Below are 1,100,029 nucleotides of genomic sequence, written 5' to 3'. Positions count from 1 at the left end.
AGAGATATTTTAAGGGTTCAGGGCTAGGTTTGGGTTTTGAGGTACAGGGGTATTTTTAGGGTTCAGGGCTAGGTTTGGGTTTTGGGGTACAGGGGTATTTTAGGGTTCAGGGGTAGGTTTGGGTTTTGGGGTACAGGGTTATTTTTAAGGTTCAGGGCTAGGTTTGGGTTTTGGGGTACATGGGGTATTTTTAGGGTTCAGGGGTAGGTTTGGGTTTTGGGGTACAGGGTATTTTAAGGGTTCAGGGCTAGGTTTGGGTTTTGGGGTACAGGGGTATTTTAGGGTTCAGGGGTAGGTTTGGGTTTTGGGGATCAGTGGGATTTTTAGGGTTCAGGGCTAGGTTTGGGTTTTGGGGTAAATGGAGCCACTAATCAATATCAATGAATACAATAAAAGAACAGTAAAAGAGGAACAAATAATAAATATACTATTTATTTGATAAATGAATATCAACAGAAATCCAGAATGTTTTATAAGCAATAGAGTTATGACAAACCCCAGATAAAGATAACTTAGCACCTCTTCTTGTAAAAACAACCCAGGACCACCAAGCATTAACTGATAACTTTGAAACATCTTTCCAACAAAATGTGATGGATTTTAGCGCAGCTGAAATTAAGAAATTAAAAAGTTTACCTTCATGATCACTTAAATATGAGATAAAATAACAGATTTGCACATTAACATTTTATATGATATGTCTTCATGAATATTTAGAATCTTTTTAATGATATCCCAAACTTCTGTTCAGAATTTGGTAATTAAAGGACAAGTAAAAAGCATATGTTGTAGCGAGCCAGCGTGTAAATTAAAATGCCAACAAGTGTCAGATTAAAGAAGTTTAGCCTGAAATAAACGTAATGGAGTCCATAAGCAATTAAGTAAAATATAAGAATTATTTTGGAAAATCAGAGCAGGCAACCAGATATATTACTAAGCCATATATTACCCCATGTGTCATCAGACGAGGAAAGTGATAGTTCATTATTCCAGAATGTAGCAATCATAGTTATATTACTTCCTAGCTTATTGTACAATTTTTTATATAGAATAGAAACACCATAACGATTCATTGATATAGTTTGGATGTAAATGGATAAATCAGCTTGAGTGTTAGATAGAAAAAGTTGTGCAAAATTATCTAAAATCGAATTACTTAAATATTCATATTTTATAAGTTCAGAATTAGCTAAACCAAACTTAGGGCCCTATTATGATGGCAGACGGCTTGCCTGCAACGGGCCCCCGAAGTGAATGTCCGTATGCTTTTCTACGGCGGAAAAGCCGCTGCGGAAAAGCATGTGATTCCCTCCATCCTAATATGGCTTGCGGTGTCTGATAGACACCGCCAGCCATGTTAGTTCTTTTCCGCCACGGTCGGAAGGCGACCGGGGCGGAAAAGCTGCGGACGGAATTCAAGACCCACCAGCCATCCTAATTTGGATGTGGGTCTTTGGAGGATCCGCGGCGGTTTTCCGGCATCCTCCGGGCCGGCGGTGGCTTCCGCCGGCCGGGAGGATGCGGGAAAACCACGATCATAATCGGCCCCTTAGTTTGTAAATTCTCAAATGGTATACAAGTGTTGTTAGAATAAACATCTTTACGATAAAAAATTCCAGCCTTCATCCATGAAAACCAAAAACTGATATTTCTATTTAATTTAATAACATTGCTATACCATAAAGATAATTCATCCGTTTTGCACATGGGATATTGAAAAATTGAATCTAAATCATTAAAAATCGTTTGAGTGGATTTAAGGATAATAGATTTATGAAAAATGTGTTAGACATTGTTAACAGGGTGGGTAGTGGAAACGGTTTTACAATGGATTTTTCAATGTGGAGCCATACAGGTGGATTATGTAAAAAAGAATGATTAAACAATATGGCACTTTGTTTTGAAATAAACGGTTTATGATAAAGCAGAAAATCCGGGATACCAAATCCAGCATTACCTTTAGACATTTTTAATTTTTTATAACTAATATGGTGAGCTTTGTTATTCCAAAGAAATTTGGAAAGAAGTTTATCAATATCTTAAAAAAATTTCTGTGGAAATTGAGTGGGATCATGCCTCGGATGTAAAAAATTTTAGGGGCAATATTCTTTTTAATAGATTCCAATCTACCCCACCATGAGAGATGCAATGAAACCATTTAGATGTTTTATCTTAAATAAATTCTAAAATAAAGTTACTATTTAAAGTTAATGTTCATTTTATAGAAGAGATTAAAATACCCAGATATTTTAATTTATTCTTTTGCCAAATAATTTCATTCATTGAAATCATATCAGGAGTACAGTAAACATTTAAAAGAAAAAATTCTGTCTTGTTAGTGTTTAATTTATATCCAGACACCATAGAATATTTAGTTATTATTTCTATTAATGAAGGAAATGTGGACAGTTGATCACTGATAAATAAAAGTACATCATCAGCATATGCTAGAGTTTAATAATCATTCAAACAACAGTGGTCCCATGCATATTTCAGTATATGACCAATAAATATAGACGAAATCAAATCTATATTTGGAGTGACATGTCCAGCCGGACAGAGGTCCTTCAAGTTTACTTGATAAACAATATTTCAGAATAAAGCGAAAATACCTTCCACAGTACCCCTGTGTGGTGCACAAGCCTGTGCCCAACACTTGCGGGGTGTTTACAGTTGGTGGAAAAATAGAAGGGTTTTTAAGGCAAACAAGCGTTCTTCTGTTCACATGTCAATTATACAGAAAATGTCAAGCAGAACCATTACAACAATTTAGCAATCAAATATTCGTATAAGGTGCTTAGACAAGTCGACAGCGTTTCGGTCCCCCTAAAGGGTCATGTGGACCATCATCAGGACAAAACAATAATTGCCTTTATTGCTAAAAACCTCAAAAATGCCTGAAAGGAAAAGGAATAAAGAGAAAAGAAAAATACATTCTTTAAGAACAGAGCACTAGTTAATTTGGAACAAGTGACTCTTTGTGCAGAGTGCATTCAACCGTTAACAAGGTGAAGGTGTTACAGGGTTTCCGAGAGATCTAATTACAGGCGAGTGAAGAAGCGGTTGCACCGCGGTGGAGTTTAAGGATTAGAACCGCGAGCTATAGGTCGAAGTGGAACAGGCTAGTCGGCGTTGTGATTATGTGCTAAGAACGATTGTTGGTGCCTAATGCGGTGGTGTCTAATTGAACTCGGCAGTAGGGCGTAGCATAGGTTGTGAGGATACGGAATACGTGCCTATATTGCGACGGGCGTTGAGATAATGAATTCAATTTGCTTACCAAGGCAGCGTATAATTAATGTGTAGCCGTGTGGATAAGCAATATGGCCCGGACCAGCAGCCCTATATAGGGAAAGTAATCTATAGATTAATAGTGATTGATACCAAAGTTACGGTACGGAGCTCGTGCCATGCAATGATTCTTACCCAATTAGGTCGTGGGTTGGCGCGTTACTCAATCGTAAACGGGCGACGCCAGGGTAAGCCTGTTGAGACAGAGGGGGAATTAGGAACCTTAAGTGCAACTCCCGAACCAAGGAGCGGTGCCCTAAGCTGCTGGCTACTCACCGTTGTAGACGGTCTTGGAAATGTTCCCTGGCGTGCTCGTAGTGCTCCCCAGGGTCCATAGAGTGGATTTCTGCACATTAAGATGGAGCCCCGAGACTCTCCAAATCCCCGCATAATTTCAAGGACTCTCGGTCCCGACCTATTAAGGTCTGTTAGAAAGAAAAGCACATCATCTGCATAGAGCACAATCCTGTCAGATGGCCCTACCTCCCATTCGAAGCCCTTCATCTGCGCATCTATGCGTACCCACGCCGCTAACGGTTCCATGGCAAGGGCGAACAAGTACGGTGAGAGGGAGCACCCCTGTCGGGTGCCCCGTCCAATAGAAAAGGTGTCCAAGACCGCGCCGGCTACTCTCACGGACGCCGTCAAGTCCGTATATATCAGCCGTATATAGGAGAGGAAGTGGGGTCCCAGATTCAGGCGGGGCAGAAGAGCATGTAGAAAGACCCAGCTTAGTGAGTCAAAGGCTCCATCAATATCCGCCAACAAAAGCGCCGCCTCGCATCATTTCAATGCCACTTGGGCCCGTCTAATATTGTGCCTTGTAGCCCTGTGCGGCATAAAACCGGCTTGGTCCGAGTGGATCAAGATAGTGATTAGCGGGAGAAGGCAGTTGGCAAGGGCCTTGGCCAGTATCTTCACTTCAATATTTAAGAGTGAGATAGGGCGATACGATTCATGACGTTCGGGGGGTCTCCCTGGTTTGCAGAAGACCACTATCTCGGCGTGCCTCCAGTCCCTCGGGAGGTGATCCGACTCCCTTGCAGCGTCCAACGCCTTCTTATAACGCGCCTCTAACTGGAGATGGTATTTCCGAAAAAACTCGCACGGAAACCCGTTAGGCCCTGGGGCCTTCCCTACGTTCAATTCACCGAGGGCCTTCCCTAATTCTTCGGCAGACAGCGGAAGCTCGAGGCGGTTGCGCTCCTCATCAGAGACCCCCCATGGTGGAAGATCTGCGAGAAATTTATCTATGGCGTCCGCTGGGAGGGACTCTGTAGGGGCATATTGTCCCACATAATAGCGCGCGAAGCTGTCAGCGATGACCCTTGGATCCAGCAAAGAGTCCCCGGCCTCATCTCTGAGTGCCGGCAGCGTCTAAGCCTGAAATGTGCCCTGGCAGAGTCTGTACAACGTCGTGCTGGACTTATCCCCCCATTGGTAGATCCTGCTTTGCGTAGCAAGCCACACCTGACGTGATTCGTCAAGGTGGAGGGATACAGAGCCCGCTGCGCCTGCAGCAGCCGTCGAACATCTTCCTCCTCCCCTGTCTCCGTGCATTGTTCCTCCAGAGCATGGACCCGATCCGCCGCTCTCTCCAGGCCCTCACTACGCATCTTACGGGCCTTCGCGCACCACACTATATCCACTCCTCGGAGTGTGGGCTTCAGAGCCTCCCAAAGGGTCACGTCATCCAACCCCGACCTCTCGTTCTCATTCCAGTAGTGAGCTAGGGCCTCCCGCATATGGGACTGGTAGTCGTCATGTTGCAGGTGCCAAGTAGAGAGGCGCCATCGAAACGGCTGCCGCCTCCTATCCAGAAGAAGTTTAAGAACAATGGGGGAGTGGTCAGAGAGCCCACGCGGTAGTATGGCCGTCGATTCCAACTCCCTATTCTGGTGCAGGGAACGAAAAAGTAATCTAATCTGGAGAAGGATTTATGGACTGCGGAGACATAAGTGTATTCCCTACTATGTGTGTGTTGATACCGCCATGCATCCATCCAGCCCATGCCTCTCACCATAGCATTCAACTTTGTAGGGGTAGTAACCGTCTGTCCACCACCCGGTCGGTAGCGATCCACATTACCTTCCATAACATCGTTCTAGTCCCCCCCGATCACAGCCAGCACATCAGGAATCTCGGCCCAGACGGTGAACAGTTTCCCCACAAGTGACCCTTGCAGCGGGGGAGGAGCATACACACTTCCAAAGACCACAGGCTCGCTACCAATCATTCCCCGAACAAATACGTATCTACCCTGGGTATCAACCCATTGAGTGGAGTGGACATAGGACACCTTGGGGTGAATCAGTACCGCCACTCCTCGGGATCCCCTGACAAAACCAGCGTGAAACACCTGCTGATAGCCATAGCGCTGCAAACTAAGGGTCTTGGTGCCTAGGAGGTGGGTCTCTTGCAACAGAAGGACATCTGCCTTCTCTCTTTTCCCCTGTCGCAGTACTGCGCCCCTTTTAATTTTGTCTAACATGCCCCTGACATTCCAGCTCACAATTCGCAACGCCGCTCTGGGGAGTTCCAAAGCAGGACCTCTAGCCGCCATCAACCGGGTAGAATTCTAGTCGCTTGGGTGTAGGGAACTGCATCAGTATATGTACCCTTAATAGAACCTGATGGACCATCGTCCTGGAAAGAGCTACCCCTGCATTCCCAAACTTTCGTGCCCACCCAACTCCCAAAGTTCTGACCTCCCCCCTTCCCTATACCTCAGCAACGTTGAAGTATCTGTCACGGTGCAGGGGCACTCCAACCCCCAACGGGGGGTCGGATGCCACCCACTCCAATGGATCCCCATAAACCACTCCATCAACCCCCAACTAAACCCCTAGGGGGCAAGCAACACCTGCAGAAAACCGAGCCACTGTTACCCTGAGGCAGAGGTCTGCATTGTAGTCCGCCCCCCCCCACCCTTCCCCATCCCGCATCACATAAGCAATGGTTTAAGTCCGTACCACACTATTGTGGTGTTCCTACAAAACTGTCGCTTTTGCCGGCAGGGCCGTCGGCATCCGCCCGCGGTGCTAAACTGCAGCATAGTTCAATAGAGGTTGCTAACTGCCCATTGTCACTCATGGATCCGCTGTCTGAGTGTCTGGAGGGTCAACCTCCTCCGCATTTCTCTTCTTGGCGGGGGACCTCCTGGTGGAGCGGGACCTCCAGTTGCTCCTACTGCGAGAGCGTCAGTGGGTCTGCTGCGGCACCTTTGAGGAGGACGAATCAGAGTCACGAGCCGGCAGGGTGTGTGGCCGAGTTCTCACTGTCTCATCAGCCCATGTAAAAACTTCCTCCGGAGAATTAAAGAACAGAGTGCGTGACTGATACACCACCCGCAGACGGGCCGGATAAAGTAAGGCATACTGGATTTTGAGGCTCCTCAGGCGAGCCTTGGCCGCTGTGAAGGACTGACGCTGACGCTGCACCAGTCTTGTATAATCCGGAAATATCAGGATCCGCTGATTGTCGCACATGAGGGGCTCCTTCAGACGGGCTTGTCGCAGGATTGTGTCCCGATCATTATAGTTAAGCAGTTTGGCTATCACAGGTCGTGGGCGCTCTCCCACCGGTGGCTTTGGAGCCAGTGCTCTGTGTGCCCGCTCAATAACAAAGCAGCGAGAGAGGGACTCCGGTGGCAGCCAGCCCTCCAGCCACTGAGTAAGGAAGGCCTCCATGTTCCCCTTCTCGCAGTCCTCCGGAAATCCAACGAATCGTAGGTTGTTGCGCCGAGCCCGCCCTTCGTCGTCTTCTGCCCGGAGCGCCAGGCCTTTCTGAATCCCCTCCATGCTAGCCACTTTCTTTTTTAGTGTCGCAACATCATCTTCCACCCCGGTGATCCTCGCCTCGGCCTCAGTTATGCGGGCTACCGCGTTTCGCATGTCTTGGCGCAGCAGAGTGACATCTGCCCCAACGGCCCCTATCTTGGCGTCCAAGGTGTCTCTGGATTGGGTATCGCTGCCAGGAGCGCTGCATTGACTGGTCCCTCGGGCGGAGGGCCCCCGAGGCCCCCGTCCCCCCCCCCACGAGCCGGTGAATTTGTCGAGGATGCCCTGTTCCAAGGCACCGCCGCCATTCCCGCCTCTGGTCATCATCCGAGCTTGGTGGGATCAGTCTTGTGGGGAAGTCCCGCTGGTGGTCCTCGGGGCTCCACAACCTTGATCCCGGGAGGCCCGCGGGCTCACCAACTACTCCCCTTACAGGTCACTGGGCCCAAACCGCCAGGCGGTCTACAACACGGGCCGCGTCTCGTGGCGTGTCAGGCTGGTCAGCTGGCCTCAGCAACAGTTCCGTGGACCCAGACGACTCCCAATGTGCACCAGATCTGTATGCAGCTCCACCAACCTCTTGTCAAAATACAGCCACACCGTCTCTGGGCCCCTAGGTCACTTCAAGTACCCGGTGCAGTTTGTGTATGGCCACTGACGCGGTTGATAGGGGTCCCCCGTCCTGCACCCAGCACCTAGCGGCGTTCCCAAAGCCTGAAGGATCTCTGCGCCCCAGCCAGGGGGCCCCCCTGGAGCCCACCGCGGCCCGATCCGACCGCCGGGTCCCAGGCGCCTCCAAGCCAAGATGGACGCTGACCGGTGCCCTTCACCTCGCTAGCAGCCCATTCGCACCCAGTCAAGCTTGTCCGCTGCGGTCCGAGCCGACCGCCGGGTTATCGGCGCCGGCCCCTCAGCGCCACCGCCTCACAGGGTCACCACCTCGCACACTCACCGCCGGAGTCTCATTGCCGGGATCAGGTGCACTTCAGGATCCCCAGCCGGTCAGTGCTCCACCGGTCTCGGCCCACCAGCAGCCCCACTCCTCGTGAGTGAACCCAGGGTGCCCCCCGTTCCCGCCAAGTGCTGCCACTGCCTGCAGCTGTGCTCCTGGTTCCCGCCGAGTGCCGCCGCTGCCCGCAGCTGTGATCCTGGTCCTCCGCTGTTGCTGCTCTTGCCCCGCTTGCGCTGAGATTGTATTTTCGTTTCGTTTCGTTGTATTTTCCCTTTGTAAATTGCTCCTTGCTTAGTTTCTGTATTTGTCCCTCTGCCCCGTGTTGCTTTATTTTTGTTATTGTTGTACTCTCCCTCCCCCATGTTTTCCCCTTGTCCCGCCCAGCCCCTGCCGCGCCTCCCCGCTCCCCGCCGCTGCCCCCTGCGGCCCCGCCCCCTTCCCTCAGTTGCCCTTCCCATTCGCCGCCCCGCTCCTGCCTCCCAGCTGCTCCTCCCTCGCTTCCCCCCCCACTCTCCACATATGGCAGAGTGGCAAACGCGCAGAGTTGACGCGCAGCGGGCGCGTCGAAGGCACCAACCACCTGAAGTGCATCCTGCTCAACACCCGCTCCGTCCACAGACACGCCGTGGAGCTCTGGAACCTGCTCGACACAACATCACCAGACGTCGCCTTCCACACGGAAACCTGGATAAACGCCTCCTCAGCACCCGACATCGCCTTCCCGGACGGATACAAGATCACCCGGAGGGACCGCGGCAACCAGACCGGAGGAGGCATCGCCATCGTACACAAGAACACCATCCGCATCACGACCAACACCGACGACACCTTCACAACCGCCGAACACTGCACTTCCAGATCCACACCGACCCCCAAGACCACCCTCAGAGGCAACCTCATCTACAGACCCCCGGGACCCCGCACACAATTCAGCGAAGACTTCGCCGACTTCATCAGCCCGCACGCCCTCCCCTCCGCTGACTACATCCTCCTCGGGGACCTCAACTTCCACCTGGAGAACAACAACGACCGCAACACCACCACCCTGCTGGACAACCTCACCAACCTCGGCCTCAAGCAGCTGGTGACCACCCCCACCCACCACGCCGGACACACTCTCGACCCCATCTTCTCCTCTAGCAAGGACATCACCTTCAGCCACACCACCGGACTCCACTGGACGGATCACAGCTGCGTCCACTTCAGCTTCAGGAAGAACACGATACACCACCACCAGCAACAGGTTGCACACAGAAGCTGGAACAAGATTACTACCGACCAGCTCGCCGCATCCCTGAGCCAGGACTCCCCCGCCAGCTCAGCGAACCCCACCCAGGCCGCCAACAACCTCACGAAGTGGATCAGCAACTGCGCAGACGACCTCGCCCCACTGAGGACCCCGCCCAGCAGACCTGGCAGCAAGAAAGCACCCTGGTTCACCGACGAACTCAAGAGCTCCAAGAAGAACTGCCGAGCCCTCGAGAGAGCCTGGCGCAGAGACCCAACACCAGACAACATGACCACCCTCAAGCTCGCCACTCGAAAACACCACAAACTTATCCACGCCACCAAGAAAACCGCATTCAAGGAACGACTGGACAACAACGCCCACAAAGGCAAGGAACTCTTCAACATCGTCAAAGAGCTCTCCAACCCCAGTGCCGGAAACAACGACATCACCCTATCACAAGACCTCTGCAACTCCCTCGCCTCCCACTTCCACAACAAGATCGCTGCCATACACAACAGCTTCAGCACACAGCCGACGCACCCCACGACCGCACCTGCACCCCCCACAACCACCCTCCGCGCCTGGACCCCGATCAACACCGAAGAAACCCTACACACGATGAACTCCATCCACTCCGGACCCCTGCCCTCACCACATCTTCAAAAAGGCCGACGCTGTCATCGCGCCCCACCTGCGGGACATCATCAACACCTCCTTCGACACCGCTACCTTCCCGGAGAGCTGGAAGCACGCCGAACTCAGCGCTCTACTGAAGAAACCATCAGCGGACCCCACCGAACTCAAAAACTACCGCCCCATCTCGCTCCTCCTGTTCCAGGCCAAAGTCATCGAGAAGACCGTCAACAAGCAGCTGGCCGCCTTCCTCGAGATGAACGGATCCCTCGACCTCTCGCAGTCTGGCTTCCGGGCCAACCACAGCACCGAGACCGCCCTCATTGCAGCCACTGACGACATCCGAGCCCTGCTCGACAACGGGGAAACAGCGGCCCTCATCCTCCTGGACCTCTCCACGGCATTCAACACTGTCTGCCACCGCACCTAGTGCAGCGCCTCAGCAACGTCGGAATCCAAGAGAAGGCACTAGAATGGATCATCTCCTTACTCGCCGGAAGGACACAGAGAGTCCGCCTCCCCCCGTTCAAATCAGAAGCCACCGAAGTCATCTGCAGCGTTCCTCAGGACTCCTCGCTCAGCCCCACCCTCTTCAATGTCTACATAAGCCCCCTTGCGGCCATCGCACGCCAACACAACCTCAACATCATCTCTTATGCCGACGACACCCAGCTGATCTTCTCCCTCACCAACGACCCCGCCACCGCCAGAGCCAACCTGCACAAAGGGATGAAAGACGTAGCCGAGTGGATGATGAACAGCCGCCTGAAACTGAACTCAGACAAGACGGAAGTCCTCATCCTGGGATCTTCGCCCTCCGCCTGGGACGACTCCTGGTGGCCCCCTGCCCTGGGCAGCGCACCCAAACCAACAGACCACGCACGCAACCTGGGCTTCATCTTGGACTCCTCCCTCTCCATGACCAGACAAGTCAACGCCGTCTCCTCGTCATGCTTCAACATCCTGTGCATGCTACGTAAGTTCTTCCGGTGGATCCCCACCGAGACCAGGAAGATGGTCACCCAGGCCCTCGTCACCAGCCGACTGGACTACCGCAACTCCCTCTACGCCGGAACCACTGCCAAACTCCAGAAGAGACTCCAGCGGATCCAGAACGCCTCAGCAAGACTCATCCTGGACATCCCCCGACACAGCCACATCTCCGGACACCTGAGAGACCTGCACTGGCTCCCGGTCAACAAGAGAATCACGTTCCGACTCCTCACCCACGCACACAAAGCCCTACACAACCAAGGACCAAGATACCTCAACAACCGCCTCAACTTCTACACTCCCACACGCCAGCTTTGATCGACCAACCACGCCCTCGCCGCCATCCCCCGCATCCGAAGAGCCACCACAGGAGGAAGGTCCTTCTCCTACCTGGCCGCCAAGACATGGAACTCCCTCCCGACCCACCTCCACCTGACCCAAGACCACCTCGCCTTCAGGAAGCAGCTCAAGACCTGGCTGTTCGAGCAGTAGCGGACCCCCCTCCCCAAGCGCCTTGAGACCCTCCGGGTGAGTAGCGCGCTATATAAATGCTGTGATTGATTGATTGATTGATTGAAGAATTGCATGAGACTGACAGGAGGTATCCTACGCTGCATAGGTACTTCTTCAGTTTTTAATGGAGTGGACCAACAGTATGTATCTGCTTAGAGATTTGTAGGGATTATGCACAGAATATTTAATGTGTACTTGTGTTGGTGCCTAGGTCATTTTATAAGAATACCACTAGTAACTGGAATGATAATAGTGCTGCAAACAACGTGAACACTTAATTGATAAGTGCCTACGTATTGGTGGAGTGATAGGATAAGTAGATAGTGGTAGATAAGTGATTAAAGAAGTACATGAGACAGACTGGACGATTCCTACACTGCATGAGTACTAACTGGGTATTTAGAAGAGTGTATCAATAGTATGTAGCTAGTTAGAGGTCTGCTTGGATAGTGCACAAAATATTATAGCTGCACTTGTGTTAGTAGTTAGGCCATTCCATTAGTTCATGACTAGTAACTAGAATAATTACAGTATTACAAATAGAGTGTATAGTGAATTTATAAGTGCTTAAGTATTGGTGGAATGATAGGATACTAAGATAGTGCTGGATGGGTGAATGAAGAAGTGCATGGGACAGACAGGAGGATTCCTAGACTGCATAGGTACTAACTGGGTTTTTAGAAGAGGTTATCAAAAGTATGTAGCTGGTTAGAGGTCTGAATGCATAGTGCACTGAATATTGTAGCTGTACTAGTATTGGTGTGTCTATGGATTCAAAAATGGTAGTCTGTATTATAGGGTGTGAGGAGGTGCACCAGATGATCATGTGGATGATGTCATCAGTGATGTCATTTGAGATGTCATCAGTGATGTCACTGACCATGTCATGAGTGATGTAATATGTGACGTCATCAGCAGTGCATTGCAGGGCGTGAGTTATTGTTAGCACAACTAGCTATAACGGCTGAATTTCTCTTGTTTTGTACAAGGGAAATGTCCAACTAACTATGACGTCCACGGAAAACCTGTGTCTTTTTCAGTCAATTTCTGAGGTTTTTTAAATGCAAATTTCTAACTATATTGTCCCTGAAACTTGTGGTTTTTTCAGTGAATTTTATATATGTATTTAATTTCCTCTCACTCTTACAAGGAAGGAATCAGCACTCAGGTTGTAGTTTGGAAGTATTTAATTTGCAAAGGACGTGATCCACCCATTTCGGCTCGTCCGAACCTTGATAGCGATACAAGATTGTAGCATTCTTATTTAAATGTACAAATGCCTAAAGTTGCCAACATTAACAAAGGACTACATATTACTTTAATCCAAAAAGCTGGTGGCCATATTAGCCTGGTCACGATGTGAAAATTCAGGAATTGATACAATAAAGAAAAGAAATAATATGCACACAATCTCATTTCAGCACATCTTGCCCCGTGACCGCCATACCTGTATGTTTGTCAATGTAACTTATTCATAATAAACATACTTAGGATTGCAAACATCAACATAAACAATGGACTGCACATTACTTTAAAGTGAAAGGCTAATGGCCATATTATTCTGAGCATGTTGCATATTATAATGGTTCTTACACGAAAGAAAAGAAAAATAAGGGGTGTTAATATACACACACTGTCCCTAAATAAAGTTCTAGCGGCTATAGTTCCATTCCATTCACAGCTCATTTGAGATGTCATGAGTGATGTCATGAGTGATCTAACTGACCATGTCATGAATGATGTAATGTCTGAGGTCATTAGCAGTACCTTGCAGGGGCGTAAATTATAGTTAACTCAGGTAACTATAACTGCTGAATTTCACTGGTTGTGTATGAGTGAAATCTGAGTCCAACTATACCGTCCCTGTAATCTTTGGGTTTTTTCAGCAAATTTCTAATTAAGTAAGATGCATATCAAAATGGATGGTGGGGGGTTGGAAGCAGGGCCTGACATTGTGCTGCCCCCCATCCAAGCTTGCTGCTCCTGCCTTGCCTTCTCCTAGCCATCCGTTGTCTGATGTGCTGCCACTGCCCTCCATTTAGCATGATGTACCAGTCCACTCCTTGTGCCCTCCGTTGCCCAATTCTATGCCCCATCATTGACCTCCTGCTTAGCCTCTGCACTTAGCTTGCTGCCCCTATTCTCCTTCCCCCTGCCCTCTGATGTCTGTGTATGCCCCTGCTCCATCCCTTTTGCCCACCATGTTCCATGAACCTGCCACTCCTATCTACTCTGAGTGATCTGTTGAGCTGCCACTCCCCTCCCACCTGCCTAGCATTGTCAGATGACTGTAACATGTCCCTGCCACCTCCACCCTGCCTGTGCACATTCCATGCCCCTATCCCCTTCCTCCTGTACCCCATGGTCCATTATACTGCCACACCCTTCTGCCCTCCCTGCTCTGTTGTGCTGCAACTACTTCTCCAGCCTGTCCCGAATGGTCTGTTGTGAGGCCTCTTCCCCTGAACTCTCTTCTCTGTGCCCAGGTCCTGACCCTCCCTTCTATCCTCCATGGTCCTTTGTGCATCCCCTGCACCCTCCTTCTTGCCCATCATAGCTATTTTGATGCCACTAACCCTCCCGCTTGCCAGGCAGGGTCTTCTGTGCTGGCATGGCCTCTCCCACCTTCCCTGTGCTAGTTGCCCCTGACCCCCTCCCACCTTGCCTCCATGGTCTGTGTGTATGCCATGATAGTCTCACTGTTGCTCTCTTTGGTGTGTCTTGCTTCTAGTGCCCATCCTGCCTGGCCTCAATGGTCATCTTGCTGCTCCAGCCCTGCCCCCTTGCCTACATCCCTCTGTTTACATGTGAATACCACTATTCCCTCCCTCTTGGCTTGTCTGTTCCATTGTTATGTCCCTGATCTGTCCCTCCTTCCCTTTATGGTCCGTTATGCTGCAGCTTTCTCTCCTGTCTGTCCATTATGATCAGCTAGCTACCATTGCCTCTTTCCCCTCTGTTCTCTGTTGTCCATGTGCATGGTCCTGTCCCCTCCCTATTGCTTTCTATGGATTGTTGTGCTGCACTCCTGTCCCGCATGCCCTGTGTGGTGTATTGTGCTGCTGCAAACCCTGATGCCTGCCCTGTAGGGTCAGTTTGGTCACCTCTCCATGTCCCTCCTGTCCTCTGTTATCTGAGTCCATGTCCCTACCACAATTCCTCCTTCCTTCCATGATCCATGGTACCATACTTGCTAACATTTTGAACTTGGTAAGAGAGAGATTAAAAAAAAAAAAAAACTGGGGTATTGATTTTCCCCTTTGACTTACATTGAAAAAGAGGAAATTGTAGACAGGAGACAGATCAAATAAAGCCCATTTGGGCTTAAAAAAATTAGATGCTTCCTGGATGAATCGGGTCTGTTGGCATGTATGGTTGTACTATCACTGCCTCTTCCTTCTGCCCACACTTGTCTATTATATTGCCACAGCCTCTCTTGCCAGTCATTCCTAGTGTGGTCAAATTGTTGCCTTTGCACCCTCCTACCTGCCTTCAATTTTTAAGAGTCCATGCCCCTGGCCTCTGTCTCTCAGCAGTATTGTAATGCTAGATTGCTAACATTCTATATTTATTACAAAAGTGTGGAACGCCTGACGTCATCTTGATGTAATCAAAACTGTAATACCTAGAGCATTTCCTTTAGAAATTACATATATGAGAGGGTCTTATTTGCATCAAAATTATGGTTAGTGCTCTAAAAAACTAAAATGAGGACATATTTTCTGAGTTTTCAAATAGCGACAAAGCACTTTTAAATTATTTGTTATCTTTATGTTTTTTATCTAGTTGACCACTTGATTAAATGTTGCACTTAGAGGAGAGGATGTGGTGTTACTTCCAGAGCTGCAGACTTTGCAACTGGGGAACCAGGTTGGAGTTTCTGCTTCAGCTCGACATTCTATGAATCTGGTCAAATCACTTAATCTTCCCATGTCTAAAACCAAAATGAATTTGTTCTTGTGTGATGTAACCAATACTCATGTAAAGCACTCCAATACCTGACAAGTCTGCACTATATAAAACTGCAAAAACACAAAACATAAAAAGTGTTTTGCACACTACATGTGAGCTACATCTGGGTGATATGTGTGCTACATTTGGGATCTTTTTTCTCTGGTGGCCATCTTGGGAGTAATATTTGTCATGAAGTTTCCTAATTTCCTCATTTACTGCAATCTTCTCAGTAGGAAATGCTTTCTGTTTTGTACTTTGATTCCATCAAGAAGGTATTCAGATATGTCACACATTTCCCATAAATTCTGAATGTTAGCACTCTAGTTGCTCATTAGATCATTCTGGTAAAGCTACTGCTCACCACAGAAGTCTGCTGCTGGTATTAAAAGTGCATGTTTCAGTCTGCATGTCAGAATGTTTTAATAAATTGAGAAGAGGATTTGAGAAGCCACTCAAAATGTGCCCTAATTTTTTTTTCTTCAGCACTAATCATACTTTCTATGGCAAAATGAACCCCCTCATTGTGTTCCTTTTTAAAATAAATGTTTCAAGTGTTACCAGTTTGTTCCAATTAAGATGGCTTCGGGGCTACCATACTATTGTCATAAGTAAGACTGTTAGCGCTCGTGTTGTTCTTTGGAACACTCTGGGACATTATCTCATTGGGCTATGCTTGGGCTATATCTGGGTAATATTTGTGCTACATTTGGGCTCTTTTGTTTCTGGCGGCCAACTTGGGAGACTTATTTGCTACGAAGTTTCCTAATTTCCTCATTTACTGCAGTCTCCTCAGTGGGAAATACTTTCAGTTTTTTACTTTGGTTCCATCAAGACGGCTTTCAGATGTGTCACACATTTGCCATAAATTCTGAGTGCTCGCACTCTAGTTGCTCATTAGATCACTGTAGTAAAGCTACTGCTCACCTGGGAAGTCTGCTGCTGGTATTCAAAGTGCATGTTTCAGTCTGCATTTCAGAATTTTGTAATGAAATAGAAGAGGATTTGAGAAGTCAAAATGTGCCCTCATTTTTCTTTCTGTAGCACTAATCATAATTTCTATGGCAAACCACCTCATTTTGTTCCTTTGCAAATTAAATGTTTTAAGTGTTACCACTTTATTCCAATCAAGATGGCTTCAGGTGTGCCATACTTTTGTCATAAGTTAGACTGTTAGCACTCTAGTTGTTCTTTACTACATTTGGGCTCTTTTGTCTCTGGCGGCCAACTTGGGAGACTTATTTGATATGAAGTTTCCTAATTTCCTCATTTACTGCAGTCTCCTCAGTAGGAAATACTTTCAGTTTTTTACTTTGGTTCCATCAAGAAGGCATTCAGATGTGTCACACTTTTTTTTGTCCTCATTTTGCAATAGTGTTAATAAGGAGTTTTCAGGGGCCCATTTCTTCTTAGTCCTATTCCGTCTCTGCCTTAGATCTGAGTTTAGGCAGTTTCCCTGTGATTTTAAAGAAGGAGGGCAGCCCTTATTTCAAATACTATTCTGAAGGTATTACCGATGGAGGTTGAGCTATCCACCCTGGCTACTCTAACAGGCCTTCACCTGATTTCATATTGCTATCGCATAATCATTGGACTGAAAGAGAGTTGAGCCGACCATTATCATTTCAAATTACCAAACCCTTAGTTAATATAAAGTAATTTGATAATTTTCCCATATCTCCCAGAATTTTTACTTTCTACTGGACAGTTTCCTTTTATCCAATTTGTAATTTTTTTAATATTGAGGCCAGCCATTCTCCATGAAGAGGAGGGACTGGACTTACCCACTTCACGCAGATTTCTCTTCTGGCCTATAATATTAATAAGAATAGTAATTTTTCTTGCAAATTGGATAACCTTTCTGAAATATTGGAATCCATTACCCCCAAAAGTGACCAAATCGATACTTACATTCAGACGTATTCCTATTACTTCATTTAGTGTCTTACCCACATCATTCCAGAAACCATCAAGGAGGGGGCACTGCCGAAACATATGTAGGTCATCAGCTTTATGGAGTCCACACTTTGGGCAACTCTTCACTGTGGCCTCGTTAATTTTGGATAGTCTTTTCGGGGTCCAGTAGGCTCTGTGAACAGTGAATAGATGGTCCTCTTTAAGGCAGCAGATGTTAAAATTGACCAACATTTGTTCATAGATATTTGCCATGAGTTATTTACATCCAGCGTCGGCAGTTCGTTCCCCTAGATCTTCTTTGGAATCTGGAAATTCTCCTCCCCTGCTGAAATGAGGGCCCAATACCAATGGGCAATTTCCTTATAAAAGGGTTCCTTTTTTTGCATCTCAGTCTCTAAAGTTAGGTTTCCTCTTCTGGTTTCTTTTAATGATTTTACCCAACTTGAGAGTTGGTAATATTTAAATTTTGCTAATGATGCATTAGTTATTAAGGATAGTATTTTCCAATCAATTCTTTTGTTTTGCGACATCAGTTGTCCCCACTCTTCTATTTCAACTGCTTTGAGGAGGAGTGCAAGTTTGTCTTCAAGGCACTCTGGTGTGCCCGGTGAGTCCCATATCGAAGCCAAGTCACTGTGATATGGTAAATCCAGAATGCACCTTATGTGATACCATAATTGTGAGGCAGATTTTAACGTCTTGAACTTCACTTTTTTGAAGTATTTCAGGTTACTGAATTTATATAAAAAATGACTGATTTTTTTGGTCATTGCTTGAAGATATGGTGGGTAATTGTCACATGTGTTTAGTAATGTTCTATTAGCTTTAAATTGGAAGGCTCTACAATACTCCAAAAGGTCGGGGCTGGCAATTCCCCCCTGCTCTTTTTTCCTTCTTATTTTGCTCCATGCAATTCGAGATCCTTTTGATGACCAAATGAAACTTATAAGTTCTCCCTGAATTTTTTTTATTGTATCCTCTTAACCGCATGCGCGCTAGCGCAATTCCGCTCCTGTGCTGAGTTTTTTAAAACCGCACTTTACGTGACGAGCTGGGCTCGTCATCAGCGTGCGAGGAGGCTACGCCATGACGAGCCCAGCTCGTCATGAGCCTGGAAAGGGTTAAATTCCAACGGAATTGCGCTAAAAGCAAACGTGAATTTCGGGATGATGGACATTTTTACTATGTTGGACTTGCCAAATAGCGTCAAAGGTAAACCTCCCCATACTTTTAGCAACTTTCTTACCTCCCCTTCAGTTCTATGGAAATTAATTTGTGCTACTTTATCCAGGTCTTTAACAAGATCTATGCCTAGATATTTTATTATATCCTTGTTGTAAGGGCTAGTTGTGAGTTCATTCCAACTCATCGTCTTGGTTTTAGCTTGATTAATTTGGTAACCTGAGATTTTCCCAAAGTTGTGAAGAGTGTCTTCTATTGCACTAAGGGACTCACTCAGGTCCCTGGTGAAGATCATAAGATCGTCTGCATAGAGGGCAACCTTCTTATCCCTGCCTTGGTAAGAAAAGGAGGATATTAACGGGTGGTTTCTGAGACTTTCTGCCACAGGTTCAATGTATGAATCGAAAAGAAGGGGGGAAAGGGGACACTCCTGTCTTGTTCCTTTCTTTATTTGGATTTTTTCTGTAAGGTTACCATTTATTAAAATGTTTGCCCTAGGAGAACTATAAATGTTACTCACCATACCCTGGAAATTGTCCCCCAGATTTAATTTTTACAATACTTCATTTAAATATGCCCAGTTAACCCTATCAAACGCTTTAGCCGCGTCGATGGTAATTATGGATAGGGGAAGATTTTCATTAATTGCTAGGTCAATTGCCCCGATTAGTTTGTGTGTTAGGTCTTGTAGGTGTCTTCCTGCCACAAAGCCCTTTTGATTAATATTAATCAGTGAACCTGCTACTTTCCCCAATCTTGTGCCATAATTTGCGTATAGATTTTAATAGTCGCAATTCAGGATGGAGATTGGGCGATATGATTCGCACTTTCTGGGACTTTTGCCTGGTTTAAGGAGGATGGAGATTGTAGTATCATTCCATGAATCTGGGAGATCACTTTTTTCCAAGAAATTGTTATAAAGTAGAGCTGTTAAAGGAGGAACTAGTGATTCTGTCAGTTTAAAAAAAAACTCATTTGGGAGGGCATCTGGACCAGCAGCTTTGCCTCTCTTAAGATTTTTTATGGCTTCCTCTACTTCATCATTTGTTATTTCCGCGTTTAGGTCTTCTCTCCCCTCACTGGTTTTGGCTGGAAGGTTCTGGGCATACAAAAATAGCTTTATTTCATCATTTTTAGGATTACAATCTTCCGTATAGAGATCTGCGAAGAAGGATGTAAACTCCTGTCTTATTACGGCTTCTTCTGAGCTGGGACTACTGGCATTACGAGGGTCAATGCTAGCTATTTTGTTTCTAGATTGATCAGTCTTGATTTTTCCATGCTAGCATTTTTCCGCATCCTTCCCCATATTCATAATGGGCCAGTTTGCGAGCCTCCCATTTTTCTCTTACTCTATCTTCCAGCATTTCTGTTAGATATCTTTTTTGTCTTAGTCTATCCTCCTCCAAGCGCTCTCTATTGGAAGGTATCGTTTCGGGTAAAATCTGTGAATCAAGGGTTTTGATGATACTTTCTAGATTATAGATCTTCTGTTTAACCCCCTTAGATTTATACGCTGCCAAGCTAAGGATTTTTTTCCTAATCACTGCTTTATACGCATCCCATTCGATCTGTACTGAGATGCCCTCCTTATTATTTTCCAAATATAAGTCTGTTTCTTGCTTAAGCTGTTTGATAATCTATGGATCTGAGAGGATGGTATGATCCATTGTCTACCTTGTGCCTAGGGTACTATCCCTCAGTTGTATTATGATCTGAACAGCTGAGTGATCCGAGAGGTGTGCTGGAATGTGCACTACCTTCAGTGCTCTTTCAACTAGACCTTGATCTACAAGAAAATAGTCAATCCTTGATTGTATACCCAGTTTTTTATTCTTGAATGTAAAACTGTGTTGATTGTCACCCTTCTCCTTCCATATATCAGCTAGACTTAGATCCTTCATGCATAGCCCTAGCCAGTCCCTCATATTTGGCAAGCTAGTTTGTCTTCCTCGAGGGAGCCGGTCCACCTTGGGTCAAGGATAATATTAAAGTCTCCTCCTACAATTATTGGGGTGGATGCTGAAAGTAATTGTGTATATAACGATTGTAGGGGAGCTGGATCGTCCATATTCAGACCGTAATATCCTGCTACCGTAAAGCGTCGCTAAGTATCCTTACTTTGGCTATTGCCCATCTACCTTTTGGGTCCGTTTCCGCTGACTCCACCCTTGCTTTCAGTGATTTTTTAAATAGTATGGCAACCCCCTTAATAATACAATCTTGATCTGTGCATATATATGTGTCAACCCAGTGTAATTTTTTAATACTTTCTTCATATTCTTTTTTTAACAGATGAGTCTCTTGGAGAATTATAATTTCGCTGTCGATTGTCTTCAAATGTTCTAATATTCTCCTCCTCCTACTTTTAGTTTGTAAACCGTTCACATTCCATAATATTATTTTCACATATTTCAGATCTTTTTTCATTTCTTTTTACCTTTTGTCTGACCTTCCCAACTCCGTCTACCGGCCCCGATTCTCCTCTCTTTCTTATATCGTATTGAGGACATATTTTTTGTTTTTTTTCCCTAACTTGCTCCCATCTCCTGTGCATATTTTTATTTCGTCTTTCTTGTTCTTTTTTTGTTCTGTGCAAGTATTTTTAAAAATACAAATTTCCCTCCCTGGAGAAGCTTCCCTTTTTCCTTCTTTGGGCTTTGCTGATAGCCCACTTTGAGCTCCGTGTTTGCAATAAATTTAAAACAATCTACTTATGTATTCTTATTCCTGCATTTGATCTCGCGTTTGATCACGCATTTGTTCCAGAAACACTTCAACCTCTTTTGGGTCACGATTGTTATACATCTTATTCCTCACATGATCCTGAGGGAGGCCGGGACTTTCCTTTGCCATAAATTTGGAATGTTAGCACTCTAGTTGCTTATTAGATCACTGTTGTATAGCTACTGCTCACCAGGGAAGTCTGCTGCTGGTATTGAAAGTGCATGTTTCAGCCTGCATGTCAGACTTTTTTTTAATGAAATAGAAGAGGATTTTAGATGTCACTCAAAATGTGCCCTAATTTTTCTTTCTGCAGCACTAATCATACTTTCTACGGCAAAATGAACCCCCTCATTTTGTTTCTTTTTAAGTTAAATGTTTTAATTGTTATCCATTTATTCCAATCAAGATGGCTTCAGGTGTGCCATACTTTTGACATAGGTTAGACTGTAGTGCTCTAGTTGTTTTTTAGAACACTCTAGAAAGCTGCAGTAGTACACAAAGGAATTAACTTACAGTCTTTGCCACTGCACTGGCTCCCGGTGGCGCAGCGGATTCAGTTTAAGGTCCTCTGCGTCGCCCATAAGATCCTGAAGGGGTCCCCGGCAATGATCCTCACGACCCTCATGGCCAACTATATTCCAGCACGACCCTTAAGATCGTCAGATCTCGATTTGGCAGTGGTACCGCGCTTTAAGCGAAGCAGGGCCGGTGGTCGCTCATTTCGAGTGCGGGCCGCTGCTCTGTGGAACTCCTTACCCCCGGCAATTCGCGCCATGAGCGATTTGCTTTCTTTTCGTCGCGCCTTAAAAACATTTTTATTCCCTTAGTTAGTGTGTCCTGTGCTGTTTTATTTAGTTGTGTTGTGTAGCTGCCTTGTCGGGCGCCAAGACGCTCCTTAGCTGGAGCATTTGTGCGCCTAATAAAAACCACATAACATAACATAACATAACAATTGTTGGATGTACATGTTTTACTGGGAATGTCAGACTTCATTCTCACATGACTGAGAAAGATAATGTGAATTTACAGAAAATATGCTCTCAGTATAGATTATAGATCACCTTCCAAACCTCTGTGGTAAAAGCATGAGAAAATAGTTTTCTCTCAAACATGATTCACGATATCCCAGCAGAAGGCTTTTTCACATGGTAAAATCACCTTAGAACACACCACAATTCCTAAAATGAGTATGGTATCATCAACAAATGATTTATAATGTAACTAAAGTCTTAAAACCTTCTATTAACTCCAATGCTTTTTAATGAGGTGCTATCATGTATATTGGTCACAAGATGTCTGCCAACACTTCTTGGATGAAATGCTGACAATCAGATCTCAAGATGAGATGTGTGGTTAGGCTCTGCCCAGATATTGAAACTTTTTCTTTTTCTAACTTCTAATGAACTACTGAACAGATTTACACCACATGGCTCTTTCTCAACCAAGGGCTACCTTTTTGCCAAATTTGTAATTAAGTTCAGCAGTTCGGGCTGTAGCAGCGTCTAAAGTTTCCTATGAAAAATTGCATGGAGAAAACACTTTTTGGGACCCCCCTTTTTTTTCAGCTACCGCTTGCCAAATCAGCCCGAAACTTTCAAGATAGGAGTCGACAGAAGCGGGCCATAAGGTTTGAAAATTTCGGGAAGATTCGTCATTGGCACCAAAGTTATTGGGAATAGAATGTTGCGATTTTCCTATGGCAACTAGGTCCTAACTATAACTACCTACTGGCGACTGTAGCGTCATGCTGCTGCCCATTTTGGAATAAAGCACTTCTTCACCCTTCGTTGAGGTCTGTACCTGCTTTTGTGCTTGTGTTCGCTGGAATCCCTGTGCTGCAGGATTGTGGATTTATATATATATATATATATATATATATATATATATATATATATATATATATATATATATATATATATATATATATATATATATATATATATATATATATGAACAAATCCTCAGTAAAACCACACTCAGTGGACACGAAGACACGGACCCAATGGTTGCAGGCAAGGAGATTTTATTTCAGACCTCTCCGGTTACGCGTTTCGAGCAACTTGTGCTCTTGGTCACACACCGCGCACCTGGTCAGCTACCAATTTATACAGTTTTTTTCTCTTTGTCAGTGATGCTCCACCCATACACGTGAGTTGTAATGGTGTAGACATATATATATATATATATATATATATATATATATATATATATATATATATATATATATATATATATATATATATATATATATATACACATATATATATATACACATATATATATATATATATATATATATATATATATATATATATATATATATATATATATATATATATATATATATTCTCATCAAAACGATCACTCCTTACAAGTAACCAGAGGACACAGCGGGATGCGTTTGGGAGTTCCATTAATGACCATTGCTCGGCATAATGCATTTCGGCTTTTGTCTGCCTTCCTCAGATGCCGCTTGCAAACAAAGGGTCCACTTCGCCTTTTCCCTTGAAATGCTATAGCCCTCCCATTTTTAGGAGATCTTCTGGCTCCACTTGATCGGATGCAGCTGCAGTCGGGTGTTGGAGACTGCAACTACCATAATTCCATGTTCCGGTAAGTACCGCTCGTGGAGTCTGGAGTCCGCTCATATGAGCCTGTTGTGCCTGGCAAGGGAAGGGGGCTTGAAGTGAAAATGGAACCCCTAAATTAATGTCCAGAACTCCTTTGGGTCCCCAACGTTCTGCCCCATTCACAAAAAGCAATCCGGGCCGTGAAACAGCAATGTCTTCTTCCTGCCTATATATATATATATGTATGGCGGAATTGCAGGCTGTAACTTTGGCACGAAATAAATTGCACTGAGAAACTGCACTTATCTTGTGGTCTCGCTCTTTTCGTTGTTCTGCGTGGAAGGCAGAGTGAACTACGACGACCTTTTGGACATATATATATGTATATATATGTATATGTATACATATATATATATTTATTTCAATGAACGTTTTGATATATATATATATATATATATGGTTATTTCAGTGAATGTAATGAGATAGATATATACATATATATATATATATATATTGGGAGTTCTTGATAGGATATGGTCATTTCCAATTTTTGATAGACTGTAATACAAATGAATGCATGGCTAATTTAAAACGTGGTTAATGTGAATATTTGGCGAAATGTTGGTTGGCGTTTCTATTCTGAGGCATCCAGCCTTTGATATTTCTCATGTTAATATGTATATATATTTGAGAATTTGCAAATTGGACATCACCTATTTTTACCGCTTGTACATTTGAATAGTGGTTATGCATATTTATTTAACTGTAAAGAATTTTATAAATATTTTTATAAATATATTTATAATTTTATACACATATAAACCTTTTATATCTATGTACCACGTTTACGCCAGATATTATGCATTCTAAGCAATTATTTATTGGTTCTTTTATAACTATTTATACATGAATTTAAATATGATATTATTGAGCATTTAAGCCGATATTACACATGTATAGTCTGTTTTCCATTACAATCATGGCACAGCACAGCTGAATGTAATTTGAGTTGCACTAGCACTTTAAAAGGTCTTTTCACCGCACGTAACGCGTCACATGATCAAGGTCCAGGTGGGACCGAAACGCTTCATGGCGGCATTGATGCAGGGTGTTTTGAAATAAACGTCACGAAGAACTTTGGGTCCATATGTTCATCCTTTTTCTAACTGCATGAGAAAAGTACATATATATATATATATATATATATATATATATATATATATATATATATATATATATATATATATATATATATATATATAGGAGAAAGACTCGTCCCAAAACCTCCAACACTGCCAGATATCGCGCAGTCCTGAAAAGACGAAGAGAGGAACCCAGAAATGGTGCCAAACAAAGTGCGTGTTTATTCAAGCTCAATCTTGCTCAGCTCAGCTATATATATATATATATATAGATATATATATAGATATATATATAGATATATATATACGAAGAGGAAGGGTCCTTCCGAGATCCTTACTCCCTAAGTCAGGTGGCGCAGAAATTGGGCGGATCTTACAGCCGAAAATTTTAATGAATCAAGTTGCTCGTAAGCAGGACGCTCAGGAATTTGCAGCAAACTTTCCTTTATTCCAAATTCACGCTACGCGTTTCGACACAAACTGTGCCTTGATCACAAGTTTACCATACTACCAAAGTCGACATGTTAAATACAAAAATAATAAACATCAATGAGGTCAAGGGAAAGGTCATGTGACATTCGACAGTAAAATATCCCGCCATCTTGGACTAGTACATTTATAATGAAACAAAGGTATTTATCATTCACTGTGAATAAATCATAAACTTAGCGTGCGGTAAATGCCTACAGAAATAATCATTTTCTCATAGTAAATAAGTCAACATGCATTTTGTTAATAAAACCGCAAATGAGAAACAGTTGCGAGTACGACCCGATTAACTGCAGAAACCATCGTTCTGATATGAGTGCTTACATTCAATTTTTCTCGGTCTAGTTCCCCAGATATAAACACTCAAAACACAAAAGTATATATATATTTGGTCTAATGCCGACACAGTCTGCAGGCCAATTAATGCATACCCCAGGAAACTCCAAATATTCTATAAATCATCAGAGATTTTTATCAGGAAGAGTCTCCCTTGAGCACCCAGCCAACGAATATGGTCACAAACAAGTCCATTGTTAAGAATATTTTCTAAAAAAGTGAATGCTTTTAAATAACTGGAGATAATGACTGCCTGTACCTTTAATAAAGTCTGTTTGAAGATAACAGCTCACCTGTGTTCGGTTGCAGTTCGCTAGTTGGACCTCCCCATGAGCGGTATTTGTTGGCGGCTGTCCTGCCGCCGAACTTGCACCAACCCAGAAAGGAAAGGGGGCCACTTCGTGAAGCCCAGGTGTTGGATAAAGGCAGCCTGTTCTCTGGGGCCCATGATGGGCTTTATATGGCATTTCAATTCAGCGTGCATCCATCCTGGAGATAATGTGAAACTTCATCTCCCAGAAAGCAGCAGATTCGCCAATTCGTGGCATAAAATTGTAGCTTAATTTGGAGATGAAGTGGAAATATGCGCGTTATGACTGCAGTGCACCAGGAAGAAGAGGCAAACTCGAAACGCGCTGGGTCTGTGGCCATTAAGGGTGGGCATAAAATCCGTTTCACGGGCGAATTTGCGGATTTTCCGCGATTTCGTGATCCGCGAATCTCGCGAAATCGCGGTAAAATCCGCGAATCAGCGGGAACGAATTTTCAGCCAAGCAAGGGTTACAGCAGCAGGTGCAAAAGTTGAACCTAATTTCTTTGTAACCTTTTACAAAAGGGTTACAAACAAATTAACTTCAACTTGGACACCTGCTGCTAATTGCTTCCTGGTGCCTCGTTGCCTACTTGCAACTATTCTCTGACCCTGCTCTGACCCTTGAAGCAAGTAGGCAACGAGGCACCTGTCCAAGGAATTAAACCTCATCAGGAAGCACTTACAAATACAAAAAAACCGGAAGAAAGGAGAGGATGGCAAATACACCCATTTTGAGTTGTCAGGAGGGGTTAAACTAAAAGAGACCTTTACAGCACAATTTTCATATGCATTTTGCTAAAAATAAAAAGCTGTATGTTCTGTAGGGGCAACTCAGGGATCTGGCCCTTCAGAGACCCGACCTCTCTTTCTTTCTCTCGTTCTCTCTCTCCTATGCAAGCGGCTCGCGAAGACGCAAAAAGCCCCGCAAACACGCAAAAAACCCCGCAAACACGCAAAAAAGCAAAAATCGGCAAATTCGCACAAATTCGCGGACCGCGAATTCACAAATCCGCAAATTCGCATATCACGAATTCGCAAAATTCGCCCATGCTTAGTGGCCATATGCTTTTAAATAACTGGAAATAATGACTGCCTGTACCTTTAATAAAGTCTGTTTGAGGATAACAGCTCACCTGTGTTCGGTTGCAGTTCGCTAGTTGGACCTCCCGATGAGCGGTATATATATATATATATATATATATATATATATATATATATATATATATATATATATATTCACTGAAATAGCCATAAGTTTTAAGGGTGTTATAGTTAGCTGAACATTTCACTGCTGATGTTCATGACATGGTCAGTGACATCACTGATGACAGCACGGATAACATCTCAAATGACATCACTGATGACATCCCTGATGACATCATCCACCTGACAATCTGATACACCTCATCATGCACTAGTTTAACCTTTCATCACTCACTATAAAATATAGAGTACCATGGTCAAACCATTGACACACGGATGTATGACGTTACTCCGCATACTTTTACTCCGCATACCGTTACAACGCGACTTTTACAACGCATCCCATTACAACGCATAGCGCTTTGAGGTGCTGGATAGTGGTAAGTATAATTTACTATTCTAACTCCAGTCCCCGTGGACCCTAGGGAAGGTGTTGGATAGTAAATTATACTTATTCCCTATCCTAGAGCGCCCCCCAGCGCAATGCGTTGTAATGGTATGCGGAGTAAAAGTCGCGTTGTAATGGTAGTGCGGAGTAAAAGATGCGTTGTAACGGGTGTATACCTTGACACACCAATAAAAGTTTTTAAAAACCCACTCAGTGGTTCCTAGGTTAGCGCACACATCTAAACACTTACCTATAAATTCACTCATACAGTTTGAGAAAGATCAATAGAAAAGTATTAAATATACTTATACACCTATATCAACATTACCCACAAGCACACATCCTATTCATTAATGCAGTCATTCTACTCACTTATACAAACAATTGATCATGCTTACATTTACTTAGCTACACACCTATAGAAACACCACTTTATTTATTCATATAGATAGTAACTCATACTTAGCGACTTATAAAATCACTATTAAAAGTAAACATTTATCTATACAGTCACTCATACAATCACTGAGTCTTATGTATACTTATTTATATACAACAACTGTCACAAACACTGCTTTGTATATTTCTAATTTGTTGGACAAATATCACTCAGAAATATATTTATTCATCAATACACCCATCCCATAAAGAGATTCACTCGCCCAATCAACTGTTTTCCTAGGTTTCAGTGAATTTCAAAGGTTCTTTTCAATTTAAACTTTTAAATGTATTAATTGTTATATTTATTTTTTATACTGATTTACTAAATGTTTTTAAACTATTTATTTGTAGATATTTTTTTTAATTACATTATTATATATTTTTACCATAAATTGAAAAAAACATGTTTATAAAAATATTGAAATGCTATATTTTTTATTTTATTTTATATGTTTGAAAATATATTTATAATATTTTCATTATTTTTTTATAATTTCTTTTTTTGCAGTCGCGCACCCAAAGCACACCTGCTTCGACTACTGCGTGGAACCTAGCTGCCATTTTAAGATTGTTGTGTAGGATCCGCATAGGGTGTGCGATGGGTGCGTATTTTCCTGTGCGATTGCTATGACCGGTATGTAAATCCTGCCGCATACGCGAAATATACCTATTTCACTACGCGACGCTCGCACGTTTCCACGTAACTTCATATACGTATTCAACGCGGTGGGTGCGCGACTCCCGCAAATTTTTTTAGTGTTTAAAAAGATATATATACGTATTTAATATAAATATTAAGGCAAGACATTATCTGATCTAATCATAAAAATAATATTATTTTAGTTTTAATAAACGCATATTTATTTTTAAATGCAATTTCGCGAAGTCGCGCTGGGTGCGAGCTGCGTGTGCGCACCCTACTTGGATTCCATGTGACCAGAAAAAAAGAGATTTGATTGGTTCAGAACACTTCCTATTCTAACTATTGAAGGACCCCACCCATTTCAATCACTCTTCTTAGACCTTCCTTGGGAGAACAACTCTGCAAAGAAGACCATCATTTTTCTTGATTGGACACCTGGATTCCCAATGCCACGACAGACACTCTGGCGTAACACAAAGGCACAGACTCCGAAAGCTAGTGTGAATCAGGATGGTAGTTTATTCACACATCAAAAAGGTCCAACATGACGCGTTTCGGCTGCCAGACATGCAGCCTTGATCACATAGTACTCTGTGAGGATATGTGCAAATTATATTCAGGTGAATGTGATTGGATGCAGTAGTCTGATTACTATGTCCATAACAGTGAGTAGGCATTTTACTACATCTTGCGCCAAAAGTGCAAGCAGGAAAAGCAAGCTACTAGTGACTTGACAGGGCATTGAGACAACAGCAAAAACAGACTATATAGAAAAAATAGAACAGAATTTTGCAAGAATTGAAAGATGAAGGAAGAAGCCTTCTATCAGATGCTGGCGTGCATAAGTGCCCATGACTATGATTGGATTCACTAAAGTCCAAGTCTAGGGGGCCCTAGGATAACTCCACCAGTTAATCAGAAAAATGAAGGATCGTGACCAGAGCCGTGAACTGCAAATTGGGACTAAAATAGTGCGTTCACCAGGGATACATAGAGGAGTGCTATCTGCTGCGCCTGCCCCTCTATAATGTGCTGCAATACATCGTACTGGAAACAAAGTGCTAAGCAGCAAGCTCCACACTAGACAAAGGTGAGCGGCTACTGCAAAGTGATATCGTGTGTGGGACACACATGGTGAGAGGGGTTGAGGGGGTGTGCTTAGGGGAGAAAGGAGGAGACGTGCGTGGAAAAATACACAGTGAATTTAGTGATGGTATTGAAACCTGAATAAAAATCTCCTTCAATCCTTGTGACTTGTTGTTAAAAAATATGCCAGGTTTAAATACAGGTAACATGTACATACGAGTCAAACTAACTCAACATTGGAGCTACAAAGACATGGGTTTTACAGATAAGTGTTTTCTGGCAAGTTTTGAACGACAGATATCAAATTTGCTGCTACAATGCGAAACTTGAACCATTACTATCCTCAGAGTAATCTAAGTAGAGACAAAATCATGCTCAATCAATTTTGTGATACAGACAGAGCGACATGTGAGAGTCACCACTAATGCAAGGCCCCTGGAAATCAGAGCAAATGGTAAGTACAAATACAGAAAGGTTTACAAAAAATGGTAAATATTCTCACTTGTGTTGACGCCCGCAGGCGTCTTAGTGTTGAACTGCAGAATGTATTTGCTTTCCATCTGTCATAACAGTTTCTCCCTGTTACCCCCTCCCCCCTTCTGAGTGTGGGTATACAGTCAATGACTGAGTACCTCAGGTGTTCCAGATTGTTGTGATGTGTCTCCTTAAAGGGTCTGCAACCGTGTATGTGGGGTCACTATTTACGAGAGCTCTGAGGTGTTGTAGGATGCGCATGTGTACTGCTAACTTGGTACTACCGATGTAACGAAGACCACAGTCACATTCCAGAATGTAAATGGCATACTCTGTTCTGCATGTATACAGAAATATCTATATATATATATATATATATATATATATATATATATATATATATATATAGATATAGATATAGATATATATATATATATATATATATATATAGATACAGATATAGATATAGATATATATAGATAGATATAGATATATAGATATGTATGTATATATAAACATATATATATATGTATGTATGTATGTATGTATTGTGGGACCAACACTAAGGAATTGTGGACATTGTCGGTCTGCCAGGGCTCATTTGAGGGCTCCGTCAGCAGATAAGGGCACGTTTATACAAAACCGGCACTACATTATCCAGAAGGCTTTGTGGAGTGCATGTGTGGCAGCTGGCGAAAGGGCGGACCACAGTGTGCATTTAAGCATCGGAAGTGTCGCTAGTGCTATTTCACACCTCCTACCCTGAGGAAGAGGAATGCCTCGAAACGCGTTGGTGAATGCGGCATGGACTGCGAGAGAAGCAGATTAACTTTGTCCTTATCCGTGAATAAATACGTGTGAAGCTTGGTACACTCTGGTGCTGGTCGAGTGCTTTTCAAGTTGAAAGACTCCAAGCAGCAGCAGAACATATATATATATGTATTGACGCTCAGTTTTTCTCTTACAGCAGTAAAAGAAAGGGTCGCACTCCAAGGCTCAGATTTCTTACGATTTTATTCTTGTGTTTACACAAAAAACAGGACACGTTTCGGCATCGGCCCTTTTTCTACTGTCATTTGTGTAATGTGTTTCAACATTCTTAAATAAAGTTACACTCGTAATTCAAAATGATGTCACATCCTCTCTGTAATTAACATTGAAGAAGGACTCCAGTTCATTACATAATTGCAGCGGCCATCTTAGAGTGTGTTTTGATTAAATACATTTCTACCACATTTTTGTGATGATCATTGCATTTTAACAACAGAAAGTTATTAAGTTATTAAGCCCTGGATGGGCATTTTTTATGTACCAATTTCTGGCCATACATGATTTCAAAATAAATAAATTATCAGTTAACAATTATAAATTTCATTGTACTGTTTATGATTTGAATCGATTCACATTAGTTTTAGCTATTGGAAAATACTGCAGAGCAATTTATCTATACTCCATTTTTTTGAGAATGAGGCCCAATTAAATACCTTCATATTGTCTGATCATGATCCTAGATGTATGGCTAATTCCTCTTCAGTGTTAAGCCCTGGCGGGTTCTTAGTTTGGAGATCTATAATAAATCTAGATTCCAATCTCCGCAATTGTATCTCTCTATTATCACCCCTATCTTTCATGGGAACTTGATCTAGACAAAAGACTTTAAATGGTTGTGGTCACTCTGGTGTTTTTGAGCAAAGTGTCTTGCAACGGGGTAGTTAGGGTCATTGTGTTGGATAGCTCTGGTATGCTCGAGTATTCGTTTCTTTACTGGATGAATTGAGCTTCCAATATACTGAAGTTTGCATGGACACTCTAAGCAATAAACACAGAATGGGCTTGTACAGGTCAAAAATGTGTTGCTACGTCTGACTCTGGATATTCCTGGTATTTGATAGGAAATGACTTTAGGACTAGCTTTACATGCTTTACAGTGTTGACATGGGAAAAACCCTGTAAGTTTCCCAAGTCGTGGTGTCCAAGGCACAGAGTCAAAATGACTATGTATAGGATCTTTCAGTGATCTATTTCTTCTGTAGGTGATTTTAGGGTGGCAAGATAGATCCTTTCCAATTACACCATCACTTTTTAAGAAATTCCAATTACGAACAATAGTTCGATGGATGAGTGGTGAATCTTTCCAAAAAGTTGTAATAAAACGAGGAGTGTGATCCTCTGTATTACTAGCTCTACTCTGTTCTTTAAATAGGCTTCATCTTGGAATTTTAAGGACTCTATCGTAGGCTTGTTTTATCGTATTATCTGAGTACTCTCTTGATCTAAATCTTTTCATGGACTCCTGAGCTACACTTTCAAAATCTGTTTCAAGTGTGCAGTTCCTCTTTACCCGCAGTAACTCCCCATATGGGATACTGCTAATATATATATATATATAATGCATGCTTGTTAACTGTGTGATGTGGTCCAGTGTTGCCATTGAGAGAGTTTGGTGGCATCATAAATGTTTCAGAACCTCAAGATGGCAATAGAACACACATTATATATGTTACCCATTATGTAGTTTATATACTACATGTTTAATTTTCGGTAGTAAGGTTCAAAGAGCTGTTGTTCTTAAAGTGCAACTTATGATTTGTTTCCCAATCTCAACTACATTGATAAGAAAATAATGCCACTGGTGATGCTCAATAGATGTAGGGAATTTTGTAGCTACAGCATTTACCATATAATTATGGATTTACTGCATCTGCCACATAATTTGCTCCATAATTTGTAAAGTTTGCAGATTTCACCAAAAAAGTTGTTTTCTATCTCAAATGGAAGCAAAGTTTTTAAATAATTGTGACAGAGAATGTGCTGCTTAAGGTGCATTTTTTGCCACAAAGTTTAGGTAGCCTTGCTGCATAATGTGGCATTCCATGCCGCATAATTCTAGAAGCCTTGACAAAGTTAATGCTCTTCAAATAGGTGTGTAGGCTGACACTATGATGATGAAAGTCATATTTAGCTGGCATTTGCAGAGTGGTGGGGAAAGGGGTGGGCCTCTGACCTGTCCTCTGGAATCATGCTGGTTAGGACTTGCAGAATGCACAATGAGGGCTTCTTGGTCCCCAAGGTCCCTCAGCATCCTTGGGGACTTCATTCCCTAACCAGCAGTGCACCAGGAGACACGTTTGCAGAGAGGGGAAAAAAAGGGGCATGGCCTTCGAAGGCCTCTTAGCTATCCCGCTGTGTGGGACTTACTGGAGGTAACATGAGTGTTTTTTCACCCCCAAGGACCCTTAGCAGCTGGGGTACTTCATCCCCAAACTAGTAGTGCACCAGAGGGAGCTGCTAACATGTAGCTCCCTCTGTCCAAAAGTAATTTTACATGTTCTCACTTGCATGAAGCAGAGCAGAGTTTGCAAAGGCTTGCCAAGCCATACCAACCAGTAAGGTATCGGGGTGCGCACCCTGGCACATTGCAGGAGCTGGCCCTGTGGGGTTGGCAGTCACCAGGTCCCTTATTGGCTCCAGAAGGGGGTCCGTGCAGCCCCCTCCTTCTTTTTCATTTGCCCGGGGAGGTGGTGGTCCCCATGGTTGTGGGGGTGGGGAGACATACGGCCCTACCACATAACTTTTGACTTTTGCCCTGGGGAGGTGGTGGTCCCGGGGCTGGACCCCGCATTATTTAAATTTAAAGTGCCGAGGAGGTGGCGGCCCCAGGGACTTTGGGGGGCTGTGCACCCCCCCACTTTGTTTATAGATGAAGCCCGGGAGGTGGCTGTCCCCGGGCTTGGGGGGAATCCAAGAGGCCCCCCCATTCATAAAAATATAAGTTCTGTGGAGGTGGTGGTCCATGGGGCAAGTATTGAAATAATGATCTGTATTTGCAAAACAGTAGTGATTACAGTTTGCTGGTCACTACAAGATGGCGGTCAAATGTAAAAACGTTTCTTTTTGTCCTTCCACTATGATGTTATATGTTTTGTTAAAAGGATTAATGAGAGGTATGGTCGGCGTTGTGACCAAGGTGCGTGTTACCATCGAAAAACGTTGGCGTGACTGTCCTTGTTGAAAAGCAAGCAAAATAAATTCAACTTTTCTAACTTGCCAAGGAGTGCCGTGGAGTCCTTAATCAGAAGGAAACCGTAATTACTTATGTGCAATCAGCACGCGGCGTAGCGCTGAAAATCGAGCACCACCAGAGGTCAGGCTGCCCGAGGGAAACACCCTGAAAATTGAGAAATATATATATCTATACTACTATAATAAAGGAGAAACTTTCAGGCTTTGAGGCGGGTAAACTCGGGAACCACTGCGCCAATCTACACACCCGATACACCGTTAAAATCGGCAGGGTGTGTAGATGGTTATAGGCTAGATAAACGTAAAAATTAACCGGTTTTATCAATATTTATATATTTTTTTAAAGTAGTCCCCCCCAAAGTAGCGCCGGCCGCGACCTGCGTGCTCACGTCAGCACGGGGAGGAGAGGCGTCCGAGGAGTGGCGGACATGGCGCGGGGGAGGAGTGGTGACGTGAGGGCAGCGATGGTGGGAGCAGCGGAGAGGCGGACATGGTGCGGGGGAGGAACGGCGGCGGACAGGCGGTGAGGAGCAGAGCGGCGGCTCAGGTAAGGCTCGCGGACAGGCGGTGAGGAGCAGAGCGGCGGCTGAGGTAAGGAAAGCCAATGTCTGGGCAGGCGGCAACATTCTAGGCGAGGGTCGGGCCAGGCGGGGAACAGAGCGGGCGATGTTGGGGCAGGTGGGAACATTCCAGGCGGGGGTCGGGCCAGGCGGGAAAAAAGAAAGCAAGAGGAAAGGCAATGTCGGGCCAGGCGGGGGTCGGGGCAGGCGGGGAACGGAGCGGGTGGGGGCACGGGCTGCTGGGCAATGTCGGGGCAGGCGGGGGTTGGAGGTAGGAGAAGCCTGAATGCTCCCGGACAAGGTCGGGACGGGCTGCTAGTATATATATATATCTGCTCCAGAAGCCCCCCTCACACAGCAGGGAAGGAAGCGGCCGCACTCGCATGGAGAGTTGTAAGTAATTAGTTTATTGCACAAACAGGACGTGTTTCGGCGAACGTGCCTTTTTCCCATGTGTCAACCCGGTTTACAAGAGTTGCGGCCATTTAAAGCATTCAAAAAGATAATCACACATTTTTTTCTGTGAGTTCATAAACATAAAAAGCGGACACAAACATCATTGTTTCTTTGGCGGCCATTTTGAAGTGGTTTTCTATATCATAAAAAATAAAACCATTTCACTATTAATTAATTAAATAATAAACTATTATGCCGCAATACATGTTTTAAAGTCTTTCATATATAGTTTATGAAGAAATTATACAAACAATTGAACCCTGTATGGGTAATACCACTATATTCATGGTTTGTCAACAAAATTGCGCCCTGTATGGGCAATACCATTAAGCTGATGATGTACATAATTCATGCAAATTAACAAAAGGGTTTCTTCTCATTGCTATATAAGCATTAAATGTTCACATATTAATATCCACTTAGAATATGGAAATTTTTTACATTGGTACTGGCAGATAAGGTATATATGCATATCACCTAATACACCTGTGTGTATATATATATATATATATATATATATATATATATATATATATATATATATATATATATATATATATATATATATATTCAACACACCTCCTCGATTAAGGAAATGAGTACGCACTCACAAAGTTCTTCGTTTCCCAAAGTTTTATTCGCAGTTATTTCCAGCATACAAGCAAATACATTTATTTTTGGTTCAGCAGCCTGCATATTTTAAACTGATGATTATTGAATAGTTTTCATTATAATTTTCTGCACGAGCACTTTATATTTTTGTTTCTACTTAGCAACCCGCTGGGAGGTACATAGCAATACACTCTTCTTTTGATAATTGACTGATAATATATGCATTCCTTACCCACTTGGGTATGATTTCCTATACTATGCTAGTAACTGAGATATTTGGTTTACTACAACTTTTATCAGTCAGTAGCTTTCAGACATTGATAAAATGTCTATATAAATATACAGAGATCGTATGAGGCAACGCTCAAAATGAGTGTTTACAAGTCGAATTGGTGTAAATATCTATGCGAATTTTGCACATGTTGTATATATATGAAATTAGAAATATTATATTTTTTCTATATTTATACACGTAGACTTATATTTTTGATAAACTCAACTAGTTTTAGCAATTCTTGCTTGTAAATAATGAAATAGTTGCCTCAAGGTATAGAAATGTAATTTTTATCATGCTAACTGACTGGTTGTTAATATAATATTGATGTATATTCTATATACTGGCATAGTTGGTTGTTGGGATATTAACAAGGGCACTGCGCCCAGCATTACTTTGTGAGGTATACCCCTTTAACGATGACAGGATGTACTATCAGTCATGTGACCAAAATGCTATTTAAAAGTACCTTCTTCCTCCTTCTCATGACATGTGATCAAGCCTCGGCTGAGGCGAAACGCGTCATGGCGACTGGTGGGCTGTTTATTCTCCACGAATAAATGCACTAACAACTGAAGCACGGAGTCTGTGGCTTTACTCGATCTTTCTGTGTGGCGTGGCGTGGCTGCGCTTTCTGCTCCGTTTGCATTGGACTTCACGAAATATATATATATATATATTTATATATATATATATATATATATATATATATATATATATATATATATATATATATATATATATATATATATTCAACACACCTCCTCGATTAAGGAAATGAGTACGCACTCACAAAGTTCTTCGTTTCCCAAAGTTTTATTCGCAGTTATTTCCAGCATACAAGCAAATACATTTATTTGCTTGTATGCTGGAAATAACTGCGAATAAAACTTTGGGAAACGAAGAACTTTCTGAGTGCGTACTCATTTCCTTAATCGAGGAGGTGTGTGGAATAAATTAAAGCGTGGCTCTGCTGAGGAGTACGGCACCGGAGACGGGAGCGCCAGGGATCTGCAATTGAGAGCCGAATCGGTGGATATATATATATATATATATATATATATATATATTCAACACACCTCCTCGATTAAGGAAATGAGTACGCACTCACAAAGTTCTTAGTTTCCCAAAGTTTTATTTGCAGTTATTTCCAGCATACCAGCAAATACATTTATTTGCTTGTATGCTGGAAATAACTGCGAATAAAACTTTGGGAAACGAAGAACTTTGTGAGTGCGTACTCATTTCCTTAATCGAGGAGGTGTGTGGAATAAATTAAAGCGTGGCTCTGCTGAGGAGTACGGCACCGGAGACGGGAGCGCCAGGGATCTGCAATTGAGAGCCAAATAGGTGGATATATATATATATATATATATATATATATATATATATATATATATATATATATATATATATATATATATATATATATTCCGCTCCACGGGGTGTCCATATTTCAAGCAGCACTCAGACGCGGTTCAGCTCTTTCCCCTTTAAGCTTTATTGGTATGCAGGCAGCTTTCCTCGGTATTTAACAGCACTCGACCAGAGCCTGACGCGTTTCGTTTTCAACTTCCTCAGAGGCACGGTCGAAGGAAGCATTGCGGGGCCACACCCCCCTCCCTCCTTTTCAGCATGTCGTGCGCTGATATGCAGCAGGTGAGCAGACATGTAGGTTTTGTGGGAGGTGTAGTCCATTTCAATCCACAGATGGATGCCTCGTGTGATGGTGCCAGCCAAGCTCCCCAGGAGCCCCAAGGAAAGGAGCACCGCTTATCCAGGAACCGCCCTCCACACAATGAGTCCCAGGTAGGACCCGTGGCCCCCTCAGGTTCGGGGGTGGTGCCCGCTTCGCGGCTGGACCGCCGCGTCTTACATTCCGCTCCACGGGGTGTCCATATTTCAAGCAGCACTCAGACGCGGTTCAGCTCTTTCCCCTTTAAGCTTTATTGGTATGCAGGCAGCTTTCCTCGGTATTTAACAGCACTCGACCAGAGCCTGACGCGTTTCGTTTTCAACTTCCTCAGAGGCACGGTCGAAGGAAGCATTGCGGGGCCACACCCCCCTCCCTCCTTTTCAGCATGTCGTGCGCTGATATGCAGCAGGTGAGCAGACATGTAGGTTTTGTGGGAGGTGTAGTCCATTTCAATCCACAGATGGATGCCTCGTGTGATGGTGCCAGCCAAGCTCCCCAGGAGCCCCAAGGAAAGGAGCACCGCTTATCCAGGAACCGCCCTCCACACAATGAGTCCCAGGTAGGACCCGTGGCCCCCTCAGGTTCGGGGGTGGTGCCCGCTTCGCGGCTGGACCGCCGCGTCTTACATTCCGCTCCACGGGGTGTCCATATTTCAAGCAGCACTCAGACGCGGTTCAGCTCTTTCCCCTTTAAGCTTTATTGGTATGCAGGCAGCTTTCCTCGGTATTTAACAGCACTCGACCAGAGCCTGACGCGTTTCGTTTTCAACTTCCTCAGAGGCACGGTCGAAGGAAGCATTGCGGGGCCACACCCCCCTCCCTCCTTTTCAGCATGTCGTGCGCTGATATGCAGCAGGTGAGCAGACATGTAGGTTTTGTGGGAGGTGTAGTCCATTTCAATCCACAGATCGATGCCTCGTGTGATGGTGCCAGCCAAGCTCCCCAGGAGCCCCAAGGAAAGGAGCACCGCTTATCCAGGAACCGCCCTCCACACAATGAGTCCCAGGTAGGACCCGTGGCCCCCTCAGGTTCGGGGGTGGTGCCCGCTTCGCGGCTGGACCGCCGCGTCTTACATTCCGCTCCACGGGGTGTCCATATTTCAAGCAGCACTCAGACGCGGTTCAGCTCTTTCCCCTTTAAGCTTTATTGGTATGCAGGCAGCTTTCCTCGGTATTTAACAGCACTCGACCAGAGCCTGACGCGTTTCGTTTTCAACTTCCTCAGAGGCACGGTCGAAGGAAGCATATCAGCGCACGACATGCTGAAAAGGAGGGAGGGGGGTGTGGCCCCGCAATGCTTCCTTCGACCGTGCCTCTGAGGAAGTTGAAAACGAAACGCGTCAGGCTCTGGTCGAGTGCTGTTAAATACCGAGGAAAGCTGCCTGCATACCAATAAAGCTTAAAGGGGAAAGAGCTGAACCGCGTCTGAGTGCTGCTTGAAATATGGACACCCCGTGGAGCGGAATGTAAGACGCGGCGGTCCAGCCGCGAAGCGGGCACCACCCCCGAACCTGAGGGGGCCACGGGTCCTACCTGGGACTCATTGTGTGGAGGGCGGTTCCTGGATAAGCGGTGCTCCTTTCCTTGGGGCTCCTGGGGAGCTTGGCTGGCACCATCACACGAGGCATCCATCTGTGGATTGAAATGGACTACACCTCCCACAAAACCTACATGTCTGCTCACCTGCTGCATATCAGCGCACGACATGCTGAAAAGGAGGGAGGGGGGTGTGGCCCCGCAATGCTTCCTTCGACCGTGCCTCTGAGGAAGTTGAAAACGAAACGCGCCAGGCTCTGGTCGAGTGCTGTTAAATACCGAGGAAAGCTGCCTGCATACCAATAAAGCTTAAAGGGGAAAGAGCTGAACCGCGTCTGAGTGCTGCTTGAAATATGGACACCCCGTGGAGCGGAATGTAAGACGCGGCGGTCCAGCCGCGAAGCGGGCACCACCCCCGAACCTGAGGGGGCCACGGGTCCTACCTGGGACTCATTGTGTGGAGGGCGGTTCCTGGATAAGCGGTGCTCCTTTCCTTGGGGCTCCTGGGGAGCTTGGCTGGCACCATCACACGAGGCATCCATCTGTGGATTGAAATGGACTACACCTCCCACAAAACCTACATGTCTGCTCACCTGCTGCATATCAGCGCACGACATGCTGAAAAGGAGGGAGGGGGGTGTGGCCCCGCAATGCTTCCTTCGACCGTGCCTCTGAGGAAGTTGAAAACGAAACGCGTCAGGCTCTGGTCGAGTGCTGTTAAATACCGAGGAAAGCTGCCTGCATACCAATAAAGCTTAAAGGGGAAAGAGCTGAACCGCGTCTGAGTGCTGCTTGAAATATGGACACCCCGTGGAGCGGAATGTAAGACGCGGCGGTCCAGCCGCGAAGCGGGCACCACCCCCGAACCTGAGGGGGCCACGGGTCCTACCTGGGACTCATTGTGTGGAGGGCGGTTCCTGGATAAGCGGTGCTCCTTTCCTTGGGGCTCCTGGGGAGCTTGGCTGGCACCATCACACGAGGCATCCATCTGTGGATTGAAATGGACTACACCTCCCACAAAACCTACATGTCTGCTCACCTGCTGCATATCAGCGCACGACATGCTGAAAAGGAGGGAGGGGGGTGTGGCCCCGCAATGCTTCCTTCGACCGTGCCTCTGAGGAAGTTGAAAACGAAACGCGTCAGGCTCTGGTCGAGTGCTGTTAAATACCGAGGAAAGCTGCCTGCATACCAATAAAGCTTAAAGGGGAAAGAGCTGAACCGCGTCTGAGTGCTGCTTGAAATATGGACACCCCGTGGAGCGGAATGTAAGACGCGGCGGTCCAGCCGCGAAGCGGGCACCACCCCCGAACCTGAGGGGGCCACGGGTCCTACCTGGGACTCATTGTGTGGAGGGCGGTTCCTGGATAAGCGGTGCTCCTTTCCTTGGGGCTCCTGGGGAGCTTGGCTGGCACCATCACACGAGGCATCCATCTGTGGATTGAAATGGACTACACCTCCCACAAAACCTACATGTCTGCTCACCTGCTGCATATCAGCGCACGACATGCTGAGAAGGAGGGAGGGGGGTGTGGCCCCGCAATGCTTCCTTCGACCGTGCCTCTGAGGAAGTTGAAAACGAAACGCGCCAGGCTCTGGTCGAGTGCTGTTAAATACCGAGGAAAGCTGCCTGCATACCAATAAAGCTTAAAGGGGAAAGAGCTGAACCGCGTCTGAGTGCTGCTTGAAATATGGACACCCCGTGGAGCGGAATGTAAGACGCGGCGGTCCAGCCGCGAAGCGGGCACCACCCCCGAACCTGAGGGGGCCACGGGTCCTACCTGGGACTCATTGTGTGGAGGGCGGTTCCTGGATAAGCGGTGCTCCTTTCCTTGGGGCTCCTGGGGAGCTTGGCTGGCACCATCACACGAGGCATCCATCTGTGGATTGAAATGGACTACACCTCCCACAAAACCTACATGTCTGCTCACCTGCTGCATATCAGCGCACGACATGCTGAAAAGGAGGGAGGGGGGTGTGGCCCCGCAATGCTTCCTTCGACCGTGCCTCTGAGGAAGTTGAAAACGAAACGCGTCAGGCTCTGGTCGAGTGCTGTTAAATACCGAGGAAAGCTGCCTGCATACCAATAAAGCTTAAAGGGGAAAGAGCTGAACCGCGTCTGAGTGCTGCTTGAAATATGGACACCCCGTGGAGCGGAATGTAAGACGCGGCGGTCCAGCCGCGAAGCGGGCACCACCCCCGAACCTGAGGGGGCCACGGGTCCTACCTGGGACTCATTGTGTGGAGGGCGGTTCCTGGATAAGCGGTGCTCCTTTCCTTGGGGCTCCTGGGGAGCTTGGCTGGCACCATCACACGAGGCATCCATCTGTGGATTGAAATGGACTACACCTCCCACAAAACCTACATGTCTGCTCACCTGCTGCATATCAGCGCACGACATGCTGAAAAGGAGGGAGGGGGGTGTGGCCCCGCAATGCTTCCTTCGACCGTGCCTCTGAGGAAGTTGAAAACGAAACGCGTCAGGCTCTGGTCGAGTGCTGTTAAATACCGAGGAAAGCTGCCTGCATACCAATAAAGCTTAAAGGGGAAAGAGCTGAACCGCGTCTGAGTGCTGCTTGAAATATGGACACCCCGTGGAGCGGAATGTAAGACGCGGCGGTCCAGCCGCGAAGCGGGCACCACCCCCGAACCTGAGGGGGCCACGGGTCCTACCTGGGACTCATTGTGTGGAGGGCGGTTCCTGGATAAGCGGTGCTCCTTTCCTTGGGGCTCCTGGGGAGCTTGGCTGGCACCATCACACGAGGCATCCATCTGTGGATTGAAATGGACTACACCTCCCACAAAACCTACATGTCTGCTCACCTGCTGCATATCAGCGCACGACATGCTGAAAAGGAGGGAGGGGGGTGTTGCCCCGCAATGCTTCCTTCGACCGTGCCTCTGAGGAAGTTGAAAACGAAACGCGTCAGGCTCTGGTCGAGTGCTGTTAAATACCGAGGAAAGCTGCCTGCATACCAATAAAGCTTAAAGGGGAAAGAGCTGAACCGCGTCTGAGTGCTGCTTGAAATATGGACACCCCGTGGAGCGGAATGTAAGACGCGGCGGTCCAGCCGCGAAGCGGGCACCACCCCCGAACCTGAGGGGGCCACGGGTCCTACCTGGGACTCATTGTGTGGAGGGCGGTTCCTGGATAAGCGGTGCTCCTTTCCTTGGGGCTCCTGGGGAGCTTGGCTGGCACCATCACACGAGGCATCCATCTGTGGATTGAAATGGACTACACCTCCCACAAAACCTACATGTCTGCTCACCTGCTGCATATCAGCGCACGACATGCTGAAAAGGAGGGAGGGGGGTGTGGCCCCGCAATGCTTCCTTCGACCGTGCCTCTGAGGAAGTTGAAAACGTAACGCGTCAGGCTCTGGTCGAGTGCTGTTAAATACCGAGGAAAGCTGCCTGCATACCAATAAAGCTTAAAGGGGAAAGAGCTGAACCGCGTCTGAGTGCTGCTTGAAATATGGACACCCCGTGGAGCGGAATGTAAGACGCGGCGGTCCAGCCGCGAAGCGGGCACCACCCCCGAACCTGAGGGGGCCACGGGTCCTACCTGGGACTCATTGTGTGGAGGGCGGTTCCTGGATAAGCGGTGCTCCTTTCCTTGGGGCTCCTGGGGAGCTTGGCTGGCACCATCACACGAGGCATCCATCTGTGGATTGAAATGGACTACACCTCCCACAAAACCTACATGTCTGCTCACCTGCTGCATATCAGCGCACGACATGCTGAAAAGGAGGGAGGGGGGTGTGGCCCCGCAATGCTTCCTTCGACCGTGCCTCTGAGGAAGTTGAAAACGAAACGCGTCAGGCTCTGGTCGAGTGCTGTTAAATACCGAGGAAAGCTGCCTGCATACCAATAAAGCTTAAAGGGGAAAGAGCTGAACCGCGTCTGAGTGCTGCTTGAAATATGGACACCCCGTGGAGCGGAATGTAAGACGCGGCGGTCCAGCCGCGAAGCGGGCACCACCCCCGAACCTGAGGGGGCCACGGGTCCTACCTGGGACTCATTGTGTGGAGGGCGGTTCCTGGATAAGCGGTGCTCCTTTCCTTGGGGCTCCTGGGGAGCTTGGCTGGCACCATCACACGAGGCATCCATCTGTGGATTGAAATGGACTACACCTCCCACAAAACCTACATGTCTGCTCACCTGCTGCATATCAGCGCACGACATGCTGAAAAGGAGGGAGGGGGGTGTGGCCCCGCAATGCTTCCTTCGACCGTGCCTCTGAGGAAGTTGAAAACGAAACGCGTCAGGCTCTGGTCGAGTGCTGTTAAATACCGAGGAAAGCTGCCTGCATACCAATAAAGCTTAAAGGGGAAAGAGCTGAACCGCGTCTGAGTGCTGCTTGAAATATGGACACCCCGTGGAGCGGAATGTAAGACGCGGCGGTCCAGCCGCGAAGCGGGCACCACCCCCGAACCTGAGGGGGCCACGGGTCCTACCTGGGACTCATTGTGTGGAGGGCGGTTCCTGGATAAGCGGTGCTCCTTTCCTTGGGGCTCCTGGGGAGCTTGGCTGGCACCATCACACGAGGCATCCATCTGTGGATTGAAATGGACTACACCTCCCACAAAACCTACATGTCTGCTCACCTGCTGCATATCAGCGCACGACATGCTGAAAAGGAGGGAGGGGGGTGTGGCCCCGCAATGCTTCCTTCCACCGTGCCTCTGAGGAAGTTGAAAACGAAACGCGTCAGGCTCTGGTCGAGTGCTGTTAAATACCGAGGAAAGCTGCCTGCATACCAATAAAGCTTAAAGGGGAAAGAGCTGAACCGCGTCTGAGTGCTGCTTGAAATATGGACACCCCGTGGAGCGGAATGTAAGACGCGGCGGTCCAGCCGCGAAGCGGGCACCACCCCCGAACCTGAGGGGGCCACGGGTCCTACCTGGGACTCATTGTGTGGAGGGCGGTTCCTGGATAAGCGGTGCTCCTTTCCTTGGGGCTCCTGGGGAGCTTGGCTGGCACCATCACACGAGGCATCCATCTGTGGATTGAAATGGACTACACCTCCCACAAAACCTACATGTCTGCTCACCTGCTGCATATCAGCGCACGACATGCTGAAAAGGAGGGAGGGGGGTGTGGCCCCGCAATGCTTCCTTCGACCGTGCCTCTGAGGAAGTTGAAAACGAAACGCGTCAGGCTCTGGTCGAGTGCTGTTAAATACCGAGGAAAGCTGCCTGCATACCAATAAAGCTTAAAGGGGAAAGAGCTGAACCGCGTCTGAGTGCTGCTTGAAATATGGACACCCCGTGGAGCGGAATGTAAGACGCGGCGGTCCAGCCGCGAAGCGGGCACCACCCCCGAACCTGAGGGGGCCACGGGTCCTACCTGGGACTCATTGTGTGGAGGGCGGTTCCTGGATAAGCGGTGCTCCTTTCCTTGGGGCTCCTGGGGAGCTTGGCTGGCACCATCACACGAGGCATCCATCTGTGGATTGAAATGGACTACACCTCCCACAAAACCTACATGTCTGCTCACCTGCTGCATATCAGCGCACGACATGCTGAAAAGGAGGGAGGGGGGTGTGGCCCCGCTATGCTTCCTTCGACCGTGCCTCTGAGGAAGTTGAAAACGAAACGCGTCAGGCTCTGGTCGAGTGCTGTTAAATACCGAGGAAAGCTGCCTGCATACCAATAAAGCTTAAAGGGGAAAGAGCTGAACCGCGTCTGAGTGCTGCTTGAAATATGGACACCCCGTGAGCGGAATGTAAGACGCGGCGGTCCAGCCGCGAAGCGGGCACCACCCCCGAACCTGAGGGGGCCACGGGTCCTACCTGGGACTCATTGTGTGGAGGGCGGTTCCTGGATAAGCGGTGCTCCTTTCCTTGGGGCTCCTGGGGAGCTTGGCTGGCACCATCACACGAGGCATCCATCTGTGGATTGAAATGGACTACACCTCCCACAAAACCTACATGTCTGCTCACCTGCTGCATATCAGCGCACGACATGCTGAAAAGGAGGGAGGGGGGTGTGGCCCCGCAATGCTTCCTTCGACCGTGCCTCTGAGGAAGTTGAAAACGAAACGCGTCAGGCTCTGGTCGAGTGCTGTTAAATACCGAGGAAAGCTGCCTGCATACCAATAAAGCTTAAAGGGGAAAGAGCTGAACCGCGTCTGAGTGCTGCTTGAAATATGGACACCCCGTGGAGCGGAATGTAAGACGCGGCGGTCCAGCCGCGAAGCGGGCACCACCCCCGAACCTGAGGGGGCCACGGGTCCTACCTGGGACTCATTGTGTGGAGGGCGGTTCCTGGATAAGCGGTGCTCCTTTCCTTGGGGCTCCTGGGGAGCTTGGCTGGCACCATCACACGAGGCATCCATCTGTGGATTGAAATGGACTACACCTCCCACAAAACCTACATGTCTGCTCACCTGCTGCATATCAGCGCACGACATGCTGAAAAGGAGGGAGGGGGGTGTGGCCCCGCAATGCTTCCTTCGACCGTGCCTCTGAGGAAGTTGAAAACGAAACGCGTCAGGCTCTGGTCGAGTGCTGTTAAATACCGAGGAAAGCTGCCTGCATACCAATAAAGCTTAAAGGGGAAAGAGCTGAACCGCGTCTGAGTGCTGCTTGAAATATGGACACCCCGTGGAGCGGAATGTAAGACGCGGCGGTCCAGCCGCGAAGCGGGCACCACCCCCGAACCTGAGGGGGCCACGGGTCCTACCTGGGACTCATTGTGTGGAGGGCGGTTCCTGGATAAGCGGTGCTCCTTTCCTTGGGGCTCCTGGGGAGCTTGGCTGGCACCATCACACGAGGCATCCATCTGTGGATTGAAATGGACTACACCTCCCACAAAACCTACATGTCTGCTCACCTGCTGCATATCAGCGCACGACATGCTGAAAAGGAGGGAGGGGGGTGTTGCCCCGCAATGCTTCCTTCGACCGTGCCTCTGAGGAAGTTGAAAACGAAACGCGTCAGGCTCTGGTCGAGTGCTGTTAAATACCGAGGAAAGCTGCCTGCATACCAATAAAGCTTAAAGGGGAAAGAGCTGAACCGCGTCTGAGTGCTGCTTGAAATATGGACACCCCGTGGAGCGGAATGTAAGACGCGGCGGTCCAGCCGCGAAGCGGGCACCACCCCCGAACCTGAGGGGGCCACGGGTCCTACCTGGGACTCATTGTGTGGAGGGCGGTTCCTGGATAAGCGGTGCTCCTTTCCTTGGGGCTCCTGGGGAGCTTGGCTGGCACCATCACACGAGGCATCCATCTGTGGATTGAAATGGACTACACCTCCCACAAAACCTACATGTCTGCTCACCTGCTGCATATCAGCGCACGACATGCTGAAAAGGAGGGAGGGGGGTGTGGCCCCGCAATGCTTCCTTCGACCGTGCCTCTGAGGAAGTTGAAAACGAAACGCGTCAGGCTCTGGTCGAGTGCTGTTAAATACCGAGGAAAGCTGCCTGCATACCAATAAAGCTTAAAGGGGAAAGAGCTGAACCGCGTCTGAGTGCTGCTTGAAATATGGACACCCCGTGGAGCGGAATGTAAGACGCGGCGGTCCAGCCGCGAAGCGGGCACCACCCCCGAACCTGAGGGGGCCACGGGTCCTACCTGGGACTCATTGTGTGGAGGGCGGTTCCTGGATAAGCGGTGCTCCTTTCCTTGGGGCTCCTGGGGAGCTTGGCTGGCACCATCACACGAGGCATCCATCTGTGGATTGAAATGGACTACACCTCCCACAAAACCTACATGTCTGCTCACCTGCTGCATATCAGCGCACGACATGCTGAAAAGGAGGGAGGGGGGTGTGGCCCCGCAATGCTTCCTTCGACCGTGCCTCTGAGGAAGTTGAAAACGAAACGCGTCAGGCTCTGGTCGAGTGCTGTTAAATACCGAGGAAAGCTGCCTGCATACCAATAAAGCTTAAAGGGGAAAGAGCTGAACCGCGCCTGAGTGCTGCTTGAAATATGGACACCCCGTGGAGCGGAATGTAAGACGCGGAGGTCCAGCCGCGAAGCGGGCACCACCCCCGAACCTGAGGGGGCCACGGGTCCTACCTGGGACTCATTGTGTGGAGGGCGGTTCCTGGATAAGCGGTGCTCCTTTCCTTGGGGCTCCTGGGGAGCTTGGCTGGCACCATCACACGAGGCATCCATCTGTGGATTGAAATGGACTACACCTCCCACAAAACCTACATGTCTGCTCACCTGCTGCATATCAGCGCACGACATGCTGAAAAGGAGGGAGGGGGGTGTGGCCCCGCAATGCTTCCTTCGACCGTGCCTCTGAGGAAGTTGAAAACGAAACGCGTCAGGCTCTGGTCGAGTGCTGTTAAATACCGAGGAAAGCTGCCTGCATACCAATAAAGCTTAAAGGGGAAAGAGCTGAACCGCGTCTGAGTGCTGCTTGAAATATGGACACCCCGTGGAGCGGAATGTAAGACGCGGCGGTCCAGCCGCGAAGCGGGCACCACCCCCGAACCTGAGGGGGCCACGGGTCCTACCTGGGACTCATTGTGTGGAGGGCGGTTCCTGGATAAGCGGTGCTCCTTTCCTTGGGGCTCCTGGGGAGCTTGGCTGGCACCATCACACGAGGCATCCATCTGTGGATTGAAATGGACTACACCTCCCACAAAACCTACATGTCTGCTCACCTGCTGCATATCAGCGCACGACATGCTGAAAAGGAGGGAGGGGGGTGTGGCCCCGCAATGCTTCCTTCGACCGTGCCTCTGAGGAAGTTGAAAACGAAACGCGTCAGGCTCTGGTCGAGTGCTGTTAAATACCGAGGAAAGCTGCCTGCATACCAATAAAGCTTAAAGGGGAAAGAGCTGAACCGCGTCTGAGTGCTGCTTGAAATATGGACACCCCGTGGAGCGGAATGTAAGACGCGGCGGTCCAGCCGCGAAGCGGGCACCACCCCCGAACCTGAGGGGGCCACGGGTCCTACCTGGGACTCATTGTGTGGAGGGCGGTTCCTGGATAAGCGGTGCTCCTTTCCTTGGGGCTCCTGGGGAGCTTGGCTGGCACCATCACACGAGGCATCCATCTGTGGATTGAAATGGACTACACCTCCCACAAAACCTACATGTCTGCTCACCTGCTGCATATCAGCGCACGACATGCTGAAAAGGAGGGAGGGGGGTGTGGCCCCGCAATGCTTCCTTCGACCGTGCCTCTGAGGAAGTTGAAAACGAAACGCGTCAGGCTCTGGTCGAGTGCTGTTAAATACCGAGGAAAGCTGCCTGCATACCAATAAAGCTTAAAGGGGAAAGAGCTGAACCGCGCCTGAGTGCTGCTTGAAATATGGACACCCCGTGGAGCGGAATGTAAGACGCGGAGGTCCAGCCGCGAAGCGGGCACCACCCCCGAACCTGAGGGGGCCACGGGTCCTACCTGGGACTCATTGTGTGGAGGGCGGTTCCTGGATAAGCGGTGCTCCTTTCCTTGGGGCTCCTGGGGAGCTTGGCTGGCACCATCACACGAGGCATCCATCTGTGGATTGAAATGGACTACACCTCCCACAAAACCTACATGTCTGCTCACCTGCTGCATATCAGCGCACGACATGCTGAAAAGGAGGGAGGGGGGTGTGGCCCCGCAATGCTTCCTTCGACCGTGCCTCTGAGGAAGTTGAAAACGAAACGCGTCAGGCTCTGGTCGAGTGCTGTTAAATACCGAGGAAAGCTGCCTGCATACCAATAAAGCTTAAAGGGGAAAGAGCTGAACCGCGTCTGAGTGCTGCTTGAAATATGGACACCCCGTGGAGCGGAATATATATATATATATATATATATATATATATATATATATATATATATATATATATATATATATATATATATATATATATATATATATATATATATATATATATATATATATATATATATATATATATATATATATATATATATATATATATATATATATATATATAGATATATCTAACACCAGGAAAGCACAATGAGGGAGGCCACAGGAAGCTTCTTTTGGTTCTTTAATAGAACACGAGCATTTGCCAGCAGTCACTAACAAAGTCACAGGCTTCCAGTTTAAAAGACACTGCCAGACGCGTTTCAGGATAAACAATCCTTTCTTCAGTGGCTGCTTTCAGGAATGAATCATCACGCTACACAGTTTTAATTATAAACACCTGCCCCAGTGGGCGTGGCGCTCCTGCTGCCTCTTGGTGTTTGTAGTTTGTAACCCATGTGGGTGCGCAATTCACTCCTTGTAGTTTACAAAATGAAATTAAATCCCAAGTGGTCACACATTTTTTTCTGTGAGTTCATAAACATAAAAAACGGACAAAAACATCATTGTTTCTTTGGCGGCCATTTTGAATTGGTTTTCTATATCATTAAAAATAAAACCATTTCACTATTAATTAATCAAATAATAAACTATTATGCCGCAATACATGATTTAAAGTCCTTCATATATAGTTTATGCGAAATTATACAAACAATTGAACCCTGTATGTGTAATACCACTATATTCATGGTTTGTCAACAAAATTGCGCCGTGTATGGGCAATACCATTAAGCTGATGATGTACATAATTCATGCAAATTAACAAAAGGGTTTCTTCTCATTGCTATATAAGCATTAAATGTTTACATATTAATATCTACTTAGAATATGGAAATTCTTTACATTGGTACTGGCAGATAAGGTATATATGCATATCACCTAATACACCTGTGTGAGTATATATATATTCACTGAAAAAACCATAGGTTTTAGGCCATATATAGTTAGGGATTAGCATTTACAAAACCTTAATTTACTCGCACAAAACCATTGAAATTCGCATATATAGTTAGATGCATGTAATGGCTGGATTTTCTGTTTAGATGGGATCAGCCCCCAGGGGCCCCTCCAACCCAGCCAGAACGTACTCACCTTCCGTCCTCAGGACTCCTCTATCCAGGCACCTGGTACCTACCTGAGGATAGGGAACTCGCAATATACAAGCTCATATTATCAAAAACACCACTAAATCTATAGGGATACTAAGAATACTCACTGATTACTAGGGATATCCATACCCTACACCACACTTATTTACATCAGTTGGCCTCGCGGTCACCCCGACCCAGACCGTTCTACCCTAGGGCAGATCTGACACACAATCTGGTGCGTCTACACACGGGCCTGCAGAACCCAATGCTCCCTTTTCCAAACCGTTCGCGATCCTGCGAAACCTACACACTAGTTCAACCACCTAGTGCTCTCATTTACTCAAGCCACAATCCTGTGGGTATCAACACTGGTTCGACCCCCCAGTGCTCTCATTAACGCCGCATATCAACGACGACCACATTCCTATGAACACCTATACATATATATACCTATATATATTGGGATATTATCTCAGCTGTCTACTCGGGATGAAACTACAATAATAACTTTGAATGTGGTTCCAGATTATTGTGTATTACCTGCTCTTGGCATCAAAGGTCCACTCACTCCCTATTTATGTGATCACCACTTACCTGATTGGGATTACTCATCCATTCACGTGCCTGGCAAGCACCTAGAAGCGACATTTACCTTCAGTGAACAAGAATAGGGGCTACACACCAGTTTGTTATAAACTGGGGATCTTTTATTATAGTAATATAAACATTTATGCAAATCTAACAAAGGCTATAGGTAGAACACACCACTTGAAAGAGAAGGATTAAACATAACAGGAACACTCCGCTGAAAGGGAAAAGATTAGCAATGCAAAAGCCCAGGGAATAAAGATAAGATTAAGATGCAAGTGTAAAGTAAATTAATATAACAGGAACGCCTTCACCTTATTAGTGTGTAGTCTTGTTCTAGCTGTCATCTGGGTTCCTCTCTCGTCTGTGCCTTGGGTCATCTCAGACTCTCTCTCTCTCCTGCACTCTTGGGTACACCTCTGCGCTGATCACTCTGTCTCTGGACTCCTCTCCCCCACACGAACTGTCTCTCCACCTTCCGTCTTCAATCTTACTGGTTCCTGCCGCTCTGATCACCGTTCATTCCACTATCTTATTCACTCTGTCTCTGCGCCAATGTCCAATTCCATCTGCTCCCATAGGTTAATCCACGAGCTCTCCTCTATCTCTTCTAAAAGGCATTACTTCAGACTCCAGCTATTCACACCTCCTCCTGATAAGCAACTGCTTCTGACTGCTTCCTTCAGTTCCAGCTCACTATTCAACTCAGCTCTTCTCCAGATTGAACCCTCTCTCTCTCTCTGCCAACTCCACTCCACTGCTGGACTCTCTGCTGGACTCTCTCCTCGACTCCCTCTCTCCTCGACTGCTTCCTGCTTGACTGACTGACTCCGCCTCTGCACTTCACAAATATAGAATGCTGTTTCCTCATGGAAAGTTCCATCCATCAGCCCGCCGCTTACCAGGTCTCTGCATCACCTCGCATCAAGGACACACACCCAGCCGGCCGGCCTTTTGTTGTGTCTTCTACACAGAGAATAATACAGCCTACCGATAAGGGCTGGCCCAGACCGGTTCTCTCCAAGTGGAAAACAGCCTTAACTATAAACTTCGCCTTTGCCCTAAAAAGCCTCCCTGCTTCCATCAAGATGGAGTCTCTCTAGCTTTAGACCTGTAGACCTGAAAGGGGTGAAATGCTCCTTAGCTCTGTCAGAATACCTACATAAACCATACCAATATGTCTAATATGTCAAAGCCAATAGGCAATAGACAGGTTAAAGTCAAGAATAAAGGCATATTAAGCAGCTATCCTCTTCTAGGTCTGGAAAAAGGGCTTAAAAGGGCCAACACAGGCTAAGAATACCTATACTAGATGCGAGCAAGAATAATGATCTATATCACTGCTAAATAAAGCCAAAAACTCTGCCATTACAATGCAATAACTATATATCGCGCACCCGCAATCCACTGCTGATGATGTCACATATTACATCATTCATGACATGGTCAGTGACATCACTGATGACATCACTGATGACATCATCCAGTGACTGTATGTTTCTGTAAAGTTAAAATATGTCTTACATATTGAAGAATGAGTGGATGTATAAGTGTCTGGATGAAGGATTTAGTAGGTGCATGACTGACTGTATGAGAGAGTGATTAAATGTGTCTCACTGAGTGCATGGGTTAGTGACTAAACTGTCTTAATTTGTGCATCATTATATCTGTTGTTCTATGAACTTCTGCATGTGTTGATCAGTAGCTATATGAGTAACTATATGGGTTATTGATTGGTTGCCCAGGTATTTGTATGGGAGAGTGAGTGTGTGTGTGGGGGTGGCTGGGAGGTGTGTGACTCTGTGCATACATGTGTGAACAGTTGATTCACTAGATCTATGGGTTCCAAACTGCATGTGGAAACAGCTGTATGGGTGGTTGACTGTGTACGAGTGTATTGGTGATTGAATGGATATCTCAGTGCTACATGTCAAAGTAAGTACATATGTAAAACACAGTACATGTGAGAGTTCACATATATAAATTACTGTGTATAAGAGCCAGTGAATGTGTGAGTGGCTGAATGGATCATTGAAAACTTGTATCAGGAATTGTATAAGAGAGTAAATATGTGTTAGTATATGTTTGAATAAGTAAGGTGTGTATAACTGTATAGTTGATGAAATGGAGGTATGATTGATTCAGTGCATGACTGACTAGGTGTGTGAGTAACTCCATGGATGAGTGACAGTCTGTGAGTGTCTGTTTACTCTGAGTGTATCTAAGGTTATATTAGAGTCTGAAGAGGTTGATCGTATTATCACATGATTGATGTCATCAGTGATGATGTCAATGATGTCATTTGAGTTGTCATCAGTGATGTCATTTGAGTTGTCATCAGTGATGTCATCAGTGATGTCACTGACCATGTCATGAATGATGTAATATGTGACATCATCAGCAGTGGATTGCGGGTGCGCGATATATAGTTATTGCATCTAACTATATATGCGAATTTCAATGGTTTTGTGCGAGTAAACTAAGGTTTTGTAAATGCTAATCCCTAACTATATATGGCCTAAAACCTATGGTTTTTTCAGTGAAGTTCAATGGTTTTTTAATAGCAAATATCTATAGCTGTAACATATATTCTTATTCTAATTCACAAATATATTTTATATTTTTTTTTTTAAGCAAAGGACCCAGATGCATTTACAGTTTATCACTAACAATGTTCCAGGCTAATGTATTTTCACAGGAAATTAACAACTGTCCTGCAAGTAAAATATTCCTATTTCGTGAAAAAGGGCGTTTCTTCGTCCCATGAGGGAGCCGTTGAGCAAAAGAGACTCGGCCTGCTGTCTTAGTCGCTGATAGGCCTGATTATCGGATTTTTATCGATCACTTTATGTTGCAACAGTGGAAAACAAAACAGCCCTTGCCCATTTATTTTTACAGCATTCCTGCGTATTATACCCTACCCCCAAACAGTATTTTGCCTGTTACCATAGTAGTAGTTTATGGAACACTTACGTCAGCACATAGGTTAAAATTTCACCACAATATGTTGCTAATGAGTGAGCTTCAGCATTATACTTCAAATTATAAATATCATTTCTATTGATGACTGCTACCCCCACAAAAAAACAGACGTATGTACTTTTTTAATTAACTTTTATTAAAACAATAACCAGAACTATAACTAAAAGATAACACTACAATAAATAACTAGAACTATAAGTAACAAAATAATATAATAAACAACGTATAATATGGAGTCCAAAATAAGTATTGTAGTTAATCTGCAAAACAAAAAGAAAATTAGTGTTTAAAATTAGATTGAAGTGACTAAATGAGATCAAACATCACAAGTCAAAGTAAAACTTGACAATATTTATATTTTTTAAAATCTTCGCAGTGTGCCTGAAATGCTTCCACTGGCATTCATCATGCAGACTTTGGTCCACCCTCTTTATCAATTTTTGCAGTTTGAGATATAACGTCCTACATGTGTTATTCATCTCCTACTTTCTCCTTTCAAATTCTCTTGTAAAGACCTTAACAACAAATAAAGGGAACATTTTCTGCATATTTTTAATAAAGCATTTGACACAATGCATAGTAACACCGTATTTATTGAATGTTTTGAAATTAATTTTCACAAGTCTTAAAAAAGGTGAATGCAAGAAAAGTTACTTGCCGCATATGCAAGACTGCTTTCAAGAGGAGACCCCAATAAAAAGGACTTGTGTGGAACTGCAAGTATGCTGAAGCAGTTGCAGACTAAGAATCCGGTCAACTTTGCAAGGGAAGAGTTAAGGAGATTGAGAGCGGCTCCTTCTGCTTCATGAGAAGGCCCGAGTACCAGTGGAGCAACACCATCAACCTCTAGAGCACAGCCTAATATTTGTCCCCAATTTGAAACCCTTTAAGAGAAAAAGTAAGAAGGTTGGGAGCTTTGTATGCCATCCTAATATCTAATTATCCATAGTTATACAGAGATCCGCCCTGTATCAGACTCATATGTACAAGTGTATATTGTAGATTATCTGCCACCGAAAACCTCTCAAGTACCTATATCCGTTACTTTTTAACTTCGTTGAGTAGTCATATTGTGAGTATTTACCTTAAAGTTGTTAATTTTTTATTGATTATTGCTCTTTGAGATATTCCCTGTCTACAAACAGAGAAGAATAGGAATATTCTGTCTCCCTTTGCAGATAGTGAAGGATAGGTAATGTGGACTTTTGTCCCCGTTGTAATCCGTCATGCCTGTTTTTCTCCCCACTGATTGATTGATTGGCTGGACATTTATTGTTCAAGGAATAGTTCTAACGAGGTATTCTCTGTTTGCAAATAACGTGGAATAGAAATATTCTGTCTAGTCTTTGCAAGTAGTGAAGGGTGGGTAATGCGGACCTTTGTCCCCCTTTGTAATCTGTCATGCCCATCTACTCCCCACTGATTGAGAAACTAGTTCCACCCGGACCATTTATTAGAGGTACATCATCTGGCTCAACCGGAGAGTACCCCTAATAAAGAAGACATATGTAAAATACGAAGTAAACACTGTATCCTGTTAAACAGAAACTTTACAATGAAACACACTTGAAAAAGAAGGGAAAGAAATCGAACATAATCAGTAGGCCACTGATGAGTTTTTGACTTCGCTAGAAATAAGAAACATGGAAGTGGTGGGAGAAGCCAAGATTGACGTTACGGCAGCCACGAGTTAGCTAACCTCCGCCACCCCCCCACTGCTCCAAGCATGTCTGTCCTACCGCCCGCCACGCCCAATAACGGTAACATGAAATAGATACAAATCAGCAGATACCTACCCCCATTCCGGAAATTCCCGAAGTGCAACAGGTCCACGGTTACGCCCATCCGGAAGATGAGGCATCGACACGTGCAGGGCGGGGCCCGACTAGCCGCCATCAGCCGGAGAAGTCGTGGGTCGGCCCGGAATGTGCTGGTCCTCCCTTTCTCTTCTGGCGCCCTGCAGGCCACGGGGGGATGTCTTGCCTCTGCCTCCGACCCCCCCCTCTATCCGCCTGGTCCGGACATCACGGATATCAACGCCAGGTGTCGGCGTGGGGTGCGCTGGGAGGGAGAGGCGGCGCGAACGAGCCTCTCCCACCCCCCCAGGTGGGGGCCCCTCAGCTGCACCCCCAACGCTCCACTCACCCAATAAAAGGGTCGTCACGTAAGGTGCACCAGGAGAGGAGCCGAGGCCGACGGGATCTTCTTATTTCTTCAATTATGGCTGTAACAACACTGGGGGGGATTTCTTGCACTCGGTGGTCTATGCCCATGGGCCGGAGGCGCTGACTACCTCCACTGCTTTGGTGGCCCGCCTCCCTGCATCGTTGGTGCCGTTGGTGGTCCCGGGCTGGCTCTCCCTGAACCCTGCTGGTGGCTGGATCGATACCGGAGAGTGCTGTGGCCCCGCCGGGCTGACAAAATGGCGGCCTGCACCCTGTATCCTGGACTTGTTGTTGACGGGGACACTGGCCTACCGCACGGCGTGTTTGCTGAATACTGTAAAGGTGTTAATACACTTGGCGACGTGCTCGCTGCCTTGAATTCCTGGCGTGAGTCCATGAAGTTTCAGTCCGCCAGGCCGTAGGGTGTTCTTCTAGACGGGCTCGCTGAACCGCTTCCCACGTGTGCTTGATATGAGCTCCCCGTTCGGGCCTGAAGCGGTGCCCTGCAGGCCACGGGGGGGATGTCTTGCCTCTGCCTCCGACCCCCCCTCTTATCATCTGGTCCGGACATCACGGATATCAACGCCAGGTGTCGGCGTGGGGTGCGCTGGGAGGGAGAGGCGGCTCGAACAAGCCTCTCCCACCCCCACAGGTGGGGGCCCCCTCAGCACCCCCAACGCTCCACTAACCCAACAAAAGGTCTCGTCCACTATTGCGAGGCAATGATGCTCCGCTCACCCAGCGGGGGCCTCGTCCACTGTTGCGGTGCAACGGCGCTTCTGAGTTCAACTAGAAAATGAGTCCTACGTCCAGAAACGTTCTCCTCAACTTTGAAGATTCTATAAGAGCCACGGGGGCCCCCGACCCCCGATGGGGAATGACTGCCATGATCACCCACGGAACGACCACGACGTAGCCGCGGGACGTCGGCGCGCTCATGCCGGCGCCAGCCTCAGTCTTGAAATGACCAAAATCCTGCAAGACTACCAACTTGATCAGTTCCGGTGGGACACCAGTATGACCCGGTAGGAGAGATTGTTGCCTCCCACCCCACTTTGACTGATGGTTCATGTCGGCAGTCCCCTCTGCTACCCTTCAACGAAAACTTTTGGACTGCCGAAAGAGGTCCCGGTCCAACCACGAGTTGGTAGAGACATTTTGACTATACTTGGACCTTCCTGACCTCACCCAAAATGGCACCGGTACAAATGAAACTCTCAACTCCTTGTTGTGCCCGATTGCTCAGCCTTGATATCATGAGATATGTATGCAGTTTTTAGCACATGAATTGATATGGGATAAGACTGATTATATGTTCGGACAATGAATTGATCTGGGATGGGTATTGATTATACGTTCGAACAATGAATTGACATGGGACGGGTACTGATTACAAGTTCTAATGCATCATTGATTACTGTATTTATTATTGAAGGTTCGAATTGTCGACACTTTTGGTACTTGCTCACAATGAATTATCGATATGATTTTGTTGCACTTGTCGCACTTTTTACTATGAAATCAACGACGACTGACTCTCTGTTATGTTTCCCACAAATAAATACTTCCCCCCCCCCCATTTACAGTTCCAGCCTGCTCCGTGCCCGTCTCACTGGGTTGTAGGCCCGTATTTGGGCACCAACATTTTTATTAAAGGTTTTTGAAAAAGCAAACCTAGTTGTAACACGTAGATTGGTAAGTTTCGAATAAAAGGCCACTGTTTCCGATTTTTTTTTTTTTTTTTTAAAGTAGGTGAAATGAAGCAGCTCAATTAGTTAAGGGTTAAAAAGTATAGTACGCAGAAACATTGAAAATATGAATGGTCCAGGTTTGTTGTGTGTTTTTCATTTTTGTACAGCATAAAGCAATCGATAAAGATCCTGGTATTTAGCCTCTACTTTATATGCTACCTGTATCAGGGAAGTTGTTTTAAATGCCCCTAAGCCACCCCGAAGGAATGTCACCTGGCCCCCCTAGTACGAACGAAAACGACCCCGTACCACTGTAGGTTATCTCTCTTCCTCAAAAATGACAAAAATTACTTTCTAGGACGTTTTGGACATTGATGATTTTCATATGATCTATTTATTAAAGTAATACTCATCTCTCCGCATGAAATTAATTTTCCACATGCTACACAAGTCAATATCATCTGCCCAAAGTTCTTTTGCAGATTTGGGACCGTTTCCCTTGCCTCTGACTCACTTATTGCTAAGTCATTGATGGATGTTTTTGCCGGTCGGAGGTTATCCACCAAATCTCGAAGTTGTGCTTTAGAATATTTAGGAGGGTGCCACCTCGCCATGTGCCGATGCATGGTATGATTACCATAGCTATATTTTCTTTCGGTCCCTCTCGAGAGTTTTTGGGGGGAAAATGAGGCAGGTAACGAACCTGGCATTAACTTTCTTTTCATGAGAAGGAAAAGAAAAAAATTGCCAGATAAAATTCACTTTCACATGGGACGTTCTTGGCATTTCTTTCAGAAACTTTTACATCACTGTGTCATTTCTTTGTCTATCCTGGTTAAAGCAATGTCATATAAATAGTTGTTTAAAAAGTTTGTTTTTAACGTGTTTACTTTGTTGGAGCGTTGTATATATTTATAAGTTATTAAAGTGTTATAATCCTACTACTTTGTTGGAGTGCTATATATTTTTAATGTGACACATAATTGTGAAGACTTTGATGTACAAAAAGACATCCCTGGAATCTTCCGCTTCAGGCTCGGTCCCACACACCCTTACAGTGAGAATCCCCTCCCCAATCACAATACAGGATCGTTATCAGATAGTAGGAACGCGTGTGGTGTGACGGATCTCATGAGGTGGCGACCTTGATCTACTGTAACTCCTTTGAACAGGGGTGATTCTTTACAGTTGGGGCCATAAACTACATCCGCAGGGCTAGGTGATAGCCTGGGACCGGCCTGGACAATCAGACACAGAGGAAGAGGAGTGTCAGAGGGTGCGGTAGTGAATAGGGTGAAAGGGAGGTGTCGGGCGGGCACAGGGTGTGATACTCAGGGAAGAGCAGCGCAGATGGGGGAAGTTTATGGCCCATGCATGAGAGAGAGAGCAGGGGTGACCAGTGCGTGGGGGAGATGCTTGCGAGGGTGGGGAGCCATGCTGAGGATCGGCGGCGTGCAGAGAGTGGGTCTGGTCAAGGCATCTGAAATGGCTGCCGTGCACGACAAAAGTGTGGCATTGGAAAAAAAGCAAGATGGCGCAGACAATGTTTATCAATACAGATTAATTTATAACAATTATTTTTAACAATATATTTACTCACAGTGTCAAAATGGCGATCAACACTTCCTAATTTCCTTCGAAACGAACGTTAACAGAAGTCAAGCGGCAAAAAAAAAAAAAAAAAAAACGCTCACGCGCAACCACTGGAAGACGAGTATCAACATATATGAGCCTCCTCAACCACCCTCAGAAAAACTTAGGGGGTCAGGATAAGTCTCCCATACCCCCTTATATCCCAATACTCACATTGCTTTTCCTCCATCTAGTAATTTAATTAAATCGAAACACAAAATGGCGAATTCACGTTTCGCTACCAGTTTGCGACCCGGTTCGCGAACCGAGAAGTGCTTCTACCGCGAAAAATCAAATTTTTTTTATTTGCCCCACGGGACCCTTTAATAACCCCAACATCATTCCTAGGGGGTCAAGAGGGGTCTACCTTGCCCCCTTTCATTAAATTCCACCTTAGTTTTTCTCCTCCTCTTGTCTCTCGATCCTACCGAGAGACAAGATGGCGGCCGCACCGGACTGTTTAGAATGTTGACAGACACCGGAGAGCCAATCAGCTTCGCTTTGCAAAGCTCCGTTACGCGAAAAGTACGCGATCTGGAGCGCTACCCGGGACGCTGTCACAGATATATATGTTTTTTTAAACGTTAATTTCTCGAAATCCACTGGAGCACATATATTGAGACCCAGCAAAGGCACATCGGGCTAACAGTCCCTACAATTTTGCCAAGTTTCGTGCAAATCCATTCAGCCGTTCGAGCTAAAAGTGAGGCCAAAGGCCCTATGGAAAAATGAAAGGGAAAAACGCGTTTTGGGACCCCCCTTTTTTCACGGCCCCCCCTTGACGGAACCCCCCCCCAAATTTTCAGGGGCTGCTCAGAAACAAAATGTGCCATTTTCCTGAAAATTTCAGCTGATTCTGTCCACAAACGCCAAAGTTATTAGACATAAAATTTTCAAAAGTTCCATAGAGAAAAAATCCTAACTATATATACCTACTGTCTATCGCCAGTAGGTAATATATATATATATATATATATATATATATATATATATATATATATATATATATATATATATATATATATATATATATATATATATATATATATATATATATATTCCACACACCTCCTCGATTAAGGAAATGAGTACGCACTCACAAAGTTCTTCGTTTCCCAAAGTTTTATTCGCAGTTATTTCCAGCCTACAAGCAAATACATTTATTTGCTTGTATGCTGGAAATAACTGGGAATAAACTTTGGGAAACGAATAACTTTGTGAATGCGTATTCATTTCCTTAATCGAGGAGGTGTGTGGAATAAATTAAAGCGTGGCTCTGCTGAGGAGTACGGCACCGGAGATGGGAGCGCCAGGGATCTGCAATTGAGAGCCGAATCGGTGGATATGGCCGAGTTGCAGACAGAAACGGCCTCTAAAGAAGCAGCAGTGCGAAACGCGTCAGGCCGTGACCTGTGAGCTGCCAAGCCTCGTGGCATAGTCATTCCAGGAGTGCCCCCGAAAACGTTGGGTAACCTGAGCTTCAATATTTGCCGCGGCAAGCCCTGCCACGTGGGAGGCACAACTGCTTTTCCGAGCAGGTAAAGGAGCGATGCCGGAATCAGACTCGCCAGCACATGGGGCCCATATAGGGCAAGCATGAGTGACTGTTCCAACTTGGCACCCATCCAGGGTCAATTTGTGCTGAACTACGGATACCATAAAGCATTGGGAACCTGCGGCCTATCAGAAGGCAGCATCTTCAAATCCCGGTGAAGCACGCATGGCCGAGTTGCAGACAGAAACGGCCTCTGAAGAAGCAGCAGTGCGAAACGCGTCAGGCCGCGACCTGTGAGCTGCCGAGCCTCGTGGCATAGTCATTCCCGGAGTGCCCCCGAAAACGTTGGGTAACCTGAGCTTCAATATTTGCCGCGGCAAGCCCTGCCGCGTGGGAGGCACCACTGCTTTTCCGAGCAGGTAAAGGAGCGACACCGGAATCAGACTCGCCAGCACATGGGGCCCATATAGGGCAAGCATGAGTGACTGTTCCAACTTGGCACCCATCCAGGGTCAATTTGTGCTGAACTACGGATACCATAAAGCATTGGGAACCTGCGGCCTATCAGAAGGCAGCATCTTCAAATCCCGGTGAAGCACGCATGGCCGAGTTGCAGACAGAAACGGCCTCTGAAGAAGCAGCAGTGCGAAACGCGTCAGGCCGCGACCTGTGAGCTGCCGAGCCTCGTGGCATAGTCATTCCCGGAGTGCCCCCGAAAACATTGGGTAACCTGAGCTTCAATATTTGCCACGGCAAGCCCTGCCGCGTGGGAGGCACCACTGCTTTTCCGAGCAGGTAAAGGAGCGACGCCGGAATCAGACTCGCCAGCACATGGGGCCCATATAGGGCAAGCATGAGAGACTGTTCCAACTTGGCACCCATCCAGGGTCAATTTGTGCTGAACTACGGATACCATAAAGCATTGGGAACCTGCGGCCTATCAGAAGGCAGCATCTTCAAATCCCGGTGAAGCACACATGGCCGAGTTGCAGACAGAAACGGCCTCTGAAGAAGCAGCAGTGCGAAACGCTTCAGGCCGCGACCTGTGAGCTGCCGAGCCTCATGGCATAGTCATTCCCGGAGTGCCCCCGAAAACGTTGGGTAACCTGAGCTTCAATATTTGCCGCGGCAAGCCCTCCCGCGTGGGAGGCACCACTGCTTTTCCGAGCAGGTAAAGGAGCGACGCCGGAATCAGACTCGCCAGCACATGGGGCCCATATAGGGCAAGCATGAGTGACTGTTCCAACTTGGCACCCATCCAGGGTCAATTTGTGCTGAACTACGGATACCATAAAGCATTGGGAACCTGTGGCCTATCAGAAGGCAGCATCTTCAAATCCCGGTGAAGCATGCATGGCCGAGTTGCAGACAGAAACGGCCTCTGAAGAAGCAGCAGTGCGAAACGCGTCTGGCCGCGACCTGTGAGATGCCGTGGCATAGTCATTCCCGCATAGTCATTCCCGGAGTGCCCCCGAAAACGTTGGGTAACCTGAGCTTCAATATATATATATATATATATAACTCCTTCCTTTGGACATATGTCCTCAGAATATGTATTTTTTGTGTGTATAATAATTTTAAAGGATTCTAAATATTGTTTTTAGATCTTTGTTACACATTGCGCATTTATGCAGGAATTGTAAATATTCACAGTGACAGTTCAACATACTTGCAGATATATATGTTTTTGAGATAGTCTGTTTTCCATTGTGATGCGAGTCACGTGACTCACTGGGAAACAGAATGGTGGGCGGAGCACTTTAAGCACTTTATAAGCACTATCATTGCACTTTTGCCTTGCATGTGAACAAGGGCTGTTTAGCTCGAAACGCGTCATGTCTGGTTACTTACAGAATAATCTGGAACAATAAATCTTTCTCCTGAATGCTGTGGTCTGTCTCCTGCTTCGCCGTTCCTGCTGGTTCGGAGGTGGTTTTTCTGGAGTGACTGTCGATAATTACAGAAGTTTGGTTTTGCTTCTGATCACAGACCCCCTCTCCGAGTGAGGCATCCAACGTTCAAAACCAGCGGTACGTTTTTCCGGGATCGGAATTTGGTACGGATGCTCCCTATCTGCAGTACGGTGTAAGGAAGTCGGTGCTCCAGTGTGATACAGTCCCGGGCTGGGTCGGCTGACTCTGCCTTCCGGATTGGTGCACGAAAACTGACTCTAACCACACGGCATTCGATAGGTGGAGAGGTGCTTCGGTAAACTCTGCTGCACTGTTCAAACGCGAACCAACAGCCGCGTCTGCAGTAATCTCGGCAAGCGGCGTGTTTTAGTGCGGACCGGAGGATTATACTATTCTGTATTAAGTAACCAGGATGTCAGCGGAGGCTTTCCGTGCCAGAGAAGCAGAAGCGGCACAATTATTTGAAAACATATCCATCACGAGTGTTACCACTAGCAAGGTCCCGGCTGGGGCGGAAAATAGTGGCAAAGGTAACATTAAGACGCTGTATAGAAATTTGGAAAAAGAACGACGCTTGGAGATCACTAAGTGGTGGGAACATTACTCATTGACCAAATATGCGGATGCTGGTCGTGTTCCGAGGGGGCTCCGCATCATGCTGGCTCCGAGTTTCGATCGCCCTAACCCCATGATGCTCAAGGAGTGGGGGCAGAGTAATTTGGCGGCCTCAATGAACTTAGTGCATATTCTAATTAAATATGCTGCCATCGACAGGGACCAAATACTGTTGAACATAAACAAAATTACTGAGGAGATCAGCAAATGTAAGGAGTCCGAGGAAATTGTAAAAAGCCTGGAAACTTCCATGACTGACCGACTCAAAAAACATGAGGACAAGATCAAGGCTAGAAAGGTCAGCAAGTTTGCCCGCGATCAAGCAGACTATGCTAATGGTCAGATTTTTACTTTTGCCCGGAAATATAGCGCCGCTAAACGCCAGCAGTATAGTGGCAATGGCAAACAGCAACCGGTTCCCACTGCTGCCTGCAACTATCCTGAACATGAGGAGGGGCTGTCGAATGATGAAATCGGCAGTAATATCTCATCAAGCGTCTCCAGCGAAGATCTTAGTAGGGATCAACGACAAGCGCCTATTTTGGATGTGGGTGAAGAACTTGATTTTTTAGTGGCAGAGAGACTGAGAACATTGCGCCCTCGCTTGGACAGTCAAGGGCAAGTCATAAAACAAAGAACCAAAAAAGACGAGAACGAAGGAAACACGCAAGAAAACAAAGGACCGCAACAAAAAAAGAAAGCCAAGGGGCCATGGCTACGAAAGAAGTGAGTAGCAGTAACGCAGTCATCAATCTCTCTAATGTAGTTCTTGAGAAAGCAGAAGAACAACTTCTATCTTTAGGACTCAACTTCTGCCCGGCCCAGCCTTTTGACTATGCAGCGACGCGAATAGATGTGTATCGCTTTATACGCAAAATGAAATTGCGCAAATATTTTGCCACACAAACTTTGAAGTCTAATACCGTGATCCCGGTCCCAACTGATGTCAACACCCCGGACGGGAGGTTGGAGGTAAGAGCCGCTGATGTATCCACCTACTTAGATCTTCATGACCTTTGTCAAGCCACTGATTCTCAACCGTTTATCTCTGAGTCAGAAAGTAACACTCAAACTAGACTGGCAACTATCAACATCCACCAGAAGGGTGCAGGCATCACGCCCTTTAAAACCAAATCTAAGTTTGTACCTTTAATGGCCAAAGATGGTATCGACACGTTCCATGAATGTATAACCAACGATATCAAGTCATTATACATAAAGTCTTGCAAAAGGAACAAAAGTAGATATTACCAACAACAGGCCAAGTACATAGCACTTATGAAAAAATTATCCAGTAACCCAAATATCGTTGTGAACACAGCGGATAAAGGAGGCAATTTGGTAATCTGGGATAAAAAGGACTATGTAACTGAAGCGTTGCGGCAATTGAATACTATCACTTGCTATTGCAAAGCAACTAAGAAAGATTATTTCAACGCCAAAACTATGTTGGAAAAAATGCTCAACAGATTTCGGCGAGAGGGATTGATTTCAGGCGAGGAGTACAAATTTATGCACAAAGAGTTCCCCGTCCTCCCTGTTTTCTATCTAATCCCGAAAATACATAAAAATGTCTCGCCGACCCCTGGAAGACCTATCATCTCAGCGATTAACAGTGCAGGGGAAAATGTTAGCCGTTATGTTGATCACTTTTTACAGGACCTAGTCAAGAAATTACCCAGCTATGTGCGTGACACTGGCGACTTCTTGATGAAAATCAAAGACTTGGAATGGCAAGAGGACATGCTGCTTATCACTTTGGATGTGGAATCCCTCTACACGAGCATTGGCCATGTAGAGGGACTTAGAGCTGCTAAACACTTCTTAGACACTCGTTCTGCGGACTTCTATGAACATAATAAAGTCATCATGGAACTTATGCACTGGTGTCTCAATAACAACTTTTTCAGCTTTGGGAAAGATATATGGAGGCAACTGCGAGGCGTGGCCATGGGTTCCTGTTTCTCCCCCAGCTACGCGTGCTTGCACGTGGGCTGGTGGGAGGAACAGGTCCTGGGCACTACACATGCAATTTGGGTGAGAGAGAAGATCATCAAATATTTGAGATACATAGATGATATCTTCATTCTTTGGCAAGGAAGTGAACAGGAAGCTTTGTTGTTTATTACTGAGATCAATGACAATGTGTTAAACCTCCACTTTACTTCACACATTAGTGCTTGCCAAATAGAATTCCTTGATGTTCAGGTCTATGTGGAACAAAACAAACTCCTCTCCACACTGCATCGTAAACCAACATCAGGTAACACCTTGCTACACGCCTCTAGTCTCCATCCGAACCACACTATTTACAGTATCCCTCTTGGCGAAATCTTGAGAGTTAAAAGAATCTGCAGCTCCACACTAGAATTTGATAAGTGCATCACTGATCTCAGAGGTAGATTTTTGGAACGTGGTTATTCCAATCACATTTTCAACCAAGCTTTAGCTAAAGCAAGGCTGAGAAGTAGAGAGAGTCTATTCTCAACATCTAATTCTGATAATGCTAATATTTCCGTGATGTCTGACTCCACTACCCACACTTGTCCCAGGTTTATCACTGCGTACAGTAGTGATCAACAGGCCATTAAAAAAATAATCCAAAAAAACTGGCCTGTTATCCTGACTGATCATATTCTAAGCCCTACTTTACCTGTTAGACCTGTGGTGACTTTTCGTAGAGCAAGGAACATGGGTAGTTGTCTTGACCTCTCCAGTCCTGAATTAAAACAGAAGGAAATATGGTTGAAGGCCACACCAGGATTTCGGAAATGTTCACACTGTAGAGCATGTAAATTTGGGGAGAACAAAACTCATTATCGTATTCCATTTTGCTCTAATGACATCCCTATCAAAGGCAGGTATGACTGCAAAACAGATTTTGCAGTCTATGTTCTGACGTGCACCTGTGGATTACATTACATCGGTAGTACTACTGCCCAGGTGCACGTCAGGATTCTCCAGCATTTAAGGGCCATACTACATACAATTACAGCATATCCTGTAGCACGCCATTTCGCGGCTAAGCACAACAAAGATCTCAATTGCTTGAGATACTTTGTAATAGGATCTGTATTGCCCTTACGCAGGGGAGGGAAAAGAGAGCTGTTATTACGACAGCTCGAAACTCGCTTTATACTCGAGTTCGATAGTAAGTGGCCTAATGGCCTTAATAACACTGAGGATTTTCACAACTTTCTCTAGAAATATTACGAACTCCAGCTACTTGTTTTGTTTCCCGTGCCCATCCCTGTGATACATGTTGATTGGAAATGAGCTGTTCGGTTCTCTCCAGTACGGATTAATTGTCCTGTGTCCACGAGTAGTCAGGTTCCCTGTTGCTCAGTATAACTTAATATATAACACAGGACGGATGTATTGAGTATGAGTCTCTCTTCGATCCTGGTTAGTGGTGAAAGACAGTCAGGTTCCCTGTTGTCTTTCATGGTTTATATGACACCCATCTGTTCATAGCACTTTATATGTATAATAGGATTATTTATTTGCATATTTATGTGTTGTGTATTTAGAATTTTCTTATATTGTGCCATCCCCAATTTTATATCTGGGGTTGATATATCTTCTCTTAACGTTTTTTACACTTTTATCACTATTTAATGTTTATATTATAATCTGTTATGTTCTTTTTGGATGTGGTTTTTATGAATTTCATGGTTTTAAGATTGCACTTTTTAGACAGAAAAACATAATATAGTTCCTGATTTTATCATGAGTAATAATAATGTTTTTTCATATTTTAGTGCTTTATGTACATAATACCATGAACTTGATATGCTTAATCTAGTTGAACAGACAGTATGCACTTTATTCTTAGCCTCCTTTGCACACTAGGCATGGTTTGGCCTAGCATGTTTGTGGTTGTTAGTTATATGGCTCTGCCACGCCAATACTTCTTTGTCAAAGGTTGATTCCTTTGTAATGATTAGGTATATATTGGCCACCCTATGATTATTTACTATCTCTTTACGATCAATTTGACTGCTCTATTTTTTAGCTGTGAAGACTTGCTATCTGGATTCATCCAGTTATAACTCCTTCCTTTGGACATATGTCCTCAGAATATGTATTTTTTGTGTGTATAATAATTTTAAAGGATTCTAAATATTGTTTTTAGATCTTTGTTACACATTGCGCATTTATGCAGGAATTGTAAATATTCACAGTGACAGTACAACATACTTGCAGATATATATGTTTTTGAGATAGTCTGTTTTCCATTGTGATGCGAGTCACGTGACTCACTGGGAAACAGAATGGTGGGCGGAGCACTTTAAGCACTTTATAAGCACTATCATTGCACTTTTGCCTTGCATGTGAACAAGGGCTGTTTAGCTCGAAACGCGTCATGTCTGGTTACTTACAGAATAATCTGGAACAATAAATCTTTCTCCTGAATGCTGTGGTCTGTCTCCTGCTTCGCCGTTCCTGCTGGTTCGGAGGTGGTTTTTGTGGAGTGACTGTCGATATATATATATATATATATATTTCTTGGATTCTCCTTGCTTCGACCCTCCCAGCAGAAGTCACGGCACAGCAAGCAGGTAGGATTTTTCAAACGTTTCTTTATTTATACACCATGTGCAAAATAACGGGCATTAAATCGGACGGCCTACGCGTTTTGGCTACTGCTAGCCTTCAACTGGACCATAGAGTCCCTGATGTCTAGATCATTTTTAAAGTGCTCAGTGCAGTTTAACCCTTTTCCATTTCCATTATCCATCTAGACTGTCAACCTTGCTTACAGGTTATGGATCATTAGTGATCGTCATTTTCTAGGTGTATGTGATTCATAATGTATGTATATTCACATATATATATATGGCAGTAAACTCCTCCGAAAAAGAGTAGTGACCCATGAGGGGAATTCAGAGAAGCACTTTATTGAAGAATTGTTCATAGCGAATGCATTTCGGTGTGTCTGCTTTCTTCTGCGCTCCTCTCCAACTGCTTCATGTACTGTGGCGTAGGCAAACCTGCCTTGATGAAGATAAGAACACCTTGCTCTGCCCCCTGATGTGATTGGGTTCTCCTGTGTAGTCCTGTAGGCACGGACTGCGTGTCCCATAATGCCGCAATGTGGTGCATCATAGGGTAGGAGATACTGTACGGGGTGACACTAATGGAGTGGACATCAAGAGCAGGCACAGAGGCTTAGCATGTTGGGAGGTGAGGCAATTCGACAGTCCAATGCCCCCTCAAATCCCCTGCATTTACCCGCTGCAACCCTTCCGCCTAGAGCCTTTCACGGGGGTCGGCACAGGAGACCCAGTCACCCAAAAAGGAAGTATGAGTACCTCGTAAACCGCTGTGTCATCCGAGCGTCGTGGTGGGTTCTGGACGGGATTGTAATCACAATCCAAATGTAGAAATGTTCGACCGAGCCTGCCAGACCATCCTGACCTCTTGTGCTGCGTGGGTTCACTGGAATGCGTGCTGGCTGTCGCATGTATTTATGGCAGTAAACTCCTCCCAAAAAGAGTAGTGACCCATGAGGGGAAATCAAAGAAGCACTTTGTTAATAGCGAATGCATTTCGGCATGCCTGCCTTCATCTGCGCTCCTCTCCAAATGCTTTGTGTACTGTGGCGTAGGTTAAACCTGCCTCGATGAAGATAAGAACACCTTGCAATATATATATTGTGTGCAAAAAACAAATAAAACAAGCTCTCAGAGACACCAGTTTAAAGAAAAAATTATTTATTCCTTCATAAATCACAACGCTTTTTGGCAGTCAGCCGGCCTTGGTCACATTAGTGAAAGCATGTACTGGAATGCAATTTATACACAAGAAGTAAACATAGAGATAGGACTACATTGTAGGATGCATTCAAGTTACAGAGAGAATATCGGCCATATTGTACCTGAAAAAACCCTTTGGTTTAGATGGTAACCAGGTGTTGGTGCCCATTTTGATAGTGCTATGTCCCGTGGGACCCAAGAGATTACGTAGAGTCTGACCCCTTCTATATGTAATTTGGGGAACCTTTTTGATAAAAGGATCAAGGTCTCGGTCCAATTGTAAAAGATGCCAGTGCTTGCGCAGTATACAATAAAGATCATTACTGTGACAATGATACTGTTTTGCTGTTTTATAACGCGCTCCACTACTCCAGAGTAATTAACTGTGTGATTAATGATACTCGTCTGTTGTCTTTCTGATTCACCTGGACATTTTTTAATATATGGGTACATCCAATGCAATATGCCTTATGTAATTATGAAGTCCTTAATTTTATTCCTCAACTCATACTCTTTATAACGTTATGATATTTTACCTTTTGATACAAGGTCTTTTGAACCCAATGTCACATCTCACTTTATAGAAAAGAATTGGACGCATCCTGATTATTTTCCGTTCATATAGGTCAGTTTGCTAGTTGATGGCAATTTTTACTGGGTCACTGTATACACATCTATTTATTTCTTTAGGTACGCTTTATAGTGTATCTGTTTATTCTGATCATCTTCAGTTTCTTTGCACAGATCGTTCTCTTTTGCACTTCTTGGATTATATATCCAGGTGATATTCTGCTCCCTGGTGTTTTTTTTTACATAACCCTACACTTGGGTGTTTTAATCTTTATTTATTGACTTGATCTCTTCTCTCTTTACTCTTTTCCTTTTTGATTTCATTAGCTACTTAATCCTCTTGCTTCAATTAACTTTCCTTTCACCTTTTTTCTTTTTTAGGCCTGTAATGCTGTTTTAACTACATTTGATATTTAAATATTTATGTTAAAAATATTCTTGTTTCTGTTTCACAGCCTTGAGAAAGTCATGGTACTGATTGATGGTACTGACGAAACACGTGTCGGCTGTTTTTTGTTAACTCTACTTTTATGATGGATCTTCAAATAAAGGAAATGAAAATATGAACTTTTTGCTCTTCTATCCTGTCTGAACATGAACATCACATGATACTCACAAATGTGACTGTCGTTCGTGTATACTGTGACTAATTAGTCATTTAAATTTATTTGTTCTTAAGGATTGTGCTCTCCTTGACCCCTTTCTTTGTACCTTGAATATATGTATTTTGTTGCAATGCCATCCTGTGTGCCATGTGAACCCCCATTTTCTGCTCACTTGTACTGGTGGTAACTGACTCTGACTGTGTCTGGGCTCTGTCTAACCAGGATTACGGCCAGCGCTATGTTGAAAGCACAAGTGAAAACACCCACATGCATTAGGGTACACTATATTTTAGGGTACACTAACAATTAGGATGACCTTCCCTACAAGTCCCTGGTAGATAATAGGGAAGGGGGATTAAAACTACCTATAAGTCCTACGTATATATTAGGGCAAGGCAGTTTAGAGGGCAGTAGCCCTTTCCGCACTTGCATGTATGTACTGCTGATTGCCTGAGGTCATTTTAAAAGCACCCCCTGTGTTGCACCACTGCTTTTTAAAAAGTACATTCACTGCAAACTCGACTTTGGTGGTAAGGGCACTTAAAAAGTGATAATCTACAAAGCTTTAGCATATTAGGTACCCCTAAGATCTCCCCTAGGTGTTACAGGTGTGGGAATCATGTAATTATAAGGAGGGCCCTTATAAAAGATGTTTTATATGACCTGGGGATAGAGAAATTACACATTTCACTTTCCCCGTTGTAGAAAAAGTACCTCCCAAAATCGACTTTGGTGCTAGTTAGCACTGTGGACTGTGGATCTACATTACTTTGACGTATTCCAACTAAGCATGGGCGAATTTTGCGAATCTGGCGTTTGCGAATTTTGCGAATTTGCGAACTCGCAATCCGCAAAATCCGCGAATTCTTGCGAATTTGCAGATTTTTTTTTTTTGTGTTCGCAAGGGTTTCTGCCAGTTCGCGAGGGTTTGGTACTAGTTCGCAATTGCGAACTTACTTGTCGGCTCGCAACGGTCGCGACTATGTTGTTTCTACGTCTGGTTCATCATCACAGCCTCCCAGCACCCTCTGTTTCACCACTGCCACCCTCTGTTTCACCCATGCCACCCTCTGTTACATCTATGCCACCCTCTGGTTTATCATCCCTGTAGATTATGGGTGGGAAAAGCAAGCACACCTGCCCTGCTTCAACTGACATGAATTAATTTGGGGTTAGTTTATAAATGTGTCACTGTTTTAAAATTCCAGGTCTGGCACCTGCTTCCTTATCAGTAATTTGCTTTCTGTTGCAGTGCAATTATTTTTTCCAGGACCTTTGTGGCCTACTTCTAGCTATTCTATGAGCCTGCTGTGAGGGTCAGAGCAGGGTCATACAATTGTTGCAACTAGCAACTGAACTCTGGAGGGGCCCCAGTCAGGAAGCACTACAGGGAATGGTTACTAATGATGAGTTTGAACTCTTGCACCTGCCGAGTGCTTTCAGTTTTGCAAAACTCGTTTTTCTGCAATTTCGCGGGATTCGCGGGGCGCGAACACGCTTGCGAATATGCGATTTCTTTTTTTGCGGCGTGTTAGTTCACAAGGTTTTGTGCGTTTTTGCGAGCCGCTTGTAGCGCAAGGCGCAAAGTTACCCTCGTGGTCGTTCAAGGGCGCGGCCATCTTGTTTGCATGACGTATTTCCGTTTCCGGGCGCGAAGTGCAATCTCGCAAAGTGTGCGGCTCGCCAGTACAATTTCACGAGTATTTGCGAGGAACATCTCGTGCGAACTTACCCGCGCGGTCGTGAATGGGCGCGGCCATCTTGTTTCTCATTCATTGCTATGGTTCTGGGCATGCTTTTTGTATCTTCTCTAAATCTCTGCCATCCTTTGCTTGTTTGAAGTTTTTTTTTATCTATTTTACCTATTATCTATCCCTCTATTTTTCTAGCCCTATATTTTTGTGTTTACTGCTACTTTTGGTTAATTTTAAACTACTTTTTTAAACTCTTTTCTTTTCTTCTCTTCCCTATTCTATTTTCTTTATTCCTTTCCGCCCAGACCATGGTGAAGGGAGCTGGGAAGCATCCCGAGAAGGGGAAGGGTCCCGCACCCCGTGCCCGGCTCCCGCGCGGGCGTTTGAGGGGGGAGCTAGTGATGCCACGGTAGATCTTTAGCGCGGAGGAGGTGGCCGCATTAGTGTTCTATGTACAGCGCCACCTCCCCAGGACCATAATGGCAGGCGGCAAGATCGGAGGTGGGTACGGGATGCGGGAGCCCCGGAAGGGGTGGGAGAAGGTGTGCCGGGCCATGTACCACCACTCTCGGGTCCGGCGCACCTACAACCAGGCCACCCACCGCTGGACGGATGTCATGACCCGTGAACGATATCTGCTCGACCTGCTTGGCCTCGAGATCCCCGGGCTTGGTGAGTAGTAGTAGCTATTTCTTTACTACTCTGTTTTCTCCTGCTGTGTTATTATATTGCAAATTTTTGTTTTTTACCAAGAGCAATAATGCTGCTCATTGCATTGTAGGTAAATTATATTTCAAAATCTACTGTGCATTTCAGGTGCACTGCTCTCCTTCTCAGTAGTGTTGCTACTATGCTTATTTGTTTTCGATTTTGTGTTCATTTCATTGGCCTGTGAAATTATGTATGAGTGTAGTTTAAAGAACTGCGTAATGCTACACACTAAGGTTCAGATTTTTAATTACCGGCGCATCCCTGCAAAGTAGCAGGGATGTGCCGTGGGCCCAAAACGTCACCAAAGCGTTACGCATCTGTGCCGTAAGGGCGGCGCATTGCTGGAGTTGCGTCGCAACGATGGCGCAGCTTCATCAATGCTCTGGGGTGCCCTATCTCCCCAATGCTGCGTCAAGCCGTACGTCTGCTTCAAGCAGGCGCAGGGTTTGAGTCACGCATCATTGTCGTTAAAGTGAGTGATTGAAATCTTGTAGATTTCCCTCAGCCACTTTTAGGATGCGTTCCTGCGCAGTAACGCCCTTCCTTGCGCAGGAACGCCCCTTGATGGCGCAGGGCTTTACAACGTGATGCATCTCCCATATGCGTCACGTTGTTAATATACGCCCCACCATTGCGCCTCTTTTGTGCTGCCGCTGCGTCACAAAAGTCACGCAACAATGGAGCAAAAGAGCCGGAAGGGGCTTCTAAATCAGCCCAAACAGACTCAAGTCCAGTCCTTCCTTTGTACACATGGCGATAAGAAGAAATAGTGGTGGTGGATTGATAGTTAGAGTATTTTAATGACTGGTTAATGTAGTAGGAAACTTTAGTGTTGTCGCTGATCTGCAATCACAATGGACTTTGGCTGTCACTTCGCGTGCTGCGGACTGCTACCTGCCAATCCTAGGCAAACCTTTTTAGTACTTTGTTTAGTGAGTTACATAAGAAGTTTCCAATTCGACGGTCCGCAAATCAAGCAATACTAATAACGTAGTAGACCACATGTGATTGGTCAATAATATATCCCGTGGAATAGTTGTCTATTTGCTATTTCGCTAAAATATTTTGTTAGTTCTTTTGAAATGTTTGATTTGGTTGACAAATATCATCCATGTTTTCTATTTTTCTTTCTTTCATGTTGTACATCAGCTTCCCCCAGGGGCAAGAGAAGGACACAGGAGGGAGAGGAGGAGGAGGGTGCTGTTCAGGATGCAGGCCAGGATCGGGCAGGCGAGGGCTCCTTTGCTGGCCCCAGTAAGTTTTAATTTTAATATAGAGTACTTATTTTTTCCCAGCGTTCCTCATTCACTTCTTTCTAAATCGTCTTTGATCTTCTTGTAGACTGGATCTAAATTCTTATCCTGCCGCGACTATGACTCCATGTGGTATTACTAGATTATTCTTATTAGTCTGTCTGTGTAGCTAACTAAGATTGCACATTTGGCAATTCCATTGGACTCCCATTCTAGTCAGCAATAGCTCTATGCACTGAGTGCAGTCCTCTGGGATTGTCCATAATGTCTTTTCAAGTCTTCTAAATGTTTATGCTTTGACAATTGCCAACAATAAAAAGGTGAATGACCACCAAGAAAGAATAAGATACTACTTTACTTTTGGTTTGGATAGGAGGACAATCCATTCTACTACTGTTGCAGGGACAAATCTGCACAAACAGAACTATGGACACTAAATAATGCATTGCTTAGCTTATCAATTATAATAGGTGCTGTTAGACTTTCCACATACCTCAGTGATAACAGACTTTGTAGTTGAACCCCCAATCTCCTTACTGACTAGATAGTGTGGCAGAGTCATTTAGCTCCCAAAGTCACCGATGATTATTCCCCAATGATGTCAGAGGCACGGACTCATGCTTACAAAAATTTCAAAACCTTTAGCTCATCCACTCTAGTCTGGAGGACCAAAAACCACAGAGTCTATTTAAGTTTAAAAGCTTTATTAAAAGTAAACACATTTATTAAAATCAAGTTTGTCATAAAAGTAAACGTTTAACTGAAAATGGAAAAGTGCTTAGTGCTGACGATTAATTGGACACATTTCTTGTGGTCGAGCCGAGCTCTCACCTGGTTTGAACTTCATCCTGCTCGTGTTCTTAGAAGTCAAGCTTCTGTCTGTTAGGAGAAAAAGTGGTGCGTGTTAAAAATAAAAAGCAAGCATTCAACAGTTGTGCCAAAAAGTGCAGCAAGATAACAGCCTTCCCTGGAAAAAGGGACATTTTTACTTTAGAGTAGACAGTCACAAATTATTAAATTGTATACTGTTTTTTTCACATTTCTTTCTTCCTCCTAGACCAAATATTATATAGTAGTGAGTAGTGTATTCTAACATTATTAAATGTACTTTGTAGGTGGAACATCTGGAGGCGGGGCCAGCACGGAGGTGGTGGTGGCATTGGACGAGGACAACTCTGAGGAGGAGGCGGTGGAAGTGCCGGACAATTCTGTGGGGGATGACACGGTGGTGGCGGGCAGAGGTAAGCTATATATTCCTTACTTATTGAGATTGAAGACTGCAGAGTGTGCTTTCTGCACTGGTGTATTATAAATAAACCAGGTAGTAGCCTCCTCTAAATGTACTTCGACTTAGCTGTGAAGTTTTTGGGGAGAGGAATCCCAATCAGATCTGAGATGAACTTGATGGATGGGATGAACGAAAAGTGAAAGAAGGGTGTAAGTAAGTGTGGAAGGACGAGAAATGTAATGATGACTGGCAAAGAAGAATGATATGTGTTTGCTTGGTCCCCGAGGTGGCTGGAAAGGAAAGAATATGGTATGGTGCATGGCTGGGTGAATGATGAAGCAAGGATGGGTGGAAGGAGAACAGCCTGGGTGGGTGAAACAGAAACTGTATGTGTGCATATACTTTGAATGGATGGATGCCTGGATCATTCATGGTACTATCTGACTCTTAGATAGCATATGTGTATCTAGAGAGAGTAGACGGTCACTGGATGAACTAAGTGTTACTTTGAAGAGCATGTAACACCGCACCCGCACGTCTGTTCCAGTGTAGGAAAGGCAAGGAAAAGAAGTTGTAATTTTGTCCAAATACTACCATGAATAGTAGCAGTAGTTTGTATTGCAACTGCAAGCACAGCATATATCCCCTTATTACGGTGGACACTCCCTACCTCTCTTAATAACTTTAGTTTAGTAGTAGTACGTCATTTATGTGTGGGTGTATCACTGTTCACTCAATAATAAGCAAAGCACCTAAAGTCATCAATATGTCATCCTATGTCATCCTACGTCAATATGGCACCTATATGTCATCAAATACATCCCATGTGAAGTGATAGATAATCAGATTATTTAGCTTCTTCATTTTCCTTTTCTAATACTCATTTGCACGGTAGGGTGAAAGCTAAATTAATTAAGCAGTAGCCCTTTTAACAGAGTATTCTCAGTGCCACCCGTAATAGAAAAGTAAGAGCTTCACCACCTGCATGTACTGGACCGGTACAGTAACACAAGTCTGTCTCACTCACCATGGTGTGCGTCTGTTTTTCTCGGGTGCAAGTTCACTGCGCTGGCAATATGCCGGCTTGCATAAGATAACGTACCAATTTTCCTAACCAAAAAAGAAGAAGAAGAATAAGACTGGTGTACTGTCATCATAGTCGACTGTAATGGAATATATAGTGCTCGTAGAATTTGTTCCTTAAATTCCCACTAATGTTAGAGCAAGGATGAAGAAGTCGGAGGTTACATAGATACTGTCCACAATAGTTATGTACTGTGCTTTCAATTTGCTACTTGTGCTGTGACAACTTTCTGCTCAATCATTTTGTGTTAATCTTAAGGAGCATTGGTTACAGACTATGCCTTTCTTTCTTCATATAGTTGCTCCTTCCAAATCCAAGAGACCATCAAGGAGGAGGGAGCTGGCTCGAATGGCCCGGCAACAGAGGCTGGATGCCACTGTCGCTGAATATCGGCGGCTGGTGGCCCTGGAGGAGGAGGAGACGCAGTCTGGTACTACAACAACGTCCACTGGGACAGCTGCATCCTCCTCCGTGTGGGCTGCCAGCCAGCGCAGTGCTCCAGCGGTACGGAGCCGGGCTACCAAAGCCAAACGCCACCGCCGAGCAGGAAAGACAGCAGCTGCCCCCCACAGGATTTGCAAGGCACGCCGGCGCCGCTTATCCCTCAGACTGTCCTACCTGGAGCAAGAGGTCCTGAACTATAAGAACTTGGTGGAGGGCCTCCACTTCGAACATGCCACCCTCCGCAAGGAGCATGATGCCCTGGCTGCTAAAGTCAACAGCACCCTGCCGTAGTATCCCTTGCCCCTTTTTTAGAGACTTTTGGGGGGTGGGAATTGGGAGTTGGGTTTTTTGGGGACTTTTGAAGGACAATCGTTGGGGTTAGGGAGGGTCTTGCAAGAGATTATTTTGTTAGGGCTATAAATATCTACTTTTTGAAACTTTATCTGACCATAGATGGGGTTCAAAGCCTTTCTATCATGCACTCCTTTCCCCCACTACTTTTGGAGGGGTTTAATAAACTTGCCTCGCAGATTAAATCGGGCTCTCCGTCAGATCCAGTTAGACCCGCTCTTTTTAGAGAACAGTCTTTTCTGGGGCGCTCTGCAGTATGTACCCTAGTTAATCTTTCACTGGACTCAGGTGTGGTTCCAACTAGATGGAAGCAGGCGGTGGTTTCCCCAATCATTAAGAAGCCTACACTGGACCCCTCGAAACCTGAAAGCTATTGCCCCATATCACTCCTACCCTGGCCGGCAATGATTGTGGAGGCTCATGTCAATCTGGCCTTGTCAGAACATCTGGCCCGGACCAATGCCTTAGATCCTACGCAGAACGGCTTTCGTGCTGGGCACAGCACGGAAACGGCCCTTCTTGCCATGGTAGAGCACCTACGAGCGGTGCTGGATGCTGGTCAGACGGCGGTGCTGATACTATTAGATCTCAGCGCCGCCTTCGACACTGTCTCCCATAGCATCCTGTTACACCGGCTAGAGGAGATTGGTGTTGGGGGACAGGCCTTATGGTGGTTCCGCTCCTTCCTTGACAATCGTTCATTCTGTGTGGCTATCCCTCCCTTCAAGTCCAAATTCCAGCCTCTGGCCATGGGCGTTCCGCAGGGATCCTCGCTGAGCCCCACGTTATTCAACCTGTACGTGAGACCGCTGGCTGAGGTCCCCAGGCAGTGGGGCCTGACTCTGGTCTCATATGCCGATGATACTCAGTAGGCGGTTACTCTCAGCGGGGATGCAGAGCAAGACGCCCCCAGGTTTCAGAAGGGACTGAAGGCGGAGGCCAACTGGCTGACGGCGAATTGTCTCCAGCTTAATGCCACCAAGACAGAGATCATGATTGTCGGGAAGAGAGTAGAGCTTTGGGGTGACAGGTGGTGGCCCTCAGAACTGGGTCCAGTCCCGACTCCGGTTTCGGAATTAAGAAACCTGGGAGTCTGGCTGGATGCCGGCCTTACCTTTGTCGGCCATACCAAGAAAACAGCAGCCTGTTGTTTCGGCGTTCTTCGAGGTTTAAGACCCGTGCTTAAATTTTTTGATGCCCCAACTAGGCAGCTGGTAATTCAGGCTACGGTTATCTCTCGCCTGGATTACGCTAGCTCTCTCCTGGTGGGGGCCAATCAGGCAGAAATTACCCGCTTACAGCGGGTACAAAATGCCGCAGCCAGAGCGATAGTCAGTCTGCCCAGATTCTGTCCTGTCTCCAATGTCCTTCGCTCCTTGCATTGGCTACCTGTGAGGAAGAGAATTGATTTTAAGGTCCTTTGTTAGACTTTTAAAATTCTGAAGGGCATAGGGCCCCAGATCTTGTCTAACTTTCTGTCCCTCTACATTCCGACACGCGCTCTGCGTTCTTCTGGCCAGGCTCTTGCCGTAGTCCCACGTTTCAGGCTCTGTCGTGCTGGTGGACGCTCCTTTTGTGTCAAAGCCGCAACTATTTGGAACTCCCTCCCGGTGGAAATCCGTCTGCTGGAGGATCTCATGCTTTTTCGGAAAGCTATTAAAACATTTTTGTTTTAGTCTCTTCTTTTAGCTGTCCTATTCTGTCTCCGGCTGCATGTTGTGTTGTGTTTTACCTTGTTGGTGGCGCCAGGACGCTCCTTTGCTGGAGCAGCTGTGCGCACAATAAATACCTATAACATAACATAACATAACATACCTGTTTTTTACTGCTTTTGAGTCTGGTGGGTGGGGCTTAACAGTAAGTGTGTTTTCCTGAATAGTCCTAGGACTTTAGTAGTACTACCGTCAATCTCTCGTCTCTCCTAATACTCCATTATACTACCTCCAACCAAACGCTTATCTTACCTGTAATTTCTGTTTGAAAGTAGGGCTAGGCCTAGGGCTGGCTCCACGGGAAATGGCAATTAAGGTTGCAATCCAGGGCGGCTGAAATTTCCTCCTCATTGCGGTGGTACTAGTGGTGTGACACAGTGGCAGTTGCATGGCTATGGAAAAAAAGAAAATGAAACCTGGTTTGTCCTTACTGTAGCATTACAATGGTACGATAGAGAATATAGCAGGTGACAGTACACTAGACTACAACAGTGCCACAATGTAGCCTAACAAATGGTAAAGTATTGATAGTATAACTTGTACTTGTGTAGGATTTCTTTGACATTGGCTACTACTACAAGAAATAGTACTGAAGCTGAGTAAGTCTAGAATATATCCTCGGATTCCTTCACCAGCCTGTTGCTATGACCTTATCCTCCCCAGCAAGTGTGTGGAATTATTGATGTCATTTAGTCGCACATCAAGCAAAACCACACAACCCAGGGGAAGAGGGTTAGGGTTTGTAAAATGGATGGGAATGGGGGTTTCTTTTTGGGTAGGTTTTGTTGAGAGAAAAAAAAAAGCACAGCATGGACAAACAATAATTGAACATAAAGAAATTTTTGGGTACAAAGCTAACCATAAATCTTTTACGTGACATAAAGGAAGTGCATGCACTACTGAATGCATTGTTACAGAAAAGTAAGTAGTACTTTCGACAACCGTGAATGACAGAATGCGACAGTACAGGGCTACATTAAATTAGGTTTAAAAAATAGCCGAAGTAAAACCTATAGAATGGCTGTAGGGATCAATTTAGAAGCAGAGAGAGATCCAAGAAATGCAGTCACACACACTCATTGAATAAAAGAATCTGTATTGTTGTAGTTGTCCTGTTGAATTTGGTAAGTAAGTTGCATGCAGCAAACAATTCCTCTTATTAGTGGCACTCCTCCATTCCAGCTGACGCTTCGTCCATCAATGTTGGTGACCAGAAGACACCCTGTCCACTGCCTGCCTGGCGGATGCTGAATTGCGGCTCGCTAATGTGAAGCCTGACTCCATCCTTTTTTGCCCATTGCACAGACTGAAACCCGGCCTGTAATTATTGAACGAAAAACAGCACTGATAAATAAATATAAGGTATGTACGCTGTGTAGTGCAAAAAGTCACACTTTGATTTTCCTAATAGACAGTACAACATTTTTGAAAGTGCGTACTCTGTCTGAGTCACCTTTTCAAGGATAAATAAGTATGGGCAAATTAATTTAGCGGATCTTTCCCCTCAAGCTAGGTGTACTGTAAACTGTGTTTTAGAACAAAATTAGACCTTCCCAGCAGTGCTTCCACCCAGACCCTTACTAAAGCCAGTTGCAAAAATGTAGAAGACCCCCAATCAGATCTCAAAAAACGAGGCCTAGCAGAAAACTGGTGACAACGTACTTCGAAAGTAAAAGTAGGCCCAAATACCCCCTTACCCACCGTGGATTGTATTCAAACCACTTGCAAGCAAGCAAAAGTATCCATAGCCAGCATCGCTCCAAGACTCGAAAACCCCCCCACCCAAACACATGCAATAGAAATACTGCTAACCCTAACGAGCCCCAAGTTAAGAATAGTGGCAGAGGCTTTCTTTAACTATGCCAAATCCCCCCCTTTCCCACCATGGATTTTCTTCAAATGACTTGCAACCAAAATTACAAATTCTCACAAGTGCTCTAAGACCCCAGAACTCAGTTGCAAAAATCTAGAACACCCCAAAACACATGCAATCCTGCTGTTAGGGCTAACCCTATTGAACCCTAAGTTACAAAAAGTGCCAAAAGGCTTTTCCTTATGGATTTTGCCCTAACCACTTCTATCCGGTATTAGACCTTCCCAGGAATGCCCCAAGACCCGCCAACCCACCCGCCAAAAAGCCCATCACCCCCAAACAGCCCAAAAGCAAAATCTCATACTTACAATATTTCTCAGCCTTCGGTCCAAACGCGCTGTGCAGCTAGGCCATTACTCCAGTTTTCCACCACGGATTTCCTGAAAAGCAAATGCAATCAAGATTAGACTGTCCCAGCAGTGCTTCCAGACCCCAAAACTCACCTACAAACACCCGGAATCCCCCCAAAGAGCACCTCAAAGGCAAGCAAGTCAGCAAAAACACAAAAAAAATTCTGCCTCCGATTTGGTCCAAGCCACTTTTATCCGGTATTAGAGCTTCCCAGCAATGGCCCCAGAGCCGTCAACCCAGGAGAAAACGAGTAGAAGACCCCCAAACAGCCAAAGAGCAAAAGTACAAAAATGGGGACTTAGTCATTTTTTTGCCAATTTCCCAAATCACTCCGCGCGTGCTCTGCAGCTAGGCCCTAACTCCCCTCTGCCACCATGGATTTGCTTCAAACCTCTTGCAAACTAAAGTATCCATAGCCAGCAGTGCTCCTAGACCCCAAAACCCACCCACAAACACCAGGAAGCCCCCCAAACAGGCCCCCGAAAATGCTACATTGAGCAAAATGTCAGAAATAGCAACAACAAAAAATCAGCGTGGATTTTGTCCCAACCACTTCTATCCGGTATTAGACCTTCCCAGGAATGCCCCAGGACCCGCCAACCCACCCGCCAAAAAGCACAACACCCCCAAACAGCCCAAAAGCAAAATCTCATACTTGCAATATTTCTCAGCCTTCGGTCCAAACGCGCTGTGCAGCTAGGCCATAACTCCAGTTTTCCACCACGGATTTCCTGAAAAGCAAATGCAATCAAGATTAGACTGTCCCAGCAGTGCTCCCAGGCCCCAAAACTCACCCACAAACACCCGGAGCCCCCCCAAAGAGCACCTCAAAGGCAAGCAAGTCAGCAAAAACACACAAAAAATTTCCGCCTCCGATTTGGTCCAAACCACTTTTATCCGGTATTGGAACTTCCCAGCAATGGCCCCAGAGCCGTCAACTCACCCGCAAAGAAGTAGAACACCCCCACAAGTGCTGAGTCTTTCTTCTTTGGGCGTAATCCAGCCCTCTGCTTTGATGGAAATAGGAGTCTGGAGGAGGAGGATAGAGGAGCATGTTCTTCTGAACTTGTGAACCTGAGGAATGCAGACTGCGGCACCTTCAAATCAATAAGCAAACAAGTGAAGACAGTTCTGATGATGGGCTTGTTTTTGTGATTAGGTGAATAAAGTTTGAATTATATTAACTGTGCACAACAAAGAAAGACAGACACACAGGAATAAAATTGAATAAGGACGAAAAAGAAAGTTATGGATTCATTGTCTCATTTTCAGGGCTCGGTGTCAGGGAATAAGAATAAGAGTTCGTCATCATACTCTGCGAATTCAGGCAGGGTGAGGTCAGTGTCACCGAACAGAGAACAAATTCCCTCATCTACGTTGCTATCCTCCTCGTCTTCATGCGGCATGCTTTCTCGTACTTTGTAATCTGGTGGTATGAGGTGCTGATTCATCTTGATCATTGTTAACCTCTCCACATTTTTGGGCGAGAGGCGGCTCCGTTTGGGAGTTACAATGCCACCAGCAGCACTGAAAACACGTTCAGAAGACACGCTTGCGAGTGGGCAAGACAAGTAGTTTAAAGCCAGGTTGGAGAACAGTGGCCACAATTCTTTTTTCCCATGCTAATACGCCAATGGTTCAGCATTAACATAGACCTCTGTTGAGTCATTCAGATAGTCCTGCACCATCGACTCAAGGTCCTCCAAGGTTCCTCCACTTTGCTTAGCTTTTGCTGTGACCTTTTGAGAACCAAACCCAAGCCGATTTAGCCAATCCTCTTCAGCATCCAATGTTACTGTTGTGTCTGGTGCAGATGATCCGGTTGCCGGTGTCTTTAACGGCTGAGAGGTCACTTGTGCCACAGCCACAGGTGCAGAAGTGGATTGTTTTGCCTGGGGGTGGCCTGCTGATGCTGATGCTGATGTACTGCCTTTTCCATCAATTTTCTGCCGTTCTCTTTCAAACCTCTTGGCTGACATGGCTAGCCAACGTTTGTACTTTGTAACATCTTCATCAGCAAAAGGAAAGAATGCTCGGCCTGCCAGCGCCTTTTTGTAGCATGGCTCCAGAATAGTAGCACAAATGTAATGCTGGTGTGAGTGGATCATTTGAAGACGTTCATCACCTTGTAGGCGCTCTAATAATTTCTCCGCCAAAACAAAAGGGTCTTTGTTTTTTTCATCTTTTTGAAACACAGAAGACACCTCCTTCAGTTGGTGCTCCAGCATGTACAACAATGGGATAGCTTTTCCCAAATTACAGTCCTACTTGCTGACTGCACGCGTGAAGACCTCAAAAGGACGAAGCATGCGTGTCAGGCTTTTAACTATGTCCCATTGCGCCGCACCCATCCTCAGGTCCTTCTGAGCTGTACCCTGTTTTAAGAAATAGTGATTGAGTACCGTATACTGCTCATACAGACGCTCAAGCATGTAGAAGGTTGAGTTCCAACGTGTTGCCACCTCCTGGATGAGTGCTTTCACTGACATTAGACGTTCATGTAGCAGGCTCCTCAGATGCTTCCAGGCCTTAAAAGAATTGCTGAAATGGTTGCACATTTTTCAGCAGGTGTCCACTACCTCGTACGCTGGACTGTCTTTCTCACTCAAGAATTTTTTGACAACCAAGTTTATACAGTGCGCCAAACACGGCACTCTGAAATACTGACCCAGCTCCATGGCCTTTACTACATTGGAGCCATTATCCGTGGAAACATAACCAATCTGGCGTTTTTTTGGGGACAGCCAGTCAAGGATCTTTGTGTTAAACTCATCCAAAATGTTTTGTGCTGTGTGACATTTCTCCAAACCAAACATGGCTAGTGTTGCATGTTTCCGAGCAGCTTTAAAAACTTGGTCCGGGTCAGCACCTGCGTTTAGCTTTGCTTTAATCCCTGAAAAAGAGACCCAGTGTGCAGTGATTCACATGTAATCAGCGCCTGCGCCACTGGTCCACATGTCTGTTCTCAGATGCATAGTGTGAACAGCACTCTTCTGCAAAGCTGCCCCAATCACCTCCAGCACATCTTCATGTAGTGCTGGAACCGCAACTCTGGCAAAATAGAACCGGCTAGGAACCTTCCATTTAGGGCAGAGCGCTGCCACTAATTCTAGAAAACCAACACCTTCTACAAAAGAAAAAGGGAGAAGGTCCAGAGCTAGCATTTTAGCCAGCTTAGTGTTATACAGACGCGTCAGTGGGTGGTTGCATTCATATTGCGCTTCTGTAAACAGCATCTTTTTAATGTTGCCCTGGACCAAGCATTTATGGGATGATGATGATGATGATATCTTCGACCCAGTTACGCTCGCTGATGAACTTTTTCGCATTGGTGTCTCACTCTCTCCCACACTCTTAGTGTGGCTCACATGGGGTGTGCTGCTGACAGGGGTACTGGGTGTAAGTGAAGTGTTTGACACGTCTTCTTCCTCCTCGTCATCATCAGATGAAACAGCATTACGTGCAATTCGGGCTTCCTTGATCGCCTGTAGGTGCGCAAACCATTTGACAGCGTGCTTTCTTTCAAGATGACCTCTCTGGCCTCCGGTACCATAGTTGGAACCAAACTTACCACGACTAACTGCCAACTTACAAATGCTACAAATGGCAAAGTTTTCCTTTTTTGGGCAAACACTAAAGAAGTCCCAAACTGCGGACTTGAAATGTCTTTGGGGGCCGGAGGAGGCGGCGATACTGGTGGTGGTGGTCCTGCTGCTAATGCCAGTTGAAGTGGAGGATGTGGATTGCCGAACTTCAGTACGTTTCGCACTTTCACCACCACTAATTGAGGTCGAGGTGGATGGAGGTCCCTTCTGGCGACTAAGAAATATGGAAGCGGTAGGTGTTGGTGTACTAGTTAACTCCAATGATTGTGGTGTTTCTTCCATTGCCTCCTCGTCGACAACATCATCACGCTCAGCAGCTTCTCGGGCTAGGGTCAAAATGTCTTTTTGCTGCATGCCCCCTGGGGCTGCAGTGACCTTTATAATGACTGCGTCGTCGTTGTGAGAGTCTTCATCAGCAGGAGTATCCGCCACTTCTTGTTGAGCCTCATCACACTCCATAACTATGAGTTTTTCGACGACCTTCCTTTTACGCTTAAGTACCTTTGTCAGATCATGGTGTGCCTCACTCTCAGACGGCAGTGGTGCTGGTTCCCAATTGGGATCCGTATCATCAGAAGGAGGTGGGCTTGAAGAAGATGTAGACACCAACCTTGATCTTTTCCTTGCTAGGGATGTGGAAGACAATGAATGATCATCAGGACGAGTGGCTTCCTCAAATGATACCTCGGCTTGATTGTCGATTTCCTGATGTGCCCCTACTTCAGGAGGAACAACTATTGTGGGCACTTGTGACCCTCCATGCACCTCTGCTTGCGCATCTCCTTGCGCTGCCTCTCCTTCCACATGTACTTGGGCTTGTACTACTACTTGCACATGTGGTTGTTGTTGCAGCTGTGGTTGTTCAACACTTGTCAGATGAGTTACAACAACCTGTGTTGATTCAGGGACATTGCTGCTACTTTCTTGCGATGAGCCAACATCACTGGTCGGTGGTGATTGAAGAAGTACACTGACTGCCTCTGCAGCACTCAAGGGCTTGGACTTAAGTTGGCGTGGTGGTGATGGTGGTGGCACTGAGCCCAATGGAGCGGGGGTGCTGCTCCCAGCTTGGTCCCCAGCAGATCCCGCTGCTGCTGCAGGCGTACTTTTTTTTTTACTCCCAAAACACGCGGCGGCCGGCACACCAGCCTCCTTGGTAACTTGCTTCTTCTGCTCCTTACTGGCAACTTTCTTGCTAGAGGAGCTACGGAGAACTTTTTTTGGGGCCATCTTCTTCAGAGCAGGTCAGAACAGCAGGCCGCAGTTGCACGAGTTGCAGAGTTGTCTGTGGCCAGACGTGACGTCGCGTGACGTTATGCTGCACACACACACCACTGCAGGACTTCTTCCTGGCACTGGTGGTTCTCTTGAGTCTTGTGCACCTAAAAGCAATGGAAGACAGAGGAACATCAGTTCAGTTATACACCCCAAAAAAATAAAAAAAAACAGAAAAATCAGCACAATCCCATGCCCTCCATGATGTTTAAATTCAAGACACCCCACAGAAAGACTAGGCCCATGCAACACTCACTAGTCACTACCCCTGGTGAAAAGGCCACAACAACAGGCCAAAAAAACGAAAATCACAGAAAAATCAGCACAATCCCAAACCATCCAGCCCCTCCATGATGTTTAAATTCAAGACAACCCACAGAAAGACTAGGCCCATGCAACACTCACTACCCCTGGTGAAAAGGCCACAACAACAGGCCCAAAAAACGAAAATCACAGAAAAATCAGCACAATCTCAAGCCATCCAGCCCCTCCATGATGTATACATTCAAGACACCCCACAGAAAGACTAGGCCCATGCAACACTCACTACCCCTGGGCATAAAGGTTGAAAACTAGGCAAAATGGTTGCAGGCCTAACAACACTGCCTGCATTCAAAATGGCCCCTCCCTCCCAGCACATGGCCAGGGCCTGTAGCAGCACTCAAAATGGCCCCCACCCACATGGCCTGTCCCCATGAACACCCCAAAAAATGAAAATCACAGAAAAATCAGCACAATCCCAAGCCATCCAGCCCCTCTGTGATGTCTTGCTACCCTTCCCCTTTAAGCCTTCATGTTCTTTACCTGTGTTCCATGTTCTTAGAACAGACTCTGTCTTAGATTCTGTCTGAGTCAGTTGCTGTAGGCTGTACTTGGAATGAGGTTTTAATAAACCCACCCTACTTAAACGTTTTTACTGATTCACTCTTTTATTCAATTCTTAGCTATTTTACACTGGCGACGATCGGAAGTCACCTCAATCAAGACAACACAGCAAAGAGACCTACCTTGTTTCTCCTCCAGCGGCTGTTCCTCGACATAAGAAGCGAAGCCTTGTCTTCCCAGCGGTAGATTCGACGTCTACTTCACTGGTGAGGAGAGCGGGAGGTTTATTAAAAAAAAAAATAACTTTGGGACTTTAATATTAATTGAAAGAGACTTGTAAGAGATTTTAGGCATTGCGCAAGGATAACATGTTTTTTTCTTCCTCGCGCTGTGTTCTAAATCGAGCTGCGCGCGCATTTTACTAACGCTGCTCATGCTGACGCTGCTCACACGTGAGCCTTGCGTCCAGCCTCTCATCTACGCTGCGTATCAACAGTGCGTTCCAGCATAATTGAACGCTGCGCATCAAAGGAATCAACATTGGAACGTTGCGTGTCAGCTCTTCCAATAAACGCTGCACATTCTACGAGTGAAGAACACTCTCAAAGTTAGAACAACCTGTTTGTTCAATCGTTCTACATTCTTATCCCATTATTGTACTAAAGAAGCATTGTCAGTACAATAGTGGAAAGACACCATTGTCAAACTCATCTACATTCTTTGTCAAAAGGAAAATTAACTAAATTGGAATTATCACAACAAAGAAAAGTTCTCAGTACAATTGTGGAAAGACACCATTGATAAATTCATTCTTCTAATAAAACAAGGATAGTTGTGTACATTCTTTAAAGGACTTTAAAGGATAAATAAGCATATGTCAGTGCATAAAAGAAAATGACAACTTGATCTTAAACAAAACTTAAGTTGCCTTTTCAAGAGTCTCATTTTTTTTCTCTTCATCAAGAGACTCATTTTTTTTTCTTTTCATCTAACACAGTAAATAAATATAACATGCAAAACGTAACTCAGCCAGCTTTCTTTCTAACGAGCCCAGGTGAACCAAACGTGAAATGGAAAAAATGGAAAAAGATTTTTGCTAATTACGCAAGGGTATGTGGAACAAATTTGAGTGCGGAAAGAAAGCATTCACTTCTTTTGCATTGTTTAGGAGGCGAAGGTCAAGATGTTCTTGAGCACTTACCAGACCTTTCAGCTGCAGAACAAAGAAATCTGAATGAATACGAAATAGCAATACTACAACTGGATAGACACTACTTACCTAGGCTCAGCACAATCATGGAAAGATATCATTTTGGGGGGCGCTAGAGGGCGCACGAGCTAATGGCCGCACTTCTGTGAGGCTCTGGCTGCCTGGCCAGTAACATCCTGCATTCATCCTTTTACACTGGAGGTTGACGCCTGAAAATCACACCGAGGGTGGATATATGTGTGCTGCTGATCCTGGCCGAGTCTGGTGACGATCCGAGGTCCGACGCCTGAGTATCGGCGCGGAGTGCACCCACCGGGAGAAGGTACTGCAGACGGCTGCTGCGGCGCCCCGGACGCCGACCAACGCGAGGCCGCGGCTTCCCACGAGGCGGCTGGGCCGTGGAGTTGTGGACTGAGGCCTGGGAGTCGGGCGGCCGACGGGCGGGTCACCGGATCCCGCCGGAGGTGAGTCTGGCCCCCTTCTGCCGGCACAGCAGCGAGTGGCAAGTCCAGAGACTGGCGCTGGGATCTGCGAGCTCTCCCGAGACGGACGCGGCGGGGGGGCAACTTGCAACCGGCCCCGCGGCGCGCCTGCCTGCCGACCTCCCCCGGCTGATGCTGCTGAGTGAACCGAGCGCCGGGGACGGACAGGGGCGTATCTCGCCACCTCAGACGGCGTGGGGCCAAGACACGGACCGGGGATCTGTACCTGGGGACGGCTGCCGCTCCCGGGGCACACAGCTTGGACTAACGGCGGAGGACGCCATCACGCCCGGCCGTGCTGCACGCCACCCTGCAGGCCTCTATTGCACAACTGCAGGACACTGCTGCCATCAGGACCTGCGGTAGCGGTGGCGGTGGCCCTTTAGCGGGGGCAGTTGCAGTGGTGCTGTGGGAGCGGGTTTGACAACACATCGCTGTACTGCCCTTCACCTTTTGTGCGCTCTTGGCGCCAGAGACTGCTTGGTACTGCGCGCATTGCCTGTGACCCGGCCGCCGACACGTGGGCCCTTACTGCGCTTTGACCACCGTGACTGAGGTGCAGAGGGGATCAAGAGGCCACTGGTAATCACTGACCTGCTCGTCTGCTTATACTGCCTGGGGAGGCCTGCCACGTGGGTGACAGCCGGCAGGGCGCCACAGTCTGGAGGTGAGGAACCCTACTACTGCTAGCCATTTACCTGCCCCGAATAGCGTCAACGAACTGGGCGCTATGGGTAAAAACGACGCAAAACAACCCAAACTATCCTTTGAACCTGCAGTCGCCAAAAAACCAACGCGAGGCACCACAGGATCTAGTGGTGCTCCAGGACCATCGAATGCAGAGTCATCCCCTGCACCTGTGACTCCAGAATTGCGACTGCTTATCGACGAGATGCGGCAGGGCTTCGCGACAATCGTAGATAAGGTTGACCGCCTCTCTTCCAGGATGGACGGGGTAGCGCAGAAGATAGAAGTCCACGAGGAGCGACTGACGGAGACGGAACGACGCATATCCACTGCTGAAGACACAACCAACACTCACGAAACGCGCCTCAACCGTATGGATAACGTACTCAGAGTGATTGCGGCTAAAAATGAGGAGTTGGAGGCGAGGAGCAGACGCAATAACATCCGCGTCACGGGAGTTCCGGAATCCACCAACACCGGACGAATGGAGGACTATGTGGAACGCATTCTGCTCGCCGCGGTGGGTAAAGAGGCCTTCTCCAATCAGTTCATTGTTGAGCGAGCACACCGCTCTCTTGGCCCGGTCCCCAAACCGGGGGCGCAACCACGCCCTATTATTGCCAGGTTACTCAACTACCGTGATAGGGATGTGGCGCTGAGGGCGGCTCGTACAAACCGGAACCTGGCCTGTGATGGTGTTCAGTTCTCCCTGTATCCAGATTTCACACCCATGGTCCAGGACCAGCGGAGGAAATTTCTGGATGTGAAAAAGAAATTAAGGGATATGCAGGTGGATTATGCTCTTCTTTACCCAGCACGCCTTAGGGTGACTCATCAGGGTAAACAACACTTCTTCACGACTCCGCAGCAAGCCGAGGACTACGTAAAGAGGCTCCGTGCTGCTAGAAGGGACAGGCGTAACGATGAGGAGGTGGATGCAGACGGCAATCCGGCCGAGCAGGATGAGTCTTAATAATGTCCTGATGATTATTTGCTCGATAGCTCCTTGTTGCATTGTTGATGTTTACTTTGGACACTGTTGCTTTGGGATACTGGTACCTACCTTCACAGCCTACGGTGCCTATGATAATTGTTGACTTGCGACCTAGTCCAGCTGCTGGGCGATGGTGGGCGCTAGTGTGTTCTGATCCGCAGCTGGGTTGTGGCTGTTCATGCACAGTTGTACTGAAGTGCCGACTACGAATGTGCAGTGATGGAAACTATGGCGCCGAGCTATCATAGCACATCACTTTACCTGGGGTGAGGCTCAATTGGAGACGCAGCCATCTTGATGGTTTGGCTATTGGGTTCTGTTGGATTGCTTGTGTCTGTTTTGAAGGCTCGTCCTTACACCCGACAGGATGATCCTCCCCGCTCGCGGGGACACGAACAGCTGCTCCACGGCCATAGAGACACTTTACGGAGTGAAGGCTAGATTGCCCAATGTACACTGTTGGAATGGCTTGGGGCTTGCGCGGGTTGGTGGAGCTACAAGAGGTGAGAGTGGGAGGGGGCGGACCCAGGGCTGCTTCCCTTGTCCACACTGTTGACTTGGCCTGGTGATAAACGTGAAGGAACTTGGAAGGTGTGTTTTGACGGCTGACGCTTGCAGGATTTGTGTATGCCAGGCACCACCCCTTCTTCTCTGACTTCCCCGTATGCCACTTGCGGGGTGGGAAGGGAATGCGGGGGTGTATAGGTGTGTATCTCTAGTGCCTTCAGGAGGGGATACCCCACATGGTTTGACTACAGTTGCTGTTGTTGGGGGTCGGGGTGGTGGGTGGGAATCGGGTACTGGCAAGTTTGGGTTGCTTCAGTGGGTTGGGGGTGGGGTAATGCTGAGGGAGTGGAGAAGGAGTGTATGTAGGGGGGGGGGACACATGTTGGGGTGGATGTTGTTGAGAATGGCAGAGGTATTGAGGGTAATGTACATGGTATGCATTCTGGTGCGGGAGTTTTGGAGAATGTAGGCGTGTATGCACTTGCACAGAGATGGATTGTGGGGGCGGAGGTACTGTTACTGGGCGTGATCTTTCGTAGAGCTGGAGGGCTGGAGGTACGCATGCTTCTTTATAGTGATGACGAGAGCGGGTGATAGTGCTTTATCCACTGTGTCCATATTGTCCTGGAATGTCCGAGGTCTTAATAACCCCCGAAAATGTAGGAATGTGATTGCATATTTGAACAGGAACAATGTGCAGATAGCAATGCTCCAGGAAACCCACCTGAGCCCATGCTGTGTTCCCAGGTTCGCAAGTGGATGGGCAAATGTGAGAGAATTTTCTTCCTATTCCACATATTCCAGGGGGGTGGCCATTCTGGTGGATAAACGACTGATGTTTCAGAAGATGGGGGTTGGTGCAGATAAGGAGGGGAGATATGTGTTCTTGTGGGGGCGGCTGGGTACTGATGTGATATTGTTTGTAAATTGCTACGCACCTAATGTTGACACACCAGGATTTTTCTTGTCGTTGTGGGGTCATGTGCTTGAGATCGAGGCTACACACATTGTGTGGGGAGGTGACTTTAACCTCTCAATACATCCAGGGATGGACAGATCAGACGGTAGCGGACAGTATAACACAAAAGCTAGAGATGCGCTGCAGGGTATACTTACTGAGGCAGGATTACTGGATAGCTGGAGACACTTACACCCGGGAACTAGGGAGGGCACCCACTTTACCACATACGCACGCTCATGGGCAAGAATCGATTATTGTTTCGTCTCTCGGGGCCTAGCTGGTGGTATCGTCCGGGTGAAGCATTTACCTCGCACGTATTCGGACCATTGCCCTGTAATGATGGTTATAGAGATACCTGGCTACGCAAGAGTACGGCCCCCGTGGAGACTTTTCCCGTCAGCCCTGCTTGATCCTGTCTTTAAGCAGGAACTAGGAGAGGAAATTGAAGCCTTTTTCCCTAGGAACAAGGGATCTGTCGCCAAGGTCGAAACGATATGGGAAGCCTTTAAGGTTACCGTGAGGGGCGTCACAATATCCAAGAGCTGTGGAATACTACGAGAAATTGTACGTACATTGTCGGCTCTTGAAGAGGAACTCAAGTCGCTAGAGGCGGAAATGGTCAGGAATCCCTGTCCTACCCTAGAGAGGGCTTTTAGGACCAAACTGTCAGCCTATGAGGAGGAAGCGGCCAGAGAGGCGAAATTCCGAAGCAAATATTGGACCGCCAGACGATATTGCGAAGGGGATAGGCCGGGAAAAGTTTTGGCAGCGCTGACGCGGCATCAACGTTTTTCCACACATATCTTGGAGATCACTGATGGAGAGGGCAGGACCTACCGGGATACTAAAGGGATACAGGACACCTTCCTGCAGCATTACCAACATTTATATTCAACACAACAGTCAGGTGAGGTGGAGTTTGGCAATTTCCTAGAGGATATCGCACTCTGCTGGTTAAGTGATAGCGATAGGGCTTTCTTGGGATGCCCCTTCGAGCTGGACGAAATTCGGGAGGCAATCATGTCGCTCAGTAATGGCAAGGCTGCGGGGCTTGACGGCCTTCCGGCTGAGTTTTATAAGTGTTATATCGACATCATGGCACCGGTGCTGAGGGAGGTGTTCGAAGAATCGCTAGAGGAGGGAATATTGCCAGGTTCCATGAGGGAGGTGGCGATCACATCGCTTCTGAAACCGGGAAAAAACCCAGCGGACACTGATGCATATAGGCCCCTGTCCTTGCTGAACTGTGATGCAAAGATTTTAGCAAAAGTACTTGCGACTAGGTTATCCCTCCTTATGAGTACCCTGGTCCTGCCGGATCAATCTGGATTCATCCCGGGGAGAGCTACATCCCACAACCTCCGCACATTATTCTCTCTCATACCCACCATATCACCTGAGCTACCGGTCGCTGCTGTTTTTTTAGACGCCACCAAGGCGTTTGACTCGGTGGAATGGGGATATCTCTTGTCCATATTGGGCAGAATGGGGTTCCCCCGTATATTCATCGCCTGGGTTACACTGCTGTACACTTCCCCAGTTGCCAGGGTCATCGTTAATGGTGCGTTGTCGGCACAGATGCCACTCACGAGGGGAACTAGGCAGGGATGCCCTTTATCACCCCTGCTCTTCGCCCTGTCCATCGAACCACTGGCCTGCAGGATCCGACAACTACATAAGGCCAGCGCCTTTAAGTTCAACCAAAGGCAGTTAGGCATATCCCTCTACGCGGATGACGTCACTTTATATGTGCGGCACCCACAGGACAACCTCAATCCACTGCTGAGGGAATTTGTTTTATTTGGAGGCATTTCTGGTGTGCACATCAATTGGAACAAGTCACAATTCTTTCCCCTCACGGCGTCAGTGACCCGCTTTGCGCTGGAGTACCCCTTGGAGTGGTGCGACTCTGACTTAAAATACCTGGGAATCGAGGTGTCGCTCAGCAGGGAGGACACGATTAGACTGAACTATGGGGTGGCAATCTCACAGTTGACTGACAATGTGACTCGCTGGATGGCCCTGCCGCTGTCGATGGCAGGCAGAGCCTCCCTGATAAAAATGGTCATTCTCCCACGGTTCTTATATCTATTCCAGAATGTACCTTATTACCCGGGGGCCTATTTCTTTAAAAGACTTCGCACTGAACTGCTACGCTTGTTCTGGGGAGGCAAGCAAGCGCGCCTAAGTTGGAATGTCCTCACACAGCCGTATGACAGAGGAGGTTTTGACGTTCCTGACCTGGAGGTGTACTACCTCAGCGCTCAAGCTCAGCATGCTTACCATTGGGTTCATCCTACTCCCTTTATGCCCCAGGTGGCTGCTGAGGACTGGATCGTTCATCCACTGCCGCTCAGGGGCATGCTGATGGGGCTGGTGGGAGATGTTGAGACGCCAGCTACCACTGTCACCTGCACCATAGACTCGTGGCGTAGGGTGACGAAACTACTGGGTGCTTCGATGCTCTACTCACCGGCAATGCCCCTTGCATATCACCCGAAACTGTCACTTCTGACGGAAGGTGGATTCCGATCCATGTGCACCCGATTACGCCTTCTTACCTGGGGTGATCTGTTTCAGGATGGACGGTTCCGCACCAAGGAGCAGATATTCCAGACCGCCCAACCGACGCCAATGGAGCTGTTTTATTATATACGACTACGACAGGGCATGAGGGATATACTCCCCAGCTTTCCAGAAGAACCGAGCACGATCCTACCTATGCACATTTTGCTGGTGTCAGATGGCAGACATTTGGTGTCGAAATTGTATACCGCCATTCGTGAACAGCGTCCCCCTGTATTGGCCAAGGCGCGGGCCGCGTGGGACTCCGAGCTCCCGTCTGCACTCACCGATGAACAATGGAAATATTGCTGCTCAGTCACGGCCAAAATCTCCTCCAGCTGTAGACTAAAAATTATTCACTACAAATTCGTACAAAGATATTACTATACCCCTGTGCGTAAGCTACGATTTCACCTTTCGGAGGACGATAGATGTGCGAGATGTCGCGCGGAGGGCGCGGATTTCCTTCACTTGGCCTGGGAGTGTGGAGCGATTCAGGCATACTGGGAACAGGTTCACGCTGCGCTCCAAGTTATGATAGCTGGCCCTCTGCCCATGGACCCGGTGGTGATGCTGCTGGGTTACACCAGACATATTCCCAAGGCCGACCGTCGGTATGTTGATGTGGCATTGCTACTCGCGAAGAGAAGAATCGCGTGTAGGTGGGGGAGGGGGAGGGCGCCAAAATTTAAGGAATGGCTGGACGATCTCAAGTACTGCCAGGAACAGCATGGCGTTTATGCAGAACTAATGCCGGCCTGTTGTAAACCCAGCGATTTTTGGTCCCCACTGCAGGTGTACTGGCTGGCTCAGGCGAATCACGGCGACTCCTCTGGGGATGACGAGTCGATGCCGGACCCTTGAGCGTGCACGATTTCCTCACACCACGCCCACCACACTATAGATCACACAATGGGGAGGGCCAATTCCGTCCTGACTGGGGTGAGATAACACGGCTACTGACGAGGTCCCGCTAGGTAGCCTGTAATGAGCATGATCCACTCATCATGGGGTACACGACTGGTTGCTATCCACTTTCAGAAACCTGGGAAATATTGGGCCTCTGGGAGCGACCCAACGTGCTGGATCCTACAGCCGCCAGTATTTTCAGTTAGCCTCGGTGCTACGGTGCGCTGAGCCCTGCACGTTGGGGCGCCCTGTTCAAAATTAACCTCCCGTGGTCTACCACCAGAACACCCGACGGAATTGCGCTTGCTTGCTACACATGCGACACAATACTTTATGGTGGGACGGGAAAAGTTGACTGGTAGATGCCGCTTCGACCGGGGAGGTGTGGTGACTAGTGGCGATTCCTGCCTGACCTACTAGACTGCCTGTGTATGACAGGTTGGGTCTAAAGTCCCTGCGACCTACGCCCCTGCTCGAATGGGGGGGCAAGATTCAGAAGGTTCTGTTCTTTTTAATTTTTTTTGTATTCCAGGAACCACTGTGTAATGCATGCATTGTACCAGCCCTCGTAAAGATGACCTCTGCCCTGTGTATGTACCATGTCCAGTAATGTATTGTCTTGATACTGCATTGTCCTACATGCCTCTAAGTTGTATGCCACTATTGAAAATAAAAGGTTTAAAAAAAAAAAAAAAAAAAAAAAAAAAAAGATATCATTTTGGTCTGAGAGAACAAAAGAAAGATGAATCAGTAGAAGATTAAGTTTCTTCTTTAAGGAAACTTGCATCCTCATGTAATTTTGGACAAACCCTTGATGAGAGAATTCGAGATCAATTTGTTTTAAGATGCGGACATGATGAAATAAGGAAGGAACTTTGGTTAAAAGACGAACCACCTCTCGAACAAGTTTTGACAATTGCGAAACAAGTTGAACACATGACAAAATGTGTTGGTGAACTTAAAAAAGAAAAAGATAAACCCTCTACTTCTGAGTCAAAGGAGGAAATAAAAGTCGATGAGACTGTTTGTTTGATAAAAAAAACTGATGGTGTAAATTCGGAAGAGAAAGTGAATAGACATATGTATTCTTCAAATGTTAGATTTTCATGTTTCAGATGTGGTCAGAGTAATCATTTAGCCAATTCTCCTATTTGTCCTGCCCTTAAGACAACATGTAACGTATGCAACAAAAAAGGTCACTATGCTCAATTTTGCAGGTCGAAAGCTCAAAACAGTGATAATTCAAGGAGAAGATGGCCTCAACCTCAAGTAAGATCTATCTGTTTTGAGGTGAATGATGATAACTCTGATCATCCTTCTTTCATGGTCAAGATAGAAAATTCCTTAGTAAACTTTAAATTTGATTCTTGCTCTAAGATAACCATCATTGATGAGAAAATGTTTAATGAATTGTTTGCAAAAAACGTGAAAATGCATAGATGTGATATTTTACCCTTAGGTTATAGTGACAAACCTATTTCAATGTTGGGATAATTCATGGCTGTAATTGAACTTGGTTCTCGCATAATTGTGGGAAAAGTTTATGTATCCAAGAAAGGTGATGCTTTGTTGGGTTGGTTTCATCAACGACAGTTAGGGGTTACCCTTGATCCCAATGCTTCTCCTCAGGTTCAAATTCATGAAATATCTGATACACCCAATACTATGAGTGATGAGAACTTATCCTTGTCTTTAGCAAAGAAATGTCCTAATGTTTTAAAAGATGAATTGGGGTGTTTACATGGCTACAAACATCTCATAAAATTGAAAGTTAATGCGCTCCCAGTTGTAGCTAAAGTAAGGAGAATTCCACTTGTTGAACAAGCTAAGGTACAGGAGGAGTTAGATAAGCTTATCAAGAACAACATAATTGTTCCAGTTGAAGCAACAGAATGGCTTGCTCCTGTTGTGATAGCGAAGAAACCCACTGGCGAAATTCGCCTTTGCATTGATTTGAGGTCCTTAAATAAGGAGGTCATAGTTGATAGGTTTCCCCTTCCTAATATAGATGAAATGGTTTGCACTCTAGAAGGGGCAAAATATTTTACCACTCTTGATTTGGCTTCTGCCTATCATCAGGTTGAGCTAGATGATTCGTCACAGGACTTTACTGCTTTTATAACACCTATGGGTACATTTAAGTTCAGAAGAATGCCCTTTGGTCTCGTTTCTGCGGCCTCTGTTTTTCAGAGAATCATGTCAAGAATTTTGAAGGGATTAATTGGTGTAAAGTGCTATCAAGATGATTTGTTAATTTATGGTAGCAATGTTGATGAGCATGATAGTCGAGTTTCTTTGGTTCTGAGACGTCTAGAAGGAGCAGGCATGACTCTGAAGAGAGCAAAATGTAAATTTAAAGTACAAGAGGTTAATTACTTGGGTCATCGCATCACTTGTAATGGAGTTTTTCCCAAGAAGGAGTTAGTTGAAGCTATAGATAAAGTAAAAGAACCTACCTGCAAAGATGAGCTCCTCTCATTTTTGGGTATGGTAGAACTTTATAGTAAATTCATTGTTAATTTTGCAAATAAGACACATAACTTAAGAAAACTTACGGTTAAAAATGCAACTTTCAATTGGTCCTCTATTTGTAAATCTGAATTCTTAAGCATCAAGAAAGATCTGACCAAAGCACCTTCTCTTCATGCTTTTGTCCCTGGTCTTCCCACTGTCATGTTTACAGATGCAAGCGATAAGGGTTTAGGTGCTGTTCTCGTTCAAAAAAAGGATGGTAAAGATTCTTTGATCTGTTGTTCCTCTCATTGTGTCAGAGGTTCAGAGTTAAATTACTCTGTAATAGAAAAGGAATCTTTAGCAGTTTTTTGGGGTTTAAGAAAGTTTAAAAATTTGATTTGGGGGACAAAAGTCTGTGTTTTGTCGGATCATAAACCTCTGAAAGAAGTATTTTCAAAGAAAGGTTTGGATGCCATCTCATCAAGGATAAGAAAATGGATTGTTTCTTTACAAGAATTTGAGTTCGAGGTTGAGTATATTCCTGGCATAGCCAACAGGTCTGCGGATTGCTTATCAAGGCTAGTTGATACGGAGTACTCTGAAGAAGATAATTTGCCTGATCCTGAAGAGTTTGTGAATGTGTGTGAAGTGACTGATGGTGCAATTGCTGAGTCTGAATGGAGATCTGAGCTGGAGAAGGATGAAGATATTTTGAAGGTTATTCTTTCCTTAAAGAATAATTCTCGCTTGGACAAGCCTTGGTCGTTGGTTTCTGATGAACTGTCTGTGTGTGATGGACTTTTAACTTGTGGTACTAAACTTGTTCCCCCTGCCTCTTTAAGGTGTAAGTTGTTGTCCCTTGCTCATTGTGGACATTTGGGCATTGTCAAGACAAAAGAGTTTCTTCGCATGCAGTTTTGGTGGCCTGGCATGGACCTAGAAATTGAGAGAATGGTACGTGAATGCCCTGAATGCTGTTCCAGTGACAACATTTTAAAAACAAGACAAATGCCTATGGTGAAGAGGATTTTACCTGGTCATCCGTGGGATGAGGTCGCTATTGACATTATTGGTCCTCTCTCTGGTGTTTCTGATACCCCTTATCTCATTGTGTTGATCGATTTATACTCTAGGTGGATTGAGGTTTCTGCTGTCAGGGAAATTACGTCTGATTCAGTTATTAAGTTTTTGGAGCCTGTATTTAATAAGGAAAGCTTTCCAAATAGTCTTCTGTCTGACAATGATCCTCAGTTGTGTTCTTCAATGTTTACTGACTTCCTAAGGAAATGTGGCATAGTTCATAAAAGGTGTTCACTTTACCATCCTGAAACTAATGGTGCTGTAGAAAGAGTCAATAAGACTCTGAAAGAACCTATACAACTGGCTCGTTCTTCTGGTTTAGATTGGAAGTCCACTCTCCAGGACAGTATTAACATTTATCGTTTTGCCCCGCATTCTACTACTGGAAGGTCCCCGTTTGAGCTTTTCAAAGGGAGGGCGCCTAACACTTTGATGTGTCCGGGGTGGATGTGTCTGAACAAAGGTCTTGTCAATAATGATATTGGTGATTGGAGAACCAGGGAGTTACTCAAACAGGATGCTCGCAAGACATATTTTGATCTTAAGAAAAGTGTTTCTTCTCATGAGGTCAAAATAGGTGATCTTGTTAAAATTAAGGCTCCTGTGGGACGTAAACCGTGGTCGAAATACACCGACATTAGGACTGTTATTAAGATCTTTAAAAATGCTGTCAAGACTGATGATGGGAGAATTTGGAATAAGAGTCGTGTGGTTGTTGTTAATCCTGATTTGCCTTTTTCTAATGTTTCTGATAATTCATGCAATAATTTCCACTTTGATTCTTACTCTTCTGTAAATAGGTCTTTGCATCCACCTAAGAGAAGTCAAAGAACTCGTAGAGCTCCCTCTTATTTGAAAGACTATGTTTAAAGCTTTGTTCTTTTCTTTCTGTATAGAAGGGAGATGTGTGATGTCTTGCTACCCTTCCCCTTTAAGCCTTCATGTTCTTTACCTGTGTTCCATGTTCTTAGAACAGACTCTGTCTTAGATTCTGACTGAGTCAGTTGCTGTAGGCTGTACTTGGGATGAGGTTTTAATAAACCCACTTTACTTAAACGTTTTTACTGATTCACTCTTTTATTCAATTCTTAGCTATTTTACACCCTCCATGATGTTGAATTCAAGACAACTCACAGAAAGACTAGGCCCATGCAACACTCACTACCCCTGGGCATAAAGGTTGAAAACTAGGCAAAATGGTTGCATGCCTAACAACACTGCCTGTATTCAAAATGACCCCCTCCCTCCCAGCACATGGCCAGGGCCTGTAGCAGCACTTAAAATGGCCCCCACCCACATGGCCTGTCCCCATGAACACCCCAAAAAAACGAAAATCACAGAAAAATCAGCACAATCCCAAGCCATCCAGACCCTCCATCATGTTTAAATTCAAGACAACCCACAGAAAGACTAGCCCATGCAACACTCACTACCCCTGGTGAAAGGCCACAACAACAGGCCCAAAAAACGAAAATCACAGAAAAATCTGCCCAATCCCAAACCATCCAGGCCCTCCATGATGTTTAAATTCAAGACACCCCACAGAAAGACTAGGCCCATGCAACACTCACTACCCCTAAAGAATAAAGGTTGAAAACTAGGCAAAATGGTTGCAGGCCTAACAACACTGCCTGCATTCAAAATGGCCCCCTCCCTCCCAGCACATGGCCAGGGCCTGTAGCAGCACTCAAAATGGCCCCCACCCACATGGCCTGTCCCCATGAACACCCCAAAAAATCGGAAAACACAGAAAAATCAGCACAATCCCAAGCCATTCAGCCCCTCCATGATGTTTAAATTCAAGACAACCCACAGAAAGACTAGGCCCATGCAACACTCACTACCCCTGGTGAAAAGGCCACAACAGGCCAAAAAAACGAAAATCACAGAAAAATCAGCACAATCCCAAGCCATCCAGCCCCTCCATGATGTTTAAATTCAAAACACCCCACAGAAAGACTCAGTGCACCCACCATTGAGTACCCCTGGGAAAAAGGCCCCAAAACAGCCCAAAAATCGAAAATTCCAAAATTGTAGTTGCAGCAACTGTAATGCCCCAAACAAACTTACTTGTGAAATTTCTAATCCAAAAGTGATCCAAAGAAAGTCAAAAAGGCCTCAAATCCAAATATCCAGCAGCATCCACAAAAAGTAATCCTTCCAGCTCCAGATCCAAATGAAAAGTGACCAGGAGATGGACAAAGCACTGGGAGGAGCCTGTTGGACAGGAACAGGAAGTTGAAGACTGTAGGGCACTTCCTTCCTCCCACCCCCCCCTCCCCAAAATCCCAAAATGGACTCCTCGCAAAAAAAGTGCTGGCAAATGTCAACCTGAGGAGTTATTCAGATAAAAATCATCATTTCCAGAAGGTTTATGCTGCTTGTTGGTGGATTTCTTGTGCAGAATTGCAAATTTTGTATTTTCGCGAGTGCGAGATTGTTGCTGCTTGCCGCATCTACAAGCTCGCAATTGCGAAGTCCCGCGATACGTGATCACGGCGTACTCGCGTTGACAAACTCTCGCTGTGCAAGTTGGCAAGCCGCGATGACGAAATCGCGCTCGCCAAATTCCCGCGGGATTCCGCAGCAAGATCCAAAATGGCGCAGCACTCGCAAAGTATCGAGAAAAACAACTCGGCAAATGCTGAATGACGGTAAGTAAATGCCGCGCGCCGCAAAATTGTATCACCAAGAAAAAAAAATCCGCTGCGTGCGAATTTGCGGATTTTCGGTAAATTCGCGAGCGTTCGCGGATTGCGGATTTACCGAAAATCCGCAAAATCCGCGAGCGTAACGGATTTTGCGCTCACACTTAATTCCAACCCTCCAAGATCTCCCCTTGGTATCTCAGGGGTGGAGGGTCATATAAATAAAAGTAATGCCCTTATAAAAGATGTTTTATGTGCCACAGTGTTGGAGACATTGCATATTTCATTTTCCCCATTGTAGATCCCTAGACACATTAGATAACATTGCAATAGTTTATGAATACATGTTGCTAGGAATTAAAACACATATCATTCAAGGACTTAGAAGAATGGTACTGATAAATCCAACAATATGATATTGTTGAATTTATCCTAAAATATACAGGGAAGAAGTTATAAGACTTTCTTGTCCGTAAGCCAGAATTTGCGTTTCCTGATTGGTCAGAGTTAACAAGATTAGCCAGGCTGCTTGATGAAGTGATAAGTGGCTCACCCATGCAGAGGTTATCTGTTGGAGAGATCTCTGATACACAGGAATGCCAGAGCAGGGGGTGGGGAACATAAAGCATGACATTTCAAAGGAGGAATGGAACAGGCAGGGAATGCCAGGTCCATCTATCCCCATCCCCTCTGACCCAGCCAGATAGCAGGCTCAAGGAAGGAATCTGCAGATGTTAGGGGAAGGACAACTATGTAAATTAGCCATACTGGAGGTTGGTTTAACTAGTTCTTACTCCTCTGTTAAAATTTCAGCCATCTAGAATTTGGCAGGAATAGGGTTTTCTGGGAGAAGATTATGCCACACTTTGGAAGCAGTGGTCATACTCTTGGATGTTGCCTTAAACCTCATTGGACAAGAAAACATCAAAATAAATATGTGAGATGTGCAGAGCCTTTCAGATCTGCTGCTTCAAACTAAGAGAAAAAGAAAGATTGCAATGCATGAACCTTGTTTTTCACTACCAGCCTCTGCATTCTGACTGATAGTGCCTGCTGCATTATCTGGAACTACAGCCTTGTGGATGTACCTTGCTACTGAAGCATTAAAGCATTAACTCTGTGCAAGCTACAGGTTAAACGAGCTCACCTGGAACGTCAACACAAAGATTCCCCTGCCTGGAGGGCGTCCAGTGGATTTGTAAGGGTTTTGTCCAGATGCATTGAGGGAATTGTTGTCCCAAACTATCAAGGAACATCTTGGAGCTTCCAGACCCTTGAATGTGTTTTGGACACTTTGGACCCTCAAGAGGAACTTCAGGAAGAAGTTCCAGAAGTTTGGAGAAGTTTGGAGCAACTTTGGAAAAAAGCTTTATAAAGTGACCGACTCAACTACAAGAGACAAGCTGGCCACTTTCAACTTTGACACAGACCAGATTCTAGGTTAGTCCCACTGAAGAGCTCCAGAGGCCCAATTTCGAAGTTTTACTGGGAGCTCCCTTATAATCAAGCCGGTGGACCCTCACTAAATCCAGATTGGTGAGCAGCATAGAGGGACCCCAGCGGAAAAAGCTCCATAAAGGTTTGTAAGTCCCAAGGTAAAATTTTGACCAGGGTCTCCTGCTCAATGTATCCGCAAAGCGCTCCCTTGCGGTCAGCCTGAAAGTTTGACTTTATCCCGGCCAAGTGTGCCAGGTTTCCCAGAGTACAAAATAAAACTACTGGGTATGGGCTCCCAAGCAGCAAGGCCAAGCCACAGCCTTAAGTATCAAAAAACAAAGAACGCCAATGCTGCCTTTGAATGATTCTCACTATCTTCCCATCTCACAATCGATTTAAACAAAAAGTGAGGAGATCATTGTCTCTTGAATGAATCTTCAATTTTATTGTTTATATTTCTTCATTTAGAACTTTTTAGTTTTTTTCAGAATTTCTTTTTTTCAATTTGAAAAGACATATGACATACAAAATATGGAACACATTATAAACATTTAAAACATTCCCCAACCAACACTCTCGCATACACTCAATTGTGAATCACAAACAATCACAGTCAACCACTCTCACACACTCTCAACAATACAAAAATATTAACAGTTCACTACAGTTCAATATAAATCACATTCAATAGTGCCATAGACAGTTTTTTCAGCCTATTTGTAAACTTTTTCTAAGCAATTCAACAATTCTTTTGAATTCTTATGGCATCATACAATACAGGGTCTACGCGTTTCAAACTCCTCCTATTTGTCGAGTTCTCATCAGGACCATACTTTATAACAGTGTATATTAATCACTGAATCGTGTTCGTCTTGATACCCGGCGTATGACCACCGGTGTATTTGGTTTGGTGTATCTCCTATCTCTATTTGTTCAGGTGTTGGCGGTGTTCGAACACAGGAGAACGTACGGACCCCCTGGACCTGGAGCACGGATAAACCAAGCCTTGACCACCGGACACCGCCAAATAACTTGCTCCGGTCCCCTGGAATGACTCCTTATACGTAAGGAGGCACAACAATTCATTCTATCCTCCGCCAACACCAGAACAAATAGAGATAGGAGATACACCAAACCAAATACGCCGGTGGTCATACGCCAGGTATCAAGACGAACACGATTCAGTGATTAATATACACTGTTATAAAGTATGGTCCTGATGAGAACTCGACAAATAGGAGGAGTTCAAAACGCGTAGACCCTGTATTGTATGATGCCATAAGAATTCAAAAGAATTGTTGAATTGCTTAGAAAAAGTTTACAAATAGGCTGAAAATACTGTCTATGGCACTATTGAATGTGATTTATATTGAACTGTAGTGAACTGTTAATATTTTTGTATTGTTGAGAGTGTGTGAGAGTGGTTGACTGTGATTGTTTGTGATTCACAATTGAGTGTATGCGAGAGTGTTGGTTGGGGAATGTTTTAAATGTATATAATGTGTTCCATATTTTGTATGTCATATGTCTTTTCAAATTGAAAAAAAGAAATTCTGAAAAAAACTAAAAAGTTCTAAATGAAGAAATATAAACAATAAAATTGAAGATTCATTCAAGAGACAATGATCACTTTTTGTTTAAATCGATTGTGAGATGGGAAGATAGTGAGAATCATTCAAAGGCAGCATTGAGGTTTCCCAGAGTGGCGCTATAGGTTTCCATGTGCTAGAAAGTGTTTATTTTTAAAAAATTCATATCTCCAGTTCCCTACATTTGATTGTTGACATGTTGGTGTCATTTCAAAGATACAATAATTTACGATTTTAATAAATTGGTGTGGGATTTTTATTGTGTGTTGTGTCTTAATCATTTACTTAATTGGTGTTTTAAAAAGCTTAACATACCTGTCTCCTACGTAAAGCATGACTGTTTGCAGTCAAGCTAGCTAAGGGTGAGCATGGGAATAATTTACTGAGACCTATTCTGAGCCCCAGACCATGTTAGTGGCCTTATTGCCATTTGTAGATACATATTTACCACTACTGATAACTCACTTTCCAACATATGTACATAATAATATTGGTAAAATGCACACTTAGATCACAGCAGAGTGCTTGTCATGGGTCGTAGGCCTTGAGGCATGATAATGATTCATAATAATAATAATAATAATAATAATAAAACGTTTATAAAGCGCCTGGCTGCACAGAACTGTGTGTCCCCGCGCTAACTGCTAAAACAAACCAAATCCAGAGGAGTAGTGTCATGGAGTTCATCAGACGACTTACTTACTAGGGAACAAATGAGTTTTTAATTTTGCCCTAAATCTCATTTCGGAAGGTTCCATCCGCAGGTGGAGTGGAAGGGCATTCCAATATTTTGTGGCCAGGTAACGGAAGGATTTACCTCCCATTTTAGCTCTTGTGATTCGGGGAAGTTTAAGTAACATCATGCCTGATGATCTTAAGTCTCTGGTTGGACGGTGGATGGTGAGAAGACTTTTCAGGTAGTTTCATGTATGTATCCTTTTGTGGGAAGAGATATTCTTCCTTAAAGAGGCGTGTTTTCAGTTCCTTTCTGGATTGCAGGAGGTGAGAAGCACTTCTGATGTGGTTACCAAAGCTCAAGCCTTGGTTGGCTGGGCACCCCTTCTCTTCCTGTGTACGTAGTATAACACTTTTGTTAAACTCCTTAAGCTGACAGCAACCCGCCTGTTTTTTTTTTATGTTTTAGGGGCATAATAGACACTCCAGCAGCCCTCCGCAGTGCCAGGAGCTCCAAGTCATCTCCAGATGAAGGGGGCCCCCTAAGCATTTTTGTGCAACGTTTGTGGCACTTGCTGCATCTTGTCTTTTAAGCACGTTTACCCTGTTGGTTGATCTTGAAGTGCTATGTCAGGATGTTTTTGCTTTAACCACGGTTGTGCATAATTTTTATCCCGCTAGCATAAACTCATGTAAATCCTAATTATTGTGTCATCTGGTCTCCACTGGTGGAGACCCTGGCCCAATTGGACTGCCAAGTCTTCAATTATGCAGACGACAACCAGCTACTTGTACGGATCAACAACTCCAGTGTCACTCAGGAACACGTACAAGAGGTGTTGCGCTTTACAGCGAGCTGGATGACTGACAACTCACTTAAAATAAATCCAGACAAGGCGGAAATTCTGGCTGTTCCACACATCAACAGCCCCTGGTGTGACCGGTTCTGGCCGCGAGAATTGGGAGCTATCCCTACCCCAGTCCCATTGGTTAGAAGCTTGGGCATCAAAATCGACGCCGAACTTTCAATGAACAACCAAGAGTCGGCAGTGGTTGGTACCTGTACAGGGCTATTGAGATGTTTGCAGAAACTCGTCCCCCTCCTCACTACAACTTCTCTACAGGCTATTGTTTCTGCCACAATATTGTCCAGGTTGGACTATTAGAATGCCCTTTACATCGGCCCGCCTTGGAAACTAACAAGAAGATTACAGGTTGTGCAGAACGATGCGGCATGCCTCATTTTTGATCTACCAAGGCAGACTCATGACATGATTTTTACATGAGCAAATGGTGCAAATGAGGATCATATGACACAAAGAATATTTGTGATGCTCCAGATTTTCACACAGAATCATTTCTTGCATAAAAGTTTTCATAAAATCCATAATTGTAGCTGAAATTGACAATGTTGAGCAAAGAAAAACTAAGCTAATTTATCCATCTCTATCTCAGTCCTTCATTGTGAGCTTCTAGAGGTTGCTGAGAGACTCCCAGTATAATTGCGGCTCAGGGTGCAGAGCCAATGCCCATGGGGAAGTCATGCTATTGTATCAGCTTGACACCAGCATCTTTGATACTGTTAGACCTGACTTTTCCAGCAGGAATATCCCCAGTCTTTTTGCTTTTTGGCCTCCTGTTTTGGACTCTGATTTTGTTGGTTTTATGACTCTGGGCACTACACAACTGCAGAACAGTCCTAAAGTGTATATGCTCTATATGTATTGTTGTTTTATGGATTGGTGATTCCTTGATTGGCATATCTGATTTACTGGTAAGTCCCTACTATAGTGCACTGTGTGGGTTTACAGCCTATAAATTAACTGTTGCTAGTCGGCCTGCAGCACTGATTGTGCCACCCACATGAGCAGCCTGTAAATGTAACTCAGACCTGCCACCGCGGTGTCTGTGCGCAGTTTTTGTACTGCCAGGTGACCTGGCCAGTGCACCCACTTGACAGGTCCTAATCTTCCCTTTTCTTACATGTTAGTCACCCCTAAGGTAGGCCAAATGTATCCCTGTGGGCAGGGTGCAGTGTATGGGAAAGGTAGGACATGCCCTAGTGTGTGTGGCATGTCCTGATAGTGAAATACTGCCAATCTCATGTTTCACTATTGAAAGGCTATCTGTAATATAGGATAGAAAGGGAGTTTTTATAACATTTTATAAGTATAACTTTGCATTGGGAAAAGAGAGAAAGATTGAGTTTAGTATGCCTGAACACAGAATATAAAAATGCATCTGATAGTAAAGATGATTTTTATATTGTGTGTTTGAAAATACCACTTTTAGAAAGCTGGTATTTTCTTGTTTAGCCATCCTGTGTGTCTCTGTGGTTTGTGTATTGACTATCTGGCTTTGAATGACAGTGGCTGGGGATGTGCATTCTCTCAGACAGTCTCTAGTGGGCGGTGGTTCATGTGTTTCCTGACTTTCCTGAATGTGTCAGGGCTGGGCTGAATAGTCCCAGTCTGCATTAGAGTGGTGGGAAGAGATTTCCCTTGCACCTGAATAGGCCTTGTCTGCCTTATACAATGCTATATCCCCCTCCTGCGAGGAAGCTGCACCTAAGAGGACAGAACTGGTTTTGGCTGGGCAAAGAGCTTCTCTGCCACCAGAGAACAAAGGCATTTATGCTATAAAAAGAGGGGCCCAGACCCCTGAACTTTAGATTACTGCTGAATTAAGGAACCTGCCAGGAACAAAAACAGGAAAAGCTGGAGGAAGAGTACTGCCCCTGTGCTACGTGCTGTTGGTATTAGCCTACAGTGGTTGATCTGTCTTGGGCAGGTAAAGGACTGGACTGTGCTTTCATCATCCTGCTGTTAGAGTTTTCTCCAAGGGCTTGAAGTAGAGTTTTCCACCTGTCGGAAGTCTCAGAGAAAGAAAAGACTTCAGAGACCATTTCTGGAATTTAAGAAGAACCTTTCCTTAGGAGAAGAGCTGGAGAAACTGAGGAGAACTACTGCCCCTTTGCTGTGTGCTGCCTGGGGTTGGCTTTCATTGGCTGTTTCTGCTAAGGAAAGGACAAGGACTTTGCTGTGGGCTGGGTCCCCTGCTTGAGGAAGATCTCCATGGGCTTGAAGTAGAGCTTGCCTCCTGTTCTGAAGTCTCAGGGACACAACAACTTCACCCCCAACTCCCCTGAACTCCCTTGCTGAGAGATTTGACCTGCCAGGAGGCACCTGTTGCTCTTCTGGGCCTCTGGAGGATGTTCCTGCTCTTGGGAGCTGGAAAAGTAATGCAACAAAGAGAAGCGCGACGCATCCGTACCTGTTTCCGGCACACCACCAAAGAAACCAATGCAGCGCCTGCCCGCGGCTCGAGGAATCACCACTTGCCGCATCGAGTGCATGATCCACGAAGGCCGAGATCGCCACACCGATTCCGACTCAGGCTCTGATGTGCGGCTGCAAGAACCAAGGCATCATGTGACTGTAGCTGAAATAATCAATGCAGCGTTATTGCCGCTGCTGCATCGAGAACCGATGCATCCCCAATCCTCACACATCGCACCAGGATGCCAAGTCTACAAGGACGCTGTGGCCGCAGTAAGGAACTAACTCCTCACCTCTCCGCATAGTAAGAAACCAATGCCTCACTTCCCCTTCAGAAAGGAACTGACGCATCGCCTCCCCTGCTTAGCAGTAAGGAATTGACGCATCACCTCCCCCAGAGTAAGGAACCAAGACCTCACCTTTCCTGCACGTAAGGAACCGACGCATCACCTTCCCTGAGGCTGTTCTTGCTTTTGATATTGATGTATCCAAGGTACTTTGTGTTGAAAGTGTCGCATATGCAATTTGCTTTGAACAGAACTGTTTCTACCTTTTAAAAGTCATATTTTTATTACTGTTTTGTGGATTTTTGTAATTTTGGTATTATTAGGTTTAGATAAAGATTACTTATTTTTCTAAACTTGTGTGGGTTCCATTTGTAGTGGTTTCCCTGTATTAATGTATGTGTGCACAAATACCTGACACACTGTCTCTGAGAAAAGCCTGTCTGCTCGTGCCAAGCTATCAAGTGGGTGAGCAGAGGTTATTTTAAAGGTGTATCCTCCTTACTCTGACTAGGAAGAAGAGTCCGTACCTGGACAATGGTGCAAACCATTGCCAACTAGAGATCCCCATTTCTAACAGAGACCAAATAGCAAACATCGTCAGTGGTCCTTTTGGGTCAGTGAAGATTTAATCTGTCTGTATGCATGTATATGTTAGGGGACCGGGCTCAGAATAAAAGACATTTGTATTTTTTTCAGATATAGAGAGGACCTATATTCACAAGACTTGAGGTCAACTAGTTAGAAATGGAGCAAGTGACGGGAGGAGCTTTCACATCACTTCTGGGTGTTGAGAAACAATCTACAATCTATGAATCTAAGTACAGAGTAAAACATATTTTTACAGAAACACATCTCATTGCTTGTGTGGGTCTTCTTAGAAGCACTAATCCGAGTCTGAGGAGTGCTGGATGTAAGGGGCTCTATAAGAAATGGATGCACAGTACTACTGAGCTGGTACGACTGAGCTGGTGAAGTATCTTAAAGCACTGTGAGCACCTTTTGCCAAGATCCACATGGAAGCTGTAGATCATGTAAGTGGAAATGTGTGTGATTCTCTCTGACCCAGAAGGCTTCTTTCTTTCCCCAGTTACTAAACTCACCAACCCCTGCCCACAGCTGACTTCACTTAAGAATGGGCTAGGTAATTTTAGGTCGAGCCTTTTAGAAAGCATGTGCATTGATTTGTTGTGAGACATATTGTGGGCTTGCCAAGAACATACAGGGGCGTGGAGCTCAACAATCACTACCATTGATTGGCTTTTCTCTCACATTTGCCTGCTTCAATCAATCAATCAATCAATCAGGGCTTTTTAAAGTGTGCTACTCACCCGTGAGGGTCTCAAAGCGCTGGAGGGGGTTGCAGCTCCAGATCAGTGCAAGAGCCAGGTCTTGAGGCTCTTCCTGAAGGTGTGCAGAGTGGGGGAGCGTCTGATGTTGAATGGGAGCTCATTCCAGGCCTTTGTTGCGACATAGGGGAAAGCTCTTCCACCATCTGTGGTTCTGCAGATGCATGGGGTCTCTGTCAGGGCGAGTTCGCTGGAGCAGAGGTTCCTTTTGGGTATGTAGAAGGAGACTCTTTCATTGAGGTATTTGGATCTGATGTTGTGGAGGGATTTGTAGGTGTGGGTGAGTAGCTTGAAGGATACTCTCTTCTCGATGGGGACCCAGGGGAGGTTTTGTAGGTGCTGGGTCATGTGCTCATATCAAGGGGTTCCGAGGACGAGTCTGGCTGCGATGTTCTGGATGGTTTGGAACTTGTGTGGCAGGGATTTGTTGATTCCGGGGTAGAGGGTGTGACCGGAGTCCAGTCTGCTGGTTATGAGTGCTTTGGTGATGGTCTATCTGCATTCTGGTGGAATCCACTTGAAGGTCTTGCGGAGGTTGCAGATGGAGTTGAAACAGGTAGAGGAGACAGCGTTGATCTGGGGGGTCATGGTGAGGGAGGAGTCTAAAATGGTGCCGAGGTTGCAGGAGTGGTCTGTTGGAGTGGGTGAGTTTCAGAGGGTGGAGGGCCACCAGGTGTTGTCCCATACTGTGGGGGAGGGTCCAAGGATGAGGACCTTTGTCTTCTCCGAGTTGAGCTTTAGGCAGCTGATGCTCATCCAGGCTGCAGCATCTTTCATTCCTTCCTGGAAGCAGAGTCTGGTGCCTTTAGGGTTCTTCGTGAGGGAGAGGATGAGCGGGCTGTTGTCTGCGTAAGATACTATGCTGAGCCCATGCTGTCTGACGATGGCGCTGATGGTAGCCATGTAGATGTTGAAGAGAGTGGGGCTGAGTGAGGATCCTTGGGGTACCCCCCAGTTGATCTCTGTGGGTTCGGAGAGGAAGGGTGAGAGTCTAATCCTTTGGGTTCTGCCGCCGAGAAATTAGTGGGCTCAGTTGAGGGCGGTTCCCCGTATATGCCTGCGTTGTGGAGTCTGACAGCCGAGTATGCTGTGGGAGATGGTATCGAAGGCTGCGGAGAGGTCTAGAAAGATGAGGGCCATGGTGTGCCCTGGTCGAGTAGCATGCGAATGTCATTGGTGGGGGCGAGGAGGGAGGTCTCGGTGCTGTGGTTGCTGCGGAATCTGGACTGGGAGGAGTCGATGGTGGCGTTCTCTCGATGAAGGTGGTTAGCTGGGTGTTGACGAATCTCTCTGTGACTTTGGCTGCGAAGGACAGAAGAGAGATGGGCCGGTAGTTTTTCAGGTCCGTCGGGTCAGCCGAGGGTTTCTTGAGGAGGGGCTTGACTTTTGCCTGCTTCCAGTCATCAGGGAAGATGCCGGATTCGAAGGAGGCATTAATGGCCCAACATAGTTGGGGTGCTATTTCGGCGGCTCTGTATTAAATGTGCAGCGGGCAGGGGTCCATGGGGGCTCCTGAGTGTTTGTTCTTCATTGTTGTGGCAATATCTTCGGTGGTAGGCGGTTTCCAAGTGGTGAGGGTGGGCTAGTTGTCCATGGCGGAAAGGAGGGTGGTGTCTGGAGTCTGTTCACTGAAGTTGTCGTAGAGGGCCTTGATTTTCAGGTGGAAGTAGGAGCTGAGCTTGTTGCAGAGGTCCTGGGATGGTGTGATGTCCGTGGCTTCGCTGGGGGGGGTTTGATGAACTGCTGTATGGCGTTAAAGAGTTCCTTTGAGTTACTGGTGTTGGTGTGGATTTTGTTCCATATGGAGGTCCTCTTGGTGGTTATTATACGCTGGTGGTTTTCAGTCATGGGTTCTTGTAGGAGTCCAGATCTTTGGTGGTTTTCCTGTTTCTCCAGAGTTTCTCGAGACATCTGCAGGAGCGCCTGGCTTCTTGGAGGTCAGTGGTGAACCAGGCGGCCTTCAGGGGGCGTTGTTTGTCGGAGTGGCGTAGAGGTGTGAGCTTCTCTGCACAGCTGGAAATCCAGTGGTGTAGTTCTTTGGCGGCACAGTTGGCATCAATTGTGGTGGAGGAGGGGTCAGGGAGAGGGTGGTGTTGTGGTGATCCTCTGTGACCATGCTCCAGTTCCTTCGTGGTGGGCGCGGGCCGAGCTTGGGTGGTGCTTCTTATTTGTACCCCAACTTGTCAGTCTGTTCTTATCCCTTCCATGAAGCATTGCCACTTTACCATCACTTTTGATTGGATGGCTTCTGTGTTCCCACTGCTTGCTTTTCAAGCACTACTTTTTTGTTTTGGTCCAGCACTCTGTGAAAGTTCATGCTTTTTTCACAGTTCTCGCCCTTGTGTACTTCTCTCCCCCTGCACTCCATGTTGCTCCCTGTCGTCCAAGTGCCTCTCCATGACCACTTCATGTTGCACTCACCTTCGTTTGCTTCCCACCCATTGCTTTTTTGCCTGTGCACTTCTCCCCTGCCTCCTCCACATTGCTCCCTCACCCACTGCTTCTCCTCCGCACGCACGCTTTCCTTGTTGTTTCCCCACTCACACCTTCCTGCCTCGCCTGTTGCATCTCCTCCCCAACCCTGTACTCATTCTGTTGCCTGCTCACTAATGTGACCCCCCCCCACACCACTTCACATTGCTCTCTCATCCTTTGCTCCTCCTTCCCCACCCATGCCCTCTGTGTTGCATCCACAAACCCATGCCAGTGTTGTTTGAGCTATTCATGGTACTTTGTCACCCTCTTTGCTTTCAACGCCTGTTTTTTTTTATTTTAAAAAATATCAAGCTTGCACAATCCGGATTGGTAACTAAACAGACAAAATGGAACGTGATTTTGTGGATAGGCACATATGAGGTGCTCGCACCTAAAAAATTACATGGGCAGCCACGCCAAAAGCTTCCTTTTTATTCTTCAGTCATGCTGCACAGCATCTGGGATGCTGCACAGTGTCAGGGCTAAAAATCGTTGGAAGACCTAATCAGTGCCAAATACAAGACCTATCGGTTTTGCCAATGGTTGTTTTGTTTAACTTTCACTTTCTCTGTCATTTGGTGATGCTTTAAATAACACTATCTGTCCAGTCTCTCTCTTTCCCTCTCTCTCTCTCTCTCTCCCTCTCTCTCTCTCGCTCTCTTTCTCCCTCACACACAGACACTATCCCCTGTTTCTCTGTCTCAGTTTCTTTCATTCTTTCTCATGCTCTCACTCCTTCTATTTTGCTTCACTCTGTTTTGCTCTCTCTTACACTATCTTTTGTCTCTTTGCGTCTTGCTCTTGTGCGGTCTCTCATTCCATCTCCTCTTTCACACAACCACTCAGCCTCTACTTCTCCCACCTCTCTATGGCTACCTGTTTCTCTCTCTATGACACTCACTCTCACTTTTTCCTCTCTCTCACACGCACACACTCTATCCTCCTCTGTCTCTTTCCCTCACACTATACATCTCTCATTCTCTTATAGTCGCTCCCATTCTCTCAATCTCCCCCTCTTAATATCTTGTTCCTTGCTCTGTCTCTGTCACCCTCTCTCTCGCTGAGTCACTCTCTATCTGCTTTTCTCTCCATCTCTCTAGTGTCTTCCCCTTCTCTTAATCTTCCTCTATCTCTATCTCTACCTCCTCACTTTGACCCTCTCTCCTTCGCTCTGTGTGTGTGTGTTGTCTCTCTCTCTCTCTCCACCTTGCTAGTCTCTTCCTCTTTCTCTCAATCTCACTCTACCTCTCTCCCCTTGCTATGTCTCTCTCTCCCTCTCTTTCTCTCTCTGTTTTCATCCTCTGATTCTGTCTGGTGTCTTCCCTCTGGTGCCTCGAGCTCTCTGCTGCTGGTCCCCATAGCAGCCCTTGCCGGTGACCTCCAATTAACTGGATAGAAAAGCCACTTCCCTTCATAAAAGGAAAGGTATGGGGGTGAAGTCTTCTGTCTACTCCAGTTCCCCCGGAATCAGCCAGGGCTACTGCCAGGGACAGACTGTAGCCTTCAGTCTTACTTTCTCAGAAGTGTCCCAGGGGTCTTAATGACATATGCAGCCTTCAGTGGAAGTGAGCTGCCTGGACAAGGAGAGCTCAGGAGGTTCAAATGCATCTTCTGCCCACACATGACTCCGGGCTTGCACATGCTCAAAGAAATGAATCACTGGATGAGCCTGGCACTAGGTGCATAACGGACATCCCCCACAACGAACCATGGTGTGGGGGGCGGGGCATCCAGTCTTCTCTACATGAAGGAGCCCCTGTCAGAATGTCTGTGCAGCATGTCATTCTAAAGCTGCTCCATTGTGCAGCATACTCTGTTATATTATGTTATAGAGTATTTGCAGAGCTCAGCTTTCACTCCAGGGAGCATCATCAATCAATCAATCAATCAATCAATCGCAGCATTTGTAAAGCGCGCTACTCACCCGGGAGGGTCTCAAGGCGCTGCGGGAGAGGGGTATGTTACTGCTCGAACAGCCAGGTCTTGAGCTGCTTCCTGAATGAGAGATGGTCTTGCGTTCGCCGAAGGTGGGTGGGGAGGGAGTTTCAAGTCTTGGTTGCCAGGTAGGAGAAGGATCTTCCTCCGGCGGTGGCTCTGTGGATGCGTGGAACGGTGGCGAGTGCGTGGCTGGTCGATCGTAGCTGGCGGGTGGGCGTGTAGAACGTCATGCGGTCGTTGAGGTACTTGGGGCCCAGGTCGTGGAGAGCCTTGTGTGCGTGGGTGAGGATTCTGAACGTGATTCTCTTGCTGACGGGGAGCCAGTGCAGGTCTCTCAGGTGTCCGGTGATGTGGTTGTTTCGGGGGATGTCCAGGATGAGTTGTGCGGAGGCGTTCTGGATGCGTTGGAGTCTTTTTTGAAGTTTGGCTGTGGTTCCGGCGTAGAGGGTGTTCCCGTAGTCCAGTCGGCTGGTGACGAGTGCTTGGGTGACGGTCTTCCTGGTTTCAGTTGGGGATCCATCTGAAGATCATGCGGACCATGCGCAGGGTGTTGAAGCACAAAGATGAGACTGCGTTGACTTGTCTGGTCATCGACAGGAAGGAGTCCAGGATGATGCCCAGGTTGCGTGCGTGGTCCATTGGTTTGGGAGCGGTGCCCAGGGCCGGGGGCCACCAGGAGTCGTCCTAGGCGGAGGGTGATGATCCCAGGATGAGGACTTCTGTCTTTTCTGAGTTCAGTTTAAGGCGGCTGTTCCTCATCCAGTCGGCGACGTCTTTCAACCCTTCGTGTAGGTTGGCTCTGGCGGTGGTGGGGTCGTTGGTGAGGGAGAGGATCAGCTGGGTGTCGTCGGCATAGGAGATGATGTTTAGGTTGTGTTGGCGTGCGATGCCTGCGAGGGGGCTCATGTAGACGTTGAAGAGGGTTGGAATGAGTGAAGATCCTTGTGGTATGTCGCAGATGACTTCGGTGGCCTCGAATCTGAATGGGGGGAGGCGGACTCTCTGGGTTCTTCCGGCGAGGAACGAGATGATCCACTCCAGTGCTTTCTCTCGGATTCCGATGTTGCTGAGGCGCTTCACTAGGGTGCGGTGGCAGACAGTGTTGAGCGCCGCAGAGAGGTCCAGGAGGATGAGGGCCGCTCTTTCCCCGTTGTCATTCAGGGTTCTGATGTCGTCGGTGGCTGCGATTAGGGCGGTCTCGGTGCTGTGGTTGGCCCAAAACCCGGACTGCGAGGGGTCGAGGGATCCGTTTGTCTCGAGGAAGGCGGCAAGCTGTCTGTTACCGGTCTTCTCGATGACTTTGGCCGGAAAAGGAAGGAGCGAGATGGGACGGTAGTTCTTGAGGTCGGTGGGGTCCGCCGTTGGTTTCTTCAGGAGGGCGGTCAGCTCGGCGTGCTTCCAGCTCTCCGGGAAGGTGGCGGTGTGGAAGGAGGAGTTGATGATGTCCCGGAGATGGGGTGCGATGATGGCATCGGCTTTGTTGAAGACGTGGTGTGGGCAGGGGTCGGTTGGAGATCCGGAGTGAATGGAGTTCATCGTGTGGGTGGTGTCTTCAGTGCTGATTGGGGTCCAGTTGCAGAGGGTGGTGGTGGCGGGCATTGGTTCGGTGGTAGGGTGTGTTGTCTGTGCGTCGAAGCTGTTGTGTATGTCGGCGACCTTGCGGTGGAAGAACGAGGCGTGTGAGTTGCAGAGGTCTTGCGAGGGAGTGATGTTGTTGTTTCCGGCGCAGGGGTTTGAGAACTCTTTGACGATGCTGAAGAGTTCCTTGCTGTCGTGGGCGTTGTTGTCCAGTCGTTCTTTGAGTGCTGACTTCTTGGTGGCCCGGATCAGCTGATGGTGTTTGCGGGTGGCGTGCTTGAGGGAGGTCCTGTTGTCTGTGGTCTGGTCGAGCCGCCAGGCTTTCTCGAGGGTGCGTCAGTTCTTCTTGGATTCCTTGAGTTCGTCGGTGAACCAGGGGGTTTTCTTGCTGCCGGGTCTGCTGGGAGGGTTCTTTAGTGGCACTATGTGAAGCCCAATAGACACACACACCCTAACTGAGGGAATCAGAAAAGTGATCTACATAGAGCTGACACTACGCAGACCCCGGAATGATAAGAAACAAAATACATTATGTGTTTCTCTTCTGTCCCAGCCTGCCAGGGACCTTACTTGAGTGGCGGAGGCCCCTGAAGGAAAGCATCCTCAACAGAGCACTGCTCTTCTTTAGAAGTCCTCTGGACTTTTCAAGGATTACTATAGCGCTGTATCGGATTTGCTTTGTTTGTTGTCAGTGTGCTGGACTCCCCGCTGTGATCTCAGTAATTGAGACAATAGGCCTGAAATGGTTCTGAGTGTCATTTGTGCATATCAAACAGTGCATCCCTCGTGAGGCATGGAACAGTATTTGATAATATTATTATTATTATTATTATTATTATTAGTGATATTTCTAAAGCGCGAACAAAGGCCCATGGGCGTGTCGGCGCTAAGATATCTGTAGTAGAGTGAAGGACTAATTTTAATCGAGTGGGGCAGCGTATTCCATAACTTTGGGGCTGACACCAGGAATCTTTTGTCTCCCCATGAAACAGTTTTGGTACGAGGAACCACAGGGTTGTTTAGGCTGGAGGAACGTAGTGTTCTGGGGGGACAGTAAGGGGTCAGATTTTGAACGAGAAAAGCTGGTCCCAGGTTATGCAAGGCCTTGTACACAATACAGAGAGTTTTAAAATGTATTCTGTTTCTGATGGGTAACCAGTGTAAATCTCTGATGGTGTCCGAAGCGGATTGATATTTGGGGATTTTTCCCAGGAGCCTAGCAGCTGAGTTTTGTATAATTTGCATTTTGTTTAGGACTCCTTCTTGGGCATTTAGGAACAATGCATTACAGTAATCCAGGGTGGACAATACAAGGGAAGTAACCAGGGTTCTACCAGCTGTGTCAGGAAGGAAGGGGAGGATTTTTTTGATGAGTCTCAGTTTGTGGAAGGCAGAGGAGGTAATCTGGTTAGCATGTGGATGAAAAGTGAGGAGGTCATCGAAGATGACTCCCATATTCCTCACCTTGCTGACAGGCTCAGGGGAAGGGCCTAATGACGAGGGCCACCAACGGGAGGACCATTCCGGGGTCAGCGGTCCAATGATGACTACTTCCGTCTTGTCAGAATTTAATTTTAGGCAATTGGATGCCATCCAGCTCCCAATTGCCACCATACCTGATTTGAGATCATCAGCCATTTTATGGCCATTGTTCTTAATGGCTTGGACCAACTGAGTGTCGTCTGCATAGGAGGTAAGGCTCATCCCATGTGCACGAATGATATTGGCTAGGTCCGACACATAGATGTTAAAAAGTGTTGGACTTAAGAATGAGCCTTGAGGTACTCCACATGGCAGAGACAGGGTGGAAGAACGAAAGGATCCCATTGTGACCACCTGAGTTCTGTTGGCCAGAAAGAAGGCCAGAAGTTTCTTGGCATTATTTTGGACACCCATGTTTTCGACACGGTCGATCAAAATAGCATGATCGACCGTGTCGATGGCTGCCGATAAGTCAAGCAGTATTAAAACTGCAGTGCCCCCGGCGTCGTCGATGGATCTAATATCCTCCGCGACTTTAATCAAAGCCGTCTCTGTCCCATGGAATTGGCGGAAGCCAAACTGGGATTCGTCAAGTAGCTGATGTTGCTCTATGAAGGCCGAGAGCTGTAGATTCAGAGCTTTTTCAGCTATTTTTGCCAGAACTGGTAGGCTAGCGATAGGCCGGTAGCTCTTTAGTTCTTCCATGTCGAGATGTGGCTTCTTTAGGAGTGGTTTAATGAGAGTCTTTTTTAAAATGGCTGGATAGATGCCTGTACTAAACATGGCATTGCAAATAGAAGTGATGGCAGGAAGAACCACTTCGATAACAGGTAATAATACTTTAAGGGGACAGGGGTCGAGTGCAGAGCCTGATCTAATGGTGGATATAATGTCCGCAATCTGGGAACTAGAGATATCTGCAAACTGAGAGAGAATGGGTCCAGTATGAGCGGCGGTCGACAAGTTAGAAGGGATTTTGGTATTTTTGGCAAAGGCAGAATAAATATCGTTGACCTTACTAAAGAAGAAGCTAGATAGCGCGTCACAGAGAGATTGGGAGGGAGGTGGAGTCAGGTTAGGAGAGTAACCTGCTAGCTGCTTGGTGGTTTCGTACAATGCCTTGTTGGAATTTTTGGCCATTTCGATTCTATCACTAAAAAACTTTTTCTTGGCCTCACCAATCATAGTTTTGTATTTAGCCACCGTTTCTTTATACTTAATTTTGGCCTCTACAGAGTAGTCTTTTCGCCAGTGCCTCTCTTTGTTCCTGCACTGTTGTTTCTGTATTCTTAGGACCTCCGAATACCAGGGGGCCGACGGGGTAGATCTGTTACGAGACCGTTGTTTAACCGGGACCAGAGAGGTGGACGCTGAGCCCACCCACTCATAAAATTGAGTAGTGGCAGTGTTAGGGTCGGTTGATAGAGAGGGGATGGAATTGGTGAGGAGTGTTTCCAGGCTGGAACAATCAATGTCGTTCCACGCCAGTAAGGACTGGCGAGGATTAGAGGGTAATGTAGAGGCACCAGTATCATGGGTGGTCAGTGAAGCCAGGATAACATGGTGGTCTGACCAGGTGAGGGGAAGGATTTGAGAAACGTGTAAATCCACAGAATTAGTAAAAATGCCATCCAGTATATGGCCCCCGCCATGTGTGGGTGACTTGACCAGCAGTGGGAGACCAAAGGTTGTCATATCCGCCAAAAAAGCAGCACTGTCTTTATCCTCCGTTTTGTCAAAATGAAAGTTAAAGTCACCGAGGACAGTTAAAGAGCTATCAAGGGCTGACGATTCCAGGATGGACCTAAGATCGGAAATAAATCCGGTCCTTGATCCCGGTGGACGATACAAAAGGATCCCTTTGAAATTATAGGAGGGAGTCAACTTGATGGAGAATTGTAGAGCTTCACAGGAAGGTAGCGAGATCATGTTGGTTCTGACAGTAAATGCGTCGCGTACGATGACGGCACTCCCACCGCCTTTCTTACGCTGTCTATCCAGTCTATGGATAGAAAAGCATTTAGGAACTGCAATCACTATGTCTGGATCGGACGAACTGTCCATCCAAGTTTCTGTCATAAATAGCATATGTAATCTATTGTCCTCCATCAAGTCAGCTATGTCCTGTCGGTGTTTCCCGAGCGAACGGACATTAATAAGGGCGAGTAAGTAGGATTTAGGTGATTTAGACTTGGTAGTGGGGGAGGAATCAGGTTGAGGGGTATCCGCGATTTACAACAGGGACAGTGTTGGGCAGAGACCCCATGAAGGAGCAGCGGGCCAAGTAAGAGACATGACTGACGTTGAGGGGGTCGCAAAAGCAGTAGCATATTGGAAGTGTATGATCCTCGTGGGGCCAGGGGATCTGGCCCAGGGGAAGTGGCCCTTGGCCGGGTCCAGGCGCGGACGGGCGCAGACGGGCTTGCCTTTGGCGCGCATTTGGTGCGCCGCCGGCGCGCCCGCTGTGCCCGCCCGCTGCGCGGACGGGCGAATCTGTTGTTTTTATCCATGGTTGGGAGGGTGGGAGGAGGGTGGGAGGAGCGATCAGCTAGAGCGCCAGCCTTCCCCTGCCCAAGATGGTGGCTGAAGTGGCTGGACTGAGTAATCAGCGACTAATAACGGCGGCGCAATGTCAGGCAGGCAGGTCGGGAAGCAGCCTTGGGCGACGCAAATCTCGCACCAAGGTGGGGACTAATATATTAAAACGGCAGGCTAAAATATTTACAGATGTTAAAAGAACGTGTGGTGGTGGTCTTTTTGCTTCATTGTAGATTAAGCCAAATAGGTGTGTATCAACTTAGCCAGGGCGGTGATTTCCATTCTGTTCGCAAAGTTATGTGCACTCCACGCCCGGTGGGGCACGCAGAGTTCTGAACAACTAGCTGAGTTGAGTTTTTTCCTCGCTCGCCAACATCAAATTTATGAGCGCGAAGGAGGAAAATCCATCTTCCAGCTAGATTTCTCAACACGGGCAGTCAGATTTCTCAACACGGGAAGTCTTGTTGGTCACGGCCCCTCTTATTGAGAAACCTTCCGTTTGCACTGAGAAAGATGCTGCTTGGGTAGAAAATCTACTCAAGCAGAAAGAAAAGAAGCAGGGACAAACACCTGGCACTGAACATCAAACTGAACGGCATGGCCAAACGCATACTGCTGCTTGCAAAACTCCAAATAGTGCAGCAGAGTTTTTTGGTCACTTCCAGGCCTAGCATCAACTGAGAACCTCCTTCCTGCTTCCTCCTGCTAGATACACCTGTGAACTGCAATTACTTTATTTCAAACATCGCTAATTTGTCTAACAATTAAGTCTGGGCAGTAAACTCCACTCTGCTCGCAGAGTTTGCAGAGTTTTCCGCACTGAGTGTTATATGGAGCTGGCAAAGTTTTTTTCCTTGCTCGCGTTCGTCAACATCAAGTTGGTGAGCATGAGCGTAGCAAATCAACCACCCGGCAAGATTTCTCAACGCTGGCAGTCAGATCTCTCATTGCGAGTGGTCGCGTATGCTCATGACCGCTCATGTTGAGAAACTGTTTGTTCATGTTGAGAAAGCTGCAGCTCGAGTAAAAATCTACTCGAACGGCAGAAAGGAAGTAGCGCCTGCTTGCCCTGTGCATGGTGCCATTCACAATTATTGCGCAGTGCGGACAAGCACCCGGCACTGAAAATCACGGCGAACAGCATTTATCTAAAGCACTCCTCTGCTTGTGGAGCTCCGAGTAGCGCGGCAGAGGTTTTTTTGCACTTTGCGAACTTCGGGAACTCTGTCCAGGCATACTAACAATACAGCACGCATTTGTTCTACTGTCCTTTCATAAATTGCTTTCACCAAAGTACTTATTATTCAGTTGGGCTTCCTACAATACAGAGCAATATTAGGTACATGGCTTTGTGTTACCAATGACGTGTCTTTTACTATCTGCAGTTTAAAACCACATCCATGTTCTGCTTCAGTACTCCCAGTTAAAAAAAGAAGTAAGTACGTGAAAGACCTGATGAATAATAATTATATTGATGGTGCAAATACTTTTTTTATATTTTATTTGTATTGTTTTGAAACAAAATCAATATATTATGATTTATCTGGTACAGTTGGCGTGACTGCATTAATTTATACAGGTCTGTTTTTGTATATTGGTATATGAACTCGTTTTGTAATTACTGTTTTACAGTTTGTATTAAAAAATAATCAAAAGGTGTTTGAAATTCGTAAAGTGTTGTAACCATTAAATATCCGCTTTGAGCAGGTCTGTGGCTCTAGTCTTGACATCAAACTCACATTTGTTATGTCCATTGTAAGGAACTGACAATCTTATTTTTGTTTACCCTAAATGTTTGAGAGTAAACAGATACATACATCTTCGTGATCTGCACAGCCCCTGCAGTCAAAGGGGGTGTGTTTATTCTGCAGCCCCACAGACTGACTGTTCTCTCTCTGTGGCACTTTACTTGCCTTGTGGTGCAAAAAGAGGCCAAGCCGTTGGCTAGAGTCCCAAACTATTCTGAATTTTCCCAGCCACCTTTCTTAAGTGTCCAGTGTCAGCCAAGAGGAATGGGTTAACACGAGCTCAGGAATGATGGGGATGGGAATTGTGATTGTTTGGACATCTGACCTCCACTTAATCCATTTCTAATTGCTTTCAATGACTCGTCCACTACCCACGGGTGCTAATTGTTTGCTAAAATAGTTTCTGATAAATGATTGAGAGCTTTCCGATTCGCCAGAGGTGACCTGCAGGAAAAGGGATTGATTCCAATCTGGACGTATTGGGGAGCAGTTTCGGAGTTTAGCACTGTTTGAGCCCATATTTTGAAGATTTCCTACTTTATACATGAAGCACAGACATCGCCAACTAGGGGCCTCATGGTGATGTTTTATTTAACCTGTGTCCATCATATTACAGAGCTAATTTATGTTGTACCAATCAGAGAAGTAAAATGTCTGTGGATGGACCATTCTAAGTCCTCTAGACAGTGTTGCAGCTGTCACTTTGTTCCCAGTGGTAATTCCCTATTCTTAGTCCTCCAGGCAGAGCCTCTTCTCTGGTCCCAGTGGAAAATCCTCATTCTAAGTCCTCTAGGTAGTGCTGCAGCTGCATCTTTGACCCTGTCAGAAATTCTTCATTCTAAGTCCTCTCGACAGTGCTGCAGCTGCTTCTCTGGTCCCAGTGGTAATTCCTCATTGAAAGTCATCTAGACATTGCTGAAGCTGTGTCTTTGTTCATACATCCACTACACGCATACCCAATACACAGGTAAAAGACATGGGGCCAGACAGGCCCAGACTGGCTGTAGCGGGCACCAGGCAATCCCCCGGTGCGCCACACGGGTGGGGGGGCGGTTTGGGGCCTCTGGGGGCAATTTTTGTTATTGGGCACTTTTTGTAGCATAGCTGCAAAATCGGCCCTGTAACAAATCGGCCAAAAACTGGCCCTGGCAAAGAGCTCGGCGGCACCCCCAACTCCGAGGGGGGTTGCCGAGCACTTTGCCAGTGCCGGTTTTGGTTTCCAGTCCGGCCCTGGGGCCAGATGTACGACTCACCAATTTGCTGCTCACAAATTGCTTTGAATTTGCGACTCTCAAATTGAGATGTACAGCAGTGTCTCAGACACTGTTTGCGATTCCTAATGGGGTTACAAATTGCATGCCTTATTAATATTAATGAGGCAGGCGCAATGTGCGACCCCATTAGGAATGGCTAGCGCTCACAAGGATGGTGGCCTGCTGGGGTCAGCTGATCACCTTGTCTGCGACTGCTTTTAAATTAAGCAGGTTTTTTTTTATGCAGCCCTTTTTCCTTAAAGGAAAATGGGATGCATTTAAAAAAAGACAAATGAACCGTTTCAGTTTCATTTTTCAAGGGCAGGCAGTGATCTCTGTGACCTCTGCTTGCACTTAAAAAATATTTTTGGACCCATTCACAAAAGGGAAAGGAGCCATTCCCGTGTGGGAATGGTTTACCACCTACTTGAAGTAGGTAATAAATTGCGAGTGTTTTGCGACCACAATAGCGGTCTCAAAACATTCATGCATACAAATGCGAGTTGCACCCCTTCCTAATAGCGAGTCACAAACCTCATTTTCCGAATCGGCAAAATGTACAGATTTTAAAAATGAGGTTTGTACAAGGCCATGTCCTAAATTGCGATCGCAAACGGAGCGATTGCCCGTTTGCGATCGCAATTTAGGGTCGTACATCTGGTCCATGGTCATTTTCAACGCCATTTACTGTCACTCTAAAAAAGCGAGACCTATTGCATTATAAATGAGCGCTTAAACATTCCCTCTTTGCTCGCTTCTTGAAAACAGACCGTGACCTATGCTGATTCAGGGTCATTGCTCAGCTCACACGTCTGTGCATGAGTCGACCTGGTACTGATTTCTCTGTAGGATAATCCAACTCACCCTGGCTTTGCGTCGCAGCCCGGCACCTCAGACTACCGTCACTGGGTGGCGCCCTCACCTTACATTGTTGCTCTGGCGTCGGCATTTTCCCTTGGTGGCCGCCACCTCTGCCTCAGCTGCGAACAATGCAGTCCGTTCTCACCATAAACAGGCGGGAGCAGACGGCACCTGGCGGAGGCATGCTGGCACGGGCACCCCCGGGGCCAGGGGGAGCGCCCTGTCTTTGACCTCCGGCGCGAGAGGCTTCAGAGGCAAGACGTGAGAGAGCAAAAGGTGCACATATTAGAAGATGCACCAAAGCACCAGGACAGACCGGGTTACCAGAAGACCACGAGGATGATGGGAGAGACGGGGAACCTCCATAGTAGACAAGCTCACTCGAAGTCTCCCTGACCCGGACAGACCCCAGCTCAGGTGTCCATCACCGGCCCTGTCAGTTCCCAGGGCGCTGCCGAAGCCCTCCCTTGGCTTGGACGTGTGGCACCTGTCACTAGTAAAGACTTCTGTGCGGGCTGCTAGAGATCATAGAGCGCGCCCCTCCGTGCACCCGGGGGGCCACAGAGACCGGAGCTTACCGGTTCTGAACACCGGTCCCACTCGAATGGCAAACGGAAGGATGCGTGAGGTGCACTGGAAACAAAGGATAACGCATCTCTGCGGGACACAGGTGCAGTGAAACCGTGGCACTCCTGAGTGGGATCGGGACAGCGCCAAACCTGTAGGATAGAGGTGCTTTGAGGCTCTGAGAACCAGCACTTCTCCTCAAGTGCGAGGATCCCTCGTGGCACTTCTGTCAGAATACTGGTGCTTTGAGAGTTAAGTGCCAGTACTTCTCTGTGGGAAACTGAGACTTCGTATTAACATTTCTCTGCAGGATACACGTGCTTTGAGTGTGTGCAGCTGCACGTCTACGGAGGACAATAGCGCGATGACGCTGTGACTAACACTGCTCTGCAGAATACATGGGTGCTGCAAGACTAAGGACCCGCACTTCTGTGTAGGATACAGGTGGTTCGATGCAGAGTCTCAGCACTTCTTGGATGGATAATCGAGGCACTTCTCCTCGTGGAACATAGATCGTGTGGCCTTTGGTGCTATAAGATACAGCACAAGTACTTTTCCGGAAGATACGCGTGCTGTGAGACCACGCAACAGCACTACTTTACAGTGTACACGTGCATTGGGGCTAAACACTAGTACTTCTCTGCAGACCAGTGAGGGTTAAAGACTGCAACCAGCAACCCAAGCGCCTTGAGACCCTCACGGGTGATTTGCCGCGCTTCATAAATGATTGATTGACTGACTTCCAACACTTCTCTACGAGATGCAGGTGCTTTGGGGGACACCAACACTTTCCTGTGATACGGATGCGTCGTCACGGAGCACCTGCCTCTATCTGCGGGATGCACGAGCTATGAGACCGAGTACTGGCACGTCTCTGTAGGATGCAGGTGCTGTGCGTCTGACCACCGACGCTTCTCGACTGGACCCAGGTGACGTGAGTCCGATCACCAGCTCTTCCCCAGGACAGCGCTGCGGAGAGGATGTGTCTCCGGACTCTTGTGCGTGGTGCAGCGTGTCTTCGCCGGTCCCCTCGGGATGCCAGTGTGACGCTCATCACCTCCTGCAAGCACGTACCTGCGCTTCGAGGCTCCACTGCAGGTGCTGTGTGGCTGTGAGTAGTGGCACTCGACGCCTCCTCCTCACACACCTGCTGACTCGTGACTCTGCTGACACCCTGCCACCCCGCGTCCCAGTCCCGCCTCCCCTGCTTGAGGAAGAGGCGATAAAACGCGACAGGCGGAGAGGTGGAACCGAAAGAGGAGCCTGCGCGCCCGCAGACACCTGTCTCGGAAGAAGGAAGGAGCCTTCACCGAACACCGCTGGATCCGAGGTGCGGCCCCGCTCCAGGAGCGGCTTCCTCCACTTACACTTACCTCAGCCGAGCACCTGCTCCGTGGACGCGCGGATTCTGGATAGAGCGCCGGTCTGCTTGCCCTACTCTGAGGGATACCTGCATCCGCGGAACACTTCTCCGGGTGCACTTTTTTTTCTTTTTTGTGTGCAATTCTTGACAGGTTCTGCGCAATACACGTCTCCGTGGGATATCCTGTGACCTTGTGGGACTCCTGACTGTGAAGCGCCACCGGCTCCGTGGTACCCCTGCATCCGTGGACAGCTGCCTCCGCGACACGCCAGCCTCCGCGGCCTGCTGCTGCCTCCGTGGTACCCCTGCATCCGTGGACAGCTGCCTCCGTGACACGCCAGCCTCCGCGGCCTGCTGCTGCCTCCGTGGTACCCCTGCATCCGTGGACAGCAGCCTCCGTGACACGCCAGCCTCCGCGGCCGGCTGCTGCCTCCGTGGTACCCCTGCATCCGTGGACAGCAGCCTCAGTGACACGCCAGCCTCTGCGGCCTGCTGCTGCCTCCGTGGTACCCCTGCATCCGTGGACAGCAGTCTCAGTGACACGCCAGCCTCCGCGGCCTGCTACTGCCTCCGTGGTACCCCTGCATCCGTGGACAGCAGCCTCAGTGACACGCCAGCCTCTGCGGCCTGCTGCTGCCTCCGTGGTACCCCTGCATCCGTGGACAGCAGTCTCAGTGACACGCCAGCCTCCGCGGCCTGCTGCTGCCCCCGTGGGAGGCACGGACTCAGTTGCTCTACCTCCTGCTTTCTACTTTGGGGTTGCTGTTGTTCGATCTCGGGTCACCGTCAGTGCGGAGGTCGGGACCGGAGTGGTGCCCGGGTCATGCGTCCTGGGGTCAGCGCCAGGGCTACCCCCCTCCCCTGCGCAGTCCAGTCGGATGACTTCTGAGCCATGGTCTCGGTGACCTCGGATGGGACAATTATGGTCAGACGATGCTTCATCACCCTGCGGCCCTTTCGGTGAGTAGTATTCCACTTTATTCTCCCTCTCCACCTGTGATGCCTCACCTGCTGCCCACGTTCTCTTCCCTGGCACCTTTTAATGACCGTAACTTCCCCTTCTGCCCGACTGCCCATATAATCTTCTCTGCCGCCTTTCAATCGCCGTAGCCTCATCCACTGCCCAGTTTCTCTTGTCTGTAGTCCAGTTCCCATCACTGTAGCCTCTCCCACTGGCCATTTGTTTCCTCTTCTCTGTCCCCTTTCCTCACTGTCTCGTTTCAGCTCTCCGCCCATCCGTGTTACCTCTCGCGCTGCCCACTTCCGCTTCTGTGCCCTCTTTTCATCACGGTACCCTCATCAGCTCCTCGCTCCCTCTAAGCCTTTGTCCATTACTTCCACCTCACCTGTCGCCTCAGTGCACCCAAGGGAAATGACCCCAAGTCCCCGGGTACGTAGTGAAATGCAGAAACACATGGGGGACAGAGGGGCGCTCACCAGCCTGGCGCCGTGCCCGGTGCACTCCACCTGCTGCACTAGTGATAGCTTCCACCCCGCTGCAAACCATGGAGAGTCAGACCACCCTAGAGATGGCAGACCTGGTTCTGGGGTTATTTGGGAATGGTGTGAGTTGGGGGGAGAGGGCGGCTTGGAGGGGGTAGAACGGTGGAGAAATGACTTCACGTGTTCACAAAACAAGGACGGCGCGAGGTTATGAGACACGACTTCCTTCACTCTAACAAGAGCCAGACCCTGCCTGGCCGCGGTGTAGCAAGCTTCTCCTCACCTCGGTCATCGGTCATCAGCAGTGCAAGCTTCCCACTCATACACTCAGGCACAGGACCGGTGACAGCAGCATCCCACCCTCGTAAACACAACCTGGACAGTGCAATCTACCCACACACAAACCACAGGTGCAGCGTAAGCTGTAGTAGTGTACCTTTCCCTCATGCACAGAATCTGTACTGTGCAGACAGCCACAGTGCACCATGCCCATACACACATCACCGGGTCAGGCTGGACAGAAGCAGCCAAGCTTTATTCATACACAACATGTATGTATATCTTTTTTTTCTATAGCACCTGCACCCGCAAGCAGAGTGTCCCTCACACACGAGGCATGTTTGCACCTAGGGACGCAGCAGTGCAAGCTCCCTGATACAGAGACCTAGCACAGCAGGGACAGAATGCACCTAGCATCCCAGATGTGCAGTGGGCGTGTGCGCCACACTCGGCACCTTGGGGCATTTTAGATTTGCAGAAGCGGCCACAGATACTTGAGTTTCCCCTTCTGTAATACATATTGCTCCAGAGCATGTATAGCACCTGTACAATCTCAGGGGGCATGGCCCCGTGCAAATGATGAAAAACTTTCCACTGCAGCCACGCTGTATTATAGGCTCTGGCTCAGAGGGCAATGTCTTGTAAGGGGGCATCAGGTGTCCTAAGAATTCCTCAGACACCCTCCCCTATCTATGTGGGGACAGCCAATCACTGCAAGCGCCTGCAGGGCAGACTCTGTCCTCCTTTCTAAAGGAGGCCACGGTATTGACTGCACAGTGAGGGGCGAGCTACCTGCTTCAAACAGCTGACCTGCAATTCAGTAGGGGAGGCGCGAGTTCACAGCTGCATCGGGGAGGGCACATTTGCTGCAATAGGTCACACGGAACCCCTCTGCACACCGTGCACATCATGCCAGTGTGCACTGTGTGTGCCCTCAGTCCAAGCTCCCCTCACACTCATAGAACAGTGACTGCTCAGGCAGCAGCAGTGCAAGCTTCACTCACACAAATAGAACAGTTACAGCTCAGGCAGCAGCAGTGCAAGCTTCCCTCCCATATATAGACCAGGCATTGCTTGGGCAGCAGCAGTGCAAGCTTCACTCACACAAATAGAACAGTTACAGCTCAGGCAGCAGCAGTGCAAGCTTCACTCACACAAATAGAACAGTTACAGCTCAGGCAGCAGCAGTGCAAGCTTCCCTCCCATGTATAGACCAGGCATTGCTTGGGAAGCAACAGTTCTATCTTTTTCATCAGATAGAAAACTATTACAGAAACTAGAGCAGTGCAAGCATCACACACACACCACAGGTACTGCATGAGAAACAATAGCGTCATTTATCGCTATATAAGCAACAGTGTCAGCACATGCAACCGCTGTGCGTTACACCCTCACATGCAACCGGTGTTTCTCGCACAGCAATAGTAAAAATATCCTTCATACAAACAACCGTGGCGACTCGCATAGGGTGCGCTGTGGGGCAGTGGAGCGGGGAGAGGCAGGGTGGGGGAGGGGGGGGTAGTAAACTCGGACATACGACAGAACGGAGGAACGTAATTATTACGTTCCTCCGTTCCGTCGTATGTCTCAGTTTACTACCCCACCCTGCCTTTCCCCCGCCCGCAGCACGCCCTATGCAAGCCGCCGCTGTAACAGTTATACCTCATTCAGCAGCAGTGCAAGTTTCATTCGCTCCCATAAAACAGGCATTGTGCAAGCAGCAGTGCAACATTCTCTCACAGTGCAGTTTCAGCAGGTGGAAGAGCAGTGCAAGCTCTATTTCCTCACACAGAACGGGTATTTCGCGTGCAGCAGTGTGGCCACTTTCCATCATACGAACAGTTACAGCTCACGGAGCAGCTGCGCAAGCTTCACTGCTTCGCATATGCAGGTATTGAGCAAGCACCAGCAGAGCAAAGTTCCCTCATACGGAGAACAGTTACAGCACACCCAACAGCAGCGCAGCATCTCTGTACAACAGGACATGTGCAGCACAGGCAACAGTGCACATTTCACAGTTACACACATACTCATCCACACAATAGCTGCAGCTCGGACAGCACAGGTACATGTTTTCCTCCCATACAGAATTGAGACACACACGAGTGAGGCACACATTTCAGAAACAGGAGGAACTGAACGAGAAGCAACAGGGCGTGTGTTCTTGTCTCAACAGTTACAGTGCAGGTAGCTACTGTGTAACTTTCCTCACACACAGACAAGTTAGTCAGAGCTCTAAGTGGGCCTCACACCCAGAAGTAATTAAAGATTGACTTTGAAACGGGTACCGACTGGGCCATATATCCATGTCTTTAACTTTACAGACAAAATACATCGATTTCTCAATAGTGCCTTTAAAACCCGTCGGGTAATCCGTGTCAGTGCTACAGTTGTCCACATTCCACGTTTAACTTCATCTTGTATTCCCTAAGAGTATTTGCATTTTCCAGATGCTGCGTTATTGTAGTTTTTTTTTTGCTCAGGCAACATTTTACTCAGTAGAGCACACATGGTGAACTGTCACCTGTAAGTTACTGGTTAATGTCCTGGTGTGAGTGGGATGTTTTGCTCATAATGGGGCATGATGGAGAGCTCTTGGGTTGTGGCTGAAGGTGGTGCACGTTTCTACCACTGCCTCTCAAGAGGTTTTAAATATGTTCAGACTACATACTCATGTACTCATTGGCGTCTCTGTAAAGCACACACAGCAATTATCACACATGGGCCAACTGTTATTACCTTTTTATGGGAAAGTGTAAATAAGATGCATACACGGTAACACAGTTGTTCAAAAAGTAACAGTACTAAAGGCAGAGAAAGTGCCACGTTTGCAGGTGTGAGGTTGCCTCTGAAAGTGTGTGTGTCTGCGTGTGTGTGAGAGAGGGCAGGGTGAAAGGGAGGTGACACAAGGAATTGCATGTAGAAGGGCAGAGTGACAAGATAATGGAGAGGAAGGAGGTGGCGTTTGATATATGCAGCTGTAAACTTTCAGAAAGGTATGGGGGGAAAGGGAGTGCATGTCAACGTGAGAGATTGCAGAGGGGAGTGGAGAGAAGGGGTGGCTGAGACACTCCGAAGACCACTAGCCCCTTCACTGGCCTTAGTGATGTTTAGTTCGCAGTATCACATTTCCAGAATGTGAATAATTTCAAATCTAATATTCACAACATTTTCCTTCTCTTACTCATTTATCTGATACTGCTAAAAGGTCTGGTTTTAAGTGTATATTCGCTCCAGACCTGGACAGCCCGTTTCCCCCCAGCAATTTCTTGGTGTGCTGAAGTCTTTGGGGGTCCGTTTTTAGAGCAGGGGGCTGCTGCTGGCAACTCTGTTGCTTCTGAAGCTTCTCCAAGTTCATTGCAGTAGGCACTCGGGCAGCTTCAAGAGAGAGCGAAAGGGGCAATAAGGGAAGGGGGAGCGGTCAGACCGAGGAGGAAGGCAGCAGGACTGGTTTGAACATGTTTGCAAGGTTTGCTTTTGGTTTCCATTCCTGTTTTGGTTCGTTCTTGTGAGATAAACCTGGACGCAGTAACACAAAACACAAAGAGATGCACTTAAAAATAGGTCATATCACACTGTCCATGAAGGATTGGAATCTAGTTATTGTGCTTTAAGCCAAACCCTTAATTACATAGACCTCTCATCTTGGGAAAAAATCCCCAACCATTTCTAGAGCCATGTCCCTTTTAGAGACCTCTGGTTTCAGCAAAGAATCAGTGCACCTTTCCTCACACACAGAATAGTTACAGTGCAGACACCTGATGTGTACACACACACAGGTGCGCGCGCGCACACACACACGCCAGGGGCCTAGCAACCATTGGTGCAGTGGCACCTGGGCCCTGAGGGGCTCATTGACCCCAATTAGTGCTGTATTTTTCTACACAAACAGTAGTCAAAGGGGCAATTTTCCTCATTTGCACCAGGGCCCATGTCAGACTTGCACCAATACTGCCTCCCCTCCAACACAGAACAGTTACAGCTCAGGTTTCTGCAATACAAGTACCCGGCACACTTTCGAGAGATCTAGGTCATAAACAGCATGTTTCTCACAATCAGAAAATGGTACAGCAGGGTCAGGGGCACTGAACATTTCTCTACTTCAGAATACCTATAGTGCAAGCAATAACAGAACATGTTTTGCACACAGCGAGCATTTCAAGACAGGGCAGCAGTGCAAACAGAGCCCCTGTGGAAGCGGTGGAAGACACAGCTCTTAAGTGACCTGTGTGACATGTGGCACCTTTAGCCAGCATTGGATATTTTACCAACATCACGTTGTATCCCGTAACCTTTTATTTTGCTTTTACAATTGCAATATCGACTTTATAGCAGCCGGCTGTGTGCTGGTGCTGAAAAAGCAAGACTGCCTGGAGGGGTCACCCGTAACATGAACACACCTGAGAGCGGCGTTTTAACGCTCAAGTGTGCAGAATGTCCAGGGTGTCTGGCTGCGGGTGTACCCTGTATCCTGGTGGTTTATGGTAAAGGTGAGCACGAGACAATATTGATTCTGCCAGACCGGCAGGTTGGGAGCTCTGTTCTCAGCTTCCCTTGCTGGTTATTCACAGTTTGTAAAGATAGATTCTCATATGTCCTCCCCCACCCACATGATGGTTGTGGTCCCGTTAACAAAAATACACCAGAGCACATCACATATGAGTAACTGTTATCCTGTGTGCAATCAGCACTCTTCTCCAATCAATATTCTTGCAGGATAACTTTTTTTCAATCCAAGAAATTCACGTGGCGTAGACCATTCAGATTTTATTTCTTTTAAAACGCAATGTTCCACAGCCGAGGCGCATTTACGCCCTATGCGGGCTTCCTCAAGGCTGCAAATCATACATACAAAAATATCTTGTAACCTTTATGTCCAGGTCATGTACATTGTGAATAAGGTGAGCAGGTTGAGTAGCGTCTTTCATGGTCTTCTTCACATGCGTGCAGGTGTGGATACTTTTGAAGGGTTCTCATTCTATTATTATACGTCGGGCTTCTGAGCCAACTTTTTGATAACTCTTAGGTCTTGACCTTGGCACGTGGTGGCTGTCCTATTTTCTTTTGTGTGCATCACCATTAGCACTGGGAGAAAGGTTGTTGTTTGTGAATTTTTGTATTAAGCATGGCACATGCACATGATGATACGGTGGTCAGATTTCTTTTGTAGCACACTTTTGGACTAAGCAATGTGTATACATATATGTAAAGATACTAATTGGTCTAATAGGCCATGACCTGGACATATAGGTTACAAGATATTTTTTATGCATGATTTGCAGCCTTGAGGAAGCCCGCATAGGGAGAAATGCGCGTCGGCTGTGGAACATTGTGTTTTAAAAGAAATGAAATCTGAGTGGTCTACGCCACGTGAATTTCTTGGATTGAAAAAAGTTACCCTGCAAGAATATTGATTGGAGAAGAGTGCTGATTGCACAAAGGATAAAAGTTACCCATATGTGATGTGCTGTGGGGTATTTTTGTTAATGTGATATCTGTTGCACTCTTAGGGGACACAGAGATTTGACGCCTTAGGTGGATGAGAGTCAAACACCAAAGTTGCACTCATTACTTGATTTTTGTTTTCAGTTTATGACATTTTTATAATAAGAGGACACTATTTGATGTGCAGGTCACCAATAGCAAATCCGCCTTCTTTTGTATGTTGTATGGTTGTGGTCCCACAAGGGTCTATCTCATCCAGTGTTGTTTCTCAGCGCTATCAGGTTGCTGCCTGATGTAAGACATTTGGCCACCCAATAGCGAGCTGACTGTAAGTCTTTTTCTCCAGGTACCACTCAGGTGGGGACACCATGCAGAACAACCGCTGTTTTGTGTTGTTGTTCTGCTTGCTTGCAATGGCTCACCAGTCCTCCTTTAGTTCAACCGCCTCTGGAGTGGTAGCTGTGTTGAAGCACTCAAGGCTTACTCTACAAAGCAGTTTGGGGCCAGCGCCTAGAAACCAAATTTGATGAAAATGTATCTCAATCAGAGGTGTTTCTTTCAGAAAGGTACTATTATTTATCACAACAGAGTAAAAGAGGAGTTGAAGCAGAGCACAATGATAAACCCAAAGTGCTTAGCACTTCTGGTAGTAGAACTAAGACCCCAAACCTATCTCCTTGCATCTCTGTGAGGCCAAAACACGTGTTTTTATAAAAAGGAAGAATCTTGAATAAATAAGTTATATTACGACCTGCTCTTTCTGTTTTTGAGAATGTGTTTCTCTATATATTATTCTTATTACTAAATGAAGTGCCGGATCACTGTTTGCTAAACTATTGTTTTGTGGAGTGTTCCATAGGAGATGGAAGGGTATTGTGTCTCAGGTCCTGGTCACCCGAACCAATCACTACACCCAATTCAGGGGATAGGTGCAGTCGCTTTTTGCCCCATACCCTGTGTGCATTTGCTTATTACTATGAAACCTTCTTTAACCTCAGGCTTCCTGCTGACAAGGGGGCTTTAACTGGACACGGATTTAAGGATTCAAGTTTAAGGTAACTGAGTGCTGATAAAAAGCCCAAGAACCTTAAATTCAAAGTCCAGGAGGGGAAAAAAGGCTTTGGACCTTCTTCCCTAAGGAGGTCGTCAGGGAATTCAGGTCTCCAGACCACCTGACAGTAAGTCAGCAAACCAGAGGGAGAAGCTCACACTCAAATGTGAACGGCCTCTCGGTCTGTGGGCTAAGGAAGATTGGCTTATCCGGTGAAAAATAAAGTTCTTTTTAGGGGAGGTCTGATATCATAATTTTTTTTGCAAAGTTGCATGCACTTAACGCACTTTGCAAACTTATAACTTCAGCTGTGGTTGAAATAAATACAAGCAAGATGTGCGGATAAAATATTCCAGCAAGAGCGTATTTTTTCCCGAAAAAATATTTTAATTTTTTTTCACGCAATTGCGTTTTTTTTTTAGATTTTCCCCCCTAAATGATTGTTCCGAAACTTTGCAACGTATTCTTTATTTATTCAGGAGGAGTAAGGCAGGAGGCAGGGTCAGTTCTGCGGAGCTGTGCTCCTTTAGTTTCACCACACATCATTGACCATCGCTGGATAGGCTTGTTCCATCATCACGTCTAGCTCACTGAGGCAGCATCCACAGCTCCAGGAGGGCAGGCAGATGGCCCTCTCTCCTCCCTGACTCTTCCCGCTGGGAGATTGTCAGTGCTTCCAAGCAACTCTTCAGCAATAGTGTAGGCAGAGACTTTACTAGGCAACAAGTTGTGAAGGGAGAGGGGTCACATGCATCTCTGTGCCGTGAAGAGCTCTTGCATAGGCCCTGCAGGGCAAGTTCAAGGCAAATGCTTCTTAAAGAACTGGCTTAAAGGCCCAGCGCATGTCTATATTTGGGGCCCAGCGTGTTCGGACCCAGCTCAAAGTGATGACTGCTTTAGTCAAAGATTGTCAGCAACTCTGTTTTTCTTGAGCTGTCATAACATAAATAGCTTCACCCAGAGGTGCACGCGGAATCGAAGTTCAGGGCAAACGTGTTGCACAGCAGCCGCTACCGGAGGCCGCATGTGGGCAAGATCACAAGTCTCAGGATGCTCAAGTCAAGAGCCAATCCTAGGTTGTAAGGAGGGCAACATAAAACAGTGACGCTGCAACTCACAAGAATCACGCACACTGATACACAATACACACACACAGTGGAGGAAATATGGCGTCAGACACCCACCCCTGAAAATCGGGATCCCACGGGATCCCACGTCATGCAGGTAAGTGTATTTCACCAGCCGCTTCGCAGGCGCACAAGGTACTGGGGACAACTGAACAAGGTGTGAGCACCATGGACTCGCACGAGCGGCGTGCATCGCGAGGGTAGGTGGGCAGCATCTTCAAACAGGCGACAGGCTGCTGCTCTTTCAGCATGGGGGGCTACATAGTTCGCTTAGCAGTCTTACTGCTTTTGGGAAGCTGAGGATTGAAGCCATTTGGGGCGAAACCTGGCTGCTTTTTTCGTGAGAGCATTTTGAAGACAAAATCTAGTCATTATCTCTTAGCAGTACCCCATTAACAAATTCAACCAGTCACCAACCAGGCAGCTACCCCTCACCAGTGAGATAGCATCCTTGTTGATGAAAGGAGGAGATCTTGGACAGCCCCCTGCCGGGCAGAGTCGTATCACTGTTGCCACTTGGTAATTTCGATTTTAGAGGCCACCAGTTAAAAACATTACAGATGGCACCTTGTTAGCTGTCAGGGGAAAAGCAACAAGTTACAGAATTGGGTCAGGTGCATTGGGGAGCGCGGCCGGCGTGGGCGTATGTAAACTCTGGCATGTAAGCGGGAACCGGTAAGGTAGGAGGCTGCCTCGTGGATGGCTGAGCTGCCACGATCCTGCCTGAAAGTGCTTAGCTGATCTATTTGTAAAACTGTGCTTTGATTTGCAACCTTTGGGCCATTCTTTAAATAATACAAATTTAATTATTTTAGGAAGAACACGCATTGTACGCACAAAGACAGGTTTATTGGTCACTCTTCCTTGTAAGAAACAATGCGGTGGCTGCTTTGTACATTTCTTACCCTGGCTGATTCAGGAGTTCTGGACTTAAGGTCAATATACTGACAACGCTATAATGAATGATGGTCTTCTAAGCGTACATACACAGGCAGAGTGGGGCTCTACCCTGCTTTGTAGAACGGTGGCTTGAAGCAATCCCTTTCAGCGCTACATTTCTTCTGTCTCAATTTGTCTTTCGTGTAATCTTTCTTAGCTTAGTTCAGAATATAACCCCCTTGTCCTTCTGGTGGTTGCCGACATAGTACATGAGTCCAAAGAGCTTTAGAGCTTTGACTTTCACTTTGTTGGACCTTTGACTCCACCTCCTTCACACAGCTGGATAGGGTCTAATCTTTTCCCATTATTTATGGTGGGACTGTTGCTTATTTGTCTCCTTCTGTTATCCCTGCGTGTAGGCAGTGGCAAATAAGTGGTCCCACTGAAAAATGTCCAGGGCTGCAGAGGGGGCATTATTACCTATGCTAGTCGTATGGTACGCATACAAAGGCGAGTGGGGGAACCATGGGAAGTGAGGATATGGTTTCCCCTGCCCTGTTAGTCCTTCAGGGACAATGTAACAACACCCCCTCTAACAGCAGGAATCCTGTTGGCTAGTTGTCTATCAGAGCCAGAAGGTTGTCCGGAGCAGTTGCACACTGCCATATGGTTAATACTTTCTCAGTAAAAATGTGTGTTTGTTGGACAACATAAATGTCAGAACTATGTAAGACTGACTCTACATACACACCATCAGAATATGTTGGTCTTTGTCTGATAGCTCACAGTGCAACATCTGTACCCCAAAACTGACAAGGTAACAAATGGAATGGGCAAACCTCAGAACATGACAACCCTGACTTCCCAGGGAAATCGTGGAAATAAATCTAGAAATAGTTTTGTTTGATTATTCATGCATACTAAAAAAGATACACAAGAAATACACAACATGCCGTTTTAATATTCATTAAAGCAGTGGGATCCTTGAGTAAAATATGCGTGCTGCAATAATCATTAAAAGGAAACAGAATAATGTGATTAGCATTATGAGAATTGTGAAGAATATAAACAATTCAACCATTTTACGGTTACAGAGAATATATGCTAGCATATAAGTACTGTAATATATTGTACTTCTCCCTAGTGTTACCGGTCGTAGTGTACCTAGGGTGGGCAAATCTGCCAGAATCCCTGTAGGGTGAGCCAACTCTCCCGTTACCTGGTGGTAAGTGTCATCAGGATGCCCATCTTGGTGCAGAGCTGGGTAGCATCCCTTGGAAAATGAAAAATTGGAATCAACTGGGCTGGAATTCCGGCATGAGGCAACCTTAGAGCCAGCAAAATGTTCCTCCCCCTAAACAAGGGAGTGATGTTGTTTATATAATAAACATCACCCAAGTTGCCATGCTAAAGTCCCAGTTAACCTGCTATTGTTGATTCTATTGTGATAGCTCTGTCGCCGAACGGACAATCACAAACAGCATTTTGCTCAGTGAAATAAGCCTGTGTACAGAATGTTCAAGGTATTTGATGGAACGCCTACAAAGTGGAAATGTAAGCAAAGCCAATTCAGAGAATATTATCCTGCACAGGCACGCAAGAAAATGAGCTTCAAATGTCTTTGTGTTTAAAAAAGAAGGCAACTTAAAAACGTGAGTATGTAAAATGGTGTTGTTTGTACCCAGGCCTAGAATGTGACAACTTGACGACACCTCTTCTCATGTGGTTTACCTCAAGGAGGTGGATGAGCCTATAACAGCTTTTGGGGCTCATTGGGCAGGTGTGTGCTTCAGTAGAAGCCGTAGGGCTGGGAAGAGTTTAGTCACGTCTCCTGGTATATGACAGGTGACTGGCTGCTCTCTGTCAGTCTTTTGGAAACACATGCCCTGTCTCGCTGTAGGCCATGCAACCTCTTTGCCTGTAGTTAGCTCCATGTTTATTGCATATTTTCCAAAACTACCACAGTGACTTAAAATCCACCACAACCTATCCCAGTGTGCATATGGAGATAGCTTATCCAACAAGATTAGAGAGCAATTTCCAAGGCTTTACTTCAGGCATAGATTTACACCCTAATAAATCAATGCGTACAATGCAATGCTGCCTAAGAGTCACAAACCTCTACCTTCATATAATCTGGATACTCAAGTGTGTTGTATGTTCATAATGTGTGTGTCACTCTCAAATATTATGCATATGTAATTTCTGTATGGGGCAATAAAAAGTTCTAGCCACGAGTCAGAGTTGTAACCAAGAACATACAGTGTAAATCAGACCTTCATCAGCAGTGCAGTAATCCCAAATCAATGCATTTTCCCCCAAAATATGTTGGCACCCGGGTTACCACTGTGATTTGAACTAAATTAGTTAATAATAAAAATCACTGGAAAACTTCGGGAAGAAAAAACGTTGCTTGGTGGCAGGGAGTTTTTGCTGTTCATCCTTACAGCAAACATAAAATAGCATGAAGGTCCTCTGCCCATGACAATCTTGCAGACAATATGACTGACTCATTCTCAACTGTACCATCTTCTCAGTGGTACATGTTGGGCAGGTACTAAGGGTGTGCAACATTTGTGGGATTTACTTTATCGTAATTACTCAAAATGAAAATCTGTCATTTAGGGTTATATTTTAATCACAAAGTGCTTCCTTGTGTCAGCGTTTTAAGCAAGGACACATTTTACGCTAAAAAAAATGTAAAACATAGTTGGTACTAACAAAAAGCTGCTCTTGTTCTGGTTGTTTGCATTGTTCCCTTGTGCCCATGGCATACTTTTGCAACAAATAGAGGTGTATTTATGCACCACAGCATGTTTTTTTAGGGATATCATGTAACAAGCATAATGCAAAATTCCTGAAATTATGGCAGTATAATTAAAATTTCTTCCGGGCCTAGCACTGACTTCCTGAACTTAAGAAACTTTTTGGAGGAGCTTTCCTTTCAAAAGTACCAGTCTGATTTTGACTCATTAAGCCCCAGCCAAAATGTGTTCAAAATTGCCAACTTGGGAAACATTTTCACCATCTGAGGGGGCAGTGAGGCCTTAAAGGTGGTGTAAACTGGGGATCCAGCTTTCAGACCATCGCAGGGTGATGCTTGAGGGACATTGGTGATGGGCGTGGGCTAGAGATGGGATGGGGCTTAACGCCATTGCAGCTTCAGTGGCTATGAAGAACTAAAGGAGGAAGTAGGGCTTGTAGAAAGGGTGGCCACTCCTACTTTGGCCAAAACCACAAAATGCCCTGAACTGAAGCTGCAACCTCTATACGAGTGCTGAAGGGGTTGTGAAATCTGTAAAGACTCCACACACTTTATGGAAAAGCACTCTAAGTAAAGGTTTCCAGCCCATCGGGTGGTAACTGTGTGCTGTTGGCTCTTCATCAGATGAGCCAGATAAAGTTAGTCATGTGATACACGGTAGCACCGTGCGAGTTGATATGTCTTTATGCTTCCAGAGGCACCAATCCACTGTATGACTGACCACGCTCAGCCCTACGGGCAAAGAACCTAGGGGTTTGGCTGGACACTAAGCTTTCCTTCAAGGCGGGTAGCAGGTGCCTGTTTCGGAGTCCTGAGGGGCCTTCGGAAAACCCTGGATATGCTGCCTACTGCAGCCAGAAAGACCATGGTGCATTCCCTGGTAACATCGCGCCTTGACTATAGTAATATACTGTACCTGGGTGCCACGGGTAAATGCATGCAAAGACTCCAAGTCATACAGAACGCAGCAGCTCGGCTGGTTCTTATGCTCCCAAGGGGGGCCTCCTCAATGATGGCGTTGGCTTCCCTGCACTGGCTACCGATAAGGGAGGGAGTCCTGTTCAAGGCACTGTGCGTCTGCCATCGTATCATTCAGGGGACGTGTCCATCCTATTTGTCTGATTTACTTACTCTCTACTCCCCAACACGCCAACTTAGATCATTGGGGACGGGACAGGTGTGTGTCCCTGCCATTAAGAGAGCAAGGATGGGCAGCCGCTCCTTTTTCTTTTTGGCTGCTCAGGAATGGAATATGCTCCCCGTGAGCCTCCGGCTGGAGGGCTCGGAGGGCACCTTCCGGGAAAATCTGAAAACGTATCTCTTTCCCTCGGGATAGTCACGCCGGGTTAGGTTAGGGTGTAGTGTTCGAGGCATTTTGCACAGCAGCACGGGGACACACTGTCTGAGTGTAACCAGGCGCTCTATAAATGTGTATTATTATTATAGCAAATATTTATCATTTACACATCAGCAAATAAAGTGTCTTGATTTGTTTTGAAATACTAAAACGTTTATTTCCATCATACTTCAGAATTACAAAAAATGTGCCTTATTTGTGCATTCCCAACTGCTGACATATTTTGAAATGTTTATTTACATGTATTTAAATGTTGTGTGTTAGAAAACAAGTGACATCATAGAGCCTTTAATTTCACACTCCCTGTACCCCATCGAGATTGTCAGATAGTTTATTTGACATAATCCTCTCACTTTGCAGTCAAGAAGGAAAGGCAAACACGAATCACTATGTTAAAATAATCAGCAATTTATCAGAAAACATACCCTGATATTTGACCCCTGTCGTTGAGCGCACAGCAATATTGATAAGATAAAAAACACATTTAAAGGCATTTTTATAACTCACTCACTTCAGAACTCCGGCATGGTTATTTTGGGGTTCTGCAGCACACCCCACACCTTACCATCGTGCGCCTACTGGTTTTTGCTGCTTGATTTTTACTAAGTAGAACCGAGACATAAATCATGATTGAAACCTGCACAAACTTCACCTGTGCACACCTTGGCAAAGGACAAAACACCATTGTCAGTGCTCCCTGCTGGGACACACTGGGAAGGTTTACTATGGCCCCACAGCCGTCCACTGGCAGTATCTGCCTACAGGATGCAGGGACGGTCTTTGGACCCGCCTCAGCATATCACCCGGGCAACCACGAGGTTTGCATGATTCTGATACAAATGACTTCCTGAAAGGTTTTCCTCAGAAGGGTCTTTCTTCGGGTTCAGTTGAAGGCCCAGCACACTCGTTGCTGCACTTTGTGGCACATTGGTGTTTCACCCCACGTTCATGATGCTGAAAGGAGACTTTCGAAGAGTGATGTGAATGGGGCCACCCTAACTTTTTTGTTTGTTTTGGTTGGCAGCGAGGTAGATGGTAAAATAAAAAGGTTAGAGTTTGGGTGCCACAAGGCTGGGGCTTATATGTCTTGGTACGCTCTGTGCCTTCGGGCTGCTTTTTACTTGCCTCTTGCTCGTGCAATGGAAGAGGTCCAAAAGGGTTTCTTTTGCAATCTCTTTAAGGTAATGTTAAGATACATTTATACCGACGTGAATGTAGATAGGCTTTGGCTTGACTCCAAGCACAATATTATATTATGCTGTAAAAATGTCCTTGCAAAGCCAAGACTCCCCTGCAATTAAATAAAACTGTTCAGAAACTTTCAAAACTGGCTTAGACCACTCACTTCTCAATCGGGAGGGGATGGGAATGAACAGATAAGTCACAGGATATTGAATGCACCTATGTTGCGCCTGGAGACCGTGGCTTAACAATAGTGATATGGGTTCCAAAGGAAGCAAGAAATATACACATAGATTCATCAATCTCAAATTCTGCGATTCCTATATTGCGAGAAAATGCGTATCGCAATGTAGAAATCGCAGAATGGGATTCAAGAAAAATTGCGATAAAAAAAGCGATTCGCAATCGGCCGCAATCGCCAATTGCAAGTTTCCGAAAATTGCCTAAAATTTGCAGAATCGGCCGATACCCTTGTTGAAATTGCGATCTCGCAATTACCGGAATCGCAAATTGCGATTTCGCTAATTGCGTTCTGCATTGTGGGCCTGAAGTGGAAGCAGCATTGCTCAGAGATCCACTCCGATTTTCCGATTTTTCGGTAATTGCGAGTTTTCATGAATTGCGTTTGCGATTATTTAGAGAAATCGCTCAATAAATCGCAGAATCCATGGATTCTCGCTATTTCCGAATCGCTATAGGGGTTCCTCCTAGATTCTGCAATTTATTTTGCGATTTCGCTATTTTAATTTTGCGAATTTGCATTTCTGTGTTTTTCACATCATGAATAGCTTTTCTGTTAATTGCGATCGCAATAGCTAATTTGCAGCTATTGTGATCGCAATTTTACTTGATGAATCTATGTGTTAGGTCCTTTCTTCATTGGTTTGGTATTGGACAACCACCATAACTGGGGTGCAGAAGGCCCCTTACCTCTTTGGGCCCCTGTGTCACTGCACCTGCTGCACTAATGATAGTTGATAGAAGACAGATTAAATATCCTTCGAATTGTACTCCATCACTGTTCACATATGGGCAGGATAATACCTGTGTGTGTGCATGCGGGGTGTGAAGGGGTTTGGGGAGGAGCTGAAGGTTAGGAGGTGCCCGACCAGCCTGTGTTATTACAGCGGAAACAACTTTTAACTGACCTGCGTCCAGCTTGGGAGCACACCAAGTATAAATCTTGGAATGAATATATGTGTGTAGTGCAGTACGTGTCCGAGGAATGGGGGTGCTTCCAGCCAGGGTGTCCTTGACACCTTTCATGTTTTGGTCTATGTACAGCCATTTCTGGATGCTTGCCATTCTGCTTTGTGTTTCTGGTAATAGGAGAAGCAGATGTTTACAACTTCAACAAAGTTTCAGCTCATACCACCCTTGTGACCAGGCAGGTAAATCAAAGAGCAGGGAGATAGATTTAGTCATTTGGCAAGGCAGTTTTTGTGCACAGATGATTAAATGCCTGATTATGAAGTAACCATACATGTTTTCTGCACTAATAACACCACCACCCTTAATTACCAGGAGACGAGTCTGTAAAGCCTGACTGCATCCTCGCATTTCCTGATAATTCTCATAGATGTCTCCAGCAACGTTTGGTTCCAGATAAATCAGGCGGAATTCCTGGGGGAAATAACGTTTAAACAAATTATTCTCCAAATAACTGGGCTAAGAAGTGAATGCAGTGAAGAGGATGGCAGGCGATGGAGTGAGCATTCAGCCCTTTCCAACAGGTTTTCTGGCCTAGTTCATAGGTGTGATCAGTGCCAACAGTTTTTGCAAATATAGTTGTGTGTTAAAAGGCAAACAGGAACTGGAACCGTTGAGCTGTTTATTTATGCCTCAAATCTCAAGGAAAGCCCAGAAAGGCTGAGAGAGGCTCAATTTCTATAGGATGAGATGACCTTTTGTGTCAAAGAGATGCTTTTGCGTCATTTGATGGTTATTAGTTGGATAACATCCGGTCTTATACCATCACTAAACAGGAGAGCAGGGCTGACAAGCTTCAAGGATCACAAGAGGCCTTCATGGTCGCCTCTTGTATGTCTTTAGAATCGGACTGCCAAAATAATTGGTGATCTCTTGTGGTTAATCCCAAAAACTCCTGCTCCCAGTTACCTGCATAAGCCATGATTGAAAGATGAGAGCAAGGGAAAAATTTTGGGGCGAGTTTGCAGACGACTTGCTAAAATCTTCACTAGTATCTTGGCTACCATATATGTCAAAGTACTAGGGAGAGAAATGCTCGAATCAAGAATGAATGCTGACGTTTTTCGGTGGGGACAAAATAATCCTCCATTAGGATCAGACGCTGCAGACCATACGATGTAGCTTTGGTTTTTACCTTTGGAAGCCAAAGTGAGCAAGAGTCAAGTAGATACCAATGCGTTGACTTATTTTAGGAGAAAGACTGTGTCACCAGAAGATGAAGAAACAAGTAATAACAGTGGGTTGAGGAGTTCCAGCTAAGTAGCGACTGGAAACAAAGCGAAGTAGCGACTGGAAACAAAAATGGTTTATATCAGATGGTGTGTTTCCACGAAATTTAAATTCAGGGATGTACTAAATGGTTGCAAAAATATAAATTCTACTGATTTCGATATTACCTCCAAACTTTAACCGAGGGGTTAGAGTCTCAAAAAGGCATATCACAGTGATCCTGGCTTACTAGACCCTAGATCATCAGAGTGGTTTACATGACAAAGCAACAAAATAACAAGTGTGCACAGGCAGCGACGGTAATGCAATTCAAAACATTATAAACACACACTGTCTCAGACCGGGAGTCCCATGAACGGTGTGCAACTCACAATATCATGAAATAGAATGCATCCAATCAAGCCCACTATTTACAAGTATATCATGGCTACCCCCCGTTCCATGATCCTAGCTCGCCGTCTTAGTAGAGGTCAATCCCAGGCATGGCTCCAGTCCGACATAAGGGGAAGATATATTGCTAGTATCCATCCGCACACCTAGTGTTGTGCTTCTGCTGGGGTGTGGTCAGGTAGGAACTTATTGAGGAGGAAGATTTTGAGTTGTGTTTCAAGAGTGGATAGAATCAGAATTTCCGGGGGAATTGAGCGCCATGTTTTAGAAGCGCTCCCAGAAAAGGACTGGTTCAAGTTTCGTTTTTTCTTGAAGATTAGGATTTCGTGCACTACTGAGTTTGTGTTTCTCAGCTGTCATGGTCTTCCAAAGTGTTTCCTTTTCTTGGCTAGGTAATACTGTTGATTAGAGTGAATGGCTTTGGGTACTAGGCAGGCAAATTTAATCAGGCTTATCTTTGTTTTTCCTAATGCTTTGCATTTTTTCTAATGCTTTCCATTTGTACCGTACTGTCTCCAATGTATGCTCTACTTCCCTAAAGGAGTGTGGATGAAGGGTTTCATTCTCCAATAGCATGCATGATTACATGCAGTATGCATCAGAGCCCTTCTACCTTTGAACACTCTCTGTTAGGTCTGACAGCACACACCTCCGTGGCCTTTGCATCATCTGCTCTACCTGACACTATTCTTGTGTCAGTGCAGTGTGGCGTTCAAGGAGTGCAGGGAAAGGGGTGAAGGCAAGCACCATGATTCTGGACAGCATTTCATTGGTCATCCTCAGCATATACACGATTAAAGTTGTGCTAATGTAGCTTCACTGTGCACTATGTCCCCCCACTTACCTACCGTTGTATCATTTACTCCTACATGCTTCCAGGTGCTCGCCTTGTTTCCAAACCATATTGCCAGAAACCTCAGTTGGGGAGATACCTGGCCATGTTTCTTTTGGAATCCTCACTCGCTTCAGTGTTAGTTTGTTAGGTATCAGTTTGCTTTAACTGCACCAACTTACCTGCTGTTGTTTCATTCACATTATAACTACGTCCTCCTCTGGTCTTGTTTCCATGCATTGTTCAACTCAAGGCTTTCTATTGCATTGTAATTGCATTCACACAGAGCTTCATGTCCCGGATGGGCGGAGGCAGCACAGTTTGGGCTAGTAGCACCCTACTCTGTGGGAGCACTCTGGTTGGACGTATGGCATGTCTGCCATGTGACTGAAGACTGTAGCTGTGCTTTTATTGTGATTTGTCGCTGCACTTAGGTGGGAGGGATAGAACGCTCAAACAACAAAGCTGGCGAGTGGGTGGGGAAAGAGTGTGGGAGTGATTTGTGGCCTAAATGGGGAAGTATTTCCATGTCATGCAAGTAAGGTCAAAAAAGTGCAGGCCATGCTGTTGCAAGCATGATGGGCTGCATATGCACGTGTGTGAGAAGCTGGCCTGGTATATGATGTCCACTAATGTAAGTGGGCACCTTGCACCATTCCAGACAACCCTTATGGTGATTTAAGAGGTCTCAGACTACCTTAGAAAGCTATACAATTGGTAGCTGTGGAGAGCAGCCTTCAGGCTTAGTCTTGAAGGAGTGTAAAGCAGCTTGTTTCACCAGAATGCAATCTTATAGTATAGATTAAATGAAAAGGAACTGCACAAAGTATGTATACAAATATGTATTTATTATATAACACTCTCTAGTACTTTACAGTATCTCATACACGGAGATAGTCACAAAGCACACAATATTATAGCAAAGAAATCACAGTAAATAGCACTAAGAAATAGTGGGCCCCGGGGGGACCAAACGATATACGAAAAAAGTGGTATAAAAACTTGGACACAAGTCTGGACACTGTCGAGAGGGCGTAAAAGTGCTGGGACCCCAAAGAACCACCCAAGGTGAGGAAATAGGGACCCCACAGAGAACGTGTGCCATGTGAAAACAGGACTGTGTGCTCCGTACAAGTCTATGTGCAAGTTGCAGTTTGGAGTTTTAAAGATCAAGGATCCATACCAGTGGACCATGAAGAAACCGCGTGGAAGACAGAAGGTTGGAGAGCCACCCCACTGTGGATACCACGGTACCCAAGTTACCTTTCCTAGGGAAGCCGGGTACATAGGTTTGAAGTGGCGTCGGAAACCTCAGTCGAACCCAATGAAGGATTTCACGAAAGTGCCGCTGCTGGAACAGGAGAAAGTGTCCGGAGGAATCCAAATGTGAATTCTTGAAGAGGAGTACCTGAAAGCAGAGGGGACAGAGTCTATGTCACTCGGGAGTGACCAGGAGACTTGTAAGACAAATGACCTCTGATGTCTGGCGCTTCAGGAAGGATGACAGTGACTTTGACTCTGCAACTGTGAGGACCAGGTGATGCTGAGGATGACTGGATTCAGATGCAAACTGTCCCACAAAGGATGTTGAGTGCTGAGGGGTTGGTGTCCGACAGGAGCACCAACAAGCCTTGACAAATGCAACCCATGCAGGAAATCAGGAAGGTGCCCATTGGTATCAGCAAGGTCCAGGAGACTCACCACAAGCAGGGGAGTCAGGGCAGGCCCAGAGCCATCAAAGGAGCCCAAGGGAAACAAAGATGATCCTCAATTGGATCCACAGGCCGGAGACACAGGAGTCCCAAGAGGACCTCGAGCAGCTCACCATAAAGAGCAGGCCACGGTGCACACAAGGCGGCGTGTCTGAAGATCTTGGTGCAAGAAGTTTCTGAGATTGGGGCTACTTGGAGCCAAATGCACTTGTCAAAGATCTTCTAACAAGCTTATGCACTTGCAAAAGTTCACAGGGGTTTGATTAATGCAGCCTCCATGAGGGATTCTGACCTCAGACTTGGTGAGAGGGCAACTTGGGCCTCGGTAATTGCAGATAATCACCACCTGTGTTGTTGAACCCTTCGGAGTCTGCAAGAGTTTGGGATCAGCAGACCGGTTAGCAGTGTTGAGATACCTGCGAATGCAGGGAAGTGACTCCTTCACTTCAATGGAGATTATCTTCAAGTGTCGTGGATGCTCCACAGGTCCTAAATGAATCCTGTATGGTGCATAGGCACAGACGAGGCAGCAGACTGAAAGGGAGATGAAGTCAGGCCCAAACAAAGTCCAGCGAAGAGTGCCAGACAGTAGAAGTGCAGTGGTTTCAGTTCTGAATCTTGTTCAAAATGAATCTAGGGACCTACACCCAGGTAAGCCCTTAATTACCCTAAGAATAAGTTTGGGAAGATTCAGGGGATACTCCCAGGGAAGGGTCTGGACAGGGGGAGGTTACTCCCATGTCCTTTGTCCAGTTTCATGCCACAGTGGAAGCCAACAGCTCCCAAGACTGGTTTGAACTAGTCTATGCACAGGGACAACAAATGTGCCAATCAGGCAGACTTTCAGGTCCTGGCAATCGCACCCACCCAGCCCTAATACACTAAATTCTGTCTGGAAGGTGGTCACACTCCCTGTGACAGGATACCTATTGTTCTGCCTTTCCCTGCTCGAGCTTGGCTCCGCAGCAGGAGGGCAGATTATGTGTCTTTGGTCGGCAGCAATCATTTTGTGCTGTCCCGGACTAAAGGCTGGTACCAGGAACACTGAGAGCCTAACATAGGGCTCTCCTGTGTGGGTGGAATCATACCTCCCACATTGGTAATGGTGTGGGGGTATGATTCCAACAGTTTTGACACCAATAGCATTCTTTGCAGCCGTTTTGAAGATGGCCATCATGCGGTCACGTAATGCCCCTCTATACTAGTATATATCTGTTTCACTGACAACCTTGAAGAATGGACTCATTAGGCTGCAGGGGTGTCCTGCTCATGCAGGGGCACCATTTCACTTAGAACCAAACACCCTGCCCTCAGGATTGTAAAGGCCTTCTGTAGGGGTGACTTATACAATCTAAATTTAGTGTGAGCGGTCCAATGTTGGGCATGTTACAATTTATAACTGTATGCTTCAACATTCCTACAGGAGTGGCAGAGAAGCAACCCCTGTGAATACACTTAGTACAACCAGGGCCTGCTATAGGGTGTGCGATCGGTGCCACCACACTGGGCGCTGACTTGGGGGGGAGGTGAGGGGGGGCGGTAATTTTCACAAGTATATTATCATTTAAGCACATGCTGCTGCTTTCCTGGCTTCCAGCAATTTTCAGGCATCAATAAAAATATCAAGATAACTCAGCTGATTAATCTTCTTTCTGGAAAGAGACCAGAGGTTTTTCTAGTGGAAATTTTAAATCATCCTAAAATAGCACTGAGGGTTAAAATGCCTGCTGCTAGGAACATGTACCATGCAGATAACACACTGCATATAATGTAAATATGTCAGTGGGTTACTGCTTCTGTAAAAGAGCTCCTTTTATTAATTTTGGTTTATAAGTCAAAATCCTAATATAAAACATTGAGCTATTAACTGTCATTAAAGAGCTGCATGAAAACTGCAAGGCAGATGTTAGAGCTTTATGTTTTGCTTGCCCAGATTTTCAATATCCTAACAGTGCCAAAAGGGTTCATTTGGATGGAAAACAATTCTTATTATTAAAGCAAACCCCTAATGATGTTATGTTTTAAATTCTCAATTTGAGCTATTCCAGAACAAGGACTCTTAATCTATATTGCCTACTAGTATCGATGACATGTCACTCCTACACTGCACCTTGTAGTCCCGTCTGATGTAACATTCCCTATACACTGATTTACACACATATGATTGTCTGTGTGCAGTGTGTTTGATGTAAAGTGTTCTGACACCTTACACAGGTGTGAGTGGCGCTGTAAAACTAAATGAATCTGCAAGACAGTGTTTATGGAGACACGAGGGGCACTGTTAAATGGTGGTATTGGGGGAATCAGTGACAGAGGTGGTCATTGGGAGGCGCCAACAAACATTTTCGCACAAGGCGCCACCAGTGTTAAAGCCGGCCCTCAGTACAGCTGGCTGTAGTCATTTCTCCTGGGGGTGAGGTTTGATCAAGAAGTGTCAGAAGCCTACAGACGTGAATGGAGAGTGTGCCACCATCTATAACATTTCATGTAGTGTAGGCCCAAAGGTGACGGAGGAGGTGGTCATATGAATTATCCATATACCGGCAGTCAAACCTGGCGTGAAAGAGGAGGAACACAGTATATTCTCTAATGTGTCTACTTGACTATGACGGTTCCTATATGTAATACAGATTGACTCATTCAAGCAGTTGGCATTTCTCCATTCCAAAAATACCACATTGAAGATCACACTGGAAAGCCATGTGCAGGAGGTGTTTGCTTCCCTGCAGAGAGTTGTGAGCAGGCCCTGCGGCCAATCTCTGCTGCGCACGACTGAAGACCAGGCACAGCTGGGCTTGACCACCCCTAAGGTGTGTGATGGCAGCCAATCAAGCATATAAGTTGGTTCGCAAAATATCATTGGCTTTCCAACAAGTCAGTGCCTCTTTTGTCACTTCTTTTTCCACATCTAACATTAGTGCTTCTAGATTTAGGACCATAGTAACTAACATGTTTTGACAGCTAGGGACTAAAATGACAGACACCATCTTTTTTTTACTTTTAAACGAATAAAGGTGGTTCTAAAAAAGAATTCCCTTCTAGACTATTTTACAACTATTTGTAATTGTTTTGGTAGTTTTTCTTTTTGGGTTTTTAAACTTAAATAACTGAAAAGACAGGTGTCCGAACTTGGGAAGCAACATTTAAAAAAAGCTCCCTGAAAGTGACCTGATGAGCTAATACCTGGTTCTTCTAAGTTGTGACACTCTGCTAGTCTACAGATATTACTTTGCTGCAGTCAACACAATAAAGTCAAACTCAGAAACAATACTTACATAAACGAGGAGTGGAGGGTCTAAGGGAGTTTAAAGACCAGCCCAGGCTATCATCCTCTAATGGACATACTGAAAATACAAAGAAACCTTGGGGTCTAAGCAAAGAAGAACAAAGAGTCAGTCATATACTCTAAACTTATAAGACTAAAAAGTCACCAAAGTACAGCATAAATAGCCAATAAGTCTTATACAGAATTAATAACCCAACGCATCTAACCACCAGCAAAAGTAAGTGAGACCCAAGATCCAGAGATGGATTCCCATCAAAATCTTGTTAGCGATCTAATTTTCTCTTCTGGTCATCCAAAGGTTGGGCTGAGGTGTCTCTAGATCATTGAGACTGCTTTCAGACCCACCAAGTAGGACTGGGGTCAAGCCCACAATTACTTGCAGACCATGCGTGGGATCACTAAATGGAACCAAGTGCAGTGCAAAACGTAAGTGTATGAAAAAAGTGAAGATTAAAAGTAGAATAGAGAGCAAACAGTAAGACAACTTTAATAACTGTAAGCCTCGTTCTGATTAAAAACCAGAACAGCGCAAAAAAGCAGTGTAAACAAATAACTGCTTGTGGGCCGACATGTTTCTGCCATACAGGGGGACTACCTCCCAAGGCTTTCTTCAGGGCCTTTGTTCTTAAAAAATTCTTTTGCAACTGCTAGTGCGAACTACAATGAAAAAAACACGTAAACTGTGAATAAAGTAACAGCATAAAGGATATATGTTCCTATTCCTCCATGTCAACTGGTGTATCTTTCACTTACAAAAAGATGCAAAATGGTGTCAATACATTGGGTATAACTTCTATATATAAATCAATATTGTGTAAAGGACAACTGGGATTCCTTACTCACCCATATTGACAGGGGATATTACCTCACCTCGCTTGGACCAAGCTCAGGGTAAGGGAGGCCACGCTCTAAAAAGGTAAGAAAAGATGGGATGCTCACATTAGGGGGAAAAAGAAAAGAACTACTCCTTTCTATCACAAGTGAGTCCCTTATAATTGTCTTAGCTATAGAGCTCATTCTCACAAACAGTTCCCACCTAGGCTCACCCACAGGCTCTCTGCCTAAGCAATCTAGAAAGGGGAACAAGGCTCTCTCCCTTCAGTCTCTCAACATCAAGGAAGCCTCAAGGAAGCCTCTTTCTGATTAAAAACCAGAACAGCGCAAAAAAGTAGTGTAAACTAGTTTAATTCACATTCGTTTTGTACTAACGAATGTGAATTAAACTAATAGACCCAAGGGCCGACAATGCGTATAACAAGCGCATTGATTGGCCATCGTCTTGTACGCAAAGCTAACCTACGTGCCAGATAGGTGGCAGATGATGGAAGTAATATCCAATATAAGACCGCGTTTGCTTCCCGTCCGTTGCCTCCCCCAACCTCAGGAATTGTCCGAGGTAACGACAGAGAGGTAAGCGATAGATCAATCTGCAGGTCATTTTATTTAACTCTTGCTGGTGAAATACTCTTTTAATCCTTGATGTTGATCCATGTAGTAATTTTGCACAAGTTGGCAAGGCAGTTGGGTTATAGGTTTACAGCTTTGTTTGTTTATGCTTACAGCTGACATAGCTTGTTTTCCAGCAGCTACGTCATTGGTATAGTCTTAAAAAAGCACCATGGAAGTGTCACATGTGCTGGATATTCCAGACAAAGAAGAGCTGTCTTCAAAATCAAAATCATCAAGAAAAGCAATTGCAAATCCTTTCCTGGTAAAATGACTTAAAAGTGGTATGCTGTTCACAAGATTTTACAGCATGAGCTGCTAACAAGTTTCTGCCTGTACTATGTCATTATAACTTGTTGATCCAACAATCCTATTCTTTGAAGTGATTAGCTCTCCAGTTTTCACATCATAGATTTTGCGTGCCATCATCATTTGTAGTGGAGATTTCTTCTTGTCGTGATGTAATTCATAACATGATTTGGAAAAGACAGTACATTTGCACAGCTTAAACTTGTCAGTTCACTGGATCGTCTTCCACTTCTTGGCATATATCTTCAACTCCATCATCAATGTTGTTAGTTTCTGTTCCAAACTCAAGAACTTTAGTTTGTAATAGTTTTCTTGCTGAAACAAGGATTTAAAACATGTTAATACAACAGCAGGCATTCGTGTTGACTCCATTGACTTGCGGAGTTCTGGGGCATCATAAAAATTGTCATTAAGTCCGGAATCTAACTCTTGCAGGACTTGTCCTAAAATGGTTCCTGCTGTTTTTACTGCAACCTATGATCTTATATTGGCAGGAAGAGCCTCAGGAGTCAAATAAGCTAAGAACACCATAAGTGGCTTGTTCATTTTGTTAGACAGACAAAAATTAATTCTGTCATTGTACATTCTCCCCAGAAAAATCCTAATTTAATTATTATGTATCAATACAGTTTCATCAATGTTGGCCATTATTTTGCTGAACTTACGGAGTGTGAACCCACAGCGAGAACTCATATGGCCGAGATACCCGCCACCCCCTCTCAACACAATCCCCAAAAGGAGTGAAACCGGAAACAGTTCTTGAAGTTTTTGGAAGTGGGATGGAGTGACCATCCCGGCCGTATTTATTAAAACAAAATTAAAACATTAAACGTTTCATGTTATGTACAATTTCATTACCATATTGCGATGTTTGGCTAACCTTAACAGATTCTCTAATACAGAGGTTCTCCTAGCCGAACTAGCAACCTACAAAACATTTCTTGACATATTGAAATTGTACAACCTAACGTTTAAGGGCCAACGGCAAGGTCATAACCGGTGTCAAGATCCCTAACCAGACTTACCCCTCCCACTTGGGATGGGCGACAGCACGGAGGCGTACCTCAAGTGCAACTACTACCAATTTCCCTTGACTTGACGGGGGCACCTAAAACTCGACGCCAGTTAAAGGTCGTTCGAATACTCGTGTGAGGTATCTAGAAGGTATCGTGGCCCTTATCCCAACCCCACACAACTTACCGCATCTGCCGTCGCAGATGTCACTGGCCCCGGGAAATTCCCCAGGAGGGGGCTGTAACCCCTCCTACAAAGGAAGGGGCCTTGACCGCCTTTCCTTTACTTCCGGCGACCCATCCTTAGAAGGGACCGCCTCCCCATTGAGGGGCCAATGGCCACCTCTCCCGAGCGCTCCCATCCGTGTTGGGTGACGCCCACTCATAGGGATCTACTAATTAGTGCTCACCGATCATGACCTTACCGCCTACCAAAATAAATACGACAGTGCAAATTAACCTAAGAATACCTTGGCCACTATGACCGAAAGAGCATACATCAAAATTCAACACTAAACTGAATATCTTTAATGGCAAACGTACTCAACAACGACCATTCTTTATTAACTCAAAATCAACATGGCACTACAACCTGTAAACGCAAACAAACACAATTAATCAACTTTATTATACACGACTGGCTGTCTTCAGGGGCTGGTGGGTGGGTCAAAATTGGCTCTTCGTTCTGTCCCGAGCTCACGTGCAGCGAGGAGGTGCAGCTTCAGAGCACAAGAACAAGAGGATGTCTTCTGGTCTTGCGTCCCTTTTTATCCGTCTTCAGGGCGGGCGTATACCCGCCCCTGCCTGCCCCTGAGGGCGTGGCTGGCTGCGTCGGTGTCTAGGCCAGCCCACTCTAGGGCGGGAACGAGCGCGCCCCAGCTACGCCGCTTCGGGCATACCAGCTGAGACGCGCCTCCCGCCCAAAATGGCTTCCCGGGGGGATCGAGGCACTCGGCCATACGTTCGGGGGGACCGATTCGGTCGCCCCTTTCCATATGGCTGAGATACCCGCCACCCCCTCTCAACACAATCCCCAAAAGGAGTGAAACCGGAAACAGTTCTTGAAGTTTTTGGAAGTGGGATGGAGTGACCATCCCGGCCGTATTTATTAAAACAAAATTAAAACATTAAACGTTTCATGTTATGTACAATTTCATTACCATATTGCGATGTTTGGCTAACCTTAACAGATTCTCTAATACAGAGGTTCTCCTAGCCGAACTAGCAACCTACAAAACATTTCTTGACATATTGAAATTGTACAACCTAACGTTTAAGGGCCAACGGCAAGGTCATAACCGGTGTCAAGATCCCTAACCAGACTTACCCCTCCCACTTGGGATGGGCGACAGCACGGAGGCGTACCTCAAGTGCAACTACTACCAATTTCCCTTGACTTGACGGGGGCACCTAAAACTCGACGCCAGTTAAAGGTCGTTCGAATACTCGTGTGAGGTATCTAGAAGGTATCGTGGCCCTTATCCCAACCCCACACAACTTACCGCATCTGCCGTCGCAGATGTCACTGGCCCCGGGAAATTCCCCAGGAGGGGGCTGTAACCCCTCCTACAAAGGAAGGGGCCTTGACCGCCTTTCCTTTACTTCCGGCGACCCATCCTTAGAAGGGACCGCCTCCCCATTGAGGGGCCAATGGCCACCTCTCCCGAGCGCTCCCATCCGTGTTGGGTGACGCCCACTCATAGGGATCTACTAATTAGTGCTCACCGATCATGACCTTACCGCCACAGGCCCGGATAGTTGACCGGCTATCCGGGCCCCCCACAAAACTCCTAGCTAAAGGTCATGTTCCAACGTTTTTAACCATGCTAAGAAATCTCCTATGAGTAACTCATTTCCCACCCGAGACAAATGCACACCATCCCCTAGATACATACTGTCATCATTAATACAACCGTGCGAGATAGAATGCAATGTCCTGGAACGGAACAACCTACCCATTTTGTTATTAAGTTTCCTAACAGAATGGTTCAAAGCAGGGATCGAAATAGCCCCCCGCCACACTTTTCGTGGGATCATATGAGACCACGCAATTATGCACCCCGGAACTTTCCTTGCCAACCAACTTACAGTGGAAAGCATTGCCTCCAGGAGAAGTCGTCTACCGGTGGTGACCAAATCATTGCCCCCTAAATGTACTATGACTATAGACGGCGGTGACCTCATCCGCCCTAACAAACCCTCAAAGTAAGCCTGAAACTGGTCAATACAGAGACCGCCCCTTCCGTAGAAGGACATCCTGTACCCGTATTCCCCAGCTACGTGAATCATGTCACCTGCTTCGAATACGTCTGCGGCACGCCTCACGTATGAGTGGCCCACGACCCACACCTCCTTTCTCACAGCCGGTGATGTCTGACCGCTGGCCCGGTGTTGGGTCGACTGCATAGTCCGCCCCGCCTCGAAGGCTTGCGTAACTGAAAACCAAACAAAAGACAAGAAGCGTGAGTACATTATTACAGCTTCACAACATGTGCAACCGCACATACCTCTTATAACAATTGGAGGACCAACGCCCCACTCGTTTTACTTGTTCCACATTAAGACCCCTGGCTGCAGCTTCAGTGGCAGCCCCTATCCGAAAGGAATGGGTCCCAAACTCACCCGGGTCCAAGCCCGCTGCGGTAATCGACATCGCGAGCACCCGCTGAAACTGAAACTTTGTCAGTGGGGTGGCGTCCGCGTGTCTCAACATTGTCCCCCCCCCATGATGCCACCCTTCGTGCTAGGTAATCCTCTAAACACCTCACCGGACACATGGAAGACCCTGGAATCCTGCGAATGACTATGCAGTCTCCCACCCCACTTTGATCGGTTTTTGACTTGACAAAGGATACCGTCATAGTCTCACCCCTGATCTGAACGTGTTCCCGGCACAAACCCCCCGCCACATCCCGCTTGCTCCTTGCCACCAGCTCACTTATCCTCATAGCCCCGTGAAACGCAAGCGTAAAAGCGGCTCGGAACAAACAGGCCTCGAACTGAGACGAGCATATGTCGGGGAGTGTGGCCAGCAACTGGGACAACCTATCCAGACCTATCGGGCGCCTCTCATCTACTCTGCGACCCTCAAGGCGTTGCCACCCACGCAGCGCTTTCTGTACAGCAAAAGACGCTGTCGGGTCCTGGATATTATGAGCCCTGGCAACAAAGGAGATGGCAGCACGATGCCTCTGGGCTGTAGCCACCGACTTCCCAGCCTTACGCAAGGACATCAGAAAATGTACTACCCAATCCTCATGCCCCCAAAGTCCCCCTCTCTCAGTCCCCAAAAAGGCCAAATAAGCCCGAAACGCCCCTTCGTATGCCTTCCTCGTCCTTGGTGCTAGACTCTCTCCCACGAGGTAACGAAGTTCGGGGCACCGAGAGACCAGAGAGCTTCGGGAAAGGGTGCTGGCTCGGGGTCCGCTGAGGGAAGGAAACCCGAGAAAGCCTGCATTTGAAAACGAGACAGTGCATCAGCAGCCTGATTCATCACCCCCGGGACATGTTTTGCTCTGAATACCACGTTCAGTTGCATACACAGTAAGACAATTTCTTTAAGCAGCCTCAAAATCATTTTACAACGTGCTGCCTGACTATTGATGCATTCTACAACGGTCATATTGTCAGACCAAAATATGACAGAATGATTTTTGAATCCATCGGGCCAGGATCTGAGGGCCACCAAAATAGGAAATAGCTCAAGGAAAGCAATATTACTCGTCAGCCCCTCATCGTGCCACCATGTTGGCCACTTTTGTGCCGACCATTTTGTGCCGAAGATGGCGCCGAAACCCATGCTTCCCGCTGAATCCGTCCATAGACCAAGCTCTTTCAGAGGACAAGGCCGGTTTGTTCCAGACGACTCGACCATTGAAATCCGCCAAAAATGCTAACCAAATACGCATGTCTTGGCGGACCTCGGCCGATAACCCCGTGCGATGGTGACCCTCCTTTAGGCCGACCATCGCCTGTGCAATCGAACGGGAGAAGGGGCGGGCCATCGGGATCACCCTTAAGGCAAAATTCAACTTCCCCACCCATTGCTGCAATTGATGCAGCGTAACTTTAGATGCAGTGATACACATTTGCAGGGCTGTCTTGAATTTCGATACTTTGGAAGCTGGTAAACGAAAACAACCCTCACTAGAGTCCAACTCGATCCCGAGGAACTCGAGGCAAGTCGTGGGACCCACAGTTTTACCTGGTGCCAACGGCACGCCAAATTGATTCATTAAAACACAAAATTCAGTCAAGGCCCGGGCACATTCATCATCCCCAGCGGCCCCAAGGAACAGAAAGTCATCGAGGTAATGCATCACATTCCGAAAACCTGTTTTCTTCGTGTAAACCCATTGCAGAAAACTACTGAATTTCTCGAAATACGCACAAGATATCGAGCACCCCATCGGCATACACCTGTCCATGTAATACAAACCTTGAAACATGAATCCCAACAAACGTTGGTCTTCCGGGTATACCGGGAGCAAACGGAACGCTGACTCGATATCTGATTTCGCCATCAGCGTCCCGGGCCCCAGGCGATTCAAAATGGCTACGGACTCATCGAATGATGCGTACCGCACCGAACACATTTCTGGATTAATTGCATCGTTTACAGAAAGGCCATGAGGGGCTGATAAATTGTGAATCAATCGAAACTCACCCGGGTCCTTCTTGGGGACCACCCCTAAAGGAGAACAAACAAAGTTCGGCACCGGGGGGACAGGAAACGGGCCAGCAACCCGACCTCGGGTAACCTCTTTCCGGATCTTATCCTGTACTACAGTAGTATGCTGCAAGACGGAAAGTTGATTTTTGCACGTCCCGACACCCTGAAAGTTACCCACCGGGATGCGGAAACCATATGAAAAACCGTTTCGTAGCACCCCAGCAGAAGTACGATCTGGGTATTCGCTGAGCCAGGGAATCATCGCCAGGGTATCAATCGGGGTTGGTAAAGGCGCCCCTCGGACTATATTAGACCTGTTTAGCGCCCCCTCTACCCCCATTTTCACCCGATTTGGCTCTGCACGAGGACTCAGGATGGGGTGCCCCACAACCACTACATTCGTGTTTGAACTTACAAGATCCCGGGGGCCTAGTACATTTGCTTCTGTTGAAATTGAAACAGAACCCCCTCTTCCCTGTATTGCCGGCGGGTCTCGGGTAATCGTCTGTACCCGTACCCGACCGAAAGGGCGTCCCCCCATTTTGGCGGGAGGACTCACTAACAGCACTCCCCACCAACGGCACTTTCAACATCCCCGACTCTTTCATCTTATTCCATGTTAAAGAATCGTAACAGTCCCAGGTTAAACTTTTGTTATGCTCCATCGCTTTCCTGAAAAGGTTGTCATAACAAAACCATTGGTTACCTTGGTGTGATGTCGAGTACCCCATAATTCGTGACTGATATACTGGAAATTCAGGGAGCAAATCAGGCCTACGTTCCCCCAAAATTGCCGTAAAAATTCCCCAAGCATTACCCCAGTTACCAATATTTTCATTCACTTTAAAGGCGGCCATTTTTGCGCGCCAAACACTCGGATGCATCAGATCCTTTTGACCCTTAACAGTTTCGACCTCATAGTGATCAACGAGCAGGGAGAAAATGTTAACGTATTCCCCCGCCCAAATCTTTTCCTTTATTGGCAAAGGAACATGTTGCCCCAATTTTTCTCTACGAGAGGGTGTTGACTCATCCCTTGCAATCGGCAATGGCCGCTTACCTGCACCGGACGCTGCTTCCGTCCCTCGTGGCTTGTCTATCGCCGCATCCGGCGCGGGCACCTTGGCTGTATCACGTTTCTCGCGCAACTGCTTTATGAGTGCTTGCGCTTCGGTAGCCATGGCGCCCCCATTACCGTCCCCCAACCATGCTGCTAACTGTGCCGCCAACTCGGGAGGCATATCTTCGGCAGACGTCGGGGTGACTACCACGGGAATCGGATTCCCCTCATCCGGTACCGGGGCCGGTACCGGGGCTGGCGCCTCGAGCGGGGAACAGGGAACCGGGACGTCTCCCCCGACCGGCCCCCTTCTCGGCCTCTTTGGCTTCCCTCCGGCCGGTGGACGCCCCGATCCCTCCTCGCCGTCTCGCTCCGCCAACCGCTTCTTAATTTCGGACATGTCCTTCATGAGGGCCCGAACCAACTGGTCAGTCGACATTCTCTTCGCGCCTTTCTTGGGCATCTTTCAGACGAAGTATCTAGAAGACAAAAAGAAAGATTAAAACGCTCAAAATTGGCTCTTCGTTCTGTCCCGAGCTCACGTGCAGCGAGGAGGTGCAGCTTCAGAGCACAAGAACAAGAGGATGTCTTCTGGTCTTGCGTCCCTTTTTATCCGTCTTCAGGGCGGGCGTATACCCGCCCCTGCCTGCCCCTGAGGGCGTGGCTGGCTGCGTCGGTGTCTAGGCCAGCCCACTCTAGGGCGGGAACGAGCGCGCCCCAGCTACGCCTCTTCGGGCATACCAGCTGAGACGCGCCTCCCGCCCAAAATGGCTTCCCGGGGGGATCGAGGCACTCGGCCATACGTTCGGGGGGACCGATTCGGTCGCCCCTTTCCAAGAGTGGCTTTAAAACTCAATTTGCTTTTTCAAAGAGTGCAAACTTAACCGGAGGCTGGCGGTTATGTTTCTTCCGGGAGCTCATTGTCCATTCATATTTACAAATGTATGCATACATGCAGCTTGGTCGGCATACAAGTCCGCTGCAAATACTTTCACCTCACTGTTCAAATCAGCTACTCAACTGAAAACTTCATCTTGGAAGAAACTAGCTGGAGATAAAAACATGATTGCCCTTTGAGACTCACATATACTGTACTTTGTTCTTTCATCAATCCCTTTGGCCCTTATTCTGGCTAAACTACAGATAACGCACTGAAGATCCTCTGCTTTCTGATTAGTTGTTGGAGGTGGACGAGGTGTAGCTACTGATCTTCTAGGTGGATGGGTATTAGGTTTGTTTGCCTGAGCTTTCTCAGAAGACTCAAATTGTTGTTGTGATTCACTGGTTTCTGCTATTTTTTGACGATTTGTTTCCAGGTTTTTTTCCATTGTATATGACTTGTTGTTACAAGGATAAAATATTTGATCCTCTTCACCCATCAGTTTCAATTGTTTGTGAACTTCGCCTTATCGTATTGCTGAAGCATCTCAAACTCTCTTTTGTCCAGCGGCACTTGATGTTAGCTTTTCTTTTGGATTAGTTTGGCATAGGACACATTTTTCTTCATTGAAGGATTCCTCAGATTTTGTAAATAGCAACACCCTGTCAGCTCATGTTTACAAATTTGAGTCAATGGAAACCTGAAACAAAAACAATATTAAAACATATTGCCAAATGTGATGGGTAAAACACATCATTATAGAGCAGCCATTTTGGAGTTATTTTCTGTCTCTATAAGACAGCTTGACACCCAAAACCTATGTTTTGACACCCAAATGAAGAATATAGGTCCCATGGTTCTGGAAATATTACATCATCACTACAAACATGAGCCATTTTTAAAACTGTCTTCGAGATAAATTCTGCCCTGATTAGCAATGTATACCCAAGCTAATTTACTTCTCTATTCATCCAAAAACACAAATCAAAAATTAAAATCTCTGGAAAACAATTTTTTACGGAGGTATATCAAGGGGTATGGACTAATAGTAGGGAAAAAAATTGCTGCACTGATAACACACATTGAAAGCTTTAGCACTGAATTGGGGCTCCTCGTTCTCATAAAGGCACTCTGGCACTTTATAGTTCTTTCTGGACTTCAGAGCTGGTTTGAATGTTTCACGATGCTTCCTTTAAACCTTTGAAACAAATTGAAAAAAAACTGTAAAAAAACAAGCAAATACACTATATATTTTTATAAACCAAACCTACTCCCTCTGTTTTCATAAAGCACCTACTTTTTCTGGTGGAATACCGTGTATTTTAGACAAGCGACGAATGTTAAATGATGTTACTTTAAGCCTCCCTAAAATTGCCCTAGGGGATGTTTAATTGCTTATGAAGCTACCATGGCATTGGGTTTTTACAAAAGAACCTTGCACTTTTTACCCTCTCTAAAATTGCTTCATCAGATGTTTTAATTGCTTACAATGACTCCATGGCATTCATTTTACAAAGAAACATTGTACTTAACAGAGTCGAATGCCATATGATGCTTTATTTTAAACCTCTGTAGTATTATCTCAAGAGATGCATCATTGCTCTGCCAAGTCTCTAATAGTAATTTTCTGCATTCTGTCGTGTTTAAGCTCAATTTTATAACATGTATACCTGATATGTAAAGGTTTTTATTAACCATACAATTAAATGACCTACTTATTAACATAAAAACAGTAGTTCAGTCACACCAATCAATCAAATATGGTGTAACTGGGAGTCATTGATTCTGCAGTACCATTTATTTAGTGCAGCGGTACTATAACACCTAAAAATGCTGACATTTAAATTAAAAACCTACAAACTCTCCTACTTACTTGGGCCTGTTAGGAAGCCCTGAGTCTCAAACTTTAAAAAAGTGCCCCTTTCATAGTTAAAACATCCGGGTCCTGTTGTTTTGTTTTTTGGTACCACAGGACCCAGTAAAGAAAGTGAAAGCCTACCCAGATTAACTCAGCACTCATTGACTCTGTGGGTGCGGCAGATGTGGCCCAGTACCAGTAGAACATGAAAAAAAGTTCCAAAAATAAAACCAGCAATATGATTGACCACTTAGGATATGCTACTAAAAAAATAAGCCCACGTGCTTCAGAAAAAAACAGAAAAAAGAACAAAGCAATTTCCTGAATGCCATTTACACATTGCTATTTAAAAGAGGGAGATTGCTGTCCAGAGAATTCAACTCCATTCTGGATTCAGGGAAAAGTACATAGCAGTAGTCACTTACCACTTCATCTGCCGGCCCTGCCCATTGAGGAATTTCTCAAGATGGTAGCATGATAGGGAATCGGGAGTCTAGAAATGTTTCACTTTTCCAGTGGGCCAAAGTAAAAAATAGATAGGCCTGGGCGGTGAACTCCGTTCGTGGAGTTTGCAGAGTTTTCTGCACTCTGCGCTTCACAGAGCTTGCAGACTGCAGAAAACTCTGCTCTGCGTACTGCAGCAGAGTTTTTCCCCGCTCACGCTCACCAACAGTAAGTTGGCGAGCGTAAGTTGCTGCTCAGGTAGAATTTCTACTCAAGCGGCAGAAAGATCAGCACAAATGGCAGATCGTCCTGCTCTCCGCCACTTGCGAAACTCCAAGGAGGTTTTTTTTGTCATTTCGAGAAGTTCCACATAGCGGAACTCTGCAAACTCCGTTCAGGCCTAAAAAAAATTGAATTTGTAAATGTAACTTGCAATCTGGTGCTGTAGAGAGAAGGACCAATCAAGGGGTAAACAGCCATTACAACGAGGCTGTTACTACACAAGTCTTACATCGCATGTGTTACAACGCATGCGATGTAACAACGCGTAGCCATTACTAAGCATACCATTACCTCTCATGCGCTTTTACAACACATGCGATGTAATGGCTATCCACATCGTTGTGAGGAAACTGAGGCTGTTCTGTTTCCTCACAACGACATGCACTGCCCCTCAGTCAACGCTGTAACCAGGAGAGAGGAACCACGAAGAGAGAGAAGTAAGGGGGAATGGGCCTGGAGTGGGGATTCCTTTTTTAGGGTTTAGGTTACTGTTGAAGAAGTGTAATGTTTGTGTAGTGTAGGGTTGTTTTTAGGATTTAGGGTAGTGTTTGGGGGGTCATGCAGGGTAGTGTTAGAGTGTAGGGACCGGACTGAGGTAGGGGGAGGGTTGTGCTGGGGGAAGTATTTTAGGGTGTAGGGTACTGTTTTGGTGTTTCTGTAGTGTAGGGTATTGTATTTGAGTTTAGGGTAGTGCCAAGGTGGTCGTGCAGGGTAGTTTTAGAGTGTAGGGGCCGGACTGGGGGGTCATGCGAGGGGTAGTGTTTTTTATGGTTTAGGGTAGTGTTGTGGTGTTTGTGTAGTGTAGGGTAGTGTTTTAAGGTTTAGGGTAGTGTCAGGGGGTCGTGCAGGGATGTGTTAGAGTATAGGGACCGGACTGGGGGAAGGGGGAGGGTGGTGCTGGGGATAGTGTTTTAGGTTTTAGGGTAGTGTTGTGGTGTTTATGTAGTGTAGGGTAGGGTAGTGTATTAGGATTTAGTGTAGTGTAGGGGGCCTTGCAGGGTTGTGTTTGAGTGTAGGGAACGGACGGGGTAGGGGAGGGTCCTGCTGGGGCTATGTTTTAGGGGTTAGGGTAGTGTTGTGGTGTTTGTGTAGTGTTTTAGGATTTAGGGTAGTGTTGGAGGTCGTGCAGGGTAGTGTTTTATTGTAGGGACCATACTGGGGGTAGGGGGTGGTCATGCTGGGGATAGTGTTTTAGGGTTTAGGGTAGTGCTGTGGTGTTTGTGTAGTGTAGGGTAGTGTTTTAGGATTTAGGGTAGTGTTGGGGTCATGGAGGGTAGTGTTTGAGTGTAGGGATCAGACTGGGGGTAGAGCGAGGGTTGTGCGGGGGTAGTGTTAGAGGGTTTAGGGTAGTGTTGTGGAGTTTGTGTTGTGTAGGGTAATGTATTTGGATGTAGGCTTTAGCGATGTGTTGGGGGTTTAATTAAAAAAATGTGTTGTAAAATTATGCGGGGTATTTGGATCCATTGCAATGTCATTTTAAATGCATTTCAATACACTTGTGAACTAATGGTATGCATACTAATACATTGGGTTGTAATGGTACTCGCGAATTAAAAACATCATTGTAAAAGCATGCGTTGTTTTGCTTTGCGTTGTATTGACATATATTCAATCAGGGCAGTACAATATAAACCGTGTGTGGAAGCACCAGCAGGATAGACACTCCAACCAGATAGCTCGGGCAGAGATGGAGAGAGGACATCAAGGAGGACAGGGAGTTTTTGCACATACTGCAAACAATATGCATAAATCGTAGCTTCCAGGTGGACAAATAATTGTTTTTTTACAAAAGCAGTGTAGAATAATCCCAAACACCTACACAAACACTTATACAAACAAAATAAGAATATATATTAAAAAAAATACAAAAAATAAAAAAATACTAAAAATAAAATGGTTAAAACAAATATAAAAAACCTTTAAAAACAACACACAAAATAAGATGTCAAACTGGCCATATGCAAAGCTCTGCATCCAATCTCCTCTGCACACAACTGCAGGCTGTGTGCAGGGGGGTTCAGGTTGAATGCTTTCAGAGGGTGGAGTGCAGGGCTGGCCGGAGACCAGGCCACATGCCTATCCTGCAACTACGTACACTTTTCGGCATATGCTGTGACATAGACAGGTAATTACTATTTTTATCGCAGAATATACCCAGGATTTTATTGCTGAGATTGTAATTTGTGGGTCATACCCAAGTAAAGATGGCACCTGTCATATGGTCATACATATTAGTAATTTGATTTATAGTGTATATTACTGATTAGATTGTTTTAATGTATATATGTTAACTGGGCGCATGTTGGTACATTAATTGACTTCGATTTTTTTCTGGATTTTTCTGGTCTATGTGTACTATGTAGATTTATAACAGGTTAAGAAGGTGACCAGCGAGGCCATCACCTTTGGTAGTCACAATGATACTTTGTTGATGATTGTGTTTCAATACGATTAATGTGCTGTTATTTGTTCTTATGGTACCAATGAGCAAGCCCATTTATCAAAATGCAATGGGTGTTTGTGTCACTACTATCATTATCAATTGGAAATAATACATTTTTCTCTGCACTCCAGTTAAGAGTGCACATGGCTTCCTTTTGATGGATTTGGCTCGAAGGCTGTTTGTTTTATCCCTAGGAAAAACACACATTTCTCAAAACATTGACAGACATATCTGCAGTCTCAGGCAAACAATGAATACTAAACGGATGCAGCTGAAACACTCCAAATCTTTCTAAAGAGCACTAAAGTCAATGAATAAATCATGTAATATAAAAAGTACATAACAAGTGATGTGTAATACAGTCCTATATAGCCAACTTGCGCTTCAGCTGTAAATCACTTAGGTTTCAGCTTTGTGGATTATGATGTCACGAGAACACCTCAATTGCAATATAGACCCATATTACACATCTGCCATATGTATTCTGTTTTGGGTCTTTTTAGTGCAGAAAATGGAGTGGCCTAAACCCCTTACTTCACAGGGAGACCTGGAAAATAAAATTAAAAAGCCATAGAGCATGGTAGCAATACACTGATCCCCTAGCCCTGTTGGGGCATTCCAAAGAAACACTACTATGGGCCAGAATTAAAATACATATATATATATATCTTTTTCGCTCATTGATGTGCTATGGGACTCCCAACGTTTATATGGGGTTTCAATTGATTAAATCCTGCAGGAATATTACTAGATCTGATTACACATCTACTTTAAATACAATTTTAATTCTAGTGGTCTACAAACAGGCTAATGCAAATGTGTACATCAGATACAGTTTCAGTTCATATAGGCTTCAAACTGGTTAGATAATCTAGCAATCTACCAGTACATACCAAGATTTAAATTGGATAAATGATGTAGTGATAGTAGTACAGCTGATTGCATTTGATGATGATAGCACTGTTTATACAAACTTGTCCATCAAATACTATTTCACTCCAAGTGTGCAGTAGATGGTTTTATACAAATGTGTACGTGCATATTATTTTAAGTTCATTGCAGACAAGCATATCTTTGCATTATGACAAGATATCATTCACTGAGAATACATTAGAAGTCAGCAAAGTAGCATCAAGTCATATCAGCACATCCCTTAATTTACCAAGGGCCCGATGTAGGTGGCCAATACCGGTCGGAAACGGCCGAATTCGGCCGTTTCCGACCGGTATTTGGCCTTTTGAGATGTAGGGGACCTTTTTTTCACCGATTCGGTATTTTACTGATTCGGTAAAATTACCGAATCGGAAAAATACCGAATCGGTAAGTTTACCGAGTTTAAAAAATCGGGATGTAGGTGGGACTACTTTCAGTCCCACAGGCCCTTCAGATTCGGTATTTTAACACCCAATCCAATTGGGTGTTAAAATACCGAATCCAGGTGTGCATGCACATGTGTGCATGCACACCTATGCCATGTGACAGACAGACATGCCCTTAGGGCATGTCTGTGTGCCACATGGCACACAAGCCAGTATTGGGGGTGCTAGAGGGTGTCAAAGTGACACCCCCTGCACCCTTGCAGAAATCGGTAATTACCGAATCTGTAAATACCGATTCGGTAATGCACATTGATTCCTATGGGCTTCAAGGCCCATAGGAATCAATGGGGGATACCGATTCGGTATTTACAGAATCGGTAAATACCGAATCTTACAGATTCGGTATTTACCGATTCTGAAATACCCACATCTCCCCCCCTCCAATTTACCACTTCTTAAATACCGAATCGGTATGATTCGGTATTTAAGAAGTGGTAAATTGGAGTTTACCTACATCGGGCCCCAAATCACATGAATTACTCAACTAATACATATTATCTCTGTATCCTTTGAAAATACAGACTTGCATACTACAACAGCCTCATTACATGTTTGTATCTAGTCACCATTGTATAGCAGATTGTGCTATGCACAACAGTGATTACAGCAATATATCCAAGGTAATGCCCACAGCAACAGTGATCCCATCCTACATCACGAGTCATCAGAGACGTCGCAATCTACAGCGGCATATTGATGCAGCAGATACGTTTTAAGAGTACTTCAAATATCTCTATATTTGGAAGTGAGGTGTAAGACATTGGGTTTTTGATTGAGGCATGGTGAAACCCGTTCTCAAGCAGCAACCACAACAGGCACTAAATTAACCTGTGTTTATCCCTCAGGTAGCTAAGCAAAAAGTAGTTAGGCTTAACCGAGCACTGTATTAATTATTTATGCAGCACATAAACAATAATAAAGTGAAAACACAGCAAAAGAGATATCACACACCAATTTAGAAAAGTGGAGTAGAGTTTAATAAATAAAATGAGAGCAAAACATAAAAAATACATTCTGGAGAATCTGGGAAATGCAGAAAGTTCTGACCGTAGGAATCTGGTTGGGCTAGACAGAGACAAAGTCACAAGTTCAGGCCTACCACCAGGGAGTTCGGGCTGAATAGTGCGATCAAGTTAGTCCTGTTGAAAAAGTTACCTTCTCAAAGTCTAGTGAGCTTATGCCAGCCAAGGGTTCAGGACCGCAGAAGGCACCTCTTAGGGTTCAGGAATTTAGTCCATCAGAGGCCGACAGGGCACAGGCAGGTCCATTGCTAGACCAGTTGCAGGGGGTCAGTTGGGCAGTTGCAGGGAGGCCTCTGGAGCTTGTTGTGTCTGTGTAGCTCAGAACAGGAGGTCAGCTGACAGGAGTCACTAAGGGTAACCTGGGATGAAGGGGACAGGCTCAGTCATCCTTCTCAGAGAGCTGGGCAGGCCTCAAACAGCAGGACAGTCCTCTGGTAGCAGCAGAACAGCCCTCAGAAGAACAAGGCAGACCTCAAGCATCAGGGCAGTCCTCTGGGGAACAAGGCATGCCTCAAGCAGGAGGGCAGTCCTCTGGGGAACAAGGCATGTTTCAAGCAGCAGGATATTACTCTGGGGAACAAGGCAGTCATTCTTCTGTAATGTTCACAGGTCCAGGAGTGATGAGTGACTCAGGAAGAGGCCCAATTTCTATACCACACTTTGAAATTACTAAAATGTCTAGTCCACCCCCACATCTGGTTCTTAAAAGTTCAATCCTTCTCCTGCCCAGGCTCCAAGAGGTCTAGGATAACAAAAGACAGATGTCATGTTCCTTTTTGAGTATGCTGGAGGCATCCCTGTAAGTGGGGAGGGGAACTGCTCCGCCCCTCCCATCCTAGCTGAATCGCCATCACCCAGGTACACCCATGTCTTGTTCTTCACTGTCAGGGCCCAATACACATTCCTAATAGGGGAGCAAATAACAGGCAGCTGGAAACTCTTAGAAGATCTCTAAAGGTCTAGGTCAGTAAACTACCAACTTTCTAAAAGTGGTATTTTTTACATTGTAATCTAAAGTTGCATTTTACCATTAATATGGATTTTAAATTACAATTCATTATTCAAACATGGTATTTTTACCTGCTCCCAATGAAAAGTTCAGAAAAGGGGGTGGTGGTGATGAACAGAGTGTCTGAATTAAGCAGACCACTCTTACCCAGTCCAAAGATCAGGGCTTGATCCATCACCGTTATTTATCTCACTGCACCATCCCAGTTCAGAACCTGGCTATATGCAAATCAGTCTGTCCCTGGCCCAGTGCATCATGGGAACAGGGCAGACTAAACTACCAAGCCAATTCTTCACCAGAAAGGAGACAAGCTACCGGGGACCGGTTTCTGGCATTTCAGCCGTCGTCGGCCCGGCTTGCTTGAATCCTGATGGTGCAGTGAGAAAGGGACTCATGTCTGAGTATACCCTGCCACACCTATAGTGTTCTGAGCTGGGATGGTGCAGTGAGCTAAAAAACGGTGTTGGATCTAGCCCTGATCTCTTGACTGGGTGAGAGTATTCTGCTTAATTCAGAAACTCTGTCCATCATCACCCCTTGTTGTTTAATTATTTTGTCCACCATAAGCGTGGAAGGGTATACTCAGATGTGAGTCCCTTGCTCATTGCACCATCGGGATTCAAGCAAGCCGGGCCGAAGACGGCTGTAATGCCAGAAACCGGTCCCCGGAAGCTTGTTTCCTTCCCAGTGAAAGAATTGGCTTTGTAGTTTGGTTTGCCCTGTTCCCATCATGCACTGGGACAGGAACAGACTAATTTGCATATAGCCAGGTTCTGAGCTGGGATGGTGCAGTGAGCTAAAAAACGGTGTTGGATCTAGCCCTGATCTCTTGACTGGGTGAGAGTATTCTGCTTAATTCAGAAACTCTGTCCATCACCACCCCTTGTTGTTTAATTATTTTGTTCACCATAAGCGTGGAAGGGTATACTCAGATGTGAGTCCCTTGCTCATTGCACCATCAGGATTCAAGCAAGCCGGGCCGAAGACGGCTGTAATGCCAGTAACCGGTCCCCGGAAGCTTGTTTCCTTCCCAGTGAAAGAATTGGCTTTGTAGTTTGGTTTGCCCTGTTCCCATCATGCACTGGGACAGGAACAGACTAATTTGCATATAGCCAGGTTCTGAGCTGGGATGGTGCAGTGAGCTAAAAAACGGTGTTGGATCTAGCCCTGATCTCTTGACTGGGTGAGAGTATTCTGCTTAATTCAGAAACTCTGTCCATCACCACCCCTTGTTGTTTAATTATTTTGTCCACCATAAGCGTGGAAGGGTATACTCAGATGTGAGTCCCTTGCTCATTGCACCATCAGGATTCAAGCAAGCCGGGCCGAAGACGGCTGTAATGCCAGAAACCGGTCCCCGGAAACTTGTTTCCTTCCCAGTGAAAGAATTGGCTTTGTAGTTTGGTTTGCCCTGTTCCCATCATGCACTGGGACAGGAACAGACTAATTTGCATATAGCCAGGTTCTGAGCTGGGATGGAGCAGTGAGCTAAAAAACGGTGTTGGATCTAGCCCTGATCTCTTGACTGGGTGAGAGTATTCTGCTTAATTCAGAAACTCTGTCCATCACCACCCCTTGTTGTTTAATTATTTTGTCCACCATAAGCATGGAAGGGTAGTCTCAGATGTGAGTCCCTTGCTCATTGCGCCATCAGGATTCAAGCAAGCCGGGCCGAAGACGGCTGTAATGCCAGAAACCGGTCCCCGTAAGCTTGTTTCCTTCCCAGTGAAAGAATTGGCTTTGTAATTTGGTTTGCCCTGTTCCCATCATGCACTGGGACAGGAACAGACTAATTTGCATATAGCCAGGTTCTGAGCTGGGATGGTGCAGTGAGCTAAAAAACGGTGTTGGATCTAGCACTGATCTCTTGACTGGGTGAGAGTATTCTGCTTAATTCAGAAACTCTGTCCATCACCACCCCTTGTTGTCCAATGAAAAGTTAGCACATATTAAATGTAATAAGGTAACCCAATGATATTATATAGTACATGTGGACCTTACAATAGTGAAAAACATATTTTAAATTTTACTTGTCTTGGTAGCGAAAAACTCCTAAAGTACATGTGCTACCTTTTAAATACAATGCACCCTGCCATATGGGCTGGTTAGGGCCTGCTACATGGGTGACTAAAATGTATTAAACAGGGAGGTTCAGTTATGGCAAAAGCTTTATTTTGGCAAGTCGAATTAGGAATTGTAAACTGCTCAAAGTCTACAATAGCAAGCTTGAGACATGTTTTTAAAGGGCTTCTTAAGTGGGTGGCACAATACGTTCTGCAGTCCCACCCATAATATTTAATGTACAGGCTCTGGGTACATGTACTAACACTTTGCTGGGAACTTATAAGCAAATTATATGTGCCAATTGGGTGAAAGCCATCATGTTTAAAAGAGAGAGCACAAACACTTTAGCACTGGTTAGCAGTAGTAAAGTGCACAGAGTCCTCTTACCCACAAAAACAAATTGCAGAAAACAGGAGGGGCAAAGGCAAATTATTTGAGGGAAGACCACACCAAGTCAGTCAGGTCTAACATCAGGGTAAGAGTTCTATGTGCAGTTTCAACTTTACAGGGTAAGAGGTTTGTGTACAGTTTTAACTGTTCATTACAATATACTAAATCATGCCATTGGTTACACTTGGGGGCTCTTCGTCTACCTTATCACCAGGCTATTTGGCTAAAAGGGGGCTAGTCCAATGAATTTCTTATGCTGTGAAGCGAGGTCTCCCACCCATCCCAGAAATGCAACTGTAAGGTCCATTTGTCACTTGCGGTACACGATAATGGATAAAGCCAATAATGTCTCACTCCAAAATATCTGTGTAGTATTACAAAGCCACCCCAGATGCACAAAACCTGATTTGAGAGAACCACATCTGGCACAATTAGAGTCCTCTCTAAAGCCAAATCTGCAGAGAGCTATGGGAGTGCAGTAAGCGAACTGAAGGACTTTATAATGAATAATTCTACTGCTCCAGGACAACATGCTCCTTTGGGTGCAGCTACATTTCCACATTTCTTCTGATATCTCCTGCCCCAGCTCATCCTCACATCCGGACCATGCAGATGGGCCAGCGTGGCGTTTTGAATGTGTTTTCTCACCAATAAGCCACACCGATTCACTGCACTCCCCCCATGGAGGCAAATATACCATTACACCTTTGAATAATATACACTTTTAAGCATGTCTTACCACCCCTGGCACAGCAAGACTTCTACAGAAAACTAACAGCAGCTTTTGTAAAAGTGTTTTATTTAACAAAATGCAAAGAATCTATCACTTTAAGAATTAGGCTTGGGGTTTATTACATAATACTCTCTAAACAAAGGCTGTCTCAGATACCAAATGGATTAGATTCAAATATATGTAGCAAACTTATACTCTAAAGGCATGAATCAATAATTATACTGATTAATAAACAAGCAATAACTGATATAAGGTAATATACACTGGACGTCCTGCAAGAGATCAGAAAGATATATATACAGAGTAGAGGATCACTCTGGATGTGCACCTCCCACACCACAAAGAAAACACCTCAAACGATCACAGCCACTGGCTCACATCACAATGGCAATAACTACAAAACTCAATACATCACCTGATGCATACACTGCCCACTTCTGGCCGTGAGAAGTCTTCACACAGCCGGGGATCAGACCTCAGCAATCAGGGTTCAATCCGAGATAGACACGTCTGCCCTCACTCGGAATCCAAACTCCCAAACTTCCACCAGGCCAGTGGAGGCTCCCCCTTTTAATGCAAATCCAAACATAACAAAGCTTCTAGCAAGCCTCACCCTCTTGTTCTCATGAGAGCCAGTGCCAGTCTGCTCCAAGGCCATGGCATCGGTTGATCAGGCCTTTGATATGGCTTTGAGACGGACCATGTACATTCCTCTGATAAGAACCGGTTTCCTCCAGTCAGAAAAGTGTGAAAAACAGGAGGAATGCCCTCTTCAGCTCTGCAGATTCGTGCAGGACAGAAAGGCCCAAAGCAAGATGGAATTGAAAAGCAAGATGACATGAGAGAATGTCAAAGGCAATAGTCAGCACTGCCATTAGACAAGGTAAAGTCAGAAAACAGAATGGTCAAAGCCAATAGTAAGAACTCATAATTCTCACCAATGCACAATACAATACACATTCCTGCACAACCACACACCTTCAAATACACATCCCACACGCTCTGCTCTTGGCAAGACTGTTCCACTCCGTAACAGCTCCCACTGAAAGACAGCAAGATTACAGAACAGAAGAGAAGCAGGCAAATGCAGGACCATCCTACATTAAGGCTAGGGTAAAATAACACACTAAAATCAATTAAAATGGTGGTAGTTGGAGGTCATCATAAGGGGCCAGACTACAAAAGTGGCTCTTTCACTACACGTGGTCATCTCCTCCTATGCAGAGTAGTAATACTTTGTTATTAGGGGGCATATTTACCAATATGTCAGGCAGCACAGCAAGTCACCTTGTGCACTGTGCTGTGTGGCAGGGAAAGGGAAAGAGCAAGAATGTACTCTATTTAACATAATAACATGCATTCCTGCCTTTTCCCAGCACTGGCATTGCCTAGCACTAATGCATGCACTCTTGCACCATCGTGTCATGGTGTCTGCATTCTAAGCAGGATTGTTTTTCTTGCAGGAAGGTGCACCTTCTTGCACAAAAACATTCACATCAGACATTTTCCTCTTCCTATGTGTGCTGCATTCATAGAAAGAGGAAACAACGAGGAAAATTAAAAATATTTCTCCTTGTTATGCCACACCTGGGAAGACATAGTAGTTTTGGTGCATTCCCAAGTCTACTACTTATGGTAAATCTGGGAATGCAACAAAATCCATGGATTTTTCATGGGAACACCCACACACCACCTATGGACCACCTACCTGGGGTGGAGTAATGCAATGCAGCGATTTGTGCTGTGTTGAGTTACTCTAGATTCATCAAGTCACTCAGGGCCACGCAAGGTGGCCTTGCATGGCTTGATAAATCGCATTTAAGGGCTGCATTACCCATGGACCCCACTGTGTGGTACAAAGGCAACACAACCCTTTAAAAATTATAGCCCTAAGTGTTTAATTGTGGTAGTGTCTAGTAGTTTATCCAGAGTTATAAAGGTGTAGTTTATGCAGGGTTAGAAAGGTGGTCTGTTCCACAGGGAACTTTTGAAAGGCATCCCGATACCAGCTTCATAATTGATTGTACAAAAGGACACCTAAAGAGGTGCAGATGGTGTTTCCTTTATATTCTGCACACGTGAGAAGGAAATGTTTCTGTAGAGGCTCCACATGTCATCAATCATCCTGCATTCAATTGGGAGATTGCTTTAGACTCATGAGGGACAAGTGGTAATGGATGATGGTTCAAGGGGAGTCAGGGGAGTAAATGGGCCCACCTTCCTACTCAGTCTAGCCCAAGCTCTAACCCTGCACCCTATAATAGCCATGTGACATGTGTGCTTAGGGGTTGGCATGCCAATAAATGATGGGATGAGATAGGGGCCATACAATCTATCTCGACCACCAGGTGTGGGACACAGTATGACAGCTGTTACCAGTATATGGTAAAGTGGGACTGTGCGCACAGAAAATATAGCTCCCAATTGGGAGCCTCAAACCTGCCATGGTAAAAAGCACGCATGAGCGTCTCTTTTTTGACTCTGGGTTGTTTACCGACCCATGCCAGTTTGATAATCTGAGTCTTAACTGTACTAAAGAGAGAACTGCTAAACAGAATGAGTATATTCAGGAATAAATAAAGCAACTTCAGGAGGATTATCATCTTCATGTGGCCCCATGAAGATAGAATGCTATCTTCCCTGTAATATTATTGATTGTGCTTGGAGTGCCCTCAGTAATTCATTATGTTAAGTTATACATCTGTCTCCATTTGTGACCTTAAAGGCTTCCCAGACAGTGCCTATAAAGGCCAATGAGCCCACATTAAGCTAAACCAAATCTGATATTGCAATCCTTAGCTCATCCATAAAGACCCTATCCAGAAGTGCCTCAGGATTCAAACTCCAATTGTATCATGTCAGGGACATTCCAGGTACTACAAAGAAAATGAGCACAGGCACATGATCAGAGAGTGTGTGTGCCGGATGTTTACCCTATAGGACCCATGTGCCAACATCCCTTGATGTACATTAGAGGAATAAATGCAATCTGTAGCCCGTGAGTTCCTATGCCTCCAGATATCTATCAGGTCATGATCATACATTTTTCTCTTTAAATGATTTGATATTACCATTCTGCTACTGGCTGTAATATAAAATCTGCTCAGCTGGTAATGCAAAGTGCAATTAATTTCCCCTTCCCAGAATGATGATTGCAGTTATGTTAAGAGCACCTTCCTCAATTAAGGTCATAGAGCTCGGGGTTGTCTATATTTGGTCCAAAGCATTTAATTATGGTGAGCCCAGCTTGGCCAGGTATACTCTACATAAAAGCACAGCGAACTTGCTCATCGAAAAGTGAACCTGTCATTTTAAGCTGTCTGCCCTTTTTTTTCTTAGAATGGTTACCACTCTGGCATACCAGGAGCATGAAGATGTTGAGCATCAGGAGGCCCATCTTATTTTAAAATGATGATCTTTGTGGGGTGTGAAATGAGTCTCCTGCTGTAATGCGATACAAAAATGGTGCCTGTCAAAATATGCGAACACTTGTCTGGTTGTTAGGGGGGTTACTAAGTCCACATTTGTTCCATGTCAAACATGAAATTGAGTTGTTTGTCATGGTACTATCCCCAGGTGCCAAATGCAAAAATTGAATGATGGGGCACGTTAAGCATGACATCTGCCTATGTAACTTCAAATGCTTGGGGCGTCTTAACACTAACTGCATAAGTATTATTTCTATTGAACAGACCTCTCCCTCCCACCCACACTTGTGGACCAATCCCAGCAGGACTGTAATCTCTCCCTCCTCCGCCCTCAGATACCAAAGTCTAACTGGAACCGTTTTAGGGGCCTCATTAGGATGGCGGACGGACCTGCGTCCGTCTGCCACCCCCAAGGTGGAGGCACCGTCCGCAGGGGCAGCGGCGGTCCCTCCGGTGCAATTAGGATGTGACCGCCACCCTGGTGGTCACATTCTGTATCTTTAACCTTGCGGCGGGTGCTGCTTGAAGCAGCACCCACCGCAAAGTTAAAAATGCATGTTTTACATTTACATGCGCAAAGCGGCAGGCACCGCGCGGTGCCTGCCGCTTTGTGCATGTAAATGCTGGGGGGTATCATAGGTACCCCCCATGTGCACCCCCAAGCCCCCTAACACCCTGGGGGCCCGCAATGGGCCCCCAAACAACAAAGACCACATGCTTTTCCACGGCAGAAAAGCCGCCATGGAAAAGCATGTAGCAATGCACATCTTAATTTGGCTGACAGTGTCTTGCAGACACCGCCACCAAATAGCCCTCCATACCCCGCGGATCAGCGGCGGACGGACCTGCCGTCTGCCCCTGGTCCCACCGCAATCCCACCGCCATCCTAATCTGGCGGTGGGTGTTTTCTGTGGCCGCGGAGGTGAATCTGCATCCTCGGGGCCGGCGGTGGCTTCAGCCGGCCCGGAGGATGCGGATTCCCCGCCATCCTAATGAGGCCCTAAATTAGGTAAATTACCCTTCGAAAAGCTCCTCAATGTGCTCAACCGCTGGGGATCACTAAGGGAGCCTGTGTTTCCTCCTCAAACTAATGTTGGAGGAACTATTGTTGGAGGAACAATAGGTTATACAATTTAACTGAGCTATGTTGTGCCACCTCGAGGCAGACCTGTGGCTCACCAATCACACAGTATATTAAGGGAACATAACAACTAGGTGGAGTGGGCTCAGTTTTAGTGCTGATCTCACCTCTCATCATGCGATAGGCTCCATGTGCCAAGACTTGGCACAAGCCGATGGTTCAGCATCAATGGAGTTTTAGTAGGTCTAATTGCCTTTCATGGGTCATCCTGTGGTGAACAAATGCGCACACATTAAAATAATGTCCTGCAGGGCTTAGACAGTGCCAGCTCCAGAGTTTATCTATATTTTTAGAGTAAGGCATCCACTTGTTACTTCTTTGTTATAAGGAAGGTTAGTCAGTTGGGGTGCAAGGCAGTAGTGATGGCGTACAGCTATTTACTTCTGCCACACAATTGATAGTAAAAAACATGAATTTGCAGTCCAAAGAAAGCTTCTATATTGTTTTTTAGATAGAGGGGAGCACTCGTCATTCAGAAATGGAGTTGACAAATGGGGTCTTGGTCCAGTCAGAGTTACGCAACCAAACTGAAGTGACAACCTAAAGGACTTCTTTAATGAGTTGTGGCCTTAGTCCCCAGAAGAGAAGAGAACTTCATGTTATACATCTTCCCCAACCCTAGGTCTATTTCATTGTCATATTGAACAATGCTCTCTATGTGGTGTGCTATGAATGGGAGGGCTCCAGCTCATAAAGCCTAAGGGTGGATGGTTTGAGAAATTTTAAGATCAAAATTGGGTCTGACATAAATGTTCTGAAGCACCTACAATTGATTCATAAGAGTGGTGGGGCAAAATATATTCATAATGACAGAAAACTATACCTCAGAGGATGTGTATCCAAAGCCCGCTCTTATACAAGCTACCACAGAAATATTGTTGTCAAGAATATCATTTTTTCATGTAATTAATATTCTTAAGACTCTAGTTTTTGTAAATATAATTTTCAATAATATAGTTGTGAAGAACATAGTTTTTTGATTAAATGAATGTTTTAGTTTAAATATTAATTGTATTTATTAGTATTGTTTGTATAATTGTTATGAATTTATTTTAACATAGCGTGTCATTTTAAGTGATTTAGAAGTTTCAATGTATAGTAAATTATTGTTTAATAGAGGTTGTTGGATTTGTTGGGGGATAGGTTGGGAAGTTAATTTAGTAAAAACGAATTATTTCTTAATTAATCATTGTTAAGTAAGTGTGTGTTATTTATTAAGCATATTATGTAATATTGATTTATTATACTTATATTTTAAATGCAGGGTGCTACGTTTGCAGGGGTATAGGGTGGGAAGTAAATTAGGTAATAATTGATCATTTCTAATTTCTAATTCGTTATTTGAGTATTAGTTATGTAAATTGTGTAAAAATCATATTTCAGTTCTTTTTTAGGTGCGGGCTGATGGGGTTTGTAGGGTTGTATGGTAAGTTAATTAAGTAATAATTAACAATTAATGTATTATTAATTATGTAATAGATTATACATTTGGTACATTTTAGAATAGTGATTTATTTTAGTTATACTTTTGTTGTGGGTTGCTGGGTTTAGAGGAGTATAGGGTGGGAAGTTACTTAAATGATTAAAACTTTATTATTCTTAATGTATTCATTGGATTAATAATTATGTAAATTGTGCAATAGTTATATTTTAGGTGTGGGAACCTAATTAAGTAATAATTAACAATTAATTGGTAATTAATTATGTAATTGATCATCAATTATGTAAATTGTGTTATACTTATTATCATTATATTTTAGGTATGGGTCGCTAGGTTTGTAGGGGTATAAGGTGGAAAGTTAATTTAATAATAATTAAATAATCATTATAAGTGGAAAGGTATTATTACATTTTTTATACATTTTGTAAATTTGATTGTTTAATTTTTGTTTTGCATTTTTATATGTATATATTATGTTGAGTGATAATGCTTATATTTAGTTTTATAATGTTTGAAAATTAAGATGGATATTTAAATATCTAATGTGTTTTAAGTAAAGTAGTTTACCTATAGTTGCATAAACTGGAGTGGGAATAGTAAATTTAACCCATACAAAGTCCAATGCTATCCCTACTGTTACACAGACTGGAGTGGCAATAGTAAATCGTACCCTTCCGAAGTCCAACGCTTTCCCTACTGTTGCATGGACTGGATTAGGAATAGTAAATTCAAACCATCTGAAAGCCAACAATTTGTCTACTGTTGCATAAACTGGAGTGGGAATAGTATATCTATTATTCTCAGACTCCAATACATATCCTACTATTGGTTAAATATAATTATTATTATTTGTTTACAATTTCCATTTTATGGTATTTGTTCATATAATTATTTGTTTTTAAATGTTTATATTGTTAGTAACTGTTTGATTTTTAAAATTTTAATTTTATTAGTTTGATCATTTTTTTAATTTTTGGGAAGTTAATTGTTAATATTTTTTTTGTTTCATAAACAATTTATATATGTGTATACATATATGGTGAATGCAGGCATGCTTCACAAATGTCAGGGGTGCCATCACCACAGCAAATTTGCCATCGCACAAGTTATCTCCAACGTCCGAAGTACTGTTTCTGTGTGAAGAACACCCCACTCTCTGCAGCTTTGGTAATTTTAATTTATTCATTACGGTTGCACAGCAACCTTGGTCACCAGGGCCGGACTGTGAACTGACACTGGCCCTAGTAAACTGCTAGTCTGGCCCCCAGAGGGGGATGTGGAAGTCGGCAAAGTGGCTTGCTAGGGCCGGTTTCGGTCGATTTTGGTACAGGGGTCCGATATTGCCCAAAACGGGCCCCAACCCAGGCGGCACATTGGAGGAATGCCTGGTATCCGCTATGGCCGGTCCGGCCCTGTTGGCCTCGATCAAGCACCATATTGGATTGTAACATTTTATACTTTAAACTGAGTGTTCGGTGCACACAAAATCAACAACAGACACTCAGTTTCTATTTTTATATTACTCGTGGTATTGTGAACGGGGCCATATTTAAATAGGCAAATCCACATTAACTATATATTTCAACAATACTGATCATTCTCTTGCTCACTAAATATCACATTTGCATGTCCTTTATCTCATAAATATTGACATTTAATCTCTCTGTACACAATAAGTGTTTTGGGGAACCACTCGACTTTGAATTCATATAATTTAACTGTCTATCCAATCACTTTTCTTAGTGCAGAGTGGATCCTTCCTATTGTAATTTATTTGTTGTATGCAGTTACTCACATTTCAGTATACGAAACATGATCTATTTCCTCCAATTAATAGTGAGCATCATATCATGAAAAGTGATTGGATAGACAGTTCAGTCACATGGTATGTTATTATATGTGCATTTGTAGAGAGCTCTAGCAGCATTTGAAATATACTGCATCGCTTTTAGAGTCCGACCACCTTTGCATTTCTGCGATTCCTAGTACTCACAATCTAAGCGCTTTATTGTGTTTGGATGTGTTCTGCTCAGGGGACGGTCATAGTGTACTGTGGTCGGCTAGGATGAAATGGACTAATGTATTGTTTATTTTGGGTAAGGGAGATTTGTGGCATTTTCAGCTGAAGGTTAGCTTCTGGACCCTTTTGTGTTGAACATTGTTTACTCCTTATAGTAGAATTAATTGTGGTTTCCACTTTGAAGTCTGCTGGAGTCTACAAGCACTGCATGTATTGTTTAGTGATGTATTACATTGGATAGTGGAGGGTTAGATTCGGATATTGCTCTGTTTATAATTTTCTGCTTGGGAGTGATTTGGAGAATCTGCAACACCAGTGAGGATGACTTTAAACTCGGTCTTATTTATGTAGAGCACAGTGGACCATCATTGCTGTGGAGGAAACCAATTTCTCCAGAGCTCTTTGACAAATATGATGTCTTAATGGATTCTTAAATTTGGTGCCTTGATCTGCTGCAAAATCTACAAACCTGGAATATAAAGAAAATCTCTCATATAGATTTATAACTGAGTAAAAAAAAGAAGGGGCAGTTTAAAAGGACTAGACGGTTACATATGTCTCTTTTTGTACATGATAGTAGCTTCATAATGAAATGGCCTCAGCAGAAGCTAAAAAGATCATATTAAATAAAAGAGAGAATACCAGAAAGCTAATCGGAAACTTCTTAGTGGCCTATACGTGGAGCAGGATCCAGCCCAAGAAATTCCCATCATAGATTGGAGGAAATAGGCTACCTGTAAATTTCGGTTACTGGTTGAGGTGGTATAACACTTCTCAAGCAGCAACCACAATCCTTCTCAGGGTGAATCCACAAGCAAACCCTAAATTAACCTATGCTCAGTCGTCAGGTAGCTTGGCACAGACCAGTCTGGCTTAACTCAGAGGCAATGCGTAAAGAATTTGTGTAACATGTCAAACAGTATCGTAGTGAAAATACCACAAAAGGAGCCCACAACAGGTTAGTAAAATAGATTAATTTGTGATAAATAAAACAAGACTAAAACAACAAAAATCCAATCAGTAGAAAAAAAGATTTTCAATTTTAATGGTTTTCACAAAAATAGTGGCAATAGGCTTAAGCTGCCAACTGTGGCTATCTGGTCGCGCCGGACTATAACAAAAGTCACAATTTCAGGCTGACTATGATGGAATGCAGGCCGGCTATAGGGACCCTGTTGGGCCCGTTAAACAAAGTACCTTTAAACCTGGTTTGTAGAGCGTTGCAAGGATCTGCGTCCAAGATGTGTCAGGAAGTCAAAGTGATGTGTGTGTCCTGAGATGCTGCAAAACTGTGGTGCAAGGTCCTGTTGGGTCGTCATTAAAGATCGCGCAGATGGAGGCCTTCTAATAGAAGTCCAGAGTCGGGTATGCGTCCCACAGTCGGGGCGAAGCATCGGTTCCGAGTAGCTGCAATGCTGAGTCCGTCATTGAGGCTGACGTCGAGGAGGGATGTGAGAACCTACTAACTTCTAAATGCATGTTAATATTATAGACTGCGGTTATAGCATCTACATTTGTTAAATATTTGTATGTTTTGCTCTTGCTTTATCTGATTTTGCCCATTTTCTTATTGATTTTTATGTAAATCAAAAACCTTCCATTAAATAAACAAATTCATACCATCTGAGGAATGCATCTGTTATAGAATCGCTGGTAACTACTTGCCTTTGCCTGGCTTCCAGTTTTCGGATACAGGAGTGGAATATTGTTTTTCTTACCTAATTCTGGAGTCCTAGCACTAACCACAATGACATGGCGATTCCACCTCTGGAGACCAGCAAGGATCCTTTCTTTACCCAGTGATCATCGGCTTCTACCCGGAAACCCTCCTCCTAGGGCATGTTGAGGAGGTATTATCACCCTCTAGTTTGTGCTCTCTGCTACTCCACAGAGCAGGAACGTGTCTAGCATATTAATAGCTGGCACAAATATCCAGCCCCTTTTAATAAAGATATCACAAAATACAAAGGAAATGCAAAGCCAATACAACACAATTATCAATTAGGACAAGGCATTGAAAACACCTTTTATTTACTTAAGTCGCAGATGAGGTCATAGTATGACTCAGCCATCTTCTCGGTCCTAAGTTGTTCTCTGAAATATTTGAATGGAGGGCACCAGGACTCACAAGAAGAGCACCAAACAACGCACTTGAAAGTGTGGGAACAGCAAAGAGCACTAACACCACTCAAGGTGACTAGTAGTCATTAGAGACAGTGTCACATTTCTGTTTGCTTGCCATACAAGCGTCAATTGGCTGCCAATGGACATAGTTGTGGTCTTGGGACAACATACACATTAATCCTCTCAATGCAGTAAGCTAGGTCACTGACCTCATTGATATCCTGCTTCCGCCGCCGTCATTGCTAGTTGTCACTACACATGTCGCATGTGGATTTCTCTCTTTCATTAACACCTATTTTACCAAACGTTTCACTGCATTTACGGGAGTCTAGATGTTGATGTAAATACCTTGGCATTAGTACCTCTGCAGAGCGTGGAACCCATGTGTAGGCATCCAGTTGCTTTCTTTAAATGAAGCCTTGTGTTATGGAATTTTAGGTGATCTGATGGATGCATTTTTAATAATCTTAAAATGCTCATCTTCCCCAGCCTCCTTATCTCTATTTTTTCATCACTGGTTACAACTTTCTCATATTTGTCCATGATGTCTGGCATCTTAATTTGTTCTTCTGTTTTTAATAAGGCTCCACATGTTTCCTTGGTAGCTATAACATTGAATTAGTCTTCCAGTACTGTCAGTGCTTAATTTGTAAAAGAATAAGTGCTAGGAGCCAAGGATGTTTTTCATCAGCCCATGACCAGCTACTGCTTTGCTCATTCACCACAATACACTTCCTGCAACCTTTTTTCATTCTTATAGGTTTTTCAACCCTGCTATCACTCTGTGTCACTATTTTACCATCTTTCTCTTCCTCCTTCTTTCCCCCTTTTCATGCTTTTCTCTCACTAGTTTTATATCAAAATCTAATGATGAAAATTAATACCTGGTGCTCATAACGGAGTATGGCGGAATCCCACCTGCAACCACCAGCTCAAATTAAGCACTGATGCAGTGCACAAAGCGTGTATTCTGAATATTCTCACTCTGTTATTAAACTCTTGAAAGAGATTTGCTCGATTTATTTTCATATATTTTAATTCTATGGGCCCCATAAATAATTTCATGACTCCTCAGTGAGGCTCTAAAGACGTGCCAGACAGCTCATATTGGGATCTGGATGAAAAGGTTATGTTCCATTTACCCCTTATGCAAGCTTTTGAGGGCGGAGTTGTAGTTAAAGTCACAGTCACTACGGAGCCGGTCATCGACTCTCCAGCTGGGAGCTGTAGTGAGCTTACTTCCAGCTAAATAGTTTGTACTATTGATGCTTGCTTAGACCAGCTGCGGCGGCTGCAGGTAAGAGCGGTGTGGGGGTTGGGCCAGGCAAGGGAGGATTTCGAGAGACGACCACGAGTTAAAATGTATTATTTATGTAACTGCCGCACCGCTCTTACCTGCATCGGCCACGGCTGGCTCTGACATCACAAGGAAGCAAGTTTTGCGATCTTTAGAGCTTAAGTGAGTGTTTATTAGGACAAGAGCAATCCATGCAGGAATGTGACGAAGAGGAACAAAGAATCTCAGAGGGCACATAAAGCCGAAGCCAAGAGCGGAGATGTTCAGGACAATTGGCAGCTAGTGCCTTGTGGACCATGAAAAGTGAATTAAGAAGTTCTATTTTTTCACTGCTAGCCTGTGGAGGAAGTCTAACAGGGATTTACCAGAAGTGCAGAGATGTACACTAAGTAGCAGACTTGGCAGCTGCATTTTGCACAATCTGAAGGCGACAGATAAGATATTTGAGTAAGCCACACAAGACTATATTTCTATAAACCAAATAGGATGAGATAGCTGCTTGGATCGCCAAACCTATCCCTTCAAATCAGTGCCAAGGAAGAATTTCCTTTGAGCTGTTCAAGTAACATTTACCAGTGATCTTTTTGCCATGCAGGCACAAGGTCACATCACATCAATGTTTATAATAACACCAATATTTTTTGTCATAGTAGCAGGGTCTGGGAGCGGGTAGGGAGCCAGTAACTACCAAGTGGAGCCCAAGATCTAAGAATGAATCCCTGAAACCTAAATCGTTGTTTTATAAACATTGAACTTCAAAAGGTTATTGGTCATCAAACATGTGATTGAAGCAAAACATTTCTGAGGTTTGTCAGAGCTACTACAACTTCGTTGTACAGCATCAGCAGCATAGTTTAAAATATTAAAGACAAAATAACAAATTAAAGCAGTTAAAGGGGTTAAATAAAACATAAAGAATTACACAAATTGCACAATTATACTTACTTAATCAATGCCAGTGTTTTTACTTTTAAAGAGAAACATGCTTTATTTCACAAAGAACTAAAAGCAAAACATAAGATTACAAATGTATAAAATGAAATCAAGACATATTGAGCACACCTGAACTAGGATCTGTGTCAGAACGTTTCTTAATGTTATACAATATCCCCTCTCTACAGTGTTTGTCAAGGGAGCTTATTCCTATTATAGTTGTCACAGATTTCTTAATATAAAATCTTTTCCTCTTGTACTTCTCAGAGACTTCAGAGAGTAAAGCCGCTTTGTGGTGCATTTGTCAAAGAGTACACATTCTAAAACTTGATTCTCAGGGTAATGAATCAGAGCACTCCAAGGCTGACTCAAGGGTGTCGTTTACCAGAAAATCTGAACTGAGTAAAAGATTAAATTAACACACAATAAATAAACAACCAACTAATGTTTTCTTCAAAAAGTACTTTAGTGCAGACACAATTAAGTAATATACTGAAAATGACAGGACAAGATTTCAGGTGGATTTTCAAATTGGGACCCATCCTGAGGGCCTCACAGAATAAAAAGTGTTCAAATCGTCACACATTTTAAAGAAATATCACAGAAGACAACTAAACCTGTACATGTATTCTCTTTCGTTATCTCGGAGGTACCATGTGTCAATGTGTACAGCAGTATGATTTATTCCTAAAAACCAGCAATGTTCCTATGTGGGTTGATTAGTAAACATGAGGCTTTTCACAATCAAAAAGGTGATGCTTACAGGCGTTGTCATGTCTTTTAAAATGTAAAACTAGTAGGCTACAGTGCGACTCACCAAATTCAATAATTGAGAATCAAGTCTGTTTGCTTTAAAGTTAAAACGAATAAACAGGACCAGATGGTGTCTGCCTAGAGAGACCAATCAAACATTTTAGGAAAACCCAAAGTATACATTGACATGAAACTTAGATCTCCCTTTGGACAAAGGAAGCATTTTCCAGTACTAGACCAAAAATGGGACATATGTAATAAAGCCCTTCTTGTTGCATTTTCCAAATGGTTGCCAATGTAAATCCCCTTCTTATTGTATTTGTCGGAAAATTAAAAAGGTTAAGTCCCTTCTTATGGTTTATGTCCTAGAGTCCACAATGTAAACCCTTTCCTAATGTATTTGCTAGAAAGTTCACCGTGTAAAACCACTCTTAGTTGCATCTGTCAGAGTTCCTAATGTAATGCTGGTTCCAAATATATTTGTCAAAAAGTTCACCATATAAAGCCCCTTCCTATGGTATTTTGTCATAGAATTTACAATGTAATTTCCCCTCCTATTGAAATACTTAACATATTTACATGTAAAACTCCTTTCTGTTGTATTTATCAGAGTTAACAACCCCCTCCGTATCACGGTTGTCATAGTATTCAATGTAAAACCGCTTCCTATTGTATGTGTCAAAGAGTTCACAATATACAACTCCTTCCTGTGGCGTTTGGCAATGAGTTAACAATATAAATTCCCTTCCTATTGTATATGAGAACTCTAGTGCAGGATGTCCCAGGACAATCAGTAGATATTGGGCTCCAAATATGTCACTGGTTTTCTACATCCTCTGGTGTCCTGGATTCTCTGTATCCTGCTTCCTCGACTGGGGACCAAGTAACCATTTTACCACTTGAATCTTAAAGTAATGAGACAGCAATCCAAGGCTGACCTGAGGTGATGTGAGCTAGAAAATCAAAACTCAGCAAGACACAAGTATAACAATAGATCAATGTGACGCTAATCCTTCTCTATAAAGGAAAAGTACTGTAGTGAACATACAACTAAATACTATGCAAGAATGACAACTATTTACCAGTTTTCAAGTGGAATTGCAAATTGGAGTCCCTCTCAAACAGACATCACAACATCACTGAACTGTAGGGTGCTAATTATGTATCCAAAGGAAATATTACGTGGTGCAAGGTACCTAGTTCATCTAGTCTCGTCCCATTAACCTGTGTGGTACCAGGTGACAATTTGCACACTAACATGCTCCAGCCCTAAAAACTTGCAATGCCACTAGATGAACAGCCTTCAACTCGTGAAATTGTTCCCACTCAACAAAGTTAGGTCTACTGATTTTGTCAAATCATTAGCAAAGTAAAATGAGAGCCTTTGATACCGCATTTATAAATCAACAAAGTAATCCTATTGACTTTAATATAAGCAAAAACATGTCCATTTGGTCTCTCCCTAGAGAGACCATCAAATATTTTTAAAAAGACCCAAAGTATATATTGACAAGAACAGTAATTCTCTCGAGATACTAAACATTTAATGCTGCCTGGCCTAATAAGGAACCTCTGTACTAAACCCCTCATTCCGCATTTGTGAAAGAGTTACAATTGACACTCCTTCCCTATTGTATTTGTCACATAGTTCCAACTCAAAAACACTTCATGGTGCATTTGTCAGAGGTTTCTCAATGCAAAGCCTGTTACTATAATGTTTGGAAAGGAGTTCACACTGCAGAACACCTTCCTATTGTATTTGTCAAATAGTTAACAATGTAAAACCTATTCCTGTTGTAATTTAGAATTCCAGTTCAGGAGGTCCCAGGGAGGCCAGTAGTTATTTTCTCCAATTGTGCCATTGGAGGACTTTCACCTCTGGTGTCCTGGGGCATCTGTACCTCAAACCCATACACTGGTTCCAGGTGTCCCTTTTAACACCATTCTCTAAGGGTAACTATGCAGAGCAGTCCAGGGCTGATCTAGGAAGTGCTGTGGGTTAGAAACTCAGACAACAGCAATCCACAACATAAACACTCAACAAATCAATGTTCACCAAGTACTTTTGCTTTGAAAAGGGAAAGTATTTAGTGCATACTCAACAAAATACTATACAGTATTCAGGTAAAGAATTGGTACTCTTCCTACAGGGTCTTGCAGATTATCTGGAGTCCAGATCACATACCCTAAAGAAATAGCACAAGAGGAATGTAACCCTCTAAATCTAGCCAACTTCCATTCTCTCTGAGGTTCCACATGGCGTTCTGTGCACTAGCAGGCTTTAATTGTAAGAAATAAAGCAATGGTCCTTCATAGACCCATTAGCAAACAAGAGCATTTTCACATCAAAACATATACGTCTGAAGGCGTTGTCATCTTGTTCATTACGTAAAATGATAACCTTACTGTCTTTGACACATTTATTAATCAGTAAAGCAAATCTGTTGGAATTTACTTGAGCATAAATGTTACCATTTTATTTGTCACATAGTTCAAAATATAAAGCATCCACCTATGGTGTTTGACATCTCATCTACAATGTAAATTCCTGTACTATTGGTTCTGATGGAGGTTTCACAATTTAAAACCTCTTCCTATTGTTTTTGTAGGAGCGTTCACAATGTAAAACCACGTGGTATGGCTTTTGGCAAGCGGTTTGTTGTAAAACCCCTTCCTATAATATTCATTAACAAGTTCACAATGTGAAACTCCTTCCTACTCCTTCCTACTGGTCACAGGGTCGCACCATAAAAAGCCCCATCCTTTTATTGAACCTAGAGATGAGCTTAGAAAATACTTGCATACAGGCCTTAATACAGTGTAAGTATCAATCAATCCACTAGTACAGGCCTACTGGCTTTGACATATTATTTTCATAATAAATAATTCTGAACTACCACCTTTGTCATAACTTTTCATAAAAAACAGCCATTGTTGCATTTGACATAACTTTTTCCAATGATCCAATCAAGCCAACACCCTTGATCCTGTTACAAAACCAACTCAGGCCAACCATATTGAATACAATCAATACAAGCCCTCTTTGTAGAGGAAACACACAGCATCTGTCAGATCAAACCCACCAAGGAAGAAGATCAGCATGCAGGAAGAGTCAAAGACCCTTTCTCTGTAGTCATTACTAAAGCTCTTTTTCTGTTGATCAAGTAAGTTGCAGAGACAGCTGCGCTGTCAAGTCAGACCACGAAATATATGGAAGTAAAACCGTGTGTACCGCTATTAGACATTTAATTCAACATGTTCTACTTTCCTAAAGGGCAGAATTTATGGAAGAAGAAGGTATACTAGGTAACAAACAGAAACCGCCCATGAGCAAACATCCCAGCTATAGTTGTCTTTTTTTAATGAGAACATAGATTGTCATTCAAGAGGACCAAAAACAAGTCACAAAATAAGAGTAAAATAATTACAATACGGTAAGTGGTTGAAATCACAGGAAATATGATCAGAGGCACTAACCCAACTATGGAATATTTTCAAAATGCACTGAATATTTTTCTGAGGGTAGACTACCAGCAGACAGATTTTGAAGCACACACAGAAGCAATCAGTTTTAATAAACTAAAGAATAGTTTGGTAAGCATTAATAATGGGCCCATTAACGTCTGCACTCAGTGCACTGTAGTACAGAATGAGACATAAATGTGTGCAGCCACGGTGAAGGGTCTCAGTACCACAGTGCCTGTTTTCTTCAATGTATTTTTTAAATAAAGAATGTGCTTGTTACCAGTAAACTGTCCCCCATTGCCTACAGTATTGCACCCGGTTCATGACTTAGCAAGTTGTTTCTGACCTCTTGCAATATGTTCATGTTTTAGTGTGCCAAGCCAAAACAGACATTGTAGAATAGTGTGCTTTCTTCACGCATCTTCAATCTTTGACTTAAAAGGTTCCATAGTGTCTTTAATCCACCGCCATCTTGAAATGAATTCTGACTTGGAATTCTCCAGTAAAACACATTGTTTGGGTTTTCTTCAATCCTCCATTCGGAGAGCATCATCAACTGTGCATCAAGTGTTATAATTCAATTTTAGTGACAGTGAATGCACTCATACGCTAAGACAATGTCTTTTGCTTATTAGATTGTGAGAAAATGTGCCCTTAAGATCAGTTCAAATTCTCATCTGCAGTATGTTTGGGCGCTCTGTCTGGCAAGAGATGTATTTCTGCCAATCAAAAAACTGTGCATTGCCACTGGCAGCAAATCGGACTGTGAAGTTGTTTTATGAAAAGTAAATGATAGTACCATATGGGTTCCGAGTTATTTACTGAAAAGGTTGAAACATTTCAAATAGATTTTTTATTCAAAATATATCAGCTATTCCTTATTGAAAGAGGTATAAAGATATCTTTTCCCCTTCTAATGCAAGAAAAATAGAAATCTATATCTGACACAAGTCGTGATAATGACTCGGTATGTTCATCACAAGAAATCATGTGAAACAAAAAAAGTATATTCTAGGGGCTAGCCATGTAAATTTGAGTCACATACAGTATAGGCACAGGGTTCTGACATACACTCTTCAAGAGGCAAAACATAAACTTAAGGTAAACCGTTAATTTAGCCAGCAACATCACCAACCACCTAAGATCACATATTCTTCACAACCACGTTGCAATATTTACAGATCACTTAGGGCCCGTCATGCTGCTGCACCTGCAAACGCGTGGTTGGGCCGCCCACCAGATTACAAGTGTTTCTTATGTCTGGCGGGCTTTTTTTGATGTTCCCACAGCAGTGCCTTTAGAAAATGGGCACCGCAATGGGAACGCCCAAAAAGGTTCCTGCATGGCATGGACTATAAAGTCTGTGCCGTGCAGGAACTGCTGTGCATGCACACAGTGGCGGGGCACATGTTGCGCTCCCCTGCATGCACCCCTTGGCCCGGAGACAACAGGGTCCCCTTTAGTTTCCTCTCCGCCACGGTTTTCATGGAGGAGCCATGAAAATCGTGCTGGAGAGGAAACTTTTAATATGCTTGGCTGGACTGCAGCATTTGCACTACCGCACATCCGCCAGGGAATGGCGGTGCCCTGGCGGCCCTAATTATAATAGGGCAGTCGGAAGACTGCCATTGCCGCGCCCCGAGAGTCTGCTGGGCTGTGGACTGCCAGACTTGTAATTGAGCCCATACAAATTTTCTCCACGTGTCTTACTCCCAAACGTGGAAACACCCTTGTAGTGAACAGCAACAAAGACACACCCAGAGTCTGTTCTGCTCTTCAGATTCACCTACAGTGCACTCTTTATCCTTAATGCAGCACCCTATATTAAAATGATAGCATGTTTTATCTCATCACTCCACAATGAGCTACCTAATCTGGATTTCAATGTTCAAATAATACAACATCGTTGATAATCCCTTCTCAAGATGTGCCTAATCTGCGCTGAGACCCAAATAAAAAACAAACTTTGGAACAAGCTAAGGTGGACTCCTACCTCGCTTCATAGACATAAATGCAAAAAGTGTCTTACATTTTATTTAATCACTCTTGCTGTTTGTATTTTATTTTCTGTCGATTCTGTGCTTGCCTTGTGTAGGTAGTAGGCACTTGATCCGAAGCAAGAGAAAGAAGAAGAAAAATAGTGACAACGGAAGAAAAACTGTGACAACTAAGACTAGGCACCCTTAATATTAAGCAACCCTGGCAATTGGCAGCACCCAACTCCTGAAAAATCTTGGAGTCCTGTACTTATTTACTTGTGTTTACCAGTGGTGCTGAAACACCTTTCACAGTGAGGGTGCTGCCCTCAGTGTTGCATAACTGAAGCAATAGGGATTGTGAAAAATCCAAACATCACTCAAAAAACCAGGGTAGCAAATATATATATTTAGCAGGAGTGTAGTAAAGGGTGGGTTGCTTGTGGTTCGTTTTGGAGCACACTGTCAGAAATAATATATTAAGAAAGCACAGCTTGGTAGGGCACTGTCATTTACAGACAGCACATTTTCTGTTAAAATGGCCACTAAATTTGCAAATAATAATAAAAACAAGATTCCTTTCTGTGTTGTTTTCGGTGCGTTGAGATCTTTTTGGCACCTTCCTCAGGACAGACTTATAGGTATGAAGTATTGTGCTTCTTTCTAAAATAAATAAAAACACTTAATATCTAATTACAATACTATAAGTCTGTCCTGAGGAAGGTGCCAAAAAGATCTCAATGCACCGAAACGCGTCGACAAAAGGACTACCTGATGTAACATACACTCTATGAATTTTAAACAATATATGCCAAAAAGATTGGTTTTTTATCTTGTGTTTGTGTTTTGAGCAACAATAAGAATAGGATTTATTTTGTATTAGACTAGGGAATGCTCAAATATATATGTTGGATATGAAATATCCTGTGATGAATTTTACATGAATGTTTTTAACAAATGAAAATAAAATGTTGAGAGAAAGAAAGTTATTCTAGTGTGGTGTAATAATAAGTACCTATACAACTTGTCTGTCTAGCTAGTAGTACAAAAACTAAAAGTAGACCAGTGGGTCACAAAGCTTAAAACAACACAGAAAGGAACCTTGTTTTTATTATTATCTCCATACCCAGTCCTTTCTGGTTTCCTGGGAAACTCTCTTCTTTGAAGACACTAAATTTGCAAAAGCATACAGTTTTAGTGATGAAATGGTACAGCACCCAAACGATAATGTGTGAAAATCGAGTTTCTATAAATATTTAATTTGCACATCATCAAGTGTATTGGTTTGTTTTGGACCTGTTAAAATCTTTGGGCCTCATTTATGAAAAGTGAAGCATCGCTGCGTAAAAACAGCGATGCGTCACTTTTCATTGCGCCCTCCTTGAGACATGCTGGATGCATCATATTTACAGTATGATGCATCATGTCGCAAGGAGATACAGATACGTCAGCATTTCTGACGTATCTTTAGGAGCAAAAATGACGCATTACTGGAGTGTGTCCCAAAAGTGACGCAACCCCAGCAATGTGTCCTTTCACATGGGGCAAACCCCATGTGAAAGAGCCTGCATCAGTTTTACGCCTGCTGTGAGCCAGGCGCAAGATATTGACGCAATGGGGTCCTAGAAGTGACGCAGTGAAATCTCATAAATTTCACTGCGTCACTTCTACGAGGCTTATTTGCATAAGAACGCTCCCCCTGCATACATTATACCTAACGCAGGTATAATGTAGCGCAGGGGTTTACAAAGTGACACATCTGCTTAGATGCGTCACTTTGTAAATAGTACGCAACAGGGAGCATGTTTTACGCTACCGTTGCATCACAAAAAGTGACGCAACAGTAGCGCAAAACTGACGCATGGCCTCATAAATAAGGCCCTTTGTTTCTATCAGACTGCAGAATTTTTAAAATATGCTTCATTTGATCTTTCCTAACTACTGATGTGTTCTGAAATATTTGCACAGTTGATTTATAGGTATTAAAACTATTTTGTGCGCTGTAAAACAAATTACTTCCTACTGCCTTTCTTCCCTGTACCCAGCTAGATCGTGCAAAGTACACCTTACACAATCCTCTCATTTTGCATTTGGATAAAGAAAAGTATACACCAACCTTCATTTAAAAGTATAAGCAGTAATTTGTCACAAAACTTAGCCTAACATTTGACTTCTGTCTATGAGTGCACAACAAATCCGACAACATAAAAACACAATCTAAACGCATTATTACTCTCATTCACCTTCTGAACTCCAGCATTGCTATTTTGGGAGTGCTGTAGTATGACTGGTGCACGCCGCCCAGCACTCCTACTACTAGGTCCTATGATGTTTACAAATTAGGCACTGAATCAATGTGGTTGTGACGTAGCAGATGGTTCGGGACAATTTTTAGGTCAAGCCTGGGTAGGGCATTCGCTGCTCTGCGAGGCATGCTGTGCTCAGGTACTTTAAGCTCTGCCCACTCTCCGCCCATATGTTTCATTGGATTTTGTCATTGTCCTTTGGAAACTGTGGCTTTTCATTTTGTAACCTCCCATGATGACATCCCCTGTTATATGTGTTGTTGCTCGGTAGGCTTTAATTACAGCCTCCCAGCACTATTTGCTTAAATGGTTTTCTCCTGCATGCTGTTGCAGGCAGGGCATGCTCTCCCCCATTGCTTTTTTTTTCATAGCACTTCATGCTCATAGTGGTGACTGTGCCTTTGGTTTATTTGCGGCCCCAAATAGGGCCACATGTTTTATTTTGTTATTTTTTGTTTTTATTAACTTTTTTTTTAACTGCCCCATATCGCACTTTCACTTTAATGATGGCTGTGCCACTTTCCTTAGACAAGCCGCATCTAAGGAAAGGGGAGGGGCCGCCATTAAAGTGAAACTGCAGCGTGGGGCACTTTCACAAAAAAAGCATTCGCTTCTCAAGTTGACAAACAAATGCTTCTATTTGTAAAAAGAGCCCCATACCGTGCTTTCTCTTTAATGGCGGCCGCGCCCCTTTCTTTAGACATGCTCATCTAAGGAAAAGGGAGTGACCATCATTAAAGTGAAAGCACTGCATGGGTGCTTTTGCAACCAAGCATTTGCAATGCAATAGGTGTAGTATTTACAAGAGTTTCGTAAATGCGAGACCTATTGCATTGCAAATGAATGTTTCATTTTGGTAGGTGGATACCGGTGTGAATTTTTGACCCATCCAATAGTGAAGCGCATGTTCAGTTGCAGCGATACATGCCTTGAGTTACCAGTTCATGTGCAGTTGGACAACTTTTAAACATTTTGTTGGAATTCTGATGCTGAACTGCACTGCTCAGGCACTGCTGGGGTCTTGCAATGTAAGGCAGGCCATAGATTGTGTACATTTGAATATGTAAATGCACATGCTTGAACACTGTCTGATTTCGTTTTACTTACATAACAGTGTTTTAAGTTAATGTATTATTGTACTTTCGCCGAAGGCGCACCTAAGGCAAGCCCGTCTGCGCCCGTCCGCGACCGGACCGCGCCCGGCGCCGGCCACGCTGCCAGTGACCAGTCCCACACAAGAAGTATAGTCTGGTCTAGAAGCGAACTTCTAGCACTTAACCCTGGCAATCATTGTCAGGCTCCCAGGCTCGACCTTTCCACCCCGGACCTCCCCCCCTCCTGCTCACGGTGCAACAAGCCTCTGTGTGACGTTTCAGTCTCAGCTAACTCCTACCCAAAAACATTGAACTATCGCTCAGCCAACACTCCCACCTCCCCCTTTAAAGCTGGGCTTCTGAACTGCAGATCCCTTCCTAAACATGCAGATGATATCTATCTGCTGCTAGCTGACTCCGAGTGTGACGCCCTATTTCTCACTGAAACGTGGCTCAACGAAGAAAACCTTGCCTCCATTGCTCTAGCCGTTCCGCTCGGTTTCACTTTAAGTCTCTCCAATAGAGAGAAGAACAGAAGAGGTGGCGGAGTGGCTATTATCTTTAAAGATAAATACACCTTATCCTCTTCCACTCCTACCACCCTCGCCGGCATAGAGGGGCTACACTTCTGCCTCCAAATCAACCCCCAAACGTCCCTAGCTGGCCTGATAATATATAGACCCCCGGACTGTTCTCCGTCCCATACCCATGAACTTATGGACTTCATAGTCCAAAACACTCTCTCTCACCAACACTATATAGTAGTCGGTGACTTTAACGTTCATGCAGACAGATCTGACTGTCTTTTGGCTTCCCAACTTATTAACACACTTCAATCAGCAAATCTAGCCCTTATCACCCCCGGTACCATGCACCAGGCAGGCCATATGTTGGACCTCATTTTCTCTAACATTCCGGATACCACAACTAAACCCCCGCTGCCACTTCTATGGACAGTTGCAAAAACAACAAGTGATGGACTGAATGTGGATCAATGTCACACATTCCCCCAGTCAAAAGATCTGGGCCAAAATCCATCGTTTTTTTGCACTCCACACCACCCTGGGTTAGACAATGGCGATATGCAAATCAGCTCTGACCCTGTTGCCCCATGGGAACAGTCCAGTCCGAACTACAAAAGCCATGTCCTTCCCAGAACGGAATCAAGCATCCGAGGACCGGACCGGTTTCGAGGTAACACCTCTCATCAGCCCGGCTAGCTTGACTCCAAGTGGTGTGGAGTGCCTGGGACCCACGTCTGGGCATCCCCAGCGCACTTAGGGCGTCAATTGCAAAAACAACAACTTCTATGGACAGATCATTTCCTCGTCCCCTTCCTAATCTCATTCCCTGCTTGCTCTCGAACTACAGGAAAACGCACGTATGTACGAAGAAACTGGGATAACTTATCCACCGAGACCCTCTGTCCCGCGCTCGCAGCTGCCCCCCTTTACTATCAGCAGATGTGAACTCTGATGCAATACTACTGAATCACTGGATTAGCAGCACAGTAGACTCTATTGCTCCACCCAAAATAGCCACTTCACGAAGAGAATCCCCGTCTGCCCCCTGGTTCTCTGCAGAACTGGTAGCTGAAAAAAGCAAATGCAAAAGACTAGAATGTCAGTGGCGGGCTAGCTACTCCGAACCTGCAAAAAACTGCTATAAAAAAGCCCTGCACAGCCTTCATCACTCCATAAAAAAAACAAAAAAACTGTTCTTTGTATCCTCTATTCAACAAGCGGAACAACCAAGCAAAGAAATTTTTAAAATAGTTCAGTCCTTCTTCAAACCCAAGGCCATCGAAACAGAAATTATTCCCTCTAGCAAACTTTGTGAGGACATCTCAGATTTCTTTGACAAAAAAATCCTGAAGGTCTATGACTCCTTCACCCCCTCCGAGCCAACAATTATGGCAGACCACGATATCATTTAGATGCCTACCCCTCCCTTAACTCGGTTCCTCCCAATCACCCACGAGGATGCATTGAAAGAACTACACAAATGCAAATCAGGTGCTCCTGATGACCCCTGCCCCCCCAAACTGTGGAAAATGATGTCGGATGCCACGGTAGGGCCACTCCAACACATCTGGAACATGTCCATCGAGACTGGCACGTTCCCCGACCGCTGGAAACATGCCACTCTTCTCCCATTGAAAAAAAAAACCAATGGCGCCCCCGATGATCTGAGCAATCTCCGCCCCATCTCCCTACTAGCAGCCCCGGGAAAAATGCTGGAAAAACTTATCCAACGCCAACTCAATCGTTTTATCGATAAAAGTGGCATACTACACGAAACACAGTCTGGTTTCAGGGCCGGCTTCAGCACTGAAACTGCCCTCATTGAGGTGGCTGAGTCAATCAGGTGGTCGCTGGATTCAGGAGCATCGGCCATGCTGGTGCTCCTGGATCTATCTGCCGCCTTCGATACTGTGGATCACGGTAGAATGCTGCTCAGATTGAAGGATATTGGCTTAGAGGACAAGGCACTGAGCTGGTTGCACGCCTATCTTACGAACCGCTCTCAGAAAGTAGCCCTGGGCGCTTTTTCCTCTGAACCCAAACGGCTGTGGTGTGGTGTCCCGCAAGGGTCTGCCCTCAGCCCGCTACTTTTCAATGTTTATCTGGCCCCACTTTTTACCTTAACCGCCAAATGGGGGGTCAAGGCGATTTTGTATGCGGATGATACGCAACTAGTCTTCCCATACGTTGAGGTGTCAGAAGCAGCGTTTAGCAAAATAAAAGGCTGTCTTAGTGACGTAGCCAGATGGATGAACACTAACAAGCTAAAATTGAATGCTAGCAAAACCGAGGTACTATTCTTTGGGAAAAGTACTCCACCCTCCCCTGACCTCTGGTGGCCCACCAAAATGGGTCCTGCTCCCACCCCTGGCACCAAGGCAAAAAATGTGGGTGTATGGTGGGATGAGACGCTTTCCTTCTCCTCTCACATACAACAAGTCACCTCTAGCTGCCACTATAAACTCCGAAACCTCCAAAAATTTCTCTCTCTTCTACCAACTGACTGTCGTAAATCGGTGGTCCATGCGACAGTCACATCCAGACTGGATTATTCTAACGGCCTCTATCTTGGCCTCCCGAAATATCTGACACAACGCCTGCAGAGCGTGCAGAATGCGGCTGCGAGATTGATAAAACACGTGCCTTTTAAACATCATATCTCTCCGCATCTTCACGAGCTGCACTGGCTTCCAGTGGTGAGCAGAGTAAAATTCAAAGCGCTCACCCTAGCTTACAGAGCACAAAAAGGGACTTGTCCCAATTATCTTAAACTCTGACTCCCCCGCTACCACCAAGAGAGACACCTGAGATCGAACTCGCAGATCCTACTGGCTGTACCTCGAGCGAGAAGGGCGAGACTCGGAGGTAGATCTTTCTCGGTAGGCACCGCAAAGCTTTGGAACTCCCTCCCCCCTGCCATCCAATCTGCCCCGTCAGAAGCCATCTTTAGGAAACTCCTAAAGACTTGGCTCTTTGCACAGAAAGCCTAGTACCTCTCCCTGCATTCCTCTCTGCTGCTGCGGTTTCTTTTCAGCGCCGGGACACCTCCTCGCGAGGTAGCTGTTCGGGCTATACAAGAATCAGTATTATTATTATTATTATTACTTTCACAGTGGCTTAGCTAGAGCTTTTGCCACTCGGGGAGGTCCCTGCGTTTGCTGCCCAGTGGCCGGTGCTGGCAAGGGGGGGTCGACAGACGACGAGGAAAAATACAATTTAAATAAATAAAAACCACTTACCTTTTGCTTGCCAAAATTGCTCAACTCACATGAAGTGCTGCCGCTCGCAAAAAAGTGCTGCCCGAAGTATGGCAGTGCAAAACACCTATCTCAACAAGGTCTGCAAATTGCACAAAATATGAGGTAACATTAATCCACTTTGAGGCACAACACTGCATGTGTAGTGAAAATGCAAGGAATTAGTGTCATACCAGAGTGACGTCACACTGTAGTATATCTACCACAACCAGGGTCTCAGACTCCATCTGGACCTCTGTTGACCCTCAGCATGCTTCTTCTACCACCCCCATGTCCACGCAACACTGCTCTGCACCTTCTTCCCCTGTACTATGTCCACCAAAAAATTCTAGGTATGCTGACAAATACAATTATTTGTTGAGCTACGTAAAGCGCATCACTGCCTCAATGGGGCTGGTTTGGAGGAGGAAAATGTACTTCATGCAGGCAAACAAAAATATATGGCGGATGTCTCTTAGGTCCAAGCTCCCCTGTACACCTTCCTTCCTTCTCATGGGCTTGGTATGATCTTGCTTCTGCTGCAAAGTACTGGTGCTTCATCACTAAATGTTTATGATGATGCCTTACACACAGCAGATCAAGCGTACTATTCTGCTTGAACGGCGTGCTTGCTTTTGTATTGTTGACCTGTTCCCAACAATAAACACTAGAGTATTTCATTAGTGACCACAATATTCTCAACAGCTCATCAGCCACAGGCGAGAGGGACCGTCAGCAAAGCCTAGACCCTGCATGGATTAAATCTAACACTGTGAGGTCAAAGCTGAAGCATCATTTGGGGGTGTGACTCCACTAGCATGTACACAGACTGCCCATCAGCTGACATGCTCTAGCCATTGAATTTACACTGATAAAACACCTGCTCGGTGAACCTCTCATCGAGACCCTTGTAGTAGTTTCTGCCTGCCACTACCACCTTAATTTCCTTTCCAACCTTAGTGCAATTACTCCTGTCAATGACTACCTTGTCTTCCCTAACTCATTTGACACATCTGCCTGGAATATGCAAGCTGAACCTCTAGGCAGCTCCTTAATGTTGGGTATCAGTGCCTCCAAAGCCGCAGGTTGACATATCAGTGGTCAGCCAAGAGTGTGAGACCTCCACTCCTGCTATCTCGCTCACAGCGCTATACCCTCTGATAGAGAACCATAGATTTCTAAATTGATCTCTTTGTGAAATAATGTGCTTGCTGTGCTTATCTTTGTTCAACCTGTAGATCAGATGATGGATGGCTGTGGGCTACTTCTGCCTTATCAAGGTCTATAACATGTGTGCCAATGGCCTAGGCCTAACACCAAGACCATGGCACAAGCATCCTACAAGTTATTGTTCTCAAGATGGGTATTATTACTAGGTCAATTCTATATAGTGACAGCCTCCCCCCCCCCCACATGGAAAGCTTCACAAAATATTCTGACCCACAGTCTCTGGATCTCTTCTCATAACTTCTTTAATGGAATCAAGCCTAACTCTCCTTGTGTAGATCAGTAACATATTGGGCCTGTTGTATTTGTTTATAGAATAGCTGTTTTGCTTTCAGAGTAAGGACTATACTCTTTCCATCAAAACTACATTTAATATCTCCTCACAACCCAGCTCCACCAGCATTCATTGAGACATATGTGTAGGGGTGGTGTCCCATGCTTAGAAATGACCTATTAGATGTAGCCAAGTAGTGTCTTTGAATTATATTTATTAAGTCCATAAGATATGTGGTAACAGCCCCTCCATGAGCAGCCTGATAGATGCTCAGCCCATTTTCCAACTGTCAACACTCACACCAGCCACCCACGCATTCCACACATGTCCACCACAGTAACATTCCATACAGAACACTCGCCCTGGCTGAGCAGGTAGGAACTAGGTAAAAGGGAACATTATAAAAATGACATGAAGACACTACAGTATGACATTGCAGTATTGCCCCAGAGCTCTGAACCTTTCATACAAAGCAATTCTAATGTTGATACCCACATATCAGAAGAATACTGCTAAGTGCATGGCCTAACTAATTCACAGACAATGCTACAGGGCTTGTCAATAAATAAGAGGAGGAAGGACCTAATAAGGAGGTTGACAGGTTCATGGCATCTGCCAATAAGTAGAGATGTCCCATCGGCATGAGGAGAGAATTTAAGGATTTTTGCAGATGGAGTCTTAGCAGACTCTGCCTGTGGAATCCCTTCTATGTCATAGTGAATGTTTAATGCCCTATTTGGAGGATGACTGCCACTGCTATTTGCTTCCCAGGGGTACCACGTAAGGCATAGCAGCCACAGGCAGTAAAATCAAAGATTGACCCTGACAGGCAGTGAGGAGATTTGCTGCAAATCAGGGCCATTGTTTTTGTCCTTTACCTGCTTTAGTATTTGTTTGTAGACAGCATCCTACTCCTGCTCACCATACTGCTTTACCCACAATGACCGAGTGATACACGGAGCAGTGCCATCTGTGAGGCACGTGGGTCTAAATGGGACCCACCGTCTAATTTCTGCTATTTGCTGTGGAATAATTACGCCTGCTTTCTGGCCCAGCATTGCTCGCTTTATCCCCTTGTGTGATCTTCAGCCAAATTTTGTTTTATCTGCTCATATCTCAATTAACTAATATGCCAACATTGAGAATGCACAGTAATTAGCTAAATGTCAGTTCAAAGTGCTATATACAAAATTAAGGACAATTAAATAAAGGTTAATTACGGCATTCTGGTCAGACAATATAAAACTATATTTTTCACTAAACTGACTCGCTTACAGTGACAGTGATGCATTATTTCCATGATAGATCACCTTTAAGACATGCAGACTTTCCTTCCTAATCTATGCTCCCAAATGCATCTTAAAACGCAACATTCTTTCTGCTCGCATCACTGCGCTTCGGGTTTTAATGGGTGCAGGGGAAAACCACCGAAGAAGGTAAATTCTGCTACTGAGCTGTCGTCTCTCCTTTAAATTAATCTCCTGAATTACCCATGCCTTATTCCAAAGGTTTTCTAGGACAGACAGTACTTTTCTTCATGTTCCTGGGCACTTTACAGCAGTTTGAAGATCAAATAAAATCATGTTATCTATTTGTCTGAAATGCACAGCTTATTCCGGACATCCCTGTAGAAAAATAATTCTTCAGTATCTCTCCAAAAATACCTCATCATGGGCGCCTCATCCCACATAAACTCCCATCATTTCCTCTCACTACCGTCACTATTTTACCGATTTTAATCATCACCCTTCATCAGTGGTCCACCATAATATCGTGGTCGAGATAAGGAGCTGCAAATATATCCTTAAATATTTCGCAATATCATTACTGAAAAGTTAATAGTGCTAAATCTGCACTTACCTGTGATGATCCTATTTTATGGCCACAATATTTCTGCAAACCGATATTTTAACTATGATACTTTGATTTACAACCTAAAACCCCTTTTAAGGAATATATTGAAGGTGTACAACATTTCTGCGTTGTGCTGGGCTGTCATGTTAATAGAAAATCTTTTTTATGCCTACCGAAGAGGATTTTCACAATCCTCTGGTGCTTTCTACAAAGAGTTATACTGATGTGCACGTTTCAAAGCAAAAATATTTTCATACCGTAATGAGAATGTGGAAAAATCACAAATTTGCCACCGGAAGAGCTGGAAGGAACCCAGCACTCATTTTCCTCGTTGCAGAATAAATAAATGTAAATGTGTTTGTATTTATATAGCGCAATCTACCCAGAGGTCTCGTAGCGCTGTATTAATACCACTGTGGAACCCTTTCTGGCTTTCCTGTGAAGTGTCCACTCCTGGGCACCCCAAGGTGAAGCCAGGCATCCAAGCGCTGCTGGGGCCGTTGTGGAGATTAAGCAAGCTATTGCCCAGAGTCACAGAGTGGGACCCATGATAAGATTAGGCACCGAGGCGAGAATTATCAGGTCCGGGGAGATTGAGTCCTAGAGCCACCAAGGCTGGAATTGAACCCTGGTCCCGGGCCAGACCTCTGCATCAGGGTCTGCCGCTCTAACCATTGAGCCACACTTTTCCAATCCACAATACAATAAGCAGCATTTGATTACTTGTGCTCGACCAGATGTGGATAAGCATTAACCTGGAAAATATGTGGGTAGAAAAGAAGGCTGGCTGTACTCACGCTTTTCTGGTGGTGGTGGTGGTTTCCGAGGCTCTGGTGGTACAGGATGTAGATACCACGAAGGTTTAATCTCAGAGATAGACAGTTAAACTCAAGATTTGTTGGTGTTGTAAGGGTTCTGGTGCCTTTCTAGTTTAAAACTAGCATGGCAGCTTCAGATGGTGATATCTCAGGAACCCGTGGTCATGGTTGACAAAGTCTTTGGGGTGGATCTCCTAGAACCAAGGATCCTTGAATTCGTCTAGACCATGATGGCATGCCAAGCAGACCTCAATGGGGGCCTCAACTGGCTCCATACACGCTCACAACATACCAATAAATGGACTGCAGCTCAACAGCAGCAAATTAGAGGGTCTGTTTTGTGGGATGGGGCATTTGGGGAGGGTCGTACAAGAAGCATCATAGACCTTATCAGCACTCTGGGCTGCTCGCCTGTTTTTTTTCATCTTTTTTGTGTGACCTGCTTAATCTGATACTCCATCCCACCCTCTCGGGTCCTAACACGGACTGGCATTGAGGTCTTGGAGTCAAAAGCTAGCTTTGGGCGGTACACTGAAGTGCTGAATTAACTCAAGTCCTCCTCATGCTGTGGGCGTTACCAGTCCATACATATGCGTTTAGCTGGCAAGCCACATAATTATCCAAAGGACGTTGGCCCATGAAGGGAAGGTAAAGGTCACACAGGTCTGTCAAAATGCAGACATTTTAATTCGTTTTCAGAGAAGAGCTCTGTTGGGAACCAGATTCAGTGTTTAGAGCAAATCAGTTTAAGGTTTTGCAGGCAGCTAAGAAGGGAAAAGGGATATGTGCAGGCTTCTCCAAACCACATTGAGGGAAATTTGATTAGGTTGGAGCTGGAGGTGTAATCCAGCTCCCAAGCAAAACACTTCTCATTTGGAGATTGGGCATTTGGCAGGGCAAAGGGGATGGCTGGTGGGTCATGTACACATATTGGTATTTCAGTCAGAAAGAAACACCTTCCAGTCCTCGATTAGAAGTTGCAGCAATAAGGCAACCAGGCTCACTACATACACTGGGAAAAAAGAAAGTGTCCTGTTATCAGGGACTACATTCATTTTTATGGGGTTTGTTAGGCATTACAGTAGATCTTCATCCTTATTATATTAAGGATCACCTACTCAGAAGCAAATCCAGGACAATATCAGAATTGTTATTCCCCCTAGATGAAATGAGGAACACATTTGGTACTCCACTGTGAGAGTCTAAAAGTTTGTCTTGTGGCACTTAGGTGGAACCTGAAAACAGACAGGGGTAAACTCAAGGATGGAAACAGAAAAATTGCAAGGACGGGACAAATGAAAACACAGCTCAAGGTTTCACTCAGTGAGTACTCATGATGAAGAGGTATACAAGAGGACTTTCAGCTTCAGACTCCTGACAGTGTTGTAGGTGTCACAGCAGGAAACAACACACATGCGGATTGATTGCCCATTATAACAAACTGGATTAAAAGGACACCTGGTAGAGGGCTACTTCTGTTAGGTGGTGGGGCTCAGATCCACTTGAAAGTACTTCGCCCTGTGGGTACACAAAGAGCACTGTTACTCTCTTAGCCCAAAACACTATGCATATAGCACAAATCGGATCACTGACAGAATTTCGACCTCAGAAATATCGACCTACAAGAATATCGAGTCAACAATATCGAGGGCAAAAATATCGACATCCTATCTACAACATGGTAAGTACAAAAATATCGAAAAAATAATATAGATGTAAAAAATATCGATGTTAAAAATATCGATTTTTTTTCTTTTAATATATAAATGTAAAATTAAGTATATAACACTAATAAATAAAATATACATATTTAAAAGTATGTAATAATGTTTACAATTAATAAATAATTCATATGTAATAATAAAACATTAATTAAATATATACAGTAAATATATAATATATATGTACTGAACAATAAGTATTAATAATTATTTTACTAATTTATAAATTAATGAAATATATTCTAATTTATTAATACATTTACAAACATAAAACAATAACATAAATAAAATGTAAGTAATATAAAAAATAAAATAAACATTTGATATTTTAACAATTAATTATATAAAACGTTGGATAGCGTAAGGGTAAAAATTACTATTCCTACTCCAGAGAGTGGAACAGTAGGGAAAACTGACCCTGAACCCAAAAAATACCCCTTTACCCAAAAACTGAAAACTGACCCTGAACCCTAAAAATACCACTTTACCCATGAACTGAAAACTGACCCTGAACCCTAAAAAACCCTTTACCCATGAACTGAAAACTGACCCTGAACCCTAAAAATACCACTTTACCCATGAACTGAAAACTGACCCTGAACCCAAAAAAAAACCCTTTACCCATGAACTGAAAACTGACCCTGAACCCTAAAAATACCCCTTTACCCAAAAACTGAAAACTGACCCTGAACCCTAAAAATACCCCTTTACCCAAAAACTGAAAACTGACCCTGAACCCTAAAAAAACCCTTTACCCATGAACTGAAAACTGACCCTGAACCCTAAAAATACCCCTTTACCCAAAATCTGAAAACTGACCCTGAACCCTAAAAAAAACCCTTTACCCATGAACTGAAAACTGACCCTGAACCCTAAAAATACCCCTTTACCCAAAAACTGAAAACTGACCCTGAACCCTAAAAATACCCCTTTACCCAAAAACTGAAAACTGACCCTGAACCCTAAAAAAACCCTTTACCCAAAAACCTAAAACTGACCCTGAACACTAAAAATACCCCTTTACCCAAAAACCCAAAACTGACCCTGAACCCTAAAAATACTCCTTTACCCAAACTTAATTAATATTATTTAATTAGCAATTAATTATTAATTAACAATAACAATAAAGTAAATATATTAGCACATTAGCTGTAATTAATATAATGTAATAATTAATATCATTTTTCCCCAATTAATTAATTAACAGTAACTAAAAATTATATATATAAATAAATTACTCTAATTAATGTAATTAACTAATTAATATTATTTAATTACCAATTAATTACTAATTTAAAATATGTACAAATTTATATTAATTAATTAACGAATTAATATTAATTATTTGCCAATTAATTAATTATAAATATTTAAAAACATATATTAATTAATTAATTATTATTACATTACTCCCCACCCTATTCCCCTATAAACCCACATCCCGCTACAGAAAATATATATCAATTCATCAATTAATTTTTTTCCCAATTAATGATTATTAATTAGCAAATAATTATAATTAATTAATTAATCCTACTAATTATTAATAAACTTACCATAATTAAATTACTTCCCACCCTATTCCCCTATAAACCCACAACCCGCTCCGGTACTAAAACATGAAATTTACTTATAAATTTATATATTATTATATAAAATTTATACACATATAATAGTAATTATTTTAAATACTTACATTAAACATATAACACATACATAATAAAATACTATAAAATAATACAAATATCGATATTAGTGTCATCGAAATTAGTAACATCGATATATATGCTATCGATATTACTAACTTCGATATTACTTACATCGATATTAAGTATTTCGATATTACTTACCTTGGGTCGATATTCTGTCCTACGATATTTTTGCCTTCGATATTATGCTCCTTCGATATTTCAGACTCGATATTATGGTAGGTCAATATTTCCTACTCGATATTTTGACTGTGTACCAGCACAAATCATATCAGTCAATAGAGCACTGACTGTGTTCTGATGAAATGTTACGAACCGAAATGTTTTTCCAGGGCCTTTCAAAATGTCACTTTTGCCTGACACCAACTGGTGGCTGAAGTCTCTGAGCTTTACTCTGATTGCTGAAAGATTGCCCTGTCCTTCTATAAATCAATTGAGAATGAGTTTCAACCATGTTTCATCTTCCACATCCTCCTCACCTCATACCATTTTGTATGTTCTCTAAGAGTGTTTATATCCTTTTTGGTTTAAGTAAATAGAAATATAGTATAGTTTTAATGTGAATGACTGACAATCAAAGTGAATGAAGCACTACAGATTGCTCTAATTTAGGTACAATACATTCTCCGGAAAACAGTGCTCCTGTCTCTCAAGAATGCCTTTTAGAGGCAAGGTAGTATGTGTTTAGAGTTAGTGTTTCATTCTCCCTGGTTCATTGGGCAAAAAGCTCTCAAGAGCATATACACTGCAAAGTAATATTTCTTCTTCCATTCATAACTTCTTAAAGAAACTTGTGTCGCCTAGCAGACAGCACTTTCACAAGTTTTAACAGTTTAGATATTTTGTAAACAATTCTTTGTTTCCAGGGAGACTGCTTACCCAAAGCTCATTAGGGTATCTGAAATACATCTCGTTCCATAGGCAATGAGTATCTTGCTATGAGAGGCACATATAGACGATAATCTCTCTTCTTCTTCCTTTAAGTAATTATGGCTTAGTCTGTGTATCCTTCTTTCTGGTCTGTAATTCCAGCAACTCAGCGTCAAGCTAAAAGAAAAGAGCTAAGACATGAGGTAGAGTGTTGATAGCAATAGAATTCACTCTACGGAAGATTTGAATTACAATAGAGGAATGGCAAGGAGTGCAGTGGTCACTTGAAAGCAGAGCCAATGCAAGGCACTCAATATTAGTCTACACCTGACAATGCAGGCCATATCAGTCCCGCCAGCAGTGATCCAGGATCTAGGAAAATTTAAGCCGAGCAGAATCGACACGAGATATCAGCAATGAAAGAGTGCCACAATTTATACAATGATCTGAAGGGCAAGGTCTTGGAGACCCAAACATGATACATGTACTGGCAGACGTTTACGACTTATCCATTCTTGTTGTCCCATTGAATGTTTTGTTCTTCTAATTTCTGTTGCAATCTCATGATTTTCTCAGATCAGTGAGTAGCGACATCTGCTGGATAAGAATATTCCCTGTTGTCTGATTCACATCACAGGACTTCCCGTTAAGTTAGAGAATTATCTTAAGGAGTGTGCTTTACTTATGCCTGATTTAATCTTCTTCACTTCACTATCAATCATTTCCTTCAAGATATTTTATTTTTTACATTACATGAGTTATGACTGAATATTTGTAATTCCTTAAATTTGTGAAAGTAGTACGGTCTGTCTCTTTGTGGGCAGAAAATTCCCTGGTTTTAAAAACTTTTTCCTAGGAGAATAAGCCAAGTCACATCTTTCCAGTTGGAAGACTTATCTATCGTGGGTTTTCAAGATGTGTTACAAAAGATCTCACTAGCAGACTTGACAGCGTGGGCATTCCTCACCTTTTAGGATGAATCCGCCGCATTTTAATATTAAACGTGTCGTACCAATTGTTGGAGTCCTCTTTATCTGTTTCCATTCCATCAGTTCGGTTGAGGTACTCCCATAATATATCTGTCAGCACCTCTTTTTTATGCTGATCTGCAAGTATTCAATTTCTTTATAGATATTTTACTGACTTCTTTTGACATCGGGAAAAATTATCCAGATTTCTTTAATAATTTCAGGATAGAATAATGTGTGCTTAGAGTAGAATTACTGCATTCTGTTGGACCAACACACATTTTAAAGAATTTTGACAGTGTTCACTGCTACCCAAATTCTTTTCAGACAAAGGTCTTCATCTCTCTTGTGGAGTGGCATTGTTATTGTGGCAACTCCTGTTCTCAGACCCTCATTTTCAAGCCTTCCTTTTCTAAATCACAAGCTTTATTGGCCTACCTTGCAGTGCTGGCTATAACAAATATCTAAGAATGCTAGCAACGTGTGAATATAAACCATGTAAATCAGACAAACTCTTACATGACAGTCTCACACATATACTGCAATTGATAACTGCATAAGACAGGGAAAGGGCAGTCACATACATGGTCAAATCAAGCAAATCAGTTTCTGTTTACAGAACTTACTGCAAACAGAGTCACTTCCTGATGGCGTGAGAATGAAACGTGTCATTCACACTCTACAGTGGTGACTTCTCATACTCACAATACAAAATTTGTAACACTACCTACCAATACAAGGCGTTCACATGGCCTAACAGTGCCTCTAATTGCAGTGCCTGCAGCTCATGCAGGTTGTTGGCATGGGAAAGCTTCTGTGCAATGCTCTTGAGAGCATATGCCCTGCAGCGTAGCAAGCTGCAGCTGATTAGCCTGTCTGTCCCCTGCAACCAGGCCCTTCATCAGGCCCTACATGGGACATGGATGGTACATGTGTATACTGTTAGGTGTTTGTAAAGAATGTGTGTATGTGCGACACAGGTGGTCTTAGCCACAGTGGACTCCATTTGTATTTCTCCATTCTAGTGGTACCTAAGCTGGGCGATTGAAGAAAGAGCCAAGACAGAAGACATGAATTTCAGTCCTGCCCTCTCCCTCAGAGCATGCCAGGGAACCTGTGAAGTGGGTCCGGCTGATGATTGTTAAAGAGAGGAGACATGGGGGCCCTTTGAAACTAGTGAGTTTGCCTCTGCCTTTTCCTGATCCATTGTTCTGTGGAAGGTACCTGTAGGTAGCCTCGCTTGCTTTCGTGCCCTTCTTTTGAGTTTCTTCTATCTGGAGATTCCCAGCTCCACCCCACTTTCCTGCTCACACTCTTTGACTAAGACCATGCTGGACGAGTCTAAGTGGTATAAGTAAAAGGGCACATCTGCTTGTTCTCGGAGCTGACTTATTAAAATACACAGCTGCTGTTTGAAACTTCAGTATGAAGGAGGGCAAAATCTTCCAGACAGGGTGCCAAGATTTCACTATTAGAATGCAGTCACACACCAGTGGTGACTGAGGAATTCTTCTGTGTTCCCGGTTTGGGGATAACCACTACCAAACCCCCCTGTGTCAGGTTCAGTACCAGACCCTGGGGAAGTCCAACTACCTGAAAGAAGAAGCTGCTGTGAAATCAACCAACTTCTGAAGAGGGCCATTGACGAGGCCTTAGCAGCAGACAGTAAAGAGGGCTGTGAAGGTGATGAACTGTGATGGCAACTGCACCCCAGGGAGGACTTGCCCTATTTACAGTGACTAGTGAGGTCAGGGTGACCTGAGTGCCCCAGTTAGGTGTGCTGCCCCTTGAAAGCACCTTCTGTTGAGGGGTTTTCCTGAAGAAGAAAAACGTGCATAGTAGGTGACCCCAATGGTTGAAACTGACACGTAGAAGTCAGACGCATAAATCAACTAGGGCGACAATCAGCAGTTATACCATATTGAGGTGCATCCTGGAGGAAGTAGCAATTGAGGAAAGTGGACATCGCCCGACATATTTTGCACCCGGGTGGGCCTCTAGCTTGTATGATGGAAATTGCTTTATTGGTCTGAGGAACAATCCAATGAGCCAAATTCTTCTGACTGTGAGCAATAACAAGAGCAATATACCATATGAGCATGTACTAGAAAGTGTGATAACACCCATGAGACATCCATGGTGAAATAATTTCTCAGAATAGCCTTAAATTCCAAAATGGGCAGTAGAAGCTATGGGCCACTCACATGGACTGGCACTCACTGTGCCATTTTTGGGACTTTAATTGTTTGATTGGCTGAAATTGTCCTTTGGCTGCACATAATTTCTGCATATTCCTTCAAATAGGGACCTATGTTACTTGCTCTACCAATTGCCCTAAGTCCCTGGCGGTTACTGAGTTTCCCTTGTGTCAAAAAACGTCAATAGTTGTAGAGCTGGACCAACAGTCTGCTGCTACCGTGGACAGTGTTAAATAGTTCTTTCTCACTGAAACTTTGGAGAAATGTGCTGTGTGGTAATGTGCAACCTATGTCCTTCTGTGGTGCTTCCATTATTTATCTCATTTAGTTGTACTATTTTGCCCTTTGTTTGTTTCCACTGTCATTTCTGCTGCAGCATAGAATTCTACGTGGAATGTATACAGTTGAATTGGTGTGGTGAGAGATAGTTGGCTGAGTTGTGGTATCTGGTTCTTAGTGCTAGGCATCTTTCCTGATCCTCTGCTTTGCTGCTCAGCCAGAGTGGATGTGCTGTGGAATGCTGGTGCATGGTGAGGTAATGGAATGTTGGGGATGCCTGGTGGATGAGTGTCAGTTGTGAGTATGGGTTGAGCAGTAAGGGAGCTGCTCCTGGTGGTGCTTCATTATATCTCCATTTAGAACTTCATCAATAAACCTTCATCATCTATCTTCACCTCAGCTACTGGAATTATTTACCATTATTACAGAAGTGTTTCTCAAGAGATGACTGGATGAATAAATCTAATTTTACGGACTACCTTTGTCTCCGGGATTATGTGTGACTTTGTATCTTCAAATACTGCTTAGTACTGGAAATATAGCAGCATCTGTTGACATCTCTAGGGCCACTACAGAGCACAACACAACAAATGAAAATAACAGAAATCAAAATAGCAACGCAACATATAAGGTGCAACACAATAAACAGTCAAAACTGAAGGCAACACAACACCCAAGTTCAACATAAAAACACGGCACCCAAATAACTCATTTTCAACACCAAAAAGAATGCACCCCAACAAATTTGCACAAATATTCTTGTCACACATCGTCAACCTCACAAATATGCTTTCATAATAAGCTGGTAGAAGGTGTTTGTACAAAGCCTTGCCTTTAATACCACGGCCATGAACTTGCTCCAGTCAGAAATGTGTTGTGATGATCCAGCCCTTGGTGTCTTACGCATACCATAGTCATCCTTATGTCCATGCACTCTGAAGGTATGTAACTGTTACCACGCATCTTTTAGCACGAAATACTGTTATAACGAAACTATTGCAACGCAGGACCCTTTACAACGAATACCTTTACAACGCATTACACTACAACGCAGATACTATTACAACGCATACCATTACAACGTAAGTATAGGTAAGTTTATCTTTTTTTTAAAACATTTATTATGGGTATTGTGTTTGGGTTTTGGGGTACAGGGGTATTTTTAGGTTTCAGGGTTGAGTTTGGGTTTTGGGGTACAGGGGTATTTTAAGGTTTAAGGGTTGGGTTTGGGTTTTGGGGTACAGGGGTATTTTTAGGTTTCAGGGTTGGGTTTGGGATTTGGGGTACAGGGGTATTTTTAGGTTTCAGGGTTGGGTTTGGGTTTTGGGGTACAGGGTTATTTTTAGGTTTCAGGGTTGAGTTTGGGTTTTGGGGTACAGGGGTATTTTTAGGTTTCAGGGTTGGGTTTGGGATTTGGGATACAGGGGTATTTTTAGGTTTCAGGGTTGGGTTTGGGTTTTGGGGTACAGGGGTATTTTTAGGTTTCAGGGTGGGTTTGGGTTTTGGGGTACAGGGGTATTTTTAGGGTTCAGTGCTAGGTTTGGATTATGTGGTACAGAGGTATTTTTAACATATATATTTACAAATTCTTAAATAAAAATTAATATAATTAATTAAATAATTTAAATAATTATTAGTTACATTATTTTACATTATTTTAAAATATTATATACTTACCTATACTTACGTTGTAATGGTATGCGTTGTAATAGTATGTGCGTTGTAGTGTAATGCGTTGTAAAGCCATTCGTTGTAATGGGTCCTGCATTGTAAAAAATGCGTGGTAATGGTATGCGTGCTAAATGTATGCGTGCTAACATCATATATCCCTCTGAAGGTATGTAACTGTTACCACGCATCTTTTAGCATGAAATACTGTTACAACGAAACTATTACAACGCAGGACCCTTTACAACGAATACCTTTACAACGCATTACACTACAAAGCAGATACTATTACAAAGCATACCATTACAACGTAAGTACAGGTAAGTTTATCTTTTTTTAAAAACATTTATTAGGGGTATTGGGTTTGGGTTTTGGGGTACAGGGGTATTTTTAGGTTTCAGGGCTGGGTTTGGGTTTTGGGGTACAGGGGTATTTTTAGGTTTCAGGGTTGGGTTTGGGTTTTGGGGTACAGGGGTATTTTTAGGTTTCAGGGTTGGGTTTGGGTGTTGGGGTACAGGGGTATTTTTAGGTTTCAGGGTTGGGTTTGGGTTTTGGGGTACAGGGGTATTTTTAGGTTTCAGGGTTGGGTTTGGGTGTTGGGGTACAGGGGTATTTTTAGGTTTCAGGGTTGGGTTTGGGTGTTGGGGTACAGGGGTATTTTTAGGTTTCAGGGTTGGGTTTTGGTTTTGGGGTACAGGGGTATTTTTAGGTTTCAGGGCTGGGTTTGGGTTTTGGGGTACAGGGGTATTTTTAGGTTTCAGGGCTGGGTTTGGGTTTTGGGGTACAGGGGTATTTTTAGGTCTCAGGGTTGGGTTTGGGTTTTGGGGTACAGTGATATTTTTAGGTTTCAGGGTTGGGTTTGGGTTTTGGGGTACAGGGGTATTTTTAGGTTTCAGGGATGAGTTTGGGTTTTGGGGTACAGGGGTATTTTAAGGTTTCAGGGTTGGGTTTGGGTTTTGGGGTACAGGGGTACTTTTAGGTTTCAGGGTTGGGTTTGGGGTACCGGGGTATTTTTAGGTTTCAGGGTTGGGTTTGGGTTTTGGGGTACAGGGGTATTTTAAGGTTTCAGGGTTGGGTTTGGGTTTTGGGGTACAGGGGTATTTTTAGGTTTCAGGGTTGGGTTTGGGATTTGGGGTACAGGGGTATTTTTAGGTTTCAGGGTTGGGTTTGGGATTTGGGGTACAGGGGTATTTTTAGGTTTCAGGGTTGGTTTTGGGTTTCGGGGTACAGGGTTATTTTTAGGTTTCAGGGTTGGGTTTGGGTTTTGGGGTACAGGGGTATTTTTAGGTTTCAGGGTTGGGTTTGGGATCTGGGGTACAGGGGTATTTTTAGGTTTCAGGGTTGGGTTTGGGTTTTGGGGTACAGGGGAATTTTTAGATTTCAGGGTTGGGTTTGGGTTTTGGGGTACAGGGGTATTTTTAGGGTTCAGGGCTAGGTTTGGGTTATGGGGTACAGGGGTATTTTTAACATATATATTTACAAATTCTTAAATAAAAATTTATATAATAATTAACTAATTTAAATAATTATTAGTTACATTATTTTACATTGTTTTAAAATATTATATACTTACCTATACTTACGTTGTAATGGTATGCGTTGTAATAGTATGCGCGTTGTAGTGTAATGCGTTGTAAAGCCATTCGTTGTAATGGGTCCTGCGTTGTAAAAAATGCGTGGTAATGGTATGCGTGCTAAATGTATGCGTGCTAACATCATATATCGACTCTGAAGGCTGCCAAATGTGCCATTTATATTGTTTTAGCCCGTTAAGCAAGGCCCACGTTCACAAAGTAGAAAACATGAAGAAAAAGAAAATATGTGCATCACTACTCGAACTTAAAGTGGCCTATCAGCAATGCCTCTTGGCCTTCGAATCCCACTGTACTGGACCCACGACCTGCCTTTTGGCTTCCAGGCGCCTGCACGCACACCAAACGGTCCATGGCCATTCCTCGTCCCCTGGCAGGCCCCATCATGAACATGGCAGTTTCAGGGTGTGTCAAGGACCGGTGATCTCAGTCGCGCGGACAGAACAAGCGGCCCTGTGTACCCGCCGTCTTGAGGCCATGAATATAATTTCCCTGCCCCCCGCGGGCGACAGACCCGCCCTAAACGTAAACATCAGTTAAGTCACCAGAGCTACAAAGTCTGCCAGGGGCTGCACGGATATATCATTGACCTTGGCAGCGAGGACAAAGCATCATTGTCGTTGTATCATTCTTTTCCGCCAGAACTAAAGTTAGTGCTAACAGAGACCCGGAAGTTTAAGTGGAGCAGTGCGCAGTTTATAGATAAGAGTGCTTTATTGTAACTACAATGCCTGCAATCCTGCCAGCCGTGATCTTGTGCCAGTCTGAAGAGTGCCTCATTTCACAAGAACTCTCAAAAGTACCCTTAACCTGATGTTAAAACAATCGTGAAATATTGTTACTATAATTAGGAGAATAGCTTTTAGACCGGTTGCTAATTGGCCAGCGATCTCTGCAGGACCCTTTTAACACCGAATGTAGATGACCGTCTCCTGCTTAAGACTTTTTTGTGGTTGGCCAGCGCTGTCAAATCAACTCATGTGACAGCCAAGCGCATCAGCCCCGTGGTCAGCGGGAGCGTATACAGGTGCAGTGACGTGGGTCGGTTTCGCTTTGTATGACTGATCACCATTTTTGGTGCGTTTGTAATGTTACTGATGGCTGTGCTCTAGAACACTGAATAAGAGCGGCTCTGTTTGACTCAAGGCGCACTACATTAACCAGACACATTTCTGGTGTACTTTCATGTATCTTTCCGAAACGAACAGCCTGATTCATCAATCATATTTGCGCACGTAAAGGGCCAGATTCTGAGAATCTGGCCCTTTGCGAGTGCAATTTTTGCATTTGGGATTCATCATCCCAAATGCAAAAATCGCTATTTAGAAACTCGCAAATTTGCGAGGAATAGCATTTAAGGAATCTTTATTAGAGATTCCTTAAATGCTATTCTTGAAACATTTTAAAATTGCGAATTCGCAAATTTCGGCCGCTATTTACCGCAAGGTCAAACCTCGTGGTAAATAGCGAAAACTTAGAAAAATGCTTTTAAAAGCATTTTTCTAAGTTGCATGTTACACACACACATGTCCTTAGGACATGTGTGTGCGCAACACCTGTTGAAATGTGCATTTAAGGGGTGCTACATGGTGTCCTTTGGACACCCCTGGCACCCTTCAAATCGCTATCTTATTTGCGATTAGCAATTTGCTAATCGCAAATAAGGAATCTGTAGGAATCGCATTTAATTTTGCGATTCCTACATGAATCCCGTTTTGCGAGTCTGTAATAGCGATTCCTTATGAATCGCTTTTTCAGACTCGCAAAACGGGTCTTTCATGAATCTGGCCGTAAATGCGTTAGTTCGACAAATACAAGCTCAAATAACAATCTTATTGTTTGTTCAGAGGAAATGTAATGCTTTTTGTGTGATCTTGAAGAGGTTCTACACAGTCACCCCCTTTCATACACACAGATCAAATACACATAAAACGCACCACTCAAAGTAAGATAAACACACACACACACACATACACAAAACAACACAAACACCAAAACACACACTTGGAAACGCAGACTTAGTCCCACACTCCCAGACTCAAACATGCACACTTACTGGTATACCTCAGCACCCACATAAAAATAACAAACACAATATATCCATATCTTCATCTGTGTGTAAGTGTTTTTGTGTGTCATCATTCTCCTGCCGCTGCGGTCTATCATCCTGTCTCTCTCCCTCTCTGCTCCTCTCCTCTCTCTTTCTGTCCCTTTCTCTCTCGATCTCTTTCTCTTCTCTGTAAGTGCTGCGAGTCTCTAACTCTGGAGAGCCGGCTCTCCCAGAAGTCACCGCGGCCACTGCACACTCCCCGAGGTGGTTTGCAGATTGCAGTAACTGCGAGGATGTATGCGTCAAAAACACAAAGATAATTTAGAATTCTTGTAAATGCGAATTCGGCGAAACTCAACTGACCAACCTCAAGCGATAATGGGCGAGCAGTAGCTATTTCATTATTTAATGTGCAGCGATGGGATAATTATTTGATCCGTGTTCTGTTCCTCTAAGGAACAGCTGCCACTTCATGAAACCTGCAGCAATGGAGCAGTACATTAGCTTTACAGATCACAGTCTGACGTTTGTACATCCATCAAAGGAATCTTCGGTAATTAATACAAAAAATACAAAAAAAAACCTCAAGCCTAATGTACCGAAACTCTGAAACAGCCTCACGGAAGAAAACTGCCCCTGGGATAAAACTTCATCTTTGGACTGCAATGGGACATCGGCTGGCCAGGGTGTCTATGACAGGTTAAATAATTCGCAGAGAAAAAGGTGTGAAGCCAAAAAAAAGAAAGGTTTCCCATTACATATACAGTGATTTAAGCGGAGGTGCTTCACTTCCCACCATCTCAAGCTCGAGAAAAGTGCGATGCTGTGGGTGCTGTTCACAAGGAGAGGCGCGAGGGATGGTGAAGTAAGACATGGCCTACATTTGTCAACTGAGGTAAGCAAGGGCTATATTTGTGCTGCTTTCACCATTTTGTGCCTCATTTCTCATTTCTGGCGGGGAAACAAGACACCTTGCTGCCACTCGTGAAAGCTTGAACCTACAAGAGAGACAGGAGATTGTTGTCCCACTGCTCCGGGTGCACTTTATGCCACTGGTTTCTGCATGTCCCCTGGGAGATCGTGTTAGTCCACCCTTGACTGAGGGTGGTGTTCTCCTTGTCCTCTGAAAAGTGTGCTCAATGACCCACTTTATACAGACGGTGACACAAGTCTTAAACAAGTTGACCATAAAATTCCTTATTTTGGTCTCCCTTGGAGGTTTGAGATCCTGAATAAGGTGGGAAGGACTTCACTAAAGGATCTTGGGGAAAATCCCCTTCTCCTAGACTCCTGATAATCAGGCCTCCTGCATCCCCATTGGATGGGATCTGATATCTTCACAGCACGGATAGTCTGCATATCACTGTAGCATCAGATGTTGTGAACCTGCTCATCCTCCTTGGCTGTCAGCATCTTTCTGCATGATGGACCACGTTATCCTCTTGAAATGGCGTTGAAGTTGATTCTTTGAGAAGGCGCTAGCCTTCTTATTAATCTGATAAGGACTGGGAGTGAGGGCGGGCAAGCACAGGACATGTTTGTCACCTGCTGCAGTTCTGTTATGTGCTGCTCCCAGGGAACTCCCTTATGCCTTCTGTTCACTATTTGTCTGGTTACTCTCCCTTGTGTGTCTCCTGGTTATCCAGACAATCATTTTCAGCTGCATTATCAATGAGCATACATTTACCTCCATGCCTTGGGTCTCAGGGATGCCCAGATCAACATATTGTAGAGGATTGGCAGCTCTGGAAATGTGGATGGGAGGTCTGCCTGTGGATAACTAGTAGTAAGGTAGAGCCTGCGTGCAGTTGGCAGGCAATGAGGCTGGGAACGCTGCTCGTGTGTACCAAGAACCTGTTTCAGAAACAGATTCATGGCATTCCATCGCCAGAACTTTGTGATGAAACTGTACCTGTGAAGGCTAAAGTTAAGAACATTGGGTATATCTGCTGCCAATCCATGAGCTCTCAGATTGGGCAAGTGGCCTTTTTTACATCTGAAAATGCTTGAGAGCTTCTTCTTTTGAGTCCAAAACCCATCCATACAGTCATTATGGAGTCTGAAATGAATTTGAGAACAAACCACGTGAATGTGCCCCATGCTGGTCGATCAGCTGACAAGATGACAAGATTAGGCTGGAACAAATGAGGCAGGGCATGATACTTCAGGCGTCAAGAGGCCCAGATTGTGGTAGATTTTCTGTGTCAAATGTCGATACGGGTAATCATTTATTTTAAAACACTTTTGCCATATCTTTAGATGCCTTTGTACTCTGGAGCCTCTATAGAAGGTTTTCTTAGCCGGCTCGTTCTCTGTGCTTGCCCCGAAAGCTCCCATTGGAGCCATAATGGTGATTTATGAGGTCCACTCTAGCTTTGTGGTGGCCTTGGCTGCAGGAATTCTTTTATAAATGTGATTTGTCTTTATTTAGCATTGTTCTGCTTTTTTAGTGCCTGTTTGATATTGGTGGGTATATGTCGGCTTAATTTAGTGTTGCGCTGTTTAAGTTTTCCAAATGTAAACATTTGCGTTCACATATTTTGGTTGTAAAAGACCCAGGGGGCTTCCATCTTTCAATTGCTCATTAATGTTTGTTCGCCTGCATCCCCCTCCCCCAGTGCTCGCAAAGAAAATCTATTTTCGGCCATAAACTGCAAAACTCATGACTCAGCAAATAAGGATTTGTGGATTTCTACAACCATGATGTGCCCCCATAGTGGTGGAATATCTGCTGGTATTTTAGGGTTATAATTGGAATAGGTGGCATTATACGGTGGACAGCCCTGCAGAACAAATTGAACGTCTACAACTTGCACTTTTGTTTGGGAATTCCCATATCTGTTGCAGGTTACTCCCACCCTCAAGATGCACACAGATGCACTTCCTGGAAACAAATGGTCTAGAGAGTTTACAGTGAGAGAAAGGGAGGAGAGAGCACATATTTGAAGGGCGGGAGGGGCGAAATGTGTAGACAGATTGAATTATTGACTGCTGAACTGTCTAGATTAGGTGGCCTATTGGGTACTCTTACCTGCAGTAATGAGAGCAATAGGGTAACAGAGAGGCATGTACCATCTAGCAGCATTGTACAGAAGCAGTCTGAGGGAAGGTCTGATATCTGCGATTCAGGTGCATCGCACTCACGGGGTGGACAGCAAGTTAAAGATAAACCAGTCCCTGCAGCTAGGGTAGTGGGAGAGCTAGCTTTACCCCCACCCCCAGACTCAGCCCATGGTCGAGCCCCACCCTTTAAAAGAACACGTTCCACTAATCTCCCACCCGACTGTGTACCCTATGTTGTTGCCCTCTCTAATGTCCCGCCTCTGGAATCTAATTCCATTTATTCCCCCCAGGAGTCACATGACTCCCTTAAAAACAAATCGGTCTCTTGGTTAAACAGGCATTGTGGGTTCCCTTCTGGAATGCCAGAAACTGGTCCTCGGAAGCTTGTTTCCGGTCCAGGGAAGACATGGCTTGGCAGTTCGGGCTGGACTGTTCCCATGAGGCACAGGGTCAGACTGATTTGCATATAGCCATGTCTGAACTGGGGTGGCAGAGTGGGCTAAAGAACGGTGATAGATTAAACCCAGATCTTTTGACTGGGTGTGAGTGTTTGATTGATTCATATGCTCCGTCCAACACCACCCCCTTTTGTACCGCTAGTGGTTCTGCAGCACATATTGTGCCACCCACGTAAGTAGCTCTTTTAAACATGCAAACTGTGTGTGTAGTTTTAAACTGCCTTTTTAACTTGGCAAAATAAACCTTTTGCCAGAACAAAAAACCTTCCTTTTTTAGACATCAAAGTCAACTCTTGGGAAGACCTAATCAGCCCAGAGGGCAGGGTGCAGTGTATTTAAAAATGTGGACATGTACTTTTAGGTTTTACATATCCTGGAACTGAAAAACTCCTAAATACTTATTTCACTGCTGCAAGGTCCCCATCTCACATAGGATAGCATTGGGTCACCTTATTACATTTAATAAGCAATACCTTTCAATTTGGAGCAGGTAGGCAGGTCTTGTTTTGTGTATGAAGAATTGTGATTAAAAGCCCTCTTCAATAGTAAAGTCGAATTTTTAGTCTGAATTCTGAAAATGCCACTTTTAAAAAGTTGTTATTTTCTGATGAGGACTAGCCAGCAGTTGGTCTTTGTATATTGCTCCCAGACAGAGAGACAAAGGGATGCTAGGTGTTGGCAGGATAGACTGCTCTGAGGTAACAAGGGGGACCAGCTGTCACCTACCACACTTGCACAACACAAAGACCCTGCCTGAGCAGTCTCACTAAGGGGTTTAATACTAGTCTATTGTGACCACAGACATGCTGGGACCAGAGCAGGGAGGCAGAAAATTCCAAGCACCTCTTGAAGGGTGGAAATCTCTAGAAGCTTCGCCAACTTTAAAATGGGCACAACGTAAAAATTTTGAACCTCAGGGTACACATTTTCACAACACTTTTGGACCTGTGGAAGACTCTGTCAGGAAGAAGGACTGCTGTGCTGCTGAAAAGACTGCCACTCTGCTGGAAAGCTGCTGTGACAGACCCATACCCAGGACCACCAGAGTGACCCCAAGGGCTAGTATCTTGTAACCATAACCTGGACTCTGCAACTGTGAGTCCTACCCTGATAAGTTGGGCCATCCCCAGCCCTGGACCCTTGGAAGTGGGTCTGAAGGTGGTCTGCCAGCCCATCCTTGGACCCAGCAGAACCAACAAATCTCCTCTGCTGTGTGGCGCAGCCCCACCCCTCATTGCCTATAGAGGCCCGCTGGAACAAAGCAGCATGACACATTTCCATGCAAGCACTCAAATTGCTCAACGCAGCTCCTCGGAACCACTGCTGCTCAAAATATCTACTCATCGGACCTCACATTCCCTCTGTAGCTCAACACATCCTCTAATCAAGACTCTGCATCTCTTCGCAACACAACTAGGACTGTGGTACTTTGTTCAGCAGACCTAAGTGGGTCCCTGCAGACGAACCACACTCCATCGCAGTTGGCCTAAACTTGTGACTTTGTCTAGTGCTACCAGATATCCACAGTTGGTGCTTTGTGCTTTTTGGGGCTATATTCACTGAAATCTTTAGATTTGCATATCACAGCTTCTACTGCTTCTATTTTTTGCCATTTTGGTCTTATATATTGTATTTAAATGTACTCTGTTTTTCTAATTTGGTGTGATGTTTCTTGTGTTGTGTTATCACTTTATTGAAGTGCTGCATAAACGCTTTACACGCCTCCTCTAAATTAAGCCTGACTGCTCTGTACCGAGCTACCAGAGGGTTTAGTACAGGTTAATTTGGGATTTACTAGTGACTTCATACTTATAAGAATTTTAGTTACTGCTTGAGTAGAGTTTCACTCCCCTCAGTCTGTAATCCAATGTTCTACAGTATGGTTATCTGAAAAGCAGGAGAGGCCTCTGGAAGCTTTATGTGTCCTTATTTCTCAAACAGCAGGTTAGACAACTGAGCCCTGATGTAACCTGGGTTCAATGCAAGTAGGTTCAATCCTCCTTCTTCAGATTCTTCCCAGGTCCAGGAGTGTGTTAATTTCAGGTTCTGAGGGTGCCACTTTTAAACTAAGGGCCATCCTGTGGGTAGGATCACCCTGTTGCCTAACCCCAAAACGAGTTTTGGTCAATTCTTCTTGCTTCCCCAAGTTTGGCTCCAGGCTGTCTAGTGAAACAAAAGGAAGGGAAGTCCAGGTGTAAGCTGCATTTGCCAGTGGCATGGTAGGCTTCTTCTAAAGTCAAGACGGTCCTGGTACAGACCTCAGGCTAACCTTTGGAGCTCAGGAAGGGGATGTGTACAATTCCCTGGGCCTTCATATTCAGAAGAGGAACACCCTTTTGCACACCCAGGTGCTTTTTCCACTGTCTGAAAGGAATACACATCACACCACAAGGGACCTATTAACAGTCAGAGCAGAAATGCACATTGGGTGTTGGCCGGAAAAGGCCAGTTTTCTAAAAGTGCCATTTTCAAAATAGAAATTTAAAATCTGTTTTTACCATTAAAGAGGATTTCAAATTAAAAATAAAATGAGTGGAAGAAGTATTTTTTCAGCTGCTTCCATACTGAATCTATTACTTTTTAAATGTAATGAAGTAAACCAGTATTAGTGTGTGGGAACGTAGCCTTGCCACAGTGAAAAACGATTTTCGGAGTTTTCCGAGCCGGAACATATAAAACTTAAGTGCACTTGTCCTACTTCTTAGCTACCATGCACTCTGCCCTATGAACCATTAAGACCTATTGTAGGGGTGACTTATAACTACTCAAAAGGAAGGTTAAGGTCTGACAAAATTGTAATTTTGCCAGGTGGAAATAGCAGTTAAAACTGCACTACTGGCTGCAATGGCAGGGCTGAGACATGTACTGTGCTTCCTTAGTGGGTGGGACAATGAGTGTTGGAGCCTGCTAGTAGCATTTAATTTACAGGCCCTGGGTACATGTAATAGCATATTCTAAGGACTTATACATAAATTCAATGCACCAATGAGGTGTGTACCAATTTTACTATGTTTGTAAGGGAGAGCATGAGCATTTTACCATTGGTTAGCATGAGTAAAGTGTGCAGAGTCCTAAAGGCATAAACACAGGCTCAGCAAAAATAGTACGGTGAAGGCAAAAACCCGGGGAATGAATGAATGAATGGGGGGTTTTGTATAGCGTGACGTTCACTCCAAGGAGCATCTTGGCACTTTCGGAACCTCAGCAGAAGTATTTGCAGGGTGGAGAAGGGAGGAGAAAAAGAGAGGGGGGCGGGCAGCAAGAGTATGGTAAGGGGGTCATATTAGTGACAGTATTTGATTGTCCGGAGTGCCAAAGATCCAGGTTTTTAGGAGTTTCCTGAGAGTGGGTTCGTTAAGGGTGTGCCTAAGTTGTGAAGGCAATACCATGCAAACGATGTCAATTTCCAATAGTAAAATAATCAGATCTTTCTTACATTACTCACTTAGGGCCAGGGCTGAAGTTGGGGGTAGACATGGGGACATGGGTGGACAGACTTATTTTACAGATGGGGCACTACCCCCCTCAGCTTGAGTCAGAATGGGGCTCTAATGTGCCCCTGTTATTGGATCACAAACAACAAAGTACCTGTTCACACAGTGAATATATTACTTAGAACCCTTCCAATCCATTACAGTTTACAAACTTAATGTTTTGGACCAGCGGTTAACCTTATACCGTCGGTACAGGAGGGGCCTGGATCACCATTCTGTTATAAAAATGCATAATAAAATATCTGTTGCGTTACTTCGTTTAAGTCTCCCACGGTCAAACCCACCCCATGGTGTGATGTGACCGAGCTCATGTGAACAAGAGTGATAGGAAAGGTGAGAAAAGGTTGGTGGTGCCTCACGGAAGTAACACTATGGGAGTAAGCAGGTAGACACTTGCCTTCATCCTCGGGTTCTCATCGTCAGCAGCATAGGCAACACTCAATACCACACCTAGCACCTTGTCTTTTGTCTTTTCTCTAATGTCTTACTTTATCACAGTTTGTGTTACGGGTTGGTGGCTGCTAATGATGAGAACGCAACAGATTTTTTATTATGCATTTTTATAACAGAATGGTGATCCAGGTCCCTCCTGTACCGACGGTATAAGGTTAACCGCTGGTCCAAAACATTACGTTTATAAACTGTAATGGATTGGAAGGGTTTTGAGTAATATATTCACTGTCCTACGTTGTTTGTGATTACATGAGTGGGGGATGACTTGTTCTCTACCCCTTCAGCTCCTTGTTGTATTTGGTCTCTGTTATTGGAAACTGCACTGCGTGGCATCCCCTTCCTAGTGCCCGCCCCTGAGACTATTCCTGAGGGTGAATGTGGCCCTACCTGGCCATTTTAACCCAAGGCAAGAGCTCATTAGCCACGAGACTGGCACTAAAGACTCATATGAGCAGGGAAGTGCCCTCCATTGACAGTTTCATTCCTAAAGGATCTTGAAAGCAGGTCCCTTTGTGCTATCATGCGTCTTAAACATAAGCAGGGTAAAAAATGCCCCACCTTCTTATGTGTCTGAGGCCTTAAAGAGATGAAGTTACTTTTGGATGAATCCAATCTCCCACACAGAAAGGTCGTATGGAGAAGGCACTAAGACAGGTGTAGATTCCCCGGGAACTGCGGCTGCCACTGTGAGCTGCCGATGGCAGATACTGCACTGCACTGGCTCCCGGAGCAGCATTGCTGCAGATTTAAAACCCTTGCACAAAAGAGGAGGTCATAGGCCCATTGTTAGCAGACCAATGACACATTTTGAGGCGAAAGTTACCCATTGACATTAACTGTGTGCAAAACCATGTCCTTAGGACATACTGCAATCCTGAATATCTGGCATGGGACCATCCTCTGGGCTTGACAGCTTACCAAGCCAACCCTGGACCCAACCATCGGAGGCGAAGGGCACTCGCCACTGGTCACTAAGAGAAGGCGCATGTTGGAGCCCATGTCAAATGCAGTGGCATCTAGGAGCACATAGCGCCCCTTGTGGATAGCTCTACAAAGGGAATTTGGCAGATGCGCTTTTACAGCACAATAATGTGGCTCAGAAGGGGGCGACCGCAACAATACCTAGGGCCTCATTTATGAGGCTGTGCGTCAATTTACGCCGCCGGTGCGTCACTTTTTGTGACACACAAGTGGCGTAAAAAATGCACCTTGTTGAGCCCTATTTACAAAGTGACGCATCTAGATAGATGCGTCCCTTTGTAAACCCCTGCGCCACATTATACCTGCGCCAGGTATAATGTATGCAAGGGGGCGTATTGACGCAAGAAAGGTCATAGAAGTGACGCAGTGAAATCTGAGATTTCACTGCGTCACTTCTAGGACGCTGTTGCGTCAAAATCTTGCGCCTGCCTCACAGCAGGCGTAAGACTGACGCAGGCCCTTTCACATGGAGCTTGCCCCATGTGAAAGGATGCATTGCCTAAGTTGCGTCACTTTTGTGACACACTCCAGCAATGCGTCACTTTGCGCTTACAGATACGTCAGAAATACTGACGTATCTGTAAGTCCTTGCGCAATGATGCGTCATATTGTAAATATGATGCATCATTGGGGTCACAAGGAGGGCGAAATGAAAAGTGACGCATCACTGTTTTCTCGCAGTGATGCGTCACTTTTCATAAATGAGGCCCCTGTGTGTTTTTCACCCTAATAGAGTGTGCAGAGATGGGCTATGTGGTGTTCGCCTGCAGATTTTCCTGGTGCAAATAATGCAGAGACAAGCCTACAAATGGTGTATTATGACAAACGTCCTAATACCGATTCAGGAGTAAACTCTTTTCGTCGAAATTGTGTTTTGAAGTGGTGTAGGGATGGTGCAATGCGCATTAATGCCAGCATGGAACGCGCCTCGACGCCAGCCTCGCGTTTGGTAGTAAAAGTCATAGATGGTGAGCAGTTGGTCTCCATAATCTTTGGTCCTGGTGCCCCTGCACCGTCTGCACGCACCAGTGATAGCTTTCAAAAGCCCCACCTGCAGACCTTGTCTGGAGCTGTGCTGCTGCCGTCCTGTTTGGACGCCTGGCGCGGTGCTCTTTCGCTGCTAGTCACAGTGCTGCCTGCCTTAACCACCATCCCCAGTGCTGCAGTGTCCCTGGAACATGTTCACTTCCCCCTTTGATGTTTGTGTTTTTGTATTGAACAGCAATGACGTCACCATCCAGGACAATGCGCGTGTGTACGGAGCACGAGCCGCCCGCAGGAGCCCTCGGGGGAGTGATAAAAGCAGGGCTTGAGGCCAGGCAAATGATGATCGCTTTTTATTTCCAAAAATAAGCGCCCGCAGGTAGCAAACAGGATCAGATGGGAGTTAAAAGGGGCAGGGGATGCGGGATGACACGGAATGACACATGAAAGACGAGAAGGCCCGGAGTTGTACGTTTTGAAGGTTTTCGGCGCGAGCGCTGCCGGTAATCAGCGCCTGCTCGCTGCACAGGCCTCTGATGTCCGGGGCCTGCAGGCCTCTCTGCGCTGAAACCGGATCGAGCGCTCTTTCACTAAGGCTTCCCCGGGATCTTTTCTGCCAGTCCGCATCCTTATTTGTTCTGATCTACGTATATTTTATATTCAGTGCCTGCTGCGCAGGCCAAGGAGGACTGCATGTGTAGCTCGGCTTGATGCAAGCACTAGAAGTGAAATTTCAATTGTTCGACGAGCATGCAGGTTTGTGTCTGTCACGGCAATGCATGCACCTCTACCCTGCAGAGCAGCAGTATGTGTACATTGTGCGATTCGCCCACATGCCACCACACAACCCGCCACCCCCATCATGTATCAGTGAGAGACAGGACCGGCTTTGTGGTAGTCCACAGCGTTGCCTTTTATCCACAACTTCACATTCAACTTTCATCATTAAACATAAGCGTCATCGAGAATTTATAAATTCTTAAAGTCAGGTGACAGATATTCGGATGCTTTCAGCAAGAAGGTTACGCTTGCAGCAATCATCAAGAACATGTACATTGTCGTGATATCTCCTATGCTGGTTGTGCCAGCCTGAGTTCCTTCCACCCAGGGCATCCATGCATAATTGATGGAAAACATTGACAAGCAAGCATTGGTAGCAACTTTTCCCCAGCCCACAATCCCGGAGGAAACTACCAATCCAATGCACTGAATAACGCATCGGCCTGCCAGAGTACCTGAACACAGGCACAGCCCCCAAAGTCCTCAAACCCGGCACCTCAGGTAGGGCAGGAGAGTTAAGGACCACAAGCAGATCTGTTCACCCTCCCACCTGCCCAGTGCCCAAAGGAATGCCCCTTGCCCAGGGGTCAGTCAGTCCAGACAAATAATCCACTTCTTGATATCCCCTTACTATTTTGCTGCCAGGGACCCCTCCACAGGGTGCGGAACATACTGGCACTCTTGCCCTCCCCCCACCAATACTGGCTGTGCTCGCACCTTGCAATGGCACCCAAATATGGCCTGGGGGACAAGTGTACTCCATCCCTGTGGTAAAACTCGACCCAGACACCATCTCCCACGCCAACGACACCCAGCTGATCCTCTCCCTTACCAACGACCCCGCCACCGCCAGAGCCAACCTTCACAAAGGGATGAAAGAGGTAGCCGAATGGATGAAGAACAGCCGCCTGAAACTGAACTCGGACAAGACGGAAGTCCTCATCCTGAGATCCTCACCCTCCGCCTGGGACGACTCCTGGTGGCCCCCCGCCCTAGGCAGCGCACCCAAACCAACAGACCACGCACGAAACCTGGGCTTCATCCTGGACTCCTCCCTCTCCATGACCAGACAAGTCAACGCCGTCTCCTCGTCGTGCTTCAACATCCTGCGCATGCTACGCAAGATCTTCCGGTGGATCCCCACCGAGACCAGGAAGACGGTCACCCAGGCCCTCGTCACCAGCCGTCTGGACTACGGCAACACCCTCTACGCCGGAACCACCGCCAAACTCCAGAAGAGACTCCAGCGGATCCAGAACGCCTCAGCATGACTCATCCTGGACATCCCCCGTCGCAGCCACATCTCCGGACACCTGAGAGATCTGCACTGGCTCCCGGTCAACAAGAGAATCACCTTCCGTCTCCTCACCCACGCACACTAAGCCCTACACAGCCAAGGCCCAGGATACCTCAACAGCCGCCTCAACTTCTACGCTCCCAAACGCCAGCTTCGCTCGACCAGCCACGCCCTCGCCGCCGTCCCCCGCATCCGTAGAACCACCACAGGGGGACGGTCCTTCTCCTACCTCGCCGCCAAGACTTGGAACTCCCTCCCTCCCCACCCACCTTCGCCTGACCAAGGACCACCTCGCCTTCAGGAAGCAACTCAAGACCTGGCTGTTCGAGCAGTAACAGACCCCCCCCCCCCCTCCCCCCAGCGCCTTGAGACCCTCTGGGTAAGTAGTGCGCTATATAAATTCGATGATTGATTGATTGATTGAGACACCTGGATTAAATTGTGAAGATCTGTACCATTGATGAGCCTGCTAAAATCTTCTGCACCGAATGGTTAAGTTTCTTGTCCAAATCACTCATGGCCCAAATGGGTTCCTCCCCAGGCCAGAACAGATGTGGGATTACTCCAGACCACAAGATGGCTGTTGCTGGCAAAAGACTCCTAACCCTGAAGAGTGCGGAGAATAAAGCCACTCTAACTCCCCGCCTACCTGGTGGACCATGTTGTTTCCCCATGCATGAATAACTAGGATGTCTGCAGTGGGCAATCCCCCAGTTTCTAGAGCCCGTCTCAAGTGATCGTGCAAATCCCCCAACTGCAGCCCCCCCATCCTAACACAGTGATACCTGAAACCTGTCTCCAGTTGTCCGCTTTCTACCCGGATCCATGAAAGCGTTGCATCACTCTGAGAAAAAAGAGTGGCCACACCAGCACACATGCAACTTCCCACGCCTGTTAACTGTGGGAAGAAAAAGGTGTTACCGGGGGGGGTTACCGGGGGATGGGGCCTGTTGATTCCACCACCCCCGTTTAGGCCAAATGAGGCTGCACATAGCGCTCGAAGCATGATGACTTCCACCTGCCCACCCTTTTTGTTTCCGCTGGCTACCCTATTGTGGACGCAGTGGTGGCTACCCCAATGCAGAAAGAGTGTGACGTGAACTGCGATGAGTCCTCGCCCAGCAGGGCCAAGGAGCACTGGTATATCCGGGTAAACACGAACTAAGGAACAGAAAGTCATCTACGTAGTGCACCACATCTTGGGTTCCCACTGGGTCCTTCATCGCATACTCAAAAAACCTACTGAATGTCTCAAACATAGCAATAGAACATCCCATCGGCATGCGGAGGTTGACAAATAATTTTCCCTCAAAAGAAAACCCCAGCAGACGAGTATCATCTGGGTGCACTGGCAAGAGGAGGAAGGCGGCTCCTATGTTATATTTGGCCGTCAAGGTGCCCCTCTCCATTTTCTACATCTTGAGGATTGCCTCATCAAATGTGGTCTACTGCACAGTGCAGAGCTCTGGGTCCAGGCTGCCATTCACCTCGGACCTCGGCGGAAAGGATAGGCTGTAAATTAGGCAGAATTTACCAGGCTTTTTCTTAGGAGTGAGACCCAAGGGGGAACATACCAAATCGTTGCATGGGACAGAAATGAAGGGACCTGCCAACCTCCCCGCCCGTACCTCTTTGAGGATTTTTCCTGTAACCAAACCTGAGAAACGTAGCACTGACAGCTGGGTAGTGGGTGGTACTGAGGTTGAAGGGCTGCTGGACGTAATGTGGATCCTATACTTTGAGTCATGAGATAACAGATGAGCTTCTTGCTTAAATCCATACTTGCCAAGAAGGTGAATGGAGATATGCAAAAAAATAGGTGTGGGCATGTTCCTTGGCTGAGGCTAACAGCTTTTTTGGGGGTGCTGCTCTTTTGGTCTTGCCACCTTTTTGAAGCACTTACTCTCTGAGTGACCTTGGGTCCCACAAAATGAGCACAGGTGATTGGACTTGCAAGTGGCCTCTTTGTTGCACTCTTTTTTGTTATATTGCCAACACGCCAGCTTCTTGTCCCCTGCAATTTTGTCAGACTGAATGGGTGTGGTGTTTTTGTGAGTGCATATGCCCAAACCAAGACCAGTAAAAAATGCCTCGTTGGTGGCTGCACCCAGCACTGTTGCAGTTGATGTTCCAAAGGGGGAATGGGAAGTTTTTGGGGATTCTGGTTCGCTGAACAAATTAAACTCTCTCGGGGTGCATCCACGTTCATGTGTGGGCCTAAACTTGCATGCTTTCACACAACGCAACTGCCAGTATTTGACAAAGACTGCAGTAAAACCCCAACCACCTCCCCCCACTGTGGAATTCAGAAGGCCCACAACAGCGTCGCGGCCACCGGGCGACTCCCCAGTCAACTCGTTACCTTTATGTCCCACTGGACATCTGCAGAAACACTTACTTCCCCTAGCCCCAAAAGACTACCCTCACCGCTTAGGCGGGTCCGCGACTCAAACTAGCAAAACACCAAAGCACAGTTCCCTCCGGAGATGCCGCCGCAATGGGGCTCACCCTTCCTGTGGTGACACTTAGAACCACACTACCACCACCTTCGATCGTTCTGGAGACTCACCCACTCTGGGCGGCCAGTGCAGGGGAACAAAAGACATACTTAAGGCATGCTGCTTGCCGAGGATACTCACCACCTCAGTCTAGCTAATGGGACACCAAAACAAACAATCAGACATGCATAACATTCCAAATGTCAAAATGGCTGCACTGTACTCTACGCATTTTGCTGATTGGGGGTACTTGCCATGAAAAACAACAACATGCACTAATAATCACTAGGCAGTGAGGCTCCCTCTGTGTGCCCAAACAGCCACCACAAACCTGCTTCTCCTGTTGCTTGAACTCTGATGATCCAGTGGACTTGAGCCAGGAGAAACAATCATCTCCAGTTCTGTCCTGGGAACACTGGAGGAGACAAAGAGTATGCCCTAGAGATCTTGCCAGCCTTAAATGACCCCTGTGTGTCTTTGCGTGCTCCCTGATGACATAATCGCCTGCCCCCCCCCTCACATTCTGATATAACACAAACATAGAGCCTAATTCCGAAGTGCTCGCTGTGGTGATCCGACCACTGCCCTCACTGTGGGTCCGCCCCAGAATTTTGAGTGTGGCAGTTGGACCATCCCAGGACCTCCACTTCCGTCGGGATCCAGGATCCCATGGCGGTGCGGACAGGAGAAGAAATATGCTGGCAGTGCTAATGCCGGCACCGCCGAGCATATATCGACTGGTCTCGCCAATGCCCTAATCATGGCATGGCGTAGAGCCCGCCATGATGTAGGGCCCCTCACAGGGCCCCTGGCCGCATCTGGGCATGGGGGTGTGTGGGGGAGGGCATATGTTGTGTCCCCTTACAATTGCACCTTCATTCCTGCATGGTGTGGCATGCACGACATGGTGTACATCACCTGGGGCAGGAATGTGGAGGTCTGCATGTTAAGCTCTCCTATGAGTCTAAAATATCACCGCAATGAGACCGCCACCACATCGCCCACCCTGGATTCGACTGGGAATCCAGCTGGCGGACGCACTACGGCCTTGATGTTCCTCCTGTGGGTGCTGCGGTAATACAGGAGGTCCGCCAAAGTTGTAATAAGGCCCATAGTCTCTTGCCTATCTGTAAGGTTGTTCAGGAATGGACGATAATGTCGCTCCACATATGACAACAATATTGGGCATCTATGGAGCAAATCCTATTAGGGTTTGTCCCCCGTTGCACGCTGTGCAACGGGGGACAAACCCTAATAGGATTTGCTCTATAGATGATTTTGAAACGCTTGATTGAACAGAAAGCGAAGCCCCACTGCACGCGACAAAGGGACAATTCAAGATTACTACGCGGTGCGTGTCTTACCCATTTGTTGAACAATATTGGGCAGTCATACACTGCAAAAGACAAACTGACATCTTTTGGTTCATTTAGGTAGTGTTGTTAGGGTTTTGGAGGCTTGGAAAAGGTAAGATACCAATGCAGTGATACAATCAATGTTACTTAAGATGAAAAACAGGTTAACAAGAAATAACCTCTTTTTAATCTGAAATAGTCTCTTAATATTTTCTAGAATGTCTGATGTATCATTTACAGCCAAGAGTGGTAGGACCCAAGACGGAGGCCAGGATGATAGCAGGTTTGGCAAACTGCTTATGGACAGGCTGCACCTGCCCGCTCCCTTCCACCTCCCCTCACCCTCCACAATTCCCCAACATGCCACTGTCTGCAGCACTGACCCTCTTCGCTGTTCAGGGGCATGAAACAGTCCCTTCCACTAGGTTAGGGGTGTACCTATCAGTGGTGCAGCAGGTGCAGTGGCAGCAGGGCCTAGTGTTCTGAAACCTTACTGCGTTCACTGTATGGCGGTTTTTTACAATGTAACAGGCAGGCGGGCACATGTGACTTACCTGCATTAGAGCACACACTACTCTTCCAACTGCACCATGGCACCTCAACTCTAACCTATGCTCCCTTCCCCCACGTACTGTGGAACAGACAACCAACACTGCCCAAAGCAGGTTTGACACACGCCTCAGTCAGGCCTGACCTACGGTTAGCTGTTCATTCCTTAGAATAACACAAACAATCTAGAAATGCTGTACAATGGAAACAAAGGCTCCTGGGGTGGAGATGAGGCAAGGTAGAGGGCAGAGCCGCAGGTGTTCCCCTGTGGCTGGTGAAAGGAGTGCTTGAAGCCTGCCCTCGGGGAGCCTGGGGACAGTCTGTGCCGTCTGCCCTCTGGGAGCTCATTCCTAGGCAATGTTTACCAACCAGTGATATTTATACATCTTAATAGGCTCTGTATATGTCCCTCTATGACGTGCTGCGCAAGAACTCCAAGTAACTTCTTACTGTGAGGAGGGGGCAGACCATGATTTGCATCAAGTCAATTGTAGCAGCCAGATGCATAGTGGGATGCCCTTGAATGGGCTAAACACGTTTTTCTAAAATGCCTGGGTAGCACCAGCAGTAATAAAAAAAAATGCATTGGCAAAGCCAATATGTCTTGCACTGGCAGGTAACGTTTTGGCTTGATCAGTGCTTGTTTTGTTTTTTCATGACTGACACAACGGAATAATGGATGAAGAGGGTAGGATAACACTTCTATAAGTACGTTTTTTATACACATAATTTAACTGCAGTCAGAAGGTTTTGGCTAACACAAGTCCCAAACAAGCATTTGCAATGCAATAGGTCTCGCATTTGCGAGACTGAGGTATTGGCATTGTAAATTACAATACCTTTAATTTATGTATTTTGAAAACCTGCAAGCAGTGTGCACCTCTTGCAGGTTTTCAAAACACATAAATGAAAGGCATTGTCGATTAATAATGCCAATACCTCAAACTCTCACAAATGTGAGACCTTTCTGGCACTTTCGCTTTATCTGTAAACAACGTAAGCTAAACCGCACGTGCCACGATTGCTTAGAAAGTAAAGAAATATAATTATTTTTCTATTTCTTTACTTTTTAGGCAATCACGGCATAGGCTGTGATGTTTAAAGCTAAAGTGCAAGCAGGGCCGGACTGAGACCAGCAACCAGCCCTGGCAGGTTGCTTCTCCACCGGCCCTGGTAACAGGAGGGGAGGGGGTTGTTACCCGCAAAGCACTGCTACAGCTTTTCTTACAGAGGGCCGATTTTGCAGCGCTGCTACAAAATCGGCACTCTGTAAGAAAAGCGGCCCCCTGCTGCCACAAAACCGGGCCCCACCTCCAGCCCACCGGGGAAATGCCCGGTGCCCGAAAATGCCAGTCCGGCCCTGAGTGCAAGTACTACGATTGTAACATAAGTGAGCAAATAGAAAAAAAATGGTGGTGTACGCTAATTTTTCTATTTGTTTACTTTTGTTACAACGGTGAAACCTGCTCTTAGGCTTTGAAAATCTTAAGCTAAAGCCTGGTTGATTGCTTCAAAAGTCAAAGTAAAAAAATAAAAATGCGCATATTGTTTTCCTATTTCTTTGCTTTTAAAGTAATTTCGACACCCGTGTTTTAGCATAAGCTGTTTAAAGCTAAAACGTGGATGATGGCACAGTAAAAGAAAGTAAATAAATAAAAAAAAGAAATGCGGCCGCGCGGCCACCATAATTAGTGCTGGCTTCACTAAATTAAAAAAAAACATTGCAGGAGAGCATGTCCTGCCTGCAAAAGCAGGAGAAAGACCATCAACAGAAGAGTGCTCGGTGGCTGTAATTGAAAGTTACTGAGTAAAAATACATACCACGGGGCCTACTGATGGGAGGTAAAAACAGAACACAGGGAGGTAATAATGAGGGACTAATAAGCCTATTAACAAATCAAAGGCCAACCTTTACAAAGGAAAGTGACAGGAACCAATTCAAAAGATGGATAGAGAGTGGGCGGAGCTTACAGTCCATACCTGAATCCAGCATCTCGAAGAGATAGCGCAAGCGCTTCCTAGGCGAGACCTAAAAATGAATGTGAAATGTGTCCTTACTGCGCTGTAATTTCTTCTTCACCTTAGCTTTAGATGCATCCATTACAATGCGTTGCTCATGATGCACAGGAATGTCTATGCCCTCCACATGCTATCTGTCAAATCTGTTGAAGGTGGGAAACATCCTGAATACATTTATTAAGGGGTGTATGAGTGAACTTGTATGAAAATAGGGTGGAGGGAATTAGAAATTGGGGTTTAAGGGGAATAGTGTATTATTTAAGAGTGGGGGAATTAGTTTTTAGAGGGTGGGTGGTTTGGGTTTAGGAAACAGGGGTTCGGGGGGGTTTGGGGTTAGTTTTAAGGGGTTGGGGTTAGTTTTAAGGGGTGAAGGTGATCGAGATTGGTTTAAGTGTGTAGGTAATCATGTATATTTTAAGGGTGGGAGAATAAGTTAAGTGTGTGTGGGTTATCGTGTTTATTTTAAGGGTGGGGTTAATTAGTTTTTAAGGGGAGGAGGGATCGGGGAACTAGAGGGAAAGCATTTTTTTAACACACATTCTTTTACCATAAAATATCGTGGTAAAGGGATGCTTGATAAAAAAAAAATCGTTGTTTAGTCGAGGTCGTCATTGCGACCTCGTTGTAAAGGAAGTTGTGCTCGGCAAGTGCGTGGTTAGAACATAAAACCGTGGAAGGTTTCTGTCCTGGTGGAACATTCTGCATGAAGACGTGGGCATTTACATTTCGATGGGAAAATAGCTGCATATGTCAGCCCTCTGGAAGTAGAACGTGCTCAACTTTAAGTAGAAAAGGTAGAAAAAATGTTCAGTAATAAATATTAAACATGGAAACAGGCATTGCCCAAACGGCACCAACTTACAAATATCTTTGAGGCATATGCGTTGCAGACAAGCCTTCCAATGAGAATGCCTATACAAACCTATGGAAATATCTGTTTTAAAGTTTCACCCCCCGGAATTTATTTCATAATTTTAGAAATGAAACATTTTCAATTCAATTTATTTGCAACAATAAGATTAACTGTTATCTGATATATAAAAATACCTGTGCTAACAAGTATTGGCAAAACCAACATATCTGGCTTGTTTTTGTCATTTGTTCTTTGTTGTAATAGCTGTGATGTATTGTGTGATATGTTTATATGCACTACTAGATAATTTACAAAAAGGCACTAATGCTGGACAGGTGGTGCCTGTGTCAAGCACAGGATTTTCGGTCACATAATTTAGGCCAGCCTTTAAAAAACATAGGCCACAAATACTGGTCCGGTGGCTCGCTGTGTCAATTTTAGTATTCTAGTTCACATATTCTATACCAGACTTTACATATGTGATGTGGGAGTGAAATTGCAATCATTACCGCACTCTTGTAGGTGAAGCATGTGTTATAAGGAATAAAATACCTCCAAACATGCATATTGGGGGTGTTGCACCTTGGAAATCCTTGTCCTAATGAAGCCACTTGGCCTGTGGTCGCTTGGCTTTATAGATAGTGGTAGGCTAAATAGTTTTTTGTACGTGGTATGCGGATGTGGATCGCAGCGTAAATGTGTAATTTTTTAATTAAACACACACATCAACAGTGGGCTAAAAATGGAAGAAAATGTTATACAATAATTTCACAATTGTCAACAAATCAAACTTTCCCCCACTTTGCATTTTGCCTCTCTCTCTCTAATCCAGTTCCACTTTTCCCTTCTCTCCTGCAGAATCTTCGTGGTGGGAATTGGCTTTTTTACCCTCTGTCTGTTGATGACGTCGTTTGGGGGGCAGTTCTCTGCGGCTCGCCTGGCTGACTCCCCCTTCACAATGAGAGCAGAAGGTAAGCCATCCGATCTGAGAATGCATTGTTTATTGACTGTCCGATATCCACTGTAGGTTAGCCAATAAGGAATCAAAGCAAATTCGCAATAGGCCTTTTGAAAGCACCAAGACCAACCCAATGTGGTTTACCTTTCAGCCCAAGCAACCATCGATGAGGTGTGCCCGATAGGTGCCTGACTTTTCGCCAGCCCTACTTGCCTTTCATTGGCAGTGTCCAGATATGAAACGCACGCCTGTGGTATATATGTGTTTTACTCTCTTCCAGCCCTGTCAAACTTTCACTTTTGTGGGTGACAAGTAATTGAACCTGTCCCAGTCCTACTGACCTTTGCAAATCCCTGCTTGTCATGTGATAGGCCCTGCTCAATATAAGAGCATTAGCCTTTCGCACAGAACATACATATGAATATCACTCGGTACTTATACAGTACGCATGCCATTACAGCGCAGTTGCTAGTACGACCGCGTTGTTTGTTCGCATACCTTTACTACGCAATTCGGAACAACGAATTGCATTAGGTTGCGATGGATGTTGGAATAGTATAATTTACAATTCTAACTCCAGTCTGTGCGGACACTAGGGGAGGTGTTAGATTTTAAATCCAACACCTTCTCCCCCCTAATGCAAGTCGTTGTTCCGACTTGCATAGTGAAGGTATGCGAACTAATAACGAGGTCGTTATAACAACCGCGTTGTAATGGCATGTGAAGTATCGCGAAGTAAACGTTCACCCATACATGCAGTGTCTGGTTTTTGGATCAACCATGTAGAGTGTGTGTGCACAAAGAGGGTACACACACACACACATGTGCACACACGCACACATGCACACATGCACACACACACACACACACGCACACACTCACAGACACACCATTGGTAAAAATACTTCTCAAGAAAGAAAATACGTTTGAAGACACGTTTCCATTATACCCTCTGCCCAGACAGAGATCCTGTGCTTCCTGCTGCCAAAAAGTAAACTAGCGCCTGATGGTTATGGCATTTTTGTGTCGTAAATGCTTTGATTCGGAGTTTGCAAAGGTAAAAATGTTTTTTTCAATGTAATAAACCCATTTTAGGAATCAGTAACTTTTTTCTCATTCTTAAAATTGGTTTAGAAATGGATAAGTAATCACTATTTGGAAGGACTGTATTGAAAGCAATTCCTATGTATATGTATTGATCAGGGCCGGACTTGGAACCACAACCGGCCCCGGCAAAGTGCTCGGCCGTCCCCCCTCCCCACTCGGGGGGGGTTGGAGGTGCTGCCAAGCTCTTTGCCGGGGCTGGTTTTCGGCTGATTTTAGTACAGGGCTGATTTTGCAGCTAGGGAGGGTTCTGGAAGCCATACTGGTTGTGACTCTCCCATCCCTTTCTAGAAGGAGGAGCATTAGACCGTGGGGGCAATGGTGGAATCCATTCCATGCTTGTAAAGGAAGGGTAAGAGCCAGGGACAACATGGGTAGAAATGGCCCCGATAAATTAAAGTTGAAGGTGTAGGGAAAATGTGTGAGGGGTGGAGTAATCCATTTCACCTTTTAATCAGAGGAGACTTGTTGTGACCCTGCAAGGAAAGTTGTGAAGAGTTGCCATAAAGGGCCGGGCTCAGGACAGCAACCAGCTCTGGCTGATTGCTGCTCGACCGTCCCTGGGAGCAGGGGTGGGCTGCTAGTAAAAAGCACTGCCACCGCTTTAGTTACACTGGGCCAATATTGCAGAACAGCTGCACTCCCACCTACCCCAGTGACAAAACTGGCCCCCCACAGCCAGAAAACTGGCCCACCTCTCCAGCCCACCGGGTAAACTCCTGGGGCCCGCCATGGCCAGTCCGGCCCTGTTGTTATATCTTTAAAAATAATATTAATAATACGGGAGCTTGTATAGCGCAAACAGCTACCTCAAAGCAGTGGTGTCCCGGCACTCTAGCAGCAGGCAGCAGGCAGCACGCACAGGGAGGTTTCAGCACTGGACCCGAACCATATCAAGTCCAAAGAGCCATGTCTTCAGCGCTTTTCTGAAACAGGACTTTGTATTAGCTTGGTGGAGGTTCTCAGGCAGAGCATTCCACAATTTGGCTGTACTCACTATGAACGTTCTACCACCCAAACGGGCTTTAGCAAAGCGGGGAGTACACATCAAATTCTGGGAATTGGGCTGTAGAGAGCAAGTTTGCCTACAGCAGCAATGTCTTTGTTTAAGATAACTGGGACAATTTCCCTTAAGGGCCCGGTAGACCAAGGTAATGGCCTTAAAATAGATCCGTTTGGCTACTGGGAGCCAGTGAAGCTCCCGAAGGTTCGGAGGGACATGATGACGGAAGGGAATGCGTCTAATCAGTCTCGCAGCCGCATTCTGTACCATCTAGAGACGCCTAATCAAATATTTAGGAAGGCCAAGGTATAAACCATTTGCGTAGTCCAGCCTAGATGTCACTGTGGCATGGATTACGGATTTGCAGCAGTCTTCAGGCAGGAGATGTTAACATTTCCGGAGCTTTCTCAATTTGCTGAAGCAAGTCATGGAGACCTTTTGAATTTGAGTCAAAAAGGAGAGATCTGCCTCCTATCTCACACCTAGATTTTTGATATTAGTGGTGGGGGAAGGCGGTAGACCCATTTTTGATGGCCACCACAGATCGGGATCAGGCACTGGGCCCTTACAAAAAAACAGCACTTCTGTTTTTCCTGCGTTGAGTTTTAGTTTATATTTATTCATCCATAGTGCTATGTCCCTCAAGCATCCTTTAAAATTCTTAAAAGCCTTTACCGTCCGCTCTTGAAACGGGAAAACCAACTGGGTATCATCAGAGTAGGAAATTGCCTTCACTCTCCTGTTGGCAATCAGAGGGAACAGCTGAGCTAGGTACAGATTGAAAACTAAAGGGCTCAGCGCTGAGCCTTGAGGGACGCCACACCACAGATGTTTAGGTTTGGATTCAAATGGTTGTAAGGCGACTCTCTGGGTGCGACCCCTCAGATATGATTTCAACCAGGCCAGCACCTTCCCCCTGAAGCCCATATCTTGAAGTCTCAGAGCCAGCAAGGCATGATCGACAGTGTCGAATGCTGCAAATAGATCCAGGAGCACCAGCAAAGCTGATGCCCCTGAATCTAACGACCATCACACTGACTTGGCCACCTCTAGGAGAGCGGTCTCCGTGCTGAAACCCACTCGGAAACCAGACTGTGTATCATGCAGAGAAACATTACTCTTGATAAAGTTAGTCAGTTTGCGCTGGACCAGCTTCTCTAACCTTTTTCCCGGGGCAGGCAGCAGAGAGATTGGCCTGAGATTGTTAAAATCTTCATGGTCGCCATTTGTTTTTTTTCTCAGAGGGAGAAAGGTAGTGTGTTTCCACTTATCTAGGAACACACCAGTTTCAAGGGAGGAGTTCCAGATATGAGATAGCGCACCAGTAAGTGAAGGGGCCATCATTTTCCAAAGTTTAGGGGGACATGGATCATCTAGGGCACCAGATCTACATTTTTGCATTTCTGCTAATGCATCAGGATGCGAAATTGGTGTGAGCAATGGGTTCATTGTTCGGTTAAGGTTGAAGCCAATGGCACGAGTGGCTAATCACTTTGTCTACAGTCTGGAGGTACTGCAGGGAGATCAATGTCCACAGTATCAAAAGCAGTGGTGCAGTTTAGCAGTCTGAGCATGCTGAGTGAGCCATGGTCTGCTGTCTCCAACAGGTCATCCCAAAATGGGGTTAGTGCAGTTTCTGTATGATGGTGTGGATACCACTCAGATCAGTACTGCTTAAGGTGCTCTGGGACTCAATGTGATACTATTGCGGGGTTATTGACTAGACCTACAGTGGGCGCTAGTTGTTAAATTTGTCTTGTTCCATGGTGGCCGTCTTTAGCAGGGGGTGGGTAGTCACTAACATAACACATACACAGCTCCTCTTACCTATTCATTCAAATCACTGTTTAGTTATTTTGACTGTCGTAAGGCACTGGTGTTTATTTTTATTTGTGGTAGCTTCAGCGTGCTGGGATGTACAGCAGGGGAAAGGGAAAACAAACAAGAAACAGAATATTGGCTGTTAGAGTCCAGCAGGATGAGGTGACAATTTGTCATTCTTCTATCACAGGTCTTCTGTGTAGTAAATTCTCAGGTACTTATACTTGCTTGTTGATTCTGAGGGAGGTCGTTTTTGATTCTGCTCACATTTGGAAATCCAGAGCATTCTGGAGTTTAGGGTCCCGAGCTCTCAGGGACCAGCCGCGGTGCTTCAGTTGCTAGAATGAGCATCGAAGGAGCAGATTCACCGAAGCTGTTTGATGCTTCTTGGCAGGGGTGTGATGGGGAGGCCAGGTTTGGCAGATCTGACAATCCTGTAGGCCTTACGCAGAGAGTAGCATTCCACCCTGGAGTCTGCTGGGAAGCAGTCGAGTGCTTTCGGTGCTGGTTTGGCTTTTTCATATCTCTGAAGCATTAGCCACTTCCTGGTGAACTTTTTCAAAAGTTATGCCTATATAATTTTTAAAGCCCTCACTTCTACACCTACAATATTTTTTATTACCTGGCATTAAAACAAAGCTAACAGGCATTGGGCAGGACGTTGCGGTTTTTCCAGGCCATTAACTTAGCTGTAATGAACTTGACTGCTGTACACACTTTTTTTAGTAGCACAATCATGCGTCTATAACACATGGCGCAATATCATTCCATTGAATGACCCAAAATACTTCACAATTCAAAGTGACTCCTTAAATTATGGCCTTTAAAAGCACTGCTTCTGTTTGTGCAATAATCATAGCCAGACCTAATTCCTTTCTAGAGGCAGAATTGCCTTTGAGAACATTCTGGGCACATTTCGAAGCACCGTGCCCTCTGACGTGGGTTCTGAGCTGGCAGAACTGGTGCCCGACGCTGCAGTTCTCCTCTGAGGCGAAGATTGAGTGGCCCCCACTGCACTTCTCATCATCAACTCTGCTGACCCTTCCCTCAAGGGCATAAGCGCCTTCGCAAATACCTTTCAGAGTGAAGAATTGAAGGCTGGAGGACCAATGCATCATTTCACGACCTCTGACTCACAGGCAACGCTCTGACTCTGCTAGAAAATTGAACTTTGAAATCAATCCCCCAGTGCCTGGAGGGGAGAGCCCTGCCAATACAGATGATGCCCAGGAGGCATGGGAAGCAGGCACTTCCCGGTTCATGTCTAGGACAGCGCCTGATAGATTTGCTTCCGCAATTAGGTGTTTTCGCTATTAAAACTGTGTTTGCCGCCCATGGCCTGGATCTGACACTACTAGTATAGACAGTCAGTAAGATGATAAACAGATAGAAAGCCGGATCTGCATAGATAGGCATTGTTGCATAGTTCACCATTTATTGGCGCTAGATGGGAGATGACAGGCTGAGAATAAAGTTATAGATGATGGTATGAGTAGCGATCCGTAAGCGTTAGTTGTATGGAGTAGCAGGTTAAAAGGTGCACTTCGCATGTTCTGTGTGCTGGACATGGATTCGACATTAGAGACCTTATTTAGAGCACCCCTGCCAATCAATCACTCTATTTAGATTTCGGGGGAAGCATTGGGTTTGCTCTGGGAGAGCCTCACTGGCTTCTGACCCGGTGTCCTGTCCGTCAGTGGGCAGGGTCCGAGTGACGTGTCCTTCACTACCGAGCGCAGGGTGAGCGTCACTGATTGAAAGGCAGGCTGGGAGAAAAGTGTGTATGTGTCGGGGACATTTGTTTTTATTTAAGGGAAAACAAACTCTTCCTCTGGGAGATTGTTGTATCTAAGCATAAATGTTTGCCAACATGGGTCCAGCTATGCAAGCAGTCCCAGGCCGAGCCTGATTCAGTGGTGTGGAGGCAGCTGATGCAGGGACCGGTCCAGTCACAGCACAGAGGTCCCTTCCAGACAGCCAGGCTTCCGTCAGGCGGAGCAGGCCATGCCCTCCCCTACCCTGGTTCACCAGTGGACAGACCGACAAGGTCTAAACAACAACCCGCTAGGACTGAGACGGGGAATCCACACAGGCAAAAACGCTGCTGTGTCCTTTGGAGCCCAGAAGAAAGTCCTCGTTGTTTGCTGCTTTGCCCTCCCGCCTCCCGCCTCGCGTTGCCCGACTCCACTGCCATCTGGGAGTTAGCGGTGACCGAGAGGAGCGCGGTCGAGGGAACTCCATTTCCCAGGAGGCCTAGCGGCGCACGCCGCGTCACCAGCGTCATCAGCGCGCCAGGAGGCGCTCAAATAGCGCATCACCCCGGTCGAGGGGGGGAATCCACACAGGCAAAAATGCTGCTGTGTCCTTTGGAGCCCAGAAGAAAGTCCTCGTTGTTTGCTGCTTTGCCCTCCCGCCTCCCGCCTCGCGTTGCCCGACTCCACTGCCATCTGGGAGTTAGCGGTGACCGAGAGGAGCGCGGTCGAGGGAACTCCATTTCCCAGGAGGCCTAGCGGCGCACGCCGCGTCACCAGCGTCATCAGCGCGCCAGGAGGCGCTCAAATAGCGCATCACCCCCGTCTCGCGGGACGCGAGCGGGACGCCCGGGGCGAAGCCCGGGCAAAGGGCGGGCCCTCTACGGCCCTCATCGGCTAGAAGAGGCTGGGCTGGGCCAGAGACCCTGGTAACCGGTGTATGTAAGTACTTGTCTTTGTTGTGCGCTCACCTTGCGATCACTCCCCACTACTGTATGGCTGCTGCGGCAATAAGCCCTGTACCAGTGGGGTCGGACAAAAACACCACCAGCCGGACATTAGATGATTATTTTCTTAAACCATCAATTGACGGCAATAAGGAGCTTTCGTTAGCCGAGAGGAGGGCAGACCGCCGCCGTTCCATCGAGCGTATAAAAAACAGAACATTTTCAGAACCCATAATGTCTGTTTCTCTACTTGATGATCTAAGTAGCGCCCCAGCAGATAACACCTCACTGACCTGCAGCATACCCTTGCTCCTTCAAGAATGTCTAGCTCCGGCTCTGTCACCCACTCACTCTCAAGAAATTGCCCCCACAGTGACCACTGAACAGAATAATACCTCCAAGATCCTAATATCTCCCACAATAAGGCCTGGCAAAGTTGTACGAGGTAAAAATTCAAGGCCAGTGACAGATAAAACGCATGGGCCACCTCCACCCAAAAGAAGAAGGAAAACCATAACAGCTAACAAGCCCAAAACAAGTCACACTGACTTTGGCAAAAAGAAGAACATTGTTACATTACCTTCTATGGGATCCTCTGTCACAAGTCAAACCATAACAGTTAGCCCTACTCTACTGCCACCCTTACCTCAAGTAACTACAGACTTTGATTCCACTACTGTCCAGATGGAGGAGGATTTGCAACCCGCCACCCCTAAGTCGCTTCTGGACAATATTGAACTGATTATACGTAGTTACATGCTTGCTTTGTCAGACAGATTTAAGGGGATGGAGGTCCGTTTAGGAAAAATTGAGGGGGACTTGTCTGTGTTAGGGAACCTTGTACGTTCGCAAGGCCAGTCTAAAGCACAGCACCAACAAGGTATTAAAACAACCCAACCCCCCTTAAAAAATACTGTGTGTCCCACGCTGCCCAAACCTAGCACAAGTAACAGCCAGGCTGTTGCAGTAACTCCAGCCACCCCTAACTCCTTAAACGCGGCATCAAAAGTACTCGTTGGTAACACCGGTAAAAACCCTTTAACAACAATTCCATCTGATGTACAGGGCAAACCAACCACCACATTACCAACTATTCCCGCAAATACTCCACCCAGAGAACCTAGACCTGAAGGAAAGGAGAATAATTGGGGAAGAGGGGGTCTGTCTAGAATTCCACCAACAGAACTCCCCCCAGAAGCATTACCTTATGTGGTTATACTCACCGGGGTACCAGAACTGCCCAATGGTAAAAGAGAGGGATATTCTCAGTTAAAAAATAAAATAACGCATTGGCTCTCCCTATACAGACCCAAACCCATTGCGATTAACGGTGAGATAGTTCACGTTCGGCGTCTGTCCTGGCTGGGGGGCAGAGCAAAGGACATTGGTGGTGATGTCGTGGTAATAAACTTTAGAGACAGGAGAGCCGTACAACACATCCTGAATTGGCCCTATGGAAATGAAAAGAACTGCATTGTACCACGCCCCCTAACATATTTTTATCCCAGAGCCACTGTCTTTCCTCCACAATACTATAATAGTAATGCCTTCTCTTCTTCTCAGTTTCCCAACATTGAGTCGGCTCTAAACCCCGTATATATGCACCCTCTGGCTCCACCATCAGCCATACCTGGGTGGAACACCATACCCTTTAACCACAAAACTGGCTCTAATGGGAACATGTTAAGCTTGTTACCATATACGCCTCTAGAGCTCACCAACAGGTTCTCGGTTTTTAATAGCCTAGAGGACTGTGATTGATGGTTAAGGAACGCAGAAGCTACGGGGGGCGGGGTAAGTGCCTCATGCAACTCAAGGTCATCTGAGAAATTAGGGGGTCGGTGTCACGTTATAAATCCATATACTGCCCAAATCACCGCTGATAAAAACAGTAGTTCCCCTATAATACCACTCACAGAGCTAGTAGGGGAAAACGTGGTGCACCCCACACCACCCTCAGATATAAAGGTAGTTACTAGTGTTATATCTGGACCCGGGGAGCCGGATGCAGTGCGTATTGTGGGCCCGATGGTGGCAACTGTACTGTCGCCTTCTTTAATACCCTCACAACCAATTACAGAGTCTGTTGTTTGTCCTGCACTGGATGACAGTGTAAAATTAATTTCCTGGAATATTGCAGGTTTGGCAAATAAGTTACGAGATGTAGTATGGCTATCGTTTATCAGAAAATTTAGCATTGTGTGCCTCCAAGAGACCTGGTTAGAAGAAAATAATGTCCATATGGAGGGTTTCTTAAGTTTTATCACCCCAGCAGCTGCCTCGATCAGGGGTAGAGCCAAGGGTGGTCTGGCCATCTTCATTAGCCAAGAACTGCAATGTAATGTAAGCAACTTCCATAGTGTAAATTTGAACCTACAGAAGATTGATTTAAAAAATGGGAAGTCTGTGATGACATTGGTTAATTTTTATAATGCCAACAGCAACAATGAATCATGCCATATTGCTTCCATGAATGACATTTTGAGCAACACTGTTTATAATGTATCACGGCATTTGTTGATAGCAGGTGACTTTAATGTGCAACCATGTGGTAACCCAGCTAGTACGCCAATGGGGTCCCTAGGGTGTCACAACGAGGAAGGTTTTCATTTTTCTCATAGTAGGGGTGGCGAGCACCTAAATGATTTAATGAACGAGCACAATCTGATTGTAGCTATGTCGCTTGTCCCCGATACAAAAATCTTTGACACCCCAACCTTTAAAGGGCATGGGCAGGGTACCTTTATTGATCACATACTATTATCTCCAGATGCTGCTCAATGGGTCTTGTACTTTTCTATTCTTACTAGTACATACAGTGATCATAATCCCCTTGTTATAAACTTAAGTGGTCCACTTTTTGCTAAACGCCAGTCACGCCCCGATCATGGTATGTTAAGGTGCGTAAATGGCAGGCGTCGCATTAAATGGTCAATGGTAAACCAAGACACCTTGTATTCTAACATAACCAGCGCATGTGAGGAGGAGCTGTCTGTGTGTTTATCATCTGAGTCAATCCCCTCGACCATTTTGTTTAGGTTTGAGGGGTTGGTTGCTAAAATTGGCTCCATGCTCACAGCGCCAATAAAGGGTGATAGGGAGAATAACTCAAAATGGTTTAATCATAATTGCTCAAAGGCAAGCAGGGACTTGAAATTGGCATTAAAAACCAAACCAAGAGATCACGAACTGATAAAAAATCTTTGCATGGTATACAGGAAAACAATAGCCACTAGAAAGAAGGAAATTAAGGCAAATGTAATTGAATCCCTTCTGGACCCATCTGTGTTGGGGAATAGCAGCAAGTTCTGGCAAATAATTAACAAACCCATGTTTGAAAACCCAAATGACACAGCTATTGGAACAAACATTCCCGAGGGGGAGTGGGTGTCCCATTTTAGTGCAATATTTAGGAGCAATGAGCAACGGGAAGTTACTGATTTTATAACTCCAACTGCGTCCCCTTTGTGCTTCACAGTACAAGAGACTGTCAGGGGTATACAGGGCCTAACTACCAACAAGGCCCCGGGCCCGGATGGTTTACCACCGGACTTGTTTAAGTCCAGTATCCCGTTTTGGGCCCCGGTTCTTACGGCTGTAATAAATGCAGCGGTGACAACTGGTTGCCCAAGAACTTGGGGTCTCTCGACCATAGTACCCATTTTTAAGAAGGGTGATCGCAGCAGTCCGTTATGTTACAGGCCAATTTCTTTATTGAACTCAGTAGTCAAAGTGGTGGGGGGAGTAATTCTTAATAGGTTATCTTCTTGGGCCAAGGAAAATAAAATCCTTTCACCCATACAATATGGGTTTAGACCGGATCACTCAACCATCACGCAGTGTCTGAACCTATACCTTATCCTAAGCAAGTACACATTGGCAAGACAAGGTACTGTCTACATGGCCTTCATGGACCTGTCGTCCGCGTTCGACTGTGTAGACAGAAGCCTATTATGGGCCACCTTGCTGAGAATGGGTGTAGAGAGGGATCTTGTTAATTTCCTCGCTGATCTGCATACAGACACTAGGGCGAATGTCCGCTACTCTCAAGACCTTAAGGTAACGGACGAATTTAAAATAAATCGGGGTGTCCGACAAGGATGCATTTTGGCCCCATTCCTATTTAATTTATATATTAATGAACTGGAGGAATCACTTTTACTGGTAGAAGCAGATTACCCCTTAGTTGAGCGCAGAGGGGTACCTGTCCTACTTTACGCCGACGATGCTGTTCTTATTTCTAGAACAGCAAACGGCCTCCAGAAACTTTTAAACTCCTTCCACAAATTTATGGAGTCACGTGGTTTAAGTATAAACAACTCCAAGTCTTTCGTTATAAAGCAGGTAAGGGCATCCTGAAACCTGGTCACTTCAGTTTAAATGGGGAAAAAATCCCTTCAACCAACTCCTTCTCTTACCTCGGAGTTTTGATAGATCAAAAGTTATCATGGGGGCCAGCAGTCTCCAAAAAGAAGGGTGAAACTACTCGGGTCAATGCGGCCATCCTTGGCTTTGCAAAAAAGATCGGCAATTGCCCGTTGGCTGCCCTGCTTAAATTATACCAGGCAAAAAGCGTTGCTATTGCCTGTTATGGCAGCGAGCTCTGGGGCTATCGCAAGGTTAACGACCTAGAGGTCGCAGAAAATAACTTTTTAAAAAAGATCTTAAGACTGCCCAGGGGTATTGGGAATTACTCAGTACACGAGGAGCTGGGGGTCCCTTTTCTAGGTGACAGAATAGCAATAAGCCCAGTTTTATGCTGGCTGAAATGTTGGCTAAACAATGAAATACCACTAACTCATGCCCTACTAAAAGAAGCTTTACAGTTAGACGGGAGATTCAAGGTACCGTGGGTAAAGTATATAAAGGACAGCTTAACGGCAATAGGCCGGTGTGACTTGTTTTATGCCCCAAATACAATCAGAAAACATGATGTGAACCTGGTCAAGAATGCCATAATCCTGTTAAGATGTACTGATAGGGAAGATGTTGAGACACAGAAGGTCAGTGTCAGGAAACATCTATTGCTAAAAACATGCTTGCAAATAGAACCTTATCTGACATGGCCCATGACCAGTTATGAACGGTTCCTTTTAATAAGGTTCCGTTTTGACCTTTACCATCTTCTATTGGCATTCCCAAGTGGTGCTCAGCGGGGCGAAGTGTTGCCAGCTTGTGGCTGCGACGGGAAGTCTCCTCAAGACCTGGCACACTTCCTTTTTATCTGCCCTTACTACGGTACCCCACGGAATCTATACCTTAAACCATGTCTTAAAAAATTGAGCTTCACACAAATTAAACCCGAACTTTATTATCTACAACTACTGAATATTGACTGTACCATGTTTATTTGTAATTTTTTAAAAAAAGCCAACTGCTTTAGGAAAAGCATGGACGGCTAATCATGATGTAAAAATGTGTGTTGGTAATTTTTAAGCTTACAGTTATTTATATTCTTAACTACATACTTCCCTTGCTTCATTGTCTGTTATATTGTACTGTTTATTGTGTTTTTAATTGCCTTTGATAATGAATTGTAACCGTTTTAATTATGTGATTTAAAAAAATGAACTTTTATGATTGTAAAATCTACAATCGAATAAAGATATTGAATTGAATTGAGACGTTTAGACAAAGCTCCACGACCGTCTTCACTTTTCCCACTGCTCGTGGCCAAGCATCATCTTCACGAGCTCGAACCCCCTGAGATTGTTGAGGATTTGAATTCATTAAGATGTGTGTCATTCTGGTTTAGCTCTAAGGATTCCATGAGAACGCAGACTTGAAGTTTGAAGGCTTCTGCTTATGACTGAGCAAACGTTTGGCTATTCCTGCATAATTTGTGAATTTCGGGACACCCACATTTTATATACGAAACTGTGGAATGATGTGAGTGAAACATTTCATACACATTTTAGAACAGGGTCTAGCTCAAGTACAACCTGTCTTGAGAAAAACTTGTATGAGCTCATTTTCAACCCAAGTCCGTGTTCTTGCCATGCCTCGAGTGACGATTTATCTCTCGCTTCCAGTTTTCACTGAAGATGCACAAAGTGGGTTTCGTGAAAATTACATATAATTTTGAATAATGTTCCTGAACTTTTGAATGTTTTTCATAAAAACAATTATGAAATTTTGCACCCGTGCATATCTTTTATCTCCTTTTTATAACTTTACCTGAAAGGGCAGGCCACGTAAAGACAATGTGCTCCCTTGTCTTTTTATTGTAGGACTTATGCTGTGAGGACAGGAGGCCCCCTTTGGGAACCTTGCACATTATATTTGGTTGTATTATTAACTGGGAGTGGGAACCTCCACAGCAGTGTCCATCTTTTAGTTCGGATACCCTTTGGGGAAGGGTAAAACTATGTAGGGTAGTACTTACTCTAAAGAAATAAAGCATTTACAAATGCAGTACATTTTTCCTTGCCCAGTCCGCCATCCAAATCGGGGGCATTGACAACGACCTATCTGTCCTGGGATTTGGATGGAGGGTTGGCTTACTGTGCATATCACTTCACTTTCTCCATATTCTCACTTGCACTGCTTACTCTCATCTTTTAAGCCTGCTTGAGCTGGCATGCATTCCGCCTCAATGCACCATGTATGTCAACATTATGCAGGGATTACCCCCATTAAGCCCGGGGCGGGAGTATGCCTAAGTGTGCACAATCATGGCATTTATGCCCCCACTTGATCATGAATTGAAACCTCTACGTGCTAGGATGCCCATGACGTGTCAAGATTGATTCTCATTGTGCAATGGAATCACCACAATAATGGCAGGACCACTATTCTGCCAGGGATGCCGATAATACGTCTGGAATTACCACCACAGTGATGAGCGCTAATGAGTAACGAATGGCCACAATACAACATGGACAATCACCATAATGTTGGGATTTCCATTATACAATATGTGAGCACCGCTGTACCCTTGATGGTCCCATTGTGCCATGGATCACCACAATATGACAATATTACACGAAATGCGACTACCATGCCAGGGCTAAATTATAGTTCACACTGTCAAAAATGGAATACCAACACTATGCCAAGTGTTACCACCATTCTATCAAGACCAGAATTGATACTCACAAGTTAGTAATAAATACCACAAGTATGTGAGGAGCACCGTTTTAGCAAAGGTTGGCATCGTACAATGGATGCCCCACGTTGGCAAAATTATCATATTGTGCCAGGAATATCATTTTACCATGGTGGGCAGCATGTCATGCAAAGGCCTTCATTACACATAGGCCATGATTTTAGCACGTATTTATCAGTGGTGAACAATGGCTAACGTTCCATGTGCAGGGGATAGAATTTTATGTGGGGTTTGCACAATGCTATGGATGATCAGGTTTGCAGGTGTTATCACTATTGTGCCAGGACCAGCTTTTTGCCTAGGTGGGCATCATGCTATGTGTACTCTCAAGTTACCAAAACATACCACCATTGTACGAGAACTAGCATTATACCAGAGTTAGGCAATGGGCGCCATATTGTAAATATCCACAATGTGCCAAGAATGACCAAAGCTGTGCTAGGGCCAGGTCTTACCGGGACTGAGCATCTATCCACAGAGGCCCACGTTGTATCGAAATGCTATCGCCGTGTGAAGACCAGCATTTGGCAAGGAGTGGCAATGAGCATCATGCCTTGGATAACCACAAGTTACAAGAATAGCCACCATATTAAGGATGGCGAGGGGGGGGGTAGCATTCTAGTAGGAGTAGCAAACCACATCATGCCATGGATAATTTCAAGTGGCCATGAATTACTACTGTGATGCACCCACCAGCCACATAAACTGACAAATGCATGAACACACAACGCACACTCAAGCATGAAGTGATGTCCACAAAAATACTCAGACACAGATGCTTCCCTTTCACTTCTGTCCTGACGCCCACTGCTGTCCAAGATCCTTCTCTGAGTTACCTTTCCTTTCCCTCAAATGCAGGCTAGTGCAGGAGCTGTGGGTGTGCTTTCCTTCAATATTTGCAGAAACACAGTGGGGCTAGTGAGGGGGCTGATGAGACTGCCTCTGGTGGCATGGATGAGGTGATGCAGAGAAGTGTCTCTGAGGGAGGAGGTGGAGAGGAATGCCAGAAAGGGTTACTTGAGACTTCTTTGGGGGAAGCATACAGGAGCGCCACAGGGAGCTGATGGAGGTGGTGCATGGGAGTGTCTTGGGAGGAGTTAGGAAGGTGGCGCACAGGACTTCCTCAGGTAGTGTGGGCGAAGAGGCAGGCAGGCATGCTTTGGACAGCCGGGGAGAGGAGGCAGATGGAAGAGCCGAGGGCAGGTGGGGAGGAGGCAGTAAAGGACTCACTGACTGTGCCTTAGGTGCTCAGTGGCAGGGGGTGGAGGGGTGCCAAGTGGTGTTTATCAGAGGCAGAGCATAAACTGATGTGCCTTGGATGCCAGGGGTGGGAGGCAGACACATTTGGCATCACTCTAAAGGAATTCCTTTATCCTGCTTTTCCTCCCACACTACAAAACAGAGGGAAAGGGCTTTTTAATTCTTACCGGGATAGCGCATGTGCTGTTTCTTCGCGGCCTTTTATTTTACAACGGCGGGCTTAGAGGCGACCCTTGGCTTCACTGTCAGTTGCCGCAGGCTCCGTCCTCGTCATGTGTTTGTCCCTCCCCTGGAGGATGGATCCTTCCACTGCTCATTTTTAAGGCACCACCTTTTCCTTCGTGTTTAAGCACTCGTTTTCAGCTGACTCCCTCATGTGCTTCTCAGCTTGTCCATGCTCCTCCCTCACTCCCTCAACTGTGTCACTTGTCCCCAAGTACCTGACCTCCCTCATCCGTGTTGCTGGCAACCACCCGCCCACACTTGTCTATGTTGTTTGCCCCCACCCACCCTGTCTCCATTGTTGTCCATGTTGTTGCTTGCCTATGTGGGAGCAAAAGCGTACCCCAAAATGTAGCCACCCCAAAATTGACCATAAACGAACGTCCCACATTTATTGGATTGGAGATGGTATTAGACACCAAATTTCTTAGGCAATGCGTCTCAGCATTAAGGCACCTCCCAAAGCATCACAATCAAATAAAATACAATAATTTAAACTTGATTGAATTGAATGAGCCCAATCAATATTTGAATTCCATATCAATGAAAAGTTAGAAGGTTTTATAACAAAATTAAAAAATAGGCGGTACAGAATCCAAGCAATGAAGGCTCCCAGTTACAGAGATATACAATGGGCAGCAAAATCAGAAAAGAATCAGGCCACACGCCACACCCCTAGGAGAACATGAAATCTTCTCTCACCCTCAAAATCAAGGGTTTTTCACACACAATTCTTGCATAGAAAATAAAAACTTTTGCAGGATCATCGTAGTGTGAGCAAATCTATGATTTCTTCAGCAGATCAAATACATGACAAATAATCGTCATTACCCCAGCACCAAAGCACTATGCTAATAGAATCTGGAGATGTCCAAACAAACAAATTACATTTACAGTGTCATACTGTTTAAATGACTAGATTTCAATGAAGCAGTGGAATGCATAATATGTTGCCATTTACATCTGAGTTAGAGAAGTTCACCATGAGCAGATCCATACAAGGGAAACATATTCTAGTACATTGCAGAACTTGTGAGGAGATGATACACGCAGGGGGCGGGAAGCACTGAATTAGTGCCAGGGACGACTTCCATCTTAGTTAAAATGGCAATTGCATAGAAATGTGGCCTAACTAAAATACATTAATAAATACATTTTAACACATCATAGAAAACCGATTTAAAAAACATTTGTATCATTTATGTCTGTAGATGATGAAATTGTGCGTGAAAATGCATTTTCCATTTTGTTGATGCTGAACAAAACTATAAATCCATAAAATAGTCTTACACCTACACCCGTCCTCCTTCCACTGTTGTCCATGTTGTGGCTTGCCCCCATCTGCCCTCTCTTCTTTTGTTGTCGTTGTTGTGTCTTGTCCTCACCTGCCCTCCTTTCTTCTGCTTTGTCCATGTAGTTGCTTGCCCTCAGCCCCTCCATTGTCTGTCAGCGTGCCCCACCTTTGTCCCCCATTGTTTGTATACTTGCTCCGAGTTCATCCATCTCACCCTCGTTCTCTGCGTTGCCCTCGACACGCCCTTCCTCCTTGTTGCCTTCCACACCCCCTCTGTGTTGCCTTCAACCCCACAACAAACAAAAAAACCACTTTGGCGTTGCCTGAGCTGACTGCGCAATTGCACTTATCCCCCCCACACCCTCCATTGTTTTTGTTACCCCTCCGACCTCCCCTCTTTCTTCTTGTGTTGTCTCCTGTCCCGCCAGCAATAAAAATAAATATATATGACATGGTCTATGCCGGCCACGTCATAGTGCTAATTTTCTTTCAGCCATGCTGCACAGGACCGCAGTGCTGTACAACATGGCTCAAAGACATTGACAAAACCAATAGCTTTTTAGTAGCAGAGACCTATTGGCTTTGCCACTGCTTGCTTACCCTTGTGATGCAGTTGAAGGTTGACAGTGGTACCTTGTGCGATCTCTTAAACAACAATCCGGTGATTCTGTGCAGTTTGAACTTCATTCAGAACTATAGTGCCCACACCGCCATCGCTCGCTCCACTTGTACCCAATACATTCACAACCAAGAAGACTCATGAGACATAATTGTGGGAAAACGGTGATGCAGGTTTATTTGCATACAGATAGCAGATAGGTGGGTCATCTTACAGGCGATCCAAGACGGCAGCCCCTCGCTGACCCGCCTGCCTAATTAGCCAATTTGCACGGTAAGTCGATGCTCTTGACGGTGCAATACTTTTAATAGTTATCTCGTTTACTCCCGCCCCCCCTGTCGGGGCGGAGCGATGAGGCACACCCCCGGTCGGTTTAGGCCCCCCGACCGCCCGAAGGACTAACGGGGCGCCGACGTTGTTTCCTGGGACCCCCTCGGCTCCAGGTTCTTGGCTCGGGCACCCCTACTGTGCCAGGCAGAGGTATTGCTGTCTCCTTCTGCCGCAGAGGTACCCTTCCTGTCCATCTGCTTCCAGATCGCCCTGTGACTCCGCCTGCAACACAAAACAGACCATTAATTGTTCACACCAACCTGCTGCTCTGCCGCTGGGTCTGGGCCAGGGCGGGAACAGCGCAGAGTAGTCCAGATGAAACGCGGCGGCAAAGAGGAAGTACTGCACCAGGCTGGCCTAGATAAAGGCCCTAGGACCGCCCACCGCCTTACATGCTCGCCCTGCATTGGCCACCCCCTAAAGGGGGCGGCACCCTGACTGTCGCGCTGATGACGTTATGTTCGCGAGGCATGTGTCACTAAGACGCTGTCTCGCGTTATCTCCCCTTCGGGTCGCGCGGCCAGCGGCATAGTGCCCACACCGCCATCGCTCGCTCCACTTGTACCCAATACATTCACAACCAAGAAGACTCATGAGACATAATTGTGGGAAAATGGTGATGCAGGTTTATTTGCATACAGATAGCAGATAGGTGGGTCATCTTACAGGCGATCCAAGACGGCAGCCCCTCGCTGACCCGCCTGCCTAATTAGCCAATTTGCACGGTAAGTCGATGCTCTTGACGGTGCAATACTTTTAATAGTTATCTCGTTTACTCCCGCCCCCCCTGTCGGGGCGGAGCGATGAGGCACACCCCCGGTCGGTTTAGGCCCCCCGACCGCCCGAAGGACTAACGGGGCGCCGACGTTGTTTCCTGGGACCCCCTCGGCTCCAGGTTCTTGGCTCGGGCACCCCTACTGTGCCAGGCAGAGGTATTGCTGTCTCCTTCTGCCGCAGAGGTACCCTTACTGTCCATCTGCTTCCAGATCGCCCTGTACACCGCCACAGCTCTGGAGGAGGCCCCCGTCGATGACAGAGCCCCCCCACCCACTTAGCTACTTCATTTCGCTCTCTGTCGCTCCACTTATACTTCCGAGGGGGACATGTTCACCCCAACCCCGACAAGTGTACCCAACCTAAGGGCCGTTGTAACCCTTAATTACCCCTTATGCAGCTGCTAGAGCCTGACAGTGACCATTGCATTTGGGTGATTGAATTAGTCTCTCCTCCCTACTAAGCCTTTTTGGGTACACCTCTATCATAGTTCCCATTTCCACACTGCTATGGAGATCTTGTACGGTTCTAGGACACGCCCCTAGTTGTAACGCCGCACCTCTGACGGGGATTGCTAAAGTACGGTTCTCAGGCCACACCCTTAGCTACAAAACCACACCTCTTAATGAGATTCCTCGGCGGTCAGTTGTTTCGTCTGATATTTGTCCCAACAAAGTAGGGCTTGTGAACGATCTGTCCCGTGCTGCAATAATCATGACCGGGCATGTCCTGGCAACTCACTGCAAGGTTTTACCTCATGTGACTTAACGTCTGCTTTTGCCAAAAGTTGACCTCGAGCAATGAAAGACTGCCTCACTCAGGATGACGTGCTTGTTAAACCGCCATTGCATAATGAATTTTTATCGTGGGCCAGGACAGGGGGCTGTGCCGCCTGCTCAAGCACTTGGTGTTCAGAATCTTTACTATCCTTTGAATATATGTGCATAAAACCAATGCCTTCTCCGTAAGGGGCTGGTAGCCAGAAGGTGGCGGTAGTGAGCCATTGCAGTTGTTCATTAGCCTTGTCGGAAATGTATTGCTTCTTTGATGAAACATGCTCATGGGCGGTTTCGACTGGCGTCCTAATGACAGTTCTAATTTGCCATAATTACAGCTCTGCCTGAGCCTGACCTGCCACATAACGCACCAATCACTGTGCCTCGATGTCACCTACTGCACACTCTGCCATGTATGTCCCACCAGCTTGCTCCTAATGGATGCATTCTCAATGTATACATAAACCCGTGCTTACAGTGGCATTGGACCCGGACTAAAATCAGGGCAAAATATACTTTAAGGAGGAGTGCTATCTCGGACTGCTGCCCGTTTGGTTGAATGACATTGCATTAACATGTCAAAACGTCCGGTGTGTACACCTGAAGTGTTGTGGGTTACTGCCTAGTCCTGCCGTGCCTTTTAGGATACATGTGCTAGTTTAGACACATTTGGATTTGTGCTTGCATTTAAACTCTCAAACTGTGGCGCTTTGCAAACTGCCTGAAGATTCCTAGAAGACGGCAAGGCAACAAATGACCATAACATGATTCTCTCGAGTGCCTTTGTATAGGACTGAAGGAACGCCGAAAATGTCTCCAATGGGTAAGTTAACTTTACACATTACCTTTAAGCTTGCTAAGCTACCACTGGGTGAGCACAGGTTAATTGAGGGTTCGCGTCTGGAAGGACCCAACGAAGATGGTCACACTGGGCACCACCAATTCTAAAGCTGGTCCTGATGTGTTTCCTCACACATTATCTACGGCAATCTCTGATACCACCAAGACAGTACAATTCTCGAGCTGTGGTGGTTAGTTAAGGTAATAATTAAATTGAACCACCCCTTCATGGATAATCATGTCTGGTCCCCCAAGCTGTGCGGTCCAATGGTTTCCTAAATTAGAGGCTGCAATTGCCGGTGAATTTCCTCTCTGGACACACATTTTGTGCATACTTACGCAGGAGCGGCTACACATTCAAGCATTATACTTGAGAATAGAGCTACACTTTAATTTGACAGGGAAGGGGTTGTTAGAAAAATTAAATCTGGTAAGAAGGTTACCATAGCCCATAACTTACAATGTTTACCCCACCTGATCTGAAGTGCCTTCCATTGAAAGAGGTGTCCTGTCATGTGCTTGGAGTGTACGCACCGTGACATGGCATGTACATATTGGGTAAAATATTCATTCACCAAACAGATCGCAACCTTTGCTATCACTATGCCATAGCAGTGACCTCAATGTAATGAATAATTACTTACCTCTGAAAGTGTCCTGCAGAGTATTCGTGCAATAACGCGTGCACCCGGTATAAGTTAGCGGCACCGCTGTGCCGGTAAGCATCTCGTACTGAGCAACCGTGGGTCACCTAGGAATTGTTATCAGAGCATACACCTTGTATAGTGCCCGTTCACTTCACCTAATCCTAGCCCCCTGATCTCAGTTCGCCCTTTCACCTCCTGTTCACGCCCGTCGCAGTCACGTGATTCCCTGCGTTCTCTAAAGGCACTCACGTATTTATTTATAGCTTGGCATCTGAGTCCGTTCTACTGTCCGTGAAATCAGTGACCTCGTACATCTGGCGATCGCATTGTGCACAAGCTTTATATGGGGTGAGCGACGTTGTACATAGCATTATAATTGAGGAAAGTGACAGGGGGTGACCAATGAGCAGCGTTGCAACAAACTGAAATTTACCATGCATTACTGAATCGCCATGTACATTGCGTATGGCAACTTGGCACTACGATGCTAGGCTGTGTGCGTTGTTGGGGAATGCCTAAAAGCCAGAGAACCACACTTTGCCTGCTCCCTGCTCTACATACGAGGTGAAGCAGCTGCTAGTTACTTGAAACAGGCACATTGTGTGTTTATAGGACGGTGGATCTGTCAGTCCGACAGCGCACCTACTAAGGGCCTTGTGCACAACATACCCTACGTTGCAAAAGAAAGAAAATGCTTAGGACCAGTATCGATATGTTTGTTTGGAGCCGGTGGGTGTCTTTCATGGAATTCACAAAGAAGCACCGGCTGGAAATCTAGGACAGGCATATTCTTCCAGGAGCATTCCAATTCACATTTACTCATGTAGAGTTTCAATTAGGTGGCTAGAACTGGAAATGGCTATACGTCTACACCACTGTCGCTAAAAAGAATAACATAACTAAATATATCTGTAGTATTCTTCGACAGAGTGCTGAACATAAGCGTAAAGGGCATCTGGGTTGCACCAGAAAAGCCCATCATGAAACCTCCCAGTGCATCTAAAAAAGTTTCTATTGGTCCTGAGTGGCAGGATAATATGAATTTACTGAAAGCGGCATAATGTTTATATTGTGTTACGAAATCATCTTCCTTTGTCCATATTCTTCATGAAAGTAGTGGCTGAAAGCGGATCTAGTACAAGAAATCACGTTTGGATCTACATACGTGTTGGAACGTAAAATTGCAAAAAGAAAAAGCAAGAATCAGAAGTATATACAATCAAACGGCTTAGTAGATACAGGATCCAGAGATATATATATATGCAGAAAAAATAGTCAAGCTGAGAGCCTTCAGGTCAATTTTTTAAGGTATCAATTCAGCAACAGCAGTTATACTTCTTTTTAAGGAGGTAGTCAAGTGGATCGATCTGGTTTCCAGAGGTATTGGGTTCAAGGAGCAGTTTATAAGTTTCTTTTTGTTGATCGTCCGTGACTTCAACAATAGAGAGTTTGTACTTCTTAGGGAACGACTCCCAACAGATAGTTAGAGTTTTGTTTGCAAGGCAGATGGGAGTGTTATGATGAAGAGCCTTATGCATGCAAGCTATCTTCAACTGAGTCTTTACTTCAAACGGGAGCCGTTTTAGCTGTTTTTAATCTGTTGTAATGTGCTCACGTTTACTAGGAACCCATGATGAGCCTCACAACTGGGTTCCGAGTGGCCCTTAATGGAACCAGCCTAGCTTTGGGTAAATCTGCCAAAGTGGCACTCCCATAATCGAATTGGTAGTTGACTAGGGTCTAAACTATTACCAAAAGTAATCAAGGGGCAAGAAGGGTTTGATTTTCCTTTCAGTGGTAGCATGACACCCTCGACGGCGCTCTTCATTCGACCGCACTATCCAACCAAGCTGAGCAAAAGGGGGTAGCATAATACATTATTACTCAAGGCGCTTGCAAACTTAGGAGGGTCACTCATCGCTACACATTAAGCACCCTGAGCCCTCGTGTGGTGTGTTCTTCTCGGATGCCTGCGGCCGGCCAGCTTCTGATTCCTTATCATAATAATTTGAAAATTGGCCACGGGTATCAATCATAAGAGCGCCGAAGCTAACGTGGCAGTCCCTGCTTCATATCACAACCCCGTCCCTCTGCACAAAAACCTCCTTTTATTGAGGCTAGTACTGAGGAGAACCTTACATGGAATCTGTACCCGGTTGTCGTCACATCATCGTGCCCTGTAAAGATAACTACTGTAAAAATGGGGCTGCATGACAATGGACACTCATCAGAATCGAGTGTTATACATGCAAACGGGCTGTATCCAGAAAGCACTGCTATGTGACACCCGCAATACAATGGAGGGATCTAGAAGCTTGCAAATGCATTGTAAAATCCCTGGCGAGCTAGCGAAGATCATCATTCATTCTGAAAGTTTTGTCTAAAATTAAGCAATCAGCCCGCCGTGCCCCCTTCCTCGAGAACCCGTCAAAACCATACAGCGACCTCGACACTGACCGAAGGAGTTTGCCTGCTATTAGGACTCCCTTCTCACATTCTACCCCGGCACTAAGTTGGCACCCTTCATAAAAACGGCCTATCTAGCTCAGCTACGCCGCGGCCTGACTGGAATACGACCTACAGTTTGAACTGATTGGGCGCGACACACACAAATGCACACACGCACACCAGTAAGATCATGCACTCATCCTTTGCACATGGTCCCGCACAAGCGAGTGAATGCACACATGCAAAACAAATAAAGTCGTGGACAGACACAAACACAAGTACACGCACACCAGTAAGATCATGCACTCATTAACACCCAGATGCGCGCACACATGCATGGGCATAAAGAAACGCACGCTGAATAATGCCCCCACACAGGTGTACGCACACTCGCTAACGCACGTGCAGACACCAGCACACACAGGCGCACACGCACAGGCAGCGGTGGCAAGGGGGTTTATTCTGCTGCTGCTAGTGACTCATTGGCTCTGTACCAGAGAGAGGCGCAGACATGCCGCAAAAAGGAACGGGCGGAACCACAGTTCCGCAGGAGCCGCACAAAACCCCACCTAAGATCTGCACGCTCCTGGCCCGTGCCGCTCCCTCGTACTGACAACAACTCCTTTCCGGCCCCGCGACCCCGCAATAGCCGCATGACAAGCTGGACAAAGAGGAATGGCGCCTCCAGGGGCACAATTGTTCTGACCTCCACCCTCGCTGTCCAACACCGGATAATAGTGCCTACCGAGTCCCCCGGACTCGGTGCTAGATATCAGGGGTTTCGATGCGACTCGGCTAGCCGCTTGCCAACACCATTGACGCTCGTACCCAGCGTGGAAACATCGACCTACAAGAACGGCCAAATTACTCCCAAAACATAAACCCCCCAGTCACTGCTATGCTCGGGGTAGCAGGCACCCCGCATATTTAAAGGCTAAACGCAGATGCACGCGCACTACAGTAGGCCTATACAGCGCTGTGTTGACCCGTTAATCAACCCTCAAAGCCAGGCTAACATGATGGAAACCGCGCTCAAAGCGCCTAGAATGTATTCACGCTTATGGGACGCTGAGGGCAACAGGACCGTGGAGGGAGACACCAACGCAGACACCGAGGGACAAGGAGAGTAACTGGCGAAGAAGAAGGTAACCCGCCGGAGCCAGCACCAATAACCCCACATACACCCGGACAAAGAAACTTGCCAACACGCTTCTCATCCCCACTCACCGTAAGCAGAGCCAACCGCAGGACGTCGGACACATCATATCGACACCTTGCTGCCATATTGGTATCAGTACACAGAACGCTGCTTGCCCGGATGTAGAACCTGACCACCGCGAGACTATACCTCCTGTATTTGGGTGCATTTAAATTGTGTGGACGCTGGAAAACTCTGACCTGACGAGTGTATGATATCGACTCTTGCAGGATCTCGTGGCAGTGCGTCACTGCGTCATTGTGGTGAGCATAGATTTAACGCTGTTGAAAGAAGCTGCTGCGTCACACGTGTCAAGAAAACTATCACAATCCTCCTTGTCACCAATTAAGATACTTTAAAAGCGCTCTGGGCTCCCACTGCCTTGTTGGGGCAAGCGCCCAAGAGTCACCAGCTTCCCCTCTCACTTCATCTGAAATCATCACTTATTACCCTCTCCATGAAAGGCTCCATTGCATAACCTTCTGAAATACAAATGCCAACGAATACCAATAAAAAATATAGCTTACAGGCCATCTGATGGAAAATTAACAGGGCAAAGGCACAAGAAACGGGTAGCAAGAGTAGGCCTTAATAAAAATGGAGAGGTATCTCACAAGATTTCTGTCGTGAAGTAAATCTTGTTTAATATTTTTTGGCGCGATTTATTTACAATTGTGGTGACTGTCTACTTCATAGTCCTTGTTAACAATGTGGGTGTTAAAGATGTATAGGGCACGCAAATTGCATCAGAGCTGAGCAATTGTGCTTTGGTGCAGAGCAATTTTGCACCAATGCGGTCCTTTTTTTTCTTCTCATAGTCAAACATCTCTTCCCTTGATGTCTGTTTAATCAAAACATATAACATTATTAGGCGAGGGAAGGCCCTACTTGCCGTCTTGTAATGGAAACTTGACACCAGCGAACAGCAGGGAGACATCCATTAATCCCCGCCTTGCAACCATTCAAAGCACGTCACCTACGTGTGCCCCTTGCTCGACCCTCGCATGATGAAACACAGACGCCTCCAATGCCGACGCCGGGGAAATCCCGATTCCATTGCTAAACCCGGCTACGCCATGATTAAGATCGTGAGTTTTGTGCTACTTACGTCGTCGGAATGCTTTTCAAACACGATTTTTGCCCGGAATAACTTACTGAAAACCCACAGAGAAAAGCACAGCTTTGCTTGCTCGTGCATCTCGGAACAGCCAAAACCGGTATTCCGAGGTTAGTCATCATTCTGCGGTGCAGGTAGGGGAACATCTAAATTATACCGCACAAAGTAAATACTGGCGGCGTATGTCTGCAAAAAAACTCACGCTGAACTTGTGACAATAGATTAATTGTAATTTAAATTTATGCCGCCACGCGCGGCCGCGCCAAAAACCGGCCGGCAACACAACCGCTCAACCCCGTCCGACTCGGACGGAAAGAACCATCAGGGCGCTCCCTGCCAATGCAGACCAGGCGAGGACAAGAGCGGCAAAAGGTCCCGCGAATCCTGGCGGTGCCAGAGCGTGTGCTCGGTTGTTTCTGGGGGAGGATAGCTGCAAATGGGCTTGGGTCATTCGCGACTACATCAACCAGCCAAGAGCGCTTTTCGTGCTTGGCATCTTATACTGTATACCATGCTATGCCCCCAAAACGGGAATCGAACCCAGGACCCCTCGCTTCACCGGCTAATCAACCTAATCGAAGTAGCAACCTAGACTTCAGTGCACGGCTCGCTATACGCCGGCACAAGGTGCTTACAAGCAAGATACGGAGGTGGTGACCGTTAACTCCGATCTCAGAGGGGCCGACTCCGCACCCGTTCGCTACCCAGCCCCGCGCTCACCCACCGTAACCCGCTCTCCCCACCAGTTCTCACCCATCGGCCGGGCCCCGTCCTACACGCGGCTGAACCAAGCGTTCTCGCCATCGCCCGACCAAACACTCCACGAACCTCCGATGCTCAAACCGCCGCCATATCCCCGCGCTCCTTTAAAAATACCCTAACCCGGCCGTCAAGGTGCTACGCAACCCCCCCGTGGACAAGCCACTGGGCCCTATCAACCTGGTCATGCCCAGGGACGGGGCCGGGGGGAGGCCGGTAGCACGCATACCTCAGAGAAGAAAACCCTCGACGACAACAGCGCAGAGTAACAGCGCAGAGTAGTCCAGATGAAACGCGGCGGCAAAGAGGAAGTACTGCACCAGGCTGGCCTAGATAAAGGCCCTAGGACCGCCCACCGTCTTACATGCTCGCCCTGCATTGGCCACCCCCTAAAGGGGGCGGCACCCTGACTGTCGCGCTGATGACGTTATGTTCGCGAGGCATGTGTCACTAAGACGCTGTCTCGCGTTATCTCCCCTTCGGGTCGCGCGGCCAGCGGCAAAACCAAGGCTTCTGACCCGCCTTTGTCCATTGAAACCTGATGCCTGTCAGAATTAGATTGTAGCCCTGGCTGGGAGAGGACGAGGGGTGGGGTCTGCTTTCTGGCCCACCTATATGAGTTTAGAATCCTCCTTTATTGATACAATTAAGAGTCCGGGCTTTCACCTGGACAAAGAATTGAAGTTGGACTCTGGTGTTAGGTCAGTGACTTCAGTCTGCTTCTTTCAAATGCGATTAATAAAGAGAATTCCTCCTTTCCTGCCTGTCACTCCAGAGTAGAAGCAACTACATGGTCTTTTGCTAATGTCTGCTGCCTTAGGCTTCCATGAGGCATCATCAGAAAAGTCTGACTGTTAGGCTCATGGTAGGATTGAGTCAATCCAACCATGACTCAAAGGTGCATTACAACCGCGGCTGGCTCCCTGTCTCAGAATGTATTTGGTTGAAGGCTTTGTGCTTGGTCCATTGGACCTTTTATGACAGGTGACCGTACACAGCCCTTCACACCGAGCTCCTCGGTGTCATTGCTCTCAGATACTGCTATAGACTCCCATCTGCTCCTGGAGGTCTCCCACTTAATGTGGTCCTACAAAGGTGTATTGATTATTTCCATTCTAGTGCAAAGCAATCGATCCATTTGCTAATTGCCGTCCAGCAGATAGGAGACCATGATGCCTTTTGAAGTACTTCAGACCACATGTTTTGTCTTTGGCACTTGTTTTCTCTTTTGCTTTTGTGATTGTCTTTCGTTTCTTGCAATATGATGCAATGCCACGACCAGACAACTGTGCACTTTATCCATACTAATATAATAAAAAGAGAGCCCAAACCTTTGAGGCGGGTAATCTCAGGAACCACAGCAACAATCACAACACCCAATACAGCGTTGGAAAGGGCAGTTGCACCAGAAGGACATATACTATGCAGACGCCCACCATATACATTTAAAAGGTAAAAGAACCGTGCCAGCAAAGTAGTCCCTTGTGGGCGTGTCTGCATTGTGCTGTCGGCGTGTGCTGGGGGGCGTGAAAAACGCTGGGGGCGTGTGGTAAGTTCCGCCCTTCATGCCATGTCTCATATTGTGTGCTAATCCCACCTGCTCCCTTTAAATACCCCTGCACCCCATAATCATAACCCCCCTTACTCTTTAAAATACCCCAACACCCTTAAACACTAACCCATCTTAACCCTATAAATATACCCTTTACCCCAAAACCCAAACCTATCCATAAACCCTAAAAATACCCCTGTACCCCAAAACCCAAACCTAGCCCTGAACCCTTTAAATACCCCTGTACCTCAAAACCCAAACCTACCCCTGAACCCTAAAAATACCCCTGTATCCCAAAACCCAAACCTAGCCCTGAACCCTAAAAATACCACTGTACCCCAAAACCCAAACCTACCCCTGAACCCTAAAATACCCCTGTACCCCAAAACCCAACCCTAGCCCTGAACCCTTAAAATACCGCTGTAGCCCAAAACCCAAATCTACCCCTGAACCCTAAAAATACCCCTGTACCCCAAAACCCAAACCTAGCCCTAAACCCTAAAAATACTCCTGTACCCCAAAACCCAAACCTAGCCCTGAACCCTAAAAATACCCCTATACCCCAAAACCCAAACCTAGCCCTAAACCCTAAAAATACCCCTGTACCCCAAAACCCATACCTATCCCTAAACCCTTAAACTACCCCTGTACCCCATAACCCAAAACTATATCTGAACGCTTAAAATACCCAAACACCTCAAAACATATACCTCAGTACCCCAAAACATATACCCCTATATCCATACTTACCTTATCCAAACATTAAAAAAAAACATGCTTTTACCATTCATGCATTTACAACGAATTTCGTTGTAAATGCATGCGTGGTAAAAGCATATAAAATGTAATGCCATGCGTTATAATGACATTGCGGAGTCATGGTACTTTCGTAATGAAAGTATGCGGAGTGATGGTATGCGGAAAGAAAGTTGCGGAATAATGGGTGTTTACCCTCCCCCGGTAAGTACATTGGTGGCACGGCGGCCCACATCTCCAGCAACATACTCATATTTTTTCACCACCCATTTGAAAAATGCACAGGTCTCTCTCATTGATGGCCAGCACCGACATACACTTTTAGACACCCTCCAGTTCTAGAATTGCGAACTTTGGAGCTGGGGAGCTACGTTCGAATCTCGGCATCAGCTCAACATCCTTTGATTCCAGGCAAATCGCTTTGTCTCCCCATGCCTACCACAAACAAATGTGTTCTTCTGTAATGTAAATTGTGCTCTTGCCATGTTGTCGAGTTCGCGCTATATAATATTGCAAGGAAAAATAAAGTAGGAAAACTCGAGTTCACACACTACTGAACGAGCACTCTTAAGTTCATCAGCAGTGCACTGTGAATCAGAGCGTTTCACAGGCCTGTCACAGATAAGAAATGCTATCAAATCAAAATACTACAAAACAATATACTACTGGCCGGCAGCAATTCATACCCGGACAACATCGGGATGGGCTGCTAGTAAGTATATAATTCACTCACTCAGTCCATGGTTAATAGTAAACAAATTATTCGGACAGGGAGTGAGGAGGAAGAGTGTACATGTCGACCCAGAGTCATCAGTAACTTGTTATATAAACATCTTGGAGGGTGCATCTATGCATTGATACTTGATGGATTTAAATGTTTCTCAGTCACAGAGGCTAGTCCAAGACAATGGGAATATAATCAAAGTTCCCAAAATGTTTCAGAGGTTCCCAAAGTCAGAGATCCTGGAAAACCAAGTAATCCAAAAGTTCCTCTGTCCCATGGGAGATGAGTGCTGCTGTCAATGGCGAACTCAATCAACTGATTTTGCTTGCGGGGATCTGCATTTATGGACGCTGACTCCACACCTTATGGCAGAAGCATTTGACAACTCTCATCTGGGTCATGGACTTTTGGTAATGGCTGGAAAACAGGCAAGCAGTGTTTACTTTTTGCAGGTGGGGCCCAAACAGCACTCATTTTAGGGGACCAGCATTTATTTTTCCTCGACAAATTTTGTCCCAGAGTAAAATAGAGAAAACAAAAAAGGGGGAGTGAAGATGGAGAAAGAAGGAAAAACAGTGGCAGAGGAAGAAAGCAGGGTGAAGAAGAACCTGCAAGATTGAGGTAAAGAGGCAGCAAGTGTCTGGTGGTGTATTTAAGAGGCCTGAGGTGGAATCAAGACTTGGCAGCCTTGGTATTCAGCACACGACCATCAACACCGTCAGCCCAGAGCGATTAAACAAAACTTTAGGCTCCAGCACTTATTCTCTTACAAATTGAGCACTAGAAGTAGGAATAGGGGACATGAGGATCTGGGAGAATAGACAGGAAAGAAAGTTAACTGGTGGAGTGGTAACTGGGATTTCTGCTACACCTAAAAATATAATTTATATAAGTTGTTTCTTGCAAGGCAGGTGGACTGTATCTTTCAAAGACGAGCTTAGGTAAGATAATAAAAAAAACGAGTCCTTACTAAATATAAACAAATACATGCATATTACTGATTATCCAAGTCATACAATTTAAGAGCAGACATGTCTGTCACACAATCCTCAAACCATGGAGTGAAGATACATCAGCCTCAATTGCTTTGCACTGCCAGAACCTACTGTTGCTTGCAAATGAATCTGTCGGTGCATTTTACTTTAAAAGGGCCAATTGATGGATAGTGGGTATACTTAAATTCCAAAAGACGAGCCCCGGACACACATTACAATAAAACCTAGAGAAAACCACATGGGAAAAGCCATACAAGAAAATCCACAGTGGAAAATCCACACAATTAATCAATCTATCAATCAATCAATCAATCAGGTATTTGTAGAGCACACTACTCACCCGTGAGGAACACAAGATGTGGTTCAACTGACAACCATGAAGGTGTAATTAACCCCTCCCATGCCCATGATGAGCTCAGCTCATCATGAGCCACGGTTCCCGTGTGCTCATGACCAGCTGAGCTCGTCATGATCGTTAGGACGCTCACACGCGGGGCTAATTCCCCTGCTGTGCGAGCGTTCTACACAAACGGGTGTGGCCATGACGAGCACACGAGCACCGTGGCTCATGACGAGCTGAGCTCATCATGAGCACCGGGGCGCTGTGCCCCCCCCCCCTCTCCTCAGCACAGCAGGGGAATCAACCCTGCATTGAAGGGGTTAAAATATATGAATTATTACAGAAGACAAAAAGATAATGGTTAGTCAAACAATTACAAATACTCATACAAATGCAAACACAAGCAAATAAACATAGGCACAGGCAGTGGTAACTGAGCCCTGATCTAGTCAATAGCCAGAACTGCTTCCGGTACAGAACAAAGAAAATAATGGTTCAATGAACAATTGTCATAAGGACCGCTCACTTTAAGCTGGAGAGAGGAAATCTGAAAAATATTCTTAGTGTTTTATTAATAGGAGGTTTGACAGAAAGTATGCCTCTATTGAAAGTATGTGAAAATCCTGTCTCATCTCTCAAATGGAGAGTTTTTATAAACTGTCTGACAGAGAAATCGCATATTCCCTTTGGTGAGAAAGAAATGCACTTTATAAATGTATGATTCTTGGGCTATTCAATATTACAATTGGGCTAACCAAGATAAAAATAGAGAACACATTACATGGTACAATGACTTTTGTCTACATTTGTTGAATAATGCTGTATTATACACTACAACAGAAAACAAAAACACATTGAAAAATATGAACACCTCCCCTGGGACAACCTCTTTGCCTTGACACTTGTATTGGCCTTGAATGTAGCCAGAAAGTTTCAATCTTACAATGGAGTCTTTGCCACGATTTACAGGCCTGGTCGATTTTTTGTGATTATTGAATAAGTGTAGTGTTTTGTCAACCACACATATTTATTTAGGCATAGTCCTAGTCAACTCCTATCTAAAGGGAGTGAATGTGCCATTCTACATATAACAGAAAATCCACAACAGTTGATAAAGGTGATTGTACAGTCACAGTATTGGCATTAACAATATATATTTCATTAGATAAGTAGGTGAGTGAGCGCAGAGCACGTCAAGAAAGCATAACATTTGATAGCAATCAAAAAGGATGTAGCCTTAACTGTTCATAGGATATGACTTTAAAAGAATTGACATCAAGGGCGTGCTTCCAGTCCCATGAAATCGAACAGCACCAATAGTATCCGATGGAATCAAATTAGTCAATTGTTGCTATTAGCCATGAACTCTATTAAAGTCCTAGTCACAAATGAAAGGAGCAATTTTATCCAAATTTCTAATGTCATTCTATGGACCAATGCTTTTTGATGGCGTTGTTTCAGCAGTAAAGTAACCCGTGGGCTTTCCATGGTGCTGAAGCTCTTCACAATGGAAATTAATAGCACACATTTGCTGTGATTAAACTGTATTTCTTATGGATCTATGAGGGGTTCTTTCTGCCTAGCCTCGTTGTTGAAAAAAATACAAGGAAAAAGGTGTAAGTAAAAATTATACCTCTAGTATTTTTCATGCCCACATTTTCCTTGAAACTTGGATTCAATTAGATAATGGCCTCCCGGAAAGCAAAATGGCCTCATAAGTCAGTTCCTTGTGTCACAATTAGGATGTTCCTGTTTTTGCTGTTGTCTGGTGGGTATGTTGCTTTGCAGATAATAGTTAAGGGGCACTGTAAGAAATAATAGTCATTGTGCCTTCTGATTAGCTATGATTTTCTGGTACCGTTAGATTCTCTGGGTCCTGGTCCTTTGCAGTTAGTGGAAGAAACTGAAGGGCTACTAAGGCGTACTGCAGATGGTAACTACAACTGCAAAGAGTATGTATCGGAGATTGTGTCACCATGACTAATATGGTATTGGGATTCCAGTTCAACAAAGCCTATGTTTTAAAATACTAGTGTCATAGAACGCCATCACTGGAGCTCGATGCCACAGTGGATGACAGGGAATGCACTAATGCAACCTCTGGGAGGTGGCGACTGTCGCAGGCAGTCTCGTGTTGTGGGGCCAGGAGAGACACCCTTGACACAAGGGGTCTGCAGTGACTTAAATGCCAAGCAATGATTCCCATAGACAAAGTGATGCTTTCACCAAGGTTAATCCCCCCATGTTGGGTTGGCATCGCTGAGTCTTTCCTTGTTTTAGGAATTCTCTTCTATTCTGACTGTGGAATGCTGTGCTTTCGTACCAGGGGCCACCCTTCTCTGTCCCTGATGCGATCTCTTTTATTCTCTCTCTCTAGGCTCCTTCTCTTTTCTATACATGGGAAGCTCCTATTTTCTGTTCCTGTACGTTTATCCTCCTGTGTCTCAGCTCTGCTTTTCTTATCTGCCCCTGTAACGCTCTTCCTTACTACATGAGGCCCACTCGCCTTACTTTATAGACTAATCTGTATCTGTGCCAGTGGGTTGTTTCCCTCATCTATAATGTTCTTCTGCATTTATTGGAGACCTCTTCTGCTCTGTGCCAGTACAGATGTTCCCTCTTACTGGATCACCCTCCCCTGTCTGTTTTCCATTCACTTCCATATCTTTGAGCTGCTCCCTTTCTCTGAGCCAGCCCTTTTCCCTGCCACAAAGCCCTATAATTCTGTGTAGCTTGGTTGCCCTCATTCTCCGGGCTGCAGTTTTTCACTGCCTCGCCTTTCTGTTGGCTGCTCTCCTTCTGTTTCTCCAGACTATTCTTGCCTATCCGAGGGCAGCTCTCTACACTTGGCTATTCAGTTTGTTCTGGGCAGCTCTCCTCTATCTCAACTAATCTCCTCTTTGCTGTGTGAGGCAACCCATATTCTTGCTTTCTGGACTGCTCCTCTTTTCTGTCTCAAGGCTACACACCCCACTTCTCTATCTCTGGTCTGCTTTTTACTTCTGCTTCACTTTTTTTTAGCTCAAAGCTGTCTAGTTGCTAAAGACTGCTGGTGGACATTCTGAAGCTTCCCTGAGGATGCCATCTGCCCATTACTTACCATTGGCTTTGTGGTTTGTAACTCACATTATTTGGATTTCTATTTGCTGGTTTTATTTGCTTTAGGCAGTCTAGCATGTCCTTGTCCCTCCCGTGAAGCAACGTTTTTCACAATCGCTTGGTGTATTCTTCCACGAGTCTTCACTTTCTGTTCTTTACATTTTATTCTTATCTTGTCACATTTGCTGTGTATTCAAAGACAGAGGTCAAATGTCAGGCTTCGTTTTCTAGGGAGCTTGGTGTTTACCTTTCTTTCTCTGACTTCAAAGTGAGAGGATTTATGTGAGAATATTGCCGGGTACTGGGGAAGAAAGGTAGTTTTTTTCCTAGTACATAACAAATTAAAATGTCTGTAAATGAAATCTGCAAATATTTTAGAACATATCAAAATTAGGAAAGCACAAATGAAGCACTCATTTGTAATTCAGATGTGTTTTTTAATTTATTCAAAATAAATCAGTACTCTTGGTGATTATTGATGCCATTTCCACATATTATAGTTTGTGTACTGTATAGTTTTATCAGTAAAACTGTATGTGCAAATATAAAGGTAATTTCAATTGAAAATTTGTTGTGTGTAATGGCAGTGCTCTATTACACAATGTATTCACCACACTACGCCACTCCACACTACACCACTACAGTCTATGCACCCCCACTCAAAGCCATTACATGTTGCTCTGTGAGGCTCTACTCTACAACACAACACTCCACCACACTCCATTCCACTCTATGCAACTTCACTCCAGGCAGCTATATGCCACTCCATGGCTCTCTCAGCCACTCCATAACACAATGCCACTTCACTCTACGACACTGCATGCCACTCTACTCCACTGTATGCCACTCCATGCTATGCCACTCCATGACAATTTACTCCAGTCTACCCAATGCCATTCCACTCTATGCCACTCTATGCCCCTCTACTCCCCTCCATTCTGACACTCTAAACCACTCCACTCAACGACAGTCCACTCCAAAACTCTACTTCCCTCCACTCAACTGCAGTACACGCTACTCCTCTGTATGCCACTTTAAACCACTCAATGCCTCTTCAGTCTAGGCCACACCACTACACTGTAGGCCACTACTCCCCACTATACATCACTAGACCCTATGCCACTGTACTCCACTCTTAGTCTACTGCAGTCTTTGACACACCACTCCATTCTATGACACTCCACTCCATTATATGCCACTCCACTCTATGACACACCACTCTAGTCTATGACATGCCATGCCATACCACTCTACACCACTTTACTCCTCTCTACGGTATGCCACTCCACTCTAAAACACTTTACTACTCTCTACACCACTCCACTTAACTCCACTCCATGGTGCTGCACTCTATGTCACTCTACTCCACTCTATGCAGTCTGCAACACTCTCTCACTGATCTACTGTTTCTGTTTCTGGGCTTCTCCCTTTTACTGCCTCTCCTCTCTCTCTTGGCTGTTCTCTTGTCTCTCGTATCCCCTTTATCAGTTTCTGACCTGCTCCCTTTCTCTGTCTCTGGACCACGCACTCCTTCTGCCCGTCTGCATCAGATTGGCAGAGCAAAACATCGGCCTTTCCCCGAGGGGTCTGAATCCAAGGCCTGCTGGTGGGCCGTTTTCGTGAGATGTAGATAAAATCACATTTGCCTGGGTCAGCTCTACCGCTGGTGCTTGACACTGAAGGCTTCTGTAGCCTCAGAGGAAAGATCGGCGCTCATTGGAACTCAGTGCAGATAATGGCTGACTCATTGTCTTGTGCAATGTTACAATGAGCCAAACGGAGCAGGCACAGCACGCGGCGAGTCTCCCACCCTCCCTAGTCTCTCAGCTTGACAGTGTGGCCACTGGGAGAGGATGTGCTCGTTTTGAACATCACAGTTAGCTGTAATGTTACCAGGGAGTGGGGTGAAAGGTTTATAGTGGTGGCCATCTAAGAGGCTCTACTTTTGTCTCCAGTAGAAGACAGATGAGCCTCAGGTGCCCGCTCCCACATTGTCATCTTAAAAACTGAGAGGGCTTCTCCTGTTCACCATTTAACGAAAATAACAAAACAACACAAACAACCAAAATGAGCAAAATGAAAAATGTTTTTGCCAATACGAAACAATAAAAAAAAATTACTGCGAAAAAAAATCATTCTGGGACAAAATGACAATGAGAAGGAAGAATAGACATGGCAGGAGAGTAAAGAAATGAATTGAGTGAGGAGAGCAATGTGGATGAAGACAAATGGAAACGTGAGGCAGCAGAGTAGGGAAGAATTGTAAAATATTGGAAGAGGAAAAGGAAATCAAGAGAGGAAGAGAGGAAGAAAGGAAAGGTAGAGGAGAGAGGGCAAGAATGCTGGAGGGTGAACAGAAGCCTCCAGACATGAAGGAGGCGCATGATTCTCTGACTCATGGGCTGACATAGTGCAGGATATTAAAGGATCTTTTAGGGAAGCATAGACTAAGGGACACATAGGTGACTAACACATTCTGGCAACTGGATTAGAGAAATATATAGGTCTGATGATTAGGAAAGGTGACCTGTGGGCGAGCTGCAGTGGAATAATAGTGTGTCTAGTGATGTGCCTAGTCTTGGCCAAGGCTACTGACCCCATAAGTTTAGAACGCTTAATTTATCAGAACTTTCTCTTAAAATTACTCGTAATACTAAGTAATGTTTTATTCAGGGCCAGGGTTTAATTTTGTTCCTAATCTGACCCTGCAGCCTGTCCTTTTGTCTAAGGAGAGAGGGCGTGGTGTTAAGGTCAGAGCTGCTGAATTTGGAACAGGGGAACCAGCTTCGAGTCTCGACATCGGCTCAAAATCCTGTGATCCTTGGCAAATCACTTAATTTCACGTTTCCTGTCACCAGGCTGCTCTTTCTTGCTGCCTCTCCTATTTTTGTAAGCTGATCCACTTCTCTGACACTTTTTTACTACCCTTCTGTGTCTCTTGGCTTCTCTCCTTCTCTGTCTCGGAGCTGCTTACCTTTTCTGTCTCTGCACTTCTTTCCCGCTATTTATAAATCATGATCTTCTCTGTCCCACCTGGATTCTCTGTGTGCCACTCACTGTGTCTCTCTATTTCTATGATGCTGTCATTTGCTGTCTCTGGGCTAGTTGCGTCAATGGGGTGGATGGCGGGAAAGGCAGGTGCTCACCACCGGGGACAGTCGCAGCCCATCAGTTTTATCTACGGCCTCCTGTGTGCCCCCACCTAAAATTCCCTTCTAAGGACTCTGCTGCTCTGGCCTGCTCTCTTTCCTTGTCCCTGGTCTACTCTCCTGCTCAGCCCAGTCTGATCCCCTTCGCTGCCTCTCTTCTGTCTCTGACATCCTCCCTCTGTCTCAAGCATGATGTGTCTCTCTGTTCTCCTTGACCTCCTTCTGTTTGCTGCACCGTTGCATCACGCACAGCATCTGTCCTCCTCACAGAGTGACCCTTTAAATCACTCCCAGGGCAGGGCTGCTTAGTCAGCCCTGAGCAGAGAGGGCTAATGCAGCTCTGTCAGGAGTAGATAGATGGACATCAGGTGCTGCTATACTTAGCACAGGAGGTCACAGCTGCACCAGGCTGTGCAGACCCGCCTCGTAGGTCACACAATGATTGTGTTTTACTGCTTTGAACAGAGCACCTGTGTAGCTTGTCATGGGAAGTGCATCTTTTCTGCTACACAACACGCATGATGATGCTGCTCAATTTATTGGAGGGACTTTTAACAAACAACCCATGGAGAACGGTGTGATACACACATGACAGAGGAGGACTTTGACGTACTAACAATGTCTGAAGAAGTGCACACAGTGTCCCATGCCCGGAGCTCTACAGGAGCCCACCGCTGACTCCTGCAGACCACCAAATGCAGAACAGTTGCTGGGGGGGTAGTCAGACACTCGCAGCAGTCATCGGGCAGTGGTAATCACCAGACCAAAGTCTGCGGTCAGAATGCGCGTGAGGACTGCTTTTAGACATGACCCTTCTTAAGGGGGATTTCCCAAAACGTTTTGTTGTATGTTCTCATGGTTTTTTGCTGACTCTCTTTTCATGACTCTGGGTACTCTACCCCCTGTACTGCAGCAGGAAAGGGCACTTTCCCTTCCTACTCATGCCAGGAAGGGGTGCTTACTTGATTGGTTTAGGTGTTGTACCTGTGAGTGCCCTGTAAAAAGGTACACCTTAAACCCGGGGCGGGTACTGCACTGGCTAGAAGTGGGATGCAGCACTTATTGTGCCATCCACCGGAATAGCTTGTCAAACGTATCATGCCCAGGTTGGCCTTTCTCACTCATTAGCCAACCCTGAGGGGGTTGTCCTAAGGGGTGAAGATTGGGGATCTGTGAGTTACCGGGTAGGTACACCAGATAATTTCCTGCCCAGGCAGGGAAGAACCCATATGTGAGTTTGCTCTACCTAGGGGGTCAGGCCCAGCTTCCCTGGGACCCTAAGTGTGACTTCAGCCCCATATGGTCCAGTATCGGAGGGCTGGTCATCGTCCATCTGTGGGCATAGGCCCATCGTGGTTAGCTGGAGGATGGAGGGAGGCTTGGGCCACGGGGTCTGCAGTGTGCCTGCTGGGTATCAGTTGCACTGCATTATAGTGCTGAGTGCATATGTGTGCAAGCGCATTCTGTACTGACCTGCCTGATATCCGTTGCACCTCGTATCAGCGTGGAGTGAGTGTGGGACTGGTGGTCTATGGAGTGCCTTTGATTCATGACACTGGCCAGCGGTGTTGCCTCACATGTTGATTTCTTGCCAGGAGAACACTCCGGCTGACATGGTTTTACCCGCATGGCCCCAGCCTGCAATTTGTTTTTATAATTCCTAGTATGAACACATCGTGACCCGGGGTGCACTCTATAAATGTGTGGTATTCAATTATTAGAATTGCTGGTGTTAGCCTAGGGTTGACAACGTGTTGTACCACATCAGGGCGCTTGGGGGTGAGGTGTAGAATAAGATCTGTTGCAAGTGTGCATATCACTGATGTCATTCAACACGTGGGCTAGTAATATTTCCAAGTACGATTTATGCCCCAAAATACATGATGTTCTTATTGTGTTGATGATTGTGTGTGTTGAATACAAACATTATTTACATACATCACGTCAAGTCTCTTTTGTGATGCTCAGTGTATTTATCGTAAGTGAGTGCTGTGCCAATGCTTTGAACATTGCCTCTGTGATAAGCTACCCAAGGGTGAGTGCAGGTTACACACTGTGTGTAATCACCCACCCCTGACAGAGTGTTACGTTCTGCTTGACTTGGGAATCGCCTCAGCCAACCAGAAAGTGCCAGTTCCAACAACCGCCATCTGCTGATCGCCACCTCACCCCTGACGCCTAATGCTGCTCAATGCTGTTGGTCATGTATGGGGATCTGTAGGCGACGCGGAGCAGATCAGGGCATTAAACTTTAAAACCGGCAGTAGGAAATAGCCTGTGGCGAAGTGTAGGGGCGAAGAGGTGGTGAGGCAGGACAAGGATACAGAAAAGGATTTACTGATTGGCTGGCTGTGAGTTACTGCAGCGAGATCTTACCAGTGGGTTAGCCACTGGTGGGGGCTGTTGGGAAGAGCCCCACTAATCAGAAAAAGCAGCAGGGCTAGGACCTGGTTGCGGCTTGTGGATCAGCTGCGACCCCCCATACTGCTGTCCCACTGGGTTGCAAACTGGACTGTTTAATGCTTACTGTTGCTGCTTACTGGCTGTCGGCTACCTGCAAACCACCACCCATCTAACTAGCCCCTTCAGCAGTGTGCCTGCAAAAAGCCAACAAAGGGATCGGTCTTCTGATCTAGCTCAAACCTCCCCACTTTCCTCTTGCTAAGCTCCATATTGCTGGTTCTTTACGCAGTTCCGCACTGTGTCCCTACTGCAGCAGGTTCTGCAGGATCCCATCAGGCTCTCCAGTGCTCCAGGTGGGCCTAAGTGGACGATCCAGCTAAGGTGCATCAGTGGAGTGGTGTGGCAGCAGCACTATTGCTGCGGCCAGAGTGTTGAGTCGGAGGGGGGCAGAGTTGACCAGACTACTTTCTGGTGTGCTTTGCCTCTTTCTGTGAATTCCCCCGCCTCCACCACCTCTCACACTTGTGTTCATAGTCCATTTTTGGTACACACCTGGTACACAGCAGCAACACCAGAGGAGGAGAAGGTAGGAGATGGAGGAGGAGATGGTAGGAGGCAGAGAGAGAAGGACAGACGGAGGAAGTCTCACTTTCGGCCTCAATTCCTTAGGGTCGGGTGAAATGCGGACATGGAGATTGCTTCTCGGTATGGCCCATGACAGGGTGTAAACCCTAATGAAAAAAGAAGGGTGCAGGTATAAACAGGGAAAATTCATGAAGGGGAGCAATGTACATCACATACATAAGCCCATAGATAGGGCAAATGAGCCAGGAGAGAGCAGAAGCATCAAGGACGTCAAACAGCAAAGCCTGTAAGGGGACAGAGGGTGGGAAGACAATACAAGACTATTTTATACTATTAGAGAAAAAAATGCCCATCAGAAAGTGGGAGCCGTAGGAGAACAACCAAACTGGAGATCTTAGTGTCAGCAAAATCACCCTGGGCTTAGCATGAGATAAACTGCCCCCCCCCCTGAATCCAGCCCAAGAGTCAATGCCAGATCTAAGGCTAAAAGCTGTGCCCTCACCTAAAAAGCACAAACAAGCCAAATGCAGCGGAATACCAGCTCAACAAAAGGGAGCCAAAATAGAGACCACCTATTTTCACTGACTGGTGTCATGAAGGGCCGCAAATAAAACTTTACAGAAACAGCCAGGCACTGGATACCATGCTGGGCAATAGACAAAGGACTTCACAAGAATGAGAAATCAAGAATGCTAATGTTAGTCTCAAAAGAACAGGAGAAGATCAGCTGGGAAGTCTCACTTTCTCAAGAGGCATTTTGAGGAGGTGTTTAACCAGGACGAGGTTCTTGCTTTTGAACAATGTGAATGGAAAATTCGACTGTCCCGAGGACAGGTCTAAACACACCCCTTCAACCCACAACAAGACTCAGGAAAAACACCAAGGATGGATTCCACAGTCATAGCTAAAACATCTATGAGAGGATGGGAAGCACTGAATAATACTCTCGTCCACACTGCATGCATCAAGTAACGAACAGAAATAGTGCCCCCCAACTACCTGCAACAATAGACAAGATCTCATAAAGCCTCATCGTCTGCTCGAGATACACCTCGCATGGCCCTTGGGACTTCCTCAACAGGGGTAACGGAGTAAGGATTTGAAACTCAATCCAGGGCTTCGAACACAATGCGCAAGTACCTGGAATACGTGGCCTCTAAACCACATACAAATGGCGAATCCAATAAGAGCACTGAGGTGCATTTCTTCAATCAAGAAATTGTGCAGTCAATAGTGACCAAGGCAAAAGTGTTTGAAGACTGTGTAGTACTCGGTGTATGCAGCCTTGTGCTGGGCATGGAATAGGAATGCGTGTGTGGATTCCATGCTCAGGACGCTGGCGACAGTTCAAGAGCAGTCTGGCTGCCCGGACGGCTTGCTGACACACGGATCAAATAAACTACATCTACGACTTACTTGATGATCTGTGTCGTTCTTCCTCATGGCATACTTTGGCGACGATGGAGCGAGCTGTTGACATGGAACCATTGTGGACACATTCACGTCGCGCACTGCTGCGTAGATGAGCAGATGAATCTTCTCATATCTGTTCGGATTGCAGTCAAGTGGTTGAAAGTGAGACCCAACACAAACTGGACAAAAATTAAATGGTTGTGTCCATTGTGGCAGCGAAGTGGATCATATGAACAGGTAGTGAAAAAGAAATAAGAATGATCACACTTGCGCAGAACGACGAGGGCAGGCAGGAAATGGAACACACAAGGCATGGTGAAACGCAACACGTTTGACGTACTTTAGGAACGTTGGGGCCATCTTAGAAACTAAGGGGCTTATTTACAAGCCCCTTGCGCCACTTTTGCGTCACTTTTCCCATAATAAAAGTGACGCAAAAGTGGCGCAAGGGGCTTGTAATTCTGCCCCTAAGTTTCTGATTTGAAACGCACCATTCAAAGCTGTGATGAGTTTGCTTAAAGAGTGAATTAAAGTGAAATCCATGACTGGAGTTGAATCACTGACACGCACAGCTGAAGGTATTTGCGTGTCATGTGCTCAGCTGGAAGAAACATAATTCCATATTTCATCATCATCATCAAAGCTTTATTTCAATATAAATATATCATAAAAGCATTTTACAAATTATGTAAAAAAAAATACAAGATATAAAACTTTGGGCAGGGGTACCATATTAGAGAAGACTTGAAAACACAGCTAGGGGATACAAGTTTCTCCGTTAAAAGAGAAAAGAGAATTCCATATTTTGATAAGAGCTCCAACAGGCTAACACGCACAGCATCTTCAGTACATTAGTACATATATTGGCACACGTATGGCAAAGACGTGCACTGCAGGTATATTACATTCAAGGACAAGCCAATAGTAGAAGAATTGTGTGTTACCTATTCTCACAATGCACTGCCATGCACAGTATTTTTAGGTACATTTGTGTATTACTAGTTTTTTTTTTTGGGACACAAGTTTATGGTGTTGTTTTTGTGTCTGACCTTTTTTTTTTTATTTTGCATAACTATTTTAGCGGACATCTGAGGTATCCACAACACAAGAGGCACAATGCAGGCTGTACCTCCACCAACAACTTTTTTACAGACACAGGGAGATCCACCAATAGTGTAGAAAGAATGGTTTGAGGGTTTTTAAACTTACCTGGGTGCCATTGGTGTAATTCGCTATCGTCCAGAAAGGAAGAAATACCTGCTTCTACATTCTTTAGGATCTTTAGGCGGATGAAGAATTAGTTGACAATCAAGTAACTGTAAGGAAGTTACAAGAGCGTTTTGATGTTTAATCCAGTCTGATAGTGGTGAGACATACATTTAAAAAAAGGCTGCAGCAAGCAAGTGAAGATGTGGACACATACATAACTGCAATCAGGAGATTAGCCTAGGAGTGTCAGTTTGAGAATTTTTGTGAATAGTTGGTCAGGGATCATCAGTTCATTGGTCACTGCTTTGACAGGATCAGTAAGAAAAAAATACTTTAAATGGGAAACCCATTGTTAGAGGCAACAATAAAAGTGGCAAAAAGTATAGAAACATCCCAAATTTCAGCAAAAGAGCTGAATTCAAAGAAAGAAGAATTAGTGGGTGCTGGTAATTTAAAATATAATAAGATAAAGAAGGAATAGACAGCAGGAAAGGCATAAACTTTTTTTTCACAACAAGAGATATGTTTCATGTGTGGAAATCGTAGTTACGTTCATGGTGGCAGGCTGTGTTCTGTGTAAAGTGTTGTGTGTAGAGTGTGCAATAAACATGGACAAAGGTGTGCTAAAGTCAAAAGAGCAAGCAGGAAACAGTAATCAAATGTGTCACTGATGATTGAGAAAGTGAAGATGAGGACACCATTGAAAGAGATTTAAGAGACATGGTCATGGTTGTTAAAACTGATGACATAAGAAGTGGAGACCCCAACTCTTGGATTGATCCTCTTGTGGACATTGTGGTGGGGGGAGAAATTCTGAGGTTATTAGTAGACTCTGGTGCTTGTATAACAATGATAACACATGAATTATTTGGCAGAGTTTGGCCTAAAAGAGTTTTGTCTCCTTCTGACCGCAAAGCTGTAACATATGAGGGGCATAGTATTGATCTATGTGGGTACATAGATGATATACTAGAGTTCAAGTGTCAAATAATTGATGGTAGAATATATGTTGCAAACGAGGGTCTAAAAATTCTGGTGTGGTTCCATATGCTCCAGTTGTGACAAATCAATTAAGACAAGAACTCCTCCTCTTAGTCCCATTGAATTGCCCTCAGGTCCTTGGGACAAGGTAGGGATTGATATTGTCAGACCGTTTAATGCTCTAAACAGTACATCTAGGTTTGCTGTTGTTATGATGGACTATTATAGTAAGTGGCCAGAAGTAAAGTTCGTCAATGAGGTAACTTCCAAAGTAGTAGTTGAATTCATGAAATAAGTTTTTCTCAAGGAAGGATTTCCTGCAACGTTAGTTTCAGATAATGATTCTCAATTTATCTCTGATGAGTTTAGAACATTTCTTGAGACCAGTGCATTAAATATCTTAGCTCTCTTCATCATCCACAAACTAACATATTGGTGGAGAGAATTAATAAAGTATTAGGAGAATGTATTTAATGGGCTCTTAGTAAACAAATGTATAATTGCCAATGACGTCAAGAGCATGCTGTGGTTTTATCGCACCACTCCCCACCCAGCAGCTGGTATTTCTCCTTTTAAATTGTTGCGTGATAGAAGAGCAGCCATAACTTTTTGTCCTGCTTGAATGAACAAATGGATACATCCTAAGAAGAGACTGGTTCCTGATGAGGTTGTCAGGAAAAGAGTTTCTTCTTTTCAGGAGAAACAATAACTGAATTTTGATGTGAAAAAACAGAGACAAGGGTGTTGAGGTGAAAGTGGGTGACTTAGTTCGCATTTGTAAGCCTGTTCATGTGAACAAGGGCAAAACTAAGCTTGGACCCATTAAGGTATATGGGAATAGTGTGCAAGTTGAGAGTGGGCAATGGTGGAATGGTTAGAGAGTGGTTAGGGTTGAACCTGACCAAACTAATGTGCAGAAGGAAGAGGGTGGCAACAAACATTTTCATGACATTGTCGTGGGTAGCAAGGATGATGTTGTTTCAGATGATGTATCTTCCACTGCTGGTGTTTCTGCTAGGGAGGTGAAAGTGAGACACAGCACAAGGAGAGTTATTTTTCCTAGGAAGTACCATGATTTTGTGTGATGCTCACTGTTGATGTTTTATTCCTGGACTGTTAGTCTTACTCTGGGTAATGTAATTTGAGACCATGTTATTATCTCATTCTTTACCTTGCTTTTAGTGGGTGTGTTTATTATGTACCCTTCTTGATAAGTGCTATATGCTTTATTTTCTCAATTACGATTTTGTTATGTTTGGTTATCTTTCACAGTTATCTCCTTTTTATTTGTTAAAATTGTTGAGATATTGTAAATGTTGTTTTCTGATAGGGAAATGTCATGTAGTATTCTGTGTATGCTTCCTCGTGTTGGGCAAGGAATCGGAATGCGTGTGTAAATTCCGTGCTCAGGACGCTGGTGACCGTTGAAGAGCGGTCTGGCTGCCCGGATGGCTCGCTGACACACGGATCAAATAAAAGCCTTCTACGACTTACTTGAGGATCTGTGGCTGGGGGATTGAGCTGCTGAAAATCGAGATCGAAAAATATACACCATTTCTAAATCTACTAGGGAGAAAGGAAAATGTTAGAATGTGCTCGCCCTCAGACATTTGCCCTGAAAACAAGGGCTCAGTGCTACTCCATGCCAAGAGCACAACTCTGGACCTTTTCAGGCCACATGTGAGTTGACAATCACCATTGCCCCAGGCCACCCAAGTACACAGCATTGTAGGATCCCCAATCCACAATATGAGGAACTGAATCGGCCAGTAAACCACCAACAGTCCTGACACAGTTGGAAGAAAAGGGGCTGAACTTCAGCGTCAATTGCTGGACAAATTCAGAAAACTCAGCCAAGACAAAGCAACATTGTGTCAATGTCTTCAACCTCTAAGTGAATTTCATGGAATATAGCAGGAACTAATAAACTGACTCAGAACCTGAGCTTGGATACGTTTTTGCTCAATTTTGACATTATATGTCTCCAAGAAACCTGGCGCAAAGCTGAGAATCCACTGTCAAGCCATGTGGAATTTTTCAATCTAGCAGAGAAGGTAAAGACCAAAAGGTACCCGAAAGGTGGCCTTTCAATTTATACAACAACCAGCAACATTTTCAGTGTAAGCCAATTAGATCTAAAGATCAACCTCATGCTGGCACCAATTATTACAAACTGGAACTCAGGACCATAGGTAACCTCACTCATAATCATCAATATTGACATCAATCCCAACACTTCAAAGAAACAAAATCTAATTACAGCCACAGAGAACAAACTAATAGAACTACGAGCAATCCACAGAAAAATACCATGGATTATTATCAGAAAATGTTATCTAACCATGGCAAACTACTACAAGAGAAGCACTAGAGAAAGGGTCCAAGACATGTGTTCGGGGATTCCAGTGCAGGTTCAGCAATTTACGAACACAAAGAATGTGGTCACGTCCTCTTATGTGTCATCGAGTGTATGGGACTTAGGGGCAGAACCCCCCAGACTTGCCAATGGCAGCAACACACAGGTCACAGAATTCTGAGTCGACCTTGGACCACACTTTCATTTCTTCCTCCATATTCCATTTCATTCAGAGCTTTAATATTGAGGTTAGATGCAAAAGTGATCAAAATCCTCATATCACGAAAATATTAAAAACAAACCCACCCCCTACCATATAAAAAATCTTCGTGAGCAAGATCTAGATAGTCATTGGCAGCAAATAAGATGAACCAATTTGTCCATATCAAATTATGCGTATAGGAAAGCAAGCCTATCAACTGAGCAAGGAGGAGAATCAGACTTGATCTTTAAATGGGAGATTATGCAAGTATTACTGAAATAAAGAAGCTGGGTCCACAATAACAGAGGATCTACAAGTAGGGGATACATAAAAAGAAATGGTATTTTCAGGCCTAAAGGAAACAGAGGCTGTAAATTAACAAAGCAGCTAGAAATGTGAGGCCTGAATATACATCCGGCGTCTCCACCAGAAATTTTAGTTCGTGGAGGCTTGTAAGCCATTATGGTCCATTTTCAGCCAACTTGAGCGAGGGGCTGCAGAAGCATTAGGAAATACATTGACCGAAGAAAAGTGGGTAGAGCGCATCTCCAAACTAAGGGCCAGATATATCAACATTGTATTTTGTGATCCCTAAATAACGAATTTTACAGATTCGCTATTATGAACTCGCAAAATGCAATGTATGTGGGTTTTGCAAATAAATGTGCGATTCCTACGCATTCTTTATTTGCGACAATCAAATTGCAAGTGGCAAATAAGGAATGGCTTCCCAATCATTTCTTTGAGCCAAGAGGTCCATAGGAATGCATAGGAATTGAATGCGCAATTAGCGAGTACCCAATAGGTACTCGCAAATTGCGCATGCAATTACTAGGGTGCAAGTGAGCCAAAAGGACACCCTGTTGCACCCCTGAAATATGCATGTGTGCACCACATGTGGCGCACATAGATGCCCTGAGGATATGTATGTATGCCACATGGCACCTAGAAAAATGGAAAAAAGAGCATTTTTCTAGTAATTTGCAAATTACCACCACCTTGAAGTTGGTGGTAATTTGCAATTCCTTAAAGCCATGTCACAATATTTTTTTGCTTCCAGCATTGCATTTAAGGAATCACAAATTGCGATTCCCTAAATGCATTCGCAAAATAGGTAATCGCAAAAATTGGGATTCCCTATTTGGCGAATGCCTTTTGAGATGATACATCCCAAAAGGCTTTTTACTGTTCGCAAAAGGGCCGATTCTGTGAATTGGCCCATTTGAGAACGATAAAGTGCTTGATACATCTGGCCCTATATCGGAACCCAAACAGAAATGAAGTATCGCTGACCAGCTTACCACACAAGTAATTCAAGCTATTGTTGAACAAACAAATCAAGCAACTCACCTGGAAAGAAGACAAAGCCAAATTCCCATTGTGCAATCACGCATGGATGACCATCAACACCTACAATACTGTGATTTCGCTAACTTAAATTCTACTTTAGGAAACTATAGAAAAATAAAAGGGCGCCAAGCCAGATTTGGGTTTCTACTATCAATCGACGTGCTTCCAAAATGGCACTAGCGAAGAGTGTAGGCGCTTCCGATATCCTTGGGAAGACTTTCTACATATACTGTGCATTTTTCCAGTTCTATTGCCTTGGTGTAAAATTATCTTCGAAACATCTTTAGTTCAAATGGCATTAGATCCTGCCGCCGAGCAATCCTGTTTTTCATGAAAGGCTTGATACCATAAACCATGGCTTGTTTTGAAACATTTCTTTTATATGCAGAGTTACTTATCAAGCAAACCACATTTAAAACTTAAGGAAACACGATGGAGCCAGCATATAAGCTGCCCCCATGAATGGCCAACCATTTTCGGGCCGAAAGGACTGCACAGACAAAATCGATAGATCTCACGTACATCATACAGATTAGTACAACCTTTTAAAATGCTTAATGCTTAATCTGAGCCTCTTGATGGCCACTACGTCCTTGAATGTGTACATTGTACTGCCGTGTTTCAGAACTGTTCAGCTAGAAATATGTAATTTTGATTACCTTAGCTGTTCACGATTAAACCAGCATTCAGTGGCTACTTTCAACCAACGCTTCACATTGTCCCCATAATTTGCTGGGCCTGAACTTCGATAATGCCAAATGAATTGCACTTTAGCAGCTTGTCGTGCACTAATGAACCATGATGAAATGCACTTCAGCCTCTGTGCTACAATGAAGGTAAGAATTCCGACTGCATGCATTCTTCTATCAGTGTCCGGCTTGGCGTCGGCGAGGTGCTGCATATCTATCTATCTATCTATCTATCTATCTATCTATCTATCTATCTATCTATCTATCTATCTATCTATCTATCTATCTATCTATCTATCTATCTATCTATCTATCTATCTATCTATCTATCTATCTATCTATCTATCTATCTATCTATCTATCTATCAATTTATATATCTATATACATATATATGTGTGTATATATATATATATATATATATATATATTACCTACTGGCTATCGCCAGTAGGTATATATAGTTAGGATTTTTTCCCTATGGGATTTTTGAAAATTCTATGTCTAATAACTTTGGCGTTTGTGGACGGAATCGGCTGAAATTTTCAGGAAAATGGCACATTTTGTTTCTGAGCAGCTCCAGGAAATTTGGGGGGGTTTTGTCGAGGGGGGGCCGAGAAAAAAGGGGGGTCCCAAAACACATTTTTCCCATGTTAATTTCCATAGGGCGGTTGGACTCACTTTTAGCTCGAACGGCTGAATGGATTTGCACGAAACTTGGCAAAATTGTAGGGACTGTTAGCCCGATGTGCCTTTGCTAGGTCTCAATATATGTGCTCCAGTAGTTTTTGAGAAATTAACGTTTAAAACAAGATATATATCTGTAACAGCGCTCCAGGCTGCGCTCCGGTTCGCTTACTTTTCGCGAAACGGAACTTTGAGCGCAGAAAGCTGATTGGCTCTCCGGTGTCTGTCAACATTCTAAACAGTCCGGAGCGGCCGCCATCTTATCTCTCGGTAGGATCGAGAGAGAAGAAGAGGTGAAAAATGAAGGGGGAATTTAATGAAAGGGGGCAAGGTATACCCCTCATGACCCCCTAGGAATGTTGTTGGGGTTATTAAAGGGTCCCGTGGGGAAAATAAAAAAAAAATGATTTTTCACGGTAGAAGCGCTTCACGGGCCGCGAACTGGGCCGCAAACTGGTAGCGAAACGGGAATTCGCCATTTTGTGCTTCGTTAATTAAATTACTAGGTATAAGGGGGTGCGGGAGACGTATCCTAATCCCCTATGTTTCCTGAGGGTGGCTGAGGAGGCTCATATATGTTGATACATCTCTTCCAGCGGCTGTGCGTGAGCTTTTTTTTTTTTGCTGCGTGACAGTCCGGAGCGGCCGCCATCTTATCTCTCGGTAGGATCGAGAGAGAAGAAGAGGTGAAAAACGAAGGGGGAATTTAATGAAAGGGGGCAAGGTATACCCCTCTTGACCTCCTAGGAATGTTGTTGGGGTTATTAAACACTGGGCGGTTCCCTTATTTACAGGCCTCCAGGTCCTTCTGGCCCCTTTCTTAAAGCTCTCTCTGAGACTCTTGTTCCCCGTGCATTAAGGTTCTCTCGCTTTTTAATGCTGGGCGATTTTAATATCCACGTTGATGTCCAGGACTGCAGAGAAAGAAAGTTGCTATATGACTACTTTGATCTGGCCTCCCTTACCCAATGGGTTTCCTCCCCTACCCACTCTGGTGGCCATATCTTAGACATTGTATGCACTAACTTCCCACTGATGGTCGAGGCCCCACAAGCAGTTACTTGGTCCGACCATCAGCTGATTAGATTCTCTTGGTCCGCCTTGAGAGATCCTCCTAAGTCTGCTAAAACAATGGGCCCCCCAAAAATCAACGTGGGTAATTTGATGACCTACCTTGATTTGAACAGACCCATCTTAGGGGCAGATATGGATTCTGCGCTACAGGTTTACGACAGATGGTTGAATGCAGCGGTGACCTCTTCTTCGAAGAAGGCTGATTCAGGCAGAAATAGGATGACTCCTTCTCAACCATGGTATTCGCCCCACCTCCGTACTCTGAAACTTGCTTGCAAGAAACTGGAGCGAGCATGGAGATTAGCTTACTGTCCACAGGCTAAAGCAGTGTTTCGCTCAGCTCAGCGAGATTACTACACTAGCATTAAACATGCAAAAACGGAGTTTTTTTCTAAAAGAATTGAGAGAGCTAATAACAACAGTCTGGAAATTTTCTCGATAGTGAAGAGCTTTCTCTCTCCCTGTGCTGAGCAGGTATCTATGAGTCCTTCTACCGAATGGTGTGAAAAGCTCTCCTCCTTCTTCCTAACGAAAATTGCTAACATTCAACACAGTTTGAGAACAGTTGGAGGAGGCTATGAGATGACAGATAACATCGAAACTAAGGTTCCTCCCACCATCATCATGGAGAGACTTATCCCTCCTTCGGTCGAGGATACCCTGGCAGCAATTAAATCATTAAAATCCGGTGCTCCCGGGGATGTCTGCCCGGCCCGGGTGCTGGCCGAAGCAGCCGAAGTAGTGGCTTCTGAAGTCTCCCAAATAATAGGACTATCATTTTCTACTGCAACTGTCCCGAAAATATGGAAACAGGCTAAGCTTTTGCCATTGCTAAAGAAAACAGGCGCGGATCCAGCTGTGCCGAACAACTATAGACCTATCTCTCTTCTACCAGCTATGGCTAAAATTGGTGAGAAGCTTGCTTTTTCCCAGCTTAATGCCTTTGTGGAAACTTCAGGGGCGTTACATCCTGCCCAATCTGGCTTTCGTGCAGCCTATAGCACAGAGACAGCGCTGGTAGAGGTTACAGAGGCGATTAGAGGGTGCTTGGACAGTGGCGGCAGAGCGGTCCTAATTTTATTGGACCTCTCTGCTGCGTTTGACACTGTTCCACACACACTTCTCTTGGCACGGCTGGCCGATATCGGCATAGTGAGTTCCGCTCTGGAATGGGTGAAATCCTTTCTTACAGATAGATCTCAGCAGGTCTGGATTCCTCCTTACTCATCCTCGATTAAATCCCTCACTACAGGAGTACCCCAGGGCTCTACTTTGAGCCCCCTCCTTTTTAATGTATATCTCACTCCTCTTATTTTTTTAGCTGAACAAATGGGAGCAAAAATAATAGCATATGCGGATGACACGCAACTCCTGTTTACGTGGCCAGATGCGAACACTGACACTGAGGTTGTGCGTTCATGCCTCTCCGCTGTGTTCAACTGGTTAGCAGCAGCACAGCTGAAGTGCAATGAAGATAAAACAGAAATCTTGCTATATGGCCAGTTTCCGCCCAATTTCAGAGAAACTTTGTGGCCTTCCGATTTTCCCCAGCCAGGCTCCGTCAATATCCCTGCTAAAAACTTGGGAGTCTGGTTTGGGGAGGATTTGCGATTCGAGGCACACATAAAAAAAACTCACTGGGGTGTGCTTCGGGTCCCTAAAAGCCATGAGGAAGATTTTTCCTTATCTGCCTTCTTCAGCAAGAGAGTCGGTCGCAAGAGCCCTTATTTTATCACAACTCGATTATGCCAACTCTCTGCTGTGTGGTTCTCCGGCTTTTTTGGTCTCAAAGCTTCAGATCATCCAAAATGCGACTGTTCGCCTACTGTGCAATGTGCCATATAGAGAAAGTACTCTGACTCACATGAAGGAACTACACTGGCTGCCAGTAGCGCAGAGGATAACCTTTAAAATTCTTACTACAGCCTTTAAAGCAGTTCATGACCTTGGCCCCTCTTATTTGAGGGACAGATTTTCCCGCTATGTCCCTACTCGGGCTCTGCGTTCAGCTGATTGTAATTTTTTAAGAGTACCCCGATTTCAGCGAGTTCGCTTGGGAGGCCAATCACTTGCTGTCACCGCGGCCAGGACTTGGAATACCCTCCCCCTTTCCCTGAGATTATCTGAAAATTTTGTGACATTCAAGAAGGCACTTAAAACTTATCTTTTCAGAATGGCTTATTAAATCCCTCATAGTAAAAGAAAATTCTGATCTCTTCTTTCTCTCCGGCCACATGCCTGTTTCTTTTTTACGCGCCAGGACACTCTGGTAGTATACGAGCGCGATATAAAACAGCTAAAAAAAATAAATAAAAATAAAATAAAAATAAAATTAAAGGGTCCCGTGGGGAAAAAAAAAAAAAAATGATTTTTCACGGTAGAAGCGCTTCACGGGCCGCGAACTGGGCCGCAAACTGGTAGCGAAACGGGAATTCGCCATTTTGTGCTTCGTTTTAATTAAATTACTAGGTATAAGAGGGTGCGGGAGACGTATCCTAATCCCCTATGTTTCCTGAGGGTGGCTGAGGAGGCTCATATATGTTGATACATCTCTTCCAGCGGCTGTGCGTGAGCTTTTTTTTTTTTGCTGCGTGACGTCTGTTAACGTTCGATTCGATGGAAATCAGGAAGTGTTGACCGCCAATTTGTCACTGCGATAAAATATTTTGTTATAAATGAATCCTTATTGATAAACATTGTCCGCGCCATCTTGCCTTTTTTCCAATGCCACAATTTTGTCGTGCATGGCAGCCATTTTAGATGCCAGGCTGGTCCCAGGCTATCACCTACCCCTGCGGATGTAGTTTATGGACCCAGCTGTAGAGAATCCAGACATGCCAACCCTCCCGATTCAGGCGTGAGACTACTGATTTCAGTGCTAGTCTCCCGCCTCCCGATTTCTGCAAGCAAAAACCCGGGGGCATATTACGAACAACTAGCGATAATTTTTGTCTCTAACTTGTTTAGAGACAAAAATTATCGCCGCACATCGGCGATTTTTATCGCAGATAAACCTTGCTATTATCGCAGAAAAGTCAGCGATATTCATGTATTATCGAGCAAATGCTCTTAGCCATGTTATCCACCTCCCATTGGATAACATGGCTAAGAACTGCTCAGGGCAGGTGTTAGCTTTTGGAGATATTCGCGCTTAGCGCGAATATCTCCAAAAGTTGGTAATAGGAGATAGCGATGTTAGGGACTGTTTCCAGTCGCTAACATCTTGGCACGCCCACTTTGCATGTCATTAGTGATAAGTATCACTGACATGCAAAGCGGGGCCCAAGATGGTCGCTATCTCCTTTTAGCTGTCACTAACTGGTGTTAGCGACAGCTTGGTAATAGGGAGATAATTTTATCTCCGCTTTCATGGCTTTTAAAGCCAAAAAAGCGGAGATAAACCCCCTTGATAATATGCCCCACGATTCCTCGGGGGTTTCAGCTGACAGGGCTTGGTATTGTGTTACGTGGTAATTTTTCCAGGAAACGTCAGAGGGTCGATGCAGGGGTTCTAGAAGAGGTGATAAACCATTTAAGCCTCATGAACAAGCGCATGGTCTTTTAAAGATTTGTGAAGTACTCGGGGCGGCGGTGTGTGTGTGCCCTCTTTCAGGAGCGGGCGGGGGGGCACTGCCAGCAACTTGCCAGGTCAGGTAGTGTTCAACACGTGCATCACCCTTTCTCTGCCTGCTATTGCGCTCCATGCTTCGGAAAGGTAAGAAAAAGAACGTGCATTTGAGTTTGAAATGTCCGATCCTGCAGCAGCACACTTCCAAAGCCCACACATGACAATAACCCGATTCAAGGCCCCATTCACCCGTTTTAAAAAAAATATATAACACTCCAACAAAGTAAGATTATAAAACTTTATTAACTTTTAAATATAATGAACGGAACAAAAACTGTAAAAACATTTAAACATTTTTCACCCAAAAAAGCAACAATGGTCAGAAGCTGTCTTTTGTGCGAATAGTCCCAAGGCAGCACAACGTGCAGAGTTCTGGACGGCACCCAGGTGATGTCGCCTGGGTGCCGCACTGGTTTTGGGATCCTACAAAGCTGCTCCGAAAATTGGCGTGGGGCGTCCCGGGTGGTGCGGGGGGAGGCCTCGTCAGTAGCGGTCTGTTGTGCGAATAGTCCCAAGGCAGCAGAACGCGCTGAGATGTTGATGGCACCCAGGTGATGTCCAGTAAACTGCCGCACTGGTTTTGGTATCCTTCAATGCTGCTCCGAAAATTGGCGTGGGGCGGCCCGGGGGGGGGGGGCGTGGGGGAGGCGGCGTGAACGGGCCTCCCCAGGTGGCGGCCATCCAGCTGAGTTGCGCCCGCTCTTGCGGCTACAGCGTCTCGCTCACCATGTTGTTGAGTTGCTCCCACTCTTGCAGTGCAGCGATAGGCGGCTGCCACATGACTCTTAAAATGGCGGACGGCTCTTCGGTTTTGGGCCTGGTCCACTGAAATGGCCCTGGGACACCTTGGAACTCGGACGCTTGCCTGCTAGGGCTTGGGCTCCATTCTCGAAAAGCGTCCCCTCAGCCGTGAAGATTCTACAAAAGTCTTGGGGGCCCCCGACTCCCGCAGGCTTCTGGTGGGGAGCAGCTGCCATGATTGCTCACGGAATGACCACGACGGAGCCACGAGATGGTGGTGCTCTCATGCTGACGCCAGCTTCAGTCTGAATGATCCAGAAACAAGGTGGGGCTTTCATCGTTTGGGAAAAAAAAATGTTCTAAACCAATGAAAAGTGTTATTTTTAGGTCATATGACCAAGCCTTCCATCTTTAGGAAACCAAAAGTAAAATGAACCAATGAAAAGTTTTATAAACAAGTCACATGACCTGTTATGCGGGATAGGGCTACAAAAAGCGTAGAAAATCCGTTGGCACGTGAGGCGGCGTCAGTAGCGGACCGATGTGCGAATAGGCCGAAGGCAGCACAACGCGTCGAGATCCGGATGGCACCGAGGTGGTGTCCAGCAAATTGCCGCACTGGTGTGGCCATCCTACAATGCTGCGCCGAAAGACGGCGTGTCCAGCTGAGTTGCGGTCACTCTTGCGGTACAGTGACTCGAACGCGCCGAGATCCGGATGGCACCGAGGTGGTGTCCAGCAAGTTGCCGCACTGGTGTGGCCATCCTACAATGCTGCGCCGAAAGACGGCGTGTCCAGCTGAGTTCCGGTCAGTTTTGCGGTACAGTGACTCGAACGCGCCGAGATCCGGATGGCACCAAGGTGGTGTCCAGCAAGTTGCCGCACTGGTGTGGCCATCCTACAATGCTGCGCCGAAAGTCGGCGTGGGGTGCCCCGTTGGCTTATGAGGTGATGTCAGTAGTGGACCGATGTGTGAATAGGTCGGAACCAGCACAAGGCGCCAAGATCCGAATGGCAAGTCCTGGATGTTGAGTGCCATAGTTGAGAGTTCTGAGCAGTGCTTGTAAGACTGTCTGAAGCTTATTTGCACCTGCTGCAGCTTCACTATTGCCCTGGTGTGGCCAAAGGTCGCACATGACATAGGCGGCCGGCTCCCGAGGTCCGGCGGAACTTTTTTCCTTTTCCTTTCTGCTTCTTTTCCTACAATCCGTTTCATCTGAAGACACGACCAGGTCCCTGAATGTGTGCAGGGGGACGCTATTGATTGAATGAAAATGGCGGCTTGACACAATGCTGACTCAAGCGTTGCTGTTGATGCTATACAGACAAAAATTGGTTTTCAGTTTGTACATTCTTCAGGATTTTTTTTCCATCCAAGGCTGATTGAGAGTTTGTAGAAAAATGGCTTCAGATTTTCCACATACTACTCTTCAACATTCTTCCTAAATGTAACAATGTGAGACTCACTACGAGAACGGCTGTTTATGTTTCCTTTCAAAATGCTGCCAACAATATTTTCTGAATGGAAGACACCATCTTGTAGCATACAGGGCCGAAAGGGGTTCTGGTCTGGCCGATGGTTGGTGGAGACATTTTGACTATATCTTGGACCTGCCCGGCCTCGCCCAAAATGGAGCCGGAATAAATGGGACTCGTAACTCCTTGCCCGCAAATGTATATCTAGAAAATTTTATTGTAAGTGGCCCTGTCTTATTTTAATTACAAAATGTACGTCCACCGATTCCGCAACTGTTAGACACCTTAGTTCTTCCAACCTAATGGCCCGCTCGTTACCTTCCTCTACAGTGTAAATGTCTCCTCATCATATACGATTTCAGTTTGCTCCGTGGCCGGCCCACGTGGTTATAGGCCCGTATTTGTATACTGACATTTTCACAATAAAGGTTTTTAAAACAAAACACGGTAGTAGTATTTACATTGGTAAAGTTTTTACTTTTAGTCACTGTTTTCGAATCAGTAAAAGGCAAGTGAAATAAAGCAGTCCAATTACATGACGGATAAAAGGTATAATATGTAGGAACGCAGTAAAGATAAATGGTCAAGGGCAGTTGTGTTTTTCATTTCTGCAACATAAAGTGATCGATAAGAATCTGATAATCAGGCGTATCGGCGACTAAGACAGCAGGCCGAGTCTCTTTTACTCAACGGCTCCGTCATGGAACGAAGAAACGCCCTTTTTCTCGAAAAAGGAATATATTTTACTTGCAGGACAGTTGTAAATTTTCCGGGAAAGTACATTAGCCTGGAATATTATAACATATGTTTAAAAAAAAATAATGTTCGAAAACAATAAAAAGCGTAATTTTTAGGTCATATGACCAAGCTTTTCATCATTAAAATAACAAAAGTAAAATGAACCAATGAAAAGTTTTATTAACAAGTCACATGACCTGTTATGCTTACGTTACGCGCTGCGCGCCGCGCCTCGGATCACTTCCGGGTGCGCTAACGCGGTGTGTCATATAACGCAGTACGCGACAACGTAGGTCAAGAATATAGTCAAAATGTCTCCACCAACCAGCGTTCGGAACACAACCCCTTTCAGCAGTCCAAAAAGTTCTGTTAAATGACAACAGAGGGGACAGGCAACAAGAACCATCAGTCAAAGAGGGGAGGGAAAGTTCTTCTCTTCCGGGTCATGTTGGGGCGCTACCGGAACTGATCGAATTGGTAGTCTACAGTGTTTCTGGATGTTTCAGACTAAAGCTGGCATCAGCATGAGAGCACTACCATCTCGTAGCTCCGTCGTGGCCATTCCACGAGCAGACATGGAAGCCGCTCCCCACCAGAAGCTTGTGGGAGTCGGGGGCCCCCAAGACTTTTGTAGAATCTTCACGGCTGAGGGGACGCTTTCGAGAATGGGACCCAAGCCCTATCAGGGAAGCGTCCGAGTTCAAAGGTGTCCCAGGGCCATTTTAGTGGACCAGGCCCAAAACCGAAGAGCCGGCCGCCATTTTGAGAGTCCTGTGGCAGCCGCCTATCGCTGCACCGCAAGAGCGGGAGCAACTCAACTACATGGTGAGCGAGACGCTGTAGTCGCAAGAGCGGGCGGTAAACAGCTGAATGGCGGAAGAGGCACAGTGTAGCAAAAGCGGGCGGAATGGCAACTGAAACGGTAAAGGGGCGCCCCACTACAGCGTGTCTTCAGGTCAAACGGATTGTGGGACAAGGTCCAGAATAGAAGAGTCATCAAAAGGCAAAAAGTTCCGCCGGACCCCGAGAGCCGGCCGCCTATGTCGGGGGCGATCTCAGGCTACACCGGTGCTATAAGACTTGGGGAGGGGGTCGGAGCCAAGTGTCTTCTCCGAGTCCATGGCCATCACACCGCCCCTCGGGGGCCTCCGTCAAGCTGTTTAGGAAGGTTTCATATCACATTGTTTTCAAATGCAGTCAGGTCCACAAACGACACTCACTTACTTTGAGAATAGTGAAGCTGCAGTAGGTGGAAATAAGCTTCAGACAGTGTTACAAGCGCTGCTCAGAACTCTGAACTATGGCACCCAACATCCAGAACTTATGCCATTTGAGAATGGCAGTGACATTGAAGCAACTCAGGGACCAAAACCATTAACGTACTTTCACGTATGAAAATCTTACTTGGGGAGGGGGCAGGAGCGAAGCGCCCCCTCCCAGTCCCCGCCACCACACCGTATGTTGAAAATCTGAAGCCATCGTTCTACAAAGTCAACCAACCTTGGATTGAAAAATCTAGAAAAATGTACAAACTGAAAACCAGTTTTGGTCTGCATAGCATCAGTAGCAACGCTTGCTATCAGAGTGCATGAGTTTCATGCTCGATCGATTGAGCTAGCCGGATCGGGCAATAAAAAGTATAAAATAGTTATGTAAATAGTTATTTAATAAAATGTTTTACCCTGTTTCTTTGCTGGTGTGTTGTCTATATTTTTAATATTTGCATAGGGTTTGTCGTTATTTTGGGCGGGGTGGGTGACGGAGTCGAGCTGTCTTGCAGCCCTCATGGTGTGGAGCTAAGTTCATCTCACTATTTTCGTATTTCTCATGAAGGGTTGTTCCTAATATTTCTATTTTAGCGAGGTCAAAAAGAGATCCAATTAGTGGCCTACTGATTTTGCTCGATTACTTTTATTTTTTTACACGATTTTTCACTATCTGCAAAGACTAAACAGAATATTGCGACTTTGTGCTTGTTTGTAAATAGAGAATGAACCAAAGAGAATCAATTGTAAAACAGTAAATGCTTGGATAACAATCAATCAAATGGAGAGACAAGCAGGTACGACGGATTACAACGGGGGTAAAGGTCTGCGTTAACTACCGTTCACTATCTGCAAAGAGAGAGTACTACTAAGAGAAAAGAGGGGAGGGGGGGTGCAGCGTTCAAAGCACATCAGCGTGCATAAATACGAAAATGTTTTTATCTATCACGTACTTGACATTTTAAAGCTTTTCATATTTGCTATTAAAAAACCATTGAAATTCACTGAAAAAACCATAGGTTATAGTCGATATATAGTTAGGAATTTGCATTTACAAAACCTTGAAAATTCAATGAAAAAAACATTGGTTTTAGGCCATATATAGTTAGGGATTTGCATTTACAAAACCTTATTTTACTCGCATAAAACCATTGAAATTCCATATATAGTTAGATGCGCTAACTATATATCGCGCACCCGCAATCCACTGCTGATGATGTCACATATTACATCATTCATGACATGGTCAGTGACATCACAATGATGTAATATGTGACATCATCAGCAGTGGATTGCGGGTGCGCGATATATAGTTAGCGAATCTAACTATATATGGAATTTCAATGGTTTTATGCGAGTAAAATAAGGTTTTGTAAATGCAAATCCCTAACTATATATGGCCTAAAACCAATGGTTTTTTCATTGAATATATATATATATATATATATATATATATATATATATATATATATATATATATATATATATATATATATATATATATATATATATATATATATCGTGAACTCCGTATCACTCCAGCACGCGCTGCTTCTTCAGCCGGCAAACAGGACACCGGACACGGACCTCGAGGTGTTTCAAACTTTTATTCAGCAGAAAGTGTCACAGACGTTTCGGCTCAACGGAGCCTTGTTCACATGACAGCGATAAAACTTCAAGGTACACCTTTTAAAGTGCTAGTACGTGATAAAATTAAAGCCACCTCTGCAAGAACACGTATAGACATAGAAGAAATACTTGGCGTAGCACCAAAAACACAATCACAATGTTTTTCAACAATAGATGTAAAATACATTTTTAAAGCAAATAAATTACGCTAAAATGATATGTTCTTAACGAATTAAAGTCCATTGGTTGTTCATTTAAAAATCATTGTAAAATACATATTTTCAAAATTCATGATTTAAGAGAGGAGTCCTAGTGCATGACTGGTCAGAATATATAAATAATGGGACCGCTGTTTGAATAATAAATACAATTTCTAAAACAGTTACAAATATTAAACAAGCATTTGCAATGCAATGGTCTCGGCATCATTAAAGGTAGAGCTATTGGCATTGCTCATGACATTTTTTTTCTTTAAATCAAAAATAAAACTCTGCCCTCACCACTCTGCACTCACCACCACTCTGCACTCACCACCACTCTGCACTCACCACCACTCTGCACTCACCACCACTCTGCACTCACCACCACTCTGCACTCACCACCACCCACCACTCACCACTCTGCACTCACCACTCTGCACTCACCACTCTGCACTCACCACTCTGCACCACTCACCACTCTGCACCACTCACCACTCTGCACCACTCACCACTCTGCACCACTCACCACTCTGCACCACTCACCACTCTGCACTCACCACTCTGCACCACTCACCACTCTGCACTCACCACCACTCTGCACTCACCACCACTCTGCACTCACCACCACTCTGCACTCACCACCACTCTGCACTCACCACCACGGCTTTAAGTGCCTAGCTAGCCAGAACCTTGGCTAGGCTCTGCTCGCGTCTCCCTATATATTCGTCTGCTTGCCCAACTCCTGCAAAAACTACTAAGGTTTAGTACTGGGACACATACAAAAATAGTAAATGTCCGTTATTTTGAGTAGAGGTGGGTGAGCCACTGGAAGCTTGAGTCTGAAGTTTTTTTAAACACTATAATTATGATTTCCATGTAAAATATACAATACAAACTTTACATAATGTACCGAGGCCGCCCCGGAAGTCAGGCACGGTCGCCTGTGACGGGGGCGGGGCCACGTTCACACCGGAAGAGGAGGCAGGCGGAGTCGTAGCGTCTCGCGGCCCGGGGCTCCTGTGAGCGGTGTAGAGCCCCGGGGCCGCGCCAGCAGGAGGTTGGGCGCCGCGTGCTGAGGTAAGGTAAGTTCCAAAAGGCTGGAGCGCGATTGGTGCACTTGTGTGTGTGTATGCTCGTGTGTGTGTGTGTATGTATGTATGCGACGGTGACGGCGGGGTAGGGGGAGGGGGGGCCTCGGTGCACTTGTGTGTGTGCGCGCGTGTGTGTATGAGTCAGGGGTGGTGTGCATGTGTGCGACGGTGACGGCGGGGGAGGGGGAGGGGGGGCCTCGGTGCACTTGTGTGTGTGCGCGCGTGTGTGTATGAGTCAGGGGTGGTGTCTCTGTATGTATGTATGTGCGTGCGTGCATGGGCGCGTGTGTGTGTGTGTATGCGCATGCATGTGTGGTGCTTGCGCTTCCCAGGAGACAGCGCCTGGCCACAGCGCGCGTTCCAGTTACAAATCGCCTGGAAGGATGCGCGTGGCCAGGACTGTCTCCTGGGAATGATAGTCGCTGACAAAAGATCTCGGCGGAGACGCGCTTCCGCGCGTTGACGCCGAGACCTAAAAAAGTTCTGTAAAAACCTCATTAATAGATTCCTGGCCTCCGTACCAACTATCTCAGCATGCTCCCGGGTTGAGACCAAGGGACAATGAATAAGTAAATATAAAGTGCTAAGTGCTTGCACTATAAAGTGCATATCGTACTAAAAGTGCATCATCAAAATATGTGCAAATCTAGCATTTCTGTGCAATTGTGCAAACTTATCAGTCCCTGGGTCCACAATCAGATTTCACAAACAATGATATATACAACTTGGCAGAATTAGGATAGATGGTCCAGAGAGGTCTCAACAGTAGTGTATCAATATTCGACCTCAAATACTGTTCTCTCCCCATAATGGGACGGACTCCCTGTTCATATTAAAACATAATCAATTCATGTATATATTATAGCGATTCAAACATTTGGGTGCCATAATTGCCATTCCTCGGTATCTAGTGCAGACAATAAATAAATGTGAGGTTGGTCTTGATGACCCATAACCCTACCCTAAATAATAAACAAAACAAAAGATGTTAGGAACTCTGTCATATGTATCTTTATGTATATTCCTAACAAGTAAAAACCAGTGCACAGTGAAAATTATAAATAGAAATTAAAGATCCAATCTATGCAGCATTACGTTTGCAATCAATAAACAATAATTGGTGTGTGCTCGCAGCCCCCTCGAGGTCCAACCAAGTTATCGCCCAGCCGTGCGATTGACGAGGACATCACTCTCGGGGGGGGAGACCACACAACCCAATCTTACATGATTAGAGCAAGCAAGTATGGAGGTCCTCTGTCACGTTAAGTCCATTAGGCACCTTGGTATTAAGCAGAAGAATATACTTTGTTTCAAGTTTCCTGAGCCTGGCATCCCTGTCTCCACCCCTTCTGTTGTTAATAACCGCATCAATAAACCAATATCTGAGACTGCTGTTATTGCTTTGATGAAAGTCTCTAAAGTGGCGCGCCACTGGGTAGGTGCTGTCCACATTGGTTATTGCGCGCAGGTGCTGTAAAATACGTTTGTGGACAGCATTCCTCGTGCTGCCCACATACTGTAATCCACAGGGGCAACGCAAAACATAAATAGCATATTCTGTTTTGCATGTTAAAACTTGGGTTATCGCATGGTTGTTCCCGGTAAAACCATCCTTAAATGACTTAGTGTTTTCACCATGTGTGCATGCTTTGCAAACCTTGCAGTTATAAAAGCCTTTGTTCTTCTGCCACCATTCTGTTTTAGTGAAGGGATCCGGATAGGTTTTAACAATATGATCCCTTAGAGAGGGGTCCCTGCTAAAGGTTAACGAGACTTGCTTAGGCAGGCCACTGCCTGCCTATCACGTTGTCTTTTAACACTATGGGCCAGTGTTTGTTCACTATTGTTCTTATTTGTTGATGTTGCTTGGTGAACCCCGTTAATATTCTAAAACACTCTGGCTCCGTCTTCCCAGGTTTAGAGGAATCTTGTATAGTATTGAGCTCCCTGTCAGCTTTCCTGATAAGGAGTTCCTCTCTAGTTAGACTCATGGACTTCTGTTTTGCTCGGTCAACCAGTTTCATTGAATAGCCTCTCTCAAGGAATCTATTTCTGCTTTCATTTTGTGCCTGCTCCAGATCTGTGGGGTGGCTACAAATACGTCTTAGGCGTAGCATCTCCCCATACGGGATGCTGGAAATAAGGTGTGCTGGGTGGGCACTAGCAGCATGAAGAATGCTGTTACCAGCAGTCTTTTTTCTAAATACCTTGGACTCCAAACGACCCCCCTTGATGTAGAGTTCGGCATCAAGAAATGTGACACTTTTTTGACTGAAAGTCGCCGTGAATCTGAGATTGAGGGGATTGTCATTGATATCCTTAACAAATTTGAGTGCTTCTTCATAGCTTCCTCTCCATACGACGAACAAGTCGTCTATGAAACGGAACCATGCCACTAGATTATTTCTGATAATATGTTGGTATCCGTAGCCGAGGACCAGCTCCTCCCAAGCTCCCATGTGCAAACATGCGCAGCTTGGGGAGAAGCTGGCCCCCATTGCTACCCCCTGCTTTTGGCGGTACAGTTGCTGGTTAAATAAAAAAACATTATTGGTTAGACAGAAACTTAACATATCTAGCAGCATCTTGGTATGTTTCTCATTACCTGGTTCCCTTCTGGAGATGTAGTACCGCACTGCCTCCAAACCATCACTATGTGAGATACTGGTATACAATGCTGTCACGTCCAATGCTATTAACCAATCCCCCTCCTAAATTTGTACTTCTTTGATTTTAACCAGAAAGTCCCCTGTGTCACGTATAAATGACCCCAATTGTCGAACATAACCTTGCAAAAAATAATCAATGTAAATCGAGGTATGTTCCAAGAGGCCTCCCCGTGCCGAAATAATTGGCCTTCCAGGTGGATGTTCGGGGTCCTTGTGTATTTTCGGGATGAAATACAGGATGGGAGTAACAGGATGTTCAGTCTTTAAATACTTGTATTCAGTTTCAGTGATGAGTTTTGCTGATTGCCACTTACAGAGTTTGCGGTGATATTCATCTTTAATGGTCAGCAGTTCCCGATTGTTGATCTTCTCGTAGCACAAATGGTCATTCAGTTGACTGTATGCCTCCTTGTCATAATTTGTTTTTGTCATGAGGACAACGTTTCCCCCTTTGTCACTATTTCTTATTATCAGATTTTTCTCCTTGTTTAACTTATCAGTCAGTGCCTTGTATTGTTGTAGCTGAGCAGAGTACCTACGCTTCGTGCCACCTGTTTGAATTTGCAGTTTTTTTAGATCAGCTACAACATTCTCGTGGAAAATATCGACATTGTCTCTCAACATGATGGGATAAAAAGTGGAGGGTGCTCTGAATTGGGTGGCCGTTGAAACTCTGTTGCCACTCTCATCAATCCCCTCATCAGTTTTGATGACATTCGAGATCTCCCCATAGCCTGCTCCTTCAGTATCCCATGCCAAATGAATTGCACTTTAGCAGCTTGTCGTGCACTAATGAACCATGATGAAATGCACTTCAGCCTCTGTGCTACAATGAAGGTAAGAATTCCGACTGCATGCATTCTTCTATCAGTGTCCGGCTTGGCGTCGGCAAGGTGCTGCATATCTATCTATCTATCTATCTATCTATCTATCTATCTATCTATCTATCTATCTATCTATCTATCTATCTATCTATCTATCTATCTATCTATCTATCTATCTATCTATCTATCTATCTATCTATCTATCTATCTATCTATCTAAATTTATATATCTATATACATATATATGTGTGTATATATATATATATATATATATATATATATATATATATATATATATATATATATATATATATATATATATATGGCGGACAGGCTGGGCGTTCTATTTAAATGGAGGACAGGCTGGGCGTTCTATTTGCACAATAAAGCACTGAAATCCGGCACTAGAATTGGGTTTTGCTCATCGTCATTTCTCTACAAAAAATGTATTGAGGGGCTCTGGCGTGTGGCGAGATTTCATTTATATATATATAGATATATATATATATAGATATAGATATAGATATATATATCATCAGTGATGTCATTTGAGACGTCATCAGTGATGTCATCAGTGATGTTACTGACCATGTCATGAATGATGTAATATGTGACATCATCAGCAGTGGTTTGCGGGTGCGCGATATATAGTTAGTGCAACTAACTATATATGGAATTTCATTGGTTTTATGTCAATAAAATGTCCAGCTCACTATATATGGTCTCTAACCTATGGTTTTTTCAGTGAATTTTCAAGGTTTTGTAATTGCAAATTCCTAACTATGTATGGTCTATAACCTATGTTTTTTTCAGTGAATTTCATTGGTTTTTTAAAAGCTAATATCTATAGCTGTAAGATATATTGTTTATTACGTGACGTATCACGTAGCCACGTGAGACGCTTCATGACGTGTCGCATAACCGTGACGTATCGGCTCTGCAGCGCAAACAAAACCCGTACGTAAGTGCGCCGGAGCACGCTTACAGATATATATATTTTTTTAACCTTAATTAGACAAAATCCACACGTGCAGATATCTTGAGGCCTTGCAAAGGCACATCAAACAAACAATCCCTACAATTTTGCCAAGTTTGCTGGAAATCTATTCCTTTAATTTTTTTTTACTGTTTCTCTTGGTTTTCCGCTTGTTACGCTTACCGGGACGCTACCCGGTACGCGAACCGGACGCTCCAAAAACACAAGATGGCGGACTCCCGTTACGCTGCCGGTTAGCTGCCCGGGTCGCGTACCGGGAAGCGCCTCTACCGCGAAAAATCTCAATTTTTTTTTTGTTTTTTGCCCCGCGGGTGACTTTCATATCCCCCTCATCAATCCTAGGGGGTCAGGAGGGGTTTACCTTGCCCCCTTTCTTTCATTTCCCCCTTCATTTTTCACCACATCTAGTCTCTCGAACCTACCGAGAGACAAGATGGCGGCCGCTCCGGACTGTTTACAATGTTGACAGCCAATCAGCTTCTCCTCAGACACCCGTTACGTTGCCGGTTAGCTGCCCGGTTAGCTGCCCGGTGAGCTGCCCGGTTCGCGTACCGGGACGCGCCTCTACGGCGAAAAATAGCAAAAAAAAATAAATTTGTTTTTTTTTGCCCCGCGGGGCACTTTAATATCCCCCTCATCAATCCTAGGGGGTCAGGAGGGGTCTACCTTGCCCCCTTTCCTTCATTTCCCCCTTCGCTTTTCACCACATCTTGTCTCTCGATCCTACCGAGAGACAAGATGACACCCGCTCCGGACTGTTTAGAATGTTGACAGACATCGGAGAGCCAATCAGCTTCGCTTCGCGAAGTTCCGTTACGCGTCAGGTACGCGAACCGGGGCGCTAACCGGAGCGCTGTTACAGATACATCTGTTTTTTAAAACGTTAATTTCTCAAAATCCACTGGACCACATATATTGAAACATAGCAAAGGCACGTCGGGCAAACTATATCTACAATTTTGCCAAGTTTCATGTAAATCCATTCAGCTGTTCAAGCTAAAAGTGATTCTAACCGCCCTATGGAAAAATGAATGGGAAAAACGCGTTTTGGGACCCCCTTTTTTCTCAGCCTCCCCTTGACGAAACCCCCCCAAATTTTCAGGGGCTGCTCAGAACCAAAATGTGCAATTTCCCTGAAAATTTCAGCCAATTCCGTCCACAAACGCCAAAGTTATTCGACATAGAATTTTCAGAAATCCCATAGGAAAAAAATCCTAACTATATATACCTACTGGCGACCGCCAGTAGGTAATATATATATATATATATATATATATATATATATATATATATATATATATATATATATATATATATATATATATATATATATATATATATATATATATACATCAGAAAGTGCAGGGCCTGTGTAATTAAGGGTGTGGCTTAAATATATAAATTATTTTCTGGGAACTCCATTGTCAGCAATATGACCAGTATTTTGGTGTCCCTGCATTTTCGGAGCATCTAGATAACCAGGCTCATTGAAATTAAGCAGTAGATAAACACCAAATGATGCACTAGTATTTACTACATTTTGCGGCAAGAAAAGGCAAATTATGTGCCGTAATGTGGCACATTTTGTGATAGTATTTCCTCATTATTTTGTCATTTTTACACACTGTAACACTGTCTCTGAAAAGATGTCTCCTTATTGTACTTTAACACCTACATAGAGCATTAGGAAACTGAAAAATGACCAATCAACCTTTGCGATGGGATTTCCATTGCACAGGCACACGTGTCGACATGTGTATAGTAACTTTAGATATATTTGAGGTAGAAACACATTTTTATTTGTCTGAATCTGCAGATTATTTAGCAGACAATGGATTACGTGGCAAATGGGTCAAATCCAACACTATGTGAAAAAACACAGCAGCTGTAGAATTGCATAAGTGCACAGGTCCTGCAGATAACATAGCAACTGACATAAACCAGAAATCAGCCAGAACTATTGGCTTTGTCACCGGTTGTTTACTGTTTAACCCCTTTACTGCTGCCGTCGGCCAACGGTCATCGCAAGCACTACCTTGCCAGTGCTGCGCATGTCCGCTGGCCAACGCGGCCGCACCCTTTTCTTCGAACGTTCAGCACTGGCGCAGAACGTTCGAAGCAACAAACGGGTTAAGATAAATGAGTACCAATGATTTTGCTTTGAATAATTAGTATTGAAAATGTTTTCATTCTGAAAATATGAGACTGAATTAAACATTACTGTGGCCTGTGGATGGGGTAGTGGTCTTCAGAGTTTCTCAGTCACTCTAGTTATGTTCACTGTATGTTACACGTTTGAAATTAGAGTAGTAGTTGAGAGGTGCAAACTAGGCCTGGGTGAAATATTAATCACACCAGAGTAATGAAAGTAATCTTGGTAATTTTGTGCTACTCTTGTGACACACAATTGCCAAAAATTATGTGCAAATTGTGAGCAAAGGAACAGAGCACCAATGGCTGCTGACTGCTGCTCTTCCTTTTCTGTAGCACTTAGAACTCTTTTCTTAGTGCCAAATGCATCCTCAAAACCAAAATAAACCACAGGATTGATTTTATGGTTCGAAAATAGTGGTAAATGCTGGTTAACACTCCTCGTGTAATTCTGCATAATGTTTTGTAATTTCACACAATTAAGCTACAGCAAATTTCCTGAGTTGCACCCACACCTAGTAAGAGCCCACCTCATATTAAATGTAAGGGTGAACCACTAAAGTCACTAAATAAACATGTGCTTGACCATCTGCTAGCTTGGTGCAAAGCAGTCAGCCTTAATTTAGAGGCTAGCTTCAGCCCCCTCTCCTTACACAGCTTTTTTAGCTCTGCCACAGTGAAGTTTTCAATATAGCTGCGATCCCTCTGCGATCTCGCAAAAAATCACACATGCAAAATATAAGAATAGGAGTGAAATTTAGGAAAAGAAAATATAATTGAAACTATAGGAGAATTTAAAGATCAAAAATAAATATTGATGTCATATTATAACAAGGAACTTTTGTTTTACACCAATCACTTGTGGCATTACAAAATATAAGTACTGATTCCACCACTGAGCACCAATGTAAGAAGTGGAGAATTAGTTGAAGTGGGTGGGAACTCACCTCAAATAATAATCACAATCCATGTCATGGTAAACCAATAAAGTCACTCAATAAACCTGCACTTATCCCTCTGGTAGCTTAGCACAGCACAGTTAGGCTTAACTTAGAGGCAGTGCTCAATTTATTTATGAAGTTTTCTGACAGTAATAAAGTGAAAACACAAACTAAGAAAATCGCAATCCTATTTTGAAAGGTAGAGAATGTTTTAATAAATAAAATGACATCACAACAACAACAATCAACCAAGTAGAACCTGAGATATGAATTTTTAAAGATTCAATTGAAAATAGCACCAGAAAGCATAAAGCTTCAACCACAATTATTTGGTAGCATTAGATCAGGTCAAAGTTAAATGTTTAGGTTGATTATGATGGAGTGTGTGTCAAATATAGGGATCAGGGTTGTCCATGTGACACATTTTTATGGAGAAAAAGAGGTAGAAGAAGAGTCATTGTTGGGCCAAGCTTGGAAACAGCGCTCAATGATGGTGGGTTGCTGAAGAGCCTGGTCATGTTGCTGTCGTCGACTAAGGTGGGAAAGCACTGATCGGGCAGTGAAAGTCTGTGCCTCGTAAGACCACGATGTTGATGGGCAGCTGCTTGGTGTCAGTCCAGATAAGACCCTTTACATTTGGATTTAGAAACCTTTCTAGAGGTCATATATCCTTTTGTGGGTCAAACCAGTAAGATGAAGGTGACCAGCAACTCGAGAAATGTGGCTTTGATGCAACCCTGGTGTCTGATGTTTCTCCTGGCAGAAAGTTGGCAAAAAGCTTTTACGGCCAGGCTTTTGCTGTGTGGACAGGAGATACACTCTAATATCAGCCAAGGGGAACCACTTTGGGGTTAGGTCTCACTCCAAGACCTGCAGCAGGGTCTATGGTAGCTACTGATATTGTTCAGCTGGGCCGTTGAAGGGATAGGGCATCTGAAAGCTTGCTGTGTCCATGTAGTTCAAACAGGTGGTCAGCCTATTGACCCTTTGAGTCACATCTGGGGTCCTGGGTTCAAAGTAATCAGGTCCAGTCTTCCTTCAGGTATCAGACAACAGGTCAGTTCTCATGATCTTCACAAGTGCAGGGGTATTCTGAGGAATGGGTTGTGAGGACCAATGTTATGCCCAGTACCATCCTGTGGGTAGAGAGCAAACATCTGTCCATCCCCTAAGCCAGTTCTGGTCAGTTCCCCTATTCCTACTGGGTTTGGTGTCAGCCTGACAAGAGAAAAGGTAAAGCAGGCCCAAGTGTGCCCCTCCTCTGCTAGTGACAAGGATCTCAGGAAGGGGCTAAGCACAGCCCCAAGGCTGTCCTGTCAAGAGAGGAGTCACTCTCTCCACTCCCAGGGTCCTTTGTACACTGTCTGGGAGCAAAACGTATGTCACCACAGGGAAACCTTCAGGGGTCAGTTGACAACTGGAAAATGAAAGGAAAGCCTTTTGGGTTTATTCAGGAAAGTGACAACTTTCTGAAAGTGTAATTTCCAAAATAGTAACATAAAATCCAAATGGACCATTAAGTTAGATTCTAAATCACTATTAAGAATCAATGGGCCCGATTCGCAAAAGTAATATGAGACAAAATCCTAACTTTATGACTTTCCGTATTCACAGCCGGCATTTAGGAGTAGTGAAGTTAGGATTTTGTCTCAGATTACTTTTGTGAATTGGGCCCAAGATGAGCAAATCAACCATTTTCATAATTACTTCCAAACTGAATTTGTCACTTACCAAATGTAAACCACTGTTAGCCTATGGTAGAGCCAGCTTTGTGGCAGGAAAACACAGCTTTGGAGGTTTTTCAACTGCCAGGACATGTAAAACATTAAACACGCGTATTCTACTGTTTAAATACCAAGCACCCTGCCCAAAGGGCATTTAAGGCCTACTTTATGGGTGACTAGCAAATATTTAAAGCAAAGATTTTGGCCTGGCAAAAAGTTTATTTAGCCAGATCAATGCAGACTCAGGCCGCAGTGGCTGGCCTGGATACATGCTGCAACGTGCTGCTTTATTGGGTGGCACAGTGAGTGCTGCAGCCCACAATTAGCATGTAATTTACACGCCCTGGGTATAATTTTATGGGAATTATCCCAAATGAAATGGGCCAATGAAGTGCGTGCTGATTTTACTAAGTTTGAAAGTGAGAGAAAAGGGGAGCACACATGGTTTACCATTGGTTACTAAGGGTCAAGTGTGCAGAATTATGGAGTGACTCTGCAGAAAGGGCAATTTCCCAGCATTAAACATATATGCATGTTCTCTCTCGATATTGCCTCCATCTGCGTATCTTAAATCTCATCTCTTTTCTCTTCAGCATCCTCTTAATTACTATCTCATAAATGTACTTGCTCACATCTCCTTCACTTCACCATCTCCAAACACACAATTCACCCCTTCACTTGTAAGCAATGTAATTCTTTTACTTTCATCTTGTCAATATTTTGACAACGGTATACCCCTTTCACACACATTTGCACAGATTCACAATTCCAACTGGAATACGTGACCATTGCTCCTTGCACTCTGCAAAAAAGCCAAAGGTTTGAATTTGTGTATTCTGAACACCTTTCTGAGCAAATGACAGGCACTGTGAGAAAGTCCATTGCCTTTAGCCTCAATTTCAGAGCTTCAAATTGTGGCCCATTATAAACACATAGAGGCGACTGTTTAAAGGATGCACTATATAACAGTAATATGCTACACACAAAAAACTGAAACACAGCGTCCTGGAAGCAGCAGACGCTCTTAGTGAAATGCAAAACCACACCAAGTGAAATATAAGCAGGAATTCAATCGCTTAAACCTGTGGTTCCCAAACTGTGCGCCGCGGCGCCCCGGTGCGCCGTAATGAGGTGCCAGGGGCGCCGCGCACACTAGGGTGACCAACCGTCCGTAAATTCTGTCATTCTGGCCATCACAGGGAGCAGCGCTGCTCCCCTGTGAGAGGCCTTACCCCTGCTGCTGGAGGCGCCTCGCACTCCTCCAGGAGCACAAGAGCATCCCCTCCCGCCCATTGTCATTCAGTATGTCCTGATTGCCACATACTGAATGACAATGGGGCAGTCTGGGGGTGTGACACCATGTGGCCTCAGGGTACAGAAGGGCATTCTGTACGATAAAAAGTAAAACGCCCACGCTGCAACGTTGGAAATCACTTCATTCAAAGAAGCCTGTAAAATAAGTTTAAAAGAACATGTTATCGTTCTCTCACTGTCCTGTCATTTTAGAACTGAAGTATTTTCAATATTGTATTAGAACTGAAGTATTTTCAATATTGTATTCAACAAAGCCATGGTTGCTCCTTTTTTTTTTTTAAGGAACTAGCAACCATTGACAAAGCCAATAGTCCTGGCTTGTTGAGGTGTAATGATACTTGCTGTATTATATATCTGGATGCAATGACAGAGACAACATAATACCAGTGAGGCGGAACACTATGCTAAGCGCAGATTTTTGGCCTAGGTGTTTTAAGCTGCGCTCTTAATTACAAACACTGAAGAGACCCCCCAGTTTTTTACACCGCTTAAAGCCCTGGAAACAACACCATGTTACAGTAACCTTACATCCTGGCACTGTGCATCATGCATGACTTCTACGTTTTCAGTCTGCCTATGTGCAGGGGCATAGTGAACTCTCCACCACCGCACCCCACCCCTTGCTGTAGTTCATTCTTGATGGGACTCTTCTGCCTGCAACTCTGCAAACAAAGGCTCAGCTCATAATGTGAAAAGGTGGATGAGTAAATAAGTGAAGGATTGTCTGAATGGCTGGATGGAATACTGAAATGATGAATGCATGAATGAAAGGGGGAATAGATAGATAATGAAAGAAAGGATGGATGGATGAGTGAATGAATGGAAGTATGGATGAGAGAAAAGGTAAATAGATGGATGTATGGGTGGAAGGGTAGATGTATGGGTGGAAGGGTAGATGGATTGGTAAAAGTGTGGATGGGTGTGTGAAAGGATGGATGGATGGATGGATGAGTGAAAGGACAGCTGATGGGCGAGTGAATTGGTGGATGGGTGTGTGAAAGGATGGATGGGTGGATGAATGAAAGGGTAGATGATGGGCAAGTGAATGGGTGGATGGATGAATTGATAAGTGAAATGGTGAATGGATGGATGAGTGAAAGGGTGGATGTAAGGATTGATGAGTTAGTGAAAGGGGGTAGATGGACAAAAGGATGGATAGATGAGTGAAGTGAAAGGGTGGATGGATGAGAGAACTGATGGCTGGATGAGTGAAACAATGGATGAGTAATAGGATCAATGGATGGAGGGAAACATCACTTACAACGCAACTTTTACCACGCGATGCTTTTACATCGCAACTTTTACAACGCAAACCATTACAACGCATTGCGCTGGGCGGGTGCTCTAGGATAGGGAATAGTTTTAATTTACTATCCAACACCTTCCCTACTATCCACGGGGACTGGAGTTGGAATAGTAGATTACACTATTCACTATCCAGCACCCCAAAGCGCTATGCGTTGTAACGGCATGCGTTGTAAAAGCATGCGTGGTAAAAGCATGCGTTTTAATGTCATACATCCATGGATGGATTCATGAATGGATGAGTAAATGGGTGGGTAGATGGATGGATAAGTGAAAGGGGGATGGAGAGAGAAAGGGAGGATGAATGACTGAAAGGGTGAATGGGTGGAAGGATAAATGACTGGGTGAATGGATGAGTAAGTGAATGGGTGGATGGATGAGTAAGTGAATGGATGGCTGGGTGGTGGAAGAGTGGATGCATGGATGATTGTACAGATGGATGGGGTGAAAGGGTGGGTAGATGAATAATGGATGGATGAGTGAAAGGGTGGATGGAAGGATATATGGTGGATAGGTGTGCAAATGGTTGAATATGTTTGGATATAGATGGGCACACAGATGGAAGGACAGACCTTTTTAGTGTAAAAATAAGGCTGGGGATACTGATTACGACAGACCAAACTCAATGTTCCATTTTCTCAGAGCGGGTCTCAGTACCAAAAGGTACTGAAAGCAGCAGCTGGCATAAATAAGGGTTTGGGACCAGGCACTCTGTTGGGGAAAAAAATGATAGATTGGGATGCAGCCAAAGTGATTGCCAGTGGATGAGATTAATAATTCAAGCATTCCAACCAATATAATACCTTCATTGCGTCCCAAATACTTTAAGGAAGATAACAGGAGGTACACACCACCCACCCCCCCACCGGTAAAAAAAATGGTGGTGTGCCACGGCCAACTGCCGATTAGGTCAGGGGAGCCACAGGTCAAAAAAGCTTGGGAACCACTGGCTTAAACTGATTACCTTAACTTTTTTTACATTCATTGTTCAGAAACTGATTTTTTGTTTTGCCTGTTAAACTGGAGGACATGAATATAGGGCCCACAAGGGACTTGTTTCAATGTCCGTTTTCTACTGCTACCAGGTCTGCCTGAGGGACTCAGCTCTCTTAAAGCTCCTTCATAACCAACATCTCAATTTGGCACCAAATTAGATAGGCCTACACAGGGAAGTAAGGGCTTAATGTTGGGGGAGACTTGCCCTACTCATCTGATGTCAGTCACAGAAAAATAAAATGATAATAAAACAATATCATTTTATTTTTCTGTGACTGGCTTGGGCTTTGGCATGCATGTAGGGCATGGAGGGCAGGACGGGGCTGGGCCATGACAGGGATGAGTGGTGGGCACTTAGACATATGCACGTCAGTTTGGCCGTCCGTCTCAGGCCGGCCAAACAGACATGCAATCTTCTTTTTCTCCAACCCAGCTGTGTTGCAGAGACATATTGGAGAAAAGCTGTAGGCGCCCAATTACTGTCCGAGCAGCAGACTGCTCAGACCAATCGTAGTGCTACTCTGATAGCATGAGAGCAGTGTCTGGATTGCAGCCACGGCTCCCACGCTAATGCGGAGAAGCATTGCCCCGGTGCTTAAAGCAGTAAAAAAAAAAAAGGAGCGTTATTATCATTTTATTTTTTGTACTGAAGTTGCTGCAGCGCCAAGTTAGGTCGGGCTGTGCACCCGGTGTCACAAGGAAGACGAGTGGCTGCTTCTGCTGCGCCTGAAGTGCACATGACTGTTTGGCCGGCCCTAGTGGGCCGGCCAAACAGTCATGCGCACTTTGCATGTTCTCAACCCAGGCTGCATTACAGCCTGGGTGGATCACATGCACAGGCTTCCACTCTCTCTCTTAGCGCTGAACCACGGAATGGTGAGTAGGCAATTTGTTTTTATTTAAGTTTAAAGATTTAGTGAGAAAATTCATTACAAATATAGAAAGAAATAGCATATAAGAAACAATTCAATGGAGATATACATTACATAGTAAAGTATAATCCATAACTAGCGAGAGGGTAAGAGGGGGGAGAGAGAAGAAGAAAGAAAAATAAAGAAACAAGGGGTAGGCATCACATATACCTTATAAATAAATGCATTACCTGAATCTTACTTTGAAATCACCAATGAAAAACAATGTTACAAATATTATAAAATATACACATTGAAATATAATAATTGAAACGGGGAAAGAGGAGTAATATCATACAAGAAAACACTTGAATTATAGGGAGAGGAGACAACAGCAAACTTATGGAGGTTTCCTAACTTCATCCGGAGTATCAACTGTGGCAGCAGAGATCAAGGCCAAATCTGGTAAGTAGGAAGATAGACGAAGCCATAAAAGGTCTCTTTTAATACATAAAGATAAAGTAGTGACATTGTGAGTATCCAATCTATGATGAAAACAAACAGCATTCCACCAGGCTCTGAAAGTAACCTTATCAGCCTGTTTCCAAATAGAAGTTATTAAGTGTAAGGCTATCGCTAGTAACAAGTCAATTAATGAGGGAGTGGGGGTAGGATGTGGCCAGGAGGGTGATAAGGAGCCTAGAAAAATATTGGACACTGAAAAGGGAATCTGGGTGTTAAAAATGTTATTTATTTGAGACCAAACTAAAAGCCAAAAACGAGAGAGGGAAGTACAATCAAAAAGCATATGTTTTAAATCAGCTGAGGTGTTATTACACGACCAACAGGTTGGGGATAGGTCTGTGGAGAAAGAAGCCAATTTCATTGGAGTAAAAAGAAGGTGTTTATAAATTAAATATAGAGTCTGGGAAGTACTAACTGCTCTTGACGTTTTATGGATTTTTAACCATAATTTGTCCTAAAAAGGAATAGACCAACATTCTGCAAGATCTTTTTCCCAGGCCAATTCAGACTTTTCCTTGGATCTATCAAGGGAGAAAACAGATGGGAGAGGAAAGAGAATTGAAGATTTGGAAGGAATATTGGGACTATGAGGTAAAGAAAGACGATATTGATGAAGGGAAGGAAGAAGTGAATTATATTGAGATTCACAAGAAGAGAGTAAGGAAAAATTAGATTGAAGATCTGAGAAAGAGAGGGAAAGGTAATTGGATACTAGCTGTGAGATCCAGAATAGGCCTTTGAGTCTTCACTTTTTCCAGTAGATGGTACGACCTTTGATACGTAGTAAATGATTATGTCAGATAGATTGATGGTCTAACGATGTAAAAGCAGGATATGAGGACGGGAGAAGAGGTTTTAATATTTTACGTGTAGGAGAAATTACTTGAGGACGAAAAGAAGAAATAACAATAGCAAAGGCCAGTGATTCACAAAAATGAAAGGGAGCTATAAAATGCTTCTCAATGTTCAGCCAAAGAGGAGGATTAATACAATGATCTTGATCCAGCCAGCGAGAAGATTGTCGCAAAGAAAAAGCATGATGATATGATTTGAAATCAGGGAATTTAAGGCCACCAGAGACTTTACCAGCTTTGAGAGCTTTAAGAGATATACGAGGAGATTTATTTTTCCAGAGGAATTTATTCAGTAAAGAATCAATTTTCTTAAAATAAAAACTAGGAATGGGGATTGGAATCATAGATAAAAGATATAGAACAAGCGGAGAGAGCATCATTTTAATTGAGTCTAAGCGACCCCACCAGGAGAGAAAAAGTGGATGCCATCGGTCAATAGACGCAGACAGGGATTTGGAAAGAGTATCAATATTTTCTAGAGTAGGCAATTTGTGACGCCTGGCAACGGCACCAGCAGGTACATTTTATTTATTCTTTATTCCCCCACCGTCTCCTGCCCCCATTTCCCACCAGTCACCACTGCTGGATTGAGTAGGGAGCCTGTGCTTTCCCAGAGACTACTGGGAGAGCACTGACGTGGCTGTTGACATCAGAGGCAGCGGCAGTGAAAGTAAGTTTAAAAAAATTATTTTCTCTAAATTCTCTATCCCTTCCCCCGCTCGTCCCGCCTCAACAGCCTCCCCCCCCACCCCCCCACACACACTTTCAATTTATGGCAAGCGCCAATGCAGGGAAGGTCTTCTAATTCACCCCAAATGACCACCTATTGTGTTTGTTCAAATACATTTTACAATGCAAGGGAGGGAAGGTGCTAAATATTAGCTCATGCAACTTATGTAGCAACCTCGATTTGCAACTGCTTCAAGACCCGGTAACCAGTGGCATAGCGTGGTGAGACCCAGAAGGGTTGTTTCCCTGGGCACAGAAGGGGCATTCTTAAAAGAAAGCTGGAAGGATGCTTGTCTGCCCAGGCTCTGGCAACCCACGCTACATCGCTACCTGCCATAGCGCCAGTGTGCTTTACCTCGTGATTAACAGGACTGTGGTTGGCATTGTTCTGCTATAGTGTCCATACCACCATAGACATAATAGAAGGAAAGGCAGATAATGTTTACCTGTATGGTGGCCCGTCCTCCTCTAGGGGGTAAAAATATCTTACGCTTGTATCTCCCCCCGCCCACCCCTTCCCCGTACAGGGAGGTCTGGCGGACACAGGGTAGCCATTCAACCCCTAAATTACCTGAATATTTGTGTAGCTCTGTATTGAGACGAATGTGTTTGCCTAGACCCCTGCAGTATACAAATGAGGCCAGATGGCGCTAGCCCGATGTCAAAATCTCCCCATTTAGGTAAACCCCTTCCCAGCATTGAGTTTCAGACAGCGTCACAGTAATTTGTGTTTTCTAAATGCCTTTGCGATGTTGCCGTCTTTGTCTAATGAGTGGTGTGCCGTTGTCATTAGATGATGTTTGATTCTAAGGGTTTGGTGCGAGTCTTTAACATTAAACACGTGTGCATCCAATGAGCAGCTGACCGCCCACAGGTTTTTCCTGTGCTTTAGTTCTAGCATGAAATCCCTCGTTTCAGGCACTCTAGTCTCGAATCTAAGCTGTAATAAACTCTTTTTTCATTTTTAAATCTGTTCAAACCTCCTCTGTGTGGGATAAGGTCGCGGGGGCTGCTGGGGCTATTGTTATGTAGCCACTGATCATTGTGTGTTCATCTTAGCACAAGTAGGCCACAACACTAAGCCCTAGATGTATCAAGATTCCATTTTGCGAATCTTAAATAGCGATTTTTTGCGAATCGCTATTTAGAATTCAAAAAATGGAATGTATGTAAAAAATTGCATTTTTTTTGCGATTCTTTATTTATCTTTATTTGCGAATTCGCATTTTGCGAATTCGCAAATAAGGAATAATTCTCCATGCATTCCTGTGGGCCAGGAGGCCCATAGGAATGATTATGCAGTAATTCTCAAATTGTGAATTCGCAATTTGCTAATCGCAATTTGAGAATTATTTCAAGGGTGCAGGGGTGTCTCATGGACACCCTGCTGCACCCCTGAAACTTACATGTGTGTGTATATGGCACACATACATGCCCTATGGGCATGTATGTGTCACATGCCACCTTCAAAATAGTCATATTATGTTTTTTAAAAGGATTTCGCAAATTAACACGAACCTCAAATTGGTGTTAATTTGCGATTCCTTAACCCGAATTCGCAATTTTAGAAAGTTTCATACATGCCATTTAAGGAATCGCAAAATTGCGATTCCTTAAATGCATAAGCAAAATAAGGAATCGCAATTTTTTGCGAATCTTTATTTTGCTAATTTCTGATACATCCCAAAAGATGCTAAATGTCCGTTTGCGATTCCTTAAGGCTGAAATTCTGCGAATTTCGGCCTTAACGAATTGCAAAAGGCTTGATACATCTAGGCCTAATTTACTGAGCCTTCATGGTTTCGGATTTTGAATATTGTCTTTTGCAGATTTTCTTTATTTGCCAGACCCTCGTCCTTTGAGTCTCAAACGGTGCATCCAATCAGCGCGTTGCTAATTTATTAATGCAAAGTGCTGGTAATAGCTTCAAGCCAGTGGCAGATATCTTTATCAAACGTACAAGGAGTATATATAATTTACAATATTCATTTATTCTCAGTTCTGCTTCTAAATCGTTTTTGCTTTTTTAAGAGGGTACAAAACGCTGCTTACAAATCCATCACATCCAGTGAAAATATAAATGACTGCCTGGACTGTCTTGGCCTTTCCCAAGTGCACTAATTAGATGTGTGTGGGTTAAGCCAAGGCAGTGCACACCTTTAAGAACATTTCACACTTCTTTGAACCCGAAATGGTTCAAATGAGCATTACTGGCTGCAAAACATCTGCTTAGCCTCGCCAGCCAGGATAACTTCCTTCCATTCCCAAGTTACATAACTCGTATTACTTACACCCAATAGTGCGCCTTACAATGCGTTTGTAAAGAAGGATTGGTTAACTTTTTATTTTATGCTGTCAATGAAAATCTAATGCAAAAGAATAGACAAAGTCAATGGTGTGTTTTCTTAAAGTGTATATGCACATGTTAAAACATTACAGCACACAAACTGGCACATATTACAACCATTAAGAGACACAAGACAATGTTCTTGCATCGTGAAAAAGTTTTCTCAAGTTTAAGTTAGACATAAGAATTTACCATTTAGACAGTATTAGTCAACGCCACAATTAGAACAGCTAAAGCATGAGCAACAGCCAGCAATGTCAGATAAACACAGAATCGCCAAATCAAAGGAGAGAGAGAGGACTAGGTAAGCTAGTCCAGATCCCCAGGATTATATGTAGATATCAATAAGGACTAGCTAAGTAGTGAGAGGAAGACTCAATTAGGTACGTGTGCTAGTAAACCATTTGGTTTGTTCATGAAGCCCTCACCCACCAACCTAGTTGGTGGCATGCTTCATCATCGGGCCGACCACAGTGACACCGAATGTGTCCCGGGTGTGCTTCAACACCAGAAATACTGCAGAGCTGGTATGATTGCTGAGTGTGCGGTGTAATGAGTGAGTAAGTGAAGGTTTAAAAGCTATACAGTGGGTCCCAGTACCCGAGGGTAAAAAGATAAAATGTAATCACTGGGCCCATGTTAGCATCTAAAAGGCAGCCGGACGTGTTGGAATGCGGATTATGACCTCCTGCGTCCTGTGTGGTCTGTGTGGTCTACATGTTTCAGCCAGGTCTTTTGAAACTGGCTTTCCTCAGGACCATTGAGTATGTGAAAAAAGTACAAGTAAATAAAAAAAAATACTAAATTATAGTGATTGTGTTGTTTTTTATAAATGTGTCGCACTCCATAAGGTGCGTTATATGTTAGAGGGGGATTCCCTCTTGCTTTACTACACATAAAACATATAGGACATAGACAGACGTACAGGGTAGAGTCATATTAGCATAGTATGCTGATTGCACAACATTTGCCGGCTGGTAAAGTGTGTGCTCGACCTATATGAGGCTAAAGTGTGGTCATGTCAATGACATAACTGGCGTGGGTTTATATCATTTGAAATGATTGTGGTGGTGGTGGGCCAAACAGCAGATTTTAGCAGGGTGAGGTACAGGTAAGTAAAGTACATCATCCTCACACAGGCTAGTGGTCTGTAAAAGCCTCCTTGGGTCACTTGGCAGAGAAAAAGACCCTGAAAAAAGTTTAGGAAAACGTGCGGTTAAATCCGACATGTAGGGAGAAAGATTTAAGCAGCTTACCCCGTTCGTAGCGGTAGTTTGGTGGATTTACTCACGGAATTGCCGGTCTGGATCCTCCTTGGACCTGTCGTCCTTCTGCTGTGCACGAGTGAAATGAAGGGGCTGCCGGCCGGGTTTAAATAACCTGTCTGATTGTCTGCACCTGGGTATTGGTAAAAATAGAAGAAGGTGCGGGCTCGTGCGTGGGTGTCTAGTCATCCTGCTGCGTTGCGCATGGGAGCGGGAGCAGTGAGTCTCGCGCTTGCGCGCCGCGGGTGAGAGAACGCTCAAAGAGACCTTCTGTGTATGCGCATGCGTTTTAATGCACTTGAAGCTACTGCTGGCAATGTCGAAGGTCAAAGTTACTTTGATTAAAAGTCCATTGTTTGAGAGATCAGCGTTAATGTGCTTTGGGCAATATTGGGTTTACAAAATTATTTGGAATCACATATCATTAATAAAATGTCAGTGTAATTGCATGGTGCTTACAAGCATATTATAGCGCTGGCCAAATGGCTGAATAGGTGGCTAAGCTGGGGTGCACTGGCCACTGAGAAGGTTAGGAAGTTGGAAGGACCATGTGGCATGGTGTATTGGTTTTATAATTTATGGGGCTTCAGCTGGGAACTGTGAGAGTGTTATGCTGTTACTCAGTGTATGAGTACTCATGGAGTGAGAGAGTTCCACGGGATGGAGCCATTCAAGCCCTCTGTGTGGATAGAGAGGCAGTGTATCCAGCGTTGTTCCTTCATGAGAAGGTTCTTTTCATTTGTTTCCGTTAGTTCAAACTGCTCAATGACAGTCCATGTGAAGTCATTGGGGGTGTGGTTGTGAGACAGGAAATGGTCTGTCAGTTTGCTTATGTTTTTACCGCACCGAATGGTGCTCCTATGCTCAGTCATTCTAGTTTTGACTTTGCGGGTGGTCATCCCAATGTACCTGAGGCCGCATATGCAGGTTATTAGGTACACCAGGTTGGATGAGTTGCAGTTAGTGAATTGGTGTTGTGTCCATGTTTTGCCAGGTTCCAAACCGAGGGTTTTTGACGGGGATGTCAGGTGGGATACATTGCAGTTATTGCAGGGTTGGTGGCCTGTGAGTTTGGGTAGGCCCCAGGCGTTCAGGATTGTGTTGTCTGCGGGGTGGTTGTTTCGCCTGGGCCTCGTGGATACGAGTTGATCTTTTAAGTTCTTTGACCTTTTATACGCAAAACGCGGTTTTTCCCAGTTTCTAGTACCTGAGTTGATGATCTTCCAGTTTTTTTGGATGATGTTAGGTACCTGTTTGATGCGGTATTGTATGTAGTTACACAGGTGAGTACGGGTTCCACAGGTGGTTTGACGGTGGTTTCCAGAAGTGCGTCCCTGTTTTGATTGCGTGCCCTTTTGCAAGTTTTTTGAACGATCCTAGTGGGGTACCCTCAGTCCTCGAGTTTGTGGACTAGGGCGGTGGATTGTTGTTTGTAATCATGAATGTTGCTGCAGTTGCGCCTGATGCGCAGAAACTGTCCATAGGGGAGGTTTTCCCTCAGAGGTCTAATATGGAAGCAATCAAACCTAAGGAGGGAGTTCCTTGCTGTGGGTTTGTAAAATGTGGTAGTAGTCAGGTCTGCTCTGATGTTGAGGTCCAAAAAGACCAGTTCAGTATGGCTGCTAGTGCACGTGAAGCGTAGGTAGGCATCACGGCTGTTTATCCAAAGTAGTAAGTTGTCAAGTGTCTCCTGGTTGCCTTGCCAGATGATGAAAATATCGTCGATATACCAACGCCATGTCTTTATATTGGTCGAGTACGGATTGGTAGGTGCTTGGATATGGGTCTGTTCGAAATGGTGGACGTAAAGTCCCGCCACGCTAGGGGCAAAAACACTCCCCATAGAGGTTCTGTTGGTTTGTAGGTAGAACTTTCCCTCATATTCAAAATAATTTTCTTTCAGCGCAAGGGTGGCGCAATCCATGATGAAGTTTCGGGGGGTTTGGTATTCCCAGTTGTTTTCCATCAGGACATCATGTAATACCTAAAGTGTGGCGTCTTGTGGCAGGCTGGTGTATAAGCTCTCTATATCTAGTCCGACCAGGAGTTGTGTTACCGGATCAAAGCTGGTGTCTTTGATGATATTGAGGAGATGTTTGGTGTCTTTGATGTATGATGGTGTCTTTTGTACCCGGGGGTTGATAAAGAAATCACAGAATCGTGACAGCGGTTACAGAAGGGATTGGATGCCTGACACAAATGGCCTGCATGGTGGTGGGGTGATCCCTTTGTGCACTTTGGGTACTGTGTAGAAGTACGGGGTTCTGGCATTTTTGGTACATAGATAGTCTGCTTCCTGTTTAGAAATTTGCTCTGCATCACTTGCATTTTTGACTAGCAGATTGATGGTGTTGCGTAACTCCTCGGTTGGGTCTTTTTTGAGACATTTATAGTTCCGGGTGTCGCTTAGGTGTCTGCGGCACTCCTTGTCATAATCCGTTTTGTCCATCAGGACAATTCCTCCACCTTTGTCAGCTGGCTTGATGATTAGGGTTGGGTCATTCTGTAAACGTTTGATGACCTCGCGGTCCCGATTGGAGAGGTTGTTGAAAGTGTTCCTGGGTAGTAGTTTTTCTACATCTGCGAATACTGCCTGTTCAAATGTAGATATTTCTACTGGTATGCTGGCTGGGGATGGAAGGAAATTGGACTTCAACTTCAGGCCGATTTCATTAGAGGTCTCATTGTTATTGCCTGTATTTTCTTTCCTTTCAAAGAAAGCTTTGAGCTTGAGTTTCCTAAAAAACTCCGCAAGTTCTACATGCAGCTTGAATGTGTTGAGTCTGGTGGTGGGGACAAAGGAGAGGCCTTTGTTCAGGACTTCCGTTTCCTCATTTGTGAGTTGTGTACTCGAAATGTTGAAGACTAAGGGGCTGGTGGTATGAAAGCTTACCGTTTGCTCGGTCCTGCTTGTTCCCTGGATTTGTTCCGTTTGTTGGAGCTCACGGGATCTTCTTCCGGTGCCCATTGGAATGGTGTGGGGTTCCTTCTCTTGCTGCGTGGTCGGCGGCCCTGGGATAAAGAAGGATACCTCTGATTCTGATTGCCTTGGTAGAAGGGCCTGTGCCCTGGTGCATATAGTGGTGGATAGCCGAAGTACGGTGGTTGCATCTGTCCCAATTGGGGGGCCCAAAGTTGTGATTTTGTGGAGGTCCTTGCCATGGTTGTTGCCAGTGTTGGCCTCGGCTTCCTCTATCCCTTGGTTTGTTCGATCCTGTGCTGGTGTTGCTCGAGATGGAGCTGTTGTCGCCTGAGCTGTCAGAATCTCTCTTGGGTGCAGTGTAGTCACCATCTGCATAGGGGTAGGTTTTAGAGTAACTAAATCTTTTCAGATCCTTCTCGAATTTCTTTGCTTTAGTCTGGGTTAGGTATTCCTTGTACTCCGCCATTTCACGGTACAGGTCATCTAATTTTTTCTTGAAACCTGTGAGTGTGGTTTTGAAATGGGTTTTAGTCACTTGGATCTCAATCATTATGGCATCCGAGAGACTTTTTGCTGTTTTTATGATCAAGATCAGCCAGTCCCTGGTGCAGTGCCAGGCGAATCCCCCTCTAACATGTAACGCACCTTAGGGAGTACGACACATTTATAAAAAACAACATAATCACTATAATTTAGTATTTTATTATTTACTTGCACTTTTTTCACATACTCAATGGTCCTGAGGAAAGCCAGTTTCAAAAGGCCTGGCTGAAACATGTAGACCACACAGGACGCAGGAGGTCATAATCCGCACTCCAACACGTCCGACTGCCTTTTAGTTGCTAACAGGGGCCCAGTGATTACATTTTATCTATTTACCCTCGGGTACTGGGACCCACTGTATAGCTTTTAAACCTTCACTTACTCACTCATTACACCGCACACTCAGCAATCATACCAGCTCCGCAGTATTTCTGGCGTTGAAGCACACCCGGGACACATTCGGTGTCACTGTGGTGGGCCCGATGATGAAGCATGCCACCAACTAGGTTGGTGGGTGAGGGCTTCATGAAGAAACCAAATGGTTTACTAACACACGTACCTAATTGAGTCTTCCTCTCACTACTTAGCTAGTCCTTATTGATATCTACAGATAAACACAGAACACATCCAAAACAAAAGAGACAATATGCAAACTGCAGCACATACTCTCCGTCCGCAAACCAGCCATATCTAGCTCATTAAGGAGACAATTCCCAGTCATAAATGTTTTCTCTACAAATCATTGATTTCAGGTGTGTTAGTCAAATTATTTCCATGAAAGCAAAAGAAAATCACAATACCCACCATACATTAGGCTGGCACAGAAAAGGCTAGAAGCCTAGAACCCGGTACAGTGTTGGTATGACTCGCAGGGAGGTGGCCATCCTAGCTCTATCGATATCTCTTTCTGTATCTCTGCCACCACCATCACCCACACACCATATACAGGGTATGCAGAGTGTTAGGCACTGACAAGACTGGGAGAGAGACTGGACAGGCAGGTAAATATACCCTCACAGGCCAGACACAGTCAAAATCTTCAAATGTCTACTATTCCCAACTCCCTAGTTTTCATGCGGGTGGTGATGATGGGGTTCTGCTAATGCTGGCTATATGCGCTGGGACAGCAGGGTGCAATGATGAGTATTGAGAGAAAGGGGTGCTCCAAGGTGTGTGCTGAGGATGAGGGTGGACTGTCATCTGGTCTTTAAAATCTCTGGTGGTCTTGGGATCAAGATGTAGGCCCAGTGCTTCTTACTCAGGCAGCAGAGCAACAGACTAGCAGCCCTACTAACTATTTCACATTTCACAGGTCCACTGGTGTACTGAAGAGTGGGATCTGAGGGTCCAATATTTATACCTGATGCACACTTTGATGTAGGAAATGGTTCTGGGGGTTTTCACCACAAAGGTGCCTCACATTTCCTGCCCCTCAGCCCTGGTCCCAGCTTGTCTGGAGTCTAACTGGAATAGTGTTAAAATCTTTGTGAGTGAACTCAGGCAGAGGCTTTGTGATGTGCAAGTATGGTAGGTGACAGCTCCTCTCCCTTTTAAAGTCAGGTATAACCCATCCTGCCAACACATATGCCCCTTTGTCTCGCTGTCTGGAAGCAATGTACAAAGGTCAACTGCCAACTACATGTAGTCATGCGCCCCAGGACACAGGCAGCAGATACGAAATGGTTAGGATAAGAAAATGCTAACTTTTTAAAAGAGCCATTTTCAGAATTGGGAGTTAAAATCTGACTTTACCATTAAAGTGCGTTTTAAATTACAATTCTTTAGATACCAAACTCGATATTCTTACCTGCTTCCAATTGAAAGTTATCACAAATGAAATGTAATAAGTTAACCCAATGTTATCCTATGGGATAGCTAGGCCTCACAGTAGTGAAAAGTAAATGTAGGAGTTTTTCACTGCGAAGACATGTAAAACTTAAAAGTACAAGTCCAACTTTTTAACCCCTTCGATGTTCATGACGAGCTCAGCTTGTCATGAGGTACACCTCTTGTGTGCTCATGACGAGCTGAGCTCGTCATGACCACACCCATTTACATTGAGTCCCAGCACAGCAGAGGAATATGTGCACCATCCATGTGGTTAAATGCACTACATCCCGCCCTGTGGGCTGTTAAGGACCTACTATAGGGGTGGTATGTGTAATAAAGGGGAGGTTTGGGCCTGGCAAGAGGTTTATCTTGCCGATTCGAAATGGCAATCTAAAAGTGAATGCACAGGCTGCAGGGGCAGGCCTTAAACATGTTTATAGGGCTACTTAAGGGGGTTGCACAATGAGTGCTGCAGTTCCACTAGTAGCATTGAATTTATAGGCCCTGGGTACATGTAGTAACACTTTACTAGGGACATAGAAATAAACTGAATATGCCAATTGGGTGTAAGCCAATGTTCCCATATTTAAGAAGAGAGCACAAACATGTTAGCATTAGGTAGCAGTGGTAAAGTGTGCAGAGTCCTAAAGCCAGCAAAAACAAAAGTCAGCAGTAACGGAAAACTGGAAGGCAAAACGTTAGGGAAGAATCATGCCAAGGATGTCAGGTCCAACACTCACACATGACCAAACTCAGACTACTGAGAAGGACCACCAGCAGCTGGCAAAGTACACACATTTCCTCCACCTTGAGGCTGCTTACGCCATAATATACCCACAGACACTAGCACCATAGGTCAGAAAAGGAATACATTTTCTGTTATACATTTCCTACAATGGCACAGTTGGTTTACTGCCTATGTTTGCTAAATTAAAAAGAAAACCCACAGACTGTGCTACCTAATGTTTCCTACTCTATCATTTGCCCCATGTGTCAGGCCTATAGAAGGTCATACATCAATAAGGAAACTGAGAGTCCTGTTGATGCAGTGATCTTTAATAAAAAACACATGTCGTGATATTTTTGCGCCCACACGTCATATAATATGAATTTGCTAAGTTACTTTCAAGAAATTCACGGTCCAGGCTATTAAAACTGCATCATTGGCATACAGCAGCACTTATACTGGATTATTATTCACAATTAGCATATCATGGCCATTTTCCTTTTCAACAAGCTTTGAGGCCACTGATGTATAAGAGAAGCCAAATGCGTGCCAAAATTCATCCTTGGGGGAGCGGCCCGGGCTAATTTAAAAGAACTGGTATATTCACCATTCTTCCCATATCCAGTACTGGCTGATAATTTACAATGTAAAACCTGTAAGAAATCCTTCAAATCTTTATCAAAGACTTTTTGAAAGCAACATTGACCATACTTTAGATCTATTCACGCAGTCAAATGAACTTGAGAAGTCTATAAAGAAGAAGTATAGACGGCATGACTTAGCAACTGTATAAGTATTAATTAAAATATGTAAATTTTTACATTGGTCAAGTGACCCAACATCTGGCCGAAACCCATATTGTCCCTAAGAAAGTATGTTACAGTCAGGGGTCTTTAATAATATTCTATTCAGGATGACTCTCCCAATAACCTTCACCTTTGATACTAGCAGCAAAATTGGCCGGTAGCAGCGGGTGTGATTATGTGTACCCTTTTTTAACAATAGGGACGATGATAGCGCATATCCAAGATGGCTGGAAACCAATTTTACAAGCACATTTGGCTTAACAATTTATCTGAATCCTTATGCAGGCCCATTGGATTCCCTTTTCCGGGCCCTGGCCTTTATTGGAAGAACTTCTAGGGATGACTGATTGGATTTCAGCTTAATTAAATACTAATGATGAGGTATAAGTTGCAAACTTTTCTACATGGTCTCCCTAATCCTCCCTCAGTAGGCTATGTGTCTTAGCAAAGTGATACACCAAACTCTCTGCGAGGACCATCAGAGTGAAACCTGACAGCTTGCTTTGTAAATACCTAAGGGTATTAACAGGCTTCCAAAAGGCACTAGTATCACTTGACTTTAAGGAAACCACCAAATCTTCCCAGGCCTCAGTTTGAAGTTCTTTTCTTCTTGTTTTAGGACATTGTTTTTAAAACTGTCGGCACGCAATTATAAAATCTGTTTCTTGGTTCTCTTCTAAGAACCCGGCGTAGCCTTTTATTAGCAAGTGTATATGCATTATCACACCATCAATTTGGGTCAAACAGACACATTTAATCGACTTTAGTTACAGTTCCTTGATCTTGCCTCCCAAACATACACAAGCCTCCATTTCCTTCCCTCGACTTTTATCTACAGACAAACAGTAATTAATACATTTTAGACTGGTTGCAACCACCTTGTTCAACAGGAATCCCATGACAGCAAATTTCTAGGGTAGTCGTATTCCATCCTCTTTCACTCTTAATCAGGGACAAAACCTGATTATTACTGCAAAATTTTCCTTTGGAGTAGATAACGTAATGGATAACAAGTTGTGCTCACTTTAGATGCTAGGGGTATCATCTGCCTTTAGGATATGATTGCACAGATTTTACTATGTAAAAATGATGAATGACGTATAGCACTTCTAAGAAAGAGCTCCACCTCCTCCACCACTATCTAGGAAGCACAGACCTCTAAGCACGGTAGTCCTGTGCTCCAGAGATGTCCCACACAGAGGGTGATATGTGCTCTGTCTATAGCAATTCTAAGCAAGTTCCCTGCCTCGTCTCCACCACCTAGGAAATACATACCTCTGAACACAATAGTCATTTGCTTCAGAGATGTTCGCATGTGTTGGCTGTTTGGCATATTAAAGCCCTACTTGTTGGGTTTTCCAGTACTGGAAAAAACCCCAAAACATTATAAAATGCATATTGGAGATACATACTATAATGTGACAATTGAGAGTACTTTCCAAGTGTAAAATAGTCCTTCGTGCATTCTAATGGCGTGTTTCGTTGAAGGTGGAATGGCACACCAGACTCTTAATAGTATATGGTGATTAAGTAATACTCCTTGGGACAGTGTCAAAGTCCACACTATGTACATTTTAAAATGTTGGAAACAGTAGGTCTTAGAGACAACTGTGATGCCGAGCTAGACCTAATATAGAAAATAGACTGCAAAGGAGTCTTGATCATAATACTGCAGTTATACTTGCTTAAAGAATATGGAGACAAGGCATTGTGTGGTACGTTCAGCTGGATGACTTGGAAGTGTTGCAAACTGCGCATGATGCATGTGTGTTGTTTCACCTCTATATGTGTGAGGTTCCACCAGGAGAAACCACACACATAATAGCACTTTCTATAACACCGATTTGTTCAGACGCCTTCTTCATGTGCATGTTATTTTTCTCTACAACACTCCAGCTGAGGCTGGTTACTCCGAGTTTTGCTTTTCTCTAGCTCGTTCTTTTTACGGGAATATGAGTGCTCTCTGATGGGGCCAAGTGTGGCATTGTGTACCACGTTTAGATCAGACAAACAAAGGTAAAATGCCATGAGTTTCCTTGAGATCCAGAGGATCATGAAGTACAACACCAGGGATAACAGTGAAATGATACTACATTGGGCAGGCCCAACTTTTAGTAACAACCAACCAGCCATGTGATGTGTGTGTCCCTTGTATTTTAATTTTGTGTTCCTCGCATCTGTTTTACTTCTCCTTCCACATCAATTCCAATTATCCCAGGGTATTGTTGAAAGCAAAACATCCTTATACTTCTCCCTAGCTTTAGGTAGGAGCTGATCCTTGAGAAGCCTCAGGTTTTCCAAAATTTCACATTCCGTTGGGAGCACCTCGTCCAGCAGAGCATTTTGTCTATCCTCAAATTCTAAAGTTTTATCTTGCTCCTCCTAGAAAAACAATTAAGCACTCCATATCACTGCCTTGAATATGTCCCACATGATCACAGTGTGATCACTTTCAATGTTGATGATACTTATGATTATCAATGTGACCCTCTAACTGAAAGATGAAATAATGGTCCTGGAGAAGGGACTTATCAAAGGTGCATCACTGTGCAGCATGTTTGTTCTGAGCAACAGAGCTATTGAGTATAACCGAAGGATCGAAGGTGAGAACGGTTGAGTCCATATCGTAGATGGAATCATAGAATAAGGACTGTAACATAAAATAATAGTAGATTTGTGTGTGCCTGATGAAGATGCATGAAAAGTCAATGACTGGTCAGACTATATTAAGTAATGTATTTTGCATATTTACTTTGTACAGCACTGTATGACTAGTCATGCTAATAAGGGGCATTGTACTGTACATTGTATAAACTTAACATACCTTTACAAAATAAAGAACTTCAGTATATTTTCACTACATGCAAAAACATTTGCTACACTCATATTGTATTATATTCTATTTTAAAAATAAGAAAGGAATAACACTAGTTAATAAATACTCCCGAATCGGTTTGCAGTTAACCAGTTGTCATGTCAAAGGAATTCACAAGTATTACAATTTTTACCCATTTTGTGTCACGTGACTCAGCAGGTGTATCCATGTGACCGAGATGCTCCGGGAGTCGGCTGTAATGTTGCAAAATCAGCTTTTCTGCTTCGATAAATAATTGATGTTAGCAGATATTTGATGTAATAAGCGATATCACACACTGAATTAATATAACGTAATGCCTGGGATTTTATCTCTCATCTCATTGCCATGAGTTTGTAACCTCTTACCAGCTTGGAATGAGTTTACGACCATTGAAAATCACCAGTGCAAAAACTTCCGTTTGTGTTTTGGGCACAGTTTTATCCTGCTGGGTTAAACTTTATTTATCTTCTCGTGAGTAAAGAAAATTAAATGTGAAAAATCAATCTTGCACCACTGTGCTGCCTACATTCTATGCTATGTCCTCTGCCCATATTCTCTTGTTCTAGATATTGGGACCATTTAATACGCACAAAATACCTGACTTAATCTACATATAGACTGTTTTGCTAAATCCAAGGCATGCATTGGACAGCTCCTTCCCATTACAACGTATTTTATCTTGTGTATCCTGTTGCGTGTAGTAGACCTGGTTCTCACTTCCAAATGTAAATTCCTAATCATCTGAATCATTCTAATCAATTGAGACCTAAGTATTTAACGTGACATGCGCAACCAGTTTATGTTAAATGCAGCCTCAAGCTTCTAACATGCAAGCCATTTGTTTTTACACGACAATAAGAGTTTTACTGTAATACCCAACCAAGCATAGCCATGTTTTAGAATACATTTGTAATACAGTTATTTCAGTTTTTCAAGTTAACTGCTACCAATTACAAAATAATTGTTTTTTTTCAAATTTTCAAGCCGTTTTCTTCACCTTTCTGCATTGATCCAGTAAAATTGTGCGAGTAGCAGGCTCCCCTTGACAAAGGGAAACATATTGTTGTTGACATAACTATATAGGGCTATTTATCATTACACAGAAAGTCAAAAATTACCACTTTATGTTGTTAACACCAGCACAATGGTTAAGCACAGAAGATGTTAATGTATATAATGACTTCTGCTATAAATCTACTTTAATCACATTCATGTTTGCCATTAATGAAAGTCTTCATTTAAGGCAAATCCTGTTCCAAACCATACTTTACTTCAAAATGTTCTTACTAGTTCTAGTTTTTTAATGTGATATTTGTTTGTTATACACACATTGACTGTGTAGCACTTGTTCCAAGGTTATAATAATATTTTTTTCATTGCTGCTTTGCAGATCCAAAACCTTAGTACATTGCTTCAGGTTGTCTTATACGTTTAATGATCTTGGATCACGTATTGTGTGCAAAAAAGATAATAGTCTGCTTATAAAGAAATTCAGTGTTAATGAATGTTTAATATAATCAGTTTAAAGATCCCAACATTCTTAACATGAAGATTCAAAAACTTGTTGAATGATACTAAAATCAGCTGTGGCAAAGGGCAATCCTGACGGGGTCTACTATTTTAATGCTGATACTGTTTACTGTTAGTATAGACTGCAATTGTAAGGGCTTTGGATCATAGTTTTAATATAATACATCGGATTCGGCACCCCCACCCACCTCGCCGGACACACACTCAACGCAGTCTTCTCTTCCAGCAAGGACATCGACTTCAGCCACGCCACAGAGCTTCAATGGACGGACCACAGCTGCGTCCACTTCACCTTCAAGAGAACGACGACCCACCACCACCAGCAACAGGCCGCCCGCAGAAGCTGGAACAAGATCACAGCAGACCAGCTCGCCACCTCCCTGAGCCAGCACCCTCCTGCCAGCTCAGCAAACCCCAGCCAGGCCGCCGACAACCTCACGAAGTGGATCAGCATCTGCGCGGACGAGCTCGCCCCGCTGAGGACCCCGCCCAGCAGACCCGGCAGCAAGAAAGCCCCGTGGTTCACCGACGAACTCAAGAGCTCCAAGAAGAACTGCCGAGCCCTCGAGAAAGTCTGGAGAAGGGAACCTACACCGGACAACAGGACCACCTTCAAGCTGGCCACCCGGAAGCACCACCAGCTGATCCGAGCCGCCAAGAAAACTGCATTCAAGGACCGGCTGGACAACAACGCACACAACTGCAAGGAACTCTTCAACATCGTGAAAGAGCTATCCAACCCCAGCGCAGGAAACAACGACATCACCCCATCGCAAGACCTCTGCAACTCCCTCGCTTCATACTTCCACAACAAGATCGCGGACATACACAACAGCTTCAACAACCAACCAACGCACACCAAGACCGAACAACCACCCCCCACCACCACCCTCCACGCCTGGACCCCGATCAGCACCGAAGACACCATCCGCACGATGAACTCCATCCACTCCGGATCACCGACCGACCCCTGCCCTCACCACGTCTTCAACAAGGCCGACGCTGTCATCGCACCCCACCTGCGAGACATCATCAACACATCCTTCGACACCGCCACCTTCCCTGAGAGCTGGAAGCACGCCGAACTCAGCGCTCTACTCAAGAAACCCACAGCGGACCCTACCGAACTCAAGAATTACCGCCCCATCTCGCTCCTCCCGTTTCCAGCCAAAGTCATCGAGAAGACCGTCAACAAGCAGATGGCCGCCTTCCTCGAGACAAATGGATCCCTCGACCCCTCACAGTCCGGCTTCCGAGCCAATCACAGCACCGAGACCACCCTCATCGCCGCCACCGATGACATCCGAGCCCTGATGGACAACGGAGAAACAGCGGCCCTCATCCTCCTAGACCTCTCCGCGGCATTCGACACTGTCTGCCACCGCACCCTAGTACAGCGCCTCAGCAACGTCGGAATCCTGGACAAGGCGCTGGAATGGATCATCTCCTTCCTCGACGGAAGAACACAGAGAGTCCGCCTACCACCATACAAGTCAGAGGCCACCAAAGTCATCTGCGGCGTCCCTCAAGGATCCTCACTGAGCCCCACCCTCTTCAACGTCTACATGAGCCCCCTCGCGGCCATCGCACGCCAACACAACCTCAGCATTATCTCCTACGCCGACGACACCCAGCTGATCCTCTCCCTGACCAACGACCCCGCCGCCGCCAGAGCCAACTTGCACAAAGGGATGAAAGAGGTAGCCGAGTGGATGACGACCAGCCGCCTGAAACTGAACTCGGACAAGACGGAGGTCCTCATCCTGGGCTCTTCACCCTCCGCCTGGGACGACTCCTGGTGGCCTCCCGCCCTGGGCACCGCACCCAAACCGACAGACCATGCACGCAACCTGGGCTTCATCCTGGACTCCTCCCTCTCCATGACCAGGCAAGTCAACAACGTCTCCTCGGCGTGCTTCAACATCCTACGCATGCTACGGAAGATCTTCTGGTGGATCCCCACCGAGACCAGGAAGACCGTCACCCAGGCCCTCGTCACTAGCCGACTGGACTACGGCAACGCCCTCTACGCCGGTACCACCGCCAAGCTCCAGAAGAGACTCCAGCGGATCCAGAACGCCTCAGCCAGACTCATCCTCGACATCCCACGAACCAGCCACATCTCCGGTCATCTGAGAGACCTTCACTGGCTCCCCGTCAACAAAAGAATCACCTTCCGCCTCCTCACCCACGCACACAAAGCCCTACACGACCAAGGCCCGAGCTACCTCAACAGCCGAATCAACTTCTACGCTCCCAAACGCCACCTCCGATCAGCCAACCACGCCCTCGCCGCCGTCCCCCGCATCCGAAGAGCGACTACAGGAGGAAGGTCCTTCTCCTACCTGGCCGCCAAGACCTGGAACTCCCTCCCTACCGACCTGCGCCTGACCCAAGACCACCTCTCCTTCAGGAAGAAGCTGAAGACCTGGCTGTTCGAGCAGTAGCGGCAACCCCCCCGCCCCCAGCGCCTTGACACCCTACGGGTATGTAGTGCGCTCTATAAATGTCATTGATTGATTGATTGATTCCTTGTATAAGCTCCCGTCTCTAATTTCTTTATAACCGGCGACCTGTGATGCACCCAGTTGTCGATAATAACAAAAAGACATCAGAATTCAACTGTAAATAGTTATAGAATTCAACTGTAAATAGTTATTACAGTCGAGTTCTGATGTCACAATATCTGATGCCAGTGATTAAAGTAACAGAGCATTGCTTTCATTTCTTCTGCTGTATTTCAGTGACAATCAGAAAGAATATGTTTATTTTTTGTACTTCTTAGATAATTATAAGAAAGTTAAAATTAGAATCTTTCTGCAAGTTCCTACAAATTCAAGCTATTACAGTTATTTATTTTTAAAAACTGACTTGTATTGAACTGTTTCTACTATCGTTTTGCAAAAAATATCTAACAGGTGATTGATGTTTTAATTTTGCACTAACAGTTTTATTTTTATTCTTCTTGTTTGCAAACATTCTTTCTTTCATTTGAAAGAGTAACACACCAAGGTTTTAAGTGGTTTGTAGGAAAGGTAATGGTGTGACAATGTATTATATAGGGGAAAGTACCCCTGGCATATGTGACAAGGATATTGCAAGTCACTGAGAAGTTTCATAACCTTATTAAGGAACTCCTCAGTGACTTGAAATCTCCTTATAATGTGCAACAGAGGGCTCTTTATCCCTTATATTTCGGTACACTATTCACCAAACCCATACTCCCACAATGTGGCCCAGTAGAATTACTAATATGACCCCTACCCACTCTGAGTTTCTTTTTGTTAAGCTTGACTGTGGGTACGTTATGATTCTAGTTGTGCCCATATGACTCGCTATTTTCAGAAGTTCTTAGTTGTTAGTTATTCCAACCATAATGTTCAATATGTACTTTCTCAGAAACTGTCACATTCATCCAAGGAGGCTAAAGTTATTATCTAAAACAAAAAGTGTATTTCCACAGTAAAGTGGCACTTGATGTTGGCTCTTTCTATAGTAGGAATATATAATAAATTAAGTCATAAATACATGCCCCGAAAGACCCTTCAATTGATGGGAAAAGGATCGAAACCCAAAGAATTCAGAAATTTGAAAGATATTAGCTATGCATCCATAATATCCCCAATTGTGCTGATCGTGACTTCATAAATAATGAAACAGATTGAATCAGAAATTACACCGTCAATGACATCATTGGTAGGGATGTATGACATCACAACGCATGCTTTTGCATCGCATGCTTTTACATTGCAAGTTTTACAACGTATACCTTTACAACGCATAGTGTTGAGGGGTGCTGGATAGTGAATTGTTTAATTTACTATTCCAACTCCAGTCCCCGTGGATAGTAGGGAAGGTGTTGGATAGTAAATTAAATCTATTCCCTATCCTAGAGCGCCCCCCAGCGCAATGCGTTGTAATGGTTTGCGTTGTAAAAGTTGCGATATAAAACCACTGTGTGGCAAAAGTTGCGTTGTAAAGGATGTTTCCCCATTGGTAGTGATACAAATAACATTGCCAATGACAACCCTGATGTTTCCTAGAGTTCAGATAGGGTGGTTTGTGGCCTTGCTATATTTGTACCCACTACACAAAAGTATATGTGTAACACTTACATTAACAATGCAAGTGGCCGACTGTAATGCTCTGTGCCTGCAGGCGCATCTTTACACAGAGCATATAGTTTGGCCGGGATATTTTACCTTTCACCTCTCTGGATGTTAAGCATTTTTCTCTACAAATGTACATACGTAGGATATTTTCTCCATGAAGTCGAAGTTTTCAAAACATTAACATGTTGAAATAGGTCAAATCAAGACATTGTGTAACACAAAAACATACAGGACTGCAGTATTATAGTAGGGGTGAGCAACAGATATTCTGATCCGCCAGTGTAAATGGTGGAACTTTGCCACTGGAGAAGTGTGGCTCAATGGTTAGAGCGAAGCTAGTGAACCACTAGTTTCATCCCTTTTAGGCACACAAGTTCGTTGTCTTTCTGGTAGAAAAAGACTTCCACTCTGTTTTTGGGTTAATTCATAGATGTATTTTTAATTCATTCTTTTTTTAAACATCGAGTCGTTGTCATATAGGTTTTAACCTCTTTTACTTCAGGCAATGTCATATCAAAGCGTCCAATGCATTTCGGGCATTGTTAATTGCCCTTCGTCAGGGAACAGACCAAGCCTTTCCTTAGGGGTGTAGAAGCGAATCTGTGGTATCTTGTATATCGTGCTTCGGTCAGTTGGTATCCTTCTAAACGGACTCGATGTTTAAAAAAAGAATGAATTAAAAATACATCTATGAATTAACCCAAAAACAGAGTGGGAGTCTTTTTCTACCAGAAAGACAACGAAATTGTGTGCCTAAAAGGGATGAAACTAGTGGTTCACTAGCTTCACTATTATCAATGATTCACGACGCCGTCGGACCCTCGACGTCACCTTTAGGAGCACCAAAAACAGCAGCCAAACATTTTCTCAGCACAAATAAAAGCAATAGCTGTGCATCTACCCCATAAACTATCAATGGTTAGAGCGGCAGACCCTGTTGCAGAGGTCTGGCCCGGGTCCAGGGTTCAATTCCCGCCTTGGCGGCTCTTGGACTCAATCTCCCCGGACCTGATGATTCTCGCCTCGGTGCCTAGTCTAATCATGGGTTCCACTCTGTGACTCTGGGCATTAGCTTGCTTAATCTCCACAACTGCCCCAGCAGCGCTTGGATGCCTGGCTTCACCTTGGGGGTGCCCAGGAGTGGACATCTCACAGGAAAGCCAGGAAGGGTCCCACAGCGGTATGAATACAGCGCTACGAGACCTCTGGGTAGAAGGCGCTATATAAATACAAACACATTTACATTTACTGATAACGCAGAGTGGTGGCCACATTCCACCAACCGCTGTGTGGCACAGTTGTTTTCCTCGAGCACGGCTCAAACATGTTAAAATGGCGAGTACAGGCAAGATTAGCAGTCCCCTAGTGACATTTTCGGTTGCTAGTAAGGCATCTGGTGGGATTTCTCCAATATAGGTGGTTTCTGTCAGTCCCTACCATTCGGGGTCCGAAAGTTGCCGCTCGAGTTGAAAATCTACTTGAACAGTAACAAAATCAATTCGAAAAGCTGTGCCCTCTGGCATGCTGTATGGTGCCAATGGAGCAGATTTTTTAGTGTGGCATGAGCTCTGTCACTTAACCAAGTCACGGCTGGAACGGCTCGCTGGTTGCGCTGGGAGGTGGGGTTGCGTAGGTTAATTTAATCATAATTTTTAAAAAAATGTAAACGTATCTTTCCTCCGTCCGGGTCCTGTGTCTTTTCTGTTCCTACTCTTCTGCTCTCCTACCTCCAGCAGGAACAGGAAGCAGGCGCCAGGCTGCCTCCCCTAAGCCAATCACAACGCTGCAAGCAGCGTTGTGATTGGTCCCGAAGCTGCCCAGCCAGGGGCTTATGGGGAGGCCATGATCTCCAAGCAGGGCAGAGTGCACATGACTTGTTTTGGTGGCCCTAGAGGGCTAACCAAACAGTCTTTGCGCACTCAGGAGTGGGCACACCACTCCTCCCCTGCCTTGCTCGCAGAGCAGTGCGCCGACTCACCCGCAACCAAACATAAAATGGTAATAACTTAAAGTTATTACCATTTTATGTTTCTGCTTCTCATACTGCGAACACTCCTCAGCCCTAGAGGAGGAACCACCCGATGAAATCGCAGCACTACGTGCCTATTTCCACCCGTTTTTTTGTAACTCAGCTGAATTCCATTGAGTGAAACTCCACGAGTTCGCCCATGCCTAGTTTATAGATTTTTTTATTTGTATGCCACCACATAATGTACTTGGCTGCTTCAGGGTGCTCTTTGAAGAGAAACCGGGGTGCAATTTTCTAATCAGTTGGTAAGCACACTTCTTCGTGGGAAAAGGGTTGGTATTGTGTGACACACCTTTGCAGTGTGTGAGTTAGCAGCAGTGCATTTCAGCAGAATCCACCTGGGGAGAAAATATTGGGTACAAAGTTACCGAGATAACTGATTGTTTAGTACCTGCTGCAGTGATTTGTGTGTAATGTACAGGTAATTTATTTGAAATCCACCATAGCTGACTGAAACATTATTGGTGTCATAGTTTGGTTTGAGTTTTGTCCTATAAAAAAGTGCACGTAGTGTATAAAGTCTTGAACCGTATTCAATGACTGAGGATTGCCTTATTTGTGTAACTAATGCTTATAGTGGCGACATTAAACATTAAAACCTTCCCGACACTGAAGCGCAGGAGAGGCTGCTCTGCTAAGGCGGAGGAGCATTGCTCCACTGCCTAAAAGCACAGCAAAAAAGGAAAACTAAAATATTAATAACGAGATGTTGTTATCATTTTATTTTTCTGTGCTGGGCAGTTTTGTGGGGTGGGGCTAGGCTGTGCAGGGGGAAGGAGTGGTGGCACCCTCTGAAGTGTGCATTCATATTTGGCAGGCTCTCTTGGGCTGACCGAACATTCATGTGCACTTTGCATGTTCTCCACCCAGGCTGAATTACAGCCTTGGTGGAGAACACGATCAGGCTTCCTTTCCCCAACTGAGAGTCGAACCACAGCGCTCAGACCGATCACAAAGCTGCATTGCAGTATTGTGATTGGCTCAGGAGAGCTTGGGTGCTTACCAATCACAACCTGCATTGCAATGTTGTTATTGGCTTTGGGGAGCCTGTTCTGCATCTTGCTCCAATAGAAGTCAGGAAGAGGGCGGAAGAGAGGTGGTGGCAGGCCGACCCGCAGGTAAGTGTTTTTGTTTTGTATTATCTCCCCCCCTTCCCTCCTGATCCCCCACCCCACTACCTATTTGCGGGAGCTGCCGCGACTGCTGAAGGGCATACCTAAGGACCACATGACAGGAGAGTTGCATCATGCCATCAAACACCTAAACTAAAACTCTAAATTCCTCTGGTGTCAACTGGACTTAAAACCTGTAAGGGAAACATAGTTGTGTAAGTAGACTGTTGGGGCACAAAGTAGAAACTGTGAACCTGACGTACTAACAACTGGCCTCAAACCACTAAGTAAATTGCACACTGAATGGGTTGCTACCAGTCCAGGATTTTGCAATGCGACTGCTCTACTATTCAAACGTATCACAAAATGCACACTCACAGGAGGTCACAAATCCTCCAACCTTATGAATAATAATGCACAGAAGCTGCTTTTGAAATGAAATGCTCTCTATTTGTGAAGACATCCAAAGGAGCATGCAGTGATCCCCAGCACCACTCTCAGCTCCCCCGAGGCCATCAACATGAATTCACAGAGTGGAAGCTGCCTCAAGGGGACAGTTTCCCCTTTACAAATTAGATACCTCCTCAACATGAATATTGATATCTAATTAGTAGTGGCCGGTATCACGATAGAGTGGCGGAGAAGATGAGACAAATGAAAAGAAACAAAAAAATATATATACCTGCCGCATCACTCTCCTCTCCACTGCAGGCACAGGCTCCCAGAGTCCTCTTAGGCCAATCCTGACTCTGCTTTCATGTTGCTGGCAGCATAAGATCAGCGTCAGAATTGGCCTGAGCGCTCTCAATTTGGTCTCCCAGTTGTACTGGGAGCCAGAGACTGATTTCTCTAACCCGGAAATGGAGCTCAGGTTGGAGAGAGCTTCAGTACGTGCACATGACGGTTTGGCTGTCCTGAGACGCTGGGCCAAACCATCATGCACACTGATAACAGTACAAAACACTTGCAGTTATCCCCCTGGCCCCTACCCCCAAGCTCTGGGAGCAAAAAAAAAACTATAATAAAACAGGGTTTATTATCATTTTATTTTTAATTTTTTGGGCTGCTGGCATGGGTGGGGAGGGTAGGGAACGACGCTCCTCCGCAATAGCGGAGAAGCCGCTGCTGTATCTAATCAATGGTTTGCAACCACCATTGCAGGCACAAATCATTGACCCATTTCACTGTGAGTTGCAGTTAGAAAGGGCCATCCTCTGTATGCTCACTCCTAATTGCAATTTGCAATAAATTTCAATAAATTGCAAATCACATTGTGCGAGCTGAAAGGAAAAAAATGGGTTTATTACATCACAAAACCTTATTTTGAGGTTGCAGACTCTGTAGTTTTGGATTAGGGACCACAGAGACGTTTTGCATATTGGGCTGCAGGTTTCTCTTTTTCTGCTAGTACCCTCAATTAATGTAACCAGCAATAATTTGTAAGGACGTTTTCCAATATTTTTCTTGTCCTGGGGTGGACCTATGAAGTGGGGTAGGCAGCAAAGAAATCTTCCATTATAGCTAGCACTTTTCAGGCAAAGTTAAATGATTAGACACATTTTGGACAACATGTTTTACTGCTGAAAATGGGCATGGTTGGCAGAATCACGCTTGCAGGATTTAAATCGGTCAACTCGTACACAGGCTTATTTTCTTAACTCTCTTTCCCCTAGGTTTTTTCAGTTCTCTCTCTTTAGCCCGCTTATGCTTTGTCTCTCCTTTGCCTTTCCTGTCCCCTCATTACCCACACACTCTTTTCACTCTGTTCTTCCAGACGCCACAAGAAAGACCATCTTTTTGATCTGGTCTCTGCATTTTATTTCACTCTGGACTTTTGTTTTTTACCTCTGCTGTACCTAAGGCCTGCTTATCAGACCACAGCCATATGAGCTTTGATTTAAAGGAATATCTGTTTTTATTTTATTTTTGCCTTTTGCCTGCTGTGAAATCTATTGTTTTCAATATAAACTTGAAAGAGGCTTACATCCCACCACTTTTCTTCTATTTCTATCGGCTGTAGCATATTTTCCTGCATTTACCAATGTGTGTTTCTTATCTGCATCTCTCATCAGTTTCCAGTAGCCAGAATACTTTAAACATCCACTTTGGTGGAATAATTGTTTCATAAAGTTTAGCCTCTCTGCTTTTCATCTTGCAGCACATTTTTAGAACACAACTTATTACTCAGAAAAGTTAAGTAATTTGCCCCGAATCAAAGGATGTTGGTCCACTGAGATTCGAACCAGGAACCCCAACTCTGGAGTCAACAGCTCTGGCCGCTGAGCTACATCCTCTCCACTCCTGTGACCCTTGTCATGGAGCTTGATTAAAACAACTTATTATTAATCACAGGCGAAACCAAATCATTACCAATGCTTGTTTCTAAACATTCCATTCCTTCCAGTATGATCAATCAACTGCCTGCACAAAGGTTCTTCCTAGTGTAGCAGATGCAGACACGAAGCATGGGAGTAAAAGAGATACGTTTTTGACTTGCGATTTAAAAGTTTACCTGCATTTAGAAAGGGCACGTTCTCTGCAGCTAGCTGCATATTATTCACAAATTCGCATATGGGGGATCCAATATGAAGAGATCATTCAGTTGGTCAGATTTCTATTACTTTTTTGCCTAATCGATTTTGAGAATATTAAATCTCCAAATGTAATAGGGGTGTTTAGTAAAGGCCTTCACATTTACGACTTAGCTTCTGCTAAGTAGTGAAGTGTGGCTCAATGGTTAGAGCAGCAGACCCTGATGCAGTAGTCTGGCGGGGACCAGGGTTCAATTCCTGCCTCGGCGGGTCTTGGGCTCAATTTCCTCGCACCTGATAATTCTCGCCTCAGTGCCTATTCTAATCATGAGTCCCACTCTGCACCTCTGGGCAATAGCTTGCTAAATCTCTACAGTGGCCCCAACAACGCTGAGGATGCCTGACTTCACCTTGGGGGTGCCCAGGAGTGGACCCCTCACAGGGAAAGGCCAGGAAGGGTTCCTCGGTGGTATTCGTACAAGCGCTGAGATGCCTACAGGTAGTCGTTCGCTATACAAGTGCGTAATCATTTCATCATTTCATTTCATTTCTGCAACTCACAACTTCTACTTGTCTTTGACTGACAGAAACGTGAGTTGGCAGAAACAATGAAATCTACACAATACAATAGGCAGGATGGAGGTGGGGGTGAAATGTATTTCACTTTACATTAAGCTGGGAAAACAGTGAATAATATTAGTCAGGATCAAGGTGGGAGATGCAAGAGCTGAGATTTCCTGCTACTGAGTTGTACCATTAAGTGTTGAAAGGCGGCTGTAAGACCTGCTGAGGGAATGCGATAAGCAGGTCAGCTGAGGTCCTAAAATTATAGGGCTGGGAGGTCCGGGCAGGGAAGAGAGCGAGTGCTGAAGCCAAATAGGGTGGATTAAATTATTTTTAAGCGCTAGGTGGTGAAGTAGCATTATGATGCATTAATTCACTGTCCTGTCTGGGCATGTTTCTATTGTAAGGAAATGGGTCAGATGACGCAGATCATTTATTCCCAGTTTTTACCCCATTAAATGTAACCTTTTATCAAAGAGACTGTGTCATGCTCCGGGTAGCGCAGTGAGCATCACCATCACTCCCAGACTCCACAACCCTTGCACGCACAATCTCCAGAATCTCTTTTATTGCCCAGCCCCTACATGCAGTCCATTTCTGTGCATTTTCCTAAAAAGACACCATTAGTAAAGAATTGTTTGTACCTGACATCGCTGATTGAAGCATCAATGTTCAGCTCACCATTTTGAATACATCCTGGTGCGAAGGGCAGTATCAGCAAGTGTCCCAGATGGGTAGAGTGTGGAATTGATAGTATGGCAGAATGTTTTAAATATGAATTGACGGGCAGCATGAAAAGAAGGTACTGATGGGTAATCTCAAAAGCAGGCACTGCGTAATGTGAGGAGCATGCCCTGCTGAGCAATCTGAAACGCTGTCACTGGTGGGTAATGTGGAAATATGCCTTAGTGGGCAGTGTGAACTGCACGCACCGTAGGCACTATGTGAAGCACACAGTGGAAGGCACTAAGAGAAACAGATACAGTTAGGCAGTGTAGGAGGCATACACTGGAAGACACTGGGAGCAGCAGGCATTGGTGGGCTGTGTGTGAATCACGCAGTGGAAATCACTGGAAGAAGTACCTATAGATTCTTATTACTATGGATTTGTAAAGCGCATGGCTGCCCTTAGGCTTCCCAGCACTGAGCAGTCAGGTACTGAGTTTGGGCAAGTTATACCTTACAGATATTGTGTGAACAGCCATGTTTTGATTTTTTGCGGATTTGCGGCTCCCCATCTATCCGCCTGAGTTCCAGTGGTAGGGAGCTCCATAATGGCGGAGCCAAGTGGGAAATGGGCTGCGTGGGAAGGATGCAGTGGAGCACACTGGAAGAATCAGATCATAATTGGGAATAGCAGACTGTGGTGGACGATTTGCGAATCATGCAACGTTAAATACTGGGGAAGTGGAAACTGGTGGACAGAGTGGAAAGCTAACCCCTAAAAAAAGACTGAATAGGTCTGCCCCATATCAATTGTATCCAAGGAATGCTGGGGCCGTATTATGAATACGGCACACTTTCCTTGTTTGTGCCATGGCGCATCTATTGATGTGCAAACAAGTAAAGTGCGGCGTATTATAAACAATGAGCTGCCCCAGGGTAGCTGTGTACTCAGTGCATCCAAGTGAAATACGGAGCAACTGTTCAAAAGCTGCTCCGTGTTTCACAGTGCAGGCAGCAGTCCATCTACACTTTCAGGGGGGGTTAGACATCTCCTTGCAGATGGATGCAGTGACTGACTGCACCCACTTGCACTTTCAAGGAGATGTCTGGGGGTACTTTGGATCCCCTTCCAAACCCTGCGGCTCAGTGGCATTATGAGGTGCACTGAAAGTGCGCCAGCTTTTTGTGGCGCACTTACGCCTCCTAAAATGACGTTTGATTCTGCACCCACATTGGTAATATGGTGCGGACGCAAAGACAAAGTGATTCCCTCATTTGCATGGGTCTACAACCCGATGCAAATGATGGAACGCCATACATAAGCGCTGGCACCACATGTGCGCCATCACTATCATTATTACAGAAGGGAACACACAAGCACCTGCGGCCCCTTCTGAAATACTATTGTGCCCTGGTGGGGGTGGGGGGAACACAGTAGGCACACACGCCTGCTGTGCTTCCAAAGCACAGTGTATATTACGGCCCCTGGTGATCTTAATTACTCATCTGTATCTCTTCATCATCCTCTCTCTCCTTCCAAACTGCTAGGTGGTATTCTCTATTCTATTATTTATCCTTTGTTTTCGCCTCTTCCTGATTCCCTCTCAGATGACGTACCCCCATTGTTTTATTTCAGCCATATCCATTCCTCTTTGCTGCTCAGTTTATTTCTGATGCCGGGTCCTCACAAATTCTTTCTGACTTTCCTGTGGCATGTCCCGATCCATTCTTTCCAGCCATGAATAACTCTATTTTTATATTTCTCCTATCCATTCCTGTTAACCTAATTTTCTTCATTTCCCATTCTGCTTCTTTCCTTTTTTCCTTTTTGAAACCTCTGCCTTTCCTTACTAGTCCCTTCTTTTTTCTGGTTTCATTCTTGTTTCTTTTCTCAACACTTCCTTTTCCTTTCCTATCTCTTCAGGCCTCCTACCTAATAGCCCTGTTCCTTCCTGTTCCCTTGCGATCGCACCCTTTCCATTTTTCCTTCTTGACCACTGTACGTGCCTTAATTTTAATTATATGCATGACGTTTAAATACATGTTATGTACTAATGTAATCAGAATCTGTGGAATTGTGCTTAAATTCTTAGATCGTTTGTCTACAGCTTGATATGCTAGAAATGAAGGGATATTGCATATTTTCTTTCCAGATTTTGTGGGTTGTGCAAAAATCTTTTTTTAGAACTATTAGATATTGCATTTTATTACAACTGATGGATGTCTCGGGCAGGGAACAGATTTTGCAGAAATTCAGCATAGCACAGAAAAGCAGCATTGCACAAGTCTAAAGCACTGTTAGTGAATTCAAAGACAGCACGAGGCACTGGTTTAAGCGCTTTAAGATAGGACTCTAAAAGCTATGAAAAACGACTTTGAATGGAGTATTTTTTCAATGATTGAAAGTCATGAGCTGTTCTGTTTCTTAGAGGCCCTGGAGTAGGTCACAAAAAAAAAATCGTAGGACAAATTAATGTATTGTTTTAGCCCTCCCCTCCATTTTCAGCGCTCAGAGTCCACATACACACGTTTTCCTTCCTCTTTTAGCTATCTCTGCCCAGTTCAGTGTTCACTAAATTGAAATATATTTAAGATCCGACTGTGACAAGCTTATCGCCACGTGAACACATGTTTACTTCATGATATTTCCATATAAATAGGAAAATCCAGACCGCTGAGGACACAATTGGCCCCTGCCTCCAGTACAGGCACAAATCCAGGTTTTCATTACTGACAGCAAATGGTATTTTTTGTATTGTTATAGATTTCATTTTTAGGAGTTTCTGTTGCTTTTGAAGCCCTAGAGATTGGAAATGGAATGAACCCCTGGGGTCTCCATGGATAACTGGGCCTATCACATTATTCCAGTGACGGATCTGTCACTCGCGGACTGCTGAGTAGGAAAGGAGAGTTCTTCAGTCTGCTTAGCATGCCTCGCGTGTACCGAGCAGGTTGACAAGAGAGGGATGGAAGAGGAATGAAGAGAAATAAGAACTCATATTGGATGGAATGTGGCGCAAATACATATTTCTTATAATTAAGCTATCAGCAAAATGGTCAAACGCCGCTCCATGACGTAGACTGATGGCCAGTACTGCATTTCTGCCAACCTGAAAGTATTCTGCACCTGAGTGGACTCTGCTGCTGCTGCTGGTTAGACCAGCTGCAAAGATTAGCCAGAAACATGGTAGTGCATTTGAAGCCAGTTGGAGTGACTTACTTGCGATCAATTAGGTTGTCTCCTGCATTCAGACCTTTCTTACAGACCTTTCTTACTGTTTGCATACAAACTATTAAAATTAACTGAAAAGCACCAGCGCTATCCTGGACCAACTTTGCAATCTGTGTTGGTTGTTTGAATGCGCATTGTGGGGCATTCTTGGATCTATGCAATGGAGGTATGTGAATTGTTGCATCCAGCTTCAAAGACCAGAATCCATTTGGTTCCATTCCTGGGTGGGATGAGCAAACACCTGACAATTCTGCTATTTGCTCTAAGTGAATATATTGTATCCACCCCTACAAGTGGTGGTATCCACCAACCAATTTCACGTTCAGTGCTCTGAAAATACATTCAGCAAAATACACTGTTGGATTCCATTGTGGGACATTCCCAATTCATGTAACTGAATTTCCTCTAATAGATGCAGCAAGAAATTAGCATGCCCAAGAGAAGTGGGTGGCGTTGATTCTTAAACACCACTGATCATTGTGTGCTCTTGAAGCCCTCCGCAGACAAGGTTGTCTCGCTTTGCATTTGCTCTTTCCACTGTAAAAGTAAATGTCATTAATTGTATGTAGATCTCCTGGGAGCTCTAAGTATCATTGACTCGAATATCAACTTCATAGCGGTGACACTCCACTCAGTGCATGTCTTAAAAAAAGAGAGTACTGTAGGACACTAGAAATGTCCCGGAGCGTTGATATAACAAGTTACCTTAAAATGTTACCTTGAATGCGATGGATCTATAATAATCTTTTGACCATTAGAGCATTTGCTTAAATTCTAGGTTTATGGTTTGCCTTCTAATGATCCCATCCAGACATTGACACCTTCTTGTCTTCAATTACTAGTACAACATAAGGGAAGTTTGCAGTGACTGTTGATGTTGATTGAATGTTGGAATGTTAGAAAGATGAATTAAACTGTAATTGAAATTAACATTTTCCAAGAGAAACTCCCAAATAATCTCACATCATACGTAAACACTAGCATTTGTTACCCGCCAATCCATGCACTCATAATGGTGAGATGTGTTTATTGTCACTCCGCCTACACTTGTCTCACATTGGACTTGATTGCTATACTCTATGTTCTTCAAAGCAAGCAGCAAACATTCCCTTTCTATTTTGCAACCCTGGGTGAGTTCCTTAACCACTTAACCGCGGCGGCAATTTCGCCGCGGTGCGGCAGTTTAGTGGAGTGGGCGGGGCAGCGTCGGCCAACGGACGTGCGCAGCACTACAGAGGTAGTGCTTGCGACAGCCGTTGGCCGACGAACACATGGAAGGGGTTAAATAGAATTGCAGATATTAACAATAGTCCACTTAGTCTTCAGGAATGATTCACCTTCCTGGACCCCAAAAAGTACAACAAAACAAAATATGTTCCCAGACAATGGCTTCTGCCTGTTGGACGCAAAACACTTTATTAGTTGTAGTTTGCCAGTCCACTAGATTTACGCAGGAAAGATATACTTACTAACAAAGCAGCAACAAAGGTTTAATTCTCACCTCACCTAGTGAGTAGCCAATGTCACGCAGTGAGCACATAATGAGGTGAAAGCCCTGCATACATTAGGTTTCCTGCTCGCCTGTTGGAGGCTCTGCAGTGTTAAAACCCATTAAGCCTTTTAATAGCTGCCCGAGGCAGCCTCAGAATCCTTTGTTGCTTGTATTTTGATGATGTGTTGAAAGACCATTGAGGCCATTACTAGCCCCGCCAGCTCTCCATTACCCCCTCCCTTTAAGTGCTCACCTGCTCAGCGCCACGATGGCCTCGCGGGTGGTAGTGTGCTTTGCAAATTCACATCACATAACATAACATTCTTGGAAGTTGATGGAAGCCATGACTGGAGTGGAAGACGTATTCAGGATTTCTTCATTAAGAATCGGAAACATTTTGCACTTGTTCGTTTTTTTCCATGCAGTTGTCTATTAGGACCATGACATCTATTTGCATTTGTTTTGTTTACCTAAGGAGGCGTTCATTCGGATTAGGAACTCTGTTTTGCACTTGCATCAGTTTTCCAGGAAGAGTTATAAGAACCTCATCTTGTGCAGCACAAAATCACATAAAATGGTTCAGCCCTCAGTAATAGGATGCTTGATTTTGGTAACTAGATCTTTGAACAAAGTCTCTATATACGAATTCAAGAACATCCACTGTAGCATTTTTTCTTTCTTCATGGGTCCTTTATTAGGCATTTATTCACATAGAAACATATCAATCAGATAACATCCAAAGTATCTTTTGGCACTATTTTATATCCCAAGGTCAATCAGTTTATGTGGCATGTACATCTGGCAGGGTAGATTTATCATAATGTGTCTGTCATGGCGTCTACTTTCAAACTTTGAAGCAGACGCCACAACGGACACAAAAGATGGAAGGAGGCAGACGAGATGGAAAAGGAAGATCGAGACAGGGTGAGAACAAGAGAAGGCAGGTAAGAAAAAGACCCTGAAAGATTGGGATTTTAGAGGTGGGGTGGGTAGGGTGGTGGATGAAGGAAGAAGGGGGTAGCATCAAGTCTAGAATATTAGAAAGTCTCGATATATCAACAACCCCCGACATTCAGCAGCTCTGATGGTGGGCGTCCCAGAAAACTCGGACCCTGGAAGTTATTCTTTCACAAGTTGAACTCTGTGCAACCCTGGTACTACCTGTTTCCTCTTTACTGTGACGATTTCTGGTTGCTGTTGGTATTCATTTGTGTGAGCGTGTTTGACGGTTATTCCGTTGTTTTCGTGCGAGGCAGAGCCTCCACTTTATAGTTATGTTATGTTATGTTATGTTAATAACATTTATTAGGCGCAACAGCTGCCCCAGCGAAGGGGCGTCCTGGCGCCTGATCATATGCAACAACACAACAGATCAGAGCTGACGGAGGGGGATATTAGCCTACAGAGATGAACAAGTGGGTTTTGATGGCCCTTCTGAAAAGGGTCAAGCTGTTGAGGGCACGAATATGAACAGGAAGGGAATTCCATAGATCCGCCGCCAGCACGCGGAAGGAACGTCCTCCCGTCCTGCTAAGCCTGAACCTAGGCTTGTTCGCCAGATACTGGGCTTCGGATCTGAGGGATCGCGTGGGGACATAAGAAGAAATAAGGCCTGTCATAGTTCTTTCACAAGTGACTTTTATGTTTGTTGTGATCACACTGCAGGCTGAGTCTGCTCCGGTGCATTATGGGGGTGCGTGTTTGAGCAGTTGAAAGGTTTACTTCGAGAGCCTCGAGGCCTAATAGGTGCTTCAGACTTCGACCATTCGGTGCTAGGCTCTTCTGCTGACTCTGTTTGGGACTGTGGGTGTATGCGGCACTCATACGCGGAGGGAGACACGACATAGAAATAATAGACAAAGAAGAGGGAAATGTATTGCTTTATGGTATCTTTTCATGAACAGAAGGGTGAGGCTTGTAAATGTCTTTGCCAGATGAATGAACAACTTTGATTGCTGGGAGGTAACATGGAAACAGAGGCAGTCAGTGAAGGATAAAGTAGTGAGGTCAGGGCTGGTCCTAGAACTTCTGGGTCCTCGGGCGAAGGTCAAGATGTGAGCCCCCTCTAATTTGCATGTAACATCACAAGAAGTGACATCACAGAAAGTAACATCGCAGGACTATTGATCTTATTGGGCACCACTGAAGAGACCTAATGTGGATATCAGTAACATCGACAAAAAGCAATATGCAAGTCAAAGTATACCATATATTTTTAAAACTGCATTAAATGGATTACATTTGTCACATTAGATGAAAAAGATAGGTGCAGGTCTCACAAAGATGCATATTTTTTACTCCAGATTAACTGATCGTCTCCAGATGAGTGCATGATAAACATTCCAGTTCTGTCTCGTAAAGGGGAGAGATCCTGTTGAGTTAATAAGGGGCGGGATCATTCAAAATATAAAATGAAACAAGAGAGAACCCCTCACCCCATGGATATAATCACAAATTTCAAAAGGCTCTGTTATCTTTGCGTGCCATTATTGTGCCACCTTAGCATGACATCATTACTTAGTAATTTGTTTTAACGTAAATCCTCTCTCGAGTATTCCACACTACTTGTAGGACAATCTTTTTTGTGTGTTAGCTCTTTAATTGCCAGAATTATGTTAAGTGAAAGAATACAACACATTTGACACAAAAATACAAGCCACCATTGCAAACAAATACAGATTGCACATAAATAAAAAAAAGACAACGGAGACCACTACTAAACCATAGGTATGCTGCAGATTCAAGGGTTGTTTAAATTAACGTTTTTGATTTGGTGTTAGAACTGTAGGAAGTAGTAGTGACCAGCTTTAGTGCTGGTGGAGTCCTGTGTGACATTGGTTGCTGGTGCCCCCAATGGCCACCTCTGCCACAGATTCCTTCACTAGCACTCTTTAACAGTGCCCCTCCTCAAGTCTCCATAACTACACTCTCTCTCAGATGCATTTAATTTGATTTACAGCGCCGCTCATACCAGTGTAGGTTATCAGAGCACTTTATATCACACACATTACAAAGAAACAAGCAATCATACCTGTGTAAATCACTGTATATGAAATTTTACATATGAAAAAGGACTACAATTTATAGGAGTCACATGACATTAGCAGGCAGTGTAGTTTAATAGTGATTGGTCTGGAGATACACAAACTCTGAATTTAGAACGTAATACCATGGTTGGGGATTCTCTTTAATAACCAGAATTGATTTCTATCTAAAATAACCCTTTTTGCAACATTGGGTTAATCAAAGACTGGGGAAAAAGACATAATTCTCTAATTTATACCTTGCAGTTTGCCTGCAGCTCTAAGATGACATTTAATAGTTCACTATTCTATGCTAGGATTTTGACTTATAAACTGCAAGTAACAAAAGGATCTCACAGAAAAAATCAATAACCACTGACCTATTTACATTATGTGCACTTTGTGATCTGCATGGTACATGTCCTTTGCAGCAAGCACATTAACCCTCTGCGCTACCTTTTCACAAGTCAAAACTTCCACCTGACAAACTCCATCTCTTTCAAGGAAGAACATCAATTACCCGAGTTAACATGACATTTTTATTGTCGGCGAAAATTGCTGGAGGCCAGGAAGGAGGCAACAAATGCTTTAAAAAACATAATATACTTGCAATCATGACGCCCCCACCCAAAGTCAGCGCTCTGTGCAATCTCACCGCTCATACCACCCTAGAGCCTCCCTGTTCAGGGATCTTGTGTCCTCAGTGACAGAGTCACAGTTGCTCTAGAGCATGGGTACTCACAAACCTTCTCTCAGGGGCCAAATTTACAGTGTGGTTTGTGTCCGAGGGCCGCACTGGTGGGGGCGGGATCAGTGGGGGGGCGGGGCTAGAGCAACAAAAAAACTGTGACCATGAGGTTGAACACAGGTCCCTGCAGCAGACGCCTTCGTCCACTGAGCTACCAGACCCGGCATACACACCTCTCTCTCTCTCTCTCTCTCTCTCTCTCTCTATCTCCCTCTCTCTCTATCTCCCTCTCTCTGACTCCCTCCCTCTATCTATCTATCTCTCTTTGCCTCCCTCCCTCCATCCCTCTTTCTCCCTCTCTCCCTCTGTCTCGCTCCCTCTCACTCCCTCTTTTTCCCTATCTCACCCTCATTCTGACTGTCTCACTCCCTCCCTCTCTCTCTCTCCTTCCCTCTCCCTTAATCTCCTTCCCTCTCCCTCCCCTTCATTCTCCCTCCTTCTCCTCCCTCTTCCCCCCTATCCCTTCCCTCTCCATTCCTCTCCTTCCCTCCCTCACACCCCCTCCCTTCCCCTCACTCCCCTTCCCCCTATTCCCCCTATTCCCCCTCTCCCTCCCTCACTCCCCTTCCCTCAACCTCACTACCTCCCCTTCCCTCGCTCCCCTTCCCTCACTCCCCTTCCCTCACTCGCCTTCCCTCACTCGCCTTCCCTCACTCCCGTTCCCTCACTCCCTCCCCTTCCCTCACTCCCTTCCCTCAGTCCCCTTCCTGCACTCCCTTTGCTCATTCCCTTCCCTCACTCCCTTCCCTCACTCCCTTCCCTCACTCCCCTTCCCTCACTCCCCTTCCTTCACTCCCCTTTCCTCACTCCCCTTCCCTCACTCCCTCCCTCCCTCATTCCCCCCTTCCCTCACTCCCTCACTCCCTTCCCTCACTCTCTTCCCTCACTCCCCTTCCCTCACTCCCTCCCTCCCTCATTCCCCCCCTTCCATCACTCCCTCACTCCCTTCCCTCACTCTCTTCCCTCACTCCCCTTCCCTCACTCCCCTTACTCCCTCACTTCCCTTCCCTCGCTCCCTCACTCTCCTTCCCTCCCTCCCTCCCCTTCCCTCACTCCCTCACTCCCGTCCCTCACTCCCTCACTCCCGTCCCTCACTCCCTCCCTCACTCCTCTCTCTCCCTCACTCCTCTCTCTCCCTCACTCCCCTTCCCTCACTCCCCTTCCCTCACTCCCTCCCTCATTCCCCTTCCCTCACTCTCCTTCCCTCATTCCCCTTCCCTCACTCCCTCCCTCATTCCCCTTCCCTCACTCCCCTTCCCTCACTCCCTCACTCCCATTCCCTCACTCCCTCCCTCATTCCCCTTCCCTCACTCCCCTTCTCTCACTCCCTCCCTCATTCCCCTTCCCTCACTCCCCTTCCTTCACTGTGCCTCCCGCACTCCGTCGCCCTCATCCCTCTATCACCCTCATCCCTCTATCAACCTCATCCCTCTATCGCCCTCCTCCCTCTGTCTGTCTACCTTTTTCAGTCTCCATTTCTCTGTCTCCATTTCCCTCCCTCTGTCTCTCTCCCTCTACCTCCCTCTGTCACCCCACCCTGCGACACCCGGGCTGTGACAGCTTCCCCAGCCTGTTTTCCCAGCGTGCACAGACACACAGCCCCACCCGAGTATTTCACAGGTCTTCAAAAAGACCATTTGATTGTGAATGGGGCATTGCTGTCTTTCACACCCTCTCGGCGCCCCTGCAGCTCCGCCGGAATAAATTGCCTGGCCCCCACAGAGCAGCAGAGTGTTTTCAGACAGTCTTAGTAAACACGGGTACTCTGGCTCATGGTCCGCGGGCCGCCACGGAAGGCTTGCCGGGCCGCTGCTGGCCCGCGGGCCGTACTATGAGTACCCGTGCTCTAGAGTGTGCTGCTTCATAGTCCAACCCGCAAGACTGGAGGTGAACTTCAGTATGCATTGTGGTGGACAGGCCTTCAAGGTTAATCCAAACTTGCCACCACTAGGATCCACCTGCTGGTGCTAAGACACCAGGGCTTCTAAAGTCTTGCGGGACTTCTAAGGTCTAGCATGGGAATGTGGTCCCTCAGAAGAGTAGTCAGGTGGGCTGATCCTGGTTCCCCAGTCCCAAATTTGCCAGCTCTGACGATGTTGCCACATCCTACTGAGAGAAACTTGCACTGCCTTCAAATACAACTCAATTGTGCCCCGCTATAAACACCTGGAAGAGAATCAGTTCAAGTTATGCACTAGACAAGAGTAATAAGCTGCCTGAATAACAAGCATTGGCATAACCAATAGGTCTCGCCTTTGGGACCTTATAAGTGTTTAGCCATGCAGCAGTTGATGTAAGGATATTGTGCTGCATAACTAAATACTTGTAAGGTCCCAAAAGCGAGACCTATTGGCTATGCCAATGCTTGCTTAAACACTGTAAACAACAAGTATTGTTGGCAAATGTAACCGCTTTTCAGAGAGTGCATAAACTTAAGAGGGAAGGAAAGGGTTGAGGGACAGAAAGGGAGAGTGGGTAGAGTAGGGCGGTGGGGGTGGAAAGAGTAGGATGAGGCGGAGAGGGAGGGAGAAATACCAAGGGGGGGAGGGAGTAGACACAAGACTGAGGGAAGAGAGGGAAGAGGAAGCAGGGCAGAGAGAAAGAGAGGTGACAGACAAGGGCACTGCATGCCCAAGCACAACAGCAGCATTGGAAGAGGGGGAGATAAGTGAAAGAGACACTCGCTAGAAGATTAAGAGACGGTGACTCGGGTATAGGGTACGAACTGAAGAGACAAGCTGAAATAAGAAGAAGAAGAGGAGGCGACAGACTGGGCAGAGGAAGAGTTTGACGTGGATTCACAGGGTGTGATAGAAAGTAGACAGCAGGGCTGGTAGGGGCAGGGCAGGCTCCAGAGGGACTCGTCTCCTGGGGGGTGCACTGTACTGAAAGACAAGCTGTGAGGCCAGCAGGCACACTGCAGCAGTTCCCACAGACAGGAGACAAAGGTGAGAGACAGGCGCTAGGCCATTTTGAGACAGTCACTGTGAAATAGGGTCCAGTGGAAGAGATGGGTAGGAAGAGGACACAAGAGACAGGGCAGTGGGGGAACTGAGCAGGAGGCCCGGGAAGAGTTAGAGAGAATGCTGTCTGAGAGATAATGCTCTGCTAATAGAGTTTGAAATACTGTGCACAACTCTAAGCACAAGCAGGAGGGAGGCAGGTATATGTGCGGGGGGTTGTGGGGAGCACAACTGAATGCCTGAATCAAGGAAAGAGGTGCATATAGTTAAGAAGGCACAGAAACAGGCACACCAACTGGTGAAAGCGGAGATGGAGACGGGCGAAAAAGCTGACAAAAGGCAAGAGTGAACAAATGGGAGGAGTGCATGTGCGTGCTAAGTAGCAGCTGTTTGGTCTATTTCAAAGCACATACTCGTGCTTGTGGCAGACCGCTGCACTCTCCCGCAAGGCGTACAACTATGTGCTTGGAAATACAGCAGCACGGTGGTTAAAGGTCTCCTATGCAGTGCGTGCACACGGCGTAGGGGAGACCTAAAAAGTAACAACATCCTGGAAAAAGCAAACACTCAAGGGAATGCAAGATTAAGTAATGCATGTTAAATGTTAGAAGGAACAACATGGTTACTTTAACGCTTTTGCACTTATTATTCAGAAATCAGTGAGTGCTTTTGGCTGAAAAGTTGAGGATATGACTACAGGGCCCAGAAGGGACCTGTTTCAATGTCCATTACTTATATCCTTACAAAACGTAAGCAGTATGGTTTAAAAAGACTGCATTCGTGAACACAGAGACACGGTACGCCTTTTATTTTCCAATCCACCCATCAACCAGGTATTGCAGTACATCTAGAAATGGTTCCCTTCACTACCCTGGTGAATAATAATGTTGTTCAAAGAAAGACGAGATAACAAAAGTAATGCTTCGCTGGCAACCTCTGGAAAGTGGTGCTAATGTGTTTTGAGTGTGAATAAAATCAACCTGACCACTTTGAGACCCACTCTGTCTTGCTTTATTTAGTTATTTTTTTTCTCTACATCATGAGGCTGCACTTCCAGCAGAAGTGTTTTTCTTTTTTGGATCAATTGAGGAACAAATAAACAAAAGGAGAGGACAGAGGGTGTACTGGCTACAAGGCCCAGGGAAGGTGGACCCCCACACCTGGACCTTGCAGCTTGCTCCAGTGCTTCGAGGCCCAGGGAGGCCTTGGGCCCTCCCTAGGCCTTGTAGCACTAACGAGGCCTTTAGCAAAACACTGCCCTACGATCGGCAGTTCTACATACATTTGAAATGCAGGTTCCCATGGGTGATGCAAAGGTTAACAAAAGCCAGGTGATCTAGCTGCTCCCTCCACTCCTACCCACCTCTCCTTACCTGTGTCTGGCTGGTCCTGGAAACAAAGGGGCCTTCTGTCACCTAGCAACAAAACGCCTTGAATGACCGGTACTTAACAGAGGCCCCAATCTGGTTTGTTCCTTCCTCCCACTGCTGCACTCCCAGGAATGCCACCACGCCCTGACCAGCAAGGTCAAGACATCTCACATTTGAAATGCGATCGTGGGCTTTGCGGGTTTGCGGCTTTAAAAGGGGTTACAATGGAAATAAAAGTCGGGTCTGTGCCTCATCAGGAGCATTTTCGCAACTTCATATGGTGAAGAATACTTTATTTTTTCAAGTTTTGTCCCAACAGAGCTAAACAACAGTATATTGAGCAGTGTGTGTTATGTCAAAGTATTTTGAAGCCTAGTCTCATGACAGCTTTCGCTCATTTTTTTGTAAAAAATAAATTAAACAAAACATAAAAATGCATATATATGTATACATTTGCACAGGGGCTTTCAGTCAGAACTCTCCATCCATTTGTATGTTGAGGTTTTATACACGTTTTTAATCTCATTACTAAAATATACAGCATGTGGGTCAGCCACCTCAGCCATTGGTTCTTTTCACTGTAACCCACAGCATTTTTCGTGTGAACGTGCTCCCATCTACCCAAACAGTAGTACACTTCTTGCCAGACCTGGCAGGCTAGTATCTGCTTTATTTCTGATTTTATGTTTTTGCATAATGAATCATGATACTCCTTGTCAGCAGGATATTTAAGTTTAATTCATTTTACATTTGTAATGCTATTGCATAGATAAAAAAAATACTGAGTTTTCAGTGCAAGGAATATTGTTTTGCCAATGTTTGTTCATTTGGGAGGAGGTGAAACAGCAAAAGCAGTTTGTAGGCCAGCTAATAAAAATATTATACTTCAAACTGACTTCTTTATAAGTATTCCACCCATCTATCTACACACCTAGAACATCCTTGTCACATCTTGTAAAACACTTAACAGGAAGGAGAACAACTCCCAACCCTATTCAACACCTGTTTCATCTTTCTCCTGTGTCCTAATTTGGGCACTCCCAGCAACCATGAAAAATAGCATGTATTACACATACATGGGCATCCACGTTGGAGAGGAGAGTCAGACAATTTCAACAGGGGAAACTAGTAGGCAACTGTCCTTGTGCAAGTGACAGGTGAAACAAGTGTTGGTAAATGCATTATGTTTGCCTATATGATTAAATATAAACTGTTTTTTGTTGTAAGTTGTAGCTTGCTGAGTTGCTGCACAATATAAGTTACAGAAAGTCTCTTAAAGACTTATGACGTGTTTATGTACAAAAGAAAATATTTTGTGCTGTTACTAGTAGTGTATTGTGTGTAAGTAGTAGCAAAATGTTAAAAAATGAAATAAAGAGGGAAATAATAGAATTATTTGATGTAATAGCAATATTAAGCGTGTAGAGGAGTTCTGGTAACTTTTGCACCCATGCCACTGCACCTGCTGCACCATTCATATCATGCTGCTAGTGCCTGCAAGATAATTGCATTTGTGACTGCCTATTTAGTAGTAAAATATAGCAATATTTGGTGTTTAGAAGAGTTATAACAACTATTCGCTCTGGTGCCACTTCACCCGCTGCACCATTCAAATAATGACCCTGTTGCCTGCAAGGTAACTGCATTTGTGAGTGCCTGTTTAGTAGTAGAATATGGCAACCTTTGGTGCTTATTGGAGTTCTGACAACTTTTGGGCCTGGTGCTACTTCTCCTGCTGCACCATTCAAATCAAGTCCCTTTTATATGCAAGGTAACTGCAATTGTGACTGCCTGTTTAGTAGTTAAATATTGTAATATTATGCGTTTAGAGGAGTTCTGAAAACTTTTGGGCCTGGTGCTACTTCTCCTGCTGCACAATTCAAATGAAGACCTGTTGTCTGCAATGTAACTGCACTTGTGGCTGCCTGTTTAGTAGTGAAGTATAGCATAGCTCTTGTATTTTAACTTGATATTTAATCTGTAATATTTATTACAACATTTAGAATTCGATCATATCGACCAAATAGATTAAGTTGAAACAATCAATCTGATAATGTATACAAAGTGAAAAGAAAGGTACTGATGCATGAATAGGAAATGTTACAAACATTCTAGGGCTAAATCATCTGCTTTACACAACTAAGTAAACAAAAATCAAGCATTCCAGCATACTGCTAGAAGCTGTCTGCCTTCTCTGTTGGAAGAGGTCTTCCTTGACCGTGAATGGGGCTTAAACAGTGTGAACAGCTTTAGTAGCAATATACCTGCAGCCAGGAGAAGTAAAAAAAAAGTTCGAACACTAAAGCGAACTAAGACAGTAATTCGAAAGTCGGAACTGATAAAAGCACCTGTTTATGACATATTTACAAGAGATTTCACAAGCACAGCCCAAGCGCTGTGCAGGCAAAACCTAAAAAGGCTAGCTCTTCATGTATAAACAGTTGTTGCCACCACTATAAGGCCTCCACAAACCAGTGAGCTGTTGGAAGTCATGCTCTGTCAAGGAAGGTTGGGCATGCTCTGGGTGCCAATCCATTTCCACTCAGGTCCTCAGTGTTCACACAATTGGCTTGTGTGTTGTGATTAACATCAATTCAATACGCATTCAGAGACTCATTAGGGGATACGCGGTGCAGGGTACGAAGCTCTCTGGAGCAATGCAGGGGACTTTTTCCCATCTTAGAACAGACAGATGTTCGTAGGCAGTGCCTTAATGCACCACCATTATGCTTCATTCACTCTGCTTGTTGACAGCCACAGGCTGCATAGTCCCAGGGCTGTACAGATACTCAGTCATTCCTAAAAGAGTAGTGCCCAACTGCTTCCTTTCCACCAACAACCCATCAAAAAAGAGGGATGGCGGTCTCCTCCACGGCCCCGGGGAATGAGGGCTGTCCTTTTGAATGTCACCCCCTTATTTTGAAACAGTGACTTAAAGCACTACTTACTTTCTGGCTGAAAACATCAATAGTCTTTAACCCACCCATCTTCTACCCTTGTAGTCGTAAGCTGTTCTCCTTAGAATTGTCTTGGTTCACCCCGGAGCAATGGCCTCATTTATTTCAATAGAGTCTCTCTCATAAATATTAGAATTCGTTCATTATAAATTCATCTCTGGGTCCAGATCCCCCCAGGGCTGTCAGACCTTCGCGGCTCTGCATTAATACTGGAGTTCAGTCATTATAATTTCATCACTCGGTTGTTAAGCCACTCGGCTATGCCTGCACTGCCCTTTTGCTGCTGCGCGAGAAGCAGAATTACCGAAGTGGGTCACAAATTGCATTTCAAAGGGACCCTAGACAGGAGCATCGAGAAGATGGGAAACGGCACATCCATGACCCATGGGCTCCCGTTTGATGAACATATTACAGCATAGGGCAGGTTAGAGCCTATTAAAAGGCTTTAATATTCATGATCCTGGTCCCCATCACCATTACCAACACCACCATCTATTGTTGTGATCTGGACTTACTTTGTGTACGAAAATAATGCAAATGCTGTTGGAGGGGCTGCAGGGGGATGGGGCGTTAGGATTCACAATAGTGTTGTTGAACCCATTGATCTGCAACAATATTGAATCCACAATATCGCGTACTAGCTATTATGCCCCACATCCGCGCAAACTCATTAGAGAAAGAATGTGTTACAGTTTGGGTGCTATAATGTGCAATTGCACAATTTGATGCAAATGCAGTGTTGATTATTTGAACTCTCAATAAGGTTGCTGAACACTGGCGATAAGAAGGTTGCTTGTGAAAATATGATTACAAAACAATTAAATTCATGACCACTGCTTGACATAATTTTTTTGTTTACCATCTCCCCTTATGTTTGTTTTGTTCCTCGCCGTCTACTTTTTGTAATGAGAGACGACCACAGTAACCATCCATTTCCCTGCTCACTCTTCGTCTAATAAAGAAATTAGCGCTTCACTAGCAAACTTTTTAAATTGGCGCTAATATGTGTGGGTGTGAATAACACCAATGTGGCCTATGTAGTCCCACTCTGCCTTGCTTTAGTTCGTTTTTTTATTTTTCGTATTTTGAACATTTCTTTTCTCTCTTTCTGAGGCTGCACTTGGAAATAGAAATATGTCAGAAACAGACGACATTTGCAGCAAAAGTGGTTCTTTCTTTTTTGGATTCATTTCACAGGGTCACAAATAAAGAAAAGGAGAGGAAAGAGAGGGTAAGAGTTGTTAAAGTCACATTTTTCAGCATTTGAGGAGCAAGACACAGACCGAAAGAGAGGGAATTAGAGGAAGAAAAGAGGGGGGTGGAGCAGCTGTCAGCAGCAGAGCAGGTTAAGTGAACAGTGTAGGGAGGTGGATGGTGTGAGAGTGAGATAAATGTGGTGTGGGAGAGAGGGGTGGGGTTCATTACATTCAGAAGGGGGGCCCTACTCCATGGTGAGGTAGATAAATCGATGTGATTGGTTGGATGTATTGTGAGTGGACCAAAAACGTGCATTGATACTAAACATACAGCTGCCCACCACCCTTGTAGCCCCTGCGTCCTACCTGCAGCAACGGATTCATCCAGTCTATGTCCTGAGGAGAACCCACAATTTGTCAGTGGTTCGAAACACGTTGACCCCAAGCCTATGATAAGGAAGAAGGGTGCAACTAGGGACTAAATAAGACCACTCTTATTACCCCTAGCTGTTCAATCCTCAAAACACCCAATCACAGGTATATCTAGACAGGCAGGCAGTATCCTCGAATCACCTTGTCCGCCTGTCTTCTGGTATATAATTTGAAGGACTGGTGCTTGTGTTAAATGTCTCTTATGTATCAATATTGTTGTTTTTGGTGTCCCTGAATTTTGAGTATTGACTGTGTACAGATCCAACACTTGTATATATTACGCACATTATTTTCCGAATGTTCACTTGATTGTTTTGACAAATGTGCCTTTGAGGACATGCAAAGAAGTTAATGAAAAATTTGAATAAAATAAAATAAAAACTTTTACAAACAAATTTGTGGAACACTCAGTACATATAGGCTGGGTGCCTTCTAAATCATAAAAAAGTAAACCTGACAGGCTAGTTGTTCTGTTTTGATAGTTGAGGTCCAAGCCGGTCAGAGAAAGGACCTAAACCTTTCTTGTTGCCCTGCTGTAGTTGATGGCAGCACCATGCACAAGGTAGAGTGGGAGGGGCTAGAATGTATGTTTCAGGGTTTGAAACGTGTTTCTTTTAAATATTATGCATGATGGCGAAAACAACATTTCAAATGAATAAACCTTGCTGCCCTTGTTCATAATATGATTTTAAAAATGGTCTGAAATACTCGACGGGCAGGAGGTGGTGGTGGGCGGATGGATGGGAGCCATAGTTAAACCACACCAAACAGTGAGCACAAAATAAATAATACCAAACAGGAGGCAGGTGGAGAAGGCAGCTGCAGCCCTGTGAGAGGGCGTGTTGGGGAAAAGTGGTTAATAAAGAATTATAGCCAATGATAAAGGTTAAAATAAAGTTTTTTGAAAAACATGAGATTGACTGGACTACCTTACCTGGCACACCTCCTTTTTCTTTATTGTCTAAGGATCTGGATCACATGGGCACCGCGCAACGGCAGGTTCCTAAGTTAATTGTGCGCAGGACTCTTGGATAAACAAAACTAGTGTGAGGTGCAGATTGGAAGGTCCGCCATTGTGTTCTTTTCATTTGACAATAGAAAATAAAGTATTATTTTAACAAATGGGCCACAATATGGTGACTATTCCTTGCTTACTACTAAAATTAGCAAGGGAGTAGGCCCGGCTTTTTTGAACACATTTTCACTTCACTTACCCAATAAAGCAATTAGTGAAATTCACAGCAGAAAAACCGGCACAAACTGCCCTAACGTTGGAAATGCTTAACCACTGCTCGATATCTACTCTTAGAAATTATATCATGCCAAAAGCATATCTGAAACACCCACCCAGCCACCCACCAAAAAGACAACCATTTGCAATGAGATTCAGAACACAGAAATATGGGTCAAAATGTAAATTCAAGTGAGAGCAAAACCATAAAACTGAAAGCAAAAATGAACACTGCAAGCAAAGAAGAGGTCAAATTAAAGGGGTGCTTGACTACTGAATGAAGACACCTGTGGAACTACAATCATTGCAAATATACTACTGGATTCTGTGGACCTGTAAATACCATGAAGGAGCAAGCACATAAAATGCCCAAAGCTGCACATTGGGTAATAAAAGACAAACCAAACATAATCTCAGATATCCATACCACACTACAAGAAAAGAAGGGGAGGACATACGTAAAAACACGGCCAGACTAAAGGAACTTCTATTCCTTTTAACCCCTTCACCGCAGGGATATTTGTGCAACTCTGTGCCTTAGCTTTTTTCTTTTTGTTTAAATCGGCATTAGGTTGTACAGGTACATGCACCTCTTTGGTCTTTCTGTGCACCCTTACAAGTATACCGTCCAGGGTCATATATTGGTACAAACTCTGAACCAATATATATTATTGCACTCTGGAAAAGCAATAACAAATGTAGAGATCTTCAATTGTTTTTAAAAACCTTGCTAAATATTTTGTTCATTTTGTCAAATGCACAAATATAAATCCCAGAATGCTAATCAAAAAATGGCGCCCTGATGTCTAGAGCCTGGCAATATCAAATGGTATGTTGATTTTCTTAAGGAACGCACTCAATTATGGACTATATGCACAGATCAAGCAATTGTGGCAGAATCTGTTTGTTGGGGCACTGGTCACAATTTGGCAAATTCAGAACAAACTATGGAGTCTGTGGGTGCAAGTCAGGGCTCTCATGCCCTGGAACACTCTGAACAAGACGTTTGTCAGATTTGTAGCATTTTTCCCGAAATATGGTAATTCCCTCAAGGCTCTCTCATGCAGGAACATAGCTCTGCTTAGTCTATACCTTCTTGGTGCTTCTTGATTGTCTGAGCGTGGGGGCACTAGACATGTTTGAGGTTTCGATGAAATCAGGGGTCCCAGAGGCAATAAACTGGATATAGTGCAATTTGGAAAGCAGCTGCACGCGTGACCTGGTTAAGAGCCTTTTAGTTGCAAGCATCATTCCTAGGCTGTCTGGAAACATATCAGGACTATATATGTTTACATCTGCACAGCATACGGTTTTTATTGCTGGCTGTCACACCTCCCTCGTCCTATTTAGCTCACTGGTAGAACATATTGAACAGGACATTTGCCATAGTTTCAATATTTCTTTCCTAAACATGGTAGTTTCTTTCAGACTCCCGTACACAGCAACATATCCCTCTCAAGGCTTGACTCTCATCTGTGTTCCCTTAGGTCTTCTGAGTTTGGTTTTATAAGAAAGGGGTAAGGTTTTTATGGACTTGTGTAGGGTTCCACACTTTAGACACCAACATTTTTTTTGATGGGAGAGAGTCCCCTAGAGATGTCTGCAGTATTTGGTACAGAGTAGGTCAGCAAACAAGAGTATCCAGGTCCTCATTGGGCCGCAGATGTATGTATGACTGTGCCCAGGAAAGAAGACGGGACACCACTTGGATTTTTTTATAAAAATAATTCAAACCTTGCCTGGTATATTGATTGTTCACACACACGCATAGCACCCAGGTTTTTACTCTGCCTATGTGAGATATTTCCTTATTCTCTGTGTGCTTATGTGTGACATTTATGCTTTTTGAGTGACATTTTATTGCAAATTGTACAAAGTAGTTATGTGCATAAAATAAAATAGGTATCATAAAATACTAAGTCTGTGCAATGTAATGCTTTTAGAAATGTTCATAAAACAAAAGAACGCAAAGTAATCTTGACTAAAAAGCCAGGACAGAATGAAGTTGTTAGTCACGTAAATTAGGACTGTAGGCCAGCTATGTTATTGGGTTGCCACTCTCCCCCTCCACCCATACTTATGGGCAGTTGCAGTAGCACACGCACAACACACACATACAGAATTTCAAATAGTGCCAATCGTTCCAAAATGAATACATCTATAAAACAACCAGTGTTCCCTGTAGGCTGCGGGCAAGTGCGTGCACGCAATGTAACAACCATGAGTGTGCAAACTCCATTGCGAAGTGCGCACAGTTCACACATCACAAATACACCTTTTGGAGGTCTTGATTTTAAAAAGCTAGCAGTGTGGAAAAGAAAGATTACTTGCTTGAAGGAGCACAGGAGTCAGAGGCTGTGATCTTTGACCCCCTTGGAAGAGGGGAGCACAGGCAGCATGCCTCTTGCATGGCAGGGTAGCGGGTTTACTAGGGTTACAAGTTGTGCAGCATGTGGCTTCCTCACATGCCGTTAGCTGCACTAGTTTCGGAAACAGCCTGATGGCGGTGGCTCTCAGGACATGACATGTGCCTTGCAGATTATTATATTTTTAAAGGTAATGCTCTAATTAGCATTGTTTGCCATTAGCATATTGATGTTTTGTTTTAAATCTCAGCTAAAGGTGTGTTCAAAAACATTCATTCAGTGCGTGTTTTTATACATGTGTTTTATTTATTTGGAGAAGTCATTTCTGACCCTGCTCCAAGCATGCTAAGTCATACATGGCCCCGTGTGGCAGCATCATTTTGATTAGTAATTTTCCTTGCCTAGACCTGGGCTCTGCAATTGCAGCACTGCTCACCTGTGAAACATGACTGAAAGCAGCCATACAAGAATGTAAGGAGACCATTATCGGTAAACCAATCACATCATTGTGTTATTTCTTTACAAATGTGCAATGTGTTTATCGCTTCTAGTCGATTTTATTGTGTCAAGCGATTATATGATTAATTTGCCACCTCTCTCACACTAACAACACTCAAGGGCACAGCCTAAGCACTCACACATCGTCTTATAAAACACACATTGAACTACTACTTACATGTCACAACAACTTTCTTACGTCTCTGCGCGGGCTTTCAGTAGAGCTCCCTATCAGCAGATGCCGAAGTCCCAACAATCATCTCCCACCATACAAAGCACATGGCCCCCTTGCAGATCTGCCACGCCCAGAGGATCTTGCCTCTTGGAAAAGACTAGCCTCCGTCTTCAGCTCAGGTGATACTTGCTACACTTATAGTAGGTGAATACCATCGGAGCTGCAGAATGAGACAACTGCCACTATTCCCATCCCATCATTCCTTTTATCACATATGTTTAAGAGTTAGTAGTTGAGCTGCGGTTATTGCAGATGGAAGTAGACATCTTTTCCTAAATAAATCCTGCTGCATCATGCACTGCAAGGGATTAGGTCACCATTCTGTGCATTTAAGAACCCCCTCCTCGAGGGGACACATTTTTGCCACACTGGAACAACTATAGTGCTCAGGCTTCAGTAGTGAAGAGTGGTGCTACAACCAACCAGAAAGTAGCTAACCCACTGAGCAGCCATGTGTCTATGAGAACTGCCAGGTACAGCTTGATTTACCTCTTGGATGGAGTAAGTACTATTTCCAAACTTATTTTTCCTTTAATTCCAGTTCTTTTTTGCTTTCCTCATTAAAAAGTAAGAGTCAAAGAATGCAAGATAAAATAAGACTTAAGGTCAGATGTACTAATGTTAGGAATACATATTTCCTAATTTCCATCTCTCCAAATGACAATGTGGATGGAAATTGGTATTCCTAATGTACGAAACTCTTTTGAGTTTCATTAGCGAATGCAAGTGGGTTGCAAATTGACCTGCCGCATGAATAATAATGAGGTAGGTCGCAATTTTGCGACCTATTAGGAATCACAGCCATCACAGGCATGGAGGCCTGCTGAGGTTTTCAGCCACATATTTTTGGGAAGAATTCTTAGTTCTACTCTTTTTGCTATTCGCCTTTTAGAGATCCCTCACCAGTTCAGTCCTTTTAAAGTCCTGGCACTGCAGAGAACGGTTCCTGCATGTTGTTTGTTGCCTCACACAAGGGCCAAGATCAAAGTGGGTACACGTCATTTCAGCTCCTCCACACATATAAATACATTCAAACACTTTCTACATACTGATGGGATTAAAATAGAATGAACAGTACTTCAATTGAGAATGATCAGTAAAATCTTATAATGGTACAACCTTCGGTGCCTTGCCTTTTTTTAATCCTGGAGTGTAGGTGCCTGTGTGAACAATTCATGTCATTGCGTATCTATCTGTACAACAAAGCTGTCTCAAGACCATGTTATGAATAGCTGTATGAGTGGAAATGCACCTTTTTCACTCTTTTCATAAACAAATGTTTAGAATGGTTTTTGCCACTGATTTTTAGGTTTCGCCTGCACAGCGGTGAAATCTCTTGCATTTATTATATCTTAAAAGGGGGCTCCTATCAGTTCCTATCGTTGAATTACTATGTTCTTTTGCTTTTGTGTGGAACATTTTTTTGTTAACTTCCACTGCTGCACGCATTTCTGATACTTGTACTAAAGCTTTTCAAACTGTTTAAGCCCCATTCACTGTCAAGTAAAGATCTCCTCCGACGGAAAAGGCAAACAGATTCTAACAGTATGCTGGAATACTTGCTTTGTATTATTTAGTTGTATATAGCAGATGCCTTAGCCTTAGAACATTTCCCTTTCTTTGCACTTGGTATGAATTATCAGATTATTTTTTTCTAACTTAATCTATTTTGTCATTATGATCAAATTCTAAATGTTGTAATAAATATTGTGTGCTAAAAAAAGTTCATTTAAAAGAGCTATGCTATATTTGACTACTAAACAGGCAGCCACATCTGCAGTTACCTTGCAGACAACAGGGCCATGATTTGAATGGTGCAGCAGATACAGTGGCACTGGGCCCAAAAGTTGTCAGGCAGTCACAATTGCAGATACCTCACAGTTAAAAGAGACTTGATTTGAATGGCACAGCAGGTGCAGTGAAACCACGGCCAAAAGCTCTAGGCACCTCAATAAACCCAGATTGCTGCTAAATGTAATCACTAAACAAGACAGTCACAAGTGCATTTATCTAGCAGGCAATAGGGTCAGGATTTCAATGATGCTGCAGGTGTGGTAGTGCTGGGGGTAAAAAGTTTCAGAACTCCTCTACAGACCAAATATTGCTAGATTTAATATTGCTATTACATCAATTAATTCTATTATGTCCCTCTTTCATTTCATTTTTCAAAGTGTTGCTATTACTTGCCCTCTCAAAATCACTAGTAACAGCACATTTTACATTGCATTTTATTACATAAACAAGTCATAACGCTTTAACTTATATTGTACAACTACTCAGCAAGCTAAAACTTGCAACAAAAAACTGCCTTTTATTAATCATATAGGTGAAAACAAATACATTTATGAATGCTTATTATAGCTGTGCTCCCATGCATGTACAGTTTCTTGGCGCTGATAGACTTGGCTGCAGTGCACAGAGACCTCACACTGCCGCACGCAGAGGGAACAAATTAGAGGGAACATTGAATACAACTATTATTTAGTTCTAGCTAAGTGTCAGAGTTGCAAATGTATTATTTTATAAGCCATTGTAAAGTTGATGGCACAAGTTAAGTGAACCAAAATTGCAATTTACAGACTGCATTATGTTGTTAAATGGCTGTTCCAGACCATGCCACACAATTTTTAATGTGAAACCATCAGGTAACTCATGAACAGTATCAATCATTCTCTGGAGCTGAAAAGGATGAAGCAATAGCTAGTTCCTGCTGCGATTCTAGATTATGGCCTTCTGATGATGGACCGCTCTTGGTGTTATGAGTTTAAACTATTGAGCTCCGTTTACATAAATGGATATCATGGCATTCAGTCTCGAACAGAAAACCATCACTCTAAATGTACAGCAAGTAGCAGGAATAACAGCAATTAGCCCTGAAACAGACACTCAGAAATTGAGAAGAAGGAATTGAGAGGGGTGAATGTGTTGTGTGAGCTACATTGCAATACTGATTTCCACGAAACCGGCAGTAAAACTTGATCTGTAAACAATTTAGTGAAAAATCAATTGACATTGTTTGGTTTGGTCTCACAGCGCATCTTCCACTTGACCCATAGTATTTGTGAAACACATGAAAATACTGCCTTTACTTGCCAACAGCACTCTGCAGTCTGGAACATGTTGTTTTGTTTTCCTATTAAACATATGAGCTGCCAAGCGTTGGGATGTACAATGATGATGGTTAACAAGACAGATTTGTTAGCGAGCATGCTTATAATCTTAATATTTGATGATTAAACAATTAGGCTGAGATTTCACTAAGGAATGGTCTATGCATGCCCTACTCTGGACAAAAATGTAGATATTTCCACCAACATGTATATGGAGCAATGAAACTGTGTGGAGTATTGAAGGTCATTGCTGAACATGGACATTGTGCTCTATTGAGAATGGAAAATGTTAGAAATGGGGTTTCTGTTAGGCTAGGGTATGCACCCAAGCCAGGTAGAACCCACCACGCTAGTCAGAGCAAGGGAGTTACACACTGAAGATAACTCCTGCTCACCCTCTTGGTATCTTGGCACAAGCACTCAGGCCTATCCCAGAGGCAATGTGTAAAGTGGTTGCTCAACACCCTAACACAGCAGTGACACACTAGGCACACCTCAAAAGTAAGTCTACACAAGATTATATAAAAATAGCCTTTCTATTATCCATAAAACACATTAGAAAACCATCACCTATATACACTGTGCCACCAGGCACTTGTAATGACTTCACAGGGATTACATAAATCACTTAGGCCAATCAGGCTGCTGTCATAGACATTACAGTTAGGGACCAGTAGCTACTGGTAAGATCACCTTTCAGCATAACACATTATGCATAGACAACATCGGCAGTAGTACACCATAGTAAACACTGGCCACAGTACACATATCATGAGCACCTCTTGCCCACCTTAGATTATGCCGATCACACAAGTAAACACTTGTGACGTGCGCAGGTTATAGAAAGGTTCTCCAAAACATAATCACATCAGGGCACACCACTTCAGGGAATACACTATTACAGGATAACATAATTGTTAGGGCGCCACCCACTGCTCCTATATCGGTACCGGATGTCCCTCCTGTGGGCTTCTGGGCCATGTGCCACTCCTTCGCTGGAGACACATCAATCCAGCGCGGCTCTGGGTACCCAGCGGCTTCCAGTGGTGTGGCTGAGTGATGCTAAGGGTTCCAAGCTGCTGTGCTGGTAGCTCAGCAATGCCTGGGGATCTCTGTCATGCCAGCTTCCTCTTTGAGCGTGGCTCCGCCCACAACCAGGCTGGGCCTTTGCCTGGATTCTGGCACCACGGAGTGAAGTCTCCTTCAGTGCAGGGCCTCAGGAAGGTGGAGTGCCCTCTATGCTCGTGGAAAGATGCACTGATATGCGCACTGGATGCTTCCCTTTTTCTCTTCTTATGGGCACACGGTGCGGTCACAACATCTCAGAGACCGCAGAGAAGAAAGATAAGCAGCACTCCACATGCTTTCTGTTTGCACTTCTCCAGCACCCCTAGCAGGAAACGGTTCACCTGCCCAGAGCCTCCTCAAGGCAGGGACACACTAGCAAGTTGCTAGCTGGTAGGCCAGCACAAGGGTCCCCTAGGGCATGGGTGCAGTCTGCTTGCCAGCCCAATGGACAGCAAGTCAGCAGTCCAGAGGGGTAAAGTCCCAAGGCGGTTCCTCCAGGCTTACAGCAGACTGCCGGTTAGAAGTCCCGAGCAGTATCTTCAGTCCCAAGAAAAACTCAGTTCAACATACATGGGGTCACAAAGTCTTTTTTCTGCCCTGGTAGATGGCCCTGGACCCAGTTTAAACCAGTTCTGGGGGCACCTAAAAAGTATCCTTTACAGTGCACAACATTACCCATTGTAACTGTAAGCCCTGGCCCCAAACACACCACAGGGGGTCAGAGACATCATTGTGGAAGGCAGGCACATCTCTATTCAGGTGCAGGTGCTACTCCTCCCACCACTCTAAATGCGGACTAGGCCTATTCAGCCTAGCGCTGACTCAAACAGACTCTCTAGAGCCACTGCACCGCCCCAGTCCCTGTCACTCCAAAGCCAGACAGTCAATACACAACAGGCAGGCACAAAGACACATAGCACACAGAAATGCCTACTTCTAAAAGTGGATTGCTAAAATAGTTATGATAAACCCGCTAACACCAATACACAGCAGTTATCACCACTATTCCAGACATACCAAAATGTGATCATGCTACCCCTCTCAGATCAGGAATTACCACTGAAGCACATATCAGGGAATCTCCAATGCATTCCCATGACAGGCTAGCCTCACAGCAGTGAGAAACCAAAAAGGCTATTCGTCACTACAAGTACATGCCACACAGTTAAGGCACATGTCCTATCTTTTACCTACACCGCACTCTGCCCATAGGGCTAGCTGGGGCCTAACGTAGTGGTGTCTGATATGCAGTAAAATGGGAGTCACAGACGTGGCAACCAATTTATGTGCCAAGTCACAGCAACAGTAAGCTGCGCATACAGGCCCTGAATGGCAGAGGCCTGAGACAGGTTTGAAAGGCTACTTTGGTGGGTGGCGCAAGCAGCGCTACAAGCCCACCAGTAGCATTTAATTTACTGGCCCTGGGTATATGGGATACCACTTTACAAGGGACTGATAAGTACATTAAATATGCCAAACAGGTGTAAACCAATCTTACCAAGTTTACCATAGAGAGGACATGCAGTTTAGCACTGAACAGCAATGATAAAATGCCCAGAGTCCTAAAACCACCAACAGCAGGTCAGAGAAAATACTGGAGGAAGGCTAAAAGTTCGAGGATGACCCTGCAAAAAGGGTCAAGGAGGTACACATCCTAAGAAAAAGCTGGGATCCGGCCCTGTCTTGGTAGGGTACAACTTCCTTAGGTTACAATACTGTCTTGTGCAGCAGGACAGATATCCCACAAGAAAACCACTGCACAGTCCACTTACAAAACTTCTACCTAAGTGGACCATGGAAAGACTGTTAGAACTGGTACATAAATATGAGGATAATTTAGATTGTATATTTTTTCATGAAAGTTGTAACCTTTTGTTTTACTGAACCAGTTGAACAGCACACCCTTTCAAAAATAGAGTGGAGCATTGGGGACGGAGTTCATAGGAAATACAGCTACTCCTTTGTGTGACAGTAATGAGGGTAGGTGGCGACATCACATATGACGTGTTAGCCTAACACAAGATGCGTGGCACTTGGCAGGTCTGACACACACACACACACACACACACACAGGAAATTAACATACACTCAAGGCTGTCCCTTAAGTAACACCTGTGGAAAGTGAGCACCCGTTAATCATTCTGTTTAAATCTATGTAAGGCTCCAGCCTACTTTGAATGGCGTGGGTGTGATACTTATAATATTTGACAAAGTGAACTCTGGTCATGCCCTTGTAAGCAGCTGAACGTACCATTATACAGCAAGGAGAACATTCAAATGCGGAAAGAGTGGGCCATACAATTACTTTAAGGGGGTGGCAGGCTGCCAAACTGGAGCAGTCATCAGCCTGTAGCTGACGTAGACGTGATCTTTACAGCACACCTCCCCAGGAGTGGGATCTCGCAGGACCCGTTTTCTTGTTTAGTCTATCCCTTCCCATATTTTTGGTTTTTCGTATCCAATCACTGCCTCTGCACAGTGTGTGGTTCCTATTCCATGCAGCAGTTCTTCTCTCCTACCCTCTCAGGTGTGCTTTTCCAGTCCCTGCAGTAAGAGAGCCCCCTTAGATTGCAGAAGGTGGTGCTTACCCCCGCCCCCCAACTTGGAGCTCCTGGGATGTCTTTAGTAGCACCTGTGTGTTGCACCTGCAGTTCAGTTACTAAACTCATACCATGATCCTCTGCACATGCTGCACTATGAAGACCCTGTTAAGCCATTGCAGCTCAGTTATCACTGACAATACGCAAGCACTTTCGACGCGCACAATCCGGGGTCCACCTTTTGGGCACAGAGTTGATCCCCAGGTAGAACTTCTTGACAGCATAATGTTCCGAAGAATTGTGGAGGTAGTGTGTGTGATGTAATAACCCAACATTTAGAGAAGCCGTGGACCGTGCAGGTAAGAGCGGTGAGGCCAGTTAAGGGGGGATTCGACAGTCAACGATGAGGGAATATTATTAATTTAATTTTCCCTCGTGGTAGTCTGTCAAATCCCCCCAACCCCAACTCAGTCTTGCTGATTTAGAGATAAAAAAACAATCGCCCAACAAAACATGACTAAATACTCCTTCATAAAATATCTGTATCTTTAAATGACTGAATATACTTAATGATCCCAATCAAAAATATTCTCTCCCTATAAGGAAACAAAGAGTCCTTAGAAAAAGCTAGCAACTTTAACAGCTTTGGGTAGGATTATAATTCTTTGAAACATTTGGTTAAAAAGAATGGTTATAAATGAAATAAAATAAAAACAGTAAAAACAGCATTTACAAAGCAGGTTAATAGGAATGGATTACAAACTAGGAACATATATTTAAACCAATGCCTCCACTGGAGAGGCATGGTGTGCCGTGGTGTCACAGGGGAAAGTAGACCTGGGGGTGAATTACGGAACTGCCCCGGGGGCGTAACAGATGTTAGCGCCCACTTTGGACACCCCCGGGCACTTTGGCATTACAGAAGGGGCCACAGACTCCTGTTCGGCCCCTTCTGTAATACAAATAGTGCTGATGCACATATAGTGCCAGCTCTATCACCAGGGAGTAATCTCTCATTTGCTTGTGGGCCTGGCCCCATTCAACTGAGGGAATCCCTTTGCCTCTGTGCCCGCACTCTATTATAGTCATGGGGGCAGAGGCAAAGAAGCTGTCAGGAGGTGCACTGTCAGTGCACCCCTTGATGGCAACCCTCTGGAGGGGGTAAGGCGTCCTATGGACTCCCCCAGACATTCCCTTGCAAGCAGGTGCAGTCGCTCACTGCACATGCCTGCAAGGGGATCTCCCTCCCCTCTTAATTTAAAAGTGCAGGTGGGTTGCCGCCTGCACAGTAAAACACAACACTGCTTTACAGCTGCCCCGTTTTTCACTTGTAAGCGTTGCCTACAGAGCCAGACTGGGAACTGAAAGCAGCCCTGGCAAATGTTGCCAGACCAGCCCCCTTCAGGTGCGTAGCGAGCGAGCCCGACTGCTACAAGGTGGTTTGGCGAGGTTTTCCCCCCAAGAATATGTTGGAAAAAGACAGACCAAAGTGGTACATTGTACAGTACATTTTTCATTACATATTCAATTGTATCAACTTTCAAAGCACAGTAAATAGTAAATTATGATCTTAACACCATTGCTGCTGCAGCAATTCTCTTCCTATGTTGACTATTATGTTTTCCCATTGTTCATGACGAGCTCAGCTCGTCATCAGCACAGCTCAACCGTGTCTCATGACGAGCTGAGCTCGTCATGAGCATCAAAGGGGTTAAAGAGCAACAGGTTGCCCACACAGTCATATCTACCTATAGACATTCTTTCAGAGAGCACCAAAAATAGACACAAGTAGTGAATCAGAGAGAACAAGGTAAAAGTGAGACCAGCCCCCACCTGGTGTGTAGCAAGCAAGCGAAGTGAGCAACCACAACTAGGGGGAGTTTGGGGGGTTGTCCCCCCAAGAAAATTTTGGAAACAGAAAGGCCAAAACAAAGCATTTTTCAACACAGTTTTGATTACATATTAGATTGTATTAACTTTTAAAGAATAGTAAATGATTACCTTATGGAGCTCCAGGATACTCAGTCATAAATTACAGACAATCCTACGGAGAACAATAAAAAATGAAATGTCGAGCACGAAACATGAATTTAAATATAACCAATTTATTCTTCATATAAAATAGCATAAAGACATTTAAAAACGCACTTAACTTCAAACAATTGTGCAAAGGTTCAGAGTACAAAATGTGCATGACGTTTTAGGCTTTTTTTTAAGACTGTTTCAACGTCATAACTTTACAGCATAAAATCTACTTTCTGATATTCTTTTTTATATTTTCAATACATTGGCACACAATAAGCACTGACATGTGATGTCACACATGAGCACATAGGCTACTGAGGCCAGAAACTGTGGAAATATCTCACAAAAGCACCTAGGCACTGACCCATGCCTGGTCACACCAGGCCAGAAAGCACAGAAACGTCACACATGAGCCTCCAGGTCACTGAGGCCAGAAGCTATGGAAATAGCACACATAAGCATTCAGACCAGAAAGCATGAAAAAGTCACACATATGCACCCAGGCTGCCAGTAGGCATGGCAATGTCTAACATGGCACCCTAGTGAGAAAGCATGAATAATTTACACAAAGGCACCCAGGCCAGTGGCCCTGAAGATTCGCAGTCTGTTTCCCTGCGATGAAACACGTGTTGGCCAGAACAAGAGGAACAATAAATTTATATTCCATAACAAGGATTCCACCTCTTTGAACTTTCTTGCTTTTGATTCTGATACACATTTGATGTGCACGGTTTACTACTGTATCACTACCATGACTTACAATGCCTTTATGATATGTTCCTAGAGCAGGGGCAATTGTTGTTTTTGTACTTTTCAGAGTGTGGTTGCTGCCATCTATAATGCCTGTACATCACTGAAGTCTTGGGATTGTGAAAAATTCAAGAATCACACAAGGAACAAGGGTAGCAATACAGCCTTGCCAATTCCAGGACAAATAAAATGTAAAAGTATACCCAAACAATTTAAATACACTGCACTCTGCATACTATACACTGCCTTATGGAAAGGGCTTGCACTAGTGGTGACATCCTGGGGACATATGTAGTAAAAGGTTCCTTTTGCCAGGTCAAAATGGCAGTTTTACAACTGCAGAGGCAGACTGCAATGACAGGCCCTGGCCTTGACACATGTTTAAATAGGCTATTTACATGGGTGGCACAATAAGTGTTTTCAGCCCACTAGCAGTATATAGTTTAGAGTCCCTGGGTACATGTAGAACCACATTTCTAGGGACTTACAAGTAAATTAAATTTGCCAATTCGGTGTAAGCCAATTTTACCATGTTTTAAGGAAAGAGCCCAACCACTTTAGAACTGGTGTAAAGTGGTAAGGTGCACTGAGCCCTAACAGCCAGCAAAAAGTGCCTTTTTTGATGTAATAAAGCAGATCAAACCTGAATTTAAATTGGAGGATTCTGAGTCCGACATGGACTTATCCAACCATGTCTCAGAAGTGAGTATAAACAATATGTATCTAAAAAACACTTCATACAGGAGGCCTGTGGAAGACAAGTGCTCCAGCTCACCATCCCTGAAGAGCATCTACCCCTGAAGTCCCAGTATCATTTTGAATGTTTAACACAGGAGAGAGTTTAAGGATGCTATTCTTTAAAGTTATTATTATGAGTGTTATGTGAAACAGATTAGCAGATGTGTATGTCCATTTACTTTGAGGAGTTAATAATTGGCATATCCCACTGCCATTGTATCAGCAGAAAATAGTTAAAGACCTTACCACCAACCATTTAGCCTAACCGTGAACATTAAGCAAAGGTTGTCGTCAAGGGCACTTATGTGACAATTCACTTGTGTGACAACTTGTAGGGCACTTTATGACAGGCATGTGCTTTACATGTGCATTGCAAGTGCGCAGCCTTTTGAATCTCAAAAGAACCTGGAGGGGACTACGGGAGAGTAATCCCATTTAAATGGATGGATATATGAATGGATGGGTGGCTGGATATATGGATGAATGAATGGATAGATGAATGGATGGATGAGCTGTGATGAGAGGACAAAGATGTCTGCGAAGGACATTGTAAGAGTTAGGCCCGACAGCTTTATCACAGTATATCTAGGATAAGCCCTCGCAGGTTCAAAATAGAAACAGTACACCATCATATAATATAATCGCACGGCCTAGGCACTCATTGTGTTAATGCATTTAATTAAAAAATATGGGTTTACAATCTGGCATATCTGTTCCATCTCCCACCCGTACAAAGCCGAATAAAAACATAGTAGCCATCTCCACTTCTTGTTAGAGCAGACACAATGCCTGTGCGCACCAAATCAACATTTTTAATTATGATATTCTGACATTGCCAAGGTATTTAAAATGATCATTTGCCCTTAGAAGGGTAGACACACTTCCTCTACATCTATGTGGTCACCTGCTATCAGCATATACATTGATTTCTCTATTTAACTAAGAATTCAGAAGTGTCCCCACATATATCCCATATATGCATATCTGGGCAAAGATCGGTCAGGGTCTTCTATGCTTATCAAAATATTATCCACATTTAGCAAAATCCTGACTTCCTTGAATGACCCTTCACCGAAACAAATGATCTACACAATTGTAACAACACAAGCCTTATTAAATGTACCAAGCAGTAAATGTGTACAGAGACGTCATTTGCCAAGTATCACTAACATAAAGCAATCCTTTCTTTTCGATTAAGCAATAATAAAGTGCCCAGAAAGCCTTTACAGCAGTGATACTCAAAGTACGGCCTGAGAGCCGCATGTGGCCCTCCTGACCTTTACATGCATGATGCGGCCCCCTGGATTGGTGTATACTCGACTCAGCACTAATATTAAAAAATATTGAAATATAAAGCAAGCCCTTTTTAAAGCAGGGCTCAATAAATCCACTCGCCTGCTCACATTTGCGTGGTAAAATTAAGGAGGACGAGCTATTTTTAGGTCCAACTCGCCCTTTCTGGTGAGTAGGAAAACAAACTAACTCTTTGAAAATGGAGCAAATGTGACAAGATCACAAGATTTAAAGTCATTTTTATTGCTCACAAAGCGAATGAGCAGTAAAGATACCTTTAAATCTTGATATCTTGTCACATTTGCTCCACTTTCAGAGACGGAGGTCAAGTAGATTGCAGTTAGGTCGAGGAGATTTTTCAAGGTACTAGACCTGCAGGACTAGTACCATTTTCCGGATTTTTCGAGCCCTGTAAAAAGGTTAATTGCAGTTAGAGAAAGGAGGTAACTAGGGCCTAAACTATAGGAATGCCTTCATTTTTAAAGACAGGAAATGTGTAAAAATGCGATAGTCTTTTGAAAATTCAAAAAGTGTATTTCATTGACCTGTAGCACTATTTTACCCTAGTAAATCAAATTAAAGTAGTGCATTCAAAATCATTTTTCTTAAAGTGATGTTTTTCAAACATTAATTTAGAACCGTTCATGCTTCTCCCCGCCAACCCCCTCAAGCCTGACAACAATTCCATTAGTGATAACATCCAAGCACAGGAGATGGTTTTGAACAGAACTGATCCTGAAGTCACGTATTTTGAGTTTCTCTTGTATGTGATAGTGAACAGAAAGGAGGGAAATTGAAATAAAACAATTGCCCATGGTCACACAATTCGGTCAAGTAGAGAAGCTGAGATTCATCCCAGGTTTTCTGGTCTCACATTGCGCAATTGAGTCCAGCTGCTAAATATGCTTTGCTTCCCCTATCCCGACTCCCCCCCCCACTGGCATCAGTGCGGCCCTCGGTCACGGTCACACCAAAGACCACATTTTGTGGCCCCTGGGAAAATGTTTGTGAGTACCCATGCTTTACAGTATTGGTCAAGGGACTTTCCCAAGAACTTGTCTCACTCTCACTCTCTCTCTCTCTCTCTCTCTCTCTCTCTCTGCGACATATTTAAATTCCCAAAGATAATTTTAGCAGTAGGGCCCTGTATTAAGAGATAAAAGATCCCTCAAAAGAAATGTGACAGGTGACGAGGAAGAGGTCAAGGGGGAATCAGATCCTCACATGAATGATCTCCTTTGAAGTTGCGCACATTTTCTAGTTTTGTTCACAGCCCTTGATTTCCAGCCGGACTCGCTTTTCCTGGAATGTGCCTCAGGCACTGGGCCCTGGGAGACTGAGGTGCAAGGAGTGTGAGGGCAGGGGTCAGGGGTTTATGAGACACAGGCTAAGGTACCTCTGGAGAAGAGGTGCTGAAGGGGCCCGCCAGCCAGCTCTAACCTTCAGCCATCTGCTCTGCATACAAGTTACAATCGAGAAACCACGCAGAGCCACAGCTTGGTGGACTGAACACATGCTGCACAGACCATTGAGCAACATGCATTTCACAGCTTTGGGTCGACTCAGACATTTCTCCTTCCTAGGACGATTGAAATAGAAATCAACTGCGAAATATTAACACCTGTGGTATTAGTACGTTAAATACAGATCATTTTATTTAACTTTGGTACTTTTTCAAATGGGGAAGGGTCGCGTTTGAAGATACAAAAGCATTTTAGCGATTGAACTAAGTTTAATAAGGTTTAGGGTGAAAATATTTGTGAATTCCTAGCTTTGCGCCAGATCAGTTTACTTTTCAATGTTGACTGTATTTCGCTGACCTGCAAGATTTTTTTCATAACCACTAAGGTGCTCTTGATCCTTTTGGCAGTAACAAGGCTGACCCTCCATCTCAGCTGCTCGAGTTTGATTCTCCTTTCCTCCTAGACACTGATTTCCTCCTTGCTTTCCTCCAGACCACTCACAGTTCTGATTATTACTGCATCTGTTACGGGGGGGTTGGAGTCTGGCAAGGTTTGTCAAGTCTATAGTCGAGCTCTGCTAGCATGCTTATGCATGCTGAAAGTGCTGAATAGTACATAATGCGCAAATTTGGCTACATTGCAAATGAAGAGGAACTGTGAAATGCTTCCAGATGCTCAGCAAATCGAGTTGTGCCTCTGAAAATGGTGAAATTCGTTTTTAGGGCTCGGCGACGTCACCACTTCTTTAGAAGTGGGGTGGAGATGCGAGCTCCTATTCTTACGGGGTTCCGACTTCTGCTGGAAAAATTCCTCAGTGCGCGAACTTGTTTAGTACATTATTTTACTATCTGCATGTTGATTGGTCCTTGCGGTGCCTTTTTTCTAGTAGCCTTATCTCAATAGGCCATATGTAATTTTCGTCCGCCATTTTTGGCATTTTCTGTGCGGTTTCGCGCACGGCAGTCCATTAATTTTAATTAGGAGCTGTCAGGGTGCCCGTGTAATGCAATCCAGATGGTCTGAGCGCGTTCACAATTCAGCAGTGCGTTTGTCGCCCTGGCGATTACAGCCAACCACTTCATCTCACTGCATGCATGACCCGGTCCTGTTCCACGCATCTTAGTAAAAATACATGTTTTCTTTTTTTCCAGTAAAGTTTAGGTTTCATAACAAACAACTCCCGCATCTTACTACTGTAACCTCTATCTGCCCTGCATCTCGTGACACTGTGGGTGGGATATGCCATCCTCACGGTGAGCCTGTTCCCTGCTCGTAGAGTGCTCTGTCTTTTTCTGCAGGGAAGGCTGGGTGGGGGCCGTCCCATCTGTAGTTAGTTATAGAATCTGGCTCACTGTGTGATGCCTCTAAGACTAAGTGAACCGTTCCTGTCAGCCCGGTGAGGAGCGCCACACCGACGTGTTTATCGGGCAAACGCTTTTGAAATGATATGACAGCCGTGAAAACGACTCTTCATTGCGCCTGATTGTGTTTTGAAGTTGTCCTATGTGATTAAGCTCATGTGACTGTTTCCAGAGCAGATTCTTATACATGGAGTATTACTTTACGATATATATTTATATATGCCCCATATGTGCATTTTATGTAGGTGTGGATTTCAGAGATTGCTGAAATATGATCTGTTGCATTTGAGATTATAACAAAACGTTGTCACCCCCTCTCATTGGCACAACACTTTGTAAGTCGATAGCCTGTGGATTTTTCTGCAATGTGGAATGTTAAAATGAAATTTGACTGAAGTGCCAGAAGGTATATATTCATGCTAATTTCTGAGGAAATAAAGATTTTGAATATGGAATTAATTATTCTCGGGTATGACTGCCCATATGCTTCCTGCTTTGCATACATTATGAGCTCCATCTATGGACTGGTTCTAACAGTAACATGTTAGCAGTGCGAAGACTTCACTATGCGAGTTGCTTACATTGACATTACCAGAACAATTATTTACATGTGCGATCCACATATCTTTCTATAAGCCCCTATATCATTAATTGTGATAGGGCTTGTTTTACAGTAGCATTGGGATCTGTTAGGTATACACGGCCATTAGAAAGCCATATGGAAAGTGTGTGCTATCTGTTTGGCCCCATATTGCTTAACTTAAAATAAATCAACTTTTTAGAATGTTTCCAATAGCTACACCCGTTGTTTGAATAGCAGTTGTTATTCATGTTTAGATACTTTTAGTGTGGTAAAATATTCCTTCGACTCGCTTTGCTTGGCTATGCAGGAAGGGTTAACTTGTAAGGTGCTTCACACAGTTGTGGTCGCATCAACAATTTAGTGTGCTTCAGAGTGACAGTGAGTGCAGCTTCTGAGTGCAGAATCTGAGTGCAGAATCTGAGTGCACATTCTGAGTGCAGATTCAGAGTGCAGAGTGCAGATTCAGAGTGCAGAGTGCAGATTCAGAGTGCAGAGTGCAGATTCAGAGTGCAGTTTGAGAATGCAGAGTGCAGAATCTGAGTGCAGAATCTGAGTGCAAATTCTGAGTGCAAATTCTGAGTGCAGAATCTGAGTGCAGATTCTGAGTGCAGATTCTGAGTGCAGATTCTGAGTGCAGATTCTGAGTGCAGATTGAGAATGCAGATTCAGAGTGCAGATTCAGAGTGCAGAGTGCAGATTCAGAGTGCAGTTTGAGAATGCAGAGTGCAGATTCAGAGTGCAGATTGAGAATGCAGAGTGCAGATTCAGAGTGCAGATTGAGAATGCAGAGTGCAGATTCATAGTGCAGATTGAGAATGCAGAGTGCAGATTCAGAGTGCAGATTGAGAATGCAGAGTGCAGATTGAGAATGCAGAGTGCAGATTCAGAGTGCAGATTCAGAGTGCAGAATGCAGATTGGGAGTACAGAGTGCAGACTGAGAATGCAGAGTGCAGATTCAGAGTGCAGTTTGAGAATGCAGAGTGCTGATTGAGAGTGCAGATTGAGAGTGCAGATTGAGAGTGCAGTTTGAAAATGCAGAGTGCAGATTCAGAGTGCAGATTCAGAGTGCAGAATGAGAGTGCAGATTGAGAGTGCAGATTGAGAGTGCAGATTGAGAGTGCAGTTTGAGAATGCAGATTGAGAGTGCAGTTTGAGCGTGCAGATTGAGCATGCAGATTGAGAGTGCAGTTTGAGCGTGCAGATTGAGAGTTCAGATTGAGAGTGCAGATTGAGAGTGCAGTTTGAGAGTGCAGTTTGAGAGTGCAGATTGAGAGTGCAGATTCAGAGTGCAGTTTGAGAATGCAGAGTGCAGATTCAAAGTGCAGTTTGAGAATGCAGAGTGCAGATTGAGAGTGCAGTTTGAGAGTGCAGATTGAGAGTGCAGTTTGAGAGTGCAGTTTGAGAATGCAGAGTGCAGATTGAGAGTGCAGATTGAGAGTGCAGATTGAGAGTGCAGAGTGCAGATTGAGAGTGCAGATTGAGAGTGCAGATTGAGAGTGAAGATAGAGAGTGCAGGTGGAGAGTGCAGATGGAGAGTGCAGTTTGAGAGTGCAGATTCAGAGTGCAGTTTGAGAATGCAGAGTGCAGATTGAGAGTGCAGATTGAGAATGCAGAGTGCAGATTCAGAGTGCAGATTGAGAATGCAGAAAGCAGATTCATAGAGCAGATTGAGAATGCAGAGTGCAGATTCAGAGTGCAGTTTGAGAATGCAGAGTGCAGATTGAGAGTGCAGATTGAGAGTGCAGATTGAGAGTGCAGATTGAGAGTGCAGATTGAGAGTGCAGATTGAGAGTGCAGATAGAGAGTGCAGGTGGAGAGTGCAGATGGAGAGTGCAGTTTGAGAGTGCAGATTCAGAGTGCAGTTTGAGAATGCAGAGTGCAGATTCAGAGTGCAGATTGAGAATGCAGAGTGCAGATTCAGAGTGCAGATTGAGAATGCAGAAAGCAGATTCATAGAGCAGATTGAGAATGCAGAGTGCAGATTCAGAGTGCAGATTCAGAATGCAGAGTGCAGATTGAGAATGCAGAGTACAGATTGAGAATGCAGAGTGCAGATTCAGAGTGCAGATTCAGAGTGCAGAATGCAGATTGGGAGTACAGAGTGCAGACTGAGAATGCAGAGTGCAGATTCAGAGTGCAGTTTGAGAATGCAGAGTGCAGATTGAGAGTGCAGATTGAGAGTGCAGTTTGAGAATGCAGAGTGCAGATTCAGAGTGCAGAATGAGAGTGCAGATTGAGAGTGCAGATTGAGAGTGCAGTTTGAGAATGCAGATTGAGAGTGCAGTTTGAGCGTGCAGATTGAGAGTGCAGATTGAGAGTGCAGTTTGAGCGTGCAGATTGAGAGTGCAGATTGAGAGTGCAGATTGAGAGTGCAGTTTGAGAGTGCAGTTTGAGAGTGCAGATTCAGAGTGCAGATTCAGAGTGCAGTTTGAGAATGCAGAGTGCAGATTCAAAGTGCAGTTTGAGAATGCAGAGTGCAGATTGAGAGTGCAGATTGAGAGTGCAGATTGAGAGTGCAGATTGAGAGTGCAGTTTGAGAGTGCAGTTTGAGAGTGCAGTTTGAGAATTCAGAGTGCAGATTGAGAGTGCAGATTGAGAGTGCAGAGTGCATATTGAGAGTGCAGATTGAGAGTGCAGATTGAGAGTGCAGATTGAGAGTGCAGTTTGAGAGTGCAGATTCAGAGTGCAGTTTGAGAATGCAGAGTGCAGATTCAGAGTGCAGTTTGAGAATGCAGAGTGCAGATTGAGAGTGCAGATTGAGAGTGCAGATTGAGAGTGCTGTTTGAGAGTGCAGATTGAGAGTGCAGTTTGAGAGTGCAGATTCAGAGTGCAGTTTGAGAATGCAGAGTGCAGATTCAGAGTGCAGTTTGAGAATGCAGAGTGCAGATTGAGAGTGCAGATTGAGAGTGCAGATTGAGAGTGCAGTTTGAGAGTGCAGTTTGAGAGTGCAGATTGAGAGTGCAGATTGAGAGTGCAGATTGAGAGTGCAGATTGAGAGTGCAGTTTGAGAGTGCAGTTTGAGAATGCAGATTGAGAGTGCAGTTTGAGCGTGCAGATTGAGCGTGCAGATTGAGAGTGCAGTTTGAGCGTGCAGATTGAGAGTTCAGATTGAGAGTGCAGATTCAGAGTGCAGATTGAGAGTGCAGTTTGAGAATGCAGAGTGCAGATTCAGAGTGCAGATTGAGAGTGTAGATTGAGAATGCAGATTGAGAGTGCCGATTCAGAGTGCCGATTCAGATTGCCGATTCAGAGTGCAGATTCAGAGTGCAGTTTGAGAATGCAGAGTCCAGATTCAGAGTGCAGTTTGAGAATGCAGAGTGCAGATTCAGAGTGCAGTTTGAGAATGCAGAGTGCAGATTCAGAGTGCAGATTGGGAGTGCAGATTGAGAGTGCAGTTTGAGAGTGCAGTTTGAGAGTGCAGATTGAGAGTGCAGATTGAGAGTGCAGATTGAGAGTGCAGATTGAGAGTGCAGTTTGAGAGTGCAGATTCAGAGTGCAGATTGAGAGTGCAGTTTGAGAATGCAGAGTGCAGATTCAGAGTGCAGATTGAGAGTGTAGATTGAGAATGCAGATTGAGAGTGCCGATTCAGAGTGCCGATTCAGAGTGCCGATTCAGAGTGCAGATTCAGAGTGCAGTTTGAGAATGCAGAGTGCAGATTCAGAGTGCAGTTTGAGAATGCAGAGTGCAGATTGAGAGTGTAGATTGAGAGTGCAGTTTGAGAGTGCAGTTTGAGAGTGCAGTTTGAGAGTGCAGTTTGAGAGTGCAGTTTGAGAGTGCAGATTGAGAGTGCAGATTGAGAGTGCAGATTGAGAGTGCAGTTTGAGAGTGCAGATTCAGAGTGCAGTTTGAGAATGCAGAGTGCAGATTGAGAGTGCAGTTTGAGAATGCAGAGTGCAGATTGAGAGTGCAGATTGAGAGTGCAGAGTGTAGATTCAGAGTGCAGGGTGCAGAATCAGAGTGCAGATTCAGAGTGAATGAGTGCAGAGTGCGTGTAGAGTGACAGCGAGTGCAGAGTGACTGCAGAGACAGTGTGTAAGGGTGCAGGGTGCACATTGTGTGAGTGTGCAGAATAAACAGTGTGTGACTGTGTGCGGGTGAGCAGTGTGTGAATGTGTATGGGCAGTGTGTGAGTGTGTAGAAAACACCACACACACATACACCACACACACATACCACACACACACACCATACACACACCACACACACATATACCACACACACATAACACACACACAAACCACACACCTCACTCTCTCAACACCACACACTCGTCACCACTCACCACAACACACTCACCACCACACACTCACCCCCCCAGGCTCACCCCAACAGACTCACCACCACACACTCACCACTACACAGAAAACAACACACACAACAACACACCCCCAGCCGTCAATGAATGCTTTCACCAGGCAAAAAACACCAACAACCATCAATGTACGCTTTCACCAAAAACAAACACGACCATGCATCAGTGCCGCTAAACACCCAAGCACACATCAAACAATGTCAGTGCAACTTTCACTAAACACACACACACACCAACAGCTGACAGTGCACCAGCCACTCTTTCAATTGGCACAGTCATCAACAGCTGTCAGTGCACTGCAAAAAACATGGCTAAAACACATTACCATTTACAATGCCATTATACGAAACTCAAACAAACCCGAGCCCTAATGCATTCCTAATGCTTGTTTCCTTTGAAGATGCTGAATAGGAATGTAAACTGCTACATGTAAGCGAGACTAAAACGAGAAGGGCCTGGCCCATAACACCTTCATTGCAGCCCGACCGATGCTCTCCGGCTGCCTGGACACGAAGGGCTTGTGTCCTCGGGACTCACCGGGGCCTAAGTTTAACCAATAACTAAGCTTTTGATTTAAATTCCGGCCCAGTCACAACGCACCCAGAAAGGACCTGGCCATGAATTCAATACAAACGACTGCTCAGGAGACTCACACAGGGGATAGTCACTCACCTGCGGGCGCCAGGCGGAAGACACGGGGGCAGGCTAGAGAAATAATTACATTATGGGGTGCCTCTAGGCTCCGCTCCAGCCTCTCTTTCAGTCGTCTCTGGCCTCTCTGCCTCGCATTCACGCGCATGATCACGAGGTCCACTGACTCCAGTCCCCACCCTAAGGGTTAAAGACTGTACCAAGGCGCGCAGTCGCGGCGGCAAAGAATGAGAGTAGACGTCACTGTGTGCGGCGCATCACGAAGCAGCCAACCAGGTCACATATGGATTTTTAAGTGACATCACGGACACAGACGGTGTGTGCAACACCACCACCACCAGCTGCATTTTATGCAGATAGTTGTGCTTGTTGTTTGCTTCGTCACACCTCAGGTCCAAATTGGCCGCTAGCAACAAAACCGGCCCCCACCCCATCCAGCCTATCAGGGGATTGCCCGGTGCCCGGAATTACCAGTCCGGCCCTGGCTGCCTACAGGGCAGGAGGACTTCACAGCTGCCCTGTGGACAGCGCATTCTATGTAATAGGGCACACTTGCCCTGTTTGCTACCAGTGCAACAGGTTTAAGGTGTGCCCGGCACAAACAGGGAAAGTGCGCCCTACGCGTAATACAAACCCAGGAATAAAGACTCCAAAGCTCCTAAGATGGCAGCTGGGTCCCACAGAAAGCACAAAAAATAGGCCAAGATCCTTTGTTGGTTCTGTGAGAGGAATAAAACCCAGTTGCAGGAGCACAGGTTTCTTCCCTCCCCCTTTATATTCCCCAAAGTATAAGTGATAAGTTTCCCCAAGTATGTGTGAGTATTCAGGGCAATTTGAAGCTTTTGTATTCTAACACCTCCTCTTGAGTTGCAATTGTGTACGTCACCACCATCTCGAAGGACAGAGGACAAGTTTTTCCCTGGAAACTCAGTTCCTCTCGTGGAAGGGCACCTTCAACCAATCGTATCTTGGCGCTGAATAACAGTTGTTTATTATTACCCAACTCAATGGCACCCATTTTATCGACCTCAGAAGGATAAAAGGCTGAGTTGACCCACCAGGATTTGGACATGTGACCATGAGGTCGAAAACAGGCCCCTACAGTGGACACATTAGTCCACTAAGCCATCAGATCCTAGATCTGGCCTCTATTAGTGAACCAAATCCAGGCAGGCCTAGGTCAAAATATACTGAATTTGTTGCAGTGTAATTTGCCCACACAGGGACACATTCTGGAGCGTCTGCACATTGCCTGCCTTCTGATCTGAGCAGTAACCTGCAGGCGGTTAGGGGACTTTGTTGTTTTCCAGCTGGGCCCAAAACCAAGTTCTGTTTAAAGGGGCAATACAATTGATGGAAACAAAGGGACACCGCGTGTTAGTACTTGAAGTACTTAAGAGAAACTATGTTATGAGTTTCTTTAATCCAGGTTGCATCTGTAGGAGTAATAATCCAAACAGTGTTTGAATAGCACTTACAAAACTCTTTTATTTCATTTTTCTATAGTGCTACTTATCCAAACCTAGGGTGTCTGTGCGCTTTCCATAACACTCACTTATTATAAAGAGACAATAAATCATACAAGTGTGTGAATGGATTTACAGGTAATGTTACATAAGGCAATGAGGGTTGCAAGGTCAGGAATCATATGTTGTCCATACTGGTAGGCATTGTATATTACTCGTGCAGGAAAGGGAGAAACACAAAGTAAGGATTTAAAACTTAACAGAGTGTTTGGAGTTGTTTGTACTAATAGGATTTTATTACTACCCAATTGAACACTTTTAGAGACCTTAGAATAATAGATAAACCACAACAGATTTACTGTCACATTTCACCTTGTTCCCAACTTCATTAGGTAGATTTTTTTAAATATTGATACTTTCACTGTCACACTCTGCTTTTCATGACTAGGTCCCACATGACTGCACCTCTTTCCGCTACCACACCTTGACCCCTAGTTTATAGATTTCCACAGAAAATGTCTTCCATTTCCAGCACTGGGTGGGTGCATTCTCGTGAAATGCTTCCAAAGGGCGAATGATCTTGTGACATTTGCCCGTCACACCACCCTGTTTCCTCAAAGATGAGAAGCGAGCACAGGGTGTCACATTCTCTGATAACCAATCCTCTCTTTGGAAATCAACCTTTGCATCTCAGTCATATGAGGAAATTGAATTCCATGATAGCAGTAAGACGTTTACTCATGGCCCTTTACAAAGTGCATAGACTCCTGCCACCTACATGTGCAGCGCCCTCGGATCCCAACTCAAGGCGGGCTCTTCGGCTGTTGTGATGTCTTTCTATTATATTGAAAGTGTGTGTTCACTGATGGTGCGTCTGGATGAGCGAGAGGGTCGATGTAGGGATGATTCAGTGGTTGATGACAGTGAACGGATGGATTAGTGATGGATGAACGGTGACACATGGATGGATGATTTAATGGGTGAATGGATGGATGGGTGAACGGATGGATGTTAGGGCAAGTGGTGTGTATGGGGGCAAAGACTGTTTGAGGGTCAAAGTTTGTGTGGAGTAACTAATGTGCAAGATGGATCAAGGGTAATTTGTCGGGGAAAGGGTGTGAGGCTGAAGAACAATGTGTGGTGGGACTAGATCAGTTTTGGGGACCGTGCCCTGTGCCGGGAAAGGCGTAATATAGAGGCTAGTGGCAGTGGGTGTCAGGTGCAGTTTGTGGATGAGAAGGTGCGCAAGGTATGGCCCGTGAATGTAATTCTACCTCTGAGTTATGTACACACTAAGAACTCACAGGATCTTTGTTAACACGTACAGACATGGCCAAAGGGTCTGTGTTTTTTTTATAGGTGAAAGTGTTTCTTCATTGAGCGAGTTTGGGTGAGTAGGTGAATGCTAGAATGAATCAATGGTTAGAAGACTGAGTGAGAGCAGGGATGAATGACTAAGTGGTTGATTGATGGATGAATGAGTGAATAAATGGATGAATAAAGAGGCACAGGCAGTGTCTGATGGATAATGGCAACTCGTGGGATAAAGGGTAGCATGTATACAGTGGCATAGCTAGTGCTTCTGGCGCCGGGGCTATCCATCAGATTGCCACCCATGGCAGGTAGCTGGGGTTGGGGGATGTGCTGGGGATAAAGGTCGCGAGCACTTGAAAGAGGTTTGAGAGACACGTGGCCTCAATCATGCAAGTTACAGGCACATACATGGCACGGTGCAAGGCTACACAGTTGACTACACCAGCAGTAAACAGGAGAACACATAGATTGTATGTGCTGCAAGAAAGTTCATAGCTTTAAGGCATTTCAACAAAACCTGCTTTGCTGATTTTTTCCAAAGCTTCCCCACTTGAAGCATCTGTCCCTGGGCCGGTGACAATGGCGACTGTTTACATTAGGCGTCAGAGTCAGAGTCTAAAGAGGCTAGCCATCTTGTACCAGGAACGTCAGGCCTGACTGGCAGACATTCAATTACCAAACAAGCACACAAGATGCCACAACCCTGCTACTGAAAAGCAACATATCAAGAAGATGTCGGGAGATTAATAAATAGGTCTTTCACCGTGATACACACACTACATAAATCTGCGGGTCCAGAACAGCTCTGCCTAGTATTGTGCGCATTCTTACTCGCACAAGAAACGCATCATCCTATAATATGATAGGAGAGACAACTGGAGATGAGAAGAGAACAAAGAGAACGCAATTAGAGGAGTGAAGGGGTAATAAGAGGAAGAGAAGGTGTCTAGAAACCAACGAATGTGAGAAAATAAAAAGGTGGAAGCAAGAGGAAAATAGGAATGTGATAGAATGCAAGTTCTAGTTGCACCTGAGATGATTATAAAAGTTCTTATAACATAAAATAACACAACTCATACACAGAGAACAAGGAGTGCAGGAGACTGTGCTGAGACTAAAGGCCATGCTTGGGTAGAAATGCAGTAGTCCATTCTGCTGTTGCAGGGATTCTGCTCCTACACAGAACTGTGCACAGAGACCCAGGACCTCAGTGAATTGTGGTGGACCAAAAAACTCACCTCAGTACCTAGAAACCCTAACCAGCTAGCATCAGTGTCACATTAGCTCTTCGTCCTATAGCAAAGGTACCAATGATTAGACAACCCAGAACATGCGACTTAAGTTATACTCAGGAATGGTGGGAAATAAGAACACTCTTTCGTTATACTCTCATACCAGTACACAACAGGGGTAAAAAGAGACACAGGAAAGGATAAAATATTTATTTTAACGACGTGCTCTAAGATGCAGTATCTTTGCTAACATAAGCAGACATACGATCAGAAATAATATGATCAGCATTGTTACAATTCCATAAAACACAAAAGGAAAAATCATATTACAATGATGGTGAAAACAGGTTCTATAGTGCCTAGTATATCACCCTCCTTACCGAGGAACTATGTTTTATAAAATATAGAAGGTTTCTTAGGATTGTTTGGGGGATCCCATACCTCCAAGTTAAGCAGGTGTGAATCACATCAGGTTCTGCAAAAGCTCTCTGTCTCTCTGGAAAAACAGGCTTCTTCCATGTGTCTGAAATCATGCTTACAGTGCATTATTAAAGGCACCAGAATCACGTTGGCTTGCAGCTCCATATATGTTATAGTTAAAACGTGAGCCGATCAGCTCGAACAACAGCTACCTTGTTATGATGACCTTGGAGGCTTTAGCACTCAGTGTGCAGACTAGAGTGATGATGTAAGTCTAGGAATGCTGAAAACAAGCCATTCTCATGTGAAGCATTTCACGCAGCCTAACTTACTTCAACAGTTATATGCAGTGTAGTGTGCAAAAGCAGCAGAAAGGTAAAATGGCGTTTAAACTTCTAATAAGCCTATGCTAACATAGCAATGTGAGTAACAAGGCCCAGCCCTCACTACACTGCTGAATTCTTGTACTTTTCACATCAAGTCAGAACTTTTACAGTAAGTTCTGGGGAGTATACGATCTGAATCACCTGCGTGCTAAAAGTATCCACAATGTGGACCTGTAGACTTGTAGGGTGTTTTATCACGCTTCTAGGCGCATCCTTTCCCAGAGCCTGCTGTGATGTTTGAACATATACTCCCAGACAGGTTCGGCAGATGCATAGGCCAGACCCAGCAAATGGAATAGGGATACAGAGGGTTGCATTAAATGAAAAAGGACTGATAGAGGCTTAGAATGCATGGCACTTGCAGAGACAGGGTTCATAGCATTGAGACAGTCTGAGGCATAGTAATGGGACAGACGGGGGAAGCTTTGTACTGAAACAGTCGGAGAGACATGGCCCAGAGACACAGTAGGGACACTATCAGGGAGACATATTTAAACAAAAGATTCATAGTACTGAGAACAACAAGGAGACATTATACTGAAATTGGTCAGTCATGCTACTGAGAAAAACAGAGAGACAATATTAAAACAGCGGAGTCATAGTACCAAGAACAATAAAGAGCCAAAATACTGAAACTTGGGAGTTATAGTACTGAGAACAAAAGCGAGTCCGAGTACAGAGACACAGATGAGTGGGAAAAATAACACTAAAGGCCAACAGAGAGACATAGTAGAGAGAGACTGGGAAGCGGAGAGACAGAGCACTAAAACCAACAGGAAGGTGTAATACAGAGACCAACAGGGAGACAGAACACAGAAACAGGTGAGTCATGGTACGGAGAGCAACATGTTGTAAATAGGGAAGATAGGCAAGTGAGAGGTCAGAGACTTTGCACTGATACCAACAGACTGGAGCCCAATGGAGTCAACAGTGTAGCTTGGCTCTATCGCGCCTAAAAACAGAGTCCAGCTGATAACTGATATATAGAAGATCATTTCATACAAGGCCTAGTGACTTAGAGACATCCCACACTGCTTTTGTGCTAGGAAATTCTTGCCATGCTTATTTCACACAATAGGTCACTTGTGCTGCGTACAGTTTAGAAACACTTGTCGTGGGTACTGTCTCAGTTTCACTTGTGCTGCACAAACTTTGGAATCAATGCTTTCTGCACTGATTCTACTCTAGAGATCCCATGTGTGTGCGATTCTGGAATCATTGACTTCAGTATTGTCTTTGTTCTGAGGTCACTGAAGCTGTGTGCAGTTAGGAATCATTGTCTTCTGTGCGGTCTCTGTTCTGGGATCACTGGTGCTGTGTGCAGTTTGTCTTCAGTACTGTCTCCTATTTTGTTTACAGTTTGGAATCATTGATCGTCAGTCTTGGAGGCCATACTTGTTCCTATGTGCAGTATCATATCCCTTTGAGGTAGGGATTTTGTTGTACACCTCTCCCCACTCTCACCTGTTTACTCCAGACTGACCACCGCTTACGCCCAATTGGATCATTCAGGTGCAGAAATTACCATCACTATGTCCAGAATCCTGGTCAGATTGTACTTTTCTAGATAGAGCTCATGTGCGTTGCATCACATGCGCCTATTTCAGATATATTAAATAAGGCGTGCCACGTCACATGAGTACAGATTTACATCCGGTGACCCCCAGAGGGCTGTGATATCTATTCTTCTTTCAAAAGACAACGCCCTGGAGAGCAAGAGGTAAAAGGTTCCTTTCTTGCTTCTTTTCATCTCTCAGTTAGACAAACATCTGTGCCATCATGCAATCTACATAATAATTAGATTTTAATCTGAAGAAAAAACAAGCGGGGGAAGAAGAGCATCACCCCATACCTCTCCTGTAGGCTCCACAGTGGTGGCAGGGCCGAGGGCCCCTACCAAAGGGGTTCTGCAAATTGCCCAGGCCGAGTTATTATTCAAAAACATATTTTCCTTTAACACACACGCTCTCTCTGTCATGTAATTATATTCTCACAGTGTTCGGAGGAAGCTATTTTCTTTGCAGAGTCCAAAGGACAGTTGGACCGGCTCCAGAGCATGCACAGTTCATGCCAGGAGGCTGCCCCAACCGCAGGTCCTATGCTAATCTGAGCCATGGGGCACGTCAATTGGTCATATAGTTGCTTGCTCCCCAGCAGTGGAAAAATCTCTCTTTTACACATCTAAATACAAAAAAATACAGTATACTTAGAATAGCTCCCATTCATGCTTATTCATAACCTGTATTTTTTATCACACTACTTTCATTTGTTCTGCAAAATATTTTTCTTACTTCCTCATTTTCCTCCTGCTGACATATTTGTCATCTTTTTTACCAATTGTCTTTTCTTCTAGTGCCTTTACCAATACTCGTGTCTGAAATGGGTACGATATTTTTAGATTATAGAGTTGTTCTGTCTTCCCCATCCCCGCAGTATCTGAGCATTTTCTGTACAAATAAATTGTGTTGTTGGCACAACCGCAAGGGTTACTGAGGTGTGATGAAGTAGGCGCTGGTGGACACTACAGTATTCATCAACAGTGCTAAAAGAATGTAATGCACAGACTGTGACGTGGCTTACTTACAAGAGTATCATGACCCAGGAGAAGCGGATAGGTTACTGTTTACTACAGACCGGATGGGTTACTGTTTACTACAGACGGTGAGAAAAATAAAAGTGGCTAGTCACATAGCACACAAATGTACTGTTATATATTTATGCCCTCCAAGTGTTCGCAAATGAATATTGATATTAGGAGATACTTTATGTTTAGCATCAGCAGCTGAAGGCACCTCAACACAATGTTATTGCATTCACACTTTTAAGACTCATATCTACCTTAATTAAGTCCTTCAGGGACTGCAAGCTCATATTTCCCACAAGAAACTGAATAGCCTGACCCATGTTAAGAGAGATGCAGCCTGCGAGATCCGACCCCATTTGGCATTGTTTGCAAGATAATGCTGTGTAATGTAGCAGAACCAAGACTTAACATTGTCAAAGAGTTGTCTTTAATGTCACAGTGTTGTTAAGTGCAAATACCTGCCAGACTTGGTGCTCTCGCGGCTGAACGAATATGCACCTAACCAGCACTCCCCAGCCGAGACTGTCTCTCCACTGAATCAATCGCTTGGTGGTGGCGTGCTAAAAATGATGGCCAGGGTAGCGCTTTTGCGCGCTACAAGATTGACAGCCCTGGGACCCACTTACACGGTACGCCTCTCACCGGACCACCACCGCTATGCTAGGTGGGGCGTGCATCGGTGCGTGGCATGCACTGCCGAATTTGTAAACAGGTGCATTTTCACTACAGTGTTGCCAGATTGGGCTATTTCCGGCACAATTCGGTGACATTTTTTTCAACTGCGCGGGAAAAACCCATGCCTGGCGGGGGGCTAATTTTTGGGCTGGTATTAACGTGTGTGCACTTTTTTCTGGCTTGGGCGGGCCCCGACCACGATGAGGCCATGGCGTGCACCTATCACAATGGCCAGAAGGTCGAGTGACAAATGAGCGCGCAGAGGGCGCTGAAATTAGAGCAGCACAATGCTAATCATTGGCGGAGGACCCAAGACCACACCTACACTCGCGTGAATTGTGAAGTGCTGTGCAGCCAAGACACATCTTGTCCAGTATCAATGTGAGTCCACAGGGCTGTCAATCTTGTAGGGCGCGAAAGCGCCCCCAATGATTGACAGCCCTGCGCGCTGCGCTGCCTGTTCCTGAAAATGCTGGCTGGGGGTGACACACGCACTCTCTCTTTCGGCGGATGTTCAGGTGGAGCGTGTACCAGAGGAGCGAGGCTTCAGTCTGGAAGAGCGCAGGTAAGAGCTCACCATCAGAATGCCGGTTGGTGCTCTGCACAGTACTTCCTTGCTGCACATCTAGTTGTCACAGAACGACTTCCCAACTTGTTCTCAGGACTCCAACACAGACTTCTCGGGTGCTGCCTCACTGTTTTGAAACTTGCTAAAAGCAGACCTGAGAGCAAAACCCACTCCAGCATCCATCCAAAAACACAAAAAAAACATCTATGTTTGTCTAAGGGTATCAGCCGTTCACTGCCAAATTCTAATACTTGGGGCTCTATTCTTCTCCTCCAATGAATGCCTGTTGATTATTACTTTCAGATTCAGAAGTTGTCCTTTTCATTGAGCTTAATGATAAAAACTGGTCACCCTGTTAATCTATCCTAGGATGATATGGTTCAGTGTATACTTAATTATTCCATATATAACTTTTGGTGCTTTGCTTTATAAAAATTGACAAATACATTACTAATTATTTTAAGCATTAGAGTATCTATGCAAGATGATGGAAAAACAGACAGTTAAAAGTTGAGTTATGGTTTGGCTCCAATGCGTTAAACCCATCAGGGGTAACAAGTGCTATATGAATGTAAACCTTTCTTCCCTTTTTTCCCTCTGCTATCCTTCTCACTCCAAATAACTGACTAATATCCACCACTGAAATTACTTTCACATTTCACCATATGAATTCACCACTAATCCCTCATAGGCTTATGGAGTAGTGTGCTTCAACGCCCCATAAGGGGTAACAAGCGCTATATAAATACAAATCTTTTTTCTTCCTCTATCCTTCTGCTATCCTTCCGAATCCAAATAACTGACTAACCTATCCACCACTTAAAATGTACTTGCATGTTTAACTATACTAATTCAATACTAATCCTCTATGGGTCCAGGAGTAGCGTGCTACTCGCCGAAAAAGCGCTACGACGCCTCGTCAGGGGTAGTAAGCGCTATATAAATGCAATTACAATTACAATCCCTTACCATAGATACCTTGTTGGATGCCTCTCACATCCCTGCCAAAGAGACCCTTACTTAAGCGTCTCTCTTCTTCGCACTTGCGAGATTCCCTTCTCCAAGAGTCATCCTCCTCTTCCAACGACCCCTCCTGTTTGTTAGTTCTAGTGTTGATCCATGCTTGAAATGGTCCACAAAGTGATGAATGAAATGCTTGAATAAATCCAGTCTCTCGTTTTATGGTTCACCTCAGTTTTGACCCAGCCATATGCAAATCCATGTTTCACACTGATCCTCATGGGAACAGTCCAGCCCAAACTGTCTGGCCAGTTCCTTCCTGAACCGGAACCCAAGCAACCTAGGAGCAGTCTCAGCCTAGTTAGGGCTCTTCAGCCAGGTTTGCGTGGTTCAAGTGAGCCTTGGATGAGCATCACACCTTTTAGTTAGCAAATATTGGAAGTCTTGTGATGTACTGTTAATTTATTGTTCCATACAGATAAGTGGCAGGTTTATGTATGCCTGTCTGGCCCTGCTGTGCTTACAGTATGCCAAGGTGTGGTATTTTCATTGTTCTTGGTTTTTTTTTCTGTCCACTTGCAAGGGGCAATATGATGGTGGACAAACGATTTGTTGTTTGCTCTTAGGCATACAGTTTTTGTAATGTAATTACGAGATCAAAATGGCAACTTAAAAATACAGTACTAATAGAATCTGCTGTCTGAATCACTCACACCAGCAGTTGGACAAACTGAACACATTAAGCTCTTTGATATTGTTCAATGTCAGTTATTCCCCAGATTTTGGTAGAGATGCATATTTTTCTGGAACAGTGTCAAAATATGTTTAAAACGATTATTAGTTTCTTCTTACATATCCAGAGTATGTATATTTATATGTTTTGGTAAACATACACTACTGTCTAGGGGTAAAGACACTTCATAAATAATATTGTAAAGTGTAAGAAATTGGAATATTAGTTGAGAACAGTGAAAGCCCCACTCAAAACTTAAAAACACAATTCTTGTCAGGGTGAGGCACAAAAGGCAATAAATACATTTGTCATTATCCCACTGGTAGATTGGCATAAAAGCCATCAGGCTTAACTTGAAAGCAATGTGTAAAATAATTATGCAGCACTCCAGCAGTAATAAATTAATTTACAAAATGGAGCGAATTTGAATTAATAAAATGACAAATTCCAATTAGTAGAACCTAAGATGGTTCTAAGGTTCACATGACATAGTCACAGTGAGGACTGGTCTTAAAAATGTCCAGTTAACTCTCTCCCACTTTCTGAATTTTGAATAGAATGTATATTTGTCCTTAAAATTATTTCTGATGACAGTTTGTGTATAATTTGAGACTTGGCAATTTGGGCTGTTTTTTGGGCTGAAACTGGTCGGATTGGGCTTATATTTGAGCGGCTTTGGGCTTGGGACGGGTCTAATAATCTGGCAGCACTGCTTTCACAACGCATTTACATAATGGCACCTAACATGTGCACTGTGCCGCCGCCCCCAATTTAGTGCCGCCTGGGGTGGATTGCCCCCATGGCCCCCCTCCCCCAGCTACGCCACTGCATGTATAAAGTAATAGAAGTGTAGGGGCATTGTGGGCAATGTTTGAGCCAAAGGCAGTGGGTGGGGGTTAAAATTTGGGGGCTGAGGCAATGTTGATGTAGTATGTTGGAGCGGGCAGTTTTTTTGGCAGGACAGTGGGGAATCGTGCAACTGGCAAAGTGCAGGGCAGTGTGTTAAAGACATGTTGCTTTAGACCTGGGTGGTATAAACAGGCCTATGTCTTTTGAGGAAGTGTAGCCTGGCTGCAGTCTTACGCCCACCACAGGCATTTGTCCTGAAAGTGGAGCTGGTCTATCTATGGAAATGTCACATTTCCAGGTGTTTTAAATGTCATATTTCTTCACATTTAAAAAACCTATAAAATCTGACATTTCACTATATGACATTTTGTCATGTGCATTTTCAGTCAAAAGAAACCTGACATTTTTCATATTTATTACTCCTGTAACCTGCTTACTTGTTCGCTCGACAAATATTTGCAGAGAATTTTTGTAAGAATTTCTACACAGTTTTATTTCCTTGTGTCAATTTGTATCTACTTTTATTGAGTATGGTCAGTTACAAATGTACTATCATGGTACACTATCCTAATAACATATTACTACAGCATAAATACACATAATTTAACTTACATCTTAAAATAGTTTCGACGTAGAAGAATAGTGAATTAACTACTGATTCGAAACAAATTAAACTTACGAAATGAGGTGCATAAGAAGCAAAGTTACCCATAAGAAAGATACTGCCGGCACCGGATTCCCCAGTGAACATGGGAGAGAGTATGGCCTAAGGGCCAGAGCTGCTGACTTTTGGGTGGGGGATGCAGATTCGAGTCTCGGCGTCGGCTCTGCATTCTGTGATTCTGGGCAAATCACTCAATCTCATCCTGCCTACCAAAAATGAATGTGTCCTTGTGTAAAGCGCTCCAATACCTTTGTTCAAGAACATTTTTATTACGTTTTAAGAAGAATAATACATAGTTAAATATTATATAAAGTGATACAATCAATTAAAACAATACATAGGTACATGACTACGTATATATCGAATTAGAAACAATCCCCGCAGGTAATACATAGAGGAAATATGTAAAACCCATAAGGGAAATATTAATGCACCCGAGTTTCCTTAAGATGGTATCACTACTATGAATGGAAGGAATAGAGAGAGAGAAAAATAGAAAGGAATAGAGCAAGAAGAAGGTAAAAAAGAGAAGGGTAAGAAAAAGAACAAGGGGGGAAAGGAAATAAGGGAACGAGAGGGAAGGGAAGAAAAAGGATCCACTACAGCGCTACAAAAACACACCACACGAAAAACAAACCACAATCAATTAGATGACACAAAAGGATACTGGTCAACCAAACCCTTCGAGGCCAAATCCATATATGTGTCCAAAGCTTTCCAAACATTACCCAAAATAGTAGGGGTAAGATGGGCCACCTCAACTGAAATGTGTGCACTGCGTAAAAAAGAAACCCATGCCAAGCATGTATGATATGAGATGGAAGCAAAAGACTTCTATTCCATAAGAATTACCTTAACAGCAACTGTCAATAAAAGATCCAGCAATTGCAAACCTAAGGTATCTAATGGCAAAGGTACTCGGGAAGCTAATGGACCCAACCAGACCATGGGAAAGGAAAGCTGAAAATTAATATTAAAAATTCATGTAAGATGTTTATGTATGAGATCCCAGAAGGGATGTAGAAGAGAACAGTTGAAAAACATATGCGGATAATGGAGAAGTGTGGCTCACTGGTTAGAGGAGGCATACCCTGAAGCAGAGGTCAGACCCGGGACCAGGGTTCAATTCCCGACGCAGCAGGGTCTTGAGCCCAATTGTCCACGGACTCGATAATTCTCGCTTCGGTGCCCACTCTAATCACGGGTTCACACTCTGCAACTCTGGGCATTAAGCTTGCTTAATCTCCACACCGGCCACCCCCCCGTGGCGGGATGCCTGGCTTTCACCTTGGGGATGCCCAGTACGGGTTATCTCACAGGGATAAGCCACGACGGGTTCCCAATGCAAGCGCCGAGATGCCCTAGGGTAAGTCGAGCGCTATATAAGAACACACATACATACATACATACATAATCACCAGTAGCCACACCACAGCTCCAACAGAGATGCGCTCCAATACCTTTGAGTCAAATTTGCGCTATACACAACTGCAACAACAAAAAATACAACACACAACTGAAGTATAGTGTGTTACAAGATTGTAAAGTCACTAAGATTGATGAGTTAAAATATTATTTATGGAGTTTCTTAATAAGATTCTTATTGTCTTTACGATTAAAGGAAATCCACTGAATCATAGCAAGATTTGCCAATGACTTGACTTTAAATTTGCAGTAACCGGTCGATTATCACAAGATTAGAGGCACATTTCCATTTTCTAAAAACAAACCTAGGCACTGTCATAATTGCTCTTAAAAAATAAATGTATTTGTGAGTTTCAATTGCATGTCACGATGAGTCTTCAATAAACAAAACTGACGGTTCGGCTACACTTATTCCTACACATTACTGAAAGTCATTTGCTCCTTGTTTCCAGCAGACTCTTTTTACACTCCATAATTACACGAATCAAAATCAGATGAATTCAAAACAAGCGCGTGGTCTCTGGCAATGCCAACAATTCCCAGATTCAGACAACTGAGATTTTTTTATTTTCCCTAAAACTAAAAGTGTCCTTTGGTAAGTGAAGGACAATACTATGGCCGTGAATTCAGGGGACGAGGCACTTCTAGGAGAAATGCACAGTTTCAAGACTTTGCTCAAGGCATAGCCTCCCCTTATTCCATTTAATGCAGTTGGATTACCCACAAGTTGTATGGGATATCAGAGTGCTGGGAGTTGTTTTCCCGCAGTCTCTCTGGCCTGCTTTAGGTCCAAGTGTGAACATGGAAATATACAAGTTTCGGCGTAGTGGGCATTTCATCTCTTTCTTGGACTTACAATGGTGTGGAAATGACATATAAAGTGCTCGTCTCCTGGAGCAGTAAAGCAGTGAAGTGCTCTCAGCCCTCCTCTGCAGTGGGCATTTCCATCAGCAGCAAAAGGCCTCTTTTCTTCAATTTCTGAAAACGTCGCTTGCATCATGGTTCGAGGAGCTTAAAAGAAAAGACTGCAAAGTGTTAAGGTCTAAAACGTTACAACTACTACTCAGACTACTAACATACACAGTTTGCAAGTCGGCCTGCCTCTCCTACCATCCTACCACAGACTGGATATCTAGTTATAAATCATTGTGCATGAAAACCAATCTCACAGTTGGTCATGATTTGCCTATTAGCTCCTAATTATCTTTTATTATCATCTCGTATACATTGATAGTTCGGAAACTACTGTTGGGGCCTTTGCTCTTCCGTTTACCCTGCTTGGGGAGTTTGTTTCTGAAAAACAAAAACTTTGAAAAGGTTTGAATGGTTGTCCAGCCCAACGACGGCCGTTGACCGAGCTTTTTATATATTGAAACAGACCATTGTGGAGGTGGCTACTCTAAATATACAGAGATGACCACTGGTCCAATGGTCATCTCTAAATTTGGCAGATGGTGGTTTCGGTTATTTTCAATTTCGAGCCCACGGGAGAAAATCCTGAACTGTGCACTGTCCAGTACTGCTGTGCTTTTATTAAGAGTGACTTTGAAAAGTATGAATGCAATAGAAATCACATTAGGAGAATATGGCTTAAATTCTGTCAATTACAGAGCTTTCTTCCTGAATGCGAAAGTCTCCACCTCACTCTCAGTGGCAGTGGCAGCCGGTATCTGGGCAAAGTGGGGGTATGGTGGAGAGAGGAACTGGGAACGGACAACAAGATTAAAAATAAATAAATACATAACTTACCTGCATCCACGCTCTGATCTGGCTTCAACGCTCTGATCTGGCCCTGTGCACTGTAGGCACAGACTCCCCGAATCGCATGTGGCCAATCCTGACGGTGCATGAAAGCAGCGTTAGGATTGGCTCGAGTGCTGTGGGTTTGCACTTCGAGGTAGGCCAAACCATCATGCCACTGATTACAGTGCAAAACACTCCTCTGCCAGTCTGTCTTCTCTGGCCCCGCCTCCAAGCCTCGGCTCCGACAGCCAAAATAAAACGATAATAAAAAAGCGTTTATTATTATTTGTGTTTTCATTTTTTGGGCTGCTGGCGGTGGTATATGGGACGACCAAGCCACCGCTGCTCATCAGCATATTTCATTTCTCCAAGGCTATTGAAGAGTTACAATTAGGAAGCCAGGAATGTTTATTCAATGCAATATACACATGCGTTAACTCAAAAGAGGTGTTATGCAAACTATAAAACACATATGGAAATATGTGTAATACAATAATCTATAAAAATAATTCGGTGTGGCCTAAACACTAAGATTAACCTTGAAATCATTCTGGAGATCTATTGTATGTTACGAACAAACTTATATTAATGATAAAAGCATCTATGAGAATCAATATGCCAAAACATTTTAGCATTTCCTAATCTTACTTCTTAAATACTTTCGAGATGATAATCACGGCTGAGTTTACCCTGCCCACACCTACACCAAAGAAGGCTGTGTATGACCACCTGAAGCGGTCCAGAATTTGGTATCTGACAGACCACATGCAGATCCCAGCTCTGCTCAGTGATGCCGAGACAGTGACGCCCAGTGAGCTCCAGGCACCCGGGCTGTAGTGCGAGTATTTCACACTTTTCAGGAGGAGGCCCTCTTTACATCTGAGATCTTGTGCGAGTGACTCATCTCACTGTTGCAGCAATCAAACTGCTGCTGATCAGTAAAATTGCAGCATTTACTACATCATAAAAGACAGCAAAGGATGATGAATGTGTGAAGAAAAATATGTAATTTAGACCTGCAAGAACCGATGTGGGGAGCGTCAGACCTTTTGCCTTTCTATATCTAGTTCGGCAAGAATGTAATCAGAACTGAAATTACCTGGCCAAAACGCAAACAATTTTTATCATCCATGCAGCAGCTCCAAATCGCGACAATAGTGTTTCCAGATGGCCTTTCACCACTAAATATTTAGTGTAGACCTAATATCCACTTGGATGCCTAACGGAGAGAGGCGCTACAGCAAAGTAGTTTTTTTTTCTCCTTAGGTTTGGCAACCATGTTGTCCTTCTTGGTACTTACTGCTTACTGCTGCTGAATGTTATGTTATGTTATTGGGGGTATTTTTATAGCGCGCAGCTACTCCGAAGAGTGTCCCAGCGCTTTAAGATCCTCAGTGGTACCGAAAAAAGCGAGCAGAAGCAACTTTACTGAGAGAAGAGCAGAGTCTTAAGATCCCTCCTGAAGAGCCTCCTGAATGGTCCTCTGAGATGGGAGAGACAATTGTCACGTGCTCTATTAGAGTCTGGAACATCCTAGGTCAGTATTTGAGGCTTTAATGCCTCCAACCAACAGTGCATTTGAACACTTGGATTACTGGCCAGGAGTCCATGAGCCCCACTCCTTGAAGCATGTCCGTCCCCCGTTATTTAGGTGTATCAAGTATTCTCGCCCAATTTCAGCAACATGACTTACCCATGTTTCACTCACCCTGTCCAGGCAGCGGGCATGTCCCGCAGTCTCTGCAGGATGAATGATGCTGTCAGTCTGCAGCTAGTCCACTCACTGCAACCAATGTGCTTCCTCGTTCGTTTCACGGATATTGATTCCGAAAAACAGATGGTTGAAGGGACTTCACACACCTGTCAATCAAAGCCACGCGAGGACTGACTCCCTAACCCTTCCTTAGGTTCCTTAGGCTCCCAACATTCCTTTATTTACTGCTCAGGGGTGAAGAGAAGGCAAATAAGTGAATGTTGCAAAAGGTAAACAGGGCTCTTGCAGACCCTTTGCTTTCTGTTTCTGCCATTGACTTCATGACCTCTGAGGGCAAGGGTATCACGAGCATAAAAAGGGGTACCAAAGGGCATTCAGGGGTAGCAGGTATTATCCAATAGGTATCTCTAATTGATATTCATGCAGAGATGCAGAACTTCTTGCACCAATATGTGATTCGGTTATTGAGTCCAAGTTCTAGCCTTTGCATTCTGATACTTGCAGTTCTACTTTCCCTTTATAAATAAGTCCCCAGGGTGGAGCAATGACGGGGGTGGTACCAACTACAGGATAGTTACAGAATATATGGGGACAGGCAGCCATGGCAGAGACCACACAGTGTTCCTCCCATTGAACGGCCACCATCTCCACTCCCCCAGGAGGGTGGATAGTACGGGGACTGTCACAACCAAAAGAACTAACACAGTGGCGACGTTTTGGACCACCAACGGGACTGGGGCTCCTAGAATGTGGGGCCAGAAACAACACTAAGGACATTAAGAGGGAGCCAACGATGACAGTCAAAGAACTCGGACTAGCTAGCATAGTTCACCAGTCAGTGAAAAAGAGGACAAGGAGAAAAGATCCCACAAGCAGGCAAAGATCTAATCCAGGATAAGAAGGAAGAGGAGAAGAGGAAGAAGAAAAGAGAAGGCAAAATAGAACTGGTTTGACGCATTCAATGCTAGCTTGTATATTCGGGAAGAAGTTCCCACATGGCACACAAGCACTTTGGCTGTCTGAAGCCAAAATGGAAGCGGCTCAGAGGATGTTTGTGGGGGAGCCCGAGCTGAATTGTGTTGTGGGCTTGAGACAAAAGATGCAGTAGTTGCATTGTGGAACCAGGAGGACGTCATTGTGTGTACTCACAAGATGATGGCAGCAAGAGAATGGTGGTGAAGTCTGACCAACCCCTTTGCTGCAGGTAGGGAAGCAAGTGAGCAGCAGCAGTACAAATTCAGACCAGGTGGTAGGACTAAAGCCTAAACACACCCGAAAGAACAGAAGGGAACATGCGCCGTCTGCACATTTCACAAAGGGAAATACACACATGGACTGGCATGGGAGTTCAGTGCGAATGGGGACAGGCATGAGAGTTCAACAATGTGTGTAGTAGTATCAGAGGGAGAAACAGCAGGGGTATGCAGACGCACAATGAGCATCAGGTTTGACAGAGTCCCCCCCCCCCCCCCCGTGAAGAAGCAGTTAGCAAGGGAGTGCTCCCCCCACCACAAGCACCACAGGGATGTCGTAAAAAGGGAAACTGCCTGACAAAGGGTAGCGGAAAAGGCAGAACAAGCAGAAACCTCAATTCGACCACGAGGAGGCATCTGAAAGCCTAGCACAGTAGGGAAGAGGCCGAAAAACTGACAGAGGGATTTCAGATCAGCTTCATCATCCCATACATGGCAATTTGCAGTTCATTGACGTGTGAAAACTTGAAATCAGCATGGAACAATTGTTAGATAGTCCAATGAAGAATTGAAAAGGATCAAAACTGGGTAGAATAGCATGGCCGGTTAAGGAGATGTCATTCGTGAAGTTCATGATATCCTTCTTGGGCTTATTTCCAAAAGAGGAAGAAGGAGGGCAGTTTAGGCTTATCCTATGCGGATTGAGGGTCAAGGAATGATGGCATTGACCCCAATTAGTGCTCAGTCCAGTGCGCAAGCGTAGACAAGGCCATTGACCCAGTGAGGGCAACAGAGGAAGGGGCCGAGATGGCAACACAGATGATGGATTGGCATTTCGTCTCCTGATAGTCCACCCTGACAGTGTCAAATTCCTGGGTTTTAAATTTGAAGGGCAATAACACTATGGCCATTGCCTCCTGATGGGCCATTCAGTGACTTGTTCGTACTTTGAAATCTTTAGCATGTTCCTTGAGCGCCAGTACACAGGTCATACCCATTACTGAGGGCTCTGGAAACAGTGTGCCACCGATGGGAGGACGTTATACTGTTTGCGCAACATTTACAGTAACATTCTTTGTGGCATACAGGGTCAGCGAGGTAACTACCACATCGAAGACCTGAACAGGCGAATCCTTCATTATAACAGACGATGTGTGGGTGGAAGAACGATTCATGATACAGGGATTTAGGACATCAAAACACACCAGCTAAGGAAAATCCGGATTAGCTGCTTAGATTGCATAACAGAACCACAGGTATGCCTGGTTTGGCTGCAGTTAGTTTACTTTGAGATCCAACCAGTGGGCGAGGGATCACTGTTTAAGCATACCAGTTCAGACAAAAAACGATGGCCATGGAAGCAACGTGCATGCCATCATTTTGGGTCAGGGCTGCCACCGCGGCAAAGGGATGCAGTTTCGATGAAGTAATCAGATGGAAATCAGGAGCAGTCTGGCCATACATTAGTGAGAGGAATTAAAAAACAAAACAATGCACACTCTTCATGACACACAAAATACAAATAACTGTAAAGACAGTGGCATGGATTGTGGGCCACTCCTAGTTATTGCAAGCCCGGCAGTGGGTCAGGGGAAGGAAACAAATTGGCGGCATATGGATGGGTGACACACGGATAACGTGGTATTGGTATGCAGTAATGAGAAGTGAGGTCATCTCATTCCAGTAATCAAAAAGTAACCTGGAAACACCCACCTCCCTGACACACTAGAAATCCATCTGAGGGGAAACAACCTGCTGGGAAAACGAAGAAAGAACCTACTGAATGCCATGACAACCGATCCCATCACGCTAGTAAGGATGATTGGTAGAGCCACAATAACACGGTCAGAGGTTGTGCCCAGTTTTTTGTATGTATATTTTTATTGAGAAGTACATGTCAATACATAAAAAAGGGTTAATCAATAACTCAAATTATGGCTACACAGTAAAATACAATGAAATATTAACTCCTCAGATTTCTAAACACAAAAAACATAATACAGGTATCCATAGATACAATATCTGAGATATTCATAACAAAGCCAGTTGACAGTTATATCTTATAAGGAAGACGTGCAAGGAAAACCTGGAAAGAAATAAATCTGCATGGTGGACAAGTGAGCAGATGATGTAGATAGTATACAATACGTATTAAACATAGATAGGAGATCGAAGAGATAATATCATACAAACCCACAATTATAACATTTCACATGGAGAAATTCCTGCTAAGTTAACAATGTCCAATAGCTGAATTGTGCCCGGGTTTGAATGGTGGTGAGCAGAGAAGCATGGCGCTGTAGAAAGATCAAGGAAGAAGCCGACAGTGTCAATGGACGAAATATTCAAGAGCATGGGCTGCAAGGCAATGCAGCTGGAATATTGTGCAAAGGATGGGAACACCTCTAGGGCGTAGGCATTGATATGTTCATTTTAAAGATTATAGGGATACTGGAGGTGGTGGGCTGCAAATAGGACAGGAAAGGGGCAAGTGCAAAGTTAAAGGAGAGCTTCAGCCAATGTGAGCACTTCAGCGGCCGAGAGAGAGAGAGAGAGAGAGAGAGAGAGAGACTGTCCACAAGCAAATCCCTGGGTATGCACCTGCAGCCCCAGTACAGCTGAGGCCCCGAACCAAGATGGCAGCAACTGAAACCCAGAATCCCGACAGCGGTCGACACTGACGAAAGGTGGAAAGGTGAATCAAAACAAATGATTACCAGTGATTACCATGATCCTATGAAGGGTAATGATGAAGAGAAATTAAAGCTGCGCGATTGAAGTCAACCTGCGCGTCGACAGGACTGTTAATAAAAGTCGAGCAGTTTAAGTGTAGCTCCACCTGCGAGTGGAAAGAAGCTACTCAATAAACTACGGCCAGTTAATCCCGACAACGTCTCAGGGTGCTCTGGGTGAAAGCAGAGAGCTTGAGCGACCCAAGCGCGTGGGTAACAGGCTTGCTCTGTAAAAAACACTGCTATGTCAGTGTGAAACGTGATTTCAAGGTGTCGTAGCTTGGAAGAGTCTCGGTTCTGAAGATAATAAGATACATTTGCTAACTCAATTCAATTGCTTGTTACTTTTCTCGAGTGTAAATGTAAGCTCCTCACCAAGCATCGCACCGCCATCCATTCTCATTGCAGTCTGGCATCAGCGGGTCTCACGCAGCATCCATTGCTGCCTTCTGGCGCCTGCTTTTATGCTCAGTGTTTCAGAGAGTGTGTGAAAGTAAAGAGATTGTGTTATTTTCCTTCAGACAGAATGCCAGCTGCAGAACCTGCCTTGTTCTGAACAGAAACCCACTTCTCCTTCATATCCATTTTTTCGCACCATGCTCCCCCCGTTTCTGCCGCGGGCGTGCTCTCGGGTTGCCTCTGCTTGGCAGTGTATTCCCTCGAGTCTGTATCCTCTGCAGAAGGTGTGTTCTCCAGTCTCTGCAGCAGGTGTGCCCACCCAGCCATTAAAGGAGACACGCCTGACCTCTCCGCCCTCTGCAGCTGCCCGCCTGTAGCCCTGGCCAGTAATTCTCAGTAGCTGAGTTGGTGCCTCCGTTCCGCCGCAGCAGCCATGCCCCTCGATAGTCCAGATGTGCCCTCATTGGCCGGTCCACAGCCCTGTCAGATGATTTGATGTGACCTGGGTCACTAATGTCACGTGGGCCCCTCTTGTTGCTCTTTAAAAAACAATGTTCTGGGTTATATTTGAAGCAGTTCGAGTATACAACGCTGTCTGCAGGTGACTGCCGTGACCTGCATTATAACGAATATATAAAAAGCGTGTTTGTGTAATATATAAGAATGTTTATCGGCGGCTCTGTGGGGTCCCGAAAGCCCCGGCTGCTGTTCTCCTCAGTCTCTGCAGCTGGTGTCCCTCTGCATCCTAGATGGACAGCAGGTGTGCCCCTTCTGGTGATTGCTACAGGTGTACCCTTACCAATTACGACCCACCGTGTTCAGTCTCGGCCCACGCAGCTGCAGACCAACCCTACCCCCTCCCCCTTTTCTCTCCCCCCCCCCCCCTTCCCCACCGCCCCCGTCGCCAGTGCAGCAAGTGAGCCCCTTCCGGTCCGTACACGCAGCTGAGCTCTTGACATGCGTGAGCTGCTTCAGCACATTTTCCCCCAGACTGTGCTGTTTACTTTCCGTGATGCAGCTAACGAGGGCCCGGAGATCTCGAGAAGAGCTCCAGTTATCTTCAGAGACAGGAAATGAAAGGAGGGTGTGTGTTGAGGTGACAGAAGTAGGGTAGAGTGTGGGAGAGAAGAACTGAGACTGAAGAATGCAGGAGAAGAAAAGAACTGCTGGGTGGAGTTGGGCAGGCGGCCCGTATTGGTACAGACGCATTTGGGATGATGCGGAAAGAGAGTTGGCTGTGGGATGGAGAAATTAATGGTGGGAGCATGTAGAAAGGCCCAATGGATAGTAAGAGCAGGGGAGAGGATGCCGGTCAAAGGAGAGACGGGGAGAGAAAGAAAGGAGGGGACAGAAATGTTGCACTAGGGATTCGGTGAGAAGGCAGGTGAGGAGGGGGTGGGAAACAGGAAAACATATATGGAGAAATAGAAGTGATAACAGAGGGATAAATAAGGAAGAGTGGGATGGACAGAGATCACACTTGTAATCAGGAATGAACAAGCATTTGCAATGCAATAGGTCTCGCATTATTTAAGTTTGAGCTATTATTATTGTAAATGGCAATGTTTTTTGCTTTATGCTATAGTTTTCTTATGTACATAAAAAGCTACATATAAAGTATTTGTTGTTAAAATTATTTATGCAGTATTTAAATTTGTTTGCATAAAAGATTACAAGAATATCTTAGCAAAAAAGTTAAACTTTTTAATAGTAATTGACTAAATGTCCATTTGTACATTTTAATTTCAAATAGGTAAGTGTAAACATCACAAATATATTGTGCAAACAGTGCAAAATATTTTAGCCATAAATATTTTTGTTTTATGAGGTAGTTTGTAAGAAAATGATTGTAAAAGGCAAACACTGTAATTAAAATGTAACATATAACAGTACAGTTATGGCTAGTAAACATACATTAGTAGTATAGTATAATTGTAAACAAGATGTAAATAAGACTACAGAAATTAGCATGAATTATCACTTTAATATCAACTTTACAAACATTTTGAAAACACGATCACAGCTGGTAATCATGCATTGGCTTGTTATTACAAGCATTTCATTTTAATAAATATTTCTGATTCCCAAAAACAAATATGACAGTCTCTCAAAATAATGGCTTTTCAGTTTTAGTTGTATCTTTGATCTCCATGTCATCAAGTACTCATGAATATTACTGCCCCATGGACAGAGTCTGGCTTTACATGTCTACATATCAACATCCAATTCCATGAACACCCATCGCATGCCAGGGATGACCATCACCGCTGGTGAAGAGAAGCACAATTGTGTCAAGAATGCCCACAATACGTTGTGGTCCCATTATACCAGGGATGGGCTCAATAATGCCAAAGATGCCAACATCATGCCAAGCATTGCTAGACTAAAAGTGGGAATAATTCTAACAGGGACACCACCAATAAATTAAGAAGGAACACCATTACGCTAAGGCAAGCATTACCGCCTTCGGGTAAAGTCCGCGCTATATAAAAATGCATAAATACATGAATAAAGAAATACCGCCTTCGGGTAAAGTCCGCGCTATATAAAAATGCATAAATACATAAATAAATAAATACCGCCTTCGGGTAAAGTCTGCGCTATATAAAAATGCATAATTAAATAAATAAATACATACCGCAAAACATCCTCGTTACTCTGCCGGCCTGCGACCAGGAAGTCAGGCAGGCCGGCGCGACACCCGGAAACAGGAAGTAGGAGGGCGGGAGCCTACCCCGCCTCCCACGGAAGAGCCGCGATTGGAGCCGTGTTGGGAGCAGGGAGCACCGGAGCAGGCAGGAGCCTACCCTGCGCCCCGGTGCCGAAGGAGGGAAGAAGAGTCCTGCTGCCGGGCCTTGCAGCTGAGGAGAGGAAGCCGGTGAGTGCGTTGCTGAGCGGCGGGCGGGCGGAGGGAGAGGAGCATGTAGGCGGGGGCGGGGGGGGGGGGGGGGCGGCCTGTGTATGTATGTGTGTGCGTGCGTGCGTGTATGTATGTGTCTTGGAGTGCGTGTGTGTGACTGTGGGGGAGGGGGTGTGTGTGTGAGCGAGTGTCTGTCTGCGACGTGTGTGTGTGTGTGTCTGTGTCTGTGTGCATGCATGCATGCGCGGTAGGCTGGGAGGGCGGCGCATGCGCAGTAGGCTGGGAGGGCGGCGCAGGACGGAACGTGCGCGTTCGCGCAGCCAAATCCGAATGCTAAAAATCGTGCCAGTTTCTTGTCCCTCATTCCCTGCCATCAGGCAGCTATAGAGTCTCTGTCCCTGTTCCAGGGCGAGACCTAAAAAGGGGGACCCTTGAGTGAGATATAGGAACAGAATGAAGGTGGTGAAGAATAGGGGTTGTGGGGATGGGATGACAAGAATGGAGGGTGGGAAAAGAAGGGAAACTGAAAGAAGTAGGAAGGAGTGTGAAGCATAAAAGAGTGATGTGAAGAGAACTGGGGTTTGATGGAGTAGAGTGAGGTGAATGGATAGGTAGAGGCCAATGGCGTAACAAAGGCACCACGGACCCTAATACCAGCAAGGAAATTAAAACCCTGTTAGAAATGGGGGTCTCTAATTGGCAATGGTTTGCAACTTTGTCCAAGTAGGGACCCTTGCTTCTAGTCAGGATAAGGGAGTTACACCCTTAGGTAAGCCTTGCATACCTCCTTGGTAGCTTGGCACGAGCAGGCAGGCTTATCTAAGAGGCAGTGTGTACAGCATTTGTGCACACATACAGTAATACAGTGAAAACACTACAAATGGACACCACACCAGTTTAGAAAAATAAGTAATCTTTATCTAACCAAACAAAACAAAAACAACAAAAATCCAACAAGCAGGTATCAAGATATGACTTTTTAAAGGTAAAAACAGGTCTGTCCATAGCAAACTATAGATGCAACACTACCTTGGATGCATCAAAATCATAAGCGAAAACAGCTGCAGGGAAGGTGATGCATCAGTTCCTTACGCACAGGGAAGGTGATGCAATGGTTCCTTGCTCCATGGGAGGTGATGCGTCAGTTACTTACGGAAGAGGAGGCGATGAATTAGTTTCTTATTGTGTTGGGGGGGTGATGTGTCAGATTGTTACTGCAGCCCCAGCATTGTTGTAGACTTGGCACCTCGGTGCGATGTGTGGGGATTCGGGGAGGCGTTGGCGCTCGATGCGGTGGCGGCAACAGTGCTGCATCTATCTCTCCAGCCGCCGTCCACAATGCATCAGTTCTTGCAGCCACACAGTAGGGCCTGCATCAGAGTCAGTGGGGTGATCTTGGACTTTGGAGATCGGTGCACAAGACTAAACATGCAGTGGTTTTTCCAGCCATGTGCGGCGGTTTCTTCAGCGGCACGTCAGCGATGCATGGAAATTCTTTGCTAACAACAAAATTGCATCGGAAATAGGTGCGGATGCGTCACACTGCTTTAGTTGCTTCAAATTTTCTCAGCTCCCAGCAGCAGGAACAACCTCCAGAGGCCCGCCGCCCAACACGAAAACAGGCGCCTCTTGGCAGGTCAGAACTCCAAGCAATGGAGTTCAGGGGAGCTGGTGGTGAAGTATTTGTGTCCCTGAGACCTCAGAACAGGCGGCAAGCTTCACTTTTAGCCCTTAGAGAACTTCTGCAAGCCGGATACACAGCACACAGCAAAGTCTTTTTCCTCTACTTGGCAGAAACAGCCATTGTAGGCCTATCCAAGACAGCACACAGTAAAGGGGCAGTCCTTCTCCTTCAGCTTTCCCTGCTCTTCTCCTTGGCAGAGGTTCCTCTTGAGTCCAGAAGTATTCTAAAGTTCTGGGTCCGGGCCCAAATTTTTATACTGCATTTCTCTTTGTTCTCTGGTGTCAGAGAGGCTCTATGCTCAGTCCAAACCAGTTCTGTCCTCTCTGTTCCAGCTTCCTGGCAGGGGGTGGAGACAGCATTTTGTAAGGCAGACCAGTCCTATTCAGCTGCAAGGAAATCTTCTCCCCCTACTCTAAATGCAGCTCAGGTCTATTCAACAAACCCCTGACTTATCCAGGAAAGGCAGCACACACCTCAAACACCCCCACCCTCAGTATCTGTCTAGAATGAATGCACATCCCCAGTCCCTCTCACTCTAAAACTAGACAGTCAACCTAGACAGTCAATCCACAAACCAGAAGAGGCACACAGGATGGCTAAGCAAGATTATACCCACTTTCTAAAAGTGGTATTTTCAAACACACAATATAAAAATCATCTTCACTAAAGGGTGTCTTTTTATATTCTGAGTTCAGGCATACTAAACGTCATCTTCCTACTTTGTCCCAATGGGAAGTTATACTTATAAGATGTTATAAATAAACTCCCATTCTATCCTATGGGACACATAGCCTTTCCCTAGGGAAATACTAATTACCCTGTAGATCACTATCAGGACATATCACAGACACCAGGACTTGGCCTACCTTTCACATACACTGCACCCTGCCCACAGGGGTACCTTGGACCTACCTTAGGGGGGACGCACATGTAATAACAGGGAAGGTTAGGGCCTGGCAAGTTGGTGAACTTGCCAAGTCCACATGGCAATATCAAACTGTACACAGACACTGCACTGGTAGGTCTGAGATACATTTACAGGCTATTCATGTGGATGGCACAATCAGTGGTGCTGGCCTATTAGTAGCATTTGATTTACAGGTCCTGGGCGCACATAGTGCATGGTACTGGAGACATAGTAGTACATCAAATAAGCCAATCATGGAAACACCAAGCCATAATCATTATTTACACAGGTTACACACTTTAGCACTGATTAGCAGTAAAGTGCCCAGAGTCCTCAAACCAACAATAACAGGGTAAAAAACAGGAGGATAGGCAGCAATAAGTCTGAGGGTTAACCTGCTGAAAATGCCAGGCCTAACAGCCCCCATCCACTGAGCTGATGCATACATTTATTGGGCCGAAATGGGCCCCTCACATACGCGACTCCCAGTGCCACTGCACCTGCTGCACTATTTATAGCTAAGTGCCTGGTAGAGGAAGAAGGTTGGTAGAAAGGGTGGTGGAATGAAGTGGGGAGAATGGAGGGGGAAGGAAGGCAGGAGGATAGAGAGGGCACAGGGATAGAGTATGCGTATTGGAATAATGGGAAAGAATAGGAAAATGGAGATGAAAGGGGAAGTAAAGAGGAGAATGAAAGCAAGACTAATAGAGGTGTGGAAAGTTGGAGTGAGGACAATAGCAATGGAGTAACAGGTGAAAATAGAGGGATAGGAAAAGAGGAGGAGGAGAATCCAGAGCTGCATGGAGTGACCGGGCAGGAGAAATGGGATGAGAAGAAGGGAGGAGCTGAAGAAGCAGGGAGAAAAAGAGGAGTGATGAAAACTGAAGAATAATGGATAGTTGGAGGGGCAGAGTAAGGAGAATAGAAGAGGTGCAAAAGTAAGGAAAATAGTTAATGAAGGAAGCGACAGATAAGATAATAGAGACATTCAAGATGAACTGAAAGAGTATAATGGCGGAGCAGAGAGAAGACACGAGACCTGCGAGTAATGGAATTAACGGGAAAATGAAGGAGCAGCAAAGAGGATGTATGGAAATAAAAGAGGAAAGAGATGAAGAGTGATCTACAAGAGGGAGCAGCCAAATGAAGGATGGAAGTCAGAACTGAAAGGGAGAGGTGTGGAGATGAATGGATATGTGCAGCAATTGAAAGAGGAACATGTCTTAGTTATTAAAGGCAGGGGTGGCTGGTACCCTTTGTAAGTGGTGAGGCGGGTGAAGTGTCCCACCACTTCCCAAAAAAACTAAATAAAACACCCCCTCCTTTCAAAACCCCAAAGTAAACCACCCCTCACTCCAAAACCCCAAACTAAAATACCCCTCCCTCCAAAAGCCCAAATAAAAACATAACACTAACAGGGCTGGACTGGCCGTAGCAGGCACCAGGCATTTCCCCAGTGGGCTGCCATGGTTTGTGCTGGTTCTTCTCCTTCTCTGATGCATGAAAAGCTTCCCTAACCCATCCGGATGCTGCTCATATGCTGTTAACCAGCATGAGAAAAGTGCCTGGATTGGCTGGAGTGCTCTGGCTAGACGCTCCTTCAGGCCCTGGAGGCCTGTGACTTTCCTCCAAACAACTGTCTCAAAACAGCTGGGTGGAGAGCTTCAAAGTGGGCTAGTCCTTTTGGCTGGTGCAAAACAGCCAGGAAAAGTGACATGTGCACTTTGGAGCACCCAGTCAGCCCTGCTTCAGTCCTCTTCTGATGCCATTCATCAGCAGAGAACACACGCAGGATGTCTCTGGGCTCAGACCTGGTGCTGCTGCAATGCGTGTTGCGCTGGTCAAAATAACATGTGCAAAAACAACAGTTGATGGACAGAATGCAGAACAAAGTCATACATTCACCCTAGTACAGAGATCTGGGCCTAAATCCATCGTTTTTTTGCTCACCATGCCATTCCAGTTTGAACCCAGCCATATGCAAATCAGTCTTGACCCTGTGCCCCATGGGAACAGTCCAGCCAGAACTGCCAAGCCAGGTCCTCCCTGGACTGGAAACAAGCATCCTAGGACCGGTTTTGGGCTTTCAGCCCTCATCAGCCAGGATAGCTTGATTCCAGTGGCATAGAGAGCACGGGACTCACGTCTGAGCAAACCCGTCCCACTCGGGGTGACAAATGCAAAAACAACAGTTGATGGATAGAATGCAGAACAATGTCATACTTTCACCCCAATACAGATATCTGGGCCTAAATCCATAGTTTTTTTGCTCACCATGCCATTCCAGTTTGAACCCAGCCATATGCAACTCAGTCTTGACCCTGTGCCCCATGGGAACAGTCCAGTCTGAACTGCCAAGCCAGGTCCTCCCTGGACTGGAAACAAGCATCCAAGGACTGGTTTTGGGTTTTCAGCCCTCATCAGCCAGGATAGCTTGATTCCAGTGGCATGGAGAGCACAAGACTCACGTCTGAGCATACCCGTCCCACTCGGGGTGACAAATGCAAAAACAACAGTTGATGGACAGAATGCAGAACAATGTCATACATTCACCCCAGTACAGAGATCTGGGCCTAAATCCATCGTTTTTTTGCTCACCATGCCATTCCAGTTTGAACCCAGCCATATGCAAATCAGTCTTGACCTTTGCCCTATGGGAACAGTCCAGACGGAACTACCAAGCCAGGTCCTCCCTGGACTGGAAACAAGCATCCTAGGACCGGTTCCGGGCTTTCAGCCCTCATCAGGCAGGATAGCTTGTTTCCAGTGGCATGGAGAGCACGGGACTCACGTCTGAGCATACCCGTCCTACTCGGGTGACAAATGCACAAACAACAATTGATGAACAGAATGCAGAACAATCATACATTCATCCCAGTACAGAGATCTGGGCCTAACTCCATTGTTTTTTTGATCACCATAAGATTCCAGTTTGAACCCAGCCATATGCAAATCAGTCTTGACCCTGTGCCCCATGGGAACAGTCCAGCCCGAACTGCCAAGCCAGGTCCTCCGTGGACTGGAAACAAGCATCCTTGGACCGGTTTTCCACTTTCAGCCCTCATCACCCTGGATAGCTTGATTCCAGTGGCATGGAGAGGACGGGACTCCCGTCTGAGCATGACCGCCCCACTTGGGGTGACAAATGCAAAAACAAAAGTTGATGGACAGAATGCAGAACAATGTCATACATTCACCCCAGTACAGAGATCTGGGCCTAAATCCATAGTTTTTTTGCTCACCATGCCATTCCAATTTGAACCCAGCCATATGCAAATCAGTCTTGACCCTGTGCCCCATGGGAACAGTCCAGCCCGAACTGCCAAGCCAGGTCCTCCCTGGACTGGAAACAAGGATCCTAGGAACGGTTTCAGGCTTTCAGCCCTCATCAGCCAGGATAGCTTGATTCAAGTGGCATGAAGAGGACGGGACTCACGTCTGAGCATACCCGCCCCACTCGGGGTGACAAATGCAAAAACAACAGTTGATGGACAGAATGCAGAACAATGTCATACATTCACCCCAGTACAGAGATCTGGGCCTAAATCCATCATTTTTTTGCTCACCATGCCATTCCAGTTTGAACCCAGCCATATGCAAATCAGTCTTGACCCTGTGCCCCATGGGAACAGTCCAGCCCGAACTGCCAAGCCAGGTCCTCCCTGGACTGGAAACAAGCATCCTAGGACCGGTTTCGGGCTTTCAGCCCTCATCAGCCAGGATAGCTTGATTCCAGTGGCATGGAGAGCACAGGACTCACGTCTGAGCATACTCATCCCACTCGGGGTGACAAATTGAAAAACAACAGTTGATGGACAGAATGCAGAATAATGTCATACATTCACCCCAGTACAGAGATCTGGGCCTAAATTCATCGTACTGAAATCCTCCTTTGTCATGAACTTTTTTTTTTGTGGCTTGCAGCGGGCGGGGGTGATGCTACCCTACCCTTGAGAGGAAACCGCGTCTGTTTAACGGGAAGTCCCCTCTCCTCCAAGTCTTACTTTTCGTTGTTACTGTGTTTGGGTATATGGTGATGAGTCCATGTTGGAAATGGGGAGATTGACTGGGAACCTCACCTGTCCTAACAGCTGAAACTATTCTTAGACCATTTTCCCTGGACCAGGCTATACTTAAGCTGTGTAGTCTACTTCCGAACCTAGATCACTAGTCAAGGTGGCGGGGGAAAGAAGAGACACAATGCGTGTAACGTCCCTGCAGGAAACCAGCTTTATGAGGTTTGTGAGAGACAAGCCCCATCTTTATATGAGCTCTGGCTCTGTTCCACGAAGCCAAAGCACTCTAATGCCTAATAATTAGCTGGTTTCTGTAAGAAATACATGGCTTACTCGTGGCAGCTTGTCAGAAGCAAGAAAAAGCAAGTGATATACATGCTTCAAAGGCAAAACATTAAAGATAAGAAATAAATGACTTACAATTCCAAATCAATTTACTACCAATGAGAAAATGTTAATAAAAAGGTGAAAGAAAATTGAAGAGAATCCACTGGAGGTATTGGAATTTATTGTAAAAACAAAAACCAATTAGAACTTAGGTCAAAGCTCCTTAGCGTGTCAAAGCTGGAAGATGTAATCCAACATGACACAGCAAGTTTGGATAATTCTTTTTTACATGGGCCTGAAATAGTCTCATAATTTGACAATCAAGATCTCTAAATAGGTAGGCACTTACATTTCACCATTTTCTGGGAGTTTTGTCATATTGTCCTGTTCCTCTGGTGATAAAAAATAAAACAACTATTACTTTTTCTGTTGACCTAGAAGGATCCACCATTTTGAGAAAGGTTATTTTGGATCCAGTCATATGTTCACGTTGAAGGAAAGTTCCCTACATTTCCATTTTAAGTCCACAACAAAGTGTAAAGTTAAACTAGTCCCCCCCAGCTAGACAAATTCCCTGAATCCATAGGGCCTTCCCGCCCAAACACAAAGGAGGAATTTCTAAAGCACAGGCTGACAAAATGTTCTGTACAATTGGTGTATTGGTTTTCCGCAAGGCAGCCTCAACTCCCTCTATCTGCAGCATCCCGTGCACTCTCCATCTTCAAGAGAGACATTCCACAAAGCAAACCGATTCCAATGGCACGACCTGGATGAGTAATTCCTTGAGTGTCAGAAAGAGTTTAGCACCACTAGCTATGTAGTGAAACACTGGGTTTAGAGATTCAAACCAGACATCTCACTCAACCCACAAGTAGGGAGCTATCGGGAAGTTGTTTTATCTTGATCTGGTCTAGACAGTGAAAGAGTGAAACCAGTATGAAAATCATGATGACCCATTAGTATATCACATTTTTTCACCCATTATTTTTACCAAATTTACCCAGTTCCTGTTTTTGGGATATTGTTTATGACACAATTTACTACAGAATCCTTTGTGGCATCTCACGAGAAGACCTTGCAAATAAGACTTTCCAGAAATTTTTTGTAAAGAGTATGCTGAGTTTGTATTGAGATCTAAATAATTCTTGAGGTATCGTAACAAGGTCTTCTTTTCTGAAGGTTGTTTATACTTAAGGGTCTCCATTTTCCAAGTTTAATCTGCTGGGGTCTAAAGGCTTAGGTTATTCTGTAAATTGATCAGGGCATGAGTTGATACACAACCAAAACCAATAGTACAGTTGGAGATTCAAGGGAGGATTGTAGCTTGAGTCAGACTGTCCTGTATTCCGTTCTGTACGTGTAAGATAAAAAAAAAGTGTACTCCTGTTTGGTAGAGTGAAAAAGTCTCCAAGAGTGATCTAATATTAAGTAAGGGAGCCCTCCCCTATCAGTAGTATTTTGAAAGCCTGTTCATCCCAACCAGTCTAGCATCAGATCTGCTGTTAAGTTCCACTCTCCTCCAATAATGACTTCTCTATGTCCAATTTCTGTGAGGATCCTGTCCGGGCGAGGAAAACATTTGCCGGTATTGGGCAAATAGACGGAACCAATTCCCAGGGTGTGTTTATGGAGAACAAATTTAACGAAGGCATAAAAGCCCTCCAGGTCTGCCCAAGTTTCAGTATTCTCGCTGGTAAGTTTTTGTAGATTAGGATAGCTACCACTTCCTTCCTGAAAAATCGAGTAACCAAAACATTTGGAGCATTTAAGGTGTTAACATCGGATGCTGCTATCATTTTGCCAACTCAGTTGCAACGAAGGTTGTCTGCTTCTGCCAATGATACATGGGTTGCTTGTGGTAGAGCTGTGGTTGGTTTCATAAACCCTGAGATGGAAAATACATTTTTATCTCTTGACAGAATTGGTGAAGCCATTCACTTTGAGAGACCAGAGTGAGAGGGCCTTAGTTCTGGATATTCCTAATACGGTGAGCCATATACTACAGCTCTAGGCTCGCGGTCTAGTACGGATGGAGGAGTTAGCAGTAGGTTTGTATATCTGAAACATGTATCTAAAGAAAGACCACAGGGTGGCCAGGCCGTAGTTGTGAAATCTAAAAGATTTGGGCACTACAGAACACTAACCTTTCCCTGCTTTATAAGAGTGGAAACCCTCCAGAAAGTCCATGGGTTGTACTCTGAAACTAAAATTATGAGATGAACAATTCAGTTACATATTGATCAATATTAAAATCCATAAACATTGCTCAGGGTAACAGTTCTATAGAAGATTTGTCTGCATTATGTGAGGATGTTACAGAACATTAGCTACCAGGCCCTGAGCTGAGATTTGGCTTTCTCTATGTCTTGAGAGTGAGCATCTCCATGAGGAGGATTCTTTAGTATAATATCTGTGTCGAGTTGTAGAGAGCCAGGTGATGACTTGGAGAGGTCCAGCGTGACTTGTAGCGGATCTGTTGAGGAATCACTTCCTCCATGCAAGGACGGCGACACTTCTATTGGATGGTGACAGTTTGCCATTTCCAAGAATGATGTTAGTTCCTGGGGATCTGTAAATTATTGTATTCTTTCGTCGTCCCCATCATACCTGCCGGACCTATGAGGCCACAATTAAATTCACACTGTTTTAGCACTGGATGAAGAGCAAGACGTTTTCTGTAGGTCACACTGATCCCATAAGAGTATTCTGCATCAAATGATAGGTTGGAGGCCCTGTAGGTACTACAAAGACCATGTTGGTATGCTGTTTGCAAGTTAAATCTCGTATGCTGGTGGCGGAGGAGGAACATTATGATCGGTCTTTGGGAATCACTGGTCAAGCTTTTCCTCGGTTGTAGTCTGTTTGCCTGTTGGAATTCGAGGGGCTGATGGAAATCAACCTCAGGCAATTTGGGAATAAAGTTGGAAAAAACCCTACATATTATCTCCTTCTTTTGTTTCAGGGAGGCCATATTACTGCACCTTGTCCCTTCTACTGCAGTATTCTATGTCTGTCTGTTTTCTTTAGGCTGCCAAACATCCATATTCTACTCAAGAATTTCATCAACCTTTTTTCTAGGACAGTGAGGCGAATTTCAGAGATGCCAAGTTGGGTTGTGAAGAATAACGGTTCTGTATATTTCGATTACAACTCCCTTATAGTCTCTAGTATTGAGGATTCCACAATAGTAATGGAGGCATTAATGTCTTTAAGCTCATGCATCCAGTTTAGAATACCACCACAATTAGTGTTCTTGTTGATTGTTTCTGTCATTTATTGTCTTGGCAGGGTACAGTATCTAAACGTCCTCACTAGGTGGTAGTAGGGTGATGCATGAGTTTCCTTATGGAGCAAAGAAGAAAGTCACCTGGTGGTGGTGATCAGGTGCTGTAAATATAGACCCCAGCAAGACCCAAATTGCAGGTTCAGGGTTTTGCTGTTATTGTCATTTCTTGCTGGCAGTGTAGGTATGTAATGCTCCGTTAGCCTTCTGTGCATTTGCGCTAACGCACACGGTTAGTTTCAGGGTGATGAGGGCTGTGTTTCATGGTAGAGCATAAGAGAGGCGGCTTGCAAATCCAGCTCACGATGACAGTTCCGGCACCTCTCAGAATGGCCTGGTTGTGCCGCCTTTCCCTGTGTGGGTGGCTGAAGGAAAGTGGTGCTTCAGAATTCTAAGGAGTTCAGCAGCTGTGAGTGGTGATTGCTGAGTGTTTTCTCTCTGGAGCCGGTAGATATAGGGCACGTGGTCCAATATCAACCTTGCCGCACCATAGTAGCTCTTTAAATTTCAATGGCCAACAATTTAATCTGTGAGGACCATGTCACGTTTGCCCGGTAATGGTCAAGGTTGCTCCATAAATTAGGGATGCGGTGCAGCTCATTGCAGAGCTTCCTAGAAGGTGGGCATATTGGTACATGGCCAAGATCTTCCCATAAAGTTTTTTTTTTATACTGTTTGTTGTTGATTTATTTTTAGCTATTTTGGTACTGCTAAATGCTCTGCAGATTTTCACTAAGTTACACCTATCTGCTATTAGGCATAGCTACTGGGAGTTGATCTTTTGTTTAATTTATTGTTACATTTGCCTGGACCTAAGTTGTTAATGGCTTTCATTTTTGTGGTGGCCCACCATCCAACCCACTTATTAATTCACTAGCTTACATTATGAGGCTCTCCAAGGAACCAAGAGACTGGCGCTGTTAGCCTGTCAGAGGAAAAATCTGCTCATTGCTTTCAGGTTGCTAATAGTCGTCTTAAATGTGTCCTCTAGGACGAAAGGAATTGTGGTACAACCCTAGACAATTATGTCAAGGTGCAGCCCCCCTTTGATCGTCTGAAACAGCTGCTGTGCTGAAAGCAGTTCATGGACAACAGCTTGCTCACAGCTCACAACTGATGGTCCATGAAGACTTGCAAAACATCATGTCCTGCAACGACACAATATATTACGCCATGTGTGCTAATGTGGCACATTCCAATTTGCTCGAAGTGAATCTGATACTTTGCCAATGGAAAGCATTCCACACATGGATAGAAAGTGATGCTGTCATCACCCCTAAGAACTGGTTGTCTTGATGCCCAAAGAATGTCAATCTCTCCTTTCAGTGGCTGAAATAATGATTAAGTCTATTCATGCTAATCAATTCCGAGTGTCATGGGGAAAGTTAATTACCCACTTTACAATGTACACGACAAATTGGCAGGTGATTATGGCTACTCGTCCTCTACCAGAGCGTACTTTATATTGAAAAAACTATCAGGCAGCAACAGAAGTGAGTGAATAAATTACTGTGAAGGCTATCGGCCTTCAGATGAATTTTACACACATTATGATCATTGTATATGTCGCCCCTAAATTCTTCTGCTGAAGTGATGGATGGTATGGCTCTATTTAACATAAAAAATGGATTGAAAATCATTCACATGGAACGACTATGCATATCATCAGTCACAGAATATTTGTCGATCTTTTAAACTGGCACTGTATTTGCCTGATTTATTTCCAAATTTTTCTAAAAGTGGAATCTCAGTAATCAGAATTAAAAACTTTTCGGTATTGATATTAGAAGGATAAAGTGAAATTCGCCTTTGTCAACGTTATAACGTTGTTTTAACGTTAGCCTTCTCTTGCAATGTATTTTATACAGTACGTTTTCCTAGGAAAAGCATCACACCTACTTTTGGGGGCAAAATTATCTCGCAAAACATTATGGTGAGTGATAAATGTTTATTGTGGGACTTTTTACCCAAAACCAAAGCTCTATGAAAGTGACACATTTCACAACTTTGTGTAAGTGCAAAGCTCGCCACTTTACAACACTTATAACTCAATATTATTTTTTGTCCATCTGAAGTTTTTACCTGGAGAATTAGAAAGGTTTAAAATGCAGGTGGTAGTAGTAATCTAAGATTTTTTTTAAAATAAAAAGGTGACTGGATAAAACTACTAGAATTATGACTGCAGGTGATTGCCAAAATGGAAATGAAGATTTCATTTTCGCTGTTTGGCCTTTGTTTTTCTTATTTTTATCGCTCTTCACTAATGAATGTGTTGGTCACAAATAGTACATTTAAAATATATTTATAGCATCAAAAGCTATTGTTTTCTCGCTTTTCATTTATGTTAAATGCGAACTAAGTCTTTTAAGATTGTAACATCAAGAACATTATTTATATGCAGTAATAATGAGATTTGATTTACTTTGATGAATTCAATTAGTATTAGAGAGCATTTAATCGAGAAAAGGAAAGAGCAGTTGAATGGATTAATTTATGATGGGTAGCTGTGCCTGGGAGAAATAAAGAGCGTCTTTTTATAGCTTTAAAATGACACTCCTGTTTGAAATGATGCACTCGCTTTTTATTTCTTTTTATATTGTAATATTTGATTTTGGCTTGTTTGACTCTCCGTATTTAGTTTTGCATGCTGAGCTTGCCTTAATAAGGTTTAACTTCTTTAAAGACAGCTTTGATGACTGCATAGGCAGTCTTTGATCTTTGGCACATAAACCGTGGAGTGTAGGGAAGTGAGAGGGATGGGAAAGGCATAATGATACAAGGGTGGAATGTTTGAAGCAATGGAAGTCAAAGAGGTACGGTCTGTGGCGGCATGGGCTGCCCTGCCTTAGCAGGGAGTGGACTCAATTGCTTTGGTGAGTCGCATTCTTGCAAGATCCAGAGTTCTTACTGTAAAGATTGAAGTACCCCGGAAGTTCTGGTTGTGTGAATCCTTGTGGGATTCACAGGCTGATTCCGGTCAGAATGACTGTGGACCACTGTCAGGAATGTTTGTTGCAGTGCCAAAATACACCCTCTAAGCCTCTTGTCTTTCTCTATTTGCAGTGACAGGCAGCCCAGAGTCGCGGGGAGTGCTACGGAAAATGAGCTACATGCTGGAGGTCATTATGAAGAGGATGGACATGCTGGCCCGGCTCGAGAACAGCAGTGAGTTGCGCAAAGTGGACGAGCTGGCACACTACTCCCTTGACAGGTCAGTGCAGTGCTGAAGCTGGCCCTTACTCCTGGTCAGTCATTCTGTTCAGGTATTGCGCTACTCACAAAACAAGTCACAACTTTTTAGGAGAGAGTCCACTAGTTCTTGGACAGTTCTGTATTTAAATGGATCTAGTTAATGGGAAAGAAATCACCAGCCTCTTCCACTGACAGTGTTTGGGTAGATCCACTGACAGATCACAGTCTCTGCGCAAACACACCAAGGACACTATTTGAAAGAGTCTACTGGGCTGGACGTCATTCCGTGCACTCCTTAATCAATCATCCATGATAGGTTACATGCACATGCTTTAATGTTAATGATATAAAAGAAAAACTGTCTCATGCAATCTACTCTTCTATGTTGCATACATACATAGGAGAGTGCCTAAGTTTCCTGGTTAGAGGGTATATAGGTGACCTGGGTCATCCATTGCCAAGATGGGAACAATTTCAATAGAATAATCTCTCAAATGGACATTTACATGTCTTGTTTTGGGGCATATCCCTCGCTAGGTGACTTGCTGCTAGATACAAAGAGTGGGGTTGAAATACAGTCAATGGTAGATGCAGGTTTGATTGTCTTCGTGGTGTTCTACTGATCCCTGGGTAGACCGGTGCTGTGTTGAATACAATTAACAAGAAGCTCCTTGAAAAAAGTGTTCAGATGTGTCCAAACAAGGACTTCCTACTATTCAGGCACTCATGTGTGGTTTAAGGCTCACGATTTGAACAGATGATACCAAAATGCCAGTTGCTAATAGTTTTTTATTGGATTTGCATAGAGCACATACTATGTAGGGGCCGTGGTGCGATCAGAAGTCACCGAAGCCCGTAGTCTGGCCTTCATCAGAAATCTTTGAGCAGATGTCATTGGAGTCCGTAGAGGAAAGAACAAAAGGAGTGCCATTGGGCTATGCAGGGATCCTTCACATTACTACCAATTTCAATGTATGGCGGGACAACAGATTCAAGGATGCTCGAAAGGTAGTAACTCATAGGAAAGACAGGCTGGTAGTAGGAAAGTATTGTTTTGCAGGCAGGGCGTGGAAGGTGGGTGGGTGGGGGTGTGGGGAGTAGAGGTCCTGGCAGTGCATAATTTGACCCAGTGGTTTCTGGTTCTCGGCACCGGCACTTCATTGTAAACACTGGTTCCTATAACAGCCTGCCAGATGGCAGCGTTGTTTATCTGATTGTGTGAGGTGCATAACAACAGTTGTCTTATAATTAAATATACATTACAATCACTATAACCTGCCACCCAAAGCTATAGGAATTGCTTAGGCGACATGTGCATTGTCACACTTGTATGAGTGTGATGGTTGTTTGTGATGTTGCTGTCATTGGCAGCGCTGGTGCAAGCTGCAGTGGCCTTCTGACTGGGACACTGACATTTATTTGTTTACAAATTCATTTTTGGATCCAAGTGTCAACTTTCCCTTGGAATGGTAGCCAGTGTTCGGCTTCGGGGATTGTGTTACATATTTTGCATTGGAGTTCCACATAGATGCTGTTGTAGTAGCCAAGGCAGGACATTATCAAGGCATAGCTAAAGATCACGTGGGAGGTGAATTGAGAGAACACCAAAATCGACCATTGAGTAATGGATGACTCACTTTGCAATTGATCTGTGGTTCAAATATTAGGTTGGTGATAAAGACGATTCTCATGTCAATAACTTTGGGAGTTTTCACCTAGTAAGTGCGTGAGGGGAAAAAATTGTTGATAGTTAATCAACGCAATGGTACTCACTGTATCCACCTAAGGAGAATGAAAGGCTGAGTAGACTTGCCAAGGTGGTGAACTTGGTCAACCACTGATAGTGGATGCATTATTCCACTCAGCCATCAGACCTAGTATTGCGTACACGTTTTGCAGGCAATGCGGAAGAATGGCCCTTCAATGCCGTCAAAAGTCCTACATGGATTGAGTGGTATTAGAGAATGCGTGGAGCGCGTCCTGACTACTCATAATGGTAGTTTCAGTGTCATAGCATGGGCCAAAATATGGCAATATACCCTGAGCAGGCTTTCAAATACCGCCAGGACGACTTGCTGAGACAAACCCTCATCTCTGAAGCCCTTGGTGAAGACGGGCAGCCCAGGTGTGGGTGTCCTGTTGGCAGGCATTTAATATGCATGCTGGTGTAAGTGGCCATGACCAGATGTGAGCTTCTGGCAACTATTAAACCATGAGTCTTGTGATTAATTGTACAAGGAGAGATAAGCCCAGTTCAGTTGCACTGGTGCTGCATACTTCTTTGTTTGATAAGGAGAGTTGGTAAACGTTAGTATCTTGATTACTTTAGCCTCAGATAAGAGTGTGAACATGTGAAGAGAGCTGCTGTCCTACTCCCTTTCATTTGATTCAGAGCTACATTTATGAGGGATTGCATGAGAGTGGAGTTCCAACAGAAGCCTACTGTTTTTGAAGGGACCACCTCACTGATGTCGGATTGGAGTTGTAAACTGGAGAGTTTCAATAGAACAAAAGATGCTGTATTTCAAAGTCTGCCAGACAGTACATGTTTACACAGTTGCACACATTGTTTGGGCAACTTCAGTTCCGACCAGAATCCTACATCCTATTACAAGAAAGTACTGTCTCCACCAGAGAGGCAAACCTTCTGAGTGACAGGCTGGGCTGGAGAAGGAGCAGCAGTGAAATATGTCATTGTGATTATAAACTGCTGTACAGTCATTCACTGTGGGAGGACTGATCTGCCTTTGAAGAGGGGCAGCCATCCTTTCCATTCAATTTGTCTGTGACTGCACCTCCTGGAGAGAGCTTCTTGGTCCGGGGCTATCTGTTTTCCCTCACAAGGGTTATCTTTTTTGGGCGCTAACAGCACCGCGAATGAACATCTTCCGTCCCTTCTGTAATGGGGAAGAACATAAATGCAAGCGCAAATGTCTGCTGTTCCGCCCTAGGCACTACTGTACTCTGTCCCCAGCTTGTCACACATTTTCTTGAATGGACAGGATCACGGCATAGGCAAAGTGTCCGTTCTCTAAATCTCTTTGGGAGAATTTTATGATCCTTGCTTGGAAATAACATTTAGTTAAACTGAGAATGAAATATCTGTAGGGATGGAGTTTGGGTCTTTGGTGAGTTTTTCAGAACACAAGCAGCCCAGGACCATTTTCACCCTAGTTATGGGCTCCTCAGCAGGGTACAGCTCGGTGCCAGTGACACAGTGTACATAGGACCCAAGTCTGGGCATGCATGTCCTTCTTCGTCAGTGGCTATGATTAATTCAAACATTCCATCCATCACCTTGTTGTTTTTGCATTTGCCACCCTGAGTGCAATGGGTATGACCAGATGTGAGTCCTGGGCTCTCTGTGCCACTGGAACTAGGCTATACCGAGCTAAAGAACCCTAAGTAGTGCGAAACCAGTCAGAGATTGCATTGTTCCAGTTCAGGAATGACCTGGCCTGGCTGTTTGGGATAGGCTTTTCACTTGAGGAACAGGGTCCAGACTGGTTTGCATATAGCTGGGTCCAAAATAAGGTGGCATGGGGGAGGGATAGATTGTGATACAACCCTGAGTGAATGCCAGTAGTAAGAGTAATTCAAGCATTGCTTCCATCAACTTGTTGTTTTTGCATGTAAGACTTAGGATGTCAAGGTTGTGGTTGTTTCAGGCCTCAGTTCTTGAGTAAGTTTCAAAAGCAATTTTTATATCTATATCTGGGATCACTTGATGGGTTTGCAAGTTTCACAAGTCATTCCCTCAATTTCAGGTTTACAATAAGCATTGCGTGCCTCAAAAATAAGAGAATAGCTTCGGTCAGTTCAAGGGTGTTGGCGGGGAAAAGAAAAGCAACTTGTGGCATTGTAGGCAAGTGCAAACTCAAGAAGGACACAGAGTTAGTTACAAAAGTAATGAGTATCTAATTGAAAGATTTGGAGGTTGGCTCTTGGAACGACTTGATGGCAATTGTACTGGTTAAGTATTAGTCAATTTGCACCTTCGACCAGTGTCACTGTTCTATTGAAGTATATTGTAGGTGGAAGTAATTCGATCAGAGAGAACTCGGGTTGATTATTCTGTGAACTGGGTCTCAATCAGGGCTAAAAGCGATGCATGTCAATGATTAAGTCAGGATGTTGTTGACGTTCGTTATAGCCAACCTGGTTTTGAGCAGATTGCAAAAGAGGCATAGTCGCTTTTGGTAGCCAATAATGGTGGGAAGGAGATATGGAAATCACTTTGATCTGCAGCATTGGACATGGTTTCTTTTCATCTCTGGAAAGGGGGATGGGTCATCAGTTGGTTCTTGGCTGGAATCTAGATACAGGGGATGCAAGAGTTTAAGAGGTCTGATAAGGATGACCGGGGGTTGGTCTTCTTAGTATTAGCCTGAGGACCTAACAATAAATGGAGTGTGAAGTGTTGGATAAGTGCCTGGGTGCTGTGTAGCGGGGAACATTGACAGACCCTGTAGTAGAGAAGGATAGTTGGTCTGGTATGGTGAAGGTGAAAGACGTGTCCCCAGAGGATGAGTGATGTAGCCTTGGGATGCATATTAATGATTATCAGAAGAAGGAACCTGAGGACGGTGAAGTTGACCAATGAGGTTTATATTGCTAACCTAGCTCTCTGTTGTGGCAGATGGGTGACAACAGCGGATGGGCAGAAAAACAGTGGTGGGCAGATGCTACTGAGAGCAGACCCATTGTATCTGCTATAGTGTTAGATGTAGGAGTTAATGTAGGATCTCTGGAAACCCCCTGTTCATGGGCAGTGCTAGGCATATGGAAGAAGAGGTCTAGTTATAGAGATCAGCAATGATAGTGTGCAATTATGGGTTAAGGTTTAGGATTTTTCTTGTTAAATTTTGAGTAAAACGATCTTGGATAGATTTTGCCCAGACTCTTCCTCTATCTTTCAATCCCATTTTGTTTAAAGTTTGATGATTTCCTATGCCAGCCTCCAGGAATGCATGCATTATTCAGAAAGACCTGCCTTATTGATTCTTCGCCTGGCTCCATCATTTACAGAGACATTGAACACGTACACCCTGTTTAGACATCTTGAGGAGGCATCTGACAAGCATCTTGTCAGAGTAACATCAGAGTTTGCCCAGCACACAGTGTATGCGTCGCCTCCTTACACCACCTGCCATTGTCTGAGAAAGTCGAAGAGAAAAGTAAACTGTGAGCGATGCTGATCTATTTCACCTCATTTATTGTAACCTAGGTATTTCAGTCCATTTTCACGCCGACCAGACTCTGCACTTACATGCCCCAGAATGAAGTCTTCCCAGATTCTTGTTGCCAGGTGCCCTTTCAACGGATTCCAAATTGAGTCCTTGTGATAAGAGGACATGCTATCTGATTACATGCTCTACCTTCTCTGGAGGCTGCCCAGAGAAGCTGCCTGTCACACTGTTCAAGCTCGCACAATTACCTCTCCTCAAGATGTCAGCTCATCGAAGCTGAGACATGCTGTCTCACCCCAGCTCGCCACAGAATCTCTGTCTAAAAGATCCAAGTTTTTTTTGTTGTCACAGTCCATAAATGTTTATTCTCTTTTTCGAGAAGCAAAGAAGCGCTGCATATCTACAAAGCATATGACCTGCCAACGCCCTTGTGTGAAAATAAAACATCCCAATCAAGCAGCAGAGTTCATTACGAAAACTAGATTTCATTCTGCGCACACACAAAAGACACTCTAAAGCATGGGTACTCCCGGGGGCCAAATTTACAGTGTGGTTTGTGGCCGAGGGCCGCACCAGTGGGGGCGGGGTCAATGGGGGAGGGGCACGGCTAGAACAAAAAAAAACTGGGACTATGAGATTGTACACAACGCCCCCTGCAGTGGATGCATTTGTCCACTGAGCCACCAAACCCGGCATACATACATCTCTATCTATCCCTCTCTCTCTCCCTCTCTCTCCATCTGTCTCCCTCCCTCTGTCTCCCTCCCTCTCTGTCTCCCTCCCTCTTTCTCTCCCTCTCTGTCTCCCTCCCTCTCTCCCTCACTATCTGCCATCCTCCCTCTCTCCCTCCCTCTATGTCTCCCTCTCACTCTGTCTTCCTCTGTCTCACTCCGTCTATCTGTCTCCCTCTCTCTCTCTGTCTCCCTCCCTCTCTCTCTCTGTCTCTCTCTGTCTCCCTCCATCTCTCTCTCCCTCTGTCTCCCTTCCCTCTGTCTCCCTCCCTCTCTCTATCTCCCTCTCTCCTTCTCTCCCTCTGTCTGTCTCCCTCTGGCTGACTCCCTCTGCCTGTTTCCCTCTGTCTGTCTCCCTCCTCACTCTGTCTCCCCGTATCTGTCTCCCTCTGTCTCCCTGTGTCCGTCTCCCTCTCATATATGACGTATGTCATTTGGTCATCTTCTGTGTTTACTGCTGGCCATGGAAACTGCAAGGCAAGGTCGCGGGCCACCAGTGAAGGCCTGTCGGGCCACAGGCGGCCCACGGGCCATACTATGAGTACCAGTGCTCTAGAGGAACTCAAAATAAAATATGCTTAAAAAAGAGTAGCAAGTTCTAAAAAGAGACTCTGGATGAAAAATTCACCAGTTTATCGGATTAGTTTAAATGTCTTGGTTTCAATGATATGTTAGTCAACAATGGGCCATATAGTCAAAGGGGATTAACTGTTAGGGTACTTTGCCTGATTTCAAACCAGATCGGTTACTAAGATCTCCCCTGTGTCAGTCTCCCTCTGTCTCCCTGCGTCCGTCTCCCTCTGTCTCCCTCTGTCTGTCCCCCTCCCCCCTCCCTGTCTCCCTCCCTCTGCCTCCCTCCTCCCTCTGCCTCCCTCCTCTCTCTGTGTACCTCCTCCTTCTGTCTTCCTCCTCCCTCTGTCTTTTTCCCTCTGTCTGTCTCCCTCCCTCTCCCTCCCTCTCTTTCCGTCTCCCTCTCTCTCTGTCTGTTTCTCTGTCTGTCTCTCTGTCTGTCTCTCCATCTTTCTCTTCGTCTGTCTCTGCCTCTACCAGTCTCTGTCCCTGTCTGCCTCAGTCTGTCTCTGTCTCTATCTCTGTCTGTCTCTGCCTCTATCTGTCTCTGCCTCTACCTGTCTCTGCGTCTATCTGTCCCTGCCTCTATCTCAGTCTCTATCTCTGTCTGTCTTATTCTGGCTCTGCCTCTACCTGCCTCTGTCTCTGCCTTTATCTGTATCTGCCTCTATCTGTCTCTCTGTCCTTGTCTCTGTCTGTCCCTGCCTATCTGTCCCTGTCTCCATCTCTGTCTCTGTCTGTCTCTGCCTCTGTCTGTCTCTGCCTCTATCTGTCTCAGCCTCTATCTCTGTCTGTCTCAGTCTGTCTCAATCTGCCTGTGTCTCTGCCTCTATCTGTTGCTGCCTGTGTCTCTGCCTCTATCTGTCTCTGCCTGTCTCTCTGTCCCTGTCTCTGCCTGTCTGTCCCTGTCTATCTGTTTCTGTCTGCCTCTGCCTCTATCTGTCTCTCCTTGCCTCCACCTGTCTCTATCTCTCTCTCTCTGTCTCTATCTCTGTCTTTGTCTCTGTCTTTATCTCTGTCTCTGCCTCTATCTGTTTCTATCTGCCTCTGCCTCTATCTGTCTCTGCCTCTATCTGTCTGTCCCTTTCTCTATCTGGCTCTGTCTCTAGCTGTCCCTTTCTCTGTCTGCCCCTCTATGTCCCGGTCTCTATCTCTATCTGTCCCTTTCTCTATCTTTGTCTGTTTCTGTTTCTATCTGTCTTTCTATCTGTCTACGTCCAAACAGGAAGCTTCCCAAAACTCCCATAAAAGTCCGCTGGGAAAGCGCTTACAGCTGACTTTTAAAAGGGCCTTTTAGGAAGCTTTCTGAAGGTACTGAGGCCTGGCAATAAACACAGAAGATAGCCGCAGGAGCATATGTAGTGAATATCTATTTAATACGTATTGACTACGTATGTCCTTTGGTCATCTTCTGTGTTTACTGCTGGCTGTGGAAACTGCAAGGCAAGGTCGCGGGCCGCCAGTAAAGGCCTGTCGGGCCACTGGCGGCCCACGGGCCGTACTATGAGTGCCAGTACCAGTGCTCTAGAGGAACTCAAAATAAAATATGCTTAAAAAAGAGTAGCACGTTCTAAAAAGAGACTCTGGATGAAAAATTCACCAGTTTATCCGATTAGTGTAAATGTCTTGGTTTCAATGATATGTTAGTTAACAATGGGCCATATAGTCAAAGGGGATTAACTGTTAGGGTACTTTGCCTGATTTTGAACCAGATCGGTTTTTAAGATCAACACACTCTGCCACCACACAGCCTCAGTGCACAGGTAGAGTGAGAGTGACTTCCTGAAGCAAGAGATGCCAATGCCTTCTCTTCTTTTGCCTCATCAGGGTCTACCTTGACCTCTCACACCTGCTCTTTGAGTCCAGGGATTCTTAGTGCCTTCATAATAAACTAAGGGGCAGTTTTAAAAGAAAGTGACACATCTGTATAGATGCGTCACTTTCCCTGCCCCACCCTGAGAAACCCTTGCGCCACTATGGATGCGCTGTCTTTACAATACGGCGCACCATGGCACAAGGATTGGCAGTGCGTCAGAAATTCTTACAAATTTGTTGGGGCAAAAGTCACGCATTGCTGGAGTTATGTCGCAAGCATGATGCAACTCCAGCAATGCATTTTGAGGCCTATTCCCACTACACTGTGTCACTCATTACGCCTTCTTCAAAGAGGCGTATGGTTTTGACGCAGTGGCGTCCGAGAAGTGACGCAGTGAAATCTTGTAGATTTCACTGCGTCACTTTTATAAGGTTTTCCTGAGTCGGAATGCCCACACTGCATCCATTAGACCTGATGCAGGTATAATGTGAAACAGAGCTTTACAACGTGATGCATCTCACTAGATGCGTCATGTTTTAAACTTGCCATGTTTTTTTACGCCACCTCTACCTCACAAAAGTGATGCAACGGCAACACAAAAGTGTTGCAAGGGGCTTTTAAATCTGCCCCTTAATTAATATATTCACCATTAGTTTCCAGAAAAAACTAGGCTGGCACTCCAGGATTACGGATCAGTGGCAATGGGGTAGCTAGCCCCGTGTCGGTCCCTGTGTTTGCCTCCCCATGGCTGGCGCACTTCAATAGGGGGCACTGGCAAGATTCCTCCATTTGACCCACAGCAGCAGGGTCCTGGCGATTGCTGCCTCCTGATGGCAGGTAAGAGCAGGAGACGCTGCCGCCCACTAGGCCACATGATCATATCCATTTCACTCACACCAAAATAGTGATACAAACGGTGAACATCAACATAGGACTACCAATTCATGCTATATTGGAATTTCAAAGGTTAGGTCATTAGCAATGATACACTAACTTCACTTTTGGAACTCAAGCATTCAAAATTAAATGAAAGAATAAAAATATAAAAGTAGAAAAGACATGAATTGTTCAATAATGATCCCACAATAAGAAATTAACGCAATTGGTACAATCACTAAATTACTACACAGTCAATACCTTACAGTTAATTCAGCCAATACAAAATCCACAGTTATCAAAATATAGAATGTAGTAATTTATACATAAAGTGGCAACCATACAATGGAACTGTAATCCAGCAGTGACAGCTTTGTTTTCCTGGAGACAAATGATGATTTAATAGCTGTACAGGCACTGTACCCGTAGTGCTGGTACTGGTGCGCAAGAGTGGATATGTTGGGCAATTGCAGCATTTGAAATGGTGTAATTAAAAAAAACATATATATATATACTCACACTCATATATATACATATAGAAGGTATATATATTCCTGGATTGTTGTGTTGTCAGCCAATCAGATCTTAGCACGAAATCAGAAGGGGTGGGCGATCATCCGTGTACAGATATATATTACGGAGACTTCACCTCCCATAATGCAATGTACAGCCGCATTTAAGCTGCCCAATCATGGGTGTACGATATCACATTCATAAGGAGATGCAGACCATCATGCACTTTTCTGACGACGACAGCCTCTGAAGAAGAGATTTTCAAAACGCGCCAGGCGGCTATGTCTGCTGTTGTATTTATCGAAAGGCGTCTGATTCCATACCAATAAATGCTGTTTATCAGTAACCTGGTGCCTGCATGTTGCTTACCAGAGGGGCACATCTAGAGCTGGATATACAGGTGGCCGTCCTGTCACCAAGCAAGCACCACCCCGTGGGCGGGGGCCACGAAGCACGGCAACCTCTGTGCTTCTAAAGTGGGGCATCAGACGGATTGAGGAAGGAAACACTGGTCGAGGTCCTCCGAGGACCTAGTATTTACAGACATTAATAACGCATCCATTCAGGACTTAATTACGGAGCCTTAACCTCCCCCAATGCAATGTACAGCCTCATTTGAGCTGCCCATTCATGGCGGTACGATATTGCATTCATAAGGAGATGCAGACCATCATGCACTTTTCTGACGACGCCAGCCTCTGAAGAAGAGATTTTCGAAGCGCGTCAGGCGGCTATGTCAGCTGTTGTATTTATCGAAAGGCGTTTGATTCCATACCAATAAATGCTGTTTATCAGTAACCTGGTGCCTGCGTGCTGCTTACTAGAGGGGCAAACCTAGAGATGGATATATATATATATATATATATATATATATATATATATATATATATATATATATATTCAAGCTCCAATTGTACCAAACAATCCCAGGGCACTCGTGGGCGGGTGCTTCAACACGCCGGTACCGCGTGTCACAATCCAGGCTCGAAAACTCTGTTTAAATCTCCAAATAAAGTAGAAGCACTCCGTGGTAGGTGGTCAAACGTTTTTTAATTCGGTGACAAAAACAGACGCGTTTCGGACGTCTAGTCCTTCGTCAGTGTTTAGCTATACACTGACGAAGGACTAGACGTCCGAAACGCGTCTGTTTTTGTTGCCGGATTAAAAAACGTTTGACCACCCACCACGGTGTGCTTCTACTTTGTTTAGAGATTTAAACAGAGTTTTCGAGCCTGGATATATATATTTTTATATATATGTATATATATATATATATATATATATATATATATATATATATATATATATATTCACTACACGAGTTGCCCACAACAGATAAAGCCACAACGCAGCGTGTTGATTCATTTAATCCAAGGAGTACATCAGCCTGGTTTCAGCACACAAATATTGCCAAACGCGTTTCGGGCGTCACAGCGCCCTTGATCACTGGCATAGGAGACCCCACAACTTGAGCAGGCCACCTGAGCACAATAGAATGTCCCGCCCATGTGGGCGTGTTCTGTGAAGGTTTCTGGTAGATGTGGTCTGTTCTTCAATACAACCCCAGTGGGCGATGTGGGTCCCCTGGAAAATAAATAAAAACAGTCTTACCCCAGTGGGTATGTGTTGCAGCAAGGCATGATATTATTTACATCCTCCTCAGAATGAACACACTGTTCCATGTAGTGCCTCTTAGTATCCTGCACTACGGACCTGCATGTTACACAGTGGGGCTTCACCACGGCCGGGCTAGCCGTTATAAATTCACTACACGAGTTGCCCACAACAGATAAAGCCACAACGCAGCATGTTGATTCATTTAATCCAAGGAGTACATCAGCCTGGTTTCAGCACACAAATATTGCCAAACGCGTTTCGGGCGTCACAGCGCCCTTGATCACTGGCATAGGAGACCCCACAACTTGAGCAGGCCACCTGAGCACAATAGAATGTCCCGCCCATGTGGGCGTGTGCTGTGAAGGTTTCTGGTAGATGTGGTCTGTTCTTCAATACAACCCCAGTGGGCGATGTGGGTCCCCTGGAAAATAAATAAAAACAGTCTTACCCCAGTGAGTATGTGTTGCAGCAAGGCATGATATTATTTACATCCTCCTCAGAACGAACACACTGTTCCATGTAGTGCCTCTTGGTATCCTGCACTATGGACCTGCATGTTACACAGTGGGGCTTCACCACGGCCGGGCTAGCCGTTATAAATTCACTACACGAGTTGCCCACAACAGATAAAGCCACAACGCAGCATGTTGATTCATTTAATCCAAGGAGTACATCAGCCTGGTTTCAGCACACAAATATTGCCAAACGCGTTTCGGGCGTCACAGCGCCCTTGATCACTGGCATAGGAGACCCCACAACTTGAGCAGGCCACCTGAGCACAATAGAATGTCCCACCCATGTGGGCGTGTGCTGTGAAGGTTTCTGGTAGATGTGGTCTGTTCTTCAATACAGAACAGACCACATCTACCAGAAACCTTCACAGCACACGCCCACATGGGCGGGACATTCTATTGTGCTCAGGTGGCCTGCTCAGGTGGCCTGCTCAAGCTGTGGGGTCTCCTATGCCAGTGATCAAGGGCGTTGTGACGCCCGAAACGCGTTTGGCAATATTTGTGTGCTGAAACCAGGCTGATGTACTCCTTGGATTAAATGAATCAACACGCTGCGTTGTGGCTTTATCTGTTGTGGGCAACTCGTGTAGTGAATATATATATATATATATATATATATATATATATATATATATATATATATATATATATATATATATATATATATATATATATATATATATATATATATATATATATATATATATATATATATACACATATGTATATATATATATATATATATATATATATATATATATATATATATATATATATATATATATATATATATATATATATATATATATATATATATATATATCCACCCAGTTTAGCTCAAACGTCACTCGGACTCCCGGCGCTTCTCGTTCTGGCGCGAAATTCCTGGCAGAGCCACGCCTTGATTCTATGTAAAAGAGTTCCTTTCGGAAATTTTGAAAAACGCACTTGCGGGCATCATTGATTCCTCAAGCTTTTTTAATATTCCAATCACATCAGGGTTGAGGAGACAGCTGACGCGTTTCGCTATTCACGATAGCTTGATCACGGTTCAAAAAGTGAACTATGATCAAGCTATCGTAAATAGCGAAACGCGTCGCTGTCTCCTCAACCCTGATGTGATTGGAATATTACGTAAACAAAAACAGAGAGGTCAGGTCAGTCTCAGAACTGCCACAAAGACGGAGCAAGGTAAGGAATAGTCACACACTCACTCTGGGTGAGTTGGAAGGCCCTCACACACCGACCTAGTCAGTGTCATGCTTCATCACTGGGCCCCACCAAAGAGGCCGAGTGCCTCTTTGGTGTGCTGCGACGCCAGAAAGACTGCGGAGCTGGTTGTGTGAAAAGGGCGTGACGTGAGGGTAACTACAATTAAAATTGCTTTCCTGAGTAGAATGTCTTGGAACCTTCAATAACATGAATAATTTATGTAGTATGATCTTAACAACTTCGTATGCATCCTTTCTCTGTGCCCGTCTGTAATAATATCCCATTCCAGCAGTTAATTTACTGCTATTTTCTGTTTTACTGTTTGTAAATAACCACGAATGCCACTGCTGTTCTTGTAATTCCTGGACATCCAGAACCCTTATTCAGGCATACAGCGCATTCAGCGCATTTGCATCCATACGATGTACCAATTTGCCATATAATATCTATTCCACTTTTTTGCAAATGCCCCTTATGTCTGTATAATATTGCCAATTCTTCATATAACTAAGTATGGCAAGCGCATGATATTTCGAAGAGCCATTCACCGACATAGATGCCGGTTAGGCTCCCCATTGGTCCCTGTCTCCAAACCTCGTTTTGGAAACTGGCCGCGCCTTTGTAGTCTGGGCGGGTGCGTTCCTAGCCTCGGTTTGGCTGGACACGCCCACCCGGAAGAACCCGATCGGCAGCATGAACACATTTATACTCAGTTACCGGCCCCGCTCCCCATCGTCGGGGTCCAGTTTTGAGGTGATACAAAGGTTCAGAGTGGGCTGCGAGCGTTGAGGGCGTGAGTGCACTCCAGACACAGGACTACTGGCATTCTGCAAAAAACGAGCTAAGTACAACCCGTTTACGAGCATTTACATAAAACCCTCTTTTTTCACAGGATGTGCCAGGCACGCTCCAACCCCCCTCCCGAGACCCATGGTGCAAGTAGCGCCCTGTTTTAAAGTGAGATATGATTCTAAGTTACCATCTTAGGGGGTCACTGACCTTTGGTCCATTGATCCCTCCATAAGGAGTATTTACATCGTGTTTTTAACCTCCATATCTACAGTTGTAGTTTTTAAAAAAAACACCTTTATCACTTCACTTCCCAGAGTTAACGCTATCATCCCCACAGGGCTACTTGGATGGTGCTAAATTTAGCGTCTACTTTGGGAACACCATTGTTTGCCACAAACTATGGAGCACTATGATCAATCGCAATGGCGCATATTAATTGTATGTATGTCTCTTTGTGTTTGTATGTGTATTTTCACTCTACAGGTGCTGAGATACTCCAGATTTTGGAGCAATTTTTGGAATGAGCGACTTGCTCTTCCAATTTTTTCAAGCACTTTTTTCACTATTTTTATTTTCACTTTCACGTCCCCAGGTTAGGGTGGACGATTAGAGAGTCCATACCGCCGGGGTATAGTCCTGACGAATGCCTTGGTAAATTGAAACCACCCGTATGGCAGAAACATGTTGACTGACTTATTGTATTTCTCTGAATTTAACCAATCCTAAAACCTTGGCATCTAAATTCAGACACATAAATACTCTTCACCTGTGTCTTAGGGATCACTCATTAAAATAATTTTTTACTGATACCCTCTTAGGCACTTTTAATTTTAATTGTAGTTACCCTCACGTCACGCCCTTTTCACACAACCAGCTCCGCAGTCTTTCTGGCGTCGCAGCACACCAAAGAGGCACTCGGCCTCTTTGGTGGGGCCCAGTGATGAAGCATGACACTGACTAGGTCGGTGTGTGAGGGCCTTCCAACTCACCCAGAGTGAGTGTGTGACTATTCCTTACCTTGCTCCGTCTTTGTGGCAGTTCTGAGACTGACCTGACCTCTCTGTTTTTGTTTACGTAGATTTAACCGGGGACTGAGAGAGTGTCCTTGAATCTCCCTACCTCTCCCATTGTTGTTTTGTGTGATTGGAATATTAAAAACACTTGGGGAATTTTTGAAGCCTATGAGTGCGTTTTATATGGCCTCAGCTGAGAGCTTGATTTATCGGAGGAAGGTATGCAAGGTTACAGTTCAGGGCTGGAGCCTGCATCAAGTTCGATCAACGGCTAAAAAGCAGGGCAGCTACAACGCCATGAGTTATGCACCTACCCACATGAGGTTTTAACTTTTGTCAACATGGGGAAGTGTAAAGTGCACCCACTGTGGTAGCACCTGAATTGGATTACAAATACCATGAGGATGTGGTTACAGCCACCCCCATTGGAGCGGGTGTTTGGAACATGTAAATGTGTGCGAGTAGCGCGGCCTTTCACTTCTTCTGCTGAGCCACTGAAGAAAGGAATAAATCTTGAAACGCACCTGGGTATGATGATTGATGCCTAATCCTGGTGGGGTACTGCTTGCAAGTTGCTGATCATTAAAGAAGAAATTAACTTTATTTTGCTTCCTGCGGCCTCTCTCTTCTTGGAGCTATCTGATGTTGGAATATATATATATATATATATATGTATATATATATATATATATATATATATATATATATATATATATATATATATATATATATATATATTCAATGAAAAAACCATTGGTTTTAGGCCATATATAGTTAGGAATTAGCATTTACAAAACCTTATTTTACTCGCATAAAACCATTGAAATTTCATATATAGTTAGAAGCGCTAACTATATATCGCGCACCCGCAATCCACTGCTGATGATGTCGCATATTACATCATTCATGACATGGTCAGTGACATCACTGATGACATCACTGATGACATCTCAAATGACATCACTGATGACATCACTGATGACAACACCCAGTGACTGTATGTTTCTGTAAAGTTAAAATATGTCTTACATATTGAAGAATGAGTGGATGTATAAGTGTCTGGATGAAGAATTTAGTAGGTGCATGACTGACTGTATGAGTGAGTGATTAAATGTGTCTCACTGAGTGCATGGGTTAGTGACTAAACTGTCTTAATTTGTGCATCAGTATGTTTGTTGTTGTGTAAGCTGCTGCATGTGTTGATCAGTAGCTATAAGAGTGGCCATATGGGTTATTGATTGGTTGCCCAAGTATTTGAATGGGAGGCTGAGTGTGTGTGTGGGTGGCTGGGAGGTGCGTGACTCTGTGCATAGATGTGTAAGCAGTTGATTCACTAGATGTATGGTTTCAAAAGTGCATGTGGAAACAGCTGTATGGGCGGTTGACTGTGTGCATGAGTGCATTGGAGAGTGAATGGATATCTCAGTGCTACATGTCAAAGTAAGTACATATGTAAAACACAGTACATGTGAGAGTTGACATATATAAATAACTGTGCATAAGAGCCAGTGAATGTGTGAGTGGCTGTATGGATCATTGTGAACTTGTATCAGGGATTGTATAATAGAGTAAATATGTGTTAGTATATGTTTGAATAAGTAAAGTTTGTATAACTGTATAGTTGAGGAAATGGAGGTGTGATTGATTCTTTGCATGACTGACTAGGTGTGTGAGTAACTCCATGGATGAGTGACAGTCTGTGAGTGTCTGTTTACACTGATTGTATCTAAGGTTATATTAGAGTCTGAAGAGGTTCATCGTATTATCACATGAATGATATCATCAGTGATGTTATCAGTCATGTCAAATGAGATGTTTTCAGTGATGTCATCAGTGATGTCATTTGAGATGTCATCAGTGATGTCATCAGTGATGTCACTGACCATGTCATGAATGATGTAATATGTGACATCATCAGCAGTGGATTGCGGGTGCGCGATATATAGTTAGCGCTTCTAACTATATATGAAATTTCAATGGTTTTATGCGAGTAAAATAAGGTTTTGTAAATGCTAATTCCTAACTATATATGGCCTAAAACCAATGGTTTTTTCATTGAATTTTCAAGATTTTCTAAATGCAAATTTCTAACTATATATCCACTATAACCTATGGTTTTTTCTGTGAATTTCATTGGTTTTTTAATAGCAAATATGAAAAGCTTTAAAATGTCAAGTACGTGATAGATAAAAACATTTTCGTATTTATGCACGCTGATGTGCTTTGAACGCTGCACCCCCCCCCCTCCCCTCTTTTGTCTTAGTAGTACTCTCTCTTTGCAGATAGTGAAGGGTAGTTAACGCAGGCCTTTACCCCCGTTGTAATCCGTCGTGCCTCCTTGTCTCTCCATTTGATTGATTGTTGTCCAAGCATTTACTGTTTTAGAATTGGTTCTCTTTGGATCATTCTCTATTTACAAACAAGCACAAAGTCGCAATACTCTGTTTAGTCTTTGCAGATAGTGAAAAATCGTGTAAAATAATAAAAGTAATCGAGCAAAATCAGTAGGCCACTAATTAGATCTCTTTTTGACCTCGCTAAAATAGAAATATTAGGAACAACCCTTCATGAGAAATACGAAAATAGTGAGATGAACTGAGCTCCACACCATGAGGACTGCAAGACAGCTCGGCTCCATCACCCATACCGCACAAAATAACGACAAACCCTATGCAAATATTAAAAATATAGACAACACACCAGCAAAGAAACAGGGTAAAACATTTTATTAAAAAACTATTTACATAACGTTGTTTTATAAGATGATGTCAGTAGTGGACCGATGTGTGAATAGATCGAAAACAGCACAAGGCTCCAAGATCCAGATGGCAAGCTCCTGGATGTTGGGTGCCATAGTTTAGAGTTCTGAATTTCAGCCTTTTTCAATGCCTGTGCTTTGTTGAATCAAAATGGCGGCTTGACACAAAGCTGACTCAAGCGTTGCTACTGATGCTATGCAGACCAAAACTGGTTTTCAGTTTGTACATTTTTCTAGATTTTTCAATCCAAGTTTGGTTGACTTTGTAGAACGATGGCTTCAGATTTTCAACATACGGCGTGGTGGCGCTGACTGGGAGGGGGCGCTTCGCTCCTGCCCCCTCCCCAAGTAAGATTTTCATACGTGAAAGTACGTTAATGGTTTTGGTCCCTGAGATGCTTCGATGTCACTACCATTCTCAAATAGCATAAGTTCTGGATGTTGGGTGCCATAGTTAAGAGTTCTGAGCACTGCTTGTAACACTGTCTGAAGCTTATTTCCACCTACTGCAGCTTCACTATTCTCAAAGTAAGTGAGTGTCGTTTGTGGACCTGACTGCATTAGAAAACAATGTGATATGTTACCTTCCTAAACAGCTTGACGGAGGCCCCTGAGGGGCGGTGTGATGGCCATGGACTCGGAGAAGACGCTTGGCTCCGACACCCTCCCCAAGTCTTATAGCACTGGTGTAGCCTGAGATCGCCCCCGACATAGGCGGCCGGCTCCCGGGGTCCGGCGGAACTTTTTGCCTTTTGATGACTCTTCAATTCTGGACCTTGTCCCACAATCCGTTTGACCTGAAGACAAGCTGTAGTGGGGCGCCCCTTTATCGTTTTAGTTGCCATTCCGCCCGCTTTTGCTACACTGTGCCTCTTCCGCCATTCAGCTGTTTACCGCCCGCTCTTGCGACTACAGCGTCTCGCTCACCATGTAGTTGAGATGCGCCCGCTCTTGCGGTGCAGCGATAGGCGGCTGCCACAGGACTCTCAAAATGGCGGCCGGCTCTTCGGTTTTGGGCCTGGTCCACTAAAATGGCCCTGGGACACCTTGGAACTCGGACGCTTGTCTGCTAGGGCTTGGGTCCCATTCTCGAAAAGCGTCCCCTCAGCCGTGAAGATTCTACAAAAGTCTTGGGGGCCTCCGACTCCCGCAGGCTTCTGGTGGGGAGCGGCTGCCATGATTGCTCGTGGAATGGCCACGACGGAGCTACGAGATGGTAGTGGTCTCATGCTGACGCCAGCTTTAGTCTGAAACATCCAGAAACACTGTAGACTACCAAATCGATCAGTTCCGGTAGCGCCCCAACATGACCCGGAAGAGAAGAACTTGCCCTCCCCTCTTTGACTGATGGTTCTTGTTGCCTGTCCCCTCTGTTGTCATTTAACAGAACTTTTTGGACTGCTGAAAGGGGTTGTGTTCTGAACGCTGGTTGGTGGAGACATTTTGACTATATTCTTGACCTACGTTGTCGCGTAATGCGTTTTATGACACGCCGCGTTAGCGCACCCGAAAGTGATCCGAGGCGCGGCGCGCAGCGCGTAACGTAAGCATAACAGGTCATGTGACTTGTTAATAAAACTTTTCATTGGTTCATTTTACTTTTGTTAATTTAATGATGAAAAGCTTGGTCATATGACCTAAAAATTACGCTTTTTATTATTTTCGAACAATATTTTTTTTTCAAACATATGTTATAATATTCCAGGCTAATGTACTTTCCCGGAAAATTTACAACTGTCTTGCAAGTAAAATATATTCCTTTTTCGAGAAAAAGGGCGTTTCTTCCTTCCATGACGGAGCCGTTGAGTAAAAGAGATTCGGCCTGCTGTCTTAGTCGCCGATACGCCTGATTATCAGATTCTTATCGATCACTTTATGTTGCAGGAGTGGAAAACACAACTGCCCTTGACCATTTATCTTTACTGCGTTCCTACATATTATACCTTTTTTCCGTCATGTAATTGGACTGCTTTATTTCACTTGCCTTTTACTGATTCGAAAACAGTCACTAAAAGTAAAAACTTTACAAATGAAAATACTACTACCGTGTTTTGTTTTAAAAACCTTTATTGTAAAAATGTCAGTATACAAATACGGGCCTACAACCACGTGGGCCGGCCACGGAGCAAACTGAAATCGTATATGATGAGGAGACATTTACACTGTAGAAGAACGTAACGAGCGGGCCATTAGGTTGCAATAACTAAGGTGTCTAACAGTTGCGGAATCGGTGGACGTACATTTTGTAATTAAAATACGACAGGGCCACTTACAATAACATTTTCTAGATATACATTTGCGGGCAAGGAGTTACGAGTCCCATTTATACCGGCGCCATTTTGGGCGAGGCCGGGCAGGTCCAAGATATAGTCAAAATGTCTCCACCAACCATCGGCCAGACCAGAACCCCTTTCGGCCCTTTATGCTACAAGATGGTGTCTTCCATTCAGAAAATATTGGTGGCAGCATTTTGAAAGGAAACAGAAACAGCCGTTCTCCTAGTGAGTTTCACATTCTTACATTTAGGAAGAATGTTGAAGAGTAGTATGTGGTAAATCTGAAGCCATTTTTCTACAAACTCTCAATCAGACTTGAATGGAAAAAAAAAACCTGAAGAATGTACAAACTGAAAACCAATTTTTGTCTGTATAGCACCAACAGTAACGCTTGAGTCAGCTTTGTGTCAAGCCGCCATTTTCATTCAATCAATAGCGTCCCCCTGCACACATTCAGGGACCTGGTCGTGTCTTCAGATGAAACGCATTGTAGGAAAAGAAGCAGAAAAGAAAAGGCAAAAAGTTCCGCCGGACCTAGTGAAGCTGCAGCAGGTGCAAATAAGCTTCAGACAGTCTTCAACTTACTCTGATTCTTATAATAAACTTCAGATAGTCTTACAAGCACTACTCAGAACTCTCAACTGAGGCACTCAACATCCAGGACTTGCCATTCGGATCTTAGCGCCTTGTATTTTTGTTTTGTTCTTGATGGAGGGGAAACAACAAAAAACAGGCATTGAAAACGGCTCAACTGGAGCAAAAAAAAAATTACTTCTTGGGTGCATTAGGGCATTTATGATTTTCGAATGCCGTATTCATCAGGTTGATGCTCATGTTGCCATAGGACAGCATAGCATTCACCTTCTTTGATCCAGGAGGGATGGAGAAAAACTGCCAGATGAAACTTGAAACTTGGCCATCCAGATCTCGGCGCGTTCGACTCACTGTACCGCAACAGTGACCGCAACTCAGCTGGACACGCCGTCTTTCGGCGCAGCATTGTAGGATGGCCACACCAGTGCGGCAATTTGCTAGACACCACCTCGGTGCCATCCGGATCTCGGCGCGTTCGAGTCACTGTACCGCAACAGTGACCGCAATTCAGCTGGACACGCCGTCTTTCGGCGCAGCATTGTAGGATGGCCACACCAGTGCGGCAATTTGCTGGACACCACCTCGGTGCCATCCGGATCTCGGCGCGTTCGAGTCACTGTACCGCAACAGTGACCGCAACTCAGCTGGACACGCCGTCTTTCGGCGCAGCATTGTAGGATGGCCACACCAGTGCGGCAATTTGCTGGACACCACCTCGGTGCCATCCGGATCTCGGCGCGTTCGAGTCACTGTACCGCAACAGTGACCGCAACTCAGCTGGACACGCCGTCTTTCGGCGCAGCATTGTAGGATGGCCACACCAGTGCGGCAATTTGCTGGACACCACCTCGGTGCCATCCGGATCTCGACGCGTTGTGCTGCCTTCGGCCTATTCGCACATCGGTCCGCTACTGACAGTGACCGCAACTCAGCTGGACACGCCGTCTTTCGGCGCAGCATTGTAGGATGGCCACACCAGTGCGGCAATTTGCTGGACACCACCTCGGTGCCATCCGGATCTCGACGCGTTGTGCTGCCTTCGGCCTATTCGCACATCGGTCCGCTACTGACGCCGCCTCACGTGCCAACGGATTTTCTACGCTTTTTGTAGCCCTATGCCGCAGAACAGGTCATGTGACTTGTTTATAAAACTTTTCATTGGTTCATTTTACTTTTGGTTTCCTAAAGATGGCAGGCTTGGTCATATGACCTAAAAATAACACTTTTCATTGGTTTAGAACATTTTTTTTCCCAAACGATGAAAGCCCCACCTTGTTTCTGGATCATTCAGACTGAAGCTGGCGTCAGCATGAGAGCACCACCATCTCGTGGCTCCGTCGTGGTCATTCCGCGAGCAATCATGGCAGCCGCTCCCCACCGGAAGACTGCGGGAGTCGGGGGCCCCCAAGACTTTTATACAATCTTCACGGCTGAGGGGACGCTTTTCGAGAATGGAGCCCAAGCCCTAGCAGGCAAGCGTCCGAGTTCCAAGGTGTCCCAGGGCCATTTCAGTGGACCAGGCCCAAAACCGAGGAGCCGTCCGCCATTTTGACAGCCATGTGGCAGCCGCCTATCGCTGCACTGCAAGAGTGGGAGCAACTCCACAACATGGTGAGCGAGACGCTGTGGCCGCAAGAGCGAGCGCAACTCAGCTAGATGGCCGCCACCTGGGGAGGCCCGTTCACGCCGCCTCCCCCCCCCCCCCCGGGCCGCCGCACGCCAATTTTCGGAGCAGCATTGTAGGATACCAAAACCAGTGCGGCAGTTTACTGGACATCACCTGGGTGCCTGTCGTACATGTTGTGTCAGCCATGTGACACTGGACACAGACCGCTACTGACGAGGCCTCCCCCCGCACCACCCGGGACGCCCCACGCTGTTTTTCTGTGCTGCATTGTAGGATCCCTAAACCAGTGCGGCACCCAGGCGACATCACCTGGGTGCCGTCCAGAACTCTGCACGTTGTGCTGCCTTGGGACTATTCGCACAACAGACCGCTACTGACGAGGCCTCCCCCCGCCCCACCCGGGACGCCCCACGCCAATTTTCGGAGCAGCATTGTAGGATCCCTAAACCAGTGCGGCACCCAGGCGACATCACCTGGGTGCCGTCCAGAACTCTGCACGTTGTGCTGCCTTGGGACTATTCGCACAAAAGACAGCTTCTAACCATTGTTGCTTTTTGTGTTAAGAAATGTTTAAATGTTTTTAGTTTTTGTTCTGTTCATTATCGTTAAAAGTTAATAAAGTTTTATAACCTTAATTTGTTGGAGTGTTATCTATTTTTTGAAAAACGGGTGAATGGGGCCTTGAATCGGGTTATTGTCATGTGTGGGCTTTGGAAGTGTGCTGCTGCAGGATCGGACATTTCAAACTCAAATGCACGTTCTTTTTCTTACCTTTCCGAAGCATAGAGCGCAATAGCAGGCAGAGAAAGGGTGATGCACGTGTTGAACACTACCTGACCTGGCAAGTTGCTGGCAGTGCCCCCCCGCCCGCTCCTGAAAGAGGGCACACACACACCGCCGCCCCGAGTACTTCACAAATCTTTAAAAGACCATGCGCTTGTTCATGAGGCTTAAATGGTTTATCACCTCTTCTAGAACCCCTGCATCGACCCTCTGACGTTTCATGGAAAAATTACCATGTAACACAATAGCAAGCCCTGTCGGCTGAAACCCCCAAGGAATCGTGGGGCATATTATCAAGGGGGTTTATCTCCGCTTTTTTGGCTTTAAAAGCCATGAAAGCGGAGATAAAATTATCTCCCTATTACCAAGCTGTCTCTAACACCAGTTAGTGACAGCTAAAAGGAGATAGCGACCATCTTGGGCCCCGCTTTGCATGTCAGTGATATTTATCACTAATGACATGCAAAGTGGCGTGCCAAGATGTTAGCGACTGGAAACAGTCCCTAACATCGCTACCTTCTATTACCAACTTTTGGAGATATTCGCGCTAAGCGCGAATATCTCCAAAATCTAACACCTGCCCTGAGCAGTTCTTAGCCATGTTATCCAATGGGAGGTGGATAACATGGCTAAGAGCATTAGGTCAATAATACATGAATATCGCTGACTTTTCTGCGATAATAGCAAGGTTTATCTGCGATAAAAATCGCCGATGTGCGGCGATAATTTTTGTCTCTAAACAAGTTAGAGACAAAAATTATCGCTAGTTGTTCGTAATATGCCCCCGGGTTTTTGCTTGCAGAAATCGGGAGGCGGGAGACTAGCACTGAAATCAGTAGTCACACGCCTAAATCAGGAGGATTGGCATGTCTGAATTCTCTACAGCTGGGGCCATAAACTACATCCGCAGGGTTAGGTGATAGCCTGGGACCAGCCTGGCATCTAAAATGGCTGCCGTGCACGACAAAATTGTGGCATTCGAAAAAAAGCAAGATGGCGCAGCCGCTGGAAGAGATGTATCAACATATATCAGCCTCCTCAGCCACCCTCAGGAAACATAGGGGATTAGGATACGTCTCCCGCACCCCCTTATACCTAGTAATTTAATTAACGAAGCACAAAATGGCGAATTCCCGTTTCGCTACCAGTTTGCGGCCCAGTTCGCGGCCCGTGAAGCGCTTCTACCGTGAAAAATCATTTTTTTTTTTATTTTCCCCACGGGACCCTTTAATAACCCCAACAACATTCCTAGGGGGTGAAGAGGGGGATACCTTGCCCCCTTTCATTAAATTCCCCCTTAGTTTTTCACCTTTTCTTCTCTCTCGATCCTACCGAGAGACAAGATGGCGGCCGCTCCGGACTGTCACGCAGCAAAAAAAAAAAAAAAGCTCACGCACAGCCGCTGGAAGAGATGTATCAACATATATCAGCCTCCTCAGCCACCCTCAGGAAACATAGGGGATTAGGATACGTCTCCCGCACCCACTTATAACTAGTAAGGGGATTAGGATACGTCTCCCGCACCCCCTTATACCTAGTAATTTAATTAACGAAGCACAAAATGGCGAATTCCCGTTTCGCTACCAGTTTGCGGCCCAGTTCGCGGCCCGTGAAGCGCTTCTACCGTGAAAAATCATTTTTTTTTTTATTTTCCCCACGGGACCCTTTAATAACCCCAACAACATTCCTAGGGGGTCAAGAGGGGGATACCTTGCCCCCTTTCATTAAATTCCCCTTTCGTTTTCCACCTCTTCTTCTCTCTCGATCCTACCGAGAGACAAGATGGCGTCCGCTCCGGACTGTTTAGAATGTTGACAGACACCGGAGAGCCAATCAGCTTTCTGCGCGCAAAGTTCCGATAAGCGAAAAGTAAGCGGACCGGATCGCTGCCCAGAGCGCTGTTACAGATATATATCTTGGTTTGAACGTTAATTTCTCAAAAACTACTGGAGCACATATATTGAGACCTAGCAAAGGCACATCGGGCTAACAGTCCCTACAATTTTGCCAAGTTTCGTGCAAATCCATTCAGCCGTTCGAGCTAAAAGTGAGTCCAACCGCCCTATGGAAAACTCAATGCAAAAAACGCGTTTTGGGACCCCCCTTTTTTCTCGGCCCCCCCTTGACGAAACCCCCCCAAATTTTCAGGGGCTGCTCAGAATCAAAATGTGCCATTTTCCTGAAAATTTCAGCCGATTCCGTTCACAAACGCCAAAGTTATTAGACATAGAATTTTCAAAAGTCCCATAGAGAAAAAATTCTAACTATATATACCTACTGGCGATAGCCAGTAGGTAATATATATATATATATATATATATATAACAGCCCTAGGCAGGTAGATTGTCGGTGGAGCGCGCCGGCATTCACTCTTATTCCACAAGTATATTTAGCCGATCACAAAGAGGTTATTTCCACCACCAGATCTTTAATTCTCACTGAGAATTAAAGATCTGGTGGTGGAAATAACCTCTTTGTGATCGTCTAATTATACTTGTGGAAGAAAATATATATATATATATATACATATATTCTTCTGCTCTTCGAGGAAGAAAGGATTCGCACTCATGCGTACTTTCCCAATTGTTTGGCTTTTATTTCTTTATTTCAGAGAAACATTGCATCACCAACACGTTTCGGTGGTGGCTGCCACCTTGATCACGGTCGGAGGTTATCTCTTCTCTTTCTACATATATACGAGTTTAAAATCAATAATCACATAACTTCCTGTTTCCTCACAGGTAGGATTATGGTTAATGTAGTTAAAGGGACTTATTGTATTTCTGCCCGATTTTCATTACATTTAGATCATTGTTTGCACAAACCAAATCGTTTACATTTCACATCATTTAACCCATTTTTTCTCTCGTTTCCAACACCTATTGTTAAGGCCATTCAAATTAAATTAAGCATAATTTTTAATTGATGATCAACCCTAGTAATGGTTCACAATAGAAAAGTTTTTACATGATCTTTCTGATTGAGCCCTCCAGTGGGTCTCCAACCTTATAAAGTTAGAGGTGGTGGTTCAAGTTTCAGTAAATAGCAAATTAAGTAATGGTCTTTTCCAGATTGTCATTATTTCAGAAAATTCCCTTTCTTTTTTGGGATTTTAACAAAGGTAATGAGTTTATACAAGAAGTTTGTCGTTTTAGATTTTTGATTTCCTCGGAAATCAAAACAGATGATTACAGGAAATTAATAAAATTGAATTGTGATCGCGAAGTTATTTACATGTGCTGATTATAGGAGATGTACGTACATATCCTCATCCTGGTTCAAGCCATATGGTGTAAATGTTCTCAATGATAAAATCCATCGTGATTCGCATTGTCGCAGTCTTGTTTCACGATTACCACCTCTTGCATGCTTGTTGATACTTTCAATTCCGTTGAATTTCAGGGCCTTCCAGTCACTGTTGTGTCTTTCTTCCATGTGCTTTACTACTGCATTACTCCTGTCCTTATTTGTAGTAGCTCTCACATGTTCAAGAATTCGAAGTTTTGTTTCTTTTATAGTGCTGCCCACATACTTCAGGGGGCAGGGGCATTCGATGATATATACCACATATGTTGTCTTACAGTTTATTATCTGTTGGATGTTCCATTTCCTTTGATTGTAGGCTGTGAAAGATTTGGTATTTTTTGTGATTTGACATGCCCTGCAGCTTGAGCACTTAACAAAGTCGGATGTCTTAAGCCAGTGTTTCTTCTTGCTTTGATTTTTCCAATAATGGCTTTGTACCAGTTTGTCGTTTAAGTTACCTGCTCGCCTGTTAGTTATTTCGGGATGTGTTCCTATAATTTCTGCCACAGTGGGGTCCATTTTTAAAAGTTTCCAGTTTTTTCTCAGAATTTTAGTTATATCTCCTGATTTTTGTGAATAAGTTGTTATGAATCTTATTTTTCTTTCTATATATATGTATTGCCTACTGGCCAGTAGGTAGTTATAGTTAGGACCTAGTTTTTTTTTGAACTGGGTATATCTTTGGTGTTGTTTGACGAATATTCAAGATTTTTCTTTTAATAAAAGTGCCTCAGTGATTCTTGTGGCGTATGGAAAGTTTCTGAGCTTTACCGCTCCTGCCAAGCCACAGCAAATACTCTGCTTCCAGCAGGCGAGAGCATTAAAGTTCTGCTCCACTTACAGCAATTTTGCTGTAAGTGGAGCAGAATTGCTTTCACACATGAGGAGGTGGCTTTCCAGCAGCTCCCTGTGTGTGAGAGCGATACCAGTTCCTTCAGGAGGCAGGGAGCTTGCAGGGACCGCAGGCGGCTTGAGGCACCTCTCGCAGTCCCCAACAGATGTGAGTGGGTGCCCTGGTTGGGACCAGGGCACCCACAATAGAGGCCGGGCAAGTGGCCCCCCTCCCGTACTCTTAAAAATTAAAAAGGGTAGGTCCTGGGGCTGAAATCAGCCAGCGAAAGGGACCCATGCAACCCCAATCCCTAATAAAAAAATAAAAAAAAGCTGGCCTGGCAAGTTGCTGGACGCCACGCCTTTTCACCACCACTTTGCAAATGTACCTCCTGGTGCACTACTAGTTGGGGAATTAAGTCCTCATGGCTCATGAGGTCCATGGGGGCCAACTGCCCCTCCTGCTACCTCCAGTAAGTGCCACACAGTGGGATTGCTGAAAGGTCAACAGAGGCCCACCCCCTTTCTCCATCACTCTGCAGAAATGCCTCCTGGCTCACTACTGGTGGGGGGGGGACAAGTCCCCTTGGATACTGCAGGTCCATTGGGCCAGGAATCCCTCCTGTACCCTCCAGTAAATCCCACACAGCAGATTTCTGCGAGGGAATTGGAGGCCCGCCTCCTTTCTCCACCACTCTGAAGACGCACCTCCTGGTGCACTACTGGTTGGGAGATGAAGTCCACTTGGCTGCTGAGGCTCTTTGCGGGCACACAACCCCTTCTGTTACCTCCAGTAAATCCCACACCGTGAGATTGATGAGAGGTCTATGGAGACCATGCCCCCTTGCTTCACCACTCTGCAAACGTGCCTCCTCGTACACTACTGGTTGGGAGATAAAGTCCACTTGGCTGCTGAGGGTCATTGGGGGCCAACAACCCCTCCTGTTACCGACAGTAAGTCCAACACAGCTGGATTGCTGAGAGGTCATTGAAGACCACACACCCTTTCTCCACAACTCTGCAAATGCAATTACTAGTTTAAAAAAACATAGAAATTCACTTAAAATCCAAAGGTTACAGGGACATTATAGTTAGGAAATAGAATTTGAAAACCTTATAAATTCACTGAAAAAAAACAAATGTTAAAGGGATGGTATAGTTAGGCTCATATTTCACTTGTTCAAAACCATAGTAATTCAGCAGTTATAATTACGTGAGCTAACTATAACTTATGACCTGCAATGCACAGCTCATGACATGATCAGTGACATCACAGATGACATTTCAAATAACATCACTGATGATATCACTGATGACATCATTCACAGACCCAATCACATACCCACTCACACACCCCATATAACCTCTCATACATCCACTCACACACCCTTACTACAACTAACGTACCCATACACAAACCCATTCAAATAAATACTCATGAACCCACCCACTAATGTATAGTGGCACTCACACACACACTCACTCACTCGTACAGACACACACAACCACTCGCTAACCCAAAAACCTACTTATACAACGAGTCACTCACCCATACATCCACTCACACAGCCCCATACTCAACCATACAGCTGCTCACACACCTACTTATTCAACCATACAGCCAATCACACACCCCCTCACACATGTATACAGAATCTCAACACAGCCTCTCACTTACCCATACAAGCACTCACACACCCACACAGCCACTTGCATACCCATTCACACATCCAAACAAGCACTCCAATATCTGCTCACTCACCCACAGTCATTCACACAAACACCTACTTTCCAAAACAACCACTCACACACCAACTCACTTAATCAGACACTCACTCAAACACCCACTCACTCACCCATACAGACACTTACACATCCATTAACTGACCCATGCGGCTATTGATACACCCACTCACCAACATAGTTACTCACACACCCACTCACACAACTACTTAGATATATTATACACTCATAAAGCCACTCACAAACATAGTCACTCACCCAATACATCCACTCACAAAACCACAAAATCACTCACAGGCTCACTGACACACCCATAGAAGCACTCAGATATCCCCTGATACAACCGCTTACACACCTACAGACCTATTCAAAAAACCACTCACTCACCTATCTAGTCACTCAAACACCCAGTCACACACTGATACAGTCATCCACCCACCTAGATAACACATGTCAGAGATAGTGTCACTCATTAGTAGTACAACTAGTATACTAAAATAACTTGTGTAGTAGGTTACTATATATATTTAACACCCATAAACTCTTAACAGCACTTTCACTTAATTGATGATGTCATCAATGATTTCATTTGAGATGTTATTGGTGATTTCATCAGTGATGTCACTGACCATGTCATGAGTGATGTAATATGTGTGGTAATAAGCAGTTCATTACAGGGGAATAAATTATAGTTAGCTCAGGTAACTTTAACTGCTGAATTTATCTGGCTTTGTACTAGTGAAATTTGAGCCTAACTATAACGTCCTTGTAACCATTGTTTTTTTGTGTGGAAATATACAAATATATATATTTCAGGGAATATCTCTGTCTCTCTGTCTCTCTCGCTCTCTGTCTCTCTCTCTCTCTCTGTCTCTCTCTCTCTCTCTCTCTATATATATATATATATATATATATTCACAGAAAAAACCATAGGTTTTAGGCCATATATAGTTAGGGATTAGCATTTACAAAACCTTAATTTACTCGCACAAAACCATAGAAATTCGCATATATAGTTAGATGCAATAACTATATATCGTGCACCCGCAATCCACTGCTGATGATGTCACATATTACATCATTCATGACATGGTCAGTGACATCACTGATGACATCACTGATGACATCATCCAGTGACTGTATGCTTCTGTAAAGTTAAAATATGTCTTACATATTGAAGAATGAGTGGATGTATAAGTGTCTGGATGAAGGATTTAGTAGGTGCATGACTGACTGTATGAGAGAGTGATTAAATGTGTCTCACTGAGTGCATGGGTAAGTGACTAAACTGTCTTAATTTGTGCATCATTATATCTGTTGTTCTATGAACTGCTGCATGTGTTGATCAGTAGCTATATGAGTAACTATATGGGTTATTGATTGGTTGCCCAAGTATTTGTATGGGAGAGTGAGTGTGTGTGTGGGGGTGGCTGGGAGGTGTGTGACTCTGTGCATACATGTGTGAACAGTTGATTCACTAGATCTATGGGTTCAAAACTGCATGTGGAAACAGCTGTATGGGTGGTTGACTGTGTACGAGTGTGTGAATGGATATCTCAGTGCTACATGTCAAAGTAAGTACATATGTAAAACACAGTACATGTGAGAGCTGACATATATAAATAACTGTGCATAAGAGCCAGTGAATGTGTGAGTGGCTGTATGGATCATTGTGAACATGTATCAGGGATTGTATAAGAGAGCAAATATGTGTTAGTATATGTTTGAATAAGTAAGATGTGTATAACTGTATAGTTGAGAAAATGGAGGTGTGATTGATTCTTTGCATGACTGACGAGGTGTGTGAGTAACTCCATGGATAAGTGACAGTCTGTGAGTGTCTGTTTACACTGATTGTATCTAAGGTTATATTAGAGTCGGAAGATGTTCATTGTATTACCACATAAATGATATCACCAGTGATGTGATCAGTAATGTCAAATGAGATGTCATCAGTGATGTCATCAGTGATATCATTTAAGATGTCATCAGTGATGTCATCAGTGAGGTCATTACAGATGTCATCAGTGATGTCATCAGTGATGTCACTGACCATGTCATGAATGATGTAATATGTGACATCATCAGCAGTGGATTGCGGGTGCGCGATATATAGTTATTGCATCTAACTATATATGCGAATTTCTATGGTTTTGTGCGAGTAAATTAAGGTTTTGTAAATGCTAATCCCTAACTATATATGGCCTAAAACCTATGGTTTTTTCTGTGAATTTCAATGGTTTTTTAATAGCAAATATCAAAAGCTGTCAAATGTCAAGTACGTGATAGGTCAAAACTTTTTCGTGTTTATGCACGCTGATGTGCTTTGAACGCTGCCCCCCCCCCCTCTTTTCTCTTAGTAGTACTCTGTCTTTGCAGATAGTGAACGGTAGTTAACGCAGGCCTTTGCCCCCGTTCTAATCCGTCCTGTCTGCTTCTCTCTCCATTTGATTGATTGTTATCCAAGCATTTACTGTTTGAGAATTGGTTCTCTTTGGTTCATTCTCTATTTACAAACAAGCACAGAGTCGCAATACTCTGTTTAGTCTTTGCAGATAGTGAAAAATCGTGTAAAAAAACAAAAGGAATCGAGCAAAATCAGTAGGCCACTAATGGGATCTCTTTTTGACCTAGCTAAAATAGAAACATTAAGAACAACCCTTCATGCGAAATACGAAACTAGTGAGATGAACTGAGCTCCACACGATGATGCCTGCAAGACAGCTCGGCTCCGCCACCCACCCCACCCAAAACAACGACAAACCCTATGCAAATATTATAAATATATACAACACACCAGCAAAGTAACAGGCTAAAACATTTTATTAAATAACTATTTACATAACTATTTTATACTTTTTGTTGCCCGATCCGGCTAGCTCAATCGATCGAGCATGAGACTCATGCACTCTGATCTCCTTGGCCTCAGTCAAGCATCAATACTAAAATTTTAATACATGAGTGTTCGTTCATGGTTTTGGTCCCTGAGTTGCTTCGATGTCACTGCCTTGCACAAATGGCATAAGTCCTGGATGTTGGGTGCCATACTTCAGAGTTCTGAGCAGCGCTTGTAACACTGTCTAAACCTTATTTGCACCTGCTGCAGCTTCACTATTCTCAAAGTAAGTGGGGGCCGTTTGTGGACCTGACTGCATTTGAAAACAATGTGATATGGTACCTCCCTAAACCGCTTGACGGAGGCCCCCGAGGGGCGGTGTGATGGCACGGACTCGGAGAAGACGCTTGGCTCCGACCCCCTCCCCAAGTCTTATAGCACTGGTTTAGCCTGAGATCGCACCCGACATAAGCGGCCAGCTCCCGGGGTCAAGCTGTCTTTGACGTTTTGTAGCCTTTCGAATTTTATCCTTAGACGGCATTGTCTAATTCCCAAATAATCTGCAGTTGAATCTGTGGTGAAATATAATAAAAAATGTTATTAACCACTATTACCAAACAGTAAATCAATAACAGTAAGAACTAGATTTGACAATGCTATATAAAAAAAAAAAAGTATGCACAAGGATGCAGGGGGTATCACTTTGACACCCTCTGACACCCTCAAAACAGGCACAGGTGCCATGTAGCAAGCAAAGCAGTCCTAAGGGCAGGTCTGCCTTTCACATGACATAGGTGTGCGAGCACACATGTGCATGCACACCGGAATCGGTATTTTACCATGAAGTTTGATTTCATGCTAAAATACCGATTCGTTAAGGCCTTTGAGACTCAGAAGACTCCCCCCTACATAACAAATTAACAGAATCGGTAAAATTACCGATTCGGTATTTTACCGAACAAATAATTTTTCAGATTCTGTAAATGTAGATTTACCTACACGTGGCCTTGGATTTAAGCCCCTACATACCGATTTGCCATTTAACGATCGGAAACGGCCGAAAACGGCCATAACCGGTCGGTAAATGGCCTGAAACGACCACCTACATCTGGCCCTAAGTGTGCATGCATTTCATTTCAAACAAAGTTTTAAAACATTTTATGTAAAACAATAATACACCTAGGGCCAGATGTAGGTAAATCACATTTACCGATTTGAAATACCGAATATTACCGAATTTTACCGATTCGGTATTTCAAAATCGGTAAATGGGATGTAAGTACCAACATCTGATTTATTACCAATTCCTTAAAAATTCGGTATTTACCGATTTGGTAAATACTGAATCGGTATTACCTATTGAATCCTATGGGCCATGAAGCCCATAGAATTCAATTCAAATACCGATTCAGTATTTACCGAATCGGTAAATACCGAATTTGTCAAGGGTGCAGGGGGTATCACTTTGACACCATCTAGCACCCCCAAAACGGGCATGTGTGCAATGTGGCACACAGACATGCCCTAAGGACACGTCTATCTGTCACATGGCATATGTGTACATGCACAGATGTGCATGTACACAGGAATCGGTATTTTACCATGGATTTGTATTCCATGGTAAAATACCGATTCTGAAAGCCATGTGCCAATGGAAAATTGGCTACCCACATTTCAATCTTGCATTTTCGGTAAAATTACCGATTCGGTAAAATTACCGAAAACGCAACATTTAAGGGCAAATTAATTAATTTTACACATGGGGGCGTATTTACAAGGGCCTTACACTACAAGGAAAATGACTTCAAATGACCAGATACACATGGGGACGTATTTACAAGGCACATGAACCCGGGGGAAGTGACTTGAAATTGCTAAGCACACATAGAAGAGTATCTACAATGCCCGTGCAACACTTATGCATCATTTTTTACATGTACACCGTAACATTAACAACACAATTACATCATATATCTGTTCCGCAAAAGCGACACATTGCAGGAGTCACATTATTTTACCATCAAAAACAATTTCACCAATACCTTAAGAAACATGGAAGTGGTGAAAAAAGCCAAGCTTGACGTTACGGCAGCCACGAGGTAGCTATGCTCCGCCACCCCCCCACTGCTCCAAGCATGTCTGTCCCACCGCCCGCCACGCCCATTAACGGTAACATGAAATAGATACAAATCAGCAGATACCTACCCCCATTCCGGAAACTCCCGAAGTGCAACAGGACCACGGTTACACCCATCCGGAAGATGAGGCCTCTCAGCTGCACCCCCAACGCTCCACTCACCCAACAAAAGGGTTCCTCCACTCTTGCGATGCAGTGGCGCTGCACTCACCCGACAAAAGGTCTCGTCCACTATTGCGAGGCAATGATGCTCCGCTCACCCAGCGGGGGTCTCTTTCACTGTAGCGGTGCAACGACGCTTCTAGTTTCCTGCGTCCAGAAACCTTCTCCTCAACTTTGAAGATTCTATAAGAGCCACGGGGGCCCCCGACCCCCGATGGGGAATGACTGCCATGATCACCCACGGAACGACCACGACGTAGCCGCGGGACGTCGGCGCGCTCATGCCGGCGCCGGCCTCAGTCTTGAAATCACCAAAATCCTGCAAGACTACTAACTTGATCAGTTCCGGTGGGACACCAGTATGACCCGGTAGGAGAAATTGATTCCTCCCACCCCACTTTCACTGATGGTTCATTTCACCAGTCCCCTCTGCTACCCTTCAACGAAAACTTTTGGACTGCCGAAAGAGGTCCCGGTCCAACCACGAGTTGGTGGAGACATTTTGACTATTCTTGGACCTGCCTGACCTCACCCAAAATGGTGCCGGTACAAATGAAACTCCCAACTCCTTGTTGTGCTCCGATTGCTCAGCCTTGATATCATGAGATATGTATGCAGTTTTTAGCACATTAATTGATATGGGATAAGACTGATTACATGTTCGAACAATGAATTGATATTAAGTTCTAATGCATCATTGATTACTGTATTTATTATTGAAGGTTTGAATTGTCGACACTTTTGGTACTTGCTCACAATGAATTATCGATATGATTTTGTTGCACTTGTCGCACTTTTTACTATGAAATCAACGACCACTGACTCTCTCTTATGTTTTCCACAAATAAATACCCCCCCCCCCCATTTTCAGTTCCAGCCTGCTCCGTGGCCGGCCCACGGGGTTGTAAGCCCGTATTTGGGCACCAACATTTTTATTAAAGGTTTTTGAAAAAGCAAACGTAGTTGTAACGCGTAGATTGGTAAGTTTCGAAGAAATGGCCACTGTTTCCGATTTTTTTATTTTTTTTTAAAAAGCAGGTGAAATGAAGCAGCTCAATTAGTTAAGGGTTAAAAAGTATAGTACGCAGAAACATTGAAAATATGATTGGTCCAGGTTTGTTGTGTGTTTTTCTTTTTTCTACAGCATAAAGCAATCAATAAAGATCCTGGTATTTAGCCTCTACTTTATATGCTACCTGTATCAGGGAAGTTGTTTTAAATGCCCCTAAGCCACCCCGAACGAATGTCACCTGGCCCCCCTAGTACGAACGAAAATGACCCCGTACCACTGTAGGTTATCTCTCTTCCTCAAAAATGACAAAAATTACTTTCTAGGACGTTTTGGACATTGATGATTTTCATATGATCTATTTATTAAAGTAATACTCATCTCTCCGCATGAAGTTAATTTTCCACATGCTACACAAGTCAATCTCATCTGCCTAAAGTTCTTTTACAGATTTGGGACCGTTTCCCTTGCCTCTGACTCACTTATTGCTAAGTCATTGGTGGATGTTTTTGCCGGTCGGGGATTATCCACCAAATCTCGAAGTTGTGCTTTAGAATAATTAAGAGGGTGCCACCTCTCCATGTGCCAATGCATGGTATGATTACCATAGCTATATTTTTTTTCGGTCCCTCTCGAGAGTTTTTTCTTGGCAGATGAGGCAGATAACTAACCTGGCATTAACTTTCTTTTCATGAGAAGGAAAAGAAAAAAATTGCCAGATAAAATTCACTTTCACATGGGACGTTCTTGGCATTTCTTTCAGAAACTTTTACATCACTGTGTCATTTCTTTGTCTATCCTGCTTAAAGCAATGTCATGTAAATAGTTGTTTAAAAAGTTTTTTTTAACGTGTTTACTTTGTTGGAGCGTTGTATATATTTATAAGTTATTAAAGTGTTATAATCCTACAACTTTGTTGGAGTGCTATATATTTTTAATGTGACACATAATTGTGAAGACTTTGATGTACAAAAAGGCATCCCTGGAATCTTCCGCTTCAGGCTCGGACCCACACACCCTCACAGTGAGAATCCCCTCCCCAAGCACAATACAGGATGGTTATCAGATAGTAGGAACGCGTGTGGTGTGACGGATCTCATCGGGTGGGGGCCTTGATCTACTGTAACTCCTTTGAACAGGGGGGATTCTCTACAGCTGGAGCCATAAACTACATCTGCAGGGCTAAGTGATAGCCTGGGACGGGCCTGCACAATTAGACACAGAGGAAGAGGAGTGTCAGAGGGTGCTGTGGTGAATAGGGTGAAAGGGAGGTGTCGGGCGGGCACAGGGTGTGATTCTCAGGGAAGAGCAGCGCAGATGGGGGGAGGTTTATGGTCCATGCATGAGAGAGAGAGCGGGGGTGACCAGTGCGTGGGGGAGATGCTTGCGAGGGTGGGGAGCCATGCTGAGGATCGGCGGCGTGCAGAAAGTGGGTCTGGTCAAGGCATCTAAAATGGCTGCCGTGCTCAACAAAAGTGTGGCATTGCAAAAAAGGCAAGATGACGCAGACAATGTTTATCAATAAGGATTAATTTATAACAATTATTTTTAACAAAATATTTACTCCCAGTGACAAAATGGCGATCAACAGTTCCTGATTTCCTTCAAATCGAACTTTAACAGACATCACGCAGCATAAAAAAAAAAAACGCTCACACACAGCCGCTGGAAGACATGTATCAACATATATGAGCCTCCTCAGCCACCCTCAGAAAACATAAGGGGTCAGGATACGTCTCCCGTACCCCCTTATACCTAGTAATTTAATTAAATCGAAACACAAAATGGCGAATTCACGTTTCGCTACCAGTTTGCGACCCGGTTCGCGAACCGAGAAGCGCTTCTACCGCGAAAAATCACATTTTTATTATTTGCCCCACGGGACCCTTTAATAACCCCAACATCATTCCTAGGGGGTCAAGAAAGATCTACCTTGCCCCCTTTCATTAAATTCCCCCTTCGTTTTTCTCCTCCTCTTGTCTCTCGATCCTACCGAGAGACAAGATGGCGGCCGCACCGGACTGTTTAGAATGTTGACAGACACCGGAAAGACAATCAGCTTCGCTACGCAAAGCTCCGTTACGCGAAAAGTACGCGATCTGGTGCGCTATCTAGGACGCTGTCACAGATATATCTGTTTTTTGAAACATTAATTTCTCAAATTCCACTGGAGCACATATATTGAGACCCAGCAAAGGCACATCGGGCTAACAGTCCCTACAATTTTGCCAAGTTTCGTGTAAATCCATTCAGCCGTTCGAGCTAAAAGTGAGGCCAAAGGCCCTATGGAAAAATGAATGGGAAAAACGCGTTTTGGGACCCCCCTTTTTTCTCGGCCCCCCCTTGACGAAACCCCCCCAAATTTTCAGGGGCTGATCAGTAACAAAATTTGCCATTTTCCTGAAAATTTCAGCCGATTCCGTCTACAAACGCCAAAGTTATTAGACATAGAATTTTCAAAAGTTCCATAGAGAAAAAATCCTAACTATATATACCTACTGGCGACCGCCAGTAGGTAATATATATATATATATATATATATATATATATATATATATATATATATATATATATATATATATATATATCCTGGACACTCGAACCACTTCCAACTCCCGCCAACAGCAGTTTGGCGAGGAAAGAGACACAGACCTCACAGTTTTCTGGGCAAAAGTTCTTCTTTTATTTAACGACCCAAACACACAACGCATTTCAAGCCCTGAAGCCCTTGTACTACTTTTATTCATACATTCATTTAATCTCTAACAAAAAGCCACAATTGGTCTTCTGCAATGTCCATTTGTTTGATGATGTCAGCTGGTGTTTTGAGTTCTATTGTGATATTGATCACCAGACACCCCTTTAAATGTGGCTACCCAGAAGATGTTTTGGGGATGAAATCTGCGTGCCTGGTCTTAAATGTAAATCAGCACACTTTCTTATAGCTTGTAATAACACAGACTGGTGTGCGACTATATTACTTCATAATGTTTATGCAATTTAGAAAAAAGACAATAAACTTTTTTGGGGTGGGGTCTCTAAAAGAGAGAAGTCCAAGCCTGCAAAATCGCAGAGAAAGTTGGGCCGAGACAAGCCAGGGAACGTACTCAGCCGTAAGAGCCAAAGCACGAGTGAAGACATTGAAAGCTTTTCCATGCAAGTTATGCAATAAATGCCACGTTGAAATATTACGAACACTCTTTATTATCTTATATATCTTTTAACTGTATTTTCTTCGACATTTGTAAGCATTTCAATTTAATTCATTAGATGTTAACAGTGCATTAGCTGAAATGTGTTACACATAAACTTATAAACATTCAAGAATTGCTATGCACCATGATGACTTTGCCATAAGTTAGCCAATAAAAATATAATTTTTTAAGTGCACTATTTAGATGACAAATTTGCTACCTGTTCATGCCAACATTCTTGCGTATTTTATCATATGGAAGTGACATCTTTTGTATGTGTACATCCACAGTTGGTCGCGGAAGAAAATTAGGCATTAGAAAAGAAAAACATTTGCCAAGGATTGCACAATGTATTATAGTGAAGATGATGGGATTTCATACCAGGTTTCCTAGTTACACACTGTGCACTTCTGGATTGATATCGCTTTCATTCTCTCACGCCAAAGTGTACAGTTCTTTAATGAGCTAAATTAGTACACTAAATTCAACAAATAAAAATATAATGTTAAATCAACCTGACTATATGTATGCATACATTATGTATATGGCAATATATATGTAAAGTCTTTCTAGATTTTTTTTATGTTAGGTGGAAGAGAAGGCAATACTATTTATTTTTACATTAAATATCAGTGAGTTCTCCTGACAATAAAACAGATTGATTTTTGTGTCTCAGCACCTCAATGACAGCAATGAAGTATATTTACAAAACCGTAGAATTACATCACAGTTCAACGCAGCATAACATAACATAGTGTAGCAAATTGAATATGGATCCCCAGATTGGTCCACCTGGCCAATTTATAACTAGTCCCAAAAGGCCTAGGAATTGTTTGAGCTCACTGGAAACAGTGAGCCTGTTCCTGCTTCTGGCATTGTGTGATGTATAACGAACGGTGGTGCTGTTTTTTTATGCAAAATGGGCTGGCAACAGACACAGCGTTACCTTCTGCACAAACACCACCCTCATGCTTAGGAAGGGTAACAAGAAATATATTCTACATGGAGAATTTTACCCAGCTTGTTTTCTATTCCTCGCTCTGCTGGTTTGGAGCATAGCTGGCCACCTGCTCTTGCCATTCGTTACTCTGTTTGTTCAGACTGGGGCAGCCTTCGTTGTCGCAAGCAAAGCATGCAGCCAAATTGTGCAGATGAGAATGGCTTTGACATGTGCCATTGGGCATGCCAGATGGACGCAACAGACCAGGAGCATGCCCCCTTGCAGAAAGCTGGGGGTTATGAAAAGCAGGATGGCGGAAAACTCTAGCAAGCGCAAATGGCAGGAGAGCCTTTTATATTACTGGCTACAAGCTTACACTTGAGAGAATTTACTTGTCTGCATTTCATTTAGTGTTTTCATAGCTTTCACACTAAGTATGGGTTTGAAGTGACCGCAGCGGCGGTTGGCTCAGGTAAGCACGGTGAGGCCGGGCAGGGCGTGGCAGAGGGGAAGCCAACAGACTACTAAAGAGGTATAATAAAAAAAAAAATAATACCTATTCCATCAGCTACCCCTCTGCCGTGCCCTGCCTCGCCCCACTGCCCAACCGTGCTTACCTGAGCCAGCCGCCACTGAGTGACCACCTTGGGTGCTAGTGTTGTAGTTTGTTATTCTGTTACTGGTTTATGTTGTGTAATCTGCACCCAGATGACAATTAAATCATGGTGGAAACTAAATCTGTTTCGGGCCATGGAGAAATGAGCAATGATAACTCAAACCAGGGTGAATGAAGAGGTATAATTAAATAAATAAATAACACCTATTCCGTTGGCTTCCCCTGCTGCGCCCCGCCGTGCCGCGCCGCGCAAACCTGAGCCAGCCGCCGCTGAATGCAACTCAGCTACTAGGCAGATAATGAGGGCTGCTGGGGTAAGCCGTAATACACGGTTAGCGTAGTGATTTTCCTCCACCCTCCCTCTCTGCATCTAGGAAAGTGAGTCCTGGAACATGCGATTCTTGCTCCATAGACATAATAGGCAGAGCACTGTGCCTTTCGCGTATCCCGCTATAGATTTGATCGTCTGTATATTATGTTTATGAAAAGGACGCACATTATGTAAATTGCCCAATGAACCTAGAAAAGGTTTGTAGAGCCTCCCTAATCACACTAGTTCAGTTTAACAATTCTGCCCAGGCCTACGAACAAAGGACTCCAAAAATAAAAAATCTGAGTGTCTACTTTTCTCCAAATTCTAAGATAGCAATCTTTGCAACATTTATGTTTGATCCAAGCAGTCTCATCCTTAGTTCAACACATCAGAGATTTACCTTAGGAGCAAGAATTCTGCATCCAGAATTCGTTGGTATATTAAGTCAACACGATATTCTCAAGACAGGCCAGATCCTCCCACTCATAAAGAAGACAACACTAGACTCTGATGACCCTGCCAACTACCGGCCCATCACTCACCTACCATTCATTGGCAATAGCATTCCTGTTATTTGCCAACAAAAACAAACAAGTGCCACTAAAAAACATAGCTCAATGACATGAGCCTTGACAGCTTTAAACCCTAACTTTCACTGATTGCCAGGTCGCTAGAATTCAACCTTCTCTCCAACCACACCCTCAAGGAACAAGAAGAGACTGCTTGGTACCAGCTCGCACTTCTTAACCCCTTCACTGCGGCGGCTATTCTGCCGCAGTGCTAAGGGGGCGGGGCGGCCGCGCGGCGGCCGCATGCTGGTGACGGAACCGCTCCGTCACCAGCCTCGGTTGAGCTGTGCTCATGACGGAGCGGTTCCGTCATGGCCCGCCCCGCTCAATAGAACGTCCAGCACAGGCACGAAATTCGCGCCGCGCAGGCGCGCAGAGCGGGCCATGACGGAACCACTCCGTCATCAGCACAGAGCACCCGCAGCTGATGACGGAGCGGTTCCGTCAATAGCGTCCAAGGGGTTAAGAAAGGGCAATTTCAGATCTTGAAGATACATCTCTTTAAAGAACACTACATAACAATTCAGTAACAATAAAAAATAAACACTACCTTTCCTATCATTGGCTGATTTTATGCTTGGCTTTGCCCCTGTACAGCACTCTGCTGCATTTTGGTTAGGTTTGCACATACATACATGGCTGTCATTCATAAAGATGTAGAACTTAAGTCAAAGAAGCAATGAGGGTGGTACCTTTTGGAGACCATTTGGTAAAGAGAGGTGTAACTAGTTCAAACATGTAATCCACAAAAGATGATGGGAGGCACACTTGCAGGAAGTCTAACCAGTGGCAATCATTAGGTTGAGCATTCCAAACCATCCTACTTTTGCCCACCATGCCACCCATATGCAAATCAGTCTTGGCCCTGCTCCAATAGAAAGACACAAGTGGCAAGCAACTGCTTGGAAATGATTTGACCAAAAGGAGCTGAGAACCCGAGCCTAGTTGTTTTTGGGAATGTGAAGCAGTACATAGATTCAGAAATTAAATTACACAATTGACACCTTCCACAACATGCAGGTCCTCCATCCAAAGAAAGTAGAACAGACATTGCCCATCTTGCTAGCTGAAAAGCGTAGGAATAAATAGCTGATTTCTGTACACAAATACTTCGATTTCTTCTGTAGTAGCACTTCTATGTAATGTGAAATTCATGACTAACTGGACAGATAAAGGTTAGTTAGTGTGAATCAACGTGGTTTGTGAGGTGACAGGTATTGCAAAACGACGTCACTGATTTAATCTTGGTGGCTATTGAAGTAATCCAGAAGTGATTTTCATGTGACTGTAGTGCCTGTTTTACACGAGAGACAAAAGGAATTAAACATTTCTAGGTGGAGCAATATATTACTGATCTTCGAATATTGTCGTGTGCCTGGAGGGAATGAAGTGCTAATTTTGTTTTAGGTGAAGGGCCATTCAGACAAATGCAAATGTATAACAAAATATTTGTTTCTAGAGAGGAATGGGTTTGTGCAATAGTCACTAACCTCTGAAGACTTGGTGACGGCTGGGCAGGGATGATTCAGGTATTTTCAGTGCTCCAGGCAGAATAGCATTTTGCCTACAGGATCACTCTCCATACACTCATAAAAGAACATTTTGTGGTATTTTGCAGTAATGTGGTGCCACCCCATGTGGCACTCTACGGAACAATTTACTTTACCTATTAGCATTTAAAATTAACATTGTCTGAGAAGGTAATTGATGGCCAAAATGGATAATGGGGGCTGAGGGTGAAACTCTTGAGCATCCGTATTGAACTTGTCAAGAAATTGCTGAAGGGGTCTGCAGCTCTGGCCTGCCAACAGGTGGCATCTACCCGGTATTCTGAATGATTTAGTGCCAGAAATTCGACAAATATCTGTGCTTTATTTACTTTCTTGTTCTAAAAGTTTTATTTGTTTAAACAGCACTAGACAAACCACTGCATAAATTAAACAGCGGTATCTGGTTGTGTCAAATAATGAGAAATCACACGCAGAGTGAGTAGGGAGTTAATGAATATATTGAACAGCATTAATGTAGGCATAACGGCGTGTGGCCCTCGTTCCCTGCATCTCAGTTTCACAAGGAGTGGTACAGACGTGTCTTATTCCAAACATGTTTATTCTATGTTCCCCTTTGGGCTTCATTCTCTCTGCCACGAGCTTATGTGAAAGGGAACTTGCCTGGCCATGCCTGCTGGGGCCCATCAAACACCACCTGCAGACAATTTGAGTGAAGATATTTTTATCTGTGAAAAACGAGCACCAATTGTTTCCATTAAAATGAAAGTAGACAATAGGTGCCAGGTGAGCGACCATGCCCCTGGTGAGCGCCAGTGTTTGGGGAACTAGTTCTAGATTTTCAGACATGCTGCAGGTGCTGAGGGAGTGGACTTGCCTTGTAGATTGGGTACACTCTTTGCTACAAATCCGGCATTTTTCTTAAGGCTCTGGTTAGAGGTCGAGGTAGATGACTTTAAGCCTAATGTCCATAAATCCAATCCAATCAGAAATTTGTATAGCGCGCTACTCACCCAGAGGGTATCAAGGCGCTTAAGGGAGAGGGGTTGTTACTGATCGAACAGCCAGGTCTTGAGTTGCTTTCTGAAGGAAAGGAAAGGTGGTCCTGGGTAAGACGGAGGTGGGTGGGGAGGGAGTTCCAGGATTTGGCCGCCAGGAAGGAGAAGGATCTTCCTCCCATGGTGGCTCTTCAGATGCGTGGAATCGCGGCGAGGGCTTGTTTGGACGATCGTAGTTGGCGGGTGGGGGTGTAAAAAGTCAGGCGATTGTTGAGGTATCTGGGTCCTAGGTCGTGGAGGGCCTTGTGTGCGTGGGTGAGGAGACGGAACGTGATTCTCTTGTTGACGGGGAGCCATTGCAAGTCTCTCAGGTGTTCGGATATGTGGTTGTGTCGAGGTATGTCTCGGATGAGTCGAACGGAGGCGTTCTGAATGCGTTGAAGTCTTTTCTGTAATTTGGCTGAGGTTCCGGCACAGAGGGTGTTTCTGTAGTCCAGTCGGCTGGTGACAGGAGCTTGGGAGACCGTCTTCCTTGTTTCGGTGGGGATCCATCGGAAGATCTTTCGGTGCATGCGTAGGATGTTAAAACATGATGAAGAGACGGCGTTGACTTGTCCGATCATCGAGAGGGAGGAGTCTAGGATGAATCCCAAGTTGCAGGCATGGTCCGTTGGTTTGGGTGCGCTGCCTAGTGCCGGGAGCCACCATGAGTCGTCCCAAGCAGAGGGGGATGATCCTAGGATGAGGACTTCTGTCTTGTCTGAGTTCAGTTTTAAGCGGCTGTTCTTCATCCACTCTGCTATGTCTTTCATCCCTTCGTGTAAGTTGGTTTTGGCGGTGGTTTTGGCGGTGGTTGGGTCTTTGGAGAGGGAGAGGATCAGCTGAGTGTCGTCAGCGTAGGAGATGATGTTTAGGTTGTGTTGGCGTGCGATGGATGCGAGGGGGCTCATGTATTTTTTTTTTTTAAATATATTTTTATTGCAGAGTTATAAACAACAGGAAAAAGGTAATCAGCCAGTGCACTTGCGGGCCCCCCCCACCAGTAACAGTTCACAGGTATACACAGCCATTCAGCCCGCATCCCGGAGGCCGGGCGGCAAATCAGGTCGCTCCGTAGGAGCACAACACAGTGCACGTCCCAATGGGACCCTGGCGAAAGATCGTTTCATGTATCTGCTTTTACCCCTCCACCCGCAACAACATTCCCGTCAGCCATCTCCGAGGTATCAACGTAATCGCCCCCATCGGGGCCTGCTCTAGGCTATTCGGGCCTTCGTGCCAGGCCGTTCCAACCAATCAAACCGCCCACCACTCAATACCCCCAGACCCAGTAGGTCCGAGGCCTCCACCAGCAACCCTCCCAATGGCTTCCGGCCCTCCCCAACTCCCCCTACAACTAACCCCCCCAACGCCCCCCCCCCCTGGCAACTGCTAAGGTGTGTGCTTCGCTCTACTGAACTGGATGGGTCCACTACAGTGCGTGATGTCATACTTCTGTGTTCGCCCCGCGGTGTCCAGCGGCTTACTCCTCGCCGTCCTCATCCTCAACCAAAGCATCACGCAGAGCCTGTACCACTAACTCCCATGCACGCGCTGCATCCAGAGCCTTCTCATTCCCCAACTTCACTGCTTGCTTCATCCGGAGCACGCTCTCGCAGTCAGACCATCGCAGCAACTCATTCTTCCACCTACGCAGTGAGGGACCCCCCCTGGCCTTCCAGTGCCACGATATTTCCCTTTGAGCCAATATCAGACCCAGATCTATAAATTTACTGGTCACCTTGGTGTGCTTAGTATGCGGGAACCAGAGCAATAGGCACGTCGCCATGTCGAAGTCTACCTCCCTGTCAGTCACTTCATTCAGGAGGTCCCCCACCTCAGCCCAATAGGCTCCCAGTTGCGGACATCCCCAAAACAAGTGGTCCATGTCCGCCCCTAGGTGCGAGCACCGGGGGCAACAGGCATCCGGCACCCTAAAGTGCCGCTGCAGTTTTTCTGGGGTTAGGTAGGCCCTATGGAGCACATAAAAATGGACCTGCTGAAAGCGCGCGTTCCTAGTGCCCTTCCACGTGCGACGCAGGATATGGCCCCATGCCGTATCCGGTATGGGCCGGCCAACGCTCTCCTCCCACTTCGCCTTGAGCCCATGGAGTGGTTCCAGCCCATCGTTCAGCATCCTGTTATGGAGGCACGTCACAGCCTTAAATGTGCCAGCTGCCATCACCACATATTGGCATGCCATAGTCGTCGCGGGTTCCAGGAGCCCCTCTTTCCAGTGCTTTTGCACGGCAGCCACTATAGCCGCGTGCAGTAGGAAGCCCCCGTCAGGCAGTCCGAACTGGTCCCGGAGCACGTCGAACGGTGCCAACGCCCCATCTATATACAAGTCACCCACCACCTGCAACCCCGCGTCCTCCCAATCCATCAGCGGGGACCAGTCCCCTCCGTGGGGCAAAGCTGTCAACATCCCGATCGGGATCTCCGGGGCGTAAGGCCGCGATGCTCTCGCTCTCCGAAGGCTCCTCTGCCAACACAGCCGGAGCGTCCGCTCCTCCATGGTGAGGGCCCGTAATTCGAGTCTTTGCTGCATAATGATGTACGACAGCACGTGGCGCTGTATCCCCCGACCCCGGTCTTCCTCCGGCCCCCGGAACACCCTGGCTACATTCTGCGTTAGGACCTGCAGCTGCGCCGCTAAATAATATAGCTCAAGGTCGGGCACAGCCATGCCCCCCTCCAACTTGGGGCGAAGGAGCGTGCTCAAGGCTACCCTGCGACGACCATGCCCCCACAGAAAGCCAATAATCATTGACCGCAGGTCCCTAAACACTCCCTGGGGAATCCAAACCGGTAGCGTTCGGAAATAGTAAAGGAAGCGGGGGAGTGCCACCATCTTCAACAATGCTATCCTGCCCAGGACCGTCAGCGGTAGGGTCGACCAGAAAGACAAGCTACCCCGCAGTGACCGGACACAACGGCCAATGTTGCCCTCCAGGAGGTCGGCGGCCGAGTGGTAAATGCGGACACCCAAGTAGACGATGCAAGAGGGTTCCCACGTCACACCCAGGTCGCTGCTAGGGGCTGGCGATCCCGCCCTCAGCGGAAACACGCAGGTTTTTGCCCAGTTGACCCTAAGGCCCGACAGTCGGCCGAACTCGGACAACAGCTCCATCGCTCCGACCAGTGCCCCTGAGGTGTCTGCTAGGTACATGAGCAGGTCATCCGCATAAAGCGATATATAATGCCATTGCCCATCCCCCACCACTCCCGCGTAACGGTCGCCGGACCTCGCATGGACCGCCAAGGGTTCCATCGCTAGGGCAAACAATAAAGGGGAGAGAGAGCATCCCTGACGTGTTCCCCTGCCCACCGGATACGCGGCAGATACCAGGCCGCCCAATCGTACTCTCGCCGTTGCCGAGTTATACAAGACCCTCGTCCACTTCCGAAACCCATCGCCCATGCCAAACCGCTCCAGCACTCCATCCAGGAAAGGCCATTCCAAACTATCGAAGGCCTTCTCAATATCCACGGACAGTACCGCTGGCGACCCCTCCCCTTCCAAGATGGCGTCCATTATTCCCACTAGGCGGCGGACATTCATCGCCGTGCTCCTCGTGGGTATAAACCCGGCCTGGTCCCTGTGCACCAGGCCCGTCATGTGCGGGGCCAGTCTAGTGGCTAGGATGCGACTCAGGATCTTGTAATCCACCGTCAGCATGGACAGTGGGCGATAAGACCTCACGTCCGCGGCATCCCGGCCAGGCTTGAGGAGTGGTACTATCAAGGCCTCCCGCATGGAGGCAGGCAACACCCCCTTCTCGAAGGCCTCCGCGTACACCGCCAGCAGCCTGGGCGCCAGAGCGTCAACATAGTGCTGATAGAACTCGATTGGGAGTCCGTCCACCCCGGGTGTCTTGTTACGGGCCATATGTTTGATAGCCACTCGAATTTCCGTAAGCGTGATCGGGCTACCCAGGTCCGTCGCGTCACCCTCATCCAAGACCGGAAGCGGCCTCTCCCCCAGGTACTCCACGATGTCCTGCACCCCCACTCCCAGCTGACTCCGGTACAATTCCTCATAGTAACCCCGAAAGCGGTCCACTACAGCTGCCTGAGAATACACCATCTCTCCCCGTGCATCAATAATGCTGAGGATCGGGCAACCCCTAAGTTCCGGGCTAGCTAATCTGGCCAAGAGGGTACCCACCTTGTCCCTCTCTGCGTGCGCCCTAATCATGTACTGCCTGTAATCATAGCCTCTCAAACGTTCCGTCTCCGCGGCTACCACTTCCTTCGCGTCCAATAACTGGGCCTGTAAATCTGGCCTAGTCGGCCTGCGGCGTTCCAGGTCCCTCAAAGTCTCCTCCGCTTTCTTTAGGTCATTCAGCACAGTCGTTCGAGCATTCGAGAACCTACCCAGGCACACCCCTCTCACCACCACTTTCATCGCATCCCATTCAACAGACCTGCTCGTCGCCGTCCCATCGTTCACACCGAAATAACTTTCAATGCCCTGCCGGACCGCGTCGTCGAACACAGAATCTTCTAGCGTCTCCGGCCGAAGCCGCCATGTTGGTATTACTGAGCGCTCCCTCTGCCATTGAATATGCACCAACAGGGGGTTATGATCAGATATCGTCCTAGCAAGGTACTCAGCATGGGTGATCAATGGAGCTAGGGAGCCCCCGCAAAGCACCGAGTCAATCCTAACATGTAAATCGTGTAAGGCGGAATAAAAGGAGTAGTCCCTGGTTCCCCTGTGCCTCTCCCTCCAAACATCCAGCAACCCCCATCGTTCTTGCCAGTCCTTCCTGTGCGCGGCCAGCCTGCGCACAGGAGAGTCCACCAGGGGGGGATGGGACCTATCCAGAGCCACATCCGTAATTGAATTGAAGTCCCCCCCTAGAACTATCGGACCCGCCAGGAAGGAGGCCAAGGACCCCGAGAGGCTATCAAAGTATCGGCCTTGGTCAGTGTTTGGTGCATAAACACAACAGAACACCACATCCCGTCCATACAATCTCCCCTCCACCGCTACAAATCTGCCATCCGGATCTATTACTTGATTCAGCACCTGAAAGGGGATCCCCGCCCTCACCCAGATCAAGACCCCCCTGGCATACGCTGAATAAGTGGTGCCAAAGACCTGGCCCCGCCATCTTTTCTGCAAGGCAGCGCACTCTTTTTTAGTGAGGTGAGTCTCCTGGAGCATAGCTATCTGAACCCCCCTGCGTACCAGGTATGCATGTACTTTGTGACGTTTCACCATAGTCCGCAGCCCCCGGACATTCCACGTTAGGCATTTCAAATTAGGTAATGTCCCCATTCCAAGTCCGTACAGTCCAATTCAAACTCCAACGATCCATGCCCCCCCCAATGCAGTTGCCCCCCCCCCAACAAGCCCAAAACTGAAACATTCCCCAACCCCCATTCCCCAGGACAGAGCACACGAACCCAATGGCCGCCCCCATCCAAACCTCGAACCAACTTCTCGCACACTTACCCTGTGGTCTCCACCACAGTCGGCCTTAAGGGCCTCGGGGGGGTGAGTCGCCGCCGACCCCAGCCAGCGGAGCCCGCGTCCGCCCTTCATCCCCTCTGATACACTCCCCCACCCGGCAACCCGCCCTCCAACAACAGGATATCACCCTACCATGAAGTCCCGATTAAGACCAAAGTCTATCTTAGCCGCAGATAATATCATCCGAAGTCTGTGGGGTCACTGTCGGCCCTTTCTGGCTCTCTGCCTCCGATAATTCCTCTCCAGTTCTGCTGCCCTCTCCACCCGAGTCCGTTTCGGCTCGTTCACTATTCTGTTGCGACCCTGTAATGGCCGCCGTCGCCGCGAGTGCGTCCCTCTTCTCCGCCGCCATTTGGGCCTCCCGCTTCTCCCGCTGGCGCCTGTTGCGGGACCTTATACGTTGTGACTGCCGCACCCGGGGCTGCTTGGGCTGGTCTCGCCTACTTTGGTGTGTCCTGTCCGTCCCCGCTCTGTACAACTCAAGCCAGTGCCAAACTTCATCCGGAGTTTGGAAAAAGTGCGTGGTGCCATCCATGATAATCCGCAGCTTGGCCGGGTAGAGCAAGGAGTACTGAATGCCTTCCTCCCTGAGCTCCTTCTTCACAGCAAGGAACGATGCCCTGTTCTTCTGGACCGCCTGCGTGTAGTCCGGAAATATCGTCACCTTGCTGTTCTCCACCCCGTAAGGGCCCGACATCCTGGCCCGCTGGATGAGAAGGTCTCGGTCTTTGTAATGGAGGAGCCGCACCACCATTGGACGGGGGGGGCGGCCAAGCCCCGGCGGACGAGCGGGCACCCGGTGGGCTCGCTCCAGAGTGAAAAATGGAGTAAGCCCCTCCGGCGCCACCACAGTGCGGAACCAGTTCTCCATGTAGGCCACCGCATCCTCCCCCTCAATCCGTTCCGGCAGGCCTACGACCCGCACGTTGTTCCGCCTATTGCGGCCTTCGGCATCCTCCGCCCTCCGCTCTAGAGTGTCCAGCCGGGCCAAAATGTCTGTAATTCTGTGCTCCGCGGTCACCACCGAGGGCTTCAGGTCCAGCAACAGTTGGTCATGATCCTTGACCCGATCCGCCAGCTTCGCGTGATCCGCCCGTAGTAGCCCCAGGCCCGTGGCCACTTGGGCAATGTCGTTATGTAAGGCCTCCTTGGTGGAGGTGATCGCCTCAAGGATGGCATCCAAGCGCCGGTTCAGCCGCTGTTCTTGGTCAAGCTCCGGGGAGGGACTCTCACTCAACCGGGTCGATGTCGCCGAGTCCCCGTCGCGGCTCCCGGGTGTCGGCCCTCCGATCGCCGCCATGTCAGGGTGCTGCGTCACAAGTCCGGCCACCCGGTCTACGGGTGCTCTCGTGGGCCCGTGCCGAGCACCGGGCACCAGGCAGTACAATGTCACCGCCAATGGACTCAGGAGCAATGACCAGGCGGATGAGCTCCGTTCCGTCACCCCCACTAGTCCGGCGGGGGGAGGATGAGTCACGGGACGGCAGCCGACGGGGCCCTCGGGTCCCTTGGGTGAATCGGGCAGCGTCCCCCGGTCTCAAGGCTTCACGCCGCCAATCCCAGTGCGTCGGGCAGTCGGGTGCAGGGTCCCTCTCTGCTTGGTGGCAGCCGGGCTCAGGGCCGAGATTCGGGACCATCCGACCTCCTCGCCGCCATTTTCTTCACACCCCTGTCTACACCTCGGCCGCCTCTTCCTCGATCTCCTCGGGGCCAGCAGTCCCCCAGCGATTCTCCGATTACGCCCAGCCGTCCCCTTACTCTTCAGAGGGCAGGAGAGTCGTTTTCGGGTCGCCTAGGGTCCCAAAAACAGGAGAATTAGCGGGATTCCGCGCGGAGCTGCGAGCTCACGCCGCCATCCCGATCGGCGTCCAAGCCACGCCCCCCGCGAGGGGGCTCATGTAGACGTTGAAGAGGGTGGGGCTGAGAGATGATCCTTGTGGTACGCCGCAGATGACTTCGGTGGCCTCTGATCTGAAAGGGGGGAGGCGGACTCTCTGGGTTCTTCCGGTGAGGAACGAGATGATCCAATCCAATGTTTTATCTTGTATCCCGACTTTCCTGAGGCGATGTACAAGGGTGCGGTGGCAGACCGTGTCGAACGCTGCGGAGAGGTCCAGGAGGATGAGGGCCGCTGTTTCCCCGTTGTCGAGCAGTGTTCGGATGTCGTCTGTGGCTGCGAGGGCGGTTTTGGTGCTGTGGTTGGCTCGGAAGCCGGACTGTTAGGGGTCGAGGGAACCGTTAGACTCAAGGAAGGCGGCGAGTTGACTGTTGACGGCCTTCTCTATGACTTTGGCGGGGAATGGGAGGAGCGAGATGGGGCGATAGTTCTTGAGTTCGGTGGGGTCTGCTGTAGGTTTCTTCAAGAGGGCGCTGAGTTCGGCAAGCTTCCAGCTTTCCGGGAAGGTAGCGGTGTTGAAGGAGCAGTTGATGATATCCCGGAGTTGGGGTGCGATGACGGAGTCGGCCTTGTTGAAGATGTGATGGGGCAAGGGTCTGTTGGCGATCCGGAGTGGATGGAGTTCATCATGCGGATGGTGTCTTCGGTGCTGATCTGGTCCAGGCGCGAAGGGTGGTGGTGGGGGGCTTCGGTTCATGGTGGGAGGAGTGGATTGGTCGCCAGGGCTGTTATGTATGTCTGCGATTTTGTTGTGGAAGAATGAGGCTAGAGAGTCACAGAGGTCTTGAGAGGGGGTGATGTCGTTGTTGCCGGCGTTGGGATTGGTGAGCTCTTTGACGATGTTGAAGAGTTCCTTTCTGTTGTGGGCGTTGTTGTATAATCGATCCTAAAATGCTGATTTCTTGGTGGTGCGGATCAGCTGGTGGTGTTTGCGGGTGGCGTTCTTGAGGGCGGTCATGTTGTCTGTGGTTGGGTTTCTTTGCCAGGTTTTCTCGAGGGTGCGGCAGTTCTTTTTGGAGTTTTTGAGGTTGTCATTGAACCCAGAGGCTTTTTTGCTTCTTGGCTTGTTGGGATGGTTTTTCAAAGGTGCTAGTTTGTCAGTGCAGTGGGTGATCCACTGTGCGAGATTGATGGCTGCTTAATTTGGGTCCGTTGATCTGGTGGGAGGGTTTTGGTTCAGTGATGTGGTTAGGTGGTCGGTGGTAATTTTGTTCCAGTTTCTGCAGGGAACCTGATGCGGGTGGTGGTGAGTCGTGGTCTTACTGAAGCTGAAGTGGACGCAGATGTGGTCCGTCCAGTGGAGTCCCGTGGTGTGATTGAAGGAGATGTTCTTGCTGGAGGAGAAGATTGCGTCGAGCACGTGTCCGGCGTAGTGGGTGGGGGTGTTCACTAGTTGTTTGAGTCCGAGATTGGCGAGGTTGTCCAGCAGGGTGGTGGTGTTGTTATCATTGCTATTCTCCAGGTGGAGAAGGTCCTCTAAGAGAATGTAGTCATCGGAGGGGAGGGCGTGTGGGCTAACAAAGTCAGCGATGTTTTCGCTGAATTGTGTGCGAGGTCCTGGGGGTCTGTAAATGAGGGTGCCTCTGAGTGTGGTCTTGGGGTCGGTGTGTATCTGGAAGTGAAGGTGTTCGGCGGCTGTAAGGGTGTCGTCGGAGCTGGTCGAGATGCGGATGGTGTTCTTGTGGACGATCGCGATGCCACCTCCTGTTTGGTTGATACGGTCCCTACGGATGATCTTGTAGCCATCCGGAATGGCTATGGCGATGTCGGGTGCTGATGAGGCGTTCATCCAGTTTTCCGTGAGAAAGGCGACATCCGGAGTTGTGGTATCGAGTAGGTTCCATAGTTCAATGGCGTGTCTGTGGACCGAGCGGGTGTTGAGCAGGATGCACTTCAGGTGGTTGTTGTTGGAGCTCTGTTTGGCATTTGTGGTTGTAGTGTAGGTACTGGTGCAGCAGAACTTGCAGGCTTGGCAGGTGAAGGGTCCATGGGTGCGTCCTGGGGCGGCTCAGTGCCAGTCGGGGAGTCGGCCGGTGTTTAGTGCAGTGAGGGTGGCGGCGTCGTATGTTCGGCGGGTGAGATGGCCTCTGTGGGGGCCAGGGGGTCTGGCGCCTGGCGCGGTCCAGGCGCGGAAGGGCGTAGACGGGCTTACCTTTGGGGCGCCCGCTGTGCGTGAATGCTGCGCGTTTGCCACTCTGCCATAAGTGGAGAGTGGAGGGGGGCGGAGCAAGGGAGGAGAAGCTGGGAGGCGGGAGCGGGGTGGCGAGTGGGGAGGGGATCGGGCTAGAAGGCACAACAAAATGGCACCACGGCCAAAACAAAACAATGCAGGACGAGATTGCGGGCACAATCTGGCACAGATATTAATTCAAGCAATGGCACAGAGATCGGGAGATATTAATTCAAGTAATGGCACAGAGATCGGGCGCAGATAATAATGCAAGCAATGACAATACGATACCAGAAAGCCAGATTCTATAGTTTTAACAAAATACATTGAATTAGGCACTATGACAGGCATGCCTTGTGTGTCAGTGAGAGCATGGTCTTTGGGAACGTGTGAACATATGTGTGTATGAATGGGATATATGTGAAGGGGTGACTGAGAGCCTGTGCCATATGTACTTGTGGCACAGAACATACCTTTTGCCATAAGTGGCAATGTTACATGTATAACAAAAACACACATCCATTTATAAATGGAATAAATTTAAAGTGCAGAAAAAATGTTCTGCAAAAATGCTCATAATATGGATCACGTTTCTGCACTTTAAATTTCTCCCACTCAAAATAATGGCTGTATTTTTCATTTATAAATATGGCACTTTTGCCTACTAGCCACTAGGAGGAGGATTCCTGCTCTGTGTAAAGGGGACGCTTTGAAATGGAACATAATTTACCTGAAGAGTTAACTTTATGTTAATATGGATTCTATAAAACTCGTCATTTAATTTTTCTCTCATTTTCAAGCATCACATTTAGAAACACCAGGCATCTTGATCCCAGTGGCTTGCAGACATTGTGCCATATTTTTTACATAAAAACACAGCTTTTTGTTTAAATCGGAGGAAAGACTTTAAGACGTGATTTTTCCCATTTAAAAAAATGACCATATTTTTCAATTATAAATATAGCACAGTGTTTACTGCACACTGGGAGCAAAAAGCCTGCTGCTTGTAATGCAACACTAGGGAATTGGAGGAAATTAAAATGAGGAGTTAATCATTAAGGTAACTTTTCATTTTAATTTTCTCTAATTAATGTTCTCACTCTCCACTATTGAGTTGACAAGGACTTTTATCTAAGAGTTAAACCTCAGTTCTTCACCTCTGTGCCCAGCCTGGGTAATACATCTGAGCACTGCTTCTTATCAGGCCCTACTATCTGCAGCCTGATGTTAATAATGTAAAGTAAACATGCCCATCCCTTCACTTTAAAATTGAAATGTGGTACTCTAAAGGTGTCTTGCAACTACTGTCTGGAGTGCAGGGTTGGCTCCCCCACAGCTGAGGAGCCTCGCCCCACAGGAACTAAATTCTGTCATCATTTTATTTTTCACCTGATGGCTGAGCCAGCGTGCATAGGGACGGACAGGGCCTAGGCCATGGGTGAGGGGAGGAGGACTGGTTTATGCATTTTATTTATTTATTTATTTTAAAGGTTTTATTTAGTGCTGGCTGAACCCTGGGGTATCAGAGTACTTTACAAACTCAAGAGTAAGGTAATCATCAAAGGTACAAGAATTGCATAACATATAAAATAATGAAATCATTTTACAGAGGAGCACGCAATAAAGTAGAAATCGAAACAAATGTAAAGGCATTGAGGATGAGACTAACTGAAATGTGGTCCCCTAACAAAACAAATGGGGCAAAGGGGGGGGAGGGACATCATATGCACAAAAGGGTGAACACAGAGAATGAACATATCCAACAAAGCAACAGAGGTATGAACTGAACACTTGAACCTATTTGAGCCTGATTCAATGTGATTCACTTCTAAGTGTGCATGCATGTTTGGCCGGACGTCTCAGGCCAGTCAAACACACATGGGCAATTAGGTTTCTCCAACCCGGCTGTATTGAACAGCTGGGTTGGAGAAACAGCACAGACTCCCTGTCCTGAGTGGAGCGTGCTGTTCTGAGCGGAGCATCAATGCAGCCACAGTGGCCTAGCTAGGGGGAGGCGGGGCGGTCCGCCCCAGGCGGCACAGTTTTGGGGGCGGCCGCGCAACACTGGCGTTGCGCATGCGAGAACGTGCGTGCAACACCAGGACGCACTTCTTTTTACTCCCGCGGCCGCCATCCAATAGATCAATACAGATACTACTACGGTAGGGGCACCAGTGTACCAGATTCAGAGTGCTTCCAGGACAAGGAGCTGTGGGAGGACTTCCAGCAGGCAGCAGCGCACCAACGAGAGGATCGTCACCAAGACGGGCAGGTGAGAGCTCGCGTGAGCGGAGACCCCGTCCTGAGCAGGGTTGGATTCTGGATTGGGATTGAAAATAGGCCCTGGCACGCCAAAAAAAATCAGCCCACATTTGAATAATGCCTTTCCTCAAATGACTGCTTCGGCGTAATCTTATAAAAAAAGCGGGGGTAAAAAAAATGTACACATAGGTTTACACTGCTGAAATACACCTGGAAACAAGTGAGGCCACTGCTACTCAGGCCCCCTGCCCCCGCTCAGTCTGTGCACATGGTAATGGGCTGAGTGGGGAAGTTTCTGATCAGTACTACAGGACTGACATTGTTATGGTGGCAAGCCAATGATCAGGGATTTTGGTTTCATTATTATGAAAAGTTACTGTAAAGACAGTAGGCATGAGATACTTATTGTGAACTGCATATGTAAAAGTCAGGAATTTAATGGTGGATTGTTTGTACTCTTTATTCAAGCCTGCAGCGCAGCGTTTGATATGTGGAATCACACAGATTACTGTAGTACGCAAGGGTATTGGTGGTAAATACCCCTTCTGACAAATCGTAGGTATAAAAGATTTGCACAGTAATAATTCTTGTTAGGTCCTCTTAAGAGAGACAATAGTTTGCTTTCCTAAGTGTAATTCTGTACACATGTGTGATGGTTGCCTTGTGGAACAGTGTATGCTTAATAGAGAATGCCTGAGTTAGTAATGGCTAAAGGCCGGATTGGTTTAGCGAAAGAGTTCTGTCGGATGCTGATCTGTTTATTATGAAAAGCTATAATAGGTATTTGTTGTGAAAAGCAGTTGTTAGAGCTAATAGACCTTTAATGGCAGATTTTTGTCACACTGTTACAAGCTGTACACAGGTATTTTACATAAAATCTCACAGATTACTGGGCGAGGCCAGAGCTTTGGTGTTCGTCAGTCAATCTGACAAACCCTGGGAATAGAGGATGTTCACTCTGTAACGCTTGTCAGGTTCTTTAAAAAAGATCTAAAGAGATTGTATATTGTTTTTCCAGCTGTACACTTTTATCCATGTTTGTAATTTTATAGCTGGATGCATAATGTTTGGCAGTTAATGTGCACTTCAGAAGGTCTGGGTTGTGTATGGTGTCAAGCCATCGGTGGGTGACAAACTAATTGATAACGTTTATAGGTCTTATTGGTTCATGGAAAAATTGTTTAGCCAGATTCCATAGGTTTGATCTGTTTGTTACAAACCGTTATTGCATAGCAATAATGCCTAATATACATATTGTGCAAAGCATGTGTTAATTGTATAAGTACTTTAAGGACGGTTTGTTACTGTACCATGTTAAAGTCTGCAAACTTGTATCTTGTTACTTGTAGTCTCATCAATTATCTTTTCCATTAAGGCATTTTCGAGATTTACCATGATATGGATCGGTAATCCCACAAACATCTTTTTATTTATAAGACATGTCACTGTCATGAGTGTAAAATCTGAAAATTTTGGGGAAGCAACATTGTGTAGATTTTAGTAGCAACACATTTATTGTGGCATTGATAATGCATTGTTGGGGAAAGCTAATACTACCTGGAAGCCGAAAGCACTTATAAGGCATTAGTGGAGGAAGATCATGCGTACCTCAACACTGATAAGGCCCTTCTGTGGTACAGCCTTACTGCTGAGGTCCTGTAGCAATGAGGCGGTGCTGGTAAGGCAGGTTGGTGGGCCTGGGATTCTCAAGGAATTAGAACACATCAGTTAAGAGGCTGGCACTGTTGATAGGGCTAGATGCCTTGGTGGATGGTGATGCTGTAACCCTGAAGGGACGTACTTTTTTGTTGCTATAGTGGCTTGCTGCTATAGTGGGCCACCAGTGTGACTCTCAAATAATGCAGGCTGGCGCTAGGTTGGTGACAAGATAGTCAGATCTTAGAAATCTCCCTTGACTTGAATTGAACTTAGCTGTTGCACACACTCCGACTTAGATCGGCACCAAGCAGTAGGCACTAGGAGTTTGGCAGAAACTCTCTGACTGCAATGGTGTGGGTCTGATTGTTGAGACTGGTGTGACTAAAGCCAGGCTATATGTGTACCACCCTGCCCCCACCTCCCCTCAGTAGTGCATGCTGTTCTGAGTTCGTCCTTGCATTATTGTACCTCAAGTCAGAGCACATCATGTTTGTGCACGTCCCCACTGCTTTAATAGGGGGGGACCATGATGTTTGGTCATTTAATGTGAGCTATAGATGATGGATCCCCGAATGGTGTCATGTATGTGCATGTTTGCATTGTGCTAAGGGGATTACCAGGTAATCATTCACGCAGCTCTCTGATGGATGTCACATGCGGTTTTTCAGAGTCCCCAAATAGATCATGCAGGCTGTGTGTTCTCCTTTGCATGACTGATCGAGGTAACTATTAGCGGCGATACTACGTGTCTCTCGGAACTCTTTCAAATGCTCGCCGTCCTTTTTCCCCTGCACCACCATGCCCCCCCCCACCACCCCTACCGGGGGAGGCAACCTGAGGGATAGCCCCGGGTGACACATGCTCTAGCTATGCCTCTGTGCAGCCAATCACTGCTCTGCTCTGAGAGGACTGTGGGGATTTCACATGGAGTCTGTGATGCAACCAAAAAGAAGGCCACCAAGGCGCGATACGGGAGGTGGCCGACAGCTTCAGATAAGTCTTTCTTTTTAAATATTATTATTAAACTACACCCCCACTTTCCCATGTTCTCTCTACCACACTCTTAGCCTGGTGCCCCCTACACCTGGCCCACCACATTTTGTTTGTGGCAGCTGCAACTGCTGGAGATACCTGAACTACTATGTTGTCTTTTTCCTGTCTAGGGCAACCTGACTTTCAAAATAGCCCAACCTGCAATTCAGCAAGCTGTCTTGGGGTCAGAATATCTGTTCTGCTACCAATACTATTTTTACTTGCAGCACTATTGTTAAATCTAAGTCCATGGGGTTGTCTTTCCACAAACATTTTGACTTCACTCCTTCTGTTTGGCTGAATTTGGTTATTTTGGAGGTAGCAATGCTAACCACTACTAAAGTGGGTGTGCTCTCTCCTTCAAACATTCTAAAGATGGCCTACACCTATTTGGCACATTTAATTTACATGTAAGTCCTTAGTAAATTGGAACTATAGGTACCCAGAGACTGTAAATTAAATGTTACTAGTAGACCTGCAGTACTCAATGTGCCATCCACTGTAATAGCTTTTAAAACATGTCTCAGGACTGACACTGCAGTCTGTAGTGCAGTTTTAAACAGCCATTTCGATGTGGCAAAATAAACCTTTTGCCAGGCTTTAACCTTCCTTTTTAGGTCTTGTGCCTAGTGGCGTAGTGCACAGCATTGCAGAGACTTTTTGTAGGGGTTTTGAAAAAGAACCTAGGCTTTCCTTTTGGGCCACGCTATTGGCCTTTGCGTGCGTCTTTTTAACAAAGACTACAAGCAATTGGCCAAAGGCGGGCACATTGCTTCGCCCAAGGCCTATTGGTGTCTATTACATGCACCGCTGCCTTGTGGTTTCAATTATCGTGCCCAGACACGGGCACGATAATTGAAACCACATGTCTTGCTGTGGCGAGCGTGCACCACTCGCAGGCTTCTTCTTCTTTGGCTCCATTTCGCAGGGAAGCAACTAAATGAAAGAAGGAAAGAGAGGTGGGCTGCTCGTTTAGTTTCTAAACGATAATGTTGTTCTATCTCTAATAAGAATCTGGGCTGCATAAAGGGTGCTCAAGGCAACTGGCTCGCTTCTTAAGGTCACTAATGGCAAATGCTTCTAAGTTCATGTTTAACAAATATCACTAGTAAAGAATGCCTGTCAATGCAGTTATACAATCTTTGGTACAAAGTTGAAACGCTTCCGTGTGTTAAAGTTACACACTTACTTGAGTGACTATATCATATTTTTAATTGATGTTGCACGATACACCTGCCAAATATTTTCATGGCAGTGGACGTGTTTGGGGAACCAAGCCAGACCCTTGCCTCGGCGCTTCCTGCTAATTTTATGGCTCATTCACTGCAACTGGAAGCTGTGACTCACTGGTTATTTCCAGAAGTCTGTTGCTGTCTCACTGAGCTATCAACTGGAATTCAAACCTAGGAGTTGCAAGGTGTACCCATTTCTGTGCAAGCGGGTGTTTAACCCGCTGAGCTACATTTACAATGATAAGGAGTTAGAGTCTGTGAACAGTTCCTTCTGTCACCTGTTGTTTCTGCATCGCTTCCTGCTCTGCAGCGCCCAAACACCCATGATGAGTATCAGCGCTATTTAAAAAAAACAGATGCAGTGGTCTGCTTGCATTCAGCATGAACTGTTCCCACTCGTGGATCCACAGGTCTGAAAAATGTTTTAGTCACAAATCTGAGTCTTCGGTGTCCGACGAAAGGTGCCAGCAGCATCGGCTGCCCGCAGTGGCGGGGATTGTTGACAGGCGCGGTCCTGGCTTATCACTAGAGTGTGGCGCTGCTGGAAGTCCGAGGCGCGGTCCTCGCTGAGCTCCTGCGCACCTGAATGCCGGAGCCTCCAGTGTCTGTCATTATAAAGACACTGACCATGATGTCACCGCGGAGCTCCCAGAGCTGAGGGGAGCGGGAGCGCTCCTCAACGCGGCTCTACGAATCGGGTGCACTAGTCTGCTCCGAACCGCTCTCCTCGCGCCTTGGTTCAGTCACTGATCATCTCAGACCGTTACACCTCGGTGTATCCTCTGTTCTGCTCAGAATATAGTTCCTCGCATTTTTCTAGGTGCTCCTGAACTTCTCTATTCGGAATGTCTCTCCTCACATGTTCATTTAGCTATTGCCAACCCAGACTATAGCTCCTCGCATCTTTATTCAATCACCAATCTGCTTCAAAAATCTCTCCTCACATATTACCCCACTACATTAGGTGCAGTAACTGCACGGTTGCCTTTTCAATGTGTGACAAAGGAAGAGTTTATCCAGCTAGTGACAAGCTGCTGCTGCTGCTGCTAAGGTTCTCCCACAGACACCCTTACCGTTCACATTCACAACAAGTTTAAACTATTGGCATTGTAAATGGCAATGCCTTTTATTTATGTTTTAAAAAGCAAAACAAAAAAAAGGCATTGTTGTTTACAATGCCAATAGCTCAAACTTGCGTAATTGCGAGACCTATTGCATTGCAAATGCTTGTTAATACATACAGGTCACCCATAGGGCAGGGTGTATTGTTTTTAAAAAGTAGGACTTGTTTACTTAAGTTTTACGTGCCCTAACAGGGAAAGAATCCAAAATGAATTTTTCTTTGTTGTAAGGCCTATCTCTCCCATTGACTAACATTGGATTACCTTATTACATTTACTAAGTATTACTTTTTAAGTGGGAGCAAATAGAAGTGTGGAGTTTACACTCAAATGAATTGTATTTTAAAGTCCATTTTAATAGTAAAGTCGGATTTTAAATCACAATTCTGAAAATGCCACTTTTAGAAATGCCTAACTGACAGTGAAGTTGAGGTGCATATTGGATATAGAATATGGATGTGCTCAGACTTAAAAACAGGATGCAATGATTACAGAAATAGACGCCTGACTCTGAGCAACTCGGGAACGTTTGAAAGAAATTCCCCCTGGCATAAACTACGAAGCGCACTGTAGTTTTTTCCGTTGAGAGATTCTGGTTACCACGCAAATAGGAGTCAGAGCAAAACAATTGCCAATGCTGAGACTGCCTAAACAACTATTTGAGGTCGTTTCATGAGAGAAAACATGAAATTCTGCTTTACAGATTGCAACTTAGTCCAACGCACCTTATTCAATATTCATTTAATTTTTCAATTATTTTTGCAAAGGACAACATATTTAAGTTGTGCATTTCAATACATAAAATACAAAAACATTTATGAAAAAACTGATGAGGACACACTAAGACAATTTCATCACCATACACTTGGCCAATTCCACATTCATATCACATTCATACAAACAACCATCCTAAAAACAAAAGATGAAAAGGGTCCCTTTGTCACATTTACATGTATGATTAAGCATCCAATGTGTCATGTGTCACAAATTTAAATTAATCCAGTCTTTTGCAAGGGAACTATTTCCTTATATACACAAGAAACTTCTATGTGTTCAGGGACCAGGTTGGTCGACGCATTTCGAACCCCAGCTGTTTAGTGGGTTCTCCTCAGGACCAATAACTATCTACAAAAAAACAAAAACATAACATAGATTTAGACTAACTAAACTCAACATGACCTATGGCCTTAGGTCAAAATTACAACCCCCTGGTCGCTTCCCTACCTACAGTTCACCAGCTCATGATTATAATCCAGTTGTGCCAAAATCCAAGTTTCACACAATAACAACACTGAAAGAAGGAGAATGGAAAGTACTTAGGTAACAACATGTAAAAAGTGGTAACTGACTTCATGAAGCTTAACGCTCCATTAAGGTGGCTTACCATGAACTGCACTGTTGTACGTGTAAAATAAAAAGTGCAAAAACAGGATAGGAAAGGATAGGAAAGACAGATAGTATATGTGGTTTATGACTTCCTCCAAAACTCCTCCTGAGAAGGTAAATAGAAACACGTGAGTGAAGAGCATAAAACAATAAAAGATGACTCATACAAAATGAAGGTATGGTACATTTAAGGGTGTAGTTAGGCATGAGCTAAGCTCTCTGCTCCTATTTTCTATATTGTATACTCTCTGTAATTGCTTAATTTGTAAAACAATTAGTACTTTTGCCAAAGTGCTGCTCAGACGCCCGCAGCTGGCGCTATTAAATGCCAGAGTGCCGAACACCAAGGATGCATAGTCCTGAGTCCACATAAGGCCTCTTAAATCCATTGTCCGTCACTGCCTGCCTTTTTACTCACTCTTGTAATTTTCTACTCCCTCCAGTGATGACAGGTTTTCTGTCTTTCTCTTCTTCCCCATTTGTGTTTTTCCGCCCTCGCTCTCTGGAAATGTCTGGTAAGGAAAAATAAGTGCTGGTCCAAAAAATGAGTGCCTGTGGCCCCCACAGGCAACCACCGACTCAAATTAAGCACTGATACATGGAATAATTATTTTTGCATATTTAAGCAAATGTCAGGCATGTTTACATGGGCGGATTTCGGAGAATGGTACATGTGGATGTGAGCTGCCTGACACCCATGGAAAGTATGATGCCTTGGTAAGCCACTTTCACAGTGGCCACTATATAAACAATATCATTTGTATAGAAGTAATTCTTAATACGGATGGAAGAAAAGATAATGCTCCTTCCCATGCGTACATGTCTGAGTAGGCAGCTAGGTACTGGACAATGTATGCCAGATCTGGGTGCTTCCCTGAAACCGGTGATGGATCTTATGGAGCAGTATATCCGTGATGGTAAATGTGTATTCTTTTTTTTTTTAGCATAGTTAATTTCTCATATTTTAGGCTGACAGGCTGGTCCAGCTGCCACAATGAATAGCACAGCAGTACGTATACCTTGCTCAGAGAATATACTAACAGTCCCTATTAACATATTGTTTCCTGTATTTAAAATGCAATATATCTGTGCTGGACTGCCTGTTTTGAAGTTCGATGAGGGCCAGGCAGCCAGGCACTTGCAGGCCAATTCTGCACACATGCGCACGCACAGTGTTGACACCATTACGCAGGGCCTACCTTTTACCAGCCCTTGATTCTTAGAAAAAGAGGTGGTGCTGTAGTGGAGCATGGTGCTTAGTTTATGAAGCCTGTCCAGGGACTGCAGTTTACTAGAACATTGGCTTCCAATTAGTACATTTGCTGTCCTGCAGGCAATAGGTGATTGACAGCTCTTTTCCTGAAAATCAGCCACACCATCAGTGGAAACAAATCGTCCTCAGGATGCGACTTTATTAGTAATTATTTTTTCAGCTCCTCCGGAGGCCTATTGATTGTCTGCACACACAACGCCATGCCAGGTGCTGCTTTCTGAATTTTGTCAAAGTCCAAGGATCACAAAAGCAGCATAACTTCTGATGCATCCCAATCCATGAGTCAATGTTACTAACACAGTTACTGCTGACATTCGTTGTGATCTGAGGGGCATTAGCTGGAATCCCTTGAAGGACAAAGCATCCTTTCATTCCAGCGAAATTTAGTTTGATATCCATAAGATGTTCTTTATAGCTCTAAGTAATGGCAAAACCTTGTTTGCAGTCCTATACAAAGCATCCTACATGCCTTGTCCGAAGATGGTAAAAAAAATTCTTTGTACCTGTTTTTTTTTTACTATATTGCTGGTATGTTCCATTTTTTGCATTGCATCAGGAAGTAGGATTTACTTTTGCAAATACATAGGAGCAGATTTACAAGCCCCTTGCGCCTCTTTTATGCATCCGTTGCGTTACTTTTGTGACACAGCGGCGGCGCAAAATATGCGCCATGGTGCGGGGTATTTACAACGTGACGCATCTCCCAGATGTGTCACGATGTAAAGCCTTGCGCCAGAAGGAGGCGTTCCATCACAGGGGTGGGGGGGTGTTCCGGCACAGGAACGCCTCCCAAAAGTGGCGGCGTGAAATCTACAAGATTTCCCTCAGTCACTTTTGGGCCCATGCTGCGTCAAAACCCTGCGCCTGTTTGAAGCAGGCGTAAGGATTGACGCAGCATTGTGGAGATAGCGCCCCCCAGAGCATTGCTGGAGCTGCGTCGTGCTTGCGACGCAACTCCAGCAATGCGCTGCTTTTACGGCACAGATGCGTGATGCATCTGTGCCGTTTTTGCCCCATGGTGCGCCGCATTGTAAATGCGGCGCATCCAGGGTGGCGGAGCTGCAGCGCACAATAACTGGCGCATCCCTGCTGATATGCAGGAATGCGCCAGTTATTCTAAATCTGCCCCATAATGCTTTATAGGTCAAATTCAGAAGTATTGAAATATTTCAGATAGACGAGTGCCCCTTCAGAATTTCTTTTTAAAACGATTTGTTTTTATGTTGTGTCTTTGGGGAAATGAGTTTTCTAATGCACCTCAAGGCTTCTAGTCAAAGATACTTTATTCAACTCTATTGAGCCATAAACGTTTGTACAGAATCCAAAACATTTCCATACAGAGTCATAAATACATCTTTTAAAAAGTGGCTAATAGTAAATTTTTAAAATACACATCCTTAAAAAAAAGAGCAGAGTGAACATCTAAAATGTACTGCGAATCCTAAGTATGGTTAAAATATAATTTAGTACAGCATGTATGGTAGCTATATTACCTAAATATGATAAATAAGCCAAGGCCGACTCGTGAGACTTAGTTTCCAGTGCTAATAATAATGGAAGAAAAATTTGCAGTCTCTGTGAGTTTAAGAGACTGCAAATTAGAATTAACTGCTTGGTGCTTTGATATGTAAAGCCATCACAAGGACAGGAGGGAGTGAGAAGAACCAAGGCGCATATTAGCAAGGGCAGAATCGCTGCTTCAGCAGCACTTTTTGCCGCTAAAGCGGCAATATTTCTATCTCCCTATCAGCTAGCTGTCGCTAACAGCAATTAGCGACAGCTTTTAGGCGTTAGTGACTGGTTTGAGTCCCGCTTTGCATGTCAGAGATATTTATTGCTAATGACATGCAAAGTGGGCGTACCCAAACTGTTAGCGACTAAAAGCAGCCACAAACACAGCTATCGCTTATTAGCAACGCAGGCGAAGCAATAACAAAAGTCGCGCTAAGCGTGATTATCGCTAGTAATTAACACCTGCTTGAAACCTTACTTACCTGTATTCCCCAATGGGAGGTTGGATCATCAGGCTAAGTCCACCATGGTGTTAAAGCGCGAATATCGCTGGATTTCCAGCGATATTCCGGAATTTCGCCGCTATCGCTGGATATTTTAGCACAATGGAGATAAACGTTGCTAATAGCATGTTTTCTTCGCTAAAATATCCAGCGATAGGCAGCGATAATAATAAACGTGCTAAGCACTTTTTGCAATAAATATCGCAACTTCTTGCTAATATGCCCCAAGTGCCTTGGTTTGAGAATGCTGCCAGAAAGTGTACTGTTTTTAGACGAAACCTGGTCAGTAAATATTTTTGCCTCTCATTCAGGCTTAGCTGCTGATATAGTGCATTATGAGCTAGGGGTTGACGGTGTAACTCCACCATCCTGGAGAAATTTGCTGCCAGACCGGACATCTGTAAATAATGGTGAAAAAGTGCTTTAAATCTAGTCGGTGAAATATTTGTGAGAGTGTCTGGATTAGAGAAATACTCTGGGGCATCCTTGCAAAGCTTGATTGATAAATCCGTGCCAGGGTACATCAAGGCAATATCCCAAATTCATGCAATCTCTCAATACAGCCCTGCAATAGTGGGCTTCTGGTTGATCCAAATTATTACCCAGAGCAGCAGGGGCTGTCATTTTATATATTCATCTAATAAACCTAATCCGACTTTCTCATGACATAAGGATACAGAAGTAGTTTGGGGCACTACCAACATTCTCCTTATGAACTTATTGTCTATTACTTGAAGCGTATTACAATTAATATATCCCCAAACACCAGCACAGACATTTTCTTTTAAAAACATAGAGCAGTTCTTTGATTGGCTTGTGTCTTCATTTTGTAGAAAATCTAAAAAGAGCATCAATCAAACTCTGAAATTGCTTTGCTCTAACATTCAATAAAAACATCCACATCAAAAGGCACACCCAGGTACAAGAAGTGTTTTTTCCTCTAATTTCTTCTCCTCCCACCAAAAATTTCTCTGTTTTAGATTTTTTCGGGTCCTAATTCGTTACAAACAATTTAATGCGATTAGTTTGGAGTCTTAAGTCATTCATGAAAAGATTGAAAGCATAAAGCAGGATTTGAAGGCCATTAGCTGTTCTGGCTATGAGAAATGTATCGTCAATGTATAACAACACATGAATTTGACGTGAGTTGACCTTCAGGATGTCCTTCTCAATATTACACCAGTGTTTCCCCAGCCCATTAATGTAGAGTAGGAAAAGGAATGGTGCCAATACGCATCCTTGTCTGACCCCAACAATAGAGGAAAATTCTTCTGTTTGGTCACCATTCCAACTATAACGGACTGTTGCTGAAGTATACTCATTACACCTATGGAACAGTGTGATAATTTCTCCTTCAAACTCTAAGTGTGCCATAAGTGCTCATAATTTTGGACAGTCCACCGAATCGAAGGCTCATGTTAAGTACATAAATACTAGGTGGACTCAAACTTTTTGTACCTTTGTGTATTTTTGGACTATTAGAGAAAGACTAAGGAACTGTACTAATGTTCTCAAGTCAGCGCAAAACTTGAATTGGAAGTGCGGGAGCACTTGGGTCACTGATGCCCAAAGTTCTAGTTTGTCCGGGTTAACCTTGCCCAGGATCTTTGCCATGCTATCCAGCAGGAAAATAGAGTGTTAGCAATGGGGTTGGCTCTTGTCCCTCTTTTTAAAGATCGGGACAATAGTCGCTTCCTGCCAGGTCTTAACTAGGGCTCCCACTATTCCACATCTTATAACATTAGTTTTTTGTGGGTCCAGAACTGCAGAAGGAGTTTATAAATATCTATTGGAATTCTGTCAAGCCTCAGTGCTTTATCTGAGGTGCTGCACTCTATGGCTACCAAGGCATCTGCTCCCTCAATTGAGTTACTAAGGGCCAGTGCTGCATTCATGTCAAACGGGGCTTCCAAGACCAAATTAATGGTCCGGGCTAGAACCAAATATTTTTGAAAAATAGTTCACCCAGTCCCTAACTGATACAATAGTCTCTAGATTAGGAATATCACCCACCAGCAAGGTTGTAGAGTTCACAACCCACCAAAAGGCTTGGGGATCTTTCACTGTGCATGCAGTTTTTAGATCTTCCTAGGCCTTCTCCCTCATATCAAATTTCATTGTTTTACTTGCTTGTTTATAGGCTTTCCTTGCCTTGGCTATTTCCTCCTTGTCCCGCGGTTGTTTACTTGGAGCATGCTTTAATGATCTGTGGGCCGCAGAGCAAGCACTGTTGAACAATTTGAGTTGTCAGATGTTCTCCTAACCCTTTTTTGTTAGTTTAGCTGCAATGTGTCTGTTTAGGGATGTAAAAGCTTGTATGACCTCAGCCGGGTTAGCATCATCTTGTAGCACTTCCTCGATTTGTGCCCGATTATTTTCTATGAGGTCTCTTAAAAAACCCTCCTTATCAATTTTCTTCCACTTGATGTTTATACCCCCTGTTCTTGTTATTCTGTACCCTGTGTTGTAATTCTTTGCAGAAGTTTGTTCCCACAGTTAAATTTAGGGTTGGTAATAAGGGGTTATGATCACATAAGGGGTTATAATCACTTATGCAACTAATCAGCACTTTACACCCTATTAAAAACTGTAACAATTCTTTTGCAATTAATATGTAGTCAATAATCAAATTTGAGCCTACCTCTACATACATTGGAATGTGAATGACACTGGTCATATCATACTCTTGAGCAAATATTCGATTTTTGGCGATGACAACTCAGTTCAATGAGTCCCCATAAGGACCATGCTTAAAATGTGTGAGGGGCTGATCCACCTCTTCACATATTCCACATGAGACCAACGCGTTGGGCTCACATACTTGTATATTAAAATCTCCTGCTCAAATAATTAGCAGTCCCTTTACATGATCATGTTGGGCCTTACATACAGTGTCTTACAGCCCAACTATGAGAGTAGTCACAGTAGAATCAAATATTTTGTAATAAAAATCCATTAACAGCAGATCAAAGGACTTCTGGTTGTTTAAGACGCCGGAGGCAAACACTCTTGATGATACCTCCCAATCTACTTTAGGAGTGCTTGCATCGTCCATTTAATGCAATACCTCTTAGCTATTACTGTCTCACCATTTGAAAATGTCACCAGCTGTCACTGAACCACAGATCATGACTAGAGTGACAAACTAACACTAGATCATTACCAACAGTGTTTCTAGTCCTGTACTCTTCACCTACAATTAAATGATTTCAGGCGTGTTAGTCTAATTAGTTCAGTGGAAACCATGCAAGACTAAAGCACCCAGAATGTACAAAGCTATCACATGATCATCCGGGACTGGAAACTGTGTTTGTAATGACATTGAGGAAGGTGGTCACCATAACTCATGCCAGATAATTTGTGGCTAACCTGCTTCTTTTTCTTCTCTGTTCTGGTTTACAATGTCAATATTGAAATGACTTTTAACCTCACTGCACCGTCTTGACCCATTTGCTGCTGTACAGACTCCTTTACACATCCACTCAGCTTCAGGTTAGGCATTTGTCCAGTTAAGAATGAAGCTGCCATGAGTCCACAATAAAAGACTTATGGTTTAACTTTTTTGAAGAAATGGACTAGTGTTCTTTGAAAACAAAGACCTTTAACGTGTGCTCTGCTTGCTCACGATGAATGGATGTACTGATGATTTTAGGTTTGCTAACGTTGTCGTGGTGGTAATGTTGGTGGTGGCATTTCTGTTGTTTCTCAGTGTGGATGAGAAAGAAGGGGGAATTTCTTTAGTTTCTGTTAGTTGGGCTTCAAACCAACCATCTCATGCATGACAACACCATTGAAGATCCACCTGCTGTATTTTACAATTTCATCCTCTGACTTAGGGAGAAAATGTTGATTGCATGGGTCTTCAGTGTTCCACCAGAACAATGGCACTGGGATTCTCTTCAGAGGTCAGTGTCTCAGGTTCACTTAGGTACTTGAATTTGACTCTTAGTGATGCAGCTGCAGTACATCAACTAAAATGATTTTTATGTTGAAGCCTACTACACAACACAGCTGTCTGGTTTGCTAAAGACATCTTAGTGATATTTAGAAAAGCTTCCCTGGGAATGCATCTCACCCATTGCTTACCATTGGCTTTGTGATTTGTATTTCACCTTTTCTGGGTTTTTATTTCTTAGCCATATTTGTTTTTGGCTGTCCACTCCCTCCCAAGGTGCAAAGCCTTTTCACACTGCCTCTCCTTGTATACTTCCACTAGTGATCCTTTCTGTAAACAGGCTTGTAAATCTTGTTCTTATCTTGTCACATTTACTGTTGCACTCAAAGACAGAGGTCAAATGTCAAGATCTGTCTTCCAAGGGAGCTTGGCATTTACTTTTTTTTCTCTGACTTCAAAGTGAGAAGATCTATGTGACAATATTGCTCGATACTGGGTGTAGGAAAGGATTTTTTTCTGGTACACAACAACATTTAATTCAACTGTTCATGTATTTCAGAATGTATCAGAATTAGGAAAGCACAAATGAAGCACACACTTTGTTAATTCTGAAGTATTTTGGAAACAAATACTTTAATATGATCAAAACAAATCAGTACACTAGTTGATGGCATTTCCACACATTTGTATGCTTTATAGTTTTATCAGTAAAACTGTATGTCTGTGCAAATGTAATGGTCATTTTTATGGACAATGTGTTGTCTGTAATGGCAGTGCACGCCATACCATGCATACTCCACTGTACACAACTCCACTCTACTCTGCACCACTCAACACCACTGCACGTTACTCTACGTCACTCCACTCTAGGCCACTCCATTATATGGCTCTCTACTCTGCACCACTCTACTCTTTGCCAATGTACTCTACGCCATTCTACTCGGCCCACTGCACTCTTCACCACTCCAGGCCACTGCAATCTATTCTGCACCACTTCACTTTACACCACTCTGTGCCACTGCAGTATGCGGCACTGCACTCTGCGGCACTGCACTCTACTCCACTGCACTCTACTCCAGTATTCACCACTCCACTCTACACCACTTCACTATACATCTCTATACACTGTAGCACTCTACTGTATGCCATTGCACTCTTAGCTACTGCACTCTATACCACGTGACTCTATACCTCTCAAATCTACTCTGCACCACTCAACTCTATGCCAATGCTCATTACACCACTCCACTCTATACCAATGCACTCTACACCACTCCACTGTACTCTTCGCAACTGCACTCTTTTCCACTCCACTCTTCACCACTGCAGTCTAGGCCACTCCGCTCCATTCTGCACAACTCCCCTCTACACCACTCCACTCCACTCTACATGACTCTGCAACACTACACTCTACACCAATCCCCTGTATGCTACTCCTATCTACTTTGAACCTCTGCACTCTACTCCATGGCACTCTATGCCACTGCACTCTATGCCTCTCTACACAACTGCACTCTGCACCACTCTACCCTGCAGCATTACATTCTTTGTCAAAGCACTCTGTCACTCTACTCTGCATCACTGTACTCAGCATTACTCCACTCTGCACCACTCTCAGCCACTGCACTTTCTTCCACTCTACGCCACTCTACTCTGCCACTGCACTCTACACCACTGTACGCTACTATGCACCACGCTTATCTAGGCCACTGCATTCTATGATGTTGCATTTTATGCAGCTGAATACCCTGTTGCTGTACCCTTCGCCACTTTATGACACTATATTCTGCACTAGTGCAGTCTATGCCAATGCACTCTATGCCACTGCACTCTACTATGCATCACTCCACTATATGCCATTGCAACCTATGCGCTATGCCGCTGTACTCTATGGCACTATATTGGACTCTGCAGCACTTTATTCTGCAGCACTCTCTCCCTCACCACTCTGTGCCACTGCACTCTATGCCACTGTACTCTACACCACTCCTCTCTATGCCACTGTACTATACACCACTCTACTTTACACCATTCCATACCACTGCAGTCTACTGTGCAACATTGTAATCTATGCCGCTGCGTTTTACCACGCCGTATTGTACGCAGTTGAATTCTATCTCTCTGCACTCTACACCACTGCATTCTACACTACTATGCTCTGCAACACTCTATGCCAATGCACTCTACACCAGTCCTCTCTACTCCATGCCACTCTACTTTATGACACTCTACGTGACTCCACTCTTTCACTCTAATACATAACACTCTATGCCACAACACTCTATGCCAATATATTCTACGACACTCTAATCCACTTTTCACCATTCCATTCCACTCTACAACACTGCACCCCACTCTTGTCTATGCCACTAATTTTTATCCATGCTGAACAGCAGCCACGCTGGTGCACAACATTGCTAAAACACGCTGGCAAAGCTAATAGCTCTTGCGTAGGCAAGATCTACTGGCGTTGCCAATGCATGTTCATTTTGTCAGCATCGGGGCAAGCAGAGCCAAACACAGATGATCCTGTCTCACCACCGTCCTGCATCACAGAGTAATTTGTGTCGTTGTGCTGTTCCAACAGCTGATGAATTACATACACTCTCCGATTCTTGTATTAAGATGTTCAGAGCTCCTTCCTAGTCAGATTCAATGAGTACTTGGTATTGTCCCATCTAATCGCAGTGGCCCCAACACTACCGAACACAATAAAACCAACAGTCAGAACTCGTCATGGAAGCACTTTAGAATGTTGACAGTGGTGTGTTCCATTTTTAACTATAATAGTTACAATTTGAAAAATATTTTGCATGGAAGTTGAGTTTCTGTTCACGATAATGCCAAAACTTTTAAAGCTGGATATTAAAACATTTTTGTTTGGCGTTATTTACTGCCCTTGTTGGTAAATTAATTCAGTGCTTGTTAGAAACAACATTTATCACCGTATTATCAAAACAAGTTTCAGGAGTTGCTAATATGTGATAAGATTGTTTGTGCATATTTGGTGTGTGGCATTTTGTTCACCTCCAGCAACTACGTCTCTTTCAGCCACACCACAGCTCTTCACTGGACGGACCACAGCTGCGTTCACTTTTTCTTCAATAAGCCCACAATTCACCACCACCCTCAACCCACCCTATGTAGAAATTGGAACAAAATCACCATCGACCAGATCTCTGCATCGCTCCTCCAAACCCCTCCTGTCCACTCCTCAAACCCCGACCAAGCAGCCATTAACCTCACCCAATGGCTATCCAAAAGCGCCGACATCCTAGCACCGTTGAAAAAACATCAAAACAAACTAAACAGCAAGAAGGCCTCCTGGTTCAACGATGATCTTAAGAAAACCAAGAAACTCTGCCGCTCCCTCGAGAAAGCATGGAAAAAAGACCCAAACTCCAACACCAGAGACGCCTTCAAAAACGCCACCCGCATACACCACCAACTAATCCGGTCCGCCAAGAAAGCCGCCTTCAAAGACCGTCTAGATAACAACGCCCACAATAGCAAGGAGTTATTCAACATCGTCAAAGAATTTACCAACCCATCAGCAAACTCCAACGACATCACCCCCTCTCAAGCCCTCTGCGACTCCCTAGCCTCATTCTTCCACAACAAAATTGCAGTCATCCACAACAGCTTCGACAACCGACCCGAAGACCTACCCACCCATTCTTCTGCAGGACCTTCTCTCCCCTTGAACATCCTTAACATCTGGAACCCAATCTCCACTGAGGACACCATCCGTCTGATGAACTCCATCCACTCAGGATCCCCAACTGACCCATGCCCTCACCACATCTTCAACAAAGCAGACTCCCTCAACTCCGCCACCTTCCCGGAAAGCTGGAAACACGCAGAACTCAGCGCCCTTCTGAAAAAACCCACAGCTGACCCCACCGAACTCAAAAACTACCGACCCATCTCGCTCCTTCCTTTCCCGGCCAAAGTCATCGAGAAAGCTGTCAACAACCAGCTCGCCGCCTCCCTCGAAGCCAACAAATCCCTCGACTCCTCACAGTCCGGCTTCCGAGCCAAACACAGCACTGAGACCGCACTCATTGCAGCCACAGACGACATTCGAACTCTACTGGACAATGGAGACACAGTCGCCCTCATCCTCCTCGACCTCTCCGCAGCCTTCGACACAGTCTGTCATAGCACCCTATTACAGCGCCTCAGTAACATCGGAATCCAAGGAAAAGCACTGGATTGGATCACCTCCTTCTGTAGTGTAGTTCCTAGTTTCCCACTAGGCCCTGCGCATTGGAATAACATAAACAGTAGTATCGACGTGGAACTGCGGATATTCCAGGCCTCCACTGACTATGCTAAACTTAATTGGGTTGTGTTACCAACTAGCTCAGAGGTCACTGGAAACTTTCTTCTCTGCATAGGAAGTGATCAGCTTCCTTGGCACAGACAAGAAGGGATTCAGCTTTCCAACAACCGTGCAACATGACAACTTTGCTCCTCAGATCAAGAGTCGATCTCTAGGGTCGTGTGAAACAATAGACATGTATTTCACTCAGTCAGTCTAGTGCAGTTTACTTTCACGAGATGTAGAGAATAGAGAGACGGGCATTTGTCAATAAAGGGTTAACATTTATTGAACAGTCTTTCTTCTCGTACAAGAGAAATGTATTGCCACAATTGCAAAACTTGTTATGATAAAAAGTACGTACAGTAAGATAAGTATTGCGAAATAATACTGTAAAATCATTGATATGGTTTCATAGCCATACAATGGTTAAAAGTAATAAAACATATATACAGTCATATATACAATAGGCTAAAATACTCAACTGGTGCTTCTAACTAAGCCTACCCCAGTGTGCCTGACCTAAGCCTAACACGTGAAAGGGGAGTAAGTAAGTAGCTTTAAGTTAAGTTGGTTTTGCCAAGGTTTGTTTCAAGAATTCTCATTTAAGGGTTTAGTCAGCACCATACCTCTGAATAGAATGATGGAGGTTTGGTATCTCCTTCAGGGGAAGCTCGATATCCCTGTCACCCGCGAGGGTAAACCGGAAACGCCGGAGCTGGATTTCTCTGCACGAGAAAGGCAGCGGCTCTTCTTCAGCGCGTCGAGAGGAGGAGGCGGGGGACAGCGTCCGCGGGCAGCTGGATCTGCTAGGCTCTTCGCAGAGGGACGTCTGTTCGGCTCCTAAGCGTACTGCACCATCGTTCGCGCTTTAGCAGTGATAATGGTATCAGTAGCTTCACCACCACAGGGACAGCAGGCTGCAGCGACAGAGTGCTACAGTGCTCGGCAACAGCAATGGTATGCACAACAGGGTGCACAACAGCTCTCGACCACAATTGCTTAAGGCAACGTTGGTAGTATTTATACCTGACAGGTGCCGGGTTTGACGCAAGTTTGCTGGACATAAGACGTCAATTAAAGATATCACTAGGAAGTGATAGCTATCAGTTGCTCATTAGAGTTCTATTACTAATCAAAACATAGCAAGGGGGATTTCCCAGTTTGCTGAGTTTTTGTCTTGTTGAAGAACTCGGAGTGTTAATCTAGGAATATCAGATAGTGACTTCTGCTCTGTCATTGCACTAATTGGTCGCAAAGGAAGTGGCAGAGAGAGATATCCTTGAACGTGGCTCTGTTCGTGTGAGGTCAGAGATGACTTTCTGAATATCGCACTTGAACGGTTATGCCAATATAGGGAATAAAATGGATTTATAGCCGAATAGGGGCATAAGGTCACAGTATCGATCAGGACCCTAGATAAACACGCAACACCCACTCCACGTTTACAAGTCCATCAAATTACTAAAACTAAAGCAATAGGATGCATGTGTAACATTGCCCACCCCAAAATACATAAATGCATTCGAAATAGGCGTACTTGTAATACATGGATTTTAGGTACTGTACGTTTTTGAAGCATAGAAATCATTAAAAAATTATGGCATGTGAAATCAATGAACGATTATGCATTAAAATTACACATGAAGTATCTCTGACAGAAGAAGGGCGAGATAAATCATCACATATAAATGCATTTGCAAAATGTGTGCTAGAGGCTAATGTAAGTTGTTATGTCTCTAGGTGTGTGTAAAAAATAGAAGTATGAACTTCTGTTCTTTAAGAATAGATTTTACCTCAAGCAAAGATTTGTTCGTGCCAAAAAAAGGTCAATATTTGAAAAATATCCAATCCAAAGAGAATTAATGTTTGAACGGGGAAACAGAGTTCCAGCGCTGCTAGCAGTCTTTGTTGACTAGAAGTGAAGGCCGAATTCAGAGTTTCATGGGAACGCTGTGTGTCGGAAAGCTTCTCAAAGTTATTGTTTCTGTATAGGTGGGAACATCATATCAGACAGGCTCGCAAAGAATTGGTCTACAAATTCAGGTGACAGTTCAACCAAATTTGATAGCGCTGTAACTTGGCAAGTGTGAGAATGATTGCTGTCATCGAAGGCAGGATCAGTAATGCTCACTGAACGTTGTACCTGGATGATGTTGCTTTTGTCACTCGCTCCACTGTTACCACTTGGTTGTAGCACAGGAGTCTCCACAAATGCCGTCATCAGGATTGGTAGCCGCTGGGGACAACACAATGCGTGAGCCGTTATTGGACTGAGCAAAGTATCGACGTCCATTGGTACTGCTGATGGAAGTGAAAGACAGATGTCCAACACGCATTCATCTCCGCAAAGCATACATCGTAGCACAGGTAAAATGCAATTTTGCCATACAGGTCTGAATGAAAGGAACCAGGTCATGTTTAGATCTCTCAGCCTGGCCAATCCGAGGACATTAGTTATCCTGTCCCGGTAGCGCATTGCTAGGATTGTCTCTTCCATTCCCATGGGAGCTATGTCTGAGCTGAGGCTTGCCATAACGAAGTAGGAGGGTCAAAAATAAAATCCCTGCTACAAGTCCCAAAAATAATGGTATGCCGCCAAAAACAGAGTGCACAAAATTAGGAACGATTCCCAAAATTGCTTGTAAAGGCGTTAGCAGTCCCGTAAAGACTGTCTTGAATATGCCTGGGACGCTTGTGGCACTAGACATGTTAAGGAGTTGGCTTAGCATTTGTACGAAATGCACGGGGCAATTTGTTGATAAAAGGTCATGAACTTCAGTAGCTGTCCTTGCAACTAGAAGATCATACGTCTCTTTTGATGATGTTATAGGCACTGTTGTCTGTAAAAGTACAGATTTAACTTTGCTTAAAGCATCAATTCGTATAGAATAGAGATTCAGACGAGGCCAGATGGGAGTCACTGAGTCTGCAGCCCCACTCGGAAACAATGCTTGCATACAGCATTTGACCATGGATGTTACTTCTACTAGATAACTTTTCCCTGGCACGAGGCCACAACATCTGTGATCCGTTCTAAGAATGTAACTCCCGTTTGCGAGTTGCATAAAGAAGGGCTCTATCTGAGTTGCAGGTGTGACTAGCTGGTGACATGAAAGGTTGTTAGAATTTCCATCACATGCTCCGTGTAAATTAATACCCTGACACAAAAGTATACCGCTTAGTGAATGTTTACAGTTATTACCACTAAGAAATACATTTTTGTTGCTGTCACTATAGCAAGAATGAGTGTATGGTAATTTCCATTCAGATTTTACATATCCTTTACCCAATTGTTCATACTGGCCAGCAGGTATGTACTCAAGGCACTTTTTAAATCGGAAAGTTGTTATCGGAATTGTGATAATTCCGTGTATTATCCATTCAATGACAGGACTCTCTGACATTGTCAATGGTAATCTCTCGAGTTTTTCGATGCTCAGGATTGTATAGTCTGCTCCTTTCTGTGCCAAACTGATCTGTTTATCAGTAAGGTTAAAACTGGAAAATAATGACGTTGTGTTGATTAAACGCCAAGGCACATAGCCTGATCGAAGATTTTGCAGCGTCCAGCCTTATTCTATAATAGAGCGTAATTGAGACTGGCCATGTTGTAACATAAGCAAATCTCTGTCTATCACATCAAAGGCAGAGGATACAATATTGTCCAACGAATATATTCTGGAAGACAGAGTCATTAACCCATTGTCTACCACAAAAAGTGATTTCTCCAAATTAATACGATCAATTTCTCGTATTTTTTCAGCAGTTTCAATTTGTTTGACTTTCCAAGCCTCGTTGTAAGCAGCATAGATACTGGTCGCTATGAAACGCTTTTGACGCTGTTTGCGTGGTCCAAGAATGAAATCGCGCAAATCAGCACCTTCTTTTAGTAAAGATAAGTGTTGCTTAATTTCAGCCAGTGTGGATGTTGTTAGCCATTCGAGGCAGAGTTTCCCTACACTGTATGTTGTTATAATCCCTGGATGTTGTCTCTGGGAATATCTCGAGTCTAATCTGGTCATTTTTAACCCCTGTGTTTTATTCAGGAATCTATCTTGACAGCTGTTTGTGTCAGTAGGCCAGATTAACCACTTTTTCCAATCAGGATGTGTTCTGTTCAAATTTAAAATTTGTGTTACGTCTAACTCAATATCTGCAGTTGCATTTTCAGGTATTGGCTTTGGTATAGACGGTGTTTTAAGGTCTTTGATCTTAGCTAGGCCAAGACAAGATGTTTGGTGTATTGTGTCATTTAAAAACAACATTTGTTCTGGTATCATGCAGGTTCTAAATAGTGCTTCAATGCCTTGCACCTGCCAATCTTTTGTACCCCAGATTGTTTTCGTTTCAATATTATTTTTCCAATAATCAAAACCAAATGTCATCATTTTGTCATAAAATGCTTCTGAATATATCAATTTAGAATTTGTCAGCATTGTTTTCATTCCTGTTTTATCTAAAAGTTTGTAATAAAACGTTTCTGCATTACTGGTGTTAAACCCTGAGAAGTATTTGAATTTCTCAAAAAATGCTTTAGAACTGCTTTTAGGTGGTGTAGAACAATGTTCCCAATGATTATACATAAAAACATTTCTAGGCTGTGCAGATTTATGCAAGTAATGATCCCCTTAGTGGGTGTAACAGAATAACTGCTCATAACTAGATGAACCTTGTAAATAATCATGATCTGTGAATCTAGCTGACATTACTAAATCAGACATCATGTCATTAATACTGTTAAAGTCCCAATCATCAGAGAATGTACTCGGTTTTACAAAGTCACTTAAAGAAACCTTTAGTTGATGAGGATACTTCAGGATTTCGACCGGACCATAGATCTCATAGTCTGTTTTCTCCCATACAACCCCACCAGGTATTGGAATTGCTGTGACATTTACTGTTGACAGTTCTCTTTTCTTCACGTGTGATGATCTGTGTGGTTTCAGGACTAGGTTGATATTCTGACTTGCTGTGTCCATAGTAATATATTTTCCTTCAATGAATTTTCCCAAACACAGTACCATGATGAGCCAAAGCAGGAGGAAAAATACACCTAGACCGAACCAGAATTCTAGCCAAGGGGAAACAAGGTAGATTTCTTTTAGTTGATGAAAGAGTTCTGTTGCTTTTTCTTTAAAAGTCTTTTTTGTTTCTGGCATCACTTCGGGGTCGTTTTGATCTTCAGAGAAGTTGTCGAAGTTGATGAAATAACCAGAGGCAGTTCTGTCAATTGATAGGATTGTTCTTTCAATCTGTCTCTCGGTAGCACTTTCTGATGCCACATTAGTGTAGAATGGTGTTGTATCTTGACGAACTGTTTCAATCTGTGTTTCAAGAGGCACGAGTTCCATGGCATTATTGCATAGTCCTTCATTGTGCACTGTAGGCTGATCGAATGTGATTAGTCTTTCAGTTTGAACCTCTTGGATTGTTGCAAGTTTGGGTATTCTGTTATTTCTTGGGAGTCCACTGGGCCTACTGTTGATTATAGGCCACATGCTTGTGGTTTTACCAGATCGATTGACACGACTGTGTTCTCCTTTTTACTAGCAAGGGGCGGTAGCACAACTGATCTTGTTCCGGTGACTGCCAAGACAGGTGCTGCTTTTCTGTAAGAAGGCCCAAATTCCTTCTTAACCGCGATCTTTTCTCTGACTAGATCCCCAATCTTTGGAATCCAGACAGGCCTTGCTGGGGCTGTTGCTGGTGGTGCCTCGTCAGTGGTAGGTGGCTGTTGCTTTAACTTTGTGTTGCTTAAGGATTTTCTTGTTTCGTTCAGTTCCTGTAAAACAGCCAAACGATCCTTTACATCAAAGTGCGTTGTTTCTTCTTGTACCACTGACATCTGACTATCGAGGTCCTGAACTCGCATTCTAATTCCGAACAATAGTTCGTATGGGCTGAAACCTTTTAGAGAATTTCTTGGCATGTTGTTAAGACTAGTCTGGACACTTATTAAATGTTTGACCCACCCAGCGCATGAACCTAATACCTTCGCTGTTATAGATTGCTTTATGTCACGGTTTTTTCTTTCTACCACACTATTCCCTTCCGGGTGCGACGGACAAGAATACCGCAACCCAATTCCCATGCTGGCCATGGCCTCCTTATAGGCTCGAGAGCTGAAAGCAGGACCCTGGTCAGAATGGAACGTGGTAATTGCGTATGTGCCGATAAAGACTCGCAAATCTTTTATAACCGTTCTAGCGTCAGCCGAGCGCTTGGGGCCTCATTTTTTAAGTGTGTTTAGCCTTAACGGATTAATAGGACGCAGGTTGGGGTGCAGGCAGCGTTACGCTGTTTCTGATCGGTAGCCGGTAGCATGGTTCACTACTGCGATCCCTATTGCAGTTTTCACAGTTGTTTGCATATATTTGGTGTTCTACACTCATTCCCGGCCACCAGTATACTGATTGTAATTCAGTCAGAGAGTCCCTGATTGTTTGGTGTCTCAGACCCAATCTCATGTGTGCGTCTGCTATTAAAAATATTCTCCTGTTCGTGTTTGGAATTACTCTGTCCCCCCCACTCCAGGGATTCGAGCGAAAGGAACGGAGTTTGCATCGATTACATATGCATAATTGAGTGGATAGTTCACGGGTAGTGCTGCACAGTCGCCTTTTACGGTCGTTTTTACTGCCAGCATGGTTTCCCCGTCAATATATTTATCTGTACGCTTTTTTGTGGCTACGGAAGCCGGTTTAGTTGCTTCCGCTTTGGCTGTATTAGCCAATGAATTCCCTGCAACGTGAACGCCATCACGTCGAAGACTCTGTGCGTGAATCACGTGAGTCTTTTGTAGTTCTTTACTTAAAAGAGCTACCTCGTTCCAGAGCAATTTATGCTTTATTGTGGCACCTGTGTCATCTTTGTAGTCGTTTTCAATCCAACTCTGCAGTTTGTTATTGTAAGAGTTGACGCAAAAATGAGAATCGGACACTATAAGTGTCGGGAATTCGCGTTCTGCATTTTCAAGCGCCATCTTTAAACATCTAATTTCAGTTCTCTGAACCGAACAGTACTTTACTGATTCGGTTTTTGTTACATTCGGTCTGATTTTACCGCACAGCCAACGACATTTAATGATCGCACATGCTGCATAGTAGGATTTTCTCTCTACGTTGAAATGCTGTACAGAGCTATCTGTATAGATTATACAGGCATATTGTGGGAGAGGTAGAATTTCGATTGGCAGAGGATATTCTTCTTCATACTCTAAATCATTCAGTTCTTCGTATTGCGGGCGAAATAGTATTTTACGTCTTCCGCTCCTAGAGAATCTATACACTGTATCCATTTCGGATCCAGTGACACTGTAGGCAGGTTTACTGGGCTGAATAGCGCTTTGAAGGCGGATTCCGCTGTGAGGATGTTAATCCTTTTGCCGTGCGCTAGTTCTCGTTCATTTGCTAATGCGATTTGCACTGCGTTCACAGTTCTTTCTGTGTGACTGAATGTTTTTTCTGCTTGTGTGTACAAGTGAGATTTAATTGAAATTGGTACCTTTTCTCCCTCATTAGAGGTTAGGTATGTGAATCCGCATCTTCCTGGGATGACTCGGATTACAAGATCACGTGTGTTGTCACGTGTATCTAATTTTGTTTTTGCTAACATGTCTGTTTGCAGTGATCTCAAAATATCTGTGTGTTTTTGAGTCCAATTGATTTGTTTAAAATCAGGTTTAATTAGTTCGTAGAGAGGTTTAACCCTCTCTGCGTAATTTAGAATGTAAGTTCTTCCGAAATTCAGAAAACCTAGAATGGATTGTAAATTCTTCAGCGTTTTTGGAGCTTGGAGTACAGCGCACTTCTCTAAGAAGTTGTCCGCTAGGCTTTTCCCTTCACTTGATAATTCGTACCCTAAGAATAGTACTGTCAGATGGGCAATTCGAGACTTTTTAAAGTTGAATTTGTAACCCTCTGTTGCGAACCCAAGTATAATGGTGTTCACTCTTTTCAAGTGAGTATCCAAGTCGTCGTCTGTGAGATAGATATCATCTACGTAAGATAATGCCTCATCATCATAGATTTGTAGTAACTCTGTTACCCTAGCTGAGAATAGTCCTGGGCTGTTCTTGAACCCCTGTGGGAGTCGACAGAATTTTTTCTGCGACCCAAATGCGGAGAAAGCGGTCAAATATCTGCTTTCTGGTGCAATGTTTTGACAAAAGAAACCATTAGATATGTCTAATGTCGTTTTATATTTTTTCCTAACTATATTATTCATTAGGGCTGCACTATGCGAGTTTTGTACTGCAAAAGTTTTACAACATGTATTAAGATGTCTATAGTCCAAAACTAGACGATATGAATTGTCTGGCTTGGAGACAGGAAACAAAGGATTGTTCATTTGAGAGGTGCATGTTTCAATCACCCCCTGGTACTCAAGTTGATCTAAGATCTCCCTGACCTGTTTTTTAGCTTCTTGCTTTATGGGATACTGCCTTTGGGCAGTTGGTTCACTTTTTAGTTGGATTTTGTGAGGAGGAGAGTCCTCATCCCATCCTACATGATTTTTATATAATGCAGGTGCCTGGGCTACTGCCCATTTCCTTGCATATGTATATTTTTTGTGAATTGGAATGTGATTCGAGAAGGCAGGCATAATCACTTCTTCGCCACGAGGGCACTCCCTGACAAACTCTGGGGGCCAATCTTTTTCAGCCAACAGAATATCATAGCCTTTTGAGAGCTTATCCCAAAATAGACCCTTAATTTTCCTAGTCTTATCACCCTCTATACGCAATGTTATTTCGTATATTTTATGGGGCTCGCTAAGTCTGGCGTCGGCAGTTTCAACTTGAATGTATTCAGTCGTGTCCACTGTCTCCAGATGACTCATCAAGATCTTGCGCGCTATACTGATCTCTGCTGCACTGTCCAACATTGTCAATGCCCACTCCCCGTTTTTCAACTGTGTCCTCAGTATTCTCGGCATGGTTGATTACTCTAATACTGGCTACCTTCTTTTTCTGAAATTGAGATTTCTTATTTTGAGCAGGTTCCTTGTCTTTGGACTTGGTGTGCTCTCCTGGGTCTGACCGTCCTCTTCTTTCCGAATTCAGTGGAGAAGATCGAGAGGGACGTGTATCAATACTTTGATATCTATCAGGTTTTTTCAGATTATCCCTATTTCTAAGGTTATATCTTTTCTCAGAGTGCTCCCTCTGGGGAGACTGGCGTTCTCGAGTCGGAGTTCTTTCCCTCCGTCGAGGAGACCTTCCTCTGGACTGGAAAACTTTTTCCTTGGGAGTGGATTGTTTATTTCCATCCCAGCTCTTTTTAGGAGTGTTTCAATTATTTTTAATAAATAATTTTTCAGGACTTTCGAGCAGTTGGGGTTTTACTGGTTTCCCACCCAAGCTGTCTCTACCTAATTCTTCATAGCATTTTTCTATGATTTTTGCAAGCTCAACAGGATCTTTTATATCTGTTTCTCTCACCTTCTGGCGAATCGCCACAGATGCTGCTTCTCCTTTTATGTTGGCTAATAATATAGCCGAGACCTGCTTGAAGTCTTTCAGTAATTTCATACCTAGATTTAAAGCGGGCTCTGGACCGAATTCATTTTGAATCTGTTTTAGCACTTCTGGTATTACCGCCATAGACGGAACACCGTGTGTTTTTGTGTAAATGGAAGCAAAGACCGTACCCCAAGTATCACAGTCCTCCACGTGTGGTGCGATTCCCATAGGAAGGCAGATGGTCAAGATTCTGTGTTTCTCAATAGGGGTAGTATCAGGAAATACTGCCTCTATTTGAGTGATTTTCTGTGCTAACCAGAAAGGAATTTGTTCCCGTTTTACGGGTGTTTTACCAAGACATGATTGTATGTTCTGTGGTGTAATTTTATTTGTGTTCCCCTGGTGAGGGGTCAGCTGGTGTGAATTAACAGCTGGCTGGACTGTTGCAGTCCGCATTACATATTGGACTAATTGCCTATGTATTTTTACTAGTGTTTTGAGCTGTGCTAACAGCTCTTCCTTAGACATTCTTGCAATGTCAGGATGTGGTGTGTAGCTGGCTAGAACCGGCCACGTGGCTCCTGGTCTACCTAGAGGACCGAGCCTAGTTATGTGATCATTGTGTTTTAGGGCGCCATTAAACCAGAGCAAGTGCTCTTGAAATTTAAGTGGAATTTCAATCTCCTCGAAAGGAGCGTACTCTTCCGGAGGTTTCTCTATTTTGTAATAGTGAAACTCTTTTGTTCTAGCGTTTACCGCTGGAAAGTTTATCCATGAATAGAATACCTCTGTCTGCCGATACTCGTGAGCCTCTATCACGAAAATTACTGTACCACCTTGAGGTGTCAGTCCGTTTTCTATAAGTTTTAAAGTTATAGATCTTCTTAAGTGGACCGGGATGTCGATAGCATCCGGGTCAGCCTGTTCGGGACCTTGCTGAGTCGCATCTACTGCGGCCCCAGTGGTTCCGTTATTTTCTACCGACATTTGTTAAAATGCGAAGTTTGCAGAGTAGGTCTCCAAGGAGACAAAGATTAGGTGCACAATATTTTGGAACATTGTATCCTTCAACGTTGAATAAACCAGAGCTTTACATAGGAATCTCTTCCTACTAAGGTCGGGCGGATTTTAACCTTTCACCCACTCCAGACGTCTATTGGAGTATTTACGGGAGAAAGGGGTCTGTGTGAAATATGCACGACTGAGTTACTCTAACGTGTTGCGTTAGTTTATCGCCTTACCAAACGTTGGGCGCCATGTAGTGTAGTTCCTAGTTTCCCACTAGGCCCTGCGCATTGGAATAACATAAACAGTAGTATCGACGTGGAACTGCGGATATTCCAGGCCTCCACTGACTATGCTAAACTTAATTGGGTTGTGTTACCAACTAGCTCAGAGGTCACTGGAAACTTTCTTCTCTGCATAGGAAGTGATCAGCTTCCTTGGCACAGACAAGAAGGGATTCAGCTTTCCAACAACCGTGCAACATGACAACTTTGCTCCTCAGATCAAGAGTCGATCTCTAGGGTCGTGTGAAACAATAGACATGTATTTCACTCAGTCAGTCTAGTGCAGTTTACTTTCACGAGATGTAGAGAATAGAGAGACGGGCGTTTGTCAATAAAGGGTTAACATTTATTGAACAGTCTTTCTTCTCGTACAAGAGAAATGTATTGCCACAATTGCAAAACTTGTTATGATAAAAAGTACGTACAGTAAGATAAGTATTGCGAAATAATACTGTAAAATCATTGATATGGTTTCATAGCCATACAATGGTTAAAAGTAATAAAACATATATACAGTCATATATACAATAGGCTAAAATAATAATAATAATAATAATAAAGGATTTTATAAAGCGCCTGGTGACGCCATCTCGGCGTGTCCCCGCGCTGTGGAGAGAGTAGCAGGAGAAAGTGAGAGACCTATAGGGTAATGAGGTGGGTTTTTAAAAGTCTCCTAAATAAGGTCTCTGTCTCTGCCAGTCTGATGTACAGAGGAAGAGAGTTCCAATTTTTGGCCGCCAGCGCACGAAAGGAGCGCCCTCCCATTCTGGCTTTGTTTATCCGGGGGGCACTCAGAAGCCCGGTACCCTTGGAGCGCAATTCTCTGTTGGGCACATAGGGGATCGCAAGATCCTTCAGGTATTCAGGGGCTACCTGAGAGGTTATCCTGTAACATATTAGGAGCGCTTTGAACAGGATCCTCTTTTTTATAGGGAGCCAGTGAAGGGCATCCAGGGCGGGCTTGGAGGCAGCTCTTTTGGGTAGCCTGAGGACCAACCGGGCAGCCGTGTTCTGGAGAACCTGCAGCTTTCTGATGTTCTTCTCGGTAGTCCCTAAGAGTAGAACATTACCGTAATCGATACGGGAGGTGACTAGAGCTTGGGTCATCGTGCGTCTAGCCTCTAAAGGAAGAAGGTCCAGGGTACGGTTTAAGGTCTTCAGTACACCAAAGCATTTCCCTGCTAGCTTCTGGACGTGGCTATTAAAGGAGAGTCTGGGATCAACCCATACACCCAAGTTCTTTGCTTCCTTGCAAGGAGAAGGTATAGGGCCTAGACAAGGAGGCCACCAGTCCAGGGTCCAACTAGCCGTGTTACCCCCTATCACAAGAACCTCTGTTTTAGAGCCATTGAGCTTCAGGCAGTGTTGGTTCATTCAGCCTGCAAGCTCCTGCATGCAAGTTTTAAAATTAGCAGCAGCCATGGTGGGTGCCTGGGATAGGGAGATGAGGAGTTGGGTATCGTCGGCATAAGATACTAATTTTATGCCGTACGATTGAACCACCTCCGCCAGCGGGGCCATATAAAGGTTAAACAGGGTGGGGCTCAGGGCAGAGCCCTGAGGCACCCCCTGTTCTAGGGCAATGCTGTCTGAGAGGGAATTACCTCTCTGAACCTGGAAACTCCGATCTATGAGGAAAGATTTAAGCCATCCCAATGCCGCCTTGGTGACCCCAGCCTGGTTAAGACACTGTAGCAAGATGGAGTGAGCTACAGTGTCAAACGCAGCACTGAGGTCCAGCATTATGAGCGCCATCGTATGACCCTCGTCAGCTCCTGCCCGTAGAGTTTCAGTTGCTCTCAGGAGGGCTGTCTCGGTGGAGTAATTAGTCCGGAAACCAGACTGGGAGCTATGCAGGGATTTATTAACTTCAAAGTGAGCCATGAGTTGTTTATTGGCAATTTTTTCGGTCACTTTTGCGAGGTATGGCAGGAGAGAGATTGGTCTCAGGTTTTCCAAGATATCCTGACTTACATTAGGTTTCTTTTTGATTGGCAATACAATTGCCTTCTTCCAATCTAGCGATTTAGCAAAGGGGGTGGTGATGAACAGAGTGTCTGAGTTAAACAGACCACTCTTACCCAGTCCAAAGATCAGGGCTTGATCCATCACCGTTATTTATCTCACTGCCCCATCCCAGCTCAGAACCTGGCTATATGCAAATCAGTCTGTCCCTGGCCCAGTGCATCATGGGAACAGGGCAGACTAAACTACCAAGCCAATTCTTCACCAGAAAGGAGACAAGCTACCGGGGACCGGTTTCTGGCATTTCAGCCTTCTTCGGCCCGGCTTGCTTGAATCCTGATGGAGCAGTGAGAAAGGGACTCATGTCTGAGTATACCCTGCCACACCTATAGTGGCCAAAAACGATTTAGCAAAGGGGGTGGTGATGAACAGAGTGTCTGAGTTAAACAGACCACTCTTACCCAGTCCAAAGATCAGGGCTTGATCCATCACCGTTATTTATCTCACTGCCCCATCCCAGCTCAGAACCTGGCTATATGCAAATCAGTCTGTCCCTGGCCCAGTGCATCATGGGAACAGGGCAGACTAAACTACCAAGCCAATTCTTCACCAGAAAGGAGACAAGCTACCGGGGACCGGTTTCTGGCATTTCAGCCTTCTTCGGCCCGGCTTGCTTGAATCCTGATGGAGCAGTGAGAAAGGGACTCATGTCTGAGTATACCCTGCCACACCTATAGTGGCCAAAAACGATTTAGCAAAGGGGGTGGTGATGAACAGAGTGTCTGAGTTAAACAGACCACTCTTACCCAGTCCAAAGATCAGGGCTTGATCCATCACCGTTATTTATCTCACTGCCCCATCCCAGCTCAGAACCTGGCTATATGCAAATCAGTCTGTCCCTGGCCCAGTGCATCATGGGAACAGGGCAGACTAAACTACCAAGCCAATTCTTCACCAGAAAGGAGACAAGCTACCGGGGACCGGTTTCTGGCATTTCAGCCTTCTTCGGCCCGGCTTGCTTGAATCCTGATGGAGCAGTGAGAAAGGGACTCATGTCTGAGTATACCCTGCCACACCTATAGTGGCCAAAAACGATTTAGCAAAGGGGGTGGTGATGAACAGAGTGTCTGAGTTAAACAGACCACTCTTACCCAGTCCAAAGATCAGGGCTTGATCCATCACCGTTATTTATCTCACTGCCCCATCCCAGCTCAGAACCTGGCTATATGCAAATCAGTCTGTCCCTGGCCCAGTGCATCATGGGAACAGGGCAGACTAAACTACCAAGCCAATTCTTCACCAGAAAGGAGACAAGCTACCGGGGACCGGTTTCTGGCATTTCAGCCTTCTTCGGCCCGGCTTGCTTGAATCCTGATGGAGCAGTGAGAAAGGGACTCATGTCTGAGTATACCCTGCCACACCTATAGTGGCCAAAAACGATTTAGCAAAGGGGGTGGTGATGAACAGAGTGTCTGAGTTAAACAGACCACTCTTACCCAGTCCAAAGATCAGGGCTTGATCCATCACCGTTATTTATCTCACTGCCCCATCCCAGCTCAGAACCTGGCTATATGCAAATCAGTCTGTCCCTGGCCCAGTGCATCATGGGAACAGGGCAGACTAAACTACCAAGCCAATTCTTCACCAGAAAGGAGACAAGCTACCGGGGACCGGTTTCTGGCATTTCAGCCTTCTTCGGCCCGGCTTGCTTGAATCCTGATGGAGCAGTGAGAAAGGGACTCATGTCTGAGTATACCCTGCCACACCTATAGTGGCCAAAAACGATTTAGCAAAGGGGGTGGTGATGAACAGAGTGTCTGAGTTAAACAGACCACTCTTACCCAGTCCAAAGATCAGGGCTTGATCCATCACCGTTATTTATCTCACTGCCCTATCCCAGCTCAGAACCTGGTTATATGCAAATCAGTCTGTCCCTGGCCCAGTGCATCATGGGAACAGGGCAGACTAAACTACCAAGCCAATTCTTCACCAGAAAGGAGACAAGCTACCGGGGACCGGTTTCTGGCATTTCAGCCTTCTTCGGCCCGGCTTGCTTGAATCCTGATGGAGCAGTGAGAAAGGGACTCATGTCTGAGTATACCCTGCCACACCTATAGTGGCCAAAAACGATTTAGCAAAGGGGGTGGTGATGAACAGAGTGTCTGAGTTAAACAGACCACTCTTACCCAGTCCAAAGATCAGGGCTTGATCCATCACCGTTATTTATCTCACTGCCCCATCCCAGCTCAGAACCTGGCTATATGCAAATCAGTCTGTCCCTGGCCCAGTGCATCATGGGAACAGGGCAGACTAAACTACCAAGCCAATTCTTCACCAGAAAGGAGACAAGCTACCGGGGACCGGTTTCTGGCATTTCAGCCTTCTTCGGCCCGGCTTGCTTGAATCCTGATGGAGCAGTGAGAAAGGGACTCATGTCTGAGTATACCCTGCCACACCTATAGTGGCCAAAAACGATTTAGCAAAGGGGGTGGTGATGAACAGAGTGTCTGAGTTAAACAGACCACTCTTACCCAGTCCAAAGATCAGGGCTTGATCCATCACCGTTATTTATCTCACTGCCCCATCCCAGCTCAGAACCTGGCTATATGCAAATCAGTCTGTCCCTGGCCCAGTGCATCATGGGAACAGGGCAGACTAAACTACCAAGCCAATTCTTCACCAGAAAGGAGACAAGCTACCGGGGACCGGTTTCTGGCATTTCAGCCTTCTTCGGCCCGGCTTGCTTGAATCCTGATGGAGCAGTGAGAAAGGGACTCATGTCTGAGTATACCCTGCCACACCTATAGTGGCCAAAAACGATTTAGCAAAGGGGGTGGTGATGAACAGAGTGTCTGAGTTAAACAGACCACTCTTACCCAGTCCAAAGATCAGGGCTTGATCCATCACCGTTATTTATCTCACTGCCCCATCCCAGCTCAGAACCTGGCTATATGCAAATCAGTCTGTCCCTGGCCCAGTGCATCATGGGAACAGGGCAGACTAAACTACCAAGCCAATTCTTCACCAGAAAGGAGACAAGCTACCGGGGACCGGTTTCTGGCATTTCAGCCTTCTTCGGCCCGGCTTGCTTGAATCCTGATGGAGCAGTGAGAAAGGGACTCATGTCTGAGTATACCCTGCCACACCTATAGTGGCCAAAAACGATTTAGCAAAGGGGGTGGTGATGAACAGAGTGTCTGAGTTAAACAGACCACTCTTACCCAGTCCAAAGATCAGGGCTTGATCCATCACCGTTATTTATCTCACTGCCCTATCCCAGCTCAGAACCTGGTTATATGCAAATCAGTCTGTCCCTGGCCCAGTGCATCATGGGAACAGGGCAGACTAAACTACCAAGCCAATTCTTCACCAGAAAGGAGACAAGCTACCGGGGACCGGTTTCTGGCATTTCAGCCTTCTTCGGCCCGGCTTGCTTGAATCCTGATGGAGCAGTGAGAAAGGGACTCATGTCTGAGTATACCCTGCCACACCTATAGTGGCCAAAAACGATTTAGCAAAGGGGGTGGTGATGAACAGAGTGTCTGAGTTAAACAGACCACTCTTACCCAGTCCAAAGATCAGGGCTTGATCCATCACCGTTATTTATCTCACTGCCCCATCCCAGCTCAGAACCTGGCTATATGCAAATCAGTCTGTCCCTGGCCCAGTGCATCATGGGAACAGGGCAGACTAAACTACCAAGCCAATTCTTCACCAGAAAGGACTCTGTCCCTCACCACCCCTTGTTGTAAATATTTTTGTCCACCCTAAGCGTGGAAGGGTATTCTCAGATGTGAGACCCTTGCTCATTGCACCATCAGGATTCAAGCAAACCGGGCCGAAGACGGCTGTAATGCCAGAAACCGGTCCCCGGGAGCTTGTTTCCTTCCCAGTGTAAGAATTGGCTTTTGTAGTTTGGTTTGCCCTGTTCCCATCATGCACTGGGACAGGAACAGACTAATTTGCATACAGCCAGGTTCTGAAACTGGGATGGTGCAGTGAGCTAAAAAACGGTGTTGGATCTAGCCCTGATCTCTTGACTGGGTGAGAGCTTTCTGCTTAATTCAGAGACTCTGTCCCTCACCACCCCTTGTTGTAAATATTTTTGTCCACCCTAAGCGTGGAAGGGTATTCTCAGATGTGAGACCCTTGCTCATTGCACCATCAGGATTCAAGCAAACCGGGCCGAAGACGGCTGTAATGCCAGAAATCGGTCCCCGGGAGCTTGTTTCCTTCCCAGTGTAAGAATTGGCTTTTGTAGTTTGGTTTGCCCTGTTCCCATCATGCACTGGGACAGGAACAGACTAATTTGCATACAGCCAGGTTCTGAAACTGGGATGGTGCAGTGAGCTAAAAAACGGTGTTGGATCTAGCCCTGATCTCTTGACTGGGTGAGAGCTTTTTGCTTAATTCAGAGACTCTGCCCCTCACCACCCCTTGTTGTAAATATTTTTGTCCACCCTAAGCGTGGAAGGGTATTCTCAGATGTGAGACCCTTGCTCATTGCACCATCAGGATTCAAGCAAACCGGGCCGAAGACGGCTGTAATGCCAGAAACCGGTCCCCGGGAGCTTGTTTCCTTCCCAGTGTAAGAATTGGCTTTTGTAGTTTGGTTTGCCCTGTTCCCATCATGCACTGGGACAGGAACAGACTAATTTGCATACAGCCAGGTTCTGAAACTGGGATGGTGCAGTGAGCTAAAAAACGGTGTTGGATCTAGCCCTGATCTCTTGACTGGGTGAGAGATTTCTGCTTAATTCAGAGACTCTGTCCCTCACCACCCCTTGTTGTAAATATTTTTGTCCACCCTAAGCGTGGAAGGGTATTCTCAGATGTGAGACCCTTGCTCATTGCACCATCAGGATTCAAGCAAACCGGGCCGAAGACGGCTGTAATGCCAGAAACCGGTCCCCGGGAGCTTGTTTCCTTCCCAGTGTAAGAATTGGCTTTTGTAGTTTGGTTTGCCCTGTTCCCATCATGCACTGGGAAAGGAACAGACTAATTTGCATACAGCCAGGTTCTGAAACTGGGATGGTGCAGTGAGCTAAAAAACGGTGTTGGATCTAGCCCTGATCTCTTGACTGGGTGAGAGCTTTCTGCTTAATTCAGAGACTCTGTCCCTCACCACCCCTTGTTGTAAATATTTTTGTCCACCCTAAGCGTGGAAGGGTATTCTCAGATGTGAGACCCTTGCTCATTGCACCATCAGGATTCAAGCAAACCGGGCCGAAGACGGCTGTAATGCCAGAAACCGGTCCCCGGGAGCTTGTTTCCTTCCCAGTGTAAGAATTGGCTTTTGTAGTTTGGTTTGCCCTGTTCCCATCATGCACTGGGACAGGAACAGACTAATTTGCATACAGCCAGGTTCTGAAACTGGGATGGTGCAGTGAGCTAAAAAACGGTGTTGGATCTAGCCCTGATCTCTTGACTGGGTGAGAGCTTTCTGCTTAATTCACAGACTCTGTCCCTCACCACCCCTTGTTGTAAATATTCTTCCAATCTAGCGGTAGGTACGCTGAAGAGAAAGATAGTTGGATTATGTGCCTAAAGTAAGGTTCTAGTACCAGTAAGCTCTCTCTGAGTACTTTCGGGGGGGCAGGGTCACGAGGGGAACCCGATTTGACGCTCTTACAGATGTTTATAAGTGTGTCAGGGGGGGGAACCGAAAAGTATTGAAGGCAGGACTCAGTAGAATTAACAACTGCACTTTCCATAAAATCACGGCCGGATGGCAGGTTGTCAGAGAAGCTGGCATAGATGTTGGTGATTTTTTCTGAAAAGTAAAGTGCAATCTTATTGCAAGTTTCCACTGAGTTGTTGCAAGGCACATTATCATTAGTGAGCACTGAAATTTCTTTAAAAATTTTAAAAAGCTCTTTAGAGGAGTTCTCTGCCTCCCCAATGCGCGTCTTATAGTGCATGGCTTTGCACTCAACTGGTGCTTCTAACTAAGCCTACCCCAGTGTGCCTGACCTAAGCCTAACACGTGAAAGGGGAGTAAGTAAGTAGCTTTAAGTTAAGTTGGTTTTGCCAAGGTTTGTTTGAAGAATTCTCATTTAAGGGTTTAGTCAGCACCATACCTCTGAATAGAATGATGGAGGTTTGGTATCTCCTTCAGGGGAAGCTCGATATCCCTGTCACCCGCGAGGGTAAACCGGAAACGCCGGAGCTGGATTTCTCTGCACGAGAAAGGCAGCAGCTCTTCTTCAGCGCGTCGAGAGGAGGAGGCGGGGGACAGCGTCCGCGGGCAGCTGGATCTGCTAGGCTCTTCGCAGAGGGACGTCTGTTCGGCTCCTAAGCGTACTGCACCATCGTTCGCTCTTTAGCAGCGATAATGGTATCAGTAGCTTCACCACCACAGGGACAGCAGGCTGCAGCGACAGAGTGCTACAGTGCTCGGCAACAGCAATGGTATGCACAACAGGGTGCACAACAGCTCTCGACCACAATTGCTTAAGGCAACGTTGGTAGTATTTATACCTGACAGGTGCCGGGTTTGACGCAAGTTTGCTGGACATAAGACGTCAATTAAAGATATCACTAGGAAGTGATAGCTATCAGTTGCTCATTAGAGTTCTATTACTAATCAAAACATAGCAAGGGGGATTTCCCAGTTTGCTGAGTTTTTGTCTTGTTGAAGAACTCGGAGTGTTAATCCAGGAATATCAGATAGTGACTTCTGCTCTGTCATTGCACTAATTGGTCGCAAAGGAAGTGGCAGAGAGAGATATCCTTGAACGTGGCTCTGTTCGTGTGAGGTCAGAGATGACTTTCTGAATATCGCACTTGAACGGTTATGCCAATATAGGGAATAAAATGGATTTATAGCCGAATAGGGGCATAAGGTCACAGTATCGATCAGGACCCTAGATAAACACGCAACACTTCCTCACCGGTAGAACTTAGAGAGTCAGGCTCCCTCCTTTCAATTCAGAGGCCTCTGAAGTCATCTGCGGCGTGCCGCAAGGATCATCACTCAGCCCCACCCTCTTCAACGTATACATGAGCCCCGTGCAGCCATCGTTCGCCAACACAATCTCAACATCATCTCCTACGCTGATGACACCCAACTGATCCTCTCACTCACCAAAGACCCTAACACCGCCAAAAACAACTTACACGAAGGAATGAAAGAAGTAGCCGAGTGGATGAAGCACAGCCGTCTGAAACTGAATTCAGACAAAACAGAAGTCCTTATCTTAGGAACCTCCCCCTCCGCCTGGGATGACTCTTGGTGGCCAGAGGCCCTTGGAAAAGCACCCATCCCGACGGACCACGCACGGAACTTGGGCGTCATCCTGGACTCCTCACTCTCAATGACCAGACAAGTCAACGCTGTCTCTTCATCCTGCTTCAACATTCTTCGCATGCTTAAAAAAACTTTTCGCTGGATCCCCACCGAAACTAGAAAAACGGTCACTCACGCACTTGTTACGAGTCGCCTGGACTACGGAAACACTCTATACGCCGGTTCCACCGCAAAACTCCAGAAAAAACTCCAACGCATCCAGAACGCCTCAGCCAGGCTCATACTTGATATCCCACGTAAAGAACACATCTCTGGTCACCTGAAAAACCTCCTCTGGCTTCCTGTGAATAAGAGAATTACCTTCCGCCTACTAACCCACGCACACAAAGCACTTTACGATCTCGGACCCGATTGCCTCAACACACGAATGTCTTTCTACTCCCCCTTCCGTCAACTACATTCCTCCAACCAAGCCCTGGCCACTGTTCCCCGCATCAACAAAGCCACCATGGGAGGTAGATCCTTCTCCTACCTGGCAGCCAAAACCTGGAACTCTCTCCCCACTCACCTTCGGCTTACTCAGAACCACCTAGCATTCAGAAAGCAACTTAAAACTTGGATATTCGACAAGTAATTTTCCCCTTCCTCAAGCGCCTTGAGACCCTATGGGTATGTAGTGCCCTATATAAATTTCTGACTTGACTTGACTTGACTTTGTTGTGTTCTGTTGTTTTTGTTCTGCTGTGTTTTTTTTAGCTTTTATTACAATATTATGAATTTTGGTAGCTGTCTTGCGTTCGGTTTTGACCTTTGAGTGAGTTTTCCCCTGTTATGTTTTGTGTTGTCTTATTCTTATTTGTAGGTTACGGGGTTATGTTCTTTTATTTCCTTTAATATATATATATATATACAAAAGCTACTACATTTCTGAGAAAAAATGCCTTTAAAGCTCCTTTTGATAGAAACATTCCCTGCTTTCTAATGTGGTGAAATAGTTCAGCTCCAGCTCTTCACCTGCTTAAGACACTAATGAGGCCAAACAGAGGTACGGGGCCATGTGTTAAATCATCTCCTGCCCTGCTCACTTTATGTGATGATGCCTTTGATGTTAGCCATATGGACAGTGGCGGACATACAGAAGAAAATATACAAACACATTTAAAAAAATGAATAAATGTAGTCTTAGGTCTACTCTTATTATTTACCTTTATATAATTCATGAAAATCCCAAAGCACGTGCAGCTAAATCCACCAATAACGTGCACGCATGTGCAGAATTTCTCTTGTGGAACATTCACCTAATTGAATATTCTCCATAAGGTGTGATGCACCTTTGCTTCTACTTCTTTTTTTTCCACCATAAGCAATCTATTTTTGACTGCGTTCCCTATAACTACGTAAATTGTGACATCTAAATCTCTATGCATACATTTAATGTACACGTTCCCTTCATTTATCTTAAAACTATTTAATTCAGGTGATCATAGCAGTGGCCCGCTGGTGCTTTGATCCATTGAAGGATCAAACAAATGAAAACGACGTTTTGGATAGTTCATTCCTCACTAGCTTTGATCAGGTTCCTCTTATCCAGGCACGTCGTTGGATGTTCAACTGATGTTGAAGAAAAGTCAAAGCAGGTAGCATATAAAAGAAGTAAAAATTTTCCAAAGGGCAACAAATGGCGACAGCACATTTTACAGGGCTAAAAATCACTGCATTGGACCGACAGCTGTACCATTCTGCCTGGTCATCATCTGTGAGCCCAATGCTAATGATCCATGTATTTTCTGTACAGCTCAAGGGAAAGTAGTGCAACACACCGGTAACCTCAACAATAGTCTCCAGCATCACCTTCTATGTGTTGAATGTGCTTAGTCCTCTGTAAACATAATTTGTCCCTTCCATGTGAGTGCTTGGTCTTTGTTTGGGTGGACATGTGTTGCATCTGTAGATGATGTACCGTATGAATGGTGTCCTCGGCATGGACATATTATCAAGCACAAGATGGCCATTGTTAGAAATGGGGTCTCTAGTTGGCAGTAGTTTGCACCTTCTCCTAGTAGGGACCCTCAATCTAGTCCGGTTAAGGGAGTCACACAGCTAACATAACGCCTGCTCACCCCCTTGGTAGCTTGGCAAAAGCAGTCAGGCTTATCTCAGAGGCAATGAGTAAAGCAGTTGTACAAACACACACAGTAACATAGTAAAAACAGTACAAAATGAGTCCACACCAGTTTAGTAAAATAACCAATATTCATCTGGATAATACAAGACCAAAACAACCAAAATCCGACATGCACAAGCAAAGATAGCACTTTTAAAAGGTTAAGTAAGTTCAGACCAAAGAAAAATATGGATGCGGTTGTTTTAGCACAAAGTACCTCAGATGTGTAAAAATCAAAGACGAATACAAGTGTTGGGGAGGTGAGGCGCTGGAAAACAAAAGCAGTGCGTTGATTCCTTACTCCCAGGGATGGTGAGGCATCAGTTCCTTACTGCTAGGCAGGGGAAGTGTTACGTTGATTCCGTACTGCAAGTGGAGGTGGAGCATTGATTTACCAACATGCAGCCTCAGTTCCATACTACGACCCAGTGTCGATGAGAAGACAACCAAAGAGACAACACTGGTGAGTCAGTCATTTTCCCTGTGATACACCCCATGAAGAAGAGGCGCTGGCCTCGAAACGCGTTGGGAACAGAAAAGGGAATCCTTAAGGGAACAGAAAAGGAAATCCTTAAAATGAAATGGATGCAAAAAACTGCAAGCAGCCTCAGTTCATAGACCGATGGTAGGAGCTGCATCGTGTGACCTCTGTAAAGCTCAGGGCATTCGAGAGGAAATGTTAAACACACGGCAGCCTTGGCCATGGCAGAGGAGCACCATTTCCAGTAACTGAAAGGAAAGGCTTGGAAAGGAACTTTTTCTCTCCCTGTAAGCATGCAGCCCCATGGCAAAACGAAGCCTGCAGTCTGGCAACCAAACCTACTCAAGGACTAAAATATGTTAATAATTTCAGAGAGACAATGAATCTTTGACTCACCACAGAGACTACGTGAACCAGCATGCTTCTGTGCAACTCTTGTGTGTAACGCCCAAAGTGGGTGGTGTCCTTAATAAAACAACCAAAGAGACAACACTGGTGAGTCAGTCATTTTCCCTGTGATACACCCCATGAAGAAGAGGCGCTGGCCTCGAAACGCGTTGGGAACAGAAAAGGGAATCCTTAAGGGAACAGAAAAGGAAATCCTTAAAATGAAATGGATGCAAAAAACTGCAAGCAGCCTCAGTTCATAGACCGGATGGTAGGAGCTGCATCGTGTGACCTCTGTAAAGCTCAGGGCATTCGAGAGGAAATGTTAAACACACGGCAGCCTTGGCCGTGGCAGAGGAGCACCATTTCCAGTAACTGAAAGGAAAGGCTTGGAAAGGAACTTTTTCTCTCCGTGTAAGCATGCAGCCCCATGACAAAACGAAGCCTGCAGTCTGGCAACCAAACCTACTCAAGGACTAAAATATTTTAATAATTTCACAGAGACAATGAATCTTTGTCTCACCACAGAGACTACGTGAACCAGCATGCTTCTGTGCAACTCTTGTGTATAACGCCCAAAGTGGGTGGTGTCCTTAATAAAACAACCAAAGAGACAACACTGGTGAGTCAGTCATTTTCCCTGTGATACACCCCATGAAGAAGAGGCGCTGGCCTTGAAACGCGTTGGGAACAGAAAAGGGAATCCTTAAGGGAACAGAAAAGGAAATCCTTAAAATGAAATGGATGCAAAAAACTGCAAGCAGCCTCAGTTCATAGACCGGATGGTAGGAGCTGCATCGTGTGACCTCTGTAAAGCTCAGGGCATTCGAGAGGAAATGTTAAACACACGGCAGCCTTGGCCGTGGCAGAGGAGCACCATTTCCAGTAACTGAAAGGAAAGGCTTGGAAAGGAACTTTTTCTCTCCGTGTAAGCATGCAGCCCCATGACAAAACGAAGCCTGCAGTCTGGCAACCAAACCTACTCAAGGACTAAAATATTTTAATAATTTCACAGAGACAATGAATCTTTGTCTCACCACAGAGACTACGTGAACCAGCATGCTTCTGTGCAACTCTTGTGTATAACGCCCAAAGTGGGTGGTGTCCTTAATAAAACAACCAAAGAGACAACACTGGTGAGTCAGTCATTTTCCCTGTGATACACCCCATGAAGAAGAGGCGCTGGCCTTGAAACGCGTTGGGAACAGAAAAGGGAATCCTTAAGGGAACAGAAAAGGAAATCCTTAAAATGAAATGGATGCAAAAAACTGCAAGCAGCCTCAGTTCATAGACCGGATGGTAGGAGCTGCATCGTGTGACCTCTGTAAAGCTCAGGGCATTCGAGAGGAAATATGTATATATATATATATATATTTCAAATTTACCGCTCCTGCTAGCAACCCTTCGCCTTCCGTAGGGGTGGCTCGAACCGGCGGAGCAGCCGGACTTATTAATATTCTTGAGACAACGGCGTTCCTCACGAGCACTCAGGCTCGGGACGTACAAAACACAATCCACTCGGTAATCCAAAAAAGGTTGATTTATTCCTTCATAAATCTACGTGACGCGTTTCGCACTCCACGGAGTGCTTGATCACACAAATTGCACCAGAAACTACACATCTTTTATGTTTACATTTCTCGCATTACTGCAGACATGAATGATGGACTTTGAAATCAAATAGCTGTTATTTTTATTCTAACATGTCGCCATTTTATGATGGTGTAACCTCTATGTTGTTACCATAATATATGTGCATACCAAACATTCTGGTCAATTTAAACAAACATAAATACAAGGCCGTTCATATAAACAGTAATCAAGCGATTATTTAAATAAGATCGTGTCACATTATTTTGGAGTCCAATTATTACATCGAGTAAATTCATTGAATGGTGTACATAGAAAGTTATTCTGGTTCAGATTCAGGTAACCCGATATATGTTTTACAAAGGGGTTACTATGATTGAATATATTAATGTTCGAGCCAGTAGTGGGGAGGAGGGGACAGACCTTCTTCGTGTTTCAGTACTCCGCCCCAGAGAGCGTCATGTTACGTCCCTGGTAGTCAAGGTAATCCGTGTCTGGTATAATTCATCCAGGACCCCAAGGAGAATTAATCTATCCTAATTAGTGGAGGATTGAAAAAGACTTGTACAGGGTAGGGTAACCAGTGCGGAGTCGTGAGCATTGCTTCTCCTGATAGTGCGAATCAGCTAGGGTACATGTTATAGTTGGGATAATAGCCTGTGTCACCTCAACATATTAGCCAATCGGGCTCATGACATATCACGTATCCGTTCCTGGTTAGTGGACTAGGGCTCTTAATGCAGACAATGATAAAAAGGCATGATAACCATCCATGTACAGATATACCATATTACATTTGATAGGTATAGCAATCAGGTGCAATTTTTATGTAAATATGACATAAAGTGCACAAATTATAAATTTAAAAAAAAATTGGTACTTTCGTTTCAGACGGATGAGAGAAGAGGTTGAGATTGAGAAAGGCCTCTGTGAAGGCCGAAACGTTTTTCTGTACCTGGGATTGAGGGCGACATGATGTAATAAATTGATGCCGAATCCTGAAACCACTTTGTGCTGTGCCTTCTTCCACGGAGTTTTGCTTCACGGGAGCTGGATTTTCTGTTCATATATATATATATATATACACTCTCTTTTCCCTCCTCCTCTCGTCACAGAAGGAGCACCCGCATGCAGGTGAATTGGAGCAGTAATATATATATATATATATATATAGTGGATATATTTAAAAAATATTACAAAAAGTATTGACGTTTAGGGATATTAGCTATACCATTCCCATTCCAGTATAAGCAACAGTAGGGTAAGCATTGGAGTTTAATATTTACCATTCTCACTCTAGTCTGAGCAACAGTAGGGAAAGTATTGGACTTTTGAGAAATGAAATGTGCTATTCCCATTCCAGTCTGTGCAACAATATGGAAATCTTTGGACTTCAGAAGGGTAAGATTTACTATTCCCACTCTAGTCTGTGTAACAGTAGGGAAAGCATTGGACTTTGTAGTGGCTAAATGTACTATTTCAACTTTAATCTTTCAACAGTAGGGAAAGCGTTGGTCTTCGTAGGGGTAAGATTTGCTGTTCCCACTCCAGTCTGTGCAGCAATAGGGAAAGTGTTGCACATCAGTGGGGTTAAATTGACTATTTCCACTCCAGTCTGTGCAGCAGTAGGGAAAGCATTGGACTTCAAAGGGCTTAAATTTACTATTCCCACTCCTGTCTAAGCAACATTAGGGAAAGCACTTCACTTCATGCATATTAAATAATTGATTAACTCTATTAATTTAGGACAAATATAATACTCTTATTATGAACATTATTAATTAACCAAAAGAACATTGTAAATAAAAAACAATTAAACAATTTACATGATTATTAAACAATTTAATCATTATCAATTTAAAAAGTTCTTTAATACTTAACTTACCACATTGTACACCAACAAATCTAGCAGCCCACACTTAAACTATAACTAAAATAAATATTTATAACACAGTCAATTAACTAATTAGCAATTAATACTTTGTTAATTATTACTTAATCAACATTCCACCCTATACCCTTACAAACCTAGCAACCCACAACTAAAATATAACTAAAGTAATCAATATTACAAAATTACCAATTAAATAATTAATAAATAATTGATAATTATGCATTACTTAATTAACTTTCCACCCTACAGTCCTACAAACCTAACAGCTCACCTTAAAACATAACTAATATATAGCGGTATTGCACAATTTACATAATTAATAATCAATTAAATAATTAGGTTAAAAAACTTCCATATCCAGCAGACCACAGCTCTAATATAGCTAAAACATATAATTATAATACAATTTACATCATTAATATCAAATACATTATTCGTAATAATTAATAATTTATTGTTGATTATTACTTAATATACTTTGCATCCAATAGACCTACATCACAGCTTTCCAAACGTTTCATGTTGGTGACACACTTTTTGGAGATGCATCATTTTGGGACACAGTAAGGCAGTGTAGTGAGCGATCATAGCGAGTGAGCCCGAACCACCTAAGGGGATTCGGGGGGGGGGGTTCTCACTCACTTTGTTTGTCTCTCTTTCTAACTGTCTCCCACTCTCTGTCTCCCTCCCTCTCTCTCCCTCTGTCACCCTCCCTCTCTCTCCCTCTGTCTCCCTCCCTCTATCTGTCTCCATCTGTCTCCCTCTCTCTGTCTACATCCCTCTGTCTCTCTCTGTCTGTCTACCTCCCTGTCTTGCTCCCTGTTGCCCTCCTGCCTCTGTCTGTCTCCCTCTGTCTGTCTCCCTCTGTCTGTCTCCCTCTGTTTCTGTCCCTCTGTCTCCCTCCCTCTGTCTCCATTCTTCTGTCTCCCTCCCTCTGTCACCCTCCCTCTCCCTCTGTCTCCCTCTCTTTCTGACTCCCTCTGCCTGTCTCCCTCTGTCTCTCTCCCTCTGTCTCCCTCTCTCTCTGTCTCTCTCTGTCTCCCTTTGTCTGTCTCCCTCTCCATCCCTCTGTCTCCCCCTGCCTCCCTCCCTCTGTCTCCCTCTCTCTCTGTCTCCCTCTGTCTCCCTCCCTCTGTCTCCCTCTGTGTGTCCCCATCTGTCTCCCTCCATCTGTCTCCCTCCATCTGTCTCCATCCATCTTTCTCCCTCCATCTGTCTCCATCCATCTGTCTCCCTCTATCTGCCTCCCTCTATCTGTCTCCATCCCTCTGTCGCCCTCCTCCCTCTGTCACCCTCCTCCATCTGTCTGTCTGTCTGTCTCCCTCTGTCTGTTGCCCCCTGTCTGTCACCCTCTGCCTGTCACCCTCTGTCTCCGTCCCTCTCTCTCCCTCTCTCTCTCCCTCTGTCTCCCTCCCTCTCTCCCTCTCTGTCTCCCTCCCTCGGTCCCTCTCTCCCTGCCCCCCTCGTTCTCCCTCTATCTCTATCTCCCTCTCTCTCTGTCTCCCTCTCTCTCTGCTTTCCTCTCTCTGTGTCCCTCCCTCTGTCTCACTCCCTCTGTCTCCCATCTCCATCTGTCTGTCTCTGCCTCTATCTGTCTGTCCCTGTCTGTCTGTCCCTGTCTCTGTATCTATCTCTGTCTGTCTCTGTCTCCCTCCCTCTCTCTGTCTCCCTTCCTCTCTCTCTCTCTGTCTCCCTCCCTCCCTCTATCTCTCTGCCTCTCTCTCTCTCTGTCTCCCACTGTCTCAATCACTCTGTCTATCTCCCTCTATCTCTCTTTGTCTCCCTCTCTCTATCGCCCTCTCGCTCCCTATGTCTACCCCGGACCCCCTTGTAGCAGGAATTCCGTTCTCCTACAGAACTGTGCATAGAGACCTGGAACCTCAGTGAATTAGGATGGCCCAAAACTCACCTCAGTACCCAAAATCCCCTTACCGAGCTAGCTACAGTGTCTTATTGGTCATAACAAACTCCCAATGTTTAGACAAACCAGAACATGAACTTAGATTACCTCAGGTATCGTGGAGCACATGAACACTCTTTCGCTTTATCATCATTTCAAACCAGAACGTGGAGTAAATGAGGACACGTGCATATTTGAAATATTTATTTACTAATGCAGGGTTCTCAAACGCAGTAACTTATATAATACAAGCAAACATATTATAAGCAACAAAGTTATCAGCATAGTTACTAGTCCATAAAAGGCGAATGGTGACAGCATACTAAGATGCTGTAATGAATAGGAATTAACAATACCTAATTCTCACCCTCCCTATTTAGCATAGTATATTTATATCTATGAAGGTCTCATTTGGGTTTTAGCAGGGCGGGCGCATACCTCAAAATCTCAGTGGCAGAGGATCACATCTTCTTCCACCAGCTCTCGGCATGCGAAGCACCATCAAGTGTGTTACGTGTGTTTTCAGCAAAGCAATATTAAACCTGCTTAGAGCCAGATTTTGGCAGCAGCATGTGTGTTATGTCTAAGGAGGTACAAAGATCAGACCTCACAACAACACTGTGTCGAGTAATCCTTGGAGCCTTCAGCACTCACTCTGCAGACAGTGTACCGAGCAAAGCTGATATCAGAGCAATAACATATTATTTCTCAAGTAAATCATGAAGCTCCTCTGGGTTGAAAGCTAAAATAACAATTATGTGTCCTGTGCAAAATGAAGCAAAAGGAAAAATGGTGGTTAAACATTTAATAAGCTCATGCTAACTTAACACAGTATATAGAAACAAAATAGCTATATGACACCCCCCCCCCCCAATGATCCAAGCACGGTCAAAAATTAAGGTAAGATAAGACCAGAACAGGGGCACAACATGAAAGCAGAGTTCAATAATAACAAGCTAAGCTAATTTTCAAAAGCAGATATGATGGCCTTATAGCGGCCATATAAAAAGGTCTAAACTTTTCAACACAAGGCCAACTTTCGTACAAGTCAATAGGCCTGGGATGTAGAAAAGAATTGTTTGTAAGCAGTAAGCACACCCCCAAAAAAATGCAATCAGGAACGTGCTAATAGCAAAGTCTCGAAGGCTTCTCAGGATTGGACTGAATATGCAAAATATGCAGCTACAGCCTCCAACATGAAATCACTGTCATCATCCGAAAACAGTTCCGCCATCCAATTTAGTAGTGGGAAAGAACATATGTGCTCCTCCAGCACTGGATCCTCTAGCATCATCAGAGGACAACTCGGTGGGTTCTCAAGAAAGCTCTGTGCCAAGAACTCATGCGCTGCTGCGAGTATGTCCCAATGACCCATTAGTCCATGCATCGCTGCCAAGGCCATAATCCTTTCGCCAGAACAAACCAACTCGTGAGCAACTACGGGGCTCATCAGATGATTAAAGTCGACGTCAGGAGACACCGTCATGCAGAGACACAAATCAAGGGCCCAGTCGAAATCGCAGCTCAGGCAATGAAACACAGGCTGGACACATGTGAAATAGGAAAACCGAAACGATAATCCAAATGCTGTGCTTATAGTCGCAAGCGGCAGGGTGCCATAGTTATCAAGCATCCGGTTGCGAAACAGTGGCAGGAGGGGCTCTGCGGCTTCTAACGCAGGACGGGCATCCATGTTTAATAAAACCAAATATCACCAAAACGCCCGCAGCCAATGCTAGCAAAACAGGGAAGCCACCAAACAGACTTGAAAATATAGAATGAAAGAAGGCAGGGATGACTCCAAATATTTTCTCGAATGAAGTCACGAGACCACTGCTAACTATTTTAAAAAAGTGAGCAAGGCCAGAAGTGGAGGAGGCATTAAAGATTTGATGAACCAGCTCACTGAAATGTAACGGCAAATCAGTATTTAAAAGCGCCTGCACCTCTGTGTGCATGTTAGCTATGTGAAGGACGAATGTTTCTCGAGCCGAACTCAGGGCCACCTCTTTTTGAGACAAAAGGGCTCTTATTCTACTCATACCATTGAACTCTACCTTCAAGGTTGGGATGCGCGGCCAGATGGAAATATCTGAATTCCCATGCGTAGGGGGATACAGAACGTTTTTGCAACAGACAACACGTTCTGATACAGTTACCATATAAGCGATAACTTTAATTAACCCACAACAATCTTCTTTATTCAACAGTAAATAACTACCGTTCGCCAGTAATGTGAAAGTGGGAATGATTGCAGGAACCGGAGTGCCTTTCAAAACACAGGCTAAATTAGGTCGGTCCTGATTTCAAGAATCATGTAACTGGATGTGCCTGAATATCAATGAATGGTCATGGGACTCTGTGCATTCTTCCCCATTAAGATATACTTCTTTCTCATCTTTCAGGCACCTGTAAGTGAATGGAAGTGACCATGCCTCATGGAGGAATGAGCTACCTAATGGTTCATATCTCCCTATCGCAATATATCGCATACAATTAGTAAATTTGTACAAGGTAAATAGTAATGTGAATAATCCGTGGATAAGCCAAGTTGTAGCAGTGGCCTCAGCTACAGAGAACGGTAAAGATTCCAACCTCTCAATGTGTAACATGAAAAAGGATGCGTCACGCATTGAAAGCATGCGCTGTTTGTCAGTCAAATTAAATGGGGCAAAGAGGGAGGACACATTCATGTAATTCCAGGGCACTCTACCAGCCTTAAGCGTCTGCAGGGTCCACGCAAATTGCATTATAGAATGCAATTGATTTTGACCATGGTATAACACAGACACTTCATCATTTAGAATATCAACAACAAAGGATACAACGTGTAGATGCGGGAAGAAAGCCTGTTAATACTGTTATCAACAACTGCAAGCACCTTTTCCAAATTAGCTTGATCAATAGCTCTAAGGCGCTTAGCAGCCTCAATTTATGAAAGTTTCCAGATTTCATTGTAAACTGCATAAATCCACCGTTTAGATCTACCACTAGCCGGGCCCTTTATGAAATCATTTAAATCCACATTATCAGTTAACTGGGATAGATGTAATTTAACTGCAGCTAATGTAGAATGTTGTAGCCAATTCTGACATAATTTGCCAACTGAGTAAGTGGTGACAGTATGATCAGTATCAAAATGGGGATCAGGCTTGAATTGTGTAAAACCGTCAGTTAAACCCAGAAAGCGACGTTGGCAAGAATCAGAGCTTCTGTGCCACATCAGCCAACCCTTCGGATTCAAACTGGATACATTAAAGGATGAATTGTGCAATAATGTTTGCAATTCACAAATGGAAAACTGTGTGAAATTATTCCAACCGGAATATTCTTCCAAATCAGGAATATTAGGGGTATTTAATTTTTTTGAAGTAGCCAATCCAAAGCATGTTGTCTGGAAAATGGTAGAATTTAAAAACAACATATGATTTGGGATGAGACATGGCCGGTGCAAAGCCTCAGTTCCTTGTACCTGCCAACTTTTAGAACCCCAAACCGATTTAAGGTCAATGGTTTCCTTCCATAGCTCGTAGCCCTCTACAGCTAATTTGTCTAGAAAGGACTTCGAATACAACAATTTAGTATCGGTAAGTCTAACTTTAGACATGGACTTCTGTGTCATTTTAAAATAAAAGAACTCAGGACTAGATTGATTAAAGTCGGTAAAATAAGTGTACTTTTTCAAAAATGTACTGGAGCTACCTTGTAATGGCGCTGGGCAATGTTCCCACTGTGTGTAATTTACAGTACCTCTTCTGGAACTCGTTTTATGCAGAAAATGGTTACCAAAATGTTGAAAGCTAAATAATTCACCATAATTAGCAGATTCTAAATATAAATCTTCAGCATCAAAGGCAGCATAATATTTCAAATCAGAGAATAATGATTCTACGGCCTGAACATCCCAATCATCAGAACGTATGTTTTGTTTCACCACATCCCCCATGTTCACTCTGAGTACATTAGGGACATTAACCACTTCAGTAGGGCCATGGATTTGAAATTTAACTGCATCCCACATAATCCCATCATGAACAGGCCAAGCAGTGATGTTTACAAAATTCAAGTCTCTCTTCAGTCTGTGTGCTGAATGTGACGAGGAAAGGAGGGCCAAAGTTCCATTAAGATGCCGAATGCATGTTCTCTCCTCGACATAGTGTCCATCGATGAGACGGAAAAAATAAAACACAAAATCAATTGACATAAAAAGGTAAACTGAAAAAAGCACCAGCCAAATATATGTCCAAGGAGGGATCAAAAACATGTTTTTTAAATAATGTATCATAAACTGCAAAACTTGAGGTTTTTTTCGAATCAACTGAAACAGAGTCAAATGAGAATCTGGATTCAGTGGCCAAACGTGTTTGTAAATCAGGCATCGACAAATCAGCAGGATAGGCGTAATCTTGGTCATCAATGTTATTAACGAGAAAAGTATTCAATAAAGGATTGGAAACAGCAGGCATCTCGAGGGCCACTTCTGGCTCAGCATTAGAAGTAGTGGCCAAAATAGAATTTCTCACAGTCGAAGGACAGGAGACCGCCAGTGTCATAGAAGAATCGGCCACCCTGTGTATCTTGACATTGTCAATAGAGATAAACCTGTTTTCCTTACGACTTGGAAGTGGTGGTAAAAGGACTGTCCTTGTGCCCTTCGCTCCAAGAACGGTAACCGGTGCTCGATAGGAAGGACCAAATTCTTTCTTGTTATCGATCTTCTCTCGAACCAGTTCTCCAACTTTGGGTAGCCAGCCAACTACCGGGATCTGCAACGCATCATCCGACGTGGAGGGCAAATGTTCCTTTGCAAGACTGTCTCTGGTCTTTTGTAGATCCTGTAAAACATTGCAATGTTCATCTACGTCAACGGCCGTGGCTTGGGCCACGCAGTCTAGACCGTCGAGGTCAGGGGCGTACATCTTGATACCAAAGAGTATTTCGTATGGGGTCCGCCCACCCAGAGACCTTCTAGGGAGATTATTTAGAGCACGCTGCATGCCATTGAGATGGGCTAACCAGTTTCTGCCAGTGCCTATAACTCGTGCTGTCAAAGATTGCTTTAAGTCACGGTCCATTCGCTCCACTACACTATTACCCTCAGGTCTGTACGGAGACGAAAACTTGACTTGGACCCCCAACGAAATCATCGCATCCTTATACGTCTTAGAGGCAAAAGCCGGACCCTGATCCGAATAGAAGGTACCACAGGCAAAAATCCCTACAAAGACACACAAATCTCTTATGACAGTCCGTGAATCAGCGCTGCGATGGGGCCATACCCGCACAAAGCGTGTGCATGAATCAACTGCTACTAAGATGTACTTATACGCAGTATCAGAAGAAAAAGGACCGCAGTGATCTAAATAAACGCAACCCAGTGGTTTATTAGATATGTACAACTGTGTCTGAGGCGGACTCGCCGCAGTTGCAGGCTTAATCTGCTGGCAAATGTCCCATTGAAGGACATAATCGCGCGTCTGTTTGTACAGTCCCCGCCACCAGAACCTTTGTTGTAGCAGAGTTATAGTTGCTAAGACGCCACACCTTCATGCGCCGCTGTAATCAACGTAGCCCTGCGATCCAAGTTGGGAATCAACCGTTCCCCAACATAAGGAATTTTCACATAAGGAACCTTATCCGGACTTAAGTGGTATGTGTACTTCGAAGGGAACCCCATAGGATATTTACTTCCCTTCTCAGTGGCAGCTACAGCCGCCAAGATGTCATCATCTATTTTACTTTTGGACCGTGTAACTGCTGCAACTAAATATTTGATACTGCAGACTTCGCCGCTTCATCAGCAAGTGAGTTACCGACATCGTGAACTCCAACACGCTGATGGCCGAGAGTATGAATCACAAACACAAGTGGCAACTGCTCTTTAAGCTCAGCCACTCGGACCCAGATCATCGTATGTTTTATTGTGCTACCCTTGGAATCACGAAAGTCATTCTGAATCCAAAAGAACAAGTTCTCATTGTAAGACTGTACACAGTAGTAAGAATCACTTACGATAAGGGTTGTCACACTAGGATCAGCGTACTCCAATGCTAGCATCAGAGCACGAAGTTCTGCTAATTGTGCGGTGCAGTCCCCTAGTGTCTGCGTGTGCACAACACTGGACTTGAACTCATCGTTCACCATGGCACCGACCACAATGGCGCATGCGGGAACGTAGGCATATTTAGAGCCATGCGCAACCTGCGTCGAACCATCAGTGTAAATGATGCAATGGAAATCCTCCAAGGGTCGCATTGCTAAAGGAGCCGGATGAACGAATTCATACTGTAAGTACTCCTGCGACCGTAATGAGGCGTCAAAAATAAACGTGACATCCTGGGATGTCAAGGATGCAGCCCATTGAATCCACCGAGGGTGCAAAGCTTTGGAATTTGGTACACTGGCTTTCGTGACTGCCTCCAAGGCAGGACACGGGGTTACAACCAACATGCGCTTTCCCTGTGACAGGGCACGTTCCTTAAGAATTGCCATCTGCACAGCCGTCAAAACTTTCTCCACAGTGGAAAAGCGCAATTCAGCCGAAGTGTACAAGTGTGACTTGTAAGCAATAGGTACTGTGCCTCCTTCATTAAAAGTCAGGGACGTGAAACCCACCATCCCAGGGATAATTCTTATCAGGTTGGTCTGGTTATCACGAGTCAGTAAGAATTTAGAAGCAAGCAGATCAGCCTGCAAAGACTGCAGAATAGCTGAACGCTCAGGCAGCCAGCATGACTTGGAAAAGATGGTTGTATCAAAGCATACAAAGGCTTGATACGCTGGGCATATTCTGGAATGTATGTTCTCCCAAAATTCAAGAAGCCCAGTAAAGATTGTAATTTTTTCAGTGTTGTCGGAGCGCGCAGTTGTGCGCATTTCTCCAGGAAGTGAGGAGCCAATCCTTTTCCCTCATTGTTGAGCTCGTAGCCCAGAAACAACACTGTGTACTCTGCAATGTCCGATTTTGCAAAGTTGAATTTGTAACCCAAGTTTGCAAAGGTACAAATAATTCCGTTGACTCGACACAGATGCTCCCAAAGTTCGTCGTCTGTGTGATATATGTCATCCACATACGAACAAGCATCCGGGTCGATTCTCTCCAAAAGAGAGACAATGCGGGCAGTAAAAATCCCAGGACTATTCTGATAGCCCATAGGCAAAAGCCGAAATTTTTTCAAACACCGCCGCAAGTAAAGGAAGTCCACTGGGAACTTAGACCATCCAATCTATGGGCATAAAAAACATTGGAAATGTCAAGCGTGGTTTTAAACCGCTTACGCACAAGACTATTCACTAGGGCACAGCCGTGAGTATTCTGTACTGCACAGTTACGGCAATGCGAGTTTAAAGCCGGTAATCCAATACCAAATGATACGAACCGTCTGGCTTGTTCACAGTAAAAAGAGGGTTATTCATCGGTGACACACATGTTTCAATTACACCTTGATATTCCAATTGTTCAAGGATAGCCTCGACGGAAGCCTTTGCTTCACGCCGTATGGGATATTGAGGTTGAGGTTGTGGCTGAGACCGTAAATGAATCTCGTGGCATGGGGCCAATTTATCCCAACCGCATTGATTGCGGTACACAGCTGGCACTAGAGCCAGAGCCCACTCTTCCGCAAAATGCAGCGCATCCTCTTTCGAGACTGCGTTCGCGAAACTGGGGAGGATTACCTCCTCCCCTCGCGGAGCTGCGAAAACAAAAGGTGGGGGCCAGTCAGCCTCCGAAAGCAAAATGTCATATATAGACGAAAGATTTTCTCAAAATACCCCTTTAATGGTTCGCTGTATGTCACCCTCGATTAACAGGACAATTTCAAAAAGTCTATCAGGGGGAGCAACTCTTGTGTCAGCTGTTTCGATCACAACATAAGTATCAGTCGCTGTCACCTTCAGTAGTGGACGCAGGGCCTCTCTCACTATGGTAATCTCCGCCGCGCTGTCCAGCAAGGTCAGAGCCCACGTCAGATTTCGAAGCCGCGTTCTCACTATCTGTGGCATATCGATGCGCTGTTAAGGCTGCGACTTTCTTCTTTGCAAACTGCGGTCTCTTCGGTGTCGAGCCTTCCTGCCTGTCTGCACCGTTTTTCGGGCGGGGCTGGTCACGTCCTTGTTGGCCACCCCGACCCCTGCCGCCCCCTCCACCACCGGTAGTCGGGCCGATGAGTCCTGAAAGGAACGAGGAGAGCATTGATCAGAAACCTGAAATCGATCAGGAGATTTAATCATCGCGCGGTCGGGCAAGTCATAAACACATTCCGATTGTGCGGCAACGGAGACGCAGGGCGAGAAACCTGTGTTTGTTGTTGTTGCTGTTGCTTTCCCTGTTTCTGTTTTTTAGGCCAATTCTGTTTCTTGAACTTGGGCTGAACATCCGTTTCTGAAGCTTGTCCCTGGCGCTGCTTTTTCTCCTTAACAGAAAAAGGCTTAAGACCCTTACTATTGCGACCCATGGTTTTATAAGCCGCCACAATCATTTTTGCTAACTTTCGGGGTTTCTCGGCATCGGAAAGCGCCGCCAAAGCGTTTGCAACCTGAAAGTTCACTGCATCCACCTTGACATAAGCAAGGATGAGATCGCAAACCACATCAAAGGTGCCACACAGGCGCATACCCAACTCAACCGCAGACTCCGGTCCGTGATCATCCTGAACACGTTTAAGGACCGTAGGCAGCACTGCCATAGACGGGGTGCCGTAGCACCTTGCATAGACCGCTGCAAAAGTCTTACCCCAGGTCTCACAGTCAACGAGCTCAGGGGCCAAATCTTTCTAACTAAGCGTTAGAATCCGGTGTTTTTCACCAGGAGTCGTATTAGGAAATACAGCTTCCAGCTGGTCAAATTTCTGGGCAAGCCAGAAAGGAAAATCATCCTTATCCTGGGGTTTCTTGCCCATTACGGCATTGACCATGATGGGACTGAGTTTCAAACCACCCTGCCCGAAGCACCTCACCCCGCGGGGCTCCACCCGGAAGATTACGGACCATGTAATGCACTAAGGCTCTAATCACGGCAATTGCGACTACATGTAGTCTTCGAAGTTCAATTGCCGTGTAGAGGATGAGTAGTAAATCCAGCCAAAACAGGCCAACTAGCGCCTGGAATGGACAAAGGACCTAACCTCGGAGCGGTCAAAGTATCGGGTAGGGCGCCACCAAACCAAACTCGATGCTGCCAAACGTCAATAGGAACCCTTTGTGCCCTGTACGGAGTATACTCATTAGGTACAGCCGTGGGAGTGTACGTGTGGAACACACCAGAATTCGTATCCACCTCCGGAAATGTTACCCACGAATAAAACAGTTTGTAAGGGTAAGCAGCATCCGCACTCACCACCATGATCACAGCCAAGCCTTCCAAAGGCACATTGTACATCCGCAAATGATCTCTCACCGCAATGCGACTATGCTGCGGAATGTCCACGGCAGCCATGACAGCACAGGAAATACGAAAAACAAAGTAAACTTTGTAGCACAACTGGGTAGTAATTCAAGGAAACCGTTTAGTTAAGATTCAAGCTTGAAAAGACCTATTTCAAAAATAGGTAGGTTTGTTCCGACACCACCGTTTTCCGGAAATGACAGTGAAGGGGTTAAGGATTGAATGATATACTACTCGAGTGTCATGATATAAGGCCAACAACGTATGGGCGCCATGTAGCCGGAATTCCGTTCTCCTACAAAACTGTGCATAGAGACATGGAACCTCAGTGAATTTGGATGGCCCAAAACTCACCTCAGTACCCAAAATCCCCTTACCGAGCTAGCTACAGTGTCTTATTGGTCATAACAAACTCCCAATGTGTAGACAAACCAGAACATGAACTTAGATTACCTAAGGTATAGTGGAAACACTTGAACACTCTTTCGCTTTATAATCATTTCAAACCAGAACGTGGAGTAAATGAGGACAAGTGCATATTTGAAATATTTATTTACTAATGCAGGGTTCTCAAACGCAGTATCTTATATAATACAAGCAAACATATTATAAGCAACAAAGTTATCAGCATAGTTACTAGTCTATAAAAGGCGAATGGTGACAGCATACTAAGATGCTGTAATGAATAGGAATTAACAATACCTAATTCTCACCCTCCCTGTTTAGCATAGTATATTTATATCTATGAAGGTCTCATTTGGGTTTTAGCAGGGCGGGCCCATACCTCAAAATCTCAGTGGCAGAGGATCACATCATCTTCCACCAGCTCTCTGCATGCGAAGCACCATCAAGTGTGTTACGTGTGTTTTCAGCAAAGCAATATAAATCCCGCTTAGAGCCAGATTTTGGCAGCAGCATGTGTGTTATGTCTAAGGAGGTGCAAAGATCAGACCTCACAACAACACTGTGTCGAGTTATCCTTGGAGCCTTCAGCACTCACTGTGCATGCAGTGTAGCGAGCAAAGCTGATATCAGAGCAATAACGTATTATTTCTCAAGTAAATCACGAAGCTCTTCTGGGTTGAAAGCTAAAATAACAATTATGTGTTGTGTGCAAAATGAAGCAAAAGGAAAAATGGCGGTTAAACATTTAATAAGCTCATGCTAACTTAACACAGTATATAGAAACCAAATAGCTATATGACACCCTCCGTCTGTCTACCCAGACTCCCTCCCTCTGTCTCCCTCTCTCTCTGTCTCCCACGGCTTCCCTCTCTCTCTGTCTCTCTCTCTCTCTGTCTCCCTCCCTCTGCCTGTGTCCCTCTGTCTGTCTCCCTCCCTCTGTCTCCCTCTATCTGTTTCACTCCCTCCATCTGTCTCCCTCCCTCTGTCTCCCTCCTCCCTCTGTCTGTCTCCCTTTGTCTGTTGCCTTCTGTCTCCCTCTCTGTCTCCCTCTCTCTCCCTCTGTCTCCCTCCCTCTGTCTCCCTCTCTCTCTCTCTATCTCTCTCTCTCTATCCCTCTGTCTCCCTCCCTCTCTCCCTCCCTCTCTCCCCCTCTCTCTGTCTCCCTCTCTCTCTGTCTCCCTCCCTATGTCTCTCTCTCTCTGCCTGTTGCCCTCTGTCTCTCTGTCTCCCTCTGTCTCCCTCCCTCTATATCCCCCCCACTGTCTGTCACCATCTGTCAACTTGTTGGTGTGTCGATCTCTAAATTGGACGGGCAGCACCTCCAAGTGTCAGAATGTCACAAGCGCCGGTGTTGACAGTATGTGCCTGTGTGATGCACCGGAAACCACTGACTCAAATTAAGTACTACCCACTAGCTGTACACAACTCTTTCACTGTTTCCATCAACATAGCCCTTGCCCTGGAACACTCTCCCCATGGAGCTCAGGATAGTTTCCACCCCACCCGCCTTCAGATCACCTTACAGACCACCTCATGAATCAGTAATCTCACCAGCATAAACATAGTGCGCAGTATGTGAAGTATAAATATGTATATACTTCTGACTTCCTGCATGTCTTTGCCATTTATCCCCTAAAAGAGTGGCGTTTGGTTAATTTCTACAAGAATATGCCAGTGATGTCCATAGTGAGTCCAGAAGTACTGCATCCAGTGGTTAATTTGAGCCAGTGATTTCCGGTGCTCGGCACCAGCGCATAATTGTCAGCACCGGTGCTTGTGACAGTCTGTCACAAGGTGGCACTATCTGGCTAATTTAGAGATGACCCCAACAACAGTTAACTATTAATTCATTATACATTAAGGATTTCTATTACCAGCCACTCAAGCTATTCTTATAGCTTTGGAGGCCTGGAATAGTTCCAATTGTCACTCTTGTAGTGTGTGATGGTTAGTAGTTGTATTGTTACTGTCATTGGCTGCATCATAGGGGCAAAGTGTGGTGCAAGCTTCAGTAGCTTCCTGAAGAGAGCCCAGGCACTTATGTTGTTTTACAAATTCAGCACTGACTGCATCTATGCTAAGTTGTCAAGACATCCACACAATATAAATGAGCAAACCATTAACCTATTTAGGAATCATTGAGATAGTGGAAATCGTGGACATTGGAAGTGGATTGTGCTCTATATTTTATGTATGTAGGATACCCCTCAGTCAGTGTGCTACCCTGACATAAACCAGAAATTGACCTGGTTGTGCCCCACACTGTTCCGTTGTCTCAGTAAATGTCACCACAGTCCTCGTTCAACTCAAACTAACCTGGAATAGACAAAAAAATAGACCCAGCTCTATGTTCCCAGACCTCAGTGAATGTCAGCAAAGTGTCACCACCACATAGCGCTCTTACGATTTTTACAATTAAACACTAGCCTCAAAATGCAATGTGGTGTTGGCTAAAATACCAAAGACTGGTTGAAGATGTGCAACACATGGAGCCATTTGGTGGCTTTGAACATGTTTAATATTATGAACATTGCTGGTGTGTAGAGTTCTCCTTTTTAAAAGATCCCATAATTGCCAAAATGCTACTGGCAGACATTCCATTTATCAGAAATGGTTTGGTGTGACCTAAAGGTTAATTTTGAGGCCCTCCTTTGCCACCAACTCCAGCTAGTACATGCATGATAACAAATGTTGCTGATTGTCTATTACAGAGTGGGTCACAATTTCTCTTTCTTTATATCTCAGTGCTGTTTCTCATCATGATGTGTGTCTGTATTCTTCAGGGGCAGGATAAGGGCTCCTCTTTCCCAGAGCATGCCCCCACTCTTGACATCCAATCACACCATCTAGGGTGCCACCCCACAGTATGAAGGCCATTGGTGGATTTGGACTGCTAGTGTGGGACCTCGATAAGTACATCCGTGAGTGTCTTTGTGTGTGTGGGTTTGGGTGTATGTCTGGATATGCCTCTGGAATGTTAGGCATCCATAATGAGGATTACTGTTAATCTTGTAATTGTATGACGTTTATTCAAATCCTATCTATTAGAAATGGGGTTTCTGGTTGGCTAGGGCATGCGCCTAAGCCAGGCAGGAACCACCACTCTAGTCAGGGCAAGGGAGTTACACACCGAAGATAACCCCTGCTCACCCCCTTGGTAGCTTGGCACGAGCAGTCAGGCATATCCCAGAGGCAATGTGTAAAGTGTTTGCACAGCACACACACAGCAGCGACACACTAGGCACACCACAAAAGAAATGCCATGCAAGGTTATATAACAAGTAGCCATTGTATTACTCATAAAACACATTAGAACACATCACATATGTACACTGTGCTACCTGGAACTAGGTATTACTTTACAGGGTATTATATACATGACAGGGCCAATCAGGCCCCTGCCAGAACTATTAGAACAGGTAGTAAAAGCTAAAACAACGAGTAACTACTGGTAAAATACTGTACTCAGCATAATCACATTATGCATCATCACATTAGGCATAAACACTTTATGCAGCCATAATCACATTAAGCATAAACAATGAATTAGCCCCAGTGCACCACAGTAACACTGATAAGGTGCACACAGCTTATTAGCCCTTCCTGGGTGTAAATATCACTTCTCACAGGCACAACATGCCACCATGTCCCCAAGAGCCCACTGGCCCCCAAATGGCAGTCGCAGCGCCTCTGCGCTCTCTACCTGGACCGTCGGGTAGTTCTGTGGAGACTCTTTGCTCGGGGGGCCTCAGTGGAGGTTCCACCCCTAGTCAGTAAGCCTAATCAATGTGGGGCCCCGTGGGGCATCTCCAGGTATGCAGAGAAAGACAAGAAGGCCCCCATATCACTGTGGGGCTGAGGGCTACACCAGCAGCTGCCCACTACCATCCGAGGCAACTGCTACCCTGCCCTTACGCGGTGACACCAACTCAGCTCCTCACCTTGCTTCTCTTCTCTCCTATGGGTAAGGGAGATCACTTCTTCCCCTATGTGGAGCAACCAAAAAGTTCCTGCTCAAAACGTTGCGGTGCATCCGGGATCCTTCAGGGCCTCCCAGACCGCTGTTTCTAGAATCCCGCAGGAGAGACACAAGTGCCTCTTCAGCCGCGCGGTCCAAACACCAAACTCCAGGTAGAGAAGATACATGGGGATCTCCTCAATACCATGGGAACCTTGGCCACAACCAGCCATCCTCTGCCTGGCTTCCTGCTTCAGCTCTGTTTCCTCTGGCTGGCCCAACCCAATGTCAGGCTCTCCTCGTCTGACTTCCAGTTTCTGCGGCGACTATCGCGGCTCCCTCGTTGCTACGGCAACTCGCTGGGGGGTGGCCCACTCAGCCTAGAGATGTGTGCAAACCTCTTTGCCAGGGCAGGCTTGCTCCTAATGATCGGGAATTGCTCCCCAAGCATTCTTTGGGCAGAACGAAATGCAGGGTGCAGCGCTCTTAAGTGCACCATGAAAAAGCGCTCTACACGTCTTTGGGGCACTATGAGCCCACACTGGGGGTCAGAATTACCGGGCCTGGAATCCTACAGCACTTCCAGCCCAGGGCAATCAAGGTGGAGCGCTCGGCCCCAAAAATTACACAGGGCAGAGCTGGGACCAGGCAGGCCAGCTCACAGGGCAGATCTGGGCCCAGGCAGGCAAGCTCACATGGCCATCTGCAGAGGGGCAATGTGGCGGTCCCTCCTGGTGCCCAGCAGTCCTTCAGCTCCAAGCAGGTACCACTCCCATAGGATCATAGCCCCAATACTAGTACTGTATGTCCCCCTTGTTCTGCCCTGGCACAGGGCTTGGGACCCAGTTCCAACCTGTTCTGAGGGGCACTTAACAAGTGCACAACATCCCCCATTGATAGTGAAGGTCCTGGCCCCAGTCACACCACAGGGGAGCGAAGCCAGCATTGTACAAGGAAGGCACAGACCTATTCAGGGTCAGGGGCTAGTCCTCCCGATACTCCAAATGCAGATCTCCCTATTCAGCCTAGCGCTGACTCACCCAGCCCTGTCACCCCAGAGCCAGACATGCAATACACATCAGACAAGCACACAAACATATAGCCCACAGAAATGCCCACCTCTAAAAGTAGCATTTCTAAAATACTGATCATAAATCTGCGAACACCATTACGTAGCATTTATTATTACTATTCCAAACATACCAAACTTGACCACGCTGCTTCTCACATATCAGGAATTACCACTGAAACACTTATCAGGGAATCCCCAATGCATTCCTAGGAGAGGGCAGCCTCACAGCAGTGAGAAACCAAAATGGCTGTTTGTCACTACCAGGACATGTCACACAGCTAATGTACATGTCCTACCTTTTACCTACAATGCACCCTGCCCATAGGGTTAGCTAGGGCCTACCTTAGGGGTGACTGATATGTAGTAAAAGGGGAGTCACAGACATGGCACCATCTTTATGTGCCACCTCACAGCGGCAGTAAACTGCGCGTGCAGGCCCTGCAATGGCAGAGGCCTGAGACAGGTGGGTGGCGCAAGCAACTCTGCAAGCCTGCCAGTAGCATTTAATTTACTGTCCCTGGATATCTGAGATACCACTTTACAAGGGACTGACATGTAAATTAAATACCCCAAACAGGTGTAGGCCAATCTTACCATGTTTACCACAAGGAGCACATGCACTTTACACTGGACAGCAGTGCTAATGTGCCCAGAGTCCTAAAACCACCAACACCAGGTCAGAAAAAAGACTAGGAGGAAGGCAAAAAGTGTGGGATGACCTTGCAAAAAGGGCGAAGCCTAACACTACCCCATTAGCTCTTTATTTTTCATCCAGTCTGGAATGTTCTCTATTCAAGCCTTGCCCAATTTTGTCATTTCAAATCTTGCATAATATAATTATTTTAGCATTTTTCTATTTTGCCATTGGTAGCATCCAACTTCACAGAGGTCCTGCCAATGGATTAAAAGTTTGACAGACAGCTCTATCAACATGAAGGAACCAAACAGCAAACAATCAATATTGTTTTATTTTCAAAATACCAAAGGGGGATTTTGTTTTAGAACATTGAAAGAAAGCCATGATCCCCTCACCAGGAGATTTCTTCCATGGTTTTTGAGTCATTAATGAGTTTTTACAGTCCCTTACTGGGTGATGGGCTGCAAAAACTATCTATTTGACAGCACTCTCTAATTGGGGTGAACGGTCAAATGGCCTGACCTCCGATGGCCTTTAGTTTGTTCGGCCAACAGACATGTATGCCAGTGACGGAGACGGAGTAAAATCCATCACTGACATGCTTAAGTTCCACCTGACTCGAAATGGCTGCACAGAACTTCACTTTGGTGGGTAGGGTACTTTTGTGATAGAGTACCCTCTCCACCAAACTCCAAATCAGGGCCTTAGTCTTTAATCACTTGTAGAATAGCCCATCATGGTTTTATATTATTCCATTACTGCACACCAATATCCTCATCTATCTGTCAAATGGGCCTATGACTGAGACAGAATATTTCATTACTGTACCAAAATATTCAATACCGTACCTCATCTCACTGTCAAAATATAGCAGGGTGCACTGGCTTCTAATCTGAATGTCACATACGCCTTAGGCAGCTGGACATAGGTTTCTGAAATAATCAATAATCTCCTAAAGTGAAATCCTCCTGCAATTTATAAGGGGAAATTTAACATTTCATGTACAGACCATTTCCTCCAACAAAGAGGCATCATCTTCAAAGGAGATACATGAGTAACTTTTAGAGCCACTACCCTAGACATATCGAGGACCTCCATAATTGGCCATTGAGGGGGAAAATGGGCAGTATATTTTGTTCATGTTTTCTTTTGGTAGGACGGCTCAGGGATGTACTGATCAGTGAAGTAGTAACACCCATCCTCAATGCCTTCATTGACTCAGCCACATTCGGGGACACAAAAACATGCCACCATCATGCCCCTGCTCAAGAAGCCATCCGCGGACCCAGCCATGCTTTCTAACTATAGACCCATCTCCCTCCTACCATACTTCGCAAAGGTCCTAGAGAAACTACTCAACCCATGACGCACTGACCACCTCAGCAAACAGAAGCTCCTCGACACCACGCAGTCCCTATTCACGTCCAACTACAATACGGAAACAGCACTCATTGATGACACAGACATCCTTGACAGAGGAGACATGGTCTTATCTGCAGCATTTGACATGGTCTCACACCCCATCCTCATCAGCTGAATACCTCAAGGTTCATCGCTCAGCCTAACCCTCTATAATGCATACATCATCCCTCTGGACAACGTAAGCTATGCACACAATATTAACATCCTCTTCTACACCAATGACATACTCTACCTCTTGGACAAGACCCCAAACTCAAGAAACAAGTTTAGCACCCGCATGACAGAAGTTGCTAACTGAATGAAAGCCAGTTGTCTCAAGCTCAACACCAAGAAGACAGAACTAGTGATCTTTGGCAATAACAGCTCACCATTGTACTCCAACTGGTGGCTGGCCGAACTCAGACACACAGCCACAGTCTGGACTCATTCTAGGAACCTCAATATCATCAACTACAGCATACTGGACATGACAGATCACTGCATCCTGCTTCCACATCATGAAGATGCTGAGGAAGATCTTCAAATGGCTCCCAAGCAACAGCTAGAAATACTGTAATTTACAGCCTAGTCACAAGCAAGTTGAACTATGGGAACACCCTCTATGTAGGGATCACCCGGCAACTCATCATAAGACTACAAACCTTCTAGATCTCTGAAGCCTTACTCATTGTCAATCTACCACATAGAGCTCATGTTGCACCATACCTCAGGGAGCACCTCTGGCTCCCAATACACAAACGCACTAATTTCCAACTCGTCACACACATATTAAAGGCACAATGTAACTTAGGCCACCACCTACCTGAACAGTTGCATCTCCTTCCACCAACCACCCAGACACCCCCACTATGCAGTACTCCTGCTCACACTAATCACACACATACACAGAATTATATTATAAGGACGGGTGTTCTCTTGCATTGCTTCTAAATCATGGAACTACCTCCCTCTCCACTTCAGAGCCCCCTTCTTCTTCTTGAAACCTACAAGAGGCTGAAGACCTGGCTTTTCAATTAACCAACATACTATAGGCATGGCTATGCACACACTTGTTCAGTGCCAGGATACCCTAGCGGGTGATACTGTGCTTTACAAATGCACATAACATGCAATACCGTGCCAGAGCATTATCCCCCTTAAATAAACACAGGCTTCTCCTCCATAATTCCCCCAAGGACATGAACTTTGTGAATATTTGATAGTTTTAAAATCCTCTATCTCTATTTTCTAAAGGGTGGTGTCTGATTTAAAAGAAAAATCAAAATCATGCAAAATATTTAACCTAAACTGTTTAATTGAAATTCAAGCTGAATTGTATTTTGTACAGTTGCCTTTTATATTTTCTAAGAACTAAATGCCATTAAGCATTAAAATCAATCAATCAATCAAGCATTTGTAAAGCGCTCTACATACCCGTGAGGGTCTCAAGGCGCTGGGGGAGGCGGGGGGTTGCTACTGATCGAAGAGCCAGGTCTTGAGAAGTCTTCTGAAGGCCAGCAGGTCCTGGGTCTGTTGTAGGCTGGTAGGGAGATTGTTCCAGGTCTTGGCGGTGAGGTAGGAGAAGGATCTGCCGGGGGGGGGGGGGTTGTTTTTCGGATACGCGGGACTGTGGCGAGGGCAAGGGTGGCGGAGCGGAGGTTGCGGGTGGGGGTGTGGAAGCTGAGTCGGTTGTTGAGGTATGATGGTCCGGTGTTGTGTGGCACCCTGTGTGCGTGGATGAGGAGCTTTAAGGTGATCCTCTTGTTGACTGGGAGCCAGTGCAGGCCTCTCAGGTGGGGTTTGATGTGGCTGCGTCTGGGGACATCAAGGATCAGTTGTGCCGAGGCGTTCTGTATTAGTTGTAGCCGTCTTGGATGTTGTTCCTGAGTAGTGGGCGTTTCTGTAGTCGAGCCTGTTGGTGATGAGGGCCTGGGTGACTGTGTTCCTTGTGTCGGGAGGGATCCACTTGAAGATCCTGCGGAGCATTCAGAGGGTGTTAAAGCAGGACGCAGAGACCGTGTTGACTTGCTTGGTCATGGAGAGGGAGGAGTCGAGGATGAAACCCAGGTTGCGTGCGTGGTTGGTGGGTTCCGGGGGAGTCCCTAGCGACGTGGGCCACCAGGAGTCGTCCCAGGCTGAAGGGGTGTGTCCGAGGATGAGGACCTCCATTTTGTCTGAATTCAGCTTCAGTCTGCTGTCCTTCATCCAGTCGGCGAAGGCCTTCATTCCTCTGTGGAGGTTGGCTTTGGCGGTGTGGCGGTCTTCGGTGAGGGATATGATCAGCTGGGTGTTGTCGGCGTAGGAGATGATGTTGAGGTTATGTTGTTGTGCGACGTGGGCGAGTGGAGCCATGTAGATATTGAACAGCGTCGGACTGAGGGAGGATCCCTGTGGGATGCCGCAGATGATCTCGGTGGTTCTTGAGTGGAAGGGTGGGAGGTGGACGCTCTGGGTTCTGCCGGAGAGGAAGGATGTGGTCCAGGCCAGGGCCTTCTCTTGAATTCCGGCGTCACAGAGGCGTGCTGATAGGGTCCGGTGGCAGACCGTGTCGAAGGCAGCTGATAGGTCCAGGAGGATGAGGGCGGCTGTTTCTCCTTTGTCCGTCAATATCCTGATGTCGTCGGTGGCGGCGATGAGGGCGGTCTCGGTGCTGTGGTTGCTGCGGAAGCCGGATTGGGATGGGTCCAGGACGTTGTTGCCTTCGAGGTAGCGGGTTAGCTGTTTGTTGACAATCTTCTCTGTCACTTTTGCCGGGAATGGGAGCAGGGAGATGGGCCGGAAGTTCTTGGGGCCCTCGGGGTCTACCTTGGGCTTCTTCAGGAGGGCGTTGATCTCGGCGTGCTTCCAGCTTTCCGGGAAGGTTACTGTCTCAAAGGAACTGTTGATAGTTTTCCGGAGGTGGGGTGCGATGGTTGTGCTGGCTTTGTTGAAGACGTGGTGAGGGCAGGGGTCGGATGGGGATCCGGAGTGGATGGAGTTCATGGTGTTGATGTTGTCTTCGTCATTGACGTGAGACCAGGCGGTCAGGCGGCATGTGCAGGTGGTGGACGCAGGGGTGGTGGAGTCGTTGGTGGGTGACGGGGTGTCGGAGATGAAGCTGTTGTGGATGTCGATGATATTGCGGTGGAAGAAGGTGGCCAGGGAGTCACACAGGTCTTGTGATGGAGGAATGTCTTTGGTGCTGGAGCTGGGGTTGGAGAGTTCTTTCACAATGCTTAAGAGTTCTTTGGTGCTGTGTGCATTGTTGTCTAGTCGGTCCTTGAAGGCGGTCCTCTTGGCGGTCCTGATGAGTTGGTGGTGTTTGCGGGTGGCCTTTCTGTGGGCTGTGTGGCTGTCTGGGGTTCGGTCGCGGAGCCATTTCTTGTCTAGCTTCCGACAGGTGCGCTTGGAGGTCCGGAGGTCTTCGGTGAACCAGGCGGCTTTCATGTTGGTGTGGTTAGTTGTGGGGGTCTTGAAAGGGGGGAGGGTGTTGGCGCAGTTGTTGATCCATTGTTTGAGGTTGGTTGCAGCAGTGTCCGGGTCGGTGGGGTCAACGGGTGGTCTCAGGGCGAGGTGGTAGTCAGTTGGTCCTTGGTGACCTTGCCCCAGCAGCGATATCGTAGCTGTTGGGTGCAGTGGTGTGTGATGGGTTTGCTGAAGGTGAAGTAGACGCATCTGTGGTCGGTCCAGTGGGGTTCGGAGGTGTGGTTGAAGGAGACCGGGGGGCTTGTGGAGAAGATGGGATCCAGTGTGTGTCCAGCGGCGTGGGTGGGTGAATAAAATGGGTTATTTTGTTTTTTTTTCTACAAGGTTTGCATGTTTAAGTTTCTGTATGAGGAGGGAGTTTGCACCAAACTGCCATTGCCTCTTTCAACTGCTTTTTTTCTCCAACATTCTTTGCCTCTCTGCATTCCCTTTTTTTTCTTTTCCATCTGCTCTCCTCCTTCATCCATCTTTAAATGTTAATTTATACTCCCCCCTCTCACATCCTTCTCTTCTTTTCCACTTTTTTATGGGACCCAATTTCATTCCTTCTATCCTTTTCCCTACCCTGCTTCCCTCTACCCTTGTCTCCTACTATTTATTTCATCTTTAATATCAAAACTATGTTCACTATCCAGGATTCACATTTTTGTTCTTTTAAAAACAGTGTTATTATTAAATATTAGAATATTGGAATGTTGGGAGCTCCATTGTAGACAATGGAGTGATCAATGCTTCTACGGGCCGGTAAAGGCCCGCAGAGCAACATTCCAATGTTTTAGAAAGGCCTCTCGGAGCCCGAGGGGATTTAAATCCCCTCGAACTTCGAGAGGTCTTTGTTTTATTTGTTAAAACATTCTGTCCTATAGTGCCAGAATGTTCTAATAGCCTTATAGCCCTTTGTAGCAGGGCTATACTGGCTGTTAAAGTCCTGTTCCCTTGTTAAAGGCCCTCGCCTTCGGCTCGGGCCTTTACGCGGAAGCGGGCCTTTAATAGCTGGTATAGGCCACTACGGTGGGCTTTAAGGCTATATTATTTTTATTGCTCTTTTTGTATTTCTATCATTTCGATCACACAGTATTTCTAATAGTTTGTGTTTCTCTGGCGGTAGACATGGCTGTTGGTTTATGATGTTCTCAGAAATGGATTTCTAATCATTTGATTTTTCTTTGAATTGAATTTCTACAACTCTAACAGCCTGATTCATCAAGCCGAAATCGGCTCGCAAAGGGCCAGATTCTGAGAATCTGGCCCTTTGCGAGCACTATTTTTGCATTTGGGATTCATCATCCCAAATGCAAAAATCGGTAATAGCGATTTCGCTATTTTGCGAGGAATTACATTTAAGGAATCTCTATTTGAGATTCCTTAAATGCAATTCATCATCCATTTAAAAATTGCGAAATCGCAATTTCGGCCCGCTATTTACCGCGAGGTCAAACCTCGTGGTAAATAGCGAAAACTTAGAAAAATGCTTTTAAAAGTATTTTTCTAAGTTGCATGTTGCACACACACATGTCCTTTGGACATGTGTGTGCGCAACACCTGTTTCAATTTGCATTTAAGGGGTGCTACAGGGTGTCCTTTGGACACACCTGGCACCCTTAAAATCGCTATCTTATTTGCGATTAGCTAATTGCTAATCGCAAATAAGGAATACTCCCCATTCATTCCTACGGGCCTTTTGGCCCATAGGAATGAATGGGGAGTTATTCCTTATTTGCGATTAGCAATTTGCTAATCGCAAATAAGGAATGTGTAGGAATCGCAATTCTTTTTGTGATTTCTACATGAATCCGGGAGTTAGTGAAGTCTTTTCCATGCTATATACACTTTCACAGTACATCCGACTTTAACACATATACAAAGCCTCAGGTACTTTTACAGGTGTGCTTGGATGTCAATGTGCTTTCAATGCATGCTGCTTTCAAAGTTAATCTTTCTATATCTTTGAGCCCTACTCCAGGACTTTCTTTCAACTCTTGTCTGTTATTCTTATTTTATAAGACAGCTTTTGTTACACCAGAAGAAACCTCGATTGATCCGCTCCACAACACAACACTTGCCTTTCCCTCCCATCCTCATCACTCTTCCATGTTGAAATCTGAAACTTTCTCTTTTGCTCGGTCAATTGCTGCAGCCTCCTTTTAGTTCAGTACCCTTCCCTAACTGTCTGGCATGAGCAAGAATAGCGCTTCTGTGGTGCCCAGTGGGAAGCTCTCCGCGTCCAGTCATAAACACTGTGCCTGTAGACACGGAGTACTCTTCCCCAGTCGTCTCATCCTTCTCCCCTTCCCATGTCACCTCACATCAGTGTTATGTATCTGCCCATACCTTCCAGGTCAATCAAAATCCGTGTCTAACCTCACAGATGGTACTTTTTCTATCTTACTGGTACATCCTTTGAAGGTCAACCAGGCTTCTTTTTCTAACTGTACTTTCAGAATATGTGTAGAAAAGGCTTTCCCTGGCACCTTGGGGCTTCTTCAGTCTCTCGCTGCTCGCTAAAGCCAATCATTTTCTTTGTTAAGTTCTAGGCACCATCGTTGGGCTCAACTGGAATAAATGATGGAACTCTGGGCTTTGGTTAGCTTGACAAGCATCTTTGATCAGTATCTAATCGAATGAGCTAAAAGGCCTAGACGTAATGGATAGTGTTCTTCTGCCAGGTATGAGTACGAGGAAAGAGGAGGCAGGAAAAAGAGGACTTTCTCAAAACGTTTGAGGAACTATGGTTCAACAGAGTTTTGGAATATCATCAGATTTGTAGAGGCATTTTCTCAGAACAAGTTCATGGTTGGGGAAATAGCTTACAGATAGGGTTAAAGTCTTTTACGTGATGAAACTAGTTGTGTTTGTGGAGGAAGGTGTTTATCTACTTTTTTCATGCACTCTTTTCACCTGGAACTTAGGTTTTGATTAATCGATTTCATACTTTGTAGAGCCCACCAGTCACCATTTTACATCTAGGTATTAAGAATTACTGAATGCCTTAGCCAACACTGGCATATTGACGTTTTATCTCAGTAGTGGCCCACTGTGCCACAAAGGCACTTACAGGCAGCGACTGCAACAAGTCAGAACAGAGGGGGGAGGACACCAGCTGATGACTAATAGCCTGAACCTAGATACATTGCATTTTTTCTCAGTTTCTCCTCACCCTTGTGTGTTTACGTCGCTCTATCTCTGCACGAGTAGATATGCACGGAATTCTTATCGAGCAAATGTTGAGCACAGGTCACATGTTCTGTGACAGAAAATGAGGAATTATGTATATGTTTCAAAGAAGAAATCCACTGCTCAGCCAGTACATTTCCACTCTGGATTTGCTCAGAATTTTTCCCTCATGTTCCATTTGCTCCATTTCTTTCTTCAAGCGTGCTTGAGCACGTGTTCTGTAAAGTGACCTATTCATCTTGGGGTTCAAAGATATTTTAAGATTTTTTTAAGGATAAAAACAGCCCAAGTTCTCCAAGGCAGAGGGACATGATGGTGGCTTTGTAAATTCAAGTTACAGGGGGAGCTTGCGCCCCGTGTTCTACTCTTACCGTGTGAAATTCAGCATTTGTTGAAATTCGTGAATGGCAGGGAGTGCTTTTCTTGTGCTGTGACTGGAGGTGAAGAAACAACACCGGTGGACAGAATGGCTGGTTATGTTTTACGACAAAATACATTCATGTAGCGCTTCTGCCGAAACTCTTCGAATAAAATATGGTTGTTAGTGTTTACCAGGAAAGAGGTGTACCCCTGCGATGCAAACATTTAAAAACGCTACTTTACATTCAAACATGTTCAGAAAAACAGTAAAATAGAACACCTTACATTAGTTTTGCCTCATACAATGTCTTCCCTGTGTTGCTTTATATAACATTTATATGATATTTTTAGGTACAGATTAGCATTGTGCACTTAAAGGCTCTGTAGTGTTACGTAATGTGCGTAAAAATAAAAATAAGAAAAGATCACTAGAGATAAGTAAAAAAAAAAAAAGAAGTTTAAATAAGCACTGACGAGATAACCACATCAGTTTGGGAGCTTGATAAATTGCTTCAGTATGATTTACATACTTACAATTTCCCTAACACCACGAACAAACTACTTCAGAACAAGTGATAGAAAACAAACTCAAACTTTAACAAGGAGCAGCTGAGCTCTGTGGAAAAACAGACGAAAGAGTTGAATGAAAGACCTCTTTTCCCCTGGTTCATTTTGTATGATTAATTTAAGTGTTACAACATTTCATAAACATGTTGAAGAGATTTATGTCTATTGCATCCAACAATTGTGAATTAAATTTAAAAAAATACACATTTTTGATTACAAGTCAACTATCCAATATTGACAATACACAGTTCCAAAATCATAACCACCCCCCACCCCCTCCACAGACACACACACACACACACGCACATACCCACACCCAGACACACACTCACGCGCAAATAAGGGCCTGGGGTCACAGCAAACATTCTATTATACACCTATCATATGGAAGAACATAGGAATACAGCTATTCCACATCCGTTGACAGTACCATGGCCATCGGGGAAGCATGCATGAGACCTTGACCTCCGACCCCAAATTGTGTCGGCTCCGAGAATGCCCAGGCGGGTCCAGCTGTAGAATAAGCAGCCACACCTTTCGCCTATGACTGCAAATAGATTGCTATAAACATATTGCTAAATAAAAGCTCCCTTGTTCAACTCCTCCCAACATGTTTATTTAACCTGACTGTCCTATGAGCAACAAATTCCTGTCGCCCTCAACTAGATCCCTGCACACAAGCTACCGGAGCCATCCACCCCCTGTGAAAAGAAAAAAAGCCTGTTCTCGTGCCTAATCTTCTACCAAAAATCACCAGTGGGGTTGCGACATGACCGTCTTTTATGGTATTTTTAGGTTTCGATCACTTAAAGTTGCTGTTATTTCCTCTTATTAGTACATTACTTGAACAGTAAATATAATAGCAAACGCTTCAAATGGACTCCCAGAGCTGCTTAATCATCCCAGACTGATAATTAAAGCAAACAGAGACAGAAAGGCCATGTAAAACATTGAAACGAAAGGTCTATTTCTGTATTATTGCCGGTGTTTTTCCCTGTGGCAAGTGGCAACCGTAGCCCTAACGTGTTGTGAAACTTTCTGCGGCAGTTTTCTATAGACGGCCCCTTTAAGCTAGAGATCCCGTCACACTGCTCACGCTGTGCGCGCTCTTCGGGGCAGTGAGGCCTTCCCTGCCGCACGTGGCTCGGTTTCTGCATGAGTACCTTGGAGGAACAATAAACAGGAGGGAGGGAGCGACCTGCCCTGCTTGGCAAGGCGATTCTTCAGGGCACACTCCGGAAGCAGCGTCGAGATTGTGGCATACCAGATAATAAATACTGTGTTTAACAGGTCTGGGTGCGGTTGGTCTGAAACGGCAAGGCTGCTGCTAGTTCGCCCCGCCCTGGCTGGCACTCTTTTAAATCCTTTCCTGCCAAGGTGCGGAGTTGAGTTCACACCCAGTAAATTCATACCTCCGTCGTTAGGCCTCGTTGGTGGCATTCTATAAGTCTGCCAATGACCAACCCTATACAATGACGAAATCTTGTTTAACCTCTATGTTCCACCTGTGAAATCCCGGGGGCTCTCGCTGGTGCCCTATGCGGATGACACCCGGCTCGTGCTCTCCTTTACAAACAACAACGCGTCAGATATGGATAATTTCCAACGGGGTATGTTGGCCATTGCAGGCTGCTTGCAATTGAATACTAGCAAAACTAATATTCTCCTTCTAGGTGACAGACACCCACTCGTGGGGCGCCCACGGGTGGCCTCCCTCTCTCAGTCTCCTTCCTTATTCTAAGTCTGTGTTCAAAAACCTAGGTGTCTGGGTGGACTCTGCATTAACTTTTGAAGCGCAGATGATATTAGTGGTAGGCACTGCTTTGAACCTATGCATGCTCTGGCTCATTCTTGGATTCTTTGACCCTCCCACCCATCAAGTAATTCTTCAGGCAGCTATCCTATCCCAGCTTGATTAGTGCAACATCATCTACCTGGGAACCAACAAGGCCATGATTCGCATACTCTGGCTGGCTCAAAACGCTGCGGCCAGGCTGCTGTTCTCCCTTCCATAGTGTTATCCTGTCTCTGATCTTATTCGCAAATTGCATTGGCTCCCTGTTTAGACACGAATGCATTTGTAAACCTTGTCCACCACCCATAAGATCCTCTTTTCCCAGGGGCCTTGCATCCTGTCCAATCTAGTACAGCTGTACACAAAGAAATGTACCTGAGCCACCAATGCTCACCCCTCAGCCGTTCTCACAGGTCTGATTGGCCTCGAGCCATCCAAGCGTGCACCAAGAACACAAGAAGGCAGTGTGAGCAACTGCACTGCATGGTGGTGGGCAGCTGCCAGAGTACCCCACATCGTCAGGGCCATTGCTTTTGGAAAGAGGCATTGGTGTGCTTTGGGAAGCCCAGGGTGAGACCTCCACGGAGGCCCCCGGCTAGGGTTACCACATTCCCGGGATTAGGCAGGCATGTGGCCCAGAAGCCTACGAGAAGACCCCTGGTACCCTCATAAAAGCACAGGTGCCTCGCTGACTGTTGTTCTTGATGGGTGGTGGACATCGAGCATTGCATAGTGTTTTACATCGTGTATTATGTTACCATAATATGTGTACACTGCAAGTGTTTACTCTGGTGCACTGCTGATGTAAATATGTTTTGGGTAGTACATTGCCAGTACGGATTACTAATGTGGGCACTCCACAAGTGTGTATGGTAGTGCACTACTGATGATGGTCAGCATAATGTTTTATGCTGAATGTAACCCTACCAGTAGTTACTGGTTTCCCCAACTGTGATGTGTATGACCGTGGCTCGATTGGCCAAGTGATTTATGGAATCCCTGTGAAGGTGGCAGAGTGTTAAACATGTGATTGTGATCTAATTTGTTTTTATGGATAATACAAAGGATATTTTTATATAAGCTTGTGTGGAGTTTTTTTTGTGGTGTGTCTAGTGTGTCACTGCTCTGTGAGTGTGTTGCACAAACGCTTTACACATTGCCTCTGGGATAAGCCTATGGAATAAGCCTGACTGCTCACCCAAAGGAGTGAGCAGAGGTTATCTTCGGTGTGTATCTCCCTTGCCCTGACTAGAGTGGTGGGTTATGCCTAGCTTAGCTGCAAACCCTAGCTAACCAGAAACCCCATTTCCAACATCTTCCATTTGCTTTTTTGCCTCCTCCCCACTCTACCTGTGTTCTTTCGTTTCCTCTTCTCCTTTTTTGTCTCACTCTAGTAGTCTCCCTCTTATCCTTAGCACCTCTACTTTCCCCATTTAGTCTTCGTTTTATATCTTCCTCTCTGGCCTTTACAGACTGATTTCCACCTCTCAGTCCTTATCTCTCTGTTTTCTCTCCTCAGCTCTTCTAACTCTTTCTCTGACCCTATTTGCTTCGCGAGAGACTGAGGCGGAGCCTGTTTTGCACGCAAATCCTTATTGTGCCTTTTTGCTCTCCACCTCAGCTTCCTATCCTGTCTCTCAAATATCACCATACAATGAAGTACAGAATGAAATGACTGACCAGGGATAGCTAACACCCAGACATTTAAAACCTGCACTTTTGTTTCCGCCTCCAGGGCTCGGACGGAGAATACCATTGCTCTGCTGCTATAGGTTAATAGATGGATCCACGTCATCAAGGATCCAATGCTCTGTTCCTCGGCCTTAGTACAGCATTCTGGGAGTTGCAATAACTTCAATTAATCCAACAGCACTAACGGCATGAAAACAAATATCTGTAAAGAAAAAGCCCAAAACTGGAACTCCATTGTGATTGACACAGAGTCTTTTAGTAGCCTAATGCGACAGGGCTACAGGGCTTGGAGCTGCAGCTATAAGTTTTTTTTCTTGCAAAACAAAAACAGAAGAGAAATTTACACTTGTTGAGTGTGCACTTGTAGGCCAAAGTCCAGACAGGCTACCTGGTGACAACAGACAATTTAGTAAGATTCATTTTTAAAGGAGAAGAACTCGATTGATTTGAGAGTTTGCATTTTTTCGTGAATCTACCATCCAGTGTAACAGACTTGAGGACAAGCCTTTTTTCCTTATGCTCTCCTCTCAGCATGCCTCACCATGCTGCCTTCAGTTTGGTCGGCCAGCCTTCTCGAGGCCGGAAAGGTGTTATGGCCTGTGCTGGTCTCCAGAGGTAAATAGTTTCTGAGCTCCCTTGATTCCCAGTCCCATGCGTGAGCAGCTTATCCAAACCAGGTTTTCTCTTTTCATTATGGGATTTGCAATCCTGTAGCTAAAATTATTAAATTAGGACTACAGTTCCCAACATGCAAAGAATAGACACAAGGGCCCAGGGAAACTAGGGAACCCTAGTACGATCAACTCTAAAACAACTACATCTGCCCCAAAGACCTTATTATGCTGCCTTGAAAGAGAAGCTGCTTGACATATTCCACAAAGCTTTTGCCGCACTTTTTGCTGTGTCTCTTGGGACACAACAATCAGCTGGCCTACAGTGTGGTCTAAGGGCTGCACTTGCATTTTAGTTGTTTGGGAGCAGTGCAAACATGCACCACATCTGGTCTTGGTCAATTAGCCACTTGGCAATGCTTAACTGATTGAGTGTGGACGCAGTGAGATTGTTATGATGCATGCAAGGCTTGTGTGTGTGTGTGACGCCCGGAAGTTGTTTACATTGTGAGGGAGGATGGATCCTACAATGACCTATCAGGCTGTGGGTGTAACCTAAGGACCGAACATGAAATAAAGAACGTTCCTCCTACGTAAGAAGTCCTGTGATCTCATCCTCCAAATACCACATCAGCAGTGCCAGTCAAAACCTGACTGCACCCCACGAAAAATGTACACTACCCTGCTTACACCTGTTTATTGTGCCCAAGAGTATGAGTACCATTGAGTTGGGTAACAATATACATCTGTTATTTCAGCGCCAAGATGCCCCGTTGCTGCGGTGAACGGGCGCTTTACAAATGCACCTGTTATGTTTTGTTTAGTACAAACTGGTCTTGAAATGACAGCTTAGTTTCTAGTCCACCCTCTATTTACAGTAATGTATTCCATTCCCTTCACCAGGACCGCTACTTGAGTTTCTATGAGCAGACGTTGAAATGTGTGTTGTTTAAGATTTTCTACCTTGACCTTGAATGCATGGGTGCATAGCTCCTAGAGTCTGATCTGTTACAGCGCTGTACAAGAGTTCCTCTTCATATTTTTGTGGTCGACTGTCTTTTAAAGATTCTTCCTAAGTGATAATGTGCATGTAGGAGTGGGTGGGTGCTTGTGAAACGCTGAAGGGGACCTGGGTGGGCTTGTGTGAGGCTCTTCATGACACCTGCTCTGCTCCAGAGGAAGGGTGCTGTAATGTGCAAGCTGAGCCAGTTAATGGGACTTAAGAAAGGCATGGCACCAACTTGTCATCCTAGAAATAGCACAAGCCGGGTTGCGTGAAGCAGCTGAGATGTGTGTTGATGCCTACTGCATGCTGTAACTTTACCTCTAGTCTGCAGCAAACCCGTCATCAGCAAAAAAAATTATGAAAATGGAAAAGTAATTGTGTTCTATTATTTTTTTCAGAGAAAAAGATAAAGCCACAAAATGAGAAATTAGGAAATGCTATGTTATGTGTGGGTATAGTTGGTATTAGGGTTGGGAGGACCAGAGAATAAAATAGGCTGATCTTAAAGTGTTTCATAGACTTTGTACTGCTTTTATAACTCACCCAAGGCAAACTGCTTTTACAATTCACTCACAAGAGCAGGCCTGGCTGAGAGGTGTGTGGCATTTGCAAAGAGTGCCACTTACCTCAACAGCCTTTAAATCCAATAAGAAAAAGATACACAGATGATGGACGGAAAGCAGAGCAAATCAAAAATTCACCCCCAGTCAAAAGATCTTGGTTAAATCCATTGTTCTTTTGCTCAAACTGCCACCCCAGTTTAGAGCCAGCTATATGCAAATCAGTCTTGACCCTGCGCCTCATGGGAACAGTCCAGCCCGAACTGCAAATCCAGGTCCTAGTGCCTTTAGAAGTAATGTCTAGCTTGAAACTTGAATCAGCGTCTCGCTCTAAGTTCATCCAGACCATTGCACACCTCAGGGAGTGGCCTCGAAAGTGCACCTGACAGTGCAGCTGCCAGGTTTAGGGGGTAGCTACAAGCGCTCCTTCCTCCAGATAGGGCAGCTGCTGGCTTTAGAGAGAAACAACAAGCGCTCCTTCCTCCTGACAGTGCAGCTGCCAGGTTTAGGGAGAAGCTACAAGCGCTCCCTCCTCCAGATAGGACAGCTGCCAGGCTTAGGGAGAAGCTACAAGCGCTCCTTCCTCCTGAGAGTGCAGCTGCCAGGTTTAGGGAGAAGCTACAAGCGCTCCTTCCTCCTGACAGTGCAGCTGCCAGGTTTAGGGAGAAGCTACAAGTGCTCCATCCTCCTGACAGAGCAGCTGCCAGGTTTAGGGAGAAGCTACAAGTGCTCCCTCCTCCAGATAGGACAGCTGCCAGGTTTAGGGAGAAGCTACAAGCGCTCCTTCCTCCTGAGAGGGCAGCTGCCAGGTTTAGGAAGAAGCTACAAGCGCTCCTTCCTCCTGAGAGTGCAGCTGCCAGGTTTAGGGAGAAGCTACAAGCGCTCCTTCCTCCTGATAGTGCAGCTGCCAGGTTTAGGGAGAAGTTACAAGCGCTCCCTCCTCCAGATAGGACAGCTGCCAGTTTTAGGGAGAAGCTACAAGCGCTCCTTTCTCCAAATAGGGCAGCTGCAGGTTTAGAGGGAAGCTACAAGCACTTCTTCCTCCAAATAGGGCAGCTGCCAGGTTTAGGGGGAAGCTACAAGCGCTCCTTCCTCCAAATAGGGCAGCTGCCAGGTTTAGGGGGAAGCTACAGGCGCTCCTTTCTCCAGATAGGACAGCTGCCAGGTTTAGGGAGAAGCTACAAGGGCTCGTTCCTACAGGTAGGGCAGCTGCCAGGTTTAGGGGGGAGCTACAAGGGCTCCTTCCTCCAGATAGGGCAGCTGCCAGGTTTAAAAGATTGTCCGCTGGACCTTGGACTCAAATGTGGGCTTCAGCTCTCTGTGCACCCTGCGGCTTCTGTCTGCCAAAGTGCTGAAGATCAGACATAGTGACTGTACCAGACCCTGGAATTTAAGCTTCTTGTTCACTTTTGGTGACTGTGGGTTCCGCTGTTAATCTAAAACTAATAAAAATCAGTAAAAGGTTTCTTCGACTACGACCAAGGATTTCCAAGATCATTACCTCTGAGGTTTTACTGATAGGCTCCTAATACCTGTAGACTTTAAAATAGATGTATTTAAATGGCACCCCCCACCCCATTTCAAGGCATAGGCCAGAAACACCTGTGGGGGTCATCTACTACAGGCCAGGTGCTTACGCTTGTCATCTTTTTTCTCCCAGCTGGTCCCAACCGCTAACTGAGAGCCAAGAGAGACTCTGGTGCACCACAAGATGCGACTGAACAACTGACTGTGAAACACTGCTCAAAGAGCTGCAGTTTCCTCACTAATGGAAAGATTACATCCGGGCCTCTGGCGCAGAATCAAGCTGTGCTCCTACTAATTACAGGTTGTGCAGAATGTGGTAATTAGCAGTTGTTTAATCTGCACAGAGTTCCCAGTTACTCATCCCTGAGTGTGGGATAGCAAGCAAACTATGCAAGTCCTGCCACCCACAACGTTACAAGCGGCCCACACTGGCATTTGGCACTACACACCCTCACAGTTTTTTCTTGGCCTCATAAGTTAATAATGGGCTGTATATGGGATTATGTTTTAGCAACCATTGGTGGCAGGGGCACTGCTGTTTTTTATTACTGAATTTTAGGTTAACTATTTGAATCTGTTAATTCTCAACATCATACCCCTGGCTAAACATTTTCAACTCATATGAGAGACATCTTGGGTTGTAGTCAGATTTCAGATCGAATCTCAGAGTAAGCCGGGGGCTCTACCACAGTTACCACTGGAGAGTCAAGGACCAACAGGACTGGGATCGAGGGTAGATATGGGTAGACGTCGTCTACCCACTAAATTTAGAGGGTAGATGCCATCTACTATGCTGCAAAGCTGGCCTCTTTCAGCAGAGAGCACGTTCCTTTCATACTTCTCCCGGAATTCATAGAAATATGCCAACTCGTCCCGGTGTAATTTTCCGGCACCTGGACACTTTCAGCAGTGCCTGTACATTGTCGGCTTTTGTTCTGAGCAGGAACACGCGGGGGGGATGGGGGATATAAGATTCCAGCTTTGCCCATAACAAAAGCCAGAAATAAGGGGCCATAAGGTCTCTTTTTGTTGGAGTATCCCAGCTGGGGGCTATCTGGAGCCTCACACCTAGATGCAATTGAGGGGCAACAAAGGCTCGCAACTTATCACTTGACAGGAACTTAAGATAGAAATGCCTTTGACTTTCCTCAGTCCATGTATATAAGAGATATGCATACACTGTAAGTATGTCAGACGTGGTGGTCGCACTACTCATCCGATTGCAGGGTGTCAGAGCACTTTACATCACACGTACAGATTATACATTGACAATAAGAATTGTGTGTACATCAATGTAAAGGATTTGTTACATAAGACAGTAAGGGTTACAAGGTGTAGGAGCCACATGTGCTTTATACATCACTGCTCTATATTAGGATTACAATTTATGAACTGCAAGTAACAATAGGATCTCTGTCTTAAAAGCCGTAACTCACCCATTTATATAAAATTAAAATCTTTCATCTTTATGTTACATAATGTGCTTTGCATAAGACGTTTTAACATTTTATGCTACTTTGATTCAAAACTAGGACTAGGCAAAACTCAAATCTTTCCAGCAAATGCGTTATTCTCTAGAGTTCTCTTTCCATTATTATTATTATTCCCTGAGATTTAGCTTGCACGCAAAGATATCTACAGCAGGCCCCTTAACCTTATAGGATATTTTAACATACAGACATTGCTACCAATTAAGGAGAATGGATTTACTACCATGTTTCTCCTTGGTGCCAATTTCTTTGTGGCAGGGTTTAAAAAAATAAATAAATGTTTGAGTTGAGGCCCACATTTTGAATATGAGTTGTGTCAATATTTTGGCACAACCCCAATGCAAATTCTAATTTGTTAAATAATGCAATGCGCTCAACTGTACTCGTGATAGACCTGCTAAACATGTGTGAGTTCTTAAGATCTGATGTCACTCCTGTGAGGTCATGGGTTGTGATGTGACTTCCTGCAATGTCACGTGCCATGGTGTCATTTCATGTCATGTCACATGCTGTGATGTCACTTCCTCTGATGTCATGCACAGTGATGTCATGTGCAGTGCTGTCACACCCATTCTGCTTAACTTGGTGATTCAGTGGCATTGCTATGGGTGGATAATGCCAGGGTACATGCCAGACAAAGGGACAAGACCCAGTCCTATAGAAGGCACGTCTGCCCAAATGGCTACACCCAAGAACCACTGGAGACATAAAAGTGCATAAAGTTAGAGAGAGATCTCTGTGCCTTAATAACTATATAATGCAATCCAGGATAGTAATTCCAGAGACCCAATGGACTTCTTTAAAGCATTGGGTGCTGTATTTATTAAGATAATTTTAAAGCTGTAGCCAACACGTGTTTCGTCCATAGGCCAGCAGGCCAAGGCTTTTTCAAGGCAAAATCGTGTATGAGATCATAAAATAAATGTGGTCTGGTAAATGAAAACGTCTCTGCGGTCCCAGTGGACTCCCCCACTTCTTTTTTTAGGACCCGAGCCCTGAGAACCAACGAGAGGTTTAGCTAACCCTTCAACGTAAAACCTCCCAGAACCCTGGACTGTGAGAATAATTTGTAACTGAGTCAGCAGAAGATACACGCTGCAAAGAAAAAAAGCCCTGACATCTGAGCTGCCCTGGTGTTGCACTCGGAAAACTGCCCGGGAAAGTACGTGTACCCATAGTTGCGGTTTTACCCAAGACAGTTTTACCACGCTATTACCAGTTCTTCCCCTGTCGTGATGACGGATATCGTTTTTTGGGTGTAACAAGTGGTACAATTGCTTGTTTCACTTCTTATCAATCGGCTCTCCCCTTGCATACTCCGCCTGCTTATACCTGAAGCAATTTGTATGGGGAAAATCTCGGGATAGAGTATGATTTGCATTGAACTTAGAAAGTGCAACTCTACTGTGCATAGAAAAGCTATGCACAAGGTAAACTTGCAAAGAATATTCTGGGTGCATTTCCAAGGGCATCTATGTTTAATTAGATGGAAATTATGCCACTATAAAATGATTAAGTCATGTTAGCATTAAGATAAACCAGAAAACTTTGCAAGGGGTGTAATTCAGTAACTTCTCACAATTTTACTGACAACAAAATACTGTGCACACCCAAACACGTGGCTAGATCCTCTCCTTATGAAATTAGGAGTATCAACGTGTGCCCGTGCCAAGCCCAGATCACTACTCACAACTGACCTCTTTATCAACACCCTTGAGCGACCATACAGCAAGCAGACCGGCCAAGAGGCGGAATGGAGCCTTATCATGGATAGGAAGTGCAGTCCTTTCCACTGCAGCACACTGTGAAAAAGAAGGTGTTTCTACGCCCTTCCTCTCACACAGAGCACTGGCAGGTGATGCTTTGATCATGGCTGAGGATGGCGAGCTGGCCAAGCAGGAAAGGGAAATTTTCAATTTTCCTACTGTCACTTCACTTCTCTTCAGTTGTGATCTGCTTGCCTTTAGCTTCTGAGACTGACAAGGAGGTGCCTGAATAACCCTATTGCCGGCCCACCCCCAAGACACGGTAGTTGCCAAAATTACATGTAGATGCACTTTGATTTAACCTCTATCCCTAACAGAGTCTAGAACTTTGCAGGGAAACAACATCGTAGAGTTCATTTTTGGTGATTTGTGACATAAAAATTCTAACCAGGAAAATATACCCAGCCTGGCAGAAATTCCTTTGTCTCTGCCTTTCTTGCATTTGTTATTAGCTTGTCATAGTTTCCTTTCTCTCATTTTTTTAAATTTGTGTGTTACTTTCAATGGCCCTTTGTCTGTCTGGCCTTTTCTGTCTATTTGTCCAGCCCTTCATGTCACTTTCTGTACATGTTGGTTTCTTTATTTCTTCTTCTACCTTTTATTCTATCTCTTTCTCTCGCCGTACCTTTCTCTGGTCTGTCTTGGTGGTAACGCCCTATACACCTCAGTTTAAGCCTTCTACTTCATTGTGCTCTGGTGGTGAACTGTTACTTCTGCTATGGAGTGATGGTGCAGAACCAGGTGACCCCCAGAAATTCTCTGACTTGGCCTACCATTCACTTCAGCTTAAATCTCTAGTATGGTCACTCAGTCCTCTGAGCTGTTTGCCTATTGAAAGCACAGGATCTACGCAATGGAGGCTCTTGGCGTTGCCATATCTAAACAACATTGAGTGGAGGGCAGTGTAACAGAGTCCATAATTTGGAAGCAGAGGCAAAGAAGAGTAAAATATAACACCCGACCATCAAGCAAAGGGTGACACTATCTAGCAAAAACTGTTACCATGAACCCACCTACTCTTATAGGAGAGGGTAAAAACAGACTGTGCAGCAGAAGAAACACAAAGTCTTTCAGCTCTCTTGCTAGCATCTTTTTACTTCTCCTGGCCTTTAATTACAAGTCTGCCATCTTCACTACTGTACCTCCATGCAGTGATTTTCTTGACAACATGTGTTGTTGTTCCCAGGGGGCATGCGTTGGCCTGAAAGTTTCAATATAAAATATAGTACCCCTGAGGCAAATATAGATTAAAGTTGAAAAAGCTCACTGTCCTAAGCTTTAGATTGTGTGTGAAGGGAAGGGTTGTGGTGGCGAGGAACAGATAGGCTTTTGCAGTGGGAAACCAGGTCACTTGATTCAAAGTAACAAGGCCCAATACATTGTTAGGCCCGGAAATTGTTGCAGCAATACATCATTCTACCAATTCTTCTCTCACTGAGTCTAGCTTTCAATCCCAGCTCTCCCTACTCTACACCTCTTTGCTCCTTGTGTCTTCAAGTTAGAAAAGTAAGTTTCTATTTTGAAACCTCAGCCTGTTGAGTGCTCCTTCTTCAATCAAACTTCCTAAGTACGGTTACTCCTACATTTGAGAATACTTAGGTAAGTAGTCATTTTGGAACCCTGGGTGTTAAGTAGTACTCTGTGCTGGGCTTATCTGTCTGTTGTTCTCTATGCCGCAACACCAGGAATTCTGCATACATGTCTCACTAGCGCACCACATCTAGCGTTTCTCTGACTCTCTACTTCTTTATCTCTGGCTCTTCATCTACCCTTTTCCTGGACTCCTCTATCCCCCTGTTCTGAAGGTGACACTTTCCTTCTACTCTTGCAGCTTCCAGCCAGCTGGGTTGATGGAAAAGATCCAGGCAATTGCCCAGAATGTCTCTGAGATATCCGTCAAGGTGGATCGCATCCTGCGGAACAGCCATTTCAACGAGAAAGGTGAGCTCTCCAACATCTATAGCTGGGTCAAGAGTAAAGTGAAAATAATTTAATTGAACGTGTATTTTCTAAGCACCTGATTATCCAGGAGTAGGGTGTCCTTGTGCTATTCTGCGGAACAGAAAGAGCTCATAGTATTGGCTTTAAAACAGAAGGATGTGGAGCTGTTTTCTAAACGTATTGATGCACTGCTCATGGTAACACAGAGAGAAGGAGGCAATTTGTCTCAGGTTTTGGTGGTGAGCATCCCTCCACGGTTAGACTTGAATCTGAGCACCTGCATTAGGGTGGGCCATGCTAGAATGCAGGGTCCTCGAAGGGATGTAGCTAGAGAAATGCAAGACTGTTTATGTTGGAAATTGTGCATTTTCTGTTGATAGGAAGACAGTGAATGTCCTGAGATGATGTGAAATTCTAGATCTATGATTGAGGCCAAGGATTAGGTGTACAGATTCATTTCCGATATGTTAGAGGTTCTCAAGGGAATAAACTAGAGGACTAAGAAAAAGCAGGTTGCAGTAATCTAGTAGGGGGAATATGAATGATTAAATACTAGCCTTGCAACAATAGGGTGGAAGAAGCATCAACAGCTTGCACATGCTTTTAATGAGGAAGAAGCAGATGCTACTGTTTGTTGATGGGTAAAGAGAAGGACACTTGGGGGGAAGGTGACTCCAAGATTACATACTAAATTGGCGTGAAGAGGGGAAGGATCAAATCCCTTTTCACGCCTTTCATGTGAACAAATGGAAGTGTCCTCGAAGGCTAGCACTGTGTTGTGTCGGAGTTCAGGCAAAGTGCATTGAGATCCATCCAGTAAGCCAGTGCTTTCATACAATCTTTGAACTGTTGAGATGTTGAGGTCCGTCAAGATTAAAGATAAGTTCAGCAAGTTCAATAGTTCCAACAAAGCACTAGGTAGTTACAGTTAGGTCTGCTTTTCCATAGACAGAGTGTTTTTGTTTGCCAATAACGTTGGCCCTGTTTGATGAATCTCCTTGAAACTTTCACAAAACATAGTTCATCTACCTCAGTTCCTTCCTGGGATGCTTCTGGGTCCTCCATCGAGTGGGGCGGAAAAAAAGGGGGGTCCCAAAACACAAAATCCCAATGCATTTTAATTGGACTTCTTTAGGACAGGTTACAGCAAATACTTCTGAACAGAACTATACAAAATTTGGCAGGAATCTAAATTTTGGTCTGCAGGTTGTGCTTTTTGTGATTTGGTGTAAATCCGTTCAGCAGTTTTTGAGATAGTAATTCGAAATAACTGTATATTTTGGCGGTTTGGACTTGCGAGACTCTCTGGGACTCTCGCAGGAGCACCATTTAAAAAATAGAGCATTCTGATTGGCCCACACAGCTTTATTTTTCCGTGGGCCATCTCGCTCCCACAGGAGTTAGACTCCAACGAAAGCGAGCGATCTGATTGGCTGCCAGCACCATGAGAACATTTTTGCTGCCATCTATTACAGGACTCAGAGTCTTAGTCCCCTGTCCTGAAGTTCTTTAACACCTTGGCTGCTAGGCGTTTTCCCCCCCTGTGCTGTTACTGCAGATTCTCCATTGTTCATGACGAGCTCAGCTCGTCATCAGCACAGCTCAACTGTGCATCATGACGAGCTGAGCTCGTCATGAGCATTGAAAGGGTTAAAAAAGAGATATATTGGGGTAGGGTAGGATAACCTGACCCGCTAGGCCCCATAGGGCTTGGGTACCACTTGGGTCTAAAAAAAAAGAACAGGCAGAAAAATCTGCAATCCTCGGAGACTCTCACAGAATCAAAAAATATTGGAGTTGTCATTAGTGATGTCATAGAACATGTCCTGAGTGATGTCATATGTGAGGTCAAGACCAGAGCATGGCGGGGCTCAAGTTACAGTCAGCGCTGCTAACTGTAACTGGTGAGTTTTTGTGTTTCTTTTAGTTGAAAATGTTAATATTGTCCATGACAAATTCACCTAACTACAACGTTAACTTGAACTTTGCTTTTTTCAGTGAATTTCAACTTTTTTTTAAAGTAAACTAATTTTTTTTTAGTGCATGTATGGTAGAATAAGTGATGAATATACCCTGTGTGAGATCATTCTTTTGAAAAGGAATGGCTCTCTATTGTAACATGACAGGCTTTATCAGTAGGGTGTACGGATGAAATGGATTCTCCTTTAAGACCTCTCTCCAAGATGAGAGGTGTGCATGGTATGGTGTGGGGATGGACTGGCCTCTCTTTTAGATATCTCTCTTGCAGATGATTGGCATGCGTAGTAGTGTGTGTGGATGGGATGGCTTCTCCTTTCATACCTGTCTCTTAGATTACATTTTTGCATTGTAGGGTATGTGGATGAACTGACCTCTCCTTTGAGACCTCTCTCTCATATCACAGGTGTGCATAGTAGGGTCTATGGGGTGCAACTGACCTCTTCCTGGAGACTTGTCTTTCAGATGATGAGTGTGTGTAGGTTGCTTCTCCTTTAAGTCCTCTCTCTCAGATGACAGGTGTGCATAGTACGGTGTGTGGAGGGACTGACCTCTCTGCTAAGACCCCTCTCTGCAATTAAGTTGTTGGTAGAAGGGTGTGGGGAGGGCCTGGCTTCTCCTTTCAGACCTCTTTCTCAGATGACAGGTGTTTGAAATGGGGGTCTCTAGTTGGCAATCATTTGCACCTTTGTCCAAGTAGGAACACGTCTTCCTAGTCAGGGTAAAGGGGTCACATTCTAAAATAACCCCTGCTCACCCCCTTGGAAGCTTGGAATGAGCAGACAGGCTTATCTCAGAGGCAGTGTGTAAAGCATTTGTGCAAACATACAGAAACATAGTGAAAAAACTACAAATAGACACCACATCAGTTTAGACAAATGCGTAATCTTTATCTAAACCAAACAAGACCAAAACGACAAAAATCCACAGTACAGTAATCAAAATATGACTTATAAAAGGTAGAAACAGTTTGTTCAAAACAAACTATATATACAACACTTTCAACACAAAGTACCTTGGGTGCTTCACAGTCACAAACAAAAAAAGCCGGAAGGTGATGTGTCGGTTCCTTGTGCCCAGGAAAGGTGATGCATCGGTTCCTTACTCCAGGGGAGGTGATGCATCGGTTCCTTACTGCCACACAATGGAGTAGATGCGTTGGTTCCTTTCTGAAGGGGCAGTGATGTGTCAGTTTCTCACTGTGCAGGGAGGTGATTCGTCAGTTTCTTACTGTAGCCCCGGTGTTGTTGTAGACGATGCATGAGGATCGGCGATGCTTTGATTCTTGATGCGGCAACGGCGCTGCATTGGTCCCTCCAACCGGGGTACCACAATGCTTTGGTTCTTGCAGCTGCACAGCAGGACCTGCATCAGAATTGGTGTGGTGAACTCGTATTTCGGTGATTGGTGCACAGGATTCGGTGTGCGGCAATTTCTCCAGCCGTGGGCAGGCACTGCATCGTTCTTCAGCAATGTGTCGGAAACAGGTGCTGATGTGGCGTGCTTCTTGAAGTTGCATTTCTTTTCCAGCTCCCAACTGCAGGAATACCTCACCAGAGGCCTAACTCAGCAACAAGCACCTCTTGGCAGGTCAGAACTCCCAGCGAGGAAGTTCAGGGGGGCTGGTGGTGAAGTCTTTGTGTCTCCTGAGATTTCAGAACAGGATTCAAGCTCTACTTAAAGCCCTTGGAGATCTTCCCCAAGCAGGAGATACACCATGCAGCAAAGTCTTTATCCTCTCCCTGGCAGAAACAGCCACTGGAGGCCAACCCCAGACAACACACAGACATGGGACAGTTATTCTCCTTCAGTCTTCCCAGCTCTTCTCCTTGGCAGAGGTTCCTCTTGAATTCCAGAAGTAATCTAAAGTTCTGGGTTCTGGGTCCCAATATTTATATTCCATTTCTCTTCATTCTCTGTGCTCTGTGCTCAGTCGAAACCATTTCTGTCCTCTCTGGTGCAGCTACCCGGCAGGAGGTGGAGACAGCATTGTGTAAGGCAGACCAGCCCAAATCAGATGAAAGGAAATCTCCTCACCTTACTCTAAATGCAGCCCAGGTCTATTCAACTCAGCCCTGACTCCTCCAGGAAAGGCAGGACACATATCAAGTGGCTCTCTACAGTGAATGCTCATCACCAGCCCATGTCACTCAAAAGCCAGACAATCAATCAACAAACCAGCAGAGCCCACAGGATGGCCAAACAAGAAAATACCTACTTTCTAAAAGTAGTATTTTCACACAGAGAATGTAAAAATCATCCTTCCTAAAAGATGCATAATAAGATTCTGAGTCCAGGCATACTAAACTTCACCTTCATATCTTGCACCAATGGGAATTTATATTTATAAGATGTTATAAATAAATTCCCATTCTATCCTATGGGACAGATAGCCTTTCAATAGAGAAAAACGAAATTCACTGTAGTTCACTATCAGGGCATGTTACACACATCAGGACATGTCCTGCAATTCACATACACTGCACCCTTCCCACAGGGGTACTTTGGACCTACGTTAGGGTTGACTCACATGGAAGAAAAGGGAAGGGTAGGGCCTGACAAGTGGGTTCACTTGCCATGTTGACTCCGCAGTCTCAAACTGCGCACAGACACTGCTGTGGCAGGTCTGAGAACCTTTTGCAAGGCTGATTGTGTGGGTGGCCCAATCAGTGCTGCAGGTTCACTAGCAGCATTTAACTTACAGACCCTGGGCACACACTGTACTAGGGATGCTGTGGTAAGTCAAGCAAGCCAATCATGGAAACACCAATCCATAGTCATAATTCACTGCACTGTGGCACTGACCATCAGTGGAAAATTGCCCAAAGCATCTAGAACAGCAAAAATGGAGTCCAGCACACAGCAAAATCACAGGAGGCAGAGGCAAAAATACAGGGGAAACCCACGCCAAGGATGCCAGGTCTAACAACGTTTGTGCATAGTAGTGTGTAGAGAGGGACAGGCCTCTACTAATAGACCTCTCTCTCAAGTGTTATTATTAGAGTGGGTGGATGGACTGAACTCTCCTTTTAGACCTCTCTCTCAGTTGACAGGTGCGCATAGTAGGGTGTGTGTGGGAAGAGATTATACTACTCCCAACCCTTTCCAAGGTGATATTGTAAATAGTAGACTCTGATAAACACCATGTCCACCAAGACTCCTTCCTACAGTAACAAGCATGCATACCAGAGTGTTTTCGAAGATCACCTAAGCCTTCCTATTATTCATGCTCTTAAGAGAATTAGGGATGGGTGGAAGTCGCGTAAGGGACTTTTGCGGAGAGGCACGGAGATTGAACCAATCTCCATGCCTCTCCGCATATTTCCGTTACGCGACACCCACCCGCCGGCCGCCTCCCGCCCGCAATATTAAACAACATTAAAGCCTAAAATAAGATTTTAAAAACGTACCTTATTGCGGGGTCATCTTTCTTGTCCATCTAGCGTTCTTCTTGGAACTGTGCATGCGCGGGAGCCTGCGCATTCCTCACCAGGAATGCGCATGCGCAGGCACATATACAAAGGCCAAAGTTGTTAGTATGTGTGTAGATATATATATATATGTATATATATATATCTATATACATATATATATGTATATATATACATTCCAAAAGCTTGGCGAAGTTCGTGCCTGCGCCTCTCAGTTCGTGGCGGGCCTCGACGGGGTTTCGCCTCACCCCAATAATTCCAGAAAATTACCGTCTACGATCGTTGACAGAGAGTCGAAGCCCAGGTCAGCTTTGTTCAAGTGCTTTTATTTGGCAACATCAACACCCAACGCGTTTCGCAGCCTTCGCCGCTTTCTCACGAGTGAATGGTGAGAAAGCGTCGAAGGCTGCGAAACGCGTTGGGTGTTGATGTTGCCAAATAAAAGCACTTGAACAAAGCTGACCTGGGCTTCGACTCTCTGTCAACGATCGTAGACGGTAATTTTCTGGGTATATATATACATATCTATGTGCATCTATATATGTGTATATCAATATATATGTATTTATATGTATATGTGTATATGTATAGATGTATGTGTGTATATATATATATATATATATATAGAGAGAGAGAGAGAGAGAGAGGGAGAGAGATCAACTTATTCAAACACAACACAGAACTTAAAATATGAAAAACAAATATCATCATCTAAAATGTAGAAATGTTTTTGTGATTGACAACAAAAATCTCACAAAACGAACAAAGTGGAGCACTGGTGACTAAACAGAGTTGCCAACGTGAACGTTCAAAGTAAAAACATGACTGGCTCCTAAATATGGACAGAAAGGAGATTGAAAACCAGAATAAGGCCCTGACTATGAGTTTGGCGGTCTTAGAGCGGGTCGCCATGCCAGAACCCCCAACTCCAAGACCATCAAACGCGGCCACCAGCTAACCGCCAGATTAGGAGTTTTCTCCTAGTCTGGCAGGAAGTCCTTTGGCAGTCTCACAGCGGTGCCTATTAGAAAAGCACCACAATGGGAGAACCATAACCGGTTCCTGCATGACATGGATTGTGAAGTCTGTGCCGTGCAGGCACAGGGGATGCATGCACACGGGGGGAACACTATGTGCTCCCTTGCATGCATCCCCAGACCTTGAGGCAACAGGGGACTCTATGGGGCACCCCTTTGTTTTCTCACCACCACCCTTTTCATGGCAGGCTCACCGCCATGAAAAATGTGGATGTGAGCAAACTCATAATATGCTTGGCAGTGCCGCAGTGGCCCCCCCTAGCATATTAAAGCCTCACACCATCACTAAACTGCTGAGGGATCACGAATCCCCATCGGTTGCAGTGGTTCTTTGGCAATTCGACTGTCAAACTCATAATAGGACCATTGGTGCGGCAATGACCACACCTCCACCGTGGCTACGGCAGTTTGTCGGGCCACTGTAGTCATAATCAGGCCCTAAGTCTACAAGTAGAAGTGGGAATGGAAAGATGATTTAAGGAACCAGGAAAAGAGAGTACATGAGCAGTGAGAATTCACAATATTGCAAACAAGACTGCAGAACACTAAACAAATAATCAAAAGGGACCGGAGTGAAAGGGGAGAAGAAACACAGTAAAAGGTAACAAGATGAAAAGCGAGGAGGATACAAATACGTACATTTCAAAAGGCAGCAGTGACGTAGGGAAGATAGGAGCCACTGCCGGAAAGGAAAAAAAAATGATAACATTATTTTAGAGGTTAATACAGTGGTCGAGAGTTAAACATATGCAAACGTTTTGCTTAAATCCCACTATAAAGGTGCTGTTCCTAAGCTGGGAACCAGAGGGGTGCATACATTAGAGAAAAGTAGAATGCAACAAAGGGCAGCTAAATCTCTTACCCAAGGTGATTAAAATCCCTTAAAGAAATTAGCTCCTTTGATAGACAAGCATTTTCCAGTCCTAGTACTCCTATAAATTGCAGTACTGGTGTCACGCTGTGTTTTATGTGGAATGGTAAAGAAGTTGCTTTGGAACAAAATTGGAAAAAAAATAATCGTAATGGTAATATGAATGCTGATTCAAAGAATGGTGGTCAATGTATAGGCGTCCTCATAGCAGAAGGCTATGTTAAAAGTAACTAATAGCACCTTATAGTCGCCTTAGAACTTTAAATTAAAGTTGTCCACTAGTTCAGAACAACACACTTGGTTATGCTGTGCCGGGACGCCTGGTCAACCAAGGGAAGTAGTTGTCAGTTTCGCTGTCCAAGTTGCAGAGGATTTTGGATTTATTGTCTTCCATAGTAGCCAATCGTATAAATTACGGAAATTGTATTGATGTTTTTTTTACACTTCTTTTATGTTTATATTATCTGTGTATTAGGTTACTTTATTACTATGTATTTGCAAAGATTTTAATTAATCGTGCATAATAAATATTACCTTACCTCATAGCAGAAGGGGAGTGCGTGCCCAAAAATATGAATATGGGAACTTCCGAATTCAAGTGACAAGCAATTTTGCAACTTTTTTCACATTTTGCAAGATTCACGAAGTGTGATGCTTGCAAATCAAAAACAAATGAGGTAGAATCAGAAGCACTTTGCAGCTTCAGAAAACTGTTTAAAAAAGCAGGTGCTCAGTTGTTGTTCGTTAGTCACCCCCATATGTATTTCCACCCCCCAGTACATTCCCTGCCCCATTATTCAGCCCTCGACCTGTCGCTGCAAATGTAAACACCCTCTCCTTCCAGCAAGCATCTCTTCTACACGAGCCCCCTCCTTCACGTACTGCCCTTGTGACCTCAAACACCTATCCCAACCCACAGTCTCCATCTCCCTCAATACCTCGTCATCCATTTGCTGTTTTTCACCAAGAGCAGTCCATTTGGGCCGGCAGCTTGGCTCCTGGTGAAGTCAGATGAAGCTGAAAAACATCATCTGACATCACATGGGTAAATAGTCTAAATTCACAGGCGAATTTTTATACCTTCTTGCTGCTCCTAGTTATAAGGCTGAAACTGCTTTGGTAAACCTGAGGGAAACATCCTTTACAACGCAACTTTTACCACACATTGCCTTTACATCGCAACTTTTACAACGCAAACCATTACAACGCATTGCGCTGGGGGGCGCTCTAGGATAGGGAATAGATTTAATTTACTATCCAACACCTTCCCTACTATCCACGGGGACTGGAGTTAGAATAGTAAATTAAACTATTCACTATCCAGCACCCCTCAACACTATGCGTTGTAAATGCATGCGTTGTAAAACTTGCGATGTAAAAGCATGTGTGGTAAAAGCATGCGTTGTTATGTCATATATCCAAACCTGAACACCAAGCAGGGACTCTGAGATGGGCAGACAGAATGGAACTGCCTGTCCATGCCGGGCAGAAACCCAGAAATCTATCTCTTATTGTGTTGTCAAGGAAAGAACAACTCCCAGCTGTCTCAGCATCTGGCACTATTTTATAGATCTATATTCTAATTAATTGCCTGGTTTTTACTCTGTCAGTTATGTTTGTTTTGAGCTGGGTCGATATTCTCTTCCCCCCATTCTTTCTTTGATTCCTCTAAGTACAATTAGGCTCATTGAGGGCCTTTCTTCAGCAGGTCTCCAGCCTGACATTTGCTTTGATTGGTAGGTTGCACTCTGGCAGCACACACCGTAGTAAGCAAACGCGGAGCCTTTTGATTGGTTGTTTCCTTCCATCAGCCACCCTGATTGCTCTTGTCTGGGTCATTCGTCTTTTTCCAGGAAAGCGCATGCAAAAGTTCACAGTTTGAAATGTCTGCACTTTTAAGGTGCAGCATTTGCCAAATTCTGTGGCAAATGAAAATTCATTTATTTAGCTGAATGTGTGTTCTCGTGGTATTTCTATTAACTCCTCCTGCCCAACTTCAAGCAATCTATTAAGAAGTGTGGCTCAGGGGTTAGAGGCGGCAGACCCAGAAGCTGAGATTGTCCCTGGACCAGGGTTCAATTCCCCGCCTCGGTGGGTCTTGGGCTAAAAAATTCCACGGACTCGATAATTCTCGCTATGGTGCCTTCACGGCCCCTCGCGGTGGGATGCCTGGCTTTCACCTTGTGGATACCCTGCTGGGGTTATCTCACAGGGGAATACCAGGACGGGTTCCCTAAGCAAGCGCTTAGATACTGACCTCGGTCAGTGATTTGCGCTATATAAATACATTTACATGTACATGTACAAGAGTCTGAGGTTACATCTTTAGGAGTATTCTAATTTAGAGGTCCAGAGAATTGTGTTAAGTGTGTGGGTGCCGCACTCAACGTGGTCTCCTTATGTAGCCTAGGAGAGGGCACTGGGTCAGAATCACCCTGCCCTTTAGTGGTAAACTTACATTTACGGCCAAAGATGGCTACAATTACCCATGCCAGGAATATACTGAAGGGATCCTAGCGTACATAAATGGTTTTACTACTGTAGGTTTCTGCGTCATGCTTGCAGAAGAATACAAATTAGTAATCCCTCTCCAGGGGCGGGAAGCAGCTGGAATAATGCTTGATCATCCTTGAAAGTTTGTGAACTCCCAACAACCTGCGCCTGTAGGCCTTCATAAACTGAAATTCAACCCTTTCCATCCTGGACATGGCCAGGAAGGGAAGGGGAACTGATCACCCACAGATTTGGTGCTAGTGTACGGGAGGGACAACTAGAATAATTGCTTTCACTGTGGTGAAAAAATGTGGTTTTGCACATTCGGCTGCGCTTCTCACTGTGTGTAAACATGCGCTATGTACAATTTTGCAGCGGGGTAAACATCTGCCTTAAAGTAACATGACCGGTGACAGTACACCTCGAAGGAAGCTTGCACCTGGTGTGACTCTTCATCCAGCTTACGAAGAAACCTATTTTGTGACTAGCGGAAATACGTGCCCGAAAAGCAGCTGCGGTTTGACAGCGTTGCGAAAACCTTTAAAGCAAATATTTCTGTTATTAGTACATTTGAATTTGAGTCAAATAAGTTAACTCTTATGGTTGCAATTCTGATTCTTCTTAAAAATGTTCAAGTTTGCAAGTTTTCAAGTGAGGAGACGCTATCGTCTGGTCTACTTTTCATATTGTTGCATGTGTTTTCCCAAGAAGACACACAAGATCACTAAGAGTCGATCAAAGGCCAGACAAGCATCGTATCCCTCCCTGCAGAACCGATGCCTGTTGCTGTTTTAAGGACATAGGATATGTTGAGCAGGAGTGCCGTATTTGCCTGGAAAGTCCTGATTTTTTTTGGTGTCCTGAAATATTTTGTTAAAAATAAATACTTTCCCCGGTTTTTGAGAGAGGGTCGGATGAGCTGGCACATTAATCACAATGCTGTACAGTCTCAGGTTTACACCAGGCCGCACCTCAAACTATGCACAGAAGTCCCCTTGCCTAGAGTCGCCTGCTGGGCTGCCTCTTTTCCTTCATACTTCTCAGCAATGTTTAATAATGAGTGAATCGCCACCTGGGAAATGGATCTCCCATGAAGTAGATTGTGTTTTTTTTAATCCAAAACCAGAAAAAAGTTACATTTATATTCACTGAAAAAAAAAACAAAGGTTAAAGAGACGTTATAGTTAGTTGAAAATGCCAGTTAAAACAACTCAGCCCCACCAGGGGCGACCAACCCCAATGGGATCCACCCTACTTTTTAATGGCTTTTCTGATGCCACAGGAGTTACTGTCTAATCACTGCTCATTCTTGTTAAAAAGAGAAGTACACTTTTTACACGTGCGGGGAATGAGATTTTAATATCTTTTATGATCAATTTGATAACTTATCTCATTCGACAATTTTGGATCGATCTTTATCTGTCATTGAGTAAAAGACAACCCCACATAAGTTTAGATAAACCCCATTAACTGACGCCACTCTGAAGAACCACTTACAACTGATAAAGTTTAAAAGGTTTAATATAAAATTAAGAAAAGTTGCATATACAATCCTCTCAGGATCAAATTCAACAAATATACAGGAACTAATAGGAACATATATTCCCTAAAGAACCTCAGTCTACAAACGAATACAATTAAAGTCAGTTCCAGAATCAGCAAATTAAAAAGCATCGATATGAAGTGGTTCTTCTGCGTCATCTACAGAAAGAGAAAAAACAATCAAGTTAAATCTGTCCCTACTCTATACTAAGTGACATCCCTACTTCGCAAGTTTCTAGAACCCTAGAAAGGTGTCAGCAGTTTGACTCCCAAAGAAGTTCAAACTCTCTTAGCCTCTAAAGGTAACTTAAGTTTAAGAAGCAGTACCCTCTCTCTGCCTACCCATCCGCTCTCTAAGGGTCCTCGGCCTACTGCTCCCTTGCGCTCTGATCTTTCTCAGCGCATCTGCTCAAGTCATCTGCTCTCTTGCTTGCCCTGAGCTCTTCGCTGTTCCCGCTAATCGCTATCTTCTCCCCGGGGTGCTGTCCCTAAAATACACAATCACAGTGTGGGTGGAACGCCCCTTCGACGCCCACCACGGACTTTCCCCGTGAGGTCATCTTCTAGCTTTTTCCATGGCTTCGTCCCTTCGCTGTCCGTTAAGGTTGACCTTTCTCATTAGACGCCATCTTCGTCTTCTTGCTGGTGACTTCATTCAACTTTACCTTTGACACTTTCGGAGCAAAATCTATCACCTTATCAGAACTTTTATTCTTTACGGCTGTACTTTTAACCTCATTTGGTCCTGTGAATGGTCATTTCAAAACAAGACTCAAATTCCAATCGTCTCCTCTCATGTTTAGGCAATAAACTTCGTCCGACATTGTCACCTTAAATCTAACAAGAACTAGACTCTTCGGCTTGCACCTTCAAGTGAAGGCTATTCACGACTCCTGTGAGCCCACTAAATTACCAACAGCGGACTACACTCCTGCGAACCCTTGGTCAGTCAGGTTATAATCACAAATGACCTAAAACCCTTCTCACATTCCTACAAACTTCTTCTACACAGTATAACCTTTAACATACATTTATATATGAACGCATTTAGCAAATCCTTTGCTTATATGTGAATACATTTACATAGAATACAAATTACATAGAATATAATTTTATATTCTCATTTGTTACATCGTTATGTGTATGCTCTCTGCACATTTCTCCATGTTACATTTCTCGCCATTTCTGCATTTAAAGTTACACACATATATGAATTCTACTTTGCACGTTCTTCTGTTCGTGAGCATTTCTACATTAGCCCACTACGTATACGGGCCTTCTAAATCTAATACATTCTAAAGTGAATACAGTTATGTTCCCTATATTACTTTGGTCACATCTGTTAACTTTATGCTATAAGCGTCAACTTCACGTTCGATATACATTTCATTCCTACGTTTATACGATATACCTCTAAATATGACTCGGATATACATTTTATTCAAATTGCGCTCTCTCAGTTCCCCCCTTTGATGACTTTTAGGAGTCATCACTAAATGCAATTTGAATAGTACCTTTAAACCGAACTAGTTACATCATTTCCTCTTTTCATCATTTCAAGTGTTCTCAAGCTTTTATACTGTTGATCTTGTAAAGCAGCTAATCTCCTTTCTTGTTCTCTCCTAGACCTTTGTAACCGGTTCGTCCTATACCATTTATATAGTTTCACAAATCCTAACAATGTGATTATACAAATTAATACTATTAATACAGGTTTTAATATATACCATACTATACTTTTACCAAGGTTGGCAAACCAACTTCCAACCTTTCCTACTCCATGACCTACTTTTTCCCAAACATTTATTTTTGTCATATCTTCGATCTCTTGATGAATCTGTGTAATGTTTCTTATGACCTTCTCAAGTGGTTTTGAATTATCAGGAATATAAGTACAACATTCCTGAACCTTCAAAGCCTTGCAAACTCCGCCTTCTTTTGCTAATAGCACATCAAGAGCAAGTCGATTCTGAAGAACCATTGCTCTAATCGATTGCATCTCACCTTCTATTAGCATTAATGACCTTGCAGTACTTGCAGATAATCTATCTACGACTGTAGCTAGTCTCCTGATCTTAACATCGTTAAGTATTAAACCTAACATAGGAAACATCGCTCCAAATATGTCTCCTACTACTTCTGCATCTCCTACTTCTCTTTTCGTTCTTGTCGAAGCCTTTCCTTCTATGATCGCTAAATCCTTTGCATGGTATATTTTGGGGAAGACAATTGCCAAGTAACACGAACCATACCAATTGTCAGGCAGTTTTACATAGGCATTTCTCCCGCATACAAAATATACATTAGGAATCACTTGCATCTCCTTCATGAAATCCTTCGTGTAGTACTCTAATCGAAAAGCATGTTCGCAATTTACTTCACCTACAAATACACTCTCATAATATGTCTTGCTTTGAGTTAAACATAACTTTCCTTTCTGCGTTCTATCCAATGCTATTGGACCATTGCTACCTTTCTTTTTATGTGCCTTCTCTTCTTCGGTCCAATCAGTTTTCCACTGTCCTGACATTTTTAGAATCTTCTGCCTTCTGTATCGGTCATCTACTTGTCCTATGAACTTTTTCTCAATCTCTGACACTTTGCAAGTCAGATTGTTTCTACGTGCGTATGATGTATCTAATGTATCCCAAGGAAGGAAGAATTTGGCTAGTCTATCCTCCTTTTTGTAATAGTCCCACTTATTCATTTGCTTATAATTCGGAACTTCAGGCAGTACCGAATCATAATTTGAAAAGTAGTACTCAAATCCTTCTCTACCATAAAATATACTAAGCAGTAAACTACATGTTATCCCATAAGTTAATGGGAGATGATGATATCTGATGCCCTCATCTACAGAAGCCGGCAATTGCATACATACATAGCAATCTTTGGCCTCCATGGCATCGATATACTCGTACAACAGTTTGGCATATGCGTTTGACCTAAAGTTTCCCTGTGACTCGTCTACATGTAATCTACGAGCTTCATCTGCCAATAACGCTTTTTCACGAATAACATTGCTCTCCTCCTTCTTCCCATCAAGAGCAGGTTTCAAAGTCGTTACAGGCTTTACATCTGCTATTCTTTGTCTGTTTCATGTCCTATTATGTATGATATGGTCACTACTGCAATTATGAGAAATATTACTACAGCTATAAGTGTACCTATTATACATCTGGCTTTTCTGTTTGGGTTGCCGTTCTCCATGTTGTCAAAAACAGCGTAACTCTTTCTTTTGCGAAAAGTTCTCCTTTCCAGTCTTTAGTTTGCTTTGTTTTCTTCTCAGTTTGTAAAGTGCTCTTTATCAACAAAGTCTCTTTTTTCGCAACAATGTCTCTTTATTTTTAACAACAGACAACCCTAACCCTTCTCCGTCCTCTAAATGTAATCCCTAATTTTATTCTTCTTTCCACTCGGCGCTAGGTTATCTTCTTCTTTATAACTTATATACAACAATCTTTATACATCAACAATTATTCTTGTACCTGCAGCTCTTGCAACAAGTTCCAATAATTCAAAACGAATGACTTTTTCTTCTTCTTCCGGAATTTGATGACCAAATGTTGGAAATTGTAATCTGTTTAACACTAAATCTTTAATCTGACTCAAGTATGGGGGTATGGGAAGTGTGAAAGTCAGTAATCCCTCAGTCTCGAGTCCAGGAGTCAACATCCATATCTCCACTGCCACAAATGGATCTAGATCGATTACCTTCACGTTCTTCACTCTCCCAGATTTCTGTCCCCAAGACATCTGCTAGATAAGTCCACTCTGGGGTGGCGTACCTTCTGCAGGGCACACGTACCCTTCTCGATCTTCTTGGACTCTCCGTTCCTGAGTCTGTAGTTTCTTCTTCTTGATCTGAATCTTCAGCGATCGGGACAAGAGTTTTCTCCTGCTGTGCCTTTAAGCTTGGCCTCTTTCTTCTCTCTGGCCAACTTGCGTCGTCACTCCTTGTCCTCCTGCTCCTTGTTCTTGGACCCGTCTCTTGGTCACTCTCAGCTTGTTCAGTATCTGATTCAATCTCCCAGTTACCTTCTTCTCCTGAGGCGACTTCGGTCTCACTAGTGTCTTGACCTTCGTCGACCTGTTCTGTCACAATCTCAGCCTCTTCGATCACCTCTACAGCTTGGCTTTCCCCCTCTATGGCTTCTCCGCTTTCCGCTGGATTCTCATCCGAGAGAGGAGCTGTTTCTTCTAGAGGTGTTGGCACTCTTCGAGTGTGTGAAGCATGTATCCAATTTGGCAGGCCTCCACACTTCACTGCAGTGTTCGTAACAAGTATGACTTGAAATGGTCCTCGCCAACGCACGTCTAGGCAGTTCTTCCTGACATGCTTTTTCACCAAGACCCAGTCCCCCGGACTCAGGTCATGGCACAAGTCTTGTGCTGATGGAACCTCTGCAGCCTGGACCTGGAGGGACACAGAATTAATGGCATCAGATAGTCCCTTGCAGTAGTCCAAGATCAAGTCGTCTGTGATGTTCAATAACGCTGCAGTCGGAACCGATGGCAATCTCATAGCTCTCCCCATTAACACTTCATGTGGAGAGAGACCTGTTTTTCTATCTGGTGTACTACGTATGCTCATAAGAACCACTGGAAGTGCGTCTGGCCAACTCAGGGATGTTGATGAACAAACTTTGGCAAGTCTGGACTTAATTGTGCTGTTGATTTGCTCTACAATCCCTGAAGCTTCTGGTCGATAACTGCAATGGAGCTTCTGATCGATACTCAAAGCTGAGCACAACATCTTCACTATTTCGCTGTTGAAATGAGTTCCTCTGTCCGATTCCAAAGAGGATGGCACCCCAAACCTCGGTATTAACTCTCTAAGTAACAGTTTTGCTACTGTAAGTGTATCGCATCTACGTGTAGGGTAAGCTTCAACCCATCTAGAAAATATACAGACAATCACTAAAACATATCTGAGTCTGTTGCATTTAGGCATTTCTATAAAATCAAGCTGCATTCTATTGAAAGGCCCCCCAGACCTCCCAATATGACTCAATGTAACTGGTGTTCTCTTTCCCACATTTAGTTGCTGACAGATCGCACATCGCTGACATACTGCTTCTGCTGCTACTCTAAATTTAGGGTTAAACCACGTTTGTCTGAATACTCTCACCATGGCATCTCTACCTATGTGTGCTGATCCATGCAATTTCCTTGCCATTGGACTAACAAGTTCATTTGGTAAAACTGCTCTCCCATCGGCAGAGATCCAAAAGTTCATCTCGCTTTTTATACACCCAGCTGTTTCCCAACCCTTTTTCTCATCATCTGGTGCATTCTCCTGAACACTCCTTAGCTCATCCCACGTATCTACAGTGTCTAACAACATTGTCAATTCAGTTCTTTCTTGGATTCCCCCCACTTTCACATCAGTATGAGAATATCCTTGCTCTGCGCAGTAACGCGCTACTTCATCCGCATAGCGGTTACCTTGTGACACAAAATCTATATTTTTTGTATGCGCAGCACATTTGACTACTGCAATAGCTGTCGGGCCTTGCAATGCCTCTAACAATAATCTCACGAATTCTCCATTCCTAATGGGAGAACCCGAGGAGGTCATGTAACCTCTTTGAGACCATAACTGCCCGTAATCGTGAACTACCCCGAAACCATACTGGCTATCGGTGTATATGGTGACTCGAATTTTGTTGCCGGCTAAACAGGCACGCGTCAAAGCAATAATTTCAGCTACCTGAGCGGAGTGTACTCCTTCCAGGCAAGCGGCTTCTACGACTCTGGTGATTGTACAAACTGCATAAGCTGCTCTCAGCTGACCAATATCGTCTCTTACGCATGAACCATCAACAAAGAAAATTTCATCGGGGTCGGTCAATGGTTCGTCTACGATATCTGGTTTGGTGCATAGTTCAGTCACATCAAGGCAATCATGATCTGTACAAATTTCATCATCCACATCATTTGGAAGTGGCATCAAAGTTGCAGGATTCAAGACGGAGCATCTTTTTAGGGTCACATTCTCGGCAGCCAGTATGACTTGCTCATAGCGTGTGAGCCTGCTATTCGTCAGATGCTGAGTCTTAGTCCTGGTCATTAACAATTCCACAGAATGCGGTACGTACACCACTAACTGATGTCCCATTACCACACTTTCAGATCTTTCAATGCTGACACCCGTTGCAGCAACGGATTTGAGACATCCGGGCAACGCTGCGGCTACTGGATCTAATGTAGCCGAGAAATACGCTACTGGCCTACGCGCATCTCCATGAATCTGGGCCAAAACTGCTAAAGCGCATCCCTCTCTTTCGCAGCAATAAAGCAAAAATGGTTTTGTGTAATCAGGCATTCCCAAAGCCGGGGCGCGACATAAGTCCTCCCTCAGCTGCAAAAACGCCATCAAACAATCTTTGTCCCATGGTACCGGATCACTCTCTCCTTTGTGCGTCAGTTGTAATAAAGGTTTTGCCTTCAGTGAAAAGTTAGCTATCCACTGCCGACAATAACCAACCATGCCTAGAAACATCCTGACCTCTCTTTGTGTTGTAGGCGCGTTCATTTTCATAATCGCCTCTATTCTGTCTGGAGACACCTTCCGTTTCCCCTTTTCAATCCTGTGGCCCAAGTATTGCACTTCAGTAAGACAATATTGCAATTTACTTGGAGACACCTTATGCCCGTTCTCGGCCAAATGATTTAACAAGGTGATGGTGTCTACTCTGCAAGCTTCCTCAGTTTCTGACGCAACTAGGAGGTCGTCTATGTACTGGACTAGAACTGAGTTCTTGGGCAGTACTAGACTCTCAAGATTTCTCTTTAATAGCTGGTTAAAAATCGATGGGCTTTCTGTATACCCCTGAGGGATACGACACCATGTTAAAACGCGATCTTCCAGCTTAAAAGCGAAAAGATACTGGCTCTCTTCATCTAAAGGAATCGAAAAGAAAGCCTGGCACAAATCTATCACGGTGAACCATTCAGCTTGGAACGGTATCTGAAATAATATCACTGATGGATTCGGTACCACTGGACAACATGAGACAACAATATTATTAATCTTTCGAAGATCCTGCACTATTCTGTATTTTCCACTAGGCTTCTGCAAACCCATAATCGGTGAGTTACATGGACTACCCACGATCTCCTTTAGTATTCCCTGTTTGATCATGGATTCGATCACAGGCTTTATTCCTGCAATCGTCTCCGGTGTCAACTTATATTGTGGTGTTCTTGGATACTCGGCATTGGGTCTTACCATGATCTTTACTGGTTCTACCCCTTTGATCAGTCCTATTTCTTCTCCAGTAAAATCCCACACCTCAGCTGACACTTTCTCCCTCAAATCCTGTGGAAGCTCCTCCACTGTTAAGGTAGGATATAGTTCCACGCATTCCCGCGAATTTACAACTTTAAAATCGGCATCTTCATCATTGGTCTGCACTTCTACTCCTTCAGGTGTGCAATGTATTGTGCAATTCAGTTTACACAACAGATCTCTTCCTAGCAAACACACCGGGCTAGAATCACAGATCACAAACTGATGTTCGTCACTGTAATTCCCTATCTTCACTGACACTGGTTCTGTCAGAGGATTCGTCATCCTCTTGTTTGCAACTCCTACCACCTGAATCATCTCTCCTGATATCGGCAGACCTGGGACTACCGCTGATCTTAACGTGGATCTAGTGGCTCCCGTATCCACCAAAAAGGTCGTAGGACATCCAGCTACTTCAGCCTCTACGTATGGTCCTCTCTGATCTACTTCCAGGGCTGCTCCTAAAGTACAGTCTTCGTCCCTATTCACTCGTTGCCCTGTAAGAGGATCAACGTAGTAGCATTCTTCTCCTCCTACGAACAATGGCATTTGTCTATAGGTTTTCCCTCCATTTGTAATGCGAGGCGGTTGAGGAAACGGGGCTCGAGGAGTCTGAGTCCCCCCTTTGATAAATTTTCCCTTCGGGACTGTTGCTCCCTTAACCGCGTTATTCTGTACCTCTTCCTCCTCCTGTTCTAATTCCCCCGTCTCAATATTATAAGGACACTCGCGTCTCCAATGTCCCACCTCGTTACACTGATGACACCTGGTTGTCCTTTTCAGTGTTGCAATGTCCATTCTCGGTCTCGGTCTTTCTTCCTCATCTCTGCTCTGATTATTCTGTTTCTTTGCTGGCGTTCCTGTTCCCTGTTGCCGCTGTCCACCCTTTCCAGCTGCTTGCATCTGTACCAACATCAGCTTTTCCTTAAGCTTCTTTGCCTTCGAATCTATCTCATCGCTACAATATCTTGCATACCTCAGAATCTCATCCAAAGGTTTGTTCTGCCAGCAAATTAAATGTTGTTGAATCATCAGGCTTATGTCTGGTCTCAATCCGAGAACAAACTTCGACACAAACTGTCCTATGTCTTTAGGATCCATTACGTCCAATCCACTGTACTGTTTAAATGCTTTCAGTAACCTCTCATAGAACTCGTGAACGGTCTCTTTAGGCTCCTGAGTTGTTCGATCTATCTTAACCCAGTCTATGTCTTGCACCGGCACTTTCTCTTTTAGCCATGTTATTACTCTCTCGTATTTTTCCATGACTCTGTCTGATGGACCGTTTGTCTGGGTATCTCTCGGAGGCTCACAAGTGGGCCATTCAATACTAAGTTTGCATGCCGTCCACAAATCTCCGGGTACCACGATATCGAACAAAGTGTTCAAATCGATCCACAGTACCTTAGAGATTTTCACGAATCTCTCTACCTGCTTGTACCACTCCACGGGGTTCTCTCTAAGCTTCGGGAAAGAATTAGTGAATGCCGCTAAATCCCCCCTACTCCATGGTACATGCACGTAGTTTCCGTTCGCGATTTCTCGCAAAGGGAAAGCTTCCATTCGCATTAGTTCTGTATCCTGAGACTTCACAAGTGTACTCCGTCTGACAGATCCCTTCTTGGACCATCTTTCCTCCCATCTATCCAGATCTCTCCATATTCTAATACACATAACCAATTCCCTTATGTGTACCCTTAGCCCAATCGTTCTGCGCTCATCTAAATCTTGATCCGTGCAATTCAGCCTATGGTTGGCCTGTAAAGCCTTAGTTCGTGATATGTCTATCATGTACTTTTCTGCCAATTCAGATAACTTCTCATGAGCTGCTCTCGCTTTCCGAGTAACGTCTTTAGATAAAAACAGTATCTCATCTGGTGCGTACAGCTCTAACCTCTCAATTGCCACTGTGCCGTCAATTATTTCGTCCAAGTCTGATTTTAAACTCATTACATCTATGCGTCTTGCTTTTATTTCAGCTCTCAGTACGTCAGTCCTAGGTTGTTCTCTTACATCCCTCTCACCTCCACTATGCGCCCTACGCCTAAGCACAGGTGAGTTATGAGGAATTTTTCTTCCATCTCTTTGTTCCCACCTCTCTAGATCCCAAGCCTTTCCATCTTCCCTTGGGGTGTGGTGGAACAATGCTCCATTCCCCATCACTACATTCCGTCTTTTCGGCTCGGTTTCTCCAGATACGAGATAAGATCCTCCGTGCTGTTCTAAACCACTGTAACTTGCTTGCTGTCTGGTATCACTCAACAAACGATAAGTTCCTTCATGGCTCTCCATGCTCCCGCGATCTCGTTCGTGATCACCGGATGTATGGCGAGACGTTTCGCGACTCCCTATATTCTCAAGACTTCTTTCTTGTTCACCGGACGCATGGCGAGACCCTTCGCGGCTCTCCATGTTCCCGTGATTCCGTCCGTAATCACCGGAGGCATGTCGAGACGTTTCACGACTCTCCATGTTCCCGTGATTCCAGTGTTGCACAGTTTCATCCGGAGTATGGTGTGTGCATCTGAAAGTGTTTCGGTATTCCTGCGTCCTTCGTTCTCCCTCACTAAAGGTGACGCGAGGCACTTCCCCACACCCTGCACTCCTGTCGTTACACATTTGCCGATTGCCACTAGTAATAGGGCAAGTATCTCCCCTGCTTCCTTGACTCCCTCTCTCCCACTCCGGGCTGCTTTCGCCAGCTCCACAATGAGAGAGGATCTTGTTATCCTGGTCTCTCCACTCTGCTCCTGTTTCTAAACTTTTATTCCGAGCCTCTTCGGCAGTATCCCATTCTTTCAGATATTCCCTTAATTCCTTATAGGATTTCGGTTTCGGTCCCCTCAGATCCATTGATCCTCTTTGACCCCCTTGTTCTATCCAGGGACCCGTTGCGGAATCTAATGGGGTACTCCGACTCACTGGTGCTAATCTCTGCCTCTGAGGATTCATCGTGTTATTCCTATTCTCCATCTCTGCCCTTTCCCTGTCCCATCTTGCCTGTTCCTCCTGCTGGACCCCTTCTGGGTTGTAGATTGACACAATAGGGCCTATGGTAACAGGTACTTGTAGAGCATCTGGCATTTGGTACGACCTTACACATTGCGTCTCTGGCACCTTCTGGACCACGAATCTTCCCACTACTCTCTGTTCAGAACTAGCTTGGGGTATTTCCTCACTCTTATTGGAGTCCCACTCTGTTACTGGGATCGATTTATATTCACCCCATCTAACTCCGTCCCCTTGCTGTAGTATGGGACTTGCGGTTTCGCTGTTATACGGAGGTGGTCTATCTGTTAATAGCCTCTCTATCAGATCCTCCTCCGTCTCGCTTTCCTCATCTTCCTCCTCTAGAGGTTTCTTTTCTCCCGTGGCTTCTATCATGGTGAACAGTTTGTCTGCTTCTATCTTTTGCACTCTCCACTTCTTAGCTTCCTCATCCCATTTCGCATCCTGCACTGCCTTTACTGATCGTCTCACTCTTTCTTGGCGCCTCTTTACGCTCTTTTCGTGTGCCGCTCTAAACCATGCACTAAGTGCTTCGAACTGTGTTGGCCTCGGTAGGGGTCTCGTTGCAAGCATTACTGCTTTCAGTTGGTTCAACACTTCTAACTTAAATGTTCCGAATCTTGGAAACGTCAGTTCCTTTTCCCCTTCTGTTAGCCTATTCCACTCGGAGATCCACATTATCGAGTGTAAGCCTACATTTACTGCCATATGATAAGCTGGTGTGCCTTCTGGTGGAGCTTCTTCTCCAGCATATAAGTTTCTTCTATTTCTCTTAAAGATTTTTCTTAAACCCTTAAAGCACTTCATTTTTGATAATCTACGATTTTCTTTTATTAATTCTTTTCCTTGTTTATGTCCCGATGACAACCACCAATCCCTGTGTGACCCTCGCTAATCAGCCTATCCCAATGCGGTTCTACGCTAACCGACCAATCTCAGCGCGACTCTACGCTGACGTCACTCGTCCCCTCTGCAGCAGTTTCCTTCGTTTCTCAACTCGTCTCGCGGTCTTACATGCGTTTCATTCATACGCCGAAAAATGACTACTTCCGTCCAAGCGATCACTTTTCTCTGACTGTACGGCCACAGTCTAACTGTAATTGTCACCTCAACTGGCGAAACGTCTTCCTCTTACGGTCAGACGCTCACCTTAACTGATAGGTTACTTACACACAGTAAACGTACGACCAGCATGCGTTTACTCATACACTCACTCAAACGCTCCCCCTATCATCGGTCTGCGGGCGATCAATGGTACCTCATGACCCCCTTTAAATGGTAGACAAATTACTCTGGGTGTTCGATACACCCGAACCACTTAAGCCCTCTCTGGACATAAGATTTTATCCGGTTGCGCGCGCTCACAACCTTCCCTCAATCACACTACAGGCATTCAACTCCGCTTGACATTACAACACAGGAACAACATAAAACACTGCAATCTTACAACGCATGACCCTTATACTCACTCTCGACCGACTCTGCTGCTTTTCTCTCGACGCACCGTCAGCACCGTCTTCGGCAGGGATTCTTCTTCTGGTCGTCGATGACTAGGGACCTTGGGGTAAACTAAACCTGACCTAGGTTGTCTTCCTCAAGAAGAAAACCATCTTTCTCTGCTACCAACTGCGGGGAATGAGATTTTAATATCTTTTATGATCAATTTGATAACTTATCTCATTCGACAATTTTGGATCGATCTTTATCTGTCATTGAGTAAAAGACAACCCCACATAAGTTTAGATAAACCCCATTAACTGACGCCACTCTGAAGAACCACTTACAACTGATAACGTTTAAAAGGTTTAATATAAAATTAAGAAAAGTTGCATATACAATCCTCTCAGGATCAAATTCAACAAATATACAGGAACTAATAGGAACATATATTCCCTAAAGAACCTCAGTCTACAAACGAATACAATTAAAGTCAGTTCCAGAATCAGCAAATTAAAAAGCATCGATATGAAGTGGTTCTTCTGCGTCATCTACAGAAAGAGAAAAAACAATCAAGTTAAATCTGTCCCTACTCTATACTAAGTGACATCCCTACTTCGCAAGTTTCTAGAACCCTAGAAAGGTGTCAGCAGTTTGACTCCCAAAGAAGTTCAAACTCTCTTAGCCTCTAAAGGTAACTTAAGTTTAAGAAGCAGTACCCTCTCTCTGCCTACCCATCCGCTCTCTAAGGGTCCTCGGCCTACTGCTCCCTTGCGCTCTGATCTTTCTCAGCGCATCTGCTCAAGTCATCTGCTCTCTTGCTTGCCCTGAGCTCTTCGCTGTTCCCGCTAATCGCTATCTTCTCCCCGGGGTGCTGTCCCTAAAATACACAATCACAGTGTGGGTGGAACGCCCCTTCGACGCCCACCACTGACTTTCCCCGTGAGGTCATCTTCTAGCTTTTTCCATGGCTTCGTCTCTTCGCTGTCCGTTAAGTTGACCTTTCTCATTAGACGCCATCTTCGTCTTCTTGCTGGTGACTTCATTCAACTTTACCTTTGACACTTTCGGAGCAAAATCTATCACCTTATCAGAACTTTTATTCTTTACGGCTGTACTTTTAACCTCATTTGGTCCTGTGAATGGTCATTTCAAAACAAGACTCAAATTCCAATCGTCTCCTCTCATGTTTAGGCAATAAACTTCGTCCGACATTGTCACCTTAAATCTAACAAGAACTAGACTCTTCGGCTTGCACCTTCAAGTGAAGGCTATTCACGACTCCTGTGAGCCCACTAAATTACCAACAGCGGACTACACTCCTGCGAACCCTTGGTCAGTCAGGTTATAATCACAAATGACCTAAAACCCTTCTCACATTCCTACAAACTTCTTCTACACAGTATAACCTTTAACATACATTTATATATGAACGCATTTAGCAAATCCTTTGCTTATATGTGAATACATTTACATAGAATACAAATTACATAGAATATAATTTTATATTCTCATTTGTTACATCGTTATGTGTATGCTCTCTGCACATTTCTCCATGTTACATTTCTCGCCATTTCTGCATTTAAAGTTACACACGTATATGAATTCTACTTTGCACGTTCTTCTGTTCGTGAGCATTTCTACATTAGCCCACTACGTATACGGGCCTTCTAAATCTAATACATTCTAAAGTGAATACAGTTATGTTCCCTATATTACTTTGGTCACATCTGTTAACTTTATGCTATAAGCGTCAACTTCACGTTCGATATACATTTCATTCCTACGTTTATACGATATACCTCTAAATATGACTCGGATATACATTTTATTCAAATTGCGCTCTCTCACACGCATTACGAGTTACTAGATATTAAATAACAAATATGTACGTCTGATGGATGAAAATACCTTTGGTGACAAACACAAATCACATTTGACCCCTAGTGGACTCTGAACCACATAATCATAATACACCCACCTATATCTGATGCAGCATCACAATATAAATGGGTGTTATTTTATGTAAGCCAGGCCTACTGACTTTGTCAAGGGGACCCCACATCAATATGTGAGGCAGGCCTATTGGCTTCATCAAAGGGTTCACTAATTAATTCCAACAATATCCACATTTTAGGATCCAAGATACCAACTAATGAATTCAGTAGCTCTATTAAAATGCATTCTTTATAAACATAAACATTTACATGTTTGTCAAATAAATTGTCAATAACGCATTTATATTCAAAATAACCAAAATCGTTATAGTCTTTCTTGACACTACCTAGGCCCCATAATTCAGCCATAAAGCCAACCACGAAAGGTCTCCTATTTCACAGCCCAAGGACATATATTTCAGCTTTGAGAGTAATTGAATATATTGCAAAACCTCTCCAGGTGTCATAAATAGGGGTGGGGGGGGAGGGGCTTGAATAAAAATAAACTTACCTTGAGGCCTGGTCCGGCGTCTCTGCTCCTGCTCTCCTGCCTCCTACTCTAGGAACAGGAAGCAGACAGCCAGGCTCCCTCCCCTAAGCCAATCACAAAACATCAATGAGGCATTATGATTGATCTGAGTGCCTTGGTACGGCCTCAGCCAGGAGCTAGATTTGTGGGCATGTTCTCCATGCAGGCTGTAATGCAGCCTGCATGGAGAAAAGGGAAAGTGCGTATGACTGGTTTTGGCGACCCAGATTTGCAAGCCTGTGAACTCACTCCCTAGGGGAATATAGTTACTCAACAGCCATTCTAGAATTAAAATAAGCAATAACCACCTGGCTCTTCCCAAAATCAAAACTCAAATGACTTTCATACTTCTTCATACTGGTATGTATGTGCAGTCTGCACACATCCTTCACACTCCCATTGTGTTCCACTCTGCAATAAGATGTTGCTATGCGCTCTGCATCAAGTTTAATTTTGATTTGGTTTTAAAATTTATATAGCACACTAATGCCCGAGGGCATCTAGGTGCTGTGCGGAAAGGTTTGCTGGTAATAACAGAAACGAGTGACTTTAGTTGGAAAACAGCCAGGTTTTTAATGATTTTCTAAAGGAGAGTAACGTAGGGCTGTTTTTGATGTCTATTGGGAGTGACTTCCATAGTTTCACGTGCCTAGTACAAAGCTTCTACCTCCCCAACGAGCTTTATTGAATTTGGGGATTTGGAGGAGTTTGATCTGCGATGATCTTAAGTTTCTAGCAGGATGGCATCAGGTGAAGTGTTGTTTCAGGAACAAGGGACCAGTCCCGTGCATAGCTTTGTAAACTAGGTATAGGCATTTGAAATCTATCCTCTGTTTCACTGGGAGCCAGTGAAGTTTTCTGAAGCCTTCGGAAATAGACTGGAATGTGGGGATGTCCAACAGCAATCTGGCGGCTGTGTTCTGCGCCTGCTGGAGTTTGAGCATATGCTGTTTTTTAAGGCCAGCATATAAGGCATTTCCGTAATCGAGTCTAGCCAAGGCTAGAACGGTCACAAGTGTTTTTACTGCTTTTGGGGAGATAGAAGTGTGAACTTTCCTGATTGTCTTTAGAGTCAGGAAGACCAAAGATGAGACCTTATTAATCTGATGATGAAAATTTAGTTTATCATCGAAGATGATACCCAAATTCCTCACCTTACTAACTGGGACTGGAAGAACTCCCATACCGGGAGCCATAAGCTTGGAGCCATTTTTGGGGTACATGCACCACACCAGGTCTTATTACTAATAGATGAAACCTATACCAACACACTTTTTCACACAGGCACCACACATCGAGTAGTTACCTTATCAACTAGATAGTGCTTTGGGCCCTCATCATTCAATATTAAAGCATTGAAAAAGAGCTACAATATGGTGTCTGTAGGGCTGCTGTCTGCTGTGGCCTGAATTGAGGATTGACTCTACTCTTCACACTACACCATGCCTCTATATTAATTTGAGAAAAATATTCCTGGATGTTTTGTCAGCGGAGGTGGGTCTATAGGAAATAGAGAGTGCATGCGTTGAGTTGTACAAGGTCAACTCAGCCTTTCATCCTTTCCAGCTTGTTAAAATATGCCCATTGTTCTGGCAATTATTAATGCCACTACTCTGTGGCAAGTCTCAGTTCGATTAATGGTGTGTATACAATAATGGGTCACTACAGAGCAAAGTAAGTCCCTCTCAGGCATTTGATAGAGCCATGCCTTTTCAACCTATTGACAGGATTGGAGTTCAGTTTTTATGGTGGGTGATACCATTGAAGTAAATAGAGTTGAAATATTTCTGGAAGGTTGAGGAAGAATTGCAGGGCGGGTGCCCCATTGCCATGTTAGGTGCGTGACAATGGTTGCAGGTGGGAGACACCCTCCAAATTAGGACGATTTGAGAAGTCAAGGGACGCAGGAGGCGGACTTCCGTACTTGGTGTGCTTATTTAAGCCACCGTGTGTATTATCAGGTCAGAACTTTTGCCTACGCGCTTATCGCTGCTGCAACCCTTTTAATTGCGCTCATTGCTTTTAAACTACCTGCGCTGCTGGTCATCGCGCTTAGAGCTTCTAGAGCTCGCTTTTATTGCGCTGTCTTCCTGGTGTCGGCTCCGTAGGCCGGTGTCAGGTCCCAAAGTCCTCAGGATGGTACGATGCCAATATGGGTTCCACCTCTCGATAACCTCTGGGTCTGAATAAAACAGACTCACAGTGGGGATCAAGCGAGGGATAACTGGAACTGCTGGGCAGGAACTGGAGGGCGGGGAAGCTGAAATGAGAACAAGAAATAATAAATCACACCCTATCTAAATCCTATATAGCCTGACGTCTAGGGCTTCTCAATTCAGAACCGCCCTACGACTGATTCCTAGTTACCTGGAGGGTAGGATAGAGTGGCTTTGCCTGGCCTTCAGATGGTAGAAAGGAACAGCACAATCCTAGGAACACAAGACACTGAGTGTTAACAATAGCACTAGTACACATAAATATCTCCCCCTGGGAACTTGTACCTACCAGTACTGTTAATAATAAGGGCTTCAACAGAGGGCAGAATGTTATACAGCCAGCCAGGCGAAGCTCATTGTACCCCTGTTGTGAAAAGATAAATAAACAGCAAAATAATAGGCAATTGCTTCCGTAGCACCACTCAAAGGAAGACTTCTGGGTTACGTCACCCCAAGTCTCAATGTCTATACTCTCGACTGGTTTGGTCCTGAACCAGCAAACATACTTTATAAGCATACGTTTCCAGAGACAAGTAATCCTCCAACAAACGAAGTTTCTTTAAAGCACCCCCCAACAGATATGCATCTCTGCAAACGAAGGTCTCCAAAACAAGAACACTAGCAAGGGCTCTGACAATGTTAACCACGAGAAGTCAAAGCGAAGAGCACAAGTCTGTAGCTTCGTGTAAACAAAAATAAACTCCAACCGGAGCTTAACCAAGTACTGCAGCAACCGAGGAAAAGCAATACTGGTCCCAGAACACGAAGCCGCTGGAAAGGCTCCGCAAATACCAAGAGGAACTTCCCCTGGGCGTAACAAGCTACCACAGTACCCTGCAATAAACACAGGAAATAACGCAAAGGATTTCAGAAAGGATACACAGCCACAATCCTGGGCGTGGGTTCCTACCGTACAGCAGTCCGGGCTCAGAATATACGGCGAGGCGATGCAGGATTCACTCCGTCTTGAACTTCCTGATTGCTACGTCATAGCCAGCCGCGTCGCTCTCTCCCGGGGACCATGGGAAATGTAGTCTGTTCCCGAAACATGGCGCTGGACAGTGTTCACCGTGTCCCACCTCCGTGGGTCATGACAGTACATCCCTCCCCCGAAGAACACTGACAGAGACATGGCTTGTGGGGGAAACGTTTGTGGAACATCCGAACATACTTGGGAGCATGAACGCCAGATGCAGGCTCCCACGAATTCTCATCGTTTCCGTACCCCTTCCATGCCACCAAATACCACAGTCTAGTGCGATATATTTTGGAATCCACAATACCTCTCACTTCATGCTCCTCCTCACCATTAATCTCAACTGAAGAAGGCCTGGTCGTTCTACCCACCCCTGCTGGTTTGACTAAGGATACATGAAATGCTGGATGTATACGTAAGGAGGAAGGCAGAGCCAATTTCACCACCACAGGATTCACCAGTTTCAGAACCTTGTAAGGACCTATGTATTTAGGATTAAACACACTGTACCTCTTGAATCTTATGTTCTTAGTGGATAACCATACAAAGTCACCCTTTTTGTAAGCTGGCCCAATCTGCCTGTGTTTGTCTACGTATGTTTTGTATCTGGCCTTGGCTATATCTAATTGCCCCTTAACTTTCAACCAGATCCCCTGGAGATCCCGCACCCTTTCCTGAACCTCGGGGACAGGGGACGCGGAAGCAGGGTGATGGAACGGAGTGAAATTGGGATGAAAACCGTATGTGCAGTAGAAAGGGGCATGTTTGGTGGATCCATGAACAGCACTGTTGTAAGCTATTTCGGCTAACCATAACCGTCCCACCCAGTCTTCATTAGTGACGTCCACATAGCATCTCAAATACTGCTTCAAGGTTTGATTCGCCCTTTCTGTCTGCCCATCTGTTTGAGGATGAAAACTGGTGGATGTACTGGATGTTATACCTAAAGCTTTACACCAAGTCTTCCAGAATTTGGCTGTAAACTGACTACCCCTGTCGGATACAATCACTTTAGGCAACCCATGCAACCTCACTATGTTTTGAAGGATAAGAAGTGCTAACACACTAGCAGTGGGTACCTTCTTGCACGCAATGAAATGCGCCATTTTGGTCAGATAATCCACTACCACTAGGATGGTGGTACAACCCTGATCTACCGGCATGCCTACCACAAAGTCCATAGAGATGCATTCCCATGGGATATCAGGCGTGGGGAGCGGCTGTAGTAAACCTGACTGTTTTGTATGCAGCGTTTTCATCTGATTGCAAATCGGACACTCTGCCACCCAATTGGTCACATCTCTTTTGATGTTTGGCCACCAGAACTGTCTTTGTAGTCTCTCAAGTGTCTTACTGATGCCGTTATGTCCTGCACAAGGCGCTGTGTGACACCAATGAAACGCTTGCTTCCGAAGGGCCTGGATAGGTAACAACAACTGTTTCTTTCGCATGGGGAGACCCTGCACCATTATCCACTCTTTATGTGATTGTAACCATTTCTTCCATTCCTCCTTCTGTACATTGTTCATTACACTACGTAGAAACATCTGGGTACAGGTGACCCCTATAACCTTCTCCGGGTTGATGATGGCTTCCTCCCTTCGCTCTGCAGAGTCTGTTTTGTTATGTTGTCTCGATAATGCATCAGCCTTTCTATTATCCTTTCCCGGCCTATAGGTCACGATGAAATCGTATTTGGCAAAATGCATCATCCATCGCATCTGTCTAGGTGTCAAATGTCAAGCTGCAGCCATGTACTGTAAGTTGCGGTGATCCGTATAAACTGTTACCGCATGTCTTGCCCCCATGAGATGATGCCTCCATTCCAGGAAGGCTGTTCTTATCGCCAATAGTTCCTTCTCTGCGATCACGTAGTTTCTTTCAGCTGGATTTAACGTACGCGATAAATATGCCACTGGATGCAGCTGGCCCGTGTCAGAATGGCGTTGCGATAATACTGCTCCTACCGCTACATCCGAAGCATCTGCTTCCACTATAAAAGGTTTGCTAGGGTCTGCATGCATCAGTACCGGTGCAGATACAAAGGCTTTCTTCAGCTCCTCGAAACTTCTTTGTGCTTCCTCTGTCCAAACAAACGCCACTTTCTTCTTTAGCAATCTTGTCATAGGACATGCCATATCAGAGAAGTTTTCGATGAACCTGCGATAGAAATTCGCAAATCCAATGAAGCACTGGATGTCTCGGACGGATTTGGGTGTGGGCCACTCTTTGATCGCCATAATCTTCCTTTCGGACATCTCCTGACCCTGAGGTGTGAGCATGACCCCTAGGAACTCCACCGTGGTAACGTTGAACTCGCACTTACTGAGCTTACAGTATAAACGATTATCCAGTAAAGTGCGTAATACCGCCTTCACATGACCCGTATGTTGACTGGTGGTGGAGGAGTAAATTAAGATGTCATCTATATAGACGATGACGAAACGATCCAAATACTCCTTTAAAACGTCATCCAAAAAGAATTGAAATGCTGCCGGGGCGTTACACAACCCGAAGGGCATCACTAAATATTCATATAATCCAAAGCGGGTCTTTATAGCTGTCTTCCACTCATCCCCGGGCCTCATTCGGACTAAGTGGTACGCTCCCTTTAGATCTAGCCTTGTAAATACCACTGCATCCTTCACTTGCTTCAACAATACCGTGATTAGTGGGAGAGGATATTTATTCTTCACAGTTATGGCATTCAATGCCCTGTAGTCAGCACAGGCTCGGAGATCCCCGTTGGCCTTCGGGATAAAAAATAGCGGAGATGCGGCTGGAGACCTAGATTCCCTGATGAATCCCAGTTCCAACAGTTTATCCAGATATGACCTGAGATGTAGCGTCTCAGGTTCCGTCAACGCATACACCCGTCCTGCTGGTATTTTAGCCCCAGGAATCAGATCTATTTGGCAATCATAGGGTCGGTGGGGTGGGAGCGTTTCTGCCTTTGATTCGCTAAAGACCTCTGCCAAATCATGATATACAGCCGGGAGCTCCACATTCCGTTCTGCAGCGGTGGCTATATGATGGATGCTAGCCAACCTGATAGCGGGACTTAGATTCATAGGATAGCAATTCTTCTGACAGAATTCCGACGTAAAACGTAGCCTCTGATTCTCCCAATCTATTTCTGGGTTGTGTCTTCTAAGCCATGGTAGTCCTAGAATCACCCCATACTGCGGGGCGTGAATGATATTGAAGAACAAACGTTCCTGATGGTCTACACCCATGGTCACACAGAGTTCCTTAGTTTGTAACCTGATGGGTCCGAAAGTCAATTTCCGACCATCAACAGCAAACACTGCTTCAGGGGTTTCTTTTTCTTGCAGTTCCAACCCTAGACTACTCGCGGTAGCCTGGTCCATAAAACATCCAGTCGCCCCTGAATCTAGCATTGCTTTGATCCAAGTCTTTTTCTCCTGTAGGTCCACTCCTATGTCCACATAGAAATGGATAGCTTCCTTTGTGCTTTGTCTATCCAAAGAAGGGATATACAACCTACTTGAAGGGCACCCTTCACTCCTCTTCAAGCCTTCTCGTTTCCCGCCTCCGGTTCAGAAGACAAAACTGACACCTTCCGATTGTCATATCTACCCTTTGTCTTTGTTGGGCATTCTCGTATGAAGTGCCCCTTCCTACCACAATATAAACACAATCCCCTCTTTCTTCGATATTCTCTCTCCTCCGCCGATAGAGGGGATCTGACGGCTCCTATTTCCATGGGCTCAGGTTTTGCAGCAGGCGGTGCCTCTGTGGTTCTGGAGTACTCATAACTAGACCTGGTCCTGTCCTTTCGCCTAGTGTCTCCTCGTCTATCACTGAGACGATGGTCCAGCCGCAGCACCAGGCTAATCATATCCTCGCAAGTACTGGGTTGGGGGTCAATTGGGGCCAAGGCGTCTTTCATCTCTCCAGTCAATCCATTGTAAAAGATGGCCAGGCGCTTGCTTTCAGGCCAGTCTGTTTCAGTGATTAGCCTTCGAAAATCATTGAGGTATGTTATCAAATCCCTATTTCCTTGTCTTAACCCCAGTAGATCCCTATCTGCCGACAAGGTGGCTGACCTGCGATTGAATGTTTTCTCGAACTCAGTCTTAAAGGCCTCCCAATCCCTTAACAAAGGATCGTCTTTCTTGACTAGTGGTACCGCCCACTGAGCAGCATCCCCACCCAGATAAGATATAAGAAAGGCTACCCTTGCATGGTTAGTGTTGAAGACCTTAGGTTTGCATGAAAAGTGTAAAAGAACTTGGGTGAGAAAGACCTGCACCTTATCACTATCCCCATGGAACCTTTCTGGGGCGGCCAACGGAATCGGTGTGGGTACTTCTACTACCACCGAAGAAGCTGACTGAGTGCCTGCATTGAAAGGGTTTCTATTCAACCTATCAACCTGTGCTTGCAACGTTGCAGTTTCCGCCCTGGAAGCCTGCAACTCAGTTTGTACTATGGCCAAGGCGGACATTAGGTCTTCTAGCGTGGTCATGGTATCGTAACACCGGGAGGACTAAATTCTTGGGCCGTATATTCTGTCAGGTCCCAAAGTCCTCAGGATGGTACGATGCCAATATGGGTTCCACCTCTCGATAACCTCTGGGTCTGAATAAAACAGACTCACAGTGGGGATCAAGCGAGGGATAACTGGAACTGCTGGGCAGGAACTGGAGGGCGGGGAAGCTGAAATGAGAACAAGAAATAATAAATCACACCCTATCTAAATCCTATATAGCCTGACGTCTAGGGCTTCTCAATTCAGAACCGCCCTACGACTGATTCCTAGTTACCTGGAGGGTAGGATAGAGTGGCTTTGCCTGGCCTTCAGATGGTAGAAAGGAACAGCACAATCCTAGGAACACAAGACACTGAGTGTTAACAATAGCACTAGTACACATAAATATCTCCCCCTGGGAACTTGTACCTACCAGTACTGTTAATAATAAGGGCTTCAACAGAGGGCAGAATGTTATACAGCCAGCCAGGCGAAGCTCATTGTACCCCTGTTGTGAAAAGATAAATAAACAGCAAAATAATAGGCAATTGCTTCCGTAGCACCACTCAAAGGAAGACTTCTGGGTTACGTCACCCCAAGTCTCAATGTCTATACTCTCGACTGGTTTGGTCCTGAACCAGCAAACATACTTTATAAGCATACGTTTCCAGAGACAAGTAATCCTCCAACAAACGAAGTTTCTTTAAAGCACCCCCCAACAGATATGCATCTCTGCAAACGAAGGTCTCCAAAACAAGAACACTAGCAAGGGCTCTGACAATGTTAACCACGAGAAGTCAAAGCGAAGAGCACAAGTCTGTAGCTTCGTGTAAACAAAAATAAACTCCAACCGGAGCTTAACCAAGTACTGCAGCAACCGAGGAAAAGCAATACTGGTCCCAGAACACGAAGCCGCTGGAAAGGCTCCGCAAATACCAAGAGGAACTTCCCCTGGGCATAACAAGCTACCACAGTACCCTGCAATAAACACAGGAAATAACGCAAAGGATTTCAGAAAGGATACACAGCCACAATCCTGGGCGTGGGTTCCTACCGTACAGCAGTCCGGGCTCAGAATATACGGCGAGGCGATGCAGGATTCACTCCGTCTTGAACTTCCTGATTGCTACGTCATAGCCAGCCGCGTCGCTCTCTCCCGGGGACCATGGGAAATGTAGTCTGTTCCCGAAACATGGCGCTGGACAGTGTTCACCGTGTCCCACCTCCGTGGGTCATGACAGCCGGGGAATTTTGACAGGTTTACCTGCACTCAAAAACTGCTTTTCACCCGTACTTGGCGGGATAGAGTGAGTTTACCGGGACCGTCCGCCATCTTGGGTGGGGGTGAAGTTTGTGAGCACTCCGGGCACCATCTTGAGTAGGTCAAGGGACGCAGGAGGCGGACTTCCGCTCGGTCCAATACCATAAAGGAATGGTGGACCAAGCGCGCAGCGGGCGGGCTACGACGCGCCGGAGGTGCGTCAGAGGTAAGCCCGTTTGCGCCCGTTCGCGCAACGGGCGCGCATAGGGCCGCTTCCTCTGGACTCTTGCATTCTCCTCGCCTAGTCTATTCCCGGGCTGCCCTTCTGGAACGTAGACCGACTTTGGCGTCTCAGTCTCAGAACACTACGGTTTCTCTCCCATCTCAATCTCTGTCCTTGGTTTGCTTAACGTGCGGTCGCTCTGCAAGCACCATACAGAGATTGCCTTCCTGATTGAATCCTAAGGTCTGGACGTGTTGTTTCTAACCGAAACTTGGACTCGGGAGGACTGCCTAGTTGAATTGGGACTTGCTTGCCCCCAAGGCTTTAAAATCATCCACACCCCTCGGCTGAAGAACAGAGGTGGTGGAATTGGTATCATCTACAGAGAAAAGTTGGGCCTTTTTCAGCTTAAAATTGGTGAGGTTTCGGGTTTTGAACTGATGGGGTTCTCCATTAGAGTGCTGGAGAGAACGCTGCTCTCAGGTGTGCTCTGCTATCGTCCACCGGGCTCGGCACCCTCCCTATCAGATTTTCTTGACCTAATATATGACTTATCCAACACTCACTCTAAGCTGCTGGTCCTGGGTGACTTCAACTTATGGCAGGGGGGTCCATTGGATGGGGCGTTTACGACACTTTGTCAGGCCTTTGGTGACATTCAGCTGCAGCAATTGGTTTGCTCAGCGACTCATAAGGGAGGTCATGTCTTGGACTTGATTTTTGCTGACGCTCAATTAGCAGTGGTCACCGATATCTTACGCCAATGCTGGACGGACCACGCACTTGTGGCCTTCTCCCTTTGTATAGGTGATTACTCCTCTGAGACAGCCGGGGTAGGAGTGGCGAAACTGGGTAGACCTTGGTCTCGACTACTCAGCCTATCTACTCTGCCTTCTTTACTACCAGACAATTATTGTCTGAGTAACTCAGTGGAGGAAAGCTACTTGACTTTGTGCCGGTCGATTACTAACACGCTGGACAAGGTTGCTCCCTTTCGTAAGTCTCGTGGGAGAGTGAACCGGGCTACTCCCTGGTATACGGAAGAGCTTCGACAGCTGAAGTTGAGCTGTAAACGTGCTGAGAGGGCTTGGAGGAAGCAATATTTACCATCAGCAAAGGCCTCGTTCAGGCTCGCATTGCAGGGCTATAAAGCGCAGATTAAGCTTGCTCAGGCGGCTTTTTTGGAATCCACCTTGAATCAGGCGCCTAATAAATCGCAAGCACTGTTTAAAATCGTCAGGGACATGTCCCACCCTATATGTGTGGCTAATACGGTCCCCGCATCGCAGGCCCTGTGCGATTCCCTGGCGGGTGCTTTTGAAGAGAAGACTGCTAAGATCTTAGAGGGCTTAAAACACCCCCTGCCCGCTGCTCTCGGTCTGGGAGCTCCGGTTAGCCCGCTCAGTCGACCCCGACCAGTTGGCTCTAGTCCTGGCTTGGGAGCTCCGAACGGGTTATCCAGTCGACCCCAGCCGACCGAATCGCGTCTTCCAATAGTAGCTCCTGATCTGGGAGCTCCGGTTAACCTATCCAGTCGACCCCAGACAGGTGCCTTCGGCCCTGGTCTGGGAGCTCCAGACGGCTCATCCAGTCGACCCCAGTTGAGTATCCCAGCTTTTAGCTTGGGAGCTCCGGACCTTCTCTCCAGTCGACCGCAACTAAAAAATTTTCTTCGTCCCTCTTTTGAGGAATTCTGCAGTTTGGCAAACACGGTGTCCTCTGGCTCTCCGCGTGATCCACTGCCTCCCAAATTTTGGAAGGCTTTTCAGGCGGAACTTTTTCAACCGTTGTATTCCATCTGCCTCCAGTCTCTGGAGTTGGCATCTGTCCCCGAGTGTTGGAAGCTAGCAGTAGTGTCACCTCTGCTCAAGAAACCAACACTGGACCCGACCTGTCTTTCCAACTATCGGCCAATTTCCTTGCTCCCTTTTCCTATTAAGATCATGGAAAAATGGGTGACCCGCTCGCTCTCAGGTTTCCTGGAAAACATCGGTTGGTTCGATGAGGCACAGTTTGGCTTCCGCCCCGGGCACGGGACGGAGTCCGCGCTTGTAACCGTATTGGACAACCTTCGCTCGCGTGTCGACAGTGGTCGGGCAGCCTTTTTAGTGCTGCTCGACATGTCGGCCGCGTTCGATATGGTCTGCCACCGGACCATTATCAGGAGACTCGAAGAGTGTAGGGTTACAGAGGATGCAAGAGACTGGCTCATATCCTATCTTGGCAGTCGGCAACAGCTGGTCTCGCTCCCTCCATTTTGTTCTGAGCCAAGGAAAGTAGGGTAGGGGGTTCCACAGGGCTCGGCCATCAGCCCAATACTTTTTAATCTGTACCTCCACCCCTTGGTCCAGCTTATAAAATCTTTTGGTGTCTCGGCTTTTAACTACACCGACGACACCCAGCTGGTCTTTTCCTTGGAGGACAACAATGCGGTCTCGCTGGAGACATTCCATCGCTGCATGGCAGCCACAGCGGACTGGTTACGGGCAAACTCCTTACAATTTAACAGCGCTAAGACGGAGGTCCTCTACTGTTCCACAGATCGGATCTCGCGGGCACTTCCTGAGAACTTTTGGCCTGCCTCCTTCCCCGAGCCAGTTTCGGCTGCGGTATCTGCTCGCAACTTGGGGGTGATCTTCGGCCCAAACTTGCAGCTTGACATGCACGTCAATAAAACCACGTCTACTTGCATGATGCTGTTACGCATGTTGCGTAAAGTTCTGCCCCTTCTCCCCGCCCAATCCAGGCCGGAAGTAGTTCGCGGTACCATACTAAGTCGCTTAGACTATTGTAATGCGCTACTTCTGGAGGCCCCAAAAATCTGGTGGGGAAGCTACAACGAGTGCAGAACATGGCCGCCAAGTTGGCTCTCTCACGCCCTAGGTCCAGTTCTTCTACCCTAGCTTTGAGAGAGCTACACTGGCTCCCGGTACATCTGAGAGTGCTGTACAAAGCCGCTTGTTTGGTGTTTAAAGCAGTACATCATCTGGGCCCGATACCTCTGCAGAATATGTTCACCTGGTACTCTGCCCCGCGATTTCTCCGTTCCTCTTCGGCGCATTTGTTGGTAGTCCCGAGGTTTCAGAGAGTCAGGATGGGTGGCCGCTCATTCAGTGTTGCAGCGGTCAAACTTTGGAACTCCCTGCCACTCTCCTTGAGAAGCCACAGTGACTACCTTCCGTTCAGGAAAGCGTTAAAAACGCATTTGTTTCCTAAAACTGCTGTGTAAGTGAATAGTGCCACCGCTCAAGTTCAAGCGCCAGGATGCCCTTTGGGTGACAGGACTGCGCTTTATAAATACACTAAATAAATAAATAAATAAATAAATAAAGTATGAAAAGCCCCAGGATGTCACCACGTGATCTGCGTAGTGTGAGCTACCCGTAGATGTCATCATATAAATTAAGAAGTATGAACCATTCCAGAATGTCATCACACGATTTGAGAAGTGTGAACAGACCTTGGATGTTAACACATGACATGAGAAGTGTGAACTGCCCCTGTATTTCATCACATGATTTAAGAAGTATGATGCACTCCAAGATGCCATGACATGATTTGAAAAGTGGGAACTGCCCCATGATGTCATCACATTCTTTTACCTATACCCTTTCTTGTCCTCACCCTTCGTTTCCCGTTTCACGCATGCATGCATTCATCCCTTACTCTCTACCCTTTGTAATCGCTTTCCCTAGTACTTTTCTTTGACTGTGGTGCCTTGAAGTGGCCCCTTGGTGTTTTTAAGCGCTGCACAAAAACCCAACAAGGCACATGTAAATATTGTATTTCTGATGGTCCTTCACATCGTTGTTTAACTGTAGCTTCTTTTTACTGTTTTGTGCTTCATTTGATAATCAGTTGCGTATTTTTTGACATGCAGGCAACATTGATGTGACGGATACAGTTAAGTATCATGTGGATGAAGAGGGCAGTGCCAAATGGGACATTTTTGTGTATTCTTCTTATGAAAGTACCATCTTTCAAGAAGTTCCCACTAAAACAATCTTTCTCTGGAAATTCATATAAAATCTGGAAATCACCCAGATTAAAATTGCCCTTTCTTCTTTCTCCATCTTGAAGAAGGGCTTTAAGCCCCTAACGCAGTAATTATATAAGACTTAACATAAAGCCTAATGACCTTTTGCTGCCTTTCCTGTTTCCCCGGTGGTTTCCATTCCTTTGATTGTGTATCCCGGTGTTTACAGGGCTTCTTGGTCTTGCATCGCTGGCGTCTAACGCCCTTTTGTTATGCTACTTATATTACCTGCTCTATTTCACAAGCATTTTTAAGAGCTCACTGCGCTCTTTAAAGGTCTTCTTAGTAAGTGGGCGCCTCCTCCAGGAAGTGACCAATGTTTTGTTTCTCCAGTTCTTTCTGTGTAATACCGCAGCACACAGACCCGTTGTGTTGTATGACTAATACATCTTTGTGGTTAGTCTGCACTATGCAAGAATTCAAAAACAAAATAAATACAAATTCTTTATACGAAGTTAAAAAAACTACTAATCAACTGAACTGTAAGCCCTTCGCCAAAGCAAATTATTGTCCTCCTGAATCCTGGTGAATAGGGAAAGGTTTACGTACTTGCTCAAGAAAGCATTATAGATAAGAGCAGTCACAAACTCTTTTCTGGTTTCCCTGAGTGTATCAGAGACCTCTCACTCCTCAACTGGGTGAGCACCAGTCCACATGCTGCAAGAACCACCCGCTGTTACAGCAACTGGCCCGATGAGCCGGCCTTCGAAGAGGCTGGAGGCAGAAGAAGGCAATAACCCAACAGTCGATTCCAGTTGAGTGGGTAGGCACTGAAGGTGATAAAAGTAATTTAGTTGTGAACAATCAATCAATCAGTCAATCAGGGTTGGTAAATCGCAGCTACTCACCCACAAGGGTCTCAAGGCACTGGGATCCGAATGCATTTATGGTTTCAGATGTTCATTGAAGGACGAGAATAATAAAAGTAATCTATTTGAGATCCAGGACTGTGATGAAGAAAACGTCCAGGGTCTGGGCCAAGCCCTTGGGCCACGGACATCGCTTTGGAAAAAGCATGATCTCCGACTCATAGGATTCAGGTGCTTAAGTTCTCTGGTGAGTGACCAGCATTCTTCAGGAATCTCCGCGACCTCTGCGGTCACAGTGCCACCTGCTACCACTGTCTCACTCTTCGGTGAAGCTGTCGCTGAAGGACTACTTGACCTGAGTATTGAGGAGGGTTCTTGTTCAGAGTTACTCTATGCCTCGGTATTACGTTTGTCGTTTTCAGGGGGATGTTATGTTTGGAAAATATATAAATAGATACAGTCACCTAAAGTAGAACAGGACCAGACATGCCCCCTGCTACACTGGGTATGGCGAGCGAACCAATAAAACATATTTTTGAGCCCGGATGAGCACTCTGTATCAGGTCTGGAAGGACCTTAAGCATAGCTGCCACTTCGTCAGAAAAAAGAGTACAACATGAATTTATAGGAAAAAACAGCAAGGTTTTGCCTTTGGAGTTTTACCAGAAAGTTAGGAGAGCAATGGGCAAACTGCGTGGGGATTATCCCACATAGTATTCCATAATGGCATAGCTGCCATCTGACCCCATGCTATGAAGGCTACATTCAGCCACTCATACTTTGTGGAAAATACTACTGTGGGTTCTGGGACTTGTAGTTTCGCTTTTTCCATTACTGTAAAATCTCAGCAGGAGAAATGAGGCTGGCTAGCAAAAGGACTGATTAGCTATTTCCAAAAATGGCATTTGATCTAATGGTAGTTACACACTAAAGACTTACGTTGTTGATCATTAAAGATGTTTACATGGCTAGCAAAGATTGTGTAGTAGAACTAAGGATAGCTATTAGAGAATGAAGTCAACGTTTTAAGTTTATGGATTTAGGGAAAAAATGAATGCATGTATTTTTTATATATGAGTATATATTTATATACAGTATTTAGAAAGTAGAAATTGTTTCTTTTGATGTCAGTATACCTTCTGCATAATGATATGTCTGAAAATCTTCATTTTGAATTGTCGACAAACAGTAGTCATAAACGAGGTTGCATTTAGTCAAACCAGTCCTTAAGAGGTTTATACTAAATTACAAAGCGACCGTTTAAACTGTGTGTTTGCCTCATTAAGGTGGGGCAACTAGGCTGATGTGAAACTGATGTTCGGGAATAAAAAAAAACTGTAATTTCATGAGAAGACCGCTTGTAGTGACTGGCAGTTGGTGTTTGAGGAGAGGGTTGGGGTGATGACGTATGAGCACCTAACCCTGACACTTTTTTCAGATTCTTTCTCTACGTTCCCAGGAGGGAGACGGGACATGTGCGAGGTTCCCAAAGACCCCAGGTTCCCAGACTGTGCAGGAAAAATGGAGGTGAGTCGACTCTTGCCACGCATGGAATTCCTTCAGAGAGTAGATAATTTACAATAACAGGCCCAGTGCTTGTAGGTCGGGATGAATGGGGGGTCTAGAGGCTGGGCGGGGACCGGCTGTGGCGAGGTTCTTACACTGGCGTAACGAAACTTGAGGGGGCCTCCCTGCAATGCACATGGGGGCCACCCTCCCGGCTCAAACCACACATGCCTTAAGAACATGGTCTGAATTTTGACCACATATTTACCACTCATGCCTTTGTCATGCATTGCTTTACAACGAATTTTATTTTAAGGGCAGGTTTCCTAAAGGGATGTGCATGGTAAATTGCATATCCTAGCCCCCCTGCCCTGCACCCTAACACCTGATACCCCAGCCCTGTAATGCACCCCGCCACAGACCTTAAAACTACATTGACCCATCACCCTAAGCCCTAATACTCGGCCCCTGCCCCCAAAAAAACGCCCTGACCCCCAGCCCTAAGCCCTAAAAGCGATCCTATCCTTCCCTTAAAACTACCCCTTACCCTCCCCCCACTCTGAGGCCTAACACTTTGCCCCCTGCCAAAAACGCCACCAACCCCAGCCCCCCCATCCTGAGTCCTAAACCATGCCCCCGCCATGTACTTAACCCCTTCGCTGCGGCAGCAATTCCGCCGCAGCGCTAGGGGGGGGGGGGGCGAGCGGTGCTCGCATGCTTGTGACGGAGCCGCTCCGTCACGAGCTGCGGTTGCGCTGTGCTCATGACGCAGCGGTTCCGTCATGGCCCCGCCCGCTCAATAGAACGTGCCGTGCAGGCGCGAAATCAGCGCCGCGCAGGCGCGGCGACAGGGCCATGACGGAACTGCTCCTTCATGAGCACAGCGCAACCGCGGCTCATGATGGAGCGGCTCCGTCATGAGCATGGAACCGGTTAAAACTACCTCTTTCCTTCCCCCCTGCCCTGAGGCCTAAAACCCTGCCCCAGCCCTTAAAACTACCCTGACTCCAACATCCTGAGCCCTAAAACCCTGCCCCTTACAAAAAAAAACTACCCGAACCACCTCCCTCCTGCCCTGTTTCCGAAAACCGACCCACCCCTAAACACGACCCCCAAAACCTGGCCTTAGCCCTACTTCCCTGGTTGCATCTGGAGCGTCCTATCCCAATGCTTCCTGCTCTTCTCCCAGTCCATCCCGACATCTTAGACTGATGTCTGCCTTAACTACCGCCCTGCCAGCTTTTCCGAGGCACCCATCCGTGGGACACCTGCATAGTTCTGGCAGACTGTTGTTCTCTGGTTCTGTGACGTGACTAATGCGTATTCTGTCTACACTGGCATTGAAGACCGCCACTGCCAACCACCGCAAGCTGGCCATTGCATGTCCTTTCAACTGCATCTCAGAGCCTTCTCTTCGTCCTGAAGGGAGGGAACACTCTATAGTGCACATTTGGGGTCAGATTTCCTAATATTAGATGCAATATAGAGCAGCAGGTAAAGTTGCTGCTCTGCATTGAGTGAGAGTGGTTCAGTGGTGCCATGGCCACTAAGATATGGCTCTGCAGCTCTCGTCCCATGCCCTGGTGCACAAATACGCAGCTTTGTGCCAGGCACACACCTTTGCACCATAATGCAAAGGTGTGTGTGTGGTACGCAGCGTAGGTTTTGTAGTGCAAGGGTATCCTAGTGTAAAATGCTGTGTTCAGGCTTACTTCGAAATTTTTCTCTCTTTGTTTGTGTGCTGTAATCAAAGATTGAAAAGTTTAGTGAGATAAAAAATGTTCTCCTACTTTGCACCAGCATAAAGGAGGGGATTTTTTTTGGTGCAAAACTCTGTCTACACATGTTAGTAGCTGGTGTTTTCTGTTAAAACCATGGGTGGGAGTGAGGGAATCCCTGTCTGACACCCACCAGATGCCCCCTGGATACAGAATAACGAAAAGCATGGATGTGAGTTCCTTGTGACAGCTTCCCAGTGCAAATGAAGATTTGCACGGAAAGTAAATAATAAATCAACACTGCGCTGCTTTGAGTAACTTTTGGGAGCATGGTCCACCGCAAAGTGATGCTAAATCGTGCCCTTGTTTTTGCCCTCACTGGTTGAATGGTCTGTGTCATGCGTTGAGGCCCTCTCTTCCCTGTTCTTTGTGAATCTGTTCCCGGAAGACTGGCAGACGCGGGGTCTCCAGGGGTCGGCAGTAAGACTCACCTCTCCTATCACAGTGTGAGTTTCAAACTGACTTATCTGTTTTTGCAGTGGATGAGATCCAAGTGGACCTCCGACCCCTGCTACGCGTTCTACGGGGTCGACGGCACAGAATGTTCCTTCCTCATCTACCTCAGCGAAGTGGAGTGGTTTTGCCCTGAGCTGCCTTGGAGGAACCAGACGCAAGCACCACCCGTCCTAAAGCCACATCCCAAGAAAGAGGTACTGTAATCCTGGGCACACGGGGCTCTGGGTTTGTCCTTCCTGCTTTATGTTTGTGTTGCAATAATGCCCAGTGGCTACAACGCCTTGTCTCAACAATACTATTCAATTACATGCATCACACACATCTCAAGCAGGGTGGAGGTAGAACACGCCTCTCGCCCATTCAGCGTTCCGTATGTATGACAGTGAAGGTTTTCATAATACACTCAGTATTGCTTCGATATTGCCTCAGAGTACTCTGGGTAGACTGGGTGAATCACAATCAAAGCAGGCAGGCCAGTCAGGAAGGAAGGGGTGGCCATGGGTTCAATAGGTCTGTTGGACAGGTCATTGACACAACTCTTAGAGTGTGTTTAGAGGGAAGCCTCCACCTCACACAGCATCCAGTGATGCAAAACTAACAGCAGCAGAGGTGGGTGGGGAGAGAGGGAGTCCCCCACCTCATACACCACACAGTGGCTCAAGCCTTACAAGCACACAGATGGGTGGGGCCAACCAGAGCCTCATAAACACCCAGCAAAACAAGTCAGACAGTTGTGGGAAGACAGAGAGCCCGTGCCTCACACAGCCAGGGCCGTTTCTAGGTGTTTTTCCGCCCTAGGTGAGAAATGAAACATGCCGCCCCCTCCCTTTTACTACCATCATTCCGCATCTCTCTCTTCTGAAGTTCATGGACTCCTCTCTCGTGTGTAGAACGCTCCCTTTAGAGCTCCCTATTCTGCACCTCTACCCCTCCGCTGGTTTATTAACTCTCCCTGAGTCTATCACCTATTGTTCCAGTGTTCCTTGTTCCCTTGCGTTTCTCCTCTGCCTCTCCCCCTACTCTCCCTGCAGTTCTCAATTGTCCCTCTCCCTCCAGCACTCCTTGTTGTTCTAACCACACCCCCCTGCCCTGGCCTTACTCAAAAGGTCCTATCCTTTCTGTTTCACCAGCTTGAATCTGTACCCATGCCCTGCACTCCTGATACTTCCTATCATACCACCTTCTTCTTCAATGATTCCTGCATCACCTCTTTCATCTCTGCTCTTGGTGTCTTTCATCTCTACTGATCTTATAGTACTCAATATGCCCCCTTTTTAACTCATACCTCCCGTCACCTTTCATCACTTCCTGATATCAGTTGTCCTCACCTTTCGCCTTAATTCAACACCTACCTCTCCCCCCGCTTCTCTAATATACTCCTGTCTGCAGAGCTCACTGCTTCTCTCAGCTGTGCCCCCGGTGGCATGGGGAAACCCCACTCCAGCAGCGTAACCAGAGGCAGCACTGACCCTATGGAATGGCGATCTGGTCCCCACTTAAAAGTGAATACGTTGTTTGTGGGCCTCTTCTGCCTGCAAGTCAAAATATCAGCGTTAGGGAATATCAGGCAGGAAAAAGGTCGGATGTGTGAAAAAACCGATGCTCACATGCAATGACAGATGGATGGATGGGAACAGTATGGCTGAATGGGGCAAGAGGTTACTGTATGGAAAGGTGAAGGAGGTGGATGGATGAGTAGAAGGGAGGGGGAATGGATTGTCCCTCTGAAGGAAGATGAAAAGTTGAAAGGAACTCTTTTAAGCATGGTTGGATTTGCACGCTTTGCGAGCTCGGTGTGATTAGAGGCAAATTAAAAGTGAGGGGTCTTTTAATTTTCTGGCTACTCACTTGTGTCCCTTCCTTTAGCACCCCTGCCCTCCATTTACCAGGTCCTGCGCACCCTTTCTTTCTTGCCTGCCACCCCCCACTAGCTTCTCTTCTCTCTGCTTCTGTGCTTGCCTTCCCTCCCTTCGGTGGTTCCTGCTCACACCCTGCTTCTTTCGTTTTGCATTGCCCTTCCTTGCTTCCCTAATAATACACCAGATGTGTCCCTGGTTCTTGCGTGGTCTGATCTCTTCCACTCACCCCTCTTTAGCAGTTCCTGATTCCTCGTCTTTCTCCTCAGCTCTCTCACCCCCTTTCTTGTCTGCCACTGCCCGGAGCCCCGCTGCCTCTCCTACATGCACCTGCAAACCATTCTCCACTTGCTGCAGCCCTAGTCCGCTCATTTAGACCCCCCCCCCACACACACACCCTCCTGCCTACTAGTGCCTTAGCAAGGGTGCCAAGGGCCCTACTGTGAGCAAGGAAAACAGCCGCCGTGTAGTAAAAAAGGAGCTATATTTCGACCCGTCCTTGTCTCGGTGCCACTGCACCCACTGCAGAATTAACAGCTAGGCCTCTGCTGCCCATTTCAGCCCCCCTTCCCGCTCCCTCTATCACTGCAACGCTGTGCTTTCTCTGCCTTCTCGGCCTCCGAGAGGAAAGGAGCTCCGTGGCTAGAAGGGCTGGGGGGGGGGGGTATGCCTGTCACCTCGTGGACTGACGGGGCAGAGTAAGGCGGGGCAGAGTAAGGCAGGGCAGGTCCGGCGGGTCACAGGGACGGCAGGCCCTGGCGGAGCCGTGTTCCCTGGGGCCGCAGCGGAAGAGCGGATACAGGCGCTTCTGGTGGAGGTGGACGGGGGGCAAGGGCTGCGAGTGTGTGAAAGTGTTGGGAGCAGTGAGAAAAGAGTGAACATTGGGAGGAAGTTCCGACTAGCAGAGAGAGGAGTGAGAAGTTGTGTCTACACTGGTACCGCTGGCCCGCTCCACACACCACTATGCGCAGCATGAACAAGCAGGTGCGCTGGCACTCACTGCCTTCAAATAAATAAATCAAATTCCCCCCCTTTTGCCGCCCTAGTCCTTTAACCGCCCTAGGCGGCCGCCTAGTTCTGCCTAATGGTAGAAACGGCCCTGCACACAGCATTCAGTGACACAGGTCGTGCATGGAGGGAAAAGGGTCTCCTTTCTAATACTATAGCGAGTGACACGAGTCTTACAGTTACAGCACCGACTGGAGGACGAGAGCTCCCTCTGCCCCTAAACAGCACTCAGGGACCCGAGTCTTAACGATACAGCACTGCCTAAAGAAAGAGAGAACCCTCTGCCCCTAAACAGCACTCAGTGAAATAAGTCCTTCAGATACAGCACGACTGGAGAAAGAGAGGACCCTCTGCCCCTAAACAGCACGCAGTGAAATAAGTCCTTCAGATACAGCACGACTGGAGAAAGAGAGGACCCTTTGCCCCTAAACAGCACTCAGTAACACAAGTATAACAGATGCAGCACCGACTGCAGAAAGCAAGAACCCTCTGACCCTAAACAGGCCTCAGGGACACAAATCTTACAGATAAAGCCCTGACTGGAGAAAGAGAGACTCCTCTGCAACTAAACAGCACTCAGGGACAAGAGTCTTACAGATCCAGGACAGACTGCAGAGAGAGAGAACCATCTGCCCCTAAATAGCACTCAGTGACCAAAGTTTCACTGGCACTCAGCTGGGTGGAGTGAGAGGGACCCTCATGCTGCTCTCAGTGCCATGACACAAGTGGTAGCAGGACAAGGGTGGAGGGAGCAGAGTCTCCTGCCTCATACAGCATTGAGTGACACAAGCCTTCTGGTCAAGGGCTCTCCTGGGCGACAGCACAAGCCCCCTGCTTCTTATAGCATCAGCGATACAGCTCAGACAGGCTGGGTCTGGAGAGTGAACCCCCTGCACTATACAGCACTCTTTGACGCAACACAAATCTCACAAGCACACAGCTGGGTGCAAAGGGAATGAACCTACCACATCCACTGACACAGAGATTACCTATCCAAGGAGGAGGTGGTAGAGAGAGAACTCCCCGACTCTTACAGGATTGAGTGACTCAAGCCCTACAGATGGAGGGTTCTCTATTAAGAGAGAGCCCTCCCTCTTACAACACCAGTGGTACAGCTCGTACAGGTAAAGGACGGAGTCATAGGAGAGATCCCCCACACAATCAGGCCTTGGTGTTACACGTCTCACAAGTAGGCGGTTGGGTGGAGAGAGAGAGAGAGAGAGGTTCACACTACATGCTGTGGCACAAGCAGTACTGGTACAAGGCTCCATGGGCAGAGGGAGGAGATCCCCCGGCTCACACAGCATTGAATGACACATGTCTTGCAGATCTAGTGGATGACATATAGATCCTACACCAACCAGAAGTGACTTGTAAATGATGAGCAGGTGCAGCCGCCCCAGAGCTATGTGCACTGACCATCATCACAATGTTGGCATCGGCTTTGGATGTGTGCTAATTAGATGCTTGTTCTTATTGTTGCCTTGCTTGGTCCATTCAGGCAGCGTTCCGGCTGGATCTGGCACCCCTGTTGGATCTACTTGGCAGTGGCAAGGAGTCGCTGATCTTCATGAAGAAGCGGATCCGCCGCCTGGCGTCCCACTGGTTGCTGGCAGCCCGCCACCTGGAGGAGCGGATGAAGGATACCAAGAAGGAGCAGAAGCAGGTACGTAGGAGAGAGCATCTGCTGCTCGGACACCTGGGCCTACCAACCAAAGATCAGGGGAGCCAGCACAAAAGTGATATATGGACAGTCAAAGAAGCTGGTCTCTCTTGTGTACCACTGTGAGTTCATCTGCCTGCGTTATGTGCAACCCAAGGCAAACACAAGGAGGTCTGTTCTCTGACTCCTTAAGAGTCTGCCAGGGAGGCTATTGTGGCTGCAAAGAAAACCAAGGAGTACAGTTCCCATCCTTTTATATTGGCTTTGTTTTTCCATTTACAAATTATTATCAGATGTGTTGGTCGTTAGTTCAGTAGAAGCAAATCAGGACTACAACTCCCAAAATGCACTGGGTTGTCTGATAAAACACAGGACCGATGAGTCCATCAGCGATTATGCAATGAGCTCTTTTAAGAACTGGAGGCCCTTCTTTATCCAGGAGTCATTACAAGTTGGAAAATGGCTGCCCATCACTGAGCAAATGGTAGCGTTAGGGGCCTGCTGTAAAAACAGTTTTGCTACCCAAACCCCGTGATGCACAAAATCACATGGTTACTTTGCAACTAGCAAAAGGGATTATCCAACTCATTCCGAATCACAGTTAGGATGGTAAATGAAAGGGGCATTCTTTCCTAATTATGATTTGCAATTAATGTAACAATAACATATGAACAGGAGTATGGCGGCAAACCATTGATCAGATCCCACGTTGGGGAGGAGGGGTATCTGAGTGGAAAAGGGGGAGCTGTCCCTGCGAACAACTTCTCCAAAAAGAATCAGGTTGGGTATCCTCGGACCACTCCCTGCTCCCTGCCAATGACCTTCGAAAAGCAGATGAATAAAAAGTTTCCTGGTTGGGAGTGAGAATGTAGGCAAGGAGGCCTGATGTCATCGCAGGAGACCCTACCTTTGCTCATAGAAAATGGTAAGGGTTTGCGAGCAGGGTGTGTTATCTCTGGCCCTTTGAGAGTACCTTGGATGCATTCTTCTGCAGTGACGTAGGAAAAGGGGTGTCATCACTGAGGGGGTCACAACATGGCAAAAATATGTGTTTTTTAAACACATATTTTTGCCATTTTGTCAAGCCAGGGGTGAAAATAAATGTTCTGCACCCAGTACCACGTGACCTTGCTACACCACTGTTCTTCTGCCGGACCCATCGAAGCCGAACAGCGAGCCGTCTATCAGTTTCAGTGAAAATGTCCCCCCTGCCCTTCTCTGAAAGCTTCTTCTTTTCCCCTGCATGCTTATTCTCTTACCCCCTTTTCTCTTTCGATGTCCTGAAATGTCTTATTTGCAGGGTTCTCCACACGCCCTCCTCTTACCTGCACCTCCTCCATATCGCTCTTAACTTAACTCTTTGTTCTTCCTGGCAGATTTTGGTGCACATCGGCTTCCTGACGGAGGAATCTGGGGATGTTTTCAGTCCTCGAGTCTTGAAGGGGGGCCCCCTGGGTGAGATGGTCCAGTGGGCTGACATCCTTGCCACCCTCTTCATGCTGGGCCACAGCCTGAAGATCACCGTGTCTGTGAAGGATCTCCAGAGGTGAGTGCTGGTCACCACCACCTAGATTCAGCTCACCTCCTTCATCCACCACTGACAATATGGGGCCCTGCCTAGAAATAGGCTATAGTTCTACAAGAGGGTGGAATGATGAAAACAGCTAAACTTCCTCGTTGTGTTTAGTGATAGTTCAGTGGATTGAGATTTTTTTGTGTCAAAATCTGTTTCTTTGGTTTTAATAGGACCATAGACGAGCATCATGCACACTACATACAAACAGAGCAAATATGGGGGGAGAGCTAGGAGTTACAGAGGGCTAGTAGGAGTGTCATCTTCGTCCCAAGTTCTATGGCTCGAAAAGGTCGACATTCCAAGAATATACAACAAGTATTGTTATGTGCAGGCCTGTAACAGCATACCAGTCGTCCCCCCTATGGGGGGAGTTACAGGGAATTTTGACAGATATAACAAAACAGTAGAACAGCAAAAACAAGGGTGCCGTGGTGCCAGAAACAAAATATGTGTATGGGGGGGTTAGGTGTCTTTGTTGTCCTTGTTGATTTTGGGCGACGCGCACAAGCAGCTGAGAAGCTAGGCCCCTAGATGAGGAACAAATTGAGGGCTCTAAGCCTTGGCGAGCAGGCCGTAAGTGGAAGGCCTTCAGAACGGTAGCCCACCAGCGGGCACCATGTATATTTAAATTCCTTCCTGGTGTCATCTATAATGTCTCCCATACACTTGAGGGCCAATGCCCTCCACAATCTTGCGTGCCACTGAGTCTCAGTGAGGGTGCCTCATGCAGCTGCTAGGGCCATTTTAGCGGCCCCCAATAAATTAATAAATTAAACGTCGTAGAGTGAAACTCATCCTAAATTGCGGCCCACAAGTATAAAACATTGATAGCAATGATTTAAGGCACTAATTAATTTCATTTAATTGAGTTATTTTTGCATAGATCTCTTTAAAACTTTCAGATCAGTAGTTACAATCTCATCTTATCCATATTATCCTCTCATCCTTCCAATGCTGATAAAATGAGCATCTTCGAGTGGAGTTAAGGGAACCCATCCCATCTATTTTTGTCATTCATGGTAGACATCATATCCATGCACCCCATCCATGGTACCCATCACATCCATGGCAAAGATCCCAGAGAAGCATCAGTTCGGTAAGCGAGCAGTACAAGAGGCCACCACCTGTCTTAAGCATGAATCGAGATGTTCTTACATGAGTGGGCTTCAGCAGGAGAGAGAGTGTACCCCTATGTGGGAATGAGCAATGCACACCTGAGGGATAAGGAAAGTTGTCACCAGACTATACTTTGTTTTGTTTTTATCTTGTATCTATGTGACAATGCAACAACGGCGACTGTGTGGAAAAAATACCTTTCAACAGGGGTTTCCCCCCTTATTTCACTAATGTCGACTCTAAAGAATAAGGATTGGTTAGAGAGTTAGGGGGTTAACCTAGGGGTCATCTAGGTCCTGAAGAAAGATCCAACCCCCAGAGGTGACAGGCAAGGGCTGAAACATGTCAATTGACACACACTTAAGATATAGATAGGCTTCTAATAACCACACTCTTTGGTCTGTGTTTAATCGTGTGGCCATGGGACATACAATAACGAAGGCACCTGAGGGGGGTGAGGGGTTTGTTTCCCTTTCTTTTTTAAAGCCCACAAAAACACGAGGTAAAGGAGACAAAGAAGAAACAACCCATCTGCATGCCTGTGTATTCTCTGAGTGATTAGTGTTCTGTGTCTCAGCTCCAGCACTGCATTACTTCCGAGGATGCCCATCACACCTTGCCAGCCTTTCCAGTGTCCACCCTTCCATCCAAGCATCTGCGCCCATGCATGTTCCCCATACATTCATCGATCCGTTGTGTGCATGCCATTGAAATGGTTGCGATCACGAATACAGAAACGGGTGTCACACGGATACATCGCTCGCCAGTTCGGCTGCATTCTCAACGTGACAGGCGAGTTAGAATCCTAGCTGATCTATAGCACATGCATCTCACCCAGCGCCTCGAAGCATCGCTATCCATGTTTTATACTCGTGGGACGCAATGTAGGATGAGTTGCACTCTACGACGTTTAATGATGGTCTGTAAAAGGGTTGAGTTTCTTTGGTGTCCACGCAAGGACCCATGCCTGTGATACATAGTGAATGATGAAGGGGTTTATTTTACATATTTTAAAAAAAATACAAAAACAAAGGTGACGGAACCACCCTGTGCACCCCATATTTTTACACTGAGTTCGTTGCTTTGAAATTTCCCAGACAGACTTGTTACAAAGAAAGCTCTTCAAGAAAAAGAGTGTAAATCCTACGCTCGCCGTAATAAATAACGTATAGGCGTGCCATCAGTTTCTGTAATATGTTCATTTCATCCTTTTATAATCTCGAGCAGCATGCAGGGAAAATCTTTTTTGGCGACCCGCGTATTCCACTGGACATTGAGATTTGGGATTATGTGCTGGAGTTGGCACAGCAGGATCTGCATCCCAGGAGCAAAGGACGATGTGCACCTCAGACGGACAAAGTGCTGTGTGCTACGGGCATAGGGTGATGTGCACCCAGTGCTTAATTTGAGCCGGTGACTTCCGGTGCGCGGCACCAGCGCTTAATTCTCAACACCGAAGCTTGTGACAGTCTGCCACAAGGTTTTAAAGAAATATACAATGAAAATGACTATTACTTTCCGCCTAAATCTGTTTTATAGCTTTGGGGCCCTGAAATGGTCGGAATTGTCACACTTTTAGAAGTGTGATGTTTGGTTGTTGTGCTATTACTATCATTGGTAGAAATGGCAGGGGCAATGTGTGGTGCAGGCTGCACTGGCCTCCAGTTGATAGCCCTGGAAGTTATTGTTTTATAAATTAAGGACTGTACAGTGCACCAGGGAGTACCTGGGGATGTGCACCTGGGGGTACCTGGTGATGTGCACCAGCGAGTACCTGGTGATGTGCACCCAGGAGTACCTGTTGACCTGTACCTGGGAGGACCTGTTGATGTGTACCTGGGGGTACCTGGTAATGTGCACCAGCGAGTACCTGGTGATGTGCACCTTGGAATACCTGTTGATGTGTACCTCGGAGTACCTGTTGATGTGTGCCAGCAAGTATGTGGTGATGTGCACCTGGGAGTACCTGTTGATGTGCACCTGGGAATACCCGGTGATGGCTACATGGGAGTACCTGGTGATGTGCGCCAGCGAGTACCTGGTGATGTGCACCTCAGACGGACAAGGTGCTGTCTCCTACAGGGCTATGGTGATGTGCGCCAGCGAGTACCTGGTGATGTGCACCTGGGAGTACCTGTTGATGTGTACCTGGGAGTACCTGTTGATGTGCACCAGCTAGTACCTGGTGATGTGCACCTGGGAGTACCTGTTGATGTGCACCTGGGAGTACCTGTTGATGTACACCTGTGAATACCCGGTGATGTGTACTTGGGAGTACCTGGTGATGTGCGCCACCGAGTACCTGGTGGAGTGCACCTCGGACGGACAAGATGCTGTGTCCTACAGGGCTATGACGATGTGCACCAGCGAGTACCTGGTGATGTGCACCTGGGAGTACCTGGTGATGTGCACTTTTTGATGTGTAACTGGGAGTACTTGGTGATGTGTGCCAGCGAGTACCTGGTTATGTGCACCTTTTGATGTGTAACTGGGAGTACCTGGTGATGTGCGCCAGCGAGTACCTGGTGATGTGCACCTTTTGATGTGTAACTGGGAGTACCTTGTGATGTGCGCCAGCGAGTACCTGTTGATGTGTACCTGGGAATACCTTGTGTTGTGCGCCAGCGAGTACGCAATGATGTGCACCTGGGAGTACCTGTTCATGTGCACCTGGGAATACCCGGTGATTTGTACCTGGGAGTACCTGGTGATGTGCGCCACCGAGTACCTGGTGGAGTGCACCTCGGACGGACAAGGTGCTGTGTCCTACGGGGCTAACGTGATGTGCACCAGGGAGTACCTGGTGATGTGCACCAAGGCAGCACAGGTAAAATTCACAAAAGACACTCTGGTGATGTGTGTCTGGGCAGCACTGGGTGGTGAGCCATGTGGAACCGCAGGGTGATGTGCCCCAGGAAAGCACCAGAGTGAGTGATGTGCACGAGGAACTCACTGGGCGTTGTGCATCAGGAGAGCATTGAGTGATGTGCAGCGTATGTGGACAGGGCTATGTGCATACATGGGCTCAGAGAGATGTGTAGGGGTAGCACAGTGTAATGTGCACCAGGGGAGCTCTCTTCATCCGAAGAGCAGTCTGGAGAACACTGAGTGATGTGTCTCATGAAAGCAGTGGGCGATATTGCATTAAAGGGTTACTGGGTGTTGTGTGTGTGGGGCGAGCTCTGACTGTTGTGCGTCTGGAAGAGTAATGTATACAGCTCAAGGGGACAGGTCTGCTCTGTTTGTGTTATGTGGGCACAGGTCATGTTCAGAAGGGGAACAGGATGATGGACAATAGAGCACATGGGGATTTACAATCCTGGGGAACACATCAGTGTGGGTCATGTCATATATAATATCTTCAACCATTCGTGTGTGTTTATGGCTGGCAGTATTTTGCATGCTGTGTTTTTTTTAGCTTTTAAAATTATGGAATGATAAAATCAAGCTAGAAGCCACAGCCTGCGAACTTTGTTTGGCTTAAAATCCAGACCTTGCTTCAAATGCTCCATATGACATGTGTCACTTGGCAGGTGTGCACATGAACAGATAGATGAATCAAAATCCGTTGATGATGTTGAAAATTCGACAAGATTATTTTACTGCTTTTTAATGTTCTCTGCATTCTTGGGAACCACATTCTTGACAAAAGATTTGTACCCTACGTAATGATTTTGCTTCTTTTATTTTACATGGCTCTTTTCAATTCAGACATGATGTTTGAAAGATTAGTGACTTTCTGTTGGGATGGAAAAGTTCTCTGCATGGTAAAAGACATGCATCCCTGACCTGAGTGCCCACCTGCACTGTTGTCTGGATCCCTAATGCGGATGTTTTTTGTCATAGGCAAATACTGATTGTACATATGTGCCATTACAAAGGGCTGTCACAGGGATTGAGGTCTTGTAGAAACGGGAGGGACACCCAAAGTGCTGCCCTCATACTGCGGGAAGGATACCGCCCTCACCAAGTGTTAATCAGCACGATCACGGTGGTGGCAGCATACTGTGTAGTGATCAGTAGTAGTGAATTGGTAGTTTTTACCCTGTATCACCTGAGTGTGGCCTACAGGCTCATTCACAGTTTTTAAGTTCCACAACAGCATACTTAACGCAGAAGCCTGTGCAGCACAAGAGTAGTGACTCTGTGCTGCATTTGTGTGTACCTGAGAAGGGTACAATACAAGGGTAGAGCAATTGTGTGCAGTACTTGAAGGGGTAGTGCATGTGCAGAGTGTATGCATGCCTGCACGTAATACAATACTTGAGAAATGCAGGGCTGTGAGTGCGCATTGAAAGCATGTGCTGGGTGCATTTGTGTTTGCGAGAAGTACAATACAAGAAGGGTGTAGGTTTTGTGCAGCATGCACATGGTGAGTGTGTGTGCTGATGGTGTGTATGTTTGCCAAAAGCAAAATTAGTTTTTCAATAAGTCATATAGTCTTGTTTGTATTGTCTTAGTAAATCCTTTATTTTCATAAGCATCTTTCGAACAGAGTCGACGGCTGCTTCTAGCGTTTCAGAATGAGCGCTAACTGGCCCTTATCAAGGAGGCCCACAGTCACATTAATTTGTGCACAAGCAACTTTTCTTTGCCACGACTACACATTCTGGACCGAGCTCGCACTTGGCTAAAAAAAAACTCAAGGGGGAACTTAGGACCTTCTCCCCCAAGAATGTACATCACTCAATGCCCTGAAGAAGTTCATTGTATGTGAACGAAACGCGTTGGCTGGTAACTTTAACTGTTGGATGCTTAAGAAAATAAAGGATTTACTAAGACAATACAAACAAGACTATATGACTTATTGAAAAACTAATTTTGCTTCAGAGTAGTGCATCACTCCAACTTTTGGTTTGTTCTTCCTCTATCTAGCATCTGGAACCCAGAGACGGCAGGTGCTGGAGTCGCTTGTGCACACTCGTCTGGTCACAGTGGTGACACAATCACAAAGGGAACACAGCAGGGGAGTGTGGTCACCGTGTCCGCCGTTGTCCGTAACTGTTTTTAGCATGTTTGCCAAAAGCACAGCCTGGTACACTACAGAAAGTCCTCATTACTGAATAGTGCACACAGACTCAATGTGTGAGCTGAATGCATGTGTGTCTGTGATGGCACAATGAATGAAGGAAACAGTGCTGGACAGTATGTGTGCTGTGAATGCACACTGAGTGTAAGTGTGCCTGCAATGGTACGTTACATGGAGGACCCTGGGTTCCATTTTGGGAAACTCAGGCCTACCAGGCGAAGACATGAGGAGCAGAGGAATGCCCCCAGTTTTGCGTATTGCTGCATTTCTGGGAGCTAGGTGGGACACAATGGAGGAAGATACTTCCCCTTTATACTTCAAGAGGGTACTCTTTGATTCAGTGATAGATTACAAGGAAGGGGCCTGGACACATCTCAGGAAGGAGTTGGGGCTGATAATGAAATCATAAAAACTAGGGCTGATAGCCTAGGATTAACATTTTGATACAGATGTGGATGACATCCAGGTGTAAACTCTCTCCACTCCCATGAACTGTGTTGTGGGACAGTCAGTATTGGCGTCTTTCCTGCTGCAACTGACAGACATTCAGGAGAGAAGTGAAGTAAAAATGTACACTTCAAAAGAAGCAGAACCCCAGCATAAAACTTTAAAGACTCAGACTCCAAATCATATTTGGTGTCTGGAAAATGAAAAGAAGAAGGGGAGGTTGAGACTTCTGAGTGTGTCATCTACCAAGCAACCAAATGGGCTTTGTGAGAAGGGGAAGCTTTGCATGATGTCTACCGGTGACCAGGACTGGGGGCCAAGGCCTGCCAGTCTCCATGCTGGGTGAGGGAATATCACCCAGGGACACTAGGATCACCTTCCCTGGAGTCTGGAGCTCCAGTGCCCGCCAGCTTGCCAAGACTAGTGTGCTGTGCCCTGTGAGGAAGAAGAGAGCATTTAAGGGAGTGAGGACCATGGGGGAACCTTGCTCAGAGAACTCCCTACGCGAGGTGTGAGGGAATGGCTGTGCACCAATTGGGTTGTTGCCTATGTTTACAGTGTTGGTTTGGCAACCCCTGTATGCCAGGAGAGGCCACTGTGGACTGAGCCATATACTAAGTGCCTTGCATGACTTGGCAAGACCGTACCGCCGCATTGCAGTGACCCAGTATGCTGCAGGGGGCCACCAGGCAGGTTAGTGATGCAAGAGCACTGAGACTCGTAACCCCTGTGGTGAAGGCAAGTGCAATGGAGGAGTCAGCAACCCTGTATGCCAGGAAGTTTGGGCTGTCACCCGAAGGAAGACTGAAGCTGCATTTGGTGAATTGAGCCTGCACAGTGAAAAAACTGTCCCTGACTGACGCCTGAAGACTGCAAAAGACACCGCAGATGGTGTTGAACCCTCGCTGAGCTCCATTTGGGATGTGAAATACAGGATTTCCCCCTTGTGTGGGAAAGATCTACTTACCATGCCTTCACAGGCTTGGAGCATCTCCAATCACTGGGAAGCTGGCAGCACCACTCTGGAAGAAACCCTGCACCTGCTGAGTGCTGTTGTGTGTAGTGTAAGCAGCCAGACTTCTCCGAGCAAGACCACAAATCTGAACACTTCTGGCCTGCAGGAGGGGGTAATACTTAAACTGGTCCTGTAGGGCCTCGGGGGACTCGCTGCTGATAGTGCTGTGGCACCATAGACACTTTTAAAAATACTATGTGCACTTTGAGTTATGAGTCATTTTCACTAATATTTATCTACACTCTTCCCCCTCCCACCCCCGAGGGGGACATGTACTTGGCCTAGCTGATCAGTGTTTATAATAGGTTGAGACCCAGGACATCAGTAGTAAAATACCTCAACCACCATGGTTAAGCCCAATTACCCCTGTGTGCCCCGTGGCCCTCTAAAAGGGGTTCTGACACTTACTAATACCGTTAGCATCAGCCGATACACTACCGGATTCCAATAATTCTGTGAAGATGGCATATTTTGGTAACAGTCCACCAATGAAAACATCACATACACAGCAAAAAAGCTAACTTCCATCTTTGAAACGTAGCACCTGCATGACTGCCTTGCTCAATCAATTGCAAAGCCAGCAGTTCTACATAGAAATGCAGTCATTTTTCTTTTAATCTCAAAAGGATGAGGTATATGAATGATGTAAGTGGCATCATAAAGACAAATCTAATACCCGACACAGGCGGCATTTCATTTACTTCTACCATTGTTTAACAACTAACGGTTTATAAAACTGTATACCAATCAATCGCTATTGAATACAAATTGATTTAATTCTCCCCTTCACGCAGCTGACTGTCCATTCTTTTCTAAAAAATGCTTGCATGGCTGGTAGAAACTGTTCAGCATGTGGACCCTGGTCTTTGCAGCAGTGTTTGTCCTGCCAAAGGACCTTGTATGAAACAACTTGTATCACTAATTTCCTGCTAATTCAAACCAACATGTACCCAAACAATACTAGATTATGTTAACCCCTTGCGTGCTGCCGTCGGCCGTTGGCCGAAGGGAGCACTACCAATGGCCGACACAGCCCCACCCACCTAATAGAACGCCCGCATCGTGGTGGAAAAACCGCAGCGGTTAAGGTGTTAATATCTAACAGGGTGGGCTCTGGGCAATTGCCTACTTTACCCACGGCATAAAATGTCTCTGGCCCCTATCAGCACAACATTGAACTCTAAAGGCTACCGCTTACAGCACCAAAACAACTGGACTGTAGTTCTCCATGACCTCTGCAGTCTGTTAGTCTTCAGCCCAGCTCACCTGAGACAGAAAAATGACTTAGTCGGTGCCATGAATCGATCATATGTGCCCGACCATAATCTCAAACTACAGTGCCTAATGTTTCTGAATTCTCAAAAAACTATTAGACCAAACACCAGCCTGGATACCTACCACTGGCAAAGAGAATTATCCTCAAAAGTTACCTTAAGCTGTGTTAGCTCCAGTGGGGACTGCATCCTATAGACGTGTGAAATGATGTTGCTACAGCAACTACCTTCACACTAAATTGGCACAGCCAGATATAACCTTCCAATTCTAAAAAGGTGGTAACCAAAGTTGTCAATGCTGTCTTTCCTCACAGCAAAAAAGTAGACCGGGATAAGGTGATATTCCAGCTGGATATGTTTGTGATATATTTCTTAAAAAAACTGTGCATGTTGATTTTAAAAAAAGTTTAGAAAAAGTATAACTGAAGGAGTCCTTATTTGACCTATTTGAATGTCTAGTTTTTAACATAGCTGAATCAGACCTATTGATAGTCTTGGCAGATTCCTAAATGTTTCCAGCCCACAGTTAGCATTCTAAAGCAGATAGTACTGCTCCCTTGGGTATGGGAGAATAGCATGCTAATAATCGCAGGAAAGATAGCAGTCTGGAATATCGAGGAGGAATATAGCAATCACACAATATCATGACCAGAATATCAAGAAGGACAAAACTATACAGAAGTGCACAGAGTGAGGTATAGAGTTACTATTCTCAACTCACATCTACGTACCTTGAAGATATATATATATATATATATATATATATATATATATATATATATATATATATATATATATATATATATATATATATATATATATATATACATATATATATGGGAAACATCCTTTACAACGCAACTTTTACAACGACATACCATTACAACAGGACTTTTACAACGCAAAAACTTTTACAACGCATGTATTTACAACGCATGTTTTTACAACGCAGGTACCTTTACAACGCATACCATTACAACGTAAGTATTGGTAAGTATATAATTATATTTTAAATGTTATATGTTTGGGGTAAAGGGGTATTTTTAGGGTTCAGGGTCAGTTTTGGGTTTTTGGGTAAAGGGGTATTTTTGGGGTTCAGGGTCAGTTTTTAGTTTTTGGGTAAAGGGGTATTTTTGGGGTTCAGGGTCAGTTTTTAGTTTTTGGGTAAAGGGGTATTTTTGGGGTTCAGGGTCAGTTTTTTTGTTTTTGGGTAATGGGGTATTTTTGGGGTTCAGGGTCAGTTTTTAGTTTTTGGGTAAAGGGGTACTTTTAGGGTTCAGGGTCAGTTTTTAGTTTTTGGGTAAAGGGGTATTTTTGGGGTTCAGGGTCAGGTTTTAGTTTTTGGGTAAAGGGGTATTTTTGGGGTTCAGGGTCAGTTTTTAGTTTTTGGGTAAAGGGGTATTTTTGGGGTTCAGGGTTAGTTTTTAGTTTTTGGGTAAAGGGGTATTTTTGGGGTTCAGGGTCAGTTTTTAGTTTTTGGGTAAAGGGGTATTTTTGGGGTTCAGGGTCAGTTTTGGGTTTTTGGGTAAAGGGGTATTTTTGGGGTTGAGGGTCAGTTTTGGGTTTTTGGGGTACAGGGGTACAGGGTAAAAATAAATTAAAATTAAATTTAAATTAAATTAATTAAATGAAATTAAATTAAAATAAATTACATTAAATTATATTTTTTTCAATTAATTTACGATTATAAAATTAATATATATTTACCAATACTTACGTTGTAATGGTATGCGTTGTAAAGGTACCTGCGTTGTAAAAACATGCGTTGTAAATACATGCGTTGTAAAAGTTTTTGCGTTGTAAAAAATGCGATGTAAAAGCATGCGTTGTAATAACATGCGTTGTATCATCATATATCCATATATATATATATATGTACTGAAAGACCAAAGATTAAAGTAACATTATAGTTAGATGAATATGTTAGTGATAACAGTAAGCTTTTGAACAAAAAAACCACAGAAATTCACTAGTTATAGTTGGCAGCACTACCTATAACTTGTGCCCCACCATGCACTGCTTATGACCTCATATATCACATCACTTATGACATGTTCTATGACATATTCTAGGAAATAATTTATGACATCACTGAGGAGGTGAGATCCCCGGGGCATTTCCAAACTTTGGGAAAGGGGGCTGCGCAGATCCTCTCCCCATAAAAGTAATGTCGACCCCAGGGGTGAGCTCTCTGTGGCCCCTTAGGCTCAGGGAGGAGGCAGCGCATCTAAACAGTTTTTGTCCCCAGGGGTGGGCTCCCCAGGGTCTTTGGAGAATCAAGAAGGAGGGCAATGGAGCTCCCCTCCTTTATATCAATCAGCCCCGGGGTTTGGCTTCCTGGGGCATTAGGTATTTAAGTACAGCCCCATATATTTTTAATTTGCTTACAACTTCAGAACAGAGAACTAAGTCATCAAGTCCTGTAATGGCTGTTACAACATTTTTTCTTATGTTTCTAGCAGCCGATCAGTGCACTTGCTCGAGATGACCCAAAGCTTCCTCTGAAATCAGAACACTCTATTTTTAAATTGGCATTCCTGAAAGAGTCTCTAAGACTCTCACAAGCCCAACTGTCCAAATAAGTATATTGTTTACCCCTAATATCTCAAAAAATGACCAATTGGATTTACACCAAGTCCCATAACGCAGAATCTGCGGTCCAAGATTTTGCTTCCGGACAAATTTTGTGTAATTTCATTCAGTTTTTGCTGTAGCATTGCCTAAGGAAGTCTATGGCAGATGAACGGGGATTTAGCATTTTGGGAATACCCTTTTTCCTCACCCATTGCTTGATGGATCACCCCAAAACCACCGAGTAAGGAGCTGTTGTGGATGAGCTTTTTTTGGGAAGGCTTTGTGAAGATTGGTCAAATGGGCTAAGGTTATAAGCAATCCAAAAAAAGGCCTAGTTTATGGAAAAACAGACCTATATATAACTACCTAGTGGCAACTGCCTGTAGGTTATATATGTATAGCGTACAGGCAGTTGCCACTAGGTAGTTGTATATAGGTCTGCTTTACATAAATGGATGTTTTTGTGGTGTATTATATGTACATGCATATATTGGTATATATATGAGCATGAGCCACAAAATCGAGTTATCAGTTGAATACGTTTTTTAATCACTCAAAGTAACCTGTTTTAACGATTTACTTAGTGAGCAAAATGCATGGAGAGTGGTTTTATATCGCATTCACTATGAATTTTTCAATGTTTTTTTATATATATATACATTGGTTTTTATTTTATTATATGAAATTAAAAATAGAAAGTGTTTTGTGCCATATATCATGACAGGAATGTATTATTATTATTTGTATTGAGTACAAACTTGTGCCGAAAAAAAAAAAACAGACTGACTTGTATGCAGCACTAAGTGCTAGTGTGTTTTCTATGTCTGTATTCCACGTGGGTTGAATGCACAGCATATATAAAATATGATGGCGAACTGCTTACTGTGAAATGTGATCAAGGACAAGTGGTGTCCGAAACGCGTCATTCTGAGGAGCAATAAGAAATAAGTGCCAATCTTTCCAGTGGTTCGTGGTTCACTGTTCACCCATTGTGAATGCGGAAGTGTGGAGAATTCGTTTTGTCTTTGGAATATATATATGGGGGTGGGATTATGCGATTTTAAACGTGAGGGAGATAATTTGCCCCGCTGTTTCTCCACCGCAAAGCCAGGCCAGTGAGAAAGGGAGAGTACCTGAAACGTGTATGGTGTATTTGGCGCACACCACGCTGGGAGGTCAAGACTGAGCTCGCTGCTCCCTGCCAAATAAAAGGTGAATAAATACGATTGTGTGAGGCATCTTCACTCTGGGAGCAGTTTCAATTAGATATATATATTGAACAGGAAGTCCATGGTGAGATTTCCAGTGCATTAAGTCTACAATAATACGTTTGGGGTGATTTCATTGCATAGAATATTGGAGATGGGCACACAAATACATATGATCACATTTATGCTTAAACATCCCACAGAAGTCCAGACTGACCATATAGTCCCCAAGATGCCACTTCAAAGTTATCCCAGCTCAGAACAGCCTTTCATATATGCAAAAGAGCTGCACCCATTGTTGACTGTATTGTAGTGTTTTGGAAGCCCCCCCGCACCCCCCAGCCTCCAGAGATGGAGTCCCTCAATACAACAACTTCCAAATGGCATTAAGATAAATGTTGAGGCATTTTATACACTGGCTAGAGAGGGTGCAGAGTGCTCCACTCCCAATGAAACTACAGCAGTGTGTGGACAAGGGCTATGGACCCTCGATGACTAGAGTTGATTGCTTTTTTGAGTCCATTTTCGGAATAGTTGGTTAGTATGCAGTGAGGCTGTCTAGGCTTCACTATGTATTAATCTCATGTTACATATTAGGTTCTTTGGATTCATACTAATCAATCCCTTGCTCAGTCCTGGTAGTGTGGCATAAAGAAGTCAGTCTTTACTAGAGGAACATGTGTTAGGCATTCCAGAGTACCAACATGGATAATAAGTGACACGACTCAAAATAAATCCAACACTAATCTGTCAAAATAAAGCAAATTTGTATATAAATTTAGACAACAAAATGAAAAAAAGCAGGTGCATATAACCAGAGTTATGGATTTTTAAAGAAAAAATATGTCAGTGTATTTCCCTCCTGTGAATTGTCAACATTGTGATTAATGAGGAAATAGTGACAATCTGTTACTTGCAGGTCGAGTTCAGCAGAATCCAATGAGGGTGAAGGTGAGGCCGGTCTCAGGACCAGGCTCGGACATACAGTTGATTTTTACCTGGCTCATAGGGCTGGGTACAGAGTCGTCTTGGCTGTCCCTGGTGCTGAAGTGGGAGCTTTTCGTTTGCTGGTTGTGTTCCTTATACGGTGCCGGTGAGGAAGGGGGTGCAAAACTCAAGAATGGGACCACATATGCGTTGGGTTGAAGATGCTGCAGGGTTCCCTTGAGGTACAGAGTCGACCAAAGGTAGTGGTAGTTCAACTGGCCACCAACAAGCCTTGGCAACAGCAACCTCAGCCTTCAATCACCTAGATGTCCTGGAATCCGGAGGAAAAAGGTCGCTGACGGAACCTTGCTGGAGGTCAGGACTACTTTTCCCACAATGCACTAACGCACTTTTGGGTAATCCCTTCTGCGGGCCCTATGGCCAGTGATTCCTTGAATCTGGTTGCAGTTCTTGCCTGAAGGGGACTGGTACCTCTAGTCCAAGGGAGTTCTGCTGTTGCCTTTGGCTTGCAGAAGGGTTCCTTCTTCCTTTGGAACCGGTTTGTGTTACAGGATAAGCCATAGTTGTGCAGTTGCAGGCTGATTGCCACAGTTGCATTATTTGTCTCCTTTTGTTTGTGCAGGTCCTGAAGTCGCAGACACAGGTCTCTTCTTTGTCATGTGGTTTCAACCTGATCAGATCTGAGGTTCTGGTGCCATAGGAGCCCCTTAAATCTTTTAAAGATTTAGGGGCATGGGTGCTAGCAGCCAGTGGCTAATCTACTCCTGAGGTGACCATTTTCTGAAGAGTCAGACACCTTTTCTACCAGAAGCCTCTATTTTGCACTTTTAAAAATGGCAGAACCCTTTTTCATCGATACAGACCAGGTAGCCACCCAGCCACACTGTAGGGATGTGGCTAGCCTTCTGAGGGTGTATGCCTCCTGACTATCAAATGTTCGCACCTGCCTGTTTTTTAAATGTGCCTAGGGTGGGGGGGTTTACTTTTTTATCCCTCTGAGGAGAGCCTGATTGCATATTAGAGGTGGCCCATTTGAACATTAGCTCCTCTTCAGACAATGCAGCCTAGTAGGGTTCATCTTAGAATGAGAGAACAACTGTTGAATAAGACTGAGTACCAAGAAAGAACTAAGAGCAAGGTATATTTTTGGTCAAGGGCCCAAACGTCATGTAAGGCAACTCAAGCCCATTTGCAGGATTGCCTGCTATGGGGTCCTCCTCATGAAAAGCAATGTGAGAGGAAGTGTCTGAGTGCCAGTACTCCAAAAAGAAGTCAGGTGCTGTTTGGATTTTTTCTGAGCCCATGAAGAAATCTAAACAACCTCTGACTGCTTTCTTGGGCATGGACATTCAGTTGTTTGCCCCCTTAAGAATCCATACACAGTTTTTTTTTCATAACCAAAGCATGTAATTCCTTGTCAAGGCATAGACACACACAGCTTTCTTCTCACAATGCTCCTCCCTCCATGGAGGATGAGTGAAAATTTTGTAGTATCTGTGCTGCAAAATGTCAGATCGTGTATGCTTTTTTTCTTACTCTAGGAAGAAATCCAAAGAGCATTTGGGTCATTCCTGGGGCACAGGTATACATGACAGTTGTGGTTGCGAACCACTGTAAAGTTTCTGACTCCCAAGTTAGAGTAGTAATAGATTTGAAAGGGGAACCTTCCCCCTTGAGAATTATGTCCAGCAAAAACGGGGCCCATATTATCAAGAAAGGGCGATATATTATCTCCGCATTTATCAGCAGGAAATTGCCGCGAAAGCGGCGATAATGGGCTTGTTAATATGCCCTTGTGAATTCCCATAGAAGCCCAGGTTATGGGAATTCACAAGGGCATATTATCAAACCCATTATCGCTGCTTTAGCGGCAGTTTCCTGCCAATAAAAGTGGCGATAATGTATCGCCCTTTCTTGATAATATTGCCCCTAGAGAGGTATTAGTTCCGTGGACCACCACCTCATCTATTTCCAAATGTGATTTTATTGTTAAAGCAGTGCATGTCCCTTTAATGGGCATGGGTTGTTTTAAGAAAAAAATGGTTTCCATTTGGGAATGTATATGCAGGAAGGGTAGACTGCTGTTCTTTGGAGGCCACTATCACTGCATTTGAAGCCAATCATGTGGGTGCGGCTGCCGTAATGAGAAACCTGCCGAATAAATATCATAGTGCAGGTCATTATGCAACCATCTGCGAATGGACATGTTGTGATGTGAACTAGTCATATATAGGTTGCATTACATAGTCACAGGCAAGTTGCTAAATGTTTGTTCACAATTTGACCCACTATTTGAGAACTGCCTGTACATCCATCATCCCCTAAAGGACTGCATAATCGTGCTTCAGTTGGCTGGTGTTATTGGATGAGGTCTTATTTTTTGTCTTGTACATAAACATATCCTGTACTTCCAGGGCAAGGGTGGATGGTGGCTTGATAGAGCAAAGAATGTAGGCACCCTTGAGAATAAATATGCTCTGCTGTGACTGGACGTTCCCCAGCTCCTCATCCTGCCGCGACGATAAGCAGAACAGCTCGCGAGCAGTGAGCTGCTAAATTGTACTTGCTCTGTAAAAATCTGCTTATTTTGATGGCTTCCATGTCATATTGGAAGGGGTCTCCGGATTCACAATGGCCATATCTCCAAAAGCCAGGCCATGCTGGCCGAAAAGCAGTTTCTGTGAACGAGCAAGCGGTCTTGCGTGAGATTGCTGCTTCTCGCCAAGTGCCTGCAGCGAGCCAGTAAAACATGGCAATTTTGGGTGAGAGGTGGCGATTAGCATGTCATTTTGTCTTGCATGTATATTTTATCACCTTCTCCACCAAATACCCCCCAAAAACCCCACAGAACTCTCTCTACATATTTCCATTCCTCACAAGAGGGCAATTTCAAGTAGAGCAACAGGGATGCCATTTCCAGCTCTGTTTTTGAGTTGCCCTTTTTTATTCACCTTATTGATATTTGTCCATATTCATGTTTTGGTCAGTGAAAAAATGAAGTTGCAACTAGTATATTTTCACATTTACATAACAGATAAACGTATGACTGAATGATTGATATTTATAAAGTTCTTTGTTGCCAAGAAAGGTGTCCTGGTGCGGAAGAAAAAGCTGAACGAGGGCTGAAAGGCCAGGTCAAGTAGATAGAAACTGACATTTGCCCAATGGGAAGAGAAGCTTTTTCAAAGAATTAAACAACTGGTGTTGAGTCTGAGAGTAAATGGGTTAAAGTTCCAGTGTTTTGCTCCAAGGAAGGTAAATTAAATGCACACTCATGGTTTGATCTATGTAGGGCATAGGTGAACTGAGCAGCCATATTAAAAAAACTGCACTAGGATCACTTCAGAATACATTTTATTCGGCTACGAATACCTATAAAAACGCAAAGTTAACAATAAATACATACATTTGCAAGTTTAACGACAATAAATCATCTAACAAAGAGTAAAAAACATCACATAAAAAACATCCTACTCGAGGTGCTTCGTGTTCTGGAGCACACTGCAGCACGTAAGAATGAGCCGACATACAAACAAGTTTCTTCATCAAGAATAATCGTAATTTAAAAAAATTAAAAGCTTGAGAGCAATGCATCAAATTTCTAGATTTAATAAGAGGTATTGAAACGGGTTTGTACATTTTTGGTAAAACCACAAAAAAAGTAAAGTGTAGCAGGGTCTATCTTGAGGTGTTATTACAGGGAAACACGTGGTTTCTAGATTGCTCTGAGAGCCTAGCAAGAAGCATAATAAATATTTTATTGTGTCAGACCAAAACGAAACATTAAGGGACATTCCTAACGTCCTCATCAACTACATAAATAATAGCTAAGAGATTTTCTCAGAATTTAAAAAGAAGTACGTGGTATAGTCGCATTTCATGTTTCTGCCTTTAAACGTTTTTCTTGGGCATAGGATGCAAATAAAGGCTGAACTTAATTCCTATCCATGGTGGCTCATTTTGCAAAAGTAGTAAATGCCTGAGGTAAACCAACGACATCAAAAGATTTTTTTTACAAATGCCAACCATGGGATGCCAAGGTGTTTGTCACATGCTAAGCAATCTTCAATTATGTTTCTTGTTAGTAATACCTCTTCATCTTCCCACATTAACAAGCATAACAGAGGAAGATAGGTTTGAATTTGATCCCCTAAATAACTTAACCTCAGCTTGTTAACGTGAATAAAATGTAAGGTAGAAAACTGAACAGATAAAAGTTTTCGACAAAAACTATTTTCCTCCACCTGGATAACTGATGTGTCCCTGATGCCCTAAAAGTCCGGCCTCATACTCAGCACACATTGCAAGGAATTCATTTGTAACATAGGCACCACAGCCCATCTGCCAGGTGTAGACGGCAGACTGAAGAGGGAACCAACAGCCCGAGATAACTTAGCCCTGTGCTCAACTATATTTGGTGTCTGTTGGAAAGTGGATTATTATTATTATTATTATTATTATTATTATTATTATTATTATTATTATTATTAGTGGGATTTATAAAGCGCCTGGTGTACGCCTACAGGCGTGTCCCCGCGCTATAGAAGTGGAGTAAGCAGTCAACAGCCAGCGCAACCGTCTACCGTCTGAATAAATGGGTCTTAAGTTTTGCTCTAAACAAGAGTTCTGAAGACTCCAAGCGTATATCTGATGGAAGGTCATTCCATTGCTTCGGTACTAAATATCTGAACGACCTTCCCCCCATACGTGCTTTCCTAATTTTAGGAATTTTCAGAAGACCTGTGCAGGAGGAGCGCAGAGTCCTTGTGGGCTCATACCTGGTCACAAGGCTCTGTAGCGGGGCAGGGGCTTTGCCACCCAGAATGCGGTGACACGTGGCAAGGGCTTTAAATTCCACCCTGCTTCTAACAGGCAACCAGTGCAGAGCCTGGAGTGCTGCCTTAGAGGAAGATCTTCTAGGAAGCCTCAAAATAAGGCGAGCAGCCGCATTCTGCAGCACCTGTAGGCGATTGAGAGCCTTTCCCGTGGCCCCCAGATACAGCAAATTGCGTAATCTAGGCGTGAGGTGACTAAAGCATGCACCAACGTCCGACGAGCAGAAGTGGGCAGGAAATCCAAGACCTTTCTCAGAGTTCTTAGGACTCCTAAGCAAGTCCCCACCACACGGCCAATCTGGGGGCCAAAGGCAAGGTTGGTGTCCAGCCACACCCCAAGATTCCTGGCTTCCTGGCAGGGGACAGGCATCTCTCCTAGGCAGGACGGCCACCACGCCGACGTCCACACAGATGGACATCCCCCCACCACCAGCACCTCGGTTTTGCTGCCATTAAGTTTCAGGCAGTTGGCGGACATCCAGGTTGCCAGTTCTTGCATGCAAACTCTGAAGTTGTCCGCCATCAGACTGGGTGTGCGCGATAGGGAGATGACCAGCTGCGTGTGGTCCGCGTAGGACACCAGACGAAGTCCATAGCTTTCCACTATGTCCGCCAGCGGGGAGACATACAGATTAAACAAGGTCGGGCTCAGGGACGAGCCTTGCGGCACGCCCTGTCCCAACTCAATCTCCCTAGAGTAACACTCTCCCTGGCGGACCTGGAAGCATCTGCCTGTCAGGAACGATCGGATCCACCCAAGCGCAGCCCCTGAAACTCCTCCATCATTCAGACACTGTAGCAAGATGGAATGAGCTACAGTGTCGAATGCTGCGCTTAGGTCCAAGAGGATCAGAGCCATAGTCTGGCCCTCATCCACTCCCTGTCGTAAGGATTCTACAGCCATTAGTAATGCTGATTCAGTCGAATGCCGCGGACGGAATCCAAACTGCGAATCATGGAGCAGGGAGGCTTCCTCTACAAAGCCCATTAGTTGGAGGTTCGCAATTTTTTCGGTCACCTTTGCCATTTATGGCAAAAGAGAAATGGGGCGAAGATTGTCCAGCCTCTCATAACTAATATTAGGCTTCTTTTGAAGCGGGAGGACTACCGCTTGCTTCCAGGCCTCCGGGACAGAATACGTCCCAAAAGAAATGTTCAAAAGGTGGCGGATGTAAGGCTCCAAAATGGACAAACTGCCCACCAGTCGCCTAGGAGTGGTAGGATCTTTTGGGGAGCCTGATTTTATCGATCCACAGATCTGAATGAGATTTTCAGTAGGCGGTGTAACAAATGCGGTTAGCATCTGGTGCCCCCCCCTTACCCCACAATCATCTACAGTCTCAGAGGCTGCGGTGGCTTGACTAGGGAAAGCCGAGTAGATAGTAGCGACTTTGTTAGCAAAGAACTCTGCTATTCGGTTGCAGCTCTCCACCGTACAGAATTCCTCAGGGACTGCTGCGGGCTTTCCAACTGAGAGAGATTTATAAATTAAAAACAGTTCCTTCGAGGAATTTTCTGCCTCCTTGATCCTAGTAAAGAAGTACAGCTTTTTTGCCTTTCTGATCAGTCTGTGATAATTGCGCCTGCTTACAAGATAATTCATCCTGGTTAGAACAGCATAGTCTAATCTCCATTGTCTTTCTGCGCGTTTACATGCGCTCTTGGCCATTCGCACCTCGTCTGTATACCAGGATGCCGATTTCAGGGCACGTCCCGCTGATCTAACCGGGGCGAGCGGGGCAACCTGGTCTAGAGCAGCCATGATGCGCTTGTTCAAGTTCTTATTGGCTGTCTCCACATCCTCACCCCCCGGGTCACCCCCCCTCATAAGTGCCTCATTGAATCTATCTTGGGAGAAGTTAGCCCATCTCCGCCTCAGGTGGTGTAGTGCCACCTGTTCCGGTATTCTAGTTCCCGTAATGTAGATCGAAAAGGGCACCAAGTAGTGGTCCGACCAGAGAACGGGTATGGGGGTAGTAACCTCCACTTGTTCCCAATTTGCAAAAATTGGGTCCAGCAAATGGCCCCGTGAGTGGGCAAATTAGTGGGCAAATTAGTAGAGGGAAAATGTATATCTGCCATTGGCGATAAAGCCACTAACACAGTATAGGGCTCTGAATAGGTCTTAGAAAATGATTCCTATTCACAACCCTTGGTAGCTTGGCTGCGAGCAAGCAGGCTTAACTTCAAAGACAGGTATGTAAAGCATTTAAAAACGCAATTTCAGTAAATAATTAAGACAGAACACTAAATAAAAATCGATTTATAAAAATAGGAAATATTTGTATCTTTAAAATGACACCAAAACAACAAAATCCAATATATGGAACAGGAGATATGAATTTTCAAAGATTTAGCACTTTCTAGCACATAGAAACCTATAGAACCTTATCGGGACATCTTGTCGCAATAGACTGGGTCAAAGTCAAAGTTTCAGGCTGACCGCGATGGAGCCTATGTGGGGACCCCTTGCGGTAGGTCTGGGTCAAAGTTTTTACCTTTGGACTTAGAAACTTTTCTGGAGATTTTCTTCCCTGCGTCTCTCGAAGCTTTCAGTCAGTCCGGATTCGGTGAGAGTTCGCCAGATTGCTTTGCGACGTGCTCCTGGTCAAACTTATGGAAATCTGACCTCCAGAATATTTTCCAGCAGAGCAAACCAAGGATCCAGGCCGACATGGGGTTGAAGGCAGGCGGCTTGGCTTTCGCGGTTGCACCAGGCCACTTTTTCATCATTTGGACTTAGAAACTTTTATGGAGCTTTTTCTCGCAGGGTCCCTCAATCCTCTTCACCAGCTCGGATTCAGTGAGGGTTCGCCGACCTCAGATTTTGACTACTCCCGGTCAAACTCTGGAAGTTGGACCTATGGAGCTTTTCAACGGGGTAAACCTGGGCAGCAGGCTGACTTGCGGTTGAAGGCAGGCGGGTTGGTAGGTCAGGTTGAGTCGGTTTCCTTATGGAGATTTTTTTAAGCATATTGCGAATTCGCGCGAATTCGTTATTGCGATTCACAAAAATGTGCCAAACTCCGCGAGCCAGCAATATTTTTTTTGTGAGTTCGCGAGATTTTTTTACCAGTTTGGGAACGAGAGCTTGCGGATGCGGTCGCAACGGTTGCGAACATGTTGTTTCCACTTAACCGGCCTGCTCGCGATGCCTTTTTCCTGTTTCAGGTCCCAATGACGTGTTCGTGTTTGCAATTTCCTGTTTCGGTTTGCAATGACGTGTTCGCGTTTGCAATTTCCTGTTTTGGGTCGCAATGACGTGTTCGCGATCGCAGCGTCGCTCGGCCAGCTATCAAAATCTCGCAGCGCACACGAACAGGGAGGAAAACTCATCAGCGAACGCAGAATCATGGTAAGTCAATGCCGCGCGCGCGAGATTGTATTTTTGAAGTGCGAACAAGAAAAAAAATTCGCCAACTCGAAAATTGCGGATTTGTGGGCAATTTTGCATGATTCGTGGGTCGCGAAATTGCCAAAAATTCGCAAATTTCACGAGCAGAACAAATTTCCGCCCATACTTAGATTTTTTCCAAAGTTCTTCAAACTTCTGGAACTTCTTCCTGAAGTTCCACAAAGGGTCCCAAAGTGTCTCAAACTCTCTCCAAGGGTCTGGAAGCTCCGAGATCATCCTTGAAAATTGAGGACTTCTGTTCCCACAATCCATTTGGACTAAACCCTTACAAATCCACTGGTAGTTCTCCAGGTTGAGGATTCTTGGTGGTGATGTTCCAGGTGAGCTCTGTTAACCTGTAGCTTGCAGGGAGTACACTCTTTAGTCCTTTTTACAGCAAGGTAATCCACAGGCTGTAGTTTCAGATGGTGCAGAAGATACAGTCTTCAGAGTGAGGCCTTAGGAAATGCACATCAAACTTCCAGCATGGCCAGTCTTGCTTTCTTACATTTTAAGCAGCAGATCTGAGGGGCTCTGCCCTTCTTATATACTTATTCCTATTTCTCTAGGTCAAGCAGGAGGCCACTCCTGTCCAATGGGCTGCAGGGTACCACCCAAAGGTCCGACCACTTCCTGCAGAGTGTGGCACTACATTGTTCCAGTGTGCACCGATTTTTCCAAATTCATAATGGCTGATTTTCCTGAAGGGAGAGAAGAGCTGGCTAAACACACCCCTAGGATGGCTAATTTCTATAGTCTCTCCCACTTGCATCTGCTCATTCCTTCCTTAATCCTAGCATCTGGCTGGGGGTCAGAAGAGTGTAGTTGTAAATGATAGTGATGTCTTCCCCTTCCCTTGAAGTCCATTGTTTACGACGCTTCCCCCAGTTCTGGCATTCCAGTGCAACAGGTCACTGCCCTCCCAGCAGAGCTTGTCAACCCCAGGGGCTCTTTATCACCTCTTCAAAGAAGCCTGGCTAATCCACTTTACCCTGCCCAATCAGGACAGACCACTGGAAGGCTGAATCTAGGCTTACAAACAATAAAGTCTTATAACTTCTTGTATGTTCATTTTAGGAGAAATTCAACAATATAATATTGTTGGATTCATTGATACTGTTCTAGGAAGTATTTAAATGGCATGTTTAGCCTTTTCCTATCAAGAGGTATTATTTAATAACTTCTTGCCATGTTAACCTATGTGGCATGTGATTTGCTATGGGAAAAATGAATTGGGCCATTTTTCTAGCACCAGGGCATATAAAAACCTATTTTTGTTAAAGATATTTTTATTGAGAGTACAGGAAGGAAGAAATAACAGAAGAGAGAAAGGATGGAAACATATGAAATGCAAAAAGAGCCCTCGCAGGAGCTAACTCCATATAGCCAAGAAGCAGTAACATTGATGAAGATTCGTATAGCATGACAGCCCTAGGCAGGATAAGTCTCAAAGTCCGCCAGCCAACAGCGTCGTGCCCAACGAGGAACCCTGGAGGGGCATCAACCAACATTGGCACCAGGCAAAAGCTGTCCGAGTCAGAGGCGTATTCGACCAGTTCAAGTTGCGCCTCCATGTGTCTTGGCCATGAGAAAGACGTTGCAGTGAGGTATAACGGAAAAACCTACCCCCCCTTGAACAAACAAACCAAATCCCCCCCCCCAAAGGCTCCAGCCACCTACCAATCCCCCTCCCCCCAGTGGTGGCAGTCCAGCAGCAGGCATTCACTCAAACAGTCTTCACACCTGAAACAAATGTAGTGCATGTAAGGTGGGTGGACAGACCGCCGATGGCAAACCTCGAGAAAGAAAGCGGACTAGCGGGCCCCACCTGAAAGTGAAATTCTTAAAGTCACCTCTGAAACATCAGCCATACGTTCCACACTCAACAGCTTCCACAACTTAGCAAACCAGAGGGAAAGTGCAGGGGCCTCCTTCTTCTTCCAAGCCGCAGCCAAGATCAACTTGGCCGCACCTATGCAGAGCCAAAGGATTTGTTTATCTGCCTTGGTCTGATGCTCTAAAAGCGGGTCCCGAAGACCCAGGAGCACGAAGCCTATGGAGTCCGGAATCGGGTAACCCAACACATCTTTAATATGAGACAATATCTCCCCCCAATAGGGGCGTATGATAGGGCAGTCCCACCAGATATGGCGAAAATCCCCAAGGAAACCACAGCCTCGCCAACACCTATCCGATGCAGAGGGAAAAATCTTTTTCAATCGGGTCGGGTAAAGATACCAATCCAGCATTGTTTTCATATGGGCCTCCCTGAGATCAATAGAATGATTGAATTTGTGTAAATCGCGCCAGAGGTGAGTCCACTCCTCGTCGGAGATATCTCTCCCTAGGTGCTCTTCCCACAGACCCATGTATCTAGGGCGAGGCGAGATAGCAGTAGTCAATAGAAGATCATAGAGGAATGAGATCACCCCCTTCATAGACGATGCGCTGGTGATATAGGATTCGTAATCTGTGGGAGGCCTCGTCGCTGCATCCCGCACCTCCGGTGACAACGCCCAGTGAAGCAGTTGGGCATGCTGGTAACGCTCGGAAGGTAGCACTGCGTAATCACGCATGCAATTATGGAAGGTGAGTGGCTCATACCCATGGAACAAGTGTGTGAGTGCGTGGCAACCCCCCGCCCTCCACCCGTCAAAGGGGCCTTCAACGAGAGCCGGCGGAAAGGCCGGGTTAAAGTGGATAGGTGTGAAGGGGGATGGGAAGGAGGTCCACCTCTCGTCACTAGAGACCGAGTCCCAGACCTTCAGAGTGGTACTCGTAGGAGTGCTAATGTAGGCGTTGCGAGGCCGATCCCCCTTCGCCTTCCAAACCAGGTCCCATATCAATCTTCCTCCGACTCCATTTGGGTCCACTCGGCCAGCACCCGGAGTTGCGCCGCCTTATAATAGAGATGCATGTCCGGGAGGCCGACCCCACCCTTCTTCAGAGGCCGACGCAGCGTAAGAAAAGAAAGTCTAGCACGGCCTCCCTGCCAGATATAGCGCAGAATCATGGATTTAAGACGCCTAAAAAAATCCCCCTCCAAAGTGATAGGGAGTGCTTGGAACAGGTACAAGAGCTTGGGGAGCATCGTCATCTTAATGGCATGTACGCGATCCATCCAAGAGATGAACATGGGCTTCCAACGATTAAGCTCGGTCTGTATCTGGGTCAGCAGGGGAGGGAAGTTGGCCGCATACAAGGTAGCAACAGATGAGTCAGCCTGACCCCAAGATACTGTATGGAGGAGCTAGACCATGACAGGGGCGTGAGTGGTCGGATGCGGTCCACCTCAGCGGGCGGCAGCGTGAGATTGAGGATGTAGGATTTGCCGGGATTGACCCGAAAACCCGCCACCGCTTCGAACTGAGAAAGCACTTCCTGCACCCGTGGGAGGGAGTTCCCCGGGTTCCCTAGTGACAATAGAACGTCATCAGCAAAGAGGGATATTTTATGCTGCTCCCCCGAAAAGGGGAGACCAACAATATCCGGGTCCTCCCGCACCCTAAGGGCAAGAGGCTCAATGCTGAGCGCAAAGAGTAGGGGAGATAGGGGGCAGCCCTGCCTCGTACCCCGGGAGTGTGCAAAGAAGGGTGAAACATGGCCATTCACCATAACCCTCGAGCGTGGACCATGGTAGCTGGCCCGAAGCATATCGATAAATTTGGGTGAAAAACCAAAGTCCTTCAAGGTACTAAAAATGAAGTTCCAATCCACCCGATCGAACGCCTTTTCAGCGTCGAAGCCCACCAAGACTGCCGGGATCTTAAAGCGATTAGCCTTCTCGATCAGGTGAATCAGCCTTCTGGTGTTGTCGTGGGTCTGGCGACCTTTTATGAAGCCCGATTGGTCGGGGTGAATAAGAGCAGGCATGAGGTCCTGGAGCCGGGCAGCCAAGATAGAGGAGTGCAATTTAGCATCCACGTTTAACAGGGCTATGGGCCGGTGTGACTCACATTTAGAGGGATCCTTCCCGGCTTTGGGAATAATCGAAATCATTGCTTCCGCCATGGTGCCCGTAGTTTGGCCCGCCTCCCTCATGCCATTGAAAAGAGTCACCAAAAAATCCCCCAGCTCAGAAGCAAATGTTTAATAGAAGGGAGCCGTAAAGCCGTCTGGGCCAGGCGCCTTAAGCGGTTTAAGGGACCTAATGGCGGTCAACACCTCCTCCCTAGTGAAGGGGGCCTCCAGAAGGTCATTCCATTCCTTGGAAACCTGCGGAAGTTGATAAGCCCCTAAGTATTCCTGCTGCTCTGCAGGCGCCAGGTGGTCTGCCGAGTATAGGGCGGCATAAAAGTCGCCGAAAAGGTCCGCCTTGACCGCGTCCCTATGTTCCATGGCGCCGGAGGGCGCCCGGATGCCACCCACATATTCCTTCTCACGCTTATTACGGAGCTGCCGAGCCAGATGTTTCCCCACTTTGTTGCCTTGAGCATAAGAGAGGCGCCGTAGGCGCAAGAGGGTATACTCCGCCCGATTATTATAGTGGGTCCTGAGTTTACCCCGCACCGCAGCAAGAGGGCAAAGTTTCAAGTGTCGCCAGCTCCGCCTCCAGCGCCTCCCTTTCCTCGCGCCTAAGCTTGTTCAGGGCGGAGTTCATCGCAATGCACGTGCCCCGTGTTGTCGCCTTAAAGGCGTCCCATTGGGTGAAGACCGAGGTGTCCCCAGCTTTGTTGAACTCAAAAAATTTGCCAATGGCTGCCCTATGTTTTTTGCAGGATTCCTCATCACGTGTAAGGGAGATAGGGAAGTACCATTTGCGGTGTGGGGACGTCTCTGGGGCCCAAGTCAAGCACGTTGCCAAAAGACTGTGATCTGATACAGAGAGCGGAAATATTCTACTGTCACGCAAGTCCCCCTGCAAAGACTGATTTAGAAAAATGTGATCGAGACGTGAATACGTGTGGTGAACATGGGAATAGAACGTGTAATCCCTAGTGTGGGGGTGGAGGGCGCGCCAGCTATCAATAAGGCCTAGACTGTCTAAGGCGTCGCGCAACTCAGGGGAGAAGAGACCCGCCTCCGTCCTTTGTTGGTGTGAGCAATCAAGACTTTTGTCCCAAGCCAAATTGAAAGCCCCCATTACTATCAATGCTCCCTCCCCAAAGTCCCCCACCTCCCTCATGAAGGCCTCAAGGAACCCATTCTGGCCCGTATTCGGTGCATAGATAACCACCCACGTGCAAAGCTTACCAAGGAGCATCCCCTTCACCATCAGCCATCTTCCCTCCTTGTCACCTCGCACCCCCATGGGTTGAAACTGAAGTGTAGAGCGGAACAGAAGTGCCACCCCCCCCGGTGCTTAGTAGTGGCAGAGGATTTGTAAATCAGTGGGTATTGCCTATGCTTAAGCCTAGATTCGTCTTTATGGGCCAAATGAGTTTCCTGCAGTCCCACCACATCCAAATGATGATCAAGAATATATTTCCACACTTTCTGACGCTTTTGAGGAGAATTAAGGCCTTTAACATTCCAGGAGCCTATCGTAACAGGCATCATTTAGTCAGTGCCCTCCCCCCCGCTCCATTCAGTGCCCCCCATAATGCCAGAATCAAACCAAACACACTCGCATTCATACCAAATCCCCTGCCGCCACCACTGAGCCCGTTCCAAAACAACCCTTCCCCAATCCAAAGGAGCCTCAAAACAATATACAAAAAGAGAGATTCAGAACCAGAAAAAGAACACAGAAAGTCGGACATGACCATAAGGGTCGGGGTAGGAGACCCGGGTAATGCCCCCCTCGAGTTCAGGGTCGGGGTAACCCTCCAATGGAGCACAGTCCTTCAAAGTACCTGAGATGGTAGAGCCCCCCCCGGCCCCACGGGCCGCTGTTGGGGGAGCCTAGGCTGCTGAAGAGCTGTCCACCCGGCTCGACTCAGTCACCAGGGCCACCGAAGCCAAAACCTCTCCCCTCTCACTTTGGCTCGCCGATGGAGTCGGACCCTCCGCTACACCATGTCGGCCCACTCTCTGCCACGCTGGGGAGCGGGAACAGCGACGTCTTCTCTGGGAGGCGCTGGCGCCAGCCGACGCGGCTGCTTCCTCCATGCCCAGAAGTTCCTTGGGGGCTGCCAGAAATCTCACTTGCACTAGTCTGTTCTGCCATCTGAAAATGAGCAGAAAGGGGTGACCCCAGGAGTAGGACACCCCGCGCTCCCGCAGGAAAGCCGTGATCGGGCGGAAGTCCCGCCGCTTTTGCAGTGTGGAAGCCGCCAGGTCTTGAAAAAGCTGAGGGTTGTGCCCTCGAAAGTGCAAGTTGTTGGTGTCCCTTGCTTTCCGTAGGATTTTCTCCTTCAATTGAAAATCATGGACACAAACCAGAATGTCAGGCGGCGGTGAGCGCGTGCCACGCGGCAGCCCAACCCGATGTACTCTGTACATGCAAACCTCAGTGAGGTCGTCCTCCGCCAGAATTTGCAGAAACAAGGCCTCCACATACTCCTGCAAGTTCTCACCCTCTCCTTCCCAGGGTACCGCTCGGATCCGAATGTTATTACGGCGGGACCGGTTTTCCAAATCTTCGCAGTGGGCCTGAAGATCTAAGTTCTGCTCACGTAGCATGTCCTGCTGTAGCTGATGGACGTCACCAGTGAGGCCCAGATCATGGTCCTCCAGTGTCGCAACCCGTTCTCCGATGCCTTCCACATATCGACGGACCTCACGTAGATCGGAGGCCAGCTGTGATATCGTCCTTGATAGACGCAAAAAGTTCAATCAAAAAGGCCTTCGTGACTGGGCCCTCTCCGTCGTCCTTGGCCGGGGACTTCCTAGAGCCGGGGGGCGATCCGGACGGACCTTTCCCAGGACCGTCCTTCCCTGGCCTATTCATGCGATTCCTCATCGTCATGATGCGGCGCCTCAGCCAGCCTCTGGGCTCCTCGCGACCTCCTGGAGCGTCCCGAGATATCAGGCCGCGCTCCCTCACACCTTCCGCGGTCTCCGCATCGTAGGCACCGGGAGGCCGAAGCGATCAGAAGGCAGCACTCGCCGTGTCTCTCAACGCCCGTTGAATCGCCCCCAAGGCATAGGGGGTTAGGGGCGAGACGGCACCTCTTCTTCTCACAGTCTTCTGCGCTGTCCAGCAGCCGCTAGACAGGTCGGCGCCTCCTCGTCACCTCCGCTCAGGCGCCGATAGCCAGATGGATCACAGGGGCTCGCGACGATCCCATTCGGGGGGTCCCGCAGTGCAAGCGCTACACTAGACAACTTGCTGAGGTCCAGAGTCCCCTCGTGCTAAGAGCCGATGCAAACCAGGCGAGGCTCTATAGGCCGCACCAGCGCTCGTGCGTCACCACTTCGACACCTCGGCTAAGTCCACCGTTCCAGGTCGTAGCTCGACGGGAGAAGGCTCAAACGCATTCAGAGCACCTTAGTGACCCCAGGAAAGTCAATTCCGGAGCTGAAATCGCCCCAATTCAGCTACACAAAGCTATGAATGGCTCGGGGTGCCGGAGGAGCTCGCAGGCACGTCTTACTCCGTCGCCATCTTGGCCACGCCCCTAAAAACCTATTTTATAAGTACTCTACATATATCTACAGGACCCCCACCGCAGGAACACCTGGGGGAAACTTTAGGGGTTCTGCATATGTAACAATATTGCAAATCCTCCCTCCACAGTGCTCCTAGCACCAAAGCCGATTTTGGGCAGCACTTTATCATAACGTCGGAAGTGCAATGTGCCATTTCACTTAAGCCAGGGCATATAAAACTCATTTTTATAAAGGTCATCCTTATAAATAACGGATACCCCTTCCCCTTGGACACCTAAGGGAGACACTGGGGGTACCTAATATGCCCAAAAATTGAAGGTTAACCATTTTTAAGTGCCCCAAACCGCAAAGTCAAGTTTAGGCACAATTTAATTTTTAAAAGTAGTCCTGCAACACAGGGCTACTTTTAAACTGACCTCTGGGTTCAGCAGTGCACACATGCAAGTGCAGAAATGGTTGCTGGCCTCTAAACTGCAATAGCTTTGACCGATTTACACAGTGGAAAGCCATGGAAAGATCCATGAAAACTTAATATAATGTGGTACGTTTCACCCCAGTTTCAGCCAAGTATCTGATTGGGGTTCAGATCCTGCTCTAACATCCCTATATTCTTAAAAAAAATATATTGATATGTGTTTAAAATCGTGTTCTCCTCCACCCACTCAATAATCCTATTATATAAAACCCTGATATAAATTATGGGGGCATTAATAAAATCATTAATAAAAAAGTTGATAAAATACAATGTGAGGTCCCCCTTGTAGAGTACAGCCTGGTATTAACTTCCTGGGGTATTTATGTGCATGGTATGACCTCCAAGGCAGAGGCTTACCCAATGATCAAACACCCTGAGGCACGACCCAAGCAAGATGACGCCACCTGGGACGATTAGCATTGTATTAATAGCAAACACATACGAATATCTGGAGCTATTTAACTTCAATACGCATAGGTGATGGCAAGGCATTCATGGCTGTCTGCAGCCCGAACCAGCCGGTGAAAAGATGATCTAATTTTATAGTTTTCCAGTTATAAAAAAAATATTTAAAGGCAAGGAAATCGATGTTTTCCTTCTGTGTTCATGTGTAAAAATCAGTAAAAATGGAAGGCGTCACTATTACGACCCCAGAATAATCTCCCCAGAATCACGTACTTTGGAAATGTTATTGAATGCCATTCATACCCCTGCTGATTTCATACACATTTTGCCGCTGACTGCTCGTTGTATGTTTTAAAAGAGCTCTGTTCCCATTGGCTGAATCACAGGGGCTGCAAGCAGAAACAGATTAGTAATTATTACCCTTAAATAACTTCCGTGTTAGGGAACCTGTTTGCAACACCTGATAGGAAGTCTTCTGTATAGCTAGAATTTTTAACCTGCCAGACCTTGTAGGCACATGGCATATGTGGCATGCTATTAGCAAACTTTTGCTGACATGTTAAAGTAATTTCTACTGGTAGAAAATCAAAGACAAGATTGTCTGTCCTTCTTTGACAGAAAGTAGTTTTTGAAATCTTTCTTCACAGCCAGTTATGTTGCTAATGTGCAAAATGCAGTGCTAGAAGTGAAAGGCCTAATTTATTGTTTGATGCGCATTCTGCTGTAGGGGTGGCAGCAGTCATTATTATATTTTTTATTGGAGATTTGCTTAGCCAACTATCGCTCCAGTCGAGTTTCTTGGTATTACCTCTGCCACCCTAGCTAGACTACTGCCCATCATATTCACTGCTCTCTGCTGGCCCTGCGGAGATCTCTACCCTGCAGAGGAACCGCTACCAAGGCAGCTCCTCTGAAGGGACTGAATGTTTGCTGAGCAACCACCATCCTTCATGCTGCCACTGCACAAACTTTTTTGTTTTTCAAAAACAAATTCCCAAAGAGAGAGCTTGTTTTTGAAAAACAAAAAACGAATGACTTCGAAACCCTGAGAGTTTCTCCCAGTGCTTTGGGTTCATTGATCTTTTTTTCTATTTTTTGTGTTGGAAACCGGAAGTCTTTTATTGGTGGTCTCCAAAACAAGAAAAACTGTAGCAAAATTTCTGGTCTAAACAGAGCAGAAGGTCTGAAGTGTTTACACTGCTGGTCCTAACTCCATCGAGACGTCAGTTTAGGATACTTGCCAGCGTGGGCACCACCGTTGGAAACATATGAGTGCACTTGGCTCTAATTAGAGTGGGCGGACCGCCAGTTTGGCGGACTGGGAACTCTGCCACATTTATGGCACTCTGTTCGCTAAACTCTAAATCAGTCCCTAAGTATATTTCACCACCAATACTTTCATCCTGTTTTTTTTGGATAAAATTATATCACATCTTCAAATATTTTATGTTGGTATTCCGCCCACTGTAGGAAGATCCCTGTCATAGATGTTGGTACCAGCTGGCCCACACTGTGTTTATTTCTTTTCCCCTGCAAAGTATTCTTATTTGACATGCCCGACCCCAGTGCTCCTCAGCCAAGCCACAGGCTGCTGGTGGGATAAGGAGGACCCAAGAGCTTCTGTTCTATTGGTCCTTTGTGCTTCTTAGGGGAAGGCTATTGGTTGATGACACTGGTTCATATATTTTTGTGGCGGTACTCCTTCGACTCTATCCCAGTGTCAGAACTATTATAAACCTACCATTTCAAAATCATGTGAGAACCCCATAAATGGAGTCTGTTCTTCCTTTTACCATGAGTAAATGGTATGTATGTGTGTGTTTGCAAGGAAGTGTTTTCTGGCAACGTGCCATGTGCAGTACAAAGGTTATTGGGCGTCTTCTGGTAACATAGCATGACTTTACCCTATCCCTGCAACTACTGCATTCTCCAATTTATGTATTGGGAGAACAAACGTAATTTGTAACTCAGACCATATGTAAAAAGTTGGTTGTGGAGATGCCCTGACTCTGGAACATAGTTACTTCATGCAAGTGCTTGTTTTTCTTCTCTGAGGCCCAAGCTCGAAAATATATAACCAGCACCAGTTTCAATCAGTTATGGTGACTTTAAATTGGAAGAAAGACTGCAAAGTAGCTCTCTCTCCCCATGGGCTAGCACCAAGGGCCAGATGTACGACTATTGAGTTGTGTGACTCTCAAATTGCGACACATTGTGAGTCAAAATTTGCCACTCGCAAAATTCAATGTACAACATAGTCTCAGACACTGTTTACGATTCCCAATGGGGTCGCAAATTGCATTCCTCATGAATATTAATGAGGCTGTAGCAACCTGCGACTCCATTGGGAATGGCTAGCACTCCCAGGGATGGGGGCCTGCTAGGGTCAGCAGACCACCATGCCTGGGACTGCTTTGGCAAAAAAGCAGTTTAAAAAAAAAATGCAGCCCATTTTCCTTAGAGGAAAACAGGATGCATTTTAAAAAGAAAAATGAAACATTTCAGTTTCATTTTTTAAGGGCAGGCAGTGGTCCCTGGGACAACTGTCTGCTCTTGAAAAATATTTGCGCACCCATTCACAAAGGGGAAGGGGTCCTCTGGGGACCCCTTTCTGTTTGCAAATGGTTTATCACCTACTTGAAGTAGGTGGTAAACTGTGAGTTTTTTGCGACCGCAAATGCGGTTGCAAAACACTCATACATGGCATTTGCACACGCAAATGCAACATGGCATGGCACGCTACTTCCTAATAGCGAGTCGCTAACCCTATTTTGCATGTTGCTAATATATTAGCGACTCGCAAAATAGGGTTAGTACATTGTGCATCCGTTTTTTGCGGTCGCAAACAGGCCAAATTCCTCTTTGTGACCTGAAAAAACGGCCGTCGTCTGGCCCCAAAAGCAGTGAACCGTGAGTTTGATATCAAAACCAGATATACACTAAGGTAATGTATAGTTTTTATCACAAAGACGTCTTGTGTTGACCCCAGTGTTTGTCCTAACCAAAGCCTGCCGAGCTTCCGGCTTCTTCTGCGTTTATGCCCTTGCTTGGTTTTCCCCAGTAAACCCACAATATTTCTCATCAGTGATAGTTGGCCCTGAAAATGGATATTGCATTTTCGTGCGCGCTAAATTAAAAACCGTTTACGTTGCAACTTTGAAACTCGATGAATATTTGGAATCTTTTTTATATTACTTTTTTTCCGAATGTCTTGAATTGAAGGCTAAAAGCGAATCACAGATGGAAATCATAGTATTCGCTATAATTGCAGAACGCGTTCAAGAAAAAAACCTTTCTACACTTGCACCAAATATGCACATTTGGCACTTCTGCACCTAAGAACCACCCTGATCTGGCCTTTGTAGACATGTATGTCTTCCTGGACATGAACCGCATGCTGTCTCTCCACGTGTGAATAAACCCACCCATAACCCTATTACTGTGCCTTCCTTCGTGCCTGCCTGGAGTACTGTATACATGAAGCCCCAATATACCAAAAGGACATATAGGGAAACCATCCAGGTTTGTCTAAGATCTTCCTATAACTATCTCACCAAAATGGAAGAGACTGCCAAACAATAAATAAAAAGGTGCAGAGGAGCTGACCTCGGGCTTGATGTTTCTGCCTGTCGTGGATGCTCCCATGCACCAAAACAAACCATGGCCTAAGGGTGGGCCTGCCTCACTTTTTCTCCAAATTCGCCACTCCCAGTATATATAGCCTCTGCTTGACGTGGCATTGAGAACAATCTAGCCATTTCCCAGAATCATGTTCACCAGCCACATTTGTGGTCCTACACGACTGTGCAAAAGTCCATCTAATGTCTGATCGCTGTGCCTCTAGATCCTGAGGTCTTTTACCCAGACCCCAAAGTCCAATTTGTTATTCTTTGGACTATCTGAATCGGATTTAAAAATCCGTATTTAGGTTAGGGAGAATAGTAATGTCTTCCATCTGAAAGATGATCTCCTAACGTCCAGGGCCACTGGGCCCATGCGTATATCACCCACAATTGTTAGGCTAAGATTATTCTTAGGCTTAGGGAGCCCCCTAAGTCTGACAGAGGAACAAACATGACCTTTCTGTAACCCATATTCAGTGTCATTTTTCAACTAAGACACGCATGTCAAATAATATAACTTTTACATGTTGATGTCACCGATCCCTAATGAGAGGGTAGCTCCTAAGAGCAGTGCTCAGCAGACACTGCAACTCTTTGACCATGACTGGGAGATCCATGATCCCAGCTGTGCAAAGCAAATGGACCTAAGTGCCCTGAGCCCAAGGTGACTGAAATACTTGTGGCACAGCTGATAGGGACGTAGGTAATTAGATTGTTATGCATGGCTTCCATACGAAGCCACCATTGTTTACATCAGATTGAAAATCTCATAATTCACTGTCATCACATACCAACAGCTGGGAACAGACCTTGATACCCACTGTTGCTAATTCATAAAGGCCTTCCAGGCCAGTTTGGCAAAGCTCTTTGAGAGCCTATCAGTGCAGAGCTGCTTGTTTGCTTTGATTCAAAGCAGAAAGCACCACTGCAGGAGAGGGAAGGAAGGCATGGATTGTGGTAGGGGTGGTTAAGGGTGGCAGGTAAGATATTTTTCAAAAATTTGGGTCAGAGAAGAGAGGTCAAGCTATGTATGGTTCTTCCACTTCTACTTTGCCTCTGCGTAGTAGTTGAAAGCAGGGGCAGATGATTTTGATGGCCATACATAACATAAACTTATATATTGGGTAAATAGTCAGTTATAGGGATCTTTTTCACCTCTGGGTTCTGAGTGAGATCATAGACACCTAGAGATTCACTCTTGTTCTTTATTTGCACTCTTGTTCTTTGTTTGATGTCACTTTGACCCTCTCAGTGGAAATAATCCACTGTTACCCATCTTTAATTGTATATGTTACTCAATCTGGATATTTCTTTAATGGACTTTGGCTCATTTTACAAGGTAACAGAAAAGAAGCCTTAAGTACTGAGGCAGCGCCTGTGTCAGGAGGGATTATTGGCTGGTGCTTTGGACTGCACTGGTGCACTGGCCCCTCCATAGAAGGGAATCCAGACAGCTTTAAATAGCTCTGCATCTGTTCACCGTGCTCAACTCTAAGAAAATACAATTTTCCTCTAAAGATCTATGAGAAGGCTTCTGCCCATGTGAGATGCATTACAGATTTCAAACACATCTGTAGGGCTTCACTTCCTCCAACCTCCCATGAACTAGTCTTTGGCTGCCCAACCAAACTGCAAGGGTGAATTAAAGGGGGTTGGATATTCTGTTTTCCATCTTAGACCAAGTACTCTATATCCAGATCAGTAGGGAGCACGTGTGTCTCACCTTGGATATTTGTAGGTTGTCACTACAAGTTCAGAATCTGGAACAGCCCAGCACTATATCTCTCACTGTCACAAAACATCTGTGCACACTTCCTACATGTTTCAGTATGTACAAGAGTACTGCAAAACCTCTTCACCTACCTGACAAACACATGACATGCAGCAGCCATGCACGCTTCCCTTAGACTCGCAGAATATACACATGGGTGTAAGGGGGAGTGTAGAATCGTCTCACACACAGAGGAGGATGTGGTGCTTTCTTGTGAGTGTTCATTGCAATGTTGAAACTGGCTTGATGTTGACCATCTTTTTTCTTGACACGCACGGTAAGAAGCAGTTTGATCTTAGTGCACTCACTAGAACACACACTCTGCACATGTGCACTATTAGCATAAGGAGTGCAATCTGCCCAAGTGTGCATGAATGGTGCAGTTTCAGTGGATTCTGAGCAAAATTAACTTAGCTGCCGCACAAGTGCAGACTTTGATCACACAACCAACAAAGATGCAGCTCAGTCAGGAGCAGCACTAGCTTCTTGAGCTGTGCCATGCAAAATTAAAATTGTCCTGCATAGATGTTTGAGAAGAAATGCTCTCTAGGGCGTAAAATGCAGCATAGTACCTGAAGAACTTGGATCTAATTGCGACTGTGAGCCCGCTGTCTGATCAAATGCGCCAATCGCACCACCAAAAAATGCAGCAGCACCTTTGCTCATGGGAGGTCAAGATTTCATCATAATCGGACCCAGCATTCATTTCCGGTTGAGCAGACGGGCTCTGTGCCTTATTAACAGATTCTTGTAAGGTAACCAGACTAATGTTCTGAAGGAAAACTTCTAGGCCGCCGCCCCAGCAGAACATCCCAGCCTTGTGAGAATAGCCACTTTTTTCTTAACAAAATGTCTTCCAGTATAGTTGTTCCCAAGTATGAGTTCTAATGCTTAGCTTCATGCAGCCTCATAATGCACACATGCTCTAAAATATGTATGCAACGAAAGGAGCGTCTACATCATGTATCACATTTTTCAATCAATTATTGTAAATCGTAGCAGCTGATCCAATCCACAGGCCTTTTAATGTTGCAAAGTTTTTTATTCTTAAAAGTTCATTTTAACATTTCCATATTCTTCATAAATTTGTAGATTTAGTCCATTAATTCTTTATATTCATAAATTCACAGACACAGCCTTCGCGTTTCATCCTAACACAGGACTTCATCAGGGCTTTCCTAGTTTTGATTGTTGGATGTTACAAATCCTATATTCATGACCTGTTATTATTTATTGGTCCACTTTCCTATATTCTCGTCCTTAATCTGGTATTCTTAGATTCATATTCAGATGTGGTTTAAATTTCAAATTAATTTGATGGCAGGGATTTTTCTTATATCACTGCATCTTATGCCAGAATCTATTTTCTCTGTTCATGGTCCATGTTCATTCTGTCCTTGTTCCTATGAATATTGTCCTCACTCCATTGGCTCCTATTTATTCAATTCTCCAAAAATTATTTCCTTCAATATGATCCTTCTTGTATTCACACTGCCTTTAAACTTGATACAGGTGACTCACCCAATTTCCTTTCACATAGTCGACGCGTCCGTCACCATTCCCTGCCAGACCCGTGAATCCCACCTAAAATAAATTATGAAATGTAATACAATAGATGCAAACACCGGCTCATGTTAACAATGATTTTTGGCAAAGTTATTAGGTCTGGAGTTACCCAAGACCTTTTGTTATTGATAAAAATATATCTTGATACATACTTACAGGGGATATTAGTCAGCCCTCTTCACCCACTGATCAACTGTGGTGCCTTACGCATTTTGCTTCTGTCTACGGCAGAATGGAGGAACACAGAGTCAGTGTACTGCAACCATCAGCTTATCTGAATGTCTGGCTTTTAGACAAGGCTTAATTCATACAGTGTGTGACTTCCAGCAAAAACCATTCACAAACAGCATAAGCATTGGCAAAGCCAAGAAGTATGCAGCCAACAAATTGGCTTTGCCAATACTTGTTTCTTAAGCCCCACGCCCTTCAGTTTATAGCTATATAAAATAGAAGTTATGTTTGGGGTAAATGCAGCTGTTTATTCATGCGAACTTCAAATAAGAGGATCACGGCTTTGGGGTAGACTCAACCACCTTGCTCTGAAAGGATGGTATGACAGGGGCCTGGTCAGTCATAAGAAGTCAATGCTTCTAAAAGGCCAGTTGGGTAAGGGAGGGTGGCTCATGTGGGTCCAGCCTGCCATGTGATTGGCCCTGCCCTGTCGGCCTACAGTGGCAGCAGCCTTCTTCCCAATATCCCGACGTCCTAGAAGTCTAGTCTGCATCTGACGGTCTCTCCCTTGGCGGCTGCAGTGCTCGGAGTAAAAAAAAACACAGGATGAGGTCTTGCTCCAGATTTTTTCTGGGCACCCACAGATGTTGTCGACAGATGTTGCTTTGTTCCCTCTCGGCGTTTGATGAAAGAAGTCGTGAGCTCTCGCTCTCCAAAATTGGCACGTTCTGGAGTGTTTAATTAGCGGCAAAGCATGCGAGATGCCTCCAGTGTCATCCTGAATTTCAATTATCAATCAGGGGCTTCTTCCGCGCTCGCGACGAGGATGGGGCCTCTGAAGCGACGTCCATTTATTTAAGTGGATTCTATTGGTCTGTGAGGAAAAACGTAATGGGAGCGGCGAGAAAGAAGCATAAAGAGGAGAAGAGGCGAAAATAAAGAAGGAGAGTAAAAGGAATTTTGGCAGGGATAATACATGAGGTTTGAGAGGTAAGGAAAGAGAAGAATAGATAACAGTGGGCCAGGGGGCGGAGGGAAGGAAGGATGGAAAGTATTGCAACAAGGAATAATAATAAATATGACAAGTAAAGTTTAAGAGTTGATAAATAGAGATAGGAAGAGAGGGGGTAAAATGAAATAAGTAAAATATAATCATTTATGAGGCTGCGCGTCACTTTTACTCCGCCGGTGCGTCACTTTTTGTGACGCACCAGTGGCGTAAAAAATGCGCCTTGTTGCGCCATATTTACAAAGTGACGCATCTAGGTAGATGCGTCACTTTGTAAACCCCTGCGCCACATTATACCTGCACCAGGTATAATGTATGCAAGGGGGGGCGTATTGACGCAAGGAAGGGTCGTAGAAGTGACGCAGTGAAATCTATGAGATTTCACTGCGTCACTTTTAGGACCCCGTTGCGTCAAAATCTTGCGCCTGGCTCACAGCAGGCGTAAGACTGACGCAGGCTCTTTCACATCGGGTTTGCCCCATGTGAAAGGACACATTGCTGGAGTTGCGTTACTTTTGTGACACACTCCAGCAATGCGTAATTTTTGCGCCATACAGATACGTCAGAAATACTGACTTATCTGTAACTCCTTGCCACATGATGCGTCATACATTAAATATGACGCATCAGGAATGTCGCAAGGAGTGCGCACTGAGAAGTGACTCATCACTGCTTTCACGCAGCGATGCGTCATTTCTCATAAATGAGGCCCTAGGAACGGATGAATAACAGTTAATTGAGAGAGGGGCAGAAGGAAGAAATAAAAGGAATAACGGTTATCGTAGGAAATTAAAGAGTGGTGCATTCATGGAGGGAGCAAGGAAGCAAGGATAGAGAGAAAATGATCCTGGGAGAGTGGCGGTGGGCGAGGGCTCAACGTCTAGACAAGGCCAGGGCATGATCACTGAGAGATGAGGGTAGGAGAAGAATAGAATAGTGCGCGGAGAGTAGGCATCCGCCGCAGAAAGCCCGCCCCCTCTGCAGAGCCCGGAGGAACCTGTAACGTTCTACTAATAAAGACACTTGGCACACGTCAGTTTTATTTGCATAATTTCAGGCACCATTAATAGTACGTGTCAGGTGGAAAAATTACCCAGACTTTCCGTCCACCAGAGAGTGAAATTGGGTTTCGTGCAAAATTAGTTGACTTAAGTGACAAATGATAGGAGCTTAGAGGCAGAACGTGGAAAGCTCTGGAAACCAGACCTGGTAAAAGAGTTTTCTAGTAGAAAAAACTCAGCCCCTTTTCATCGCCCCTCCTCTCGCAGCACATTCTGTATCAGGGGATTTCAACCCCGAACCGTGGCACAAGCACAAGGCAAGAGCATCATTGTAATGTGATCAGAGCTTCGTTTTTAACGTGATCCGGTCAACCGAAGACAGACTTTCTTCAAAGATGCTCAAGGCTCAAAGGCCGGGGTAGCCGTGTTTTCGCACCGTTCTCAAGCTGCTGACAGGCTGATCTATAGAGGCGGTTCCGGAGGAGATGTTATTATCCAAGAATATTAAAGTTATAGAGAGTGAATGATATCAAGAGAAAAATCTACTGTATTGTGCATTAAAAACATCTCACGTAGATCCAGATCATCATGGAAACCTGGCTAAGCTCCACATCTACAGCCAACGTCGCCACGGCAATACCGACAGGCTACAAGATCGCATCACTGGATCGCAACCACAAGCCTGGAGGAGGACTCACCGTCATCTCCAAAAATCCATCATGTGCTTGACCATGTAACACCAACACTTCAAACTACAAATCTCTGATAACTTCACCCTGTATGCAACCCTTGCCCACTGACCACTCGGACCACAAACCACCTTTACGAACCTCGTCACTTACTGCTCAGCATCCAGAACTTTTACCTGAAAGACAGGCCCAGCCACTGCTCCACAGCAAATTCCGAAATATTGGGCCGCATTGGCCTCACCCAGCTTGTTTCAGCTTCCAACACACCGCAGGACAGGCACTGGATCCCATCTTCACCACTAGCTGCAGCATCAAATTCATAGCCACCACACCCCTAAAATAGACCGACCACTCCTTCATACACTCTTCAAGATTGACACAGTGGAGAAGTGGGGCTCACCGATTAGAGCGGCAGACCCTAAGGCAGAGGTCTGGTCCGGACCAGGGTTCATTCCCAGTCGCGGCAGGGTCTTGGGCTCAATGTCCTCGGACTCGGTAATTCTCGCCTCGGTGCCTACTCTAATCATGGGTTCCACTCTGCAACTCTAGGCAATAGCTTGCTTAATCTCCACACTGGCCCTAACAATGCTAGGATGCCTGGCTTCACCTTCGGGGTACCCAGGAGTGGACACCTCACAGGAACAGGCCAGGAAGGGTTCCACAGCGGTGTTCATACAGCGCTTAGAGACCCCTGGGTGATAGGCGCTATACAAATCCAAATTACATTTACATTTACATTTACTTGGCAAGTCAGCGCACTCACCTGCACCAGCCTTCCAAGCCGCAACTGGGTAGAAAATTTCAGAAACAGACTAGCCCAGCGCCCCAACAGAGATCAACCCAAACCCATGAATGCCCTGACAAGGATTTCACAAACATCCATAACTGGATCAGAAAATACACTGACTCCCTCGCACCCATCAAACCCAACAAAAAAGATCCTAAATGCAAGCCAGCAGGCACACAGAGGCCCTCCAAGTATCAAAGTGACACTGACAAACAGCTATATAGGAAATGGAGAACCAACCATGAATCTGCCAACAGATCCAACTACAAGTCTGCTCTCAGATACTACCACCAGCAGCTACAAGATCCCAAAAAGTGCACTAGCTGAATGCATTGAAGGAATCTCCAGCAGCAGCAAGGTCTTCTCGATCATAAAGGACCTCGCCACACCTTCTGCAACTGTTAACAACATCCCTCATCACGAGCACTCTGCAAAGACCTATTGAACTTCTTTGACAGCAAAATAACCAATATCTACTGCAGCTCTCCACACCAAATTGATCCTACTAACCTCATTGCCCAGCTACCAACCACCAGCCAAGACAACCGGCTGATCAAATGGATACCCCTCACCAGAGATGATAAATCATGCAGACCATAAACTCAGGTGCTCCCAAGGACCCATGACCCAATCACATCTATAACATAGAAACTTCCCCAATCAGCACCGCCCTCTCCCACATCATCTGCATCTCCATTGCATCCGCGACAGTCCTGGCCTACTGGAAACATACAGAAGTCAATGCTCTCCTCAAAAAACCATCAACTGACCCAAACCAACTATGCAACTTTCGCCCTTTATCCATTTACAAATATCCAGCCAATGTGATAGAGAAGGACATCAACAAACAACCTTAACCCACCTCGAAACTCACTACCTCCTGGACAACACCCAGTGTGACTAATGAAAGAACCACAGCACCGAAACAGCACTCATTGCAGAAACTAACAACATTAGGACCATTGTGGACCTCTGAGAAACAGTAGCCCTCATCCTGCTCAACCTATCCCCATCCTTCAGCACGGTCTCCCCCTACACTCAGAGGACTCCACAACATGGAAATCCAAGGACATGCACACCAATGGATCTGCTCCTTCATCACAGGAAGAACCCAAAGAGTTAGTAAGCCACTATTCACATGAAAAGCCATGAAACTGATCAGCGGAGACCCCCAGGGATCTTCCCTCTGACCCACCCTGTTCATCATGTACACAACCCCGTTTGCCAACATCATCAGATCTCAAGGCATCTCCGCCATCTCATATCCTGATGACACCCAACTCATGCTTCTTGACAGATAAGACCACACCTCCAGATCCAGCTTCACTAACTGCATGACCAAGGTAGCAGAGTGGATGAGAGCAAACTGCCTGAAGCTCAATTCTGATCAGACGATAGTCCTGAGCTTCAGTAACAAGACCTCCCCCAGGGACTCAACCTGGTGGCAGTCAGACCTAGAATCAACACCTACCAAACATGCTAGAAACCCCAGAATCATCCTAGATGACAAACTTTACATGATAAAATATAGGAATGAAAGAAATGTGACAATACACTCCTTGGTTACTCTGGAAGGTAATCAGTAATTTGTAAGTTTCATTGTGTGCGAAAAGGTATAACCTCCTATCATAGGTGTGAATCAGTAAAAATGTAGCCCTCCCACATCTCTGGAATTTCTAACTCCAGTTTTGTTCAATAAATCATAAGAGTTGCATCACTGAAGCTCGTGAATTGTATTGTGAATTATCAACCGCTTTATTGTTTGCAAAATATTCATTTCATTCCATGGATGAATTAATTGTATTTATACATCCCAATTCATTGCAGGCAATGCCCTTCATCAGGGGCTATAAATTCAAAGCACTTGGTCATGCCACATAGTGTGACTCCATTGTTGTTTATGAACGCCGATGGAGTCACACCACGACATGACTGAGTGGTTTGGAATGTATAAATACGGGAAACATCTTTTACAACGCAACTTTTACCACACAGTGCCTTTACGATGCAACTTTTACAACGCAAACCATTACAACGCATTGCGCTGGGGGGCGCTCTAGGATAGGGAATAAGGTTATTTACTATCCAACACCTTCCCTAGTGTCCACGGGGACTGGAGTTGGAATAGTAAATTAAACTATTCACTATCCAGCACCCCAACGAGCTATGCGTTGTAAAGGTTTTCATTGTAAAAACCGCGTTGTAAAGGCATGCATGGTAAAAGCATGCGTTGTAATGTAATACATCCTATAAATACAATTCATTTATCCATGGAATGAGATGAATAATTTTGCAAAAAATAAAGAAGTTGATAATTCATGATACAATCAACAAGCTTCAGTGAAGCAAATCTCATGATTTATTGGACTAAACTGGAATTATAAATTTGATTTACAAACCAAACCAACTTTGAGCTGATCTGAATACTAATCCCATATGAGACTACCAGTGGTACATTTAGGGGACTTTGTTCCCGAGATGGGGGTGCGCTAACATTTAAACTTTACACGACAGCACAAGTCAATGCAGGGAGCACCTCCTGCTTCCACATCCTACACAAGCTACATAAGATCTTCAAGTCGCTAGCATAGACAACTCGACGGACCGTCACCCAAGCACTCAGCACAAGCAGGTTGACTATGGCAGTGCACTCTGTCGTTAATCTCCCAGCAACTTTTACAGAATCTCCAGACCGTCTAGAGCACCACTGCAAGACTCATTCCAGACCACTCACACTGCACCCACATCACACCACAACTCAAGGAACTCTGCTGGCTCCTATTCACAAATGCAGTCAATTCAAACTACTCACTCACACTCACAAAGCTCTGCACAACTCATTGGGCCAACATACCGTAACAACTTCATACACTTTCACCAGCCAACCAGACTTCGACACTCTACCTCATGATCGCTCACATACACCCCCTGCATTTACAAAAAGAAATCTGAAGAGTAATAGTAACCAAAAAGATGTATGCTTCATGGTAATCTGTAACCACATACCACAACTATCTCCAACACTCTCTCCTTGCAATTCTTTAAACGCTGCAGGCACCTTCGTGTTGTGTATATTATCTCATAGAAATTCACTTCCTTACTTTGCTAGAGGCGAGATTCTGAGTTTTGTTAATTGTGCTACTCATACATGTATCACTAGGAACATTAAGACAGACCAGCAAGCAAAGAAAAATGAAGAAACAAAAAACGGGCGTAAGCAAACACAGATTTAGCATAAAAAGAAAAAGAAAACCGGCCAACATGCAAACAAGTCTGGTAAATGAAAATGCACACGAGCAAATAGACAATCTACAACTTCCATCAAATCCAAACACGGCCAAACAAGGAAATAAAAACACGCACAGATGTAAGCTATGAAATAAAACTGAATAAGCACATAATCAGATTGCTAGTAAAAAGCAAACAAAAGCAGAAAAATAAAGCAAGAAGCATTACATCATTTTTTTATTTTATTTGTGTTGCTCATACCATGTGAATAAAATTATTTTGTGGTGTTGTAGTCAGTGCTTTAAATGGGCCAGTACTCACAGGTACGGAGTACCGTCACTTTTTATTTTACTCCCTTTGAGTACCGGAACTTTTCCTTCGCCAAGTACAGTACTGGTACTCTTAGGGGAAAGTCAGGCAGTGCAGACTGGATGGTATTGGGGGCCCTGCTGCTGCGCAAAAAGTGCTCTACTGAGCTGCTGACGAAAAAGAGAAGGCAGAATGGAGGGAGGAGCATTCTATACCTCTGAATGGAGCCGCTGCTGAGCAATCCCGCAGCGGCTCATTTGCATCACTTAAGGGCTGCTTAGGGTTGTGGATGCCCTGGGGCCCTCTGTAAATAAAAGTAAAGGGTCCAATCAGACCCTGCCCAGTCAATCACACTGTAGGTGTGGGACTCGAAGCCTATCCCTTACCCCACAAATCTAATTATTGTGTTACACCCGAGATGAATGCAACTCTCAGCACAAGTCTGCAGGGGGGGGAGGGGTCGGGGTCGGGGTTCGGGTGTATTACACGCTACCCAGCATCAGATTGGGGAAGGCGAACATTGGGCGTTGGGATGGTGCCTAAGGGTCTCTCTGCTTTATTTCCCTGTTCCCTGTCCGGGCTAGCGCCCTGAAGCTATAGTTTGCTGGGAAAGGGGTAGAGTTAGTGAATTGTTCTTGTTGTGTGCCTGTTGTTAGCACATTTGCTCCAGTGTCTTTCAGGCCTTGGTGGGGGGTTTATGTTTGCATAGGCTGTTAGGGTCAGAGCTGCCTAATTAGTAACTACGGGTTTGAGTTCTAGTTTCAGCTCAACATCCTGTGATTCTGGGCAAATGACTTTTATGTTTCATATGTGCCTAGGCTCAGAGATAATCTGCATTGGTATGACAGTTCCACAATAATAAAAGTAACCTTTTACACATGGGAGGAAAAACCAAATACTCTACAGATAGCAGAAATATTTCTGTATTATCAAGCACAATTGGCACTAAGCAAATGTGGCTCCCATTAAATGCCTGCCTCCAAGCTCTGCCTCTAGCCCCGCCCACAATTGCCCCTCCTCCATTCACTGCTTAAATTGATGAGTACCTGCACTTATTTTTTCCCATTTAAAGCGCTATTTGTAGTAGTAAGGAAGCTCTGGACTGGAGAGAAGAGCGCGGCTGGTCGCTGTCCGCCGCGGGTGGTGCTGAAGCCACAGCTCCGTCTCTGTCGTGCTGAGGAGTCTGCACAGCGGCCTTTCATTCTAGCAAGACTCGACCTGCCTGCACGTGACTCTATTCCCAGTCCAAGCGTTTCTGGCTCACTCCCAAAGAAGAAAGACTGCTTCTGCAATGAGTTGAGACTCCTGCTATCCATCACCGCGTCCCGGACCAGCGGGAGCTGTAACGATGTTCTTAAATGTTTTTTCGAAACCGCGTGCAGCCAGGGGGTTAGAGGAGAGCTTGTTTTCTTATTGTTATCAGTGGTTTTACAAGTAATAATGAGTGCATTATTAGCATCATGCTTGTGTTCTTATTAATTTTTATAGAAGCAAAAAATAATACATTCTGTGTGCTCCTGAGCATCTGCTTTGTGACCCTAACATAAGTTTTTTCTGTAATCGATTTATTGTCCGTTCTCTTCGCCATCCTGCTATGCGCTCTCCTGCCTGCATGCTTCTGTCCCTTTACTGGAGTTATTCAATGCTGTTTGAAGCATGCAGCATGTCTGTGTCCGCGTGCTGTCTGGGCCCGCGTGCTGCCTGCGTCCGTGCACGCTGTCCATTACCCATGCCGCCTCTTCTGCCTTTAACACTGCAGTCCATACGTCATATTCAATTCTTTACTATATCAGAGTTTGATGCCCATATCCCACGCTCCTGCTGTCCGCGTTTAATGTTGCTGCCCATTTGTACCAGAATAATGTCGAGTTAGTTTCATTCTGCAGAAATATTCGACTACCAAAACATTGTACGATAAGATTATATAGGGAACTATAGGTCTACTTAACTTCACGTTTGGTTGGGGATGTCCAGTGGTCATTAACCCCTGCCCTGGGAGCCAAACTAATGGGCTGATTAGGATGTAGGGCGGATCGCCACTGCCCGCATGGCGGTGGCGATCTGCCCTACATTTCCCCCTGCCATAATAGTTCTGCGGGGGGACCCCGATGGGCCGAAAGACCGTCCGTCGGTTTTTCGCTAGTGGACCGGGCGGAAAAGGGGCTGGATATGGTGACGGTGTCTGCTAGACACCGCCATCCATATTAGCATGGGCAGCGGTGCAGGGCTTTCCATGGCGGAGACCCCGCCATGGAAAGCCAGTCGGACTTTGCTATCGGGGGCCAATTGCGGGCCCCCAGGGTATTGGGGGGTGAGGGGTGCACATGGGGGTACCATCGTCATGGACAAGGTGACAGGCACTGCGCGGTACCTGTCACCTGTTGCATGACAATGTACAAAGTGCATTCCCAGCCTTGTGGCGGGATGTGCTGTGAGTACCACCCGCCACAATGCTGGGAATTGAGGATGCCACCGCCACCGGCAGACCAAAGTCCGCCTGCCATCCTAATTGGCCCCTGAGTGTACCAGGAATTCATTTTTTTTAAAATTTTGGCCCTAGCCTCACATTTACCTAGTGTGTCCGCAGAGGCCTGTGTCTGACCTTAGCATGAGTGAGGCCCTGGGCATGCTCTGCCCCTGGAGGACTACACCCAGCATGCCCTCATTGAACTGACGGTGCACTACTATCCCAATCATGGATTTAGTACATAGAGCAGTGGTGGCAGCGTACCGTCTTTTCTGAACCCATAGTTGTCATCTGGCTTTTTATCTGTGTCACTCGAGTGGAGGTCTTCTCACCGACTCATTCAAAATTTCACTTTTATGTGCTCACTCAGATACTCCCGCTAACATCTCAAGTGTATGTGTGCTTGATTTGTGTCTGTGACCTGTTCACTACACTAATGGTGTGCGAGCCAGAAAAATGGAGGCCTGCGAGATCGAATTTGGATACCCCAAACCTGATGTACTTCACAAGTGAGTTTTCATCCGAGACAGTTGAAGTGTATTGCTGATGTTCCTGGAGGGGAGAGATGTAGACATTGAATTGAGGGAAATGGAGACATTTTGCAAGGTAAAGGGGCTCCTTAGGTGAGGGCCTGCCTTTTGTCTTTTCCTGACCTCACTCTTTAGTTTGATGGATGATGGGTGAAACAACCTCACACTTCTTTGTGCCTCTATTGTGAGTGCTTCAGAGTGAAGACAGCCCTGCTGTGCACAGCATCACTCTGCACAAAGGCTGTGTCTGCATAGCAGTTTGGGAATGACAATTGAAAGGAGAACCACCTCAAACTGCTTCTGAAAATGGAGACCATGAATACATATCTCCTGTCTCCTTTTACTGTACAAAAGTGGGACCCATTGACCCACTGGATGCTCATTTTCCAAGTTCTCTATAAGCAGGGAAGGGATTTCTTCACCTAATACCCAGGGGACTGCCGGGCTACAATAGCTGGCACCTGCCTGGCAGCCAGCTTCCTAGATGTGAAGGAATATCATCAAAATCTACGCCTGGCTGTCAGAGCACCTTGTTCTAAGGCCAGCTCACCTGTCCTGAAGGCCTTAAAATGCCTCGTTCCTGCAGAGATGGGGAAGGAGCTGCCAACTCTGCCAGAGGAGTAATTGTCCAGAGAAAAGAGGAGCAAGCTGCAGCCTGATGCCTGAATGGTGGGCCTACCAGAAGAGGAAGACAGCCTAGCGCGATCTGCATGGTACAGTGTCAGCAGGCAGAGGTGTGCCGCCGCGGCCAGGCTGACTGACGCTGGAATCTGGGGAACACGGTTCTATCCCCTGCTCCGGCAGCAGGTTAGCCCAGCACCATGTGACTCTGGGCAATAGCTTGCTTAATCTTCCTGATGGCCCCCAGCACCCTGACGGGTGATTGTTCGCGCTTTACAAATGTGGATTATTATTATTATTTCCACCTGCAGTTCCTGGCAGGACTCTGCAACATGACCGAAGGTTGCAGAAGATTACAAGGCCCCAGTCAGGACTATGGTCCCCGATGGCGCGACCTGAGGTGCTATGTCAGAGTAACCTGAACAGCTGTCCTCAAAGATTAAATCTTTATGACACCTGAGCCACATTCATCCGAGGGTGAGGCCTGTGTGCAGCATTGCTGTCTGACTGAAACCAACCTGTGTGTGGCCGCACCATCCATAGATCAGCCTGTTTGGCCCAAGCAGAGCTGCACCGATCTGAAAACACCCGCTTACCCTCTTGAAACAGCCGTCCCAGCCTGCGAGGAGCCTCCCCGATCAATGGAGGACGCAGAGTAGCTGCTTCATGAGAGATGAAACTACCTGAAAAGTCCTTAACAAGACCCTCACAAGAAGGGCCGTCTCTCTCTCTCTCAAAAGCAGGAGGATGGGCGAGTGCAGGATGGCCCAGTCACTCACCCGAGTGTGCTGAGCTCAACGCGGGCTGAGAAACTTCACTTAGTGAGGTCAAGTGAACAGGGATAACGGCTGCGCATAAGAGAGCACGGGGATACTCTGCCTCTGGGGCCAATCACGCTTGATGTTGACCCTGGAAGTGACCTGCTCCACCACAAGGGGAGATTTGCCTTGATTATACATAGATATTCAAGGTATGTAGATGTATTAAGTTATGAATAGTAAGTCCATACTCACTTACGCATATTTGCCTTGAGAATATTTTAGTAGAAGATATTTTGACTACTACATTTTTGTAGGACAATGCAGATGTCCACAATATTCTCGCAACCATTGTCTACTGTCCATATGCTGTATTCATCTCAACCTGGCTCAATGCTGCCCGGTTATTCATTTTAGTAGTGGTGTTTGCATAGCTTGGACCTGTTCAGAGAGGTTCAAGAAGCCCTTTGCACAATAACAGGGATATTCGACTCACCTGTTAGATTACAGGGGGCACATTGGGCGTTCACTTGGCTCAGTGGAAATTTACCTTAAGTAGAAATGTATCAAAGGAGAATGATAAGGAGAATTAGTCCACAGGAAGCCAGCCGTACGATGGTGAAGAGACTGTTTCTAGGGTCCTTCCTGAGGGGTGGGGTTACACAAAAGACGACAGTCTTGGGTGCAGTGGTGGTTTCTTTAATAATCCTGGGGTGTATATAGGCTTGCACCTCATTTGAATCTTTTCAACTTCATGCCTGGCCAGTAGGCAATGATAATGTTGTAGCCAGCATCCAGATGTGGCGTTTGCTTATTAAGGACTTAATATATATTGGTGGGTGGCTTTAACCATCAAACATCATATCTTGAATGGGATAAATGCTGGAATGGTAAAATGTTTATGGCGTTAATCAGGGTGTAGTTGGCAAGGATGCTCAGCATTTCATCACTACAGTCTACATGAAAAAGAACGGGAACTTGAAATGTGGCATTTAAGCTAATAGAGGAAATAAAGGGCTTGCTCCATGGAGGAGCTAATGTTAAACTAAATAGTTTCATCTTTTTTCTCAACATTGTCATTCAAGGAACCATTGAGTTCCATGTAAAAGCCAATGGACTTGCAGAGGAGTAGCGGTATGAAGGGAAGCCTGTGAGATTAATGATGTCAAGCCTAAATGAACCTGTAGGTGGAGAGGGTCCTTGTTGATCAGGAATTGCACAGTTTAAACTTGGTTGAGTCTAGAGTGGACAGCTGACATTAAGGTTGAATGGTAGCAGGGGAAGATCTGAGACACTTGATGCCATTGGCTGTAGACGCTGAGTAGCATTAGAGGCAGGTATTGCACTCCTGGGCATACCCCACTTGACTGAGGGTCATACCGATCTATATTAGTACATTCGAAACAAATTGTGCCTGAGATAAAGTTCGTGATCCTTTTAATAACAGGATTGTAATGCCCATATGTGACCAGTGGGTGTCAAGAAGGGTTTCTGGTCAGTGGTGTTGAAAGCCACCAACGGGTCAGGAAGTCCTAGGAAGCAAGGGCCCCTGTTGTCAGCAGGTTTGCACCAGCTGGACAGGGGAATTCTCATCACTATGCAGTGGTCCAAGCCTGGACTGATATATTTGGAGTAGAATGATGTCAATTTGAGATTTCTTGGAGTTGGATGTCAACATCTATCTTGAGGTTTTTTCAGGAAGGATTGGCTAATTATTGGAGAGTCATCAAACTGGAGGTCCACATTTCAATGCACAGGAATCTCTCTGAATATCGTATATCTCGTGCGTTTATCTGTCTGCATATGCTATCCGTATTCCATGCACTTATCCATCTTCTATGTACTGTCTATATTCCATGTTTCTCTATACATGTTCCCCACATTTATGTTCCTAGCTTTTGTCTTTCGGTTTCTGTACTGTTAATAACATTTGCTCATGTTCGTCTGAATACTGTCTATGTCAGGGCCCAAGACAGGGATATCGTTTAAAAATGTCTAAATAATGGAGTCATGGTATCACAAGATGTGCCCCATTGTGTAACATAAATTGCCTTTTCTTGCTACATAATTATTCAACCCTGACTCAAAATGTGTTCCCCCCCTATGTCATAATTCCAGTGCCCTTGCTTATAAACCAATCTCCATTACGCCTACGGCGTTACCCATCATCAGAGATATGTTTTCTTCCTTTTGTGATGAACGTTGTATGCATTTCTGGTACCACTGAGTAATCTATGAATGGGTGAATGAGATTTTTTTGTATAATAAGTCATTGCGAGTTGCGGGAGGGGTTTACAAAAGTGACCACCCCTTTCCCCAAGCCCTGAATGGTTTATTCCACGTGTCTAAATAGAGCCCTGCTTCTGATCTTTCCACAACATGTCATCTTCCAAGTCGCCGTCCATAAAATTGTCCGGACACATGAAATTAAATTACAAAGACTCTTTTCTGAGTCTCCAACTGGAGTAAAAAGCCCAGAATTATTACTACTCTGATTGGCTCTTTAATATCTGGGAGAGTCTCGAGCGGTAGATATCACACCGAGAACTTTTGCTGTATCCGTCCGTTTCTATAGCTCCTTTGATGAGTGATGGTGGGCTTCTGAGGCACCGTTATCCTAGAATGCATAGCGTACTGTCTGCCTCTGAACACCGAGTGATTCTTTAGGAACCTCGCAGGTACTAATATAAAGCTGAGATCTTTTTATGGTAACACATTCTAAACTTCAGAAACACGCTTTAAAAAGCAATGAAGGCATCGCCATGCATTTGTGTTCCCTTGATGATCTCCCCTGTTCTTTCATTATCACACCTTCTAAAAGTAAAATATGACAGCAACAATTATAGTTTATGAACTAAAGCAGTTGTAATTTTCAATTCATATATGGTGAACGCCAGACGTCTCTATATGGCTTTGTATGTATTGATAAATATTAAAGCATATGTTGGCTTTATAATATATGTTTTTAATTCAAACTTTAGTATTAACCCCATTCCAAGCCATGGTGGAATGTTATATTAATTTGCGTTTTTTAGTTTCATATTAGACAGGGACATGGGTATATCAGCAACGCCAGGTTTCGTGGTACCGTGCCACAGGGAGCTGTTGGGGAATCACAAGAAGAGGCAAAGATTATGAATGGGCACGTTATTGGAATTCATTGACGCAGCTCAAAACCTTTTTTAAATGCTTTTTTTCCTGAAAGTCACAAAGGAGCACATTATCAAGAACGGCAATAAAATTATCGCGCTTTAGCGGCAGGAAACTGCCGCTAAAGCGGCGATAATGGTCTTGATAATATGCTCTTGTGAATTCCCATAGCAGCCCAGGTTCTGGTGCTAACCTGGGCTGCTATGGGAATTCACAAGGGCAAATTATCAAGCCCATTACCGCCTCTTTAGCGGCAGTTTCCTGCCGCTAAAGCAGCGATAATTTTATTGCCGTTCTTGATAATATTTTTATTTTATCTTTATTTTTACAGTAAATATCGCCAGCAGGCAAAGTTGTATAAGTTTGCAAAGTTAGCAGCGTCTCGAAATCGAGACGTTGTGAACTTCTCACAAGTTTTCCAGTAGAAACACAATTCTACTTAACACTAGTCAAGACAGGCTTTACGCTAAATTCTGGGATGCCTGGCTTCACCTTGGGGGTGCCCACTAGAGGGCATCTCACAGGGAAAGCCAGGAAGGATTCCATAGCGGTATACAGCGCCAGGATGCCTGAAAGGTGATATTGCGCTTTACAAGTATACATACATTTACATTTACATTCTGAGAACTAACATCAAATTAAATTTATCTCACTATGGGGCATATTATCAAGACAGGCGATAACATTATCGCCTCTTTAGTGGCAGAAAACTGCCGCTAAAACGGCGATAATGGGCTTGATAATATGCTCTATGGAATTCCAATTGAAGCCCATGTTGGATGTGAAGGACATCTAACATGGGCTTCCATTGGAATTCCATGGAGCAAATTATCAAGCCCATTATCGCCGTTTTAGCTGCAGTTTTTGCCGCTAAAGCGGCAATAATCTTATTGCCTGTCTTGATAATATGCCTCTATATTTTTAAGAAACAGCTAGAGCCTCACCAAGGCAAATTGTTTGCGCTTCTGGTTCACAAATAAGCGCAGAAGCACGTCATGATATTTAGATTGTGCCTGCCACGTGAATATTGTTTATTGATCTAGATTCTAGAACAATACGATGTACTGAAAACATTCTTACTCCTTGCCAGTGCTCTAGGTGTTCCCCCAGGAAGAGGAAGCTGCCCGCTGACTGACCCTTTGCACTATGACCTCATCTACACAGACTACCATGGGATGCAGCAAATGAAGCATCATATGGGCATTTCGTTCAAGAAATACAGGTGAGGACAGTTACCTTCAAAGAAATACAAGGGAGAGGGATGGGCCTTATCATTAAGATGCGCTGAGGGGTGTGGCCTGTTATAAAATGATGCTGAAAGGCGAGATATGGTCATGACTGCAGGTAAAAAGCTGGACCATAACTTCAAATGCAGTTGAGCTGGAATTATGCAATCCAGGGAACACAGCCTGACCAGGAAGTGCTCTATCTACGAACTCTAGGCGAGGCAGCTGTGCTTTTACATAAAATGAAGGTGGGATGTTGGCTTCACCCTGTAGAAAGACTCGAGTAGCTACTTAAATGAGCATTGGTAAATTCATTAGGTTTCGCCTATGTGATTAATAATAAGCTGTTTTTTCAGGTCGAGCCTAGCGGCAGAACACATACGCTGCTCACTCTTCAAGACTCCTGTAGTAGGGTATGGGAGAAAAGCAGCGCCCACTCTCCTCCCATATTTTTCATTGGCTTGCGTAATTGTCTTTTGTAAATGCTGCCTTCAGATTCGTTAATAGGCTTGTTAATCCCTCCTTAGTAAGACTTTTTCTTCATTTGTAACTTCCCATGGTTACTGGCCCCTTTACTTCTTTTGTTACACAGAACCTGTTATTTATTCTGTAAGCATTATTTACTTTACTGAGTTTCCTACTGGAGGAAGCACATACGCTGCTTCAGCTGCAACCGCTTGTTATGTTATGTTATGTTAAAAAAGATTTGTAGAGTGCACAGCTACTCAGAAGAGTGTCCTGGCGCTAAGACAGAAAAAAAACACATGGAAGTGGAGAAAACGAGGGATAAAAGGAAACCCAAAGAAGAAGAGATGGATTATAGTGTTTGTTGGAACAGCCAGGTTTTCAGTTGTTTCCTGAAAGCGAGCAGATTAGTGACTTGCATGAGTGGAGGGGGCAGCTTATTCAACAGTCCAGCCACTTGCACTTGGAAAGACCAACCGCCTTTGCAGGCTCTAAGGTGCTTAGGAGTGACTGTAAGGTATTGATGCACAGATCTGAGAGATCTGCCAGGTACGTAAAAAGAGATTCTTCTACAGATGTACTCTGCTCCCATACCATGTAGAGCCTTGAAAGCCAGGACCAGAGCCTTGAAACAAATTCTACTGTGGACCATTAGCCAATGCAGATTCTTAAGATGGTAAGAGGTCCGCTCTCCGGGTCCAAGACACAACACATCCCTGTCTGCCACGTTCTGCACTACCTGAAGTCTATTGAGTAGATACTCCGGGAGACCCAGATAGAGGTCGTTAGCATAGCCCAGTTTGGAGATGATAAGGGCCTGAATGATGGTTTTCCTGTGCATGGTCTGTAGTAAAAATAAAAACCTCCGAAGCATCTTCAGGAGACCAAAACAGGTCCCGGCTACCGACTGAACCTGAACTACCATAGAGAGGGTGTAGTGCAGCCAGAGGAGAGGACATGTCTTGGGGCCGCCATTATTTCCAGGCGTCCAACGGGGGGGGGTTGGGGCGAGGGGGGGGGGTCGAGGGGGAGCCGAAGAAAATAATTTTGGATGTGTCTGTTTTACATTTCAGGGGATTACGTTGGAACCAGGCAACGGTTTCTTTCAGGCACTTGTTGATCTTCTCTCCATTGAACTCCTCTCCTTTCCCACAGGTGAACAGCAGTTGTGTGTCATCGGCGTACAATATTATTGTTGCCTTGTTCTCTTCAGCCACAGTAGCCAGGGGGGGCATATACAGATTGAAAAGTACAGGGCTCAAGATAGAGCCCTGTGGTACACCCACCTTCAAAGGTGGCATACTGGCCGAGAAAGGGGGTGACCAGACCTCCTGATTTCTATCCTGTAAAAAGGAGGCAAACCACTTCCACACCGTGCCCTCAAATCCACACTCCCTGAACCGCTGGAGGAGGTGGACATGGGGCATGGTGTCAAAAGCCGCAGAGAGATCAAAGAGAACCAGGACAGCTTTTCCGCCTGCATCCAATTTCTCCTTGATGGATTCAGATACCGCTCCAGCAATGCCGTCTCTGTGCTAAGATTCTGCCTAAAACCAGACTGACTAGGATGGAATAGGTTGTTAGCCTCTACAAAATTACTGATCACTGTATGAACGTATTTCTCAGCTGTTTTTGCAAAGAAAGGCAAAAGAGAAATAAGACTATAGTTAGTTAAGACCATAGGATGAGCTGTTGTTTTTTTTAAGAGAGGGATTATTTTCGCACTCTTCCAGCATACTGGAACCTGGCCATTAAGGAGGGATGTGTTTAAAACACAATTAACAAAGGGATTCAAAATCTCTGCCTTGGATGCCAAGAATTTGGCCTGGATCTACAGGTGAGGCAAATTTCAAACCCTTCATTATTGACATTGATGTCTCTAAGGGCATGGGGGAAGCTGGAGAGGGACGCCCTATCTTCCTGACACTGGGGGCAGTCCATAGGGTAGCCGGCACATCTTCCACACCTGATCCATCAAACGAGGATTGTATGGTTACGATCTTCATATAGAAAGAATTGGCTAAATTGAGAATCCACTCGTCTGAGAGGGGTTAGAGTCTGGTCACAGCCCTAGGTGAGGAGAAGCTTTTGACAATGTCACAAATGTCTCTGCCTTTGTTTCCTGCAGATTCGATTTTGGAAGCGAAGAAACTCTTCTTAGCTACCTGTATCTTTTTATGGTAGTCTCTTGACATTTGCAGTCCTTTCTGCACTGACGTAGGGTATCAATAAACCAAGGAGCTGAATGTCTAATTATTCTTGTGGGGCACGAGGTAAGAGGAGCAAGGGTCAGAGTACCCTGTGCAATCAACTTTACAAGAGCCTCTGCATCCAGCTCTCTATCACCAGTGAGAGTAGGAGGATGTAGGTCTAATTCATATTTAGGAGCAGCCGGAGTAATCTTATGGAAAGGTCTGAAGGAGGGAGATGGTTGCTTTACCTGAGTCACCAGGTACTTTGTCAGTTTGGGTAGCCTAAAGCTGACCAAACAGTGGTCAGACCAGAGTAGGGCTAGAGGAGACTTTGTCCAAATTAAGCAATTCGCAAATACCTGATCAAGGGTATGACCTTTCTCGTGCGTAGGGGCAGATACACAAGCAGCAATATTAAGCGCACCCAGGGAGTCTTACAGAGAGATCGTCTCTGAGGTGTTCTGTTGATCCATGTATATATTAAAATCTCTTAATACGAAGAAGTGCTTAAATCTAGAGGCCACAGGAGCAATAGCATCACCAATGGACTTCAAAAACGCCTCTACCTGCCCAGGGGGTCTATACAAGAGGACTCCAGCAAGGCACTGATGGGGTGACAAGGTAGCCTAAATGCATAGACATTCCGCCCCATCAATTTCCTCCATGTGAATGCAAGTTACGGCTATGTCCGCTTTGCTAATAATAGTAATTACACCTCCCTTGCTTCCAATATCTGATCTTTCCTCACAATGGAGTAGCCGGGGAGGATGGCTGAGGCTATGGTTGGATTGGATGAGTCCAACATCCCTGTTTCAGTCAGAAATAGAAAGTCAGGTTTAGACTCTGATAACAAGTCATAAATATGTAAAGCATGTTTATTCAACGATCGACAGTTTAGTTTAAAAGAAGAGCCTCGATATATAGTTGTTTCTTCAATGTAACACCCGGCTCTTAATATGTTGTGCGTGGGCATTGCGTTTGGGAGGTCATTTGTGACACCCCAACTGCAATGGTGACACCCTGTTGAGAGAACTCTAGTCTCTATATTAATAGTTTCCTTGCACTGAAAAATGAAGCCCAACTCAATGATAGTCTCCCTGTCATATTTCAATACCTTATATGAGGGTAATTTCAGACCGGCAGAAATCCCAGCCCTGGGATGCTGACGGGCTTGCCTTTGGCACGCTGTCGGCACGTCCACTGCACGGCCGGGCGTCCATCTTGATTAAGTGCCTCGCCTTCAGCGGAAATGACGGAGGAAGGGGGAGAAGCTGAGTTCCTCCATAACAGTCGATCACTAGGAGACCGTGGTGTACTCGGGACTAGCTCCATAGGGCCACAAGCAGCGGAAAATGAGAACAAGAGAGAAAGTTCCCCCGAGCAGTTTACCAATTAAAAAGTGAGTAGTTAAAAGTATAAAATGCTACACAGAAAGTCCTAAAAGCACACGCTACAGCCGCCTTGCGATAAGCTTACTGCTTATTTAAGCAGTACGGCCGCCCCGTAACACGGGCGCCTGCTTTCAATCACTTTAACCTGGCATTATCTACTGTCTGTTTTAACCCCCCCAAGTAAAATGGATTTAGAAATGATTTGCAAATTAAGTCATGTGAATGCCAGGTAGTACATAATTGTGTGCTAATGGGCTGAAGCTGACAACAGCACATCTGTGTTACATGTCATCTGCACAAAACCACCTGATGGGTTGTTTTCAAAAGCCTGTTTTATTAACAAAAACAACACCACTGTCACCAATCTATATTAATAGTTTCCTTGCACTGAAAAATGGAGCCCAACTCAATGAGAGTCTCCCTGTCATATTTCAATACCCTATATGAGGGTAGTTTCAGACTGGAATACCACTACCAATACCACGACCACTACCAATACTACCACCAATACCACCACCACCAATATCAGCTCCACCACCAATACCAACACCATCAACACCCCACCGCCACCACCAACAATACCACCAATACCACTACCACCAATACCAGTACCCCCTCCAATGCCACCACAAATACCAAGACCACCACCAATACCAATATCACCATCAATACCACAACCACCACCAATACCACCACCACAACCAATACCACCACCACCAATACCACCAATGCCACCACCAACACCAATACCACCACCAGTACCAATACCACCAACAACAATACCACTAATACTACCACCAGCACCAATACCAGTTCCACCACCAATACCAACACCGTCAACACCGCACCACCACCAACAACAATACCACCAATACCACCACCAATACTACTACCACCAATACCAGTACCACCACCAATGCCACCACAAATACCAAGACCACCACCAATACCAATACCACCATCAATACCATCACCACCACCAATACCATCACCACAACCATTACCTCCACCACCAATACCACCAATGCCACCACCACCAATACCACCACCACCAATAACACCAATACCAGCACCACCAATACCAGCACAACCAATACCACCAATGCAAATACCACCATCCCGAATGCCACCACCACAATACCAATACCAATACCACCACCTCAGTGCCTTTCGCTCACTAGTAATAGCAGGGGCACTGTACAGGCCACCAGCAACACCACCATCAATTCAATACCACCACCAGTACCAATACCACCAACAACAATACTACCACCACCAGCAATACCACCAGCAATACCACCAACAATACCACCATCACCACCAATATCACCATCACCAATGCCTCTACCAATACCACCACTAATACCACTGCCACCAATGCCACCACCATTGATCCAATACCAGCACCAATATCACCACCACCACCAATACCACTAGCAATATCACCAACAATACCACCACCAATGCCACAATCACCACCAATACCACCAAGACCTATACCACCACTAATACCACCACCAATACCACCACCACCAATACCACCACCCCCACCAATACCACCACCACCACCATGACTACTACCACCACCACCAATGCCACACCCACCACAAATACCACCACCACCAATACCACCACCACCAATACCCCCACCACCAATATCACCACCAATACCACCACCACCAACACCACCAATACCACCACCCATGCGAATACCACCACCACCACCAATACCAATACCAACACTAATACCACCACTACTACCACTACCAATTCCACCACCACTACCAATACCACCACCAATACCACCAATACCAGGACCACCAACACCAACACCCCACCACCACCATCAATACCACCAATACCAACAATACCACCAATAACACCACCAATACCACCACCAATAACACTACCTCCAATACCAGTACCACCACCACCAATACCACCACAAATACCAGTACCACCACCAATACCAATACCACCATCAATACCGCCACCACCAATACCACCACCACAACCAATACCATCACCACCAATACCTCCAATGTCACCACCACCAATACCACCACCACCAATACCACCAATACCAGCAACACCAATACCTCCAATACCAATACTACCATCACAATACCAATACTACCAATACCAATACCACCATCTCTGTGCCTCTCGCTGACTAGTAAAAGCAGGGGCACTGTCCAGGACGGAGCTGCAGCAGAGACCATCCCTCCCTCCCTCCATGCCTGCCATAAAGCACATCCCGCCCTGCACCAGGAGGTGAAGCCATTCCCTACTATAGCTGGAGTGTTTTTTATTAGACCAAAAATAGCAATGACATTATGCAATGTCACACTGCACACTGAAATCACAGAGAGGACAGGAAATAGCCTCTCTGCTCCTCCTCCTGAGCCACAACAGTGTAATCACAGAGCAAAATGTGTTGGAGTACTTTGTTAGTGTTTATAGCTCGGATCATATGTAACTCTCACTTCACACTTTGTGTCTGTGTAATTTACAACACTTACACATCTTCTTCACTGCACTATTTATCACTACTTTGAAGAGGTCGCAGACCGGTCTCTTCCTCTGATATTTACAATCTAACAAGCATTCAAGCAGACCCTTTAATGCAATGCAATAGGTCTTGCATTTGAGAGAGTTTAGGCTATTACTATTCTAAATGACAAGGCCTTTTATTTATATTTTAAAACCCAAAACATAAATAAAAGGCATTGTCATTTACAATGCCAATAGCTCAAACTCGTGTGAATGCGAGACCTATTGCATTGCAAATGCTTGTTGTTGTAAGTTATCGCTTGCTGAGTAGTTGTACAATATAAGTTACAGAAGGTTTGTTAAAGTGATAGGACTTGTTTATGTACATAAAGGCAATATATTGTTCTGTTACTCGTGGTATAGTGTGGGTAAGTTACAGCAACATTTTGGAAAATGAAATGAGAGAGGGAAATAATGGAATTAATTGATGTAATAGCAAGATTATGTGTTTAGAGGAGTTCTGACAACATTTGGCCCTAATGCGAGTGAGCCTGCTGCACCATTCAAATCATGGCCCTCGTGCCTACACTGTAACTGCTTATTTAGTAGTTCTAATATAACAATATTTGGTGTAAAGAGGAGTTCTGAAAACTTTTGGACCTGGTCCCACTGCATCTGCAGCACCATTGAAATCGTGGTCTTAGTGCCAACTAGATTACATGCACGCACCTGTTTAGTAGTAAAATGTAGAAATATTCTGCGTTTAGTGGAGTTATGACAACTTGTGGCACCAATGCCACTGCACCTGCTGCACCATTTAAATCAAGCTTCTTTTAACTGCAATGTAACTGCAATTGTGACTTCCAGTCTAGTGGTAAAATACAGCCATATTAGGTGTTTAGAGGAGTTGATACAACGTTTTGGCCCAGTGGCACTACACCTGCTGCATCATTCAAATCATGACCCTAGTGCCTGAACGATAACTGTATTTGTGACTGCATCTTTAGTAGTAAAATAGAGCTATTTTAGGTGTTTAGTGGGGTCCCTAGAGCTTCTAGGCCCGGTGTCACAGCACCTGCTGCACCACTGAAATCATGAACCTGTTGTCTGCAAGGTAACTGCTCTTGTGACTGCCTGTTTAGTTTAACATTTTAGCAATAATCTAGGTTTAGTGGGTTCCCTAGAGCTTTTGACCTGGTGCCACTGCACCTGCTGCACCATTCAATTAAACTCCCTTTTAACTGCAATGTGACTGCAATTGTGACTGCCTGCTTAGTGGTCAAATATAACAATATTATGTGTTTTGAGGAGTTCTGACAACCTTTGGGCTTAATGCTACTGCTCCTGCTGCACCATTCAAATCATGACCATGCTGCCTGCAAGGTAGCTGCACTTCTGGTTGCCTGTTTAGTGGTAAAATATAGCATATCTCTTGTATATTGACATTCTTTTTAATGTGCAATGTTTATTACATCATTTAAAATTTGAGCATAATAACCAAATAGATTAAGTAGAATAAATCAATCTGATAATGCCTACAACGTGCAAAGGTACTGAGGCATGAATAGAAAATGCCACAGAAGTTCTAAGGCTAAGCATCTGCATTACACAACTAAGTAATAGAAAGTAAGTATTCCAGCATACTCTTAGAGGCTTTCTGACTTTTCCATGGTAAGTGATCTTATCCTGACAGTGATTGGAGGTTAAACAGTGTGAACAGCTTCAGTAGAAGTATCATAAATGAGTGCAGCCAGGGGAAGTTAAAAAAAAATTTCCATACAAAAGCGAATGAATACAGTAATTCGGCTACGGGATCTGATAATATCTCTTAAGATATAATAAATACAGGAGATTTCACTAACACAGCACAAGTGATGTGCAGGCGAAACCTAAAAATGCATGTGAGAAAGTGGAGCCTTGTAGTGAAATGTGGTAAAAGAGTTTGATTGCTACCTTTGAGACAGGCAGCTGCGGGGGTGAGCCGGTCTTGAAAATGCAAGTTAGGGAGCAAGGCCTCTCTATCAAATACATGGAATTGGATTAGACTTGTACATGAAATGCTGAGAAAGGAGTGTGAGTTTTGTTTCATGAAATTCGGATGAAGGCTCATTCTTTTTTCCTGATAATACACAAGTGAGGGGTTGAGAGGTATCCACAATGAAGGCAATTTACTTGCTGTAGTGTCTTGCTAAGTAACAATTACTAATCCCTTTTGGTGCCTGATAAACTCCATAGAGCTATGACGAAATGAATGAAGAGTATTGCAGTGAAGGCTGCTTTAGAATGTTGAGTTTGCAGTCACAAGCAGATGAATAAAGATGTGTATTACTAAGCTCCATGTGTGGAGTAGTCATTGGCAGGTACCCCAGCTGGAAAGACACTACAAATGGTGACAAGATAGGGGATAAGTAATGTGAAGATTGACAGTGCTCCCTCAGAGAGTGTATTGAGGTCCAGTCAAATTGCTCATTCATGCTGCGTGTGCCTTCGTCAAAGTACAGAATCAACGGCAAATGCATATGGAGTTAAAGCGCAGTTCCAGCCACTGTGAAGCAGCTGAATGCAAAATCGTTTACAGAAAATCTACACATTTTTGGTTGAGAACTTGTTGGTCTGGCCACACATAAAGGTATCTCATTACTGTGCAACATAGAGCCATACCTAGTATAGAGTAATAATGCTGCGATTACAAGTGCCTTCAAGCAGAGATCAACCTAGTGTCAAAAAGTACAATGCAAACTAGATGCAAGAAATAGTTGTCTGCTTACCAGAAGTACTTCAATTGAGTCTTCATACTGTAGCACTGGGTACCATTAAAGAAAATGGGGTAGCCCACAAGGTATCGACCTGGGTATACTACGATATAAATAAACAATGGTCCTAGACCTATTAATCGAAATAATTGACCCAATCAATCTTCATTCATTCATTTTGACATTCCAGAGCACTTCAACTGAATCTGCTCCAATTTAGTTGATAGTCTTAGGGGGAAGAACACAACAAAGCCACTACAACAAAGCCAGAGATACAATGTATTTAATTCATTGTCTCACGTTTTTAGATTCATTTTGCACAATAATGTGTTATTTCAAAAGTAAAAACCAACAGAGAGGTTGCCCAAACTGAGCGTGCAAAAAAGAGTGATCAGAGTGTTGGATGAATATAGAAAGGAAAAGGAGTTCACAGTAATAATCATAACAATTTCACATTGCTTATCGGTCAATAACGGTATTCTAATTTTTCCGTATTGAGTACCTGGCTAAACAAAAATTATTTTAGATAACCATTAGATTCAAGATTTTCTACAGGGACATTCATGTCCTCAGTATGCACTATGTAAGGTCGAGATGCTGGTCCAAGGTAGGGGTAATAGCGTCGACGTTTCGACTCGACTGATGGTCAGTGATGAGGTGATGGTACCTTAATACGATTCAATATTCTTTGGGTATGACTGGAATTGCCTGCTGCAAACCAACTCGACATACACCGTTCATTGTGCCTTCTTACCATGAAGGTGCAGAATTTTGCTACTCATCGTGTTTGAAATCTGAAGTGCCTGTTGTGACTCATCCTGAAGCACACCGGTCACTGTGCCCGGATCGCTTGGCCATGGCCTGGATCATTGTGTACCAATCGGGGTGCCTCACCCTACTGTGTTCCTCCCCGCTCATCGATTGTTCCCTTGTTGACTCCCATCATGGCAGACCAATTGTGCTTGCCACACCCGGCCCCTCCTGAAGACATCTTGGCTCCAGGTAATAGTGAGAGAGATTGACTGGGTGAAGAAACGCTTCAGAGACAGTACAGAAGCTGGTCAAGAAACTAAGTAACTCCTTTGTGTTTGGAGACCTGTTGGTGACCTTCCCAAATGACTTCTAACCTCTCCTTTGTGTACGTCTTCCTCCTAATTAAAGCTGCTACATATTTCCACCTGCTTCCAGAGGACCAAGACTAATTGTGACTTTGGCTGCATGTGTCCCAGTGTCTGGGAGGCAGGGCTGGTTATCTTCCACCTGGGGTTTAGGACAATGGGGGTTAACTTGAGGGTGGAAGGAGGCTTGGGCCACGGAGACTGCAAAGGTTGAATGTCATGTCAAAGTCAGACATGACAACACTGGGGTAAGACCAGTTTTATTCTTAACCCCATTCTAACGGCACTTCATGAGTAAATGCAGTTCCCTCGTCAAGGTTCTCTACCACTATTCTGTTTCTGACCTCATAGCATTCTTGGTGTCACAGTACATAAAACTCAATGTCACACTTCTCCATCCCATTAGAAACAAGGAACACAATAGGAATTAATCCCTCTCCCACCCTGTGGAACAAATAAATAAGTGTTCATCCCAAATAGTATTCTCATAGTCAACAAACAGGTAAACATAACATAAGTTGAGTACTAGGTATATGATGCCAAAACATGAGAGAGAAATAGAAACAAAATCACATAACTTCACATGACAACATTTTTGAGATATGTTGGTTTCCTGGTTTCTCGAAAACTTCTCCTTTGTGCATTTGATTAAGAATGACTACTCTGCTTTTGTTTCAAATGTAGCCATCATGTGTCTTGATGACATTTTTGAAACATTTAATCACTTGTAGTTTCCTTGTAGTTTCCTGGTAAATTTAGTCTAATCAGCACAACCTTTGGGAGCTCTTACTTTCACAAAGTCACCCACTTCGACCTCCACATTTTTCACCTTCTTATCTTATCTTATGCGGAATTTGTTAAGCGCACGGTCACCCAGGGGTTTCATGGCGCTGAAGAAACAGATGGTAGATGGTAAATGAGGAGACAGATGGAACGGTGCTCTAGCCGTGCGCTTGTTTGAATAGCCAGGTCTTCAACGCTCTCCTGAACTCTGTCAGCTTGGTACAGTTCTGAATATGTAAGGGCAATGAGTTCCAGATTTTCGGGGCAAGGTATGCGAAACAGGATCCGCCAAGTCGTTTCTTTTTAAATGTCGGCACCGTGAGGAGGGACAGATGGGCAGAACGAAGGTCTCGGGTTGGTTCATATTTGTTTATGAGTTGATTGACGAACCTGGGGCTTTTTCCGTGGAGGGCCTTGAAAATTATGCAGCCTGTCTTGAAGGTAATCCGATGGGCTATGGGGAGCCAGTGGAGGGAGGCCAGCAGAGGTTTGGCTGACTTCCTGCGATTGCTCTTGAATATTAATCTGGCCGCTTGATTTTGAACAATCTGCAGGCGTTTGGCGAGAACAAGGGGAAGGCCCAGGTAGATAGAGTTGGAAAAATCTAATTGCGAGAGGACCAATGCAAGTACCACCTGGATGAGAGCAGAATGGGTCAGCAGATGGGCGATTTTCTTGATCTTTCTGAGCTGGAAGAAACAGGAGGAGATCAATGCTCCGGCCTGGGTTTTCAGTGAGAGGTCGGCGCAAAGGGTGACCCTAAGACTTTTTACTGACTGGGAGGGGGATGGGGGAGTGCCCATTGAGGAAGGCCAGAAATGGGGGCCCCAACTGAGTGCGCTGTTGCCAGGGAGTACCAACTCAGTCTTTCCTGGATTCAGCTTAAGATGGTTCTGATCCATCCAGCTCTGAATGTGCAGCATGGTCTTTTGAAATTCCTCGATGGAATCCAAAGAGTTGAGGGGGAATACCAGCTGCAGATCGTCTGCATAATTGTAGATAATAACTTTTCTATTTTTCAGGGAGTGCAGTAAGGGTTTAAGATATAAATTAAAAAGAAGGGGAGACAATGAGGAGCCCTGTGGGACACCGCAAGTGGTGGGGAGTATAGGTGCTGTAAAGTTCTCCAGCTTTACTGCCTGGAATCTATCCGTCAGGAAGGACTTAATCCAAGCGAGAGCCGCGCCGCTGAGGCCGGCTTGTTCGACACGGTGTAATAGAATAGCATGATCCACCGTGTCGAACGCGGCCGACAGGTCAAGAAGTACGAGGGCTTGGTGAATTCCATTGTCGGCATTGGTCCGTAGAGTATTCTGTACGGCGAGGATCACTGCCTCGGTAGAGTGCGCCTGGCGGAATCCCGCTTGGTTGGGTTCCAGGTAGTCAGATGTTTCAATGAAGTTGGATAAGCAGCTGGTTACATGGGCTTCAAGCAGCTTGGCGCCATAAGGAAGAAGGGAAATGTGCCAAAGATTACTTTCCTCTTGTTTTGAGCTGTAATCTTTTTTTCTCTACATTCTTCTTGTGTATTATCAACACAACACTTGTTCCAGCACATCCACCTGGGACACATTCTAGTAGAAGGAGATCTCCCTTTGAACAATTCAAATGGAGATTTCCTTGGGGAACCATGTGGAGACAAATGATAACCCGCCAACCTATTCGTGAACTCCTTCTTCCAATTCAAACCGTTCACTCTCACTAGATGTATACCTTCTTGTAAATGTTTTGACAACCCTTTGTTATGTTATGCTATGTTAAAAATCTTATACCGCGCACGTACATCGAAGCGGTTTCTTGGCGCTCATAACAAACACAGGGCCTTTCAATGGTACCATTGATTTCAAGGTGATACAAGGCTGTTTTCTCATGCTCAATTCCACACTTCTAGAACAATTTGGTCTCTTGGGAACAAAATTGTACCCCATTATCTGTAAGTAAATATCTTGGAAAGCTCCCCCGTTTGAAAACGTTCTCCAGAAACTTGATCACTGCTAAAGAAGATATATCCTGCACACAAAATACTTCAACCCACCTAGAATTCAAACCATAAATACCAAAATATAAGGAGTGGCATGTTCACCTCTTACTGGTCCCTGTATGTCCATTGCTACCTCCTCCCAAGGATATTTTGGTTGTGTTCTGCAAACCATAGGCATTTGATTAGTCTTTAGACATTTATCACAAGACACACACTCCTCACAGTCTCTTATCATGGACTCCCCGTCATAGTCAAATGCTGGCCACCAAAAATCTCTCCTGAGCCTCCTTTGGTTTTCACAATGCCCATGTGACCCTCATCAGCAAGTTGAAACACTTTTTGTCTCAACTTCCCAGGTGGGATTAATCTTGTCCCTCTCAACAAAAACCCTCTGTCCACTGCAAGTTCATTCAAAATTTTACCCCATTTCCCTTTGTAACCACCTAACTCTTCATTGTTCAGTTTACCCGAGCTTACCACCCGTATTATTTGTGTAATTTCCTCATCCAGCTACAGTTCTTCACAAACTACCTCCTCCTCATCCATGTCATCTCTCCCAACCAAATTTGTTTCTGTCGCATTCACCAATCTCAACAAATAATCCGAAGAATAAGTGCTTGCAGGAGCATACTGTACAGCAAAACAAAAATCTTGTAAGTTCATGACCCATCTCCTGATATATGAAGAGATAGAATCAAGTCCATTCCTGGTAAATACCTCTACCAGTGGTTTGTGATCCATTTGTACAGTGAATTTGATTCCCCACAAAAACTATTTGAATCTTTTGATAGCCCAATGAACTACAAGAGACTCTCTCTCTATGACAAAATAATTACATTCTGCATCTCTCAAGGTTCGTGACACATAGGCTATTACGTTTTCCATTCCAAAAAGGTACGCATCCACAGACAGTGCCCCTCAGCTCCCTGGTACTCCCGCGAACTTAAGGACCAAAAGGTGGTTTGCAAGCATCAGGAAAGGTGCTGGAGGAAGGACCATAATGAAGAAAAGAAAAAAGTATATAAACTGGGTTCCTGCCAAGTACAAACAGCTCCTTCACAGTACTAAACAAACATATTTTTTAAAAATAAAATCAGGAGGTGAAAAACCAGCCTAAAACCCTGTTTAAAATGGATAAATCCTTAGCTCATCCTGTCACTGCTCCCACCCCCACAAGTCAAGACCTGTGTAACAATATAGCAAAGTTCTTTTTTGATAAGGTAATGCCATTTTCTCAGCTTTCTCAAACATGTCAAACAGCAACTTATCTTCAACACCTACCACTTTTACAAAAGACTCTAAAAATAGCACAGTTTTTAATTCTTTTAACCCCCTTACAGATGAAGACACTTTTAAAATCGTCATCCAGGCAAAATCAGGCTCCCCTTTCGATCCATGCCCTATCGAAACTGTAAATCTTGTGGCTATGACAGTGGCAAGCAAACTCACACCCATTTTTAATGCTATGTACAAGGAAGGATACTTCCCAAAGGACTAGAAACAGGCTTCCATCCTTCCTCTTTTAAAAAAAAACCTAACTTAGACTCCAAGGATCCAAACAATTTTAGACCCATCCCCAGACTGCCCCTTCCAGTGAGATTATTGAAAAATTAATAAATGCCCAGCTCCACCAATTCCTCATTGTTTCCGAGACACTCAACCCAACCCAATATGGGTTTAGAGAAGGGCATAGTACAAAAACGGCACTCATCAAATCCACGGAAGAGATTAGGGCCATTCTGGACAGGGAGGAAGTGCCACCCTGATCATGCTGGACCTCTCGGCGGCATTTTATACGGTCCACCACACCCTGCTGGTGGACCATTTGGAAGAAATAGGCATCAAACATATGGCACAAGCTCTCCTCAAATCTTTTCTTTCAGACAGAACTCAAATGGTTAAACTAGATATGTTTGAGGCTGAAGCTTTCTCCCTACCATGTGGAGTTCCCCAGGGATCCTCTGTGAGCCCCACCCTTTTTAATATTTAGGTTTCCTCACTTGCCCCGCCTATTGAGACTTTTGGGTTTAATCTCACATGATATGTGGACGATACCCAAATTGTGGTCAATATTCGACTCGATAAACAAGGTGACATTGCTTCTAGGCTTCAGAATTGTATGTATACAGTGAGTGAGTGGATGACACGGAACTGCTTAAAGCTCAACTCCAGCAAAACGGAGGTGGTACTTTTTGGCAACAACCCTCCTTTTGGACCCCAAACTGTTGGCCATCTGCCCTTGGCCCTTTACCTCCCCCACCAAAAAGGTGAAGAATTGGGGAATTTGGATTGATGACACTTTAAGCTTTAAAGACCAGATCAACACAGTGACCTCAACCACCGCACTCCGTCTCAGAACCTGTAGGAAAATAACCCCCCTACTTCCGAAAGTTGCACAACAAATAGTAGTTTCAGACCTGGTATTGTCCAGGCTAGACTATTGAAATGGTCTATACCTTAAGTTGCAAGAGGGCTCCATGCATAAATTGCAAATGCTGCAGAATGCTGCGGCTAGACTCCTTACAGGTATCCCTAAGTATGCTTCTATCTCCCCATCTATAAAATAAACTCCACTGGCTACCAGTCAAAAAGCGCACCCAATTTAAGGCACTGTGCCTGGTGTTCAAGGCCCTGCAAGGTTCTGGGTCTGACTTTTCAAGGCAACAAGTCCGCTGGTATATACCAAAAAGAACACTCTGTTCATCAGAGGCCAAGTTTGTAACAACACCACGAATAAAAAAAGTAAAATGGGGGGGCAGAAGTTTCATCACCAATGCAGCTAAGGCCTGGAACAGGTTCCCCCTACTTCTAAGAAGTACGACCAATTTGTTGGCCTTCAGGAAGTCCCTAAAAACATGGCTCTTTAACAACTAACCAGCTACACCCACTCGGGTATTCCACGGGTACGACCTCACCTTAGCGCCAGGACACCTTAGGGTAGCAGCTACACTTCACAAATCTAGTTAACATTAACATTAACATCCTTGATCTGAATCAGTAAAGCTCCCAAACCCTTTACACTGGCATCCCATACCACTTTGGTGTCAGACGATGGATCATAAGCCTGATGACATGGTGCATTGTTTAATTCTTGTTTCACCCTCATAAACTGCAAATCGATTCCCACGCAAATTCCACCCTTTTTTAACTATTTCCTCATGTTGAATGTCTTCCGAGCAAAGTCCTTGATGAACCTACTATAATATTCCACCTTGCCAAGAAATGATGATAGCTGTTGACGTAGGCTCTTCTAATGACGTACATGTTTCCACAAGTTCTGTGCGTGGTTTCATCCTGTTCTTTGGGATTTTGTAACCTAGATAACCAACCTCAGCAACTTCAAACTTGCACTTTTCAGCCTTGAGTGTTAGACCCGCCTCTTGCAATTTGCTTAGAACATCCCTCACACAGTGATCATGTTCAGACACTATAGCTCCAAGAATAAGAATGTCACCATGATAACAATTCACTCCAGGGAAACCCTTCAAAATTCCAACCATAATCCTTTAAAAAACCGCAGCAGCGGCGCAAAAATTGTGATGTCCAAGTCAGACATGACAAGACTGCGGGTGAAGGTAAGACCAGCTTTATTCTTAACCCCTGTCCAACAGCGCTTAATCAGTAACTGCCATTTCCTCATCAAGGTTCTCTCCCACTATTCTCTCTCTGACCTCATAGCATTCTAGGTGTCAGAGTATATGAAGCTCGATGTCACAGTGAACCCTTTTCCTACTGAGTACCAGTGGCACCGCATTAGGGTGATGACTGCACGTAAAAATGTGCTTTACAAACTGGCTGATACCTGATGTGGTGCAAAGTGAGTGTGTGTGAGTGGGAATGATGGTGTGGAACTGCCTGTGATTCATGACACTGGCCAGCGGTGCCGCCTTATACGTTGATTGGTGCCAGCAGCACAATACCTTTTTACATTGGGTTCCCCCAAGTGGCTTGGCCTGAGGCGCTGATAAAAAAGGTGTCCTCTTTTTGTGTATGCTCATTATTTTTATATCATGCACATAAGGGCGCTCTCTCTCTCGAAAAAGAGAGGTTAGATTAGGAATGTACACATTGTGTATACTAGTGAGATCATAACAATACGAGTAGGCCTAGTACTGCTAGTAATAATTCCGATTGTGTTTTATGCCCAAAAGTATATGAGTGTCATGTTATAATGATTGAATATGTGTGCTGAATATACATTTTTTACAAATATCCTGTGTGAAGTCTTTTTTGTGACACTCAGTGCATTTATCGTGGGTGACAGCTGTTCCTCGGTTTTACACATTGCCTCTGTAGTGAGCCTGACTGCTCAGTGCCAAGCTACCCAAGAGTGAGCATGGGTTATCCAGTGAGTATAATCACCTGTCTTTGCTGGGAGCAGCAGTTGTGCCTGGCTGGGGGCATCCCTTCAACCAACCAGTCACTGCTGGTTCCAACAGGAAGTCATAAACAAAAATGGCACAAGCTGACAAAGAAATCACATAAAGTCAGATTAAAGAAACCTTGAATCTCAAGTTCAATTCAATGCCAAATATTGTATATGAAAGATATATTTTCAGTCAAGAACAACAGAAAGTTGGCAAAACCATCAATGAATTCGTAGCAAGGCTTGACACTCTAAGTTCAAATAATTGATGAAGATGCCATATGTCTCAGAGTCATTGATGAATGCTTGTCCGGTTCATTCAGATGGTGAATGCTAAGAGAAACTTTGAGTCTGGAATAAGTGATGATGGCTGCTAGAGCTTAAGAGCGTGCTAATTAAAAATCCGCTGACATGGAGGCCGGAAGTGCCCAGAAGGAATCAGTTATGAGTGTGAAAAGCAAGTCAAAGCAAAAGACTGATGGACATAAGATGATGTCAACATGTCAAAAGAGGTTATGTTTCAGGTGTGAATTTTCATTTCCACATGAATACAAATGTCCAGCCATTGGGCTGTGGGTGTACAAAGCAAAGAGAAAAACAAATATGTCCCAGTGTGAAGACAAAATGGCTGCTTAAATGATCCAGCAGCAACTTTTGACGTGCACCCACATGGCCCAGTGCAAGAGTCAGGCATGACAGATCGACACTAAATGAATTGTCATCATCATCAAACAGTTCATTCATATCAGTATCAAGTGAAAGTTAAGAAGATGGTTGTGCCGTGTTGATGTTTACCTCAGAAACACATGCGCATGTCAGACTGGTCACTTGTGAAGTAACATGTCAAAGAACCAAGGATTCTGAAAATTACACGGAAAGTAAATAGTTGTTTGCTACCTTTCATCATCGAAAGTGGTGCATCTATAAAGATTATGCCTGAGGAGAAATATAATGAATTACATCCCTTAACACAACTTGTGCCATTGAAACCCAAAAGATATACATGGGCTACATTAACACCCTTAAAAGGTCATGACCCATTTAATGTGACAATGAAACATAAATCATGAAGGTGCAAGAACCCATATATGTGCTCCAAGGGACAGAATCAACTGCTGCTGATATGAGACAGATTTCCATGAACTACAACAGGAATGCTCAGCATGAAAGACTGAGTCACCATCCTTCGTTGTTTCATGGTTTGGGAAAGCTTAAGACTATGAAAGTAAAGTTGCATATTAATGTAGAAGTCCATCCTGTTGCTTAGAGTTATAGGCAAATTGATTTCATTTACAAGATGCTGTTTAAAAACTTGAACTGTTACTTAAGCATGATATCATTGAGCATTTGACTGGTTCAATGCCTTGGGTTTCTCCCATTGTCATAGTACTAAAAAAAAGATAGTAATGGAGAGGTGCACATATGCGTTGACATGCGTCGGGCTAACAAAGCAATTGAATGAGAACCATTTCCAGGTCCGCACATTGCTGACATGATAACAAAACTAAAAGGTGCCAAGGTCTTCTCTCGCCTTGCTTTAAATAATTGTTATCAGTTGAAACTCGATGAAGATTGCAAACCCATTACAAACTTCTATACACATGTTGGTCTGTTTGGATAAGAAAGACTAGGTTTTGGTGTGTCAACCACTGAAGAACTGATACATCATTCAATGTATCATACAGCCTGTCATGAATGCATTCAATTACCGCAATGGCATATTGGTTTTTGGAGCTACCCAAAAAGAACATGATACAGCTCTTACACAAGTATGTTGTTTGCTCGCCAAGGCAGGTATGACTTTGAATGCAGACAGATGTAAGTTCCATAAGACAAAGTTACAATTATTTGGCCATATCTTTTTTGATGCTGGCAGTACACCAGATCCTTCTAAAGTACAAGCACTGCCAAATGCTTATTCCCCGCAAAATTATTCCATGGTGTGTCCGTTTCTTGGCACGGTCCACTATTGTTCTAGATATATGCATGACATTGCCTCTGTAAGTGCTCCAATGAGAGAGTTGACGAAAAAGAATGCTTTATTTCAGTGGGCACATGAATATGAGAATAGTTTAAAGAAAACAAGCCATTGAGAAAGCAACTGAAATGTCTTATTTTAATCTGAAATGTCATACAGAGGTTGTAGTTGATGCTAGCCCTGTTGGGCTCGGTACCATCCTTGCACAGCACAGTGGACCACCAAATGCTCGAAGGCATATTGTAGCATATGCCAGTAGGAGTTTGTCCCAACCAGAACATGCTTACTCACACCCTGAGAAAGAAAGTTTAGCAATGGGTGGGCATTTGAAAACTTCTATGGTTTCCTGCATGGAACACCTTTTGCGCTGGTGACAGGTCATCAAGATTTACTGACAATATTTGACTATCCAAAGGCCAAGATGGCTCCTTGCCTTGAACAATGAGGATTACGTCTACAAGAGTACATTTATATCATTGTGCATCATCCAGGAAAGGATCAGAACCCTGATCACTATATTTCCAGAGTGCCCATTTAAGGTCATGGCACAATGTCCAAGTCAGCTGAAGCTTATATCAACTTCATTGTAAAACAAAACACACAAGCTCCAATTTTGCTAGGTCACAGTATCACTGTAACAAGCCACAATAGTGACATGCTAAAGTGTTGAAAGATATGATTTCACATCAGTTGTGGAACCAGCACACCTGACCTCTCATCAGTGGAGTGAATGTCAAAAATACAAAAATTCCAACAATACACTGCCCATAACTCAAGAAGTAGTTATATTGTGAGGGTCGAGAATCTTTATCCCAGAGAGTCTGTGGTAGAAAATGATTGAAGTGGCTCACAAAGGATATAGAGTAATCGTTGTCATGAAACAAGCTCTCAAAGAACAGGTTTGGTTTCCATATATTGATGACCGAGTTGGGAAGGAACTAAAGGCCTGTCATCTATACAACTGCCTATCTACAAAATGTATTCAACCGAAAACTGTCAGAACTCTCGTAGCATGCCTGGGAGAAAATAGCCATTGACTTTTTTGGTCCACTCGATGACGGAGATCAGCTGGTGATTGTGGATGAATACTCGCGTCTCATTTAATTAAGAATCTCTCATTCACCACTCAAGAATGACATAGGATGTTCCAGTTATACTAGGATCTGACGGTGGCCCTTTTTTTAATATTCGAGAATTCAAAGACTTCTTAGAGCATCTGAGTATAAAGCATCAAAAAAGTACTCCTCTGTGATCACAGACCAAGGCACTGGTTGAAGGGTTTATAAGTACGCTAAATAAAGTGGTTCAGCGTGCGACACTTAGAAAGCTCAATTTACTAACTGTGTTAAACTCTACATTGTGAGATTACTGTTCTGCACCTCACTCGACCACCGGTGAAAGTCTGGCAATGTTGAAGTTAAGGAGAGCAATGACAACCAAGATACCCCTGTGGACCAATCAAAGAGAAAGAGATGAGAATGCCATTTGTATGAGGGACTTTGGTCAGAAACAAAAGATTAAAACATATGCTTGCCGAATCCATGCAAAAAGCATTGTTTTCCACAGAGAAGACAGAGTGCTGATCCGGCAGATGCTGAAAAGAAAATGTTATGCTCCCCTTAATGCAGAACCTTCTAAAGTAGTGTCAGCTAAATGACATATAGTAACTGCCCAATGCCCTAGGAAGTCTATTACCACACTTTTGGCATATTATTCATAGTTCACCAGATCTCCACAGTGAAAGAGAGACTAATTCTGAAACACCAGTGACTGCTACCACCTTTTCACCATCCCAGTAAATCTTGGACCAATATGGTGGCTAGTCTCAACTTCACACTAACAAGGTCAGGTCAAACCAATACATCGCAAAAGAGATTAATTAAAGAGATTTAAATGTATATATGTGTGTATTTTTCTGTCAAAAGTGACCTGTTTTAATTTAACAGAGGCGAGATGTAGTGTCTTGAAAAGTAACACTGATGGAACGCTTTTGGCTCCTGATGGACTCCGTCAAGCTATGACGTAATGAAGAGAGTGTATTGCAGTGAAAGATGGTTTAGAATGTGGGGTTTGCAGTTATATGCAGATGAATAAAGACGTATTTTACTAAGCTCTGTGTGTGGCGTACTTATTGGCAGGTACCCTGGCTGGAAAGATGCAATTGTGGCCTTCTTCTTAAGTGTTTATCCATAATTTGCAGGGAGTCCCTTCAAGGACAACAGCTGAGAAGCCGATAGAGAGTACATTCTCCCTAAAGGGACACAGAGGAGTGGGTTGGCTCCCTTTGCCCAGGCAGGCCAGCATAGGAACAGGCCCTCTCCGTGGAATGGCCTTCAACATTGAGTTTCTCTGCTAACTACAGGTGAAGTGAAGCTCCATTTCTACAGAAGGCAGGGAGGTAGGGCCTTTTTTTTTTTACAGATATACAACTAAGGGTAGTACTTGACATTTATGAAACACAGGTGACTGGTAAAACATTTTCACGAAAAGACCTATGACTGTGAAGTATCCCCTTGAAAAAACCATCAGAGGGACACTGTTGGAACGGGCACTTTCTGGTTGGCTGAGGCGAGGCCCTAGCCAAGCAGAACCTACCACTCTCATCAGGGGTGGGTGGTTATACTCTGTGTATAACCTGTGCTCACCCTTGGGTAGCTTGGCACTGAGAACTCAGGCTTATCACAGAGGCAATGTGTAAAGCACTGGCATTGGCACAGCATTCACTCACAATAAATACACTGAGCAACATAAAGGAGATTCACATGCGATGTATGTAAATAATGTTCGTATTCAAACAAACAGTAATCAACACAACATGAACATCATGTAGTTCTGGGCATAAATCACACTTTGAAATATTACTAGTAATACTAAGTCCATCTGTGTTGAAATGACACCAGTATTATGCACACTTGGGACAGACCCTATTCTACCCCTCCCTTCCAGTACCCTGATACATTGTCAACCCTAGGATCACCATAGTAATTCTTCTAATTCAATACCACACAATTATAGGGTGCACTCCAGGCAACAGTGATATCAGAAATATGTACATACAAGAATTCTAACACTTTTTAGCAGCGCCATGGGCCGAGGCTGCAAACATTGTGTTCTTCTGGTAAGAAATCAACATGTAAGGCAACACAACCAGGCAGTGTCATTAATCATAGGCAATCCACAATCTGTCACTCGCACACATACACTGACTCAGCACCGATATGCGTTGCGATGGCTTTCAGGCAGGTCTGTACGCAACACGCTCGCACACATATTCACAGAGCACCGTAATGCAGTGCAACTGATAACCAGCAGTTCAGTTGATAGCACACTGTAGACCCCATGGGCCAAGCCTCCCTCCACCCTCAACTCAGCCTGACTATCCTGCACCCACAGACTGGAGATAACCAGCCCTCCACCGGATACAGCCAAAGTCACACTTGGTCAGGGCCCCAGCAAAGGAGGTGCGGGTAGGTATCAGGGCTAATTAGGGGGCAGTGTCAAATGGGGCTTTGGCCGCCACTCTGGAGGTTCACCCACAGGATGCAGAGCAGAATCTGGCTGAGGGCAATATTCGCTCACTCAAGATGGTTCCACAAGGGCCTTCCGGCACCACCCCAATTCTGCGTAGCACAGGGGTCGCGCAGGCTCTTGACCCACTTCTGATCCCTCTCTGAGGCATTCCTTGAGCCCAGACAACCATTCTCAATACCCAGGCCTGAGCCGAGCAATACTACCAAGTAACACAATGTTTCCATGTGGAGCAGGTTCAAGGCTCATATGCATACTGTTGGTTCTACATTGGAATGGCGTGGAGTGCAAAAACCAATGGATTTAACCCAGAACTGTGAATTGGGGGTGAATGTTTGATTTGCTCAGCATTCCATCCATCATCTGTTCTTTTTGTATTTGCAGCCCTAAGTGGGAAGGGCATGCCCAGACGAGGGTCCTGTGCTCACTACCAACCAGATTCAAGCTAACCTGGTGGATTAGGGGGGATATACTGAAACCGGTCACAGGATGCTTGTTTCTGGTCCAGGGAGGACCTGGCCTGGTAGTTTGGGCTGGACTGTTCCCATTGGAGCACAAAATGCAAACAGCTTTTGGGAAATCTCCTTAAGAAGGGCCTTGTCCAACAGGCACAGACAAAGAACGGGGGATGTTATTTATTAAAAACAGGTATGGAGCAAAGGCTCCACTCAATGAAATAGGTGATAGGAAATAGGGAGCTTCTTTGTTAAATATGGCAAAATATGGGACCTTTGTTGTACTGAATACAAGTAATAAATTGTACTTCTGTTCTAGTAAGTACAGGTGAGATAAGAAGGTATCTTCTGTATTAAAAGCAGGTTAGATGTGGTGTCTCCAATATTTTTTAAATATATTTAGCATGCAATTTATTAAATACATGTCAGATGTGGAGCCTTCACTGAATTAACAACTGCTCAGATGTGGACCTCTACTCTATTAAATACAGGTGTGATGTGAGACCTCCACTATATTTATGATCGAATGAATGTGAGGCCTTTAATTTAATAGCCAACAATGATGTAAATGCTAATACTGCTGTATTAAGTAAATAGAGGTGAGACATAAGACCTCTGCTATACATAATACGGGTGACATTTGGGGCTCTGCTCTATTTAATAGAGGTGAGCCTGAGGCATTTCATTTACTATGCAGATGAGTTGGATGGTCTCTGATGTATTAATACAGGTGGGAGGTGAGGGATTTTGATTACTAAATACATATGAGATGTGTTAGTCCTCTGCTGTAGTTAATACAGGTGAGAGATGAAGCATTTAATTTATCTAAATGCAGATGAGGTGTGTGACCTCGGCTGTATTTAATACAGGTGACAGAATTAATTTACTAAAAGCAGATGAGGTGTGGTCTCTGTGGTATTCAATACAGGTGATAGAATTCATTCAATAAATGCTGATGAAATGCATTGCCTCTGCTCTATTTGACACAGGCGAAGGGCAAGGCATTTTCTTAACTAAGTACAGCTGAGATGTGTGACCTCTTCTGTATGAAATACAGGTGAGATGCGTAGCCTCTTCTGTATTAAATACAGACGAGATGTTTGGCCTGTGCTTTGTTAAGTACCGATGAGATACGCCTCTGCGGTATTAATTACAGTTGAAATGTGTGGCCTCCACTGTATTTAAGACACGTGATCAGAGAAGCAATTAATTTGCTAAATTCAGATGGGAATGTGGCCTCTGCTGTGTTCACTACAGGTGAGAAATTAGGCATTTAATTTACTAAATGCCATTGAGATGTGTTAGACCTGGCACCATTGGCGTGGGTCTCCCCTCCATTTTTTGCTGTTGCCTCCTGTATTTTTGCTATGAGTTTTGCTGGTCTAGATGCTTTGGGCACTTTGCAACTGCTATTCAGTGCCAAAGTGCAAGTGCTCCCTATTGTAAATTGTTGTAATGGATTAGTGACCCCATGATTGGCTTATTTGATTTACTTGTCAGACCCTAGTACAGTGCACAATGTGTGCCCAGGGCCTGTAAATCAAATGCTGCTGGTGGGCTTGCAACACTGGTTGTGCCACCCAAAGAAGCAGCTTGTAAAATGTTACTCAGGTCTGCCTTCGCAGAGCCTGTGTGCAGCCTAGGGCTGCTATGTCGACTTGGCAAGTACACCCACTTGCCAGTCATTAAACCTTCCCAGTGGTTACTTTATTGCCAAGGAAAGGAGAAAAGGAACTCTGTGTGTACTTTTGCAATCTTGAAGAAGAATCTCCCAGGGCTTGAATTGTGCTTGCCTCCTGCCTGACGTCTCAGGGCTACAAGACTTCACCACCAGCTCCCCTGAATTCCCTTGCTGGGAATTCTGCCTGCAGAGAGGTGCCTACTGTTGTTTGGGTCCTCTGAGAAGACTGCGTGTCGCTGGGAGTTGGAAGCGCGATGCAACGAGAAGCGTGTCACCGCCATAGCAGTTGCCGTCGCATCGTCAAAGAAGCATACCACCTCCGCACCTGTTTGCCGTCGCATCACCGACGAAGAGCGTTTAATCACCGGAGAAGCATGTCGCTACCGCAGAAGTCGCCGTTGAATCACCAGAGAAGCATGTGGCAGGGCCTGTCGGGGCTCAGAAGTTACAGAGTTAGATGCACAGCCATTGGGCGTGCACGCATCTCATCCAACCTTGTCGCAACGCATCAGGGACGCCATTTTGTCGCATTGCACCGGAATGTCGCACTGCATCGAGGCGCCATCTTGTCGCATCGTCTCCAGGCCGCAGTAAGAACCGATGCATCAACTGCCCACACAGTAAGGAAGCGAGCCTCAACTCCCCTGCACAGCAGTAAGGAACCGATGCATCCACTCTCCTGAATGTAAGGAAGGGCGCATCAACTTCCCTGCGACCATTTTGCTTGTTTTGCGTGACGCATCAAAGGTACTTTGAGAGTAAAGTGTCACATTTACCATCTACATTGAACTAAGCTTTTTCTACCTTTTTAAAGTCTATTTTTGATGACAGTATTGTGGATTTTTATCGTTTGGTCTTGTGTTAAGTCTAGTAGAGATTGCATATCTTTCTAAACTGGTATGGTGTCCCTTTGTAGTCTTTTTCACTGTATTTCTGTATATGTTCACAAATGTTTTACACACAGCCGCTGAGAAAAGCCTGTCTGCTTATGCCAAGCTACCAAGGGGGTGAGCAGGGGTTATTTTAGAAGTGTAGCCCCTTACCCTAACTAGAAGCAAGGGTCCTTATTTGGTCAAAGGAACCTACCTCTGCAAACTAGAGACCCCCAGTTCCAACAAGATGTGTGGCCTCTGATGTATTTAATACAGGTGAGAGATTTAATTTATTAAATACATATGAGATGCGTGGCCTCTGTTGGTCTAATTACAGCTGAGATGCGTAGCCTCTGTTGTTTTCAACACAGGTGAGATGTGTGACCAATGCTGTATTTAATACCTGTGAGTTATGAGGCATTTAATGTACTTAAAGCAGATAAGAAATGTGTTTTTGGCTATATTTAATACAGGTGACCAGTGAGACATGTTCTTTCCTAAATGCAGGTCAGATGTGTGGACTCTGCATCATTAAATACAGGTGGGATAATGCTTCTGATGTATTCAATACAGGTGTCATATGTGGCCTCTGTAGTAGTAAATACAGGTTAGATGCCTAGCTTCTGCTTATTGAATACAGTTGAAATATGTGAGTCCTCTGCTGTATTAAATCCAGGAGGAATGTGTGGCCTCTGGTGTATTACATACAAATGAGAAGTGAGACATTTAATTTCCTTAATGGAGAAGAGATACATGACCTCTTTTGTATTAAATACAGATGATGTATGTAACCTCTTCTGTATTAAGTACAGGAGGGATGTGTGGCCTTTACTGTATTAAATACAGGTGAGATATGTGGCATCTGCAGTATCAATCAATCAGTATTTGTTTAGCGCGATGCTAATATTTACAGGGATATTTGAGTGCCGATGATGCCGTAGTTTAGTCAAAAAGCCTGGTCCTGAGTTTCTTCTTGAAGGCTTCTAGGGTGAGTGCAGTTTGGAGGCAGAGGGGCTGGCCATTCCAGGCCTTGGTGCCTAAGTAGGAGAAGGAGCAGCCCCTGCAGCGGCTGTGGTTGATGCATATGGTGTGGGCGAGGGCAGGTGAGGTGGATTGCAGGAGTCTTGCGGGCTGATGGAATTTCAGTGGATGGTTTAAGTAGGACGGTCCCTGGTCATGTAAGGATTTGTAGGTGTGCGTGAGGGTCCTGAACTGGCATCTCTTCTGAACTGGGAGTCAGTGGAGGTTTCTGATGGGTGGGTTGATGTGGCTCCGTTTAGGGAAGTACAAGATGTTCTGGATGGTCTGGAGACTTCTGAGGAGATGGGTGGAGATTCCGGCATAAAGGCTGTTTCTGTAGTCTGTAGCAGCTGTGAAGAGTGCCTGGGTGACGGTCTTTCTGGTGTTGAGTGAGATCTATATGTAAATTCTGCAGAGCATGCAAAGGGTGAGGAATCAATAGGAGGTAACTGCATTGATTTGGCATTTTATAGTCAGTTAGCTGTCGATGATGATGCCCAGGTTGCGCACATGGTCAGTCGGTGTGGGTGTTGGTTCGAGTTCTGCTTGCCACTAAGTGTGGTCCCAAGTGGTAGTGCTCTTTCCGAATATCAGCACTTCTGTTTTGTCCAAGTTCAGTTTGAGGAAGGTGTCCCTCATCTAATTGGCTACATTGGTCATTGTGTTGCAGAAGTTGGTTCTGGTGTTCGTGCGGTCTTTGGTGAGCAGGAGGATTAGTTGGGTGTCATCTGCGTAGAAGATGATATTGAGTTCATGGGATATGACTACATCTGCGAGGGCCGTCATGTAGATGTTGAAGAGTGTGGGGCTGAAGAATGATCCATGGGGTACGCTGCAGATGAGGTTCTTGAAGGCAGAGGTGAAGGGAGGCAGACGGATGCTCTGTGTTCATCCGTGAGGAATGAGGTAATCCATTTGAGGGCGTTCTGCTCGATGCCTAAACTGTGGAGCCTGTTGATGAGGGGTTGGTGGAAAACGATGTTGAAAGCTGAAGAGAGGTTGAGGAGGATCCGGGCCACAGTTTCTCCATGGCTGAGTATTGTTCTGATGGCATCTGTGGCAGTGATCAGTGCTATCTCTGTGCTGTGATTTGCATGGACTCCTGACTGTGAGATGTCAAGTAGGTGGTTGTGTTTGAGGTATTTGGTGATGGCCTTCTAGGTTACTTTTGCTGGGTACAGAAGCATGGAGATCGGTTGTTAGTTTTTGAGGTCGTTGGGGTCGGCAGATGGTTTCATTAGGAGCGTTTGACCCAGGAAGGTTGCAGTGGAGATGGAGGTGTTGAGAATGTAGGTGAGTTCTGAGCTGACTGGGGTGGTTTCAAGGTTGAAGAGATGGAGGGGGCAGGAGTTGGTGGACGCCCCTGAATTGATACTCAACGTGACGGCTGTTGTGGCCTTGGTGGTTATAGATGACCAGGTGGTTATCATATAGTCAGTGTTTGCCAGTTGGCTGAGGTTGTCGAGGTCAAAGGAGGTGGGCTGGGGTTCGAACTTGTTGCAGATGGTGGCGAAATAGAGAGGGTTTTGCAGAGTTCCTGGGAGGGGTGGATGCTATTTCCTAAAGCTGTTGGGTTGAAGAACTCCTTCAATATCTTGAAAAGCTCCTTAGTGTGGTTAACTGAAGTATTGTTGTGGGCGGAGATAGCAGCTTACTTGGTTTCTTTGATTCGGTAGTGGTAGTCGTTGAGGACTGACTTGTGAGTGGCTGTGGTGGAGGAGTCTCTATTGTTGCACCACAGCCTTTCTAGTCTGTAGCATTTACAGTGACACTTGGTGGATCTCAACTCTGGTGTGTACAAGCTGGCTTGTTCGGCGGGCTTGCTGGCTTAGAGCTGGTTTTAGGGGGGCGACTCTATTGGCACATTTGGTAATCCAGGTGGTGAAGTTCTGGACAGCCTGATAGAGGTCTCGTGATGTTTTAGGTTGAGAGGAGCTGAGGACGTGGGTCCATTGGGTCTTGTTTACTTAGCCCCAGCTGAGGTGGGGGAGGTTCTAGTTCTTGCTGCTGGTGTGCTGTGTGTCATCATTTGTGAAATGGACGATGGCGTGGTTGGTCCAGGTGACTTCTGTGGTGTGGGTGAATCTGATTCTGTCGCTGGAGGCGAAGATGGCATTGAGTGTGTGGCTAGCTTTGTGCACAGGTTCCGTGACTAGTTAGGTGAGGCCTATGTTATTGAGGTTGACGAGAAGGATGGTAGAGTTAGCATTGTTAGGGTAGTCAACATGGAAGTTGAGATCGCTGAGTAGGATGTAGTGGTGGGAGTCTACAGCCAGGGAGCAATGAGGCTGGAGATGGCATCGCAAAAAGCTGGTAAGGTAGTCATGGTTGCCACTTATCTAGGTCTCAGCATTGGCCTATAGTTGAAAGTCGAGGTGTTACATAACAGCATTGGACTATCGTCGGTGGTGGAGCAGTATGTATCCAAGCAAATTATCCATTCATCCCCAGTAGCTAAAGTAAAGAATTGAAGGCAGTGAGGATCTGTGAAGCAGAAATTACGGCAAAGCAGACCTGTGAAGGCGGTGGGAGAGCAGCACAGCGACCTGGGGTCAAGGGATAGTATTAAAAAAGAAAGAGATATGTGACCTTTGCCTGTGATAAATACAGATGAGATATGAGAGAGATCCGGTCTTAAATATAAGTGAAATGTGGGGCTCTGCATAATTAAATACACCTGATATATAGTATATGGAATTTTGTCACCCTGAAAGAGGTGTAGATTTGCCACTCCTTCTAAAGTAACAAGGCCAGATTTCCTTCTGGTTATTGGCATCCATTGGCAAAAATTACACAACAACTGATGATTGGTGTTGGAATTGGCCCTTTTTCAAGGGTCATCACCAAACTTTTTCCCCTTGTACTCCATATTTTACTGAATTAGTTTGGTTCACCTTAGGACTCTGCGCACTTTACCACTGCTAACTAGTGCTAACGTGCTTGTGCCTACTCCTTAAAAGATGTTAAGATTGCCTTATACCCAATTGGCATATTTAATTTACTTGTAAGTCCCTAGTAAAGTGGCACTATCTTTGCCCAGGACCTGTAAATTAAATGCTACTAGTGGACCTGCAGCTCTTATTGTGCCACCCACTTGAGTACCACTTTAAACATATCTCAGGCGTGCCATTGCAGTTGGTGTGTGTGCAGTTGTGAACTGCATTGTCAACCTTGCAAAGTAAACCCTTTTTTTAAGGCCCACATGTTTCTTTTTTAAACATAGTAGTCACTCCCAGAGTATGCCCTGGATAGCCATGAGAAAAGAATGAAATATATTTAAAAGGTTGGGCATGTACTTTTAAGTTTTACATGTCCTGGAAGTGAAACTTTTAAATAGACCTGCTCGCAGTTCGTGGAGTTTTGCTATGTGGAACTCCTCAAAGTTACAAAGAAACTCCATGAAGTTCTGCGAGTGGCGGAGTGCAGTGCAAACTGCAGTTTGTGCTGGTATTCCTGCTGCTCGGGTCGAAATTCTTCCCGAGCGGCAGCTCGCGCTCACTAACTTACCATTAGCGATCTCAAACTTAGCCATTTGCGATCGTGAACTTACCGTTTGCGATTGCAAGCGGGGAAAAACTGCTGCACATCGCAAAGCGGAGTTTTCTGTACTCCGCAAGCTCCGCGGAGTGCGGAGTGCAGAAAACTCCTCAAACTCCTCAAACTCCACAAACGGAGCGAAGTTCACCACCCAGGCCTACTTTTGAATTCATTTTTCACTACTGCAAGGACTGCCTCTCCCATAGGATATTATTGAAGTTGCCTTATTACAGTTTATAAGAATAATTTCCAACAGGAACAGGTAAACAGTTCATGTGTGGTGTCTCTGTAATTGTAATTTTAAAATTCTAACTTATGGTAAAGTTGGATTTCAAATTACAATTTTGAAACTGTCACTTTCAGAAATGTGCCATTTTCTTGCCTTAGCCAATTTGTGCCTGCAGCCTATCTATGTGTAACATTACTAGATGTGGGTGACATTTGGGCTTTGTGCATTCCAGAAAAACACAACGGGGAGCCTAGGTGTGACTGGATAGGCTGCCCTCTTTCTTGGGTTAAGAAGGACTGAACCTGCTTCTCTTGAACCCAGAGTAACTCCAAGGACTAATTATGTGTCTGACCTCATGGTCTGAAGCCCCAGGGACACAACAGGCTTCCAACACCCTTGCGCTTGTACCTGAACTCTGACATCTTTGAGTTAACGCTGCCAAGTGGTGCCATCCCAGTTCAGGACCCTTGGAAGTGGGCTTAGGGTGCTCTGCCTGCCTCTGTAGCTCCATTTCCTCTGCTGTGAGGTGCAACCCCAAGCAGAACCGACACATCTTCACTGCTGCGTGGATTGGACCCAATGCAAAGACCTGCATTGTCACTGCAGCCAATCGGAACCGCCAGTGCACAATGTATTCTGGGTTGAATGCCCTCACATTCCTCATGATGGAGATCTCAGCAACGACACCGGACTCCGCATCGTAGCCTCGCAGCTCTTAGGAACTGACGCATCGCCCTGACAACACACCACATCTTTGACACCATACTTCACATCTCAATTCCCGTCGATGGTATCCTCAATGATGAAGCAGGTCCTCGCACCGCAGCCACGCTGCAGCACTTCAGCTACACGGCGCATATTTGAAGTGAATGATAGCAATGCTCTGCAAACCAATATTTAAGGTACTTTGTAAATCAGGCTTAACTGGGTTCCTGTAGCAGGCTCAAACTCCATTGCGGTCAGCGTAACCTTGTGACTTTGTCCTGGTCTGGCCCAACCAAATACCCACAGTCAGCGCTTTGTGCTTTTTTGCACTTTTTTCACTGAAATCTTTAAAGTTGAATATCCTTGGTCCTACTAATTGTATTTTTGTGGTATTAAGGAAATCTCTTTTTTTATTTATCCCTGTATGGGATCCTTTTTGTGTGGTGTTTTTCACAGTAATGCTGTTTGAGGTGCTGGACAAATACTTTACACACTGCCTCTAAGTTAAGCCTGACTGCTCAGTGCCAAGCTACCTGGGGGTTGAGCAAGAACTGTGGTTGCAGTTTGATCACAGCTCAAACCCCAGTCAATCAACCCAATCCCTCACAATTGGCAAGACCTTGCACATCTATGACTTGAATGCACATGAAAGAACAAGGCTCTTTCCTTAGAAAGAGATCAAAAAATCCTGCTCGAGGATCACAACCGGCGCAAGTCAATCAGAGATCTGTTTTTACAAATGAAGATATCTATGCTGTGTCATCACCTGCAAGTGTGCGACTGGGGTTCGTGGGGGAAGAAACACGATGCTGGAGTTGAAGTGGCTCTTCTGCCATTGCTGACCGTCAAACTGTCCGTGTGCCCTCCACATTGTTGTGTGTCTAGTCCCCAGGCACTCGCTCGAGCGCTTTAAATTTAAAGCATTGCAGGAAGAGTGTTTGAGGTAAGTAGATGAGGTGTGGATGGATGAGAAAAGAGACAGGCAGTGCAATTCAAAGATTGTCTTCTATCGTAAACTTTGTTTATAGTTTGGGGTCCAATGCAGACCTCCAAACAGTGCTGCTTTGGGATATGGCTGCATTCGGCTTGACCATGTGTGCGCGCACCCACATTTCTTTCTTTCTTCTTTAGGTGCCATGTCCGTGTCGTGGACACTTTTGGGACAGAGCCGGCCTATAACCATGAGGAATACGCAACACTTCACGGGTTCAGGACCAACTGGGGCTACTGGAACTTGCACCCCCAGCAGTTCATGACTATGTTCCGTAAGTCAAACAACATGTGTCCGAATGAAGGGACATTCCGTCCTTCATCAGGACTTCATATCCCTTCGAGACCAAAGTGCCTGAGGTGTGTTTGAAAGTGTGAGTGATCTTATTTGTACTTGTTTGCAATGCTTCAGGCAGCTCAACGAAGGCTTGTGTATCTATGCGTGTGTGTGAGTGTCTGTGTGTGCCTAGGAATGCTCAAATTACAGAGTGTAAACACATCAGTATTTCAGTTCGGAATAAATGTAACAGTTTTACAATTACTCAAAAAAAGTCAACATTAATAATCAGTGGTAACTAAATAGTTAATCATTGAACAGCTTCCAAAAAAGTAAATGCTGCCATGAAGAAAGATTACATTTTATAAATGTTTTAATTATTACCAGTTATTGTACAAAGGTGGTGCTCTGCTGCTCAGCGCACTCACGGTGATAAGATATAAGAATATTAAAGACGTGTATCTGTAAGTAGGAGCAAAGGGCCAGAAAAGAGACAAACAATAGCATTGTGGTAAAACAAATTGTTCCTGTTTATGAAATATAGATTAGACAGAAACAACCTCCTGGTGTAACTGCCCCCAGTGTTGATGACGCTTCGACCCTTTTATGATTCTAAGGTCCTCACAGGGATCAAACAATATTCAGAACATAGGCATGAATATTTTATTGCTGAGTTTCACGCCTGCAAGGTCAAATTAAGGCTGAGACACTGGGTGAGGTGAGGTGCTCTTGGAACAACCAGCAAATGAAGTGAAAGAAAAGATATTAAAGCAAAATGCAGGATCGAGTCAGGGGCTCAGTTCTGAATACATAACATGGACTTCAAAGATGCCCGCAGTAATACTCAAAACAACATCCTCCACAAACATCCTGCGTCATGTGCTTTCTTCAAGACTATAAGGCACAGAGAATCAGCTTCAACAAATGCTAGGAATCCACAGACCTGTAAAAACAATAACAAAACAGAGATTCGCGTAAAAAGCTCTTGCAAGAGAACATTTAATGGGGCTAGAAAATATCGAGAAGAGCTTGTGAAAAATGATCTGACATGTAATACAAAGTCTTTCTGGAGGAAGGTAGCCCACAGCATTGTTAAGGTGCTAATAGTTATAAAGAACTTAAAAAACGCACACTCACCGGAAGGAGCTAACAGCTAAGAGAGGAGCTGAGATGCACTGGTTATAGCTATATCTCACAGTGCCCACAGGTATGGAAAGAAAACACATTCCCAGTGCACTTAGGTGCCCTGACAGCTTGGTCCTAATATTCTGAATGAAACACAGCCAACTCCCAGCCTGTATTCTTTTTGCTGTCATGACCATATTAAAAATCACAGCAATAAACTACCTGACATGTGTGTGGTAACTGCAAAATAAACCCAACAATCTGGTCAGTAACAGGCGGATCAGTCTGCTCGAAACAGAGTAAAGGGTTGTCATAAAAACCCTACTTAGCAACAACCATTAGCTTGAGGGACACAGCATCCTCCTACAAACCCAAGTGGGTCATATACCGTGCTCTGTTGTAGTAGATAAGACCATCACCCTAGGGCACATCCACTAAAGGCATGTCTCTAGGAAAAATGCATTGGTGCAGATTTCTGGACCCCCTTCACTCTATGATCATAGTGGTAGGTCAGTGCTTAGGGCAGAATGAATCGCCACCAAGGACCTCAGTAGCAATCAAACCATCAACATCAGCATTGATGCCCAGGGGCAACAACATGAGAAGAGTGGGACTGATGAAGGCATTAAACATGGGCACACATACACAGAGGTGCGTGCACACCCACACACATTCAAACCCAAACTCACACACACAGGACCGAGCCGGTCCGCACAGTGTCGGTTATACAGTCACACACCCACACACACAAACACATATCTTATTCTAGGAATTTTCGAGCAGGCAGAGACACTCATACATGCAGGTACACACTACAAACATACAACGAGGCAAACATACACACATATAGGTACACACACAGGGTTGCACACACACATCTTATTCTATGAAATATAATGTGAATAGACACTTGTACGTCGAGGTACGTGCATATACCTGCACAATCACGCACAAACACACACACTCACAGGTGTACACACACCTCTCTACTGCAGATTGCCAAGTAGACCGACAAATACACAACTATCAGCTGAGGATTAACAAGCAGACACATCTCAGTCTAGAAACTGTAAAACAGAGACACCCAAGCGGATCTTATAATAGGAATTATAATGAAGACAAATAGGCAGACACTCAGCCTGCTCTCCCCTTACATCTCGCTCCTGACTCCTGCCTCTCCTGTTGTTTAGTGCCCCCCTCTCTCTACCTCTTTTATTCTTGTGCCACTGCCTACCCTGTGCCTGCAGCAGGGGCAGTGCCAGCTCTCTGCCATCCCTTTAGCTCCCCCTTCCTTCGCAGGCATCACATGTTTGGCCTGGATGTCTTTGCCATGCCTTCCCTGCAGGGGCACTGCTGCTTTATGGCCATGCTGAGTTGAATTTGCTTCAGTATTTTACTGCCCTGCCTGGCAGATTTGGTAATTATGTTTTTGAACTGACTCAGGCAGTTTGTCCACATCTGGGAATATTCACTGGCGGGCTTTATGATTATTAGTTTAATTAATTTCCAATTGCTTGATGTTAATAAACACGTTAACACAATATATAGCAACTTATTAAAAAGCGTATGTAAATGTAACAACATTAGCAAGGCATGCTCGTTCATCTAGGTCAGGACCAATGTGTGCTGCAGTCAGTATTCACAGAGCATTGTGTGCACAATTAACTGTTAACAATTGACGTTTGTGCCTATTGCATGAACTGGTGGCCTGAGAGGCAGGTATCAAACACACACACACACACAAACGCACGCACGCACACAAACGCACATACGTTACTACGTCCTCCCTCCTTCTTTCACACCCACCAGTCTGTCTCTCTCACACGTGCTCTTTCTAAGACAAAAACGCTCTTTCTCTCACGCACACACACACCTTACCCTCTCCCCCTCCTGCTCTCACACTCACAAAGCACTCTCTCTAGTCTCTCCGTCTCACACAGACGCGCGCATACTTAACTCTGTTCCCCTACCTTCCAAACGCGTAAACACACTCTCTCTCTCTCTGTCTTTCTCTCTCTGTGTCTCTGGCCCGCTGGATCCTTTAGAGAAATGTGCACAAATTAGAAATAAGAAGACCTCTGTCACTGATACCTAAACACCAACGAGTGGAGAAGAACCCTTTGTAATCACGCCATGTTTACAGCTGTATGAACATTTGTTCAGAAAAGTGAACTTTCTTCAGGAGCCGATTGAGGTTTTTTACTGGTTTTTCCCTTTGCAGATAATTTTACCATTTCACAAATCCCCTGGGCTGTTTGAGATGTTGGCTTGTTTGACAGAGCTGGTATCATTCTGCTTTACAACTGTGACATGCTTGGATTTTCTGATAGTAGCAGTGGTTGTTATGCAGAGGCCTTCGGGGACAAAGCAGAGGCGGCCTTGGTCTGTAGGGAAATTAGGCATCTCCTATGCTAGGCCCAAACCAGTAGCGACAGAGTAGGGTAAGTCGCAAGTCAGCTTGTGCCTTGGAAAGGCTGGAAGGGCTCAAGCAAAGTCAGTCAAGTATCAGTTCTGTGCCTCTGAAGCGCATGTATGACTGGGGGAGAGTTAGTCAAATGTTCAAGTGGTTTGCAATGCTGGTAGGGTTTGGGAAGAGTTAATCACATGTAAAATTAGAAAAGGGATGGTAAGTTAGCATTTCTTTCACATGAAATGTGGGGCAGATAAGATGGTAGAAATGCCCACTTACAAGACAGGTCGTACTACAAAGAGGACGCAGGCTCACAGGCAATAGTGATGTGTTGAGAAAGCAAGAGATATGGTTCGACATCGGAGAAAATGACTAGGGCTCCTGTCCGCCACTACCACCAACAGACCCTTTTGGGGACCCCCACCCTCTGTATTCCACCTGAGAGGTCCACTGTCAGTTACCGCCAGCAGACCCTTCTGTGGACCCCCACCCTTCACACTCTGCATTCCACCTGAGAGGTCCACTCTGAGGTTTCAACCAGCAGACCCTTCTGTGGACCCCCCACCCTTCACCCATAGCATGCCACCAGCAGACCCTTCTGTGGACCCCCACCCTTCACACTCTGCATTCCACCTGAGAGGCCCACTCTGAGGTTTCAACCAGCAGACCCTTCTGTGGACCCCCCACCCTTCACCCATAGCATGCCACCAGCAGACCCTTCTGTGGACCCCCACCCTTCACACTCTGCATTCCACCAGCAGACCCTTCTGTGGACCCCCACCCTTCACACTCTGCATTCCACCAGCAGACCCTTCTGTGGACCCCCACCCTTCACACTCTGCATTCCACCTGAGACGTCCTCTCTGTAGTTACCACCAGCAGACACTTATATGGACCCCCACCCTTCACCCACTGCATTCCACCAGCAGACCCTTCTGTGGACCCCCACCCTTCACACTCTGCATTCCACCAGCAGACCCTTCTGTGGACCCCCACACTTCACCCTCTGCATTCCACCCGAGACGTGCTCTCTGCAGTTACCATCAGCAGACATTTCTGTGGACCCCACCACCATTCACCCTCTGCATTCCACCTGAGAGGTCCAAATTGCAGTTACCACCAGCAGACCCTTCTGTCGACCCCCACCCTTCACCTTCTGTATTCCACCTGAGAGGTTCATTCTGCAGTTACCACCAGCAGACGCTTCTGTGGACCCCCCACCCTTTACCCTCTGCATCCCACCTGTGAGGTCCAAATTGCAGTTACCACCAGCAGACGCTTCTGTGGACCCCCCACCCTTCACCCTCTGCATCCCACCTGTGAGGTCCAAATTGCAGTTACCACCAGCAGACGCTTCTGTGGACCCCCACCCTTCACCCTCTGCATCCCACCTGTGAGGTCCAAATTGCAGTTACCACCAGCAGACGCTTCTGTGGACCCCCCACCCTTCACCCTCTGCATTCCACCTGAGAGGTGCAAATTGCAGTTACCACCAGCAGACCCTTCTGGGGACCCCCACCCTTCACCCTCTGCATTCCACCTGTGAGGTCCAAATTGCAGTTACCACCAGCAGACGCTTCTGTGGACCCCCACCCTTCACCCTCTGCATTCCATCTGAGAGGTCCAAATTGCAGTTACCACCAGCAGACCCTTCTGTGGACCCCAACCCTTCACCTTTTGCATTCCACCTGAGAGGTCCAAATTGCAGTTACCACCAGCAGACCCTTCTGTGGACCCCCACCCTTCACCTGTTGCATTCCACCTGAGAGGTCCAAATTGCAGTTACCACCAGCAGACCCTTCTGTGGACCCCCACCCTTCACCCTCTGCATCCCACCTGTGAGGTCCAAATTGCAGTTACCACCAGCAGACCCTTCTGTGGACCCCCACCCTTCACCTTTTGCATTCCACCTGAGAGGTCCAAATTGCAGTTACCACCAGCAGACCCTTCTGTGGGCCCCCACCCTTCACCCTCTGCATCCCACCGGTGAGGTCCAAATTGCAGTTACCACCAGCAGACCCTTCTGTGGACCCCCACCCTTCACCCTCTGCATCCCACCTGTGAGGTCCAAATTGCAGTTACCACCAGTAGACCCTTCTGTGGACCCCCACCCTTCACCTTTTGCATTCCACCTGAGAGGTCCAAATTGCAGTTACCACCAGCAGACCCTTCTGTGGACCCCCACCCTTCACCCTCTGCATCCCACCTGTGAGGTCCAAATTGCAGTTACCACCAGCAGACGCTTCTGTGGACCCCCACCCTTCACCCTCTGCATTCCACCTGAGAGGTTCATTCTGCAGTTACCACCAGCAGACGCTTCTGTGGACCCCCCACCCTTCACCCTCTGCATTCCACCTGAGAGGTTCATTCTGCAGTTACCACCAGCAGACCCTTCTGTGGACCCCCACCCTTCACCCTCTGCATCCCACCTGTGAGGTCCAAATTGCAGTTACCACCAGCAGACGCTTCTGTGGACCCCCACCCTTCACCCTCTGCATTCCACCTGAGAGGTGCACTCTGCAGTTACCACCAGCAGACCCTTCTGTGGACCCCCCACCCTTCACCCTCTGCATTCCACCTGAGAGGTCGGCTCTGCAGGTACCACCAGCAGACCCTTCTGTGGACCCCCCACCCTTCACCCTCTGCATCCCACCTGTGAGGTCCAAATTGCAGTTACCACCAGCAGACCCTTCTGTGGACCCCCACCCTTCACCCTCTGCATTCCACCTGAGAGGTCCAAATTGCAGTTACCACCAGCAGACCCTTCTGTGGACCCCCACCCTTCACCCTCTGCATCCCACCTGAGAGGTCCAAATTGCAGGTACCACCAGCAGACCCTTCTGTGGACCCCCATCCTTCACCCTCTGCATCCCACCTGAGAGGTCCAAATTGCAGTTACCACCAGCAGACCCTTCTGTGGACCCCCCCACCCTTCACCCTCTGCATTCCACCTGAGAGGTCCAAATTGCAGGTACCACCAGCAGACGCTTCTGTGGACCCCCCACCCTTCACCCTCTGCATCCCACCTGTGAGGTCCAAATTGCAGTTACCACCAGCAGACCCTTCTGTGGACCCCCACCCTTCACCTTCTGTATTCCACCTGAGAGGTTCATTCTGCAGTTACCACCAGCAGACACTTCTGTGGACCCCCCACCCTTCACCCTCTGCATCCCACCTGTGAGGTCCAAATTGCAGTTACCACCAGCAGACCCTTCTGGGGACCCCCACCCTTCACCCTCTGCATTCCACCTGAGAGGTGCACTCTGCAGTTACCACCAGCAGACCCTTCTGTGGACCCCCACCCTTCACCCTCTGCATCCCACCTGTGAGGTCCAAATTGCAGTTACCACCAGCAGACCCTTCTGTGGACCCCCACCCTTCACCCTCTGCATTCCACCTGAGAGGTTCATTCTGCAGTTACCACCAGCAGACCCTTCTGTGGACCCCCACCCTTCACCCTCTGCATTCCATCTGAGAGGTCCAAATTGCAGTTACCACCAGCAGACCCTTCTGGGGACCCCCACCCTTCACCCTCTGCATTCCATCTGAGAGGTCCAAATTGCAGTTACCAGCAGCAGACCCTTCTGTGGACCCCCACCCTTCACCCTCTGCATCCCACCTGAGAGGTCCACTCTGCAGTTACCACCAGCAGACCCTTCTGTGGACCCCCACACTTCACCCTCTGCATCCCACCTGTGAGGTTCACTTTGCAGTTACCACCAGCTGACCCTTCTGTGGACCCCCAGACTTTAACTTCTGCATTCCAGCCGAGAGGTCCTCCCAGCAGTTACCACCAGCAGACCCGTCTGTGGACCCCCACCCTTCACCTTCTGCATTCCACCTGAGAGGTCCCCTCCGCAGTTACCACCAGCAGACCATTCTGTGGACCCCCACCCTTCACCCTCTGCAATCCACCTGTGAGGTCCACTCAGCAGTTACCACCAGCAGACCCATCTGTGGACCCCCCACCCTTCACCCTCTGCATTCCACCTGAGAGGTCCCCTCTGCAGTTACCACCACCAGCAGACCCTTCTGTGGACCCCCCCCCCCACCCTTCACCCTCTGCATTCCATCTGAGAATGCAGTTACCACATTCTTCCTTGACTTTTCGACAAATTGCTTTGAAGCGTGCATATATGGGTAGGCAAAGTTGCAAAGGTCTCCTCGCGTGTTGCTGAATCTGAACATTGTATACGTTCATGTCAAGCATTAGTCGTTGCTGCGAGAGAGCACTGCTAGAGTTGGTGGTGCAGGTGGACAGGCAGCGCCGCAATCCAGGGCTACGGATTTACCCCACGGTAGGATGTCCTACCGCAAAGGCCACATTGTTTCCATCTTGTATATGGACTTGGCGATCTACTCAGTAAAGTGGTATGTTTTAGCCTACTTGTGATATTTTAGATCACGTGTTACCTACTCTAGCATAACCTTGCAGCTCCTTTTGTCTTACTGGTTATAATTAGCTGTAATCGTTCATGTCCCTGTGTCCCCATAAAACAGTTCTTGCAAAATAGCGCTGAGTTCTGTGTGTTCTTTCTGAACACAATGCCAGCGGTCACCTCTCCAATTATATACAACATTGAGTAGACAATCGACCTGCTGTTACAAACTATTCTTTGACTCAAGGAGAGAAAACATGCACATTTCTAAAACAGTCCAGCGACATGACACAGTATAAGGTAGGTAATATTACGCTTTTGTTCGGATAAAATATCATCTTATTTTTTTTTGTTTTAATAAATTTTTATATATATATTATTTTTTTTTACCAGAACAAACGACCTGCCGCCACTGGCAACAGTCATGTCTAGGCAATTTACAACAATTAACACATCTCCCTGGTACAAATGGGGTGTTTGCCCTCATTGTCCATCAGCAGCTGACACGTGTGTTGACCGCTCCCTTTTCCCTCATACTTCCATTCTAGCAGACGGGTCTTCAGAGTTCTAGTTATTCCATCTTGCACCAAGATCATGTGAATAGAGTAGTAGGAGGCCTAGCTGTGATTTTTCTGATCTACATTCTCGGCGATGGTGAGCAGTTTTGAGCTAATGAACTTGGGGAAGGACTCATCTTTTCTATTAAGATAACGGAGATATTCTTCTTCTCTGGTCTCATGGTTTATAGACCACCGGTAAAACTGGGTAACTTTCTGGATACTGTGGCTTATATCATCAGCAGTGCCTCAATAAAATATTCCAACCTCACAGTCTTGGGGGACTTTAACATGCATATAGATGACATCAGTAACACAGCAGGTCAGGCTTTGATAACTACATTAAAGGATTTGCATTTCCCCCTAAGACCAATGGGCCCTACGCATGCCGGCGTTCACCACTTGGACCTCATCTTTTCCAACTGGGATTCACCTCACAGTCTTCCCCCTTTGCCATTGATCTGATCAAACCATGTGCGGATTCCATTTACATTTGTCCTTCAGGGTCCTAGCAGCTGCCATCCAGCAGCAGAAGATAAAACAAGGGCCTGGCATAAAATCACGGAACAGAAAAGGGGGTGGTGATGAACAGAGTGTCTGAATTAAGCAGACCACTCTTACCCAGTCCAAAGATCAGGGCTTGATCCATCACCGTTATTTATCTCACTGCACCATCCCAGCTCAGAACCTGGCTATATGCAAATCAGTCTGTCCCTGGCCCAGTGCATCATGGGAACAGGGCAGACTAAACTACCAAGCCAATTCTTCACCAGAAAGGAGACAAGCTACCGGGGACCGGTTTCTGGCATTTCAGCCTTCTTCGGCCCGGCTTGCTTGAATCCTGATGGTGCAGTGAGAAAGGGACTCATGTCTGAGTATACCCTGCCACACCTATAGTGGCCAAAAACGATTCAGAAAAGGGGGTGGTGATGAACAGAGTGTCTGAATTAAGCAGACCACTCTTACCCAGTCCAAAGATCAGGGCTTGATCCATCACCGTTATTTATCTCACTGCACCATCCCAGTTCAGAACCTGGCTATATGCAAATCAGTCTGTCCCTGGCCCAGTGCATCATGGGAACAGGGCAGACTAAACTACCAAGCCAATTCTTCACCAGAAAGGAGACAAGCTACCGGGGACCGGTTTCTGGCATTTCAGCCTTCTTCGGCCCGGCTTGCTTGAATCCTGATGGTGCAGTGGGAAAGGGACTCATGTCTGAGTATACCCTGCCACACCTATAGTGGCCAAAAACGATTCAGAAAAGGGGGTGGTGATGAACAGAGTGTCTGAATTAAACAGACCACTCTTACCCAGTCCAAGAAGATAAAACAAGGGCCTGGCATAAAATCACGGAAACCACTTTCAGACAGGCTGTTGACTCTCGTATGACACTGCCAAGGTTTACTGAGGTAGATCTGGACACACTTAGCAACAAGATTAAGGCAGCACTGAATAAGATTGCACCCTATAATAGATCCTTAGAGAAACATGCAACACTCCCGGCTACACGGTTTACTGGGGAGCTAAGGGAGGGCGAGCACAATTGTAAAATGCTCAAAAGAATCTGGAAGGCTAACTACAATGTCGATGACAAAGGGGCCTAAAAGTCCGCCCTGAAACTGTTCAGGAAAAAAATCTGGTCCTTACAAGCTATGAAATTTACTCTGTAGATATCCGAAGCTTCTAATGAACCCAGGGAGATCCTTAAAATAGTAAAAACATTCTTGGTGCCTAGTTCTTGTCATCAACATACCCCTCCTTCTCAGGCGCTATGTAACTCTCTAGCAGACTACCTTACTGATAAGATCCAGAACATTTACAGAAAATTTAAGCTGGTCTCTGAGTCTGCGAAGCCAGTTACAGTAGGCGTTTCCCCATTAAATGTTGCTTATCCCCTCTTCTCTTATGCCCCTCTTAGTGTGGATGAAACAGTGCAGCTCTTGGCCAGGTGAAACTTGGATTCAACTTTAGGTCCATGTCCTGCCTGTTTTTAAATAAAATCTGCAGTGGGGCCCCTCCACTGAGGTGGAGGGGCGTTGCCCCACCGCTCTCCGAGCAGAGCAAAGGAAAAATAAAATGATAATAACAGAATGTTACTATCATTTTATTTTGAAAATGGAGCTTGCAGCCAGGTTAGGGTGGGTGGTCCTCACATGACATCAGAGGGAGGAGGAGTGGTTGATACGCCATAAGTGTGCATGACCGTTTGGCCAGCTAAACCATCATACACACTTAGCATGTTCTCCATCGGGCTGTATTGCACAGCGTGGGTGGCAAACATGCACTGGCTCCCACTCCCTCTCTTAGAGCTGAACCACGCCGCTCAGACCAATCACAATGCTGCTGTCATGCTTGTGATTGGCTGGGGATACTGTGAACCCAGGGCTGCTGGGAGCCGGGAAAAACAGTGAGTATGGAGAAGAGGCCGTGGCTGGCGGCAGGTAAGTCTTCTTTTTCTTTTTTTTGAACTCTCCCCCGCCTGCACCCTCACCCCACTGCCACTGTTCCCTACCAGGCGCCTTTGAAAAACTGGGGCTGGAAATTAGCTCAAGGGTTATGGAGGTACTAAACTGTTCCCTGGCTTCAGCTTCAGTGTCTGCCGGATGGAAGAAGGCTCAGGTAGTCCCCCTGCTAAAGAAAGTTGGGGCTGACCAGTCAAACCCTCCTACTATAGGGCCATTACCCTGCTTCCAGTGTGTTCTCGAAAAACAGGCTAATAAGTAGATGTTGACCTATTTAAAGGAGAACAAACTATTACATCCTACGCAGTCTGGGTTTAGGCCAGGATTTGGGCACGAATTTCATCAGGATCAGGGCAATAAAGCACAGGTGGTACTATTAGATCTCTCTGCTGACACTCGTTGAGCCAGACATAGAAGAATCTACACTGGCTCTTGGTCGAGAAGAGAACTCTTTACAAGTCACTGCATATTACCTTCATGGCTCTAGTGTACTAAGAGACCCACTTTCCTTCACGCGTGTCTTAAGAATACACCCCCACACATGCACAGCACACTGTCTCAATAGGCATTCTGAAAATTCCAAGATCATCAGGGCTAGGAATGGAGGACACTCCTTTTACTTCCTGGAAGCCAAGGCTTAGAACACCTTACCATCGTCCAAGGACAGGATCCTACTGTGGACATATTTAAGAAAAAGCTAAAAACACATCTTTTGAACCTATAAGCCATTTAATATCTCTCCCAGCTCACATCCCTGGGATGCTCCTTAGACAAGACACTTTTATTCATTCATTTAAGATTGCTGGGCACCCCAAATCTTACCCCACTTTCCGAGGCACCCCAGCAACAGATATTTGAGGACATTTTCTTCCTCCCAAATGTGTAACATAAAAAATTTGGCCAAAGACCCAACTCTAGTGCTGATTACCTTTCCCATGCATTTCACAATTTCATTCTATAACACTGTATGTTGGGACACGCCCAAAGGATATAAAAAAAGGGAACCCACTTAAGCACATCCTGTCACACAAAGCTCAAAGTCACTCTTTCCAATTCTACATAGAATGACTCTAAAGTAATATGATCAATGGAGAACGCAGAGCTGTGTGAGACAGAAGCCAGATCGTATCACTCGGATACGCAGACGCTCAGAGCATCTTCCCATTTATTCTCCTCAAAATCCCCTACATCTGCTGCCCAATTAGCCTTTAGTTTAACCAGGTTGTCATGAGAGTTATTCGGTGCCAATTTAAAGATCAGCAGTGCTCACTTTGGTAGTGGATAAGTCAGTATCCAGTCCTCTTATGGAATAGACTCTGCTAACTCAGTCCCTTTTTTGAAATGTGACCCTAGTACTAGCCACACCCGTAGATATCTATATATTTCTGATTCTGCCAATTGATATTTAGATCAAATGCTTTACCATGGGATGACTGTCCTACCCAGGAACAAAAACTCAGCCTCTGCCAATGTTGGGCATTTACCTTGAACATCGCAAGCAGAGTATAAAAGTTCTGCTCCAAGAAAATCTGTTCATCTCTCGTCATATAAATACCAAGTTATTGAAGACCTTCCATCTCAATAGGCATCTGACACTCAACCAACAGCCTTAGAAGGTCATCAGTCACTAAGTACATAGTAGACTTTCCCCAGTTTATCCTATACCCAGAATACTTTCCCAAATCTTGAAATAGTTGTAGTATTCTAGAGATGGGCTTCTCTGGGTCTGCCACATAGAGCAGACAATAGTTTGTATATGAGGATATTTGCTCTTTCATGCATTGTTCTAACTCAAACCCCTTATCTGAGGATCCTCCCTAATACAGGCTATGAGAGGCTCTTGTGCCAGTCTCATAAACATGGAAGATAGGAGGCATCCCTTTCTGATAACCCGTCGTAGCTTGAGTGCCAGTGTAAAAATCATGGGTAATAGTGGGCATCACTGTGTGGTACCTCATCTTGCTTGAATTGACTGGAAGAAGCATCATTCCCCTTTACCCTGGTCAATGACTTCCCATGCAAGAGTTCTTTCTATTGTCTATTTTAGGCACAAATTCCAATCTTTCCAAGACTGCAAACCTATAAGCCCATTTCAGGGTGTCAAACACCTTAGAAGTGTCTAGTGGCAACAAAATCGGTTCCTGCACTTCCCCCATGTAACCCAGAACCCCATAAATTCATCTCAATTTGAGCTTTGTGCCACTACTTGGCATAAAGCCTGATTGATCTGGATGGACCATAGTTTATAAAACTCTCTTTAGCCTAGTCAGAGGGACTATGGCTAAGACTTTGGCTTCCACATTTCGCAGTGAGATTGGTCTGTACGAGTCGAATTCATCAGGTGGCTTGCCTTCTTTTACTACTGCTACTATAGTGCCAGTCTCTGATCATGCAGCAGCCCATGCTGACCTCTAACTCAAAGAAACATCTGGAGCATGTGTGTGGACAAAGTGGTGGCCATGCTTTCGTATAGCTCAATCAGTGGGCCGTTCGGCCGAAGCAACTTTCCCTTTTGTAATTCTATTATAGCCGTCCCTATTTCATCTGCTCCAATTTCAGCTTCTAAAGGTTGGTTGATAGCGAGAACTTGAGAAGCCTTTTTTATCCTCTGGGCTCTTTGTGGCTGTAGATATTGGACATATTCTTCTGCAATTTCAACATTTCTCCTAAATGGGGCCACCCAGTTTGGTTCTTAATCTCTAAGACCCAGTTCCTATTTTGCTCCCTTGGCCCCAGCCAGACCAAAAGGTTTCCTGATTTATTCTCCACTTTTTAAAGCCTGTGTTGGGAAGATAGAAAGGCAGCGCGAGTGCCATCTTTGTCAAGGTATTGTATTCTTGTTTCTTCAGTCGCAGCCGGTGGGTCAGTCTGCCTCCGCTCTCGAGAGGAGGTGGCATTTAATTTATAGGATCTCCATTCCCAGCTCTTCCAAATTTTCCCTCTTCTTTGTTTTCTCTCCTGCGAACAGTGATAATGCCTGCACAACAACAACTGTTTTGTAGGGCTCCCACAGCGTCACCTCAGAATGCCCTGCTCCTGATCTTTTTGAGAATAGTGCCTTATCCTCCAGTAAGGAGAGTGATTTGACATTTTTCCAGACTAGTTTTTTGAAAGTGCTATGGCCAAGTTGCGTGTCCCAGAGCTCCGAGAGTTTGGTAGCTTCCAATGCTGCGTGAAGATAAGTTCTTGCCTCAGAAGCATCCCTGCTTTGTATATCCTGCCATAGCAGAGAGTTTAGTGTATCTGAAGTGGCACTACCAAGTGTATGCAAGCAAATGATGTATGCCCGTTCCTGGCTAGTTCTTGCTTTTGCAGGCCAAATTCCAGTCTTATTTGAGCTGGAGATGTATAAGGCGGGAGCGGGAACATTGTTCTGTAAGCTTTAACCTGTATACTGTCCAGGTCTTTGGAGTCTCTTCCCCGCATAGCCTTGCTACCATAGGTAATCGAGGGAAGCAGCTTTGTTTTGATTACTTTCAAGAAAGGGGTCAGAGTCGGATCCATCAATTGAATTGCCAGGTTTTTCATCGTGAAAGCAATCAATGAACCTCTCCTTCATATTTCCTGCTTCTGGAGCATGAAAGTGCCTTCTTTGTCAAAGATGACTCCCAGATATTTGTACACGCCGGCAGGCTCAATTTTTAGACCGCTGAGAGACCAGCTCTTCTGTTGTTTTTGTTGCTGTTGATTGACATTGTGCGAGTTTTGCTGAGGTTTATTTTTAGGTTGTTTTCCATGGCGTATTTTTCCATTGCAATCAGAAGACGTTGAAGACCAATGTAGGTATGGCTAAGTAGCACTATGTCGTCTGCATTCAGAAGATTGCTCAGAGTGGGAGTAACAAGCGTCGAGCATTCTCGGCAGATCCTCCATGAAAGGTTCAACAGAATTGGTGCAAGCACACACCCTTGTTTAAGTCCTTTGGTAGTTCGTACTTTTGAGGACAGGTGTGTGCCGCTACCTAGTTTCACCTGCACCCAGGTTTACGTATGGAGAAGCATCAGCATGCGTAGGGTCGACTGCGGTAGACCCCATTGTGCCAGTTTCCCCCATCGATGTTATCGAATGCTGCGCTGAAGTCGATATAGCACAAGTGTAACTGGAGCTTGGAAGATTTTGCTGCGTCAATAATTAGTGAAATGGCGAAGATGTTTGTTGCTGTTCCAGTTTTTTTCCGAAAGCCAGTCGGATTGAGTGGTATAATCAGATTAGACTCAGCCCAAAGTACGATCTCCTCTAGTATGGTGCGGCAAAGTATTTTGCCTCGTTATCAAGAAGGGCTACTAAGCGGTAGTTGTTTGGGTCAGACTTGTCTCCTTTTTTGTATATAGGAACAATCATCAACCCCCTCCAGGATTCTGGGATTCTGTTTAGTAGCCTGATTTCTGCGAATAAAAGTTGCATGATGTCCGCCCACTATTTGTTCTTTACTTTGTAGAGGGCAGGTGGGATGCCATTTGGTCCCGGGGCACCTTCTTTCCTGCCTTTGGCTATCTGCTATTTGATTAAGGCTGTTTGCTGGATTCTCAAATTCTCTGGGAGGTGGATGTTTGTGCCTAAAAAGGGTTGACCCTGTGTTTCTAGTGTATGCGTTTCACGGTTTATCTCTACAATCTTACTGGTTTTCGTTGGAGCTCCTAGCTGCTCCGTGTGCTCATTGAAGTGGCTGGAGAGGTATTTAACCCGGGTCTCTTCAGTGATGTGAGATCCTATTTCTTTGTGCTGCGGGCCCATGATCCTATTCACTGTTTGCCAGAAGTGGTCACTGTTGTTGGTATTTGTATCGTAAAGGAGTTTAGCCCAGAGCTCATTTTTACCATCTCTCTTGAAGCTCCATTTTGTTTGTTTGAGCACTGCCCTATGATGTTTCAACTCTGCTCGTAGGCTAATGTTGTTAGGGGCTATTCTCAACTTCCGTAGCGTCAGGTTTACTGATCTTTTTAGCTTCTTTAGTTTTGCTCTCTGTTCCTTCTTTATATTGTTCTTGCTGCACTCTTTGCGAAGATTTTCTTTTAGATTGACAGTGACTGCAAGCTTTTTTAGCAGTGTAGCAGTGAAGTGATTCCAGTAGGTGATATGTCCGTCTGCAGTTGATTTTTGAGTATTGAAAAGTTGGAGTGCCGCTTTGGCATTGGCGGTCGAATTGACTGGTGTGCATTTGATCCTTTTTTGATTCAATGAGTAGATTGGCCACATAGTTGTATCTGGCCTGATTAGGTTCGGCGTGTTTGATGTTATTTGGTATTCCTGAGGGCGGTGGTCGCTGTCGTCCTTATCTCCCATTATGAACCCCGAGATGTTTGGGCTGGCAAAAGTATAGTCCAAAATGGAACTCGTTGTAGTCGAGTAAAAGGATTTTATTGGTGGAGAATCTGTCGAAAATCTTCCATTCAGTGCCCGAAGGTTTAGATGTTCTAGGTCGTGAAGAAAAAGGCTGTTGCGATGTATTTTCCTGTCTGGTGGGTTGCTTTGCGATGGTATATTATAAATTCTGTTTAGGGCCAGTGCTTCCTCTCCTTCTGACGAGCCAAATAGATCTTGATTTAGGTCCCCTGTCAGGAGGAAGAGTGGATTTTCCATCTGGGTAGTTTACTCAGCCAGTTGTTTAGAAATTTTGGATGAGTCTTTTGCTTTATTTTTTGGATGGACGTATGAGTTGATTATGCATACCCTCTCTTCTTTGTTCTCAAGGACAAGTCTTATTGTGACTGTTAATGTTGTGTTTGAAAATGAGTCCATAAGGGTTGCTGAAGCTATGGTTGTGGTAGAGACATAGGTGGCCAGTCCTCCTGAGTGGTGGCCGAATTTGCTAGTCCTTGCGGCTGGTGTGTCAAAGCATGTATAGCCCTTGATGTGCTGTGGGACCTTCAGCAAGGTTTCTTTAAGGGTTATTATATCATAGAGGGAGATGCAGTGCTGAAACTCTGGGTCATCCATTTTTGTGGTTAGACCGTTGATGTTCCAAGAGCAGATGCCCAGGGTTGTTGGCCTTCCCCCGCTGCCAGCTCTGTCTTGTACGGTGCGTCAGTCCTCCTCAGGGCGTATTATGATTGTGCGGGACAATGTTTCCCTTGTTGGAGCTTGGTATGATTCTGCTGCTGGTATTGGATGTAATTCCGGTCGATCCCAAGGGCTGCTTATCCTCCTTTTTAGTGAGCAATTTCACAGGGAATAGCATCATGTACTTCAGTTCCCTTTCCCTGAGCACTTTCTTCACATCATGAGAGCTACGCTCTTTCAGCGTTAAGGCTGGAAAAATTCTGATAGTTGCATTTTCAAATTGCAGATTATCTTGTAGTCCAGAAGCCTGTAGAATGATGTTCCTGTCACAGTGATTAAAGATTCGTGCTCTCATGCTTCTAGATTGCCTCCCTGGGAGTTGGGAAGGAATTGTAGTTCTATGAGCATTCTTTAATGGAAAGAATTTAGACAGGCCCTTTGGTTTTAAAGTCTGTACTATGACATCGTCCAAAAACAGTTCAGCACTAGGCCCTTCATCCCACTCAGGAGTCCCCACCACTTGTATTTTGCCAATATTTCTTACTTTTCTAGGGTTAGACCAGCCAAGGCCTTCTTGAGCTCTTAGCACCACTTCATAGGTCGAGAAGGGATTTCTCAGCATTTAGCCCTCTCTCGCTCCCATTTTTTTAGGTCTGCTCTGAGAAGGGGATCCTCAGTTGTCACTGATTCAATTTACGGTTCCAGCGAACACCTCAGGCCCGGATTTCTATGATTATGTCTTCCAAAGATGTGTCTGGTTTTGTAAGGGCCTCGTTTTGTCCATCCAGAGGTGGTTTCTCCCATGCCATCAAGGCTGTATCCATAGACACTCGCTGCACCAAATACTTATCCATTTTATTTTGTTGTATGCCTCTGCCCCGCCTTTCCTTTTGCCAGAATGTCCAGTGGGAGTGTGTGTGAAAGCATGGAAAGCTGTCCGACAATGTGGGCCACCTAGAAACAACCAAGGTGCCCTTAAATGGCGATCCTTTAAATCCTAGTAGGACGGAAGGGTAGTAATCACTGTTACCTTCCTGGGAGGTGTGGGTCGGCTAGGGAGGGTGGTTGGGCCTGCCGGTGCAAATTCCTCCTCCCTGCAGCCTTCCAGCATTCCCTCCTCCTACTCTCTTCTTGTGCTCCCCTTCTCCTTGGGGGTGCAACAACGACCTCCATGTGTCCTGCCACCAAGCTCATCAACATGCTGTGCCACCAACACTTACTTCAATGTGGCATTGTTTTATGTCGGCAGGAGTTCAGGCCAGGTATAAATGCATATCTAAGATTTTGGCAACGTGCCTCACTCTGTCATGTGGGCAGACTTCACCCCACACTATCTCCATGCCCCAAGGGGGCGCTCCATCACCCAGAGTTTCTGGGTTACCGATTCCTCTTCACCCTCTCCTCTAAAGTACTAAAGTAGGATGCTACACAGATCTTGTTGTCTAACCCATGAGGGACTCGCTGCTCCCAAGTTAGCCTTGGGATTTTAGCGCAGTACCGGGCCATCCCACTGTAGTCAACCCGCCCCCCCCCCCTCAACCCCCCCTGCAGCCCTGGAATCAATATTTTCAAGTGGCTCCACAAATGGCATGCCACACCCTGGGTTGTCACTACTTGTGCTGCCCCTGAGTCTCTCCTGGGCTTAGCACATCCGGTACAATATTGCTCGGCTCCTCCAATAGCGGGAGCCTCTTCGCTCCTCTGGGCGGCCCACCTAGTCGGCAGTTTTTTTTATTGCAGGCCTGCTCACAAGGAAGTGGGACTTCTCTGTCTCTGACACTACCCATTAATGCAGTAATGCCTCATCTTCTATGTCAGTTCAGTGCTCACGCACACACATGCTAAATGTACCACTATCACATACAGCTTTATTAATATGGAAATACCTCATCTTCAGCAATGTCAGTTCTATGCTCGCACACATATGCTCTTGTTAAGTATCACACACAGCTCTGTTGATACTGAAAAGCCTTATCTTCTTCTACTTCAGTTCTGTGCCCACGCACACACGCCCCTGTGGAATGTACTGCTATCACATGCAACTCTATTAATACAGAAGCACCTCCTGTTCTGCCAATCCAGTACTGTGAGCCTCATGGATCGCTATAAATACCCCTTACACTGACCTGCTTTACCTTCTGCTATTTCAGGACACCCCTTACCTTGCCCCCTTAGCTATTGCTTGCTAAGCTGTTTTAGAACCAGAATCTCCGTATGTTACGGCAAAAATATAGTCTGAAAGAAATATTGTGTTGTAAATATCATTAACAAGAATATTGCCCATTTGCAGTTAATTCTAGAAAGCCTACACACAATGAGATAATATTTTTGTAAACGATTTTTAGGACATGTTGGTGTTTACTGAGGTAAATGTGACTGTACACGTAAGTTTACTACTGAATTTGTCTTGCTTACAACAACCAAAAGGTAAATACATTCTTGCCAGGCAGAAGACCATTTTGGGGTAAGGAGATGTCCACTACGAGTTCTGCTCATCTGTAAATCCCACACAAAAGTTAGAAATACAGGGGTTCTGAGGTTGCTCTGAATTTTGGGGACAAACGCAAACAGCTATGTTTGTGGGCATTCGCGAATTCCCCAAATGCCACTTTCCAGTCACGATAGGTTTATATTGCTGGTGTAAATCTCTCTTCAGGGTGGGGTGAGGAATGAATCATCCCAGATTCAGTGTGGGTATCGGAAAGGAGTTTCTTCACTGGGCAAAATATTTCCAAGTAGAGAAAAAACACATATGCATTTTTACAGGGGTTCCTATTTTCCAAGTGCAGAGTTCTCTGCAATGGGGAATTCTGCACAGTGGGCGTGGGATCCCTAATGGAGTATCACATGATCTTCCCAGGGATCTGCATGGAAATCTGTGCAAGGTGTAGCTTTCTGTGCAGACTCCTGGGAATTCTTATGAATTCCAGAAGGAATTAAATCTACACTTGGACGTAGGTGTAACTCGACAACTCTAGATTTACTTCTTTCTTTGTGAATCGTCCCGATATGCAGTGGAGGCTGACACAGAAAGGGGCGGCAAGGGTGAGAGGGGTAAATAAGAAATTAAATCAAACGTACCTCCTGTCCACGTCGCCTCATCCTCATGGTGTCTTTCCAATCCTTCCTCCAGCCGGAACAGAAATGACCCAGGAAGCACTCAGGCTATTGTAATCCGATCACAAAACTGCAATGCAGCATTGTGATTGGTCTGAACTCTGTGGTTTGGTGCTCAGACAGGGATTGGGGGCCTGAGCATGTTCTCCAGCCACGACTGGCCAAAAATTCATGCGCGTGTAGGGAGTGAAAACTAATCCTCCCTTCTCCTGCTCGCTCAGCAGAGCAGCCCCACCCCGCCCCCCAAGGCAGCAGCACCCGCAACAAGAAAAAATAGAATAATAATAACATTGAGTTATTATCATTTTTTTTCTTACACTGCTAGAAATCAGTGGGCCACACTCCTCTGCCTTAGCGGAAGAACCGCCACTGTCAATACATCAGTGATAAACTCCCCATATGCACCAGTGTTAGCACCTTGTAACAGTTTTTGATCCCTGCAAATGATTAGATGGTCATCGGACAAAGCTTAAATGACACAACAACTTCTTCTGTGCTGTCCTTTGAACCCTAAGGTAATGCATGAGTTAAAAGAAGAGTGCAAGAATTTTCACTTACACTGACCTGTGTTTGCTTTTGTTTTTTCTAGCTCACACGCCAGACAATTCCTTCATGGGTTTCGTTTCCGAGGAGCTTAATGACACCGAAAAGCAATATGTCAAGATGAATAAGGTGGACAACATGGCGGTCGTCTATGGCAAGGAAGCCAACATGTGGAAGGTAAAGTAGTAGATTCTTTAATCCCAAGGTTACAGCTACCTTGCCCATAATATCTGTTCACAGCAGATAATCGAAGGTAGACAGCAACCTACAGGGATAGGCCACACCTTCGAAAATCTGATAGACCTGGGCAGAACCAGTCAGTGTTAGGCTTGTGTCTCCAAAAGTGAAATCATATGTGAAATAAGTGTCCGACATGTGACTGACTTAGCAATTTTGTCCTTTCTATTGACATTTGCTTGACTTGTGCCTGACCTACCTGGCTCTGTTAACTTTTCTGAGATTCTGGCATTTCTTGCAATTGCTCAATTTCTAGACAAGCCCGGGTACTACTGCAAAAGAAGGGGCTAATGGGAGGTTAATGGAAAAAAGTCTTTGGGTGTGCACTGAACCTGTTGATGGCGCCAACTGTCTAGTGGTGTGTAGTTTATTTGTGAAAAGTTTGACGTTGATTTGACCCTCTCTCTCTTTCTTCCTTTCTCCTGTGCTTCTCATGTGGACTCTCCAGCTAGAGGTATGGTAATCCCAAACAATTGAGCAGGTCCTGAAGTATAAAATATAAAGTGTGTGTATATATATATATTTATATATACATATATACATATATCCATAGAGCAGCGTTTTGATTCCATAGGCCAGGGATCCCCCTCTCACCACAGATTCACGCAGACACGGACCAGGTTCGTGCAAATTATTTAATCAGTGCAAGCACGTCGCATAAAAAGGGTTGGAGGGGAGGGGGTAGGCAGATGAAAAAGTCCGGGACAGCAGGGGACTCTTTCAACGTACAAAGGCTACAGGTAAAAACTCCGGGCTTTTCTTTCAGAAAGGCTCCATACCAGCGGTTTTAAAATTGGGATCCACTGACCTGCAACATCTACTTAGGCTTAGGGTGTCATCAGCTGTTTCGACAATTAAATATTATTAGGAGATTAATAAAGCATAAAATACATAAAAAACTAAATCTAAAATCACAAATTTTAGAATGCTCTGTAAATGTGGAGGAATTTGAAACTGGACGCTAATACATATGTTGGTATCCTTAACTTAATTTGTGGATGCCGTGCAAGGACCGCAAATAGTCTAGTGTGGATGTGGCTAGTGGCCTCCGGGTAAGCATTTGTATGCACAGACAAAACGATAGCATGTATTAGGATCAAAAAAGACAAAGTGACATGCTAGAGTCTAGCATATAGCTTTACCTTTCATAGAATAAAGTTTATCTGTGAAAACTCCCAACCTTCTGATTAGAATTAACAATTAGATTATGTTAATATTTCTTTGTTTGTGAACTAAAGAGAATGTTTCATAGTTTGTCTATTTGATGTATACTTTTTTCTGTATTTTTCTGTATTGTTCTGAGGTTCAAATCATAGAAATTGCTTAGAGTAGGGCCTATGATTCCAGTTATCATTCCATGGGCAGGGTTTGAGGGGCGTTGGGAGGATGGGCTTTCAGAAGTCAAAAAGTAAAGAACCACTGTTATAAACATTTCCTCCAGACTACATGAAAGAACGAAAGACACGAAGATTAATTGGGGGATGGGTGTTTCCTCTGTGGACTGCACTGGTTTTCTCTGTGAAAGTGTTTTATAATGTTTGCGAACATATCTGAGTAACCCTAAAAGCAGGTGCATCTTTAATAACTGTGTGCCTCAATATCAGAACTCATACCATCTATTGCTAGTGAAGTAATTACACAGGAGATGACCGCTCACAAGGTTTCTGACCATTACATACACAAAAGGACCCATTGGTCTGATTTGAAGCCTAAAGAAATACCCCTATTGTGCACCAAGGTACCCCAAAAATATGTCCACTACCGCCAGCAAGGACTTGGCCTCTAAGTTAAAGATTTACTTAAAGTAATTTAATTACAGATAAGCATAAGCTGGGCCTTCAATTAATAGAATCAATTGACTGGCAGAATAATAATTAGTTATCAAAGAGCTCACTGGCACCAGCAACCCGGCCTAGATTCACCTCCAAAGGTTGGGAAAATGGAAAACCCAACCACATGGAGAAACCACATACTTGAGAGGTTGTAAACAGAATTTCATACATTCACTACGTTGATGTACTTGGTTCACAGGCTTTCGACCAATGAGAAGTGTGTACAAATAAACATTTACTACAGAGTACATTTGGGAGTTCTCTCACCATACTACTACTTTGAATTCAGTTGTTCACATGAAGTATGAATTTGCTACTTTGTTATTCAGTCTTGGACCATTGGGTTGTCCTTGGAGAGCTACGTGCTCATCCTGTGCTGCTGGGAAAGTCTCAGTCTTTTATAAAAAGGCTAACAGAATCTTTATTATAAAGAGTATAAACGATAGAAATGGTCACATTGGGTACACCCAGGTTTCGCATCCAAGATGGTCGACAGAACCAAAGTTGCCCTAAGTTAGGCCAAGCAGTTTTTTCGTAATTTTTGAAAAACAGTATTCACAATGGCGACCATTGTTGGACCATCTCTAGGATGACCATTGAAGGTCTACCCTCTCAAGGCTCATTCAAGGGGTGAGGCTGTGACACCAATCTACCATATGGAGTCGCTAGGGATGAGAGATCCATAAAATATGTAGCTAAAAATCAGAAACACTGGGGACTTCAGGAGAGGAAGGTGAACAACAGGAGGGGTTCCCAGCTGTACATGTTTATAAGGGCTTTCGAACTTAAAGCTCCCCATGTTTTTGCATGATCCTTACATGTCTTTACCAAAGTCACCCACACTTCGCACTTAGAATACACGTTCATCTTCCTTCCTCAGTGTTTACCATTCAGCACTCCATCACTTGGCCTCCACCTTGGTACCCCTAGGTCTTTCTTTTCCATTGTGTGCTTAGGGACATTGGACTGGATGTTCCCGTGCATGTAAAACAGCAGCCTACACCCCTGCGGAGCCACCCCAAAGCGGCTGCTCAGGCAGCCGGCATTCTGAGACAAACAGGTAAGGGGTGGGCAGCTGGATATTAGCAAGGCTGGTTGCATGGAGGGAAAATTAAGTTATTGCATGCTTTCCTAAAAAAATATTATTCAGTACTAGAGACAATGGTATGCTAAAAGGCGCGAGTTACAGAAGAAGCAAAAGCTGAAGGCACGCTTACTTTAACAGATTAATTGTGAAATTAGTTCACTCATAGGGAATGCAAAGTAGTCCTCATGAATGCCAAGCCACACCATCGAGTGGCAATTGAACTCCTTGTTGACTCATGAATGACCCCCTCATTCTCATTTATTGTTTTTGCATTGTAGCCCCTGTGGCTCTTCCATCCACCTCCTCGATCTCATATGTCCACCTGTCTCCCTCTGTACTTACTATCAGGGAGCAATGAGGTTACTCTATCTGCCATTGGACCAGTCATAGAACATGCTTTACTTTCCTAAAGCACGTGCAGCATTGGCAACAGTTGTACAACGCCCCCCTCATACAGAGAAGTGTGTAACATAGCGCAGTAAGACTCCGCCCATAAAGAATGGGCACTGCTCAGGCATTGGCTAAGCTGACCCGCCTCATGCAGAGCATCTGTTTTGAATCACATTACAAAAACGAGACTATGATGAAGAGGTGTGGGAGAGCAACACAGTATTCTAAAATCGAAACCTCACAATACAGGTCTACCCAGCAGCGGCCGGTGCAGGTAAGCACAGTGGGGCAGGGGCGGTGTCGACAGATGAAGGATTTGGAATAATTTATTTAATTTTCCCTATTCTGTCGTCTGTCGACATCCCATCCCTCCACGCCCGCCGCACTTACCATCCACCGGCCGCTGCTTGGTGTACCTCATTAAACCAGACTTAATAATTCCAGGTATATTTCATAGCTGTATAGCCCTTCGTCCGTTTGTGGCCGCTCAATGCATTGTGGGTTGTTTAGTTAAATATTTTGCAATTTGCTCATTCACAGTTACATCCAATCCTTGGTTTCATTATCGTATACTCACATCTCAGTAATCAAGGTCTCATACTTAATCTTGTGGTAGCACATTTCCTCACACTTAACTTACTACTAGTGTAGATGCCTCACTTTTGTTTATTGTTTCAGTGACGTTTCTGTTTTCGTCTTTGTGGACCTCTTCTGAGGAGATTTGAAGTTCAATTTTTTAAACAATAGTTTATTCACAGATTAATGCCTCAGTACTTTTTCAGTAATGCAACTTGAAACGAAGTTGTCTAGTTGAAATCCAAAAACACAAAACGTGGGTGCACTCCATCAGACCAACCTTTAGAGGACAAAATACCGAACAGGATTTGTGTCAAAGACAATGCTTTGTCACATGAACAGCTACACTCACTCCAATGCCCTGGAATTTGAGTACATTATGCACGAAACCATGTAATGCACACAATTGTGAAGTAGCAGGTGAACTGCAAAATGGGAGACCAGAAAGAAGGGACTGGCAATCAAGCCATGAAATACACCTGAATAATATCAAGGCTGGCTAGATGTATATCCGACATTATGAGTCATATGATTGTAATATTACTTGAAAGCACTATATGTAGTTAGTTTTTACATTATACAAATGTACAGTTTGAGCACAATAACACACACCAATAAATTCACTATCACATCATTTTGGTCACATGCCGAAACTGGTATTAGAACCTAGGTTTGCAGGGTTCAAAATAAAAATATTTGTATTTGCATGATTTAGGAAGAGGCCTATGGCGAGCTTCTATTCCACACTTTGTCCACTATTCAGCTACAGAAAAAGTGCCTTTCAAACTGTGGCAAAATGTGTTTTAAGAGGAAGAAATGAGTACAATTGGCACATTATATACCTATGCTAAAGAATGGCATGAGGGAAGTGTGGACTGATTCACATAGTCGGGTCAGAGTCGGACTGGCCTACAGGGCACGGTGGCATGACAGAAGGGCTGGTTTGAAAGGTCCGAGTGCAGGCTGGCTTTTTAGCTGTTTGTGGGCCTGTTTTATGATTGAGACTGTGGATTTCCCTCATGTCGCAAAAAACAGCACAAATGCGTGCAGCCAAACACCGATACAGAGTACGTACAAGTTCAGAACTGCCCAACATTTGACCACTTGGGCCACTTTTTAGCTGGTTGGTACTCTAATGAGGGCCGCTTTTAGTTGGGTGCCCAGGCATATTTTCTAACCAGGTCTGACCCTGAGTAGGTCTACCAGATGATTCTCTTGCCCCAGGGATGCTATGGTCCAGCACTGGACTTTTCTTTTACAAATAATTGCTTCAGATCTGTTAGTTCAGCTGATGTGACCCAGAACAGGTGTACTTAACTTTGCCCTTGGTAACAAGCAGCAGTAAAGTGGCCTTAATGTAGTTTACTTTAAGCACATTCATTTTTACAACACGAAAATACAAGGTGTGGTGGTGTGAATGGTTGTATGACGTTACAGCGTGGGCTTTTACCCCGCATGCCATTACAACGTAGGGATTACAACGAAAGTCGTTACGACTTTCGCTGGAGGGCGCTGGATAGTGGAATAGTTTAATTTTCTATTCCAACTCCAGCCCATGTTGACAGTAGGGAAGGTGTTGGATAGAAAATTAAACTATTCCCTATCCAACAGCGCCCTCCAGCGAAAGTGGTTGTAACGACTTTTGTTGTAATCCCTGCGTTGTAATGGCATTGCGGGGTAATCCCCGCGTTGTCATGGCTGTTCCCCGGTGTGAATGTATGTCCTGGTCTCCCACTCCACCTGCCATCTCCCGCTCCAAAAACAGAAAAGTGGTCAACCAGACAACCTTTGACTTTTCTTGTCCTCTCTCCTTTACCATCACATGCCAGGTGACAGCGTCCAGGTAAGCATCCTGCAAAGCAGATGTTGAAACAATAAACAATTGAAAGCACATTCTTTCCCTACAGAAGGGCAGCCAAGCAGACCATTATAAGTGCAGACAATTTGTGGGCATCAGCTAGTTACAGAGGCGCCAGGTCGCCATGCATGGTTAGTCCTCCCTTTGCTTTGCAGGTCATGATATCTAGGAAGGATTCTAAGTTTGTACGAATATGCTTCTGGCCTCCTGATTGTTACACCTGACTGGTAGGTCCAGGACCCGGATGTTCGACTAGAGATATCATTTATTAAGGTAAAAGCTTTGGCCTTTTATAGTCTGAAACATTTTAGTGTATATTTTTGATGTATTGTATTATGGTCGTGCAGGCAAATATCACTGTACACAGTAGCGGTTGTCATTCAACTTACTGATTCTCATTTTATCAGCCTTAGAAGGATGGATAGCTGAAAGATATTTCAAAGTATAACTACCAACACTTTTTTGGGTTCAGGATTTTTAGGGGAAAGCGATTGTTTGAGGCCCCTCTAATTTTCATACACTCTAACGCCACAGGAAATGACATCACAGGAAATGGCATCAAATAGCCCTATAAAGTTGACAGAAATTGTTGTTCTCCATTGCACAAATATGAATTAAGCAATTTAAATAACTTTGGTGCTCTAACTCCATTGTCGGACTGCCTCGTGATCCTCTAATTCACACGCAAAAGTAATATACAAAGGGGAAGAACTCATCAAGTCCAATTTTCACATTGATCAATCACATGTTACATAAACCATGTTTTTAAATGTCCATTCAGCTGAGGTGTAATAGGTTCTAGTGTTTGTCCTCTAACTGTCAGTCAGATGCAAAATATATAGACAATACAACATATAACAATGCATGTCTACTTTCCCCATTAAATATATACATTAGTGCTTGGAAAACAAAGAACACACACATCTTAGCACTGATTTCGATCATGCTAACTTTTTCATCCCACAAGACAATTACATCAGAGTATTATAAACACTCCACTTCATACTGCATGCAAGAAAATACTTGGATGGTTCCCCAAGTTGAGGGGAATCTCAGGGCGAGGTTGTCATTACAAGTATAAAACGATTGGTACATGGCTCCAATCTCTGTACTCACTGCGTCAAGTGTGCCAGGCTTTTTAGTCACCTAGTTTAGAGCCCCACTGTGATCCTGGTTGCACGATTTTAGGTCCTTCTGTGGTGGTCTTTAAAGTGTGCACCATGTCTAGTTCATTTTGGTGTTCCTAGTGGTCCATTGGGTCACGTGATAATGGCATCCATGCTCCCGTTCATACAGGGAACCATGGGAATTGCAGTGGCTTGATAGACACCCTGATGGGATTTGAATGGCTGTTCTCATAGGCTGGTTAAATCTGGATCTTAGATTTCACCTTATCATTGGCAAAATAATACATACGTTTGTTTATAAAATAATATTAAATGGGTGTTGTACTGTGTGGTTCATACTAAACTTCTTTCCATGTTGGCAGATAGAGGCAAAACCACTTTAGTGATGTCATGGTGGTGTGTAGGAAAAACTGTTTTTATAAGTCATCCAGTATAGGACTTATCATTTTAAAAAGGTAGTTTATACAAGTACTCAATACACCTCGACATAAGTATTTTCTAAACTGCAATGGCAGGGTCTTAGATTTGTGCTTTGAGTGCTTGTGAAAAAAAAGTTAATTCATATTGCATGTTTCTGTAAAGAGTGACTCTTGCAATGGTTGCCCCTTGTGACTACCTCCATCCCCCTTTTGTTTCTCGGGGGTTCTTGCTGAAGGGTAACACGCAGGAAGGTTGAATGTCCCATCCAGGCGGCTTCTCTATCTGTGTTGTTTAGGGCAGGTCCCAGGTGGCCAATCCACGTAGAGATACTTTAGTATCTGTGATTCTGACTGAGCTGTACCATCCTCCTGTTGTTTCTCGGGGGTTCTTGCTGAAGATTAACACGCAGGAAGGTTGAATGTCCCATCCAGGCGGCTGCTCTATCTGTGTTGTGTAGTGCATGTCCCAGGTGGCCAATCCACGTAGAGATACTTTAGTATCTGTGATTCTGACCGAGCTGTACCTGAGTATCCTGGATGCAGGCGGAGACCATTGCATACAGCAGTCTGACATTACTTGTAGCAGCTAAAAATGCTTGCTAATTAGCTTATCTCTTAGCACTCCAAAAGACAGAATTACTGGCGTCTGTCTTCTTATGTGCACTATGTCAACTGACAGCTCTTTCCCAGGTATGTTACATATCAAGGATGTTACAACTGGGGGTCTCTAGTTGGCAGAGGTAGGTACCACTATCCAAATAGAGACCCTTGCTTCTAGTCAGGGCAAGGAGATAACCCTCTTAGATAACCCCTGCTCGCCCTCAAGGTAGCTTGGCCTGAGCAGTCTAGGCTAACCAGAGACAATGCGTAAAGTATTTGTACCAACACTCACAGTAACACAGTGAAAACACCACAAACTGATTCCACAACAGTTTAGGAAAATAAAGATATTTATTCTAAACTACACAAGACCAAAACGTCAAAAATCCAACACACGGTTCAAGGATATGGTTTCAAAAAGAGTTCTTCAGGTTGTAATCATAGTTCTTTAAGTTACGATCAAATAATCCACAGATGCGTGAAAAGTTCACAGTTGCGTCACGTTGACTCACAGTACCTTTTAGATGCAACAAAGTTCCACGAGCAGGAAGCTGGTGCGGTGGAAACAAGCGATGCGTTACTCCTGAGACCCTGGGGAGGCGATGCGACAGCCCCGCTACAGCAGCGGGCGTGTGGCGACGAATCCGGTCTGTATGGGGAGGAAGGCAGCTTGCGTGGATTCCGGTGCGTAGGTTCCGTAGGAAGTCTGTTCTTGCAAAGGCACGATGCGATGATCTCGTAGGGGCTGCAAAGATCTCCGGGCGACAATGCGCGGTCCAGCGGTGATCCTCTCTCTCGCAGCTCCTCGATGCGATGGTTCTGCGACGATGCTCGCAGCGACGTGATGCGGTCCGCAAGCAAGCGGTGCGGCGATCTCACCCAGGCGACAGGCTCTGCGACGACACTCGCAGCGATGTTCGATTCTCCCGCACCGGTCTGGTGCGTCCCGCAAACGAAGGGTGCGACGGCTCCGGCAGCGATGTCAGGCGCTGCGCCGATCTCGACCTTCAGAGCGGCGGGAAACTTCTCGCACTGTCGGGGATGCGCTCCGCAAGCGAGCAATGCAACACTTTTCAGCTTCACAAGTCTCTCAGCTTAGTCTCAAGCTTCCCAGCTCAGGTTCAACTTCTAGAGGCCCCACAACTGGATCAAGCACTCTACGAAGGACCGAACTCTCTCAGCAGAGTTCAGGGAGACTGGGGGTGAAGTCCTTTTGTTCCTGGGACTTCGGAAACAGGGAGCCAGCTCTTCTCAGGCCCTTGGAGATTCCTTACAAGACAGGGGACACAGCTCACAGCAAAGTCCTTCCCCTCTCCTTGGCAGCAAAGCAACAGCAGGTCAGTCCAGCAGAGCAACAGCAGGACAGTCTTCCTTCTTCAGAGTCAGCTTTCTCCTTGGCAGAGGTTCCTTCTTGATTTCCAGGATGATCTAATTTTCTGTTGTCAGGGGTCCTGTACTTATACCCCTAAAGTCTTTGTTCTCTCTGTGCATGTGGGCCCTGAGCCCGGTCTGAACCAGTTCTGGGTGGATCCTGAGCACTTTGTTTTGCTGGCTGCATCTTTCCTTTCAGAGTGAGGGGCAGGGTCCTCAGCCGCCCCGCAGGAGGTGGAGCCAGCATTGTGGCAGGCAGGCACAGCCCTATTCAGCCCAGGTGCTAACTCCTCCCACCACTCAGGTAGCAATTACATTCATTCAGCCTAGTGCTGACTCATCCAGCCTCCGGGGGAATTCCCCAGCTCCTGTCACTCACAAACCAGACAGTCAATACACAAACAGGCCCAGGCACACAGAAGGGTCAGACAAGAGAACAGCAGCTTTCTAAAAGTGCTGTTCTCAAACACAGGATCTAAAAACCACCTTTCCTAAAAGATGCGTTATTAAATTCTGAGTTCAGGGATGCTAGATACTTATGTCCTATCTTGTTCCTATGGGAAGAAATGCTGTTAACCACTGTAGCCAGCATCCCCCATGTTAACCTATGGAGCAAGATAGCCTTACAATAGTGAAAAACGAAAATGGCCGTAATTCACTACCAGAGCATGTCACCTGCCCTAGTACATGCTCTACCTTTCGCATACACGACACCCTGCCCAGGGGGGTACCTTGGGCCTTCCATAGGGGTGACTGATGTGCACGAAAAGGGAAGGGTTAGGCCTGGTCCGCGGGGACGCGGACCAGGAGGACATGGCAGTTCTAAACTGCCCGTAGGCGCTGCAGTGGCAGGCCCGAGACACCATTTTAGAGCTACTCCTGTGGGTGGCACAATCAGTGCTGCAGGCCCACTAGTAGCATTTGTCATCACCGGCCCTGGCACACCCCGTGCACTTTACTAGGGACTTCATGGTGATACAAATATGCCAAACATGTATATCCAATCAGAATAACAATTTACATAGGGAGCACTTACACTCGGGCACTGATCAGCAGTGGCCGAGTGTCCAAAGCATCTAAACCAGCAAAAACGAATCCAGCACAGCATCGAAAAATACAGGAGGCAGAGGCAAAAAGATAGGGGTAATCACGCCAAAGATGCCAGGTCTAACAAAGGATAAGAGGAAGTCCACTGCAGGAAAAGTATTGAGAATAACCCTGAACGCCATAATGTTTTTCGTAGCATGGACTTGTGCAGTAATTCCATCTTTGTATGCATTGAAATGCAGGCTTGAGAAGGTTAAAGCAACTTTGACAAGAATTACTATCATTGGATGTCACGTTGATCCTCTGCAAATATAGACTGTAATTGGCTTTGAAGTGATTAACCGCTCCTATATGTACTAATGTCACAGGCCACTTGCCCTATAGCCTGCTTTATGAAGATTATGCGAGCTGCCTGTAAATCAGGTGTCAATTCAAATTCTTTATTCGGCACAAAAACTGATACCATAATAGATCATAAAATATGTGACCTATAAATAGGCCCTTTAAATTTGTACTACTACTGTACAATGCCTTTCCTGAGATGTATAGCGCCCCAAACATAAAGTGCAGCACTAAAACATACAAAAGGATACTCGAGTGCAAATATATGGCGTGCAGTGGTTTTAAAATCCTTGATATTTTGTGCAATAAAATTGGTTTTAGGTAACGTCTCCTCAAACCTGCATAAAAACAATAAAATAAAGTGCTGCGTGCTCTGTGTCTATACACCATCACAGGGACATGGGGTCAAACTTGTAGGACATTTATTCATATCAGGAAAGGCAACCAAGTGATGAACAATGGCCAACCGCAGTCTGGTTAGGACAAAATGGTCCTGGCTATTGGTTACCCAGATTTGATTGGCAGCCGTCTGGCAAATCGTTCAATAGATGTCATTACTGTTTGCTTCCTGTATTCTTCACACATTCTTCGCTCCAGTTTATAATTCACAAAAGAGGCCTTAATTATACTCTTCGCAATAGAAAGGCTACTTTCTTGGTCCCTCAGAACAGGTAGATCAAAATTTAAACTAAAAGTTTCATTTATATTAGGCAACCAGGGAATCTTAAGAGCATGATCTGAAGTGATGCAGTCTAGGATTATAGAGTTTGTAAAACTGGCTCCGGTTTATGTCCAAATAGAGCGCTCAGTAAGTTTAAATTAAAATTAATAAGATTAAATTAATATGGCGGTGACCAGATCTCCTCAGCCATTGAGAAGGGCTCATCAAGTCATGCCTTCAACCTCCGTGCGCCTGGCCGGTCTGGAGGCCCCCATTGTGTTGCGGCCACACAATCTTGGGATCTAAATAATCGCACTGTGCCTCAACGCAGCCTCCAGCCCATCTCTGATCTCTGCCTATGCCCTGCTGACGATACTTCCGCTGAGAGCACTTTCAATTGAGGCTAGAGCAGGGCTTTCACGCACCATTTTCTGGCCTCAATGCAGCCCTCAGCCCATCTCCGGACCTCTAACCCTCTGCTGTGCCCTTCCCACTGAGGACACCTCCAAGTGTACCTGAGGTAAGACTTATAACCACCCTTATCAGGACTATGTAGAGCTTGCTGGCTGCACCAACTTCTGCTGAAGAGTCGTCCCTCTAATGAAACCTTACTACTGTTGAAGCCCTTTGTGACCTGGGCTTAGCCTTAGCCTTAGTTCCTCTGGGCTCTCTATGTGTGCTCTGTGGGCTCGATGGAACTATGTCGACGCCCCCTCTGCGGATACCAAAACGGTTTGTACCTACCGCGGAGCCCAAGCAACCTTGGCCAATGCCCGGTGGAGCTGTCCTATGCAGCTATAGAGGAGTCTGGCCCCTTGGCCATCACCTACCCAGCCAGGCATCTGACATTGTTTTCCTTGTCTCCCTGTCTGTGTCTCCTTACCCTCCCCCTCCTTCTACCTCTGTGTTTCTTTGATTCAAACTGATGTAACTATGTAACCGATAACTCGCTGATTCAAATGATATAACTATGTATCCTGTAACTTCCTGATCCTCATGTAAAGCGCTCTGATACCTCCGGGTCTAGCCAGTGCTATATAAAACTTTGCAAATAAATACATTTCAAAAAATGTAATGTTCAATAAGGAGACATATGCCTCTTAATTAAAAAGACATGAACAATATTTATTCTTCATTTCTTCCCAAAAATTGACAATGACAGCCCAGCAAACATGTAACTTGCCCCACATGGGACTTCATCAGAGCTGTAAAAAACACATAACAATACATTACCCTTAAGTCATCTGTATTTCATTGTTACCAACCACATCAACAACACTAGTCCAATATTATTAAGATCACCTTCACATTATCATGACATTTCTCAGCATATAGCCTAGTTACTAAAGTATCTTAATAACACAAGACTTTTGTTTTTGAAGTGGTTAGTAAATGCCTTCAGTTGGCTACTAGTTCTGTGGAGGCATTGAAGCCACTTTGTAAAAAGCAAATATCCTTGTGCCCTCTGGAGCCATCAAAAGTTCTGATACTAATTATTAGTAAACATTTAGGCAGTTCCAGAGTGCATTTCCTTTTGTAAATTAGCACGACGCCGATTCAATTAACAGTTTTGATATATATCTCTTTCCAGCTGCATACAGTGATTTTTCGCGATTTTATAGCACGCCTGGAAAGCACGTGTCCAAATGCGATTACATTATGCCGCCAGCCTTGAGCACTACCTGGACAGTTTCCTTGGGTCTCACAGTGTGAGACTCTGGCTGACCAGTATTTTACTACCATGGCCAGTATTTCCATGTTTAAACCAGAATAAAATTGGCTAAAGGAACACAAGCTGATATTTTTCTTTGTTTTCTCAGGAGTTCCAAGGCTGACTTGCATATTTGTGGTTCACATCTATAGCACGCTAGTCAAAATAATAATACCTAGAATGCTTTCCCAATAATTACAGGAGTTACATTGGTTCGAATATTCTACCATTAATCTGTTTCTTCTTCTCAGTGATACGCCCTAAAAGGAATGGAGAACCCTAGATGTGTCACTGTTTAGAGAGGAGATTACATGCCATTGCATGACTTGACTGTTTCTATCTGAGTAGAACTGACTTATTTGCAGAAGGTCGGTGCCTGACTGTAGTAACAAGACAATAAAAAACATAGACTGAAGTAATGACCAGTATCTAGATTAATTAAAGCATTCCACCCATTACTTTTTATTTTCATTAGAAAAGCCAAAGCTGAGCAAAAGAGTGGAAATCTCAACCGAAGTCACTGAGAAATAACTACATAGGAAAAAATCCTTGGTTCATCCATGAAGTAAATTCTGTTTAATTGGGCAGAGCAGGAAGACTTTAAAGACAATAGGGTAGAAACCATGCAATAAACAAAATAATATAATAGATCAACATAGCTGCAATGTATTAAATGAAAATCAGGGCGGCCAAGAATAGTAACTTCTTAGATCGTATCTGACAAGCTTTGACCCTTTCAAAAAAAATATTCCCTATTATTGCTATATTCTCCTTCCACTTCCTCAGCTACCTTACAAGAATCTGAACACTGGATGTGAAAATCTTGCTTAATTCTTCGTAAACAAGATTAAATGAAAACGTGACAACATCGAAGCAGAAAGAAATCCCATACCTGCTAAACTTTCTCTGACAAACTCACAGCATCCACACTGTGATTATTGTAAACTCTTTGATCAAAACATGGCTTTTAAGCAATAACATCTATTTCTCTATTTGTAGATAATTATGTAGCCTGCTTTAGAACTAACAAACTTAGCACAGCTGCAGTCTGTTACATATCTATAAATGTGTGAAATGAAAGAAAGAAAGCGAAGGTCGAACTGACGGCCATGTACATGAAGTATATCAATAAAGTGGAAGACTGGAAGACTGGACATTTCACTGTTCCATTTATACAATCAACGCAACCCAGGTCACATGCTTGATTCAATACGCTATATATTGTAAAACCGCAACCACCCATTTTAGTAAATGTATCTGCATTGCCTTTTAATTGAACATAAATGATGAATTACTTCTTTTCACTAATAATTGAGATCTTTTTTGAATGGACATGGCTTTGTGCAGTTTGTAAAGTCACTGGGAACAAACTGTTGGAGGGATTTTGCACACAGGTGGAGTGGGGTCTGGGACATCAACATCAGTTTGCTTACAGAAATATTTCCAGAAAAATTATTCATTGAACTTAAGAACTAATCTAAGTCAAACCTGTGCCTCCCTTTCGCTGGTCCCTGCAGTGCTTAATAAAGGATGTGAAGTCCAATGGGAGGAAGGGCCCTCTCCTGAGCCTTGCAACCATGGTGCAGTGCTTGAAGGCCAGGGCAGGCCCTGTCTGGAGCATTGCAGCACTTGACCATGTCTGTGAGACCTAAGGGAGGGAGGGCCTTCCTTCCTTCTGCTGGGGCTCACACCCATGCTCCAGCACTGGGAGACCCAAGGCTTAGCCCATCTTTCCCTCAGCCTCACAACACTGGGCCACCATGTTTGAGATCCCTTGATGAAAAGAGCCAGTCCCTCACATATAACATTGATGAATTGGCTCCACCTTGACCCACCCTATTTACGGATCCCATATACAATACAGCAGCCAACTTACCATTATCAATTTGCAGGGCAGACAATGTTTATTTGGGGGTTACCAAAAATCACTGAGTTCATTTAGGGGTATTCAACCTATGGCATCCTGACCTAATTCAGGTCCCTACTCTGTTTAATAGATGAAGCATATGGTATAGTGGCAAAGTTATCTGTTTTGAAACCAGAAGTCCTGTCATTGGTTTTTCTACTTGACCATACTGTTTGATTTTTGGGTGGGTGCTACTTACTTAGGTCATTTTAATTCTCAATGTTGATTTTCCTTCCTTTTTAGCACCACTAAAGGTAAACAGTTGAGTAAAGTTGCCTGCGTAGTTCACCTTTTTTATTTAAAAAAATAAATTCATTTAATCGAGTTTTATATAGCGAGAACTAGACCCGAGACATTGTGTATCGGAGCGCTTTACATGAGCACCGGTTTTGTTACATGAAGACACATTCATTTTTTTTAGGCACGGGAGATTAAGTGATTTGCCCAGAATCACAGGATGTTGAGTGTACTTGCCGTGACTCAAACCTGGTTCCCCAGCTTCGAGGTCGACCGCTCTAGCCGTAAGGCTACACCCTCTCCCATTCTCAGTTATATATGTCCTCTCTCCTATGTCCCATGTTAACAAATTCTGGCTCCTTTCGCCTCTGAGCCGCGGTTGTTCCCAGGATCAGTGTTGGGACATCCCGCTGGGCTGGGCTGCTCCAGGCTCTAGCTGGCCTGTTTGTTTTACAACCATCTTACTTTGCTGGGCCTCACAGCACTGGATCATGGCTCTGGTGTCCATGAGAGCCGGGAACAGTAGTGTAGTAAGGGTTCATGAGCCCTAGTGAAAGAAAAGTAAATGGATGCCCCTCTCTCATCCTGTCCACTGGCAAGAGAGTACAAAACAGTGAACATTTGTGTAAATCCGACTCATAACACCCCGGGACTCCAGGGCCTCTGCATCTGCAACACTAATAATATTTACGCCCCTGAGAGATGCTTCATAAATCAACCAATCAATCAATCAATCAGGGGTTTGTATAGTGCGCTACTCACCCGTGAGGGTCTCAAGACGCTGCAGCCCTGAGCCTTGCTGGTATGGTCCTGTGTTGTGCAACTTGGATTTTTTATTTAATCTCACCTTCACCTCAGTGCATTTATTTCGGACTTACTATTAGTTTGAATCCAACAATGGATGGTTACCATTGGATCCAACCTTTACTTAAAACAGATAAACGCATAGAATAAAACTGAAATATCAGAAGCAAACTCTGCGGGAACCAAAAGCTTTTTGGTTTTGCTAATCATGTAGTTGCTGTCAAGGACATGTTGGACCGTTCCTAAAATTGTTTTATTCCTTCATTCAGGGCAGCCAGTGGTAACATTATCATAAAACAACATCTCTTTCTTTCCCGTTCCCTACTGGCTAACCTGGCTTGACAGATCGACCAATTATTGGAGCGGCTCGACACCCGTGTGACAGCAAATAAATATTTAACAAAACAAAAAGGTCTTGGGCCCCCTACAGTGTTTTCTACTCAGGTTGCAACACTCCAAAGAGACTTAGGCAATGTGCAGCATGGCTTTAGAGAGTAGTTTTCATTTTGCTACAGTTTAATATTCAGTTTCCACTTCAAACTCTGAACAGGATATTATCCCTTGTATCCCCCCATTGAAGGATATTGGGCCAGATGTACGACCATTCCGTTTTGCGGGTCACAAATTGTGATTTTCTGCGACTCGCAATTTACGACTCACAAAACAGAATGTACTAATGTGTATGAGACACATTTAGCCATTCCTAATGTGGTCGCATATGACCTGCCTCATCAATATTAATGACTTAGGTCACAATTTGCGACCCATTGGGAATGGGCTACAATTACAGGGATGGTGGCCTTCTGGGGACAGCAGACCACCATGTCTTTGTTTCGTTTCACCTAAAACAACGTTTTTTTTAATGCAGCCCATTTTTCTTAAAGGAAAACAAAATGCGTTTAAATGAAAAAAATTAAAAGATTTCTTTTTTCATTTTTTTAAGGGCAGGCAGTGGTCCATGGGACCTAGTATACATGTTATGTAATTCATACAGCAAACATCATGTAAAATATGATAACATCTCTTCAAAATTCAAAAGTGTGTTTCTTTAACATGTGAAAGCTATGACATTAATAGGGCACATTATAGCACTGCACTGAGAAGCAGTGGCAGCTGCTGAACAATGAAAGTGGAGGGGTTTGAAGGGAGGGGGCGATGGTACATGGGATTGAGGGTAAAAATATATATATTTTTTAATGTACCTCTCACTGCCCCGTCGTCAACGGCCGCCTTATTGCTTCACTCCCGGCAGCCTCTGGGAAGGCACCGGCTTCCCACCCAATCCAGACAGTGTTCTCATGCTATGAGAGAGGCACCAGGATTGGTCGGATGGCCTGGCCTGCAACTCAGACACTGCCTGGGAGCCTGTGTCTTTTTTCCAACCCAGCCTTGCACAAAGCTCGGTTGGAAAAATGGAAATGCACATGCCTGTTTGGCCATCCAAAGACAGCCGGACAAATTTACATGCACACTTCTAAGTGCCTGTCATGGCCCGGCCCCGCAAGCACGCACCATCAGCCAGAGCTTGTCAAAGAAAAACAGAATTAGATTTTTTTTTTAATATCATTGTTGTTTTCTGTGACTGACTCTGACCAGTGGGGTGAAGCTCCTCCGCCATTGCGTGGGAGCCGCCCCTGCTGAGAAAACGAATAAAAAGTGATCGTTTAGTACAACTGGTAGTCTGAACTTACTTATTTGAAAGTGGTTTCATACACAATAATGATTAATTAAAGAGTTTTGGTGAAATAATATATTTGCCTAAGATCATACAATTTGAGCAGGGGAAGCTGCAATGTATTCACTTTGTACAAACCAGGCAGTAAATGGGTATTTATTTGCATCTACTTATGTTAAGGCTTTGTTTTTACCTCTTACTGCAGTTTATCAACAATAACACTAACACCTGGCGCTTTACTTGAGCACCAAAACATTACTCAAGGTCATTTGTATTAATTATAGGCATGGCCAGAATCTCAGGATGTTTCAAGCCTGGTGCCCTATTTCCACATTCCCAACAACCTGCTAGTGGTTGGGCCCTAGTAAATAAGGCTGGGCCATAAATCTATATACTCAATGTCACAAGTGCCAATACTGACTTCTATTTACCAAACCTGATTTAATCTGTGATCACACAAACAAATTAATATGATCACCATTTATGTTCAGTCTTTTCTTCAAAATAATTTTTTTTCTCAAATTACAACATTTCTCACTATGCATCACATTCTCAAAATCATGAAATCATACACAGCCGTACATAACACAATATATATAGACCTCTCACATCAACATGTACCAAAAAACTCCTATCGTCACACATGAAATATAATGAATATCGAAAACAATTTTGTGCATCAGACAAAATATTAACACATCAAATTTTTATAACAAGCAATTGAGCCCACATTCTGACTTTTCCAAGTCTATCAGAAGCCTAATTATTATTTCATTTATTTAGTGCTCCTGTCGTTGGGCTATGGAACCACACGTTGCTACGCTACAGGTTCAAAGGGCAAAAAGAAATTAGTCTTTTGTTCAATAACAACCCTGAACCTCACTGTCTCTGGTTTAAAATGCACTTGATAGTTACAAAAACGGTGATGTATTTCGAAACCTTTCAGTATTCTAGGGTTCTCCTCGGGACTCACAACGAATGAGCCCTTGTTCAAAATCGTTTTCGCCACCGTTAAATTTCCTGAGCATCAATCTGCGACTAATTGTTTCTTATTTTCTAAATAAACCAGAGTCAGTTCTTCTTGCTTCGAACACACACAATGAACCCCTTCCAGGATCCCCTCTTCCTTCTCTCTTTCGATGGCCCACCGTCCAATCGAATTGTTCAGAAGCAAACAGCGGTGGGTCAATTTAATCAAACCTCGTATATTGTTTCATGAATTTTTCTTCTCTCAGGTTTATAGATACTGGTTTAGTTTGCGTTGGGCAATTCAAATTGTCAGGAGCTCGGGCTGTAAGGCCCAATCCTGTGTGGAGGGAGGTGGGCAGGAAGAAGCCACATGAAAGCTCGGCTCGTCATGCGCTTGAGTTTCCAAAGGGGCCAGAGCTAGGCTGCATGCTCGAGCCTGGTTCGAGCTTTCAGTGGCTCACCCAGGCCACCACTACTAAAAGCAGCACCATTTCCCCACACACCGAGCACAGACAACGTAGGCAGCGTCGGTGCAATCTGCTTCGGTTGCTTGCGCAGTGCAGGCTTGGCCGCTCCCAAGGCCTCTTCCCGTTTGCCCATCGGCTGCATTCAGCGCACACAGACACGTCAGCATTGTGTCACTTCTCCTTCCTCAGCCGTTGTACTTCTGAAAGGCTGGTTATGTTTGGCACATTTTGTGGCGCGGCCCCAGCGAGAGCGCGTCATGGCAGTTGGCGAGGATTCCATGTTTATCTCCGCGAGGGACTCTACAACTCGCTTCTCCAGTCTGTCTCCAAGCAGGGGGTGCGCATGGGCATCACTTCCTCCCACACACCAGATTATGTTTATATTACTTGTAAAATTAGCATTGCGAGAGTCAGAAGGAAGCCTAAAAATATCTGCTGCTGACGACACTCCGGTGGGAATGTCAGTAAGGAGGCCGATTCTGACGCGAGCACCCTAGGTGCGTATGGCGACGTATTTTTAGGCTTGGCAAAGTCCTCTGAAGAGGACTGCGACACAGAAATAAGTGATGAGGAAAGGCGGGTGTTGAGAAAGAGAGAACATGGTGGTGTGGCCTGCTGCAAAGCGCCACAGTATTGACCCTTCTAGGCTGGAGAGTTCTGTACAAATTCTACCATAGTGCTGCTAGGAGGACTTGGTGACTGCTTAGGGAGAATTACATGAATTAATAAGTAAATGTTGTTCCGACTGGAGCTGGTGGGAATAAGGCTTATGGCTCCAGTATCCACCACAGCTCCGGGACAGGTGGAGGTGGACGAGCCACTGAAAGCTCGAGTCAACTGTCCGGCTATGGCTCTGCTCGAGGTCTTCCTGGACCCTCAAGCCGAAAGCGAGCCGAGCTTTCATGTGGCTTTTGCCTGCCACCCACACTCTAGCCTCAGGAGCCAAGAATGAAAGACAAAGTATTAATCTTTAGTGTAAAATAGACAAATGAAATAGGTATCTAGTGGCTGAAATGTACTACGTTAACATGAAAACCTGGGATCAATTCTCTTTCCTGCTTGTTTGTGTGATTCTAGACAAATCGTATTTCTCTGAGTCTCCTTTTTTCTTTATCACATGAGAAAACTCTTTCAAATATGTGAGTTCAGGATGTGCCCTGTTTTAAATGGTGTGTGTTGTCGATTTCTGTGGCAACATTTTCAAGGTTCGGCTCGTGCAGTTACCCTTCGAGTCAAGCCATACTATTGGCTCAGCTCTGTCTCGGCTCTCCCTGTTCATTCTTTGACTCACTTACCCCTAACAACCGGACACCATCACTGAAGTACCTAATGCTCTATTACTTACCGGTAATCTTCATTACTCCGGGTCCCGTTGTCCTCGTCCCATTCATTACTATGTGGAGATGACCATCTCCCGACAGAAAAAAACAAGAGGAATGCTGGGACCTTAATACTGCCCCTCCCACCGGGAGTACATAAGCAGCACTTACCCAGCATCCCGCCTGTACAACCAAGCCCAGACAGGAAGGCCGTCCGGCCGGCCGGGAGGGAGGGAGGAAGGGGCGTATGAATGGGACGAGGACAACAGGACCCGGAGTAATGAGGATTACCGGTAAGTAATAGAACATTACCCCCAAGTCCCTTATGTCCTCATCCCATTCATTACTATGTGGAGAATACCAAAGCAGAAATCCGACCTTCCGCACCCACAAGCACACCTAGGAAACCACAACAAAAGCAGCAACCCAAGGGAGCACCTAGAAGGAGGGAAAGGAAGACCGCAGGAAACAACCGGCCCGCAACCCAGAACAGGACAGCAGGGACAAGGACCGGAGACAAACAGAAGGCCAGGGCCCCAAAAAGGAGACCACCAACCCGAGAAACCGGAGAAAGGGCAACCGGGACCAGGACACAAAGGACACGCCAAAACAACCCACCAGACAAGAATGCCAAAGAAAGAAATGGGCAACAGAGCGCAGGCACAAGCACCCAGACCAAAAAGGAAAGAGAAAGCACGGGCCAGAAACCGGCCCACCTCACCAAACCAAAAGACACGGCCCCAAAGAGACCAGAGGAGGAAACCCAGCTGAGGAGGCCCAGGAAGCACCAAGAACCCAGGAGCCGAACAGGAGCGAGAACTTGAACCAAATGGAAAGACAGGGAAGGGGAAAGAACCCCAAAACCCCAGATGGCCAAAAAACCCCACAGGGAAGGATGCCACCAACCAAACCAGAAAGGCCACCAAACCCAGAACAGCACGGGCAGAGGAGTCCAACCCAAAGACCACCCCACAGAGACACCCCCAGAAAAAAACAGCCGAAAGCCGACCAAGCAAGGAGAGGCCAACAAGACCAGAGACCAACAACAAACAAGCCCAACAAGGGCGGGCACAGAGTCACTGGCCACAACCCCCAGAAAACCCCAACCCCAAAAGGGAGGGAATACAAGGCAGGAGGGGAGCACAGAGCAACTGGGAAACACCAGCAGCCTCCAAACCAGGCACAGAGGGCAGCACAAAAAAGAAGGTGCCCATACGGCATAGGACCGCCCAGATACCCCACACCCAGGCCAGCAGCAAGGGCAGGAGCAGCGGAAAAAAGAAAGTCCCAGGGTGCACAGCACCCAGACCACAACCACAAGGGCCGAACCCAGCAACACCGGAGAGGAGCCAAACAAACAGCAAAAACCAGGGCAACAACCGCCAAAGGAACCAGGAAGCCATGACCAGAGCCAAGCAACCCGACCACGCAGGAGGACCTGCAGGTCCAACAAACCCCAGAAGGAGCCCATGCAGCGCCCACACCAAAACAAAGGGCAGGAGGAATCGGAAACCACCAGCACAACACCGCCGGACCGCACAGAAGGCCAAAGCGGAAGCAGGAGGAAGCAGAAAAGGCTGAGGGCCAAGCAGCAGGAAAACCCCAGACAACCCGCAGCCAAGCAGCCAAGAGGGTGGGACCCACAGAGGCAAGAGCACCACAGAACCGCACCCCCAACCAGAGAGGGAGGGGGGTGGGGCATCCAAACAGACCCACATCGGGAAAAAAGCCCGGGGAAGCAAGGGAGGCAGAAGCGAGCCAGGACACCAGAACCAGGAAATAACCAGGAAACCTCTGGTAAAACACCCCCAACAGCAGCCCGAAAAGGGGCAGCACAGCCAGAAAATCCCAGGAGGCATAGCCCGAGGCCAACCCGAACCAGCAGGAAGATCGCAGACCTGGAGCCACAGAACCCCAGAAGCACCCACCAGGACGCTGCCACAACAGCAGAGCACACCACCAGGACCCAGAAGAGAGCCCAGGCAAGGAAGCAGTCAAAGGAACCAGACGAGACCAGAACAACCCAGGGAGCAAACACACCCGAGTACAGACTTACCTAGAAGCCAACAGCACCCGGCAGTCCCAGGATTCCAGGCAGGGACCAACCCGGCCCGACCATGCAAAAAAACGGAGATCAGACGAAAGCCGGCTCATAAAGGGGGGCACGGCCGCAGGCCATCAACCCGGAGAACTGTAGAAGAGGAGAAACAGGCGGCACACCAGGACAAGGAAGCAGCAAAAGACAACCAGGCCCAGAAAGCAGTGGCAGGAACCCCAGGGACCAAAAGGTGAACCACCACTGGGAAACAAAGCGGGGGGGGGGGGCAGGACGTCAGGGAAAAGAAGAGCAGGTGCCAACCACACCAACCAGAAACACCTCCACCAGTCACCCCCAGGAGGATCCCCAGCCAGGAAAAACCAGGCAGGCACTATAACAGAACCATTAGGGGAGTCAGGAACACCAGAAGCAAGCCAAAGGCAAGCACATGGAGAGCCAGGGCAGAAGCAGCCGGACCACTCGGCCAACCGGACCGTGGCCCGACCACCAAGTAGAAGCCAGGAAACGGAGGCGAAGAACCAGGACACCCAAGCGGAGCAGAGACCACAACAGCCAGCCCACAGCGTAGGGAAGGGCACCAGAAAAAAAGGTGCACGCAGCACACCCAAGGCCAGGACACCTGCACCCGTGATACCCCGAGAAGCAGGGATGCAGAGGGGCAGCAAAGAAAAGCGGAGAAAACTGCGGCAGACCAACAGGAACCCAGGGGAGCCAACAGACACCTCCCCCAGCGGCTTAAGCAGCAGAAACACAGACTCTCCACCAGCAGGGGGAAGGTAGCCGCAGAGGAGCCAGAAGCAGTGGAGAAGTGTGGCTCAATGATTAGAGCAGCAGACCCTGATGCAGAGGTCTAGCCCGGGACCAGGGTTCAATTCCCCGCCTCGGCGGATCTTGGGCTCAAAATTCCACGGACCTGATAATTCTCACCTCGGTGCCTATTCCAATCATGGAGTCCCACTCTGCAACTCTGGGCAACAGCTTGATTAATCTCCACAACGGCCCCCACAACGCTAAGGGTGCCTGGCCTCCACCTTGGGGGTGCCCAGGAGTGGGCGCCTCACAGGGAAAGCCAGGATGGGTCCCACAGCGGTATTCGTACAAGCGCCTTGAGACCCTTGTGGGTGAGTAGTGCGCTATACGAGTATCAATTTACATTTACATTTAAGCAGGAGGGAACAGAGCCGCACTCCAAACAGGCCGCCGCCGAAGAAGCGAGAGGCAACACCGACACAAGAGTAGCAGAGGGCAAGGCCCAAGCAGGCAGGGAGACACCAACAACACTGGGAACCCAAGAAGCAAGCACATGCAGACCCAGTATAAAAAGGAACAAGCCACCACAGAGGCGACAGGAACCCACGCCAATCTGAGGTAGGAAGAAGCGACCCAAAGGGAGAAGACCTCCAGCACGCCCTACCCCATAGAACAAAAGAGAGCAGGGGTGAGCAGGAGGCAAGGCCGCAGGCCACGGAGACCAAGGGAGAGGAGCCCAGGAACCAGCGCTGACGACAAGCACCGAACCTGGAACCCTCGTGCTTGACTGTAAGGGAAAACCACAACAGCAGTGCCACACCCCACCACCTGCGTGCATGAACAAGAAACACCTGGAGGCAGATGGCCAGCGCCAAGACACGGGCAGGGCGGCACCACATGAACATACGCAGCCACCGAAGGCGGGTCAGTGGCAGACAGCCCCATAGAGCACCAGGATGGAGTCCACACAGGAAGTACAGACCCAACCAAAGGCACAGCCGACCAGGGCATCCAACCCCCGGGAGCATCGGGGGAGCAGAGGCAGCAGTGATCAAGAGCAAGTGAAGAAAGAAAACAATCCCAAGCCACACTCGAGGCGCTGGCAGCCACTGGAGACAACCAACGCCGGCCACATGGAGACCGCCCGCGTAGGGGAGCGAACCATTAGAACAGAGCAGCAGGAGGCAGCCACACGGGCCGAAGCACAACAACTCACCACGGAGGACAGAAGTGGGGATGTAGCTCAGTGGCAGAGCGCATGCATTACATGTATGAGGCCCTGGGATCAAATTCTGGCATCCCCAGGAGGTACTGACGCCCCAACACAGCAAGGATCAGAAGGCGAGACTGCTACCATTCCAGGACCGGCATACCTAGAAGAAAAAGGAGCGAAAACAGCCAGAGCGGGGGCCAACAGCACAACAAGGCCCCCACCAACACAGGGAGAAACATCACAAGTGCACCCTTCGCTACCCCAGCTTGCCACCACAGCAGTACGCCAGAAATGCAAGGCATCCAAGAGCCAAAAAACCCCACGACACCCAACCGGCAGAGTGTGCAAAGACCAGGACAGACATAAACGCTGGACGGGCCACACAACATCCTCATAGCAAATATCGTAGTAAATGCGAAGAGGAACTGCAAACTCCATGTGCCATTACTCATTTGACTTGTGCCGCATTCTCCGACTGCATAACACCACGGAGCAAACGCTGCATCCCATAATAATCGCACATCGGTTAAACCTAACTTCCAATACTTCCACTGTAAACATCAGCAGAAGAGAAAACACATGACGGCTCACACAATGCAGACGCCAGCACATTCTCAAAACAGGCATAGAGAAAACTGCGCATCAGCCAGCCGAGATGCAGGGAAGGGCGAGAAGGAAACAAAAACTCTGCAAGTGGGACTCACCCGGAGTGGGGGCCAACCCCAGGAACAAGGCCCCCACTCCAAACGCCAGCACATCCAAGAGACCGGCAGGAGGCCATCGAGCGCAGCATGTCCCACCCGGCCAAGCTCGGGAAGGCGAGCCTTCGACCCGGAAGAAACCGGGAAATCCAGCCCCAGCCGCAAAGGGCGGCCATGAACTGCAAGTAGAACACCGGCTCCAACAGAGTCTGACACCCAGCAAGCCCGGCAGGCCAGGAGACAGTCCAGGGAACCCCGCGCCCGCACAGCCAGGCAGCCGGGCGGGGGGGAGAAGAGAAGCACTGCCACTCCAGCCCAGCAGGAGCAGCACCAGCACACCAACCAATCTGTTGACAGACAGAAAAAAAAAGAACAGGCGGGATGCTGGGTAAATGCTGCTTATGTACTCCCGGTGGGAGGGGCAGTATTAGTGTCCCAGCATTCCTCTTGTTTTTTCTGTCGGGAGATGGTCATCTCCACATAGTAATGAATGTGACGAGGACATAAGGGACCTGGGGGTAATTGCTTCTTACTCACCCTTAGCATGTTATATTAGCAGATGTTTGTTAAATAGGTGTGGTATGCATCTTACCCATAGAAGGCACAGTAGAGTTCATCCAGTCTGGAGGGGATAAGGCAGGTAGTGTTGGAAGAGTAACTCTCGGTGGCCTTTGAGAGTATGGCTGGGTCCTATCCTGCCTGAAGCACAGACACTGCTGCTTTATTGACACCTAGTGGCCACTCTGAGTATAGCAGTAAGACATTGTGTATTCCAAAGCTCACGATTCTCAGACTCGAGACTTTAGTTCCTTTCATCTATTCTTGAAAGTGGGAAACAATAGTCCGGTAAATGGAAAAACTAGATTAATGTCCCTTTGTACACTTTTTAATCATTAGGGATGCGTATTTTATTCAGAAAATGGGCATACACTTGCATAGGCGCTGGAATTAGAGGTGCGAGAGGTGCTGCAGCACTCCCAAAATAACCATGCTGGAGTTCGGAAGGTAAATGAGCGATAAACATTTTGTTTTATTTTGTCACATTTGCTATGCTTTCAATCAAAGAGTTAAAAAGTCATGCTACCTCTTCTGACAAACTGTTTCATACTCTTTTAGATTGTTGTTTACTTTCTTTGACTGCAAAGTTTGATGGTTTTGTAAAGTGAACTATCGGACAGTCTAGCGGGAGTACAAGAAGTGTAAAAGAAATGACTGTAGGGTGTCAGTTTTTTCTATCAAACATGCCATTTAAATACCTATAAATTAACTATATACATACTTCCAAAAATGTCAGCAGTTAAGAAAACACAAATTATGCAAATTTTTTGTGGTTCTGAAGTGTGATGGAAGCAAAGATTTAATAGGTTCAAAACAATTCGAGACACCTTATGGTTTATGCAAATGATAAATATTTTCAGAAACCCGAATTCCATACATTATTTGTGCAGTATATAGCTGTATCAGTAAAACTGCACATCATTACAAATTGTGTGGCAATTTCAATGGAACTTTTGCTGTCTGTAAATGACAGTGTGCTACCACACCATGCTTTAGCGATCTATTTGCAAACGTGTGCTTAAAAATCCACCACCGGCTATATATCATCACACCCATACGCCTCTCCTGTTGACTTGGCGCGATTCATTTGTTAGTCTTGTTCTTTCTGTGACTCTTGAAGTTTTTCACAATCCCTATGACTTCCGTGACGTAACACTGACAACATCACTCCTACTCTGAAAATTGTTCCAGCACTACTGTTAATTTGTGCTCCTGTAACTCTGCATATGGATGCTTATCCTAAATGTTATTCCTACACAGCTATTTTGTAGTGTCTGTTAGAGCCAGCTCATAAGACCTTTTAATGAGATTGAGTTTGTCTAATTAATATGGTTCCTCTTGCTGCTGAAGAGACTTTTATAAACAAGAGGACGAATACCAATACATTTAGGAGTTCATCGATTAACAGGTATTGCAAACACGTAAGAAAAGAAATGCGTGTGTCTCTTTGGCAAGGCAACTTATAGAGTGTCTTGCTGGGAAACAGCCAAAGTGACCTCTTGACATAAGAGTACTAGTCGACACGAAGAAACCACAGTACTTGCTCATTTGAAAGAAGTCTGGTCATCTGCTTGTGAAGCACAATTATTATTATTTTTTTTAATTTGTTTTATTGGTTTTCCAGATGTATGAATGCAATAAACACGTAGATGTATACATCGAGTACGTTTCGGTCTTTCTGTTCAGAGCTTTACAAGTTGGAACAGATCGATAGCATCCCAACAAAAAGCATCATAGGGCAATGTCACATTGGAATAGAGACAGCAATCTGACAGTTTCCTGAACAGTCATTTTGACCAATAATGGCATTTTGCATCTTTATATGAACGGACAAATACAGAAATGATTGCCAATTTCTTTTTTCGATGTAAGAAAGGGATCTAAAAGGCTTCCAGGTTCTGCCCATCCTAGATATAGGGGCAATGTTATCTGTCTCTCGATTTGTTCACACAGTTTGAAAAGCACTGTATCAAAATTATCTAGAATTATTTGATATCTGTTCCTATTTAGCATTACCCCTAATTATCTGACAGGGTCGACATACTAAAACACATGCAATCCCATGGCCGACTCGCAAGCTGCAGCAGTCAATCGAAACATTTCAGACTTTGTACAATTGATGCATTTGCCTGACACATCTCCATATTGTACTATTTTTGCTATGATATGGTTTGAGGTGTATATTTGTGTCTTTCACAAGCAGTATAATGTCATTGGCATATAATGAAAGGAATATACCTTTTTTAGGAAACTAAGGCTTCTATGCGAGTGTTTGCTACACAGCCAGGCAGCTAGAGTTTATATGGAGATAGGATGTGGCCTAATGGCTAGAGCAGCCAACGTTGGCGCTGGGGATCCAGGTTAGAGTCTCGCGGTAGGCTCAATCATCCTGTGATTCGGGGTGAATCGCATAATCTCTTGTGCCCGTCTCATGTAAAGCGCTCTGATATCCCCGACCTTCAACGGGAAACTCACCATTTCCATCTACAGAACTGGAACCATTCTTATTCAAGCAACCGACCCGCACAAACAGAATCCCTAATACTGTCCACTCGCCTAGACCCCCTGCTCAATACACCTCTATCCACCTAACTCCCCCATCTTCGAGGCTTGTACGCTCCTAAACTGCAGGTCAGCAGTACAACACGCTTCTGACATTACTGAAGCTCTTCTCCCTGAAGAAATTGACATTGCTTTCCTCGCTGAATCCTGGCTCAATGTCTACTCTTCCCCCATCCTTGACATTCTCACCCCCCCCAGGGTACAACATAATCAGACAAGACAGGCCGATCAAAATGGGGGGGAGGACTAGCCATCATCCACAAAACTGGAATACAGATTACCAATCTCAAACCTGGAGAATACCTATCGTTTGAATACTTGGGTGTCGATCGAGCTCTACACTAAGGGCACCTCATCCATCAAATTCCACACCATCTACCATCCGCCTGGAGAATGTACTCTTTTTCCTGAAGAACTAACAGGCCTAATAACACGGTTCTCCTAGACAGATACCAAAGACGTTTTCCTGGGTGACCTCAATATCCACTGGAACGACCCAAAAGACTCCACTGTCCTGAACCTATCTAACCTTCTGGAAAGACATAACCTCAAACAATTCTGCAATAAGCCAACTCACATCAAAGGTGCAACACTAGATGCAATCATTACCAACAACAAACTGGTCTCTCTAAAAGCGATTTCTCCCCTTGACTGGTCCGACCACCACCTCATTCTGTTCAGGATTGACACACCAGTCAGCCGCCAACCTATTTGTGACGTCAAACCTAAACTCTTGACCAGAAACATCAAAAAAGTCCCTTTATCCAAACTTGATTCCATGATTCATCCCCATCTTCAACTCCATCCCTCATCATGGACAGCTGATGACCTCACTTCACACTTTAACTCTAAAATGACAGAGATTTTAGACCAAATAGCTCCATTCAAACAACAGAGGCAAAACAAATCGAAACCCTGGTTTAACGTGGCGCTAAACGATGAACGCCGTCAACTCAGACAAACAGAAAGGGCTTGGAGGCTTAACCCCTCGACCTTACACCTAACACAATTTAGATCTGCTCGGCAGGCATACAAAAACACATTTTCAGTGAGAAGGCGTACTTTTTCTGCAACCAACTAGATCTGGCGAAAAACAGACTGAGAGAACTCCTCAGCATTGTCAAAAGCCAAACTAACGGCACCCTCTCTCAAGATATCGAAGCCACAAATGAGCGATGTGAAGAAAATGCCTACTTCTTCACTAATAAAGTCTCTAAAATTGACCAATCCTTCATACAAACCGCAAACACTCCTTCCCTCATAACCTGCCCCCTTCTACTTCCCCTGTCCACGCAGAAAGAGTGCTGTTTAAAGACAATCTGACAGGCCTCCAGCTAAAAAACAATGCGCACTGGTCCGACTTTGAGCTAATGGCGGAAAACAAGGTCTACAAGATAATTTCTTAGCTTAAACCTTTCTCCCACACCATGGACCCCCTCCCTTCCACAATCATAAAATAACTCAACCACACCATTTCTCCTTTCTGGACAAAAATCATCAACACCTCTCTCACGTCAGGCTGTGTCCAAGACTCCCTTCAACTAGGACAAATCACGCCTATTCTCAAGAAACCAGGAGTCGACCCTAAGGATCTTAACAACCTCAGACCTATCTCAAACCTCCCATTCCTGGCAAAAACATTGGAGTCATGTGTTCTCCACCAACTCAATAAACACATTGATGAGTTCAACCTCCTCGCACCTTTCAATCGGGATTCAGGAAAGGTTTTAGCACTGAAACAGCCATACTCAACGTCTCGGACGACATTCGCAAAGCGTTAGATGATGGTGATGCCTGCCTACTCATCCTTATTGACCTCTCTGCGGCATTCGACAAGGTTAATCATCCAGCTCTTCTGGAGACCTTGTTGAAGCGCTCTGGCATAAATGGCACTGTTCTAAAATGGTTCACCTCTTTCCTCCAGCATCGCTCGCAACAAATTTAAATCAACTCCTGTCTCTCGAAACCTGCAAAGGTCACACTTGGGGTACCACAAGGCTCGATCCTCTCCCCGTCCCTCTTCAATCTCTTCATGGAGCCCCTCACAATCATATTGAAAAAAGCTGGAGTGAATTACCACCTTTACGCGGATGACACCCAAATTTATTTCAAAATCAAGTCCCCCGATGACATCCAACACCTCCATACCATTCTAACGGAGATCCAAACTTGGTTCAACATCAACCACTTAAAGCTCAACCCAGATAAAACGGAACTGATCCTATTCTCTCCAAAAATCAACCGTCGTCCTATCCAAGAGTGGCTCAAGAATCTGGTTGCCCTAAACTATCCCCTCGTTCTATCCGACTCAGTTAAGTCTCTAGGCATCACTCTTGACAAGAACCTATCAATAGAGGCCCACATCAAAAACTCTGCAAAAAGTGCTTGTTTTTCTCTAAAACACCTCAAGAAATTAAAACCTTTTCTGCCCCATTAGGACCTCAAGACAGTAGTTCAATCCCTGGTTCTCTCTAAAATCGACTACAGGAATGCCAACCTTACAGGGACTCCGAAAGCTCACCTAGCCCCTCTAAGGGCAGTGCTGAACATGGCCGGTCAACTTGTATCTGGAGTAAAAAGATTTGATCACATCACTCCAGCTCTTAACTCCCTCAAATGGCTTCCCATGGAAGGGAGATGTATTTACAAACTGGCCTGCATAACACACAAATCCCTCCACTCTCTGGCCCCCAACTACCTGAAAACAAACTGGTAAGAGCAGGTCAAACCAGAACACTGAGAAGCTCCAACTCACTCCTTCTCATTCCACCAAAAATGAAAAAGAAAACCACCCAATTACGATTGTTTTCTGGCAACGCTCCCAGTATATGGAACGCTCTCCCTGGAGTCCTCAGATGCAAATCCTCCTTCTCCTGCTTCAAAAGGGACCTCAAACTCCATCTCTTTAACAAATACTTTCCGGAACAACGTCAACTAACATAGATCTCAATATTCCGAATTGACTCCTATTCAAGGATTGTTGGTGAACAGACTATGCTATTAACCTTCTTTTTTGCACAGTTATTTATTGTTCATGCTGTATTCTTTATCCGTGGTTTGCTTACTGACTGTCAGCCTCCTGGGTAAGGCAAGGCCCTTCTGTTTTTCACAATGTGTATGTGAAGCGCTCTGATACCTACGGGTCTAGCTAGCACTACACAAAACCTTTAAAATAAATAGATAAAATAAAATAAACTCAGGTCAAGTTTGCGCCACAAAAAACTGCAAAAACAAGAGGAGCGACAGGGGCATCCCTGTCATGTATCTCTGCAAGTCGAAAACAAGTCCAAGAACCAAAAACAACAAATACCCCTGCTCTAGGAAAAATGCAGTAAAGTCACAGTAGTTTCTGGTTGTGGAAACAGTAGTAAGATGAGCACATCAACATATATCAAAGTCAGTAGATGGCGGTATGCCAGAAGAAAGTTCGATAATGAGTAGAATTCTTGTTGTGGAAAGCAGTTTATTGTTTCTCTTGTTATGGCCAACACGTGTTTCATCGCAGGGAAACCAGACTGCGAATCTTCAGGGCTGGATAAATATACAAAAAATGCATTTGTATGATTGTCCTATGTGAGCTAAGCAAGTGAAAAAAGGTGGTTGGTGGACCCTTCGTGATACATTGTGGGCATGCCATGGAGTGACTAGGTGAAAAAACGTATGACTTGAATTCTGGAGCTTAAGTGCCTTTGGTGTATGTGACTGGTGAAGTTTTTATACCGTGGTTAAGCAGATTGTGTGGAAATGACTGCAGACAATCTGTGGCTGGGAAGTTCTAAAAAAGGAAACACATTGACCAGTATGCATAAATACATTTTGAAGATGGAAATACATCGAGGCGAAAAAACTGAAGTGCAAGTGCTCAGATGTACAACCCATTGTGACCTAAAGTGACTGCTAAGTGGGTACTTCAATGATCAAAACATATATCCAAACATTTTGTAGATAATATCGACTAATTAGTGAAATCCGACCGGTAACCGTTTTCTTAAACATGTTGTATGATTAAAACCTATATCAAAAACCAAAATATTCTGTAAGACGACCGGTACATGTAGTAGGGAGTGTTTGAGGACATTGTCGATTGGTGCTAAATAGGATCCAGAAGGTTAGAGAATTAGTGCTATATTTTAGAACACTCATGAGGTGCTCAATCTGTCGATTTAGTTGTACAGCCCTTTAGTGGTGTCAACCTTTTGTGGCAACAGACGGTCATTCCGTACGTTACTGGTCAATGTAAGCGTTATAACACGGAAAAGGAGGATAGCTATTCTATGGGTGTGTTTTTTGAAAAAGCACTCTAATAGACCTGTTTTCAGAACACCAAACGCAAAGAATTACAAAAAACGAAGAACATATGATTGTATTGCAGAGGTTTTACGCAACTTTCCTTATATTGGTGGGTGGTTGGGTTATGTAATAGAGGAAACGATCTAGTCATGTTCTGGGGTAGAAATGGTAAATCAACATTAGTAAAACTCACCCTTTTAAATAACAAAAGCCGGGATTGGTAATGGGACCAACACCCAGAGAGGCGAGTGTATGAAGGACGCGCTGTACACGCGTGGTAGGTTAGCTCCTATAACCAAAGACACGGGGTTTCAAACAAAAAACACACATGAGGAACCCTTAAAAGAATTTAAATACACAGGGGCGACCAAAATTAAGACATATCTTCATACCTTATCTGGCTCATCTGGATGACTGAAACCGGGAGGAGAATATGTTAGAGCTGTAACGCTCGAAAAAGAGGGCAAACAGGCGGGTGCACCTGTAAAGATAGTAAATAGAGAAACAAGCGATGTGGTATGGTTCGCTTCTATACTATTCAAATAGCGTTTCGAAAGTGCGTAAAGGCCGGTGTACAAAACTGGATGCTTTACCTGTTGCCATTCGTTCCCCCTCCTGTAGTTCCCGGCGCCGTTTGTCGAAGACGGTGCCCGGCCGGAAGTGGGGACCTCTATTTAAGCCTCATTTCCGCCTCTCAGTAGCAGAAAGACTAGAGCGGTGTTATGTCATTATTTATGTAGTATTATTGGCAAAGTTTAGAAGAGATACTAAATACGATAGAGTGTACTGGAATGGCCTCATTTCCGCCTCTCAGTAGCAGAAAGACTAGAGCGGTGTTATGTCATTATTTATGTAATATTATTGGCAAAGTTTAGAAGAGATACTAAATACGATAGAGTGTACTGGAATGGCAACACGGAAAGGGTAAACCACTGGTGTTAAGGTTACTCGGAAAGACACCAGTGTGCATTAGAACTAACAATTGTTATGTCGGTGTTCTGGTGCACAGAATTGATTTGCGTAAAGGTTGGTGTTCCGATAGGAATTATAAATTTTATCGGAAAGAAGAATAAGTGTTTGTCTATAAAGTGAGACATTCGTATACGTGTGAGATTCGTGTTTACTAGGGCAAGAGGTGCTTGTCAGGTTTCGAGTGGAGCACTCAGCAAACGATTTTAACAACAAAATATACATGAAAGTGAAATACAGTATATTACTGATTGGAAGTAGTTGACTAGGTATAAATCAGGCAAACAACAATATAGAAAGGCGTTATAAGTCCATAGACTCTACAGACATGTTGTAGTATGTCGATAGGGTTAAAGCATATTAGAACATTTTTTGAACAATTAAGTAATTGTTGAATCGTGAAAAGCAGGTACATTGGTTAGTGTTATCCTCAAGATAGATCTTGCAATTACTATATCTTGAGGATAACACTAACCAATGTACCTGCTTTTCACGATTCAACAATTACTTAATTGTTCAAAAAATGTTCTAATATGCTTTAACCCTATCGACATACTACAACATGTCTGTAGAGTCTATGGACTTATAACGCCTTTCTATATTGTTGTTTGCCTGATTTATACCTAGTCAACTACTTCCAATCAGTAATATACTGTATTTCACTTTCATGTATATTTTGTTGTTAAAATCGTTTGCTGAGTGCTCCACTCGAAACCTGACAAGCACCTCTTGCCCTAGTAAACACGAATCTCACACGTATACGAATGTCTGACTTTATAGACAAACACTTATTCTTCTTTCCGATAAAATTTATAATTCCTATCGGAACACCAACCTTTACGCAAATCAATTCTGTGCACCAGAACACCGACATAACAATTGTTAGTTCTAATGCACACTGGTGTCTTTCCGAGTAACCTTAACACCAGTGGTTTACCCTTTCCGTGTTGCCATTCCAGTACACTCTATCGTATTTAGTATCTCTTCTAAACTTTGCCAATAATATTACATAAATAATGACATAACACCGCTCTAGTCTTTCTGCTACTGAGAGGCGGAAATGAGGCCATTCCAGTACACTCTATCGTATTTAGTATCTCTTCTAAACTTTGCCAATAATACTACATAAATAATGACATAACACCGCTCTAGTCTTTCTGCTACTGAGAGGCGGAAATGAGGCTTAAATAGAGGTCCCCACTTCCGGCCGGGCACCGTCTTCGACAAACGGCGCCGGGAACTACAGGAGGGGGAACGAATGGCAACAGGTAAAGCATCCAGTTTTGTACACCGGCCTTTACGCACTTTCGAAACGCTATTTGAATAGTATAGAAGCGAACCATACCACATCGCTTGTTTCTCTATTTACTATCTTTACAGGTGCACCCGCCTGTTTGCCCTCTTTTTCGAGCGTTACAGCTCTAACATATTCTCCTCCCGGTTTCAGTCATCCAGATGAGCCAGATAAGGTATGAAGATATGTCTTAATTTTGGTCGCCCCTGTGTATTTAAATTCTTTTAAGGGTTCCTCATGTGTGTTTTTTGTTTGAAACCCCGTGTCTTTGGTTATAGGAGCTAACCTACCACGCGTGTACAGCGCGTCCTTCATACACTCGCCTCTCTGGGTGTTGGTCCCATTACCAATCCCGGCTTTTGTTATTTAAAAGGGTGAGTTTTACTAATGTTGATTTACCATTTCTACCCCAGAACATGACTAGATCGTTTCCTCTATTACATAACCCAACCACCCACCAATATAAGGAAAGTTGCGTAAAACCTCTGCAATACAATCATATGTTCTTCGTTTTTTGTAATTCTTTGCGTTTGGTGTTCTGAAAACAGGTCTATTAGAGTGCTTTTTCAAAAAACACACCCATAGAATAGCTATCCTCCTTTTCCGTGTTATAACGCTTACATTGACCAGTAACGTACGGAATGACCGTCTGTTGCCACAAAAGGTTGACACCACTAAAGGGCTGTACAACTAAATCGACAGATTGAGCACCTCATGAGTGTTCTAAAATATAGCACTAATTCTCTAACCTTCTGGATCCTATTTAGCACCAATCGACAATGTCCTCAAACACTCCCTACTACATGTACCGGTCGTCTTACAGAATATTTTGGTTTTTGATATAGGTTTTAATCATACAACATGTTTAAGAAAACGGTTACCGGTCGGATTTCACTAATTAGTCGATATTATCTACAAAATGTTTGGATATATGTTTTGATCATTGAAGTACCCACTTAGCAGTCACTTTAGGTCACAATGGGTTGTACATCTGAGCACTTGCACTTCAGTTTTTTCGCCTCGATGTATTTCCATCTTCAAAATGTATTTATGCATACTGGTCAATGTGTTTCCTTTTTTAGAACTTCCCAGCCACAGATTGTCTGCAGTCATTTCCACACAATCTGCTTAACCACGGTATAAAAACTTCACCAGTCACATACACCAAAGGCACTTAAGCTCCAGAATTCAAGTCATACGTTTTTTCACCTAGTCACTCCATGGCATGCCCACAATGTATCACGAAGGGTCCACCAACCACCTTTTTTCACTTGCTTAGCTCACATAGGACAATCATACAAATGCATTTTTTGTATATTTATCCAGCCCTGAAGATTCGCAGTCTGGTTTCCCTGCGATGAAACACGTGTTGGCCATAACAAGAGAAACAATAAACTGCTTTCCACAACAAGAATTCTACTCATTATCGAACTTTCTTCTGGCATACCGCCATCTACTGACTTTGATATATGTTGATGTGCTCATCTTACTACTGTTTCCACAACCAGAAACTACTGTGACTTTACTGCATTTTTCCTAGAGCAGGGGTATTTGTTGTTTTTGTGCCTACCTGTGTGGATTTATCCACCCTGAGCGGTTACGAGGGATTACCGCCCACCCCATTGCCTGGAAACTGTTACTTTGAACTCACCCTAAAACCCTGCGATCACACGGCTGTGCGCCCGTCCTAATCTGGAATACCTGAAACCCTCCCAGCAGCTCAAAAGTCCAAGAACCAGTCATTGATACGTATGCTAGCTAGAGAATTGGTGTGTAGTACTTCACTTACATGCAATATTTTAAAAGAGATCCAGATTCTACGCAGCATTGCAAAGAGAATAGGCCATTCAAGCGAGTCTGATGCCTTTTCAGCATCTAATAGGATGGAGGTGGCAATTACCTCTAGCCTAATTTGCTGGCTGGTTGCTTAAATGGATCTTAAGTTATTAAACGTGGCTCTACCTGTATAAAACTCAATTGTGGCAATAGCAAGCTGGGCATCATTGGAGCCAATTTGTTTGCTATAATGCGTACCAGAATCTTATTGTCAAAATTTAGTGAAGATAATGGTGGTGTATGATTTACAATATTGTCTGTCTCTGCCTAGCTTTAATATTGCTGTGATTACCGCCTCTGTACTGTTTGATGATAGTTCTCCAGTTTCCACTGCCTATTGATAGAGAGCGGTCAAATGTGGGGCTCATAACAGTTTAAATGCTTTATAGAATTCAGCCGTGAGGCCATCATTGCCTAGGAATTTGCTACCTGCGAAACCGTCAGTGGCTGAAAGTATCTCTTTTGAAACCATAGGCTCAAGCAAGAATTCTCTGTGTCCACCATCAATATAAGCAAGAGCAACAATGTCTAAGTAGCATTGTGTGTCAGAGTTTGTAGCAGATGTCTTGCTGATGTATAGGTTTGAGTAATATGATTGAAACTCCCGGAAAATGGTGTCCTGTGCCCTAGCATTTCCCCAGTATCTAGTTTGAGAGAGTGAATAGCTTTATTTATATGTGCTCTTTTTAGTAGACATGAGAGACTCTTACTTGGCCAGGCATCTTCACAGTAGTTTTGGGCCTCATTGTCTTTAGTAACATATCGCATTTCACTGTATGTAAGCTCTCTAAACTCTTAACTAGTCTTGTTCAGGCCTGATAGTGTTTGTGGGACATGATTTGATTCATAGCTTTTTTTCAAATGTCTAAGTTTGGTTTTTGTATGTGCCAGTTAAGACTCCAACGAATTCGCCAATAGTGATTCCCCTAATATATACTTTATATGCTTCCCATACAGTATCAAATTTTGTAACGGAGCCAGTATTTATCTAAAAAATGTAACAATGGCTTTCTGAAGGGCCTCTTCCCTCCATGCCTCTCTCTCTCTAATCATCTTGCATCCATATCTAATATTTGCTTCATTATCTTTGTAGCTCTCAGGTGGACTGTACAATTGATTGCTACTGTCAATCGTGGTTCATACGGTTACATTAAAATCTCCCTCTTATATTATATCACGTGCTTGTCTTTGCCTGCATAGTGACATTAAGTCCTCAAAAAACTCAGTGCGGTTCACATTGGAGCATAAGAATGAATGAATCAATCAATCCTTCAGTCGGGATTTAGGAAGCACAGCGAACCACCCGTGAGGTTCTCAACGTTTTGGGAGTGTCATTCAGCAAACCTTCTACATACAGATATCTTCTCCTGCTGTCAATATGTAGAAAAAGCTGTTTAAATCATAAGGATTTTGTAAAATTAATATGGCAACTCCCCTGGCATAGGTACTGTATAAAGCAAATAATTGTTATTTCTCCCATGTGCAAACGAACGTATTAGTATCGGTTGTGCCCAGATGTGTTTCCTGCAATGACCCATTCTCGAGTTGGTGCCTGTACAGAGTACGCGAACATCTGGTGCTTCTTTTTATGAATGTCCATTCCACATATGTTCCATGTGATCACTTAAATAATGCTCAGCTGCACGTCTGAGGGCTATGCCGATGAGGGAAACAGAGTTATGCCATCTCGTCTCAACATCGGAAAAGGCACTATCTGAAATTATACTATGTGAAGCTATAGAGATTGCTATATATATGCATATATCGCTGAAAGTAGAAAAATACCCTTTTCACCCCATTCCCCCCTACACTGATTACCCCAGCTATCAGTGCATAACTGTACATATTCACAAGCATCCCTAAAATTGAACATTAAGCACAGTACTTGATTTGTAAAAAGTAAATGCCAGGGCACTTGTCAGAAAGCCGTTGCAGCTTGCACCACCCATTGCCCCCCTCCCCCATCACCCCCCCCTCCTCCCCCGGGAAACGGCCACTACAACACGACCGTTTCCATGCATGAGTTACAACGCATGACGAATAGCCTTTACCACGCATACCTTTACTACGAGATACGTAGTAAAGGTATATGTGTTAAAGGCTAAATATAAAAAAGAGGGCTTGGGGTGGTACCCCCCCCCCCAAAAAAGTGTGAAAACAACAGAAGGCTTGGGTTCCCCCCCGAAAAAAAAATGCACCTGTTGAAGATTCTCTGTGGAGGCAATCGGGAGGCACTCGGCATTGTTAGAGGGAATGGAAAGACACTTCTGTTTCCTCCTAACGACGTGCTACGTCAACATGGAAGAACATTGAGAAGAGACGACGTGGAGAAAAAAAAGCAGGGGTCCGATTTTAGGGTTAAGGGCACGGGAGGGGTATTTGTAAGAAGGGTTCAGGGGTGAGGGAATAACCTTTACCAAGAGTATGCCCTTACCATGCATGAATTTACAACGAAAATCGTTGTAAAAGTATGCGTGGTATAGGAATATTCGTGCTAAAGATTATGCGCGGGAAGGGCATTCGCGTTGTAATGCATTCCTGGTAAAGGCATGCGTTACAACGGAATGAGTTGTAACATCATACAACCGCCCCCACTAGCGCTGCCAATGACAGTACCATCACAACTAACCATCACACTCATATAAGTGTCACAATTTAGACTTTAAATTTACATTACAAATTACTAAGACATGCCGCCCAAGCTATTCCTATAGCTTCGGGTGGCAGATATTAGTGATTTTAACGTATATTTAATTATTAAACACCTGTTGCTGTGCGCCCCACGAAATTAAATAAACAGCGCCCCCATGTGGCAGGTTGTTATAAGAGCCAGTATTGACAATAAAGTACCGGGGCCAGCGCCGGAAACATTTGGCTCAAATTAAGCAGTGAATAAGAACATTACTCGGGGAGGCGGGGTGCTATTACCAACCACCTTTTGCTCCATATTTTGACTGTTCTCACCTTTCCCAGGTAAGTGAACCATAATGGTAGGAATATCAGAGCTGTCACTGATCATACCGTACAAGAACAGCTACAGGCTTACACAAAGTTGGTTAAAATTCCTCAATCATGGGCTGTGTCCAGTTGGTAAAAGGTTGAGCCTGCTGAATTTTTTTTCATTATGCATAGTCTGTGGTACAAGTATGTATTGTGTCAAGCCGAATCATCCAGCATCGCAATCAGGACTCGGTCTCTTTTCGTGGGTGAGCTGGTGGTCTTTGGCAGTTGTTCTGGGTATAAGTCTTGTGTTGCATTTTTCTGCTTTCTTATCAATTGTCACTGCCTCTTTGGGATTTGTATAGATGTGCATTAAGTATCCTTGTTGAATGCAGAGTCAAGCAGGGTCAAGCATGGCATACTAAAAGTTTTTCTCTCTTGAAATATTTTTGTTTTACTGATTCCTTTGCCTGCCTCTTGCACGTCTAAACTGAGATCTGGGTAAATAGATGTATCCGAACCTTGATAAGTCAGAGGGCCTTCCCCCGAGCCAGCCGTAACGTAGTGTCACAATCACTTCAATCCTTAGTCCTTTTTTTCCCTCAGTTTGAAACTCTATAGCGCCAAGAAACTGCTCAGTGTATGTGCGCTTTACAAATAACTCAAAATTCAAATTCAAATTCAAATCACTGTAATTCAATAACCATGCCATGGCTGGCCTGAGAGAGGCTCCAACTGGTGGTTTGGGGCCCAACAATCTTTGAGCCTTCTCTAATACTAGTAGACATGATACAACTACCTCTATGAAGGAGCTCCACCAACAATGACACACTAAACAGTTCAGGTTCACCCATACTGGTGGTTCCTGGAAGCTCAGGGATGAAGAGGATATTTCTAGGTTCAGATGGAAAATAAGAGACTCATGCCAGAGAGAATCCACCGGTATAGCAGAGTAGTCATTGGGCTGCAAGGGTGACCATTACGGTCCATTTTTGTGCTCCATAAATAGAAATATATACATCAAGCATCTCAGGTGAGACCTCTAGGTTGCTATCAGAGTCTATTACATTGGTAAGTGGCCAGTCAGTATCTGGGCGTGGAAATCCAACAAGTGTTATGTATCTCCGCTGCGCAGGTCCTCTGAGGGAGATGCTAGTGGGGGAAGCAGCCTGAGAGTAATAAAGACATATTCCGAGGGTCATGGTTTATAATGAGGTTCCAAAATGTGCATTTGCAAGCCTGAAAACGGTTGGTAGTTTGTAGTGGGATTTGGGCTAGGTCGTATTTCACCTCGTTCGTGGTACCTGGGGCTTTATTACAGCATTCATTAGCACAGCATTCGAGGACCCATCAGGATCCCAGATGTCATTCATTTCATGCCAGTTGCCAGACACAGATCAGCCCCCTAACCCGCTGCCATGCAGCTCGGCACTCTCACCAGGGCAGAGCCACAGCCAGGAAAATGTTCTGTTATCACCAACCTAAACAAAATGAATCTCTGGACCTGAAGTGGGCTCCTGGTTATCCTTGGTGGCATACACCAATGCCATCTTAACCCCTTAAGTGCTGCCTCGGTGCATTGGCCGACGGCAGCACTACCTCCCCAGTGCTGCGCACGACCATTGGACGTCCATTCAGCACTAGTTCCAATGGACAGCGCAGCACTGGGGAGGAATGTTTAATAGCATCTATGAGGTTAAGGACCTAACGCTGATGAGAAGGAAGTGTAACTTTCTCCCTATATATCTTCTCGCTACCATCTCCAAGGCACTCATTGATACTAAGCTACGCTATTGACATACATATAGTCTGCTGTTAAAACATTTAATAGAAAAACATAAGATTGCGCGTGATATAAAAACAGATTTCCATCAAGATTCATTAAGAACTTTTACGTGGCTTATGTGTCCTTGAGACAATTGCAATCGAGCACCCATCAACTCCTGATCCTGTATATTATCAATTGTGTCCATATAGGCAGTCATCTGCTTCCCTTCAAAGATAATTGGTCAGCTTAAACTTGACATTTTGAAACTGAAAATGTAGCACTGTCAAGCACTATGATATCAATGTGGTGGCTGGAAAGACATTGCTCCTCACCATTAAACGTCTACCTCTTAACTATACCAAGATATTCGGCTCTCAGAGGTCACCCCAGTGCAAAACGTCCAATCCAGTAAGGCACCTGGATGTAAGAATTTTCTCTTCTGTGTTACTTGGGGCAGAATGAGTATTAAGGCAGCAGATACTACTCTGCTGTGCTTGGCAACTGCAAGTTGCTGGGTTATTCCGCTTACTACCCAGTACGCATCCATCTCTCTCTTCATGCTCACCTTGTTTGTTGCCGTACATCCTCGCGTGTCTCCTGATGACCTTTGGCTTCTCTATGCTCTGTGGCTGACTTTCTGTCTGTTGTCCTTGCCTGGCACTTTTCCTTGGGGCAGTGAACCAGGCAGGTGACCTCCTCATGGCCCTGTTGGTGAGTGTCTTTATGGGTTTATATGATGATATAGAAATGTGGTATTCTGTATGGGGCTAGTAGAGAGGCTCTATCATTTATTTCAGTTTCTGAATCTCATAATCCACTGCTATGACGTGGCAGCTGTTATTATTAAAACTGGTTAACCACTGTTGTGATATCATAAAGGCTTTTCAGGCCAGGTTGACAGGCCTCCCTGACAGCTTCTCAGCGCAGTGACTGAAATCAGAGAGAACTGCTGCAGGAGGTGGGAAGGCAGGGAAGGGGGGAGGTCGGTCAAGGATGGCACACAAGTTTTGTTTGTTTTAACCTTTTGGACAGGGATTCATAACGGAGGCAATTTTATGTATGGCACCTCCATGACTCCTCTGCCACTACGTAGCAGTAGGAAGCAGGGGCAGATGATTTTGGGGGCCATATGTAACATAAAATTAAAGATGGTTAAAAGGCAATTTGCCCGGTTGTTTTTCGCCTTGGGGTTCTTAGTGACATCATAGACAACTAGAGCCTTGCTCTCATGGTCTACTTGAATTCACTGTTACCTGTCCACATCCTGGGGACTGAGCACTACAATAAATTCTATATAAGGTTGGTATAAGGGGATTGGGTAAGCAGTTTGAAGTAGTCTGAACTGAAGACTTCTTCCCATAAATCGTCGTGGGTGGCACTGTTCATCTAAGTTTTACCTCTATTTGGGACATTGACGTTCTTATTACCTTATTTGCGATTCCTCGCTGATTCTGTCTTTCTGATATGCTCTGATCAGTTCTCACCAGACCAACTACAAAATGTAAAAATGTATTCTGAATTTGCTGCCATTTTAAATTAGTGCTGCTTTTGAGAGAGTCCCATCCTCTTAATACAATTATAATGGCCATGCTTGATAAATCAGAGTTTACCAAGTAACATCTTTGAGAATGTTCCTATACATGAAGGTATGGATTAGAACCTCACCCTTTTACCCTCCAGTTGTGCCAGGTCCAGGAACACCGTTACCTGGGTGTTCAGTGGTCAACGTAATTAAGTGCCTGAAGGACTCGTTTCAGCAAAAAGTCAAGGGAGCCGACATGAGAACCAGGTTTCTACCTTTCTCCACTGGGGTTTGAATCAAGGTCCACTTGTACCATAAAAGATCACTTACAACTGGGGCTCATGTTCACCACAGAGAAACTTAGAAAATGCACAGTGAAGGAAGGTATATCCACCTCCCAGCAGATCTCCAGTGACTTTTTGTCCGTTTTTGGAGGATTGTATTTTTAGGGCTTGTCAATATTTTGTTGACAATAAATGTAGTTATTAAAGAAGCATTTAGAGGGACTTCACATCCGGTAACCGAAGAGAGGCTGATATGGACTATCTCTGTCAGCTAACAGAAAACTCATTTGCAAAACTGCCTCATTATAAAGTAGACAAAGCAAGTACCAGTGGATTGCTTGATTCTCCGCTGTTAATATTCATCGCTTATCTGATAATAACATTAGCACTTACTTTTAGACCCACTTTATGAACTTTAAGAATAGTAGAAAGTAGCTCTAATAGTTTCTGAAACTTATAGGTTGTATTTCCAGAACAGCACAATGAACTTTACGTAAATAGTCGCTATATCCGGACTCATGAAGCACAATTATCACATGTTTAAAGATCAGTTAACACATAGCTTATAAAAGGTGATCGGCACTTCAGCATTGCACCTGAAATATTTCCAATTGTATTTAGACTGCCATGTGTTCATATTACATAGATAACTACCAGATGCATCTTTAGGGAGTTCAAAGCTGATACAGTAGCTATGTGGGTTGATGTACTTGCTGTAAGTAAGATGGTCTCCTCATTCAATGTAATCTCAGGCACTGTTTTCCTTCCTTGGCTTTTCCCTCTAAAATCATTTTCTGCCAGGTGTTACTGACAAGCAATATTCTAAACCACTACTGTTTTAGGTTATCACACAAAAAGGCAGGACTGGTAAAAGTTTTCATGGTGACATGAAGTGGGGTCGTAACCATGCTTGCTTGTTAAATCTGATGTTTTGAGATATCATCTTGTTTAGTTTTCTCTATTAAAAATAATCATGTATGTTAGGATAGGAATGCTCACTGCTCGGCGTACAGTTGTGTATTGTCCTGTCCTGAGTGTTTAAGTCTGAGTGTCTGGTGTCCTGTTTTTTGATTTTTGCCTAGCCTCATCCTTACCTAGTGTGTGTGTTCAGAGAGGCCTGTCCCTTGACATGAGGGAGGTTCTGGACCTGTCTTGAGACATGGTGGGGCACACAGAGTGTGCCATTATGAATCTTACAGTGGATTACTGCCTCTGGCATGGGTTTATCGGGTAAAGTGGTGGTGGCATGTTACCATGCTTTGTGAATCCATGGTTGTGACTATACCTCTTTGTCCGTGTCGCTGGAGTGGAGGTCTGCCAGCCCACTGGTGAAAAGTTTTGCTTCTGTGAACTAACTCAGATACTGGTGCTAGCATCCCAAGTGTACATTGAGCATGTTTTGTTTATATGCGTGCATGCTTGGTACGTGGCCTGCATTGTATGTATGAGTGAGCCAGAGTATTGGAGGCTGATAGGAACCATTTTGGATGCATCTGGCCTTCCCTTGTGCCCGGGATGGAGGGAAGATTGTTTTCACAGAATCTGGAAATGTACTTCTGACAGTCCTGAAGCTAGAGGAAGCAGACCTAGAGACTGGAATGGAGAGAGAGGACACAAGGGTACCTTTGAAATTCGGGTAGGCCTTTTGCTGGGAGGAGCTGCTGAGTATGCGTCCTGTATTACAGCATTCAGTAGATGGTGGGGGGGGAGTGCGGGACTGCAGTCTCTGCAGAGACGTTTTAAGTCATAGGCCAAGTGGGCTCTGGCCCAGGGCCCCAGCCTTTCAGGGGGGCCCTGATAGAGCCAGGTCTGTTCTGCAAAGAGTCTTGCCCCGATGACCTTGAATAAGTTTGAAGCAGATGGTTTTAAATATGGTTTTAATTACATTTATTTTTATTATGTTTGATTTGTGAGAATTTAATACAGACATTTTGAAGAAAAATGTGTTTGTTTCATGCAACATCAATCAAAAAAGTTTTTTTTAGATCAAAACAGGATCTCACATATGAGAAATGGGAAGGTGCTACAGAGATTATTCACAGTAATATTAGTGAGCTGGTGCTGTCTTATAATATTGAAAACACGTCACTATGCCTTAATAGTGGATGTAAACACATTTAGAATTTGCACCTTTGTGCATGTGCACTGTCAGTGACATGATCAAAGAGGGCATAAAAGAACTGAATTGGATCCTAAATTCAAAGCTGTTTTGAACTGGGGCCCTCAAAATAGATTGGCCCAGGGCTCCCAAAACCCTTAAGATGTCTCTGTTGTTCAAGGTCAAAGGAACCCCTAAGATGAGGTCAGCTTTTAGGGTGTCTCAAATCATTGTTCAGTGTGTCCTATGACAGACAGCTGTAGAAAGCTCACATCTCTTCGTGCCTCTATTGTGGACGCTCGAGGCAAAGGCAAGAGCACCGTGCTGTGAGGAGCGCTGCTCTACACAAGGCTGTGTCTGGACAACAGTATCAATGGGCCATTTGAAATGAGAATCACCCTAAACTGGCCATGAAAGTGCAACCACTGGATACACATCTACTATCTACAATAACTGTATACAAGTGGCAGCCACGAACACACTAGTTGTTCCAGTTCAAAGTTCTCTTTAACCAATGAAGGGAGTGCTGCGCAGACTACTCAGATGACTGATGTGCAACCAGGGCTAGTATATGCCTGACAGCCAGCTTCCCAGGATTGAGGGGACATCACCTGAAGTCTTGCCCTTCATGAGGAAGATGCCCGTCTGAGCTGTAGTGCCTAGAAGCCAACCTGCCTGCTGAAAGAGGAAAATGGCTAATGAGACAGAAGCAATGAGACCCCATTGCTGGTGGGGTCTGTCAGAGAATGAGGATAGAGAGAGCTATACTGTGCTCCAGGTGTCGGAGGGTGGCTCCAGGCTAAAATCGCAGATCTGTGGCTGTCTACAGCTCTGCCATCAAAGAAGTGTGCCATAGCTATCCACAATGCTGTGACGGAGAGAGGTGTGCCTGCTTCTGTCCATGCCACTTCAAGGGAAGTATGCCCGCAGCTGTTCACAGTGCCATTGTAGAGTGGTGTGGCTCTCTGGTTAGAGGCGGCTGACCTGAGAACAGAGGACGGCCCGGGACCAGGGTTCAATTCCTGATGCGGCAGGGTCGTGGACCAGGGTCAGCGGACTCGATAATTCTCATCTCGGTGCCTACTCTAACCAGGGAACACACTCGGCAACTCTGGGCATTAGCTTGCCTCATCTCCACAACGGCCCCCCACATACGCCGGGGATGCCTGGTTTCACCTTGGAGATACCCAGTAGAGACCATCTTACAGGGAAAGCCAGGACGGGTTCCCCAGCGGTCTACTGCGCAGAGGTACTCCTTCGGGAGTCGATTCTAGCTCATTACAAACCCACAAATAATTAATTAATTAATTAATTGTGACCTGAGGGTAGTGTGACTCACCTTCTTCAACTCACTACTGGCAGCGCATATAAGAGGGCAAGAAGTCAATTGTGACCTGCTCCATCCAGTGAGGCCTTCGTTACTTCTAGTTACCTGTACTTTCAGCTGGAGTGATCCAATGGCGGAGTCGACTGCCATGACATGACTTCCCCAGAACTAAAGGATGCTGCACAAAAGAGAAAAACACACTCTTTACCATAAGCATTACTGGACCACTGCCAGCCTCGGCCCTTCCTGGTGGAGAATCTGCATGTGGTGAAGCTCTGTAGAATGAAAGATGTGAATGGTACCAAACTGAGTACTTCCACACAGGCCCGGCTCCAGGAATTTTTATTTGGGTGGGCCAAGGGTGCATTTGAGTGGGCAGCTGCAGGCTCGATTTGTCGCATATATGTCTGGCCAGGCATGCTTCAGGGCACTCCTTTATCTCTTCTTAGTCTTACAAGACCCAGTAAAACGCACTCTTTTCCAAATCTCTTTCTAAATATTATCACTCTCAAAAAGTATTTTTTTCCCTGTAGTGTTCCTTTGTTGGGAAGAGGAGGTTTCTTAGGTGGGAGTATCAGGCAAGTGACACTTCTCGGACTCCCTCTGTGCGAGCCTTCAGGGAGAATCCCTCTTCATTACTACCTCCACCTCACCCCAGACTCTGCAACGCACTTACCTCTTACAGGCTTGATGATCTACTACTCCTCTCCAGTGCACCTTATCTCACAGTTGACCTTGGGCCCTAGCCCCATATCAGGCACCAACAGCTAAGGCCCCATAGCATCTGCTTGCCCCTGAACAGATTCTGACAATGTACATACTTGTGTCCATCCCTGGTTCCGTCTTGTTGTTGCTTATTTGGATTAAGGTTTAAGTGACTGCATTAAACTGTTTTTATCAACAACAAAAAATACAAAATAGGGGCAAAAAACATTGTATTTACGCAAATCAGTAATTTTTGAACTAGGGGTGCTCGAGATGCCGCAGCACCCCATAAACTTGAAAGAGTTTAGATGGAGAGTGGACAATAAAGAGGCCCTTAAAATTATTTACTTCTGGTAGCGTTTTGGGGTTTTTAAATAGAAACTGTCACATTTTGTTTATAGCTTTTGGGGCATATTCACAGTGGTAAATCTGCAGGTGAAGAATTACTCAACACTTTTAAATAACTTTACTCCTTTTGACTATTCACAATATCCAAGTTACAAAAAATGTACAATTACATGTCTTCCCTCCCTGAAAAAGGGGGTGAAGACTAATTTATCGGTGTAAAGTTACTATTGCCAAAAAGTAGCAGTACTAAATCCATCACCACACGTGGCCAACCACTGATACTGCTAAAATGTTAATTTAATATATTTAAATTAATTGATTTTTGATTCAAATGTAATTGTGTTGTAGCATTTTTATTTGTTGCACGTTTAAAATAAATATATACAACTAACTTGCATTAATATTTAACATGAAATTGTTTTTGTAATACTTTTTCCAAGTTTAATCTTTGTTTTTAATTTCCCCTATACTTTACTCTGCCGGGGAGGTGCATACATCTCCATATGGTAGAAGGCTTCCATGTATTATATACTCATCCATCCAGGCCTCTTCCTTCATTGGACCATTTTTGTTTCATTCACATTTTCTTCCACCTATTGCAGCATACGCCAGCGGGCAATGGATCAGACCCCTTCTGCAACTGGCCAACTTCACCCTGAGAGATGCTATTCTGCCCTTTCATGTAGAGCATAGCCACACACAAAGTAGTTGCCTTAGGGGCCTGGGATCACTAGCTCAATGCGCGCTTTCTGAGGTCAAAAAATAGTTTTTGTTTTTAGCCAATATATTTTTGGGCGTCTTCCCCAGCTATACAATTTTGACAAACTATGACAAAACAAGCTTTGTCAAAAGGCTGGTAGTGGCCAGTGGCAGACCAGCAGCAGGCTTTACTGTAGCTGCTTTGACAACTTCCTGTTTAGGGACCCTTTCTGTAGCATCCCTCTTCTGTTGACCAACCTGCACAAAACGTTGAAGATGCAAACTAAAGGGAGCTGCATTTTACTGATATATTCTGTGCAGATTTGTCATTGGAACTACACTTATCAGCAAAGCTAAACTTTTTTCCTAAGTAAAATGTAAGATGCACTTAGCTACAGTGGCGCTATTTATCGCTGCCTCTGAAATTGGATTCCAACAGTGCTAACTCGATATTTTCACCTTAGATAAGGAGAAAGGAGCACATTATCGTACAGACAATAGGGAGGTAGTAAAATGGAGGGAAAGTCAGCGCGTACACGATGTCTGTGTTAGTAGAAAGATCTGCGGCTGCTGACACAGCACTGCCACCTCAATTACCGGCCAGGTCAATATCCGTGGATAGATGTGCTTAGGAGCAGAATGTATGTGACGTGTATGGATCGTGAGAGCTCGCGCTCGTCCGCCTCGCCTCCTGCCAGCAGGGGGTTTTGTGCTCCCTTTGTCTCTGCTCTTCGATGGTATCAGATTCCGGAACGTTCGATTGGCATTGTTCTCCGCGGCGGCACTTTCTAGAAGGCTCTGCGGTCTTTATTAGGGAAGATCTGCCTGGAAACACTGGGTAACATGGAAAGAGAAGGCACGGACTCTATGGCGAGGTATTTCCTGTGAATCGAGCAGGATTTTCAAAGGCAGCGAAAGACAGAATCGTGTCAGGTGGTCTCCAATGAGTTAGGAGTTGGGAATATGTGCTGTTGGACAGGTGTATGCTGTAGCGAAATCACAAGAGCTCCCGACTGGGAGATAGATGTCTCTAATAGGCTAAATGTGCCGAATCTGATATTTCGGTGGACTAAAGTATCCACTGCAGGCTCGGCTTGAATCCATGGTCACAACGTCAAATCCCAGAGGGCCTCCTCACTCTTTGTAGGGCTGTAGAAAGAGAGGATCGAATTGGGTAACAATAAACTTCCATTAACTGTCGGTAGGTGATCCCTTCGGGGGAAAGTGAACTGGACAGATATGTCACATTTTCTGGGTACCGGGCTCATGCAAGGTCAAGGAACAGTAATATTCCATCCAATTCTGGCAAAGCGTCGTGCACACCCCTATGCCAAGGGTATTGTGTGCCAGGCCATAATTAACACGGAAGTAATTTTGCCGAAGTGAACTTAATGACTCCATGTAATAGCTCCTTTGTTGTCTCTGCAGAGGGCTGAGGGCCTTTTCATGATGTTTTTTCTAGTTTCCACAGTATCTCTCTGTGTAGAATGCAAAACATTTTGCAACTTTCTTTTTCTGTCTGCCAGACCCCACGGATAAGGCAAAGTTTTCCAAAGAAGGCTTGGCTTTCTTGTAGAAGTCTGTCAACAGACTGCCCCTTGTGAGGGCAGTTCAGAGAATTTTTTTTGAGAAGTAAATGCTCCCAGCATGCATTGCTAGGAGACTCGGACCTCTGTGTGTCTCTCTCTTGACCTCTTTCAGCCAGTCTCTGATTCCGCCAACATTTTCTGTACAGAGTTGTTGCTTATGCGTCAAGAGCCTTGAGAGATGCCGAAAAGAATTATTCTGTCATAGAAAGAGAGTTATTGGCTTGTGTTTGGGGAGCTGAGCATTTTAGACCTTTTCTATGGGGTACAAGATTTTTGATAAAAAATGATCATAAGCCCCTGGTGTATCTCATGGCCCCAGGTGGAGGCAGAACTATGTCGGCGCGTCTTGCAAGATTAGCCTCAAGATTGCAATCTTTTCAGTGCAGAATTTAGTATGTTCAGGGTAAGGCGAATGTACATGCTGATTGCATGTCAAGACTGATTTCTGATATGAGCTCTCCTGAAGTGGTTAATGAAGAGGAGTGTGAGGTTGCTTTTACCTTCTGTGATGTCAATTTAGTGTGCGGTGTACGTTTTTCCTTGCAGGAGGATGTTTGGATGAAAGAAATGAGTAAAGATTTGGAATTGTGCAATGTCAAGAAGTATCTTGTACATGGTTGGCCGGAACAGAGGAAATTATCTGGAGACATGATGGGTTTTTTTAAGGTTCAGGAAGAACTTGCTGTGGAGAGTGATTTGATCCTTCGGGGAGACAAGATTGTCCCACCTTTTTCTATTAGGAATACTCTTCTTGAGATTGCCCATGAGGGACATTTGGGGGTATCCTTCACCAGAAGACGGTTGAAGGAGTCTTTCTGGTGGCCAGGAATTGACTCTTATGTGGACCATTTTGTGCGTTCATGTTCTTATTGTTCTAACAGTGACAAAACAGCTGTTGCTTTACGTCCAGAACCCTGTCCTATTGACTTACCTTCTGGTCCTTGGCGGAAACTGGGGTTAGACATTATTGGCCCGTTTGGTTGTTTACCCAAACAGGAAGCTTTTGGCATTGTTCTTATTGATTACTATTCCAAATGGCCGGAGGTCAAGATGGTTAAAGAGGTTACATCTCATCAGGTAATAGAGTTTTTGGATGAGATTTTTTGCAGAGAGGGTATTCCTCAGGAAGTCGTAACTGACAATGGGCCACAGTTTGTGAGCAAGGAAATGGAACAGTTTTTTGGTAAATGTGGTATCATTCATAGAAGAATTGCGGTTTTCCATCCTGAAGCAAATGGCCAGGTTGAACGGTTCAACCGTGTGATCAAAGAAGCTATTCAACTTTCTATCAAGGGTGATTTGAATTGGAGAATTGCGTTACAATCTATGCTGTTAGCTTACAGGACTTCTCCTAACTCTGTAACATTGGTCACTCCCTTTGAGCTCTTAAGAGGACGGAAGCCTAGTACAAAGTTAGTTCCCTGGTGGTTAAAACATTTTTTTGCTGGTTTTGAGAATTGTCTGAAAGTGGATTTTGAAGCTGTTCAACACAGGGTTCAGTTATACAAGGATAAGATGAAACATGATATGGTTAAGAGGATTGGCTCTACGTCCAGTCGTTCTATTAATGTGGGTGATTTTGTTCGCATCAAAAAGAAAGAGGGTGTGAGTAAAGGTTTTCCTGTGTGGTCAAGTCCTAGGAAAGTGATTGAAGTTTTTAGGAATGCGGTCAGGGTTGATGGTGGTTCTATGTGGAATTTGAGCAGAGTTTCTGTGTTTAATGGGTTTAGTCAGTCGGTGGATGACTATGACAGCAATGTTTTTTTGGATGTTGGGGAACAGAGTGATAAAGGGGAATGTGTTAATGCTGAATGTAACTCGGGGAACACTAGAGTTACACGTTCTCACCGTATACCAGTTAGGTTTAATGATTTTGTGATGAACTAGTGTTTTTTTTTTTTGGTTTGTTTTCATTTTAAGGTGGGAAGGTGTGTTGGGTATGTACATATGTTTTATGTGAGCTGTCACGAGCGCTCAGGTGTTTGATAGCTCGTGACAAGCTCGTGCATCTGGGGGAATGTTGGGATACTATGTTGTTACTTGAATACCTGGAATGTGATGAGTAAGGGGCTGAGAACCGTTGTAATCATTACAAGCCTGTAACTCAAGACGAAAGCATCTTAATAAACTTCGTCCATCTTTAACTCTTCTCCTGCGTGATTACTTTGCTACCAGACTTTCCTACAAGCCATACTTGTTTTGGTCCGGACAGGTGCAGTCCAATCGCTACCACTAGGGGCGCCACTCTGGGACATAATCCGCTGCACCCTTGCTTACTGACAAGCAACCTCGAAGATACACCAATGAAAATTGAAACAAAACATCACCTTTAACTTTCACTTGCAGCACTGAGACTCAAAGTACGGCCCGGGGGCCACATGTGGCCATCCTGACCTTTACATGCCGCCCCCGGAGCAGCAGCAGCACTGGGCTGCTGTTTACTCAACTCAGCACTAACATAAAAAAAACATGCTAAAAATACAGCAAGCACTTATTTAAGGTTAATTTCAGTTAAACAAAGGGAAGTAACTAGGCCCTTAATTTTAGGAATACCTTAATTTTTAAAGACGGCAACTGTAAAAATTGATAGTCTTTTCAAAATTCAAAAAGTATATTTTATTTACTTTCGGAACCATTTTACCTTAGACAATTAAATTATAGCCGTCCATTCCGAAGTATTTTTTTTAAGTGATGTTTGTCAAACATGAATTTAGAGATGTTCATGCTTCTCCCACACCCACTCCTCCCCGCCCCCACCCTGACAACAATGCCATTAGTGATTACATCCAAGCAGGGAGGTGGTTTTGTACAACACACATCCAAAAGTCATGTATTTCAGGGTCCTCTTATATGTGACAATGAAAAAAAGGAGGCAAATAGAAATAAAGCAATTGCCCAGGGTCGCACGAGAGAAGCTGGGATTGGTCCCAGGTTTTCTGGTTTCACATTGCGCAATTGAGTTCAGCCTGTAGATATACATGCTCCGCTTCCCCTAAACCCGCTCTACACCCCCTCCCCCGCTGGGATCAGTGGCACCCTCAGTCACACCAAAGACCATGTTTGTGAGTACCCATGACTTACAGGATATCCAGTTGCTGCTATATACATCCTACTTAATGCTGTTCAACAGTGAAAGCTAAAACAGCGGACACGCTTTCTTTGTTTTTGCCTCCAACTTATAGAACAAACCTGTTTCCATCTGAAACTGGCCCCTTCAGTCCTTCCCTGCTGGAAGTAAGTCACACCCCCTTTCCCTTCACCTCCCTGCTTACCCACTCCCCCATTCTTCTAAAAACAGAGAAAAGTCTATGAGATTAACATATTGCTATGCAGGAGATTCCCTGGATATGGTGATGTTTACGGTGCAAAACAGTTGTACGTCACCATAGTGAGGGTGACGATATCTGCCTGCATTAATGCATCCAAAACATTGACCCAACACTACATTGTAAATCAATTGTATATTTACAATTTTAACTCCATCAATAGTTACCTTGTAAGGTAAGTATAAGTGGAATTAATTAAAAACAGTAATGATATCCTTGTGCCATTGTTGTGGTAAGGCGAAGCACTGGTTAGTGTCATGTGATAAATTACAAGCAACATAGTAACCCTCCCCACCAATGTGAACACCGATTTTGTGGTTTCAGTGATTTAAAGCAAATGATTAATATATTTCCAGAGTCCAGAGTTGACCTCTTAACTGTAGCGAGTTTCTGCAACAAGAGCTGGAAGGACCATGCTTTCCCCTCAGTTCTATCAAAGAAGACAGGGATCTGTTTGCAATAGGGCCTCGTGAGGTTGCTCGGTAAACCCTGGCCAGAGAATGTTATCTTGTGATGTGGAGTAACAAGGCTGTACCAAACAACAGCTGATGGTGTTCACGACTGGGTACCCAGCAGCAGCTCTGCCATCGGGGAGGTCTCATTTCCTTACCTTCAGTAAGGCAGGTGACTGCAGTGTGTGGAGGTGGGACTTCTGCCTCTTTTTCAAAAGTTCCACCAGCTCCAAAACTTTGAATTGGCCTGTAGCATTTTTGGCTAGTACTAGGGTGCACTTCATAAACTGTCCTCCTATTCCACCTACTCCAGTCCTCCAGATCTACACAACGTCTTCTCACTTACAGGACCAGGAGCAAATTCATGGTTTTGAGGAAGGCCTGCGGCTGCTGACACAGCACTGCCACCTCAATTACCGGCCAGGTCAATATCCATGGATAGATGTGCTTAGGAGCAGAATGTATGTGACGCGTATGGATCGTGAGAGCTCGCGCTCGTCCGCCTCGCCTCCTGCCAGCAGGGGGGTTTGTGCTCCCTTTGTCTCTGCTCTTAGATGGTAGATTCCGGAACGTTCGATTGGCATTGTTCTCCGCGGCGGCACTTTCTAGAAGGCTCTGCGGTCTTTATTAGGGAAGATCTACCTGGAAACACTGGGTAACGCGGAAAGAGAAGGCACGGACACTATGGCGAGGAATTCCTGTGAATCGAGCAGGATTTTCAAAGGCAGCGAAAGACAGAATCGTGTCAGGCGGTCTCCAATGAGTTAGGACTTGACTTGGGAGTTGGGAATATGCAGCCCTGCCAAGCGTCACGCAACAGGTGTGACGCTCACGCATTTCCGTGCGGTGATCCGCATCACCGCACTGAAATGCATTGTCACGCATTTTGTTACCTGCCAGGGCGCGCCAGTCGATACTGCTGTCAATCACCGTGGCAGCATGGGGGCCGGGATTAATATTCCGGATGTGCTGTCCGCGGTGGTAGAGAGTGCCGTCATGTCCCGGAGGAAGCAGGAAGTAGGCAAAAGGGGCGGGGCCCGGGGGATTTGAATGCAGCAGCACGAGCCACTCTAGTCAGGAAGGCGTTAAGTCAGTGTGAGGCGCGTGAAGAATGCGTGGCGACGGGACTCAGAGTCACTGAGCAGAGTCTCATACAATGTCATGGCCAGGCAGTGCGGCATGCATGAGGCCTCACCTGTGGCTGCACTGTAGCATTATCGGGCCGGCGCGCTGCGTGTGCCGCGGGGAGACTGGCGCTGCAGACGTGCGCACACTGATGCAGGGCTGGCATGATCATGATGTGCGGCGCGCCGTCCGCCGTCTGACGAGAGGCTGCAGGTGCAGCACTAACAGCACTCAGAGGTCTGGCCGTCCGCCTACCGTGCGGCTCAGCGCCCACCGCCCGGTGTCACCCGTGGCTAGCAGAGAGTAGTGAAGTTGAGGAATTTTGAAGACAACATAGACATTAAGTACTTGTAATGGGCTTTTCAGGCGGTCGGCGCGGGTCCCAGCCAGAGCCAAGCGCCCGTCGGATCACCTTCTCCGCGCAAGCTGCCAGCCCCAAGCCTCCGTGTGCAGACAGGCCCAGTCATGCCTCGGGGAGGCTCGCCACCAGCAGGCCTCTCTAATGACCGGTTACTCACCGGTAATATTCATTACTCCGAGTTGCAGCCCTCCCCGTCCCAGTCCTAACTACATGAGCATAGCTCCTCCCACCAGAAACTCCCAAGCAACTTGAAACCCATCCCTTCCCTCCAGGCCACACCCATACCCTGAGGCATATAACCCTGTGACCTGCCAATCAACAACCTGTACCCAACAAGCACAAGAAGCCGAAACAGGGAGGGAGGGATGGGAACCTGGACTGGGACGGGGAGGGCTACGACTCGGAGTAATGAATATTACCGGTGAGTAACCGGTCATTACCTCCTCGTCAGCCCTCCCCGTCCCAGTCCTAACTACATGAGCAGATGCCAAAGCAACAATCGGCTTCACTCAGTAGCAAAAAACAGACTTTATTAAAGCACAGAAAGTCACACCACCGGAGTAGAATGCAACACAGCGTCCCCAAACCCAGCAGAATCAGTCTCCCCAACCACCAAACGATAATGGGACATAAAGGTGTGCGGAGAACTCCAGGTAGCAGCCCTGCAGATTTCAGCCATGGAAGCCCCCTGAAAACAAGCCCAGGAAGCCGCAACCCCCCGAGTCGACCTTCCCTGAACAGACCCTGGAGCCAACACACCACAGGCCTCATACGCAGCACCCACAGCCCATCGTAGCCAACGACTGAGGGTAGCCCCAGAAGGCTTAAGACCCTGACCAGCCAGGCCAAAGGTCACAAAAAGGGATTCCACCTTACGAAACGGCCCAGTACGCAACAAATAGATCTCAAGAGCCCTCCGAACATCCAAACAGTGCAGCCGCACCTCAACCTCTGAAAGAGGATCAGGACATAAAACAGGCAAAACCAGATCCGCAGAGCAGTGAAAAGAGGAAGGGACCTTGGGAACAAAGGAAGGATCAGGCCGCAGCACCACCCGATCAGGAAAGAAACGTAAAAAAGGGGCCGAACGAAGCAAGGAGCCCAACTCCCCAATCCGCCTAGCCGACGTAATAGCCACCAGGAACAGCACCTTGATCGTCAGAAACCTCAAAGACACCTCCAGTAGAGGCTCAAAGGGAGCCCCCTGCAAAGCCCCCAAAACCAGAGGCAGATCCCAACTAGGAGCAAAGGACCGAATGACAGGCTTCTGAAGGAAGCAACTCCGCAACAAACGGGACACCAGGGGAACCACCGGGTCACAGACCGAACTCCAAAAGGCCCGAACAGCAGCCCACTGAGCCCTCAGGGAGGACACAGCCAGACCCAAGTCAAAGCCGTCCTTCAAAAAGTCCAAGACCAGTACCGGATCCACCTCCAATGCAGACCACCCACGCGCCATACACCAAGACTTAAAAGAAACCCAATGCCGGGCATAGGATTTGAGAGTCGAAGGGCGCCTGGACCTCTGAATAAATTCCGCCACAGAAGGAGAACACCCCAACGCCACAAGGTTCATCCTCTCAACAGCCAACCCGCCAGTCTCAGGCGGACCAGACACTCCAGAGACAGAGGGGGAAATGACAAGGGACAAGGGACCACCGGCAACCTCCAGCAAGGCCCCACTGCCAACTTCAACAACAGAGGGAACCAAGGCCGCCTGGACCAATCCGGAGCCACCAGGATCACCGAAGCCCGATCCAATTTGACCTTCAGCAGAACACGCGGCAGCAGGGCAATAGGGGGAAAGGCATACATCAGGCCCCCCTTCCACCGGAAGGACAGGGCATCCACCCTCCAAACCTCGGCAGAGCGAACCAGAGAACAAAACGTCTCCCTCAAGGCGTTCCCCGGGGCCGCAAACAGGTCCACCACCGGGACCCCGAACCGGGCCATCAGGCAACGAAAGACTTCCTGAGACAGGCACATGTCCGACAGGGAGGGAAACACCCTGCTCAGGCAGATGTAAAGCCCTCAGAGACAACAAGTGAGACTCCGCCCACAGGCCTATACTCTGAGCCAACAAATTGAGGGAAGCCACCCTCGCGCTCCCCTGGCGGTTGATATAACACACCACCACCATGTTGTCCGACCGCACCATCACATCCCTCTGGAGGACCCAAGGCAGAAAATGAGACAACGCCAACTGAACCGCCTTCAATTCCCGCCAATTTGAGGACATCTCCGCCTCCGGCACAGACCAAAGACCCTGCACAGACTCCTGACCCAAGACCGCACCCCAACCCAGTTCGCTGGCGTCGGTCGTCAAGACCAACCTCACTTGGGACACAAAGGGCGAGCCCTGTAAGAGGTTCCGATCCACCAGCCACCAGGACAACTCCTGGGCGATGGACACACTCCCCGGAACCAACAGCTCGTAATTCAGAGAGGCCGGATCCCAATGCTCCAGAAGATGATTCACAAGGGGGTATAAGTGTAAGCGGGCCCAAGGAACAATCATCACAGTTGCTGACATCAGCCCCTGAACATGCAACCACTGGCGAGCCGTGGAAGACCGAGCCCCCAACACCTTCTTCAGTTCGTGCACAAGAGTCAGTCTGCGGGGCTCCGACAGGAAGACCTTCCCCAACCTGGTGTTGAACACCCCCCCTATGAACAACAGTTCCTGAGTGGGGTGAAGACGGGATTTTTCCAAGGTCAGAATCCACCCGAACCGTTGAAGGAGACTGCAAACCTCCCGGGAATGTGACTGAGCCTGAAGGAAAGAAGAGGAAGAAATCAAACAATCGTCCAAGTAAGGGAAAACCTGTATACCCTTAGCATGCAACAAACCCACCAAGGGCGCCAACACTTTAGTAAACACCCTCGGAGAGGCAGACAGGCCAAAGGGCAATACCTGGAACTGGTAGTGATCCACCCCTACACAGAAACGCAGGAACCTCTGGGAATCTGCGTGCACTGGCACATGAAAATAGGCGTCCCGTAGATTGAGAGAAGCCAGGAAATCTCCCACCGACAGGAAGGGAAGAATCAACTGCAGAGTCACCATTTTGAAGGACCGATGAGGGATACACAAGTTCACCGCCTTCAGATCCAGGACCGGACGGAAGTCCCCATTTAGCTTTTGGATCAAAAACAGGATGGAGTAAACCCCCCGACCCTGTTGACTCACAGGCACCCTCACCACAGCACCCTTTGACACCAAGTCCCGAACTCCGTCCAATAGAGCACGACATCTTGCCAGAGACCTGGGAACAGGGGTAGCTTTGAACACATCCACCGGAGGAGTCCCAAATTCTATTCTGTAGCCCAGCCGTACCACCTGTAGAACCCACAGATCCCGAACGAACTCCTCCCAGACAGGTAAAAAAGAGGTGAGGCGACCCCCAACCGGCACCTCCAAGGAATCCATCACATAGTCACGACTTGGAGGGACCTGCAGAAGAGGAAGCACCTTGTTGACCCCGGGACTTGTGGAAGGAAGGGACACCCCGGCCACGTCCCCTACCACGAAAGGGCTGAGCAGCCATCTTAGATTGAAACGCCTGCCCAAAAGCCCGCTTATAACCCGCAAACTTCCCTTTCTGAGAAGAGCGGACCGGAGCCAACAATTTTTTGTCCTCAGCTGTCATTTTAATCAAAGCTTCCAACGGCTCCCCAAACAGCTTAGAGCCCGTGAAGGGAATCTTCATCACGGCCGCCTTCTGAGCAGCTTCCACCTTCCAAGACTTAAGCCACAACTGCCTCCTAGCAGCAACCGAGGCACCAGCAGCCGCCGCCGCAGCACTAAGGGAGTCGAAGGACAAGTCAGCCATGAAACGCAACTGCTGTTCCAACATGGACAAAGACTCAGAGGGATCCTCTTCCTGCATGAGCTGCGCAGAAATACCCTGACAGTCCTTAAGAAGCGACTGAACAAGATAGCTGGTGTAAGCAGCAGACCGAACAGCCAGATTGGAGGCTGCAAAGGACCGCTTCAAGGCCCCCTCGACACGCTTGTCCCCAGGATCAGAAGGCACCGCATCTTCAGACACCACCAGGCTCTGAGACGCCATACCAGCCAGCAGAGAATCCACTTTCACCACAGCCGGAAACTCCTCCGCGAAGCCCTGCAAGGGATACCTCTTAGCCAGAAACTGGGGAAAGGCATGCCTGTCAACATCCTTCCACTCCCCCTCCAGCACCTTCCTCACAGGCGCATGAATGGGGAGGCTTTCCGGATCTTTCTTCAGGTAATTGGCGAAGAAGTCTTCAGACTCTCCACCCTCCACAGGATCAGGGAATCCCAGATTGTCTCGAACATGCTGCATAACACCGCGAAGGTCAGCCCCTTGGACAAAACGACCCTTCACTTCCTCATCAGAGTCAACGTCCGGATCTACCTCAGCCGAGGCATCCAATTTCTGTCTCTTAGGCCCCTTGGGATCATGAGCCACAAAGGCCGCCGCCACAGCAGCCTCAATCATTTTTTGAATATTCGCCATGGAAGGAGCAGTGGAAGAACCAGCGACCACCTCCCCATCCTCACAGCCGAGCTCACGCACGTCTGCACCTCTACCCTCCATGTTGTAAACAGGAGAACAGAAATCCAGACCCCAAGATATACCCAGACCAATCAAAGCAAAAATCCCCAAGGGCCAACCAGGGAACGCCACCTAGACCTGGAGCCAATCCCTACACAGGACCGAAGGCCGGCCTTCAAACCGCCCTATCAGAGAAGACTACCAAACTACAAAAGGAAAAGACTGAACAGGGCCCAACTGTAAGGACACGAAGAAACCCAGAAGACCCCGTCCCAGGAACCAGTGAACCCAGAGGTAAGAACTCCCCAACGCCCCAGCAGAACTGCAGGAGAGCAGAGCCACCAAACCCCACATGACCCTCACAGACAACAGAAACAGGCCAAGGACAGGGAAAAACACCCTAGGGCCCCTCCACAGCAGAGCAGCAAGAGGCCAAGACACGAAATCAAGCCCCATGCAAATCCCTCCAGCAAAAAACGGCAATAAAGCAAATTGGACCGCCAGTAGAGGGAGCTCCAACAACAGAAACGCGGGGAAGAGAACACTAACCCAGGAAACAATCATCAAAGTCGGACTGAACCTAAATATCGGGCCCCCACGGACCAAACAAAGGCAGTCCCCCCCCCTCCCCGCAACCCCAGACTCCACCAAGGATTGCAGGAAGCATAAATAAAAAGGGGGAAAACACGGGCTCGAAGAAACGAGCACCGAGAGTATGGAAAGAGAGAAGCCAATCCGGCACGCCCTCGGCGCGCTGAAAAAGCCAGCCACACACACCCCCTCCCTCCCCGGGTGTACCGGCTAGAGCAGGGAACGAACCAGGAAGAGGGGAGGCTGCAGCAGGGAGTCACCACCCCACAGCAGGCAGTCCGGACCCCCAACCCCACGGTCCCGCTACAGCAGGGACTCAAAGCAAATGCCATCAAGGTAAAAGAAAAACAGGCACAATAGGGGTTAAAAACGGGAGCTTAGCATCCCGTTCCACACTTACCAGATAGGAGGCCAATTCCAGTGCCCCCCTCGACGAAGACTGCTCGGAAGTGATTCCGCAGAAAAAACAAACAGGTTGTTGATTGGCAGGTCACAGGGTTATATGCCTCAGGGTATGGGTGTGGCCTGGAGGGAAGGGATGGGTTTCAAGTTGCTTGGGAGTTTCTGGTGGGAGGAGCTATGCTCATGTAGTTAGGACTGGGACGGGGAGGGCTGACGAGGAGGTAATGCTGTCACGGCACCTCCTTCGGACTCCGGTCGCAGCGGGCCACAACTTCACCTTTCACAGCCCATAAGTGGACGGGTAATCAGTCAGTGATGGAGTCATGACTGACCTTCACTGGGTTGCAGTGGCCGCGCCAGTAGGCTAGGACTCACTGCAGACAGCCACCACTGCAGCCTGGACTGACAGGATTGCCTTGCAGTGGGTCGCTCGTGGCCTGAGGTGAGCCAGCTGCCTTGCAGAAAGTCACTACCCGACGCGCCAATCATGCAACGATGTCTGGCTGAGATCATTCAGAACTGAAGAAGTAGATGTTGTTTACCAGCTAATTGTTGCCAACCACCCGGAGTATGTGACAGTCAGTGTAATAATAACTGAAATTAATGAGAGTACATGATGAGGTGAGGCCCCTGCCACCTACCTGCAGTCTAAGACAGGTGGATCCTCATCCGTGACTAAAAGTCCACGATTTTGTTCGTAATATCCCAGCGTGTCCAAAAATGGAATGTTCTAGAAATTTTGCGGGTGCCTTTGAAGTCCGGGAGGGTTGACAGGAGGCGACGAGGGAGGGGAAGGGAAAGGGGTCGCCGGGTGGAGGAGTGGTAGAAATGTACCCCTCGCCCAAAATAGAATAAACAGAAATTACAGACTCTGAATGTCTTTGCAAAATCGCTTCAGAGGTTAGGTAAACCGGCATGCTATGGCTTTAGGCAGCGGAGCCACCCCTATGAAACAGCCATTGCTGGGTTTGGCAGCTGATTTTGGGTTTTATTTCATCATAAAGAAATGCCCCTCAGTTTAAGTAAGTCTAATAGGAGTTCGATTCCTTAAAGCATTAGAAGGTTTCACACTCCTCACAAGCTCACACCAGAGTTATCCTTTTAGTGGCCTTAGTAGCAGCACTATCTGTCAAATTTACATAGACCCTACGAGTTCTTGGTTTAGGTGGCATAACAAGAGAGTTTGCACATGACGTGCCACCACAGAAGAGAGCAGAGCTTTCTATCCAGCTTTCTACATAGAACTTAAAAGGTCAGATCTCTGACCCTTGAGCTATCGCTCAGATTATATAACTGTAACGATGCAAGACCATAGACAGCAGAGCTGCCTGTCATCCTACAGAGAACTTAGAGTCAGGCATAGAGGTCTTCATTGACTGTCTCACTGAATGTCAGGAGTGAGTTGTTTATTTAACCCAGGTACTGAACTGCATTTATTAAAACAAGGTTTTTGTTTTGTACCATACATTTTCTTAATCCACTGCTCGTGATATAGTATCACTGAAGGCTTCGCACATGAGATGTTAATGTCAGTCATAGGTGCCTTCAAAACATACAAACGTAACTCATGCGTGTACTGATAACATCATAGCTATGTTTGGGACGCTCCGGGGACTCTGGTCAGTGGTGCGGAGATAGTGTCAACTCATAATCGTTGAAATGTCACTCATAATTACACTGAAATTAAAAAAATGTCACACATAGCAATCTGAAACCTTGGCAGCTATGAATATGTGCTGTTGGACAGGTGTATGCTGTAGGCTGTAGCGAAATCACAAGAACTCCCGACTGGGAGATAGATGTCTCTAATAGGCTAAATGTGCCGAATCTGATATTTCGGTGGACTTAAGTATCCACTGCTGGCTCAGCTTGAATCCATGGTCACAACGTCAAATCCCAGAGGGCCTCCTCACTCTTTGTAGGATTGTAGAAAGAGAGGATCGAATTGGGTAACAATAAACTTCCATTACCTGTCAGTTGGTGATCCCTTTGGTGTAAAGTGAACTGGACAGATATGTCACATTTTCCGGGCACCGGGCTCATGCAAGGTCAAGGAACAGTAATATTCCATTCAATTCTGGCAAAGCGTAGTGCATACCCCTATGCCAAGGGTATTGTGAGCCAGGCCATAATTAACACGGAAGTAATTTTGCCGAAGTGAACTCAATGGCTGCATGTAATAGCTCCTTTGTTGTCTCTGCAGAGGGCTGAGAGCCTTTTTATGATGTTTGTTCTAGTTTCCACAGTATCTCTTTGTGTAGCATGCAAAACATTTTGCAACTTTCTTTTTCTGTCTGCCAGACCCCACGGATAAGGCAAAGTTTTCCAAAGAAGGCTTGACTTTCTTGTAGAAGTCTATCAAAAATGTGTCCAGACTGCCTCTTTGTGAGGACAGTTCAGAGAACTTTTTTTTGAGAAGTAAATGCACCCAGCATGCATTGCTAGGAGACTCGGACCTCTGTGTGTCTCTGTCTTGACCTCTTTCAGCCAGTCTCTGATTCCCGCCAACATTTTCTGTACAGAAAGGGGACTAGGCATACTTGTTTTGGTCTGGTACAGGTGCAGTCCAATCACTACCACTAGGGGCGCCTCACTGGGGCATAATCCGCAGCACCCTTGCTTACTGACAAGCAACCTCAAAGATACACCAATGAAAATTGAAACAAAACATCACCTTTAACGTTCACTTACAGGACTGAGACTCAAAGTACGGCCCGGGGGCCACATGTGGCCATCCTGACCTTTACATGCCGCCCCCGGAGCAGCAGCAGCACTGGGCTGCTGTTTACTCAACTCAGCACTAACATAAAAAAACATGCTAAAAATACAGCAAGCACTTATTTAAGGTTAATTTCAGTTAAACAAAGGGAAGTAACTAGGCCCTTAATTTTAGGAATACCTTAATTTTTAAAGACAGCAACCGTAAAAATTGATAGTCTTTTCAAAATTCAAAAAGTATATTTTATTTACTTTCGGAACCATTTTACCTTAGACAATTAAATTATAGCCGTCCATTCCGAAGTATTTTTTTTAAGTGATGTTTTTCAAACATGAATTTAGAGATGTTCATGCTTCTCCCACACCCACTCCTCCCCGCCCCTACCCTGACAACAATGCCATTAGTGATTACATCCAAGCACGGAGGTGGTTTGGTACAGCACACATCCTGAAGTCATGTATTTCAGGGTCCTCTTATATGTGACAATGAAAAAAATGGAAATAAAGCAATTGCCCAGGGTCGCACGAGAGAAGCTGGGATTGATCCCAGGTTTTCTGGTTTCACATTGCGCAATTGAGTTCAGCCTGTAGATATACCTGCTTTGCTTCCCCTAAACCCGCTCTACACCCCCTCCCCCGCTGGGATCAGTGGCACCCTCAGTCACACTAAAGACCATGTTTGTGAGTACCCATGACTTACAGGCTATCCAGTTGCTGCTATATACATCCTACTTAATGCTGTTCAACAGTGAAAGCTAAAACAGCGGACACGCTTTCTTTGTTTTTGCCTCCAACTTATAGAACAAACCTGTTTCCATCTGAAACTGGCCGCTTCAGTCATTCCCTGCTGGAAGTAAGCCACACCCCCTTTTCCTTCACCTCCCTGCTTACCCACGCCCCCATTCTTCTAAAAACAGAGAAAAGTCTATGAGATGAACATATTGTTATGCAGGAGATTCCCTGGATAGGGTGATGTTTACGGTGCAAAACAGTTGTACGTCACCATATTGAGGGTGACGATATCTGCCTGCATTAATGCATCCAAAACATTGACCCAACACTACATTGTAAATCAATTGTATATTTACTATTTTTAACTCCATCAATAGTTACCTTGTAAGGTAAGTATAAGTGGAATTAATTAAAAACAGTAATGATATCCTTGTGCCATTGTTGTGGTAAGGCGAAGTACTGGTTAGTGTCATGTGATAAATTACAAGCAACATAGTAACCCTCCCCACCAATGTGAACACCGATTTTGTGGTTTCAGTGATTTAAAGCAAATGATTAATATATTTCCAGAGTCCAGAGTTGACCTCTTAACTGTAGCGAGTTCCTGCAACGAAAGCTGGAAGGACCATGCTTTCCCCTCAGTTCTATCAAAGAAGACAGGGATCTGTTTGCAATAGGGCCTCGTGAGGTTGCTCGGTAAACCCTGGGCAGAGAATGTTATCTTGTGATGTGGAGTAACAAGGCTGTGCCAAACAACAGCTGATGGTGTTCACGACTGGGTACCCAGCAGCAGCTCTGCCATCGGGGAGGTCTCATTTCCTTACCTTCAGTAAGGCAGGTGACTGCAGTGTGTGGAGGTGGGACTTCTGCCTCTTTTTCAAAAGTTCCACCAGCTCCAAAACTTTGAATTGGCCTGTAGCATTTTTGGCTAGTACTAGTGTGCACTTCATAAACTGTCCTCCTATTCCACCTACTCAAGTCCTCCAGATCTACACAACGTCTTCCCACTTACAGGACCAGGAGCAAATTCATGGTTTTGAGGAAGATCTGTGGCTGCTGACACAGCACTGCCACCTCAATTACCGGCCAGGTCAATATCCGTGGATAGATGTGCTTAGGAGCAGAATGTATGTGACGCTTATGGATCGTGAGAGCTCGCGCTCGCCTCCTGCCAGCAGGGGGGTTTGCGCTCCCTTTGTCTCTGCTCTTAGATGGTAGATTCCGGAACGTTCGATTGGCATTGTTCTCCGCGGCGGCACTTTCTAGAAGGCTCTGCGGTCTTTATTAGGGAAGATCTGCCTGGAAACACTGGGTAACGCGGAAAGAGAAGGCACGGACACTATGGCGAGGTATTTCCTGTGAATCGAGCAGGATTTTCAAAGGCAGCGAAAGACAGAATCGTGTCAGGCGGTCTCCAATGAGTTAGGACTTGACTTGGGAGTTGGGAATATGCAGCCCTGCCAAGCGTCACGCAACAGGTGTGACGCTCACGCATTTCAGTGCGGTGATCCGCATCACCGCACTGAAATGCATTGTCACGCATTTTGTTACCTGCCAGGGCGCGCCAGTCGATACTGCTGTCAATCACCGTGGCAGCATGGGGGCCGGGATTAATATTCCGATGTGCTGTCCGCGGCGGTAGAGAGTGCCGTCATGTCCCGGAGGAAGCAGGAAGTAGGCAAAAGGGGCGGGGCCCGGGGGATTTGAATGCAGCAGCACGAGCCACTCTAGTCAGGAAGGCGGCAAGTCAGTGTGAGGCGCGTGAAGAATGCGTGGCGACGGGACTCAGAGTCACTGAGCAGAGTCTCATACAATGTCATGGCCAGGTAGCGCGGCATGCATGAGGCCTCACAAGTGGCTGCACTGTAGCATTATCGGGCCGGCGCGCTGCGTGTGCCGCGGGGAGACTGGCGCTGCAGACTTGCGCACAGTGATGCAGGGCTGGCATGATCATGATGTGCGGCGCGCCGTCCGCCGTCTGACGAGAGGCTGCAGGTGCAGCACTAACAGCACTCAGAGGTCTGGCCGTCCGCCTACCGTGCGGCTCAGCGCCCACCGCCCGGTGTCACCCATGGCTAGCAGAGAGTAGTGAAGTTGAGGAATTTCAAAGACAACACAGACATTAAGTACTTGTAATGGGCTTTTCAGGCGGTCGGCGCGGGTCCCAGCCAGAGCCAAGCGCCCGTCGGATCACCTTCTCCGCGCAAGCTGCCAGCCCCAAGCCTCCGTGTGCAGACAGGCCCAGTCATGCCTCGGGGAGGCTCGCCACCAGCAGGCCTCTGTAATGCTGTCACGGCACCTCCTTCGGACCCCGGTCGCAGCGGGCCACAACTTCACCTTTCACAGCCCATAAGTGGACGGGTAATCAGACAGTGATGGAGTCATGACTGACCTTCACTGGGTTGCAGCAGCCGCGCCAGTAGGCTAGGACTCACTGCAGACAGCCACCACTGCAGCCTGGACTGACAGGATTGCCTTGCAGTGGGTCGCTCGTGGCCTGAGGTGAGCCAGCTGCCTTGCAGAAAGTCACTACCCGACGCGCCAGACCGCAACGATGTCTGGCTGAGATCATTCAGAACTGAAGAAGAGTAAGTAGATGTTGTTTACCAGCTAATTGTTGCCAACCACCCGGATTATGTGACAGTCAGTGTAATAATAACTGAAATTAATGAGAGTACATAATGAGGTGAGGCCCCTGCCACCTACCTGCAGTCTAAGACAGGTGGATCCTCATCCGTGACTAAAAGTCCACGATTTTGTTCGTAATATCCCAGCGTGTCCAAAAATGGAATGTTCTAGAAATTTTGCGGGTGCCTTTGAAGTCCGGGAGGGTTGACAGGAGGCGACGAGGGAGGGGAAGGGAAAGGGGTCGCCGGGTGGAGGAGTGGTAGAAATGTACCCCTCGCCCAAAATAGAATAAACAGAAATTACAGACTCTGAATGTCTTTGCAAAATCGCTTCAGAGGTTAGGTAAACCTGCATGCTATGGCTTTAGGCAGCGGAGCCACCCCTATGAAACAGCCATTGCTGGGTTTGGCAGCTGATTTGGGGTTTTATTTCATCATAAAGAAATGCCCCTCAGTTTAAGTAAGTCTAATAGGAGTTCGATTCCTTAAAGCATTAGAAGGTTTCACACTCCTCACAAGCTCACACCAGAGTTATCCTTTTAGTGGCCTTAGTAGCAGCACTATCTGTCAAATTTACATAGACCCTACGAGTTCTTGGTTTAGGTGGCATAACAAGAGAGTTTGCACATGATGTGCCACCACAGAAGAGAGCAGTGCTTTCTATCCAGCTTTCTACATAGAACTTAAAAGGTCAGATCTCTGACCCCTGAGCTATCGCTCAGGTTATATAACTGTAACGATGCAAGACCATAGACAGCAGAGCTGCCTGTCATCCTACAGAGAACTTAGAGTCAGTGTTAAATGAAGATGTAGGAGACTTGCGTAGGTCCAATCTTGAATTTATTTCAGGTTTCAATTGCCAGGTAAAGCACCCACAACCAGAGCCGTCCAGTCGTGAGGAAGCCAACGTCTAATGTGACATACGAGGAATCCTCACGACTGAAGGACAAGATTCGAGAACCATGAAGGAAATCTCTCGTGCTTGCAAGCACGAGAGGACTTGGAGAAACAGAGTGATAACTGATATATAACATCTTCCCCACTAAGAAGGGAAACAAAGCAAACATACAAGAGCAAACATGAGCAATTGCAAAAAGCAAACAAGAGCAAGTGCAAAGTTATGCAAAATTATTCTAAAACATAGTCTCTCAATCTACAGGATAACTGCTTTAAACGGAAAGCCCTTTTCGTTGCCACTTCAGAAGTTTCCAGTGAAATCGAATCTTGTGGTAAGGGTAACTCTGCGGGAACAGAGGACTGTGGCAAGGCAGAAGTGGAAGGGAGAGAATCAGGGGGAAAAAGGGAATGAGCGGGAACAGTGGCCTCAGAGGACGTAGAAGTTTCAGCAACTGGATTGGAGGAAGATACAGCAACTGGATTGGAAGAATGTGGTTGGGAGTAAAAGAAATCAAACCAATCACAATGTTCAGAATCTGAAGTGGCATGTTCCTTGATGACATGGGCTTGAAGTGGAGAAATCTTAACAAGAGCTCGCTTGTTCCACCACCCACTGTCATCAAGAAGGGCTGAGGTTTTACTAACTTGTGTGACCACATTTGGAGAAGAAAATTTAGACCACCCTTTGTTATGTTATGTTATGTTATGTTATGTTATGTTATTAAAATTTCTATAGCGCACAGCTGCCCCAGCAAAGGGGCGTCCTGGCGCTTTGACAGATGCTGTAACATAACACACAAAAGAAATTAGCTAGAAACTGGAAAAAGGAAAGTTTTAATCGCCTGCCTGAAGGCGAACATATCCTCAAGAGCTCGAATGTGAACTGGGAGCGAGTTCCATAGGCCTGCCGCTAGTACCCTGAAAGAACGGCCACCCATCCTGCTCAACCTAAAGCGTGGACAGACAGCCAGATGAAGCCCCTCAGATCTTAAAGATCTCGACGGCACATAGGGCGTGAGTAGAGTGACAAGTGCCGATGGCGAAGAAGTTTTCAAAATTTTGAAGGCCAGACACAGCGCTTTAAACATGATTCGCTGTCTGACCGGAAGCCAATGCAAGGCCGTGATGGTACCAGACACTGAACAGTGTCTGGGAAGGCCCACAATGGCTCGTGCCGCGGCGTTTTGTACTCTTTGGAGCCTAGAGGCCTCCGCTTGATTCACCCCTAACAGCAATGAGCTGCCGTAGTCCAGCCTAGATAGTATTGAGGCCTGAACTACAAGCTGTCTGGTAGGGGGATCAAAGTACTTCAAGACTGGCCTAATACCACGCAATATTCCGTAGCACGTGGCAGCCACCTTCTTGGTGTGGTCCCTGAAGGTGAGCGCAGAATCCACCCAGACTCCTAGATTTCTCACTCCAGCCACTGGAATAGGAGTGACACCAAGCTCTGACGGCCACCACTGGTTACCCCATAGCTCAGCGTGCTTCCCCAGAACCAATACCTCCGTTTTGGTGGCATTCAACTGGAGGCAGTTGGAGCGAAGCCAGCTGGCTACTGCCAAGAGACCCGCACGGAATCTCGGAGCTGCTACCTCGGGGTCTCCACTAAGTGTCACCGCTAGCTGTGTGTCGTCCGCATATGAGGCCATCGTGAGACCCCACTGTTTGACGACACCAGCCAACGGTTTCACATAGAGGTTAAATATTGTAGGGCTCAACGAGGATCCCTGTGGAACCCCCGTCTTCAGGGGGTAAGTGGTGGATTGGCCAGGTGGTATAGCCACTTTAAAAGTACGATCAGCCAGAAAGGACCGAAACCATTGGAGAGCGACATCTGTCACTCCCGCCTCCTGTAAGCGCTGGATAAGTATTTGGTGGGACACAGTATCGAAGGCAGCGCTTAGGTCTAATAATATAAGCGCTGCCGTATGACCTGAGTCAAGTACCTGGCGAAGATGTTCCAAGATGTAAAGTAGTGCCGTCTCGGTACTGTGTCCTGACCGGAAGCCGTTCTGGCTGGGGTCCAAAATCTGGTTGCAAGCCAGATGCTCAGCCAGAACCGAGTTGACATGCGCTTCTGTTACTTTGGCGATCCAAGGCAACAGGGAGATAGGTCGGTAATTTTCTGGCAGTCGAGGGTCAGAGTTGGCTTTTTTTAATATGGGAGTAACCACTGCCTGCTTCCAAGCCGCGGGTACAATTCCAGAAGACAAAGACATATTAATGAGATCCAGTACGGGGTTACGGCACAGCGGGGAAAGTGTATTAATGAAGGCAGGCTTTAACGGGTCCGCCGGGGAGCCAGATTTGACCTTGAGGCTGAGTCTATCAAAGGCCTCAACCGACAGTTCAGGTAGGATAGCCAGAGGCTCATGATCCGATATATCAGAGACAGTGGCTTCTCGGTCCTGGTGGAGTGTGTCGAACCAGTGATATATTTTTTCCACTTTCTCCACAAAAAAAGAGGCCAATTTGTCACAGTGTGAATCTGTGCAAATCGCCTCTGATGAGGATCTGTTTTTCATAAGGTCCTGCCTTTGGAAACTCTTTTGGGATTTTTGATAAGAACCATATCTCCTTTTTGCAAAGGCTGATCAACAGAATGTTTACCTTCATCAAAACGTGATTTCATTGACAATTGTTTAGCACTCACATGATCTTGAACAGAAAAAGAAGAATCAGACAAGGCACAATCCTTATGCAACCAACTGGGATTAAGAACAGAATGAACTCTTCTTTTTCGAAGTAAGCTAAAGGGTGAGACCCCAGTAGTGGAATGTGGGGAGGTATTGTAGGCCCACACTTTGTCATGAACGAAAGGCAAAGGGTCAAGCCGAGAAGAAATGGCAGTTTGAACACCCTCCTTGATAATGCGATTACACCTTTCTACTAGACCATTTGAGGACGGTGAGTACAAGGCAACTTTGTGGTGGAAAATATCGTGACACTTGAGGAAAGAGCACATTTTTTGAGAGACAAAATGGGTTCCATTGTCAGTAACGATGGACTTGGGAAAACCTTCAACATCAAAAACAGACTGTAAGAATTTAATGGCGTTGTCAGTAGAAGCAGAATTGCAAAAAGAATAATAGAGCCACTTAGAGTGATAATCAACAAGAAGGATAAGAAACTTGTGCTCGAAAGGTAAGACATCATATGGACCAGAAAAGTCCAAAGCTACTTTGTCCCATGGACCAGCCGGTAGAGGAACGGGACATAAAGGTGTGGAAAGAGTTTTCCAATGCTTATCAGAAAGGATGCACTGAGTGCAATTGTCAATCATCTTCCTAATGTGAGAGTCCATGGAAGGCCACCAGTAAAATTGTTTGATGCGTTGACAGGTCTTAATAATACCAAGGTGACCCTGATGGGCAGAACGAATGATATGGTCACGAACAGACTGCGGGGGAACAAATAAATTGTTGCGCATGACCATATCATTAACCAAGGAAAGTTCTTCTGAAACATTTGCAAAACCTTTAAGCTCAGAGGATAAGGTTCTACGTTCGGGCCATTTGTTGATAATGAAATCCTTAACTTTGGAAAGAACAAGATCATTTTTATACGCTATATTCCATTGTGCTTCAGAAATGGGTTGACATTCAGCAACAGCATCGATGGTGGCAACAACACATTCAATATCATCATTAACAATTGAATCATCAGTTAAAGACATTCTTGAGAGGCAATCGGCCCTGAAATTCTTACCCCCAGGAATGTGTTTGATGACAAAATGAAATACATGGAGTTTGGAAAGGAGACGAACAAGTCTGGCGGAAGCCCTATTGGAAGTACTGTCGGAAAGCATGTGCATAAGGGGCTTGTGGTCTGTGTAAATCTCAAACTCCCGACCCCAAATGTAGGATTTGAACTTTTGAATTGCCCAAACGCAAGCCAGGGCTTCTCTTTCAATTGTGCTGTACCTGGTTTCAGCAGGAAGAAGTGTTCTGGATGCAAAGGCAACCGTGTGTTCTTTGCCCTCGACCCATTGTCCTAAGACGGCACCCAAACCGGTAAGACTGGCATCTACAGTGATAAAACACTTAGAGCCGTCACAAAAAGGATTTAAAGCAGGTGAATCTTCAATGATCTTCTTGACCTGGTCAAAAACTTTTTGTAAGTCTAGAGACCAAATGAATTTTACACCCTTTCTTAAGAGGGTTCTTAAAGGTTCAACAATCTGTGCGTAACCATGAACGAACCTGGTGTAATATTCGGATAAGCCCAGGAAGGAGCGAAGAGCGTCACGATCCTTGGGAGGTTTGGCATCTCGAATGGCTTTAATTAAAGAGAACTTGGGTTTAATGCCATTAGGAGAAAGGGAGTGGCCCAAGTAATCTAACTCTTGAACGCCAAATTTACACGTGTCGTGTCTAACAGTCATGCCAGCTTTTTCCAAAACTTGTAGAACAGTATTAAGGGTGTGATTATGCTGGAAAGAGTCGTTGGCGTAGACCAAGATGTCATCTTGATACGCTTGCACGCCAGGGATGTCTTGAAACAGGTTGTCCATTAGTTTTTGAAAAATGCTGGCTGCCGAGGCCAAGCCAAAGGGAAGCCTGAGGTACTTGAAGGCACCAAAGGGAGTGATAAACGTCGTTAACTCTTGAGATCTGAGGGACAAGGGAATCTGGTGATAAGCGGATCTAAGGTCAAGGAGGGAGAAAAATTTGGCCCCACCCAAATTAGCCAATAGGTCGTGAATGGATGGGGAAAGTGTCCAGAAGCATACGACCTGGTGACAGAAGTCGGACTGGAGGCAGATTCGGCTGAAGAAGCAGGAGACGAGCAGTGGTCGAGTTTTGGTGAGTTGACTGGCGGTGGGTGCGGCAAAATCCCGATCGTCGCCAAATATGTTAAATGAAGATGTAGGAGACTTGCGTAGGTCCAATCTTGAATTTATTTCAGGTTTCAATTGCCAGGTAAAGCACCCACAACCAGAGCCGTCCAGTCGTGAGGAAGCCAACGTCCAATGTGACGTGCGAGGAATCCTCACGACTGAAGGACAAGATTCGAGCACCATGAAGGAAATCCCTCGTGCTTGCAAGCACGAGAGGACATGGAGAAACAGAGTGATAACTGATATATATAACAGTCAAGCATAGAGGTCTTCATTGACTGTCTCACTGAATGTCAGGAGTGAGTTGTTTATTTAACCCAGGTACTGCACTGCATTTATTAAAACAAGGTTTTTGTTTTGTACCATACATTTTCTTAATTCACTGCTCGTGATATAGTATCACTGAAGGCTTCGCACATGAGATGTTAATGTCAGTCATAGGTGCCTTCAAAACATACAAACGTAACTCATGCGTGTACTGATAACATCATAGCTATGTTTGGGCCGCTCCGGGGACTCTGGTCAGTGGTGCGGAGATAGTGTCACTCATAATCGTTGAAATGTCACTCATAATTACACTGAAATTAAAAAAATGTCACACATAGCAATCTGAAACCTTGGCAGCTATGAATATGTGCTGTTGGACAGGTGTATGCTGTAGGCTGTAGCAAAATCACAAGAACTCCCGACTGGGAAATAGATGTCTCTAATAGGCTAAATGTGCCGAATCTGATATTTCGGTGGACTACAGTATCCACTGCAGGCTCGGCTTGAATCCATGGTCACAACATCAAATCCCAGAGGGCCTCCTCACTCTTTGTAGGATTGTAGAAAGAGAGGATCAAATTGGGTAACAAAAAACTTCCATTACCTGTCAGTTGGTGATCCCTTTGGTGTAAAGTAAACTGGACAGATATGTCACATTTTCCGGGCACCGGGCTCATGCAAGGTCAAGGAACAGTAATATTCCATTCAATTCTGGCAAAGCGTAGTGCATACCCCTATGCCAAGGGTATTGTGAGCCAGGCCATAATTAACACGGAAGTAATGTTGCCGAAGTGAACTCAATGACTCCATGTAATAGCTCCTTTGTTGTCTCTGCAGAGGGCTGAGGGCCTTTTTATGATGTTTGTTCTAGTTTCCACAGTATCTCTCTGTGTAGCATGCAAAACATTTTGCAACTTTTTTTTCCGTCTGCCAGCCCCCACGGATAAGGCAAAGGTTTCCAAAGAAGGCTTGACTTTCTTGTAGAAGTCTGTCAAAAATATGTGTCCAGACTGCCCCTTTGTGAGGACAGTTCAGAGAATTTTTTTGGGAGAAGCTATTGCTCCCAGCATGCATTGCTAGGAGATTCGGACCTCTGTGTGTCTCTATTTTGACCTCTTTCAGCCAGTCTCTGATTCCGCCAACATTTTCTGTATAGAAAGGGGACTAGGCATACTTGTTTTGGTCCGGTACAGGTGCATTCCAATCGCTACCACTAGGGGCGCCACTCTGGGGCATAATCTGCAGCACCCTTGCTTACTGACAAGCAACCTCGAAGATACACCAATGAAAATTGAAACAAAACATCACCTTTAACGTTCACTTACAGCACTGAGACTCAAAGTACGGCCCGGGGGCCACATGTGGCCATACTGACCTTTACATGCCGCCCCCCCCCCCCCCCCCGGAGCAGCAGCAGCACTGGGCTGCTGTTTACTCAACTCAGCACTAACATAAAAAACATGCTAAAAATACAGCATGCACTTATTTAAGGTTAATTTCAGTTAAACAAAGGGAAGTAACTAGGCCCATAATTTTAGGAATACCTTAACTTTTAAAGACGGCAACCGTAAAAATTGATAGTCTTTTCAAAATTCAAAAAGTATATTTTATTTACTTTCAGAACCATTTTACCTTAGACAATTAAATTATAGCCGTGCATTCCGAAGTATTTTTTTTAAGTGATGTTTTTCGAACATGAATTTAGAGATATTCATGCTTTTCCCACACCCACTCCTCCCCGCCCCTACCCTGACAACAATGCCATTAGTGATTACATCCAAGCACGGAGGTGGTTTTGTACAGCACGCATCCTGAAGTCACGTATTTCAGGGTCCTCTTATATGTGACAATGAAAAAAAGGACGGAAATGGAAATAAAGCAATTGCCCAGGGTCGCACAAGAGAAGCTGGGATTGATCCCAGGTTTTCTGGTTTCACATTGCGCAATTGAGTTCAGCCTGTAGATATACCTGCTTCGCTTCCCCTAAATCCGCTCTACACCCCCCCCCCCCACTGGAATCAGTGGCACCCTCAGTCACACCAAAGACCATGTTTGTGAGTACCCATGACTTACAGGATATCCAGTTGCTGCTATATACATCCTCCTGTAATGCTGTTCAACAGTGAAAGCTAAAACAGCGGACACGCTTTCTTTGTTTTTGCCTCCAACTTATAGAACAAACCTGTTTCCATCTGAAACTGGCCCCTTCAGTCCTTTCCTGCAGGAAGTAAGTCACACCCCCTTTCCCTTCACCTCCCTGCTTACCCTCTCCCCTATTCTTCTAAAAACAGAGAAAAGTCTATGAGATTAACATATTGCTATGCAGGAGATTCCCTGGATATGGTGATGTTTACGGTGCAAAACAGTTGTACGTCACCATATTGAGGGTGACGATATCTGCCTGCATTAATGCATCCAAAACATTGACCCACCGCTACATTGTAAATCAATTGTATATTTACTATTTTTAACTCCATCTATAGTTACCTTATAAGGTAAGTATAAGTGGAGGTAATTAAAAACAGTAATGATATCCTTGTGCCATTGTTGTGGTAAGGCGAAGTACTAGTTGCATTTTAGTGTCATGTGATAAATTACAGGCGACATAGTAACCCTCCCCACCAATGTGAACACTGATTTTGTGGTTTCAGTGATTTATCCCCTTCGATGCTCGTCATGAGGTATACCTCTCGTGTGCTCATGACGAGCTGAGCTCGTCATGACCACACCCATTTACATTAGGGCCCAGCGCAGGAAAAGGACACCATCAGCAGCGATGGTGTTAAATCAAATGATTAGTATATTTCCAGAGCCCAAAGTTGACCTCTTAACTGTAGCGAGTTTCTGCAACAAGAGATGGAAGGCCCATGCTTTCCGCTCAGTTCTATTAAAGAAGACAGGGATCTGTTTGCAATAGGGCTTCGTGAGGTTGGTCGGTAAACCCTGGGCAGAGAATGTTATCTTGTGATGTAGAGTAACAAGGCTGCGCCAAACAACAGCTGATGGTGTTCACGACTGGGTACCCAGCAGCAGCTCTGCCATCGGGAAGGCCGCATTACCTTACCTTCAGTAAGGCAGGTGACTACAGTGTGTGGAGGTGGGACTTCTGCCTCTTTTTCAAAAGTTTCACCATCTTCCAGACTTTTAATAGGCCTGTAGCATTTTTGGCAAGTACTAGTGTGCACTTCATAAACTGTCCTCATATTCCACCTACTCCAGTCCTCCAGATCAACAAGACGTCTTCCCAATTACAGGACCAGGAGCGAATTCATGGTCTTGAGGAAGCCCTCACCTAACAGCTGATGAGATGCTCAAGCTATAACCTTTTGGCAAAGTTCCCTACAGCCCAGGGATGAGTCCACTATGTATCAAAGATAGGTATTCAGCTTTCTTGGTGCAGCTGGAAGGTTGTGGACCTCTTTGGTACATTGCTATGCGGAAATGCTAACATTCATTAACCTGAAATGGCTTTTGCAAATCTTTTCCTGGAAATTCACGGTCAGTATCACAGGAAAGATCACAACAAATCTTCAGTTCCAACTCTCCCCAAGTCACCATTGTGACAATTGAAGGGGTCCCACCTCTTCTGTCTTTGGAAACCTCTCATCAACAGGAGTTCTGGAGGCCAAACAGGTCCGCTCCTCTCTTTCTTAGACTACAGTAGTAGTTTCTTCCTTCTCCAGCATATAGCCACTCTTAGGACTTCATGGATGGCTGTCTGAATGTTAGTATAAAAAATGTAGGCAGGCGCCTGAAGTTTTCTCAGTAGTCCAATGGGTCTCCGGAGTTGTACGGCTAAAGGCTCAGCCCTCCATCTCGCACGTTCTCTGCCTCTAACTTTCCCTGTTCATGATGCTCTCCACCTGGTGGCTCTGAACCCAGGACAACATTTATGGCAAGGTGATGCTTGCTTTTTGCTTGGACAACTGGAGAACTCGGTACCAGCTAGCTTCTAAAAAAGCATAAAATCTATCTCCATTGTCATCGAAGAGGACACATCACACAAGATGCCAGCCATTCTTGTAGGGTCTTTTTTTTAGGGGAACAGCCTTTACAACGCGGGTATTACCACGCACTGCCATTACAACGCTGCTATTCCAACGCAAGTCGTTACAACGACTTGCGCTGGAGGGCACTGTTGGATAGGGAATAGTTTAATTTTCTATTCCAACACCTTCCCTACTGTAACGTGGGCTGGAGTTGGAATAGAAAATTAAACTATTCCACTATCCAGCGCAAGTCGTTGTAATGACTTGCGTTGTAAAAACAGCGTTGTAATGGCACGCGTGGTAAAAGCCCGCATTGTAATGCCATACAATTCTTTTTTTATCAGAGTCCACCCCAGTGTCGGCTCTGAGGCTCTGACTGTTGAGGAGCATCTAGCGTGCTGCTCCTGTCAGCCAGCAGGAAGCATTTTCCCTGATACCTTATAAGACAGATTTGTTGATGACTTTACATTCGCAAGAGTGGAGTACAGTCTTTTTCGCTACTCCCTTTTCTTTCATTTTACTGTCAGTCATTCCTCCATGTAAATCCAACCTGGTTACCACTAGTGCAACATTTTACCTATACCCTGTATGTAAATGTATGTGATAATCTTGAGCTTCTGCATGTTTACGACCTCTGATCCCTTTTGCAGGCCAATCGTTCCCTCAGTGCCCATGTTGTGGCTCATTGGCATGATTTCTCCAGGAAGGGTTGCTGCCACATGACCCCCCTGCTTGCCAGGAAGGGTTCAGTTTGTTATCTGCACTGGTATATTCCTCGCATCCTTCCTCAGACAGACTTCTTATTTGGCTACCTGCCACAATGCTAGAATTAACACGAAAGCGGCATTTGCAACTCAGAGTAATGCTCAGAAATCTTGTTCGGCCTCGTATTGACTTCCATTTCAATTTTTGGAAGTTACATACCCTGATCGGAGATGAGCACTATTCGAGCTTTAGCTCCATACTGGAGGATGCGTATCACCTTCATTTGCCTTTGTACATATGTGCTGATGCTCCTTAGGGCATGGAGAAACTCTGCGGCACTTCTTCTTCAAGAAGGACATACTAAGATGATATGGGATGCCATTTGCCTGGCTTTTGAAGAGCTCCCTGAAGAGACAGAAGTTCCCAGGGAGTGATGGACCTACAATTGTGCAGGAACGGATCCTGTTGTACAGGAAACAATCTTCACCGTAAGAACGTGCAGTGCAGCCGGCCCTTTGAGGCGTGAACCTGCCTGGTTTCCCTGTTCATCCTTTCAATGTAAAAAAGGAGGCTTTACGCCCCTATCGGAGCCTTCCGTTCTATATCATATCCTCCACACTAGCTTCAGAAACATCTCGCGAACCATGTGTTCTCGAGCCATGACTACACTGATCCAGGAAGATCCAGGTTTATCCTCTCCTAGATTCCATTAAAAAAGGAGCCAATGCTTGGCATTAGTGAACCAAGAAAAGTATTTTGTCACCCAAGACCTGTGCACTCTAAGATTGTGGTATTTGACATTTTCACATTAGACTTTCGCTAACTGGCAAACTGTAAACTCTTTACCTGCTCAGTCTCAACATATTTCAACTGTCCTGGACAGTATTGAGACTATTAACCCTGTTGTGGCAGAGAAGATCATGCGCTTCACTGTTGCCTTTGTGTTTGTGTATCCTAAGAGTCCTGTTAAAGTGTTTCAAGAAAACTGCCCAACCAAAATGTTTGCAGTTGCTTTTACTTGCAATCTTTAACTATTCATTTGAGATGTGAGCATTTTTATTATTGTTTGTAGGAAAATAATTTAGGGTAACATTTTTGCAAATCGCAGACCAGGGCTTTACATTTTACAATTATATATCCGACCATCCTCTCAAATATTATTCTGGTAAACACACACAAAAACATATTTGCATGGACTGACCGCTGCTATATGTTGTTTACACAATCGGGTGGTGCAGCTATCGGGGTTAGACCATTTAAATGATGCAAATGACAGTGCAAAACAGCAATATTAGTTTGCAAACTTAATCAACACAGGTACAAATTATAATGTCAGGGCCCTGGTGAACCCTACTCTTACACAGCATTCGTGTCAGTACCAAAACTAGACCCCATCTGAGCCTCCATATAACATAAAATATGGGGGCCAAGGATCAAGGTTTAAGAAGGTACAGTGGAAGCCTTGAGTAATTTCCTCTTCTCCATACAGAGGGGTTCATGCTTTCAATTTCGGTCTGCCCCATGTGATGTTGTCAGACAGTGGTACACCGAATGTGACACCCTATAATTCTATAATTATGCAATTTCAGTGCACCACTAGTTCTCTAGTGGGTGTTTGGAAGTGTGATGCACCAGTCTTTTTCAATGGAGAGCACTCCTAAAACAGTCTCATTATAGTGACCTTCCACCATCCTGTGTGTATTTGCATTTCATATCTCTGTGAAGTGTCTTATTGGTTGGTGAGATCCTTCTCCCATAATGCATTTGTTCTTGGTACACATTGTCATTGTCCATGTTCTCCTGATCCCTGAATGTCTCCGTAGAGAGGGTAGGATAAGCATACGTCCATCAATCAAGGGCAAGCGGTCCCGGCATTCTTACCCTGTCTAGGAAACCAACTGCTAGATGTAGGTAAATTAGATTTACCGATTCTAAAATACCGAATTTTACCGATCCGGTATCTTAGAATCGGTAAATCTGATGTAGGTAATAATTCGGTATTTTTTACCGAATCGTTAAGATTCGGTATTTACCGAATCGGTAAAAATACCGAATCGCCAAGGGGGACAGTGTGTCACTTTGACACCCTGTTACACCCCTGTTTCTGGCTTGTGTGCCATGTGACACACATACATGCCCTAAGGGCAGGTATGTGTGCCACATGGCACAGGTGTACATGCACAGATGTGCATGTACACAAGAATTCGTTATTTACCATGCAATTGTATTACATGGTAAATAACGAATTCTAAAGGCCCTGTAGCACTGTTAGAAGTGCTACCTACATAGGAAAGTTCAGATTCGGTATTTTTACCGATCAGTAAATTTACAGAATCGATCACATTTACCGAATCTGTACGATTTTCAATGCCCTACATACCAATGGCAAAATACCGGTCGGAAACGGCCGAAATCGGTATTTTCGGCCGTTTCCGACCGGTATTTTGACACCTACATCGGGCCCCAAGTCTTCTGATAGTCAAGTTGCCCCCCTTCTGTCCTTTCATTAGCATCCTTGCCTTACTCTATCAGTGTTTTCACGTTCCTGTGTTCTGCCTCCAAGTCCTTTGTGCAGTCCTTCTGTCAGTACTTGTGAGTGGCCATAGCATGATGGTAAATTAAGGGTGGTGTTTGGTCCAATTTAGAATTGTCTGGGGGAGCCTATTTGAATTGATTACTCTACATTTGTTTGACGGGGCAAAGCATAAGCATTTAGGTACGTGAGTAGTGTCCAGTTTGAGTGCTTCGTTGTTTATAGATAGTGGTTAAGTAGGGCTTCTCCTTATGCCCCAATATTGGCTTATTCCCTGCATTTGCTGTTAAAATATAGGTACCTGTATGTGCTTAATAGCGTAATAGTTTTGAGAAACTGGCCTTTTGACAAATGACCCTCACTCTAGTTCGCTGAGATAAGCAGGTTTAACCGGGGGTGAAAGGGAGAGGGGGGGGAGAGAGAGAGAGAGAGAGAGAGAGAGAGAGAGAGAAGTAGGTGGAAAGACAGGCAGGTAGATGTAGAGGCTGTAGGGGTGTGTCCATGTGTGCATGTGTATGTGTAGGTAGCATACAAAACAAGCCAACATTACAATAATGCAATAAGAAATAAAACACTTTTAGTGCCCAGGCAAGTTTATGTAAAAGCTAAATAAATATATACATATATATTATATATAACAAATTAACAAACATCATTTATATCCTCCAGAGATTTCAAAACACAGTCACAATAACAATAGTGCCAAGACTCATTCAGTTACACAAAGTTACCACATTCACTGTAGTGATTAAAAAGCGTGTCATGAAAATTATTATTATTATTATTATTATTATTTTATTTTATAGAGCGCGATAGTCACCCGGGGGTATCCCAGCGCTAAAGAAACCCTAACTTAACCAGATCTGAGGAGCACGCGGGGCAAAAACAGGAGAGAAAACAGGAGCGGAGATCGGAGAGACAAAGTTTATGGGAAGAGGTGTGTTTTTAGCCGCTTCCTGAAACGCAGGTATTGTGGCTCAAGTCGCAGGTCATGAGGGAGAGAATTCCAAAGACGAGCGGCTTGTACCGAGAACCGTCTTCCTCCTGATCGGGTTTTCCTAAATCTGGGGGTATTAACAAGGTTTTCCACGTTAGACCGAAGGGATCTGGAGGGTGTGTAGGAGGTAATGAGTTTACTGAGGACTGGGGGGCCCTGGTTATGCAGTGTTTTGTGAACAAGACACAGGGCTTTAAATTTGACTCTCTCTCTAATGGGGAGCCAATGAAGGAGTTTGAGGGCTGGTTTAGCGGACGATCTGGCCGGGGTGTTTGTGATGATCCGGGCAGCGGTGTTCTGGATTCTCTGTAATGTGGTAAGAGTTGACTCGGGAGCACCCAGATACATCACATTACTATAATCCAGTCTCGATATTAGGAGACCTTGAATTAATAGTTTCTGGGATTTGGGGGGAAGAAGGGGCAGGACTTTCCTCAGAGATTTTAAGAGACCAAAGCAGGTCCCTGCCACCTTTTTTGCCTGCGAAGCGAAAGTAAGATCAGAGTCAATCCAGACACCCAGACTTTTCACTTCTGGTTTAGGGTCAGGGGGAGGACCCAGACAGTTTGGCCAGCTGTCCATGGGGAGTGAGGTTCCTTTGGGGCCAAGTATAAGGACCTCGGTTTTAGTCCCATTAAGTTTTAGGGCCGATTTATTCATCCAACCATGGACCTGCGTAAGGCAGTTAAAAAGATCGGCCTTCTGTTGTTTAGGGTGGGACAGGGATACCACTAACTGGGTGTCGTCAGCATAGCTGACGACGCTCACTCCGAATGGGGTGATGACCTCCTCCAATGTGGACATGTAGATATTAAATAATGTAGGGCTCAAGGAGGAGCCCTGTGGCACGCCACATTGGAGGGGTATTTCGGAGGAGCGAGCGTTCTTCTCCCAGATCTGGTAAGAGCGTTGGGCAAGGAAGGATGAAAGCCATGCTAAGGCTGTACCTTCCACACCAACTTTAGCCAGTCTGTTGATGAGGAGTTGGTGGTCAACGGTGTCGAACGCCGCACTAAGGTCGAGGAGGATCACTGCCACTGATCCTCCCCCATCCAATAGTGCTCTGGCCTCCTCAACCGCAGCCAGGAGGGCGATGTCCGTGCCCTGTCCTGGTCGGAAGCCCGTCTGGGAACTTTTTAATTTGTCATTGGCCTCTAGAAACTGCGAGAGTTTCCTATTGACTAACTTTTCTGCGATTTTACTAACTCCTGGGAGTAATGAGATGGGCCTGTAGTTAGCTAAGTTCTCAGGATCGAGCGTCGGTTTCTTCAGAAGGGCTTTTACCACAGCCTTCTTCCAGCTCGTGGGGACAGTTCCCTGTTGCAGTGAGGTGTTAATCAACTGGGTAAGGGAGGGAATGACGGTTTGGACTACCTCCTTGAGGATCCGTAAAGGAGCAGGGTCTCTAGGGGAGCCGCTCTTCATAGAGTTAAACGTGTTTCTCACCTCGTCTATCGTGACCTGGCCCCAAGTGGACAGACAGGTGGAAGGGTGTGGGTGATCGATTTCTTCCTCCGGGCTAGAGGGGGGGATTGATTCCATGATAGCTTGAATTTTGTCATGGAAAAAATTGGCCAATTTTTGGCACTTCTCCTGGTCCAGTTTTGGATCAGAAGGGGATCCTAGTCCCTGTTCTGGGGGTTTTGAGAGCTCTTTGAGGATGGAATATGCTTCCTTACTGGAGCCTCCCGCCTTTTCTATTCAAGGAATTGTTAAAGTAATAATGTCATCATTGAAAAAATGATACAATTATGAATTTCAAGATAAACACAATAATTAAACATATTTTCAATAGAATGGAATATGCAGTAATCTTTTAATGGGAATAGTCAGAATAGTAGAAATATTGCAAGAGATACATGCAGACTTCCACAAAGTTGCCTAGGACCTGCATGGAGAATGTATCTATTTCGGCTCTAGGAGATTGTGCCAACCATGTTTGTTACCTGGGTGAATACAATATATAAAAAAATGCTTCCAGGAGGACCAACCTGAAACTGTACCATGAGTAGACCCCAAGGTCGATTTGATGGATCCCCTGAATTCGAAAATAAGTAAAGCGTGTTTTCCGTGTTCCACATGTTGGTGAGGTCTTCGGGGCAGGTTCTCAGTGACCTTACTCTCTCACAGAAAATGTTGCTGGATGTTCATTAACACACAGCGAGTCCCCACGGGACTAGTCTTCAACAACTAACAGAGAATAGTCAACTTGATATTTCAGTACACCAGTTAACCAGACTTCCAGAATAGCTCAGTAGTTTCCTTTGGTCACACAGTGCCCTAAGAGCCAAACTTTCTCTAGCGGGCGAGCATTCCAAGCAGATTTGGTCTTAAAGTGGTCTTGGAGACGGGCCGAGTCTCTTTATCAGACCAGTGTTTATCAGCAGGAGACTTCAGTCAAAAGGTCTGAGGGGCTTCTGAAATATATCCTGCCCTAAGTGGTGCGAACAAACATTTTATCCTCCAAAGGATCATTGCAAATAGCCAGTGTAACAGAACATCTACCTCAAAAAGCAGTCACCTTACAGCACACAAACGTCGATAGCATTTGAGTTCTAGCACTCCAACCCCCACAGAGACCTCTCTATAAATCTGTATATGGCAAGAGGTTTCTTAAACTGAAAAGCATGCTCCTATAATGAAACACATCTTAAATGACAGCTTCTCATCCATGAAGAATTAAGGCAATGTCATGAAGTCTGTCAGGCCAGCAGGCATGCCTCCTCCTTCACCCTCTGATGTTCCCTGGAGCTAAAAGGTCTGCATGACTCCACAACTGAAAAAATTATGTCACACCGCTTGCACCCAGGATAGGATTCTCTTTAACGCCCTCTCCAGCCGTTTGTTATCTGGAATACTTTGTTCAGTTTCTTTCCGACAAATGCACAGAGGCTGTGTTGTCTTCCCAGTGCAGGAATGTCACCAGTATTGAGAAGTCATGCCTCGCTAGTAAAAAACATTGTGAAATTGGTACGATTTTCAAAGGCTTATGTCAAAATGAAGATATGTTTCAAAATCTCGCTGTCTAAGAAACAACTGCTCCGAGGATTCGAATATTAAATCATCAGCTGACATCTTTAGGTGGTATAGATTCAAGACTTTAATCAATTCTTGGAGATAGGGCTCACTCTGCCACAAGCTTCGCAGCTTATCTTGTGGTTTAATAAAGCACAGCCCTCAGCCAGAGTCCGGGATGTAACATGCTCTCCTCTGTAGCATCATAACTGCATGCAGCTGTAACTAGGCAGTCTTGAAGCTTTATGACAGCAATTTACCATATGCGCATTGTGAATATGTTGACTCCTGGCAGTGTAGACATAGTTTAGAAGTGCCCAAAGGAACATGCAGGAGTCTTAAAGTGACAAACGTGTGATTTTTTAACACCGGGCATACAGGGCCTGAACCTAATTAGCAAGATTCACTATTCCACAGAAGTCCCAATTTAGGGGAGAAAAAAGTAAAACGTCTGTGGGTCTTTGTCAGGACAGATGTAGTTTCTCACGAGTATGTTCAGATCATGCGCTTACTGTTCCTTGTCTTTTTACATATCCATGGCCCTAGAATGAGTACATTTTCTATTAAGTGAGTTTCTCTCCCTTGACTTGCTAGTTTATTTCTTGATCCAGTTGCAAGGTACACCTGCTCACAGTAAATATGAGTGGACGACCTAGTACAGGTGCTGGTGTGCTCACAGCCCCAAAAATGTAGGTCCCAGTGTTTGTGTATTTCCTATCCCAGTATTTGCGGTTCGCAGATGCCCTAGTTTGGGTATCTCATAGCAGTTAATTCCCTGACCCGTGTTTTTGTCCCTATGCTATTTTGCATCTCCCTGTCATGATGCATGTGTGTTCTCATTACCGATGTGAATATCTTTGTGTTTGCTGCCTGTTACAGTGAATTCCCAGACCCAGAGCTTGGAGTGTTCCACAGAAGTATCCGTATCGGTGCATTTCCCGTCCTGGTGTTTATTGATTTCCTGCCACGAATCAGTGTTTTCCTATATGCATCTTTGTATGTGAGTTTCATTGCATGTGTTGTTGTCGGTCACAGAGTCTGACCTCCCTCTGGGCTAGTGCTGCAGGCGCTCATGACACCGCCAGAAGTAGAGGCCAACTCTTTGAGCAGGGGAATCTGAACCTTATGAGGCTTTGCTTTTGAACCCATGTTGGTCATATGTCTACAACCCCATATTCCGCACAGTCTCTATTTTTTCTTCCTGTTGGCGGTGCGGGTATTAGGTCCCCTGGAAGAGTTTTTCATAGGGGCCCATGCCCAGAAGAAGAAATGGATGAAGTAGTCGGGGGCAAGATGAGGGCATGGGAGGGATGGACAAGGAGATGGAGGGATGTGAGACAGAGGAGGGAATGGGGAAAGGATGTGGAAAGTCTGTGGAGTACAGAGAGGAAAATATCAAGAGAAGAGATTGGCAAAGTAAATGATTGGTATCAAATGAAAGAGTGAAGGGAGTAGGGGTAAGGTGAGCAATGGCGAGCAGAAGTGTGATGAATGAGGGAGGATGCTGGTGAGATGTAATGGGTTGGAGAAAAAGAGCTGGCTGTACCCAGTATGCTCTGATCGGTGGTACACTCGCAGCCTGACCTATGTTGTGCTGTTGTGAGAACTTTTATTGTAACCTGCATTGGCTGTACTTTTCCAGTGGGAGGTCTAGGTAGCTTCCACCAACAATCTGCTGTTTTTTTGCCTTCATTGTTAATCATACTCCATAAAAGCACTTTTTGAGAAAGACACCTATGATAATCTCGAGAGGGTCTATACTTTGTATTTTTTATGCATTTAACAATAGTGTATAATACAGGGGAGTCTGTAATCCCTGTATAAACGTAATTCTCTGATTTCTTTATATTCGGCAACTTGTATTGCACTCAGTTGCCGATTATAAAGAAAATACTTCAGAACCCGATTATTATAAGTTATTACAGTCGAGTTCTGATATCGCAATGTCTTCTGCCCAAGCCAGCAACCGAGATAAAAGACAGGTCAAGTCAAGAAGCATAATTGAAGCAGCTGTTTAAAGCAATGAAAATCAGAAAGTTGCTTCACTTTCTTTTGCTCTTTTAGATTACAATAAATAGCAGAGCTAACTTGTTTATTTTTTGCACTCCTTAGAAAAAAGCTTGAATTATTCTGCATGTTTCTACACATTCTGAGGCACTGCAGCTTCTTTTGTTTTTGTTAATATGTATTGGCAACAAATATCTAACAGGTTGTTTTTTCTCTTCATGTTAGCAAACATGCTCGCTCTTTCATATGATAGCGCTACGCACCAAGGTTTAAATTGTTTGTGTGAAAGGTGATGGTGTGACCATGTTTTATAAAGGACAAAGTACTCACTTGCATAAATGATAGGGATATTGCTAGTCACCTTGGAGTTCCATAACCTTATAAAAGAACTCGGCCTTCGGACTCCTTCCTCTATATGGTAAAGGAACTGCTCGTGACTTGCACTATCCATATAATGGATGGCAGGGGGTTCATTATCTAATATATAAACTTCAGTCCTCTGTAGAAATGTAGGCAACATTAACCATTTGGAACAACAGGATGCTGTCACAGTTTATGCTATTTCAGATTAAAGCACCTGCCAGACTCCTTTTCTTCGGTCAATTGTGAACAGGTATCAGGCAAGAAACAATTGCTTATGTCTAATATTTGTTCAAAGTAAGAGGTGCGCATTGATTCACCTTATGTTACTTTCCGTATAAAAGGCAAACTGACTCAGGGTTACTGTATTCTTTCTCATCCATGGATCAATCACACGCTCTGCTTCTTTCATGTGTCCTCCCATTTCCAGGGTAAAGACAACTTCTTGGCAATCCTGAACAAGCACATGGAGATCCACGGGACAGTGTACTATGAGAGCCAGCGCCCCCCTGAGGTGCCACCTTTTGTGAAGAACCATGGCCTGCTGCCACAAAGTGAACTCCAGCACCTTCTGAAGAAGGCCAAGGTATTTTCACTCCCTTCAACCTGACTTATGCCCCAACTCCCTCCTCCCCTTTGGTTGACTCATCAATGTCTTACTCTTGCCTCCCTCCTCACAGCTGTTCATCGGCTTTGGCTTCCCTTATGAAGGCCCAGCTCCCTTGGAGGCTGTTGCCAACGGCTGTGTCTATCTCCAGCCCCGCTTCAATCCACCACATAGCTCCCTCAACCATGAGTTTTTCAGAGGGAAGCCCACGTCACGCGAGGTGAGTCTATTGCTACTTATTTATACAGGAAATCTGAGTACAGTTGGTATAACTAAGATGTGAGTTGTTGCCTCTAACAAAAGAGGAAAGGGAAGCTAGATCACAGGCTAGTAAACATAGAGGCAATTCCTTAAAATCTTCTTTACGTATCTGGAGCTTGGAGGAAAGGACTGAGCAGTGAGACCCAGCCCCCTCATTAAACAGGGTAAGGAACTGAGAACAGTGTCCCTCTGTGTGGTTACCAGAATAATTGACACAACAAAGAGACCTTTCTTTTAAAAACAAGGCACTTAAGGCATTGTGAGTTGAAAGGAAGTCGTGAGGTATTAAGATGAGTTATTCAATAGGCTATTATTCAAACCAGACACCCCAGAAAGTTCTCAACTCCAGTTTGTTCTGCACTTCTTGACAGGCAACTCCACTAAAATGTATTTTGCTGCTGTGTTTGTTTGAGAAAATTGCACTTTGATAGGTGTACTTTCTAGACAGCATATCTCAGTACATTTGAACCATAGATTTGTTCACAAGCCGGATGGATCATTAAAAAAATAATGGTACACTACCCCAGTTTCAGCGATAAGCTTATTAATGCGCTTACACAACTAGATTCTTCTGATCTTTGCTAACAGTGTGTAATCAGATGACAGAATAGCACCAGATCTAGTTGTTGGAGCAGGTACAGAATATGTGTGGTTGGAGAGTTTGACGAGCCTAGACCATGGCTAGACATTGCAACTTAATTGTGGTATGCTGACGTGATTGAAGGAAACGTTCCCAGGCCAGGACATGAAAGGGCTTTCTACTACTCAAACTAACTCATGTGTCTCAGGACTGTTATACATCCTTAGTCTGAAGTGTTGGTCTAAGTGCTGTAGGGATTCTTAGTGTCTGCATTCTTGAGCAGCAGAGCTGTGTGTAAATATGTTTGAGGCCAGGTTAACCGAGCTTCAGTCCAAATGCAGCCTTATTGTACTTCATGGGATCAGTCAAGGCTATGGATCAGTCTTCTGAAATTGAGTCAAACCTACAAAATAGCCAGATTATCCCTGAAGTACCTGCACTTAGGGTGAAGGCTTGAGCTACTTCAAAACTCCAACCAGTTTACCACCTGTTGTCTTCTGTCTTCTACCTGACCTATCATCCTGAAGTGCGAACATGACACTCAACCTAGCGCTCTTCAGAATGGCTCCGCTCAGTCTTGGCCCTGAGGTTACCGCTCTTGATTCAACCTGACATCTCATCCATGTGCATTATGAGGGAAGATAGTTTGGAAACATAGGGGCCTGCATTGTCTAGAATAGCCGCAAAGTATTCTGCAATGCCAGCTGCAGCACCATGGTTATAAGGTGCTGGAAAGTTGCTTGGAGTCCTTCTTCTTAAAGGCGCCTAGCAGTAGACTCAGGCCAGATCTCACTATTGGGAAACGTGAGAGCCTGTAATGCATACAATAACTCATCACTTCTGTGCAGGGCTGGACATCATTTTTAGTGACGGAGTTCAGCCCTCAACAAATACAATAAAAGTATTTGCTCCAATACTTTTGAGTGTTGATCATTAGCGGGCTGGCTCAATGGCTGTGGGACGGCAAATGATGTTATTATCATCTGCGATCATACCTAATTTGACAGTATCCAGTGGGGACTGGAGCTATGAAAGCAGTGGCGAAGAATGTTTTAAGTCCAGTAATTTTTGGCAGGGTCATCAGATCTAGGGTGTAAAGTGAGTCCTGCCTAGCTTTACCCTTCCCTTCGATGTCGAAGGCTACTGGAATCACAGAATACCTCCCTTAGACATTTCCCCACTGGCAGTCAGCTTATGGTCCGACATCCTCAACCCTCCCCATAGTCCCTCACTAACAAGGTAACTGAAATGACAATTTGTGGGACCAAAGAATTGGGAACATACAGATTGAAACAGAGATATCCATCTGATTACTAGTCCTTTGGTCACTGCTCACTAGCCTGCATGATGTATGCATGGTTGATGTTCTCTCCATGTGGGGGAATTAAGAGGTGATCCTGCTCTCTTTAAGAGAAGCCACACACTAGAGTACAGACACTGCTCAAAAAGCAAGTCAGAGCATATGGTCTAGTAGAGGAGACTGTAGGCTGAGGGCTGGTGTACCCTTGTCTGATCACTAGAAGAGTCCGCTAGAATCAGTGGAGATCAGTTAGAATCAGTGGAGATCAGCTAGAATCAGTGGAGATCAGTACCCAGTTACCTTCTCATCAGAAGTCTGGGTAGGGTCCGTTGCTCCAGCTCTTACCTCTTCATCAGAATGGAGCCTTGTCATGGAGCAAGGGTTAGGAGACGCAGCACCTGCATTTTACTTAATCTGGACACACGTATTAACCCCTCTCTTCTGCGTGCACAACTTGAGTTAGGCACAGAGCCAAGCGTCTGGTGGGACTCCTTCTGAGGCTTTCTCACTGCTAATCTAGGTGAATTCTAGAATTTTCGGCTGCCATTCAGGGCGAGGCTCTCTCTCACTGCTCGACTGACACGTACTGAGTGGGACAAGGTATGCTTTACTTAAAAAAAATGAGAAATATGGGAAGGCTGGAGTATAAACAGAAGAAGGATGCAAGATTGATGAAAGAGAATAAGAAATAATCATGCATGCTGCATAAAAAGTCTGTCCTATCCACATTGCCCAAAATAATTATCTTCTGCATGGCAGGGGCTCATCTAAAAAAACCTCTCTTTACGCACAGGTCTCCTCTCAGCATCCTTATATGGAGAGCTACATTGGGAAACCACATGTGTGGACCGTGGATTACAACAACTTGGAGGAATTTGAGGAGGCCCTGCAGAGCATCATGAGGACTAAGGTATGTTTCAAATAATGTTTGACAGACAGAAGGCTCTTTATATCTGCTGGGTACCAAAATATTACAAAGTGTCTGAAACACTGAAAACCAGTGGAATATCACACTAGACATGTCAATCAACTCCCAGCAGCCAGTGACAGTCTATCTGGAACTCTTGGTCCACACTGTGGTGCCAGTGTAATTTCACCCAGAGATGGCAATCATCTCAGCAGGCCAGTTGTCAAGCTACTCAGTGGTGGAGGGGGCAAGACCGTGCTACCTGAGCACCCTTCAAACATCCAGTTCTAATTCTGTTTTGGGAATGTTAAATCTATGTCTAGAATACCCATGTCCAAAGACAGAATGTTCTATGATCACATTATTTCCCCTTAGTCCTGTGTCCCTCAAAGGTTTAATTATGTTGATGTCTCAGTCGCATACAGACATAAACAGAAAGTGACCGCCAAAAATACATTTTGACCTTTCCAAATACACTGCTCATTTAAGCACCAGGCTGGGGGGGAATTAAATTTACACTTGCGTAATTTGCATTATTTCGAAAAATGTTGATTTAAGTTGGTTACATAAATTTCCAGTAATTAGTTTTTCGCCATTACGTCTGTCGCATAATTATGCACCTTTCCCAGTAAAAGTATAACTTTAAGGTAAATGTAAATGTAAATGTATTGGCATTTATATAGCGCACTACTTACCCGTAGGGTCCCAAGGCGCTTCGACCGCTGCGAAACCCTTCCTGGCTTCCCTGAGAGATGGTCCCTTAATGGGTATCTCCAGCGTGAGACCAGGCATCCCCGGCGGTCTGGTGGGGCCGTTAGTGAAGATGAGGCAAGCTAATGCCCAGAGTTGCCGAGTGTGATCGCTGATCAGAGTGGGCACCGAGGCGAGAGAATTATCGAGTCTGCTGACCCTGGTCCAGAAACCTGCCGCGCCGGGAATCGAACCCTGGTCCCGGGCCGTCCTCTGCTCTCGGGTCTGCCGCCTCTAACCAGTGAGCCACACTACTTCACAGGTGTGGGAACAACTCGAACAACGCGGCTGTTGTTTAGGGAAATTGTAATTTTTTCAATATGTTTTTTTAGGTCTCGCCTATTAATCCTGCAAGGGATAATAGGACGAGAGTATAGAGGCCAAACCAAGGTCTGAAACCATTGCAGATTTCCTATAGTTCGTGTGGTGCACTCGAGCAGAAAGCGAGTCCACATCAAAGCCATCAGCCTCCCTCCACAGGCATCTGAAGCTTCCCCCAGCGTGCGCTCAGCCTCAGGCATTTCTCCTCCCCCCTAATTATTCACCCCTGCTGTTGCTGCCTACGGCCGGCCATACTTTCACTTTCACGGCCGTCAGGCCGTGTCTCGCATTTCTCCTCCCCCCTAATAATTTTCCCTTGTTTGCTTAGAATGTTTTCGCTCAAAACTTTAGCAGATTGGCTTCCACAATTTTCATTTCACGGCATTCACAACGGTTTAAGTGCTTAAAAAGTTTTGACACACTCTGCGTTAGTGGAACATAAACTTTACAGTTTCACACAGCAAAGGAATGTTCTCGTGGCTGTTGAGGTGTGGCCAGGCAGTTTCTCTCTCTCAAAGAACCCACATTTCTCATTCTAGGATAATGCAAACATGCATCCACCCCCCACAGCCCCACCCCTCACACACACGCTCAGTGCTAATCCAAAATGTTCCTGTGAAGCAATTTGCACATGAATGCAGCTTGTGCATACCAGTGGCTTGTGTCTGGGGGAAGCTCGTCTGCAGTTTACAAACCACAAACTAACTTTGTGCCATCAAGATTGCTGTTTAATTCTGAAAAGACAGCATTCCGGAGCCTTTGGTATGGCAGGTTGTGAATCAAGAGATGGTAGAGGTATTTCGAACGTCTTTTTAAAGGGGTAGCGTCGCCAAAAATATAAGAACTAAAAAAGACTTCCCTTTCTTGGCTCCGATTTGCACTCGCCTTGTGTGATCCGTGTCACCCGCTTTCCGATCCTGCTGAACTGATTTGTGATTTACAAGTCCATATTTGATTTACTGTGCAATAAAAGGTGTGCGACTTTTATTCATCAAGTAACTCTGTTATTGTATAATTTGCCCCAATTTGGGTGTATGCTATATTTAGACCTGAGATACAATGGGCCGGTGTGAAAGTTTTTTTTTTCCTTAGGCGGGGGCTCGTTAAGTTGCCCAGTGAGTGTGATATTCAGCAATAGTTGCGACAATCTAGGCCAATGTTCAAGCCCTTTAAATCTTTATTTCTCTGCAAAAACACAATAGATCTTGTCCCAGGGCCAACGAATTGTGCTTTAGGCGAATGCTCGTCATTATAACTAATTAAGAAAGTAAAATCAGCGTATGTACAAAAAGAGTTTTTGTGCTGTCTTTCTGAGACATACTTCTGGTAAGGCTACTGCTTTCATCCCTACCTGGTTGTCTTTTTTCTTATCACTTGTTTCACATTGTTCTAAATATGCTGCACAGTAGTTCATTTTAGGAATGAATGTGCTTGTATTGCATTTATTAAGTGTGCTCTTCAGGTTTGCAACTTTAGTTACAATAAAAACATCCCTTTGCCTCTGTACTACTTCTCTTACAAGGCTCTCATTTTGAGTTGTCTGGACTTCGGATCCATGCTTTTTATTCCAAAATTTTGCATTTTCAGAATAAACTGCCTTTTGAGTGGGTAAGGAAACAAACAAACTCTTTCCCATTTAATTTTCAGCCAAGTACAGTGTAGCACAAAGTGATAAAAAAAAGTGGCAATGGATATTGCACCACCCCAGCATCACTCAGCAGCACCACAGCACCACTCAGCATCACCACATCATCACTCAGCGCTACCCCAGATCCACTCAGCACCACCACAGCATCACTCAGCACCACCACAGCACCACTCAGCACCACAACAGCATCACTCAGCACCACCACAGCACCACTCAGCACCAGCACAGCATCACTCAGCACCACCACATTATCACTCAGCACCACCACATTATCACTCAGCACCACCACAGCATCACTCAGCAACACCACAGCACCACTCAGCACAACCACAGCATCACTCAGCACCACCACAGCACCACTCAGCACCACCACAGCATCACTCGGCACCACCACAGCACCACTCATCACCACCACAGCATCACTCAGCGCCACCCCAGCATCACTCAGCACCACCAGAGCATCACTCACCACCACCACAGCATCACTCAGCACCACTACATTATCACTCAGCACCACCACATTATCACTCAGCACCACCACAGCACCACTCAGCAACACCACAGCACCACTCAGCACCACCACAGCATCACTCAGCACCACCACAGCATCACTCAACACCACCACAGCATCACTCAGCACCACCACAGCACCACTCAGCACCACCACATTATCACTCAGCGCCACCAAATTATCACTCATCAGCACAACAGAACCACTCAGCATCACTCAGCACCACCACAGCACCACTCAGCACCACCACAGCACCACTCAGCACCACCACAGCATCACTCAGCACCACCACAGCACCACTCAGCACCACCACAGCATCACTCAGCATCACCACGGCACCACTCAGCACCACCACAGCATCACTCAGCGCCATCCTAGCATCACTCAGCACCACCACAGCATCATTCAGCACCACCACATTTTCACTCAGCACCACCACATTATCACTCAGCACCACCACATTATCACTCAGCACCGCCACAACACCCCTCAGCACCACCACAGCATCACTCAGCACCACCACGCACCACTCAGCACTACCACAGCATCACCCAGCACCACCCCAGCATCACTCAGCACCACCACAGCATCACTCAGCACCACCACATTATCACTCAGCACCACCATATTATCACTCAGCACCACCACAGCACCACTCAGCACCACCACAGCACCACTCAGCACCACCACAGCACCACTCAGCACCACCACAGCACCACTCAGCACCACCACAGCACCACTCAGCACCACCCCAGCATCACTCAGCGCCACCACAGCATCACTCAGCACCACCACAGCATCACTCAGCACCACCACATTATCACTCAGCACCACCACAGCACCACTCAGCACCACCACAGCACCACCACAGCATCACTCAGCATCACCACAGCATCACTCAGCACCACCACATTATCAATCAGCACCACCACATTATCACTCAGCACCACCACAGCACCACTCAGCACCACCACAGAACCACTCAGCGACACCCCAGCATCACTCAGCGCCACCACAGCCTCACTCAGCACCACCAAATTATTACTCAGCACCACCACAGCACCACTCAGCACCACCCCAGCTTCACTCAGCACCACCACAGCATCACTCAGCAGCAGCACAGCATCACTCAGCACCACCACGGCACCACTCAGCACCACCCCAGAATCCCTCAGTGCCATCACAGCATCCCTCAGCGCCACCCCAGGCATCACTCAGCACCACCACAGCATCACTCAGCACCACCACATTATCAATCAGCACCACCACATTATCACTCAGCACCACCACATTATCACTCAGCACCACCACATTATCACTCAGCACCACTCAGCACCACCACAGCATCACCCAGCTCTGCCACAGCATCACTGGTTCAAATATGTTCTCTCAATGTTTCAAGCTTTATTACAAATGTCAAAAAAAGATGTTAATATTTCACTTCTGTTCTTGGATTTTCGTCACAATAAAATACACTGAACATAATCTTCCCAAAAGGTATTTACAAAAGTTTAAGCTATTGCATTATAAATGACAATAACATTTATTTAAGTATTAATTATGAAAAAAAACAATTGGTAATTGTAATAGCAATACATGTAAGTCACGTAAATACAACATAACAAATGCTATAGGTGTCACATTTGCAAAAGTTATAACTATTGGCATTGTATTTGACAAAGCTAATAATTTCGATATTTTCAAAACCAACACATAAATAAAATATTTGACATTTACAATACCAATAGCTCAAACTTTCTTAATGCGAGACCTATTGCATTGCAAATGCTTGTTATAACTCACTGAAGGACCCTTTAGGGGAAGAGGTGACGTCGGGCGCACTCTCGCCTTCTAGCCCTGTCCCTCAAACCTCTGGACAGAACAGTATGTTTCAGGGAGAAAGGACATGTTCATGCTGGCATGGGGGGGGAGGGGGGGGGTGGTGAGTGGGGGCTGGGGAATGCTGTCTTTCCTCTGCCCAGGGCCGATTTACATGCTGTAGTGTCAGCCGTAGGTTGCTGGTCATTTCTCTGATTTGGGAGGCGGGATAAGGGGTTTATGGGGCAGGAAAACATCAGAGGCAGACGGGAAAATAGAGGGACAGGGCAAGGGGAAAGAAGGAAAGGATAATTCCTTCTCTTCCTCTGTCTGTCCACCACTAGTGGCGGAAGAGCAGAGCGGTGAAAGGAGTGTGAGGGAGTGGAGGAAATACACACAGACCGTGAAAGAGCCAAGGAGGCTGAGAAAGATAAAGAGAAACAAATGATCGAGAGAAGAGAAGCTAGAGGAAGGGGAGAGAAAAGAAGTGGTTAAAGCGAAAGGGGACTGAAGTGAAAGGGCGAATGGATATTTTATTTTCCCGAAGCGATTCTCTGCGTGAGCTTCAATTTTGTGCTGTCAAAATGAGTTCTTCTCCTCACGCGAGCTCTTAAACAGAAGTAATATCCCGGAGCACTGAAGAGAAAAGGGCCTCATTATTATAAAGCCAAACATACATGGATATAATGGGATATTGCACATCTCCGGCCACGCTCGGCGCATGGCTAATTAAGTAGCACAGTGAGGAGAGCCGGCTAAAACACCAATCAGGGCCCGCCCAGGCCACCGTGGAGATCTCTGCAGCACGCGCGCCGCCGCAATATTGTATAATGGGCCTCAAATGGAAGATCTGTTTATAGACGCCCCCTTCAGACATCATTGTCTGCGTCCTGCCCTTGCTTCCCCGTTACTCTGTGGCTTGGACCCTCATCAGCATCTTCATCCCTCACAGCATGACAGTTTCCTGCCCTTCCTTCACCGTTACTCTTTGCCACGGACTCTCTCTCATCAGCACCTTCCTCCTTTCCAACACAATTGTCTCTATCCTGCCCTTTCTTTGCCTCTTCTCTGCGGCATGGACTCTTATCAGCATCTTCACCCTTACTATATGATTGCCTCTGTCCTGTTCGTCCTTCACCACTATTCTGTGGCATCGACTTTCACCAGTATTTTCATCTGTTCCCACATGATTGTCTTCATCTTCCCCTTTTTCACAGTTGCCCTGTGGCATGGGCGCTCATCCCTTCCGACATGATAGTCCGTGTCCTTTACTTCCTTCGCATTTAGTCTGTAGCGTGGACTCTCATCCCTTTCCACAAGATTGTCTATGTACTGCCCTTCCTTCACATTAACCATATGGCAAGGGCGGTCTATGAAGTTAGGTTATTAGTTGAGAGGGGCGAGTCTCTAAATTAACCTGTGCTTAACCCTCTGGTAGCGTGGCACAAAAGCAGTCAGGCTTATGCAATACTTAAACTGCAAGTGAAAACAAAACACAAGTAAAATCCCCAACACATTTAGAAAAATACAGTCTATAAAAAAAAAATGATACCAAAATGACAAAAATCCAATATATAGAACTTTAGGAATTTTTAAAAATAGCACAAAGAAGCACAAAATGCCACTGACGTATTTTGGGTCATGTTGGACTGGGTCAAAGTCACAAGCTCCGGCTGACCACGCTGGGGAGTGGATCACAAACAGGGCAAGGTTGGTTTCGGTGAAGAGTTTACCTTCTCAAAGTCCAAGTCCCCAGGAGGAGCCTCTGTTTGATCTTCGTGTTGTAGGAGTGCCTTGAGAAGGTCGTTGTCAGAACAAAGAATAGTCGCTGCTTGAGCTTTGCATTGGCGGTTGATGGGGTTGATCTGTGGTTGATGCGAAGAGCAGGCCGCAGTCGGAACCTCACGTTGGTAGGAGACACAGTGACCTATGGTGAGACAGGGAGCATGATGATGGTTGAGAAGAGCCCCAAACTTCTGGATTTTCATGTGAAATTCATTTTTTTTAGATTTGAAGCAGGAGTAGAACACTCTGATGCCAGGTAGGGTCCAGGACCTGTGGGGCACCTCTTCAGGATTCGGCTCACAACAGTAGAGGCCATCAGCAGGAATCAAGTAGGTCCAGGTGTTACTGGTCAGCTAGGCAGTTGCAGGGAAGTTTGTTGTGTACCAGTAGCTCAAGCAAGAAGTCAGACAAATTACCCTTGGAGTCACTTCTGGGAGTTCTGAGTTAAAGGCAGGTAGGTCCAGTCTTCTTTCTTCAGACAGCAGGACATTCCTTGTTTTGAATCTTCCTCAGGTCCGTGAGTGTTCTAATGAGAGGTTCCATGGATGCCATTGTTATACCCTGTGCCAGCCTGTAGGAGGAGGATGCATCATTTGTCTAGCCTTCCCTCTTTTCTGGGTTTGACTCCAATCTGTATAGGAAGTCAAAGAGAGGCAGATCTAGGTGTGAACTGCATTTGTCAGTGATAAGGATGGCAGCTCTTAGAAGTCAGGAAAGGCCTCAGGCTAAACTTTAAAGCACAAGAAGGGCTTGGCACATCCCCCAGGGTATCCTGCTCAGAAGAGGATCTCCCGGCCCCTGCCCCACGGGAAACAACATTTACAGCGCATTACAATTACAACAAAACTTTTACAACGAGACATCCATTACATCGCATGCCATTACAACGCAACCATTACAACGCATGACACTACAACGCATACCACTACAACACATGTCATTACAACGCAGTCATTACAACGCATACCATTACAACGCATACCATCACAACGCATAGTACCCTTAAACTATCCAACACTTACCCTACTGTTGCACCCCTTGGAGTTAGAATAGTAATTTTTACCCCTACACTATCCAACACTTACCCTACTGTTGCACCCCCTGGAGTTAGAATAGTAATTTTTACCCCTACACTATCCAACACTTACCCTACTGTTGTACCCCCCTGGAGTTAGAATAGTAATTTTTACCCCTACACTATCCAATACTTACCATACATGCAATGTAATGGTATGCGTTGTAATGGTATGCGTTGTAAAGGTAGTATGCGTTGTAATGGAATGCGTTGTAAAGGTAGTTTTTAAAAATGAATTGTAATGGCATGTGTTGTAATGGAATGCGTTGTAATGGATGTTGTGTTGTAAAAAATGTGTTGTAAAGGTATGCGTTGTAAAAGTATGCGTTGAAACGTCATACATTCCTGCCCCACACCGAAAGTCCTTTTGTCTCCATGTGTGGAAGGATTACACTAAACAACGCACGAGGGTCAGTCACATGTATGCGACCCCAGACAATGGCAAAAGGGCACATTTGCTTTAGGTGGAAAAATTCCAACTTTCTAAAAGTGGCATTGCCAGAATAGTAACTTAAACTCCAACTTTACGATTCAAGAGGATTTTAAATTATAGTTCAAATATGTAGACGCTTTTATCTATCTGTTCATAAACTGAAGTTATCACTTACTAAGTGTATTTATGCCACCCTCTGTTAGTCCATGGAAGAGCTAGATTTGCTACAGTGAAAAACAACTTCAGGAATTTGTCACTGTCAGGACATGTGAAGCAAAAGTAAACATGTCCATATGTTACCGTTAGCATGCACTGCACCCTGTGAGCCATTAGGTCCTTCCTTAGTGTTTACCTATACATATTAAAAAGAAAGGTTGGGGCTTGGCAAAAGGGTTATTTTGCCAGGTCAAAATAGCAGTTTAAAACTGCACTACAGGCTGCAGTAGCTACTTAAGTGGGTGGCATAATTAGTGCAGCAGCCCACATTTAGCCTTTCACATGCAGGCCCTGCGTACATGTAGTACCGTTTACTAGGTACTTCTAAGTAAATTAAATGTGCCACTTCTACTGACATCAACTTTACCATGTTTAAGCGAGAGAGCACATGTCCTTTGCCACTCCCAATTTACACGCCCAGTGGCAGGAACCATGGCCTCCCCACCATCCACTGGTACAGCACAACCAAGCTGATGGCCCTGGAACCAAGAAGTCATAACAACAACGGCTGCATCTCCTTTCCACAATCAGCAGAAGGACCTTTCAACTGCCACCAACGCTGTTTTAACTACAACACAGAAACACCTGCCGGTCCCGTACAGCTGACCTACGACCCCAAAGAACAGATCCAGTGAATGTTGCTCAGCATACGGTCCATCTGCAAACACTCCACAGAGGTTTATGACACCATAACCACCCTCATCCCATACATGATATTCATCACTGTAGGTGGTGGCAGCTCCTACGATTCCGCTTGTGCGCTGGGGGGCAGACTGCGAGGCACTTTGGGTGTAATTACAGAGATTACTGTGTTCTCTTCTGCTCTTACCTGATCGCCACTTGGTCTTCACTATTGTATTACTTGTGCTTTTAAATCAATTTTTTACCATTTCTAATAGCTGTTTCTATACAATTTTACATTCTCCATTCTTACCTGTTGCGAGGTGTGCTCTCCCTGCCCCAGTCCACCGCGGCTGCATTGCCGTTTGTATGGAGGGCAGGGCTCCATCTTTGGCCAGTCCCTGTGCCCGGCAGGACCATAGGCTGCGGTCTAGGTGGAGGGGCTAGGCTATATATTGCTCATGTTCTTCCGGACGCCCAGTGGACGCGTGCAGCGGGCGCGCCGCCGGTGCGCCGAAGGCGCACCTAAGGCAAGCCCGTCTGCGCCTGTCCGTGCCCCGGAAGCGACCAGCGCCAGCCACGCTGGCCGAATCCTGCCAGATCAGGTAAATCATAATAAAATCTACTCACGTACTGACCTATTTAAGCTGAAGGGCCCATGTTGCGTGGGAGGCGGCAATGGGGGTCCTTGATAACCTTTCTTGGTCCTGCCTGGCCTGTAAATTTCGTTTCCATATTCACCTGCCTAACCCGTGTCCCTTAGAGCCAGGCGAACCTAGGATTCAGGCAGCTCTTATTAAAGCACGCTCAATGGTCAAACATACGTCTGACATTGTTGAGCTTTTATCTGATTCGAAGCTGGATGCTCTTTTCATTACGGAAAACTGGCTTAACGAGTCCAGCGCTCCGGTGGTGGAACTCTCTATTCCTCGTGGCTTTAAAATTGCCGGGGGTGACCGGGGTGTCGGGAGGGGGGGGTGGCGGTGGTATTTAGAGACTCCTGGTCTTTCACAAGCAAAGTAATTGGGGATTGGGTGGGGGGAGGCACTGGATTTCCCTTTTATCCTCTCCCCGCATTTCACACTGGGGGGACTCTTGTCTATCGTCCACCGAGTCCACCTGGAGCTTTCCTGAGGACTCTCAATTATATTATTGTTCCTCGTGCCCTCCGCTACCCCAAATTTCTCCTGTTAGGGGATTTTAATATCCATCTGGATAACCCGGTCGCTTCCGAAGTCAGGATTCTCCGGGATTCTCTAGGCCTTGCCCAGCTGACACAACACGTGATGCTACCATGCCACAAGGGTGGCCACCTCATTGACCTGGTTTGCTCCAACTTCCCTGTCCACGTCAATGATCCTGAGCCAGTTACATGGTCTGACCATCACCTTATTAGGTTTTCTTGGTCGGCAGGCAGGACTTCCAGAAGTCCCTTTTTACCTCACAAGCCTTTAGCCAGGAAGATTAACCACTTGTCTCTCTCTACAGCCTTACAACAGTCCCGCCCCACTCCTGCCACGGATCTCGAGGGGGCGGTGGGCAATTTTGATCAATGGATCAGCCAGGGGGTCTGCGCCATCTCTAAAGCTAATAATTCTCGTAAGCGGCGCTTTCTCCCCTCACAGCCATGGTACTCCACTAAGCTCAGGGGCATGAAACTGGAGTGTAAGAAGTTGAAGAACTGTTGGTGCCTGGACTACTGCTTGTCGGCTAAAAAGACCTTGCGCTTAGCACAGAGGGAGTACTACACGGCCATTAGGCAAGCTGAAAGTGACTACTTTGCTGAGAGAATTGCACATGTTAGGAACAATAGCAAGGAGATCTTTGCTATTGTCCAGCGCTTTTTATCTCCTTGTGCTGAACAGAGATCATTACCGGTGTCCCATCAATGGTGTGAGGACCTTTCCACCTTCTTTGTGGACAAGATACAAAAAATCCAGGATAGTGTAGGTTCTCATCTTAGTCAGGAGGAGACCACTTCCTAGGGGCTCCCCCAATTTCCGTGTGCGGTCTCCGCTAGGCTTACTTCATTTCTGCCGGTTGGTGAGGCCGACATTTTAGCCATCCTTGGCTCTCTTAAGTCTCGATCTCCTTCGGACCCTTGTCCGGCCCGAGTTTTAGCCGGCGTAGCCAAAGAGGTGTGTCCAGTTGTAGCTGATATTGTCAATCAGTTTCTTCAGACGGCTGAGGTGCCGATCCGATGGAAACATGCAAAACTGCTCCCTCTTCTGAAGAAACCCTCTCTTGACCCTCTAGTTCTTGCCAACTACCGACCTATTTCGTTGTTACCTGCTTTGGCAAAATCTGTGAGAAGGCTGCCTTTCGGCAGCTGAAGACGTTTGTGGAGACATCCGGCGCTTTGCATTCCGCTCAGTCCGGATTTCGGTCTGCCTACAGCACGGAGACGGCCCTGGTAGAAATGTCGGAGGCCATCAGAGAGTGTCTGGATGGGGGCGGCAGGGCAGCCCTGATTTTGCTTGTCCTCTCTGCCGCCTTCGACACAGTGCCCCACCAGCTGCTCTTGGCCAGGTTATCGGCGATTGGGATTTCGGGCCTGGTCTGGGAATGGGTGAAATCCTTTTTGGACTCTCATTCGCAGCAGGTCTGCATGGGCCCATGTGCTTCCTCTGGCAGGAACCTTGCTACAGGGGTTCCACAGGGTTATACATTAAGTCCCCTGCTTTTCAACATATATCTTACACCGCTGGTCTACCTGGCTGAGTCTCTGGGAGCAAAAGTGATAGCGTATGCTGATAATACGCAGCTGCTATTCACTTGGAGGGGCTTGGACCTGCCCACTGTTGCTGCCCAGAAGTGTCTAACGTCTGTATTCCGGTGGCTAGCCCAAGCCTCTCTCAAATGTAATGAAGATAAATCTGAGGTCCTCCTGTATGGTCAGTTTCCACCGGATTTTAGACATCACCTATGGCTCGTGGAAGGACCTGCCAAAAAACTGAGGATTTGGTTCAGCGAGGATTTACGGTTTGCTGACCATGTAAAAAAACTGAAGGGAGTCTGTTTTGGCACCCTCAAGGCACTCAGGAAAATCTTTCCTCTGCTTCCGCGGGTGACCAAAGAGACGATCGCTCGCGCCTTGATCCTATCGAGGCTGGACTATGCCAAAGCTTTATTTATAGGTCTGCCCGGCTATCTTCTGCGGAAATTACAAATCATTCAGAATGCAGCGGCAAGACTCCTCTTTAACGCTCCGAGGAGATCCAGCACCCGACAGTACCTACGTGAACTGCATTGGCTGCCGGTCGCCCAGCGAGTGCAGTTTAAAGCAATACCCTGGCTCACCGGGCCCTTCATGGCTCAGGTCCCTCCTATCTCTGGAAGAGGTTCGCCTTTTATGTGCCGAACCGTCCTCTGCGATCTGCTTCATTCTGCCGGATGATTATCCCACGCTTCTGCAGAGTTCGCTTGGGTGGCCAGTCACTTTCGGTCAAAGCCGATGTTGCCTGGAACTTGCTTCCCCCTGATCTGCAACTCATCCAAGAGTTTCAACTCTTTAAAAAGCATTTGAAAACACATCTTTGTAGTCAGCTCATCTAATGTACTTTTCGCTTCCGATCAGTGTCAATTCCCGCACCAGGACACTCGTGAGTATCGGTGCGCGTTATAAATTTGCAATAACATAACATATAACATATAACCTGGCTCACCCTGTCATCAACCCCCCGACATCGCCACCGGAGCGCCACACAGCTACATGATGATATTCAGAGACCACACCAACAAGAATGGGGAGGCATTAACATCATCCACAAGGACTCTCTCCAATGCACCACCACCAAAGATGACATCTTATAAACACCTTAAATTCGAAATCCGAACATCTGGAAAAACAACCATAAGAGGAACATTCACCTACAGACCACGGCTTCTGCAGCGCCACCTCCGACTTCATCTACCCCGGCTATCGACTGCAAACACTAAATTTCCCCTGCTACCTCAATTTCCACCATGAAGACCCCAACAACACCAATTCTGCCAATCACCTGGAGAACATGAGCAACATCGGCCTCACACAGCTAATCACCAGCTCTACACATAACATTGGCCCCATCTTCACAGCCATCAATCTGATCAAGTTCTTACCTGTAACTGAGCTAACCTGGACTACCCACAGCATTGTCCACTACACCATCACAGGCTCACCAGGACCCACCACCTAACCGCCATCCCTTCACTTCGGAGATGGAGCAGAATCACTGAGACCCAATGGACCACAACCCTCAATCCCACCAAGCCAGACCCCACCCTGAGCTAGCCATCCAGAACTTCGCCAATGTTTTGCCATCTACACCGACACAGAGAGAAAGGCAGCACCAAAAGTTCCAGCAAGCACTCCAGCTGGTTCACGCCCATACTACGACCCCTGAAGCTTGAATGAAAGCACTTGGAGAGATGATGGCGTTTCAGCAGAAACTCAACAGACCTCACCACCTTCAAGTAAGCCCTCAGCAAATACCACCACCACCACAGGAGGGCCAAGAAGGATGCTCTGACCAAACTCATTGAGTCAAGCGCCAACCACACTAAGGAATTCTTCCGCATCATCAGGGAGTTCTCCTGCCCATCTGCCCACAAGAACACGATCCACCCTTCCCAGGCCCTCTGCGACATGCTGGCAGACTACTTACACAACAAGATAGCAGACATCTACAGAAACTTCGACCCTCAACCAACCAACTTCAATCACCTCCTTACATCATGCAAAGCTACCCACTGCCACCTGCTCACTGAATAGAAACAGCTCACAACACAGGACACCACAGCCATCATGAACTCAATTCACTCCGGAACTCCGACAGACTTATGCCCCCACCACATCTTCAACCTAGGACAGAAGGAAATTGGCAGTGACCTCACAAACATCATCCATTGTATCTATCACCACAACTACCGTTCCCTCCACATGGAAGAATGCAAAGGTAAAACTGCTCCTGAAGAAACCCTCTGCCAATGCCTGCAAACTAAAGAATTACCACCCTATCTCCCTGCTCCCCTTCCCAGCTAAGGTCATGGAGAAAGCCATTAATCGCCGGCTTATCAAACACCAGGAAGAAAACAACCTGCTGTACACCTCCCAATCCAGCTTCCACTCCAACCACAACACTGAGACCACCCTGATAGCTGCAACTGACGCCATCAGATCTCTACTCGATTGAGGTGAGATGGCAGCCCTGATTCTCCTTGACCTCTCAGCGACCTTCCACACCGTATCCCACCACACCCTCATCACCACACTCCACCACACAGTGGAGTGGTGTGGCTCACTGGTTAGAGGCGGCAGACCCGTAAGCAGAGAACGACCCCTTACCAGGGTTCAATCCCCGACACGGCACGGTCGTGGACCAGGGTCAAACGGACTCGATAATTCTCACCTCGGTGCCTACTCTAACCAGGGAACACACTCGGCAACTCTGGGCATTAAGCTTGCCTCATCTCTACAACGGCCCCCCGGGAGAGCCTGGTTTCACCTTGGAGATACCCAGAAAGGGACCATCTCACAGGGAAAACCAGGACGGGTTCCCCAGCGGTCTTCAGCGCCAGGATACTCCTTGGAGTCACAGTGCGCTTTACAAGTACACCCACATTTACATCGGCATCCAAGGGAACGCCCCCAAGTGATTCACCACCTTCCTCACAGGATGCTCATAGAGATTCTGCCTACTGCCCTTCACCTCCATACCCAAGTGCAAAATCTGTGGTGTGGCCCAAGGCTCCTCCTTCAGCCCTACCTTCTTTAACACCTCCATGATCCTTGTTAGACCTGGCATTTCTTGGCATAATTCCCCTTGACTTTTTGCCTCTACCTCCTAGATTTTTGATGCTGTGATGGATTTCGTTTGACTGGCTTAGATGCTTAGGGCACTTTGCCACTGCTGATCAGTGTCAAAGTGCAAGTGCTCCCTGTGTCAAGTGTAATGGTAATTGGTTGTCCATGATTGGTATGTTTGCCTTACTAGTAGAGTCCCTAGTAAAGTGCACTATGTGTGTCAGGTCTAGAAATGCAAATGCTACTTCTGGGCCTGCAGCACTAATTGTGCCACCCACACAAGTAACTTGCCTTAAAGAGAGAACTCAGTGCCTGCGAGCAGTTTGGTAAACTGCCATATTGTTCTGACAAGTGCACCCACTTGCCAGACCTTACCCTTCCCTTTCTATGCACATCAGACACCCCTATGGTAGGTCCAAGGTACCCCCTGGACAGGGTGCAGTGTATGTGAAAGGTAGGACATGTACTGAGGTGTGTACCATGTCCTGACAGTGAAATAACCTCCATTTCTTTTTTCACTGTTGAAAGGCCATCTTGCCCTCAGGATAGAATGGGGGAGGCTGTGTAATATGTGTCCAGCCTATCTTCCCAAAGGCTTAAGATGGAGAGGTGAAGTTTAGTAAGCCTGAACTCACAATTCAATAACACATCTGTTTGTGAATGTGGTTTTTGCATTGTGTGTTTAAAAAACACTCTTTTGGAAGTGGCTGGGTTTTTGTGCTCTAACATTTCAGTGTGTCTCTGCCTGGTTGTGGATTGACTGTCTGGATCTGAAAGTGATAGGCTCTGCTGAATGTCTTGACCCAGGGGAGGAGGTGAGACAGCAACAGGCTGACCTGCATCTGGAGTGTAGGGGAAGGAGTAGCCCCCAGAGGAGAAGAGGCTTGGGCTGCAGCCACAACACTATCCCCTGTTGAGTAATTAAGGATCCCGACCCCCACTATCAAAGGAAGAAGGTGTCAATGGCAGGGAGACACCCAGAACTGGTATGGACAGGGGTCAGTGCCCCCCCTGAACACAAAGACTTCAAAGACATTTAGGGGTATAACTATGAGAGCTGAAACCCCTGAACGTTGGAATTGGAATGATCAAGATTGTAAAGGCTTGAAAACTATTTTGTGGTCAAGAGGAACCTCTGCCAAGGACGAAACAGCTGAAGAGACTGAAGAAAAGGACTTACCCTTGCTGTGTGTTCTGGGGCTGGCCTGCAGTTTTTTGTTTTAACCAAGGAAGAGGCTAAAGGGACTTTGCTATGTTCTGTGTCCCCCTGCTTGAAAGGACTTTGCTGTGCTGTGTCCTGAAGCAACTTAACCCCAAGGGCCCGAGGTGAGCTGGCTCCCTGTTGTGAAAACTTAAGAACACAAAAGTTTCCAGAAGTGTCTCAGTGACGCTGTGTGTGCGTGCTTTTTACAGCCTGAGACCCTCGAAAGAATTGCCATGTGATCATGGGCACCAGAAGTTCAAGTGTGTCTTAGCGATGCTGTGTGCGTGTGCTTTTGCAGCTTGAGACCCTCGGAAGAATTGCCCTATGATTGCGGGCGCCATAAATTCAAGTGTGTCTCAGCGACGCTGTGTGCGTGTGCTGTTGGCAGCCTGAGACCCTCAGAAGGATTGCCCTGTGATTGGGAGCTCCAGGAGTCCAAGTTAATCTCGGCGACGCTGTATGCATGTGCTTCATGCAGCCTGAGACCTTCGTGAAGATTGCCCTGTGACCATGCACACCCGAGTCTCAAGGGAGTCTCAGCGACGATGTGTGTGTGGGCCCTGTTGCAACCTGAGATCTTCGTTATCGTCATCGGCCTGGAATCAACCCAGTAGCATCGGAGGCCCAAGTCACGAGAGGTGGAGTGGAGAACGAAGCCGCACCTCCCAGGTAACGTGTGTCATGCCTGGGGTGGATTGCAGGCTTGGAGAGAGACGCTCCCGGCCTCTCCCCTTCTGGTAGCACAAGCCTCTGTCCCAGCTTGTGTCTCGGCCCGTACGTGCCAAGGAGTGGCAGTACCGGGCCGGAACGTGGAGCTGCACTGTTGGTTACACCAGATCTGTGTTGGGGGCATATGTTGACGGAAACTGACCGCGAGTCACTAAGAGGGGCGGAGAGACCGTCTGAAGCACCGTGATCGATGCTGGAGTGTATTCCGCATTACGAACTACCTGATTTTTGTATTACGCATTGCATTATTTCTGCAGAATGAACTACCTGATTGTTGCATTACGCATTGCATTATTTCTGCAGAACAAACTACCTGATTGTTGTATTACGCATTGCATTAGTTTGCAGAAAAAACTACCTGATTGTTGCATTACGCATTGCATTATTTCTGCATAACAAACTGCCTGATGGTTGTATTAGGCAAGGCATTAGTTTGCGTCATGAACTGCATTATTTGTACATTGCTAAGTGCCTGATTCTAGCGATACACACTCCATAGCCTTGTTTTACGACTGCATAGGATCACCTAGAATTGCTCATTAATATCGCCAGAACTTACAAGAGCTGGCTCACCTAATAACTGGCCAGGAGGTATATTACAAATTTGCATATCGTGGATTTTTATCGTGAGGTCTCATCGTGTATCTTTTTATATAAACTTATACTTGTTTTTATATGAAACTTGTGTGAAGTCCTTTTGTGGTGCCACCATTGGGTCACTGGGAGCGTGGTTGCAAATACTTTACACATTTGACCTGAAGATAAGCCTGGCTGCTCGTGCCAAGCTACCAAGGGTGTGAGCAGGGGTTATCTGAGAAGGTGTCCTTCCTTTCCCTGACGTGGAAGCGAGGGTCCTTACTTGGCCTAAGGTACCTACCTCAGCCTACTACGGAATCCCGGTTCTAACATAGGATATTTCTTGAAATTTGCTTGGGGACAGTAACTCCATTCTTATGGTCCTTTGAGTGTTCTTGATCTTGTTAGCCAGGTTCCTATTTACTCATACACTGCGTACTGGAGAACATGCGGGGTCATTGTGCCACTTAGTTTTATGGCAGAATCTCTGGATAACCTAACCCTTTGAATTGAGTGAAAGGTGCTTGACAGCCATGAGTTTCTCACTTATTGAAACACCTAACTAGCTATGGACCATGAGCAAGCTGTTCTGTGAAGATGCAGAGTGCTGCACTGTATGAGTAAACACTGCCATGAGGTTGCTTTTGTCTTGTATAGAATTATTGGCAGTGAATTACAGCGTATTGCTGTTTGAATTGCTCCAACTAAAGTTGTTTGATCAGTCCTTGAAAACTATCTAGCACATTGTGGCCAGAACATTTAACAACTATAGGTAAGGTTTCAAATATGGAATTCCCTTCTAAACCAAGATGATGTACGTGCAAACAAAGCAATTGGAGGGTTAACATGTCATTGATAGCTGCCAGGTGGTAGCGCTGTTTGTGTAATTTAAAGATGAGCAGTAAAACAGTTGTTTGTTAATTCGATATATGTTAAAAACAACTAATAACTGCAATCCAAGCCATTCTTAAAGCTTTGGCAGTCTCGAACAGTCTGAACTGTCACACTTGTAGCAATGTGATGGTTAGCAGTTGTGTAAGTACAGTGGTACTGTATGGTGCAAACTGCAGTGTCTCCTGAGGAGGGGCCAGGCACTTATGTTGTTTACAAATTAAGCACTGGATGGGAGGTACACAATGATGAAAAAGTGTAACTAGTGGTATATTGAAATCTAGAAAGCACGGGTAGTGATTATGCATACAGGTATGATGCACATGAATAAGTAATATTAATGGATATTTACAAAGAAAAAGGTGTCAGAAACCTCTGGCAAAGTAGAGTAACATTAGAGTACAACTATAAATATTAAGGGGCTCATTAGGATTGCGGTTTTTCCGCATCCTCAGGGCCGGCGGAAGCCACCGCCAGCCCAGAGGATGCGGAAAAACTGCAGGGAGTGACCAAAGACCCACCGCCACATTAGGATGGCTGGTGGGTCCTGGTTTCCGTCCGCAGCTTTTCCTCCGCGGTTGGCTTACAACCGCGGCGGAAAAGCACTAATATGGTGACGGTGTCTCTCAGACACCGTCAGCCAGATTAGGATGTGCTTGTAAACATGCTTTTCCGCTGCGGCTTTTCCGCCGTGGAAAAGCATGCGTAACTTCACTGCTGGGTCCCGTTGCGGGCCCCTAGGATGAAGGGGTGTGTGGGGGGTGCACATGGGGGGTACCTATGGTACCCCCCTGCATTTGTATGCGGAAAGCGGCAGGCACCGCGCGGTTCCTGCCTCTTTCTGCATACAAATACAACACCTGCATTTTTAACATTGCCGCGGGTGCAGCTTGAAGCTCCACCCGCCGCAATGTTAAAAATAGAGGATGTGACCGCCAGGGTGGCGGTCACATCCTAATTGCACAGGAGGGAACTCCGCATGTCATGCGGAGGTTCCCTCCTGCTCTGGGGTCGCCGATAGACGCAAGTCCGTCCGCGATCCTAATGAGGCCCTTAATCTGTATAATCTGGTAATCCAGTCCAAATCTGGAGAATCTAGTTCTTCTGAAACACAATCTGTGCTAAAAGGAGAACTCGCCTAAGCAGAGGGAGCCACTTAAGCTGAGGTGGAGTATGGGCAGGTCAGACCATTGAGATGGTAGGATACTGGTGAAACTGCTGAGAAGGAGAAGCTTGTCTGTGGAAGGAGAAGAGCCCGGGTAGACCGAGCAGTGACATGGAGATGGCCCAATTGCACAGCTTCCCTCAGTGACATGAAGACTAAGGAGAGGAGAGACCGCTGGGGAGCTTCAAGCCCTCCATAACAGTCAGGAGGTGGAGTGTTAGGGGAGATCTTGCACAGAGAGGAGTCAGAGCGTCTGGACGGACGAAAGGAGCAGATACACTCATCATCAGAGATAAAAAGGCAAAGTGCTGAATCCTAGTGTAAAGTGATTGTCGGTCTGGAACAAGCAGCTGAAAAACGAACAGTGGTTGAAGGTCAACACGAAATTGGAAGCAGGTAGGTTCAAGATCAGGAATGAAAAATGATTGGGGGTGGCTACAAGTATAACTCCAGAATTTTATAAAAGTGTGAAATAGCAAGAGGAAGAAACCAAGAAGGAGTACGAGGGTTCTGGTCAGTCTTGTCACCCAGACTACAAACAGATCATTACTCATCAGTCAGAGATGTAAAAATGAAACCCCAAATGCTCTAATTACAGTGAAGTGCTCATACTTCATGTAGGACATTTCTCCTAATGTCAAATGCCCATTTTTACATCATGATAACAAAGTTCTTCTGGGGGATGGTTGAATTGATGTCAAATAAGGTCTCTGTTAGGCGTGGAAAGATTTTCATTTACGCTGGAGTGATTGGAGTAAATATAGTAATTCCGGGTTACTCTTTGACGTGAAATTGCTAATAATTATGCGATTATGCCTACTTACGTAACTAAGAGTAGCTTGAGGGTAAAAATCCTACTGTGAGAGCACATTTAGCATGCTCGCTGTTCGTGTTCTGTTGCATTTAGCACTGTTGCTTAGTGCAAAATGCATCCTTATGTCCATTTAGGATGGAAGGGTCCATTTTGGGCTATGAAAATAGCGCAAAATGGTGGTAGTAAGTTGGGGTAAAATCCTACCCCAAGAGGCATTTAGTGAGCAGATGCTTGCACTCGCTATTTAAGTTCTGTTGTATTTAGTGCTATTTCTTAGTGCAAAATGCATCCCTGCGTCAATTTTAGATGCAAGGGGGCATTTTTGAGCTAAGAAATAGCATTGAATGCAAAATCACTCTTCTTGCGTAATTCAAGCGTGATCTTGCTGAATTCTTAGTCTATTACACGTGATTCCGCTACACGGAATTACACAGGTTATGCACACTCCAAGACTCTCTGAGGCTGACTTCATGACTGTCATTAGTGGGCATTATTTCGGGCTGTCTGAAGACTGCTCTTGGGTTAGGTGGCTATTGAGCTGAGTTTTTATATAGGATCTTTAGTTAGCTCGAGGGTTGTTCCAGACCACCACCCTCAGCAGTGGAAGCTAGCCACACAGAATACAGTCTGCGTGTAAGCTGTAGGGAGTGCTTTCATAGCCATATATGAGAGAGGGGAGCAATTCATGTATTCATAGTTATCTTTGATTAACTTATAAAATGCATTTAATTATTCACAAGAAACAATAAGGAGTTTAAGCGCGTGTTAATGTTTTTTTAATGGTGAGCGGTAATGCTGAGATGTGTTTTAGAGCCCTTTGGGGACTCCTGATGCATCAAGAATCACAGCAGCATGAGGACAGGGAACAGAAGCAAAGGTGTCTCAACCATCGAAAGACAGATGGGGCCCTCTTCATGGCGGGTGCAACCAGAGAAGCGCCCTACAAGGACTGCACGTAGATTCAACCGAATCTTACTCACAGTGATAGAGAAACTCCTCGTGAACTGTAGACTGCAGGCTCCTTTCAAACATATACATCACTTGGGAAAAATCCTCTAGATGTGCACACAAAGGGGCAGATTTATGTCGGACTTGCAGCACTTTTATGCCGCCGTTGCGTCACTTCTGTGGCGCAGCGGCGGCGTAAACCCTGCGCCACGTTGAGACATACTTATATCGTGACGCATCTATGGAGATGCGTCACGGTGTAAGGCCCTGCGCCTCGTGAAACCTGCTTCAGGTTTCATGTGGGTGTTTCCACGCAGGGGGGGGGGGGGGGGGGGGGGGGAGGTCCGTCGCAGGAACGCCCCTGAAAAGTGACTCAGTGACTCAGTGAAATATAGAAGATATATATAGAAGATTTCACTGAGTCACTTTCCCAACGCTGATGCGTCAAAACCCTGCACCTGCTTAGAGATAGGGCAAGTTGGAATAGTGCTGGAGTTGCGTGCCGCACACAACACACCTTCAGCACTGCGCCAACTTCACACCCTAGATGCGACACGCATCTGTTTATTCCTGCTCCATGGTGCGCCGCATTGTAAATGCGGCGCATCATGGGTGGCGCAAGGATAGACGTGCGTGCCGTATCTTTCCTGGCGCATCTCTGCCGATTTGCAGAGATGCGTCAGGCAACATAAATCTGCCCCATAATGTATATCATTACCAGAGAAGTGCATGCCACACTGCCATATAGACAGTAATGCGTTTGGGCAGCGCAAGCCGAGGAAAAGGTAGCAGCAGGGTAAACGCCTGTAACACACAGATCAATATGCACTGTGTAAAGCATCACTGGCTCGTATTCAGGAGAAATCAGAAATATTCATCCTTTGTCTTCTGACAGGGGCGGCCTTAGGCATGTGCAAGCTGTGCACCTTCACAGGGCCACCAAACCCCAGGGGCCACCACATCAATATATATCCTTAATATAATAATCCTCTGAGGATGGATACCTTTTTGTGTGGCGGCCCCTGGCAGGGATTTTGTTGCCTCTGGCTCTATTCCACTGCCAAACACACTGACCCCACCTCTTCACTGGCCTCCGCACTCCGCTCCGCCCTGACCCCCTCTTCCGGGGCCCGCTACCTACTCTCCCTTCCCAGGGCCACCATGAACCTAGAGCCGCCCCTGCTTCTGAGTTTTACTAGGCTACGTAAGGCTTAGATTTTTTTTTAAGTGCTGCCCTGCCTCCTCCTGATTATTTCCTCCTTCATCATGTTCTTGACTAGGACATCCTGGAGCAAGACATTTTGGATGAGAAGACAGCACCCTCCCGTGATCACAAGTAGGTAACTGGGAATCTACCAGCTGGAACAGCACGGGGGAAAGGAGGAGTGATGTGTAGAATAGTGGTAGGTGGGACAAGCAAGTCTCGACCAGTGAGAACTTTAGGATCCGTATACCCCCAGATTGGACCACGTCCCCTCCCAAACTCAACCGAGTCAATGACAAAACAAGTATTGCTTTGGATAATGGGATATGTTTATTTAGAGGAAACCACAAACACAACTTTTCACCTCAGTGAAGCATATCCATGTACATAATCACAAGCATGAATGCCGAAGCATATTACACAAAGTACATTATCAAAACAATGTAAATGTACAGGAATTTATATAGCGCAAATCACCAAGCGGTTTCTAAGCGCTTGCTTAGGGAACCCGTCCTGGTAATACCCTGTGAGATAACCCTGGCAGGGTATCCCCAAAGTGAAAGCCAGGCATCCCGCCACGAGGGGCCGTTGTGGAGATTAAGCAAGCTATTGCCCAGAGTCGCAGAGTGTGAACCCGTGAATCTAGTAGGCACCAGAACGAGAATTGTCAAGTCCATGGACATTTTAGGACTCAAGACCCCGCTCAACCGGGAATTGAACCCTGGTCCAGGGCTGACCTCTGCTTCCAGGTCTGCCTCCTCTAACCAGTGAGCCACACTTCTGATGTGTTCAGGAGTGCAATATTTTACAAGAACCATAGTTACAAAGATTAAATGTGAGTCCTAAAAGAATGAATGCTGCAGCACTGAGGACTACATTCCCCTTATCTACTTGAACCACACAGGTGGAACCACCTACATCCTATGGGTCAGTCCCAGCCCTCGGTTTGCTTGCCGCCCTGCTCCTGGCCCATCCCTCCAGCACCATACCGCCGCCAGGGTCACAAGTTGCAAGACCAGGGGCTACAGCCTCCAGGGTTCTGCTGGTAAAGTGCAACCTATGCCCCCGGGGCTGGTGTGTCCGAATTTTGCAGAATAGGGACTGCTACTTGCCTCGCCCATTGTTGCCTAATTAAATGTTTTTTGGGAGAGTGTGTTCATTCCTGAGATTATTTGCTGTCTGGCACTCCACTGCCACAAGGCCGACCAGGGCACTGAGGTCCTTCGCCCTCCCCACAATAAAAAAGAGATTGTGCGAAGGCCCATATACCCTCAACAAATAGATCCCTGCGTGCATCTGACAAGTGGACACTGTGACTGTGAAACATGCGGTCACCCCTAATCAGCTTGAGCAGAATGTTTTTCAAACGTCCAAGGCCAGGACGCAACTTGGACAATTCCTTGTTGAGCTGCCCGACAGAAACATTAATGACCTTTGACCTAATGCCAGGCGCCCACTAGCGGAGAGGTACCATGTGTGACCATGCAATGAAAGCGCCTGGGAACTCCTGGTCCAGCCATGCAAATCGCTGGAGTATTCATTCCCTCAAAGCTTTCCTACCTGCCTGGTTCACAGTATTGAGGGGCCTCCTGTGATTCCCCAACCAGAACCCAACCTTGCCCGTCCGGTAAGGCCTTTCTTACCAGAAGCTGCAACCCGCATTACGCTCCCCTTTAATCTGAGCAAAAATAGCAATCACTGAAACATGAGCCCTGGCATATGACATGGTCCTTTTCTGGCCCCTCGCTGCTCACAAGAACAGACAAACGGAGCCCACCGAGAATGGGTTATCAAACCCCCTGGCGCGCAAAATGAACCTATAATTATGGAAGCAATTCTTGTAAGCGTCACAGCAGTCCCAGTTTTGGTGCTGCGATAGCCTAGCTGGAACAGCCAATCCGATGTGGGCATAAACAGCCCATTGCCCTCGCAACCATGGAAGTGAGCTTTGCTTGCGCAATCTCCTTTTGGCCATCTGCTCCCAGCCTTGCACTTGCGAGACAAGGAGCTGGAAGCCCAGGCCGTACACTTCCGGCCAATGAATCATGAGAGCAAGGGAGGGTGTGGCCACACTGCAGACGCGGGTTCTAATGCAGGGGTGCACTTTCTCCATACTTGCAGACTGGATGGGTGTCAGAACTGGGAGCAGCTGTTGACCGGTGCCAGTCTCTCCCATTGCCCCTCATGACTGTAGGCAAAGTGTTTGTGTGCTGCAAATGGTTCTATTGCTGACTCCCTTTCTTAATTTTCTTTTAAACTACAGGAGCTCTTACTTCGCAAACCTTCCATACTATAAACAATTGTGCGGTTCTGCAAGTATTCGGATATTATTGATCAACATTAGTAACAGAAGTGTTAATTTCCATTTAACAAAAATAGTGCAGCAGGCCTGTGCACCATCACCCCAAGCTTCACTCGCACACAGCACTAAAACAGCATGGCCGGCAACCAAGTATCAGTTGCACCGTAACAAGTAGACCAGAGGAAGCAGCACTGATGCACCCATCAAACACGAAACAAATAAGTGTAGCACAAGCACTAGGTGTCATTTATTTATTTATCAATTCATTTGTTAAGTAGAACCGTCTTGTCGCCATGCCCTCATGTTAAGTATTTGATGGTGAAATAAAACACGGCAAAGTGCAAAAGCGGAAGGCGGGGAGAGAAGGTAGAGTCCAGTAACATGTGAGGTTTGGTACCCTGACCAGTATTCCTCCACTGCTGGCAATGTCCTAGCCAGCGTTAAATTGAATGTCAGTCGAAAGACTTCTGTCCTTAGTTGTTCTTTGAAGTGGCAGGGGTTCAGTACTGCTCTGAGAACAAGCTAACGAGTTCCAAATCAGACCCATTCCACTGGGAGCAGCACTTCAGTAGTCTGAGACATCCACCTAAGTGAACGGAGACCCTCTCCTCACCTCATCTGATTAAGACACCCCACCGATTTGAAATGACAACCTAATATCACTGGAGTTAGACTTCAAACTTACTATTATGAGACCCTAACCTCACTTCATATAATCCCCAAGATTACACACAAAGCCTCCTTTACTCACGGTATTGGCATCGTACGTCACTTGTGAGCCCCCAACTATGTGAACCAAGACTCTCAGGCCATTGGGATAAAACACAATTTTACTACAAAAGACTTGCTCGCATTGGTCAGACACTCTGTCATCGCCACAGCGAGCAGCCTTCCTAAATAGACTGATACACCTCCTGTCTCCTGTGAGACATCCACCTCATTTGACTGATAGTAGTATGTCACTAGCCTCCTAAAATGCCTACCTTAATAATCTAAGACCTCTTTACTCAGCTGCAATCTTGTTTCACTGGTCTTAGACTCCTTTCTGTTAGCCTGAGACCCTCAAATGATTGGGTCAAAATGTTCCCCTCATTGGACTGAGGTCCTCCACCTCAGTAGATGGATACCCTACCTCACTTGACTGAAACTACCTTCTAATTGGACTGAACGTACTGAACCGCTGGCGTAATTGAATTGAAATACCCCTCCTCCCTGAGATAAGGCTGCTACTTAACTAAACTGAGACCACCAAAAAACTTAACTGAGACTTCCACCATGACTATCAACAATCTAATTTAACTTGATTGAGACCTCAACTTCATAGGACTAATATCTCTGTGCAAGGTTTCTACCGTCCCTCTGGAATGAGACCTCCCATTTTGAGAATTCCACCTCATTGGTGTGAGTCCTCCATCTCATTGCACTCTGCCACTGGACTCACTCACTGGACTCACTTCGTTTCACTCTCTGTGACTCCCATCCTATCAACTAGCATAATAAAACTAATCTGCTTATAGTTTCCCCTCGCCTCGAAGGACAAAATTAAACAAAAAACTATTAAACAGAATTTAGTCTGGAGTAATTTCCATTTGTTAAAGTGAATTGAAGTAGTCTAGTCTTCACACGAACCATGGCACCAAGGTCAGAATAGTGGTGGTGCCAGGCGAAACCATACCAAATTGGGCATCCATACATCACCAGACTGAGGTCTTATCTTTCATTGGACTGAGACCCTTGCTCAATGTTCTTGATGGGGTATAGATTTTTGGCTGCTCTGTGAACGGATTTTTGGTCCTTGGGGTACCACTGACTGCACTGGCAGAGGCATAAATCTCTTCGGCTTCTGCAACTGTTGTATACACCCAACCGATGTGTATACTTTACAGGGACGCTAGTCTGCCAGGACTTGAGCTATTCAATTTAAAGCATATTCCTGGCATCCACTGTTCTTCCTCTTCTAGGAGAAAGCCCTTCTATTCACTACAATACTCCATTCTGATATACGAATGCCTAAGGGTATTGTTAGACCTGGCATCTCCCAGTTCTAAAGGGTAATATGTATGTATGTACTTATGAATGTTTTTACAGAATAGAAAGGAGTGCTAGCATGCATGCAGGCCCCCCTTTTCACCGCGCACTGTGCTAAGGCTGTATCCCCAGGAGCACATCTGGATTGGATATTTTATGATCTATGTTATGCTTGACCCAACCCACATTCCTTTTCAATGCAACCAGCATCAGCCTCCCCTTTGAAATTTGTAAATATGTTTCTGCTGTAGTAATCTAAATTGACCTACCTGAGGGCAGATCCATCTAGTACCACCTTGTGGCACCACAGAGAATGGTGTGCAAGGTGCACCACGACAAACCAGTCTCATCCACTTCTTCCTCGTGCAGTACTTTGTTATAAAGACTAGAGTAAGCAAGGCAGTGGATGTCAGCCTTGGGAGCAAGCTCTCTCCTCACCCTGGGAATTGAGTTCCAAACTTAGGGGCATATCAAGAAGGGCCTTATCTCTGCTTTTTTGGCTTTAAACGCCAAACAAGCGGAGACAAAACTATTGCACTATTTACAAGTGGGTGCTAACATGCATTAGCGCATATTAGCACCCGTTTTCCTGACGCCTTGTTTTGTATCTCTAATGAGATGCAAAGTGGGCGTCACTGGGCAGTACTGCTTGTAAATTATCACTGATGTGCACTTCGCGATATTTACAAGGAGGCCCACGCATTTTAGCAGACATTAGTTTTTTCACCAAAACCTAACGTCTACTAAAATGCTGACTTACCTATACTTTACATTGGGGTGGATTATGCTGATACGACCACAGGGTCGTATCAACAAGGTTAACCAGCGATGTTCAATGGAAAACACCGCTGTCACTGGAATAATTATCGCCATTGCAATATGCGTCGTTAATACAGCGGTAGCAGGACGATAATTTCCAGCGATAAAAAATCTCACGCTAGGCGCGGCCAGCAATAGTTATTGCTGCCGCTTGATAATGTGCCCCTTAGATGGAAAGATTTAGAGAAAGATCTGTCTTATTTTTAGTACCCTATCCCGAATGGGGAAGAGAATCTCCAATCTAGTAATTTCTGTTACTCAGAGATCGACCCCCCCTCTTTTATAATACTAAATGGCGATCCAGACCCACTCTTCTTTCACCCGATGTACAAGGACTACAAGGACAACTGCACCTGTTACAGAACGGTTTGTCTTGAGTCATCCAAGTGTCGAACCTCGAGGACTCACTGTAGACTCTGCAGGGGAGCGTAAGATGACGCCCCACAATGTGAGCGAGCCGCATCCACAGCATCTGCGGCAGTCACGGCTGGCATGACTCAAGGGTGGTGGCGTGGGGGTCGTTCGGGGAGGAGGGTTTAATTTAATAAAAAATAAAAAAACGCATGTTCCCGCTGGCTGGGTCCCTCCTTGTCTCTGCTCCTCTCCTGCTCTCCTGCCTCTGGCAGGAACAGTAATCACGCAGCCAGGCTCCCACCCCTAAGCTAATCACAATGTTACAAGCAGCGTTGTGATTGGTCGGGCCGCCACCCAGCCTGGGGCTAATGACATAGCCATGTTCTCCATGTAGGCTGCAGTGCAGCCTGCATGCAGAAGGGCAGAGACTGCATGACTGGTTTGGTCCCAGAGGGTAGACCAAACCAGTCATGCACACTCAGGAGTGGGCTTACCACTCCTCCCCTGCCCAGCCCTTCTCACAGAGCAGCCCCGCCTATCCTTCAGCCCGCAACCAAACCCTTCTGCTTTCTCACAGTGCAAGAGGCAGAAGCATAAAATGGTAGTTATTACTATTTCATGTTTCTGCTTCTCGCACTGCGAGAAAGCAGTGAGGCGACTGCGAGAAAGCAGTAAGGCGACGCTCCTTCGCCCTAGTGGAGGAGCCGCCACTACGAGTCCTCGCTCCTGTGCATGCACTCTCACCCACCACTGAGAGGAGGCTTCAGTCTTCACGTCAGTTTGCAAGTGGCCCCTTCCCGCCACCGTAGAAGGATGAAGTCTGTTATGTGCACTGATTTATCGAATCTACCCCTCCAGCCAATCCCGCCCTCCCACCCACTGTGTACGTCTCTCGCTCCCTCCGTCCCTGCACCGGCGCACTCCCCCCTCTTCTCACTGTCAGCCCCCGCACCCTGCCAGGGGGCACGGCGATCTCCTCTGGTTAGCTCATCTCGGGCGCCCCTCGCCTGCACGGAAGAGCTGACCAAGCCCCGGCGCGCTGCGAACGCTTGCCTTTGTGAACTGAGTTAATGCCGACCTCGGGGGATGGCGCAGTTAGTGATTTTTTTGTCTCATTTCAAGCTGATGGGAATAAGACGCGGTACTTCTCGCATAAATTAGCCCTGTCAGAAAATTGCATCAATTTATCTAATTACATGTGCAGAATAATCAATTGTGACATGGATGTAAATTGCACTTTTCTGCCTGACAGAGAATGCCAAAGTGGGTTTTAACAGCCACTATTTTCCCAGCCTCGTCTCTTGCCTTCGTCAGCTCACTACTGTTCTTTCAAATACGAGGCGTTCGCTCAGCTCAGCTGATGCACGTCAGTCCTGACATTTCTGCGAATTAGACTGCGTGCGCACATTTTAGCGAGCGGAGCGCACCTGTAGTGACAGCCACGTGCCAGAAGTCTGTTTAGCAGTGTATTCTAAGAGCCTCAGGAGGGTGATATCACGAAGGGAATCACAACCCCCCAAGCCCAACCCCACCGTTCAACCACAGACATACCAGAGAGGAACAGGACGAATACAGAGAACAGCCACAAGAAGGTACAGACCGAAGGTGTAACACATGGATGGAATGCAAATGTATTACAGCACACGTCCTCTCCTCTGAGCAATAGAAAACATTGAATAAAGCATTATGCTGAAGCTAACGGATCAAAGAATTCATCAATTGAAAACTATGAACTACAATATAGCCAGACATGGAGAACTAACGGGAGAAAGCAGTGATGGAAGGAAGTGCATAGACTATGACAATGGAAAATGAACTGCACACACGTCATCTAACCCCCTTTGGCTTCTGCATGGTCCTGCCCTCAGTAGGCGCTGTCGCCTGAAGACCCTCACCGCCTAGACGTGCATGTGAATGTGAAGGGTCAACATCTTACGACGGTCATTCCTGAGTCCATCCTGGACACCATTCCCAGCTGTGTGTCCCATCCCAAAAGCAGACTCCAGTATTACTCTCGGTCGTTGCTTCGGGGGTCTCCTCCATCCATACCTCTGTACTGCCTGTGCCTGGGTGCCCGATTTTCAGACCTCTCCCGGTCTACCTTAGAGGGAACGCTGTTTTCATTTTCCTCCCTCATACACTAGTAACACAATCGTTTTTAGCCTCATTACACGGTTTCCTCTAGTAATGCTGGTGTGCCTTGATACTGTTGATCCTGAAAGACTGCTCGCATGCTAAACATTACTAATGTTTAACCTCACTGCAATCTTTATCACCTGAACAGCTTTCTTGGCTTTCAAGAACACCCTTTTTACCTTAGCTGCCTTAGCCCCACTTTTGACTCGTATTCAGGCCCAGCTTAATAGCCGCATTTCGCACACAATGCGTAGCTCTGTAATATTTTTCATATCTTGTGTGATATCTTAATGTGGCCTCTGACCTCCACGGGGTCCTGTCCTAGCATCCCAGCTCTTCTCAAGCAAACAGGACTGGTTTTTGATTAGGGCACCGGTCTGTCATGATGTCAAATGGCGTCTGCACCCATGCGTCACTTCGTGAGTCATCACACAATACACCTATTTTTTTTATTTCATCCTCTAAATTCTTCTTGCACTTACAACCAAAGTGTATCATATCTTTAACCACTCTGTCAAATCTTTCAAGTGCCACTTTTCCACTGGGGTAGTACAACAATGATTATTGTGGCTGATCCCACAATGTTCCCAAAATTGATCCCAAATGTTCCTCCATTCTCTCAGACTTAAACTGGACATCATTGCCCATTAACACACATATCTGTCTAAAAAAACTAATATTGCTCAGTGTCAACCTTCTCCAGAATTTCTTTTCCGATCACTTGGAAAATATATTATTAGAATAATGATATACTTAAAAACACTATTGTGCCCATTTATTTCCAAGGTATGATAATACATTCCAGTGGAGAGAGTGCTGGTGCTAATGTTATACATGACTTTTTATCATTCTCACAATCCACACAACTTTGTACACTTCTTTCTACCTCCATGTCCACTTCTGGCCTCCAATCAAGATCCTTTCCCCTTCTCCCTGTTATCCCGATATGTCCCTTATGGCACAACTGGAATCTTATTACTCTACTCCAATCAGAGAATGATGTCTTCTCTGAACATGTAAAATTCTCCTATAATTCAACCAGAACCTGCAACAACACTCTCAATTTGGTTTTACTAACTCCTTTTTTGGCCAATCTTTTATCTTGTAAAATCTGACGCTTCTCAAAATCTTGTGCTTGTCACTGAATACTTTTACTCTATCAGTGACAGTGATCAAGAGTCAAATGCAATCTTCACTCCTGTGCCTGACCGATCGACTTGCGCTGGGACTGCATTTAAACTTTATTCCACTGACATCAGTGGTGATTAAACCTCTTGATTGAGGATCAAGTCCTTGCAAGGGCAGTGCTTCACAAAGGGTTCTTTTTACTTTGAAAGCCCTCAGGCATTTGTATGGGCATTCAGATTTCACTTTATTCTTAAAAGTTGTCTCCAAACACAAGACTTGTCTGTATCCTGTAATCTAAGGGTCACAAACCTATAACTACTTACTCTAGGTGGTGGTAGATCACAAGTAATTACACATAGGCAGCTACAAACGTTGAGCAGCTGACCCAGTGGCAGCTCTTCCCCTAAGGCGGAGGAGCGTCGCCCCACTGCACTGTGAGCAGTAGTTACAGTAAACTAAAATGATAATAACTAGTGATCCAATTGATCTTCTCACTCACCGAGGATCCCCCAATGCCAAAAACAACTTCTGCAATGCCATGACCAATGTAGCCAAATGGATGAGAGACAACTGCTTCCAACTCAACTCCGACAAGACTGAAGTACTGATCTTTGGGAAGAACACCTCTGCATGGGACCACAGTTGGTGGCCTGCAGAACTCGAACCTACACTGCCACTGACCGACCATGCAAGCACCCTCTGCATCATCATCGACAGCCAACTAACCATGAAAAGACAAGTCAATGCAGTCACCTCCTCCTGCTTCCACACACTTAGCATGCTCCGCAGACTCTTCAGATGGACACCAACACTTCAACCAACACCAGAAATACCGTAACTCAGGCCCTCGTCACCAGCTGGATCGACTACGGCAATGCCCTCTTTCCTGGCATCTCCACCCAGTTCCTTAGAAGATGCAGACCATACAAAATGCTGCAGTGAGGCTCATCTTGGAGCTCTCCAAAGAAACCAACATCGCCACCTACCTGAGAGACCTCCACTGGCTCCCCATCAAGAAGAGATGCCAGTTCAAGATCCTCGTGCACAGCTAAAACACCCTCCATGACCTAGCGCCTGCCTACCTCAACCATCAACTAAACTTACACCAACAAGCTATACACCTGTGGTCCTCTGCACTCGCCCTCACACACACACCCTGCATCCGTCACACCTACAGCAGCGGCCACTCCAACTCCTACATTTCTGCCAAGACCTGGAACGACCTTCCCCTTCAGCACCACACAGCCTACTTACTGGCAGACTTTAGAAAGAGACTCAAGACCTGGCTCTTCGACTGAGACACAGTTCCTAGATACCCCTAGAGGTGACAGTGTTGCACTTTACAAGTACTGTTTAATTGATTGATTATATTACCGGACATATTGCCTGCAACAAGCACAAATCCATGCAGTCTCCCATACCTGGCAAAACACCTGTACAGCATGTCATTACAAGTCCAAACCAGCACTTTTTAGAAATGTGGGATACTTTTATAGCTATCTGATTTGTAAGAAGAGGCCAGATTTATTTTTTTATGCCTGGGTCTAGTTTTTGTCAAGTCCAACCCTAATGGAGGAGCAGCCTCCTGAACAGCATCATGGTGCACTCATTTGTTAAATTCCCACACAATATCCTATTACAATTATTCTACAGTAGAAGAGAATGATACAGAATATCACTGTAAGGTGTTACTCAGCTAACGTGGAACACAATGGTAAAATAAATATGTAATTCACTACAGAACCCCATTTAAGATTCACAAGAAACTCTGCTAGTTCAGTACTGGAATCCATGCCCCACTGTTCCAGTGCATCTCAATTGTGACCTGCAGAAGCCTCTACTATTTGAATATCAACACCCATTGGCCCTCTTTATAGCGGAATGGAACTTATTTTTCCCCATAAGACTCTGACCCAGAGCATGAGAAAGAAAAACACAAAACAGGGAAAGAAAGAGGACATGACCTATGAGAAAACAGTAACAAAGAATGGATGCATGAACCTGCAAGAGTGAGCTAAATGGGCAGGCTGTGTATGGTATTGGAATGAGGTAAAATCAAGGCTATATAGCCTTGGAATTTGAGGAAATCTTTGGCCCCAGCACCTATTCTTTTACAAATTAATCATTGAACTGTACCAGTAACAAACAAAACAAACACCAGGAGATGATGGACAGAGTGCTGAAACATTTCCAACTCTCACTCCCAGTCACTATTAGATCTGGCTTGAATACATCATCGTTCTTTAGCTCACTTCGCCACCCCAGTTCAGACCCAGCCATATGCAAATCATTCTTGACCCTGTTCCTCTTGGGAACAGTCCAGCCTGAACTGCAAAGCCAGGTTTTCTCTGGACTAGAAACAAGCATTCTGAGACCGGTGAGACAGGCTAGCTTGAATCCAGTGACAAAGTGAGCATGGGACCCACTTTTAGGCCTACGCTGCCAACTTAGGGTGAACAAAGCAAACACAAGGAGATGATGGACAGTACGATGAAACATTTCAGACACTCACCCCCAATCACTATTAGATCTGGGTTGAATTCTTCATTGCTTTTTATCTCACTTTGGCACTCCAGTTCAGACCCAGTCATATGCAAATCAGTCTTGACCCTGTTCTTCATGGAAACAGTCCAGCCTGAACTGCCAAGTCAGCTCTTCCCTGGGAATGTGTGACGTTACAATGCATGCTGTTACCACACGTGGATTTACATCGCAAGTTGTTTCTACGAGTTGCACTAGATGGCGCGCAGGACTTAGGAATAGTATAAATTACTATTCCTACTCCAGTCAGCGCAACAGCAGGAAATGTGTTGGATTTAAAATCCAACACATTCCCTGGTGGTGCACGCCACCTAGCGCAAGTCGTAGAAACGACTTGCGATGTAAAGCCACACGTGGTAACAACGTGGTCGTTGTAACAACTGCGTTGTTACCTACCTGCCTGGCAACAACAGCGGTGTAACCGCTGTTTCCCCTTCCTTGGACCAGAAAAAGGCCTCCTGGGACCGGTTTCGGGGTAACACCCCTCATCAGCCAGGCTAGCTTGAATCCAGTGGCAAAGTGAGCAAGGGACCCATGTCTGGGCATACCCTGCCAACTTAGGGTGAACAAAGCAAAAACAAGGAGATGATGTACGGAGCGCTGAAGGATATTTCCGCAGTGTGGCGTCTTTCCATGACAATCCCTGGTCTCTCAGAGATCCCTGAAATTCCAGAATGGAAGAGGATGTAAACAAATCCCCAGCCCCTATGCGCCGCAGGAATTTTGCAATATTCATTAAATGCCCCCTCATAGGCACGTCTCGTCCTGGGTGCTAAATTGGCTGCCATGAGGTCTAGTAAGCTTGGGTATCAAGTCACCACAGATTGTCTGGAAAAGGTGTAAAATACGCCGCTGCTCCTGTGTGAGGAACATAAAAACCTGCATCTTGAAATGAGATAAAGCATCAGCAGCATTACTCAACACACCCGGGACATGTTTGACCCTAAACAGCACATTATGCTTCAAACACTGCAATAAAATTTCCTTCAACAAACTGAGGATCATTTTGAATTTTTCCGACTCCTAATTAATGCATTCTACCACTGTTATAGTGTCAGACCAGAATTTGACTGACTGATTGCGGACCTGCTCTGGCCAAATGGACAGCACCACTAAAATGTGAAAAAGCTCAAGAAAACCTATGTTAGCTGCCAGCCCATACTGTACCTTCAGCCTGATTCATCAAGCTGAATTGTGCTCGCAAAGGGCCAGATTCTGAGAATCTGGCCCTTTGCGAGCGCTATTTTTGCATTTGGGATTCATCATTCCAAATGCAAAAATCGGTAATAGCGATTTCGCAATTTTGCGAGGAATTACATTTAAGTAATCTCTATTTGAGATTCCTTAAATGCAATTCATCAACCATTTTTAAATTGCTAATTCGCAATTTCGGCCCGCTATTTACCGCGAGGTCAGACCTCTCGGTAAATAGCAAAAACTTTGAAAAATGCTTTTAAAAGCATTTTTCTTAGTTGCATGTTGCACACACACATGTCCTTTGGACATGTGTGTGCGCAACACCTGTTTCAATTTGCATTTAAGGGGTGCTACATGGTGTCCTTTGGACACCCCTGGCACCCTTTAAATCGCTATCTTATTTGCGAGTAGCAAATTGCTAATCGCAAATAAGGAATAATCCCCATTCATTCCTATGGGCCTTTTGGCCCATAGGAATGAATGGGGAGTTATTCCTTATTTGCGATTAGCAATTTGCTAATCGCAAATAAGGAATGTGTAGGAATCGCTATTTATTTAGCAATTCCTACATGAATCCCGTTTTGCAAGTCCTTAATAGCGATTCCTTATGAATCGCTATTAGGGGCTCGCAAAACGGGAGATTGATGAATCAGGCTGCTAGTCACTGGGCCATCATTGTATGCACCATGCCAGGCCCAGGATAGCACCAAAACCCTCGCTGCCTGCCACATCGGAGAAGAAACCTAACTCCTCACTGGATCAGGATGGCCCAGGCCACATCACCATCCCATTGAAATCTTGCAGGAATGCCTTCCAAACCCTCATATCCTGACGGACCTCACTCAAAAACCTGGTGTTAAGGTGTTTCTCCCTCAGGCCAGACATTGTGTGAGCATTAGACCGCGAAAAGGGGCAGCCCATGGGGATTACCCTTGTGGCAAAATTCAGCTGTCCTACCACTTTTCTCAACTGATGCAGGGTGACCTTCCTTGCTCCTGTACATTCATGAAAGGCCTGTGCTAAGTGGGAAACCTTCTCCAAGGGGAGCCTCAAGACTCCAGCAACAGAATCCAACACTATTCCCAGAAACTCAATGGCAGTCACAGGCCCCACTGTCTTTCCTTGAGCCAGTGGTACTGCCAACTCTCTCACCAATTTGCAGAAGGACTGATTTGCCTCGGCGCACTCCTTCAATCCAGGTGGACCCAAAATGAGAAAGTCATCAAAATAGTGCAACACCCACCGATGGCCTGACTTCCACGTAAAGACCCATGGAGGAATGAGCTGAAATTCTCAAAATAGGGAGTTGAGACCAAACAGCCCATTGGCATGCATTTGTCAAAGCAAAAGGAGCTCTCAAATTGAAACGCCAGCAGATGGAAATCCTGAGGGTGCACAGGAAGCAAGCAGAAGGCTGACTTCATATCAGACTTTGCTACGAGGGTCCCTCGTATCAGTTACTGCAACATCTGAATTGTCTGGTCCAGGGAAGTATACTTGACCGATCATAAAGCCCCATCAATAGCCTCATTCACTGACTGACCTCTGGGAGCAGATACGTTGTGTATCAATCTGAACTCCCCAGGGTCCATTTTGGGGACCACCCCCAGGAGGGAACAGACAAAACCCTGGAAGGGGACTGAATCAAAGGGACCTGCCACCCTCCCCAAACTCATTTCCTTGAGGATCTTCGCCTGAACCAACCCATGACTGGACTGCAGCGACTGCTGATTTCTACAATAGGGGATGCCCACGTACCCCTCTGCTGGAATCCAGACACCTTACCTGAAGCCTTCATACAAGACCTGAGCTGCTTTGAGACTGTCGTACACATTGAGCCATGGAATCATTGCCATCCAATTGACCTGGGAGGGAGCTCAGAATAAGGTGAGGTAATCAGTACTGCTTCTTGCTACTCCTGTCCTTGGACTTACTGAAGCACTTTGACTCCAGGTGGGAGGACAAGCCACAGAATGAGCAACAATGCTTAAATTTACCAGTCCCGGGTGGCGGGTACAGGATCTCTTGTTTAAGTCATAACAGGAACCCTCCTCCTCCCAGCCCCACCCAGGGCTGCTAGTTGCCCCAATCCCACAGGAAAGGGCTGACTGGGGGGTAGCCTCAGAGCGTTGAGGTTTCATAAGATGCAGCCACAACATAACATCGATCTGATCACACTCTAAAGTGGGCCTAGAGGTGTTAACCCTCCAGAATTCCTTTTAATACTCTTTCCAGGCCATACCACCATACTCGTCCTACTCGTCTGCTATTTGATTCTGATACAACGACAGCTGGGTGCCCATATTTGTAAAACACTCAGGCAGAATAGCCTGATTGATTGAAAAAACTTTCACCCAGTTCACCAGCGTTTCCCCCACCCTCCTTTTGTATGGCCAATGGCCACAGTCCCTAGAATGAGAACATTCCTTGCAGTGCTTGGCCTTCTAATCCACAAGCAAGTCCAACATGTCTACATAATCCCCCTTCCAAAGTTTTTCTTTTCCCTCCATTGAGACATGCCTGGCAAGCTGGTCATGCCTCGACCACACACCACCCAAACCAACTCTATGTTATGGAGTCCTAGTGCCTGAATTTGTGGGATTCTGAGTAGGAGAAGCTGTCAATGCTGTGCCCATGGGTGTACTGCCCGCCAGCGGTGTGCCTGGCTCTGAAGGTCTTTGGACCACCGACTGGGGGCCCCACTAATCCCTGCCGCAGGAGCAACCCCCAATAGCTCCAGGTGACTCCAGGCTTGGGACGCTGAAGTAACTGGGAACACCCCACTAACCCCAGCTACACTTACTACAGAAACAGCACTTGCAGTGCCCCCTGACTAACCGTACCGTCGAGGTGCCCCACCAATCACCTGGCCGTCTCTAAATCATCACCATCACCAACACCAGACAGGGCCCCCTCCAAAAAGGGATCGTAGTTCACATAAACAATCGTTTTTTGAAGTAAAATTGTATAACTTCCATGGCCTGAGAATGGTTCCTAAGTTGAAGCATGTTCAAAAGTATCTACATTTCAGTTAGAAGTTGCCAGGGAGTATATATATTTTAACTCTCTGCCCTCTACACCAACTTTGGGCCTACAAGTTCAACCTATGAAACTCTCACTGCTTTCATAGTATCTAATCCGAGCAAAAGCAGCAATTCAGCTTGTTTCTGATGAATCCTTTTCTCAGGCAATACTTGTTCAATGCTCATTTCATCTGTGCATCCAGATTTCCTGCTCAGTGCACTATTTCCTGATCAGTGTATTAATATATTTCTTGTTGTAGATGAATAATGTTATTATTATTAATTCCATTTGTAAAATGTGACTGTTACCTTAAAGTGTCCTGGCGCTATCAGCCCTAACGTTGCTTAACGAAGTTCAAACCTGACAGACCTGGCCTGAAACTTGACAGAATAGAGCATCCTAAAGTGTATATAACCAAGCTGTAAGAAGTTTACTAAAGGCCAAAATATTGACAGTGGACAGTAACAGAGGAGGGAGGGAATTTCATAGCTGTGCAGCCGGCACAGACAATGCGCGACAGCCAACTGGTGCCCTCCTAACTCTAAGTGCTATAAGCAAAGTGGTGCTGGCTGAGTGAAGTTTACCAGTAGGCTTGTAGTGAGTACATCTGGATTGCAGACAATGAGGGCCACCAAATGTATAGTAGAAAAATTGTGAGATGGCTGAGTGATAATTGCGCAGGGTTCTGGCAATATCTGTAATTACAATCTGAACAGCTCCAGGGATAAGGTGATGGCCACCCACCAACAACCAAAATGGTAGTGAAGGAGCAATACCATATATACTTCATAAACAAAATATATCCTGAGCTATTAACCACTAAACACGTGTTTCGTCTATAGTGATATAGACCACAGACTTCTTCAGGGCTAATGCTAGGCTGATGAATGTTTATCAGCGCAAAACAAATACCATAGGTGATCGGTAGTGCCGTCAAAATTTCTAATTCTGAGTAGTGTCTGTTCAATGTATCGAGAAAAAGTGTTCCACAGTCGCGAACAAATCACATATATCTTAGTATCTCTGACTTACTGTCATCCGATGAAAATACCAGGACACGGCGTCTAAGTCTGTGGTCTATACCACTATAGACGAAACACGTGTTGGCAGCTAGACTTTTTGAGAAGATTATCATTGGAATAAATGAAGAAATGAAGACCATTCTACTTGTGATCTTTTTGTAAAAACTTTATTGACTGTGGTTAATAGCTCAGGATATATTGTGTTTATGCACCAAATGTATAGCTGTTGGACTTGGCCCTTTTTTCAGGGTCATTCCTGAACTTTTTGTCTTCCTCCTAGTCTTTTTTTTCTGACATGGTGTTGGTGGTTTTAAGACTCTGGGCACTTTATCACTGCTGACCAGTGTAAAGTGAATGTGCTCTCTATGAAAAACATGGTAAGATTGGTCTACACCTGTTTGGCATATTTGGTTTACCTATCAGTCCCTTATAAAGTGGTATCTCAGAGACCCAGGGCCAGTAAATTAAATGTTACTAGTGAGCTTGCAGCGCTGCTTGCGCCACACACCAAAGTAGCCTTTCAAACCTGTCTCAGGCCTCTGCCATTGCAGGGCCTGCGTGCACAGTTTACTGCCACTGTAATGTGGCACAAATAGTGGGTGCCACGTCTGTGACTCCCCTTTCACTATATATCAGTCACCCCTAAGGTAGGCCCTACCTAGCCCTATGGGCATGGTGCAATGTAGGTAAAAGGTAGGGCATGTGCCCTAACTGTGTGGCATATCCTGGTAGTGACAAACAGCCATTTTGGTTTCTCACTACTGTGAGTCTGCTCTCTCAAAGGAATGCTTTGGGGATTCCCTGATATGTGTGTCAGTGGTAATTCCTGATATGAGAGGGGTCGCGTGATCAAGTTTGGTATGTTTGGAATAGTGGTAATGAATGCTGCTTAATGGTGTGTGCAGATTTATTATCACTGTTTTAGAAATGCCACTTTTAGAAATGGACATTTCTGTGTGCTATGTGTCTTTGTGCCTGCCTGATGTGAATTGCATGTCTGGCTCTGGAGTGACAGGGGCTGGGTGAGTCAGCACTTGGCTGAATAGGCCAATCTGCATTTGGAATGGTGGGAGGAGTAGCACCTGGGACTAAATGGGACTGTGCTTGCCTTCCACAATGCTGGTTCCGCCCCCCTGTGGTGTGTCTGAGGCCAGAGCCTACACTGACAAAGGTGGTGGTGGTGCACCTTTAGGGAAAGGTATGAGTGCCCCAGAACTGGTTTGGACTGGATGCAGAACCCTGGGCCGGGGGAGAACAAAGTAATTTGGGGTATAGGTATTGGGGCTGTGACCCCATGAAAATGTGCTGCTATTGGTACTTACTTGGACTGGCCAGAGGGCTGCTAGGAACCAGGAGGTACTGCCACCTGGGTGGCCAAGAGGACTACCCCTCTGCTAAGGGGACCCTGCGTGCTGGCCTGCCTGGGTCCTGTCCCCTGCCCCAGAGATCTCTCAGGCTTGGAGTCCTGTCCTGCAGGACTTGCAAAGATTAGCTCTGAAGGAGTGCTGGATTCAGGGGGTGTGCCTTCTCTTTCCTTTGGGGTAGTCCTGGTGAGGGTGGTCTGCTTTTCCCCTGATCCTTGCTGCATTGCGCTCCCTGAAGTCCCCAGGGAACGGTAACCCTGCTGCCCACAAATGTCCAGATAAGAGGGGTTTCCCCTGCCCTGAAATCTGGGCTGTGCTACACTCTAGTGGACAGGATGAAGTGCTCCTTTGAAAGAGCGAGCAGAGCATTCGGGTGGGGGTCGACAGCGCAGGGTGAGCGCTCTGGCATGTATTGAGCGGGGGCCCGGAGTGGCGTGTGGCCGTGCAGTGTGTGTCGAGCTGCACCAGCTGGGCCAAGACATCGCGGGGACCTCGCTCCATAACGAGAGATCGGGAGCCGCCGCAAAACAGGAAGACAGGCCAAGGAGCCTGACTGTGGGCGAGGCAGGCCTGAGGCAGCAGAGTCCAGACCGGAAGTCAGGTCAAGGGCACCTGTTTGTGGGTGGGGCTCCCCACGAGTGAAAGAAAGTTAGCCGGTGACTCAGCCTGGATGCGGGCGGGCCTACAGCCATCAGGGAACCTGAGCGGAGCCGGAGCCTCACGGGCTCCTTGAGGCCACCAGAGGAAGGACCGGAGCCCCGTGGGCTCCCTGTTGCAGACTTCCCGCCTAGCCCCCAAAACAGATAGTCTCCCGCAGAGGAGACCAGAGATGCCCCAGTGAGTGGGGCCTGCAAAGCACCCGGTTGGTGCCGGTTACTTGCACTGGAAGAGCCCCGGTGAGGGGGCTCACAAGACACTGTTGGTGCCCGCCGTTGTGCCAATTTTCATTTCCACAAGAAGAAACCCCAGTGAAGGGGGGCTTAGGAGGCACTCTGTTTTGGCCCAGTGGGGGTCACAGCTGCACCGCCAGATTGCGGGCAGCTGTAACAATGGAGGGGTTTCTGTTTTTGCAGGAGAAGGGCCAGGGTGAATTACACCCTCCCCCCCATTAGAGTGAAGGCTGGTGGAGGCCCCATTTAAAGCCCTGACTTTGGATGGCCCCAGAGAAAGGTCAGTGGGCCTGAGAGCACCTCGTGTTCTGGTGGGGCGCAAGGCCCTAAGAAGATGTATGCACCGTGTTAGGGTTACTGTAGTGCATTGCTAATATGATTGATGCATAGTGTGGTTTATGCCTGATCTAATGTGAATTATGCATCATTTGATTCATGCAAAGAGTCCTTTACCAGTAATTACTGGTTGTTTACTACTTACCTGTTCTGTTGGTTCTGACAGTGGCCCGATTGGCCCTGTCCTGTATATAATCCCCTGTGAAGTATAACCTAGTGCCAGGTGGCACAGTGTATATTTGGGATTCTGTTCTAATTTATTTATGGCTAATACAAAGGCTATTTTTGACATTACCTTGTGTGGAGTTTCTTTTGTGGTGTGCCTAGTGTGTCGCTGCTGCGTGAGTGTGTTGCGCAAACGCTTTACACATTGCGTCTGGGATAAGCCTGACTACTCGTGTAAAGCTACCAAGAGGGTGAGCAGGGGTTATCTTCAGCATGTAACTCCTTTGCCCTGACTAGAGTGGTGGTTTCTGCCTGGCCTTAGCGAACCAGAAATCCCATTTCTAGCAAAAGCTTTGTGAACTACGCATAGATCCTTAATCTCGACCCTTTTGGGCACAGAAAGCCAATGAATTTTGTCTTCAGCTGCTGACAAAGATGTGTTGTTTGGACGAGATAATACTAACTTAGCCACGACCGTCTGGATGTGACTCACCATCTTGATGAGTCTTGTGGCTTAGTGGACTAATCCATCCACTGTAGAGGCTTGTGTTTGACCTCATGGTCCCAGGTTCAAATCCCAGTTGGTCCTCTCAGCTTTTCATCCTTCTGAGGTCAATAAAAAGAGTATAAATGAGTTGGGTAATCCTAACCTTGCCTCCTTCCGCAAGCAACTTAAAACACATCTGTTTAAATCCCCTTAATCATTTCAGCCCCCTTCGCCTTCTCCCAGTTTCTGCCAGCCTCACTACACCCCCTTCTGGTTCCTTAGCGCTTGGACGCCCCAGGGCAGCAATCGCGCTGTATATAAATGCATTTTCATTCATTCATTTCATTCATTTCATGAAGTCAACTTAAAATAAAATAAGTGACTGGACCACTTGCAGGCGGTGTTCATCAAGAGGAAATTGTAACATTTTGCAGATTAGCCTCAATAAGGAAAAACAGGTAGTTGAAAGCTTGTTTACCTGACTGGAGAGAGAGATCTGCGTCCATGTTCCAGGCCTACATTGGGTTATTTCATCCATTCTCTTATAAACTGCAAGTAACAAAAGAGTGGTTTAAAGCATGTAAGTATTCAAATTTGCTTTTAATTGTATTATTCTATGTCTTTTTCTCAAAATACTCTCTAAATAGGAAAGGACATGAAAATCTACAGGTTTTTTGTCACGTTCTAAGCATGGTGACTCCTTTGTTACTCATTCTGGGTGCACTGACAACCAACATTTATCGCCAGGAAAGGTTTCTGAGTCGTTTTTGCCTAAACGCTTGACTTTTTTGTTCCAGCCACCATTGAGTAATGGTAACAGTTCAACCCAGGAAGCTCCACTTTCAGTTTGCTCTGCCGAACCTCAGCAGTCATGCTGATGGCACAGAAGGGGCAGGTTTCACAGCAGAAACCAAGATATCCTGCACCTACGGTGAGTGATTGCTGCTCTTGGTAGCTCTCTAAGCCGGCCATGTTGCATTTGTCATCTCTTGGTACCTCCAGCTAGGCCATGTGGTGGAGCTGGTAGATAGACCATGCCATACAAAGTTTTATAGTTATTCTTCTCCGCGCCTTGGCCTTCTCTCAGCACCATCAAGCTGACCCGGGAGTCAGATTTCACCCCAAACGCTGGCTTCAAAAATGAATATGTCTGCACTTCTCCTAGTACGGCACTTAAGACTTCCGGATCTGAAGTATTCCCGAACCTCAAGGATGGTGAAGCAGAAATGATGAATTGTTTTGTAGAACCGTTTCAATAAAGATGGCATCTTCTCATTGACCAAGGCTGCTTTTCTTCTCAGGAGTCTGGAGATGGGACCCTAATGCTCTTGTTATAGGATGGAATGAAATCAACATATCTCCACACACCAGCCATCATTTATGGAACATTTTTGGAACAGCCTTGGTTATCAAGGGAAAAGTCATCAGGAACCAATCAAGACTTCATCTGGCTCTGAACAAATAGTTTGCATGTGGAAAAAGAAGTTGGCTGACTGACTGGTGGCCGAAGAAAGACACACTGATAGGCTAACAAGACACCAGTTTAAAAATGTCGGTCCTTCACTTCCATCTGATACTTAATTCAGGCATGCAATTGCCATGCATTTTAGTACATTTATAGCTGCCTTTCCCATACATTACACACGTGGCTCCAGTCCCAACTTTAGCGTGTTTCATGTGCAAAGAATCACCTCTTCCTTGGGGTGGAAACAATCCAAGAAAGAATAATAAAAAGAGCTACAAGGACTGGAGAAAGGGTTGAGGAGGGTATGGGGATGCCTCAGGTAAATAGAAACGTTTTCATGCCACCACCCCAAATGTGCTTCATAAATTCCTCCGGTATAATTTATGAGCAACACGTTAATGATTTGTTCTTCTCTTGTGGGAGACAGATTTACAGAGCAAATGTATGGATCCTCCAAGTACATATGGCCTTCTAACGGAACCTTTCACAAGCAGCCTCAAACCAGCTCTTTTCAAGATCGGTACTTACCTCCTCAAATGTATTGTGACCGACGGAAGCCCTTAGGGGACATTCGGGAGCAAGTGAACGCGGAAGTCCAATCAGGCCTATTTAGTAGTCACTGGATGTCCCTACTGGTGCCGTATCAGAGTGATTTTCTAGCGGATGACAGCCCCCGGCGGATGCTAGATGTTTAACTCCCTACTTCTCGTCCCACCCCATCGGTCAGGCTCCCTCCTCTTGCCCCAACCCCCTGTAAATAATGACGTTTTCATGCATTTTAATTGCATGCTTCAGAAGAGGCGGCTGGGGACTCATGCTTTTTAAATGATCACATAATTGAAATAGTAATTACTAGATTGTACTCTGCCCTTGCTTTGTACGAAGCATTGCCTGCCTGGGTCCCCTGGGGTCCCTCCAGCGCACACAATAGTTTCGTTACCGCCTCATGTTCCTAACGGGGGACCCGGATGGTCTCTGTTGTTTTCTCTTCCTATTTAAAAAGCAAAACCACTTATCGGGATGCGCCAGACAATTAGCAAGCAGCGGAGTGCCGGGCACACAGTGTGCAAAGGGACGTGTGCACAGCTCGGTACCAGTACTACTGTACTGGGGAGGAGGTTTGCGGTGTCACGGGCCCACGTGAGGTCCAAGGTCAGACTCTGCACACGGGCTCGCTCTTGTCCTCTCTATTCTCTTGGTGTCTCCCAATAAACGTCTCTGAAACCCTTATTCTCTGGCTTCAGGTTTGCAACGTTTGATTCCCAATCTGCTGTTTGCCAAACTGTCTTTATTCTGTCTCTTTTCCTATTGCTCATGAATTCCTTCTTTTTATCTTGTTTTCCCCTCTCCATTCCTTTTTGCTATTCTTATTTTGTTGGCCCTTCTCCTCTTTCTCACACTCTCATGTCTTTCTGTATGTTCGTCACTTATTTCCTTCATTCTGTTTAACCAATTGCCCCTTTTTCCTCAATTTCTTCCTTTTACTTTTTACCTTGCTTTTTCTTATATTCTCTCTCCTATTGGGTAACACAAGGGAATATGAGAAAAAAGGCTACAGCTGAAAGAAAACCTGAAGCCTTCAACTAATTTCGGAAGGGCCAATAGGGAGCTTATTGCACCACACAACGCTATGGTATATACGGCCATCCTCATCAATACCCTCATCTCCTGGCAATCAAGCATTGTTTCAACTCCACACATGACTCCGTAATGAAAAGAGCATAGTCATCAACAACGATTTCAAACGGTATGCAACCTTTACAACGCAACTTTTACCACGCAGTGCTGTTACAACGCATGTATTACAACAAAAACCATTAGAACGCATTACACTGGGGGGCGCTCTAGGATAAGGAATAGTTTTAATTTACTATCCAACACCTTCCCTAGTGTCCACGGGGACTGGAGTTGGAATAGTAAATTAAACTATTCACTATCCAGCACCCCCAAGTGTAATGCGTTGTAAAGGTTTTCGTTGTAATACTTGCGTTGTAACAGCATGCGTGGTAAAAGCATGCGTTGTAACGTCATACATCCGTTTCAAACAGAAGATTGACCGAAAATGCCAGATTCTGCTAACAGAGAAACAGGAGACATTACCACCCCACAAAACTCCCTTTCTGTTGAAGATCTATCCAGACTTCCCTCCCTGAAGATCACCTACTATGTCAGTATCACCCCCTTGTCTATCATGAAGGCTATCTCCAATGAAAGTCTTGTCACTTTTGAACATTGTCAACACAATACTAAGATAAGCTGTCTTCTGATACTCTCACAAGAACGAGCAGATCTATCCCTGCTGAAAATACCCACCCTGGATCCGGACAACCTCGCAAACTACCGTCTGATATCCCTTCCACCATTCCTGGGAACTATCCTTGTGAAGGCAGCATTCTGCCAACTGAACAACATGCTCAAGCCTTGATAAATATCAGTCTTGGTTCAGGCCACAATGCAGTACGGAGATGGCATCCATTTATGTGGTTGCTGTTGAACTCCAATCACAAACAATAGGGACTCCTGCCTGCTCCTGCAGCTTCTTCTGCCTGCTGTTCATGAAACCATCAAGCTGTACACAACACCCTTGCATCAAGAGTGGACTTCAATGTCACTCTGCTGCAATGGCTAATGGCTCCTCTTAAGAACAGACTCCAGTTCCTCCAGCTCCAAGACTATCCTCATATCCTGAAACCTTCCCAATAGCTCTATCCCGATTCCTGTCACCAGTGATCTTTTACAGTTACAGAGAACCCCTTCAGATCTCTTGGCTGACATGAATATCAATATCTGTCTTTGTGAAGATGAGAATCGTCTGTCCCCTAATGTCTCCCTGTTGCATGAAATTGACCATTTGAAGGATTATTTCATCAGGGTCCAAGCTTTGATGTTTCCTGCTTCCCTCAGTCAGCCCTTCTGCAGCGGAGTTTCTGTATGTCAGTAGTAACAACAAGCCACAGGTTTGGCTCACCTTGATTAACCTTGACGGCTCCAACCCTACAACTCGTCTAAAGCTTAAATCTAGATATCAATGTCAAATTTACAATCCACATCACACCCAAGTCAAGAATTGCCTAGCACTCAGTCTACTTTCCAGAAGTCTTTCATAACTGAACTTCAGAACTGCAGCCAGATCCCTGATCCCATCTTTGTTCCCTACTCACTGGCATTAGAGAGACGCACCTGCCAACTCAAGAGTGTCATCAGGGCTGCATCTCATGTGTTTAAATATCATTGGAAGTAATATACGATGGCTTAATTGCAGTCTAAACAATCCCAGAAGAAAAATTCAACATAACACCTGTACCTAACTCTAATGTATAGTGCTTTTTTAGAATATGTTTGCTGATGATCATGTAGCCAGCCTACATGTTTCCTGCAAGGAGACCCTGTCTGCTTCTGCCCATAAAGTGGAGGTGGCCCTGTTGAGCAACCTTGAAACCCTGATGGAATTGCTGATCTGCTGATATATTTGCTTGAGTGATGGCTTGACATATCCACCCAGCTTGAAAACACTGCCTTATCTGGGAAAATTCTGATGTATGGATATTTATTACCAATGCTCCCAACGCATCCTACTACTCAATGATAATGCTATTAGGAAATCAATTGTGGACAAAGCAATGGAAAACGTGGCCACTTAAGGGCTAAAGTGAATCTTTTTGAAGCCCTTTTAGAACTGATGTCTGATCCAAAGATCCAATTGGTTTACGAACTGTTGGTTTCTTGAACCTAAAGCTTTTAATGAGTCTGTCGGGCCAACAGACCAATCAGGGAGATGTTACCTAAAGACTCACTAAAAATCCTGATTGCTGACTATTGAGCAGAAATAGTAGCCAGGGAAAACATCCTGAAGAAATCCTTCTCTCAAGAAGGCTAGCATTCTGCATGGATTACAGATTTTGAACTCATACTTTTACGCTCTATCTGGAAGTTTGGCCACTGTTTCGAATAAGATGCCAGTGTTGAAGATGAATGTCAACTGCTTCCTCTTTCGAGCACACTAACTTCTCTGGACCAAGCCTTTCAAGTTCCTTGCCGATAATGTTAGAGTTTGCAGATGATTGTGGGAAAGAGTTGTGTGACACTGCAATGCATGACTTTACCATGCATGGCTGTTCCTGTCAATGTAGGAACATTTTGATGGATGGCTCTGTCAGACATGAGTACCATCCACAATCGTTTCCAACGTTTTTATTTTCCAAAACCAAGCTCCCAAAGTTGCAATTTGATTTTGAAAAAGAAAAACCCAATGACCCCCTCACCATGGGAATTTTCTCCTATGGTGTGAGAGTAATTTTTCTTTTTTTACTGTACTTCACTACTTGGGTACAGCTGATAGTGACATAGAGTAAAAAGTCATATAACCATCCACTTTAGATAGGTCAGGCGTTTCCGATGGCCCCTACTCTGTCAGTCTAACAGAGGAAGTTTTACGACATCGGGGTAAAGTATGCAGTCCGCCCAACTAAAAATCAGGCAGGCCGATCTTGAGTCTGACAGACAGACGTTGTAGTTGCAACAGAGTACTCTGTGCACCGAACTCTAAATCAGTCCCAGAGTCTCACCTGATGTAAATCACTATTGATCCTGCTCTTCGTGAGAACAGTCCATCCCGAACCTTGGTCATCTCACCATTCAACATGCATCCTAGTGCTTTTTTAGTTGGTAAATTTGAGACTCATCCCCCCCTCCACCCCCCGAATCTCCCTGACTATGCTACACCTCTTTTATTTAAACTCTCTGTACATCAATCTATTGTTAAGTAGGTTATTGCTTTATAAGTCTGAAACATACACATCTAATTTGGCTTCCATGGCTTAAGACCAGAGGGGTGAAGCCATTGAAAACTGTTAGCTTAAAAAGCTGTATACAACCAAACAAAAAGTTCACACTGGCAACGTTTCCAATATACCTATAGGATGCACGAACACACCAGAGGTAACTCATAAACAGAGAGATGGGTGGGCCAATTTGACATTAGTTGGAACACATGGTATCCTCTCGATCTTGCATTGGGGCAGGTGCTGACTCCAGCACACAGTAAAACCTGAAAAGTACTGAACAGCATAATCGGGTTCTAAGACCAGCATAGGCTGCAAGAGAGAATTACACCCCCAGAGAGTGGAAACAGGTGCAGCAGTGCAAATGTTTCTAACATACAGAAAAGGCAGAACAGAGGCAACAGCAGCGCAATCTGCTATTCCTCACACACATCAGGCGAAGCGCAGACAGCATGAAAGCAAGCCGCCTTACGCACACACGCACGCGACGTCCCGCACAGGCAGCCATAATCATCGCTTTCATAGAGGTTCCATGTGTAAACAGCACCTTTTTCATCTGTTTTTTTTTTGTTTGCTCATATTTTCCGGGGTAGATGAATACTTCCTTATTTTAATTGTCAACAACGAGACACCCAGGTCTAGCCTCCTGTTCTCTTTTGTCTAAATGCGCTATTTCTGTAATATTAGCCTTTAGCCCCTTCCCGCTAGTGTTTTTCTGTGCACATTTGTCACGGTGAGAGCCCCAGTGTTCCCTCCCCTCTCGCGTTGATAGGCCGGAGAAACCTTTTCTTTTCTCGGTGCAAAATGTTTCCATTTCATGGTTTCCATTGACATAAAAATGTCAACCAATAATAATTCAGACACGTTTTTGTCTCTGATATTACTTTAGTGATATTAGTAATGAATATGATAAGACAGGTGCAAGGGTCTTTTGCAAACACAGCAGAAGTGACAGGGCTGTGGGGCGAGATGTGGCCTAATGGCCCGCATTCCAACTTTGGAACTGTGGAACCAGGTTCGAGTCCCAGATTTGGCTCCCCCATCCTGTAATTCTTGGTAAATCACTTGATCTCCCTGTGTTTAGAAATATTCTGGCCTTGTGTAAAGCAAACTGAAGGTCATATAAAGCGCTTTACAGCTATGGCACAGTTCATACAGAGGTGCACGTGTGCCCTTCACCCACAACAGGTTCTGCACGGCGGGTTGGCATGCAAGCAACCTTCCCTGACCCATTCAGTGCAGGAACCGGCACTGGCCGTGACAGTGCACAGTGAGGTTCTGCAAGGAAAGCACCCGGGCTCTGGCAGGGCTATGCACATTCATTTTTGTACTGGATGCTGTGAGGCGCAGCGTGCTGGCACTGCCACGCTGGGAAGACCTGGGCTTAACTGCCCCATTGGCATGCAGTGAACAAAGTGCCTTGGTGTAATACACGGCCCGCCGGGAGGAGCTCCCTGCTGCCAACATGACAGCCTGACAAGTCCAATTCTCGAGGCTTGCTTATCCCATCTGTTTCTTGGCAACAAGCTCTTTACCCGCCATTATGCCTGGAGGGCCTCGCACCGGTGGGCTTCAAGATTTGCCTGCAGTCATTATTGTCCCATTATGTCATCCCTCCCTCACCCCCTCCCACCCCCTCCACCCCCCTCTCCCTGGCGCAGGCTCCTGGCTGTATTTTCACTGCAGATGCCACTTTTGGTCATTATTCTGTCTTCAGCGCAGGTGACGTCTAATGCTAGGCTTACAGATGTACTTGGTTTTCAGTGCACATGATTACAGGCACGTGAGGTCTGGGGGTGAGGGGTCTGTAGCTAGACCCCTAGAACGAGTCAAGTTCAGATGGCAGCCCTATAAACACCAAGGTGACGACAATGGAAGGGATGCAGAAGGGAACGCGAGGGGTACCAGATTTGCAGCCTTGTCTGTATTAAGTGGAAACCGCCCGAGTTAGTGTTGTAATTGTAATCACATTCACCAAGATCACATTAGTGGCCACTCTATGCAAAATACGAGAAGTAGTCATCTCAGTGCATTATGGGCAATACATAACAACCATAGCTGAGATGCCCCAGGCACCAAGGAAATAACATCAGCAATATGCTTCCCCTGTGTCACATGATTTATCACTCAACTGGCAGCTTTACATTTATTTTGAAAATTCAACCATGTTTCTCCAAACAGCAGTTCTGAAAACACACATTTTCGTCTTCATGCACACGTTTCCATTTTGGCATACGTACATTACTTCGCTCAACCAGAAGTTCCTAGATTAGTGAGCTGGACTGCACACTTGAGAATGACCTGCAGCTGGGTGAAGAGCTGCTCTGGGAATCCAGAGTTTGAGACTGCTCGATCTTCTACAACAGACCGGGCAGTCTCTAATATCCTATTCCTACAGAGAAGATTGTCCATCACATCGCGTGTTAGTAGGACACACTCTGCAGTTCAATGCCTAAGACGAGAGGGGTGAAGCCAATGAAAACTATAAGATAAAAAAGCTATAGAGGGAGAAGCTACACCAGCAAACAAGATGGCTGGTAAGCTCCCGGCTCCGCCGACCTCCGACTCCTGCCAGAAGATCCTGTTATTTATCCTGTTTTTGCGCCCTGCCTCCGTGTGTATGAACCGGACTGGAGCTTAACGGTGCAATCCCGAGATTTCTACCAGTTTGATAGGCAAAGATACGTCGTGTGGCAGTTTGCGGCCTAGACCAGCCTGGAAGCCGGGGTCTCGAGTACTGGCCCTGCTGGCTTTCAGTTGAACAACATCGGCTTTAGTGGTGTAACAGGGTCCGGTCTACCGAGGTGGATTTTTTTTTTCTTGGACCGAAGTTGACGATGGTTGGCGGAATTGGTGAATATTAAAGGAGGGGTGACAACACACAATTGGAGCGACGGACGGGGGTCCCTGGCCCAGTGGCCCAGTTAGGGCCCCGCCGGTGTTCGCTGGGTTGGGATCTCCGCCGGCGGTGGCTGAGTTCGGATTGTTATTGTCCCCAATGATAAGTCCTCCTCTGAAATCGTCCGTTCCGCATCCACCTACTCCCCCCGGGGAGACCGGGCTCTCTGGCGACGTGAATATGACCGAAACCGAGCGAGATGTTGTGGAGCGGACTGAGAGTGATCTGTCACTACGAACGGTGTTGGCAGCCATAGGGTCACTTCATGTTTGCATTGAAGCCCGCATCCATAAAATGATAGTGTCTTTGTCTGGAACTGGACGGATGGGACCGGACCCTGGTCCACTACAAGAAACGGAACGACTCGAGATACCCAAGATGGCCACTTCGATGGAGGAAGCAGACCCCGTACTATGGGAGACGTTGGAACCTTTGACCAGTGTTTTGGGTGCCGAGAGCAAGCTCGATGCCGCAATTGGATTGTCAGGCCTACGATCGTTGCCGACTATGGATGGACTACCTGATGGACTACCTGATGCTCCCTTTCCAGAGACTTTGGGTGGGAACTGTTGTTGGTTTGAAACTGCGTCACTCCCCTATACATCGGCCCCGCTAAGATGGCGGACGAAACAACTTTGGGAATCCATGACGGTGTGGGGAGTCTTTGGACTTAGCGGAGTTCGCCACACTTTCATCTCTCTGCTTTGTCTCGGATTGAACTTTGCTGCAGCTTTTTTGTGCATTGACTATCCTGCGGAAACGACAGTTTGTCCGGAAGGGGCGCACATGTTTGATCGGAAGGGTCCAGGATGAGACTGTGTGATAGAGTTTGCCATAGGATATTACTGGACACGGGGTTTGCAACCATGATGCGTTCGGGAGGTTGGGTGGTGTTTGGAGTTTCCCCTATTGCGCTACGTATGTGCAGCTTAATAGATTTTGAGACCTTAGTCTGGGTATTCTTGGCTTTGCGGGGGCAGCGGAGACCGGGGGCATGTATGAAGATGCCCTCCTCCATTTTCTACTTTTAGCATTTAGTTAGTTGGGGCGACAGGCACACTGCTAGTTGGGGTTAGGCGATAGCCATATGCAGGGGTGCAGGGTGGGGGGATGGGTTTATTGTTTTGTCTACTTTTTTGTTTTTATGGTTTCTTTTTCTTCACACTCCCTTTCTCCTTCCTTTTACAAGTAGAGTTGGTGGAACATCCTGACTTTGTTGGTATTCCAGTATCTGGTGCTCATGCTTCTCCTATTATTCTGATTTTATGGGTGGGCAGACTCTGAGAGCTTGCGCCTACTGTGAATTGTATATTGTATTGTGGCACATCCTGTTTCTCATACATTGGCGTAGGCGTATCAGCCGTTTCTTCACTGCTTAGTATCTATCCTGTATCAACATCTGTCCGCCTTCTTATTATGTCTGAATGAATGGCACCTGATATGTCTTTTACTTTCTTTGTTTTGAAACTAATAAAAAAAATTTTTTTTTTTAAAAGCTATAGAGAAGCAAACAAAATGTAAACACTGACAATGTTTCCGAAATATCTATAGGATGCACGTACACACCAGAGCTAACTCATAAACAGAGAGATGCGTGTGCCAATTTGACATTAGTTGGAGAGGAGGGTATTCTCTCGAGCTTGCACTGGGGCAGGTGCTGACTCCAGCACAAGGTAAAACCCGAAAAATACTGAACAGCATAATCGGGTTCTACGACCAATATATATGCTGATACTTTGAATAGTCAGCACAGAAGAGCAAGGTATTTTTTGGGTGAGATGGAAGATACACCTTACACAACAGCTCCCTTCACTTTCTGACCATCTCTTTCTGGAATTCTGTGTTGCTCTTCTACTTGCAACTTTTGCTGCAAACACTTTGTCTCTCATACTTCTCTGAGGCTTCAGTACGATGTAGAATGTATGGCATGTTCAGCGGGGCTTTGGTGAGTACCAGGAGGGCGTGGAAGTTTAATAAGATGTCGGATGAGTTCCACAGAGGCTGACAATTGAGACTTTTAGAAGTACTGGAATGAATGTGGCACCGATTAGAGTGAGCCTAGAATGAGTTAGAGTGAGTTCCCAAATTGTTGTAGTCAGTTATATAAAAGCTGGAGTGAGTTTCACAAAGGCTGGCGTGAAGATGCACAAGGGCTGGACTGGATTCCACACAAGCTAATGTGAGTTCCACATAGTTCACCAAGGTCTGTAAGAGGTCTGAAATGGTCTGCAGGGTTCATTGATGGCAAGACTCCGTTCTATGGAGGTGGTTTAATTTCCACAGCAGTTTAACAGGTTCCACAAGAGTAAAGTTGGCTCCATTAGAAACAAATAGATTCTACTAAAGCAGGAGTCAGACCTGAAAGGGATGGGACTAAAGTGAGTGTCACGGGGATGAAGTGAGCTATCTAAGGTCTGAGATGAGCTCCTCATTATTGTAATTATCCCTTTGTATTCTCTCCTTCTTATTATTCATATTATTTATTATTGTTATCAGTAACGATAACTGTATTATTATGTTTCTTGCCATTATTATTATCTTTATTAATATTACTGCTGTTAGTTTTTAAAACAGCAGCAACAAAACACGATAATGATTGTTAGTATTATTCATTTTTGCATTTTTATACTGTATTTTATGCCCATACTTGTCTTTTCTATGTCATGTTAACTATAGGCCTTTCCATAACTCAGTTAAGTGGTGCTCACAAGCACTGAGAATAATTATTCACCTGGGATATGTTCCAAAAAGTCTGTGGAATGTAATTAACAGAGACTAGATTAAACTTCACAAAAACCTGAATCTCCTCATGAGCAAAATGTTAATTTGTTCTGGATATCTCACTGTTTCCTTTCTCTAGGTGGATCCATACCTGCCGTTCGAGTACACATGCGGGGGGATGCTGGAACGCATTCATGTATACATCCAGAACCAGGTCTGTCTCTCAATTGAGCAATTTTAATTCTGAATTCAATCAGCAGCTATCCACTACCCTCTGTAGCCATATGCCCTTTTGACCACAAAAGAACTTACCTGATTCAAGTCTTCTTTCAAGCATGCACATCTTTCTCCCGGTATACCTTTTGTTAATTGCTAAATTTGTCTCCCAAAGTAACGCCTACCCATGGGAAATTATATATTTTTCATTCATCTGGCTACTGACTTTTAAGTTGTGCTTTGTGTTTATGTTACCATCTGATATTGATACCTATGTAGTGAGATCTTTCTGATATTCGAATCTCACCTTACACAGGCAAAAAGTGAAGGCGTTTTAATCTTTAATCTGTTTATACAATAAACAAACCTTAAATGAGCAGTATGTAAAAAGCAGAAAAACACTCCTTATCAACAATACAATATAAACAGTTCAATATAAAAGATCCAGGGATTCATAATCACATTTTCCAAATAGATTAAACATACCTTTGTCGTTAGATTTGTAAGACTAAACACACAACATCACACACTTTTAAAATCATCCAGTTTACAGATGTATAAAAAAGGTTAATTTATGATAAATAATGTTACCTTTTACAAACAGTGGTTTTAAAAATTGCCTTGTAGCATTCACATAAAATGTACAAAATAATACAAAATATATTGCTGATTGTATTGATGATCCATCATATGGGCAAAGGAATCTTTTCTGGTCCCAGTGCCCTATTTTAGGAAATGCCATCATATGATGGACTATTCCTCAATGAAAACATACTAAGATATATGTATGGCATGAGTTCAAAACATTAGAACGATACATTTGAATTCCATCTCCTCTGATGCATGACTAGATAACCTCTAACTGGCAATTTAAAAGAGCTCCATTGATGCTCTCTCATTTTTTCTGTTACCAATAATCAAAACCTTCAATTAATTTTTTTATATTGGTTTATCTCCTCCGAAATTTCTAAAAAACACCTGGTGCATTCAACTTTTTCAAGATATCTGTAACATTTCCTAGCCAAGGGTTTTTTCAGCATGACCAAGGGAAAGACAATCCTGTAGAATAGCCCAGGTAAACTAAGTTTACCAGGGCGGTCGGCCTCGAATCTGGGGAACCGCGTTCGAGTTTCAGCAATGACGCTGAACATCCTGTGATTCTGGCCAAATCACTTAATCTCCCTGTGCCTAACAAAAATGAATGTGTCCTCATGTAACATAAGTGGTGGTATGTAAAGCGCTCTGATACCCGATACCTTCGGGTCAAGTTTGCGCTATGTAAAACTCCGTTAAAAAAAAGTCTCTGTTTTATGACAGACTGCATACCAAAAAAGGACCGGTTTTATATAAAAAATACCTTCAATATGGGAAATTCCAAGCTTTTTATGAATAATGAACACAGAGCTTGAATGTGGGAGTGCACGTAATCGCCTCAGCAATGTATTTTCTTGTTTTGAATTACATCATTTTGATCGAATCTCCATAGTCCCGCCCCATCCATGGCTCCTGCAAGACACTTACTTTTATATATCGCCAACATTTCTCCAATAGGTTTAGTACCCAACTTGGTAGCAAATTCCATGAATCTGTGGTCATACACTGAATAAAGCAAACACAAGGCAATGATAGACAGAGCGCTGAAACTGTTCTGACACTCACCCCCAGTCACAGATCTTCGTTGAATCCATCATCATTCTTTAGCTCACTTTGCACCCCAGTTAAGACCCAGCTATATGCAAATCAGTCTTGACCCTGGGCTTCATGGGAACAGTCCAGCCCGAACTGCCAAGCCAGGTCTTCCCTGAACTGGACACAAGAATCCTGGGGCTGGTATTGGGGTAACACCCCTCACCAGCCAGGCTAACTTGAATCCAATGGCAGTGAGCAAGGGGCCCACGTCAGGGCATACCCTGCCAACTTAGGGCGAACAAAGCAAACACAAGGAGATGATGGACGGATCGCTGAAACTTTTCAGACACGCAACCCCAGTCACATATCTGGGTTGAATCCATCATCATTCTTTAGCTCACTTCGCCACCCCAGTTCAGACCCAGCTATATGCAAATCAGTCTTGACCCTGTGCCTCATGAGAACAGTCCCGCCCGTACTGCGAAGCCAGGTCTTCCCTGGACAAGAAACAAGCAACCTAGGACTGGTTTCCGGTTTACACCCCCCATCAGCCAGGCTAGCACGAATCCAGTGGCAAAGTGTGCAAGGGACCCACGTCTGGGCATACCCTGCCAACTTAAGGCAAACAAAACAAACACAAGGAGATGATGAATGGAGCGCTGAAACTTTTCAGACACTCACCCCTAGTCACAGATCTGGGTTGAATCCATCATCGTTCTTCAGCTCACTTCGCCACCCCAATTCAGCCCTAGTTATATACAAATCAGTCTTGACCCTGTGCCTCATGAGAACAGTCCAGCTTGAACTGCCAAGCCAGGTCTTCTCTGGACCAGAAACAAGCATAATGGGACCGGTTTCCTTGTGTTTGCTTCGTAAATTTAATATTCAGATATGAGAATGTTGAAGCTCCCTTTATCAATCAATCAAAGGTTGGTGAAGTGAGACTACTCACCGTAGGGTCCCAAGGAGCTGGGCGGAGGGGGCGCACAGTTCCAGGATGTTCATCAGGGTTCATCGAAGAACCAGGTCTTGAGGTCTTTCGTGAACTTGGATAGTGTTGGTGCCTGCTGGAGGTGGAGTGGGAGGGTGTTCCATGCTTTGGCTGAAAGGAAGGAGAAGGATCGTCCTGCTGCTCTGGTTTTCTTGATGCATGGCACCGTAGCTAGGGAGAGCTGGGTTAAGTGGAGGAAACTCTGTGGGGCAGGAACGAGAGGTGTGGTTTAGGTAGGCTGGTCCGGTGCTTGTGGAGAGCTTTGCGGGCATGGGGGAGAAGCTTGAAAGTTAGTCTATTTTCGACAGGGAGCCAATATAGTGTCCGCAGGTGTTTGGTGATGTAGCCGTGGTGAGGTAGGTTGAGGACAAGTCTGGCGGAGGGGCTCTGTACATTCTGGAGTTTGCTGGTGAAGATTTTGTTGATCCGGCCGTACAGTGTGTTGTCATAGTCCAGTCCGCAGCTGATGAGGGCGTGGGTGATGGTTTTCCTGTGCTTGAGAGGAATACAGTTGAAGGTCTTTTGTAAGAGACGGAGGGTGAGGAAACAGGCGGTGGTGACGCATTGATTTGACAATTCATTTTGAGTTTGGAGTCCAGGATGATTCTGAGGTTGTGTTCGTGGTCGGAGGGGGATGGAGGGTTACCGAGGGCGGGGGTCCACCAGGTGTCGTTCTATGCATCTTGATGAAGGGCCTATGATGAGTACTTCTGTTTTATCTGAGTTGAGTTGTAGACAACTGCTCTTCATCCACCTGGCGATGGCTTCCATTCCTTCTTGGAAGTTATGTTTGGAGATGTGGGATTCTCTGGATAGAGAGAGGATTAGTTGGGTGCCATCAGCGTAGGATACCATGTTGAGCCCGTAGGATCTCTAGGTCCTGGATGTGATCCAGCGATAGACGGCGATAAAATAAAATGCGCTTGCACGTTTTGTGATATTTATCGCATTTGCTTGCTAATATGGCCCTCAATCTCTCCGTGCCAAAAACATGTGTAATGTGATCTTATTGTCATGTAAAGTGCTGTAATGTCTATGAGCCAAGATAGCGTTATATATAACTGCAAACATAAAAAATAATAAATGAATAAAAAATGTTGTCGTGAAAAATTGACACCAATTTAAAGAATGCACAAGAGAAAATGGGGAACAGCAATGAAAGCAGGTATCGGAGAGTGCAAACACCTAATACTGCGATTTTTGGGCACAGTTCAAGAGTTGCAGAAGGAGTGCCAACAAGGTCAGAGGTCACAGGTTATTTAGAGGCTGTTAGGTGGGTCCTATAGAGGAGGCTGAGGGTGGCGCCTCCCCCCCACACACAGACGCCATCTCCCCCCACACCATGAAAAAAATGGTAGACGAGGAAGAGGGAGCCGATAATTGAATAGAAAATTTGTTCGGGGAGACAAAATGTTGACAGAAACTTTAAAGTCGTTAAATGAGGTTAAGGGCTCTCATTAATAGTTACCCCATCAGCATAAGTGGCTCCTACTGGTTAATATATACTGGTCGTTAATTACTCAAGGTTAGTGTAACTGGTTATAAGTCCACTTAAGATTGCAACTTGGATCTGGCCAAGCAAGTGCCTTGAATTTCCTGCTGCGTTCAGTATCATAGACGCCAGCCATAGGAGTTGAATTTCTCGAAAATACAGGCACATAATGACAAAAAACTCCTTGTGACAAAAAATGTCCTATTTTAATAATAATAATAATTCAATATTTGTACAGCTCGAACTTATCACCCCTAAAGGGGTTGGGACCGTTGGGGAGATTAAGTTAGTTATTGCTTTGAGGCACATGATGCTGAGCTGCCGCTGAGGATCACACCGTGAGCCTTACCTCCGGAGTCACCCGCCCTGACCGCTGCGCCACACCTCTTCCACCCACACCTCCCCTGAAGTGGTGACATCACAAATTACACTCAATGATCCAGAGAGACACTTAAAACGGTGTCAAGCAATTTCTTCCATTTAGCATATTCCTCAGAAATGCTGCCAGGTTTGGAAAGACCTATTCCGAACACAATACATTTACAGATAAGCAAGTGACTTCAAAAAAACAGACAGGCTCAAACAACAGTTTCTCAGACAGGAGTTTTTCCTAGTGGGTAAGGACACCAGATGGAAGGGGGTCGCAATAACTGAAGGCAAACATTTCGAGAGTTATTAGTAATGGCTAGCACTGTGAGGCAGAGAAATAACCTGACAGCTGAAATGGTGAGTAAACATAGAGATAGGACAAAAAGGCATACATGGGGTGGAATAATATATAGAGACAGAATGAACAAGCATTTACAAAGCAATAGGTCTTGCAACTGCGAATTTTGGAGCTATTGGCATTGTAAATGGCAATGCCTTTTAAAAAAATTAAACCCCATTGTTATTTACAATCCCAGAAGCAACACCTAATGCATTGCACAGCGGGTGTCTGTTACTAACCATATCTCGGAAGTAGGGATGGTGCTGTACAGGTGAGAGATGCAGGGAATGTAGATGCAATGTAACAGGGTTAAAATACCACCACTGGTGCGGAGTGGGGTGTAGGGTGACAATGTGCACAGAATTATGTAACTTGGTCGGGGAAGGTGGTACCCAAGGTCCATGGTCAGACTAGGCTGGGCCCTTCTCTTGGATTCACGCTCTCATCCCTAGTTGATGGACTTATTTTCCATTGTTAATGGGTTTGCACCCAGCCTAAGACGCCCAAATCACTATTCTAGGCATGCACTTACAATGGTGAATTAAGTAGTGTCAAGCTATGCAGGAGCAGTGACTGGGATCAGCCCTCTGCCTGCGCCTTGGACCTTCCCCGCCGCCATATTTGTTGGCCAATGTTGTCACTTCAGAGGGACCGAGGATGTTAGAATAGCTGGGGATGTTGCAAGGCGCCCCTGCTTGGTGTCTGCTGTACCTCCCTGCAGGGGGCGCTCGACACTGCCTTAAACGTCCCCTCCCCTGAAATGAAAATTGCGGCACGTATTAGTTATTCTGGCTGCACAATGTAGAGTTCCTCTCTTCTTTTTACTCAGCAAATAATCTTCTGCAACCAGTGGCGGCTGGTCCATAGGGGCGCCGGGGCAGCGCCCCGCAAAAGAAACGGCTCACGGCAGTTCCGGCCGGCAACAGGAATGTAAACAGACAAATTGCTTTCACAATTCGTCTTTTTACATTTCCAGGCCGGCCTGTGCTTCACTTGTGAAAGTGCGCACAGCGCACCCAGGCAAGCCGCTAGAGCAGGGGTCCAGAAGATGGGCCATCTGACTGCGCATGTGAGTGAGGAGCGTTGCCCCTCACTCACATTCACGACCCATTAGGTATGCTGCGCATGCCTAGTTTAGTGCAGGCGTCTAAAGATAGGCTCATGTTGGGGCGGTGACGTGTTTTTAGTAATGTCGCCCCATGCCCTATCAAATGCCAGCCGCCCGGCCCCCCCCGTCGCATCCAATCTCCTGATTTGTCACTGCAGTTAGTTTCCTGTTGAGCAGCAAAAGAAAAGAGCGGGGAGAAGTTAGTTTGCGGGACCGGAGGAGATGCATGGTAAGTTCTTTTCATTAAATTAATTCTCGCCCCTTCATGCCAGCCGCGACGGGTCAGGGGGTCATTTGCATATGCTTAGGGTATGAAACGCGTGTGGGTGCACACAAGGTACGATATGTGGCGAGTCGACATATAGTAATACTCCAAGATTAAACGTAAGTGCTGCCACTAGCTTGCACAAATGACTTGAGATAGTTCAGTGTGTTAAAGCATCTGCTGCAGAAATGTGTGCGTCTATTCCAGGTCACCCGTTTATTTCACGGCATGGGGTTTTGGAAATGTAAAAATTCTCAGAATTTCTTTTTTGATAGTTGCAACAACAGCCTTCAACAGATTTCATTTTATAAACATTTTCCAGAAAATGAGTTAACAACTGTCACCACAAATATAATGTACTCTTTGAACTAAGGTTATAAAATTTCAAAATGTTAACAAACGGTAGAGGTGGAATAGCATGATATATGCATTTATTATTGCATGCATGTTGGTGTATGTTTGTATGTGAATTTGTATAGTACATACCTATGGCTTACAGGATGGCAAATACATGGGCGGTAGAAGGTTTCCAGCATAAAAAGGTAGGGGTGATGTAATATGTAAACTGGCACATCCTTCAACATCGATCCTAAAGGCTTGTTAGAGTCCATAATTTATTTTTATATGGTCATAAAAATACATGAATGATGGATGGATGCAGGGTGGGTGCATTAATGATTGTTCGGTGGATGGGTGGGTGGATGGGTGCATGGATGGATGCATGCATGATGGGTGGTGGATGCATGAATGATGGATGCAGGATGGATGGGTGGATGGGTGGATGCATGAATGAATGATGTATGGATGCAGGATGGGTGGATGGATGGATGGATGGATGCATGAATGATGTATGGATGGATGCATGCATGATGGGTGGATGCATGATGGATGGATGGGTGGATAGGTGGGTGCATGAATGATGGATGGATGGGTGGATGGATGGATGCATGAATGAATGATGTATGGATGGATGCTTGCATGATGGGTGGATGCATGATGGATGGATGGATGGATGGGTGGATGGATGGGTGGGTGCATGAATGAATGATGATGGATGCAGGATGGGTGGGTGGATGCATGAATGATGTATGGATGGATGCATGCATGATGGGTGGATGCATGATGGATGGATGGATGGGTGGGTGCATGAATGAATGATGTATGGATGCAGGATGGTTGGGAAGATGGATGGGTGGATGCATGAATGATGTATGGATGCATGCATGCATGATGGGCGAATGCATGATGGATGGATGGGTGGATGCATGAATGAATGATGTATGCAGGGTGGGTAGGTGGATGGATGGGTGGATGCATGGATGCATGCATGATGGGTGGATGCATGATGGATGGATGGGTGGGTGCATGAATGAATGATGTATGGATGCAGGATGGGTGGGTGGATGTATGGGTGGATGTATGAATGATGTCTGGATGCATGCATGCATGATGGGCGGATGCATGATGGATGGATGGGTGGATGCATGAATGAATGATGTATGCAGGGTGGGTGGGTGGGTGGATGCATGGATGCATGCATGATGGGTGGATGCATGATGGATGGATGGGTGGGTGCATGAATGAATGATGTATGGATGCAGGATGGGTGGGTGGATGTATGGGTGGATGTATGAATGATGTCTGGATGCATGCATGCATGATGGGTGGATGCATGATGGATGGATGGGTGGATGCATGAATGAATGATGTATGGATGGATGCAAGGTGGTTCGGGCTCGCTCGCTGCGCTCGATCGCTGCGGTGCAATATGCAAATTAGTTTATGCCACACCACTTTCAAATGTCACCAGCCGCCCCTGTCTGCAACGCAGCCTCATCCTCCAGACTGCTCAGAAACCAGCACGTGTCGAGCTGCCCCTCTGGCTCGTCTTTGCTCCTGGTTGAGGGGCTTTGAATAATTCAGACAGGCGCTCTGCTTAGACCCAGCATGAAGCAGCCTGGCCGCGCCGTCCTCCGCCCGCGCAAGAACACTGTTTCTTTTTCCGATTATTGCTTTGTTGTTCCTTCATAGGATTTCTGTGCCAGCACACCAATGGAGGCGAACAATACAGGGAAAGACACCATCCCCCTCCCGATGCTGAACAACGCCACAGTCTTGGTGTGGCCAACCAACGTGAGCAGCCCGCAGATCTGGCCCCCGCCGACGTCCATGCAGGTGTGGCTCTCAGACCCCGGACTGTCCTGCATTGAGACCTGCCAGGAGCACGGGCGGACCTGTGAGCCGGCCTTCTTCAGGCTGATCAACAGGAAAAATGCATTTCAGCAGTAAGTGTTTCTGTATTCCAAAGTAAATGACTTTGCGTTAGCAAAGAACATATTGGTTTGTGAGGAAATACCAGAACCTAGTGGTCTATTCTGATACCTGTGTCATCCATTCTGAAAAGATTGCCTTTAGAGGGTGAATACACAACACGCTATTCAACCACATTTGTTCTTGTAACACAACATGCTATTCAGCACATTTTTTCTTGTGTCACCAAAATATTCAAGCTATGATGACACCTTTGTCTTCCTGGAGCTAGAGGGTAGAACATGGGTCTGAGTGAATTAACTCTCACTGGCATTTTGGGAGACTTGTTAACAGAAGGTACACTCTGGTAGAAAAAGGAATTACGTAAAATCTTGCAGTGCATAATTTCTAGAAATTCACAAAGTGCAGGAATTTTGCCCAGGTCTAATAGTGAGGAATATATCTACAGTTTTCTCCTCTTGTCTCTTCTCCATAGTGCGAATCTACAGTTTTCTCCTCGCCCCACTGCTTTTAAGCAGTGAAACGTCCAGGAAACATAAAATGACAATAACTTTGAGTTATCATCATTTTATGATTCTGTTCTGCTTTGCGTGCGAGCCAAGCAGGGCAGGGCAGAGTGGTTTGCCCACTCCTAAGTGCATGTGACTGTTTGGCCGGCCCTCTGGGGCCACCCAAAACACTCATGCACGCTTTCCCTGTTGTCCCTGCGGGCTGCATTACAACCTGCATGGAGAACATGCTCCCCTTCCCTGGCTGAGGGTCGAACCAGGACGCTCGGGCCAATCACAATGCTGCATTGTGATTGGCCAGGGGAGCCTTGGTGCTAACCAATCACAACCCTGCATTGCAGTGTTGTGATTGGTCTAGAGTTTTTGTCTGGCTGTGCTTCCTGTTCCTTGAGTCTAGACAAGGATAGCAGGACCAGAGACGTGGGACCAGGCTGCAAGGTAAGTGTTGTGCACATTTGGTTACGTAGAGGGAACAGAGAAATTAAGACTGTGTTAAAATCCAAAATGGAAGTTAAGCCTCAATCGGGCCTAGTATAGCCAAGCACCACAAAATATAGTTCTGCAAAGTGCTGTGTTTCTGTTTTTGTGCAGAAATGTTCACAATGTAAATCAAATACACCTTTTACAAATGTTTGCACTGCGTAGCATAACTACATACAAATCTGGTCACTAACGTACTGGAATGTCATACCGTTCTTATTTGTAGGAGCTATTAATTTAGAGTTATCTGGAGATTTTTCAACTCTCCGTCCTCTCAGAGTAAGTGGTCATCCTGATTTCTTTGGAATTGGCAGTATAAGATTTTTGAATATTTACCCTTTTAACTTTCCACCTGCATACACGACTCTTCTAATGTGCTAAGGAATATTGTATTTATGTTTGTTTTTGTCACAGAAATAATTCCTCTTTTAGAGCATTAACTGGTGCCTCAATATGCTAAAAATCAGCCCACTTAGGCCCTTATTGTAAATACGCTGGTTTGTTGCTAGGATGCCAGTGGAATAAGTTTCTGATTACAGTCAGTAACCAAGCATTAGAAAGCAGCATGTTTTCCCCATAATGGGGAATAACTTTTCCAGCCAGTTTTCCTGTTACTAGGGAGAAAACTGCTGACATTTTCTGCCTGCTCTCAACTGGTGTCAGCAGGACCGGACTGGGAACACAAATCACCCCTGCAATTACGTCAGACTAGCAGGGGTATGGGGCCCTGGTTGGGGCTGGTGGAAATTACTGCTGATGTGCTTTTGTTACAGGAGGCTGATTTTACAGCACTGCTGCAAAACTACCCTTCAGTAACAACAAGCATTGGCATAGCCAATAGATCTTGCATTTGGCACCTTATAAGTGTTTAGCCATGCGACAGTTGGTGTTGCACCAAGGAAATTCTGCTACATAACTAAATACTTATAGGGTCCAATAAGCTAGACCTATTGGCTATGCTCGTTTGTTTTTTGTTGCTGTTTTGTTTAAGTTGCCAGATCTACAATAGCTGGACATGGTTTTTGTTAGGTCTTGCCTTTGCAGCGCGTATGCGCTACAAGGCAAAAAGACCTTTTCCCATCGCTTTGTATTTTCAGCCAAGCATGTGCACGCGCTCCATTGCCGTCACTCAAGGGAGCGCGCGCCACCATCTGGCAGAAATTATCGCTCCTGCGAGTGAATAGCGCCCACCCCCCGCCCCCACCCACCGTGTGAGGCGCGCGTGTTTGTACTTGTTTTTACAAGTTAAGCACTGGTGTGCAAGTGTGAATGCAGTGTGCATGTGCGTCTGTTAAAATGTATGTGGTGTGCATATGTGATGGAAGGATGGTAAACAGAACCAGTTCGCCTAAGAGAGAAGTCTCCATGACTAATACCAGAACGCACGAAGCCCAGCCGCAGCACTCAGTCCAATGTTCCTTTTCAGCACTATACAGCGTAATTCAATTCTCATCATAATTTCATTGAGCCGATACCACGCACAGAAGCTGCAATTATCGAGCTGCGCGTCTTGTGGAGAAATGTATGCACAAATGTGAGTGTGTGGGTGGGGGGTAGTAGAGGACACACAGCCAAATAAGAGCACTTCTGATCAATGCTGCAAAAACAGTATTCAGGGAGAACGGATGATGGAGTGGAAAAGATGTCAGCTGATCAGTTATAATGTAGCTGTTAGCTCTGAGGTGGTGGGCGGAAACATCACTGAAATAGCTCTGATTCAGAGCACCAGTGCCAAAATAAACAGTGACGATGGAAAATGTGATTTAACAATCTCAGCTTTTTACAGCAAAGCAAGTGCCATCCATTGTGCAATAACTTTGAACGAGGGTAATAAATGGTCACTAAACTCATCCCTTCTTGTTTACTTTTCCCCACACAGATCCATGCATAGTCTTTTTCCAATGATCATTGTTTTTCCCCAAACGGCAGATCTTTATTTGCATAAAGAAGATCCGTGCATTTCTGTTGTAATGAATGAGCTCTTCACTGTCTAGGCATTCCAAAAGAAGCACCACTTAAGCATGCTCATATTCTACTTATGAGGTCTATTCAGATTGTGAGATCTCAGTGACATACAGGTGAAGTGCCCACATGAGTACTGCTGTGTCGTTCTACGTTGTACTTCTGTCATGTGACCTCTGTGAATTTGGTGGTTGTTATCGGTTCAGAGGCTGCTTGTTCTTTCTTCTCTCCCTGTCTTACGGTTAGAATCAGTACCACTGCTGGTACCAAGGATATTCTACAGCATTCTCTTTCCAGAAAGTTTAATTCACTGCATGTGTTGGTCATCATCTAAATCATGCTCAACTAGGTTCGAAGGTGTTTAAATTACAGTGTGTATACCCACTGGTGAGCATTGGATTTTGACTCTCAGCTAGGTAGTGTGTTACTAAGCCCTCAAGCACATTCATTGCAGTCATAGACTCAATGCACTGGTCTTCTATGGGCAGCGGACCTGGACTCACCAGCAGCAGAATCTATTGTCTGGTCTTTTGTAACATGGAATAGTGGCATATAAACACAATATATTTTGTTTCATTTATTAAGAATTTTAGTTTTTCAAGCTTTGTATAACAAACAAGAGATGGAAACGAAATATGGAAATACAAAATGAATGAATGAAACATGAACATTGGAAACATACATTGAGGATAAGCGTCTCTTGCTCGAGAGGAAAGAAAAGTAACCCCTGAAGGTCATTTTAGTCAGAAAGTTTGGTTTGGACACATGCAGTGGTCCTATTGGAAGGGAAGCACTAATCAAAACATACAACAAAAGGTAATACATGCAAGAACTCAATTGTTCAAAGACAAAAGTGACAAATAATCTGCACTCGATTTATTTCGTAATATATTGACAAGTGTGAGTGAGAGTGTATGCTAGCTTCTCTATCTACCACTTGGGACGATGGTTGTTTTATTTTTGATGGCAAATGTGATCCATGAAACCATTTTTAGGTCTCGCCTATGCAGCGCACATGCGCTTGGAATCAATCAGCTTTTTGGGCAAAAACGTGTATGTTTTGCATTGCCTTGTATTGCAGATTGTGCACGTTTGGCGTTTCTCTTGCATGAGCGAGCTTTGGTGACATCTGTTTGTAATTATATTGCAAACAGTAGGTGCCACTGCTCGCTCCCGCAAGGGAAACTCTGTGTGTGTGTTTTTCCCTGCTTTCGCCTTCTCCGCATCCCCTATTTGAACTTATTCGTAGACGTTCATCGTTTCCCTGCTCTAGCCCTTGCTTTATTAATGACGATCTGCTCTCATCTAGCCCTTTTCCTACATCTGAGTCTCGTCGCGTGGTCTTTCTCTTGACTTATTTTTGCTGTGTCTCTTGTTGGCTACCTGTTGTTGGCTTCATTAACGCATCTGCTGGGATCTGGGCGCCATGTAAAAATCCCAGTGTCATCCACTCAGCTTCCGTTCGTTCACTAAAACTCAAAACATGACAATGGCTGCTATTTGCCCTGCAGCTGCAAGGATGGCAATGAGCATGGTATGAAATAAGCGCCGTATTCTTGTGACAGTATCTGTTCTGTTACCTTGCATTTGTCTTCTTCCAAGTGACTCCTCCCTTTTTAGGCCCTTCAACATGTATGATTATCGTCCGAATGCATTCACGTGAAAGGACGGCCCTCACAATTCTATTTATTTGCTCGCATAAAACATCTAAAACACAAATATGTTTTCCTGTTTTTCTCCTACATATATGAAATCGAGTCCACAACATCCTTAAGGCCGCAATTGTTGGCAGTTCCCTCAGTGCTCTTAATGTATTTCTGCTAAAAGAGATCTGGACCATAAAAGCTTTAATTCTGTCAGATGCTACTTACTTATGGGTTACTGTCTTGTTTTATATTTACCTTTTTTCCACTGTTGATTTTTTTTAATTCCAAGATTAAATTATTTCCAGATTGCAAACTTTATGAACGTTCAATTACAAGGTCCCAAAGGCAAGACCTATTGGCTATTCCAATGCTTGTTAACAGTTCTTTCCATCAAATGAACTTGTTTTCATTGCTCTGAATGTTATTTCCATTCTGGTTGTAGGAAAAAGTCATTCCTGGGGATGTGGGGTCTGCCTAGCTGTGCGCATGCGCCAAACTTTGCAAATGAGGAAAAGCCTGGTTGAGGCGCAATATACAAGTGTGGAGTGAGTGAGCCCCAGGCAGCATGACTCACTCACACAGGATTTCATGCACTGCACCTGCATACTCAGCATGGTTTAAGGAAACTCGACCCACTCCCACCCAGGCATCGGACACATATTTACAAGAAACTCTTAAAAGAGCCTGCCTGCTGCACTGACGGCTGGTGGTGTGTGTGCCTGGTGAAAGCGTGCACGGACGGATGGTGGTGTGTGTGCCTGGTGAAAGCGTGCACTGACAGTTGGTGGTGTGTGTGCCCGGTGGAAGTGTGCACTGATGGCTGGTGGTGTGTGTGCCCAGTGAAAGCGTGCACTGACGGCTGGTGGTGTGTGTGCCTGGTGGAAGCGTGCACTTACAGCTAGTGGTGTATGTTCCTGGTGAAAGTGTGCACCAACGGCTGGTGGTGTGCGTGCCCGGTGAAAGTGTGCACCGATGGCTGGTGGTGTGTGTGTGCATTGACGACTGGTGGTGTGTGCCTGGTGAAAGCATGCATCGATGGCTGGTAGTGTGTGGTGGCTGGTAGTGTGTGTGCCTGGTGAAAGTGTGCACTGACGGCAGGTGGTGTGTGTGCCTGGTGGAAGCGTGCACTGACAGCTGGTGGTTTGTCTGGTGGAAGCGTGCACTGACGGCTGGTGGTGTGTGTGCCCCGTGAAAGCTTGCACTGATGCTGGTGGTTTGTGTGCCCTGTAAAAGCGTGCACTGACGGCTGGTGGTGTGTGTGCCCAGTGGAAGCGTGCACTGATGGCTGGTGGTGTGTGTGCCCGGTGGAAGTGTGCACTGACGGCTGGTGGTGTGTGTGCCTGGTGAAAGCCTGCACTGGTGGCTGGTGGTGTGTGTTCCTGGTGAAAGCCTGCACTGACGGCTGGTGGTGTGTGCCTGGTGGAAGCGTGCACTGACCACTGGTGGTGTGTGTGCCTGGTGAAAGCGTGCATTGATGGCTGGTGGTGTGTGTGCCCGGTGAAAGCGTGCACTGATGGCTGGTGGTGTGTGTGCCTGGTGGAAGCGTGGTTTGATGACTGGTGGTGTGTGTGTCTGGTAGGAGCGTGCACTGATGGCTGGTGGTGTGTGTGCCTGGTGGAAGCATGCACTGATGGCTGGTGGTGTGTGTGTGCTTGGTGAAAGCGTTCACTGATGGCTGGTGGTGTGTTGCTGGTGGAAGCGTGTACCAAGGGTTGGTAGTGTGTGACGGCTGTGTGCCTGATGGCTGGTGGTGCATTTTTGCCCAGTGCAAGCGTGCACTGACGACTGGTGGTGTGTGCCTGGTGGAAGTGTGCACTGATGGCTGATGGTGTGTGTGCCTGGTGGAAGCATGCACTGATGGCTGGTGGTGTGTGTGCCTGGTGGAAGTGTGCACTGACGGCTGGTGGTGTGTGTGCCTGGTGGAAGCGTGCGCTGACGGCTCGTGGTGTGTGTGCCTGGTGGAAGCGTGTACTGATGGCTGGTGGTGTGTGTGCTTGGTGGAAGCATGCACTGATGGCTGGTGGTGTGTGTGCCTGGTAAAAGCTCGCACTGATGGCTGGTGGTGCATGTGTGCCCAGTGAAAACATGCACTGACGGCTGGTGGTGTGTGTGTGTGCTTGGTGAAAGCGTTCACTGATGGCTGGTGGTGTGTGCCTGGTGGAAGCGTGTACCGAGGGTTGGTAGTGTGTGACGGCTGGTAGTGTGTGTGCTTGGTGGAAGCGTGCACTGACGGCTGGTGGTGTGTGTGCCTGGTCAAAGCGTGCACTGACGGCTGGTGGTGTGTGTGCTTGGTGGAACCGTGCACTGACGGCTGGTGGTGTGTGTGCCTGGTGGAAGTGTGCACTGACGGCTGGTGGTGTGTGTGCCTGGTGGAAGCATGCACTGACAGCTGGTGGTGTGTGTGCCTGGTGGAAGCGTGCACTGATGGCTGGTGGTGTGTGTACCTGGCAGAAGCGTGCACTGACGGCTGGTGGTGTGTGCCTGGTGGAAGCATGCATTGACGGCTGGTGGTGTGTGTGCCTGGGGGAAGCGTGCACTAACAGCTGGTGGTGTGTGTGCCTGGTGAAAGCATGCACTGGCGACTGATGGTGTGTGTGCCTGGTGGAAGCAGGAGCATTCACAGTGATAGAAGACACTAATGAAACTGACGAAGAGAGAGGGGGAGGTGGGAGGGGGGAATGCGAGCAGAGGAGCATGATTCACAGCTAGAAGACACAAATGAAGCTGACCAGGAAGGAGGGGGAAAAGGATTGGGGGTAGTGCAAGCAGAGGAGCCTGATTACAGCAATAAAAACACAGACGGCAACTGTGCATGTGCACAGGCTCGTGAACGCAAGCTGTAGGCCAGCAAAAGCCTCTGGTGGCACTTTTAAAAGCCACTTACTAAATGTCTCAAAGGGACAGCGCATGCGCTGTCTCAGGCGAGACCTAAAATGGGCCCCACCCTCCCGGCCCACAGTGGAAAAGCCCGGTGCCTGCTATGGCCAGTCCAGACAAGGGTATCAGTATGGGGTCTGCGTGGTAGTATAGGGGGTGGGTTAGAGGAGTTAGGGCTTGCTTCAGCGTGTTTAGGAGGAGCACTGTCTGCTCCCCGCATGCTGCTGCATGCATCAGGGTGAGGCACGACTGTGTTGCTTCCCACAACCCCTGCACTCATAGCAAGCAAAAAGATGTCTGGTGTCCCCAGACCGGAGAATGGTTCAGGAACCCCAAAGTCCTCAGCTACATTAAAGTAATCACTAAATATATTTGTTAGGATGTAATTTTCATCTCTTTCCTTGATTAGTTACAGATTTTTCTTTTTCCAGTCGAGTCACAAAAACGAAGAAAGTTCATGATTTAATTTATCAATGATGCAAATAACTTAATCTAAAAACATTAGTCAAATGTTTTAACAAGGAAATGTCATGAAATATCTTAAACAATAAAATGGAAATTTAAAAACAAATCTGTTAAAGAATATCGAGTTATTAGCACATTATGTTTCAGAAACAAGTGCTGCATAATGTCATCAGTGAGACCTCGAAAAGCTCTGAAAAACATCTACGCTTATCTCTGCGGAGAAATGATAAAGAGTCACAGTTAAAGAATACATGGAAAAACACTTTCAATAGGCTGGCCACAAGAACAACAGATATTATCTAGTGCAGGAAGACTCAATTTGTAAGTCTCCAGTGTTAAGACGTTCTAATGTGCTGCACAATAAATCAAATAGTTTTTTGCTTCCGAAGAGGTTATTCTTAGATCTGGCCTTGGTTGACTTGGTCTCCCCTAACCTTTTTGGCTGCCGACCTCATGTTTTGACATGGTTTTGCTAGTTTAGGACTTGAACACTGTGGTGCAGTGTCAAAGTGCTGTGCTCCTTGTGTACATACTGCGGAGCAGTGTATATATGATTAGCTGATTTGATTTAGCTATACGTCCCCTGTCATGAGGTAAGACCTATGCCAGGGGCATGTATCTCAAATTGGCCTACTTGGGCCTGCCATATGGGTTGTGTCATCCACAGAGATAGCTCATTGATTGTGCCACAGGTCTGCCCTGTTGGAACCAGCATGCATATGTTACTGTTACTCAACTTAGCATTTACAAAGCTGTGTGTCAAGGTTCTGCACGTCTCCTGATATATCAAAGGTCTCCTTGGTGACAGGGTGCGGTTCTGGGAAGAGGTTGGGCAGGTGTGTGTATGTGTTACCTGCAAGAGTAATTAATGACACCAGGTGGTGTGTTCGGTATGATGGGGCCTACTTCCTGCATTGAATTAGCATGAAGGGATTTAGGGAAAGGCTGTCTAACATTATTTTCTATGGGCAGAATATCAACAGTATGATGTTGGGTATCAATGAGTTTGTAATGGTGCATTCTCCCTGATAGTGAGAGAGGGTTCAACATTATGGTGATGGAAATGTCACTTTGGGAAAATGCACATTTTGATGTGCGTGGCTCTGTGTGCTTGTTGGCCTGTCTCCTAATTCACAGCTGGGTACCAGGGGGATAGCCACATCTGTGCATTACTTATAGAGGGCCATAAAGTAGGGGTTAATGGGAATCTGCAGCCTTGACATTTTATAACTCAGGAGAATGTGTGATCACTTTTAACTGTGAAATTTTAGCTGTGCTTACCATGTGGGACACTTAAGGTTCTGAAGAAGGTTCGGACACTTGTGACTGTGTAATTTATTACTCTGTTTATTTTTCTTCTGCTGTGATATTTCATTTTATGTATATATCTCCTCTCTGTAGCTACTCTTGGTTTTTTACATGTACCCTCTTACCTCTTATATTGTAAAACGCCCTGATCCCCCCGGTGGTCATGTCCAAGCTATATAAAACTTTATAAATAAAAAAATATAGCTGTAAAGTGTAAATGGAATGTGTATTTTGTTTTGATTTCAGTGCATGTGTGTAATACACAGACAAGTGTTTCTATACATAGTGTGTGAAGACTTTTTGTGGCAAACGCTGTGTGTTGCAAGGGGTAGTGTTGTGCCAATAGTTTACACTCAAGCCATGAGGATAAGCCTGACTCCTCGGTTCCAAGCTACCAGACTGTGAGCACAGGTTATCCCACAAGTGTATCGTACTCATCCTATTTGGAACAGTGGGTTCTGACTGACTTCAGTGTGATTTAGCCAGCCTGAAAACCCTGGGTCCAACAGTTATCACAAAGTTTCATAGTGATGGACTGTGAGCTTTAAAAGGCTCTATTATAATTAGGACTCCCGGTTTTATGGTATTTTTATTTAACATTTCCGTCTGTATTCATCCATATTTATTTTTTGTCCATTTTATCTGTCTTTATCCATATTTATTTTGTGTTTTGCGTATAAATGAAGTTGCAAAACTGTACGTTATCTTATTTATTTAACTAATGGACACGCACTCATTCTTTGATGTCTGCCGTGTTTTAGCTGTTTAAGCTGCCAAACATTACCAGAATAATCAGACCTTCTGCTTGATCGGCAGGTTTAACCTGAGCTAAAACTCTCCTTGCCAATTTTGGGATCAAAAAAGAATTCAGAAACATTCAATACCACAGTTAACAAAGAGCAAAAGGTAGTGAATGCTGAGTATCTTCCTGCCTAAGCTTAAAACCTCAGTTTTACCCAATAGAGCATTTTGCATTGAGAGTGATAAATATGTAAATACCATACAAGCATTTCTTGCAACTCCAGGGTCCAAGAAGAAGTCATGTCCAATCCCAGTTATAGTGCATCTAGTGTTAAAACTTCACCGGATAGGGTCCTAAGTTTCATCCTTAGATGAACTATTTGCTGGAAGCTGATAAAGCAATTCAACTATCAGAACTAGGGCAACATTAGCCATTTAAGCATTTTTCTGTGACCCACCTCCATACCGATTATGTACTCTTAAAACTGCTTTTTCTACGCAGCTTATATAGTGCAAACTCGATCCGAAGGTATTGGAGAGCTTTACATGAGTGCTAGTTACATTACACAAGGACACATTTATTTTCTAGGTACAATGGGATTGTAGGAAAGTGGATCATTAGTAAATGAGGGTATTCACATTCATCTAATAATAATACCACAATCACTAATAAAGTCCAGTTAAGTCTCAATAAATTAATCCTTGCTCAACCCTTGGTAGCTTGGCAACAAGAAACCAAGCGTAACCTAGGAGATAGCTATGTGTAAAGCATTTTATATCACCTAAACAGTAAATGAGTTAAAAGACAAAAAATTATAAAAATCCAACACAAATTTATAAAAATAGAGATTATTTCTATCTTTAAAATGACACCAACACAACAAAAATTCAATGTGGGGTAGCGGAGACATGAATTTTCAACGTTGAAATAAAATAATGGCTATTCTAGCACCAAAAAGCTTAAAGCCCACTTGATGTTCTGGCCATGCTGGACCAGTTTTAGGCCCACAACAACAGAGTGCAGGTCAGATAGGCTGAGTGCTAGATCCGGGTCAAAAGTTTACCTTCGGATTTAGTCTTTATCTTTTATCTTTTCTCTAGACATGGAATCCTTAGGTTGCTGGGATTCGGAGTCAGATTAGGTGATGGTGGCCTGCTGCAGTGCTATGCCTTGGTGAGTCCCTGAAAGTCTTTGTCTATAGCGTCGACAGTGAGGAGCTCCTGAGCTGTCAGTAAGACAAATCAGCGCAGTCAGGCCGATTGCGATTCAACATCAGCAGTTTGATTCTCAATGAGGACCCGGTCTCCTCCTTGAGATTTTTAGCAAAAACTTTGTAGAATGTTTCCAAACTTTCAGAACTTGTTCCTTTTGGTTTCATTTGGGGATAGAAGTGTCCAGCAGCACCATCCAAGGGTTCAGAGACTCTAGATTGGCTCTTGGGGGCTAGGACTCAATCTTCCACGATTCATTTGCACAGTCCAGGAAATATCAATTTTCCGCTGGTCAGATGGGGTGAGCCTCTCTTTGGGCATGCAGATGAATTCCTCCACTACATTTCTACCTGTTGCTTCTGAGGTAGTCCACTCCTTTTCCTTTAAATCAGACACAGTCCTTTCTTTGTGGAGCCTTGAGACTGCAGCAGGTTCAGTACTGCAAGCCTTCTGTATTGCAGTCCAAGGGTCCATCAGGGCAGCCCTTCTTCTTCCTTTGTTCCAGGCAGCATTCTGAGGCGCTTCTGTGGCTCTGGCATATTTATCCTCCATTCAGGGCTGGCGGAGGGGGGGGGGGGCACCCAAACCAATAGGAGTAAAGTTGCCTCCCTCTGCTATGACCACTTTCTGAAAAGTGTGGCATATCTGTGACCTAAAATGCACTGTTCTCCAAAAATCCAAATGGAGAAATTCTCTCCTTGGAGTGTAGGTCGGTGCAACTCAACTCAAAGGTGTGGCTCAACATTCACTACACTCCTGTTTCAGCCCCTCTCCTAATCTAATTAGGGGGGCTCCCATCTGGCTAGAGATCAACGAAGTGGGGGTTGGCCTGGGTCATATGACATCTGGTTTCCTGCCCTTGAAGTCCAGCTTCTCCCCTCATCCCCCTTCTACAGGAAGCAAATCTTCTCCAACCAAATAGCTGTATTGTTTCAGCACTAGGCCCCTTTGCACCTACTCAGGGAGTAGCTGAGCTCAGGCTGTTAAAGGCATTTTTAGCTGGTTTATCCTCACACGTTTTGCTTTTTCGGCCTCCTGTTTTTGTCTGAGTTTTGTTTATTTTAGGATTCTGGCCACTTCACCACTGCTGATCAATGCCAAAGTGCATATTCTCTTTGTGTAAATTGTTAATGTGGATTTGTATTTCTATGATTGGGTTATTTAACTTACTACTAAGTCCCTAGTACAGTTTACTTTGTGTACCCAGGGCATGTAAGTCAAATGCTGCTAGTGGGAATGCAGCACTGATTGTGGCACCCACACAAGCAGCCTTGCAAATGGTTCTTAGACCTGCCACTGCAGTGCCTGAGCACAGTTTGATACTGCCATGTCGACCTGGCAAGTGCACCCACTTGCAGGCCATAACTTCTCTTTTCTGACATGTGAGTCACCGCTAAGGTGGGCCCAAGGCACCCCTGTGGGTAGGGTGCTTTGTCTGTGAAAGGTAGGACATGTTTTGATATGTGTAACATGTCCTGATAGTTAACTACAGGGAATTTCTTTTTTCACTATTGAAAGGCTGTCTGTCCAATAAGATAGGAAGGTAAAGTTTAGTATGTCTGAACTCAGACGGTAAAGATACATCTTTTGGTAAGGATGATTTTTACATTCTGTGTTTGAAAATACCACTTTTAGAAAGTGGGTATTTTCTCACCTAGCAATCCTGTGTGCCTCTGCTGATTTGTGTATTGACTGTCTAGCATTGGAGTGACAGGGGCTAGGAATATGTACTACACTGGGCTACACTGAGAGTTGGTGAGGAGATTTCCTTGAATGGGCCTGGACGGCCTTACATAATTCTGTCTCCACCTCTTGCCGTGAAGCTGCACCAGAGAGGATAGGACTAGTTTTTGTTGAGCACAGACACTCTCTGCCACAAGAGAACAAAGGAATTTTGACTATAACATTTGGCGCCCAGACCTCAGACTTTTAGATTACTTCTGGAATTTAAGAGGAACTTCTGCCTAGGAGAAGAGCTAAGAAAACTGAAGGAGAAGTACTGCCCCTTTGCTGTGTGCTGTCTGGGGTTGGCCTGCAGTGACTGTTTCTGCCAAGGAGATGATAAATAATTTGTTGTGTGCTGTTTCTCCTGCTTAAGGAAGATCTCCAATGGTTTGAAGTTGAGCTTGCTTCCTGTTATGAAGTCTCAGGGACACAAAGACTTCACCACCAGCTTCCCTAAACTTCCTTGCTGGGAGTTCTAACCTGCCAAGTGGAGCATGTTGCTGTATTTGACCTCTGGAGGTTGTTCCTACAATAGGGAGCTGGAAAAGAAACGCAACTTCAAGAAGCGTGACGCACCAGCGCCCATTTCCGAAACATCACCGAAGAAACTGACGCAGCGCCTGCCTGCAACTGGAGAAATCGCTACCTGCCGAATCCCGTGCACCGATCTCTGAAGTCCCAGATCACTGCACCGATTCCGAAGCAGGCCCTGCTGTGTGGCTACAAGAACCAACGCATTGTGGGCCAGCGACTGGAGAGACCAATGCAGTGCTATTGCCACTGCTGCATTGATAACCGATCCATCTCCGATCCTCACATATCGCACTGGGGAGGTAAGCCGACAAAAAGGCTGCGCCGCGATAAGAAACTGACGCATCACCTCCCTGCACAGTAAGAAACCGACGCATCTCCTCCCCTGGAGTAAGGAATTGACACATCACCTTGACTGGGTGTGAGGAACTGACACATCACCATCCCTGCTGCTGTTTTTGTTTCTGAATGTGACACATCCAAGGTACTTGTGTTGCATCTAAAGTTTGTTATGGACAGAACTGTTTCTATCTTTTAAAAGTCATATTTTTTTATTGCATTGTGAATTTTTGTAGTTGTTGTCTTATTTGGTTAATTTAAAGATTACTTATTTTTCTAAACTGGTTTGGTGTCCATTGTAGTGTTTTCACTGTATTACTGTATTTGTGCACCAATGCTTTACACATTGCCTCTGAGATAAGCTTGTCTGCTCATGCCAAGCTCCCAAGGGGCTGAGCAGGGTTTTTTTTAGAAGTGTATCCCCCTTACCCTGACTAGGAAGAAGGGTCCCTACTTGGACAAAGGTGCAAACCATTGCCAACTAGAGATCCCCATTTCTAACGCTGGTCAATCAGAATAGGCTGCTACAGGGCTGCTTTAGATTACTTCAGGATAGTAAGATCCAAAATGATTTTCCTGTAATAGGTATGATAAATCCAAACTTGGCAAGTTGTTGGATTTATTGTAACCATTATTTTAATACGTTGAATCATATTGTTAGCTAACTCCAATCAAAAGTTAGAATGTATTTGAGTTTTAACCCTTTTGTTGTTAGGCCTTTACCCAGAACCCCGTGCTAAGCCTTTTTTGGGCTATTTGAGGTAGTTTTCAAGTAAGCTATCCATGCAAATTTGTATCCTTTTTTTCCAACATCTTGAAGATTTTGAAGGTAGCCAGGGTTTGTGGATTCCCCTGGAGAGGACCGAGAAAATAGCCAAAAAAGTCCTAACTTTTGAGTTTTGGTGAAAAGTTGGAAATAAGGTCTCTGGGTAAAAGCTTCTGGGATTTCTCATATAAATGGCACCAACAAAGGGATTGCTGTACTAAAGTCACCATCTTCCTAGCTTCCAGGAACATGCAGAGCTGAAGAAAAAATGTTGACAATAGTTTTGCAATTTTTCAAAGAAGCATCCCATTTTTCTTACTTTTTGTGCTTTCAACCTACTTCCAGTTTGTGGTGGAAACCAGAGTGAAACCAATAGGTGATCCAGAAAGATATAGATATCTGTAAAGTAGACACAATTCTGAATTCAGCAAGTGGTCATATGTGTAGATCATGCAACGTTTTCCAAAAGTAGAAAATGAGTAGGGAAAAACTATTTGTGTCAATGTTTTCATTTATAACTTTGTGGCACAATGGCTGGTTTTCAAAAGCAATATAAAATATGCCCTCTATGTCCTTCCGCTGGTGGTAATATATAGGATTTGTACATTTGCCTAGAAACCAGGGTACCCAGAGGCAACAACTGAGGTTCACCTTAGAATGGTTTTTCATTGTGACTAAGTATAGACAAATTTATATGAGGAAATGTGTAGAGTGAAACATGGGTATCTAGGAAGCCTATGCATTTATGAAACGGGCACAGTGGAGTTTAGGAGCAGTGGTTATCTGTACATCTGTGAATTTGTGGGTGCCCGTTCTAGCATATGATTTTCCAAAATGTCTTCTTTCTTGCACACTGGCTCACCTTAGGAACACACAATTGCTGTGAAATCCAATTGGTAATAACTGATATCCTATGCTCCCAGATGTCTTCTGATAAAAATTGCACCTTACTTTTGTGAATAGGCCTAGTTCCTGCTACACTAACCGTCCCAAAGCACAACATGGATATATCACATTTTTGCACTCAAAACTGACCAGTTTTTTGCAAAGTGAGTAGCTGTGGATTTTGGTCCCTATCGCAGCAAACATGTACGGAATCCTAAAAAACTGCACAATTTATAAAACTAGACACCTAGGGGAATCCAGGATGGGGTGACTTGTGTGGCTAACTGAAGGTTGTTTACCCAGAATCCGTTGTGAACCTCAAACTTTGACTAAAGTAAACACATTTTCTCACATTTCTGTGATGAAAAGTTCTGGAATCTGCAGGTAGCCACAAACTTCCTTCCCCAAGCAGTATCCTAAGTCTATCAATAAAAATGGTACCTTACTTGTGTGGGTAGGCCTAGTGCCCACAAGAGGACACTCCCCAAAACCCAACATGGATACATCACATTTTTCACTCAAAAAACTGGTCCATATTTTGAAAAGTGGGGGCATTGGATTTTGGGCCCTAGCTCAGACGCCATCCTAGGGAAACCTAGCAAAACTGTATCATTTTCAAAACTAGACACCAAAGGGAAACCAGGATGGGGTGACTTGCGTTGATCCCAAGAGATTTGTTCGCCCATAGTGCCCTGCAATCCTCAGACTTTGCCAGAAATCAGGTATTTTCCTTACATTTCTGTGATGGAAAGATCCGGAATCTGCAGGAATCCACAAAATTCCTACCACCCAGCACTGAGTGGAAAATAAAAATTTACAATCCATTGCTGGGTGTACATAGACATTGAGACTTCTGGAAAATTTGGCCTATGTCGCTTCAGGGAAATTCAGGGAACTTTGTGCTTCTTCATAACGTACAAAATTGCCCCAATTTGCTCAAAGAAGTGGGCACAATTAAAAAATTTGCACAGCTCTATCAAGTTCTTCTGGTATTGGGAGACATCAGTGTTAGCTGATATAACCCACCATGGATAGTGCTCAGTAGCCAAAGAAAGTCCTGGCATCCAGAGAATAGACCCCAAACTGGCCTAACCTCAATCAACAAATAAATGTTGTGTGCCTTTGTTTCTTCTTTGATTATCAGACCCTTGTGTCCTATATGCATTGATCTAGAAAAGGCTTCTCCTGGTCCTTTTGCCGCAATCTAATCACCTGCCTTTTCTGATTGAATAAACACTGTTATTATTACATCATTCTGATTCTCACCCATTTGTTCACTCAGGCGAAATTACAAAACAAAGTTAGTATTTTATCTGCAACAGCCTGGATTAGAATTTGCATTTGTTATCATATCCTTGAAGTTGTCCTTCAACCCTGTATAATTAAATTCACAGTATGCTAGCCCCAACCAGTTAGTTTCCAGCACAAGTGCGTTAAAATTAAACAAATATGCTAGGATTTCACTGTTTCTCAACTTGATGTCCGTCAGCTCATTGTCAACGAGCTAAGCAAATCATTCCCTTTAAATATTCTATGAAACATCACTTTGCAGTTATCATTTACAAGTGGAATCACCCATGGAGCAGTATCTCAATCCAAACATGACATTTAAAAAGCACTTTATTTTACCTGAAAAGTTGGCCTAACACATTTCCCTGGGCTATCAGCGAGTCACACAATTTTACTTACTAAAGATATAATAAGAGGGCAGGAGGCTGGTTACTTTACTGCTGGCTGTTCACATCTAGAGTTTTGACCCATTGTGTGGGTCTTTTCTATGAAGTGGTTCCTGAATGCAAGCCGCTATGTGAAAAATAAAACAGTGAAAACAGGTTTTCATGTCACATCGTCATGGTGGACCTGTCAACACATATTTTTTCTAAAGGCAGACAACGATGACAATAGTCTTTCTTTACTATAACTTGTGCCCTAAGGTCACTATAACTTGTGCCCACACCATGCACTTTTAATTATCACACAGATTAAATCACTATTGACATCTTCTATGACATCAAAGATAATATCACTGCAGCATTTGCAGTGAGAATATGGATGAGAAAACTGTCCATGGCAGGGGTGCGTGTTATAGTTACCTTATCATACATGCCAACCCTGCCGATTCAAATGGGCGACTATCAATTTTCAGGCCTTCGCTTAAAGAGTTTGATAGAAAAGCAGGCATTTGAGGTGAGCAAATTTAGGGTGTCACTGCTGTTGAGAGTGCACTATACTGGAGCTGCTTTCCACCGAAACTTGAGAACTACCCAGAGTTCTCTGCTTCTCTTTTCACATAATTTATGCGCCACTCTATGCCTGAAAGGATTTTGTTTTGATATATATATATTGAGTCACTTATTTACTAGATGGCTGCTGTTTTGCTCATTCATTTCTAGTGTACTATATATATGTATATATGAAGGAATAAAACAACAGCAATCTAGTAAATAGGTGACTCGATTTAACGTATGAACGCTCATGTTCCTTTTAAAGTGATCTTAGGGGATACCAGGACTTTAAGTGGGATCAAAATTAAGGGGGTCTCTAAAAGGGTGTAGTCTGTAACAAGGGGTGGGGGTTAAACACACAAAACTACATTGGGTGAAACACATCATCCTGGAAATAGCTAATACTCTTATGGAATATTAGATTAAGTAACACAAATGAAATATAAAGAGGTACTAAACTGCGTACTTCGAATACTGTCACTTTTTATTACATTCATTGCTCAGAAATTGGTGTTTTGCTACTGAAGTTAAGGGCATGAACACAGGGTTCAATAGGGCCTCATTTCAATGTCTGTTTTTAATTACCAATGGGTCTGAGTCGCAGAGGAACCAGGCCCACTTAAAGCCATGAGGCGTACCATTTGTACATATCTAGACTCGTGCATTCCTTGACTACCTGCCTTGGGATATTTTGAGGGCGGTCTGCATACCAAAGCTCTTAGCTGTCTTTTACCCATCTACATAAAGTATTTCAGAGTACAAATTAACTATTTTTAAAAGTCTGCTAAACCATACGTCATAACGAGATTGTTTTAGTTGAGGTCATCCAACAATAATTGTGTGCCAGTCAGATGAAAATAGTAGACAAGAGATCAGAACAGAAGGGTAAACAAACGAGCAGACAGTTACAGAACTGGGATTACTTATAAAACCATATATTTTACTGTAAAACATAAAAAAATGGCAAACTCATTTGCAATATGAAAAACACTAAGGCCCTGAGTACTGTGGTACAAAGACCACCGTCCCCGCCGTGGCGGTCTAACCGTCGTCTCCTCCCCGGTCATAACACCAGTTTACAACAGAAGACCACCACCACTGCCAGGATCCTGGATCCAGCAGTGGAGATAGTGGTGGGGAATGGAGGCAGTGCCAATGCCAGCATGGCTGTGTCTATTCCCCAGTGTGTTTTCACCAACCTTTTCATGGCGGGGTGCCCGCCGTGAAAAGATTGGTAGAAAGGCACAGAAGGGGCCCCAAAAGGGCTCCAGTGCATTTTAGCCCATTGAGCATTGTGGCTGTGGGCACATATTGTGTCCCCTATGCCTGCACTGTTGTGTGCGCGCGGTGTGCCATGCACAGCATGGTGCATGCCAACAGTGTGCGCACGACAGTGCGACTGCTGCAGTGCAGCGGCATTGCCTTCAGGCTCAGTCTGTGAGCCAAAGCATGCCACCGCTGCAAGACCACAGCTGGCCCGGCGATAAACTGAAACTGCACAGGTTGGGATGCCGCCGGCTTGGCGGCATTCTCCCAACCACCAATGCTGCAGCCTGGCAGTCCGACCGCCAAGGTCGCAATCAGGGTCTAACTCAAATAAATAACACAATAAATACACAACAAAAAATGCTGGCACTGACTCAAAGCAACCCTATAGCCAGCTAACTTAAACCAATCAGACTCATAGAAACATAAAAAGAAAGGTCTTTCCTAAACAGTGTCGGAGGTGGTAGCAATTGACAAATAACTCAAAGGTCTTTTTGATAGGTGATCACATACAACAAGTTCTGACTTGTTGATTTTTTGGTTTATTGGACTTCTGAAACATATTTGTGGGTGCTGTACAGCTTGTTTTTCTATGAGTGTTAATTTGGAACCAGCATCACGCGTCGGCTGCTTTTATTAGAGCCAGCAAGGCAATGGGGACCGTACAGAAGGTCAAATAATCTCAGAAAGAAAGGGGGAGATCTAATCACAGTACCTTGTGGTCTGACAATGATGCACAGCTGAATGAAGAGCTGCCTTTAGAGGGCTCAAGGCCATTTGACGAAGATTAAGTATACAACTCCATGAATGTGCTGGAGTACAATGGACTGCACAGCACTGTGAAAGTATTGATGGGGAATGATACTCGCTCCCTTCAGCCACCTTCAGGCCAAGGTTGTTCAAACGGATGTTCCAACGAAGGTGGCTGACTGCCCTTTCCTAGAGATAAGTTCTTCAAATGATGAAAGTCAAATACATGTTGGATTGGGGCGTCTATCCTGCGTGCTGCAATTGGGTTTCATGTGACCCCGGAACCAATTGTAACAAACACTGGGAGAGCTAATAGGTCGTGGCTTTAAATAGCTTTAAATGTTGGTTTCCAGCGGGATGTGAATGAATGCATCAAGACAACTGCACATGCATGACCAGCAATCTTCAAATGTGTTTCTGATTAAAGGAAGCTCATCCCAAAGTGGCGCCATTCATCATGACACGTGTACGTGCATGTATTGTGACTCACGCGTACATCTTAGTATGTGGGTGTCTCTGTGTTGCTCCTGCTGTTTATTTATTTATTTATTTTTTACATTTACTGGTCCCAGATGGCATTCACAAATGTTGGACCACTACATTTTGTTTTTTAAATATGAAATGTGTGCAAGGTTGCATTTTAAAACAGGAGTGTTCCTGCAAAAAATTTGCAGCTACCAGACCCTCCCATAAACACATATTCAAACAATCTATCTATCTATCTATCTATCTATCTATCTATCTATCTATCTATCTATCTATCTATCTATCTATCTATCTATCTATCTATCTATCTATCTATCTATCTATCTATCTATCTATCTATCTATCTATCTATCTATCTATCTATCTATCTATCTATCTATCTATCTATCTATCTATCTATCTATCTATCTATCTTTTTGTGTATATTATATATATTTAAATCTCCGGGTAAAAAAGTTTACCAGCACTCATAGGAACAGTTAAACCCCAAGCTTTATTGGGTCAAAACAGAACAGCAGCTTCACCTAAGCAGTACAACTCATACAGTCATGATAACCATGGGAGACAGAAACAATCCAGGGTGAGACAGTCCAGACACGTGGATAGAGAGGAAAGCCATTGATTCAGGGCTGGGAAGTGAAATAGACTATAACGCTATCCAATCATGAGCAAGGGCTGACACAAAGTGCACTTGACGTGTATTGGAAACAATAGGCCTGGCAAACAGGCAGCTAAGGCTGTCAATAGCCGGAATATGAACGGCTGGCAGCTGCACTTAAACTCAGCAGTGAGCAAATACTTGTCAGGTCAGGATCTCCTATAGGAATCTTTTAGTGCCCTTCTAGAGCACGTTAACTGATGTTAAATATAAAGGACTTTAAGTGAGCCCCAAAACTAAACATGGCTATATTTGAGCGCTTGCTGTTGGATTCTCTGATTAGCTCCAACAATAGAGAAACATGTTAGGGTTTGTGATTAAATAATAATATTAGGGAACGATTAGGTAAAAGCATTAATTGGGCCTAGGACATATTCATGAGCTCGCGGATAGAGACGGGAAGTGCTGTTTCAGAAGTTGTTAAATTTCGTAATGCAGCATTTTTCTACTAGCAGGCTGGAGCAGTGTCTGCAGGTGTTGTTCCACTCCGCTGCTGGGATGAAGTTTTCTTTGTGGCCCTTGCAGCCTGTGTGCATGCTCCAATCCTCACGTTTTCGCCATAACCTCATCCCACAACTGTTCAGGGAAGCACCATCTGAGCACAGTCCTATGGTATTGGCAACTTATCCGGGGAAGAGAGAAGACGGTACCTGGAGAATGGTCCAAAGAGGATATAAATAATAGAGGGATAGAGTTCATTCCTTAGCCGCCGTATTTTTCAATATAACATTTCTGAAGAGTAGAAGTCAAGTCCGCACTAAATTTGGAGAGATCCATGACATGGGGCATTGAGTATTTCTAGACCAATTTGTCATCTTCCCTGGAGCCTGGATCGCTGGTGTCTTGGTCAGCTGGAAAGCAAACCTTCTCCTATTCTATCATTTCCTATCCTGTTTAAATAAGAGCACATCTTCATTCAGTAGATGTAGTGCCATGGTGTCTTGGGACATTAAATGAAGTATCTTATCAAAAATTCGGGATTCCCACTAAATAATTTCTTGATTTATTTATTTATGAATGTTACCTCGGTAGAATATTTTGCTGCATGGTAAGATTTACAGAAAATGTCTTCGTTCTGGGCACCTTTTTTCAACTTTTCCACGCTAGCAACCCTTGCTACTGTGTTCTACAAGTCTACGTGTAGTTTCAGCAGTGGCAGCTCCCCCGCTAAGACGAGGAACACCACCCCTCTGCCCACGGAGCAGTGTAAAAGAAAAAAGAAAATGAGAAAGACTGAAGCTATTATCATTTTATTTTTAGTACCGTCCATGGAGTTTGGCTCCCCTGACGTCATGGAGGAGCAGTGGGTGCTGCACTCTGAAGTGGGCATGGCGCTTTGGCCGGCCATCTCGGGCCGGCTAAAGTGTCATTTGCACTTTGCATGTTCTCCTATGGGGAACATGCCTAGGCCCCCAGACCCTGTCTGAGTGTAGAACCACCGAGCTCAGACCAATCACAACACTGGGTGCTTACCAATCACAATGCTGCATTGCAGCATTGTGATTAGCTGTGCGGGAGCCTGGGTGTTTCCTGGAAGAGCACAACGGGGGAGAGATGCGGGGAGATTGTTTTTTTTTTGTATCTTCCCCCGTTCTGCTACTTCAAGTAAGGACACTGAGTAGCGTGGCTGTCACTAGCTTCGGTTTATGTGACAGCTTGAGCCACTCATGGCTTTTTACAATGTCCCCATGCACCGGGAGTCCTGTAGCTTCTCTTTTGTTGTTAGAGTTATGGACTGTAACCTGTCAGCTTGCAGAGAGCAGTTGGCTCAATTACCAACACCCCCTTTTCACGTTCCTCGCCAGCCCTCACCATGCACGCGAAGGGCTTCCTCCATCCTTAGGAAGGGTCCTTCGCCAGTCGCAGGAAAAGTCTGTGACAGTGCACAAGAGGGATCCTCCACCTTGCACAGGAAGGCCCCTACCATGTACAGGAAGGGTTGCTGACAATGGGCAAGATGGACCTTCATAAGGCCCAGGAAGGGCCCCTTAAAAGGCACAGTGGGGGCCACTCACCATACAAACAGGAAGGGCCGGGCCATGTACAGAATGGGCCACCGACATGCACAGAAAATGCCCTTCGGAAAGCACAGGAAGGGACCTTGACAATGGATAGGAATGGTCCTCACCCCGCATAGGTAAACCCCTCACCAGGTAGTGAAGGGTCCCCTCATCATGCACGAGATAGGTCCCCGCCATGCACAATGTGGGTCCTCACCAGGCAGGGAAAGGCCTCACCTATGCAAAGGAAGGGTCCCTCGCAGTGCACTGTAAGCCCCCCCCCCCACATGTACAGGAAGTGTTGCTGACAATGCAGAAGAAAGGACATTCACAAGGCACAGAAAGGGTCGCTCACAAGACAAAGGATGGGCCCCTCACTATCTGTGTGAAAGGTGCAAGCCATGCACGATTGGGCCACCACCATGCACAGGAAGTGTCCATCACAAAGCATATGGAGGATCCCTGACAGTGCATAAGAAAGTCCCTCGCCATGCACAGAAAAGCCTTCTCACTACGCAGAAGAGTCCCTCACCATGCAAAGTAGGTGTCCTCACCATGCATGGGAAGGGCCCCTCACCAGGCAGAGGAAGCGTCCCTCACAAAGCAGTGGAAACGTCCCCTGACCAAGCAAAACAAAGGTGTTCAACAGCCCACAGAAAGGGTCTCACACGGCACAGAAAGGGTCATCTTCAGACTCGGGAAGGGCCCCTCACCATGCACAGGAAGGGTTCGTCACCATGCATAGGAAGGGTTCCTCACCATGAACAGCAAGGGCCACTCACCATGCACAAGACGTATCCCCAACATGCACAGGAAGGGTCCCTCACCATGCACTGGAAGGGTTCCTCATCATGCACAAGACGTATCCCCACCATGCACTGGAAGGGTCCCTCACCATGCACTGGAAGGGTCCCTCACCATGCACTGGAAGGGTCCCTCACCATGCACTGGAAGGGTTCCTCATCATGCACAAGACGTATCCCCACCATGCACAGGAAGGGTCCCTCACCATGCACTGGAAGGGTTCCTCATCATGCACAAGACGTATCCCCACCATGCACAGGAAGGGTCCCTCACCATGCACTGGAAGGGTTCCTCACCATGCACAAGACGTATCCCCACCATGCACAGGAAGGGTCCCTCACCATGCACTGGAAGGGTTCCTCATCATGCACAAGACATATACCCACCATGCACAGGTAGAGTTCTTCATCATGCACATGTAGGATCGCCAACATGCACAGGTAGAGTTCCTCACCATGCACAAGAAGTATCCCCACCATGCACAGGTAGAGCTCCTTACCATGCACAAGAAGTATCCCCACCATGCACAGGTAGAGCTCCTCACCATGCACGAGAAGTAGCCCCACCATGCACAGGTAGAGTTCCTCACCATGCACGAGAAGTAGCCCCACCATGCACACGTAGAGTTCCTCACCATGCACGAGAAGTAGCCCCACCATGCACACGTAGGGTTACTCACCATGCACAAGAAGTATCCCCATCATGCACAGAGTTCCTCACCATGCACGAGAAGTAGCCCCACCATGCACAGGTAGAGTTACTCCCCATGCACAAGCAGTATCCCCACCATGCACAGGTAGAGTTCCTCACCATGCACAAGAAGTATCCCCACCATGTACCGGTAGAGTTCCTCACCATTCACAAGAAGTATCACCACCATGTACAGGTAGAGTTCTTCACCATGCACAAGAAGTATCCCCACCATGTACAAGTAGAGTTCCTCACCATTCACATGAAGGATCGCCAACATGCACAGGTAGCGTTCCTCTCCATGCACAAGTAGTATCCCCACCACGTACAGGTAGAGATCCTCACCATGCACATGAAGGATCGCCAACATGCACAGGTAGAGTTCCTCACGATGCACAAGAAGTATCCCCACCATGCACAAGTAGAGTTCCTCACCATGCACATGAAGGATCGCCAACATGCACAGGTAGCGTTCCTCTCCATGCACAAGTAGTATCCCCACCACGTACAGGTAGAGATCCTCACCATGCACATGAAGGATCGCCAACATGCACAGGTAGAGTTCCTCACCATGCACAAGAAGTATCCCGACCATGCACAGGTAGAGTTCTTCACCATGCACATATAGGATAGCCAACATGCACAGGTAGACTTCCTCACCATGCACAAGAAGTATCCCCACCATGTTCGGGTAGAGTTCCTCACCCAGCACAAGAAGTAGCCCCACCATAAACAGGTGGAGTTCCCACCATGCACAAGAAGTATCCTCACCATGCACAGGTAGAGTTCCTCACAATGCAGAATAAATATCCCCACCATGTACAGGTAGAGTTCCACACCATGCACATGAAGGATCGCCAACATGCACAGGTAGAGTTCTTCACCATGCACAAGAAGTATCCCCACCATGCACTGGTAGAGTTCCTCACCATGCACAAGAAGTATCCCCACAATGCACAGGTAGAGTTCTTCATCATGCACATGTAGGATCGCCAAAATGCACAGGTAGAGTTCCTCACCATGCACAAGAAGTATCCCCACCATGTACAGGTAGAGTTCCTCACCATTCACAAGAAGTATCCCCACCATGTACAGGTAGAGTTCCTCACTATGCACAAGAAGTATCCCCACCATGTACAGGTAGAGTTCCTCACCATGCGCAAGAAGTATCCCCACAATGCACAGGTAGAGTTCTTCATCATGCACATTTAGGATCGCCAACATGCACAGGTAGAGTTCCTCACCATGCACAAGAGGTATCCCCACCATGCACAGGTAGAGCTCCTTACCATGCACAAGAAGTATCCCCACCATGCACAGGTAGAGTTCCTCACCATGCACATGTAGGATCGCCAACATGCACAGGTAGAGTTCCTCACCATGCACAAGAAGTATCCCCACCATGTACAGATAGAGTTCCTCACCATGCACAAGAAGTATCCCCACCATGCACAGGTAGAGCTCATTACAATGCACAAGAAGTATCCCCACCATGCACAGGTAGAGTTCCTCACCATGCACATGTAGGATCACCAACATGCACAGGTAGAGTTCCTCACCATGCACAAGAAGTATCCCCACCATGTACAGGTAGAGTTCTTCACCATGCACAAGAAGTATCCTCACCATGTATAGGTAGAATTCCTCACCATTCACAAGAAGTATCCCCTCCATGTACAGGTAGAGTTCCTCACCATGCACACAAAGGATCGCCAACATGCACAGGTAGCGTTCCTCACCATGCACAAGAAGTATCCCCACCATGCACAGGTAGAGTTCCTCACTATGCACAAGAAGTATCCCCACCATGTACAGGTAGAGTTCCTCACCATGCACAAGAAGTATCCCCACAATGCACAGGTAGAGTTCTTCATCATGCATATGTAGGATCGCCAAAATGCACAGGTAGAGTTCCTCACCATGCACAAGAAGTATCCCCACCATGCACAGGTAGAGCTCCTTACCATGCACAAGAAGTATCCCCACCATGCACAGGTAGAGTTCTTCACCATGCACAAGAAGTATCCCCACCATGCACAGGTAGAGTTCCTCACCATGCACAAGAAGTAGCCCCACAATGCACAGGTGGAGTTCTTCATCATGCACATGTAGGATCGCCAAAATGCACAGGTAGAGTTCCTCACCATGCACAAGAAGTATCCCCACCATGCACAGGTAGAGCTCCTTACCATGCACAAGAAGTATCCCCACCATGCACAGGTAGAGTTCTTCACCATGCACAGGAAGTATCCCCACCATGCACAAGTAGAGTTCTTCACCATGCACATGAAGGATCACCAACATGCACAGGTAGAGTTCCTCACCATGCTCAAGACGTATCCCCACTATGTACAGGTAGAGTTCCTCACCATGCACAAGAAGTATCCCCACCATGCACAGGTAGAGCTCCTCACCATGTACAAGAAGTATCCCCACCATGCACAGGTAGAGTTCTTCACCATGCACAAGAAGTATCCCCACAATGCACAGGTACAGTTCTTCATCATGCACATGTAGGATCGCCAACATGCACAGGTAGAGTTCCTCACCATGCACAAGACGTATCCCCACCATGCACAGGTAGAGCTCCTTACCATGCACAAGAAGTATCCCCACCATGCACAGGTAGAGTTCTTCACCATGCACAAGAAGTATCCAGGTCATGCACAGGTAGAGTTCTTCACCATGCACATGAAGGAGCACTAACATGCACAGGTAGAGTTCCTCACCATGCTCAAGACGTATCCCCACTATGTACCGGTAAAGTTCCTCACCATGCACAAGAAGTATCCCCACCATGCACAGGTAGAGCTCCTTACCATGCACAAGAAGTATCCCCACTATGTACAGGTAGAGTTCCTCACCATGCACAAGATAGATCCCCACCATGCACAGGTAAAGTTAATCACCATGCATATGAAGTATCCTTCATCATGCAAACGAAGGGTCACGACCAAGCACAAGAAGGCTTTCACGCCATGCGCAGGAAGGGTCCTTCACTAGTATAACTTCATCCTGTGTGGGTTTCCAGCCTGTCTTCCAGGCATCTTCAGATGCAATGCTCTAATCAGGTCCCTCAAAGGAACTGATGCCAAGGGATGCAAATGAGATTCTAGATTCATCACCTGGCTTAAATAGTGTACCAGTCCAATTGAAGTGCTCCGTGGCATCTTAGGAAATATAGTTTAAGAGATACCATGTAAGAGGTCCTTCAATCCAAATAATAGTCTGTTTCAATAATGGGAGCTGACAGTAATACCAGGGGTTTCTCCTGTAGTGCTTTGTCTCTAGGAAACTGCCCTACTATATACAACAAGCATACATGGATTTTTTAGTCCATGTCTTTTCTGGGCCCAAGTTAAATGTAATGTATTCTGACATGATTTGCGTAATCTTGCATTATGCCAGTTGTGAAAAATTATGCCATTACAGCTCCTCGCATAACTATGCTGCGTTTGTGGCCACATTATCGCATGAAACCAAAACAAATGACCAGAATGTGAGTGGATGACATTCACGTTACTTGTGCTGTGGTGCTATCTTTTTTAGAATAAAATGCGTCCAAAATGGACACAAGGGTGCATTTTACTCTACAATATAGCCTTAAATGCCATGTGTGCATTTGCATAATTACATGTAATTTTGTGTAATTTATTTTGATATTTCATGTAATTATGCACAGCAAGTTATGACAATTTTGAACACCCTTAGTCTTTAGACCCCATTGCCCGTTTTTTCCAGGGCCTCATTGTAAGGGGCGGTAATAAGACCATATATGCAGTTTTCACTCTGCTAGTAAGTTATAAGGAAATAATCACCCATATTTTTGAGTGACGCAATTGCCCAAGTTATGTTATAAGGCAGTTTTCATTCACCACTTGAGTTACAGTATTAACCCCATCTATTTGTCAATGTCTACTAATGCCTTAATGAATTAGTTATAGGACAATAATTAGTTACGGGGAGTAACCATCCCATTCATGAGGTAAGATCCTGTACTAACCCGCGTACTTTAATTAGGGTGCTTTAATCATTGCATGCATTAGTTATGCTGCAGTAGTTTCCCATTCTTGTTTTACTTTGCAGTAATCACCCATTCCGATTTTAGCGTGCCGTGAGTAAGCTTCTAGTTCCCCTGGGCTGATGCAACAATCACTCAAGTCATTGGCTATAGCATGGCACAATAATCGCCATATTAGTATAGTTATTGTTGCATTCATTGTTTATGTTGCAATATTCACATTGTCAATTATGCTGCAGCAACTTCTCACACTCCATTCATGTATTACAGTTCTATACTTTCCCCATCAATCTGTGTCGGTGTGTTGGACTTGGTCCTTTTGGCAAGTTCATCCCGAAACTTCTTTGCATTCTGCTAGCCTGTTTCTGTAACCTGGTGTTGGTGATTTTAGGCCTCTGCACACTTTAGCACTGTGGTCCAGTGTAATGTGTGTGCGCTCTCTGTGTATGTGTGGTGAGACTGGCCTGCCCTTCCATGGGAATGCATGGGGGCTATGTGTGTCCCTAGTAGTTCCTGATATGAGAGGAGTGCAGGGGCGAGTTTAGTATGTGCGAACTCGTGAAAATAAATGCTGCGCAATGGTGTGCACAGATTTATGGTGACTGGTGGAGAAGTGCCACTTTTAGAAGTTGCCATTTCTGTGTACTGTGTGTCTGCCTGCCTGATGTGAAATGCATGTCTGGTGTGTGATTGACAGGTGCTTGATGATGTGGGTGGCTCCTGGAGCCAGGATGGGCCTGCCCGGTGGTGAATAGGGAGATGTGCTGGTAGATGGGAGGGAGGAGTTGCACCTGGGACCTGAATAGGGCTTTGCCTTACTTCCACAATGCTGGCTCTGCCCCCTGTAGTGTGTCTGAGAACCTAGCCCCCACCTGACAAGGGAGAGCGGAGCTGAGCACAACAAAGTGCTCCAAAGGTCCCCCAAAACCAGTTGCGTCTGGTTTTTCCCCACCTGCTGTGTCACAAAGGGAAATGGGTGTATAAAAGAAGGGGCTGTGACCCCATGTAATTGTTCAGTTCTTGGTTGCTGTTCCTGCCAGGGGCGTGCTGCTGCTGAGGCCCAGGGGGGCTGCCATGAGGGCTTGCCTCCCTGGGCACTGCCTTGTCCCTGGACCTGGAGGACCTCTGTTGGGACCCTTTTCTGTGCTTTTTGGTTCCAGGACCCTGGTGGCACCCAGTGCTTTGTGAGCGCTTTATTCTATTTTCTGGGGGCTCTGTCTCCCTGCAGCGCTGGGCTGCGCTCCTCTTAGAGGGAACCCCCAGCGTAGAGATTTCCCCACCTTGTGGCCTGTGGCAGTGTTAGAACTAGGGGTCTCTAGTTGGCAGAGGTAGATACCACTGCCCAAAAAGGGACCCTTGCTTCTAGTCAGGGTAAGGAGGAAACACTCTTTAGATAACCTCTGCTCACCCCCTTGGTAGCTTGGCACAAGCAGTCTGGCTTATCCAAAAGCAATGTGTCAAGTATTTGTACCAACACTCACAGTAACACAGTGAAAACACCACAAACTGACTCCACAACAGTTTAGAAAAATAAAGGTATTTAATCTAAACTACACAAGACAAAATGACAAAAATCCAACATACACAGTTTAAGAATATGGTTGCAAAAGAGTTCTTAAGGTTGCGATAAAATAATCTACAGGTGCGTGAAAAGTTCACAGCTGCGTCACATTTTGCCAACAGTACCTTTTAAAATTGACAAGGTTCCAAAGCAGAAGCTGGTGCGGTGGAAAACAAGTGATGCGTTGCTCCTGAGACCCGGGGCAGGCGATGCGACAAGCCCGCTGCAGCAGCGGGCGTGTTGTGACGAATCCAGTCTGTTTGGGGAGGAAGACGGACTTGTACGGATTCCGGTGCGTAAGTTCCGTAGGATGTTTTCTCTTGCAAAGGCACGATGTGATGATCTTTGGAGTTGCGACGATCTCCGGGGTGATGATGCGCGGACCAGCGGTGATCTCTCTCTTGCAGCTCCTCGATGCGATGACACTCGCAGCGACGTGGTGCGGTCCGCAAGCAAGCGGTGCGGCGTTCTCACCCAGCGATGACAGGCTCTGTGACGACGCTCGCAGCGATGGTAGTCTTCCCGCACCAGTCTGGTGCGTCCCGCAAACGAAGGATGCGACGGCTCTGGCAGCGGCAACAGGTGCTGGGATGATCTCGGCCTTCGTAGCGGCGGGAATTTCCTCGCACTGTCGGGGATGCGCTCTGCAAGCGAGCAATGCCACAAAACTTGCAGAAAGTCTTTAAAAGCTTGGTTTCCAGGTCCCCAACACAGGCACAACTTCCAGAGGCACCACACATGGGCCACGCACTCCAGGAAGGACAGAACTCTCCCAGTAGAGTTCAGGGAAGCTGGGGGTGAAGTCCTTTTGTTCCTAGGACTTCAGAACAGGGAACCAGCTCTTCTCAGGCCCTTGGAGATTCCTTCAAGACAAGGGACACAGCACAAAGCAAAGTCCTTCCCCTCTCCTTGGCAGCAAAGCCACAGCAGGTCAGTCCAGCAGAGCAAGAGCAGGACAGTCTTCCTTCTTCAGTTTCAGCTTTCTTCTTGGCAGAGGTTCCTTCTTGATTCCAGGAAGATCTAAATTTCTGTTGTCGGGGGTCCTATACTTATACCCCTAAAAGTCTTTCGGCCATATGTAGGAAGCCTAATTGCGCTCGCAAATGCTGAAATTAGGGCAGTGTGCTATGTAGCACACAAAAACCCACATGCAAAATAAGGAATCGCAAAATTTGCGATTCCTTATTTTGCTATTGCATTTAAGGAATCGCAAATTTCGATTCCTTAAATGCAAGGTAGGAAGCACCCAAATTGTGCAAACTTTGGCTTAAGAAATCACAAAATACCACCAACTTCAGGTTGGTGGTATTTTGCGATTTCTTTGAAAAATGCACTTTTTGGCATTTTTCAAAGTACCATGTGCGTCACATACATGTCCTTAGGGCATGTATGTGGGCCACATGTGCACACATGTTAATTTCAGGGGTGCAGAAGAGTGTCCTATTGACACCCTTACAACCCTGAAATTGCATTCTCAATTTGTAATTCTTTAATTGAGAATTGCAAATTGAGAATGTCTTCCCATTCATTCCTATGGGCCTTCTAGACCATAGGAATGAAAGAGAAGGTATTCCTTATTTGCGAATCTCAATTTGCGATTCGCAAATAAGGAATAAGTGGGATTCGCATAACATTTTTCTAATCCTACCTACATTGCGTTTTGAGATTCTCTAATTGCGATTCCCAAAATATCGCAATTTGAGAATCGCAAATCACAAATTACCTACATATTTTTCTCTTTGTTCAAGTGGGCCCTGAGCCCGGTCTGAACCAGTTCTGGGTGTTCCTTGAGCACTTTGTTTTCCTGGCTTCGCATTTCCTTTCAGAGTGAGGGGCAGGATCGTCAGCTGCCCAGCAGGAGGTGGAGCCAGCATTGTGGAAGGTAGGCACAGCCCTATTCAGGCCCACGTGCTATCTCCTCCCACCACTCAAGTTGCAAATGCAGTCATTCAGCCTAGGGCTGACTCAGCCATCCTCCTGGGGAATCCCTAGCCCCTGTCACTCTCAAACCAGACAGTCAATTCACAAACAGGTCAAGGCACACAGAACGGTCAGACAAGATAACAGCAACTTTTTAAAAGTGCTGTTCTCAAACACATGATTTAAAAACAACCTTTCCTAAAAGATGTGTTATTAAATTCAGAGTTCAGGAGTACTAGACTTTTATGTCCCATCTTGTTCCTATGGGAAGATATGCTGGTAGCCACTGTAGCCAGCATCCCCCATGATAGCCTATGGAGCAAGATAGCCTTGCAGCAGTAAAAAACGAAAATGACTGTGATTCACTACCAGAGCATGTCACTTGCACAAGTACATGCTCTACCTTTCATGTACACTGCACCCTGCCCAAGGGGGTACCTTGGGCCTTCCATAGGGGTGACCAATGTGCACAGAAAGGGAAGGGTTAGGACTGGTCAGTGGGGACACTGACCAGGAGGACATGGAAGTTCACAGACTGCACACAGGCACTGCAGTTGCAGGCCTGAGACACTATTTTACGGCTACTCATGTGGGTGGCACAATCAGTGCTGCAGGCCCACTAGTAGCATTTGTCATCACCAGCCCTGGCACACCAAGTGCACTTTACTAGGGACTTCTTGGTGATACAAATATGCCAATCGTGTATATTCAATCATAATAACAATTTACATAGGGAGCACTTACACTCTGACACTGATCATCAGTGGCAGAGTGTCCAAATCATCGAAACCAGCAAAAACGAAATCCAGCACAGCGTAAAAAATACAGGCGGTAGAGGCACAAAGATAGGGGGAAACCACGCCAAAGATGCCAGGTCTAACAAGTGGGTGGGCTCCTATTTTTATTAAATTATGGGTGCCCACCCCACATGGCCGCTTATTTCTATATTTTTATGGCAGGAGCCCAGCCTGCTTTGTCCTTTAACTTTCGAGGGAGCCTACCCCTCTTGCCGCCGAGAAGCAATCACCTCTGCGGCCCGAGTCACGGCAAACCGGAAGTCAGGCACACCTGCTTGTGACTAGGGCTGGGCCTGCATCCGGGCCAGAAGGGCGCCAGAGTGGTGAATCTGTGCAGTGCTCCCGTGAGCGGATGGGAGACCTGGCGACGTAGGGTGATGTTGAAGGCAGGTGGGAGCCCACCCCACCTGGGGGTAGTATGTATCCTACGCGGAGCTCCCGTGTGGTTGAGGAAAGCCCCGAGCCGTGAGGAGAAGTGCAGCCGCAAGCTGGAAGTCTGGAGCCTCGCAGGCTCCGTAGCAAAGGTCCAAGGAGAGGGACCGGGTGAAGATACTCCTCATCCTGAGCAAGGCATTGTGTAGCAGGGCGCCCATGAGTGAGGGGAGCCCCAAAGACAGAGTTCGGCTGCAGTCCCCAAAGAGGAGACGGCGCCTACGGAGAGAGCAGCCCCGTGAGTATGGGCTGAAGTCTACAGTGATTGGGGGGTGGTGTCAGGGCACATTGTCAGTGCCTGTCCCCTGTGCCCATGCCAGTGCTTTGGTCCCCTGAACGGCTCCACTTGCTAGAGGGCCGCTCCAACGTGGCCACCATTAGTTTTAAAGTCCCCTTGGTGGACTTGGGGGGACCATTTATTTAACTCTCCAACTTTTGGCATAATTATTTTCAAAGAGCCTAGGTGGCTGCAACGCTTGGGGGCATATTTGTTTCCCGGGCCAGATGGGCCTGTGGTTGCTCCAGTTGGACATGATTATTTCAGGAGCCTGTGAGCTCCATGCGGGTATATTGATTTCCTGAGCGTGTGGCTCCAACAATGGCCATAATTGTTTAGGAAGGCCCAGAGGGGCCCATGCTTTTATTGTTGGGGCACATTGGCATAAGAGGGCATGGTGGTGCAAGGCCTCATCTGATATTTACAGCTGCCCAGCAAGTAGTGGGCAGCTGAACCGTTTAGGCCGCAATTCTCTGGGGGTCATGTCTGAGTTAGGAGTGACATTCACTCCTTCGCCCTCATCCCTTCACAGCTGCGCAGCTCTTAGTGCCAGCTGCTACGTTTAGGTTTGCGCAACAGCGCACCTGGACTTCCCCAGCATAGGCAGCGTGCCCTGACTCTTGGACATAGGACATTTGAGCGGGAAACAACACTTACAACGCAACTTTTACAACACAATACCTTTACAACAAAACTTTTACAACGCAGCAACATCCATTACAACGCATTCCATTACAACGCAACCATTACAACGCATGTCACTACAATGCATTCCACTACAACGCATGTCATTATAACGCAGTCATTACAACGCATACCATTACAACGCATACCTACACTATCCAACACTTACCCTACTGTTGCACCCCCTGGAGTTAGAATAGTAATTTTTATCCCTACACTATCCAATACTTACCCTACTGTTGCACCCTCTGGAGTTAGAATAGTAATTTTTACCCCTACACTATCCAATACTTACCCTACTGTTGCACCCCCTGGAGTTAGAATAGTAATTTTTACCCCTACACTATCCAACACTTACCCTGCTGCTGCACCCCCTGGAGTTAGAATAGTAATGTTTACCTCTACACTATCCAATACTTACTATACATGCAATGTAATGGCATGCGTTGTAATGGTATGCGTTGTGAATGTATTATGCGTTGTAGTGGAATGTGTTGTAAAGGTAGTTTCAAAGAATTCGTTGTAATGGCATGCGTTGTAATGTATGTTGCGGTGTAAAAAATGCGTGGTAAAGGTATGCGTTGTAAAAGTGTGCGTTGTAACGACATACATCCCATTTGAGCCCCCCTTTTGGAGATGGCCAGGTGGCCGGGGGGATTGTTAGATTTATAGGACACCAGGCCCTAATGTGCTGTGGTGCTAGGAAATGTAATGTATGTAGTATGATTACGCACCCTGTGTTATACCTCTAATGGTGGTTTATGATTATGTGGTTGTTTTGCATATCATGGTTTATGCTATTGAGATTATGTTTCACTGTGTGATTTACGCCCCTAATGTGAGTATACTTGGGAGGTTAGAGTCTAATGTGTTTAGACTCGTGAGATGGTTGCATAATGTGCTTATGCTGGTGAGGTTGGCGCAGAATGTAATTCGCGCCTGATGTGATACTGTGCATAATGTAGTTTATGTTACAGGATGATGCTAAGTACAGTGATTACCAGTGGTTACTGGTTGTATGTTTATGATCTGCTTTACTTTTACTAGGTTGGCTTTGTGATGGTTCTGACAGTGGTCCAGTTGGCCCTGCCAGGTGTAAATAATCCCTTGTAGATATTGCCCAGTGCCAGTTGGCACAGTGTATATTGTGTGATTACTATTCTAATGTGTTTTGAGAATACGAAAGCTATTTTTTTATATAGCCTTGTGTGAAGTTCCTTTTGTAGTGTGCCTGGGATGTTGTTGCTTTGTGCATGCGCAAATGCTTTATACATGGCCACTGGGATAAGCCTGACTGCTCGTGCCAAGCTACCAAGGGGGTGAGCAGGGGTTATCTTTGGCGTGTAACTCCCTTGCCCTGACTAGAGTGGTGGTCTCTGCCTGGCTTTGGCGCAAGCCTTAGCCAACCAGAGATCCCATTTCTACCACAGTGTGTCTGCTGTGTTCTACATGTGCTTGCATGACTGATATAAACAGGATGACATTTTCATACAACTACTGTGAAAAGTGACAGCCCATTTTCGGATCTCTGCCGTGGTATATTTGCCAGATAAATAGCTTAATTTAGACTGCGTGTTCCACAGAGGATATTGTATCACGGCGGCTGAGGGAAATCAGCCGTGTATAGACATAGCCGTCAATGCCGCGGTGGGTGGTAATGGCGCAGGTGTTTTTTCCATAAATAAGTGAAGCACTACATGCATAGCTTTGATGATGAGGTATGCCGTCACTGCTGACATCCCTATCGATTCCCCTCAAGCTGTCCCTGTGTCAGAGGGAGCCTAAAAGAAGCCACTAGCAGTCATGTGACAAATGCTGGGACCACGTCCAGGGCTACTACTCCACAGGATATCACAAAGTCAACACATGTGACGTGAAGTTCACTTCCTGTCACTGAATACGCCATCTGCACATATCAACGCTTGCCCTATGTGTAAATTATATTTTCAAAGGCTACGGTATTTTTTGTTTTACACAATTCTACCACTTTTTAAAGGAGGGAACTTTCAGAGAAAAACCCAACATTATTTTAGCAGATTTCCTGCTCAAAATACAGCACGTCTACTACCGGATTTGGGGGCATATTATCAAGAAGGGCTTTAAAATTATCACCACTTTAGAGGCAGGAAACTGCAGCTAAATCGGCAATAATTTTAACGCCGGTTCTTGATAATATGCTCCCAGGTTAATATGTTGCCGTTTATTGATGGAATTGGTGGTAGGCCATGTGGATTTGTTAAGGCGCAACTATCGCCTATTTGCATAACTCCTTAAAGTTATAAGTCCATGGGGCATATTAGCAACAAATAGTGATATTTATCGCCAAATGTGCTTAGTGCATTTTTTTTATCGCTGCCTATCGCCGGATATTATCGCAGAGATAATGTGCTATTAGCAACGTTTATCTCTAATGCGATAAAATATCCGGCGATAGCGGCTCAATGCGTGAATATCGCTAATGGGGACTTAACCTGAATATCCACCTCCCATTGGATATACAGGTTAAGTCATGGTCTGAGCAGGCATTAGGTTCTGGCGATAATCACGCTTAGCGCAACTTTTGTAATCGCACAGCCTGCCTTGCTAATAGACGATAGCTGTGTTAGCGACTGCTTTCAGTTGCTAACAGGTTGGGTATGCCCACTTTGCATGTCATTATCGATAAATATTGCTGACATGCAAAGTGGGCCCCAAACCGGTCGCTATCGCCTAAAAGCTGTCGCTAACTGCTGCTAGCGACAGCTTGCTAATAGGGTGATACAATTATCGCAACTTTAGCGGGAAAAAGTCCAGCTAAAGCGACGATACTGCCCTTGCTAATATGCCCCCATGTTCTGATGCCTCCAGCCGGAGTCAGGTGTCTGCCACATTTTAGACGGAAATTCCCTAACCGCCTATGTGTAAACTTGGTCCACAATGTTCAAGCACTGAAAAAACTTGACAGAAACCACAAAATTAAATAGCGAAACTTGTATGGGAATGTAGAGCTGAAATCTCTCTGTTCTCGAAGACTGTCTCTAATTGGCTTCTCAAAGCAAATGTGTGATATAATCACATGAAACCTCAACAAATACATTAAGCACACAGGAGGTGGCAAAAGGTGCACTTACCACTGCCTACAAGCGATGAATAGGCCCAAATGATAAATACATAGTCGGTGAAATGTGCTGCGTAAAGCAGACCACGCCAGATGGCCCGGCATCCTTGAAATCAGCATGACAAACTTGGGCTGTCAGAAAGGAAATGCCATTTCATGCAGGATAATTACCAACTCTGTAGCAATCCGTGCATTGGAGAGGGATTAATGCTAAACACTTTACTGTACTTAATGACTGTGGACTTTTTGTGCAGACAGAAAAATTGTAAAATTGTGATAAACGTAGTTACAGTTCCCATTTGCAGGACAGAAAGCATGATAAGGCCCCAATTATGAGTGGGTCGAAGGGAAGGTGCAATTTTTCAACCCCCTCTAAAATTCAAAATCCTTCAGGTGCAATGCATTGCACCTATTCCGATTTTGGGGGGAAACACACGCAGAGTTTAATGTTTGCTGCGCCAAAATCTGCATGTCACTGTAAATATTATTTTCCTCTTTTAAATTCCGGCTGGTTTGTCCTGCCACAATTAAACAATAGGTGATGATATTATAACACTTCTTTCAAGAACAGGATCCCCTTGGACTCCTTTTAAAGCATACACGCCCCTTTAGATATCATACATGCACCATTCAAATCATCAACATTCAAGCAAAACCAAAAAGTTAAAATAAAAGACATTTTTTACTATTATATTTTATTCAATACATTCATCTTCTGATTTAAAATATACAGATAAAAACAGATTTATAAAAAACATACATATCATCAAAGGTATTTTATTTATTTTAAAGGTTTTATATAGCGCTGGCTAGACCCGGAGGTATCAGAGCGCTTTACATGAGCATCAGATCATAGTTACAGGTTACATTGTTACAAAGGTTACACAGTTATTAGAGCATGGCAACATAGTTACTTGTAAGGACAAGATAAAATAATACAAAAAAGAGATTGCCAACCTCACATTCCTTTCCTCCTCACAATTAAGGAAAACAAACCAAAATTACTTTATAGTTTGTCTGGTATATCCACTTCATACCTTTTTGATTTTTATTTCATTATTTTAGGTCTTTCTTGTTTGAAAAAAACACACCACATTAACACATTTAACACTTTCTACATAAATTCACTATACAAATACATCAACATTCCACAATACATATATATACACTACACGTTTCACAACGACTTTTATCAACAATAAATTCGTTTTCACAAAATGTTCTCTGATTCAGTTTTAACCAAAGGACAAAGTAAACACAAAAGCATTTATCATTCAATATACAGCAACTTAATGCATTTCTGTTTTAAATGCTGACGCGTTTCAAACCCAATTTCATCACTTTGTGGGTTCTCATCAGGGCTCTGTCTCTTTTGTTTATCTACAAAGTGTATGTAAAACAAAAAGAATTCTGTTTTAGTACTCAATTATAGTTCTCAGTTATTTCTCTCTTCGCTCCTCCATTCTCTTATGTCGCTACTTTTACCTGTATTCTAGCGTCTCGCCGGTCAACTGTTGTACGTTTTTCTCACTACCTCGTCTGTGTCTTTATCTACAATGTAAGTTATGTACATAAGGACCTTTGTTTTCAATTCATTAGTGAACTCAGGAACTTGTTTGCAAAAGCATTGTTAAAGCATACCTCCTCGGATCTTTATCCTCGTGTTGGCACCCTTATCAATTATCTATCTCTCTCGTTGTCTGTTAAATAGCTGTAATCAATAAGACGGAGTGATTTAAAATGTGTTCCCCTCCGTTTTATTCAAAATGTTTCCCTGCACTTCTCGCAGTTCAAGAGACATACCTGCTCTCGAGTGGGCGCATCCAAGCGCGGGGTGCTACATGTCTCAAATTGGAGTAGTTGGCCGTATTCTGCCTGTAAATTATGAAAATTCCCAAAAGATTCCATCACCTAAATGTCGATACCCTTTATTTGCTACCCACATTTATTTACATATGAGAGGGCGTACCTGCTTTGTTTCATACGCGATCCAGCACTGAGTGCTTTGCGCGTCTCGGTATGCTCATTTGGCTTCCTCACTTTGGGGTCATCGTATCTAGCAGTTTCCTGTGTATACACAGTGACTAATTTTAGTCTGACAATCTAATTTTTCGGTCACAAGTCGCCTATTAATATCGCTCGTGTTACCTGTCTCTCTTGTGTGCCGGTCGTCATTCCGCCAATTCTTATGACATCGCGGCCATCTTTTAGTGTGTTTTTTATATGTTTGGCATTGTTTGGCAAACGGCGGCCATATTTTAGCGTGCAATTTTCAAACCTCATTTTCAAGCCTGTCTACGGACAGCTATCAAAGCGGCCATCTTTTAACGTACAGTTCCGCTTATATATTGATTATCTATCTCACACAATTAGCTATTAGAAAAACTTGGTGAGGTTTTTTTGATGTTATGAGAGCCATTTCTGATTGTTTGTATTCATTACATTGATTATTGTCATTCAATTCGAATTTTAATTCGAACGGCACGTTTCTCAAATTAGAGTCTCGAAACTTCAGACAGTGTATTTAATCCAGTTAGGGCACTGTTGAATTTTAAAATCAAATACGCTTCTTTATGCAGTAGCAACTTCTCTGTATCAGTGGGGCATTTCAGCTGGTTGACATTATACAGAACTGACCATCTAAAGTCGTTTTCCCCATGTTGTTTGTCGATAAAGTGTTCCACCATAGGAGCTGATGCCACTTTATTTTTAATACGGGATCTATGCTGTGTTATTCGTACATTTACTTGCTGGTTAGTCTTACCAATGTAAATTTTTGAACACGGGCACATTACAACGTACACAACATTGCGTGTCCGACAATTTGAGAACCCCTCATGTTTCCATTTAATGTTGGCATGTTGTAATTCTTTTCCCTCAATCGTGTTGGCGCAGGACACACAATTGCCACACTTGTGGTGTCCTTCAATGGGTTTCATCCCCCATTGTGATAATAAGTCGCTCTTTGGTTTGGGCAAAGCTATTTCTGCACGCACAATGTTTTGGCCAATACTTCTGTTTTTCCTGTAGGCAAACAGTGGGCGAGGGAATGGGCATTCCAAGTTCTCAAGGAGGTGCCAATTTTTTAAGACCATTTGTCTGATCTTATGAGTGTCAGGGCCATATGTAGTCACACAGACTAATCTATTTAGTTCTTGTTTTTCTTTGACCTCTAGTAGACACTCTCGTGGAGTGAAGCGAGCCCTCTTATAGGAATGCTTCAGCATTTTCTGTGGATAGCCTCTATACACCATTTCTCCACATAATGTTTCTGCATAGTGGTCATAGTTTCCTAGCTGCGTGCAATTCCTCCTGATCCGGAGTAGCTGGCCATATGGCAAATTTGCCTTTAGACTCCTGGGATGTGCACTGCAATGGTGTAATATTGTGTACATCCCAGGAGTCTAAAGGCAAATTTGCCATATGGCCAGCTACTACGGATCAGGAGGAATTGCACGCAGCTAGGAGACTATGACCACTATGCAGAAACATTCTGTGGAGAAATGGTGTATAGAGGCTATCCACAGAAAATGCTGAAGCATTCCTATAAGAGAGCTCGCTTCACTCCACGAAAGTGTCTACTAGAGGTCAAATAAAAACAAGAACTAAATAGATTAGTCTGTGTGACTACATATGGCCCTGACACTCATAAGATCAGACAAATGGTCTTAAAAATTGGCACCTCCTTGAGAACTTAGAATGCCCATTCCCTCGCCCACTGTTTGCCTACAGGAAAAACAGAAGTATTGGCCAAAACATCGTACCTGCAGAAATAGCTTTGCCCAAACCAAAGAGCGACTTATTATCACAATGGGGGATGAAACCCATTGAAGGACACCACAAGTGTGGCAATTGTTTGTCCTGCGCCAACACGATTGAGGGAAAAGAATTCCAACATGCCAACATTAAATGGAAACATGAGGGGTTCTCAAATTGTCGGACACGCAATGTTGTGGACGTTGTAATGTGCCCGTGTTCAAAAATTTACATTGGTAAGACTAACCAGCAAGTAAATGTACGAATAACACAGCATAGATCCCGTATTAAAAATAAAGTGGCATCAGCTCCTATGGTGGAACACTTTATCGACAAACAACATAGGGAAAACGACTTTAGATGGTCCTTTCTGTATAATGTCAACCAGCTGAAATGCCCCACTGATACAGAGAAGTTGCTACTGCATAAAGAATCGTATTTGATTTTAAAATTCAACAGTGCCCTAACTGGATTAAATACACTGTCTGAAGTTTCGAGACTCTAATTAGAGAAATGTGCAGCTCGAATAAAAATTCGAATTGAATGACAATAATCAATGTAGTGAATACAAACAATCAGAAATGGCTGTCATAACATCAAAAAAACCTCACCGAGTTTTTCTAATAACTAGTTGTGTGAGATAGATAATCAATATATAAGCGGAACTGTACGTTAAAAGATGGCCGCTTTTCTAGCTGTCCGTAGACAGGCTTGAAAATGAGGTTTGAAAATTGCACTCTAAAATATGGCCGCCGTTTGCCAAACAATGCCAAACATATAAAAAACACACTAAAAGATGGCCGCGATGTCATAAGAATTGGCGGATCGACGACCGGCACACAAGAGAGACAGGTAACACGAGCGATGTTAATAGGCGACTTGTGACCGAAAAATTAGATTGTCAGACTAAAATTAGTCACTGTGTATACACAGGAAACTGCTAGATACGATGACCCCAAAGTGAGGAAGCCGAATGAGCATACTGAGACGCGCAAAGCACACAGCGCTGGATCGCCTATGAAACAAAGCAGGTACGCCCTCTCATATGTAAATAAATGTGGGTAGCATATAAAGGATATCGACATTTAGGTGATGGATTTTTTGGGGAATTTTCATAATTTACAGGCAGAATACTGCCAACTACTCCAATTTGAGACGTGTAGCACCCCGCGCTTGAATGCGCCCACTCGAGAGCAGGTATGTCTCTTGAACTGCGAGAAGTGCAGGGAAACATTTTGAATAAAACGGAGGGGAACACATTTTAAATCACTCCGTCTTATTGATTACAGCTATTGAACAGAGAACGAGAGAGATAGATAATTGATAAGGGTGCCAACACGAGGATAAAGATCCGAGGAGGTATGCTTTAACAATGCTTTTGCAAACAAGTTCCTGAGTTCACTAATGAATTGAAAACAAAGGTCCTTATGTACATAACTTACATTGTAGATAAAGACACAGACGAGGTAGTGAGAAAAACGTACAACAGTTGACCGGCGAGACGCTGGAATACAGGTAAAAGTAGCGACATAAGAGAATGGAGGAGCGAAGAGAGAAATAACTGAGAACTATAATTGAGTACTAAAACGGAATTCTTTTTGTTTTACATACACTTTGTAGATAAACAAAAGAGACAGAGCCCTGATGAGAACCCACAAAGTGATGAAATTGGGTTTGAAACGCGTCAGCATTTGAAACCGAAATGCATTAAGTTGCTGTATATTGAATGATAAATGCTTTTGTGTTTACTTTGTCCTTTGGTTAAAACTGAATCAGAGAACATTTTGTGAAAACGAATTTATTGTTGATAAAAGTTGTTGTGAAACGTGTAGTGTATATAAATGTATTGTGGAATGTTGATGTATTTGTATAGTGAATTTATGTAGAAAGTGTTACATGTGTTAATGTGGTGTGTTTTTTTCAAACATGAAAGACCTAAAATAATGAAATAAAAATTAAAAAGGTATGAAGTGGATATACCAGACAAACTATAGAGTCATTTTGGTTTGTTTTCCTTAATTGTGAGGAGGAAAGAAATGTGAGGGTGGCAATCTCTTTTTTTGTATAAGTATCGATGGTCCAGCCAACTCCACGACCCAGGACCTAACTCCTTATCGTAAGAAAGAGATAAAATGATAAGCACAGATACGTAAGGGGAAAAGTAGGCAAGGGGAAAGATTCAGGGGAGGGGTAATGAGGGGGTAAAGAGAAGAGGAGGGTGACGGACACAGCATGGAAAGAGGAGGGGAAGGGCGACTGGGACACAAACCGGTAGACGAGTCAAAGCAACGTCCAAAGTCCAGTAAGCTGTGATCACAGGGGAAGTGGTATCACTTCTCTATCTCTGTTGTGGGAGGTTCGCTTTACGCAGTGGACTCTCTCAGAGGGGTTTCTGAGGCTCCAAGGCCTACATACTAGATCCTTCTCCAAAAAGGGGAGAGGGAGTGCTTTGGCAAGGGGTGCCATACCATACCTCAGCTGTGAGTGGCTCCCTTGGCGCAGTGGACTCTCTCAGCGGGTTTGCTGAGACTCCAGAGTACATCAAATGATGAAAGAAGAATAAAACGGTTTCAAAATAACACAATCAGAAAGACTGTAACAATTCTTGAAAAATTAAACCCAATTTTATCAAATTTGCACACCAAGTCTTACAACTAAATACATCAAGGTCAACACTTTTTCATATTATCCATTTTTTTCTAAATGACCCCTGGAGATGCTTGGGTGCCTAAAGAACACAAAGCGACGCGTTTCGGTGGCCCAATGTAGATTCACCACCTTCTTCAGGCTTAACGTGACAAATCAGTGTCTTCCCATCCAATAAACCGGGAGAACTGTAATTGCCTTTGGACTGGTTGCTTATCGTCTCCAAACCACACCAAGCACACAAGGGGGCTGTGGCATACAAATCCTCCCTTAATTATATTTCTTCTAGTTGTTTGTATTGAACGGAAGTGTAAATGCGAGATACAAGCAACCTTCGCACGTTCCCTTTTAAAGTCTTCTGTCACCCACCGCAACTGGAGCCGTGGTGAATAATTTCTTATTCGGTCCGATCACCTCCACACGGGTTCTATCAATTCTCTTATAAAAACCAACTGCCGGAACGTAAAAAGTCTCCTAACCTGCTCCAAGCACCCTCGTATTTGTTCGATAATTATATTGATGATATTATAACTCCCAGAGATTTCTGAGTGTGGTAAATTCCATGCAACTTGAAATTTTGACCTGTGCACAAACAGAGGGGGTGCACAAAAAATGGTAAACTCTGACTCCCTCTGAATCAAGGCCAAGAAGCAATGTAGTTGTCTGTGTCAAGCTCAGCCTTCACCACTAAACTGCCAAATGCACTGCTCACTGTGGGTACATTTTAAATTACGCCTACATAATTGGGCACATTTTGGAAATGTACTTCTTAACAAGCAGAGCAATAGCTCCCAATTTTGCAGAAGCCTGTGTGGACAAATTTCCCCAATCCCTGCAGCTGAAAATCTCGTAGAATATGGACAGGACATGATTTGCATTGGGCTGTTGCCACTAAGGTGAACTAGGGGAAACAAAATGGAAGCTGTCTGGCCTCTGCATTTCCTTTCACCAATCCCTTAACTTCTAGGATGGGAATTCTTAGATTTGGAAAAGGTGAAGGAATGCAGTGCAGCAGAAGGGAGGTAAGTGGCGGCTGCTCTCGTCCCAGCATGACAGTGAGAATGATCTTGCTGCATGCAGTAAGGTCCTTTCTTAGGGGTCTATAGTGTTTTAAACATTTGATCAGTTTTAAAATGTAGAAAAGGTGACTCTAAAAAAAAAAATGTTCAAAGTTGTCAGGCCTCTCGTTCTGCAGCTTTGCACAACCGTACACTTTGCAAAGAGGCCAATTTTACGAGCTTGAATTGACCAATGTGTCTGGACTAATCTCTCTCGCTCATAAAATATCCTTCTTCTAAGTCTTTTGTTTTCCTTATATTTTCTGGAGTTTGAAACTCCCCGTAATGGCATCCTGCACAATTGTTTCCTCAATTCTCGTCAAAATATCAATTGCTCTCCTGTCGAATATTCGCTGCTTCAGAGACCCAGGAATGTAAGCCTTGTTTTCTTAGGACCAGTGATCCCCTTTAATATCATTAAGTACTTCTACAAGTCAGAGGCAATGATACACTTTCATTGAAAGCACTGCCCGTACACAGACGGCGATCATTGTTTCTATATCCTACAGTAATCAATGAGAGTCAGCTGTGAGAGAAACAGAACGGGAAATATTCCAGGGACTTTAAATGAATTGAGTGTAGGTCCACAGAATGCCCAGGGCTGCTTCTGGTAAGGACCATGTGGGTCCCTTTAGCAGATCGACAGCACTTCTCCTATCTGTGTGACTCCTTCTGTTCCAGCATGACGTGCAGCGCCACTCTGGTGGAGTGTTTCAAGGCCACTGTCTCTGGCCATTTGATTCAGCGTGCACCCACCGGCACATGCGTGAGTGCATGTGATGCGTGTGAGGTGTGCATGTGATGCTTGTGAGGTGTGCATATGATTCTTGTGAGGTGTGCATGTGATGCTTGTGAGGTGTGCATATGATGCTTGTGAGGTGTGCATGTGATGCTTGTGAGGTGTGCATATGATGCTTGTGAGGTGTGCATATGATGCTTGTGAGGTGTGCATGTGATGCTTGTGAGGTGTGCATGTGATGCTTGTGAGGTGTGCATGTGATGCTTGTGAGGTGTTTCACTGCTTGGAAGGATTCTCGGAGCCGTGGCATGATAGGATTTTGAACTGACTGTCCACAGCACACAAGTGTCGGTTTTCCAGCGCCCAAAACTGAATCTGTTATGGGAGGAATGTAATAATCTCGGGGGTCGCAGGGTCATCTTGGTTTTGAGGAACGGCCCAAAAGGCAGAGCCTTGGAAATACTAGTGGACTGGATACCTGCTAGGCGCTATCCCTGCCGTATTCTACTTCTTCAACACTCCCTTATCAGTTGTGATCTCAAGAGGCCCCCCTCATGGGTGCAGCTACTTTACAATCAACAGTGGGAATACTTTTGAAAGTATGTGAATGACTGTGCCGTCTATGTTTGGGGATAGTCCGAGTGTGATCCACCAGTGGGTCACCAGGGATCCTAGAGGAGGGTTTCAGACGCTCTACTTTATTTCCTTTCAAATATGTAATTTTTGCGAGTTCACACCTCTCCCTGCAGATTTGAATTATCTCCTCTCTATCTGAGTCACTGCACTGCCCCCTGTCGTGAAAGTAGAGAAATGAAGTTACCACAAGCTGGTCATGGAGAACCTGTTTTTTCGCGCACTTGTTCCCTGCCGCCACAGTCCTTCGTTACCGGATCCATAAGCAGAGATCCCTTAGTAAGGAATACTAAATGTGTACGTGGTGGAAACCCATGGAGCCGGAACAGCCAGGGTGGTGCTGGGGATTGGAAGCCAGCTCAGGGGCCATCAGAAGGAACTCAAACTGAATCTATATAGTCGGTACCAAGTACCAGGAAAGGCATGTCCAAAAGAAAGGTCAACGCAGCACAACCGTCTCATGCTCTCAAACTCCCCTACAGCAAAGGCAAGGGTTGGAGCAGAATGTTACACCTCATAAATCGCAGGTAATGTGTGCACCTGAAAGGAAAGTCAACGTATCCGGATGAGAGACTGACGGACAGCCTAAAGTTTAGAATATAATGTTGCATTGGAAAGAAGGCTCCCCAGTGCTCATGTGACTTTCCACCATGGAGGAAACCTGGAATTATCAGGAATATTTGAGCAATGGTGTTTTTATCCTGGACCCAATATTACACAACAGTTTGTGAAAAATGGCACATGATGACCCTAACATTGGAAGGCATTCATGGACCATAATATCAGTAAAGCCTCAGGAATCAGAGCTACAGTAAGAACCAGCTGTGTGATCCAGAAAGGTTTCTCTGTACTCCAGTCAGCGATGGAGCATGAACGCACCACCTGGATAAGATGCTGGGACTTCTGTGGAGAGATTCTCTGACCGAAGTCACACAGTTAGAACGCTTGCCAAACCTGCCCTAGAGGTTGGGATGAGAACATGGACGATAAGTAAACATGCAGGGTCTAAATCACCCAAAAGGAGGCACCCCACTACCCAAATCCATAATACATATGATGACTATCTTGCTGCAGTTTTAAGCTTGTCCCATTTTCAGGCAGACTGTGCAAAATTCAAAATGTAATTAAAATGTGTATTTCTTCTCTGTTCTCATAAAAACAATTGTGAACATGTATAACACTTCCGCTGGGTATCGCACTCCAGTAACTGATTTTTTTTTACCAGGGTTATCTGACCTACATTAATAATGTGCTTATCTGTGAATAAGATGTGCACCGTTAATATCGAACCCACAGTATTGGTGGGACAGAACATTTTGGGCAAAATATGGAAAAAAATACCGCCAGGTAAGTAAGTCTGGCCTTTCTACACCTAGCTCCACATATAAGTACCTATGCAGTGCATATATCTTCAAGGTGCATTCTACAAGCTTCATGTGGAGTTAGGAATAGTAAATCTATAGTTCCCTATATGTACTCACTTTTCAATATTTTGTCCTTCAATATTTTGTCCTTGATACTCTCATGACACAATATTAACATAGCAACAACTGTGAGTAAGACCCAAGTCAAATGTGTATTTGCAGTATTTATTCTAAAAGACAAGCCCGATAAGGAGAAAGCTTGATGTAGGGAATTATTTATGAATAATTAATAACATTTAGGCTGTTTTTTTGAAGTGGCTTAACTTGATTCCTCAGGGTTTTTGTATTTCTATACAGCAATATCCAATTGATGTCTAAGTGTAAGGGAATCCGTTCTCCCAACAGTTCTTGAACACTCGTATTGCTCCTTTGATATCGTAGAAAAATAATAGAAGGCCATATAAAGAAGCCGCTTAATATCTACACCCCACTGGGTTCTGTAAGCTCAGACCCAATAACACGATGCACCACCACTGTTAGGTACAGTTTTCCTGGGTTGTGTTATCCAGTTTGAGCTTACAGAACTCGGTGGGATGTGGATATTAAGCAGCTTCTTTATCTGGCCCTTTGTTATTTTTCTACAACATCAAGGAGCAATAGGAGTGTTCCAAGAAATGTTGGGAGAACTGATTCCCTTACACTTAGACATCGATCAGATATTGCTGCAAAGAAATACATAAAACCCGATGAAGTCCTCTCAGAGGATGAACCGCGTTGGCCGGTCTCAATCATTGATGTTTTAGTGAAAAATAAACATATTTTTTTGACACTTCCTACTACAGCCCATGTTATTCTGATCTTGGAGCAGAGGATATTGATACTGACACCATTAAATAATGTGTTTTTCTATCGTAAAAAAAAGAGCACAAGCTCCACAGTAAAATTGTTGGACTATTGAGGCACTCCCTTTTGTGTTTTTTTCTGTTCATTCGTATTTATGGTTTTAGAGTAGTTTAACCATTAAAGGGTATGTGCCTATTATTATCACTTGACAAGATTAACATCTGTGCAGCCGCTTGTAGCCATAACTACTCTTACTTTGGGATTACTTTTAACTTCATTGATGTTCATATTGTTTTTAATTGAAAGGATATTTAAAATAACCAGAATTAGGTTAGGTATTCCACTTCAAGATGGGCCTCTGACAGACAGGTGTGGCGAGGACAGTCAGTCGCCTGACTCTTTCCTAGCATCAGTGGGTCTTCTAAAGTCATCACTCCGATCAAGGATGTCTGGTTCCTTGAATGCCAAACAACTTCTGCGGTTTATGCTCTCCAGGCATAATATTGTTGTGGCTCCTCCCAACTCCGTGCAAAACGTCTCCCCCATGCACCTGATTTCAGTCTGTGCAGCGTTGCATGTCTGAGATGTGCACATATTTGGACAGGTCTGTCAGTTTCCCGCACTCCGCTTCAGTGGGTTTCTGCCTCCCAAGGAAACGTTGAATTTCTAAGATGCTCCTGCAGACAGAGGGCCCGGAAACCTGACAGCATCAGATTCAGCATGTCTGGTGCTGATGAGAGAAGGATGTTTGTTTAGCCTCGGGCATGCAGAACACCACTCCAGCTTTTATCAGAGGCGAGGACCTTACATTCACATGTATCTGTCGTATTCATTTAATATCTCAGTGAAGTGTCCCTCACACACAGAGACCAGGTGACAGGATGGCGGCAGCAACGTAAGATGCACTAGCACCCCACCAACGTGTACAGCATGGGCTGCAGCAGTGCAAGGTGCCCGAGCACGCAGACAGTACGTACAGCATGGGTTGCAGCAGTGAAGAGTACCCTACCATCAGACAGTATGTATAGCATGAGCAGCAGCAGTGCAAGGTGCTGTAGCACGCAGGTAACATGTACAGTATGGGCTGCAGCTTTGCAGGGTAGCCTAGCATGCAGACAGCATGTACAGCATGGGCTGCAGCAGTGCGGGGTGCCCTAGCTTGCAGATGGTGTGTACAGTATGGGCTGCTGCAGTGCAGGATTCCCCTGCAGGCATACAGAATGTACAGCATGGGCTGCAGCAGTGTAAGGTGCCCTAGCAGGCAGATGGCATGTACAGCATGGGCTGCAGAAGTGAATGGTACCCTACCATGCAGACAGTGTGTATAGCATGGGCAGCAGCAGGGCCGGACTGGCCGCTGTGGGCACCAGGCAATCCCCCGGTGCGCCGCTAGGGTGGGGGCCGGTTCAGGGCCCCTGGGGGCCGTTTTTGTTACAGGGCTGTTTATGCAACATAGGTGCAAAATCGGCCAAACACCGCCCCCGGCAAAGAGCTCGGTTGCATCCCAAAACTCCCCCTCGGGGGCCAGCTGAGCACTTTGCCGGGGGCCGCTTTTGGATCCCAGTCCGGCCCTGGGCAGCAGCAGTGCACGGCGCTGTAGCACGCAGGTAGCATGGACAGCATGGGCAGCAGCAGTGCAAGGTAAAGTAACACACAGACGGCCCTACAGCATTGGCTACTTCAGTGCTGGGTAACCTAGCACACAGGCAACATGGAAAGCATGGACTGCGGCAGTTAAAGTTGCCCTAGCACGCAGGCATCATGCAAAGGAGAGGTAACAATGGTGCTGGCTTCTGATAGGATCCAAATAGGTACAATATGGTGTAGCGATGCAAGCTTCTCCCTCGAACAAAACTGATGAACCACTTGTGGTGCTCGAACCAATTGGAAGGAGTGGTGGTGAAATCCTGGTCTTATGCCAGAAAAGTAAGCCATCTACTGCTTTACCTTAGTATTGAAGGTTTTAGATGTAGGCTATAGCACCGGGGTACGTCTAGTTCCAGCTTCAGTGATAGCGTAAGTAGCAGAATTACTAACCATCCCCACCTCTCCTCCCCTATCTCTCTCTGTCTGTCATTTGCACTCAAATACTCACAAACGCGCACACATATAACCAACACATTAACTAGGGGTGGGTGGAATTTTTAATTTGTCCGACTGAATTAAATCAGCACTGTAACAGTTTTAAACAGGGCTCAGAGGAAGCAGTCCCTCTATTTTTAAAAACCACTACAGATTAAACCTTCATCTGCAGTGAATTTTAAACTTGGAGGGACTGCTCCCTCTTCCAGCCTTGTTTAAGTACCACTGCAGGGCACATACCCCTTGTTGGCGTTACATCAGTTGGTAAGGGCACGAGTGGTCTGCAATGGAGTAGATACCCCTAGGCGCCCATACATACTTATGTAAGGGTACCAAGGGATATGAACTGTGCTGGAGTGCGCAGCATACCCCTCTGTGCCCTTACATAAGTATGTAAGGGCATTGAGGGGTATGCACTGGAGTGGATACGCTTGGGTGCCCTTATATTCTCATGTAGGGGAACTGAGGGGTATGCACTGTGCGGGGGAGAACTGTATACCCCTCCGTGCCCTTACATAAGTATGTAAGGGCATTGAGGGGTATGCACTGGAGTGGATACCCTCCGGTGCCCTTATATTCTCATGTAGGGGAACTGAGGGGTATGCACTGTGCTGGAGTGAACTGTATACCCCTCTGGGCCCCTACATATGTATGTAAGGGCACTGAGGGCTATGTGCAGCATTGTAGTGCAGTGCACACCCCTCGATGCCCTTACATACTTATGTAAAGGAACCGGTGCCCTTACATAAGTATGAAAGGGCATTGAGGGGTATGCCCTGGAGTGGATACCCCTTAGTGTCCTTACACAGGAAGCTGGTGTTTGTATGGGCTACACGTTATTAGTGCCAAGTAAAAACACTCATTGCGCCTTTGACCATTTTGTTCTTGAGAAGGAAACAGCTCATATCACTGACAACCATTGAGCCCCCGCCTTCCCCACGTTGGTGGTGTTTGCGCATTTCGTTATTAGAATGCTGGTGGCATGTCCACTATCTATTCACTTCTATGCATCTCTGCAGGATGCTTGCTCGTTGATGCTAAAGTTCATTCTCCTTTTCCTCTGGGCACTGTTTGTCTGTCTATTATCACTGTAATGTGATGTGCATGCTGTGCTAATTCTCTCTGCTTCTGTACGTTGAGTTATGCCTTTTGGTGCTCAAGCCTTGCTTGCACTTGAAAAGCACTTGAATGGATCACCTCGTTCCTCACCGGAAGAACCCAGAGAGTCCGCCTTCCTCCATTCAAGTCCGAGGCCTCTGAAGTCATCTGCGGCGTACCTCAAGGATCCTCACTCAGTCCCACCCTCTTCAACGTATACATGAGCCCCCTCGCGGCCATCGCACGCCAACACAACCTCAACATCATCTCTTACGCGGACGACACTCAACTGATCCTTTCTCTCACCAATGACCCCAGCACCGCCAAAACTAACCTACACAAAGGAATGAAAGGAGTTGCCGAATGGATGAAACAAAGCCGTCTGAAACTGAACTCAGACAAAACAGAAGTCCTCATCTTAGGTACATCCCCCTCTGCATGGGACGACTCCTGGTGGCCGGAAGCCCTCGGAAAAGCACCCATCCCGACAGACCACGCACGGAACCTTGGCGTCATCCTGGATTCTTCACTCTCAATGAACAGACAAGTCAGCGCCGTTTCCTCTTCTTGCTTCAACATTCTTCGCATGCTCAGTAAAACATTTCTCTGGATCCCCTCCGAAACAAGGAAAACAGTCACCCACGCTCTGGTCACGAGCCGACTGGACTACGGAAACACCCTCTACGCGGGTACTACCGCAAAACTCCAGAAGAAACTCCAACGAATCCAAAACGCCTCAGCCAGGCTCATATTAGACATCCCACGCAACGAACACATCTCTGGTCACCTTAAAGACCTCCACTGGCTACCGGTCAATAAGAGGATCACTTTCCGACTGCTTACCCACGCACACAAATCACTCTACGACATCGGACCAGATTGCCTCAACTCTCGACTGTCCTTCTACACCCCCTCCCGCCAACTACGTTCTTCCAGCCAAGCCCTCGCCACTGTACCTCGCATCAACAAGACCACCATGGGAGGCAGATCCTTTTCATACCTGGCTGCTAAAACATGGAACTCACTCCCCGCTTACCTTCGCCTCACCCAGAACCACCTAGCGTTCAGAAAGCAGCTTAAAACGTGGATATTTGACAAATAATCCTCCTCCCCTTCCTAAGCGCCTTGAAACCCTCTGGGTATGTAGTGCGCTATACAAATGTTTTGACTTGACTTCCTCTCTATTGTTCTGCACAATGTTAATGCCCAGCGATGCTCCTGCCGTACCCATTCTGTCTATCGCTCAGTGTAGTTTTATTGGCAGTGGATGCTTATGCTCTGTTCATTCTCTCTGTTGCTCTCTGCAGTTATTTCACGGTTATGCTAATGTTATGCCTAATTTCTCTATTGCTTTGTATCCTGTCATTGCCCTGCAATGATCATAACATGCCTATTCTCTCTATTGGTTTGCGTGTTGTTATTGGCCAACAGTTCTCATTCCATATCCATTCTATCGCTCAGTGTAGCTTTGTTGGTAAGGGGTGCTTATGCCTTTCCATTCTCTCTATTGCACAGCTTAGTGTTATTGTAGAGCTATGTTCACCCTGTCTATGCCCTCCCCTCCTGTTTCTCCAGGCACTGTTTGATGCTCATGCTGCGCCGATGCTCTCTAGTGCTCTATACATGTAGAGATATTGCCATTGATGGTCATGGGTGTTATTTTTTAGTAGAGTTTTGCCAGCAATGAACGTGCATATTGGTATTTTTGTTTTATGTAAAGTCATTGCTGAATGATGATTGTGCCATACTCGTTCTCTTCTTTTGTCAGTGTATTGCTCAAGCCCCACTCTATTCTCTGTATTGCCCCATATACTTATTGTCCAGGGATAATCACGTTATGTCAGTTCACGTTACTTCTTTATGTAATTATTGCCCAATGATACTCATAACATTTAAAAAGCCCTTCCGTGGCTTCCAGATACAGTTAGGAAGACTCTTGTCTAGGCTCTCATCACCTGTCGTCTGGCCCATGGGAACTCCGTCCTGACCTCAGTAAAGTGGTTTAGGACACTGCCGCTCATCTAATTTGTAATGTTCCCTCTCGCTCAACTTCCTCCCTAGAACCCTTAGGAAGCTTCATTGGCTGCCTATTTGGAGGCATGCCATCTTAAAACTCTTTTGTTTGATACACAAAGCACTTCACAAGTCTTGGCCAGCGTATTGGTTTTCTCGACTAAATCTCTATCTTCCTTCAGGATGTCTGAGATCTTCGGGCAAGGAGCTTTTGGTGATCCCTCGTATCCGTACCACAAGATATGGGGGCAGAACTATCTCTTACACAACCCTTATCACTGGAATAAACTCCCTCTTAGGCTTTGCTCCTGCCCAGACTTCCCCTCCTTTAAGAAGGAGCTTAAGACTTGGGGGCATATTACCAAGCAATACCGATAATTATCGCTATTGCTTGGTTAGAGACAAAAATTTACCGCTGAGCTGCGGCGATTTTTACCGCAAATAAACCTTGGTATTACCAAGGTTTATCGCAAATGCGATAAAAATCGCCGCAATGCATGAATATCGCTGAAAAGTCAGCGATATTCATGCATTACCGAGCTAATGCTCTTAGCCATGTTATCCACCTCCCATTGGATAACAGGGCTAAGAACTGCTCATGGCAGGTGTTAGCTTTTGGAGATATTCGCGCTTAGCGCGAATATCTTCAAAAGTTGGTAATAGGAGATAGCGATGTTAGCCACTGTTTTCAGTCACTAACATCTTGGCACGCCCACTTTGCATGTCATTAGTGATAAATATCACTGAAATGCAAAGTGGGGCCCAAGATGGTCGCCATCTCCTACTAGCTGTCGCTAACTGGTGTTAGCGACAGCTAGATAATAGGGAGATAATTTTATCTCCGCTTTCTTGGCTTTTAAAGCCAAAAAAGCGGAGATAAACCCCCTTGATAATATGCCCCTTGATTTTTTTAGATTCCCTCCATTTCTTGTCTCATGCAGCATAGCGCTGAGATACTCCTCTGGGAGTGAATCATGCACGATATCAAATGACCAAATAATAATAATAATAATGATAATAACATTAATAATGTCAGCTCTCTTTAATGTTGCATGCAGTTATAGCCCAGTCATGATCATGTCATGTCAGTTCTCTTTATTGTTCTGTGTAGTTATTGGCCAAAGATGCTCATGTCAAGTCATTTCTCTTTATTGTTCTGTGTACTAATTGCCCGGTGATGCTCACATCATGTCAGTTCTCTTTGTTTTTCTGTGTAGTTATTGCCCAGTGATGATCATGTCATGTCATTTCTCTTTATTTTTCGGTGTAGTTATTGCCCAAAGATGCTCATGTCATGTCCTTTCTCTTTATTGTTCTGTGTAGTTATTGCCCAGTGATGTTCACGTCATGTCAGTTCTCTTTATCATTCCGTGTAGTTATATGCCCAAAGATGCTCACATCATGTCATTTCTCTTTATTGTTCTGTGTAGTTATTGCCCAGTGATGCTCGTGTCATGCCAGTTCTCTTAATTGTTCTGTGTAGTTATTGACCAGTCATGCTAGCTCTCTTTAGTGCTCTGAGAAGTTATTGCTCAGTGATGCTCATGTCATGGCAGTTCTCTTTATTGTTCTGTGTAGGTATTGCCTAGTGATGCTCACTTCATGTCAGTTCTCTTTATTGTTCTGTGTAGTTATTGCCCAGTGATGCTCATGTCATGGCAGTTCTCTTTATTGTTCTGTGTAGTTATTGCCCAGCGATGCTCCTGTCATGTCAGTTCTCTTTATCGTTCTGTGTAGTTATTGCCCAATGATGCTCACGTCATGTCAGTACTCTGTTGTTCTGTGTAGTTATTGCCCAGTCATGGTCATGTCATGGCAGTTCTCTTTAGTGTTCTGTGTAGTTATTGCCCAGTGATGCTCATGTCATGGCAGTTCTCTTTATTGTTCTGTGTAGTTATTGCCCAGTCATGATCATGTCATGTCAGGTCTCTTTAGTGTTTTGAGAAGTTATTGCTCAGTGATGCTCATGTCATGGCAGTTCTCTTTAGTGTTCTGTGTAGTTATTGCCCAGTGATGCTCATGTCATGGCAGTTCTCTTTATTGTTCTGTGTAGTTATTGCCCAGTCATGATCATGTCATGTCAGGTCTCTTTAGTGTTTTGAGAAGTTATTGCTCAGTGATGCTCATGTCATGGCAGTTCTCTTTATTGTTCTGTGTAGTTATTGCCCAGTGATGCTCGCGTCATATCCATTTCTCCGTTGCTGTGTTGATATATTGTCAATAGTTGCTGCTTCACATTTTCTTGCGTAGTGTGCAGTACCATTGCCTGTTGATGACAATGTCATGTCCTTTCTTTTCCCTCCCTTAGGTTGAACGTGCAGTGTGACAGTACCGAGGCCGAGATGAACCACCTTTACCCAGCAGTGGTGGAGACAGTGCATGAGTGCTACCTGCAGAAGACGGAGCTGCTCTTCAGCTGTGCCGGGCACCATGAGAAGTACCGACGCCTCTGCCCATGCCGGGACTTCCGTTGGGGGCAGGTGGCTCTGTGCCAGGACTGCTTGTGACCACGAGGGCTGGGCAAGGCCTGGCCGCCTTTGACCATTGGCCAACCCTAGTAAGGTGGGAGGTCTACCAAAAGTGGCTGCTCCTACGGTATAAGTGCCAGGGTCCGAAATGTTAGCCAAACCTGGGCTTCAGCGAAGGAGTGTCTCGGCTCACGCCTTGTATCAATCACAAGAGGGGCCCGGGCCACCGCCCCACACGCCAACCTGGAGTTCCAAGGGATACCCTCAGACCTTCAATCCACGTCCAGCTCTATTTGCCACTTTTCGACGGCTACAATGTTATTTATTTTGTTTTTCGATATTTATTGAGATTTGAAAACTGGTTTCGGGATCCTGTAATGAAAATCAAGATGAGCAAAATAACTTTCCGAACTATTTGAGGGCTGATTGCGGCACGACTGTTCAGAACGGGAGCACCGCTGCCATTCGCATCCATGCCTACACCGTCCTGCAGCACTGGGAGACAAATTTCTAAAACTGGAAAAGCAAAATAACCTCCCCCAGAATAAAAAAAGTACTGTTTGCTAAAACGCTAGGTTTGATTAAAGGTGTCACTCACTACACAGGGAGACCTAGCCGCACTGGGTCCCTGGTTTGTTTTCCAGCAGAAGTGCCAAGGGTAAAAAGGGCATGCACTCTGATCTCTCCTCTTACCCATCCCCAGGGGTTGGCTGCGCACTACTGGGCAGATTGAGAAGCTTGCACTGCTGTGACCTTGAAGGACTTGAATTAAGGTCACCATGCGACTCTCACTTACAGTTTCAAATGAAGCAACTAAGGTTCAAGATTAAAATGTCTGTAAAGGAACCAGAAATGAAACTCCTAGGTACATTGTCATCTGGTTAATATATATTCATGATTATTAATATCATTAATGCTTTGAAAGTCTCATCGCCAGCATCAAATTCAAAGCAATTTCTTAAGCAGCTGCGGGGGAATGTAGTTAAAGTGCGGATGAAGTAGGAAAACTCCACCAATCACAAATAAATCCACTCCTGGGTTTCAGTTGTATTTGGAATTGGCTGTGGCATCCGAAGTGCTGTGGCTTGTTGGAAAACACCAACCGGGCTCTGCTCGGGACTCGGATGTTGGAAAAAATCTATCTTCATATTAATGGCTACCGTACTCCATAAGTAAAGCTACCAGGTGACTCCATGTCACCAAGGACGCAGTGTTCCATTCCTGGGTTTTCATGATGCATTCATGAGCTGTGGTCACTTTGGGTGGGGAAGCTTCGTAGAAACCTACAACTCGCTTGTGTGTCCCTAAAGGTCCTCTGACTTCTGTCTGGCGCTAATTGTGTACCCACTTTTCATTTTTACTTTGCATTCTGGTACTTGCAGTCCAGCATTTTTGATGGAAAAAGCAAACATACGATTACAGTGGTGGGAGTGGGTCTCACCAAATTCTCAACCAATCCTGGGTTTTTCTCACCAGCATTTTGCATGATGGCATTTTGGAGGCCGTACCTAGAACACTTAAAGTGAAAGTAAAGTACCACAAAACAAATGCTGTTGTCTAGCAAATCAGGACAGGCTGAAAGTAGACAAGACAGTGGGCATCTGTGCAATTGACTGCCAGAATTATTTTAAAAAAGGAGCGTGCGGGGCTCACATGTGGTATGGGATAGTACAGTGCTACAGAAAGTATGCGTGACGCTGCACACCCCAGTGCTCGCAGGAGGCAGCGGCACGGTGTGCTAATGGGTGTTGTAATTCGTCTATGGGGCGGAGGCAGATGGGAGCTCAATGTTTAGCAGACACAGGTGTGAGCTTACAGTGGTTTGGGCCAAACATGAATGATCCGATCAAAGCATTGTCACTTTCAGATGTGAAACAACGTTAAAGTCCATTGGGGTTGAGACTGCCTAAAAGTAAGACTCCAGCCTGGCGGCACGCAAAGGCCATAAGGGCTATTCCTCGCAAAGAAGATCTTGTTTTGAAGATATGGGACTCTGGAAGAATGAAAGTAGCGTTAGAAAATATGACTTCTCCAGCTGCACTTGGGGAGCAGTCTGAATGTCCCAAAAGAGAAAAGGGTCCGTACTGAATGCAAATAACAGTAAAAATGCCAGGTGGACCCTTTAAAACTTGAAGCAAAAGCAGTACATTGTATGGCTGCCCCTCCATCATCTCACTTCTTCACCATCATCACTCCATCTTTCCATCAGCCCGCCCCTTCATCACGCCTCCAGCTTCCTGAGTTTTCACCGCTCTGCCAGGACATTACACCACTCCTCCATCACCCTGCCTCACCATTCCTCCCCTCAGCACTCTGCTTCACAGACTGGCCCCTCTACCATTTGACCATTGCCACCACTGTACTTTGCCCCTCCATCATTACTGCCCTTCATAACTCGCATCAGCACCGCAAACACTCTGCATCTTCACTGCTCCCCTTCCATCACCCCTGGACCACCATTCTGTCCTCCACCATGCCACTTGCCAGAGTTGGACTCAGCTACCTTTCCTCTCCAAGAGCCTAACCTCCACCAGGCTACCCTTCAGCCATTCCATTTCTTCCAGTCCACCGTATTTCTACTCTATGTTTCTGCACCTCTATCACATGGACCTCCATTATTCATTTAGACAGCCTACGTCATCTCTCTCTTCCTCTCTACGGCCTTGTATCAATCACTCCATCTTCTGACTGTCACTGTATAAGTATCTCCTGGACACTTGCTTGTACCTTCACTTTCTGTACACCTGTGGACCAACATCTCTCAGATTGCACAAACAATGTACTAGGCGAACCATGGAGCAGCAGACAAGCAATAGAGACACTCAAATCTTCCTTTCTGTTTTCTAAAGATTTATTTCTGGTAATAAAGATTTTATCTGAATGTGGATAAAGAAGTGTTGCTTTATTTGGTTGTTGTTTTCTTGTATAATTTAAACAGCCATTGTGCCTAGAAAGTATCATCCTTTCCTTGCAAACCCCATACTGCAATTCCTGACTTTCCCCTTCAGTGTGTACCGTGGAAAAGGGAGGAAGTTAGAGGTGAAGATGGAGACTGACATGTGATGAGTTTGGCAATGGCATATGAGATTACTATTCCAGCCTCAGAGGCAGACAGCATGCCACACACCCAGAGCATAGCACACGCTCACAACATGGCATACACCCCAAGACAGACAGTTTGATAAAAGTTTTCTATAATGGACAAAGGTAAAAACTCACAGTTTCTGTGTCCAAACTCTCCACAGCAAACTAATGTATCATAATTCCATTACCACCACCAGTACCGCACCGAAGCATAAAGCAGACTCCAATTGAAGTGGTGCCCTCCCTTACTCAGTCCTCATATTCAAATCTAGACCTCATGATGCCCAAAAAGAACATATTTGAGCACATTCGTTTATTTTGGTTTCAATCCCATCTACATCCCATCAATGAAAATCCACGCAGTCCAATTGTTCTATTTCATAATGCAATCCTCTTCGTTGTCCTCTGCAAATGAGATTTTACTTAAAGGAAATTAGTACTTTAAAGGTATTTCGTTTATACTTTAGGATTATCTGCTCCTGTTTTGGACTCTGATGATCTTTGCTGCAGAGACATTGCACCTTGAGTGCCCAGTTGAAGCACCAATATCTGTTGGTTGCTGGAAATTCACTGCCTTACTAACAGATGGCAAGTTGTCACTCGGCTGTTGAGTAAGACAAATTGAGAACCTTTTGAAAGCAGTGCTTAGTTTGGAAAATGAGGGCCGGTGCGCAAACACTGCTCAGAACCTCGCGGCCCGCGCGGTTGAATGTCAGCGTGCCGAAGACCAACGCTGCATAGTACCGAATCCACCTCAGGCCCAGTGGTCGAAGTGGGAAAAAAAAGTAGGGGAACTGTGGGTGGAGAATCGGGGGGCGGGAATAACCGAAGATTGAATCAGTGGGCAGAGCCAGGGGTGTGGCTAGAAATAGCAAAACATACCAATTTTTTGTACGTTTAGCATTTCACTGACCAGTTACAGCTTATAACGTTATTTAATTAAAACAATGGATAAACATGTTTATTTGAGGTTTAATTCAGGAAAAAGCAAACACTCATAGGGAATACAGGTTTATGTAAAGCGTGTGAAATGTAAGCAGGAACATTACCTTAATGCTTTTACTCTCATTGTTCAGAAATCCATGATTATTTTTTGTCTTGAAGGGACTCTTCAGAAGAATCTAGACTCACAGAAAGCCACAAAGGCTTCTTTACATTCATGTCAACCAGCTAGCTGCTCAATCATAATATAGCAAAAAGAACAACTGGCGGACAGAATGTAGAACAATGTCATACATTCACCCCAGTACAGATATCTGGGCCTAAATCCATTGTTTCTTTGCTCAACATGCCATTCAAGTTTGGAGCCAGCCATATGCAAATCAGTCTTGATCCTGCACCCAATGGGAACAGTCCAGCCCGAACTGCCAGGCCAGGTCCTCCCTGGACTGGAAACAAGCATCCTCGACCGGTTTCGGGCTTTCAGCCCTCATCAGCCAGGATAGCTTGATTCCAGTGGCATGGAGAGCAGGGGACTCATGTCTGAACATACCTGTCCCACTCGGGGTGACAAATGCAAAAACAACAGTTGATGGACAGAATGCAGAACAATGTCATACATTCACCCCAGTACAGAGATCTAGGCCTAAATCCATTGCTTTTTTGCTCACCATGCCATTCCAGGTTGGACCACCCATATGCAAATCAGTCTTGATCCTGCGCCCAATGTGAACAGTCCAGCCCGAACTGCCAGGCCATATGTATTCAAGTGTCCTTTCATTCGGGAAGTGAACACAAAGCAGTAACCACAGAACTATGCACATAACATATTGCTCTTTGATATGCATGGTACATGTTCTTTGAAGCAGGCAAATTACACTTCTGCACTACCTTAGATGAGTAAAACAGCCACTAGACAAAACTGCTCCCATCTATCTCCAGCAGGTACATTGATCACCAACGTTATCTTGGCACTTGTATTGTTGACCGAAACCTGCTAAATATACAAAGAACTTAGCAGTGTTTTTCAAACTCCAGTACTTGTACAAAACCGGTACCCCCAAAGTAAACTGGCTCCCTACCCTTCCAGTCACCCTGGGAAACGCCTGCTCCTGCCCTTTCACTGCTCCTGTCCAGTCAGTACTCCTGCTCGATCAACATTCCTGCTTCGTCAATTCCCCTGTCCCCTCCCTTCTTCTGTCCCGTCACTTCTCCTGGCCTATCACTTCTCCTGCCTGTCACTTCTCCTGCCCTGTTCACTGCTCCTGCCCCGTTCACTGCTCCTGCCCCATTCACTGCTCCTGCCCCATTCACTACTCCTGCCCCATTTACTGCTCCTGCCATATTCACTACACCTGCCCCATTCACTGCTCCTGCCCTGTTCACTGCTCCTGCCCCGTTCACTGCTCTTGCCCCGTTCACTACTCCTGTCTGTTCACCGCTGCTGCCCGGTTACCACTCCTGCTCATGCCTAATCACCGCTCCTGCCCCATTACTTCTACTGCTTCGTCACTTCTCCTGCCCCATCACTCCTCCTGCCCCGTCACCTCTCCTGCCCATCACCTCTCCTGCCCATCACATCACCTGCGTGTCATGTCACCTGCCCGTCACTTCTTGTGCCCGGTCACCTTTCCTTCCACGTCACCTCTCCTGCCCTGTCGCCTCTCCTGCCCCATCACTTCTCCTGCCCGTCACTGCTCCTGCCCCGTTCACTGCTCCTGCCCCGTTCATTGCTCCTGCCCCGTTCACTGCTCCTGCCCTGTTCACTGCTCCTGCCCCGTTCACCGCTCCTGTCCTTTCACCGCTACCACCCGGTTACCGCTCTAGCTCATGCCCCGTCACCTCTTCTGCCCCATCACCTCTCCTGCCCATCACCTCCCCTGCCCCATAACCTCTCCTGCCCGTCACCTTCCCTGCTCCATCACCTCTCCTGCCCCATCACCTCTCCTGCCCTTCACCTCCCCTGCCCCGTCACTTCTCCTGCCCCGTCACTTCTCCTGCCCGTCACTTCTCCTGCCCGGTCACCTCTCCTGCCCAGTTACCTCTCCTGCCCAGTATCCTCTCCTTTCATGTTGCCTCTCCTGCCCCGTCACTGCTCCTTGCTCGTCACTTTTCCTACCCCGTCACTTTTCCTGCCCCGTCACCGCTCCTGCCCGTTTACTGCTCCTGTCCGGTCAGCACTCCTGCCTGATCACCGCTACAGCCACATCACTTATCCTGTCCCATCACTTCTCCTGCCCCGTTCACTGCTCTTATCTGTTCACTGCTCCTGCCTGTTACCGCTCCTGCCCATGCCTATTCACCGCTCCTGCCCCTTCACTTCTCCTCCCCCATCACTTCTACTGTCCCGTCACCTCTTCTTTCCTGTCACCTCTCTTGTCCAGTCACTGCTCCTGACACGTCAACTCTCCAGCCCCGTCACTTTTCCTATCCATTTCTTCTCCTGCCCATCACTTCTCCTGCCTGTCACTTCTCCTGCCCTGTCACTTCTCCTGCCCGTTACTTCTCCTGCCCGGTCACCTCTCATGCCCTAGTACCTCTCCTTTCCTGTCCTCTCTTCTGTCCAGTCACTGCTCCTGCCCAGTTCACTCTGTGTACAACACTGACAAATTACACAAGGTGTCAAATTCCCCACAGTACTCTGTTTGGAAAACTCCTCTGTAATCACCAACTCCGATCTCACTGACACTTGATATGCTAAAGGCAGAGGGCGGGCGCATTGTCATTTGAAAGGAGATAATCGACCTCAATCGGAATGACAATGGGCCTGCCCTCCGTCTGTGCGAGCTCAGGGAGGGGCTGCTGCAGCCTATGGAGTTCAACAGAGTAGTGGGAGCAGCCCCTGGAAGCTGAATGAAAAAGTTATCGTTTGCCGTCCCTGGATGATATTTTGAAAGAAAGAAGTAGGGGAACAGACTGAAATAATTTTTAGAAGTAGGGGCACCCCCTGCCCTTTCGTCCCCGCCCACTTCTACCACTGCTCAGGCCTCTTTAATCCACTGCCCTACACTCACTGCCCCTTTATCTAACTCATGCAGGTCACTGCTTTCTCACCTTGATGGCCATTTTCCTGTCTTTCTCTTCCGCCCTTTTAGGTCAAAACCTATGAGACAGCACAGCTATCTGGTTTGCTAATAACATCTTGGGGACATTTGGGAAGATTCCCTGGGGATGCATTCTCCCCATTGCTTATCATTGACCATGTGGTTTATAACTCACATTTACTTGTTTTCTATGTGCTGGCTTTATTTATTTTAGTCGGTCCAGCTTGAGTTCATCCCTCCCTTTGAGCAGACCCTATTTACTGCATTCTTCCGCCAGTGCTCGATTTCTGTAAACAGACCTTTAAATATTGGTCTTGTCTTGTCACATTTTCTGAGCATTCAAAGACAGAGATTAAGGGCCAGATGTAGGTGGCCCAATGCCGGTCAGTAACGGCCGAAATTACTGAATTTCGTCCGTTACCGACCGGTATTGGGCATTTGAGATGTAGGGGCCACATTTCAGGATTCGGTAATTTACCGAATCAGTAATTTAAGGAATCGGTAAATTACTGAATTCTTAAAATACTGATTCGGTAAATTACCGAATTCGTAATGTAGGGAGCACTCAAGTGAGTGTTATTTACATTTAAGGATTCGTTATTTACCACCAACTATAACTATATGCTGTATACTTTTTATCAGTAAAACTGTATGTCTGTGCAAATGTAATAGTCGTTTCAATTAAAGATGTGTTGTCTGTAATGGCAGTGAACTACCACACCATGCATACTCAACTTTACGCTACTCCACTCTATTCTGCACCACTCCAATCCACTGCACCTTACTCTGCACCACTTCATTCTATGCATCTCCATGCAACTCAACACAGCGTCATTGCGCTCTACTCTGCACCTCTCCACTCTACGCCGATGCACTCTATACCACTTCACCCTACCCCTCTCTACTCTGAACCACTCTACTCTATGCCAATGCACTATACACACCTCTATTCTGCACCACTGCACTTTACGCTACTACACTGTACTTTGGAACACTGCACTCTTTGCCACTGTACTCTACACCAATGCACTCTACTCTGTACGGCTCCACTCTATACCAGTGCACTCTACGCCAATTCACTGTATGCCACTCTTATCTACTCTACACCACTCCACTCTATACCACTGTACTCTGCAACACTACACTCTACTCTGTACACCAGTGCACTCTTTGCCAATCCACTCTACGCCAATCCAATCCACTCTGCACCACTGCACTCTATGCAACTGTAATCTATGCTACTGGACTCTATGCCACTGACTTTACAATGCACCACTCCACTCTGAAAATATCTACTCTATATCACTGCACTAAATGCCACTCTACTGCACTCTATGCAATTGGGATCTACACTGCACCGCTCCATGTTAAGCCACTGTACTCTGCACCACACTACTCTACTCTACACCACTCTACTCTAACCACTACACTTTACACCACTTTACTCAAAATCAATGAACTCTACACTACTATACTCTACACCAATCTACTCTCCACCACTGCAGTCTATGTCACTATACTCTGCAACATTTTACTCTATGCCACTGGACTCTATGCCACTCTACACTCCACTCTACTCTACACCATTGCGGTCTATGCCACTGTACTCTATGCCACTCTATTGTACTCTGCACCACTGTACTCTATGCCACTGCACTCTACACCACTCTACTATACACCTCTGTACTCTATGCCACTGAACTCTTTTCGATTCTACTCTTCACTACTGCCCTTTACTCTATGCCACCCTACTCTGCACTGATCTAATCTATGCTACTCTACTGCACTCTACTCCAATTCACTCACTGACACTCCACTCTACACCCCTCCACTCTATGCCCCTGCACTCTACCCTTCGCACTGCACTCTAACCTGCACAACTCCACTCTGACACTCTACTCTGCAACAGCACACTTTCCATCACAAAACTCTATGCCACTCTACTTTGCATCACTGCACTCTATGCCACTGCTCTCTTTGCCACTGCAGTCTACCCTGCCATAAGTGTGACAGGGTATGCTCAGATGTGAGTCCCTTGCTCACTTTGCCACTGGATTCAAGCAAGCCGGGCTGAAGACGGCTGGAATGCCAGAAACCGGTCTTCGGAAGCTTGTTTCCGGTCCAGGGAAGACATGGCTTGGCAGTTCGGGCTGGACTGTTCCCATGAGGCACAGGGTCGGACTGATTTGCATATAGCCATGTCTGAACTGGGGTGGCAGAGTGGGCTAAAGAACTGTGATGGATTAAACGCAGATCTTTTGACTGGGTGTGAGTGTTTGATTGATTCAGATGCTCCGTCCATCACCACCCCCTTTTGTACCGCTTTTGGCCGCCATAAGTGTGGCAGGGTATGCTCAGACGTGAGTGCCTTGCTCACTTTGCCACTGGATTCAAGCAAGCCGGGCTGAAGACGGCTGGAATGCCAGAAACCAGTCCTCGGAAGCTTGTTTCCGGTCCAGGGAAGACATGGCTTCGCAGTTCGGGCTGGACTGTTCCCATGAGGCACAGGGCCGGACTGATTTGCATATAGCCATGTCTGAACTGGGGTGGCAGAGTGGGCTAAAGAACTGTGATGGATTAAACCCAGATCTTTTGACTGGGTGTGAGTGTTTGATTGATTCAGATGCTCCGTCCATCACCACCCCCTTTTGTACCGCTTTTGGCTGCCATAAGTGTGGCAGGGTATGCTCAGACGTGAGTCCCTTGCTCACTTTGCCACTGGATTCAAGCAAGCCGGGCTGAAGACGGCTGGAATGCCAGAAACCGGTCCTCAGAAGCTTGTTTCCGGTCCAGGGAAGACATTGCTTGGCAGTTCGGGCTGGACTGTTCCCATGAGGCACAGGGTCAGATTGATTTGCATAAAGCCATGTCTGAACTGGGGTGGCAGAGTGGGCTAAAGAACGGTGATGGATTAAACCCAGATCTTTTGACTGGGTGTGAGTGTTTGATTGATTCAGATGCTCCATCCATCACCACCCCCTTTTGTACATCACTCCATTCTGTGCCATTGCGCTCTACGCCAATGTGCACTCTGTGCTACTCTACTCTACTCAGCTCCACTCTGCACCAATCAGCTCCATCCACGACACTCCACTCTATGACAGTCCACTCCATGACACTCCTCTCTCATTTACGTCACTAACTTTTAGCAATGCTGAACAGAAGCCACACTGGTGTACAACATAGCTAAAGCACAGTAGCAAAGCCAATAGATCTTGCATAAGCGAGTCCTATTGACTTTACCAGTGCTTGTTTCCTATTGATTGTAGATGTATGATCTCAGTTGAAGAGGAGACTACAGAGTCTCTTATTCAGAGTTTAGGCATACAAGAATTGGATATATGCATAACAGATATCTTTGCTTACATTTAGTTGAAGTTCGAAGGGTTTTCTTCTTCTTTGTACTCCATTGCAATAAATTCCTCTGGAGCCGTTGTGAAAAATAAGGTTATCTTTTATTGCAAATCTTCAGTCCCACCAGGGCCAGCACTAGGCATGGGCAACGTGGGCAGCTGCCAAGGGCCTTGCACTAAGCCCACCAGCATGGGTCCCCATACAGTACAACACACCAACAAACCTATTGTGCCCCTGCTGATCCCATTAAAGAAATGTGTCTGCAATTGGGCTTACAGGAGGGGGCCATCTCCCTGGGCCTTTCAGGGATGGTGTATGGAGGCCTTGAGGAGGGGGACACTTTATCTTGTGCCAGTTGCAAGTAGGCCTAATTGCAGGTGTGTCCTCCAATTAGGCCTCCTGTCTGGCTGGCTATTGAGAGAAACCAAGGGACACCCAATGTCAGAACTTTACATTCTGCACTGTTTTAACTCTCAGCCCCAAGCTATAGGACCCACACTCCCCAGGTTGCTCCCTGCCCGCCCCCATATGAACCCATGAATCAATACTTGACAACCAGAGCTGTGGGTAAAAGAGGCCATGTTTATTACAAACCATTACACAAACATGACAATATATAATTAATAAAATTCCATACGATATGGATTTATCAAAATCAATTGCTAAACAACATTTACATTTAAGTTGATCATAAAATCATAATCCATCATCAAGTCTGACAGAACTCAATTTATATGCACAAAGAATGTTGTCTATTGCTCCAGCACTAAAGGGCCTTCTGGCTCACGTCTCTCAACCAACTGAGAACCACGCAAGGCGCAACCCACCTGCGTCCTTGAGAGGTGAGCCCCTACCATCTGGTCTTTGCCCACCACCTGAGGGGCCCACCGCTCCACCACCAGGCTGCCCATCGGGGTTCATAGGGAATAACCAGGGGCGGATGCCCCATGCCCTAGTTTGTAAACTGGTGTCTTTGCCCCCCGACGGTGTCTCCATTCTCTCTGGGGTGAGCTTACCGTATCTCCCCCTCAGTGCTGGCCTAGGGAGTATGCAGGAGGACTTCCCTTAACAATGTAAGGCAATTTATATGGCCTCCTTACCGCCACAAACAAGGGCAACAAGGGCCAACCGCCCTTCGCCCTCCCCACCACCAGGCAACTCCTGAACCCTCAAGTTCCCATCAATCTTCAGACTCGGAGCCGTGTCGGATTCAAATGCCTGGGTCAACCAGTCTGGGTCCCAGGTACCCATGTGTCCACCATTGCAGTGCACCCTACGATCCCCATGCCTGATTTTTTGAGGTGCATTACCACGCATGCCCCTGTCTTTAGGCACTGCTAGGCCCCTCCAAGGCCCTCGGTCGAAACATTAAATGGCACCTGACCGTAGTCCTGGACCCCCATTACGCCCCAGCACTGTGAATCCACAATTATCCAGGGAATGTGCAATCACCAATTGGGCAAATCTAGACAAGGCCTCCCTCGGGGCACCTTGTCCCGGCCCAAATATATCCTTACTTCCTAAAGTATGATAACTAACTAGGGGAACAGCAGTACCCCCTGGCATAAAGAGTCTCCCACACGCTGGTGAATGTGTGCGCTCTGACCGTCCTCGTCCTCCATTAAACAAAAGGGAGACACTCTCTGAGCCCCCTCGCTTCAAGGCCCTGTGTCCAAACGTACACCGGAACTAACCCTCTTGAAATAGGATAACCAACTCTGGGAACAGTAGTCACCCATGGCACCCGGTATCTTTCACCTACCCGTGAATGTGTGTTTAGTTTAGCTTAGGCAGTATTTGTGGATGCATGCGATCTGAAAGGTCCAGAAATCCATCAAACCTACAAGGGAGACACTCTCGAAGCCCACCAGCCTCAACTCCAGCAGCTGTTGTAAGTGGCCTGTTGCACGACCAAGTGACTCAGCACCCACCCCACTTTGGAAGACAAACCACCGTAATGTCTTTGGGCGAAATATCTGGCCTGCAGCGCCTGTCGCAGTACCCATCTTGTTTGAGTGATTGACTAGCTCACTCCCCCACTGCAGTAGGTAGACCCCAATATGCTATGAACAACCATGCACGAGTAAGACCCTGAGGATGGGTGGACATTCTGGACCTATACACCCCCCCCATGGGCGTCACAAGCCTATTTTGTCCCTTTTTTGCTTCGCGCTCCACTACCATATCCTTACAAAAGGATCAGGTATGATCCCCCTTGAGAGTTAGCCTGACTTCATGTATCCCAATGACAGGGAACTGCAGACCTCACCAGTATGCCCAGACGAGCTGCCCCTACCCATCTGACCCTTCGGGAAAAAAAACTAAAATTGCCACAAACAGACAGCCAAAAATATGGCATTTCCAACGGAGAACTGCCCTTTAAGCGGTTGATAGCCAACATGTATACAACTAAAATCTAAATCACCCATGGGAATTGCCCTCCTTCTGCATCCCCTCAACTTGCTGATGCAACCGAACACCGTCTGATGCTGTGTCAGGCACCCTGCTGTTCGTGACCTCAACATTTGCAAGCAGCCCTGCACGAGCCCTCGGTGAGCAAAGAGCATACGTTCTTTCGCATGCCTTCTGAGTGTGCTCGCAGAGCGGGCCCCTTGACTGTGCTAAGGCCAGACCCAACCCCCCAAAAGTGGTGTCAAGAACCCAGCCGTCTAATCCCATCTGACATTGTTGCCCAGCACAAACCGCAAAGGGTGCCCGTGCAGCTAACAATTCCTCCATGTCCGAAATCATCCTTTGGACAAGTACGTTCTGCCTATTCTGTGGTGCGTAAGCGCGGAAAATACTGCATACAGAAAAGATGGGGCTAATCCCCTGCATTAACTAAATGCTTAGATTGGTCTCCGAGCAGGGCACCTTCCCTAATCCTAATTATCTTCAAAACTGCAGCACGGCGATGGAATCAAGCAATGAACCGCTGAAATTACAAGAAACGGCAAAGATGGGACTACTCCAAAGGAATTAGATGAGGCTTAGGTAGGTGAAGCAAGACACTTTTCTTAACCCTAATTATCTGAAGGAAGGGCATCCGACCCACTGGTATCCAAAAGGCGAACTTCTGGACTCTTGTAACCTGAACATACTGCCCAGGGAGTCCGCATTCTACGATGGCATGCTAACTGTCTGTCCACTGCTGACGCTGAAAGGCCCGGCGGCCCCCGTAAAAAGGGGGTGGGGCCTCAGAACCCTTGAAAGAAAAGGGGACTCGGCGTGCTCCAAGCCAGCGCGCATACATGTGTAAAAAAAACCCTCGCACGTGAACGCTGCACCCTGGTGGGAGTAATCCCGCAGATGGTACTAATACACCCAGACCCCCAGACCTGAGCACTGTGTCAACTGCTGCCCCATACCCTAGTAGTTCTTGTTAAAAAGCTACCTTGAGAAGTAAATACCCAGACAATATTGCCCGTACAGGGAAGAATACTGACTACCGCTAATTGAAATGGAAAAAACCTGCTAGCACCTATAAAAACACACTGATAATACTAAGATTGCAATCAGCAGAAAACGCTGATAACACTTGATACACCGAGCAGTAAGTACATCTATGAAATTGCAAGGACTACCAGCAATGGGCAGTACACAGTATGCCACCAATGAACTCTAACTACCGAGTAAGTACTGCTAGTCCCCGCAATGAACCTACTGCAATGCTGTTACTGGCCACACTCATACCGCTAGCTTTGAGCAGTATACCCACTGCTACTGCAGCCTACCCTACAAAGCACCAACAATGCCAATACTTCTAGCCCTGAGGAGTACCTACTATGTTCACGCTGTGAGCTAAGACTACTAACTCTCATCAGTAAATGAACTGCTAATACTGGCAGAAAACAGATTCTCAGTGCTGTGCCAACCAGCAAGCATCACTCTTTTACGGCCCTGTCAGTTCAGTCAGCACTTCAAAGAGCCGTAAAAGCCCTGTGACAGAATTGCCAGCACCAAGCGGTAGACGGATCACTGATAAAGCACTAAGCCGTAACACACAGCTAGTGCTGCCTACATTGAGCAGTGAGCCCTCTGCCTGCCCTGGCCATAAACACGCTGCCCATCCGGCCAGTCCTGAACCATAAACCTGTAGCCAGTACCATCCTGCCCTCCACCATGACCCATCTGACACGGTGTGGCAATGCAGCTACGCTACCCCGCCCTCGCAGCACCGAGCTTCGAGCAGCCCGCTGGGGCACCACCACCTCGGTGTCCCATTCCAACTTCCACCCCAAGAAACCCTGCCCTTTTACCACAACCAAAATAGTAGCCATGTAGGCACCAGAACACCCTCTCTGAACACCAATCGCGCCAGAGAAGGACACACAAAACGCGGAATTCTGTGATTTCAGGGACCACGTGCCACGCTTTCCTGCCGACGCTCTAACCCGGCTCGTCGACTTCACGGCCGAAAGAACTGCCCCTAAATTGCATGTCGGGGTCACCGGTCCTACACGCCTCACGTTACCCGGTACCCTTCGCCAGTATCACCAATTGATAACTATCAGCTACCAACACAAGCAAGCCACCGTCCTTTTACTGCAGGGGCCAGGCGGAAGTTCCGCTCCTCGAGCCCGTTGGCGCCATCACCAATACCATCCAAGCTACCGAACTGGCAGCACCCTGTGGCGTGCACGGCCCCCCTCCACGGAATGGGCACTATGCCTTAATGCCTAAGCGAGCAAAGCTTACAAGTTCAGGAGCGGTGAATTTGTGTCATTTATCTCCCACCTGCATGGCTGTACAATCTCATATCCTATTACCCTTTGTCATAGGGTGGTCTGCCGCCCTTTGGGGTCCAACACAGCTATATTAAGTCACTAAAGTGACAAACAATCTCGCATCAGGGTAAATATGGTTTGTGACAGGGATAACCACCCTGTTGCGCCGTGGAAGTTTCCCATGAACCTCCCTTAAAGTACTCACTCTTCCATACCACAGCTATCATTGGGAGGGAGGGGTGGGGGGGACAGCAGACCACAACAGTTCTCTGTGTGAAAAAGGCTGCTTTATCGAAACAGGTGCACATTAGCAAATTAAAAACCTCGGCTACGCCTTACAAAACTAAACCTCACTAAATAACATATTTCCTAAACCCCCCTATCCCCAACCCCACCCTTAACACGTCATTGGCCCCGCCCCCACTCGTACATTAAAACATTACACAACACCAACAATGCAAATTTCTGCATAAACATTGCAACTTAACAAATCCCCCAGCCAATATCCAAAATCCCCGTCTTGTCCTTTAACCAATGTATTTCACCCAACCCCAGGAACCCGCACAACAACTTAACCTGCCCAACTCACCCTGACGATGACCCAACCAAGCAAACGAACAACCACAATCCTGTCAATCCTGGCAAAACACCACTGATCCCCGCATCTACACCTGTTCCAAGCGACAATTACAAAAAGCTAGACCCCATGTATACCTGTTCCAACAAAAACCACCAACATGACCTAAGAAGAATGAAAATCAGAAAGAATGAACTAAGAGAAAAGAAAAATGGGAGGGTGGGAGGGAAAAGGGAGAAAACCACTATAGCCCCCGGCCACCAGGTCACCGAGATCTAAAATGGTGGCCGGGGGAGGAGCCAAGAGACCTATATGAGGAAAATTGGGCGCAACCAAAAACAAGCCCAAAAAGAGGAAGAACAGTTCAATGGCCTGCAGATCCTGCCCCCCCAGCCCCTCCCAAACTGCCCGGGGGGGGACCTCCCTGCAGTCGGCAACCCCCCCAAGCCCGTGTTGGGAGGGAGGCGTGGGGGGGACAGCAGACCACAACAGTTCTCTGTGTGAAAAAGGCCGCTTTATTGAAACAGGTGCACATTAACAAATTAAAAACCTCGGCAAACGCCTTACAAAACTAAACCTCACTAAATAACATATATCCTCAACCCCCATAACCCCGCCCCCACCCTTAACACGTCATTGGCCCCGCCCCCACCCATACATTATAACATTACGCATTACCAACAATGCAAATTCCTGCATAAACATTTCAATGTAACAAATCCCCCTGCCAATATCCCAAATCCCTGTCTTGTCCCTTAACCAATGTTGTTCACCCAACCCCAGGAACCCACACAACAACTTAAACCTGCCCAACTCACCCTGGCAATGACCCAACCAAGCAAACGAACAACCACAATCCTGTCAATCCTGGCAAAACACCACTGATCCCCGCCACCCAGGAGGAGGGAGGAAGAATTACTACCCTCCCACTTTCTGCCCCCCAAAACAGGCAAAGAAGCAATGAAAAAACCACTAGCGCCTGGACTAACCTACAAACTCCTGTACTGTTAGGCAACGAGACAAAACTTCCTTGACCTCCAAGAGATATAAATCCATACCCAACCTGGATAGATGCACCCCATCCCCTTAAAAAATTCCACTGCATCAAACCGAATGGCTCTGAAAATCACCCTACCCAAACCTAGTCCACGGCAAAATCTGGAAACCTCCAAATGTATCTTCTTACATGCCTTATACATCGCTTTAGGTTTAAGTGTGCCTCACCAAACCCTGCGTGGAACCAAGTCCGACCAAAACACCTGGCAACCTGACCATTGCCCGTTCAAAAGTGTAAGATCTCATTTCATGGCCCGCAATAAAACCACACCTTTAGCTACACACAAATCATTTTCGCCTAAATGGATATGTAAAACATCTGGCACTGGCCCCCCACCAACCAAGAATTAAGAGCAGGAATCAACTCTCTCCATAGCATCCCTCCTTTACCCTTCCACACCACTTTAAATAAACGCTCGTTAAAGCCTAAGAAAGAACCAAAATAACTACAACGAGCTTGAACGTGAGCCCATTTTATAAAAGAGTGCCCCACAATCCAGATGGTCATTTCCGCCGTACGGGGGCCAGCCACAGAACCTGAAATGAGAAAACAGTATCAGACTTAAGACAAAACAGATGACGCAGGCCCCTCCCCCACAGATCACACATATCGCTGAAAGCAAGTAGATGACCAACGCCCTAAGCACATTATCTCCTGTCTAGCCCAAACCCTATGATGCGCCTCTGTTGCAGCCCCAATGCGGAATGAATGGGTCCCATACTGGGACCCATCAAGGCCAATGTTCCGCAAAGCTTTACGAAGCAACATGCAAAGTTGGAATTTCGTGATTCAAGCCCCATCGGCGTGTTGAAAAACACAGGATTCCGCACACCCACCAGACAATACACACCAACGCCGTCCCCACTGTAACAGGCACGTCTCAAAAGGGGTGGACGCCACTAACCAAATGCCCTTGCCCCTACTCCTCTGATCTGTTTTTGCTCTATTCAGCCAAATATTGACACCTCTTTCTAATAAATGCACAATAACTCTGAAACTCGAAACGCCTCAAAAAACACCCACACCAAGAGCGTAGAAAAAAGACATGCTTCAAAAGCATCACTGCACACTGACGGAAGCACCTCCACTACCCTGGCTAAAGTCTGCCAAGATAAAAGCGACCGGACTGACCGTTCCACTCCCCGCACCCAGCCCAACCTTCCAGCATTCTCTTCTCCGACCTCCCCCACAGTAGGAGTATAACCCCAAAGGAGTTACCTCAGAAATGCAATGCCTCCTAGCTTTACAACTATTGTAACTCTGGACAAACCCTTATCCATTAAATCAAGAATGAACTGTACTACATCCTCAGACCTCTGTCAACCAGATCCCATCTAAGAGCGCCCGAAGCCAAAAATTCCTTCCAAGCCAGCGCATAAGCGGCCCAAGTGGATGCTGACAAAAAACCTACCACCAATTGTATGACCCTAAGTTGCCTACATACCACAGATGTTCCGGCATGGGCTTGGTGTCCTGTCCGCGTCATTGGCAAGCCCATGGAATCCCTCCCACTGCGAACGAGACAAAACATCCGCAATGTCATTGTTCACCCCGGGGATGTGTAAAGCCCTAAAACTGATGTCAAATCTCTAACAACCTAACACAAAGACTCGCAACAACTTCAAAATCTGTTCATCCCTGGCTGTCTGTTAATGATGTCTACCACTGCCGTATTGTCATTGCGAAACAGTACCGTCTTATGGGACAAATCCTGACCCCAAAGTGTTAAGGCTACCAACACTGTAAAGAGTTCCAAAAAGGCGATGTTCCTACCACCGTCCTTCCACTGGTCTGGCCACTTCTCCGCGCACCACTTGCCTTGCCAATAAAGGCCAAAACCTTCACTACCCGCAGCGCCTGAGAATATTTAACCCCTTCGATGCTGATGACGAGCTCAGCTCGTCATCACCCACGGGTGGCGTGTGCTGATGACGAGCTGAGCTCGTCATGTATCGCGGTAATTTTAAAATTGCCGCACAGCGCAAAAATCGCCGCAGCAGCGATGCGGTTAAACATCCCAAACCCAATCATCCTCCCTGACCAGAGGAACACCATTGAATGAATGCAAAAAGACTGACCGCATTCTAAAATCCTCTTTGACCCCAGCCGACAATCTGATATGGTGATGGGGCAAGTGCTGGCCGGACAATGCTTGACCCAGAAGTCTACTAAGAGTCCTTCCCACCCTGACCACCCGGGATGCAAAGTTAAGATGGCCCAATAAAAACTTGCACTTCTTTCACTGTTACTTTTGTTTCTGCAGCATGGTCTCCAAAAATGCCAACATTTCCACCTTCTTTCCAACGGGCAAGAGGGCCTGCATTGCCACTGAATCAATCTCAATTCCCACAAAAGACATGGTCGTGCAAGGACCCATTGTCTTTTCGGGCACTAATGGTACTCCAATCTCCTCCATGGGCTTCTCGAAACGTGTCCCGAGCTGCCTGGCACTCCGTGGAGCCAGGGGAACCAACAAAAAAGGAGTCAACCAAATAGTGCGTGACCAAATCATGGCCGCTGCGTTGTGTGAAAAACCATTGCCAGAAGGTACTAAATGTTTCGAAAAGGGGACAGGACATTGAACAACCTATTGGCAACGCTTTGTCCACTACCATTTTCCAGCAAAATGGATCCCCAGGAGATTCCAATCTTCTGGATGAACTGAAAGCAGTTTAAATGCAGATTTAATATTGCATTTTGCCATTTCCGCAGTTGCGCCCGCGGTCACCACTAGTGACATAGCAATGTCAACCGATGAATATGACACAAAGGCCGCTTCCTCATCAATAAAGTAATTGACTGAAGACCCCTCCGGCCATGATAGGTGTTTAATTAACCTGTAATGACCTGCCTCCTTCTTAGGGACTACACCAATCGGGGAGACAACCAGCTCCTCTAAAGGCCAATCAGCAGATGGCCCTGCCATACTACCTTCCTGTACCTCCTTGTCCAGTTTTCTGTGTACTATGTCCTTGTGTTCCTAAGCTGATTTCAAATTCTTTGACCAACGCCGCAGCCGCGGCCCGTTGGAAACAAGGCGAAACCCCCCCTAAAGCCATCCAGTAGCATCTTCCTAACTCTCACATCCCCATAACCCTGCAGAGCCTCCGCTAGCTGCTCTAGTTCAACCGGAGAATGCGCCTTTGGGCCCAGACCCCTTTGGACCTTATCCCCCTCTAGAAGCCTGTGGCTGCTGTGTGGGGCCTGTAGCCGCGGCCACTGCTGACTGCCTGAAATCCCTGCCCCTTAGCACTTGACTAAAGGATGTTTCCTACCACATTGGGAACATTCATGCCGGAATCTACAGTATTCCCTGATGCACAGGCCCTTGTTGAAAACCCAGCATGCTCCAACCCCCCTCTGTGCTGATCGTATTGGGCCCATGCAAAACCACTACCTGTAAGTCGGGCTTTCCTTATTACAACCATATACTTGAATATAGCAATGCAGCACTCTGGGAACTTTTCACAATAGACGCTGGCACATATTTTAAACGCAGCTGTCCAGTTTTCATTGTCAAAGGTACCTTTGGACGCTTAGCCAACTCGTATTCCTCCTCCTTATAACCTTCCTTTGAACAAACCTCTCTGTGCCGTAATTTCAAAATTTCTACATACTCCCCCTTCCAAATCCTGTCTTTTGTGACCAACATCAAATGCGCTCCCAAAGGATTTGTAACGCCCATGTAAGGCAGCTTCTTAATCCTCAATCCTTTGCTATGTAACGGGTCTTTGCTAATGGCAACGTCATCTGTGTTCCTGCCACTCTCAACCTTTGTACCCCAAAACTCCTTCCTCCCCTCCCGTACCTACCCCTTGATCTTTAACATAACAACCTTTGTAGAGCTACCCTTTGGTTGCCCCAATGTTCTCCCCCCCTGTCCCCACCGACACCATTTTTGGTTTGGCCCGTGGTTCACAAATCTCACCTGGCTTTAACAAGGGGGCCTGACCAGGCACCGACCGCCAAGACATATGTTCCACGCTGTCCCCCAGTCGAGGAACCCTCACCGGTGGGCCGCGCTCTCTCCTGGGTCCAGATGCCGAATCCCTCTTGTGCGGTATCACTACCGGTGCCTGCAAAAAACTACGAGAAACATGTGAAAGCCCCCCCCTACCTTCAACATCAAGTAGCTCCCCTTCCTCGGGGCTGTCCTCATTGAAGACCAACTCTAAAGGCTCCTCCATCTACGACGGGCCAGCAACCGACACCATACCATGGGCATTACCAGGCCCTTCATAACCAACCTGGGCTTGACCAGACCCTTTCTTAACACCATGTGGGGGAGCCGACTGTACCTGCCGGTACTCCCCTAAACGTTGACCTAACTCAGAAAAAATCTCTTGCTGCTCGCTCCGTCCGACGTGAAGGGGTTAAATTTGGGGCCAGCGAGGTCGCGCTGGACCTGCATTTTCTGACCGCACCGGGATCCCCCGACGGTACGGGAAGTGCCGCGCAAGGCTCTACCCTCCTTTCTCCTCGGTGACGCTGGGCCGCACTTCACCCTACCAAGTCTGCTGCTCCATGCCAAAACCTAACCTGACGTGAAGGGGTTAAAGTTGGGGCCAGCGAGGTCGCGCTGGACCTGCGTTTGCTGACCGCGCCGGGATCCCCCGACGGTACGGGAAGTGCCGCGCAAGGCTCTACCCTCCATTCTCCTCGGTGACGCTGGGCCGCACTTTACCCTACCGAGTCTGCTGCTCCACTCCAAAACCTATCCCGTGGAGAAAAAATTCAGACTGATGTGCCGGGGACCTGAAAAATACCTGCCCCCAAAACCTCCTAACCACTAGAAATTCCTGCCCCTGACTACACACTTCCAACCTGATCTACCTGGCCTAAATGTGCAACTTTCACCCCGCGGGCAAACGCCGCTGGGGAAGGGGAGTCACCTAACTCTTCCTCACTGCTCCAGTCCAACTTAGTCTGGACAACCGAGGCCGAGGGGCCCAAAACTTTGCCCCCCTGACCTGAAATACCTTCCCCGAAAAATTCTGGCGCCAACAATGCCCTACCAGATACTTTATGCTGCTGACTGAGAGAGTCCCTCACCTCCCCTAACTTCTGCTGGCAGCCAGAACCCACCCCAGCATTCCGCACCCCAAAGTCCCTCGACCCCTCGGTCCAGGATGGAAAAATGTCTAACCTCTACCAGGACTGGCCTCACCTCCCTGTCTCCTGTCCTCCACTTCACCTGCCGCCCTTCCTCTGGAGCCGTGCCCCCCAAAAAACCTGGCCGCTAATGATCCCATATGAGTGGGGGATGGCAAAAACCCTGTATCAGCCACTGCTTCCTGTTGTGGGGAAATACTCCACCTTCCCACCTGCGCCCACTCCCCTTCCCCCACTGACCCACTATGGACTGAAACCACCTCACCCCTGAGGGAAACCTGAGGCGAAAAGAGAAGCGGACTATAAGGTGCCTCTTCCATTGCCCCCCTGTTCAGAAGCCTGAAACTGCCTTTTCACCCCCCCCCGCACTCGGGGACCTAACAAAAAGAGAGGCATGGGCAGCATCGACATCCCCTAACCCCCCTCCATCAAACCCCACACGTCTCTCATACCTCACAAGGGAGGGAGAGGGGCAGCCATACCCTGCTCTCCCCTCCCTGCGCACTACCTATTGCTGGCAAGGGTGCGGGAGAAAAAACACCACGTTCTCCCGCTCTCGCTCCTACCTGCGCAGACTCTAAAACAGGGACCGCTGCCACCGAAGAAGCAGAGCGCTTCTTCGATCCCCTCCACCCCCCCTCGCAGCGCAGGGCTTACATAACTATCACACGAAGCACAGTGACAGAAAGCTATAAATGAGTGGGAAATTTAGCAAAAAAGGGAGAAAACCACTATAGCCCCCAGCCACCAGGTCACAGAGATCTAAAATGGTGGTGGGGGGAGGAGCCAAGAGACCTATATGAGGAAAATTTGGCGCAACCAAAAACAAACCCAAAAAGAGGAAGAACAGCCCAATGGCCTGCAGATCCCGCCCCCCCAGCCCCTCCCAAACTGCCCGGGGGGGACCTCCCTGCGGTCGGCAACCCCCCCCCCCCAAGCCCGCCTTGCAATTAGAATGGCCTCACCATGCGTGAAACAAGAATACATTTACACTGCATTACTGTGCGGTAATCAGTCATCTATGTAAGTGCCAAACATAAGCAAAAACTTCCTACTACATCCATAGAGCGTCTGTGCCCCCAAACCCAGAAATCGCCATCAAGAATTACAGGCAGTGTCCCGTTGGCCTACCAGACCCTCGGTTGCAACCACCAAGGCCACCGCGGGAAGACACACATTACAGTACCGCGCTCTGGCCGGAGGCTGCACTCACGCGGCTCTGAACCTGGGACGCCCGCCCATGAGACCCGCGCTTGGAAGTCCAAGGAACACGCCCCCTATGATCGACTGCACCAAATGCAACCATCTCACCTGAAATCCCCCTACAAGAGTTCCCTTTTCTCAGATCCATGTGTGCCCCCTGTGCCTAATCAGGAGGCGCATCGATGCCTTGAATAAGTGGAGTTGAGCTGCACTAGATAAAAAACATGTGTTCTTAAATACAAGCTGATGAACAGTTGTCCTTTCGAAAGTACTTGATTTTATGTTATGCTATGTTATGTTATGTTATCGGATTCTTCTATAGCGCAACGGCTACTCCAGAAGGAGTGTCCCGGCGCTTTGGCGAAGAAGTCCTTCGGGGGTGGCGACATAACTGCAAAACATAAGGAAAGGCGGGAGTTATCTGGTGAAGAGCCAAGTTTTTAAAGCCTTTCTGAAAGACATCAGGCTAGGGAACTGTCTGAGAGAAAGGGGAAGCTCATTCCAGGCACAGGGAGCCAAGTAATGAAAAGAGCGACCGCCTTGTCTGGTGCGTTTAATGGTCAGAACGACCATTTTAGACAAGGAGGCGGACCGCAAGGCCCTGTTAGGTTTGTAAAAAGCAAGACGTTTCCTGATGTAGCTAGGGCCTATATCATGAAGGGCTTTGAAGGTCAGCGTCAGACTTTTGAACAGGACCCTCTTGGCTATAGGAAGCCAGTGCAGTTCCTTTAACAGGTCTGAGGCACTAGCACGTCTAGGGAGCCCGTAAATAGCCCGGGCAGCTGAATTTTGGACTACCTGAAGTCTCCTCACGAGGTATTTTATATCGTGAAAGGCTAAAGTACTGGGCCAATTCAGGCGCCCTGTCCTTCCTTTTCTCATTTCACCCGGCATAATTCCCCAACAGACTCTAGGCACACATGGGCGGGTGCCATAAGGAAGAGAGGGCGAGGACCTGGGAAAGTTGTCCTAAATAGGTCCTCGCCCTCTCCTCCCCATTCGTTGCCTGCCCCGGCCGGAATTGACGTCACAATGTTGCCCCGGAAGTAATTCCTGCTGTAGTCATGCCCGATCACTCGATGAGGAGCCACGGGGCCATGGCAGGGTTCCCGGGGGGCCGTGTCATAATGGCACGCCCCCTACAGTACACGCTTTTCCATACTCACACTTTCAACATGATATCAGCTGTGAAAGAGGTGCTTGTAGGTGGCAAAGAGTGGAGCTGTGGCCCTGGAGGAGTCTGCACAAAGCAGCTACGGGAGCCCTGAAGGTGTCACTTATGTAAATTAGTGGGGCTTCGCACATTCCACTTCACCCGGGGCCTCAAAAATCCTAGACCCGGCCCTGAGACTCACAATGCTCCATGTGCGGCCAGCTCACATCCCAACAGGTTGCTGGGAAGTAACGAGAGACGAGCTAACCACAGTAGAAGCGCTTGTGCCGAAATCCAAAGCAAACACTTTTAAATATATGCATATGGCGGTCGGGCAAAGTACGAGCACAAACAAGAACTTACAAGCGCTGGGAACATCGCGAGTATACACTAATTCTTATAGTCACTATCAGGCAATATCACATCCATTTAGAATTGCTTTATGTTGTGTAAGAAAGACTGATATAAACACTGTGGGTGTGTGCTACCGAAACCACTGTTGTCACCTGTTTTTATTTTTTCTTTGATGCCATGAAAGCTCCTTTCTTATACAGATTGCAGCTTCCATGCCCCTGCTTCTCTTTCACCACACTTGCAATGCCACCTGGATGAGCAGCATGTTTGGCCGCCTGCTCTGTCATGCTTGAAGGTCTGTTTACCACCTTAATCAATCCAAGACTTAGACGTTCTCGTCCAGGTGAAAACTCAACATTTTTGGGGTGCTTTGCTCTGCACCAGCTCTCTGATTATGAGCCTCTGTGGCCCCATTGCCTTTCCAACCCCACCAGAATAACTTAACCAGAACTGCTTGGTCCGAAGTGTCTTCAAGTGACATAACGCAGACCGTGTAGCAGGGAAGGCCCCCAATCCTCCATTGGGTCTCCAACTCTTCTAGGGAACCTCATTTAGCACATGACAATAAATGTCTGTGATATGCCACTCCCACCTTATTCTACAAGGGGCATCATTTTGCGTTAGGCCACCGGTGTCTCACACAGGTCCTGTTTTCCACCTGGTCACCGAACCACCTCACAATCAAAATACTGCGGGCAGATTTACAATTCTGGTGCATCTCTGCAAATCAGCAGGGATGTGCCAGAACAGATGCGTCACGTAATCCCTCCCTTGTGCCCCAGGGATGTGTTGCATTTACAATGCTGCGCACCATGGTGCAAGGAGGGGCAGATGTGTGACGCATCTTGTGGTGTACGGGAGGCGCATTGCTGCAGTTGCATCGCAAGTGCGAGGCAACTCCTACATTGCACAGGGGCCGCCCATACATAACGTAGTGCGTCACTCCTTACGCCTGCTTTAAGCAGGCATAAGGATTTGACGCAGCAGCGTCGTAAAACTGACTCAGTGAAATCTTGTAGATTTCACTGCGTCAGTTTTACGGGACTTTCCTGTGAGCGATCGCCCACCCTGCGACAGAACGCCCACATGAAACCTGATGCAGGTTTCATGTGGCGCAAGGCTGTACAATGTGACGCATCTGCCTAGATCCATCACGTTGTAAATAAGTCGCAACCTGATGCATGGTTTATGCCGCCGCTGCGTCACAAAAGTGATGCAACGGCGGCGTAAAAGTGTCGCAACGGGCTTGTAAATCTACCCCTACATATCTAAGGCTTCTTTATGCGCCTCTCTCCTGCCAAGCACTTCATAGGAAAGAGCAATTGTTAGATACATGCTACAGGCAGGATTTTCAAACTAAACCCTGTCAGAGTGGAGATCTCCCCTTCCCAGATTCTTTTTATTTTCTTAAAGCCTTGCCTACTAGGGATCTCTCCAGAGACATCGAATCTTAAATAGGCGAGTAACAATCTAGACCAATTTAAGGCCAAAACATTTCCTTAGCATTCGCAACACTAACATAGCGGTCAGCTTTGCCCTTTCAAAATGTTTAAAAATCAGTATACCAACCAATATAATCCTAATTGGAGTCGAAGCACCTCCACCTCTGGGCTGTGATTGCATTGATAACCTCTCTGTTCTCTGTTTGCATTTCTTCACCTGAACAGCCGTACCGTGGTCTGGATAGGCCATTCTGCCCCTCCATCCATTCCACTGGAGGCTGCAGGGTTGGAGGCTGTTCTCATAGCAGGATGGGCTGTAATGACCAAAAATGCCCAAAGTACCATTCCAGTCACGTCTTCATGCAGTGTGGTGCTGGTTCGAACATGTTTTGCCGGGTCCTGCCTGTCATGATCACTTTCTGTAGGTGTCGATGCCGTGAACAGCAAAACAACATTAGCAAGCCTTACAAATTCCTCAAAAAAACCTGCCGAATAACACTACCACACAAGCAAAGTGCAGCTGCAGCAGTAGCTGGTCTAAATCATTCAGTTTACATGCGACCATACCTATCAGTGCTTTACACCCCTTGTTGGTGCACCCTTTACTTCTTTGGGAACTAACAGTGTCCCAAATTCCCAAGGCATCCTCTCAAAGACATCCAGCCGGCCCTTTATTCTCCTGGCACCCTACTTTATCCATGACCTCGGCAAGTTCCTGCACAATGCTCATTCAAGAAAAGCTTTAAATGTCTCAAAACTGCATGTATGACCAAATAATTCAGGTGCATTGATTTCCCCATAAAAGTTTTGCCATTCCACCCGGAGTAGCTTGCATTTATCTGTGTGCACTTAGAAGACACAATAAACTGTTCTTATAACATACCTCATCCCCTCTGTAACGTTCGTGACAAGTACAGCCATCGTATCTACATTAGGATACGGAAGCGCTCACCTGCAGGGCGTACACTGCACTGTGTAGGACGAGTGGTTGTAGGGGTATTGTATTTGTTTTGTGCCTACGTGGGGAGTATTTTCATGTCGTGCTTGATGACCACCCAAGTGCGGTTGTGGAGTTATGGTACTCAGTACCTGACAGTGTGATGAGTGAGGGTATGTGAGAGATATACATGCACATTATAATTATAACAAGGACTAACCAACTTAGGGGAATATCATCAAGAGACAGCGATAAATAACCAAAGCACGCTTAGCGCTTTTTTATTTATCGTTGTGTAACTCTGGAATTTATCGCCCTGGTAGCGCGTTATTAACAACACGTTTCTCCAGGGTGATAAAAATTCCAGCGATAGCGGGGGAAATCGCCGTTTTGCAGGGAACATTGCTGGTTTTCCAGCGATGTTTCCTGCAAAACGGCGACAACCTTGCTGATACGACCCTGTGGTCGTATCAGCATAATCTACCCCTAATGTTAGAGAAAGGTAAGTCTGCATTTTAGCAGATGTTAGTTTTTGGCGAAAACTGCGGTTTTCTCCAGAAACTAATGTCTGCCTAAATGCTGGGGCAGCCTTGTAAATATCGCGATGTGCACATCAGTGATATTTGCAAAGGGAGGAGTCGAGTAAAAGGGTGCTAACATGGGCTAATTCATGTTAGCACCCACTTGTAAATAGGGCAAAATGATTATCTCTGCTTTTTTGGCTTGTAAAGCTAAAAAAGCAGAGATAATGCCCTTGTTAATATGCCCCTTAGGGGCATATCCACAAAGAATAGTGATAAACTTTGCTGTGCGGGTTTAGCACGGATTAGCTTAACGCCGGATTTAATCGCCGAGATATCGCGTTATTAACAACGCATATCTCCACTGTGATATTAAATCCGGCAATAGCGGCGAAATCCGCGCACATCGCTGGAAATCTAGCGCTACAACGGAAGCGATCAGGTAATCTTTGCTAATAGGGAGATGTGGATTCAGCCAAAGGAACCACCTCCCATCATATATATATAGCTAAGTCTGCTTTTCAGCAGATGTTAGTTTTCGGCGTTATCCATGGTTAGCGCGGATTCTAATGTCAAAATTGGTGTCCTGGGCCAGCTTGTTGAGAGGGAGTAGTGCTGTAACTCCTTGATTCCCGTGTTGTGTTAGTAGGAAACTCCCACTTTGCATCTCATTAGAGATGCAAAGCGAGGCGTCGGTAATAAGGCTGCTAACAGGTGCTAATGCATGTTAGCACTGCCTTGTAAATAGGGCGAAAGCATTATCTCCGCTTTTTGGGCTTTATAAGGCCCTTGATAATATGCTCCCACGACACTAGGGTAGTGGGATGCTGAGCACTTTCACACCAAAAAAGAAGGTAATCCAAGAATGCCTATGATGAACTGCACCAGGCAGAGATGCAATTGAATTAGAAGGATACCAAATGGACAAGAATGCAAGTTGATGACATAAGCAGTACCCATGCACCATTTTTAATTTTGATTTATTTTAAAGGCAAGGATGCTGCCTACTGCTAAGTAAAGACACCACATGACTGAGGAAGGCAGCGGAAGCACAATCAAGATTCTGAGCAAAACCTACACAAACTTTGAAAGGCTCAAATTCCACCTGCTCCTGCTATGCCAAAGAAAGGTAAAATTTTGAGAAGGTGTTCACACATCCAACCCCTCTTGAGTTATAAAACTCTTTTAAAGGAGGATGAGCACCATTCAGGCCGTGGCTCATATCCCAGCCAGACTGGCAGCCTGCACATACGATGGTGAGACACTAAGTGCTGTTGGGTTGCTATTCTGACAGCACTGACCGTGAGAGGTAATGATTCAAGTGCAGCTATTCTTCACCTTCTTGAGATCGATTCCTAATAGGCATATTTTCAACCCCTTCATATGAAAGGCTGAAAAATGGTGACTCCACCTCGCTTGTTCCAGTTCATTTTTAGGTTTCCTATATATATTATGCAGGGTCCTCAGTCATGGAAGAAGCATAGCTGCCCTTTGTCGCAGTCTTTTTTTTTTTTTAATTTTTGGAAGCCCTTTATTTATAAACGGTTGTACACAGATTCCAACAAAAAAGCCCTAAGGCTTAGCAGTACAATACATGGCAATGCGTCAGTGCACAGAGAATTAGTTACGTATTTACTGAGGTCAAATTTTAGTTCGTCAGCATGAGTATTGTCAAGGCACTTTAAGTCAGAACATGAGCTCCAGCGTCAAAGGATCAGGAGAAATCAGTACACGTTTCGCTTATTACACCAATACCGCAACTATCCTCATAGACGGAAACATCTGAATAGACATTAGCACATACCGTTTAAACTTCGATAAACAAAGAATCAGTCCCCTATATGGCTTATAGGAAAAAGGAAAGAGAAAGAATAGAAGGCCCATAGAAAAAAAAAAAAAAAAGAATAAACAAAAACCCCTCCAACCCCCCACCCTGCACCCCAGCAGCTGGCTACGGCCTACCCCCCCTAGCAGTGTGCCTGTCGCCCCAAAAAAGAGAGCCTCAAATTATAGAAGATAAGAAAAAGGTCCTAATCTATAACTACAATAAGAGTAGTGAGAAGCAGAGAGGAGCCCTCCAACAGTCCCCCGGCATCTCCCTCCCGCCATTTCTATATCAGCACGGGGTGTAAATTCCAATAGCAAGAACCATTACTATCAAACAATTTTCAAGGCACATAATCGGCATACTACGCTATCAGGTAAATCAGCACGTTGCACATCCGTCTCGGTCATCGGCTAAGGAACTATCAGTCTGTAGTAGGCACCGTTCATCCCTGTCCCGTCTTATCTTTTCTGCCAATGCTCACCAAAGTATCAGTTCCCAATTCAACCGTTACGGGGAGTCGAAGTGCCCAGGCGGGCTCGAACAGCAGCACAGTAGCGTCGATTTGATGCAACCGGACATCGGCCAGGCCCTTTTCCCGCCGGTCCATTGACCCCGGCCCGGCCCGAAAGCACATCTTCCACATGTTATACATCAGAGCAGGGCCGGGGGGGAAAGTCTCAATGTCCAACCACAACTGAAGCGGCCCCTGGGTCTCTGGAAGCATGGCTTGGGGCGAATACTCCCATCGTGATTCCAATCCAAGGTCTACACTTCGTCCCAGGCATTCAACATCATCAACAAGAGACGTCCCGGGGTTAAGGATCTCAAGCCCGCCGGTGTCGCTTAGGGCCACCATCTTGTTACAGCCGGGCATAGAATGAGGCATTTCGCTGTATATTTGTTGACCAGCCGTTCTCGATTGCCCCATTGCAAAAACGACCTCATCCATCGTACTCCCCAGGGTTCGGGCAGATTGCTCCAAGTTGTAACGAAGGGCAACAATAGCAGCCATAAGATCGCCATAGTTCAGATCTCTCCCGAGCCCCCCCTCGATCGTGCCTCCCTTCTCCACACGTCCACGATCACTTTGTGGCTCAGTCTCCTCGAGGCTGCACTCCGTCTTGCCCGTTGTGTTCACGGGCAGGGCCACACTGAATCGGGGCCAAGTTGCATGCAGAGGGGCATCGGGCATCATTTTACCGCCTTCGTGGCCGCCGAAACCAATATAGTGCAATGAACAACTGTCAGTGAGGAAGCAGGCCCTGCTCGATATTAGGTGAGCAGAAATTCGGGAGCCGCCCGCCGATAGCGGGACAGTGCGCAAACAGCTTCCCAGCGGTGAACAATCGAGGTGCCTATGATCATGCAATTCACCCCAAGCACATTGTCAGGCACGCCTTGGATTCACATCCCTAGTCAAACAGGATATGCATTTCGGAAGTCAGCCGTTCTTCGCCAAACACATGATCCGACGGCACCTCTCAGTTGCCGGCGCCCGCTGTTGTTCACTTGGTGACCAGCCTCACTGTCTACTCGAGGCCCCGGTCACAGGGCTGCTGCGGGCCGCGAACTGTAGCTGGATGTTTCTCCCGTTTTAAAGTAGGCGCGAGCCTCAGGATTACGCCGTCGGTGGTCGGAGGTTTTCGTTTCCGCAAATATGCCGTTTTAGTGCAGGATTACAGGCAGGGTGTAGGCGCGGGAGGAGATGGTCTCCGGAGCCGAGGGACTAGGCGGCCGTCCCGGTCGCCATCTTGGCTCCTCCCCCCCTTTGTCGCAGTCTTGGATTGTGAAAGGATACTGCTTTAAAGGAAGTTCAGTAGCCATAGTGTAGTTTTCAGAACTGTAGACAGCAGCCAATTAAGCATGGTAAAACAATAAATGCAATATCACCTTCATACCAATATGTGTAGGCAGCGGCATGGCATTATAAAGAAGCTTAATATGGTATATTACAGTGGCCTCCAATAACAGTCCAAGTGTTCCGTGAGTGACCTTTCACACAAATTTCACAAAAACTTGTCTGAAGATCACAAAGTACCGGTCTGTTTCTTATTTTAAATGAGGCCAAAATGTGCCGAAATCCAAAATAAAACATGCTTGGCAAGTTTCCACTGATGTGCCCTCACACCAGCCCAAACAGCGCACTGGAGTCTTATACGGCAAGCAGCTTATTATGCGTTTACAATAAACACCTTCACACTACACTGATGAGCCTGAACAAGTTCTGATGTGCTGTGGTAGGAAAATACTCTTGTTACATACAGCGCAGTAGGAAGTCGCGGAGCCCGATCCAAAATGTAACCGTGGGCAATGAACTTCGCTTCGGCCGCAAAGGTTGCAGAGATTTGTTAACTACGCATTACTTCAAAAACACACAGAATTCATGCAAAAAGCCGCGTAGCGGAGCTAGCAACTGCACACACAACCCTTTGATAAAACAACTTTACTTTTACATGCTATAAAGCATATAACCAATTCACAAAAGTGAACTTTGAAAAATATCAGGCCATGAGAGAGGTGATGATTTTGGGGTCACCCCTAACCTAGGGGGAGGATCAAGCAGAAGCATTGAACACAAAGAGCATAACATGCTGAATGATTCGGTGATGGTCCCATCCTCCTAGGACCCCCCCAAACAAATTGTTACAAGGATGGAAGGTCCAGAGGTGGTAGGTTTCAAGTAGGTATTTATTGTAATACAGAGTTACATAGGTAAGATGTTAAAGCCATGATAGAAAAGTAGGACAGTAAGTAACTCTGTAAATATGCCCCACCAGGAGCTGTCCTCCTGGCAGCTCAGCCTTCAGTCACCAACTGAATCATTTCACCCATCCAACATTCCATGACATATACAACATTCCACACAGACAGGCTAGAGAGCAGAGGAAGAAAGAGGAAGGAGAAATCACCATACACCATCCCCCTTCTTTCCACTTGAAACAAAAACAGAAGAAGAATCAAGAAATGAGCAAAACAAGCTGAACGAAGGAGAAATCACCATACAACATCCCCCTTCTTTGCACTTGAAACAAAAAAAGAAGAAGAATCAAGAAATGAGCAAAACAAGCTAAACGTAATAAACTGAAAAAAACTACTGCCACAAAGACAGTTGAAATAAGACAAGGCACGAACACCAAGTCATAAGCAATACTAAGTCAGAAGAAGAGAATGGTTAAAGGAGAGAAGTACCAAGCTAGAATAAGGTGGGGCTAGGGCTGCCAACGGATATTGCTGAGTAGGTACAAGCTTGGGTTCTTTGAAGCAGTTGCAGTCTTTTAAAAATATAATTTGCTGTAGAAATAAGTCCATTGAAACAGAATCCACACAGGTTTTGTAATCCCATCCTCGTCGCCAATGTTACAATGATGGAAGGTCCAGAGGTGGTAGGTTTCAAGTAGGTATTTCTTGTAATACAGAGTTACATAGGTAAGATGTTAAAGCCAGGATAGAAAAGTAGGCCAGTAAGTAACTCTGTAAATATGCCCCACCAGGAGCTGTCCTCCTGGCAGCTCAGCCTTCAGTCACCAACTGAATCAGTTCACCCATCCAACATTCCATGACATATACAACATTCCACACAGACAGGCTAGAGAGCAGAGGAAGAAAGAGGAAGGAGAAATCACCATACAACACAAATACCAACCAAAGGTCCAGCAACGCATTATGGGGCGAGATTCTAGAGTGCAGTGAAAGCTTTGGGGAAGCAACTTACATTATATCTACTTGAAGTCTCTGTAGATCTCAGTAGGTGCTAGTACAGATGTTCCACACCTGCTGAGTTTCTTGTGAAAATCCACATAATAATACACCTGTATCTCTGTTCACTCGAAACTACGATTCACATAAATGTTGCCAGTTCCCGTAAATCCTTCCAGTTCACTTCAATTGAACACTGCTGGCATTCTCATGTTACGTTGCCTGTAAACTCAATTACCTCACGATCCTCTGCAGGGCGCTTTACTCTGGCTTGTTGAATTGCTCCGGACACCAGGCTGTCTGGTGAAATTAGACACTGGTGGAGCTCCCAGGCGCAATTTTTTTATGGGCTTCAATATCTTTTCCTTGGTAATCTTCTTAGTTTCTTCTGTAGTTGATTCATTTCTCCATTTTTCACAAATGGTTATTTTTCTTTATCATCACCGGTGTTGTAAAAGAAGTTTGGTAGCCATAGTTTAGTTTGCAGAAGAAGGTTTATTAGATCTTAGTTACAAGTCGGTAAGTAGAGCTAAGCCACACCAGCATCAGCATCCATGCTGTTCAGTCCATATCTTTAACTGAACAAAATCCATTTCAAACAATCACAACATTCCACATTACCTCACACACTACCTGAGCAGCAGGGACGTGGAACACTGGGGAGGATGCATTACATTACAGCAGATATCCTAAGCCTGTCATTGAAATATGTTACCTGTACTGATGCCCATTCATTTTCAGGACAGTACTCCAGAAAACACCTCATCTTGTCAGCCATAACTGGTTCTCACTCTTAACTAAGCATCTCGGCCAACTGACTTTTTGACTTGAGGTCAATAGTGCTAAACACCAAATTATAAACACTTAGACATATATATTTCTTTGATCTTGTGCAGATATCCGTATTAAATGTGCTCCAGTTCCAAGCCCATGTCAGCATCGGTTGAGGCAGCTCTGAAAGGGGTTTCTGATGTAGGTGATTAGAATCCTGCTGGGAAAGGTATCATCCTCTGTAACCATAGGCAACAGACAAGCCATCCCTCTATGACGGTAGCATCCTCACCCTTGCAAGACCTCAGCTGCTCATATCAGAGCCATGTCAGACTCCATAGGTGCATATGTTCCCCGAGCATCAGGTTATTTACATAAATAAGGAGCCAGGAATTTATGATCAGGCAGATATTTGAGGTATCGGCCAGGGCTTAATACTCTGCCACACTATTTCCTAGGGATCCACTTCATATCTATGTATCTTCAGATTTGGCAAGTAAGTTATTCGTAACTGTTTTATTTTAGGTACCAAGGTGATTAAGCAACGATTGACTCAAGCAACTGGTGACCACCCCTACCCACTACGCCGGACACACTCTCGACCCCGTCTTCTCCTCCAGCAAGGACATCACCTTCAGCCACACCACCAGACTCCACTGGACGGACCACAGCTGCGTCCACTTCAGCTTCAAAAGGACCACGATCTACCACCACCAGCAACAGGTTGCACGCAGAAGCTGGAACAAGATCACAGCCGACCAGCTCGCAACTTCCCTGAGCAAGAACCCACCCACCAGCGCAATGAACCCCAGCCAAGCGGCCACCAACCTCACGAAGTGGATCAGCGAATGCGCAGACGACCTCGCCCATCTGTGGACCCCGCCTAGCAGACCCTGCAGCAAGATAGCCCCATGGTTCACCGACGAGCTCAAGAACTCGAAGAAGAACTGCAGAGCCCTTGAGAAAGCCTGGCGCAGAGACCCAACACCGGACAATATGACTGCCCTCAAGCTCGCCACCCGAATACACCACCAACTGATCCACACCACCAAGAAAGCTGCATTCAAGGAACGACTGGACAACAACGCACACAACAGCAAGGAACTCTTCAACATCGTTAAAGAGCTCTCCAACCCCAACGCCGGAAACAACAACATCACCCCTTCGCAAGACCTCTGCAACTCCCTCGCCTCCTACTTCCACAACAAGATCGCAGACATACACAACAGCTTCAGCACCCAACCGACGCACGCCACAACCAAACCACCGCCCCCCCACCACCACCACCCTCCGCGCCTGGACCCCGATCAGCACCAAAGACACCATCCGCACGATGAACTCCATCCACTCCGGATCTCCGACCGACCCTTGCCCTCACCACATCTTCAACAAGGCCGATGCTGTCAATGCACCCCACCTGCGGGACATCATCAACTCCTCCTTCAACACTGCCACCTTCCCGGAGAACTGGAAGCACGCCGAACTCAGCGCCCTACTAAAGAAGCCATCAGCCGACCCCTCCGACCTCAAGAACTACCGACCCATCTCGCTGCTCCCGTTCCCCGCAAAAGTCATCGAGAAGACCGTCAACAAGCAGCTGGCCGCCTTCCTCGAGACGAGCGGATCCCTCGACCTCTCGCAGTCTGGCTTCAGGGGCAACCACAACACCGAGACCGCCCTGAGCGCAGCCACCGATGACATCCGAGCTCTGCTCGACAACGGAGAAACAGTGGCCCTCATCCTCCTAGACATCTCCGCGGCCTTCGACACCGTCTGCCACCGTACCCTAGTACAGCGCCTCAGCAACGTCGGAATCCAGGAGAAGGCACTGGAGTGGACCATCTCCTTCCTCGCCGGAAGGACACAGAGAGTCCGCCTCCCCCCGTTCAGATCAGAAGCCACCGAAGTCATCTGCGGCGTTCCTCAAGGCTCCTCGCTCAGCCCAACCCTCTTCAACGTCTACATGAGTCCCCTCGCAGCCATCGCACAACAGCACAACCTCAACATCATCTCCTACGCTGACGACACCCAGCTGATCCTCTCCCTCACCAACGACCCCGCCACCGCCAGAGCCAACCTACACGAACAGATGAAGGAAGTAGCCGAATGGATGAAGAACAGCCGCCTGAAACTGAACTCGGACAAGACGGAAGTCCTCATCCTGGGATCCTCACCCTCTGCCTGGGACGACTCCTGGTGGCCCCCCGCCCTAGGCAGCGCACCCAAACCAGCAGACCACGCACGCAACCTGGGCTTCATCCTGGACTCCTCCCTCTCCATGACCAGACAAGTCAATGCCGTCTCCTCGTCGTGCTTCAACATCCTACGCATGATACGCAAGATCTTCCGGTGGATCCCCACCGAGACCAGGAAGACGGTCACCCAGGCCCTCGTCACCAGCCGACTGGACTACGGCAACTCCCTCTACGCCGGAATCACCTCCAAACTCCAGAAGAGACTCCAGCGGATCCAGAACGCCTCAGCAAGACTCATCCTGGACATCCCCTGCCGCAACCACATCTCCGGACACCTGCAAGACCTGCACCGGCTCCCGATCAACAAGAGAAGCACCTTCCGTCTCCTCACCCACGCACACAAAGCCCTGCACAACCAAGGACCAGGATACCTCAACAGCCGCCTCAACTTCTACGCTCCCAAACGCCAGCTCCGATCGACCGGCCACGCCCTCGCCGCCGTCCCCCGCATCCGAAGAGCTACCACAGGGGGAAGGTCCTTCTCCTACCTCGCCGCCAAGACCTGGAACTCCCTCCCGACCCACCTCCGCCTGACCCAGGACCACCTCGCCTTCAGGAAGCAGCTCAAGACCTGGCTGTTCGAGCAGTAGCGGACCCCCTCCCCAGGCGCCTTGAGACCCTCCGGGTGAGTAGCACGCTATACAAATGCTTTGATTGATTGATTGATTGATTGATTGATTGATTGAACAATAGAGGGCCAGTTCCCTCATCCGACTGTTTACTAACCCATCCTCTTAATGCTTCAGTTAATTCCGTATATTTTTTTACTTGCACTCTGAAATGGCAAAGGTGATGCATGGTGCTATACAAAACCTCCAAATACTTGTTGGAGACCTAGACCTAAACCCAAACACCCTGTCTTCCTGTTTAAAGTCTCCTTTGCAGTGTTTCCTCTGGGGAAGCTTATATATGTTCACAAATGTTCCATTCCATATCTTCCCCTTCATTGTCATTTTCAAGTACTACCCAAAAGGTTTAATTAATGCCCTTAACTGGCAACATTTCTCTTGTCATTGCCAGCTTTCATCCATCTCAATTGTCTTTCTGACTACCTTCTCCTCAGTCTCCGCGACACCATTTGTTAATTGTAAACTGAGGCTTGTCTCTGATTTTTAGGTTGAGCCTAAACAGAGCTTGTGGTGTTAGGCAATCTGTTGCCTGTACTTTGTGGGGTCTGACTCCTCTCATGCTTTGGATTGGCTTTTACTTGTGTCATTTAAAAATTGTAGCCACCTGCAAATGGCTACTGGTGGGTGCATGACCCACCGTTTCTGACAGTATTGCCATGGGTACGAGCAGCGACGCACATGCAGTCCCTACGTGCGATGCTGACTTGAAAGTGCAGCCGGTGAGTGCTTTTTTTTTTAAAGCGCACCCATGCTGTGCTTTTAGTTTAATGGCGCAGGTGCTGCGATTGCTTAGAGGTGTCAAGCGCAGCCATTCTCTGGCACGTGCAATGCCGCGGTTCGCCATATTTGCATTAACATTTTTTTTCCTCGAACCCGGCCTGAGGAATGGCATTTTCTTTCACAAACATCTCTTCTGTGAATTTCCCCGCCTTCACTTCTTCGAGATGAGGCTCCAGTGAGGTTGTAATTCTTTTCCAATTTTCCTATTGATGCCTGAATGGACTAGCAGTTTTGCGACCAGGCTTACACGTGGCCTCTCACACGTTATCTGCTGCCCAGAGATGTTGAGACCTGGGCATTTCAGGGCAGTTTCTCTTGAGGGTCGTTAGTTTTCGGTCTGCATTCTGCATTGTTGCCTTGTCCCGTTATTGACGTCCAGTGGGTGGCTCTTGGTAATGGAGAAGGGGCGATGATTCACTGAGAACCGATCAAAAAACCACAAGACCTGGTTTACAAGGCACCTCTGTTTAGGTTATATATTTTCAAACCGGGGTGAGGTTTCATCACTGATAACCAAACCAACCTACAGTCTTGTACAGCAATGAGAGAGGAGGGATCAACAGAAATAAACAAATACAGCCAATGTAATGGATTCCCCCCTTTTTCAGCTTTGTGTCTTCAGTTTTATATAGCGCAAACTGGTGCCTCTAGGAATTAGAGTGGTCTATATGGTCACCAGTTAAGTTAAACAGAGTGATGTTTTGTTTTTTAGACTTAGGGAGATTGAGTGATTTGCCCAGAATCACCGGAAGTTCAGTGAGCACTGTACATATTTTTAATATATCTCAGTTTACCCCAGAGGTCAAGTGATTCTTTTTACTTTCCCTGCTAAGTATCTTTTGTGCACCAAGATGAATGTCATTACACTTTATTTCCATTTGCTTGTAAGCCACGGGGGGTGCATGGTGGGTCAATTTCTGCTTTAGGAAAGAACCAATCACTGCCTTTTCTTTGGCCTCTCCTGCGTAGCCACCCTCCTGCATAGCATCCATGCCCTTCGGCACAGCATCCATGCCCTTCTCCCCTCGGGATGTGCCAGAAGTGATACTCTGAGAATTGGATCGTAGAAGCTACAGGGCAACCACAAATACAGTGTTTACATATATAAACAATGCGTGATAATAGTATATGTTGTAAAAACATAAGCATTCTAAAAAATGTGTGGTAAAAAATGTGTGGTTAAGGCATTCAATGTATTTTCCTGTATTGTTTGGTCTTACAACCCACAAAAGCACAGAAGGAAGAGATGAACTTAAACCTACATCACCCCCTTACATAACCAAAGTAAGAAAGAGAGAAGATGCTTATGCAAAAGCTCTAAACAATAGGAAACTAAAGCAATGTATAAAACAAAAAACATCCTGGAAGGCAAAAGTTAATATCATGGGTGATCAAAATAGGAGCAGCTGAAGAACATCGAGCATGCCAAATAAATTTGAACAACGCAAAATTCTCTAGAACTGTGTGTTCTTACTCAGTCCTCCTCATGACCAGACGAAGATGTGTCAAGAACATGGCCGCAGCCTAGAGCAGGATCACACTCCAACCGACTGGGAAAGTCATGCTCTACTGGCCAATTTCTTACTGGAGTTGTGTATGCAGAGAACTGCAGTTACATCCCCTGATGAGGCACTCCGGGGGTGATCACAAATATGATTCAGTACTCAGTTAAAGGTATGGTATGTTTATTTTTCATACGTATCTTCAGTTTTTTTCGGCAATTTTATGCTGATATTAGCAACATATCAGAAAACAGCGTACATCCGTGGAAGTTAACTTATGAACTTTTTCCCCAATGCATTTCGGGCAAGAATGCCCTTGGTCACGGAGTGCTGTGGAGGAAGGCAGAAAAAACGAGTGTGAGGGGGCGGTTGTCTAGAGGATGTGGGGAATTACTAGTGCTTAGAGTGAGGGAAGTTGGTGGTCATAAACTGCAAAGTGCTCGGTACTAATGTGAGGGTATGGGGTGTGTGAGAGGAATTTTACCGCGTGTGGTTAGCTTATTAAGGACAAGAATACAGCGAACGCATTAATGGTAGCTTAATGCTAGCAGAGGGACTTACTTCATAGTAACGCGTAGCGCGAACTGCTATCCGTCAGGCTGTCAGCTCGCTGTCACGTGTGATCGTGAATGGGGGTGGTTAATACGGAACTGGTAGAAAGCGTCGATTGACTCATGCATTAAACAACTCGTGCATTGAACAACGACTAATGCGAAAAAATATCGCGGCCATCTTGGAGTGGAGTGAATTATCGGGAGGCTAGTATAACGTGCAGGGAGTGTACAGAAAAAGGGTTGTACAGGAAAAAAGATAAGGGAGGATGAGGAGTACAGTAAAACAGTTAAGAAAAAGTTAAGAAAAACCTAATAGACACTTTAAAGGTAACAACTGTATTCAATGCGGTCATTGAGCCCGTAAGGCTTCAGTGTCTGTAATAGGTAGATCCATTCAAGTTCTCTTTTTAACAGCTGTTTATTGTTGTCAATTCCTTCCATCTTGGGGATGGTTTCCAATACAATGAATTTCAATTGTGCTATGGTATGGCGTGCGTCAACAAAATGCATGGCAACATTGGATTTTTCCATTTTTAGCCGTATGTTGGACTTATGTTCGTTAAGGCGTGTTTTTATTTTACGTTCAGTTTTGCCAACATATAACTTGCCACAAGGACATTTCAAGGCATAAATCAAGTTCATGGAGTCACAGGTAGCATCGACTTGAAGTTTAATGTTGTGTCCTTTCATGGGATGTTGTATGCTATTGCCTTTGATGACACTATTACAATGGTTGCAGTTTAGGCAAGGTTGGGTTCCACAATAGTGTTTAGATATGTCAGTGGGCCTAGAAAGAATCTCTTTGATATTTCTGCTCCTAGTATGAGTGAATATAGGTGGTTTTTCAAAGATGCCCCGAAAGTCAGGTTCATTCTGTAGTATGGGCCAGTGTTTCCATATGATTTTTTTATATGAAGAGCTAGCTGTGGAAAACTTGGAGACTAGCACCATACGTTGTTCTGCAACTTTGTGAGTCTTTACTAGGCTTTCTGTCCTGGAAATGTTGGCCACACAAGATTGTGCTTGCTGAAGAATGTTCTCAGGGTAACCTCGGTCGCGAAACCTGTTGTGCATTTCCTTGATGCGTATGTCAACTGTGGTGTCATCAGATACAATGCGCTTGACGCGCAACATTTGAGAGAACGGAAGGTGTTTCTTCAAGGATCCTTGGTGGAAACTAGAAAAGTGAAGGGAATTATTACGGTCTGTGCTTTTCCTGTGTAGGTCGGTGTGACCAGCCCTTCAGGGGTAATTTTGATATGAACATCCAGGAAGGCTATGTCAGTGTCACTGATTTGCCATGTAAGGTTGATGCGAGGATCTTTGCTGTTCACTTTAGTGAGTAAGCTGTGAAGAGATTCTTTGGTGTCAGACCACAGTATGAACAGATCATCGATGTACCGCACGTACATTTTAGAGTGATTTTGGAAACTGGAGTTGGTGTATATGTGATGTTTTTCAAAATTTTCCATGTAAACATTAGCATACGTTGGGGCAGCGCAGTTTCCAATCGCCATTCCGGAGAGTTGCAGGAACCATTGGTCATCTACTTTAAAGTAACTATGGTACAGGATAAAGATCATCATTTCCATAAGAAAGGTTTGCATGGATGTGTAGATATCACTGTTAAGTAGGATTTGTTCAATGGCTTCGATTCCTACTAGGTGGGGTATCGAAGTGTATAAGGAGCTGACATCAGCAGTGCAGAGAACAAGGGGCTCACTGCTTTGTAATTGGATTTCAGATAATTTCGTAAGAAAATCCGTAGTGTCTTTGATATAGCTGGCTGTTTGGATGACAAGAGGCTGTAAGTACTTATCAATGAATTTGCCGGTGGTTTCATGTATAGATCCCTTGGTGGACACTATGGGTCTAAATGGAGGGTCTATGAGGTTTTTGTGTGTCTTGGGACACATGTAGATGGTCGGACTTCTGGGATGATCAAGTAGCAGGTACTTTTTGGTGCGTTCTTCAATAACACCTGTTTGGTGTGCTTTGTTAACGAGATCTTTCAGTATGGTTTGAAATTCTTTAGTTGGATTATAATCCAGAGCCATATAGGTCATGGTGTCTTGAATATGCTCATGGAGTTTACGTGTGTACATTTCAGTGTTCAGTATAACTAAGGCACCGCCCTTGTCGGCTTTAGTACATTTGATTTGCGGATTGTTGGCCAGTGATTTAAGGGTGTCCCGGTCTTTATTGGTGAGATTCTGTGATTTCCTGGGTACTCTGAAATTGATCTTCAGTAAGTCCTTACGAACCAAAGTTTCAAATAGATCAATGCACTTATGGCTGGTGGGTGCTTGATAAGTACTGGGGGGTCGTAGACCTTTGAGTTCATCCTCTTTGGTGGTAGTCGTGGTAGGTAATGTATTGTCGAAAAAATGTCGCAGTCTTAATTTTCTGGTGAACTTGAAAGTACTCACTTCGAGTTCCAGAAGATTAGTGAGTGTTGTCGGGATAAACGACGTGCCTTTTTCAAGTAAGTTCATTTGGTGAGTAGAGATGTCTATGTCAGAAATGGTGATTACGAGATGGTTTTCTTTGGTTTGAGATCCTTTTTGGCAACCGTACTCCGAGTGGCAGGTGGACTCTTTTCTTTTCCTTTTGGTCTTGCTCCGCCTGAGTCTTCGAGTTGGTCTGGGCTGACCTCTAAAAAATGACTGGTTGTAGTTTGTTCTTGACTGGCGGTTGACGCGCTGGCTTGTTCACTGCTAGGTGGAGGTCTGGTGGCAGGTGGACGTCTGGATGTTCGACTAGTTGAATCCGTGTCAGATGACGATGTATCCGTTTGGGTGTTAAATGGCCTATTATGACGTCTTTGGGCATAAACATCAGCCCAGGAGTAGACCTCATCAAGCTTGTAATCAAGCGTGTCCCGGCGGAACTTTCTGACTTTACGATCATTGATTTCTTTTTGGTATTTGTCAAGGATAGCTTTGGTGTCATCTAATGTAGATGTTAATTCCTCCGGTGTCAACAGATTTTTTATTTCGTTGTCAATCTCTTTAATTTCTACTTCCAATTCTTTGAGTATCCCAGCCAATTCTTCGACGATCAATAATATTAAATCGAGACTGCATTTGTTCAGAATTCCGTTCCATTTATCCAAAAAGGTTTTCGAATTCTTGCAGAGTGACGGCTTTAAAGCTATTCTTAGTCCGCGTGGGATTCTGAGTGCCCGGTGGTATCGCAGTAGTGTGCTCGCATGGAGCTTCTGGTTGATATGACGTTTGGACAAATATATTAACTGTTTTACACATTGCTCCTTATTCCGGGTTGTTGTGGAAGGGCTAATGTCTTCCTCTATCAGCGAATAGATTTGTTCTTTCTCTGATTCGTCATAAGCTAACGTATGGGCTCTGGCTTCTGTGCTCTTGCTTATCTCATCAAATTGCATGGTTGGAGCGTGCTACCCTCCGTGGGCGGATATCCAAATTGACAAATAACAAAGGTAGGGGGGTGCACAGCGAGGTAAATTAACGTGTTTTAGAAAACAGTTCCAAGTTTCAGGGTGCTCTCGAGGGTGGTGTTGTCCGTCTAAACACCAACAAATATCACTTGAGTTGTGTATGCAGAGAACTGCAGATACATCCCTGATGAGGCACTCCGGGGGTGATCACAAATATGATTCAGTACTCAGTTAAAGGTATGGTATGTTTATTTTTCATACGTATCTTCAATTTTTTTCGGCAATTTTATGCTGATATTAGCAACATATCAGAAAACAGCGTACATCCGTGGAAGTTAACTTATGAACTTTTTCCCCAATGCATTTCGGGCAAGAATGCCCTTGGTCACGGAGTGCTGTGGAGGAAGGCAGAAAAAACGAGTGTGAGGGGGCGGTTGTCTAGAGGATGTGGGGAATTACTAGTGCTTAGAGTGAGGGAAGTTGGTGGTCATAAACTGCAAAGGGCTCGGTACTAATGTGAGGGTATGGGGTGTGTGAGAGGAATTTTACAGCGTGTGGTTAGCTTATTAAGGACAAGAATACGCGTTACTATGAAGTAAGTCCCTGTTCTAGCATTAAGCTACCATTAATGCGTTCGCTGTATTCTTGTCCTTAATAAGCTAACCACACGCGGTAAAATTCCTCTCACACACCCCATACCCTCACATTAGTACCGAGCACTTTGCAGTTTATGACCACCAACTTCCCTCACTCTAAGCACTAGTAATTCCCCACATCCTCTAGACAACCGCCCCCTCACACTCGTTTTTTCTGCCTTCCTCCACAGCACTCCGTGACCAAGGGCATTCTTGCCCGAAATGCATTGGGGAAAAAGTTCATAAGTTAACTTCCACGGATGTACGCTGTTTTCTGATATGTTGCTAATATCAGCATAAAATTGCCGAAAAAAATTGAAGATACGTATGAAAAATAAACATACCATACCTTTAACTGAGTACTGAATCATATTTGTGATCACCCCCGGAGTGCCTCATCAGGGGATGTATCTGCAGTTCTCTGCATACACAACTCAAGTGATATTTGTTGGTGTTTAGACGGACAACACCACCCTCGAGAGCACCCTGAAACTTGGAACTGTTTTCTAAAACACGTTAATTTACCTCGCTGTGCACCCCCCTACCTTTGTTATTTGTCAATTTGGATATCCGCCCACGGAGGGTAGCACGCTCCAACCATGCAATTTGATGAGATAAGCAAGAGCACAGAAGCCAGAGCCCATACGTTAGCTTATGACGAATCAGAGAAAGAACGAATCTATTCGCTGATAGAGGAAGACATTAGCCCTTCCACCACAACCCGGAATAAGGAGCAATGTGTAAAACAGTTAATATATTTGTCCAAACGTCATATCAACCAGAAGCTCCATGCGAGCACACTACTGCGATACCACCGGGCACTCAGAATCCCACGCGGACTAAGAATAGCTTTAAAGCCGTCACTCTGCAAGAATTCGAAAACCTTTTTGGATAAATGGAACGGAATATTGAAATAATGCAGTCTCGATTTAATATTATTGATCGTCGAAGAATTGGCTGGGATACTCAAAGAATTGGAAGTAGAAATTAAAGAGATTGACAACGAAATTAAAAATCTGTTGACACCGGAGGAATCTACATCTACATTAGATGACACCAAAGCTATCCTTGACAAATACCAAAAAGAAATCAATGATCGTAAAGTCAGAAAGTTCCGCCGGGACACGCTTGATTACAAACTTGATGAGGTCAACTCCTGGGCTGATGTTTATGCCCAAAGACGTCGTAATAGGCCATTTAACACCCAAACGGATACATCGTCATCTGACACGGATTCAACTAGTCGAACATCCAGACGTCCACCTGCCACCAGACCTCCACCTAGCAGTGAACAAGCCAGCACGTCAACCGCCAGTCAAGAACAAACTACAACCAGTCATTTTTTAGAGGTCAGCCCAGACCAACTCGAAGACTCAGGCGGAGCAAGACCAAAAGGAAAAGAAAAGAGTCCACCTGCCACTCGGAGTATGGTTGCCAAAAAGGATCTCAAACCAAAGAAAACCGTCTCGTAATCAACATTTCTGACGTAGACATCTCTACTCACCAAATGAACTTACTTGAAAAAGGCACGTCGTTTATTCCCGACAACACTCACTAATCTTCTGGAACTCGAAGTGAGTACTTTCAAGTTCACCAGAAAATTAAGACTGCGACATTTTTTCGACAATACATTACCTACCACGACTACCACCAAAGAGGATGAACTCAAAGGTCTACGACCACCCAGTACTTATCAAGCACCCACCAGCCATAAGTGCATTGATCTATTCGAAACTTTGGTTCGTAAGGACTTACTGAAGATCAATTTCAGAGTACCCAGGAAATCACAGAATCTCACCAATAAAGACCGGGACACCCTTAAATCACTGGCCAACAATCCGCAAATCAAATGTACTAAAGCCGACAAGGGCGATGCCTTAGTTATACTGAACACTGAAATGTACACACGTAAACTCCATGAGCATATTCAAGACACCATGACCTATATGGCTCTGGATTATAATCCAACTAAAGAATTTCAAACCATACTGAAAGATCTCTTTAACAAAGCACACCAAACAGGTGTTATTGAAGAACGCACCAAAAAGTACCTGCTACTTGATCATCCCAGAAGTCCGACCATCTACATGTGTCCCAAGATACACAAAAACCTCATGGACCCTCCATTTAGACCCATAGTGTCCACCAAGGGATCTACACATGAAACCACCGGCAAATTCATTGATAAGTACTTACAGCCTCTTGTCATCCAAACAGCCAGCTATGTCAAAGACACTACGGATTTTCTTACGAAATTATCTGAAGTCCAATTACAAAGCAGTGAGCCCCTTGTTCTCTGCACTGCTGATGTCAGCTCCTTATGCACTTCGATACCCCACCTAGTAGGAATCGAAGCCATTGAACAAATCCTACTTAACAGTGATATCGACACATCCATGTAAACCTTTCTTATGGAACTGATGATCTTTATCCTGTACCATAGTTACTTTAAAGTAGATGACCAATGGTTCCTGCAACTCTCCGGAATGGTGATGGGAAACTGCGCTGCCCCAACGTATGCTAATGTTTACATGGAAAATTTTGAAAAACATCACATATACACCAACTCCAGTTTCCAAAATCACTCTAAAATGTACGTGCGGTACATCGATGATCTGTTCATACTGTGGTCTGACACCAAAGAATCTCTTCACAGCTTACTCACTGAAGTGAACAGCAAAGATCCTCGCATCAACCTTACATGGCAAATCAGTGACACTGACATAGCCTTCCTGGATGTTCATATCAAAATTACCCCTGAAGGGCTGGTCACCGACCTACACAGGAAAAGCACAGACCGTAATAATTCCCTTCACTTTTCTAGTTTCCACCAAGGATCCTTGAAGAAACACCTTCCCTTCTCTCAAATGTTGCGCATCAAGCGCATTGTATCTTATGACACCACAGTTGACATACGCATCAAGGAAATGCACAACAGGTTTCGCGACCGAGGTTACCCTGAGAACATTCTTCACCAAGCACAATCTCGTGTGGCCAACATTTCCAGGACAGACAGCCTAGTAAAGACTCACAAAGTTGCAGAACAACGTATGGTGTTAGTCTCCAAGTTTTCCACAGCTAGCTCTTCATATAAAAAAATCAAATGGAAACACTGGCCCATACTACAGAATAAACCTGACTTTCGGGGCATCTTTGAAAAACCACCTATATTCGCTCATACTAGGAGCAGAAATATCAAAGAGATTCTTTCTAGGCCCACTGACATATCTAAACACTATCGTGGAACCCAACCTTGCCTAAACTGCAACCATTGTAATAGTGTCATCAAAGGCAATAGCATACAACATCCCATGAAAGGACACAACATTAAACTTCAAGTCGATGCTACCTGTGACTCCATGAACTTGATTTATGCCTTGAAATGTCCTTGTGGCAAGTTATATGTTGGCAAAACTGAACGTAAAATAAAAACACGCCTTAACGAACATAAGTCCAACATACGGCTAAAAATGGAAAAATCCAATGTTGCCATGCATTTTGTTGACGCACGCCATACCATAGCACAATTGAAATTCATTGTATTGGAAACCATCCCCAAGATGGAAGGAATTGACAACAATAAACAGCTGTTAAAAAGAGAACTTGAATGGATCTACCTATTACAGACACTGAAGCCTTACGGGCTCAATGACCGCATTGAATACAGTTGTTACCTTTAAAGTGTCTATTAGGTTTTTCTTAACTTTTTCTTAACTGTTTTACTGTACTCCTCATCCTCCCTTATCTTTTTTCCTGTACAACCCTTTTTCTGTACACTCCCTGCACGTTATACTAGCCTCCCGATATTTCACTCCACTCCAAGATGGCCGCGATATTTTTTCGCATTAGTCGTTGTTCAATGCACGAGTTGTTTAATGCATGAGTCAATCGACGCTTTCTACCAGTTCCGTATTAACCACCCCCATTCACGATCACACGTGACAGCGAGCTGACAGCCTGACGGATAGCGGTTCGCGCTACGCGTTACTATGAAGTAAGTCCCTGTGCTAGCATTAAGCTACCATTAATGCGTTCGCTGTATTCTTGTCCTTAATAAGCTAACCACACGTGGTAAAATTCCTCTCACACACCCCATACCCTCACATTAGTACCGAGCACTTTGCAGTTTATGACCACCAACTTCCCTCACTCTAAGCACTAGTAATTCCCCACATCCTCTAGACAACCGCCCCCTCACACTCGTTTTTTCTGCCTTCCTCCACAGCACTCCGTGACCAAGGGCATTCTTGCCCGAAATGCATTGGGGAAAAAGTTCATAAGTTAACTTCCACGGATGTACGCTGTTTTCTGATATGTTGCTAATATCAGCATAAAATTGCCGAAAAAAACTGAAGATACGTATGAAAAATAAACATACCATACCTTTAACTGAGTACTGAATCATATTTGTGATCACCCCCGGAGTGCCTCATCAGGGGATGTATCTGCAGTTCTCTGCATACACAACTCAAGTGATATTTGTTGGTGTTTAGACGGACAACACCACCCTCGAGAGCACCCTGAAACTTGGAACTGTTTTCTAAAACACGTTAATTTACCTCGCTGTGCACCCCCCTACCTTTGTTATTTGTCAATTTCTTACTGGACCACACACATCAGTAGTCAATATAGAGTCACATACATCGTTACTCGAGTTTGTGCATTGGTGTTTCTCAGCCTGAGCATTAGAAACAGGAACAACACTGTCTCTGTTCCACCACCAGTCCCTGTAAAGGTAGAGAAGCTTTACTGGTTCGGACCACATTGATAGGTGGAGTGAATTTAGACTCCCTTTTCAATACCTTGGTGAGTTTTTTTTATTAAAACCCAATCATTAAAATAAATTTCAGCAGTTTGTGCTCCTTTCTTACAATCATACAACTCCTTCTGTCTGTTTTGTTTAATCTCAATTGTAGTTCTCAGGGAATACTCTTTTAGATTACCAAGTAAGACTGTACACCAGTACCCGAAGCAACCTGTAAGCACCCTGGTAGGACTTTGGTTTTAGCTTCTAAGTCTCTAAGACTTTTGAGAGGTGACACCTCAGTAGTGTTGTGTGGTGTAGTTAAGTGGGCCCAAATCGTCCAAGAATTTTGCAAAATCAAAAGGAGAAGAAATGGACATTTGTATACCTTCTTGAAAAATAAGGTTCACTCTCTCAACAAGACCATTTGAAGATGGACAATTCAATGCAACTTTAAGATATAGAGGGGCAGATTTACAAGCCTGTTGTGACACTTTTACGTCACTTTTCCCATGTTAAAAGTGACACAAATCTGGCGCAGGGGGCTTGTAAATCTGCCCCGTAATGTCTAAATCAGAAATGAAATCATCCATCTCCTTAGACACGAAATTCATACCATTTTCTGTCACAAGATATTGCAGACACCCTTTTCTCAAATGATTTATGGCTGACTTTGTTCTGGAAGAGTCTACAAAAGAATATTAGGTCCAATTATAAAAGTAGTCTACTAGTACAATGAGGTATTTCTGGTTATTGGGTAATAAGTGGCAGAGTCCAGAGAAATCCAGTGCGCTCTTGACCCAGGGACCTGCAGGAAGTGGCACAGTACACAAAGGTTTGTTAGAGGTTTTCCAATGTTCGGAAACATTGCATTGCTGACTTTTATCAATCAGAGCCAGCACTGATCTGACAAGCCCTGGCCACCTAAAATACCGTTTTACGTTTTGCAAGAGCCTAATATTCCTACATGACCATCGGGAGCTCACAAAGCAATGCGTTCACGTAGACCAGATGGAGGAGCAACCCCTTTTTAATTTCCTTTTTAGTGCAATTCCCTTTTTAGAGATAGTTCAGATGCCACTTGCCCAAATCTGCGTAATACCTAAGATTCCCCCCTGATGGCAAACCAACATGCATAAAGTGAAAAACTTTCTGTGGTAGCAGAAATCCATCACACTCAGAAATAATACCATTGCACACGGCAACACCATCCATCACTGCGACAACACATTTGTCATAAGTCAGCATAGGGGTATTAGAAGTGGTAACCATGACAAACAGTCCGCTGTAAAATTTCTGCCTGCCACATATTTAACATTTACATTGTATTCTTGAAGTTTGACAGCATCCTTACCAGGTGTGCAGAAGCCTTACCCGTTCCATTGCCACTTAACAGGTATACCAGGGTTTTGCGGTCAAAAGAAGTACATTAATGTAAGACTTAAATTTTTCCAGTGCCCAAATACATGCAAGTGCCTCTCTCTTAATAGTACTGTAGTTTGCCTCCGCCTCAGATAGAGTGCGAGATGCAAAATCCACTGGGGTGTCTTTTCCATTAACTCACTGCCCAAGCATGGCACCTATTTCTTTAAGGTTGACGTATACAGTAATATATGATTTAGCAGCAGGTTTAAATGGTTGTAGAGGGTAAACAGTCATAATATCTATTCCAAAATATAGAATGGACATAATATCAAAGTAAAAATATAGAATGGACAAAATATCGAATGGACACAATATAGTGGTTTAAAATATCGAATTTAAGGTAAGTAATATCGATTTTCAAAATATAGAAGTCAAAATATCCAAGTATACAATATAGGCATTAAATATATCGATTTTTTAATAATATCAATTTTTTTAAAGTGTTTTGTATGTTAGTATATGTGTGAAAAGTGTATATTAATTATTGTAATTTATGTTTAATGTATTTTAAGTAATGAATTTTATGTTATTTAATTTTTGCGTAATTTGATTCTGTAGCGGGTTGTGGGTTTATAGGGGAATAGGGTGGGAAGTAATTTAATTGTAATTAATTAAATATTTTTATTTATTTATTGGTATTCATTTTTAATTTATTGTTATTTTTTAATTGGTACTTATTTTTTATTAATTGCCAATTAATTTGTATTAATTGATTGATTGTTAATTATGTTAATTTTCTAAATTTATTTTCTGTAGCGGGTTGTGGGTTTATAGGGGAATAGGGTGGGAAGTAATTTAATTGTAATTAAGTAAATAATTTTTTTCATTTATTGGTATTGATTTTAAATTTATTGTTAAATAACTTTTTAATTGGTAATCAATTTCTATTATTTGGCAATTAATTTTTATTAATTGGTAATTATTTTGTATTAATTAAATATTTGATAATTATGATAATTGTATTAATGTATTTTCTGTAGTGGGATGTGGGTTTATAGGGGAATAGGGTGGGAAGTAATGTAATTGTAATTAATTACATATTAAAAATACTTTTTATGTATTGATAATTAATATACTGTTCATTTTTAATTGGTATTAATTTTTATTATTAATTAGTTTTTGTTATTGAAAATTAATTTGTTGTTAAATATTTATGAATAGGTTATTAATTTGTAATAACTAATATGTAGTTGTATTTCTAATTAATTATTACATAATATTACATTGGTTATTAATTTCAATTAATGTTTTATTGGTATCGATATTTAATTTATTTTTAATAATATATTAAATCATTACTTTCCCTACTGTTAAACTCACTGGAGTGGGAATAGTAATTTTCACCCTCCCGCTATCCAACACTTTCCCTACTGTTGCACTCTCTGGAGTGGGAATAGTATTTTTTACCCCTACGCTAGCCAACACTTTCCCTACTGTTGCACTCTCTGGAGTGGGAATAGTAATTTTTACCCCTACGCTATCCAAAGCTTTCCCTACTGTTGCACTATCTGGAGTGGGAATAGTAATTTTCACACTCCCGCTTTCCAACGCTTTCCCTACTGTTGCACTCTCTGGAGTGGGAATAGTAATTCTTACCCCTACGCTATCCAACGCTTTCCCTACTGTTGCACGCTCTGGAGTTGGAATAGTAATCTTTACCCTCCCGCTATCCAACACTTTCCCTACTGTTGCACTCTCTGGAGTGGGAACAGTAATTTTTACCCTTATGCTATCCAACGCTTTCCCTACTGTTGCACTCTCTGGAGTGGAAATAGTAATTTTTACCCCTACGCTATCCAACGCTTTCCTACTGTTGCACTCTCTGGATTGGGAATAGTATTTTTTACCCCTACACTATCCAACGCTTTCCCTACTGTTGCACTCACTGGAGTGGGAATAGTATTTTTTACCCTCCCGCTATCCAACGCTTTCCCTACTGTTGCACTCTCTGGAGTGGGAATAGTCATTTTTACCCTTACGCTATCCAACGCTTTCCCTACTGTTGCACTCACTGGAGTGGGAATAGTATTTTTTACCCCTACGCTATCCAACGCTTTCCCTACTGTTGCACTCCCTGGAGTGGGAATAGTAATTTTTACCCCTACGCTATCCAACGCTTTCCCTACTGTTGCACTCTGGAGTGGGAATAGTATTTTTTACCCCTACGCTATCCAACGCTTTCCCTACTGTTGCATTCACTGGAGTGGGAATAGTATTTTTTACCCCTACGCTATCCAACGCTTTCCCAACTGTTGCACCCACTGGAGTGGTAATATTAAATGTTACCCTCCTGCTATCCTACGGTAAAATATTGTACATTCTTTATTAATAACTTAAATTAATTATATCTTAATTTTAAGGTTATTTGAGTATTTTTAAGTATGTTTTAGTTAATTATATTTATTATTTCATAAATTTTAAATTACTTTTAAGACATTTAAAAAAAATCGATATTTTGACTGACTATATTTTTTACAGACTATATTTTGGATTCGATATTTTTGTACTTACCTGTTTGTAGATAGGAATTCGATATTTTGGAATTCTATATTTTGGTGACTATATTTTGGTAAGTCTATATTTTGTCATTCTATATTATGTCAGTTATCCGTTGTAGAGCTGAAGCATTAATAACTAGTTCCTTGATGTTTTCAAATGCCTGATTCATTTCCATTGACCATTCAAACTTTGATCCTTTTTTAAGTAATATTTGTAATGGTTGAACAGAGCATACCCTGGAACAAAATGAGCATTATACTCGCAAGTCCAAGGAAAAATCTCAAAACTTCTTTATCTGTGGGTCTGAGTGTGTTTTAAATGACCTCTATATTGCAGGTTTTTGGCTGAATTCCAGTTTGAGAAATAGTATGAGCCAACTTGCATTTTTCCAACTTAACTGTCTTACCACAGTTCTTCAAAATGCTGAAACCCCTGTTCAGAACCACAATGAGTTCATCCTCAGTTTTAGTGAAGACCAAAATGTTGTCCTGAAAAGCTTGAATATTGTCTCACTACTTAAAAGTGACTCCATAACTTTTTGAAAAACACTTGCAGCTGATGCAAGACCAAAGGGCAATCTAAGATATTTGTAAACCCCATACGGTGTAACAAAAGTAGTCAAGGCTTGGGAATCAAGGCTAAGAGCAACTTGGTGGTATGCGGTATGGAGATCAATGGTGGAGAAAAACTGAGGGGGTCATTAGTATGGCGGGCGGTCTTTGTCCCCCCCTATACCCCCGGGAAATGGGACCACCCGCAATGCTTGTGGCAGTCCCGCACCTACAATTAGGATGTGCCCGCCACACTGGTGGGTGCATCCCGCATTTGTAACATTGCGGCGGGTGGTGCTGAAAGCACAGCCAGCGGCAATGCCACTAAACCAAGTTGTGCCTTTCAATGCACAATGTGACAGGCACTGTGCTGTGCCTGCCACATTGTACATTGAAATGCAGAGGGGTACCATAGGTACCCCCCTTGTGCACTCCCCACCCCCCAAAATCCCTGGGGGCCCACTATGGGCCGCCAATGCCGAAGACCTCATGTCGGAAAGGCATGCCCCGCCTACATACTAATATGGATGATAATGTCTACCAGACACCGCCACCATATTAACAGGTTTCTGCCTGGTAGCCAATCAGGCGGATTACCTACCGGGGAAAACCGTCAGACAGTCTTTCCGTATGCTGGGGTCCCGCCTGCCATAGTAATATGGCGGGGGAATTGGCATGCAGGCGGGCACATATGTTGGGCAGATCGACACCGCCATGCGGATGATGGCGATCATCCTGACATGCTGATGGGCCGATTAGTGTTGCATATATTGGCAATAATTTCATGCATACGTGGTAGTGGATGGCAATCCACAAGTATATTTTGGTTAAGCAACCTGAGGTCAACACATAGCCTCCAATCGCCAGACTGTTTAGTCACGAGAACGACCAAACACACCCATTCTGAGGAATTCGTGGGGATGATTATCCCCTCAGAGGTGAGTTTCTCTAGATATTCGTTCAAATCTTCCCTTATACTCATGGGTTCAGGCCGTACTTTATGCTTTACCGGAAAATATTTTTTTGAAAACTTTATAACATATTCAAAACCAGACACATTACCAATTGTCTTTGAAAAGACACTAGGAAACTTGTTCACAAACACCTGTTTCACATTATACTGAATGTTTAAAGACAAACGGGTACATGCATCAAAATCAGTTTTAGCGATTCCTAAATAGCGAAAAATAAGGAATCGCTATTTAGAATTCGCTAACCGCAATGCATGAACCCATTAGCGAAAAATTACCCAATCGGTAATAATCGCAAATCGGAATAGCGACTTCACAAAAGAGTTGCACAAACTCTGAAAAACACAATTTGCGATTTTGCTTTTTGCGATTTCGCAAATAGTGATATCGCAAATTGCGAAATCGCAAAAAGCGAGTCTCTTTGGAAGCATGCTGATGACATCACAACCAGGAAGTCATCCAGCACATGCTTCATTCAGTGCTCAGAGCAGGTGAGAGGAGTTAACAGAGTGCTTGAGCTTAGCTGATTCATCACCCAAGATTGTTTGCTGTAACTTTCTGTGTACCAGAATGGATCAGACAACATCAGGGGAGAGTGCCACGCCCACGAAGAGAAAACTGAAATTCAGTGAAAGAGAACTCGAAAACTTCATTGAGTAGGTGTCCAAGAGCCATGACAAGTTCTTTGGGAACTTTTTACTTTAAAGTGCCAGAGGCAGAAAAACGCAGGGTACGGCTGCGTATCAAGATCAAGATCAAGGTCAATGCTGTGGGTGTCACACACCGCACCATAGATGACCTCAAGAAGAGGTGGTATGATCTGTGTAGCCGTGCCAAGGAGCAAATTGCAGAAAGGCTGATGGTGGCCAGGAGCACAGGAGGGGGTCCATCTATAGTTCAAGACAACACAGCCCTGGAGGACCTGGTGAAGACCACAATCCAGCCGGAAGCAGTGGTGGGAGTGACCCAGGTAGACATATCCGGCACGGCTAGTACCACGTAAGGTAAGATGTATGCAACCATACACTGCTAATAATGTTCAATTGTGTACATGCCCCCAGTCCAACCCCAGTGTACAGGTCAAACTCCAGTCCATGTTTTCCCTAATACAGCTAATGCATTATGAGAGTTGTAGGCATGTCAGTCAAGTGGGCAGTCACACACAACAATGGCAAATAATACACACCAACAGTGCATGGCAGTCAGTGAATTAATGTGAGCCAAGTATGCTTAATGTCACACATCAGTAACCTTAACACAAACTAACATTGCACTGTTTCACATCACAGATGCAGCTGAAGTAGACTCAGAAGACAGTGAATGTTCACATATCTCTGAGACTCCTGCAAAGACTGATGTGGAGAATCCAGTTTCACCAGCGAGCTCAACCCCCGAACACCCAAAACGCAGGGCACAAGTTCCATCACTGCAGCCCATGAAATCAGAGTTGGCTCATGTACCCACTCCTGTGACCAGCCATCCTCTCATGAACATAACACTCATACCCCAGGCACAGGTCCAATGAGGACGGAGGTGCCGGTCAAGGTCCGGCATTGCTGAACAGGAAGGCCAGCCTCCAAATGTGTGGGGTAACGTGGAGTCCCAGATGTTGCGGGTTCAGCACCTGCAAGCAAGACACAAGGGGTCAATCCAGCTGCAACTATCAAAATTGACAAAGAACATCAGCCTTATGACAGACAGTGTGCAGAAACTAACTAGAGCGGTAGTGGATGGAAATAGGCAGGCCCACGCTAGCTTGCAGGAGCTTAACAGGGCGATGCTTGAGGGCCACAGCACACAGAGGAGAAGGTATCGACAATGCATGATGCGCATGGCAGCCTGTACCAGGTCCAATAATAAGGTCAGCAACACCACTGCGCTGCTGTCACGTAGATCTGTGGCCATGCAAATTGATAAGGGCTATTGTTGTTGGGATGTGGCCATGGCCCTTGGACAAGTGACCACTGCCGTGGAACAGATCCAGGCTGGTACGGTTGGAGGCAGCAACTTAATGGGGGAGGTGGGGAGTAAGGAGGCATCCAGCCTTAGCAGCCTGCCGATGCCATGACCACTGCCTGGAGGCGCAGTACCCGCAGCACAACACCTTCGGTTGTACATCAGAGGGATGTAGCCGATGCAGGTGAAAGGCGTTTGGGGGTGCGTGGCAGGAAGCGCTAGACAGACATGTTGTTCTTAATTTGCCCATGGTGATGTAACCATGTTCAAAACCATTATAGTGATTGTTAAAAGGCTCCTGGTATTGTTTATTTCCCTCTATTTTCATTGCAATCAGTGTTCTATTTCTCACAAATCTCTCTGTGGCTACACAATACTACAAGGGCTCATGTCAGTGAATACTTTTCTGTTCGACATTTAAGTGTCTTGTTTCATCATTACATACCTCAGAAATATTGTTGTGTGATGTCTGCACGCCTCCTTTGCCCTTCTGCTGTGCTTGCCACATGCGCTTGTCTGAGTTGTGCGGGTGGTTGATTGTCCCCCTCGGACTCACTGTCAGACACCTCGATGGGTATAGCTCTCCTGGTGGCAATGTTGTGCAACATCCACATGCAGCCACGATCCGGCAGCAGGTCTCTGGATGATACTGCAACGCTCCACCAGTTTTGTGTAGTATGCAGAAGTGACTCTTCATTAGTCCAAACGTGCGTTCAATGATGTTACGTGTGCTGATGTGGGATGCATTGTACCTCTGCTCATGTGGTGTGGCTGGGTTGAGGTACGGTGTAAAGATGTAGTTCCGAAGGGGTGTATGCTCTGTCACCCACAGGGTAGTAAGCAAAAGATAGCGACTGTTATGCCTTTACATTTCTGTCTATTTGTGTAGAAAATAAGTATCTGTGTTTACCGAGCAGATGTCCTTCCCCAAATTCACCCCTGAGTGAATCGCAATTTGCTAGTTTACAGGCATTGGTTTGCGAATTCTTATTAGAGAATGGCTATTTGCAATCGCAGTTAGGGAAATCGCAAATAAGGGTTTGCATTTTGGTTCCCGCAATTTATGCGTCCTTATTTTTGCAAATTAGTTGATTTTTCAATACATGGGTTCCTGCATTGAAAACGGCTGAATTGCGCTCCCAAACTGACTTTTTTTGTGATTCGCTATGTTTGTGAGGCATTTGTTGCTTGATACATGTGCCTGTAAGATTGGTGCTACTCCCAAGATAATAGGGACTTCATGGCCCGGACATAGATAAATGTCCATTCTTACTAAATCCATCCACCCACTGATGTCTCATCCTTTTACAGCCTCATAATCCTTGGTGCAAATCTGTCTTCCCAAACACTCAACTCTGGACAAAAAATAACCCAACACATCCATATCTTGTTCGCCAAAAGATTTGGGATTGATATCAGGGAGCAAGAGGACTGTATCTTGAGACCAAAGCTTAAAACATGTGTAATCTGCTAGAATAGTGACAGATGCATCTGAAGAACTGGGTTTAAAACCCAGCGACGCCAGGGATAACTCCCGATGTCTTCGGATTCCCCTGCCTCGGAAAACAGAGACACGGGACACTTCTTGATGACGTCAAAGACCAAATTTATTGGCTGCAACCAGGAACAGAGGTCTACGAAGCACAACACGGGTGGTTCGCTAGAGACGGCACAAATTCAAGGAGCGGAGCATCGTTTTTTATGCAAAAATTCACATTACTGGCTAACATCAATTACATACAAACTAACCAATGGAACGGTGACATTTCAAACATATCGCATAATGACAATCCCACTTTCCGTTGTCCAGCCCACCAGAAATGACAAGGCAAATTCCAATATTCCTGTTCGATCAGGCCAGACAAACCCATCATAAAGACCTCAACCCAAATCAATGATTAAGCCATAAAGGAAGGAACAGAAGCAGATGAGAAGCAAGATAGAAGGGTGTGTGCATGTACCATAAACTCAGCAATGTCCTGCTGTTTGATCTCTATCTGACCAGCTGCTTAACAAGGAACTGGCTCAGCGAGGTCAGCCTCGGACAAGGGAGTCAGTTCGGCCAGGTCACACAAAAGTCAGCTAAGGTGTACGTGTCCCAAAGACTTGTTCGGCCATAGTCATCGGCCTATGTGAGGGCAACCACACAAAATGGCTGCTGCACACAAAATGAAACCCGAGGGTTCAAAACGAAATCCCTGAATACGGAGTGTTCTCATTGATCGATTATGACGAAAACACTCGTACACACCGCACTCGTCATTTGCGGTCCGCCCATACCAAAATCGTCTATATCCGACGACCTTCATTGAACGGGTTTCAGAATCTACGAACCACAGACCCTTGAAACACGGAACAACAGACCCTCCTTTTGCCCATACATAGGCAACAAACCCAAACCCATGTCAGTCTGAATCCAGGTCTATATTCATCAGATCATCAAGATGTTGCTGTAGCATCATCCTAGTACTTAGCAACTCTCTCTGGACAGGTCTCCTCGCACACGAAGTAGCACAAAGGCCACATATAGTAGGAGCACACTGTACACAAAGACAGAACAGGAAAAGGATAGCTAAGATCATCCCAATGACCATCAGAATCTTCCCTCTCCACGTGGATATCAATCCCCAAAACCATCCCATCAACGACCAATCTCCCTCGTCTATATGTACAGACTCGGAGATCTTATGTAGCCTGTAAATGGCCTGGAAGACTGTCGGAGCATTGTCTGGAATGAAAACACAGCAGCTCGATTGAATCAGTTTACACACTCCACCTCTATCTGCAAGTATGACATCAAGAGCAACTCTATTCTGAAGTGTCATAAGTCGATCCGACTGGATCTCAGCAGTCAGGTTACTAAGGGCACCGGCAGTTTCGACTATGGCGGACTCAACCACTCTCGTCAACTGGCGAATGTTCCTGCTGTTATTCATAGGTCCCCAGAACGGCAGGAAACCCTTAAAGAAATCTCCCAACTCTTACCCTGCGGTATCTTCCTTACCGAAGACATCTCTAGCAACTCTCGTCTTATGGTAATCTGCCGCAGCTGTAAAAGTGGAAGGCAACAGGAATGAAACAAAACATGTGCCCAAAAAGTCAGGGGGCAACCATGTGTATGCTTTATCGTAACAGATGAAATAGGTACCCTTAGCTGCTAGGAACGCTGGGGAAGTCTGAGACGCAAATACATATGTCTCAGTGCAAACACTCTTCCCTAGCTGAGCTCTCGGATTCTTGCCATTACCTTGCAGTCAATAACGACCCTGATGGGGCACTATCCAAATCGGTGGAGAACCTTTCGCTCGCTGGTTAACACTCAGACTAATTCCATATCCAGTAACGTTCCAACCAATGTATGCTTGTGTCTCATCTCTCGGGATAGTCTCATAGGAACTAATTCCTCTAATCATATCGACTATACCCTTGACCAGAGCACTAGTTTTCGGACTATCTTTCACGGAACGTTGGGGATAGACACTATGAGCATAAATTAACATCGTTCTATACGCCCAAAGAGAACCATTGTAGCTGAAAGGCAAAACCAGGTAAGGAATACCTTTATCGGTCATATGGGGCATTAGGCCACAAACCCAACAATTTGTCGTGCTCATAACTAGCTGGTGTTGGTGCAGGAATTGAACAAAGGAATTATTGGCAAATTCCAGTCTTCTAACTATTTCTTGTTCGGGCAGAGGGTGAAAAGAATGAGAAGAAATAGTAGGAGGAGGTATAGGTTGCATAGTGGGCATGAATGTCACTTGAAAAGAGAATGTCACATATCCAATTAAAAACATCATTAAGCTAAGCAACATAAATAAACATAATATTAAAAATCTTTTTTGGGTCATCATTTTACAGATTTTGCTCTTAAAGCTTATTCTTTCAACAGGTCTCTCCATCTCGAAAAACTCCATCCTCTCTAAATGCTGCTCGCGGTGGTAGGGTGTTCTATGCTAAGGAATGCTTCTGTCAGCCCAGGGCAACTCCCTTAGGCCAACCAGAACCGTCGACCTAACGTCTTCGGCTTGCACTCCAAAGACTTCGGCAACCACGACCCTACAGCTGAACCCGGATGGTGGTTCGAAAAACAAAAATCAAAGTAGTTCCTCGGAGGAGAGTTAACCTTCAAAAATCATTAAAAAAAACTTTATATCTTTATTTTTCCCGCGATTCTCGGTCGCAAATTATAACGCTATTTGCCAGGCAATGTCTGTTCACGGAACAAGAGTTCAGGTTCAACAGTGTTCAAACGGTTCAATGGAGGCACAGCTTCTTGGAGAAGATCGTCACTTTCTTGCTCAGTGTTCGTCCCAATCAAACAGGCATCGCTGAAAGGCAGAAAACGAGGCACGGTCTCAGTCTCAGAATCAGGAAGTCCTTTCTGGACCCACCGGTGGTACGGCAGAGGCAAAGGAGCCCTTTTGCAATGTACGCCGTGGATTCATTTCTTTTTACAGTGCACTCGTACTGCAGAACGGGTAGATAGCAACACCAAGTAAGGTCCTGTCCAGCGGTGCTGCTCATTCTTAGTTCGCTGGAAATTCTTCACGAGCACCCACGCGCCAGGTTCAATGGCGTGCCCTGGATCTTCAGAAGCTTGTGGCAATGAATCGTGAACCTGTTGATGCAAAACACGCAATTTAGCCGTCAATTCATACAGGTAGTCAAGCAACACAGGATGTTCTATTTCACTAAATTTTGTCGGCCTCTGCACTCCCCAAATGTTCGCCGGGCGACCAAACACGATCTCATATGGACTCAAACCCATTTGTGAATACACAGTCATTCTAGTGGACAAAAGGGCTAGAGGCAAGGCATCTGGCCATTGTAAACCAGAGCTCGCTTGAATTTTGGCTAACTTCAATTTTAGGGTGCAATTATAGCACTCGACTAGGCCAGCTGATTGGGGGTGATTTGCAGTGTGAAATTTCTGCCTTATACCTAACCCATCACACACTCTCTTCATCACTTGACCCACAAATTCACTCCCATTGTCACTCCAGATAATTCTCGGCAACCCATACCTAGGGAAGAATTCCTTAATAAGGGCTTTCGCTGTGGACAAGGCAGTATTGGCCTTCAAAGGGTAAGCTTCCACCCATCTAGAAAAAGAGCAAACAACCACTAACACATACTTTAGGTTGTTGCACCTCTCCATGTGGATGAAATCTAGCTGCAAAGCCTCGAACGGATACGTTGGAAGAGCAAAATGACCAGCTGGAGATGGAATTCCCTTACCAGGATTGTACATCAAGCACACCATACAGTTCTTAACCAGATTCTCTGCACGCTTAGGACTCCTAGCATTCTGCCAAACCGGAGCCAACAACTTGCAAATCCCTTTCACGCTGATATGAGCCAAACCATGAGCCATTGTAACCACTGGAAGCACATACGCATCGGGTAACAACCATCTCTGGTGCTCTGACAAATCAATCCAACAACCATTCGAATCCAATTTACCCTTACTCTCTCTCCATTCATTCAACTCTTTCTCTGTAGCTTCAGCTTGGATGGATTTCACACTCTCATTCGTATCTTCACACATACTTCCATCTGGAACCCATCTCGCCGGACCGGCAACATACATTCGACTCATCACATTTCTCGCAGTTTCTTTCATGACTTCATCTGCAAACGCATTACCACGACCAACATCATCCGTAACTTTCTTAAGCGCACTGCATTTCACAATCGCTACTTGCAATGGCAAAGTCAGTGATTCAAGAAGTTCATTCACCAACTGACCATGCTGGATCTTAGTCCCATGCGAAGTCAGGAACCCACGCTCTTTCCACAAACGTCCAAAACTATGAGCCACACCAAATGCATACTGGCTGTCAGTATACACAGTCACGCGTTTTCCTTTCGCCAACACACACACTCTCGTTAATGCAATCAACTCTGCTGCTTGCGCTGAATTATGTGGGATACGTGCAGCTTCAACATCGTATGCAAAGTCGTAACAGCATATGCCGCAGTCGTATCACCATTCGGAAGCTTGAAGCACGAACCATTAACCCATAAAGCACCATCACATTCTGGAAGAGGAGTATCCCTAAAGTCTATCCTCCCTTTCGTTTCTTCCTCAGTTCTAAGAAAACAATCATGTTGGTTGGTATCGTCTGACTCAATTGAAATCGGCAACAACGTGGCTGGATTCAACGTGTTGCATCTCTTTATATGCGCATGGCTCGCTAACAAGGTCAATTCGTAACCAGACAACCGAACACTAGTTAAGTGCTGTGTCTTGGTACGATTCAACAAGGTATCCACTGCATGTGGAACCATCACAATCAGTGTATTGTCCATTACTAAACCAGCAGACTGTCGAATCTAAACAGCCGCTGCCGCTGTAGCTCTCAAACAACTCGGCAACGCTCTAGCTACCGGATCCAAAGTCGACGAAAAATAAGCACATGGACGCTGCTTATCGCCGAACTGTTGAGTCAAAACTGACAATGCACATCCCTCTCTCTCGTGGACATACAATGTGAAAGGCTTACTGTAGTCGGGAGTACCCAACACAGGAGCCGAACACAACGCATCGCGTAATTCTGAAAAGCTCTTCTGACATTCGTCAGTCCAAGGAATAGGTTCAGGAGTATCCTTAACAGTAAGAGCTATCAAAGGCTTCGCAAGCAACGAAAAATTAGGGATCCACTGTCTACAGTACGACGTAATACCTAAGAAAGCACGCACTTCTCTCTGTGTCCTAGGCACACTCATTTTCGCAATCGCTTGAATTCTTTCTGGGGTCAGTTTCCTTCCCTCCTTCGATAAGAGGTGACCTAAGTAGGTTACTTCTTGTCGACAATATTGCAACTTCGAAAGAGAAACCTTATGATGGAAATCAGACAAGTGACGTAACAACGACAAAGTAGCCTCTTTACAAATCTCTTCATTGTCAGCAGCAACTAACAGATCGTCAACATACTGAATAAGAGCAGCACCATCAGGTAAAACCAACAAACCAAGTTGTGTTTTCAAAGCTTGACTATAGATTGATGGACTCTCGCAATAGCCTTGAGGAGCGCGCTTAAACCGGAAACTTCGTCCTTCTAAAGAGAATCCAAAAATATCTCTACTTTCCACGGCAATCGGGATGCTGAAGAAAGCATTCTTCTAGTCAATAACCGAAAACCATGTGGGTGTAGCCGGGATCAAAGTCAGTAAAGCGGTGATATCAGGTACAACAGGAAATTGCGGAACAACGATCTTATTCACCTCGCGGAGGTCAATCACGAACCTATATACAGGAGGCTGTGAAAAATCAGTCCTCTTCAGAACAGGCAAAACCGGACTATTGCACACATTACCTCTCATTTCCTCAATCACACCTTTCTCAATCAGATCATAGATGATCGCCAAAAGTGCTCTTTCACCATCACTTGAGATACAGTACTGGGGAATACGAGGCAATCTAGCATTCGCTTTCAATGTCACAACATATGGCGGAATCTCTAAAAGACCCACATTGATCGGACCAGTAGCCCAAAGAGAATCAGGGAGAGAAGACAATTCAGGTGGAAGTCGATCTTTAGATAAATACATCGGAGAGATCACTCAATGTAAGATGTACTCCTGACGGAGAACAATATAGCGTCGCATACAATCGCTACAATAAGTCCAATCCCAACAAGTTCTCACCGCAACCAGTCGTAAGAATGAGGGGTGCTTCGAATTCACATGGTCCAACAGAAATAGACAACGGACTAGAAATCGGATTCGTAACCGGGGCGCCAGAAAAAACCTACTGAAACATTCTTTAAGCCAGACAAAGGTGCGCCAGGGAGTTTAGAGTGCATGATAGAACTCTTCGCAGCACCAGTATCCAACAGAAAAGGCTCTGACACACCTGATGCAATCACGTCAACATAGGGTCCACTCTGATCTACTGGAACTGAAACAACTCCCTCTCTTTGTCCATGGCTGTCCTAGCAATCATTACCATCCACATCCTCACCTTCAACATAGTAATCGTCCGCAAAGTACTGTGGCGTCCTACCAGATGCACCATTCTGCTGATCAAAGCTATTCATAGAATTCTGTGGAGGCAAAGAACGCGTATTCTGACCATGACCTCTACCTCTAGGAGCTTGTTGAACACCTCGATCTCTCACACCAGAAGCACCATTCGTGCTCTGTAACAGAACCGGACAACTACTCTTGAAATGGCCCTCTTCTTTGCAATACGACATTGATTAGGGCCTATGGGAAAACGCTGTTGAGAAGACTCGAACCTCTGCGAGTTTCTCTGATATGGCTGAGGTTGCTGATAATCGCGCTGATTATTACGGGCGGATAAGCTTGCTGTAGAAGAACTTTAGTCTTCAATTCCTTAGTCTTCCTATCCGCTTTCTCTATCTCATCCTCATCCCAATTTTCATAGTACTGGGCAGTAGCCAAAATCTGCGCTGACGTAGAAACAGCCCAAGCACTCTCAGAATCCTTCAGCTTATTGCACAATTCGGGAAGCAAATTATGAACAAATTTGTCAATGAACAACCGTTGACCACCTTCGGTACTCATGTCCTGACCACTGTGGTCTACAAATGTCTCTTCGAACCTAGTGAAAAAGTCGGACACAGTTTTGTCTTTCTTCTGCTTGCACGCAGACAACTTGTCCCAATTAACACGCAAAGCAGGCATCAAAGTCTTCATATAATCAATAATCCTACCAGGTAGTTCAGCAATTATATCTTCAGGCTTAGCACCACCTACTTGGCTAGTATCTGCAGCTCTAAGATTATTCCATGTATCACCTAATTCCTGCGCATGATCCGAATGACGAATCTTTCCCCAAATAGGCTGTGGAACAACATTCCCAAACAACATATCTATATTGGCTAGATTCATAATACATGAATCCGCAGTTTGAGATAGCTCCCTATAAAACCCTGCTGGATTTTTGCGCGGATCAGGCAAAGTCTGCTTAAGAGCTAAAACTTCAGCACGCTTCCATGGAACATGTACCCAAACTCGCTGAAAGTGAGGAAGAATAGGCGGATTAACAGTTGCATCACCAGGTCTCCAAACTGGAGGAACCTCACGCATCAGATATTGACGCGCCTTCCTCCTAACCGACGGATCAGGATCAAACAATCGCTGAGAAGGAGATTCACTCCTAAACGACAACAACGTTGCAACTGCTTTCTCAACCTCAAGACCCACAACAGTCCCTTTCGCAAACTCAGAACGTATACGGTACAACTCAGGCAGAGTTTGTCCTACCTCACTATCTTCCCATTGTTCACGAAGGAAAGAACACTTCATATCAAAAACGAATCTTTGTTTTGGTGCTTCCCATTGATGGAAAACATCCATAACACCCTCAAGATCATAGTGCGTAGGATACGAAACCCATTTACGCGCTAAGTGATCCAACACTGTCCGTTCATCAGGACCAGGCAATTGGCTACGCAATTGCTTACGCTCGACAACAGGACACATACCCAATGAACCCAACAGAGGAGAAAAGAGACTAGCAACAGCATCAGTCATTCTCTGTCGAGCAGAAGGAGAAGTTGACAAAAGAACAGGAGACGGAGCAGAATGAGAAGAAACCAAAGTCGGAACAGTAACAGGAGGAGTAAACAAGACAGGCGTAGGAGTAGCAGACGAAGGAGGTAGCAAAGTCGGCGGCCCTTGAGAAGGCTGCGCCAAAGGAATAGGAGCCAACAGAAGAGGAGCTGGCTGTTGAGGAACCGCAGGTGGCAATGCAACCGGAGGTTGCGCAACTATAGGTGGCGGTGCCGTAGCACTCTGCACATAAGGGGGTGGCGAACTCAATAGATGCGACATTAAAGGATCTTTCACAAGATCTTTCTTCTCTTCTTGTTGTTGAGGTGGCAAAGCTGGGTAGCACTTGTCTACCGCTAGTTTCCGCTGCCTAAGCATCTGTTCGCTCTCTTGTTCTTCTTCATTATCCCTAAACTGTATAGCAGCTTGCACCATTGACATACCTCGTTCTCTTTTATTTTTCTTCGCTAACTTAATTTCTTTCTGTTTGGCTTCCTTTCGCCATAAGCGGAAAGAGTCAAACATCGCCGGCCGGGCTTTCTTCTTGAACAGTTTAACTTCGAGATTATCTAAAATCTCTGTTTCAAAGCTACCATAACGGGGCCACTGTAGGACACTGTCTTTCCTGGTATAATTAACCCATACTTCATTATACGCAATGGGGCCCACTCCATGTTTTACGTAGAGCTCATAGGTCGGAGTTCCAATCGGAGGAACCGTACACGAATCCTCCAATCGGGAATCCCTAGTACAACCAAAACCAAATATCTTTCCAAGACTGCTAAAACCAGGCATCTTCGCTCACTAGTCTAGCTTCAAACTTCAAGGGAAATCTCCAAACTATAGTCTCGTGAATACACGAGTCCCTCGGCTTTGGGGCCTGCAAGTACCAAATCAAAGCGATCCCGAAGGATACCCAAACAAAACTAAGGACTGGGAGACGCTCCACTCATACTTAACTGAAATGTCGATGGCGTCACCAGAAGACCCGTCTATTGTCTCGCTCTACAAATCATCTAATGGCTCCAAGACAGGGCGACAGTCAGGGCAGCAGTCCTTCGTAGCCGTCGGAAAGCGGGGAACCTTGCAGCAAAGACTTTCGGACCATGACGACATACAAGGGTTGATGAAGTGGCAGGCCTTCCTCCAGAATTTCCACACGAAGCTCCTCACGATCTTCAGGCTTGGACCGGTACAGCTGTAGTCGCCCCACGTTGGGCGCCAACTGAAGAACCGGGTTTTAGAACCCAGCGGCGCCAGGGATAACGCCCGATGTCTTCGGATTCCCCTGCCTCGGCAAACAGAGACACGGGACAGTTCTTGATGACGTCAAAGACCAAATTTATTGGCTGCAACCAGGAACAGTGGTCTGCGAAGCACAACACGGGTGGTTCGCTAGAGACTGCACAAATTCAAGGAGCGGAGCATCGTCTTTTATGCCAAAAATCACATTCCTGGCTAGCATCAATTACATACAAACTGACCAATGGAACGGTGACATTTCAAACATATCGCATAACGACAATCCCACTTTCCGTTGTCCAGCCCACCAGAAATGGCAAGGCAAATTCCAATATTCCTGTTCGATCAGGCCAGACAAACCCATTATAAAGACCTCAACTCAAATCAATGATTAAGCCATAAAGGAAGGAACAGAAGCAGATGAGAAGCAAGATAGAAGTGTGTGTGCATGTACCATAAACTCAGCAATGTCCTGCTCTTTGATCTCTATCTGACCAGCTGCTTAACAAGGAACTGGCTTAGCGAGGTCAGCCTCGGGCAAGGGAGTCAGTTCGGCCAGGTCACACAAAAGTCAGCTAAGGTGTACGTGTCCCAAAGACTCGTTCGGCCCTAGTCATCGGCCTATGTGAAGGCAACCACACAAAATGGCTGCCGCACACAAAATGAAACCCGAGGGTTCAAAACAAAATCCCTGAATACGTAGTGTTCTCATTGACCGATTATGACGAAAACACTCGTACACACCGCACTCGTCATTTGCGGTCCGCTGATACCAAAATCATCTATATCCGACGACCTTCATTGAACGGGTTTCAGAATCTACGAACCACAGACCCTCGAACCACGGAACCACACATCAATCATTTTCTGACAGAAAGTTCCTTTAACCTTTCTATACATCCGAGAGTCTGATACGTCTATAGTAAGTAACAAATTAAAAAATATAGTAGCACACTCTTGAGCTTCAGTGTTTCATGGAATACACATGACATAGGTGGCACTTAAAGGTGTACCAACACAAAAGCGCATAAGCAAGAGATAAACTTAAACCCCACTTACAATTACACCTTTTTTGCTTGCTGCCAAGGCTCTGCCTCTACGTCAACGTTATCCAATAAATCCTTCCTTCTGGCTGCCCTATTGAGTGCCTCAATTGTGACTACAGATGTACTCATGCTAGCCATGCGAGGAGTTACCTTCTAAATCTCCCTAACCACTCCAAACCTCTGTGGCACAAGACATCAAATGCTTTGTGTTCTACAAATGCTTACTAAGAACTGCTTGCTAATAAAACCTCCTAGGTTGGCCTTGCACTTCAAGGACAGGCCTGGGGCCGTAACCCCTTTACGTTAGGTAAGTCAGTCCTTTCCTGACACCGGAGACACTTCTTTCAGTGCCATAGTTTCTACCTTCTTCTCTATTTACCTTCTATATGATGCATTCTCCCCCTGCCAGGAATGACCCAAAAACACACACTCTCTCGCAGAGTCTACCTTTTACAGTAACATGTAAAATAACACTCTACTATCCTGCAGACCCTGGCTCCACAGTTAGGGCCTCATTATGATGGAGGATTTTCTGCCTCCTCCGGGCCGGGGGAAGCCACCTCCGGCCCGGAGGAGGCGGAAAATCCTCTGCGGACTCACCAAAGACCCACCGCCGCATTACGATGGCTGGTGGGTCTTGGTTACTGTCCGCTGCTTTTCCGCCGCGGTCGGATTACAACCGTGGCGGAAAAGCTCTCATTTGGCTGGCAGTGTCTATCAGACACCGCCAGCCAAATTAGGAAGCATTTGTAAACATGCTTTTCCGCGGCGGTTTTTCCGCCGTGGAAAAGCATGTGTACTTTTGATTTTGGGGAGCCAGTTGCGGGCCCCCAGTGTGTTGGCGGGTGGGGGGTGCACATGGGGGGTACCTATGGTACCCCCCAGCATTTACCTGCACAAAGCGGCAGGCACAGCGCGGTGCCTGCCGCTTTGTGCATGTAAATGTTAAACATGCACTTTTAACATTGCGGCGGGTGCTGCTTGAAGCAGCACCCGCCGCAATGTTAAATATCCAGGATGTGACCTCCAGGGTGGCGGTCACATCCTATTCGCACATGAGGGAATGCCGCAGCCCATGCGGACGTTCCCTCATCCTCTGGGTTCGCGGATGGACGCAAGTCCATTCGCGATCCTAATGAGGCCCTTAGTGTAGCACTGACATTTGAGTCTTGTGTGCACCTGGCAGTTACCTCAAGGTAGTTCAGGAATGCAGCCTGAAAGTAGGAAATAGTACTACTGGCAGCAAGAGCTATGTGGGAGGAAAATGCAGGCCATACACACTACAGCACTTTAAGGATCTTGCAATACCAAAGAAAATAAAGTAGAAGAAAGAAAAGTAACTGCCAACTGTTTCTAGACTACACATAGTCCAGCGCAACAAAAATATCCAGTAGAAACCGAAAAGGGGTCAGCAGAAAGACTTTGCTGGGCACAGAAGCCCTGGAAATGGGAAACAAATTGGATATGAAACACTTGGTGTAGACCAAAATGAAATGACAGCCCACAGAAAAGAAAGTTGACCAACTTGTAGCCTAGGTGAACACAGATTTAGGTTAAAAGAAGACCAATAGAACTGATTATGCTATATTCAATGAAAACAGCGAATCAGCAAAATCTGAGTATATTGAGACAAATAATTGCAGAAAGTTTGTGTGGCTCTTTGTGCAATTTTAAAGTGGAAGAGATAACAGAGTCTTGTGTTAATTGCCCGACTTGGATTCTCTGTGTGCTTGATCATTCCTCAGTATAAGAAGATGTATACTTGAAAAGCACATTGATTTAAATCATTCCGGATTGACAGGACCCTTCATCCTGAAGAAGAGATTCAAGCTATGAAAAGAAAGGAGCATTCGAATAACCAGAGGAACCACCTAGTTGTAGCCCTAGTGGTGATCACAGATGAGGAAACTTCTAGTGACGGTACTCTGATAGATAGGTTTCTAGTGGACTGTAGTACATGTGCCATTTATTGAATCGTGGCCCCCCCCCCGCCCTCCCACTGGACATACATATGACATAATCTGTGATAATATAGCTCTTGTTACATAAAACCAGATTTGAATTTAATGTGTAACAAACAAGCAACAATGACCAGGGACATATGACAATAAACAGCAAACTCAATGTGCCTCTAAGAAAACAGATTTTACCTGTAGAAATGAGTGATGAGATCTCCCAAGTATATCAATACCAACTGTATCAAAAAGAAGCAGAGTAACAACATCCTCTTACCATTATGTCCTCACAATACTGGACAACAGCCAAATCTACATTTAGGTTGACAAGGAGGTCACAAAAGTCCAGTGGACTATCCCATCGTCAGCTGCGATGAACAAAGTTCGGTTGTCAGAGGAAGACAACTGAGAACTCCAAAATATGCATCTTTTTGATGTAATCTAGAATCTAATGAACAAGAGATCAACTGAGTCACAGAGGAAGTGGCACTGAACATAAATGTTTTTATCAGTGTGGAAGAACCGAAATGTAATACAATAGAGGTGTCCCCAGGAGCAAACGCAAGCTGTGTCACATCAACCTGATGCTCTTTTACTGGTACATTCATATCAAAGTAACACCTTGGACCATCCCCGCTTTTCCTACTCACATTTAATCATAGCTACAACAGTGCCTTGGAATTTAAACCTCTGAAACTCCGCAAGACTCGGTAGTTCCATTAGGAATGTGAGTAGTTCACATCGAAGTGCAGATCGATTGAAGAATAGTCTTTGGCCTTAAACAGAGCAAAATCCACATCCCACCAAAGAAATTTAGCACTCAACCTTGGCCTCCCTGGAGTCCGGAAAGTCAAGTTTGGAAATGCATACATGTAGTTCACAAAGACATTATGGACAGGCAAGGCTGTTGTGCAAGAGCAATCAAAAACCCAGAGGATAAGAAAAGGTCGTGGGAAGTGTTCAAACATTTTCTAAGTACAGTCAGAAAGTGAAGACACATAAAAAATGTCATGATGAAGTTGCCCATAGCGTGATCACAATTATTTTAATTTAAAAAGTGTCCAGAGAAAGCATTATGATGTCCATGCACTGATTCCATATAACACATCTTACCAATGCGACACTATTACATTTGAAATGTGGGGCATATTTACAAGCCCTGTGTGCCACTGGAACGTCACTTTTTGTGATGGTCTGGTGGTGCACAGGGCTTAGCCATATCTACAAGGCCATGTAAAGCCACCCTGCATGGCTTTTCATGGCCTTTTAGATATTGAGGTAGGCAACACAGTGCAAGTCACTGCATTGCCTCACACTGTGTCGGGAGGCGTGCCATGGCTGTTGCAGTGGGTTTTCAGATTTAACGGCCATAGGTTTTGACACATTCTCAGATTTACAACATTGTGTAACTCTAGGAATGCATTAGAACAGTGACCTCCCCAAGGGTGGCATAACAAGAAGTAATAACATTATTTCTCCTCGTTTTTCTTCTCCTCTTCACATGTGAGATGCATTCTGCAGCACACATGGAAAGTGGAAAACACATCCATTGATTGTTTTTGTGCAGAAAGGTGTCACTCCCTCCACAAAAACAATCATGCCAACAACACAGACACCCTGGCATCATGGTGCAAGGGTGCTTACTTTAGCACACAGCTGCTAATTGTGCACCGGCTGAAAGGACAAGAATGCATTGTATCTTCTTTTTTTTGTTTAAGAACTTTTTATTGCATTTTCAGAAAAAAGTTACAAACAGAGAAAAAAAAGGTATTACAAATTATAGACCATATTACAAAAAGTAAATGAAGAATATATAAGAAATACAATATAGGAAAAGAGGAATAGAAAGAGAAAAATAGAGAGAAAGGGAAGAGAAGGAAAAATGAAAAAAGGGGGGAAAGAAAGAATGGAAATAAGAAATATATTATTCAAAGAGTTGAACAATATAGGATTAATGCATAGGTTCATGGGAAGAAAGATATGCTGTAAAAGGCAACCAGAGGAGATCAGATTTACATTTTTGCGAAAGAGTAACAGAAGAAACAGAAGCAATTCTATGTTCATCACAAGTAACGTTCCACCAAGTCAATGAGAACATTTTGGAGTTATCTTTCCAGGACGATAAAATAACTTTGAATGCTAATGCAAAAAAAAGGTCGAATAATAAAGAGATAGAAGAGGAGCCAACAACATCAGGAGAGGAGGAACCTAGAAAAATATTTTGCAATGAAAATGTAAGATCACATTTATAAATTTTCATACAAATGTTCCAAACAGATTTCCAAAAAGTCAATACATGTGAACAAGCATAAAGTTGATGACACAATGTGCCAGTAGCATTAGAACATGACCAGCATAATGGAGAAGAGGAAGAGGAAAACTTGGAAATAGAAACAGGTGTAATGCCAACTCTATTGTAAATAAAATACAGGGATTGTGTTATGCGAGCAGAAGCAGAAACTGTGAATAACTTAGACCAAATTTTGTCCCAATTCAAGATAGAAAGAGAAATGGACAAGTCTGTTTACAACGCAGTTTCTATAGGAGACTTAGGTTTTCAGTAACGTGCAATGATAATATTTTGAATACAACAGCTGCTTTAGGTCTTTGTGTTTGAAATAAACTTTAAAGTGGGGTAGGTGGAGTGAAAGAGGGCGTATCAACAGGAAGGTCAAAAGAAGCAAGCTGTAAATGTAAAACATCTGAAATTACAGTATATTCAGTAAGACAAGAGCTAGGTAAATGAAACCAGGATTGGCAATTCCCCAAAAGGGATAACAGAGTTTTGATGGATAAATTGATGCACATATATAATTCCCTTCTCCTTCCAGTATTTGTAATAGAACGATGTACCTTTATATTTGAGAAATTTGTTATACCAGATGGTAGAGGATAAAAAACATTGATAAGAAGTTAGACCATTGGTGAAAGTATTGTATAATAAATTCTGGGAATATTTTAAAATCAGGTTATTAGATATAAAAGTACAATTAGACATATACACTACATTCTAAAAAGAAAAATCTTTAGCAAGGAACGTTCAAAAGCAATTCATCTAGGGATAGGATCATCAGCAAAATCATAAGCTAAAGCAAATGATTGTTTAATTAAGAAGGCGGAATAATAAGCTTTCAAATTAGCAAGCGTACACCACCTTCAGATTTAGGATGCATTAGTTTTGCCAAGGCAATACAGGAGTGTTTCTGATTCCATAAAAATTGTGAGCAAATAGAATTAATTTTAGAAAAATAAGATATGGGAATGTGAATAGGTAACATAGAAACTGTATATAGAACATGTGGAACAATCATCATTTTGATGGTGTCTAACCTACCCCACCATGACAGGAATAATGGAGACTAATTAACCACATCGCTGCTGTGCATTTTCCCCTCCTGTGCTGGAAAGTGTGATTTTGGTACTTCCATGACGAGCTCAGCTCGTCATCAGCACAGCTCCACTGTGCCTCATGACGAGCTGAGCTCGTCATGAGCATGGAAAGGGTTAAGGAGGAGTGATTCGATTTTAGTGATTAATACATTAAAGGTATATTTGATTGTGTTGGCCAGGGAAGCAGAAAACCAAGGGGCATATTATCAAGGGGGTTTATCTCCGCTTTTTTGGCTTTAAAAGCCAAGAAAGCGGAGATAAAATTATCTCCCTATTACCTAGCTGTCGCTAACACCAGTTAGCGACAGCTAGTAGGAGATAGCGACCATCTTGGGTCCCGCTTTGCATGTCAGTGAAATTTATCACTAATGACATGCAAAGTGGGCGTGCCAAGATGTTAGCGACTGGAAACAGTCGCTAACATCTCTATCTCCTATTACCAACTTTTGGAGATATTCGCGCTAAGCGCAAATATCTCCAAAAGCTAACACCTGCCCCATAGCAGTTCTTAGCCATGTTATCCAATGGTAGGTGGATAACATGGCTAAGAGCATTAGCTCGGTAATGCAGGAATATCGCTGACTTTTCAGCGATATTCTTGCATTTCGGCCGATTTTTATCGCTTAGGAGATAAACCTTGATAATAGCAAGGTTCCTAAGCCATAAAAATCGCCGCAGCTCGGTGATAAAAATATTGCCACTAAACCAACATAGCGATAAATATCGCTAGTTGTTGGTAATATGCCCCCAAATACCAAGGTATTTGATTTTAGTGGGGCACCAGGCAAAATTAGTATCCGAAAACATATATTGGTAACATAGAGGATTTAGAGGTAAGAATTCTGCCTTAGTGAGGTTTAACTTGTATCCAGAAATGCTGGAAAACAACCAAACCTCATCCATAAAAGGAGGCAAGGAAGTAAGGGGATTATACATAAAAACCAATATATCATCAGCATAAGCCGATATTTTTGTTTCAGTAGATTATATGAGAAGATAGAAATATGAGTATTGACTCGTATGCGTTCAAGAAAGGGTTCAAGACATAAAACAAATAACAAGGGAGAAAGGGGACAACCCTGTCGCATACCTCTAGATAAGGAAAAGAATCTAGAGAAACGGTTATTTGCAAAAATACTAGCTCGAGGGCAAGAGTATGATAGTTTGACATAGGAAATGAATGTAGGTCCAAAGCCAAACCCTTGGAGAGTTTTGAACATAAATTGTCAATTAATACGGTCAAACGCCTTTTCGGCTTCCAAAGATAATGCAGCAAGGGAGGATTTAAATTTCTTGCCATAGGAGATGATATTTGCAAACATTCTAGCATTGTCCGATGCTAACCGGCCCTTCACAAATCCAACTTGATCAGTCTTTATTAACAATGGAATAATATGCTGGAGACGAGAAGCTAGAATCTTAGCAAAAATGTTACAATCATAGTTAATCAATGATATAGGTCTGTAGTTTTTACAGAGTGAATGATTCTCATCAGGTTTGGGGGTGAGGGTAATTAAAGCATCCATAAATGAACCAGATGCTCTAGCATCTTCAATAAAAGAATTAGAAAGTTGCAAAAGTTTGGGGCAAAGGTGGAGTAAAATTCAACAGAAAGACAATCAGGTCCTGGCGCTTTTGATTTTTTCAGAGAGCTTATGGCATTAATAATTTCCTGGGACGTAACTTTACTCTCTAATGAACGGAATTCATCAGGTAGGGGCGGGGAAGAAGGAAGGCCTGTGAAAAAGTCTCCAAATTTTGATTAGAGGGATGTGTGTCATCAGTATAAAGTAATTGAAAATAGTCATGAAAGACATCAGCAATATCGTCATCAGAGGTCACCAAGGTTTTAGTAGATTCATTCAAGATGGGTCCAATGTTTTTACGTTCTGATTTGATTTTCAAATAATTAGCCAACATTTTACCCACCTTGTTCTGGCCTCCATGATACTTGGATTTGACTTTCAGAAGAATATTACATGCTTCAACTGTTGCAAGTTTATTAAGTTCAGATTTCACTTTAATCAACTTGTGTAGAGTATTGGAGGACTTAAACGTGAAATAAGTATGTTCCAATAATTTAAGTTCATGCAATTGATCAGAATATTTTTTCCGATTCACTTTTTTTTTCCTTGAGACATATGAAATAGTAAAGTCTCGAAAAAAAGCCTTAAATGCATCCCAAGTGTTGGTAAAGGAAGTGTCCAGTGGGTTATTGTGAGTGAAATATTCATTAATAAAGGTAGTAGCCTTTTTAATAAAAACATTATCAGATAACAAAAAGTTATTCAGTTTCCAACGGCTAAAACCTGGGGAGTTAGTGGATACGTCGAAAATAGCATGAACCGGTGCATGGTCGGAAATGAAAATAGACCCAATTTCCGAGGATTGAACAGATGGGAGTAAGGGTTTGCTAACCAAAATACAATCAATCCTGGACCGAGTTTGATGAACATTAGAAAAAAAAGTATACTCAAGAGAATCAGGGTTACAAGTTTTCCATACATCATATAATGATCGAGAGGTAATGGCCGATTGGAATGCTTTGTGGGATTTGTCAGGGTTAAATTTACATTTAGATTGTCTATCAGAGAAGGGGTCAATCCATTGATTAAAATCTCCTGCAATAATAATGTTAGAGGATATTAAAACTTTAATGTCATTCCAAAATGTAGGATCTGATTTTACTAGTCCATAAATATTCAGCAAAAGCAGAGTTTTGTTTTGTATAACCACCTTGGAAATAGAAACAGGTGTAATGCCAACTCTATTGTAGGGAAGAGGAAGCTTTTTTCTAGCAGAAGGGAGCATTGTATGCTCTTCTTTGGGGAAAACAGTACAGCCTGAAGTTGGCTGCTGCTGTAGCCAAAGTTTCGTGATTTTTGCATCGGAATTACAAGCCACAAAAATTGGATCAGATACTCCCACACCCGGCAAAAAAGAGTGGAAAAGCATAACAACTTGTAATCAGGCGGAGCCAAATTAATGCATACAATTTTTTCACACATTTTACTTCATGCTGCATGGTAAATGCATCCCTATTTCCTAAGAGTGTTTTCTTCTCCCAGCTGAGTTCCTGCAGTTTTCTTTTTAATGATACTTAGGAGTCTTGTACTGCAAACTGAGATGCCTCTAAATGTCAGAGTTAGTTTAGGCAGCGGATGGGTGTTCATTACGGCACGACTAAGAGCGCTGGCACTACGGCTGAATGTAGCACAGGGTTCTTGTAGTGCCAGTAACTGCCAATTTCCTACAAAAGGCTTATCCAATGCTTGTCATTTCTGCTGCATTTGCAGAGCAATGGTCACTTATGTGGCAATTGTAATTACAGTTCCATTAGAAAGTGTGAAGCAATTACACAGCTTTTGAAAAGCGCCAAGGAAACATCCAAGAGGGGGGATTGGGAGGAGGGGGGGAGGAGGGGTCACCGTCCTCCTGGGAAACTGTCTTGTTTGCTCGCTACAATCTTGATTTAGCAATGTCTATGCAGGCCGTGGGTAGAGCCAGTGATGGTGGTCAGTGATGCCAGTGTGGGGGAGTGGGCTGCCACCTCCTAAGAAAAATGTGGGACACCTACAATTATCATTTTATGTTATCAATAAAGTATTTCAAATTTCGATTGGAATCCGCATAGAATGGTTTCATCTAGCACAGGTTCCTATCTAGATTCCATGGAAAATTACAATGTTCTTTCCCTTGTAGAACTCCACATAGTGGGAATGGAATCTTCTGTGTAAATTGAAAAATAGTGACAATATTTTTGCCCATGCAGAATCCTCTTCCGTTACACCCCCACCGAACTTGGCAATTGTCCATGTCACTTTTCACCTTGGAAATGGATTTATGCCAGCACTTCTCTGGAGGATATCTCTGACCCTTTTCAGGCTAGAAAAACGGAAGTGAAGGTTTGTGAATGCCCACAAATGTGCCCACAAACCTATTACTTTGTGGGTGGTGTTGAACCTCCAAGGCTCACCACACCTTGACACCTCTCAATCCCAATCCTTAAATGGGACTTATAGGTATGGATATCTCAGCACTCCTGGAGTTCTATGTATATGGCCTGTTGCCTGTCAGGAATCACTCCGTGAAATGCTGGTAGGTGTCACTAAGGTAAATGTGGTCATAAATCTAAGTTTACGGCTGTATTTACCTATGTGAATAGGGCGACAGTATAAGGAGACAGTGAAGCTGCAAACAATCTAATCCTTAACTTGTGACACTACAAATCCAAAATCGAGTGTGTAACAGGAGGCACTCAAATGTTTTTAAAGAAATTATATAAAAACACAACGTCCAAATATGTTTTCATTAATTAGGTTAATAGGTATTGATGCTTCCTGACCATAAAAACACACAGAGCAACAAAATGATTAACTGGAATGCATCCCAGAGTTTTTGCAGTGGTTGATTATTTTGAGGATTCCATCTTTCACTTTTTATTTTTATCAGTTCTAGGCTTGCCCCAACATGTTTCACGTATCTCATCATCAGTTTTCAAGCTGTACCTCCCCTCGCAGCTCCTCAGAACCGATGCATTGCCTAGGCTTCGCAATGCATCCTCACCATGGACTTCACATTGCAAACCCTTATCAATGTGATTCTTGATGACTATGCAAGACTTGGCATCACAGCTCTGAAGATCCTCGGAACCAACACATCACCTCGGCTATGCGTCGCGAACCACAGCACGGGACCTTGCAATGCTCCACTTTTAAAGTACTCTTGTATCGAGGGCCTAACTGCGTTAATGTAGCCAGACCACACTCAATCTGGATTAGCCTGAACTTATGACTTTTTCCTGGTCCAGTGCAACCAGATATCCACAGTTGACACTTTGTGCTTTTTGACACAATTTTTACTGAAATCTTTAAACTGCATATCTCAGATTCTACTGATTGGACTTTTGTCGTTTCTGTCTTGATTTAGTTATTAAAGTGTATTCTATGTTTCTAATTTGGTGTGGGATTTTTCTAGAGTTGTGTCTTTATGTTATTACTGTTTGAAGTGTTGATAACATACTTAACACATTGCCTCTAAGTTAAGCCTGACTGCTCTGTGCCAAGCTACCAGAGGGTTGAGCACAGACTAATTAGGGGTTTGCTTGCGAAGCCAAAGGAGGTCTGTAAGAAGAGGGTGCTTGCCATGAAGAATAAGGTAGCAAGCTTGCATGGAAGACCCACAGAGGACCAAGGGACCAAGAGGATGATGACCCTTATGAGTAGGAGGGAAATTGCTCAGCAGTGGCTACAAAGGAGAGAGGAGGGTCCAGTGAGATGACGCCTCCTGCTGAATCAAAATGCATGAAGACATGAATTCTCCGACACCCTGTGTCTTGAAGAGTTAAAGGACAGTCGGGTTGAGGGGGTCCTGAAGCTTCAAGTTAGCCATACTGGCTGCAGTCAAGAGATGAGCTGCGGCTGAAAAAAGCGTTAGGGGAGGACAGAAAGGATGAGGCAGAGAGTTCCTTGAAGGAGAGAAAAATGTTTACTTATGAACTGAGTTTAGAAGAGAGGGACTTGAAGGACAAACAGCTGCCAGAGTCCAGAAGAAATGGTGGCAGCAAAAACAAAGTGTCCGGTGAAGGAGGAAGGGTACACATACCCAGAAACTTGGTGCCTAGCTTAGAGGTGGGGGTGATATAGGCAGTTGGTTTGAGGCATATGAAGTAGCTTTAGAGATGTATAGGATCCTTGAGGAGGATTGGGGAGATAGCCTCTAGAGCCTCTGGAGACATATACCTGATGAGAGGAGGGACGCCTCACTTACCCTAGAGAAGGTGGACAGTATGAGGTATCCCCAATGAAGGAAAACCTTGTCAGGAAATATGGTCTCACTTCGGTAAAATACAGGTTGAGGTTCAGAGACAGTCATAAACTGTCTCACCAGTCCTGGGGGATTTCATGGATTACTTGTGTAAGTCACTTGATTGTTGAGTGAAGGGTAGTGAAGTAAACACCTATGAAGGGCTGTGCAATTGGACTGCAAGCTTACTGACCCAACTGAACTTGCAAGCATATGGGTTACTACCAGAGTGTCTAAGAAGGTAACTGTTGTGATTCTAAGGAGGGTGGTTCAAGTCCCCCCATAAAGAGTGACGCAGACAGGTCCCAGTATAGTGTGGGGGTGCTAGAAATGGGGGTCTCTATTTAGCAGAAGGTATGCACCTTCCTTCTAGTCAGGGTAAGCAAGTTACACACTTTAGATAACCCCTGCTCGCCCCCTTGGTAGCTTGGCAGGAGGAGACAGGGTTATCCCAAAGGCAATGTGTAAAGTATGCGTACCCAAACACACACAGTAACACACTGAAAACACCACAAATGGACACCACACCAGTTTAGGAAAATAAAGTATCTTTATCTAAACCCAAAGAAGACAGAAATGACAAAAATCCAGCATACATGTATCAGGATATCACTTTTGAAATGGTTACTTCATAAATAGAACTGTAGAAACAAAAAAGCTCCAACCGATGCATTTGCGACCTTGTGACTGGCACAAATCCAAAATACAGAGTAGACCGCAAGGTGAGCAGGCCGGGCACAGGCTCACATGGACCCCAAACAACAATACCTTGAAAACAAAGTCAACAAACGATACACGGTGTCATGGAGGTGAGGCATGAGTACCAAGGTGAAGCTGTTGCCTTTCTGCCATGGGGGAGGCAAGGCATGAGTCCATGAGGAGGTGAGGCATTGAGTCTAGGACAGCAAAAGTAAGCTGGTGTCAGCGGTCAGATGTCAGTTCCGGATAGGCGATGTCGATGAGTTTGTAAGGTCACCCCATCAGTTATTTGCTCTGCGAAAACGTGATGCTGGAGGCGACGGCGTCAGTGTGAGTGCTGGTGTCGGGATGGCCGATAACTGCAGGCATTGAAGGGCATCGAAGCCGCAGTGCAAGCGGGGTGGTGCAAGTGCACTTCAAGAGTGGTGCCCCCAGCCTTGGTGCAGGTATCAGAATCACTGCCATCATTGCTGATGGTGTCTGTGTTTTTTTTTCTCTTTGAAGCACCTACCACACAATTCCCAGGGCCCAGGAACTGGTATTGGCGCCCTTTTGACTACAGGAGTCCACAGAGTAGTCAGGGGGTACAGGTGAAGACTTTGTGGCCATGAGACTTCAGAACAGTACACACACACAAGCCCTTGGAGGCTCTTCTTCATGCAGGTTCACAGCAAAGTTCCAGTCTTTGCCCTCTTCTTGCCAGAAGCAGCTACTGCAGGCCAGCCCAGCAACGCAAAGCACACAAAAGGGCAGTACTACTCCTTACAGCTCTCCAGCTCTTCTCCTTGGCAGAGGTTACTTTTGAGTCCAGAAGTGATCTAACTCTCTGCGTTTTAAGGCCCAAAACTTATACTTCATTCTCTCTGTTTTTTTCTTTGTGGCAATGGTCTCTGAGACCAGTCCAAACCAGTTCTTTCCTCTTTGGTGCAGCATGACCAAGGAGATGGAGACAGAATTGTGTGAAGGGGACACAGCCTATTCAGGTGCAAGTGAAGCTCCTCCCACCACAGTATATGCAGTCAAGGTCTATTCAACCCAGGTATGAGACACCCAGGAAAGGCAGGACACACCTCAACCCCCTTGTTACTGTGTACTGTGAATGCACACCCCCAGCTCCTGTCACTCCAAAAGCAGACAGTCAATACACAAATAGCAGAGCTGCACAGAATTCTTAAACAAGAAAATGCCTACTTTTTAAAAGTGAAGAAAAGTTCCCGGATAACTATCTGGAAATCCCAATGCACTGCTAATGGTGTCACTCTGCAGAGCGTACCAAATTTGTTAACTCAATTCTTCACAAAATCCATGACTTAATTACCAAATTTCTCAAAATTCCACAGTCAAGTACTCCGATGAATCAAAACAAAGTGCTCATCAATTCTTCATAAGTAGCTGTGCGTTGTTTTATTCTTGAAACGTGTTTCAGCAATTCACAAAATCAGGAAGGTGTGCTTAACATCAGCATCAATAATAGTTTTTAAAAGTCCCAATGCATTTCGGGCTAACAAACAAGCCTTTCATCAGGGGAATCTGTAGAACAATAATGAATGCAATATAATGAGAATTTCCCCAAAAAATCTAATGAACATGAGCTCATAGTAAAGAAGGAAAGAAGAAGCAAGACGAGCAGTTTATAAAAACGTGACTGAAACAGCGAGAAAACAGGGTGATTAGAACAGTAACCACAAGTGCCCAAAAACAACTCTAATTGACACTGTGACCGTTAGTAGTGAATAAAAAACTATTACCTAAAAAAGGCATACGTGGGCGCATAAACAGGAGAACACGATCATGATCAAATCCAGATTAAAGAAAGCCGGAGCACCGGACGTGCGGCGGCTATAGACCAAACAATGTATCTGTAGACAAGTGGTGTGCTAAACTTGGTCGAATACACAAAAACTGATTAAAAAGATACAGGAAGCAGGAAAAAAAGACCATGCAAACTCACCAGGAACATGCAAGTACGCCAATGGAGTGTGCCAGTAAACGAACACCGGTAGCAAAAAACGAACCACGGCGCGTAGACGCAATAAAAACGTGTTGAGAGTGAGCGTGTGAGAGATAAAAAGCAGACTGAACGAAAAAAAGAAAGAAGGCGGCCATATTACAGTGTATGTCTTCACGCAATTGACAAGTTGAACCAGCGCAAGTTAAAAACGAAAACAGTGTCATGATGAATCAAAGTCCCCTGAAACAGGAGAGTGAAAATATTAAAGAAAAATGAAAAGAAGAAAAAAGGAAAAAAGGAACAATAGGGTCTATCCAACATACAAATACTTTAGAACAGGTGAACATAGAATCTCAACAATGCAGAAATTCAGGGTATACAGTATAAACACTATGATGAAGTAACAAACATAGGATCAAAATCATTCATAGAAAGCAAGACAGTTCACATTTGTCATTCAGCCCCAAGGGGGACAGTGTCTGCATGTACCAGATTCAGTAAGTTTAACGTTGTGATAACAATATAGACATGTCTCTGTCAGAACGATTCTCAACAACTTCTAAAACCCCGAATCTAAGTTGAGCTATTCTGTGTTTAAGAGCTTGCCAATGTTGGGCTATAGGAGAACTGATGGTGTTAGTCCTAATCCAGCTCTTGTGCTCAGTGATTCGAGTGCGAAGTGATCTTTCACTCTTCCCAACATAATATTAATCACATGGGCATTTAATTAAATAAATCATATGGTGACTGTTGCAATTGGCATTAAAATTCAAAGGAATTTTTTTGCGTGATCATGGATGGGATAACAATTTACCAGTAATGACTTTGTTGAAGTGTGAACAATTCATACATTTAGTCATCCCTTTTACAGAGATAGTTGGTATTTGTTGGGGTCTATTCAAAATTTATTTGAGATTGTTGGATCCTTTATAGGCAAACAAAGGAGGCTCAGAGAACATGCCTTTGAAATCTGGTTCAGATTGAAGAAGAATCCATCTATCTGAAATGATAGATTTCAGCAACTTTGAATGTGTTGAGTATGTGGAAACAAATACTTCCCTAGTGGGTGTAGATGATTTAACTTTCTTCTTCAACATATCTTCACGACACAATTCTGAGGACCTGTTAATTGCTTGATCTACAAATACAGGTGATAACCCCTTTCAAGAACTTGTCTTTGGATTCTATGATCGTCAGCATTCCAGCCTCAGTGTTAGAGGTGGTCCGCAAAAATTGCGAATAGGGAAGGTGACGTTTTAGTGACCAAGGATGAAAACTTTGATATAGTAAAGCGTTATTACGGTCAGTGGATTTAGTAAACATGGAAGTTTCAATGGTGCGGTGGGACTGAGTAAGTAAAACATCCAGAAATGCTATCCTACATGAATCAATTTGGTTAGTGAATTGAGTCCTTGGGTTAATGTCACTGAGTTTGTGAACCACATTTTCCAAATCGCTCCGTGACCCGTGCCAGATGATAAGAATATCATCAATGTAACGGCGATATACAATCAGATTGGAGGTCCATTGTGGGTTAGATAAAATGTGCTCAGTTTCGAACTTAAGCATGTAGATATTAGCATAAGTGGGGGCCCCTGAAAAGCCCATTGATTTGCCATTAGTCTGAAGAAAAAATTGTCCCTTTCATTGAAATAGCTGTGAAAGAGACAGAAATGGAGTATTTCCAACAAAATAATTTTGCTAGCCTTAATGTTGTCTTCTCTAAGTAATGCCCATTCAATCGCCTCGATCCCTTCAAGGTGAGGAATGGAAGTGTACAACAACACTACATCAACTGTACACAGCCAGATGTCACCACTTTCAGGAATTTGTGTATCACGTCGAATGTTCAACAAATGAGTGGTATCTTGTACATAAGAGGGACATGACTGCACTATTGGTTGAAGAAAAGTATCAAGGTAATGTCCAAATGAATCATGTATAGACCCACAACCAGAGACAATGGGTCTCAATGGGGGGTCTGTAAGGCATTTGTGGATTTTGGGCAACATGTACAGACGAGGTCTGTGCGGAAACCGAGTTGAGAAAAATTATTTCGTTTTGGAGTGAATCCATTTCATTTCAATGGCATTTGACAAGATGATTTCCAACACACGCAAAAAATCATTGGTAGGATCATGAGGTAAAGGCAAATAAGTAGATGAGTCTTGCAACCTTCTCTCAACTTTTTCCTCATATTTTTTACAATCCATGACCACTAGAGCGCCACCTTTGTCTGCTTTAGAGAAGTGTAAAGATGTATTGGTTTGTAAAGATTGTAATGCTGTTCTCTCTCCTCGTGATAAGTTGGAAGAAACACATGATGATGAAGGTAACCTAGCAATATCTTGTTTAACCAATGATTCAAAAAGATCAATGGTTTTGTGGGAGATGGGTGGAACAATAGTACTCTTAGGTTTAAATTCAAGGTACTCATCCTCATCCTGAGGGGCATATGCAGTCTCAAAATTGGGAAAAAGTGTCTTAATCTCAGTTTTCTAGTAAATCTAAACAAAGCAACTTGTGAATCTAAACTCTTGGGTTGGTTGGTGGGTACAAAGGAACATCCTTTATTGAGTTCCGCAATTTAGCTCTTATAAAGTTGCTTAGATGAAATGTTCACTACTAGTGTTTCTTTGTCCAACGTGGTTTTCCTGAAACGATGGCCTCTACGGGTTTTTTTTTTGTTTCTTTTTATTGAAAAATTATAAACAAACAAGGCAATAAAATACAATGTACAAAATACCGGTTCATACGAGGGAGGAAAAGGCAGTACAGAATCATATTCAATCGACAATGGGAGAGGGAAGGAGGGGAGTGAAGAGACAATCCGATGTTAAGATAATACAGAGGTAGGAACGTGAGGTATGGGGGAAAATGTGGAGCATCAGTATTGGTCACATTAGGAGGAGTGCAAATGTCACCATGATAACTGTTCCAGGGACCCCATATCTTGCTCCACTCCGGGGTCGCCCCCGAGCAACGTATACTGTTTTCTCCCTAAACATCTCCCAGTCCATACTTTCCCTCCATGCTTCAGCTGTTGGTGGCCTGTGGGACCCCCAAACTGTGCTATATACCTTTTAGCGATCATATTCCCAAGGGTTGCCCACTGAGTCTGTGCCGTATTGTAATCTGTCGGCTCCCAAACATTTAACAAACAGCGCCTGGCCTCGGGCAAAAGAGCAACACCTGTAATGTAAATGTAATGTAAATTGATACTTGTATAGCGCACTACTCACCTGCAAGGGTCTCAAGGCGCTTGTACGAATACCGCTATGGAACCCATCCTGGCTTTCCCTGTGAGGCGTCCACTCCTGGGCACCCCCAAGGTGGAGGCCAGGCATCCTTAGCGTTGTGGGGGCCGTTGTGTAGATTAAGCAAGCTATTGCCCAGAGTTGCAGAGTGGGACTCCCTGATTGGAATAGGCACCGAGGCGAGAATTATCAGGTCCGTGGAATTTTGAGCCCAAGACCCGCCGAGGCGGGGAATTGAACCCTGGTCCCGGGCTAGACCTTGCATCAGGGTCTGCCGCTCTAATCATTGAGCCACACTTCTCCACTTCATTGAGCCACACTTCTCCACCTGTGACTTCCTCCATCTTTTTATGCACCTCATTCCAGAATACAGTCACCTCGTGGCATTCCCAGATAATGTGGAGAAACGTCCCAACCAGCCCGCATCCCCGCCTGCACAACCCCTCCTCAGAGAATCCCATTCTAACCAGACCGGGGCCAGTTACATAGATACTGTGGAGTATCTTGAGCTGCACTAACCGGAGACGAGCCGGAATTGCGACCTCCTTGGGGGAGGAGATCGCCGACTGCCAGTCCTCGTCATCTAACTATAGGCCGTCCCGGGTCCATAAGTCCCGGAGCTGTATCAGTAGGTCAGCCCTATTGTTAATTAGTCTCTTGTAGATCAAGGAGATAGTACTATCAGGCACATGACCATCCAGCACACTGTCCTCAAGCGGAAACGACTCCGGGATCTTCTCACCCTCTGAGTAAACAGACTTCAAGGCATGACGGACCTGAACATATCGTAAGTATTCCCTGTCACTTAATTGAAATTCTGTCTTCAGCTCCTCAAATGATTTGATGTTTCCCTTGACCCAGAGGTCCCCCACCTTGCTGATACCAATCAGGTCCCACTTCTCAAACCCCTTGGTCTTCCACAGGTTACCCAGCCTCTCAGATGCGAAAAGCGGGGTCGCCAGAGTCATGCGATCTTTCCATTCCATCGCATTATTCGCGTTGTACCACATAAGCACCGTGGTCCTCGTAGGTCCCGACAGATCCCGACCCGCCGATTTCGAATACAGTGCTCTATAATAATCACCCCCAGGTAACAACCACCTGTCCATAGCAAACGCGGGGTTCAATTTGGGTCCATACATGCCATGATTAATGGCGCTCAATTGAGACGCCCAATAATAGCGCTTGATGTCAGGGAGAGCGATACCCCCATTGTACCACGGGAGTGTTAGCTTAGCGAGCGCGATACGGGATCTACCATCCCAGATTAACTTCCTCCGGAGACCCTCCACTGTACGAAAATAACTAGCCGGAACTATGTCTCGAGTGTTTTGGAGAGCATAGAGGAAGCGCGGCAAAGACATCATCTTGAAAAGAGCTGCACGGCCGAGCGGCGAAAGCGGGAGCTTACGCCAACCCGCCACGTCCAATTTTAACCTATTCAACGGAGGGATCAGATTCTGCTCATAACGAGCCACTGGGTCCAGTGAGATATAAATACCGAGGTACCTAAACCCCGACTGCGTCACCTGGATGGGACAATCACGCGGAAGAAGGGGGACCTCACCACAAAGTACATATAGATAAGACTTTGTCCAATTTATGACTAGGCCCGAGTTCCAACCAAAGGAGGTTAATACATCAAACAACACTATCAGTGATTTCCGGGGCGATGTTAAGTACAGCAGGATATCACCTGCATAGAGGGAGATGCGATCTTCAAAATCAGGAGACCACTGAATACTTCTCATCGAGGGCTCCCACCTAATCCATGCAGCGAGGGGCTCGAGGGCCAGGGAAAACAGAAGCGGCGACAAGGGACAACCCTGTCGCGTACCTCTCCCCAGACCGAACGGCTTGGAAACCCGCCCATTAACAACAATCTGCGCCAGGGGGTCCTCATAGAGGAGCCGCACCCAGCCGATAAAACCTGGACCAAATCCAAACTTAGCCAAGGCGGCCAACAATACGGCCATTCCACGGTATCAAACGCCATCGTGGCATCCAAGGAAGCCAAGATGGCCGGCTCACGCAACGTCGCAGCCCTCGCGAGAACACCATGCAACCGCCTAAGATTCAGAGCTGTGTTTCTGTGCGGGATAAAACCAGATTGATCTGGATGAATCAACTCGCTAATCACAGTTATTAATCGATTAGCCAACAATTTCGCGAGAATCTTAGGCTCAGCGTTTAAAAGAGATATCGGCCTATAAGAAGCACACAATCCCTTGGCTTCCCTTCCTTGTGAATCACCACTATGGTAGCTAAACGCTGATCATCGGGAAAGGAGCTTCTCTCGCGCGATTCCACAAACATATCCTGTAAGTAAGGAGCCATCTTGTCAGGGCGCAGTTTATAAAGTTCAATGGGGATACCATTAGGTCCCATAGCCTTCCCCGATCGCAAAGAGCGAATAGCAAGAGCCACCTCATCCGCAGTTATCGACGACTCCATAAGTTCCCTATCTGGGTCAGACAGGCGAGGCAACGCAATATCACGTAATAACAAATGCGAGTCCTCCTCCGGCCACACCGACACAGGGGAATAGACTGCCTGAAAGTGCTCCGCAAAACATTGAGCGATCTCCCCGGGGTCGGTAACCCGCTCGCCATTCATTTTCTCGATTACCGGCACCACACAACTCGCCCTATCTTTCTTATCCAGCCATGCTATCAATTTACCGGCCTTATCTCCAACATCATACAAATGACCATGCTGCTCCCGACTCATAACCTTAGCCGCATCCGTGACCAAAGCCTTGTAATCCAGTTGCTTGAGACGCAAAACATGCAGCTTTGAACGGGTAACCCCCCACTCCAGGTCCCGCTCCAGATCCACAATCTCAGTTTCAATCTTTACACTTCTTCATTTCTGCGTTTTTTCGCACCAGCGATCAAAGACAACGCCTGGCCTCTAATAACAGTTTTGAAAGCCTCCAAAGCGACACAGCAGACGATACAGAACCCTCATTTTCCATGAAATACTGGTCAAGAGACTTAACCAGGGCAGCACAGGTTTTAGGGTTCCGAAGATACCAGGGGTTGATCGGGGTCACCCGCCCCACAGCCCCAGCTTGTAAATCCATTTGAAGCCACACAGGAGAGTGGTCGGACATACCCCGCGCCAGATGCCTGACCTCGGTGACAGAGAGGGTCTGTGCTGTGGGCACCAATACATCATCAATCCTAGAAAGGCTACCATGAGCGCCCAAATGGAAAGTATATTGGTGCTGGGCGGGATGTAACAGCCGCCAGCAGTCTACCAAGCCCAGCGTATTTATGAAACCGCGGAGCCAGGTCTGGGCACTTGTGAGGTCCCGAGGAGGATGTCGATCCTCTCTACCGGACACCACTGAATTGAAGTCACCATCCATTTACAGTGTCCCTTCGGGAAGAGAAAGGATGACTCGCCCAAGGTCCGCAAAGGTAGTTGACTGCAAGCCTGGGGGAACATACACCAAAACCAGGGAAAGGGTGCGACCCTCCCACCTCCCAGTAAGAGCGACATAGCGCCCTCTATCGTCCAGAACTGTTGCGTCAATCTCTAGCGGGAGGGAATTCTTTATAAGGATACCTACCCCCCTAGATCCAGAGGTAAACCCAGCATGGGCGACCAAACGATATCCCCTCCTATTCATAGCATGACAAGTGTTGCCTATCAAGTGTGTTTCTTGGAGGAGTATCAAATCAGGGGAAAAACGTTTCAACAATTGCAACACCACCCCACGTTTTATCCTATCCCCCAGCCCATTCACATTCCAACTAATCAATTTCAATCCCCTACCCCCCATCCCGGAAATGTAAACAGATCCATCCCTCTCCAGAACTCAGCACTTCAATCAGATGATGAAACAATACGTTGCCTTGCAAAGAACCCAAACACCCAAACAAGAACCCCCCACCCTCAAACCACAACCCATTACAGACCCCCCCACCCTGCACCCCTGTGTGAGACTAAAAAGCCACCCCAACTTGCAGTGTGCCTGTCGCCCTAGCATCAAACTAAACTACAAAAAGTAAAACAGAGGAGGAGAAGACCCACCAATAGCCCCGCCACCCCCTAATTGTCACTTCAGATCACACAACTAGATGAGCGAACCACTGTCCGAGGCACAACGTGAGGATCCAGAAATCGAAGGCCAAGCGCCTACTCCTGCTCATCCGATCCGCCTCCTGCTCCGCCAGATTGTCCCTCTTGGCCACGTTGATTGGGCAAAGTGTCTAGCCAGTCCGCCACCACCTCGGGTCGGTCAAAAAAGTATGTCCGCTCCTCAAATTCAATTCTCAATTTGGCCAGAAAGAGCATCGCATACTTTAGGCCCATGTCTCTCAGTCTCCTTTTGACACCCATGAAACCTAATCTCTGTTTCTGGACCACTTGCGTGAAGTCCGGGTAGAAACTCACAGTAGTATTTTCAAACTTCATAGGCCCACCCATCCGCGAAGCCTGCAGAATAGCGTCCCGATCTCTGAAGTTGAATATTCTAGCAATAATAGGCCGCGGTGGGACCCCCGACTTAGGTTTGCCACACGGAACTCTGTGGGCCCGCTCAACTGTGAAAAACTTACTCAGTCCTTTAGGTGCGAGGTGGGTGACTATGAGATTTTCCACAAAGAGATCAGCTGCAGGATCCTCCGCCTTTTCCGGGACCCCTATAATGCGGACGTTATTCCGTCTAGCTCTCCCCTTGAACTCGTCCAGACGACGAGCAAAGAGATCGTTGAGGTCCGCAGATTGCGGACCTCTGTCTGCAGGTCGGTGACATCCCTCGTCAAGCTAGCAGTCTTGATGTCCAAAGACTTAACTTTCTTGTTTGTTTTGGACAAATCAGTTCGGATCAGATTGACGTCTATAGCCACCATGTCCAATTTGAGAGCGAGGGTCTCCATCTGTTGTCCAAAGGAGGATTTAGTTCTGTCAATGGCGGCCATAACGTCCTGCAGGTTTAACTCGGTTGACAAGGAGGGTGTGCCTCTCGTGTCCTCCAGCGCCCTACCTGGTCTGCTGGAAGATCCCTTAGTCTGAGCGTACCGATCCATATTATTGGACTGGGTGTAGCCACCTGGCCGCGTGCTCTTAGTTTTCGGCTTTTCTCCCTCAAACTTGCTTGCCATTGCAAGGCACTTGAGGCGGATGTGCAGCGGCAAAAGATGGCGACCCCGGATCCTTGAGACAAAGGAGCAGTGGCGGTCAGAGGGAACAGGCCAGGCTTATTACCGATACTGCAGTCAAGAAAGCACTCTGGTGTGCCAAGTAAAGTAATAGTCTCCAGTCCGGGGGGACAGCTACCCGACAAGATCACCAGAAACAAAAGTGAAAGTTGATCGGACCGCCAGTCCGTCTCCCTAAAGAGCCGATGTTGATCAATTACAGCTCGGGCACAATGCCAACTCGAGCCCCAGGCGTCATCTCAGGGCAGGCCTCGCCTTTCAGAGCGCTGTAGCTTCGGTTCTCAGTGTCCGATTCAAAATCCGATCACAGGTTTCGCCTCACCCGTGGTTCATCTACACAAAGTCATCAATTAAGGACAGGATATATTACAGGATAAATGCGGGAGGCAGCGAGGGTCTCTGGAGCCCTTTGCTCACGCAGCCATCTTGGTTGTGCGCGAAGCTCCTCCTCCCGGCCTCTACGGGTTTGACTGACTCTGTTGTTGCCTCTAATGGTGGTTGATTGGCAGCCGGGCTGGTCGCCAAAAAAGAAACCTTAGTGGTGCTAGAACTCCCTGTTGTGATGACGCTAAGAGTCAAGGCAGTGGTGTAGGGCACCGGGGGACGAGACATCTGAGTGTCAGTGACAGAAGCTAAACTCTCTTCAGAGGAGGTTGTCCCTTGTTTCTGCCAACTGGGTTTTTGGGCATATACTTCGGCCCGAGAATACACTTCATCAAGTTTATAGTCGATGGTATCACGATAAAATTTCTTCACTTTATGCTCATGGATATCCTTAGCATGAATGTTCAACAAATGAGTGGTTTCTTGTACATAAGAGGGACATGACTGAACTATTGGTTGAAGAAAAGTATCAAGGTAATGTCCAAGTGAATCATGTATAGACCCACAACCAGAGACAATGGGTCTCAATGGGTGGTCCGTAAGGCATTTGTGGATTTTGGGCAACATGTACAGACGAGGTCTGCGTGTTGACGAGTTGACAAAAATTCTTTAGTTTTGTAGTTAATCCATTTCATTTCAATGGCATGTGACAAGATGATTTCCAACACACGCAAAAATTAATTGGTAGGATCATGAGGTAAAGGCAAAGAAGGAGGTCAGGAAGTTTGAAACTTCCTCGGGTACTATCCAGCAGCAAATTCGGCAATTAGAATATCTTATGCACAGAGAGATAAATCAACGCCTGCATGCCACTACCCTCATTCAGTATCATAGAGCTAGTCGCATACCAAGGGGACTGCCTCTGGCTATCAAACCAATGCTTTTCAAAATGAATAAAAAATTCATGGAAATGCGGTATGCGATTTTAAATAAGTGCTCCCTAGACCTTATTCTTTTAATAGTGGAAGAGTTGTCTCAAGTATTAGTGGGGCTTGAATCTGAAATTAAAGATCTTCAGGCTAATTTAGTTCAACATATGGAAACTGACTCCTGGCACCACTACTCTTAATAATATCAACACTAAACTTGACGCTTATGCTAAGGATATCCATGAGCGTAAAGTGAGGAAATTTCATCGTGATACCATCGACTATAAACTTGATGAAGTGTATTCATGGGCTGAGGTATATGCCCAAAAACACAGTTGGCAGAAACAAGGGACAACCTCCTCTGAGGAGAGGGTAGCTTCTGTCACTGACACTCAGATTCTCGTCCACCAGTGCCCTCCACCACTACCTTGCCTCTTGGCGACATCGCAACAGGGAGTTCTAGCACCACTAAGGTTTCTTTTTTGGTGACCAGCCCGGCTGCCAGTCAACCACCATTAGAGGCAACAACAGAGTCAGTCAAACCCGTAGAGGCCATCGATTCGGGGAAACCATGTCGGACAAAGAAACACTAGTAGTGAACATTTCATCTAAGCAACTTCCTAAGAGCCAGAACTCAATAAAGGATGTTCCTTTGTACCCACCAACCAACCCAAGAGTTTAGATTCCCAAGTTGCTTTGTTCAGATTTACTAGAAAACTGAGATTAAGACACTTTTTTTCCACTTTTGAGACTGCACATGCCCCTCAAGATGAGGATGAGTACCTTGAATTTAAACCTAAGAGTACTTTTGTTCCACCCATCTCGCACAAAACCATTGATCTTTTTGAAACATTGGTTAAACCAGATATTACTAGGTTACCTTCCTCATCACGTGTTTCTTCCAACTCATCACGAGGAGAGAGAACAGCATTACAATCTTTACAAACCAATACATCTTTACACTTCACTAAAGCAGACAAAGGTGGCGCTATAGTGGTCATGGATTGTAAAAAATATGAGGAAAAAGTTGAGAGTATGTTCCAAGACTAGTCTACTTATTTGCCTTTACCTCATGATCCTACCAATGAATTTTTGAGTGTGTTGGAAATCATCTTGTCACATGCCAATGAAATTAAATGGATTAACTCCAAAACTAAAGAATGTTTGTCAACTCGTCAACGCACAGACTTCGTCTGTACATGTTGCCAAAAATCCACAAATGCCTTACGGACCCCCCATTGAGACCCATTGTCTCTGGTTGTGGGTCTACACATGATTCACTTGGACATTACCTTGATACTTTTCTTCAACCAATAGTTCAGTCATGTCCCTCCTATGTACAAGATACCACTCCATTTGTTGAACATTCTTCGGGATACACCCAGTGGCGGCTGGTGAAATTTCAAAGTGGTGGGCGTAAAACCTGGGGATGAATTTTACGTAGTGAGCAAGTCCGGCCTACGTAAGGGCATTCAGCCCATGCATCATTTACCAAATCATCCCCTATTAATTCATCCATGTTTCCTTCATACCCTGCATTCATCTGTTCATGCATACGTACATACATTCTTCTAGAGACTCACCCTCCCACCCATCCATCCATGTATCCATTCACTAGAAAATCATCCATTCCTTTGTCCATCATATGGAGCATTCATTCATGTATGTATCCACTCATCCTTCTGGACACACTCTCCTGTAACTGTTAAGCACTCCCATCCATCTATGTGTCGTTTCACCACTGGTGAATCACAAAAGCTTCTAGCCAACCCCAGCATATCGCTCATTCCTCCACCCATCCATGTATCCGTCTGTCCATTCATCCATCTTTCCACGCACCAATCTAGGTAGACTCAACTCATCTACACATGCTCCCCATCAAGCCATCTACTCAGCCAACTATATCGAAATGATAGATGCTTCAAATTGTCTTGCCATACATCATCTTATTTTTTATGAGGTCACAAGAACTTTGTAGTTTGAAGAGCACTAATTAAAAACAACCCCTTTTATGAGGTGCAGACAGATTGTGAGACCAGTTATTGGGTCACAAATCCCCCTGAATGCACACTATTCATATGGAATAATTATAAAAGAGTGCTTAAAATACTGTAATGGCTGTTGGAAATCATGGGAGCGTTAAAAAAGCAAAATCTATACTACTATTATAAAGAGAGAACACAAACCTTTTGGCAAGGTAAACTCGGGAACCACAGCGTTAATCCGCACACCCAATACATTGTTGTAATCCTCAGGGTGTACAGATAGACATAGGCTATAGACAATAAAAAAAACGTAAATTTAAAAATATAACTTTAAAAAAAAAGTAGTGCCCTGAAAGTAGCGCCGGCCGCGACGCTGACGGCCACGACGTAGCGCTGGCCGCAACGTACGTGATGACGATGAGGAGCAGCGGTGAAGTGAGGAGCTCGGGGAGGAGCGGCGGCTCAGGTAAGGCTCTGGGACACGGGACGGGAGGGAGCCGGTGTGGGAGGTTGGCCCGGAACAACTGCGGTAAGGCTCAGGGTCTGGGGGCAGCATTTCAGGCTTGCGTGCACTCCCGCCCCGGCCCCCGCCCGCCACGACATTGTCCGGGACACAGACAATGTTGTGGCGGGCGGGGGCCGGGGCCGGGGCAGGAGTGCAAACAAGCCTGAAATGCTGCCCCCAGCCCCCTTCTGCCCCGGGCAATGCTGGGGCGGGCTGCTAGTTGTAAATAAGTGCAGCCAAAGTAGACATTATATTCCCATACCAGTTGTACAGAACAAAAGCAGGCCCTTCACATACACAGCACATTGGTTAACAAGGGGCACATTAAACTGGTTTCTCTTCTTCTAAGCAGAATATGTTAAACGTTGTCTGTAACAGAAAGATCGACTGCGATTGAAGGCAGACTGCAAGACCTCGAGGAGATGAGCGCTGGCATTTGAAGGGGGCAATGGGGGGCTCAACTGCTTGACGGACCCGGAAAGAAATTTCACAGTCACACCGAGGACTCTGTTGAGTTAACTGCTCTTAGAGGCCCTTTGTGAAATGCTGCCACGCGGGGCAAGATATGTGGCTTTGCCCTGTGCCACAAAGTCTGTCCTTGTACATGTGTGGACTTAAAACCAAGTGCGTGCATTCTTCTGCACTCCACAGAAGATCAAATCGAATATACATGAGGCATTAAGCACACCACAGAAAAACACTTGCTTGGCCTATTTTAATCTGCATATGGTCGCGTGTGTGCATTGGGAGAGAGGGGTGGGGGAGAGTGAGCAGACCAAAAAACCAATGAAGTGTGAAAAAGGCCGCTTTATTGGAACAGGTGCACATTTACAAATACACAAACTCGGCAACCGCCTCACAATCTAAACCACAACCAATGATTTGTTCGTCTTTATTTCAAAACCCCAAACCCCGCCCCCACTCCCCACCCTCCATCACACCCGCCCCCACCCGTACATACCCAAACACATAAACCATACAAACCCCAAATAACATTATAACATCACCTTATCAAATACAAAATATCACATCCCCGATTATAAACCAACAGATCATATCCCCCGACCCATAATCTCCGAACCCCACCTCAATCAGTATGAAACATCCCCCAACAAGGTCCTACTTTACAACCAACGGGTCCAAACCTGGCCCAAAACTGACAATAACATAGCAAACCGCCACGCACCTGTCCCAAGCGACAAAAGAACAAAGCCAAAAACCCATGCCCACATGTCCCATACAGCAGCCAAACAAAATAATGAATAAAATCAGAAAAGCCCCAAACAGGGAGGGAGGGAGGGACAAAAATATCTAAGATCAAACCGGCCACCAGGTCACCAAAGCCCAAAATGGTGCCCGTAAAACGGGAACACGCCCATTTATAGGCAGCGCACAATACAACTAAAAACCAGCCCAAAAGGAGCCCAAATGGAATCTGCTAGAAGGGAAGCCCCCACCCTGATCTCCCAAACCGCCCGGGGGAGGAGACCTCCCAGGGGTCGGCTGCCCTCCCCCAAGCCCCCCTTGGGAGAGAGGGGTGGGGGAGAGTGAGCAGACCAAAAAACCAATGAAGTGTGAAAAAGGCCGCTTTATTGGAACAGGTGCATATTTACAAATACACAAACTCGGCAACCGCCTCACAATCTAAACCACAACCAATGATTTGTTCGTCTTTATTTCAAAACCTCAAACCCCGCCCCACCCCACACCCTCCATCACACCCGCCCCCACCCGTACATACCCAAACACATAAACCATACAAACCCCAAATAACATTATAACATCACCTTATCAAATACAAAATATCACATCCCCGATTATAAACCAACAGATCATATCCCCCGACCCATAATCTCCGAACCCCACCTCAATCAGTATGAAACATCCCCCAACAAGGTCCTACTTTACAACCAACTGGTCCAAACCTGGCCCAAAACTGACAATAACATAGCAAACCGCCATCCAGAAAGCCGTGGGGGGAAAGACTGATTAGGAGAGAGCCCCACCTTTCTGCCCCCCACATCAACCAAAAAACAGGGGGGAGGGGGGGGGACGCCCGAAAAGAGAGAGCAAGCCAATACCAGAAAAGACACAAAAACACCCATTATTCTCCGACAAACTGATGCACGGTCAGACAGCGAGACAAAACCTCCCGCAACTCCAGCAGATATAAATCCATACCCATTTGTGACAAATGTACTCCGTCACCCCTAAAAAATTCCACCGCATCGTATTTGATGTCACCATGAACTATACGACCGAAACCCAGGTCCCTGCAGAACCTGGAAACCTCCAAATTCACCTTCCTCCGAGATTTGTCCACCGCCTTCGGCTTCACCGCATTCCTCCAAACCCTCTGCGGCACCAATTCTGTCCACAACACGTGGCACCCCGACCACTGTTTGTGCAATAAAGCCAAGTCTTTTTTGATCGCCCGAAGCAGAACAACCCCTTTTACAGAACCCAAATCATTCTCTCCTAAGTGAATCACAAACACGTCCGGGCAAACCCCCCTTACTAACCAAGAATTAAGTGCAGGGATCAATTCCTTCCATAACATGCCCCCTTTTCCTTTCCAAACCACATTGAATAAACGATCATTAAAACCCAAGGATGAACCAAAATAACTTTGACGAGCTTGCACTTCAGCTCTTTTAACGAAGGAATGGCCCACGATCCATACTGTGAGGAAAGCAGCCCGAGGACCAGCCACAGAACCTGAAAAAGAAAACAGAATCAGACAGGGTAAACAGGATAATCAAAGCCAAAGAACATCCACACCATCAAAGTAGAGAACAAACAAGCTTCCACTCTATCAGAACAAACAACCGGAAGCACAGAAATCACCTGAAACAGCTTTTGCCACGACAAAGGAGATCGCAAAGAACGCACAGCACCCCTCTCCCTAGACCACCCTTCCAACATCCTCCTACCCAACTCCCCAGCCGACGGAGAGTATCCCCACAAAAGCTTACCCACAAAAGAAATACCAGCTAGCTTGCCAGAAATAGCAATTCTAGATAAATTCCTGTCCATCATACATAAAATAAACTGAACCACATCTTCAGATCGTTGCCAATCCAGCTCCCTCCAACACGCCCCGACTCTAAAAATTCCGCCCAGGCCAACTCGTACGCTGTTCTCGTGGAGGGAGCCAAAGAACCTAAAACCAGTTGAAAGACCCGGTGTTGCCTACCGTCCACAGGTGGTCCGGCATGGGAGTCGGCTCCTCGTCTGCCTCCAAAGCAAGCCCACGGAATCTCTCCCACTGTGAACGAGACAAAGCATCCGCAATGTCACTGTCCACGCCAGGAACATGCAGGGCCCGAAAACAGATATCATATTTCAGACATCCCAACACAAACACTCTAAGGAGCTTCAGAACCTGGGGATCCCTGGCCGACTGTTTGTTAATTACTTGCGCCACAGCCATATTGTCGATGCGGAAAAGAACCTTCTTGTGGGCCAAATCCGTACCCCACAAAGTAACGGCCACAACGACAGGGAAGAGTTCCAGAAAGGCAATACTTCTGCCACCAGTCTTCCATTGTTCCGGCCACTGTTGGGCACACCACCTTCCCTGCCAATAAAGACCAAAACCTTCACTGCCTGCAGCATCCGAGAATATCTGTACATCCCAGCACCAATCCACCTCCCGACATAAAGGCACACCGTTGAAGGAATGTAAAAAGAAGACCCACATACGTAAGTCCTCCTTGACCCCCGCAGACAGCCTCACCCGATGATGTGGAAGGGAATAACCAGACAAAGCTCTGCCTAACCTCCTACAGAAAGTCCTACCCGCCCTGACCACCCTGCAGGCAAAATTAAGGTGTCCCAGCAGAACTTGTATCTCTCTCACAAACACTTTCTCTTTTCTCAACATAACTCCAACCAGATCAAGCATTTTCTGTTTTTTGTCCAAGGGAAGACGAGCTTGCATCAAATGCGAGTCAAGTTCGATCGCCAAAAAAGACATGGTCGCGCAAGGGCCCATGATCTTTTCAGGAGCCAATGGCACACCTAAATGACTCATCAAGGATTGAAACGATGTGAGAGCAGCTTGGCAGATCAGCGAATTTGCAGTACCCACAAAGAAGAAATCGTCCAAATAATGTGTGACCAGTTCATATCCACTCTGTTTAGTAAACCACCATTGCAGAAACGTACTAAAAGTTTCAAACAACGCACAGGACATAGAACAACCCATTGGCAGAGCTTTGTCCACGTACCATTTTCCTAGAAAATGGATGCCCAGAAGACACCAATCTTCAGGATGGACTGGAAGCAGTCGAAATGCGGATTTGATATCGCATTTTGCCATCAGAGCATCAGGGCCCGCCGTGACAACCAATTGCATAGCTACATCAACAGAAGAATAAGACACCGATGCAGCTTCGTTGTCAATGAAGTCATTTACAGACTCACCTTCAGGCCATGATAGATGCTGAATGAGTCGGAACTGACCAGGCTCCTTCTTAGGGACCACACCAATAGGGGATACAATCAGATTCGCCAAAGGCCAGTCATCAAAGGGGCCCGCCATCCTACCTTCGCTCACTTCCTTATCCAGTTTAGACCGTACAATAGCAGGGTGTTTGCCTGCTGACTTCAAATTCTTAGACCAACGTCTCATACGCGGTCCTTCGTATCCCAACCGAAACCCAAACTGGAAACCCGATAACAAAACCGACCGCAGCTCAGCAGGCTCGTAATCCCGCAAAGCGGCAGCCAAGTGATCAACATTAACCGGTGTATGAGCCTTTGGGCCCAGCACCGGATGAAGACTTCCCTCCCCTGGGAGCTGGAGGTTGTTGTGGTGGCACGAAAGTTCCTGAACTCTGTTGGGAAACCTGGGGACCCCCGGAAGACCTAGGACCCCAGCAACGGGATAACGGATGGTTCTTCCTACCACATTGTGAACATTCGTGACGGAACTTACAGAACTCTCTGTTACATGTCCCTCTGTTAAAGTCCCAACATGTGCCTGTAGGCGACTGGGTGTTCGAGTTGGCTCCCACCCCTCCCTGGGTGGGACGGGACTGAAAGGGACGATAGACCAAAGGAAGACCACTGGCTGTAAACACCGTTCTACCAGTGGCGGATGAACCCATGGTGTGCTGCCACAGGTCAGAGTCCAACTCACCCCATTTTGCCTCGGGATCCCATGCCATACGCGCCCTAAATTCCTCATCATATTGAGCCCAAGCATAATCATTCCTGGTAAGTTGAGCTTTTCGTATAACATCCATGTACTTGAATAATGAAACGCAGCGCTCAGGGAACTTTTCACAGTAGACGCTGGCATAAATCAAAAAGGCCGCCGTCCAATTTTCAATAGTAAGAGGTACCTTAGGGCACTTAGCCAATTCGAACTCCTCCTCCTTGGAACCCTCTTTAGCACGAACCTCTCTGTGCAACAATTTTAACAGCTCCACATACTCACCGTTCCATATCCGTTCCTTCGTACTGAGCATTAAATGAGCCCCCAAAGGCTCATTTAACACCCATATACGGCAACTTTTTAATTTTTAATTTTTAATTCCTTGCTGTGTAGTATAGTTTTAGTAGTGCCCAAACCAACAGTGGACGTGCCACTATCCACTTTATCACTTGTACTAACTTCATCCACGTCAGTACCCACACCTTGGTCTCTGACAACACGACCTTTGTATAGTTTACCATCTTTTTCACTAGATATTAAGTCCACACCAACACCAATAGAAACCATATTTGGCCGCACAGAATGAACCACAGTCTCACCTGGGCGTAATAGAGGTGGCTGACCGGCTTCCGTCCTCCACTCTGTCTGTGCACCGTCGTCCGCCCTCCGAGGAGCCCTCACCAAGGGGCCGAGCACTCGTGGCCTTGACGATTCCGCACGACTCCGTACCACCTGTGCCTGTAACATACTGTGAGAAACGTTAGCATGTCCCCCCCCAGACACCACTTCTCGAACTTCGCCCTCTTCAGGGCTGTCCTCATCATAGTCTAAAATCAACGATTCATCTAACTGAGAAGGGGCATTGACAATCAAGGAAGTCTGTCTCGACTCCACCGTTTTAGACCGACCATGGGCCTTACCAGCCCTCATGTTAGACCTTGGCGGGGAGGCCGACTGAACCCGTCTATACCCTCCTCCGCCAGTACCACTTACAACCTTCGCTGTAAAAGATAAAGCATCAGTACGACCAACACGTGGCACAAGAGAGGTCGTGCGTGACCCGCTCCCATGGAAAACGCTGGGTTCCACCGACGAGGCTGTGAAGGTCGCGCTAGACCTGCAGGCACCGCCCATGTCGAAATCCCTCGTTGGGGCCATCGAGGTCGTACTGAACCTGCTTGAGACGGCCACGGCGGGATCCCTCGATGATATGGGACGTGCCGCGCCAGGCTCCACCCGCACTTCTCCTCGGCGTACTTGGGCAGCTTGCCGCCCTGCCAAGTCTGCTACTTCAGGTCGAACTCCCACCTGTAATGAAAAAGGCCGGACTGGTGTGCCGGGTCCCTCACTAAAACCAACTCTATGAGCAGAAGACAAACCACCAACTCGAACCCCACAACCCCTACCAGATGCGTCCAAAAACCCAGAACCACCTGCTCCTTTCTTTTTTAAAGCATCGCATAGCCGAGGAGACGGTGGGCAGACCTCTTCATACGAACTCACATCCAACATAGCTTGAATAATCTGCGACGCCGGCCCCTGAGCAGAAAAATCCTGAACCCTCGCACCCCCAAGGGAGCCCCGAGATGCAGCCCCCGAAACCACTCCCAAACCAGGAAACTGAAAATCCCCGGACAACCCATAGAAAGAACCCCCCTCAGCAAGACCCTGCTGAACCAAACAAACACCACTGTCTACAACCTCCGACGGGCGAAAACTCCCCGCAGGGACACCAGCACCATACCGTTCCCCCCCAAGGGAAGGCCCCTCAGACCGACCAACTCCTTCTACCAAACCCATCTGTGCCCATTCCCCCTCCCCTAACGAACCACTACAGACAGAAACCGCCTCTCCCCTGGTAGACACCGATGGGGAAAACAATAAAGGACTACCCAGATCCCTCACCGACGACCGCACAAGCACACCAGAACTCTCAGACATGACCGCACCAGGCCCTGACACTAAAGGCCTAACCATGGATCCACCCACAGAACCACCCTCAACCCCTACAGGAACCTGAACCACGTGCTGACGAATAACGCTCTGAGGAGCGACCACCTCTTGAACCTCCTGAACCTGACCACTCCGTAACGGCTGCTGCGCCACAGTAACCACATTCAAAATGGCCTCCACTCCCCCCTCCCCGGTGACGTCAGAGCCCGCCCCCGCGGAGGCCGAAGCCGAACGCCGTGTGCAGCCACGCTGCCTGGAAGCACAACGGCCTCGTAAAACAGGAGCAGAGGCCGCCCTTTCACGAAAACCAACATTAGAAACCTCCCCCGTTACTGAAGGAAAATCACCTTCCCCAACCACTTCGACCAAGGAGGTATCCAAAGAGGCAGACGGGTCAGAAGACCCAGAATCACTCCCCCGGCGGGACCTCGCACCCGCCCGCCGAGTCCTGGAGCGACCCCTTTCACTTACCCCATCCTGTCTCCGGCGTTTCGGGGAGAAACACACTGCTACCACAGCCGACACCCTCGCCGAAGCCTCCCGCTGGGGACGCTGAGGCTCGGTCTGACCCCGATCACCAATAACCAGGTCCAAACGACCCGCCTCGCTAAGCAGGCGGATAGCCTCCAAAACTCGATAATCTTCACCAGCCATAGTAAGCTAATTCAGCAAAGCTATAGAGGAAAGGAAGAAATACCAAAACTCTGACAAAAATATCTAAGATCAAACCGGCCACCAGGTCACCAAAGCCCAAAATGGTGCCCGTAAAACGGGAACACGCCCATTTATAGGCAGCGCACAATACAACTAAAAACCAGCCCAAAAGGAGCCCAAATGGAATCTGCTAGAAGGGAAGCCCCCACCCTGATCTCCCAAACCGCCCGGGGGAGGAGACCTCCCAGGGGTCGGCTGCCCTCCCCCAAGCCCCCCTTGAGATTGCCTCCCACTGTATAGTTAACCCTTTCTGCGCAGTTAATTTCACTGCACGTAAGTGCTCTTTAAGTAACATCAGCGCCTAGTTAAGAATGTATTCCTGGTCGGAAGAGGTATTAATGCAATATTTTTTATAAACGCCCTTCAAGGAACATATTGCCTGCCTTTGTAACATGTATATATCTCATGTATTTAATGCGAATATTACCTCAATGTGTGAGTTGCGGAAACTATACACAATTCTCGGATGTGCGCTGCTAGTTGCCTAGCAGTGTATGAACAGCCCTTGGGCACATGGGGGCGTGGCAGGTAGATGCTGATTCCGTCAGGATGTGACGCAGCGTGCGCCAACGATATGATGAATCGAGCACTTACCTTGTACATATCAAAGGTTGTTCAATTGTTACTGTCATTTAAAAAATACATGCACTACATTTCTATAACAGATGTATTGCAGAAAAGCAGGCTCGTGAACGAAAAATGAATAAGAATTATTTAGACAGTAGAGTACTCAAAACTCATTCAAATGTTTGCAGATTGGCATATGACCTTAAAGGGGCACCGGGTATAAATTAAAATGCAAGTTTTTCTCGCCTAGTCCGAGCAGCGGTCTCCAACAAGAGGACTTCCGGAATGTAGTTCCTCTGGTGACGTCAGGCTTCCCAGCTTTTGCTATCTGTTTCAAGGGTAGAGATAAAGACCAGTGTGTGTGTGAATCCTGCCGGCACGTTGGCGCCCTGTTGCACCTCTGCCCAATCACACATCTCAGTCAAATCGATTTACTCGGTTTTGACTATATTCACGAGTGTGAGAACCTACACAGGCTGTTTTCTTGGGTAATTTGGACAGCATCGGCCCTTTGGTGTCGGCTCTGTATGTTCCTACACATGCGTGGCCCCTCTATAATTATTTAATTAGGACAAGGAGGTTGTTGTGGAGGTGGGGTCACGACTCCCACACCCCATAACATTACTAGGACAGCAGCTGAAAAGCGGTTGTAGTCCTCAGGATCGGACTCGGAACTTCAAATCACACAAGAAAAGGTTCCCAAGCTGCAAAGCCATAGTAGAACCAGGCAAAAAGTTCACCGTACCTTGTTTTGCCCGTATTCTTCCCTCTAGTGTTTAAACTGCCAAATGCACTCTGGGCCCCTCCTCCTTCAGCATGCCATCGGAAACATAAGCATACCAACGTATGGGGTTGGGGAGGGGCTTGCATGTTTGGTGCCGGCTCTGTATGTTCCTACACATGCGTGGCCCCCCTATAATTATTTAATTAGGACAAGGAGGTTGTTGTGGGGGTGGGGTCACGACTCCCAAACCTCATAACATTACTAGGACAGCAGCTGAAAAGCGGTTGTAGTCCTCAGGGTCGGACTCGGAACTTCAAATCACACAGGAAAAGGTTCCCAAGCTGCAAAGCCTTAGTATAACCAGGCAAAAAGTTCACCGTACCTTGTTTCGCCCGCATTCTTCCCTCCAGTGTATCAACTGCCAAATGCACTGTGGGCCCCTCCTCCTTCAGCACACCCTCGGAAACAAAAGCATACCAACGTATGGGGTTGGGGAGGGGCTCGCATGTTTGCTGACACCTAACCAGCCCTGCCTCCTTTGCCCCTGGCGCTACGTGGATCCCGCTCAAGGTCGTAGCCATTAAACGCCCAAAATCAAGCGATTGCAATTGCATTGAAAAATGCCATGCCCACCACCCTGACGACACAACACTGCTTTGTGCCTCCAGGACGAGTATTTTCTCTCCCTGCAGCTGGCACATGCGCAGCTATGTTCTCTTATCCGGCTGTTAAAAAAAACGATTTCAGGCTCCTTACTGCCTTAAACAAAGCACTTCAAGCCTTTCAATAGAACTCCCTGTTTTTCTTTGTTTATTGTTAGGGGGCAACGCCCACTTCATCCCTTAAGACCAGCCTCCCCTGGATACACCAATTCCTGAAAGTGGTGAAATCTGGCTTTGTACAGTTGATGTAGTGTCGTTGTACACTCACCTTGAAGGGATCGAGGCGATTGAATGGGCATTACTTAGAGAAGACAAAATTAAGGCTAGCAACGTTTTTTTGTTGGAAATACTCCATTTCTGTCTCTTTCACAGCTATTTTCAATGGAAGGTACAATTGTTTCTTCAGACTAATGGCACATCAATGGGCTTTTCGAGGGGCCCCAGTTATGCTAATATCTACATGCTTAAGTTCGAAACTGAGCACATTTTATCTGACCCACAATGGACCTCCAATCTGATTGTATATCGCCGTTACATTGATGATATTCTTATCATCTGGCACAGGTCACGGAGCGATTTGGAAAATGTGGTTCACAAACTCAATAACATTAACCCAAAGATTCAATTCAGTAACCAAATTGATTCACTTAGTATAGCATTTCTGGATGTTTTACTTGCTCTGTCCAACTGCACCATTGAAACTTCCATGTTTACTAAACCCACTGACTGCAATAACGCTTTACTATATCAAAGTTTTCATCCTTGGTCACTAAAACGCCACCTTCCCTATTCGCAATTTTTGCGGATCACCTCTAACACTGAGGCTGGCATGCAGACGATCATAGAATCCAAAGACAAGTTCTTAAGCAGGGGTTATCTCCCTGTACTTGTAAATTGAGCAGTTAACAGGTCATCAGAATTGTGCAGTGAAGATTTGTTGAAGAAGAAAGTCAAATCATCTACATCCACTAGGGAAGTAATTGTTTCCACATACTCAACACATTCAAAGTTGCTGAAATCTTTCATTTTAGATAGATGGATTCTTCTTCAATCTGAACCAGATTTCAAAGGCATGCTCTCTGAGCCTCCTTTGTTTGCCTATAAAAGATCCAGCAATCTCAAAGAAATTTTGAATAGACCCCAACAAATACCGTCTCTGTAAAAGGGATGACTAAATGTATGAAATGTTCACAATGCAACAATGTCATTACTGGTCAATTGTTATCCCATCCAAGATCAGGCAAAAAAATCCTTTGAATTTTAATGCCAATTGCAACAGTCACCATGTGATTTATTGAATTAAATGCCCATGTAATTTGTTTTATGTTGGGAAGACTGAAAGAACACTTTGCACTCTAATCACTGAGCACAAGAGCCGGATTGGAACTAACACCATCAGTTCTCCTATAGCCCAACATTGGCAAGCTCCTAAACACAGTATAGCTCAACTTAGACTCAGTGTTTTAGAAGTTGTTGAGAATCGTTCTGACAGAGACATGTCTAGATTGTTATCACAACGTGAAACTTACTGGATCTGATACATGCAGACACTGTCCCCCTTGGGGCTATATGACACATTTGAACTGTCTTGCTTTCTATGAATGATTTTGATCCTATGTTTGTTACTTCATCATGGGGTTAATACTATATACCCTGAATCTCTGCATTGTTGAGATTCTTTGTTCACCTGTTCTAAAGTATTTGAATGTTGGATAGACCCTATTGTTACTCTCCTTTTTCTGGGGACTTTGATTCATCATGACACTGTTTTCATTTTTAACTTGAGCTGGTTCAATTTTTCAATTATAAATCTTTATTCAGCACTTAAAAAGACACCATAAAAGTACATACACAATATATACACATTTTAAAAACAAGTTTAAAAAATTAGTTAAAAAGTGGGCTAAAAATGCGTTTCATGAACGAAGGGGTAAGAGGAAATTTCCTTACATGGGGCACTATTTAAATAGCATTAGAGTCAATTATTTCTCTGGTGTTCCTTAACCGCATTGCAACCCTGATAAAACTTACAGTACAAAACAACGTGTGAGCATCTGAGGCTTCCTGAAGAAACCGCAGGGCCATTTTTACTTGTCTGAGTTTGGTTTCTTTCAGGATCCCTACTAAAAACGTACGTCTTGGGACAGAATAAAAGGGACATAACAGAACAAAATGAAGGGTATCCTGCGGAGACCTAGCGTCGCAGCCGCAGGTACCCTTCCCCTCCACTGTGAGAGTGAACCTAGAGGGAACAGCAAGTAGATGATGCCGCATATTTAGTCTGAATCGAGTCATATAGAATCGGTCCTGGGCGTTATGCATCACAGTGAGGTATAGTTCCATTCCTTGTTTCTTTGTTAGTAAGCAGTAAGATAAAACAGTAGGCTTACATCTTTCCACCTCAGCCCTAGTCATGAATGACCATTCTGAAAAAAGTTTTTTAACCATTTTTTTAATTCTGGCCGGTTAAGGATTCTGGGTCTGTAAAGAGATTTTTACAGCCAATTGCCTCCATGGAGTCCTTTACGTACTTCAGCCATGGTATATGACCCCTTCTGTCACGTTTCAGACAGTCTTTTAAAATGTGTCTTGTAAGGTCCGCTTCTGGATTAATCCAGATTTTGATCCAAGCAAGAAGAGGTTTAATTTTAATACGGTCTTCAATGTAGGGCCCCCCTACTTCCTCATGAATGATGAAGGCCGGGGTGCTCTGCGGCAATTTCAAGATTCTTCTAAGGAATTCTTCCACCTGGATATGCTGCAATTGTTTGTCTATAAAGCTCCATACTTCTGCTCCGTAAGTGACCTTGGCGCAGCATATCGATCTATACAGGTTTAGCTTTCGCTCAAGGGACCATCTGCCAAGTCTTCTCCCGTACCCCATGATGGCCCCTGATGACGCCGCCAATTTCGCTGCATGTTTATCCACCTGGGGGTTAAAATTCAGTTGATCGTCCAATTTGGGGTGAGTCCACATGCAATTTGAGTAGGTCTTTGTCCAGGAGGTTAATGTATATAGAGAACAGGAAGGGCGCTAGAATGCAACCCTGCCTCACTCCACTGGTGCATAAAAAGGGCTAAGTCCTACTTCCCTCTTGATTGTATCTCACTGTTGCAGAAGTATTCCAGTGTAGAATTTTTAGGACGTCTACCAGTGGTTGATCCACTCCTAGGTTTGACAATAGGGTCCAGAGTTTTTCTCTATTTACACGGTCAAAGGCCGCGGAGAGGTCCTTGAACCCCATATATATAGCCCCGCTGCCAGCGATGGTGTATTTAGCTGTCAGGAGGTACAGGTTCAAGCATTGATCGGTGGTAGATCTGCCCTCCCTAAACCCATATTGGATATCTGTCAAGACCTGGTTCTCCTCCGCCCATTCCTGCAAGCGATGTAAAATAACATGGCCCAATGCCTTGGCTGTCACGTCTATGAGGAATATGGGGCGATAACATTGGGGGTCATCACGATTCCCTTTTTTATAAATCGGGACTATGGTTGCCGTCGACCAGGAACGAGGTAGTCCTGCCACCACTGCCTCATTCAGAACCCTCGTGAGCAGTGGGTCCCAAAGATCTATATTGCTCAGGTAGAGGTCGGGGGGTATGCCATCAGGGCCGGGTGCTTTGTTCTTACTCCGTCCTGCTATTGCCAGTTCCACTTCTTCCAGGGAAAAGTCCAATTGTGAATTTGGGATTAACCTTGGTCCTTCACCCTGGATTAATTGACCTGTGTAGTTATAGAGGCTCTGGAAATGGGTCTGCCATTGTTAAGGTAAAATAGTGTTTATTATTTTGGGTGCTCCTGGGTCCTGGAAGCATGGGGTATTAATAACTTTCCAGAATCCCAAGATATCTCGCCTTTCGGCCGCCTCCCTTAGATCCTCCCAAGCTTGAATTTGTAAGCTCTTTTTGTGGGCATCTCAGTGCTTTTTTATATTCAGTTCTATACTGTGCTCTTTTAAGTTTGTCCCTGGGTTTAGACTGGAGACTAAGTTTGAGGTTTTTATGCGCCTCGGTACAATCAGAGTCGAACCAGCGCGGGGTTGAGGGTGATTTACTGTCTTTAGAGGTCTATAATAAATTATCTACATGGCGTGCGATTTCTTCAAATGCACTGACCACTATTGCTCCCCTCACGCTGGGATCGAGGTATGTGTTTATAGCGTTTTGTCCTTCTGTTATTAGTCTTCTGTAGAATTTGTCTCCGTCTATCTTGGCCCACTTGATCCTCCTTCCCTGGTCCACTGCCTTTTCTATAATATCTGTTCTACGTATGGATTTTTAAAAATTAAAGCCTTTTAATACTAATGTCAAAGGGTTGTGGTCGCTAAAGATGCTTATGTCTATGGCCATACTGCTAATACTTCTCTTTATGAGGGGTGAGGCTAAGATAAAGTCAATATACGAATGACAGCCTCTGCCTATAAATGTTGGGTTGAGGTCTCCATTTCCGCCTAACTATCAGGTCCATAGTATGGGCCAGGTTGTGCCTTTTTGTTAGTTTCTCTAAGTCCCATTCCTCAGTTGTGTGTGCAAAATGTGGGCCTTTTGCTACAGTGCATCGTGACCAATCTCTATTAAATGGTTTTAGGTTGTCACAAAGGTGACAATTAAAATCCCCCATAAGTATTATACTGGGGGAGTTTGGTGTCATATTTAATAGGTCCTGCTTTTCTAGGCGGGAGTCCAGTTCTTTTGTGACTGTCCCCTTTCCCATCGTGCCTACAGCGTTGTACCAATTAAGTAAAAGAAGATTGAACCTTTTAAAGCGATACCCTACCGCTTGTATGTTTTGTGAGTCCCAGTTATAATTAAACCAGGTTCCTTGCTTATGGAGGTCAACATACATTATTAGTCCCCCAATCGCTCTCCCCGATGGTGATTTTAAGGCCGGGACAGAAAAACATTTATACCCCTCTATACTATACAGGTTTGGGTCAACCGCCCATGTTTCTTGCAGGCATATGATTTGGAAGTTATTTGTGTAGTTCCGCCATTCCTGGGATTCAAATTTAGCTGCTAGTCCTGCAATATTCCAGGATATGATTCGAAGATTATCATGGTTATCTCCCAGGGGAAGCTCTTTTAAACCCCTTAGTGAATGCTCTTCCTTATCTTCCTCTATAGATGTTATGCTAGTACGGAGTTCTGGTGTAATGTCACTGTTCCGTCTAATTCGGTCGGGGGTTGTCTTTTGATCTAATTGCTCTATTATTTTCTTTCCCCCTTTTTTTGTTTTGTTTTTAAATTCTTTTTACTGACCCCCCTACCATCACTATGTCCTGAAGTACTGTGTGCCAATTCCTATTCCAGTGAACCCTTCCTCCTCTAGTCTCATTATGGGGTCTAAAGTGCTAGTTTCCTCCAGTGCAAGTCAGTCCACCTCTTCAAGAGCACTGAACCTGTTCCAGTGGACATGTTGAGGTCATTTAAAAAATACATGCACTACATTTCTATAACAGATGTATTGCAGAAAAGCAGGCTCGTGAACGAAAAATGAATAAGAATTATTTAGACAGTAGAGTACTCAAAACTCATTCAAATGTTTGCAGATTGGCATATGACCTTAAAGGGGCACCGGGTATAAATTAAAATGCAAGTTTTTCTCGCCTAGTCCGAGCAGCGGTCTCCAACAAGAGGACTTCCGGAATGTAGTTCCTCTGGTGACGTCAGGCTTCCCAGCTTTTGCTATCTGTTTCAAGGGTAGAGATAAAGACCAGTGTGTGTGTGAATCCTGCCGGCACGTTGGCGCCCTGTTGCACCTCTGCCCAATCACACATCTCAGTCAAATCGATTTACTCGGTTTTGACTATATTCACGAGTGTGAGAACCTACACAGGCTGTTTTCTTGGGTAATTTGGACAGCATCGGCCCTTTGGTGTCGGCTCTGTATGTTCCTACACATGCGTGGCCCCTCTATAATTATTTAATTAGGACAAGGAGGTTGTTGTGGAGGTGGGGTCACGACTCCCACACCCCATAACATTACTAGGACAGCAGCTGAAAAGCGGTTGTAGTCCTCAGGATCGGACTCGGAACTTCAAATCACACAAGAAAAGGTTCCCAAGCTGCAAAGCCATAGTAGAACCAGGCAAAAAGTTCACCGTACCTTGTTTTGCCCGTATTCTTCCCTCTAGTGTTTAAACTGCCAAATGCACTCTGGGCCCCTCCTCCTTCAGCATGCCATCGGAAACATAAGCATACCAACGTATGGGGTTGGGGAGGGGCTTGCATGTTTGGTGCCGGCTCTGTATGTTCCTACACATGCGTGGCCCCCCTATAATTATTTAATTAGGACAAGGAGGTTGTTGTGGGGGTGGGGTCACGACTCCCAAACCTCATAACATTACTAGGACAGCAGCTGAAAAGCGGTTGTAGTCCTCAGGGTCGGACTCGGAACTTCAAATCACACAGGAAAAGGTTCCCAAGCTGCAAAGCCTTAGTATAACCAGGCAAAAAGTTCACCGTACCTTGTTTCGCCCGCATTCTTCCCTCCAGTGTATCAACTGCCAAATGCACTGTGGGCCCCTCCTCCTTCAGCACACCCTCGGAAACAAAAGCATACCAACGTATGGGGTTGGGGAGGGGCTCGCATGTTTGCTGACACCTAACCAGCCCTGCCTCCTTTGCCCCTGGCGCTACGTGGATCCCGCTCAAGGTCGTAGCCATTAAACGCCCAAAATCAAGCGATTGCAATTGCATTGAAAAATGCCATGCCCACCACCCTGACGACACAACACTGCTTTGTGCCTCCAGGACGAGTATTTTCTCTCCCTGCAGCTGGCACATGCGCAGCTATGTTCTCTTATCCGGCTGTTAAAAAAAACGATTTCAGGCTCCTTACTGCCTTAAACAAAGCACTTCAAGCCTTTCAATAGAACTCCCTGTTTTTCTTTGTTTATTGTTAGGGGGCAACGCCCACTTCATCCCTTAAGACCAGCCTCCCCTGGATACACCAATTCCTGAAAGTGGTGAAATCTGGCTTTGTACAGTTGATGTAGTGTCGTTGTACACTCACCTTGAAGGGATCGAGGCGATTGAATGGGCATTACTTAGAGAAGACAAAATTAAGGCTAGCAACGTTTTTTTGTTGGAAATACTCCATTTCTGTCTCTTTCACAGCTATTTTCAATGGAAGGTACAATTGTTTCTTCAGACTAATGGCACATCAATGGGCTTTTCGAGGGGCCCCAGTTATGCTAATATCTACATGCTTAAGTTCGAAACTGAGCACATTTTATCTGACCCACAATGGACCTCCAATCTGATTGTATATCGCCGTTACATTGATGATATTCTTATCATCTGGCACAGGTCACGGAGCGATTTGGAAAATGTGGTTCACAAACTCAATAACATTAACCCAAAGATTCAATTCAGTAACCAAATTGATTCACTTAGTATAGCATTTCTGGATGTTTTACTTGCTCTGTCCAACTGCACCATTGAAACTTCCATGTTTACTAAACCCACTGACTGCAATAACGCTTTACTATATCAAAGTTTTCATCCTTGGTCACTAAAACGCCACCTTCCCTATTCGCAATTTTTGCGGATCACCTCTAACACTGAGGCTGGCATGCAGACGATCATAGAATCCAAAGACAAGTTCTTAAGCAGGGGTTATCTCCCTGTACTTGTAAATTGAGCAGTTAACAGGTCATCAGAATTGTGCAGTGAAGATTTGTTGAAGAAGAAAGTCAAATCATCTACATCCACTAGGGAAGTAATTGTTTCCACATACTCAACACATTCAAAGTTGCTGAAATCTTTCATTTTAGATAGATGGATTCTTCTTCAATCTGAACCAGATTTCAAAGGCATGCTCTCTGAGCCTCCTTTGTTTGCCTATAAAAGATCCAGCAATCTCAAAGAAATTTTGAATAGACCCCAACAAATACCGTCTCTGTAAAAGGGATGACTAAATGTATGAAATGTTCACAATGCAACAATGTCATTACTGGTCAATTGTTATCCCATCCAAGATCAGGCAAAAAAATCCTTTGAATTTTAATGCCAATTGCAACAGTCACCATGTGATTTATTGAATTAAATGCCCATGTAATTTGTTTTATGTTGGGAAGACTGAAAGAACACTTTGCACTCTAATCACTGAGCACAAGAGCCGGATTGGAACTAACACCATCAGTTCTCCTATAGCCCAACATTGGCAAGCTCTTAAACACAGTATAGCTCAACTTAGACTCAGTGTTTTAGAAGTTGTTGAGAATCGTTCTGACAGAGACATGTCTAGATTGTTATCACAACGTGAAACTTACTGGATCTGATACATGCAGACACTGTCCCCCTTGGGGCTATATGACACATTTGAACTGTCTTGCTTTCTATGAATGATTTTGATCCTATGTTTGTTACTTCATCATGGGGTTAATACTATATACCCTGAATCTCTGCATTGTTGAGATTCTTTGTTCACCTGTTCTAAAGTATTTGAATGTTGGATAGACCCTATTGTTACTCTCCTTTTTCTGGGGACTTTGATTCATCATGACACTGTTTTCATTTTTAACTTGAGCTGGTTCAATTTTTCAATTATAAATCTTTATTCAGCACTTAAAAAGACACCATAAAAGTACATACACAATATATACACATTTTAAAAACAAGTTTAAAAAATTAGTTAAAAAGTGGGCTAAAAATGCGTTTCATGAACGAAGGGGTAAGAGGAAATTTCCTTACATGGGGCACTATTTAAATAGCATTAGAGTCAATTATTTCTCTGGTGTTCCTTAACCGCATTGCAACCCTGATAAAACTTACAGTACAAAACAACGTGTGAGCATCTGAGGCTTCCTGAAGAAACCGCAGGGCCATTTTTACTTGTCTGAGTTTGGTTTCTTTCAGGATCCCTACTAAAAACGTACGTCTTGGGACAGAATAAAAGGGACATAACAGAACAAAATGAAGGGTATCCTGCGGAGACCTAGCGTCGCAGCCGCAGGTACCCTTCCCCTCCACTGTGAGAGTGAACCTAGAGGGAACAGCAAGTAGATGATGCCGCATATTTAGTCTGAATCGAGTCATATAGAATCGGTCCTGGGCGTTATGCATCACAGTGAGGTATAGTTCCATTCCTTGTTTCTTTGTTAGTAAGCAGTAAGATAAAACAGTAGGCTTACATCTTTCCACCTCAGCCCTAGTCATGAATGACCATTCTGAAAAAAGTTTTTTAACCATTTTTTTAATTCTGGCCGGTTAAGGATTCTGGGTCTGTAAAGAGATTTTTACAGCCAATTGCCTCCATGGAGTCCTTTACGTACTTCAGCCATGGTATATGACCCCTTCTGTCACGTTTCAGACAGTCTTTTAAAATGTGTCTTGTAAGGTCCGCTTCTGGATTAATCCAGATTTTGATCCAAGCAAGAAGAGGTTTAATTTTAATACGGTCTTCAATGTAGGGCCCCCCTACTTCCTCATGAATGATGAAGGCCGGGGTGCTCTGCGGCAATTTCAAGATTCTTCTAAGGAATTCTTCCACCTGGATATGCTGCATTTGTTTGTCTATAAAGCTCCATACTTCTGCTCCGTAAGTGACCTTGGCGCAGCATATCGATCTATACAGGTTTAGCTTTCGCTCAAGGGACCATCTGCCAAGTCTTCTCCCGTACCCCATGATGGCCCCTGATGACGCCGCCAATTTCGCTGCATGTTTATCCACCTGGGGGTTAAAATTCAGTTGATCGTCCAATTTGGGGTGAGTCCACATGCAATTTGAGTAGGTCTTTGTCCAGGAGGTTAATGTATATAGAGAACAGGAAGGGCGCTAGAATGCAACCCTGCCTCACTCCACTGGTGCATAAAAAGGGCTAAGTCCTACTTCCCTCTTGATTGTATCTCACTGTTGCAGAAGTATTCCAGTGTAGAATTTTTAGGACGTCTACCAGTGGTTGATCCACTCCTAGGTTTGACAATAGGGTCCAGAGTTTTTCTCTATTTACACGGTCAAAGGCCGCGGAGAGGTCCTTGAACCCCATATATATAGCCCCGCTGCCAGCGATGGTGTATTTAGCTGTCAGGAGGTACAGGTTCAAGCATTGATCGGTGGTAGATCTGCCCTCCCTAAACCCATATTGGATATCTGTCAAGACCTGGTTCTCCTCCGCCCATTCCTGCAAGCGATGTAAAATAACATGGCCCAATGCCTTGGCTGTCACGTCTATGAGGAATATGGGGCGATAACATTGGGGGTCATCACGATTCCCTTTTTTATAAATCGGGACTATGGTTGCCGTCGACCAGGAACGAGGTAGTCCTGCCACCACTGCCTCATTCAGAACCCTCGTGAGCAGTGGGTCCCAAAGATCTATATTGCTCAGGTAGAGGTCGGGGGGTATGCCATCAGGGCCGGGTGCTTTGTTCTTACTCCGTCCTGCTATTGCCAGTTCCACTTCTTCCAGGGAAAAGTCCAATTGTGAATTTGGGATTAACCTTGGTCCTTCACCCTGGATTAATTGACCTGTGTAGTTATAGAGGCTCTGGAAATGGGTCTGCCATTGTTAAGGTAAAATAGTGTTTATTATTTTGGGTGCTCCTGGGTCCTGGAAGCATGGGGTATTAATAACTTTCCAGAATCCCAAGATATCTCGCCTTTCGGCCGCCTCCCTTAGATCCTCCCAAGCTTGAATTTGTAAGCTCTTTTTGTGGGCATCTCAGTGCTTTTTTATATTCAGTTCTATACTGTGCTCTTTTAAGTTTGTCCCTGGGTTTAGACTGGAGACTAAGTTTGAGGTTTTTATGCGCCTCGGTACAATCAGAGTCGAACCAGCGCGGGGTTGAGGGTGATTTACTGTCTTTAGAGGTCTATAATAAATTATCTACATGGCGTGCGATTTCTTCAAATGCACTGACCACTATTGCTCCCCTCACGCTGGGATCGAGGTATGTGTTTATAGCGTTTTGTCCTTCTGTTATTAGTCTTCTGTAGAATTTGTCTCCGTCTATCTTGGCCCACTTGATCCTCCTTCCCTGGTCCACTGCCTTTTCTATAATATCTGTTCTACGTATGGATTTTTAAAAATTAAAGCCTTTTAATACTAATGTCAAAGGGTTGTGGTCGCTAAAGATGCTTATGTCTATGGCCATACTGCTAATACTTCTCTTTATGAGGGGTGAGGCTAAGATAAAGTCAATATACGAATGACAGCCTCTGCCTATAAATGTTGGGTTGAGGTCTCCATTTCCGCCTAACTATCAGGTCCATAGTATGGGCCAGGTTGTGCCTTTTTGTTAGTTTCTCTAAGTCCCATTCCTCAGTTGTGTGTGCAAAATGTGGGCCTTTTGCTACAGTGCATCGTGACCAATCTCTATTAAATGGTTTTAGGTTGTCACAAAGGTGACAATTAAAATCCCCCATAAGTATTATACTGGGGGAGTTTGGTGTCATATTTAATAGGTCCTGCTTTTCTAGGCGGGAGTCCAGTTCTTTTGTGACTGTCCCCTTTCCCATCGTGCCTACAGCGTTGTACCAATTAAGTAAAAGAAGATTGAACCTTTTAAAGCGATACCCTACCGCTTGTATGTTTTGTGAGTCCCAGTTATAATTAAACCAGGTTCCTTGCTTATGGAGGTCAACATACATTATTAGTCCCCCAATCGCTCTCCCCGATGGTGATTTTAAGGCCGGGACAGAAAAACATTTATACCCCTCTATACTATACAGGTTTGGGTCAACCGCCCATGTTTCTTGCAGGCATATGATTTGGAAGTTATTTGTGTAGTTCCGCCATTCCTGGGATTCAAATTTAGCTGCTAGTCCTGCAATATTCCAGGATATGATTCGAAGATTATCATGGTTATCTCCCAGGGGAAGCTCTTTTAAACCCCTTAGTGAATGCTCTTCCTTATCTTCCTCTATAGATGTTATGCTAGTACGGAGTTCTGGTGTAATGTCACTGTTCCGTCTAATTCGGTCGGGGGTTGTCTTTTGATCTAATTGCTCTATTATTTTCTTTCCCCCTTTTTTTGTTTTGTTTTTAAATTCTTTTTACTGACCCCCCTACCATCACTATGTCCTGAAGTACTGTGTGCCAATTCCTATTCCAGTGAACCCTTCCTCCTCTAGTCTCATTATGGGGTCTAAAGTGCTAGTTTCCTCCAGTGCAAGTCAGTCCACCTCTTCAAGAGCACTGAACCTGTTCCAGTGGACATGTTGAGGTAGGAAAGGGTCATAAACTGGATTGGCTTGGTAAGGCATTTGCCATTGGGCGGGTCTGTACTGTGGTTCCATCTGTTGAACCCTGCTCATAGGAATTCTATTTGTCTGCACTGGTCTTTGGGGTGTGTACGGGTAAAAATATGATAAGTGTAAGGGGTGAATTTGTGTGTGAGATCTACTAGGGGGTGCATTGCATATATAATTCACTGCTGCAATGACTCTAAAGTTGACTGTTATTATGTCCCCTGCTATTGTTTTTATTCCTCTCCCGATCCACTCCCCCCTTCTTACTGTAAGTATTTCGCCACAGATATTTGGAGGTAGGGGTCTATTTATCTGCAGCCATTTAACACATTTATTTCTTAGTTCCAGGTGTGTTTGCCTTTTTCCCTCTTTTAGTGGTGGAACTCCTGTTAATACGACCACAAAGGGCAAAGCTTCAGGTGGAAGATTGATTGACCAAAATCGGGACGATCTTATTTTTTCAGGTGCATTCTTTAATGGAGGGGGATTTGCAGTAGTCTTTTCTTTTGGGGTTTGATCTGTTTTTTCATTTGAAACTTGGGGAGTTCCTTTGCATTGTTTTGTTTGGCCCTGTGTTGTCTCATTAGAGCTGCAAGGGTTAGAGAGTGTTGGGGCTTTTTGTACTATTGGGATATTCGTTTGCCTGACTTTCTTTAGTTTGTTTGCAGTAGATTCATTAGCTAACGCTGCCTTGTCTTTTGGTGTCTTGTTGGACGTGCCCCCGTCTTGTCCCGCTTTTGATGATGCGTTATCATGTCCCAATTGCCTAGTGGGGCCAACCCCCTTATTGTTTATTAAAGATGATAGTCTGTCGATTTTTGACATAAGGGGTTTGATCAGGGCAGTGATTGTGTCTTCTAGATCTGCTTTCAGGTCGGCTACCATAATTGCAACCCAGCAGGGTATTCCTGGTGTGGAGGTGGTTATGGGTGCCACTAAATTATGATTTATTATTTTGTTTTGTCCCTTTTTTCCCCCTGTTTTTGACCTTCTCTGGACCTTTTGTCTTCCATGTTATTTGAGATCGCCTTTTCTGTGTCGCATATGGTGCTTAGATTAGTATGGATATTCACTGTATCCCTCGTGTTCTCAGTGGGGGCCTGGGCACATGGAAGCTCAGCAAAGGAGGAAGTGACACCAAGGCTAGTGTCTGGGTCATCTGTAGCATTTAAGGTGACTACTGAGAGATCATTTGCCGCTTCTAGTGTATCTTGGATAATTGTCATTGGTGGTAAGGACATCCTTCTCTCTGTATTTGCTATCGCATTAATTAAAACCCCTATTGTCTGCTGTAGCATTTTGTCAATTGCTGTGAGTGTAGGTACTGGCTGTGGGGTGTCCACCTTTTGTTTGGTACTAGATCTTAAGGTGGGCATCCTGGAGCTTTTGGTTACCTTCCTCATACTCGGTCACCAGTCAGACACAGCGTGGGCAGCTTGAGTATCCGTTTAATGAACTGATTGCAGTGATACCTTGTATGTGACAGTAGGAAGGATTTAGGGGGGTGCCCCAGCCCAGCCTCTTCTGGCCTCTGAGGGCCGTAGAGGGCCCGACCTTTGCCCGGGCTTTGTCCGGCGATCCCGCGATGCGGGGGGTGACGTCGGTTTTATGGCGCCTCCTGGCGCGAAATCCTCCTTGTCAGGGCAGCGAGGGAGCTTGGGATGTGTAGTTCCCAGCTCCTCTCGGTCCTCCAATCACAGCGGCCGCGCACGAGTGGAGAGGCTGTGGCGGCGTGGAGTGAAGGGTGGCGGTGTCTGGCAGCGTTTGTGGGCAATACAGTTCTCGCTTCTCTGTCCCCAGCGAGGTCGGCAGCAAGGTAGGGTCTCTATTCAATCCCCCTCTCCACCGGGGATGACGTTGGTTTTATGGCGCCTCCTGGCGCGAAATCCCCCTTGTCAGGGCCGCGAGGAAGCTTGGGATGTGTTGTTCCCAGCTCCCCTCGGTCCTCCAATCACAGCGGCCGCGCACGAGTGGAGAGGCTGCGGCGGCGTGGAGTGACAGGTGGCGGTGCCTGGCAGCGTTTGTGGGCAATACAGTTCTCGCTTCTCTGTCCCCAGCGTGCTCCGGCTTTCTTTGATCTAGATTTGATGATCATCGTGTTCTCCTGTTTATGCGCCCACGTATGCCATTTTTAGGTAATAGTTTTTTATTCACCACTAACGGTCACAGTTTCAATTAGAGTTGTTTTTGTGCACTTGTGGTTACTATTGTAACTCACTTTTTTCAGATAACCGTTTCTGCCATTGGTTGCCTTATTGTGAGCTTTGATTATAGTTCTCAAAAGCCACGGTATGTTTTTCTTATCGAACAGTTGTCCTCGTTAGTGCTCACAGTTTTTACTTTTAATTTTTGATTTCAAGCACGATAGACACACGCGTATTTTGTTGGCGCACTCTGCTGGTTTGGGTTCTAATCACCCTGTTTTCTCGCTATTTCAGTCACGTTTTTATAAACTGCTCGTCTTGCTTCTCCTTTCCTTCTTTACTATGAGCTCATATTCATTAGATTTTTGGGAAATTCTCATTATATTGTATTCAATATTGTACTGCAGATTCCCCCGATGAAGGGCTTCTTTGTTAGCCCGAAATGCATTGGGACTTTTAAAAACTATTATTGATGCTGATGTTAAGCACACCATCCTGATTTTGTGAATTGCTGAAACACGTTTCAAGAATAAAACAAAGCACAGCTACTTATGCAGAATTGATGAGCACTTCATTTTGATTCATTGGAGTACTTGACTGTGGACTTTTGAGAAATTTGTTAAATAAGTCATGGATTTTGTGAAGAAATTGAGTTAAAATTTTGGTACGCTCTGTAGATTGACACCATTAGCAGTGCATTGGGATTTCCAGATAGTTATCAGGGAACTTTTCTTCTGTTTGAACCAGAGGCTAGCAGGCCCTCCTACTTGAAGCATGCACAATCTATGATTAATATATCATTTTATCAAGTTGAATTGATGAGTTTGTTTAAATCAGTTTACTGAGTGCATTACAGCTGCATATTTCTCACTGTTTATACTTTTTAAGTGGCATTTTCAAAGACATAATTTAAAAACCATCTCCTTAAACAGATGGCCTGACTCCGCTTGATTGACTCTGCCCCCAGGAGCCCTTAAAATCGGGTGTTATCGTGTGGGGTGACTTCTTTTCCTGGTATTGTTGTTATTCCCTGTACTGTATTGTATTGTATTGTATTGTATGTTATTGTATTTTGTCCGCCGCTCAATGCCATTCACCTGTGTGCCCTTTTGTTCTGTTTTACCGCTTCGTTATCCTGCTGTTGCTGCCCCTGCCGCCTACCCCCCTGCCCACAACCACTCCCGCCTCCCAGCTGATCGCCCCCCTTCCCCAACATAATGGCACCTAAATCAAGCTCGTCTGCGCCCGCCCGCGACCCAGCCGGGACCAGCGCCAGGAACCCTGGTCCTACAGCCATCCATCACTACGACTCCACCAACCTCCTCGAACTCAAACCCAGAAGGCCCACAAACTGCCAACAGGCCTCACCTAGCATGACCCATGGCCAGATCTCCTGCCTCCTCTACCACCAGACCTTCACCACCACCCGACCCCCAACGCCACCGACGCCAGCACCTACGACACCATCAGATGCATCCTCCTCAACGTACGCTCTGTACACAAATACGCCATAGAAATCTGAAACCTACTTGACTCTCTCTCGCCCGACATCGCCTTCTGCACAGAGACCTGGACCAGCGCTGCCTTCGTCCCTGACATTAACACCACAATCCCGGACAGATACAAGATACAGAGGAAGGACCTCCTTGTATTTCCTTTTTTGCTAGCTTAGATGTGTTGGGCACTTTGCCACAGTTGATCAGTGTCAAAGTGCAGTGCTCCCTGTGTGAATTGTAATTATGATTGGTTATCCATAATTGGTGTATTTGATTTAGTGCCAAGTCCCTAGTAGAGTGCACTGAGTGTGTGAGGGTCTGTAAATCAAATGCTGCTAGTGGGCCTTCAGCACTGATTGTGCTGCCCACAGGAGGAGCCCTATAAATGTATCTCAGACCTGCCACTGCAGTGTCTGCACAGGCAGTTTTAAACTGCCATGTCGACTTGACAAGTGCACCCACTTGCTAGGCCCCAATCTTCTATTTTCTTACATAAAGGCACTCATCAGGTAGGCTGAAGGTACCCCCATGGGCAGGGTGCAGTGTATGTAAAAGGTAGGACATGTGATGGTGTGTTTTACATGTCCTGATAGTGAAATACCAGCAATTTTGTTTTTCACTATTTAGAGGCCATCTGTCTCATAGGCTAACATGGGAGTTTCTTTTAACATCTTACAAGTATAACGTCCAATCTGTGCGGCTCTGCTGTTTGTGTATTGACTGTCTGGTGTTGGAGTGACAGGAGCTGGGGGTGTGCATTCACTGTAGACAGTAACAAGGGGGTTGAGGTGTGTCCTGCCTTTCCTGAGTGTCTCATAGCTGGGTTGAATAGACCTTGACTGTATTTACTGTGGTGGGAGGAGCTTCACTTGCACCTGAATAGGCTGTGTCCCATTCACACAATACTGTCTGAGTCAAATAAATGAAGGAGGTAAAGGCAAAAAATGTTGGGAAACCATGCTAAGGATGCCAAGTCTAACAGGCGGGACAGGGTTCCTTCTCATGTCCCGTCTAAGATTAGGAGTGGAGGGTCTATAGGGCAGAGGCCCAGGCTGCCCCATTTCTAACCTTAGTGCTTAGATTACTCTCATTTGGAGAACAAGCAAGGGGTCCTGCACTGGACCAAGAGACCATACATTGGTGGGAGCTCCACAGTATCGCGAGAACTGGTAGGGACAACCAGCTAGGGTGTCCTGACAGTTCAATTTTCTGGGAATAACACTCCCAAAGAAATAGTATAGAGGCCCATATGGAGGGACTGGAGGTGGAAACAGACAACAGTAGGAGGACCAGTGGACGAGGGGTGTTGCCAGCTCTGAAAACAGAGCACCCTAAGACTGACTCTGGTGGAGGATGTGTTGTACAACAAAGGTGATGCTAGGCCTAGGTGAGGAGATGCGTTGCGCAGTGGTGGTTCTGGGACAGGGGGCTGTGATGTGATGTCCTTGCATGAAGGAGTGTTGTGCAGCGGTGGTTCCAACTTGTTGGTTGGGCTAGGCGATGACCCTGCGTGGGGATGCATCGCAAACTGATGATTCCGATGGATGGGCTGCAGTGGCAATGCAAAGACCATGCAGCAGCAATTCTGGTGGGCTCTGATGGGCAATGCGAAGTCCTTGTGTCAGGGAAGTTAATGCAACAGAGGCAATGAATCAGTTCCAAGGGGGATGCAGCAATTCTGTGGAGAGGTGTAATGCCCCAGAGGAGGTGCATTGGTTTTGCTGAATCCACAAGTGGGTTGGCAGAGCACCAACTTCCAAGGATCCAGGACTGGGGTGACACCATTTGGGAGAGCGGGATCCGCGGACAATAGAGTTCAGGTGCTGTATTCAATCAATCAATCAATCAATCAATCAGTGACACTTATAAAGCGCGCTACATACCCGTAGGGTCTCAAGGCGCTGGGGGGGGGGGGGGGGGGGTGCCGCTACTGCTCGAACAGCCAGGTCCTCAGCTTCTTCCTGAAGGAGAGGTGGTCTTGGGTCAGGCGCAGGTCGGACGGGAGGGAGTTCCAGGTCTTGGCGGCCAGGTAGGAGAAGGACCTTCCTCCTGTAGTCGCTCTTCGGATGCGGGGGACGGCGGCGAGGGCGTGGTTGGCTGATCGGAGGTGGCGTTTGGGAGCGTAGAAGTTGACTCGGCTGTTGAGGTAGCTCGGGCCTTGGTCGTGTAGGGCTTTGTGTGCGTGGGTGAGGAGGCGGAAGGTGATTCTCTTGTTGACGGGGAGCCAGTGAAGGTCTCTCAGATGTTCGGAGATGTGGCTGGATCGTGGGATGTCGAGGATGAGTCTGGCTGAGGCGTTTTGGATCCGCTGGAGTCTCTTCTGGAGCTTGGCGGTGGTCCCGGCGTAGAGGGCGTTGCCGTGGTCCAGTCGGCTGGTGACGGTCTTCCTGGTCTCTGTGGGGATCCACCAGAAGATCTTCCGTAGCATGCGTAGGATGTTGAAGCACGCCGAGGAGACGCTGTTGACTTGCCTGGTCATGGAGAGGGAGGAGTCCAGGATGAAGCCCAGGTTTCATGCATGGTCTGTCGGTTTAGGTGCGGTGCCCAGGGCGGGAGGCCACCAGGAGTCGTCCCAGGCGGAGGGTGAGGAGCCCAGGATGAGGACCTCCGTCTTGTCCGAGTTCAGTTTCAGGCGGCTGGTCGTCATCCACTCGGCTACCTCTTTCATCCCTTCGTGCAGGTTGGCTCTGGCGGCGGCGGGGTCGTTGGTCAGGGAGAGGATCAGCTGGGTGTCGTCGGCGTAGGAGATTATGCTGAGGTGGTGTTTGCGTACGATGGCCGCGAGGGGGCTCATGTAGACGTTGAAGAGGGTGGGGCTCAGGGATGATCCTTGGGGGACGCCGCAGATGACTTCGGAGGCCTCTGACTTGTACGGTGGTAGGCGGACTCGCTGTGTTCTTCCGTCGAGGAAGGAGATGATCCATTCCAGCGCCTTGTCCTGGATTCCGATGTTGCTGAGGCGCCGTACTAGGGTGCGGTGGCAGACCGTGTCGAATGCCGCGGAGGCCAGCAATTGGAGGCCAGCCAGCTAGACCTTGGAATCACTATTGGGTCATGGGTTTAGAGATGCATGTTCAGTCCTTTTCACCCAGGCAAGAGGTCAGTGGGTCAGTACAGTGGGTCAGTAGTCCTTCTGGGCAGCAGTCCAACAGAGTGGCAACACAGCAGTCCTTCTTCCTGGAAGAATCCACAGTTCAAGATGCATACTAAAGAGATGGTAACTGAGGTTCAATATTTATATCTGGTGCCTACTTTGAAGCTGGAGAAGCTTCCACAGGTTTACACCCCAAGGTATCCCTTTACTCCCTACCCTGCCCCCAGCTTGTCTGGGGCCACAATATTATAGTGGAAAATCCCTGTTTGAGAGCGTTCAGGTAGAACCTTTGTGCAAGTGTGGTAGGTGACAGCTCCTGCCCCTCATTACCTCAGAGTGGCCCATCTCGCCAACACCTAGCTTCCCTTTGTCTCACTGTCTGGCAGCAATACACAAGGAAAAACAGGCAGCTACACATGGCCAAGTGACCTATTCATCTGACCCGCAAACAGGCTGAAGGCACCAAATGGTTAGGATAAGAAAATGCCAATTTTCTAAAAGTGGTATTTTCAGAATTGTGACTAAAAACCTGATTTGCTCTCAATTGGAAGCTAGAGCTCATTCAATCACTTTTTTAATTATTTTTTGTATTCCAATCTCCTCTTCCAGTTTTTTTCAGATCAGCCCTTTCTACATTATTCTTATAGGGAACCGCAGTTTGTAATATTCCCCTAAGGTACGCATTAAAAGCTTCCCATATGATTCCTGTCGAGGCCGAATGGGTGTTAATCTGAAAAAAATTGAGAGTTACTCCCTTCAAACGAACAGACACATCAAGATCTGACAGTATGAAACTCTTAAGAGTCCTGACAAAGAAAATGATTTGGGCTGGCACTGCTTGATAATCTGTTTTCTTCCAATTAATGGTCTGTGGCGTGCTACGATGGAATCGCTGTCGTGTCCAAACAGCGTATATGGTACAAAGTCTATTACGTAGCTACCCCTTGGTGGGGTAGAACACCTCCGAGCACTGCACAAATGACTGCAAGAGTCTACTTCATTTCACGATTTAATCATAGGTAAAACATCAAAAGTTCATTACTGGTTCAGCATTCCATTAATTTCATGGCTTTTGCTTTAACTTTCACGATAAGTCTTTCTCAAGTTCTTACATCCAATACAAGAAAATAGTAATGTTTATGTGTCCCAATGCATTTCGGGCTCTATTGTGGCCCTTCATCAGGGGATACTCTACAAAAAGAAAAAGGAGGATTGCTATGAGCTATGGATCAGAGTACATAGATGTTTAGTTAAAGAAAATCAATATCTGTGATGGTGAGGCATAAGTGTCTATAAGACGTGCATGGACCCGATGCATACAAATCTCGTGAAAGCATGCCGACTTCTGAATTATGGAATTTCTGTGCTCTGGGTGATGAGGTAGTCAACAGAACCCACGTGAAACAAACAAAGTATTGTGCAGCTTTAAAAACGTGGTAAACCCGACGTGTGTAACAACAGGTGCGCTTTAAGTCATAAGTCTGCCCGATAGAACAGCATTTACCTAAAGTGAACTCGAATCATGCAAATGTTCGGAGCATGCTGAGGAACCAAATCGTAAACTCACATAAACTTGCTTGTGGCTGTAAAAGCCTGAAAAACAATGTGTGACAAACGTTCGGTAAGCATCTGGTTTAATATGGTTAAACGGACGTGCTGAAAGGGTCCTCATAAGAGGTACTTACGTTGGTAACGACGAGATAGAAAGCTCAATGTGTGGTAGTCCCTCCGTATGTCGATCCCTCCGAGTTATCGGGAAGTGGCCTCTGTGGGGTAGTTCAGTGGAAGTGTGCGGGTCACGTATAAGTGAATCAACATAAACGATGGACCAAGTCCATGATAATGGGCGCCATCTTGCAGTGGTGTGTTCGTGTTTACGTGTGTGAAAGCACGCTATAAACCAAGATGAATTACAATACTATTTCCAACATGACAGACCTTAAAGCGGATACTTTCGCTTTCACAACTGATGACGCCAATAAGATCTATGGTATGATTAAAGAAGAAATAGTTCATACCACAGTTGATAGTAACATAAAACAACTACTCTACCTATTGAAAAAGGAATCGAACCAAAAACTCCATGCCAGCACCCTTGTGCCGTACCATCCAGCCCAGCGGATACCTCGAGGCCTGAGGGTCGCTTTAAAACCATTACTATGCAAAAATAACACAAGATTTGTTGAGAGGTGGTATGACATCCTCAACAAATGTTCGTTAGACTTAATCCTTCTCATCATAGAAGAACTCTCAAAAACTTTGAAGGAACTAACCACCGACATTAAAAACATTAATGCAGAATTGGCCAATGCCATGGAAGCCAGCGAATTAACAAAAATGTTGGAAGACGTTAATGCGCAATTAGACAAACATACACGGGAAACACAAGAACAGAAAATCCGAAAATGTAAACGTGACACCATAGACTATAAGCTTGGGGAGGTGTACACGTGGGCTGATGTATATGCCCGTAGACGTCCAAACCGTACGTACAACCCCTATTCTGAAAATGAAACCTCCTCATCTGATGGAGACACGAGAACACAAGCTAAATCAAGAACCAAACATACAGAACAGCAACCAACAGCAGGTTCATCTAACCCTGCGGTCCATTTTTTAGAGCAAGGCAAGGGACAACAACAAGACACAGGTGGGGCAAAATCCGCAGAGGCGGAAAAAGTCACAGAGGTAGAAAAGACACCGGCGGAACCAGAGAAGAAAAAAGGCCCACGCAGGAAATAAATGACCAGAACAACCTAGTAATAAACATTCCTGCATATCAACTCACAGCAGAGGAAACATGCACTTTGCAGAAGGGCCAATCATTTGTACCAACCACGCGGACCAACACACTTGAACTAGAAGTTAGTGTCTTCAAATTGATACGCAATTTGCGTCTACGACATTATTTTCAAACTGATGATATGCTGAGAGGGCTACGACCCCATAGCACGTTTATGGCTCCACTGAGCCACAAGATCATAGACACATTTGAAAATCAAGTCAAACATGAAATCTCCTTACTTCCTTTTCAACCCAGGATCAAAAGAAGCAACCTTTCCAAGAAAGAAATGAATACCCTACAAAATCTGTCTAACAACCCGTCCATCACCTGCCAAACAGCCGATAAAGGAGGTGCTTTAGTAATAATGGATACCAATTATTACCTGGAACAAATCAATGAACACACCTCTGATCTCAACACCTATGCTCCTCTTACGACGGATCCTACCATTGAATACACGGATATTCTTAATAAAATCATTCAACGAGCCTTCGACAATGGAACTATTGATGACAAAGTCAAAAGATACCTGACACCGAACAACCCTAGACCACCAACCATGTACATGGTACCAAAAATACATAAACATTTAACCAAGCCACCATTTCGACCTATAGTGTCAACTAAAGGCAGTATACACGAAAACACAGGCACATTTTTGGATAAGTACCTTCAACCCTACGTGATACAAGCTGCATCGTACATCCGAGATTCCACCAATTTTTTGGTCAAACTTAATGATTGTATCAACCTACTGGGAGAACAAACATTGGTGTTTTGTACAGTAGATGTACGTTCACTGTACACTTCGATACCCCATGATCTGGGTATTGAAGCAGTGGAGAAAGTCCTAACAACATCCACACTTGATCATGACCTACAAGTGCTATTAATGGAACTGTTAGTATTCACACTGTACCGCAGTTACTTTTCGGTCAAGGACAATTCGTACCATCAACTCTGTGGTACTTACATGGGCAATTGTGCCGCGCCATCGTATGCCAACACATTCATGAAGATCTTCGAAGAAACTCATATCTGGAATGACAACGAGTGGAAAATGCATGGCAAACTATATCTAAGGTTCATAGATGACATCTTCATACTGTGGGCAGGCAATCAGACCGACCTACTCAATTTCTTGGAAAACTGGAATCAAATAAACGACCGCATACAATTTACATGGAACCTGGATGAGAATACAATCCACTTCCTGGATATAGAAGTGAGTAAACAAGGTAACAAGATCCTAACCAACCTCTTTAGAAAACCAACAGATCGCAATTCTATATTGCATTTTGAAAGTTTTCATTGTCCGCGTCTCAAACAGAACCTACCTTACTCTCAACTACTAAGAGTTAAACGAATAGTATCCTCAGCTTCAGAAAGTGATGAACAACAAAAGCAGATGCTACAAAAGTTTAAAGTATGAGGATATCCTCAGCAAATACTTGACAAGGCGTACTCCAGAAGTAAAAAGGCAAAGCGAGAAGAATTGTTATCGACCAAAACCAAAACGGAAAATACTAGAATGGTGGTGGTGTCCAAATACACCACCACCAGCAATCAATTTTGGAAAATCATTTTGAAACACTGGCCTTTACTCAGCACAGAGCCGGATCTTAACAACATCTTTGCGCAACAACCCATCTTTACCTACACTAGAGGGCAGAATCTGAAGGAGATACTTACGAGACCTAAGGACAACAAAGAAACCATAGTTTACAAGGGATTACTGCCTTGTTATAACTGCAGTAACTGCAACAATACCATCCAAGGAAACTTCACCAACCATCCTATGAAAGGTCATAAAGTGAAATTGAGGGTCAATGCCACGTGCAATTCCACAAACGTTATTTATATGTTGAAATGCCCATGTGGCCTCAGCTACATTGGGCACACAGAAAGGAAAATACGTACTCGTATTTTAGACGATAAAAGTAACATTTGCACAAAGAATATCAGATCTACCGTGGCAGCGCACTTCATGGATAAAAATCATACTGTGGCTCAATTAAAGTTTTTGATTTTGGAGCAAGTCCAAAAAACCAGACAAAACAAGAACACACTGCTAAAGCGAAAGAACTTCTGGATTCGCTACATGGCGACAATGCAACCGCATGGGTTGAATGATAGAATGGAATTCCTTTGTTACCTATGAGTTATTATGACCAGCTGAGATTGTTGATGTGTCATATCTTATTTTCCAGTACTTTGTCTATGTCTATGTTTTGCTTATTTGTTTACCAAGTAACTCACTTTGTTTTATTCTTATGGTTGCCCCATACTTAGGTTTGTTCAAAAAGTAATATGGATGGTACTATTGAACTCGAGAATGTCACAGATATCAGGCTTTCACACAAGTAAACACGAACACACCACTCCAAGATGGCGCCCATTATCATGGACTTGGTCTATCGTTTATGTTGATTCACTTATACGCGACCCGCACACTTCCACTGAACTACCCCACAGAGGCCACTTCCCGATAACTCGGAGGGATCGACATACGGAGGGACTACCACACATTGAGCTTTTTATCTCGTCGTTACTGACTTAAGTACCTCTTATGAGACCCTTTCAGCACATCCGTTTAACCATATTAAACCAAATGCTTGCCGAACGTTTGTCACACATTGTTTTTCAGGCTTTTACAGCCACGAGCAAGTTTATGTGAGTTTACGATTTGGTTCCTCAGCATGCTCCGAACATTTGCATGATTCGAGTTCACTTTAGGCACATGCTGTTCTATCGGGCAGACTTATGACTTAAAGCGCACCTGTTTTTACACACGTCGGGTTTACCACGTTTTTAAAGCTGCACAATACTTTGTTTGTTTCACGTGGGTTCTGTTGACTACCTCATCACCCAGAGCACACAAATTCCATAATTCAGAAGTCGGCATGCTTTCACGAGATTTGTATGCATCGGGTCCATGCACGTCATATAGACACTTATGCCTCACCATCACAGATATTGATTTTCTTTAACTAAACATCTATGTACTCTGATCCAAAGCTCATAGCAATCCTCCTTTTTCTTTTTGTAGAGTATTCCCTGACGAAGGGCCACAATAGAGCCCGAAACGCATTGGGACACATAAACATTACTATTTTCTTGTATTGGATGTAAGAACTTGAGAAAGACTTATCGTGAAAGTTAAAGCAAAAGCCATGAAATTAATGGAATGCTGAACCAGTAATGAACTTTTGATGTTTTACCTATGATTAAATCGTGAAATGAAGTAGACTCTTGCAGTCATTTGTGCAGTGCTTGGAGGTGTTCTACCCCACCACGGGGTAGCTACGTAATAGACTCTTAAGAGTCCATCTAGGATTATTAGTTTTTTTAGTCCCCCCTTAGTCCCCATTATATTAAATATCTGCAGGAGTCGACCAGGCCCAATTCGACTAACATATGCTTTAGGGCTTGTCTTGTCTTTATCCCCTGGGGAATGGCTCCACACAGACTCATAGACCTGTCCGGTGCTGGATCTAGCAGCGTATTAAAATGCCCCCAATTATTACTGGAGCTACTGTTTCTGCTGCCCTAAGCTGTAGATCTATTATTTGCTAGGGTTCGTCGACGTTGGGGCCATACCACCCTATAAAGACAATTTCATAGTCTAAGCCCCTCAGGGTGGCCATAACCCATCTACTTGAACTATCAGTTTTGGAAGCAAATCAACTCAACTCCTGTGCCTTTCCTTATTATTATTGCCACTGCTTTTGAGTATTCCATTTGATCAGAGGCTACAAAACTCCAGATCCAATTTTGTTTGCTATAAAGTTCCCTACTGTCAATCGCTGTTAAGTGAGTCTCTTGAATAATGCTTATATGTGCTTGTGACTCTTTAAGATACCTCAGTACCAGGCCTTTTCGACTTTTCATTCTTAAACCATTAACATTCCATGTTGTGATTTGTATGTCTTCATCTTTCCCTGTCATCCGTGTTTTAGTATATCTAGGGGCTAGATGTAGGTAAATAGGTTTTACCGATTCTTAAATAACGAATTTTACCGATTCGGTATTTAAGAATTGGTAAAACCTATGTAGGTAAAAAATCGGTAAAAAATACCGATTCGGTATTTACCGAATCGGTAATTACCGAATCTGTATTTGCCATTGATTCCAATGGGCCTTGAAGCCCATAGGAATCAATAGCAAATACCGATTCGGTAATTACTGAATCGGTAAATTTACCGAATTGACAGGGGGAATAGGGTGTCACTTTGATACCCTGTTGCACCCCTGTTTCAGGCTTGTGTGCCATGTGACACACACACATGCCCTTAGGGCATGTCTGTGTGCCACATGGCACAGGTGTACATGCACAGATGTGCATGTACACAGGAATTCGTTATTTACCATGTAATAGTATTACATGGTAAATACCGAATCCTGAATGGCCTGTAGCACTGTTAACAGTGCTACCTACAGAGCAAATTACAAATTCGGTATTTTTACCAATCAGTAATTTTACCGAATCGGTAAAATTTACAGAATCAGTAAATTTACTGATTCTGTAATTTTACCAATTCGGTAAAATTACCGATTCGGTAAAATTACCGAATCTGTAAGTTTTTCAAACCCCTACATACCAATGTCCAAATACCGGTCGGAAACGGCCAAAAATCAGTATTTTCGGCCGTTTCTGACCGGTATTCGGACACCTACATCTGGCCCCTAGTATCTTAGGACTCTGGAGTCTGTGCATTGCATTTCTCAAGAAGATATGTGTTGATGTGTGATAATGTATGGTAATGTGTGAAATGAGGACAGTTTTTTATTTTTTTTCCCACTGCTCCCCACCCAGTGACCCACCCTTAACCCCCCCTTGGGAACCCTCCCGCTACTGTCAGGCATAAGCCTGTTGGGATTGACGGGGATATATGAGCTTATTCAAACACACTTTAGTAGATGAGAGGCCTCCCTGCCCTCCCCACCCATTCCACCATTTTTATTTACGATTATTTCCCTGATTTCACTATATATATGTATTTTTATATTGTATTTCATTTTTTTTCCAAAGTGAGATTAGTGTGACGGTTCCTATTTACATGTATTTACATTAGATTACATTATTTGGGCAGATTGTCAAGGAAAGATTTAGACCCTCTTAGTGCTGAAAACAGTCAATCGACAATCCTTATGTTTAAAGTTTCTTACTTTTCTTTATTGCTTCTATCATACCTTCTGCCTCCTCTACTGAACTTATGTTTTGCATTTGGTTGTTCCGCATTACGAGAAGCATGGCTGGGAATTTTAGTTGAGCATTAGCGCCTAGGGCATTTAACTCTCCCATTCTTCTCCCAAGTTCCCACTGCTTTTGGTCAGTGACATGACAGACGTCTGACCTGATATTAAAAGTCAATTCCTGGACTGTATAAGACCCATTTTTTAAGGCAGCCAGCAAAATGATCTCTTTAACAGCAAAGGATAAAAAATTAACCAAAATTATCCTTGGTTTTTATCGTTGCATGTTTCTTTTAAACGGATCCCTATGGACCCTCTGAATCTCTAGTTCAAGATCTATATCCAGTCTCTCTTTTAAGGCTGTCTCCTTTAGTAATTTTATCAAAAAGGCTTTAATGTTGGACCCTTCCACTGCTTCCGGGAATTTATAAACCGCAAATTGTTTCTGCAACAGTGATTTTCTCTCTAAAGGCGACATTTTCCATAGCCAATACCTCTACAGCTTTTGAGTTTTTAATTATGTCATTGCGCATCTGATTAACTTCCACCTCCAGTTGCCCAGTCCGAGTAACCACATCAACTCATTTTTGCGCTAACACCGAGCAAGAAGCCTGGATATCAGCCTGGTTTGCTTCTGACCTTTCAAATCGGGTTTTTAGATCTTCTCGGAGATTCATTATTACAGAAGTCAAAGATATATCTGGATTTTCTGAATTGGGTCGTGTTGCAGATATAGGCTCAACTTGTGGGGGGTTAGTTGGGGTTAAAGCATCCTCATGTTCAGATTGTAATTCAGTTTGGCCCCCAGTCTCCAAAGCGGACAACACACTGTATTTATTTTGAATAGGGACCAGAAAGGATAACCCAACCCCATGTTCGAACTCAATTTCGCCCCCTCTCACCCCCGTGGTGTTGCTGCAACTTTTTGGCCCACTCGGTTTGCCTCCAGCAGTGTCAGCTGCCTGATGCCCAATACTCTGCTTCCACGGTTCTCCAAGACCTCCTCTGTTGCCACTGGCATCCTCACTGCCCCCGGAGGCCATTCTGTTAGTGAGAACTTTGTAGTAGGACTTTAATGATGGGGTGACTTTAAGCTGTGGAGTGGAGATTTTCTTCCCTCTACCACGTGGACTCTTTCCTTGTAATTTAGGAAGTTTTTTTTACCTCTCTCTGTTTTTTTTGTATGTGGCGCTGACAGTTCCGTCTCCTGACACTCTTTTAGAAATGATAGAAAATTCTTCACTTACCCCATAGAGATTCTCCTGAACACCCAGGGCTCTTGTATGAAACGTGTATCCTGAAATGCCAGCGTTGTTGCCAACCTTAACTGATGTGCCATTAATTTTCTCCATATTTGGTGTCCACCGCTGAAATGTTTGCTGCGGGGGTGCCTTTAATGTTTGCTGGCCATCTCCATTACCGCATGCCCCCCCCTGCTCTCAGCCTGTGAATGAACGCTTCTCCTCTGCACCGTCTCACTTGTTCTGACACCGCCTGCACTCCCCCTCAGTATGTGCACGGCTCTGACGCGGCGCAGCAAGGCCGACGCTCGCATCCACGCCGGAGCTCTCTCTGCACCAGCACTGACGGCGTCTCTCCACCGGGACTGGCAAACAGTAAGGGTTTGCCCAGAATCCTTCCTATTCATGCTGTTTGACCTGCAGTTGCATTATTTTCAGGAATTGTGAAATGGCAGGGACAGGGCAAGTTGAAAGCCTGCTGCGTATGCCCTCCTCGTCCGCCGGTATGCGGCCGTTTACCTTGCAGCCGCTATGTTCCCTCTCCCCAAAAATTTCCGCTCATTCAATCTCATAAGGTAACTCCAATGTGATCCTATGGGGGAGGTAGGCCTTACAGTTTTTTCATTTCCATAAAACAGATATTCCCAGCAAAAATAGTGATCTCTATTTTTGCTGGGAATATCTGTTTTATGGAATTGAAAAAATAAAGACTGAAGAAAACATAATAAGTGGACTATAGTTTGAAACTTCTTTTGAAAATCCACATTGAATATAACCTTGTCATTTGTTTCCTTTGGAATACTCTATTACTAGTAGAGTGTGGTATATTGAGGGTTTACAACTCCTGCCTTAATTATTAGAATTACTAGCCCACAGGAGTGCTGTTGAAAGTTTCTCAAAATTTGTTTGTGCTCAATTTATAGTATTTAAACTTTGATATTTTTCGATCTGTAATTACTTGCAAATGTTCCCATGATATTAAAGAGTTTTCATGCAAAAGTTGTCCCCATTTTTCAATTCCGGATTGTCTGAGTGGGCTTGATAGTGAGTCCTTTAAACAATCTGGGGTGCCTGGTGAGTCCCATATTGGAGCCATACTACTGTAATATGGAATCTTCGTGGCAGTTCTTATTTGATTCCAAATCTTAACGGCATTATTCAGAATCTTTAGTTAAACTTTTTGAAAAATTTGGGGTGACCAAATTTGAAAAGGAAATGATCTTTACCGTTTGTTAAATGTTGTAAGTAGATTGGGTATGCTTGATGCACCTTCAGCAGAGCTCTAACCTTTTTGAATTGGAAGGCTCTATAGTATTCATATATATCAGGACTTGCTATTCCTCCTTGTTCCTTTTTTCTCCTGAGTTCGTTCCATGAGATTCTTGTACTCTTTGCTGACCAAATAAAGCTGGATATTTCGCCTTGTATTATTTTTAGGGCTTCCTTTTTGAATTCTAACGGAATGTTAATAAAAAGATACATGAATTTTGGATTGATTGACATTTTTATTATATTAGATTTACCTAAGAAACTTAGCGATAGGCCTGACCATATTTTAAGGAGTTTTTTCATTTCTTTCGATACTATGTTTACGTTTGTTTCCAATAATTTTCCAAGATCTTGTGTTATAATGATGCCTAAATATTTTATTTTATCCTTTAAGAGAGGTGAAATTAAGTTCGAGTTCCAGCTCATTATCTCTGTTTTGTCAACATTTATCAAATAACCTGAAACTTTGCCAAATTTGTTCATCGCATCCTCGATTGCTACTTTAGAAGAGTTATAGTTATCAGTAAACACCATTAAATCATCTGCGTATAACGCAACTTTCTTTGTACAATTTAGGTATCTAAAAGGTGTTATAATTGGTTGGTTTCTGATAGAATAGGCCAAGGGTTCAATATATAAATTGAAAAGTAACGGAGACAAAGGACAGCCTTGTCGTGTGCCTCTCTGAATCTCGATATTATCCGTAAGATTACCGTTAACTGCTACCCTCGCTCTTGGGTTAGTGTATATTTCCTTTACCATGTGGATAAAGTTTGTCCCTAATTTACTTTTTTCTATGATTTTATTTAGAAAAGCCCAGTTAACACGGTCAAAGGCTTTGGCAGCATCATATGTGATAATCGTCGATTGTTGCCACTAATTCGTGTGTAATTTCCTGGATTTGTCTGCCCTTTATGAAACCCTTTTGATCCAGGTTAATTAATTTGGCCATAACTTTTGAAAACTTTTTTGCTCTTATATTCGTAAACAACTTATAGTCGCAGTTGAGGAGTGATATTGGCCTGTACGATGCGCAGTTCTTAGGATTTTTACCTGGTTTTAATAATATGCTTATCGTCGCATCATTCCATGATTCTGGTATCATTTTGTGTCCCAGATAAGTCTTATTCATTATTTCTGCTAAATGTTCAATTAGTGTTTCTTTTAGTGCGATATAAAGTTCATTTGATAACGCATCTGGCCCCGCAGCTTTTCCTCTCTTTAAATTACTTATGGCACTCCTTACTTCCTCCACTGTTATTTCGGTGTTAATGAAATTCACTTCTTCGTCTGTCAGACTTGGAAGTTGAATATTTTCTAGATAATCTTAGTTTCTTCCTCTGAAGGATTTGTATCTTCTTTATATATTGAGGTAAAAAACTTGGAGAATTCTTGCCTTATTGAAACATCATCTGAGCAAATGGCTGATTGGTCTTGAGTGTAAATACTTAATATATTATTTCTAGTCTGATCTGACCTCATTTTCCAGGCTAGCATCTTCCCGCAGCCTTCTCCATATTCATGGTTTGCTAGTTTGCTATTCTCCCATTTTTCTTTAATTATATTCTCCAGATAATTTGTCAGGTTCTCTTTTGAGTTGCGAGGCTTTTCTTCTAGGTTTTCCCTCAGTTCTTGAGATATATCGCATTCTAGGCGTAATTCTACTTCTTTAATTTCTGTTTCCAGCTTCTTTATATCCTGTTTTTTTTATCTTATGTTTGTGAGCACCCAAGCTGAGTAGTTTGCCTCTTATTACTACTTTGTAAGCATCCCACGTTACTCTTTTCGATGTACCAGCTGCGTTATCCTGAAAATATTGTCGGGAGGTTGTTATGAGTTCCTCCACACATTGTTCGTCTCTAAGAATTGTGCGGTCAACTGTCCACCTATTAGCCAGCTGTAGTTGTGGAAGTGTTATATTTAGCTGAACTGCAGAGTGATCCGATAAGTGCGCAGGTAGGTGTTCAATGCTTGTCTCGCAAATTTTTTTTAGTAAAAAAAAGTCTATTCTGGATTTGTGTCCTAATTTTTTGTTTTGAAAGGTATACGGGTAGTTTTTACACCTTTTAGCTTCCATATGTCTTCCAAAATTAAGTCTTTTTTGTGGATCCCTAACCATTCCCTCATCTTCGGTAGATTCCATTGTTTTGTTGGAGGGATTCTATCTATTTTAGGGTTTTGTATGAGATTAAAGTCTCCTCCCATAATAGTTGGGGTTGGGAATGTTAGAAGTTCAGAATATAGTTTTTTTAGGGGCTCTGGGTCGTCCCTATTAGGGCCGTAATATCCCACAATTGTGAGAGTGCGATCTTCAACTTTAACTTTAGCAATTGCCCATCTACCGTTGCTGTCCACTTTATTAGCTTCTATTTTGGCCTTGAGGGATTTCTTTATGATAATTGCCACCCCCTTTGTATTGCATTCTTGTGTTGTATGTATACTTGATCCGATCCAATTCAGATTTTTTTCCAGTTGAGTCCACTCTGCATTTATTAGATGTGTTTCTTGAAGGATGATGATTTCACTTTCTATTTCCTTCAGATATTCCATAATCCTTCTTCTTCTTGAGGGAGTTCTAAGTCCGTTAACATTCCAAGTTAGAATTTTTATTGATTTCTCTTTTACTATCTTAAATTGTTGTTTCTATTGAGGCAGCCCTTAACTCCCTTACCGTTTTTATATTCCAATTTTGAGGATTTTTTTTCTTTTTTCCCTACTTTGCTCCCCACCCATGTGTATTTACAGCGTTGCATCTTGCGTTTTGCGTGTTAATTTGGGTTCCCTCCCTGGGGAAGCCTCCCTTTTTCTTCTTTCGGGTTTTTTTTCACCCGATTTCGTGCTCCGATTCTCCAGGTGTTTCATTCTTTTGATTTTTAATGCGTAAGTGCTTCCCAAATTTGTTATAAATGTTTCTTTGTCTCTGAAAACTTTCCTAGTTCCTTCTTGGTGTTTTTAGTACAAGGAGTTTGTTCCTTCAACTCCTGCATAACTGTATTATTCCTTATTTAGTTTATCAATTTCAATCTGATCTTTTATTAGTTGAATAAGGTTTTCTACCTCTCTGGGGCATTTATGTTACAGGCCCTGGGCACATGTAGTGCTACTTTACTAGGGTCTTGCAAGGTAGTTAAATATTTCAATTAGGTGCAAGCCAACTTTACAATTTTTAAAGGAGTGAGCACGAGCACATTATCACTGCTTAGCTAAAGTGCACTGGGTCCTAAACGCTAACAAAAAAGGGTACAGAAAACAGTAGGATGAAGGCAAAACATTTCAGGATGATCCTGCTGAAAGGGGCAAGTCCAAAAGATGGAATTTATAAAAACCATAGGCACCAGCTGCAAACTGTGACAGCAGACACCAAAACTTTTATCATCAGGGCAACAGTGAGCTGCATGAAAGCAAAGGTAGCTGAGATTGCCCTGGAGATGTTTTCAGCCAAACCTTGAATTTACAGACAACATTGGGTAGAACAGAACAGAAGTAAGCTGATCCCAGCATATACTAAGGATGTGCTAGAGGCGGATGATCATGCTTCTTACTTGAAGCATGCTCCTTTTACAGAAAAAGGTGTGTTGTTTCCATTAGGGCTCAGGGGCTGCACCCCTCTGAAATTCCTACACATTTACATAAAGACATATAATACAACAATTTATTTAAGTCTGAGTTGGGCTGTCTGTTTTAGGCTGCCTCACCCGCCTCAATTGAAGCAAGAGATGGAAGCCAGGCAGTAAATCAGCTTTTGGAACTGTGATGCAAGATGCAGGGCTTTCTGTTTTTTAAGCCCTTCATTGCCATTGTAGTTTATGATTGTATGCACTCTGTAGGCCAGTGACACAATTTGCAATACAATTTTGGGCATCAGAGACTTCATCCCTGTGTTATTTCAGATGTCCGTCATTCAAAGGCATAGATCCCACCCTTTCATCATACGTGAGAGTTTATGCAAGCACATCTGATCTGGTGCCTTGTTCTAGGTAATGGTAGGTGTTTGCAAGCTAATGTGTTATGTATATTGTGCTGAGACCCCTCATCATGCTAACGCCCCCCATTGTGATACCCCTGGTCTTCGTTGCAGATTGCTGGCTCCATTAGAAGTGGAGCTGCTGTATTTGTTGCCCTGTTAAATGGGTCCAAATAACGAGCAGGGTTCTTGTTCCCTGGGGAAGTTGATCCAAATATCCGAGTCAAGTAAGGCGAGAAATATGTGCTTACAGTGAACAGTTCTTTCATGTATGACATTAAAACTTGCTGTGTCTACATGCCCCTAAGTTAAAACTGATGCCAAAAACGTGGATTGACTTGCAAACAGTGAATGTTAAAAATGTTAAGGGAATGCATTTTAGCAATTTAGTTCCTCTCTTATTTCATATGCTTTACTTAATCTTGCATTCCCCAAGAGTTAGCCTTTTTATAATTTTTAGGCCTGGGCGGTAAATTCCATTCTGCTCGCGGGATTTGGGTAATGTTGCATTCCGCGGATAACGCAGAATTGCCAAAAATTCCGCCATCCGCGGCTTTGCAGAATTTTTTGCTTTTTCGCCCTTTCAAAATGCTTGTTTGTGAGATATTTCCCCCCGAGCATGCAAACTGTCTTCGCGAACTGGAAAAAGAATTGCAAACGGGCTGAAAAAGCAATTCAGCGTGTTCGTTGGAACTCGGTGTGCTCGCAGAGATATTTTACCGTTTCCCGGAGCTTTGCGTAGCACGACAATGCAAATTCCACCCACCCCTAATAATTTTGTTGTTCATCTGTATTTTTTCTGTGAATACTTTGAGGCTTGAGCCATGCCAGGCGTTTATAAGGGGCTTTGATTCAACGTGCAGTAGGTAAGGCTGAAGCTAAAAAACTGTGCGTGTCGGTGGGTTGGTCTCTCTGCATAGCACACAGAACAATGTTTTTGTATTTCATTTGGAACTGGAATTCTGTAGATATGTGTGTGAAGGGGTACACAGATGTAAAAATATTTGCAATGCAAAAGTAAGAGAAACTAAGGTGCTTAAATTTGAGGGAGTGCAGCGCATGTTTGGAGGTGGTGAAGTATCGGAGGTGAGAGGAAGTGCATTCAGTGAAGAGTGAAAAGAAGATGCTGAAGAGGAAAGAGAGGTGGCTGAAGATGTGCAGATGGATAACATATGTAGAACAAAAGAGGATACATATCTACCAAAAGGCACACATAACTGAAGGCCAACACTCCTTCCACAGGGCTCAATGCTGTTTAATTCACAGACTCACAGTTTCAGAATTGAAACATTTCAAACGTTAATTATATATAACAAATTGTTATTACTCAGTTATCTTAAACAGTTTACAGCAATTTACAAAGCCAATCATACTGAAAGACTCGAGGTGTATGTCAGTTGTTGTGTCATTTATCTGGATATACAAGTACTTCTCAGAGAGAAACCAAAATACCGGTCAGGTGGCAAACTACGGTAATCACAGAAATATATTTGAAATGTTCCTTCATAGCGAGTCCCCACTTTTTTCATCCCACTTAAAGGCCTGCCTCTAAAAATATTTCTATATAACTGGTTGCAGCCAGCAGCTGTGGGTGCTTCTCAAAGTCTAGCTAGAGCATATTTTTCCATAGTTAATGCTACATGAAGTGCAAGAAACTGGGCAAGCATGCATTTTAAAGGGTGAAAGTTGTCATGCTGTACAATTTACACATTGCAGGAACTGTTGAATATATTAATGCAGGAAGATATGGGGCCATTTATAATGTGTTTAATATTTCAAGACTATACATCCCACGTTTGTCCATTGAACTTGTTCACATGGCTCGCTATATAAAAGCCATGCCCAACATTTACACCTCACCACTTTCAGATGTTATCAGCCACCACTGCTTAATACAATCCCACCAGAGATTTTCAAACCCCAAGCAGAATGGTGGATACCCATGGAATATAGCAACATGCTTTCAGAGCTTTTCATTTCATTGTCATTTTGTGTCACCATGAAGCTTATAGTAGAATGACTGCACAGAAAATGTCAGACAAACTAACATAATGCTGACCAATCAGTCTGATCAACATTTAATTTTATTTTGCTAGGTTACACAGTTTTTATGCAAAACATGCTTTTCAAACACTTGGCATCTTTGTGCCTGCTAATAAGCAATATCTAGATATTTTGCAAACCAGTCCTGAAGGCAGCAAAATAATAGGTGGAGAACAGTAAATTCTGACAACATACAAATGAGCTTTCTTTCAAGCATATCATGTATTTACTGAATAATCATGTTTTACCACACCATCCATAAGACAGTCATGCAAAGATGGTGTCAGTGTTTTCTGCCTGTATGGGCCTTACATAAGAGGTTAACCTGGAATCCTGAGGTGATATTATGCCTGGGCAGCATTTCAGTTACACCAGAGTAATCTCATTAATTCCATGTTACACTGATGTGGAATTACCAATAATTAGGTGACTACTCCTGCTTGCATAATTAAGAGTAATGTGGTGGAAGGAATCCTACCACAAGAGCACATTTAGCAGGTGTGGGTAGCTGCTTGCAACAATAATTATGTGCTACTGTATTTGGCACTGTTTCTTAACACAAAATGCACCATCATATCCATTTTGACTGCTAGGGTGCATTTTACACTAAGAAAATTGTGTTAAATGCTGGCAATAATTTGGGGGAAATTCCTACCCCAAGAGCACACACGCTATGTGTGTTCTGTTACATTTAGAGCTATTTCCTAGCAGAAAGTGCCTCCTTGTGTCCATATTGGACACCAGAAAGCATTGTATGTTTAAGAAATAGTACCAATTCCATTTGATTGTGCCACACTGAATTACACTCCTACTAAATAGGCTACTTAATGAGACATGAACTTGCTCCCAGAGTTCAGTCAAAGACATTGGGTGTGGGGAGGTGTTCTGTCCCTCTGGCAGAGTGACCATCTGGGCTGTGCCCAGGAACCTAATTAAATTCAAAGCGGTCCTCCCTGTCTCTGGCAGATGAAACTTACTCCTGGCCTGCCCATTCTTTGTCTCTCTAGTCAGCCAGGTGTCAATCCCAGTGGGAGTGTAGCTGCCCCTAGAACAGGTTTTAAGTGACCACGGAGGAGAGGTTCCCTGACCACAACTCTACAGTGGGTGAAGGAGCTTTGCAGAGGGAAGGAAAGGTTGTGCCATGTTGGATTTAGCTAGAAAGGGGCACTGTGGGATTGTTTGCTGAAGGGCACACAAAAGGAACTGCCACAAAAGTGGGTAGGGTTACCCCTAGGATCTTTTTCCGCTAGGTTGGGGAGGGGCCAGGAGTCACCCACACCTACATGCTAGTTCGAGGCTATATGTGACAGCCCAGAGTACCCTATTCAGAATGCTACTGGACCTGTGGAAGACAGAATACGGACTGCACCTGATGTTGGGACCTGAAAGACTGGACCTACCCCGTTCAAAGAATTGGACTGTAATGATCAGTTGGCTGACCTCCTGATAAGCTACAGGGACACAACAGGCATCTAAAAACTCTGCTTGTGGCTTCTGCTTGAGTGAATCTTGACCACCCCCCCCCAGCGTTATTCCTGAGCTCCTGTAGGTGGGCCAAAGAGTGATTTTCCTAACATCTGGTTGCTACCACTCTGACGGGCATATTACCAAGCCTGGCGATATTGGATTATCGCCACTTTAGCGGCCGTTTTCGGCCGCTCAGAGGCGATATTTATATTGCCCTATTAGCAAGCAAGCGCTAACTGATGTTAGCGACAGCTTTTAGGCGATAGCAAGGGGTTTGGGGCCCGCTTTGCATGTCAGCGATATTTATCACTAATGACATGCAAAGTGGGCGTACCCAACCAGTTAGTGACTGAAAGCAGTCGCTAACGTCGCTATCGCCTATTAGCAAGGCAGACGTAGCGATGGAAATATTCGCGCTAAGCGCGAATATCTCCAAAAACGAACGACTGCTCAGACCAGTTCTTAGCAATTATATCCAATGGGAGTTGGATATTGTGGCTAAGTCTGTGTTAGTGATAATGCATGAATATCACTGGATTCTCAGCGATATTCTCGCATTTCACCGCTAACGCCTAAAATTTTATCGCATTTGAGATAAACGTTGCTAATAGCATGTTATCTCGTCGATAAAATCAGGCGAAGCACGGCGATAGAAATATTGTCGCTAAGCTTAATTAGCGATTACATTTCGTTTGAGTTTTTCTGCAGAAGAAAGTCAGTTTCAGCAGGAAATTAAGGAGAGGGTATTGGGCCTCGTGGAGCCCTGTTCAGCAACAGCGTGCAGTCTTGCCCCACTAGAGGAATCCCCAAAAAGTGACTATCTCAGAATGTAGAAATCTTCTCCGATTGAAAGTGACAATGCTGTCCAGCTGGCAAGGGACCTGCCTTTAGCATAAATATTGATTATCTACTGCTCTGTATTTACAGGGCAACAGTTATCGGGGCACTGGAATCTCGTTCAAGGGCTATCAAGCCTAACAGAGTCCTTCTCAGCCACAGCCTGCTGCATTGTCCCACAGATGATTTTTGACTTACATTTCGGAGACTGAGGTAAAAGGTAAAACTTCTGACTGGGTTGAACCTTGTTTCTGTACCTGACTCATGCTCCATTGTGGTTTGCCTTAAATCTTGCATTTGTACCGGTCAAGCTCAACGGAGACAACGGTTGGCGTTGAACGCTTTTTGGTGCTATTTTTATTTAAATCTTTAAAAATGACAGTCTTGTGTTTACACTATTGGAAAGTTGTTGTTTTGGTGAAATTTTGTTCAATATATTGTCATCTATGTATATAAAATAGAGTGGGATTTTTATTGTGTTTTTCTTTTTTAATTGTTTTGGTACTTCTAAATGTTTTACACATTTTCTTAAGTTAAGGGTGTTTGCTCTGTGCCATAGATCCCAGGGATTGAGCTCAGTTTTACATTACTGAAACTTTACTGGATCAAACAAAAATAGTAATTGTATTACTTATTATGGACTTCCATCTACCCCTACTAATGTATAAAATGTAATACATTTAAATTGAGTAATCTTTGTATACATTTTCAAACTTGAAATCTAAACATGCTAATGTGTTGTATAATAATATAATGGTACATTGAAATGTACTGAATTGAATGTTTCTTTGTATGTTGTGAGATTCAGATAAATTAAAAAATAGCTTAAACTATTTAAAATTAATACCAGACTAAACTGAATCTAGTTCTTCAAGGTCACAGGGCTCCACAAGTAACTACAAATGCATGACCAAGAGCATTAGAAAGAGAGGGATTGGGAAAAGCCTGCACGTTTTTCATTGGGTGAAAAAGCTACAAGGTATATAATGAAATTTAGCCAAACTCACATGATCACGTCTTTGTAATCTTAAAAAAGTCTGGTATTTATCAAGTGTCATTGCTCTAGTCAGGTCTCTGTAACTCTTCTCTGGCAATCTCTGACATTGTGGGGTTTAGCAGGAGTAGGCATAACAAGGGCGCTTGCTGGCCCAGCTACTCTTTCCCTGTACTCCATTGGGCTATATGAAGCAATATCGTATTTAGCATAGGATGCCCTAGCAATGAGGTGTTTCTAAGCACTTTGCTATACGAAAAATATGTAATTCTTATTTGCTTGAACGTAAAAATCCATCTAAAGGAAGTTTATGTAAAATGTGGATACTGCAAATATTCTGATATTGAATGTGGTTGAGTCAAATACAATGCCCTACGGAGGTAAAAAAGATACTCGTGTTCACACTACAGAAGGTAAAGCTTGGAAACAAAGAGATTTTCCTCATTCTGTAATTTAAACATCAAAAAGGTTATCCTGGAATCCACAGGTGGTGCAATATCTTATGCAAACATAAGGGTTGTAAGAAGAAAGGTAAACAAAAGTCCACCAAGATTTGTAGAATAGTCTAACTTTTGGGTGACAAATTCCATATGGTACATTTTGTGATGCAATTGTATTTTACAAAGCTGAAACATATTTTATACTAAAATATTTGGCCTGATTTAGAGTTGAACAAAATTTGGTGATTTCTGCTGAGATGATTCACTAGTGGAATTTCGAAAAACCTAGGGGCATATTATCAAGCAGGGCATTAAAAATTATCGCAGTTTTAGTGGCAGAAAACTGCTGCTAAAGCGGCGATAATGAGCTTGATAATATGGCCTTGTGAATTCAATAGACACCCATGTTCTGGTGTGAACATGGGCTTCTATTGGAATTCTCCAGGGCATATTATCAAGCCCATTATCGCCGCTTTAGCTGCAGTTTTCTGCCGCTAAAACAGCAATCATTTTAACGTCCTGCTTGATAATATGCACCTTAGTGATGAAATGATGCAAGGAATTTGATTGTCAGATTCATTGATGGATTTAGCACCACCTACAGAATCGAATGGAGTCTAATACCTCATCCCTAAATTAGACCCTCGGGCCAGATGTAGGAAAATCGCATTTACTGATTCATAAATACTGAATTTTACCGATTCGGTATTTATGAATGGGTAAATATGAAGGTGTGAGATGTAGGACAATTCGGTAATTGAATTACCAAATCTGTAAAAATCGGTATTTACCAAATCGGTAGATACCGATTCGGTAATGCCATTGATTCCTATGGGCATTGAAGCCCATAGGAATCAATGGGCATTACCGAATCGGTATTTACCGATTCCGTAAATACCGATTCCAGCAAGGGTGCAGGGGGTGTCACTTTGACACCCTCTAGCACCCCAAAGATGGGCATGTGAGCCATGTGGCACACAGACATGCCCTAAGGGCATGTCTGTCTGTCACATGGCTAGGTGTGCATGCACACATGTGCATGCACACCTGGATTTGGTATTTTACCACCCAATTGGATTGGGTGGTAAAATACCGACTCTGTAAGGCATGTGGCACTCTCAGGAGTGCCACCTACATTTGGATATACCGAATCGGTAAAAATACTGATTCGGTATTTTACAGAATCGGTAAATTTTCCGATTCGGTAAATTTACTGATTCGGTAAAATATATGCCCCTACATCTGAAAACCCAAATACCGGTCGGTAACGGCCGAATTCGGCCGTTACCGACCAGTATTTTGGCTCCTACATCTGGCCCTTGGTCTTTGTTTTCCCCATGCAATTCCTTGCTCTGCCTCTCCAAACTGAGAAGTGTGCATCATCTTAACCATCCCCGTGAAACTCGTCTTTCAAATACCAGTCTCTGGCTTCCATTTGCAGCCAACCCCATATATGGTACTTTCCCTCCTTTTCAAAGCATACATACTTGCTATAAACGTCTTCCTGGGCCAGTAATTGCACTGCTTTCTTGGAAGCTTTGCTGGAGCCCCAGCTTTCTACCTACCTAAACAGTTTAAGCGACAGGTAAATTGCCTTTTTCTTTGATATTCCTTTTGGTTTTATTAGGTTTCGCCTGGCCTAAGGCTGCGCACTGCGCAGCTTTTCGGCGCAGGCGAAATCTTATGTTAGAACAGAGTGGGCTTGGGATTACGTCCTCTGTTCCATTGGCTAGCTCCATAAATGGAGGCTAGCCATTGGAACAGAGATCTGTCCGTCATGGCCGGACCAGTTTCGTGGGCGTTCCCTCGATTTCTTCCCTCTCCGCCCCTCTGTGCGCGTCATCTCGGCGGTGGGCGTTTTTTATTTATTTATTTTTTTAATGTTTGTTTTCTTCATTCCAGGCCAAGCACCGCCGGAAGAAGTCCAGGTGAGTGCCTGTTCCTGCCCCCCCCTCCTGCTGTCCGTGTGCCGTTACCGCCTCCCCCTCCCGTTGACCGTGTGCCGTTCCCCCCCCTCCCTCCCGCTGTCCGTGCCTTTCCTGCCCCCCTGTAGTCTTTGCCTTGGTGACCCTTTGTTCCCCCTGGCACGCCTGGCATTCTCAGGGCCCAGCCTGACTACCCACACGTCGAGATATTAAAGATGGATTTTCGGGTCCTCCCACCGCACCCTCCATACTCCCCCTTTCCCCAGCCAACACTTTCAAAACCCCAGCTCCACTTTTGCACCCACCCCCCCTCCCGCTGTCCGTTCCCGCCCCCCTCCCGCTGTCCGTGTGCCCCTAGGTACTTGTTTTCATCGCACTTAAAGCACCAGGGCTTACTTTCCACTTTATATCATCCCTCACTCTGAGATTACACTGACCCTCTTCCCTCCACCGCACCCTCCATCCTCCCCCTTTCCCCAGCCAACACTTTCAAAACCCCAGCTCCACTTTTGCACCCGCCCCCCTCCCGCTGTCCGTTCCCGCCCCCTCCCTCCCGCTGTCCGTGTGCCCGTAGGTGCTTGTTTTGATCGCACTTAAAGCACCAGGGCTCACTTTTCACTTTATATCATCCCTCACTCTGAGATTACACTGACCCTCTTCCCCCACCGCACCCTCCATCCTCCCATCCCTCACTCTGAGATTACACTGACCCTCTTCCCCCACCGCACCCTCCATCCTCCCCCTTTGCCCAGCCAACACTTTCAAAACCCCAGCTCCAATTTTGCACCCGCCCCCCACTCCGGCTGTCCGTTCCCGCCCCCCCTCCCGCTGTCCGTGTGCCCGTAGGTGCTTGTTTTCATCGCACGTAAAGCACCAGGGCTCACTTTCCACTTTATATCATCCCTCACTCTGAGATTACACTGACCCTCTTCCTCCCACCGCACCCTCCACCCTCCCCCTTTCCCCAGCCAACACTTTCAAAACCCCAGCTCCACTTTTGCACTCTCAGCCTCACGCTTTCCATACTTTGCCCTCACATTTTACAAACCGAATATTTATTTCTCACACACGCACATTCATGCACTCACACACTCACCGAGCCTCACTGTTGACACTCTGACTTCACTTTCTACACTTAGCCTGAGCCCCACTTTCCACTCTTCTGTCTCTATGAGTCAGTGTGCCCGAGCTCCGGGCAGGTAGCTAATGGAACCGGACTCCGGGGGCTCCTGGGATCCCAGAGGTGACATGGCGCAGAAGAACTGTGAGGAAAGACCCCGGAGACGGACCTCCTCCTCACCGGTCGGTGAACTCTCCAGGGGCCAGTTTGGTTCACACATGTGTCATAGTTCCATCTTTTCTTCCAACCACAAACCACTAAAAATAGAACTTTCTCACATCATCACTGTTTCAAACCCACGCTGTACGTGGAAGGTCGGAACCAGCTGGACAATAAATATATCTATTGCAGGAATCTATGTTTGAATATAAGATTACATTTTCGCTTCCCAGCAGGGCCATTTAGGGGTTCATGCCTCAAAGGTCGATAAAATGGTTAGCACTACGTTTGGGCATAATAAACGTTTGTTATCTGTCAGGAATGCAATATGCCACCCCCTCCCTGTTATATATAGGTCTTTATAGGAGAAATATCCTTATAGGTCCTGTATCACAGGGCACAGATCTTAGTCCACCTGTCACCTGTAGCTCTGCCCACAGGAGTTGGATCTCAGACACGCTAGTACCAGAAAGGTCGAGAGAAAGAGGCACGAAGCATTGCAAAGTGAAGGAATGGATGAGGAAAAACAAAACAAAAAGTAAGATTTTCGAGTAGATTAAAACACTGGGGAACTAAAATAACGATGAGATAAGCTCTGCTAGAACAACTTCTTGGAAGTGGCAGCCTCTCCTTCATGTGTGGCACATAGGACACATATGACCTTATCTTTAGCCCCCACAGCGCAGCACACTGCGACTTGTTCGTAGAAGGCGCGAGGGCACGATGTGTGCCTCCACTGGCCACACCCATTTGGATGCTGGTCAGAGGGTGTAACCAAAAGACGGTGGTGTCTTCCTGGAGAAGCAAGTACATGAACGCAAACACACATGGCGTTGTCCAGCTAGTCACAGACCCTGCTCCTATGCGTCAGTCGTGCACTTTCAAGGCCACTGTTGCATTTGTCTTTCTCATCGTAACACGTAAATGTAGCAGCCATCTTGATTAGGGAAACCTGTTGTGTATCGGGAAAGATTTATACTATGAAGGTGGCCCGCCCCATTTAAAATGACGTCAGTAAGCTCTTTTTATGTCTAATACAAAGTTTATATCGGGACTCTGGCTTCGCCCCATCTATGATCACAATTAGGACCGGTAGAAACATTAAATGGTTATCAATATGTGCGTGTGTTCTGCAGTCCAAGTCAGCTTAACACGAAGGATGAGGACAGGAGGCAGTAGCTGTTAATCTATATTCACCCGGGAGCAGAAGATATGCTGTTTTGCTAGCCGAAGCAACTTCCCGTGTCTGAGTGACGGGTTAGCTGAAGGAAGATGGCTGCACCGGAGGAGCTGGATCTGACCCAGGAACAGACCGAGCGGCTGTTGCAGTTCCAGGTAAGGGGACCGGTGTTTACAGGCGAGAGAGTTTTAGAGAAGAAGGGAAGATTGTAAAATGGTTTCGTGTTTAAGAAGAGTCTTACAGTGACGGGTTAAAGATGGACTGTCAATGACAGGCTAAAGATGGGCTTCCGCAGTCCCAGGATTCTTCCTTTTGAACCAAGGGTTGTCCTCAAAGTCTGCTTTCAAGAGTGTGGTGGCTATTGTGTCCTATTCTATGGTCTCTTTCGCTTAGGAGGTGTTGTTTTCTGATGGTGCTGCTCTTTCTCTTCGACTGGCACATATGCCAATGAAAATGGGTTGGCGAAACTGCCTAAGGAAATACGACGGACACTCTGTACCCCTGCTTTGAGGCATGGACCTCTTCCATTTGGATGACGGGGAAGAGGGCCCTGTTTTGAAATGGAGCGACTTTGACAATGTGTCAGGATCTGTCTCCATAAATAGCTGGTCTCTCTCTATCTCTGAGGATAAGGCGAGCAAGAGGGTACTCTGAGAATACGGCGAGTCTGACCTTTCCCTGAGGGGAAAGGGTTCCACTCCGAGGATAAATAGCAAGTCCCACATACCTCTACTTCTTCTCTTGCACTCAGTCTCCATCTCTCTCCCACTTGCCCTCTCTCCTCATCCTACACTCTCTCCTTCTTGCCCTCTCTCTCCTGTCTTCTCTCACACTCTTGGCTTCACTCTCCATCTACCTCCCCATTTTCTCCTCACTCTCTATCCTTCTCTCTTTATCTTTCCTTTTTGCACACTCTCTCGCTCCTGCCCTCCTTCCTGCTCTCTTCTTCTTTCCTGTCTTCCCTATCCCTTCTGCCTTCTCACTCTATTCCCTCTGCCCTCCTTTTTGCTTACTCTCTCTTCTACCATCCCTCTCTTTTCTGCCTTCTTACTCCCTCCTGCCCTCCCTTTCCACCTCTCTCTTCTGCTCTCTTTCACCTTCTTGTCCTCCATCTCTCTTGTTCTCTCTCCTTCCTATCCTCTAATCCTCTTGCCCTCCTTCTCCTTCCTGCCCTCCCTCTCCTACCTGCCGCCCTCTCCTTTCTGCCCTCTCTCATACACTCCTACCTTCCCTCCTGCCCTCCCACTCCTTCTTGCCCGCCCTCTCCTTTCTGCCTCTTTTCCTTCCTGCCCTCCCCCTCTCTTCTGCCCTCTCTTCCTTTTGATCTCTCTTCCTTCTTCCTCCTGCTCTCCTTAACTTCTATATCTATCACTTCTTCTCTTGCACTCAGTCTCCATCTCTCTCCCTCTTGCCCTCTCTCTTTATCTTACACTCTCTCCTTCTTGCCCTCTCTCTCCTGTCTTCTCTCACACTCCTGGCTTCACTAACATGCTAACATGCTTTATGAAATAACTTGTATTCTAATTCACTGTGCATCTGCAACTAATTGCATTATAAATGCAATCCATATTTCTGTGTAAAGTAAAACACATCAACGTTTTACACATAATTCAAAGAAGTTAGAAAAGACCATTTGTCAAAAGCAATACCAAAAGCTCAACTACCTAACTTTAACAAAGGCGAAACCATTGCATTGTAAATGCTTGTTTTTTTAGTTACATTCGATTCAATTAAGCTTCAAACTGCAAACTATGTCCTGCTGATGCCAGCCAGTATGGGAGTTGAACCACAACATCTCTACTTATGGTATGGACTATCTCTATTAGTGCCTACATCTGCCTTCTACTACTACTGTTACTTCTAGTAGGAACTGCTATGAAAATCGTAGAGGAGAGAAAGCTTGTAGTATGCTTAGTGGGACCGCAATGGTCTAGCCAAGCATGTTACTGCGTCTACACCCCCACACCACTGCCAGAAAACTTCCGGTTCCCTGGCATTTGTGGCAGGGCAATGGCAGCCTGACTGCCCCAATTGTAATAGCATGGTTGGGAGACCACCACCGCCACACCACCATGAGTCTTGCGGTCTGTGGACCCCAGACCTGTAATAAAGCCCTAAGAGAACTTGAAACTCTGGTCATCTTATTTTAGCGGCTTACGGTAGTGGTGTCAGAGGCTTCATTTTCTTGGATGCAAAAGCTTAATAGTGGGATCAACTTAAGGGCAACATTTATTTAGTGGGTGGTTTATGTAAAATCCTTATTTTGCAAATCTCTGTTGTGGACAGGATCTTTTTGCAAAATATGTTTTTGCAATCCAAGCTTTATTAGCTGTAGATATTTTGACTGTGACTGCAAACAAAATGGAGCAAATAACACTTGTGTCGAATGTTTTGTGTGTTTTGTCCCCATTTTGCATATCGGTGTAAACAAATGATGATTAAGTAGAATTAGATTTAAAACCTATCCCATCAATTGATTGTGTTATTGCTTCCAGTTCTACTTGTTGTGTGTTCTATAGCCGACTGCAGACTGCTTCTGGTTTTTGCCAATGTAAAGCACAAGAAACGCAGGGGATATTTAAAAGAGTGCAGTGTTGCGCCAAATTTGCAACGCTGCGCCCCGACATTTTCAAAACACAGAGATGCACCATACTTACCAAAATACAGCACACCTCGGCATTTCCCTTAGCACTGGCACTAAAAAAGCTGCCTATCATCAGTGCAGGTACCCTTTCCCATGTTGCAAGGGTGCCTGTGCTGCAGGGGCAATTCTTTATGTGCCAGAAGGGGTATATCAATAATGGCGATTTGCTCTTTCTGTGTGTGCTGCTTTTTGAAAAACACATAGAAGTTGCAAAAAACGAAGAGAAAATAATAATTTCTCCTCCTATTGCCATTTTAAGACCAGGTATCACCTGGCCTTAGTTTTTGCTGCTGGGCAGGGTCAAAAAGCAATGGGTGTTGCATTGGAATGCCCACGGCAACACCCATTGCCCTCCCCGTTGCTGCAGCAGACTGCAGCAGAAAGGGACATATATACAAAGTGGTGTTAAGCCGCGTTAAGTGGCTTAGTGCCACCTTGTAAATATAGGGAATGGTGCAATGCCACCGGAGCGTCAGAAAAAGTGATGCTTTGGTGGGATTAGGGGCTTGTAAATATGCCCCACAATTTTTTTCAGGTCCACAGAGATCTTTGAATTCTAACTTCCACTGAGAAACTCTCCCCCTGAGAGGAGCAATCTACATTAGGACCCTCCTGTTTGAGTATTGTAGCTTTCATTCATGATTTATGCTGCTTACAAAGATTAAGAAGTAACCAATACCAAGAGCCCTATTATCCTGGAGTGCTGCCCCCATCATGTAAGTTATCAAGAATGCAAGCTAGGCTGGAGCATAGTTGGGGACAGATGCTTGGCACTAAGTTGATAATAGAGTTCACTCCTAGAAAGACAATTTGGTACCACTTGTCTTCGGTGCTTATTACCTTTTTCTAAGTATGTTAACTACACCTAGATGTTTCCATAACAGATACTAAAGATGAAGAAATGGAAAAGCCATACTGCATAAATTTTATAATGTTGCAACTGGGGTCACCAGTCCCCTAGGGTAGCATGGCACGAGCGGGTAGGCATCCGAAAGCAAATGTGTTAAGCGATCATGCAGCACCCACTCACACTGAGACAGAAACCAGGCACGCAATAAATGACTCCACTCCAGAGCTTGTATAAAAACAAGTGATTTGTATTAAGATAAATAATCAGATAGATAGAGCAGGATCAGGGAAATCATAAATTCATTTAGAATACATGTGTCTCAAAACTTGCAATCAATAATGGATGAATAGATATTAAATAATCAATAAATATTAAATATTGGATCAATAAATATTAGTTAGATAAATAGTAAATATTCAATAAATATCAGATATTAGATAAATACATTTTCAGAAAACCACAGGCCTATCCTTCGCCTTGCTTCTTGACAGCACCTGTAAAAATGCATTAAGGAGACAACCAAATAACATGGCATTTGATCCTGCAGGTATTTCACCCATGTTTCACCAACCATAAATAGGTGAATAAATAACTGTAGGTTTCAGTAAATATAGCACTGTATAGGAGAAAACATGTCATTAGAATAAACATCCCCTAGTGCAAGTATATCCATCTCCTTAATCAGGAATGACCAATTTATGCATCTCTCCCAGTAGGAGTAGACATTCCCTAGATCAGGGCTACACAGTTCCAAAACAGTAACATCTCCTTGTGCAGGAATAAACAGGGCATTAAGTGTGGAGCAAACATTTCCTAAGTATAAACATCCCTTGTGCAGGTTTAACTAGTTCCTTAATTAGGAGCAACCATTTTAGGAATTACCCCTAGTAGGAGTAGGTATTACGCAGTTCAACAATAGACGTAACCTTTTCATGGTAAATATGCCCATTTCAGAAACCTTGGATAGGCATTGCGTTAGCCATTCCTTCAGCCGGATTAACACCTTTAGTGAAGTAGGGGTAAACATTTCAACATGAATATCTATCTCCTTAAAAGCTTCCCATCAGTACATTTCAGTAATCCTGTCTGGAAAGAGATAGCGTTTCTTTACACAGCAACAACCTTTCCTAGCTGGAAGGAATAGATAGTGCCTTATATAAGAGTAAAATATTTCTTCAACGTTAAACCTTTCCTTTCTCAGGAATAAACATTTTAGCTACATTTCATTACCTAGAGCATTACTCAAATCATCTTTAAATGAACCTTTCATTAGGCATTCAATACAGCATTTTAAAATGAGCCTTTCAATAGACGTTCACTAAAGCATCTTTAAATGAACCTTTCATTAGGCATTCAATAAAGCATTTCATTAAGTTAGAGTCATCCACCCTCAAACTAAGTTGAGGATCTCTTTACTCTGGAATAACCCATGCCTAAGATGATAAGGAGCATTTCCTTAAGGCCTTCAGCAGAACATTTCACTAAAGCAGGTAACCAACATATCCCTTATGCCAGGATCAACATTACATTCCAACTGGTTACTTTAATAATTCCCCTTCCCCTAGTCAGGGGTTAACTTTCTGTCATTGGAGATCCCAAGTTGTCTTTTGGGACTCTGTCTAGTTCTAGTCCTTATATGGGGCCAATGGGGCCCAGTCACCAGTTTCCAGCAATTAATGAGGGCCAACGGGGCCCAGTGACATCTTCCCCCGGGGAGGGGCGAACACGGGGCCTTACCCGGCCTTCCGCCCTCCTCCCCTGGGGGATTACCTTTTATCTTTGGCCGTTTCAAGGCCCTTGTGAAGATTTCTGCTGTCCTGGAGGGCCCTCGCTCTTCTCCGGGCCCTCCGAGGTGTCTCTGGCACTGCGGGGGACGGCCACAGGGCCGCGCTGACGGGGAGGGGGCTTCTTTACTCCTCAGAGCCCTCCACAGTGACGCGTCCTGTTCTCGGACCCTCAGCAAAGTAGAGCCGGCCGCCAATAGCAGCGCGGTCGGCAGAATGGAGGTGGCGCGGACGAAGTCGCGGCGCCCCCGTCACGTGAGGCAGGTGTCAAGCCTCAGGCCCAGCGAAGCCCGACCAAACTACGAGGCGGCATTCTTCAACCTCCAGAGGCCACAGCAGGATCTCCTCACCATCAGGCAGGCCGCGATGATGACTCCGGCCCTCTCCACACAGAGGCGGCGGCCCTCTCTTGTCACCGGGGGCCGCCGTGGGGGCTACAGCAGTGCTTTGGGCCCCGTGCTCCACGACGGACGTCACGGTGAGTGAGGGGCTAGACAGCGCCTCAAGGGGGGTTGCGCTGCGGGCACAGTTACAGCCCTAGGTACGGGGACAGTAGCGCGATGTCAGTCAGGGAGGCACCCAGCAGGCCTGAAAAGTGTGGCGCCTGAGGCGCCAAATATAGCGCTCACCGGAACAGTGCTTCACAGGCACTACAGCGCTTCAGGTGCAGGGGAAAACCATCCATTGGCACAATAGCCTGAAACAGTCCAGCGCCTGGGTCCAGAGTTAGCGCAGAGGCCTAGCACTTGGTCAATTACTGCAGGTTTCACAGCGCTACCACAGGGCACGGCATTTCCCAGCCAGTCACGCGCTTGGAGGCATAATACAGCGCTCTTCCTCACAGCGCTCCTCTGAGGGCACACAAGAAAGCACTTGAGGTACTAACACAGCGCTTCTCCAGATGAGGGAAAAAGACAGCGCTTAATATAGGCAGTCAATAGCGCTTACACCAATAGACTATAGCGCTTTCAGGGGCACAGCAGATGACAGCCTTAGCGCTGGGGCCAAATTCAGGCAGTTCTGGAGGCTAGCGCTTCAGCAGGAACTGACTTTAAATAAAGGCAGTTCACAGGTCAAGCCACACAGCAGTGGCAGGTTAGCGCAGGGACCCCCAGGTGGCGTCAGGGGGCACAGGGAGCAACACAACGCCAACCTGGGTAGTTCCTCAAAAGTCCTGTGGTGATTTAGTTTTCTTCTTGGCGTGATGTTTCTTGCGCCCTTAGGTTAGTTGCTTAGTTTCTTGTTCCTTGAAGGGGGGGATAAATTGGTGGCTGGTGTTCCAAGTTCTTCTCAGCCAATCCCTTCAAGTGGTCCCTGGGGGTTCCCTTCCGCTGGGCTAGGTCAGGGGGGATTTACAGGAGTCCTCAATACTTGTAAGGCAGCACTCTAAGCCCTGTCACTTCCAGTATCATAGTCCCGGACTAGGCCCCCACTGCCTAAACTCCTGCATAGGTTCCTCCCCCAGGTCTCCCCCTCAGTCACTCTAACAGGAAAGTTTCCCTCCCTTTCCTTTTATACTGCCAGTTGACAGTTGGTGGTGGCAATTGGTGTCACCTCACCTCTTCCAGAAGGTTCCAGAGGCTTCCAGGAGGTTCCACCATTCTACCTGTGGGCAGGCTGCCAGGCTAAGTTGATACATTGTTTGGAGGGTTCCAGCCAGGCTCTAGCCACTAGAATGCGCCCACTAAACCCCGCTGCAGCAGCAGTGGTCAGTGGCAGCCATGTTAGGGGTATAAGACACCTGCATTTTAACACTAGTTTTAAACTACACAGGGCATTCTCCACCACACAAGGATTATACATTGTTGTTACCATGAGGGCATTCTGATTTAAAAGGGGAATAAAAGGCGAAAAATTTTGGGGAAAGGGCCAAGTCTCACAGTGGCCCTCACAAACAAGGAATCCCATGTTTCCCCAAGATCAGTATTCAGCATTTATTAGCAGTGAAAAGTGAGAGAAATTAATGTAAGTCCGGACCCAAATACCTCAATGACAGAAGAAAATTTCCATGCACCCAAAAGAAACCTCCGCTCTTCAAACCTTGCACTGACTGAAACCGCTTGCATCCACAGAGCCAGAGCAGGCAGAAGAGCATTCTCCCATATCGCAGCCAAGGCCTGGAACGAGCTACCGGTATTCAACAAGGCTACCTCAAGACTTTACCACTACCTCTAGAAGACTCAACACTCTTGGATTGCCGAACTACTTCGGTCTACCGAAATTTAGCATACAGTAAGGCTACCTCTGGTCCCTACCACTACCTCTAGAATCCTCAGCATTCTTGGACTACCGAAGTTTTTTGCTGAGGACCGTTCTAATATGTTTAACTATCTTGAAACAATGTTGTAAAGCGCTCCGAAACCCACGGGTCTGGTCAGCGCTATATAAAACTCCATAAATAAAAATAAATAATATAAAATAAATCAGACGTGCCTCCTCCTTGAACACCTTCAGGAAGACTCTCAAGACCTTGCTCTTCGGCTGAACGGATATGCTAACTCCTCCCCCACAGCTCCTTGAGACCCTCACAGGTGAGTAGTACGCTTACAATTCCCTGATTGATTGATGCATTGATTGATTGATTGAAGTCTCGCATCTTAGCCCTCCATGCAGAGACCTTGGTTTTAATCAAAAATAAACATTAAAAATATGTTTCTGTATATATCAATGTCAGCCCATTTCATATATTTACTTTAAACACAGAACAAAATAAAAAAACGCTACGATACATGAAGATTAAATTAAAAAATAAATTCCCACCTAAAAAAATATTTTTTATGTGTATTCATGATTGTTAAAAGTGATGTATAGAATTAATAAAAAATTATGTAATTATATTTTCATAACATATATTGTTACATTCTTTTTTAATTTCAAATAGGTTATTAAAATATTGTATACTTAATAAATATGTACTATTTTGATTTTTTTGCATTAATTATTATTTATTTGTATTGTTAACTATTTTTATTTAATTTAACTATAGGGTTTTATTTGAAGTCCCAACATTCATAATGTTCTGTGGGAGGGTGTTGCAGTACCAGTGGTTCGCTATGTGTAGTGCTGGAGTTCAGAGCTGCCAAGATTTCAGGATGTGTGGCATTTTCATAGTTTCATTGTGTATAGAAGTGACATTCAATTTCTAAATGTGTGAACAGTTGAGTGATACTTTATCCCAAATAAGACCAAAAAATTGAAGTCTATGTAAAGAGATAAATATCACATATGTAAAATTTTCTGAGCAATGAGAAGCTCTGGAAAATGCCTTATAACTGCTGAAACCGAATACACAGCATTCCCTGACCTTTCACGTGTGAACTTTGGGAGGTTGGAGTTGGGAATAAAAGTTCACTTATGGTGCCAAGTGCTGGTGGTCATGGGCTGATCAGAAATGGCGGTTCCTAGCGTTTCACAATGTTTTGTCCCTATCCCCTGAGGCCTTCACTTAGGGGCTAGCAGTGAGGCACATTCCCAGCCTCTGACTCTGAGGTTTATCTTTACATCTCTGGCTATCATTTAGTGGAAAGCATGAGGCATAGCAGCAGCAGCCTCTAACAATAAAGGCACTACAGCTAGCTCCATAAAGCATCCACTCACTTCAGAGAAAGGGTGTACGAAGACCTGTCAAGTACTGGTTCACCCTTCAGTGGATCAGCAGAGAGAAAGGCTTAGCACCAGCTTCACACTGAGGACGGTACTCCCTCCTGGGCACACCAGTCTGCAGTGTGAGTGGATGTAACAAAGTGGGCACTTGTGGCCACTGTGAAGACCTTACACAGTTGAGCAGCGCTAATAGCTTTCACTAGTGGACTATGTGAAAAGCTGGCATTTGTGGTCATGATAAGAAGATGACATACCACATATGAGTAGTGTAAAGAGCTGTTCCTGATGAACAGTATGGTAAGTTCACATTGTTGGCCACTGAAGAATTGGCACTGGTATGCACTGCAGTGAGTGTGCACATGGTGTTGAGAGCAATGAGATGGAATTAGCAGGGCCGTTTCCGGGTCTGGAATTCGGGGGCAGTGTGAAAAGCTGTCACTAGTAAATAGTTTGTGGAGTGGAAACCAGTGGTGGAAAATTAGCTTACTATAGTAAACCATGTAAGAAGCTGTCACTACAGGTTGGAACAATGAGCTGGCTTTGGCAGCTATTGAGTACAGTTTCAGCTTTAGGGCAGTGCGACCGACGCGCCCGCACTGGGTGCTGACCTGGGGAGGGGGAACTGACCTTGGGGGGGGGGGAGTGCCGTGTTTAGCAATAACTTACAATTTAAAAACACCTGCAAAAGAGTTCCTTGTATGTCTAGTTTTCAGGCAGCATTAAAAATATTAAGGTGCTTGTGATATTGATTTGTTTTTGTTTTCTATCTTTCTCTTTTGTGATTATTCCTTTTTGTTGGGTCTCGCTATTCCAGTCCGCAAAGGAATGAATAGCGAGAATTATAGGGTTGCATCAGGAAAGCTAAACCAGCCGGCGGATTTCCACAAGTGCATGTGATCGTGAACGTGCACCCGCCTGCTGGTTTAGCTTTACTGATGCAACTCTAACTGTCACTTCAAAGGGATCCGCTCGGCCCCCTGCTGCATGCGCTTTCCATCCGGCGCGGCATTACGCCCGCTTATCAAAGCCGGCATTCCTCCCTACAGCGACCATCTGGCTCGCTTCTCTACTCCTCCCTCCTGGCTCCTGCGCATCTTCATTTATTACCTCTCAGTAAACAAGCTTCAAAGGGGCTGCTATCATCATTCACACCTCCCGTGCTTAGCAGGCAGAACGGTGCCCATTTGCCTTGCATACCACGCTAAATTCATAAAAGAAACGCTTTATAATGAGCTGTTTACTTTCGTTTCATGGTGGAACAAAGCCAGGTGAGCCGTATCATACCTCACTGATAACTATTGGCTATTGTAGAGAACAACACCAGGTTCAACTTGTGACTTCAGGTGCTACATGCATCTTTGCAGGGTGTGTGCACAACCTAACGCCATTTTTTGTAGCTACCTTTACGAGTATCATTGGGTATTACGACCCTGTCTACGTGCCTTGAAGCAGCATCCTGATGGCTTAAGGCGCTTGCTCACAAGTCCGCACAAGATGCACTCTCTTATCTTCTCCTTCCTGATTGCCGAGCTCTGCATTTCACCCATTGAAATAACTTTCGGTGTGCAGTGTTATCTGATTGGATAAGAAGGAGCTTCCGTTACTTGAAGCCTGCATTCCAGGAGTTCCTGCCAAATATGTGTCATTTTTTCAGATTTTTTCAAGTCCCTGGTTTATTTCCATGCCTTAGGATGTACATGCCTGTCGCTGCAAATTCATAAAAGAAGCGCTTTATAATGAGCTGTTTACTTTCGTTTCATGGTGGAACAAAGCCAGGTGAGCCGTATCATACCTCACTGATAACTATCGACTATTGTAGCGAACAACACCAGGTTCAACTTGTGACTTCAGGGGCTACACGCATCTTTGCAGGGTGTGTGCACAACCTAACGCCATTTTTTGTAGCTACCTTTACGAGTATTATTGGGTATTACGACCCAGTCTACATGCCTTGAAGTAGCATCCTGATGGCTTAAGGCACTTGCTCACAAGTCCGCACTCGATGCACTCTCTTATCTTCTCCTTCCTGCTGCCCAGGCTCCGCATTTCACCCATTGAAATAACTTTAGAGCAGCATAAAAGGGTATACAAAGTAATGTAACTAAACAGAACATATATTCTTAACTAAATGTGGCATATACATGGATAATATATGGAAAGTATGTAAGCATAACATACCATATGTAGAGTGCAGAGTGCAGATTCAGAGTGCAGAGTGCAGATTCAGTGTGCAGAGCTTAGATTCAGAGTGCAGAGTGCAGATTCAGAGTGCAGAGTGCAGATTCAGAGTGCAGATTCAGAGTGCAGAGTGCAGATTCAGAGTATAGATTCAGAGTGCAGAGTGCAGATTCAGAGTGCAGAGTGCAGATTCAGAGTGCAGAGTGCAGATTCAGAGTGCATAGTGCAGATTCAGAGTGCAGAGTGCAGATTCAGAGTGCAGAGTGCAGAATCAGAGTGCAGAGTGCAGATTCAGAGTGCAGAGTGCAGATTCAAAGTGCAGATTCAGAGTGCAGATTCAGAGTGCAGAGTGCAGATTCAGAGTGCAGAGTGCAGATTCAGAGTGCAGAGTGCAGATTCAGAGTGCAGAGTGAAGATTCAGTGTGCAGAGTGCAGATTCAGAGTGCAGAGTGCAGATTCAGAGTGCAGACTGTGAGTGCAGATTCAGAGTGCAGAATCAGAGTGCAGAGTGCAGATTCAGAGTGCAGAGTGCAGATTCAGAGTTCAGAGTGCAGATTCAGAGTGCAGAGTGCAGATTGTGAATGCAGAGTGCAGATTCAGAGTGCAGATTCAGTGCAGATTCAGAGTGCAGAGTGCAGATTCAGAGTGCAGATTCGGAGTGCAGATTCGGTGCAGATTCAGAGTGCAGATTCAGAGTGCAGATTCAGAGTGCAGATTCAGAGTGCGAAGTGCAGAAGCAGAGTGCAGATTCATAGTGCAGAGTGCAGACTCAGAGTGCAGATTCAGAGTGCAGAGTGCAGATTCAGAGTGCAGAGTACAGATTCAGAGTGCAGAGTGCAGATTCAGAGTGCAGATTCGGAGTGCAGATTCGGTGCAGATTCAGAGTGCAGATTCAGAGTGCAGATTCAGAGTGCGAAGTGCAGAAGCAGAGTGCAGATTCAGAGTGCAGAGTGCAGACTCAGAGTGCAGAGTGCAGATTCAGAGTGCAGAGTGCAGATTCAGAGTGCAGAGTACAGATTGTGAGTGCAGAGTACAGATTGTGAGTGCAGAGTGAAGATTGCGAGTGCAGAGTGCAGATTGTGAGTGCAGAGTGAAGACTGTGAGTGCAGATTGTGAGTGCAGAGTGCATATTGTGAGTGCAGAGTGCAGATTGTGAGTGCAGATTGTGAGTGCAGAGTGCAGATTGTGAGTGCAGATTCAGAGTGCAGATTCAGAGTACAGGGTTCAGATTCAGAGTGCAGATTCAAAGTGCCGATTCAGAGTGCAGATTCAGAGTGCAGAGTGCAGATTCAGAGTGCAGAGTGCAGATTCAGAGTGCAGAGTGCAGAGAGTGAGTGCAGAGTGCAGATTGTGAGTGCAGAGTGCAGATTGTGAGTGCAGATTGTGAGTGCAGATTGTAGATTGTGAGTGCAGAGTGCAGATTGTGAGTGCAGAGTGCAGATTGTGAGTGCAGAGTGCAGATTGTGAGTGCAGATTCAGAGTGCAGAGTGCAGATTGTGAGTGCAGATTCAGAGTGCAGATTCGGAGTGCAGATTCAGAGTGCAGATTCAGAGTGCAGAGTAAATGTAAATGTAAATGTATTTCGATTTATATAGCGCACTATCACCCAGGGGTCTCAAGGCGCTTGCTTAGGGAACCCGTCCTGGTATTCCCCTGTGAGATATCCCGGCCGGGTATCCACAAGGTGAAAGCCAGGCATCCCGCCGCGAGGGGCCATAGTGGAGATTAAGCAAGCTATTGCCCAGAGTCGCAGAGTGTGACCCCGTGAGTCGAGTAGGCACCAGAGCGAGAATTGTCGACTCCGTGGAATTTTTGAGCCCGAGACCCGTCGAGGCGGGGAAACGAACCCTGGTCCACGGCCGATCTCAGCTTCCGGGTCTGCCACCTCTAACCACTGAGCCACGCTTCTCCAGAGTGCAGATTCAGAGTGCACATTCAGAGTGCGGAGTGCACATTCAGAGTGCAGAGTGCAGATTGTGAGTGCAGAGTGCAGATTCAGAGTGAAGAGTGCAGATTGTGAGTGCAGATTGCAGATTGTGAGTGCAGAGTGCAGATTGTGAGTGCAGAGTGCAGATTGTGAGTGCAGATTGTGAGTGCAGAGTGCAGATTGTGAGTGCAGATTCAGAGTGCAGATTCAGAGTGCAGCTTCAGAGTGCAGAGTGCAGATTCAGAGTGCAGAGTGCAGATTCAGAGTGCAGAGTGCACATTCAGAGTGCTGAGTGCAGATTCAGAGTTCAGAGTGCAGATTCAGAGGGCAGAGTGCAGATTGTGAGTGCAGAGTGCAGATTGTGAGTGCAGAGTGCAGATAGTGAGTGCAGAGTGCAGATTGTGAGTGCAGAGTGCAGATTGTGAGTGCAAAGTACAGATTGTCAGTGCATATCGTGAGTGCAGAGTGCACATTGTAATTTGTGAGTGCAGAGTGCAGATTGTGAGTGCAGAGTGCAGATTGTGAGTGCAGATTCAGAGTGCAGATTGTGAGTGCAGACTCAGAGTGCAGATTCAGAGTGCAGATTCAGAGTGCAGATTCAGAGTGCAGAGTGCAGATTCAGAGTGCAGAGTGCAAATTCAGAGTGCAGATTGTGGGTGCAGAGTGCAGATTGTGAGTGCAGAGTGCAGATTGTGAGTGCAGAGTACAGATTGTGAGTGCATATTGTGAGTGCAGATTGTAATTTGTGAGTGCAGAGTGCAGATTGTGAGTGCAGAGTGCAGATTGTGAGTGCAGATTCAGAGTGCAGATTGTGAGTGCAGTGTGCAGATTCAGAGTGCAGAGTGCAGATTGTGAGTGCAGAGTGCAGATTGTGGGTGCAGAGTGCAGATAGTGAGTGCAGAGTGCAGATTGTGAGTGCAGAGTACAGATTGTGAGTGCATATTGTGAGTGCATAGTGCAGATTATAATTTGTGAGTGCAGAGTGCAGATTGTGAGTGCAGAGTGCAGATTGTGAGTGCAGATTCAGAGTGCAGATTGTGAGTGCAGACTCAGAGTGCAGATTCAGAGTGCAGATTCAGAGTGCAGAGTGCAGATTCAGAGGACAGATTCAGAGTGCAGATTCAGAGTGCAGAGTGCAGATTCAGAGTGCAGATTGTGGGTGCAGAGTGCAGATTGTGAGTGCAGAGTGCAGATTCAGAGTGCAGATTGTGAGTGCAGAGTGCGGATTGTGAGTGCAGAGTGCAAATTGTGAGTGCAGAGTGCAGACTGTGAGTGCAGAGTGCAGATTCAGAGTGCAGAGTGCAGATTCAGAGTGCAGAGTGCAGATTCAGAGTGCAGATTCAGAGTGCAGAGTGCAGATTCAGAGTGCAGATTCAGAGTGCAGTTGCAGAGTGCAGTTGCAGAGTGCAGATTGTGAGTGTGGATTGTGAGTGCAGAGTGCAGATTGTGAGTGCAGAGTGCAAATTGTGAGTGCAGAGTGCAGATTGTGAGTGCAGAGTGCAGATTCAGAGTGGAGAGTGCAGATTCAGAGTGCAGATTCAGAGTGCAAAGTGCAGATTTAGATTGCAGAGTGCAGATTCAGAGTGCAGATTCAGAGTGCAGTTGCAGTTGCAGAGTGCAGTTGTAGAGTGCAGTTGCAGAGTGCAGTTGCAGAGTGCACTCAGCACCACCACAGCATCATTCAGCACCACCACAGCATCACTCAGCACAACCACAGCATCACTCAGCACCACCACAGCATCACTCAGCACCACCACAGGATCACTCAGCACCACCACTGCACCACTCAGCGCAACCCCAGCATCACTCAGCACCACCACAGCATCACTTAGCGCCACCACAACATCACTCAGCGCCACCACAACATCACTCCGCCCATCACAACATCACTCCGCGACATCACAGCATCAATCTGTGCAACCATTCAACAACAAATGGTTCAATTATGTTCTCTCAATGTTTCAAGCTTTATTACAAATGTCACAAAAAGATGTTATTTCACTTCTGTTCTTGGATTTTCATCACAATAAAATACACTTAACATAATCTACACAAAAGTTATTTACAAACGTTTAAGCTATTGCCATTATAAATTACAATCACTTTTATTTAAGTATTAATTATTTAAAAAAATTAAAAGCCGTTGTTATTTGTAACATCAACACATCTAAGTCACGTAAATACAAAACATGTTGCATTACAAATGCTATAGGTGTCACATTTGCGAAAGTTATAACTATTGGCATTGAAAATGACAAAGCTATTAATTTAGCTATTTTCAAAACCAACACATAAATAAAAAGAATTGTCATTTACAAGACCAATAGCTCAAACTTTCATAATGCGAGACCTATTCCATTGCAAATGCTTGTTTATAATTTAATTTTTTACATTTAAATATTGAATAACTGGTGCTTGTTCTGTTTGTCTAAAGACATTTATTTGTTGATCATTGTATGTTTAATTATGGTAAAATTCATAAAGAAATGCAATGCAAATAAAATCTCAAGATAGCTCTTGTGATTAATGTTCCTGCTTGGGAGAGAGATCTAAGTTTGTCTTGTGTCAATTGTGACTCATCATAAAGTAGCACAGAGGGTTATTATTCCTGCTGTAAAAGTGTGTACCATGCAGATCACAGATCTGTATTTCATGTGGAAAGCTGACTGAATTACTGCTTTTGTCACAGAGATTCTTTTGTTACTGCAGTTCATAAGATGCAAACCTAATATAGAACAGCGAATGTTCCGAACTCTCATCAAAGAGCTGCATGCAAACTGCATAAAATTGGTTAGAAAATTATGCTTCTTTCCTCATTCATTCATTATCTATTTCTAATGTTGCTGAAAAGGATTTGTTTGTGAGGGTATACATTATTATTAGTAAAGCCAACCTATATCCGTGCTTTAAAACAAATTAAATGTATGTTAGAGAGCGGCAATGGAGAGATGAGGGGACCTTTGTCTGGTGGAAGTGAGGGAATTGAGCAGGAGGTGGGGGGGGGGGGGGAGGGGGTTGGTCGCCAAAAAATAATTTTGTACCAGGCGCCAACAGCGCTAAAGCCAGACCTGATTGAGCAGCTGTACTTTGTGGGCAGTGGGAGGAGTTCACAGAGGTAGAAAGTGCTGTATACTCCAGCACTATCAATCCGTCGCCTTCTCAGGCTAAAACGTGATCCCAAATGTAAATGATTATTTACAGTAAGATTATGAGTGATGAAGCCTCACACCCTGTGGTCCTCAGGAGCCGAGTAGGGACAGAGAGTGAGTATCACTATGAAAAGAATTACTTCGACGAGTATCACTGAGAGATGCAGATCTTAGCAATGGAGATGAAGATAATGAGTGACACTCACAGACTGAACAGTAAATGCACTTGCTAAGCGACTGAGCTGGTAAGGGCCAGGCTGTCTCTAACGGTGGGAAGGCTCTCTTTCCTGACTCCTCTAATCTGTCACAGGCTGGCCATCACTGTGGTCTCTCAACACAAAGGGTAATGTGTGGACATGGCGCTGCTTCCACTGCATCACAAGATCAAAACAAGCTGGGTCCAGGGCTGTGACCGTATCCATAGCAACCTCTCACCTTTCCTCGAGCCTGAGCTCCCTGTCTGCCTCAGGGCATAAGACACGGGGAGCGATGCAGCAGAGATCTCACTGCCTACTGCCTCAAGCAATGACTGCCAAAGCACTTAAGTGCCTGTAAAGCGAGAACGAGCACTGAAATGCATTAGACTAAACTGTAATGTGAGTCACTTTGCATTGCTAGGACTTACCACAAAAGTGTAAGTCACTACAAAGGTCTAAGTGCAGTTTGAGGGTACCAAAAAGGAGAAAATGTACTCAAAAGTATAAAATTACTCAAAAGTGCAGTTTGTGAAATCGGCCTGAAGTCTGTTGGTTTAATGATGTCCAATGTGACACGAAGCAGGACTGGAGAACCATGGAAATGAAAGAGAGCCATCAATGGAAGTACAACATCATACAGAAGAAAGATTCCATACCCAAAGGTCAAAATGCATGTACCCTGAATAACAGTCACAGAATTCTCTTCCAAGAAATTGCTCAAAATGTACAATGACCCGATTGTCCCACATTATTCAAGCTCATCACTTTTACCTCTGAAAAACTTTTAGAACACCCAATATCCTTGTTCAGCAGCAAACGAGTGCACTGTCAGAGCAAGCAGCTCACACCTGTTTCACACCAGGCCTTCAGCCACCAAGAATAACAACACTGCTAGTGCCTGAACAAAAGAAACAATTGACAGTGTACCCTGTAAAGCCCACGCACCTAACCCACTATCCCCAGTTTTTATATATCGAATGGTGATCTCCCTTGAAACATGTGTGCACACTCTTAATGCACCCACTGCCACAGTGCAATCCAATACAGGATTATAATAATTTCAAACAAAAATGCAAAGGTTCACCACTTGACAATAAGGCAAGAAATCACTGGTTCATATCCATAGTGTTTTTTTTAGTTTCTTCTTTTATTCATAATATTCTTTTTATAAAAAAACTCAACACAGCTGAGGCATTTCGTCCAGTAATGGACTTCTTCAGGACATAGAATCAAGGAGCCGGGCACTCCTAACGCCTATCAATGGTGGAGTATCCAAAGTAGGTAAACTTCACAAGTCGAGTTTATGCAAAGCTCATAGCAGCAGAAGTGCATGTAACGGAGATTGACACTTCTCTTGAGGAAAGAGGGATAGTCCAGGGTGTGTTCGCACCTTGCTGAACTAGTTCTGAGACCTCACCAAGATAAGGTGGGCCAGAGATAATGGGACGATCACCCAATATAGCCTAAATCCGGGTGCGATACAGTGCATAACAACCTCCTGTGTGGCGAAGATGGTGCCTGACTTTGCACTTGTTTTCATCCTCCACTAACAGTTACCAAATGTAATGGTTATTGATTTTGTAAAACACATTTTGAATATTCAGTTCAAGGATCGTGTGCACTGAGAAGTTTTTTTGTTTGCAAGGTTGATGTTTTCTAATTTAAGGTCACTGAAAAATGGATGTGTCAGAGCCATTTTAAAGAGTTATATAGTGGAAAGCGCACACCGTATTCAAGATAAACAATTCTCTAGTTATAAAACAGTTCAAATACAATGGTGCCACAGTGAAACCCTTGCTGTCAAACAAGAGTAAAAATGACCAAGTTAGTATTCTTATAACAGAGCCATTTTAAGGCTTGCACAAAAAAAGACAATAACCGATGGCCCCCACCTTGCATGGGGCTCCTCTGAAACTGTTTTCTCTCTCGCTCTCTCTTCTCTGTGTCTTGCTCTCTTCATTTCACCTTTGGCAGTTTCTGTCCTCCATCACTACCCACTGAGCCGCTCGATCAGTTATTGCCGCTTGGGGTATACATTTCTCAGTCTTGAGTATTTGAAAACGCCATTTTAACCGTAGAGAATATTGGACAGAAATATCCTTGCTCTCGCCTGTCCTCTCTCAGCTGTGCATGCGTTGCAGTGCCACTTGTGGCCCGGTGCAAGATACGGGGCGGGATGCAGGTACTGGGTCACGTTCTGTACTGCTCACAAGTGTCTTTCCTTCGTGGCTGTCGATCATCACCTAAGATTTTGTAACGAAACGGCCACAACGCACAGAAAGGATTTCATGTATTTAATGTACTAAGCCAGAAGCAGCGTTATTCTCCTCAGGCATAAAGCATACTGAAAGCACATTACTATGAACTAACAGCTACACATTGCAAGCAGGCAACTGCCGCCCAGCTCTCTCTTTAGGGGCCAAGTAAGGTTCACACCACAAAATCTGGGAAAAGCGGGGTACAACAACGATGACCCCGAAAGCATGTCACAGACTAGTCTTTCTCTGGGGTATTTCGTCCAGGTACCTGGGGGACGGGGTAGGTTTTGGGGAAAGTTATAAGGCTCCGGAGATGTGCAGTATGCCTATTTTAGACTCTGTGCATCACGGGGAGGGGGGGGGGGGGGGGGGCGGGGGGATGGTAACATGGATGACATTTTTTTTGTAGGGTTTATAAATCTGCCTTACCGGGTGGACCCGAAGAGCTCTCTCTGCCTGCTTCATCTGGATTGATTGCAGCACAGCAGGCATAGGCAGGGCCTGTGTCACACGCCAATCCAGGTCATAGCGTTGCCCAGGGCCGTTTCTAGGTGTATTGCCGCCCTAGGCGAGAATTGAAAAATGCTGCCCCCTCCCGTTTACTACCGTCAATATCCCCCCTGTCATCCAGGTGTTGGGGAATAGATGCCAGCTTTGGCGCCTCGTTATCTAATCTGGAGTCAAATCCGTATTAAAGTAAGTCATTTGTGTCAATTGTTGCGCCTATGGATGTGTTATTGTCCTGTTCTGAGGGTATTAACTCAGTTATGCTATCATGGGCTTGAGTTGAGAGAACAGTAGGGCTACTGGCTTCTACCACCTCCAATCGCACCCAACACAGGTAGATACACAGACCTACGCAGAATCAAACCAACCCATAGTATGCTGTTTTATGGGGCGAGATTCTCGAGACAGAGCAAGCTTTATCTTAGACAAGATATCACGCAATGCCAGAATAATCTTTTTCGGGCCACTTCTGGATTCAGGCATACAAATACTTCTGCCTGCTTGATACGCATCAACTGAGGGTGTTGTGGGAGGAGTGCTTATCAATGCACACTCTTTAGTCTTCCCCCAACATAACCTAGATGCCCTCTTCATCCCCGAAACCTAGTGCACAACCTCCCTCCTTCACACACATCTTGGACATTCTCATCTCAAATAGTTATAGAATCCAACATATAGACAACACACTCAAAACAGGGCGGGGGTTTGCAGTCATACATAGAACATCCACGTATTTCAAGCTCTTCTACTGCCGCTTTTCTCTCTCCATATCCGAAAAAGCCCTCTTACTTGACGTCTAATCTTTAGACTCTGTTTACTCTGAAATAACTGTGCAGACTTAAGAATCTGAAGGGTAGGGGCTTTTTGGCAATCATGGGGAATGAGGAGCATTTCTGAGAAGAAGTATAAACTAAGTAATGGTAAATTTCTAATGAACTGTTCTGTAATCACTGGTCCCTGGTAGTGGGAATATTCCTGACCTGCTACGATTTTGGGATGATGGTTACAATTGTAGTGGGTTTTTTGTACTGTACTGTCGGAATTGCTAAAAGAAATACATTCTTAAAAAAACTGCAGACTGAAAAGTTGCATCATTCTGATATATAATGTAAATGCAAAGTCGCACAGACCTGTGTTTAGCCCAATACAAAGTGTTACAGCAAAAATAATGAACATACCTTGTTCACAGGACCACTCGGTATTGCCTTTCACGTAGGTCCAGATCTCTCCAACACGAAGCCTAAATCGTGTCTCTTTTAGCGGGCCCTGGGGCTTGAACAATGTCTTCCCAAGCGCAAATCTGTGCTCTTTATTATCATATTTTTACAGATACCGCAGTGTAGATCTCCACACATATGGCAGGATTATGAAAACATAACAATTATTGAAAAAAAAATGATGAGATGCGCTAAATGCGATTTGCCGATGGTAGCTGTCACATTTCACTCTAATCACAGTCTATCCGGGCGGTACGCTGTATTCTAATGAGTACAGCACAAACAAAAGGGTATATTTATTAAACAAATGTTCATGCAGGCACAGGGCCGTTTCTACCATTAGGCAGGACTAGGCGGCCGCCTAGGGCGGCAAAAGGGGAAGGGCGGCAAAAAACATGCCTGCATGAACATTTGTTTAATAAATATACCCTTTTGTTTGTGCTGTACTCATTAGAATACAGCGTACCGCCCGGATAGACTGTGATTAGAGTGAAATGTGACAGCTACCATCGGCAAATCGCATTTAGCGCATCTCATCATTTTTTTTTCAATAATTGTTATGTTTTCATAATCCTGCCATATGTGTGGAGATCTACACTGCGGTATCTGTAAAAATATGATAATAAAGAGCACAGATTTGCGCTTGGGAAGACATTGTTCAAGCCCCAGGGCCCGCTAAAAGAGACACGATTTAGGCTTCGTGTTGGAGAGATCTGGACCTACGTGAAAGGCAATACCGAGTGGTCCTGTGAACAAGGTATGTTCATTATTTTTGCTGTAACACTTTGTATTGGGCTAAACACAGGTCTGTGCGACTTTGCATTTACATTATATATCAGAATGATGCAACTTTTCAGTCTGCAGTTTTTTTAAGAATGTATTTCTTTTAGCAATTCCGACAGTACAGTACAAAAAACCCACTACAATTGTAACCATCATCCCAAAATCGTAGCAGGTCAGGAATATTCCCACTACCAGGGACCAGTGATTACAGAACAGTTCATTAGAAATTTACCATTACTTAGTTTATACTTCTTCTCAGAAATGCTCCTCATTCCCCATGATTGCCAAAAAGCCCCTACCCTTCAGATTCTTAAGTCTGCACAGTTATTTCAGAGTAAACAGAGTCTAAAGATTAGACGTCAAGTAAGAGGGCTTTTTCGGATATGGAGAGAGAAAAGCGGCAGTAGAAGAGCTTGAAATACGTGGATGTTCTATGTATGACTGCAAACCCCCGCCCTGTTTTGAGTGTGTTGTCTATATGTTGGATTCTATAACTATTTGAGATGAGAATGTCCAAGATGTGTGTGAAGGAGGGAGGTTGTGCACTAGGTTTCGGGGATGAAGAGGGCATCTAGGTTATGTTGGGGGAAGACTAAAGAGTGTGCATTGATAAGCACTCCTCCCACAACACCCTCAGTTGATGCGTATCAAGCAGGCAGAAGTATTTGTATGCCTGAATCCAGAAGTGGCCCGAAAAAGATTATTCTGGCATTGCGTGATATCTTGTCTAAGATAAAGCTTGCTCTGTCTCGAGAATCTCGCCCCATAAAACAGCATACTATGGGTTGGTTTGATTCTGCGTAGGTCTGTGTATCTACCTGTGTTGGGTGCGATTGGAGGTGGTAGAAGCCAGTAGCCCTACTGTTCTCTCAACTCAAGCCCATGATAGCATAACTGAGTTAATACCCTCAGAACAGGACAATAACACATCCATAGGCGCAACAATTGACACAAATGACTTACTTTAATACGGATTTGACTCCAGATTAGATAACGAGGCGCCAAAGCTGGCATCTATTCCCCAACACCTGGATGACAGGGGGGAGATTGACGGTAGTAAACGGGAGGGGGCAGCATTTTTCAATTCTCGCCTAGGGCGGCAATACACCTAGAAACGGCCCTGTGCAGGCATGTTTTTTGCCGCCCTTCCCCTTTTGCCGCCCTAGGCGGCCGCCTAGTCCTGCCTAATGGTAGAAACGGCCCTGGCATTGCCGTCCACCGCAGAGGTGAGGTCCGTGCTGCAGACACTGGGAGAAGCAGGCTGTCAGGACCTTTTGTGGCCTGGAGTTTCAGATGAAGCGTGGGTGGGCTTAGCCCATCCCAAGCAGTACGCAGCTGGCAGTGTGGCCGCTGCCGCTGCACCATGGCTCCCCGATTCGGGTGAGGCAGAGGGAAGGCCTGGCAGCGGGGGTGGGGGAGGAGCGGGAGGCACCAGAGCATAAAACACATTAAGGGCGGGAGGCGCAGCAGCCTCCCGGACCAACTGCAACAGCGTCCCAGACCAAGGACCGAGTTTGAAGGTTGTAAAGGGGAAGCCAGGGATGAGGCCCGGCACAAAGAGGTTATCAGAAGGGACGGACCAGAGAGCGAAGCCCCCCTATGTCCAACAACTACAGCAGGGATATCGTAGGGGCCCCAGGCCAAGGGACAACCTCAAAAAATTGAAGAGCACAGGGGGTGCCCCACAAGACAACTTCCTGTTGTCAACACCCGGGAATTGCCAGCCTCTGGGGATAAGGGGCATTTGGGGACTGGGGCACAGGCCAGCAAATGGGTATCAGTGGACATTGAGGCACAGATTAGAGAACAGCGCCGCTTGGTCCAGGAGACCTTGGCCTGCTGGACAGCGATGTGTAGAGTGCGCGAAGCAGAAGAGCTGGCCAACGAGCAGGCGCAGATGGCCCCATGGCGAGGGGTGGGAGGCTGACCGCGGGACCAGTGCATGGGTTGTGGGGGTGGGCCCCTGGTTATGGGTTCCAAAGGAGGAGGCCCGAGGGAGGACAGGCGGCTAGCTTTTGCAGCTTGAGGGCCCAGTGATGCACAGGACCCTTATGGTTGGGGCAGCTGGGGGTGGGGGGAGACTTGCACCATCGGCGAGTGTAATATCAGTGGGGTGCACGATGGCCCTGAAACATTGGTCAGAAGAGGTGAGGGTGTCCGCGGCTGCCAACCCTACAGAGGGATCATGCACCTCCACTCATCCAGGCCATGGGGTTTCCACTGACCACTAATGCGTGTAGGTGAACTGGAGCGGATGGAGTGCGACAGGCAGAGTGCGATGAGGGTGACTGCAAGATTGCTCTGATTTTGGATTATGACAGTGATGAGTTTGAGGAAGGCGAGTTGCGAGAGGACGAGGATGTGGGCAGGCTGGTGACTTGCAGTGTGAGCAAAGGGTGCGTAACCTGTATGTCAGATGTCTTGCAGCAGTCAAGTGCGGACCAGAAAGGCGTCATGGCCAAGGTGAAGAGTAGTAAGAGTGAACGTCGGAAAGAAGGAAGGGTGGAGCCATTGCCTTCAAGTATGGAGGAATGGTGGTCTGTGTGGGTGTTGGACATGGTCCTTTTGGCAGGTTCACCCCTAAACTTTTTGCTTTTAGATGTGACCTGGTGTTAGTTGTTTTTGGCTTCTGCACACTTTAACACTGTGTCCCAGTGTAAAGTGCGTGCGCAGTCTGAGTCTGTGGGGTGAGATTGGCCTGCCCTCCCATAGGAATGCATGGGGAATGAGTATGTCCATGGTAGTTCCTGATGTATGGGGAGTGCAGGTGCGAGTTTGGCATGTGCTAATTCGTGAGATTAAATGCTGCGCGACGGTGTGCGCAGATTTAATGTGTCTAGTGTAGAAGTGCCACTTCTAGAAGTTGGCATGTCTGTGCAGTGAATGTGAATTGACTGTCCAGCTTGTGATTGGCTGGAGCTGGCTGGTGTGCCTGGCTCCAGGAGTCAGGATGGGTCTGCCCGGTGGTGAATGGGGAGATCTGCATGTTGATGGCAGGGAGGGCTGTGCCCTCCCTCCACAATGCTGGCTCCGCCCCCTGTGGTGCGTCTGATGTCCCTAGCCTGCCCTGTGAATAAGGAGAGTTGTTGAGCACAACAAAGTGCTCCAAAACCAGTTGCATCTGGTTTTCTCTTCACCCTGTGCTAGGAGACAAAGGAAAAATGTGTATAAAAAGGGGCTGTGACCGCATGAAAAGGTTCTCTGGATCCTATCTTGAGGGGGGCTTGCTGCTGCTGCTGGACGCCAGGAGTTACCGCCACTGGGGACTGCCTCCCTGCTTGGAGGACCCTGCGAGCTGGCCCCTGGGCCCAGCCTTTGCTCCCCCCTGCCTTCCTTCCAAGACTTTCCTGGAAATTTGGTTCTCCAGCGCCTGGGAGCGCTCTATTTTTCCTCCTAAAGAGAGCTTTGGCTTCCTACTGAAGGAGCGCTTTATTGCCCTGAGGAGCGTGTGGGCTTTGCAGCTCCGAGTTGCACCTCGTGGGCAGGGGATCCCAAGGGTAAGGATTACCCTGCATTTGCCAAATCCGGAAAGCGGGTGCCCACCCCGCTTGTCTGTCGTAAGCAGGTGCCCACCCTGCATTTTTGCCGCATTTTTATTGTAATTTATAGCGGGTTGTACCCGCTTAGGATTTATGTGAAAACGGGAGCCTACCCCCTTTTGCCGCCAACCTTGGACAAATCACCGCCCGCGGTAAACAGGAAGTCAGGCACTGTAGTCCCTGATGGCGGGCTGGACTTCCCGATTCCAAAGGAAGCCCCGTGCCCGCCACTGGAAAGGAAGGAGAGGCGCCTCACCGAGCCTCGCGGGCTCCCTTGGCCAAGTCCCGGTCCCGAGAAGGGGGATCGGGTGAAGACGCGCCTAAGGTGCCTCATCCTAGCCCGGGTGAGGCATGGAAGTGTTGCTGAGTTCAGCGGGGCTCTCATGAGGAGAGAGGGCCCCGCGTGGAAGGCGCTGCTCCAGATCTCCCCGGGAACAGAGTCCTGCCTTCGCCCCCAGCCGGTGAGTTGTGGGAGAGAGTCCGGGGGGGTGGAGAGGTGAAGCAGACTTAGAGGGGCCCCGTCTGGCAGCGGGCCGCTCCAACGGTTCCACCTGTGGTTAGAGGGCCCCTGTGGGGGTCCTAAGGCTCCATGGGCCCGTGCCGCCTATGAGGGGCATTATCCTCCCTCTGCTCCCCTTTTGCAGGGGTCAGCTGCAACGTCATGGGCTAAATATTTACAGAGCCCGTGCTGCTTCAGGATTTTGGGAGCATAGTTATTTCAGAGCCAGAGGGCTCCACCGATGGCGCCATTCCTCTAAGGGGTCCAGAGGGGCCCATGTTCTTGCCTACATTTGTGCCCCATTATTTTTAGAGCCCAGATGGTTCCAACGGTTTGCTGAGTGATTTGTAGAACCCGGGTGGCTCCAATCTTTGGCACAATTTGTTTAAAGGGTACTGAGAGCCCTTACAGTATTTTTCCCTACCTCACAGCTGCCCAGCAAGTAGTGGGCAGCTGCACTGTTTAAGTTCCTTATTTTTAGGGGACATGTTCTTTGGGATTATACAGCTGCCCAGCAGTGGCCACGTTAAGGCTTGTCCTTTGTCTGTGTTGCTGTCGCTGCGGGCGCAGCCAGCCCGGACATTCTGGACATTTGGCATCTGAGCCCCTGTGGAAGGCCATTTGGCCTGGGGGACAGTCCTCATGTGTTGTGCCCTCGCTCGGGGGTACACTGTTTATGCCTAATGTGATTTATGCGTAATGTGCAATGCCTTTATGCCTGTGATACCTCTAACTCTGTTATCATACTTAGGAGGTTGTTTTGCCTAGTATAGTTTATACTAGTGAGTTTATGTTTCCCTGCGTGATCTATGCCTAAGGTGATTAGTATTGCGTAGTGTGTACCTACCTTTTCCCAGTGGTTACTGGTTGTGTTCTACAATTGTTATTTTGTGCTACAGTTATTCTAAGTGCTATTTCTACAAAGTGCTGATTCTGACAGTGGCCCAAGTGGCCCTGTCTGATGTAAATATTCCCATGTAAATACTGCCCAGTGCCAGCTGTCACAGTGTAATTGTGTGATTTTGATCTAATGTGTTTATGGTAATACAAAGGCTATTTTTTATATATAACCGTGTTTGGAGTTCCTTTTTGTGGTGTGCCTAGTGTGTTGATGCTGTATGTGTGTGTTGCGCAAAGGCTTTACACATTGCCTCCGGGATAAGCCTGACTGCTCGTGCAATGCTACCAAGGGGGTGAGCAAGAGATATCTTTGGCGTGCAACTCCCTTGTCCTGACTAGATGTAAATGTAAATGTTGTAGTGCTTATATAGCGCACAATCACCCCAAGGGGTATCACGGCGCTGTACACATACCGCTCTGGAACCCCTCCTGGCCTTTACATGTGAAGTGCCCACTCCTGGGCCCCCCAAGGTGAGGCCAGGCATCCTGGCGCTGTTGGGGCTGTTGTAGAGATTAAGCAAGCTATTGCCCAGAGTTGCAGCGTGGGACCCATGATTAGAATAGACACCGAGGCGAGAATTGTCAGGTCCGGGGAAATTTAGTCTTGAGTATTTGAAAACGCCATTTTAACCGCAGAGAATATTGGACAGGAATATCCTTGCTCTCGCCTGTCCTCTCTCAGCTGTGCATGCATTGCAGTGCCACTTGTGGCCCGGTGCAAGATACGGGTCGGGTTGCAGGTACTGGGTCAGGTTCTGTACTGCTCACAAGTGCCTTTCTGCCGTGGCTGTCGATCATCACCAAAGATTTTGTAACGAAACGACCACAACGCACAGAAAGGCTTTCATGTATTTAATGTACGAAGCCGGAAGAAGCGTTAATCTCCTCAGGCATAAAATATACTGAAAGCACATTACTATGAGCAAACAGCTACACATTAATACACATTGCAAGCAGGCAACTGCCGCCCAGCTCTCTCTTTAGTGGCCAAGTAAGGTTCACCCCACAAAATCTGGGAAAAGCGGGGTACAACAATGATGACCCCGAAAGCATGTCACAGACTAGTCTTTCTCTGGGGTATTTCGTCCAGGTAGCTGGGGGACGGGGCAGGTTTTGGGGAAAGTTATAAGGCTCCGGAGAGGTGCAGTATGCCTATTTCAGACTCTGTGCATCACGGGGGGAAAGGGGGGGCGGTAGCATGGATGAAAGTTTTTTTGTAGGGTTTATAAATCTGCCTTACCGAGTGGACCCGAAGAGTTCTGCCTGCTTCATCTGGATGGATTGCGGCACAGCAGGCATAGGCAGGGCCTGTGTCACATGCCAATCCAGGTCATAGCGTTGCCGTCCACCGCAGAGGTGAGGTCCGTGCTGCAGACACTGGGAGAAGCTGGCTGTCAGGACCTTTTCTGGCCTGGAGTTTCAGATGAAGCGTGGGTGGGCTTAGCCCATCCCAAGCAGTGCGCAGCTGGCAGTGTGGCCGCTGCCGTTGCACCATGCCTCCCCGATTCGGGTGAGGCAGAGGGAAGGCCTGGCAGCGGGGGTGGGGGAGGAGCGGGAGGCACCAGAGCATAAAACACATTAAGGGCGGGAGGCGCAGCAGCCTCCCGGACCAACTGCAACAGCGTCCCAGACCAAGGACCGAGTTTGAAGGTTGTAAAGGGAAAGCCAGGGATGAGGCCCGGCACAAAGAGGTTATCAGAAGGGACTGCCTCCCTGCTTGGAGGACCCTGCGAGCTGGCCCCTGGGCCCAGCCTTTGCTCCCCCCAGCCTTCCTTCCAAGACTTTCCTGGAAATTTGGTTCTCCAGCGTCTGGGAGCGCTCTATTTTTCCTCCTAAAGAGAGCTTTGGCTTCCTACTGAAGGAGCGCTTTATTGCCTGAGGCGGGAATTGAACCCTGGTCCGGGCCAGACCTCTGCATCAGGGTCTGCCGCTCTAACCATTGAGCCACATTTCTCCACTAGAGTGGTGGTTTCTGCCTAGCTTTGGCGCAAGCCTTAGCCAACCAGAAATCCCATTTCTAACAGTGGTTTTCCGAAGAGTCGCTGAAGGGAGCGCCTAAGTGGAGGTCGGTGGGGGTTGGTGACAGGGTGGTTACAGAAGGGAAGCATAAAGTAAAGGAAGATTCACGCAGTAAGAAATCATGCAAATGAGTGAGTGGGAAGAAGGCTGCTAACCAGAAAAGGTGTCAGTCAGATATCTCAACAGAGTCTGAAAGGAGAAAGGGAGATATGGATTTAGAGGATAATAAGCACAAGAAGAGACTTCCTTACATCGGGCTGGCGATGCCGCTTGGGTCTCATCTGTCCGACAAGACTAAGAACAGAATATGGAAACAGGAATATACAGATGTTTTTAAACTTCAGCATAGGGACATTCAGGCAAAGGCTGGATCTAAGGAAGAGGGATGGGAACCCACAAGGCGACCCAGAGTACAGATTAACATGGAGAATTGGACGTCTGCTTTTCAGATCTATGCGAGTATTTATTGAGAGAAGCATGGGGACAGGGCATTAGCCTTGTTCAAATATATGGACATAATTAGGAAGGCCCAAATGCATTTCAGGGGTTATGCATGGCTTAGCTGCAAGAAGAGTTCTGGGCAAGGGTGAGCCCGTACCTGGACAATCCTTGGGGGTAGGTGGACTCTAAACTGTGGACGCAGTAAATGTCATCCACTCAGTCTGCCGCTTCCACACACACAGATATTAGCTACCTTTCGCCTGCAGGGGCTCGCTGGGATGAAAGTTAGCTACTCCCATTAAAGTTGAAGCCCTATGGCCTTGGTGTGTGATTTATCTAGAACGGAGGATGCTTTATGGCTTCAATGTGGTTTCATGGAGGGTTTTTAGATTGGTTATGAGGGTTCTAGGGGACATAGGTAGGCTGACAATTTGTGGTCAGCCAAGGATTTCCCAGAAGTTGTGGCATCTAAGCTGGCCAAGGAGGTAGCTGAGGGAAGGATAGCAGGACCTTAATCTGAGTGGCCCATGGCGGACTTGATTGTGACTCCCCTGGGGTGGTGACGAAAAACGTGGAGGAGGAGTTCTGACTCATTAATCACTTGTCTTGGCCTGAAGGGGCATCAGTGAATGACTACTTTGCCGAGGATGGGGCCAAATTGGCGACATGTGACATCAAGTCAGCATTTTGTTTACTCCCCATACACCCGAGGACTTTCAGTTGTTGGGCATGCAGTTTGGAGGGGCTCTCTACGTGGACAAGGTGTTTCATTGGGTTGTGCTATCTCATGTGCACTGTTTAAAGTCTTCAGTACCTTCCTACAATAGGTTTTCAAGAAATCTTGTTGCAATAAGTAGGTGTCTCACTATCTAGATGATTTTCTTTTTGTGGGATGGAAGGTTTTGGGTGAGTGTCTGAAGGCACTGCAACATTTCCAAGGTATGGCAGAGGGTTTAGGAGTGCCTTTGGCACCTGAGAAGACAGAGGGTCCACTGGTTGCGTTGACATTTCTGGGCATTGAGTTAGATACAGTTTTGATGGTAGCGAGACTGCTTCAGGCCAAGGTGAGGGAGTTTCAGGGTTTCTTGTCAGAAGTGATGGGCGAACTCCGGATTGAGCTCCGGAAAGTATGGAAGTTGCTTGGCTTTTGAATGTTGCTTGCCATGTGGTGCGATCAGGTCAAGAAATTTGCAGGCAACTGGGTATGGCCATGCCCGGGGCGACTTTGCTGCACCACAGGGTCTTAATTTCCATGGCAGTCAGGGCTTACTTCGGGGTATGGATGACATTTCGAAGGATTTCAGTGGATTACCCATGTATTTCCTGAATGAAAACACAGTCTGGCAGATCCAGATTTTTCTGATGTAGCTTGTGTGCATGCTTTTGGTCTTTTTTGGGATGGGCGATGGTGAACTGAGAGCTAACCCGAACATTGGTTGAGTCAAGGGCACAGCACTGCCTCTTTGGAATTTTTTCCTTTGCTGGTTGTGCTGCAGATATGGGGTGGAGAGCTGGTGAACAGGGCAGTGTTTTTCCACATTATCATCATGATAGTAGTGGAGTCAGTTAACAGGCAAAGGGCCAGGGCCTGCGGGTGCTGCAGTTTTTGAAATGTTTGATGCTGATGTGCCTGGGGGGGGGACGCTGTCAAGACGCTGGTGCTGAATGATGTTTGGGAGATGGGCGAGTGAGGGTTGTCAGTCTGGTGAGGGATCATTGGCTGCATCCACCAGGAAGAGTTATGGGCTGGCGTAGAGTGAGTTCTAGGCTTTTGAAGGAATTGTGCTGCATGGCTGGGACCAGGACCAGGAGGGGGTAAAAAGGAGTGTTTTACATTTTGTTCTTTTCTGTATTGAAAAGGATTTATCGCCTACCACCACTGGAGGCAAGTTGGCCGGGGTTTCATTCTACCACAATCTGCATTGGGGTTTTGATCCGGCCGGGGATGAGATTTAAGGCAAGGCTGAGGCAGACAAAAGGGTGGAGAGGAGGATGGCACTGAGGAAGACTATCACAATCAATTTGTTGGGGGAGCTGTAGGTGGTTTTGCCTGCCTGTTGTTACAATGAGTTTGAGGTGGCTGTTTTTCAGCTTTGCATGGTTTAGATGTTTTTTGGGGCTTTTTGAGTTTTGGAGTTGTTGGGGGTCACTGAGGGCAGAAGAATTATTGCATGAGGAAGTGTGCTCTGACCCGGGCCAGTTGAGGACATGAGTGTGCCGATCTAAGACCGATCAGGAGGGTAGGGGAGATGGGTTTGGTTGTGTAATGGGGGTGTGAGTCAGTGTGCCCGGTGCAGGAATGGCAGCGTTTTCAGGCATGGCAGTTTTCTGTCATTTGGGGGGCAGACCTAAGTCTGCTATTTAGCTATTGGCGGTGCTGCGTATGGGCTTGCATCAGCTGGGGAAAGACCCTGCTCCTCGAAGATGCATTCTTTTTGGATAGGGGCAGGGGTAACAAATCTGGGGTGGGACTGGTATTGGAAACATAGTGTTGCCATGTATGGGTCACGTGTTGTGAACACTATGTAAGGAAATGTATGCGCTTGTGGCTTGACCTGTCAGGAGCGAAAGGGGTGGTATTGACAGGGGTCGGTGTGGACACCAGACCTAATGTTTTTTATCTTTCAATGCATGTTGTGTGATTGGTCCAGGGTCCAAGACGGTGATCTGGATTATGGGACATTTCTATGTGCATTGGAGAGCCAAGTATGTTGTTCAACAGATATACAGCAGGAATTTGGGCGTGCACAGCAGCCGGCATGAAGTGTTGTGGTGGGGTGAAAGTGGAAAGCAATGGGGAAATTTGCTGCTTTGGTTAACAAAGTTCCGCAGAGGGGTTGTCTGGGTATGCTTCTGATTCACTTGAGGGAATACAATCAGGTGCAGTTATCTGGTTTGATGCTCTTACAATACATGCAGCGGGATTCTGAAGCCATCAAATCGAACTTAGCTGGGACTTGCATTGTGTGGACTGAACTTGTGCCGCGGCGAGTCTGGCGGGGGGCATAAAGCATGCTGCGATTGACAAGGCTTGTCGTAAGCTTAACAGAGCGATGAGAGTTTTCTGCAGGGGGATGGGAGTTACGGTGATCTCTCATGATGGCATTCATGAAGAGGGAGCAGGTTTGTTTCGGGACGACGATGTACACTTGTCCTGCATAGGGAATGCTCACTATATGATGGAGTTGCTTGACATGCTGAGTCATTTGTGGCATGAGAACATATGGTGCAGAAGAGATCACCATTGAGTAGCGTGCTGGCCACACGGGGGTGGAGAAAAAAATCATCTGACGTTTATCCTGGATGGCGGGAGTCTTTGGGGGGTGGAAAGTCACAAGAGGGCTTTCCACACCCTCCGGGGAAAGAACAGAGCAGAGGTGAAAAATAGGTGTGCAGTACCTTTTCGAGTGAGGAAAGAGTTCAGGGGAGGGTGTTTGGGAGATAAAAGAAAGAGAGCCTGGGGAGACCGCAAGAACATAAGGATTGGATATGGGAAGGATGGAACGAGTTATGATGTTTTGGGGGAATGGAAGTTGGGGTGAGATGTGAGTGGCTGCTGGATGTATATGGGATCATACCTTATTTGCAAAGTTGATGTTATTGCTGAATAATGGTTAACTCCTTCCGTGCGCACGACAGCCGGGAGCCATCGTGCTCATCAGCGCTCGTGTGCGCAGGACGGCTACCGGCCGTCCCCGCACATGGCACTGGAAATCCCTCTGGTGCAGGCACCAGAGGGATTTCCTTTTCTTCCCAAAAGCCTTGGGAGCTGGGGTAGAGCTTCCCCAGCTCCCGAGGCACTCTCCCTGGTTTCCCTGAAATGACGATCAGTGCGCAAGTCGTGCTGTCATCATTTCATAGAAACCAAAACTGAAATGAGCCTTTAGGCTCATTTCAGTTTTACTTTCTATGTGCTGCCCCCTGAGCACGTAGAAAGACAGGAGAGGTATCATTGAAACGGGGAGATTCTCCCCTTTCCAATGGTACCCCTAGTGAACCCCTGCTTGGGGATTTCCCCAGGAGGGCGATCCCCAAGCAGGGATCTACCTACTAGACACTAGGGAGGGGGGAGTGGACCCTTGGGCTAGGGCCTTTGCTCCCCCAATTAGTTTTTGCCACTACAGTCTTTATGCCCCCCTGGGAGGCAGTAGCCCTCAATCTTCCCCCGGGGGGGCAGAAAGCCCACTAGAAACCAGGGATTTAAAAACAATTCCAGTAGGGCTGGGAGCTGCCCAAAATGGGCATGACAATGCCCCCACTCCCCCAGAGAAATTCCAGTCTTTCTGCCCCCTGGGGGATAGATGGGGCAGTATCTCCCAATTTGGCTCCTGGGGGGTGGGGCGGGGGGCAGAAAGGCCACTAGAAACCAGGGATTTCTTTTGTAATGTAGAGGTGGGGGGTGCCTAAAGAGGGCATGAGAATTCCCCCACCCCAGAGAAATTCCAGTCTTCCTGCCCCCCAGTAGTCCAGAATGGTCATGCCAATGCCCCCACCCCAAAAACAATTACCATAGTCTTTTTTCTCCTGGGAGGCATATGGGGCAATTGCCCCTTATCTGCCCCCCTGGGGGGACAGAACGCCCACTAGGCCTCAGGAAATATATCTTTTTTTAATTCAGGGGTGAGGTCTGCTCAGAATGGGCATGTCAATGCCCACACCTCCCCAAAAATGCTACAGGCTTTCTGCCCCCCCCCCCTTCGGGAGACAGATGGGGCAGTGGCCCCTGATCTGCCCCCCAGGAGTCAGAAAGCCCACTAGGCGCCAGCAATTACACTAGCTTTTTTTATGCACAGGTAGGCACATTGCTGAAAACAAGTCTTTGTCTAGTAGGTGTTCTGCCGCCCTGGGGAGAGAATCTGGGGGGGGAGTCCCCGATATGCCTTCAAGGGGGATAGAAATGCTGTAGGCATTTTTCAGGGGGTGGTGGCATTGGTATGTCCATTCTAGACTGCCCCCACTCCCAGAAAAATGCCAAGAATGTGCCTCCCCGTGGATTTTTGGCCCTAACGCAGCTAAGACATAGGGCAACCTAGCAAACCTGTACATTTTGAAAACTAGACACCAAGGGAAATCCAGGATGGGGGGACTTGTGTGCCTCTTACCAGGTTCTGTTACCAAGAATCCCTTGCAAACCTCAAACTTAGTTTAAAAAACACATTTTTCTCACATTTCTGTAGTGGAAAGTTCAGGAATCTGCATGGATCTACAAAATTCCACCCACCCTGCATTCCCCAAAGTCTTCAAAGAAAACTGGTGTGGGTAGGCCTAGTGCCCGTGACAGCAAACGGCCCAAAACGCTACATGAACACACCATATTTTCACAGTGAAAACTGACCCATTTTTTGCAAAGTGCCTAGATGGAGATTTTCAACCCTAGCTCTGCCGGCATTTAGGGAACCTATCGAACCTATACATTTTTGAAAACTAGACACCCAGAGGAATCCAGGATGGGGTGACTTTTCTGGCTCTCAGCAGGTTCTGTTACTCAGAATCCATTGCAAATCTCAAACTTTGTAAAAAAAAAAATGTTCCTCACATTTCTGTGGTGCAAATACCTGGAATATGCGTGGATCCACAAATTCCCTGCAACAGAGCATTCCCCCAGGTCTCTCGATAAAAATGGTACCTCACTTGCGTCGGTGGGTCATATCCCCGTGACAGGCAAGGGCCCAAAACGTTTGGAGGAGACATCAAAATTACCTATAACAAAACAACCTGGTTTTGCAAGGAGGGGTCACCTGGGCTTTTTCCTGGGGGAATGTTGGGTGGTAGGAAATTTGTGGATCCATGCAGATTCCAGAACTTTCCACCACAGAAATATAAGGAAAATGTGTGTTTTGTTTACAGCGTTTGAAGTTTGCAAGGGATTCTTGGTAACAGAACCTGGTGAAAGCCAGAAAAGTCACCCCATCCTGAATTCCCCTGGGTGTCTAGTTTTCAAACATGTATAGGTTTGCTAGGTTTCCCTAGGTGCCGGCAGAGCTAGAGTTCAAAATCTCCAGCTAGGCACTTTGCAAAAAAAAGGGTCAGGTTTCACTGTGAAAATGTGGTGTGTCCACGTTGCATTTCGGGCAGTTTCCTGTCAAGGTCACTCCACCTACTCACATAACTGAGGTACCAAGACTTTGGGGAATGTGGGGTTGGTGGAATTTTGTGAATCCACGCAGATTCGAGAACTTTCCACCAGAGGAATGTGAGGAAAATGTGTTTTTTTAACAAAGTTTGAGGTTTGCAAGGGATTCTGGGTAACAGAACCTGGTGAGAGCTTGACAAGTCACCCCATTCTGGATCCTCCTGGGTATCTAGTTTTCAAAAATGTATAGGTTTGCTAGGTTTCCCTAGGTGCCGGCAGACTTAGGGTTCAAAATCTACAGCTAAGCACTTTACAAAAAAAGTATCAGTTTTCACTTTGAAAATGTGGTGTGTCAATGTTGTGTTTTGGGCTGTTTCCTGTCGCGGGCACTAGGCCTACCCACACAAGTGAGGTAGAATTTTTCCCAGAAGACTTTGGGGAATGTGGGGTGGGTGGAATTTTGAGGATCCAAGCAGATTCCAGAACTTTCCACCACAGAATTGTGAGGAAAATGGGTTTTTTTGTGCAAAGTTTGAGGTTAGCAAGGGAGGCTAGGTAACAGAACCTGGTGAGGGCCAGGCAAGTCACCACATCCTGGATTCCCCCGGGTGTCTAGTTGTAAAAAATGTATAGGTTTCCTAGTTTCCCTAGGTGCTGGCAGAGCTAGGGTTCAAAATCTCCAGCTAGGCATTTTGCAAAAAAAGGGTCAGATTTCACTGTGAAAATGTGGTGTGTCCACGTTGCATTTTGGGCCGTTTTCTGTCAAGGTCACTCTGCTTACTCACACAACTGAGGTACTACTTTTAACTGAAGACTTTGGGGAATGTGGGGATGGTGGAATTTTGTGAATCCACGCAGATTCCAGAACTGTCCACCACAGAAATGTGAGGAAAATGTGGGATATTTTTTTTAAAGTTTGAGATTTGCAAGGGAGGCTGGGTAACAGAACCTGGTGGGTTCAAAATCTACAGCTAAGCACTTTACATAAAAACCTCAGTTTTCACTTTGAAAATGTGGTGTGTCAATGTTGTATTTTGGGCTGTTTCCTGTCGCGGGCACTAGACCTACCCACACAAATGAGGTATCATTTTTCCGAGAAGACTTTGGGGAATGCAGGGTGGGTGGGTGGAATTTTATGGATCTACGCAGATTCCAGAACTTTCCACCA

General features: G+C 45.4%; 1 protein-coding gene across 2 annotated transcripts; it reads left to right on the top strand.

Annotated features, from left to right (window-relative positions):
- Positions 1–125,342: 125,342 nt before the first annotated feature.
- On the top strand, positions 125,343–920,348 carry MGAT5B (alpha-1,6-mannosylglycoprotein 6-beta-N-acetylglucosaminyltransferase B). Of its 2 annotated transcripts, none has more exons than XM_086930672.1 (17): positions 125,343–126,575; positions 233,414–233,526; positions 414,419–414,566; positions 552,466–552,575; positions 593,587–593,675; positions 595,912–596,082; positions 600,254–600,418; positions 601,792–601,961; positions 654,976–655,107; positions 687,790–687,923; positions 708,566–708,696; positions 795,585–795,740; positions 795,835–795,981; positions 798,696–798,812; positions 853,102–853,176; positions 861,404–861,657; positions 917,298–920,348. In XM_086930672.1, the coding sequence occupies exons 1-17, from the start codon at positions 126,508–126,510 to the stop codon at positions 917,494–917,496; spliced, it is 2,379 nt and encodes a 792-aa protein (XP_086786798.1). In that variant the 5' UTR covers positions 125,343–126,507; the 3' UTR covers positions 917,497–920,348. The 2 variants fall into 2 exon arrangements, with proteins under 2 accessions (XP_086786798.1, XP_086786799.1); XM_086930673.1 differs by having other exon boundaries at positions 125,487–126,575; positions 593,608–593,675.
- Positions 920,349–1,100,029: the final 179,681 nt, after the last annotated feature.

Source organism: Lissotriton vulgaris, chromosome 7, assembly GCF_964263255.1.
Source record: "Lissotriton vulgaris chromosome 7, aLisVul1.2, whole genome shotgun sequence".
Classification (NCBI taxonomy): Eukaryota; Metazoa; Chordata; class Amphibia; order Caudata; family Salamandridae; genus Lissotriton; species Lissotriton vulgaris.
This window is presented reverse-complemented; position numbering and strand designations above follow the sequence as displayed.

What these genes read in the sequence shown, in the direction of transcription:
- MGAT5B (XM_086930672.1), top strand. Translation starts at nt 126,508, where the DNA reads ATGGTCTCGGTGACCTCGGATGGGACAATTATGGTCAGACGATGCTTC. An exon ending in CTTCACAATGAGAGCAGAAG is followed by an intron (nt 233,527 to 414,418) that starts GTAAGCCATCCG and finishes CTCTATTTGCAG; the next exon opens with TGACAGGCAGCCCAGAGTCG. An exon ending in CAGCCATTTCAACGAGAAAG is followed by an intron (nt 552,576 to 593,586) that starts GTGAGCTCTCCA and finishes CACTTTTTTCAG; the next exon opens with ATTCTTTCTCTACGTTCCCA.